Raw genomic sequence first — 955,301 nt, 5'->3', positions numbered from 1 at the left:
GGAATCGTGGTGTTGAATACATGTTATATTGCCAGAGAAATGGTGTCATTTTTTTGGTACGTAGGAGAATGCTTTTGTTCTGCTTTGTATAGTCGTGCTATGTATCACCACACTTTCGTATTGTAACGCCTATATTGCTACGCCTCCGTGCAGTCGCATCTGTGTATTGGCAGTTCCCTTAGTGCTGCAAATCTGTGTTGGCACGTTTCGTGTTACTACGCCCCCACATTGGCACGCCCCCATATTGCCACGTCCTATTTTATTACACTTTCATATTGCTACGCCTTATATTGTTACGCCTTCATATTGCTATGATCCTATATTGCTATGTCCCCATAGTGCAACGTTCTTATATTGCTGCACATTGATAGTGCAACGCTATCATATTGCTGCACCCCTATATTGCAACGCCCCATATTGCAGCGCCCCCATATTACTACACGCCCACATTTCCACGCCCTCATATCTGCACTCTGCACTATCACACCACGCCCCCATATTGCAACGCCTCCATACTGACATGCCCCTATATTGCAACACCCCATATTGCAACGCCCCCATATTACTACACGCCCACATTTCCACGCCCTCATATCTGCACTCTGCACTATCACACCACGCTCCCATATTGCAACGCCTCCATACTGACACGCCCCTATATTGCAACATCTCATATTGCAACGCCCCATACTGCAACGCCCCATATTACAACGCCCCTATATTGCAACGTCCCATATTGCAACGCCCCCATATTACTACACGCCCACATTTCCACGCCCTCATATCTGCACTCTGCACCATCACACCACGCTCCCATATTGCAACGCCTCTATACTGACACGCCCCCATATTGCAACACCCCATATTGCAACGCCCCATATTGCAACGCCCCTATATTGCAACGTCTCATATTGCAACGCCCCCATATTACTACACGCCCACATCTCTACGCCTTTATAACTGCACTCTGCACTATCACACCACGCCCCCATATTACCACGCCTCATTTTACCACGCCCCTTATTACCACGCCCCATATTACCTCGCCCCCTAATTTTCCAAATAAAATTTCAATTATAATCAAAAACAGTACAGCTTGAATTCTAATTTAGTTTTTCTATGGCTAAAGAATGGTTCTAGCCTTCTTAACGTTTCGCTGCGAATTGCAACTCAAGCTTGTTTACGATGAATAAGGTATCGTAACGTGGAACGTAGAGGATGTTACTACTTCGATAAAAATAAGTTTGGTACGGATTGGAATCGATTCGAAGAGACAGACGCTTTGGCGTCGCTGTTCGAACGTTCTTACGTAAACGTCAAATAATATTAGCATGAACAATGGAAGGGTAACAGACGTAAAAAAGAAGCGAGAGGGAGAGACAGAGAGGTCAGAGGGTGAATTACAAGGTTGCTCAAAGTAGCAAGATTTAACTTGATGTGTGTGGAGCTATTGTTCGTGTATAGGGACGGTCAGGTGGTAGAGAAACCTCAGTAAGTCATATTAAATAAAAAAAACCTTGTATTGGACTATTCGGTGAAGTGTGTAATGAAGCTGGTGGCGCTAATTTTCATATTTATAAATGTTTGAATTTTTAAATTGAGAAATTTATGTGGTCACATCTTTGGATGTTATAATCTTCAAATCTTTATATTTTTAAATCTTCAAATCTTCAAAACTTCAAGTCTGCAAATTTTCAAATCTTCAAATTTTCAAATCTTCATATCTTCAAATTTTCAAATCTTTAAATCTCCAAATCTAACAATCTCTAAATCTCCAAATTCTCAAATCCCCAAATCCCCAATTTCTCAAACCTCCAAATCTCCAAATCTTCAAATGTCATATCCTCAAGTGCCAAAAATGATAAACATTTAAATACGCAAAATATTAAGTCCCAACGTCGTTCCAAGATGGCGCAACACCCGCCTGCAGCTCCACATTCCATACTAAACGTACAAAAGAATGCGCTTATTAAGACATTGCAATTGCAACGTCAGCAGAAGTAACCAATTTGCAAGAAGGATCATATTTCAGGACAAACGACAACTTCAAATATTCAGTTCGTACAGTTTATTGAAGTACACTTTCACGATAATATTAGCTTTGGTACACGGCAAACTGCTTGTTGCAGCTGCATGATGAACGTGAATCGATGATATATCATATGTACGAGTGACTGTTCTCATTATCTTTTCATAGCAAAGGACGGATATACACGTCCTCGAAAATCGGTCATTGATTGCGACGAACGTACGTACGTGTACGGTTATCGATCGGAATTCGACATTATTAATATTGTCTATAGATTTTTCCGTAACGGTTCTAGGAAAAATTAATGGGTAATATTAATAATGTTGAATTCCGATCGATAACCCTATATCTACTTACGTTCGTCGCAATCAACGATCTTCGAGAACGTGCTGTCCTCTGTAATGAAAAGATAATGAAAACTGTCCTGATACGTGGACGAAACGGGACGGAGAGATGAAGAAGTCAACCATGTTTATTCACTGATGCAATATGAGGAATCTGAAACAACAAAATTGTGCGAATTATGCGGACGAAGCTTTTAAGTCAGCGTTTCTCAACTATCACCGTGACAATGTTATATGATAGCACAATCGTGTAAATGGTGCAACTCTTAAAATTTATATGTGTAGATACATACATGTGTATATTAATTGGTACATTTTTGGGTAGTTATATTTCTAGATATCTGAATTGCTAGATATTTATATTTATAGATACATGCATAGGTAGATACACATGTAGATATCTATGTCTCTACGTATGTCCACTTGGTGACTTAAATTGTTATGTCTCTAGACTTTCACTAGAAGTGCAAATTGTACGTTGCTAAATTCTTATTTTCTCAGAACCCTTCAAATCTTTATGTCTTCATATTATTGTAAGGTCAAATCATATATCTAAGATACTGTATAACAAATTTGTACCTGAAGTCGCAGATACGATCCAGTCTAAGTAAGCACCGACTCTGGTATTTAGACCAGCGGTGACACCACAGTCTGTACCCGCGCTGATGACTGCTACAAGTACAAGTCTCTTGGTGGTAGGGTTCTGCCACAACACTGGACCGCCACTGTCAAACTGCGCACAGACCAACCTTCCATAAGTGTTCGATTCTCAAAAACCTTAAATATCTCATAAGAAACTTGTATATTACCTGACAGGCGTCTTTGCCTTTGCCGTAAGTGCAAAGGCTAGCTCTGGTGACGTTTGGGTATACTTTCGAACACTCTAGGTTTGTCCATATGCTTAGAGTGACCTTCTGGAGGGTATCTGAGGGACCTTGGCCGAATTCCCTTGATCCCCAACCTGATTTAAAGAAATATATTCGTGGCATGATTCAAGTGTCGTGGAATATGAGGACGCAGGGATTTGGTGGTTAGGAGTTTTGGGAATACAGGGATCTGGGGGTGTAGGGATCTGGAGCGTCCAAATTTGGGGACATAGGAATCTGGGGCGTCCAAATTTGGGGACGTAGGAATTTGGGGCGTTCAAATTTTGGGATGTTGGAATTTGGGGCGTTCAAATTTGGAGATGTTGGAATTTGGATATGATTGGATTTGGAAATGTAGGAATTTGGGGTATAGGGTTTGGAGACGTAGGAATCTGGGGATATAGAGATCTGGGGGCGTTCAAATTTGGAAATGTAGGAATTTGGGGCGTTCAAATTTGAAGATGTTGGAATTTAAATATGATTGGATTTGGGAATGTAGGAATTTGGGGTATAGAGTTTGGGGACGTAGGAATCTGGGGATGTAGAGATATGGGGGCGTTCAAATTTGGGGACGTAGGAATCTGGGACGTTCAAATTTGGAGATGTTGGAATTTGGAGCGTTCAAATTTGGAGATGTTAGAATTTAGATATGATTGGATTTGGGAATGTAGGAATTTGGGGTATAGAGTTTGGGGACGTAGGAATCTGAGGATGTAGAGATATGGGGGCGTTCAAATTTGGGGACGTAGGAATCTGGGGCGTTCAAATTTGGAGATGTTGGAATTTGGAGCGTTCAAATTTGGAGATGTTGGAATTTAGATATGATTGGATTTGGAAATATAGGAATTTGGGGTATAGGGTTTGGGGACGTAGGAATCTGGGGATATAGAGATACGGGGGCGTTCAAATTTGAAAATATAGGAATTTGGAGCGTTCAAATTTGGAGATGTTGGAATTTGGATATGATTGTATTTGGAAATGTAGGAATTTGGGGTATAGAGTTTGGGGACGTAGGAATCTGGGGATGTAGAGATATGGGGGCGTTCAAATTTGGGGACGTAGGAATCTGGGACGTTCAAATTTGGAGATGTTGGAATTTGGAGCGTTCAAATTTGGAGATGTTAGAATTTAGATATGATTGGATTTGGGAATGTAGGAATTTGGGGTATAGAGTTTGGGGACGTAGGAATCTGAGGATGTAGAGATATGGGGGCGTTCAAATTTGGGGACGTAGGAATCTGGGGCGTTCAAATTTGGAGATGTTGGAATTTGGAGCGTTCAAATTTGGAGATGTTGGAATTTAGATATGATTGGATTTGGAAATATAGGAATTTGGGGTATAGGGTTTGGGGACGTAGGAATCTGGGGATATAGAGATACGGGGGCGTTCAAATTTGAAAATATAGGAATTTGGAGCGTTCAAATTTGGAGATGTTGGAATTTGGATATGATTGTATTTGGAAATGTAGGAATTTGGGGTATAGAGTTTGGGGACGTAGGAATCTGGGGATGTAGAGATATGGGGGCGTTCAAATTTGGGGACGTAGGAATCTGGGACGTTCAAATTTGGAGATGTTGGAATTTGGAGCGTTCAAATTTGGAGATGTTAGAATTTAGATATGATTGGATTTGGGAATGTAGGAATTTGGGGTATAGAGTTTGGGGACGTAGGAATCTGAGGATGTAGAGATATGGGGGCGTTCAAATTTGGGGACGTAGGAATCTGGGGCGTTCAAATTTGGAGATGTTGGAATTTGGAGCGTTCAAATTTGGAGATGTTGGAATTTAGATATGATTGGATTTGGAAATATAGGAATTTGGGGTATAGGGTTTGGGGACGTAGGAATCTGGGGATATAGAGATACGGGGGCGTTCAAATTTGAAAATATAGGAATTTGGAGCGTTCAAATTTGGAGATGTTGGAATTTGGATATGATTGTATTTGGAAATGTAGGAATTTGGGGTATAGGGTTTGGGGACGTAGGAATCTGGGGATATAGAGATCTGGGGGCGTTCAAATTTAGAGATGTAGGAATTTGAGGCGTTCAAAGGGGATGTTTGAATTTGCATATGAATGGATTTGGAACGTGTCACACCTCATACAACAATACTGAGATCTAGCATTATTTTTAAAATGCTGGTATCTAAGAATAAATCCTTCACACTACCAACTTAACATTACTAGCAAGTGCAACATTACCCAAGGCTTCAACGAAATTGCCTCCAAAGGTGTCTGGCTGATGTTGAAACGGTAGACAAGCCGGTCCAACTCGATTATTAAAAACAATTTGTGTCTCCGTCTTCACGAGAGCCATATCGTTAAAATTTCCTCTACTCCTATAGTCAGGGTGTATGAGAAATTGAATCACTTTATGCAACACCGCCGCATTGGTGTCGTTACCTGAACATCAAAACCAATATATTTGAATCTGTAATTTGGCTCAAACCTGTGTATCAAGAAAGAAAAACGTTTTTACCTATGGATATATCATGATCGCCCACTAGGACACCGAAATCTGAGGTATTTCTGTTATAGACACAGTGAGCTGCTGAGAGTACGTATCTGTTTGATATTATTGTACCTCCGCACCACACTCCGAGGATCGTGACGTCGATCAAGCCGGCCATCATTGGAAATTCGTTTACACCCGCTTCCACTCCACCGACAATTCTTGTCTAAAAGTACTCAACGCGTTTTATTCGATTGAAAAAGTAAGGTGGGATTTCGGGACTTTGAAATATAAGGATTAAGGAGATATAAGTATTTCACTTTGGGTGAAATAGGAATTTCTTTCCTGCTGGGGATCTGGGAGCGTTCCAATTTGGGGATGTAGGAATCTGGATACGAATGGATTTGGAAATGTAAAGATTTGGGGTATAGGGTCTTCGAAACTTCGGGAATTTGAGACGTAGGGACTATTGTGATATTGAGAAGATAGGCATATGGGGACTAATGGCACGTAGGAACTGTTTGAGTATGTAAACTGTTAGGACATGGAGACTATTGGGATGTGAGAGCTTCTGAGACATGAGGAGTATTGGGGTATAGGGACTATTGAGACATAAGAATTATTGCAGTACGATTACTACTACCACATAGTGGTTATTGGAACGTAGAACTAATTATGTTTAATAAAATTATGTTGGGATAATTGAACTTGCATAGTACTTACAGGATTTTTCCATCCACATCGGCAATCCTGAGAATCCTGCGGTCTCTCAAGCGCCCTTGCCTCGCAAAGGAATCGACCACCCGTCGAGAATACAGATGTTGACAACTTCACCACCATCGTGGGATCAGTGGATGTTATATTGAAAGCGCCATTTCCACAATATTTATGCGAGGTGGTAGAATTAGTTTGGACCGTCAGTATATCTCCAATGCAATTTACAGTCTGCAACGATTATACGTTATTTTTCATTCTTTTGCTGTTTTATTGATGTATGGACATTTGATTGAATTGTAAAGCTCATCTTACCCAGGGTAGTTCGAATGTGGTACAATGCAAGTTTACACGGTAGTCACTTTTTAGGGTCCACGCACAATTATGCTGTCCTTCGTACTGATATGGATATTCGTTATTATAGACGTAATATGTATTGCCAACGATTAGGTTTTGAGCAAAGGTGCATCCGACATCGGCGGTTTGAGTTTCTTTGAAAATTAACAGGAGCCAACATAACACTGTTAGCGCTACTATAAAAGAAAAACAATCGTTTCTTATTAAAATGAAGTAATAAACTGAACTTAACTCGCAGCCGCACTATCGTAGAACATCAGAATATGTCACTTGTTGTGTAATCATAGATGTGTTACATTACCACGCGTTGTATCACCATACATTATATTGCCACGCATTATACCGCCACGCGTTGGATTATCGATACTCTACATTCCCACGAATTATATCACCACGCGTTAAAATGTCGATGCACTATATTTCCACGCGTTATATCGCCACGTGTAGTAATATCGACGTTTTCTCATCCCTCGCATTATATCGCCACGTGATCGATTGTTGACACCCAATATTCTCACGCGTTAAAATGTCGAAGCATTATATTTCCACGCGTTATATCGCCACGTGGAGCAATATCAACGTTTTTTCTTCCCTCGCGTTATATCGCCACGCGTTGAATTGTTGATACTTTATATTCCCACGCGTTAAAATGTCGAAGTACTATATTCCCACGCGTTATATCGCAAAATGTAGCAATATTAATTTTCTACCTTCCCTCGCGTTATATCGCCACGCATTGGAATATCGATACTTTATATTCCCACGAATTATATCACCACGCGTTAAAATTTCGATGCACTATATTTCCACGCGTTATATCGCCACGTATAGTAATATCGACGTTTTATCTTCCCTCGCGTTATATTGCCACGCGTTGGATTGTTGATACTTTATATTCCCACGCGTTAAAATGTCGAAGCATTATATTTCCACGCGTTATATCGCCACGTGTAGTAATATCAACGTTTTATCTTCCCTCGCGTTATATCGCCACGCATTGGATTATTGATGCACTATATTCCCACGCGTTAAAATGTCGAAGTACTATACTCCCTCGCGTTATATCACCACGCGTACTAATATCAACACTTCAACTTCCCTCGCATTATATCGCCGCACGTTGAAATATCAACGCATCACGTTCCCACGCGTTATATTGCCATGTGCAAGCAAGAGTCTACCAGAACCGCATATTAAATATATAGCCAATGAATTATCCGTTACTCGAGCATCCATGGCAATATAACAAGAGTCTACTGTATAATTCCAATTTCTTTACAATTAAACTTAAAAATATAGTTTAAACTATATTTTTCCTAGCATCAACCCAGTTATCCTACGCTTCCTAACATAATCGCTCATGAAAAATATAGGTCGTTCACCTGTCAGCTGTCAGTAACAGAAAACTATTCCGACCCGATCGAATTACCGAAAAATTTCCATTTCATACCGATCATCGAAACACAGTCTATCGTACAACGATCGTTATGATCGATTACCGATTCGGATCGAGATATGATATAATTACAACTGTAACGTGCCGATTAAAAAATCGATCGAAATTTCTAGACCGTCCTCGATGTCCTACGTACATACCTCTCGACATGATACTTCACGGTATATCTTTATCAGTCAAGAACTGATCATGCACTTGCTTGACCCGTAGATCTATCGTCGATACCGGTGCGAAAAGTTATTAGACACCGACTGCGACTATCTGGCCGTATTCGTGCGAATTTCAACGTCTTTTTATCCGTATCGCTAAAGCGAATTATAAACGAAGGCTAATATTTTGACGGTTGCTATCATATACGGCTTTATCAGTAGTAGCCGTAGCCTCGAAAATACAGGTAGATTTGCAGCAATAACTACGCTTTCGCACACAATATGAAAATTATGTTTGTGTTCGTTTAGCATTTCCAGGGTTGCGCATGTATCAGTCCCCCGCTTATTTCGCAATATCGTTTTAATCATATGTTCCCTCCTGAACGATGCGTGAGAGATATCCGAGATACAAATATTATCGCATTAACGTAAGACAATCAAGTCTTCTAATCTCCATGATAATATCGAGAGCCACAATAAAAGATAAGTTCTATTTTTGTTTACAAGCACTTGTGTCGTAGTAATAAATGTTAATTGCTGTCGGATTCGTTTAATCGCGTGTGAGGCCCTTACGTGTGGAGGATAACATATTTGGGACATTGAGCATGATGGGAATATTTTGAGAAAGTAAAAATTTAAGTAGGTGGAATTTTGGGGGATTTGGAAATTTTACAATTTTTGGAGATTTGGAAATTTTTGAATTTTTGGAGATTTGGAAATTTTTGAATTTTGAGATTTGGCAATTTGGAGATCTGAAAATTTGAAATTTTGTAACTTGGGAGTGGGGGAACTTGTTTTCGGAATTTAGGGATTTATGGCGGTGACGAAACTTCAGATAATGAATATTGAGGAAATTGAGGATTTAGGGATATTGGGATTTAGGGATTTGGGGATTTAGGGATTTAGGGATTTGTGGATTTAAATATTTAGGTATTTAGATATGTAAAATATCTAAGGGATTTAGGGCTTTGGAAAATTATTTATTTCATATTTTGGAATATTGAAAGTTTAAGAAATTGGGGATTTAGGGATTGGGAAATTAGGGAGTGGGAATTTAGGGATTGGGAAGTTAGGAATTGGGAATTTAGAAACTGGAAATTTAGGGTTCCTTGGGAATTTAGGGATTGGGTATTTAGGGATCTGGAATTTAAGGATTGGGAATTTAGGGATTGGGAATTTAGGGATCGGGAATTTAGGGATTGGGAAGTTAGGGATTGGGAATTTAGTGCATGGAAAGTTAGTGATTGGAAATTTAGGGTTCCTTGAGAATTCAGAGATTGGGAATTTAGTGAGTGGAAAGTTAGTGATTGGAAATTTAGGTTTCCTTGAAAATTTAGAGATCGGGAATTTAGGGATTGGGTATTTAGGTATCGGGAAATTAGGGATTGGGAAGTTAGGAATTGGGAATTTAGAAACTGGAAATTTAGGGTTCCTTGGGAATTTAAGGATTGGGAAGTTAGGAATTGGGAATTTAGTGAATGGAAAGTTAGTGATTGGAAATTTAGGGTTCCTTGAGAATTTAGAGATCGGGAATTTAGGTATCGGGAAGTTAGGGATCGGGAATTTAGAGATTGGGAAGTTAAAGATTGAGTGCGCAGACGCGAGACAGCTTCGAGCCTACTAGCTAAGCGCGCGTAGTCCTCGCGCTCTGATTAGTCCAGCGTCTTTCCTTAATAATTCAAAAACTCATCTTCAAATCCCATTTTCACAAAGGGAAATCTTATTCAGAATCATGTCAGATACCCTCCATTTCAAGGATCTACACTAATTATGAAACACCCTATATTTTCCTACACAGCAAAGTTCCCCATCACTCCGCATACCTTTTCTTCCCACCTTCATCCCTTTTCATAAATGTCCATCATTTAAAACTTTAATCGTTCCAGTAATCATTCAGATAATGTATTGCGCGACAAATTTGTGAGCAAATATCGCAAAACGACTGATACGTCCGAACAAGAAAACAATATTTAACGAAAAGCACTTTCCTTGTAACGTCATTTTATATTATTAAAATAAATACCCGTATTGTGTTACATTATCGGGATCATTACCATTAAATGTCTAGTGTCGTGATGAACAGATAAAACATTGGTAACAAAAACAATAATCTACGACAAAACGTGAAAAGATAATTGCGCGTTTGACAACATAATTATGCTACCATTAACGACGTAAAACTCGGTATCGGGAACGAGGATAATTTCATGATTAATTAAAAGCATTTTGTTTTTAATCAGGTTTAATTAGGAGATAAGCGGAACAATGTAAATAATGCATCTCGAATTTTTTAATCAACGATTTTCGCGATAAAGAGTATATCGAATACGTATCTATTAATAAAGTACAAGTATTATAATTAATATTTGAATTAATTATTAAATGTCCGAAATTAAATTTCTGTTGCGTGAAAGCACTTGGACTATTTTTGTACCTTCGTGAAATTATCGTAGAACTCTTCGAGAGATATATAAATATTTATTCTGTGTTGTTTATGTCTAAAATGTTCAAGAACGCGGTATTTCTATAAATTATAGTAATTAGACATAAATAAATTTTTATTCGGTAATAAATTTTTAGCGAAGTTCATTGTTTAGTGTAGTCTTAGGTTTTGTATGGATGATCTTTATTGCAAGGCGAGGATCTATTAAAAATGTAGATAAATATAATAATAGTAGTAAATTATAATAATAGACTATATTATAATATTATAGATTATAATAATATTTAGTGGCAATATTTAATAATAAATTTTATGCAAATACACCACCTAGATACTATTGATGCAGTACCTAATTCTTTTAAGCCTGCACTAAATTAAAATCGTAAAATTGTATAAATATAAGATAAAAAGCAAGTTTCATGGGTGTGTCATAGAATAAACCATTACAAAAACATTTGTGTATGCATATAGAGCCATAATTCATTAGTTGTAAATAATTCTTCATATAAGGAAAATTGACAATTCGAGGCAATTCACATACCGGATTTAAATCTTTCAGATAACGAGTGAATGTTTGCTTTGATGAATTGTTTGCAACTAATAAACCACAATCTCCTTATAACTTGTGTCAAGAATTTTTATCCTATAATACTCGTCGAAACAAAGTGTTATAAATTCCAGTATAGTCTTCTACATTACACTATAAATAAGTTTTTAAAAATTACCGCTGAAAATAATTAGTTTCAGGGTTATATTAGAACACCATCGTAACTTCAAATATTTATTTCAATTTTTAAATACAGTTGTAACATTTTTTAGGAAATTTGTTATTAATACAGTTGTACAGATCCATCGGTAATACTGATAAATAGGGTGGTTCATGTAAAACTACCCTCAATTATAAAATAACTAAAACTTCGACAATTTCATCGAATAACAATATTCTCAAGTTAAAGTAGCTTTTGTATCATTTGATAACTTTAACTTAATTCAATAACTTTTGCTTTCAATAACTTAATTCAATGACTTTAGCTTTCAACAACTTAATTCGATAAATAAATAATATTTATACATTAACACCCTGTAAATATACTTGCAAGAAAAGTCTCTAGATACTAGTATAGAAAATAAATAACCGTGCACGTGGATAAATTCTTTACAGTCCGGATGTTCCGAGGACGTGTATATCCGTCCTTCGCAATGAAAATATAATAGGAAATGTATCGAGAAACCTACGGGGTATGTAGGTTTACTCACTGATGCAATACGAGGCATCTGAAACACCAAAATCGTGAGAATTATGTGAAGGTAGCTCTTAAATTGGAGTTTCCCAACCTTTGTGTATTCATGACCCCATTTTGTAATAGTTGTATAATTCTCGCGTAAGTCGTACACTTATCAATGTCTATATTCTTAGGTAATTCTTGGATACTTATGATAGTAGAGAGGTATATTTTTAGGTATTTAAATGTCTGAATGTTCTTGTTTTTAGTTGTGGACATCTTTAGGTACTTAGGTCTTTAGATAGATATTATTAGGTCTCTAGATGGATATTTAGGTCTCTGGATAGATACTTAGGTCTCTAGGTAGATACTTAGCTCTTTAGATAGATACTTAGCTCTTTAGATAGATACTTAGGTCTGTAGATAGATACTTAGGTCTCTGGATAGATATTAAGGTCTCTAAATAGATACTTAGGTCTTCAGATAGATACTTAGATCTGTAGATAGATACTTAGGTCTCTGGATAGATATTTAGGTCTCTAAATAGATACTTAGGTCTTCAGATAGATACTTAGATCTGTAGATAGATACTTAGGTCTCTGGATAGATATTTAGGTCTCTAAATAGATACTTAGGTCTCTAGATAGATACTTAGCTCTCTAGATAGATACTTAGGTCTCTAGATAAATGTATTTGTGGACATCTACCTATGTACTTAGATACATTTAGCTTTAGATATCTAGGTCTGTAGACATCTACACCTGAAGATATCTATGTCTCCAGATACCTAGACACTTAAGTACCTATGTCTCCAGATACCTAGGTACTTAGGTACCTATATACTTAGATACCCAGATACTTAGGTACCTACGTCCAAAAACACCTAGACCCTTAGGTATCTACATCCAAAGCCTAGGTACCTTGATATCTCTAAAAACCTAAATATTTATATTCATCATGAAGTAGACCATCATTAAAGCAGTACATCATTAAGTAGACCATCATTGAAGCAGTACACCATTGAAGACACATCATCTTCAAATCCACGAAAACATAGATCCTCAAAACCTCCACATCTTCATGTACCCTCTTACAGTTGTTCTATCATATTTAGCTTATAAACAATAAAACAAAATGCAATTCTACAGCACTGTGATCATACCTATGTAATATTGACTCAATCATATCCACGTATAATATTGAATCCATCATATCCACATATAATATTGAATCCATCATATCCACATATAATATTGAATCCATCATATCCACGTATAATATTGAATCCATCATATCCACATATATAATATTCAATCAAATAACGATCTCGTCAGGGGTCACGAGACACAGGTTGGGAACCCAGTATCTTAGACCATCTCAAGAGCCGTACCTGAAGTAACCGAAACGATCCAATCAGTGTAAGCACCGACCCTCATATTCAAACTCGGGAAAATACCGCAATCGATACCCTGATTGATCACTCCTATAAGTACAAGTCGTCTGCTGGTAGGATTCTGCCACAGAACTGGCCCACCGCTGTCCATCTGTACATCGCGATCAAACTTGGGGTCTTATATACAAGTGATCCAGACTTGTGTCTTACCTGACAGCTGTCTTTGCCTTGGCCGTAAGTGCAAAGTCGGGACGAGGTTACGTTCTGGTATGTTTTAGAACATTCTAGGTTGGTCAGTACACTTAGGCTAACTTTTTGGAGGACTGAGGGTGGTAGACCGCCGAACTCCGTCAAACCCCAACCTGGTTTTAACACAAATGCTTAAATTCTGGGACTAAGTGAGGTAATCGATGTTCTATAAGCAAGTAATTGGGATTCTTCAATATTTTTCTGTTCTTACGTTAGCTTTTAGTGGTATTATAATTTTTGGAGACGTTGAATTAGGGGATATGTGGATGTGGTGGTTTAGGGATTTGGAGGTTTGGAGTATAGGGATTTAGAGATTTGGGAGATTAAGGGAATTTGGGATATGTGGATGTGGCGATTTAGGGATTTGGGGATATGTGGATGTGACGATTTAGGGATTTGGGGGTGTGAGATATGGGGACCTAGGGATTTGGGGAATTAAGGGAATTTAGGGATATGTGGATGTGGCGGTTTAGGGATTTGGGGGTCTGGGATATGGGGACCTAGGGATTTGGGGAATTAAGGGAATTTGGAGATATGTGGATGTGACGGTTTGGGGATTTGGGGATATGTGGATGTGACGATTTAGGAATTTGGGGGTGTGAGATATGGGGACCTAGGGATTTGGGGAATTAAGGGAATTTAGGGATATGTGGATGTGGCAATTTAGGGATTTGGGGGTGTGAGATATGGGGACCTAGGGATTTGGAGGTGTGGGATATGGGGACCTAGAGATTTGGAGAATTAAGGGAATTTAGGGATATGTGGATGTGGCAATTTAGGGATTTGGGGGTGTGAGATATGGGGACCTAGGGATTTGGGGAATTAAGGGAATTTAAAGATATGTGGATGTGGCAGTTTAGGGATTTGGGGGTCCGGGATATGGGGACCTAGGGATTTGGAGAATTAAGGGAATTTGGGGATATGTGGATGTGCCAATTTAGGGACTTGGAAGTCTAGGATTTGGAAATCTAAAGATTTGGGGAATTAAGGGTATTTGGTGATAATCTCAGAATGTAAAGATGGAATCTACAGATTTGGGATCCTAGTGTTAGTGCCACATGAGGATCTACAGATGTGGGGATTTAAGAATCTCAGGATTCAGAGATGAAATCTAAAGACTTGTGGTACTAGTGCCATTAAAATCCAGCTATTTACAAACAAAAACTTTTGCAATCATAGAAATTCAGAAATAACTTCTCCTTCACAAAAAATTTGTGGATACAAAGACGCTAGATTCTAAGACACTGATGGATACTGGAATCTGATCTTGGAATCATGAGGATTCTATACCCTACTTTCCATTACATATACCAGTCACATTAATCTCTGTCCAGCACCATTACCCAATAGTTCAACGTAACTTCCTCCAAACGTGTCCGGCGAGTGTTGGAACGGTAAACAAGCTGGTCCAACCTGGTTGCTAAACTTTATTTCCAGTTCCGTTTTTACAATAGCTATATCGTTTACGTCCGGATTTTTGCGATAGTCAGGGTGTATGGTAATACTCCTCAGTCTATGCAATACAGTGGCATTTGTATCCGTGCCTAAACATCAAAATCAAACACCACTGGCTAAGTACAGAAGACAACCCACGAGATAACACATCGACATTGTCCATTACTGAAATATGATCCTCAAGAAGCTTTCCTACCTGTGCGCAAGTCATGATCGCCTACGAGAAGACCATAATCTCTAGGCTCTGTCCCGTTTTTGAAACAATGAGCCGCTGTGGTTGCGTATCTGTTTGATATTATTGTGGAGCCACAAGTTATGTTACGCTGCCTGAAATCGACTAGGCCCGCCATCATGGGGAATTCGTTCACTCCTGCGTCCATTCCGCCGACGATTTTGTTCTAAATATGGCGGAGTTTTGTTTCATTGATGAAAATTCACTCGAGGAATGTCGATAGATTCACTTGATAGGTCATTGAAATATGGTTTGGGTTTGATATAAGAGTATAATAGAAAGCAGGGATTGGATTTTGGGGAGGTGGTACTTTGAGAATTTTTAACTTTGGTATATGGGGATTTTTAGAATTTGAGAAGTTTGAGGAGTTTGGGAATTTGGGACTTTGGGGTTTTAGGAATTTGGAGAGTAGAAAATTTGGGGGTTTGGGAACTGGGGCTCTTAGGAGGTGGGAACTTTAGAAATTTGGGATCATAGGGAGCTAAGAGTTTGAGAACCTGGGAATTTAGGAATTTGGAAACTTAGAAGTTTGGAACTTTAGGAATTTAGAAAGCAGGAAATTGGGGTTTTGGGAACTGGGGCTCTTAGGAGGTGGGAACTTTAGAAATTTGGGATCATAGAGAGCTAAGATTTTGAGAACCTGGGAATTTAGGAATTTGGAAACTTAGAAGTTTGGAACTTTAGGAATTTGGACCTTAGAATGCTGGGACTTGGGAATTCTGGAGCTTAGAGCCTTGGAACCCTAGGAATTTGGGGCTAGTTGTGATCTTAGAACCTTGGAATGTTAGGACCTCTGAAGCTTGGAACTTTGGGAATTTGGAATTTTAGTAATGTGGAACTTGGGAGATTTGAAACCTCAGAAGCTTGGAACTTGAGAAATTTGAAACTTCAGAAATTTGGGACTTGGGAAATTTGAAACTTCAGAAAATTGGAACTTGGGAGATTTGAGACCTCAGAAATTTGGGACTTGAGAAATTTGAAACTTCAGAAAATTGGAACTTGGGAGATTTGAAACCTCAGAAGCTTGGAACTTGAAAAATTTAAAACCTCAAAAAATTGGAACTTGGGAAATTTGATGCCTCAGAAAATTGGAACTCGGGAAATTTGATGCCTCAGAAATTTGGGACTTAGGAAATTTGAAACTTCAGAAAATTGGGACTTGGGAGATTTGAAACCTCAGAAGCTTGGAACTTGAGAAATTTAAAACTTCAGAAAATTAGAACTTGAGAAATTGGAGACCTCAGAAATTTGGGACTTAGGAAATTTGATGCCTCAGAAATTTGAGACTCCAGTTTGTGACCTTCAAAATGGCGGATCTCAGACCTTAAAATTGAAAAAGTATACGTACAGGATTCCGCCATCCACACTCACAACCCTCAGCATCCGACGGTTTTTTAACCGCCATTACATCGCAGAGGAATCGACCACCCGTCGACCATACAGATGCAAATAGCTTCACTACCATTGTGGGTCCATCGGATGTAACATTGACCGCATCATTGCCACAAAATCTATGTATACTATTAGAACTAGCTTCGACGGTCAAGTTATCTAACAAACAACGGAAACCCTGCAATGTGCATTTTATTATTCCATTGTTGTACAATATCGTTCCATATCGCTCTGCGATGAAAGTGGAATTTCACGATAATTATCTTACCGATGGTAATTCGAATAGCTTGCAAACCACGTTAACGCGATAGTCGCTGTTTATTGTCCACGAGCATGACTGTGGTCCTCGATATGGTTTCGGAAATTCGGGATTGTAAATGTAATAGTTTTCTTCGGAGGTGAGATCGTGGACGTAAGTGCAGTTTGTTTCTTTAGTTTCGTCTGCTTTGACGAATGGCGTGAGCCAACATAATGATAGCATAACTGTAAAAAAATATTTTCTGACAAAATGAGGAGGAACTCGTTATATTGCCTCGTTATATTTCATACTCTCACATGTGACTCTCATGCATAGAACATAAGTTTACTTGTTATATAGCCACCCGTTATATGGCCACATGACTATGCATTATAAGAACTTGATTTTTTATTATGATGATATATAGAAAATAGTAAATATTTGATACAAAATTAATTGTAGATTAATATTACAGCATATTATAGTGAATTAAGCCAATAAAATCAATAATAATTGGATTTTTAAAAAATTGAACATGTGGCGCCATCTCTTCGGCGAACAGGGTGAACTACACGGTTTTGAAACAGCTCCTCCGTTAGTTCCCGAAACTGCCGTTAGAGGGCGCTAAGGCTTATGTGCTGCCGTCTAGCGGTGGAAAATGGAACTAATTAAAGTAGAGTTTGAAAAGTGTGTAGTTCACCCTGTTCGCCGGAGAGATGGCGCCACTTGATCAATTTTTTTTTAAATTTAATTTATACTGATTTTATTGATTAATTTGCTATTTATTTATCATATATTTATTAATATTAATTTTATATTGATAGCAATGTATTCCGTGGGCCCGAAGATGTAGATTATATTTTAAGAACAGATCGCACACTATACTGTGTCTCGTCGATGATGCAGGGAATGACATAAAAATGTGGCAAAACTTTCCACCGAGTCGCCAAAAGCCATTTTCACACATATCTTTTTTGGTAAAAAAGAGCTTACTTGCAAAATTTACGAAGTTTTGCCCAATTTTGTATTTCGATAATTTCATGCGTAACTAAATGGTGACAGTGGTCTTTTCTTGAGAAAATGATACCATTTAGTTTTCATTCCCACAACTAGATGACACTGCCCGTACTATTTTCAGAACGAATAACCCAATATATTTCTAATCTCCACCACTAGATGATGACAGTGTTCCAATATATAAAACGTATTTAAAAAGTTGTTTATAACCAATAAAGCGTATGTTTAATACGTGTTAAATTGTTGCTATATATCTTTGAAAAATTGTTCTTTGTGAAACATATCCTAATTTCTAAACTAGTTATATGATACCATATCATTGAATTAAATTGGTTGCCATGGAAATGATAGAATCACAAACTTGGACGATAAAAACATATTGGAACAGTCGAACGCAAGCGCGCATATTTTTCGCAAATTTAAATAGATTAAATAGATTTGCAATGAATTCGTGGCGTAAAAGTCGTTTAACGTTTAAGTATTTTGATCAGTCTTGATGTGATATCTTTTATGTAAGATGTAAAATTTAACAATGGCTAGTTATGAGGGCAATGTGGAGCAGGGAAAAAAGAAGGTAATACATTTTTTTTAGAGATTTTGTACTTTATTTTGATACATAAGATGTTTTGTATATAGCACAGTTACAGAAGAGCATCCTTTATAAATAGTAGTTCTGAGACTAGTAAGCCAGTTTATTGTCGCAGACGTGCTTCAAAAGCTAAACATACGCTTAAATCTCATGGGGCTCATAAAAATTCGTCAGATTGGAACATAGATGATATGGATGATAATGAAGATAATATATCAATAAGGCATAAGAAACGTGATCATGGAAAAAATAAGAAAGCACATAGTAATAGTGAAGTACAAAAACAATCATTTGAAGACGATGTTGAATTAGATACCATTAGTAAGTATAAATTAAAACATATTCTGTTTCATGCATAAATAATGCTTAAAATAATATTTTCTTACAGCAGATGTGTCTTCAAAAATAAGGAACAAACATCCTTCTAAAGATTCCCTAAGAATAGCTAATGAATATCATAAATTAGAAAAACGATATAAACATGTTGAAGAGGAATGTCAAAAACTAGGTACTTTATTAGAGCAACGAGAAATAGAATATAAAAGTATATGTTCACATTATGAAACCTTAATTCATATGGTACGAGAGTTGGAAGAGGCAAAAGCTGAGCTAACAAAACGCAATGAGAGACTTGAAACACAGAAAGTTCAATCAAATGAAGATATATTACTTTTAAAAAATATTGTCTATCAATTAAATGCTGAACTGGAGAGGTATCAAGATAAATTAAGAGATCATAAACTTGAGATCAATTCTGTGAATGTAGAAAGTGGTGAAAAAGAAGAGAGGTACAATCACAGAGTATGGGGAAGCATTAATTTTCATGCATTAGGCCCACTGTTGAATGCCTATCAAGAGAATATATCAGAAAAACGTGAACTTCTCCGCATGTATGAACAAGAGATGGCTGACTTTGGTAATAGATGTAAAGAAGTCATCACAGAGAATGAACTTATGCACAAGGAAGTAGAAGAATTAAAGTTAGAGGTAATCATTACTTAAAGTCTGAGGTAAATTATCTGTCTAATCTGAATAACATTTAAATAAAATTTGCAGTGTAATGGATATGCAAAAGAAATTACGACATTGGTTGAAAATACAGCATCTTTGAAGAAGCAGAACGATCTGTTGCAAAAGGAAGCTGCAAATTTAAAAAGGGAATCTGCTGAAATACGATCATCATACGAATTAAAAATGGAAATAATTTTGAAGCGTAACGAAGCGCTCAGAAAAGAAAATATGTCCTGCGCATCGGAACTGAGCAACCTGCGCGGGAAATACGAAATTTTAAGCAAAGAATTTGAAAAAATGAAAAACAAAGAGGATCAAACGATACCGACGACCGTCCACACTGCCGCCATCGAAGAATGTAAAAAACTGTTAGACGAATTAAAATATCGGTATGAAAATGAAAAACGAAATCTTTGCACTCAAATAAAACGCATGGAAGAGAATCAACCAGAGAACGAGAAAGAACTTGTGATGGCTATAGCCGAAAGAAATCACTTGAAAGGTCTAGTGGAAAACCTCGAGAAAAACTTGAAGTAAGATATCCATTGTTTTTCTGTTTCTAAAGATCATTTTTATCTGTCTCATTCGCATGTATCATATACGTAGATTTTCTTCAGACGCACGCAACGCAAAATGGAGCACATGCAAGGCCTTGTTTATTCAACTCGAGTTTCACGTGATTCTCTCAAAGGACAGTTAAGTAAGGCAACTGCTTATTGCGAAGAATTATTTTCTGAATATGAGAGGATGGTCGCGGAAAGAGAAAAGTTGCTGACTCTTTTACGCGAAACAGAAAAAGAAAATGCAAACATCGATCGCCTTGGGAAGAGCATTACGAATCGGGTGGATGATTTGAAGAACCAATTAGAAGTGGGTATAAATTGTTTAACATGTTAGCAGGATTGAGTACATAAAAGAGAAATTCCGGTATATGTCACATAACTGCTGTTTTCAGATTGTCCGAAGAGGTGCGAGACAGCAAGCAGAGTCTGCGGAAAAACGTATAAAGCTACAAGAACTACGTGTTCGCCGAATGAAGCGTATCTACCGACATAAAGTGCAGCATTTAAACGATATCATTAAGCAGAAAGAAGACATTATTGGAACGTTGCAGACAGAAAAACAAGTTAATAGAGATAAACTCCAAGCAGAAAATAACGACAGAGCTCAATCAGCCAAACCTAATAATCCATGATCTCAAAGTCATGTTGGAAAACATCAGCACATCGTTAACCTGATGATAAGATCATGTATGATACATTGGACTTTGAAACTGATATTCAACGAATCTCTTAATAAACATCTAATTATGGAATAGGTGTTACTCGAAAGATCGTCCTCGTATTTACCGACCGTGTCAGTCGCTTTATTTAGCGGTGACATCAAATGAAGCAAGTGGCCGCGAAGGCTACCGTTTGCCGCTATATGAATGGCCGATGGCGGTGGAGACTAATCTCCTAGTGAAAAGTTGATGTCATCCGTTATAGGTATGATGTCAGACACGTTCCATTCATTCATATGTAAATTACACCTGTTTTTAGTGGAAGGTCTTTTTTTTACAAAATTTTATAATGTCAAGCATCGAATAATCATTAAATTTTAATACTTTATAACGCTAAATACATTTTCTCATTTATTTTCCTTCCTCAGTATCCTCGACTCCCTTCGCTGTTTTCAGGAATGCGAAGGAGGAATGTTTACTCGAAATAAAATTGGAAAGAGAAAAAATAAGTAGACAATACGTAAGCGAATAAGGAAAAAGATTATTGGATTGGGGAAAACGCATAGGGCGGTGGAGTGAGCACGCAGTGGCGTTGCGAATCAGGGCAGCAGCCGATTCAGTCGAGTTCGGAGACGGTCGACGGACTTCGGACAAATTCGTCAAAAGCAAAATGTCGTCTGCTAGGCGCGTCGTCAGGAACCGGGTCGTATTTCTAACTCGAATGTTGCTATGATAAGTGATAATGCGATGTCTCTGCGTACAAGTATTTAGTGTTTTTTATTGGAAAGTGTGTGAAAAAACGCAAAAGGATATACTACGAATTTGGTTGCCCCGTTGCCGACAAAGAAGTTCAACGAGAGTACCGGTGAACATTGATTTTTCCTGGTTTCGCATTCTACTCGACAGATGATCCGTACGGTAATGCACATCCTTCCTATTTCCTTAGATATCGTTACCGTAATGAGAATTTCAATGACTTCGTTCCTTTTAGAATCTATGTAGATCTAGATGAGATAGGATATCGTTTCATCCATATTGTATTACGTCGAACACATTGTTTGTTTCAAGATTCGAACTGATACGTACGAGCGAATCGGGAATTGCTTTTCATTATTTTCGGTCAAGCGGTTATCTTGATTAGACTCTTGAGCAAATGTCTTTTGCAGATGTCGCTGATTCTTGATACTGTATATCCCGTGTCTTTTACCTCGGAGACAAAACATTAGACCTCTATACGTTTCTAGAGTGTCACGATTTTTTAACGCAGAATCAAAAAAATCATTCTATGATTATGTTATCGATACGTAATTGATTATAGTTTCATTATAGTACAGAAACTGTAAGGTTAGGTTTAACGCGAATGCAATCCAGGTTATATCTTTTGTTTCGCCGAGAAGGAATGTTTTGAAATAAGAAAGTTGTTGTGTCTGGTTACTCAGTGGAAAAACAGCAGAAAGTATTTATTATGGTTTTGTATTCCGACAATTCTAAATTTGACGTAAAAAGAGAAAGGGGGAGAAAAGAACACTGCATGCGTGTAAACTGAGGTCTTTTGAAGCGTGGATGCAGAACGGATGTCGATGTTTTTGCGTGTAAAGTGAAAAAATAAATACTCGAAAGAGTTAAAAATTTCTGTCATAAACACTTTAATACACACAGCTGTTTTGTAGTCAAATTTGAGAAAAAAAATGATATTTTAGAAGGCTAAATATTTGAACTAATTACAATTCTACTCGTAGATGCATAGCGTAAGCAAGTAGTTCCGTTTGAAAGTAGAACGACGATATGTGTCTAAGAATTTACGCATATATCAATTTTTTATAACGTTGCTCGAGAATAAGTCTGACGCGATATTTTACCGCATCCGTTTCCGGCCCTTTCTATCGAACTTCTCTTTTATCATAGCAATTAATAGCTTCACATATAGTAACTTTACTACTTCCATTATGAAATTTTTCGAAGAAAGCAGTGATTCACGAGTAACAACTTTCCCTCCCACTCGTGAGTCATAATTCAATCACTAAAATATTGATACGCTTCCTCCTTATGTACACTTGACGTTGCACACGTATCTTTATAAAAAGGTTCAAAAAAATTACGTTCCATGTTATGTCTTTTAGGTGTCTAAAATTATGTTAAGTATTTTCTGAAACCTATAATTCGATTATTGAAGCTGTATGAAAATTGGTTCATTATTTGGGTTAGGTTAGGCTTAGGTTAAGTTCAGCTTAGGTTAGATTACCGATGACAGGTTAGGTCACATTAAATTTCATCATTGCCTAAGATTATATATGGTTCTACTTTTATTAGGTTAAGGTTAGATTATCTACTTAAGCTATGGCAGTAACAGGTCATTGTATGCATAATTAACCTTTTCCTATTTGTATTTACAGAATGTTTCCAAAACGGAATAATGTGAAGAGCGATAGAATTAGAATAAAGATGTTTCGTCAAGTAAAATAGTAAAGAATCTTTGGGATCGTGACAGAGGTCTCAAAACGTACCAACGACAAGAATCTGCGAGGACGTGTCCGCGAGGTCGAGGCTGACCTAAACATTTGAGCCAAATCTAACCTGACCTAAGCGCCGCTGACGACAAAGATACGAAGCATCGGTGATTATCGGCGTGCACAGGAAGCACGTTGCTTCGTCGGATAGAAAAGTGATACCTGTCGCTCTATATCGTCAAGTTATTGGCGAAGCATCGTTGAAAGAACGCCAGACATTGTACGCTTTCCCTTGTACGTCGTCTCTTCGCCACCACCTCCCTCTTCCTTCCGTTACGGCGTGCAGTTCGTGCACTTCTACGCAGCGGTACACTGTACTGTACCCAACAGCGGCGTACAAGTAAATAAACGCGCGGCAATGGTGGATTCGAGTTCCACGTGCTTCCTGTACGACCAAACCGTTCTCGATTAGAGCAGGTTCCCCGAAAAGAAAAGGCTACGCGCGACGGAAGGAGAGAGATCGGAAACAACAAGGATGTCGTATCTAATATCGCGTGCAAAGTTGCCAGCTGCCTGCTGTCGATAACTGCGGTGCACTATTCGCCGCTGGTGGACGCTATCGAGCGAAGACGACGTAATACACGGCTCACTTGTGTGTCGCGGTTGTGAAATTGTCTAGTGGTTGTGAAAACAGTGCCAAGCGAGGGGAGTTGCATGAATATGGTGTAAGAAAGAAAAGAGAGGAAAGGTCGCAGAAGATTTTTTTTGGATAATGGAGTTCGAGCTGGATGGAAGCCTGAAGGAATGGGTAAAGGACAAACCATTGAGCATCCTGCAGCTCGATCCTGCTGACAGAGCCGTCTTACGGATTGCCGGTAAGTGTCAATTCGTTTCTACTTTCCGTTTTCGCAAGCCGGTTACGTGCGTACATGAATCCTCTACCGTCTTCCGCCTTTCGTTTTCCTTCAACGCGGAATTTAATTAATCACTCTCCACGCGCAATTATAACATTTCTACGTTCGTGTTTGAAAGAGCTATGCGTCTCTTTCTGCAAGAGGTTATTGATTAAGCGATTAATGTCTGGAAATTGAAAATATATGTCCCGTCACATAAATCGTGTTTATATGGCCCATTGTACGGCATTTTTTCAAGGTCATATTAACTCCACCGTGGAGCTAGTCATTTGTAATGCTAAATGCGTAAGGAAAAAATAGTAAATAGAACGTTGTATCGCACAATGTTGTATGCACGTAACTTCGGGCATTACCGGTTAATTGCAAAATGACTATCATTGTACGCACGAGTGTGCTAAATTACGTTGTACAGTGGCGACGTGTGTCGTGTTCCTACCACAACCACGAGTATCCTTATAGACAAGAATCGTGTACGTAATCGACCAGAATGGTAGCGTATAATGAGTTGTAAATTAATGACATTGCCGACAATCAATCATTCGGACTTGTGTTTTTTTTACCTCATGATACTCGTAATGTTCGACAATTACCGGGACACGTAATCGATGAAACTCTCAGTTAACCCCTATTTATTGTGTTCCTCGTTCGTCCTCTGTCGAATGTGCTCCTTATCGACAGTATCGATTCGTACGCAAGTCACGTGACTAGTGGAAATCGTACTACGCGGCGTTCGATTGTACCGTTCGAGTAATCGTAAACATTCCCGGTGTACGCGAATACTGGCACGCGTGTACAACTCGTAGTAGACATTATCCACGTTGTACAGATTCCACGGATGTAGAAAACGAGAATTGTTTGCGGTACGATCTTGCGTCGACCTTCGACGAAGGGTGCTGACCGAGAACAGATACTCGAAACCATTCGAGAAATATCGAATTGCACTTGCCGATCATCTTACCGTGAGAATTTTTTTGCACTGCGCCTGCGCGACTCGATTATAAGTCGTTTCGCGCATCGTCTCGATCCTTCAACGAATTTTCAATCAAATAAATGTGTTGAAAAAAGAAATTTAATCAATTTAAACGCACGCGGACGTATGCATGTAGGACGCATCCGATTCGTGAAATTACAGGCTCTGATTCGCATTCACAAAAAGCCTGCGTGTTCGGTTCCGCACCATTTTCAAGCGGAGTCGTTTAGAACGATTCGATCGACGTAATAAACGTCGAGAGTCGATATCGATGTATCGCATCTCGGGCACGCGAGCATAATTGTTTCTAATTATAGTGACCTATCGGCGCGATATCACGAATGCTCTAGTAACCGTAAGTGTTCTACCGTCTTTATTAGGGTGCGTTTAGAGTTAACGATCGGGCGCATTCGTTTGTGCTCGTTCAGCTGTTATGAACTATTCGTCCATAACAAACAAATGAATGTTCACAGTGTTTACGATAGTCATCTTTAACCTTACTAATCTACTTTTTGACGTAAAGAACATACAACAATGAAACGGATTTCGAAATCATGACAAAGGTTAGTATCGAAACGATCAGTATGAAATCGCGTCCAGTCGAATTACGAGAAGTCGTATCGAATCCTCTGTTGTGATCGAACAGTTTTATCGTTAACGATCGCAGACGTTCTCATTAATTTCTCCGATTAATTAATTGCTTTCCCGGAACGATCGAATCTCGACATGGAATGCGAGATTGGCTCCTTTAACTCGTTTCAACCGCCGCGATGAATGAAGACACTTGTGTAACGATCAAAGAGGCAGACAACCGACTAACCTACGATCCAACCTCGTCGCGTCGATGAACTCACGGTCGAGCTTTTTAACGGTCACGGTCCATGGAATCTGTTTGCAGGAGAGGTTATAGTAGTTCAACTGTGCCTACGCGGCTAGTAGGGAGCGGAGGCGGCAGGTTAGGTCGGTTCGTATTAATCTAGGAGCGTGGAGGCGGCAACAGGTGCTGCTCGGGTCACGGTTCGATGCCCCAGCCTCGGAACGTCTTCTCTTTTTCTCTTCCTTCTTTTTTTCACGCTCGCCTCCTTCTTTTTTCTCTGCCTTTACTTCCTTCCTTGCGCAGGTCCGTTTTATTTAGAGTTAGAGGCTGCCGGTGACATTGCAGTCGACAATCGATTGCGTAAAAATGGCTGCAGTCGATCTTTCGATTTTTTTACTTCCCTTTGCGGTTTCAATTATTTTTTTCTTTTGACTAAACACCTTCATTTATAACTCTAACCTAGGTTTTTTTAAATAAATATTCTTTTATAAATTAGATATATAAATATTTTTTCATAAATTAGATATATAAATTTATAAAATGAATTTGGTTAGGTTTAAATTTATTTAAATTCATTTTATAAATTTGTATGGATAGAAATTGAATCGATGAACGGTATGAAGATTACGACAATAATAAAATTATTAATATTAAGTTTTGTCGTGCAAACTGCAGGGTGAAAATTTTGAAGTTCAAGCTTATTCCTGTATTTAGTGTTTGAATAATTGTAAATAAAAAGATGTGAACATAAACAAAAATAATATGAAGATGTAGCGTTTGATGTTGCGATTCCTACTTTTCTTTCAACACGAACGAGCTTTCACGGGTTGCTCGCTAGATGTCCCGGAGTACCTGGAGTGCCTGAAGAGTTCGGTGCATCCATGATTTATCTCCGTGAAAGCTTCTCATACGTATGTAATCGGTGCGATGACATCAAAGGAAGGAATGATTATTAATCGACTTCACAAAACGGACTTTAACCCTCGGATATTATGAATCGTTTTCGAAATGTATAACAGACCACACAATGCGGGTTCTTTCTAATAAACGTAATCAAACCCTTGTTCTGGACAAATACAGTAGACCTCCAGTGAGAAGGATCTCGATTAATGGCGGTGATGGTTATTTGCGATAAATGGTACAGTAGACTCTCGTGTATTCTTTACTCTATAGTGACTAGTATTCTTATACTAGTAACTAGAGATATAATAAATACAGTAGATACTTGTAGACAGACTTTTTATATACATAATTATGTACATCTAACTATCTCAATTTCAGTGATAAAAAGCGAGAAGTGCTTCACTCACCTGTCACCGAAAAATGTTCTAAGCAGCATCTCCGATAATTTCGAACATTCGAGGGCATTTTAGATCCTCACTAGACGCGATTGATCGAATCCGACGTTCACGAACAGACTAGATTTCACGGTAGAATTCTCTCGTTTTAATATATATTTCGTGTACTAATCTATGATTCGATCGGCGTACCGTTAGGAATGCACGTGAACTTGCCAAGAGAGGGTCATGAATATAAAAAAACAAAATAAAATAGTAGATAAAAAATTGTCGACTAGATCTAGGTCGTACGAGGCGGGAACATTGAACCGCTCGTACGGACTCATCGAATATGTAGTAGACATCACTAAATAACGTTAAACAGTGGGAATTATCTGTTTAGATTACGAGCCTCGGTCACAGGTAACAGTAGCCAAGTGCTGACATACACTAGCGTTCAAAAGTTACTTTCATGTGAATTATGGGGCTTTTAAGGAAAGAATGTATTGAAAGTAGCTGAAAAGGAAAACGGAACATTTTTTGTATTTGAGATTTTTTTTAATTACTTTTTTGTTGACTGAGTCACTCCTAGTGTTATTACTATTTACTTATGATATTTTTACCTGATTTTAATTTTTATGGTATTTGATATTTTTACAAATTTTTTTTATTGACTAAGTCATTGTTAGTGTTACTATTACCATTTAGGAATATTATATAACATTTTATATTCTATATATAGCATTTAATATTCTGAATGTACTGTGAGTATTTTGTAAATGATACTTTCACTTGATTTTAATTTTTGTATTTTACAATATTTTCTTTAAATTGCTTTTATATTGACCAAGTCATTACTAGTGTTATTATTACAATTTACTAATATTATCTAATATTTAATGTTCTACATGTAGTATTTAATATTCTGAATATATTATGAGTATTTTGTCAATGATATTTTCACCTGAATTTAATTTTTGTACTTTACATAATTTTTTTTAAATTTTATCTCTATTGACCAAGTCACTACTATTGTTACTATTACAATTTACTAATATTATCTAATATTTAACATTCTACATATAGTATTTAACATTCTGAATATATTACAAATATTTTGTCAACAAAATTTCCACCTGATTTTAATTTTCATATTATTTAACAATTCTTCCAGTGTCTCCTTAAAAAGAATATTATTCTATACAAGTGCTATAATAAAATTTGTCTGTAACAAAATTTGTTGGTAAAGAAATGAAAGATTTGGTTTTATATAAAAGAGTATAAGTAATGATCCGTACTTTTGAACGGTAATGTAATAATGGCGATATGCAACGCTCGTGCACCGAGCTATACATATCAAGCGAACAACCTTGCTTGGTAAAACTATGAGGATTCACCTGATTGTAATAACCTTATTTGCAACGTTACGGGTTGCATAAAAGTTGCAGGCTAGATGTGATTCATCGATACCAACGGAAAACGATGGAAGGTGAAACAAACGAACAACTCGCGAACCATTTGCATCGATTTCCAAGATGTGCACGTGTCCATTGCAACTTCTGTCTTCCACGAATTTCACAATTTTCATAACTCAACATTTTTTAATTCTATGATATTAGAATCTTTTTCCGAAAGATCTTGTTGGGTTCATAACTCAATATTTTTGAATTTTACGATTTTATAACTTTTTTTCCTAAAGATCTTGTTGAGTTCATAACTCAATATTTTTGAATTTTAAGATTTTAGAATTTTTTTTCTATACAGCTATGAATACGATACTAGTCAAGAATACTCTACAAGCACCAACTTCAGCACCAATCCGTATTTCGTTAAATACAAGTCCCTGATAATAAATCTATCAGATTCTACCGCTTTTCGAATTGCCGCCATTAGGTTAGTGGAAAGTACCGTAATCGAAGTACGTATTAAAATGTTAATTAATAGAGCTCTATTAGATAAACTATTATCAGCAAAAAATTTCGAACAATTATCAATGAATCAGAATCCACTTAAGATTACATGTTTCTTGGATAATGATCGTCGTGTTCGACGTGCTTGGCAATAAAAGGATGAAAATGTACTTTTGTGAGTTAACGATCACGTAATGGAGTTTTGGGAATTGCTCATGATTCGTAAACATTCCTCGAAAATGACGCTTTCAATTGATTTCTATCAATGTACTTGTAGGCTACTTCCAGGACCGTAACCACAATATGTGGGTTTTAACTCTGATTGTATTTAAGTATGATATCAACCATTGGCGTAGTTAGGTTACTCATTAGGGATATTTAGCCTTCTGCTTTTAATAGTGCTGACTTTTCTATGAAAGTTTTCAGGTATTTAAATTTTTTGGTTTGAACATTTAGAAACGTAGGAAGGAAGTAATATTGAATTATGGAAGTATGGAAGTGTTTAAGAAATGTAGAAAAATGTAGAAATGTAGAGATGTAGAAGCGTAGAAGTGCAGAAACAACATGGCAGCGTAGAAGTTTAGAGATGTAGAATTGTAGAAGTGTAATAATGTAGAAGTGCAGAAATGTAGGAGTGTAGTGAAGTAGAAATTTAGATGTGTGGAATTCTATGAGTGTAGAATTGTGGAAGTGTAGTATTGTAGAAGTGTAGAATTCTATGAGTGTAGAACTGTAGAAGTATAGGATTGTAGAATTCTAGGAGTGTGGAATTATGGAAGTATAGAATTCTAGAAGTATAGTAATGTAGAAGCGTGGAATTGTAGAAGTGTAGTAATGTAGAAGGGTGCAATTATAGAAGAGTAGAATTCTAGGAGTGTGGAATTTTTGAAGTGTGGAATTCTAGGAGTATAGAATTCTGGGAGTGTAGAATTCTAGGAGTGTAGAATTTTTGTGAGTGTGGAATTCTAGGAGTGTAGATTTCAAGGAGTGTGGAATTCTAGGAGTGTGGAATTCTAGGAGTGTAGAATTTTTGGAGTGTAGAATTTTTGGAGTGTGGAATTCTAGGAGTGTGGAATTCTAGGAGTGTAGAATTCTAGGAGTGTAAAATTCTAGGAGTGTGGAATTCTATGAGTGTAGAATTTTTGGAGTGTGAAATTCTAGGAGTGTAGAATTCTAGAAGTATGGAATTCTAGGAGTGTAGAATTTTTGGAGTGTGGAATTCTAGGAGTGTAGAATTTTTGGAGTGTGGAATTCTAGGAGTGTAGAATTTTTGGAGTGTGGAATTCTAGGTGTGTGGAATTCTAGGAGTGTAGAATTCTAGGAGTGTGGAATTCTAGGAGTGTGGAATTTTTGGAGTGTGGAATTCTAGGAGTGTGGAATTCTAGGAGTGTGGAATTCTAGAAGTGTAGAATTCTAGGAGTGTGGAATTCTAGGAGTGTGGAATTCTAGGAGTGTAGAATTCTAGGAGTGTGGAATTCTAGGAGTGTAGAATTTTTGGAGTGTGGAATTCTGCTAGTATAGAATTTGTCGAGCGTAAAATTCTAGGAGTGTAGAATAGTAGAAGCGCACAATTCTAAGAGTGTGGACTTGTGAAAGTATAGAATTCTAGAAGTGTACAAACGCAGAAGTGTACAAGTGCAATAATGTGGAAATATAACAATTTGGAAATATAAAAACTTAAAATTCTAGAAATATACAAACATAGAAGCGTAAAAATACAAAAGTCCACAAATACAAAAACACAGAAACATACAAACAAAAACTTGTCAAATCAATGACTCAACAATATCGCAAGGCCACAAATATAATATAAAAACGTAATAAATTCAACACTCGTATTACGCCAATGATATCAAGGTATACCCAGATAAGTTAGTAAACTTTATCCTACGCGATCGGTATCGTTTATCTCGATAAGATAAACATTTGCACGCGCGTGCAGTATTAGCGATCCGGATGAAAGTCACGCATTTAGTGTCCACATCTGTTAGCAGGCGGTTTCGCGTTTGCTTTTGGCTTGGTTTTTGCCGCTAGCATAAACAAGAGGTAGAATACCGGCGACGTTAGGAATGATCAAGGAAGAAAAGCGACTAAAAAAATTAGCTACATTTGGCTTGGCGCCAAATCGCAAGAATTCTCACGCTGCGAGGGTGATACGCACCGCTCCTTCTCCGAGATCTTTCTTCTGTTTGGGACACGCGAGCGGAATCCGACGCGAAACGGTAAACGGTCGACGGAAAGAGAAAGAAAATGGAAGAGTTATAACGTTGAATGAACGCGCTTGTAAAAACTGAACAATCTGGACAAAGCTTTTAACCCTAATTTTTTTATCCACCACGAAACTTTAAGGCACTGAAATGAAAATTGCCTTTCAGTTTGTACTCTGGACACTTTTACGAGTTCATCTGTCTTGTAAAACGTTATCGTTTATTTTTACATTCTTATATATCTGGATTCATTTATAGCTGTATTTATACTTCAGATCACTATATTCTTATATCTAAGAGCCCTTGTAGGTCACAGAGTAGTTCCCATGGAGGTGTGAACTAGTAGATGAGATGTTACTCCGAAAAATGCAGGTTATGAAACGCAAGGACGTTAACGCAGAAATCGCAGCAGTTACGTGACCTGCCCTACGAACCTGTTCGCAACGTCGGCTATTCTCCGTGGCTCTGTCAAAAACACAGAGCCGAGTCCAGCAAGCAGTCCGCTCTCTCTGCCCCTCTCCTATCAGTCAGTTTCACCCCGACCCTCGTGTTACCAACCGTGGTCTCTAGCCGATGAACGGAGAAAGTAAAGGACAGAAGGAGGTGCAATGGCGGGGTTACGCGAGGAGAGGTTAGGTTCTGGAAGCTCGGGGCTCCGAGAGGTAGAGAGGCAGCCTGGGTGGGCGGCAGTTGTCCAGGCCTCTGCAGTCTGTGTCGAGGCGACGTGGTCTACAGGACGGAGCGGCAAATCGCGTCTTCTCCAACCCGCAAGCCGCGCTCGCTCGCTCTCCTTCTATTCCCCTCTTTCTCTCCCTCTCTCTCTCTGTCATCCCCTCTTTCATTCTCTCCCTCTCTCCGTTGCCATTCCTCGGTTCCCTACCCTGTCGGTTCCTTCTTATCCGCTGCTCCTCTTTCCTTCGGCCCATTCATCCTTCTCGGTCCACCTTTCCCTCTTTTTCCGACCCGGGCCCGTCTCCTTCTCCGTCGCCGTTTATCGCCGTCCTCGTCCCACGGCCTACAGCTACCTGGCCGTGTTACGGCGGGGTTCCGGATACGCGCGTCGACTTCGTCAACGTGTTGTCGTGCGGTACGTTCTGCCGAGGAATTTCAGTGCCACGTCTCGAGTACGAGCGATCGGTTGGCCCGGTTCGCGTGTCGAGTCATCCACGATCTAACGACGTACGTATGCGATCGCGTTGTGTCGAGTATCTGTGCGGGTAAACAAGGAAACGGAGGAACGACACGTGCATCGCGGGAAACTGTCCGGGATCGTTGCACGGAATATCGGTTGGATTTCGTTGTTCGGTTAGGCGTGCATTAGGTATCGTTTCGATAAACCCGTGGCCCGTGAGCAAAACACGAGGCGTTCGTGAGTCACGCTTCGTTCTGTGGCACCTCCCTGGCTCTTTCTACCTCTACAGCTGTCTCTTCGGCTGCTCTGTCCTTCTCGCAACGCTTCACGCGAGCATACGGTCCTCGTTGCACGCCCGATCGCTCCCACTTCGGGAATTGCCCCTTCCATTAACGAGCGACTTGTTGGTAATCGTGAAACGGCATCGGGTCTGAACGGTTAAGTCGACCGATTCACGAAATAAGAAATGCCGATATTATCCGGTTCATTCAAGATTGCCATCGTACTTTCGTTTCTTTCCCTTTTTCTTCGTTTCGTGCAATTTTCGATTTAACGCGAGATTTTCAGCTTGCTAACGATAGAGTTGTTTGCGACGCGAGGTTGATTCATGTTTTCGAGATTAAAATTTATGGGACGAATGTTGTCGAAGGGTCGGCCAGGTATCGGCTGACTCATTTAGGACTTGTGTTTCTGGCTTGCATTCTTCACACTTCGTGATTCGAGTTAAAATTAACTCTTAAGTAGCCTTAGTGCTTTAGGACTTTTGATACGGCACTTGGGAAGTTTGGGTCTTGAGAGTTTGGTAATGATTGGTGGACTTTGATAGCTGGAGATGTTTTACGGCTTTACTAGTTACAGGTTTGATCACTTGGAACTTTGGAATTTTAGGTTCTTGTGGATTTGGAAGTGGAAACTTTGGGAGTGTGAGACTTTAGGGTGTTTGAGGTGTGGGAACTTTGGATGGTGGGGCTTTAGGATGTTTCAGATGTGGGAAATTTGGGATAGTAGGACTTCAGGATGTTTGAGATGTGGAGACATTGGATAGTGGGACTTTAGGATATTTTAGATGTTGGAACATTAGGAGTTTGGAACATTTGGCGCTCTGGAGATGTTAGACTTTGGATCTTCGAAATGACCAAACTTTGGTCATCAAGACTTTAGGACTTTAAAGTTAAAAATTCGTAATTTTATGAACATACGTTGAGACTGGTACTTTAGATGTTCTTGGAAATTGTTCCCCAAAAGATCTTGCGGAACAGTGTTCTACTGCAGCAGAGATTTCGTAGTTTTGCAGATAGATTCTCCCCATGCAATCAGTGAATGACATGTCTGTATCGAAAAGGCGCCCACATGTGCATTAGGCAAGAATGAGAAGAGTACGTTGACGTAATCGAAGAAGAGCGCGGTCCCGAGAATTGTGTTGCACACGCATAATAAAAGAGAGATAGGCGGTGGTTAGCAGCCGTCGAGTGAATAAGAAGAAAGTCGTTTTCATCGAATACGGAGATTGCGTAATAATTACAAGCTGGGTAGGAGCTCTATGACAAACCGGCTCCGCGAGACACGCCGCGCACAATCACGTACATATGAAGTATACGGCGTTTGTGTCCGTTTTATCCGCGTACGTGGAATTTCTTAATTTGGTCCGATCGACCTATTCTCTCGCCCGAATCGGTCGTCGTTTAACCGTTTTCCATCGTCATCGAAAACAGAAACGTCATCGTTCGAGGAATCGTATCTTCGATTTTCCCTTCGTTTCATCCCGGAAAAGCGTGTGTGATTTGTACATATGTTGTTCACAATTCAAATGACGTTCGAAGTCGCGTGCTTTCTTGCCAAATTACTTCGGTTCGGTTTAATTGAGTTCTGCCAGCTCGAAGGTCTCTTGTTTAAATGGAATGCCAATTATTCGCTTCACCCTCTCTGCGTTTTATCTCGCTGCATGCCATACGATGATATCCGTGCGTGCTTCGAAGCACGTTTTGTTCATCGATTTTTCCTTGCATTCCTCTTATATCTTCCCTCGGCTATCTTTACGATCACCTTCAAATTACTTATCACTAGGGATACTGCGATCTAACGATGCATGGATACGGGAATATCTAACGATCTAGGGATATTGGTGTGATATTGTGATGCAGGGATGTTCCACATTGTAGGGTTAATCGACAGCTAGGATGTACTTCATTTAGGGATATTGATGCCTAAGATTACTCAAAAGTAAATCATGATACTCAGAACCATTCGTACTCTCAAATACCCTAATAAAAACGGCAATATAACGAGTGTGACCAATATGTGATATTTCTAGGGATATTTGATGTCTAAAGATTACTCAAAAGTAAATCATGACACTCAGAACCATTCGTACTCTCAAGTACCCTAATAAAAACGGCAATATAACGAGTATGACCTATATGTGATATTTCTGTTTCTAACCATCAGTAAATTTTTTGATTTTCTTAATTTTCGTCCGTCATGTTCTCGTTCCTTGGTTCTCACTATCGTCGTCGAGATACACCGGGTCTCCTTCTCGCTCTCTTTCTACTTGTTCGGTTAGTATATCGCCCCACCTTTCGTATCTGCGACCTCCACGGCGTTCGCACCGAAAGCCGTATTTGGTCGTTGCGTTAACAGACCCGCGAAAGTGCAAGTAAGCTTTATCGTTCGGGTCCGCGGAGCCCCGGACTCGCATTGCGGCCAACGTCGTCATCGGAGTGTCCCTTCCAATCGGGACACCGTATCTTTCTTTTCCCGTCTTTTCGATCCTTCTTTTCTTCCACGAAACTATTTCCGTAAATGGCCGAAACGGGAAAAAAAAGGACCATTTTCCAGTACGGTCGAAACGAACGTTGTTTTTCGACTTTCGCTTGCAAAATCACGTCGAATGTTTTATTTCATGCCGGGGCTCGAGATCGTCGACGCCGTTTACCATCTCGAAAACCAGTTTCAGTTGCGTCGCGAAACAGGAACGAACAGTTTATAGAGAAACCCGTGAGGAAGAAGAAGGAGAGGAAGAAATAGGTGGAGGCTCTATTAGTCGAAACGGTCCGCTTAACGAGCTGTTTCGATGGGTTCTTTGTATCGCGCGAAAAGGTTCGGCGAAAAATTATCGGATTTACGACGAGATTTCGACCGAATTCGGTAAAGGTCATCCTCAAGGTATTCTAGTTATGTCGTGTCCACACTTAGCGCTCGTGTTTTTATATTCGATCGTGTTTTTTAGCCCTGGACCGTTTCGCAATAGTTCATTAGCAATTTGCGAATAGGAACTTCTCACACTGACGTGCGAAAATAATTCGCTGAAACTCCATCGGTGATTCGGGATCAGTTTGCGAGTGCTTTTTCAGTTTCCATTCGTGGGTTACTGCTTTTACGAACGGATAGTGTTGTGATTCGGGTCGGAAGCTGTTTCTTGAGTAATTAGGGTTGTGAGGAATTTGGGTCGTGAGATATTTGAGTTGTCAGTAATTCGGGTCGCGAGCAATTTGAGTTGTGAATAATTCAAATCGTGATATTTTGGTTTGGAAAAATCGGGTCGTGAGAAATTTGGGTCGTGGGCAATTCGGGTCGCGAGAAATTCGGATCATGGGCAATTCGGGTCGAGAGAAATTCGGGTCGTGGGCAATTCGGACCGCGAGAAGTTCGGGTCGTGGGCAATTCTGGTCGCGATAAATTCGGGTCGTGGGCAATTCTGGTCGCGAGAAATTCGGATCGTGGGCAATTCGGGTCGCGAGAAATCCGAGTCGTGAATAACTCAAACCGCGATTTTCCGGGTTGAGAAAATTCGGGTCGTGAGAAATTCGAGTCGTGAATAATTTAAATCGTGATTTTCCGGGTTGAGAAAATTCGGGTCGTGAAAGACTCGGGTCTTAGTTAATTTGGGTCGTGAATAATTCGGGTTGCAAATAATTCGAGTCGTAAATAATTCAAATCATGATATTTCATGTTTGGAAAATCGAGTCATAGCAAGTCGGGTCGTAAGATATTCGGGACGTAAGTATTCGGGTCGTGAGAAACTTTAAACATAGGTAATTTGTATCGTGACTTATGAATAATTCAAATCCCAATATTTCAGGTAGCCAAAATTGTGTCATAACAATTCGGGTCGTGAGACATTTAGGTCGAATGTAATATGGGTCGTAGTTACTGATTCACGCCATGAATTCAGGTTGTACCTAATTTGGGTCGTAACTCAGGTAGGGATCAATACGGGTCGCGCACTCGGGTGAGAACAATTCGGGTCGCGTACGACTCGGCCAGCAATTTACACTATAAACAATCGGTCCTCAAGCTACTTGGATTATAAGCAAATCGACATAAGTAATTTGGGTCACATTCGAGGCGAAAGTAATTCGGGTCGTTTCCAGTTGTGAACAATTCGGGTAGTGATCATCTTATCGCACGTGGGATTCGGGTCGTGCGCTATTCCGCTTGTAATTAATCGAGAGCAAATCTCAAGTGACTTGAAGCTTTTACTTCCTTGCAATTTAAACTCAATTTTCAAATGCGCAAAGTACTTTGCTAGTTTCTAAATAAATGAACCCTGTTAATTTTCTAGCAATTACTCATCAGTGATACCTTTCGTACATCAGTACCACTTATGGTACCAAATATAATTTACCATACATCCGTAATTCAGCAATTTACAAGAAATTGTGAAATCCAAATGTGAACGCGGCATTAGAGTGGAAGTAGCCCGTTTCCGAGGATATCCCGGTTGTCGATTCGCGGTATCAAGTTCGAGGTTAAGAAGAACCTTGTAGAGCAGCGAAACGCGACTAGCCTGCTACCTTGACGAGAAAGGTCGATTCGTAATTGATATTCGCTGGCTAGAGTTACTTACGTGTTTCGTAGGAACGGTTACGTCGTTAGGATGTATCGGCAGGATCGGGATTCGTTACGTTATCTGTCTGTAGGTCGACCGGTATGATGAGCGAAAGAGTTACGCTAACTCGACGTATCGCGATGGTGTTCATAAGTAGGACGCAAGTGGGACAGTAGCAGGCGAGCACGCACGGTGTCGTTAACAGGGACAAGCAAGGCAAGAAAGATGCTTTTGCGTTGTCACGAGGTGGGATCGAACGCTTTTGTCGCTCGAGACGGTTATGCGAGATGTCAAGATAGGTGGGGTTTCCGTTCAAGAAACAACCCGTGGATTTAGTCAGACTCTCTGCTAGAAATATTCCAAATCTACTACAACTATTGGTACTAGTTTTAGTACCAATTCAGTACCAATTCTCACTGAATTTGAATGCAACCAGAGCTTTCAGATACCTCACTTTCTGAAAAGTTTGACAAATTCTTCCATCATTAAGTCACTGTTTACTACTTCCATAATCACTCGACACTAGAGATTTAGTTAGAAAAATATTTATTTCAACTAGTTTGAGTCAGCTTTCGAGTGCCGAGGGATAAGATAGAGGTTCAAGTTATCTCGAGTTCAAAATAAAAGTTGTAGCGAAGGACGCGAGATGATGAACGGCACTCCGTTCGAATATTAATATTAAAAGCGTTTCGTAAGAGGACCCGGTGAAAAACAGGAGGGTGGAAGGAAAAAGACCGTCGCAGCGTGCCACGCTTTGCCGCGTGCGTCTCAAGGCTGACCGAGCTATACGACCGTCCGGAGAGAGTCTTCTCAGCTTCCAAAGAGCCCTCGAGAGAGTCCTCCGAGAGCCGACTATGGACCCGTTATACTGCTACGCCGTTGCCACAAGAATGCCGCCTAGCCGGCCTCTCTTGCAGCTCGCGTTATACACGGTGCTCCTGCAATCGTCGCATAACCAGGAAGGGGATGATTGTTCGCGAAAAAAACCCTTGACAATCTCGTACATCTGCTGAATTACTAGTTTGGGAATTTTGGGGATTTGTGGATTTGTGGACGTGTGGATGTGTGGATGTATGAACGTGTGGATGTCTACATGTTTAGATGTGTGGATGTCTGGATATCTGGATGTCTGAATGTGTGGATGTTTGAATGTGTGGATGTTTGAATGTGTGGATGTGTGGATATGTGGATGTATGAATGTCTGGATCTGTAAATGTGTGGATGTGTAGATGTGTGGATATGTGGATATGTGGATATGTGGATATGTGAATATGTGGATATGTGAATATGTGGATGCGTGGATACGTGGATATGTGGATATGTGAATATGTGGATGCGTGGATACGTGGATATGTGGATGCGTGGATATGTGGATATGTGGATATGTGGATATGTGAATATGTGGATGCGTGGATATGTGGATGCGTGGATATGTGGATATGTGGATGCGTGGATACGTGGATACGTGGATATATGGATGCGTGGATATGTGGATGCGTGGATATGTGGATGCGTGGATATGTGGAGCGTGGATATGTGGATGCGTGGATATGTGGATGCGTGGATATGTGGATGCGTGGATATGTGGAGCGTGGATATGTGGATGCGTGGATATGTGGATGCGTGGATATGTGGATATGTGGATGCATGGGTGTCTGAACGTGTGGATGTGTGGATCTGTGGAATTGAAAATTTGAAAATTTGGAAATTTAAGATTTAGGAATTTGACAATTGGTAGTTTATGAAATTTGATTGCTAAGGAATTTAGGACCTATAGGACTTGAGACACCCCTATCTCTCTGATACCTCTATGTCGCGTTCACAGACCATCGTTCAAAAATTATCCTCCCATATTTTGAACTTGCAATTCCCGAGACACCGTGTATACGGTGTACACGCGCTTCCTCCTCTTCCTCCGTCGCTTTCCTCTCGAGTCTTTACACGCGGATCGTTCGCAAACGATCCTCAGCTACCTCTTTCTTTCGACGTGTTTAGAATGTCTCAGCGATGGTACAAATCGAAAGTTCGTAGGTGGTGCAAGTATAGGTAGGAGTTGATTAAAAAAAAAGGATACGTTGTGATGTCATCGATCGTTTCGCGTTTCGTTTGTCTTTCACGGATAATATTTCTCTCCTTCACGCGTTGGTTGTCGGGATGTTGTCATCGCTGATGCGTTAACGCTTATACCTACGTGGCTACCGGTCTAATTAACACGTCTGCCGCGAGGGTCACCTGATCGCTGACGTCTCGGATTTATTCAATGACCGTCGGTCTTCCACTGTGTACTTCAATTTTTATCGCTGCACCGATGATACAACGCCTATCTAATCTTGAACGAGTATTTTATTTTAGTTCAATGTCAGAAGATTGCCCGATAAGATGGTTCCTGGAATATCACGTACTTTCGCTTCTCTTCTTTCGAGAACTGTGGCAAAATTTCAGATGCTCTGTTCACGCGTAACACGTAGAGGGGTTACTTTCTCTCGAACTTTCTATACATCATCTATCCAATGGGACGTGGTTAGAAGGAGTTAGCCTAACACCGCGTGGCGCGTCACACGCGGTACTCTATTTTCTATTCGCATCTAATTCCGGCGGTTCTACAGATCCGGCCTGAGTCGGTTCGAGTCAAGTAGCTTCAGGTCGAATTGTCAAGTCTTCTCAGGTCGAACTGCTATGTCTTATCTGTTTGTGTATCATTGAATATACTTTAGTTCACTTGGTGACTCAGGTCAAATTGCCTAATGTTGAGCTGGATCAAGTCAGTTCATCTAGTTTAGTCTGTTCAGGTCAGATTGCTAAGTCTGATCTCTTCAATCCATATTATCTAGTTAGCTTTGACACAGTTTTGTTCAAATTGTTCACTCCAACAGACTCCAGTGTAATTGTCTAATAGTAGTCTGGCTGAGTTGGTTTAACTTAACCCATGCAATCTAACAGACTCAAGTCAAATTAGCCAAGTTAGTCTGGTTGAGATGGTTTAACTTGACTCATGCAGTCTAGCAGACTCAAGTCAAATTAGCCAAATTAGTCTGGTTGAGATGGTTTAACTTATCTCATGCAGTCTAGCAGACTCAAGTCGAATTAGTCAAATCAGTCTGGTTGAGTTGGTTTAATTTAACCCTGCAGTCTATTCAGTCCAATTTAAGTGGATTCATTCAAATGAAGTCACCCAGACAAGTCGATTCAAGCTTATTTGATTAATTGTCCAGATTTATGAACACAAGTTTGAGAACAGTCTACTTATATCAGCTCAAGTCGAATCATCCTAGCGTTTAAATCGAGTCAGCGATGTTCGGAGACACGTACGGACCAGGTGCTAATAACAAGCTTGACATTTTCGTAAACGTAGAATGCCGTGGAATAACAGATTAAGTTCACGGTTAATGTTGTTGGCCCAGCATTCTGTTCTCGTACGGGAAAGTTTATAAAAAGAGGATAGCCGTCGTATTTACAAAGTAGCAGTTAATAATGTAGTTACATTGTAGTTACCAAGTTCTCCGAAACATTCGAAGTGGTCGAGTCGTTGGTCAAGTACTCGACAGTTAGTTTATTAAGAGTTTTGAAAGGTTTAGTAAGGCTTGGTCCTTCCCTTGTTAGTAAAGGGGGAGTCGGTGTCGCAATTGGCTTTACTGCTTTTCGCTCCGATCCAGAAGACGACACCCACATGCCATTGCTTCCATTACCATATGCGGAGATCCCGATGGTCTTGGGTTTCCCTGGGTGGCACCCGTGTCTCAGTCAGCAACCGTCAGTTTGGTAGAGATCGTTCGCTCTCTCGGCCTCGTTCATTCGTTAGTACACAATCTCTCTGATTCGCTCGCGAGCTCTCCGCGCGACTACTCCTCGGCCGCGCACTCCTCGACCGTACGTTGTCCCCTTTGTTTCTCTCTTATCACCGGTTTTGCGGACGTTTCATAACATTCCTAACGCGTTTAAACGGTAATAGAATCGTCGGGTTTAATTGGTCGCGCTCGAGGCCCCGTAGCGAAAATTGCCTCGTCTTCTATTTATCGCCGGCGGTCCGCTCGCGGATATAGTTAAACTCTCTCGGCCTCTCTTTCTCTGTTTCTCACGGGAACGATGAACTAGGCGTCAGCGAAAAGACCGATTACCGTGGCCTCTCTGTACGCCTTCCACCGTACGCCACTTTGGCCTCAAGAAACGTTGAGTGGTTACGTCTGCGACGTGCCGTGATAAATTCGGTCGTTGATTCGTTAAGGTTCGTTCGTCTGGAGAGCGGGCGAACGGCCTGAACGGGGAACGAAATTAGCCGTTCTCCTCTCTTCTTCTTCTTCTTCTTCTTCTTCGTCTTCTTCTTCGCATTGTCCGTGTGTCGTACGAGTGTCGCCCGTGCAACCCGCTCGAGGTTCCTCCGTTTCCAATCCCGTTCGATCTTCTTCTCGACAGTGCTACGTCAGTGCCGCGACGTGGAAAGTGAAATCTGCACGAGAGTGAATTTTAACACGTTCGGATCGTTACTTAGATATACCGAACTCGGGCTGACCGCGAATACTTCGTGCATTTTCTACTGTGATTGGTGATATCGTTGACGGTCATAATATTTGAGATATCGCGGACGACCGAAGTGATGTGGAGTGTCATGTGGAATTTCTGTTTCTGAATCTCAATCCTCTCATAAAGTTTCCATTTTCTTGAGTTAAATTACCTCTACATGCATCCCTCCACGTATGTAATCCTACACATGTGCAATTCTCCACATATGCAAACCTTCACATATGCAACCCTCTACATATGTAACCTTCTACATATGCAATTGTCCAAATATGTAAACCTTCACATATGCAACTCTCCACATGTGTAACCCACCACATATGAAATTCTCCACATATGCAAACCTTCACATTTGCAATTCTCTACATATGCAACCCTCTACGTATATAACTCTCCACATATGCAATTCTCCACATATGCGAACCTCCACATATGCAACCCTCTATGTATGTAACCCTTCACATATGCAATTCTCCACATATGCGAACCTTCACATATGTAACCCTCCACATATGCAATTCTTCACATATGCAAACCTCCACATATGCAACCCTCCATGTATGTAACCCTCTACATATGTAACTCTCCATGCATGTAACCCACTACATCTGCAACTCTCCACATATGCAACTCTCCACATATGTAACTCTCCTTGTATGTAACCCACTACATCCGCAGCTCTCCACATATGCAACCCTCCACATACGCAACCGCCATATCTCAACGAAAACGATATCACCCATCGCCATCACCGATCTCCAATAAATATTCATCTGCAGGCACCCCTCGAATCCGGAAGTGAGGTGCGTGAACCGGGTCTCTCAACTCGAAGTGCCATATATTAAGCTAAATATCGATATAGTGTCCTAAAAACAATACGGTGTGAAAAAACAGAGTGCGTGCGATCGAGTGTATAATACAAAGAAAGAGTATAAAATAAAGAGAAGAGGCCCGATGGGTGTTATCGAGAGCAGCTAGAGGAGGATTTAATCGGCTAACGACATGTCCACTCAGGCTTATTACAAGGAGAGGCTCGGTTTCGATCCGGCCGACACCGTTGCGGAACATCATCGTGAACAGAGGTCGCAGCACGGCTACGAGGAGTCGTTGTCCAAGTTCAAAGGTCAGAAGGCAAACGGATTTTCGTGGATGATGGAACGCGAAGAAAATTGGCGGGTGGACGTGGAACATCGTTCGGGCAACTCTCAGGCGTTCTGGGGTTGTTGGGCGATGTTCATCGAGGCGCACGGTAGGTGAAGAGTTGGCATGCCGATGGCTGGACCTGTTCCAATACCTTCTTTTGCCCGTGACCCTACCTCCTCCTATTTTTTTTTATTCTTCGTTCGATACTTTTTCGCCGCTTATGCAAGATGTCGATTTTGGAAATGTTCTTTTGGTGAGATGTAAATTGCTTCGATTTAATGGATATTTATATCGGTCGGTGGTATTATAATGACCAAAGTGTAAGTAGAGGTTTTAAGTACGAACATGTATGACAATGTTAAATATCATATGTTGAGGTATTAAATACGAACGTATACAGAGAGCTATTAAATACAAACATATAAAGAGGTATTAAGTACGACGTTAAATATCAACGTTAAAGTCATATGTCTCATCTGTAAAGCTGATTTTGCAATCTGATCAGAATAGTATTAAATGAAGTTGACATTCATGACGATAATTTTGAATATTTTTAATTTTAACTGATCTTTGATTTTATAAAAAACCATCCTTCAGATGTCCAAATAAAATTAACGTTCTTATAAATTTTTTTAAAGAAAAATTTTATAATAATGCAAATATGCAATGCTACATTGGCACACCTTGGAATTAATATCTTCTAATTTATTATAACAAACAAAATATAATAACATAAACTAAAACATTCCAAAATCGACATAAAATTCCCATAATTGAAATCGGTAATAAATTATATATTTATCCCTATAATATACCGGGTATCTTAAATTTCACGAATGAAGCTATGCAATTACGCATCGCGAAAACTAGAGTCCGTATCGTCGTGACGGTAGTATCGCGAACGGAAGTGTCGTTTTTTTATTTTTTTTTTTAAGGTCGTTTACCTTTTGCCGTTTGACCCGAATGTTTCGCGGAAGTGGCCTCGGAAATAGCCGGGATAAAATGGCTCGAGACTTCGCGGCGGGATTATGATCCAAAGAATATATCTGCTTGATACCAGAGATGTCTGACACGCTTCGAGTTTGAATATTTTTCCCCCTTTTTTTGTTTTTTTTTTTTCCTTTTGGACATATACACCTACAGTAATATATACACAGTATAAATAAAAATTTATATTTAATTCAACATATTTAAAAAAAAAGTGCAATGAAATTTTATTACTCTATTAAAGATTGATTAATTTTTATTTTACTCGTGTATCAAAAAAATAAGACATATTAAAAAAAAGTAGCATATGTAGTATTTATTTTAGGATTTTTTTTAGAAAAATTTAAATGAAAAATTCTAGATTCGAATAAAATCTAATTGCTCAAAAATACAGTGGACATTTTTAGATTCCTACAAGATATATTTAGGTCCGATCTAAAAAGTTCCACGCTTATCAAAGTATAGAAGTTAAACTACAACATTTTGGTGTATATGTCTCCCAAGCACTGACTAACTATTTTTGAAGTGTCTTTGTGTGTCTAATACCTCGTGGATCACAAAAGTCAACACTCTCGTCGCGCAATAAGGCAACATTTCCATTCGAATCGTTTTCGCAAAACGAGTCTTTTGTCCACGCACGTCAGCTCGCTTGCGGAATAATACAAAAATTCCTTGGCCGAAACGCTTATCCGAAAATAATTTATGTCACCAGCACGTAATTTTCCGATTGTCACGCGTCGTGATTTCATCCCGTTCCTATTATCCTCCTTGTGGGGACAGATGTGTCCTCGTTGTCCCAATTTATCTCCTCGGTATGCCACTCTTCGAGGTGTCGTTCTCGATTACCGGCTCTGACGAAGTTCGATTAAGCCGATTACCAGAGAGTGCCTTGTCACGTCGATTAGAATATATGCTTTTATTTTTAACGCTTACGTATAATGGCTGTTTTATTAGTCCGAATTTTCAAGAATTGTGAAACTCGTTACGAAACTGTTCAAACAGATTCCCGTTTCTTATCTTTGGAAGTCTTGTACTATCGAGGGATTTAACAAATTTGTTCACGTCGTACCTTGTGACGTATGTTCGTTTAGTATACTTTATTTTTTAGAATTCTTTATTTTTCTGTTGCAAGATACAGGTCGGTCAGAATTAAATAATCGCAGTTTAATAATTGCAATATTAAAATATAAAGCAAGTCGAAATGTTGTGTCAATATTGTACAATCATTGATTACACAAATTATTGGACTTGAAGTACAAATTGAAGAATATTCAAAATTCGAGTAAAGTTGATCACAGCTCAGTGCGTCACGAGTGTCCCACGAGTGCGTCATCTGTGCGTCACGAGTGTCCCACGAGTGCGTCACCGGTGCGTCACGAATGTCCCACGAGTGCGTCACTAGTGTGTCACCAGTGTCCCACGAGTGGGTCATGAGTGCGTCACCGGTGCGTCACGAGTGGGTCACTAATGCGTCACCAGTGCGTCACGAGTGTCCCACGAGTGCGTCATCTGTGCGTCACGAGTGCGTCACCGGTGCGTCACGAATGTCCCACGAGTGCGTCACTAGTGTGTCACCAGTGTCCCACGAGTGGGTCACCAGTGCGTCACGAGGGTCCCACGAGTGCGTCACTAATGCGTCACCAGTGCGTCACGAATGTCCCACGAGTGCGTCACTAGTGTGTCACCAGTGTCCCACGAGTGGGTCACCAGTGCGTCACGAGGGTCCCACGAGTGCGTCACGAGTGCCCCACACGTGCGTCATCGGTGCGTCACGAGTGTCCCACGAGTACGTCATCGGTGCGTCACCAGTGTGTCACCAGTGCGTCACAAGTCAACTTACCAAAACAGCACAAAATTAATAACAATTGAAGTCGTTTAATCAAAATTGTCTTTGAAGTAAAATAATTTTCAACTTCGAACGAGTACGTGTACCATCAGACACATTTAAAATATTGTCCGCCGTGTGTACCTTTTAAGAGGTATGTGTGAACAAGTGGGAGTGTCTGTTTGATTCTAAACTTAGTTTTTCACGCCTTCAAAGGGAGACTAGGCACGAACGAAGCATACCGTTATTCTTGTCACGGATCACCCCTATAAACTCGCTAAGTTTCATTCAAAACCATGAATAGGGATTTGTGATATTCCTTTGAAAGTGCTGCTATAGTTGCTGGGCCTAATTGCTGCTATAGATGGGTACAGGGACATCAGAGCATTTGGGTCTGGTGCTGGGCTCTGAAAGAAAAGAAATCATGTATATAAATATGTTAATTGTTATTTCTTTATGTTCTTATTATTGCTCTTTTTTTATGAATTTATGCCTTGGGATAGTTAGAATGGAAATTTCTTAGATTTCTAGCTTCCAAGTCTCATGGAATCTTGAGTTTTTATATTCCTAGCTTGTTAAATTCCTGGGGTCACTGAAATAAAAGTTCCATAAAATACATATATACATAAATTCCTAGACTCATGAATATTTGGACTTCCAAATTTCTATATTCTATAATTTCACTGTCCTCAGATTCTGGAACTGACAAATCCCTAGATTTTAATATTCTTATGTACCAAATTCCAAATTCACCAAATTCCAAATTTAGTAAATTCCAAGTTCACCAAATTCTAAATTCACCAAATTCCAAATTCACCAAATTCCAAATTCACCAAGTTCCAAATTCACCAAGTTCCAAATTCACCAAGTTCCAAATTCACCAAGTTCCAAATTCACCAAGTTCCAAATTCACCAAGTTCCAAATTCACGAAATTCCAAATTCCCCAAATTCCAAATTCACAAAATTCCAAATTCACAAAATTCCAAATTCACCAAATTCCAAATTCCCCAAATTTCAAATTCACCAAATTCCAAATTCACAAAATTCCAAATTCACAAAATTCCAAATTCACCAAATTCCCCAAATTCCAAATTCCCCAAATTCCAAATTCCCCAAATTCCAAATTCTCCAAATTTCAAATTCACCGAATTCCAAATTCACCAAATTCCAAATTCCCCAAATTCCAAATTCCCCAAATTCTAAATTCCCTAAACCCTAAAATTTTCCAAACCCCCAAATTCCCCAAACCTCAAAGTTCCCCAAATTCCAAAGTTCCCAAAATCCCAAAATTCCCCAAATCCCAAATTTCCCAAATCCCAAATTTCCCAAATCCCAAAATTCCCTAAACCCTAAATTTTTCCAAACCCCCAAATTCCCCAAATCTCAAAGTTCCCCAAATTCCAAAGTTCCCAAAATCCCAAATTTCCCCAAATCCCAAATTCCCCAAATCCCAAATTCCCCAAATCCCAAATTCCCCAAATCCCAAAATTCCCCGAACCCTATAATTCCCCAAATCCCAAAATTCCCCAATCCCCCAAAATTCCCCAAATTCTCCAAATAACACAAAATGAACTCTACCTCACAAACATAGTTCTAATACCGATTTTAATATTGATTAATCATCTTGAACATGACTCCAAAATATATTCTACTTATACACGTCATAAATCACCTATATCCCACAGCAAGTTTCCACGTGCCCCAAGTTACCTATACAGTTCAATGCGCAGATGTTCCAAAGTATTTCTTGATTCCTAGAGAAGGGGTTAATTCGTAGGCTTAGTTTCGAAGTCGGTCGTCGATAACTGTTTCTTAACGAGGACTAGCTAGATGGAATCAAATAATCGATGGTAATTAATTGCCCGGGAGCACGGACGCCTCCCACTTGATTAACTTCGAGTGTCGTCGAACTTGTTAACTCGTATTACATTGTCCAACTGGCAATTGATGTTCCGATAGCAATTAGTATACCATTTCTAACCAACTTACAGACCTTTTATCTTCACCGTTCACTAGTCTGAATTTTTAATATGCCTCTTTAAATAAAATTTTTATTAGTTCAACCTTGTTTTGTTAAACAAGGATGTAGTCGTTTGGAAAGAGTCATATTTATCAACATATGGAAATTAATTTTAATATATATCATTAGATGTATTCTTTGATTCTGTATGTCATTAGAACATGTACTTTATAAAATTGATCATTTTGGAAATACAATATGTATTCAGTATTCCATAAAAGTCTATAACTATACTTGCCAACAAACAGCTCAATAATCTTTAGAATAATAAACAGATCTTTTATAAATAGATTATAATTGCAGTATTTTAGTACTTTGTCTACAGCACCATTTTCAATAAAAAGTAATAAAAAATGATTGCTAAAGCATACATGTAGAACATCCTATTCTTGAACGTTTAAAATCAGTTGTTTGTCGGATATTGCTAGGAGTAACCGTGTAAAGTTAGCATTTCTTGAATGAAGTTTGTAAGGTTGTTAAGGATTAAGTATACACAGGAAATGGCACTTGCCGTGGCTGGAAATAGAACGAATGCTTTTGCTTTATTATGGATCAGGCGCTTAGGGCAGAGGTTGTGAAACAAAGGCGCAGGTTGGGAATTAGAGACCTTTCTACCAGGTATACGCCAAAGCGGTTCGCCATTATGTTTAAGGTGGCATTGTATGCATACTATTTCCTGTAGCAATTACTTTGTCACTCTTCTCCTATTAGCAGGATTTAAATGCTGTCGTATACGAGGACGTATTGAACCATATACAGAGTGTCGTATTCAAAAATTAATCTTAGTAGTTGTACTATTATCAAGGGAGAACTGAACATTTTTTGTGTGCTTTAAAGAAGTGCGTATATGTGAACTTGACAATGTCTGAATTTTTAAGATCTCAAATTTTCAAATTCTGAATTCCCCAAGTTCAAAATTTCCTAAATTCCAAATTCCCCAAATTCCAAATTCACCACATTCTAAATTCCCCATATTCTAAATTCCCCAAGTTCCAAATTTCCCAAATCCCAAATTCTCCAAATTCCAAATTCCCCAAGTTCCAAATTCCCCAAGTTCCAAATTCCCCAAGTTCCAAATTTCTCAAATTCCAAATTCCTCAAGTTCCAAATTCCCCAAGTTCCAAATTTCCCAAGTTCCAAATTCCCCAAGTTCCAAATTCCCCAAGTTCCAAATTCCCCAAGTTCCAAATTCCCCAAATTTCAAATTCCCCAAGTTCCAAATTCTCCAAATCCCAAATTCCCCAAGTCTCAAATTCTCCGAATCCCAAATTCCCCAAATCCCAAATTCCCAAATTCCCGAATTCCCAAATTCCCCAAATCCCAAATTCCCCAAATTCCCAATTCACCATGTTCCAAATTCCCCAAGTTCCAAATTCTCCAAATCCCAAATTCCCCAAGTTCCAAATTTCCCGAATCCCAAATTCCCCAAATCCCAAATTCCCCGAATCTCAAATTTCCCGAATCCCAAATTCCCCAAATCCCAAATTCCCTAAATCCCAAATTCCCCAAATTCCAAATTCCCCAAATCCCAAATTCCCCAAATCCCAAATTCCCCAAATCCCAAATTCCCCAAATCCCAAATTCCCCAAATCCCAAATTCCCCAAATCCCAAATTCCCCAAATCCCAAATTCCCCAAATCCCAAATTCCCCAAATCCCAAATTCCCCGAATCCCAAATTCCCCAAATCCTAAATTCCCCAAATCCCAAATCCCAAATTCCCTAAATCCCAAATTCCCCATATCCCAAATTCCCTAATTCCCCCTTAAATAAAAATCCCCAAAATCCCTAAATTCCTCCCTAAATGAAAATCCCCGAAATCCCTAAATTCCCCCCTAAATAAAAATCCCCAAAATCCCCAAATTTCCTCTTAAACAAAAATTCCCAAAATTCCAAATTTTCCAAGTACCAATTTTTGCAAAATTTCTAGATTATAGAAATAATTTGTTTCACTACACTAACGTTATACCGGCGCTTTCGAATGGGAACTAACCGGTGATAGAAAAGGGAACCTTTACGTTCACTTAACAGAATATATTTGACAAATTTTTAAGGCACGTATACCTGCACGAATCGACTGTTTTCGTCACCTACCTGTCTACCCACGTACCCATTTACCTACCTACCTACTTTACTATTACCTATCTGTTCAACCACCTACCTGTCCGTCTGCCTGTCCGTCTATCCGGATTGCTTGGACTTGTTTGATGGCTGTGTTTGTCCGTGTAGGTTCGCGGCTGGTGTGCCGAATGATAACGCGAACGAACAAGTCAATTACACCGCGATTTAACGTACGAGTATCGATCAAAGATCAATACGTAATTACGTTGCAGTTAAACGAAATTTACGAGGTTGTATGATTGTTTTGTTTTCCGAACCGATATTAAGTTAGCCTATTAACGTTTGTCTCTTTGTGATTGCAGACGAACGAGACGCGATCCAAAAGAAAACATTTACCAAATGGGTGAACAAGCATCTGAAAAAGGTAAGGTGACCTCCTCGAAACGTTTCGAACGTTTTCAACGTTGTTCGGTCGATGGGCGTATTCCGTTTATCGTGTAGGTTTTGTCAGAGTTGATCGTTATTTTAAGAATTGTCGAATATCAATTTTGAAGTGAGTTTCAGAGGACTCTTGTTACATTGCCATAAATGGGGATGCAGGAAAGGGAATTCTTGCAGTTGGTAATATGTTGTGTTCGTCAAAATTTTCACACATCAAACATGTGCTGATTGGCGATACGATTCGTAATAATTCGGCACGTTGCAATATAACGCGAGGCAATATAACTTATGGTAATTCCATGCGTGACGATACAACGCATAATAATTCAATACGTGACGATGCAACGTGTGGGAATACGGCACGTTGCAATGTAACGCGTGGCGATATAACGCGCAGTAACTCGACGCGTGGCGATATAACGCGCAATAACTCGACGCGTGGTGATATAACGCGCAGGAACTCGACGCGTGACGATATAATACGTAGCAATTCCACAGGTGGCAATATAACGTGCAGTAACTCAATAGGTGGCGATATAACGCATAATAATTCCACGCGTGGCGATATAACGCGCAGTAACTCCACGCGTGGCGATATAACGCGCAGTAACTCCACGTGTGGCAATATAACACGCAGTGACTCCACGCGTGGCGATATAATGCGTAGTAATTCCACGCGTGGCGATATAACGCGCAGTAACTTCACGGGTGGCGATATAATACGCAGTAACTCCACGCGTGGCGATATAACGCGCAGTAACTCCACGCGTGGCAATATAACGCGCAGTAACTCCACGTGTGGCAATATAACGCGCAGTAACTCCACGCGTGGCGATATAATACGTAGTAATTCCACGCGTGGCGATATAACGCGCAGTAACTCCACGCGTGGCGATATAATGCGCAGTAACTCCACGCGTGGCGATATAACGCGCAGTAACTCCACGCGTGGCAATATAACGCGCAGTAACTCCACGCGTGGCAATATAACGCGCAGTAACTCCAAGCGTGGCAATATAACGCGGAGTAACTCCAAGCGTGGCGATATAACGCGCAGTAACTCCACGCGTGGTGATACAACGCGCAGTAATTCGACGCGTGGTAATATAACGCGCAGCAATTCAACGCGTGGCGATATAACGCGAGCTAATTCCACGCGCAGTGATTCAACTGACGGCAATATAATGCGTGACAATTCGACGCGTGGCAATATAACAGGTGGTCTTTCAACGCATAGTCTTACAACATGTAACGCGTCTTCATACCAGCTCAATATACCGCGAATCTCCTATATCCGAGTCGTCTTTAACCTACTTACACCTTCTCCGTATCGATTTCCTTACGACCATAATCTCTTAACTCGCGATTAAAAACCGTTCCTCGAATTTATACGATGGGTGTTCCTCCTAGAAGGCTAGTCCCCAGGCCCTTCCTTCAAAGTATCGAACCGATCCTAATTTTAGAGCGACCTTAGTAAGTACACAATAGTAGGAGGCCACGGGCTGGTGGAGTCGAAGGCGAGAGAGTATCGAAACACCTGATATGTAGGAACATACGAGGAGAGCCAGCGAGGCGCAACGCCGTGACAACCAGCTGTTTCGTAACCACATACGTAAACGATATAGGGGACGTTTCTGCTCCTGTCTGTCCATGTAGGTTGCATGCGTGGGTCGAGCATAATCCCTTCCAGGAGGGGTATTTCACGCGATGGCTATACATGGTAACGTACGCAAGAAATCGAGTAGGTGAAATCGAGAAAATCGGTTGCTATAATTGTGTTTCGATACGTGTCCCTTCTTTCTTTTAACTAGGTATACAAGGGTCTATCAGAGAAAATAATGGTCCGTGTTAATAAACCAGTGATTTGAATCGGTATTTAAATTTCACCGAGTAAAAAGCTATTGTATCTTTTATAGTGACTTTTGCATCGAGCAAACTTTACCCACAGTCACGTTCTTATCACCCTCAATTTCCATCAACTAATTACAACCTCCTTCATCTTCCAATTTCCCCTTCACAATGTATCCACGAAGTTCTAAAGTAGTGTACAAAGATCTCGGGATCGATTAGAGCTCCGTGAATCGCGTTGTTAACGACGCGTAGTTACGTGTACCAAGAAAATTGTATCGTCCATAATTATCAGTTGCAACGTCGATCAAAACACCTGGCTGGTCGAAGTTTCCTGCTCCTAGGAAGGGGAAGCTGTTTTCTTGCAGCGTAATTTGATTAATGAGATTCGAAGTACCGTCGTCGACGACTCGTTCCGAACAAACACCGCCACTGTTCTGCGTCTCGCGCATTCTCGAGCGAACACGTGACGCCCGATGAAAAAACGACGTTCGCCTCCGACGAGATGCCAGCGTCTATTCCGACGTCGATTGCTCGTCAGCGAGATGCCAGCGGCGATTCTGACGGCGATGACGAAACCGGCGGCGTGCGTGTTAATGGCCCCGACGAGCACGTTTGACCACAACCGCGTCGTCGACGACCAACGACGCCGACGCCCGACGACGATGCGGCACGCGACCGCGAACAATTCTTGCAACTCGAGACACGTTAGCCTTGATCTCGCCGGTGACTCTCGTTTCTTCTTGATCCGAGGCTCGCGAAACGACGATGACGCTCCTTCTGTTGTGTTCGAAAAGGAAAAAGAATAACCAAAAGAGTACACGATCGAGGGAGAGAGACGGAGGCACACGTTCAATGATAAATCGAGACGAGATAAATTCTTCGCATTGCTTTCTCGTTACGTTGTGGCCGTATGCAAAGTCAGCGGTCCAAGGAGAAAGGAGAAGAGAGGATGCAAGGTTGAAGGTGTTCGTAAGCGGCCAGTATAACTCGGCTAGCACTTCAAGGGTTATCGAGACTCTTTTCTTCTTATGTTAGTTAGCTCCTCGACCTCAGCTTCCATTTCGGCGCCTGCCAAAAATTATACACAACGTTGATTAACGTTAATGAAATTGCAATTAAACGAGTTATTTTCAAGTATAGCGTCTTCAAATGCAGCGAATGAGTTTGACTCTCGTTATATTGCCACTATTTGTTATGGTAGTTCCACTTTTGTTTAGCAATGATTCAAAGAATTGTAAAGCAACGAATTACGTAAACTTTGAAACAAATATAGCCTGTTGAGATGCAGTGCATTATAAGCTGTATAGATTGACTCTCGTTATATTGCCACTCTTTGTTACGTTAGTTAACTCCTTTTGTTAAACCAATTTGTTTAGCAATGATTCAAAGAATTGTAAAGCAACGAATTACATAAACTTTGAAACAAATATAGCCTGTTGAGATGCAGTGCATCATAAGCTTCATAGATTGACTCTCATTATATTGCCACTCTTTGTTACGTTAATTAACTCCTTTTGTTAAACCAATTTGTTTAGCAATCATTCAAAGAATTGTAAAGCAACGAATTACATAAACTTTGAAACAAATATAGCCTGTTGAGATGCAGTGCATTATAAGCTGTATAGATTGACTCTCCTTATATTGCCGCTCTTTGTTACGTTAGTTAACTCCTTTTGTTAAACCAATCTGCTTAGCAGTGATTCAAAGATTTCTAAAGCAACGAATTACATAAATTTTGAAACAAATATAGCCTGTTAAAATGCAGTGCCCCATAAGCTTCATAGATTGATTCTCGTTATATTGCCACTCTTTGTTACGTTAATTAACTCCTTTGGTTAAACCAATCTGTTTAGCAATAATTCAAAGATTTCTAAAGCAACGAATTACATAAATTTTGAAACAAATATAGCCTGTTGCAGTGCATTATAAGTTTCATAGATTGAATCTCGTTATATTGCCACACTTTGAAAATGCTGCGACAGAAATGGTAGCTGATTAACATTAACGAATTTGTTTTGCAAATTTTAAAAGATTCGTGAAGTAACGAATTACGTAAATCTTGAGATAATTATATTGACGTTTATTGAACAGTGATAAATTTCAAGATTTATAGATTCATCGTTATATTTTTATGTTAGCTCCTCGACCTCAGCATCTATTTATAACACCGTCGAAAGTTTATAAAAAAGAGATAGCAATGAAGAAATTGATGTCTTGCAATGTTTAAAAATAATCACATCAGTATTTGTTAAAATGAGATTATTTGCAAGGTGCACATACGAAGTCTCGTTATATTGCCACATTTTTCCGCGTGCGTTAGTGACGCACTCTCAGGAGATTTACGATATATTAAAAGGTCGATATTCTATTGTGACCGATGAATGCGATAGTTCACCTGCTGAGCACGTTGTATTGCTCCATGTTGTATATCTGCGTGTTCTATCGCAACGAGTTAGGCTTGTTACGTGTTGTGTATTAGAGCTGCTGTTATCGATAATGTCATCGACAAACGTCGATAATATCGAAATGCCGATAATTCAATATATCGGTAATATTGTTAAAGATTTAATTAAGACGAGTAAAGTGACTGACATAGAATGCACGTAATTTTATCCTTCAGATCTAATTACTTTTCCTAGGAATTAGATTCAACTACCGTTGTAGCTCAATCGAGAATAAATGGATATGAATGATGAAATTCAACCTAACTAGCATTAATCTAATATAGATCTATCGTACACCTAATAGAGTGTAACCGTAATTTAATATAATACTAATTTAATAAACTTGGATCTAACCTCTAATCTTGTGAACAAAACGTAACTTTGACTTAACCTAACTTAGCCCTAATTTAACCTAACCACAATACAGTTTCATCTACTAACAGTCCAAAATTTAAATAAAACTGAGTTTAAACAATATTAAACAATCGATAATTGATAGCAGCAGTTCTACATATTAAAATAATTATTTCAACCACTATTACTAGAAGAAGAAGATAAGTGAATTCTCCACACTATTCGTCCAAAAACTCATTCACTGCAACTACAGCTTCAAGCAGACACAAGATACAAATCAAATTTTGGCATAGTATAGTGACTAATGAGTATCTGCGCCGGTATCGAACAATCAGTTATCACAGCCGCTAGTTGGCGGTCAGTTATCTGTCCTGCCGACAGCGAGCAGTCAGTTATCTGTGTAGCCGATACCGAGCAGTCATCCACACAGACGGCAACGAGTGACCAGTTATCTGTGCAGCCGTTAGCGAGCGATCAGTTTATGCCGCCACTAGTTGGCGATCAGTTATCTGTCCTGCTGACAGCGAACAGTCAGTTATCTGTGCAGCCGATAGCGAGCAGTCAGTCATTCACACAGACGGCAACGAGTGTCCAGTTATCTGTGCAGCCGTTAGCAAGCGATCAGTTTATGCCGCCACTAGTTGGCGATCAGTTATCTGTACAGCCGATAGCGAGCGGTCAGTTATCCGTACCGTTTAGTCTACTTTCTCCGAAACCACCCTCGTGGCGAAGTTTGCACTCACACAAATGTAGGTGAAGAGAGTTGTCGAGGTAGACGGTGACGAGGAGAGCCAGTTCGACCGACTTCGTCTCGGTAATGGATTCCAGGGTAATACGGCGAACGGTACTGCGTGTTTGCGCGTCGCTCGGTACTGGTTCTGTTGGCTACCTACCTGCTCGATTCCGAGCGCCCACCTTTCCTCTCGTAACTCTGACCTTATTCGGAAACGTTCTCCTGTGGACGACGTTCCCGATTTACCACCTCTTGCCTCGATAAGTAGGTGGATAAGTAGGCAGTCAGGTACGCAGGTAGGCAATCGAGAAGTCAGTCAGTTAGAAGCCGCTACGGAGATGTTGCATAGAACCTCCAGAGAGGGAGAATGAGAAAAAATGAACGCGGCAATAGCTCAAGTGTGAGTGCATGCTTCATGACGCATCGTAGACAATTGCGTAACCATTTGGTGCCAGGAAATGGTCCGCTGAAGTAACATCCAGATGCTCATGAATTCCGAGGCGTTGAATAAAGGCATTCCGCGATTCTTCGCCGTGCTCTTAGCATGGAAGATTCTGCTCGGCTTCGGGACCTGAAATAGCAGGTGGATCGAGGTCGCAACGACGTTGATAATTAATATTAGTATTTAATGATGATGCTGAGGTTAGGTTAATATAATTCGAATTTTAGTTCAGCACTTTTTTTAAGGTAGATAGTCCAGCCAACAAGAATTTGAAAATCCCGAAATATCCTCATCTTTACTGTTCAAATAACCTTTCAAAATTCTAACTCAAATCCTTAACACTTACTCCAGCAATGTACCCAGTCCACATAGTACCCACATCCACTTGCTCCCAATCAGATTTCCAACAAAATCACGATCGAACTTAAATCGTTACAATAAAACATCGCCCATTGATAGCTAATCACGTTCCCCAATAAAATCGATCGCCCATCGACCGTACGCGTTTTTCTCGTTTACGCAATTTCGATCCCTGATCGGTCGTTGTCCCGAGCGTAGCTGCAAAAACACCGTGATTCGATCTTCCTTCTCGTATGTATACGTGCATCGTTTTACTTTCGTTTTACTCTCGCCCGAGAATAGTTGAAAGCGTCGTTACACTCGGCGTGACAGACAGACGTATATGTACGTTTCGCTCGCGACAACGCATCGATTGTTCCACCCAGATATCTGCGAATTACATAAGATCTATTGTAAGATATTGCTAATCACGATTCTTTCGATCCTTACGCTTACCGCAGCACTGGAAGTACGTCAAGGTACGAATCTTTTCCCTCTAACCGATTTCTCCTCGCGTATTATACACCGAAACGAGTGATTCGACGCGCGTTAGTTTCGACGATAATCTCTAATTGCATGTCGATAGTTTAGGACGTAAATCTAGAACCGTAGAATTCTGGACTTTGTTCTTTAAACTGTGTCTGGAAATATTCCTGAGGTTTGTAAGTTAGATGTTCAGTGTTAGACCCTTCCTTTGTTCTAGATTTCACCTTCTAAGAATTGACATGCAGTTCAGGATTATCCCGCTTAAAACCTAGCAAACTGTTCGCTAACGGGATCATTATTCCCGTGCTTTTGTGTTCGCATGCCAATAGAGGATCACTCGTTCTGTATGACCGACGGTAGCGAAACGTATTCGAAAATATATGTGCATGAACATTTTTGCAAGAAGCAAAATTTTGTTAAAGATCTGTACGATAAATTTACATCTATCTACTACGAGTTTGCAGAACATATCTAAAAAATTGCAGAATATACTCCAATATTTGAGTTTCTATTTCGAAAGAGAAAGCGGTTATCACAACCATCGCTAAAATTCCATGATTGCATAACTCGTTAATTACAGAAATAGAACGTCCATAAAAATTGCACTTGCGAATCTCTGTTCTGAATAAAGTACGTTCATGCACCTGCGTCTTCGAGTCTTTAGAGTCGAATTAGCACCGAGACGTTGCTCGTTGAGACGCGATCGGCAGCTACCGTTCGGTCAGATTTCAGGCTCCGGTAATAAAACAATTACACATCGTGCTCCTGTTTGTCAATCAATGTTTTTTTCAGACTTACACGTGCCTGCACGTGTGCGTCCTTGTGAACAACCAGCCATGCTGTTCCCCTACTGTAAGTCTAACCGCAGTTGTCGTTAACGACCATTGCCAATGTTACAAGGGATTTTCGCATGCTCCAAGAAAACCCGTGACTCGTTTTCTTCGTTTTATATGACCGTTACTGTACACGTACCGTATACACGTTTAACCCGATACTTCCTGCTTCCTTTACCGAGAATTAGGAGCCATGATTGTATGACTTTGTAGCCGACGTGCAAACGCGCGATCATAAAGACGATTCTGTATGACCATAATAGATTACCAGAGGTGGGATCCGAGTATACATTGTTGCTAGAATGGAATTTGGTTGGTTAATGAGGGAGAGGCAAAAGGGTGGATCCAGAATTAGATGAGATGGGTTTGAATTTTGGGGATTTTAGGAATTTGCAAGTTAGGGATTCTTGGATTTAGGGATTCGGGGATTTAGGGATTCGGGGATTTAGAGATTCGGGGATTTAGGGATTTAGGGATTCAGGGATCTAGGAATTCTGGGATCTAGGAATTCTGGGATCTAGGGATTCTTGGATCTAGGAATTCTGGGATCTAGGGATTCGGGGATCGAGGGATTCGGGAATCTAGGGATTCGGTAATCTAGGGATTCTTGGATCTAGGGATTCTTGGATCTAGGGATTCTTGGATCTAGGGATTCGGGGATCTAGGGATTCGGGGATCGAGGGATTCGGGAATCTAGGGATTCGGGGATCTAGGGATTCTTGGATCTAGGAATTCTTGGATCTAGGGATTCTTGGATCTAGGGATTCTTGGATCTAGGAATTCTGGGATCTAGGGATTTGGGGATCGAGGGATTCTTGGATCTAGGAATTCTGGGATCTAGGGATTCGGGGATCGAGGGATTCGGGGATCTAGGGATCCTTGGTTCTAGGGATCCTTGGTTCTAGGGATTCTTGGTTCTAGGGATTCTTGGATCTATGGATTCTTGGATCTAGGGATTCGGGGATCTAGGGATTCGGGGATCTAGGGATTCGGGGATCTAGGGATTCGGGGATCTAGGGATTCGGGGATCTAGGGATTCGGGGATCTAGGGATCCTTGGATCTAAGGATTCTTGGATCTAAGGATTCTTGGATCTACGAACTTTTGAATTTAGGTATTTGCAGATCTCTGGATTTTTGGATCTAGAGACTTGTAGGTGGTGGAAATTTTTAGAGATCTAGGGATTTCCTCATAATGGAGATTTATAGATCTCTGGATTGCGACTATATAGATTAGGGTATCTAGATATTTATGGAACTTTGCATTTAGTCATCTAAGAATTTGTTAAATTAGAGATTAGAGAATCTCAAGATTTGGGGACCAAGTGATTTAGTGATCTGTAAATATATGATCTAGGGATTTAATCTAGAATTGAGCATTCTTCAGTTCAAAGATCTATTTGCATGTCTATAGATTTCAAAATCTGGGAATCTCGATAGGACGTGTTAATGGTATAAATTTCTAAATTTTGAAATTATTAAGATTTTAGAATTGAACATTTAAAAAATCTAATATTTGGAAACGGGTAACTCAGAACAAATTTCAAGAAAAAATAATGTAGAGTAAATTCAGATAATAGTAATTACGATTCTTTATGTGCCCATGCATAAACCTTGAATCTACCTCAAACCACAATAATTGTATTTTCGTAATCATCCAAGACGTGCAATACGGAACTTGATTTCATCCTCGTCTCGATACGAAGATACGGTGTTATCTCATGCGATATTTAAACTTTAAGCAGGAGTTTGAGGGCCACGATCGCTGCGTTTGCACGTGACGCACCGCGTCGGGCAACTTGGCACGTTTATTTTCGCTAGGCACGCGATTATCTGTTCGCTACGTTTAGCCTATTCCACCTCCCCGTCCCGTACTATACCATCCTCGTGTGTTTGCACGTACTTGTAGTATTTATTGGTTGTTTCCCGACGTCCCTTTTTTGGTGTTTCATTTAATCGCTTGACATTACTTTCAGTTGAGAATTTCTGGGAATCGGGGGGTTTTTTATTGGTACTCATAGGGGAAAACGTTGTTACAGGCCAGCAGACATGTAGGAGATTTGTTCGAAGACCTGCGGGACGGGCACAACCTCATTTCTTTGCTGGAGGTCCTCTCGGGCGAGCATCTCGTAAGTATTCACCGCCATACTGTTCCATTATCACTCGTCCGAGATACCAGACAATTGGCACTGTTCGGCTTAATCCACGACAGGGTGAAAATGCTCGTCACGTAATTGCCGGGGTAGAATCAACTTGACCCCAATTACCGGAATTGATGGATAGTACGTTTGTCCATCCGAATGCGTTAAACCTTTCGCTACCTGCGAGTAATAACGTTAAACCTTTCGCTACGCGTATCGCAATTTTCTGGCAATGACACGGATTCTTTCGCAAATAATTAAATAACCGGAGGAATGTTTTAGCGAAAAAAAAATAAGATCGGCATTGACACATATTCTTCTATAAACAATTAAGTAACTACACGAAACACTCTGAGTGATGAAATTGAACAGTACTCGAACTGTACAAGCCATGAATAATTCTAAACACGATCGCAGTCTGCATTTATTAACCTTGACCTTCGTGTGAACGCACTTTTAGCCGCGAGAAAGGGGTCGGATGCGTTTCCACATGCTGCAAAATGTACAGATGGCCCTTGATTTTCTGCGATACAAGAAAATCAAGCTCGTCAATATCCGTGCCGAGGATATCGTCGATGGGAATCCAAAGTTGACGCTTGGTTTGATATGGACCATCATACTGCATTTCCAGGTGAGTACAATCCTTTGTGTCTTTACTTGTTACGATATCGATAAACACTCTTGCGACGTGATCAACAATAAAACGATTGATACGAGCATATTCGAATTTCATTCGAATCCTGCGTTCTTGAAATGTCAGCGTTTCTTGAAAATATGGTGCGTGCAATAGCGTTGCAATAGCGTACGTCAGATCTAATTTAAAGCTAATCTGTACACGATTCATGACGGACAATTATCGCTCTTATCTTAATTAGAGATATGGGTATCCAGTGATAGATATCAATCTATGTAGAAATACAGGGATATGGAGATCTAGGGAGATTGGAGGATTGGGATATAGAGATCTAGGGATATAGGAAGATACACATATTGGGGTCTAGGGATATTTGGATCAAGAAATATTTTTGGATCTAGGATATTGGGATTTAGGGATATTTGGATCTAGGGATATGGGGTTTAGGGGTGTTGGGGTCTAGGGATATTGGGGTTTAGGGATTTTTGGATTTAGGAATATTGGGGTTTAGGGATTTTTGGATCTAGGGATTTTGGGGTTTAGGGATATTTGCATCTAGGGATATTGGGGTTTAGGGATATTTGGATCTACGGATATTTTTGGATCTAGGATATTGGGATTTAGGGATATTTGGATCTAGGGATATGGGGTTTAGGGGTGTTGGGGTCTAGGGATATTGGGGTTTAGGGATTTTTGGATCTAGGAATATTGGGGTTTAGGGATATTTGAATCTAGGAATATTGGGGTTTAGGGATATTTGAATCTAGGAATATTGGGGTTTAGGGATATTTGAATCTAGGGATATTGGGGTTTAGGGATATTTGGATCTACGGATATTTTTGGATCTAGGATATTGGGATTTAGGGATATTTGGATCTAGGGATATTGGGATTTAGGGATATTTGAATCTAGGAATATTGGGGTTTAGGGATGTTGGGCTCTAGGGATATTTGGATCTAATGATATTTTGAGATCTAATGATATTTTGGAATCTGGGGACTTGAGGATATTTGGGGATCTAAGGCTATTTTGGGATCTAGTGATATTTTAGGATGTACTGATATTTCGGGCTATAGGGATATTTCAGAATCTAGTGATATTTTGGGATCTAAGGATATTGGGATCTCGCAGTATATGGATGCATGGAGCTAGAGTTTAACCAAGCGACATTGTCATCCAGTAATTTAATGATTTTATGATGTAGCAAAATGTAAAGAGTTAAAAGTGAAATTAAAAATTCATAGCTATAAGATTAGGTTTAGGTTGAAGTTTTATAATTTAGGTATCTAGGCATCCAGAAATATTGTAACCCAAGAAATTTTCGTCACTTAGGAATTTTTTAAATCAGAAATTTTTTAGACCTTCCTAAATCTTTCAGACTATAAGTTACAGATTAGCATGCTTCGTACATTGCACATACTCCAATATATGTATAGTGAACTCTCCTTATATTGCCACGTGTCTTACAAATACCATAAAAAATATCTCTTATCGTGGAATTCGTATGAAGTTCGATACGACTCGAATGCTCGACTATACTCGCAAGAGGAAATTTCGAATATCGAGTGTTTACGCGAGGATAGACTAGTGTACACAAGAAGTATCGATACACCTGGTTCGCCCTTTCGAAACGCGATTGGTTCCGAGAAAGAGCCATTTTGATATCCAGCTGTTTCAACTGTTGGTATCGAAGTTTGCGGGTGAGCAAACCGATACCGATCGAAAGTCCCGAGAAATGCGACGCGAGGGGAAAAGGCTAGGAGAATCATCGCGTAGGAATGTTCGACCACTCTCGTTTTTCTCGCGATTCTCGTTCCGATTGAAAGCGAGTCGGAGGGAAGTAAGTAGTCTCGTTCCAGGCGACGCTTGGCGCCGTCGAACGGCACGGAAACGGGAACGCGATTACGTTATTAGAGTGGCGGCCGAAGGAGAAGCCCCGGCGCCGTTTAAAAAGACTAGACCGATGCCGGACGTCGGATCGCGCGCAAAAAAGCGTGTTCGATCGCGGCGAGTAACCGCGTTACGGGATCATCGCACAAAGGGAGACAGTGTTCTTCGAACATGTCCAACGGATAGATCCACTATTTCTTTCCTCTATTTAATTTTAATAATCCGATCGTTAGGCATCTATCTAATCGCTTTTTGTTTTCTTTTTGCGCCGCAGAGCTGGCGACGCAAGGTAAGTTATCTAACATTTTTATGTAGTGGTTTTTCGACAGCGTCTTTAGAACATGATGAACGAGACAGTTCACCTGTTATTAGTCGTTCTCGTATTTTTAAATATTTTCTCCACGTCTGTTACGTTTATGATATTTCGTGGGCAGCCATTTTGTATTCAGAACGTGGCGCGCTTTGCAGACATTTTCATTAAGCTGTGAATGAGTAAGCGGTGTTTTCGTATACTTTGTTATCGAATTCTATTCGACTTTTCAGGCGATTCTACTGGAAATTGCTTTGGTTCTTTTGCTATGTTTTCAAGTCAGCCATTTTGGATAACAATGGTGCATCTATGTAGTCATTTTTATTAAATACTAAGCTTTAATTTGATGTAACATAAGTGCTCTTTTGATATACTTTTCAGTCATCAAATTATGTTGGTCCGTTCTTTGGACAATTTGATATATTGAAAATCTTTGGTTCTTTTGCTGCGTTTGAACGTCAGCCATTTTGTATTAAGAATAACCATGGTGCATCTATGTAGTCATTTTTATTAAACATTAAGCTTTAATTTGGTATAGCATAAGTGCTCTTTTGATATACTTTTCAGTCATCAAATTGTATTGGTCTGTTCTTTGGACAATCTGATATATTGAAAATCTTTGGTTCTTTTGCTGCGTTTGAACGTCAGCCATTTTGTATTAAGAATAACCATGGTGCATCTATGCAGTCATTTTTATTAAACATTAAGCTTCAATTTGGTATAGCATAAGTGCTTTTTTGACATACTTTTCAGTCATCAAATTGTATTGGTCTGTTCTTTTCAATCTGACACCATTGGTTCATTATTTATTCCAATTAAAAAGCAGCCATTTTGTGTTAAGAATAACCATGGTGCATTTATGTAGATATTTTCATTGAGTATCAAGCTTCAATTTGATATATCATAAGCATTACTTTTCAATACTTTTATGTCAACAAATCATGAGTGACTATCAGTCACCATTTTCCATAATCCACAATCAGCCATTTTGTGCTAAGGTTTACAGAAGGTTTACGTCTTCGAACTTGACTAACGTAATTGTAATTTAGCTAATCTTTTACCTCATCAAATATTGAAACTTCCGTCGTTTATTTCATAACAGAAATTTATCGTTACCTCCTGTTATCGACCGTGCAGATCGATCGACAGCAGGTAGATGGCGCTCGCATGTAGAGCAGCGTTCCATTCTCTGAAACCGCGGCGTTCCACGCGGAAACTTCGAACACCGCGATCTTCTAGATCACTTTACAAGATCTATTTCCCTAGACGCCATCCGTACGCGTCATTTTTCCGACTCGTGATGACTGTCCTTCCGTCTCGCGATACTCCTGACCGTTTATGGTAGTTTCCCGCGTGCGAGTCAACAAAGGCGGAAGGTTGACATAGCTGAGTCCAAAGCAATCGTTGGAATCTCGAGTCGTGGGAGGAGACCGAACTGGCTCAGTATCGGTATTTGTCTCCTGTGTTTCCCTCGAGCCACAACCGCCCACCTTGTAATTATGATAATAAGAATCGAACGCCGAATACAAAAAAGCCAATGACGACACTGACCAAGGTCATTCGTTACCGATTCCCTTCCTTTTTAGCGACGTCAACATCTCCACAGATTTCGCGCCTTCGCAAACTGCCCGGTGCATTTTCGGTTTTAGGTCGAATCAACTGGTGGCCATCCATTAGGTTCATTTATCATTCCTGTAGCCTTTAGGATGTCATGTCTACTTGTTGCTATTTTGCTTTCCAACATGCATGCGGTCTCCAATTTTTATTTTTGTAATTATAAATTGAAGGGCTGTGAGAATTCTTGTTTGGTAATTCGATGTGCTTGAAAACGGAATAAGAGGGTATCTTGTGCAAAATATGTTGGTGATAGATGAATGCTATTAAATGTAAAAGAATATGTAACAGATCAAATATAGAATGATCATAAACAGGATGATCACATGTAAATATACTGATGACCAAAATGAAACACACAGATGATCACATGTAAACATACTGATGATCAAAATGAAACATACAGATGATCACATGTAAACATACTAATGACCAAATTGAGATGATCAAATGATCAAACGATAAAATAAGAATGACCAAACAGATTAAACATAAATGATCAAGCAGAAGAAATAAATCTTATCCAATAACCATTCATCTTGTCACCAGCATAACGTGCCTGTTAGTTACAAATTCCCGTAGCTGTTCAGAACTTTCTTTTGTCAGCCGGACAAAAGTATGTACCTCTACATACGCAACATACGATACACATCTGGAATAGTGACTTGCAGGCTGATTCGTAAGGATACATTCCGGTGGGGAGAAGCCATCTGTCAGGGTGACACTCGCGCTTAAAATTTCAAATTAACGCTAAATCCGTAGCTATAACCGGGCATAAAAGTTTCCATATGGAGGAAGAGGAGGTTCAACCGAATCGGTGGGTCTCGCAACGGAAGCGCAGACTGGAGTCGCGAAGCGATGACGTCACGTCCGGTCTCGAGTAGTCGCGACTCTCTGCTCGACCGTTTCCCGTTCCTTTTTTTTCTCCTCGGGTTCGCGGACTCAGGGACGTTCTATTTTCGTTCCTTTCAAACTTCGTCCGCTTATTTAGTCATTGTTTTCGAGATGGACGTCCTCGAGATGAGCCAACGCGACAATTAATTACCGACACGTACGGATTAGGTAAATCTAACGCGAATCGGCTCCCGGTTCGGTACTCGACGTTTTACTGTGCCACATGATCGTAAAGTCTCTGGAAAAGGAAAAGGAAGGACACGATGCGCGACGAACGAATCCGTCGTTCCAGTCCCCGTCGTGTCGGTTCGCTGAGCCTCGAAGTGGGGTCTCGTTCCACTCGCTATAAGACCTCCTGATGACTCGGCCGGTATCGCGGCCGCGCATGCGCGATCTTGCACCGATTACAATAACAACTATGACCAAATCGCGAGGACGCTCGAGGACATTTTAGGGGGGCGGAAGCGTTAAATGTTATAACGGATGAAATTTAACTTATGTACTCCTTTATTGTTGCTCGTTGAAACAGATTGATGATTGCTCCATTAACCCATTAACCTCTTCAAGGACACCTTTAGGGCTGTTTATTTCATGTTGTATAATACGTTACGCTTCGTAAGAAAAAGTACTGCATTCTGTTACGTGCACGTTATATGAAAACTTCGGATCTTATAACCGATTTTATCGGAGATTTCGTTATACAATCGGCTACTTTTGTTTGTAAAATATATCTAATTACGAGAATGAAAGTGATGGTAAACCAGTTTGTACCTGGAAGGTAGTGGAATATTTCATAGAAAAAATGTAGGAAATTCATAAGTTTGATAACCGTAAATAGATGACCTCATAGGTAATCACTATCTGACGTAACTGTAGATGACGTCGAATTTCGCAGACACGAATTACCGAGCCATAAATAACTAACGTAATTCATAAATAATTGAAATAATTATAAAATTCAATTTACAGTAGTTTATTTGCAAACAGGAATACTGTCACATAAATAAGGCTCAACTATCGTTACCTAGTAATAGAAATAGTAGGAATTTCCTTAAATTTGATACGAAGGATCAATGTGGCTAGATTGACGAGTACAATAGAGAAGATAATTAATTTGAAAGAAACATTTGGCCGAGACAGGGTGGGCAGGATGGAGCCGGCCACGGTATGACAAGCACGAGAAAATAAGGAGGGGGTCAGTGAGAGAGGGGGCGAGAGAGAGAAAGAAAGAGAGTGGGGAATAAAGAGGGGGATTTGTCGGAGGCGTCTCTCACCTGTGCGCATTTCGTTGGCCTACTCTCGCGACGGCAGCCGGATACAACGCGGCATGCTGTCGGTCGTTCGGTGAATCGCGACGCATCTTCTTGTGCCGTTCCACGATAGCATCCGATCAGGCTTTTAAAACGCGTCTGGCGCCGACAGATAGAGAGGGACACGCGGTCGTGCAACGAAACCTTACCGGTGAAACGAGCGCGTAAAACGAGGAAGAGACTCGAAGTGGGGATCGGTTCCGATGAGCCGACCTGTACACAGTGCACGACAGTCGGTGCTCGCGATACGACCGAGTGGTGTCTCCCAGATCCTTGTCCCTCCCACCGACATTGTCTCCCGGATCGGTACACGCGACTCAGTTGGTGCTAAAAACACGAGGAACAACGATAAGCAAACGAGAATCGATAAAACGGACTTTCCGAAGAGAGGTCGATCCACGATAATCGGCTTTCACGAGGCTAGCGGCGACTCGACGCCGGATAAGGCTACGAATCGCCGAGTATACGTGCCTTGCCTCTCTTTAGGCCGATGATAGTTTCTTCGAAGCGTCTCGGTCCTTCAACGACGACCGTGAAACGTGCACCCTGCGATTTTCATACACGAGATGTCCATTTATCGGTTTAGCAAAGGGGGGCGGTTGTTCGTGCAAGGCACGAGGGAAGACGACCCCAGGGACAACGTTGTCTCGCCTGCCCCGACCAACGTCACCACCGGCGATGACTTGAGGGCGGTTTATACCAAACGACGACTCTCCACTGAGGTTCTTGGTAGGGTTTCGATTAGCGATCACCGAGTTACGGGTTTTGAGATTACGTCGATTTTTAACTTGGAGTTTGTCTGAGGGATTTCGTTGCGGGTCGTTGGGCTTTACTGGGGGGAGCTAGACTGAACATAGCCATGTTTATATTAACATAATCATGTTTACGTGAAACAAACGTTTTAGTAACGAAAAAATTTCATACTAATAACGAAATTTCATAGTTAATAACGAAAATATTTTATAGTACTTTCATAACAAAAGGTTGTTTATAACTTTAGTAAATAGCAAAAGTTTTTATATGACCTTAACAAGAGCTTGTACATAACTTCAAGAAATAACAAACTCTGTTTGCGAGAATTTTTGCAAGTTACATTACTAATATTATTAATGCATTTTAGAAGAATTCATTGTATAATAAATAGCATTTTATTTGCACAAAAATTGTCTTACTAAATTTTAACAAATCTTTGCACAAAAATTGTCTTACAAAATTTTAACAAATCTTCTTTGCACAAAAATTGTCTTACTAAATTTTAACAAATCTTCTTTGCACAAGAAGTGTCATACAAAATTTTATTAAATCTTGTAAGGCTAATTTTAATGAACCTACTTAGAATATTATGAATAATTTAGAATAATTGTAACAAAAAAAGCAGCTACAATTTAAAATAATTAATAACTGTCTTTACAAATAATTTTAAGTTTGAAACAGTTGCATGCATAACCTCAAAAGCCTATTTACTTCATTTAAACAAATCTTCTTTGCACAAAAATTGTCTTACAAAATTGTAACAAATCTTGTAAGACCAATTTTAATGAACCTACTTAGAATATTATGAATAATTTAGAATAATTGTGAGAAAAAAAGTAGCTACAATTTAAAATAACCAATAACTGTCATTGAGAAATAATTTCAAGTATAAAACAGTTGCATGCATAACCTCAAAAGTCTATTTACTTCATCCTCCGCATATCTCTCACTTCATTTATAATTGACATTCATTTAAAATCATGTAACTGTCGAGCTAATTCATTCTTGAATCACAAATTGTGACTTGCAAAATTCGCCTAATAACACTTTCCTAATTATGTAATAGCAAGACTGAACAAATGTTCATTTTGTATTAATATACAAAAGTATAAATTTTCATGGAGGAGGCTTCAGTCTAGCTCCGTAAATGGTCAGCGTGGAATCCAGTGGATGTGCGAGCCGATCGTGACGCGATTTTAAATCAGCTGTTCAATCGCGATTACAATGTCTCCTGCTCGTAACTCGTAATCTCACGGTGCTTGTAAAATTCGCGCAACCGTGCTCGGCGTGTTTACGTAGCGATTGATAACGCTATTTAGGATCTTCGATCGAGTCAACGAAGACGTCGAAACGCGGTGAGAACGGGACAAAACGTATCGTGACTCGTATCGTTCGTAAAACGACTACGTTGACGAGGGGCGAGGAACGATGCGTGGCAGAGGATCTGACGAAACGAGCCTCCGCGGGGTACTTGCTGGAAAGCACCGCTTCCTCTTCCTCCTTGTGTCGACAGGCATCGCCAAAACCGAAAACCGTTCGGGTAAGCGTGCGTTCGAGCGTTTAGGCGCAATAGCGAGAGGTCGTCGAGAATCAAAGGGCGAACCAAGCGAAAACAATCTTATTTTTAAGTGTGGTAAACAGTGTTTGGCATTCACGGTTGGAAATGTTATTTCTTATTCTAATAAGTTTGTCTTACATCAGGTTTTTTAGGACGAAGCGAGAGGCACTGTACTTGTCTGAGTGTCAACAGTGAGGGATTTGAAATCATTCTTTTAGGTATGCGGAGAGTATATGGAATCTAGGACTGGAAAGATTTTAGACTGGGACTCAGAAAGTAGAAGAGTGTCTAGAACTAGAATGAGGGATTAGGAGGCTTAAGAGTAAGAAGTACTAGAGATTAGTCAGTATTTAGAAATTATGGGGAGATTAAGAAGTGGAGTATAGAGATGAGTGTAGAAGTCTAGAAATCAGGAGGATAAGTAGCTGGGTATCTTATCTAGGTGGGTAGCTTATGTGGAGGGAAATTTTAAATCTTAAAGTCTAGATGAATTCTGGGGACCAGGTGGAACCTATGGAATGGAGGTAAAGTTAGGAACTATGATTTTAAGGAGTTTGTGAAACGTAGAGGTTAGTCTGAGGACTACAGAGCCTAAGGACTAGAGTTTGAGGATTAGAATCTAGTCACTAAGTGATGTCTCAAGATCAAGTAGAATCTACACTAGGTGAAGTCAAAAGACTAAGTAGAATTTACATTAGGCAAAGTTTAAAGATCAGGCAGAATCTACACTAGGTGACGTCAAAAGATTAGATAGAATCTACATGAGGTTTAAAGATCAGGTAGAGTTCAAGCACAAGGTGAAGACTAAGAATAGAGTCAGAACTAGGAGCCTATAAAGGAAGTGGAGTATAAACAGAAGTAGTCAAAGAACTAGAGAGAGTGTACCAAATGAAAACCTAGGAAGATTCAAGAGAGCCTAGAAACAGCTTACGGAGACCTAAATACATCTCATTGGTGACAACCAGACAAATGCAGTGTCTCTGATCTAGTCTAATACATATCCTCAGAAGTACCTCATACCCGAGACACTAATTTCTAATTCTGAAACGACCAAACCACTATGTACCTGAATATCAAAGTACCTACCTAAATATATAATTAAATTGAATTTGTCTTTTGCACAGATATCCGATATAGTAGTGGGTCAGGAACCGAACGTAACTGCCCGCGAAGCTCTCCTAAGATGGGCAAGACGCTCGACGGCGCGTTACCCAGGTGTGAGGGTGACAGACTTTACCGGGTCCTGGAGGGACGGTTTGGCTTTCAGCGCATTGATACACCGAAACAGGCCAGATTTGGTCGATTGGAGAGGCGCTCGTGCAAGTCAGCCACGAGAGCGGCTCGATCGGGTCTTCCACGTCGCGGAGCGCGAGTATGGCGTTACGAGGCTTCTCGATCCCGAAGGTAATTACTTTTTCATCCGTTTATTTCTATCGTTCATAGTTTCTCTCGTGCGTTTTCTCCACTGTCCATTTCTTTTTCTCCTACGCGAAATGTTGGCCCGTTTCCGGTCGACGCTTGGACCGTGACGCGCTCGATCTCTCATCCCCCCCTTTCCTTTTTCCCTTTTACACGATAAACCTTGTTTGGTTTCCTTTTTTTGGAAATGGAAAGCGTGGTAACCGGTTCAACTGGACAGTGAACGTGACGGTCCTCGGTAATAAGGGGTTAATCGTGGAGGAAGGTCAGATCTCAATTTCAACTTAATAGCTTCAGATTTGTGGAATTTGGGTTGTTCAGAAATTTGACTATTTGAGGATTTCAATAATTTTGTGTTACGGTAATTAATCCTCTAATTCGAGCTTCCCTAACTCAGAGAATCCATAAATCAAACTTCTCTAAATACAGAGGATCCTAGAATTGGACTAACCTAACCTAACCTGATCTAAATCTCAACCTAACCTGACCAAACCCTCTAATTCAAGCTTCCCTAATTCAGAGAATCCATAAATCAAACTTCTCTAAACACAGAGGATCCTAGAATTGGACCTAACCTAACCTAACCTGATCCAAATCTCAACCTAACCTGACCAAAATCTTAACCTAACTTAAACAGTAACTCCCCTGACTACAAACCCTACAATATATATTCAGTTTTCATCTCATCAAAGATTCCACACCCAACCACATTCCAACTAATCTGAATCTTATTTTGCAGATGTGGATACACCGGAACCGGATGAGAAGTCCTTGATAACGTACATCTCTTCGCTCTACGACGTGTTCCCGGAGCCGCCAGCTATCCACCCGTTATACGATGCGGAAGCTCAAAGACGTTCGGCTGAATACCGAGAGCTGGCCAACTCTCTCCATATGTGGATCCGCGAGAAGATGTGTCTGATGCAAGAACGTGCCTTCCCTCCGACCCTGATCGAAATGAAGAAACTGGCGGCCGACAGCACCAAATTCAAGAACGAGGAGGTGCCACCGCGATACAGAGACAAGCAAAGGCTCGCATACATATTCAGGGATCTTCAGAAGTACTTTGAAGCGGTTGGCGAAGTGGATATGGAACCTGAGTTGCATATCGAAGTGATCGAAAAGAACTGGAACCGACTGATGATGCTGCATCAAGAAAGGGAGCAGGCGATCATCGACGAAATTAAACGGTAAAGGGTCGTTCAAACTTGCTGACTTTTGCTCGTATACAATTGTAACTTTGCATTAGTTGTACGACTGTTTGTATATGTTGTATGTATACGGAGAATGTCAGCAAATAATATCTGTAAGTTTCTGGACATCCAGATACTGAAATGGGTTAGGCTAAATTACATTTATCTTAAAGAATTAAACTGGTGTATTATAGTTTATTGTTGATTGTTTAATGTGGAGTTAGGACATGTATTTATGGTTTATATTTGTTCAGACTCGAACGACTACAACGACTGGCCGAGAAGGTTCACAGAGAGATGAAGTCGACCGACAATCGGTTAGAGGAGCTAGAGAGACGAGTAGAAGACGAAGCGCGACGTCTCGATCGACTTCATCCCCTAGAGGCTAAACACGCCGTGGACCTTCTGGAACAGGATATACGCAACACCGAGATTCAAATTCAAAATATTTTCACGGACGTGCACACTCTTACCGAGGGAAGATACAGCCAAGCGGCCGAACTTCACAAAAGGTATCTTCATCTCCCAAATCAATGAAGATCATACACTTATGATCATTTAAATATGAATATATCACTGTAAAAATTTTGCGTTTCAGAGTACAGAAGCTACATCAACGATGGGTCGCATTGCGATCTCTCCTTCATAAACGTTTGGTACAGCCACTGTCGGCCGTGTCCTTCCCGGTAGAAGAGCGCGTCGTGACGAAACACCGTACTACCGTCCACGAAACACGACTGGTGGATACCAATCCACATTTCCGAGCCTTGCACGATTGCATCGACTGGTGCAAAGCTAAAATCAAACAGCTGCAGGATGCAGATTACGGGTCAGATTTGCCTAGCGTACAGAACGAGTTGGACGTTCATCAAAGAGAACATAAGAACATCGAACAATTCCATCCTAAAGTGGACAGATGCGTGCAAGCCAAGAGCCATTTCCATGGCGAAGAGTTGACGTTGTACAGTCAGCATCTCGCCGTTCTACAGAAACTTTACACCGAGCTGTTATCGGCCTCTAACAAGAGACTTTCCGATTTGGACACGTTACACGATTTTATACAATCGGCCACCGGCGAACTGGTCTGGCTCAGTTCCAAGGAAGAAACAGAGGTGACGCGCGATTGGAGCGACAAGAATTTGAACGTGCAAAGCATCGAACAGTATTACGAGGTATTCGATGTTCCAGTATTTTGGTTGCTTGAAAATACTTCTTATCTTGCTAGATTTAAAATAAGACGGGTTAATGTTTTTTCTTCTTTACAAGCGTACGTACGGATCTGGCATAGAGGTAATCTAGTTTAAGTGATTGTAATTACGTCTTTAAACGAGAGCCTACTGAACCGTAACAAGCAACCGAGTATTGAATTTCCAAACTGTTTAATTTTACAGTCCCTAATGAGCGACCTAGAAAAGCGAGAAATCCAATTCTCCGCGGTACAAGATCGCGGCGAAGCGTTGGTTCTTCAACATCACCCAGCCGCAAAGACGATCGAGGCGTACATGTCTGCTATGCAAAGTCAGTGGGCTTGGCTTCTCCAGTTGACCCTCTGTTTAGAAGTTCATCTGAAACACGCAGCGCAGAGCCAGCAATTCTTCCGGGATATTCAACAAGCAGAACAATGGATATCGAAGAGGGACGAGACGCTGAACACCATTTACTCTCAGTCCGATTTCTCCTTGGACGAGGGTGAACGTCTTTTGAAAGGCATGCAAGAGCTGCGCGAGGAATTGAACAGTTACGGCGATCACGTGCAGAAGCTAGTCGAACAAGCGAAGGACGTTGTTCCTATGAAACAACGACGACAACCCGTGACCCGACCTATGCAAGTCACATGTATCTGTAGTTACAAACAGGTCAGTCATCGGTTTTATGATGCAAACCCTGTACGGAACGTCTTTCTATAAAGACGGGTTCAATAGCGTAGCTTCACGGATCTGTTTATGCAACTGCTTATGCTAATACACTCTGTTTCAGATGCCGATCGAGAAGGGAGAACAATGTACATTATACGACAACTCTGGTAGAATAAAATGGCGTGTCAAGAACCAAGAGGGAGTCGAGTCTCCCGTACCAGGTGTCTGCTTCGCGCTTCAACCTCCGGACAAGGACGCTCTCGACGCTGCGGAGAGATTACGAAGACAATACGACCGAAGCGTCGCGTTATGGCAACGCAAACAACTCCGACTACGACAGAACATGATATTCGCGACCATCAAAGTGGTGAAGGGCTGGGATCTGCCTCAATTCCTAGCCATGGGCCAAGATCAGCGAACAGCCATCAGAAAGGCGTTGAACGAAGATGCCGAGAAGCTGCTATCCGAAGGCGACCCGGCTGACCCACAACTGAGACGACTGAAACGAGAAATGGCCGAGGTGAACAAGTTGTTCGACGAATTAGAGAAGCGTGCTCGAGCGGAAGAGGAATCGAAGAATGCAGGCCGTATCTTTAACGATCAGATCTCCAGCCTTCAACAAGCGCTCGACGAAGCCGAGAGAGTTCTGAACTCCCGTATAGCTGCCCCGTTGCCCAGAGACCTTGACAGTCTGGAGCACCTGGTTCTGCAGCACAAGGACTACGAGCAAAGTCTACGGCGTCTCGCACCGGACCTCGACCGAGTTCAGCAAACCTTCCGCGGTATCACCCTGAAGACTCCAGCGATGAGGAACAAGCTCGACGCTGTCACTACCAAGTGGAATCACATCTGGAACATCAGTAATCTGTACATAGAACGGCTCAAGTGCGTCGAGATCGTGCTTTCTAGCCTCGAAGAGAACACCACCGCGATATCCGAGTTCGAAGTGAAGTTAGCGTCCTTCGACGAGTTGCCATCCGACTTGAAGGGTCTACAGAACGTGCTGGAAGACCTGATGGTACTCCAGAACGCCATCGCACAACAACAGAGCGTAATGGATCAGTTGAACGAGGACGCGCACAATGCTAGACGCCTGGTAGAAAAGTCAAGATCAAATCATCGCGGTCCACATTCAGACATGGATCGTTTGGACGCTGAAGTGAACCGGTTGAACGCTAGGTGGACCAATCTTTGCGGACAACTGGTCGACAGACTTCGAAGCGCAGAGGCAGCTTACGGTCTGGCGCAGCAGTTGGAACACGCTTACAGAAACGAGGTTGATTTTGTCGATGAGTCCTACGCGAAACTGGAAGTGGAGAACGCGAAGGTGAGAGTACGATTGTGGTGACGTGTTTTATTCTCTCGGTAAGGTGGTAGATAAAGTGCCAGAGGAATGCAAAGTTTAATTGTTGTGTTGATGAAGTTACGAAGAGATAAGTGAAGTATTTTTCATTGCTTTTAGAACCTGCTGAACAAGGTGGTGGAACGAGCGCCAGCGATTGAGGCGGTAAATGTGACCGGAGGTCGATTGATCCGCGAAGGGAAGGTAAGATGAGACGCGACACGGTCGCGAATGGGTATTCGCAAGCCTTTAGGTAGGCTTAGCTAGCATTTAGGTAGCCTTTAGGTAGCCTTAGCTTACGGTATGAACGCTTGCGTGAATGGTATATTGCGTGAGTCCTTTCTTTTGTTTACGTATTATTTCCTTTAGAAGAACACGTCGCGCCAATTGTTCCGCGTTACGTTTCCCACGTGGTGTATACTCCTGTTTCGATTCTTACCCCGTTTGTCCCGTGAAGTCTGTCCACCTCGATGAACCTGCTAGATCTATAGTGAATCTCTGGCTGCGAGGATGTCCATCGTCGTCGTCCATGGTTCTCTTCCTCCGTGGGTCATCGCCGTATATTGTCATCCAGCTGCAATATCACTAGGAATATCGCTACCGTTGTATCACTGTCGCCGCTATGGACTTCTAGCAACCACCATCGATCGCAACCCTTTATTTTTCAGCCGGGGTTTTTTCCATACCAGCTTTACGACAAATCGTACGGCCAACGAAAGTCAGAGGCTCGTTACGATACAACGTATCTAGATTTCTTCGAGTTTTCAATTGTTTTGCAGGGTCAAGGATTCATCGCGAGCTACATTCCTCTCGCTTTTATCTCGCACTAAATATCGCTTCAATTTGGGTTATTTTTTTCTCGCGTCGTAGTTGCTGTAAGATGCTGACGCTTTTCACTCGGATATGGCTGAGGCTGTCGAACAGAAATTCTTTCGCGATTGGATTCAAATGTTCCGGCATTCGGGGTGGTAAATTCAAACGCTTTTAATACGCTTTCCGCTTCGAACACCTTGGAGATTGTACACGAGCTTGCTTCCTCTTCCGTGGTTGTAATCGCTTGTAGATTTTCTCATGCAGTTCTTGAGTTACATTTCTAAATTTCCACATTTTTACATTCGCAAATTTTCAATTCCTTAAATTCTTCAATTCCTAAGTTCTTGATTTGTTAGAACACTAAATTTGTAACTCTTTAAATACCTCAGTTCTCAATTTCTTATATTGTTGAATCCATAAACTCTTGACTTGTTAGAACACTAAATTTGTAACTCTTTAAGTACCTCACTTCTCAATTCCTTATATTGTTCAATCCCTAAGTTCTTGATTTGTTAGAACACCAAATTTGTAACTCTTTAAATACCTCACTTCTCAATTCCTTATATTGTTGAATTCATAAATTCTTGACTTGTTAGAACACTAAATTTGTAACTCTTTAAATACCTCACTTCTCAATTCCTTATATTGTTCAATCCCTAAGTTCTTGATTTGTTAGAACACTAAATTTGTAACTCTTTAAATCCCTCAATTCTCAATTTCTTATATTGTTGAATTCATAAATTCTTGACTTGTTAGAACACTAAATTTGTAACTCTTTAAATACCTCACTTCTCAATTCCTTATATTGTTCAATCCCTAAGTTCTTGATTTGTTAGAACACTAAATTTGTAATTCTTTAAATCCCTCAATTCTCAATTCCCTAAATTGTTAGATCCTCAAGTTCTTGACTTGTGAGAACATTAAATTTGTAACTCATTGAGTGTCTAAAGCTGTAAAATCCTAAATTTCCAAAACCCCAAAACTCTAAATTTGTAATCTCCAAATCCTTACATTTCCAAACTTCCAAATCCTTAAATCTTCAAATCTTGAAATCACCAAATCCTTAAATCTCCAAATTCTTGAATCTCCAGATTCTCATATTTTTAAATCTTCAAACCCTTATATTTCCAAACCTTGAAATCTCCAAATCCTTAAATCTCTAAATCTTGAAATCTTGAAATCTTGAAATCTTCAAATCCTTAAATCTCTAAATCTCCAAATCTTCAAATCTTCAAATCTTCAAATCTTCAAACCTTTAAATCTCTTAATCTCCAAATCCTTAAATTCCCTAATGCCTAAACCTCCAAATTCCCAAATCTCCAAATCCCCAAATCCTCAAATCTCCAAATCTCTAAATTCCCATATCTCTGACCCATCAAATCCCTTAAACCCCAAATCTCTGACCCATCAAATCCCTTAAACCCCAAATCCCTAAATCTTCAAATCTCCAAATCCCCAAATCCTCAATCTCCAAATCCCTAAATCCCAAATTCGCACATTTCCCAGGGAAGCCACACTAAAGTGTACACCGTCACCAGCTTCTTTCACTCGGTTCTAACCGTTAGACGAACATGGTAGATCGCTTGAAGATGCTGAACCGCGTAAACGCGATCGATTTTGTCCCCGAAAACCGCTTGAGCTTGAAGACCGAGGGTACCGTAGGACGATGGTACTAGGAATGCTAAGGGAATAGAAGGGTTAGCGATGCACAGGCGAGAATCTAATACTTATGCACTAACCGTAACGGGCTAACCGAAACCCTTAGATCTACGGACAAAGGCTTCGAGCGTTCAAGGAACAGTTGGAAGATATCTGTCCGTCTTTGGACGCTTCGGTGAAGAAACCACGACGCGAATATGTTTCGACGGTCGACGACGTCGCTAGAGACCTAGATACTCTCAACAGGAGATACACCACCCTGGTGAATATCCTTCAGGAGAAGGTTAAACAGCTGGCAGCGCAACATCCTGAGGATACGTCTCTTCAGGTAAAATTTATTACCGTAGCCTTTATTTCATTTATTACCGTTACGAACAGCGACATTTTGCGTTATCATGCAACCAAGTTTTAGGGGAGTTACAATATTTTTAAGATGTCACACTAACATTTTATAGAAAAAAACAATTTTGTAATTTTTTAAGATTCTAAAGGTATTGCCTCCCTTAAATTTAAGTTCCGTTACTTTTCACATACTGCGTACAATGAAAGATTTAGAAACTGTGTCATCAGGTTATTACTTAATTTCCTAGTAACCGTTAGCAAGTGATAACCTAACGCGTATTTGCATAAACTTAGATACTTGAACCGCGAAAGGTTAAGATACGATTTCAGTATACAAGATTCTATTGTTACGATTTTATTGTCACTTAATATTATAGTTCTCATTTTGCATCTCAGCTAAAGTCGTCAATGTAGAAAGCACTATAAATACTATTGTCAGATCACAGCTCAAATTTCACGCCTCTCAATCACGGACTCTAGCCAGAAGGCACACTTATCCCAGAAAAGACTACCCATTCAGATTTATCAATTATTAACACGGAGATACCAAATTGGCAATGACCAAGTCTCTCCTTCAAATTCGCCCACGCACCAATGCTCACGAATAATTAAACCCGTTTTCTCGTTACGGAATGACGCGTTGTTACGTTGTTACAAAAAGTTTCATCCTTCCCGCCGCCTCTGCAAGGGATCGATATTTGCTCGCTTTACAGTGATGGCGAAACTTATCGCATTTTATCTTTTTCCCAAAATTTAATTTTTATTTAATACTTTGATACTTGTACATAACATTGTTTTATACCTTTGAAATATTTGTTGATATGATATTTGTAATCGATATTGTGGAGATAAGATTTTGTACACGATGACAAATTATTAATTGATGATATTTCTTTTAGGAAATTTATGAATTTAATTTGTAGGTTTGGAAATTTAGTATCGTGCAAAACAGTAATTTGAAAGTCGGTAAATTTATGAAGTAAATTTGTGAATTTAATTTGCAGATTTGGAAATGTAACTTGCAGAAGTTTAATTTAAAAGTCAGTAAATTTGTGAAGTAAAATTTTGAAGTTTATTTGCCAGTTTGTGAAGATTTGTAGATTCGTGAAATTAATTTGCAAGTTTAAAAATGTGTGACTTTAATAATTCACATGAAACAATAATAATTATTGATAATAATATTTCTTCTAAAAAATGCATTTAATAGAATGTATATTTACAGTTTGGCAAATTTAGTGATTTGCAAAGATAAGCAGTTTGAAATTTAATAAACTTGTGAATTTAATATTGTACAAATTTGTGAATTCAATAATTTGCAAGATAAAAGACTGTAATAATTTTCAATTTAAAAATATATAAATTTAATGATTTGCAAATTTGAGACTTCACAAACAAAATAATTAGCAAAATTAAAAAATATGTAAATTTAATAACTTGTAGTGTTTCAAGACTTCTGAATATCCAGATGTTCAAATTGGAAATCTGTGAACTTAACAATCTCCAAATTTGTGAATTTAATAACTTGCAAGATGCAAACGTGACTTCAATAATTTTCAATTTAAAAACATATAAATTTAACAATCTGCAAACTTGAGACTTCACAAACAAAATAAGTAGAAAAATATAAATTATGGAAATTTAATAACTTGCAGTGTTTCAAGACTTCTGAATATCCAGATATCCAAACTGGAAATCTGTGAATTTATTAATCTTCAAATTTGTTAATTTAATTATTTGCCAGATGCAAATGTGACTTCAATAATTTTCAATTTAAAAATATATAAATTTAACAATCTGCAAACTTGAGACTTCACAAACAAAATAATTAGCAAAATTAAAAAATATGTAAATTTAATAACTTGCAGTGTTTCAGACCTGCAAACCTGCAGATTCCCAAAGTGTAAAATCCATGAATTTACTGAAACATCAATATAAATTCAGTCCAAAACAATTGGTCAATGAATTGATGATTACATATCAATTTTCCGAGTGTTAAATTTTTGGCACGCAATAAGTTTCTCCACCCCTGGCGTAGTTCGATAGTCGACGGCGGCGCACAAGAGGGTAGCCCTCTCTGGCGCTGACCGTCGGTTCTCGTATCTGCGCCTTGCATTGCCGCATCGCCACGTCGCAAAAGTGGTTGGGCGTTTCTCTCGCGAAACTCCGGTGGCAAAATGCGCGTGCAAACGTCGTCCTTTGGAAACCCGTCGTTCATGTCCGGAATTAAAATCGTCCGAAAGGTATCTCGCTGCTCGCAATGAGAAAAAAAACTGGTCGACCGTGTCCTCTTCTCTAACGATCTACGATCAAAGACGATTGGAGCGTCTGAGAAAAGGGGGGAAATTAAAGGAGGCGGGGGATCGGCTTTTTCCTCGTCACGTGTTCGTGATCGGTGGGGACACGTGTCTCCGTTACTCATCGGATTACGTTATCCTTTAAATTTACGCAGGAGAACGTATTTGGAACGACAAAGCAATTAGCACAACGCGAGGAAAAACGGGCGGAGTAAATCGCGAAACGGTCGGTAAAGAGCGGTCGCATTTCTAAAATAAGACTCTGGCTTTTTCACGCGCACGGATGCCTCGTTTTCACGAGTTTACGCCGGCTGCGTGCCAACTCGAGAATCGAACGCCAGTCGTGCCGAGTTGTTCGCGGTGATTAAACGCGAGACTCCGCGGATAGAGACATGCACGCCGTGCGGTGCCCCACCGACGCGCAGCCCTGACACGCGACACACTTTCCGCAACCGAGGCGAAACGCGAATCAGATCTCGTTCGTTTATCGTCGACTGTGAAGCTATGAGGCTCGATAGAAGAATCGTCTGCGCGGTAATTTTCAAACGCTTTTACGTTTTATTTTTATTAATCGGACTTTATCGTAGCGCGCCACTCACGCATTCATGGAATGCACGACCTTTGTGGTTTTACGAGTCGCATTCGAAGAAAGTTTGATACTTTGCGACGCTCCATTTAGTGTATCTTATCAATGTTTTGGTATTTTTACCCATGTTTAACTATTTTTAGGTTAATACACACTTATCGAATGTATTTAATGTATCTTGTACTTTAACGCATGATACATGTACAATCTTATATATCAAATTACACTATCCTCTGATTTAATGTACTTTAAATTCTCACATATGTTACATGAACACATTTCATGTATTTAATCTCACATAAATTTGACGTATATCAAATGTACGCGTTTAATGTATCAACATATGTTTACAATTTGTGCTTACAATATGTTTACATTGAATGTATGTTGCAATTTAAGTTTTGGAATTGTTTAATAAAATGTTTACGAAATTTGCAGCGTGCGCTTCAGGAACAGAGACCACTCAGGACATTCCGTACGGAATTCAATATTTACGAGAGCAGTACCTGCGAGGAACGTTACACATCGACGACCACACACTATACACAGTCGCAGTGAGTAATGGTGTGGATTTAGAAGAATTGACCCTTTCGCAGCGATGACTTTGAAAATACTGATAAATTGTACGGTAGCTCCGACCGTATCGGCGTAACTAGACGGAGATCAGGATAAGCCTGCGACAACGTAATGCCTAGTCATACAACACATGGCGCTATGTGTGCATATATAACTCGTGATACGCGTGGATTTACGTGTCAAGATATTATGCATGGATATACGACGCTGATGTACAGCGCAATTCAAAGTTGATGAGTTTTATTTGTTGTGTTATTTTAAAGTACAATAGTCAAATTTTGATGTAATTTATTGATTATTACTTTTGGAAATGTGATTTTAGATGAAGCTTTGGAAGGTGACCTAAATAAAACGTTACTCAGTTGAAACTATTTGTGACGAGGACGTAATGCAACATCTGGATACTTAACACGTAGTAGTGCAACACATGAATATTTAACGCGTAGGAATACAACGCTTGAATATCTGACGCGTAGTAATGTAGCGTGTGGATATTTGACGCGCTGGAATACAACGCGTGGATATCTAACACGTTGGAATACGACGCTTGGGTATCTGACGCGGAGTAATCCAACGTGTGGATATTTAACACGCAGTAATACAACGCTTGGATATCTAACGAGTAGTAATGCAACGCGTGGATATCTGACGCGTAGTAATGCAACGCGTGGATATCTAACGCGCTGGAATACCACGCTTAGATATCTAATGCGCTGGAGTGCAACACTTGGGTATCTAACGCGTAGTAATGCAACGCGTGGATATATAACGCGTAATAATGCAACGAGTGGATATCTAACGCGTAGTAATGCAACGTGTGGATATATAACGCGTAGAAATGCAATGCGTGGATATCCAACGCGTAGTAATGCAACGTGTGGATATATAACGCGTAGTAATGCAACGCGTAGTAATGCAACGCGTGGATATCTAATGCGTAGTAATGCAACGCGTGGATATCTAACGCGCTGGAATACCACGCTTAGATATCTAATGCGCTGGAGTGCAACACTTGAGTATTTAACGCGTAGTAATGCAACGCGTGGATATCCAACGCGTGGATATCCAACGCGTGGATATCCAACGCGTAGTAATGCAACGTGTGGATATCTAACGCGTGGTAATGTAAAGTATGGGTATCTAACGCGCAGTAATGCAACGTGTGGATATCTAACGCGCTGGAATACCACGCTTAGATATTTAATGCGCTGGAGTGCAACACTTGGGTATCTAACGCATAGTAATGCAACGCGTGGATATCTAACGCGTAGTAATGCAACGTGTGAATATCTAACGCGTAGTAATGCAACACTTAGATATCTAACGCGCTGGAATACAACGCTTAGATATCTAACGCGCTGGAATACATCGCTTAGATATCTAACGCGTAGTAATCCAACGTGTGGATATTTAACTCGTGTCCCTACATTAATCGATACAATATTACATTATGATTCAAGGTTGATCCCCCTAACTAAAGTTACCTACCTACCTAGTTACGCCACAGGTCTACCAAAATTGCAACTAAAGAAAGGGTTAATCTTCAAATGAACCTTCCGCCTAAGAGGTCCTAATATATTCCTTATGCCGTAGGTACAGTTTAGAGCGGCGCGAGAGGACAGAACGTACAGAGAGGACAGAGACGGTCGTGTCCAGCGACGCGACACGACGTTCCAGTTCTCAAGAGAGTACTCGTCCCGATGGTAGGAGTACGTCCGTGGATCGGGATGGGGGAACGATCACGACGACGCAGTCCGATCAGGATATCGAGAAAGTGTCTCGAAAGCGGCAGCAAGAGGAGGATGAGAAGAAGGATCGTATGGACGAGGCGTCGTGGTCGAGAACGAGTAGCAGTATTAGCGGGAGCAGCGTGCATTTTAGCGAGAGTAGGAGCGTTAAGAGGATAGAGCGGGTGGAAGAGGGTATAGGTACAGAGAACGTGATAGAGGCTAGGGGTATCGTAGATCCACGGACAGGGAACGTGTTGACGGTGGGCGAGGCGATAAGTCTTAGGATCTTGGACGTTAGGAACGGTAGGATAACGTGCTCGAGGGACGGCAGGAAGACCGTCTCGATCGAGGAGGCGGCTCGCGAGAAGATAATCGAGGCGCGTCTCGCGGATCGTCTGCTAGGCCCGTGCGGATTCGACGAGGAGGGACGTCCGGTGTCTCTGCTCGAGGCGATCCAGCGGGAGCTGTTCGACGCGGAGAAACCAGACGGTTCCGGGCACGCAGATAGAGCGAAGGTAACTTACTCTAAAGAGAGTGTCCCCGTCGATGAGGGCGCGGTTAGCGTAGCCGATGCGATAAAGGACGACGACGTAGGCAAGGGTTCCGCGTTGGATCCGCGGACGGGCGAGCTAGTTACGAAAGATGGCGAGAGGCTGTCGGTCGAGGAGGCTCACGCGAGAGGTTACCTGGCGAAACTCGACGTAACCGTGACCGTTAAGAGGAACGCGTTACCGTTATCCGACGCGATATCCCAAGGTCTCGTGGACGAGACCTTAGGTCGGGTGCTTGACAGGATCACGGGAGAGAGTTACGCCCTTGACGAGGCAGTCGAGAAAGGAATACTAGACCCAAACGCGAGGGAGGTCGTGGACGCTAGGAACGATACCAAAGTGACGTTGTTGGATGCCATGAAACTGGGCATCGTCAACCCTAAGACCGGCAAATATATGCACGGTCTCACCATGGAGAAGTTGTCTCTGAAGGAGGCGCGTCGACGACGACTGATAGTGAAACCAATGACCCTGAAGGATTGTCGCGATTCGGAGATCATCGACGAGAGCGGGAAGATCACCAGCCCCGCGCATAGAACCAAATTAACTGTAACGGAAGCGATCGAAAGAGGTGTCCTCGACGCCGATCGATTGAAGTCAATTGTCGACGCGACGACCGGTGAAACGATCACGCTCTCCGAGGCGTTAGATCGTGGCTTGATCAATCCTAAGACGACCACTTACAGAAACGCGAACACCGACGAGGAAATTGCTATTTCGGAAGCCGTTGAGAAGGGTCTGGTTACCTCGCTCGCACAGAAGACAATATTTGATGTGGATGGCTTCAGAGATCCTTTGACCGGAGAGTACGTGAGCTTGAACGCAGCTTTGCTGAAAGGTTTGATCAGTTCCAAGTCGGGCGGCAGTTATATCGTCGATCCGAATACCGGAGAAAGAGTTTCGCTGGCCGAGGCTGAAGAACGAGGTTACATTCGACCGGAAGTTGCTGAGATGTTTAACAGAGGTATCGGTATCGTCGAAGAAGGCAAAGAGATCACTCTTCTTGAAGCCGTTTTCTCGGAGCTGATCGATCCGAAGACTGGTCTGTTATTGGATCCGAGGACCAAGAAACCGGTAGCTCTCGAAAATGCGATGAAACGTGGTATCATTACTCCCGACGGAGCTGCGTTGCTCACGGGGTTATTGAACGTCACTGTCACCACGCAGACTACCACAAAGGTAAAAGAAGTTAAACACGAAGAGATTAACAACGGATTTGAACGATCGACTAAAGAACGAGTACATGTCGAAGCGATGGACGTCGAAGAGACTCTTGAACCTTCTCTGAAAGACAACATTCCTAGAGCAATTGGCACTACCACGACTATTATCTCTAAAGATCACGTAGTTACTTCTTCGGAAGCGAAAGCGAGCATTCTCGTTAATGCCAAGGACTCTTCAAAAGCGAAGGATAACGACAATGCTGTTCAGACATCCAGGAGTAATCGATACAAGGATCCAGATCAGGACCAAGACACCAGCATGATCAGTGACCCATCCAGAGAGGACAGCTTATCGATGGAAAAGAGAGTATTCGAACTACCAACCGATGGATGGTCCCTCTCCGAAGCGATCGATCGAAAACTCTTCGATCCAACCACCGGTCTCTTCATCATCCCAGGAACGGACAGGTTGGTTTCATTCGAGGAATGCGTGAAACTGCGGATCATCGACCCGAACTCCAGCTTCGTGATCGACCCGAACAACGGCAGGAAGGTTTCCCTGCTCCGCAGTTTGGAGAAGAACATCCTAGACTCCACCGGCCATTACACTTACCCACAAAAGATCTCGATGAAGGAGGCGATTGACAGAGGGCTGGTCCTCCTGGAGGGTAAAACACCCGACATCGATCACTCTCAACAGAGGTTACTGCGAATCACCAAGATGTCTGGGGAACCGGACAAATTGGAGGTGATGCGACTCGACGATCCTTCGAAGCAGCTAGACAGCAAAGATTCCGAAAGTTACGGGATTCCGGATCCCGTACGAGTCTCGCGAGGTTTGATCTATGATCCAATCACCGCTCTAGTCATTTCCACTGAAACTAAAACGTCGAAGGAATTATTAGCGGCTTTGTCCGACGGTACGTTGCCGATGGATGTGGTGATCGTTACAGACCCTGTGACAGGAAAGGCAATTCAAGGCATACCGGAAGCTATTCAGCGCGGTATAATCGATCCCAAGACGTTGGAATACTACGTCAACGAAAACAGGAAGCTATCTTTGATGGACGCTGCGAAGTTCGGGGCAGTAACCGTGTTGGGTATTCCTCTGGTTCCTGTTACGTCTTCGACACCTATTTCGGACACCAACATACCTCGTGAAATGAAAGAATCGTCGCCGATCGATCGGGACCAAAGTTCGATAATCGGCAAACCGAACTATGAATCGGATTCTGCCATTGGATCCACATCCGTGATGGATTCTGTGACCGACTTCTCGCCAACGGCGGCGACCAGCGAGGAACCTTCCATCTCGAAAGAAGGCGACGAAGAGAGGTTCAAACCTTTCGATCCTAAATACGAAGCAATTATCGGAGAGACAGTTGTGTGGCCAAGTTCGGAGGGCGAAACCAAGTCCATCGTTCTTCAGAAGATGAGGAAGCGTGTGGTGAAAGCCAAGGAAGCTTTGGAGAGCGGATTGATAGACGCGGAAACCGCCGAGATCTTTACAAGGAAAATGGCGGTGGAGGACGGTAAACCTGTCACTCTCTCGGAAGCTATTCGCAGCAAGAAAATAGACGCAGATTCTGGGAAGATCGTCGATCCTCAAAGAGGAGATATCCTCAACATCGGTGAGGCAGTCGAACGTGGAGTCTTGGATCCCGTGAGTGCCGATGTTCTGGTGCCTTTGGCTAAAAGTCTGTCCATCCCTGGTTTGTACAAACAAGGTCTGCTCGATCCTCACGAGGGCAAGGTGGTTCATCCAGAGACCGGTGCACATCTGACATTGAAAGAAGCGATTCTTTGCGAGATAGTAGACCCGTTATCAAAGTTGACCTGTTCAGATGGTCGCACAGAAACCCTTCGCAGTGCCATTGAGAGTGACCTCGTTGACCCGGAGAGGTCTTTGATAAAAACTAGTCAAGGTGATAGCGTCAGCCTGGTGAAGGCTGTCGAGAGCAACGTGTTCGCCGACTCGGACAGGGACCAAGAAAGAATACCTCCTGCTGGTATGACCTTCACAGTTGCCTTAGAACGAGGACTCATAGACGCAGCGGGCAAAGAGATACGACATCCGATCACGGAGGAACGTTTGTCCTTGGAAGACGCTATAAAGGGTAACTTCATCATGTCGTTACCTTGTCCAGTGACATCCGATAGCATGGAGGTGACCAAAGCGCTAGAGGCTGGCCTCATTGATAGAGAAAAGGGTGTCTTCGTTCATCCGACGACTGGTACGCCAGTGCGTCTATTGACGGCCATAGAATCTGGTCTGCTGGTGGTCAAACCACCCATAAGCAGCGAATCCGTTACAGTAACTACCACCGGTATCACGGAGACAGTCACCTGCCATCATACAGTTACCACTAAGAGCATTGATATTTTATCAGGTTATGCGCTGGTGGGTCCCAACGAGGTGCGAAACATGGAGACCGGAGACACCATGACGATCGACGAGGCTCGTACGAAAGGAATCGTCAGGGAGGAATCTGAAAAGAAGGTAGAGTTCACCACGAAGGACATCAAAATGACGTTCGATGATGCTTTACAGAAGGGTCTCCTCGATATGAACGCTGGTACCTACACGAATCCGTCGACAGGATGTGCCATGTCCATTCAGAAGGCTATCGAGAACGGTTTGCTGGAAGATCGAGCAGATCCCACGGCCGAGAAGCAACCCATCGATCAGATTTACGACGAGAAGACGGAGAGGTTCTTAGACCCGGAGACGAAGAAGTCCTACACCCTCAAAGAGGCGGTGGAAGTTGGACTGGTGGATCCAAACACTGTTCTTTATGATCCAAGAACCGCTGAGACTGTGACGACTAAGCAGGCACTTGAGAAGGGAATGATCGATCCTGTTACAGGGAAGACGAAGGACGTTGAAGGAGGAGGAGTTTCCTTGAAGCAAGCTGCGAAGTTGGGATTACTGGCTGTTGTCGCTGCACCCGTCTTGGCTGGAAAAGCGGTGTATGATGCTGTTCGTGATGCTTCTGCTGGCAAAGAGAAAGTGGTAACAAAAGAAGTCACTAAGGTTGCACGTTCTGCAGATACTGCGAAAGTCACTAAAGTAGATATTGTCAAAGACACTCTTCCTAAAGCAGACATTGTCAAAGACACTCGTCCTAAAGAAGGCATTGTCAAGGACACTCCTAAAGAGGACGCTGTCAAAGTCACTCCTAAAGAAGACATTGCTACACATCCCAAAGAAGACGGTGTTAAAGTTACTGGTCCTGAAGAGGATATTGCTAAGGTTACACCTCCTAAAGAGGACGCTGTTAGAGTTACTAGTCCAGAAGAAGGCGTTGTTAAAGTTACACATCCTAAAGAAGACGGTGTTAAAGTTACTAGTCCTGAAGAAGACGTTAAAGTCACACATCCCAAAGAAGACGTTGTTAAAGTTACCCATCCTGAAGAAGACGCTGCTAAGACCACACATCCTGAAGAGGACATTGTCAAGGTCACTCATACCAAAGAAGAAATTGTTGAGGTCAAACATTCTAAGGAGGACATTGTTGAGGTGACACAACCTAAAGAAGATATTGCGAAGGTCACACATCCTGAAGAAGACGGTGTTAAAGTTACTGGTCTTGAAGAAGATATTGTTAAGGTCACACGTCCTGAAGAAGAGGTTGTTAAAGCCACTGCTAAAGAAGAAGAGAAGGTAACTGCAGTCGCAGCACCTCAGATACCATCAAAAGATGATCTTACAAAGGAAGTTGTACAAAAAGTAGCAGATAAGGTTCCAACTCCAAAAGATTCGTCGGAGCAAGCTCAAAAGGAAGCCTTGAAGTCAGAGATTCAATCCGAACTTCCAAAGAAAGAAACACAAGAAAAGAAACCAGAGACATTGAAAACAGAACCTGAACAGCGTTCCAAAGCAGATATACCAGTTGTAAAAGTGGAGGAACCATCAGAGGCTAGTCAAATACAGAAACCGATTGAGACATCCTTGGAGGAACCTGACGAAGAACAGGAGAAGGAGATCGATTTCGAATCCGAAGAAGGCGACAGGAGATTCGTGATCGAAGTGACGCCTGATCTGACGGTACAAGACCTCGTCGTTCGAGACGCGTACGACCCTGAGAAAGAAAGGTTCCTAAACCCAGAAACCGGAGAAGTTATCTCGTTCAACGACTTCGTTCTAGAACTCAGAATTTTTGACCCAGACGAGGTGTTGGTGAAAGACTTGACCTGCAAAACAAGGGACAGGTACGTGTCTCTTCGGGACGCGATAGCGAAGCCTCTGGTCGACCGAAATCTGGGGAACATGGTTGACCCTAAGACTGGTAAAAAGATTCCCTTCTTCGAAGCAGTGAAGCTAGGTCTCATCAAGCAAGGACCACCTATGGAACATTCTGAAGCGACGGAGAGCAAAGAAGGTCTAAGTTTACGACAGGCCGTTGAAATTGGCCTACTTGACCCGGCCACCTGCGAAGTACGAGATCCAACCACCAACAAGATGCTGAAACTGAACGAAGCCATCGAAATAGGTCTGATCGACCCAGATTCGATCAGCATACGAGATCCAGTTAACGACGAGGTGTCTCCTCTTCCGGAAGTGTTGGAGTCCGGCGCGAAGGTCGACGTTGAAGACGCTTTCGTGAAAGGGTTGATCGTACCCGAGTCGCGCAAGCCAATTTCTCTGGAAGCTGCCATCAGAAAGGGACTGTACGAAGAGGACACCGGTAAAATCACGGATACGCTGACCAGTCAATCCATAGATGTCGAAGAGAGCGTACGAAGAGGAATAATTGACGCATTCATTAGTGAATGTGAGGACACGAAAGCAGGAACCTTCTTATCCTTGGAAGAGGCGTTAGGCGGTGAGTCGAAGCTCCTGGACCCTAACACGGGTCGTCTTCGGGACACCAAGGCTGGAGAGCTGTTACCATTGAACGTCGCCCTCGACAGAGGCATGATACTCACCACGGGTTTCGTACCTTCCCTGATCGACGTGATAGTTCAGGAATATTATTCGCCAAGAACGGGCCTGGTCGCCAACCCCAGGACAGGAGAGGAGACTACCTTGAAGGAAGCGTTGGCCACCGACTACGTCGACGGAGAGACAACGATGGTCAGAGACGACCGGAACGACAGAGTGTTATCCTTGCAAGAAGCTGAAGAGAATCAGCTGATCGACCTAGAGCAGGGAATCCTCCTCTCCCCACACCCTATGACCTTGGACGTCGCTTATGAGAAAGGGTACATCCTCAGCACGGTGAAGCCTTGGTCCTTGCAAGAGGCATTGGCCCATCAGACTTACGATCCCGAAAAAGGCACCTTCGACATCGATGGAGTCACTTACACCCTCGAGGAAGCATTGGAGAACGGCTTGATCGCAAAGGACAGTCCTTCTGTGAAGGATCCGAGGAACAGCGAGATCATCTCTCTGGGCGAGGCCATCAAGCAGGGTCTGATCGACCCCAAGACCGCAACAGCCATCGATCCGTCCACCAGTTCACCGTTGTCCTTGACCGACGCTCTCGACCGTGGCTTGATAGTGCCTGCCAAACGCAAGATATCCCTGCCAGAGGCCGTCTTCAAGGGTCTCTACGAGCCGACCACCGGTCGCTTCATCGTTCCAGAGACTCGAGAGAAGCTGCCGACCGACCGCGCCATCAAAGTCGGCGTGATCGACCCCAGCACAGCGGTGGTGGTACGTCAGCCACACGGCAAGGCCATCACCTTCACCAAAGCCATCAAGGAGCTGATAGTTGACCCGAAGACCGGCACAGTAACCAACGAGAAGGGCAAACCGGTGGACTTCCGTGAGGCGTTAGAACACGGATTGCTTCTAGAGGCCCGTAGGCCCATGACTTTCAGCGAGGCCATCTCCAAAGGCATTCTCGATAAGAGGACCAACATGTTCCTGGACCCCCAGACAGGTGTCTACCTGACTTTAATCGAGGCCATACGGAAGAACCTGATCGACGCCGACTCAGTGACCGTGAAGGACGGCAGGAGTGGCTTCCGCCACAGAATCTCTATGATGGAGGCCATCAGAACAGGCTATATCGACGGATCTAAGGGTAAAGTGAACGTGACACCAGAATCCACCATGTCGCTGCAGGAAGCGTACGAAGCTGGCCTCATAGTGGACCACAGAGCCGCTGTTTCTCTTCAACGCGCTATTCACCAGGGTCTCTACGACGAGCAGACTGGAAAGATTACGGATCCTACCACCGGAAGAGCGGTCACCCTGCACGAGGCGATGAGGAATTGTCTGATCAACCCTACACTACCTTGCTATTGGGATAAACGAGCGGACAGGTTGCTGTCCTTGGCTGAAACCTGTCGAGCCACGGTGATAGACAGACGGTCAGGAATGTTCAAAGAACCTGGAGCGAACAGGACCGTGTCCCTGACTCTCGCCCTGCAGCTGGGTCTGATCGTCGACATCGAAACCGCGGAGTTCAACCTCCACCAAGCGATCATGATGAACATCTACGACCCCGCGACCGGGAAATTGACTCACCCGTCGACCAACCAGGTTCTGACCCTAGCGGAAGCCTGCAGATCAGAGCTGATCGATCCTCACGGCTCCATCATCCGGGACGTCAGATCTGACAAGTATCTGCCACTTTCCGACGCTGTCTCCTCAGGAGTGATCGATGACATCCGCGGTACTTACAACGCACTGCCGGAACGCGAAGAACCGATCAATCTGCGGGAGGCTGCCAACAAGGGATACATCGTGCCTTCTCAATTCCCGCTCAGCATCGAGGAAGCAGTGAACTGTTACCTCTACCGAGGTCAGACTGGAGTGTTCGTCGACCCCCGCACTAACGAGAGCCACGACTTAGCTCGAGCGTTCGATGTGGGCCTCCTGGACCCCGACACCACCGCCCTGAAAGATGTGACCACCGGACAAATAACGTCCCTCTCTGCCGGTATCGAGAACGGTTTGATCGACGTTCCTCAGGGTCGAGTCATCGACTCGAAAACGAAACGGGGTTATCCGATAGATGTGGCTCTCGAACGTGGTCTTCTGGTGACCTTGGAGAAACCTATGACACAGCAGTCGGCGCGAAGGAGTCTTATTCGCAAGGAGGAACCTCGACAGGAGTATACTCTTCAAGAAGCTGTGGATAGTAGTCTTTTAGATGAAAACGCAGCCGTGATCAGAGACCCGAAGAGCGGTCGATTCGTGACGGTCAGCAACGTCCTGGCTGACGGTATGCTGGATCCATCCGTCAAAGCAACCTTCGAGGGTGATGCACCTAAAACGGCCGATGGCAAACTTGTTCCTCGATTCGTGCGTTTCGGAGACGTTGAAGTGTTCTTCATCAAACCTCTGTCCTTCGAGGAGGCTACCGAGAAAGGACACTTGTCCATGGAGAGTGGAAAACTGACGGATCCAAAGACCGGAGAGCCCGTTACATTGAAAGAGGCGGTTGACCTTGGTATCGTTGACTCCGACTCTGCGTTGATCAAGGACACGAAGAAGAGGAAGCTCGTTAAGTTGTCCGAGGCGTTCAGGAAAGGTCTGATGGACGCCGAGAAAGGGAACGTTTTAGAAACGGAAACGTCCAGATTGTATCCGTTGTCGAAGGCGTTAGAGACCGAACTGTTAATCACACCTAAACGGGGTTTATCGTTCATAGAGGCCTTGATGTTTGGTCTTTACGATGCGACTTCCGGTCGCTTCAATGATCCCTTCCTGGTCGCGTCCGCGTCCGATCGTAAACCGACCACGTTGAAAGAGGCGATCGATTCAGGCTTGATAGATCCGTCCAGCACGGTGATCAAAGAACCCGCCACCGGTAAAATCGTTAGTTTGTTAGAGGCTATTAATACCGAGATAATAGATCCTATAGCGGGCAGGCTTATCGAAGATCCATCGGGAAAGAACGTCGACTTCGCGAAAGCCCTGGAGCAGGGTTATATTCTCACCGCAGAAGCTAGGGTAAGTGGCACTCTTTCTTGCTTCTTCTTCTACTTCGATTTCTTCTCTATACTGTACACTTCGTCGTCCTATACGACGTTTATTCTTCCTTTGAACTCTCCTTTCCTTGCTATTACTACGTTTTTCTTATTTTCTGTTTTTGCTAAACGATCTTTTTGTCTTTTTTGTTCATGTTTTTTTTTTTTATTGTTTATTTAACCCTTTCGGTGCTGTGTACAGTTCGAAATATACGGAGTATACAATTTTATTTAAAACGATAGTTAAACAGTTGTATTGTGATACGCGGATATGACGGAATAGTATAAATATTGTACATGTAGAGTATGTTAAATGTTGATATGCGCGTCGGACATGATACGTGTCGGATACGATACGTGCTGGATACGATACGTGCTGGATACGATACGTGCTGGATACAATACGTGTCGGATACGATACGTGCTGGATACGTTACGTGTCGGATACGATACGTGCTGGATACGATACGTGTCGGATACGATACGTGTCGGATACGATACGTGCTGGATACGATACGTGCCGGATACGATACGTGCTGGATACGATACGTGTCTGATACGATACGTGCTGGATACGATACGTGCTGGATACGATACGTGCTGGATACGTTACGTGTCGGATACGATACGTGCTGGATACGATACGTGCTGGATACGATACGTGCTGGATACGTTACGTGTCGGATACGATACGTGCTGGATACGATACGTGTCTGATACGTTACGTGTCTGATACGATACGTGCTGGATACGTTACGTGTCTGATACGATACGTGCTGGATACGATACGTGCCGGATACGATACGTGCTGGATACGTTACGTGCTGGATACGATACGTGCTGGAGACGATACGTGCTGGATACGATACGTGTCGGATACGATACGTGCTGGTTACGATACGTGTCGGATACGATACGTGCTGGATACGATACGAATATTTTAATAATATACAACAGTAATTTTTTGAACGCCGAAAGGGTTAACGTCTTTATATATTTTTTGTTTTCTACATCTAATTTTTTTCAAATAACCGCTTGCCAAAGGTAATGGATCGTTACGTTATTGTACGCTTCGATGCATCCGGTCGTCTATCGCTCTACGTGTGCGACGATAGCCGACCACGAACCTGCGAATACACGTCCTCGTGTATCCTACTATCGGCGATCTTGCCGATAGCAGCAAACTAGCAACAGAGCAAAACAATCGTTTAACCAGAAGCACCGACATCAGAACTTATCATCCTGCATGGAGCCCCGTAATAAGAGCGTGCCACGATACATATAAAAGAATGTCATCGAGTCAAGAACAGATCGTCTCGTCGCGGATAATCGATAATTAAAAGATCCAACGCAAGAACGACACCCGTTGATAAAGAAAGCGAATGAAGAACGATATCGTTTCGCGTGGGGCGCTCCTCCCTTATTTAATTATCCTGTCTCGTTCACGCTCGCATCATATACCCAACTGCGCACGTCATTCACAATTATTTTTCACGTAACAGGGGGCTAATGTCATACTAAAAACGATAAACAAGAGAGAACGATTACGTTCGTCACGGTAATTGTGTGATTTAATCGATTAACTTGAATGTAATACGTGTCATCGATCTATCTTTCGTGTCGCCTGATCGCATCGGCAAGGCTAATTCGATTCATATAATTAGATTAATAATATATCGTTTAACGTTCGTTGATGGTTATTTGCACGTTGGTTCGTCCACGTTTCAACGCTTTCCTTCGAATCACCTTCCTTTTAATTTTTGTTATTTTTGAAATTAAATTCTTTATGAATCCTGACATGGAAAGGCAGAAGCAAAGCGTGAGACGTTACTAAGAAAATTGTATTTAACGTGTATCCTGATAATCAAGCAGTTAATTGGGGCAATTAACGACGTCAAGTACAGCGAAGTTCATTGCGTAGCCACGTGTTACGTGTGATCGCATGCATAACCCTTGTGCGGGCAGTCGAGTCATCATGTAATCATTTTTATTTTTAGTAGTCTGTATTTTTCGAATTCATTTTCACCAATATTTTAAATTGCTACGTTTATTACAGTTTCAGTAGGTATTAGTGGGTGTCTGATTGTCTGCACAAGGGTTAACACGTTGAATGTTCACTATGGCACATTATAATTGTAATCACAATAGATTCTCGCTCTATTGTCTTCCATAGTAACAGAACGTGTCTACTACGCGTTGCTATAGCAACAGAGGGCGTTACTACGCGTCGCTATAGCAACTGGGGCGTTGCTACGCGTTGCTATAGTAACAGTAGGCGTTACTACGCGTCGCTATAGCAACGGGGGCGTTACTCCGCGCCGCTATAGTAACAGTAGGCGTTCCTACGCATCAAAATTTAACATTTACTGTTCAACAAAGAATAAAGATGACAATATAACGAGAATCTACTGTACGCAATTATGTAAATACTTTGCCGGCCGACATCATTAATGACTCTGACGTATAAATAATATTATAAAATTGAAAGTACGTAGAAGTCAAAGTGATGACGCCCTCAGACTCCCTCACATCATTCAACGTGTTAACGGGTTACCATCGAACGCACACGCCGCCATATCACAGAAACCGTCCCCCATTATACATTACATTATACTCATCGAAGTAACGAAAATTTATTCGATACGATATGATGCTCGTATATACCTTATTCATTTAATTCAGTTCGATTATTATTTACACAGAGGTTTTCCTTTCTTTTTCAGGTATTTATTACGTTCAGTTTTAGCTCGATCCTGTTTCTTTCTAGCACGAGTTTGCGGAAATCTCTGAGCACGTGTAGCATATGTAGCTCGACAAACGTTTATGCCAATATAATATAAATTATTTATATATATATATATCCTGTAATCGTAAGCGCGACTTTTTCCTCCGATTTCCCCAGTTTTCATCTCTCTCTCGTTATTTTATCACTCGTCGTCATTTGAACCCGATCGTTTCTTATTTTGCTTGTGGACGCGTCTTACTGACGAGAACGCGGCTTGTGTCCTCGTTCGCTTCGAGACTGCATAGAGAAAACCACGTACAGGACAAATTATGCAGCTCGATTACTCGCTGCAGATCAGTCAGATCTATTTTTCTAAAAAAAGAGACTGTGTTTTGTTTACCCTTTATTTTAATTTTAATTGTTTACTTATAACGTGTTTTACGTTTACGTTCCAAGTGTGTGTATGTGTTTGCATGCGTGAGATACGTTTTTTAAGCTTACCATGTCTCCTGTTTTTTTTATTTAATCTTATCCCTTACAGAGCGACCGCCATTGGTAAGAGGGCGGTTTTATCGTTACATATATCTTGTTAGTAATAGAGCACGTTAGAGTAAGTCATTACGCGCGCACCGCCTGTCGCATTCCATATCAATTTGCATGTTCTCTTTGTTGCAAATCATTGTAGCAAGCGGTCGAAGAGAAGTACAAACTGTGCGACGAAACGTCGTCGAGGTTGCTACAATGGATATCCGAGGTCGAGGACAAGTTAGCCAACCAAGGCAACGTGAAGGAAGACATCGACGATCTTCGAAATCAGATAAACGCCATGAAAGTAAGATCAATTTCATTAACCTGAATCTGGATTCCATAGAAAAGACTTGCATTATATATTAATGTAAAACTATACTTTCAGGAGATCAAAGAGGACCTAGAAGCCCATTCCCGCCCCGTCGCCTCCTGTCTCGATCAAATTCGCCAGGTGGTCCTGACCGGTAGCAACGTGTTGTCCAGCGAAGAAGTGTCCACGCTAGAGAAAAATGGTCGGTCCCTGAAGACCAGGTTCGACAGAGCCACGGATCGTACCGAGCGAATGGTGAAACGCCTAACAGCCGCCAGAGACGATTTGGTCAAATTCAAGTAAGTATACGAAGTACATTCCTCTATTTTCAATCTCTTAATTGATATCCTTTCCACAGGAACGAGTTGTCAACGTTCTCTCATTGGCTGGACAACGCCAGACGCGTCCTGGAAGAGAAGGAGCACTCCTTGACCGATTTGAACAGGTTGAACAGCAGCACTGATGCGACGCGTGACTTCATCAGCGACGTCATTGCACACCAAGCTGACCTTAGATTCATCACTATGGCCGCACAGAAATTCGTCGACGAAAGCAAGGAGTTCTTACACGTTCTGAACGAGTTCCGAACCAGTTTGCCCCAAAGATTGCCTCATAAGGAGCCTGTAGCCAGTCAGGACTCGCCTGTACGCGGCGAAGTGTCTATCGTCACTGCTCAATACAAAGATCTGCTATCGCGAGCGAATATGCTATCCGATAGATTGTCTGGTGTCGGTGGAAGACAGCGAGACTATCGCGAGTCCTTGGAGAAAGCTAGGAACTGGTTGAAAGAGGTGGAGCCGAAGGTTCATAGAGCAATCTCTGAACCTGTCGCGGCTGAGCCTAAACAGGTTGAGGATCAGTTGAGCAAGGCTAAAGCGTTGAACAATGAGATGCTCGCGAACGAACGGCTGGTGGAGAACGTTAAGGTGACTGTGGAGGCACTTCTGAGGTCACTGGATGGACAGTTAACGCCAAAGGAAGTCGATGAACTGGAGGAACCTGCAAAGGCACTGGAAGACAAGTATAAACAGCTGACCAACGCTATTGGTGAGAAGTGCCAGGAGCTGGACGCTGCTTTGGTTAGGAGCCAGGGAGTGCAGGATGCGCTGGACAGCTTGGTACTTTGGTTGAACAACATTGAGAGCCAATTCAAGTAAGTAACAAGTTCTTAAAGCTTAAGATTCAAGTTCTGTATCATCTCTTTAATGTGAAAATACAATTATATGGACTTCCTTTCCATAAGCTAAGCTCTTTATTGTCTTTCAGGAACATTCAGCGACCAGCCAGTTTACAGAAGGAACGTCTGGAAGAACAGCAGAGGGACCAACGTCTTCTCCAAGCCGATTTGGACAGTCATCGTTTGAGCGTGGAAGCCGTTGCGAGCAGCGCGCATGATCTGCTCACGAACTCCAGCAACGCGCGAATCGCGAAGCGTATAGAGAGCAAACTGAAAGATGTACAATGTAGATTCGAGAAGTTGATGGACAAGTCGTTGCGCCGAGGCGAGTTCCTCGACGAGATCGCGCAAGCCCTCGGCGACTTCTTGGTCGAGACGACGAAGTTCGACAGCTGGTACGCTCACATGATCGAAGCTCTCGAGTCTAGAGACTTGAGCAAACTGGACGTGGCAGAGTACGAGACCAAGATGGCGAATCTGATGGATAAACGCGAGGACCAACGAGCCAGCTTCGAGGACTTGATCCGCAATGGAAAGAACTTGATTTCGAAGAAAGACGTGACCGACGTTGCTCAGATCAGGGACAAGATCACGGCTCTTGAATCTCAATGGAAGGAAGTGAACAACTTGATCGAAGAAAAGCAACGACTCAGCAAATCCAGAGCCAAACAGCTTTCCGCTTACGAAAAGCTTCGCGATCAAGTTATCGATTGGCTGACTCGCACTGAACACAAGGTGCAAGGCCTCGAACCTGTGGCTGTTGATTTGGAGAAGCTGAAGAGACAGGCTGACGAGCTGAAGCCTATTCAGAAAGAGTATCGCGATTATGGCAACACCGTTGATAAAGTGAACGATCTTGGAATCGCGTATGACGGCTTGCTCAAGGAACGTATCGAGAGTCCAACACGTCGTCGTGGTAGCACCAGTCCAACCAAGAGACCAGGTACGGATCGTGGTCGTTTTAACACTTTTAACATAATCTAGTCCAGTGATGGTCATTGATAAATATCTACAGATTCTGTACCCTCCCAGGGAAAATGACCCTAGGTACCTCTCCAAGCTTTGCCTAGAACTTCCACAACTTGAAACTTCCGTGCCCATCGCTGGTTTAACCCAAACCGCTTCATCATTCGTTTAGCATCACATCCTCATCTCATTACAGTCATACCCATTTCATCATAACCAGTAATATACTCACACTTGCGCAACTCATACATTTTTTTTCTCACTTTTTTTTTGTAGTACGACGAATGTCACAAGACGGTCGCTCACCATCTCCCGCTAAATTGTATGCTGCTCAAAGTCCGGTCTCTCCAGGTGGTAGCAGCGGATTCAGCAGCCGACGCTCCAGCCAGGACGGCTTTCACCTGGAGGACTTGTCGCCCGTTCAGCAGCAACTTTCAGAGATCAATAACAGATATGGATTGCTGGGTGTCCGTCTGACCGACCGGCAGACCGAGCTAGACAGTGTCAAGGACGAATTGAGGAGACACATGGACAACTTGAAGACGCTTTCCCAGTTTCTGGAGAAGGTAGTCTATCAGTTGCAAACGAAACTAGACTTTCTATTCGTAGTTCATGACTGGATATACATTACTACTTCTCTTTTTTGAATAGATTCAGCGACAGATACCAAAGGAAACCATGCCAGGCACTAAAGAAGAAGCGGATAAGACCGCGAAACAGATTAAGATCGTTATCGAAGAAATGTACGAGAAACAATCGTTGCTTGACACCACCCGAACCCAAGTTCGCGATTTGGTCAGACGCAAGAAGGGAGCAGCCGGTGTAGACAGATTGAACGACGAAATGGAAGATGTGACGAACAGATGGAGATCCTTCAGCGAACGTTGCAAAGACAGAATAAAGTTCCTGGACGATGTCAAGGACTTCTACGATACGTCTGAAGGTTTAGCTTCATGGCTTGGATCAAAGGAGAGAATGTTGGGTGCTTTGGGTCCAATTTCAGCCGATCCCAGAATGGTTGCCAGCCAAGTGCAACAGGTTCAGGTCCTGAGAGAGGAGTTCCGCACTCAGCAACCTCAGCTGGATCACCTGATACAGGTCGGAGAGAACATCCTCAGCGTGATAGGAACCGATTCACCGGATGGTCAAAGAACGAGTACCAAATTACGATCCATTTTGGACAAATGGTCCGACCAGTTAGCTCGACTCGACGAAAGAGCGCAGAGCTTGGGAGACGCGGTTGACACCAGCCGCGAGTTCGACGCGAGTCTAAACCGTCTGCGCGACGCTCTTCAAGCGATATCCGACAATCTCGATGAACTGACTCTGGAAAAAGATCCCGAAGACCAGCTGCGAAAGATCGAGAATCTCGAGAGACAGCTGGAAGGTCAAAGACCTTTGCTGGCGGACGCTGAGGCAGCGGGTGAACAGCTGTGCGAGGTTCTGAGCGATCCAGCATCCAAATCCGAGATTCACGGAAAACTGGCTGCAGTTGGAAAGCTGTACACTAATCTGCAGAAGAAATTGGACCACAAGAAAGCTGAGATAGAGGGCAATTTGCGAGATGGAAGGCAGTTCGAGGCTTCCTGCACTAAAACTTTGGGCTGGCTCGCGGACGAGCTTGGAAACATGTCCGAGAAGTTGTTGGTATCGGCCGATCGAGACATCTTGCAACAGCAACTTGATCATCATGAGGTAAGCTGATTGATCGATTGAATTAAGTCAATGTTTAAACTAATCTTTGTTTATTCATAGCCGATGTATAGAAACGTGATGGGCAAAGAGCACGAGGTCATCATGCTGCTGAACAAAGGAAGAGACATGTTAGCTCGATCGCAAAAGGTGGAGAACCGGTCTCTGCAACGTGACCTCGACAAGATGCAGTCGCAGTGGGATCGTCTGAAGAAAGACATGATGGACAGGCACACGAAACTGCAGACTTGCGCGGAACACTGCAAGAAATACTACAAGGCACAAGACGCGTTCCTGCCATGGTTGCGACAAGCTGAGGACAAACTCGAATGCTTGAAGCCAGCTTCCTTCAAACGCAAGGACATCGAGAAACAACTGAAGGAACTGTCCTCGTTCAGAAACGAGGTCTGGAAACATTCCGGTGAATTCGAGAACAACAAAACTCTTGGCGAGACTTTCCTAGGAGCTTGCGACATTGACAAACAAAATGTTAAGAACGAGCTTGGTGCTATGAAGACTAGATGGGACAAATTGAACAATGGTAAGTTTTATTGATTATAGTTTTATGATAATAAGCATTTATTAATCGATGGATGTTTTAGACTTGATCGCAAGAACACAGTCTTTGGAGGACACTGCACGACATTTGATGGACTTCAATGAGAACCTGCGAGAACTGAGACACAGTTTGCAGCGTTGCGAAGATAAATTGGCATCTCACGATGCTCTTGGAGGAGCAGCTAAAGATCCGAAACTTCTCGATAGGATAAAGGTAAATGAGAAGTTGGAAAATACTACGTTATCTACTGACTTTTCTATGATTTCTGTTCTACACCTTTATGTGCCACATTTCATTCCAGAGTTTACGAGAAGAAACGACAAACCTGAAGAAACCTTTGCAGTATGTCAAACAACAGGCCAGTGACTTGGTGAACAAAGCTCGTGAACAGGGAGTCGATGCAACGCACTTGCAAGACGAAGTAAACAATCTAAGTGACAGAATCAATGATCTGCAAGCGAAGCTGGATGACAGATGCAACGAGTTGCAGAGCGCAGCTACCGCGGTTGCGCAGTTCAACGACCAAGCGAAAACAATTGGGCAACAGGTGTCGAGTCTTGAGAGGGAATTGGACTCGATGAGAGCGCCAGGCAGGGAAATCAAGATCATTAGGGTTCAGATAGAGGAAACGACGAAAGTGATAACCAAAGTGACTCGATTGTACGAGGAAGTGACCGATCTGGAGGGTCTCGGAGAACGTTTGGTCGATTACGGTTTCGCGGCTGATGCTGTGGCAACCAGGGAACAAGTTGCCGGCTTGAAACGACAGGTCGTGAAGCTGGATGATCGCTCGAGAGACCGCCATGAAGAGCTGTCGGCCACTTTGGACAGGCTACAGGAATTCTATCAAGCTCACACGACCGTCATAAGCGAGATCGACGAAGCGAACGAGCATGTCAGAAGATTCAAACCAGTTGGATCAGAAGTGGAATCCATTAAAGTCCAACAAGAAGATTTCCGACTGTTGAAAATTAACAAGATAGAACCTTTGGCTCGCGCCGTTGAGGACTGCAACGTCCTTGGTCAAGCCTTGATTCAGACTGCCGGTCGTGATGTGAACACCAGCAACATTGAAAAAGATGTCGATAAGATGAACGAGAGGTGGAACGATCTGAAGGAAAGACTGAATGAACGAGACAGAAGGTTGGACGTAGGATTGCTTCAGTCTGGAAAGTTCCAGGAAGCTCTGGAAGGTCTTCAGAAGTGGTTGACAGATACGGAAGAGATGGTCTCCAACCAGAAACCACCGTCGTCGGATTACAAGGTAGTCAAAGCACAGTTGCAGGAGCAGAAGTTCTTGAAGAAGATGCTGATGGACCGGCAGAATTCGATGTCGTCCTTGTACAACATGGGTCAGGAGGTAGCTGCTGGTGCAGATCCTAAGGAACGAAAGATGATCGAGAAACAACTGAAAGAGCTTGTGGGAAGATTCGACAATTTGACGGAAAGCGCAGCCGAAAGAATGGAGGCGCTCGAACAGGCAATGGGTGTAGCCAAACAGTTCCAAGACAAGTTGGTACCGTTGGCAATTTGGTTGGACAAGACGGAGAAACGTGTGAGGGACATGGAACTGGTGCCAACCGACGAGGAGAAGATCCAGCAGCGTGTTACAGAACACGACGCTCTTCACGAAGACATTCTGTCCAGGAAACCTGACTTCAGCGAACTCACAGAGATTGCTAGTCAACTGATGGCTCTCGTGGGTGAAGACGAAGCTGCAGCTCTGGCCGACAAATTGCAGGACGCTGCCGACAGATACGCCGCCTTGGTCGAACGATCAGAGGCTCTCGGCAGCCTTCTGCAACGATCGAGGCAAGGTTTGCGTCACCTGGTTCTCAGTTACCAAGAACTTCAGGCTTGGATGGAAGGCATGGAGATCAGACTGTCGAAGTACCGAGTATTGGCAGTTCACACAGAGAAGCTTCTTCAGCAAATGGAAGATCTTGCTGACTTGACCGAAGAGGTATCCACCAGACAGACCGAAGTAGACAGCACCACGGATGCCGGTTTAGAACTGATGAAACACATCTCGAGCGACGAGGCTCTTCAACTGAAGGACAAGCTCGACTCTCTGCAACGACGATTCAATGATTTAGTCAGCCGCGGCTCCGATCTGCTGAAACACGCTCAGGAATCGCTGCCATTGGTCCAACAGTTCCATGACAACCACAATCGCTTGATGGACTGGATGCAAGCGGCCGAGTCCGCCCTGCAATCCGCAGAACCTCGCGAGGATGAGATCGTACGCCTGGAAATGGAGATATCGGAGTACAGACCAGTCCTGGACAAAATCAACGCTGTCGGTCCACAATTGTCTCAGTTGTCGCCGGGTGAAGGCGCTGCCACCATCGAGGGTTTGGTAACCAGAGACAACCGGCGATTCGACGCCATCGCGGAACAGATCCAACGCAAGGCCGAGAGAATACAGCTCAGCAAACAGCGTTCGCTAGAAGTGATCGGCGACATCGACGACCTGCTAGAATGGTTCCGCGAGGTGGACAATCAGCTGAGAGAGGCAGAACCACCCAGCAGCGAACCTGAGATCATCAGAGTACAACTGAAGGAGCACAAAGCTCTGAACGACGACATATCCAGTCAGAAGGGCCGCGTCAGAGACGTCATATCGACGGCGAAGAAGGTGATACGCGAAAACGGCCAGCATGAGGACACGTCAACTATCAGAGAGAAGATGGAGGATCTCCGAGAGACAATGGAAATCGTCTCCGGTCTTTCTGCCGACCGACTTGGAGCACTGGAGCAAGCGTTGCCGTTGGCTGAACATCTGCGGGATACGCACATTGGTCTGGTCAGCTGGCTCGAAGAGGCCGAACAACAAGTTGCCATGCTTCCTATGCCTGCTTTGAGGCCTGACCTCATAGCCGCGCAGCAGGACAAGAACGAGCTGCTAATGCAGAGTATCAACGAGCACAAGCCTCTCGTAGAAAAGTTGACCAAAACCGGTGAAGCTTTGCTGAAGCTTGTTAACGAAGAAGAGGGAATTAAGATACAGGACATCCTCGAAGCCGACACAGCCCGATATGCAGCTCTCAGGGCCGAACTGCGAAGTCGACAGCAGACTCTGGAGCAAGCGTTGCAAGAGTCCTCTCAGTTCTCCGACAAACTGGAGGGAATGTTGCGTGCGCTCTCTTCAACGGCGGATCAGGTGAACGGTGCTGAACCCATCAGCGCTCATCCTGGTCGCCTGAGGGACCAGATGGAAGAGAACACCGCATTAGTCGACGAGCTGGCCCAGAGGTCCGAGGCCTACGCGGCCGTGAAGAGAGCAGCCGATGATGTGATCAGCAAGGCTGGAAACAGGGCTGATCCAGCTGTGAAGGACATCAAACGTAAACTGGACAAGTTGAACAAACTATGGAGCGACGTGCAGAGGGCGACCAACGAGCGAGGACACACTCTGGACGATGCTCTGGCGATCGCGGAGAAATTCTGGTCCGAGCTGAATGGCGTGATGTCGACTCTGCGAGAACTGCAAGATGCTCTCGCGGGTCAGGCACCACCTGCAGCACAACCTGCCGCCATCCAACAGCAACAGGTAGCTCTGCAGGAGATCAGACACGAGATCGACCAGACGAAACCCGATGTCGAGCAAGTCCGCGCATCTGGACACGAGCTGATGGGTCTCTGCGGCGAACCGGACAAACCGGAGGTCAGGAAACACATCGAGGACTTGGACCAAGCTTGGGACAACGTGACCGCGTTGTATGCCAGGCGCGAGGAGAACCTTATAGACGCCATGGAGAAGGCCATGGAGTTCCATGAGACTTTACAGAATCTCCTGGAGTTCCTCCAGGAAGCCGAGGACAAGTTCGCTCGCATGGGACCACTGGGAAGCGACATCGACGAAGTTAAGAAACAGATCAAACAATTGGCCAATTTCAAGGCCGAAGTAGATCCTCACATGGTCAAGGTCGAAGCTCTGAACAGGTAACCAAACTCGCTTCTCTTCTCCCTCCCCGTTGAATTTTCTTGAATCATACACCGATCAAGTCCAGGAGTGTTCAATCGCGTTTCACTTGTACTTCTCCTTGTCGCGCGATTCCCCCCGTTTTGTTACGAATAACAAAAAGCCCCTGATGAAGGTAACCAGCGAGATTCTAATCCCAACTTTTGTTTTTTCCGCGCCGGTTCCTGCGAACGCATTAGGAGTCTGACAAGGCAAGTCAACCCTCTCTCTGTGTTGTTGCTGTAGTTAGAGCATGGCTTACTCTTTTATATCGTTCCCCGTTCGGTACATGCAATAGATCCCGAGTGGTCCTTTTATAATCAATAATGTCCGTAACAAACGTCGTAATACCCTCAGTTGTCGGTCGAATAATCGAACATCCCTAACTTCCAACGTTGGTTGAAGTTCCGACAGCCGTTTGATGGTCGAACGTACTACTGTATTTACCTGCCTGTCTGCCTGCCTGGATCGTGACGTGCCTGTTTTACTTACATACATGATCTTGGTCATGGACTCGACGAGTTACAGCGTTTTACCTTTAGGATTAGGGAGCAACTCTTTGGGACTGTTTGGAGCGGTGTTCATTGCTGAAGAGCTCAATTTACTGCCCATGAGCTATACAATATTTACGGTACTATATAAAAAGAATTGCTTCCTATGGTTTGTTGTATCTCCTCTCCCGTAGATTCGTCGATCCAGTATTTTTACTAAACGTGCGAGTTTAAACAACGGTCTCGGTTATTACAAAACATCCCCATGGTGTACGCTTGCTCACATCGACGCGTACAGTTCGCGTTCAGTCTACCACGAAACTATTTTAACACAACTCGATGGTATTTCAGGCAAGCGGCAGAATTAACGGAGAGGACATCATCGGAGCAAGCGGCAGCCATCAAGGAACCACTGGGAGCCGTGAACAAGCGATGGGACGGTCTGCTCAGAGGACTCGTCGAGAGACAACGTCTTCTGGAGAACGCTTTGTTACGATTAGGACAGTTCCAGCATGCACTTGACGAACTTTTGGTATGGATCGAGAAGACGGACGACACTCTGGACAACCTGAAGGCGGTGGCTGGAGATCCACAGGTGATCGAAGTGGAGCTAGCCAAGTTGAAGGTGTTGGTGAACGACATCCAAGCGCATCAGACGAGTGTCGACACGTTGAACGATGCCGGAAGACAGTTGATCGAGGACGGAAAGGGAACGGCGGAAGCCTCGACCACGGCCGAGAAATTGGGAACCTTGAATCGCCGTTGGCGAGACCTACTGCAACGCGCTGCGGATCGTCAACGAGAACTGGAAGATGCCCTCAGAGAGGCGCAGTCGTTCACCGCAGAGATTCAGGATCTGCTCTCCTGGTTAGGTGACGTGGACAACACGATAGTGGCCTCGAAACCGGTGGGTGGTTTACCAGAAACCGCTTCGGAACAGCTGGAACGTTTCATGGAAGTTTACAACGAGTTGGAGCAGAATCGTCCGAAAGTCGAGACTGTTCTCCAGCAAGGTCAGGAGTACCTGAAACGCGCGGATACTAGCAGCGCCGGTGGTCTGAACCACAATCTGAAGACCCTGAAACAACGATGGGACAACGTAACCGCTCGCGCCAGCGACAAGAAGATCAAGCTGGAGATCGCGTTGAAGGAGGCTACGGAGTTCCACGACGCGCTCCAGGCGTTCGTCGACTGGCTCACTAACGCTGAGAAGATTTTGACCAACTTGAAACCGGTGTCGAGGGTGATGGAGACCATTCTTGGTCAGATCGAGGAACACAAGGCCTTCCAGAAGGACGTCGGCGTTCATCGCGAGACCATGCTGAATCTGGACAAGAAGGGTACCCATCTGAAATACTTCTCCCAGAAACAGGACGTGATCCTGATCAAGAACTTGCTGATAAGCGTGCAGCACAGATGGGAGAGGGTAGTTTCCAAGTCCGCGGAAAGAACGAGGGCTTTGGATCACGGATACAAGGAAGCACGAGAGTTCCACGATGCTTGGTCCAACCTGATGAATTGGTTAGATGAGACGGAGAAGACCTTGGACGAAGTTGCTACAGACGGCGGCCTTGGTGGTAACGACCCTGAGAAGATCAAAGCTCGACTGAACAAGCACCGCGAGCTACAGAAGGCCCTCAGTGCCAAACAGGGTACCTATGACGTCACCATGAAGAACGGCAAGTTGCTGAAGGACAAGGCGCCCAAGAGCGACGAGTCCGCTCTGAAGGAACTACTCAACGAGCTGAAGAACAAGTGGACCACCGTATGTGGCAAGTGTGTGGACAGACAGAGGAAGTTAGAAGAAGCTCTGCTCTTCTCGGGTCAATTCAAGGACGCCATTCAAGCGCTCCTGGAATGGCTCAGCAAGTCACAGAAGCAACTCACGGAAACTGGACCGCTTCACGGCGATCTGGACACCGTGATGAACCTAGTAGAACAGCACAAGACCTTCGAGAAGGACCTGAAATCTCGCGAGTCACAAATGAAGTCCGTAATCCAAACTGGTTGGGAGATACTCAGAAAAGCTCCGGAAGACGCGTCTGCCATTGAATCTCAAATATCTGAAATGCACGACCTTTGGAACACGGTTACAAAATTATCTCTGGCGAAGACCAGCCGACTCGAGGAAGCTCTGAGAGAAGCTGAACGCCTGCACAAGGCTGTTCACGTGCTGCTAGAGTGGTTGAGCGACGCCGAGATGAAACTGAGGTTCGCTGGACAGCTACCGGAGGACGAACAGGAGAGCAGGAACCAGCTGATGGAGCATGAGAGGTTCTTGCGTGAACTGCGTATCAAGGAGGTTGAAAAGGACCAAACACTGGAACTGGCTCATACGATTCTTGGTAAGGCTCATCCGGATGGTGCCGCGGTTATCAAACATTGGATTACCATCATACAGTCGAGATGGGAGGAGGTGGCCACTTGGGCTCATCAGAGGAACCAGAGATTGGAGAACCACATGCAAGGTCTTCAGGTACTTTATCCAGTACACTTTATTGAGGTCTTAACTAAATTTTATTTGACCAAATTGGAACAGATTTTTATACGTATTTATTTTTCAGGATCTTGATAACCTTCTCGAAGAGCTGTTGTCGTGGCTCGAAGGTTTGGAGAACACCCTGAACGCCCTCGAGGCTGAACCCCTGCCAGACGACAAAGCTACCCTGGAAATGTTGATAGCCGATCACAGAGAGTTCATGGAGAACACTAGTCGAAGACAGAACGAGGTCGATCGCGTCTGCAAAGCTAGACAAGTGAAACCGGTGAAAGACACGAAGAAGATATTGAAGGCTAAGTCACCAGCGCCGACGTACGTTTACATTCCGCACCTATCTTATTTTTACTCCTAGTCCCAAGTTTTAGCGAGTTCTCGAGATCGTCAAGGCTCCAATATCATCGAGGTAGACGAAGTCCTCACTAAACTTTGCCATTTCGATCTTAATTCGAACGTATTCTCTTTTCTAATGTTTGTTTTCGTTTGCGTGCGCTTCTTTGGAAAGTTACACTTGCCCGTGCATGTGTTTGATTCTTCTGTCGTATTTTTAAAAAAATTTTTTTGTGTGATCGATCAACGAGGACGACTGGACAGAAAGGTGCGTTGTCGAGATTTAAACGATGCTTCGAGTCGGTTTCTTTCAAGTAGCAGCATGGTATGTGATTGCGTATCTCGGAACTAAGAGAATACACTTGCGGCGTATTTGAGGACATCGTACAAGTATTTATAAGGAATAGGCCTGCGTGTGAATTATAGTAGAATGGTAGTATTGATAGTTGATTGTATAGACTATTCAGATTCGTAACTCTATAAGTGTCGGTTGATAATAACGTTAAGCGTATTTCGCGTGGCCTATTCTCTCTCCTGCTGTCTCGTTTTGCTTGAAAGGAAATCGATCGCTGATTTGGGACTGAGCGATCGGTGCACGATAAGCGAGTTTTCTCGCGGATACTTTTTGGTAGAAGTGTCGAGTGATGTGACGCATGTTCCTGTTTAGCCGAGGCAGCCCAGGCCGCGACAGAACAGCAGATTCGTTGCCGCACATCGGCCCAAGGTTCCCACCTAAAGGAAGGTTCGTCACACCCAGCTTTACTTTTCGATTTTTATTTTCTACTCGCCAATGAGTTGCTTTTAACCCCCATAACACTTTCCACTCACACACTGCAGTTTGACGACAATTATTCGTTCAATTATATTTCGTTCTCTCTTTTCTCTCTTATCTTCAGGTGTCGAGCTGTTTAGATCCTTGCACAGGTTGTTCGGTGATCTTTTTATTTATTCATCATTCATTTGCACCCTCTGCTTCTCACGCTTCGTTTACGCAAGTTTTGAACGCGAAGGAGGTATAGAGATATCTGACGATGTATTTTGTATATAGCAAAGGAGCCGAACCCGAGTTCCGCAGTCCGAGAGTGAAACTCCTGTGGGACAGGTGGAGACATGTGTGGATGCTGGCTTGGGAACGTCAACGACGACTTCAGGACAAGTATAACTACATTCAGGAGTTGGATCGCGTTGCTAACTTCAGCTGGGAGGATTGGCGCAAGAGGGTCAGTGTTTCTCTTCACTACTATTCACTGCTGTTCTGTATAATAAACCTAACATCTGGTCTGGTTGTAGTTCTTGAAATTCATGAATCACAAGAAGTCCAGACTGACCGATCTCTTCAGGAAGATGGACAAAAACAATGATGGCCTCATTCCTCGTGAAGACTTCATTCAAGGAATCATGAATACCAGTAAGCCTTTTCAAAAATTGCTTCTTATGAGACTAAGCTTTGAGACTACTTGATAGCAATTAATAGTTCAGTTGAGACTAAAGCAAATACGTGTTTGCAGAATTTGAGACGTCCAGATTAGAAATGGGAGCAGTAGCAGATCTGTTCGACCGTCACGGCGAAGGATTGATAGACTGGAAGGAGTTCATTGCTGCTTTGAGACCGGACTGGGAAGAACGGAGGACATACAATGACACGGATAAGATTCACGACGAAGTGAAACGCTTGGTGATGCTTTGTACTTGTCGTCAGAAGTTCCGCGTCTTCCAAGTTGGCGAGGGAAAATACAGGGTATCTGATGATTTTCTGAAGGGTGGTGAGGACTGTGTGGTAGGGTGTCACATGTGATGTCGTCCATTTTGATGTGTTTGATCACGTGTTATACATGTTGAATTATGACATGGTTAGGTTAGGTCTCTATGTTACTCTACGCGTTACTTAATATTTCTGTCTGTTGTACCATGAGTCGCACAGTGATTTGAAGAATCTTTGGTTACTGCAGATCCGATCGTAGTCATACATAAAAATTCACAGTATTATTAAAAGTAATAAAGCGTGTAATCACCTTAGCACACAGTGATCATGTTAAAGATCTGACAAATATTGTATGTACTTAATTTTAATTCTTTCTTTGACAGTTCGGAGACAGTCAAAAGTTGCGACTGGTACGAATCCTACGATCCACAGTGATGGTTCGTGTCGGTGGTGGATGGGTAGCCTTAGACGAATTTCTATTAAAGAATGATCCTTGCCGCGGTGAGTATTTCCTCCATCTGATCAATCATTTCTTCTATCTCTTTACAACGTTACCGTCGAATTATACCGTCGGAATCGATGAATTCGGGATTAGTAATTTTAGAATTCCCAAAAAAACAAATCTTCCCCGAAACATCCTCCAATTCCATATATTACACCGGTTAATAAAATGTCCCTAAAACCTTTCTCCTCATCCAAAGAGGCAGCTATTCGCGTTTATGTTTATTTACCGACTAGTCACGCGTGTGAGATTGAATTTGTACCGTTTTCTTTTAATACGTTCACTAACACATCGTACGCTTTTTATCTTGAGTTTGAAGTTTGAAGTTTGAGTTTGTTAAACGGACCCGATTGCTTTCCGCTGCCTCGGGAAATAAATGTTGCGGTTGTTCACTGACGAATTCATTCATCATCCCGTGAATATTTTCCCGTACTAAAAATTCATTCGAAATTCTATCGCTAACGTGAAATCCTCGAATATCATGCTCTTCGTGTGTCTCATATTTTCGTTGGTGTCATTCGTACGTGTACGATCTCAGCTCCTGAGGTACAAACAAGTGACTAATCATTAACCGACTCTGCGATGAGTATTTTTTTTTTAACACCGTTTTAAGAACGATTAAGCGTGCGCCCCGTAAAATTCACCTTGCGTATTAGTTAGGTTTCGTTTTTGCGCTTGATCATTAACCAACGAACGAATCTTTGTTCCACGAATCGTTAGGTTCTCCTTCGTTTTCTTATCACTTTTTCGCAAATTAGCCTTTGTGTTTGATTATGTTTGCGATTGATAGCATTCGTGGAATGGAATTCGATCGATTATCATTAGCGAACATAGAGTATTTTTGAGACTTTTGGAGATCCTTGTCGCTTGTCATTAGTTAATTAACATCCATCGAATCATCCTCTCCTTCATTCCATTTATTAAAATTATTCGTGTACATTCTCGTTCAAAAAATATTATACACTTATTTCATTTTAATTATACATTTATTCAAATTGTACATCTTATTAATTATAATCATTAATTATACATACGGAGTTACAATTTATAGTTGTATTAAAACTACATGAATCACCTACAGACAAAATGGCTGCCATGATTGAAAAATACAGAAAGAACATTTCAAATAATTTTCTCTCACAAATAAAATTTTATATATATTTACAAACATGTACACATAATTAAATATTTATATAGTTAAATTATTTACGTAAAAATGAAAAAGGTGTATAAGTATGATTTTGAACGAAAATGTACGAACCATCTTGTTTCATCGAAACATCTCATTTTTATGATGCACAACTTTAATCGACGTACCTCTCCGTACATATCACGTGTACATCTTAATAAGCCTCGAGTTTATTGCATGTTTTCGTCTATTTTAACAAAATTAAAAATATTAAAAAACGGACCGACTGAACTCCTCAAATCGTAATTAACCCGTCAAGTTTTTCTAATGCCGATACCGGACCCTAACAAACCGGAACAACATGAGGGTTGGTGTCCGCTCGGTGAGAATCTTTTTATATGGGAATAATTGCATATTCGTGGCCCATACGTTTTCCAATTTTTTTATACTCTACATTAGAACAACCAAATTATCAAAATAATAAATTACAGATTTTTTATTTAAACCTAGGTTCAAACATTATATTTATGTACTTCATACTTTTATAAAACCATAGATTTTGTTTAATGCAGTAAATAATTCTACTTAAACAATTCTAAATTATTATTTACATATTTTTCAGTGTACGTTCAATAGCAGTTGTTCTATTGTTATCTGTAAATCGTACTGGCCATGAACTCCACGTGTTCGTATATCCTGCATGACTGATACGTATCTGTACATGTACAATGCAACGTGGGTTTCCTTGGACAAAATGGCGACGTAGGGCAAGGAGACATTACTAATTCAATGTTATACATCTAGCTGTACATACAGTAAACATGAGAGTTAAATTACAAAAAGAGAAGGTCATTGTCAAGTTTAGTTAAATTGCCTCCAGTTGAGTTGTGACAATTTGGGGTGCGTTAAGTTGAGATAAGTAGAGTTGCGTCGCGTGAAATTGGGGTGCGTCGAGATAGGGTATGATGACTAGGATCGTTTGAAATTGGGGTGCGTCGAATTAGGGTGCGTGGCGTTGGGGTATGACGAGTTGGATCGCTTGAAATTGGGGTGCGTAGAGGTGGGACGCGTAGAGTTGGGGGTGTATAGAGATATGGGGTGCGTGGAGTTTGATCACGTCGAGTTTCGGTGCGTGGAATTGGAATTTTTGGAATTGGATCGCGTCGAGTTGAAAATGCGTGGAATTGGGATGCGTTGAGTTGGGGGTGCGTGAAGTTGGATCGCATTGAGTTGGGGGTGCGTGGAGTTGGGACGCGTAGAGATGGGGTGCGTGAAGTTGGATCATGTCGAATTTCGGCGCATGGAATTGGAATTTTTGGAATTGGATCGCGTCGAGTTGGGGGTGCGTGGAGTTGGGACGCGTAGAGTTGGGACGCGTAGGGTTGGGACGCGTAGAGTTTTGGGGTGCGTGGAGTTGGATTACGTCGAATTCCGGCGCGTGGAATTGGAATTTTTGGAATTGGATCGCGTTGAGTTGGGGGTGCGTGGAGTTGGGACGCGTAGAGTTGGGGTGAGTGGAGTTCGATCGCGTCAAATTCCAGCGCGTGGAATTGGAATTTTTGGAATTGGATCGCGTCGAGGTGAGGGTGCGTGGAATTGGATCGCGTAGAGTTGGGACGCGTAGAGTTGGGGTGCGTGGAGTTTTAGATCACGTCGAATTCCAGCGCGTGGAATTGGAATTTTTGAAATTGGATCGCGTCGACTTGGGGGTGCGTGGAATTGAATCGCGTCGAGTTGGGGTGAGTGGAATTCGATCGCGTCAAATTCCAGCGCGTGGAATTGGAATTTTTGGAATTGAATCGCGTCGACTTGGGGGTGCGTGGAGTTCGTATGCATAGAAATTGAATCACGTCAAATTTAATCGCATGGAATTAGAATTTTTCGTCTTAGATCGCGTCGAGTTGGGGGTGCGTGGAATCAGATTATGTAGAATTCGAATGCATCGACTTCCATCGCGCGAATATTAGGGTGCGTCAAATTTCATCGCGTAAAATCGAATCACAGTAAATTAACTCACATCAAATAGAATCACATTGTACTCGCATGAAGTTGTAGTGCATCGAATCCGATCCCCTCGAACTAAATCTCAATCGCGCCAAATTGGATCACTTCAAATTAAACCGCCCCAAGTCAGAACTTATTTATCACTCATTCTTAAACTCTCAATCAACTTCAAAGTAACTGATCTAACTTCCCTTACTATGCTTGCCCTAAGAAGCCTCCCCTAAATATTTCCTAGGATTTGTATCAGGTTTTATTCCACTCTCCCTCCCCTACACCTCTTTTTAACCAAAAGAAACCTACGTTGCTCCCAATTGTACATACTTTCTACATCTATTATATTTGCTTCCTGGAAACAAATTCGTTTCTCAATGTGTATTTAGTTTGATACGCGTGTTTGAAACCTCTTTGTATGTGTGTATGGCATGCAAGGTGTTCCTTATTTCGGGTTACTCTAACAAAGAACGTGTACCGTGATCGCGTAACCTTATCACGTGTTATCATCATCGTTTTTATCCTCTTTTTATTATTCCACTTCGTATATAACTTGGAGGAGCGATATTTATTTTGTTCGACGACGTTGCTGTCGATGGTCAACCCTTCTTACAATCTGTCACTATTGGTGGCATTAATTAAATTAATTTATTAATTAAATTTGTTAAACACAAGGTTGACTGTCGAGTGCAACGCTGTTGGACTTGTTTTGCATGTCATTCTCGTCTCATTTTTATTCTGTACAAGATAGCGCAATTAACCCTTTTGTTAAATGATAGAACATCGTTATACAATTTTTGTATAAGAAAATTGTATAAAATTATATAAAATTTTTTGTACAGAAAAATTGTGTAAAATTATATAAAATTTGTTGTGCAAAAAAGTTGCATAAAATTATATAAAATTTTTTGTGCAAAAAACTATAAAATTATATAAAATTTTTTGTACAGAAAAATTGCATAAAATTATATAAATTTTCTTGTACAAAAAAATTGCATAAAATTATATAAAATTCGTATACAAAAAAGTTGTATAAAATTGTTTAAAATTTTTTGTAAAAAATTGTTCCGTAGGCAATATATGAGAATATATGATAATGCAATATAGTTACGTTACAATATAATTTTGTATGACACGAGTGCAATATAACGAAAGGGTTAAATCCATACTTAGATACATGTATAATCACGATCATCTTTTCTGCCATAAAACAAGAACCCAGTTACTGGATCATCGCAACGATAATAATATAAATATATATTCATCCCCTCTATTATCGGACATTCTATAATACACTGTATTTTTGTTCTTTTTTTCCCACTATACACTCACACACGAACATACCGCGTGCGCCGCTATCATCACTCCAATAATTACTATATCGCTACTATCGCTAATTACTATTATCTCCGCCAATCGCTGCTACCTCTATATTTCTCTCTTATCTTTTCTGCTCCTTCTTCTCTGCATACGTACATAAATAATTGACCGAATTGACCCCATGTTCCGCTGTTGATAACGCGCATGATTATTCGATAACGCTACTGTAAAATTATATACCCCTGTTGCTTTACTGTTTCTTCTTTTCTGATCTCTATTGACCTACGCTCTTTTTCTCTCTTTCTGTATAAAACAATGTAACTTGGCCCTCCCTTTTTATACACCTGGCATACATGTCCTGTAACGGCTTCCTTCTAACTTGCGTGCACGCAACACACTCTGTAGCCAAGGGAAGAACGAATATCGAGCTGCGAGAGCAATTCATTTTGGCGGACGGTGTCAGCCAGACAATGACGGCCTTCAGATCGAAGCCGAGTCCAACCTCGACGCTGCAACGTACCAATATCTCGTCGGCGAATGCCGGACCCATCACCAAGGTAACGTGTGTGTCACATTATAGGATTCCGTCGGTGGATCCTGAAGGGACATCTGCGAACTCTGGCAATCGAACGATTCTCAGATTTCGGGGATCCATCGGGGATTTAGCTCTTCGTTCATGTGATCAAGCAGGAGATGCACGGGGCTTTTGCAGTTTGAGGGGTTGTGTTTGGGTTGGTTTCTGTTCGGTTGGTTCCGAGGATTTGAGTGTGGAGTTAGGGGGTGAGGTGTGAGGGCTTTGGTTGATCTGGAAGATTTATGTGGAGGTCTTATACTTTGGTACAATCTGTGTTTTGACGAAAAGAATGTCAAAGTTTTAAGAGTTGCAATTTTGGAATTCGTGAATTTTTAATTTTTTAAAATAGTACAATTTTAAGTTTCCAAATTTACATATTGTTGAGGCAGTAAGTTTTTAGTTACCACATTTTTGAAATTCAATATTACAAATTCTTGAGAGGGAAAATTCTTCAATTTCCAAGATTTCTGTTTTCCAAAATTTTCCAAATTTCTGAGTCCTGAAATTTATGATTTTTCAAATTTCCAAAATTTCAAGTATTTGAGTCAATAATTCCCAAATCTCCAAGTCTCCACATCCCTAAAACTCTAAATCCATAAATCTCTAAATCCCTAGATCTCCAAATTCCTAAATCCCTATGTCCCTAAATTTCTAGATTCCTAAATCTTCAAATCCCTAGATCTCCAAATCTCTAAATCTCTAAATTTCCAAATCCCTAAACCTCCAAATCCCTAGACCTTCAAGTCCCTAAATCACTAAATCCCTAAATCTCCAAATTCCTATATCTCTAAATCCCTAAAACCCCAAGTCCCCAAATTCCCAAATCCCTAAATCCCAAAATCCCTAAATCCCTGCATCACCAAATCCCTAGATCCCCAAATCCCTAGATCTCCGAATCCCTAGATCCCCAAATTCCTATATCTCCAAATCCCTAAAACCCCAAATCCCCAAATCCCCAAATTCCCAAATCCCTAAATCCCCAAATCCCCAAATCCTTAGATCCCCAAATCCCTAGTTTCCCAAATCCCTAAAACCCCAAATCCCCACATCCCCAAATCCCTAAATCCCTAGATCCCCAAATCTCCAAATCCCTAAATCCCCAAATCTCTAAATTCTCAATTCCCAAAACTCCAAATCCTCAATACCCTAAATTCCCAAATTTGCAAAATTCCAAATAGCAAAATTTTCACATTTCTAGATATATTTATATCTGTAAATTCTTCAATGACCATACTGCCACGTGGACGTAACTCCTGCTTGGTTAGATCAACGGGGACTATTACATGGGCTACGCTAAAAGTTTTGAGAATCCATAAACGAAGTCAATTAATACCTTGCACTCGTTACTATTAAACCATAAATATTAAAAAATATTTGGAAGAAATCTTATACAAAATTATGAAATCCATCTTCTCCATTTTATAGAATCTTCCTTTCGAATAAAATTCAAAGTCCCTTAAGATATACATCATAATTTAAAACTATCTCGAATTGAAATTGTGTCTTGTCCAAGATTCTCAAAACTTTCAGAGCGAGCCACAAATATTCGTAAACTCATTTCTCGTGCAAACTCTGGATCGCTGGATCGTTCGTTGATCCGTTCAGCCGCCCGAAACTCGATCGATGCTCCATGGGGATTATTATGGGAGTTTTCATGCGTAGATCTACCCTACCTCTCGACTCATTTCGAAACCTATCCCCTTTTCTTTCTCTCTGCTCTTTGGGTCAAAAGCCGCACCAACTCGCTACACGGTAAGTACCAAACCACAGACGTACCAAGGAAAAAAGAAACGAATCAAAATTGGTATCTAGACTTGTTATAATCCTCGCATGCGAGCATGACAGCTTTAGAGGTAGCATTCGTCGCACCTACAGCTACCCATTTGACCTTGACGCACCTCGAGGTAGTCGCTTCAGACCTTCCCGGTTCTCCTCTCATTCCATCGGATTTTCAGCCTTCGATGTCCTTGAAAAGTCCTGGACCCTAGCCACGCTGATATGCGTCTTCGAATCGGGATCAACGTGTCGTGAATCCTTGGCGCTTCTTCGCCGAGGGAATAGAGTACCTCACCTCAGGAGATGCGATTTCACGAGACTATTTTATAGTTATTTTTTTTTCTCTCTTTTTTTTCCTGTCTCTGTGAATTTACACGTAGCGCGACGTCTCCACGGCACCTGGTCGTCCGAACGATCAAGCGAACGCGGAAGCTTTCAACAAGATGGCCGCTCGGAGCGGACGTTCGAGATGGCCGCCCAAGATGGACGTCCAAGCGTTTCACGATTATTAAACTGTTATACGAACTTTTTGGAAGCTTCAGCGTTCGATTGGTTCAGGACGAACGAGAGAAAAGGGTGTTCAACAAGACACAATCGGTATATTCCTAAACTTTTCGTTTATGGTGTAGCGGAGGAGTTTATGAACCAGCTGACGCCGATTTTTGAGAGTTTGAGGCAAAAGGAGGATCTCCCGTGCTCGTATCCCCTCCACATGCACGCCCCCTCTTATCATTGGGTAAATAAGAACTCTACTGTCTAATTTCTGCTGTCGTTGGTGTGTGACACACGGTGTACCCGGAAATAATTCATCTTTTGGTTTTTTTTTTATTTTGGTTTTCTGTTTGTGAATTTTTGAGTGATGTCTCCCTCGAATGCGTTCCCGTGTTCCACGGTGTCGTATGGCCACCGGTGGCGAACACGATACATGGTTGCTCATCTCAACGCCCGACATGTCGCGATCGTCCGATCTCATTTTGTCATTTTTATTTGCTGATATGTCATTACTCTTGGCATCCACGCAGACCGTATCGATTCTCGTGACGATATGCGCCAGTAACGTTCGCTTGTTGCAGATACACTGTGCAGCATATCAGGAACCATTTGTATGAAATTTTGATATGCAACTTTGATGCATTTATACTGATATGTGACATTTTACATGCACATATGAAAGCAGTTAATTTTTTATACATCCATAAAATGTCACTGTATATCAGTACGAATGGCTTCAATCATGATATGCAACTTTCACAAATCCACACTCATGCGACATTGATATGTAAGTACAAAACCATTTCTGTAAATACCTAGTCACGTTGCATATCACAATAAAATTTGTATATCAAAATCCTGTACAAAGAAACGCAGAAGACATATCACCGTAGCATATCGTTTACATAATAGATAAATCAGTATTATCCATGTTCGATATGCAACAGTGATATGATATCTGTATCAGCAACAAGTGTAACCTATATTAATTTCTCAAAACGGCGTAGTTTGGACGATATGCATGTGGTAGAACTGGTAGATAAGCTTGAAAGAAACGTCCAGACATCTCTTCATGATTTAGTTTTCTACCTTGGTAATCAAACAAAGCGCATGTCTCGCGGGTTTCCATTTTCAACGCATTCCGAGATCACAGTATTTAGTTCACGGGAAATTTTCTTTTCATTTCGAAGTTTCTTAGTCTGAGTTTTGAACTGGATGCCTCTGAACGAACTCCCTTCCCAAGTAGAATCACCAGGGACTCTTCTACTTCGTTTCGAATTCGAACGATCGGCACCCTTGACTTTTAACGGAGATCTATAGATTTGGTTTATGAGGGTTTTTTTAATGTTTTATGTAGGTATGTTAAGATGGAATAGTAATGATCTGTAGTTAGATGTGACAGTGAAAGATTGTTGTGTAGATGAAGATATTTTGGAGTACGTGGCGTTGTATTATGCAAAGAAGTACCACGCGTTGAATTAGTACGCATTACAGTACCACGCGCAGGGTTACTGCGCATTGGAGTACCACGCGCAGGCTTACTGCGCATTGGAGTACCACGCGTCGAGTTACTGCGCATTGGAGTACCACGCGTCGAATTACTGCGCATTGGAATACCACGCGTCGAATTATCACGCGTCGAATTCCCACGCGTCGAATTACCACGCGTCGAATTACCACGCGTCGAATTACCACGCGTCGAATTACCACGCGTCGAATTACCACGCGTCGAATTTCCACGTATCGAATTACCACGCGTCGAATTACCACGCATCGAATTACCACGCGTCGAATTACCACGCGTCGAATTCCCACGCGTCAAACTACCACGCGTCGAATTCCCACGCGTCAAATTACCACGCGTCGAATTCCCACGTGTCGAATTGCCACGCGTCAAATTACCACGCGTCGAATTCCCACGTGTCGAATTGCCACGCGTCAAATTACCACGCGTCGAATTCCCACGTGTCAAGTTACCACGTATCGTATTACCACGCGTCGAATTCCCACGTATCGAATTACCACGCGTCGAATTCCCACGTATCGAATTACCACGCATCGAATTACCACGCGTCGAATTACCACGCGTCGAATTACTACACATTGCAGTATCACGCGTCGAATTACTACACGTCGAATTACTACGCGTCGAATTATTACGCGTTGCTGTACCACGCACCAAATCACCACGCGTCGAATCCTCACCCGCCAAATCCCCACTCATCAAATCACCGCGTCATATCACCCCACGTTACATTGCCCCAAATTGAATTACATAAGATTAATTATTTAACTAGTCTACCAACATTAGTATGTTATGAAATTAATTGATCGAGGGTGTCGAACGTTTCGTAATCTCTATCCAGAATCTCTCGCGAGATACAATCGCGATACGCGTTTCCGCGGATATGGTGAACTACTGTATCGATATTATATGCATAACGAGATCTCTCCTGTATTGCTGTATTGGTGCGTGCATAGTGGCGTTGATCGGAGACACTTCGAATCACCATAAGCTACTCTATCTCTCCCAACTTCCTCTGGTAAGTTTGCATGCATCTTTTATTTACTATCATCACGATGGTCTCTATCTCTGTGGTTCTTTTTATTATTTATCTTCTTAATTATTCTGTTCACTTCCTTCGATCGATCGATCGGTTTCTTGTTGTAGTACGGTGGCCATGAAAGGTTGTAAACGAACGACCGAGCAACACCGCGAGACTATGATGTTTTTTCTTCGTATCGATGAGGAAAATTGTGGGGTAGAACGGCTATTACAAATAATTTTATAAATATTATTATGTGTTTTTTAATTCAGAAGATAAAATATTTATGTTTGTTATTATGAGGATTTAATAACTTCAAAGTTTAATTCAAGTCAAATCTTTCTTATATAAAATCTTTTACAAAATTGTATAAAACTAGTTGTTTGTAAAAATTACATACAGAACACAAAATTGTGAATTTGCGTATGTAAATAATTTGTAGGGAAATTTTTTTTAATTAATATTGAACTGAAAACTAGCTTAATTTACTAGCTTACGTCACTAAGATGTTATAAAACAAAGCTGAAATTTTTTTATGTTTCTACCTCGCAACGTTCAAGTATCGTGTCAACAGCATCGACGCGTCCAATTAGTGCGTCGATCATTCAGAAGAAGACCTCTTTGCTGTTTGTTTGCTTCTCTGTCTCTAACGTGCATTCGCTCCTCTGATAGATTGCACCTTTTCGTTATCTCGTAGACTCTTAAGTTTCGTTTCATCTGATCTGTCATTTCTACCGCGTAGGTGAGAGAACGCAGCGCTCGAAGCGTCCCTATGGGACAATCACGTGCATCCCGCTCCTCGTTGAGCGCCGGGACGCCCGACAGCCTAAGCGATAACGAGAGTTCCTTCAAAATTGGCTCCGCCAGGAAGACCAGTACGCCTTATAGAAGCACCATTACTCCAGGTAATTTACGCGCCGAATTACCACGCGTCGAATTATCATGCGTCGAATTACCATGAATCGAATTACCACGCGCCGAATTACCACGCATCGGATTACCACGTGCTGGAATTGCAACGCGTCGAATTACCAAGCGTCGAATTCCCACGCGTCGGATTACCACGCGTCGAATTACCACGCGTTGGAATTCCAACGCGTCGAATTACCACGCGCTGGAATTCCAACGCATCGAATTACCACGCGCTGGAATTGCAACGCGTCGAATTACCAAGCGTCGAATTCCCACGCATCCGATTACCACACTTCGAATTACCACGCGTCGAATTACCACGCGCTGGAATTCCAACGCATCGAATTACCACGCGTCGAATTCCAACGCATCGAATTACCACGCGTCGAATTACTACGTGTTGGAATTGCAACGCATCGAATTACCACGTGTTGGAATTGCAACGCATCGAATTACCACGCACTGGAATTCCAACGCATCGAATTACCACACGCTGGAATTGTAACGCATCGAATTACCACGCGTCGAATTACCATGCGTTGAAATTGCAACGCATCGAATTACCACGCGCTGGAATTCCAACGCATCGAATTACCACACGATGGAATTGCAACGCCTCGAATTACCAAGCGTCGAATTCCCACGCATCGAATTATCACGTGTCGAATTACCACCTGTCGAATTACTACGCGTCGAATTACCACACATTGCAGTATCACATATTATAAATAAATGTCATTGCAGGTGGTAGTCGTCCGTCTAGCAGACCAGCGTCGCGGCCAGCGTCCAGACCAACAAGTAGACCAGGAAGTAGACCAGCCTCTAGACAGGGTAGCAAACCTCCAAGCCGTTATGGTTCAACGCAATCGCTCGATAGTACCGGTAATTCTTACAAAAATTCTCCCTTTATATATCAGTAAGATCATTTCTGTATTCCTTAAATTCTGTATTCCTTTAATTTCAGACGATTCGAGCAACCTAAGCCGGATTCCTCGTAGAACAACCGTCAGCACAACAGGGAACACTCCAACATCCAGCAGACACAACAGCGTTTCTGGAAAACGACTTGGAACACCAGTGAACGGTTCTAGTTCACGTCCCAGAACTCCCACAGGTCTGGTTAGTCCTGCCAGTGGGGTTCCAGCTAGGTTCGTACCTGTGAAACGTTGTTCCCGTGTGTTCACCTGAAAGAGGAAACCTGGAAATTGCGCAAGAAGAACTAACTCGCATCTTGTCGAACGTAGATCAATTGATTTTTATGCATCGTATGTACACTGTCGAGTACGCTAGTCTTTGCTAGGGAGTGGCTATGTAGCGAGAGGAGGCGTTATATTTTATGGTTATTGATGCAGTTTGTAGCCGTGGGTTAGATATTTGTGTATTAGGTATATGTATGCTGGATATCTGCACGCTATGTATCTGTACGTTGGATATCTGTACATTAGGTATCTACCGGTCAGATATCTATACGTTAGTTATCTATACGTTAGATATCTCTGCGTCAGATACCCATGTACTACATATCTGTACGTTAGATATCTACATGTTAGGTATTTATGTATTAGTTATATTGTTACGCGATAAAAATCCATGCGTTGCATCGCTATGCGTTATACATTCACATATTGTACTACTACGAATTAGATATTAGTCCGTTGTATTACTACAAGTTAGATATCCGCGCGTTGTATCACTGCCAGTTAGATATCTGTCCGTCACATATTTATACGTTGCATATATAATTTTAACCTAACGTTTCTTACATTTGGAAGAATAACTAATAAGTGCTTAGTTACTAGAAAGGCCAACGCAACAAATGTTGATACCTAAACATGCTACTATATCTAACCTAACCTAAAAATAACCCTAGAAAAGACCAGCGTTCTCGGCACTGTACACGAAAGAGATGCACCGTCGTATTCGCATCCCCGTTCCGTAAATGTTGGAATGATTTTCTTTTTTTGATCGACGATGTCATGTGCGAGATCAGGATATGTTAATTCGTTGTCCCCGGCATTTTGTTACCTGATTATGTTGTTTATTTCTCTTTCGTTCTCCTGATTTCACAGCCGCGGTATTACAATCTCGACACGCGATTTAGAGTTTAGAACGCCTCGTACCACGCACATTAACCAGTCGTTTCTAAACGTGTTAACGACGATTAACATAAATTTTGGTTAATAACATTTTTTTAGGTTTGGCACAATCCATAGAGCTTCGAGCATTCCAACCCTGACTGGTGTCGGCACACCGATCAGGTAAACTGAATTAACGATTATAGAGAATTGGACAAATTGGCTGTTAGCTTTTGAGACAAATGGGTACTAAGGGTGATAAATTTTCAAATTACTGTACAATATCATCCCCAGTTGTTCAATGCTCGCGGCAATGGTGGAGGTGACTCATTCATCGTGCGTTTCATTTCTTTGTTTCTCTCATTTATGTTGCCTTTACTTTTGGTTTCGGTTCGACGCTTTTTACTCGGGCTTTTTTAGTTCGCGATTATCAGAACGACGAGACGCGCCGATAAGCTATATATGTTCATGCGTTTAACTGATGATTCGATGATGATCGTTTAGCCGTTCGAGGATTCCCGTGTACGTGGGTACTGATATTAAATCCCCACAATCGACGACCAGCAATATTTCAACTCATTCTACGCAAAGCAACCACTCGACGGTTTCTACCGATTCTACCGGGTATGGCCGATCTATTTTCCCGCTTTTAACACTGGCTCGCTTCACTTTTCTTTTCTTTTCTACACCGTGTGTATATGTTATATGCATGCTGCACATGTATTTTTTGTTTCATTCTACATATTCTTTTGAGTTGCTGTCATATTCATGTGGAGAATTTCGATCAAGTGTTTACCGATCTCTGACTAATTTCTTTGAATTTTATTATTTAAGGCGTTGTATTTTTGCGCTGTACTTTTGTGAGTTGTATCTCTACGCGTTGAAGTACTAAACGTGTCGTAATTCCACGCTCCTTACTTCCACGCATTGTAATTCCACGCGTTGTAATTCCATGCGTCGTACTTCCACGCTCCGTACTTCCACGCTCTGTATTTCCACGCGTCATAATTCCATGCTCCGTACTTCCACGCGTTGTAATTCCACGCTCTGTACTACCACGCATTGTAATTCCACGCTCCGTACTTTCACGTCTTGTAATTCCACGCGTCGGAAGTACCACGCTCCGTATTTCCACGCTCTGTATTTCCACGCGTCATAATTCCATGCTCCGTACTTCCACGCTCTGTACTACCACGCATTGTAATTCCACGCTCCGTACTTTCACGCCTTGTAATTCCACGCGTCGGAAGTACCATTCTCTGTACTTCTGCGCGTTGTAATTCCACGCTTTGTATTTCCACGCCTTGTAATTCCACGCGGCGGAAGTTCCACGCTCCGTATTACCACGCGTCGTAATTCCACGCTCCGTACTTCCACTCGTTGTAATTCCACGCTCCGTATTACCACGCGTTGAATTACTACACGCGCCATATTTCTACGCGCCGTATTTCCACGCGTGGAATCACTGTACGCGCCATATTTCCACGCGTCGAATTGCTGTACGCGCCGTATCTCCATGCGTCATACTTTCACGCACCGTATCTCCGCACGTCAAAATCCCACCCACCCCCTATCTCCCCGCGCCGTATTTCAACGCGTCGAGCGGTAACACTTGAAATAAAAATTTGTCCCGCATCATCGCATTAGTCATGAAAGCTTCTACTTCACGTAGAACCCACATCATCCCCATTTGGTATTAGCATGGTATTTGATTTGCAGTTTGGCTTATCGCTCCGTTAACGGCCGTTTACCGTGCACCGCTTGTGACGTACTAATAATACAGTATCGTGTCTGTTTTCCAATACTATAGGAGCAGCTCGATGTGTACAAATTCAGCAACTAACACCTCGTCGGCCGTTAAGCAAGCTAGGTAATCATCGTTTCGGTCTGTGATTCGGTTTACATATTGGTTTTGTCGCTTGATGTTCATTGTCGTCGTTGTTCGTTGTGTTTGATCACTTGACCGTGTACCATACCGATCAAATCCGGATATAGCCTGGTATGAAATTGACCCGATCAGGCTATGTACATAAATGATACGCGTGATCGATTTGGGATTAATCATCGATTGTTGGACTAAGTTCCATGGGAAATGCGATGCCATTGGTGTCACTAAGGACTGAGTGGGTGTGGTTCCACAAAGACATAGATTAGCACTGTATGTAGAGGGTAGCATGTAGAGTACTTTTATAATTTAGGAATTTAGAAATTTTTATATTTTTAGATGTACAATTTTCCACACTTTATTTTTTATTTTTTCAAGTAGCAAATTTTGACCATTTCAAACCCCAAGGTTTCCAACTCTTGAATTCTTAAATTTCTCAATTTTATAAAATTTTTAAGTTTCTCACCTATCCTGACCTAACCCAAAGTTCTCAAATTGCTACTTGATTCTGACGTAGTACTTCTATCACTAAATCTGTGGAACCTAGCCCATTCCAGCTACAAGAACACAAGTTAGCAGTATACTTATAATTCTAATTTTTGCCAGAACAAGGACACCGTCCAGTGGGTCGAGTACTCCACTGCCGCCATCGCTGAAGCTGTCGAGGAAGCCTTCAGGAGCCTCGGACACGTCGGTGTCGACGACCCCTGCCAGTCAAAGGAGAGGAAAACCGACGCCGATCGATCAACGTGCACCATTCCGATTATAGTCGCGCCATGGACGTAGTCGCTGAAAGGCCAAAACTGTTCTCGAAGCCGTGATCGTGTCAACGAGACCGAGATCACCGCCTGTTTTGTTCACGGGGCATCCTCGTCGACGCTACGCTTAGAATATTCTAATAATATATTAACGATTCGTACCGCGAGGGCGCCTCGAGAGAGAGAGATGAAATTCGTTACTAAAGCTTTTTTGCTTCAAGGAGAACTTCATTACCTTTTTCCTTTCTTTGTTAAAATCCCTACGAAGCGAGGTTCTCCTCGAGGATGCCCGAATCGAAAGAGCTTAACGTTATCGAGATATTTTGTAAAAATATACGCATAGAAAGCGCGGGTGACACGCGCTGCTAAGAGAAATTTATCCCAGAATGATGATGTGTGTCTGGGCCGTGCAGAGGGCGCCACTGTGGCGCTCAGTATGGGCCCGATTAGCCGGTGTTTCGTAAGAGTGTTTCTTTACGGAATGATAGCGATAACGATTTATCAATTAATGTAATTGTAATTTTACGTTATCTATAGGACTAGGTTTTTACCGGTCGTTAACACGAGTAACGTTTCATGTTCGTGGAAATGAAATCATTCGTCGCTGGTGTATGCGTATTTCGCGGCGCACGCGTCGCCTGACTGTACCGATTCTATTTTCCGTTTACTACGATTGTAATTTCTTTAATGGATCCTTCGCGGAAGGAGCAACGAATCGAGAAAGATCGTATCGTTTTAATTGGAGATGTTATAGGAACGATGTGTATATACTGCTCGGTTGTCCGGCACGGTAACGCGGCCGGGAATCACTCCGCGAATAAGACAGTTTCCTAGAAATGAAAATGAAAAAAGACAAATTACGCTACACGCAACGATTTTGCCTTAAGTCTATCGCCGTAATCGCTTTTGCGCGAATCGTACCTGCCCTACCGAAGCGGACCGTGGCGCGGACGAACGAGCGGGCCCTAATTTCTGATCCGTACTTTGGCTTTGTTCGATAATGATATTTTTTTTGCAGAAAGGCATTTCCGACCTTCCTTCTTTCTTTTTTATGTTTTTAGAATGCGATTAACGCGATAGCACGATTCGTACGATGATGATGATGCGATTAATCTATTAACTATTCTTAAATGTTAATCTCCTGTTTTCGCTTTACTTGAAGGTTCTGTATCGTCGCTACTAATTGCAGTGGAAAAATATACGCAAACGCACACGCATTTGACACCAAACTTTCAATATGTTTTTTATTCTTTTTTCATAAGGACCAATGTAGCGAAATTGGAAAGTTAGGTTAGAAATCTGGAAACTTAGAAATTTAAGTATTAACAAATTTAGGGATATAGAAATGTACAAATCTGCAAATTTAAAAATTTGTAAAATGAGCTAGCTAGGGATTAGGTAAATGAAGTGCTACGCATCGAATTTCCACGCGTAGTAATTCCACGCGTTGTAATTCCACGCGTAGTAATTCCACGCGTTGTAATTCCACGCGTTGTAATTCCACGCGTTGTAATTCCACGCGTAGTAATTCCACGCGTAGTAATTCCACGCGTTGTAATTCCACGCGTTGTAATTCCACGCGTCGAATCACTACGCGTGCTATATCTCTACGCGTTGTAATTCCACGCGCCGTAATTTCACGCGTAGAATCACTACACGTTCCGTATCTCCACGCGTCGTAATTTCATGCGTAGAATCACTACACGTTCCGTATCTCCACGCGTCGTAATTTCACGCGTAGAATCACTACACGTTCCGTATCTCCACGCGTCGTAATTCTACGCACTGTAATTCCATGAGCTGTAATTTCACGCGTAGAATCACTACACGTTCCGTATCTCCACGCGTCGTAATTCTACGCACTGTAATTCCATGCGCTGTAATTCCACGCGTAGAATCACTACACGTTCCGTATTTCCACGCGTCGTAATTCTACGCACTGTAATTCCACGCGCCGTAATTCCACGCGTCGAATCACTTCATTGAACTTAAAAACTCAGGAACTCAGTAACTTAAAATTTAAGAAATTCTCCAAACTTCTTAACATGAACCATCAAAAAGTACACCAAAATTCGTGTAAAAAGTTATCGTTTATTATAATTATCGAACATCGCGGTATATCGTATTTACAAATCATTCACAAACTTAACAAGCCTATTTACAAATAACAAATTCACAAACGAACCGTATATAGCTATGTATATAGAAATCTTTGAAACTTCCGATTAAATTCGACGAGAAAATTAGTGCCTTAAATTGGGACGGATCGAACAGAACGGACGATCGATCCGAGACTGCCTAACTTCTTTGTTTGCAACAGTCACAGACTATCTTGTATCCTCGCTCGAAGACTGGCGTATACTTTTAGGCGACTCGTTGAAAACTTGCGGACCATAGATCATCTCACGAATATCATTATTTACGTGACAGTTTCTGAAGTCGTGCTTTCAATCCCGTGGCGCTTATTTTCAATTTCTCAACTTTATTTTTGTTCTCGAATTTCTTTCGCATTTCTTCCACTCGTTCCTTACGTATTCGTTGTTGCTCCTTCTTCCATATATCCTGAAATATTAATAAGGAGAAATTTAGATGGTTTTAATGTATTGGCGGTTTTAGGAGTTTTTAGGGTTGGGTTAGGTTTAGTGATATTGATAGTTAGGTTAGGTTTATTGATATTGATAGTTAGGCTAGGTTTAATGATATTGATAGTTAGGTTAGGTTGAGTGATATTGATAGTTAGGCTAGGTTTAGTGATATTGATAGTTAGGCTGGGTTTAATGATATTGGTTGGTAGGTTAGGTTTATTGATATTGGTATTTAGGTTGGGTTTATTGATATTAATAGTTGGGTTAGGTTTAGTGATATGAACAGTTAGGTTAGGTTTAATGATATTAATAGTTAGGCTGGGTTTAATGACATTGGTTGTTAGGTTAGTTTTATTGTTATTGGTAGTTAGGTTGGGTTTATTGATATTAATAGTTGGGTTAGGTTTATTGATATTGATAGTTAGGTTAGGTTTAGTGATATTGATAGTTGGGTTAGGTTTAGTGATATTGATAGTTAGGTCAGGTTTAGTGATATTGATAATTAGGTTAGGTTTATTGATATTGATAGTGAGGCTAGGTTTAATGATATTGGTTGTTAGGTTAGGTTTATTGATATTGATAGTTAGGTTGGGTTTATTGATATTGATAGTTGGGTTAGGTTTAGTGATATTGATAGTTAGGTTAGGTTTAGTGATATTGACAGTCAGGTTAGGTTTAGTGATATATATAGTTAGGTTGGGTTTAGCCTAACCCTTTATCTACATACACAAAAGAATATCCGAATAGAAGAACATACTTTGAAGTCTCTGCAGAAGCCGAGCCACAAAATGAAGAACGCGCTCGGATCAGCGGTGTCCAGATTGCTGCCCTTGGGCGTATACTGATAAAACTGCATCACAGCCTTGAATTTGTTTTTGGCTTCCACTAGAGCCTCCTGTTCATTCGCCAACTCTTCCGCCGCTTCCCTGAAGAACGAATCCATCTTCTCCTTAAACGGGCCCGAGTTGTCCGGATCAGCTTCCACCACGAGGTTGCACTTCTCTGTACAAACTGCAATAGAAAGACTGAAATAAAGAAAAGTGCAGCTGTAAGACTGAAGACGAAGCTTGGATCAATTTTACCTTGCAATTCTTTCCGTAACCTGTCGAGTTCTCCAGAGATGTAGTCGAAATTGATCGTCGAGGCAGCCTCGATGTCTGTCGGTTCGGGAATCGGCAACGGAAGAGGTTCCTCGAAATTGTGATCCTTCTCTTGAGCCAATCTCGCTTTCACGACGTAGTGGAGCAACGTGACCCCTGGAACGTTTGATTTGACGTCCCTTAATTTCTCCAGGATCTCTAGGCCGAAACCATCGGCCTGGCCTCTCGTTCTGTTTCCGCCGTTCATGTAATTCCCCAGAGTGAGAATCAACGCCATCACTTTTTTTAAGGAACTGGAGTTTCGTAGGAAGTCGCAGGTGGTTCGCAGATTTGTTAATTTGGATGATAACGAGGAGATGGCGTCTTGGAAGTCGGACTGGAACATCAAGCACGCTATCCTCTCCGAAAAGTGATTTATACTTGATAGCTTCTTGAGAAACACCTCGGGACGATCTAGGGGCACTTCTGGATTTGCTTCCTCGAAGGATTTTATGTCCTCCAGTTCTTTCTGCGTTGGTCTCTGAGGAGAGAAATTAATTTTTTATTGTTTTGTCTGGTGTCGTTCGTTAAATTCCTGCTGTGGGAGATGCTTGGTACGGTGTGTGATTGGTGCCTTGGAGAGAGTGTTGGATGAGTGGGTTTTGTGGGCATTGTGGGTTAGGGATATTTAATTCTACGCACTGTAATTTCACGCGTCGTACTTCTACGCATCGTTTATTCCACGCGCCGTATTTCCACGCGTTGTAATTTCAAGCACCGAATATCCACGCGTCGAATTACTACACGTGCCAAATCACTACGCGTCGAATTTCCACGCGTTGTAATTCCACGCGTTGAATCACTACGCGTGCTATATCTCCATGTGTCGTAATTTCACGCGTAGAATCACTACACGTTCCGTATTTCCACGCGTCGTAATTCTACGCACTGTAATTCTACGCGCCGTAATTCCGCGCGTCGAATCACTACGCGTGCTATATCTCCACGCGCCATAATTCCACGCGCCGTAATTCCACGCGTAGAATCACTACACGTTCCATATCTCCACGCGTCGTAATTCTACGCGCCGTAATTCCACGCGTCGAATCACTACGCGTGCCATATCTCCACGCGCCATAATTCCACGCGCCGTAATTCCACGCGTAGAATCACAACACGTTCCATATCTCCACGCGTCGTAATTCTACGCGCCGTAATTCCACGCGTCGAATCACTACACGCGCCGTATCTCCACGCGCTGTAATTCTACGCGACGTATCACTACACGTCCCGTATCTCCACGCTCCATAATTCCATTCCCCGTAATTCCACGCATTGTACCACTGTGTTCACCATATTTCTACGCGTCATATCTCCTCATATTGAATTACCACACACCCCGTATTTCCACGCACCGTACTCTCACGCTCCGTATCTCCACGCTCCATAATTCTCTGCCTTGTGTTTCCAATTATATTATTCCCTCTCATCATTATATAGTACTTGCATACCCCAACCCTTGTAAATACACTAGAATTATCCGAGCAGCGATAAGAACCGAGTACCGCATAAAATTTCAAACACTTACGATTTCATATATTTGCTGCAACGCTTCCAAACTAACAACACTCGTGTCCAGGTAATAAACTGCATTCTCAACCTCGCAAAAGTCCACGTGCAAACTTTTCTCCAGTATTCCCACGGTCTTGGATCGCTTCGAGTCGAGGATCTTAGCCGGTTGCACTTTAGACGGTTTCGAAGCGACGTCCGCCTTTTTTACCGGTTTTCTCTCGGCCACTTGGCGGGAAAACAGTCTGGTGAACTCTTTGATGTCTAGATTTGTCTCCTCCTCGAGCTCCGCCCATAGTGGACCCTGCTAATTATCAAATTTCATTTTTAACTTATTATCGTTGCCTTTTTTCTAAATTCTTATCATTGATCATATTTTTCTTCGCTGACTCAACATTTCATTCTTAACTTTTTTTATCACAAATCATTTCTAATTATTATTAATCATTTATTTATAATCATGTTTTAATCTCATCACATTTATTTGTTGATATGTGTTCACGATTGTGAGTGAAAATGAAGTACATCATATCAAGAGTATACAAAGTAATAATCTGATTATATCATCAATGGTTGTCGAGCAAAAGGAGATACAAACAAAGAGGGTTTATCCAACAAAGACGTCTACCAGGAAAGTACGTCCATCAGCATTGCAATTAATTTCCATTCTTGCATGCCACGAAATGCGCTCTAATGTACTCGCGCTGTTATTGATCAGCAGCAATTACTATTACCCGCGCGAGTGTTGATCAGCCAATCAGCATTTGATTAATCAGATGAATGTCAATGAAACGTTGAGAATACCTTTGGGACAAGCTCGGAGGGGTTTCACGCCCAAACAACCGCCTCTGTATATAGCCTCTGTTTCATACGTCAACGACATCAAATATAGATTCAGCCAACAAATTACTTCATCCTACTAATTTACTAATCCGAATTTCACCCCGCGTAATTAGAATCTTTGATAGCATTACAACTACACTGCAGATATGTCAAAGTCCACAATGCTAACATAAATCGTTCACTGTGCGAGCTGGATCATAGATTATTTACAGTTGTTAGTTACATTTGGTAAGCTTTGATGCGTCAGGATGCATTTGTGGATGCAGTTATTTAGTTTTGGTGTATTATTAAAATTATTGGTCTCATTATAACATAATTCTAGTTATAACACATGTGTGTATAGGTCTCTCATATAATTTAGAATAAGTTGACAGAGGTTAAAAATAATGTCAATCCTTCTGAATTGTCAGAGGGACTAGTAACCTCACCAACCAATTGATACAAATATAAATAATAAATAATAAATCAATCAATAGTGCAAATAATATTATTTATACTAATAATAGTATAAATTTATAATAATATAAATAATAATAGTATAAATTTATAATAATATAAATAATAATATATACTAATAATAGTACAAATAATAATATATAATAATAATAGTATACATCAGGGATGGCCAAGCTCCTTGACAGTCCAAGCCATTTTTCAAAATTTAAAATGTTTCGCGAGCCGCAATTTTCGATGGCGCAGTTTTCGATGAGTCATATCATTCTTAACTTGGACGGAAACGAAATTTGTTACAACGTTGCACTTAGTCTTTCATATTTGTCGTCAGTAATTTCAAAGACATTTTGAAACACATACGGAACGATAATAATTTTTCAAAATATAATAGCACAAAAATGAAAAGGGAACTTGGGTACATTTATCGAGAGCCACAAATAATCTTTCAAAGAGCCGCAGGTTGGCTCCCCCTGGTGTACATAGTAAAATAATAGTATAAATAATAATCAATCAATCAATCGATTGAAGACTTAATTACCTGAACGGCAGAATCCGCAACGTCGACGGACCCACGATCTGTTGGCACCACTGGCACCAGGATCCTCGTCCAGTACAGTGGCTTCATGGGCACCTCTGGACACAGAGGTTCTTTTCTCATACCTAAACAAAAACCACATTTTTATCATCGGAAAACCTTGAAAGCAACCCATGTACCGCGTCGTTCTGTTACTCACACGCTCTGCTTGCAGGGTTCCAACCTCCAACCGGAGGTATAGGTAAAGGACTAGGTCCTGTCGGTGCGTTCCCCGCTGGAGGAGGCGGTGGCGGAGGTGCACCCGGCACTCCCATAAGCGGAGGCGGCGGTGGAGGTCCTCCCATGGGTGGCGGAGGCGGTGGTGGAGGAATTCCTCCGATTAGAGGCGTCGGGGGTGGTGGAGGAGGAGGAGGAGGCGGTGGTCCTCCGGATACGGAGCCTATCGAAGGGGCGGGAGGTGGAGGGGGTGGTGGAGGAATCGGTGGACCGCTGTGCAGTCCGAAGGACGACTGCGAGGATTGTGACGGGGGTGCGGGTGGCGGAGGCGGTGGTGGCGGAGGTACGGAACTGAAGACGGGTACCTGGGGCGGAGGTGGAGGAGGTGGAGGTGGTATGGAGGCTATTAGTTTACCTATGGACGGTGTGGGAGAAGGCGGTGGAGGCGGAGGCGGCGGAGGAGCGGGCGATTCTCTGTGTATTTCTCCGGTCATGGGCTGCAGCGGCGGCGGAGGAGGAGGTGGAGGTGGCGGAGGAGGAGGTATCGTCGGTAACGACGAAGGGATGCTTCGCTGAGAGGGCACAGACTGTGCGGACGTCGAACACGCAGGTAACGGAGGCGGAGGAGGTATGGAGAACGAAGGCAACGACGCGGAATCATTAATAGAACGGTGGTCCAAGAAAGGAGATGGCGGAGGTGGCGGAGGAGGTGGTGGAGGCGGGCTCGAAAACGTGACCGAAACTTGCGACGCCGGAGACGCAACCGGAGAAGACAAAGACGCTCGCGGTCGGTCCTGCGCTTCCTTCTCCTCCTCGCTTCCGGCCTTCGAGGAATCTGCTTCCTGAAGAACGCCATCACGAACCACGGACTTCTCCAGCGGAGATGTCGCTGCGTCTGTGTACTTCACCCTTGAACAATCCACGAGATTCCCCTCGGGGTACTCGGCCGTAGGAGACGTCTGCGTGGATCTAACCTGAGTTGTCTTGTCCGCATATTTCGCGAGCTCCCGCAGACGCTCTAACTCGCGTTTCAATGTTTCCTTTTCGGAGTCGCGGCGATCTTTCGTGGAGACGCTTTCCGAGTTTAAACTGACGGAGGCGGATCCCGTGTCTTTGCATTCTGATTGGTCTTCCTGAAACAGGAGCCGCATTTGTAGTAACATCTACCAGTAATAAAACTTTTGCAAGTAATAACGAATACAATTTTTGCATTTATTGTTTGATAATAAACGAGAAATTATTTGTGAAAACATTAGTTAACTTCTTAACGTTTTAAGAGTGTTAAGAGATTGAATATGTGTATAAATGTGAAATTTGTATTTGGTACTGAATTTCATTAGTTCTCAAGTTTCACCGCTAGATGGCTAGTTATTTTGTGGTCCACAAAATGCAATTTTTTAAATTCTCGAGTATAAAACTTCAAGACCACTATAAAGACATTTTCATAATTTTATTATGTTCATAGAACAATTTGTGATAATCAACATAACATAAAAATAGCTTATTTTGCAACAAATACGCAATTTTCTGTTTTGATAGTTGCATATTTGACCACAACATGGCGCTAATATTTTCAGACAGAGCGCGCGAAAATATAAAGTTCCAACAAGAATATTGCTCCTAAAATCTTGTCAACTTCCTAAATTCATTATTTAACAATAAACTATTGTCTCTTATACCTTGTTTACGTTTTAATTAACTACAGCGCTTACGTTGTTACTATAATTTCCAACATGAAATGCAAAGATAACGTTAACTTATCTTCTGATGTAGTTCCTAGTATTATAAAGTGTAAAGCGCATGTGGTACGCGTGCGATAATCAATTTTAAAAATGTTTTTTACAAATTATATTGTATGTCAGAATTAGGTAGGGTATTCCCTTAGACCGCCATTTTCTAATAGATTTGCACTCAAGTACACTTACAGTCTACAACAGTTTTTTAAAACTGTTATATCTGCTGTATACATCACAAGATAAGCTGCAAGAATTCAAAGTAACAACTACTCTTTACTTTCTTATCTGACTGCTAGATACATGACCGTTAATTAATTGTCCGCCCTCGCTAAAAAAACGAGGAATACTCACAACTTCAGATATGTCTGTATGCAGAACTCATCTTCTGTATGAACTGTACAGTACACTAAATTATAAAGACACAATCGAACAAAAAATAAAAAGTCCTACCGCAGACTCCTTGTGCGTGGCAGCATCCGTAAGTGAGCCAAGAACCCCATCCGCTACCAATTTGGAGTAGATTCTGTTAGCGAATTGTTCCAACTCAGCATCCGTGAGGGTGGACTTAAGGTGTTCCGGCAGTGCCGTTATCAGCGAATCAACGAGTCGTCGTTCTGAAAGAAGAAACCGCTTGATCGTTTTGATCATTCTGACCCAGCGATATCCAGAAAGCAAGCAAACACACGAGACGAGCAGAGAACCTATTTCACGCATCCAACGCGAGTACAAGCTTATGATAACTCCGTTCTTAGCTTCTCTACCGTTCCAAGCTTCGTCCGGCATCGAGAGTAGATTTTATCACTGGTCGCACGTCGTCAGCTCGTTTGCCAGGATTAGTTCGTAGATCGGTTCCGTGTGAAGTTTGTCATTCGAACTGAACGTCCGTGGCGTTTGTTCTCCGGCAATTCGGTGAACGATCCGCGATAAGTAACCGTTAACCTCTGACAGTGCCGAGATAATCGCGATTCGTAGAGCCATCGGAGTTGCCTCTAACGAAAATTCCTCTTCCGCTAACGAGAGCACCGCGGGACCACTGGCAATCGGGACGTGGCCTCCCTTTGACGTGCCGCGGATAACAGCCTTTCAACGCCATGTTGAAAGAGGAGGCTTTAGGATGAATTTTTTATAGGCCGTGACGAACCTCGAACGTCGAATGAGCGCTTATCATCGCTCGGTAGCGGATAGAAGTTGACTGCGGACGGGCGATGCGCGACACGTGGTGAAATCACGCCTCCCTGATAACGTTTATCATTCCTCTTATCAACGATAGGGATTTATTAATCTTGGGTGTGCATGGTAACGGTGCCAACATCTTTGCAAACTTCCTTCTTTTTACACTTCCTGGAGCCGGAGAATGTACAGGGTGTTTCATAGTTGGTCAACCACTTAACATTCGACCCTCATATACACAGTCACGTCACGTAATACACTTAGTACATATGTGTGATACAAAGCTAGTGACATTGATACAAATTGTTAATTTTATGAAACAACCTGTATACTCAGTGTTACTTGATGACTAATTTTTATAATTAATTTCCGTTGTTAACGAGATGCAATAAGTAGATATCACGTTATCAGTTAATTCTGTTTTCAAATTTTTTATCTGAAGAATTTGTGTATATTTATAGTATGTCTAAATATGTAAACATCTGCATACATGTACACAAACAAAATGTCTCCATGTATCTGCAGTACCTAAACATTTGCATACATGTACACAAACAAAATGTCTCCATATATCTACAGTACCTATACTATCATAAGGATATCATACTAAAGATCATCCTTAGTATGGATCATACTAAGGATCATGTCCTCATAAATCATCAGATCATCAGCACCAGATTTGAACCGTCCTGTACATAATTTTCCAGCGTATTTTCGCATCGAGGTCACGCGTCGAAAAAAGTAGAAATATGGAAGAGACTCACCTAACGGCAGGGATATGGAATGGTCGACCTGATGAGCATTGGTCGTTGCAAAGGTGGTGGGAAGAATCAACGGCGGCGAGGTTGCATCGGTGGTTTCCGTCTTCGCAGCTTCCGCGGCGCCAGCTAATTCTTCAGGGTCGGTAAACACGCTGTCGCTCGATGATTCTTGACTCGGTGGCATCGAGATTTCCGTCACAACCAGACTCTTGTTGGCCAACCGCCAAGAATCGGTGACCAACAGCGCCGGTCCTTGTTTCTGACTTTGACTGGTTACCGGCACCAACAACGTGTTCTCTTTGTCTTTCGCTTCCGACTCAATCGCTGATCCTTCTGATCCTTCTCTAGTAACCTTCTCTTCCGGTTCTTGCGGCTTCACTGGAGTCTCGGGTTTAACTTCCGGTACCTAACATGATTTCAACCCTTTCAGACAATTTCTTAGATTGAACGTGCGTGATTCAACGTTAGTTGCGTCAGAAGATTGATTGTTATAAAAAGATGATTAATCATTCTAATAAGATGCAAGTAATGATTACGTATGTGTTCGTATTTTGTAGGAAAATGTAACAGATAATATTTATGCGAAATAGTATTTTTAAACTGGAGATGTAGGAATGTAGAGACCAAGGGTAATGAGAGTTTAGGGTCTATAAGTCTAGGGTTTGCACAGGAATCTTGGAATCTAGAATTACTTAGGGTAGGGTGCTTGGGATTTAGAGTTTGTGATATATGAATATTTGTAGACTATTGTATGTATGTATTGTAATAGATTATTTGGAATGTAGGTATACTAGGGACGTAGCAATTTAGAGTCTAGGATGTTTGGAATATTCTGCACGCTGACATCTTGCAGTCTAGGAACCTTCAGGTGCAAAAATATCAGGGAGCTGATAATATTAGGAGTCTAGGGATATTTAGAATTTTGAGTCTGTATAGGCAATTTTGAAATATAGAGATTTTTGTTATGTTCGAATATTTGAGGTCTCCATTTGAATCTACCTATACTACCAAAGAAACCTAGAAACTTGTGAAATATGCGTCTAACAAAGGGTCACATTTCCATCAAAAGATGGAGCCAATTGAATACACCCCATGTTTCCGCTCCCAATAAGCTAAACCTAGGTGTCACGCTAACCCACTGACCTGTCTCTCCGCGAATCCAGGCGGTCTCGGAGCCTGTCTCTTGTGAGTGGCCCTCGCCCTCTCCTTGTGCCCAGTCTTCTTAACCGGCGTTTCCTCGGTGTCCCCGGTATCGTCCCCGGTATCGGTCGCGTCCTCCAGGCCATCCACGGAGTCGGGAGTGCCAGCGGTCCCATCATTCGCCCCGCGGCTCTTCTTGCCCTTCTTCTTGGCGTCGCTCTGCAGGTTGCCCATGGCGGCCTCCGATGCTCCCTGTTCCGCGAGACCCGTCCCACGAGAGGCGGTGGCTGGTGCGGCGGTTGCGACAGCGGCTACTTCCCCGGCATAGAAGGCTCTGACCTTGTTGATACAGAGGCGGGCGATGTCGCGCAGCTTTGGCCTACTTAGACGCGGCGAAACCGCGACTGCGCCCGCGTTCTCGCTCGCGTTCATCTCGATGGTCGATAACACGGCTCCTTTTCCTCCGCAGCGGCCGACGGTGTCCTCGAGGACGAACTGCTCGGTCCTCGATTCGGGGAGAGACTCCTGTCCAGAGGCCGAGAAGACAGCCCAGGCTAAGCCGAGGATCCAGGACGGGGCTCATCGGGAACCGTGCCAAGACACCACCTAGAACCGTGGTGGGAGATACACCTTGAAGGTATCGTTTGTACTTGTATCTACGTTAACGAGTTGTTGTTAACGCCTAAGAGTTCTAGGAATAGGGTGTCAACTGCGAGTGCTACAGGTAGCCTTTTATCGCGGACGATTTCTAGATCCTCGTCTAGGTGGATCCCCGTTTCGTATTAGAAGTGGTTATTGTTAATAGTATTACGTTCTTCGTCTGGGGAATGTTGACCAGCGTGTGTACGACCGTAGGGAAATAGCTGCAGGGGTTGTTGACTCTGAGCGTCTTTATACACCCCGGTTCTGTTGATCTTCGCACTCTTTGGATTTTAATCAAATTTTGACGGAGTTCAGTTTAGATGTTTACTCTGATTTAAATGTGAAAATTTGCAGTTTGACATTTTTTTAATATGATTATGTGACAATCTAGAAAATTTGAGAATATAGGAACTTGAAAATTTTTAGATATGTGTCGAGTGCCAATATCGTCCTCCTTTTTGTATCCCCTAAACTTGCTCTCAGGATCGTGATCTCATCTAACCGATTACAAGTAGATTAATGTTCCAAAACGTAATTACATCTAAAATTGCGAGATACGTTGATAAAGCAGTTATCGCGCTCAAGTGGACAGTCGAGTGTGAAATATTTAATATTAATACCATGTCGAATATATGCACTCACCTGGACGGTAGAGTTGTCAGATCGGTCCAGATAGGCAGACGTGTCATTCAAGGTTACTTCTTTGCACAAGTGTCGATAACTGCTTGCGTCAGAATCGAGATGCGTGTTTACGTTTCCGTTCAGCCGGCGTCACGCTGTCTGCCAATTTCATTCGTACACCACTCGTCACAACTTATATAGCCACGATTTTCTGTGAATCGTCCAACAATCGAACATCACTTGTTCAATCAATTCCGAAAGCACTCCCTTATTTATCGATTCCTTCACTCGAGAAGAATTCGAGGTTTGTGTAGCTTCGATCTTGCCTCTCTCTTTCGTTTTATCACCGTGAGCTTCTGGGCGACTCTTCGATGTTCGCTTTTGGTGCATGGTACACAGTCAACACCGATCGTCGGTAACTGCCTTAATTCCCACGGTGATTCGGCAAAACGAAGACATAATTGGTCGTCTCTAGGATTATTGGAAGCGTATTTATAAAGGAATATGCTTGAGATATCGTACACGTAACGAGTGACAGCAAACTGATCCGGCATAAACACCGGGACGTTTTACACAAACGGACGAATCGCGCAAACTCGCGGAACCTTGAGGAGGGACGCGAGGCACGGGGTGTCTCGAAGGATTATCGATGTCTCGGTTTATACAATATTCATTAGACACCAATCGCTGTTTTATTGCAGTTATTGATATATTTTATGTGTACCGGGTGTCCCATATGACTTTACAACTTTCACTATTTTGCAATTCTAAGTTTTTACGAAGTCAAAACAAAGTTTCGTAATTCAGTTCAGGATTTCAATATTTTAATATGTGAGAGTTACAAGGTTCATATTGCAAAAATTTGGGGCTTCAATGCTCGAAATTGTGAAGTCTTAAAATTTGAGAGGCCCACACTTTCAAGTTCTAAAATTAAAAATCTCAAAATTAAAATTAAAGTCTCAAAGTCTTATTGAATCTCAAGGTTCAACAATTTTTAAATCCCAAACTCCTAAAGTTCCAGATTCTCAAATCCCCAAAGCCTTACAGTCCCAAAGTTCCAAAGACTCCAGCTTCCAAAGTTCAGAAGTTTCAAAGTCCCAAATCTCACAGCCCCAAACTTAAAAAACTAAAAAAACATACATTCGCAAAGTTGTAAACTATCAAAGTCCCTCACTCTAAAATATAAGTCTCCAAAGTTAAAAAGTTCAAAACTATAATCTTGGAAATGATAATCCAAGATGGCCGCCATAACCTAACTTCTCCCATGAAACATAATTCCCTTCTAAGATAAATATACAGCTAAATATGCTATAAAATGCACTATGCAATATCAAGTAAAACATTGACTAAAAACATTTTTAAATATCAAATATATAAATATGCATATTTCTGTCAATTTTTCTTTTTCAGATGTGTATGGAAATCGAGCGCAATGTGCAAGAAGCGAAACGAGAACGTTGCAGAACAATACAATATGGAAACTGTATAAAATGTGAATTAATATTCTGTATTGTTTATTTGGTATTCATTTATGCGACGAGGTAGTAAGCAGCGAATTATTGTAAGGTACAATAAGCAAGGAATTGTAAATATTGTTTAATATCGTTGCTCGTTGCATATTGTTAAAATACGTTTTGTAAGCTTTAATAAATAAAATAAATACAGTATTGGGAAATATTCAAATACGGTTGATTTAGTATTCTTCTTCCGCCAGGTGTCTACAGTGCTTCCGCCATGAGGTTTTGGCGGGATATTTAAATGAGATTTATTTAATGCAGGATTTGTTAATGAACCTAAGATTATTTATGTCGTATTATGATAATAGAATATTCTTCTCTTTCCGAAAAGGCATAAAAGTGAGTTATTTAGTCGTAGAAAGCAATTTTCTGTTTAGTTAACTTCATCGTTCGCTGTCAGATGGCGGCAGTGACTCTGTTTTCGAAGCGCGCGAATTCATACGAAATTCAAATACATGAAAATGTAGTTCGTTCAAAACTTTGTGAATTATTAATATTACTCTAATTAAATTTGTCTCAGATATGATTCTATGAGTATACTTGAGTATAAAAGATGTCCTGCAATGAAGACATCAAGTTTCCAAAAATATTAATTTTAAAATTCGAATGTAATGAACCACTCGTAAAATTACTTTGCATCCATAACTGTTATATTATATCAAGACTCTATTTTATATCAAATCTGAAGACCGGAAACAGTGCAGGAAGTAACACAATCAGAATGTCGTTTTATCGTTTATTTTATATCGCAACATAAAATTTGTACAAATAATAATTCGTAATAATATCGTAACTATAATGGACGATAATTGATATATATGTATGTGTGTCGATCGATATATATCAATTTCAGATTTGCACGCGACACGCGCATGGCCCGTGGCGTATAAACGCGTCGCGACGCTTCGAGCGTCGTTTTCGCGCGTACACGTGCGCCACACGCAAACAATCACTCCAACCGACGTTCAGTAAAACAGAGACGCGTTCGATATCGCAGAATATTCGCGTCGTGCGCGCGTTTTATTTCCCGCGAATGATTATGTTTGGTCGGTCGGTTTGTCGTTGAAAGAACAAAAACGGAAGAACGGAGATGTACCATCGTTTCCGGAGACGACGTGTCCTCGTCCAGTATCCGTTTCGATCGACTTTCGATTAACTGTCCACTCCGTTTAGTTAACCATTTAAGGGATTAAATCAATTTGATCAGTTCAAAAAATACTGTACGATCATCTGTTAATAGAATTTAAATTTTCCCGCTCTTTCTTCGCGCCAATTTCGTCCGCCATCTTTCTTTTCTATGCACTGCCATAATTAAGAAGGGTATAAATTATTTGATTTAGCGATTTATCTTGTTGTTTTAAACAATTACTATGATCTTGAAGGTACTGGAAATTGTACAGATGTAAACTTTTATGCATAGGACTGAATTAATTTGAAAATTTCGATCAATGATGACTATCATAGTTATGAGTACGTTGAATAAAAATATTTGTGTACCGTTGCTATACATTATTGTATATTGTACACTATTTTTTATACCTTCACCACGATATATCTCCACTAGTTTTACTAAAAAAAAGTTCTTGAAGCGTGGTATTTCACGAACTGATCAAGACGTTCCGATCCCTTAAACAAAGAGGCGCAAACGAATAAAAGTAATAAAAAGGAAAGAGTCAAGCAGAATATAAAAACTGATGTAACAACAGCGAATAAAGGAGACACCGTCCCGCGGTCGAAACAAAAGGTCGCCCGTTCTCCCGATTGATAAAAAAGAAATCATCTTCTCGTCGAAGAAATGAGATCACAAGTCGAAAGGAACGAACGCGTACGATCCGGCTGGTCCTTTTTCTTTCTCTGCTTCTCCTCTAGCGAATATTTTTATATATATATATATATATATTTATATAAGTCTACACGAATGAAACACGATTCGACGAACGACGGCAGTGCCGCGCGTTGGCTGAGCGGTACAAAAATAAGAACTTCAACGAAGGTCGCTACGTTTATGCGAGATTCCTAAACGCGCCGCGTTAATAATACTACAAAACTAAAGGACGCACGGTAGATGCGCGAGCCAAGAAATATCCTTTTACGTTAAAAGCGTAGCTATCGTTAGTTCTGGTTGATCAACACGTAATCACGGGATTTGCGTTCGCTGCGACTCTATTACGTTCCATTACTGCCATGGTTCTCAAACTTTTTCAATTCACCCCTATCAGAGGGTAAACCCTTAAAAAAAATAAAACTCTTAATCCATAGTAAAAAAATTTCCCTTTTATAAAAATAAAAATTAAATAACAATTGTACTAGCTAATTTTATATGTAAATATAAAGGTTCGTTTAAACTAGGACGATTTAATACCTAAAGATAAATTTTGCCGTCTACATCGAATCAGTTCTGTTCGACATCCAAAGATAAGTCTAAGTAATCGTAATTCGATTCTAGCGTTCGATGTCATTTCTAGGGAAATATTGCTTATAATTCGACCAGTTTGAGAACCACAGCAGTTCCGAGGGATAGTTTCATCGACAGCAAACGCGAAAAGTGGGACCTGAAGCACACCGAGTCTTCTTCGCGGGTCCTTCTCCTCTCGTCGTTACGCGTCGAACGAAAAGAGAACGAGCTCATCGAATTCCCTGGAATCCCTCAGGCCCCAATCCGCGACCGCGTTCAAACTCGTTAAGTACTGATACGTTTACCGTTATTTACAACAGATGAACGCTCGAAAGTCCCACAGCCCAATCTCAACATGGCCATTACCCGACCAAGAACCTCGTCTTACCTGCGGTTTACTTTACATTCAACTTGGACCAATACGAAGTAAGACATTAGACAAATGATGTTACAATTTATCACAGCTATTTTAACGTTCCTGTTCTGTGTCGTAAGACAAGTACGATTCTCGGTCTTTGCATGACCCGTGGCGGCCATGTTACTCTCGAACGACTTATTGCTTACATTTCTAACAAGCAGAACTCCCGAGTATGCTCTCAAATGTTTAACGAGGTTTTGCATGTTGATCGATTGTGTCACTACGAATTTCGGAGGTAGATTTAATGGCGTACATTGGGTCTTTAGTTTGAAAGATTGGTTAAGTTTTGAAATGCCTCGGGTAGCAACGATAGAAACGGTACAAGTTTCACCTAATTTCTGTCGCTATTTCTTTCACGTTAGATTAGGACAAAGCTCCAGTCAAGTGTGATAGCAATATAGAAGAGATATGAAAGTTCTAAGCGGACAATTATGACTGTGGTAGCATGAGGGACAAATATCTTTTAAGCTGCTAATTTACAAAATAACGTATGGCTTCACATATGGTCACATATAGGGCAGAATAGTAGTAACAAAAGCTATCGTCGCGCAAAAGCTCATTAAAATTTGAGGATCCTCGGAGAGTTCCCCTCGCGATCGCGCCTCGGGCGCAGTGGGTTTATGGTACATGTACAGAAGAGGGTGTTCCCGGGTCGCGAGTCCGGGATCACAATGGGGATCGCTCGTCGTTGAGAGTCGACGGCATCGTCCACGATATAAAAGTACAAAATGCGTGACGGGTCGCAGCTGGAACGCGAACCAGATTCCATTTAACGGGGCAAATTCGTGGCACGCGTTCGAGCTGCGGCGCTTCACGTGCGCGGTTTAATCTCTCGTCCTCGAAGTTATGGCCTCTTATGGCATCGCGTCAGCCTTTATGCGAGATTCATCAAGACTCGATCGTCCATCTTCGTCGCGAGTTACTTACAGGCTACCGTTAAATATAATACACATCGAACGATAATATCGGTCGGCGATAAACGAGTCGACTCCTTTTGTCGGCCAACGAATTCAACCGCTGCCTTGTACGTCTCCTTTCACAATTGTTCCGACAAAATGATCACTCGGAGCGTTTGGATCCCATCGTTGTCTGCGAGTTCGTCCGCCCTTTCTGAGGATTCCCCGTCTTTCAGCGGGTTGCTCGTCGATCCGTGCTCGCAGCCCTCCGCCTCGGCCCTCTCTTCCTCCGGCAGGCAATCACCGACGTTTCCCTCCTCTTTCCCGCCCTTCTCGTTCTCCCGCATCGTCGACGACACCGTCGTCGTGGATGTGGTCGCGGTGGTCGTGGTGGCTCGGGTCGAAGGGAGACCTTCGCAGCCGGGGAACATTGTCGGCGATCGAACCGCGAAGGGGAAATTACAACACGTCTCCGAGTACCGCGCGACACTTTCTAACGCGTTGTTCCTCTCGTTCCTCGTCAGAGCGAACTGCGACAACCGCCCCAAACAACGTCCCCTGGACTCGCAACTTTCTTGAAACGGAAACGACGATCCGTACTCCGCTTGCAAATTCGAGGACTCGATCCCGTCCAGATGGCGCTCATAAGCGTTCAGCGTCGTAACGCCATGATCGTTGTATCGCGGTTCGAAGGTCGCCAACTGCAAGTGTCTCCCGCAGGAATCCAACGGGGAGCCGACTCTTTCCTGTCCAAGCATCGACGTCGCGGGGTCAACGACGAAGTTGGGTGATCCCGGCACGACGTTCGCGCGACTGACCTGTCCTGGGACCTCCGGCACAGGGTCCAGTTGACCGACGCACTCGAATCTTCGGGGAGACACCATTCCCGAGGCGGCGGAGAGGAAACGCGGTGATCGCAAGCCGCTTCTTAAACCGGGCGTCTCCGACTCCGTGATTCCCAGCAGTCCGGACTTGTCGATGCGTCGAACCGACGGTGACGCTCCGTCGGGATCGTCGTAGGACCTCGCGTGGGGCTGAGAGCGCCGGTACATATCGCCGGCGAACGGAAGCGAGTTAGCGTACGTCTCCCGATAGGAGAAGCGTACCGGGGGAGGGTAAGTCGGAGCGGTGGGATTTTCGGCGATGGTTATCGTCATCACAGCCGGCGTAGAGGTACACGTGACGACGGCGGACGTTTTGGACGTCGGTGGGGCATTGACGATCGTGTTCCACGCCGACTGCGGAGGCGGCGGCGGAGGAGGAGGCGGCGGTGAAGACGATTCCACGGGGTTCTCGATCACTATCTCCATCCTGTGGCGGAGAGGATCGCGTGAATGGTCCACCGGGTGATAAGAACCGGTGGGAGCCTCCTGCTATAGCCAGGTGGTGCGTGTGGTTCCGGCCCGCGAGCCGGTAGGTAGATCTCAAACGATTATCTCGCGGATGATCCTTCGTCCACGGCTGTTCGGGGTCGAGTAGCCCGATTCCAGGCTCTCGTCGTACGACAGGCTGACCTGCTGAGGTGGCTTCGCGTCCTCGTCGTAGTTCTCCTGATAAGGTAGACCGGACACGTCGTACGGCGAATCTGTCGGACAAACAACGAACAAGAGTCTGTAGAGGCTGTGAAAACAAAAGAATGCGGAGGCGAATACGTGCGCTGAGAGCGTGAACGGGCTGGAACAGGATGTGCCCAGGGATGGGCTCGAGTTGCCGCAAACATTGTTCGTCAAGTTGAATACTCTGGAGATTTTTCGATCGCGTATGTATGTCTTTGCACTCGAAAACGTGGATAAGTATTAACCATGGAGTACTTTTCAACTTTATGCGGGACACGAGAGCGATGTTCTAATAACGGATGAAATTTCATTCGTTATCGCTAGACTGCGGATATTTATGCGTACATGATACATCCAAGTCTTCAAAGCATGTACCGCTCTGTGATTACATGATTTATGCATATTTCGCAGGCTTGGATATGTCGTAAATACATAAACATCCGCAGTCTACTTATCGGGGAGCACGATGACGCTACTGAACGTTTTATTAGAAAATATCGACGCATCTGATATACCTCGAGCACTTAATATTTCGAAATAGACAAGTTATTTTAAGAGCCTTGCTTGAAACGAATTTGTAAATTATTTTCGTCTTTAAAAAAGATAACTAATTATGGAAGGTTACGCAGAAAACTAATTCCGCCAATCGATTTCGAATCTTTATAAATAGTTATACGTAACTCATCTGTTGGTGCTCGCGCGAGAGGAAATTTTATTTCGGTGATCGAAATAAAAGCGATAGAAACCCGGCTGGCCGACGCGGCCACTGGAATTTATTCGTTATTTACGAATAATTCGGAAGACAAATGAAAGATAACGAATGCGTTCGATTTATTCGTTATTCGCGAATAATATTGTTTGCGTGAAAAACAGAGAAAGGTATTTGCCAAACGTACATATAAATTTACATCCCCGCGATGATTCCCTTCGTACCTATCCATATTTATATAGATTTATCATTTCCACTACGCATCGACAAGTTTTCTCGTTTCGTTGAAAATACAGGTGGAGAGTTAACCTGCTTATAAGATCAAGCAAAAATTTACCGATGACAGCGCGACGCGTCGAAATATGTTTAATCAGCATTATTTCGTGCAACGTTTCACCGATGACATAAGTCACCATAATTTATACATTTCATGTATGCAAATTAAAAACGAAGAAACGTAATAAATTTACTGGTATTAATTCCATTCTGAGATAAAGTAAAATGTTGGAAAAGTATTTACAAGTAAGGCATTATTCGTGTTCCATCTTTAGCAGCGATCGACCCTACGTCCAACGATGAGCATTCAATTCTATCTGTCGCAAGTTCCTGAGCAATTTAGTTATACGGAAGTTCGCGAAATCGCCCGGAGTCCCGTTATTCGAATCGAAAAATGTTTCGAGGTGTTTCCGACGTCTTGACAGCTTTAATAGCCAACGGGAACGAATTTAAGGCACTTTGAGCATTTCGAAACGTCCCCCGCCCAGCTACACAGAATATTAGAAGTTGGCCGCTGATCAGAAACGTTATTTTCCTTCGACGGAACACAATGTTCTGAATTACGTTCCATCGTTCTTTCAACTTTCCAAGTAGGTGCAGAAACTTCTCAAGAATAAAGTATGTTAACGCTTAAACGGCTGATCTTTCAAAGCGTTATTTGCCTTCAATGATCGATAGCGCTTCACGAAAAGCGCCAACTTTTTAAAACTTTCTTTTACATTTCGCAACTTTTCCGTTTTGTTAATCCTTTGTAAACGAATCCTACAAGATGGCATCTTCACAAGTGGATAAACCTTATTACACGATTCAGGGATTAAATTCTGTACAAAGTTTTAAATGTGTATATCTCGATATTTTCCTGTATCGCGGGCTCTACGAGAGATGACGAAGATGCGCGAAGACTCCCGAAGGAGCCACACCTCTGTGACAATTTCGTCCACGGCAATATTTCGGTTAACTATCAATATTCGTGTCGAAATATTTTATTTCGAAATAAAATTTTCGAGGAATAGAAATGGTAAGAGAATAGTACTCACCGACGTGTTTTTGAGACTTTACGACAGTGGCGAATGGTTCGGAGCAAAACTGCTGTCGACTTAGATTATGGCTTTCCCGGTAATCCTCCCTCTGTGGGAGGTAATGAGGGTGGGTCGGGTAATCCGACTCGGTGGTTGCGTAGCCAGCCAGATCGTAAGGTTGGCCAACACCGTTCGCGGCTGCTGACTTCATCTGCCAGATAGAGTCTTGCGAGTTAACCGAGCCTCCGTTATTGGAGTTCGAGTAACTGTTGTCCATGTAACCCATGTTGACGCCTGTCAGGACACGAATAAAGCAATTGCAATTTACTTGGCCGCGAACAATGAGCGGTTATATAGTTCCGACACGAAAATTGCCATCGCGAGGATTTGAATTTATAAGAAACCGTTTCTGCGGACCGTGCGAATTTCAATCGGATATGTACTTTATCGATCGTAAAATAGATTGGCAAATAAATTCACGATCTTTCAGCGTATTTTTGCTGCAATTTTATTTCGGAATCAAAATATTACGAAAATGGTAAAAACGAAGTTTCACAGTTTTGCGAAACGCTTTATTATTGCACCCGTTTAAACGACGAATATTCTAGAAAATCGATATACGTAAATAACTACAGCTTCAACAAGATATTTACAGAAGGAAACCGTGAAAATTATGTTGCTTAAGTACCGCAGTTTTTCAAGGCGGTAATTATTGACTCGTCAAAAGATCTTTCCGTTAATGGCAGAAAATAATCGGATCTAAAAGGTTTTGTCTAATTAAAGATCGCAGATAAGAAAAGCACGTAAATTAAAAAGAAATTATCGTGGTTTGCGGAATGGCATAATAAAAGAACGGTCAATACGAATGTACGCTATACAAGGTGACTAACGCAACCGTAAGGAAGGAATGGTAAATTGAAATTGCAGTTTACAGGGGGTGAATCGTTACCGTCGTTACGAGAAAGATACGATCACGGAATACGCTAGAGCTCGTTAGACCATTTTACTTTTTTCAATACATTTTTGCCATCTTCAACCGAAAGGAGATACGAGGGAGTAAAACGCGGTCGGTATAAATATCCCGACCTCGACCATTCGCGAGACCACTATCACGGGAATTACTATCGCAAAAAGCTTCATTACCATTGATATTGTGGTTCGGTTGATGGTAACCGTATCCAGGTTGCGAGTACGCCGGTGTTTTCGAGTCCTCCATGGCCAGAGCGTGATCCAAACTGTGCTCGAGTGCTTTGTTCTCCGCGTAGTAAGGCGGAGGTGCTTGGCTCTGTTGACCGTTTCCGGCGACGAGGCTCGGTCGAACTCTGAATGGACAAAAGAACATCGAAACCCCGTTCCGTGAACCGTTCACGATAATTGGGACCTCCGCGGGTCGAGTGTCTGTCGTTAAAATCTCAAGAGGAACTTACGCGTTCGAGTCCATCTCGTAGTCCTTGGCCTTGGTGGCGTGTTTTCGACGACATCGACAAAAGAGCAACAGAAGCGCGGCGAACAGCAAGAAGACGGCTCCGCTGACCACCAGAGCGATCAAGGTGGGCGTTGCGAGGGCGCCCGCTTGGGCGATGTAGGATGGGCCGACTAACACGGGCAGAAAATCGTTGAACGTCTACGCAAATCGACAACCGCGTGTAACCGGAGATACTCACTTTTAGCCTTGGCGTAATCGCCGCACTTTTGTCGGTCCGCCTTCAGACACAGCCTGACCCTGATCTCGGGCTCGCCCTCGAGTGCGTCCAGGTCGTCCAGGACGCCCTCCCGCTGCGTGGGAGCGCTGCCGAGTACTTCGAGTGGCCACTCGTCGAGGATCCTCCACAGGGACTCATCGGTGGAGGAGGGTGGTCCGTCGAACTTTTCGATCGAGGCGACCAGCGAGAGGCAAGTGGCGCCGACGCTGATGGCCAGCATCCCGCTTTCGGGGTCGTAGCTTGCCCTCAACGGCGCCGGGATCTTAGCGACAGCCGTGGTGGCGGTCACCTCATCCGAATAATTCGAGGGGCTGTTCGTGTTGTATACTTTCACCCTGAACGTGTAGGTCTGGTGTTGTTCGAGATTGGTTACGTTGCAGGGGTTGGACCGTTGGCAGTCCAACTCCAGCCACTTGTCAGGGGGTGGTCTGGGCACGGCGCAGTCTGGGGCCACGATCTCGTCTCCTCCGGGTACTCGTCGGTAAAAGACGAAGTACTTGGTGATGGGCAGCCCGCCGTCGAAACCGAGCTCCCAGAGCAGAGCCACGTGCGTTGGACCCACGTCCATCGCGGTGATGTTGATGGGTCTTTCTGGAGCGCCTTTAGGTTGCAGCCTGATGGTGGATGTGATGCTGCCTTGAGCGTTGGCTGCCCTGCAGCTGTAGTCGCCGTAGTCTTGTTCGCGAATGTTCGTTATCCTCAGCACGGAGGTGTACACGTCGTAGTTGTCGCTGCTCGTGGAGATCTCGTAATGGCCGTCGCTGGAGGAACCTTGGAGACTCGCGGCGTTCGTACCGAAACTCCATTGAAATTCGGGCTTGGGCCATGCTTGAACTTTGCAGACTACCTCGGCGGTTTCCCTTAGATTGTACGCGACCTTTCCGTGCTGGTGCAACGCGATCGGCTCGTGTTCCACCTTCAGCATCATCGTCGACTCGACCTTTTTCACCTCGTTAACGAACACGCAGGTATACTTGCCGCGATCGCTTGCCACGATCTCGTCGGTCTGCGGTCTCGCGTGACCCAGAAAGCTTAGAGTTGAGTTTACGGTGATAACGTTACCGTGTCCCTCGGAGGCACTGGTCGTCACTTTGTACAGTCTTTCGTCGGCGGTGAGCTCTTGATCGTCCTTCAACCATCTCACGCTGGGTCGCGGTTTACCCTGCGCCACGCAGGACACTTGAAACGAGGACTCGCCGACCCTGCGAATCGAATTTGTTTCTTATCGTTTCCGTAGAATATGGAAGACAGAAGTGGAGGACTTTTTGGACATCGAATTACGAATCGACTGAATGGTTTAGATGATCCAATAAGTTCTGCTAGCTCATATTTTAGCGGGCAGGCCCACCCTGCTCCCAACCTAGTTACGCCAATGAACTTATTGGATAATGTAAGACATTCTTGAAAAGTTTTTTAATAGCCCGTTATTAGCTCCGTTCCGTTGAAACAAAGATCTGACGTTTAATTTCACAATGGTTAATACGAAGAAACGTTTCGAAAAGTAAACTGAATGCCCCCCGATGGAACGAACGCCAGAGGATAAATCCGTATTTTTAACGGCAAAAGAGATAATTAAATATTCTGTTTCTGGTCGACCATTCTCCATTAAACCCCCGTTATCCGGCATAATTACGAAGTACGTCGCGAGACATACGAAGATGAATTTCATGCAAATGCAAAAGTAAGTAGCGGGAAAGATCTATACCGACGAGCCCTCTCTGTTCCTTGAATCGGAATCGTAAACGTTAACATTGATGCTGCCTTAATTACTGTACCCATTTAATGTACTCGCAATATCGCGAAGCGATTAAAAACTTTCCCGTCTTTTTAAAGTATAAAGGTCTTTAACGTTGGCCGGCTTTAATACGTGGCTTAAAGTACACTGACCCAATTTCCCGTCGACCTACTAATAACGCGGCGCGTTATGGAGAAATGCTTTTAATTAGCATCTAAACTTTTATCTACCATACTGTAATACCGAAAGAAACCCAACGGTAAGATACTTACTTCCTGGTAACGTGTGGCTGCAACTTTGTAAGTATCTTGGGTGGTTGATGCACGGTCAGATTAACGGAGGCAGGCTCTCCGTTGCCGATCTCGTTGGTAGCATGGCACTTGTAAGTACCCTCGCTGCCCAGGTGCACCGAGTCGATCTCGTATCTGGGTCCGGTGTTTTCCGAGGGCATCGATATGATCCCAGACTCTCCTTCTTTCCACCACTTGTACCGAGGCTCCGGGTATCCGGCCGGGCTGGCCATGCAGGTCAAAATAACCCTGGATCCCTCCACGGCGACGGGCGAGTCCGGTGTGACCCTAGCTGGACCAGGTTTGTGTCGCACCCGAACGGTCAACCTCGCCGTCGCCGAGTAATTTCTTCTCTCGCCACCGGAGGGATATATCGTGTTTACCGCTCGACAGGTGTAATTTCCGGCGTGATCGGCGGTGACGCGACTCAGTCGTAAAATGGAGCCCAGTTGTCGGAAGTCCGGCCGGCCATCGCGCAGCCATTCGATCACGGTCGGCGGAGGATTCGCGGTCACGTTGCAATGCACCGTAACTGTGTCCTCCACTTCCGCGATCCTCAAGGAGTCGCCTTCTATCGAGACCGTGGGTGGATACAGTACGTCCAATATCAAGGAACTCTCTCCTCTCTTTCCTAGCCCGTTGTCCGCCTGGCAGGTGTATTTACCCGCGTCTTGAACGGTCACCCTACGAATGGTGTGCTCGAAGGTGGTCGCTACGAAGCTGCCGTCCCTCCACCATCTTATCATGCCCACGGTGGGCTTCGAATCGACCCGACACTCCAGGTTCGCCGTTCCGTTCACCTCGACCTTCAAAGGGTTCTCCGGACCGACGCTGACCCTGGGGAAATAGTTGACGTCGAGGGTCACCGTGGCGTTCAGAGTTTCACCCTCTCGCATCGCTCGGTTCCTCACGACGCATCGGAACGTGGCTTTGTCGTCCTCCTTCTTTGGCTCCACCAGCAAAGTCCTGCCAGAGTGGAGGATGCTGGTCTCGTTGCCCCGGTACCATCTCACTTCCGGCTCCGGGCTACCGCCGTTCGTGTCGCACTGCAACTCTAACTTCTGGCCCTCGGTGGCGGACGCCGAAGTTGGCGAGATAGTCGGTGGCCCTGGGGCTCGCAGCACCGTCAGCGTGATGAACTTCCGGTGCAAGTCGTATCCGGTGCCGCTGGCCTTCACTCGGCACTCGTATTTCCCGTTGTCCCTCTCGTACGAGACGTTGCGTATCTGCAGGTCGTACCTGCCCTCCTCCAGGTTCATGAACACTTTGTACTGTGGCGACAGGGCCAGGTTGTCGATCGCCGCGTTGTCGTGGTTGTTGTTCGTGTGCGTCAACCAGAAACACGTGACGTTTTCTCGAGGCGGGGAGAACCGACACTGCAGCTGCACCGTCGACCCTTCGTGCGTGTCCATCTGCGTCTCCTCCACGCGCCCCTGTGCCGCTGCTGAAATACCCGAACAAACTCGTTAGAACTGGAGGCATGACTATCTTATCCCTTAACATGTCGATAGTATCGCTAACACGAATTGTGAATTATCGACTTGTAGAGGAAGTGATAAATATGGGACTAACATATTAGGACGTTGAACTTGTTAAATGTTTCAAAACTTCAATTTACGTCTAAAATGTTTGCTATGATATGGAAAATAATCTGAATGTTTGCTGGAAATTACTAGAGCACAAGGGTGCTCTAAATATAGGCTACTCTTAAATGACCTAAAAGCGCAGTACAAATTCATACTTGTTACCTAGCGAAAAGTAAAAAATCATCGCAAATTAACACGTACTTGGACCGCTTTCGCTGAAAACACTTCTTTGTCGATTTCCGCGAACCAAATACGAAGCCGTAGATTTTCGCTAGCGTATCCAGTTTCAGGGAAATTTGATTGCGAAGAAAATGCGGAATTTCAACCGTGGAAATGTACTGTACTCAAAAAAGTATGTCAACATGGCGTTAAATATGTATTAAGTGCGTTTAAACGAGGATAAATGTGCAAATAACAGGGAAAATCCGTCAATGTTTGCGGACATTTTTCAATTTATTTTAAAAACTAAAGCCGTGGGAGATAATCTAATTGCGTCGCGTGGCGAACACACATTTTTTTCGGGAACGCATCAAAGAAAGTGGTTCGTTTATATTTTCAATTTAAAAACGAAATAGTTTGGCAAAACGCCGCGACGGAAACGGTTCTCAACCACGGCGTCCGTTTTATGGCGTTCCTGTTATGGTTGCGGCGAGTTACGCCATGCGGCAGCACCGTCGACGCTGAGAACCTCCGCCATCGTTTCACGTTTTGTCAAACTATTTAGTTTTTTGATTGAAAATAAAAACCGACCAACAGATTTCTTTGATGCTTGTCGTAGGAAAAATGTTTGCTCTATCGCGTGACGTAATTAGATCCTCTCCCTGTAGTTCTTAAAACAAATTGAAAAATATCACTGGAAATTAGTGTATCGTTTGTTTACTGACGTTCCGGACGATGCATTGTATTTACTCAGAGATGAATCGACACATTTTCAATTTCGACATTGCACAAACATATTCAAATGATTTTAATGACATAATAACTGTAGGGGAGGAAGTTCACAGAATCGTTCTGCGTTAAACGCGATCGTGTAATCGTTGCAGTTCTAAATATTTGTATAGCTGAAATTGAATGCGCCGGGAACTGAAAGTCGGGAGTTGGGATATTGTGAAATTGGGAAATTGGGGATTTGATGAGTTTGGGAAATCGGTATACTTTGGAATTGGGAGCAATGTTTCGGAATGGGGAAATTGGGGAATTGGGAGGTTTAGGGTTTAGGAAATTTGGGAATTGGGATGTTGGGATATTTGGGGGTTGGAATTTTGGGAAGTGGGATGTTTGAGATGGTTTGAGATTCAGGACATTTGGGAATTAGGATTTTTGAAAAATAGAAAATTTGGGAATTGGGCAATGTGAGAATCGGACAATTTGGGAATTGGAACCTGTGGGAATTGAGACATTTGAGAATTAGGACCTTTGGAAATTAGAAAAATTGGGAGTTGGACAATTTGGGAATTGGACAATGTGGGAATTAGACAATGTGAGAATTGGACAATATGGGAATTGGGACATTTGAGAATTAGGACCTTTGGAAATTAGAAAAATTGGGAATTGGACAATGTGGGAATTAGACAATGTGAGAATTGGACAATATGGGAATTGGGACATTTGAGAATTAGGACCTTTGGAAATTAGAAAAATTGGGAATTGGACAATGTGGGAATTAGACAATGTGAGAATTGGACAATATGGGAATTGGGACATTTGAGAATTAGGACCTTTGGAAATTAGAAAAATTGGGAGTTGGACAATTTGGGAATTGGACAATGTGGGAATTAGACAATGTGGGAATTGGACAATGTGGGAATTGGGACATTTGAGAATTAGGACCTTTGGAAATTAGAAAAATCGGGAGTTGGAAAATTTGGGAATTGGACAATGTGGGAATCGGACAATTTGGGAATTGGACAATGTGGGAATCGGACAATTTGGGAATTGAAACCTGTAGAAATTGGGACAATTGGGAATTAAAGCCCTTGGAAATTAGAAAATTTGGGAATTCGACAATTCGGGAGTTGGACAATTTGGGAACTAGACAATGTGGGAATCGGACAATTTGGTAATCGAAACATTACGAAATCAGGATATTTAAGAATTAGAAAGTACAATAATCAGTAAATTTCGAAACAAGAAAGTTCAGAACTCGAAATTTACGAATCCGAACATACACAACTTGTCCAGAAAAAGAATGGACTGAGAAATTAGAAAACATTGAAATCTGAACATGAAAGTCCAAAAAGTCCAGTTCTTGCCACCTAGCCGTGCACGTGACCGCGGTCAGGCTGACCACACGGCAAAGAATCTTTTTGCGAGTTTCAACCGGTATCGAGTCGTGTCCCGCGTTAAAAACGATCGACGTTGCGACGATTCGTCGTCGCTTGTCCCATCATTGGGTCGCGTAACGGTAAAGTCACCGGTTTGACTTCTCACCGATGCGATATCGCGAGTTCTCCCGTTCCCCTCGTTTGAGCCCCACTCTGGCTCGTTAGTTCGTCGAAGGTATCGTTCCTCTTTCTGTCTAACCGCCTTCTATACTCGACATCTCTTTCTAACCGTCCTCTCTCGCCTTACCTGTACGTACATATATACCGGCTACCCCACACCCCATCTTTTCGCTGCCTATGCACGAGTCTATATTTACGTCTGCTTGTCTCTCTATAAATCCATCCGCGCCGTTCTATCCCTCTTCCTTCGGCCTCCCCCTTCTTACCTAACCATCGACCCATCGTAGTTTACGTTCTCCCCTATATATACCCCTCTTGCTCCAACTTACCCGACGGCTTGTTTACTTTTCGATACCAGCTTTCTTGCTCGCGTGCCATTGAGCCAACGTTCGATTTCTTCTATCGTTTTACTATCTTTACGAGCACGCATATACGCTTCTAATAATTTCTGTCGCGAAATAGGTTTTCGAGAAAGTGGAACTTAGTGTAACGAAGCTCTTAAAAGCATTGTACATTTAAATGGGACTTTCTAGTTTTCGTCGTAGCCTGAGGCCATCTTTTCATGGCGCGTTGCGTACGCATAGCGAAGCGCACAGTAAGTGACGCACCCATAACGCTTTGACCGTTCGCGTTTGTATTTATAAACATTTCTAGCGAATGTCCCCGTTTCTGAATTTTAGGCAGTGTTCGTAAAAGTGTAATAAAAACTGTATCAACGCGATGGGAAACGTTTTCGCAATTTCTGAAGTAATAAAGTTTATCGTCCGTGAATATCTCGTGTATTCTATATTGCATAAGAAGATAAACATAAATAAAGATGCGGTGAGTAGGAGAATTTCTCTGAGCCCGATTGTGTAGTCGCGGATCTGTGCACGTGCGAAAAATCGATCGGTGTTTTGAAACGTCGAAATATGTGCGTATGTAACTGAAGGCTTGTATTCATCGAAGCGAAGAGCGAGGCGTCGTTAGCGTTAACGCCTCGTTCGTACGGAGACACCTGTGGCAGGCAGCTACGTCACGAGACCTAATACCGTCACAAGCGTAGTTTGGTATTTCCCGAATGGGAAGCTGCTACGAGGCGACCTGCTCTGCATACCCGACGAATTTACGACGCTTCTAAGTTAAGTGCCATCGGTTTCTCCTTCGGAGCGATAAAATAGCATAACGCCGTGGTGCTCGTTAGTTTATCAGCTACCGTAGCGTCTGAACGACCATATTGAAATCGCGGGGTAACCATTGGCCGAGCGAAAGGAGGCCTCTTACCGTTGCGCGGGAACGGAACGGGTTTTTAAAACGCGTTACGCGTCTTCGGAGATCTTCGCCTTTTGCGGGTAAACAAACATCGACTTCTACATCTTTTTCCTTTGAGGAAAGAAACTTCGATGGGTTTTTACATCGACACAGAATTTAATATTTGATGTTTTAAAAGATTTCTCATCAAATCTTCATGAGGAATATTTTTATTTTCGTTCAGTGCAAAAGTTCGCAAACTTTTGCAGAGTGTATGTTAAAAATAGAGAAGAGACAAAAATAGAAAATAGAAAGAGAAGAGAGGTTCCATTATTCTCGGATATTTTCGTCCCGTTTCAAATCTGTGTTTGGAGATTGCGTTCATGAAGCATGGCGATTTAGCATGCGATGTAATGAGCAGTAATGTATGATAATATAACGCGTATCTGACGATATAATGCGTGGCAATATAACAGACAACGTATACAGTGTGAAGTAAAATAATGTGACGATGTAATATGTCATGATACAACGTGGAAATACCAACCTACGATATAACGTGTACTAATATGATACGAGGAGACATGTCGCGTAATAATACAACGCGTGCGGACGCGATGCGTGGTAATATAACGTGTGGCGATGCAACACGTAGCGATTTACTGAGGCAGATAGAATGTATAATACAACTCGTGGAATTCGTGATACAATGTTGATACAACGTGCGATAATGTGTAGTTACTTCAAGTGTTAATGTTACAGGTAACGACATACTGCAATATAGTGCGTGGCGATAGAGAAAGTGGTAATCTAAGGAAGCATAAAAGATCATGCAATGTGTAGATATATAGGGAGTGGAAATACACTGCATGGAGTAACAAAATAACAAGTGGTGGTATAGAGTGTGGTAATATAACGAAAGTCCTTATAGCGTATGGCTATTAAATTCGTTTGACGTACAATGATGATATGACGTGTAGACATGTAACGTTTACAATATAACGCGGTGGTGATATTTCTTGTGGGTACAAAAAGTTTGCAATATAACGCGTGGCAATATAGCGCATTATCTAACGCGTTTGGTGTCTAATACGCGATACATCGCGTGCTATATAATGCCTAGTCGTATGTTGATTTAACGCGCGGCAATATAACCGATGGAAATACAATAAATGACTATGTGTATCATACAGTTGTACAATACATTGCGATATGACAGATGGCAATATAATGCGAGGTAATTGAACATACAGTTATACAATGCATTGTGATATGATACTATGGATGGCAATATAATGCGAGGTAATTGAACATACAGCTATACAATGCATTGTGATATGATACTATGGATGGCAATATAATGCGAGGTAATTGAACATACAGCTATACAATGCATTGTGATATGATACTATGGATGGCAATATACTGCGAGGTAATTGAACATACAGTTATACAATGCATTATGATATGTTACTATGGATGGCAATAAAACGCGAGATAATTGAACATGCAGTTATGCGATGCAATGTGATATGATACTATGGATGGCAATATAATGCGAAGTAATTGAACATACAGTTATACAATGCATTGTGATATGTTACTATGGATGAGAATAAAACGCGAGGTAATTGAACATACAGTTATGCAATGCACTGTGATATGATACTATGAACGGCAATAAAACAAGAGGTAATTGAATGCATTTGCAATGCAACGTATTGCGATGTAACAGAAACGAGCGTTACTACAATATAGTATCGAAACAACCACCTCCAACAGAAATCGGCTGGACCGGATTGGTGGAGCGAAAGGAGGCCTCCTCTTGGCCTCGCGCGGAACGAGTTTGTTAAAAGGACGCGTCTCGCTTGACTCGCTGGAAACTGCGACATACCGACACGGTACGTCGCAACGATCGCACGAAACAAGGACTCCCGTCGAAATTGAAACGTCGACTACACAACCGGAGAAGCGCATTGAAAAACGATCCTGCCGCGATACTCACCGTGATGCAACAGAAGCAGCCACGCAAAGGCGATGATCGCCGTGCTCGGCGATCGTCCGACTCGAATCCTATCCATTCTGTCGTTTAAACGAATTCCACGAGAAGTCTGATCGCGTCCGAACAACGAGAGACGCAAATTGCACGGCTCCATTCGAGCAGAAGGACAGAGTTCCGCGTTGGGCCGACTTTCACCGAGAATCGACGACGATGCGCGAGTTTCGCCAGCACGCGGCATCGATCCTATCGATCACGTCGTCGATCACGCCCGCCAACCCACTGAAAACACTGCACGCATCTTTCGATGTTCGTCCCGTCGCACCTATTGCACTGTCACACCTTCTCTCGCCGTTCTTACTCTCTCCCGTATCTGGCTGAAACCGAGTCGTCAGCTTCATCGACGATTCGAATCGTCGTTTCCCGATCGGACACCAGATCAAAAACTACCTGGAAGGTAGACCCACGCGCGTCGTTCTGCGATCCACTGCCTCCAAAGAATGCTCCATCTCACGGATGTTTGCCGTGCCGATTTCTCAACCGCTCTCCTCGACTCGCACGATCCTCATCGCGTGCGGCGAAACAATTCGAAAAGAGCGTTTTACGCGCGGTTTCAAAATGCCACGTTGCAACCGTACGACCGAAGATACTCCTTTTGTTCCAGCCCGGTCTTTTGCACGCACTTTTCGCACGCTTTTATTTCCGTTTTATGTCCGCGTCGATCCTGATGTACTCTCCTCACTTTCCTCTTCTTTTCAAAAGTACCACGTACACATAACCGTAGGAAGTCGAGCGCAGCTTACCGAAGGATTACATTCGTAGGAACTCGAGAGAAAACACTCGCAGCGATACGTAAACGATCGTGCGTTTAAATTCCCGATAATCCAAAAGTGTAACGCCAACACACTCCACGAGGGTCGCGCGACGACTGAGCTTGGGGTCGCATAGCATCGGTGCTACCCCCCACCGTAGGCTTCCCCTTGTTCGCCGAGTCCCCCACTACGTTCTCGTGCGCGCGTAAGCGCAGCGTACAACCGGTCGCCGATGCACGCTCGTCGTCGCGTCGGTTCGAGGTGTACGACGGCGGTGGTGGTGGCGATGGTAGGTAGAGAAGGTGGCAGCGGCTGGACGGAAGACGAATGCACAACGAGGATGGAGCAAAGTAGCACGGAGAGAAAAAAGAAAGAGCCGAAGATGGAGGGAAACGGTAGGGCATGATGAAGACGACGCCGTTGTAGAAAAGGGTAAAACGGCCGTTGGTTAGAGAAGGTAAAACGCACCGGGAACAGCTTGCCCCCACCGACCTCTGCGGCAGGTGGTTCCTACCGCCGTGGGCTAGGCCCATGGGACTGCCAAACCTTCGCGCGGCCGTCTGTCGTTCTGCTTTTTCATTGGCAAACCTGTTATCGAACCCCCGCACTATTTTTTCAACTCTGATACGGGAACAAACCACTGCTGTCAATTTCTGATAACGTTAAATTAAAGACGATCTACATTCGAATAGTTGTATTCGTTAGTAGAGTCGTTAGATAACTTGGAAATAATTGATCTGGACTTATCAAGATCTATCTACATAATCGATCCAAAGCACAGTTCATTAATCTACCTCTAGACAATTTTTAACCTTCTGTCTCGTAAATTTACGACCCTGGAAATGTACCTTGAAATGCAGCTTGAAACACTCCCTTTAAAGAAAAATGAGTGCAACTCCTACATCTCCCGTGCTCACCACTGTCCTTCCCTTCGGTGGGTCTCGCGATATTCTCCGAACCATTTCCTAGATGAATGATCAGAAGAAGGACCGGTGGTACTTGGAGGTTCGAAGGACATTCGGGTGCAGCAGGTGTCCGTTCTCGAAGGATCGCGCCTTTCCGCTCGATTCACCCCGCTACCTGACTCGAACTTTCGGCCATCTGCTCTTCCCGGCCCTGAATTCTCTATTTTTCTAGGAATAAATATATTCTCATCCCACGCGTAGATGAAAGGTGCACGCGGCCACGGGCATATGGTTCCCGTGGAAATTCGACGTTTCCCACCCCCGTACGCTATGATCTCTAACCGTGAGAGATCGAGGTTAGAGAGGGACGAAATGAAATCGAAGCCGGGTCTCGAGGACAGCACCAGTGAAGCTCGACTTTGCTAGGTGAACGTTCATAACTGAAACGGTTCGCCGATCAGTCTGGGTATTTTAAAAAAGCGGCTACAAGATTACAGAACTTTCCTCGACGGTGCTTGAAGTTCAAAGTAAGACATCTTCAACGTTTCTTTACCAACAAATCGAGTAATACGGATGGGACATTTATTTTGGAGTCAAGGAGCGGTCCATTAGATGACGCACATGTATGCACTATGCGCGTCTGGTAAGTTGACAGATGGACCAATAGGTTATGCATTGCTTCCAATTGCCAATTTATCAGACGTCAGGCATGCCTTGTAGCCTACATGTACATTCATATATGTATTCATGTATAGAGACTGTCATACACTACTACATCAATACATGTAGGTACTGATATGCATTCATTAATACATACGTACATTCGTACATATTTATATGCATGCATACATTCATATATGTGTGTGTATATTTATTGTATACGTCTATGTATGTTCATTCATCTATACATACATACATACATACATACATGCGTGCATTCATCTATACATACATATGTACATACATACATACATACATGCGTGCATTCATTTATACATACATGTACACATACATACATACATACATACATACACACATGCACGCATGCATACATGCATATATACATACATACATACATATGTAAATATACATATACATACATACATACATTTATGCATACATGCATACATTCATATATACATACATACGTACATACATACATGTATGCATTATTGCATAATGCATTGCATACATACATACACACATACATACATATATGCATACACACATGTGTACGTATACATACATGGACATTTTCATTATATTTGGATAGGGGACTTGTGGGATGAAGATGTGCAAACAAAAAAGATGGCAGATGAAATTTTGACCATTTTGAATGGAGTCCTAATAATACTTTTTGTAGAATGGTCATTGAAGTAAAAATCGAAGCGATCACGATTGGCTAGACGACGGGACGAGGCCCGCGAATGGAACGCGTCGAAAATGTGCTTAATTAAACGGTAACGATTCCCGTTCGCGGACCGTTAACGAACCTTCCGTCCCGCGACCCGTGGAAAACGGTCAGCGGGATAAGCCCCGACAGAATCGTCGAAATAATTGCGGCCACGATAATTGCGCCCCGATTCGAGCGTGATTCGCGTCCTGTCCAGGTGCTCTATAACTTTCGACCTCGAGGATTAAAAAGTGCATGATTGAACCCCGATGTCATCCGGCGGATGCGTCATAAACGGCACAGGAATATCCGTGATTGTCGATTCCTGTGAGGAGATTTGTTGCGCAATCGTTGCCTTTCTATCGTCCTCGTAAAAACCGACTATTTGACACGTTCAATGCCTGGGTAACAGCTGCACTTCCATCGCGATAAAACGACGGTTTTAAAAACATTTTTAACTCCGCTAAATACGTGTTTGTACTCGACGTATCGACTCCTATATCTTTCGACTACGCGCGTTTTATGGGTTTTCAGAAAACGTTTCTCTGAGACGCGTTTTAAAACGCGATCGAAGGGCAAGTCACGAAATTTCATGAACCCGAACATCTTAAGGTTGACTTATTTTATGTTATAGGTGCTGAAGTTTCATGAACCCGAATGCGGTAAGGTTGGTTTATATTATGAATCCTCAAGTTTCATGAACCTCGAGGTGTTAAGATTGATTTATACTACGCATTCTGAAGTTCCATGAACCTGAACGTGTTAAGGTCTATATCGCAAATCCCGAAGTTTCATGAACCTCGGAGGCGTTACGGCCGATTTATATCGTACCTCGGTTTCACCCGAAGGTGTTGAGGTTGCTCTACATTATGAATCTCTGAGGTGAACCTCAACGTGTCAGAGTTCATTTATATTATAAATCCCGAAGTTTCGAACTCGTTGAGGTCGATTATAAATTTGAAAAGTTTCACGAACGGCACCCTGTATAATTCGCTTAATTCCTCCGACTCTGCCCGGAGCGGGCAATATAAATCGGCGTTTAATCCTAGCGGATTTAAATAGTGAACTCGTAACGTTGAAGAGGTTCTCTTTCACTGGCAGTCGGAGATTACCGAGGCAAGGTTACAGTGGAAGAAAAAGCAGCCGTGTCGGCGCAGCATCCCGTGGCCGCGTCCAGTCACGCGAACCATTAAAGATGCAAAGGCCCGGAGGCGAGCAGATGGTCCCCGAACGGAGAAACGAGAATCGAGAGAAGCAACAGCCTGGACTCGGACCCCGAAAGCGGCCTCTGGGCTCACGGTGCTCGGCAATCACTAGGAAGTGGCAACACTGTTGTACCGCGGTTACGTTCTTACGGTCGTGCCGGTGACCGAGAGCTCCCTTCCCCGAGGCCTGCACACGCTTCTCCTCGAATCTCGCCAGGTATACTTTTCTACGCTTACGTTCGGAGAGTTGCCCCCTTCTCGTCCCTTCCCGCCTCCTTTCTTTCCGTTCCCTCTTCTTCTCACCCGCGCCTACCTTCGTGACTGCCTTTCGAAGCGACGACGTCCGACAACGTCGCTTCTCGATCTTGCAACGCCGTCGGGCCGTTCGGGCAGACCTGGCAACCTTGTGCATCGGGCCCCGATACACATCCATCCACCAACCAATGCCTCGGCTATTTGACTTTCTTACCGTTACCATTCTCGCACGTGCGTTATCGGCGCCAGCCTTTGTTCCATGATCACCCAGTCTCTCTTTCTCCTCGACGAGGACATTGGCCGAACACGCGCGAACCTCAAACAGTCTAACGCGGTTCGATGACATTGAATTAATCATGAGTTCCCGAATCATCCTTAGCTTGACACTATGATAACGAACGTCTTCCCCGGATAGCGGGGTTTAATCCAAGAGATGGAGCATTTCTGCTTATCCATTCCATAAATTGTGGGCTAAAACACGAGAGCTCTTCAGACGCAACACGCTCGGTTCTTGGAATCCTTATGTTGGAACAGTGTCCGTTCTTCCACGCCTTTGCCGTCATCAAGAATCCATGCTTTCTTTGAAGGGGAATAATAAATTTACCAACAGTTTTATCTAAAGCCTGACTAAATGTGTATACGTCTTGTTGTCCCAACGCTTTCTTGATATTAATGCCTATGAAAAAAATCGCATCCATTTTCTAACCACCAGACACAACGCGCGCTTTGTTTCTCCTCTACAATGGGATATATTTCGGTCCAAACCGGTCAGACTCCGAATACCTGCGTCCAACCGCTCTCGCGCTATAGCACCGCGACGCCGGGGACGCAGGGGTAACGTACATTTAGGTATAACGCGCCTTCTGTTGATTAAAGGGAAAGGCATGCGAGGAACCTTTTACTGTTTGACTTGATTTTGGGAGAAATTAGGTGGAGGCTAGTTTGAACATTCTTGTTATGGCAGATTGGTTTGGGGAATATGGGCAAATACGAGTGGTTAGATTATTAGTTATTGGTGGAGGTAGGATTTGATAGGATGAGAAGATAGCAATTTTAAGGCAGGATACGGTAGTGGTATAATGGAGACAGCGGTGATCTAATGCGAGGGATTTGCACTCGCGGCGATATAACGCGAGGAATGGGGTACGTTCGAACGCGTCAACATTTGTGATCTAATGTGTTGGATATTGTCGCGTTGCGATCTAATGCGTGATAACTTGGGGTGTAGCTATGTAACATGTGGCGATATAACATGTGGTGGATTGACACGCTGAGATTTAACGCGTGGTAAATTGACGCGCTGAGATTTAACGCGTGGTGAATTGACGCGCTGAGATTTAACGCGTGGTGAATTGACGCGCTGAGATTTAACGCGTGGTGAACTCACGCGTTGAGATTTAACGCGTGGCGATATAACGCGAGGTGTTGGAACGCGCTGAGATTTAACGCGTGGTGAATTGACGCGTTGAGATTTAACGCGTGGTGATATAACGCGTGGTGAATTGACGCGTTGAGATTTAACGCGTGGTGAATTGACGCGCTGAGATTTAACGCGTGGTGAACTCACACGCTGAGATTTAACGCGTGGCGATATAACGCGAGGTGTTGGAACGCGCTGAGATTTAACGCGTGGTGAATTGACGCGTTGAGATTTAACGCGTGGTGATATAACGCGTGGTGAATTGACGCGTTGAGATTTAACGCGTGGTGAATTGACGCGCTGAGATTTAACGCGTGGTGAACTCACGCGCTGAGATTTAACGCGTGGCGATATAACGCGAGGTGTTGGAACGCGCTGAGATTTAACGCGTGGTGAATTGACGCGTTGAGATTTAACGCGTGGTGATATAACGCGTGGTGAATTGACGCGTTGAGATTTAACGCGTGGTGAATTGACGCGCTGAGATTTAACGCGTGGTGAACTCACACGCTGAGATTTAACGCGTGGCGATATAACGCGAGGTGTTGGAACGCGCTGAGATTTAACGCGTGGCGATATAACGCGTGGTGAACTCACGCGCTGAGATTTAATGCGTAGCGATATAACGCGTGGTGAATTCACGCGCTGAAATTTAACGCGTGGCAATATAACGCCTGGTGAATTAACGCGCTGAGATTTAACGCGTGGCGATATAACGCGAGGCAATGGACCGCGTTATGATCTAACGTGTGATGATTTAACACGTTAAAATCTAACGCGTGATTTAACGCATTTCTATTTGTCGCCTGGTGATTCAACGCTCGATAATGGAACACATAATTTAACGCATTGAAATCTTAGCCATAGTTATTTTACACGCAGCCGTCTAATGTATGGTGATCTTATTCCATGGTCATCTAACCTCGTAACAGTACTAGCTGCAATACAACGCATTACAAAACAACGCAGTCTAATGTGTGGCTTATTGTCACCTTACCATGTTGCAATATACCATGTTGCGATATAGCACATAGTCATCAAATGTTATTCCATTCTCATCTAACGATACGATCTAATACGTTGCAATATAACTCGATGCAACACGTTGCGATATTACTATCAAACCATTGTACCAAAGAAGTAAAACTTCTTCATATGCATCGCCATTTTCCGTAACGTGCTACCTGGAACGAGGCTCGGGCACGTATGCACCCACGCCTCGCCCATGGTGCTCATCCATTCCGTCGCTTTCCCTGCCCCCGCCTTTCGTCGACCTTGGAATTCCTGATTCCCAGGCGTCCCGCGTCCACCGATACGTCGCGGTGCCCGAACAAATACGAGGTTGGTGCTCGATGGACACGCGAGGTCGCGCGTAACACGCGTACCGCTACGCCAATACCGATATTGGGCGTACTCGTTCACGGTACCGTGGGCAAACCTCGTGTCCCGTTTCGGGACACGGAAAAATATGTGTAACGTCGAGGGGTCAGAGCGTAGAAGGTCGTGAGCGAAACCGCATGGCTCCGTGAACGGAGAAGCAACAAGAGGCCCTTTCATTCGGTGGTCGCCGGATCGGCGACAAAAACACGTCTCTCCTCCGGTCGAGGAGGTTAAGAGAGCGCTTATCGCGCGGGTAACGTCGAGTGCATTCCTGGAGTCTGTCGTCGTTCACGAGTTTAACGGAGAGAGAAAAAATGGAGCACGGACCCGTGCATGGTCGTTTACGAGAAGGAAATAGGTGGAGAAGAAGTAAAGGAAGGTGGAAATAAGGGAGAACACGTGCCTCGTTAAAAACGACCGGATATCGCGATACGTTCGAGGAATAACAGAAGCTGTCCGGAGCGCGCGAATCCTGGTGGCCAGGCCTATATTTGTATGTAGGCGAGCGGCGACCAAGGGAGGCCATCGAGAGGGTCGCCGAGGGCCGAGAGGAGCTGAGCGGCTGGCCGAGCCAGCCAGAACAGACGGAAGGAAGGCGGAAGAGGGGAGAGAAGAGGATGCAAAAGGTCTTGGGTTCAACGTTTCCTAAGAGACGATCGAGGCTAAATTTAACCCTGTTCGCGGCACCGTACAACAGATACGAGAACCGCTTTTCAGACCGAACACCGTCAAAATTCTCCCTTTGATTGGCGTACTCGATCGATGCCTCGATACCGCTGCCGCGGCTACTAGACGCGACAAAAACGAAACCCGGTAGCTGCCGCGCGCCGACACTCGTTTCTTTTCGTCTTTCTCACAGGGGAAAGAAGGTCGCGTTTCCGGGAAAACGGCTGCTATGTACAGTCAAGAGCAAACGTCGTTTCTCCAACGAATATGCGATGATGACTTCCGCTCTTTTAGGAATTTTTATGAACCTCGGCACGAGGTAAAATTCAGGGACCACGGAACTTAGAGACTTCGCAATTTAGGAACCACGGAAAAAATTACTAACTTTGCAAATAAAAATTTCAATAAAAAATATGAGGTTTTACTGTACTTAAATTTTGTCTCCATGACAACTCGAATGTAGCGAGCCCGTTAAATTGGTGGTTTGTTTACACACGAAAGTTTGTTTTTTGGCAACTATTTGTTCTTCATTGAATTCAACGTTATTTCATCCCATTCGAGCAACTCGCAGAAGGTTAAATAATGTTCAACGGAGCTCAACGGTTAGCTCGCCGGAGCAAACTTAACCTATAAAACTAAAAATTTCTGAAACTAAACTGAACCTGTAAATGGCGAGTTTCAATTCGCGTTATTTGGACGAATTTGCATGTGCAAATCAAAATTTTGAAGTTTCGCGTCCCAGTTTGGTTACAGTTAACCGTTCGATATTTTTGGAGCCGCCCTTCCATCACGTTTTAATTGATTAGCCCTGAAAGTTGATTGACCGATCCGCCGTTCGAAAACTCGAGCACGAATATTTTCATCTATAGTTATTCGTTGGTAATCGGTGGAAAAACCATGAAACGTAGTTGTTACATATGCAACGGCCTTTAACCGAGCGCAACAAACGCGCAAAAGCAGCTGAAAATATTAATAAACTGCGCCGGAGATGCGGTAAAAAGTAAGAACCCGTACGGTGGAAATTTCAAGCTGAAAAGGAGGAAGCGCTCCGGGGCATTTTTCCGCTGAAAAAGGCGAGAACTGACAACAAACGGTACGAAGTCGTATAAAATTAAACATATTCTTCCCGAGAACATCGAGTTTTCGAACGGATTTTTTCGCTCGTAGTTGTCGGACGATGACGGGATTTCCTTGCGACGGCGTCGTCGAGGATCTCGTTTCGTGCCAGGAACGGCTTATCGGGAAGATGGCGGGATAAGGAGGTCCTAGCAATTAAGCGAGTTGTCGAGCAATCAATTTGGAAAATCTGTCGTCTAAAGGAAAATCAAAGTCCCCGTTCGCGCCAAGACACAGCGATAACAGTGTCTTCCAGCCCGAAACGATAAGGGGTCGTATCTGCTTCTCTCGCCTCGTTTATCTTTCCTCGATTGCTTCTTCCGAACGCCCCCGCCGTCGTCGTTTCTCACCGTGAGCTTCTGTCGACGCACGATACGTCGGGGCGTCTCGGTGCCCGCACCGTGCAGACGCCCGTCGTTGCGTGAAACAATGTGCTCAGGAAGGAGCGTGGGATACGTACGAGGCTGTACGTAGGTATCACGTGTCCCTGCTGCTTTCAACGAGCTGAAGAAACGAGTACAGTCTATAGCAAATTTGGATTCCCTAGGGAATCACCTTCAAATTCAAAGGGAAACGTCATATGTGCACTTTGGAGGATTTGGGGAATTCGAATTGAGGATAACTTTGGGAAAGGATGACTTGAGGAAAGTTTTATTCAAATCTAGGTAACGGGATCTTAAATTATACACAGTTGAAATATGGCGGTTATTCCTTGTTGAGGAGGGTCATATATGGGGACTTTCGAGGATGGACACATTTAGGGAAATCTTGAAACTGTTGAGGATGGCTTTAACTTTGACAGGAAAGTTCTATTCCAATCTGAGTAAAGGGATCTTACATAAATTATACACAGTTGGAACATGGCGGTTATTCGTTGTTGAGGAGGGTCATATATGGGGACTTTCGAGGATGTCATTTAGGGAAATCTTGAAACTGTTGAGGATGGATTTAACTTTGACAGGAAAGTTCTATTCCAATCTGAGTAAAGGGATCTTACATAAATTATACACAGTTGGAATGTGGCGGTTATTCATTGTTGAGGAGGGTCATATATGGGGACTTTCGAGGATGAACATATTTGAGAAAATCTTCAAACTGTTGAGAATGACGTCAACTTTGACAAGAAAGTTTTATTCCAATCTGAGTAAAGGAATCAGATAAATTATACAAAATATGACGGTATTGTTGAGGAGGGTCATATACGGGGACTTTCGAAGATAGACACATTAGGAAAACCCTCAAACTGTTAAGGATAACATTAAAATTTAACAGCAAATTTTTTATTACAATTTAAGTGAAATTGTGTAACACAAGTAAGTTATACAACGTTGAATCATGGCGTCTTGAGGAACAAAGGGTTTCAATGACCACCGAACATAATGGCGGTCATTGTTAAGGATTGAATACGAGTTGCTCTTGTTGATCTAGGAATTTAGGGTTTAGGCTAATTGTGAAGCTTGTGTAATTATGAAAACCTACCAACCTCCAGTCTTTAAATTTAGAAATACAGAAAATCTGAAAACTTGAAAATCCTGGTCCTAAAAATTAGTGCATGAACGAAGCACACAGTAATTTAGGTTCCTAAAATGTTGATTCCCTAACAGTCAATGACAATGATTTTATAAAATAAGAATTTAATATCGAGAAAATTAGAGAATTTCCTTGAACATTCAGAAATGTAGACATGCAGAAATACTTGTAAAAATTGATAAATAATTTGTAAGTATCGAAATGGAGAAATTATCGAAAGGAAGGCCACGTTGTACCCGAGTGTACTCTTACGCATACGTATCTCTATTGCCGTGCTACGTGCCTGCGTGCTTACACAGCCCGCTCGAAAGGTTCCCTTTGTCCCCTTCACGGGGTTCGTTCTTTTTTTTCCTCTTTTCTCCAGCTGGAAAGAGTGGTCGAACGTGACCGAGCGACCTAAACGTTCTCCGACTGTTGGCAGCAGCGCTGTTTTGACGAAGTGCCGGAAAGGTTTCACGTTTGCGTAACGAATTCGCGTTTCACCCTCCTACGAAACTGACTCGGTATATACGAAGGACAATCATCCGAGAAAAAATCGAGGTCGGCTCCTTCCGCGTGCGCGAGCAAACGACCGTTCTTGATTTAAACGTCGAGCCGAGTCGATCGTCGCTGTTATTATTATAAGCAAGGGAATCGCCTTAGGAAAAAACGCGAGGTTCAGAGGGCGCAACCTGTCGCTCGATACTTCACGCGTGAAGTGTTGGTCAACAGTTCCCTCCTTTACTCGTTAGAAGAATAAATAAGGGTAAACGGACACATGGGAAATGGTGCTCGAACGAACCTTGTCTTGAAACTATCGCAACGCTCCTGATAAGGAAACAAAACCTTAACACTTCTCGAGATGCAGTCTAACTCTAGATTGTAGAGTCAGTATGATTTTCTAACCAGTAGATTTTCTGACTCCGTCACAGTTAAAGATTCAAAATATATCTAAGAGTTGAAGTTTTGCTATTTCTTTTAATTACAAAGATTAATTATTGCTGACTGAAGAGTCAAGTTCCCTTGACAAAAGAGTCAAGTCAAGGGGTGAAAATTTGAAGGCAACGTGAAACTTTCCACATGCGAGTTAATGTTTGAAAGCACTCGAATCCATGCTTCAACGTTCCAGAATCGTTACCAAAAGTAAATTACCCACTTGTAAAGGGGTCCCAAGTGTCTCGACGTTCTCCAGATGTCACGCCTCAAAAGTGTCCCCTCATTACAAATAAAATTAAATTCCCTGCCACCTTGAATCTCGAGTCTCTTAAGCATAATTTCGAATAATAGGTAAAAACAAATCGTGTCCGTTGTAAATCCGTTTGGAAGTACAGCATGATCGAGTGGACGAAAAAAAGAAGCAAAAAGGAGGAAGCCGGTTTGGGGAAAAGAAGTCTGCGGTTCGGTAGCCATTCTCGGCGCGATGACACCAGAATACATGGCACCCTTGGAGGCCATTTATCATCGGAGAAGCCACCGTTTCTCCGTGGCATTTCTCGTCGTAGGCCCGTTATCGAACGAATATATTCGTCCGCTGTATCTGGCGATCGATTCTGATTGGAAAACGCGACGCAACTCGAGACCGACTCCTTATCGTTCTCGTTCGTTCAACAACGCCACCCCGCCCCCGAAACTGTACCGAGTATCCTGTGAAACTGCACGAGAAGTTCGCTTTTGCTTGGCGGCACCTGTTGCACGGATTTCCGGCACGTTTTCCGCGTGCGTGTGTGCGCGCGCTTTGTGTCGCGTACGAGCGAAAGAGAGGAACGCGGATACATCGTGCGATTAAGTCGCAATCCGCAGATTTCAAGCGTTGCGTCACTGCTTCGTGAATCAGAACCATTGATTGCCGCCATTTCGTGGTCACTGTTCGGGCGTGACTATCGAGTTTATACTATTGGAGATATCGTTAAGAGGAGATTAGTTGGTAATCGAACGAAGCTTATTGTTAGCAAGTTTTGATGATTATTTATTGAAACAATGGAGATCAAGACTTTTTAATTAGAAAATGTTCAAATCCTTTAATCTTAGACGAGCTAATTCACTAGATTCTTAACTCTTTGGCGCTATTTTGACGAGTCTGACGCACTCGTACTTCGGTCGTGAGCAATTTTACTTGAATTTTTAATATGCTTCAATTTGGAGTTCAAGTTCAATTACAATTTGCGTAGTCAATGATTGTATAATAATATATTGACATAACATTTTGGGATTTTTGGTCTGTTTTAATATTGTAGCTGTAATTAGTCAGTTTTTACTGACGCACCTGATAAATAAGTCATAGTGCAAGGGGTTAAATTGTCAAATTTTTAAACACCTAACTTTGAAGTCTATAATTCCCAAAATTTACTAATACTCAAAGTTCTAAATTTCTGAGTAGCTGAGTCCCTAAATAGTGTGCACCTAACTTCCAAATCCTCAAATCTTTCTAATGATCAAATACTAGTTTCTTAAATTCACAAATTTCCTAGCCCCCAAATCTTCAATTCTCAAATTCCTAAAATCTACATTTCTAAACTCACAAATCCTCAATTCCCACATTCACAATTCTAACATCCCCAATTCCTAAATACCCAAATTCCAAGTGCCCAATTTCCACATCCCCTAACTCTAAAATCCTTAATTCCCACATCTCCAAATTCCAAATTTTTCAACTCCTAAATCCCCTACTTCTACATCCCCCAATTCCCAAATCCCAAATTTCCACAATCCCTAATTTCTACATTCCCCAATTCCACATTCCCCAATTCTCACATTCCCCAATTCCACATATCCCAATTTCTACATTCCCCAATTCCACATTCCCCAATTCCACATTCCCCAATTCCATATTCCCCAATTCCACATTCCCCAATTCCCACATTTCCCAATTCCTAAATCCCCAAATCCTAAATCCCCAATTCCACATTTCCCAATTCCACATACCCCAATCCCCACATTTCCCAATTCCTAAATCCCCTATTCCCAAATCCCCAATTCCACATTCCCCAATTCCCACATTTCCCAATTCCTAAATCCCCAATTCCACATTCCCCAATTCCACATTCCCCAATTCCACATACCCCAATTCCCACATTTCCCAATTCCTAAATCTCCAATTCCACATTCCCCAATTCCACATTCCCCAATTCCACATACCCCAATTCCCACACTTCCCAATTCCTAAATCCCCAATTCCCAAATCCCCTAATTCCGAAATCCCTCAACTCCCAAATCCCCAATTTCCAAAACCCTAATTCCCAAATCCCCTAACTCCGAAAGCCCCCAACTCCCAAGTTTCGAATTAGGCGAACCCCAAATCCCAAGTCCTCAATTCCCAAATCCCCAACCTCCCAAATCCCCAACCTCCCAAATCCCCAACCTCCCAAATCCCCAACCTCCCAAATTCCCAACCTCTCAAATCCCCTAACCCCAAAATCCCTACCACCCAAATTCCCTACCACCCAAATTCCCAACCTCCCAAATCCCCAACCTCCCAACTCCCACCTCAACATCCTCAACTTCCCATCCTAAACCTCTGACCTTACAACTCGAAGTCTCAGCCGTAAGTTAGAATGACAGAATACGTAATGGACTTGTAGATGTACGCGAAAACGACCGTTATCCATGATTTCCTCGAGTCGAGGCAAGACAGAGGGCCCAGGAGGGTCGAGCAAGCGTATACAGCAGATCGTAGCTGGCTGTTTCGAGCGTACGTAAGCCATGGTGCGTGGTGGCGAGGGTCTTGCATCTGCGAACCCGTCACACCGGTCCCACTTCTCTTCCATTGGCGTAGCGTCTAGCTTTCCCGAGTCCTACAGCCTTCGGACACCAATCGATTTAAAGGGCCACGTGAATGTATAATAGGGGAAGATTAGGACCCCTCTAAATCCTTATCAACCTGTCGTCGAATGTTTGAGTATCTTGCATCAATGGACGTCTGTTACATGCATCAAAGATGCTTTTGTATTAAATATGGACGTCGTATCATGATTGATAAAATCTAATTACGGTTGACAGGGAATACTTGTACCTATCGATGTATTCATGTTTCTATGTTATATTTAAGTTACGTTTTTAATAATTTGATGTCATCGAGGTATTTCTGATAGGATATTTTTAAGAGCTGCGTGTAAGCGCACATTTTAGAAGCAACCTGTATAAACGTATAAATCTGCTCCACGTTCTTGCGATTAATTCAAACATTATCGATGTATGAACACGTGTACAGGCGGCAATTTTCTTCTGCGTTAATCAAGATCGAAGAAACATTGCTGCCTCGATTAACTGGAGGAAGCTACCGTTTGTTTACAATATACGCACAGTAAGTCTATCCAGCAGCCTGCCATAACAGACACGGAATAATAAGCATTCTAATATTAGCGAGACGATTTCGGCCACGTTGTATCTTTTACGCTCATTCAGCGTCTTAAATAAGACCGTTAAATCACTTGTAACCAGGGCCGCATTTAGTTCCGCGAGATCATGCGCTTAGTCGATCCTCTTCCTATATTGCATATTCCAATGCTCGCATACATAATTGAATTTTTGGTATATGTCTCTAAAGTCAAGATTAGTGAATTAGATTTGAAAATGTGGTTCAGAATGTTGCTCTTCAGGGTCTTATTGTATAATAACCGAACCTCTCCCTATATTGCCAATTGTTATGTTCTCATCTGTAATTGAAATTTTTAGCAAATGTCTAAAGTCAAGGTTGAACAGCAATTATATGTGAACAAGTGGTTTAGAATGTTGCTCTCAAGGGTCTTATTGTATAACAATCGAACCTTTCCTTATATTGCCAATTGTTATGTTCTCATCTGTAATTGCAATTTTTAGCAAATGTCTAAAATCAAGGTTGAACAGCAATTATATGTGAACAAGTGGTTTAGAATGTTGCTCTCAAGGGTCTTATTGCATAACAACCGAACCTCTCCTTATATTGCCAATTGTTATGATCTCATCTGTAATTGAAATTTTTAGCAAATGTCTAAAGTCAAGGTTGAACAGCAATTATATGTGAACAAGTGGTTCAGAATGTTGCTCTCAAGGGTCTTATTGCATAATAACCGAACCTCTCCCTATATTGCCAATTGTTATGATCTCATCTGTAATTGCAACTTTCAGCAAATGTTTAAAGTCAAGGTTGAACAGCAATTATATGTGAACAAGTGGTTTAGAATGTTGCTCTCAAGGGTCTTATTGCATAACAACCGAACCTCTCCTTATATTGCCAATTGTTATGATCTCATCTGTAATTGAAATTTTTAGCAAATGTCTAAAGTCAAGGTTGAACAACAATTATATGTGAACAAGTGGTTTAGAATGTTGCTCTCAAGGGTCTTATTGCATAATAACCGAACCTCTCCCTATATTGCCAATTGTTATGTTCTCATCTGTAATTGAAATTTTTAGCAAATGTCTAAAGTCAAGGTTGAACAGCAATTATATGTGAACAAGTGGTTTAGAATGTTGCTCTTAAGGGTCTTATTGCATAATAACCGAACCTCTCCCTATATTGCCAATTGTTATGTTCTCATCTGTAATTGAAATTTTTAGCAAATGTCTAAAGTCAAGGTTGAACAGCAATTATATGTGAACAAGTGGTTCAGAATGTTGCTCTTAAGGGTCTTATTGTATAATAACCGAACCTCTCCTTATATTGCCAGCTGCTATAGTCTCATTCATAGTCAAAGCTTTTGACAAGTGTCTCTGAAACCAAGGTTGAACAATTATATTTAAAAAAGTGGTCCAGAATGTTGCTCCTAAAGTTCTCGTATAATAACCGAACCTCTTCCTATATTGCCGGTTACCAGATTTCAATATAATGTAAGGAGCGTATGCAGAGGAGAACATATCATTCAGTAACGTCAGGGGTCTTGCAAATAGTAGAAGCAGCCCTGTCCGTAATCCAGCTTTCGCGTCCTACGTAGCAAGTTTTCTCGAAGGAGTCGCACGATCGCGAAGCACAATGCACCATGGGGACGTCCTGAATTTTCCGACTGAATCGTTTCTCACGTCGAACGGAAAAGGACGTACGTAGCTACTGTTCGCTCGACTAGGTAGCTGCGAACGTTTCGTGCTCCAAATACGAACACGCTCTTCGGTCGCTTTTGACGTTCTATTTTTCCCATTTTTTTTTTATTTTTTTATCCAACGAGAAAGACTCGCGGATTTTTTCGTCACTTTTCCACCGGGCAATATATATACACGGTTGCTTCTTCCCTCGTCAACGTCCGACGGGCAACTTTCGAGCCATTTTTCCGTCCCGGACTTCTCTCGAGCCACGGTTTTTGTCCGTTCGCCGTTGTTCGTTCTTTGGCTCCGGTCCTCGACCGTTGGATCGCCGATGTTTTTGCGACCAAGCCGGTAAAGCTTGGCCCGAGACGGAAAATTCCTGATGAAAACTGAAAATTCTTGGCTTTGCGCCATTGGATTCCAGTCGAGCCGGTTGCCGCTCCTACCACGCCGTTACCTTCTCTCCCTGCCTTGCCCCCAAACCCCCCTTCCTGTCTCTCTCTCTTTCTTTCGCTCTCTTTCTCCATCCTTTTCTGCCTCTCTTTCGACGGAGACCTTCCAGCCGGAGAATCTACCTTTAGCACTCTCGAGTCCCGGGACTCTTAGCACCGTTCATTGGCGAAGGAACCGTGCACCGAGGCGCCAACTCGATTGCCCTCGTCGCTTCGCTTTTTTTTTAAACAAGGGTAATCGATGTTAGTTACTTTCGACCCTCGATCTTTTCCACGTTTCCTTCATCTCTCGAGAGGGCACAACTTTCATCGACTACGACCCTTTCAACGAGGAATTTCGTCCTCTACGGGAACAATGTTCGCTGTGAACTTCACTGTTTAGAATTTAGTGCCACTTGGGACTTTATTTATTTTATACTTTTCGAAGATGTTCTACATTTTCTCACACATTTCCCATTTTTATTTTAAACATTTTCAATTAGAAAATTACTTCTTCAAGTTTCACAGATTAAAGCATCTCCACGTTTTTAATTAACCTCTTCGCGTACTTTGACGAGCCTCACTCGTGACGCACTTACAGCTCAAATGTAAACCTTACTCAAATTTTGAATACTTTGAAGTTTAATGAACTTTGAAATTTAGGTCCTATAAGTTGCATTATCAAGGATCTTCAAATATAAAATACTTTGAACATTTTAATTTTCTTTGTTCGTTTTAATGTTACTCTGAATAGTCAGTCTTGATTGACGCATCTGATAAATAAATGGCACGAGAAAGAGTTAAAAAATACCGATATTCCCAAAACACCTAAATATGAACCATCGTATCAAATTTCTAAATTACCAAATTTTTGATTTAACTGAAACTGCGTTCGATCTAATGGTAGCTGCAAGTAGGCTGCGCTGCAACAAAATGGTGGGTGTTGCTCGCAGAGGAGTAGCGATAGGCATCCTCGAGAAAAATGACGACATGAAAGAAGAATGCCTCGTCATTTGTTACGCGTCGACTTCCAATATTTATGCATTTACCGTATACATCAGTGTCTACAAACTGTACATAAATCTGAGCGATCCATCAGGCCCACACTTTATTTCATAATTTTCGTATATAAAAGAATCCATCGCGCGACTTCGCACAGAGAGAATTCCCGTAAAACTACCATTAAATCCGCCTGTCATTTCAAGGTCTCCAGGGTGGTTTTAAAGAACGAGTTAAGTAAAAGAAAAAAGGAAGAGTCCTTACACTGAATCGTAAGAATACAAAGTATCGTTTGGAACGGGTCGATTAGAGAGGAAGTTACGATTGCTTAAACTTAAACGTTCCAGTAAGAAGAAAACGGGCGCGAAGGAACGGAACAAAGGCGACCAGGTCGGATAAATTTGTTCTCGCGAGAGAAGTTTACCTTTCGTTAAGTCGAAGTGGTCGCCTCGGTTTTAGGAGATACCGGAGTATCTAGTTAGCCGGTCGTCGAGCGTTAGCTCGAGTGACCCTCGTCTGCTGGATCTCCGTGAAACGATTAAACCTGCCTCTTCTTCTAAACGTATGTTTCTCAATTTCCTTTCTTTACGTACGCTCGAGTGTAGGCTTCTTTCGGTTAGGGTTAAGTGTAGGAAACCGCTCCCCCTATCATCTAACAATGAACCAACGTTTCCCGCGGACTGGAATAATGAGATAGTGGCATTGTTGGATGGAATACAGTGCAATAATAAAATGATCGCATTAAGCGCTGGAGATCCTTGGTCCGAGTATCGGACTCGTAGTTCCACCGTTCGCCGCTAGGTGGCTGTTTGTTACTTCTCTTTCTCGCTGGCGCTCGCTTCTACTTTCACTACTACGAAAGTTATCAAATTTTATTAACATACTACAGTATGGCGGTGAATCTTGTTGAAGTAATTGAGTGTAGTATATTATCATAAAAATTTGCGAAATAAGTGTGAAGTAAAGAATTTGCAAAACTGAAGAGTTAAAGTGGTAAATAAAATGAAGCAGGCCGCACCCTGGTCGTTCGAATTCAGCCCTGGTAAAAGTTGACGGTAAAGTCGAGGCAAAGAAGTCTTAACGACTCACGGGACAAAGTTGCTCGCTTCCGGAGTCGATCCAGGCGGGCAGGGTGTATAAGTAAGTCGCGGTTCGCGAAGAACGGAGCCGCGAATGGCACGATAAACGAGAACAAAGGGTCCGAACGGGAGCCTTATATCCCCGAGCTATTCGACAACTAGTTTTATCGAGCTTACTCTGCTCGGCTCGTACGTCGTGCCTCTTGCAACCGCTTCGAACGATTCACCGCGTCGATATTCCTCTCGATTCTGGAGCGACTCTTTTCTTTCGTGGCTGCCTCGCGTCTACTACGTCTTCCTCTCGTTTGTCCCGCCTCCTATTCTCCGCCTCCGCTGCCCCCTTTCCAAGCTTCCTCGGAAAGCCGGGATAAACTTCTTCGGGTGGCGGGATGTGTTCGGGCATAACGATCCTCTCATTTTTCCCTCGGATCGCGCAACAACCTGGACTCGTCGCGAAACTTTCTCGCGGTCCGCGAAAATTTACGCGTTACTCCGGCCGTGATACGTTTCTTATGAAAACGAGCTACCGTGGCTAGATTATATCGCTGCGGACGCGTAAAAACAGGGGATGCCTACGCGATGCTAGACGCGGAGATAAGGTGCAAGACACGACGAGAAATGGCGAGATAAGACCTGAAGATGTATTCATCTCTTTTTGACGCTGTATTCAACTACTGTATTCTATTAACATTTATTGTAACAACAATTTTTAAATTCTTTAAATTCTACAAATTCTACTAATTCTAAAATTTTACAAATTATACACAGATATAAACAATTCTTATGTTCGATAATTTCGCCTATGTGAATTTGATATACCTAACTCTTAGACCCACAATTTTCAAATCTTCAAATTTTAAAAAACTCTTTAATTGTCAAGTCCTTAAGTCACCACATCTCCAGATACACAAATATTTAATTCCAACAATCCCCAATTCCCACATTTCCCAATTCCCAAATCCCCAATTCCCAAATCCCCAATTCCCACAATCCCTAATTTCTACATTCCCCAATTCCACATTCCCCAATTCCACATTCTCCAATTCCACATTCTCTAATTCTACATACCCCAATTCCACATTCCCCAACTCTCATATTTCCAAATTTCCACCTCCTCGAATTCCCACATTCCCCAATTCCAACAATCCCCAATTCCCACATTTCCCAATTCCCAAATCCCCAATTCCCACAATCCCTAATTTCTACATTTCCCAATTCCACATTTCCGAATTTCACATTCCCCAATTCCACATACCCCAATTCCACATTCCCCAACTCTCATATTTCCAAATTCCCACCTTCTCGAATTCCCACATTCCCCAATTCCAACAATCCCCAATTCCACATACCCCAATTCCACATTCCCCAACTCTCACATTTCCAAATTTCCACCTTCTCGAATTCCCACATTTCCCAATTCCAACAATCCCCAATTCCCACATTTCCCAATTCCCAAATCCCCAATTCCCACAATCTAATTCTCAAGTCCTCGAATCCTTCCACCCCCAAATCCCCAAAATCCTCAAATCCCTCCGAAAACCCCGAGAATTCAGTAAAATCCCGCCGACCCCGGCATCTCATTTTTATTCCCGAATGGTGTCCAGAGCATAGCCAAGGAAGCTCGTCGCGAAAGTTTGTAACGGTAGGTAAAATTTACGCGTAGCACCGTCCATGCTACGTTCTTTATAAAAACTAGCTTCGCCTTGGCTTGATGATATCGCGAAGCGAACACCCCCGGGGAACGGAGAAGAGGGTTAAGGGAAAAGTTGGACCGCGAAAGAGGGTTGCGTTAGACGGACGGGTTTACAACGTAGCGCGTAGTAGCATGGCCTAGTAAGTTGCGCCGTTACTCGACCATAAACACCCGGATTGCGTAACGACTTGAACGCAATACCCATAAATAAGTAGCTCGCGGTGTACTAGCGGCCCTGAGTTAACTAACCGAGTATGTACATGATGCTTCGTAAAGCGGCGTCTGTATTGAGCAAGTTTCGTTGAACTTAGACTGTAAGTATCATTGACCGTTTTTGTCTGTGTGATGCAAACTGGTTTGCTATGGCAATTTTGATAGAGGTTTGCTATGGCAATTTTGATAGAGGTTTGCAATGGCAATTTTGATAAAGGTTTGCTATGGCAATTTTGATAGAGGTTTGCTATGGCAATTTTGATAGAGGTTTGCTATGGCAATTTTGACAGAGGTTTGCAGTGGCAATTTTGATAGAGGTTTGCAGTGTCAGTTTTGATAGACCTTCGTGTATTTTGATGGAGTATTGTAGAGCGATACTGTTTCTATTTAAGAGGACTCTTATGGAAGTCTATTATGGAGGCTCTACTGGCTCTGAGGGACCTATAGGTTGTTATAGACTACAAGTGCAAATTTATTCAATTAACTGGGCTAGTTGATCACAGCCTTCTCGTATTATAGTTTAGGTACTTGAGTTTTATGAGCTTCGATGGTAATTGCATTTTGTGGGTTGATAGGTTGAGTTGATAGACTCAACAGGTTATAACAATATTTCATTTTTTTGGGGGGGATTTTTCCATATTCTTAATTTTCATATGTATAGTTATCAAATCTTCAAATCCCGCATTCCTAATTCCTACAATCCGTAATTTCTAGATTTTCGAATTCCACATTCCCCAATTCCACATTCCTCAGTTCCACATTTCCCAACTCTCATATTTCCAAATTTCCATCTTCTCGAATTCCCACATTCCCCAATTTCAACAATCCCCAATTCCCACATTTCCCAATTCCCAAGTCCCCAATTTCCACAATCCCTAATTTTTACATTCCCCAATTCCACATTCCCCAATTCCACATTCCCCAATTCCACATTCCCCAATTCCACATTCTCTAATTCCACATACCCCAATTCCACATTCCCCAACTCTCATATTTCCAAATTTCCACCTTCTCGAATTCCCACATTCCCCAATTCCAACAATCCCCAATTCCCACATTTCCCAATTCCCAAATCCCCAATTCCCACAATCCCTAATTTCTACATTTCCCAATTCCACATACCCCCATTCCCACATTTCCCAATTCTCATATTTGCAAATTTCCACCTTTTCAAATTCCATATTCCCCATTCCCACATTTCCCAATTCCCAAATCTCCAATTCCCACAATCCCTAATTTCTACATTTCCCAATTCCACATATCCCCATTCCCACATTTCCCAATTCCCAAATCCCTAATTCCCAAATCTCCCATCCCCAAATCCCCCATCCCTCCCACACAACCCATAACCAATCCCTCCACAAAACAAAATTTGTAAAAGCATATCCCGTAAAATTTCTCAGCTCTACCACCGCTTAACGCATGTCGTTTGTTATTTATGCGCCAAGAATCGTGTACCCTTCTCGGAAACCGAAAACCGTGTGCAGGTCCTGTTCGCGAACCACCGGCCAACACAATGGCCGCCTTGTTCCCGGCCGGTTCCTGGAATTGCTGGTGAAAAGGGCTTCCCTTGTGCGAGCTTGGAATTCTTCTCAGACTGCATTTCGAAGATCGTGCCAGGCTGCAATGATCGGAAGCTTAGCATTATTGGCCGGCAACCCCCATCGATCGTGGGCCAACGGTCTTAATCCACCTATAAACCGGCTGTTCCGACTGGTATGCACCGGGAACAATTAGTTGCTCCAGACTTTTCACTAACTCGATGGTATTTTCGCCAACCGAGAAACAATTAGACATTCTGGAACGAGAATACGTACGGCTCTTTTTTTGTATCCGATATCGGCTTTTCGATGGATTCATTCTTCGGTTTCATAGAATTGGTATTAGAACTACCGTGTAGTTTGTGTCTGGGAACCGGCGATTTTTCGCTTGGGAGTCTTGCTAACTTATTTGGGTAAAATAGAGATTTGCGGAAGTTTGGAAATAAAGGAACTAGGTGCTGGTCTAAGAAATATGGGAATTTAGGAATTTAAGGGGGGAAATATCTTTAGACAGATGAAAATAAGCTGATATTTGTGAAATTTTTTTGTATAGGACACCTTTATTTTGCATTTTCGAAATTTCAGGTATAATTTATTATAACTATTGCCTATTACAGAATATTTTTTGTTTTGAAAAATATTTAAAAATGCCGGAATTGTGACAATCCTTTCTGGAAGTGTTTTGGCGTGCCTCGTGAATCGTGGGTTCTAGCTTTAGGTATATTGCTCTGAAGCAAGTTTACAGACAATGTTCCGAAAACTAACATTCACAGTTAGTAGATGAACCTCTGAAATGTGCAAAATATGTAAAATTGAAGAAATTTTAAAGAAAAACTTTGCGCGCTTTTAAAGAAAAACTTTGAATTTTATTGAAAATTTTTGCAATGTTTTACAATAAAAAGGACTGTAATGTTCAATTTATTTCATACATTCAGGTTCGTATGTTAGATAGTATTGTCATATGTGCACAAAATTTGAGCGCGATCGATAAACTAGTTTTTGAGTTACCAGCCACGTCAATTTTAAGAACGTAGTTTTGAGAAAAGCGCGTTTAAAGTTTCAGTCCTCCGAACGCGTGTATACCCGCGGCGCTAATCGGTCATAACTTCAATATGTCTTCGTATTTCACTTAAAAATTTTTCGACAATATTTTTAAGACGTTACACTAACATTTTATCGAAAAAAAAGTTTGGTAATTTTTTAAGATTCTAAAGGTATTGCCTTAACCAAGAAAAAATAGTCACTCGACAAATTTGTGACGAGTTACTTGTCCGACTTGACAAACAAGGAAGTAAATTCAGAAAGTTGAGAGGTCCAGAGAGCAAGGAGCGAAGAATAAAGCATAGTTGGATTTTAAAGTACGTAATATTTCGTTTGAGAATAGGGTCTTCCTCAATAAGGCGAAGGACATATCCCCTGCGTCCGTTTTCCGCAAACGCGTCGCTGAAAAGAAGACGCGAAAGAAGGAATCGTGTGCGTCCTCGGGAGTCCTTCCTCCGGGAGGCCTCCAGAGGCGAAGCGAGAAGCGGGAATGTAGGAAAGTGTTTATCCTTGAGATTGGACGTTCCGGGAGCTATCCTCGTAATCCCCTGGTGGCAATCTCGTAATCCCGGCGTATAACTTGCTCCGCTACTCTCGATCTTCACCATCCGGCGATTCCACGTGACGCACCCTGGCTACGAAGCCCACCGAGATATCTTATCCCTATTTTATCCGAGATTCGGGCCCATTGTGACCCGAGTCAATATTTTTCTGCCGTTTTTCCGCTGGCTATGAACGTTGTCCCGCTACCTCTTTCTCGCGTAAGGAGATGCCTCGAGCGGTTCATCGAGCATTACGGAGAACGAAGGAGGATGTGCCGTAAATTCGGGGCTACAGATGTACAATCGTTTGTGACCTACAATTCGGTTCGGGAAATGGAGATGGAATTTCATATTATTAGACTTTGGTCTTTGCTCTGGAGAAGTGTAGGATTGGATCTTTGTGGTTTTATGTTGGAAATAATTTTTTGAAAGGATATTGAAGTTTGTAGTTTTTTGATTTTTGAATTGTTTAATTGGAGGAATTTTTATAATTGCAATTTGAGGAATTATTTAATTTTTGCATTTCAAAATTAATTGTTTTCTGGAATCTGAGATTATATATTGTATATATTAGTATACTGATAATATATTACTATAATTATTGTGTTCTGAGATTTTTAAATTTACAAATTTTCGAACTATCAAGTTGTTAAATTGTGAAATTGTGAAATTGTGAAATTGTCAAATAGTAAAATTGTCAAATAGTAAAATTGTCAAATAGTAAAATTGTCAAATTTTCAAATAGTCAAATAGTAAAATTGTCAAATTGTCAAATAGCCAAATAGTCAAATAGTAAAATTGTCAAATAGTAAAATTTTCAAATTTTCAAATAGTCAAATAGTAAAATTGTCAAATACTAAAATTGTCAAATAGTAAAATTGTCAAATACTAAAATTGTCAAATAGTAAAATTGTCAAATTGTCAAATAGCCAAATAGTCAAATAGTAAAATTTTCAAATAGTAAAATTGTCAAATTGTCAAATTGTCAAATTGTCAAATTGTCAAATTGTCAAATTGTCAAATTGTCAAATAGTCAAATAGTCAAATAGTCAAATTGTCAAATTATCAACTACTAAAATTGTCAAATTGTCAAATAGTAAAATTGTCAAATACTAAAATTGTCAAATAGTTAAATAGTCAAATTGTCAAATTATGAAATACTAAAATTGTCAAATAGTAAAATTGTCAAATAGTAAAATTGTCAAATAGTAAAATTGTCAAATAGTAAAATTGTCAAATAGTAAAATTGTCAAATAGTAAAATTGTCAAATAGTAAAATTGTCAAATAGTAAAATTGTCAAATAGTAAAATTGTCAAATACTAAAATTGTCAAATACTAAAATTGTCAAATACTAAAATTGTCAAATACTAAAATTGTCAAATACTAAAATTGTCAAATACTAAAATTGTCAAATACTAAAATTGTCAAATACTAAAATTGTCAAATTGTCAAATTGTCAAAATGTAAAATTATCAAATTATCAACATGTCAACTTGTCAAATTATCAACCTTTAAAAAAGCCAAGATAAACCACCCCGCAAAAATATGAAAATGACAAGACATGACCTCCCAACCCCTCAAAACGTAAAAATATCAAGAAAATTATTTCCGACTCGGTAATTCCGCTATCCACGTGAAGTACAATAATAGAATAGAAATCTATAACGTCACAAGATTTTCTTATCTGAATTTCAACGAATCAAATTTGATTCGTTATTCAAATAACGTGCAACGTCACCGTGGCCGAACAAATGGAACACGTATTCCTATCTTGACATATCCGCGGGAAAATCAATAAGACAAGTCGATATTATGCATAGAGTTGCTAGTTATTATCTCGATACACGACCATCTCTTTCGTATATTCGCATAACCAGTATTTTGCCTCGGCACAAATCGACGAACCTTGGAAAATGGAACATCAGGTAGCCGGAAACAATTGCTGGATGTTTTTCAAATAATCGATACAACTTGCACGGAGATAATGAAAACGTCAGTAATGCGAGATTGACCGAAATTAATAATCAGTTTCGAATCGTGAAATTAAATATTCCATACGGTCTATTAAAATATGTGTACTTTTACTCTTTCGATGGACGAGGTAATCGATTACACGTTTAACGAATATGCTTTCTGTGTTTTGTCATATGTTAACTGGGTATATTTATCATTTCACAATTTATTTATTCTGATGTCTACATTTTTATATTATAATGTGATTTTTGGTAAGATTTTCAAGTTTTCAAGGTTTGTAAAATTTAGAGAAGAATATTTTGGAGGTTTTTAATTTGTCAAATTCTTAAATTGAAGATTTCTATTTTTTGAAATTTTTGAATTGCTCAAATATGTTTAAATTCTTCGAATTGACAAATCTCTAATTCCCCAAATTTCCAGGTCTCCAAATCTCTAATTTCCCAAATTCCTCAAATCTCCAAAACTCTAATTGTCCAAATTCTTCAAATCTCTAAATCTCACAAACCTCAAACCTCCAAGTCCCTAAATTTCCGAATCTAGAATTCCCTAGATTACTTTACTTCTAAGTCCTTCATTCCTTAGGATACCTTACTTTCAAATCCATAATTCCCTAGATCACTATATGTCAAAACCATAATTCCCTACATCACCATAGTCCAAATCCATAATTCCCTAGATCACCATAGACCAAATCCACAATTCCCTAGATCACAATATGCCAAAATCATAATTCCCTAGATCACTATATGTCGAAACCATAATTTCCTAGATCACTATATGTCAAATCCATAATTCCCTAGATCACCATAGTCTAAATCCATGATTCCCTAGATCACTATACGTTCGAATCCATAATTCCCTAGATCACTATATTTCCAAATTCCCAAATGTCCCAATTCCTATATCTCCCAATTCCCAAATCTCCCAATTCCGAATTCTCCCAATTCCCAACTCTCCCAATTCCCAAATCTCCGAATTCCCAAATGTCCCAATTCCTAAATCTCCCAATTCCCAAATCTCCCAATTTCGAATTCTCCCAATTCCCAACTCTCCCAATTCCCAAATCTCCGAATTCCCAAATGTCCCAATTCCCAAATCATTCAATTCCCAAATCCCCCAATTTCCAAATCCCCCAATTCCCAAATCCCCCAATTCCCAAATCCCCCAATTCCCAAATCCCCTAATTCCCAAATCTCCGAATTCCCAAATGTCCCAAATCCTAAATCCCCCAATTCCCAAATCCCCCAATTTCCAAATCTCCGAATTCTCAAATGTCCCAATTCCCAAATTCCCCAATTCCCAAATCCCCCAATTCCCAAATCCCCCAATTCCCAAATGTCCCAATTCCCAAATTCCCCAATTCCCAAATCCCCCAATTCCCAAATCTCCGAATTCCCAAATGTCCCAATTCCCAAATCCCCCAATTCCCAAATCCCCCAATTTCCAAATCTCCGAATCTCCAAATCTCCAAATACCCTAATTCCCCCAATTCCCCAAACTCCCAATTCCCAAATCCCCCAATTCCCAAATCCCCCAATTCCCAAATCCCCCAATTCCCAAATCCCCCAATTCCCAAATCTCCCAATTCCCAAATCCCCCAATTCCCAAATCCCCCAATTTCCAAATCTCCGAATCTCCAAATCTCCAAATACCCTAATTCCCCCAATTCCCCAAACTCCCAACCCCCAAAATCCAACCACCCCAAATTCCCCAAATCCCCAACCCCCCAAATCTCCAAACTCCCCCAACAATCAAATCCGCAAATTCCCAAAATGAAATACCATTCCGAACACCGCGTATTAAATCATCCCTGTGACCAGATTCGTTCAAACATCGGTGAAATTTAAACACGGGCTGTAGAACGATAGCAAGTAATTCGACGGCCCCGTTACGGAGACATTTCCGTCAACCGACCGACGATTGTCTTCTCCGGCAGATTACCAGCTTCAGCAAACGTACTTAGCGGCAGATTAAGCGGGCCAGGATTAAAGGTAAACTTGATTATTTCGTTAGGGTCCTTGTTAGGTCTTCTTCGAGGCTGTGCCAACCGACGATCCAAGAAATCGACGGACTCGTTGAACAAACTACCGGAGCAAATAATTATGGAAATTACGATCGTTCCGTTGGATAGGATCGTTCTTTTCTCGGGGCGTGCGCTCGAGAGGATCGTCGAGGACACGAGCAGCAGGATGTTAATCTGCGATTCCGCGTTCCACCGGCAAAAAGCCCCGGAGACGTTTAGGAGCCGCTTAAGGAGCGACCTCGTTTTCCGCGCCACCGTTCGAAAAGGATCTCACGAAAATGGCGTTAACTGGATTTCTACGATCGGAATGGGATCGAATTGTTCCGAGCTGGACTCCCCGTTCGAGTGATCTTCAGAAAATCTTTCAACACTGGGTTTACAAAATTCATTTTCATTTCGAATTTGTTTTGGGGGGAAAATTACAAAGACACATTTTTATTTTATTTCTTGTACTGACTTTTATCCATATGAGGAGGGGTACCAAAAATTTCTTCGACTTCAAAGATTTTCAATGAAAAATCGAAGGACTTTTTTTAAGAAGGGAATTGCCTTTAAGCTGGCAAAAAGCGTTAGATGACTGCCAAAAGCGAATGATAGAAATCATTTTGTTGAGCATTTAATATTTCTTTAATAATTAAATGTTTTTCACCCAGTGTAAAGGACGTTTTATGCAAACAAATTGTATAAGTACAATTTTGCCAGTTAACTGCGCTCGACGTGTATACACGCTGAACTTCATTTCGGCGTTAACGAATTGGTCATTTTTTCTCGAATAGAAAAATAATTCTCCCTCGTTTTGCTTTACATTTTTCGTCGAATTTATGATTTGCCCTGCGTTCGACGCGTCATTGATTGATTTTAATTACGTCCCGCGAGGGGTTTTTAAAACTCTGCAGTTATTTTAAACACGGAGCGAAAATACGATTTGTAAATTGCAGTCTCAACAAGAAGGTTCGGTAAGTAGGTAAACACGAGATTAGAGCCCTACTTCAAACCTTAAGAAGGAGAGTCACTTCAAGGTTATGTAGATGTTAGATAAGGTTAGGTATTCGTGAATAAATATTGTGACGATTTGTTCTGTGTGTCTGAAGTAAACGTAATTTGTCTTCAGACATTTACTTCGTTAAAGGAATCTGTTTACAAATTGTTTATGAAACATCGAGCAGTCATTTTGATCCGCCATTTCGAAATGTCCTTTCGCAACAGATTGATTTTAATCGAGGAAGTGTCAGGAGAAAAAAGGGGATAGGTATTTCAAGGTGCTTTCCGGCCTCCGTCGACCTCGCGTTCTCTTTCTCTGGCTTTATTGCTTCTTTATTTTCTTGTACCGTCTTCTGCGGGTCTTCCATGTTTACCGTACGGCCTCTTCTAAGCTGACGCGCGTTGATGTTCGTTTCGCGAGTTTCTTCCCTGGCTTTCGAGTTAAGAGACACGGATACAGGAGGATTGTTCCCAATCAGCCATTTTGTGTTGGAACGGTGTCAAGCATTTTAATATTATACCCCTAACAATGTACTTATAGTCCACTTCTACAACAATAATTAACAGTTCAAATGCGCCTAACATTTTGTATTCCGCATTTCTCTTAACATTGCAACAATAATTAATGACCCGCGAAATAACGCGACTAGCTGGAAAATTGTTAAAGAGTTAATTATTATCAATAATACGTAAGCAAATATAGTATTCTTTTGTTGCCACGAATTACCTATAACGGGAATTGGAGCAATTTATATTTACGGATGAATGTATGCTATATTTATACAACTACAACAATAAAATATCATTTGACTGCACAAGTTATTCAAAACTCCAAATGGAGGTGTATTAAAAATTCGAGTAAAATAGATTACAAGTGAGTGCGTCACGAATGCGACACGATTGCGTCACGACTGCGTTACAGGTGCGTCACGTTTACATTATGGGTGCGTCACGACTGCGTCACGTTCACAATACAAGTGCGTCACGACTGCGTTACGTTTACAACATAAGTGCGTCACGACTGCGTCACGTTTACAATACAAGTGCGTCACGAGTGCGTCACAAGTGCGTTACAGGTGCGTCACAACTGCGTCACGTTTACAATACAAGTGCGTTACGACTGCGTCACGTTTACAATATAAGTGCGTCACGAGTGCGTCACAAGTGCGTCATGAGTACATTACAAGTGCGTCACAAGTGTGTAACGAGTGCGTTACAGGTGCGTCGCATTTACATTATGGGTGCGTCACGACTACGTCACGTTTACAATATAAGTGCGTCACGACTGCGTCACGTTTACAATATAAGTGCGTCACAACTGCGTCACGTTTACAATATAAGTGCGTCACAACTGCGTCACGCTAACAATACAAGTGCGTTACGGCTGCGTCACGTTTACAATATAAGTGCGTCATGAGCATATTACGAGTGCGTCACGAATACATTACGGGTGCGTCACGAGTGTGTCGCGAGTGTGTTCCAAGTGCGTCACGATTGCGTCACGAGTGCGTCCCAAGTGCGTCACAACTCAAACTCGACGAAATACCACAATGCCTTAACCTCGCCAATTTGCATACCCAAAGGTTAAACGTTACAGCAGTAACAGCGACTAGCAATCCATCACTGCAGAAAAGTATCGATTGGCATAAAAAAAAAAAAGGAAAAGGACAAAACCAATTCGAAACAGGCCTAAACCGTAGCTGAAAGTTTCCGGTTGCAGCGGCACGCCTAACGATGTCCAGGGGCTAAAACGGTTAGCCCGTACGAAAAACGTAGTTGTGCGGTTGCTTCGCAACTCGGGAAGTTGCTCGAAATTAGAGAGGAGAATGGACGAACGGCAAAGGGAGCGAAGGCAAGGGATAAAGTAGGCGGGCGGTTGCAAAAAGGAAGCGTTAGCTAGCCCGTAGGTAAAAAGTTGGAAAAAAGGCAGCTGCTTTCCTCGTAAACGAGAAGTCGAGGGCAAAAGCTCTGGACGGTGTCGGGCATGAAGTTGCTCGTTGCGGCATTAATATGCATTTCGTATCGTTAGGGGCTAGCCGTATCCTCGCCACTATCCGTGGAGCGCATCTAGGATCGGGTTCCGGTTTAACGAATCGCCAACACTCGGATCACGACACGTCGAAGGTGGACAGACCGTTGGGAAAATAGAATTAGACAAAGGAGAAAGAGAGGCACGGTCGGCTCGTTTCGAACGCCGTAGAGGTCGGGCTGTAAGAGGAAACGGCGGGCAAAATGGTAACCAGAAAAGCAATTCAATCTCGAATCGGCAAGATAGAACCGTTGCGGCACCGAGACCGTTCCATTACCGGTTTACTGAAAGAGAAAAAGGAATGGGAAGAGCAATGGGTGGCGCTGATGCTGTTGCAGGAGACTGCCAGCGATGCCACCGCGGCTATTGTCACGGATAATTGCACGGCTAGTTAGCTACCGAGCCACCCCGTGGTCCACCGGAAACGGAAGAAAAATGCATGCCGATCATTTACATTACACTCGATTTCGAACGTTCTGTCAACCATTCTTATATAACTCGCTCGTACAACGTTTCGAACAATAGTACGCTCCTGATATTACAAAACCCCGTAGGGATCTTCAGGACCTCCGTTTTTGAGATATTAAAACTTTCGAATTTGTACCAACGCAGTGTACGTATCACTGAAGTGTAGCATGCTCGCGTAGTAAGTATATTTTCACGACAGGAATTGATAAAAAGAATGAAAGTTGAACCGGCGACTGTCAGATTTGCGAGCAAGTACTTTATCACCATACGCTCTGTGCGACCATATATCAAAACCGAATACGTATAGAGTTTGAGATGAAAATATCAAGATATCCTGAGAGAACCTATATACTAGATTATTATAATACCACATACTACAGTTTGAAAGGCGATTTCTTTAAACGCGAATCGTACAAAATGTTCTAATAGAGCTTTAAAGTTCGCTACCAGTGAAGTTATCTCGTTGGCCCGTTAAGAAATTTCCTCCGTTTACGCGCTTTATCTATCCGAGATGCCGTAACGCTCTTCTTCCGTCTCCGAGATGAGAACGCTCCCCCTCGTCGCGATAGCAGATAAAACCGCCGCCTACGATTCTATTTGTTCCGGCTTGATTCGAAGACGAAACAAAAGCACGCGTTCCTCCATTAGCCGTCCCGGTCCCGTGGAAACTGGCTCTCGTTGATAAAAAAGGAGAACGAGGAAGTGGGAGGACCAGGCTCGTTGCATAGGTAATACCGTGTAACGGGGCAATGCGGGATAATCGGAGAATTAAAGCAACGACTATCGAGATCTCCTTTTCTCCGGTATAGAATCAAGGCTACTTAGGTGTCGTCTTACATGGTTACTACGAGAATTATACGCCGCGACGTACGGTGGTTTAAAATGACCGTCTAACCGCGGGAAAACTTGCAATTTTCATTCTTCTTCTTTTTATGCTTTTAATGGATTTTGTGTGCTTTTTAGATTTTAGTGGATGAGGAGTCGGGAACTTGGGTATTTTGGCATTTGAAGATTTCGAGGATTTGGGGAATTTGGGGAATTTAGGGGATTTGGGAGATTTGAGAGATTTGGGGAATTTGAGGAATTTGGGGGATTTGTGGAATTTGTGGAATTTAGGGGATTTGGGAGATTTGGAAGATTTGAGGGATTTGAGGAATTTGGGGAATTTTTAGGGATTTGGGGAATTTGGGGAATTTGGGTGATTTAGGGGATTTGCGGAATTTGAGGAAATTGGAGATTTGGGGGATTTGTGGAATTTGGGGAACTTAAGGGATTTGAGAGATTTGGGGAATTCGAGGAATTTGGAGATTTGGGGGATTTGAGGAATTTGGGGAATTTTGAGGATTTGGGAAATTTGGGGGATTTTGAGGATTTGGGAAATTTGGGAAATTTGGGGAATTTGGGAAATTTGGAGATTTGAGGGATTTGAAGAATTTGGGGAATTTAAGGAATTTAGGAGATTTGGGGAATTTAAGGAGTTTGGAGATTTGGGAGATTTGAGGAATTTGGGGAATTTGGGGGATTTCGAGGATTTGGGAGTTATAGGAAATTTGGAATTTTTGAGAATCAATGAATTTGAAGAATATACGGATTTAGGTATTTGAAGATTGGGAATTTGAAGATTTAGGGATAAGGCGATTAGGAGATTCAGCACTTTGGTTTTTGGGTATTTAGGGGATTTGGAGCATTTAGAAGATTTAGGACATTCGAAGCTTTGGAGAATTGTAGAATTTGGAGATGGTGATTTAGGGACACGGGGATTTGACTGTTCTGTAGACTTGGAAATCGAGCAATTTACAGATTGAAGGATTTAAGCATTCCATCGAGAATTTGCAGCATCCCGAAAATCGAGGAACCTGGAAATTCGGGAGCTTAAGGGATTCAGATGTCGATTCATGAATTTGCAGTTTGGTCGAAGTTAAGAAATTCATAGAAGAATGTAAGAAATATGGGAAGCTTGAAACGTACAGTTTGACAAATTAAGAAATGCGGAGACTTGAACGCAATTCATCTTGTACGACGCGAACAATGTTCCTTTAACTGAAATGTGTGTAGTTTGCAAGAACCAACAGAGAAAGCGTGAAGAGAACATGCACATATAGTGTATAAAATTTCATGGACCCGAACGTATCGCGATTTCGGTGAATCCCAAGTGCCCGTCGAGAACAGGAGATCCAGCAAGGATACGATGTTAGAGTACTCGTCGCGATTGGCGGATGATGAGAGTAAGGCAGAGATGGGAAAAGGGAAACTGGGTTCCCTTCGGTAGGATGGGAAATGGAGGTTTCAGTGGATAGGAAAACGGGCGCAAGACGCCAGTTCGGTTACGCGTTTCCGATCCTTAATGGGTTTATACAAGGTAGTCGCATTCTAAGTTCTCGTCGTATCTATATACGTAATTCGAGTCGCTTTAACAAGTTCTGAGGAGACATCCGCGAGCGTGAAACACGCGAGATCGATCCGTCCTGAAGCGTTTTGCGCTTTCGTCCTTGTATCCCCTATATTTCTCTCTTATTCGCCGACGAAACAGCCTTTGAAAACGTTCCAGCAGCATGGCGGCCCGCTTCCGGCTTTGGAACGTGTATCGCGTAACGCCGTTCCACGTGCTCGACAGATGCTACCCGTTTTTCTACGACGTATACATACGCTCTTGTATCGCGAGGAGAAACGTTGTGACCCGTGCCGGTTGCGACCTTACGAACAAGGGCAAAAAATTACGCTCTCTGAGCAGCGGTCGTGCATCAGCGTTAGGACTCGCTGCATTTCAATGACGTACTTTATTTAAGCATGGTATAGTGCATCGAGATAGTTCAAGATTTATGGGATTTTATGATGAAATTATGACAAAGTTGTAATTTGGGGATTTAGGGATTTAGGGGTACAGGGATTTAGGGTACTGGGATTTAGGGATAAAGGGATTTAGGGTATAGCTAATTAGGGGTGCAGGGATTTAGGGGTACAAGGATGTAGGGTACAGGGATTTAGGGGTACAGGGATTTAGGGTACTGGGATTTAGGGATACAAGGATTTAGGGTACAGGGAATTAGGGGTACAGGGATTTAGGAATACAGGGATGTAGGGTACAGGGATTTAGGGGTACAGGGATTTAGGGTACTGGGATTTAGGGATACGGGGATTTAGGTACAGGGAATTAGGGGTACAGGGATTTAGGGGTACAGAGCATTAGGGTATAGGGAGTTAGGGATACTGGGATTTGGGGATGGAGGGCTTTAAGATCGCAGGGATTCAGAGATACAGGGATTTAAAGATATAGGGATTTAGAGTACAGGAAGTTAAGGATACAGGGAGTTAGGAATACAAACAGTTAGGGATACAGGGAGTTAGAGATACAGGGAGTTAGGGATACAAACAGTTAGGGATACAGGGAGTTAGGGATACAGGGAGTTAGAGATACAGGTATTTAAGGATACAGGGATTTAAGGGTACGTGGATTTAGGGACACAACAGGGATTTGAGAATACAAGGATTTAATATTACAGGGATGTAGAGATACAGGGTATAAGAATGCAGGAATTTAGAAGTACAGGGAGTTATGGATACAGGAATTTAAGATTACATGGAGTTAGTGATACAGAAATTTAAAAATTTGAAAATTTATTAATTTAATAATTTGACAATTTAACCATTCAAAATTTCTGATTTGCATATCCCCATTAACTCAGAATAAATGTTTCCATAATAAAAGGTGAACACCACACAGTGGGAGCTAATTAAATCCGTTTTACAGAGGATTCCAAAATTTTGGTCACATAAAAGGTCCTTAAAATAGGAGCCGCGGTAAAGCTGGTCCCGAACAAATGCATGAATGTTTAATTAATATTCTGAATAGAAATTAGCTGATAAATGGCGCATTAATATCCTTAATAGAAATGACGAGGAATAATCGATTTCGAAATACATTAAGTTTAGCATGATTTAATACCATAAAAGTACCGTGAAATATCTATTGGTGGTATATTAATTTAACGCTTAAAATTTGATGAAAATACCTGCATAAACGTTTTATCAGTATTCCGCGTGCAAAATGGCTGCGTCTTCGTTGATACGAACCCATATATGGCACGTATTGTCCATTAGCGAATGTCCAATCGTTTATATAGTAAAATAGTAATGGATCTTCGATTCGTAGAATTTGCGGTGTTTTGGTTATATGCATAAGGTCCTTTCGGTATCACTTGTATACGAAAGGAAGGTATGGGTAATTGGAAATTGGATATTCGCTAATGAACAATACTACTGCTGTAAATTGGTTGATTCATTGTTGGCTTCTGCGAAGTACCGTTCGTATTTGGAATATTGATGAAACGTTTACAATTTTAAGCAAACGTCTATCTTTAAATTGATATAGCGGTATTTTATGGTATTTTTGGCTCACGAGATAGTCTTTGTGTATACCAAAATCGATCATCGATTACCCGTCAATCAATCTCGTTAAGAATATTAACGAGGTGTTTACGTAATCATTTATAATAAACTTTATGCCGAAAATTGATGTATTATAAATGTCGCTTCAAAATTTAGTGGCATTTACATTCCGATTTCAATTTCTGATTAATTATTTCCTATTAATTATTTTCAAGTGGGAGAACTAATGAAGTGTTTCTACAGTTATTTTTAACTGCTTTCAGGCTTTAATTTGATACTTCGTAAGTGCCTGTTAGCAAAATTTGTTGGTTTATATTCGGAAATTGATTGTTAAATTGTTAACTATTCATTGTGCACTGGGACGATGAATAAAATATTTATGTGGTTATGTTTAATAGGCTTTTAGCTTTAATTCGATGTATTATACACGCCATTATGTAATGCTATTATGTTATCAAATTTTGTTAATGTTTATTACATTTCAAAATTGATTGCTGTTTGTTTCAATTCTTAATCATTTATTCTACATTAAAATGATGAATTAAATGTTTATACAGTTATTTTTAATAGACTTCGAGCTTTCATTCGATGTATCATAAGCGCCATTTTGTAATGCTTTTATGTCATCAAATTTTGTCAATATTTATTACATTCATAAGTTGACTACTGTTCGTTTCAATTGTTAATAATTCATTCTATATTAAAATGATGAATTAAATGTTTATACAGTTATATTTAATAGACTTCGAGCTTTCATTCGATGTATCATAAGCGCCATTTTGTAATGGTTTTATGTTATCAAATTTTGTCAATGTTTATTAAATTTCAAAATTGACTACTGTTCGTTTCAATTGTTAATAATTCATTCTACATTAGAGTGATAAATAAAATGTTTATACAATCCTTTTTAATGGATTTTAAGCTTTCATTCGATGTATCATAAGCGTCATTTTGTAATGCTTTTATGTTATCAAATTTTGTCAATGTTTATTACATTTCAAAATTGACTACTGTTCGTTTCAATTGTTAATAATTCATTCTACATTAGAGTGATAAATAAAATGTTTATACAATCCTTTTTAATGGATTTTAAGCTTTAATTCGATGTATCATAAGCGCCATTTTGTAATGCTTTTATGTTATCAAATTTTGTCAATGTTTATTACATTTCAAAATTGACTACTGTTCGCTTCAATTGTTAATAATTCATTCTACATTAGAGTGAAAAATAAAATGTTTATACAATCATTTTTAATGGACTTCGAGCTTTCATTCGATGTATCATAAGCGCCATTTTGTGACGCTTTTATAACATCAAACTTTATTGACATATTCCAGTATCGCAGTTATTTATTTCAATTAGTAATCAATCATTTTACATTAATATAATTAATAAAGCGAACACAGTTATTTTTGATAAAGCCTTAATTTGATGCATCACAAGTGGCATTTTGTGACGCTTTTGTCAACAAAATCCTATCGATGTATATTACGTCGAGAATCGATTATTGCCTGCTTTAATTGCCAATCAATCATTATGCATTAGCAGGAGCAACGAAGCATTTGCATAATTATTTTCCGCAAACCTAAAGTTCATCGCACAACAGCCATCTTGTAAAACTTTGATACGAAATTAAATCGGTTTAGTCAGAATCGAAAAATTTCGTTGTATTTCTACAGAGTTTTACAACCACGCTGTATCGCAACGGAGATTACTTCGGAGACCGTAAAGCAGGCAGGCGTATCACGAAGCTCGGCAACGGAGCGTGGTGCTCGCAATACAAACGTTATTGAAACCCAATAATTAAAATGATAGCCGCGCTCTAGGTTCGTATAATAGAAACACCGTGTGATTCTCGTAATAAGAAATAAAATCATACGGATGAATTGAAATGGAGGGGAAGCAATCGGTGCAGCGTTAAATCGCGCGATTGTAGGAGGAATGACGAGTGTCTCGATACCGCGAGTGCATCGGAGCGTACTGAGAGGTTCGCGAGAAGGACGGGAACGGTTAATGCTCGGGCATAAATATCGAGGCTCTAATTACGTCGACGAGCGTGCACGCGCCGCACATATACCGGGCATATTCCCATCGAATTCGTAATTATGGGCTTAATTGAAAACGTGCCGGCCATTCTCCGTCAGCCGGTCGCCGTAGCGAGCGCGTTGCCTCGTAATTTCTAAAAACAAAACTGTCCTCCCACTCTTTCTACCGATTATTCCCCGTTCTATAACTCGAACCCCGGTTTCGACTTATGTTGTCGACCGTGGTACGCTTCCCTGGGGAAAAACGACCTACCACAACGGTGCCGCGTTTATTCCTTCATTTTTGCCTGGGTGATTTTTATTCGGTAGTTTGGGAGTTTGGGAATTTGAGGATTTGGGGATTTAGGGATTTGGGAATTTGGGGATTTGGGAATTTGGGAATTTGGGAATTGGGGGATTTGGGAATTGGGGGATTTGGGAATTGGGGGATTTGGGAATTGGGGGATTTGGGAATTGGGGGATTTGGGAATTGGGGGATTTGGGAATTGGGGGATTTGGGAATTGGGGGATTTGGGAATTGGGGGATTTGGGAATTGGGATATTTGGGAATTGGGACATTTGGGGATTTGGAGATTTAGGGATTTGGGAATTTGGGAATTGGGGGATTTGGGAATTGGGAGATTTGGGAATTGGGGGATTTGGGAATTGGGGGATTTGGGAATTGGGGGATTTGGGAATTGGGGGATTTGGGAATTGGGGGATTTGGGGATTTGGAGATTTAGGGATTTGGGAATTTGGGAATTGGGGGATTTGGGAATTGGGAGATTTGGGAATTGGGGGATTTGGGAATTGGGGAATTTGGGAATTGGGGGAATTGGGAATTGGGGGATTTGGGAATTGGGGGATTTGGGAATGGGGGAATTTGGGAATTGGGACATTTGGGGATTTGGAGATTTAGGGATTTGGGAATTTGGGATTTGGGGGATTTGGGAATTGGGGGATTTGGGAATTGGGGGATTTGGGAATTGGGGGATTTAGGAATTGGGGGATTTGGGAATTGGGGGATTTGGGAATTGGGGGATTTGGGAATTGGGGGATTTGGGAATTGGGGGATTTGGGAATTGGGGAATTTGGGAATTGGGAGATTTGGGAATTCGGAAATTTGGGATTTGGGACATTTGGGAATTTGGAGATTTGAGATTTGGAACATTTGGGAATTGGGACATTTAGGAATTCGGAGTTTTGGGAATTGGGAAATTTGGGAATTGGGAGATTTGGTAATTGGGAGATTTCGGAATAGGAAGATTTGGGAATTGGGAGATTTGGGAATTTGGAAATATAGTGATCTAGGGAATTATGGATTCGGAAGTATAGTGATCTAGGGAATTATGGATTCAAAAGTATAGAGATCTAGGGAATTATAGATTCGGAAGTATAGTGATTTAGGGAAATATGGATTTGGACTATGGTGATTTAGGGAATTATGGTTTGGACATATAGTGATCTAGGGAATTATGGATTTGGAAGTAAGGTTATCCAGGGAATTCCGGATTTAGAAGTAAAATAATCTAGGGAATTCCAAATTTGGCGATTTAGGTTCCATTAAATTTCACTTCCTGTAATTTCGAAATACACAAATTTGCAAATAACAAATATTCAAATTCAGAACTCCAACAACAACAAAATTCCCAGAGTATTCAATTTCTAATGTCTCCTAAAAAGCTCACAAAACAGAATATATCCTCCCGAATAGGAATCCCTTCCCGTCCACCCGCATAATCTTCCCCCAAAAGAGTCCAACATTGCACCCAATAAAATGGTACATTTCCCTCGGTATTCCGCGGTCATCAGTATAAATCGCGACCCGCACGTTTCTCCCTAGGACATCCGCGCGAAGAGTCACCGTGTTTCGCGCCGGGAAGATCGCGAGGATCCGGTTGGATCGAACAACAGCGCGGTGGCCGTCGAGCGTGAACGCTCTGTCCGACTCCGTAGTTGCCCCCGCTTCGGAAAAAAACAGGGATGCAAAGCGACGGCCGTGTAATTTATATCCGGGAGCGGAGCCAAGAAGCCGGCGAGCCCTCCATCCCGTAAATCTTTGGAGCCGCGCTCGTTTGCCCCGTTCCAACGAGAAAACGTGCAAACACGTCGAACGGCAGAGTGACGTTCGTCGATTACATCCGCTCCGACGAGACGTCGCACACGAGTACACACATAGCCGTTGACGGTACGACGAGCACGAGCCGTGAGAACGGCCCGTTTGGGTTAATGGCATCGTAGGAAATGCTCGTTCGCTAACTCGTGCCCTCGCTGTTTTTCTCTTTCCGTCCCGGCCGCGGATCCTCGTCACGGCCGGACGCGGACCGTTTTACGCGTTGATAATTTCACTGGATCACGGAACGGGGCTCTCTGCACATCCAGGCCAAAAGGAGCAACGAGAGCGACGCGTTTCCTTTCTCCTAGCCTCTCTTGATGCCTCTCTGCATCAACGAGTGCAGCCGGATGAATTCTTACGCGTCGAATAAGCTATGCTATGCATTACATCGCCGCGAGTTTTATGTGGAGATGAAATAACTCGGTAGGTAGGGATGGAGACTGTCGAAGAATAGACTTTCGAAGTTGAAAATAGGGAATTTAGCGTCTGAGGATTTGGGATTTAGAGAAATAGGGTTTAAAGATTTTAGGTACTAGGGAATTTGGGACCCAGGAATTTGGGATCTGGGAATTTTGGATCTAGGGATACTGGAATCTAGGGATATTGGGATATAGGGTGATTGGGATCTAGGGATATTGGGATCTAGGGCTATTTGGATCTATGGTAATTGGGATCTAGGGTGATTGGGATCTAGGGTGATTGGGATCTAGGGTGATTGGGGTCTAGGGTGATTGGGATCTAGGGATACTGGGATCTAGGGTGATTGCGATCTAGGGTGATTGGGATCTAGGGATACTGGGATCTAGGGTGATTGGGATTTAAGGTGATTGGGATCTAGGGTGATTGGGAACTAGGGTGATTGGGATCTAGGGTGATTGGGATCTAGGGTGACTGGGATCTAGGGTGATTGGGATCTAGGGTGATTGGGATCTAGGGTAATTGGGAACTAGGGTGATTGGGATCTAGGGTGATTGGGATCTAGGGTGATTGGGATCTAGGGTGATTGGGAACTAGGGTGATTGGGATCTAGGGTGATTGGAAACTAGGGTGATCGGGATCTAGGGTGATTGGGAACTAGGGTGATTGGGATCTAGGGTGATTGGGATTTAGGATGATTGGGATCTAGGGTGACTGGGATCTAGGGTGATTGGGAACTAGGGTGATTGGGAAATAGGGTGATTGGGATCTAGGGTGATTGGGAACTAGGGTGATTGGGATCTAGGGTGATTGGGATTTAGGATGATTGGGATCTAGGGTGACTGGGATCTAGGGTGATTGGGATCTAGGGTGATTGGGGTCTAGGGTGATTGGGTTCTAGGGATATTGGGATCTAGGGATACTGGGATCTAGGGATACTGGGATCTAGAGATACTGGGATCTAGGGATATTTGCATCTAGAGATTTGGGATGTGCCGAGTTCTAATTTAGAAATTTGCGATCTAGAGATTTCTGATTTAGGGTCATTTGGATCTAGGGATATCTGATACTAGGAATATTTGGATCTAGAGATATTTGAGACTATGGATATTTGGAATCCAGGGATTTGGCTTTTATGGATTTGAGATCTAAGGACTTTGGATTGGCAAGATTCTGAACTTAGTAATTTTTGCCTCTAGGATCCTAGAATCTTAGAATGTTTGATCTAGAAATTTAGAAGTTTGAAATTAAAGAACTTGAAATTTGAATTTGAAGTTTCAGAACTTGAGATCTAGTAATGTAAAATTTAGGGACTCTAGATTTGATATCCTAAATACATGATTTCCAAGAATTTTGAAACTTGAAAATCCATAAATGAAAATTTTCAAAAAGTGAACTAAGACTTCCGTAATTTGAAGATCCATAAATTTGAAATATCTGAAACAGTGTCCCATAATGATCAGCGAATATCGAGATTTGAAAATCCGTCGAACATAAAAATTTGCCAGCTGTCGGTACAACCGAGCGCGTGATACCGAGTGTTACGTCAGTACACGTGATATATAGCCACGCGTTGTAAGCGTCGACGACCGTTCGTGCAGCTACTTTAACGATGACGGCGCTAGTGTTAATTAAGGCAGCGAAACGTATAGGTATACCAGGAAAAGGCAACGGGCGAGTCGTCGGAACGGTTTTCGAGGAAAACGACCGTTTTGCTAGCTGCGCCGGGGTGTGGTGTGTGTGCGCGCGAGAAGAGGGATGGTGGTAGTATCCGTGGCACGGTAGCAGCCCCTGTGCACTCGGGAAGAACGATTGGCGTTAGAGCGCGGTTCAGTGACCCTGGTTCAATCTCCAGGCAAATTGAATTCTTTTTAAAGATCAAAGAGCACGATATACCTATAAGCGGCGCGGCCAAGCTTCGCTACAGGACGCTACCCTTGGCGTTATCGACTTATACACAGCCAGGAATTCGTTTTTCTTCCGAATCGACCAACAATTCGCTCTCCGTTTTCGTCCGGCCAGAAAACTATCAAAAAAAGGACAACCACCGTTCTCAGGCGATGTACCGAGCGGTGATTTATCCCGTACCTATCTATGCGACAACGTGACTGCAAATCTCGTGTCAAATTTTTCACACGGAATACTCCGCATAAAATCGCCACCTTTTGCACCACCATGCTCCACCAACTTCGACTTCGTTTTCCGGGAGAACGGTTGATTTTACACCTAAGGTTCATTTGGAACTTCTTCCCCCCTCGACGAGCACTACAAGATGCGGTAATAAAAGAGTTTGACCTTGAACGTAAGGTCAAGGTCAACCTCGGTTTTAAGCGCACCGCAAGTGTACCGCGATCAAACGTTTCTTAACACGCCATAAAAAGAATGCTAGAAACCTGGTCGAACAAAATGAACGTAAGTTGCCAGTTCTAAAAAAGGTAATCAACATCCGTACGACCGTTAAAGGCATTTAATTTTCTTGACGGTGCGCAACTACCTTTTTCGTCCGTTAACGGCGCAAACTTCGAGGAACGACCCGATTCGAGTGTCCGAAGGTTCTCGTGAATCTGGCGAACGACGGGAGATGGTCCCGGGGTGGAAAAAGACGAGCGGAAGACGGCGATTCGGATCGAAATTCGATTGGAAATGTCCCGGCAGTTGTCGCGAATCTGGCGTGGAAGTCGTGCAAGCGGAAGAATCGCGCTCGCGACGTAACCGCGATAACCCGAGCGTTACCTTCGGAAATATTCGGAAGGAAAAGAGCGCCATGCTGGTAGACGACGTTACTTTCTTGGCCGCGCTTATGCGCATTTGCATAATATAGGAATATCCCTTAATGGGCAAAGAGGGCGTTCGGGAAACAGCGATTCTACGGGGTACAATGAAACTTATCGCTTCTTAAGCAACGACCAACCCCCTCGCGCACCTTCCGAACCCCTCCTTTTCGTTTTACGTCGCTCGTTCTCGACGAGCAGATACCACTTCCGACGGAAAAATGATCCGAGGGCAACGCAACTGGAAGAAATTCAACGACGAGAGCGGACCGGCTGCCTCTACGTTTCGGCGAAATTTCGCGGGTAAATTTAACTCGGCCGTTTGCACGTTTTTAGCTCGCTGCGTAATCGCGTTAGCCCGCCGTTACAACGAGCGCTCTCTTCTTTTTACTCCGACAGTTTCGTTGATAAAACCCCGGTTGTTGAATAATATCGTTCTTCGTTATTCGCCGCTCGATGTACTCGCCGAGGATATAGCCTCTTTAGATAGGCAATACTACGCGGCACGTCATCGCTACCTGCTCTCTAGGGATGGTGATATACGTGCCTCTCTAGCTCTCGTTCTTCACTCTATGAAGTCGTTCGAGTAAATGAGAGACTTGTAATACCGTTAGGCTCTAACTTCAACGCCTTTTGTAGGTGTCTAGCTGTCAAATCAACATTCGGTACTTATGGAGTTGAGGTTTGCGACTCTCGGTATATTGCTGACTTTATACATGTGACGTCGTAGCCCGTGTGATCATGGGATACGTTATCACTTATATGCTCACTCGTTGCTGTCGTATAGCCACCTGTTATCTGCCGGATTGCTATGCGTTGTATAAAACGCGTTCTATTATCATACGTTGTCGTACATTATATCTTTACTGCGTACGTGAATTAAACCACCATTGCGTGTTACCGCGTGCCATGTTGCTTTAAGGTAGATTATTTCGTGTTGTATTGACATATGTTGCATATATGACGTATGTGTGTTGTGCCTCGACATACTTCTGCAAATTAAACCCGTTGTATCTTACTGCATTATATCTCGATGCATCTCTACTTTGTATCTCAATATGTTGTGTCCTCATAAATCACATTGCGCACAAAATCAGTGTATACACATATGAACTCGTATACGTTTTGTTACGACATATATCCAAATGTCACATGTCGTATACAATCTCGCTTCAAATGCCAAAAAGTATGAATTACGGAGAAACCGAGGTAAATTAAGAACGATTACAATTTCAATTGGAATCAGATTTATAGATTTTATCTTGGAAGCTCTGCATAATGCATGCGGCGTAAAGATGTCTACTACACCGTGAAATTTATTAAAATATTCCGATGCACTGTAAAAAGGTAACTTCCGACAAACGATCGAAACAAATGGTGATAAGGAATTGTTTCTAAACTCAACTCAAACCGAAGTTTATCGATAGTCAAAATAGAGGTGTATCGAGATTCTCATTAATAAGATACAAATTGAATCACCTCATTTATAGGCGCATAATTTTAAGTCGTTAATAGGGACGGTTTGGACAAATTTGAATACAGATATGCAAACGAGCCTACCTCCGAATGCATTTATGCCAATTTTAGCTGTTAACGTACAGCTGTTCGGCCACTTTCCGGTACAGGTGAAACGGAAGAAGACTCAGCGTTTTCGTAGGAAAACGGAGTTCTATTTTGTCAGCTCGTGGAAGCAGTTTCGCGCGAGCGTCGTCGACCCCGCTAATAATATAGCCATAAAAGAATAGTTCGCGACGTAGCTCGAATTCGATCGATAGCTCGGTCAGTGGGTACGAGTTCTTTTGCCGGAAGTCACTACGGCCTGGAAAAACAACCATTCTCGTGAAACTTTTAGGACCGCGAATGTTTTCGACAAACGAAGACCTGTTCTGTGAGAATACATCGGCGATCTTTCTTCCCGAAAGCATAGTTCGTGATGCGAAATGGACTTGGGCTATTTTCTTTGCGCGGACTACATGTGGGAGCACTTTAAATCTAACATGGAAATCACCCTGGATTTTAATGACCTTCTGAAAGTTGATGAATTATGTGCTTTCAGATTTTAATGAGTTTTTGTAGGTTGATAAATTATGTCGGCACGAATCGCTCTACATATTTTAAAATGGATGTTTGGTATTCAAGTTTGGGAAGAATTTCATTTCTCTATTGTGCGACACGCTTTTAAAGAGATTGCGGAATAGTTAAGTGTTAGGGACTTTTTTACGTAATTTTTATTAACCCCATGATTTGCTTGTTGATTACAATTTTGTTCTTTAGGCATACAATTATGATCGTAGATCTCTAACACCTTGTTCCGTGACGAAATAAATTTCCTCGGAATTTGAACAATAAATATTTTTTAAACTATCGACCGTGTACGCCCAAAACCACGTAAAGATTTGTTACTTCATCTATCAACACGCAAAAGTTCATTAAAATCTGCAAGGGGGACCTGTGATTTCTCTGCCAAGATTGCGATTGAAAAATTAATACCTTGCGTGGCGATATAACGTGTAGTATAAGAACAGGTGACGATCTAATGTCTGGCGACATAACACATAATAAAACATATGGCGATCTAATGCGTGGCGATATAACACGTAGTAAATCAGCACGATCCCCTGCGTGGCAATATAACATACAGTAAATCAACACGTGACATTTTGCTGTATGGCGATATAACACGTAGTGGATTAACATACGATGATCTATTGCGTGGCGATATAACGTACTGAAATATCATTTGTCTAATAACTGGCGATGTAATATGTAATAAAACATTGTATGACGATTTAATGAATGGCGATATAACTCGTAATGAAACTTCGCGTAAAAATGTATTGAGTGGCCATATAACACGTAGTAAATCAGCACGGTCCCCTGCGTGGCAATATAACATACAGTAAATTAACACGTGACATTTTGCTGTATGGCGATATAACACGTAGTGGATTAACATACGATGATCTATTGCGTGGCGATATAACACATAATGAAATATCATTTGATCTAATAATTGGCGATGTAATACGTAATAAAACATTGTATGACGATTTAATGAATGGCGATATAATACGTAATGAAACGTCACGTAAGAATGTATTGAGTGGCCATATAACACGTAGTAAAGCCACGTAGTAAGTCACGTGACGATGTATTGAGTGGTCATATAACATGTAGTAAAGTGATGATGTAATAAATGGCCATATAACACGTAGTAAAAGAACACATCAGAATCTAGTACTTGGCGATGTAACGAGTGGTGAACTTGACATGTCACGATGCAGTTCGTGTGATAACACGTGACGATTTAACATGTGGCGATATAATACGCGTGGTGATCTAATAGGCGTGATAATCTAACACGAGACGATCTAATATCTGTGGCGATCTAACGCGTGGTAATCTGACTTATAGCGATTTAACGGGTGTGGCGATCTAACATACGTGGTAATCTCACGCATGGCAATATTACGTCTGGTGATCTATTGCGTGGCGATCTAACACGTGATACTGTAATATCGATTCAGCGCGTGGTAATGTGACAATAAAACGCGTGGCTGTATAACACAAATTAATGTAACATGTCACTGCGACAACTTGTAGTGACAAGACTCGTTACTTCATAATATTTAAAGATCTGATTCGACGGTACAATAAATGGCAATATACTGCGAGACTATGAGGATATGGTAATATGACACGTGGCGATATAACATAAAATAATGTAACATGCCACTACAACAACTTGTAGTGCCAAGACTCGTTACTTCATAATATTTAAAGATCTGATTCGACGGTACAATAAATGGCAATATACCGCGAAACTATGAGGATATAACACGTGGCGATATAACATAAAATAATGTAACATGTCACTACAACAACGTGTAGTGCCAAGACGCGTTACCTCATAATATTTAAAGATCTGACTCGACGGTACAATAAATGGCAATATACCGCGAAACTATGAGGATATAACACGTGGCGATATAACATAAAATAATGTAACATGTCACTACAACAACGTGTAGTGCCAAGACGCGTTACCTCATAATATTTAAAGATCTGACTCGACGGTACAATAAATGGCAATATACCGCGAGACTGTGAGAATATAATAAATGGCAATATAACACGTGGAGATAAAACAAAATAATGTAACATGTCACTGCAATGTTTAGTGTCAAAAGGCGTTACCTTCTCAAGCAGCTTGTCTGACAATGCAATAAATGGCAATATATCGCGTGGCTATATAACACGAAACAATCGTAAAACATAGTACAACATATCGCAGTACATCCAGCAATAAAACTGTTACCATACAATATCCAGCAATTTAACTCGTGACGATGCAACAAATGGCAATATAACGCGTGGCCGTATAGAATCAGTGTAACGCAACATATCACGCGACAGAACGTGTTACCATACAATATCTAGCACTCTGATTCGTGACAATGCAACAAATGACAATCTAACACGTGACTATATAGCGCGAAACAATTGTAACCCGTCGCAGTGCATTTAACAATAAACTCTGTTGCAATACCCAGTAATCTGACTAGTGACTGTGCAACAGAAGGCAATATAACGGGTGGCTATAAAATCGAACGACATAAGTTATAAACCGAATAGAAGATTAATTATGAAAGCAGCGTCCGGTAACGATCTCGGTTCTTTAAATTTGCGCGCTACATTTTGAACAGCGACACACGAAATCTGGCCGGCTGTTACGGATCGGTTTCGTCGTTTAACTCCGTGACCGGACATTAGCGTAATGCACGGAACGCGTGTGCCGGGGTAAAATTCAGCCGTTGCATCGGGGAGGTAAAATCGATGAACGCTAACGAGCAGCGAAAAACGTTCTTCCGCGTGGCGTTTGCACGCTCCCGGCTCGATGGCCGGCCAACATTTTCAACGTTTCGAGTCGCCGTTATGCACGTACGTACATTAGAATCGCACGACAGGTTAAAGAGGGTAAGTAACTTTCGAGAAGTTGCTCGACTCGCAAGAAATTCGAGCGTTCGAAAGGCAAGTTAACCACAGGGCGACGAGGGTTGTCGCGGTGTCGTGCGGCCAAGCGCCGAGCCCCGCGGTATCGGCGACAAGGGTTTCACGTGGAATAATTTCACTTTGCAGCCGCAGATAAGAGCCACGGGTGCATGTTACCCTACCCATGCTGTATGATTGCGGAATCGCGTGATACTCGACCGGCAAAACGAAGACTCGAAGCTCTAGAACGCGTACACGCTCGGCCCTTTCGCAGCCGTTGAAAGCGGCCCCAACCGAACAGGAAAGAGCAAAGGGTCGTGTAAACGACGCTGATCGTGAACACGATGTACGGACCATCAAACATTTACAAAATGCTGATAAGTTTTCGATACGCTCACTGGGTAATTCGCACCTTCACACTTCTGGATCCTCCTTCAAAAATGAGGCTTCAGACATCAGCCTCCACTTTGGACGAGGCTACAATGCGACTTGAGTTGTTAACAACTTAACAATTTCATAATGATTAATTATTTAACAATTTCATAATGATTAACCATTTAACAATTTCATAATGATTAACATCTTAACAATTTCATAATGATTAAACATTTAACAATTTCATAATGATTAACAACTTAACAATTTCATAATGATTAACCATTTAACAATTTCATAATGATTAAACATTTAACAATTTCATAATGATTCACAACTTAACAATTTCATAATGATTAACCATTTAACAATTTCATAATGATTAACCATTTAACAATTTCATAATGATTAACAACTTAACAGTTTCATAACGATTAACAACTTCACTACTTGATAATGATTACCAATTTAACAATTTCATAATGATTAACCATTTAACAATTTCATAATGATTAACATCTTAACAATTTCATAATGACTGACCATTTAACAATTTCATAATGATTAACAACTTAACAATTTCATAATGATTAACAATTTAACAATTTCATAACGAATAACCATTTAACAATTTCATAATGATTAACAATTTAACAATTTCATAATGATTAACAACTTAACAATTTCATAATGATTAACCATTTAACAATTTCATAATGATTAACAACTTAACAATTTCATAATGACTGACCATTTAACAACTTGATAATAATTAACAACTTAACAATTTCATAATGATTAACCATTTAACAATTTCATAATGATTAACCATTTAACAATTTCACAATGATTAACCATTTAACAATTTCATAATGATTAACAACTTAACAATTTGATAATGATTAACAACTTAACAATTTGATAATGATTAACCATTTAACTATTTCATAATGATTAACCATTTAACAATTTCATAATGATTAACCATTTAACAATTTCATAATGATTAACCATTTAACAATTTCATAATGATTAATAACTTAACAACCTGACAATGATTAACAACTTAGGAACTTGACAATAACCCCTTACCCTATAATTTGTAAAATTGATCACAGTGCGTCACGAGTGCGTCACAAGTCCCTCGACGAAATAGCAAAGGATTAACAACCTAACAGTTCAGCAATAATTAACAGTGTAACAGCTTAATAATTAACAATTTATCACCTCAACTAATTACCTAACCTTATAATATCACACACGTGACGCACACGCGTAACAAACCAGACTCGTATTTTCCCACTAATTACATTTTGCGTTCAATTCTAATTATAATCAGCACAGTCAGAAATCGCAAAATGCGTCTAACATTTTGTATTCCGTATTTATCCTAACATTGCATCAATGATTAATGACCCGCGAAATAACGCGACTGCCTGGAAAATTGTTAAAGAGATAATAATTATTGATACGTAAGCAAATATTTTATTTTTTTGTCGCCGAATAAACATTCCCCATAAAGAGAACATTGTAAACGGAAATTGGAGCAATTTATATTTACGCATGAGTTTATTGTATAACAATAATAAAATATAATTAATGTTGAAGTAGTCGAACACGAATCGTCAATTTGTTTCTCAAAATTTTTGTATTGATTGTAATTTTAGTTTTTTTCCGCGGTCAATGCGTGTATTATTATTGCATGTATTGTTTCGAACTAGTCGTAGCAACCTTTCGAATTTTTACCATGTTGTTTTACGAACATTTCGTAAACATTGGGTTTTACTTATTCAGAGCTGACCGAAATGAGGTCAAGCCCGGAAAAATCAAAACGGTTATGTATTATTTATTCAGTCTCTAAAACATGTAACCGTGAAAACGCGTCTAAGACCAGCATTTGATATTTCGTTTTTGCAATTAAATATAATGGTGCTCCGGTAATAATTGTATTCAGATTTCCGCAAAACGCGTTCGCCGTGGAGGACATTCAGGAATTACGCAATTCATCAACAGTTTTCCAAAGAAAAACGAGAAGGAGAAAGAATAATCACAACTGCGGCGCTGTATTATATCTCCTGGTCCTTTTTTTTTAAAGCAGTTCCATTTCCAACAACTTCCACGAACCCGATGATGTAGCCCCACATTTATTATCAGAGTTTTCACCGCGGAAGCTGTTAAGTGATTCTGATACTATATCCATCATACGATTTAAATCTCGATTCCAACTCCGGGAGTCCATCTGAAAGCTTATTTAGACCGCGCTACTCAATAACCGTCTCTTCGACTGCCATTTAATTTAAAGAGTCTGAAATCCGCTCAAATTTTCCGCGCACGCCAACGCGTTCAAAAATATATCGATAGATTTAATTTCGGTATTCATTTACTTGCATCAAATGAATATGAAATTGGTTCGAATCGATGAACAAGGTAAATTCAACGTTTTGCGATTTAATACGGTAAACTCGCGTTATGCTGCTTTTGACGGAGATGTTGGGGTAGGAGGGGGTTTATTGAAGTTGTGTAACGACTCGCCGAATGCACAAAGCGAGGACTTATAACGCACGGATTATACCGTGCGTAGGGTACACCACGCATAGAATTTAACATACGTTGACATCACGTACGATATATGATGTGTAGACTATACCCTGCGTAGAATACATTATAGGTTGATTATATTGCGCTCGGATATGCGGCGGAAGCACTACCGCGTACAATTTACCGTATGTCGAGTACAACATGCGGAATTTTTTATAAGTAGAATTTAACACGAGTAGAATTCAACGTGTGTAAAATTTACTATGCGTCGGGTACACTTGCGTAGAATTCATCATGGGTGCAATTTATCGTATGTAGAATTTGCCACGCGCAGAATTTAACACGCATTGACTATACTATAGAGTGTACCACGCGTAGAATTTACTACGCGTATGGTATACCACGCGTAGAATTTATTACGCGTATGGTATACCACGCGTAAAGTACGCCACGCGCAGACTCTACTGCGCATAGAGTGTACCGCGCGCAAGCTATACCGCGCATGGAGTTTACCACGCGTAGAATTACCATTCATAGAGTATCCCACGCGTAGAGTATACTACGCGTAAAGTATACCACTCGTCGAATATCCCACGCGTAGAATATACCATGCGTAGAGTACACCACGCGCAGACTCTACTGCGCATAGAGTATACCACGCGCAGACCCTACTACGCATAGAGTGTACCGCACGCAAGCTATACCGCGCATGGAGTTTACCACGCGTAGAAATTACCACGCGTAGAATTACCATTCATAGAATATCCCACGCGTAGAGTATACTACGCGTAAAGTATACCACTCGTCGAATATCCCACGCGTAGAATATACCATGCGTAGAGTACACCACGCGCAGACTCTACTGCGCATAGAGTATACCACGCGCAGACTCTACTGCGCATAGAGTGTACCGCGCGCAAGCTATACCGCGCATGGAGTTTACCACGCGTAGAAATTACCACGCGTAGAATTACCATTCATAGAGTATCCCACGCGTAGAATATACCATGCGTAGAGTACACCACGCGTAGAATATACCATGCATAGAATTTACCACGCATAGAATTACAACTCATAGAATATCCCACGCGTAGAATTACCACTTGTAGAATATACCAAGCGTTGAATATTCCACGCATATAATTACCACTTGTAGAATATACCAAGCGTTGAATATTCCACGCATAGAATTACCACTTGTAACATATACCACCCGTAAAATTTTTCATGCATAGAACTTACAACGAATAGTCTCCCCCGCGCACAGTGTACTGCGCATAGAATACATCATGCTTATACGTCGCGTAGGAATACATATAACGCGGTGATTTATCGCGCGTGGATCTATCGCACCTATCACACGTGAAGAACGTATCGCATAGAGATATAAAGCTAGACCATCCCTCACAACCTTATCACCCGCACAGACACCAATCGACCATAATAGAATCCATCTGCTGATGGCGATATAGCCCAAGTATATAGTATTACCAATTCCCGGGTAGTTACAGTGAACTCGGAAACGATTCGAAAGCGTTGAACGTGCAGATAATCAAGAACGCGTACCGAAGCGATCATCCTTATTAGAACCCTATCCAGTGTTATCGGCTTCCATAGCACGGCGTTTGTACCAAATGAACATTGTGCGAGGGTAGGCGGAACAGATGGAATCTATCGACGTATATCTCCGGTGATTTAAGTAGCCCGGGCAGAGACGATGGGGTTACTCGGAACGCAGCACGGGCAAGACTACGAAAATATCCGCTGGCCGTTGGCCAATTCCTGGACCACCCTTTCGCGAGACACTCTCACCTAGAAAGCGCGATATCGCAGCGAGAGCACGTATCGGACCGCTATTTATGGAGCCACGTTCATAGATTTATCGGTATCGTATTCGCGCTGCTTCCGCTCGTTCGCGTTCCTCCGCGATGCGTCGCGCCGGCAAAAACGTACACCCTGTTGTCGCGAGCAACAGATCGGTTGTTCGCGATTGTCGGTGAAAATTAAAATCTGTTGCACATGAATCTTCTGTAGGCCGCTTCAATTACCAACTCGAAATAACACGCGTTCTATGAGATTTTAAGGATTCGAGGATTTGGAGATTTTAAAGTTTCGGAATTTAGAAAATTTAGGAGATTAGGGTGATTGGAGATTGAGGGAATTTAAGGATGTCAGGATTTTAGGGTTTGAAGGTTTGGAGATTTTTAAATTTGAGAATTTTGGAGATTTAAGGTTTTAGAATTCCGGGTGATTGAACATTGAGGGAATTTTGAGGATAGAAGGTTTTGAGGATTAGAGCTTTCAAAATGATAGAATTTAAGGAAGTGAAGAATTTAAAATTTATGATGATGAACGAGAAGATATAAAAATTTGGTGACATCAAAGCTTCATAATCTGGGAAATTCAAGAATATAAAATTCAAAGTATTCGAACATTAAGGGTACTAGAAAAATTAAGGATTGAAGAATTTGAAGACCAAAATATTTGATAATTAGAGAAGGTTAGTATTTTAGAAATATAAATTATAAAGTATAAAAACGTGAGAATTTAAAAGCTCACACACCAGTGCCTAAAGGAAGTACATCATCCACATGTTCCACATAATACGAACATTTTCTTAATGCACATACCCTCGGTCAAACAAAACAGAGTGGATACTTTAGCAAGCTCGTTAGAATATTCATCAGGTAAAATTCCACGAGCATAGTCCCGAAACCCTGACCCTCCGCAAGTTATTTCGGAGCAAAAAGGGAAGACGCGTTAATCAGTAATAAAGTCCGGTTACACTTACCGTGAGTTGTAACCAGGCTATTTCGTTTTAGGTCGTCCCTAGGGTATCCGAACAGGCCGTATACAACGGTAACAACAGCGACACGTATCTAGCTGGCACGCAGTACGCGGTTGCAGCGGTGACAACGTAACAATCCAAGAGAAAACGGTCGTGGCGCGGCTCTAAACATCCAAAGACAACGTTGGCGTCACGAGAAGGTCGCAAACGAGCCGGAAATCGTACAAACGGCTCGGCTTTGGCCGCGAAAAGAACACGGTGGGATACGAACGCGTATATACGAATCCAATTACGCGGGATAGAGACTTCGCGTACCCTCGGTCCAATTAACGGGAAAACTAATTTTCACGCGGCGAAATCCGCGCTCACCGAGACCTCCCGCGTATTTTTTTTCTCCCTCTTTTGTCCCCGGTGCGCGACGACCGGATTCCCGCCACCCTTCGTCCTTCCTCGTATTTTTTTCTCTTTTTTTTTACCATTTTTCCCTCTCTGGCCACGCTCGGTCCCGATTCAGCGCGCGGTAATACGCGCGCGGCCGCTCGCTCGTTCCGCTGAATTTAATTTAGCACTTACCGTATTGCACGGGGCACGGCTAACCGTTTAACCGCCTAACGCCTTTGCCAACTTGGTGGGGACAACGGCCTGCGAATTTCGTGCGATCGTATATACGTGTGCGCGACCGTTTCCACACGTACGGAGTTCGGCCTCGATTCACAACCGCGCCCCTGAACGAAACTCGTAAGCTCGATTTTTCCAGCCAATCGTTTCCTCTCTATCGAATCTCCCAGCTAGGCGCGATATCGCTTTCTAACCGTTGCGTGTCCATTCCGTTTCCAGCTGCGGATTAACGGCCACTCGCGAAACGAAACCCTTTAAACTCGGCCAGCTACTGCAACTGCCCGATCCAGATCGACTCGATCGACTGTTTGACGTTTTCGCCCATCGGATTGTTACATACGAACGCCAGTGACGTGCATGCCAACGTCGACGATTGATTCCGGCCATTATTGGCTGCGACTGCATGCTACTAGCGATATAAACGAACAAGGAATCTTATTTCGACGATTTGCTTCGAGACGGGGATTTCACCGCCATCGAAACGTTTCTTTCATTTATACTTTACTTCATTTATACCAATATGAGGTGGAGACTTCATTTATATCAATTTTATGTAAGATTATGTAACGTGACACCAGTGAAAATTTAATAAGATTCAATTAGGTAACGTGACACCATTGAAAATTTAACCTAACGATCTGACAAAAGTTTAAAATAATTAATAATGAAACTTAAGAATATCAGAATGTTTGCTTTTAACATTTCTTGAATTTCAATAAACTGAAATGTTCAAAACCACCCATTAAGAAAAGATCCCACCCATCAACCATTAACCTGAGATCATAGTATTTGTTCATGGTTCAGTAGACCTTTTCTTTTGTTTTCTTACATTTACTTTATTCTTGACTCACGGGTGATACGTTAACCGCCACGGACGTTTGTGGTCACGCTGTAATATAGATCGTTTCTTAAACTATGGAGCACGAGCATGAATGAGGTCGTAAAACGAAATGGGTCACGAAAATTTAATCCGGATTCATGAATTTAACGATAGGGTAACGCGTGACGCATCTTTATTTTGAATTACAGAAACTGGAGTAGCGGAATATGTGTACCCTAGACGTTTAGTGACCACATTCAAATTGAAATTAAGCTTGGATGTCGCTTTTGCTGGCAATTTTACTTAGGACTTAAGAGTAGGCAATTTTATTAGCGTGAGTAACGGAACACTGTGACCTGGGTCACGTACGTTCTTAACTGAGGACTTTCGTTTTTGGAAATCTGCTGAAGTTTACGTTCTTTGTGATGGTAGAGGGTATTGTGGTAATTAGGGACTTACAATTAGTTTTTATTTAGAATCTTTGTAAAAATAGGTGTATTGATATATAAATTAGGTTATGCTATGATTATTTATCTCAGTGAAGGTTTATATATATTTTGAAGAAAATATAAATCAATGTGCTATGATTATTTATCTCAATGAAGGTTTACATATATTTTGAAGAAACTTTCTTAATAATTTTTTTGACTGAATGTAAGAAAGATCTACTATTTTGACTCATCCGTTAGCGTCCGCCATCTTGACGCGTCCGCCATTTTGATGACTTACACCTACGCTTAAGACTAAAGTTGAAAACTAGATGGACCAACGATAAAAAATAAATTAGTACAAACCTCAATTCTTTATCTTAATGGAAAGTATTGCAGATTTTAAGAAAAACTATGACATATAATAAAAAACTTATAGAGCGTTTTAACCGTTTCAGTAATTTTGATGTTAAAAAGTTTTTGCCGAAATGTAAATTATCTGCCAAAGTCAAAAATATTCTTGGTCAAACATGTTTAACATGGACTAACAATTATTTGTAAATGTCAAACGTGAAAATTAGGGAAACATGTGTTTTTGAATTAACAGAAACCGTCTGACGAGCATACAGTTTGATATATTCAAGATTTGATACACATTTTCGGATATTTCTGATCTCTGCAATTTTATGTATCTCTTTGTACTTAACTAGGACAGATGTACTAATTACCGAGTCTCTTCCAATTACGGAATTTGTGTATTAAAATAATCGATGAAATAAATACAGGACGTTTCAGTTTTGTCGCTCGTTCTTTGCCAATCGTTCTTTAACGAAAGAGAAGCACCAAATAATTTATTTCAACGTTACAAGATAAATATTAGGAACATTTTATACAGAGATGTACATATTTTGTGTGATAAAGACAGAAGCAAAAATTGTAGGTGATTTCTCGTTTTATGTAGCATCGAGTGGTGTCAGACTAAAATATTCTATATTTACATATTTTTTTCTTCTGTTCAGTTCTTTTATTAAATTAAATCTTCCACTTATATTTTACTGAAAGAATATACCACGTGTATAAAAATGAAACACCCTGTATAAAATATTTTTAAAACCTGATTTGTCTAAAATTAATCTCGTTTTCATCAGCAGACATTTATTCAATCTGTGTCAATACTTCAACGACAAAATAAGTCCATACTGAAAGAGTTAATTACATGTACTGCAATTATCTGTACTGCACTTATTTATACCCTAAAAATATGCGTTATACAAAGACCTATATTCCAAAAATCCTACATCCTTAAATTTCTAAATCCCTCAAAAATTCCTTCTTACAAATATCATACATAAAATACTCCCAGTATTTCATGTTTCTGGATTTCCTGGGATGTCGATAAGTCGGTTAGCTATTTATTTTTATATCGAGATAAGAGATTATTGATCTTTCTCCCAGTCAAAAGTATTGCAACGGTTCGATGAAGTTTTAATTATGTACGCTTTGATATCTGCTATAATTAAAGTCACGAATGTAATACTTCTTAGAAATCGATTTACCGTGCCACATATAGCTAAATCCATTATCTTCATTTTCGCGATAAAAGGTACAAGACAGATCCTTACCTTTCAAAAATTTTTAACAACGTTTAATTGACTTTTATTGACAAGGAGAACCTGTTTGTCGATTTTGATTATCTGAGAAAACGTTTGTTATTGATTTTGATTAAAACAGGCGAAGAAAAGGTAATTGAATTTTATCAAAAAAGCAAAAGGAGACGTATTTGATTTTGATTAAAACAAGAAAAGAGGACGGTATTTGGTTTTCATTAAAAACAGGAAACGTACGTCTGTTATTATTAGGGAACGTCAATAATGATGTGTCGTGCGACGATTTTTCGTTAATTGAAAAGGCGGGCTACATGCAAAGTGGACAATTTTTGGAATCAACTTTGACCTACATAGTTTTACAGTTTTATTGATTCGTGTTTGCAATTATTTGGGAACTGGTAAAATCCTCCATTCTTTCATCCGTTTTACAAATATAGCGAAACACATAGACGAAATCGTGCTCCGATCAAATAATGGCGGAACATTCCGCGGAACTAAATCCAGAAATTTAAAGAAGAGTTTGAAAATTCATGAGACCCTCTATTACCGCATCGGGCTTTTAAATGTTGCAAAGCAAATTGAGCTAAATTGGTACTTCAATTAAATAATGGCCATGTAAAACCATCCGTGGAATTAAATTCACCAGAAGGGGATTTGAAAACGCATGAAACTTTGTCGTCGCCTCTAATTTTTAAATGCTGCAAACTAATCAATTTGAAATAACTTTTGCATTGAATAATTCATGGCGCTAAATTTGCTGATCTTTCGATATATTTGAAAATTCATGAGACTGTCAGTCGCAACGATTTATATTGTATTCTATGTATAAGTTAATCACCTTAATGCAATATTTAAATTAAGGATAACTGTCGATGGTATTTGAAAGTCTGAGAGATTATGAAGGAGATAATCGAGGCTTTATAAGATTTAAAATTATTCATTTTCAGAGCGAGATAAATCTCAGATTAACGTAATTGGTATGAAGTGCAAATGTATTTAATATAGTTATAAAATGATACGATGTGATTAATGTAGCTAATGTAACGTGTGATGATTAATGTAAGACGTGGTGTAATAATTATAATTAATGTAAAGTGCAGTTAATATGATTAATGTAGAGTATAATGCAAATCACGTGGTTCATGTAAATAATACAATTATGATTAATGTAACGTGTAATTAGTGTGATTAATGTAAAGTACAATGTAGATCATATGGTCAATGCAAGGTGGATATTTTGTATACAATTCTTATAATAAATGAGAGTATAATACATCTAGCATGATTAATTTAAATTATAATGAAATACAGTAAGTATAAAGTATAACATTATTTCAATTAATGTGAAATATAACGTAATTAATATAATTATCATAGAGAATTAATGTGACCAATATAATTAACGTAGCGAATTAATATGATCAATACAATGAACGTAGGAAATATGATCAATATAATTAATACAGACTGCGATTAAAATTACATTAATAAATAAAATTACAACGTTAATTCTACAATTACCGCGAAACGTAGTAAGCACATAATTGTAGGTATTAAAAAGAATTTCTGGAATCCCAATGAAATAAAAATTCTACGTAAATTCCCTGAAAATCTAGCTTGATCCCACTATATTCAAGTACGTACAATACGCAGACATCTTAGATAACGTTTCCAACGTATTTCAGCCGTTGAAATTATTCTCAACGATAAAAGGGTGTACAAAAGGGCAGAAGTCAGAGCAAGGTTTTTCCGTCATATAAATCCTCGCTTCTCAGATATCGTGTTACCATGGTTCATGGAAGTACATCAATTTAATCCCTTACAAAATACTATGCGTTCTGGAAGTGAGCTTTAATAAGAAAAAGCCTTGTTTATCATTTCTGTTATGCCATAAAAGTCATCTTATAATTAAAATTCTACGAAGTGATGCTGATTGTCTCGATCTTCTTAATTTCAAATTATTTTCAACGCTGAGACTGGGAGAAATTATGCAAATCAGAGTTTCGAAACGTGGACCTTTTCCGAATTAAGGACAGAGTTTCACCCTTCGTTGCAAATAGACTGCACAAAATGCGCTTTGCAACTCTTATATTTAACCACACATTTTAATAAAATATTTTCAAAAATATTTTCTACTTCAAGTGACAATTTTTCAAATTTTTTTGCTAGCAAACTTTTGCTAGATCATCATCTAAATTATCCAAATAATTGAACAGTGTATAAATTCATCTATCAGTCTACTATACCTGATGCACACATGACACACATGATTGTATTATACAGACACAAGTACAAAGATACAAAGACACAACTATCAAACACATACAAATCTCTCAGAACGTTCAGACAATCCACACTTGCCCATTCAGACAATATCATGTAACTCAGACAATATGTAATAAGTAATACATGTCACATGTGTACATACGTTTCAATAATTTTAACAAGGTGAATATTCTAAATTCAGACAATATGTAATACGTAATACATGTCACATGTGTACATACGTTTCAATATTTTTAACAAGGTGAGTATTAAAAATTCAGACAATATGTAATACGTAATACATGTCACATGTGTACATACGTTTCAATATTTTTAACAAGGTGAGTATTAAAAATTCAGACAATATGTAATACATGTCATATGTGTACATACGTTTCAATATTTTTAACAAGGTGAATATTCAAAATTCAGACAATATGTAATACGTAATACATGTCACATGTGTACATACGTTTCAATATTTTTAACAAGGTGAGTATTCAAAATTCAGACAATATATAATACGTAATATGTGTCACATGTGTACATACGTTTCAATAATTTTAACAAGGTGAATATTCAAAATTCAGACAATATGTAATACATGTCATATGTGTACATACGTTTCAATATTTTTAACAAGGTAAATATTTAAAAATATGGGCCCGTAAAAATATCAGTGACGTGTGTAAGCCTAAAATGAAATTTCGAGTGCCTCAAGAAGTGTCCCCGCAGGTAGAATTTCCGGTGAAAACAGGGCGAAACAGCATGACGCGAGTTCGCCGTGAACCTATACGACCTCCCCCTCTGTCAGCCCGTTCATACACGCATTAAACACAAACGATCCCGACTGGGCTGGCTTTTAATCAGGCTAATGCGTGGCGTCGAGTTATTCCGTGGCTCGTTTCCCTTTCGCGTCCCGTCCCGCCACCGATATCGAGCACCGTGTGTACACCTCTGAAAATCGAATGCAACCGCGTCCGTCAACGTCGCTCTCCATTCCTGACATGGAATCGCAAGAGCGACTCCGATGGAATTCATCGGCGACCAAAAAAAAGAGGGACACGTTGAGCAAAGATCCGATCCTGGATCCCGGGGACTGCGAGCTTTTCCCGGCGACGATGGAACGGGGGATCCGATTCTTTCCGGATGGAAAAACCAAGAGTTCGCTGCGATATCGCGATCCAACGAACAACGGACGTTGGGAATGAAAATTTATTCGCCGACCAGTCTACCGCTGGATGAATCATGGCCAGACTTCGACTCGGATTAACTCTTTGACTGTGATTTTTGTCGGGGTTTCTGCAGCCAAGAACACGGAGCGAACATGTGGACGGAAGTTCAACTTCGATATAAATAATTGATATTCGATGTTACATTTTTGCCGAAATATTCGGACAAGATATATATTGTATTCAAAGTTAGATAATGTTTATCGGAAAATCGACGAAACAGAACTAACTAATTGTAATCGGAAGGGGTTGAAGAGGGTGCACTCGGAACCATGAATAAAGTGGAAAAAATTGATTAGGGTACTTGAACAAAAATATTAAATATAATCATTCAGAACTAGACAAATTCTACTGTAACGTAATCTATTTAGTATTGCATTCAAAGTAATTCAACGATAACAGAAGCCATGAAACCGTCAACCATTTGTTGCCTCATCCTAACCTCTCGCAAGTTAAAAAAAACACCTACAGAAATAAAATTAAACCCCTGTTAAAAATTGAAGTAACTAAAAAATGAAACGATTGCATTAAAAAAACAGCATCTACGCTGTAATAACAGGGTAGCATAACAGTTCCAAGTAAGGAATAATTACAGTAAGGTTGAGAGGGTTGATCTTTCCAGGGTTGTATCGGTGAAAGATAACACAAGGGGATCGTTAATTTCGCTGTTGGCAGTGATGTTCCTAAATTGAAGCGAAGAGCCATAGAAATCGCGTTATTTAGGTTACGAGGAAACCCGACGAGTGCGTGGAACGAAGGAGACACGTCGGTACAGAAACGATTCGCGGGCAAATCCGCTTTGGCGAGAACTCGAATTCCTGACGCGGCAGCATTTCCTACAACAACGTGCACCCCCTCTTCCGGCCGTACAAGATTCGCGGAAAACTTTTCAGGGACTTTTCGGGCAGAAAGTCGTTCGATGCTCCCGTTCCTAGTTTCCCGATAATCCGCTGCGACACCGCGTCTTTCCACTCGTAAACTCGGACTTTATCCGCGCGGTTTGGCCACAACCCAACACCCTTTCGCTTTCTCGTAGCCAGCTTTTTCCTTCGCGTTTTAAGACCGTGTCGTATTTCTTGACCGTACAGCCACGAATGCGCGCGCTGTTTACTTTGTATCGCCGGAGGGAAATTTTGGTCGATAATGTTACTAAGAATTTAACGATAGATTCGATTAAGAGCAGGCTTAATTGAACGCTGATAGAGTATGCGCGTGGGGGGTGTAATAAATGGGAAATGTTACGCGCCGGGATATAACAGATGGAAAATGTAATGCGTTGCGGTGGAACTTGCGGGCAATATAATACGTGGACTAAATGCTTAGTTATGCAGTCGGTGTGGACTATGTAATATGTTGCGATATAACGTATGGATATGTGTTACAGGGGAAGTATACAAGACGTAATGTATGAGCAAAGTGTTTGGACTGCGCTGTGTGCGAAGTATACAATGCGTTGTTTATGTAGTGCAAGATTACTGCACGTGGAGTATGCACGATATGAAGTATGCAAGATGTCGAGTATACAAGGTTTGGATACAACGCATGGATTACAAGCTACAAATACAATGCGTGGGCATCATGGACTATAAAATTGATCATTCAAAGTGTAGATTATATGTATAATATGTGAAGTATATATGGACTATGCATATGTGGACATCACCACATATGATACACACAGGCAATGTAACGTATGGAGTATGTAAAGCATGTCAGTCGACAAGATAGCATGTGGATATCCTCACACATGGACCATGCAAAGTGTACATTATATGTATGATATGTGAAGTATATATGGACTATGCATATATAGACATTACCACATATGATACACATAGGCAATGTAACGTGTGGAGTACGTAAAGCATGTCAGACGACAAGATAACATGTGGATATCCTCACACATGGACCATACAAAGTGTACATTATATGTATGATATGTGAAGTATATATGGACTATGCATGTGTAGACATTACCACATATGATACACGTAGGCAATGTAACGTGTGGAGTACGTAAAGCATGTCAGACGACAAGATGACATGTGGATATCCTCACACATGGACCATACAAAGTATAGATTATATGTGAAGTATATATGGACTATGCATGTGTAGACATTACCACATATGATTCACATAGGCAATGTAACGTGTGGAGTATGTAAAGTCAACAAAATGTGTGTCCTCACACATGGACTATACAATAAAACATACAAAATATAACAAAATATATATTAAGTATATGTAAACCATATTATAATCTAATAGAACATAGACTATTCACGCGTGGATCATTCCATAACACCGTATATACAATCCGACTATTCAACGTCGACTATCACCATCAGAAATGATGCAAATATTACCAGACAAGCCATAGAATCCATGATGTTAATAATATTCAGTCCATTGTGTATATTATTTAATGCGTGCCAATTACAGCCCCCCGGCGATAAAACGTCGAACAATGGCACGGTAAAACGAGTACAATACTAATTAGTACATGGTATAATTAACAAATAAAACAGAAAAACAATATAAGTGCGAAATAAACCTAAAATAACACAGTCTGTAACGTTATTTGGAATTTATTTGTTCCATCACTCATCCCTCCATCGACTTTTCATCGAAACTCCTAGCAAAGTCTACTCGAGTCGAGTGTTCGAGAGACCCGTTCCCCAATCCGTAGCCTCCTCTTCTCGCGATCGGTCGGGAAAAAGCTCGCGGGATAGCGAGGCCGGCTCGAAAGAACCTGTTGAGCCGGATGGATAAACCAGGCTGAAGCGTGTGGACGAAGCGACAGAAAGCGGACAAATACGAGCGAGGGGAAGAATAACCTAAAGGGTCAGCGAACCGAATATGTGGATGCCTCGAGTGGCAACATCAAAGAATCGCCTGCTACTCACCTATGGTTGCCAGCAGCGCGACCAGGGTCCAGTGGAGTCTCCTCAAGTTCGTCATCACGCGTTCTTGCAGGAAACACGCTCACAAGCCTCTTTCTTCTTCCACGTCCATTCAGACACAGAACACGAGTCACGGATATTTACGGACACTTGCTGAGGTCAACCCGAACGTTGGTCACAAGTCACCACGATGTTTCGGTCCTCGAACGTTTCTGTTCTCGTTTTTTACTGTACGTTCTTTACTGTATGTTCTTGATTCTGAACTATGTTCCTGACTCTGTACGTTCCTGGTTTTAACATTTATGTCCCTGTTTCTGAACGTACTTATGCTCCTTGTTTACGTTCCGAACGTTGTGTTATTTGGTCGTGAACGATAAATTTGAAATTGTTTTTACTCTAAACGACGATATTTTAAATAGTACGGTGACACATATTTTATAAATCTTTGAAACGTGTAGGTCGGATATGCACTAGGTAAGCACTTCAAGTTCGAGACACTAGTTGTCAGACTTTAGAAAGTCTCTCTTACAAACGCTAAAATACCTTGTAGGTTAGATATGCACTAGGTGATCACTCTTCGAGGTAACAGTTCAGATTCGACACTTCGTCCAAACACTGACACTTCACACCAGAATCAAGAACTGTGAACCTTGAGAACCTTGAACTACCTTTGAAAGGTGATATCAGGTACGAAACGAAGTCTTTTCAGCGAAACACTCTCAGGTTGAAAACACGGTGTTTCTCCATGAAGATGAAATCACGTGTGAGAGCGAAGGAGTGGCGAGGATCGCGTATCCAGGATCGTCCTCGATCGGTTGTTCGTCATGGCGAACAAAGAAGAGAAGCGCGGGAACGACGTTCGAGGCGGCGCGGCGCGGGACGAGATAACTCGTCGAGCGAGAAAGGGCGGCAAAAACGAACGAAACGGACGCCGCACGGTCGGAGCCGAAACGAGCGGCGCGGAGCGGAGCGAAGAGGTTACGGACGACGAGGAGCCTACCTGGCTACCTTGATAGCCGGCGGTTAAGTGCGACCGCGGACCGTTCTCGGGGCGCGTTCTCGCTCGCGGTTTCACGACCGAGCGAAAGAGACCAACTGATCGCAGAAACGCGCATGCCTCCGGCGAAACTTTCTTCGACTCAATTCAACGCGGACTGCGAGTCACCTCGCGATACTTTGCCATGCCGGCCCGTTTATTTCCCGCGCGAGTACGCTTTCCGCCCGTACAGTCTACGGCAAATCTCGACTTTACCTAACTATGCGATCTTCACAAATTTAGCGAAGATTTCGGAATTTCGACTTCGGACAGTTTGCAAATGCAGTGGTACGAACTTGGAAAATTTGAGGATGACCATTTCGGAATCTAGGGAGAGCTGGGAATTTTAGGCTCGTGACGATTTGAGAGTCTAATTGAAATTTAGAAATTAGAGTCTTGACAATTTGGAAATTTTAAGCGTATGACGATTTGAGGGTCTAATTGAGATTCGGAAATTTTAGGGTCTTGACAATTTGGAAATTTTAAGCCTGTGACGATTTGAGGGTCTAATTGAGATTCGGAAATTTTAGGGTCTTGATAATTTGGAAATTTTAAGCCTGTGACGATTTGAGGGTCTAATTGAGATTCGGAAATTAGAGTCGTGACAATTTGGAAATTTTAAGCATATGACGATTTGAGAGTCCAATTGAGATTCCGAAATTTTAGGGTCTTGACAATTTGGAAATTTTAAGCATATGACGATTTGAGAGTCCAATTGATATTCCGAAATTTTAGGGTCTTGACAATTTGGAAATTTTAAGCATATGACGATTTGAGAGTCTCATAAAGATTTGGGAATTTTAGGAACAATTTGGAAATTTATAAATTTCATAAACATTTCTAGGTTCTCAAGTAGTCCTCAAATTCCTACTTCGTCTTCAGGTTCCTATATTCGTAAATTTCTAAATACCAAAGTCTCAAGCCTCTCAATATCTAAATTGAATATCCGGTAAAATTCAAAATTCCAGTATCCACGGAATTTGCCATCGACCTGGTTTATCAATCGATATTTCTAGTTCGTATTACATCCTCAACCCTAAATTATTACAGCCTTAATCTTCGTAGTCCGATCTATCGGACTTAAATATTCGATTATTCGACTTAAAACGTATTAACGTCCTCCGGCGACTGTTATAGCGCGTTTCACGCTTGACGTCACTTGCAAAGAACTCCCACGTGTTTACACAGTACACCGAACAATGCCACTATCAATCTATAACGTCAGAAGTTGACTAACACTGTTAGCAACAATGTAGACACGTGGTAGCAAGGTAGCGAGAGTGCTATCTCGAGTGGCATCAAGTGTGAAATCCACTGTACCTCCATCTTCGATAGAACGGTTAAATCCATCGTTCCATTTCGTTCGATGCTCTTCAATCGCATCTCCTTTCGTCAGGACTTTCTCTCGGATCGACTTCTCAAAACGCTTTAACGATCCTTCTGTACGTTTCAATTCGTTCCGTTCATTTCGCTCGCAGCGATATATGGCCGGCAGATAAAAGGGAATCCCGGACCGGCGATTTACTGGTCGAATCGATGCTCGTAAAACCGCGCCGCTTAACGCGACGTGGAAGCTGCTTCGACGAGGGTTATATCTGTCCGTGGACGGTGACATACTCGCGAGGGTACCTACCCGCCCGTTGGAATGCACACCACTAATTCATGCTGTCCCGCAGCTCTATCCGATACCTGCTGCTTCGCGAGGATCCGTCCTCGTTAAACCACCCTTTGATGGCCCTAAAATCAGCCAATAATCCGTGAAACTACCCTGCCACCTTCCCCGGCGAATCATTTCTTCGGAAACGAGCCTCATTACTACCCTGATCGCTATATATTACGGATACGTCCATTGTTCCTGCTTTTGACATTCGTACTGTACGGGTTGGGACACCTTTGAGCCCTTAAATCTCTTCTTACTTATTTTCTTTCTATGTACACGAACATTTAATAATACATATTATAATTGTGTATAATGCAGCATACAGGGTGTGTCAAAATATGAGGACCTTCTCGAAGCTTACATATAAAATTGTTTTATAATATGTACGATCTTCTTGAGACTCGTATGTGAACCTACATACTGTTTTATAAGAAGTGCAGTACTCTTAAGGCTCACATATAAACCCACAGGCTGTTTCATAACATGTGAACTCTCTTGAGACTCACATATGGACGTACAGACTGGTTCACAAGATGTGGAGTACTCTTGAAGCTCACATATAAACTTACAGGCTATTTCATAACATGTGAACTCTCTTGAGACTCACATATGAACCTACAGACTGGTTCATAAGATGTGGAGTACTCTTAAGGCTCACATATAAACTTACAGGCTGTTTCATAACATGTGAACTCTCTTGAGACTCACATATGAACCTACAGACTGGTTCACAAGATGTGGAGTACTCTTGTGGCTCACATATAAACTTACAGGCTATTTCATAACATGTGAACTCTCTTGAGACTCACATATGAACCTACAGACTGGTTCATAAGATGTGGAGTACTCTTGAAGCTCACATATAACCTTACAGGCTGTTTCATAACATGTGAACTCTCTTGAGACTCACATATGGACGTACAGACTGGTTCACAAGATGTGGAGTACTCTTGAAGCTCACATATAAACTTACAGGCTGTTTCATAACATGTGAACTCTCTTGAGACTCACATATGAACCTACAGATTGGTTCATAAGATGTGTAGTACTCTTGAGGCTCACATATAAACTTACAGGCTGTTTCATAACATGTGAATTCTCTTGAGACTCACATATGAACCTACAGACTGGTTCACAAGATGTGGAGTACTCTTGAAGCTCACATATAAACTTACAGGCTGTTTCATAACATGTGAATTCTCTTGAGACTCACATATGAACCTACAGACTGGTTCATAACATGTGGAGTACTCTTGAGGTTCACATATAAGCTTATATACTGTTTCATAACATGTTGAATCTTCTTGTGACTCATCTATAAATATACTGATAGTTTCATAATAAGTGGGGCCCTCTTGAAGCTCATATATGAAATTACAGGCTGTCTCATAACACGTTGAACCATGTTGAGACTCATCTATAAACATACTGATAGTTACATAAGTGAGGCCCTCTTGAAGCTTGTACATAAATCTACAGGCTGTCTCATAACACGTTGAACCATCTTGAGACCCATCTATAAATATACTGATAGTTTCATAATAAGTGGAACCCTCTTGAAACTTGCATATGAAACTACAGGCTGTTTCATAACATGAACCACCTTAAAGTTCATATATAATCCTAACTGTGAAATTACCAGTGCGATCATACTCGATGAATCTATAACATCTGTCACAAGGATTAAAAAGAGTACAATGAGCAAACTATAATAAAAATAATTTGTTAAATAAAACAACAGATTGGTAAACGATCGATGGAATACCGATATGATCCTGTCCTCGACCCAACCCAGGTCGCAGTATCCGGTCCTGTGCAAGAGTCTGTTTAATTAATGGATGGAAGTAATTAAGAAGCGAGGATCTCCCGCGGGAAGTGTCGGATGTAACGCGACTGGGCCCGTGTATCCTTCGGTACGTGCTCCTAGTTCAGCTATTCGCGTTTCCCACCGGCGAAACTTTTCTTCGTCGCGGGAAAACGGGCATGAATAGAATCGAAGAAGAAAAGTCGAAGGACTAAGGGATTTATTAGCGTTTCTTTTTTGTCGCGTCTTCGACGGTGATCGCGTGTGGTCCGGACAAGGTACGAAGGCGGAATCGAGAACGTTACACCGAAGGACTACGGCAAACGGAATGCCGTAAATCTCATGTAAATTCGGGACGCCGCTTGATTTGCAAGCACAATGCCAGACAATTGTACGGTCTACCATCGAGCGGCCGGATGCGGAGTCTGCGAGTTTCTCCGGTTCTCCCTTGGTTAACTTCTCCCGCGTTACAACTATTGAGCTATGGCCTGGGTCGAAATTTAAATTCTGGTTCGGACCTATCAATTGTATACGAGCCACCGCAGGTCAAAAGTGAAATTTTAGGACGGGACTTAGACTGTGGCGCCACGGACGCCATGGAACAAGCGCGTTCCGCAAAATTTGATGAATTTGATGACTTTTTGGGAATTTGATCTTTTTAAGTTTCTGTATTTCTAGGTTTTTTTATACGGTTACTTCTGCATATTTAGAGTATCAAGTTTATGAATTTCTGAATTTTTTTATATGTACGGGGGAGGGACTTAAAACCGACCACCTGAATAACTTGACTGGTGTTGCTGATAGGAAAAAAAGCATCAGGCCAAGATTATTTGATATCGAGGCCAATAAAATCAGATAGTCAGTCTCTCAATATTAAATAATTTTTATTTGATGAATTTTTCTATCAAAAGTAGCAGCCAAGTACAGGTGGGTGGTTTGAAGTGCTTCCTCGTATAAGTTTTCAAATTTTCTAACGTAGCACGAGAATTCCTAAATTAGTTCCCGAATTTTTAAGTGTTCAAATAAAATCTCAAACCTCCAAACTCCCAACCCGCAAATTCCCCAAATACCTAATGCCCCGGGCTAACTTGCTAAATTTCCAAATTCCAGGAAACCCAAATCTCCATCTACCAAAATTCCCAAATTCCATCCATCAAATTACGTACAAAATCCACGGTATCAATCTATATTACTTTCGTAGCCAGGTCACAATTTCCAGTAGGACTTCTGAAAGTCAGTTCGCAGACTCGGACGCAGACACGCGTGCAACGTAGACCCACGAGACTCGGTCCTCCTCGGGTGTTCCGTTACTTTCCCTATAGGTCTCGCAGTTAAATTAGGTGAAATAGCTCCCAAGACGTCTCTTCGTTACACTTCTGCCGGCCGTTATCCTCCGGCGTGATGCGAGAACTAAACTTCTCGCATTCCGGCTGCGTCGAAAACGAAGCGGGCCTAACACGGCCTTGACAAAGAGATCGCTTTTTCGGTGACGAAAGGTCAAACGGGGTGTGCACCGGAAACGGGATCGATGATGGACCATGTCGGTCCATTAAGTATTCGCGCGGCTTTAATTACGAGAACAAAGTTTCCGCTCGATTGGAAAAGTTTTCACGACGCCTGCATACTCGATCGTGCGGCCGACCAAGGGATGAAATCCAGCCTAGATCGATCCCGGGATCGAGCTTTTGGGAAAAAGCTGCTTTCTTTAGCGCCGCGTAAAAATTCCCAGTGACGATGGAACTCTCTCGAACGGGCATCCGAAGTATCCAAAGTTCGAGCTCGATTTCCCCCGGAGAATTCGCCGTGGGCGGAAATCTTCCTTAAGAGTTCAAAGGAGCAGCGCGAGTCAAACGCGAGTCGAAGAGGCGAATCTCGTTCGATGCAATTAGAGAACGCTTCGAAACTTCCTGATATAAAAGTTATCCGATCGATCTATCTCCACGGTTTTACGTCTTGCACGCCGATGACTCCTGACGCTCCGCCATTTTGATTAATACCGCGCGCTTTTTCACCGAGCGGAATATCGAGCGCCTCTACGGCTGCATCCATCATAGATTCTCGATGCTACGGTTTTTATGAACGTGTACCGTGATGTTTCCTGGGACCGATATAATAGTCCCAGAAATTTCTTATGCAAGAGCGATGAAAAAGATAGATGATCGAGGTATCTTTGTAGGATCGCGTCTTTCTTGCGAGCCGTGCTTGACAATTGCATTATTTGCTGAAATTGAAACGTTTCTTTCTTCGGGAGATTCTTTACAAAAAGAAAAATTAGATATTTTTAATGCACACATTTTTTTAATGGAACTGAGAATCTTATGCAATATTCTGCGTGCAACGAAGGTCGATATTTTCTGAGATATTTTATATTAAAATTCGAGGTGTTTCGTAGACAAATTCGAAAGGAAAATGCATATGCATCCCGCTGTGTTTTTAATGAAAATGCATGTTCGCGTTTTGCAGGACGTTCTACGTAAAGCGGAGAGTAGAATCCGAATCAATAATTTCTGTACTTCAGATTCGCTAAAAAATGAAACACTTACTTCGCATTAACTTTCGAATACCGCGAAAGTACGCTTTAAAATCTGCCTTCCATTTTTGCCCGCGATATTCCGCGGAAAATGTACGTAAAAAAACGATGTACATGCTCGTCAAAAAAGCGAGTTAATTTGTTTTAATTCCGTAATAGGACCTATCGGGAGAGCGCTTTTGTTAAAACGAGCCCAACAGTCACTCGTATATAAAAGTGTATTTCCAAATTATAATGGCTCACATTGAAATGATAATATAATATAATAACCAGCTACAATTGACCATGATTCTTGTTTCAATGTTTTATCCCCGCGTTCCATTTTATTCGCGACACATTTCAAAGGCGGTTATTATCCGTTTACAAAATAATGCAATTGTTAAATGCACTCGCGTCGTTGCTCTCGCAAAAAACACACGTCCCCGCGAACCCGTTCATCTTTTCCCTCTCGCATTTTTTCCACCGCGCCGTCGAGAAGGGAGCCATAACTCGCGAAGGTGCATCCTTTTTCTTCCTACCATTTTTTCCTTCTCCTCTTTTTTCAACGAAACCATTAACAGTCGTATCGAATCCTGTTAAGGTTGAATCCGCTTAAATAGAACGCATTAGAACGGGCTGAAATACGCGCAATTCGGTCAAATGTTCGTTTCAGCATTTTTTCCTCTCGTTTAGTTTTTCTTTTCATTTTAATCCTCCGCTAGAAACTCATTAAACTACACCGTCGAACGGACCTCCGAAACGTTCTGGCTCTCTGTCTAGCCAATTCAATTTCCTGTCGCGCTTCCCCTCTTTTTTTCCCCTGACCCCCGCCGCTTTCCACGCTCGAGCAGAATAAATAAATAAATCTGTCGCTGGTTCCCAATACTCCCGGATAATTCTTCGGCCAAAGGAAATTACCGGAGAAAAGAGCTGACGCTGCCGACTGATCGTCGATATTACGTTGGAGCGGCGCCTATCTTTCCTCTTCGCCGCGCGGCTGCAACCCGCCGTAGAAACAGCTGCACCAACCGATCGAAAGATCCATGGACTTACCAGAGATTCCCCTATTCGATGTGTCGCTTATCGTGCTTGATAACAATCGACCGTCGAATTTGTTCGGGGTCATTTCAGGGTGCGTTTATGTCGCGAATGTACGACTGCATTGGCGCGGTTCACTGATCTGCAAACCGTACTGCGATTTTAAGTTAGGCTAGGTTTAATTATATTAGGAGAGGTTAGGCTAGGTTTAATTATATTAGGATAGGTTAGATTAGATTTAAAACGAAGTTAGATTTAAAGGGTGCATTTATGTCGCGATCGTACGACTGCTAAGGGCAAAGTTCACTGATCCACAAATCGTCGTATCACAATTTTAGGTTAGGTTCGGTTTGGTTCTTTTAAGTTAGGTTAGATTAGGCTTGATTATAATGAGATAGGTTAGGTTAGATTTAAAGCAAAGTTAGATTTAAAGGGTGGTTTTTGTCACGAACGTACGACTGCTAAGGGCAAAGTTCACTGATCCACAAATCCTCGTATTACAATTTTAGGTTAGGTTCGGTTTGATTCTTTTAAGATAGGTTAGGTTAGATTAGGCTTGATTATAATAGGATAGGTTAGGTTAGATTTAAAGGGTGCGTTTACGTCGCGAGCGTACGACTACTGAGGGCAAGGTTCACTGATCCACAAATCCTCGTACTACAATTTTAGGTTAGGTTCAATTTGGCTATTTTAAGATAGGTTAGATTAGACTCAACGTAAGAATCTCTACAATTAGGAATTTTTGTGTTTCATGTGTAAGTCAAGGTTCAGAATTTTCAAGTCTCTAATCTTCAAATTTCATCCCTTAGAGATACTAATATTCTGATGTCTACACTGTTACCTACGTTTCTAACTTAGGCTCTCTCGTTCCTAGGTACCAAGACACTTACACTCAAAGTTGTAACACTTTCTAATACCTACAACCCCTTAATTCCTAAGCACCCTAGGTACTTCTGGGTAAAAGTCCTCAATCTCCAAATTAGACTCCCATATCCTCAAATCCTAAGATCCTCCACTATGTCAGGGACTGAGATCCTAAACCTTCATGTCTCCACATTATTAGACCTCCAAACTCCTTCCTCCCCAAATATTCCTCCCCAAACCGAACCCACATGTTGCTTAATAAAATTCGAAACGTAGAGTCCCTGTCCCCCCCGAGCCACCTTCCTAGGAAAGTGAGATTTGCCGTAGACTGTACGCGATTCTTATCCGAAGGAAGTGTAGGCTGTAGGAAGGTGTACCTGCACGCTTTCCCGTGTATCCCCTGTTCGAGCAGCTCGCCGCCGATGGAACCGCAACGACGAAGCGCACCGCGTGGGAATTCCGCGGCGACGGAGGAGCACGGTGGTTGCGGTGGATCCAGATTAGTCGGTCTCGAAGCACGCTCCTATACAGCGCGTCGGGGGCCAACAAATTCTCCGGCGTGTTTTGGGAGCTTATTAAGCCGACGAGCCGAATCTTCGGGGCCACAGCGAGCACTTAACCCGCGCCCGTACTATCGGCCCGCAACCTCAAAGAGCTTTCACGACTCGCCTCCTTCTTGCTTTCCGACTCCGTTAACGATATCCTCCCCATCGCCTTAACGACCACCACGCGTCTAACCTCCCGGGACAGCAAGCCGGCTTTATTTATCGCGATAAACCTACACTACCCTCCCGGCCATCTTACAAAAGGATTACCAACCCGCTCTCTTTACATACCCCCTTCAAATTTGCATGCATTCGATGCGGAACTTTTCAGACTTTCCTCGAGCTAGCTGCTTTTTAAACGCTGTTTTAAACGGTTTTTGGTTTCTTGGTCTGCATGCAATTTTAGCTGGTTTTTAGATTTATGAATCTAGTTTGTAATTATATAGGTTTTCTATTTTTATGAGACTCTAATTTGTAGCTTGACATATTTTTCATATCAGTTAATTCCTAATTTTAGATGTTTCTCAATACCTTTTCTATATCTTCAAGTCTATAATTTTCTAAATTGTACAATATTTTAATTTTCAATTTTCTATCAAATCTGTAACCTTCATTACTTTTCGTCAAATAATTTACTCTGCGTATACCGCTTGATTTTAGTCTCTAACAATAAGTGTCCTTCCAAAACCTCCTTTCATATTAATCCGTTCGCAGCCGAAATTCGCGGTTAATCGAGCGGTAATCCGAGAGGAAGCTGCTAAATGCAGAACCTAAGATGGCGGTTATAGGTTACGTTCGGGTCGGTCATTAGGGTCTGGTCACAGGTGGGCTCGTACGAGTCAAGAATCGTCCCAACGGTCGAGAAACAAGCAAAGACTCGACGAACCGTGACCAAGACTTCCGTTCGCACGGCCTGCAACAGCACCTCGCAATAAAAGCGTTTCTCTCGCGTTTCAGGAGGATCGGACGAGGTCGCGTGTGGGAGGCTACCGGACGTCGCGATTGCCCGACCACACCGATTGCGATCTACGACTCTCGAATCCACAAACAGCGTGTTCGACCACCTCTGGGAATTGCGGGAACGCTTGACAAAACGGTCATTTCGGACGAAACAGTCCTCTGGGTCAGCGCCCGCTTCGCTTTCTTCCGGCGTTCACGTAACTCCGGACCTTGAAGTCAGGTACAACTGCACGAACGTTCACCGTGACATTTAAACGCAAGGTCGGATGAGATGGAAATGACAACTGTCTGAGTCTTGATGTAGTTTGAGGAGTCTACATTGTGGTTCAGAAATAGTATACTCGACTGATTAATACAAGTCCAATTATTTAAACATAATGTTGTGAGAGACAGAAATAACTGCTATGTTAGAATCAGTACTCTTGCCGTACTTTGATGAGTTTAATTCATGACGCACTTGTGATTCAAATATAATAAACTCGACTTATTAATTAAATTTTTACTATGATTCAATCTGAAGCCCATTATTCAAACGCAAGGTTAAAAAAATGACAACTGTGTTAGGTTTAGGACAACAGCTATCAATAGCAAAGCTATCTTCAAGGTTAATATTGTACCAGCAAATACAATTAACTTAAACTAATAAATGAATGAATACACGAGATGACAGATGTCAAACATGAAAAGATCACAATAATTACAAAGAATGACCAAAATTGACACAGTGACGAGTAATCCTATGATTGATTCCTAACAGAATACGAAATAAATTAGTATATTAACAGTCGTCAAGTTAACAGCATCAGACCTCGATACATTCGCGTTATTAATGCACGGGAGTATTGAAGTTGTTATTTGTGAAATACGTGCAATTACGAGAATATATTAAAGTTGATCCCACGCCGTTCAGGTGGTGCGCTGTTAAGTGGGCGATAACCTTAAATCATACGGAGCAATTTCGGCAGAGATGGACCTCTCTTTTTAAGACCGAATTTCGTATACAATTAATTGAACATGTTTTGCTCGTAAAGTATTAAGTAACTTTTATGAGAAAATTGAATAATAACAATCTTGCTGTGATTTTTTAGAAAATTAACATTCTAATAATTCAACGATGTAAGCTGATCAGGTCACAGCTTCAAGATTCAGTCAGAATCACAGCTAAAATATTAAAGTGGGCAAAGTAAATTGAATTAGCAAATGTCAATCAAGCAAATGTCAATTTGTCAAATTACCAATGTGCAAATTGAACTCCAAGCGTACCAAAAATTTGAGTAAAATTTACAGGTGTGCAAGGTGAAAAATGCAAGAACTCTGTGTGACGAGAAACACTTTCCGTAGATTCCGTAACGTTTCGACCTCAAGCTCGTTCGCGTCCTCTGAGCAAGATGAAAGACGCGGAGCATCAAATAATCGAGACATATCGTAAGGACCGGTGAAAGTCGGAAAGGGTTTAAATTGCAGAGCAAACGAATAAAAAGCCGGATGGAAATGAAGGAGGCATTCGAAGGGTATTTTTAGCGTTTGCACGAAGAAACCGAGGTGTTCAATTAGGAAAAAGATTCGCGTTTAAATCAGAGCAGGCAATTAGAACGCGAAATCTGGCAACCAATTACATCGCGAACGCGCAAACTTGGTCCCTGTATACATATAGTTACCCTCTCCCAGTCGAACGATCGTGTTTACCGGGGAATCGTACAGACAGGTACCGAGGTTTACCTCTTTGATACCCGATTCCGTCTTGTTTCGTCTTCGCTCCTCTAAAATGTCGAGGTCTCTTCGAAATACTCGAGGGAGAGACACCGTTCTTGTCGCTGTTTCGTTCAAACGCGAGACGAAGACGCACTCGAAACGAGTCACCGGCAGCTGCGCCTCTTCCGTCCTTCAACCGATACTCGACTTCTCCTGTTCCCCTAGGCTTCCGTCACTACTCGTCTTTAAGGCGCGTCTACACTGCTCTTTGCAAACAGTTCGAGGAAAGTAAAGAAAATCTTGCGCTTTGCCGTCTTACGTTCTAACGGTACGATCGTTAGAATCAACTTACGGCCATCCACACCGAGGGCACGTTCGAGTAGAAACACAACGAAATATTTCAATATTTTTTTATTTTCAAATCTTTCAACTTGTACGTTCAAACTTTTAAGTCACTTCATTAAATCTCTGAATGTTCAAATTGGTCTGAAAATATTTTGGGGAGGTACAAAATTACCAAACATTTCCCTATGATTCTTTTATGTATTTGCAAGTTTATAGAATTTTAACTTTCTATGTCCACAAATTTTTGATCTCCAAAATTCTATGTCAAATTCCTAAATCTTCAAATTTATATATCACCAAATTCCTACATCTTTCTAGGTCCATAAATTTCTACGTCACTAAATTCTTAGCTAACTTCAAATTGTCAAATCTCCAAAAGTCCTTAAAATTAACAAACGACCTCTTCTTCATTGTCATACTTTTCGCAGTGCAGGATTTACTCTTGACAGTACAATGTCGGCTTCCCTTAAGGATCCTCCCATATCTTGTCTTTAATCTCGGTAGAGGCAGTACTTAAGTCGAACTTCGGAAGACAACCTAACCTAGAAACACAGCCTAAATGCTCTCTCAGTACACAACACAGATAAAACAAATAATCGAACATCTGCATTTTCTTTTAATTGACTTCATACAGAAAGTAAAAATTCATATTTACATACGTTACATTTATTTTAAGGTTAAAAGGTTTCTACCATAAACACAGAAATTTCCCTTGGGAAGGTTTTTCAATAATAGCTTAAACTTCGTTTAAACCAGGTTCTGGATTAAAGTCTAAACTTTGTTTGTTTCGCTCTTTTTCAATGTAAAATTTGAAACTCGGTTTAAGCTTGCATAAGAAACGACGCACAGTGGCGAAAAACGGCGAAAACGTGGACAAAACTAATATCTTCGATTCTGAGATAAATTATTTAAATGTTTTTCGATAAAATGATTATATTAGTGTTACAAATTAGTTTTTTGTGTTAAAAATCGAATTTTGATTTGTTAGTTAACTAATACGGTTAGTTAACTAGTACGTATGAATTTTTATCTCGGAAACTATTTATCGAAATTAATTAAATCTTTTTTCATTTTAAACTTGAATGTTTTAACTATCATAATAATATTTTTTTCATTAGCAAATTCATGTTTATTATCACAAATTGCCAATAAATTTTTATTTTTTTAATTTTTTAATAACGTTTAAATATCTAATATGTAATATATATATATGGGTGTGGATATTGAAATCTCACCTACAAAACAAGACTTTTTGCAACGGTCAGCGACGACATATTTGAAAAACGTTCGAAATCGCTGTTGTCACGTATGATAATAGGGCGCGCGCGTGAACATAAATGTGAATAACTCAGAAAACCGCAAATTACCGCAAGATATCGTTACAGATGCTTGTTCGGGAAGCTTCCAGCTATCATTTAAGCCTATTTGGTAGGTGAACCGAGGTGGAGTTCACAACTTTTCCCTTACATAAACATTAAGTACGTTTATGGTTTATATCTCCTTTTTCAGTTTATATGAGTGTTAAAGATAAACCTTTTGATGTGCAACCTACATAATTATTATACTAAAGTACCATAAGAAATGCCAATAAAAGTAGATGAATATAATAGTTAAATAATAATTAAGCAGTATTATGTTAAATTTTGTTAACTGTGAAACGTCCGGGACTGCTGTTGTTGCGCGCGTTAATAGGGTGCGCGCATGGACAAAAATGGGAATAACTCATAAGACCGCAAATTACCGCAAGATATTGTTATAGATCCTTGTTCGGGAAGCTTCCAGCTTTCATTTAAGCCTATTTGGTAGGTGAACCGAGGTGAAGATCACAACTTTTACCTTACACAAACATTAAATATGACTATGGTTTATATGTCTTTCTATATCACTGTTAAAAATAAACATTTTGTTGTGCAACTTACATAATTATAATGTTAAAGTATCATATAAACAGCCGATAATAGTGGATGAACATAATATTTAAAAAATAATGAACAGCATTATGTTAAACTTTACCCGGAAAAATTGACTTTAAAAAATGTTCAACTTTGGAGGCTCATATTTTCGAAATCGTAATAATAAAGTCATAAAAACTGTGAAAACAGTATGCACAGATTCTTTATAAACTAGTTCCATTAAACGGATTTCAAGAATTGCGATTTTCATTTTTTAACTTTTGTCCACATTTTCGCCGTTTTTCGCCACTGTGCGACGGTTTAATTATGGTTTAACAAAACTACAGAAGTGCGGAATGTTATTTAATGAATTCTGAACACGTTTCATTTTACGGGGCTCTCTTCAATTTTGCAAACGTAACTTCAATTTTTGCACGTGACGAATTTAGCTACAGATGTTAACCCACGAGTTGGCGCGTGATCGACCCAAGAGAAGTTATACTGTGAACACTTCGCTACATTTCGGCAAATAAGAATAATAATGATAATAAGAACTGCTAAACGCAAGTCACGCTATCTGTGGGTTTAATTTGTTATTCCAAGCAACAGCCTCGGGTACTTTGAGTCTGATTTTGACTAACAGCCTCAGCTACTACAAGTTTAATTTTGATCAACAGTCTCAGTTCCTCTGAGTTAGCCTCAACTCGTCACCTAACCATTAAAAGTGAACCAAGTTAACCCTTTGCACTCGAAGATAATTTGAATTAGGGAATTAGGGAGTTAGGGAGTTAGGAAATTAGGGAATTAAGGAGTTGGGCACTTAGCGAGTTAAGGAATTAGGGAATTCGGAAATTAGGGAATTGGGAAATTAGGGAATTAGGGAATTAGGGAATTAGGAAATTGGGGAATTAGGGAATTGGGGAATTAGGGAATAGGGGAATTAGAGAATTGGGGAATTAGGAGATTGGGGAATTAGGGAATTGGGGAATTAGTTGATTGGGGAATTAGGGAATTGGGGAATTAGGGAATTAGGGAATTAGGGAATTGGGGAATTGAGGAATTAGGGAATTGAGGAATTAGGAAATTGGGAATTGGGGAATTGGGGAATTAGGGAATTAGGGAATTAGGGTATTGGGGAATTAGGGAATTGGGGAATTAGGGAATTGGGGGATTAGGGAATTGGGGAATTAGCGAATTAGGGAATTAGCGAATTGGGGAATTAGGGATTAAGGGAATTGGGGATTTATAGAATTGGTAATTATGGAATTGGGAAATTATGGAATTGGGAATTTATAGAATTAGGGAATTGTGGAATTGGGGAATTATGGAATTGGGGAATTATGGAATTGGGGAATTATGGAATTGGGGAAATTATGGAATTGGGGATTTATAGAATTAGGGAATTGTGGAATTGGGGAATTATGGAATTGGGGAATTATGGAATTGGGGATTTATAGAATTAGAGAATTATGGAATTGGGGAATTAGGGAATTAGGGAGTTGGGGAATTAGGAAGTTGAGGAATTAGGAAGTTAGGGAATTAGGAAACTAGGGAATAAGGAAGTTAGGTACTTAGGTACTTGAGGAATTAGGAGGTTAGGAATTAGGAAATTAGGGAATTAGGGAATTAGGAAGATAAGGAATTAGGGATTTAGGGAGTTAGAGAATTAAAGATTTTACAAATTTAGAAATTTGGTAAGTTTGGGATTAACATTTGAGAGTTAAGAAATTTAGAAATTTGAGAATGCAATGGTCTGAGGATTTGGATGTTTGAGAATGTGAGAATTTAGAGATTTAAGGATGTGAAAATTTATGAATTTGTTAATTAGAGAGTTTGATTTGGGCTTATAGAAATTTATCGATTTACAGATTTATGGTTTTGAGGATTTGTTGATTTAACCCTCTGCACTCGAAGATAATTTGACTGTTTGTGAACAGCAACATTAAAACTCAGTTAAAAAGTTAAATAAATTCTCTTGAGGTTATTATTTTTCTACTAATAATTATTTGTTTCACTATATTTACACATCACGCGTGTCATATTATAGAATCAGTTAAAAAATACTTATTTCAAATTATTGTATTAAATAACAGAAAGTCACCTCTGGAGCGCAAAGGGTTAAACTTGCCATCTAAATATGAACGTAAATGGAAAATGATTTATTGAGTACCGAAGACAGCGGTCAAGGTTTCATTTAATAGATCGCTTCCGCGGGAGATTAAATCGTAAGCAAGAATAATGGAGAAAAAGTAGCGTGAATTCGTGACAAAAGATAAGAGGGAAAAGTTTAAAGGCGACATCCTCCCTTCCGTCCTCGTTCCGTTTCGTTCCGCTCGGCGAGCATAGAAGAGGAGCGGGCAGCTTAAAGCCCCCGGCATTTAATCGGGGCAACGGTTTTCCGGAATGGCACTGGTAGCCGGGTTTCGTGGAACGTTAACGGTCGACGCGTGCTGAACGACAGGTGTGTTTGCGCGAGTTGACGCGTCCAAGCGCGGCACGCTATCGTTTATCTACCGGCTTATCGGTTCAGCCGATTCAACCCCTCGTTCAGGGTCTGGGTCGCTTCCGAGTTTTATCGCTTCTTCGTTCCAGGATGAGGAGCCAGTTCGAAAGGAATCGTCTTCCGATGGAATAAGCGCGAAAACTCGGCCGTGAGTTTCACGTTTTATTGAAAAGCCGACCTGAAGTGCCGTTGGATCTTTATCGTACTCTTCCCCCGGCGATGAGTTTTAACCCTCGGTATATTCCGATTTTTCTTATTTCGAACCATTCTGTGTACTCCTATAACTGTTCTTATCTCATCTACCTTTTCGACGTACTGATATACCGGGTGACACTTTTCAACCCTTTAATTTGCTGCACAGTCATTCATAGTTTATTCGTACTTAAAATGTTATGCATTCACTGATCTTTGATTATGCAGATTGCAGTCGGAATTAAATGCAAAGGTGAAGAATAGTTAGGAAGATACGAGTGTGGTTTATCATTCGAATTGTAATGTGTGTCACGAGTGTGTAATATCGCAAGGGGTTGAACGTTGCTAAGACTTTAACACACCTGATTTCGAAAACTTTGTTCTTTAACTGCAGTTGCATTAGTCTGAGGGATGAATTATTGCTGCAATATCAAGATGAATAAAATTGAAGCGTAAATGTTAAATCGAGGCACTTAAGGGGTGTTGATTAACTTGAAAATTTTAACCGATTTTCTTGATGAACAGTCGCAAATCAGTTTTAAACGAGATATAAATCTTTTTCGAAATTTATGCCTTGATACTTTCTAGGACTTTTAACACCTGAGCTCAGAAACTTCTTAATCGCAGTCAGTCGGAATAACTAATTACTTCTGCAATATTAAGGTGAATAAAGTTGAGGCGCTTTTGTAAATATTAAATCGTGGTATTGAAGGAGTCGTGCGTTAATTTAGAGACATTCACTGATTTTGTTAATTGATTTGCAAAATAAATGTTAACATGTGTAACATTTCTTGCATTAACTCCAGAAATAATTTTTTAAATCATTTTTAAAAATTTTTTAAATTGTACAATAGGTCTATGTTAAATTATCACAAAATTTCAAACAGTTAATACGAATATTTTCAGTAAGATAACAGAACAATATTTAAATAATATAATTCGTATAAAAATTTAATCCATGTGCGTGATGTAAAAGCGTCACACATTGTACAACTTTCGGAGATGTACTAAAAACTGTCCTACCTTTTTCTCAGCTTTTTATGCACTGTAAAATATTTCACCCCATTGGGAACACTATCCTCGTACAATTTTATAAAACTAGTTAATTCAGTTTATTTACAGTTTAACCCTTTGCGACCTTATTTTACGACTGCTTATAAAATTTACAGAGGGGTTAATAAAATGTACTGCAACAGCGAGTATGTGACAAATATATTTTTCATTTATTAGTAGTATATCGAATGAATTTACAAGGGTTAATGTTGATTTTCTCTTTTCTTAAAAATTCCGCCCCCAAAGTCCAGTTCCGCTAAAAAAATAATATCCCATAAACAGAACAAAACATTCCCCCATCCTTCCGATAAAACCCCGGATAAATTCCATATTCGCATAAATAAATGAAAAGTTGGCAAGTGGCATCTCCGAAGGAAAGGAAGTTCGATTCTTTTCCCGGGGTGGATCGATTTATCGGCTCGAGCCGTAGCCCGTGACGGGCCGTATATAAATCGATTCGCTCGATTATCGTAATGGCCAGCTGACTTTAATGGCTCGCTAAACGCTTCCGCTTGTCGTCGACTGCTTGCCGCGGTTACCCGACCGAATAAAAACCGCCCTTTGCCTCGTCGGGGTGCTCGCCTGCTACCGGAAGCAGACGCCGGCACAGGTCGAAACGAGGACACCGGGTACTTCCGTCCTCGTACGTTCGAAGAAACTTGCCGGCAAAACGCGACGCTCTTCTTGCCGGCTACTCCTGTGACCCGCGACGACGTCGATCTTTCCGACGAGCGTCCCGCAAGAAGTCGCGCCGGGCTTAGCCAGAGCGAAAACGCGCGTCGCCAGCCGGTACGTTATTTACGAGCGTGCCTCGTTCCTTGGTTTAACTTCTTGCTGGAGGACACCGCGTGCAGGGATCTCGTGTCCATCCACGAATAAATACACAGGTACATTTTCACGTTCCGGTAAGAGTTCTGTGTTTACTGTTAGCTTGCTTTTTATGGGCCTTGGGGAATGGTTCAGGAGGATATTTGAGAGATTTTGTGATTTTGGGGGCTTGGATGGGTAGGTGGGGGTTGTTTGGGAGTTGGAGAAGTTGACAATTTTTTGGGGTGGGTTTTTAAGGGGACCTTGATTTAGAATGGGGGATTTGGGATTTGAGAATTTGGGAATTTGGGAAATTTAGAATTTTTTAGGGTGGTTTTTTGGGAGGTCCTGGATTTAAAATGGGAGATTTGGGATTTGGGGACTTGGGAAATTGGGAATTTGGGAATTTGGGAATTTGGGAATTTGGGAATTTGGGGATTTGGGAATTTGGGGATTTGGGAATTTGGGAATTTGGGAAATTTAGAATTTTTTAGGGTGGTTTTTTGGGAGGTCCTGGATTCAGAATGGGAGATTTGGGATTTGGGGATTTGGGGATTTGGGATTTGGGGATTTGGGATTTGGGATTTGGGATTTGGGGATTTGGGGATTTGGGATTTGGGATTTGGGAATTTGGGAATTCGGGAAATTTAGAATTTTTTGGGTGGTTTTTTGGGAGGTCCTGGATTCAGAATGGGAGATTTGGGATTTGGGGATTTGGGAAATTGGGAATTTGGAAATTTGGGGATTTGGGAATTTGGGAATTTGGGAATTTGGGAAATTTAGAATTTTTTAGGGTGGTTTTTTGGGAGGTCCTGGATTCAGAATGGGAGATTTGGGATTTGGGGATTTGGGAATTTGGGAATTTGGGAATTTGGGAAATTTAGAATTTTTTAAGGTGGTTATTCAGAAGGTCCTGGATTCAGAATGGGAGATTTGGGATTTGGGGATTTGGGAATTTGGGAATTTGGGAAATTTAGAATTTTTTAAGGTGGTTATTCAGAAGGTCCTGGATTTAGAATTGAAAATTTGGGAAATTGAGAAATTTCAAATATTCAAGATAGTTATTTGAAAGGTCCTTAAGTTAGAATTGCAGAGTTAGAATACGAGAATTTTCAGTTTTGAAAGATTGAATTATGGAACTTGGCATTTGATAATTTAGTAGCACCAAATTAGATATTGCAGACTTGGGAATTTGAAGATATGTAAATTTCAGATCTCGAATTCAGTAACTTCAATAATTTAATTCAGTGACTTCACCGAAACATTAAAAAAAAAATCCAACTACCAAAAACATAAAAATATCGAAAATCACCAAAAGGAAAATAGAAGCTAAGCCTAACTTAATTTTGTCTCACAAAAATTAAAATATAACTATTTTATATTCAGAGATCCTTGATAATGCAACTCATACTTGCACCCTAATTTCAAGTTAAAGAGTAAGGTTTGTTTTGACAAGTAAGTGCTCGAGTGAGGCTCCCCAAAGCTCAAGAGGTTACTACCAGCTCCCTCAAATTATCAGTAAAGTTTCCAAACTTAATGCAACTCATAGTTAAATTTTAAGTTAAAGAGTATTGAAAGAGTAAGGTTTGTTTGTAGCAGTAAGTGCTCGAGTGAGGCTCCTCAAAACACAAGAGGTTACTATCATACTCCCTCAAATTATCAGTAAAGTTTCCAAACTTAATGCAACTTATAGTTAAATTTTAAGTTAAAGAGTATTGAAAGAGTAAGGTTTGTTTGTAGCAGTAAGTGCTCGAGTGAGGCTCCTCAAAACACAAGAGATTACTACCTAACTCCCTCAAATTATCAGTAAAGTTTCCAAACTTAATGCAACTTATAGTTAAATTTTAAGTTAAAGAGTATTCAAAGAATAAGGTTTGTTTCGAGCAGTGAGGCTCCTCAAAGCACAAGAGGTTACTACCTAACTCCCTCAAATTATCAGTAAAGTTTCCAAACTTAATGCAACTTACAGTTAAATTTTAAGTTAAAGAGTATTCAAAGGTTTGCTTCGAACAGTGAGGCCCTTCAAAGCACAAGACTATCTAACTCCCTCAAATTATCAGTAAAAATAATTCAGAAGCTTGTGTGATACGACGTTGTATCTCCACGTCTACCGTTATCTACGAAGAAGTCGGCTTTGGTTTTGTGAGACTGATGGAAAGAGACTTACGTTGGTAAAAGTGGGGGAAAATACAGAGAAGACAGAGGTCGGCCTCGTTCGGGCAAGGTTCAACGGACTCAGCGTGTCGGATCTAACGACGACGAGGCCAGGAGCCGAAGACCGCGGCCCGCTACTCGACGCTACTCGTTTCGCGGGCATCTTTTTCCAAAGCGTCCTCTTTCTCTCTCGTCTTTCTTTGCCCTTCCTCGAGGAGAAGAACGAACGAACCAACCAACCGGTCGAGCACGCTCGTCGTCGCTAAATGGCCAACGTAAAATGGAGGATACTCTAGCGACGAGTCTCTCATCTTCGAAGACGAATTTCCTTTTTCCCGCGATCTTTCGACGACACGGAACTGTATCTGTCGGGCAAAAAAGACCGCAACTGATGCGTGCGTGTATAGCCACGCTCGTTAGACCATCTTCCCACCTGACATTAACTTATGCCTTTTCGCGTCGCGACGCTGAGACACTTTTGCTGATGTCCCTGCGCAGTTATCGCATTAAACGTTATGTGGACAGCTCGGCGAGAGCTGCTCTTTTTCTGTATGCACGGTGCGTACGTACGGGCATTATGGGCTGTTTGAGGTTATGGACGCTGAATGTTCAGGCGCGCGGTTCGGCTGGATGGGTTTTACTTGATTATACTAGCTTCCCGTGTTTTCAACGTGGAATAGGGAGATTGTTAATTAGCGCAATTGTGAACTTTTATGGAGCTTTGTAGTTGTGGTCTTTTTTGAATTTGGACATTTTTGAAGTTGTTTCTGATTTGATTTCAGGATTTATCTATATTTTTGATTTTTGAATCTAAACTTCTAAATTCTTAATAATTTCCTAATTTCCTCAAACCCTCAAATGCTTAACCCTTTGCGCTCGAAAGTTGACTCACAGTCACCATTATATTTAATACAATAATTTGAAATAAGTATTTTTTAACTGATTCTATAATATGACACGCGTGATGTGTAAATATAGTGAAACAAATAATTATTAGTAGAAAAATAATAACCGCAAGAGAATTTATTTAACTTTTTAACTGAGTTTTAATGTTGCTGTTTACAAACAGTCAAATTATCTTCGAGTGCAGAGGGTTAAATCAACAAATCCTCAAAACCATAAATCTGTAAATCGATAAATTTCTAAAAACTCAAATCAAACTCTAATTATCAAATTCATAAATTTTCACATCCTTAAATCTCTAGATTCTCACATTCTCAAACATCCAAATCCTCAGACCATTACATTCTCAATTTTCTAAAATTCTTAATTCTCAAATGTTAATCCCAAACTTACTAAATTTCTACATTTGTAAAATCTTCGTATGATTAAATTCCTTCAATCTCTAATTTCCCAACTTCCTAACTACATAACTCCCTAAATCCCTAATTCCCTATCTTCCTAATTCCCTAATTGTCCAACCTCCTAATTCCTTAAGTACCTAAGTACCTAACTTCCTAATTCCCTAATTCCCTAACTTCCTAACTCACCAACTTCCTAATTCCCCAACTACCTAATTCCCCAAATCCCCAATTCCCCAAGTGCCCAATTCCCCAATTCCCAATTCCCTGATTCCCCAATTCCCTGATTCCCCAATTCCATAATTCCCCAATTCCACAATTCCCTAATTCTATAAATCCCCAATTCCATAATTTACCAATTCCATAATTCCCCAATTCCACAATTCCCTAATTCTATAAATCCCCAATTCCATAATTTCCCAATTCCATAATTTCCCAATTCCATAATTTCCCAATTCCATAATTTCCCAATTCCATAATTACCAATTCTATAAATCCCCAATTCCATAATTCCCTAACTCCCCAATTCCCCAATTCCCTAATTCCCTGATTCCCTAATTCCCAGATTCCCCAATTCTCCAATTCCCTAATTCCCCAATTCCATAATTCTCTAATTCTATAAATCCCCAAATCCATAATTCCCCAATTCCATAATTCCCCAATTCCACAATTCCCTAATTCTATAAATCCCCAATTCCATAATTTCCCAATTCCATAATTACCAATTCTATAAATCCCCAATTCCATAATTCCCTAACTCCCTAATTCCCCAACCCGCTAACTTTCCAACTCCTCAATTCTCTAATTCCCTAATTCCCTAATTCCCTAACTCCCTAATTCCCCAACTACCCATTTCCAAATTTGCTAAATAAACCTCAATATTAATTACCGCGAGTGGAAATAACACACCTTCACAAAACATATAGCACTCATATAAATTGTCAATTCCCCAAATTGCAAAACTTGTAAATTTACCTTCCAATAAGATGTTGAGAATAGCAACATATCTAAGGGATACACCGTCTACGTTAGCCGGTCGCGCCCCCTGTATTAATTACTGTGAGTGATCAGGAAGTAATGCAGTTGCACAAGACACATACCAATGGTATAACGTAATAAATGTCGGAGAAACTTCGGTGAACTATTATAGAAACTTTACTACTTCTCTCCATAATTTAGTCCTTCTCAATCTATCCAGTGAAAGATATGGGTCACTTACGGCATGCCCGAAATTCGACTTTTCCCAAAAAAGAACGTCTCTAAATATGCGATCGCTTATTTTATCGAGATCCAACAATTATTGACGCGATAGAAATAATAAAATAGGTCGAGCTCACGATATTTTAAAATTACCAAAGAAAATGATTGATATATTAGAAGCAATACCGCCATATAGAACAATAATTACGGTTATTGATCAGATCAAGATTTTTGCAAGCCATTTTGTCCCCTTGATTACGCGCGCGTTTCAAGATCGCGTGTTTCACGCGACCGAGCATTTTCTTCTTTTAACGATCACGGTGTAATCGTTATCGTCCTATGTATCGTTCGGTATATCTAATAAAATATCTTTCTCGAATGTTTACGATGAATTTGTCTGTTTTATCGCGCACTATACGGAGCCATCCCTGTCAACTCCTCTCGTGGCTTTAGCTTGCGGTTTTTCCGCAGCTCGCTCGACCCTGCGTTACGAACTTGTACGGCTTCTTCATCTCGTCCTTAATTCTCTGGCTAAGAAGAAGCTTCTTCTTAACTGTCATCTTCTTTCAAAACGAATGAAAAATTTAACTCCTTCCTCTGCGGTTTTTGCCTCAACGTCCACAGAATTTGTACTCCTGCGCTACGTTGATTTATAACATTGCTTATTGTGGATACGTTTACTGATATTTAATAAATTATTGTGGTTACTGGTTTGGGAAAATGATTGTTTACTATTGTACATATTTTGGAAGTTATTTTGAAAGTTATTGCAAGTTAGTTTGGAAGTTATTGCAAGTTATTTTAGAAGTTATCGTGGAGTCTCGTTATATTGCCGAAGAAGGGGGAGGTGATTGGTAGAAACTTAAAATTAAGGTGGAATATGTTGCTATATACTGTTCTGTTATATTAGACTTCTATTCTACTGATACAGTATGTTATTATACTCCTCGCGAAGTAACATGTCACTTGACAGAGATGTGTGGCAATATAACGCGTGTCTACTGTATATTGATCTTTCGTCTTCACACCCCAACTGTCTCCAACACGAACTGACACTTGTGAATTGGGGAAGCGACGCTGTGAGACCTTCGGTCGTCCATTCTTATCTTCATTAAGCTCTCAAGGGCTGAGGGACGGAAAATTAACTGCATAGGGTGAGGACAACTGTTCCGGGGAAATGTAAGAAACATCAGAAAGTTTTAGGCTGTAAAAAAGTTGCGGACAAAAGGAAGTGTAGGAAGATTTCTGGATGCTGAAGAAACAAGCTATGTTACATCTACAATTTAAAATAATATGTCTAACATAACATATTTTATTATAAATCAACTGTACCAATTTTTTATCCTCAGTATTATATATTTTTTTTTTTATGTTTTTGTATGAATGATATTTTTATTATTTTATGGTATGTTTGTATATTATTTACAGCACGTATGATAAAGTATATTATATTAAACATGATACATACCCTTTTTATCGCGTCACATATGGTATAATGTGTGTATGGAACTAAATAACGTCACAATAAAATATAGCGTACTTACCAAAATTATTTTGTAAAGGAAAATAAATTATATCCAAGATTGTACAGTAGCAGAACGTCAATTAAAATGTAAATTCAATTTCAGTTTCCGGCAAATAGTTCCAGAAGTAAAGCAAGTAGTAATTACATACATATTCAGCGAATATTCATAATGTTTACCAAACTTCAAGACTATTGAAGACGGTGATTTTCTGTGTAATTATAAAAATTTCTGTGTATTCAACCTTAATACTTTAAATATTTTTTTCCATCTCATTTCTTCGCTCAATATTTTCTTTTGCTAACAAAAATTAAAATACTCTTCCGTTCCATCCAAGGTGTCATTAATATCGCACCCTAGTATCGAGCGCCCTTTATGCGCTGCATTAGTTGCGTAGCGTGTTCCGTCAACCCTGATTGCAGTTCAGTATCAAGGTACTATACAGACCATCGTCAGGTTTACAAGTCGATCGATAGAATCAAGCATTCGATCTTTGGTGCGATCGAAATCTAGATCTTGATAATGGTCGTACAATGTGGAGCAATCGAAAATTAGCTTTCCTAATTATAGAAATTCAATAGTTCCAAAAATGAACATCTGAGATTGTAGAATTTTAAAGCCCTGAGATTCCAAAGATTCAAGTTTGGAAATTCTGAAATATTTAACTTCTTGAATCCACGAATCCTCAAATAGTCACATGTCCGACACCTCAAATCTCCAAATCCATGAATCAAATCATCAAATCCAAATGATCGAATCCACAAAGTCTCAAATCCTCACATGCTCACATTCCCTGATCCTCATATTTCCAAATCCACGAATCATCAAATTTTCAAATCCCTAAACACCTAGATCTTCAAATGTTCAAATCATGAAATCTCTAAATACTGAAATCCTCAATTCTCTAAATTCTTAAACTTCCATATTCTTGAATCACCAAACCCTGAAATAGCCAAATCCATGAATCATCAAATCATCAAATCCTAAAACTTCTAATTCACAAAGTCTCAAATCCTCATATGCTCACATCCCCTGATCCTTAAATCTCCAAATCCACGAATCGTCAAATTATCTAATCCCCAAATACCTAGATCCTCAAACTTTCAAATCATCAAATCCTCAAATTCTCTAATCATCAAATCCTCAATTCTCTAAATTCTCAAACTTTCATATTCTCGAATCCCCCAACCCTCAAATTCCCAAATCCTTGAATCACCAAATCCTCAAATCCCCAGATCCTCAAACTCTCATATCTTCGAATCCCCCAACCCTCAAATTCCCAAATCCTTGAATCACCAAATCCTTAAATCCTCAAGATCCTGAAACCCCCATATCCTCGAACCCTCCAACCCTCAAATTCCCAAAACCTGGAATCCCCATATCTTCCAATCCTCAAAATCCTCAAACCCCCAAATCCTCGAATCCCCAAATCCTCGAATTCCCAAATTCTCCAGCCCCTAAATCCTCGAATCCCCAAACCCCCAAATTCCCAAATCCTCGAATTCCCAAATCCTCGAATCCCCAAATTCTCCAATCCCTAAATCCTCGAATCTCCAAACCCTTGAATCCCCAAATCCTCGAATCCCCAAATCCTCGAATCCCCAAATCCTCGAATCCCCAAATCCTCGAATCCCCAAATCCTCGAATCCCCAAATCCTCGAATCCCCAAATCCTCGAATCCCCAAATCCTCGAATCCCCAAATCCTCGAATCCCCAAATCCTCGAATCCCCAAATCCTCGAATCCCCAAATCCTCGAATTCCCAAATTCTCCAGTCCCTAAATCCTCGAATCCCCAAACCCTCAAATTCCCAAATCCTCGAATTCCCAAATTCTCCAATCCCTAAATCCTCGAATCCCCAAACCCTTGAATCCCCAAATCCTCGAATCCCCAAATCCTCGAATCCCCAAATCCTCGAATCCCCAAATCCCCGAATTCCCAAACCTGTGAATCCCCATCCTCAAATTCTCCAAATGACTACATTCTAGATTACATATCCAGGTCACCGTAGTCTGAAATTTTTGAAATAACCAAATCTCCGATCTCGGTCCAGCAGCAAGATACCGAAGCACCGTTCGGTCACGAGTCGATCGATAGAATCGAGGATTCGAGGGTGACTGCAGCGATCGAAATCTAGGAGATCTCGATAATAGCCGTAAGCCGTGGAGCGCAATCGAAAATTGGCCATTTGCTGGTACACGAGGGGTCAGCAGGTGGACGAGTAGTCCGGGTTAGAAATTATTGGCGCGCGGAAATTTCTTCGCGGACTTTTTTTGCTTCGCCGGTTTCTTCCTCGACGCCGCTCGAAGGAAGAAGCGACGATACCCCGAATGGCACTTAGCGAAAGCATCGTCTGAACATCGATTTTCGATTCGAGACGAACTTTATACTTCCTTCGTTCACGAACACCCGGCTATTTTTTCCCTTTACTTCCCCCCAGTCCGTTCTCGAAAAATTCTCGAAAAAAAAGGGGCGGCGCGCGGAAAGAAGACAGGTCAGGAAAATCCATTTTCGTTCAACGAAGCGGTTTCGCGCGACGCATCGGACCACGCTCGGACGCGGAATTTTTATTCGCCGTTTAGTTTTAATCAAAACTCGAGGCTGCCGACGCGATTCGCAGCCGCCGGCTCTCTTCAACGACCTTTTTTTCATTTCGCGACGCGTACGACGGAGACGCGAAAGGACGCTCGACGAAATGAGAACGGGAAAACGAGCGGTACGGACCTGCCTCTGTCCGAGATAATTGGAAAAGTACCGGGGAAAAATAAAAAATTCAGTATTCCGCGTGTAAGGCGGAACCCTGCCGGAAGGCCTCCAGCTCCTAATCTTTCGACGGGGATCGCGTGACTCTTGTCCCTTTGCCGGACCGCGTTCTTTTTACCCATCAACCTTCGGCACATTCTGCAATCCGCTTCCGTGGAAACGATTGCGAGTTCTCCAACGATCCTGATGGAAATATTCACTTCTCTAGCCGTTCGCTAAGATCGTGAAAACGGCTATGCAAATGGAGGAACTTTGTTATTGGATTTACAAGCAAAATTTTGAAACTTGGGTTGATTTGTGTTCTGGAAGTTTCAGATTTTTGTATTTTAACCTCTTAATGCCGTAGAGCGTTGTCTACGACCATCTTGTTAGTTTGCGGCCATCTTGTTTACGTTAGCTGCACCTCAAACCTGCATCTTCAAAAATTCGACTTCATTAAACTAAATCTGAAAACTTGCTATTATAAAAATTTTTAAATACAAAAATTTGCAAATTCATCTAGAAACTTGCTTTATCTAAAACCTTGCTATTAAATAAATTTTTAAATATAAAAATTTGCAAATTCATTTGAAAACTTGCTTTATCTAAAACCTTGCTATTATAAAAATTTTTAAATATAAATAATTGCAAATTCATCTGAAAACTTGCTTTATATAAAACCTTGCTATTATAAAAATTTTTAAATATAAATAATTGCGAATTCATCTGAAAACTTGCTTTATCTAAAACCTTGCTATTATAAAAATTTTTAAATATAAAAATTTGCAAATTCATTTGAAAACTTGCTTTATCTAAAACCTTGCTATTATAAAAATTTTTAAATATAAAAATTTGCAAATTTATCTGAAAACTTGCTTTATCTAAAACCTTGCTGTTATAAAGATTTTTAAATATAAAAATTTGCAAATTTCTTAATCTAACATGTTATAATAAAAATTTGCAAATTTCTTAATCTAACATGTTATAATAAAAATTTGCAAATTTCTTAATCTAACTTGTTATAACAAAAATGTGAAATTGTCCAGCAAAAATAAAACGGAAAGTGTAAAGATCTTTTGGATAAATTCGTCAATAGTAGAGAATGAGAAAACCTACCAAGTTGGCGTTGTGAAAGTAATATTTACACGCATACCTGCCATTTAAACAATATAACTCGTGCTAACGCGAAAGTAGCAGGCAGCGTTGCTCATAATATTAACAAAGCTATGCGACCAATTCTTTTCTAGACAAACGGCTAAAATTGGGTGCAAAGTAAGCTTTATTGCATTTTTTCGAATAGTTGCAGGGGATGTAATAAAAACGAATACCCATTTCTCCGCTCGGACTGATACATAAATTCCGCGAATGTAATAAACTGCCGTTCGTAAATCATAAATCCACGTTTGACTTGTTCTAAAAATTGACGTGGTTTATGCTGTGCTTAGAAGATAACGTAAGAAATAAATGTTATCATAAAATATTAAAATGTACGTTATAAAGTATAATATAATAAAAATGTACATGATAAAGAAAGAAAAAAAGCATGAGTTTACTAAAGAGACGTCGGCCATTTTGTTGTACGATAACCGGCAACGTTTATCGGTGCGAAAAAATGTCCACCGTTTACGAAACTTTATATCAATATTTGCCGGTCGCATAGCCAGAAATTTTCTTTCAATTTTTCATAATTTCAGCGTATCGTGCATTCATTAGTTATCCAGTCATCAAGTCAATTTATCGGTGAGGGCGTAATAAGTAAGTACTGTAGAAGGGGTTCACGCGCACAGGTACACACACGGGGCCTAACTGCACCGTTGCACGTAACCTATCCCATGTTTTCGTACCGACGACACGATATTTAACGAGAAACCACCGCTAATCAACTCCCACGTTGATACCCGATAACAGTACAAATACCAATAGCTGTCTATTGACTCTGATATCTTCGGTTTACAGACTAATATATTTGATGGGACTCCTACCAACAATTCATCGGTATTTCGAGATCGAAAAACAATATTTATAAGTACACTCAAATAGACATGGCACCTGTTCAAAATTGTATGCTTTTTCGTTTAAAATTGTGTTGGTACATTTAGAGTTTGATGCGAGTAAATAAATTTGCTTCGGTTACGTTAGGTTAGGATAAGAGTTACGTTAGATTAGGTTAGTTAGATTTGGGGTTAGGTTAGATTAAGGTAAATTTAGAGTTGGGTTAGGTTAAGATAGACTGAGGGTTAGGTTAGATTACAGTGATAGACTAAGGGTTAGGTTGGATTAAGCTCGGTTAAATTCAAGGTTAGGTTAGTTTAGCTTAGGTTAGATTCAGGGTTAGGTCAGATTAAGGTAAATTTAGAGTTGGGTTAGGTTAAGATAGACTGAGGGTTAGGTCAGATTACAGTGATAGACTAAGGGTTAGGTTAGATTAAGCTCTATTATATTCAGGGTTAGGTGAGTTTTAATTATATTAGATTCAGGGTTAGGTTAAATTAAGATAAATTTATAGTTAGGTTAGGTTAAGATAGACTGAGGGTTAGGTTAGATTACAGTGATAGACTAAGGGTTAGGTTAGATTAAACTCTATTATATTCAGGGTTAGGTTAGGTTTAATTATATTAGATTCAGGGTTAGGTTGGATTAGAATAAATTTAAAGTTATGTTAGATTAAGATAGACTATGAGTTAGGTTAGATTACAGTAATAGGCTAAGGGTTAGGTTAGATTAAGCTCTGTTATATTCATGGTTAGGTTAGTTTTAATTATATTAGATTCAGGGTTAGGTTAGATTAAGATAAATTTAGAGTTATGTTAGATGAAGACAGACTATGAGTTAGGTTAGATTACAGTAATAGACTAATGGTTAGGTTAGATTAAGCTCTATTATATTCAGGGTTAGGTGAGTTTTAATTATATTAGATCCAGGGTTAGGTTAGATTAAGATAAATTTAGAGTTATGTTAGATGAAGACAGACTATGTGTTAGGTTAGATTACTGCAATAGACTAAGGGTTGGGTTAGATTACATTAATGAGAACTGATGTTAGACAGAATTAAGTTGAAGGTTCAACCGTCGACCCATCTCTTAACATTCAAATCCTTGAAGGTCCTCGAAAACCTTGAAGTATAAGACCCGTTCATAGTCGTTTATCGTATTTTTCGCGAAGAAGGTTCCGTGTTGATTGTACAAGAAACGCAGGCGCATGGTCGCGCCTACGAGACGGCGGTTCACGGATCCAGCTATCGATTCGGCTGTCTTACAGGTCCTCTCGAGGCTCGATGAATAAAAATGACATGCTAACGAGCGTGGTTCAGCCAGCTGAAACTAACTCCTGGTAACGCGCGAGAAACGTTCTAAGCGGCGTCCCGACGATATCCTGGACAGAGACGCTTTTGGAAAGCGGTCCGTGAAACGGAAGGGTGGGCCACGTAACCGGGAGGACGAAAACAGGGGACGAAGGAGACCCGAAACAGCAAGTCTACTTCGAGTCACCGATGCGATTAATATTCGAGTAATCGTTCGAGTAGAAACGGCGGATTCTCGAATGGGGAAACAGAACACCGGAGAGACAACACTTCTTACACTGGAACGAATAGTTTGCCCTTTCTTACTGGTACACTAGATACCCGCAAACTCGAAGGCATCTGTTTGCTGTAATCGTTACTACGGCACCGTTGCACGCGTTTCGAATTAGGCTATGGATTTAGGGAACTTCGATGCGTACTTGCGAATCAGAATTAATTTCGAAGTCGATGAAGAGACGTCGTTCAGGGAACGTATTTCGGGACTATTCAGGAATTTCGGATACGAAAATTTTGGTATTTAAATATTTAGAAAGTTGGAGGAGTTTGAGGGTTTGGAGGTTAGGTTAACTTGGTATTTGGAGGCATAGCTATTCGGGGACTTGGGATACGAAAATTTAGGTATTTAAATATTTAGAAAGTTGGAGGGGTACGAGTTTGAGGATCCAGGAATTTGGAGGTTTGGAGATTAACTTAAGTTAACTTGGTATTTAGGGATATAGCTATTTGGGGATGCAGGGATGCTAGAATTTAATTATTTAAATATTTCAAAATTTGGAGATGTGCAAGTTTGAGAATCCAGGAATTTGGAGGTTTAGAGGTTGACTTAGGCTAACTTGGTATTTAGGTACATAGCTATTTGGGCATATAGGGGTGCTAGAATTTAGATATTTAAATATTTAAAAGTTCGGAGATGTACAAGTTTGTGGATCTAAGAATTTGGAGGTTTAGAGATTAAGTTAGGTTAACTTGGTATTTAGGTACACAGCCATTTGGGCATGTAAGGATGCGAAAATTTAGATATGTAAACATTTAGAAACTTGAAGATGTACAAGTTTGAGGATCTACAAATCTGCAGGTTTAAAGGTTCGAGTGTGTAGACATGATATGTGTAAACCTCCATAAATTTGATAACAATGAAATCATTTAAAAATAACTATCAAAGCAAAGTTCTATTACGAACCCCATCTTCCTTCACTCCAAGTCAACCCAACCGATGGTTCGCCATCGGTGCCTTGCTCAAACGCATACATTGCACCGGAGTGTACACCGGCCATTTCGTTATACACCTTTCGCACCTTCGACCCATCTCGGATTCAGCAAGGTTCGTTCTCCGCTTCGAGGATCGCGGAAAGTTTCGCCAAAGCCGGCTGAAGAGATCGCTCGCGAGGCGATCCCGTGAGCGGCTCTGAAATCCGTTTCGATCGGACTGCCAGCTTTTCCTCGTCCCTCGGCTTCTATCTCCAGCTTTCTTCGTTAAGTATCTTCAACGAGGACATAATATTTTTAGAGGAACCGCGACGTTCATCGATCGCTTCGGTCATCGCTCGAAAAACTTCCGGACGTATATTTCGCACGTTCGGTGATCGACACCGGAGGCACATTTCACCGAATATACAGCGGGATCTGGCAACCACAATAACTGGGAATCCGCTTACTATGCGGACAGCTTTATGACCGACTGACGAACTGGCGTGTGATGGCTCGAAAAACTTTGGCTATCTTATAGCCATCGATTTTCCAAACATTCCGGGATTTACGGAATGGTAATCCTTGAATGGTCGATGGAAGACCATGGAGCTAACATCTTTATACGAGAAAATTCTCGAGATCTTTTTAGGAGTGCAATGTTCTGAGTTTAGATCAAATTTTTAGAATAATGTGACATTTTTCGACAAACAATCTCCAAATGTCCGAATGATTCGGCTTTCTAATACCTGAATGATAAAATTCAATAATATTAATTTTCTTGATTCATCGAGTCCTCCTAGAATTCTGAAATCGATTTCTAAAACTGAACTTTAAAGCTGAACCTCTAGATCGTAGAACAAGGTCCAGATATTCCAAAGTTGAAATTTAAAAAATTTCCAAAGTCCAAGTATAAAAATTGCTTAATCTTGAATCTAAGATTTGCAGAAACCCCCTTCCTGAATACGAAGAAGCTAGAGACCCAAATTGCAAGGTGGAATGTGAGGACCCCAACAGTAGCCATTTTGCAAAGTCCCAACGTGCATAAAAGACCTAAGTTCGATTCAATAGCAAGTCCTCACGACTTCGCGCAATATGTTTCGTCTAAAGTGACTATTAATACCGAAGACTAAGCGCTTAGATAACCTAATCGAGGTCCAAAACGAAACAGCCATTTCTCCCCGTTTGCCACTCGGCCGATTCCCGCAAACTGTACCGTCCTTCACTCTTATCTTCAGAATTTCAACTTTTCGTCCTGTGGGAAGTTGTTCGTTCTTCCTCTCGGCTTCATCCATCCAGTTTGGTACGCAGACTGGTTTCCAAGCGGGGTTGGCCCCGCTCCAGAACCTCTCCTCTACGTGCTTACCTGAGAGCCGCGGAAACGGCATCTATTCGACCGAAACAACGTATACGTGTCCGCGATCTCTCCGGGAGGCCTGTTTCTGTCCCGTGCCGTGTCCTCGAGCTCCTTGTTGCCTGGAAAACGAGCAATGGAAATGGAGACAATATCTGTAAGCAACCACCGCCAAGACACCGCGGGAATACCGCGTCTGAAAGGGGGAAAAAAAGAGAAGCACTGCTTTTCGCATGCACGGACGATCAGAAATTGGCCACAATCTTTGCGCCCGTTTACGGACAATTACCAACGAGATTGCCTTCTCCCGACCTTCTTCCTTCTCTGACTCTACCCTGCTTAAAGACGTATTTGATACGATCGGACAAATCTTACGTTCCATGTTTATACCGATTTTACTACTATTTCAATAAAGTGTTTAGTGCTGTAAGGTAGTTCTACTTCTTTATTTATTTGTCAATTTTTAATTTTGCTTATTTATTATTTATTTTTTCTTTGTTCTCTCTGACGTCTTCTGAAGGCTGCTTGAAGATGATCAGATTTTATATTTTATTTTTGTACCGATTTTACTATTATTTGAATAAAGTGTTTAGTACTGTAAGGTAGTTCTACTTCTTTATTTATTTGTCAATTTTTAATTTTGCTTATTTATTATTTACTTTTTCTTTCTGCTCTCTGACGTCTTCTCAAGGCTGCTTGAGGATGATCAGATTTTATATTTTATTTTTGTACCGATTTTACTATTATTTGAATAAAGTGTTTAGTGCTGTAAGGTAGTTCTACTTCTTTGTTTTTTTGTCAAATTTTAGTTTTGCTTATTTATTATTTATTTTTTCTTTGTTCTTTCTGACGTCTTCTCAAGGCTGCTTGAAGATGATCAGATTTTATATTTCATGTTTATACCGATTTTACTATTATTTGAATAAAGTGTTTAGTACTGTAAGGTAGTTCTACTTCTTTATTTATTTGTCAATTTTTAGTTTTGCTTATTTATTATTTTTTGTTTATTTTGTCTTCCTCCTCTGTCATCTTCTTCACCCCACTTAAAGACATATCACATCTTACATTTCATGTTAATCTCAATTTAACAATAATTAAAATAAAATGTTCACTGTTGTACAGGTTCTACTTCTTTGTCTGTCAATTTTTAATTTTGTTTATTTATTTATTAATTTTTTTTTCTTCCTCCTCTGCCATCTTCTTCACCCCACTTAAAAACGTATCACATCTTACATTTCATGTTAATCTCAATTTAACAATAATTAAAATAAAATGTTCACTGTTGTACAGGTTCTACTTCTTTGTCTGTCAATTTTTAATTTTGCTTATTTATTTATTAATTTTTTTTCTTCCTCCTGTGCCACCTTCTTCACCCCACTTAAAGATGTATCACATCTTACATTTCATGTTAATCTCAATTTAACAATAATTACAATAAAATGTTCACTGTTGTACAGGTTCTACTTCTTTGTCTGTCAATTTTTAATTTTGCTTATTTATTTATTAATTTTTTTTCTTCCTCCTCTGCCACTTTCTCAACCTCGCTTAAAGAGGTACCATGTTTAGTTCAATCTAACAATAATTAGAATAATATGTTCATTATTGTATAGTTTATTTAAATAAACTTTTTTTTAATTTTGTTAAGATGACCTTCAAACAAAATTTCAGCTCGAAAAGCTATAGCGCATATAAAAAATTCATACGCATTTTTTATACTCCTAAAATTAGAAAATCGATCCATTTGTGAATGAATGCAAGTTTCATTATTACCTCTGTCAAACGTGAAATTTTCATCAACTCTTAATTAATTTCACAAAAACTTGAATGAAAGTAGCAAATGTTTTGTGCGAGAAAAAAATTTGAAAAGGTTATTGCACTTTCGCGATTCCAACCGTATTTAACAATGCTTTTTCTGCGAGAGCGGAATCGGAGAAAATTAATATAATTCACAAAGGGTTAAAATATTTGAAACGTTTCATCAAATTTTCGCAAACTAAATTGAATTTTATTTGATACATTCTTAATATCTCCGTCGCTTGCTGCGGAGAATCGGACGTAGCGACCCCACCATGAATAAAATACAATTGTACGTTCTCGTGTGCCATTAGGACGGATTATAAGCTCGTTCGTTCATCGCAGACCGACCGAACGTGTGCCGTTCATGCTCGTAATTTCTATTCAAAGGCCGCTCCATTGCTTTTTCTACTCTTTCCCTCGCGAAGGCTGACGCCTCGGCTATTTATTCTCTTTGTCCGCAAATGATAGCCCCTATAAAAGTATGATCTTTTGTTACGTTTTCTGCTTCAACGACTCCTCCATCGTTTTCTGTTTCGATGTCTCAGACCTTCGATTGGGGCGAAAATGTAGTATCACATACAAAAGAATATGAAAAATGAATCTTAAATTTCATTTGAGGGGAATTATTTTTTATTTTGCAGTATTGTTGCGTTACTTTCTATCAAATTATAGAATATGGAAGTTCTATTCTGAAGTAAGGTTTTGAAGAAATTCAAGGAACTCCAAGATCGGATGATCACAAACTTTGTAAGAGCAAAAGTTCGAAAATTATTGTTCGAAAGTTATTGTAGACATTTTCTATTTTTTAATATTGTAGTGTTTCAAATTTATTGCAGTTCTGTGGCAACTTCTGTGGCGGCCATTTTGTGAACCCGTATTCAAGATGGCCGCCCTCATTCTTGTACCAAAAATATTCTTCACTGAGGATTTCATATATCAAAGTCGACAAAATAAGGAAAATCGTGCAACCTATCGATTCTGGATCTTTTATTTATGTTTTAGAAGCCTTGACTCGTCAAGAATGCATAAAGTTACACACTTTACTTTGTACTTCTAATTCTTTGTTCACATCGTGTGTACATATAATAACTTGTCGAGTTAAATTGATATGAAATATTGTTCTTAAAAAACCAGTAAAAAGAGAAAAGAATTTAAGTAGCACTTCAATTATTAAATTTATCAAAAGCTATTAAAGAAATTAGTATCGAAATTAAAAAGCGTAATTAACTGATTTAACAGTACGCGCGATTAAAAGGCAGAAAATGTGAAAAAATGGAAATTGAAGCAAAGAGTATAATCGATACGCATTAAATTGTTCGTTAACGTTAACCCATTAAGTTGGTTAACAGTAGAGTGAACGAAACGAAATTTGCAGAAAATCGAAAGAGGATTTTCTTGCGAGAAACACGGGGGGAAAGAAAAGTATTCATCTCGGAATTAAAATGGTCGATCCGGTGATCCCCGAGCGAGGCCGATTCCGTCGTTGAGAGAAAAGGGTTCGAATTATCGTCGAGAGATAATCACCAGAACGATTTCCCTGCGATGAAAAAGATGGAGGCTTATCGACGTTCGCAATCTGACCCGGCGCGTCGCCCTTTCTTTCGATCCATTTTTCCGTAACGGCCGGAATTAACAGCGTCGAGCAAGTTTTTGCCCGGGCACGGTATCTGCACTCGATTAAACAGTAATTAGCCGATGATTTAATGACACGCGTCCAAATAAATCTGATCGAGATGCGTTATTAACACGGGCGATAAAATCTATCCGCGAATTATTTGTCAAATTACGTATTCCGTTAACGAGGTCGAGGTGTCCAAACATAGAGGACGAGTTTGGTTTAAAGATGAACAAGTTATCTCGATATTCATCTGCCGGTACATTTACCAATAATTCAATATTTAAATGAAATCCGAGATTTTACGTTCACCGGTTTTAATTCCAGTAATTTCAGAAGATGGAGAAATCGATCGTCGCGATAATCTTTAATATGCCGGACCACGGTGTAGAAATTGGAAAATTTACAAGAGGATTTCTTATGTATTCGCGTTTTTAATTCTGTGACCTGGATCAGTTCGATGTTAAATATTTCATCGCGAGCGCTGCATTCGTGAAATCACGATACTGACGCTACTTTGGGATATCCGACTTTGACACGAAATTTTTTGGTCTTATAACGTGGCTTCAGATTTCTAAATAAAAAGAAAAGAGTTATTGTTATGCTTGTCCGTAATTTTGTGACACGGTGACGAAAGGTTCTGTCGTATTAAAGGGAGGCAATTAAGCTATGAATTTACAATTCGTTCGGTTCCAAAAATGATTGTTGTGTTTTTTAGAAGAGGTATACTTCAAATAACATCTCGTATTCTTGCTCCTCTAAAACAATTCAGATCCCATAAATCCGCGAACGAGCTAAAAATCAGAAACGGAGACTACGCGTTCGAAACTCAAAATCGTGTCTTGTCGTGTAGGTTTTCCGACGTCAGTCACCGAAAGTTCCTTCTCATCGTTACTCGGAAAGTCATCCTGGCACGTCGTCGAGATGGCGGCTCGTCAGCGACACGGGGTCTTTAACCTTCGCAAAGAACTCGAGGCGAAGATACGAGCGGAATAAAACGACGCGTGTCGTTCGGCCTCGACCACGATCCGCAAGGGAAATAAGGAAAAGGAAAGCGCGGAACAAATAGAAACGCGATACAAATATAAATAGAGATACGCGACCAAACAGAGCCGAAGGAACGCGGCGACGAAAACAAGAGAAAAAAGATAGCTGGAACAACGGAGACGTGGTCGTTGAAAGTGTCTTGGCTCGTGACGAGCTTCAATTTTCCCCTTTCTCCGGCTTCTCTCATTTTTCTTCGCGCAAAAAGGCAAAGGGATTCGAAGATCTCGCCCGTGATTTGATTCCTTTAGACCGGGAATCTAGGTTGAAACCCGTGGGCCACCTGGCGCACACCCATCATTTGCAACTCGCTTAAGGAAACCTTTGTACACCCTGTTTTCGATATTCCGCTGAGATGGAGTTCACTAGGATCTACTGATTTCGAGATTTGCGATTCTCAAAATTTGGGAATTTCGGGGGACAGGGGTTGAGGATTTGGAGCTGGGAGTTTAGAGTTTGAGGATTTGGGAGTTTGGGGATTTGGAGTTTGGGGATTTAGAGCTGGACGATTTGGGAATTTTGGGATTTAGAGTTTCAGGATTTGGAGTTTAGGGATTTAGAGACTGAGGATTTGAAATTCAGGGATTTAGGGTTTGACGATTTGGGAGCTTTGGGGTTTAGAGTTCCAGGATTTGGAATTTGGGGATTTAGAGTTTGAAGATTTGAGAGTTTGGGGATTTAGAGTTTGATGATTTAAGAGTTTGGGGATTTAGAGTTTGACGATTTGAGAGTTTGGGGATTTAGAGTTTTATGATTTGAGAGTTTGGGGATTTAGAGTTTGACGATTTGAGAGTTTGGGGATTTAGAGTTTGAGGATTTGAAACTCGGGGATTTAGAGTTTGAGGATCTGAGAGTTTGGTGATTTAGAGCTGGACGATTTGGGAATTTTGGGATTTAGAGTTTCAGGATTTGGAGTTTAGGGATTTAGAGACTGAGGATTTGAAATTCAAGGATTTAGGGTTTGACGATTTGGGAGCTTTGGGGTTTAGAGTTCCAGGATTTGGAATTTGGGGATTTAGAGTTTGACGATTTGAGAGTTTGGGGATTTAGAGTTTGAGGATTTAGAGTTTAACAATTTGAGAGTTTGGGGATTTAGAGTTTGACGATTTGAGAGTTTTGGGATTTAGAATTTGAGGACTTGAGGATTTGAAGTTTGTTAGAGGATTTGAAGTTTGGGAATTTGAACTTAATGGATTTGTAGTTTGGGGATTTAGAGTTTGGAGATTTAGAGTTCGACGATTTAGGAGTTTTGGGATTTAGAGTTTGAGGATTTGGAGTTTGAGATTGAAAGTTTGAGGATTTAGAGTTTGAATATTTAAAAGTTTGAGGACTTAAAGTTTAACAATTTTAGAGTTTTGGGATATAGAGTTTGAGGACTTAGAGTTAGAAGACTTGGAGTTAGTGGATTTGAAGTTAGTGGATTTAGAATTTGAGGATTTAGAGTTTAGGGATTTAGAGTTTGAAGATTTAGTGTTCAGTGATTTAAAATTTGAGAATGTGATACTTTAGGGATTGTAGACGTTTAAAGATCTAGTTTGTAGATTCAACAATTTGGAAGACTTAAAGATTTAGAAGGAGGACTCAAGAATCTGAGAATTTTTATTAAAAGATTTGTGAATTGATAGTTTAGAAACTTGAAGAATTTGAAAATTAAAAAATTTAGGAATGAAATTTAACTGATGAATAATGAAATCTATTTAAATAATTAAATAAAATTTAGATTTATATAAAAAATCAAGAACTTAAAAATTCTACAGTAAGAATTATAAAATTATTGAAAAATTCAAAAATGTAAAATACTCTACTGCTCTCTACTGCTCTCCGAACTGCTCTCTTGAAACTCCATTTGCAAAAGTTCGAAGATTTGAAGAAATAAATTCTGCAAATTAACAGAAATTAAAAGATCCAGAAGTACGAAGTTTGTAAGTTATATTATGTGAAAATTTGTGGATATTAGGGTTTGATACGTTCCGTAGGTGAATGTAGGTTAAACCCAATGGGCCAGATGGTGCACACCCATCACGGCCGCGGCAGACCCAGTTCGATTAATTCGATGACGCGAGATGGTTAATGAAAATATTATCCGCGAGCATATTTGAGTAAACCCCGCGAGACTCGTGAACGTTTATTGGCATAGACACGGTCGGACGGGGCGTAATTAGGTCCGACTACCGGATACGATGGGTTAACATACGACCTGTGATTATTAAATGGGAATTACCGGCAGCCCCGACATTAATGCGGTTCCGAGTATTATCGCGTGACGACCCTGTACGAGCTTACACCGTAATTCCGTGTCTCCCGCTGCGACACACTGATTTTACGAACAACAACAACAACACCAGACTTCCAGTCAGATAGTAGGGGTTGCGGGGTCATCCCTAAAACGCAGTCGATTTCCATCTTCCATTCCGTCGTTCAAATTAATTAACGATAAGATTAATTGGCCGAGTATCAATCGTACGAAACAGAACCACCCCTCGAATACTGTCCCTCCTTTCGGCGTCTCGTTAAACGCGAAAACAAAGTCGTCGCTTCGTTTCGTCGCGAAGAAAGGTAAAAGCCGCGGCTTCTGTCCGTGACACTTTTGCGATCAGAAAATAGAAACGATCGATAACTGTGCTCTGGAAACGAGTCGCTGCTGGTCAACTCGAGGGTGCACACCTTTCGATCCGTTCCGCGGACGGCCATTCTATATTCTCGTTTCCTTATGTTTTTTACTCTCTTTCGATTATAGAGCCTGTTTCGTTTAGCCGGAAATCCGGGATTGTTTCCCAAACTCACATACGGAAAATGGACTATGCTTGATTTACTGTCAACTGCATTTACTTTATTATTTTTTTTTATATTCTTTCATTTTATTTTTTGGGTAGTTATAGCAGTTTGAGGTACTCATTTGTTAACTGCTTAGGGTACTCTTTGCATGCATTTATTATACTTGCAGTAGTCTTTATATAGTATCATTTATTACACTTACAGTAGTCTTTGTATGCACTCATTCAGTATACATATGCTTATAGCAGTCTTTGTATGTACTCATTTATTATACGTTTATAGTAGTCTTTATATGTACTCATTTTTCATATATGCTTATAGCAATCTTCATATGTGCTTACATGCTGATGGCAGCCTTTGTATGCACTCATTTATTATACATATGCTTATAGCAGTCTTTGTATGCACTCATTTATTATGCACTTATATTTAATAGTCTTTGTATGTACTCATTTTTTATATATGCTTATAGCAATCTTCATATGTGCTTACATGCTGATGGCAGACTTTGTATGCACTCATTCAGTATACATATGCTTATAGCAGTCTTTGTATGCACTCATTTATTATACACTTATAGTACTCCTTGTATGTACTCATTTTTCATGTATGCTTATAGTAATCTTCATATGTGCTTACATGCTGATGGCAGACTTTGTATGCACTCATTCAGTATACATACTCTTATAGCAGTCTTTGTATGTACTCATTTATTATGCACTTATATTTAATAGTCTTTGTATGTACTCATTTTTTATATATGCTTCATATGTACTTATATTTACAACAGTCCTTTCATGTGCTCATCTATTATATTTATGAAAGTAATTATAATTTTATATTAAAAAAAAAATTCCTACGTGGAAGAATTTCTTGTCACGAACTCCATCTCCAGAGCAGCCATTTTTATTTCAGACCATCCGACATAAATTGTATTCTGCTTATTCGTCCATATTTACACGAGACATGGTTAATTCATTTAGTGCAACAGGTGCAACAGACAAAAGTAAATTTGCAATTTGGTATGCGTATAGTAAAATAACATTACTTGGTCGCGAAATAACAAACATATAATTCTTCAGATAACAGAAGTATTTTACCACTTGTGTTTGACAATAACCTTTATCTGAGGGCTCCCCTTATTGTTAGACTCTTATGCTCCCTCTGGATTCTCCTGACTCCTAGGGTTCCGTCAAGATGGAAAACAAATGACCTCTCAAAGGGAAGTCTATATTGCAGAGTACATACTCGAATGTAACGTCATTCGCTGAGGATAAAAATGAAGAGAACTTGGGGTTCTAGATCCTAGAATTTTCTGTATCACAATGATCATTCCTTCTACCTTCCTTATAAGACAACCTTTAAACCCTTCCCTTTAGGAATCACCCTTTTCAGCAAAGAAAGTGTCTCCCTTGCTCTTAAAGGGTCATACTTAAATGTAACCCTCATCTATTTAAGCATAATGAAGAGAACTTGAAGTAACTTACAAATATTGTAGGGACATTCTAACCTAAAATTTCCTATCTTGAACAGTAATATCATGCTCTTGACACACCCTTTACCAAAGACAACCTACCAAAGACAACCTATAATTTAACACAGTAACATACGACACACACTTAAATATAACATCACCCCCATCTACGTATAGCAATTATTATTTATAAAAATAAAGAGAACTTGACGCAACGTAGTATGTAAAAATATTCTAGGAAGATCCAGAATTTCGTATCCTGTGTCAACCCTCATTTTCAAGAGAGTACATCTTGTCAAATTAAAATACATGCGTACATTCGCAGATTAAGAGAAGGAAAGTACGGAAAGAACGAAGGAAACGGTAAGGGTCCGCGGTAACGAATCATCCCATTTTCTCGTCGCAGCCCCTCGCAGATTTATTCGCGACTGCCGTTTCTATGTGCAGCGATGTCCGCTAACGGTGGGCGTGCTCGAAGGAAAAGTTACGTGGCGCGAAAGGAGTCTCTGGTAAGTCTTTAGTAGAGAATAGAAGCGGTCTCTGGCTGGTGAAAAGAGCTCCTACAGGATCGTTCGTCCTCCCGTAGCACCACCCATCGAGATTGGCCCTAAAGTTCCTCGCGCTATCCACAAAGGTACGATCGTCGGATTTATGTTCTCCGTTGGGCACCTTTATCGGATTCTCTTCGAACGGGACCCCTGTCCTCGGGATTCCATCTGGCCGGGTTCCTAATTGTCATTGCGCTTTTGTAATCGATTCGAATCTTATTCCACAAGATCCGTACAGTATCATAATATATTTGATACAGCGATCGCTCGAAGAGAAGGTTGTAATTTACCCTGGTAAAATATCGTCGTTTCAACGACGCCAACGACGCGGAAACGCCGACGGTACATCGTCGGGAATCACGCGAGCGGATCCCGCGGTCGATCCGCTCGATCGAATTTCGTTACCGGGCCACAGACTGACGTTGACGCGTTTTCGCGCGACGAAAACGATGGACTAACAAAAAAAAGGGGCGGGAAAAAAAAATAAAAAAAAATCCACGTACAGAGGAAAAACGATGGAGGCAAAGATGATACGATGGATAGATGGATGGATGAAAACGTCGAGTCTACCGTTTACCTATCGTCGAACAATTTCGAATACGTCGGGTCGAAAGCAATTTCGGTGGTTCCCGCGTGTGGCTCATCGATATGGAAACGGGTCGCTAAGGAATTAGAACGCGGGCCTCGATTGTCGAACGTCATCGTTCCACCGAATAAACGGACTTCCTTGTCCGGTACTGAACTTCTACCTTAGTCGATTTCCTTCGCGCCGGCACGAGAATACTTTCTTATTTCCACTCCATGCCAATTAGAATCCTTCTACTGAATAATTCGCAGCGGAGTTATATTTGTGTATAAATCTTTGACTGGTCGCTTGAAACAGAGTTCGGAATAGTGACATCCGCTAACGATTTCGAGACAGAGACAGAGTTATTTGCGAATTATACACATGTATAAAATATTATTTTGTCGTTTTCGACAAGGCGGCAAAATCCAGAGTGCGACGTCTGCCAACGATTTTGTGACAGGAATATCTCGTTATTTATCGATTCTACGATAAAAACAGATATCACACTTTTTGTAGCTTGGAAAATTTTGCGTAAAAAGGGTTCTACAAGTTTTTTTGTGAGACTAACCGTTTTGGTACATGGTGACTTGTAAGGTGTCACAAGGGTAGGTCACGAGGTGACACTCAGATTTATAACGAGTGGACTTAAATTATAAAGAATTATAGATACAAGGTTAACGTATAATCTGACCAGCTAGTTTGTTATTAAAGTAAAGATGCCATTTACTGTTGAAGGCTGTCATGTAGTTCGTTTAGCGCTACCCAGTAATTTTCACCGAATTTCAATTTGACGAGTAATTGATATTTCACCCCACAGTCTGCACGTCACGAAATCGAGTATTCGATAAGCAACAACTTAATAGTCAGAGACAATCGTTACGTTTAAAGCTGGAAGTTGGCTCCGAGGGGACGGCGAATTCCGTATTAATCTCGCTGACACATTTATTGGAACGTTACTGAGCATTTCAGGGCACGTAATCTTGCCATAATAACAGGATATCCCTGAATATTAGCAAGCGTCAAGCGATGAGATATTCACGTACTAGCTCACCTATTGCCTTTTCATACAAGATTCATGTCGTTTGTAGTCAAGCCTTGGGATCCTCCCGGTCGATTTATCATTAAAATTTGTTAACAGTGTTCGCCGTGAAACGGGGCTCTAAGAACGAGCTAAACACGCTATATTCTCAAGGGTGTCTACCTAAGGTCTTTCCAGACCCACCCTCTTACCCACCGGTGATCTTATGGTGAGCGTTCGAATTATTGACAAGTTACCATCACAGTCTACCAACTGTATGCATACTAGACAGGGTTACATTTTGGAAGAACTCTGATCTTTTTTGTGAGGGAAATTTTTAGTATGGAGATTCAGTTCAGATTCAATTTGGGGAAATTTTGTTCAATGTTCTAACGTGTGGTGCACTCATGACGCACTCATGATGCATTCGTGACGTGGTCGTGACGCACTCATGCTGCACTCATGATGCACAGGTGATGCAGTCATGACGCACTCGTGACGCAGTCATGACGCACTCATGATACACATGATGCACTCGTGACGCAGTCGTGACGCACCTGTGACGCAGTCATGTAGCACTCATGACGCACTCATGACGCACCTGTGACGCACTCATGACGCACCTGTGACGCACTCATGACGCACCTGTGACGCACTCATAACACAGTCATGACATACTCGTAACACAGTCATGACGCACTTGTGACGCACTCATAACACAGTCATGACGCACTTGTGACGCACTCATAACACAGTCATGACATACTCGTGACGCACTCATGATGCACTTGTGACGCACTCATAATGCAGTCATGACATACTCGTGACGCACCCATGACGCACACTAAATCAGGTTTTTACTGAAATTGAATTTTGGGTTCAATGTTAATTTTAATCTTCATAATCAAGTATAGTGAAATGCAATTTTTAATTTTTAATTTTTATTCCAACATTTCACTCTTAAGTAGTTAGATGAGACAGCTATCTAAAAATTGTAGGTCAAAGGGTTAATTCGACCCGAATCAAAGTGATAAACTGGTGATTTAATTGAACGCGATTCATTTCAATTCCCGATTAATAGCGTAGCCCGCAATTCCACATGTTTAATTCGTGGCACTCTTACAAAGCAATAGAACCGTCCGAGTTGGCTGGCGTACCAAGAACAACGGTAAAATCGACCCGGAATCCTCGATTGGACGATGCCCCGCGACGCCATTTCCTTCCGGCCCGGTTTCGCGCGCCAAACGAAGAACGCCGTAGAAAAAGAAGAGGCGGACGAAGAAGCAGAGGAATAAAATAACCTGACCGTCCTCGTAAATTATCGTTACCCATTAGCGTGCCCGTGTGACGCAACGGCGCGGTTCGTTTCACATAATTAGGGGGATGGCTCGATGACACGTACGGGGTACACCGCACCATGGAGCCCCATAACTCACCCCAGGAACAACGATAGCGATGCCGTTACACAACGGCGTTATTACTTGCCACGGAAGCTGACTCGGAATAGCTGGCCCGGTGATACCGTCGGATTAGAGACGGTCTTTCCTGTTCTCCGCCATAACCTACGCCAGACAACGGCGTTTCACCCTCTTTTTCCCCCGTTCCTATTTTCAACGGCACCGCGATGCACGCGGCCCTGACAGTGGCCGTGAGCCGCGAAACGAGATCTTCACGAAGCGACGCAAGTGGAACGACGTTGTTCATCGCGTCTTCTCGTGTTTAAGGCTGCAGCGCATTTAGCGACTCTGCTTAGACGCATTTTCCTTATGTCCCGTGTTCCAACGTGAAATTAACCGCGTGTGTAATTACCACTTTTGAACAATAATTCTATGGTTATTGATGGAGAATGTCAGGTGCGATTAGTATCTTTTGTTCGGGACTGAGAATTAGAGGTGGACTGTCGAATTGAATGGAGATGGATTTAATCGAGTGGAACTTTATTCAGTCGAACTTTAGCGGATCGTCGAATAAGTTAATCATGTACTATTAATTATTATTACTCCTGCATTAATTTGAATAACTAGTAGAAATTTATAGGCAAAGAAATTGTAACGCATCGCAATTGCAAGGTGTGGAAATTTCAACAGATTGCAATTAGTAGAAATTTTAACACAAGGAAATTGCAGCAGATCCAAAATTCAATGCATCGAAATTGCAACGGGCTGGAATTGTAAAGCATCGGAATTGCAACACATTGGAATTGTAACGCGTTGGAATTGCGACGGGTGGAAATTACAACGCGTTGGAATTGCAATGGACTGGAATTGTAACACGTAAGAATTGCAACGCATTGGAATTGTAAGACGTCGGAATTGCGACACATTGGATTTGAAAGCTGATGGAATTGCGGCGCGTTGGAATTGCAACGCATTGGAATTGTAACGCGTCAGAATTGCAACGCATTGAAATTGAAACCTAATGGAATTGCAGCGCGTTGGAATTGCAACGCATTGGAGTTCTAACGCGTCAGAATTGCAACGCATTGGAGTTCTAACGCGTCGGAATTGCAACACGTTGGAGTTGCAACCCATTGGAATTCTAACGCGTTGGAATTGCAACGTATTGGAGTTCTAACGCGTCGGAATTGCAACGCGTTGGAATTGAAATCGGATGGAATTGCAACGCGTTGGAATTGCAACGGATTGGAGTTCTAACGCGTGGGAATTGCAACACGTTGGAGTTGCAACGCATTGGAATTCTAACGCGTTGGAATTGCAACGTATTGGAGTTCTAACGCGTCGGAATTGCAACGCGTTGGAATTGAAATCGGATGGAATTGCAACGCGTTGGAAGTGCAACGCATTGGAGTTCTAACGCATCGGAATTGCAACGCGTTGGAATTGAAATCGGATGGAATTGCAGCGCGTTGGAATTGCAACGCATTTGTGTTGTAACACGTCGGAATTGCAACGCGTCCAAAATTCAACGCATCAAAATTGCTACACGTCGGAATTGCAACGCTTGAAAATTCCACCCCGTCCAAAATTCAACGCATCAAAATTGCCACCCTCCAAAATTTATTAAATCTCCCCACTTTAAATCGTCTCCCAAAATTCCCTATCAACCCCACAAAAATTACCCCCAAAAAAATATTTAAAACCATCACACAATACCAAACTTTGACTTCTCCAACCATAATCATGACCTACGTAAAGTGACAGTGAAAGTATCGTTACATGATACACGTGAAAGGTCTGGGTTACAATTGACGCAACTTCCGTCACTCGTGGTTTAACGGGAAACAGAAGAAACGCGGTCACAAAGTGAACCGTTCTTGCGAGCCTCGATGAACTTTAACGATCGGTCAGGTTGTCGAGCGTTACGATAAGGATCTAGCCGAGAAGTGGGCGGGTTACAGCGGCGAAAAAAAAAGAAAAGGAAAAGAAATTAGCTGGTGCTGCAACGAAGGCGGCGCGCATGACGCGCACGATTTCGCGTGTACGTGTCGGCGCGTCGCGACGCGTCGTCGAGCTCGATGAACGTGGTGTCGTTGTTCAAGGGGACGCGTTAGACGAGAACCGGATGACGGGACCGAGTGAGCCTTGGTCACGCACGCTAATACCTACTTCGTTTAATAACCGACCCCGTTAATCCGCGATTTATTTCAATTTTCTTAGATTGTTATCTTACTGCTAACTATGCACTTAGGGATAGACTAAGTACACTAGGAACTCAACTATTTCATTTTTCTGTGGACGCATTTCATGAAGAATTGTTCTGGACGCCTTTAGGTTCTTATTGTTTGTGGAATCAGGTGCAATTTTAGATGAGGTACAAGGAGGATTCTTGAGGGACTGTTTTAGAAAATCACAAAATCAGTTATAGGCATGTAGCAATTATTTTTAGGTTCAATAATTTTATTTTTGAACAGGTATGATCCTTGAAGAGTTTGCAAAATTATAAGGTCAGTTACAGTCATGTAATAATTATATGCATGAATGTATTCATTTCTTGTTTGAAGCAGGTATGATGCTTCAAGAACTGTTTTACAAAATTACAAAATTAGTTGCAGTTATAAACGTTGATAAGAGGGTTTCGATTATAGAATATTGTAGGTAAGCCACTTCCCCATTATTGTTCACACCCAAACCTCCACAACTTCCCGCAATAAAAACGCACCAACCCGTCCATACAAAAATATTTAACTTGTTGCTTCCGATGCACGATTAACGACAGGCAAGTTCCGAATAGTTGCTTAAAAATAAAACAGAGGCAAAAGTTTGGCAGCTAATGACGCCGTATTTCTCCGGCTCGTCGAAGCAAAACGCCCATCTTATTGTTCGAGGCTGGCGCCCCGCGTGATTCACCGATTCGGTTCGAACTTTTCCGCAAGTTTTAAGACCGGCAGCAGACTTCCGGTCAGCTTTGTTCCTTTGATGTCGCGGAAAAGGGGGCCCCGATTCGCCGGGCAGCGTCTAAGACTCGTCTGGGCTGGCGTTGTGCTCGTCTAATTCGAAACTACATATTTAATCCTGGGCAAACATGGCGGACGTTGCCCGGGTAACCGGCGACACAAAGAGCCCGCCAGGCCGCGAGGGATTTTGAAGACTCGAGGAATCACGAGTAGACCGGATGAAAGAGGGTGGAAAATGACGAGGAGGGTGATACGGGGCGATAGCGATGCCGATGTGAACGATGCTTGCTACTCGTTGGGCGTCGAGCCGCGGCGACGATTGCGAATTCCAAGTGTACGGGCATGAAAGTGAAACAACCAGACGGCTGAAAGAAAGAACACCCTTGTAGTTTTTAACGCGACCCTCGTTTCCTCGCCGCTTGTATTGCCGCTGAGATGCGCTGATGTCTGGCGAAGAATCGACCTACAGATCGGTTTCGATGAGAAAACTGCGGATATTATGGAGACCCCGGACCGCTTCCTTCGGTGAAAAATTACCCGTTCGCCCCGATAACACGCTGTGCCGTCGCGCATGTATTTTCATGAAAACCTTAGATAACTGCGATGCATTTGTTATCGTTATTAGACTCTCGTTATATCGCCGACAGAGTTATTGCAATCGATAATGTAACTTTATGCAGTTTCTCATCTATTCTAATAGTATGAATGTGGAACTTAATTAGCTATAATCAGTAATTAGCGAATTGGTTCACGTAACAGATATAATCACCTTGATCACCTTGAAAGCATGATTTTATATAGGTATTAGTTTCGGTGCATTCATAGGGGACATGCAATACGCACGTAAGCTGATTTAGGGATATGATCTAAATAGTTGATGAAGGGATAAATCAGCTATTAATACGCACAGTCAATACCATGTATTATACATATACAGAGACGTTATTGTGTTGTTGGAAAATTTTCTTTTAATACGTCTGTAATTTGTAACGAACTCGTTCTTGTAAATACTTGTTCTGAGAACAATTTTCCTTGTTTTTAGATCTGGTACGGCTGTTGTAGATTCTTGCACCCTGAAAATATATGGTACATACACTTTCTGCTTTGAGGTATAACCTCTTCTCAGAACTCTTGAACTCCATCTCAAACAATTCGTTTAAATTCACAAATTAAACCTCCACAAACTGTGCATATTACAGTATAACATTTGTGTTCACAAAATAACAAAAGTGTGGTACACAAAATTGCATATACCATACTTGAAAACATATAAAAATATTTTTGAAATGCACCAGAAACTAAATCTCAAAAACACTAAAATCCACAATAATACCTTGAGTGTAGATTCAATAATACCTCGAGTGTAGATCGAATAATATCTCCACAGAAGATTCAATATCCCGAGTGAAGAATTCATTACTTAAAGTGCACCAAAAGATGCCGGGCGTAAAAGGGTTGAATTCGAGAATAAACGTCGAAAATGACTAAAAATATTTGCGGAAGTTCGATGCAAAAATGGTTTAGAAAATTTACAGCCGGCAATGAGGATGTAGAAGATGAACCACAAGAAAAGTCTCTTGGATTCTTTGTAAAAGATTCAGTGTGTGCGAAGAGACCATACGCGAAAGGTATACAGTCTGAGAAGATGGATACCGCACGAGCTCGCGGAAGATCAGAAATGCTGGAGGGTCGCTTGTATGTGCCTTGCTCCTTCCACGCTATAAAAATGAGCCAATATGAGGTCGTTTGTTAACTTGAGGTGAAAAATGGATCACTTATGTAAATAAAAAGCGTCCACGATATAGGTTATCACCTGGGATACCAACTCTATCGACGTTCAAACTGAAACTTTATCATGGATGCATTTTTATATCGCTGTGAGCGATGGCTTAATTTGTTCTCTTTTTTATTCAATTTGTATCGGTGATTGGGGTGTCAAAATATTTTTAATAAGTTACTTCTTGAGGAGGTTAGGATATTGATATATATTTTTTTAAGTTATGTGAGCTCAAACAGATATATTTAAATATTCCAAAATTTCCCTTTTTTCAAGTCCTAATTAAAATTCTCAAAAATCCAAAAGTTATGAAACACTTTATTTCCCAAACTCCCGAATTCCTCAAAGTCCCTAAATTCTCCCGAACTTCGAAGTCCCAAACTCCCAAATCCTCAGCATCCCCAAGTGTCCTAAATTTCCAAACCACAAATTCGCCATATCTCGAAAAATCAGCCGAAAATAACCACCGCGGTAATTATCGATAGGAAAGCTGTCAAAGCGTGTGAAAATGCAGCGTCGAATCGACCGATCATAATCAGGAACACGAAATTCGCATAAAGACTGGAACGGTCCAACGAGTTTCGTAATTGTAACGTCGAACAGGAGACAGCTTGATAAAATATGTACGCGCGTAACGGTCGAAAATCGAACAAACTTTCTGGGCCACCTATTAAAAGAGCCGCGGCGTTTGTCCTGTTTAACCGCCGCGAATCAATTATACGCGCGGCCAGCAATGCTCGCGGTTCGTCGCGCGAGCAACTCGCGAGCGGAATACACTCGCTCGCTTACGCAATTTCCACGCGTAACCTCGCTCTGCGGTGACTAAGCGACGCCCTGCTTGGAAGGGATAAATGTGGAGCGAGAGGGCAACGGAACGATCGAGCGAACAACGGACAGAGAGAGACGGCAATAAACCAGGAGGTGAATTCTCATCCATCAAGGTGTACGAGGCACATGCGCGATATTAGCGGTATTTAGTGCTTACGGAATGCTGATTCAGTTCGGCACCGATGGCCAACCTGAGAGAATACTCGAAACAGCAACGCATTCTATCACGAACATCCTCTCCCCCTTCGTCCACCCTTCACGGTTACGTTTCACATGACCGACAAACACTTTCACGAATATACTGTTGCTCTTGTGGATAAGCTTGTTTATCGCGATGTTCTTATTAACTACGGGAAATTGGATTATGTTCGCGGTGATGCGCTTTTGGAACGATCGTTTTATTGGAGAGTATGATTTACTTCCATGCAGGGTCCCAATTCTTGAGTTCAAATTTATTCGTGCTGCAGCAATTGCTCTGACTGCTGCTAACTAACTTGCTGGTCTGCAATTGCTGATAAAAATTTTTTAAAATCAGGGGTGTTAAATATCGCACCTTGATCTACAATCTCGTGACGCACTCATGACGCACGCTACAATTCGAATATGATAAAACAGACTCGTTTAATTTTGCGCTTTTGGAACGATCGTTTTAGTGGAGAGTATGATTTACTTCCATGCAGGGTCTTCTTGAGTTTAAATTTATTCATGCTGCAGCAATTGCTCTGACTGCTGCTAACTAACTTGCTGATCTGCAATTGCTGTTAAAAATTTTTTAAAATCAGGGGTGTTAAATGTCGCACCTTGTCCTACAATGACGCACTCATGACGCACGCTACAATTCGAATATAATAAACCAGACTCGTATCTTTACACGCTTGAATTTTTCGTTTAGTTCTGATTGCAATCTGCATAATCAAACATGACTGAGTACATAATGCATCTAACATTTTAACTTTCTTCGGTTGTCTTGAAGTTATAGCAATAATTACCTAGCTGTGATAATTGCAACTACCTAGAAAATTGTAGGTTAAGTTTGACTCTGGGATTGATGCAGCAGAAGAAATATGTAATTTGAGGTTAGAAGTTTGAGGCTGTTGAAAAATTGCAAACTTTAAAGATTAAAAACTGTGAAATTTAAAAATTCATGAATGAAAATATAAGAGATATAGTAATTGGTCAGAAGTCAAGTTTGACAGGCCAATAAAACGGTAACCTAATAGTAACAAATATTTGCTCGAAAACATAATACGCGATACACTGCAAAGCAACCCACACGCTACATACTGCAAAGAAAGCACGGACGTTGTAAAGCCAGCAAATTGCCTGTTAAACAAGCGTGCAAAGGAACAAAAGCGGGGGTTTGTTATATTGTTACTACGTAACGTTCAAAGGTTTGAACAAGTCCGAACAGTGGAAACGTTTTTAAGTGGACACAATAAGCGCGCATCGACATAAAATGGCCGGGAGTGTCGAAGTTCCCTGCGTGAAGATACAAGATTTCCGATCTTTGTATCCGTTGCCCGTAACGCGTTTAATCCCCTTGTTTCTTCTTTACGCGAAGCACGTTCTTCCTCGCTTCTCTCTGGTTTTGATGGAGCACCGAAATCCCATAAAATTCCTGCTCTCTTGGAAAAGTGAAGAAAAAAAAAGCCAGCGTCAAGAGGAGACTCGTTAAGAGGTGGGTGCCGGCGTCAGCTACATCACGAGCTGTAGGACGAGCTTTTAAAAAACGTAGCTTTCTAGCGTGCTCTCTCGACCACCTGAGCTCGTCTTTCGCAAAAAGCGTATACACGGCCGTAGGGAGAACCAACACAATCCCAGAAGGATTTACCCTCGGTCCCAGGGAAATCGCTTCTCGTGCCGATACAGGCGGTTATTGTTTCCGCGGTTACTCGCGAGGACCACGGATTAACGACGGAACAGCGGAAACGGGACGAATCGTTAGGGATTCAGTTACCGACGACTTTGTCCGCCATGTTGGCCAGCTACTATACACGGATTAGGCTCGGGGTCGAGTTTTCGTTCGAGGTTTCCCCGATTAACGTTTCGCTACCAAACCTTTTCTGAAGCTGAAGTCGTATCGCGATTCGTAGAATCAAAACACTTGGTTAATCTACGAAATTACGGCTTCTGCGATTATTTTCCTTTTTCGAATAAGATCTCTTTGAATCGATTGATCTCAATTCGAGTCACTCGGTCTCTTTGAATCGACTCGAAATTACTGGAGAAAATCGTGAACACGTCAAATTCGATTACGTCAAATTGGACGAATAGAAATGTTGAACATCGAAGAATCGAGATTCAATTACCCGAATGAAATCAAGTCGAATTCCATTAAACGGAATTGGGTTGATTATAAACGAAATCGCCTCTAACTATCGAAACGTCTCTTGCGAATTAAGTCCTTTCAAATAAAAGCCCGTTGCATCTCGCGTCATAATCGAAAGGTCCGATCGGGCCTAAGTCTCGTAAGGTTTCAGGCAACTGAACTCTGTAGGACGCATTGTCTTGGTGGATCAGGAGGACTCAGTCGCCGTCAAGTTTGGCTGGCACTTGGGCCAGCGTTTCCTGTACGGGTATTAAGGTCCGGGTCGAGTTTTCGTTCGCGGTATCCGCGATTACCAGAAGCGTTCCGCTTCTTCTGCACGATTCCCGTGGAAGCTGTTTCCCGTGCGGATCTCGAACAAAGAGCAGCGATCCCGGTACCATTTCCGCGGCTTAACCGCGATAAAAGCAAGAACGGCTGCGTACGACAATTTCTCCGGAGAAGAAAACGCGACGTGTCGCGTCGCCACTTTGCTCTCGAGTTGCAATTGCCTTCGAGGGAGACGAGAGGATAGCGTGATTCGGTTTTTATAGCCCAACATCCCGCGCCCCGAACAGAGATACGAGGGATATTTATCGACGTGCTTATTTCGACGAGCCTCAGGGCGAACCCCAGCCTCGGGATAATCGTCGCAGAAGGCCACCCCGGACCGGCTCTTCTCTGCGCCCGCTAATCCGAAAGGCACACGGGCAAACGTAAATCAAACCCACCGTTGGGGAGAGAAAATGCTCCCTAACCGTTCATCCATCGAACGACCATCCAACGATCATCGCTGCTTCCAATTGCTCTATCTCCTGCTGCTAGAATGTCCTTACCGACCAAATTCTTTTAACAGGATTGTTTTCTTTCTTCCCGCCGCACGATTTCGATACGACCGGTTGCTCCCTTTGATGATCCTCTGACTCTCAAACGGGGGGAAATTATTATCCGTCTCTCTACGGGAAATTGAAAAGATCGAGACTTGGCACCGGATCACCCATTCTCATTTGCCTGTAATGCACTTTCCTTTCTATTTCGGATTGTCTCTCCTACATTCTCAAATTTAACCCCTTGCACTATTTTGACGACTCGTGATGCACTCGTACCTCAGCCGTGATCAATTTTACTCGAATTTGTAGTACGCTTCAATTTGAAGTTCAAGTCCAATTATAATTTGCATAGTCGACGATTGCATAATAACATTTAAAATTCTTCTGTCTGTGTTAATATTGTAACTGTAATTAGTCAGTTCTGACTGACTTGACGAATAAGCCATAGTGCAAGGGGTTAAAGTACATCTATTAAAACAATATGTTATCTGAAAACAGTATACCTCCCCTGCAAAACAAAGTAATTATCGAAATCTAGTAATGAGTTGTAAACTTGTCATCTTATGCCATCTTGTCTACGGCCATCTTACGCCATCTTGTTTCCGGCCCCTTTACAAGATTTCGTACAATTCGACCACGAGGCTCTATGATTGCTAAAATGAAGTTTTTACGAGGACAACACGGGGTAGTCAGGTATTTTTGGACAGCAAATACCGTGTGTTTAATAAAGTGAAATTTTGAGGGTGAGATGGATGCTGAACAAACAAGATGGCCGTGAACAGGCAAGTGCGACTCTCCGCTAATATACCTTAGGTAAATAGACTTAATAAGCATATCTCAGATAAATATACATAATAAACATTCATTACATAAATATACCTACTAAATGTACCTAACAAAAATTCCTTGGATAAACATACATAATAAACGTATATTAATGTACTTAATAAATATAACTGAGATAAATACACGAGAAAAATACATTTCGGATCTACCTTAGGTACACATTGCGTACGATATAACGGATACTGATATGGTTGGCAGGTTTTATTATGTGACTTGTTCTATTTCGTTAAAAGGATGAGCATTTTATTTGAAATTTCATGGGATATTCTTTTGTTATGATTTACCTTAATGAGGAGAATTACAATGTTTTTAAGGTGGGTCATGGAATATGTATGAATTTCGGTAGCTATTATTTTGGTAAAAAGATGTATGAACTCGCATGGTAATTCGCTCCAATTAACGGGGAACAGGCAGTTAAAGGTGAAATAGGAAGATAACATCAAGGTTTAGTAATGCAAGTCCGTTCCCTCAAACAAAATAGTAAGATAGTGGAATAATGGCACGGTTAAATAGGATAATAGTGTAATAATAGAGTGGGATTGTGAAATAAATGAATAGTGATGTATTATTGTACACTGTAGCTGTAATCAAATATATGAATAAAATTTATGTAATGGTATAATATTATTTATTAATGGAATTGGTAATTAATTGATTGGATAGCGGTGGTACTGTTGATTGTAATGTTGTATGGACAATTAATAAAATAGTAGTATAGTATATTAATGTATTAGAATAATGGAACTGTAGAATAATAAAATTGTAAAAGCGTAATGTAGCGAAATAGTGAAACAATGAAATAATGAAACAATGAAATAATAAAACAGAGAACCAATAAAATAATCAAATAATAAAATAGTGAAATAGTGAAATAGTGAAATAGTGAAATAGTGAAATAATGAAACAATGAAATAATAAAACAGAGAACCATTAAAATAATAAAATAATAAAATAGTGAAATATGAAATAGTGAAACACTGAAACACTGAAACAATGAAACAATGAAATAATGAAGTAATGAAGTAATGAAATAATAAAATAATGAAATAATAAAATAGAGAAGCATTAAAATAATAAAATAATAAAATAGTAAAATAATGAAACAATGAAATAAGAAAACAGAGAGCCGATAAAATAATAAAATAATAAAATACTGAAATAGTGAAACAATGAAACAATGAAACAATGAAATAATGAAACAGAAAAGCATTAAAATAATAAAATAATAAAATAGTGAAATAGTGAAATAGTGAAATAGTGAAATAGTGAAATAATGAAATAATAAAACAGAGAAGCATTAAAGTAATAAAATAATAAAACAGCGAAATAGTAAAAAATAGTAAAATAACGAAACAGGAAATGAACAGAATAAAGTGGTTAAAAATCTTTCAATACGAGCAAAAAGTAGTCGAACGAAGAGAAATGTACGTAGCGTACAATAAAGTCACTTACCTTATTGATTCACATTCGATTACAGTGACTGGTAGCAATTTATTAACGTCCCTCCAGATATGATTGATAATAACGTGTACTCGAGACACGTGGGGGAAAAACTGTTCCACGAGGCATACCACGATTTACATCCCCATTGAAAGTTACATGCAACGCACGAAAACGCGAAAACCATGGACCGTCATAGTGGATCTCCGAGTTTCCTTTGATCTGTCGAGTGGACACGCCAAGGGGATACGTGGCGGACGGTATAACCGTTGATTAAAAATATCCCGATCAAAGAGTTAAAAAGCACTGGATGGTAACTTTGCCGACGTTCGCCGTCTAGATCGCGTTTCGTTTCAAACAATCACTGGCCAAAGGGAATCGATTCGAGTCGATCCACCGATGCACTGGTTTCAGATCTGTTTCTGTTGTACTGCAAATGCCGCTTCTAATAATCGTACGTACTTTACTTTTCAATCAGTGTACAATAGAACAACGATATTTTGCCTCAATTTTAACAATTGACTGATTTACAAATTTTTATGAGTATCAATTTTTAATGTGGGCCACATCAATTGCTAAAGCTTAAATTATTGATTTACTATATACTCAAATTTCGAGGTTTCCAAAACTCTAAATTTACAAATTTTTCTCCTTTGTCATAAAAAAAATTACGTTACCAAATTTCTATATCCTCAAGTACCTACATTACCAAATTTCTATATTCTCAAATTCATAAATTTCCGAAAGACAAGATTATCATATTTCTACACCCCCAGATAGCTAAATTTCCAACCCTTCAAATTACCAAATTTCTACATCCCCAAATTCCTAAATTATCAAATTTCTATCTCCCCAAATTCCTAAATTACCAAATTTCTATATTCTTAAATTTCTAAATTTCCGAAAGACAAAATTACCATATTTCTACACCCCCAAACAGCTAAATTTCCAACCCTACAAATTACCAAATTTTTACATCCCCAAATTCCTAAATTACCAAATTTCTATCTCCCCAAATTCCTAAATTACCAAATTTCTATATTCTCAAATTCCTAAATTTCCGAAAGACAAGATTACCATATTTCTACACCCCCAAATAGCTAAATTTCCAACCCTCCAAATTACCAAATTTCTACATCCCCAAATTCCTAAATTATCAAATTTCTATCTCCCCAAATTCCTACATTACCAAATTTCTATATTCTCAAATTCATAAATTTCCGAAAGACAAGATTACCATATTTCTACACCCCCAAATAGCTAAATTTCCAACCCTCCAAATTACCAAATTTCTACATCCCCAAATTCCTAAATTACCAAATTTCTATCTCCCCAAATTCCTAAATTACCTAATTTCTATCTCCCCAAATTCCTAAATTACCAAATTTCTATATTCTCAAATTCATAAATTTCCGAAAGACAAAATTACCATATTTCTACACCCCCAAACAGCTAAATTTCCAACCCTACAAATTACCAAATTTCTACATCCCCAAATTCCTAAATTACCAAATTTCTATCTCCCCAAATTCCTAAATTACCAAATTTCTATATTCTTAAATTTCTAAATTTCCGAAAGACAAGATTACCATATTTCTACACCCCCAAATAGCTAAATTTCCAACCCTCCAAATTACCAAATTTCTACATCCCCAGATTCCTAAATTACCAAATTTCTATCTCCCCAAAAATTAAATTACCTAAATTACCTAAATTTCCATAGCCCTAAATTCGTAAATTACCAAATGCCTAAATGTCCAAATTCTCAAATCCCCTTTCTACATTCCCAACTATCCACCTACCCCAATTCCTCAATTCGACTTCTCAAATACCCAACAAAACCATCAAATTCCTAAATTCCTAAATTCCTAAATTCCTAAATTGTCAACCTCCCATCCTGAAAAATCCCAAACCTACTAAAAACTGCCGAAATTTCCAAATAGCCAAATTGAGTAACCAAATGGAATATTTGAAACAGCAGAGCCTCCCCACGGAGTAGCGACAGTCTCCCCCAATCTATTAGCCGGAACTGCTCTAGCAATGTAACCTAAATCTACGGCTAATCCTTGATAGAGTGGCATAGTATCCTGGTAACGCCACTTTGCTCTATATAGCATCGCTACATTCAAACTAAATTGTACTTAATAAGAGAGCCGAATGTTATCCTATTTCAGAATCCACAAAGCGGCCATAACTCGAAATGGTGTCCTCACGGTTGTTAACGCATCCCGTGGTGCTCCTTGGGACAATGTCCACTCGTTGCGCAAAGAATATTTTATTTATCCTTTATCCGGCGGTTCGCTGAGGCCACGGGGCAAACCAGGAGGGGCGGCGCTCGCATACATTATCGATCGTTGGCCAGCTTAGCCGACGGAGTTCGCGATGCCAAAACGGATGCGAAATTCGCGAAGAGTCCGGCTAAAATTCGCCCTCCCCCTATTATTTCCGGCCGTTATGATTCTCGGCGGGAGGGAAACATTGATACGATTTTGGTGATCGAAGCGGTTTGAAACGAGACGGTGCCCGCGGAAGATTCACGGAATGGGTCGTTTCGGTCGGGGAAAGAAACCGAGATGAAAGTCGGGCTTTCCACCGAGTGAAAATAATCTTTTTACGAGCCGATCGATGCTTCTCTAATAAGAACGGCAATTTCCTTCTTATCCAAACAGACGGGGGATCCGGAGCAGGCTGGATGATGAGGGAAAGCTTCATTTATGTCCGCGCGCGTGTGCAGCATTCAGTTCTGTTTTCTTAAGAGGTCATCCCGGTAATTAGCTGGAATTTCTAAGGTAAAACTGCGCGGAATATACGTGCAAACTTTTAAAGTACCATTCTTGAAAATACTTCGCTATCTATGTAGACCAACTGTATTCGAGATCGTTTTCTCTCTGTGGCTTTCTTTATTTATATTTCAACAATATTCAAACTTCCCATAATTTCATTTACTTCGAATAATCTTAATCTTGTAATAATAATCTTGCAAGGTTGTATTCAGGTGGAGTCTCGATACTTTCCTGCGCCAGGGGCTCCAGAGGTGGGACACTTTAGTCGTCTTAAAACCTACTATTTCTTCTTGCGATTCTGCTATGATTACTGCTCTTTATTTCTTCAATCAAACCGAAAGAAAACTTACATCAAGTCTAACCCGATAGTTAGGAGTCCCAATACTTTCCTGCGCTAGGGGCTCCAGAGGCGGGACACTTTAGTCATCTTAAGACCTATTATTTCTTCTTGCGATTCCGCCATGATTACTGTTTTTTATTTTTTCAATCAAACTGAAAGAAAACTTACATCAAGTCTAACCCAATAGTTAGGGGTCTGGATACTTTCCTGCGCCAGGGGCTCCAGAGGCGGGACACTTTAGTCATCTAAAGACCTACTATTTCTTCTTGCGATTCCACTATGATTATTTTTCTCTATTTTTTCAATCAAACCAAAAGAAAAGTCATATGAAGTCTAACCCAACAGTGGACAAGAAAAGTAGCCAACAGGGAATTTACCTAACAGAAAGACATCGTGCTATTTTGCATAGTTCCAAGGGTCCGTAATGTTATTTCCACTCCGCGTCAAATCAGTCGGAAAACCCGAAGAGACATTTTCACGTCGTGTTTTAAGCGCGAAAACTGTGAGATGGAACATTTCGAAATTTCCAGATGTGTTTCTTCAAGAATCTTTTCGAAGTTCTTGTTTCGCTGGGAGAGTATGTGCTGAAATAACATCCGTGCCATCTTGGACGATAAAAAAATATGTGAAAAATTGTTTTTTTAAAGTTTAATCTCACGTAGAGAAGAAGTAATTTTTTAAGGCTTTCTAATTTCCATCCGGAATCTCCATTATTTTTTCGATCCGACAAGTCGGTAGCTGGCGCGTAAAGCTCCTAGCCTCGATTCCCGGCGCGTTTTCAACGTTCTTATCCTCGCGACCAGTTGAGCATTCCTCGTGTTTCTACCTCGTGACCCGGACGACCAGCGACTTCTTCCGTCCCTGTTCTTCCGTTTCCTCGCGTTCCCCGTCTCGTCCTTTCCTTCCATTACACGCTTCCGCTACCAGGATTCCCTTCAACCATATTACATCGTAATAATAGCACTCTAGCAGTTCCTCGACTACTGCCTACGTGACTCGTAATAATTCGCGAACGTGCGGCCCGATACAGAAACGGCGGCATACGAAACCACCTTTTCCAGGTGGGAATACATCGGGGCAAAAGCGAGCGGATTGCGACGTTAACCCTGTATCGATCTCTCGTCGATGCGCGCCGCTTAACCCGCTCGATACCTTTGCCGCGCGAGGTGGTCGTACCGATCCAAGGCCAATTGGATCTCCTTGCTCGAGTAATCGCAGCCGAGCGTTCCATTTGCGTCCTACCATCAGACCCTACCGACGAAATACCGTTCCTAATCGTTCTGGAAACGAAACACGCTCGCCGTCGCCCGTGCTTCACCGATTAGAAACGAAACCTTCTCTATCCTACGTTCCTACGCTTACCAAGTCAAATTCCGATTCACGTTTTTCAAACGAGCATCCGATGCTACGAATTAGGGATAAGCTTTTATCGACGGACTGATGCTATCGTTCGCTTCGGCACTTTTTTTTCTTATCTGAATTTCATGGAATTCTTAATTAGGTTGCAGGAGGATTTCTTTTTTTGTGATAAGTTTTAGGGTGGGTTAGGGTGGATGAATTAGGGGGATTTATGATTAGGATTTATTAGATACGTTTGAAGTAGGTTGAGGTTAAGGTTAGGTAGAGGTTAGGGTTAGGTAGAGGTTAGGGTTAGGTAGAGGTTAGGGTTAGGTCGAGGTTTAGGTTAGGTCGAGGTTAAGGTTAGGTCGAGGTTTAGGTTAGGTCGAGGTTATGGTTAGGTTGAGGTTAAGGTTAGGTTGAGGTTAAGGTTAGGTTGAGGTTAAGGTTAGGTCGAGGTTAGGGTTAGGTCGAAATTAAGGTTAGGTCGAGGTTAAGGTTTGGTTGGGGTTAAGGTTAGGTTGGAGTTAAGGTTAGATCGAGGTTATGGTTAGGTCGAGGTTATGGATAGGTCGAGGTTAAAGATAGGTCGAGGTTTAGGTTAGGTCGAGGTTAAGGTTAGGTCGAGGTTTAGGTTAGGTCGAGGTTATGGTTAGGTCGAGGTTATGGATAGGTCGAGGTTAAAGTTAGGTCGAGCTGGAGGTTAGGTCGAGGTTAAGGTTAGGTCGAGCTTGAGGTTAAGTCGAGGTTAAGGTTAGGTCGAGCTTGAGGTTAGGTCGAGGTTAAAGTTAGGTCGAGGTTAGGATTAGGTTGATGTTAAGATTAGATTACAGTTGGGTTACTGTCATGGTTAGGTTACGGTTATAGTTAGGGTAAGATTAAGGTTAAAATTCGATTGAAGTTAAGTGAAGTCAAGTTAATGCTAGTTTAAAGTTAGATTAATCTAAAGTTAAATTAATGATATATTAACGTTAAGGTTAATTTAAGGGCAAATGAAGGTTACAGTTAAGTTAAAGTAATAGTTAAGTTAAAACTAGATTATGGTTAAGGTTAGGTTGAAGTTAAGTTGAAGTTAAGTGGAGGTTAAGATGCAGCTAATGTTACGTTGAGGTTAAAATAGGGTGAAACTGAGGTTGCGTTAAAGTATAATATTTAAGTACATTTAAAAATTGCTTTAAGGTTAGGTTACTTCTACTGCAATGTCAAACTTACTCGCTCAAATAAAGTTTGCTTTGAAGTGCGATTAGAAACGAACCACGTTTAAGTTGAGGTGAAATTAAAATTAATGTTACTCTCAATGTTATTCTCAAATAAGGTAAGATTCGTCAATATTAATTTATGCTTAATTTTTCCTTAAAATTAGGTTAGGTAAGGGTACAGTGAAATGAGGTTAGAGTTCCTTCAATTCAAGATTAAGTAAAAATCACGTAACATTTGAGCTAAATTCTAGGTTAAATTAAAGTAAGAATCCAACGTGCAATTATATAATCTGACATCATTAAATTAAGTTAAAAATGCCTTTCACCGACTTAATCGCATTTAAATCTCGTTTGATCAAGAACTAGTATTAAGAATGTATTGCATTAGATTTGATCAAAAGTTTCTCGTATTAAACTAGATTAAATGAAGCATTCCTTTGATTGAGGTAGGTTAGGCACAGAGTTCCTGTTGTTCAAACATCCGAACCTTGATATATTGCATTCCGATCTCCTCTGCCCGATAGTTGCCTCAACCCCGCGAAAAAATTACCTCGTATCCGTAAATCAGACAATAAAACATCGAGCGTCATCGCGACTAATTTAAATATTAGTCAAATCGTCCGGATATAAATCTGCTATGTATTCCCGTAAATAAAGTTGGATTAAAATCGATAATCCGACAGCGTCGTTACCCGAATCTAAATTTGCTCGCAAACACGACCAAAAATCACGTCGAACATTAACAAATAACAATCGCAAATATTAATCGTTTCGATTTTATAATAACGACGGAGAAGTAGCAGGGGGATACGGCCGTTCGATCCGCGCTCGTTCCACGTAGTTGCATTATTTAAGCGGGCGAACTGAAGAGAGCGAAAAAATAGTTGGTACACACTCGCAGTGTCTACAAGTAGGTCGGTTCCTCTAACGAGTGGCAAATACACGCCTGCATAATCGGACAAATTCGGCTCGCTTTATTCGCGAGCAGCGCAGAATTCTCAGCGCTCGCGTTGTCTTTCTTTGACTCTTTGGGGTAGCCGCGACCTCGTTTGCAGGCGAGGGAAGGGGTTCGAACAGAAATCCCTAGGGACGGGGGCCGGCTAGGATAATGCTTTTGCGCTTACCGAATCCCCAGGATCGTGAGAAAAGCCGACGATCCGGGCGTAACGTGCCGTGAGACTTTGCCTTTCGTCTTTGTGTAACCGGCACTGCCGGGGGTAAATTAGGCGAATCAGGGAACCGATCCCTCGAAATCGCAGTAACGAGCGGACGAATTTCTGTATCCTTCGCGACGCTTAAACAACGTTTAAATAAACTGGCTGCTTAGTGACGAGAAACGAGCTAAACGAACCGTGAGAACACGAAAACAAGGAGGAACCAAGGAACGGAGAGAGACGATAGGTAAATGGGACAGCGAAACGCAATGCGCACAGACGGAGATTTTTTACCCCCGTAAAAAGTTCCTTACTTTTCTGGACTCCCACGCGTAACCGCGCGCGCTGCTTTAACGAATTTCCAAGACTGTCCCTCATTGACGTAACCCTACCTTTATTTTAATCACCAACCAGTCAAGATGACTAGTTTCAGATTTCTCATTTTGTATTACAAAATTTTATTGTCGTGATTTTATGTCTGTCATATTTTGTTGAGACAAAACTAGTTCTATATCTTACTTGATACTTTAGTATTTATTTATTTCCTTTTACATTCTTCGATAAACAAGTATTTAATGTCGGTAGTTCCTACATAGTGTATACTTAATTTGACATGAAAAATGAAGTTAAAAAGTAATAAACAAACGATGAAATATAAATTAGTATACACACTTATCTTGATGAAAATCAATTCTGATTTCAAGAAATGTATTTTAACAAAATGTGTTTCTTATAATAAGAAACTTGTGGAGCGGTTTGGTAGTTAAAGAAACCTGGATTTTCGACATATTTGGCCCAATGGAAATTATTGATTAGAACACTCTTTATACCGAACGAGAGCTAGTTTGGATAATTCAAGTAATGAACTATTCAACGTTACTGTGATTACCAAAGACACGTGAGATTTAATTTTACTTGTGACAGAATTGGGTTTTACGTACATTAGCCTCTACATTTTCGACTTTATACGTCCGATTTTTACCATTTGATATCTTTCACATTTTACATTTTAGATGTCTAATGTATATTAAATATCTTTCATATTTTACTGGTGAAATATCTTTACCATATTACAGTTTAAATGTCTATCATGTTATCTTTCAAATGTCGATAAATTTTGTTAAATAATTTTGTTGTGGCAGATGTGGATTTTGCGTAAATCTTTCATATTCCTTAATTTATCTTCCACATTTTAATTTCTGATTTTTACGTTTTAAATATTTTTACCACTTTGCAGTTTAAATGTCCATCATGATATCTTTCAAATGTCGATAAATTTTGTTAAATAATTTTGTTGTGGCAAATGTGGATTTTGTGTAAATCTTTCATATTCCTTAATTTATCTTCCACATTTTAATTTCTGATTTTTACGTTTTAAATATTTTTACCACTTTGCAGTTTAAATGTCCATCATGTTATCTTTTAAATGTCGATAAATTTTGTTAAATAATTTTGTTGTGGCAGATATGGATTTTGTGTAAATCTTTCATATTCCTTAATTTATCTTCCACATTTTAAAAGTCTAATATTTAATGTCTCAAATGTCTAACATTTTGCATTTTAAATGTCCTAAAAATTTTACATTTTAAATGTCTTTACATTTTTAACGTCTTTATGGTTTTGCATTTTACATGTCAAGCACTTCACATTTTAAATATCTCCATTTTTTAACCGACTTCGAAAAAGGAGGAGGTTACTCAATTCGATCAGTATATATTTTTTTTTATGCTTCACATGTCTAAAATTTTACGTTATAAATGTTCCAAAATTTTACCTTTTGTATTTTGCATTTTAAATATATTTGACCTCAAAAATTTTTAAAAATTTCATTTGTTTTTTGGAAGAGAATTTTTATACTGGATTTTCATATATTTTGTCGGAAACTTCCGTCCAGAGATTGTTCGAAATAATGTTTTGCTCCGGATTCTCGTCATTACCGAAGACAAGATACATTAATCTATTTTTTGAAACTTTACAAGAGGTTGATGCTTCGGAGTTTTATATTCTGCCATTATACTGTTACACAAGATAAGTATCGCGGTGTTTCAGCGGGAAAAGTTACTCGAGTTGCATTTTCGCATTTAGTATACCTGTACCCTGTAGCTGACAGTGTCATCTTCAGTCACAAGAAATAAGCTTTCTGAATCTGTTAAATGCAACATTTGAAACATCATACTACTTCAAAATATTTTCCACTTGCTTTTTATTCAAATTAACTTTAACTAAGCTGTAATTCAATTTAAATTTTTCAGATTCAGCTCTAAACCTTAGTATTACAGATACCGCAACAATTACAGTGTCAGTTTAAATTAATTTCATTATAGTACAAGCAACACGAACAAAAAAGATTTAACAACACGTATGTTACGATACCACATGCAAAGTTCCAATAACCACAATAAAATGATTCTATTTTATATAATTGCGAACATGCACCCCTCTTGTTTGCGCCGCATTGTTCGCCATGTTAGTTAGCAGAAAGTTCAAGTTTCAACTAAAAAAAATACACCGCTATTGTATGAAACTATATTCGAACCAATTCGGTAACGGGAAACTGCAGATCATACGTATAACAAACTTAGAAACAACGTATCGATAACAACATGGAAGTTCATCAATGTTCTATGATTTCTGAAACTTAGATATTACTCGAAGTTGAAATAAACATTACAGAACTGCGATGTATTCTAACAAAGCAGAAGGTATGTTACTCTGTATTGGTTCACAAAATTCTCAAACTCTCACATTTTTATATTTCTGAATTCTATAGTTTTTAGGTTAGGTTCTAATTTATAGTCGTTTGATTAATACAAGGTATTAATAATTTGGTCTTGTTAAATTGTCTAATTTTTAAGTCGTCTTGTTTGTAAACTTAACCCTTAAGATGCAACCTTTACTTTGTAAATTTTAAAATTAATTCCTAAATTTAAAAACTGTCTCTAATTTTTGTATCCCAATTTGTTCAAATGTCCCTTTCCCGAATTACACTTTAATTTACCAAATTTTCATGAAACATCCGATTGCATCCGAACTTTTCCGATCATTTATCCAAACCTCCTACCGCCATTGTAGCACTATCGCCAGCGTGTACAAATCAATCAACTGATAAAAAGCGACCCAAATTAAAAACCGGCGTTTTTCAGCATCGATTACTGAATGAGTGTATAAAATTTGGGAGTATCGAAGAGTAACGAAAGGCTACGCCTATGGCAACCATTCGTGGATAACGAAGCAAGACGACGAGAGGAAAGGGAAAAAACCGAGTGAATTTTCCAGGCGGAGAAAGGCTGAAGGAAGAGAGTATGGTCGCGGTAAACGAAGTGCAATGGAAAGAGAGGAAGAAAGGCGAGCAACGTGGGTGGGAGAGGTAACGAAACGCCAGTGGCAGTGCTGGAAAATCAGACTAATTACTTTGTACGCGTGGCTTTCACCGAAATGGGCTCGCGATTATTTTCCCCGAGTATAATCTCGGCCAGACGCGTACTCACCGCGGGCCAGGGACTTTATAATCGCGTCGGGTTCCGGTGCTGTCCCGGCCAAAAGGACGTACGGGACGGGTTTCCCGTTCTTTCCTCCCCGCTGACACGGAAATTTCTTGATTTCTTTCGTAGCCGCGGACACTGAACCGGCCGCGAACCGTGGAAAACTTGATATTCCGCCGAGGTAATCGCGGGAACAACGTCAAAGCGACGCGAACAGTGGCTTTTTATCGCCGAGGACGCAATCCATTCTGCGTCTCTTGTTCCGCCATTACGGACACCGGCAAGACGCGACCCACACAAAATGAACGTCCCCGGAAAAGTGCGAGTAATAAGCGTTTCTCGTCGCTGTAACAGTATCCGACGATTGATTACAAACGCTGAATTTTAATACGATAACAATAACTGCTTTTTTTCTGTAACCAGATTGCACCGCGGTGTCGCTTTTAAAGGATTAATGGAACAAGGCATTAAGAATGTACGGTACCGCGGTTGTAAATGCAACTTTTAGTCATATCCTCTTGCTGAATATTTATCTTTTGCGAGCTAACGGGGTCGATGGCCAGATATGTTGCCAGTATGTTTGCAAAAGTAACATGCCTGTATGAAATATCTTTCCGTTTAAAATATCTACCAAACTATTGATTTTTTCGATATTGTAACCTGATACCTTTTGTGTATAATACTCTGAATAATTCTACAAAAGGGATATTCTAGTTAGGAATTTATGACCTTCGTGGGGCGTTTGAAGTTCATTGCAACATCGAGCAGGTGCAAGTATATTACTCTTTGATGGTGTATGATTCTTATTTGAAACGCTTTTGGGTGTCGTTCATATGTTTTGAGACATGTGAGTATGTTGGGTGAAGCGGACACTGTATGTAATACACTTATTCATATCCTTGCACATATGTGATTATTCATGTACATGTATGTACATACATCTACATGTGTACATATATTCACACGTATGCACATGCATCTACATACATACACATGTGTACACATACATCCACGTACATACATACACATGCACATACCTATACATACCTGTACATCCACATGTGTATGCATACATATGCACATACATTCACATGTATGCACATATGTTCATATGCATAGACGTTCACATGTATGCACATGTGTTCATACATATGCATAGACGTTCACACACATGCACATACATACATCCACATACATACATATACATGCACATATCTATACATATAGTCACTCGTGTGTGTTTACATATGGACGTACGTTCACATGTATGCACATATGTTCACACACATGCACATACATCCACACATGAACATTACGTTCACACATGTGCATATACATCTATGTTCGTACACACATGCACATACATCCACACATGAACATTACGTTCACACATGTGCATATACATCTATGTTTGTACACATATGCATACATTTATACATATGCACATTCACATGTATGCACACACATGCAGATATCCATATAATAAACATAAATCCTTTCGTAGCATTTATATTCATAAACGACGTTTACCTTAAATAAAATCTCATCTCTCCGCAAAGTTTTACTTAAATCAGTGGAAAGCAACTTCGAGTACCTCCTTGAGACAATAAATAAGAAACGACAGTTGAGAAAATTCAATAATAGAAGGAATGCACGCAATGTCACGTTAAAAGATTAATCGAACCCGAGGAACAAAGAACCGTATTCTTTTACTGATCAGAATAAAAAGAAGCTTGGAAACACTAACAACAAAATACGAAACTCGCAAAATGAAATTACATATATTTTACGGTATAAAGCGAAATATAACAACCGAGATAAACATCCGAGATAACGGCGAGTGGTTTGTACGAGAGTTCGCGAGTATTGTGTTAAACGTAATTAGTAAAAATAATAGAATTTCTGAATACAAAACCGTGTTCGTATAAACCGTTGAAAGTTTTAGTAGCCATCTATGTATCGCGAAATTTTGATCCGCTTTTCGTGTACGGTTTACCCAGTCGCAAACTCGTAAGTCTCGTTACCGGTAAAAAAACGAACCACAAAGAAACGCGAACGAAGACGTTTTCCGGTATTTTCGTTTGCTGTTTCGGGCTCCAACGATCGACATCGGAAAGATCCTTCTCGTATCGATTTCAAGGGGCACCGGCAATTCGAATCCAGTCGAGCTCGATAAATTCATGCTACCAAACGTCCCGGGATACCTTCGTTTACGCGGATCCGATAGTTTCTACGCTCGGTATGGCGTACGTTTCTTTTTGTTCTTGCAACCAGAGACAGGAGAAAAAGAAGAAAGAATTCTGGGAAAGGGTTGTTCAAGGTAAACGTTTCGCGTGAATTTTGCAATGTGAAATTTCAACGGAAAATTGTATGTGGGATTCGCAATCGTACGATTTGTCAGTGTGTTCAACATTTATTTTTATTTCGAGGTGGACAAATTTCAGTTTATAACTGTTAAAATTGTTGTATTTTTGTGTCGTGTTAATGTATTAAAGTGGGTAATATCTGAAATTGTGCAGTGAATTAATGATGAGGTTTGTTAGCTTTAATGGCGAATGAAAACATGTACAGTAGGATCTCGATATATTGCCAGTTATTATTGAGACACGCGTTGTATTGCTGCGTGTAAGAAGCTTGTGCGTTGTATCGTCATGCTTGATAATGTCACGGGTTGGAATTTTACAATTTCCAAGCGTAAGTTTCCTATATTCTCAAATTTCCGAATCCTCTAATTCTGAAAGGCCCAAATTTCCAAATCCCTAAGTTCCAAATTCCCCAAATTCCAAATTCTCTAAATTCCAAATTTCCCAAATTCCAAATACCACAAATTCCAAATTCCCCGAATTCCAAAATCCCCAAATTCCAAATTCCCCAAATTCCAAATTCCCCAAATTCCAAATTCCCCAAATTCCAAATTCCCCAAATTCCAAATTCCCCAAATTCCAAATTCCCCAAATTCCAAAATCCCCAAATTCCAAATTCTCTAAATTCCAAATCTCCCAAATTCCAAATCCCTCAAATTCCAAAATCCCCAAATTCCAAATTCCCCAAATTCCAAATTCTCCAAATTCCAAATTCCCCAAATTCCAAATTCCCCAAATTCCAAATTCCCCAAATTCCAAAATCCCCAAGTTCCAAATTCCCCAAATTCCAAAATGCCCAAATTCCAAATTCTCCAAATTCCAAATTCCCCAAATTCCAAATTTCCCAAATTCCAAATTCCCCAAATTCCAAATTCCCAAATCCCCAAATTCCCCAAATTCCCCAAATTCCCCAAATTCCCCAAATTCCAAATTCCCAAATCCCCAAATCCCTAAATCCCCAAATCCCCAAATTCTAAAACCCCCAAATCCACGGCAATATAACGAGAATCTACTGTACCGAAAAGATCGCGTTTAATCGCACAAAGATCCGATAGATTAAAGATTCCTCCGCTCTCCGGTACGTATCGTCGATTTCCCGACAAAGGAAAATAAAATACGGGGTTAGTTTCTTATCCGATTCGTCTCGGACCCGCCATTATTTGCATTTAGCCGGTTCCCCTCTATGTCGGTCGTTCGGCTCCTCTCTCTATCCGTTGTCACGACATTCTTTTCTCTTCTTTCGACAGCGGCGAACCGGGGGGGAAAAAACGAGGTCGCGACGGGGTGCGAGACGAAGTTTCGCCGCAAGGCGGCCTGGGACGATCTTTCGAGTTAATCAGGGACCGCCAGTGCCAGACGTCTCGAGACGAGATTCGATAGGAAGGAGAGAACAAGTTTCGGGAAGAGTGCGCCCGGGAATCCCGCGGAAAGTCAAAGTGCACGAAACGAAGAGGTTAGGGTTGAGGCGATAACCGCGGACCAAACTGGACCTGACTTTACAGCGGTACATAGCCTAACTTTAGACTGATATACACCTTATCTGCGAGACGCTTATACTTTCATTAATTGAAAATTGAAAATAGATTGACTGGTAGATTAGTGAAAGTGACTATCAGGTGATAAGGTGATACTTGTAAGTTTGACGAATGAAGTATCTCATCACATTATGAACATCTACAGTTTTACATATCCACTGCTTTCTGTACAAAATATTGAATAAACGTCTGGAAACTATACAATGAAATGTTTCTGACACTCAATTCAGTGGTATGTCTACATTATGAGCTTTGTGTGTCTGACAGATTGTACTTCAGCTAGACTGCGCAAGCGCAGCATCGGTATGAACTGCGCATGCGCGCACCAGTTGCGCAGTACGTCTATCAACTGCGCATACCTAAACAGGTCAACTTTGTTTATGACAAAGTGTGTACAATCGAATAAAACAAAACTTCTGCTTACTTAACTAACTGTATAGTGCATCTACAATTTGATCGTATTTTTAAAGAATTCTTCATACGGTTTGCACGTGAGGAAGCTGTTAAGTGCAGGTTGACGATAAAAGAGATTTATTTAAACCGTTCGTATTTTGATCAGGAGCGGTCGGGGGAGGTGACTTCCTAACTGACCCTCGTGCTTTCATTTATGGAGAATAGACTCGTAGTCGACGATATAATGAACGCCTGCCTGCTCCATGTAATCCCACGAAGTCTACAGAAGAGAAAATAACGACTGTGTAAATCGTCGGGGCCACCCCTTCTTCTGGAGGCTTACGTCGTCGTTATGCCGGCGTTACTTCGTGGCCATTCCGAAGGCGTAATATCCTCGTGATAGACCTAGATCGAGCCCCCTACCCCTTCGTAAACTTTGCCAGATGGGTCGAGGACGCGTGCCACGTCGAGATAAAAGATTAGCTCGTAAGCCCGGCGAGGGCCATTGTACGACACGAGGCGCCCTAAACTTCCCATCGGTTCGTGCAACCCCCACGAGTGGTTACCCTGGGTGCCAGTGACGGAACAGGTTCTCTCGCGCGACAGGTTCGTCGAAACGAAACGGAACAGAAGGGTGGAACACCCCCTGGTCGACATGCAGTTCTACGTACGGTCAAGGGAGAACGGTATCGAGTGTTATCCAAAGGCTGGTGCTCGAGATTCGTGCCATCGAAATTTACGACCGTCCCTTAATCATCTTTCTGTGTCTCTTTTTTTCTACCCGACGCTTGCGTCGGATACAGATCGAAGGGATGATATCTTGTGTCTCTGTTTTGCTGCATTTCTCACGTCTCGATTTCTATGTTTTTATGGATCTTATAGTTGTGGATCTCTGATCTTGATACTCATAGCTCTGGATACCTATACTTGATCTATACTTGTGATCTTTATACACCTAGATCCCCTACTCCTAAATCTTTGTGCTATTAAATCCATAGGTGTATAGACACCTAGATCTCTATACTCCTAGATCCTTGTGCTATTAAATGCATATCCTCCTAGGTCTTGATAGCTCTACCCTTATCTTGATACATACTCATATTCCTTGCATATCTATACATCTAGATCCCCTACTCCTAAATCCTTGTGCTATTAAATCCATAGGTGTATAGACACCTAGATCTCTATACTCCTAGATCCTTGTGCTATTAAATCCATATCCTCCTAGGTCTAATAGCTCTACCCTTATCTTGATCCTCATATTCCTTGCATATCTATACACCTAGATCCCCATACTCCTAAACCCTTGTGCTATTAAATCCATAGGTGTATAGACACTTAGATCTCTATACTCCTAGATCCTTGTGCTATTAAATCCATATCCTCCTAGGTCTTGATAGCTCTACCCTTATCTTGATACTCATATTTCTTGCATATCTATACACCCCATACTCCTCTGTGCTATTAAATATCCTCCTAGGTCGTTACAGCTCTAGATACTTCTACTTTAACTATGCTCCTAAAGCCTCTATCCGCAAATTCCTGAAATACCAGAGATTTCTAAATCCTTGTATTCCCAGATTGCTGTACGTCCACACAAGCTTCCGTCATTAATTAAACGAATAAGTCCTTTAGTCCTTATTAATACGAAATAATCCCCGTTCGAGTTTCATTCCGTGATCAAACAAAAGTGGCACGGTGAATTGAAACATGAAACAATAATGCCGAACTGAAAATATAAAGTAGTCGTTCCCGGAGTTCCCTTTTCTTTCCTATCAAACAAAGACGATGGAACGGTGAATCGAAAGTTGAAACAGTTATGTCTGCGCTAACTCAAAAGAGTCCGGTAGTCGAATTAATTAGAATATTAATACGTAAACGTTAGATGGGTCGGTTGTAAAGCGATCGGCCGGCAAAGTGAAACTATAAGTCCCGGGGGTTAAAGTGTATTTAAGTTAGCGCATTTACCATACGCTTTTGGAACCTATCACCTCGCAACGCAATAAACTGGAACTTGAGCCTGCAGCGTTCGGCCTTTACCGCCCTGGCGGCGTGGAAAAGAAAACAAATTTACCAGGCTGCTGGTTTACGAGTAAATCTTTCACGGTTATGTACGTATTCTCTAAAAAGATACAGCCACATCCGTCTGCTATACTTTACGGCGCGGCCAGGTTACCGCCGGATGAAAATTGCTCAACGATTCGTTTATAATCTTTCGAACTTTGCACTTTGTTACTCGAAGTAGAATAATAATCCCGAGGATACCGCTAAAGAACTTGCAAATTTTATTAAGCTCTTCGCTGCCACGGATTACCGATTCGCGGCTACGCCATACTTTCAAGATGTCTTCTCCACATTTACAGAGTTCATTGCGTGTCAATTTACGCATCGCGTTCATCGCTTTACTTCAAACTTTCTACACAAATCTGTTGTGGTATGACGTTGCATGATATATTCCTGATCTAAAGGTCCGTCACTAAACTTGCAAATTTAAATCGTATGCTGTATATGTCTTAGTAAATATAAGTGTATGATGCACATAATGGTACGAACATCTAAGGTCTTCAAAATTTCTTGGCAGATTACATCGATGCCGTTCTGACAAGAAAATCTCGGCAGACGGATCAGGGTTGCGTCGTCGTTTTTGACCCGTTTACATCGTTAACGAGGAATGAAATTAATACAGTGTTCATCGTCGTTTCAAAGTCTATTCACCTCGTCGTTCCTGTTTTCGTAGACACCCGTTTATGTCGCAGGGCGAAGGCACGTCGAAAGTCTGTAGTCCGATGAGACAGGTAAAACAGCTTTGAGCCTAAATTATTTATCGCCGTAGGCTCCGGTGTCGTGTCTTGTTAATGTTTAAAAACAACGAGCACGCGGATTACGTTATATCCGAGACTCACGAAAATACGTTGAACAATGTAAAGCGCATCATGTATGATGTACACGGTCTAAACCTCTCCCCTGTTTATTACGATAACGAAGCCGAGGTGAAAGGAGCCGCTAATCCGCCTTTTTTATTATTGCCGGCTGCTCTAAATAGTGCGAAGCCGAGAGAAGGAACGTGTCGTAACGGCTGTATTCTTGCATAGTCACCTACTTTCGATCGTGTTTTGTATCACTGCAAGTTATGTTACTTGCGCTGCCGTGCCGATGCGGTATACCTTGCTCTACTGACGTAACCTGTGCTTTATTGCGGATCATTTGCAATTCATGGGAGGAAGGTGAAAGGCGGCGTTTTGGGACGGACAAATGTGGCCATTTCCCAATTTTGGTCTTTGCTAATCTAGATATATCGCCTTTTTTGTCTTCGAACATTTAGAAACTTCAGAATTTCGCGTCTTAGGATTTCAGTGTGTAGGTATTTGGGTATCTAAGGGTTTTGGTATGTTAGTATTTGGCTATCTAGGGACTTTGGAAACCAGAGATTTTGGGATCTAGGCATTTATGTATCTGGAGATTTTGAGATCTAGGGAGTTTTGGAATCTAGAGATTTTGGATCTAGGGAGTTTTGGGTATAGAGATTTTGGGGTCTGGGAATTTTGGGATCTAGGGAATTTTGGAGATAGGAACTTTGGGGTCTAGAGAATTTTGGATATAGGAATTTGGGATCTAGGGAATTTTGGATATGGAAATTTTTGGATCTAGGAATTTTGGGGTCGTGGAATTTTGAGATCTAGGGATTTTGGGGTCTAGGAATTTTGAATTCTTGGAATTTTGGGATCTAGGAATTTTAGGGTCGTGGAATTTTGAGATCTAGAGATTTTGGGGTCTAGGAATTTTGGGCTCTTGAAATTTTGGGATCTAGGGATTTTGAAATCTTGGAATTTTGGAATCTGGGAATTTTGGGGTCGTGGAATTTTGAGATCTAGGAATTTTGGAATCTAGGAATTTTGGGCTCTTGGAATTTTGAAATCTTGGAATTTTAAGATCTAGGAATTTTGGGGTCGTGGAATTTTGAGATCTAGGAATTTTGGAATCTAGGAATTTTGGGCTCTTGGAATTTTGAAATCTTGGAATTTTGGGTTCTTGGAATTTTGGGGTCGTGGAATTTTAGGATCTAGAGATTTTGGGGTCTAGGAATTTTGGGATCTAGGGATTTTGAAATCTTGGAATTTTGGGATTTAGGAATTTTAGGGTCGTGGAATTTTGGAATCTAGAGATTTTGGGAATTTTGGGCTCTTGGAATTTTGGGATCTAGGGAATTTTAAATATAGGAATTTTCGGATCTAGAACATTTTTTAATCTAACGATTTTGGGTTCTAGGGAATTTTGAATCATACGATTTTTTAATCTAAAAATTTCGTAATCAGGGATTTGGGAATCTAGGGACTTTTTTCGGCATTGTGTAAGTATTTGAGTATCTGGGGATTTCGGTAACTTACATTTGGAAATCTAGGAATTGAGAAATATAGAAAATTTGGGAATGTATACGAGGGTCCAGAGATTCGAAGACCCAGGTATTTAATAAATACCTTACATTTAATTTAATAAATTAAAAAAAAGTAAGATCAAAATATTAAAGAAATCCACCTAAGTACACAAAAATAAATAATATTATAAGTGTTTGCAAAGTTCAGTTGATCCTGTCTAATCACAAACGAATCCTGTAATAAACTAGAGGTGTCAAGATCCGTTTTAATTGTTCCAATTAATCGCTCGTTACATTCAACAGTCCGTTTCTCATCTTCCTTGGAAAGGGTGTTGTCGATTCGGGACGCTTAACTGCGATCTTTCGAAGTCTTAACTTTTAACCCATCGGAGACGCCTTTGTCGTCGGATTCTCGGCCCTCTCGTCCTTCCGGATGGCCGGGTGCTAGGGAAAAGCTTCTGGACGAAGCCTGGCCGCTGGAAGTTAAGGAATAGTTGACGGGAAAGCACGGAAGCGGCGAAGTTTTCCGAGAAACTCGAGCTCGAAGGGGCAAATTATGTGGCTTCGAGCTTCCACTTCTGTTCGTCCCGGTACTTTTCTTACGCTGCTTCCTCTTCCGTTCTTTCGAGTTGTTCGTCACGCTGCCGGTACTTTGCAAGAAGGCGAGAAGACTACCGTCGAACGTTTCTCCTCGAAAAATGTCTTTCCTTTCTCGTTTTCGTTTTCAACTCGCGCCGTGATCGCGAGAGAGCATCGTTCGATTCCCAGCAGGGGGTCGAAATTGCATTTGGATCCGTGGTCACAGCACTCGAACGATCATATAAAGAGAAACGCCTGCTGCCTTCACGTTGCTTTTTCAACCGACTGCAATATTTTATCACGTCGTATTACATCTTGCACGCTTGTACCACGCGCTAATGTGTACGTCGACTCGCGCAAGCGTTCGCATTCTCCCAATTAGTGCATGGTACTTCTGTTTTTTTTTGTCAAGAAATTTTTCGAGGCGGCGATTAACCCGAGTTACTCGTTAAATTTTTATGCAAATTTTATTGACATCGATTCGGTGCAACGGACTGTAATTTAATACTTTGTGTCGCGATAAAGTCGGAAAATATCGGTTTGTGTTTTATTTATTCCTACTTCGTTATCTTACTTTGGTTGACTATTTTTGTATTGAATTCGAGATACTTTCGAGCATTTAATTATTTGTAATAGACTGAATGAGGTCGTTGATAAAATTGGATCAATAGTTTGTACATGTGTTAATTTGTACAAGTGCCATTTTGTTGATCCAGTATTTAGACCGCCATCTTTTAGTCATTTTATAGATCTGTCATTTTGTAGATTATTTTGTAGATCCTCCATTTTGTATTTTTATCATTTTGTAGATCCTCCAGTTCGTATTTCTACTATTTTGTAGATCCTCCATTTTGTATTTCTATCATTTTGTAGATCAGCCATTTTGTAGACATACTGTAAGTCCACCATTTTGTAAATCGATCACTTTACAGATCCACGATTTCATAGTAGATTTTTATAATATTTTGTAGTCCCAATATTTCACATTCTATCATTTCCCAGATCCACCATTTTGTGGACCCATCTAGACTACCACCTGCACCAACCATTCACCTTAATGTCGTAATGCATTTGGCACACCATCCACTCATTTCACCATACTGACATTCTACCCTACCGTTTCTCCGATAAAAATTCGAGTTACCAAAACGAAGCAGCAAAATTTTCACTTTCCACAGTCAATGTGACGTACATTCGCAATATTGTTCGAGAAACAAAAGTTATCTTTCATCTCTTAAATTGAACATACTTTTATTCGCATGAATCGATTCTATAAAACGTACTGCGTACAAAGAGCATAATAGTCTTTTGTTGCCGTTAATACTCAAACAATCAGTAATTCTGGAAAATATGCAATTTGAAAAATGGAGCGTCACATTTGTTCCACGAAAGTATTGCAAATATAAAAGATTCATATACTCTATCAGTTTGAGTACGGGGAAGAATAAAACATTTCTCAACCCTTCCACTTTTTCATTCCATATTGTTATGAATTTACAATATTGTTGTTTGGGAAATGGAATGCATTTCATTATTGTTACTTCTTAATTTGGTTATCAATTTGAGAGGTTCAACTTTCAATTCGCCTTATTGGTCCTAATTTTAAGAACACTAAATAGTGTATCACCTAAGATGCAGCATAAGTAAGCTATCTCTAACTGACGCACCTGAAATGTGTCATAAGTAGCTCGTTCTAACAGACACACTAGAGATGAGACATTAGAAGCTAGCTCTAATTGACGCATCTAAGATGCATCATAAGTAGCTACCTCTAACTGAGACACATAAGGTGCGTCATAAGTAGCTAGCTCTACCTGATGCACCTAAGGTGCGTCATAAGTAGCTAGCTCTAACTAATGCACCCAAGATGCGTCATAAGTAGCTATTTCTAACTGACGCACCTGAGATGTGTCATAAGTAGCTGGTTCTAGCAGACACACTAGAGATGAGACATTAGAAGCTAGCTCTAATTGACGCATCTAAGATGCATCATAAGTAGCTACCTCTAACTGAGACACATAAGGTGCGTCATAAGTAGCTAGCTCTACCTGATGCACCTAAGATGCGCCATAAGTAGCTAGCTCTAACTGACGCACCTGAAATGTGTCATAAGTAGCTCGTTCTAACAGACACACTAGAGATGAGACATTAGAAGCTAGCTCTAATTGACGCATCTAAGATGCATCATAAGTAGCTACCTCTAACTGAGACACATAAGGTGCGTCATAAGTAGCTAGCTCTACCTGATGCACCTAAGGTGTGTCATAAGTAGCTAGCTCTAACTGACGCACTTGAGATGTGTCATAAGTAGCTAGTTCTAACAGACACACTAGAGATGTGTCATGATTAGCTAGTTCTAACTGATGCACCTGAGATGTGTCATAAGTAACTACCTCTAACTGACACACTTAAGGTGCGTCATAAGTAGCTAGCTCTACCTGTCGCAGCTAAGTTGTGTCATAAGAAGCTAGCTCTAACTGACGCACCTGAAATGCGTCATAAATAGCTAGGTCTAATTGACGCACCTAAGATGCGTCATAAGTAGTTAGCTCTACCCTATCACACAGGTTAAATGGATGTTAAACATCATTGAATGATAAAATAATAAACCTAACGAAACCAATATAATTCATAGATTGCGCAACTGGTACCGCGCATGTTTTATTAATTGACGGTACCGCGATACACAAGCATAAAAAGCCGAATATTTCATCTGGGTCATGCTTCAAATAGATTGAACTAACCAGTGACTTTATCGCGCTGATACCGTTCGTGTCCCGTTAAATTTATAATTTCTTTTGCAACGCTATCGCTCAACGTTCCTATATTATATGTCGCTCTCGCTCCGGCTTTTTTTGTGTCCGATCCATGCACCCGAAGGTATTGCATAAATTATGCATCGGTTCATGCGCTGACTTCGATGCGCGCAAATTGCGAGCCAACGTTTCCGCGAACGGTCCCCAACGGAATCGAACCACGGCCATGAATTAATTCCCGTGCTCGTGGAAAACGTATCTTGCGATTACTTTGCTTCGTCGTTTCTTTGCGCCGGCTATTTATCCCGGTAGCAACGACGGAACGGTCGTTTACGATCCTCCGTCGGGAACAAACCAATTTTCGAGCGTGCCACTTGCCTTTTTGCTCTTTCCCGTAACGATTACGCGACGAGCCACCGGTATAAAACGACGGATGAACGGAATCGAGTGGTCGTTGGACCGACGAGCATGACGCAACCTGAAGGAATTTATCACGGGGGGCCTTAAACGCTGGTTTATTAAAGTCACGAGGCTGGTTACTTATTAGAAATCGAGCCCGCGGGCCATTAATATTCATCGGGCTGTTTCGCCGACGGAAGATTCCCTGTTTCCCGCGGGACCAACACAGGAGAGACGGAAAATAGTCTCTGTCTTTCTATTAGGTACCCGTCACGGATTATCTCGTTATTGGAACGATGAAAAGAATCGCGTCGAGTGGGCCGGGTATGGGGTTGGCCGAAACCAGGGACGCATCTATTCGATGTCGTTTGCGGAACCATAAACCCCGGGGGGAAAATTGGAATTCGAGGTTCGAGGGTGAATTTAAGAAATTACAGATTTAGGGATGCAAATTTTGGATTTGGGGACGTAGGGATTTGGCGATATAGGGATTTGAGAATCTAGGAATTTGGGGACGTAGGGGTTTCAAGATCTAGAGATTTGGGGATCTAGGAATTTTGGGGTTGTGGAATTTTGGGATCTAGGGATTTTGGGGTCGTGGAATTTTGGGATTTAGGGATTTTGGGGTCGTGGAATTTTGGGATTTAGGGATTTTGGGATCGTGGAATTTTGGGATTTAGGGATTTTGGGGTCTAGAAATTTTGGGCTCTTGGAATTTTGAAATCTTGGAATTTTGAGATCTAGGGATTTTGGGGTCTAGGAATTTCGGGCTCTTGGAATTTTGAAATCTTGGAATTTTGGGATCTTGGAATTTTGGGCTCTTGGAATTTTTGGATCTAGGAATTTTGGGCTCTTGGAATTTTGGGATCTAGAGATTTTGGAACGTAGGAATTTCAAGACGTAAGGATTTGGGGACGTAGAGATTCGGGGTCCTAGAGATTTGGAAATCTAGGGATTTGGGGTCCTAGAGATTTGTAGACCCAGGAATTTGGGGACTTAGGAATTTGGGAGCATAGGAATTTGAAGACTTGGAAATTTAGAAACAAAGAGATCTGGGAACCTACAAATTTGGAGACTTAGGGATTTGGAGACCTACAGATTCGAAAATCTAAGAATTTGGGTATTTAGGAATTTAGAAATATATTAATCAAGAGATACCAGGGTCCAGAGATTTCAAGATCCAATATTTGAAGATCTAGAGATATTCATGGATTTCAGTACGTAGCCGTATTGGGCTCTTGGGATTCAAACCTAGATACTTAATAATTTAGAGATTTGAAAATACTGGGATTTGTCTCCAATGACAAATAGTCAGACAAATAGTGAAAGAGTGGTTCTCGTCGCTAGATTGAATTTTCTAAGGGTGGTAATTTCTGATCGAACTTGTCTAATCTACCTCGGTAAACTTGAAAATTTAAAAATATGTAAAATGCAGGAATAACAAAATAGGTGAAAACTGAATAATAAGAAAGTATGAAAAGTAAGGAAGAAGATAATCGCAGGGGGTAGTAAAAGTAGTGGAGTCGTTCCTGGAGCGTTGGAAATTACGCGGCTCCGCAGCCTCGATTTGCAATTTCACGACCATTATCTGATGTCGATTCGATCGTAATCGATTGTCCTCGACGATGAAACGGTTATTACCATTCAAGTTGGCCCGCGTTTACGAGCGTTGTTCGGTTGTTGCGAAATTTTCACGGGGCGAGAACAAATGCCCTGAACCACGCAGCGGCGCGGTGTGACATTTAATCGAATCCGTTCCGATAAAATATTCGAATTGGAAGGTTACGCACCGTCGAGTCGCTATCCCGCTAACCGGCTATCAATTAATTTCGATTTATTAGAACGAAGACTCGTCGAGATCGTCCTCTTTTCCTCCACCTCCCGTTTCCTACCTTCGACGGATGTTTTAACGCGTATATACACCGGTCGATTTGGGAGCGCGCAAACGCTGCTACAAAATTCACGTACTTATCGATTATCCATCGCGGACCGCGTGCGACGGGACGATCGTTTCCGTTTCACGATTAATCGGCCTGGCTTCGCCCGATTCGTTCGAAACCGCTTCAATTTCCTGGCTATCCCTGCTGAAAATCAACCGGACGCGCCGGCGTGACGAAAGGGAACAAGAACTGGACATATGTATACACTTTGTTGCGTTTCGTTACTTTTCCTACCTGCTAAATCACCACTCGTTAAATTCCCTCGACGCTGCACGTCCACGCGCTACATTGTGTTACGACCCTATTCATCACGCGTTCGGAGCAACGTTATTTCTCGTTTTCAAGTTTAGATATTTGGAAATTTCATTATGTGTTAGTGGTATTTTTGGTATTTAGGGATTTTGGGGTTCAGGGATTTTAGGTTCTAGGGATTTTGGAATCTGAGGATTTTTGGATCTAGGGATTTTGGGATTTGAGGATTCTTGGATCTAGGGATTTTGAGATCTGAGGATTTTTGGATCTAGGGATTTTAGGATCTGAGGGATTTTGGAACTAAGGATTTTGGGATCTGAGGGTTTTTGGATCTAAGGATTTTGGGATATAGGGATTTTTAGATGTGAGGATTTTTGGATCTAGGGATATTGGGATTTGAGGATTTTTGGATCTAGGAATTTTGAGATCTAAGGATTTTTGGATCTAGGGATTTTGAGATCTGAGGATTTTTGGATCTAAGGATTTTGGGATATAGGGATTTTTGGATTTGAAGATTTTTGGATTTAGGAATTTTGGAATCTGAGGATTTTTGGATCTAGGGATTTTGGAATTTGAGGATTTTGAGATCTAGGGATTTTAGGATCTGAAAATTTTTGGGTCTAGGGATTTTGGAATCTGAAGATTTTGTGATCTAGGAATTTTTGGAATCTGAAGATTTTGTGATCTAGGAATTTTTGGATCTGAGGATTTTGGAATCTGAGAATTTTGAGATCTAGGGATTTTGAGATCGAAGGATTTTTAGATTAGGATCTATGGATTTGGGTATCTAGGGATTTTGGGATGTAGGGATTTGGAGAAGTATGGATTTGGAAACCTAGAGATTTTAGGACCTAGGGACTTGAAGGCCTAGGAATTTGTTTACTTAGAGATTTAGAGATTTAAAGTTTTGTGGAAATTTGCGAAATTTTTAAGATGATTTGTGAATGTCAACTGTACCACCCTATCAGAAGTAACTAGAATGTTATACCGAATCCCCCAACAAAATTCTTACCAGTAAAATAATTCACATCACATACAGCACTTACAGTACAAATAAATAAAGTAGTCGTAAATGTTGAACCACCCCATCAGAAGTAACTATAACAAGTAAAATAGAACAGCGAATATTCAGATCCCGTGCTAGTAAAATAACTCCGTACATTTACAGTATAAATATAAACTAGAATCTCCATTTTCCGTCCGCTCTCCATATGCTTAACAGTCCGCCATCTGTCCGCGTCCCGTCCGCCGGCAATTTAGCGAGGAACGATGTTGCCCTTTCGTTCTCGTGCGACTCCTTGTATCGACTCGCTGTGTACGTGAATGCTAATGTTTGGCAAGTGCATTCCTTTCATCCTGGAGACCCTATTTCGCGACGGGGGAACGAGACAGAGATAGAGGGATGTAGCGAGGGAGCGAAGAAGAAAAGGGAGGAGAAAAAGGGGGAGGAACTGAAAGAACGAGGCGTAGAAGAGACGAGGGAGAGCCCTTCCGAAGAAATTGAATGCAAATACGTCTGCAATACGTTTCTTCGGTTAGGGAAGCTTTCGTCGACTTGGCTGTTTGTCGGTTATTCGAACGGCGTGCTTGCGCTGGCCGCGGCAAGAAAATTGTAAAACGGGGTCGTATGAGGCCGAATAGAGGGGGTACGGAATCTTTTCGGTGGAACGGTCGAGAGGCGAGGCTTCTTTTGGTGCCGTTAACTCGCGCACGCGGTTGACTCTTTACTAATTCAACGCCCTACCAGAGGGAATTTTCGTCGATACCGTTGAACCGAGGAATCGAGCACGGGAAACAGTTTGCTGCGATCACTTGCTCCATGGAACTTCCATCTTACATCATGGAACATCTATAGGGTTCATTGCACCCCCCATGTTTTGCTAATAGAAAGGCAACCGTATTTTTCGCGTTCTATCTTGCAAGAGATAATACATTCTAATAAATTAATACTGCACGAGAACTCTGCATCAAAATGGTTACCGAATCAAAGAGTCTGAAACACTTGTACATTATTACATTTATTTCTGCTTACTCTAAATAGCAATTTCATTAGCAATTTTCTCTTAAATACGAGTGTAATTTATTTCTCCCTCACCCTGAAAAAGATTACAACTTCGAAGCGTCTCAAGAAGAAAATACATAAATTACTTGTAAATTAATATAACTTAAAAACAACCTTGATTTGTTCGTTTAAAATTATTTTACCTTAAGGTGCACTTCCATAAAATTACACAGGTGCACACATGTGATTGGACGCCCAATTCACATGTGTGCCGATATTGATTTTTCTACGAAAAAACTATTGGATCAAGTTTAATGTTATCATTAGTTTTATTCAATTTACTGAGTTTATTGAATAAACATTTATTGAATTTCATTTAATTAAAAACAACCTTGATTTGTTCGTTTAAAATTATTTTACCTTAAGGTGCACTTCCATAAAATTACACAGGTGCACACATGTGATTCGACGCCCAATTCACACGTGTACCGATATTGATTTTTCTACGAAAAAACTATTGGATCAAGTTTAATGTTATCATTAGTTTTATTGAATTTACTGAGTTTATTGAATAAACATTTATTGAATTTCATTTAATTAAAAGCAACTTCTTTCTTCTAGAATTTACAGTCGTCAAATATCCAGGCTCATATTAAAATTACAAAATATTCGTAATAGAGAAATAAATTTTAATATTAACTCAAACACAATTAACAGTTATTACATTTTGTCACAGTTCAATATTATCAGATAAAATCTCATCATAATATATAACAATTGAATTAATTTATTTTATCACAAGCTGAATATATCACAATTTAAAGTTCTGAAACAAATTTGTTAAATAATTTAAGCGTATCTCAATTTCAAATTACGACAAATTTATTTGATCATAGTTTAGATATACCTCACAATTATGAAATAAATTTATTCTGTCATAATTTAAACGAATCAGAATTTTGAATGCACGCGATTTATTTGATCGTAATTTAAACGTATCACGGTTTGAAATTATGAAATAAATTTATTTGATCGTGATTTAAACATACCGCGGTTAAAAATTATGAAATAAATTTGATCACGCTTTAAACGTACCGCAGTTAAAACTAATGAATTGAAATAACACCGTGTTATAACATAAATGTTTATACAAAATTTAGAATGGATTGAAATTTCGAGATTTATTGCAACACTGTCACATAATAATCTGTACAAAAATTCATTTACAACGACGAAATTTCCAATATACATCGCTAACAAAAATATCGTCGTTCAAACAATTACAGAAAAGTAATTTTAAAAGTACATCCAACTACCAAAATTCAGTAGATAAAAAGAAGCTAGTAAAAATAGGAACCTACCCGTAGGACATCAAACACAATCACGCATGCAGGCGCAAAAGACTGTAGAATCGTTTCCAGGTCCAATCAACGCTGGAATATCGAATTTATATGAGAAAGAACAGTCTCTATCAGCTAACTATTGCGAGAAAGACGCTGATCAAGGGACGCGAGGCGTCTATTGTGACGTTTACGAGGTTACCCGGTCGGTTATAGTCTGTCGCTCGACAAAGGAAAAGCGGTAGACGTTAAAGTAGCGCGTTCGCTCCGAAAAAAAAACGGCGAATAAGAGCGAGATAGGGTAGGTGTTGAAAAAAGAAAAGTTGCCGGGACGCGAGGGTACGGAAAATCCGCTTTGGCCGCGGTGTCGTTAGCAGGCTAATTGGAATCCAATCAGTGCGATTAATCGTTTAACGCGTCGCGCCCACGTATCGGCGCACCGGTGGCTGACGGTATTTAGGTATTTAATCGAGGGGGTTAAGAGAGGGTTGCGGAGGATCGGTTGCATGGGCGTGAATCGCCGGCTATATTTTACCGCGTGGATCCGAATCGGTATCCTTTGTTTTTCCCTGACCGCAACTGGGCCACGAAAAAAAACCGGGAAAAAAGGAAAAGAGAGTGCCTCTCCAGAGAGAACATCTTTCTCCTGTGGTAGCGCGGAAGCGTAACGCGTCGGAAGAAACGTGCCTCTGTCGGACGTCGAATTTCGTTCGTTTACTCTGCGGGAAGCCGCAGTTTTCCCGGTCCGCTTTCTATGCACTTTTTTCGCCCCTTCTGCTCTCGTGCTTTCTTTCCCATACGCTCGTTAATTAAATCCACTTCGTCAGCAAGCACGTAAATTCGTTGCTGTTACCGTGCGAGGACCAAGATGATCTCATAAACCAGCTCCGTTGAACAAAAGTCCTTACCATGACGGTGGTCCGATTTTCCGCATCGATCGAGTCCCGCGGGAAGATGGGAGAAAAAGCGAGTCCGAAAAGAGTTGTATTCGGGAGACTAAAGCGTCCCGGAGTATCGTTCCAAAAGATATCCCCGGGTAATCCAGTTCTCGCGAGCCGGTCGAGGCTAGCCGGGTAGGATTTAGCCGATGGAAAATACGAGGAGGCACCGATGTTCCCTTAACGTTCGCCTTTTTCCGGATCGTAACTCGCCGGCGTATTCTCTGGCGATACCTTCGGTCGATTGGGAATAACGCTGGATTACTAGTAGGCGGGGTGTCGTCGTCTTTATCCGGTGTTGTCTACTCGCCGTCAAAGGAAACGGGAACGCGCGGCTGATGTAAATAATGCTGTCGGGTGCGGGGCCGAGGGACGAGGTGCGGAGAACATAAGAAGCTGCGTTGATTTGCGAGAAGCTTGCGGAACGTTGACGAACAAAGGGACGAAGCAGGCTCTTGTGTCGGGGGTAGAAGAGCGCGACGAGAGAGAAAGAGAGCCCAGAGCGATTGCCATTTCGTACCTGAGGGTATCGTTGAGCGTTTCAGACGCGAGGAAAGAAGCGGAGACAGGGAATGGGGCCTGGCTAAGTGGGAACGAGCGCGAGGGAGAGGGTACGCGGACTATCGTCGAAGAAAGGCCGGGAAGAACGAGCATGTATCTGCATATAACCCGGTTTCTCACTCTCGCGAACGCGCTTTTACGCGAGCGCTGTGGCCCCTGTGCGCCAGAGACGGAGCTGAAACGAGTTCCCTTGGGAAGTGGCCAGCCGTACCCGGACCGTGTACCAGCGGCGTAACCCGCCCTCCCTGCCCTTCGGATATCCAGGAGAAGACCGACCACTCTCGGGAGACCGGACTAGTGCTTCTCAAACACAGCCCAGCCGGCCCTTCCATCCTTCATTAACCGGCTTCTCGTTCCAGCTTACCGTTCCGCCGAGAGTTTTCCTCGAGTGCACCCACGTGCCACGCAAACGTAAACGCAACGAATCCGTGGCCCACCTTTTAAAGCGGCGCTACCCCGATGAATATGAAACCGGACATGTGGAGGACTTTCGGTTGCTCCGTGGTCAGGGTTCTGCCGGCACGAGTCCATTTTTAATCCGCCTGCTTCTTGCGCGGGATCCGCTTGCTCTTCCTCTGCAGAAGTGTTAACAGTCCCGCTAAGTACTGTAAGCCTGGTTGGTTGACGTACGTATCCAACTGGTTCGCTCGCCAACTCTAAACACTCGCAGTACTTTGTGGGACAGGTAGTTAGCGTACTGCGTCCTGCGAACGTTTGTACCGTGTTTAGTAAGTTAACTTCAATTGAATGCATATTACCTCCATCGACTTATCAGACACGCACGGTACTTAGCAAGTAGTTAAGTGGACTAGAGAGGTACGCATCGAGTGGACTAGAAACTGCGAGCGTTTTATGCCGTGTCTGGTAAGTTGACGAACGAAAGTGGTGCGAATGCAATTAGTTGCGTGCCAACTTATCGCACACGCACGGTGGTATCGATCATGCTTTGGACAAGCATGGACGCTGGACGCTTTGTTTTTAGTCTTAGGTGAACTGACATTGACACGAACAGTGACGCAACCTTGTCACACTCGCGGTCATCATCCTCGAAGATGGTCGATGGGGGACGCACAGCAGGAGACGCAGTCGGGACGCTTCGAGGGAGCGTCTGGCCGCGTCGCGAGGTTAACGAGCCACGCTTTAATAGGCAAAGTTCCGTCGCGAGTCGTAAAATCGCGACTGTCGGTGACTTTATCGATGCGCAGACAGGAAAGGGAGGTCGGCGAAGAGGCGAGAGTGGAAAAGCGAACGAAGACAGCGGGCAAACGAGCGACGGAGAGGGCACGAGTACCGACGGGTGAAAAGAGAGAGGGCACGCCGGATGCGAGAGCCAGGCCAGCAATATCGAGATGAGTTATTGTTCGCGGAGCACAATACGCTCAAATATGGAACGAAGCCGAGAAATTGATAGAAAAAATCCGCACGGAACTCCCGCCGAAAGGCTTTATTAATTCCAGACCTACGTTTTTGCAAATACGAACCTCCGAAAAAAATAGCTTCCCTTCACGGAAGGATGGAAAAATAACGTGTGCTGTCGAAAATGGTAGTTGGTCGTGATGACAAGAATCGAATATGGGGACGTGGGTATACATGTACGGTATAAAGATATAAAGGCGTAAAGATACGTGGGTATAGGGATATAATATAGAAGTACGGGAGTATAGAGATATTCAGCTATAGGAATACATACATACATAAATATGTGCATGTATAGATGTAAAGATATAGCGGTATAGGGGTATGTATAGAAATAGAGAAATAAGATGTACGAATTTAGGAATAAAAATTTAAAAATTTTGTAATATAAAATTTTGCAATCATAGAAATCTAAGTTGACATCAATTTTAGAATATTCTGATATGCACGATACAGATGATCTCATTATATAAGCCAGCGACACGAACGACTTTAGAATATTATGTAAGATATACATGTAAGGTGTATATTATATGTACATGTTATATTATAAGGTGCATTTTACAAGTATATGAAAGATATACAAATATACTTTTCAGAGTTATAAATGAACTAGATGTATACACTCTCCAGAGAGATAAATGATTTAAATATAATAAACGACCTCTATAGACCTGTACAGACCTACTAAAGGTACTAATAATTGCAGGGGTATCTAAAGATCTGGAATGAAAGGAACGATGACGCAAGGAGCGGTAAAATAAAAATGTATGCATTCGAATAATGGTCGGTGAATAAAAAGGGTGTCGAAGAGGGTGGGCGATGAAATGCAAAAGTGAGACGATCGTAGAGTTAGGGCAAACAAGATAGGGGAAGACGATTGCATGAATCGTATTAGGCGCGCGCACAGGCTCCGCAACGATACTAAACAATGTATCGCCATTAAATAGAGTTAAATCGTGGGACTTCCCCGCGTTATGTTCGATCGATACGAGAAGAGAGAATTCTCTGGCGGCCGTTCGCAGGGCGTATGGCAAAAAAGAGGGTGAGGTGCAACCACGAGAAAACGCAGCGACAAAGGAAAATGGAGATGGAAAGAGTGGCAGTAGGGTGAGCGAAATCGAGGTTGGGGGACACGGTCCCTCGGTCCAAACCGACCGGCACGCTTCCACCTCGCTTTCGTACCCGCTCGACGACGACGTTTGCCCCGACAAACGGAGAAAAACGTCGGGGACGAATGACTCCTCGTAAATCGATTACGTGGACGGAAAACGCCATGGTTTTCGGTCTCCAAACCCGACGACCGACATATCGCCTCTTACCCTCTTGTACACTCCTCGGCAACGCACGCGTTTTTTAATAAGGACACTTGCTGCAGGTGGGTGCTTACCTAATTTCTCTCAGACTTTAAGGGATGAAACATTCGTTTTTATATTTCACGCTCTTATATTCTCAAATCTGGGACACTCTTTATATTTTATAAAGTTACAGATCTGCAAATCCTAAATAATCAAATTCATGAATTTTCAAATCTTCTATTCTTAAATTTTCAGACTCGTAAATAAAATCGCAATTTCCTAAATCCCCAAATTCCACCTCGAATCCCAACATTCCCAAATTCCCACGTACTTAAATCCCAAACTTAAATATTAATAAATAGAGTGACGCATCCCCTTCCTGTAATGCCGCCATTTTCCCCATAGCTCACAGAGGCGCACGGATGGAAAAACGGTTTTATCCTTATCGTTATACAACGTCGGATTATTTCGATTTCGTTCGAACGGACACGTAGGAAAAACCCAGATGGACGATATCGAATCGAACGTTGCCAGCGAACGTTTTTCGGTTCGAAACATTCGAACGTTTCGTAATATGGCCGGAGAAAAACGTGTCATGGCGTGGCTCTCGGGGCACCGACATTCCCGTAGTTAGAGAGCGTACGAGCGGAAATAAGGATTCGTCATCTCCGTCGTTTCTCTCGAAATTCACGACGATGATTCCGTCGTTCGCCTTTTGTCCCCGTTTCCGGCGTTTCCACGGCCAAGGGAATGCTCGGCCGTTTTATGGGAACGCGATAATCTTGGACCCCTCGCGGGATTTCCGTAGAGCTGTGTACGCGAACGGCCTTACGATTCGAGAAGCGAGGAAAAACTCGCGAGCCGAGCTGCTCCTCGTCCACGGATCGTTCTGCCGCTCCATTAAGCTTCTTTCAGGGACTTTTTTGCCACGGGTAAGCACGGGCAACCGTGATTCGTTGCGCGGCAGCGATTCCAGATGGTCGTCTTTGTACTCGTCCTTCGCGACGATCGTTTCGCTGGAAAAACAGACACTTTCGCGTTTTCTCTATTTTCAGCGTGTTAAGTAAACAAATAATTTTTTTTTGTTTGCTAGTATGAGGGATAATGGGACTGGAAATGAAGGGATTCCATTAAGAAGACTCGGGACAAAAACTGTCTATTTTGAAATTTATTATTATATGTATGGTAATATTGTTATGCATGTATGGTGATATTGTTATGTATTTATGGTAATGTCGTTATGTATGTATAGTAGTATTGTTTTGACTAATTGTCATCCCAAGATGAACTTAGATCACCACTTGTACAATCAACTCTTTCCATATGTTATAGCATATGTAGAATATACTTAGGCTCTTATACATGTATGGTAATATTGTTATGCATGTATGGTTATATTGTTATGTATTTATGATAATATTGTTATGTATGTAGAGTAGTATTGTCTTGACCAATTGTCATCCCAAGACGAACTTAGATCACCACTTGTACAATCAACTCTTTCCATATGTTATAGCATATGTAGAATATACCTAGGCTCTTATACATGTGTGGTAATATTGTTATGCATGTATGGTGATATTATTATGTATTTATGGTAATATTGTTATGCATGTAGAGTAGTATTGTCTTGACCAATTGTCATCCCAAGACGAACTTAGATCACCACTTGTACAATCAACTCTTTCCATATGTTATAGCATATGTAGAATATACCTAGGCTCTTATACATGTATGGTAATATTGTTATGCATGTATGGTGATATTGTTATGCATACAGATAATATCGTTATGCATGTATAGTAGTATTGTCTTGACTAATTGTCATCCTAAGATGAACTTAGATCACCACTTGTACAATCAACTCTTTCCATATGTTATAGCATATGTAGAATATACCTAGGCTCTTATACATGTATGGTAATATTGTTATGCATGTATGGTGATATTGTTATGTATTTATGATAATATTGTTATGCATGTATAGTAGTATTGTCTTGACTAATTGTCATCCCAAGACGAACTTATATCACCACTTGTACAACTCTTACCATATGTTATAGCATATGTAGAATATACCTGGATTATGCTACCAAAGTTGATCAATTTTGGCGAAATGGTTAGCAAGAACAAGTGGTCTCGTTTATCAGAGAACAAAACGCGCATCACTCGGCTGCACAAACTGCACATTTCTCTAAAACCGCGTGGCATCCAGCATGATGACGCGGCGCCCATTTTCTTTTCTTTTACCGCGGTACAAGCGATTGGAAATGGCGGTCGAGTCTTTTCAGCGGGTAACAAGCTTTTGTCACGATGATCGTTTTCATAGAGGAACGAGCGTTACATGACCCGAATAGCAGGTAATTATTTATCGACCAACGAAGGCGTCTGGACGCGACTTTTCGATCGATGTCGCGAGACCAGTCGAAAGGTGGACGTCCCGTTTGCGATCGCAGAGTCGGAATAAGAATATCGACCGCTCGCAGCCGCGTAACCTCGATTCCGACGAACACTACGTGTCTACGCGTTCTACGTGGGTCTACGTGTCGCCCCGCGACCGGGACGAAATATTCTTCCGTCCTCGCCAACCTTCCTTCTTATTACTCATCGCTTTCTCTCCTCTCCACGACACTCCGCTACATTCTCTTCGTCCTCCCGGAAGCTGGAACGTCGTGGAAGGATGAACAACGACGTCGAGACTACTGGCGACGACTGATTCTCTTACTTCCTTCTGCTCGAGAAACATCAACCTTTTCTTGCGTTTAACGCTCGCACTTTCGTCGCCGTTTTTATACCCGGAATTAGTTATGGATAGTTCAAATTGCTTTCGCCAACTTTCAAAGGAATTCTCCTGCACTTGAACTTTCGGTCACTCTGAATTTTATTTCGAGCAGGATCTGAAGGATGGCTAAACTGCAGATGACTCGAGATTTTCCACTGTTTTATGCTTTCCGAAGAACGTTTTTTCAAAACTTCGGCCTTTGGAATCATAGATTTCTATTACTTTTGTGGCTCTCGCTTTCGAGCTTCTTTCACGAAGACTTGTAAGATTTTCTGGACTTTTAAGATTTTAAGACTCTCAAGACTTTTAAGAATGCAAGACTTTCAGGATTTAGGTGTCAGGACTTTTAAGGCAATTCTGCACTTTTAACAGCGTAGTGTTAGGTTACATTAGCTTGGCAGTTAGCATGCGTACTTTTATATTCTTAAAAAAATTTCTTTCCTTAGTTAATTATAATATCATTTTACTGTAAGAATACAGAACACAAAATGGCTGCAATGCTGCATTATTTAATAACATGAAACTAATATCACAAAATAGACATACGTCATAAATAATGACACAAACCTTTCACTAATATTTTCAATATGAAAACGTTGTACAAACTAACCTAAAAAACTGTATAAACTGTATGACATTTCTATACACTCGTTAAAGCTTCAAACGAATATAACTTCACAAAACTTTTACATAAAATTTCGTCAGACTCTTAATAGCAGAAGCGCAGTTTCGTTTACTCAGGCAAAAACCCAATAAAACTGTCAATGAGTTTTCCTCTAGAAAATAATTTCTACACAGGACAGTGAAGTCTATAACTAGAAGTATTTCAGCAACCCACACGAGCGTTAATGACCGGTACACCTTGCAAAATACCGGAGCGTGACTCGATTGGTAAGGAAAAGTTGTGGTCGAACAGGATTACGGTTGAAATTTCGGACAGCTGCATCGGTAGACTTTCGAAATCCGGGCGAAGAATTCAGCGAAACGACAACGGCGGCGAGGGGAGGTACAGAGGGAAGGAGGTGGATTACGTTTACGCGGTCGGACTCTTTTATTACGTCGGTTGCCGCGATTCGCGTACCTTTTCATCGATCCAGCCACTGTTCGAGTGTTTGCCGTACCCTCCAGTTGGCTGCCATTCGTTTTACTATTTGGATATTGCTGTCGTTATTCGGGATAGAGAGGGTCCATCCGCGTCGGACCACCTTCGGATCGCGGATATGGCGAAAAACCGCGTAAAAGCTGCGGAAAAGAGTATCCGGGCTGGAAGGAAGAAACCGAGGAACGGAGAAAGAAAACGACGGCGACGGTGGCGCAGCAACTTCGTTTTTAAGTAATTGCCGACCCTTTCGAGAGCTTTCATCGAGACGAAGCAAAAGCTCGTACGCGAGCGCGCAGCGAACCTGAGCTTTTCGCCGAGCATTCTGAAGTCTCGATTAAGCGATTAAACGAACCACCCCCGGGGGCTGCCGTATTTAATTTACCGCCATTCTCCGCCTATTGCTCTGGAATTTCTGCTATTATTCTCCCGCCCCGATCACGCCACCTGTCCTTTACCTTTCAATTCTTTATCTTCCCGTTTCGCCTCTTTATTGTTCGCCGCGTCGTCAACCTTCGACGGAAACGGAGCGCCGGCAAACGACGAATCGATTATGCGCCGTTTTTCGGCAAGATGGCGGGATCGAAAATGCACATCGGATAGACGTCACGTACAAGTTCTGATAACGAGCTATTCCGATCGGACGTATTACAAGTAAATCACCGTAATGATCACCGATAAATCGTGTAACGATGTGTCTATCGACATATTCGATATTTAAATGCAGTCTCGTAATTATTGAAACGGGAATTTACGTGAAACATAGGGTAATTGCTTCTGTTAAGTCTCGTGAGAAAGAGAAGGACTTTTATTTGATGTAAAATTAACAATTCGTTAACGTCAACCGCACGGAAATGAGGTTTTAGATTCATGTCGGATGCAAGTGGTCAAGAGATGAAAGAAATATTGTATTTTTCAACGGTATTAATAGCATGTTTATTTTATAAGTATTGAGCTGTTGGATTTTGTAAAACATTAAATATTAATAATCTTTACTATGATTCGGTATTTCATTTTTTCTAGAGAACTAAAACATGTTATTATGCTTTTCATATACTGTAATAAGATTATTATGCATGAAATAAGGCTCTTCATCTGACTGTCTGTACCGCCATTTTTGTAGCAGTCTGTATAGTAAACGAAAATCAAGATATACAAGAATTATATCGTATATATTTACAGGGAATTATACCTTATTATATGTGTAAAATAAAGAAGTATAATAAATGTACAAAAATTGAGAGAAATTAATTGATTTTTTGAAAATAGACATGGCTGCCTGTACCGCTATCTATGTAGCACCCTGTATAATAAATCAAAAACAAGATATACAAAAATTATAGAGTATAATATCTGTAGGGAATTGCACTTTATATATTTACAAGACAAACAAGTTTAATAACAGTGCAAAAATTGAGATAAATTAATTGATTCTTTAAAAATAAACATGGCTGTCTGTACCCCTAACTTTGTAGCACCCTGTATAACAAATCAAAAACAAGATATACAAAAATTATAGAGTATAATATTTACAGGGAATTATATCTTATATATTTATAAAATAAACAAGTATAATAAAAGTACAAAAATTGACAGAAATTAATTGATTTTTTAAAATAAACATGGCTACCTGTATCGCTAACTTTGTAGCAGTCTGTATAATGAACCAAAAACAAGATATACAAAAATTATAGAGTATAATATCTGTAGGGAATTGCACTTTATATATTTACAAGATAAACAAGTTTAATAAAAGTGCAAAATTTGACAGAAATTAATTGCTTTTTTAAAAATAAACATGGCTGTCTGTGGCGCTATCTAAGTAGCACCTTGTGTAATAAATCAAAAACAAGATATACAAAATTTATAGAGTATAATATCTGTAGGGAATTGCACTTTATATATTTACAAGATAAACAAATTTAATAAAAGTACAAAAATTGAGAAAAATTAATTGCTTTTTTGAAAATAAACATGGCTGCCTGTACCGCTATCTTTGCAGCACCCTGTATAATAAATCAAAAACAAGATACACAAGAATTACAGAGTATAATATTTGCAGAAAATTGTACCTTATATATTTATAAGTTAAACAAGTACAGTAAAAGTACAAGAATTGACAAAAAATTGAATTTACAAAAATAGTGCCATGCATGCAATTACTGCTGAAATTCTCATCACATTAAAATATGATCTACAGCCATTAATGAACTGTCTTCAAGTGCTTGTGCAAACTGGATTATCACATGCATAAATGTTACATACGACGGTAGTCTAATATCCTTCTTGCGGTCTGTCTAGTCAATCGAAATTCTGTAAAGACGAGCGGCTAACAAAGGAACAGACGTCGCGGCGGTGGAGCGACGTTTATCGAGGATCGTGGAACAGATTCTCGATGATGGTGATATTTGACAGCTCGTTAGGTCCTTTCGTGGGTCATAGAAATCTGGTGGTCATAGTCGTCTATCTAAGCTGTCGGGCCCGTAGCACGATGCCACCAATTTTCGCGTACAATTTTCCGCGCCGAATCTGTCTCTCTGAGCCGAATTTACTCCGCTGCCAGTATCATCCCTTCGTTCCCGCCCCGTGTTTCGTGTCCCGTGCTCGTATACATTCTGGCCGCTCGCCAAAATTAATTCCTCCGCTCCTGAGACGACCTCGAACCATCTCTACAGAGATGGTTCTCTGTTCTTTATTTCTTGCCTTTTTTCCCTTCCCTCGCTTTCTCCTTGTCGCGCTAGGACCATGTTCGAAAACGTTTCGGCGCTGTGCGACGTGGCAGAAATCACTTTCGCTCGAGAAGCAACGATTCTCGAGAGAGAATCCGGGATACGCGTTTTCGTCGGCCAAAGCCTTGGAGAACGCCGATCGATATCTAATGTCTATTCCCATCTGTATCTTTTCGACGGAAACGCAACGGCTCTGATTTTAACTGCTTCGTTTATTTTGACATTTGGACGGGTATTTTTACGATTGCATACGTCGAGGATGGTTGAAATATTATTTAATGCATGCTCAGATTTCAATCTTCCTGTACACTGCTAAATTCTTGATATCCGTTGATTTCTATATTTTTACTATACACATATAGTATATGTATGTACGTATGTGCTATACTATAGGTAGATGTGTTACCGCAATTGAAGAGCTGCATATACCTGGACCTCTAAATATAATATTCCTAGATATCTGTATCTCTAGATAGCTGCAAATATTCCTAGATCTCCAGATGCTTACCTAAACATACAAATCTAAATTCCACACTCTTATCCTCAGACAACTTTCAAACTTATAGAATCTCTATTAGATCGGTCCCTACTACTCCTAGGTTCCTGTCGCCCCTAAATCTCAGTTACACCTACGTCCCTTCTGATTCCACGCTTGCTTTGATCCCTGCATCTGCATACGAAATGGCAGTAGGCGCTTATACTCCTAAATCACAAACTGAATGCGAAAGTAGGTCTAAAACAAAAAGTGCACTGATGAGGATCAGAGCTAGTCACGCAGTTAACGTGTCAAGTGGAGCCATTATAATTGTTAAAAATTTACAAACACGTAATTAGGTCACCTCCATATGCGGATTTGTATGGAACGTCTGAAGTAGCCTCCTAATCGATCTTCCTGAAATATGTACTTGTGTTAAAATCACATTGAGTTAGGTCAGTTAAAGTTGGGTTGATTATCGAGTTAATCAGAAATATATAAGTTATGCAATTTAAAGAAAGAGTATAGAACTTAAAATGGAGGCCTAAGACGATGTTACATTCTCAGTATTTTAGGATTTCACGTAATGTCAACATAATATTGTCAATATCTCAGTATTGCCAATAAGTATTCAGAACCCTGAAATATTCACTATATACATATGTATATCGTATGTATATTGCATACGTGTACGATCGTTCACAATAGTCCTTTCATTGTCAGACTCCAAGGACGAGGAAGACGAGATCGAAAAGTTCAATGGAAAATTTACACATCCACATTTACATAAATTCATATGCAAACTAACTCTGCTATATTTATCATTAGACTTGATGACGCAGAATGTACAAAATGTCTGCTCGCTTCTATGTTTGTCATCTTGAAAAATAAATTCACTCGTGCAGCTTAAAAAATCTTTATTCTCTTACAATAGTCTTAATAGTCAACGTCTTCGAAAAATTAAATCGTGTTTTATTAAAAATATTTATTCTATCATTGTACAAAAATAAAATCAATAACGATGCTTTTTATCTTTGGGGTAAAAGAAGAAGGTTAACAATTATATATGATGCATCCCTCTTACAATAGTCTTAATAGTCAACGTCTTTGAAAAATTAAATCGTGTTTCGTTAAAAATATTTATTCTATCATTGTAAAAAAATAAAATCAATAACAATGCTTTTTATCTTTGGGGTAAAAGATAATACATTGAATTTAATGTTCTACGTCTTTGAAAAATCAAATGCATCTCAAAAAATCTTTATTCTATCGTTTGATAAAAATTGAAGTCAATTGCAGTGCTTTTTATTTTCAAGGTGAAAGAAGAAGGCCAACAAAGATGTTTCATATGTCTCTCATTCAATGATCTTAATATTCAACATCTTTAAAGAACCAAATCATGCATCTCAAAAAATCTTCACTCCATCATTTCGCAAAAATTGAAGTCAACTGCAATGTCTTTAAAAATGAAAGAAACAAAGGCCCTCATCCACTGATAACTTCCTTAAAGAATCAAATCGCGTCTTAAAAAATTATTTCATCGAGTTACAAATATCGAATCATGCATCTCAAAAAATCTTTATTCCATCAGTACAAAAAAATTGAAGTCAATTGCAGTGTTTTTCAAGATGAAAGAAACAAAGTCCTCCACTGAATTTCCTTAAAGAATGAAATTGTAAAAAATGTATATTCCATGTAGTAACAAATATCGAAAATTGCAAGATTTCCAGAGTACAAAGGACAAAGAAACGGAGAAAGGTGGAGGAGGCTGGACAGTGATTTCGTCCATCTCGATAGACGGCGGAGAAAACGGCAGGTGTTCGTGTGCGGAGCAGCTGCAATCACGACCACCATCTGCCGCGGTAATGCACGCCTCTTCCAGGTCTTCCAGTCTTGAAGAAGCGACGACTCGTCGCCCGAAGCATCCATCCTCAATTAGACGCCACCTGAAACACGTGCCCCTCTCGAATCCACGGTTTTCGATGGCTTCTTTCTTCCTTTCCTCTCCTCGATGCCCACTTTACCGGTTCCATCCTCGCGTTCCACGGCTTCCATCCTTTCTGGCACGTCATTATCCTTCGCTTCCTGGCGATGTCATCGATCACCGATCGACGTTTTTCGCGGCGACAGTTGGTAGGCACGTTTTCGTAAAAACACGGCTGACACGTGCCGTCTTTGGAAAACGCGAATCCGAACAAGGCGTCCTATCGCGTTACTTTTGGTCTACGGAATCCTCAGAAACAAACTTATATTTAATCCTCAGAAAACATTTTATATCATCGTATAAACGTGTTTGTACAAATCGAAATGAACGCAAAGTTTAATAATCTATTTAGGAACAGTTTCCTACGTTGCCGAGCAACCGCAACGTCCGGACACGTGGCGACATCTGTCACAAGCAGACAGTACGCCATTGTCCGCCATTTTGTCTTCTACCATACGATAACGGTATCAAGAAGAAAACCTGAAGTAGCACATGTCGCCATATCGCTCGCAAACGTTTGCGTAATTGTATTAATTATCTGTCCACGAATAAAGCGACTTATCGTTCCCACTAGTTTTAAGCGGAAGTCGGGGTCGCAGGAATCACCCCGGCCCGCTCCATATTTTGTTTCAGAACGTATTTCATCACTTTCCCGCTGGCTGTTTTTGGGTATTCGCCGACGAACTCCACGTAACGGGGTATTTTGAAGGGCGCGATACGTCCTTTGCAGTAGTCCTTCAATTGTTCCCTGGTGAGACTCGCGCCTTCTTTTAGGCGCACGCAGGCGCATATCTCTTCGCCGTAGACTTTGTCGTAGGCGCTTATAACTTGCGCCTCGACCACCAGCGGGTGCGTCATCAATAAGTCCTCGACCTCCTGCAACATTTACAGGATTTACAGGATGACAAATCATTCGAGATATAGAGATCTATATAGAGATTTGTGGATGTAGAGTTCTGAGGATGTGGAGAGCTGGAGGAGGAGAGCTGAGTATAGGAGGATGGAGTGCTGGAATTTAGAGGTGTGGAGATTGGAAGATGTGGGGATATGTTTTGAAAGAGTGGACATGGATATAGGGAATAGGATGAGCTGAAATTATAGGATTTGGGGATATGGAGATTTACAAATTTGGGATTAGAGAGACCTGGTGAGTTTGTGGATGTAGAGAATTGAGATGTGGAAATTTAGGAATAGCAGAGTGGAATTTGGGAATATAGATCTAAGTAGGAATCTAGAAATATACAAATCTGAATACCTAGAAATCGAAAAATATAGAAATCTAAGAAACCTTGAAACTAGATATGTAGAAACTAGAAACTAGATACCCAGAAATTTTGAAGGTACCTATCTGAAAGTTACCTATCTATGGCATCTAGAAATCTAATCCACAAATCTAGCGATCTAGTCATCGACAAATCTAACAACCTACACACCAAATAATACAAAAATCCAGAAACCTAGAAATGTATCATAAAGCCAATTCTTATACCTTCGGGAAGATGTTCTCTCCACCTCTTATCAGCATATCCTTCAATCTCCCGATTATCTGTCCATATCCGTCCGATCTCAGTATGAACTGATCTCCCGTTTTCAGCCAACCATCTTCGGTCAATGTTTTTCGAGTGTTCTTCTCGTCTCCCCAGTATTCGTTCATGTTGCAGTAGCCGCGGATCCAGAGCTCTCCTGGAGAACCCATCGGCACTGGTGTACCATTCTCATCTACAACCTTTTTGACAAGCATACATGAAAGTATGATCTGATAATTATGAGTGTATGATCGTTGACGTGACTAGAATTCTTTTATAAGATGGACCAGGTGAACTCTAGGAAAAATGATGTAGAGAAGAATATTGTAGAAGATAATAGAGTAGTGTATTCTTTAAGGGAAATAACGATATGAGGGGGGTATGCTGAGAAATTAGGGAATTTTGCTGAATTGTTCACATTTTATAAATTCTGTAGATTAAGTAGATTTATGAAATTTTGCAAATGTGCTCATTCTCAGGTTCCTCATTTCCTATGTTCCAATATCTCCAAATTCTTACATTCTCAAATATCTCCAAAAATCTCCAAATTCCTACATTCTCAAATAATTCCAAAAACTCTCAAATTCCTACAACTTCAAATATCTCCAAAAATCCCTAATTTCCCAAATTTCCCTAATTTCCTACAACTTCAAATATCTCCAAAAATCCCTAATTTCCCAAATTTCCGTAATTTCCTACAACTTCAAATATCTCCAAAAATCCCTAATTTCCCAAATTCCTACATTCTCAAATAACTCCAAAAACCCTCAAATCCCTACAACTTCAAATATCTCCAAAAATCCCTAATTTCCCAAATTTCCGTAATTTCCTACAACTTCAAATATCTCCAAAAATCCCTAATTTCCCAAATTCCTACATTCTCAAATAGTTCCAAAAACCCTCAAATTCCTACAACTTCAAATGTCTCCAAAAATCCCTAATTTCCCAAATTCCTACATTCTCAAATAGTTCCAAAAACCCCCAAATTCCTACAACTTCAAATATCTCCAAAAATCCCTAATTTCCCAAATTTCCGTAATTTCCTACAACTTCAAATATCTCCAAAAATCCCTAATTTCCCAAATTCCTACATTCTCAAATAACTCCAAAAACCCTCAAATTCCTACATTCTCAAATATCTCCAAAAACCCTCAAATTCCTACAACTTCAAATATCTCCAAAAATCCCCAAATTCCTACCTTCTCAAACATCTCCAAAAATCCCTAATTTCCCAAATTTAAATATTTTTTCTCCACCTGGTCTTAGTCACGCCAACAGCATAATTCAGTTATTTACCAGCGCTTCCACATGATTCGCCAGGTGACCGACCGTGTTCTCCGTCAAATGGTGGTCCTCGTTCGGCAAAGATTGAAAGATCACCGCCGCCGTCTCCGTCAAGCCGTATATCGTCTGTCAAGCATCACGCGATTGGTCGTTTTAGGACGAAGCTAGGAAAGCTCGGGACCCGATTTCGCGAAAGAGAACGTTATTGATCGCGGCCAAGAAGCGATATTTCTCCTCGCGGAATCGTATTTATGCATACGAACCGAGGAGCTTGCCGTAAGAGATATGTGCATAGATAACGTGGTGGAACGCGACGCGTTATGTCGGGACGAATTAAGTACGAGCACGTCGTGTCGACGACCCTCGATTTCAGACTACGAAAACCGCGTAAACTTGAAAAATTACCGCTAACTCGAATACCGTATTATGTTCTGTTAATCGTAAAAGTCGAGATCGTGGCGCCGCCAACGCGATCACCTTGACACGCCGTTCTTCGTAGCTGCGTACGTTGCATTTACGTCGGGATTGGTAATTAAGAGACGAGAAGAAATCGATCGACGGGTCGTTAAGAGATTTCAATCTACACTTTCGAACTGCATTCCTGTTGTTCTGTTTTATTCTGACGGGAGTTTCGAATTACTTGGAGTCTCGCTATATGGCCATTTTGCGGGACGCTACGATTTAATGATTTAATATAAACATTTTTCAACTCTTACCACGTTACGCGTATGATACATATGAATTTTTGTAAAAAAATTTCTTTGAGTTTTTAATTATTAAGTTTTGAAGTTGCAGCTTGGAAAGACGTCTGACTGAAAAGGTTTTATAAATATCATGTTTAGTAAACACAAGTTGGGAAATGTAGATTTTACTATACAGTGCCATATAACGAGACTACTCTGCAGGTTCTCCGTTTCATTCGAATTTCCCTGCTTGAGATATCGATTTTCAGAAACGAATATGCAACGTAATAATCTTCTGCGCAGTAAGTGATAAGTAATCGCTAGTTGTAAGAACTGTAATTCAAACTATCGATTTACCTTCACTATGCAAATTCGTACTTAAGAATCGATATTTTGTATACAGCGAGATTAGATTATAACCGTGTGGAACTTTTTCGGGGCATTCAAACGTAATACTACGTTCGACTGCCGTTTGATATATGGCAGAGTCTTCAAGGTGTAAGTGACGAGCTGGAAAGTTGGTGTTCGAATTCGAATAAAGTCCGAAACGAATCTCGAACGGAATCGCAAACTCGAAAGGAGTTTCGAGCGATCATCGTTACCTTTATATTGTCGAAATGAAAGCACTCCCTTATTTTCCGGAAGAGTTCCGGGGACGCGGGTGAGCCTCCGGTGACGCCACAAAACAGAGTTATCGGCGGTGGTTGTAGCCGTTGATGAACGTCCAGAATATTGATCTATCGTAAACGTCAACGATTCTTTATTTGCACGAACGAATGAGAATTTTATTCTCCTCTCGTACGACGTCCTCAAATCGCCGTTTTTTTTCCTTACCCACATTGTCGGCGTACCGTAAACGACGTTGCATTTCTCTCCGACGATCGCATCTAAGGATTTCACGGGATTGAACGATGGCGCTGGCAGAACGAGAGTGATGCCGGCGTTCAACGAGGATAGCACACCTTTAATTATGCCGAACGCGTGGAAGAACGGTACACTTAAGCAAGCTTTGTGTCCCACCTCGAACTGCGATCTTTTCGCTGCCTGGAACATGAGAAGGCTTTGTGAGTAACTGGTTGTTTGCTGGAGAGTATATTTGGATGGTGGGATTAATGGATGGTAGGACACTTGGTGGTTTTGGTGTTGGAGTGTTTTGGATGGTCATTTGGGATTTGGGGATTTGGGAATGGGGGATGTAGAGATGTGAGGAAGGGATTTGGAGACGTAGGGATTTGGAGATGTAGAGATGTGTGGATATAGGCGTATGTGAATGCAGGGATATGTGGATGTAGAAATATGTGGATGTAGGAATAGGGCGATGTAGAGGTGTGGATGTAGGAATATATGGATGTGAGGATATGTGGATGTAGAAATATGTGGATGTGAGGATATGTAGATGTGACAATATGTGGATGTGAGGATATGTGGATGTGAGGATATGTGGATGTGAGGATATGTGGATGTGAGGATATGTGGATGTGAGGATATATAGATGTGAAGATATGTGGATGTGAGGATATGTGGATGTAGTGACATATGGATTGGAGGATATGTGGATTGGAGGATATGTGGATGTGAGGATATGTGGATGTGAAAATATGTGGATGTGAGGATATGTGGATGTGAAGATATGTGGATGTGAGGATATGTGGATGTGAGGATATGTGGATATAGGAATATGTGGATGTAGGGATATGTGGATGTAGTGATATGTGGATAAAGGAATATGTGGATGTAGAGATATGTGGATATAGAGATATGTGGATGTAGAGATATGTGGATGTAGGAATATGTGGATGTAGGGATATGTGGATGTAGGGATATGTGGACGTAGAGATATGTGGATGTAGGGATATGTGAACGTATGGATATGGAGATCGCCACACATGTGGATTCAAGAATACTACTCAGAGGAGATGTGACTATTACACTGATCTAAAGATTCAGTAATCTAGAGATGAAAGATCTACCCATCTAATGCTACCTAATGATACCGTAATCAGAACATATGCAATCTAACGACATAGCAATCTTGCAATCAATATGGGAGCACATACTAAACACTAAATTATAATACATAAGAATCTAGTCTAGAGAATTATATACTAATTAAAACCTCGAGAAGTCTACTAATCACAAAATATGAAAATAAAAAAATCTACCCATATTATGATATACACATGGAATCTCACTATCGAAAAAATTATACCGAAATCCTATAATTATCCACAAACAAAGATATCATTATTTACGTTCGATACGAAGATCCAGAAATAAATAGTTTCAAGTATTATAGTTATCCGCAGTTTGAAAGATCCAATATAAAAACGAATGATTGAGTTTTAATATTTTTATGGGCTTCGAACATGAAACAGTTTGATAGATCGATTGGATCGTGATAAAAGACATATGGATTTGATTGGTACGATAAGATCTTACCTGTCTGGCGTTATTCACGAGAGCCCAGTGCGATAGCAACGCAGCCTTCGGTTTGCCGGTGGTTCCCGACGTGAATTGTATATTGGTACCTTCACGACAGGATATCTCGTTCTGCTGCCCTGCGACCCTTTCCACCTCGATCCTCGATGCGAGGTTCTCCACGTCTTTGAAACGATGGGTTCCTCTGCAAAATCCAAATTTGCAAGTTTCGGATTTTTTGATTTGGTAGCTTGAATATTTTTTGGACCGAAAATATAAAAATAAAGGGAAATGTCGAAAAAATGGAATATTTGAAAGGCTGAAGATTTGAAGGATTGGGAATATGAAGATTTGAAGGGCTGAGAATATAAAGATTTGAAAGGTTAAGAATATGAAAGTTCGAGAAACCCAGATTTTGCAAAAAAGTAAACTCATAAAGTCAGAAGTATACCAGATTAAAAATATGAAAATATACAAAGTGAAGTCACAAATGTAAAAGCTATAATACATAATCTTGCGTATCGAAATATAATAAAATCCAATATTCGTACCACGATCCTTTTGTTATTCGAACTATTGCATATCGTTTCGCATTATATACTATTCGTATAAACTATGAAATCAAATAATCCAATTTCATGTTCGAATCCACTTACCGGAACACGAGCCCCCATTATTCGAACAAGAAATCATTAGTACAGGGCATAATCAGTGAAAATCCCCTATTATACAAATGCCCCAGTTATCCACATCGTTCTCGCTATAAATGAAGCTTTACCGTAAGCGTATCTCGATTTCGATCGCATTTACACATTTTATCTCCGTACCTATTATTGGTATCGTGTAATACGTATCTGTTCCATCTGGTAACAGAACACTTTCGTGTATCAATGTACACGTCAGCCGCGAAATCAAGTCGCATGCGAGGAGCGGCGGCTGACCATTAACCTAATTGCGAATCGGGGATTCCTTCAGCGGGCAGAAGATTATTAATCAAATCGGCTCGATGATCGGGCAAAAGTTTGAAAGTTACGAGACCTGGGTTGAAAATAAATTGACCGGACGCGAATGGGCGCGTTAAACGATCAACTGACCCGCTGGTCTTCGGATAACCCCTCCTTAACCTTCGACTTATAGATCTGACGCAGCGCTTTTGGAACTGTAATCTCTCTTAATGAAACGTTAAAATTGATGAGTAATATTTGTGATTTGTAGTTTTATGCAATTGAGAGCTAGAGGTGGTAAGGGTTGGGAGGTCAAGGGTTCTAGATTTGGAGATGTAGGGATTTGGGGACGTAGGGATTTGGGGGTGGAGGGATTTGGAGGACGTGGAGATTTAGGAAGGTAGGGATTTGGGGAGGTAGGGATTTGGGGACATTGGAATTTGGGAATGTAGGGATTTGGGGATGTAGGGATTTGGGGACGTAGAGATATGGGGACGTAGGAATTGGGGGACGTGGGAATTTGGGAATGTAGGGATTTGGGGATGTAGGGATTTGGGGACGTAGAGATATGGGGACGTAGGAATTTGGGGACGTTGGGATTTGGAGACGTGATGATTTGGGAATGTGGGAATTTGGGGACATGGTGATTTGGGGACGTGGGGATTTGGGGACGTAGGAATTTGGGGACGTAGGGATTTGAGGACGTGGTGATTTGGAGACGTGGTGATTTGGGAATGTGGGAATTTGGGGACGTGGTGATTTGGGGACGTGGGGATTTGGGGAAGTAGAGATATGGGGACGTAGGAATTTGGGGACGTGGTGATTTAGGGACGTTGGGATTTGGTGACGTAGGAATTTGGGGACGTAGGGATTTGGGGACGTAAGGATTTGGGGACGTGGTGATTTGGAGACGTGATGATTTGGGAACGTGGGAATTTGGGGACGTGGTGATTTGGGGACGTGGAGATTTGGGGAAGTAGAGATATGGGGACGTAGGAATTTGGGGACGTAGGAATTTGGGGACGTGGTGATTTAGGGACGTTGGGATTTGGAGACGTTGGGATTTGGGGACGTAGGAATTTGAGAAGGTAGGAATATGGCAATATAGGAATTTGAGGACGTAGAAATACTGGGACGTAGAGATATGAGGACGTAGGGATACAGGAACGCAGAGATATGGCGCCATAGAGACTTGAGGACATAGAAATATAGCAATGTAGAGTAATGCACTTAAAAATGTGGGGATGTAGGTATATGTCGATGTAGAAATATGGATATGTGGGGTATGAGGACGTAAGTATATGTATGTAGGGATTTGAGGACGTAGGGGTATGACGATTAGAGGTAGCTTAATGGACAGGGATGTAGGTATATGGCAAAGTGATTGTATATATGGTACATGAAGTATGTATGAGAATGTACGTATATGTAGATATGAGCATATGGGATGTAGGGATATGTGGATGTAGAGATATGAAGGTCACCAGATATGTGGGTTCAGAAATCCAGTCATAGAACTTGGAGACATAAATATACAAGTGTATATAAACATAAGAGTTTGGCAATGTAAGAGTATCTTGATATAAAAATACAGTTACCACATACGTTTACCACACATGCTCTATAAAACCACAAAACAAAATAAGACTCGTACACTGATGACATAAGTAGTCTAGTCTCCAACATCTAGTCCCATTTATCATTATTCTATTACCTAGCCTATTCTAACCTCACTTATCCCCCTTTTTGTTTCAACATTCACTGAATAGTCTCTTCAACGAGAATATGTAAATCGATAGCTGCAATATTACGAAATTCAGTCGTAACTATTTGTCACATCGCTTTGAGATCCCCATAAAAGAGATTAACTGCGCAGAATGTTGAAAGAGAGAGAGAGGAACATTTTCATCTCGAGCTCGTAAACGTTAGGTCGTTTCGTCTGAAGACCTAGAATATAACTTTCATAACTGACGCAAGGTTTCTGGAATATCGATGTATTGTCTTTGTAAAGTCACTATTGAATTTTGTTGATCGGAGCTTTTTGGTGAACGGTTTTGACAGCTTTCAAATGGGATGTATATAAAGTTTGGATGAAAGGAAATCAATAGACGGAGCATCTGTTACTTTTTGCGGTGGAAAATTTTAAGGTTGGGACTTTAGGTGAGTGGTGTTAGATTTTTCAAGTTTGGGAATTTGGGACTTTATGGGAGTTACTTCTTTTGTTAGAGAGTTTGATATTTTAGGGATTAGAATATTTGGGACTTTAGAGATTGGGGACTTTGGTATTTCAGGGATTAGAGAATTTGGGACTTTAGAGATTGGGGACTTTGGTATTTTAGGGATTAGAGAATTTGAGACTTTCGAGGTTGGGGACTTTGGTACTTTAGGAATTAGAGAACTTGGGACTTTAAAGGTTAGGGGCTTTGGTATTTCAGGGATTAGAGAATTTGAGACTTTCGAAGTTAGGGGCTTTGGTATTTCCGGGATTAGAGAATTTGGGACTTTAGAGGTTAGGGAGTTTGATATTTCAGGGATTAGAATATTTGGGACTTTAGAGATTGGGGACTTTGGTATTTCAGGGATTAGAGAATTTGGGACTTTAGAGGTTAGGGACTTTGATATTTCAAGGTTTAGAAAATTTGGGACTTTAGAGGTTAGAGACTTTGATATTTCAAGGATTAGAGAATTTGGGACTTTAGAGGTTAGAAACTTTGGTACTTTAGGGACTAGACAATTTGAGCCTTTGGAGGTTGGATCTTTTGGTATTTTAGGGATAAGACAATTTGGGCCTTTGGAGGTTAGATCTTTTGGTATTCTAGGGATTAGAGAATTTGGGACTATCGAGGTTAGGTCTTTTGGTACTTTAGGGATTAGAGAATTTAAGACTGTAGAGGTTAGAGTCTTTGATATTTCAAGGTTTACAGAATTTGGGACTTTAGAGGTTAGAGTTCATTTCTGAATTTTAGAGTTCAGAAGGTTAGAAACTTTGAGACATGGAAAATTTGAAACTTTCAAACTCTGAAAGTTAACCTAACCTAACAATTTCATGATGTTGGAGGTTAGGACCTTCTCGGACATCAAAAGTATACTGTAGAAATTTACAACTTCAAAGTCTTTTGAATTTTTTAAACTTACAAACTTAGAAATTCAAGTACTTTTAACTATAAAAACTTAACAACCTCAAAACCTTCAAACTTCAAAGAAATTTGTAAACCTTCAAACTTCAAAGCTTTGTACTCTGCAAGTTTTCGTAACTCTTTGTGACTCTCAAATCCAACTTTAGTACTTCAAGAAATTGGGACTTTACTAGTTCTAAAGCTGAGAAAGTTTATTATCTTCTACGACAGAAGATCAGATCTTAAACTCCAGAAACTTAAACTCGTAAAACTTCAAAAAAAAGCCCACAATTGTTCCCTTTACCTCAATGACCCCAGCTAATTTATATCTGAGATTAGCATTGACCCAGCCCTTGCCTAACCTAAGAAACCCATAATCTCGTAATCGCTGATCTGACCAATCATATAAATATAAACGAAAGCGTGTCACGTTGCATGCATATCGTTTACACGACTGCGACAAGAAACGCGCCGGAGCCAACAATTAAGGCAACAAAGTCGAATGCAGTTTGTGCGTCGTCGATCGTTGGCGCGTTCATGCTCGCACGCGATATTCATGAATCAGCGAACCGCGAGCGAGCGCGGGAATACATTAAAACTACGCCCGGTTTCGACCTCGCCCTCTTCAACTTATCACGACAAAACGGCCGGCCACGACGAATTTACTTGGAAGAGGGCTCCTGGCCGCGTTTCCTAAGGACGAAGGATTTACGTTGCTACGTCGCCGACCTGTCCCCTTATCGACCCGTACTTGCCGGATGCCGCCAAGAATTATCGCGCGATGTCCATTCTCCCGCTTAAATTAGACGAAATTCCAAGGAAACCGGGATATATCATTCCGAAGAGATACGAACATCGTGCACAGGCGAATGTGTAACGCGGGAAGTCGCTCGAGTGCACTTGTTGCGAGATACCGTGGATAACGCGTGGAAAATTTTAGGCCTTATCTAGACAGGAAGAATTTTCGACTTTGGAAAATTGCTTTGTGCGGAAGTTTGATTAGGAAGATAGCAAGTTTGATAAGGAGTTTGTATGATTGCTTTCGATTTTGAGGTTGAACTTTGCAATGTGTGAATTCGAATATTTTTGAGTGGATGAAGTTTTGAAAGTTTGAGGTTTTGAGATTTTTGGATTGTTGAGGTCATTTTTGAAAATTGTTGAGGTTACAAGTATTTGTGAATTTTGAAGTCCTTGAATTTTTACTTTTAAATCTCAAATTGTTTAATTATCAATTCGCAAATTTTTAAATAACCAAGTTCTCCAGTTCCTGAATTCTAAATTTCTAAATAGACAAGTTGTACAATTCCTAAGTTCAACTTTCACCTAACGTAACTAAATCTCAAATTGTTTAGTTATCAATTCACAAATTATTAAATAACGAAGTTCTCCAGTTCCTGAATTCTAAATTTCTAAATAGACAAGTTGCACAATTCCGAAGTTCAACTTTCACAAATACCCAAATTCCCCAATTCCCTAATTCCTCTATTCCTCAGTTCCCCAAATTCCGAATCCTCCAAATTCCCAATTTCCCAAATTCTCAATTCACCAAATTCCAAATCCCCCAAATTCCCAATTTCCCAAATTCTCAATTCACCAAATTCCCAATTTCCCAAATTCCAAATTCCCCAAATTCCAAATCCCCCAAATTCCAAACCCCCCAAATTCCAAATCCCCCAAATTCTCAATTCCCCAAATCTCCAAATCCTCAAATTCCAAATCCCCCAAATTCCAAATCCTCCAAATTCCAAATCCCCCAAATTCCTAATTCCCCAAATCTCCAAATCCTCAAATTCCAAATCCCCCAAATTCCCAATTTCCCAAATTCTCAATTCACCAAATTTCCAATTTCCCAAATTCCAAATTCCCAAATTCCAAATCCCCCAAATTCCAAATCCCCCAAATTCTCAATTCCCCAAATCTCCAAATCCTCAAATTCCAAATCCCCCAAATTCCAAATCCTCCAAATTCCAAATCCCCCAAATTCCTAATTCCCCAAATCTCCAAATCCTCAAATTCCAAATCCCCCAAATTCCAAATCCCCCAAATTCCAAATCCCCCAAATTCCAAATCCCCCAAATTCTCAATTCCCCAAATTCCCAATTTCCCAAATTCCAAATCCCCCAAATTCCAAATCCCCCAAATTCCTAATTCCCCAAATTCTCAATTCACCAAATTCCCAATTTCCCAAATTCCAAATTCTCCAAATTCCAAATCCCCAAATCCTCAAATTCTCAAATCCCCTAATCTTGCATCTCCCAAATCTCACATCTCCCAAATCCCCAAAATCCCCAAATCTCCAACTTCCCCAATTCCCAAAACCCTAAATTCCCCACTCCCCGAATCCCTAAACCCTCAAATCCCCAAATCCCACCCTCCCAAACCTCATAATCCCCCACCGCACCCCGAAATCCCTCTCCAAACACCTCGTACGTGACCGCAATTAACGTCGATCATTTTCCTTACGTGACATGATCGTCCGAATGGATAATAATGTGCTCCAAAGTGGGGCACGTTTGGCGAGCCTCCAACAGCATCTGTGGATAGTTCTGCATCTTGAAAGTGGCCGGCGATATAACAGCCTTGACGCCGACCTTTTGCAAACAGTACGTGATCTCGTTCATCTGGTATGTAGGATTAATGGCGACGACTACGAAGCCTGCTCTGGCAGCGCAAAATATACTCAACAACCATTCGACGTGATTGGGACCCCATATGCCTAGACGATCTCCACGTTTCATTCCCAGTTTGGTTAACCCGGCTGCCAAACGATCAGCCCGTCGCAAACACTCGGAGAACGTGAGACGTACATTTTGATGAACTGACACCACGCACTCTTCATTCGGCCAGCGTTCCGCTGCCCTTTCTAGTAATATTCCTATGGTGTCCTGTGTCAATGGATCCTCACCCCCTCGGGCCATGTGGGCCACATTTTGTCGCTGATCGTGACTGAAACGTTTATGCTGGGACGAAACGCTTCTCTCGACCCGACAGCGATCTGTGCATTTCATAATCGTTTACGTAACCGTGTCACATAGAACATCGTCTACTATTATCTCACTTACCGAATAGCAATCGCTCTGCGTTAGACACATTGACGCGGCTCACGTGATAGCCTACGATCGATGAGAGAGGATTTTTCGTGTACCACCAGCGGAGCATACTTTTGGCTCGGAGACTTCGGATGAGGCACACAGTAAGGTCACTGCCGAGACACTGACCACTAAACACTTTTCACAACGAGTAACGTTGAACTTCCCACATGTCACGCTCGAATCGTGTCCTTCGGCGATAATCCATCTATCAGCGACTTTGTTTACTATCGCAGACGCATGCTAGAAACCGACTGTGACAACAAACAGCGGAGACGAACGACTCCTGACGCTATAACGCGAGCTCGAGATAGAGCGCAACTCTGCTTTTTTTATGGAAGCGTGCGTAATTTAATCAAGCCACTCGAGCACAGTCGCGAGCGCTGTAGACTTCTAGAGGAGATGGCGATCCTGGAGAAAACGCTGTTTGGCTGTTGTTTAAATTCGGACATTTTGCGACTTGAGAATTTGAGGTTTGATTATTTATAGACTTGATTTAGCATAACATAGATGTGATTAAAGTAATTTATAGACTTGAGGATTTAGCAAGAGATATGATTTTGCAATTCTTTAATGCAAAAATGAAACTTCGCGAATTTAAACATTTTGCGAGCATTACTTAACAAAAATTACTCTCGCAAAATTCTGAAAAAAAATACTTCCAAAATCGCAAACGTGATTCCCAAAATTCAGGTCACGAACACCATCCCCTTATCTAAAATAAAGCGAGCGCTGCAGCCAAGTACTCATGTCACGCATGTCTAGACATATTCGGGTCGTCGAATGCGGCGGTCTGGCCGGCGATAATTGTGTCTCATTCACGAACACTGTCATGTGAAAAGAACCGAATTTAATCTGGGGGGGCTGAAATTCCTTTATGAATTAATCGGAGCAAGAGGAATGTACAGTCAAGTAACAGATCCGAAGGAAAGAAAGTTAAATGAAAATAAATAGAGAACTTAGGTTGCGAGAGTGGATAAAGTCTAAAAGCAGCGGGTTCGAGATAGTCGGATGGCGTGTTCGGTAGCCCGTTCCGGAAGTCGCGTGTCGACGTCGACCATGCCACCACCGTACCACCACCTAACTCCCCACCCTCGTGGTAGGTTTCTCGGCTTCGCCACCACCGCCAGGGGTTTACCGCATTTTCTTAGCTACCAACGAAGGGAGGCCCTCGACGACCATCGGTGAGCCGGTTACCCTAGCACGCGTCGTAACAGTCGGCTCGAACCGCGTCCGTTGTTGGTGTACCGTTACCACTTGGTTTCGCGCGCTACCCTGGCAGTGATTGGTCGATCCTGCGGGCAGCGAGAGGGTCGAGGGAGGGCAACCCTCCGAAGGCGAGCCTCCGTTACGTAGCGTCTTCAGAATCGCCAGGATAAACGTTACGTTAGCACGCGCGTACCACACAAAGGTTTCTCCATCGACCTTTTTCCGATGAACGATCACCTTCCATTCCGCGAGAACGTTTCGTTGTTTGAACCTTCGTAATCGAAGTGTCCCGGAGAGTCGTGAGGATGTGGGGGCTCAACCATGAGAGACCCACCTACGAGGTACCATGAGCAGCAACAGCAAGAAGACGCCCAGCGGGAAGGATGACAAGAAGAATCCTTCGAGCAAAGAGGACAGTCCCGTAGCTGGCAAGGATGAGGCAGGTGGCTCAGCCTCGACGGGGAGCACCGGGGGTGCTGGCAGCACGGATGGAGCGCAACCTGGAAGCAAGCCTGGATCCGCTGGTGCCACCACCAGGGAGGCCGCACAAAAACTACTTGGCCTCGCCGCGCGCGGAGAATGGGCACCGGTGGACCAGCTGCTCAAATCTCTGGAGAAGGCGGTGCAGAACGTCGGAGAGGATGGCGCGCTGGCTCCTCTCGCCAGCGTTATGGATCCGGTTAGTCCGACATGCCAGAGCGTATACACCAGATTTATCACCATATGGTCTAGCTACTGTGGTAATGTGGCTAAACACTTGTGATTTCAGCAGTTGTAACCTTCATGATTCTTGGAGTTGGTTACGATACTGTATAATGTTCTGGATTGGATCATAGTGTTCATTCGCATCACTGTGAAGTTTTGAACCACTCGTTCTTTCAATTTTTAGAGCCATCATCCATTCACCTAAATCGTTCGCGTATTGTGTCAAACCAGGGTCTACGATCCGCCTTCATCTAAATCATTTAGCAGCACCATTTCCCTAACTCATCTATCTAATCCGCGTCAAAGCGAGGTAATCTACGTATAATCCATCCAAATCATTCCCCTGTTCTACATCAGACATTGATCCACTTAAATCACCCACCTAAATAATCCATCTAAATCACCTACCTAAATGATGCACCTAAATCATGTACCAAATTCATCTCTGCACCAAAACAATCTACTTATGATTCTCCTAAATCACTCACGTAACCTATCCTACTTTGCGAGAAACCAGAGAATCTACTTATCCTCAATTCTAAATGTTTCATGTAGTTCTAACTGATCTCCTCCAGAATTCTACATGATCCACCCAGACCAACCTTGACTCAAACGATTACTAGATAACGCAAATGGTGTATCTATCAAAAAGTCCTATCATTTGGATATACAGCAGGGGAATTCTGATCCACCCAGATCAACTACCTTGACTCAAACGATTATCAAATATTGCAAATGGTGTATCTATCAAAAAGTCCTATCATTTGGATATTCAGCAGGGGTCATACAGTGTATACGCTCTTGCGATTGACTATGTTCAGACGATGGTTCAAACGATGGTAATTTCTAGGCGACGGGCATGACGCCGTTGATGTACGCGGTGAAAGACAACCGGACCGGACTACTGGACCGTATGATTGAACTAGGAGCGGACGTCAGCGCCCGTAACAACGCAAGTATTCCTCGAAACGCTAATAGAGCGCCTTTGATAGTGATCGAACACGAGCAGTAAGATTCGTGGAATTTCCTTGTGATTCAGTAGCCTTTCGCGGAACGCGATAAACCTTTGAATAGGGCCGTCCAGGTTGCCATTAGCTTCGAGAATAAGTTCGTGTCCACAGTTGCGTGGCGTCGACACGTAATATTCGAGCAGCTGCGTGGTTCGGCCACGGAACGTGTACAGTTAACGATCTCGCAATCTTGCGCTAAGTCGAACGGAGAAGGGTAGTAAGATCGCGTGAAGGAGGGCCAAGGCCAAGGGGTTTACCGAAGAGGTAAGCAAGTAGGCCGTTGAGTCAGTAGGGCGAAAAAGTAGCTCGATTTCAGCTGCTGATTAGAACACTTCGTCTGATTATATCGCCGCGGTTCTTCGCGACCTCACGCGGATACGCCCACGCTCCGCAACGATCTTCAACGAGCGCTGAGATTAACCATTAAACTTCGATCAAGTAGGGAAAGAAACGGAAAGAGTTCAGGAAAGTGCAATCTCGGTTTATGATTCAAATAGCACGTTGCAATTATGTCCACGTGCGACTACCCGCCATTTTAGCACATGCACGGAGACCGCCGCCATTTTGACTGACCACGCTTCTCGACGATTGCTGGAATCTTCCGTCGGACCGTACATTTGGAGATTTAGAAAATGAATTCTGTGCTTTCAAATTTGGAAACTGAGATTTTTATTTTAGAAATTTGGGCTGTGAGGACTCGGTACTTTAGGAATTCGGGGTTGGAGGAATTTAGTGATTTAAAAACTCGAAAACTTAGGAATTGGGGGTTGCAGGAAGTTGACATTTCAGGAATTCAGTAATGTAGAAATTTATTAAATTAGAATCTCGGGGATGTAATAATTTGGAAATGTAGACATTCAACAATATAGTGATTTGGAACAATAAAAATTCGTTGCACTAAAAATTCGGAAATTCAGGAATTTGATAATTTAGGAACTCTATAACTTATGCATTCCAAACTATAATCCAGTAACTTAATCTATGAAACCTCAAAATCCATAACCACAGAAATCTCAGAAGTCCTTCCATAAAGAACTCCGAATCACTTTGGGCCATATAGCGAGACTGTCGGGCGCACCTACGGAGTCTAAACCCGGCTAATCGCAAGGGTCGGGGTCGCCCCACCCAACGCGTGGGTTCGACATCATTTTCAAATCGTTCTACGATAAAACGTTCGTTTTATTCTGGGCGCGGCAAAACGCGATTTATAACCCGGTTTCCATACCAGCTCTACGAATCTTGCTCTCGCGATTTATTTTCACCCAGCACCTATTTCGTTCGATCGAAGGAAGAGCGTTTCGTATCGACGATTATATTTTTCACAGGATAATTACAATGCTCTCCACATCGCGGCCATGTATTCCAGGGAGGACGTCGTCAAGTTACTTTTGTCGAAACGTGGCGTCGATCCATACGCGACCGGAGGGGTATAAATCTTTTCCTTCCTTGATAATAACACTTGCTTTTGAATATAATGGCTACTGTCGTATTTTCATGTAGTCCAGACAACAAACTGCCGTTCATTTGGTCGCGTCCAGGCAGACGGGTACCGCTACTTCCATTCTGCGAGCGCTTTTGGCGGCCGCCGGACGGGATATACGACTGAAAGTTGATGGAGTAAGTATGAGAAGTATTATAACTACGATTTTGAGAATTTGGGAATATGACAACTTGAGGATTTAGGATTTGGAGGTAGATGGTTTAAACATTTCAGGATTTAGAGATTTGGAAATGTGCAAATTTAAGGATTTGCAAGTTTTAACATTTAGCAATTTGGGGTTTGAACATTCGAGGATTTGAGAAGTTGTGTATTTTAGAAATTTGGGAATATGAAAATTTGAGGACATAAAATTCGACATTTAAGAATCGAAGAATTCGAGAAAGGGCGCCCCCATTTAATGACCCTCCTAGTTATGCCAATAACGAAAGAATGTTTTGCCCGTGATACCGAAAAAGCAATCAGACACGAAACTTGTCTACAGTCCAATAGATCTTCAAATCGAATTAACGTTTTTTTGCACGACTTCCATCGCGCATTGCTCCCGATTCCCGTTCAGGTTCCTCGCGTGACAGGAACGATGCCCCAGGACTATCGCAGCCTGGTACGAAACAGCTGTCATAATTCTCTAGTTCTTCGTCTCCTCCTATCTCTTTCCCGTTCGATTCCGTCCATATCTTTCTTTCTCTCACTCCCGTCATCTAATGTTCTCTCGTTCTTTGTCTCGCGAACAATCAGGATTATGCGACTCCCGGAGAACCCGTCGATATTTACGTCTACATACGAATGTGGCTATTTATGGAAATCGTCGAATTTCTTTTTTATTTGAAAATCGATGCTGCCCAGGGCACGGTATCGATTGAAAGTGCTTAAACATTGATTCATTGTCGCAGAAAGGAAAAATCCCTCTGCTGTTGGCTGTGGAAGCTGGGAACCAGTCTATGTGTCGGGAATTATTGGCTCAACAAGCACCAGATCAACTTCGTGCCACCACTCCTACGGGAGACTCGGCTCTTCACCTCGCTGCTAGACGCAGGGACATTGACATGGTGCGGATACTCGTGGATTATGGGGCCACTGTGGATATGCAAAACGTAAGATACTTCTGACTAAATTATATCGCTATTGATTTCAAAATATTGAACAGTCGTAGGCTAGCCTCTAATCATAACCTAAGCATGAGTCCTCAACACGTAATTGTACTTGCAATTACATCTCTATCACTGAATTCTCTCTACACATATCACGGAAGTCTGCCCCAAAAGACATGCTGACATCCCCAAGAGAAAAAACGCTACATGTAATAATATTTGCAGGGCGACGGCCAAACAGCGTTACACATAGCGAGCGCAGAGGGCGACGAGACGCTGGTGAAATATTTTTACGGAGTGAGAGCATCTGCGTCCATTACCGATCACCAGGATCGGACGCCCATGCATTTGGCGGCGGAGAACGGACACGCTTCCATAATCGAGTTGTTAGCCGACAAATTCAAGGCGAGCATATTCGAGAGGACGAAGGATGGGTCCACGTTGATGCACATAGCCTCGTTAAACGGCCACTCGGAATGCGCGACCATGCTGTTCAAGAAGGGTGTCTATTTGCATATGCCAAATAAACGAGGCGCTAGGTCGATCCACACGGCAGCCAAGTACGGCCACGTTGGCATCATAAGCACCCTGTTGCAGCGGGGAGAGAAGGTATTCAAATAGAGAATCGTGTTTGAGTTCGAGTCGACCCACATTTTTCTTCCGGACGTATAGGTGGATGCGACCACGAACGACAACTATACCGCATTGCATATCGCGGTGGAGAACGCGAAGCCTGCCGTGGTGGAGACTCTGTTGGGATACGGGGCGGAAGTGCACGTACGGGGTGGGAAGCTTCGAGAGACACCTCTTCACATAGCCGCCAGAGTGCCCGACGGCGATAGATGCGCGTTGATGTTGCTTAAGTCTGGTGCGGGTCCGAATTTGACCACCGACGATGGACAGACGCCTGTGCATGTGGCAGCGAGTCATGGTAACCTGGCCACGTTGAAGTTATTGCTCGAGGATGGAGGAGATCCCATGTACAAATCTAAGGTAGAATTTATTCGTTGTATTTTTGTCACGTCCCGTTTCGTCCACATTCACGGTCTCCTCTGCAGAACGGAGAGACGCCGCTGCACTTGGCCTGCAGAGGATGCAAGGCGGACGTGGTGCGGCATCTGATTGAATTCGTGAAGGAGAAGAAGGGCCCGGAAACGGCGACATCCTACGTCAACAGCTTGACAAACGAGGGAGCCAGCGCTCTGCATTACGCGGCCCAGATCGAACCGTCGGAAGTTGCGACACCCGGGGATGATCGAGCGGTTATTCGAGCTCTCCTGGAAGGTGGGGCCGACGTGTCGCTGCAGACGAAGCAGGCTCAGGAATCGGCGTTCCATCATTGCGCGCTGGCAGGAAACAACGAGGTGTTGTCGGAAATGATCAGCCGTATGTCCGCGACGGAAGTGCAAAAGGCGTTAAATCGTCAGAGCGCGGTTGGGTGGACACCGTTGTTGATCGCCGCGCATCGTGGTCACATGGAGCTGGTGACCACGCTGCTGGCGAACCACGCGAGAGTGGACGTGTTCGATCTGGAAGGGAGATCCGCCCTGCATTTGGCCGCTGAGCACGGTTATCTTCAAGTGTGCGACGCACTGCTGGCCAACAAAGCGTTTATCAATTCGAAGTCCAGAGTCGGTAGAACGGCATTGCACCTGGCAGCGATGAACGGCTACTCGCATCTCGTCAAGTTTCTCGTGCAGGATCATGGCGCTGCGATAGACGTTCTTACGCTGAGAAAACAGACCCCCCTTCATTTGGCAGCCGGTGCTGGCCAACTGGAAGTGTGCAAGCTTCTACTCGAACTCGGGGCGAGCATAGACGCGACCGACGATCAAGGCCAGAAGCCGATACACGCGGCGGCGATGAACAATTACGCGGAGGTGGCTCAGTTGTTTCTGCAGAGGCATCCCAGTCTGGTGATGGCCTGCACCAAAGACGGCAACACGTGCGCTCACATAGCGGCCATGCAGGGCAGCGTTCGCGTGATCGAAGAGCTCATGAAATTCGACCGGCAAGGCGTCATCTCGGCGAGGAACAAGCTAACCGAGGCGACGCCTCTTCAGCTGGCAGCCGAAGGAGGACACGCGGAGGTGGTCAAAGCGTTGGTCAGGGCAGGTGCATCCTGCGCCGATGAGAATCGGGCAGGATTCACTGCGGTGCATTTGGCCGCGCAACATGGCCACGGTCAGGTACTCGAAGTCATGAGATCGTCTCAATCCCTTCGTATATCCAGCAAGAAGCTCGGAGTCACGGCTCTGCACGTTGCGGCGTACTTCGGCCAAGCTGGTAAGCTCATGAACGCGTAAAACATTTCTGACCTCAGAAATCACTGACCGCAGAAGTTCTTTCGCCCTTCAGATACGGTTCGTGAATTACTGACCCACGTGCCTGGCACGGTAAAGTCCGATCCACCGACCGGTGGCTCGCTGGTGGGAGAACTGGGCAGCGAGTCTGGAATGACTCCTTTGCATCTGGCCGCTTATTCCGGAAACGAGAACGTCGTGCGACTGCTGCTGAACTCGGCCGGTGTACAGGTAACCGGAAGCTCGAAGCACGCAAGAAAGATGGGTAGCTAACGAGATACTAGCGCAAGATCCTTGCCCCCAGGTGGAGGCGGCGACCACGGAAAACGGTTTCAATCCTCTTCACTTGGCCTGCTTCGGAGGTCACATCACGGTAGTGGGTCTCCTGTTGAGCAGATCGGCAGAACTGCTACACAGTTCGGATCGGTACGGTAAAACCGGTCTGCACATCGCCGCGACGCACGGCCATTACCAGATGGTCGAGGTTTTGCTCGGTCAAGGGGCAGAAATAAACGCGACGGATAAAAATGGTTGGACGCCGCTGCATTGCGCCGCTCGCGCCGGTTATCTCGATGTCGTTAAACTGCTCGTGGAGAGCGGGGCTTCGCCAAAGAGCGAGACCAATCTAGGCAGCGCTCCGATTTGGTTCGCCGCCTCGGAGGGTCATAACGACGTGCTTAAGTATCTCATGGAGAAAGAGCACGATACCTATGCGCTGATGGAGGATAAGAGGGTAAGCTAACCGCTCTGCTCATCGTTCTACTTCCTACTTTTTCATTTTTCTTTTGAAACTTGTACTTCCATCGTAATTGCCGCACGAAATTTCGAAACTTTTAACGCGAGCGAGTCGAACCAATAAATTTCGACGAGTGCCAACGTTTAGGTAGTTAACACGCGATGCACCGAGCCTTTCTCGTCCCCTCCTACTTTCGTACCTTTTCGCGATGTACATTCGGTGGCAACGGAGGTTACTTGTCCTCAATTTTTGGCTATCCACTACATTTTCGAATTCTCCATTCTCTTTTTGTGTGTATTGAATTTCTAGTATAGCCTCTTTCCCCTGCATTTTCTTTACGTGCTCGACAGATTCGGTCGAACTCCGTTCGTCTTTCAGTTCGTCTATAACATGATGGTCTGCAGCAAGAGCAACAACAACAAACCGATCGAGGAGTTCGTGCTGGTGTCGCCAGCCCCGGTAGACACTGCCGCGAAGCTGTCCAACATCTACATGAAGCTCTCGGAGAAGGAGAAAGAGAGGGCGAAGGATTTGATAGCTGCTGGCAAGCAGTGCGAAGCGATGGCCACCGAATTATTGGCTCTGGCTGCGGGAGCCGACTCGGCTGGGAGAATCCTCACATCCATGGATCGCAGGAACGTGGAGTTTCTAGACGTCCTGATCGAGAACGAGCAGAAGGAGGTGATCGCGCACACGGTGGTACAGCGATACCTTCAGGAACTCTGGCAGGGCAGCTTAAACTGGAACGCCTTCAGGACGATCCTGCTGTTTATCGCGTTCCTCATCTGTCCACCTGTGTGGGTGGTGTTCGCCCTCCCTCTCGGTCACAAGTACAACAACGTGCCCATCATCAAGTTCATGTCGTATCTCACGTCCCACATTTATCTGATGGTCTTCCTATTGCTGGTCGGCATCATCCCCATATACCCTGTGGTGAGAGCCAGCCTCCTGCCCTACTGGTACGAGTGGTGTCTTCTGGTAATGTTGTCCGGGTTGCTGCTGTTCGAGCTGACCAATCCCAGCGATAAAAGCGGATTGGGCTGGATCAAGCTGGCGGTGCTGTTGTTCGGCGTGTGCGGTGTCGCGTTTCATCTGATGGGTTTCGTGGTCGTCGATCGACCCTACTGGCCGACCTTGCTCTACCTCAGAAATCAGCTGTTCGCTCTGAGCTTCTTGCTAGCCTGCGTGCAGATCCTGGACTTCCTCTCGTTCCATCATCTGTTCGGACCCTGGGCCATCATCATCGGTAACCTGATGAAGGATCTCGCCAGATTCCTCGCGGTGTTGGCCATCTTCGTGTTCGGCTTTTCCATGCACTTCGTCGCGTTGAATCAGGCGTTCAAGAACCAATCGATACAGGACGCTCGAATCGAGGACAGGAAGAAGAAGAGCGCCTTCCAGGACGGTAAGTTCGACGCACGTGATCTAGCCGCGAACTTGTTAGAGTTTAGGAGAGAAAGGGAGAGAGAAATAGCCTCCTGACTTCTACCCCCTGTCTTCTATCCCCCCTCGGATACGATCGCAGCTACTTTTGAACAGTTAGCGAAATGAAAGCTAGCGGCGCGGTCGATGGGACCGCGATACATGCGATACGCGAGTATGTAAGGAATACGCGTACGAGTGCTTGTCCCCGTTTGGAAAGCTCGCATCGATGTTCGAAATCGTCCGTGCTCGAGACTTTTCCTTACACGGCACCATACGAGAGACTGAATCGTTCGTAGACTCTTTTGCTAATTCGACACCGGTGTCCTCGATAAAACACGTTTCCTCGAATCATAGATTTTCTCTACGATAGACAAAAAAAAATGCAGCCTGGTTACCTCGTGACAAACGCATAATCGGATCAATTGCAATAATAGATTTGTTGGCCAATGTTACGGAATGGATGATGGAGACGCCATCGACGGCGCCTCCTCGTCGCTACGGCCGCTACAAGAAAAAGAATGAGTGTTGTGACGATAGCTCCCGAGATAGTAAGTTTTGCCGATTGAGAACGTTTAAGAACGAGAACCGTTTCTAAAGCGGATTACGCGAAATTTGAATGGCAATGACACGTGTGCACAACGGAATGCAGGACACGATTCTTCTTGGTGTCGTATCGTCTGCATTGTGCGTTTGCCCGATGTGTGTTGCCTGCTGGGACTGCTGCCTGATTCCAATCAACGTTAAATATTACCTATATCTGCAACGTCGCGAGAATTGTTACACACTCCGCTGTAACCCGTGCTGTGATTCGGGCTTGTGGCGAATCTGAGTATCTCTTTTCTCCTCGTTCACCCTTTAACTCGAAAGGACATCGAGTACCCCAATTCCTCCTGAACACTCTATTCTCCAACAGGGGTTGAAGACACGGTTACCGGTCGCAAACTACTTCTAATACCTAGGAGGAGTAGAAATATCTAGGAGGAAGCAGTCTGCAACCTTTTCCACTCGTGGCGCCACTAGTCTCAATATGGCGTCGTACTCACAAAACATATGCTCATATTTAAATAAATTTTGTTCATATCTTATTCGTATTTAGATCCATGCTATTTATGTCCATGTTTAAATGTTATCAACAGTATGTTCTCAATACTGAACTTTATGTCTCCTCATAATTATGGTTCGTTATTTGGATTTGGGATCCAAATCCATTTGGATCCCATTGGATTTGGAACCGTTTCAACCTCTGTTTCAACCTGAAATGTCCGCGCGCTGTATAGTCCGAATCGCAGCTACTCGGTGTCCACGTCTCGATCTCGATCTCGATTTCGTTGTTGATCCCGACCTCGAGGTCTCAGCGTCCCACCGAGTGGGGGTTGTGCGACCACTGCCGGCTTGTTTCTTTCCCTCACGGAGGCGCCAATCGAGCGCGCGTTTCTCCACAGCCTCTGTTGTGCATCGTACGCATCTCTTAATCAGTATTATACAAGAGCAATGTTGTCTTTCTCGTGCTGTTCGAGTCTTGCGCAATGCGTGTTTTTTTGTGTGTCACTGATCGACCCGACGTCGTTATACGGCATCGAAGCGGCACGTGTCAACCTCTGACATCGTACGATCCCGATGCAATGCCCGACGTGCGCACTTCTCCACTTATCGTCAACAGTTTTATTACCGAGAAAAACCTACTGTCTCGAATTCCGTTTACGATTCTTTTCCTCCTCGTTATTCCTCGATCCTTCCAGGTCGCTTCGCGTCTTTTCGCCGTCTTTAGGGAAAGCGACGAAGCGTCCTTTATTGGCCCTTGCATGCGCACGGTGATTAGGGTAACTGCACCGGTAGCTCAACGTTCGTTTATTCTTTGAACATCATAATTTGATCAGAACTTGAGAGTACTCTGTTAACAAATGTAACACACAGAGTATAAAAATGAACTCTTCAGGAATCGGTGTGGATTAAAAATGGTTACCGATGCAGTTACCCTGGTGTTCCTTTCTACGTTAATTATATGTACGTGTTCGCTCGGGCAGTTCGTCGCAAGATCCACCTTGAATGTTTCTTCGAGGAACTAAGGGAGAGAGCGCGAGAGAGAATGTGAGAGAAAGTGAGAGTGAGAAAGAGAAAAGGGACGGGGAGAGAAACGCTGGTCGTCTGCATGCTGCATCTCATCGTACGAAATAATAAAAAAAAGAATATCGATACTGAATCAGATAGAGAAGAGCACGCGGGAAAAACCGCGCTATCCTGACGATCGATCTAACACACACTTGGCTTCTGTAGATCCTCGTAATATCCGCGAGTGTTTGCTGTCGCGGATTAATTGCGATGAAACGAAAGAGAACGCAGAACGAAACGGAATAGAAACGAAACGAAACAGGAAAATGATATAAGCATCACGACACCCACGAAAAAAAAAATAAACGTAACACGACGTGGATCGAAGCTCACGGAACGTCCGGCATGCATCCAACGTAATTCGCAAGCATGGCCAGTCTGTATTAGCATGAGCATGTTCGTACATTCATCGTTCGTTCGATCGTTCCAATGTACGTATGATACACCACCCGCATCCATACATAGCGAGTCCACAAAGTAGCCAGCCTAAAGGCACGACGCAGCCAGTCACGAGAGAAAGCGCAAACAAATCAACCAAACAAAACGACATATCAAGACACGTGTGTGTGCCTCGAATTCCAGTAAAGATGAATCCGGTACTCGCCTTCGAGTACCTGTTCTTCGCTGTCTTTGGCCAAACGACCCACGGCGAGCTGAAGGTCGAGACTAATCAGCCGCAGTGGACCTCGGTCCTCTTCAAGTTGGCCTTTGGCGTTTACATGTTGGTCTCGGTAGTCGTATTAATTAATCTGCTGATCGCCATGATGAGCGACACCTACCAAAGGATACAGGCGCAATCGGACATTGAGTGGAAATACGGGCTCAGTAAACTGATACGAAATATGCACAGGTAAGCCGGCCAAATGTACCGTAACGGGAAGCGAAATCGGACCACCGTCGCGTACACGTTCGAATAATTCCTCTTTCGCGGAGACAGGTTGAAATCTCGAGAAATTGGTCGCTTGAAAACATTTGCACATTTAAAAATTTGGGGTACTGCTAGATGATTGGCTCTTAGAGAGTGAGATGTAATTTTCTGAAGAGAATTTTACCGGTAAAAAATATTAGGAAGGGTAAAATGATTTCGCCCGTTATATTTGCTATGAAGCCGGCTCGTAGTAGTTTGATATCCGTATCTGCGGAAGATAGGACACGCGATTCCGTGTTACAGAACGACGACCGCCCCGTCGCCCCTTAACTTGCTCACTACTTGGATCGTGTACTTCATCAAGGTGTGCAAGCAACACTCGGCGAAACGCAAACGGCCTTCGTTGATCCACATGATGGGACTTCAGCGTGCCGGTCGTCTCTCGCCGAGATCGAAGATGGGGGCGAAATGGTTGGCCAAAGTGAAAAAGGGTCAGGTCAGGCCGAAAGACAGCGTCACCTTGTCCGTGGTGCACTTGAGTCCCCTCGGTAGCCAATTGTCTTTCAATAGCGCGACGAGAATCGAAAGCGTGGTCGATTGGGACTCCATCAGAAAGAAATATCTGGCGTTGGCCGGGAACGAGCCTGAAAAAGAAGCGGACAAAGACGATAAGAATGAGGACAACGAGAAGGAAGAGGATAACGGGCCGACCGCCTCGTCCACGGCGCCTACTTCGACGCCACTTACCTAGAGGAACCGTGTTTCCTCGCCTCGGAAGTTCGATCCATCGTCGCGAACTTGCTATATTACCGAGCGTGTCGTACGAATTCTCGCGCTAAATAGCAACATCGAACAAAAACATCGAACAATTCTAGGTAACATCTCGAAGCTCGACGTCCATCGTTCCGCGAGATATTAATCGGGCCTGTTTCGGAGTTTTTACGTAAGTAGTGCCGCGGAAAGTAGCCGAACTACATAGGATCGTTGTTATCGCGCGTCCAAACGTTTCACCCAGCATGGCTATCGTTTTGGACCGCATTTCGATTCTCCTCGTGGTTATCCACGACGGGTTACAAAGTAACCGTGATCTGCAAGCACCCCTTTAATGTTTAAGACTCTTTGAAACGGCGCGTTCTTACCTCGTTGCGTTTCTGATAGCGACACGGCGCCTCGGCGTGAAACACCTCGAGGTCAACAGACAACACGCACCTACTTTACACGCATAACCTACATACATACGAACATACAAACAGAACAGGTCACTACAAGAAAAGCAAACGGGTACACCAGAGTTTTCACGAGACATATGTCGTTCCCACGTAATTTCCAGTCAGGATGAGTCCCGTACTGGCCGTTGAGTTATTGTTCTTCGCCATCTTCGGTCAGACGACCCACGAACAATTCAAGGTCGAATTAATGCAGCCCGAATGGACCAAAGTTCTCTTCAAGCTCACCTTCGGTATTTATATGCTGGTTTCGGTGGTCGTGCTGATTAATCTGCTAATTGCCATGATGAGCGACACTTACCAACGGATACAGGCTCAGTCCGACATCGAGTGGAAGTATGGATTGAGTAAGCTCGTTAGGAACATGCACAGGTAAGGATTTACAACACTGTTCAACGAATTTTCATTTACTTTTGTGGACTTGTAACGTTCGATCAGCGTTTATACGCTTTTGTGCATCGAATACCAATCTGGAAACTGCTTCTCGTATTTGGCTTTGTAAAAAAAATTTCGTCAAATGCAGATCACATTTATTTTCAATGAATAACTGTACAAGATATTCTTTATACTATAGTTCTTGTTGCTACTCCTTTTATAAAATTTTCAGATTTTAAACAATTATTTAGCAGACACTTATCAAGCAGCTAGTTAAATGTTGTGCAAAGGTAGGTCTGGTTTTTTGTAATAATGAAGGAATTAAAATTAATCAGAATTAAACAGCTGATGCTATTTCGATATGAAACATCTTGAAACTTGAAATTCGTTGATGGTGGAGAGCGGTTTTGAGATTTGTACTCGGCGCAAGACCTCTAACAAACGGTTATTGAACGATACAAATCCAGGTGGCTGTTGAACAGTGTAATCGTTGCTCAGCACTAAAAAAAAAAATATGGACTGTATAGCATATTTCTCGAGAATCGAATCGAGATGAAAGTGGTATTTATCGGTTACCATCGATGTATACACACGAGCGTTGCATGTGCACTCGTTCGTTAACGTCGATTGCTCGTGAAAGTCTGTGTAATTGATCGGAACACGTTTATCGATGCGCAGGACAAGCACAGCGCCATCACCGTTGAATCTTCTTACCACCTGGATGGCGTACTTGTTCAAACTCTGCAAGAAACGCGCTGCGAAAAAGCAACGACCCTCCCTCGTCCGTTTGATGGGATTGCAGAGAACCGGGGCGCTTTCACCGCGCTCCAGAATGGGCGCCAAATGGTTGTCTAAAGTGAAAAAGACACAGGTGGGCCACAAGGACAGCGTCGCCCTGTCGGTCGTTCACTTGAGCCCTCTTGGTAGTCAGCTGTCGTTCAGTAACGCCGTCAGAATCGACAACGTCGTCGATTGGGAAGCGGTCAGGCGAAAGTATCGAGACCTCTACTGCGAAAAGGTCGAGAAACACGTGGAAGAAACGAAAGAATCGACGGAACACGAGCCCTTAACGGTTCTGGAAAGCTCGATGGTCGTTACCGTCGAAAATCAAGCTGCCCCGACTTCTGTACCTTAAATCGATCGACAAACTGGAAGACCGATAACTTATCCTTCTGGGCTTGGATCGTTGCGACCGATTTCCACGTTAACGCTGTTGTTCAACCACCGACTTGTACAGTTTCGTCTCAGTTTCTTATCGAAATAAACGCCCAAATCGATCGGATCGTTTTATTCACCGCTATAACGCGGACCTGTCACCCCTTTTTGCATCGATGTAACGATTATCGTTTCAACCATGTTTTAGAAGAGACGTCGAAGAAGAGACGCTGTGTAGCAACAATACAATAGGAACGTAATATATCTGGTTATGGTTAGTCTCTCTGTGTCACCCGTACTCGTCGCCCCTTTTCACCAGCGAATCTACACCGTGTTAACGGAGTACCGTTGAAAATGCACTTAACTATGCTTACTGGCCGAACATCACGATGCTTGCAACTTAATAAAATCCCCGGTTGAAAAATCGGTCGTATCGCGATTATCGGTTCATCGACCGTCCGCTGTTTCAATTTATCATGTCATCGATCATACCCACTCTTTCTATCGATAGACTCATTTGCACGAGTTATCGCGATACCTGTGCGCGTGCTGTTCAAAATGTTCGAATTCATTATCACATTCGTATCGAATTCCTTTTGTCACTGACAACCGTTCATCCCTGCCCCTCCTTCTCATTTCCATCGCATGTGCTCTCTTTCATGCTATGTGTGATCCCTTTCTTTCGACGAACGACATTATCATGACTGGAACCAGGGCCGACACATTTGCGAGACAAAAATTCATATTTATGTCTATAACTCTCGTTATATTGCCACGGACAAAGATCTTGAAACTGAGGTCCTTAAAATTGATAATACATTCTAATATAAGTTTCGATACAGTCTCTATGAACTCGTGTGCGATATAACGAAAGCTACTTAATTGTATAAGTATCCATACAAGTATGACGCAGTTCCCTAGAATTTACAATGTTTCACATCTGGGACCCACCTCGCATCGGCCCTGATTGGAACGCAACGATCAAAATTGTAAATACAAAGGTGAAAAAATCAGATACAATGCAGCGAAGATCATTGCGCTCCTTCATGAATACATTTGGCAACTGTAGATGCTTGATTACGTTCTTTCAGTGAAAGTGAGTCCCATCGATATTACGGAAAATCTTTTCTTCGCTATTTTTGGCCAGAAGGACACGGACGACTTCACCGTATCGTTGAAACGAAAGATGCAACCAAAGTGGACGATATATTTGTTTAAGGTCAGGCTAACATTCAGAGATTACTCGACACTTCTTAACAATGCGATGATATCGTGGTGATGTTACGGCAGGTATCCTTTTCCCTGTACATGTTGGTTAGCGTGATAGTTCTGATTAATTTGTTGATCGCGATGATGTCTGATACGTACCAAAGTATTCAATCTCAAAGCGATATCGAGTGGAAGTATGGACTCAGCAAACTTATACGGCAAATGCAGAAGTAAGTAGATCGCGATAGCTTGATTTTTGATCCTGGGTCAATTCAAGATTACAACTGAGAAATTAGAACGCCTAACTTTTTTAAGAACACGAACTGCGCCTTCACCGTTAAATCTTGTTACGTCCTGGATTCCGTTCATTGGAAAAGCGTGTAAAAGTCGAGGCGGCCAAGAACGAAAGACGGGTGTATTGCGGTTACTTACAGGCCATGCATTTACGCAGGTACGTGAAACGTTAAAATTAAATCCGTCGATGACGTCGACACTGCTTTCTTTTCTTATAGGATAACGGGATATTGTCGCAACAACCTGATACCATTAGTTTTCCATTACTTCGACCAAGTCCATTGGAAAGTCAATTATCTCTCAAAGATTCGATGAAAATCGAAAATGTCGTTGATTGGGATGTCGTAAGACGAAAGTACAGAGTAAGATTTGGTAACGAAATCGAGAAACCTCTTCCGGAAGATTCGTCTACGACCAACGAAAATATTTAAATACTTTGATATGCATATATACTTCTTTATTACTTATACGCTATAGATTCGTAGTCTCCTCGCAAATGTACCCTGTGTACTTTCATTTTGATATCTCTTTTATCAATTTCGTATTTACAGTTAGCTAAACGTATAGAAAAAAGTAAATGAACTAATATGTACCGCTAATAGAACTTAAAGTGTATGAAACTTTTTGAATGATGCAGAACATCCTTGTAAAAATAACTTTCTTCAATATAAAAATATACAAAGTTTCTTACAGTTTATAACAAAAGTAACACTGTATACTGGCCGAAATAAAAATTGTACTTTAGTAATTGGATTTGTTAAGATATGTTACTTCTCTACCGTATCTTTGGTGCGTGGTTACTGTCAAGCCGAATGCAGCAGCTTGTTGGCGTATCAACTTATCTTCGTCCGGCGTCAACGATTCAGGAAGTGGTTGTCTTAAAATTTGACTATCATTAGCAAATGTTTCGCACATATCGTACGCTGCCTTTTCAAATCCGGATTTTTCCTTCTGTTCGTTTTCAATTTTGAAACACCTTCTCCAAAGTTGTTTCTCCATCTCGTCATATTTACTTCGCTTCGCGTTTACCTAAGTTTAATAACAAATATATTAAATTGATTTTAAAAACGTCATATGTCGATACTCACGAGCTTAATTTCCTTGGTGATATCTGTGTTGCCAGGCTCCATTTTCAAAGCAAGTTGTAACTTCTCCATTGCCCTAGTGTATTCTCCCATTTTCATTAATGCTCGACCAAAACTATATAATAAAATATGCGTTAGATCCTTAATAAGTTAAACAAGTTTCAGTAAAACATACTTGAAATGGGTTTTAGAGTTTGGTAAAGGTACTCTATTGCATGCAATGCACACACGACGTGGCATATTTTCTAAATTATAACAAACTGCTAGATTATTATAGCCTCTTGTAAGCAATCTCTTTGCTTCATCTTCTTCTTCCTGATTTTTCAATGCAGCTTCTTCTAACCACTCAAGTCCTCTTGAATATCTGAAAAAGTACAGTGGTTATATTAAAGTACATTAAAACTATGGTAATAATAATATATTAATGAATTTGTTAAATAAACATACTCTCTTATAGCTTGCCTAATCTTTTTCTTTTTAAAGCAGTCTCTGGCAATATTGAATTTAGCTTGTACTCTCTTGGAAACATTAGCAAATAATTTTTGCTCATCTAGGGACAAACTTTTGAAAGATTCAATGCATCCACTGTCTAAATAGTCAACTAAATGCACAACAAACAAAATTTCTTCGTTTGGTGGAATACGAGGAGCACAACCATATTTTCCATATGCCAGATCAGGATGTATAATGAATATAGCTATTTCATGTTTCCGCATTGATGCTATAGCAATTTCTAAACCTGGTATTAGCATGCCTTGATTTAAACAGAATGTATCTGTGCCACCACGAGTAAAACTGGAATCAAATGGTTCATCTCTATATTCAAAGTGACCAATGTATTTTACAGTAACTTGTGCATCATAAGGTACAGGTTCTCCGACTCCTTTTTGTTTTATTAATTTCATAACCTATGAATAATATTTAGAAGAATATATACATTATCTTAGAAAAATTGCAAGCCTTCATAAAAACAACAACATTACTTACTTTGCCATTTCCAATAATATCAGTCATTTTAGATTTTAACTTCTCAAAACTTATACCACAAACTGCAACCGAACTGTTGTTATCAAGATCAGGATTATCATCATCATCGTCAAAATCATCCATATTCAAAAAGTTTAATGCCTCTTCATTACTCAATGGCACATTTGGGGAATAAGGAAATTCTTCATCGTTAATATTTTCCAAGTCGTCTCCAATTTCAAAAACAAGTCCATCCTCTTGCATTAAGTCGCTAAAGGGATAATTCAATATAATTATTTAAGTCCAAACAATTAAATTATTACAAAATTTACTTATGGTTTCTTACTGAAGGGTGAATCCATTCGATGCATTTATAAACTTTGCCATCTCGTAAACTTTAAAACCTAGATTTCTATACACGAAAACACGAGGAGACGCGATATACCGCTAATACTGCTAATGTAGCGCTTCGCGCAACTCAAATTTCACATATTCAGATAGCTCTCCCGCCTCTTAATCTGCTCCACAATATGTACCATAATTTTCACTCGATCATTCATATACGTGGCGTCAAAAATATCTGAATACCGGAAAGAAATAGTACGATAGCAGAACATAGTAAGTAAAAGATCACTGGATCTATGCGTTCAGTGTACAGTATCATGAATGCGCATGCTTTCAAAAGGCAACATGCGCAAAGTGAAGAAGGACTCTTAGATCATTCAAAATAACAACATTCCACTTTGTACTAAATAGTCACATGTATTTTTCATTTGAGGTTAAATCTACGATACACGATCATATACAAGTTTAAAAATTGTATACGTAAGATCAACAAAAACAGTCATGAGTAACAGAACATTTCTTGATATTGATGATACAATACTAACAAAAAACTTGATGCTACCTGTAAGTAAATTATTCATGCTTTAGAGAGAAATTAATGCTTATATTATATACATTCTTTCTTTTGAAGGAAAATGCACAAAAGGATGACAATTTCATGAAACAATTTGATTCAAAACCTTTCTTCATTATACAACCAACACCTGGTAATTTATGCAATAATTTTAAGTAGTAACAATAATAGGTATAAGGAGGATAATATTCATATGATCAATATTATAGGAATATGTATAAAAACAAAAACTGATGGTGGAGAAAAGATCTTTTTAAATATATGTACATCAGATAAAATACCAGCACCTGAAGACATATCTGATACAAAACTAATTGAAATATTGTCAGATGAAAATCCACAGTTTGTGGTACCAATGAGTATTGGAAGTGAAAGACTGGAGTCAGATAAAGGTACTTAAATTACATATATAAATGTGTATTTCTACATGATATGTGTAATATTATAGGTGGAACTCCATGCATAACTTATGACATTGCAATTAATACCACATACTTTGAAAAATGTCAGAAGAACAAAAGTTTTTTATTGTTTACAATATCAGTTGTGATGGATGGAGTATCAAATAAATTTAATAAACCTCTACATACAGAGAATTACGTAATTCTTAAAAATAGGAAGGTATGCTTATTATACAATTGAGGAAGATAAAAATAAATTAATTTAATTAATAAGTTTGAATATTATATCACAGGTTATGGGAAAATTACAACAACACAGAATCGAAAATCGAGAACCACGAATTCATTCACAAAATCAAAAGCCGTTGATTGAAGAGATCAAATCACCTGCTAAAGATACCTATGGAAATCAAAATAGATCCAATGAATTAAATAACCTTTCTTCACAATCTATTGTAAATCCATCATTAAGTTATGTGTTATTGAAGAAACCAAAAGAAGGAACACCTTCACATTTGATTGGTTTATTTGATATGCCTAAAGGAGTAAGATACTAATATGTTAGTTTTAATTGGTGATAAATGTATTGTTATACACATTTTTTATAGGTTACTAGTAAAGATGTTGAAGTACTTCTTGACGAAAATCGTATTATAATTACGGTCGATGAATCTAGTCTCACATATGACCTTTCAGTTCCATATATTATAGAAGTATCACATGTGAAATCCTATTTAGATAAAGATTTGAGGGTAAGAATATTAACTTATTATAAACTACGTTTTATTTTTAACATGTTATACGTTACCGCTTTTACAGGTATTAAGGTTAGACATGCCCGTGAAAAGCGTTTTAGACAATATTTAAATGAATTACTTCAATTAATTAATTTTTATTTTAACAATAACCTGTTTCATATATGACAATAACGAACATGAAACATTATAACATTTAAATACATTTAAAAAATGCTAAAATATAAAAAGTATTATTTACTGTTTGATTTTATGTCTTTTCTCAACAAATAGAATTTTTATATGCATAAGCAGTACACCTGCTGTTAGGTCAACAAAGTAAAACTTGATGGAAAGTATTTGCAAACCTTGTATATTTTTAATAACAGTAATTTGTGCTCATTGCTATTTTAAATATGGAATAAGATATGTTATCAGTATATACATTGTAAAAGCAATGTATAAGACTATCTATTTGCGACTAACTTCTGCATACAAAAATGGTATCACAAACATTGCTACTGGAATGATCCGTATCAATTTTGAAATCCAGAATCTCTTAATAATTCTATATTTCCGTGTAAAATGACGGTCTTTCAATTCCAATCATTGTAAAAAAATTTGGCAAGAAATACACTGTATTTACACCTATTACAAAACAATAGAAATACTTGTAGACTAGATCAACGAGAACCTTATATTTATTTTCCGAATAATTTTGGCTTCTCATAAGGTCCTTGGGATTAGTTTTTAATATGGCACATAGTATTCCATAACTAAAAGACTTGCAGATGGATTTTGCTGCCAGGATATTGCAAAATCCAAGTATTGTTCTAAGTATCATACAACCAAACATTGTATAAGATGGCCAGATAATATGATATGGTGGTGGGGTTGGAGGAGTTACCATAACTCCAGTATTATAATTAAGCCATGCTCCTACATGAATCCCAGTAGTAACAGATACAACCATAGTTGTGTCACCTCTACAACAAAACAATTATCAATTGCAATTGCATTTGTTATACGTTTATGAAATATTAAAACATTGTATATATTACCTGGTTGGTGTCCATTTTTTACTGCAAGGATAATATACTATAACTCCTATACTAAAAGCAATTAAAATTGCTACAACCCAAACATTTGAGAGGATATAATAGTCTGTTATATCCACTAAAGGTATCAGTATGATCATTAACACGATGGCTAATATTAAACCAGCTATGATGTCTAACACTGTATGCATACCCAAATACAGTCTGCTCATACACACAAGAGTACACCTTTCAAATACATAAAGATAGTTATACATTATGTCTTTTATGAACTATATCAACTATTAAGGCTTATGTTGTTGCTTACCACAGGAAAGCAATTGTCCAACCAATAGACACTGGATAAATATACCTATTCATTGTAAATAATACTACACTGAATGGAATTGATACACCAATCATAGCATGGGTAGACGGCATTCCATATTCTTCTGACCATTTTGATTGTAATCGAACTGCTGGTGGGCATGCAGGTCTTGGCCAACATATAATATCCTTCAATATTTGACCTATGCACATTTTTATAAAAAATTATAATTCTTATAATTGATTTTATTAGTCAATAACTTACCTGTAGTCATTGTAATGGCCCATACCAAAACAACTCTTCTGCCCACAGCACCATCAATATTCCAAAACCAAAATGGTATAAACGTAGAATAGAATATTTCATCTCCCAATTGAGTTCCAAATAAAAATAAATAATACCAGAAATAATTTGTTATAGTATAATTGAAATGTTTGACACTTGACTGTTGTTCATTCTGATTTCTCAACACAGTTTCTGTTACACTGTTGTATTTTCTCTCTACTGCAGTATAACCATTCACTTTTGATTTTTCATCGTCTACCAAAGAGTTATTCGTGTTGTGGTTAAATTCATGCGGATTAATATCCCGCGTTTCACTAAGTAAGTTTTTATCGCCATAATCTTCCGAGTTTTTGGTATAGTGTGTTTTAACACCGAAAAATGTTTGAAATTGGGCAACCAAAGACGGATCTTTTAAATATTCTATTATTTCTGACCACATAGCGGCTACAGATAACGTGCGATTTTCATCGCAAAACAGACATTTCATTTAACAATTTGATAAAATATAACTAAACACGTGGAAAGAACGGCAATAACTGAACGTATAGATCATGCGTAAAATCTGTGATATTATATCATACCATATCGCACAAAAAACTGGTTTCACATAAATTGTCGTATATATGTTAATTAATCTATTGATTATTCATAATTCCTTGCGACGAAGTAAAACTATTCTCAAATAGCAAAGATTTGCTTCAAATTTGTATTCGCAGCATGTGAAAAGTTGTAAACTGACACTTCCGTTATTTGCACGTTTTCGAACAAATATAAATTTTAAAATCTTGATTTATATCATTTAAAACACTTTCTATCATTTTCACAGCAATTCATTTTACTTTGCGGATCACAGTACGATTGCAAGAGAGACGCTGTATGCGTACAATGTATACAGAGACTCGCCATATTCAAGATGAACTAATGATAACACTTTATGGTTGCTTTACACTGAAATTAGCATATGACGAAATAAACAACAGACTCGCTAACATAAAAAAATAAAATCAACCATAAAAAATTATCTACAAATTGATAATAAAAAATCTGATAAAAATGAGATTGATTTACGATTATACGCAATGATAAAATATGATGTTTACAAGTCAAGCAGACAACTTATGCTACTCTTGGAATGTTGTATAATTAAAATAAAATACATATGTTTTAATTCTTTATTTTATTAAAATTTATCACAGAAACAATTTGAATTTCAATCATTGGTAAGTCGATTTACGATTGAAACATTTGCCTGATCAGGGCGAAACTTTTAATTGTCAAAGAAACGTCAGGAATATCCGAATTCGAATGAACATGCAGATCCGACGAACTGACAGTATTCAAAGTATTAATATCCTGGGAGTTTATCATCTGACTATCTACATAGCTTTTATTATTTTGCGCATTTAACGTATCAGAAACATTCAACTGAACTTGGGGTAAAATTGTAATGATCGGAGTTACGTTCGGTGAAGTTTCTGACTGACAATACGATTCTGTATTTTGCGTCGAGTTAGGCTGATAACTATTATACTGTGCTTTACATTTTTTCTCGTGTACGAATAAACTTCCGGAATGACTGTACGCCGTTCCGCAGATTTTGCAAGCATACGGTTTCTCTCCTGTATGAGTGAATCTATGCTCCTTTAAGTATTTCAATCTCCTAAATGACTTTCCACAAGTTTTGCAATGATAATTTGCTTCTCCAGTATGCGTCGTAATATGCGCTTTAAGAGTGCACGATTTCGCGAAGGCGGCACTGCAGAAATGACAGACAAACGGTCTGTCACCTGTATGTGTTCTTTCGTGGTTGATGCGGTTTGAATTTGATGCAAAACCTCTTCCACAATATTTACAAACGTGTGGTTTGTAGCCAGTATGTGTTCTCATATGAAATACGAGACCTGTATTGTGTCTAAAAGTTTTACTACATATATGGCATAAAAATCGTTTGAAATTCACATCTTGCCCTTCTTTAGGGCGCTCGTGAATTCTCATATGCTTTTGCAATTTGTGGTCATTTTCAAAGCACTTATTACATTCGGCACATTGATATAGTTTTGATCCCTCAGTTGCATTTTGCTCTTTATCCTTTTCATCACAAGTACATATTTCACCACAGGATGGACAGGCTTCTTCTTCTGAATTGTGAGCATTAAGTTGGTGCTTCGATAAAGACTTTTTCGTATCATACGATTTTCCACAAATTTTACAAGGAAAACCTTTCCCTTCGTTATCTGAGTCGAGCTCTTCCCTGATCCAGCTGTTTATTAATTTAATAGTCGACTTCTCATCGGCTGGTTTTTGTATTTCAGGAGAAGTGTTATTTTCATCGTGACCATATCGATTTTTATGACTTTGTAATCGATCTTGACGATAAAATTTCATATTGCACACGTTACAAATAAATTTCTTTTCAGCATGAACAAGCATATGTTTTTCAAGTGATTTCTCAGTCGTATATTGTTTGGTACAGTATTTACAATTATAAAGTGTATTATCATCAAAAGACTCATTTTCACTAGCATTTACATCTAAAAATAGTAATGAAGAAGTAGAATTTCTACGTTCAGTCTGTAATGTACAAGTTTCTGCCTTATCCGAAATTGTATCATCATTGTCTGTGAAATCTTTCTCTACTTCCTTCTTATCATCACCATTTTTAACTTCAACATCTGCCTTTTCAGACTCAGTGGTATTATCTAATTTTCTCTTGTCCCTGATTTCTTTCAGAATAGAGAGAACTTCTTTTGGGTTAGCTCTTTTATGAACATTTAAATGCCGGACCATAGTATCAGTTTTTCTAAAATTTTTATTACATATCCTACATAATACTGGTTTAGGTTTCTCTTTAACCTCGTGTAATTTGCTATGTTCTACTAATTTATCTAAATGAAAGAAGTGTTTGTTACATTTGTTACATGTGAATGTTTTTTCCTGATGTGTTATTAAATGTCTATCTAATGATTTTTTGCTGGAATAATGTCTACTACACTTTGTACAAACATGTAACTTCATAGAATGTGCATCTATTAAATGATCACTTTCTGAAGTATCCCATTTCTTTTTTATGTACTGCCTTTGTCTTTCCTTATTATTTTTTAAATTCTCTATAGATGTTACTCTTTTGAACATTGTCATTCTTCTTGTTCGATAAGCATCTCTTCCAATGACATTCTTTTCTGATTCTGCTTGTATACATTTACCACGAATATTTTGTCTATTCAAGGAATTATTTAATTCATCATGTTTCACATGATTTGTTTTATTACCTTTATGTTCTCCAGTAAGTTTAACATTACAACTTAAATTTATGTCCGAAGATGGATTATGATCCACTCCAGCTATATCATCTTCAACTTTAACTGAATCAGAAGAAAGAGGATAATCTGTCTGGCACCATTTGTCCTAGTAAAAAAAATTAAATAGTTATAACTTTGTAACTGCATTCGCTTATTTAAATACAATTACTTACTTGAGTAGGCTTACATCTATTGGTACCATATTCTTTCCTAAATTTTCCATACAACTTTCTTAACTGAATATCGGACTCCTGACACTGCTTTCTTAATTCATGAGCATTATCAATTCTTATTATACATTTCATACAAATGGTAGCAGGTAAACCATCATTTTCCAATATCTGACCACAAAATGGTAATGTAATTAATCAAGTAACAAAATATAAGGGAAAGAAATTTTCAAATAAACTGACCTCAATACCACTGCATAAACGAAGTTTCTCTAACAAATTATTAATCTTTGTATTATTTGAGTTATTTCGTTTAGCATCAAAAATGCATTGATTAATTTCATTTGTTGCAAGACAAACACGGCAAATATTATTGTTATCATTTGATACAGGCATTCCTGTATTTTCAACTTCCATTGCAAAGATTTTTATAAAATCAAACTTTTAATTAAAAATATATTTCTATTTGGATTCTTTGTAATCGCTAATGTAAGATCATCACTGGAACATGATATCTGGATGCCACTGCATTCACCATTCCGTGCACATTATTTTTTTTCTGCACTGTTCATCGGTGCAACTATTATTTGTTCCACGATAGATCGTACTCAAATCGCGCAACCTGGCTAACTTCAGTAGGCTTAACACTAGTGTTGTTCCATGTTCCAGCTGGTGATATATATGACGAACATAATATACGAACAGTAGGAAGAAGTATTTCCAAAATTGGAATTTTGAGATTTTAGGTACTAACAAATTTGGAAATTTGGTGATTTTGTAATTTGAGAATATAGAAATTTAGAAGCTCAAAAATTTGTATCACTGATCACACATGCTGTTTGAGCTTTATTAAAAGTTGACAGGCGCAAAGTTGAATAAAAACTTGGCGTCTAAGGGTTATCATCTTCCATGGAACGAATAATACTTCTTGGTAGTTTCTATGAATGTTGAAAATTCAGTTTTGTAATAAAAATCAATTTTTTTAGACAATGGTCTTCCATCATTATCGTCATTATCATTCACGGTAAATAAGAGACAATATAATTCGAAAGAAAGTTAAAACGGAAAACTCATAGCAACAGTGATCTTTATGCTTGTTCATAACACAAGCAGACTAGGTAAATATAAAGAAAGCGATTGATTGAAACGTCGGTGATAAACATCATAATAAAGATTATTTATTGAATTTGAACAGTTGCAAAAATGAAGATGTGTTCGTCGAAGAAAGTTTGGGACAGTGAAAACAATGCATTGAAAAAACAAAAAAGTGAAGAAACTAAAGACAAATGCTGTAATCAGTATTTAATCTACGATGTTTTGAGGCTTATATTTAAATATTTAAATGCAAGAGAACTGTCAAATGCTTCAATGGTTTGCAGGTGCGAATTTGATTATCTATTTTCATCAATTTTATATCTTAAATGAGGGTAAAGCTCATTTTTTGTTATCTCTTTGGGAAAGGTCTATGTCTTAGAAATGAAGAAGCCCTGCACTGCTCTAATTGTCAGCGTTCCATACATATTATGAGATTTCCTAGCCCATTTTTGCTTCGTAAGATCTGCTAGTAGGGGTTTATATTACAGATCCTGGTCTGAAGCAGCAAATAATGAAAAACACACTAGGGGTCCTATGTGCTTAATAGAGAGTACTACAGTACCCGAAGATGCAGATTACAGAAAGGATATAAAAATTGAAATTATTAAAAAATTACGTATCAAACCATCATTAGGGCTGCTTTTCATACCTGAAGTATTCATACCTTGTTTCACAAACACAGGTATATTAATCAATTTTTATTTTTCTTGGAAGTATATTTAAGTCATATATCAGAACTGGCCACAATTTTGTCCCTGTGACAATTATTTTATCTCTGGTAGCAAAGGTACAAGTAGGTAGAGAAGGTATCACCTTTTAGTTAGTTTATTTTTCTTATCATTGTTATCACTTGTGGCCAGGTCTGCTATATGTAATCACCTGTTTCTAATCAATATATTTTATGTTTGTTAAGATTGTTATTGTAAAGCCCTACCATCAAATTGTTCCACAATAACATTGGTCACACATGGTATTATTATGGATGATAAGGAATTTGAAGAAGATTTAGAACATTTTATAGGTGTATTTTTACCAGACCTACCTAATTTAAGAATTAAGCCAATCTCATTCACGGATAATGTAATATATGATATAGATTGGCTATCTGAATCACAAAGAAGAGATATTAAAAAAATAAAAAGTGTTTTTAATACACCTGCAAAGGGTCGTGGTATATCTAAATGTCTGTTATTATTTTGTAATTGGAGAGGTCGCAGAACAGCGCTAAAAGTAGCATACGCCCTACGAAAATGGTAAAATTTCATATATTATAGTTACACTGTATATGTTTCTGCATTTATGATATGCACAAGTTAACAATCTACACATCACTATACATTTGTGTGTAGTTTGTAGACTTTAATATATTATAAATGTATAAATATTCACAGTCTAATAACAGTATGGTCTTTTCCTAAATTTTTAACTGCGTTTTTTTATTTAGTTATAAATCAAACGAGCTTCCTGTATGGGGAGGAGTAGCCAAGTATGGAAACATATGCAATGCAAAAGACAGCAAGTCTATCACCTTCGAAGTTTCATTCTGTACTGCCATTCCTTTGGTTGGCCCATTTGACACATGGTCTTTAATCATTGATAAAACTCATAACACTAAGGAACGAGTTGAGCAACGAATGAAATTATTTCGTAATCGTATTTGCTTGAAAAGACATTCCATAGGACTGATGTTCGCGTGCTGTGCGCGCGGTAAAAACATGTTTCAGGAAAGTAACGTGGAATCATCTATTTTTAAAAAATTATTTCCAACAGTACCATTAGCCGGTTGTTTCGGTGATGGGGAATTTGGAACAAACAAAATACTAAATGGTGAGTTATACATGTTCGGTTAATGTTATGTTCCGATAGTAGCAGAATTATGTTATTTAATATACCATTTTTTCAGAACCTCCTGACAATAAGAGAAAAAGTTGGTACAAAGAAATATCGACCGTTTTTTTAATAATTACGTACGATTGAAATTCATGAAGTTGGTTTGATTTTAAGACCATGACAACTGTATATAATATGTATACATACATATATATATATTTATATATCTACATACATACACAATATAAGTGATATTAAGATAATCTTAAATTTTAATGTATACAGTAAATATTAAATCAAGTTAGATATAATATAAAAGGGGAAATCAGCAATTATAATTTACATAAACAGAAAGTATGTAAAAACGTGTGATAACATTAGGTTGTCCTAAAAGTTCCTTTCATTTCCTTACAATCTACTATGTGTACAAAATTTTATAATACCCCATTTGTCAGAACGTTTAAAAAAGTCGAATGTCCAAATTATGAAAGGGACTTTCGGGACATATCTATTATATTTTATGTTGATATCACAAACTATTTTATTTTCCCTGTTTGATCTAGTATTTTTGTTATCTGTATGCAAACATTACTTTGATAACAGGAGGATAGATGGTTTCCCTGAAGATTAGTAGAATAACTTAAGAATAATTATCAACATAAAGAGTAGTAGTCTTGTTTAATACCATGTATATACGTTACTGTTTACTTTTACGCGTACGAAAATACACGGCATATCCGACAGATAATTGGGCGAAAACCTGCACTTCTTTGAATACAATTATAACATTTAAAGCACCGTGGAGTAACCACTTGATAGTATTTCCGCATACAAGATACCTGCGTGAAAGATAAAACAAAGGGAACTGGGCCGCGTGTGTGTTCAGCGACATTCATTATGATATTGCCAGGGTTTATAAGAAGGTTCTGCCTTGCACTACTTGCCATCCAATTAAGACAGATGATAGAGTTCACAACCATTTCTGTATCGAAAGTTTAACTTGTGTAAGACTGTAATTATTTTAGTACCGTTTCTAAATACTGTAACACTTGTTTAACACTTGCTTTATAAACGGACAAAATGCCTGTGATAAATTTGTCGGCAATTTTTGCGGTATTATTTATTGTTTTATGTAATTACTGTCAAGCGTGGAAAAGTGGTTTACAAGAAAGATACGATGGATATGGAATAGATTGGATTTTCATGCCTGATGGAAATGATCAGCCACAAGTAGCAGTATTGAAAGAAGCGGAAGATGATATGCGAGGCATTTTTGATGAATCGCAAATCTCGTATATACTTTTCACTCGGTACCTTCATCATTTTATAATATAATAGAGCAGAGATTCCCAAACGTCCACAATAAATAAGTTACATTAAATAGTAAAATATAAGATTGTTTTTCTAAGCGGGTTTCGTAAAGGATTTGGGAAACTCTGCGCCGACATATATTCTAGAATTCTTTCTACAATTATACAATATACTTGAAGATCTGGTCCAGAGAATGGTACTCACTTGCACACGAACGATTCTGTGGGCCTTTCGAAATCTGGTTTTGATCCCTCTCGAAAAACAAAATTCATAACACACGGATGGAAATCGAGCGCAATGAGCACTGGACTCCTCAACATGAAAGACGGTATACAAAATTTAATTTCTAATAAATTCTACGTTAAATATCGTAATATTTCATATGTTATAGAATATTTAAAGCATAACGACTTCAATGTCATCATGGTCGACTGGCAACCTTTAGCTGCGAGTACATTTTATCTTGGACCAATGCGGAATACGGAAAAAGTAGGAAAAACAGCCGCCGAATTCATTGACTTTTTAGCTGCAGAAACTGGTCTCAAAACTAAAAATATTCATTTTCTTGGTGCGTGTCAGTATTATAATTACTTAGAGATATGATTAAACGTTATATCGTAATCATTATGCTATTAAGGCCATTCTCTTGGAGCACACGTAGCTGGAAACGCCGGAAGTTCGGTAACTTCCGGTGCGTTGGGAAGAATAACCGGTTTGGATCCTGCTTTGCCTGGAGTTCATTTATTTACATCCGATAAAACTCGACTTGATTCTACAGACGCATTATTTGTCGACATTATTCATTCCTGTGGCGGAGTGTTAGGGTTCTTACAACCTTTGGGTAGCGTGGACTTTTATCCAAACGCAGGAACTGCAGTTCAACCTGGTTGCTGCTGTTTACCGGAAGTAATAGGTAATACCGTAACTTGTAGAATATTTTGGCAAGTACACATATACTTTTTTTGTATACAGAGTCGTGCAGCCATGGACGAGCCTACGTGTATTTCACTGAAAGTATTGGCTCCAAAATAGGATTCAGGGCACATCAATGCAACACTTGGGACCAATTTATGCAAGGTAGTTGCGATCAGACTAAAGTCGCTTTAATGGGAGAGCACGTCGATGAAACGGCCACTGGAACATATTTTCTCAGAACACGGTCCGAACCGCCATTTGCCAAACAAGACGATATATCAGATAACATGGTCTAAACAGAGTATTTTAAGAGACAGTATAGATTAAAATTTATCTGCAATAAAACTGACGCATCATATGGAGTTTATCTAATGCAAAATATTTCATTTTAATAAATAATAGTTACAGTATTTTACATTTTAAATACAACAAATTGTTACAACTTCCAATTTCCAAATGTTCCTTTTTAAAACGTCAATATTTTACCTTACCTACAAAATACGCTTTAATTCGATGTAACTAACAATTGCCGATAATATCGGGAATGATATAGGAGCTTCAGATTGGTTTGTACAACAAAGTAGTAACATACTTTTTGCGATAACGATGCGTCGCGGATAGAACCATCACACTGTCTTTAATACTTAAGGCGTATAAATGATTTAACATAACGTGATTTGGTTCTGGTAGAAGCGTTGGTTCGCACTGCAACCAATTTAATGAATCAACAAGTTTACTTGTATATTGTATTCATCTACTTACGGATAAAGGAGTATCCTTGTTCAGGATAACTTGGAGTAAGTGTGGTGGTAATATTGGTGGGCCTGCTACTTTTTCCCAAGGCTTGTGAGGAGGTATTTCTTGGCCATATTCTGTTTGAGCGCTACTGGTAACACCTTCACTGTCTTTCGCGAGTGCTTGGAAAACTTCGAAATCGGATTTCCTTACAGATACTAAATTATTCTTGGAACCCATACCGTTATCAACAATTTTCTATGAACAAAATTTTAGAACAATCATATAGTGTTTCCAATTATAATTGAACATACGAGCAGATAAAGGTAGCAAGCTTTTTGGTATAACTTGCAAAGTAATATCTTTCTGCTATTTTATCTACTCGCATCTTTAACTGACAAAACTCTTACTATATCTGGATCATGTCTCCATTCACCATCAACGAAAAACTTATATTGATGTTCTCCTTCTGGCAAGTCAATGATCGTTACAAAATCACCATGACTTTTAACCATAGGCAATGTTTTCCATCCAGTAAAAGTCCCGCTAATATACACCTGTTTACCGCCTCCTTCCCATTTGAAAACTGTTGGTAATACTTTGCTATCTGTTACTTTGGTTCCTTCGGATACAGTATTTGACCGTGGACGTTGAGAAGTAAAATCATCTCTATCATGCTGCGCATTAGTCTGTGTACAAAATAACACATGTAAAATAATCTTAATAATGTTTCAACTTATCAGTCTGTTGATCACCTTTGCAAAATAAGGTTCTTCCTCTTCGTGAGATGACTGGAAAACTAACTTTTGGCTTGGTTTTTTATCAAAAACAAAAGCTTGCCCTTCTTTTCCTGGTGAAGGTGGAGGATGTTCTTTGATATGACGATGTTCCCGGCTGGTGCTGCTGCTGTGATGATGTCCAACCGGTTGATTACTCCCCGCATTACCCATTATCAGCTCGTAATATTTCTCGTAACGAAAGCTGAAGGTTACGATACTCATTAATTTGTAAATGAAGCGTCAAAGCATTTAGCATACAAGAAAGTGCAACTTGCATTCCCCACCATTCTTAGAATCGCTTGTTTTGTTTACGATGATTTAAGAAATTCTGATACTTACCCGATCGAAGTAACGAGCAAGCTTCAAGTTAACGCTATCGTCGACTACCTCTGTTTCATTTATATTTTTTATAGTTCGAACTCGTATAAATTAAAAACGACAAAGAGATAAAACGTCAGAGGACATTATGACAAAATCACAGACGAGGTATAGAATAGAACTATCGTGCAACGGAAATTTCTGCCACCGATCTGGGAATACCTCTGTTATCACTTTTTTGTCAAATGCGACATTATCGGTGCAGTCTCACAGAGGAGTGGATGAGGGACCTCCTGTGGCAAAACTGAGAAACTTCGGACAATGGTTGTCCATCTCTGTCTCTCCTGTGTTGCTTCGTACAAGAGGAACAAGAACAGACTTTCGCTGTCAAAGTTTGTCGATATTTAATTTCGATCTTTCAACCGACGTTCATCGTGAAGATGATCGATGACACTTTCCAGACATGAACGGGCAAAATTTTTAAGTAAAAGTTCGATTCACCTAAGAAGAAACAATGTTCAAAATTCCTGTTTAATTCATCATGCATAAAACTGAACCAGGTAAATGTCAGCCGCCATTAAATGTCAATTATTGTAAATTGGTTAAGTCACAAATAACTAACAAAACAGACAATAAATTTATACTTGATATTCAGCTGAGAAAACATGATATATTTATTTTGATTGTTAAAATTATAAATCCAGCGAAAAACGTGTCTGGAGCGGCGGCCGAGAAGAAGGAACCAGCAGTAGGGACATCCGGAGAGGGTGACGTTCCCAAGCGAAAGAAAGCGCAGCGCTTCGACTTCGGGAGAAGATGGCATCGATTTCGTGTTCTAACCCCAAACACTGCAATCCTGCGTGGTTCCTACGCGATGAACCATGCTCACTTCAAGTACAGAAGTCGCGGTCGCCAGGCAGCTCCTTGCTCAGTGGTGTCTATCGTCTACGGACGTTTATTCGAGCCGAAAGATTGGGTGAAAGAGTACGTGGACCAAGTGCTGGAAAATGGCGACAAGCTATATCGCATAAGCGCGATGAGGAACCGCGTGAAGGATGACGAGTACATGAAGGCCAAGCTGGTGTTTCCAGAGTTCTACATCTCCAATTACAAGGTCCTAGTCTGCGTGGAGGAAACTGGCATCTACGGAAACCTCTTCAGCGAAACGGTGGGTTGTCCAGACTTCAGTGACGGTCTGTCGAAATTCTTCCAGAGCAACGATGCTGGTGTGGTCACTGCTCAAGGTACATCGATGGCCATGTGGCGACATCCTGAAATCGGGTTCCTCTTCTTCGACCCGGCTCCCTGCGACGAGGAGGGCGTTCACCACCCCGAGGGAGTAGCCTGCATCATGAGATTCAAGTGCTTGCAAGACATTCAGGAGCACTTCCTCAAGAACATGGACAAACGCTTCGACTCTCGGTACTGCATCGACAAGGTGACGGTGCTGCGAGTGAGCGAGGTCGGTCGTGGCTACGTGGATCGTCTTCCGAGCAGCAGTCGCCTGCCGGTCGATAAAAGCGTCCTGCGTGCCATCAACCCCATAGACATCGAGGACAACAAAATGGATTGCACCAAGCCAGCGCCCAAGGGCGATAAGGTGAAGGCTACGTTGACTGCCAAGATCCACAAGGAACCGCTAGCGATCACCATTTCGAACTACAGCATCGACAGACACTTCGCCACTGATCCCTTAGTGGATCAGAACAACTTCGACACCGGTTACAGTTACGAGAACATGCACATCAACGTGCCGTCGACGTTCAGGGAGATGCCGGGGCACATGGCCATCCTTCATGGGTTGACTCACGAGCACAGCGATATGTACAAGGGTAAGGGAGCACAGAACGTGTCCAACTGTGTGATGGCTATCGCCATGAAGAAGGTCCACCCGGTGAAAACCTGGTTGAGACCAAAGCTGGACGAAATTCTGGCACTGGGAGACAACGTGTACGCTGAGATCAAGTCCGCTAAGCCGATGGTGAGGACTATGACGGCGTCCGACATGAACGACGCGCAGATCGAAGTGGAGGACAGGAAGCTGGTCGTGGACGTGGACTTGATCACCGTTACAGGAACGATCTCGTCTAAGATTCCAACGGTGCTGAACCTGAAGCAGGCGTTGGAGGAGTTCTTCTTGGTCAACACCGAAGGGGTGATCGAGTCGTCCGCCATGTCTGTGGCGATCTGGAGCCAGGACGACATGTTCTACATGTTCGATCCTCGCGAGTGCGACTCCAGTGGTGTGCGAATTCGCGACGAGAAGGGTGGGAAGGGTAAAGGGGAAGCGGAAGATAGGAAGATTGGACATTCTTGCGTGATAAGGTTCCCTAACACCGAAATGCTGGCTGCGTTGTACTTGAAGAACGTGGAGCATGCTAAGAAGAACGATCGATTTACCGTCAGACATCTCACTATTTTGGACGATGTACCCGGGACCAGACCCTGGCACGACTTTCAGCCGGGAACTGCTGGGGAGACGTGGGTCCTTCGAGGCACCATATCCAACGAAGACGAGGACTTCGAGGACGAAAGTCGAGGCGCTCAAGGACTCGCTATACCGGTCATAGCTCTGGTTAGTGCGAAAGAAACACCGCCCACGAAGTGGACGAACGAGACGGTGGACAGCGTGATTCGGGAAGGGGACGATTACTATAACTGGTGCAACCCCGTCACGGAAATCGGGGAGGAGACCGAGCGTTTCTTCTTTGTGCCGAACTTGAAGAAGAATTTGTACTTCAAGAACCGGAAGGTGAGGATAGACGTGGAGGAAGGAACGGTCGTGGGGGACCTAACTGCAGCGCCGGACAGCGACATACCGAATTTGGCCAAAGGTCTGAGTCAGTTCTTCGAGAATTATCAGTACGGAATCGTTGACGCGAAGAATATGAGCGTGGCCGTGTGGAAGGTCCCGGAAGACGTGAAGGTGAAGGACGACATAGTGCAGCAGGACGTTTTCTACTGCTTAGATCCGAATCCTCGGAACAGTCTGGGGCTCTGGTCCGGAGAAGAAGAAGAAGAGGAGAACGTGGGCTGCGTGATTCGGGCTCTGAATCTTTCCGTTTTAGCGAAAATAATCGAGACGAACGCGGGTCAGGACCAAGAGAGCGGCAACGAGTTCTCTATTCATGCCATGAAGAATGTTGCTATCGGATCCGAAATGACTCCCGAAGAGATCGAGGAGGATAAACAGATCCCGGTGAAACCCGATCTGCGCAATTATTATAGCGCGGGCGAAACGGGGGCCGTGTTGTTGGGCAGTTACAGTCAAGGTAACGAGGCGATGTTCAAGCGTCACACCAGGGACAAACAGCAGGCAGCGAGTGCTTTGGTGACTTTGGCGATGACGAAGTTGTACAACCCTCATCTCTGGTACAGAGAGGTGGTCGACGATATTCTGAAAGTCAGCGACAAGATCACCCTGGACAACCTTGAGAATCTTTCGGAAGATGTCGCCGAGGGAGAGACACCGAGGGACTACCTCATCCCTAGCGAGATCGCCGAGGATTTCGCTGTAGGGGTGAATCGAATATACGTAGCCCTAGAAGAGGACAACGTTTCCGGTAGGATGGCCGATCTTACGACGTCGTTGGAGACCTTCTTCGAGACGAATGTCATGGGCGTATTTAGGCAAGCCAACATAATCATGCCCATTTGGAGGGAAGCCGACGTGTTCTTTACGATGGACCCTAAAGGAAGGGATCAAAGAGGAGAACCTCGAGAAAGAGATGGCGCAGCCGCGGTAATGTGGTTCACTGATATTCCATCTTTGGTCAACGCGATTCAAGCTGTTGCCATCGGTGAAGACTTCGTCATCGACGTGGTCACTTTGGACAACGCGTACGAAACGAGAGTTGCCGAAGAGGAGCGTCCAACGAGACCAACTGCCGGGGACAACCCATGGTACCACTTCCCTAAAATGGCGGAAGGCGTGTGGAACATCGACGGTACCGTTAAGATGGGCGACGAGAGGTTCCAAGAGGAGAATCGTAACAGGCAGACAGCAGCCATCGCGGTTATGGCTATCGTCTTCTCCAAGGTCTACGAGCCACGGTACTGGACTCAGGCCGTGTTGGACGAGGTCATCGTTACCGGTGATAAGCTACATTCTAAGTGCGTGGACAGACTCGGAGAAGCTGCTGTGCCTAGGATCAATGAAATCATGACGGAATTCTTTCTCTCCACTCGTCGTATCAACCTGACGATCAAGGATTGCGTCGAGGCCGGGAGTTTGACCGCTAAACCACCCAAGGTACAAGATCTGGAGGCGGGAATTAAGAAGTTCTTTTCGCGGTACATATCGGGGGCGTTGACAGTTAGCGGGGAAAAGAACGTAGCCATGTGGAAGTTCGATAACGAGTTCTATTCCCTAATTCCTGATTGGGGGGCGAGCGCGGAAGAAACAACAGCAGGTGCTTCCAAGTTGCTGCGTTTCGCCAACATCGACATCCTCATAGAGTATCTTATGAATTACTTCGGCACCGAAGGAGACTACGAGCTGATCGTAATAGACGTGGTCAATTGGAACAAGTTTCCACCTTGGAAATTCGATCCCAGCTCTGCCGTTCGTCCTTCGAACCTGCCTCCTTTGAACGCCTACAGAAGAGTTCACGGCGAAGCTCGAGCGATTCTTCGGGGCACCTATCATCAGGGTGACGAGATATTCCCAGAACTGCTGCGAAACAAGCAGACAGCCGCCAATTGCGTGGTAGCTCTTGGGATGTCCGTGGTGAAGAACCCGATCACGTGGACGAAGAAAACGATGGACGAGATCCTGGTGATCGGTATCAATGTTCATCGAGAGACGCAGAAAGCCAAGCCAACCATAACCCGCATCAAGCCTAAGGACATCATCAGAGTCTTTCACGTGGGAGTTAACATCCTGACAGCGGACATAGAAACAGATACGGTGAGCGGTCTGGTGGCGATTCCTCCCCCAGCACCCGAGGACCAGAAGAAGAAGAGACGCGGAGGTCAGAGGAGAGCGAGAGGCGGTAGGGGTAAAAAGAGCAGGAAACCTCAAAGGGTGCGAGCACCTCCTCCGCCACCAATTTTGCTGGAAGAAGGCGTTAAAAAGTTCTTCGAGAAAAATCGCGCTGGGATTTTGGTCACCGATCGAGGAATGGTGGCCATCTGGAAGGACATGGGGATCTACTTCATGTACGACTCCAGGGCGCGCAGCGATCAAGGTTTACCCGATTTCTACGGCACTTCGTGTGTCATGTGGTTCGCCTGCATCGAGCCTCTGTACGAGGTACTGTTCGCCAACATCGACGAACAGGAGAAGTACGGTCGTTACGAGATTTGCAGGGTCATCATCAAGACCGCCATGATAGAGCCTCTACCGTGTCCCGCCGGCTTCAGACCGTACTTCGACTGCACGACTTCGCCCATCCCCATGACTCTCATGAAGAGGAACACCACGCTAGACGTGGAGACCGTCACCGACTATCGCATCGTCGACGATGAGCTCAGCATCCTTCGTGGCAGTCTACACATGCACCACCGTACTTGGAGTCCCATCAGTCGAGGCTTCCAGAGTACAGCGATCGCGGCTGTAGCAATAGTGGTTGGACTTCTCCACGTTCCTTCCACCTGGACACCCGAGCTGATCGACGCGATCCTCAGGTACGGCGACCTTCTGCACTCGGACAGTGTGCGGGCCGCTCGTCCCGGCTACAGAAACCTGTCTCCCAGCGAACTGTTGACCGTCTTCATCGTCGGTGACTTCAGAGCCACCATACACGTCCACAATCACACCACGGCCGGTCTGCTTCACACGTTCGACTTGTCCGAGTCACTAACCATGTTCTTTCGCTCGAATTGCGCTGGCATCCTTCATACCACCAACATGGCTGTCGCGGTGATGCAGCACTACGGCAAGTTCTACCTGTTCGATCCGTGCGCGAGGAACGATCAAGGGAGACCCAGCTTCGACGGCACTGCCTGCGTGATGAAGTGCGAGAGCATCATGAAGATGGCCTCCATGTTCGTCACCAATTGCAACCTGAAGACACCGAACGTGTACACTCTGAACGCGGTGAACGTGCTGAATCCGTACTTCTTCTCGGACGCCAAGAGCAGCTGCCCACCGAAATGTGAACAATGACATTCTTTTCGTTGCTACATTCATTTTGAGATTGAAATTTTGTCCTGGTGATTTGTAATAAAGTTCTGATACCTCTGTTACGTTGATTAACTTGAAATTTAGAAATTAAAGTAGGACATTAAAAATTAGAAAGAAGAGAGGTAGAAGAGGGTGGAGGTAAGAACAAAGTAAATGGACACGGTCGACAACATTCTCAAATTGCTAATTTTATTTATAGGTTTCTTTATGACACAAATCACTTTTAGCATCTACATGAGTAGGAGTACAGACTATACGAGAATGAATTTGATACAGATCACTTATTTAGTGTAAATACAATGTGTGTCCTCAATTACACGCTATATAAACTAGATACTTAGAAAACACTGTACAACGCAGCTGAGAACTGTCGGTGATACTTTACAATATGTTACAAGCACTCCTTGAAGCGAGACGAGCCCAACCGCGCCGGAGCCGAGTTCGTTTCCTCGTGAAATCGTAATCATAATCAGCCACAGGCGTTCCCGACCGATTCCGCGACGTCTCACGCGGTCTGGTAGGCCGTGTTAAGCGGGTTCGGAAGCTGTTGCACCGCGTTGGAGCTGTGTCACCGCGAATCTTTCGAAGAAATAAAAGAAATCAACGCTAGAACAGCTCCCTCGTCCCTGACCACTCGTGGGTCCTCCACGACGGACCCTCGCGACGTCGTCTCGTTCCTCGCAAAGTGAACTAACACGCTAAATTGCACGAGCAGAGTTCAACCACGGGACTCCCGGTTCGATTCGCTAATTCGACATATCCTTTCGAGGATCCTCCACCGCGAACACGATTAATCTTGGACCGAATCACATTCGGGGTGCAGTCACATTTATGAAACGATTTCATCCTCGAAGATATAACTCGGTTATTTTGATGAACCTTCGAGGAAACGCGTTTAGGTACATGTATGCCCGTGGCCCGAGCATCATCCTGGCGATCTCTGCCCCCGCAACCTGGCTCGTACAACAGTCATCGTCTCACGCACACGCACACGTACACGCTCACGTGCAACACACTCGGAATAATACATCGCACGGCTTTACGAGTCTTTTCTTTGTGGCTAACGTCTGTCAGTACGATCTGTAGTCCTTCTCTTCTTTTTCTCGTTCACTCTCTTTCTCTTTCTCTCACTCTCGCGCTCGTTCCGTGAACCGCTGGTCGTCCTTGCCCGTACTTGCTCGTTTGTTGCCTCCTCTTCTCGATCGAACCTCGACGGAACCCTGTTTTTTATTACCCTTCCGTTACTTTTGGATTTGGGTTCTTAATTTTACTAAATCTTAATAGATACTCGAAATTTTGAAAACAGTACAAGTTCCAGTCTTTGCAGATGCCGAGGAGGATTAATTTAAGATTCGTTTATAAAATTATAGATCAACTTCTTAGGTCATGAACTTAGTGATGAGCAAATCAAGTGTTTGATCCTTCTTCCCAATTCTGAGATTAAAAATCTAGAACATTTATAACTTTAGAAATGTAGAAATAGAAATTTTAGTTCGGAATTCGTGACGCTGGATCGCGTGCAGAGGTCGATCGAGGAGAACGAGACAACGAAGGGAGAGAAGAACCGGTGGTCGAGGTAAAAACGCGGCAAAAGAAGCAAGAGACGCGTCGCTGAACGCAAAGTCTCGGACACGACTGACAGAACGATGTTCGGAAACGGATCGCAATGTAAAAAATATGGGTTATTGATAATATTGGCATGATGTCGTTATGGCACGTTCAAGTTTACTGTTCGATACACGACGCGTATTACAGCTTTATCTTACGTTCCTCTCGCTATACGGAGACATCGGTGATTGCTTCAGTCGAGGGATGAATCGCAGAAACAAAGAAGAACGATACAAAAAAATAAGACAGAAAAAATGATAAGAAAAGAAATGAAGAATAGCGTTTCTCTTCGTTTTTACGCACTCTCGCACACACGTACACAACATCTTTTCATTCGCTCTTTGATTTTTATCTTCAACGCGCTCGCGGCATAACGCAAAGCTCATTCCGTTGTTCTTGAGTCTTCTTCTTCTTCTTCGTCAAAGTCCTCCATTGCACTTTCCCATTCGACGCAACAAAATACACCTTAAAAACGTATCTCTAACCATATATACACAAGCTGATCCGATCTAATGAAAACGCACGAGAAAACAACAATCGTCGACGCTTTTCTATCGCGCGTACAGCTCGTTTTTTTTCTCTTCTCTTACGTTTTCTTCTTCCGTGACAATCGATCGGGAATAATAATCGAATTGCACCGAGGAGCAACAGAACTTTTAACCAACAAAAAACGAAAGAAAGAATCGCGATAACAAAAAAATGTCCATTACTGGATAATTTAAAAAGAAAGAAACGTTTTGTGAAAATAAAAATAAAACGATAATTGCAATGTATGATCATAGATTAAGTCTCGCACGTTTATTTCAGAATAATGGAAAAGAAAGAAAAATACGAAAACGAGCGCACGATCGACAAATATTATTCTACGCGTTCTTTCTTTCAACCAGTCGCTATACAAGAACAATTATATTGCCGCTTAAAGATTTCGCACATCGACGATCAGAAGATAAAACGCAAACTTACAAACGAGACGGAAACAAGCGGGGAAAACTCGTATACTTTGACGATCCAGACGAACGGGATATATTATTTTATTTTTTTAACAGTCGCTACGTTCAGTCAAGATCGACAACAATTTTCTAAATCTATCTCGTTCGTCTATCTGAATGTATCACATTTTTCTCACCGTACGCAGGAACCGGCTAATTTTTTAGTTCCGAAAAACGGTAATAATCATGGTCCATCGCGCGTTTCTTCTTTGACTATCTCTACGAATTTTATCGCACATTTTCCTCGAAGAGAAGCCACGAAAGCGTCAAAATTAATTACTCTTTCCCAACGAAGGAATAAACGTTAAAAGATGGCAATTAATTAGAGGGTTAAGAATTGACGTAACTAGGATTATCATGCGTTGTTAAATCGCTGTGCGTTACATTGTTTATGCATTATATTCTCAAGTGTTAGATTGCCGTTTGTTTTATAACCACGCGTTGGATGTCTACGCATTACATTGCCACGCTTTAGATCGTCACGAGTTGAATACTCATGCGGACACCTACATATTACATCGCCACGCGTTAGATCACGCGTAGAATATTCACGCGTTAGATTTCCACGCGTGGAATACTCATGTGTTAGATTTGCAAGCGTAGGATACTCATGCGTTGGACTACCACGCGTTAGGTCGTCACACGTTCCATATTCACGCCTTAGATCTCCACGCGTCGAATACACATGCCACGTGTTGAATATCTACGTACTACATCAATTCATCAAACATTAAGATCCCGCCGAGTATCCTCTTATTATCCTACACCCAGTTACGTCAATAGGAAGAAATAAAACGCGCGAAGAAACGATTGTCGCTCGATAAATGCAAGCTGTATGCGTGTGTCTTCCAGGCATCGGTCGTGAACGATCGTCGAAGGAACAGACTTTGGATTGAACACGCTACCCTTGTACACGTTCTAATGGAAGCTCTGAACCGCGCTTTTCGACCAGATCAATCTTGTTCTCGTTATGGTTATTGTCTCCGGTGGCTGAAAAGCGCGAGCGGTGTTCGTTCTTAATCTGGTCCTCCATTTCGAATCCGATCGTATGGAGCATCGTTCGCGAACGGAGCCTTTGATCATCGAGTTCGGATTCCTGAGATTTCGCCCAAGACAACTGATTCTTTGTATCATGCAATGGAGATCCGCTTAAAACAATTGCGCAAAACGTTCACCTGGCGTTACGCCGTACAGTCTAATCGGGAGTAAAGATATAACGACGAAGGTCAGATAAAATCGGTTACGCGGTGGATTTCGTTGAGGGCGATTTTCTAAAACGACACGGGTTCTCGCAAAGAGAAGAAACGAAAAGACAGAAGGGATCTTACACGCTAATCAATCGCACGGTGTATAGACTTTTAAAAAAATAACAAATTACATACAGGAGATTAGGTATTTCTGACATCGTGAGGTCGAATCAAATGAATGACGACGAAACGTCTCGTTCTCGTTTGGACTCATCATCCTTTGTCACTGTCCTTTCATTCTTACATTCTCTCGTTCATTCTCTCCCTCTCTATCTTGCTTGCTCGTTTTACCTTTAGTTTATACGTCTGCGGTATAATTACTTTATAGAATATAGTACCTGGCACAGGAACATGACCTCTCAGTCATTGGCATCACAACGTAACAAGGACTACAAGCTGTGTCACGCGCACCTTCATATCGTCAGCCTGTTACGCGGTTTCATTCTCTCTTTCTTCGTTCCTTTCACGCTCTCACACACTCACACTCTCCACGCGTCTCTCTCATCTACCTAGCACGCGAACTGACAATCTTTCTCTCTCGAGTGGGTGACTACAGCCAGACACTTGGTCCTGAGTATTTCTGCATCGTATGTTCATATGTTTCTTTTGCCTTTGCTTTCGCTGTTCGCTTGTCCGTCTGCTCGTTAACACGCGTGAACGTCCGTATGTCCCCAGATTCTTGCCTATCGCTACTAAGACTCTGGACACTGGGTCTGTCCCGACGAACGAACGCGGCGAGGTTGGACACGAGGATATCCGCCGGTAGCCCTGCGTGGTAGATCCAAATCGTATCCACGCGTCGGGAGCCTCGACGATCCTCTTGGTCGCCTGACGAACTTCTACCCTAGCCTGAGAAGGACCTCTCTCGCTGTCTTCGTGGTCACCTTGGACGTCCAAGTCCGTCTTCTCGCGACTGACGAGTGGCCAGCAAAATCCTCCAGTTCAGATCTGTCCCGCGACGATCCCAACAAAGAGGAGCCAGCTCTCCACCGCCTCCTCCCTAGACCGGGCGACGACGGTGACCCCCATTATCGTCCAGCTTGCCGTCTGTACACGTACATGGACCCTGTTGATGACACGGCGCGTAGCAACAGTCTTGTCACGTGGGTCCGGCCGGGGCTACGTAACACTGATCGCCGGATTGGACGTGCCCGACGGCGCCGACACCACTTCACTCTTTATACACTGTCCGGTCAGTTGGTTCACGCTAAGGGGATTGTTGATGTCGTGGGGATTCGTGCCGACCGGGTTACGGTGGGGCGGCGGCGGTTGTACCGGCTGATTGTGCGGCTGACTGGTCGGGTTGGACAAGGGCGGAGGCGGCACCGGGGGTGTCAGAGGGCAGGGACACGGGCTGGCCAGGCTCGAGGGCGACGGTAACACCAGTGACGGACTAGCCAGACTAGACAACGCGGACAAACCCCCGGGACTGCTCAGGGACTCGTCCTCCTCGGGAGTGCCTGCCTCCCCCACGCTGCCCAGGTTGTCCTCCGAGTGATCGTCCTCGCCTTCGCCGTCCGCTTCGCCGTCGCCGTCTCCTCCCTCCCCCATGTATCTGATACATTTCTTCTTACGTCTGCGAACAAGCGTGAAAGGATTAGTCAACCGATCTTGGGACACCACCTTTGATGGTTAGAACGAGGGATAGAACGTGGCACGGTACGTTTTGTTCTGGTTTCTTCAAAGCGACGTCCGATCCCTCGTGCGTAAGGTTACATTCAGTATTATTATACCAACTAAAAGAACATGCGGTCACTCGTGGTCGTAGCAAGATGGACCGCGCAGACGTCTCTACCCTTCTGGTTCGCGTCGATTGATAACATCGATCATAGTGATACGAATAGAACATTGAATCGTTTTCGAAAGAGATCTCTGCGCGGTCATCGGTCGGTTCTCATTGCTCGACACGGATATCACTCGCTGCCAAATGCCATGCTCAAAAAGTTCAGACGTAACAAGCAAATAACTGGTGTGTAATAAACGTATACGTGAAAAACGAAAGTCTCAACAAAAAGAATTGAAATGCCGGGGCACAAGGTGGGCGGGCGTTAGAGGGGTAGGACGGGGGTTGGGGTTAGAACGCTGTTTTAATCCGCAGGCGAGAACTACGTGTCCCGAGCAGTTACGTCGTGTAAACGCGACGGGAATCGATCTCGAAATCGCTAAAGTAAAGAAAGCTCGCAGGACAGCCATTTGCCGGAATGTCCGCGCGTGAATCGGATTAGTATCAATGTTACGTGGAACTTGGAACTTCTGACACGCTCTCTCTCTCTTTCTCTCGAGCTTTGTCCCGTTCCGAGAGAGCGAACGAAACGAGAAAGAAAAATCGATAAAAGAAAAGAAGAGACCCGAAATCGAAAATTGAATCGCGACAGGACACAGGCAAAAAATGTTTTGGCTACTGCAAAGTTCCCGAAAAGTGAGCCCGACCGACCTCGTGTGCTAACTGCATCGCAGTCGAGACATTAATCGCTCTGCCATTGGCTCTCATTATTCATCTCTTAGCCAGTCGAGTTAGTTTTTTTTTTATCGTGTTTTGTATATCAACATTACGGTTCTTGGGTGGGACATCAACTGTTCGCAGGCACGTCTGGATTTAAAAAGCGTTAGATTGTACCTCTGCATACTTCTTTGTCTTTTATAATCGGTTCGCACAAGTCGTCCAGCTGCTGGCCTTGCCACGTTGAACCGGAAGATGGGAACGATCAAGGTCGTTCGAGGGCAATTTTAAAAGGGGAGGATCGCGTGATGGATGGGAATTAAAACATTGATCTACCTTTTATGATGTACTACTTGTTTCTTGGATACCTGTTAACCCTTTCAAGCTCTGTCCACATTGACACTTTTCTTTCAAAGTTAAATTTATTTTTGCAACTGTATATTCAAGAAATGGTAGCGTACACAGTAAAATATTTGTCTGTGTCAGATTTTTCCTGTAATTTAAACGAGATCAAACTTGGAACTTCTTTTTCAAAAGTTTGACCTGAAAAGTTATTCTAAGTGGCTAGACTTCAGGTGGTCCGTCTTGTTAATTATTCCGTGTTCAATGATGGAAAGATGGGTTTTGAAAGGGTTCAACTGAACAGAACCGTTAAAGATGCCTTCGGGTCCAAGGAAAGCCAGCAAATGGACGCGGATCAAGGCTGTAACGTGGTCCGGACTCTTCAAACCTCTACGAAGCGTAAGAAAGCCACGCGACATCGATGTTGACAATGAGAAATCGAACTTCCAAACGATAAACGAAAGCTACTACGAGCTTCCTCGAGATACGACCTGGCCAAGATCTGGTCGTCAGGCGTGTCTTGGTCCTCGAAACGGTTTACGACGCGCGGCTAAACGACATTTAATGCAACAATATCTTACGACATTACAAGAAACGATAGAGTAAACTAAAAAACAGACAGAAAAAACAGAAGAACGTTAACATAAAATATATATATATATATATATATATGTATGTAAGAGAAACGATAAATCATGGTTCACGTAGTAATATAATACTAAAAAAATAAAGGTTCAACACATCCGTTACCAACACATAATTCGTCGTAATTACCGTACACGAACTGCCATGCCATCAAATCAGACTCATAAAATAAGTAATATGTATATAATATATATGTATGTATTTTATACTTCTCTATTGCCAAACGTTCCGAACCGAGATAACGTAAGAACAAAAGAATGAGATGAAATCAGAGATATCTTGGTTATACACGTGGGTGTAGACGTACGCAACACGTATATATTTATATATATAAACATATAGATGGTATATATATAATATATACATATATCATATATGTATTACAGACCAGCCATGCTAAGGGCAACACTGATTAAAGTCCAACTAAACGAGGGTAAATCAAATGTAACAATAATAAGCTGCAAAGAGCCACAACAATGAGAAACAATGCGAGCATTAGGGCGTCGTTGTGCCGCTCACTATGCCACCCCGCTCGTCTCAACCACCGGAAACTGTTTCCAACAAAAAAAAGAACGCAAAAAATAACAGCGAGAACTTTTTTTAAAAACACTTAACAAATCAATCATGTTCTCCACTGTTGAAAGGGGAAACGAGCAGAGTTGGTTGAGTATAGCGAGGGCGAACGAGCCCGTAGGTTTAAGTCGGGACTGACCACTGTTTAAGAAGAAGTGTTGCAGTAGAAGGGAGGCGATAGGCTTGACTAGAGATTAACATAAGTGGGTTCTTGCTGAGGCGAGGAGGCATTGGAGGCAGTGTTGGTGTTTGGGGGTGCAGTTGCTGCCCCTACCGTCCCTCCACCACCTCCAGCCCCGACCCCTGCCCCCGCGCTACTTCCCACACCGTGATGGATTATGCTCGCGTGGATGCCCATCCCCGCTCCATGCTCCACTGGGCTGCCAAAACCAACCACCAGCCATTAAAGGGGCGCTCGTCGCATCGACGTTATCACTTTAATCCCACCTTAATCCCACACCGTATCGTCGTCACCCACACGCATCGACCCGACCTGTCCGGACTCGCGCTTTCTTCCTCTTAGCATGACGTGCCCGACGCTCATCCGAGAGGCACCTTCTTTTATCTCTAAAGCTTTCGAACAGTCGAAACATGGAAATGTGGAGGTAGATAGTTTAAGGATGAAGGATTGTGAGGTACATCTTCCTAACCTTGGGTGGAGCATTTAGTTTACATTGGTAAAGCAAATTTTTGACCAGCAGTGTCTTTACAATGGTCATACTTGATGTAGCTGGTTACTCCTTGTTAATAATTTAGCATCTAGATTATCTGTTTGGGCATAGATATAAAGATATGGTCTTGAATGATACTTGAGTTGTATAGAACTGTGTGACAAGTGAAACACACTGACAACTCACAAGTGGAATAGATGTCTGATCTATCAAACTTGAAGCTATATGAGGTGAAGCCATACGTGGTTTCCATGGTAGCATTTTCTGTCTGATCCCAAGTGCAGCCTCTGTGCTGAAGATGGGATCAGACTTAACCTGATATAGTTATCTTACAAATAGTATCCCTATTTAGTATCTATATCAAGTAAATCCACATGTGGTCCACATATCAACCTTAACACCTCAGAAGATTCAAGATCTCCCTCTATGTGACTAATAAATTAAACTCATCAGAAAAGTACAGTACAGCAAAATCTAACCTTGATAAAATAATATTATTCCCATCTTTCATTACTTTAATACACAAGTACTAGACTAGTACCTAGTACCACTAGTAACCCTAGTACAATTTACTTTACCAGTGTAAACTATATTACAAGGATTCACAAGAAAGGTATTTTAGCAAGTTATAAAACAACCATACCGGTGCCTCAACGGTGAACGTCGACCACGTCGCAACGAATGCAACTTCGTTCTTTCTGAAGGAAAAACACGCGCAACGTCAGCGATTCCGCAGTGTCTGATCAGAAAATATGTCTCCCAAATGTCCATGTTCAAGCTTCCTCTGGGTTGCCACTGTTAAGCTGTGTAACCGTCTCTAATATTTCGTGTTGCAAACAGTCGAGACGAAATTGTTCGTTACTGTGATAGAATCGAGTATAAGTACTTGCACTTGTTGCTGCAACCATTGGTGTAACTGGGATTTTTCTTTAGAAGTTATTATATTTTGCATTTGGTGTTTTGGGATGATTTGGTGGTGATTTGGTGTCTTTACAAGGTGGTGCATGTGGGGAGGATTTATTAATATTTTTTGGGATACGTGGGAATTTAGGAAATTGGGGGTTGGAAATTTGGGGATTTGGGGATTTGATGGGTGGGAGATTTGGGGTCTTGGGAATTTGGGGATTTGGAAGAGTGAGGTCCTAGGAATGTGGGGATTTGGGAAGGTAGGGATTTAGGAGTGTGGGGATTTGAGAGTGTGGGGAATTTGAGAGTGTGGGGATTTGGGATTGTGGGGATTTGGGATTGTGGGGATTTGAGAGTGTGGGGGATTTGGGAATGTGGGGATTTGAGAGTGTGGAGGATTTGGGAGTGTGGGGATTTGAGAGTGTGGGGGATTTGGGAATGCAGGGATTTGGGAATGTGGGGATTTGGGAATGTGGGGATTTGGGAATGTGGGGATTTGGGAATGTGGGGATTTGGGAATGTGGGGATTTGGGAATGTGGGGATTTGGGAATGTGGGGATTTGGGAATGTGGGGATTTGGGAAAGTGGGGATTTGGGAATGTAGGGATTTGGGAATGTGGGGATTTGGGAATGTGGGGATTTGGGAAAGTGGGGATTTGGGAAAGTGGGGATTTGGGAATGTGGGGATTTGGGAATGTAGGGATTTGGGAGTGTGGGGACCTAGGAATGTGGGAATTTGGGAAAGTGGGGATTTGGAAACGTAGGAATCCACAAATTTGGTCATTTGAGAATTTAGAAATCTAGAAATTGGATCATTCAAAAATTTAACCTACTTCACTTTAATCATTCAAGAATCTGAACTATGAAAATTTAGTAATTTAATATTCTGAGAATTCAAAGCCAATATTTGATAACACCACACAAATCTTAAAAATCCTAAAATATTAACTAACATATCATCTGAAGATTCTACAAGTGCAGAGTGACAATAAACATCCCTAAGTTACACCAACGTTTGCATCTGTAATAGTATCTGATTTGAAGATGTGATCGCATGGTTGGGATTCGTCATCGCCCCTTTAATGAGGTCCATGAGATTCACAAACCCAGCCGGGAGTTGGGGCGTTTTGGGCGCACTGTGCGATTACGTACAGTGAGAAACGGAAGTTAAAATGGCGCTAGAACGGGTGGCTCGTGATGCCGCAATAAACTACAGTGTGGTTATCTAGTAAAGTTATTTACAAGCAAAATACAAGTGGACGATGCCACGGTTGCATCGATCCAGCAACGTGCGATACTTTTAACTGTGTTTTATTCTCCCCTCAAATTTTCTCTTCTTTTGCATATTTTGCTCTTTGGAAGACACATTTTCTGACGGTCGCGCGTAGTTCGCGCGTTCTACTTGCTCCTTTATCGAATGGGTGACTAGATCGCGTGTATCTATGCTTCGAATGCTATCGTTATTTATGAATCACGCGTCGGCTTTTTTCAAGTTCCACGATAACATGTGGATGACGGAACGGAGCAGAAGACGATTACAATAAGAAGTGGTGATAATCGAGAGTACTATGTATTCGTGCCCGGGTTGCATTAGGTTACAACTGATCGATCAAGTCTGATACAAGATTACATGAAAGTAGCGCAAACTCGCCACATCAAACAGCTTAAAGTTTAGCGAAATCACGTAAACGCTTCGTCGATAGTTTGCAAAATGGCTGATTCTACTGCGAAACAACCACTTTACATTTTACAGTTAAAATACATATATGTACACATAATAAAATGCATTCTTATTAAATTAATACAAAATGCATTCTTCATTTTTAAACTTCATCTTCAAACTTCAAAGTCATTTTTAAACTTCAAGCTTCAAATTGATGCATCGTGAGCGCCATTTTGTGATACTTTCATGTCACCCTCTTTAAGAACAGATATGTACCTTTTTTGTAATTGAACAAGTAATGACCATGTACATAAACAGTCACATTTTTTATCATATTTTAAACAAGTGAATATAATAAGAAAATTTAGATCAAATTTAAAAATTGAACAAGTGAAGAGGAACTGTGTCAGACAGGTTACTGAAGTTTACAGAAATTTTAGACTATGTTACAAGAGCCTTTCTTATAAGAGCTTGTAAGAAGCACAAAGAAATTGTGGAAGCAACCCGTGCTCGTATAATCGTTCACCATCATTCATCACATGTAAAAAGTAAGTCTAGTGGAACTACACGTGTGACGTGAAATTTCTAGTCTTTCTCAACACTTCTCAAGATCGAATAAGTATATACACGCGACCCGGAACAGCGTGCGCAGCTTTGCCGACAAGACGGTATAGTAAATTCTCTCTTCTCAAGAAGCAACGTTATCAGAAACCCTCTACACGATGCACACGTACCTGCACGGCTTGCACCATTGGCTTTGCTGGTCTAATCCATACCTGGCGCGACATTTCTTCATGTTGTTACCTAAAAAATTCGAAAGGTACATTTAGTATTTCTGGAAAGATTTCCTGCGTCTGTGAACAGGGGAGAGTTCCCTTCTTTTTTATCGCCGATACATATTGTCTCGATCTGCCATTTTAAATTCATCGATTACGACTAGTCATGCGAGTAACAGAGAGCTTTGCGTAACATTTGCTTCAGAGTTAAAGTTCGACAATATATATCGGTGAAACAGGATTTTCCCAGAAGACTTCATAATATTTATAATTGTGAAAAATTGCAGTCTTCAGGGAAGAAGCCCGGATCGATAAAAAAAAAAGAAAGATATTTTGTCAAGCTGAGGGGAGCGCACGACCTTGGATCCAATCGGGCCCAAACTTCTCGCAATTATAAAGGACCACAATGATCCTGCGAAATTATAGCACGCTTTCTCTCGTATGCATTTGCATAATTTTCCAGTTAAAATTTTCTGAATTTTCTTATATAAAATTTAAAGCTTCATCATCTTTATATTTTTGAAATTTAAAAGAGAATGAAAACTAATTAAAGTTAAGAGCTCTAGCACCGTACCAGGTGCTATAACGTCGAGAGGATTACTCTTGGTCCATAATCGTGTGAAATCTGGAGCATAATCGGCGCCGAAGGTGATACGCTTCCCTTGTGAAAAACGGCATGCAGCGTAAAAACGTTAAACGGCGTAAAAAATACGATCAAAGATCATATCTACTCAATTAATGTCGTGAACTGTATTAAACGCAAGCTCTAGATGATAAATATTAAAGATGAATGTAAAAAAAAAAAATAAAAAAGAATATAAAAAAAAAAAATAGGAAACCCGAGCGCTCAGGCATCGTGAACGAAACAAACTCGCGTGTAAGGGTCAAGAATAATTGAGTGATTGATTAGAGGTGACCATATAGAACCAAACGAAATAAAAAAGGCAGCTGATAAATAAATTACGATAATTAGAAGAAAAAACAAAAAGGAGAAAAATAATCGACAAGGTCGACAGGCAACGTTGAAACGATCAAAGGTGATGGTGATATGGTGGTGAGCGAGAAAATAGAGAAAAAGAAGGTGATGTGAATTGAAACCAGCGTATCGTAGTTAAAATATAAAAAGAAAAGAAAAGAACAGAGCGACAGCGATGAAAGTAAGAGCGACAAAGAGAGAAAAAAGAAATAAGAAGAGTGAGAGCACAGAGTGGTGGATAGAAGAGAATAGAAGAAAAAAGAAAAATAGTAGGTGAAACACAGAGAAAGAGAGACTGAGTGAAAAATTAAAAACGCTTAGGATTGTCTGATTGCGGAGTATAGGTCCCTGTAAAAATGCAAGATGGCCAGCGTCCCCAAAGTTGTATACGTAATTAATAATTAATAAATGCTTGTGTCATGTGCGTGTACGTGTGTACTGAATGCGCTCGTGTCCCATTTTCTTCCCGTTCTACACGATATTATATCTTGTCTCACGTACAATAATATATATATCAATGTAAATTACGTACGGTACGTTCAAACATGGAGGCACGCACGTGCGCATGCGTACGTGCACGCCCGCTAATGAACATTATTTTTTACTTTCTTTCTTTTTTTTTATATCCCGTTAACATTCTTTTCTCTTTACTACTAGACACTTTCTTTTGCTCTGCTCTAGAACTATTATTTTTATGTTGTTACTGTTATTGTTGTTTTCGAATCGAAGAAAAGAAAAACAAAAGCTACTGAAAAACCATATAAATCACATATATATATGTATATATGAACGTCTAATATGCATGTGCATGTATGTAACATTAATATAATAATAATAATAATAATAATCATATATATATGTAGAATATATATATATATATAATAATATATCGACCCAAAACCCCAAGACGGGGGGAAAACATGCAACATAATGTAGTGTAGCAATAAAGAATGTATATAATAATTATATAATATATATAGTATATGTAATAATGAGGGGGTGGGGGGCTGTTGAAAGGGGGTGAGGTGGAGTATTCAATAAATTTCTGTAGCTGTTGTTGTCGTTGTTGTTGGTGTTGCCGTACGAGGTGGGCGGGGGGAGCTTGTAAAGAATGTGTGGAGTGAGGCATGTGGGTACCTCCAGGATCACTGTTTGTGTCTTGTTTGCGCTTCCTCTTCTTAGTTCGGTTGGTATTTGCGCGGGAAGACCAGTCAGGGTACAGCTGCATGTGCAACTGTCTCTCCCGTCGCGCCAACTCATAATACTTGGCCTGTTCCTCTCGCCCTAGCGCGTGCCACTACCGAGAGAGAACCAAACACTATTTGTAATTGTGCATGAACCGTGAGCTAAACAATATTTTTAATCAAGAAGAAGATAAAAAAAAATAGAGATTCACTAATGCTACTGCCGCCACCCTAAAATTGCATCTTTCGTTTCTTTTTTTTTCTAATTTTACTTGCTGTTAACTCTGGTTAAAGATTATTTATCTACGATAAGCGTATTTCTCGTTCTTTTCTTTTTTTTTTTTAGTTACGGTTAAATTAAAAAATCTCGTCTTTATCGATGCACTTTTCGATACCGTTCCACGCGCATCGTTGCATTTGCTTTGCGTTTTTAACACTGGGGTCCCTACTTTCCGTTTAAAGTGCTAGAAGAACAGCCTACATTCTCCCCTCCCCCTCGCTTGTACCGCTATTCGTCGTTATCGTCGAGTTTCAATTATATTTGACGATACAGGGTGTCTGATAGAGAGGGTCGCAAAATCGTGGTCCCGAATCATCCAGCGAAGATAGGACTCTTCACTGGCGTATACACTGAAAAAATATGCTGCAATATATTTACAGGATGTACTTGTCATTCATTTAACCGTTGAGTGCCACGGACGTACACGTTCGAAAAGTGCCAATTTACAAATAGGTACAATTATCTTAGGGTATTCAAGGTATATTAGTTCATAAATCAAAGTTCGTGTGCAAAGCTCATGGTAGCACTTTTCGAATTTTTAATTGTAGCACCTTTCTGAATAATTTTTTTGATGCGATGGTATCTTTAGACTCTTGATGGCACATTTTAATTTCCAATCTACTGACGTAACTAGGCGAGTACTAAGGTAAATTTAACCCCCCGATGGTCCTAGAATGTAGAATATCTCATTACCCTCCATTAAAAATTAAAGAATTTGTCTCAGGTTTCCAAACTTCCAGTCTTGAAACTTTCAAGTCCTCGAATATCTAAAATCTCAAATTTCCCAATTCTGAAAATTCGGTCGAACCTGTTCACATTGTTAGTAAAGTTAGAATTCGCCCCGAGAAGTCCTAGTTACACCAGTAGATATTTTCACCCCCAATGGTTTCAACGCCTACGCACTTTTCTGCAGAACCGGTGTCACAAAATGGCGAGCTGCATGACACTCAAACGGTTAATACACAGAAATGAATAAATAATTACACCACTAGACACTAACTTTTTTCAGTGTATTCGTACCTTTCGATCGATGACATTTCAACGGGACACAGAGTTAGACACATCACTCATCCATTAAAAGAACATAGTAAACTTTTGATCGTCGAGACGAAGGAAAAGCAGAATGACTTTCTCGTTAGATCAGGAGTCCATAAATCGTCGGGTATGGGGCTAAGAAGGATACAACAACAACGGTCCCGTTCGAAACGATCGAGAAAGGAAAACGTGTTGTCTCTACCAGACATCCCGTACCGTGAAGGCTCTCAATCATACGTCTTTTCACTCTGGTTCGAATATCTTCGATACATGACATATGCTCTCGTTAATGAACGTTCGTGAACATTTTCCTTTTTTTTTCGTCCCACTTTCGTCATTCGAATCGTACGTCTCTCCGTGAACGGATACCGCTTTAGGGAGTTTGGCCAGATATAGAAAAAAAAAAAGAATCTGCGTACATGTTCGCATGCCGCGGGAGTTCGTTCCTTCCCCCTTCGTCGCACCAGGGTCGACGCGTGCCTGGTTCCGTTACCCCAACAGACAATCCAATATAAATCGAGTCGACGTTATAAAAAAAAAAACAAACCAACGGAAACAGCGTGTACGCACGCGTGCGGTTGCACGCGCACGTACGCGTCCGAAGAGCTGTTCATCATTAAAAAATATAAAACACAAGTCCGCACGAGTTGAAGAGTGAATATGCCAGATAATTAAAAAAAAATTCGACAAAAAAATGTAAGTGACAATTGAACAGAAACCAAATATAATAACAAACAAAAAAAAATACTAAAAAAAAAATAGAGACAACAGTAGTCGATAGGTTGTCATCATCAAATAAAAAACAGAATGAAACGCACAAGAGACTTTGATCGTTTCAATATCAACCAGTAGGTAATCTATATGAATTATTATTATTATTATTATGAATTATTAAGGGCCTGCTGTTCTAGCACTGGAAAGTGGTACCTCCGGTGGGATCTGCGGACCGTTCTTTCTTCCTCTTCTTCTTCTTGCTGCCGTATCCGTAGTTATCCCTGGCACTCCAGCCGGGGTATCGTTGCTGATGGAGATGGCGCTCCTGCCTGGCCGCCTCATAATACCGCGCCTGCTCCTCCCGGCTTAGCGAGTGCCACTGCGTGTCATACCCCCAAAATTCAGATTCACAGATTCACAGTCTCACAGTATTTATCCGTGCACCGTGTGTCCCTTTTTTTTATTTCTCACGTGTCTTATTTTTAATTCTGTATTCATTTTTTTTTGCTTAAATTCGTTATCGTAATACGTGTGTATTTTTTTTTAATCTGCTCGTCTTTGCGACTCGTTCAGAGTCAAGATACACCAAGAGAGAGGTGGTCCTCCTCGTCACCCGACCCCGTTTTCTCGTTCCCGACCCCGACAAAAAAATCTTCTCGTTACGAGATTTTTTTTCCATAGATCCCACCTACGATGCTCTCTCTCTCTCTCTCTCTTTTTCTATCTAGCTAGACTAGCTATCTATCTAATTTATCTATCCGTCTATTCGATGTAACTAGCAGGTATACGGTTAGTGCTTCGACTTGATCAATATCGCGGATCAACGAAAGAAGTTAAAAAAACGCATGCAATTATCCTTTTATCCTTTTGATTCGAGATCTCGTCCTTGGAGACGCCCCGTTAAAGGCGTCTCCGGGGATGCCGATCTTCCCCTATGGCCGCCGAGAGTCAACATTTCCGAACCGAGGCTCGCCTTTTTCGGTTCTTGTTCACTGAATCGTGCTTCTTTTGATTTTTCTGCCGTACGGTTTTAAATTGGACCCGTACCAAACGCGTTGGAAAGGGTACCAAAGAGAACGGAAGGAAATCTTGACTCCGGCGTGTGTCTGTTACTTTTACATCAGGGTTCTGCTCGCTTCTAATTGCTCGACAATGAAATCTTTCTTTCGACCGTAAATCTCCATTAGCGATACACTTTCAAATGTCTGCTTCTTCAAAACGAGCTGACTCGTTCCTGAAACAGTTTCGGTATCGTTAATGGCGATGAAAAGCGTGAATACACAAATGACTTGTAACACCTACCATAAGGTTCGACGTTTACAATAACACCGAATTACAGACCCTGATGTAATAGCTTTGAAAACGTTTAAAAAATTGGTGATCGTAAAATGTACTTATTCGCCAGCTACTCACTCGTCTTCCCAATATTTGGTTGATGGCAGCGCTCTCTTTTAAGGTACACTCCGCCACGACTTTCGCCCTCATCTCCTTCATGTACAGCATAAATGCGTTCAAAGGCTTTTTTATATGGGGTTTCTTTTTATCTGTCAAACATCATCGACGGGTATGAGAGGTGGCCTCTACAGTGAAAATCAACGGTAAACTGATCACCGAAGCCCAGATCCGTTAAACGATCCTTACCTTGATTGTTCTGCTGCCCCGTGTCCTGAGCTTTCGAGTTGTCCGTGGGTAACGACGTCGAGTTCTTCTGTTCTACCGAAGACCTGCGTACAAAAGAAGCAAGAAAATACATTAGATCACCTCATCGAAACTCTATGTGAACTATGTACGATAGTTTCGCGCGCAAAATCGAACTACGTCGGTCTGTTACCGTTTGAAGTAGGGCTGCTTCAAGGGTAACTCTGCGTCGTGATTCAGGGGTTGTTCGGGTTTCGTGCAGGACAGGGGATAAGCAGGTGCAGCATTTTGGGAATTGCACATTTGCTCCGTGAGGTTCGAGGTAGGCCCGTCGAAGTACGGCTGGGGTAACGTTAACGGGTTCCTATGAAAGTTCTGTGGCAAGGGCCAGTTCATCTGTTGCCACATGCGGTGTCGCGCCTCGACCATCAGCAGCTGCATGAAGTTGTGCTGAGCACCGTACGGAGGCGGCGTGACGCTCCTAGGCATGTTCATGTTCGACAACTGCATCAGGCTGCTCATGTAGAGTGCCGTGAGGATCTTGTGATCGGCGGTTGGTAAACCAGCCTCGTCGGCCTTCATCGCGTCCTGGAGTATTGTCATGTTGTCGACGGTCTTCGACTCGCTGCTCTCCTCGTCGATCCTGTTGATCGATGACGTCTGGCTGTTCTCCTCGATCACGGTCGGCCCGTTCTCAGTGTTGTCGTCCTTCTTTATCACCAGGTTCAGCGGCTCCAGACACTCGGGCTCCATCGCCGAACCGCGCTGCACTCGTGGGCCCGTTTATACCCACCGGAACGCTCTCGACTGATCCATCGAAACCTATGTACATACGTGCTAACCACCGTTTTCCCTATTCGAGCCCTCTCGTGCTCGTTTTACCGTACACGTGAACGTCCGCGACACAGTGATCGACGCCGTGGCTCAAGTAACGTTGCAGCACACCGATGCTGTCGGGTTTGTCGGTCTTCGCGTCGTCGTCGTCGTTCGAGCACGGTGTCATCTTGCGTTTCGAGGAACCGTAACGGTCGGTAGCGTCGGTAATCTCTACGTCCCTGCGCGTCGTTTTCGACTCCATGCTCGCGTCCCCGTGTCCTAGCATACTGTACGCCGACGAACAGTCCTCATGAAACAGTCCCCGTTGTAAACAGCACACGTACGCGCACAACATTTACGCCACTATCGTCCGTCGTCTCGAGACACCGGCGATCGCGTCATCCCGGAAGCAGCCGAAACACTCACTGTTCACGTCGCGTCCCGCCCGCCTGGCACGTCGCGTATCGTCGTCGATCTTAATGGCTCCATATCGTCGTGGACGGCATTCAACATTCATGAGCGTCGAGCGGACGAATCGCACGGTAAAATGTCTCCGGGGGCGGCATCCTCGCGCGTTTTACGCCCGGAATCTTCCTTCTCGTCGATCGGCCTTTGTCTCTCCCTTCGCCGACGAGTATTCTCTCTTTCTCTTTTTCGCTCTCTCTCTCTCTCTCTTCCTTTCTCTTTCGTCGCTCGTTTCGCGATCTTTACCCGGCACAATATTTTACGAGCGTCTCGCGATGCGCGTATCGCACCAGGGCCGCCGAACAGAGCCCGTCGGTGTCCTCGTCCACTTGCCACCCTGTATCCCACATCCAACGAAAACGCGTCGTTCCTGGCGTCGGTGGAATCACCGAGCGGTGTTACGACGATTGATTATCCGCAAGTGCGGAAGGGGCGGCGGGGAGGAGGGCTGCACCGTGGGGCCATCATCGCGATTCATGGCTCCGCAGCAACGACACCCTACCATCCGCCGATGTATAATTCGCGCGTGGGGGGTGAAGATTGCATTCTCTCCGCTTTCCCTGCGTGATGCCTTTTTTTGGCGGGCTGCGTGGCGCTACCATCGGCCGCCGATGTCTCGCGAGCACCGGTACTCGTCGCCACCTGGACAAAGGACACTCGTCGTCCTCTGATCAGCTGCTCTTTTCCTTCGGGAACACAAAGAGGATACGCTCGGCCTCGAGAGTGTGCCACCACTCTCTCCGTTCGATCTCGGCACGTGAGTCAAGATCGATAGCCCCCGTTGATCTCGTCGAACGTGCACGTGTTACTCCCAGATCGTCGATTCACGATGAACGAAGAAATCTTCCTCGCGACGATCCCGTCCCAGAAGCACGTGGGCCGCCTCGAAGGTCAAAATGGAAGACCAGTCTCGCGCCAACGAGCACGGCAGTCTAGGCCGCTCGTAAAAGCCTGTCGGCGGCGTCCTGACGCTTCGCCGTCCCGGCACGCGATACTCCCCTCTTCAAGAACGAGCCACGTCCAGCCAGCTGATCGGCAGCGTTCATGGCTACGCGTGCCTCGAATATAGGAAGCGCGACCATGCGGCTTTGTATACGATGCGAGGGCCAGGCGATCGGCCGGGTACTAATGCAAATTAGAAATCTGTTTAAGAGGGTAATGATCAATACATAACCGGCGGCGGCGGTGGAGGTGGAGGTGGCGGCGGCAGGCGCAGACGCTGTGCGAAGAGAGTCATTCAATAAGTGTTATACGTGCCTAGTCGGCGAAGGGGGAACGAACGACTGCACGAGGGGTTGAACACCCCGGGACGTGCTACCCCCTATGGTCGTCGCTGAAACTATTCGTCAAGCTTCGATACTGCGAGACGCTTCTTTATCAACGGACGAAATTCTTTCCTTTATCGATGGAAGGATAAAGCTTCCTCCCGGATAAAGCTTCCTATCCGGGATAAATTAATAGCCTGTTGAACGTTTCGCTCCAAGATATCCGTCGAAATCATCCCCTGTTTTCCGTGTCAATGTATCCAGTAAATTATCGACTGACCCGTTCCGTTCTTCGATAATGCCAACACCGCCGGCTGCAATATTTACCAGCACGCTCGTGGCTATGATCAAAGCGTGTCTATCAGGGATTCGTTCCGACAGAGCGCAAATTAGGCCCGCGTTATATGGAAGCTGCTAGGCTTTGACACGCTCCGCGTTATCTCCGATCGGCGTTTCGGCTCTTCCTTTCGTTCCTCGTTAAATAAATTCGTCGGTAGTTTGTCAGACCAGCCCCGTGAATCGATTAAAAGCCGCGACACGCTCCTGGCAGGACATCTCCTCGATCAATCGAAGGTAATGGTGCTCTGACGGGACGTTAGGGTAGCTCGTAAAGAAGGGACGAGGGAAAAAAAGGGGTAGGATTTATTGAACGAGCTCGGCGCACGGCTCGATTCCCTGAAAATGGTCCAGGTGTCGCCGTTATGTCGGTGAGAACGAACCTGTGATTGTGATCCAAGGTAGAATGATCCGTTTTCGGCGCCGAGGAGATCAACGCGTGGGACGCCAACGCGTGTGCGTGCGGACTCAGTCCAGGATGCGGAGGCATCAGACCAGTCGGCGAAAACCGGTACAGATCACTGGAAAAAAAATTCCGATACCCTGGGTGATTGCACGCTTCAAACAGGCAGGTGAGAGTCTGTCGATTTCTCACACGCGAAATTGTCACGGTTCGAGCGGTTCATTTATTGTGCAATCCTTACTGGAAACATTAACCATGGTAGGGTCAGATCCTTCATTTTTTCATTCGAAAGTATGTACAAAATCTCTTGAACCCTGCAATGTTCAACGTTATACATGGTGTCCCAATTGAGTATACATTTTTTGGTGCACATATCTTATTTATGGACTTATAAAAATATTCTGAAGACAATTTTGTGCTATTTCAAAAAGTACATGTAATTATGTAGTTCCAAAAAATTTTACATATTTTTAAGGTCATTTTAACGAGATTTCAAAGTCACTGATATTTTTACAGCGTTAACTAATTCAAGAGATATTTTAAATTAAGAAATGAAATATTTTATACAACATAAATATTTTTTAAATATCATAAATTACTCCATGCTGTAACATTGTACTTTAATGGAATTTTTCAGATGGAATTGCTTTGAGAATTTTTTTATGTGATAAACAAGATGAGTGTCTCTGCAATTGGTACACACGGTGTTTCCAAGTTTGAATTCACTTAAAAATTTTGAAAGTTAAAAATTGCGTTTAAATCTGATCTTGCGTTCGTCAATGAAATAATTTCGTTAGGTAATGATTGAGGCACATATTCGAGGAAATATACGGAGAACACTGTGACACGCTCGATGATTCAATTTCATGTGGAACATGTAATGGTACGCAATTAGTGTACAAACATGTAACTGGAATTAGTCTGATTCCGTGACGGTAAACTTGACAAATCTGATCTCGATCACCTACTAACCTTGGTAAACTAGAACTTGTGATGGGCAAACTCGTGGGATACGGACTTCGAAAACCAGTGCTTGCCGGGGAAATGGGGTACATGCTTGGTGTATGCCTGGAAACGAAACCATTGCTTGTCAAAGAGTTTAGCCTGAAAATAATCAATGTCACACATACAATAACTGTTACAAACAATCAGTGCCTACATTTAAATAAAAAAGCTTCATTAAGCAAAAAAAAGATAGAATAATCTCAACTTGTTGAAATCTTCAATCGGGAAAATAAATTTGTAAAAAATCAAAAAATCATAGCTGAGTAACGAAAAAAAATTTTAACGCTAACAGTGGTTGTCCCATATAACACTCGTCTGTCACAAAATTTAACTCAAAAGTTTTCTACAAACTTTCTTGAAAATTTGTAGAAATTATTTTTGAAGATTTTTGTTGAATATTTTACTCTAAAAAGAAAACATGTAATACGACTTAAAATTTAACGACTATTAAAGATTTTTATTAAAATTGTCTTAGATTAAGACCTGTAATTGCATTGTGTTGTATAGGAGACTACTGTATGACAGAAAACATCAAGCTGAATCCAAAAGTCAATTCGCGATCCTTTCGAAAAATCCTAACACAATTTCCGAGAGCCTCGGAAAGGATCCGAAGGTGCGTGGTTTTTTCGCGACGCGGTTCCGCCCTCCTAATTGAGAAGAACGGGCTTAATCATCCGTGGAAAATCTCAATTTAGGGTGGTTCGGGCAGAAAGCAAATAACAAGGAGGGAAGGAGTCGCAGGAGGAGGGTTCTCTCGGTGTGCGTTATAGCGTTATGGCGACGAAACCGGTGGACGTGGTCGATCTAATAGACCGGAACCGAGAGGATGACCAAATCGGAGACGGCCGTGATTTGACCGGAAAAACGAGGGCCGAATACGGTTTGGCTCCGCTGTTATTCCACGTTATTTCGCGATCTTTCGGCATCGAATTTCAATGGCGATCGAATGAAAGGGTCCGCAAGTAGGGAAATCGTTTTTTAACCGGCTCTTGAGTCTACGGTTGAATCGCTGCTCGTTAACGAGGGAATTCTGACGCGAATTCTACAGGACACCACTCGTATCGAATTAAAATTCTTCTATAATCTTTTGAGGCAGTGGCGCCAAGGCTGCAGACAGCATCTCCATATGTGATTAATCGCCTTCGATAAATCTTACGGTTAATCCTTTGAAACAGGGAAAATAGGGGGTTAACCCACTCATAAAGTCAGACTACAGCTCTCTATATCATATTTTAATTCAGGTATCTCATAAAATATTAAATATTATTACTGAAATATTCAGTTCATTGACCACTAAAATTATCAAGAACTACTTCTACCGCTATTAATCAATTTAATGGTTAAATAGCCTAATGATCTCAACGGTTACCCTAGGATGCTGTTTACAAAAATCACGAGGAAATAAAAAGAGTTCCGCTGAATTCATAACGATATCAGAAGGATCTTAAGTACCCGGAGATACACTTCAGACACAGTCGAAATTGATTTGCTTGGAAGTAGCTTGAAGGACAAAGATGAGATTCATCTATCTAGCTTTTTGTCGATGACGTTTTCCGTCGTCGAACGAGTATACCGACTTACCAGGAAGTGGCGACTTGCGTCATTTCCGGGCTAAGCATGGGGTACGGATATTGACCCGTGGAGAAGGGATACATCGGTGCTCTCGTCAGACCTGTAACAAAAATCAAGATGCTTTCAACGGGTTAACCATCATTTTTCTTCTTTTACTATAACCCATCTGAGATTTATTATTACACTTTGTAAATTATAAACAATTTCATTATAATGACACATGTATGATACATAGTAAATTAGTGTACACCTTCATAAAATTCTTTTATGTGAGAAATAAAATTCATTTCATTTGACAATTCAGTTGAAGTTTCATGTTCACAATTTTATTAAAAAGTGTTGAATATCTTCTATGAATAATAGGTTCACAACCACGTTCTTCAAAAATTTTGAATATCTTCTATGAATAATAGGTTCACAACCATGTTCTTAAAAAATGTTAAATATCTTCTATGAATAATAGGTTCACAACCATGTTCTTAAAAAATTTTGAATATCTTCTATGAATAATAGGTTCACAACCATGTTCTTCAAAATTTTTGAATATCTTCTATAAATAATAGGTTCACAACCATGTTCTTAAAAAATTTTGAATATCTTCTATGAATAATAGGCTCACAACCATGTTCTTAAAAAATTTTGAATATCCTCTATGAATAATAGGTTCACAACCATGTTCTTAAAAAATTTTGAATATCTTCTATGAATAATAGGTTCACAACCATATTCTTAAAAAATGTTGAATATCTTCTATGAATAATAGGTTCACAACCATGTTCTTAAAAAATTTTGAATATCTTCTATGAAAAATAGGTTGAAGCAGACTTATGAGTACTGGTGATATACTGTATTAATTAATAAATAATAATCAAGTAAAATAAGTTTAAAATAAGAATTTTCAAAAACATGGTCAGTAAACTTCAATTTGCTTGCGATATTTTTCGAAGGGGTTGACACGTCGTGCCTGACGGCAGCGTATTAACAGATGCAGGATAAACATTATTACGAGCGAGATCAAAGAAGAGTGAATCGATTGGACGATAGGGTGACTATGTATTTAATATCGTGGAGGTTTGCACTACAAACACGGATTGGATGACCCAACGAATGGTTATTGATAGTGATCAATGATCTCCCATCGACGATCAGTTCCCTGACAAAATATTTGTCGTGCACCATACCGATTCTGCCACTAATTTTCTTTGTACCGCCATAAATTAATAATAATTTTTAATGCGAATATTAACTTGTTCCGTAATATTAGGTTTTCACATTTGTTTGGCGACTATTGTTTTCATTGGCGCAAATTGCGGTGATCAGCAATTAAATTAAACGCTGCTAAATGGCAGTCAAAGCAGATAAATATCGTTGCTGTCAAATAAGAAAATAATTAAATTTAATCGAATTTATGTTATAAATTCACTTTCGGCTAGTTTTGCATAATTTTTACTTTTCGGTCATTTTGATTATATTAGGGTATGTAAGTATAGCAGTAAATTAATACTAAATAATTTGAAAATGATCTACAAGCTATTCAAACATATGAACAGAGTGTTAAACAAAAATTGTAATAATACAGAAAAGTTGCAAAATCCAATCTGGCAGTATTATTGTACTAAAGTACAGCTCTAACCTACCCTCTAATCTATCTAAAAATAAAGCAAACTTATTTGAATCCAAAGACATGAAACGAGACACGAGACATGAGAAATTTTGGGGTAAAATATAGTTTAGATTTCGAGCGTATTTAAAACCCCTTCGTTACCGATGTCAACCCCGGATGGTTACACGGTTCGCAGACGTATCGAGGGCCGAGGTACGAAAAAGGGGTGCAGCAGTAGCAGCAGCTTTTACAGTAGCGGTATCTAATATAACCGGTACGTGCTGCAGAACCGGTCGCGACCCGAAGAGCCCCAGAAACGTCGACTGCCGGTTATAAGTGGGGTGCCTTTGGCGAGGCAAAGTGTAATTGGCTTCATAAGGGTCGACGAGAAGCGCCCGGAATATCGGCAAGCCTGAAACCGCTTGACGAGGCCAATACTTCTCTACCCTTCATCCCCCTCCTTCATCCAACTTCCTCTTTCTATCGTTTCGTTGCGGCGTATGGACTCTCTTTTCACTTTCCACCCCCCTGTGCCGGTGGTGGCTCCTTTTTGCGTATCGCGGCCTGAATATGTCCCGGAGGTACGTACTCTGCCACCCCCTTTCGAGAGACCCTGGCCGTGCACGAAATCGGTCAACGCGTGGTTTTCCATGATAAAGCCACTCTCAACCCCCTGGATAACGATCGTCTACCGCTCGACCGTAAAGAGATCGGTCCTCGGGCTCTCGATTACTAGGACCGGAGTTTGTAATCGAGACGAAGATGGTCGTTTTCAGACGGAAGCGCTGAAATTATGGCCACGGGTTTGTGGGATTGTTTGCCGCTAGTTTACCCCCTTCACGGAGATTCGTGGGTCGTTTGCGTTCGGCACGCTAACCGAGCACTAAGGAGCTGTACAACTTGCTCCTGAATAGTTCAACGATGCTAGTCAATATTAACTGAAGTACAGTTTCTCTGTTGTTTACGATCTTTGATGCGACGGCAAGGATTATTACAGCGTTACTCCCATTATTTTCTTTCCCTTTTATCGAACCTTTCGATTCCAAAACGATTCGTTCACCTTCGCAAAGGGTCGCAGAACCGGAAGAATCGAGAGCTGGAACGGAGAGTCGATATCGGGGACCGGTTACCTCGAGGTCCAAGAGGGTTGGGGTTGGTAGTCGTAGAAATGCAGGAAAGGATCGTTATCTGTCCAATATCGTGTACGAATAAGGTAAGGGACGAGGAATTAGAGGTACGAACCGCGGTGTAGGTGAGCAGAAGAAGGTGGATGACATAAGGGAAGGAGAGGGTTGAAGGGGGAGGCGGAGGGAGGACAGGACGGTGGAGGTGGGTTGAAAGGGGTGGCTCGTAATATCCTGACGAGTCCACGGGCTCCGTCATGTGTGCTTAATCACTTTCCAGTCGACTCGGCAGTCTGCAACCCCATTATCGGGGTCTCACCACCCGGAAAATTACTCTTTTATTCTCGAACAACTCGAGCTCCCGGTGTTCCGTATACCGCGATATTCTCTGTCTTTCCACCCTTCGTCCCGTGTCCCGCCGTTTCCACGCTTCTGTGTTCCTTTCCTTCCCTCCGGTCGACGACTTCGATGGTTTTCGACTTTTTTTTCCGAAAGAGAGACGGAGAACGAAGGAGCACCTTCTCAACCCCTATTCTCCTCTATTTCGCTCTATTAGAGACTATCGTTAACATTTACTCGCTCGTGGTTACAGCCGGAAACGGAGACCGTGCGTGTCTTCGTGGGGAAGGAAACACGTCACGGGGGATGAGGTCCACAAAGGGACATATGGAGATAGGGGATTATTTAGTAGATACTGGGGATCATGAAGTTTTAATGATGCTGGGTATTACGCTACGCTATCAAAATCCTGCAATCCTCAACTTTTGATTGGGAACTGAAGTTCATACCCTTCAAACCTATAAATAATTCTCATACAAAAACCATTTCACATAGGAAAATCACAAAATCATTAATTATATTTTTACAAAACATGTTATCACAATAAAATTTTTTTCCTCAAACCAATTATTATTATTCGATTCAGTCAATTTTTCTTTGTGTCAATTTTTTAAGAAATTGTTATAAAAATGAATTTTTTATAAAAGAATATAACTTGTATAATCAATGTCAATTTCCTTTGTGTCAATTTTTAAAGAAATTGTTATAAAAATGAATTTTTTTATAAAAGAATATAACTAGTATAATCAATGTCAATTTCCTTTGTGTCAATTTTTAAAGAAATTGTTATAAAAATGAATTTTTTATAAAAGACTATAACTTGTATAATCAATGTCAATTTCCTTTGTGTCAATTTTTCAAGAAATTGTTATAAAAATGAATTTTTTTATAAAAGAATATAACTAGTATAATCAATGTCAATTTCCTTTGTGTCAATTTTTAAAGAAATTGTTATAAAAATGAATTTTTTATAAAAGAATATAACTAGCATAATCAATGTCAATTTCCTTTGTGTCAATTTTTCAAGAAATTGTTATAAAAATGAATTTTTAATAAAAGAATATAACTTGTACAGTTTGAAAATAAATAAAAGTTCAACTGCGATTTTTGTTGTACTTTTCACACATATTAGATATAAATGTTCATTTAATAAACCCGTCAAATCCTCTACGCTTTTCAAAAAGCATCGATAAAGCGATCTATCATTAGGAGGGTTGCAACCCCCAAAGCAAACGAAACCAGTGGACTAGCCCATATAATAGAACATCAAACAAGGAAAAAGATGGAGGGGCGTATCATCGGCACCCCTATACGAGCCCCCCGTCGTGCGGGAACCACTTGGCCTTCTTTCGCCAGTGGCTGACAATTCTTCGAGCACATAATCCTTTACGAGTAGGTTCTCCGGTTTTTCTCGCCGTTTCAAGCGGTCACTTTGACATCTTTGTCGGGCATTTCCCGCGTATCGCGGCCTCACGCCGGCGTAAATACACTTTTCCTCTCGTTCGAGTGTTAAAATACCACTTGAACGTATCCTTCTTGTAAGCGGACCTCGAGTGCCCCTCGAGTGCGCAGGTTGAACACAGGTCTGCTAGGTTATCCTTAGGGGTTGAAACTTACGGACGCTGAAGTTACGCTGATTACTCTTGCTGATTGCCTTTGTGATTTAGTTACTGAAGTTACTGAATTTTTGTGATGAGGTATGGGGTATGAGGTGTAAGAAGCTAGAAATGCAATTTTTTGTCTTAGCTGATTTTTTGGTCTTAGTTCAGATTTTAGTAACATAGTTTAGGACTTTAATAGTTTGGGTAATTAGTCTGAGACTTGTAATTTGTATTCTTTAGATGCAGTGTATCTGGTTAGATTACGTTATTTGTGTTGTATTTGAAGAGAGATGTGAAGATGAATTAAAAAATGTTTGGTTGACACTTCTAGATAAAAGAGAGAGAAATGATAATTTTTTGCCGGGGATTTAAATTGGAAGACTAAAATGAAAAATCAAAGGGTTTATAGTACTGCAGTGAGGAAGGGTTGCGAGACCGAGAGACAAGAGTGCGAGAAAAACGCTAGAAAAAAAAGGGGGGCAGGAAGATCAGCGAAACGAAGGAACGCCTCATAATCGCAGAAGGAAAAAGGAAAAAAGGGAAAGATCGCCGGCGGCAGGGGTGGCGAGAGGAGAGAAAAATTAAGCGGATCAATGGTGGAGCCCCGGCGAAACGCCGGGATCGTCGTTCCTCTCTGTTCAACCCTCCGTATCCTAACCCCCAACCCCCGTTTCCTTTCTCTCTCTCTGTCTCCCTCCGCTTCCATGGAATCCTGAAATAAACACGCGGCGGAGATCGAAAAGTGGAGCTAATTAGAAATATATTCGTGAAAGCGAGAGAGCGACGCGAGAAGGGGTGGTTCACCCCCGTGGACTCCACGGGGGTTTCGAACACTGGAAACTCTCTCGAACGAACGACGGAGAGAAAATAGGGCCGAGATCGAGAGCACAGGTGGAAAACAGACGGAGAAGAAGGACAGAAGGGAAGAGAAGGGGTGGAGGGTTGAACGAGAGAGGTAGCGGTGCTACGAGAGAACGAAGTAGCGAGTGGGTGGTGACTGAACAGCGTTGAGAACAGTGCTGGATAGACGGAGATCGTTCCGTTCTGAGAGCAAGAGGAAAGGGGGTGAACAGAGGGGTAGAAGGAAGGCAGAAGTACGGGGAGAGGGACAAAATGCTCGCTCGTTTGCAAGACAAAGAACCCGAGCCGCCGTACGAACTCGTAGTCGTGCATAAACGCTATCAACCCCATCTACATATTCCAGGAACTACGGGGATGAGAGAGGGTGGCCCCAGGCAAGAGAGGATAGAAAGATAGCGCGCGCGCAAACACGTCCGGAGACTCCAGGCCGGGATCTCTGTCGCAACGTGTCACTATCTGGACGAAAATTATTTTCACTTTCGCAAAATTTTCTTCAACTCTGCATAACTCCAAGATATAAACCACACTCACAAATTATAAACAACGACAAAGATTCTACTCTAATTTTTTTATTTCTTGATAAAATTTGTATAACCTCAAAATTATTACTACTGTCTATGTTACTATAACTATATTATTATTAGTACTGTTGAAATTATTAAAATTCTAAAATTATTCATGTGATTAGTATGGAATTCTTGCACCTAACCGACTATTCACTCGAAAATCTATTTAAACTGGAAATATGTCGAAAGGCAGAAAGAGGAAATTAAAATCGTTTTCTTTCAAAGATTTTATTTCCTCTAGCGACCACGGGAAACGTATTGTGAAGTAATGGAGCATAATTAGAGTTATCATCGCAGGGAATCGGTGGGACGGGGTGAGCTGGTATTTTATGCGCTGCAAGAGGGATGTTCTTTCTGTCGTACCACTGTTCCTTTGATACAACGAATTTTTAGATACGATTAAAAGCGGTGGATCACACTCCTGATACTATTTTGGGTCTCTGGTCTTCCTATGTCTTATTTAAGTTCATAAATCACTGACAAAATGTTAGAATATTTTTAGTGCACTAACATGTAATGTACGTAAAGTTCAATAAAAATTGACTAACAGTTTCTAAGTCTTCCAAACCCAGTGCATTTATTTTGTAATATAAATATTTGCAATACGTCACTGCATGGTTAAGAAATGTTGCTGTAAGAATTCAGTACAAGATTCATAATCTATAACAGTTACTCAGCCTTTCAAGCCCTGTGCATTATGTACATCTATAATACAAATATTTGGAACATGATGTTACAGCATAGGAAATGTTGGTGTAATAAGAATTCAGTACAAGATGTTATTTCAGTTTCTTAAAAGTCTGAAAGGGTTAAAGTAGCAAAAGAAAATTGGTTGTCTTGAAATTCCCAATAAATTTATATCGAGGCTTGCGGTATGTGGACCCTTTAGTTGATGAGGGGTTCCCAAAAGGCGGGGGAGGTTCTCGTAGGCGGGTGCAACAAGGGTTGGAAGGAGAGAAGCTGTAGAAATAGACAGGCGGGTTGAAACCCCCTTGACCCGGCGCCAGAGGGAGGCCGCATGCCTGGCTGATTAGCCTAATGGTGAGTCCTCCTCTTATTCTCCTACTTGACGCCAGTTCGCGAGCCTCACTTCTCTCTCTCTTATCCCACCACTACCACTTCCGTTCGATCCCTCTTTCTCTTTCTATCGTTCCCTCTTTGTTCACCCTCTCTGCCCCTCCGCCCTCTCTGGGGACGCCTTGTTCTCTCCACATCCCCGTTCGAGCCTCGGCATCGACGGACCCTTGACTCGATAAGAAATATTTCTTCAATTAGGACCCCGTAGGAATATCAATGTTTGCACGACTATCAACAACGGACCGTGACTCTTCGTTTTTTATCTTTCCGTTTTCATTCGCCTCGAGAGCTGAGGGCACCATTTTGTGCACTCCGAGATCTCTACAAGTGTTTTCCTTCGGGCTAGGGATTTTTAACGATTCCCTTTGTTAGTTCTCGTTTTTGGAGTGGAAGGGATGAATTGTCAAATGAAATGATCGTAGTTTACAGAACTCTCGTTATATGGCCTTTCGGAAGTTAAGCGATATTGCGGGTCAACGTGTGACGCGTTAGAACACTACGTGATACGTAGCTAACACAAGGTGATACATTACCACGCGTTAGAACACTACGTGATATATCACCACGTAGCCTATTAGATTACCGCGTGATAGACTACCACTCATTAGACTGCCACGCGTTAGATCACCACGCGTCAAATTATCACGTGCTAAATTACTACGTGTTAAATCTACACAAACCAAATTACCACGCGTCAAATTACCACGCGATAGATCACCGACGACAAATTACTTCTCGTTAGACTACATGTGTCGCTCTGTTATATCGCTATTACGAGAGTGTACTGTAATCATCGTACAATATAATAATTATAGAATATCAGAGTATAAAATTATAGAACATTCCTAGACTTCTATCGCATCAAAATTAAATCTTTTCCTCAACCTAATTCGTGATAACCATTTTGTAACGAGTCAAAAGCGACCCACTTAAGAATGATGTACTCACCAGCCGCTGCAGCAGCTTTGCCTGCATCCAACGTCCCATAAGGTGGAATTCCCATATGAGCAGGTGGAGGTTGGGTCAGATGGTCCCCGTTGGGGCAGAAGAAGGGTAACCCGCTCGGATGCGTCCCCGCCAGGCCCATCTTGCTCGCCTATAAATCAAACAAAAGCACAGTTAACGTAAACGCTCCGAAAACCGAAATAGCTACAGCACCGGAAGTTGTGAAACGGTATCGTCCCTGCTGTCGACGCTACATTATCGTTATCGAGTAATTAATTAATATCGTGTTGATTAATGCTTCGTTAATGCAGGCGGGTAATTATTAGTCAGCCCAGGGATATGAAATAATTAATCGAAGCCCCGTATGCGTCGACAGGTGTTTTGCACGAGGTGTTGCATAAAATTATCTTTTTTTTTGTGTCGCTGATCGATGATATTCCTGACACGTCCTATATTTAATAAATCGTCATAAATCTTTCTTTTTCCGTACGTCTATAAATAGCACGGAGACGAACGAACGTTTAATCAAAAGCTGGGTGAACGATCGTAACAAGAACACAAGGGAGACACAATATTGTTCTAATTTAAAAACGATCTACCTTTGATGGAATAAATAGCCTGACGAAACAGGACCGATTTAACGATCAAACAAAAAGTATCCGATTTTCTTTGATCGGCTCGAGTACCATTTCCGTTTCCCTCCCCATTTAACGTGGAACATTAGCATATTTCCACGTCGATTCGGGGATGGTACACGAGGAGTAAAATGCTCTCGAAGAGGAAATATAATATACAATTCAATAAACTCTCGAAGGGGGGAGCGGTTATCGAGGACGAGCTCGAGCATTAATTTGCAAAGACGGCGAGCGCGGTCCTCGAACGTTCGAGGGTTCGGTTCTCGTTCGGCTTTTCCGTCCGTCGGCTCGACGACGTATCGCCGAATTCAAGTGGGCCCTTCAGCGTCCTCTCGCGCGACTCGTCGCGTCCCTTCCTGGGTCCCTTTCGTTCCGCTCCGCCTCCGCCCTCTCCGTAACGGAGAATTAGTTCAATCTAGCCGCGCGAATCTGGCAAGGTCGCTCCCTCTTTTCCTGGGGGAGGTTTCCGCGTCGCGTCGCGTCGCGGCGACGATCGATAGGACTCGAGTGGTTGTCTCTTATCAGTCGGTGCTTACCATGAGTGCGGCGGTATCGCGCATCGATCTGACGGCGAGTAATAGTCCCGGATCGAGAGGTTCCCTTTCCATCCAAGTCAGCACCCTCGACAGCAGACCGACAGTTTCTTCCGCGGTCGGCTCGTCTTCTTTGTCCTCCTCTTCATCCTCCTCCTGTTGCTGTTCTCCGCCCTCGTAATCGGCCCACTTCTCCTCCGCCTCGATCTTCACGCGGCAATGATCCTCTTCAAGCTCCTTCTTCCTAACGCATCGCGCCAGTTCGCTCTCCTCGTCGAGGATCCACCTGCTCAGCTCCTCGTCGTTGACCTCCAGACCCACTTCCCGAGCCACGTTCTGCAGCTCGATCAGCAGAATCCGGTCCTCTTCCTCTTCCGGTGACGCGTGGATACGCGAGGACAGAGACGGACCGGCGCTACCGGACGCTTCCTCGCGATCGCGCGGCAAAGTCCAGCTTCTGGCGAACGTCTCCGATCTGATACTCAACCAGGCACGATGTAGATCGGCGAACGCCTCCTTCAACGTGAACCTCTTCAGGTAAGCGGTCAGGAGATCGGTTTCGTTGGATGCGTTGCAGAGTTTAGAATAAACACCGCAAGAAGCTCTGGAGAGCACTCCGATGGCTAGTCTGACTCTCAGTTCTCTGATGACGATCCTCATTTCTAGACAGTCCTTGGGCACCACGAATAACCTGACCAAACCGTCGGCGGCGATGCAATCGGCTTCGGGTGGTAAATAGTCGGCGCTCTCCGCGACCAGCACCGCGCCGTCGGGATGCATGGCCATCGCCGTGACGGCGAACTCCCGATGGAACCACCATAAAAAGAGGTCGACGGTCAAGGATCCTCTACCGCCGCCAGCGTAAATCACCGGCTGGCTCAACATGTTGACCCGTCTCAAGCAACGCGGTCGCCAGTGGCGACCGGTTACCAGTAACCGCGTCCTGTGGTGTCCCTCGTGATCAGCGGCCCCCACCACCCAAACCCGCTCGGCGTCGCCAGCTGTGGCGACGGTGGCGCGCCGACGTCCCGGCAAGTCCCGCCAATCCAGGAAGGACACATGTGCGAGGTAGATCCTGCTGCGGTCGTAACTCTCGAGAGCACTCCTCAGGTTTTCGATCACGGACGAGTGCGACACCGATGGACCGCTCCTGGCGTTGCCCTGAGCCGACAGCTCGATCGCTCGGTCCGAGGCAGTGGAGACGGACGAGGAGAACGGCGAAGGCGAGGATATCGTCGAAGAAGTGGACGCGCAGGCTGCGGTGGACGCCGTGACCGCCGGAGTGGACGATTTTACAGTTACGGGATCCCTGACACCGCGCGATCTGACGGAACACTGTCTCTCCTGTTTTCTCCGTCTGATTCTATTCTGGTCACCGGCGAACCGGCTCTTCTCGTCGATCTGTTCGTCCTTCGCAGGCTTCTCCTGGGAGATCGTGGAGTTGGGCGAGCTGGAATGGACCGGCGACGAGGCGGTCGACGGAGGAGAGGTCGATCGACGAGACAAAACGTCGGTGGACGAGGAGAGCGCGGGTGAAGACAACGGCGACGCGGACGACACCGCAGCATCTTCTCGTTGACCGGTGTCCTCGGGCCGATCCTCGACGACCCGATCGTCGCAGCGTTGTCTGGTCGGCCATGGCTGCACCAGGGTGCTGTTTTCACGGGGCTCGAAGCCGCTCTCCAGGGGCTGGCGCATGCGCGCCGCCCACGACGATCGACCCTCGCACGCTGCCACCGCAGACTTACTCGTCCCGGTCGCGTTATTCGTCGTCGTCGTGACCGTGGTCGTGGTGCTGTCGGTCGAGACGGTTCCGCCGGTCGTCCCGTGGTCGATGGTCGCTTCTTCTTCGTCGACGACGTCCGCTGCCTCGTTCGAGGTCGGCCGCTGATGATGGCGCACGGATCGCCCTTTCGTTGCCGCTCGGTTGACGCGCGTGCACTTGCTGCCACGGGGCGACATCGTCCACGGCGTTCAGCGTTTCCGCGGTTCGAGAAAATTCCTGGTCAGCCAGAAAGGCTGCGAATCCCACGGATTCGGCGAGCGTTCGCGCGCGCGCGACCGTTCATCCACGGCGTGCCGGCTTCGCCTACCGAGCGATGACTGAGCGAGCGGCCGCGACGCAGCCGTCAAAGGCCGGAGCGGGAACTAGAAGGCTTTGATGTACCGCCGCCCCGGCGCGCACAAAGCGAAAGCGGCCCCGGCTCGTTGGCTGGCATGCCACGGGGACGGGGGCGGGGACGGATAGAGCGAGAGAACGAGAATATGGGCGAGCGCGCGCCACCGTAACGGAAAGAGACGGCGAAAGAGAGAGAGAGGAGGAGAAGACACGAGCAACGACGACACGCCGCGGGAGAGAGGGGGTGTTCGCAAGCGGGACGGAGACAGTATCTAGCGTCGGATGTACAGTCACCTCGTTCGAGGACGTCCACGCGTTGCCCTTCTCCGTTACGTTACCAGGTATGTGCTCGGGGAGCTCCTTCTTTCGCCCCGACTCCCTCGCTCGCGCACACGCCACCCTCGGGAATCGCGGATTCGCGGGGCTGTGTTTCGGAATCGGAAAATTAACCTGAATCGATGACCTATTTTACAGCTATATACTTTAACGTGTATCTCTTCGAGCAAAGCAGGAATCGCCGAGTGCCACGATTCCTTCTGGGAAGGCATTCTACGAATTCAGAACGGCAAGTATACTTTCTTTTGATCCGACTGTAATCGATTATTTCGTAAACGATTACTGTAACCAATCGGGGTGGCGATTGGTATCCTGCCAAAGCTCGTGGCGGGTGAACTACAGTGACTTTCACACTTGTCAATTAAGGGGGATCACGCAATTGTGTTGTGTGAATGACTATGAATCGTGTAACGTTGGGGACCGATTAGTAGAGTCTATAGATGACCGCATCGGTGGGTATATATGGACAGACCGAGGAGCAGTCCACATCGCAGTGATGTACTAGGTGCTATCAAGTGTGAAAGTCACATCCGTGTACAGCGTAGGCTTCCTTTGGATACGATCCAGTACACGTACAAACAGTTCAACTATCTCTGGTTCTAGAGATTAAATGTATAAACTTAACCCTTTGCACTCGACTGTTTCCTTTAGGGTCACATTTGAAATGCTAAGCGCCTTTGAGTGCTGAGGGTTAAATGATCAGATTCGAATCCCAAATCTCTTTAATTCCTCATTGTCCACAGTTCTCAATTTGTAAATTAGAAGTCGAACTTAAAAATTAAACTTTGTAATCTCGACAAAGGTACCATTTTTCTTAGGGAAGTCTTATGATGCCACGAGGGTAGATTACTATACAGTTATATTCTTAGGACTGCCTGTACCATTAAGCGTCCACGCACCAGTATTTGCAGTTTTCTTCCTATTCCAGCTATACAGGTTCCAGCACGCCAGGTTAGCTCTACAAGGTGATTTTCTCGCAAAAGGAAGTGTAACCAAATGTACCAGACCGTTCTTCCTTTTCTCCCATACACGATTCAATCGTCTTTGCTGTCACAGGACAATGTCGATCTTCTATGGCTGACAAGGAGCAGTAGAGCGGTATGTTTAACGGCACTTCCTTTCGAGTCACTAGCGAGAGAATCACTCTATGGTATTAACAATGACCGCCCTACTTCACGTTTGCATCAAAGAGCATCTGCAGTTGTCCCGTGTTCTTGTTCTCAAAATATGAGGCCCAAATCTCTTCAGAACTTTCAGTATGTGTTCAACTGTCCAGTGGATGTACAATTTGGAAGTCACCTATTCATGTCTATAAGTAAATTGCATGACTTCTGTTACACTTCTTGTCTACCTATGACCCGTCTTTCAGCTGGCTGGTCTTTCCTTGACTTCTCAGAGGATCCTAGGACTGCGTTTACATTATAAGTACAGTGGGTGAGTGCTAAGGAAGTTACTAGGGAAAAAGGTTGTCTATTATCTTTGTCATTTCTCTGTTACTGGTCTGGGTCGGGTCTGACCGCTTGCCTGTGGGCTGGGTCTGACTACTTACCTATGGGCCGGGTCTAACCACTTGTCTAACTATGGGCCAGGTTTGACTACTTGCCTGTGGGCCGGGTCTAACCACTTGTCTAACTATAGACCAGGTTTGACCACTTGCTTATGGGCCCAGTCTTACCAAACTACTTGCAAATGTATGCATCACTCAGATAGACTAAGGTTCAAAGTACCGAAGGATAAAACATTGTATAAGAACCTCATGTGTAATGGAACAAGTTGCCACACAATATATAATCACACGAAGCAATTATCGACTTACCCCCATATTTCGTTATTGGTTAATCACAGTGATTTGGTGAAGCAGAATTCTCTTAAGGTTTCTTATCAAGCAAGTAATTTATCACGTTTTAACGAGTCACGAAAGTCATAAAACGCGAGGGTTGCACATGTCTGGCAGTTACAGGAATAAACGTTCGCTAGTAAAGGGGATGATCGAGCGAGACGGCGGTTTATCGGTGCTCCAATTTGCGCGGGATGGAAAGAGCCGGTTTTTTCCGCAACTGGAGCGAAAGATCAGCGCTCCGAGCATCGATGTTTCCTCGAACATATTTCACAGACTTTTCTGGGGGAAGGACGCTTTGGGGGTCCATCGTGAATCGAACGGTTCTACGCTCCGTTAAATCGAAGCACCGCAATCCATTTGGTGAATTTCACCGGAGGACCGTGCGCGAAAACGAAGATCACGAGGCGGATCTTCATCGCTTGTAACGTGCCATTAGACTCGCGGCATCATTGGATCTTTGATTATCGAACGGGAAAAAAGGGCTGACCTCTTTGCTATCTATTCACTTTGGCCGGAACGATTAATTGAAATCGACGGTGATAACGTCGCATTGAATGTTGCCTTTGCGTGAACTTCGATGATGCTCCGCGCTTCCATTAAGCTCGAGTGTCTCTCTATTCGGAGCCACGGTTTTTGTTGCCGACCGGTGATGCCTGATGCTAAATGTTAAACGGTAATTCAACTACCTTCTCTATAGAAAACGTATTCCCTCTTCTGGAACTTCTTCAAAGAAATCCTCTTATGCAATGTTTATCGTTCGCTCTAAACAGACCCTGAAGCATCTGTCCTCACCGTAATGCTTGCGTACCGTCATATTTATTGCGCGCATTTTATATCGCCTTGTCACGTGTCGCTAACTCGATTTTATTGCTTAACAACATCTACGTAATTCTTACGCAATTATACATCTTCACAATTTAACTAAATTCTCAAATTTCTTCCTCGTTTCACTTTGCACATGTCTTTAACCAAGGTTCATTCCATCAGTACCCGGTTCCTCTGAGTTACCTACCTATCTTCCGCACGTTAGATGTCTGAAAGCCCACGAAGGGCTCAATCGAGCGGATTAATTAGGAGAGGGCCGAAAAACGCGCACTCGTTTATCAGGGTGGCACGGGGTGGCGGGGGCGGCTTAATATTGCAAATCGGATTTAGCCTTGGGCGCTGGCCGCGCATGATTATCGGCGTGTCGGCATTTCATAAACGCGTCCACATCAAACGCAGCTGGTCGGTCGATCGCGATAATATTTGTCACGTAGTTGCGGTGCGCGGCAGCAGGCGCGGATACAGGCTAATCGATCGGCCTCTGTACCCGGCTGCTGTATGCGTGATTACTTTCCGGCGCGCGTTCGTTGTCTCCTCCACGTCCGGAATTCGAGGTACGCTGTTGCCGCCAGGCCACGCCACGATACCTAAAGCCCCATTCACATATACGCAAGATCGGCTTCTGGAATTCCGCTATGTCTACTTTTACTCTTTCGCGATTTGCGATTGCTGTACGTTAAACTGTACTTTATTAATTTAATTATTTATGTTGGTAAAGTAAATTGGAAACTACTGAACATTTTAGAAATGAATTTTGACTGAACATTTTAGAAATGAATTTTGACTGAACATTTTAGAAATGAAGATTGACTGAACATTTTAGAAATGAATTTTGACTGAACATTTTAGAAATGAATTTTAATTGAACATTTTAGAAATGAATTTTGATTGAACATTGTAGAAATTAATTTTGACTGAACATTTTAGAAATTAATTTTTAATTGAACATTTTAGAAATTAATTTTTAATAGAACATTTTAGAAATTAATTTTTAATAGAACATTTTAGAAATTAATTTTTAATAGAACATTTTAGAAATTAATTTTTAATTGAACATTTTAGAAATTAATTTTGACTGAACATTTTAGAAATTAATTTTTAATTGAACATTTTAGAAATTAATTTTTAATTGAACATTTTAGAAATTAATTTTTAATAGAACATTTTAGAAATTAATTTTTAATAGAACATTTTAGAAATTAATTTTTAATAGAACATTTTAGAAATTAATTTTTAATTGAACATTTTAGAAATGAATTTTAACTGAACAATATGAAAATGTACATAATCAATTTTAAAATGTACATTAATAAAACAAGTTCAAACTAATTAAACAATTTACAAATATACATAATCAAACATTTTCAAAATGTACATTACTAAAATAAATTAAAAGATATTTTTAAATAGACAATTAAAAAATGTACAATACTGAAGAACTTAAAAATATGAGCAATTCAAGGAACACATCTTTAGTTTTAACTGAAGTATCTTTTCTTCTGGAGTGTTTTTTTGAGGCTCATCTTGTGTCTGGATACTCAGACAGTCTTCAGTTGGTCAAATGGTAAAAGTTTGTTTAAAAATTTCTGTTGGAAATGAAGCTACAAGTTGTTCTTTGGTGGTAAGTAAAAAGTGGAATGTGGATGGTGCTGAAACGCTTAGGCACGTCTGAAAGCACTTTGTTCGCGGTAGATGTGGACCGTGCGTGGTACGACATTCGTCAGTGTTGCTCTCCCACGGAAATCGTTCAGCGCTTTTGATTCGTTCGATTGAACGCGGCATGATTGAGTCATTAACAGCTATGACGTCTCATTCGAGGATCGAGTGTTTAAGTTTGAGATTATCGTAATGAGTCCAAAAGATGAATTTGATTGAATCAAAATTCATGGAAGTCACTTTTGTACAAGAATAGATTTAAGTTTTTTACTGCTTGCATGATGTATACACACGTCTCATAAATAATTAATGTTGCTACTGCTTTCGTTTTACACCTACGCATGCTTGTCTCAATGACACGTCATTCTTCCACATTTCGATACGAATTTATTACAAACCAAAACGACATCAAATTAAAAAATAAAAAATCAGTGCACACATAATTGCATAATTTTGATTTCAGGTCACGCAGTCCCTAAGGGCACTCAATCTTGCTACAAAAAATGAGTTAATAAATCAAGAGTTTCACTTTCAGCAATTACCGGACACCTGCACATAATGAAAAATCACGGTGTCTTTCGACAACGGTACACGATCAAACGAATACGAAATCGTTTCACCGTTAAAAGGAAAAAAAGGTGTGAAAGAAAAAAAGAAGTCGGTTGCCCCTATGGCGGCGACACTGCCCACACCCTGAGAAGGAAACTGGCCGTACCCGTTTTCTGATCAACGGTTTTAAGTCGGGGAAAGTAGCGAACGGGAAACGCGTCTATGTATGTATGCGTCTATGCAATATGTACACACGCGTTATGCGCGAGTTTTCTTTGCCTACGATGTATGCAGCATTGCGGTCGTGTAACTTTTAATTGGGTTATCTGTCCCGGAACGCCGTCAATCCACGTGGTTATAGGCCCGATACAGAGAGCTTTTCCATGTACCGCCAGTGACCCGAATGAAACTCTGTTTTAAAGACGGTAATCGCGAACACGCCCTTTTCGTGGCCCGCCAGCGTGACAACTATCGATAACGTGAAATTAATAACCGCTTCTCTTGGGCTGGTGAACGAATGCGAAAGGGTAAAATACGGTTTGTGGAGTTTTCAGGGTGTCCAGAATATATGGAGAGAGAGGTGAGAATTTGTAGGTTTGTGATTTAGTTTGTGGTATTTGTGTTTTTTTACTGTGGGGAGAGGTTTCAGACAAATTTCAGGATATGAAATTTATAAATTTATAAATTATATCATTTTTATATTCTGAAATTTGTAAATTCTTGTGGAGACAAATAGATGTATCTGCAAATACTAAAATCTTCAGATACTATATTTTCAATGTGTAGATTCATAAATTTCTATGTAACCACAGCTGTAGATCCTTAATTGGTATTAGCAAATTTTAACAGCCCCAAATCTCTAAATCTCTAAATCCATAAATCCCTAAATTCATAAATCTCTTAATCCATAAACCTCCAAATCCCTAAACTTCCAAATTCTCAACCCCCCAAATCCCCAATTCCCCAAATCCCCAATTCCCCAAATTCTTAATTTTCCAAATTCTAAACCCCCTAATTCCAAATTCCCCAAATTCCAAATCCCCCTAATTCCAAATTCCCCAAATTCCCAATTTTCCATATTCCAAATCCCCCTAATTCCAAATTCCCCAAATTCCCAATTTTCCAAATTCCAAATCCCCCTAATTCCAAATTTCCCAAATTCCCAATTTTCCAAATTCCAAATCCCCCTTATTCCAAATTCCCCAAATTCCAATTCCCCAAATTCCAAATTTCCCAAATTCTCAAACCCCCAAGTTCCCAATCCCCCAAATTCCTAATTTTCCAAATTCCAAATCCCCCTAATTCCAAATTCCCCAAATTCTCAAACCCCCAAATTCCCAATCCCCCAAATCCCCAAATCCCCAATTCCCCAATTCCCCAAATTCCTAATTTTCCAAATTCCAAATCCCCCTAATTCCAAATTCCCCAAATTCCAATTCCCCAAATTCCAAATCCCCCCAATTCCAAATTCCCCAAATTCCAAATCCCCCAAATTCCAAATCCCCCAAATTCCAAATCCCCAAATTCCAAATTCCCCAAATTCCAATTCCCCAAATTCCAAATCCCCCAAATTCCCAATTCTCCAAATTTCCAAATCCCCCAAATTTCCAAATCCTCAAATTCTCAAATCCCCAAACCTTCACATCCCCAAACTCCTATTTCCTTCCACAAGTCCCAAAATCCATAAACTCCCAAATTCCAAAACCCTAAACCTCCCCAACCCCCCAAGATCGCAATCTCCCAAAATTCCATAATTCCAAATATCAAAGCTAAAATATCAAATTTCGAAATCTCCAATTAAATCCCAGCATAAACGCGATACGAGATGAAAACCGTGATGGGGTACTACACCCTCATCTGGGTAACGCGTTGCACCTTGTAGGCCGGTGTAGCGAAGCGAATCGAATTTCAACGCGCGTGTCAACTGCAGGAGAAAAGAGAAAAGGAGCGTGTACGCGTACAGAGGGGGTGGCTTTTTCTCCGCGGCAACCTGCAACCCCGAAACGCGACAACCCTCTTAACGTTGCCGAGCAGTCTTCTCTTACGATGTTACGCGGCTGCTTCAACGCCGATGGAAGGGTGGAACGGTTGCTCCGGCCTCGCTTTTTCTATCTGAAAATAGGGTGAATCGAATTGACGCCACGTAAGAGGCTGAACGACGTTCAGATTCGATCTTCCGGTTGGAAGAGTCGCGTGTAGCCGTTCGCGAGCTTCTACGAAAGGGAAACATCGTTTCTTCCTCGAAGGGGGTTAAATCGATGGTAAACCCTCGTTTGGGAGACCACCGTGGCTGTGGAAGATGGGGCTTTTGTCATCGCAAATATCTTGTTATATTCTACTTCGTTTCTTTTAAATTTTAGAAAATTTTTCATTCAAATTTAGTTTATTTTTATCACTGTTGATGAAGGGCTTTAGGTAATTTGTGGAGAGACATGATGAAGGAGCTGCACCCTTATAGAAGCTATAAGTATTAACCTTCTACATTCAATCTATAAATTGAAATTCATATATGCAAATTAAGTTCAGTACTTAAATTTAGTCTTGCAAGGTTAGATGTCGTACACCTAACTGACCTTACTGTTCTACAAATTTATTCCACAGCAAATAAATATAAAAACACTGAATTAATTTGTATCAGTATACACTGAATTAATTTGGTTAATATACTCTTGACTTAACCTGTCAAATTAAATTTATCTATTAAAAAATCCAAGAATAAAATTGTAAAAAAATATAACAATGCTAGGTTTTGAGTCGTCGTTAAAATTGTAGAAGATGCTTCCTAGAAAAATCCTTGACACGGTGCGCGAACACTTCCGCCACGTTTGCAGCTCACGCATTCGCCGCACGAGTTAACAATCCCAATTTGCCCTTTCGACTTTCCTTCCCCGATTACCTGCAACCCCCCAGAACCGCCCCCTCCTCTTACATCTCCGAACTGCGCATCGTCGTTTCAACGAGGGAAGCGGATCGACCACGTTGAAATTCTCACGTTCACCCCCCGCGGCCGGAAACCACCCCCGCAACCGGCTGGGTGGATGTTCGCGCGCGCGCTTCCTCGATCGATAATATTTTCTCAATACAGCGTCAACGGGAAACAACCATAACGTCTTCTGGACGTTGGTCCCCATATTGCATTCAAATTCACCATGTTTTCTCTCTTTGAAGAGTTCTTTCATGCGGAATGTTTCGTATCTCAATTAATTTTCATGAAAATTTACTGGTATTCGTATATAATTATTTGTCGAGCTGATCGAGAATTATTTTGCATATTTCGAATGACGTTTTCTGTTCTGTAAATAATTTGTAATATTTCTTTAATCATTTTTATATAGGAATTGAAATTGAGGGTGTAAGACAAAGTGTTTGTCACTTAATTTTTGATTAAATGTTCGGTGCAAATGATGTACTGTTGCATACATCATTTTGTCATTATTAAATTCCTACCAAAATTTCCTCATGTAATATTTATTAATTTCAATGTTTCAAGTAATAATTTTCTTTTCACTATTCGGCGCTTATTATATCGTCATTATGCGCCATTTTAATGTGCTCTGATAAACAAAATGGGGAGGTGAAAATATGTTAAAAACATACAGGGTCACACATTTTAGGAACGCAGAATTTCTGAAATACGCAAAAGATACTTTTTACAATAATTCATAATAATTTCAACAATTTCTTGTGAAGACGTATGTAGCAAATGTATTTGATGATTCTTAAGATTTCAAAGTTTCCCAAAATTTCATACTTTGGAAATTATTAGATATGCAAGACATATGAACCACCCTGTACTTTTACTCTGAGAGTCATCTCCGAATCTCCAGAATAAATATATTTCATCCCCACAGCTAAGCCATCCAGACACGAAATTCTGAATCATCAAGACAAATGATAACGCAAAAAATTAGAGATCTATTTATTAAACTCGTCATCAATTATCGCATAAAATCAGATCCGCTGGCACCCAGTATAATACCGAGTGTGTACAAATTATCCGAGATACGTTAATCCGGTTGGCTTCCAAGAGGATCCCTGACATCCACCCCCTGTCTGTCCCTTCTTCCGTTCTTTTCTCACCTGTTCCCCGAGTGCGAAACGAGGCTAGTAGAAGGACGAAGACGTCGAAGGAGAAAGCGAGGGGTTGGACCTCGTAACGGCTCGAGGGTGGCTGAGGAGGGTAGCGAAGCGAGGAAACTCGCGAAGGGTGGAAGAGGAACACGCTGCTCTCGGAGAAAGAGGGAGGAGGGAGGGGGTCGCCGTGAATGGAGCTGCAGAGCACGGAGGAGGCGGAGGCCAACCCCAAGCTGGGGTTGCCGGGGCAACGCGGGAGGCGTAGGCACTCTGGGGGCAGAGAGGAAGGGTTCTCTCCCTCGTTCGTTCGGTCGACCAGGGCCATGCCACGAGGGTTGCAGAGGAGAGGGCTCCTGCCGAGCGGAGCATGTTCAGGGGGTGGCGACGAATGGTGGGGGCAGTCGGATTCGTAGGAAGGGGTGGAAAAGACCGCTCCACGACGAACGACCGGATACACGATCGCCGGACGTTGTTGCTGTTGTTGTACTTTAAACTGTGCCTTCTACTACTTGTTTGTACGACCAGTTACTCACGTGTGTATCTTTCACCCCTATATGCTTTCGGGTATTTATCCCTCGATGGTTATATTTGTAGGAACGGTGTGCTACGGAATTCCTTGTTCAAACCCTTCTCCCAAACGGATCGATCTCTTATCCTCTTCCGTTAAGAGATGCTCTTCTATGCAATACACTTCAAATACTACTTCATTCTTACTAATCTGCATTATTTTCAAAATATTGCCTCTTGTGTGAGAATATTACACAGCTATATGTAAGATGACAAAGCATGTCAGAACCATGTGTAGCATAGGATGTGTAGGATTTTGAACTTCCACATCTTTTATTTGGACTTACAAGAAAATCTAGTTATCGACGTAAAATTTAATTTGCAGATGCATCAAAAATAGCTCTATAATGAGATTCATAAAAAATATCGTCATAAATTTTATTTTTATAAACGACAAACATTTGTATTGTTCAGACTTATTTGAGGGACTGTACGTCTGAACCTGTTGAAGTTTAGACTTGACAATTTTTCAACAGTTACAGAGTACTTAACTTCGTGACACATATGAAGATGGCCATATATTTGCTTAATCTTTTATTCGGACTTACAAGAAAATCTAGTTATCTTCATCGATGTAAAATTTAATTTGCAGATGCATCAAAAATAGCTCTATAATGAGCTTCATAAAAAATATCGTCATAAATTTTATTTTTATAAACGACAAACATTTGTATTGTTCAGACTTATTTGAGGGACTGTACGTCTGAACCTGTTGAAGTTTAGACTTGACAATTTTTCAACAATCACAGAGTACTTAACTTTATGACACATATGAAGATGGTTACATATTTGCTCAACGTTACTAATCAAACCAAGACGACCTTAAAATAATTCTTCAATAATATTCAAGTTTTCTTCATGTCTTACTAATTCTGCATTGTTGAATTTTCTTATACATGTATATAGAATGTGAAAAATAAAGATACCCTGCTTGGACTGAAAACGAGCAATAAAACAATAACATAAAAGTAAAAAATTAACAGCTCCTCAAAACCGAATTGTTCAACAAATTTCCCTGGTGCAATAATTAAACGAAGTTACTATTTAAAAAGTCCAATAAACGAAAAATTCGTGTGCAATCTTTCCATTTAAATAATTAATAAATTGTTCAATTAGCACAGAGCGATGTAAAAGCATTGGATGTCCTACTTGATGTAGCATTTTTTCCCCGTAACGAGATATCGGGGTTAAAAATTGGAGCGATGAAATTACCGTTTTAAAAACCGTGACGACCGCAAATATTGAACGAGATTGCATTTTTTTTCTCGCCTGAAATTACTGGTGTTCCGGGCCGGCTCGAAAAACACAACAATTATTTAACGCTAAATTCGCTCGGGCCAGGGGAAGCTTTTTCAATTAAACACACGCCACGCGTTGCGCGACCCTTTAATAAATTCGCGAAAAATGCAGTGCCGCTCTCTAAATTCGGAAAAATAAATCATTACCGGCGTCACGCTTCGAAATTCGTTTTCCCTCGCATTCCGTCGCCGTTCTCTCGTCCACCCTTGTGCCCGTGTTTCATCCCCCTCTGCGCCGCCCCCCGTGATTCGCGGCTGGAACGAAAAAGCTTCCCGTTTGGAGGATTTTGTAAAAACAACACCGGCGGACGCGCCGGTTTCCCCGCAGTGATTTCTCTTCGAATATCGATTCCAGCGCCGGCCAAAAAATAAAGGGAAGAGCGGAAAAAAATATCTTGGAAAAAGGGATACACATTTTTCGGCTTCAACCGGAAAACCGGTTACCCAGAAAGGATTAATCGTATATACCTCCCACCTCTGCGCGTTCATCGAGTATCCTGTTTGCGACAATTCGTCCTTGCAATTTTCAGCCAGTCGATTTTTCAACTTTGATCGTTTCGATGGAAAGTTGCTGCAATTTTGTGAAAAACGATGGATTTGGAGATTAACGATTTTGGTAGGGAGGATTTTCAGTTACTTGGGGTTTACTTGCTGCAAAATTAACTACTTAGTACTCGGTTATTACTGGAAAATTACTGGATGAAGCAGCGGGGTTATTAAACTCGAAAATTACTGGATTACCCTCTTAAATTAATAAATTCCCACGCCCTAGAATTATTTAATTACCGCATTCCTACTCTTCGGAATTGCTGAATTCCTACCCCTACAGAATTATTAAATACTTGTTATTTTCTACCTAGAAATTTTATTTTCTGAAATTTATGTTGTGCAGCTGAAAATCGTATCTTGTATTCAAAACATATTTTGTTTATTAAAATTTGTATCTCGCATTCAAAATCATATTTTGTATCTAATAATTGTATTTTATATACAAATTTATATAATGGATCTTAAAATTGTATTCTGTATGCACAAATTATATTTTGTATCTAATAATTGTATTTTGTATATACAAATTGTATGTTGATTTTCAAAATTGTATCTTGTATTCACAAATTATATCTAGTACATAATAATTGTATTTTGTATGTAAAAATTGTATGTTGAATCTCAAAATTATATCTTGTATTCACAAATTATATTTTGTATCTAATAATTGTATTTTTTATATACAAATTGTATGTTGAATCTCAAAATTGTATCTTGTATTCACAAATTATATTTTGTATCTAATAATTGTATTTTGTATGTAAAAATTGTATGCTGAATCTCAAAATTGTATCTTGTATTCACAAATTATATCTTGTACATAATAATTGTATTTTGTATGTAAAAATTGTATGTTGAATCTCAAAATTGTATCCTGTATACACAAATCATATTTTGCATCTAATAATTGTATTTTGTATGTAAAAATTGTATGTTTGATTTAAAAATTGTATGTTAGACTTAAAAACTGTATCTTGAACCTAAAAATTGTACCTCAGAAATTATACTTACTAAAAATTATATTCTGTACCTAAAAAATAATGTTCTGTACCAAAACTAACTGTATTCTATATATAAAAAATTGTACATTAAATCCAAAAATTGTATGATGCATCTAAAAATTGTATCTCGAGTCTAAAATTTGTACCTCAGAACCACGCTTACCACTTAAAATTTATATTCTGTACCCAAAAAATTATGTTCTAAAAAAATGTACCTAAAAAAAAGTGTAATCTCCACCCAAAAAATTGTGCCTCAAATCCAAAAATTGCATAATGCATCTAAAAATCGTATTACCACCAAAAAAATTTCCCAGAAAAGTAGATTAAAAGTAAAGAACCCAAGAGCAACTTTGTTCATCTCCCCCGTTTGGATGTATCTTGGGAAATAATTGAGCGTGCACATTTAAACCGAGGATAGAACGTGTATGGCCGCCAGTGCATGGCTGATTTTCACATTTTTCTTTTTTTCCCTTTCCAAGTCGACGACTATCCGGACACGGTTCTCGCGTACACAGCTTCCTAGTTACGACCCACATATTTACCAACGTATCCGACTGTACATGGTTCGTCCATGTACACCCACCCACGCACCCCTTTGCTTCTATATGCGCCTAGTCGTCCATCTTTACGTTCTTCTAACTTCGCTTTGTCGATGACTAGTGATCAAAATTATCGATTCGCATTTTATGTTAGTATGCAAGAGACAATTTCATTTTATTTCTCAGGTGATTTCTCGGATGATAGATTTTTTTATAGGAAACTATTCGTATGATTTATAAAAATTTGGGAGATGAGAATTTGATTAATTGAGAATTTGGGAATTTGAGGATGCAAATTTGGGGAAATGGAAATTTCCAAGGTTGAGATTTTAGAGGGGTTGGAATTGGGGGCTTGAGAATTCGGAAAGTTAGAATTTGGAAGTGTAGGAATTTGGGAAGTTAGAAATTAGAGAATATAGAAATTGGGGGTTGAGAATTTGCAAAGTTGAGGTATTAGGAATTTAGAATTGGATGCGTGGGAATTTGAAAATTTAGAAATTCGGGGTTGAGAATTTGCAAAGTTGAGGTATTAGGAATTTAGAATTGGATGCGTGAGAATTTGAAAATTTAGAAATTGGGGGTTGAGAATTTGCAAAGTTGAGGTATTAGGAATTTAGAATTGGATGCGTGGGAATTTGAAAATTTAGAAATTGGGGGTTGAGAATTTGCAAAGTTGAGGTATTAGGAATTTAGAATTGGATGCGTGGGAATTTGAAAATTTAGAAATTGGGGGTTGAGAATTTGCAAAGTTGAGGTATTAGGAATTTAGAATTGGATGCGTGGGAATTTGAAAATTTAGAAATTGGGGGTTGAGAATTTGCAAAGTTGAGGTATTAGGATTTTAGAATTGGATGCGTGGGAATTTGAAAATTTAGAAATTGGGGGTTGAGAATTTGCAAAGTTGAGGTATTAGGGATTTAGAATTGGATGCGTGGGAATTTGAAAATTTAGAAATTGGGGGTGTAAGACTGTGGAAAGCTAGAAATTTAAAAATAGAGGTTAGAATATTTGAAATATTAAGAATGTAGAAATTTAGGTTTTAAAAATGTATAAATCTATAAATTTGAAAATTAGAATATTGATTCGAGGTAATTGATGTGGCTCTTCATTAGACATTCTTCAGATGTGATTAATTTTACTCGAATTTTTAATACACATCAGTTTAATTATTCAAGTCTAATTATTAGAGTGGGAGTTGGGTGATAGTTGCATAATAAATTGACATAATATTTTAACTTTCTTTGTTTATTTTAAAATTGCAGCTGTGACTGGTTTTGTTTGACGCACCTCACAAATAAATCAGAGTGTAAGGGGTTGATTAGTAAACTATTTCATTAATTTTTAATAATGATCACCAGACTATTTCCTCAAATTTAACCATAGTCAGTCAACTTCTGTATTTTCAACAATTAGTAAATAATTTTTGTGTACTACAAATAGACACAAATGACAAGTGGAATTTAAAGATTGTGCCTTAGCGTCGAAGAGCATAATTTCTAAATACAACCCTTTGAAGTTTAGGTTGTCCCTGTGGCCCATTTCCAATCATCCTTGACACTTTTGTCCACGAACATTCGCAATACAGAAACAATACTCGTTGCCTATTCACCAAGTGTTTCTTCTATTCTCACACCTTTTCTTCGCATCCGAGCACGTTTTGTCCCGTCGAATATTCTACGCTCGTTCCATCGAGCATCACAATAGCCAGAGGCGAGAGCCATCTCGAGCATCCCCGTTTCCGGTATCGAACGTTCTCGCATCTCGTGGCTCTCGCGTTACACGAATTACCGCTTCGGTACCTACCTTCTGTCATTCTTTTCGAAACAGGATTGCGTCGTTTCCTCTTGCCTCGGCCGGTTTCTATTGGATTGGATTACTATGCATCGGTAATTCTAGAGGTTTGCGTTGCTGTTACTCGCACTAATAATCGATCGCGTTCAGAGATACACAACTTGCAACGTTCTGACAAACGGGATATTGTAATTTCATTCAGGTGAAAGCTTAATGGCTTACTTCCTTCCTATGAAAATAAACTGCGGTTTTTATTAGATATTTGTTATGTTGTTTATTAGGTATACTTCTAGTTCTTTTTTTTTTAAGGTTTTATATATAGTTTCAGAGTTAGTAATTTATTTCAAATTTTTATATATTTACAGCAAATTTTAATATTCTCAAACTTGCAGATTATCAAGTTTTGTAATTTGCAAATTCTCAAATTTCTAAATTTGCAACCAACCATATTTCTACGCTTCCAAATTCTCAAGTTCCCAAATTTCCAACCCTTCCGAATTTCTACGCTTTCAAATTCTCAAATTTCAAATTTCCACCCCCCCAAATTTCTACGCTTCCAAATTCTCAAGTTCCCAAATTTCCAACCCCCCAAATTCTCAAATTCCCAAATTTCCAACCCCTCCGAATTTCTACGCTCCCAAATTCTCAAATTCCCAAATTTCCAACCCCCCAAATTCTCAAATTCCCAAATTTCCAACCCCCCAAATTCTCAAATTCCCAAATTTCCAACCCCTCCGAATTTCTACGCTCCCAAATTCTCAAATTCCCAAATTTCCAACCCCCCAAATTCTCAAATTCCCAAATTTCCAACCCCTCCGAATTTCTACGCTCCCAAATTCTCAAATTCCCAAATTTCCAACCCCCCAAATTCTCAAATTCCCAAATTTCCAACCCCCCAAATTCTCAAATTTCCAAATTTCCAACCCCCCAATTTCTACGCTCCCAAATTCTCAAATTCCCAAATGTCCAACCCCCAAATTTCTACGCTCCCAAATACTCAAACCCCCTAAAACCTCAACCTTGCAAATTTCCACATCTCCAAATTAGCACACACCCCAAATCCTCACCCCCAAAAATTCTCAATTCCAACTCCTCAACCCTTAAATCTCCTTTCCAATATTTCTATTCCCCCAAATTCTACACTTCAAAATTCCACCTCCACACAACCTCCTATAATTACAAACCTTGCACGTCAAAATCATTAGAAATTTTCCTCCAACTCCTTAGAGCATGCCTCGCATAAACGTCAGGTTAATTACGGCTCCGTCAGATCTCGATTGGATGATTTCGGGGTCTAGCTTAATTGCGACGAAATTATCAAAATTTCTCGACGGTCTTTGTCACGCGTGCATCGACGAAGCAATTTGTCGTTCGCTTCCTCGGCGAACAAAGAAACACGCCGCGGAAAGGTACGCGATGCTAAACGTTTTGATAGCGATGCGCTCGTTAATGAACGCGTGCTGCCGATAATTTAAAGCAGCCCTGGAAAATGAGTTGAAAGCACGCGCTTTGCTCGCTGCCGAAAATCAAGCTTCCGCTTCGCGAAGGGGATGAAGAAACAGAGAGAGAGAACACGGTCCATGCAATTTGTTTGTTTGACGGGGAAACAGTGGCTCGAAAAACTCTTTAATTGCTCCTGCCTTTGTGGAGCTTCTTCCAACTTTCATACTTTCATTAACACGAAGGAAATTTACGCACCTTACGCTCGTGATGACACGAATTATTATGCACTTTGTTTATTAAACCGAAACTGAAATCGGGTAAATTCACGCGTTTTTTTTTTTCTTTAGGTATTTTATATTTTAATTGAAGTGTTTTGGGGTAAAATTCGTCGGGTTTCTTTGCAGATATTTATTTTATGTTTATGGTTTATTTTGTGGGTCTTATTTTTGTCATTTCATATTTTTTTTACAATTAAATTTGCATGTATTATTTTTGTATTTTTTTATTTTTATACTTGCATGTATTATTTTTGTATTTTCTTATATTTTTATTTTGATATTTGTATGTATTATTTTTGTATTTTTTTATTTTTATACTTGCATGTATTATTTTTGTAATTTCTTATTTGTTTTATTTTTACACTTATATGTATTTATTTTTGTAATTTCTTATTTTTGTATTTTTATATTTGCATGCATTATTTTTGTAATTTTTTATTTTCTTTATTTTTACACTTGTATGTAATTATTTTTTTATTTTCACATTTACATGTATTATTTTTGTATTTTCATATTTTTATTTTTTTGCAATTGTATATATTTATTTTTGTATTTTCATATTTTTTTATTTTTACATTTAAATGTCTTCATTTTTGTAACTTCATATTCTTTTATTTTTGCACTTGTGCATATTATTTTTTCATTTTTACATGTGCATGTATTATTTTTGTATTTTTATATATTTTTTATTTTGTACATTTGTATATATTTTTTTATTCCATTACATTTGTGTGTATTTATTTTTAATGTCACATTATGGAGAATTATTTTACAGTCGGTGAAAAATGTTTTGGATTTACAGACCCTTAGACAAATCCTCAAATTGGGCTGCTAACAAGATACAAGTCAGCATTTTAAACTGGTAACATAGAAAATTTATTGCTCCTCCGTATCGTGACAGCGATAATAACACGATGCAGACGTTTCTTTAGCATTCTCCAAACGAAAGAGTAATCGCGTCGATTTTCTCGCGATTCCAAGCGGAAAAACGCGACGATAATTATCCGAATCGCCTTGAACAAAATCGCCTCGCCTTCCTCCATTCGAAATAGTGTTCGCGTTTATTCAACGCGTTGTTGTTCCACGCTCCTCTTTTTTTTCCGCGTTTTTCGACATAACCACCGACGCAAAGCCTGTTTTCGTTCGCCTCGAATTAAACAACCGCCGTTCGCGTTTACCATTATTCCGTCACGAGCCGACGATTTAATCGCATTTTTCTCGCCAGCTATAAAAAATATATATGCGCCGTTCTATACGGTGATTACGAATGATGTGGATATTCGTTAGTTCGTAGCCACGAAACACGACTGCGTGGCTCTCCGGAAACGCATTTTACACCATTGGGGGGTGGGCAGACGCGTAATCATTATACCGACGGGTAGCAACGGGAGTAATCTCGTTTTCGAAGTTCCCGCTTTAAAATCGCGATTCGCAATTTCGCCACGGATGTAACAACCGGGCCGACAAATAAAATACATGCCGGAAAAATAAGGGAACCTTTTAACGAAAAGAATTTTGCCAAAATTCATTTTTATAACAGGTACTGTTTTCATGTAACACTGTTTTAATAAATGCCGCTTTTCCTTAAATTTAAAAAGTTCCGTCACTCTTCCACACTGTGTATTATGACCAATTCTAATTAATACATGAAATCGATGAAGTGCAGATTAAATACCGATCGCAAGATTGCATGTTAATAGCACGATTTTCTGTTTAATATGCATCTGAAATCACGCATTGCTCCATTAATAGTGATTGATGACTACAATCTGCGAATTGCATCTGAAAGACAAATGATACTTCGTGACTTCAACGGGCTAATTCATCATTGTAATCGTCGCGCATTAAAATCGAATTAAGTCAAATTCCAGGGGCGAGATTTTCGTTCGTACTCGTCGATATTTTTAAAGCGAGATATCTTGATAGGTCGATAATAAAGTAGCGGCGGCGAGCAACAGGCGATGTTTTTGCGTTAAGACACGCGGCGTAACCGCGACGCAGGGGGGTTGAAAAGGGTCAGCTAAGAAACCACGTACTCCTTTGAGTTTAATAGAATGCTAATTGGTTCGAGCGGCATTTCACCTGACCGCGTGGCACACGGAAATGCGTGTGCGCCGACCACACACACGCGGAAGTGGTCAGCCTTATCTATTGTGGCAGTGTCGTGAATGCTGGACGCTAATAACGCTGGTAATGCACTGCAGCTAATTAATCGCCTGCCATGGGGGCTGTTTCATTTTCTACTTCCAGCGAAAAATCTTTTCTGTCATTTTACGCTCGTATGCACAATTTTTAACCTCTGCTATTTCTTTATATCTTTCGATTGCTGGAAATTTTTAATTACATTCTTCGTGTGATTAGCGATTATTTTGTGAGTAGTTTTGTAGAAAATTATTTGCATTGTGTAATTTCTAGGATGATGTTGGTTTTTATTGTTATATTGCATAAGCAGTGATTTATGTGCAATTTTTGGTATAACTTGTTTATCTTGCGGTAATTTCTAGTATAGATCTATTACATTATATTGAGTAATTTATGACAATAATTGTCAGAACATAATTTTTATTTAATGAAGACAATTTATCTTAGAATTGGTCATAAATGATAATTAAATTATCATTTTGTGGTAATTTCTGATATAAACTATTCATATTATGTAATTATTATTTGTGACCAGTTCTAAGATAAATTGTCTTCATTAAATAAAAATTATTTTCTGACAATTATTGTCATAAATTATTTAATACATACTATTATGTCCAAAATCCATAAAAATCTTCTTAGAATAATTAATGTAAATTATCATTTTGTGGTAATTTCTGATATAAACTATTCACATTATGTAATTATTATTTAGTGACCAGTTCTAAGATAAATTGTCTTCATTAAATAAAAATTATGTTCTGACAATTATTGTCATAAATTATTTAATACATACTATTATGTCCAAAATCCATAAAAATCTTCTTAGAATAATTAATGTAAATTATCATTTTGTGGTAATTTCTGATATAAACTATTCACATTATGTAATTATTATTTGTGACCAGTTCTAAGATAAATTGTCTTCATTAAATAAAAATTATGTTCTGACAATTATTGTCATAAATTATTTAATATATACTATTACGTCCAAAATCCATAAAAATCTTCCTCAAGTATTACTACATTTAAAAACTTCATAATGTACAGAGAAGAGCGAATCCAATTACCAAATTCCCTCCAAAGGGTAAAATTTCCAGAAGAAAAATCAAAAGCCAGAAACAATAGCTCCCCTAATAGTCGACTCATCACAATGCACAAGAGCTCCGACATCAAACTTTAATAAACTTAATGAATCACCAAATTCATTCCAAAGAGCAAATTTCCAAAGAAAAAAGCAGAGAGAAACAATAGCACCCCTAATCCTACTCTATCCACAAGAACCTCAAATATAAAAATAAAACAGTAATTACAATTCCAAAAGTCCATAATATCACATATAGGTTTGCATGTCAAATTACCAAATTCTCTCCAAAAAGCAAAATTGCAAATAAAAAAGCAAGGAGAAACAATAGCATCCTTAATCCTATCCACAAATATCAAACTAAAGCACTAATTCCAAAATCCCATGTGATATAGGTTTGCATGTCCAATTACGAAATTCCCCTGAAAGGGTTAAACTTGTCTGTAAGAAAAAGGCAAAGAGCTCACCCAATAAACCCGGTCGAGATTCTCGGAAACCCATAAGACTGTTCTGGCGGAATATCCGAGAGCGGAAGGGAAAATAGAGAAAGGAGCCTTGGAAGACGAGGGTGGCCGAGTAAGGTAGAGGAGGCAGGCAGCGTTAGACGGGATGGTCGTGGACACCCCCTTGGTGGAGAGCTGCGAGCCAGAGGGGTTATCGATGGTGGCGGATAGTACGTCAGAGCCGGAGGCCGGCAGCGGGGGTCGACGCCGGGGATTCAAGTGGAAGCTGCGGCCAATCCGAAGGAATCGTCGCCATGGCTACCGGCGCCTGCGTCCACCGACTCGCATGCAGACGTTTCGCACAAACGTACCTGGCCGCCCTTACACACACGCTCGTCTACCACCCTCTCCTGTATTTAAATATATCGCGTTCGGATTCGTGTCCGTGTACCCTATGGAATGTGCAAATACCCTGGGCGTACACACGCTCGAGCGCGCGCGGGAGCGTGTATCTTGGGCTCCTTCGCGTGTACGGCGCCCACATAGCCGGCCACTTACGTCTCCCGTATGTACACGACGCGTGTGTCCGACGGGGGTGGTTGCACAGGGTGGTGCGGGCTCGAAGATAGGCGTTAATACGATTCATCTTTCTCTCTTTATATGCTCGCTTCTCTTTCTTTCCCCCCTCTTCTTCGAGCACACAGTGCGTGTCTTTGTTTCTGCGTCGTCAAAGGGGTAACTACCGGTGACGCTCTCTTTGTCTCCTTGTCTTTTAACCCAGTTTTTATCGCGACCGGCTGGGAAAAATTGCTGTCGGCGTCGGAATTTAGGCGAAGGGAGAAGAGGTTTAAAAGTCATTTTTCCAGACACCCGGTGCATAAAGCTGCGTAAATAAAGTTATCGTCTTGGTCTTGTTTGCACGCCACTTAGGACCGCGAAGTTTCTCTCTCTTTGACGTGCTTTGAAGCCGAGCGAAGCGGACCGCCAACCCTCCTCTTTGCCGATGCTTTCCAGATTTATTCAACTTTTATGCTTCGATCCACCCCTCTGGCCCCGCGGTAATCCTATCCGTCCCGAACTTTTCCCGCCAAGATTATCCGCCCCCCTTTGTTTCGGAAGAGGAGTTTCACCCTCTCTAACGATTTAATCGACGATCTCCGGATTCGAAGACTCCTCGAATCTTCTTTACCGACTGCCGTTCCACGAACCGTACCCATCGAGGAAGTATCGCAACTTCGTTCAACCCACTTTCGAGCCGCGTTTATAACTGTGACAAACTTAAAAAGTGAACGAGCCTACAACAGCTAGCTGTTGCTTCGCGCCGTCACACACTTCATTTTCATCTTCGCGCGCTTTACCAGCCTCTCTTCCTTTGTACTTTGAACAGCGAAGTACAAGAGAAGCTATTCACGGGCAGAAGTAGCCGGACGAGTGGGCCAAAATTGCGGCTGCCGGTTTTAAACGTGCCCCATTAGGGGAACGCGAGGTATTTTGATCGTCTGTTTTCGTTCAGCCTTCGTTTTCTTCCGACTATTTTTGTTAACGGTTTGTTTCTCGGTTAATGAGGGATTCGCACAATGCTTCACTGCGTTTTTGCAGCTAAAGCGTTTGGAGAAGATGGGGTTTGATGTTCAGATTGAGACGCGTGTGAACAGGAATTGTTAGGTGGGTTTTTGGGTATTGAGGACGGTTGGGGAGATTGGGATATAGGGATCTTAGGAGGTACTGTGGAGGAATTGTGATGGGTAGAGAGGTTTAGGTATGTTGGGATAGTGGGGTGTGGGGATTTTGGGGTGAAGGAGTGTTGGGACGTAGGAATATTGGGAGGTAAGGGTATTGGGACGTAAGGGTAGTGGGACGCAAGGGTATTGGGACGCAAGGGTACTGGGATGTAGGGATATCGGGACGTAGGGGTATTGGGACGGGAGGGTATTGGGACGGGAGGGTATTGGGACGCAAGGGTATTGGCACGCAAAGGAACTGGGACGCAAGGGTATTGGGACGCAAGGGTATTGGGACGCAAGGGTATTGGGACGCAAGGGTACTGGAATGTAGGGATATCGGGACGTAGGGATATTGGGACGCAAGGGTATTGGGACGCAAGGGTATTGCAACGCAAGGGTATTGGGACGCAAGGGTATTGGAACGCAAGGGTATTGGGACGCAAGGGTATTGGGACGCAAGGGTATTAGGACGCAAGGGTATTGGAACGCAAGGGTATTGGGACGCAAGGGTATTGGGATGCAAGGGTACTGGGACGCAATGGTACTGGGACGCGAGGGTATTGGGACGCGAGGATATTGGGACGCAAGGGTATTGGGACGCAAGGGTATTGGGACGCAAGGGTATTGGGACGCAAGGGTATTAGGACGCAAGGGTATTGGAACGCAAGGGTATTGGGACGCAAGGGTATTGGGATGCAAGGGTACTGGGACGCAATGGTACTGGGACGCGAGGGTATTGGGACGCGAGGATATTGGGACGCAAGGGTATTGGGACGCAAGGGTATTGGGACGCAAGGGTATTGGGACGCAAGGGTATTAGGACGCAAGGGTATTGGAACGCAAGGGTATTGGGACGCAAGGGTATTGGGATGCAAGGGTACTGGGACGCAATGGTACTGGGACGCGAGGGTATTGGGACGCGAGGATATTGGGACGCAAGGGTATTGGGACGCAAGGGTATTGGGACGCAAGGGTATTGGGACGCAAGGGTATTAGGACGCAAGGGTATTGGAACGCAAGGGTATTGGGACGCAAGGGTATTGGGATGCAAGGGTACTGGGACGCAATGGTACTGGGACGCGAGGGTATTGGGACGCGAGGATATTGGGACGCAAGGGTATTGGGACGCAAGGGTATTGGGATGCAAGGGTCCTGGGACGTAGGGATATTGGGACGCAAGGGTATTGGGACACAAGGGTATTGGGACGCAAGGATATTGGGACATAGGGCTACTGAGACGTAAGGGTATTGGGACGCAAGGGTATTAGGACGCAAGGGTATTGGAACGCAAGGGTATTGGGACGCAAGGGTACTGGGACGCAATGGTACTGGGACGCGAGGGTATTGGGACGCGAGGATATTGGGACGCAAGGGTATTGGGATGCAAGGGTTCTGGGACGTAGGGATATTGGGACGCAAGGGTATTGGGACACAAGGGTACTGGGACGCAAGGGTATTGGGACACAAGGGTATTGGGACGCAAAGATATTGGGGCATAGGGCTACTGAGACGTAAGGGTATTGGGACATAAGGGTACTGGGACGTACGAGTACTATGACGTAGGGATATGGAGACGTAGGAGTACTGGTACGTAGAGATATGAAGATGAAGAAGTACTGGGGCGTAGAAATATTGGGACGTATGGATATTCGAACGTGGAGATATTTGGATATAGGGGTACTAGGACGTAGGGACTGGGACGTAGGGAGTTGGGGACGTAGGAGTATTGGAGCGTAGGGATATGGAGATGTAGGAGTACTAGGCTGTAGGGTTTGGAAGACGTAGAGGTTGTTGATACGTAGAGATACTAAAACGTATGGATGCTGGATAATACTAGGATGTAGATCCATAGCTACAAGGGATATTGTGACGTAGGGGGTCCTAGGATGTAAACCTATTGTGACATTGGAATATTGGGACCATAAGTATACTGACCATAGGTATACTATGACTATATTAAAAATTGTAGGACAGTTACAAGATACCTAACAGAGATATACATACAGTAATCAGTCATTACACAGATCTAATTAGAAACCTACCCATAAATCCAAATATTTATTCTCCCAAAAAACAAGCACCTCCAAATTAATACAAACGCATCTCCAAATAAAGCACTAAAAATTTCACTTTTCCATCTTGATAAAAAATTAGTAATTTAAATAAAAAACATAAGCCATTTTGAATAAATGTCCCTATTGTCCTACCTCACGTAACAAATTCTCTACGGAGATCAATTTCCATCAAAGAAAGAAATTGTTTAAACACAGTGATCGAAGAAGCAATTTCACGTTGAATAAAGCACAATAGAAATGTTGAATAACAAGTTTCACGAAAGGCGAGTGAAAGATTCCGGAACGAGACGAACGGGCCATTACGTTTGCCTTTGCATAATTCTACGGAATATATAATTACGTAATGCCGGTCTGAGAAGATTTAGGGGAAAGAGCCCTTTCGTAAGAGGGTTGGCGGACACTCCTTCCCTTCAACGCACGCGCAGTTGCTGCCCATTGTGCGCCCTAAACGCAAAGATTATATAATGGTTTCCCGGTGGTGTTCGCTTCGTAGAAAAACCATTTATACAGTACGCGTTCTTGCGCACATTGATTGATACGGGAAGTTGAAGGCTTTGTTGAATAATATACTTATTTTTGGATAGGTATTATTTGTTGAAAATTACATTTGGAAATTTTTTAAAAGCAAATTCAATTTTAAGGATTTTGAATTTTTAAGTTTGATAAGTTTTTATTTTTCAAGGATGCAATTTTTCGACATCATTAAATTTTTACAGTTGTAAATTATCAAGGGGGAAATTTTTCAACCCCTCTGAATTTTAACACTTTAAAATTTTCAAGGTTAAAATTTTGCAACACTTCCTCATTTCTAAGCTTCCAAATTCTCTATTTTAAAATTTCTAAATTCTCAAGTTCTCTAATTTTCAACCCTCCGAATTCCCAGATTTCCAAATTGGCAACCCTTCAAATTTCTACGCTTCAAAATTCTCAAGTTTCCAAATTTGCAACCCCCCAAATTTCTACGCTTCCAAATTCTCAATTTTCCAAATTTCTACGCTTCCAAATTTTCAATTTCCCAAATTTCTACGCTTCCAAATTCTCAATTTCCCAAATTTCTACGCTTCCAAATTCTCAAGTTTCCAAATTTGCAACCCCCCAAATTTCCACGCTCCCAAATTCTCAATTTCCCAAATTTCCAACCCCCCAAATTTCCACGCTCCCAAATTCTCAATTTCCCAAATTTGCAACCCCCTAAATTTCCACGCTTCCAAATTCTCAATTTCCCAAATTTGCAACCCCCAAATTCCTAAACTCCCAAATTCCCAAAATTCTCAGCCCTCACAAATTCCTCCACTTCCAACTTTCCAACCCCCAAAATTCCCTTCCAAACTCTCAAACTTGCAACCCCCAAAACTCCCAAATTTCCAACCTCCAAAATTCTCAAACTTCAACACCCTAAATTTCCAAACTCCCTCCCTAAACCAGTAATCAAAGTTGTTCATAAAGAAATAAACGCAAGCTCAGGTTTATAACGACAGAATATAAAGATGTCGGTTTCGAAGAAGGAAACATCTCGGCTCGAGAACGTAGCAGAAAGTTTCGTAGCCGGATGCTTTGCAGCACTTTCACTTCGCTCGCTTGTTTTCACCACCCCCGGCCGCTTACGAACTTTATACTTCATTTTATGACGAGAAGCAACGTGCATCGACGAGTCGTAACCCTGAGGAAAAGTTGGCCGTTTAGTCGGTGCACTTGGAGCGGATGAAGTATCCTCTTCCGCTCCGAGCGGAGATTCTCCACTCTCTTTTCCGCGATTTTGTTTATTTTCCATATATTTCCTCGTTTTTTCTCAAAGAGAATATATAACCAGCATAGAGTAGTTAATGCACGAGGAAATTGGGCGTGCGCGAGGTATAAGTGGATGGTAATTAATTCGTTAAAAATGTCTGGTTCGGGGCTGACCAGATGCTAATTAAAATTCCGTCCCGTCGACCGAGTTGTTTGCCAATTTGCCGTGGGAATCGCTTGAAAACCTTTTAATTTGCCGAACGATTCGTACACTGGTTATTCGTGTGTTGCCAGAAACAAACCTTCGAAAAAAGAACTCGTAAAACGAGGATACAAATTGCCGGGATTTAAGGGGGTGTTAACGAACGTGCTGTTATTTGTTCCTCAGATAACTACATATAATGCATGCTCATACATTCATTTTTAGATTCAAGGATTTTAAGGTTTTTACCCCTTTGAAATTTTTTGGGGATTCAAAAATGTAACATCGATGTTATATGTTTAATTATTTAGTCGTATGACCCATACGATATGTAGTCATCTGCACAAGTTCTCAATTTCCCAAATTTGCAACCCCCTAAATTTCTACGCTTCCAAATTCCCAAATCCCCAAATTTGCAACCCCCCAAATTTCTACGTTTCCAAATTCTCAAATTCCCAAATTTCCACGCTCCCAAGTTCTCAAGTTCCTAAATTTGCAACCCCCCAAATTTCCACGCTCCCAAATTCTCAAGTTCCCAAATTTGCAACCCCCCAAATTTCCACGCTCCCAAATTCTCAAGTTCCCAAATTTGCAATCCCCCAAATTTCTACGCTTCCAAATTCTCAAGTTCCCAAATTTGCAACCCCCCAAATTTCCACGCTCCCAAATTCTCAAGTTCCCAAATTTGCAACCCCCCAAATTTCTACGCTTCCAAATTCTCAAGTTCCCAAATTTGCAACCCCCCAAATTTCCACGCTTCCAAATTCCCAAAATCCCAAATTTGCAACCCCCCAAATTTCCACGCTTCCAAATTCTCAAATTCCCAAATTTGCAACCCCCCAAATTTCCACGCTTCCAAATTCTCAAATTCCCAAATTTGCAACCCCCCAAATTTCCACGCTTCCAAATTCCCAAATTCCCAAATTTGCAATCCCCCAAATTTCCACGCTTCCAAATTCCCAAATTCCCAAATTTGCAACCCCCCAAATTTCTACGCTTCCAAACTCTCAAGTTCCCAAATTTGCAACCCCCCAAATTTCCACGTTTCCAAATTCCTAAATTCCCAAATTTGCAACCCCCCAAATTTCTACGCTCCCAATTTCCCAAACTCCTAAATTTGCAAGCTTCCAAGTTCTCAATTTTTTTGGGTAAAAATGTAACATCGATGTTATGGGTTTAATTATTTAGTCGTATGACCCATACGATATGTAGTCATCTGCAGCCCTTATTTCCAAAAGCGTTGATCTGAAGAGCGAAAAAGAATAATCCGCGGTTTCAAGCGCAGAAAGGCTTTTGATTCGACCATCACGGTCGCACACTTGGCTAAGTGTTCGGGAAAAAGTCGACTTCGAGGGTGCAAACAGTTTATTTAATCTGAAAAACCTATTTGGGGGAATAAGGGAGACGATACGCGGGGTTGATGAGCAAGAATGGCATCAAAGGCCGACGCATACACCCCCGGTCACATCCATTCCTCCTCCTCTCGACGCCTTTTCCACGTGGAAAAAAATCATGTTTCTATCTCCTTCGTCGATGTAAACGGGTGTTTCTTCTACGAGAGGTGAAAAAGAATATCCCCGGATAAAGAAAGGGAAAGAGAGGAAAAAAGTGAATCCTTGTGGTTATTTTGCTGCTCTTGAAAGTACTCGCGTGTGAAGCGACAGCAAAAGGAACAACCGTTTTTCTTGCCTCTTTTCTTGGGAGGGAAATGGGAAAATTGAGGGAAAGAGAAATCTGTAAGTATTCGTGGGAAAGGGCTTACAGGAGGATTACGTGGAGTAACGATGAAGATGTAAAATGTACTAAGGCGATGAAAATGGAGATTATCAGAATTATGAATCTTGCTGACAAGATGTCTTGTACGTATGTGTATATGGTTACACATATGGGTCCATTGTTATACATATCACTTCATGGTTATAATTAATGGTTACACATATGAATCCATTGTTATACATATGAATTCATGGTTATAATTAATGGTTACACATATGAATCCATTGTTATACATATCACTTCATGGTTATAATTAATGGTTACACATATGAATTCATAATTACATTCATAAAGTAAAGATTATATATGTGAATCTACAGTTATACATATGAATTAAGGATTACATATATGAATCTGTGATTGTACATACGACATGATTTCACATATGTGTCTACAATTGTGCATACGAAGTTTGGAATACATGTATGAATGTACGAGTATACATATGAATTAACATTTACATATATGAATCTACAATTGAATGTACAAGATGATGATTCCATATGTCAATATGTAATTATACATACAAATTAACGATTACACATATGAATCTACAAGTATATGTACAAACTGACGACTCCGCATATGAATATACAATTACACATATGAATTGTTGATTACACATATGAATCCACAATTACACATATGAATTGTTGATTACACACATGAATCCACAATTACATATACGAGTCGTTGATTACACACATGAACCCATAATTATACATATGAATTGTTTATTTCATATGTGAACCTATAACAATAACATAAGAATTGATGATTTCACATACGAATCCACAATAAAATATACAAATTGTTGATTCCACATAGGAATCCACAATTACACATATGAATTGTTGATTACACACATGAATTCACAATTACACATATGAATTGTTGATCACACACATGAACCCATAATTATACATACGAATTGTTTCCACATATGAACCTATAACAATAACATATGAATTGATGATTCCACATATGAATCCACAATAAAACATAAGAATTCTCGATTCCACATATGAATATATAATTACACATACGAATCCTTCATCACATATGAATGCAGAACTGAACACACGAAGCGTAAAAAATATAAATGTACGCTCGCAACATATGAATATTAAAGTGTCAAGCAGTGGTACACGTACCCCAACGTGCTTCACAGTTCATAAAATCAATCTCGACACCAAACGACGTATAAGGTTGCAGAAGAAAGTGCAAACGGTTGAAGAAAGCTGGAAACGGAAACGCAACGGTAGTCGGCGCCTGCGACAGGGGAATTATCGTCTCTAGCGGGCGTCGCGACGCAAAGCGTTTTTCTCGGTTCCCTGAACGCCGCCAAACGGCGCGTGTGCCTTTTGTTTTATAAACACGCATGCACGAGAGAGTGCGTTTCAGCGGCGCCGGAAGTCACGCGTCGCAAAGAGCGTTTCTTCTGGTGGAGGGCGTTTCACGCGGCCCGAAAGAAGGCTGCTGCGCCACCAGTGATGGCGTCTTGTGTATCGAGAAATTATCTTGATATTTATTTAGTGTTTGATAATACTTTAAATTTGTTAATACACCAAACAGTTACTGGATTTAAAAGATGAATTCGGACATTATTACATGGGATAATTGTGAATTTTATTTTAATTCTCTTTTCTGTAAACTGTTTTAATTGTTCATGTTTTTCTGAAAAAAGATACTTCATTTTTCTCAGAATCTTTAATATTTTCTTCAATTTCTTAGTCTTCAATTTCCAAGTCGTTTCTGTAACTTTTTATTATAATTGTCCGTGCAGCTCTTTCTTTCCTCGCTTTCTAGGTTCTCTCAATTTTCTCCTCTCCTAGTTTTGCACCCTTTTGCACCCCGCGTTGCCGCGCAGCTTTTTCCTTTTCACAGGACCTCTCTGCCGGTTTCTCCCGGTTTTGATCTCTTTGGCGCAGGCAAGGGTGGTCGTCGGTAGAGGCGGCGCGAAAAAGCGAGCGTGGAACGTACGTATCCGCAACGCGGGTGCGCGCGAGCTCGAATCGAGAAAATCTCTGTAAACGAAAATGTATTAAGCGCGGCCACCTAAGCTCGTAATTGCCACGAGGCTCAATTAACTTGGCCGCGTTTGATCCGGGACCCCCCGTGTGTGCTTCAACACACACACACACGATCGCTGCCTTTCTTTTTCATCTTTCCACCCTTTCTGATTTTCATTCCGCGATTTCCTTTCGACGCTCCTGGCTGCCGGATATCCCGCGGAAATTTTCGCGACCGATCCGCAGTCTATCTCGCGTGCTCCCGTTTGAAACTCTTTAACCGCGGTTGCGTTTGACTTGCACCGATTTACTCCGCACACACCGTCGTAAATTACTCTAATTAAACGTTCATATTATTTCGAGGATGCGTAGAAAAAGATCGAGAAAGAAACTCAATCGCGAATCAATTTTAATGGAAACAAAGAACGCAAAGGAATTATCTTCAGTGGATTGTAATTAAAATTGTTGGGTAACTTGTTTTAGTGGGAATGTGTCATAAATTAATTTCGTTACTGTGGATTTCAAGGTTGGGGAATTTTTTCATTTTTACTGGGGACATCGAGGTAATGGGTTGTAAGGATATGGAGATATAGAGTATGTAGACATGTGGATATGTGGAGACGTGGACATGTGAAGATGTGGACATGTGAAGATGTGGACATGTGGATATGTGAAGATGTAGACATGTGGACATGTGGATATGTGGATATGTAGAGATGTAGACATGTAAATATGAGGACATGTGGATATGTGGAGATGTGAGGATGTGGACATGTGGAGATGTAGACATGTGGACATCTGGATATGTGGATATGTAGAGATGCAGACATGTGAACATGAGGACATGTGGATATGTGGAGATGTAGACATGTGGACATGTAGATATGTGGATATGTGGATATGTAGAGATGTAGACATGTGAATATGAGGACATGTGAATATGTGGAGATGTAGACATGTGAAGACGTGAACTATGTGAATATGTAGACATATGAAGTTGTGGACATGTGAAGATGAGGACATGTGGAGACATGGAGATGTAGAAATCTACAGATGTGAAGTACAAGAGATCAAAAAGTCTGCATATGTAGAACTAAAGCTGTGAGGTTCTAAAGATGTAACTTTCCACACATGTGTGGATCCAAAGACCTGCATATCTAAGGATATGGAAATCTAAACATACAGAAATCTAGCAACCTGTAATTTCAGGAATATAGAAACCTAAAAATCTACAGCTCAAAGAATTTACAGATGTCAAGGTGTACGTAAAGATTTAGGGATGTAAAATATATCCATGAACACAGTGATCTAGGGATTTAGAAATATACCAACACATGTTTCTCTTTGATATAATACATGCCACAACACAGAGCTGTTTGAAGATTCACATTTTAGAGTGTTTGAGCAAACTTGAATGTTTATCCGGGATCAGAGTTTCTCATGTGCCAGATATTTTCCAAGCAGTGCAAAAATAAAATTGACGGTCTTACGAACGCACACGTATCGCAAAGAACGAAGAAACGTCGCTTTGAAAAGGCTGCTTCTAAAATATCCTGCGAAACGCATTTCTTGATGCATCCTCGGAAATGCATATCGAGTTAAAAAGCATAAACATGTTACAGAGATAAATCTCTACCCAGTTTTTGCTATTTCTATTTATCTTTTGAGAACCACTACCTTGTAGAATTACACAAATCCTACAAGAAAATTGAGACATACAATCGTCTCAATTTTGCCGAAAATTCAAAAGTAAAATACCGGAAATTATCATCACGTGGCAAGGAAATATCTGGTAAACGCCCGAGCTCGTAATTACTACGTGCTTCTATTAACTTCTGCGCGTTTGATCCAAGCTAGTTCTTTGTGCAAATTAATGTGAAGGTCCTCTCGCTGGGGTAACAAACGTATTAGAGCTTTCTTTTGCTCCGTGTTAGCGTCAATCTTGATGTAAATTCTATTGAGTTACCGAAGACAGCGTTAATTACATTCTCGTACCACTTTCTTTTATATCGTACTAGAATCGTGTATAAAAATCCCTCTTTGTGCTTACAGCAAACAAACCTTCTCGTGATATTTTAGACAAGTTTCCAAATTTTCAACCCTTCGAATTCCCAGATTTCCAAATTTACAACCCTTTAAATTACTACGCTTCCAAATTCGCAAGTTTATAAATTTGCAACCCCTTAAATTTCCATGCTTCCAAATTCTCAAGTTTCCAAATTTGCAACCCCCCAAATTTCCACGCTCCCAAATTCTCAAGTTTCCAAATTTGCAACCCCCCAAATTTCCAAGCTTCCAAGTTCTCAATTTCCCAAATTTGCAACCCCCTAAATTTCTACGCTTCTAAATTCACAAATTTCCAAATTTCCAACCCCCCAAATTTCTACGCTACCAAATTTCCAAATTCCCAAATTTGCAACCCCCCAAATTTCTACGCATCCAAATTCCCAAATTTGCAACCCCCCAAATTTCTACGCTTCCAAATTCCCAAATTCCCAAATTTGCAACCCTCCAAATTTCCACGCTTCCAAATTCCCAAATTCCCAAATTTCCACGCTCCCAAATTCTAGAGTTTCCAAATTTGCAACCCCCCAAATGTCCACGCTTCCAAATTCCCATATTCCCAAATTTGCAACCCCCCAAATTTCCACGTTTCCAAATTCCTAAATTCCCAAATTTGCAACCCCCCAAATTTCCAAGCTTCCAAATTCTCAAGTTCCCAAATTTGCAATCCCCAAATTTCCAAGCTTCCAAATTCCCATATTCCCAAATTTGCAACCCCCCAAATTTCTACGCTCCCAAATTCCCAAATTCCTAAATTTACAACCCCTTAAATTTGCAAGCTTCCAAATTCTCAATTTCTCAAGTTTCCAACCCCTAAATTTCCAACCTCCAAATTCCCAAATACCAAAATTCTCAGCCCTCGTAAATTCCTGCACTTGCAACTTGATGTAAATTCTATCGAGTTACCGAAGACAGCGTTAATTACACTCTCGTATCACTTTCTTTTATATCGTACTAGAAACTCGTATAAAAATCCCTCTTTACGCTTAAAGCAAACAAACCTGTATAACATTCTTGTCATATTTCAGGGACATTTTTGATCTCTTTCATCTTAAACCCTTCCTTCAATTTATATTGCTATGAATTCTTAATCAATATTTTTAGGATGTTTGACACTGTTTTGTACAGGGTGCTTCAAAAATTGAGGTCCCAGGTTAAGTTCCACATACAAAGATAAACTGTAAACAAAGAATATTTTATATTTTGTTCCTCAGAATCTGTATATATACTACTACTTGATTTTTTTAGTGGACTTCACTTTTGAAGCACCCTAAGATCCCTAAAATTCAGATTACGTTATGGGCAGACTTGTCCCATTCGTGAATAAATTTTCAATAATGTACACTCGTGTGTTAGGTTTACTCAGAAGTGTCACATGTGGAAATAGTGGAATGTAACAGATGAACGGTGTTTAAGAAAGGCAAGAAAGTAGAGTAAATGGAGTAATTCGCAAATCGCTTTAAATGCAGCCGAGTTTTCGGTGGTCCCGCAATAGTGCCACGTGATTTCATCACATAGATCGCGCCTCTTCGATTCTCATAGCCCGGTTACACTCTCTCTCCGTTTCTCTCTCATGTCCGCTGTTCGTTCCACTTCTCGCTCGCTCCTGTTCCTCTCTGCACGAGCGGTATTGAGTTTTCGCGGTAACTCGTTTAACTAAGCAGTACTCCGATATCGGTAATCTGCCAATGGCCATTTAAATACCCGTGGACTGGCCTCCACTTTTTTCTTCACGCGCATTTTCACCGGCAAATGTCATTGTTGACTCCGCCCGGAACGTTTAAAAACCGGTCACCATCGGGTATTAAAAGCTTCCCGCCGAAAAAAGAAATCGAATTACTCGGCCACTCGGCCCGCGATACTTTAACGCGAATTAAACAAATTATCGTCCTTATTCCGTAAGCCTTTTATCGTCGCTAAATTACGTCATGGATCGAAAAGAGGAAAAAAAAAAATGGGATACAAAACGATCCGAACGAGCACAGACGGTAATTCCGATGGGCGACGAATTAATTTTTCGTTCTTCTCTCTCTGCTGTCGCGGCGAAAAACCGGGCGTAGCCTGTGAAATTGGCCGGGTAAAAGGCCGTTTTATTTATGTATTCAAAAACAGCATTAACTTAATTTGTTAAACGCAACCGTCTCGCGTCGCGCACCGCCAATTTCCGGCCTCGTTAAAAACCAGTTAATGCAACGCGAGGCAAATTAATATTCCTCCGAAATCCCCCGTACCCGCCCCCGCAATCACCACCGTCACGCTAAACTACAAACCGAACGGTAGCAGTTGCAAACACGCGAAAATATTCGACGCGGATAATATTGAAACTTTTTACGCGAATTAATTTCGTCGGGACACGTTCGATTTAAAAGCAACCTTCGCTCGGAAAACAACCCCCGGCTTGAAAGGGAAGGTTCTTCCGAAGGTGAGTTTAACTTTCAAGTTCTCTTTAACTTATGAATTCTTGAGAAGTACCTAAGTTACGCTGTTGGGTAGAACGTCTGGGGAAGAGGAAATGGCAGATTGATTCTATCGTACTACATTATTTCATTACTGTACTCCTTTAATGTAGTAAATATATTTTATACCACAAATATATTTTATTATAATAATAAAATACTAGTGCAAATTTTATTGTAATAATAAAACACAGCTATAATTTAGTATATTAAATGTATTTTATACTACAAGTATATATATCATATTTTATTATAATAATACAACACAAGTGCAAATTTTATTATAATAATAAAACACAAGTGCAAATTTTATTGTAATAATAAAACACAGCTATAATTTAATATATTAAATGTATTTTATACTACAAATGTATACATCATATTTTATTATAATAATAAAACACAAATGCAAATTTTATTGTAATAATAAAACACAGCTATAATTTAATATATTAAATGTATTTTATACTACAAATGTATACATCATATTTTATTATAATAATAAAATACAAGTGCAAATTTTATTGTAATAATAAAACACAACTATACTTTAATATATTAAATATATTTTATACCACAAGTATATATATTATATTTTATTATAATAATAAAATACAAGTGCAAATTTTATTATAATAATAAAACACAACTATACTTTGATATATTAAATGTATTTTATACCACAAATATATACATCATATTTTATTATAATAATAAAACACAAGTGCAAATTTTATTATAATAATAAAACACAGCTATACTTTAATATATTAAATATATTTTATACCACAAATATAGGCTTCATATTTTATTATAATAATAAAATACAAGTACGAATAGTAAAAAGTCTTATCTAACAATCTGTATACACTGAATTCAACCTAACTGACCTAACACAACTCTGAATGTGAACCTGGTCCAATTTAACCTTATCTTCAGATCTGAGAGCAAAGGTGCCCTGCCAAGTGCACATTAATCAAAACCTAATATAATAACTCATATGAAATTATTCTCGCAATAAGATTAAAAACGTGAATACCCGAGCGAATAAATCAGAATAACATGGCAGGTTAAGATAACGTATGGCGATATAACAAAGTAACACTCGCCCTAACTCTTGAAACAACCTATCTACACTCCAGCCCGAAAACGTTCTCCACTCGAAGACGAAGAGAAAGCGGAACAGGAAGACGAGGAAAGTGTTGGTGGAGGTCAGAAAATCCGTATAAGGACGGTCGGAGAGAGAGAGAGACAGGGTGAGAAAGGAAGCAAGAGAAGAAGAGTGGTTTAGTACGAAGGCCTGGAGACCATAGGGGATGGGAGTTAGGTTGGCGATGGAGGGTCGAGGAGGGTGGCTGTCGGCAGGATCAAAGGGCGGTGCTCGTTCGAGCTTTCGAGGCACGGGACGAGGGTGGACCGGCAACGGGGCCAGGGAGGCGAACGATAGGGTAGTAGGGGTGGTTGTAGGGGGTTCGAATGGAGCCGGCAGACCGGAGGTAGGTGGGTGGCGATGCTCGTGGGTGGAGGCGACAACGAGCAAATCTGATTTTCGCTCCACTTGCTATGCCTCTGGGTCCCTGCCTCTCTGCCACCCCCTATATATCTATATATTAGGTTCATGCATAAGGCCATTTTGCAAATCTTCAAATTTTATTTATTTACTTTTATACTAACGCGAACGTTCAAGTGCTCTACGTACAATCTTCACCAAAAATATTCGCTACCCGAAGAATCTGTCAAGGATTAAAAATATTATCAGCTAATATGTTCATCTTGATTAATCTAAACTTGCAAACTGAACCTGCATAACTTACCATATACTTGCTAAGAATTAACCTTAACATATCTAATTAACTAACTACAAATTAATCTAACTACAAATATCTTCTACATCCGTCTAAACTTTTACACCCTACTTATACAAACCTCAAGAATGTCTTCAAATCCTTAAATATTTCTCTGATCATCTGCGATGGATTCAATTACAGACAAAATATGATTTAATCAAGTTCGAATACTTTTCTCAGTCCGCTTCGCAGTGTCTCTACCTTGCCCTCGACTTTGGCATACTTTGCCTTTCGCGGATCGAGCATCGCCTGTCGAAAGTTCCGCGAACTTTCGCTTACTTCCTTGCCTCTCGTTAATATCGTCGCGAGGGTGCTTACTGAAGCCAAGGTCACCAGGTTCTGACGTTAATTTTGATTAGGTCGTTTATGTGTATGCGAGAGTCATTGATGGTTTGAAAAGCGCGCGCTTTGTTCGCTGGTGCGCTTGGCGGTTCACATTGGTGCTTGGGGTTAACGGAGGCGGTAATAAAAGCAAACTATGAATGATTAGGTTATGGTATATTAAAGTTTGTAAAGTGAGTATGAATGATTAATGTGGATCTTAGAGATTACGTGATTTATTTATGTTTTGTTGATTTTGATATATGAGAGATTAAACATTCATGGTGTAAAAATAGTAACGCATGTGAAACCTTACCCTGACGATTCTCTTCGTTTTTATCGATGGTTAGATTTAGAATAATTATAATATTAGCGTTACTGTAATTCATCGATTAAGTTCGAAATAAAATTTGATGCAATGTACGATGATCCTACGAACAAAGAGTAATCGCTTTATGAAGTTCGAACCGGGCGATAAAAAATAATAGATACATAATAAAGTGAATGAAAACACTAACAGGATCGTTTAAAAAATATTAAACACCAAATTGATTCAGCTACCGAATGCACAGAAGAGGAGAAAAAGCACCCTTTCTCTATTTCGCCGAAGCAGTAGTTTTTCCATGGGAAATGAATATCGCTCGACTGGATTGTTTTTTTCGAAAGCACTCTATGGTCGTTAAAAAATCGCGGTGATACGAGAGGGAAATCGATTTCATCGAGGAATGTTTAATCCTCTTCGCGGCAATTTGACTCGACTCGATTCGATTCGATACGATTCGATCCATCGAGAGGACCACTCTCTCTATCCTTCTCTCTCTCTTTTTTTTCAAACGAACTCTTCGCGATTGAATTTCAACCGCATCCAAGTATGGCACTAATTTCTTCGCGATACGAACACGTTCGTTCTACGGGAAACAGTCGAGCACCGCAGGGGGCGGAAAATAGGGGCACAGATTAATTATCGGAAATCGAAACTGAACCGATGCCGCACCCGCGTGCAAATTTATACGGTTCTTAATGGAAAATCAATTTTCCTGCGAGCCGACACGCGACGCTACTTCCGGCCCTCGAAAACGATATTAAAAAGCTCCGGTCCAATCAGCACGTGAAAAACTCGTCGCCCACCGTTCAGGTATGGAACATGTTAATCAAAATCTACAGTCGATTATCTGTTCAATTTTAGACCAGATTTATTTACTATATTGCCTTAGTTCACAGTTGATAAATCCTGGGGGATGTTCATTTCACAGATTTTAACAATTTTTATTGCCCAAGTTTGAGTCACGTATCGCCACGTATTATGAACTTGCGCCAGACGTCAAGAATCAACCTTAGGACGCTCTAATTATATTGCCGAATTCAAGAACTCTGCAGCTTTGCAAACCCAGCTTCAATAATGGAACTTCAAATATGTCTCCATTTCCAAATTCTTAGACCACCATCACTCCTACTAGAAAACTAGTCTCACTAATTACCAAAAAGTCCTAAAAAGTATTCCCAAAAATCACCTGTTTGATACCTCGTGTGACGTAATTTCCATGAGATTTTCCATCGAGACTCGTTGACCGTATACATCGAAGAAGCGAAACGGAAGGCGGAACACGCTTGGAGGAAGCGGAATCGCGCGTGCAAGCAGCAGGCATCCGCCGGGCGTGCATCGAACGCGAGTGGACGTAATTGATTTCCACGGAGCGTCGTCGCGCGTTGCTCGTTAATCATAAATCCAAGCTCACGCCTATCCGAGTAAATTATACACGGCCGGGCAGAGTCGAGCAGGCTGGTCGCCTCTCTCGCTATCATCGATTCCCTCTCGGACGCGGCTGAATGGCGTGGCTAACCGGCGACATTGAAAAGTTTCGCGATGGTTATAATATATCCTGCGGCCTGTCGGCGGCTGTCCACGCTACTTCGTGGTACCGGCAGCCTGTTAATATACCGGTTCGACGCGCATAAGTGACTCTGTCGATGAATGGACAAGTTACTCGCCGGTCTTGTCGGCTTCAAAACGCTACCTGTTTCGCAGCTGATCGACTACCTCACGGAATTCCACGGAAACACTCTTCGCGGAATTTGTGGCCTCGGGCTGGTTCTTTGCAACATAAATGATTCCTAATTGAGGGTAGTGCAGTGGTGTCGATAATGAATGGTTATGTAATACCCCTTCTTAGATAAAACTGCCAAATTTTAATGTTGCATTGCTGATTTATCTTAGGAGACCTAAGTTTTGGTGTCTTGGACTTAGTCAAGTTTGTACATCTTCAAGGTATCACTGTGAGTTTCTAGGTCTTCAAGTTTCTCAATCTCCAATTCTGTAAATCATCTTTTCAATTCTCTAATCCTCAAACTTTCTAGTCCTCAAGCTTTTAAATCTGAAGAAAAACTGTAGACACCGCAGAAAGATAAATTTTGGCTAGGTAGTTAGGTGCGAAGGGGGTGAAAAACACGGTCGCAGAAGGAAGTAGAGCACAGTGCGACACAACGATCCAAAAACGGATGTCTGATGGGCGTCAAGATGGTAGGAGGGGCCTTTCAAACACATCGACCGATAAATTAAACGGTCGGCTGGTGACGTTCACGGCTTGACATCAAAGTACCAGAAGAGGGTGGTATCCATCGTGGAAGACGGGTCGGTGTAGAGAAACCAGGGGGTGGTGGAGGCAACGGAGCAAGAACGAAGCGTAGAAAGAGAGTAGACGAAAGACGAAGAGAGAAAGAACGACAGAGGTAGAGGGAGATTCGCAAATTTCCTCGACGAGGAAAAACTTGATTACGAAATTTAGAAGCGAGCGTTAAAAGGATCGAGCTGAGAAGAGGGGGCGCGCTGGCAGATTGTTATACGGCACGGCTGGAAATGAGGCGCGAACGAAACGTGACATCATCAAGAGAAGTTAATTGCAAACGACGAGATAGTAGATTATAGCGCAAACTAGCTCGGCACTTTGTGCGGCCCCCGATACACCTCCCCCGTCTTTCCTCGCTTTGGTTCCTTTCGAGAGCGACAGGGAAACCTGTTTATTTCCCTCTTTGTTTTCTTCTTCGTAATTCCACGAACAAAAATTTTCCAACACTCTCTATTTTATTTTCATAACGAGTTCGTGCGAATTTGGACAAAACTTTTCATCATCAAAATTGACTAGGTGGACTAGGTGGAGATTAGAGAGGATCTACGAAGAGTGACACACATAGGACATAGAGTATACAAAATTCCAAATTACCAGTGAATATGGACCAAATTCGAAATGATCAAATCTCCAAATTGTCACACCTCCTTTCCCAAAGCTGCACAGTGTAGTTATCGACCCTAGTAAAATCCGAGTATCCCACCCCATAGTAAGTGCTAGTTACGTCAATGAACATAGGCCATCGAAAAAGTCACCCCGTTGAAGGGCAAGCCGGGTGAACGATCTCACGACAAGGTAACAGTATCCAAACAGCGTTCGATGAAGATACAGCTCGTAGATTTTTATCGTGCTCGTGTAAGAGAGATCCATCAGCGGCACCGTTTCTGGGCCACCTGGCGCACCATCGTCCATCGGCCCGTTATTACCCGTTTAATAACACGTCATAATAATATGTAATTTCCTACGGATTACCGGCTAACCCACCCTAGCACAACCCTCACCGATTCTCGCGCAACGACCACGTCCATGTGGTCGTGGTCTGCGCAACGACAGGGGAGCAGAACCGAAACACGGATGAATGGACGAAGAAACGGAGTACACAGGCAACGACATGAAGAGCAGAGTGGCAGGGGTTGCAACACAGGAGGAGGGGTTGCAACGAGATCGACAGCAGGCCCGATGCTATCGCTACTCTTTGTGATGAGATCCGGCACAATGATACAGCGAGGCTTCTCTCTCGTTCCTCCTCTGCCAGAGTAATACACCCTGAAGAGAACCCCCTTTTTTCCCAAGGACCCTAGGTAACGCAGCGAGCCCATTTCGCTAATAAGGCGTTTCCCGATCTCCGGCCTTTATGAATCGACACGGGGTCAAGCGGAAGAATCGTCGGATTCCGGATCGAAACTGTGGCAGTGATTCGCTTCCGGGATACTACTGATTAATGGATGCGTTCGCGTTATGAGTTTCCATCGCGTTCTTTTTCTCTTTGGATCATCCCTATGCGCGTTTTGTACGCAGGATTGATTTGACCTTTGATTGGTAATGGGGTGCCACGGCTTTTTACGGGCTGGTTATTATTACCGATGGAATCTAATGCCCTGCTGATTTGAAGGGGAAGCTTCATCATCGCAGTGCGCACTACCGAACAGTCAACACTCTGTTTGCTGATTTGGTGATCATGTGATGGGACTCATTGTAATATCACCATATGTTGCTTGTACTTCGATCAACTAATACCGTAACACGGTAAAGATCTGGTCAAATATGAAATCCTTTCAAAAATTTATGTAACCTCTTCACAAGAACAGTTCTACAGTAGAATTTATATTAACGTTCATAGAATATTGTCTCTTCAGCGATATGTTCGAATAGTAGAATAGCGAATGTTCCGCAGAAGACCCAGATCCAAAGCAGTTTGTCGAAGAATCCGTTTCATCGGAATGTTCGGCACCTCTTACGTAAAGATCCATGGGTGTCCCGTGGGCCAGGATTCGTTGGCGTGACGCACACGGTATCTCTCGCTAGAGCAGCGCCGGGATAGAGAAGATAGCCAGCGTAGCATTCGTTCTTTAGTCAAACCTCCGCCCCTTTTCAATCGAGACTTCAAACGGTGGAGCGTGGAATCATGATTGGAAGCGGCCGGCTGCTAAGCAAGGGGCTGCTCCGCTCTGGCCCCGTTAGTTCGTGTCCGCTGCTGGCCTCGAGCGGGGGCTACAGTAACCCCCGGGGGGTGGTTCTCCGACAGCGTCCCTCCACGTCGTACCCACCCCGCCGCCAGCGTCTCCTCCGCGACTCAACTCATGATGAAATTCCTAGCATTCAATCGCAGCACCGGCCGCAACTACCCCGCATAGAGCGGGAGAGAGCCAAGAGGACCGGGAACAAGGAACAACGATGTGACGGAAGGATAGAGAGCGAGACGGAGAGAGAGGCGGATTCGAGCGTGTGGAGAGACGGAGAAAGAGAAGAGAGAAGCTGGTGTTGGTGCAAGCTATCACAGGTACCGGGGATCCTGGCGGGTCTGACACGCCATGACCACCGATATCCTCCTCTGACCACCCCCCAGGATGAACGTCGACGTACACAGGCCCCGGTAACCAGCTGGTTCTATGCTCTATGCGATGCTACGCTGTCGGCTTGGTCCGAGCTACGCGCTGGAATTCAAATACAGTCGTTGGGGAGCGACTGAGAGGGTGCAGGGGGTTGCGACTGCCTCTCTCCGGGGCTAGATAGGTTTCCGTCGAGATTGGAAAATACGATCGATCCCACTCCCAACCCCGTTAACCTGCACGCGCTCAAATCCCCCCTCCACGGACTTCTCTTTTCTTTCCGCTCTTATCCGACTACCTTCTACCGTGTTCCGCCGGATTGATAGAGGAGTCTTCACGGTTCGACGGCCGCGTTCCGAGCTTTACGTAACTTGGCCTTCCTGTTCCCCTCAACGAACGGACGGCCATTTGGTTACCGTTGTTTTTTACGTGCTGAATGAACGTTTCTATGTCGGAGATTCTTCCCTACGCCAATTTCCATGCTAACCAATATCCACGATTTTAGGGTGCACCCTTTCTTACCAAAGAACTTACCAAGGAGCTTCCATCACTGTCATACACTTCATGAACATTTTATTCTGCATCTCTTTATATATTCAGCTTCATAATATTTATTACTGTGTTTGATACATTCTTACTACTTAAACTCTATAAGAATGATACATATAGTTGCATAACAATATATCGAAACACAACATACGACATAGTAGCACAATAATATAATTATATTGCTAACTAGTGAAGTAGACTTAATTGAGGTATGTAGTCAAATGAAGCGAAGAACAGAATAATCAAAAAACTAAAACAGTAAAATAGTGAAATAATGCCGAAGTAATACAGAAAATTGAGCACCATAGTGGAACAGTAGAACAGTGCAATAAAGAAATAGAAACAGTAGTGCAGCAGTATAATAGCACAGTGAAATAGTAGAAGCAGTCTAATCACAGTCCATAAGTTGCAAACAATAGCCTGAAGAATCAGGTTGAAGATTGAAATATCGATTCCCGTCTTACGATAAACACGGCACAAGTATACTAAATCAATAAAAAGTATTTTTATCTTTATGCACCCCGTTTTTCCCCCGGTAAGAACTTTTCCTTAACAAAGACATCCCACTAGTGTGTAAAGAACATCGATAACCTCGCACCTTTAAGCCCCACAAAAACCCTGTCTACGAAATTCATCCCCTCCCAGAGCTTCAAACACGAAACAGCGTCTTCAACGTGACAGACGGTCGTCTACCAGAACTAAGAAAACATTGGTCCGGATCGTTAGGCGACAACCTTAAACATTTACCCTGCAGGTTGTCGCGACACGTCGGTCCACCTCACGAACACCACCACGGCAACTCGTAGCTCGTTCAGACAGGTCCAAGACGGGCCAAAGATGAACCGAGGAGGGGATTATCCTCAAACAGGATAACTCTCGTTCACACGGTGTCGCTCAAAGGGCTCTCATTTCAAGTTTCGTGTACACTTCTTTCTTGATAACGTTCCACAACTTCCATCTAATATTATCTGAAGATTTAGTGACAGATAGGGATCGAAGATAGGTCAAAATGTGGATCCATTGTCTTGGAACAGATTTAGAAATATACAGTTCCAAATTGAAAATATAACGAATGGATTTAAGGGATGTTTAGAGAAATGTCTTGAAAGAAGGATGTTCACCTAGAGATTCGTGACTGACTATAGAGAAATGGAATGAGCTTAATTGGAGTTAGAGTTCAAGAAACTAAATGTGAAGATTGAGTGTGGCACCCAAAGGGTTCTGAAATTTTATAACTCTCGAATTCTTTCCTTCAAGTATGTAGATTTGATTATAAAGGAACATTTGACCATTAGCCAGCGAGTAGATTTCCCGTATTTCCTCTTGATGCCCCTGGCTACCCTCTGCTCCTCCTGTCCAGTATAAATATCTTCCTATCATGTTCCGTCAAAGAGAGGTCGATATGACAACGCGCGTCAGTCTGATGTGGCCAGGAACGGAGTCCCATATATCGTGCGGCCACCGATGGTTTTGTCATTGAAAAGGAATTTCCTGCTGTACTCTTTTTCTCCCTCCCCTCCGTGGACGTTGGTTGTGTGTCGTCGTGTTCCCAACTTGACAGCGGACGACCGGTTCCCTTTGCCGTGGATCCATTTGCGGTGATTTCAATCCGTGGCAAACGGCGTTCCGGTTTAAGGACAATCCGAGCTTCGGTGCTCGCGCTCGTTCGAGGAACGTGATGTGATTACACCGTCCCATACACACGTACACACACGCGCATGCACGAAGACGATAGGTAGAGTAAGAGCCTTAGGAGAGTTTCGGATTTTAACGGATGAAAGCTTTCGCGAATTACCGTTCGCGCGCTATCCCTCTCCTCGTGTCCCAGTAGTAATTCGACAGAGTGGAAGAACTCGAGCGAGCGGACGAACGAGCAGGTTCCTTGATACTCGTCGAGGAACTCGCGATTTCAATTTGACGGCGGACGTGCCTCGAGGAGGATCTTATAGGCGCGAAGTGTTCGCTGCTTTTATTGTCCAGGATATTTCGGAGAAATTCGGAAGATTAAAATACTGTCAAATTATTCTGGCACTTACACTTGACGTTTACACTTGGAGACTGATGTGGAGGGTTGGACACTTTTGTTGTACGAGTTGGACCATCATGTACCACTCGTTAAATTAACTATTTAATAACTATTGTTAAATAACTATTGTTAGGGTGCGGCACCTTGTGTCACTACTCGTTTACTCACTGCCAGTTGTACTACTACACGTTGAATTGTGCGTTCTGTCTTGCTAAACTCATCAAACGATGAGTTACCACGTTGTGTCATCATGTTCTGTGTCACCAGACGTTACATCCCTACGAGTGGTGTTATCACGCCTTAGATAGCTCCCAGTGAGCTATTACCAAGTTACATCACTACAAGAGGTGCTATCACGCATTAGATCCCTAGCAGTGGTACTACCAAGCACCAGACCACTATAAGTAGTATCACCAAGCGTTCAGACCTCCACACGCTATGTCACACATCAGACTGCTGCTCGTATCACCAGGTATCAGATCAGCACAAGTTGTGTCACGCGTTAAGTCGCAACCAGTGGTATTACTACGCGTTAGGTAGCAACGTTGAATTACCGCTGTGTCCATACATGCACAAGCGTACCACGTAACCAGCGTAGAAATTCGCATCTCTAATTATACCTCAGTATAATGCATATTAAAGCAGGGAAAAATAAGCGGAGTCCGAACGAATATTTCTGCGAAGTTTCCCCAGCGGTCATCAGGATTTCGAGCGTCCAGTACACGAGGGTTTATGGCGAAATATGTAGGTATATTCGTATAACACAGCGAAGTTGTATTATGGCTGGCACCGAGTCGAGCGTCGGTTGGAAGTTGAGAAGTCTTTGGTGTCAGCAGCAGCCCCATGTATCCCTCTCTCTCTTCCTTTCCCTCTTTCGTCCCAATGAACTCGCTCAGTTGTTCACGGTAGGATCAGGTAATTAGTTACGTAGCCGTGAGCCTTGTACCGTGGTACAAGCTCCGGCCAGCCTAAACCATCTCCGTCTACAGGCAACGAGAGCGGCGGCGGCAGCAACAACAACACAACAACAACAACAGCAGCATCAACGGTAACTACAACCACCGGCGTCATTCTCGGGCCAGCCAGAACGACGAACGAGCTGCCAACAGCCACCGGTTTCCATTTGTCACGTTCGCGGACTAGGCAGGCCACAAAGCATTGCCCGTCCACGAAATTTCCACCACCGCCCTGCCACCCTTTCCTACGTCCTGGAAAATCCACCCCCGCTGGCCGGTGAGAAGATCGAGACAATCGGTCCAGAGAACCGCCGTGGATGTAAATTTGTTCCCTCTGTTCGCGAACGGCTAGACGACTTGACAGCCGCGGAAAATGCGAAACTAAATCGTGGATAACTGGACGAGATACCCGAGAACGTTGGAAAGGCGAGGATTTAGGAACGCGCTGCGGGAAATGTTGGAACTCTCACTTTGCAGGAAATAGTGCTTTACTTTTACCCTCTGGTCCTGCAATCGTTTCTCTTCAGTTTCTTTCGTTCTAAAACTTATCACATGTTTCATCAAGTTAACTATGGACCATAACGGAAGATTGCAATAGGAGTGATGCAAATATGCGAAGGTTACCCAGGATGCATGTGGATGGCACCCTAAGTGTTTCTTTCTACCTCGAATTTAAATTCCTAAATGTCCAAATTTCTAGTCCTCTAAATTCCAAACTCTACAACTTCTAAATTCCTTCAAACACCCTAATCCACAAATTGCAGAAAGCACCCCAACAAATCACAAAGACCAAGTAGTCACATTCTCAAATACCCGAATGCAAAACCTTTCCAGCAGCCAATTTCCAGGAGGTCGAATTTCGAGGTTACCAGAAGGAAGCCAGGATATTATGTGCAGGATCGGCATAGCCAGGGAATTGCCGGTGACGTTGCAGGATGGAAGCAACGACGGCATCGCTATGTCGCCGCTAATGAGCGAGACTTCCAGACACCCCCCTGCATTCAACCACCGTCGACCATCCGATCCCTGAGCACACCAACCAGCCCTTGGAATATGAAACCGCCTGCCCGACCATTTGCATTCGCAGAGGATTCGAGTTCTGTTAATTCGGCAAACGGCCGCTTTCTGACCCGACATTTCTGTACAAGTCAACGCTGATTGGAGATTAACGTAGTCGGGAAGATAGATATCACAGCGATGCTCAGCAGCGAAAGGGTTAGGGATAGTTTGATATATTCGGTCGGCAGTTGAGGAGCTTCGGACTTATTCGGGTCCAATCGGATTTCGAGATTTTGGGGAGGTTTGGATATGGGAAAGGTGGGGATTTGAGGATTTGGAAATTTAGGTACTTGGGAGTGGAGGAATTTGGGGAGATGGGAATTTAGGGAGGTGGGAATTTTGGGGGGTGGGAATTTTGGGAGATGGGAATTTAGGGAGGTGGAAATTTGGGGAGGTGGAAATTTGGGGAGATGGGGATTTGAGGAGATGGGAATTTGGAGAGATGGGAATTTGGAGATTTGGGAATTTGGGGAGATGGGTATTTGGGGAGATGGAGATTTGGGGAGATGGGAATTTGGAGATTTGGGAATTTGGGGAGATGGGTATTTGGGGAGATGGAGATTTGGGGAGATGGGAATTTGGGGAGATGGGAATTTGGAGAGATGGGAATTTGGAGATTTGGGAATTTGGGGAGATGGGTATTTGGAGAGTTGGGAATTTGAAGAGTTTGGGAATTTGGAGAGTTGGAAATTTCGGGAGATGGGAATTTGAAGAGTTGGAAATTTGGGGAGTTGGGAATTTGGAGAGTTGATAATTTGGAGAATTAGAAATCTGGAGAGTTGGGAATTTGAAAGATTGAGAATTTGGAAAATTGGTAATTTGAAAGATTAGGAATTTGCCAATTTTTGAATTTGGAAAATTAGAAATTTAACACCCCCCAAATTCCAAAAACCCAAATATCCTAAAACTCCTCCCTAATAAATTTCTCCACTGACGCTTCCACGAAATCCGCCATGTTACCATTTCCGCGAAGCACAAGATGGACGCCTTGAGCAATAGTCGAAACGGGGCCACGTTGGTACCCGGACGAAGTCAGCATCAGGTTTAATTGAATTCTCGCTGGTTGAATGATCGACGGTGCTTTTGAAGCGAACTCCGGCACCGTGAGGACGTCGTGGCAATACTTCCACGAAGGAAACGAGACGTCTTAAAGCTCGAGGAAGGAGATCAAAACAAATCGGCTTTGGCCGGGCTTCCGGGGAGCCGAGGCGTAGGGGTGGACTGCGACGTCGAGGGGTTATTCTTAATATTTGTAAGGTTTTCATCTTGCCCGTGGAGAGGAAGCATTCTCCGGGGAACGGAGGGGTGGGGCAACCCCTCGAGCATCGCTGAAAATACGCAAATCCCGGATTAGAAACGAAGGGCGAAAATATGGGATGATCTTCGTTTCTCGAGGACGTGGCAAACGTTTACTGCTGAAAACTTTCAATGTTTTATTATTCATTATTATTCATAATTGTAGTCCATATTGGAACACGTTAATTAACTGACTGACTGAATTTTTATTTTATTTTTATTTTTATGTTTATGTATAGTGGTCTCATTTTGGAGATTTTAAATAAATTGCATTTTTATAATAACAATGAATGTTCTTATGAAGGATGTGTGTTTTTATGAACAATAAATGTTCTTATGAATACTGAATGTTCATGTTAAAAACAGTGGATGATATGTAATCATATGTAACTTCTAGGTTTATAAGCTGATACAAGATAAGGGTTGATCATGTTTCTGTAAATGTTACATACACATATGTTACATACATTACGTATGTTGTACATGTACAATCTTCTGAGACTGTCTTTTTCTTATAAACGATGAATGTTTTTATAAACAATGAATGTTCTTATGAATACTGAATGTCCATATTAATCACAATGAGTGCTATGTAATTATGTGCAACTTCTAAAATAAGCTGATACAAGATAAGGGTTGATCATATTTCTGTAAATATTATATACACATATGTATGTTATATACATTACATATGTTGTACATTCTTCTGAGATTTTTTGCTAATGCAATAAATTTGCTGCAAAATAAATTCGTAAAATTGCAAAATAGTAAAATATGAAGTGTGGTTATGTTTGACAAAATACAATGAGTGTATCGTATGAAGTACCACATATGCAACATGAGGTAATTAAAGAAGACTAATGAATAGTGAAGTGTAGTTACAAGTGTGGTTCGTAAATACGTCTGCAAAATATGTCGAGATCCTCGAAGAAGCTCGATATCGTGAAAACGCTCTCGATCTTTAGCTGATCGGAGACAGAGAAACAGGCGATTCTCTCGACGAAATCAGAATCGATGCGGACTAGTCGGAAACTAATAAGAAGCACAAAGAAACCGGAACAAAACCCGTCTGGAGCGTATTGAAATACGTAGGAAAAAGATCGGATTAACAAGTTGGAGGTTGAAAGGGAACGATAGGTCGTCGTTTAATTACCGTCAGAATTAAATATGGCATCTATGATGCGTCCCGTCGTTACCTCGGTCAAACGTGGGTCTTCTTTGAAGAATCCTGAAGCACGGAGCCCCGGCGAGAGAGGGTGAAAAGCTCCGCGAAATATGCATCGTTCGCGGCTAGCGAAGCGTTTCTCTCCCGTTTGACGGACGACGAATTCTGCATGAAGTAAGTCAATTACCCGACGAATCGGTAATTACCGAACTAATTGAACGAGCCCCTCTTAGCCGTTTTCGTCGCGTTCCCCATCGATCCACCTACCCCCGGAAAACTCCGAACGTCACTGTTTTTCCACCGCGTCCGTGAAAACGTTCCTTAATTTTTTTTCTCCCCCTCGTTCCGTTTTATTTTTCTCTCTTTCTTTCTCTCCTCGCCCCGGTCGGAAAGTGGCGGCGGTAGTCGCGGGCAGAAAGTGCGGCAACTTAATTGCCAGAGCGTATCAAACGTGCCAACGTCACAAACGCAGCAGCAGCAGCAACGGCACAACGAAGCTTTCATAAAGGCAGCTTGCTCGAGGAGCGATTCAATAGGCAACGAGAAACGTCGTCGGGCGACGTTGACTCGTTATTAAAAGATTTGTGAATAGCGGGCGAACCCGGGGACGATGGAAAGAGAGAGGAGGAAAAAAAAGAAAGAAAGGAGAAAATATAAAACTGGTATTGTGGCAGCAATTAAAGTGGCTGGCACAAGCGACTCGTGGCACATCAATGTCATTGACGTGGCCATTAATTTGTATTTGAACGTGGAGCCGCGAAAAGCGCGAAATAACAACGTGTAATCATTACGAGGTACACCGAATGCTTGTTTTTCTCTCTCTCTCTTTTTTCCTTTTTCTTCGCTGAATTCTCTTGTCCCGAATCGGGAAATGAAAATTGCTTTCGAGTTGACGCGACGCTTGATTATTATCGCTTCCGATTTAACGTTGATTTGAAACTTCTTCGCCGGCGGAATATCGAGAGGAATGTAAATAGGGTCGTTCAGATCGATTTGCATTAATACCGTTATTCTGGGGTAGAAGGATACACAAGTTTCAAAGGAAATTGTGGATCGAAACATATTTGAATTTCTAAACATTTCAGCAAGATCGTAATACTTGGGACTTTTGTATATTGCCGGAGGTGGAGTATTGCAACTTTAAATTAGGCAATATATTAGGTAATATGTGATACAACATGTGCAAATTTAACGCGAGGTGAGACAATAGATGGTATTCTATGAGAATCTGACGAATGGCAATATAACGCGAGGTGGTCTGTCGCGTTCAAATCTAATAATTCGGGGTGATACACGGTGTAGAAATCTAATGCGAAGCGATAGAGTGGATGGTATTCCATTGCGAGAGAATCTGACGAATGGCAATATAACGCGAGGTGGTCTGTCACGTTCAAATCTAATAATTCGGGGTGATACACGGTGCAGAAATCTAATGCGAAGCGATAGAGTGGATGGTATTCCATTGCGTGAGAATCTGACGAATGGCAATATAACGCGAGGTGGTCTGTCGCGTTCAAATCGAATAATTTTGAGTGATACACGTTGTGAAAATCGAATGCGTGGCGATACAGTAGATGATATTTCATTGCGTGGGAATCTGACGAATGGCAATATAACGCGAGGTGATCTATCACTTTCAAATCTAATAATTCGTGATGATACTCGGTGTAGAAATCTAATGCGAAGCGATAGAGTGGATGGTATTCCATTGCGAGAGAATCTGACGAATGGCAATATAACGCGAGGTGGTCTGTCGCGTTCAAATCGAATAATTTTGAGTGATACACGTTGTGAAAATCGAATGCGTGGCGATACAGTAGATGGTATTTCATTGCGAGAGAATCTGACGAATGGCAATATAACGCGAGGTGATCTATCGCGTTCAAATCTATTAACTTGAGGTGATATATGCTGTGGAAATCGAATGCGTGGCGACACAAAGCGTAGTATAATATTGTATGGAAATATTAACACGTAACAGTGTCACACGTGGCAATATAACGCGAGCTAATATAACATACAGTAATTTACCATATGGAAGTCTACCACGTGGTAGTCAAACTTCTATCCAACATACTATCACTAACAATATTCATTTCTATAACCCCAAAAATGGCAATATAATAAGAGTCATCCTCCACCAATATTTCCTTTCTACAATCCCAAAAATTGCAATATAATAAGAGTTATCGTCACCAATATTTCCTTTCTACAACCCCAGAAACGGCAATATAATAAAAGTTATCTCCAACAATACTTCCTTTCCACCCCACAAACGGCAATATACCAAAAAAGTCCGTAAATCACAAATAATCCTTAAGAAAACTAAAACACCATCGACATCAAAATTTGTCCACAGCAGAAGTCGATAGAGTAATCGTAGTACGAGAGGGCGTATAGGGGCTGCGCGAGCAACCCCCGTTCCAGAGGGTGGAAAAGGAAAAGCGGCGTCGTACATGGCCGAAATCTAAAAATGGCGATGCCGCTATATCGTTTTATCGCGTAAACTTCTGATCCGTTAATTCGACGATCATTCTCTGCTTCTTGGTTTAAGCTCACGTTTCCGCTTGTGTCGTACGACGACTCGCTTCGCGGTTAAACGCGACTGTAAATCGCACGCGAGACGTGCGCGTGCAACGGAATCGCATGTCACGGTGAATTTAACTCGAGCAGCGAGCAGGGAGGTGTTCTCGAGGCGTCTCGTAACTTTGTTCAAACGTCGCGTGAATAGCAAGTTGGAAAGAGACCTTTCGTTTTTCTGCCACTTTCACGAGCTAATACTATGACTCGATTATATCCTTGCTGGATTACGCTCGAACACGAATTTATTCCGATAATTGAACTCACTTTTTCATAACTTTTCGTATTTAATTTCATTTTAGTGGCAGCAGAATTTTTTACACTCTTGAATTTTATTCATATTCAAATATTCGAATTTCAGATGTAAATTCCATTGGTATATTTTACTTTGATAGTTAAATTATATCAGGTACTTCAATTGTTTTACCAGTATATTCAGATACTCCTATTATGTCAATTACCTGATACTCAAACAGTCGGATAATTCGTCTATGATTCCTGTATCGGATAATTTTAATTCGATCTCCCAGCACTCAAATCCCCGAGTTCTAAAATTTTACATTCCCACCCCATTTAAATATTCCAATCACGCTGTACAATATTACATTTCAAAGTTACCAAAATCCCGGAGATTAAGCGAATCCTTCAAACGGTCCTATCAGACCTTTCAAAATCGCCCCGTTAATTTCTCGTCAACCCCTCTAAGAAAATCGTTATCGCGACACGTTCAATACCGCTAACCTGATCGAACGGAGTATTCACAGCGAGAAATTAGTCCATCTCGAGGATCTTCGTTACGTCGGTACGCGAATCAAAGCGGTTAAGCCGTCTAACGATTTCTCTGCTACCCTTCTCCATTGTGCGATCCAGCTCCGCCCTCTCCTCATTTTCCAGCAGCGCGTGCATTAAAAGAGGCCTTAATATACCGCGAGGGATGCGCGTCATTGTCGAACGAAACGTTGCTGCCTGTCGTTCTTTTCGACGCGTACTTAACGTCGCGGATTTCAGATCCATAAGACGATGCCCACTCACCCCCTTCCGCCCTTCGCTTATGAAAGCCATAAACGTGGATTTCCGCAGCGTTGGCTGGTTTGCCTACGGGGTTGACAACGATACACCCTTTCTGCCGGGTTTCAGAATATGGAACGCAATCGAAACGCGATTCGTGCCTTCTTTTTCGTTCTTTGACTGCTTCTGTGGCTTTACGGGACTTTTCCTTTTTTTGTTCGTTGCGTGATACACGGGTTATTGTCCACTATTTAGGTTAAAATCTCTTCATGCGCATTTTCTTAGAATATGCACGAGTACTCAATGTTTACTGCAGTTAGGGTATAGTCAGGGTGGTTGGAGTAGAGGGTGGTTATTGCGGTGTACAGTGACTTAGGTTCATTGTGTGTCACTACATTGTTGATACATATATTTGTAGCATGGACAACATGAAATATTTAGTATACATTGATAGGGGTGGTTTTGCTACACATGCTATTATCGGACATTCAAGTACGAACCGCACATTTTCTGTACTTCTTGGGTGTGTTGCGTATTCAGGGAAGGGTTGTTTCCCTTACATAATATTTCCATGTATATCTCGTAGATAGTCTTTAGATAGAGTACAATCAGAATCTGAAATATTTTTCAACGAACAAGTTATTTATAAATCAAGATATTTGTGACGTTCCGCACAAGCACACGTAACGTTTCTCGTTAAACCCCGATATTCTAATTAAGACCATCTACATCCCCAATTCCGAGAGCTCCATCTCTAAATCGATATCCTCGAAACGCAGCACGCAACTTCAATCTCAGTTGAAACAGCGTTCTCTCGCTACATCGCCATCGACACACGCGCACACACGCAGATCGTCCGTTCGCGTTTTACGAGCGTTTAAAAAAAATATCGTCGGCAGTTACAGGTATTTCGCGATAACGCTGGCGGCGTCCGCGTTACCATCAACATTTTAACGGGACAAAAAAAACCCTCCCCGAGAGAGAAAGACGGTACAGGTAGGAAGCTCCGACAGGAAAATTGCAATGCGTAAAGCAAAAGCCTTTGGCTGAGCCACTCGTTTGGGGGATGACTGAGGATGGGGGGTAGAATACGCGCACTTTTCTTTCTTTCTTTCTCTATCCACCCTCTTTCACCCCCTGAGGCGTGCACACGCGAGCCTGTATCCACCACGAAGTGTCCTTCCTTCTCTCATCCGGTCTCTTTTCACTTGCCGCTTTACTAAGTGTTCGCATTTCAAACAATACCCAGGCTACTCTTGCACCCTTGTTCGCCGCCCCTCGCGAGCGCACACGCGTTCAGATATGAACACCACCCCCGCGACAACCCGCCCCGTTCCGGTGCTGTCCTACCTTTCTCTACTATCAACCAGCCATCCCTACGCCGCGTTTTTCATTACTGCATCCAGGCCGCCCGTTGTTCCAGGCCGAAGGGGCCAACAGTTTTCTTTCGACACGCCGCGAATATTGGCTCGAACAAGTGAGCAGTCTCTTCACTAACCACCTAGCACCCTTCTCTCATAACGCGTCAAAGATATCCTTCACGGTTCTTCACGATTTTCAAACGATTCGATAGCTCGTGGAACGTACACACTACAATTCTTCACAATTTTCTGATGCCACGGAGTAACATGTACGATAAGGCATAAGTTACATGGCTTAGAATGCGGTATTGTCGAGTTATAGAGAGTTCAGTACATAATGCGACAGATGTCCAGAAAGGAGTTAATACAACATTCACGGTAATTCACTGCATAGTAATTCAACGCGTAGTAATGTAACGTGTGATGATACAACGGGTAGATATGCAACGCGTAATTTAATGCGTGGGTGTTTAATATGTGACAACTCGAAGTGTGGTAGTCCGGCATGTGGATACGCGTGCTAATTCTATGTTTACATATCCGACGCGTGGTAATCTGACGGGTATTAATCCAACGCGTGAATATTAGACCCTTGGTAATCATTGCGTAGTAATCCAATGCGCTGCAATCCAGCGCACAGTTATCTAACGACTAGTTTTGGGTATTGAATGCATGATAATCCATCGCGTAACCAATGGTAACCGAACGGCTACTTAACCAGTGCGTAATAATGTTCCAAGCAGTTATCCAACTGGTAGCAATATAACAAGTATTTATGCAACACATTTGGTGTTGCATAATTGTTGCAAGTATTTATCCAACACGTAATGGAGGCAGTGATCTAACTGGTAGTAATCTAACAAGCATTTATCTAACACATGATGATCTACAAGGCAGTTATCCAACTGGTAGCAATGTAACAAGTATTTATGCAACACATGATGATGTACAAGGCAGTTATCCAACTGATAGTAATCTAACAAGTATTTATCCAACAAGTGATGATGTACAAGGCAGTTATCCAACTGGTAGCTATCTAACAAGTATTTATCTAACACATGGTGATCTACAAGGCAGTTATCCAACTGGTAGCTATCTAACAAGTATTTATCTAACACATGATGATGTACAAGGCAGTTATCCAACTGGTAGCAATGTAACAAGTATTTATCTAACACATGATGATGTACAAGGCAGTTATCCAACTGGTACCTATCTAACAAGTATTTATCCAACAAGTGATGATGTACCAGGCAGTTATCCAACTGGTAATCTAACAAGTATTTATCTAACACATGATGATCTACCGAGTACTTATTTAACCATTCAACTCGTAATCTAACGAGTATTTATGCAGTGTGTGATAACCTAACGGGTAATTATCGAACGTGTAGCTATCTAACCGCACCAGAATAAGTCCTGAAGGTTCCTGAAGGTTTCTGAAGGTTTCTGAAAATTTTCTGTGGTAATCACCAGAAGGGACGAATAAAAAAAAGTATTTTCTCGGTCGCATTCGAAAGTCATTCTCGATCTCCTTAAAGGGAAGGGCGAGGACGAAGAGGTGGGTGGCGATACGGAATAACAGTGCGCGGCAAAGGCAGACTTAAATCGATTAAAGGATAGCCCATGAGATGGAATCAGGTATGGGAAACTGATAGAGTAGCGAGATTGGATAGAATGGGAAGCCCTGCAAAGTGGATGAGAGAAAAGCACCGATCGTGCCTCCCTCGTGCATCGACCAAGATCGTCTGTGAGAAGTTGTCCAAGTAAATTACAATTTCTTTTTTCCCGCGATTCCACGAAATTCCGATCAATCGTGGACTAAGAGGTGAAATTCCAATCGAATGATTTTAATCTACTGATCCAGATTTAGCTGGACAAATCTTTGTACGTGGAAAAATCTTATGAATATTCGTACCAAGTGACCAATAAATCTACTCAAGCCACGATCAGACTTTCGATTCAGAATTTAAAAACCTAAGAAGATAAACGGAACACAAAGTTTCGGTGTAGCACAAAATCGATCTGTCGTCTAACAGAATTTATCGCCGGGTCCTAAACAACGAAACATCGAGATCGTGATTTTCTCCGGAAGGCCAAAACCGACCACGACCGGCAAAAACGATGCTGCGTAAAATTCGATATGCGGTTTTCAGAAGTTCGCCGTGCAATTTTCACGGTGCAAGGGACATAGGCGCGAACAGAGAGACAGAGAGCACGAACAACGAACGAGAGACAGGCTGGAAAGAGAGCGGAAGAGAGAGACGAAGAGAGAAGGAACGATCGACGGAGGAAGACAGAGAGAGAGAGAAAACTGTCGGGTGCGAAAGCCAAAACCGCAGAATGAAATTACTCCTGCTCAATCGTTTATAACGGCAGGATAAATGGATTAAACCATCGGCGCACGGCTCGCAGTTTATTTGTCATCGTATGCGAACCTCCACCCGGTGGCCACTCGCCATTTGTGTACCAAAAGTCGCGCGACCTTGACATCCGGTGTTCTAACTGTTTTCGAGACTCCGAATCGTTTAACTTCGACGGACGAAGCTGGGAAAAAATTGTCGGAGATCTACTAATTCTAGATGAAGTATTTATTTGTTCATTACCATAATTTTCTCAAGGATTTTTAATAGTCGCAGTGGTTTCCAAATTCACATAAAATTCATTTTCCATAGCTACAGATAGAAGTACAATTTGATGATGAAGTATGTTAACCTTCAACATTAAGCATATGCGCAGTGCATTATGGAAGACAATTAAGTATGCGCAGTGATGTACATACAACGAATACATTAAATAAAATTATAACATCTTCACTGCGCAGAATTATCATGTACAGTTACCTACTGCGCATGCGATTCATGTTCAAGGTCACTCAAGATACTTTGAGAGATTAGAAATGTGTACAGATGAAACTTAGAAGGATCATCCATCGTGCTAATTGCTATCGGTGTATTTCACCCCATTGCCAATGAATTTTCTTGAATTGTCTAGGCAACGATAGAATTATTTAGCCGGACCGCGCTGGTTTAGGTATTGAAGGCAGTACACGTGTACGTAACGAACGAACCGCTGAAGTGAAATATTACAAAAGCCAGCACACGAGGGCTTTTTCATCCGCAGGGGGAGACTTTCCGTTTGCGAGCCACTTAAATGGCCGAGAAGAGTAGGGTGGTATATGCATTACAACCCCCTATAAAAAGAGTCCTGCGTACGATAACGAAACCGCAAGCAAGCTGTAAATCCCCGAAGTAATCTGCGCGGAGTGGTTTGTCGATTATGATTTTCCATCGATCTCTAATACTTCGCCGTTTAATTGTCGGATGAAGGTGATGGCAGGTAAAGGAAATTGGGTGAAGTTTAAGGGTAAAGGAAACTGTTAGAACTTTGCTGTCTTAGAAATTTTGCAAGGTGGGTGTTTAACCTGAATTTGGGTAATTCGAGGTGATAGAAGGATATTTGGCGATTTAAGGATTTGGTAGAAGTTCAGAAATTTGACGCTTTGGGAATTTGAGCACGTGAAGTTATAAAAACTTGATCAGACAGTGCATCATCATGTGTTATCCTCACAAGTACCCATATGTTGTATATCTACTATATGATCATCCAAAAGAATTCCTGGGATCGCCACACGTCACATCCTCAGTTCAAGCAATTCCTCCGAAAAATCTCTTCCAAGACAATTACTCTCGCCTCTCCATAAAAGCAGAAGATTCGTCAACCTCGAAGAATTCCCGGGCCGACCGGCGAAGAAAAGCATTCGCGATATTCTAACGTATTCCAAGTAACTGCAAGAAAGCAGGGAAGATAGGCCAGTATTTGGAGGACGGGAGTGTCCCTGACGGAATTAAGGTAGCCGAGAGCAGCCGGCTATCTCATCAGATTAAAAAGTTTCAGAAACGTAAATAAATGGGCTCTCGGGCCGCGTACAATGAGCAGACGAGGAGGAAGAGGGAAGAACCAGGACGCGGCAGCAACAATGCTGGAAGCAGCAGCTCCAGCGACAGGCGGCAACCAACAACCACGAAGAACAGCGGGGGACTCTGGTCGTCGCTGTGGGTTTGCGGATCCGCTCTTAGTATATTGGAACGAGCCTCTCTTCAGCATCCGAGACCGTGTTCCCTGTCGTCTCCACCCTTCGTTGTCTCTTCCTCTCCCTCACCCTGCACGACTCTCCGTCTTCGTTTCGCCACGAAACCAGAAAGAAGACTTGGTCCCCTTGGTTTCGACCAAACCGGTGTCTTCGAACTTCTTCTTACTCTTGCCACTCGTTTTTGCGTATTTTATTACGTATTTGCGTCCCTTCTCTATCCCCTTTTTTTCACTTTTTATCTCCACTTGGCTTTGTTTGATTTAACTTTTTCGGTAGACGTTTTATCCGTCGTTTGGATTTCCGGAATTTCGTACAGCTCTTATAACGAAAAAAAAAAACTAACCAAGATCGTTCGACGAGTTTTCATTTCATTTCTTAATCCACTTCTCTCTCCATTTTCTATCGCCCCTCTGTTCGCGGCCATTTTTCATTATTTTCTTTTTCCTTCTCTATCCACGCCCGCTTTAATTTCTCTCCTCTCTGCTTCTCCGATCTCTCTCCCTTCATCTTCTCCCGTTTCTCTCCTTTCTACTCTGCATCCACCCCCACCGCACCCGGGACCCTTGGCCACGTACACAAAGCCCACGGCTTTTATTATACCAGATACGAGATAGCCCGCCCCTCGCCGCACCCTTCGCTGCGCCCACGGACTCACGGTGACGTCCGAACCGTGCCAGCTTGCAAGCTCTATTGGCAAACTTTGCGAATCTTGGATCACGCCGGATTAGGTATCCGGCAATATCCTCGATGCCCGTGGAATTCTATGGGACGCCTTGCTTTCACGGGGAAAACGCGTGATCCTTGATACTCCCATTCAGATCAAACCGATAGCAAATATACAGGGTGCACTCTCTATTTCACTCATCCCGATAATCTCACGAAGTGTTCCAGACAAAAGTCACTACTACTCATTTAGCAACAGTATATAATAATTTTACTTCTTTAATAAAACGTACCGATCGATACATTTAGGCGTCAAGAATTTAATGACCTACGACCTTCATTTCAAAACTGTTGATTCCATGATTTATTTCTTGCAATCATCTTTAATACAGTAATATTTTACATCAGTTCTTTGCGCTAAAAATATAATTACAGAGTCCACAGTTCCAAATGAAACTGGCCCTGAGTTTTACCAAGGACCGAATTAAACGGGAGATGAAGAGGCCCGTTTAAACGTTATCCATCACCGTCATTTAGTGAAAAAGTGGCTTCCAAATTGTTGGCCAGGACACCTGGCCTCGTAAGTCGGGCCAATCGAATCGATTCGCAATCCCATCGGAGAATATTCCTGGCACCGTTCCAGGGACCCTGATGGTCGAGCCTCGAGTGCAAATGAGTATAAAAGCGTCCACGGTTGAATAAAGAAAGCAAACGCCGCGAGAGAACAAGGGCAACAGCGATGCTCGAGCATCGCGAATCAAACGATGTGAAAACAAACGAGTTTTAGCCGATAAAATCGAGACATTCGAGCGGAACTCTGCTTGTTCTTCGTCGGAACAGAGGATGAACCCTGTTAACGGTGACGGATAAATACGGAAGGCTCTCGTTATATCGCTGGTTAAACTTTTTCTTCGCGGGTTTATGCGCTACGGTTATGTCCACAGCGTAGGTTCTTTCGATAAGCTTATGTGGTTACAGGGTTATATGGGGGTTTCGTGACTGAAGTTGTGTTGCTGCAAGCTGTATGGCAATTTATGATGATAAGGTGATATCACTGTGTATGGTGACATATATGGTCAAGTTTGATGGGAGGTTGCATGTGAATTACGTTGTTGTAATACTGTATTATGTGGAGTTGATAGCTGATGGTCTAAGATGGTAGAATCAATGGTAGACCATCCACCAATGATGGTGGACCAACTTCACTACCTGTCCAATCAAATCTATCTTTCGAATCAATCACATGCAAGAAGTATTCCTTCACAAAACTCATTAAGAGTATAATCAAAAGCTACCCTACACTTATTTCAGCTATGTCACCAACCTACTCACAGAATGTGACCAAAGACTTTATAATCCCAATCTTAAAAAGTATAAAACTGTCACTTGTTCACCTTGAATCTTGTGAAACTTGTCACTTTGTATCAAATAAATGAGAGAAATATGGTTATCAATCGTTAATGAAATCTGTTGGGAGTTGCATTCGAGTATAACCATTGGACACACGTGTTTCCTCTCGAGCGGACGATAGTAGTCGCGAGCGGAAACGGTGGAGACGGTGTCGGATAAAAAGAGGAAGTGGCGCGTAGAAGGCGAAAGTCGGGAGAGTGACACACGAAGAAAAAGAGCAAAGCTGAATGGAAGGAGCAAGAAGAAGCAAGGAAGCGAAAGGAACGTTGGGGCTGAGAAAAAGGAAGAGGCCAGGAGGAGTAGCGTCGCACGGACGGGTGGTCGCATTATTAGCACGTCGAATGCTCGCTCGCGGAAACTTTAGTTAGAAAAGCACATTCATATTTCAAGCTGAATGGCATTATGAGAGCGAAGGGACAGGGCTCCGCGTGAGCGCACGATAACGAGGTTGCCACGACGCTCTCGTCCAAGGAGGAACAGACAACTCGAAAAAAGAAAGAAAGAGAAAAAAAGGACAACGACGGTGAACCACGACGACATCGATGGAGTAGGAAAAACGACAGAAAGAGAGAAGGGAGAGGGTAAGACTTCTTCAGGATCCTTGCTCTGAACCACCCTCTCCCCTCCGGCACCGGGACCCGGTTGCTGAAAGGAACAACTCGCTACGGAGGAAGAGGATTGAAAAGTGCCGCGACTGAAAGCCCGATTATTTTCCGCTCCTTGTCGTTCCCGCCTAATCAGCGAATTAAAGCAAGCCTGCAGGGGCCAGCATCTGTCTTCTCCGACTCTCGTCTTCTTCCATCCGTTGAACACCGACCACGACGTTGAGCAACGCCACCAGAGATCCTCCTCTCTCTCCCTCTCTCTCCGTGCTCTCCCTCTGACCCTAGCCTATTCGCGAACCAACAGAAGGAAGCCGATTGTGTCGGTTTCTACGGCCACGCAGACGAATCGACTCGAGAAAAGGAAACAGGGTCCAGGGAGACCTCGGTGAAAAGTCGCCGTGGATGACCATTGTCACCAGAAATAGACTCCGCGTTCTAATTTCCTTTTTCGGGGCTTCTTTGTTCACTTCGCCGAATTTTGGTTGGATACTTCGGACGCTGTTTTGGGAAATTAATCTCTATCGATTTACTGTACTTCTTGCTGGTTGCAGCTTTTTGGCGGGAAGGTTTTCACAACTCCACTCTGTTGAAACTTTATGAGGTGTCTTCATAGAAGACAGTTGCATTGCTGGGTTCACATACAGGTCTCAGATAGTACTCTTTATCCACATCTGACTGTTTATGCACATCGAATGTGTCTCTTCAAAGTGTGCTTACTTTGAAGTTGAATCCAAACTAGAAAATCATGGTCCATTTTATCGAATACTCTTCTGGTCGAAGTGCATCCGCATGTTCGAAGAAGCTCAAAGACAACAGAAGATACGAGTCTAAAGAAAAGAAAAGAGGTTCGCGATTTTCCAGGGGTCGAATTGCGGCGGAAATGGCGCTGAGAAGTTGGCAGAGGAACATCGTAACAATGCCGGGCCAGTCGGTCGGTCGGTATGATGTGGGAAATTCCGCGGAAGTTGCAGCCTCGAAACTCAAACTAACAGCGAAGTTATGAACTATTTCAATGAGTTTACCGGAGTTACTCGTTGGCGGTTAGTTGATTACCCTGGCCCTCTCCAATTTGCGAATTTACATTAAACACGAGTGACCTCGGCCCCGGTCATCGCGTGAAAACTCCCACGACCCGTTAAAGCTTTCGTGCGAACGTGGATCACACGAAACATCGTCACTCCACGATTTCTTAAAATTTGGTGTTCGTAACAACAGTCTGGGACGAATCTTATAGATCAGGCTTTAATTTTAATACCGTGACTAAACGTGTGGAGTGAGGATTGAAATAAACGGTGAAGCAACTGATGTGGTCCAAATTTCAAGACCTGTCTCTGGTTTATGACTTATCACAATCTTGAGTGCATGTATACAGTTGTGTGTAGAAAAAATTATTTAAACTGGTGTTCTTGTCAATGCACTTCAAGGTCACCAATGTATGTGACTCTGACCAAATTCTATTACATAATGAATATGGTGTATAATAAAACAAAATTCTTGTGTACTTACAGGTTATGTTATGAGACTGCAAATTGTCAAATGAAATGACTAAGTAGCACACTCTGTACAAATGATGAACAGTTAGACACAGTGATTGATATATCCCCCAAAAGCAGTTACAGCAAAATATACAAATGTGAGTGATTGTTACCCTTTCGAGGGATCAGAGACTAACATGAAATGGTACAATAACTAGTTACCTGAATAGCTTGGTGCTGGGTAAAAACAGGTAGCACTTGATCGAAGCGTCTTACTTGGTAGAATTATCCGCGCAGCATCGAACGGGCAAACAGGGGCAACCGTTTTCGCTCGATTTATTAGCATAAATCAACGAGGCTGTGGAGGAAGGAGTGGAACAAGGTAACGAGGAAGGGCCGACGAGGTGGTGTGTGTCCGGGTAATTGGCGTCGGCGGGAGAAGCGCGTCACGCGTGTGCTCGCGCCGCGCTTAATTCGTGCTGGTCTGGTGTCCGGGGGGATCGAGGGGAGGAAATTATGAACGCGGTTGCACGCACGTACTCTACATACACGGCGTTAGGCGGTCGTGTGCGTACGCATACAAGCAATCATCGTGAAAGCCGTAATTTTTTCATTATAACCGGCGGCGGAACAAATGCCCGCACGCGGTAGCGGTTTCAGCTCGAAGCGTCCTCCTCCTCATCCGTAGCCGTTCTTTCGTCCCAGCACCGGAGCACGCATACACACTCGCACACACACACATTGTTTGTATTTTTCTGTCCTCTCCTTTCTTCCTCTTTTTTTCCCTCTCTTCAACCCCTTTTTCGTTTCGCTTTTACCTTTCAATCGTAACCTTCTCTCTCTTTCTCTGTTTGTATTCCTGCAGCAGAATTTCTCTTTCTTTGCCGGTAACGCGGGCGCGCGACCAGCTACAATGAGAGAAGCCAGAGGCCTCGGCACGGCCCATTAAAAACTTGCAATTAGCATTTAAAATATAAACCTTCGGAAAGCGGCGGGGGATAGAGACAAAGTGAGATGTCTAATGAAAGGGGAGGCCTTTTGGATTGGCTAAATGCCTTTCAGCCGCGGCTGAGCACCCTGAGCGCGGTTTAAATGGAACTCACCCCTGATTGGCCACCACCACCACCACCATCATCATCCTCGACAACGACGAAGCACACTGGCAACAAACCACCGCACACCACCCCCTGCGAGCTTCAGTCAGCCTTCGAAACGGCGCCTACGCCTATAAATCCCCGCTAGTTTAGCTTCTTCGCGTTCCTTCACCTTCGAACGTCATTCACTCGCTTCCGTTGAAGAGAGGCCGCTGGAACATCGGCCCACCGGTCAGGGGACGAGGGCGCAGCGGGCGAACATCGGGTCAGAAGGATTTCTGCACTTGGATTTGTGCCGTGAAGCCCACCGTTTCCACTGCTCGTCCCTCTTTCAACGTTTATACTTTTCTTCTTCTTCTCCTTCGTCTTCGTCTTCGTCCTCGCTCTTTCCCTCTTCTGTTCGCTGCTCTCCCTTGACGTTGATCCCGGTTAAACAAAGGAGCACCGACCATTCGACCGCTCGCTCGGTTGCTGGCAAGTATCGAGAACGCCCCGGCTTCTCTCTTTTCTCGTTTCGGTATTTTCACCAAAGCTAGCTACCGGTGGTTGTTTCTTCTTTTCCTTTTTTTTCTCCTCGTTTCTTTTTGTTCCTACCGGTTCCATCGGCTCTTTCGCTATCGTTCCGGGGCCAACACTCGCGCTCGTCTTTTCAACGGATCACCAGAGAGCACACTGCGGACTCCCTGTATTCAAGATCAGAACGATTTCCGGCGAATCGCTTTGGAAATCGGACGAATTTTCAACTCTTCTGGGTCTTTGCATTGATACGCTAATGGAGGGGGTTACGGGATGTTCGATCTCAGTTTTCTATTGCGGAACGTTTTACTTCTATGGCGGTCGCTGCTTTTCAATCGATGCCTTTGCAATACGCTCTTTATCTTTCGATCGGGAAATATCGCCGAATTTTCCCAAATTGATGAATTATCGTGCAATAAGCGAAGCACTCTGTCTGACTAATTATAGCACTATTCTACTAGCAAGAGTTTCGTGAACAGGTCTTAATTTTGTTTTCGATGAATTTAATTCTGACAGTATTAAATGTTTGCTTTTAATAAGAATGAATATAATAGCTACTTTCAAGTGTATAATAAAATTGTTTGTCATCAGAAAATATTACAATGTTCTTCACAAAGCGGCTAACTCAGGTTTTTACTTAAACAGAAAATCCTGTGAAGTAGTATAGACCTGACCAAAATAAAATTGTTCATACAACAGACTTCATCTCTACTTGATTGTCTCAGTGATCAAAACTTAAAATACAGTCGAACAATGAATATATGCATGAATATAAATATTAATGATAGTTAAAAGAGTCCAAAAGTCCTCTGTTATTTAACCGATGTTAAACCTTGAATTTGAGATTTATTTCACTTGGACAGCGAATCCAGTTGATCAGCAGAAAATCAGTGCAGGTTAAAGAGACAGTAGCTGGCAGATATAGGATCGTATCCATTCACACGATCGGCAATATGTTGAAACAAGCAGAAGGAACGAAGTTCTGTGGAGTCGAGCTCGTAGCAGGAAGCTGCAGAAGGAACCAGGGGCTCGGAGCAAAGGATGAAGAGAGAGGGGCGCGTTAATAATTTGCACTCGGACGAGTCCATTGTCCTGCGGCAGGCGCACGCGACCGTTCCAATTATGGCACTCCGGCTTGTCGACGCTCCAGCCATCTCTCTCTCATCCCCTTGGACCCAGAGAGAGCGTCTCCTATCCCTCGGTCTTCCTCTCTTGCTCATTTCTACGCGGATACCAACCGCCGGGGCTCCTTTCACCCCGAGAATTTTAATTACAATCGCAATTATCCCCCCAAGAAAGTTTCACCTGAATGCCCGCGGACTAACAATCCGACGACACGTAGCGTCGCTGGCTGATCATCCTCCTCCAGCAGACGACAAATGGGAGAAGATATTCAGACCGACCTCGGACCCATTGCTATCTAATCCGTCGTTCTCTCTTACCCTTCCCTCTCTGTTTGCGATTCTTTCTCAGTTTTTTCCCCGAACCTCATTACCAGCGACGACTACGGAAATCCGCGGAGAAGAAGCTCGAAGGAAGATGCTGCGCGGCCCGAATCGCCGGCTACATCCTCCAGTTCTGTCGATCCCTGAAAAGAACTGGCTACGGGGTTTCACGCTCGCTGAGGATGAAGTGCTCCGTGTCGTTTCTCCGAGACTTTTCTTTCCGAGCCTGCAAGTGCCGTGCGTTCGTCAGGAAATGATGGAGCAGCTTATACTCCAAGAGGGTACAGAAAGGTCAGTACCATTCACGATTCGAGTCGTTTGAGCAAATGTGGATTAACGTGGATATTCAATTGTGACTTCTGCAGACTCTCCAGACGTGGATTACGTCCTCAGGTATTCGATTTGGAAAGATATTTAATTTTGTTATAAACGGTGATCATTTTGTATCAAGACTGAACTGAAGCGTAGCTATTTTATTAAAACCTTTATTTGAAGACTGATTGGCAGTACTATTGTGTGATACTCGTATGTGATTAAATGATGCTACACTTTTCACACAGCTATTTGATATATGCAACCCAATCGCATACACCACATCCAACTGTTTCACTACCGATTTAACATCAAACATAAAAGCGTAATTTCATGAGGCTATTAACCACTGTTTATCTAAGTCTTCCAAAACCATAACTACACCCACCAGATCTCCGACTGATCGCCATCACGTGTAACTCAACAGTATACCCTCAGAGACTTCAAACAACAGTAACCACAAGATCACGAATAGAAAAATGAGTCGTTGGTGAAGACACGCCAAAGCACGGGGTTTCGCCGGAGGCGTTAAACAGGTCGTGATGGTTTCACCTTGGCCGAGACCTTCGTGAAGCCTTCTGGCGAACAGGCACGTCACGGTTCGGTAATAATCACGCCGGTAGGTGTATCGCGAGCCTTTGCAGAGTAATTGAGAAACGCTCTCGTGTTCGAACACGACTTGGCTACCGTTCGCAAACCTCCACCGCTAATAGGCCAGCTGGCACGCACGCGATTCATTCATAAAATCCACCGTCTAGTCGCGACGGGTCTCGATCGAACTCTTCTGTAATCGGATCACTGATCCCGTGTCAAATCGAGACGATTTAAGCATTTGGAGATGTAGTTCGTTTGGAGAAACTGGAGAAGTATGGGGAATGTAGGAATCCGGGGAATTTAGGAAGAGAGTGTTGGTAATTTGGGGATGAGAGTAGGATTTGAAATTGGGGGTCTAAGAAACTGGTAATGTGGAAATTTGGGTAGCTGAGTATTTGGAGATTTGAGAATTTGCACATTTGAAGAATTTGGGTTATGAGGATTTGATATATGAGAATTTGATACATATGAATTTGATATATGGGAATTTGGAAAAGTAGCACTTTGGGAAATAGAGTAGCCCACTAAAACTTGACAACCATAGATGGTCTACCTATCACATGTCCTATAAGTAGACATTAACTAATTAGCCTAGCTATCAATTACAAAAGAATCGACAACAGCACGCTCAAACAGCGATATCCCGTCAAAGTGCGAGTAAACTGTTGTTCTCCGTTGAACGAGCTAATCAATTATCCAAACAGAGTTCACGAGCCGTCGAAACTCATTGAAAACAACAGGCAGCACACAGAGCGGTATCAAACGAGGTTTACTTTCGCGTAGCTCTTCGAGGTGGTCCTCGGGTCGGGCGTTGGCAGAACGACGAAGAAGCCTTACACTGTGCAAAGCGAGAAAGAGCAGCAACGCCGGCGATCCTACTAAGTGGTACACAACCACTTTATAAGTGATGTGTTAACGAAGTGTGTAACAGGCGGTAAATAAGGAACCTATAATTACGGGCGGCGTGCCGCGAACGCGGACCGGGCCACCCACGAGTCCACCAGCAGCTTCTCGATCGCACCCGTCTGGTCACGTGAGCCCAGCAACGAGGTGAAAAGCAGTCCTCTCGCCTCAACTGGACTCTGTTCGCTGTTGTTCCAGTCGAGGATGAAACATCTGGGTCAACGTCGTGTGTGGACCTGCTAGCAGAGGAAAAACAACGCGACCAGACGCTTATGGCCAATCTTGCTTCTTGCGATACATCCCATTTGCTCGGACAGGTGACTCCATTACTAGGTCTTCGTGCTCTTTCAATAACACTGGCTTCAAGGAACTATCTACACTCCACACTCCACATTACAGACGTCAGACTTCAGACTCTAAACTCTTGACTCTACGTTATAGGCTCTAAGCTCTAGACTCTAAACTCTGTACTTTAAACTCTAAACTCTACACTCTGGACTCTAAGCTCTAGACTCTAAACTCTGGACTCTAAACCCTGTACTCTAAGTTCTAGACTCTAAACTCTGGACTCTAAACCTTGTACTCTAAGCTCTAGACTCTAAGTTCTAGACTCTAAGCTCTAGACTCTAAGCTCTAGACTCTAAGCTCTAGACTCTAAGCTCTAAACTCTACACTCTGGACTCTAAGCTCTAGACTCTAAACTCTGGACTCTAAACCCTGTACTCTAAGTTCTAGACTCTAAACTCTAGACTCTAAACCCTGTACTCTAAGCTCTAGACTCTAACCTCTGACTCTAAGCTCTAGATCCTAAACTCTGAACTCTACCATAACGAATCGTTATCCCAAAGCTTACTCCACCATCCAGAATTGAGAACATCCACATATTGACAGTTAACCCTAGTAATTAGAACCCAAATGCGAAGTCCAGTGAAACAGTAGATTTTTTAAGCATCTAGAGAGTAGTTTAGCATAGCCGTGGCCAATCATGGTCATTCCATTTCACGAGGTTGACACGGTTTCATTAGTCGGCATCAGGCCTGACAAACACGTCTGGCGGACAATGTCCAGTCCACGTGGCGTCCAGACGTTATTTCGTTCACGTATCCCGGCACGCAGTAACCGATACATCTATGTATGTGACGCCTGCGTGAAACGACGGGGGCGGAGCAGGAGGAAGGTAGGACGTGTACGTAAAGAGAGGAGAGAGAAAGAGAGAGGATGCGACACTAGTAGCTGCTGGCAGCACGATAATGAGCTAATGAGCGGTGTCTGGCGCTCCGCGGCGCCGCAATTTTCAGCCTGCAAGGACGCCTCGCTAGACGTCCTAACTGCTCTCGCGTCTTTTTCTACTCGTTATCGATCTCCTTTATCTTCGAAATTACCCTCGCTCGTTTTAATTTTCTATTAAAAACGGATACAATGTTTATGCTGGTCATCGGTTGGCTTCGAGTGATATCTTGTTTGTGGATTAAGGGATACGTGAACTGAACGTGGTAATATGTGGACATGTGAAGGTATTTGCTGATGGATTAAATGCAGGTAACTGGTTATTGGACGAGGTGTTTAATTCGCGAAAGACCTCTGCTAGCGGATACATTATACTTTTTTACCCATTCGAGTCGTTGCATATTTATGAGGAAATGAGTTAAAAAAAGATTATGAACATACTGCTGTTCAAAAATTTAGGTACATCTGCGTTAGCTCATATTCTAGACCTAAACATCCTGTCATGTACACTTTGAACGTTATCCTAACATCATAAACAGTCTTCACAGCTACTAATGTTGCTATCAACGTACGTTATAATACCTAAGCTAGTGGATAAAATTGGTCATGTCACCTGGATATAAGAGACGCTGATAAGATCTTGAACATATCACGTATGTTACAATACCGACTGTACAAAATTGGTCAAATCACTTGGACATATCACATATATTTCCATCACATAACACGTCACTGAAGAGACTTCTTATAACTGGTTAATCAAGATCATTTTACGTCCGTGAAAGCGAATAGAAAGGTGCGCAAAGACGTTCTAATAGCATCTCGATCATCACTTGAAATAAGTCTTTCTGACCGCATCACATAAAATCTCTTCGAACTTGAATTTATAACCACGTCGTGTTTCCCAAGTTTCCGTAAATCGATCTAGCATCCAGGCTCTTCCTGTTGATCGCAGCCAGAGGAGCATGTAACGCGTGACATACCGTAGAAGCATACTGGTTAGTCTGATAAAAAGCGCTGTTCATCGGCCGCGAACGTTTCCCTTCTTCGTGATCACCGCGAGGCAAGAAGCTCGCGTTCGAGTTGCGTGAGAACAAGTCAGCAGAACGGGTGAAGAAGGAAAAGAAATTTTATGGTTCCCCTGGGTCTACCGATTGGTATCTCGAGAAAAACCCTCTTCTCTTCTATGTACACTCGGGTGCAACTCTACGTTACAAATTTCAAATCTTCAAATTTGCTCTTAGCATGTTATCTGATTCTAGAATATGTGAGATCTTTGATTTCTTAATATTTTAATTTGAAGTATCTTAAAATTCACAGGTCCTCAATGGGTCCTCATAGGTCCTCCATTCATACAATTTATTTTTCAAGTGCGTCACCAAATCCCAACATGTCCAAATTCTTAACCCATCCCCAAAACCCAAATTGAATCCCAAAAATGTTCCCTTTGTTGCCTAAGTTACTTTTCCTAGGAAATTTGCAGTCGACTGTACATCCAGCACGCCCTTTCTAAGCCCAGAATTGTTTCGTTCCATTAATGTCCCGGAAACTAATCGCTTCGTATTCTCGCGTATGATGGAAATCTCTTGAAAGTGGATTAACCACTTCCGAGTGTCGGTGATTCGATTCAGCACACTCGATGGGCGATTTGGTTGGATTAGGTTGGATTACTTGGAGACTGTTTTTAACTTCATGTTTGTCGAAACCAATTGAACCTTGCGATTCTTGCAATCTTTCGTGGAATAACAGTGGTGAATGAAGTCCAAATTATACGAGGGTGTGGTACCTAATTCTCCGATGAATATAATCACGATCGTTTTCCTTTTTACGAAACCTTTATGAATGGGGTCCAAATTACCGAGTCAGTGTGTTAGAAACTGGTATTTCCTGGTTGAGACCTTTTTCTCCTTTCGATCTAATGGGGTACAAATTACCTTGGGTCCAAAGTATAGGCACACTGGCCCAGTCTAGTTTCTACGCCAACCTGTTTCTCCTGTTAGAAAATTACTTGTAAACGGTTGACAGGCGACCCACGGGAACTACCACTTTCTCGGAACCAGTATTTTTCAGAAAACGATCGGAGAATGATTAATGAGATACCGCTCGGAGACTGATCATATAATTCGAGCGGTCTGACCAAACATGGACCGAGGAGAATTCGAAAAATCGCGATCACATCGCGAATACCCGATGCGTTGATCGATGTTTTAATTAACGGGACTCGCGTTCTTATTAAGGGATCTTGGTCGTTTTCGGTCAGGCGGGATTAACGACAGAGTTTAATCGCGATATCGCCATTCACGAGGAAGCCGAGTCGTTGGAAAATTGCAAATTAGACGGCTAAAGCCAGATTTACGGAGTGTCGTGTGGAGCCAATCCACGGAAGAGCTGCTGATACCGCGTTTTATGGCGGCTCGCCCTCGCGGTAATAAAACTATTTCATCGTGGACCTCGGGGAACGTGAATGGCGTATCGTGTGCTGGGCTTTTGAATTACTCACGGGAACAGGATACGGCTATACACGCTTCAAGTTCGTTATAGATAATGTCCGACTCACCTGAAAGCAGACGAAAAACGACATTAATACGCGTACGAAATGTAAATCACGTGTATGCGCCTCTTTGCACAAATATGCATAAGGTATCTCATTTTTTTCAAATTATGAATGCTGTTATACATGAGTTATATTCTCAACGGAAGATTAGATGAATTAACTTGCTGTACTTAATGAAGACTGTGTATCTCTTTACCGAGTTTTTCTGTATACGAATGATGATATTTACTTTGTGCAATTTTCAAAGTTTGATTAATTCTGACACTTTCAGTGTTCAGAAATTATTAGCTCGAATTAGTAAGTGCTTTTAGAGATTTTTATGTAAAATGAAATACATTGAAATGTTGTACTTCGACATCTTAAATATTCAACAGTACAATGTTGAAATAAAATTAAAAATAAACATTCAACATACGGCAATATAACTGGAGTATCCACCTTAATTGTTCCAGATGATATAACCTACTAGTAGTAAGTGTTTTTAGTAATTTTTATGTAAAATGAAATACATTGAAACGTTGTACTTCGACATCTTAAATATTCAACAGTATTATGTTGAAATAAAATTAAAAATAAACATTCAACATACGGCAATATAAGTGGAGTATCCACGTTAATTGTTCCAGATGATATAACCTACTAGTAGTAAGTGTTTTTAGTAATTTTTATGTAAAATGAAATATATTGAAACGTTGTACTTCGACATCTTAAATATTCAACAGTACAATGTTCAAATAAAATTAAAAATAAACATACGGCAATATAAGTGGAGTATCCACGTTAATTGTTCCAGATGACCTACTAGCAACATAGGACCTGAAATGAGAAGGGTATCTGGATATAACGAATGGGGGAGTCCTACAGATCCGTCTCTCGCGTGCTTGGCCTTACATAATGCGCACGCTGAACATCAAGAGGTAGGGGTAGAGGGAGTTGTTGCAATTATTTGCTCGGCTGCAATACTATCTATATCCGTGCCGATCCGTGTTTGCCGTTCCCATGTTGACAAGCGTTCTACGCTCGGACTAAGCACGATGAACCGTTTATATTTGCCCACCATGGGCCGGTTTACACACCGGAGGCTACCTACCACACAGATACTCTGGACGGGTGTATCCATAAAGCTGTCACCACCCCCGTGTCGAGCGGCGAAAACAAAATCGGCAACGGTAAAACGTTTAATTGGCTGGCTTATTAACGACGATGACCTAATTACACCTTTCACGGTGGTTCGATGGGGTTGGTTATCATTTCTGGAAGCCTGGGTCAGGTAGATTTTTCATTCTTGTAATGTTAGTCACAAATTATAATTTATTAATTGCGTCTTGAAAGCCTAAGATGATGTTGCACTTCAGAATACAGGTCTGACATGTGGCTAGGTTTAAACAAACTGTTTAAACAAACAGTAATTGCAACTAAGAGATCATATGAGATGTATGTTTGATGCTGTTGCACCTCAGACTCCAGGTCTAATCATGTGACTATTTCAAACTCTAAGTTCTAACTAAACAATAATTGCAACTAATAAATCACATCAGATATATGTTGGATGGAGGTTGTACCTCAGATTCCAGGTCTGCCATGTAATTATTTCAAGCTTTAAATTCTAACTGAACAATAATAGCAACTAGCAGGTCACATGAGGTGTATGTTTGATGCAGTTGCACCTCAGACTCCAGGTCTAATCATGTGACTATTTCAAACTCTAAGTTCTAACTAAACAATAATTGCAACTAATAAATCACATGAAATATATGTTGCATGGAGGGTGCACCTCAGACTCCAGGTCTGCTATGTGACTATTTCAAACTCTAAGTTCTAAACAAACAACAACTGCAAGTAACACATCACATGAGGTGTATGTTTGATAAAGATTGCACCTCAGACTCTAGGTCTACCATGTGATTATTTCAAACTTTAAGTTCTAACTAAACAATAATTGCAACTAATAAATCACATCAGGTATATGTTGGATGTAGACTGCACCTCAGACTCCATGTCTGCCATGTGACTATTTCAAACTCTAAATTCTAACTGAACAGTAATAGCAACTAACAGATCACATGAGGTGTATGTTGGATATAGACTGCACCTCAGACTCCAGGTCAGCCATATGATTATTTCAATCTTCAAATTGAACTAAACTAAATAATCGCAACTGAAAGATCATACAAGCTATACGCTAGAGATAGGTTGAATGTGTAGGTGCATCATTTAAGAAGTCTTAATCGTGAACATTGATCAGTTACAATCAGTAAAATAAAGCTAGCAAAAATTGAGCATGTACATGACGAGGGAAACGACGAGGGTGTGCAGCAACAATGGATAACTAAGGGATGAGATAATTTTCATGTCCAGATTCAGATACATAGCACCAAATGCAACGTGGATATTGATGACAGAAACACGTTGGTCGAGAGAGGTATTCTAATCAGGAACACATCCATCGGGTCCGGTGGACCAGCAGGTGATCGACGTTTCCCTGTGTACAAGAGAGCCCGATAGACGGCGATATCGAAGGCACGCGTGGTCTCGTATGTCGGCCCTATTACACACCACATTACCACTGTCAACATACACGCGTACGCACAATAACGGTTATTAGATATGGCCTGGTCGGTTATGGGGTTTGCCTTACGTATTACCGCTGCCACCCGTGGAATCGAACGTCTGATACCTGAAAGTTTCATGGTTCAAAAAGTTCTGCTGTACCGCCTCCATTGTTTGTGAAATAAAGATGTAAAGAGAAGTGTCGGAAATTATAAACATTTAACGAAGTCGGTATAATTTGATGTTGATTGGAGGTTTGAAAGTCACTATTTTGTGTACAATCAGATATAAACTAATCTCTTAGTTCTTCAAATATACATCCTCATTGTCACATCAAAGGAAACTTCATTTGTAAATTTGGAAGAAGCACTCAAATAGAATTTTGAGCACCTACTAATTTTACAGGAAGAATATCTACCCTAAGCATCTATAGAGTCTTCAAAACCGTAGCTTCAAAACGTTCAGATCATAACCAGAAGTATGTGTCGAAGTATAACTATTCGAGTATTCATAAACGTCACGATTACTTTGAAGAATGTTCCGTTCCACCGAAACTTGAGTAACCCGACGCATCAATTCGTTAGCTCAACGTCAATTTCAAGTTCGATAGTTAAGCTTGTCGTTTCACCGTTCGAAACACCGTGGCCGACGAACGAATTTGCATGGGAAACTCGGTAGCGAAGAGATACGGAGAAAGTTGCCGGTTGATGTTGTTATCAAACTATTCGCACTCGGGGCGAACTGATAATTTTATTTGCAACTTCGAACAAAGTAACTGCTCCGGCTGAAATTCCTTCGTTACTCGATTATGCACACCCAGGGACACTACTTCTGCTTCGTGTGTTTATCGACTCTTTTTAACTTTAATTGTAACTATTCTGTTAAGTATTGGGTACACTTTTTGGCGAGTAATAGGTCCACATACATATTGGGGCAAGTACTATGTCCACATAAATATTGGGGCAAGGACTGGGTTCATATAATCGTTCTGACGAAGTAGCAGGTCCGCATAGTCATTCTGAGAAAGTAGCAGGTCCACATAGTCATTCTGGCAAAGTAGCAGGTCCATATAATCACTCTGACACAGTGGCAGGTCCATATAGTCACTCTGACAAATGATGAGGTCCACATAATTATTCTGGCAAAGTAGCAGGTCCACATAATCATTCTAACAAAGTAGCAGGTCCACATAGTCATTCTAACAAAGTGTCAGGTCCACATAATCATTCTAATAAAGTAGCAGGTCTACATAGTCATTCTAACAAAGTGTCAGGTCCACATAATCACTCTGACAAAGTAGCAGGTCCATATAGTCACTCTGACAAATTATGAGGTCCACATAATTATTCTGACAAAGTAGCAGGTCCATACAACCACTCTGACAAAATATCAAGTTCACATAATCATTCTAACAAAGTAGCAGGTCCACATAATCATTCTGACAAAGTATTAGGACCATATAATCACTCTGACAAAGTAGCAGGTCCATAAAATCACTCTGACAAATTATGAGGTCCACATAATTATTCTGACAAAGTAGCAGGTCCATACAATTACTCTGACAAAGTATCAAGTCCACATAATCATTCTAACAAAGTATCAAGTCCACATAATCATTCTAGCAAAGGGTCAGGTGCACATAATCACTCCTATTAAGTATCAGGCCCACATGACTACCTTGTTAAATATCAGGTCCACATCCTGCTAAGTATTAGGTCCAAGTTTATAAATAATTTTTGGCAAAAAAATGACTCCTCCAAATTCAGACTAGCAACTAACATCCAGCAAACGCAAAATTCACAAGATCTCCGAAAGACTCGAAGCTCGGACCAAGTGCGTCCCTAATCGAGCACCGTTTAAGCACATTTCGTCAACCGAATGACGAGCGTCGAACCCTCGTAGATCCACCCCCTCGGGCCCACGTATGTCGCAGTGACCGTGGCAAACAAAGCTGAGAACATCATATGCAGGTAGGATTATAGCCGGCGACCCTTTTTTCGGTTTAGCAGGATGATGAGCCACCCCAGTAGGAACTTCTGTCCCGTTCTCCCCGCCGTATTCGATCATCCAAGGGTTGACCATCGAGAGAGAGGATGTCTCTCCGTCCAGGGGACATGTTATGTGGGACAGTGCACGGATGTTAAATGCACAAAAGTGTAACTGCATTGTCGAACGGAAAAATCCCCCCCGGGACGTCGATGGCACAATAATGGGACCGATTATAATCTTGTCTACCCCCTGGGGGGTGTCCTTTCTCCCGGTAACCCCGTGTCATCCTCGCTCTATCAGGCTCGTGTGTCTCTCCGGCTCACCTTGCTCACCCTATCTGTCCGCGTGTGTACACGGGCTAGGCTACCGTTGCGGGGCGTGTGTATCTTGTACGGCTATTGACTGGCTTTGCTTCCTTCTCTTTTTCTCCTACACTACCGAACACGAGTCTACGTGTGTCTCTTTTTTTCTCCTTTTTCGGTGTCCCCCTGTTAATACCGTGCACGACACGCCGTGGCCTAATTAAGTGCGCATAATGGATCCGACAGTTGTGCGCGCGGTATTGTGTCGAGCTCATCCCCTCGCCTGCCACACACTCTGGAGGAACCTCGCAAAAATTAGAAACAGACCGGTTTGTTTATGCTGACTTTGGTTGCTGCAAGTTTGATGATAGTGTTTGAGATCTTGCGTTTTTTATTGGGGGTTGAAGAGGTTTTTTGTGGGAGGGTGTTGAGTGATTAGTTATCGTTCACCTGAATATGGGCTCTATGGATGTGGAAGGATGTAGATCTAGCAATCAGGGTTTTGGATGTCCACAAACTTTTAAAATGTCCTAAATGTCCAAATCACCAAGAACCTAGCGTTCCACATCCTCACATTCTGAACCTTCTCTCAAACTCTTCTATTCCCAAATCCCCAAACTTAGATGCCTAACTCACTTTCATAGATCATCCACCTAGATCACAACCACCTTGCAACATGCACCAAAATATTTCTCCTCTCCAAATTTCCAAAGCACTAACTCTTCAAATTCCCCTATCTCCGACAGCCTTCGTACATCTTCCACGAACCTGAAGCACCAAGTCACCATACGAAAGGCCTATCCGCGCGGAATCGTTATCGTCCGACGAGTTTTCCCCGCGATAAGTCCCGGCGTGTATCTTTGTTACAGGGTAACGACAAGTTGTCGGTGTCGAGTAACCGAGCCGGCTGTCACGACTGCGAGCCCGAGGAACGCGCGTTCCAGCTTTATCTGCCACCGAATCGGCGATCAATCTCTCTATCCGGCGTTGCAGCTGGTCCGGGAGGCACGCGAGGAGATCGTTTCTAGCTGTAATCATGTCCGGTGCGAGTGAAAATCAACGAAGAGGCTGGATGTCGTAATGTATACTACGCTTGAACCAGTTCATCGGCTTTGCTCGGCTCATTAAGTAAATCTTCGCTCGAAATGATCGCTTACTCAGCCTGCAGCGTTGTCGAACAGCTTGTAATAAGCGATCGAACTTTTCCTTCGCGGCTGATAAATCGAGCGGAACTCCCGGTGAACGTTATCGAATTATAATCGACTTTCATGTCCAAACCGCGAGGACGGTAGGAGGATTGCTACAACTGGTTTTTTCCAGGAGAGTCAGTGATTTTAGTATTCCGATGTGGTTCACGATGAATGACTTCCGTGCTCGGGAATTCTGTCAGGGTTTAATACACTCTTCTCTTTGATTTCTTGCATTGACGCAAAAGGGAGTGGGGGTATTACAATTTCACTGTGAGTTTATCGCGTTAACACAGTTGTGAAGATAGACCAAATGTGGAAACGTGAAAACAATTTTAAGAGAGCACAGGAGAGATTTAGAGGGGTTACTGGATCCTAGAGGGGACTATAGATGGACTCTTGAAGAGTTGACGATTTAAACATGTGTGGTTTTTGAGATACACAGAAATTTTATAGATTTATCATGTTCTGTATTGAAATTACTAGGAACGTTTCCGAGAGTATAGGACACGTGGACGTTATTTAGATAAGGGCAAGAGTGCTCGTATAAGGGTGAGGTCTGAACGCTTGTTTCTCTGGGATGGTTGCATGTATGTGGCCTGTAGACTCGCCTCGCTGGCAGTCGACGGTGACTCAGCTAGCGCCCGTATTTTGCCAGCGGAATTCAAAGGCGGGCAAGGCTATTGTTTTTGGCAAAGATCAGTGTGATCGGTTCGCTGGTCTTCCGCATGGAAAGCCCGACTAGGCTCTCCCCGCTGCATTATTTGCTCCGCTAAACCTAAAGAGGTCCATCCTATTTCGACTCCTCTCTTGCCTCTGCTTCTCCTTGTCTCTTCTCCTCTATCCGTCTCTCTCTCGGCAGGCTGTTGTATTTGGCTCCTTTGCCGGCTGTCTCGCTGTTTTACCGTCTCTTTTTTACCGCTGTTCCCGTTCCTCTCGCCGATTAGCACGTTCTCTGGCCAGGGAAATAACAAATAGGCACGATTTTCTACGAGGCTGAAAGCGGCGATGCTGCCATTCGAATTTTTAGCCATGATTATTGTTTGTTCCCTGGAGTCGGCCGCCGCTAGACGGCTTACGTGCCTTTTATTTCTCTTTTTTAAGTAAACCTTGTGGGCCGAAAAAACAAGGCGATATGTGAACATCGATCGAATACGCTTTCTAGGCTGCTTGCCACTTGCTTCCACGATATACCAGAATTTTCTAGTTTTTTATATAATTCTTTAAAAACAAAGGACAGGAGATGAGGTCATATGTGAACTGGATGAAATTCACATTGATGCAACAGAGGTAACAGAGTAACTGTTAAAGGTATACTAAAATTGTCAACTATTTTTGTTTTTTTATATAATTCTTCAAGAGCAGAGGAAAGGAAAAGGAGACGAACTGTGAGGTCATATGTGAACTGCATCAAATTCACATTGATGCAACAGAGGTAACAGAGTAACTGTTAAAGGTATACTAAATTTGTTAACTTTTTTTTGTTTTTTTTATACAATTCTTCAAAAGCAGAAGGAAAAGGAGACGAACTGTGAGGTCATATGTGAACTGCATCAAATTCACATTGATGCAACAGAGGTAACAGAGTAACTGTTAAAGGTATATTAAAATTGTCAACTATTTTTGTTTTTTTATATAATTCTTCAAGAGCAGAGGAAAGGAAAACGAGATGAACTGTGAGGTCATATGTGAACTGCATCAAATTCACATTGATGCAACAGAGGTAACGGAGTAACTAAACTTATCCGAATTTAAGGTGACTTTTAGTGATGTCACACATTGTATCTTATATTTTAAACCTTGATCATTACTCTTGATCATTAAATATTAAATATGTGAGTATATAACATATGATCGTAGATCCAGAACACTTTAGACCGTCATCAAAGATGAGATATTCAACACCTAATCAAGTGATCAAACTTGTTTTAAAGAACAAGTGATCAAACAGCACAAACAAGGTTCACAACTGCTCCCAAACCTTCCACATAAAAATTGCATAAAATATAAATAAGTGAAATGGCAAATATCTTGATATCGTTGACAAGCAAAACCGAACGCAAATCTTTTTCAGCGAGCCTCATATCCTGGGCATCACGGAGCTAATAACCTCCCCGGGGTAGAAAGAGAGCGCGGGAGATGGTGGGGGTTGCAATTAACCAGCCGAAAAGATACTCGACGATGAAAGGAAGGGATCGTGCGCGCAAAAACTGCCGGAAGTGTATTCGGCCACGTAATCGGCTGCTATACTCGAACAAGAAGACGACGAAATCCGGCGATGGCCGAGGAGGATGAAGAGGAGAGGACTAGATAGCTGGATGGCGGTGAGATTCGCGAGAAGCGTGGAAACGCGGGGGCCTCTTGGTGGCCGGTAGAAACGTTGTAGCGTTAATATAGCGAACGCCGAGCCGAACTGCCGGAGCTCTTTGCCACTCCACCGAGCAGAAATTGATAGGATAAATTCCGGGTCTGAATTGGCTCCGTCGAGCTGGAAATCCTCCCCTGCCACCCCCGCCAACTCTTCCTCTTCGTCCTCCTACGCTTCCTTCCCCCGAACCCTCTCAACCACGCTTCTCTGCCTTTCCTCTACTACCATCTATAAAACGAGAACTTTCCAGTCTTCTTTTCTCGCTGCACAACGTGTCAGGGTATTATTTAATTGCTCCAAACACCTGGATTCGATTGTTTAGAGATCTTTAGAAATAACGAGGTTCGCATTTGGAATCGCGTGATTTATAGTTTATCGAAGTATCGAAGAATGAGGGGTAGTTTTCATGTGATCGAATCAGGCGCAAATTGACTCGATACAATTTCGAGTTGCTAATGTGATTTCAAGGAAATACTAATTTGACGTGGTTCGATCCAAGTTCTACGTGACTTGAGCAACGTGACCCGAATTCGATGGGATTTAACCCGATATGATTGAAATTTGACGTGATGCGAATTCGATGCAATCCAAAGTGTTCAGTAGATTGCTAAACCTTTGTAACGTCATAAAAATCCAAGGGTACAGATATTTTGACAACTTCTACTAAATCTTTGCACTATACCAGAAGGGTAACACTGATTCCAAGTTCAGAAAGATCATTTTCAAAGCATCTCGTACTTAACGTATAAATGATTACCTCGGAAAGCTAAAAAGCGGAGTGTCCGTCATCAATGATGAAAATTACACCTGTTCAAGATCATTCAACCCGGTACATCGATTTCACGAACGAAGCGTGGAGTCATTTTTCAGTGTTCTCTCGAGCGAGCGTCGACGTCACAGGGTCCCTTCGGTACACGCGTAATAAGCGAAAACGTACACGCGTATAAATCACCGCGAGTGGACGTGGCTCGCATAAAAAGCCAGTTAGCGATTTCACGGCCAGGCAGGTCCTCGAAGCGAAAAAACAAGTCATGATTCTCTTCGTCAAAACAAATTCGACAACAGCGAACAGCGGTCAATTTCCGCTCTCTTCCGATCCCTTTCGCCTCGCGTTCAAGAGCCATCATAGAGGCAGGGGATACAGAGGAAGATGGTTGAGGAAAAAAAAAGCCATCGGGTAAAGAGATTGATAATGGATCAATAACCAGAGGTTGACCGATAACGTTAATTATTTTCGACCGGAAAAACGCCGCAAAAACATATACAGAAAACGCGGGACGCGTAGTTGGATACCGGAACAAAGGCTCTGAATAGCGGTTGAAAAAACAGTGCGGTCAATTTTTCGAAAAACGAGTTTTCAAGCTTGCGGTCCGGAGTGTTGTCCATCATACGCACCACGATATTTCCCGCGCGAGTCACCGGGAAGTCGAATTAATCGAATTAACTCGTTCGTTATTCGAGAGGTGACACAAAATCCAAAAGTCCCTTTTTTCGCGTCGATTCAGAATTACATCGATTTCGTACTTTTTATCCTGTCGACTCTCACATTACTTAAGACGTGACGTGAAATTACCGTGGTAGTAGCTGTAGAGCCGGGGTCATTAATTCATGGGTGTCGCTGTAAATTACAGGAGTATATAAATTTAGAAGCTATCTGATGACCGTAGTTTAATGCAGCAAGTACTAATTTAAAATAATTAAACTTGTACTTCTATTTAGTTTATCAAATTCAAATTTTGTATAATTTTGTAAATTGAAAACTTTAATATGTTTATTATAAAGAGAGATTTACAACCACGCTATGTTCGTACATGTACTGCGAGTGCTATATGAAAGTGTATCTGAAGCTACAGGTTCATAAGGAAGAATAAAAAGTAATGAAAATAACGTTATAAAGAAATGTAGAGGTAAACAGATAAAGAAGTCGGAACCCGGTTAAATCGAATAATATACGTGTAATGAAGCATCGTGTTCGGAAACGAAGCGCAAACACGAGTCCCGCAGTGCCCGGGTCTTGTTCACCAAGTCATTGAGCACTTTGTCCGCGCGAACAATCGATCTCTCTCGATCATAACAACGAGTACCGGTTCCAGTCGCAGCCGTCTCTCGCCACTTAAAAAAAAATCCCTATAATAATTCGTCGCGACTATAGGGACGACCAAGGGGGTGGTTACGACCTGCTCGAGGAGAGAAAAACGAGCCTCCGGGGGAGAGAAAGAGAGCGACAGGGTGGGGGTGGATGCACGAAACCCGGTTGTTCCGTCGACGGAGTCCCTTTTTTTTATGAATATTCGAACACGCGCCAATAAATTCGAATGTGCACGACGGAAGGGTCGCCAGACGTGAAGTGGTAGTCCGTTTGGCGTCGATACGCTCGCCCATTGGTCTGGCAGGGCTTTGCCAAAGGGTGGTGTGTGCACGCGTTAACCATTAGAGTGTGTAAGTGCACGAGACACGCGTGTGCGTGCTTATATTTGAAGGTGAAGAGGGACAGGTATCGCGTAGGAACCACCGTCATCGAAAACGCGCTGCTCACCCCATGCTGCTCCACCCCTGTCGACTCGAGATTCTTGGCCGAGACACTCGTTCTTTTACTACCCCTTGTAACTGCGACTGCGATCTCGGTTATTTCAATTTTATTGCTCAGCTGATTTCAATTCGAGATGTGTTTCAGGATGCTGCAGCTTGTTTATGGATGGCTTTGAGATAAACATGCGAATGGCTGCTATTTTTGGTCAGATGGTTATATAATGCAAGGTTATATAACATGTGAGCGTTATGTGTTCAAATTTGTGATAGTGCAATACATTGTCAATGCATCATTATCTGACGGGTATTTATCCAGCGCGCTGTAATGCAACGTGCACTTGTCCAGCATTCGGTAATGCAACGTTCACTTATCCAGCGTTCGGTAATGCAACGTTCACTTATCCAGCGTTTGATAATGCAACGTACGCTTATCCAGCGTTCGGTAATGCAACGTGCACTTATCCAGCGTTCGGTAATGCAACGTGTATTTATCCAGCGTTCGGTAATGCCACGTGCACTTATCTAGCGTTCGGTAATGCACCGTGTATTTATCCAGCGTTCGGTAATGCAACGTGCACTTATTCAGCGTTCGGTAATGCAACGTGCACTTATCCAGCGTCCAGTAATGCAACGTGCACTTATTCAGCTTTTAGTAATGCAACGTGCACTTATCCAGCGTTCGGTAATGCACCGTGCACTTATCCAGCGTTTGCCAATGCAACGTGCACTTATCCAGCGTTTGATAATGCAACGTACACTTATCCAGCGTTCGAAGCAACGTGAAATGCATAGTTATCCACCATGTAACGTACTTATTCATCACGAACATAAATTTACAATTGCCTCCGTCAACAAAATAGTGCACCAAAGGTGTCTACAAGTTGCAAGTTTCCCATCTTCCGAACGTGTTAGAATTCACAGAACGATGGTTGAATCGAATCGACGAACAGTACCGTTTAACCCCATACTGGAAATAATACAACACTATGCTATATAATGAACATCTGGAAATTCACTCAAGTTTCAAACTGTTGCTTCGTAGTTCGGAATACTGCGATGAGTTCCGTGCGTTTGAGGTAATTGTCCGAGACTGCGCGTGGTGGGTGGTTGAAACGTTGGACGTATAGCGGACTATCTTGTTTAGTTTAATTATAAAACTGGTGAAATTATTAATTGTCTGTTTAGAACTTTTCTTAGCACAGGAATTAACTAGGATGGACTTTGACATCTACAAATATTTGCTTTGTTGGTGTTAAGTCTGAAGTATGTTAAAGCGTTCAGACCTGACTAATATTACACAAAGGTGGTCCTATCATCCGTGATTCCAAAATTGAATATATTGAAATCGCTGGTATCTCTTCAGATTTAGTTCTGAAGACTAGTTTAGAAGACTAGTTTAGTTGAGAAGACGTGAGACGTGAATATGTGAGAAGTATGCGCTTAAGTTAGCAAAGTTGATGAGTAAAAACAGTAAGAATTTTAATCTGTCCACTGATGACGCGAAAATCCGGTGGCCAAGTCGATTGCGCTTCTCTGGCGAAGCGAAGCGGACCACACGGTGCACACGCAAGAATTCTGCTCTCGGTAAGAATACAAGGGGCTAGAAAGAAGGCGAGAGAGGCAGCAGAGAAGGGAACAGAGGGACGCAAGAGCCGCTATATGGAAAGTGAAAGAGACACACACAAACGCCTCTCGCTGGCTAATGCAGCGGCGGTGAAATATTCATCAGTCTGCCTGCCTGGCTCGGTGGCGCGGGCCAGCCCACCCTTTATATTTCGTAATTACCCTCCCAGCCCCGTTCTTCCACCTCGAGCCAGCCTCCACCCTCCTCTATCTCCTCCGTCGCCAGCTACCACCTTCACCCTGGTCCCCCTCTTCGTCATCCTCGTCAAACTCCTCGTCTCCGGACCCCAAGCCCTACTACCAACCCCCCCTCGACACCATCCCCCTTCGTCCCTGGCATCACCGCGATGTTGGTTTGTCCTCCGCTGCAGCGAAACCGACGTTTCCAATCCCTGCTTTTCCGTCACCTCCCCAATGAGCGTTGTTCCACTTTCTGGCGCCGACAATATGGAGTACTCGGAAATCGACTCTGGACCCTGCTGTTGTTCACTTCGATACAGATTTATTCCCTTACTCTGTGATACTCCGAGATTTGTGGTCTAAAAATTTGTGTAGTATATAGCGTGGTCGTAAATCTCGCATGTGTAGGAAACACGTGTTTGTGTAGGAAATATAAATCTTTTACCTAACGGTGTCAAATTCACATGCATTAGTATTAACAACGAGGTCATTATTATTTTATAGCAATGCAATATGAAGTACAATAGTACAACAGTTTAACACTCTGTTAATTATGAGAATCTATTAAAGTTGAACAGGTGTTGCACTGTGAATTGGGCGAGAATTCACATTGATACAGTTATATCCTCATCGCATTAACGGCGATATAAGTTCAGCTACGAAAGATTCATATAGAATTTTAAGCGACTTTTTTGATGAAATACTTTGACACTAAAATTAGCAGAAAGGTCAACAAGGAAAGTTGACTGCACGATTGACACGTTAATGCTATTCAATTCAAACCGCAAACTTCGAAGTTCGTTTCGCGTTATCGGAAGTTTCGGGCGACCGTTTCGTTCTGCAGCGATAAACAACCTGACCCACCGCAACGGGGATGCAACAACAACCGAGGCAAGAACTCCAAAGCGAAGAGACAGAGAGCTGGAAGCGGCAGAAGGCGTTCGACAAAGGCGTGATATCGTTGCCGGTGAAAGTCGATCGAGAGACGCCTCCTATATCCTGGCCAACGACCGGAGGTCTAAATATTTATACGCTAATGCCTATGCGTCGGTTCGAACATCAAAGACGAGCCAGCCTCGATCCCTCGCTGCATAGTTCGTAAAAATAAATTCCCGTCGGTCCGTGGGCTCGCTACCACCCTCGTGCAACGCGTGCACCGTCGACGAGACTCGAGGAACGTCGTCCTGACTCTGTCGTCGTTCTCTCCAATCAGTCGTATTCGGAGGGGTTCGAGAGAAGCGATGGGGTGTAAGCGACGCTGATACCCGCGCGAAAACACAAGTTGTGTGCCCCGAGCAAACACTAGACGCGCTGCACGAGAAGAGACCAAGAAAAGTCGAGGAAACGAAGGAAACCGCCGAGACGTTAAAGCAAACACGGAGTCACACACGACTCCACGCCACGGTCACGCGACGAGCATTTGGGGTCGTTGCTCGTGCGTCTTCTTCTCGGCATTGAAAGTCGATTTTCCTTTTCATGCCATTCGATGCGTTCACGCGGTCGCCCGCATTCGAAAACATTTGTCCTGCCCCGAGGACGAGGGTCCTACAATCATATCCTTCCCTAGTCAAAATTCTCCAATTCGGCGCAAAATTTGGGACTTTGGACAATTGGCAATTTGGGAAAATATTTAACGAATTTGGGAGGTAGGCAAGTTTAGAGAACTGGAAGATGATTTGGAAGCTTAGCAATTTGGAGAACTGGGGATTTGAACAACTGAGAATTTGGGGAACTGGGTACTTGTGAAATTAAGTATCTGGACGTTTTTAAATCAGGAGAATTACAAATTTAAGAGACTAGGAATCTGAGAACTTGAAGAACTGGAATTTAAGAGCTCAGCACAAAGAGTAGAATCTCCGCCATTTTACAGTCTACCACAGTTCCCCGGATCTTCTCTACATTCACGGAACATTCGCAGCCGTCAAGCCCTATTCCCGCAAAATAATAGAAAATTTATTTCTCCACATAAATCCTCAGTCAACGTTTCTCAGCAACTTTGAACTTAACTTTCGAAACCTTCAAGCGCGTTTAAATTGCAGAAATAAGATTCCCACTCTCGCTGCCAACTTTTCCCATCTTATCTCTAGTCGGAGTCGATCGATCCCTGGTCAGGTACGTACGATCCATCGATTTCAGAGGATTCAGGCGTCGTTGCAGAGAACGATAAGGAATCGCGGTCCGTTTTCTTATTCTTAACACCCATCGTGGTGGCTGCTTCCTGCTTGCGTGTCAACGGCGACTGTGAGATTCCCGTTGACAATGAAACTCGTGTTCCTCGTCCCTATCGATGAATACTTGATGGCCCGGTGTCAGCGTGCCACGACGCGTATTCCACCTACAAGATTATGCGGCACCGACGTCGATTTCATGCGTGACGAGGCTGCAATTTGCGAAATGCCACGTATCAAGGGCGAATGACCGGCATTTGCACATTTCAACAAAGAATGATGGATAGGTGGGTCGTGCGGTGTCCACGTGCGACCAACCTGCCATCTTCTCGATGTCTCTATATTAATCGATCTCGCTTGGGAAATATTCACCCGACTACACTCGGCCGTTTACCAAACACAAGATAATTATGCACCTTTGTTCTATGGTTTGATACAACTTTTAAGGCTGGACTTGGGGCAAACTGGTGTTCACTTTCGTGTTCATTTTGACTATTACAGTAACGAATGTGATATGTACTCGTATATTTGGTTGCTGTTTATTGGTAGACGATCATTTTGGATCTGGAGCTCCACTTGGAAGTATTGTTAAATAGGTATTTAGAGAAACTATCGTACAATGTTCTGAACATTACTGTATGTCCATATGAAGGTTAACCAATAAGTTGATGTGTGAGTCAACTCATCAGACCCTTCCTCTTATAATTACCATCTGCAAGTGTTCATATTTGTGTCCGAAAAGTTCATCTCGATGAAATACGTCCCGTCATCAACCTCCCGTTTCTGGAACAGGTGGTGTTCATTTCCCAAGAAACCTGTCCGTTGTCCTTCGACAACCGTAATATCCCGAGAGGGATGGAAAGAGGCACGGCTGATTAGTCCTGTGAGAGGTTCGAACGCGCCCGAACCTTGGGAGCATGGCACCGGTGAATCGGGAAATCTCGAATCCCGGCACGCATCGTTGCATCCTCATGGCAGCCGCACAATGCCGCGACGACAACAAGGCTTGTTCGGCGTCCGGAGGGGAGTACGAGAGCCTCGAGGACCGGGGCTCGCCTTTTTTCGCACGGCTATGCGGTTTAGAAATTGCGGGAGTCGCGCACACAATAGGGCCAGGCTAACTCTGTTATCGCGGTCCGCTTAGCGGCTGGACAATGTCTCCTGGCCATCTTCTCCGCGTCCAAATATTTGCCCGAAATCTATATCCGAGACTACCCTAAAGTCTCGTCAAAAGATCGTACCCGGTGGTCGTCTTTATTATGCCGGAATAATCGTGCCTCTCCGGCAGCCCCGTATTTGGGGATGGTTTGTTTTCCTATTGTGTATACAGGTCGACGATTGTTCGCCCCTTGCCCCATATCATACATTCTTCCACTTGTACGTTTTTTAGCTGACATGGTACATTAGAAATTATTACCTGATGGGGATGTTCAACTTACACCCTAACTGCTACGGGAATAGTTTCTTATGTAAGTGGTTATATTTGGGAGTGATGATGGACAGGTTTAGTTACTATGTGGGGGTCGTCAGTAACCTAACTTGTTTTTACCATTCAAATTGTTCTTCTATTTGCTACTTAATTTTTTTGAATTGTTATTCTATTGGCTACTTCACTCAGGGGAACATTTTAGGCTAGAGTTGTCAAGGTTTATAAAGGTTAAGAGTTCATCAAAGTTAAATATTTATGAAGGTATGCTTGTCTACTTGATCCTATAACGCAGTATGTTTTAACAATTTCTGACAGAACTTTCTGTACTCACCAAAGACATGAACGTGCTGCATTATAAACTGTGAAGGACTTACCTGAAACAAAGAAAAATACCAAAATTATTAAACATTCTTAAACTTGATTAAAAAACAATCTTAAATTACAATAAAATTGAGAGAATCCTTGAATAAAAAATTTCTTTTCCAGCGTACACGAAGGACATTATCGTCCCCCATGGAAATCGACGCACTCACCGAGGCATCTTCAGAAATATTGACGTCCAACAATGGGGAACGCGTATGGGGTGGCTCTGTCTCCATGGCCAGGCGACGGAGTCACCGATATTGCGAGTATTTACGAGAAAGCGAAAGCTCTTTGTCAGGCAGATTAATAAAACCAGCTCATCCTCCGAGCAAAGCTTCGGCCACCGTGAATTCGACGGTTTTCGCTGATATGGCGAAAACCAGATCGTATTGCGGGAGCTGCTATTTCCATGACGTCGTGTGCCAACTGAAGGAAGCTGTAATTCGTCTAGATGACGCCATCGATCTTTCAATCGACGACTTACCCCTTTACGTATCATTTTCTTCAAGGACACAACATTATTTTTTTTTACTGGCTACTGAATGCGTTGACTGTAAAGTGCATGTGTAACGTTAAATAATATTTAGTCTTATTAACACCTTGATACAACTTGACGTACTTTGATGCACTGTGATGCATTGCGACGCACCTTGACGCACTGCAATGCGTCTTGACGCACTATGATGCATTGTGACGCACCTTGACACATTGAGACCTGTCTTGACGCAGTATGACGCATTGCGACGCACCTTGACACACTATGATGCATTGTGATGCACCTTGATGCACTGCAATGCATCTTGACGTACCATGATGCTTTGTGACGCACCTTGACGCACTATGATGCATTGTGACGCACCCTGATGCACTGCAACGCATCTTGACGCACTATGATGCATCGTGATGCACCTTGATGCACTGCAATGCATCTTGACGTACCATGATGCTTTGTGACGCACCTTGACGCACTATGATGCATTGTGACGCACCCTGATGCACTGCAACGCATCTTGACGCACTATAATGCATTGTAACGCATCTTGACGCACTGTAATGCATCTTGACGTACTATAATGTATTGTGACGCACGTTGACGCACTGTGACGCATCTTGACGCACCGTGAATATGCATCCTAAACTCCCATAAATTTAATTTTAAAAATAAAATCCATGAATGTACAAGTCATGAATTGTAGAAAAGAAAAGAGGATAAGGAGAAACTTTTATTAGGGAAATTAAAATGGGACCGTTGAAACGTCTGTTCAAAGGCGAAGACACGAAACTGAATTCCGTTCGATGTTCGTTGCTCGTTCGCCGGCCGGAACGATCGAGGAAATTAAAAGACGTTTACCGGAAGACGCCCTCCTAATGTCTCAGGCTAAATCGATTGGTTATTCGCTCAAGCGAAATCGCATCACGACTCGTCATTCAATAAAAACAAGACGGAACGGGGAGCGATAAACCACTTAAGGCCACTCGATATCCCCGACCCCCGACAGCGTTTGCCTCGAAAGAAAGGGAAAAGAAGAGAAGCTTGTGGGAAAGAAGCGTGACGATGCACACTTACCGACTACTCTTTAGCTGTGCGTGTGTAGAGGAGCGAGTAAGAAATCGTAGTGGATTGAACTGAGAATCTGAGTTATTTTATCTGGGATGGTATTTGTAATTTTGAGATGGTTGAGTTGAGAGGTTTGGTGAATGCTAGGTGGGATTCAGATAGGCTCAAATTTGGAATCTGCTTCGAGAGATCCCAAGTTGTGGTGCTCTAAGTTGTCAAATTCCTAATTTGATAAATTACAAAGATTTCAAGTCTCCAAATTGTCAAGTTTTCAACTTGTCGAGTACCCAACTTGCCGAGTATCCAACTTGTCGAGTCCCCAACTTGTCGAGTCCCCAACTTGCCGAGACCCCAGCTTGTCGAGTCCCCAACTTGTCGAGTATCCAACTTGTCGAGTCCCCAACTTGCCGAGTCCCCAACTTGTCGAGTCCCTAACTTGTCGAGTCCCCAACTTGTCGAGTATCCAACTTGTCGAGTCCCCAACTTGTCGAGTCCCCAACTAGTCGAGTCCCCAACTTGACGAGTCCCCAACATGTCGAGTTCCCAACTTATCGAGTATCGAACTTGTCGAGTCCCCAACTTGTCGAGTCCCCAAGTTGTCGAGTCCCCAACTTGTCGAGTCCCCAACTCGTCAAATTCCCAAGTCTCCAAATTCCCAAAAGTTTATAAGTCTCCAAATGCCCAAGTCTCCAAATCCCCAAGTCCCCAAATCCCCAAGTCCCTAAATCCCCAAGTTCTCAAATCCAATCAAAACCCTCTAGACCCAAACCACTACCTCCGTAACTTCCAAAAATCCCAAATATCCAACCCAAACCAAAGTCCCACCGCACCCCAACATCAAACCCCAAAACCCTGCAGCCTACCATCCAAATATGAAAAAGAACAAAATAACACGGCGATAGGCATAGTAATCGAAAAATCCTGGCATCCTGAAGCGACAAACACCGGCAATAACCACCTAGCCAGAGCGATTCACGGTCGCGCACGGTTCTCGTCGCTGTTTTCCATATTTTCTAGCGGGACACGAGCGAAACGAGAGCGGTTCTACCGTTACGCGTCAAGTTTCCACGGGCAAGCGTCATTGGCCGCTTTATTTGCTCTTCTGGGTCGCGACGAAACAACGCGGCCGATTTTCCTGTCCGTTGTTTTCCTGCTCGCGGTCCAACACCGCGGATGACCGGTGCACGCACACGCGTTTAAGGTCACAGTGCACGAACAGGAATAATAAGACGTTGGGTAGGTAGGTGAGCCATTAAATATGCATCTCGCGTCATTTGAGGGACGCGGGTCATTATTCCATCCGCTGTCTGTCGCTAGGCTCCATCCGCGACTACGACCCAATCGCCATCATCGTATTTTCTTTTACTTTTTTTTTGAAAGGCGAGGAAATACTTTGTCGAGTTACTTTTCGCAGTTGCGTTGGAAGGTATGCTGGTACCTTGGTTGATACTGAGGTTCATGTATGTATGGACACTTTAAACTAATATTTAATAGGATGTATTTAACCTATGATTTAATAAGAAACATTTCGTATAACATTTAGTGAGAAATATTTGACCTAACATTTGGTAAGAAACATTTAACACAACGTTTAGTGAGAAATATTTAACCTAGCATTTAATAAGAAATATTTAACCTAGCATTTAATAAGAAATATTTAACCTAGCATTTAATAAGAAATATTTAACCTAGCATTTAATAAGAAATATTTAACCTAGCATTTAATAGGAAATATTTAACCTAGCATTTAATCAGAAATATTTAACCTAGCATTTAGTAAGAAATATTTAACCTAGCATTTAATAAGAAATATTTAACCTAGCATTTAATAAGAAATATTTAACCTAGCATTTAATAAGAAATATTTAACCTAGCATTTAATAAGAAATATTTAACCTAACTTTTAATAAGAAATATTTAACCTAGGATTTTATAAGGAATGAAGTCAGTTAAGATTAGAACAGCAATGATTACATGAGGTATCAGATAGAAACGAATTTGTACGATAATTCTTCATGTGGACAGAATAAAATATATTTCAACAAAAGCATCTCAATGATCATTGGAGAATTGACAAAATATTCTTCAGACAGAATAAGAGAGAAGTTGACATACATTTTGACAAAGACATTTGCATAATCATTGGAGAGTTAGACAAAATATGAAACATGATCAGCTACCATTTATTGTATAAATAATAGAATATACATCCCCCAAAAAAAATGCTAGAGCACCCCTAGCCAACCACCCCTTTCAACAAAACAAGTCATCCGAAATCCAGAAAAGGTTCTCCAGGCTTTAAAAATCCGGCAGTCCAGTAATCGCGGTGATTTGTCCCCAAATGAGGTAAAAAAGGGTCTTCCCCATTCGAACGAAATGATGCGCAGTAAGAGGGTTTTAGCGGCAATTCGCGCGGGCGATTTCGGAAGCTCGCGCGAGTGGTGGTCGGTTACGAAAAGCCGACGATGTCCAGAGAGCGTGCAAAGCCGGTTGAAGCGGGTAGAAGAGGCGTCTAGGCGCGGCGTCGTAATAATCACGGACGAGGCGGAGAAGAGAAACGGGAGCCGATCATTAAATTGTTCCGGCCCCGGTTAACACTAGGAAGAGGCGAGGAGAGGCTCGATGTGGGAGGCGTACTTCCCGCGATTGGTCAATTAACAAGTGCATTAGAAAATAATGAGGCTTCTCGTATCGCGGCGCACGGTCACCTTTAACCTTGCACCCACGTATACCGGTGAAAAAAAGAGATTCTGTGTGTGTGTGAGAGCGCGAGTGCGTGCGCGTGTCGAGTGTGTGGAGCGTAGGCACAGCCAGGCGTGTGCAGGCGTTTCGTAGCGCTAATTGAAGAGGATTCGTCGCGAAAGTAATTCGCAGCACTTCACCAAGAACGACCGTGTACTCGGTCGACTCGCAGAAAAGATGCTCTCTGATTTTTCTAACTGGATGATAACTCGGTGAAATTTTTAATTCTTCCCACTGCTTTTGTTTGTACACAGTAATGGTTTTTAAATTTAAGGAAAATAGCGCTATTTAATAAAACAATATTTTATCTGGAAACAGTATACCTCCCCTATGAAACACAACCATCATTATAATTTAAAATCTTATAATTTAAGGAAAAATAGCGCCATTTAATAAAACAATATTTTATCTGAAAACAGTATACCTCCCCTACAAAACACAACCATCATTATAATTTAAAATCTTATAATTTAAGGAAAAATAGCGCCATTTAATAAAACAATATTTTATCTGAAAACAGTATATCTCCCTTACAAAACACAACCATAATTTAAAAACTAGTACCTCCTCTTAAAATACAGTACACCACCCATATTTTACAGGTTTGATTAAAAAATGACGGCTCTCACTATTCAAGGGTTAAACGACCTCAGTATCTGAAAATGATTTACGAACATATTTGCATGTAACGCTATTCAAGCCATGATTAAATTACAGGTACGATTAAGTGCGAATTTTAATTAAACTTCCTCCTTTCCCGCAGTTTACGTAAAATACCTTATGTAAGTTTCTCGGGGTACTAATTACCGGTCAGGAAGAAAGATTTATATTCTTCCGCAGAATGTTAAAATGTACCTGATGCAATCGAATTAGAATTTGTAAGTGGGTCACGTTACGATGTTCGCTATTTTCATTAACAATTGAAATTATATTGATGTTTATTCTCTGAGGCTCTGATAATTATTTTATCAGATTAGTCAATGAACTCAGAACACGTGCTTTTAGGAATAATAGAATTTTACTGCATTTTTACATTCTTTCGTTTATAGTGTTAATCGAAGACTTGATTTCTCTTTCCTTGAAGACTCACAAATAACTTTCTAATTAATCTACTCTTACGCTCTGAACTCTTCGCAAATACACTCCGCAATTCACTTCGAAAATGTCATTGGTTACAAAAGATCGTCTGGTACCAAAGTTCAAGTAGCGAACTGTAAGGCACACAATGCAGAATTCCCTTACAATGTTTCGTCAGCAACCCTGTTGAAAGAACTCTCCACAGTCCGGTTAAAAATAGTCAATGGCCGATTACGTTTCTCGTTATTTATCGTCGAACATCGTTAATGCATCGCGCGAAACGCTCAGCTAAACGCATTAGCATGCGAGTCACGAGTGCGAGTCGATCCGAGAAACCAGAGTCCCGGGAAAAAGTCGAGCTTCTCCCGAAGCTGACGCGTTCGAATTCTCGCCGTGGTCGCGCACGGATCAACCGGAAGCGGAAAGAAGCGAGTTACGCGGTTCGTGTACCGGTTTCGATACACGCATCGTGGAATGAAAAACAAATTATGCGAACGTTTGTCGGATCGTGTTCTTAAATACATACATTCTTTCATAGTTAGAGTTTTCAGATTGTATTTAGCTTTTACGGTTTTAGCACTGGTTTTGGAATTTGATGACTTTGGGACTTTAATGGTAGTTTGGAATTTTTTAAGTTTGGGATTTGGTTATTTGGAATTTTTTTAGTTTGGGATTTGGTTAGTTGGAGTTTTTTTATTTTGGGATTTGGTTAGTTGGAATTTTTTTATTTTGGGATTTGGTTAGTTGGAATTTTTTAAGTTTGGGATTTGGTTATTTGGAATTTTTTAAGTTTGGGATTTGGTTATTTGGAATTTTTTAAGTTTGGAATTTTTTTAGTTTGGGAGTTGGTTAGTTGGAATTTTTTTATTTTTGGATTTGGTTAGTTGGAATTTTTTAAGTTTGGGATTTGGTTATTTGGAATTTTTTAAGTTTGGAATTTGGTTATTTGGAATTTTTTTATTTTTGGATTTGGTTAGTTGGAATTTTTTAAGTTTGGGATTTGGTTATTTGGAATTTTTTAAGTTTGGAATTTGGTTATTTGGAATTTTTTTAGTTTGGGAGTTGGTTAGTTGGAATTTTCTTATTTTGGGATTTGGTTAGTTGGAATTTTTTAAGTTTGGGATTTGGTTATTTGGAATTTTTTAAGTTTGGAATTTGGTTATTTGGAATTTTTTTAGTTTGGGAGTTGGTTAGTTGGAATTTTTTTATTTTGGGATTAAGTTAGTTGGAATTTTTTAAGTTTAGGATTTGGTTAGTTGGAATTTTTTTATTTTGGGATTTGATAATTTGGAAAATTTTAATTTTGGTGTTTGATAATTTAGAATTTTTTAATCTTAGTACTTGACAATTTAGATTTTTCTAATTTCAGCATTTCACAATTTGGAATTTTTTAATTTTAGTACTTCAGAATTTAGATCTTTCTAATTTCAGCATTTTACAATTTGGAATTTTTCAATTTTAGTACTTGACAATTTAGATCTTTCTAATTTCAGTATTTCACAATTTGGAACTTCTTAATTTTAATACTTGACAATTTAGATCTTTCTAATTTCAGCATTTCACAATTTGGAATTTTTTAATTTTAGTACTTGACAATTTAGATCTTTCTAAATTTAGTATTTCACAATTTGGAACTTCTTAATTTTAATACTTGACAATTTAGATCTTTTACATTTTAGTACTCAACAATTTGAAGTATCTTTTGACTACTCGACATGGACCAATCAGAGCGCAAGTGCGCGCGCAGCCTCTAGACCCTCGTGTCTCGCGTCTGCGCGCGCATCGCACTCTGATTGGTCCGTGTTTCCTTAATATTTCAAAAACGAAGCTTCAAATCCCATTTTCGCAAAGGGCAATCTTACTCAGAATAAAGTCAGCTACCACCCATTTCAGAGATCTACACTTGCGAGACCCCCTGCATATTCCTAAATTCAAAAGTTACTGAAGTACCAAATTAAATAGTCTGATCCTCAAATGTTCAACATGAGACTCGAACAGCCCCCATCCCAAACCCCTCTCTACACGTATCTTAAGTATGCACCTCGCATAGCAAAGCGATGAAAATAAAAGCAAAAGTTAATTTCGTGATCACGAATAGCCGTTGGAGGTCGCGCGAGTAGGCTCGCGCATCTTTTCTGGAAATGGCCGTAGCCTTTGTACGTGGAATTGGTGAGGCCGTGAAAGAAGAGTCTTAGCCGTGGAAACGCACGAACTCACGCACACGCTTGTTGCGCGAGCACGCCAAGGAATGGCTGTTACAGGCGTTCGTAGAATATTAATAACGATCGAGGAGGTCGGGGTGCGGGACGCGTTCTCGCGCGTACTCGCGCTGATCGTCCTCCATCCGGGTCCCGAGATCGTAATCGTGTCGCATAATTATTTCAACGGGTGCCGCTATTTTTGTCCAGCCTGCGCGGCAGCTCGAAAGGGGTGGCGCGTGTTGCGAAAACTTTTCAACCCCCGTGTCGGTACGCGTGCGTGCGTTTCGAACGTGAAGAGAGAAAGAGGATATAATGGTCGCACTTGGTCACTGCTTCGAGCGATATTTATATTCGCGGCTTGGCGAGTTTTTCGCCCGGGTATCGGGTTTATTTTATGCCGGATTAATCCCGACCCGGTGACAATAATTCGCCACGATGTTTCACCATGCAATTACGCTGTTCGTATAAATTCATTAAATTCTATCGCGTTTCGTGGAAATTCATTTCGAAACGAGAGAACGCCCGCCGCGGTTAATGGTTTCTTGTGATTGCGTGTTGCCTGGATGATTTAAGCCTGCTACGCATAATAAGTGTCGGAGATCGACAACGGGACTCGAAAAACGTTTCTGCTGAATTTATATCCGTCTTGTTACGTTTATAAAAAATATTTTTTCCATCGTATCCGTGCAGAGCAAATAGTTCCGCGATTACCGGTTGGAAAAATCCCAGCTCGCTTTTCGGCCTCCATAGTTCGCGGCTATTTGCTCTGTTACACGCTTAAACAATGGAAAAAATATTTTTTACAAGTCCAATATTCACGGGGAAAAAGAATAAATCTCCATCGAAATAAATTCCACAAAAGCGGTGAATTTTTAAAGCCTCTTCGAGATGGATTTACCTAACGCTTCGAATCTTTTTCCAGGGGACATTTACGAAATCCAAAACTTCGGGACCCGTGTACACTTCTCGTTACAGGCTCACTCGAAACATCAAACGAGTTGCGACGAGCGTTGATCAACGTCAACGAAGAATCATCCGCGGGCCAGCAAAATTCATCCTTCATCCCCGTCTCGTCTAACAAACCCGACGCCTCTGACAGACTAAACCGATCGCAGAAAGATCGTGTTCCACGGTGAACGACGAGAACCGACGAAAAATCACGTCGAAACGCGGACGAGGCTAAAGGCGACAAAGCGGAGAGAAACAGTAAGCCGAATTCCTAAACGAGCACGCTCCTGATATCTGCTGCTATTATCGGCTCCTGGCCGCGCTATCCAAACCGATTCTCTGTGCCTTTTTTCTTTCGCCAGACACCGGAGAGCCAGGGTTGAGCACATCGATCAACCCCAGAGGACAGTTTGCTTCGGCAGCCAACAGCTACAATCGGATACAATGGCACCAAGAGCCATCCGGTGAATAACGGATCGTTCACCATCAAAAATTCCGTTTGTACGGCAAGCTTCTCTGACTCTCCCTGTTGCATCCCTGATGTTCACCCCTTCTTGCTCCCGTCGCGAGCTTCGTGTTTGCCGATCCAGCGTGAATTGTACAGCGAACGATTTTCCGAGTGACAATTTGACGGACCTTCCGAATCGAGGATGTGACAGGGTCGTGATCTGTCGATAGCTGATTGCAGGATTTAAGAAATCGTCAAACGATTTAAAATTCAAATTTCAGTGGACGTCTACACATCATGGTGATGGTGGGAGTGAACGAGCCGAGAAGAAAATGGCGCAGTGGAAACGCCATCAAAGGTTAGCAGCGGACGAAAAATCACGCTCGGCAGTCGCTCGTTAATTTACGGCGTGGTCTCGTAAATCCAATCGGATCAGGAGGTGCGCGACAAAAGGGGCGGTCAGGACACCGGGGCATAATACACCGCGAAATTACACGGCAGGATCGACGGACAGGTCGTGCGAAGGAAAAAGCGTAGAAAGAAACGGGGAACGGGAAGGTAGCGTTAGCAAGGCAGGAAAGAAATTACTCGTCGCCGACAGCCCTGGTAAAAGACAGAGCTGGACGTGAAATTAAAAGTGAACGACGGAGGTGTGCCTATGTATGTTTAATCGCGATCGAGTATTCCGTTTGGAGGACACGCCAGGCTCCTCGTGGACAAGGGACTGGATATAGGGTGGGAAAGGCAGCGAAGGGCGGAACACGGAGCCCTCGGCGTCTCCTACCCCGACCCGATATGTAATTTTCCCTCTTGCACCCTTATCCTCCACGTTCTGCAAAACGTCGTCCACACCCGACATCCTGGAGGATGCGTGTTTATGCCAGCTGCCGTCCGATAAAGTCTCTGACCTCATAAATTCGATTAGTTGCATGAACCACAATTAAAAATCTTTAAATTTCATCTTTAATCAGTGTTTTATTATTGGGGTACTTGAACAGGTCCAACTAGGTTTGACACTGATGTAAACTGACCTGAGGTAGCACTAGCCTAACTGAAGCTAACTAATCCTTATTTAGGACGTAACTTAATTTGGACCTGAAATGAACTAATACGAAATGATCTTCTAAATTTCAACTTTAATCAGCGTTTTATTATTGGGGCACTTGGACAGGTCCAACTAGGTTTAACACTGATGTAAATTGACCTAAGGTAGCACTAGCCTAACTGAAGCTAACTAATCCTTATTTAGGACGTAACTTAATTTGGACCTGAAATGAACTAATACGAAATGTTCTTTTAAATCTCATCTTTAATCAGCGTTTTATTATTGGGGTACTTGGGCAGGTCCAACTAGGTTTAACACTGATGTAAATTGACCTAAGGTAGCACTAACCTAACTGGAGCTAACTAATCCTTATTTAGGACGTAACTTAATTTAGACCTGAAATAAACTAATACCAAGTGATCTAACCTAATTCACATCTAATTCAATTCACTCTAACTTAATCCTAATCTATCCTCATTCTAATCTACTTCATGACTTATCTTAACAAATGATACCTAGTACCAATGACTGCTTTAAGGATAAATACCTGAATTATGTATCAACGATAAGATTAGAGCCAGACACAGTTTCAATAAAAAGATGTCGAATTTTCAAGTTGTAGAATATCGCTCCACATTGATGTGCTTAGAAATGGATGATATCATTCAGCAAGTGATACCGGAAGCAAGGAACGCGACATCGGTCGAAAAAGACGCGATAATTGGCTGGCAGGCACGAACGATCGAATCAATTAGCAGATCGAGATCCATCGTGGCGCTAATTTACTTATCTTCCGCGTTAAACTGCTCGAGGCCCGTCGGGCAACCGGTGATTGCTCATCAGGACAGGGGCGTGTAATTGAAGAACTTGCTACCTGGACGCTGTACTCTTGTAGCCTGTTCCGATAAGAAAAGTGGCGTCCCGATGTTCAGGCTATCGCTCTGTGTAAAGCGTGAAAATCGCAGAACTGTCGGTGTTAACGATTACACTTTGCACGGAGCAAGGTTACTCCAATCGATACTAATTCCGAGGAGTTAGCCAATCATTTTTTAGTATTATGTACAGAGTATAACGGTGAAGACTGACGTGATTTTCTATCTACAAGTCTGGAAATAGCAAATGGACAGCCTACGTTCACTGATACGATAATCTTGATGCTATCATAAATTGTTATCCTTTTAATGCGTCGACTTATGAATACGATTTAATTAACCGCTGCTTGATAATCTAATCGGGTACCGTTGCTGCTCGGGCAAAAATTGCCTGTCTGGAGCCATTCTTACCGGATTGAAATCTTGTTTGCATTAGGTTTAGCGGATCCTAATTAATGGGCGATTTCATTCACTGGATGATCATGCATACCACACAATTTCAAACTACATCGAACACATTTACAAAGGGTGATAAATGGTCAATCTTCAAGTATGTTAGCCTTGTGTATTATTCATGTTGAATACATCAAACTTTTTGGTCGATTGAACAATTCCAAATTATAGCAATTACCTTCACAATTATAATTATAATCAGAATGATGAATAATCGGGTGCAGGTCACATGGCATCAGCAATGAGTCATTGTACTCACAATCGTTTGACTACAACAGCTATTACTCCAAACTCATCAAAACCTATTACACCAAATACAGCTCCAATATCGCTACTCCTTTTTTCGCTAGACTTAAACTATTTCCACCGAATTCCAATTGCAACCAGCAATCAATCAGTCCACGTCCAGGTACCTCATCCTCGAAAATCAGAATTAAGTGTCCACGTTAGAAGCAAACAGACTGACCACGAGGGTAGGAATCAAAGGAAAGAAATTACGGGTCCCATCACGTAAGGGGTGTTTCGGTCAGCTTTTGGGGAAGAGATTTCGGGGCAAGGATAATACCTATTTAGCGTTGTCGCGTAGTCCACAGACACAAAATCGTCCCCTGCGCACGATGCAACATTAATGTTCCTGGGCAGGATTACACATCGAGGATGTATCGTCGCACACGTACGCACACGCGTGCGTCGAAAACACGCCACGGCAGGGAGAATAAAAGCGACGAAAGGTCCGCCAGCGAACCTACTCTCCACCTGCGGCGTGGAATCCCTTCGGGTAATCCACCACCCACAATCAATCACCGCGTTTCTGCACCGGCTTGTTCCAGCTTGGATTCGAGCCGTGTCGTGAAAAGAATAGGCACCCGAGAAATCCGTTTCATGTCGCGGAAAAATGCATTATACGTCACGACAGACGACTGCCGTGAAACATTTTCACGCATTCGGTCGTACTTCGATTCTGTGCTCGCGATTGTATGCTTGATTAAGAATTTTGGGGCTGAGGTTTTAGCTTTACTTGCTGGGCATTTGCAATGGATATTTTGATACATAGGATACATAGACATAGGTAGATAGGATACATAGGATACATAGATACGTAGGATACATAGATACGTAGGATACATAGATACGTAGGATACGTAGATACCTAGGATACATAGATACGTAGGATACATAGGATACATAGGATACATAGGATTCATAGGTACGTAGGATACATAGATACATAGGATACATAGGATTCATAAATACATAGATACATAGATACATAGGATACATAGGATACATAGGATACATAAATACATAGGATACATAGGATACATAGATACATAGATACATAGGATGCATAGATACATACGTACATAGGTACATAGGATACATATTTGTAGGGTTTGGTATATTTGTTCAAATATTCCAGAATTTTTTTTGCAGTATTATTGGGGTGTTCACAAATCAGACACATATGAAGATACATGTGGATACATGTTTGTGGGGTTTGGTATATTTGTCCAAATCTTGTGGAATTTTTCTTTGCAGTATTATTGGGGTGTTCACAAATCAGACACATATGAAGATACATGTGGATACATGTTTGTGGGGTTTGGTATATTTGTCCAAATCTTGTGGAATTTTTCTTTGCAGTATTATTGGGGTGTTCACAAATCAGACACATATGAAGATACATGTGGATACATGTTTGTGGGGTTTGGTATATTTGTCCAAATCTTGTGGAATTTTTTTTTGCAGTATTATTGGGCTGTTCACAAATCAGACACATATGAAGATACATGTGGATACATGTTTGTGGGGTTTGGTATATTTGTCCAAATGTTCTAGAATTTTTTTTGCAGTATTATTGGAGTGTTTACAAATCAGACACATATGAAGATACATGTGGATACATGTTTGTGGGGTCTGGTATATTTGTCCAAATTTTGTAGAATTTTTCTTTGCAGTATTATTACAGTGAGATGAGGAGCAACGAATTTTGAAAAACTAGTTTTTTGAGGAAAGATTTCGAGAGCGTGTATTAAACACCTGAATCGCAGGGAAAGCAGAGTACATGCACAGCACGCCGGTTTCTTCAGGGAGCCAAATTGCCCGCTGAATAATTCAGGGTGCACGAGGTGTTCCCCGGGAAATCCGTCTAAAGCAACTCCTTCGAGCGATTTGCCAGGCCTAGAAAGCCACCGGATGAATCGTACGGCGGAGGATTTGCGTGGCGGAAAGAAACCCTCTCGATAATGGACGAGCGAGCGTTCGCGCGTAAAACGGTTGAAAATTTAAAGACGCACGAGTCCGAAGAGAATGCAGGTAGGTTCGATCGGTATCCATTATTCAAGGTAGCCGATCAAGGGGAATTTTCTGTCGCGCTGAAAAGTCTACTGCGCCGTCGAAATCATGGTGTTTCCCTCTTCAGGGACGATCGTTTTATAATAGATGACGCAGGAAAGACTCGACCGGGTCTTCTACCCTCGTGCAAATTGTCCGAGCTGCGACACGAAGGCTTCCTGTTTCGCGAGGAGACGCTCTTAGACGAGGACAATGGGGGCGCGATAAGAAATTCACGAGGCACATAAGCCGCTCGAGGGCAAGGGCAGGTCAGGGAACAATGTTTCTTCTCGAAGTGTGCCGCTGACTCCGGGACTGCCTCAACAGGGGGTTGAAAGAACACATCGGGTTAACGGTGTTACCCTTCCTGATTCGCGGATCTCGTTGTTGACCCTTGGAGAACCATCTTCTCTCTTCTTTTCTTTTAACTTCATATCGTACCTCTTATTTTAATTTTTTTAAGGGAACATGGCTTTTATTACCACACTTCTTATTTAAGTATATGCTATGGATAATTATAGAAAACACATCACCGTAGATACAATCATATACACATACATACAGATGTCGCTAACCCTCTCTCTTGTAAGGTGTCTCACTCCTGACGCACATCATACATGGTAACATGTGTGTACACATACATGCAGATGTCGCGTTAGCCCTCTGGGTATAAGATGTCTTACACTTGACATTACACATGGTAACATGTGTGGTCACAATAATTGCGACAATTAATATTTTACAACAGTCGTTCAGCAGTCTTCTTGCACATGCTCGAGTTTACCGTGCGGTAAAGATGAAAAAGAACTTCCAGTTTACTGAATCTCAGCCTCGTAATCGCACTTTATGAGGTCGAAAAGTCAAGCTTAAACTTTTAGAAGCCAGACGTTGTGGAAGACTAAAGAAACTTCAGTGATGGAGACAGTGTCCTGAAAGACTATGCTGCTGTTAAAAAATAATCGAACGCGATAACAAACGTAAGTTCAATTACGAGTGGATAATTATCTCGCAGGGTAATCCCGGTAATTTTGGATTTTATATTCGTATGGAGAGGAGCTTGTTCTTTTGGCTACCAACGAAAGGAGCCAAGAAGAGGCATTAATAATACGATCTCGTCGGTCGTTCCAGCAAGATGGACGGACGGACGGATGGACAGATGGGACGGTGTTAGGAATCACATTTTTCAAGTCATGCCTGTTAATGCGGTGAACAAGGGGCTGAGCCGGGGCCCCTCAATGGCGTACGCATCGAGGGACCTTGACGGGCAGGTCGGTGAAAAAAGAAGAAAGCAAAAAAAATTAATTACGCCCACCTCTCTGACTCTGTAATTCCTGATAATCGATGATTGACACTTCGGCTGAAAGACCTTTTACCGGACTAGCTATCTGTGCGTGGAGAAAAATTATCGTTGAAACTTCCTGATAGAGTTGAGTGATTCTCGTATGTTTTATTCAACGCCCCTTCTTTTCATGACTGACTCATATTTTAATATTTTACGGTGATAAATATTAATGGATCAATGGTTACAAAATCATTACAAAATTCCATCATTAACCCTAAAGCTTCCACAGTTTATTGTTTAGGGTCGCAACTCTAGGGTCTAACCTTCAGACCTTTCAACCTACTGGAGAAATTTTTGTAACGAAATTCGGTTTAAAACCTTTGATCAGCTCCAGTTGCCAAAGTATAACAAAATGCTCGAATTCCAAATTATCGACACAATTAAAATGTTCGATACACCGGTGAAATTAATTCCTCGAATAATCACGAACTGAATGGTACTCGTGTTCTTAATAGAAAAGCCATTGTGATCTCGTAAGCACAAAGAAAATTCGCACAATTCGATCCTCCGCTTGAGCTACGATACACAACGGCACGAAATTCTCTTCTCGTTAATTCCGGCAGGAAAATCGATGCCGCGATTCGAGAGAAACAAAGCGAGATCGATCCATCCGTTCCAATATGTCGAGAAACCGAGCATTCTAGCCGGTGCACGGATCCCCTTACGTCCCCTTTTGCAATCTTTTCGAGCAACATCTGTCGAGGTTTTGCGATCCAAGGTCGTAGACCAAACCCATCTCAATTAATAAAAACAACTGACGTAGATGAAGAGTGTAGTCTTTGGGCCACAAAGAGGAGAAAAGAATGTGGAGGTTGGAGTTTATGAACGTATCGCACGCTCTTGTTATATTGTCCGAAACCGTGGAGAACTTATGTGGATTTGCCTTATCAGTTAGATACTGACAATGTGGTAAAGATATGTACATGCAGAGATATGTACATGCAGAGATACATTTGCACGTACATGTGAGGTAAGTTTGAAATGTAGTCGTATAACCCATGGCCATATAACGGGATGCCTGCTAATATCGTCATACTAATATAACTCTCTATAACATATACATGTTATACATGTTAAACATATCGCTATATTTATATACATATGGTTATACATACCTATATTATCATTATGGCAAATCTAATCGGTAATAGAACCGATTTCTGATCAGAAAGGACGAATAATGAGACATTGACAAGAATGAAGTGCCCGGCGCAAAGACAAATATTAAGTGAACGACGATCTACGAGATCCCACGTATCGTGTGCCCGCCATATTAGGTCGAGCTGAGTCTTCGATGGCGCTCCACCAAATCGAGATCACGACGAGGGATTGTTCAGCTCTTCCACGTCGACCTCGGTTATTGTCCGCGACAAGGTCCAGAGGCTACTAAGGTTCGTATTCGTAATCGATCGTGGATCTACGGAGATGCGGTAAACAATGCCGCTTCCTCGTTGCTGGCGATAGTAAATCATCCACATCGCGATACCGACGATACATGCTCATGTGAACCGAGAGTTATGGGGTTATTTATTGTTATATAATCGATAAAGAAATCCTCATTCAAAAATACTCTGCAGCTATCATTAACGAAGGTGTACGTGTTTGCGCGTGAAAAATTAAAGGCTGAAAGCAAACGGATCCCGGAGCGTCTTCGACGATGCGGAAGGACACACGACGAGATGGCACACCTTGCGTCCTTCTGTTTCATGCATTTTTCCCCCGCGACGCTTTTCTCGCGGCCGGAAATTAACGAGGGAATATTTCATTTTCAAAGGATCAGTCGTAGGAGCACGCCTCGACGTGCAGGAGGGCAAAGAAACTCCGCCAGGGGAAGCGAGAGACGGAAAAAGAGGTTCGAACGAGCGAGCGGTTTGCCACTTTATTCGCGCGCTCCACCCATCGCGTCTCGTCTCCGTTTTGTAATCATGAATTTCGTCGACGACGTCATTAACGTGGATTAACGGCCGCGTTACGGGAAGAACCACCCCCCGACTTCGCCGGGGGATGCATCACCGTAATCGCCGCTTGCGAAGACGATTCCGAGGGATGTTCATCCCTTCTTCGGCTCCTTCCTTCGCGCGGTTCTCGTTGTTCCGCGTTGGTCATAATGATGGGAAAATGGCCGCTGCTACCATCTTCGATTTTAGAATCTCAAACTCTGCGCTCAAACTCACTTTTCAAACGATAGGTAAATTTACATCAAGATTGTATTTCTTGTACCACCACATTTTTGTTCCTTTTGATTTATCTGCTTGAAGTAGTGATGGGTATGAAAGAAGTAGTGATGGGTCTCAAACTCTGCGCTCAAACTCTCTTTTCAAACGATAGGTGAATTTACTTCAAGATTATATTTCTTGTACCACCACATTTTTGTTCTTTCTGATTTATCTGCTTGAAGTAGTGATGGGTATGAAAGAAGTAGTGATGGGTTTCAAACTCTGCGCTCAAACTCTCTTTTCAAATGATAAGTGAATTTACTTCAAGATTATATTCCTCACAATTTCTTGTACCACCACATTTTTGTTCATTTTGATTTACCTGCTTGAAGTAGTGATGGGTATGAAAGAAGTAGTGATGGGTATGATAGAAGTCCCAAAATTTCAATGACCAATTGCAATATCGTACAGGCTCGATGTCCTAACATTCTGATATCCCAAATTTTTAATGTCCTAAATTTTTAGTATCTACCTTCTACTCCTGATATCCTGAAGTCCTAACCTAAAATCTCCGTACCTTGATATCGTAATATTCTAAACTTCCACTACCTAATATCCCTATATCCTAATACTCTGACATTCCCAATATCCCAAATTTCTAACATTCCTAAGTGTCCAATGCCACAAAGTACCACCAATCTAAATTTCCAAACTCCAAAAATCCCGCAACCTTCAAAACAATCTACTATCGAATATCTGAACTAGAGCGTATACCAAGTAGTACACCAAGTACACCCAGTTATTTGGACTTTCGAAGAATGTCGATTGTACCGATTCTCCGGTAAAAGTATTCGAAAACGAACACACCCACGAACAGGAGAGAAACGAGCAAACGATAACTCTTGCGCGAGGCGTCGGTCGAAACACGATCCACGTGGCGCCGACGTGGTACCAAGCTAGCTCGCGTCTCGCCGCGATCGACGAGCAATTTACATTTGAATCACGCGCGTTTCTCCGCGGGGCCAACGAAATCCCTGGCCTCCTCGTAAATCGTCTCCGTACGTGCCGGAGGGGCCACAATTTTCGGGTGACACACACGAGCGTTCGCTGGCTACGCCACTGTGCCCACACGGTACCTTCGTCCAGGTGATTACGCTGTCGCTTGGGGCCCGTCCACCGTCCTCGGGCCCTGAAATCATCGGGCTATAGGAGCGTGAACTGCCTTTCGAACCAGAAGGGACGGCAGGTAGAGATTAGCCGGTGTGTTTATCATTTTTTACCTGACTATTCTCTACACTTTACATAGTGAATTTTATTAAAATTCCTGAAGGATATCTGGAAGCTTCGAACAGTGTCAAGCGATGTATAAATGCGACACGGAACATGCGAAAGCCTGAAGGCTTCTGATAAGTCAAACGACGTTAAATCTCGGTAGTTACTTATTACGGTTAATAATAACAAACCTGAAATACCAGTTTCAAAACAATAATCACGAGTAATTTCAACCTGTTTGAATTCGTTTAAGTTCATTTTTTCACCGTGTTCCTGTGACACGGACTATAGATTATAACGTGATCCGCGTTACAGGTCCACTCCGGATGTTTGCGTATTTATGATATATGAGTCTGCGGATTAAAGTGATCCACGATCGATACATGATTTATGTACGGATATAAATAAGCCTATCTATCCAGTCGGGTGAATAAAACTATAAGACTTAAAAGTTCCAACATGCCGGTCCAAGTCGAGCATCTTCACGCTCCGGGTAGACTATAGCTCAATGCCTGAAACCCCCTCCACGCCATCTTGAGACTCGAGATTCGCACAAACGAACACGGCGTGTAGCCACGTACGAACGCATACTCGGCTCCGTGATGAACCGACTGGACCACCTTATGTCCTCAAACCGTGAACAGCGGAGCGGAGAGGGGCAGAGACGAAACGAGTTGTGGAGGGGAGGAGGAGGCTCATCTCGAAGCAATCGCTTTGGTCACGCCAACGCTACCCCCTCTATGCCGGTTTAATCAGGTGTTAAATACGAGCATCGTTGCACACCTCGAGTATTCCCACCAGCGCAGCAGGCTCTATCGAAGAGGTCCGTGTACTTCTTCTCTCTCCTTTTTGTTTTTCGTTTTGTCTTCGCTCCGTCTTCCTTTTAGACACGCTCGACTTTCTGCCGGTACAACTTGGCGATCGCGGCTGAAGAAAAGAAGGCGGAGCCCACACTGGACGACAGGTGCTCGTGATCGTTAGAACCGATCGGGAGAAAGATGTGTCTAGCTTCTGTAGTTTTTGAGGGATCAGAGTTCACGCTTGGGACTTTAGAAATTGAGGACATAAAAATTGGACATTTTGGAAATTATGAAAATTTGCTCATTGCGAAAGATGTTCACACATCTCATACAGACATGTCATGTGTCTGTAAATGTACACAGTTGTCCATATGACCCAGTACAGATTGTCCAACAATTAAGTGCATCCCTCAGAAATGAAATTCCAGAAGTTAAAAATGAATGTTTGAGTAAAGAACGTAGAGCAGGAAAGTTTTGGATGAAAATTCGCCAGCACCTTACACCGGCTAGAGCATCGTACCCGAAGCGTAGCAAACACGAAAGCGAAGAAAGAGGAGAAACAAGTCCCCTCCGGTGGAACAGGCAGGCTCGTTTCTGAAAGGAGAGTCGCGATGAAAAGGCCGACGACGACGTTGTGTAGCTACGCGTCGAACACCCGTAATTATCGTGGAGCGGGAACAGCATCGGTGTTGTCGGGTACCCAGCCGGTTCTCTCGATCATCATCCGAAGAACGACTGATTAGCCTGGAGTGGTGCGCGCTTACGCGACACGCGAGGTCACGAGCGCGCGTTTATGGAAAAGGTGGTGAGTAACGAGAAGTCGAAGGCGCCTGTTCGAGACAAGCGCTCTCACGCGCGCGGGCAACAGGAACACGCCCCGCGGCGGTCCCGCTCGTCTGGGTTCGATCATCGGGAAGCAGGGTGCCAGCAGGAGAAAAAGGGAGACGAACAAGGGGGCGATCATCGCGAAGACACCGGGAGGAGGAAGGGATAAAAAGAAACGGAACGAGAGTGAATAGAAGATAAACGAAGAAGAAGAGCAAGAAGAAGAAGAAGAAGAAATCAGTCAGGCAGCCAGGCCGCCAGTCAACCAGCCAGTCCGTCAGTCAAGCCGTCGCGGCTCGTTCTCCGTCACTCGTTCGCTCACTTACTCGCTCGCTACTCGGTGTGTTAATTAGTTAAGGTTGTTGGTCGGGGACTAAATTACACCTCCGGAGCTACTCAAAGGAAGCAATTACTGGTGGCGCAACCCGGAGGGGGACTCGTAAGTCTCGCGAGGGAAAGAGCGATAGAGAAACACGGCAGAGGGTGGTGGGTACAGGGAGGTGGAGACGCGCGCGCGAAACAGGGAGAGGGAGAGAGAGAGAAGGGAACAGAGAGAAGTTAACGGCAAGCAAGCAAGTAAGCAAGCAAGCAAGCAAGCCAGTCAGCCAACCAACCAGCCAGCCAACCAGCCAGTCAGTCAACCAACCAGTCAGCCAGTTGGCTTATCCTAGCTTCGTATAACGCGTAGACCAGAGCGTGTTGCTGGTGTTGCCGTTGGTGCAGCGACGACAGCCAACTCTGCTTCTGTTACTGGCAACGCCACTGCACGGTTTTCCTGTCGATCCGTCTCAATGCGCCCGGTACACGTGACTCGTTCCGTGCCCACTTTTATGTTCAACGACCTGCCACCCCTTCCTTCTTCTCGTCCCTCCTGACCCAGCCTCCCGCCATTGGTGCACATTCTCGTTCGAGTACCCCGGCCGATATACCGGCAACCACCCTCCCCCACCCCTCTCTCTCTCTCCTTCTCTAGCCCTCCTCCACCATCCCGTTGCACCACCACCTTTCTTTTCCTACGCTATTCCACCCCTGTGCGCGCTCGTTACACCATATCGCCGGTTCGGAGGCGGAGGGTGGCATTGATTTTCAAACTGGGAGCGCTGTCGGCGGTAGTTTGCCAAAATACCGGGCTCCCGCTGCCGAGAGAACACGTCGGCTCTGTACTGTGTGTGCCACGGTACCGATCTTTTTTCTCTTTTCGACCCTCGTTTATTTGTCCGACTCGTTCGCTCTTTCTGACTCGCGATCAAAGGTAAATGAGATGGAAAAGCTGGGACACGAGGAACGAGCTGGCGAGCTACGGGGATTATTTCGCTAGATCGGTTTCCGAGCGTCTCGGACCGATTCTCCAGATTCGACTATTTTTACCCAAGTCGTTTACCACACTCTTCACACCCACGGTACCATTTCATTTGCTAACAATTTGACAAGTTTCGCAATTACACAACTATCTAAGTCCAAAATTATTGAAGCATCAAGACCCTCGGAGGCACTTTGAGAATCTCTGCAATAGACAGATTCCAGCCAATCAGAAACGCGGCCAAGATCAGATCCTGTTCGTTAAGACGAGCCAGGGAGGATCGGCTGGACAACAGGAGCGAAATTTTTCTCCCGTCCGTCCGTTATTATCCCGTTAAAAGGAGCACGGGGAAATATGCGATGCAGATTAGAAGGATTTATTTAAAATTCACCGTGTCCTCTTCTCTTTTCCCGTCAGTTTTTTTGTTTCCCTTTCACGTGGCGGATAATAGCCAACCGGCGCGGCGTCACGGACCCGAGAGAAAGAGCCGACCTACGAGGCAAAGAGATGAGAAATTTCCGGAGATTTATTATAGGGAGCAGAAAAAGAGAGAGAGTGGATTGAAGCCGTGCAAGGTGATGCCCAATCAGTCTCCTCGCTGCTCCATCACGATCGAGAGGGTGCGCACGCTCACCCACACACGCGGACAATAAAAAATCTTACAGGGTCGACGTATATCGCGTTATTACCCGCGTAACGAAACCCTTCGAACCCAACGTCTTCTCGACGTATCTGTTTGCCCGCGATTCATCCTTAATTCATAATTGCACGGTCTACAACGGCGTCGTTCGTTCGTCGCTGATTGAAGATTACAGCCTCCATCGAGTTTCGTTCTCGACGTCCTTCTTATTAATCACGCTCGTCGTAGAGCATCAGCCGCCGATCAACAAGGAGGAAAAAAAAACAGGTACCTCGGTGTTCGCGAGCTAAACGAGGTCACCAGACGAGGGAAAATACTATACTCCGAGAGAAACCTAAAAAGGTCTCGACGGTTTCCTGGTAAACTCGAAAGACCCCATGTGGTAGCCGACCCACGGCGAATAGCTTTGGCCAAGTCGCCGTTTCGAGTCCGAATGTAACGTCACAGTTCCTAGAAGCCCCAACCTTCGGGCTTCTTCTCCTGCAGCCAGGACACAATGCATACCGTAACCTTTCTGGCCCACCTTCGAGCTTCTCTACCTTTGGCAGGTCCTTCGTCCTACGCATTTTTTATGGGACAGTTAGACTGGGGCCTTTCTCCCTGAGAGTCGGACGAGGGGAGTCGTTAGGACCATTGACACCGATGACTGAATTTTAGGCCCACCGTCTTATAACTAAGGATGCGAGAATTAAAAGAACAATTCGGTATACGTGCAAAGTTGCTAAACATAAGCGATCCTCCGAAGGTGTATATGCTCGGGGTAAAGACAACCATCAATTAAGGATCAACTGAGAAAGATCTGCAATCTTATTTCACGTAAACGCTTATTACGTTACACCCGGGTATCCTAGAAGCGCCAACATCGAAGGGAGACGCGTTTCAGCATCCATTTGCTTGCATTAGCAGTTGAGAATGTTGTTCCCGAGTCGAGGGACAGCCTTATACGGCCGGTCTTCCACGGCAGAGAAATCTTCAGAGAGTTGTCGTGGGATTCTAGACAGAATGGCAATTAGCTGCGCGGAGGAGACACGCATTACGAGCCAGCTTACTTCCATCGGTCTGCGCTGTCAGGCCGAGCGGTGGACAACGCGAGAGCGGGCTGACAGGTCCCGATTGACACTGACGAACAGTCCCTGATGAGCCAGTTGCAGACGAACGGTCGTTCCGCGAACGAACGACAACTGTAAAAGGCTCATCGAGCAGACTGCTGAACGGAAATGCTGCCAAACAGCTGGTAAACTTATAAATCCCTCGAGGATTCAGGCTGCAGCGGAACGCGGGTACAGTCTCATTCAATTGTCAGGTGTAGCATGAGAAATCGGTATAGCAACACCGTGGTCGATGAAGACGTCTCACGGTAGCGAGATCGATAAGTTCGGATGAAAATTTACCGCCTACAGGGAGGATTAACTAGGACATCTAAGATCCAGAACTTTTCCGAGACTCCGGGAAAAAAGTCGTAACTGGCCACGATTGAAACCGCGACCGCCCGAAGTCAGCAACAACACCCAGAGCGAAAAGTAAAGCGTCTTGAAACGTCCCAAGACGGCGCTGTCCAGGAATATTCTGGTCGTTGACGGGAAGAAGATCGCGCGGGTGGGAAGGGCGCATCCCCGCGCAGCTTTCGCGCCAATCGTCGTCGCATAAAAACCGGAAAGCTGGCTCCGGGGCTGAGAACAATGAAGCGGCTTGATTTGTTCTAGCGCCTCGCCGCGCGACGCTCCGGATTATGCCCGGAAGTCTTCTCTTTATCTGCCCGGCCTGTATTCGTGTGTCCTCCGTGTCTGATTCTCCGACGAGCGGAGCGCACACAGCGAAGGTAGCTGGCCGGGAAACGAGCGAGCGGTTGTGTAAGGAGGATAACACGCGCGTAGCTGGCGTGCTGGTTATCACGAGGCCTGGAGCGACCGGGACAACACCGAGAGCCGGCTCCTCCTCACGCACATCAGCAACCGGCGTCAGCATCAGCAACAGCCTCCGTCGTCAGCGTTCGCCTCGTCACCGTGTCACGGACCGATGCATTGTGCGCGGACGACGTGTCTCTCTGTGCCGTGGCTCGCTACGTCTCTCTCCATCTCGGCAACGCGCACCCGAGGAAACCTTGAATGACAGCGGCGCAAACATCGCCCAGGGGAATATTAAAAACGTTCCGTGGGACAGCGTCGGCCTGGAAGAAGTATGAGGCACAAGAGACGCTGGCATTCGCGCCATCGCCGACGCTGCCGGCTGCCACGTAACACGTAAGCATCGCGAATAACGAGCCCCCGGGTTCTGTGTCATCGGACGATCCACGACCACCTCCAACTTATACTGATAAGCTACATCCGAAAACTTCGATTCCACTTGCGCGTTAACGGACGCGTCCCGAGGGACCTATGAACGGGATCTTGCGCGGGCTGTATATGGACCGAGACGCGTTGAACACGTGTTCCGAGTAATCCGTCCGAGACTACACTTCTGCTGTTAAGTCCCTACAAGCTGTATCGGTACATGTTAGTATCGCTACGCTGTTAATATGGTGCTGTACCGCAAGCTGGTGTCACAACATGTTAGCACTGCTACAAGTTACATAGTCAGACGTTAACATGGTCACACGTTGTAGCTAGTGTCGCCACATGTTAGTATCGCCACGTTGTGTAGTCGAACATTAATATACCTTAGATCTCCACTCATTACATAATTGCTTTCACGCTTGATGTCGTTTATAAGAAACATTGACGGAGTCTGAATGAACGGTGTTCATACCGCTGCAAGTTGTTAGAGATCCAACTGATATCGAGAACGGTGATATGTGGATTTAATGTCTAACTGGGATAACGTCAAGCGCGAAAGTCGCAATATCACCGTAGCGTGTGAATACTCGAACCCTTAGATCGGCACACACGAATTTTCATTCTTAGCGCAAACCGAGGAATTGCAAGCATCGCGGAAACCATTCCAGGCGCAAATATCGGCGCGCCCCATGCATCGAGCGTTCCGCGGGGCAAAGGAGGTGTTCGAGGGATGCCAGCCAGACCGCGTTCTAATATTCACCAGAGAATTTAGCTGCGTCTCCGTTTCAAAGGGCTGCTTCGCCCCCGAAAACGTTTCCGATCTGTTCGGGGCCGAAGGCTGATCCTGTGGAATCCTGGTATGTCCTTGAGGGCCGATCGGGCCGAATCGGTCGGAGTTGCGCTTACGCGTTCGCGCGACTGAACGGGCGCGAAAGGAGGGAAGAGGAGAAACAGGAACGGCGCGAGGGAGAGGAGCGAGTAGGAGGAAGAAGGAGCGAAACGTAGGCAAAGCAGCCGTAATAATGGACGAGAAAACGAGACGTGGACGAGTCGAGGCGAGCCGGAGCAAGAGCAACACGAGGAACGAGACGAGGCGAGGGGACGAGAGGAAGCACGGGAGAGACGAGGATAGAGAAGCACCCGGAGGAACGACGAGCGACGACGAAGAGCAGCTACGCAAACCCGGTCGAGCGAGAGCGGAGCGAAGCCGTTGCGGAGGCGACGTGGCTCGGTCGTGTTTTATTTACTTAAGACCAGTAGCGAGCTCGGCGCAGGTAGAATTCCACAGCTGGAATCTTAATAAGGGTGGCCAGGGGTTCTCCCCCGCTTCTTTCGCCTCTCCACGCACCGTGTCCTTACTACCTTCTTTCGGGCAATCGTATCTCGACTACCGTCCTCCCACTGCTCCTTCACCCTTTTTCATCCTTTTTCCCTACCTCCCGTACGCGTCCAGATGAAGATTATCTAGCGGAAGTTTTGCCTCGTGTATGACCAAATGTCCGCAGCTGCCGCTCCCCGCCATCGCGGCTTTATTTTTGGATCGACCACCTCTCGTGGAGGAAACGTTCGCCATATTCGCGGCCAAAGCTCAGGAAGCGGACCTTATGGGAATCGTCCGCGTCGCTAATGGCTCACGATAACGAGCCGCTAGAGTTACATTCACATTTATATTTATGGCCAAGGTGACTACCTTCACTAATTAAGTTTAAGAATGATTTGTAAATTCATACATTTGCGAAGTTTCATATTGAACAATTTACTTAGTCTCAAATAGTAAAGCTTTCAAGTCTTCTTGTGTTTTTCAAATTCTCAACATCAAGGCGTAGACGAACGTGACGTTCCAAATTTGGGGCTAGAGGAACCCTTCGCGTTCCAGCAAGAGAAGCGTAGGAGCAAGAGAGAAAGTAACAGTAGGGAGTTAGTATATCGGTAGCGGTGGGTGCTGCTGGCAAAATTATTGTGTCCGTCTAACTAATCCATACCGCAACGTATGCAACCCTCAACCCCTGCGTGCATGAAGTGCGTGCTACAGTGAAGTGCGCCACTGCGCGAGCTCATGTACCGGGTGACTTTAAAGGATCGTTAAAACAACGCGGCAACGACCGGGAAGGGACGTGATCATCGAGATTTTTCAAGCGCGTACCGGCGCGTTGCGGGAAACGCCAACAGTCGATGATGCTTCTCGTCGAGCCGAACACGAAACCGCGCGTTACTCGTCACACACGGTCTCCGATTTAATTTGCTACGGTAAATGGGGAGGATTGATCAGATCCTCGATACCTGTGAAAGCTAGCAATTTTTTTCTCCCCCGCGAGTAATCTGCGCTCGAGTTTCATCGGCTACAGTCGCTGCAGGATTTGTCTAATCACATCGTTCACGATTATTGTTCACTTTGTCCATCGACAAAATTTCACCGTATTTTGTACCGTCAAGAATGACAGAAATTTTCTAAGTATTTAACGAGAAAATTATTTTAACGCAATAATTTTAACGATTCGTAATCTTGTTAAAAGTTGCAAGAATCGAAATGACTGTACGTGCAATTACTCGACGCAGATTATTTGTGCGTCGAAAAATCGAATCTCGGCGAGACGCAAGATCGACGAACGACCGCGTTAATTAAAATGCTCGCGACTTCGCACGTGCAGGATTTCGCGCAAGAGGCACATGTGCTCGAGCGATCGTGCACGTGTGTGGCGGCGGGCACGCGCGTGCTAAATTGCGGGGGCCGCGTTTTCTTCGAGGAAACCGGAAACGCATCTCGTGGTAATGACCGCGTCGCTCCTCGAGAACGCAGAGCTAAAAAACGCCAACGTTTTAACTCGTATCGTTAGAAGCGTGCGTTCAGCAATTTTCTTGTCGCGAGAACATTCCGGCAATCTTTGCTAATAAGTGGCGTATCTCATGATTTAATTGGCGGCATTGATTTTAGTTGTGAACGTCACTTGTTACATTAAACATACACGAAACATACATGAAACATACATGAAACATGTGCAAACATACATGAAACATGTACGAAACACATATGAAACATTATATGAAACATACATGAAACATGTATGAAGCACATATGAAACATTATATGAAACATTATATGAAACATACATGAAACATGTACGAAGCACATATGAAACATTATATGAAACATACATGAAACATATACGAAACACATATGAATTATATGAAACATTATATGAAACATATATGAAACATACATGAAACATGTACGAAGCACATATGAAACATTATATGAAACATTATATAAAACATACATGAAACATGTACGAAGCACATATGAAACATTATATGAAACATACATGAAACATGTACGAAGCACATATGAAACATTATATGAAACATACATGAAATATATACGAAACACATATGAATTATATGAAACATTATATGAAACACATATGAAACATACATGAAACATATACGAAACACATATGAATTATATGAAACATTATATGAAACATATATGAAACATACATGAAACATATACGAAACACATATGAATTATATGAAACATTATATGAAACATATATGAAACATATACAAAACATACATGAAACATATAGGAAACACATATGAATTATATGAAACATTATATGAAACATACGAAAACATATGAAACATTATATGAAACATTATACGAAACATTATATAAAACATACATGAAACATACGAAACACATATGAAACATTATATGAAACATATGCATACAAAGAAATATTTATGCAGCTTCAGTTGACGGTTTAGACAAAGAAACTAACACTACCGTTCAAATTATTTGGATGTTTTAGTAAGACGTGATTAATATGTTTATCCTTGTACCTTGACATCAGTCAAACGTTAGAAGTACTCTAGCAATCAAATCCCCCAACATGAAAGTGCGTTGATAATCATTTATCATGCACCGCAACATTAACGCGTTGAAAACAGAGTTACGATTTGAAAACCAGAGAACCATTCACGAAACCCAGCCCAATTACTTCTTCCTTTCAATCATTGCCCTCTGAGCCAATTTTCCGCCTCTTATACACCAACATTACCGGCAAATTACTCGTTTTCCCGGTCGTTCTCCTCCGGATGGCCACTCCTTCGGTGACCACAGACACGCGTGCGGATCGAACAACCACACGGACCTAGTGGGGAGAACGGAGTGATCGGGTAGGTAAAAACTGATATATCTGGATTATCATCCAATAAAATCATCTAAGAGAGCTGTAGATCGGTGGATCAACTGTACACTGAAGAGCAACTGTACACTTCACTGAGTATGTGGTCATCGCTGATGGGTTGGAAGTTTGGTACATTGAAAGTTTATGATTTTCAGTTTTTAAATGATGGAAAATAGAGAACTAAGAATTGGTATTTGGAAGACTTTTGTGTTAGACTTATGGACTTTTGATAGGAGTTAGATTTGGGTGTTTGTGAATGTGACTTGAGAGCTTGCAGGTGTAATTTGCACATGTAAGTTTGAAAGCCTGACTGCTTGGAAGTAATTTAGAAATCTAAGTATATAGGGATGTAAGTATTTTGAAGATCATCAAGGTTGATAAAGAACTGAAGAAGAATCGAAAAAAATTCCAAAATGTAAAAATTGAGCGATAGGAGAAAGTCATCCATCTTGCTCGTCCAGGTGACTGCAATAAAGCTAGAGAACAAGTGAATTGGGCCCTAGACCAACACACATCCCGGAAGTGGGAAGCCGAGGTCGTTTCTCGAGGGTGCAGAAACGATTACCCGATATAGTTGTAACCCTCGGTTCATCGATATACATATATATATAAAACATGCGCGACGAGTATGGCAGAGGGGGTGCAGGATCAGGGTGTGCTCGAGGGGGTGACCAGGAGGGGCCGCAGGACCTCGCATAATGCGCGTGTAACACACCCTACTCATCACGCGCCACTTGCTCCCCTCCCGTGCACCCCTTCTGCCTGGGATCGACCCCAGAAAATCAACCAGCCGCTCTTCTGCACGCTCGTCTCCCTGCGGTGTAACGTCGTCTCGCTTCATCGTACGAGGCCAGCCTCGCTGACTAGCACATGCGAGTTATGTTTATATTATGATATTAATAGAGGGTAATACGCGACCTCCATCGTCAGTCTCGGTAGCAGCAGGTTGTTTGTCGGCACCGAGAGGCCGTTCAGGGTCGTACACGATGCTGAGTGGTACCCTGGGGCCACTTGCTCAAGAATTCCCCCACGCCTTTCTTTGTTAAGCATCGTACTGATCAGTGGCGTAAATAACGTTTCACCTACGTCTACGTTTCCGTTACCACGTGTTCACTGCTAGGATCATTACACGTCAGTCTTGCCACATCACCACGTCTTAATATCGCTGTGCGTTAGCGCTGTCACACGAAACGTATTGTTACTGTAACAAGTTACTATCTCTAGGCGTTGCTCGTGACATAGTAATGAGGCTAGCAATTCCAGGAACATCTCGTTAGCAACTGGACATCTACCAAGACATTAACTGTACATTATCATAAGTTCCACTCGGTTAGAAAATAACACCGATGTCCCAAACTGTAGATCATATACTCTAGGATCTACAATCCAGAACAACTAAATCCATCAGATCCACTCGGATCTACCCAGATCCTCAGCTACAGTAATGATCCCCGTTCCTTACATCAACTAAAAGTAGGAATATTACGAACGTTGTGGGTCCACCATTTAAAAAACTACCGGAAACGTCGTCCCGAATACCAAGATGTTCGAGATAGTAATCCATCCACCGTCCATCATGCGCCGACAATAACCACGATGCGGGTAACAAGGAAGACGAACAAACGAGGGAAGATGGTGGGCCCGAATCGCAGGGATCTACCGCAGTTCTGGCAGGTCCCAAAAGTAGTCGTGACAGGGAGCATTAATTGTGCGTTTTAGGGTCCAAGGGTATGGAGGCACGAGCGAACTGGCGAAAGGAGAGATACCCATGTGGCGGGGGGCTTCCGCTATAAATTACACGGTTACGAGGATCCTACGGGTCGAGTTGACCTGTTCGGCGTTTCTTGCACAGCCTGTGATTTCGTTTGTCCGAAATACGAATTTTGTGTTGAAAAACACAACCGAACGCTGGGACAGAAAAAGGATCTTCGGTTAAGTGGCTCAGGAGACGTGGGAGGGCAACAGGGGAAGGATACCAGGAACTGTTAGGGCTGACTGGCCTTCCGTCTCTCGGCTCGCTGGCATCTATTATAATTCGAAAAGGGCAACCCCCTCGGGACCCGCATCTCGTTACGCGGAACATCGTGTAATTAGCACGTCGTTGCGATCCTGTCTCCAGACGAGTCCTGCAGCCTGTGACGTAGTTACGAATATCACACGGGAACAGTTTTTACTAGGTTCATTCGAATCCATATGTCAGACTGACTCTAAACTTTCATCATAAAGTCTTTGGTTAACGAAGACTTTGGTTAAAGTATTTGGTTAACGAAGACCTCTTCAGGCGTGATGACTATAATTTTAAAAAATGATAACCCTTTATGGAAGTGCATTTGCCTCATCTTAAATCTGCAGGATATAAATAAATCCTGAAAGAGTGTACACACTCGTACAATGTATAATATACAAAATGAATGAGATGCACATATGTGGATCTACAAGCTGTATGTCCACATACGTAAGTATTGAAGCTAAATAGGAAATTCCGTAAAATCGGACATAGGAATAGAGAATTGATTCTTGGTGGAAGTACTTAAATCTGCAGGATATAAATAAATTCTGAAAGAGTGTACACACTCATACAATGTATAATATGCAAAATGAATGAGATGCACATATGTGGATCTACAAGCTGTATGTCCACATACGTAAGTATTGAAACTAAATAGGAAATTCCGTAAAATCGGACATAGAAATAGAGAATTGATCCTTGGTGGAAGTACTTAAATCTGCAGGATATAAATAAATCCTGAAAGAGTGTACACACTCATACAATGTATAATATACAAAATGAATGAGATGCACATATGTGGATCTACAAGCTGTATGTCCACATACGTAAGTATTGAAGCTAAACAGGAAATTCCGTAAAATCGGACATAGAAATAGAGAATTGATCCTTGGTGGAAGTACTTAAATCTGCAAGATATAAATACATCCTGAAAGAGTGTACACACTCGTACAATATATAATATACAAAATGAATGAGATGCACATATGTGGATCTACAAGCTGTATGTCCACATACGTAAGTATTGAAGCTAAACAGGAAATTCCGTAAAATCGGACATAGAAATAGAGAATTGATCAACAAACTGCAGTAACGGCAGGAGGTATCAATTACGCGAGCTATAAATGCGGAATGTGGGGAACGCGTCGAAATCTAGGAAGGGAAATTCGTCATTCTGGTACTCATTAGCGAAGAATTCTGAAACGTAGTACGGTATCGAACAATTGGCAGGCCTCGGTGTTTAAATGAATACGAAAACTCGGCCGGTGTTTTCAACGACGTGACGTGGGCTGGGCTGCGCGCGCGATCATAGATGCGTGCGAAAAAGTACCCGCTCGCGCGGTGAAAGCGAGAAAACTTTCCAACGGCGGGTAAAAGGGCCGATTCATGCGGCAGAATGTGTACGGCCATTCATTCCGCCGGGCGGAACGCGGTGAATGCATCAACCAGAGAATCGACGGAATAGAATATAGCCCCGGTCCATGGAGAGGGATGAATAAATACAAACGCGTAACTATTTTATTCTCCATTTTGTAGGAAAACGTTCGTTTCCGTGCTGGGCGTGCTCGGATCCCTTCGTAATCATTTAGCTTTAAAATTCAGCCTCTTCAACGTACACGCCACTCCAACCCCTCCCTCTTCCCACCACCGCCCCCCATATAACCCAGGACTACTCAGTTCGTTCGCTTCATTTTCACCCCCCATTTTCAGCCGCTGCGAATTCTGCCGAGTTCCACGAGTACCGCCAGCAGTTTCACCCGAAATTAATCCCAGCGATTACGACTTCACGGAGGATATTTTACGCTCGCCGGGGTCTCCAGCGATCTCTAATTAACGAAGAACCATCCGGAACGGTTACACGATCACCGGATGCACCGATGCTACCTTCTTTTTATTTCATTTTCTTCTCTTTTTTCCTTTTCCGTTGAAATCGTTCTCGCCCGACCGCGATACCCTCGAAACCGGGGAAAATGGATGGGGGAGGGAAAATTTAGAGGCGTAATGACGCGAGTTGGAATTTCATCGTTATCGTTTAACGATATCGGATTACCTTCGGGTATAACGCGATCATGCATTTGCAGGGTGTCTTGTGTGCGAGCCTGCCGATGACTCGCTTCGATCATCAGCTGATAGCGCTGTTTCCTTTTGCACTTTGTGACGTACTAAATTTGATACTCTGTTGGTTTTTAACGGAATTACATTGATTCAAATTTTCTCGAATTTTACAGTTTGTACATTTATACATAATTCAGAATTATCATCCTCGTTCGGGTATCAAAATCATAATGGTAACGAATGTTTCCAATATACGTTGAAGTTAGCAATTTTTTCCTGCGGACCAAATTTTGTATAAATTTTGAATTTAAACATTTTTTATGAACTAAACTATCAAATCCATAAATTGGTAACATTGTTGAAATTTTACCAAGTTGTCTCAAATTGTCCCAAGTTGTCCTAAGATATCTTAAATTGTCCAAAGTTGTCTCAAGTTCTCCCAAATTGTCCCTAGTTGTACCAAGTTGTCTGAAATTATCCCAAGTTGTCTCAAACTGTCTCAAGTTGTCTTAAGTTGTCCCAAATTGTCTCAAATTGTCCCAAGTTGTCCTAAGATGTCTTAAATTGTCCCAAGTTGTCTCAAGTTCTTCCAAATAGTCCCTAGTTGTACCAAATTGTCTGAAATTGTCCCAAGTTGTCTTAAGTTGTCCCAAATTGTCTCAAGTTGTCCTAAGATGTCTCAAATTGTCCCAAGTTCTCTCAAGCTCTCCCAAATTGTCCTAAGTTCTCCCAAATTGTCCCAAGTTCTCCCAAATTGTCCAAACCATCCGAATCTCTAAATCTAATTATATTAACAATAATCCAAATTTTCATCCCCAAATTCTCCATGGTCCAAGCACCATCCCTTGCTACAAAGAACATATTTTTACTTTTAAGGTTCCTAACTTGATTTCGACCAAACAGCACCAACAAATATAATTTACAGATACCAGCAGAATTTCATGCTCTTAATCGTATTTCGTAGAATTACCGAACACTTTCAGACAAATTCCCAGCCTTAAAAAACATATTTTTATTTAACCCCGTTAGAGACTGAAAACCTAATTATCAGTTAATTGTATCTCGAAAATTTTAAAAGCATCGATTTTTTAAAAAATGACGGTGTCCACGTGTATGATCTGTTATCGAATTTAAGAGGCGAAAATGCGAACGTATCGGTACGCTGTAAAAGTAACGAAATGCAATTTTCAGCACGAACGAAAAATATGCCATGCGAACACAGTGTCAAGTATCAAGCTCAGAAGTGCTTCGTTCGCAGAGTCCAATTTGTCTCGTAACAACCATCTCTAGAAGTAACATAGAGAGCTTCAGAAATTCTAGTAACACTTGTCACTACATGCAGCTCTCCTATTCAGTTTTATCCACATGCTCTTCCGTAACGGAAATGATTAATCTTTTACAGTATATTTTAATATTCTTTTAATGTTATAATTAGAGGAGGTTGTTATTTATGAAATGTTAGACGTGTGCTTCTAAATTGAAAATCAAGTGAAAAAATAAATAAGACATCAGTGAAAAAATGGTAAAATATCAACCAACATGTACAACTATTCTCAACAGCAGACATTCTGATAAAAACACGATAACAAATTTTTGTGATATAAAATATAAAACTCGAAACCAGTTGAGAGAAAGGTACATGTAGCTTATGTATCTAATCACAAGAGAAAGAAACTTGACATACACTATGTAGTTTAATTATTTCTAAGTGAAGTCAAATTTTGGAAGAGAAAATGGCGCGTTCAGGCAGCACTAAAAATACGTAAAAAAATAAATAAGACACCAGTGAAAAAATTGTAAGATATCAACCAACATGTACAACTATTTTCAACAGCAGACATTTTGATAAAAACACGATAACAAATTTTTGCGATATAAAATATAAAACTCGAAACCAGTTGAGAGAAAGGTACATGTAGCTTATGTATCTAATCACAAGAAAAAGGAACTTGACATACACTATGTAGTTTAATTATTTCTAAGTGAAGTCAAATTTTGGAAGAGAAAATGGCGCGTTCAAGCAGCACTAAAAATACGTGAAAAAAAATATACTGTGCACCAATAAACCATTGCGAGGAACAACGATGTGTCCGCGTCGCGGAAAGATTAACAGACAAAAAGCGACCAGTCGACGAGTGATTTAAAACGTTGATTTTCAATTTCACAGCCGGTCGAACGTTTTTGTAGTTTTTGTTCCCGCGACCGCGCGCGCCACGGCTGGTTTAATCATTTTTGCGGCGCCAGGTGTAAATGAATTTTTCTCCGGGATTGACGAATTGAATTACCGATTTGTCCGCGACACAGCTTGAAAAAAAAAGGAACTCCATGGTTCACCGTGTGGCTCACGTTGAAACGATTTCGCGTACCACCATGAAACCCGATGTATTTTGTACGCGTTTCTGATCAACCATTAACAACTTCGCGTTAATTTCAACTTACGTAATACCGTGCACCCTGCGATCTGTATAAACAACGGGAGCAGTAATGCGTGCATTACAACCCCATTATCCGTTAATCCAACTGCGATGGAAAGCTCTAATTTCCGATGAAATTCACGCACGGTTTAACCGCAACAGCGGTGTAATAATCAACGCGAGTGAGCACTGCGATCATGAATGTTTTCGAGGCGAAATTTCTTAGGGATATACGAATTTTATCTGTCATTTCTTAATGTGGTGATAACTGTGTAAAGTACGAGATGTGTATAGTTTTGAGATGTTGTATAATCAAAATCGATTTGTGAAATGAATAGAAGGCTAAATGTGGAGCTAAGGTGCCTAAGCCTCAGATACTGAAATGTCCAATTACCTAAGTCTTTAAATAAGGATTGTATATAGCTTTGTGTATAATCAAAATGGTGAAACAATTCATAAAATTAATAGAAGTCTAAATGTGGAGCTAACTTCCATAACCCTCAGACACTGAAAAGCCCAATAACTAAATCTTTGAATAAGAAGAATTGTGTATAGCTCTGTAAGGTTGGATAATCAAAATGGCGAATCGATTCATAAAATTAATAGAAGTCTAAATGTGGAGCTAACTTCCATAACCCTCAGATACTGAAATGTCCAATAACTAAATCTTTAAATAAGAAGAAGAATTGTGTATAGCTCTGTAAGGTTGTATAATCAAAATGGCGAATCGATTCATAAAATTAATAGAAGTCTAAATGTGGAGCTAACTTCCATAACCTTCAGATACTGAAAAGCCCAATAATTAAATCTTTGAATAAGAAGAATTGTATATAGCTTTGTAAGGTTGTATAATCAAAATGGTGAGCGAATTAATGAAATGAATAGGAGTCTAAATGTGGAGCGAAGTTTCCCAACCCTCTTATACTCAAATGCCCAATTACCAACATCTCCAAATTCGAAATTGCTTAAATCCGTAAAATTCCAACTTCTGAACCTTGCGAACTCCTTAACTCCAAATGTCCAAATTTAGAAATTCCAACATTCCAACCCTGTGGACCCCAAATCCTTAAGTCTCCAAATCGTCAAGTGCATCAATCTCCAAATCCTGAATCCTCAAATATAAAAATTGCAAAATTCCTAACCCTGCAATCTCCAAACCCTTAACTTTTCAAATCGTCAAATGCATTAATCTCCAAATCCCAAATCTTCAAATTTGAAACTTCCCATTATCCCAACCCTACAGTCCCCAAATCCTTAACCTCCCAAATCGTCAAATTCTTAAATCTCCAAATCCCAAATCTCCGAATTTCCAAATCTCCAAATCCCAAATCTCCGAATATCAAATCTCCGAATCCCAAATCTCCAAATTCCAAATCCCCAAATCCCCAAATCCCAAATCTCCAAATCCCAAATCTCCAAATCCCAAATCTCCAAATCCCAAATCTCCAAATCCCAAATCTCCAAATTCTAAATCTCCAAATCCCAAATCCCCAAATCCCAAATCTCCAAATCCCAAATCCCCAAATCCCAAATCTCCAAATCCCAAATCTCCAAATCCCAAATCTCCAAATCCCAAATCTCCGAATCTCCAAATCCTAAATCTCCAAATTTAGAAATCCCCACATTCCCAGCGCTCCCATCTCCAAATCCTTAACTCCCTAAATCAAATGCCTAAACTTCCAAATCCCAAATCTCCAAATTTAAAACTTCCCACATTCCCAATCCCCAAATCCTAAAATCCCTAAATCCATAAATCCTCAAATTCCTCAGTCTTCAATCCCAAAACCACAAGTCTACACAAGGCAAATACCAAGCTTCAGAGGTCCTGTAACTGAACCTACAAGAATGAATGGAAGAAGCCAATGGGCCGTCATCGGATCTGTAGGTCCGGACGCGTCCGCTTCAATTTCGAGATCCCGACGGATGTACGGTTCTCGTTAGATCAATGGCATCGCCGCCCATTTACTCGTTCCTGTCTCGTTCTCCGTCGTTTCGAGAGAGACCCTCCCGACATAACATTTATATCGGTAACCGTGTGCCACACGTCCCTCGCCCCTCGGAGAAGGCTGCGCCTCCGTGGTCGCTGTTGCTACCACCCATCGTCATCATCCGCAGCACCCAAGCTATCTCGGTGACGATGGGCCGGTTCCCCAAGCGAAGCGGCGTTGATGCTAAGCTAAGCGAAGGTTCGCTCTTTGATCTTCTGCTTCCTATATATAAACACGAGTGCAGCCACGGAGAGAGAGAGAGAGAGAGGTGAGGTACAGAGGGGCACATCGTGTAGGAGGAAAGCAGAGTAGCGACAAGGAGGAGATGGAGGGTGAAGAGATGGCCTCCATTCCGTCGTATCTCCTGCGTGGGGTCTTTATACGTCCGACTGTATTCCCCCACATCCATTATCTGCATACATACCGGGGATACATCATGCGAGCGTAACATGCCAGCCTTCTCGATCACTACGCGAGCCCTTTTGCTACTTTTCTTTGTTTCCATCGATCTAGCCGAACGGTCTTTCAAATTACTTTTCAAGTTTGGTCAACAAAGTTCATAATGTAACAGGTTATCACATGTTGTCAGATTTGAACCACATTTTGTGTAGCAGACAATGTATGGTAGCTTTGAACCACATTTTGTGTAGCAGACAATGTATGGTAGCTTTGAACCACATTTTGTGTAGCAGACAATGTATGGTAGCTTTGAACCACATTTTGTGTAGTAGACAATGTATGGTAGCTTTGAATTACATCTTTTGTAGTGGACAATGTACAGTAGCTTTGAATTACATCTTATGTAGTGGACAATGTATGGTAGCTTTGAACCACATCTTATGTAGTGGACAATGTATGGTAGCTTTGAACCACATCTTGTGTAGTGGACAATGTACAGTAGCTTTGAACCACATCTTATGTAGTGGACAATGTAGAATAGCTTTGAGCCACATCTTATATAGTGGACAATGTATGGTAGCTTTGAAACACATCTTGAGTAATGTACAATGTATGGTAGCTTTGAACCACATCTTGTGTTGTAGACAATGTATGGTAGCTTTGAACCACATCTTTTGTAGTGGACAATGTATGGTAGCTTTGAACCACATCTTGTGTAGTGGACAATGTACAGTAGCTTTGAACCACATCTTATGTAGTGGACAATGTAGAATAGCTTTGAGCCACATCTTATATAGTGGACAATGTATGGTAGCTTTGAAACACATCTTGAGTAATGTACAATGTATGGTAGCTTCGAACCACATCATATGTAGCGGACAATGTATGGCAGCCTTGAAACACAGCTTGAGTAATGTACAATGTATAGTAGCTTTGAGCCACATCTTATGTAGTGGACAATGTATGGCAGCCTTGAAACACATCTTGAGCAATGTACAATGTATGGTAGCTTTGAGCCACATCTTATGTAGTGGACAATGTATGGTAGCCTTGAAACACATCTTGAGTAATGTACAATGTATGGGAGCTTTGAACCACATCTTATGTAGTGGACAATGTATGGCAGCCTTGAAACACATCGTATGTAGTGGACAATGTGTGGTAGCCTAGAAACACATCTTGAATAATGTACAATGTATGGTAGCTTTGAACCACATCTTGAGTAATATACAATGTATGGCAGCCTTGAACCACATCTTATGTAGTGGACAATGTATGGCAGCCTTGAAACACATCTTGAGTAATATACAATGTGTGGCAGCCTTGAAACACATCTTATGTAGTGGACAATGTATGGTAGCCTTCAAACACATCTTGAGTAATGTACAATGTATGGTAGCTTTGAACCACATCTTCTGCAGTAGACAATGTATATTAGCTTTGAAACACATATTGTGTACTAGACAATGAATGATAGATACCTTATCACACATGGTCCACATGGTAGACATTTTCACATATGAAACTAAAAAGTGCACATACTAATTCCTACACTTAGAACTCCACTTTAGAACCTAAAGATTTGTTAAAAGTGACGTCACCCTAGGACAGCAAGGGTTACCTCGTTCAGGAAAGTGAATTAGCTATAAAACGAGCAGGATTGTCATACAAGGAACATATGGAAGACGGAACCAATCACGAAATCAACGCGTGCCAACGCGCGCGAGCGAATTGACTTTCTAACGAGAAGCAGAGCAAGGGCCACGACCTGGCGCACCTCGCCGCGTCGGAATAGATCTCCGTCGCGTGACGCGCTCGACAAAGCACACAGAGAAAACAATATAACGCGAAAATAAGACGGCGGTGATATACGAGCGTGGTGCTGGTCGATTATTTATGCGTGGTGTCTCAGACAGGGGCGCATCCGCGACGCTGGATAACACGCTCGAGTAAAAATAGCGGGAATCAACGGCAGACTCTGGAATATATTTCGTAATTGGATGCGGAGATGAAAGGAGGTATTATCGGATATAAATTTTATTGTAAGTGGAAGGTTTTAGGATGGAGAGGCTACTTTTGAAGAAGATTCAGTTGTATAGAAGAGAGAGGCTATGGACTCTCGTTATATTGGTAAGTATAGACATTTGGAGATTTGGAAGTTGGACTTTTGGAAGATGTGGAAGTTTGCAGGGTTGGGGACTCGATAGGTGAAAAGTGGATTCCACAGGAAAGTGGACTCTTGGAAATTTGATGTGGAGAATTAGGCTTGTGGGAATTGGAGAATGTAGAAACTTGGGGGATTGTAAGATTGGATGAGAGTTTTGGAATTTGAGGATTGAACTCAGAGACTTGTAATCAAAACTAAATTTCTCCATAAACACTTCCTACACTTCTCTAAGATTTTCCCTAGGTACCTCCATGTATGCATCCCAAAACTCTCTAATCAAAGATCATCCTAAAGAACCTAAACCCTCCTGTACTCCACAAAAATCAACATTCAGTATTGAATCTCCTACAAAATATCTCGATCGCAGATTTACCACAGAAACCCTTGCACAGAACAGTTTGTGCCTTGATTGCATTGGAATCCATTGAAGGTATCCTTTTACAACACGCGACAAAAAGAAAGAAAATATTTGAAGTGGCCCATACTGAATAATTTATGCGCTTTTACGTGCACCAAAATATTCGATGGAGCGAAACTCTCGACAGAAGAATTTCGATTGTATATACATAGAGGTAAGAACGATACGATCATTTTCAATGCAAAACCAAGTGCTCTTTCGTTTGAAACGATAGCAGAACACACGCATATATACAATCGAGGTGCACGGGGCCGGTTGTTAGGAACGCTTTACGCGAGCTTTACTTTGTAGATTAACGTTAAATTGATTATTTATTGGACACCGTTAACAATAGCCACAATGATTACACGCTCTCAGCCCGCTCATTTGTCCGTATGCATATCTCTCTGTCGTTACAATCGCCCCTGTTATTCTCTTTTTCCCTCCATACGCCTCTCGACGCGTGTGCGTTTCTCTCTCTCTTGTTCCAAAGCGCACGGTACAGTACGACTGTTTTTATTTGTTCGTTCTTTGTGCAAGAGAGGCGGTCAACACGCGCGCGCGTACACGCGAAAACGAAATGGAAAAAAAAAAAAGAAAACAGGGAGGGAAAAATCAGTGGAAAGCGAAACGCACCGTTGATTACCGGACGATAATTAACTTAATGACGTTGCTTTGCTGTTGGCACGGCCGAAATTTTCTGCGCTGAATTATTCAAGTGTTTACAACATAAACGCGTTTCTACTGCCGTTACTCCTCTCTCTGCGCAGCTGCTGTTCGTATGAATTTTACAGGAATTTATCGAGCGTAAAGTATGCCCTACCAATAAGCTTTGTCTTCGTTAATGAGCTTTCCGATTGAAGGATAGCAAACGCGAGAAAATTGCCGGAAAATTCAACGGACACCACGCGCCCCATCTGAAATTTAACTCCGATTAAATGCACCCAAAAATCTAAACTAAAATAAAATCACAATTTCATTTACTAATTTACGCAAGATTTTAATCCAACAACTTCACAAGTTTACAAACACTTTGCAAGTTTATTTAGGACAGAAATTTCTAGCACGAAAATTAATTAATGTTCAAAGTACAAAATAGCTGATTTCTCGAAAGCAGCTTATCTTGCAGATCGGTGTCTTACATCGGAGCGTTTCAAGAGGGAAAACGTTTGGGCGAACGGAACGAGTACCGGCACGAGTTTGCGGTCGCACGTACTCGCGAGGAATCAGCATTGCGGCCGGAACGGCTAAGGATCTTTTCTCGGCCCTTTTCCACTCTCCTTTCTCGCGTTTCTTCTTGATTTATTCCCCTAGACCGACCACCACTTACCGCAATTCCAGCTGGCATCGCGGTAAACCCCCTTTTTTGCCGGACAATCATAACTCGCGATTTTTCTCGGTTTCGTTGTCCAGGTAGATATCTAGCCGCGTAATGACTCCACGGCTATCCCTTTTTTCCCTCTCCTCTCTTTTTTGCACGCCAGCTCGTTTCCTATCATCAGACGATTTTCAATTGCCTTCGCGAAGGATGCCTTGTTAATAATAGTTATTCCATGAGAGGCGAATTTATTTCTTTTTATGGCGTGCCAAGTGGGCAAGTGCTCATTTGTCAATTACCATCAAGGCCTAAATCGATCAAATTTGTGAATTATCATCAAGGCCTAAATTGATCAAATTTACAGAAATTTATACCGCAAATTTCATCGTGAAAACTTAAATCGACTAAATTTCAACTCCTTGAAAATAAAAATTTGCAATGGTTCAGTGACTTAGTCTGATATTTCCATAAATTTGTTTCGTCTAGTTCCAAATATTTTCCGAACTCTTCAGTCTACTCATCCTATCAACAGGTCCAGTCTCGCTATATGGCCGTAACGAGTCTCGTCACTTTTCAAGCGTGAGATTATTAAGAAGGTTATAGTCCTCGTTCCCCAACAAGTTCTGTCCCACCAGTGGGGTCGGCTGGCCCATTCGACGCGTGACGATTACGTTGATCCCTGATCCGTGAACGAGAGACGGTAAATACGTGTACTCGGGGTGATCTGACTCGCCACACCGTCCCCCTTCGCCCCTGTTACGGAATATGAATATGATATCGCACCCCGCCACTTACGAAATGATTTATCAATTGAGCACCGACAACCCCGGGGTACTGGTGTTGAAATATTATAACATCATTCCCCCCTCGGCTCACCCTAATATTATCCCCTCGACTGGTCGCCATTAACATAACAATGGCCGACCTAATTGCGGCCTAATCGGCGCCAGGGGCTAAAACCTGATCGCCTTTCCCTATTCTTCTATTCTAGCATTCTTTTTTCTCTTGGATTTTACGCTTATTCTTTGCATCCTTTATACAGTTGGTTCTTCAGTGACATATGACCCATTTGACTGTATGAGGTTTCTCAAATTTCTGGTAATCTGTGTGGTTTAAGGAGTGTTGTATTTTTGTAGTCTTGCTAAGGATTTCCTGTAGGTTCCTACTGGGATTTAGGTACTATGATTTCGAACTCTGGATAGGTTCTTATTATAAGCCCTATCTATATGTGTTATATTTGGTAATTGTCTGTGTTTTTGTCAAGATCCAAATTAACTCTTGTATCAGCTGCATTACCGCATATTTATCGCAACTACTGTTACCTTTCAGCAACAAAAGGTCTGAAGCTGAGACCACGAAGAGAATACCGGTTCAACGCTATCGACTTCCAATCTGGCGGCACGAAATCCCCGCAATCAACGTCGAATCGTTGACAAACCCCGATCGAAGACAAAGAGAATCCGGTACAAATCGTAAAATAACATATGCAAGCTCGCATCGAACGATTCGATATCGTGCATACGTCGTCCGTGACGCGTCAACGACCTCGTCGATGTCGGCAAAACTCACGATCACGCGAACCCTCTCGTCGCGAAAACGAAACTCGCCGGCGACACGCAAATAACAGGTGGAATAGAGACGCGAACGCACTATTTCGCCGTTAAACGAGACGTGCAGCATACGCGGTGATCCACCCCCGTCGGGTGCCGCCTCGTGCGGATAGTGGTTTATATTGCGGTGAGAGAGCATAAAGGGTAGGGGGGTGCGATAGAGAACCGCATGCAACTGATGGGGTGCAAACGGGGTCGACCGCGCCTGACGGCCTCTTCTAACGGCTATATTACGCGGGTGTTATATTTATTTAATACGCCGACTCGAGGGGGTGGTGTTCCCCGAGTATTACACGAGTTATTATTTCTGCCGATGTTGGCATTAGGGTGTGCCCCTGACCGCCGATACGGACCCATTGTAGCCGCCCAAAGTGGGCCGTTTCGACGGCCGTTGGGGTGAACACGATACACTTCTCACAGTCGGTCGAACCCGGAGGTCGCCATAGGGGTGGAATCGTACAGATTAGTACAAACGTTCGTGGAAACCTACGGATAAACGATGCTCGTGTGGGGCATCTTCAATTTAACGCTCGTTAAGTAGGGCCAACTTAGGGTGATTCGTATACTCTCACTGATTTCAATCTTTCGGTGGCTTCCGGTTGTACGTCTTAATTTATCTCCCTGTTACTTCAAAGAGATAATTCATGAATGCAAGCACATCGATGCTTAACCTCTTAACCTTACATACAATTTTCTAGACACTTGCTACCTGATTATTGCTACCACCTTATGACAATTTACTACAGCTAAAATGTTAAACATGTTTTCTCTTCAATCTTGATTATATAGATCATAATTAGAACTGAGCCAAAAATCGCTATAAGTTTGTATATTCTTGTTTTGGTTTATCACTTGTGTCCAGTTTATCATATTCCACATGTGGTGTGCGTCACCAGTGTGACGCGTTACAGAATAAAAGGTGAATTATGTAAAAGCCCCTTTACAAATCGAGCTACTCTTTCTGGCAGACCAATGTTTCCTTCATCTTTGTATCACAATTGTCCTACAATTCACCCAAAGATTAAAATCAATTTCACCGTCAGTCCAGAGTAGCATCTACTTTTTGAACCAGCATCCTAAAGTTCAAAACCATTATTCGATCCCGATAATAAATTGCAGTCGATTACCAAGAATCACTTTCTTGTCCCTCACGGGCTTAATCGCAAGAAAAACATGGGAATGAGCTGCAATAATAAAAAGTACCAGTGAAAACCCGATGGCAGAGTAAAGTAGCACGGTGCACGTAACTCGCGCTTAGAAGATACTAACACGACCGGTCTATGCAAATCGAGGCAGAAAGAAAGAGCACGGCGCACGGACGAACAGCCTCGTAACTGCACAGTAGGTTACGCTTAACGGCCGTTATAGCACGCGGCAGAAAACTACCGTTCTGGCCGACCACCCACGAAGGTAGACGTTACGGATAGATGCTGATTGATTCGGTAGGGTGAACACGATACTTCTCACAGCCGACGAGGATCGTCGGATTAGGCTAATGCACCCTTCCCACCAGTGATCGAGCCGACACTCTCGTGGCCACTCGTTCTATTACGCTCTGACGAACCTATATCGGGGCTAAGTAAGAGTCCATCGACTCTTGGACAAAGCTCTCCCCCATGCTCGTATTACCGGACGAACCGCACAGTTATAGTTTTAGTACCCATTGCCGAATCTCTGACGGTATCCTTGGGACCATGTGCACACGTGGAGGCTGAACGTTTGGTTGGGACATTTGGTTGTGTCACATTCCACTTGGGATGTAGAGAAAGGACTGCAACAAATTTTAGTAATCTCACTCTCGTGGTTCACGAAGGTAGTTCGAACTGAGGACACTTTTGCATCTTGCAAATATATCTTATATATAGATAGACATTTCTGTCTACAGTCTCTCTGCTCTGAGTTCATCATTAGAGCTCTAAGAATAAAGACAAGTCCACATTTCTTCATTCTTGATCTGATTGTTATGGAGGATAGCTCTAATCAGCTTTGCGTCCTCATTGAAGTTATGCATATGAAGATATGCGTGTTCTTAGTTGATACTGATGGATCTTACGACGTGTCAACTTAGGACTACGTTCTCTGTACATTTGATGAACATTCTCTCATTCCTCCATGTCCAAATCCCTAAACGCAGGGAATTGTCCAGTTACCGAATGCCTAAGCAGTGATTAATGCCCTAATTAAACTCCGACTTTGATCTATGGTTAAAAAGTATCGCGTCCCATTTATCCGGTATCTGAAGCTCCATTTATACATCAGGCCTTCGAGACATTCCTTAAGATCAGTTTCAAAGACACGTCTGTGCCCGTTGTTCCGATCGTTCCAGCTGGATTACCATCTCCCGCGAAGAGGAGCTCGAAGCGTAACGCGCGAGGACCAAACAGCTCCCGTTGATCGCGCGGAACAACGGATCGCCTCGAGCGACTGGTTACGCTTCGAGACGCCCGAAAGTAAAAGCCGACGCTTACTTAGCGGCTGTATGACAGTTCCGTGTCGCGACACCTTGAGTTAGGAACACTTACCTGAAACAGAGAAAGAAACGGAGTGGTTAAACGGGGAGAAACTATGAAATTCCGAAGGGAAACAATGGGAACAATGGGAATGGGGAGACCAACCGTGTTTGAAAGAGAACACCATGAAAGTGCGGAGGACCCGTTTTTGCTGTAAGGTTGGAGAAGTTCTGTCCGGTAGTTATAATTGTTAAGAAACTAGAGAAAAATAGTCAGAGAACTTTTGTCACACTTCTGTATTAAGTTCTTGAAAATTAATAGATTATTTTTGAAGATAATTTCAAAGCTATAAGCCTAAATCTGGAGTGATATTGATAATGGCATAATTTGTACTTGGATGATCTTGTACATCCAAACGGTACATTAGTCTTAATGTATCTTAATGTACCATCTGGTCCTCACTTATTTAAAGATATATTTGGGGTAAATATGTCTTTCAGCTCACTGTCACTCGCTAAATAAATATTTGATAAGTTAAAAGGAATTTTGTGAAAGACGCCAAAGGACAAAACTTGCGCAGGGTATACTTTGTAGGCTCGTCAGGTGAGGCTAGTACGGAGAAACTGTGCAAGGCACGTCATATTTTATCGCCGTCATTACCGGGCCCCTCTTTTTCGAGCTGAATAGGGCGTCCCTTTGAGATGCAGGGCAGCAACGCGACGAGGCGCAGGGACTCATTACACGATATAATAAAATGCGCCAAAAAGCCAGTTAGTCGACGGGTCTCGATAAAAGGCCAGTAGCGTAGGCAGTCGGGCGAACGAGCGTGTGCTCGCTCGCTGAAATCGTGTACGCGAGCGTACAAACGGGAGCTTTTTAATCGGGGACCGAGTCTAGCGTGGAATTCGTTTATTCGCGTTTGAAAAATTATGCAAACAGAATTTTAAAATAATGCACTGCCGGCGTGCTCCCGGAGGCCGCTTTACGCGCGTACCCCGATGGAAATGACCATACGAGATTAATTAATTATCCGCGATGCAGATTTAAATGGGTGCCCACCCACTGTCCCTGCCCGCGACCGTGCGCAAAGGGCGATCCTTTTGACCGTAGAACAACCTTTTTTTCCTTCCAATTAATCGCAATTAACGCCTATTGGGAACGGTGCGATCGCGGAAAATGGATACAAGGATGATATCCATGGGCGGTTTCTTGTATTTATTGTAAGGCTATATCCTCTTCTGAAGATGGACTCCTATTTAGACTTGCTCTTCACTAAGTTTAGAATCTGAGAATTTAGCAATGTCCTCTATATTAGAATCTAGGATGTGGATTTGGATGAGGATTTGTGGACGCAAGAACGTGAAGTTTGAAAAGTAAGCAATAATAATTTGGAGATCTATGTACATCAGAATTAGAGGGCCCAACCTGAGAGTGTGTGTTTATGAAATAGCAATCCAATTTACCAAATACTGCAACCCACTATGACTACAGTAGACCAAATTCCAAAGAAATAGGTCAGTAAGCATTTTCGAAAGTAGCCAAGAAGTTAGCAAAAGTCCAATTACCGTTTCCCTGGAAAATAGGCGAAAGGTGAATAATGGTAAAAGCCAGCCATTAGCGATCGAGGTGCAGACAAAACTCGTAGATAACTAAGCAACTACGTGGCAAGATCGAACGGTATGTAACGATAAAACGTTAAGAGAGAATTCCTTATCGGTCTCGCGAGTTTCACCCGAGTGTTTGACGACGGGGAAAGAGAGCGAATCGGGGGGAGGTGCCAGAATCGAGGTAGGTCGACATCGGTGTATATTGTTCATAAATTAAGTATATAAAACCGTCGCGGTGTCGGTCTCTTTGATGCCAGACAGGCGGCAAACGCGTTTCCTCTATTTACAAGGCAGGCTTGCCAGCCAGCCAAAGATAGATCCGAAGCAACAGAGAGAGAGGAGGCGCGCGCGCGCACAGTCGCGATAAGGTGCACTGATTAAGCATTAAGAATTAAACAGGGCTGCGCCATAGATTTCGCTCGGTCTGGCTGAACTGCAGCGAGAGGAACGCTCCGACTACGCGCATACCGCGTCGCCAGCATTACCTCGCTGCAAGATTTATGCGTCTCGCATATGTAATATTCGCGACCTCGCGGCGCTCTCTACCCGATACACGCCGGTTGCCTGGAGACGTATTATCGGCATCGTTGACGCTCGCTAAATGGAAAACGCCGCGTCCGATCTACAACCGAGGGAACAGAATGATATAACGCCCGCCGAAACTGTACGCCGAGTAAAATTTCAACGTGGGGCGGCGATTTATTCCGATACCAGCTATCGGACTAATAGGGGTCGGGACGCAAAAATTGATCTTCTTGCTTACGTGCGATATTCAACTGATAGCGATTCTTTATACCAGGTCCTTTGTTTGCATCAGTAAACTTGATGATTTGGCAGTTTTGTAATTTTTGTGGTTTTTGGTAGATTTGAGAATTTATGAATGGTGAAGTTTAAGTACTTGTTCTTTGGACGAATGTGGAGGTTGAACTTTTGTATTTGCGAATTTTGTGGTTTGGAAGTTTTCAAGTTCTTTTGTACTCAAATTCTGAGGTCTTCAAATATCTATATGTGATTACAAACACCTAGGTTCTCAAATATCTACATATGATCACAAACACCTAGGTCCTCAAACATTCACATATGATCACAAACACCTAGGTCCTCAAACATCTACATATGATCACAAACACCTAGGTCCTCAAACATCTACATATGATCACAAACACCTAGGTCCTCAAACATCTACATATGATCACAAACACCTAGGTCCTCAAACATCTACATATGATCACGAATGCCTAGGTCCTCAAACATCTACATATAATCACAAACACCTAGGTTCTCAAACATCTACATATGATTGCAAACTCCTAGGTCTTCAAACATCTACATATGATCATGAATGCCTAGGTCCTCAAACATCTACATATGATCACAAACACCTAGGTCCTCAAACATCTACATATGATCACAAACACCTAGGTCCTCAAACATCTACATATGATCACAAACACCTAGATCCTCAAACATTTACATATGATCACAAACACCTAGGTCCTCAAACATCTACATATGATCACAAATACATAGGTCCACAAACACTTATGTCCACAAACACATATGTCCACAAACACATATGTCCACAAACACCTATGTCCACAAACACATATGTCCACAAACACCTATGTCCCAAACTCCCACATTTCCTACTTAGGTTCCCTGAATTCCTATGTCCCAAATTTCTGTAATACGAAATCCCTACATTTCCCTACCGCCAAGTGTCCACCTCTCTAAATCCCCTACTCCTTAAGTCCTCAAACTCCTAGACTTCATCTCCACATCCCCAACTACTTATGTCCTAAATTCCCACATTACCAAATCCCTAAATTCCCCTATCAGTCAAATCTGCAAAATATTCTACCCCGTAATCTAAAATTCCTCACCTCCTACTCCCTAGAGCCCCAAAGCTATCCACAGAAATTATTCCCTAAATACCAAATTCTCAAAGACCCCCCATGTCCCAAGCTACTTTCCAGACTCAATTAAATATGACCGCAGCGCCGCTTCAGAATTTGGTTTCCAAACGATAAAAGATTAGATACGGCTTAAAACTGATCCCATATTAGCCACTTGCGTCCGGTTAATTAGTATAATTGAAGGTCTTAAATATAAGCTTCTTATTTATGAATAAAACACGTAGCACTTTAGATTACAGCAAATTCAAATTCTTAGAAGACTGATAAAGAAACAGATATGTGTACTGATAAGAAGACCAAACCCTTCCAATTTCGACATGTAGAGAAGCCACTAACCAAAATGCAGCTTCGAGAGGTTTACTCGTTTAAATTCATCCTATTAAAGAGTAGACAAAAGATAATGCAACTTCGGTAATTGCTTATTGACTTCGTTAGATGTAACGTTAGAACGTTCTTACAACGTTCGTGTACCTAACAAAATCATTTGCTACCGCGTAAAAAGGACCGCTCTCCTATAAAGTAGCAGGCAATAGCACGCTAAGAGAGTTTATGGGTGACGTGGATGTTAAATTATTCTTGAGAACAAGTTAGAAACTTGAGGCAACTATAGTGGAAATGGAAATGTTACTACAAGAAGAATTATACCTGAAGGTGCTGTTATCGATAATGTTCTATCAACCAGAGATATACTTGATAATTCAAGAGTGCTAACCGTGGCTATTCACGGGTCAACGTGTCCATAATCAGGCGAGCAAATGGAAGGAATCTGAAACGATCTGATACGCCAAATGGCCAGATACGCAAATCGATATCAATCACATAATAAAGTAGTAATAACGTTCGGTTTCAGTTTCGTTCGTTGAAAGGATCTACTGCATGATTTTATATCATTCTATTTTTTCGGAAAAGGTATAAGTATGGACTTGGGTTCTAAATTCGTTCTAAGGTTGTGCTAAATTTGGGTCTTATCGAGTTTGGATTTTACTGTTTTTAGATCGGTCTGAATTTGAACTTTGTTGGATTTAGATTGGGGCGAATTTGGATCATGGCGGATTTGGGTTATAGGTAATTTGGATCTTAGCGAGTTCGGATCACGCCGAATTTGGATTATGCCGAGTTTGGAGCTTGTCGAGTTCGGATCACACCGAGTTTGGATTATGCTCAGTTTGGATCTTGTCGAGTTCCAATCACGCCGAGTTTGGACCTTGTCGAGTTCGGATCACACCGAGTTTGGATTATGCTGAGTTTGGATCTTGTCGAGTTCCAATCACGCCGAGTTTGGACTTTGTCGAGTTCGGATCACACCGAGTTTGGATTATGCTGAGTTTGGATCTTGTCGAGTTCGGATCATGCCGAGTTTGGACATTGTCGAGTTTGGATCTTGTCGAGTTTGGATCTTGTCGAGTTTGGATCACGTCAAGTTTGGATTAGGCCGAGTTTGGACCTTGTCGAGTTTGGATTAAGCCGAGTTTGGACCTTGTCGAGTTTGGATCACGTCGAGTTTGGATTAGGCCGAGTTTGGACCTTGTCGAGTTTGGATTAAGCCGAGTTTGTACTTTGTCGAGTTCAGATCATGTCGAGTTTGGACCTTGTCGAGTTCGGATCGCACCGAATTCGTCCTTTGTTGAATTTGGCTTTGGTCAAAATCGGACCTCACTATTTTCGGATCTCCCTGAATTTCAGCCTTATTGGATTTGTATTCTACCGTATTTGGATCATGGCGAATTTAAACCTAGCCAAAGTACAATCATGTCGAATTTGGATCTCGTCAAATTCGGCCCTTATCAACTTTATATCACGCCAAACTTAAACCTTGTTATATTCGAATCATATCAAACTTAGATCATGTCCAGTATGAGTCTAATCCAATTCAAATCATGCTGACTTTGTATAATCTATTGAGTTCAGGTTGCACCAAATGTGGTCCTTGTTGAATTCCGATCGTACCGAGTTTAGGATGTCCTCAAATTTTGAACCTGATCACTCATACTCATACTTATATACTCCTAATCACTATAAATTTGAACCTCGTCAAATTTAAATGATACCCAATCGAACTCAAACCTTGTCAAATATAAACCTAGGCAAATCTGAGACACACCTTTGGATCTAATACGAATCGCAATTTAAGTCACTTATCAACTCAGCAACTTAAGTCACTTATCAACTGAGCAATGTATCAAGTCACTCATCAACTCAGCAACTTATCAAGTCACTCATCAACTCAGCAACTTATCAAGTTACTCATCAACTCAGCAACTTATCAAGTCAGTTATCAACTCAGCAACTTATCAAGTCACTCATCAACTCAGCAACTTATCAAGTCAGTTATCAACTCAGCAACTTACCAAGTCACTTATCAACTCAGCAACGTATCAAGTCAGTTATCAACTCAGCAACCTATCAAGTCACTCATCAAATCAGCAACTTATCAAGTCAGTTATCAACTCAGCAACTTATCAAGTTACTCATCAACTCAGCAACTTATCAAGTCACTTATCAACTCAGCAACTTATCAAGTCAGTTATCAACTCAGCAACTTACCAAGTCACTTATCAACTCAGCAACGTATCAAGTCACTCATCAACTCAGCAACTTATCAAGTCAGTTATCAACTCAGCAACTTATCAAGTCACTCATCAACTCAGCAACTTATCAAGTTCCTAATTCCTCTATTTTCCGCGTGGCTCCCCGCGACCACCTCAATCCTCCCATGTGACGTCGTTTAAATCCGCGTGTCGCGGAGTAGCCAGTTGCCGTATAATATATTGAAAAAGCGGCAATTTGCCGGGCCGCCGCCAATTATCGACGATACCACGCCGGCCACGTGGAATCCTGGTCGTTAAGGGTAGTTAACGAGTTCGCCGGCACGTGACACGAGCGGGCTCCTCGCGCTCGACATCCCCGAGACACGCACCGCCACACCACCGCATCCTCCGGCGCACGAGAAGTCCTCCGGTTGAGAACCACTGCATGGCACGTCCGGTGGGGACTGGCTCGACGAAGCAGGGACGAAGGAGACGTCTGTGGAGGCGCAGAGAGGGATACAGCGGCGGGAAAAGGGAGGCGAGGGACGAAGGCTAAAGGGGAAGGGCAATGCGGGAGGAAGAGTGCAGGGCTGTGCTCAGATTTCTCTGTGCCCTACTCCTTCGTTTACCGAAAAGGTTCTTGATCCTCTTACGTAGACTGCTTTTCTGTTTAATGTCAGTTAAGGGGTTATTAACAGAGTCTAGGGTTTAACCAGGTTTAGGGGTTGTCGTTTCTTATACGGACTGATGATTAGAGTTAGGTGTTGTAATTCGCATCGATTGCTGCTGTATTAGCCTCTTAACCTTTCGGACGGAGCTAAGTGATCAGACTAGTTCAAATTGAAACGCGATGCACATGTTTAACGATCGCTGACTGGGCAAATTAAAAGTCGGGTTTGCTTGAACTGGGCTACATGATGACACGAGTTCTATCTTCCTCCTTTCTAATCGTGTAAAGATTACTCTTGTATATGCTTTTATCAGATAACCCCATGTGACAAGTACTGATTTCGAAGTACTTTTAATATCCTTCTAAGTAAGCAATATCCTTCCTATCTACTTATGGTTGCTTCCAGTATCATCACCTATGACCCTCAAACACTGCCTTCTTAGTTGCTGTCAACTAACAATAACCATGTCAAAAGCTCAATAGCCAAAAGCTTCACGAAACAATGTCTTTATGTTTGAAATATTCTCTGATCCAGGTAGTCACAGCTGAAGGCACCCATTATTAAGTCCCAAGTTTCACATCTTAACAGACCTCCATTTTTCCTCCTAACATTTAAAACACCATTACCTCAGTGCGAGTTAACTTTGAATCGAGAATACGGTTTTCTTCCACTGACCCAAGATGACTATTCCCAGAAGCCAACATAGGCGGTAACATCATCGTCCAACGAAAGATGACAGCAAAGCTGTCGCCAAGAGCCTCTTCAATGTTCGAGACCGATTCGAGAAATCGTAGCGGGCGAGGCGGTTTTTTATTTCGAGAGAGCTCGCCTTTTTCACGCTGTTCGCAATTGACCCAGTGCTCCGAATCCAGGGGGCAGAGGGGCGGGTTGGCTGATACCGAGAAAACGTTAGGTCATCGACTTGTTAGAAATGATCCGTACCTACACTGATAAGTAGGCGTACGTAAAGCTATTTCCGACTCGATCACCTAAATTCTTGTGTACACTGAGTAGCTCTTTCCAGGAAAATCGTATTGGAGAAAGATGACGCATTTCACGAAGTTTGGTTTGTGGATTTTTGGATTTGGATACTTGGAAAGTTAGCATTTTCGGGTTTGGGAATTTGAAGACTTAGGATTTGGTACTTTGAAGACTTTGGATTTGGTAGATTTAGATTTGGATTATGTAGATTTAGATTTAGATTTTGTAGATTTAGATTTGGATTTGAAGACAGAATTTGCTAACTTGAAGACATCGAATTTGGAACTTCAGAAATTCATAAAACTGCACCTTTGAAATAATGTGAGTCTGCATATTTCCATATAAACTCTCCAAAAACCGAAAGTGTCGTTCCTATCCTCCACATCCAAAGGAGTACGTAACAGCGTACCGAGTAAACCCCAGAGCTATCTCCCCCAGGATCCCAGAAGAAGGAGAAACTCCTCGAGTCCAATTACCACTTTCTTTCGAACAGCAGGCTGATTAGGTAGATCCGAAAAAATCTCGAAGCGAAGGGAGCTTATCAAGCTCTCGGTTCCCAAGTCGAGTAGAGGCGTAAAGTGCAGTGCGGCTATAGAGTAGTAGAAGCATGGTGGTGCCTTAGCCACCGGCGGGAGCACGAGTGCGCAAGAAAGAGGACAAAGAGTACGGAGCGAGGAGGGAGAAGAGTAGTTGTAGAAAAGGCTGATAGATCATGTCGTGAGGGCTGGCGGAGGGCGTCCAGCAACTGCGTCGGTAACGAGGAACGGCAGCAACGTCGGCGGCAGCACAGGCGACACCCACTACGTGTGTGCACACTGTTCGCTCGCCGCGGCATTTCTCTCTTTCTCCGCCGTCTTCCTTTCTTGCCGGACCGGCGAGCATCTTCCACGCGGTCTAGCCATATTTCTTCGTACGTTACCATTTATCTCGTTTCGTCTCTTCCGTTCGCCCGCGAAATCTGTCCCTCCGCCTCCTCGCCGTACGCTTCTCTCGCTCTCTCCTGCAAGGGCCTCTCTCTATGCTCTCTACGCCGTCTCCCTATCTCTCGCGCGCGCGAGAGACCGGCCGATACTCTGCTCGTTTACAATGTTGCCGCGTCTGGAGCGCGGCACCGCCGCCGAACCAGGGACGTACGCAGCCCGTTAGAGAGCCACTTGGACCGGCTCGTCGCGTGCTTCGCGATTTGCAACGCCTGCGCGACCGAGGCTAATTGAATCGCTACGATCCGACAAAGATGAAGCGCCCCGGGGACGATTACGAACTTGCCGCAGAACCGACACTTTGCAGAACTTGCAATTATGGAATGCTATTCAATTATGCCCAGCTGGAACGCGGACACTTGCATCCATCTCTCGCCATTCTCCACTAACTTGTCGAATTGCAATCTAGCACAATTCGGATCTCCTCAAATTTGGGTTACGTCGAATTCCAGTCTAGTTCACATCTCAAGTCTGGACTATGTCGAATTTCAATCTAGTACAACTCGGATTTCATCAAATTTGGGTTACGTCGAATTCCAGTCGAGTCTAGTTCACATCTCAAGTCTGGACTATATCGCATTTCAATCTAGTACAACTCGGATTTCATGAAATTTGGGTTGCGTTCCAGTGGGGACTACTTCAGATCTCAAGTTTGGACTATGTTGATTCGTGTTGAATGTGAATTCATCGAGTTGCATTCGCATCTTATTCGAATGTCAATCTGGTACAATTTGGATCTCATCAAATTTGACTTGCATTCCAGTTGGGTCTAGTTCAGACCTCAAGTCTGGACTATGTCGAATTATGCTGAATGTGGACTCGTCGAGTTGCATTCGCATCTCATTCGAATGTCAGTCTAGTACAATTTGTATCTCATCAAATTTGACTTGCATTCCAGTCGGGTCTAGTTCAGATCACAAGTCTGGACTATGTCGAATTGTGTTGAATGTGAACTCATCGAGTTGCATTCGCATCTTATTCGAATGTCAGTCTAGTACAATTTGGATCTCATCAAATTTGACTTGCAACTTTGACTTCCAACTGGAGTTGGGTCTAGTTCAGATCACAAGTCTGGACTATATCGAAGTCGTGTTGAATGTGGCCTCATCAAGTTGCATCTTATCAAATTTGAACTGTACTGAATTTGTATCTCACTGTACATGAACTGTGAGTCGCATCACAGATGCAAGAAATCGGATTGTACCAAGACCCAAATTAGTGCAATCTAAGGTAGTAAACGACGCAAGGTGCACGTGCGTAATGGTACGCGTTTCGGTCGTTTTATCGACAAGCCTAAACAAACCCAGGATTTATTTATCGAGTCGAGTAACGTGGTCTCGTGTTCCGATAAACTGTTACGAAGTGGCGACGCCCACGGAGCTCGAGTTTGTACGCCAAACGGTGCACCGCCACGTCTGAATGTGTCCGAACGGTCCAGAAATGTCCGATGCACGGTTAGCAACTACCGTTCCGCTCATGTCGGCCAATCTCATTCCCTCTCTCTTCTATAGTGTCAAGAGCGAACATATTGTCGTTGGGAAATGTAAATGAACTTTAACCGTTATCCGTTCGCCCACGACACTGCCGAGTTCCGTCTCGGAAAACGATCAAACGCACAAGAATCTTTCGATAGTGCCGCACTACCTCCATGGGTATTAGTACCAGCTTCTGACTTGAAGGTGTTAGCATTTCTGATTGCTAAGCATTTTCGATAGGTTAGGAATGTAGAATATAGGGACACTGATTTGGTCAGAACTTGCTGTAGGCTGTATTTCTACTGATGAACTCAGTGGACTTAGAGATGTTTGGAGATTCTGGATGTGATAAGAAATAGAATAGGATGATTCAAATTCGACATGATGCGAATTCGATCCAATCCAAATATAAGCTGAGGACTAAACTTGAGAAGGTCCAAACTTGATGTGATTTGTATAAGATCCAAATTGGGCACAGTCCTACACGGTCCATCCTCGGTAAGACTTCATCTTCCACATTTAGCGCGAGTGAAATTCAACGAGGTTTAAATTCGGCATTTCATTCAACGCGATTGGATTCGTCGAAACTCAATTGGCAGTTTATCACACGATACACTGCATCGCCCATGGCTGTCCACGAGTACATCCATACGCAGCCTCACATGCGCAGTCGGGCATCAGTTGATCTAACCTACTATCTTCCCGTGGGTTTGTCTCGGGACACGGGAGAAGCAGCTCGATCGCGAATGCAACGCGCGCGTTCGCCTCGTGCCGGATATCCCTCGCGGGACCGTAGGCTTGCCGATGCACCGAAAGCGGAGCAGCTAAATGAGTGCTTTCCACGCTACTGGATGATGGATGAATGCCTACACGTTTGCCGCCGTCGCTAGATAAGGAGGCGAATGATCGCTATACGTGCCTGGCTGGTTTGCTCTAAACGCGCGCCAAGGGAATTGCCTATGCTCTCGAATCCGTGCGGTTGTTGCTGCGCGTGTAGCTTGGCTTAGCAACGAGACAACGGGGTCCGGTTGCAGCCGTGTTGCTCATGCGACCAATGTCTCGCGGCCCTGGTAGCCGGTGTCGTTGTTACCACTTATCGCAAAAACTGATCCGACGCCGAGCCACGCGAGTTGGACCCGTGGAATATGTTAACGCGTCCGTTTAAGGGATCCGACCACTGTTCCAGGGGATCTCCGCCTCCCGGGGATCCATGGGAGGACCGCTGTCGCTTTGTCGGAGATCGCGAACCGCGGGTGACGGCCTGTCTGACGAAGGTACACAAACTGATCGTAGATCGTGAGATCATTGACGGTTACATCGGTGGTTGATCAGGCTCGCGTGAACTTTGAGTTATTAAAGGGTAGTTGAGTAAAGCATGGACTCCTCAGGAAAGACCGAAAGAGTTATTCTACTGGTGGCCGGAGAGTTTTCATATTGCGGAACTTGAAAATTGGAAGCTTGATTTCCTGAAGAAAGCAAATGTTAACCCTTTTCTGCGCTACCGAACGAGTTATAAATTTAATTAACGATGAAAGACAGGCGTAAAGTTCACAAGGATGATCAGGCAGTGAGTCACAGTCTACCTGCATCCAGCGGAAGTAGTTTCGAAGGATTCTGCATGGAAAAAAGGCGTTCGACGATCAGGTTAGGACCCGGTCGACATCCAAGGAAATACAATATTTATGTTGATGCCGTGCGCCAGTCGGGCTCGGTATTTAAGTTGTGTAAATCCAATATAAACGCCAAACCTGTAATAAATAACCCCTCGGCTAGCCGACGAGGAGAGCAGCCGGACGCCACCGGAGGAAGAGGAGTCGTGGCAGCGCACAAAAAGGTGGAGAAAGAAGGCCAGAAACGCGAGATGCGCGCGAGGAACAAGGACGCGACGACGACGAGTTGGAGAGGTTATATTATACCTGCGCCTTGGGGCCTTCAGCCTTCGCCTTCGAGAACGAGATGAGAAAGCATCGGTGCTCTCTCCCGCGGAGTCGACTGGAACGAGAAGGGACGATCGAAGTAGGAGGAACGAAAGGTATCCTCGAAAAAGAGGGCGGAGGAGTTTTGACCCTTCGCTAACGGGACCCTTCCTCGCTTCTTTCTCGCTTATAACGCGAATCCCTCGACCCTCGGCCCAAATAATAGCGTTCGACCGGTGGGGCCCACATGGAAACGAGACACCTACGCTTTCCTCTTCGACTCTCGGCACCGTTCTTCCCTTTGCGACTCCATTCTCCTCCCTTGCTCATAGTCGACTACTCCAGTTTCCACCTTACGCAATATGAAATCGCAGGGCAGGTGCCACTGCTAAACAAGGTCGACGTCATTCAACCGAATCGCTCGAAAATAGGGACGATTCGGATTCGGCAAGTGACACTGGGTCGTTGAGTTCTCTATTTAACGTAGGGGGGAATTTAGTGTATCTCGGGTTCGAAAGAATCAAGGAACTCCAGGTGCGAACGAGGGACTCTAACAACGTGTAGCGTTCCCGTCGACGCGTGTAATTAACGAATTCGTGCTCGTTATCGTGACCGGTAACATATTTCCCGTTTACCGGCCGTTTGTCAGACACTCGATCCGTGTCCCTACAACAGAGCTACCAGCCGTACGGTAAATCATTTAGCGTACCGTTACGTGTCTCGATAAAACCTGGACCTCCAGAAAACGGTTTGTTCCCTTCTATCTCCATGTCCCTCTGCTGATATCTTTGAAAGATCGGTGCTTTCGTTTCGACTCGACATCGATCGAGCCGCAACCTTGACTCGAAGCGTACACACTCTGCGTTTGCAGCGAGCAAACGCTCGCTTCGCGCCAGCCAGCGCGTAACCTTGGTTTCGGTGCTCGCGAGCCGATTTCGCAATTCCTCGTCACGAACGATCCAGTTGCTCCGCAGCTAGGAGCAACGGAGCCGATCCACCGAGCTGATCGCGAACCAAGCCCTACCATATTACCATTAGGCGGGTCGAGGTCGAGAGAGAGATCTAGAGGGAACGGAGAAGCGGGGTGTGGCGAGCGAAATGCAATTACGCGAAAGTGTACCCAGACCAACGACGACCCCGGACAACGATGGGTCTCTGCTGTATCTCAGGTCCAAGATACAGGAAAATACTCCTTTGGACCAGGCTACAAACGCTCCTCCATCAACGGCCACCGAATAACAATGCTTTCACGATTAACGAGCTGTTTTAGAGCGACCCCGTTTGCGATTCGTAACGTTCTACCTAATCTATCTGTTGCACTTTCCAGGCTCCATTTTCGACGATGGGAATTCACCGATAGGAGCCTGACATTTCGGATTTGGGTATCCGAGATGTGGTTCTTTGAGCAACGACACCTAATTAGATATCCAAATAGACTCGCGTAAATGTAATACGAAACGATCAAGATACCCCGGAGACCTAACCACACAGGTACCCAGGATGTTCGACAACGTTCCAGCATTCTGGGCGATTTCGAAACGTGACTTGGACCACGAAGGAGAATCCTCTCTAGGAAGCCTCGGAGTGGACCTCTTGAAATTTAACAATCCAGAGTCGACAGACGGAGGACTGCAATTGCGCTCGAGCCGAGTTACGAGCAGACGCGATATAATTGAGCCCGGACCAGGAGTATCTCTTTGTTACAGCGGGAAGATCGGTCGTTTTTCCTTGCCTCCATTATCGATACGTATTTCGCAACACAGGACCCGCTCTCCGGTCTCCGTTGTTTTTAATTCAACGTTCAGAGGGATCGTGAGCTTTTTCATCCGGAGCGCGATCTGCATGGAAAAAGGCGGCACTCGATCAAAGATAATGAGGAGAACTCGACGGTGAAAGAAGTCCACTTCGTTAAAGCCGGATTTAACGTCGTAGCAACGGCGAATCCCCGTATTTCCGCCGTTTTAACGGGCGATTTAGCGAGACTGAAAAGAGTAGCGGAGACAGGATCGATTCGACCGCAGCCACTATAGAACAAAGCTCCGCCAATCGTTCTCGAATTGCCTGGAAAGTTGACGAACGATCCCCCGGACAACCTCGAGACCTTTACGCGTCGTGCTTCTGACGGCTACGAGACTGCTCAAGGTTAACGGGAGCGAGGCAGCATCGTTTCTAGCGAATAGAACGAGCAGCGAACACCGACAATGCCTGCACGAGTATCGAAAGGCGTACTGCCTTTACGCCACTGATATACAAGCTACGGTCTAATGCAGGGACTACTGCCTGTTGGTAATTACCCATCGTAAATCGCGCCGTTCACCGAGCTCGCTGCCTACAGTAACAAGGCGGCCAACTTTGAAGACGACGAGCAGCTCTACCGAAGATACCGCATGAAGAAGCGCGATGCTGGGAACCGATCACGGCTCGACGTTCATCTTTCGTCCTTACGATGGGAAGTTTTTGATGCTTAGGCTGTCCGATCGGGTTTACGATTGGCAGGCTATTTTCTTCATTAACGCTTCAAAGCGCGTAATACACATCTCAGCGTGGTGATACTTGCACCTGCTATTAATACACAAAAGTTCTCCGCGTTTTTATCGCGATCATCCGATGATTACGCCGTTTAAAATGTTCAAGCTGACCTACGTAAATGGTCGTTTTTACGGGCGAAAAGCTCGTATATCGTGGGCACGTAGCGAGCATTTCGGGGCGATGTTTCGGCGCGATTACGCCTGTTAATGGCGCGGGGCGTTATGGCGTCACACGGCTCCCCGTGAGAGAGGAGCTGCATAACGAAAAGTGCGCGAAGGCACCAAAGTTACAAGAGGATAAAAGGATGCATGCCTCGAGCTTTTACGGACAGCCGATGCTGAAGTGCGAACAGAGACGGAACCAGGCCTGGCCTGGAGAGGAAGAAACAAGAGCGGGAACGACGGCCGAGCGACAAAGAGGGGACGCACGCATTATCTAAATGCGCGACACTCTGCCGTACGCTCTTCTCTCGTCAACCTACCACCCTCTACCTCTTTCGCCGGTAGAAGCTACCAGATTTTCTTTTTTTTTCATCGTCCTCGCTCGCGTCGTTCCGCCTAAGTACCGTGTGTTCCGAGTGCCGTCCAACGACCGTCAAGTGGACAATCTCGCCGCTGTCCTTGCGCCAACAGGAATCGCGTACCACCTTTCTTGTCTTTCTCCCGGCGAAACCGAAAAACGGACAAGCGACACGCGAAGCGGAACGTGTTCGATTAAATCGAACCGGTATACTTGTCACAGACCGAATGAAACCGGTCAACGTGACGGACTGCGATTAGGGTAATTATATGCAACTTGAGCTGTTATCGAATGTTGCCTCTCTGATACGGCTAGACACTTTCTTGTAACCTGCAGATTATTTTTGCAGTCTAGTACACTTCTTGGAGAATAGATAAAGTTTCGATTGCGTTAGTGATGGCCGTTTTTTGAGGACAGTTTCCTCTCGAGTGTCATGTTCTCGCTATACCTGATGCTAGTAAATAATCCAAATTGCATGGAATTCGAAAATGTCGAGAACTAAGAACACGAAGCATATATTTTCGTGTCTCAAATTTGATAGACGAATTCTCCGAGCACGTTGGATTTCCATCGGATCGGAGGAACGCGTCAGGTGTTCGACTAATTCCGCGGTTAATTAACCTACCGCCATCGGGGCGCGCTAGTACATCACGATCAAACGGGCTATCGTCCGAACGATACACCGCAATGCATCGTTCAATCGACTGTCGAAATCCGCCCTCGAACCGGAAGATCTTCCAGCTGTCGCGCGAAGCAACAGCTGTCACCGGTATGCGCCCTGATTGCCCCAGAAATCGGGAGCCGATTCGAATCTATGCACCTCGCGGGCCCATAAGTAAAAACCTCGTCGAGGATCGATAATTAGGCACGCGACCGCAGGAACAAATTTGACCGAACGACCGACATCTGCCACGGACGAGATCATCGGCAAATGATGTCCTCAACCGGAATTCGGTATCGCTTTGCATCGAAATGGAGATGCAATATTCAGATGCAACGATACGCAACGATCCGGCTGCGTTCTTTTTATTCCGAGCGAAATGGCGGGCTACTACATGATCCTCGAAAGGTGTCGAAATCGGCGAACGCGATATATGAGACGAGCCGCAGCTGCGTCTGAAACGTTTAGCCCGCCAGGCAAAATATCATCGCCGAATTCGACGAACGATCGTTCGTAAATTGCGAGGCTCGCCTCGTATGCGCATCGGTATATACTCATCGGAGCTGTGTCCACATCATCTACATCAAAAATCGAACGCGCTTCTATCAAACTGGCCAAACTTCCAAATACTTGAATTCCTAAAAGGCGAGTCTCCGAATTTCCAAACTCCCCCCGAGTTGCTCGAATTTCCCGAATTCCTGCTTCCAAATTCAGCGACTCCGCATTCCCGAATTTCTGAACGCGAAAATCCGTTTACCGACTAGAACCGAAGGATCCCATCGCCATTTTCCCCATATGGAGAGGAGCGCTCGCGAGTCCGCCGAGGAGAGCCTACGGCGACGAAATACCGACAGGAACCAGTCGTAAACGACTAGTGGTCGACGCGTTCGTTGATAATGACGTAACGAGTTCGTCGTCGTCGACGACTAATTGGCATGTTTCGAAGCGCACGACCGGCGAACACAGGAAGCGCAATTGACGCGGATGAACGATACCCAACGACGACGACGACGGCAGGCAACGGTGGCGGCACGACGAGTGAACGTGACGCGGATCGATTCGCTGGTTCTCTCGCGAACATCCGCGCGAATATACTTAATTGAGCCAGCACTCGATTCAAGAACCCGATAACACGGTCCGAATCAAACGGGCCGGGTGCAATCGAACGGAAATCAAAAACCTGTATCCACTCGGTAGTGGCTCTCTTTACGAACGACATGGGAAAACGTGGGTGAAGATTATTGATTCACCGCCTACTCCATTATACAGCCGCGGTTCATCTACGTGCTTTACGCCGCTGATTAGGCTACCCTACTATCTGACGACGTCGAGTCTCCCGTCTTCGGTGTCGACGGTACTTGGTCTGCTCAAGTTTTCACTCGACGGCGCTAAAGCAGCCGGCAGCAGCTAGAATCTACATAGGTAGATCGATCACGGGTTTACGGTGAAGAGGATTGTTCCAACCAGACTTACGTAACCTCCGAAAAGATTCGGTAAAATATCAACCTTCTCCGCGCTCCAATTGCCCTCGCGAGCATTTAAAGCCCGACCAGCGAAGCGAGGCAAATTATCAACCAACGACCAGCTGATCCGAGAGACAAAGGGTACTAACCGTCCACGATCGATCGTCCGTGACGCCCAAACGCGATCGCGATACCAAAGTTTCGCGGTAACGATTTTCCCCGGGTCGGTGAAATCGGGATTGGCGTTCCAGGAAATGGCCGATCCCTGAATCTCGTCGAGACGCGAGGACGGGACTCGAGAACAGAGAAGGCCAGTTAAGGATGGAGCAACGGAGAGCGTGGAAGAGCGAGGGAGGGATCGAGAGACAATGACACGCATACCGCGCGCGTGGTGGCCGGCTAGGGGAATGCAAATAACAGGAGGAGGCGCGGATGTTTTCGAGTTGGCTAGTAAGCCGAGCTAGAGGGGACCAGAGAAGCGTGTTTCACCGATGGTTAGCGTCAAATATTTGGTGCGTGCGCGAGGTATGGCAACGCCGCCGCACTCGGAGGTTCCCCATTCTCCTCTGCCTCCGCAGCTTCTACCCCGACGTCGACGCCGCCTCCAATACCGTGGTGATACACGCCGCGAGCGCGATACCCTCGCGCCACGCAAACTAATTAATTAGTTGCTTTTCTAACGCCCAGCATCACCACCCTTCCAATACAGTCTACCGATCTTGGATCTCTACTGTCACTCTCGTGATACCGTCACTGCACATTCGATCGCAATGACCGTTTAGGGACCAGGGGTATCAAAGGATATCGCGAGTAGCGTACAGAATCCCTTCTTATACTGCATTGAGCTTACTGTCTATTTTAATCCATTCTAGTATGAGTACTAAACTCATACTTTGAGAGAAATTGAGAGATCATCACTTAACCCCTTGCACTATTTTGACGAGGCAGACTCGTGACGCACTCGTACTTCGGCTGTGATCAATTTTACTCGAATTTTTAGTACGCTTCAATTTGAAGTTCAAGTCCAGTTATAATTTGCATAGTCAACGATTGCATAATAATATATTGACATAATATTTCACATTTTTTTGTCTGTAATATTGTAGCTCTAATTAGTCAGTTCTGACTGACGCACCTGACAAATAAGCCATAGTGCAGGGGGTTAAGTATAATCAAATCTTAAAATAATTTGGGAGATGAGAATTACTTATGACGCAAGTGCATTAACACTAAACCTACCGGCATATTAATTTGAAATTAAAAATGAAGTTAAAAAATAAATATACAAAACATAAATTAGTACACACATTTATTCTTTATCAATTATGATTTCAAAGAATGTACTTCAAGGAAGTACCTTATAATAAGAAACTTGTGGAGCGGTCATTTGACCGGTTTGGTAGTTTTAGTGTTAAGTATGCCTCTAATGTAAAGTAACAGTGTACTCAGAAAGAATAAACTTAAGCCCAGTAATATGAGTCTAGAGTGATAATATATACTATAGATGTCCTCACCAGGTCAATTAACCAGTTAATAATTACTGTATAAAGAGAAGGTTCATAAAACAAAGGATGCGCATCATCGCGCAAAAAAACACGAGAGGCAACAGGAGAGATCTCGGAGGATAAATTTCAACGATCCCATCGTCCCGCGCTCGGAACTCGTCCGCGCTGCATTTGTATGCGTTACGCTTCGCAAAAAGTTTCGCTGGAAGTCCCGAGTTCCTTTGTAACCGGTGGTGGACTCTTTAGGATTCCTGCCCCTCCTTAGACAATTTGCTGGTCGCCTCCATAAACGGACGTTGGAGTTCGCTCTCGCATAGTCAACCCGTTTCCTGTCATTAGCGCATCGAAGGTTCGTGTCGGTTACCTATATGCTATCAAGATCGAAGAAGGCGATTTTCGGACCTTCGAAGCGTAATTATAGTGACGGATTCGAAGGTTGGTGTTTGGAAAATATGAGAGAGATTAATTTATTATAAATGAGATGAGAATTCTCTGATAAAACATTGTCAATTTGAATAAATATTTCAGAGGTAAGAATATTCGAGAAGCCGACAATTTGCGGCAGCAGTAAATTTCATTCCACGAGGGGATTCAGCGTTTAAATTTCCATCCTGCTGACAGTATAAGAGGTCAGAATCTTCCATACTTTATGCCGCTATCTCTCGGTGTCCATCGTTAACGTTGGCTGGCAACGAGAGCAGTCCCTTAAGTTCCACGAACAAATCCATAAACGAGCAAGATTGTACCTCCTGTACGAGGCCCGGACGAGCGAAGGTCGCGATATAATTGCGACTGTCGAGACGAGGGGTTCGTTTCTCGGTTTCGCTTCCTTGCCGCGCATTAGCATTTAATGCGGGTCCCATAACGCTGCGGAACGAGAGCGCGCAGCTTATTCTGCGTCGCTCCGGAGCGCAACAACCACGTGCCGGGCCCCGGCCGGTGCAATCGGCAAAAAGCGAGCAAGGAAACGCGCGCAATGGAGCACCGGGAATATCAGGGGACCAACGATACGAACAAATTGCGAGAGGAGCACCGATGCCATTAAAGGAGCGAAAGCGGCAAAAATGTGTGCGCCGTCTCTCCTTTTCGCTCTCCAACAGCAAAGGAGGTTCCCTCGCGAGCCTGAAACCCTCCACACCTTTCACAATTTGTTTCCGCCTCGTCCTGCTACCCCGGCTCCGACTGCGACGAGTCGAACCGTGTTGTTGGCTAACGACACGTGAAATTCTACGGTGCACCGTCTCCTCTGCTCGTGTTAACCACACTCGCTAAGGGATAAGAAACGCAGATGCTTATCTGGACGGCCGCGAAACGGTAACGAGAAAATTTCAGTTCCTTCGCGCGGAATAAAGATACTTTAAATACTTAATAAGGTTGTTCATAGTTCGTTTCTCAGGATCACCATTACGCCAGAATACAAATTATACCATGTTTACTGATTTCCTGCTGCAGATGACCGAAAGAAAATTTAACCCTTTGCGCTCGAGAGACTCCTCAGGCACCATTCGATTTAATAGAATTATTTGAAATAAGCATTATTTAATTAAATCTATAATACTGCTTGTGTGATGTGTAAACATAGTGAAATAGTGGAAATTATTAGTAGAGAAATAACAAACTCAAAGGAACTCATTTTAATTAATATTTTAAAGTTGCTGTTTGTAAGCAATAAAATTACCTTCGAATGCAAAGGGTTAAAGACTTCTACCTGTGATTGGGAAATTCTGCGTATGTCTCTGTTTATGTATATGTTTCAGTTAGGTTATATATTGCCACTTTGATATCTAACTCCAAAGCCCATCATACATACATAAAGTTTTCGTAATTTCTCCAGAAGTTCCCAAGTAAAATGGACACGCTATATATCCAGTAAAACGAACAGTAATAAAGCAAATCAAACTCACAAAATTCCCAATAGAATTTCATACATCAGTTCCACGTACAGTTACGTTAACACGGTAGCCAGATTCCCAACGTAGCCAACAAATTTAATAATGAAATTAACTTTTCCCCAGAATCGCTAAAGACATTTCTATGAATCCGATATTACAACAATGCGAGGACGTTTATTAAATTTTCATTTACATAAAACGTTCTGTATTTACGGATTTAATTTGATTACGAATTTTTATTGAATCCATAATAAAGTTAAAAATTCCGACGTTTTTTAATTAAGCTCGGAAAAATTTCATAAAATCCAATCCTTCTGAAATCACATGAGCGTATTCACGAAAAATAACAAAAGCATATATTTATATGTGTACATACATAATTTTATTTCCAACATGTATACGTCAACGAAATATTGAACTCACATTAATAAATAAATTTGCGCTCGAGAGATGACCATTTTATTTAATACAATAATTTGAAATAAGCAGTTTTTAACTGACTCTATAATATGACACGTGTGATGTATAAACACAGTAAAACAAACAATAGTGGAAATTATTAGTAACCTCAAAAGAATTCATTTAACTTTTTAACTTAAGTTTGCTGTTTGCAAACAGTCAAATTACCTTCGAATGCAAAAAGTTAAAAATATTTACAGTTTTCAGTTAAGCTCGGAAAAATTTATATCATAAAATCTAGCTAATCTATCTGTAACCATATGAGTGCAGAGCTTTCTATTCACGAAGAATAACAGAAAGCACATATTTATATGTAGACATAAAAAGTTTTACTTCCAACATGAATATATCAACGAAATAAATATTCAATTCAAATTAAAGAATATCACATTAATGAATAAATACGCTGTCTAATATTTGAAGAGATTATGGAGTATACAGGGGTTCCGTCCTGCAATTTGTCGAATAAAGAAAAGTGTTGAATGTAACTAGGAGGGAACCGAAAGAATTTGGCCATAGTTGAAGCAAAAGGAAGGGTCCGGCATCACGGAAGCTTGGCGCCGACGCACGAAGGGCGGGACAAGGGCGCGGCCATCGGTCGTTCTCCCAATTTCGCGGGGTGCGCCTGAAACGAGGTGCCGTTGCAGCGCAAGGACCCCCTCAATTATCGGCCGGTGGTGATTTAAGGCGAAGCTCGTGTAGGAGGGTTTTCGTCGTGGCGGACACACCGTCGGTAATCAACGCGTCGATGATTAACGAGATGCTAAAACGAACGGAGAGGTTATGAATAAATCAATATCGATAAACCGCGTAAGCCGCGTTACGTATTTGTAATAAGCTACGGAGGATTTATGCGGCGAGCGTTTCGCGCGCTGTCGATTTTTTCCACCTCCGCGCCTTCTCTCGGAGCCTCTTCGAATTCTGCTTCGTTCGCCGCTCGACTTCCTGCTGGCAACGCGTCGACCGATCAATTTATTTCCCCGCGTGCTGTCGCTATCGCGAGCGTTCAACTCGATGGAAATTGATGCGCGTCCAGGTGACCGTTCCTCCCGTAATTATAATTATTCGTGGCTCGAGTCGGCCCTAATTACGTTCGCCGCCTAACAGCTTCGCACGGACGTATTAAAGTCTCGTATTTCAATTCATTATGGATCGCCTCGAGACGGGATACGCTCCAAGGAGGGATGGTCGAAAAGTCTAACGACCCTCGTGTGTTACTAATTGGAACGTGCGATAGGATTCGTCACATTTTCGTCGTGACATTGATCGTCGGATAACGGGATAGCTATCTGGAAACCAGACGCAGGAATGCGTGTAAAAATTGTTCAGATTATCGCTGATACTCCAGCAGTCAATTAACACTTTGATGGTCCTGGCTTTCCTGGGTTTATGATTCGTTTTTATGTCTGGGAGATCGCCGGGCAGATACGGAAGGTAACGTTACTAATTTATCGACTGCAATTAATCCTTGATTAGATAAAGGCATCGAGAATCGGCCTATTCAGGCAAAAACTCGTTCACAAAACGACTACACAATAGAATGTTAGAACAGCTCAGTATCCTAAGAGCAAAACTATAGTATATCTTTACATAAGTTCTCCAGATATGATAAGCTAAACTTGTACTTTCACTGCAACCGAATTTTGTGTTCTTAAAGATTGCCGAATGCATAATACCTCACACTTTAACTTTCTACAACTGTGTTCACTTTGTAACATAATTAGGTAGCAGTGAATGACTGTCCACAAAATTGTAGGTTAAGTGTCCCGAAGAAGGCAGAATTTGAAGGACAATGTAATCAACAATGTCTGGCATCTGTAAAAAGTTCCTCAATTTAACGTGAACCTATATTTACGAAATCAAGACAATTAAGCGCTCAATCGAATAAAACATCAAACACGTATACTTCTGTAAGCATTTTTTTCCCACCCATGATTCTTTCCTGTTTCACGCCCTCCAAACTCCCACGTTAAACAAGTCATAACGAAGGGAACAAAACGAGGCAGTCAGGCCTCACGAAAACGGTAATTCAAGCTAATTAGCACGACATCGAGATGTCAGTAGCACGCTTATTATCGAACCGATTCCCGGGAGGATTTTCTCGTTTGTCCGTCGCGTTAACGCTCGTGCAAAACGATTATCCTCCGCGATGGCCAGACTCGAAGAATATGAACGTCGAATTCGTCGACGAACAACAGATATTCAACGACGCTTGGAAAAAGAACCCGTTCGAGCCGACTTCATCCGGTAGGAACGTCGGATCGTGAATACGTAATAAATCGACGGCATACCGTCGCGAATTTACTGCCGACAGAACTAACACGAGCAAACAAACAATCTGCTCGTACACGACGACGCCTGTGGACGCTGAACCAGACGGGACGAGACGTGAAGCCTGTCGATTCACGCGCACGGATATTACTGAAATTACGTCGGCAAAATTGCCGGCAGTTTTAATTGAAAAAGATAACGCCCCTCCTCACGGTAATTGCGCTTAATTAATATTCATTTACATTGTACGTACATGTAGATATCGATCTGACCCTTCAGAAAACACCTTTCTTTAGGTTTCTTTGTATTTCTGTAGTTACATATATCTTCCTAATTGTCTCTAGATTTTAGATTACTTCATATTTTTACATATATTCCTAAATCTCTAGATCTGTAGGTCCACATATCTCCACATATGTTTAGATTTACACATATGCTTCTACATATGTCTGTGTTTCTTTGTATTTCTGTGGTTACACATATCTTCCTAATTGTCTCTAGATTTTAGATTACTTCATATTTTTACATATATTCCTGCATCTCTACATCTGTAGGTCTACATATCTCTGATCACATATGCTTCTACATATGTCTCTACATTCAGATGTAGATTCTTGTACATTCTTAGATGTCCCTCTATCTCTATGTCCTTAGATCCTTATGTAAATTATTATACGTTCATAGATCTCCATGTGTCCACACCTTCATATGTGTACATATATGTGCATCCATGTTTTTTGTACATATGTGTTCCTATGTATACATATATGTGCCTACATATTCTTAGATGTCCCTGTATCTCTATGTCCTTAGATCCTTATGTAAATTACTATACGTTCATACATCTCCATGTGTCCACCTTCATATGTGTACATATGTGTACATACATGTTTACAGAACTAATCGCAGTGTAGGTTCCCATACGCCCTTCTAGTTTGTATGATTCATAATTACGAAGGATTAAAAAGTTAATGAGCACTTTCCGTATATCGCCAATACCTTATCGTAGATTATCGTCCGATGCCAGCGTTGATAAAGTAACAAATACTGATGGGTGATTATCTTGGTCTAATTACCTGTATTATTAATATCGTTTATTCCACGCAGAACCGTGAAAAATTACGCGAACGATAATGAACGATGGCAAAAGGCAAGACACACACGTCGCTCCGACTGTTATTAAGCGAGATTAACCCGTGTTAGCAGTCACGGTAGCGCGAGGATTCTCCACGCTACCTCCGCTCGCAACCCCGACACGTAACGGGTGTCCCAGGAATACAGGATCGGTTTATTCCAACAAGATTATTTCGACGAACGTCTACCGATAAAACGACTCACGGTTTTCTACCCGAGACGATAACACGGAAGATATGCGTAAACAGTAGCGTTAGTATTCGATAACGAAGGATCGGCGTCCCTGTATCGACGAATAAACAACCACACACCAGTGTATGCATAGATATTGGGTGGTCGACGGTGAGAACAGAACAAACGAGACGAATTACCAGGTGTTTCTCGGATATTCAATTACTACACCGAATTCCACGAAATTATAATACGGATGAATTCTTTTAAAGTGTGGGATAGGTTATCGACGATTACAAACTGGTTGTTACTTTAATTAATTAATTGCGTTAGAATTGCACGGTGTCAGAACACGATTGTAGTTTTCCGACACCTTGTCTATTAGCGTAATTGTTTAGTACACATGTGTGCAGTAGGTGAAAATCAAAGTGTGTTCGAAACTGGGGATCCAGAATGAACTCCATGAACTGCTAATGCTGCTAAGTCACAGAACCTAAACTTTCAAGTATTCTAAAATCCTAAACTTTGATATGTTCGAAAATTCCGAAGTTACAAAGTGAAATTCTAAACCTGAACTCGAAGTCCGAAACCTCCAAAGAGCCAAAGCTAATACACTAAACCTAAACTCTGAAGCTCCCAATCTTCCAAAGTCCAAAATTAAGATCCCAAACCTCCAAAGAGCCAAAGCTAAGACACTAAACCTAAACTCTGAAGCTCCCAATCTTCCGAAGTCCAAAATTAAGATCCCAAACCTCCAAAGAGCCAAAGCTAAGACACTAAACCTAAACTCTGAAGGTCCCAATCTTCCAAAGTCCAAAACTAAAATCCCAAACCTCCAAAGAGCCAAAGCTAAGACACTAAACCTAAACTCTGAAGCTCCCAATCTTCCAAAGTCCAAAACTAAAATCCCAAGCCTCCAAAGAGCCAAAGCTAAGACACTAAACCTAAACTCTGAAGCTCCCAATCTTCCAAAGTCCAAAACTAAGATCCCAAACCTTAACTCTCCAATTTCCAAACTTCCGAAGATTGAACCTAGAACCCTCAACCTCTCAGAGTCCCAAACTTCCAAAGTCCAAACCTAAGATCCCAAAACTAACCTCATCAATTCCCAAACTTCCAAAGTCCAAACCTAAGATCCTAAACCTAAACTCATCAATTCCCAAATTTCCAAAGCTCAAACCTAAACCTCTCAAAGTCCCAAACTTCCAAAGTCCAAAGCAAGAACCTTAATCCCAAACTTCCAATGCAGTACATCAAGTCCTATTACGAACCTAACTCCACATCTGGAACGTTCCTATTTGGAGTCCACAAACTGTCGTAAAGTAGGGCCCACATACCAGCGACTCACGTGTTCGAGTCACCGATTGGCGGTTAATAAAACAATGGTAGCCATCGTCCACGGGATTTGGAAGACCAACAAGGTCCCCTCGCCTCGTCTGGTCTATCGGTTGGTTTTTTTCGCTTCCCCGTGTTGGAAGCCGAGAAACAATAACCGAAACCTGCCGACCGTTCCTTACCTCGCCGAATGAATAAACCAACGTGTCAAGAGAGATCCAAAGAGTCCTCTCGCTCGTGCTCCAGGGCCTGCTGCATGCCATGTGGAGACTCGGTCGAAAGGGCGTTTCGACGAGAAGGGAACAGGAAGGTTAAGGGACGTGAAGGGGGGCCAGGGCCCGGTTGCCAAGGGCTATAATAATAACTAACCTGAGGTTGCGTTAAACGCCACATTAGTCACATCCGATAATGATAAAGCCGTGGCGGGAAGTTCGCTGGGCGCCGATATAAACAGACCACCGTGTGCACACGCATCGTGCACACGTGTGTGTCCCTCTTTCTCCTTCTCTCTCGCGCTCTCTCCCCGGAGAGAGCTCGCCTCTTGACAATTTTGTACGGCTATTTTACCTGTGCTTGTAGGTAAGCCGTTCGCGTACGACAATCGAAGGTCGAAAGTCGTACGTGGAGCTCTATATCGGGGATACGGCGCGACGATTCGTCGAACGTTTTTTGAATAGATTTCATTGGTTCATTGTCTCTCTTATAACTGTCTTCCGACAATGTACGTTTGTGTTTTCACCGATAATCGGACTGTTTGCGATAATTGCAGGAACACAACTGTTCATTAAATAAGCAGATTAATGATACGCAATTTCGGATTAATGTACCGGGGCATTTATTGATTCGCGTTGACATACATTGTGTCATAAAAACAGATCTCATTAAAATATACTATGCAATCAACATGTATAATCTTTGAGGAAACTTCTGACAAGTTTGATGTTATAGTACTATGTATTGACTACGTCTGTTTAACAAGACGTTAATTAGCAAAGCAAAAACGTTTCAACGAATAAGTCTCCCAAATAATCGGAGTCTCACCTCGGCTTCGTGGAAGTTTCAGAGCACAGCGGGGCAAGAGATTCGAAAATGAAAAAAAGTTTCGCGACTATCTGGAATCAGACGAAAATCCTGTCTCGACAAAGAAGCGACTGTGCAGCACGGCTGGTTTAAGCGTGAAGGGTTCGATGGTTCGGTCGAGGCGATTTAAGGCTGTGGGCGTAGAACGTTACCCGGCGTATGACGTTGAACGGCCACGGGGCGCGTAGCTGATAACAATGATAGCGTTGTCTTGGATCGAAAGGAGAAACTCGCTGCGTGAATATTTATCAGCGGATTTAGATGGAAATCGCGATGAAAGAATACGAAACGAGTCGATATAAACCGAACGGGACAACAAAGTAGAAATAGAATCAAGAATGGCGGGGCTATTTAGTTTCGACGGAGAGCTTTTAAGCGCTGAACGAGCGTATAAAATAAGCACGAAACAGCTTGACATAATAAGACGAGGTAGAAAAAAAGGAGCCGGTAGGGAAATGCTTGCAACGAGCAAATTAAATCGAAACGAAGCAAGGCGAGGGTAGTTATGGCGCTAGACGGTCGATCGAATGAAGCGATACACAACGTGCAAAAGCTGTGCAATCTCATTTTGACAGAACCGTAAAGCCGCTTGTGCTTGGCCGGCCACTCTTAATTAGAGCCATCGTTGACCGTTCTTGGTAATCAGAAACGGCATCGGGAAGTAGGCAGAACATGGTGCAAAAACCGAGATACCGAGGCGGTGTAACCGGCGCACCGTCCACGATGTGGTAATTACGTAATTACGTAATTCGCCACGGCAATTACCAAAGTTTTAATTGCCGTAAGCAGTAAGGGGGTTCCGTAAGCAATAATATCATTATTCTCGACCACTCGCGACTCGGAGAAACGCGGTCTGTCGCTTGGGAGTTGATCGTCGACACGCTCGGATCGACTGCTAATCGAACGAATTAAGATCGCCGATCGATCGGCCTGTTCGTTTTAACCGTCACGTACCGTGAAGGAAAAACGGAAAGGGCAAAGCTAAATGCTGAAAGAACCTTTTTAAACGTTGCTCTCTCGTCCATTTTATATGAATACGTATCCGAGGCAGGTGCGAAGTTTCGCGAAGCCTTCTTCCTGCTACGCAATTCGCCCCTTAATGGCCACTCTCTCTCACTATTATCTACGCCCCAAAAGCCCTGCTACCACTACTACCACTACTCCGTTCGCCTCATCCTCTGTGTTCCACTTGGACAGCAGAGATGGGCCGCATAGGTATATGGCCACTTCTGAGCACCAGACTAATAGCGACCATATCGGTTGCCCATCAGAACATGCCTCCACAGGGAAAGAGAGATTGGAGCACCTCATCCTACTACCTATCCTCTATCCGCACCCAGCTCGGCCCAGAAATATTGCTAAATTTCAACGATGCCTCTTATCGTACACCCTTCCATCCATCTCCCAGGAACCATACTCACAAATTTAAACTTAACATTTTTGTCATACATAAATTAAACCTTGCTGTGCGATAGACAACTACTCTACTTGCCTGAATCAACGATTTTCTGATTGCACGTTTTAATACCTGCTACACGGGATTTTGCATCGATTCGATTACGATTACGAGTAATACGTGGACATGCGATGGGTGAGAGCATGGCGCGTGGAGATACGACGGATGGAAGTACGGCGCGTGGAGATACGACGCGAGGAGGTACCAAGCGTGAAGATTCAACGCGTGGAATTATGACGCGAAGAGTTGCGACGCGTGGAATTACGACGCGTGGAATAGCAACGAGTGGAGTTGCAACGCGTGGAGGTACGACGCGTAAAGATTCGAAGCGTGGAATTTCGGTACGTGGAGTTATAACGCGAGGAGCTGCGACGCGTGGAGTTATAACGCGAGGAGCTGCGACGCGTGGAGTTATAACGCGAGGTGTTGCGACGCGTGGAGTTATAACGCGTGGAGTTATAACGTGAGGAGTTGCGACGCGTGGAATTACGGCGCGTGGAGTTGCAACGCGTGGAGATACGACGCATGAAGATTCGAAGCGTGGAATTTCGGTGCAAGGAGTTATAACGCGAGGAGTTGCGACGCGTAGAGTTGCGACGCGTGTGGATATTCGGCGCGTGGAATTACGATACATGGAATTACCACGCGTGGAATTACGATGCGAGGAATTATGACGCGTGGAACTACGACGCATGGAATTACAACGTATGGAATTAGGACGCGTGGAATTACAACGCATAGAATTACGACGCGTCAACTATGAATAGAGGGACAAAGCTCATAATCCACCCGATGTGCATCAGTTAAACATATCACCATATTCCATCAGTTCGAAAGTTTTATACCTGTACAAATAAATCAACGTTCAAAAAACGTAAAACAACGGGAATTTCTCAAGGCGTCCACACAATTTCAATATTCCACCGTGTCGAAATAGTAAGGTGGAGGCAGTGGAACGGGGAAATTAAGACGCAACACGCTCGAGCGTACTGTCACTCCCTTTTAATTAAACCGTGAACGATGCGAACGTAATCGCCTGGACGCGTGTAACGGCTCCGCGACGTGCAAACGAATATTACCGCGGCGATAATTACCACCGTCGGCAATAATAACGATCGGCTGGGTATTAATACCGAAAACCCGATTAAACGCGAATTTATGAAGCTCCTCGCCATGGTAGATCGCGAAATATTTGCCAGTTTGATTCCAACGTTTCGGAAACTTGCTCTCGACGACTAATTACCGACAATTTCATTTATCATTCGTGTGTTATTTTACATACAGAATTTACGTAAACAATGGAACTGTTCAAGGTCTTCAACTTACTTTGATCATTGATGAGGTGTCGCTGTATTTTGCGTGTTTTGGTGATTATTGAAGTTGTAAAACTGCAGAGTCAATCATTGGGTACTTGAACGAAGTTTAAGTGATTCATCTTATGTTTATTTTTTTAGTCATGTTACAGGAAGGTTCAGTTATTGAATTTTTACCTGGACCACTTATTATAATCACTGTCACATGTGTAGATAGAGTGAGACACCTAGAACAGTTCACCTAAACGACCTAGCTAGTCTAAATAGGCACGCTTCATCCTTAGGCAGTCAGCTCACATGAAAAATACTGATATGAATTTTCCATAAAAAGTGCAGTACTTCATTGTACACATAAGAACTACAAAACGTCATTTTATAATAATGTTTTTCTTGCCTTTCCATTAATACTCAAAAGGGACAAATAATAGTGATGTCCACAAGAGTCAGCTAAAAAGGAAGCCCATCAATGTATCTCGCACAGAAGAAACGTATCGAAAGTTGCTCGATATCGGGAAGTACACAATCGCTAGGTTTTTGCAGGAGAAGTAGAGGACACACGAAGGTTAGCAAGTTTATTTTTGCCCTTGTGAATCGATCAGATTCCGAATCGATGGGGGTTGATTGTTCGGGAGATTTCAATGCCGGGCGTGGACACGCGGCAAAACACGCGTGGTACACGGAACAAGAATTCTTTTCTTCTTCCGGTTGAACGTCAACGCACTCTCGTCCGTCCGCGTTTTTGCGACGCTCGAATCTTTCAATTACAGCGTGTCGCGAGACGAACGGCTTGGCAAAAAATGGTCGAATCTTGGCCCGGTTTCCCCGCTCGTGTATCATGAGATTCCATTATACATGTCGCTGACAAATGAAACACCGGGGCAAAGTATTTTCTTGTCGAGTAGCGCGTAAATTGCCATGCGCGACTCTCGACACGTTCTGTCAGTGAACAGTTTCACGTTGCTGAATCGCTGAAATGCCGACGCGTTGTTGACAAATGACTCGTACGCGTGACCACGTTTCCTCCCCGTGCCGCCGCTAAATGTTCGAATCGAGCCGGCGCACCAACTTCCTGAAACGTTTCAGAATTTCCCGACAGCTTCCTGTGCCTTGCCGAAACGGACGATGTGTATACAGCGGACGCTGAGTGACAGGAAGATGACAGCTTGGCCGTCTTTAATTAATGACCGCCTCTAAGACGACGATGAGGGTGGTCGAGGACGCTAAGTTTCTCTAGGGGTTGTTTCGTGGTCGCGTGACTGGAACCTCTATTTTGCGGTCGCTCTCTCCAGGTGACTGTTTTACCTGTCCTCGTGTCACGTGACGTACGCCCCTTGCTACCACTCGCACGAAATTCAAACTCGCGATCGGTTTGAAAATTTATTCTACCTACCAATTTTTTCTATTCCGCTCAAATAGTTTCAGACTTCTGAAGACTTGTTCTAAAGCTCATATCCGGAGTTATTCTTAGCGTCGAGATCGATTTGCAAACCACATACGCGACTGAAACACGTGTGCTAGAGCTCGTAGATCGATCTTTCATCGAAGTTACAGCACCTGTAACAATCGTCAGGAATCTAGGCGAAGGTAAAAAAGAAAGCGTACGTCCTCCGAGTTTCTCTCCGGTTTCCTAGCTTATGGAATTCTGTAAACGAAGAAAAGGAGCGTGGCTCGTAAAGTTTTTTCGTGGTGAGCAGCGACGATCGCGCGCCACGCCTCGCATTTTAATTTACGTCGAATTCTCAATGGCGTTCGGTTCGTTCGCCCACGTAAGCTTTCTATCCGTGGTTGACTGGCGACGAAGAAATTAGCCGTTTCTTCGAGAGGGTCGCGTTTCTTGAACGACTCGAGAAAATTATACGAGCAGGAGAGGCGCGGGAATTAATATTTATAGAGCAGCTCGTCAGCCGATCCTCTCGCGTTCCCCTTTTCTTTCTCGAAAAACCGAACGCGACAATGTGTGCCACGCTCTGGGAATATAAATCCCTCGGTCGCTTCTTTACACACCGCGGTATGTAGCTCAGCGGATCCATTAAAACTGAATGTGTGAAAAATCGATCGACTTCTATCTATCGCGCACACGCGTGCACGTGTGTCGTGCACGTACGCGCGGACGGCGCATATGTGGACGGAGGATGTGGAGCAAGGTAAAGAAGTAACGCGTCGTCGAGCGATGCGACGTGAATCTTCAGGGGGTTCAACCCTTTGCCGTGTATTTTTACGCTTCGTAGAAGAGCACCAAGCCGCCGGGTTAATTTCCTTTTAATGGCATTGTTGTTGATACGCGTTACTCAGAAAATTCTGTTATAAAATCACAGGCAGAACCTGAATACTGTCTCAGCCATCTTTTTGCGAGTCATCTTCCTGTCTCACGGGCTGACGGCTACTTCGCTTCGGTTTCAAGATTAACTCTTTGCTACTGCCATGATATTACCACGCGTCATAATTCCTCGTGTGGTAATTCCATGCATCGTAATTCTACGTTACAATTCCACACGTTGTAATCTCACACGTCGCAACTCCACGCGTCGCAACTCCTCGCGTTATAACTCCACGCGTCGTAACTCCTCGCGTTATAACTGCACGCACCAAAATTCCACGCTTCGAATCTTCATGCGTCGTATCTCCACGCGTCGCAACTCCACGCGCCGTAATTCCACGCGTCGCAACTTCTCGCGTTATAACTCCACGCGTCGCAACTCCATGCGCCGTAATTCCACGCGTCGCAACTCCTCGCGTTATAACTCCACGCGTCGTAACTCCTTGCGTTATAACTGCACGCACCAAAATTCCACGCTTCGAATCTTCATGCGTCGTATCTCCACGCGTCGCAACTCCACGCGCCGTAATTCCACGCGTCGCAACTTCTCGCGTTATAACTCCACGCGTCGCAACTCCACGCGCCGTAATTCCACGCGTCGCAACTCCTCGCGTTATAACTCCACGCGTCGTAACTCCTTGCGTTATAACTGCACGCACCAAAATTCCACGCTTCGAATCTTCATGCGTCGTATCTCCACGCATCACAACTCCACGCGCCGTAATTCCACGCGTCGCAACTTCTCGCGTTATAACTCCACGCGTCGCAACTCCACGCGTCGCAACTCCACGCGCCGTAATTCCACGCGTCGCAACTCCTCGCGTTATAACTCCAAGCGTCGCAACTCCTCGCGTTATAACTCCACGCGTCGCAACTCCTCGCGTTATAACTTCACGCGTCGCAACTCCTCGCGTCGTAACTCCACGCGTCGTAACTCCTATCGTTATAACTCCACGCACTAAAATTCCACGCTTCGAATCTTCATGCGTCGTATCTCCACGCGTCGCAACTCCTCGCGTTATAACTCAACGCACCGAAATTCCACGCTTCATAATATTACCTAGATAAGAATAATACAGGATATAACCAATTTGAAGCTACCTTAAAAAATAACAAAGTGAAATGACATCGATAGGTTCTTAGAGGATGTAACCGATTTGAAGCTACCTTAAAAAAATAACAAAGTGATAGAAGGACGTTCGTGTTAGAAGCTCACCCGTTCGAAGCCATCCAAATAATTGTCAGCGAGGGACCAGAAATTTGTAATCGTGGCTGCGATCGTTGCAATTTCGAGGAACTAGATACGCTTCCGATAAGCAGGCTAGCACCGCGTCACGATCGACCGATGTCGGCATGCAGCAGGAAATTGAACGCGAACATGCACCGTTAACGGATAAATATTAAACAGTCGAACGAGAGCAAAGGACATAATGAACCGTCCGCGTTCCGAGGGCGACAAAGACGGAATCAGGCAGCAGTTGCCAATCACGGTAAACAATAAAAAGCTGCCAATTGCGATGCACTTCTTTCGTCGAGCTTTCCTTTTCTTCCTCTTTTTGGTCAACCACAGGAGTGGCCTAGCGTGACGTCACTTTTTTGCAGGCTGCTCATAATAGCGCAGCTTACCGGCTATTACCGTGGCCGGGCACGCCCCTCTCATCGTTCACCATCGCGTTTAATACGTTTCTCTTCTACTCTCTCGCTCTCTTTCACCTCTTCACACCGATCACCGGCCGCCTTACCACCTAGTGACACGACCTCGAGCGCGATTATAGCTTTTCCCGCGGATTACGCGTCGCAGACGCTTTCCCCGCGCGACACCGCGTTTAATGACCCGATAAATACCCGTTCGCGCAACACCAAACACACCCGGTTTTTCAACCGACAAATTTTACCCGAAAATTAAATTGCAAGACTTATCTTTCATTGAAAACAAATGTAGAGGGATACATTTGATTTTAATTTTGAGAAAATTCAGGAAATTTTTCAAACATCTTATTGTAAGATCAGAGGATACCGTCTAGACTTCCTCTGTAAAAAAAAAGTAGTCGAAATTCTATGAAATCTCAAAAAAGAATTCAAGAATCTCAATGAATCCAAAGGACCTTAAGAAAGACCTACAAAGGTGGTTTCTGCAGAGTCCTCACATTAGTGATCCTAGAAAAATCTCATGAAATTGTTTCGGAATCCTAAACATACGGCCTTTAAAATAAAGTTGAAAATTTGTATAAAAAAACCCAGTGCGAAATATGCAGCGCATTTTCCTTTCTCTCTCAATACACGATTTCAATTCGAACCCGCCGAATAAAATGGCGAAAAAAGAATGAAAAATGAGAAAGGGAGTTGCAACTGGTTCGAATAATTTTCATCGCTGACCCATGCAAACACGTGGAGAAAAGTGGCACGTTATTTATTAACCACAAGAATTAAGCGCGAACGATTGAAACGTAATTCGAGCGATCGGTGAGCGCGTAATAGCTGCAACGGCCGGTCATCGAAATAGTTTCATTCGAGCCGATTTAGTTTTCCACGAGCAGGCGTGTAAAAACGGTCCGGTAGAACGCGTATCGAGGACCGCGTTTTAACCGGATTGATGCCACTCGGCCGATCCCGAACCGAGCGCGCTACGCTGAATATAATTTTACTATCGCCACGCTGCGTCCACACGAGTCGTGCCGTCGCTTTTTGTCGCGTCCCGATACCGTATAATTTTCAACTGGGACAAACAAAAAACCGCGTAATTTCACAGTTATTAAGTAACCAGTTACGTGATTAATGACTTCAACTGTAAACGACATGTACGAAGGTACAACCCCTTGACCGCTGGTTAACGAAGTTCCTTTTTTGTACAGGACGTGTCATAATGCGTGACATATACAGACTTAGAACGTTGCACGAATTACTTGACCTTGTTTCGAAGGCCTTTTTATTGTACTTTTGCGCTCATAGAATTTATTCAAAGTGAACATCTCTAGACTTGCAGCTGATCTTTTGACATGCAGTGCCAGGTGACCTCTTGTGGCACATGAGCTTTTAAAGACGGCCATTGTTTTATAGAAATATTTGTGCGTGCGGTACAGTTGGGAGCATGGGACTCCTAGGGAAAATGTCGAGGAAGACTATTTGCTATAGTATTATAGTATAGTAGTAAGGCTACTAGGCATTATGAGGAACGAGGCATTTTGCACGACGCCATTTTGTTTACAATCTGTTAGTGCGTAGTTGGGGTATGGTTCTTTTGATCAGAAGCTATCACTATATATTTATACAGAGCACACTTGAGGACACTTGGACTTAATTTTCTGAATCCCTATATTAAGTTTCTACGTCTTCAAACTTCTAATTCTACAAACTCTCAACTATTAAGTTTCTACGTCTTCAAACTTCTAATTCTACATATGGTTCTCTTGATCAAAAAGCTATCACTACACATTTATACAGAGCACACTTAGATGCACACTTGGACTTAATTTTCTGAATCCCTATATTAAGTTTCTACGTCTTCAAACTTTTAATTCTACAAACTCTAAACTATTAAGTTTCTACGTCTTCAAACTTCTAACCCTACATATGGTCCTCTTGATCAAAAAGCTATCACTACATATTTATACAGAGCACACTTGAGGACACTTGGACTTAATTGTTTAAATCCCTATATTGAGCTTCTATGTCTTCAAACTTCTAATTCTACAAACTCTAAACTATTAAGTTTCTACGTCTTCAAACTTCTAATTCTACAAATGGTTCTCTTGATCAAAAAGCTATCACTACACATTTATACAGAGCACACTTGGGTGCACACTTGGACTTAATTTTCTAAATCCCTAATATTGAATTTCTACGTCTTCAAACTTCTAATTCTACAAACTCTAAACTATTAAGTTTCTACGTCTTCAAACTTCTAATTCTACATATGGTCCTCTTGATCAAAAAGCTATCACTACACATTTATACAGAGCACACTTGGGTGCACACTTGGACTTAATTGTTTAAATCCCTATATTAAGTTTCTACGTCTTCGAACTTCTAATTCTACAAACTCTCAACTATTAAGTTTCTACGTCTTCAAACTTCTAATTCTACAAATGGTTCTCTTGATCAAAAAGCTATCACTACACATTTATACAGAGCACACTTGGGTGCACACTTGGACTTAATTGTTTAAATCCCTATATTGAGTTTCTATGTCTTCAAACTTCTAATTCTACAAACTCTCAACTATTAAGTTTCTACGTCTTCAAACTTCTAATTCTACATATGGTTCTCTTGATCAAAAAGCTATCACTACACATTTATACAAAGCACACTTGTGGGCACACTTGGACTTAATTTTCTAAATCCCTATATTGAGTTTGTACGTCTTCAAACTTCTAATTCTACAAACTCTAAACTATTAAGTTTCTACGTCTTCAAACTTCTAACCCTACATATGGTTCTCTTGATCAAAAAGCTATCACTACACATTTATACAAAGCACACTTGTGGGACTTTTAATTCTACAGACTCTAACCTAAAGCTCTAAATTGCTAAATTTTCAGTGGATCTTAGTCACAAGTTATACGAAATTGCTAAAACTCCATGAATAAAAAAATTCAAGAAGCACTCCATCGCTATTTTCCCTAGGCAAGTCACCATGCTCGGCAGTGTACATCCTGCTCTCCATTACTTTGCATCGTTTCTTTTTTCCATCTTCGTTCTTTCCGCTTGTTTCTCTGATCTTGAAACGTAGCACGGGCAACACCAACAGGCTGTCGTAGAGTGGTACGAGGGAAAACTTGTTCGGTAGTTAGAGGCAACGCGATTCCTTTTTTTTTCGGTGTAACACACCGACGAAACTTCTCTCTTTCGACGCGTTTCTCGCGGCTCGCGTCAACAAAAAAGAATCTGCTGTTGCGTGGAACACGGCTACGGTAATGCCGCGCGTTTTCAACGGCGGCTACCCCTTCCGGAAAACTGTTTAAACCCACCAGGCAGAATATTTTAATTGGAAGATTGTCCCGATTGCGTTACCGGGCCCGCTCGCGTAATTCCGCTCGCTGTATCTGCGATACGTGCGAGAACAAAGTGGACAACGCGCGTTGCCACACCATTTTTCGTGCTCGCCGACCAAACCAAACCCGTTCGTCAACGATGCTGGCTGGCTACCATCAGCCACCGAATAACGCGAAACGCCGCTATTTCCCGGCCAACAATAATCTCGTGCCGGGGTGTTCTTTTTTTGCACCAGGGCGACGAAATTACTCGAGCGGTATCAAACGTCGCGTCTTTATCGCGGCAAGCGAAATAACGCGACGTGGATTTCTTTAAAAACACGCTGCACTGATTGCTACCCACGATCGAGCTGGGAAATTATTTTTTCATGCAAGCTTTAGTTTCTTCACTCTTAATTGACATTTCCGGGTGCAATTTGAAATTTTAGTTTCAATTATACACCTATCCACTCATGACAGCAGAGTGTTTGATAGGAGTATAAGAATCTGTAGCCTACAATTTGGAAAACATAGATGGACGCTTAAGATTCAAACTATTCTTCATTCTTAAAAATTAGTTGTTTATGGATGATTCGACAATACATTATTTTGTCACTGTTCTCAATATTCACTTTGTCACTTCATACTCCTCACAAGATTAGGTAATTGTGGATGTCAAGAATATTTGTTCACAAGCGACAATTTAGAAAGAAGAATTTCCACCACAAGCTCTAATCACAGATCGCAGTAAAGGATCGTTCCAGGTCTCATCGTGGACCACAAAGGGTGTAATATCCCCGTTTCGTTCGATTCTTCGTCACGGTTCGTTGGAAACTCCTAGAAAGGCAGAATCCCAAAGAAACACTGGATAATAGGAAACTGGTCGGTTTCGAGAAATCGTAAAGTCCAGTTTTTACGAGAAGGGTGCGCAGGTGGGTGAAAATCGGTGCTTCAGGTGGGTGGCTGTCGAGGGGACCGAAGTTGAAGGGCACATGGTCACAAGCTATAAGGTACGATTTTGCTTGTTTCCAATACCTTCCATCGATATAGAAGTATATTCCGTGTAGTACACAAGGGTACACAAAGATCTGTTCAGAATGTGGGAGACTTTAGGGGTCTGACTCAGGTATCTTGAGATAGCGTTAAATGGAAATTATCAATCACTCTGCTAGAATATCGACGAAGGGAAATACCATGTGCTAAACTACCACGCGTGGAATTATGATGCGCTGAACTACCTTGCGTGGAATTATGATGCGCTGAACTACCACGCGTGGAATTACGGTGCGTTGAATTACCATGCGTGGAATATCGACGCTTTGAATTACGACACGTTGAATTTCCACGCGTGGAATATCGATGCGTGGAATTACCATACGCTGAACTACCATGCGTGGAATTACGATGCACTGAACTACCTCGCGTGGAATTATGATGCGTTGAACTACTACGCGTGGAATTACAGTGCGTTGAATTACGGTGCGTTGAATTACCACGCGTGGAATATCGACGCGTGGAATTACGACGCTTTGAATTACCACGCGTGGAATTACAGTGCGTTGAATTACGGTGCGTTGAATTACCACGCGTGGAATTACGACGCTTTGAATTACCACGCGTAGAATATCGACGCTTTGAATTACCACGCGTGGAATTACGACGCGTAGAATTACGACGCGTTGAATTACCACGCGTGGAATATCAGCGCATGGAATTACCACGCGTGGAATATCAGCGCATGGAATTACCACGCGTGGAATATCGACGCGTGGAATTACGACGCTTTGAATTACCACGCGTGGAATTACAGTGCGTTGAATTACGGTGCGTTGAATCGCCACGCGTGGAATTACGACGCTTTGAATTACCACGCGTGGGATATCGACGCTTTGAATTACCACGCGTGGAATATCGACGCTTTGAATTACCACGCGTGGAATTACGACGCGTAAAATTACGACGCGTTGAATTACCACGCGTGGAATATCAGTGCATGGAATTACCACGCGTGGAATATCAGCGCATGGAATTACGACACGTTGAATTACCACGCGTGAAATTACAATACGCTGAACTCCTCCGCGTGGAATTACAATGCGTTAAACTACCACGCGGAAATATGGATTCTCCTAAAGATCTGGATTCAGGGACCATTTCCTTCTGACCGTCCTGTACATGTCAACCACAATCCCGTTTGAAAAGTACGTTTAGAGAAAACGGGTACCGAGGGGTTTGAAAAGTAAATGGGATCGCGTCCATTATCAGTTAGTTCGAAAAGTGGTCGAGAAGGTGAGTTAATGAGGTGCGCGCAGTTGTCCGAGCAATGATCGATCAGCAACCGTCGTACGGATGAATTTTATCGGTCAACGTTGGATGTTAGACGAGTCGGCGACACCCGTTTCCCGTCGGTTCGTCCGATTAGATAAAAATAGTGTTTGTTGTTTGTTTATTGGGCCTCGAGCGGGCGAAGTGAACGGATGCAACGAGCCACACGCGGTTGAAAGAGACCGTCGACCGCATTGGCATTTGCATCATTCACCTTGAGAAGTGAATATAGTACGGTGGAAAGCCTTGTGTCGCGGGAGCCCGCGCGCGGATTACGTTTGAAAGAATTTATTGTGCGGAGCCGACGTTCATCGCCGCGCGTTCTTGCCTTCTCTCTTATCCACACTTATGGCGAATACGTCGAAGCACCAGAGTAATTTCAGATCAACGCTCCTTCGCGACGACGACAGATACGTCGGCTGTATCCTGGATTTCAGAGTCGACGACCCGGACCATCTGAATTTAGAGAAATACAGTGGTTCTCACCCTTCACCTTTTACACACATGTTTCATTTGACGTGTGACACACTTTTCCACATATTCTTCTGAAATTATTTATATATACCGTGACACATCTTTTCACATACTTTTTCCGAAATCATTCACACATCCAGTGACATATGTTTTCATATATAATTTTTTTTCGAAATTATCCACATATGTAATAATACATCTTTGAACATATAATTTTGTCTCGAAATTATCCACATATACACTTTTAATCTCTCACGAATATTTGGTCATAAATTAATTGAGCCCACGATCAAATATCGTGGAGAATATTAAACACCTGAGAGTTGAACGCTTCGACCACGTGGTACGAGAATTATGCAAGAAATCAATCACACATTCGATGCAAGTGTTTGTTTATTCAATCTCGGCATGTGAAAGGCGATTGTCCTTTAATATGATTGATCTGATTACGTTTGATCCTTGATTTGATCCTTGACAGGGACTCGTCAAGGTTCTCTGTGTAAGTACAATTTAACATAGTACCTGTTACAAAACTTCAACGCTGCAGTGTTACACAATTAGTGTCTTAATGAATGTGGCTTCAAATATAACATGCAAACAAAGTAGAAATTAAAGTGCAAATAAAATAATTACCAAGTAAGGAATTGAGTAAAGTACAATTTTTCATTCACCAAACACTGAATATTTGGTATCGTAAACGGTTGATTTAAACGATGTTTAAACAAGCATTATCATGTGTAGTCTCGACTCGTGAAAGGTACCTTAACGTCGTATTCAGGATACGTGAACAATGAAAAAGTGTATATTGCACTTTGCCTTCGGGTCACAGCCTTTCCTCCGAGCAATTCACTCCGTGAATAGAAATAGCATGGTTATAACACCGGCTTGTTTGTTGTCCTCCGTAATCTTGCATAGCTCATCAAGCGAGAAGTTTAAGCCTCACAAGTTTATCCACGATTCCATCTCGAAATTTATTCACAAAATTGATATTTCGTGTTCCAGCAATGCAGAATGTCGGTAACCTTTCAGATACTAGATTCAGATAGTTTAAACGCGGTGTACCTACGTGTTGATGCTAATTGTAAATCAAATATTTCGAACTTTAAATCCACGATTTGGTGATAAGAGATTTTTTTAGGTTTTAGGTGAGAGGTTTGTTGCGAGAATTTCCATTATTATGAGCTAGATATCAATGAGTTGTATTTGTATACTTTGGGTTGGACGTTGTATTGTCACATGTTAGAGAGCTGCATGGTGAGTTACAAGAGATGGGACTGTGGTGCGTTGAATTACTGCGTGTGGAATTACGACGCGTAGAATTACTACGCATGGAGTTACGACGCGTTGAGTTACGATGCACTGGATTACTACGCGTGGAATTACGGCGCGTTGAATTACGGCGTGTTGAATTACCACGCGTGGAATTACGACGCGTGGGAATACGACGCGTGGAAGTATAACAAGTAGAAATTCGGCACGTGGAAGTAGGAGGCGTGGAATTACGGCACGTGGAAGTACAATGCGCTGAAGTACCACGCGTGGAATTACGATGCGCGGAACTATCACGCGTGGAATTACGGTGCGTGGAATATCGACGCGTGGAATTACGATGCGCGGAACTACCACGCGTGGAATTACGACGCGTGGAATATCGATGCGTGGATCTACCACGCGTGGAATTACGGCGCGTGGAATATCGACGCGTGGAATATCGCCGCATGGAATTACGATGCGCGGAACTACCACGCGTGGAATTACGGCGCGAGGAATATCGACGCGTGGAATTACGACACGTGGGAATACAACGCGTGGAATTACGATGCGTGGAATATCGACGCGTAGAATTACGACGCGTGGAAATACGATGCGTGGAATTACGACGCGTAGAAATTCGGCGCGTGGAAGTGTAACGCGTAGAAATTCGGCGCGTGAAAGTACGAGGCGTGGAATTACGGCGCGTGGAAGTATGAGGCGTGGAATTACGATGCGTGGAGGTACGACGCGCTGAACTACCACGCGTGGTAAATAGTCATTAACTTCAACTTCAAAAAAGTTATTTTAAATATTTAAGGTGAATATGCTTGCACCCACCGTATACGCAATCTTGAATTTATTAAAATTATTTAAACACTTAACCTAAGAAGAACCAGAATAAAAGACATAAGCTTGAGTATACATATGGGACGCAAAAAAGTAGCTACTCAGTAGCCAGATAATAAAACAAAATGCCGATAAGGTAAGAGTAAAAAGACGCCCGTTTCGAATTTGACTCCTTTCGCTGACGTAGTAGATCCTTTAATCGAAGTACAAGAACGATATACCCCCCTCGCCCTTTCCGCTTCTTATTTCTCCACGCGGCTATTTTAAGCCCCTCACCGCAGGAACTTTATAACGTGGCACACGGTTTCGGACACGAAGAGGCGGTTCCACTTCTCCCTTTGAAAAGACCCCGAGAGAAGACAGGCGGCAACGCTCTTCAAATAGAAAACACATCTCTCCTTCTCGTCGTAATCAGTCGCACCCTAATTTTTCTATTTCGGATGTGTCCACCGTGTTCGTTAGCCACCATGCCGGCTATATAACGCGGCACGGAGCGCACCGTGAAATCGTTAAATCAACCTACGGCCCGTAATATCGCGCAACGAAAATAAATATCGTAGCTGAGTGCGATCTATCCCTTTCTTTTTAACATTTTCTGTCGGCGAATACGGGGAAACTTTAATGTCTTCGGGAAAGACTCGGGTGTATTGTCATTGGGAAGGAGGCGAAGTGGGGAGTTAGTGTTAGGTTTCGGTGGAAGGATTTAAAAAGATTTTATTGTGGCGGATGTTGGGAGGTTTGGGGACCGATGAGTATTCGGTGACATAGTGAGAGGATATTTAGTGTAATTAAACGCATGGTAACTCAGCGCATTGTAATTCCATGCATCGATATTCCACGCGTCGTAATTCTACGCGTGGTAGTTCAGCGCATCGTAATTCCACGCGTGGTAGTTCAACGCATCGTAATTCCATGCGTGGTAATTCCACGCGTCGTAATTCCACGCGTGGTAGTTCCGCGCGTCGACATTCCACGCGTGGTAATTCAACGCATCGTAATTCCATGCGTGGTAGTTCAGCGCATCGTAATTCCATGCGTGGCAATTCCACGCGTCGTAATTCCACGCGTCGTAATTCCACGCGTGGTAGTTCCGCGCGTCGATATTCCACGCATGGTAATTCAACGCATCGTAATTCCATGCGTGGTAGTGCAGCGCATCGTAATTCCATGCGTCGATATTCCACGCATCGTAATTCCACGCGTGGTAGTTCCGCGCGTCGATATTCCACGCGTGGTAATTCAACGCGTCGTAATTCCACGCGTGGTAGTTCCGCGTGTCGATATTCCACGCACCGTAATTCCACGCGCCGAATTTCTACGCGTTATACTTCCACGTGATGTATTCCCACGTGCCATATTCCCTCGCGCCCTAATTCCACCTATCGCAAAGTCACGCGTCGTAATTCCATGCGTGGTAATTCGACGCGTCGTAATTCCACACACAGCAAATCAACGCATCACAGTCCCACCTGTTGTAATTCCCTATTTCTGAAATGAAACAGTTCTTTCACTCTATGTGTCCTTTTGAAGATCATCAAAACAATCAATGATCAAATTATCATCAATTATCATCAATATGTCAACGTCACAATTTTTTATGCAACAATAATTTATTACAATAAGCAAAATTTTCAGTTTTATCACAAATTCTCAAGTGAGCTACGTGAAAAAGAGTTTAGTAAGAACCATGTTAACAAAGAGACAGAGGCTCAACCTGGAGCCGGACACGGGCCGATGATCCGTTCCGAGGGGCAACAAGGGAGGAACGAGGGACAACGAAAGCCGAAAAAATTCCAGAGACGCCTGCAGTTCAATTTGTTCGCGGTTCACGCTTCGTTATTGCCTTTAAATCACGAACGGCAGTTTCGATCCGCGGGTGGTACCAACTTCTGTAAACAGGTTTGCCCTCCCTTTAGTTTTATACCTCCCGCCTCTTCCCCGGCCACGATACCAAGTAAATTGAATTTTCTGCCGAAACAAAAGTCGACGCAAAGGTGTAAATTTTCTTATTAACTGCCTACCACCTGCCAGTGCGTCAGGAAATATCGTCGTCCGTACTCCTTTCAGGCATTCACTTCGTCTATGTCAATCTTAATGCTTGCTTGCATACTTCGTGCTGTTTAAATAGTACTAAATAGTAATCTCGGAGGTTAGGAATATTTAGGAGGGGTGATATAACGCGATACGACGCGAAAGTGGCGATATAACGCGTGGTACCGTGGATATTCTAGTGTGTGCATATTCGAGTGGCGATATAATGCGTAGGTGTAGAGAGTGGATATTTCAGTCTCTGGTTATCTCAACGGGTGGACGTTTGAAGCGTGGCGATATAACGCGTGGATATTTTAAGATGGGAATCACTGCGCGTAGATATCTCGAGGTATGGATATTTCAAAGCGTGGTGATACAACGCGTGGTAATGCAACGCGTAGGTATTTCAACATGTGGCAATATAACAAATAGGAATTGCAGCGCGTAGGTATTTCAGCGCGTGGCAATATAACGCGTAGGAATTCCAGCGCGTGGCAATACAACGCATGGGTATTCCAGCGCGAGGCAATACAACGCGTAGGTATTCTAACGCGTGGCAATATAACGCGTAGGTATTCCACTGCGTGGCAATTCAACGCGTAGGAATTCCAGCGCGTGGCAATATAACGCGTAGGAATTCCAGCGCGTGGCAATAGAACGCGAGAATATTCCACTGCGTGGCAATTCAACGCGTAGGAATTCCAGCGCATGGCAATACAACGCGTAGGAATTCCAGCGCGTGGCAATATAACGCGTAGGAATTCCAGCGCGTGGTAATACAACGCGTAGGTATTCCAGCGCGTGGCAATATAACGCGTAGGTATTCCCGCGCGTGGCAATATAACGCGAGAATATTCCACTGCGTGGCAATTCAACGCGTAGGAATTCCAGCGCGTGGCAATATAACGCATAGGTATTCCAGCGCGTGGCAATATAACGCGTAGGTATTCCAGCGCGTGGCAATTCAACGCGTAGGTATTCCAGCGCGTGGTAAACAACGCATGGCTAATTCATTGAACGGCAATATAACGCGCAGCTATTCCAAATCATAGATATTCCAACCTGTGGTAATACAACACATAGCTACCTCGCTATTTCCATGAGTGGCATAACATGACCATCAAGACCCACAATCTACCAATCACTATAATTACAAAACTAAATAAAATCCGTAATCCCCTAAATCTGCTTACGTCATTGAAAATGACCAAAGGACCTAAGTGGAGCAAATATCAGCATACATAAGCGAGAAGGAATATAGTATGCGTATCGCATATCCTCTTGACGTTGTGCACGCGCAGCGTACTCGCGCAGCTGTCAAGCAAGGATTATCTCATGTCCAAGTGGCCCCATCACGAGTCCCACACAGTAAGCACGGACGTGACCCACTTGATCCTGCTGTCCATAACGCGTGCTGGCAGCGTCTGATAGCCAACGATCTGTCGATCGATCGATCGATTAATAAATATACGGTAGGCGAGGATCGACATACACATACATGTATACACACAGTGGAAGACGGAGAGAGTGGTTTGAACAAAGAGGTTCGTAGCCACGAGTGCATTCCCAGCGTCACGCCGTAGCTAGAATTACTGCCGACATTGTCCCAGATTCTCAAGACGGTAGCTCGATACCACAGATTCATTCCCTTCTCCGCCTTCTCGCCTCTATGTTCGCAACAATACGATTTACGCTCGCCGGTTTTTCGCGTGCCACATGAGCCACCGCTAAGTCACCGTTAACGAGGCGTGAACGCGACCGCTGAATTACGATTGTTTTCCATTTAGATACGCGAAAGGATTATGACCCATGCTGCAATCTCTAAAGGACTAACTAGTTATGGACAATTGTGCAATTTTAATTTCTAGTATCATTTGATACATATTGTCGTTCATTACTGGTGATGGATTCAGAAGTTTTAGGAGTTGGTGATAGTTCAGCTATGTGGAAAGTATGGAAGTTAGGTTTTGAGTATTGAACTTGGAAATGTCTGCCTATGGTCAGGTTTGAGAACTTAGAGAAATGGAAATTTGTCCATCTGGAAAATACGGAAGTTTCTGATGTGTTGAAACATCTTGAAACAGGTTTGAAATTTTTAGCATGTGAGGTCTGCAAGGTTAGGAACTTAGGGAAGTGAAATTCGACATCTGACAATTTGGTTGTCACTTTGCTTGGCAATTAGGAAAAGTTTTGATCATAAAGAGTAGTCCTTCATTTTAGAACACCGTATCAAATCCCTGCTAGCAAAATCCGCCACACCCATAATAATCTAGCCTTTGACCGATATGCATACGCGTCTGGACATCACGCAATAAGGCCCATACACGTGAAAGACGTTGAATTATTAATGAAAAAAACAGCAAAAGGGCGCGAACGTGTATCCCCTAGATGAAAGAAGCAGCGAAAGATCGAAGAAGAACGATAACGAAATTGAAAGACCGTATTACCAGGACCGGGTCCAGGCCCTTATAAATATTCCGTAACGATGCCTTGCGCTAGATTGATTTCCCAATTAAATGTAAATGAACAGGTATAGCCGGGCTCTCGGTTAACTGAAGCAGTTTTTATAATGTCCGAACGTTGATCAACGCCCGAAATTCTAAATAGACAAGCTGGGTCGATAAATTAATTACTTGTCACGGAAAATGTGCTGCATCTCGAAAACGGGCTCTTAACCCAACGTATTTGGCTTTTTACGGGTTATTTATTTTCACTCGTTTGTTCCTTCAGAAGTGCTGTATCATCGGGTTTGATATTCGGGCTCCTTTTTTGGGGTCTGGGTGGAAGATTTGGGAGCCACGTTTAATCTGTTGGCATCAGGTGAAAATTTTAAGGATGTGGATGTAGTTACTGGGGGTCTAGTTTGGAATATCAGCAGAGAGTGGGTGGTTTTTACTCTTCAATGTACTATTGTAGTTAGCTTTATGTGATGAGACAAACGTTATTTTAATGTATACAATGCTACTCCACTGCAAAGCTAACTGAATGCATGACTATCTCAGCGAGTGACTATTTCAACTCGTGACGCTGGAATGCAACATATGACTACCTCACGTGACTATTTCACCACATATTCTACCACAAAATATACACACGATAATAATACGCAGGAACCAACTAAAAACCCAACCCAAGTAAAACCTAACATTCCCCTCAATAAAAATGCACCACCCAAAATTTTCCATCAACGAATTAATTCGTTCAAACATCCCGAAAGTTAATCCGTCACAAAAGCGGCCGATCTGTTTGAGATACACCAAAATGTTTACAAAGAAGTCACCTAGATGATCATGTTGTCCTTAAGCCCCGTCCATAGTAAACATCTCGGCTTCCGTTTTCAGGGTGGTTAGTTCTGGACATTCTCCGATATTCACGGCCCACCCTGCTATTTATTCTGGCTCATTTGTCCTTCAGGAACCGCCGCGTCATTCGTAGGGTGCAAGGGACCCCTATTTTCTATTTTTTCTTTTCTTCGTTTGTTCCGAATACCCTTGGGAAGGTCTCAGGTGTTAACTAAAAACGAGTAGTGGACTTGAACGGAACAGTGGAATTCGTTCGACCAGAAATTCCAGCGCGGAGAAAAGCTGAGGGACCACAGGAAGTCAGGGAAATTCTTAGCGAGATTATCTCATCCGCCATTTACTTAACTGACGCGGTAGGCATTTGCATTTTTGATGCATTGTGATATTAACGATCTGACCTTTCGCGGTGCAGTCGATCGTAATATGTGTGAAATATGATAGATAGGTAGGAGTGCAACTGGCTGAAGAATTGTAGAACTGTTAAGAACAATTATAGAACTGGCTATAATTGTAGAAACTGTTAAGAACAATTATAAGACTAGCTACGATTGTAGAACTGTTAAGAACAATTATAGAACCAGCTACAATTGTAGAACTGTTAAGAAGAATTATAGAACCAGCTACAATTGTAGAACTGTTAAGAACAATTATAGAACCAGCTACAATTGTAGAAACTGTTCAGAACAATTATAGAACCAGCTACAATTGTAGAACTGTTAAGAACAATTATAGAACCAGCTACAATTGTAGAACTGTTAAGAAGAATTATAGAACTAGCTACAATTGTACAAACTGTTAAGAACAATTATAGAATCAGCTACAATTGTAGAAACTGTTAAGAACAATTATAGAACCAGCTACAATTGTAGAATTGTTAAGAACAATTATAGAACCAGCTACAATTGTAGAATTGTTAAGAACAATTATAGAACCACCTACAATTGTAGAAACTGTTAAGAAGAATTATAGAACTAGCTACAATTGTACAAACTGTTAAGAACAATTATAGAACTAGCTACAATTGTAGAAACTGTTAAGAACAATTATAGAACCAGCTACAATTGTAGAACTGTTAAGAAGAATTATAGAGCCAGCTACAATTGTAAAATTATCAAGAAACTGAACAGTGTGGATTCTACATTCAGAAATTAAAAAAAAAGTCTGATATAATTTGAAGAAGTTTGATATAGTTTGAAAGAGTGAAATAATATGAAGTCTGAAATATTTTGAAAAAACATGAAATTATACATGGTTGATTTAGTTAATAGTATACAATGCTTCCTTCGGAATAAGTTAGCTTTCTAACATTTTAAATAAAATGAACAAGTGACACGATACGTTTATGAATCAAAATAAGTGAACTTCACGATATAAGTAACTTATGTACTTGCAATGACTTGTACCAAAGCTATTAGTCCTAAAGTAGTCTTCAATCCTACCTACAAGACTTTAACCATAAAGGAAGTCTAACTACAACAAATATGTAAGATCGCATATAACGAATACATAAGAAGTTTGCTTATAACAAATAAATAAGTGTGACTGGCGGTACACAGACAGAAGTCGCTTACGGTACATTTACTCTAAGAACAAAGGTTTATACCTTTGGTTTATATATAAAAGTAAATTATTTGAATATACGAGGGAGGCTTTTCTCGTGGTCCGTCATTTTCTCTTTTATAAAATCGCGCATGCATACGCCGTCCCAGATGCTCGAATGCCACCGGTCAAAAAGGGAGAAACGCGTCAAAGAGCAAAGCGCAGAAACGTCGCTCGGGATCGAGAAAGCCGTTGAAAAGTAATAGCCAGGCCGTTTCAGCTAGATGAACGATCAGCCACCAAGACGGAAGATCGCGGCAAGCACGTAAGGCTTGCGTAATATCGCCGGGCAAACGAGATTCCTGAAATCCAGCTCGCCGATTATGTCAAACGAGCGCGACCAAAGAGGAGAGGAGAATCTCGACACCGAGATGGACGGGCGTCCAATACGAACGCGGGAAGGAAATAAATTCTACCGGCCAGGATATTCTTGGGTCTACGCACGCGCGCACACGCGGCGAATCGCCGAGCGTAATGAGCGGGAGGATTTGTCGGTGCGAAGCGTAAAAATAACCGGCACCGTCCAAAAACGACGCCATGAGAACGAGACGGTTATTTAAAAAGAACACGGGAATTTGCTGCGTTGAAATTGACTGCATTCGGGATAAGTCGATGGTGAGTCAATGATGGGGTGTTCGGATGACGAGTACTGGAAGATTTTGAACCCTCAAACTTTATTTTGTAGCTTTGGTAGGTAAAAAATTTGAAGTTTTGGGAAATAGAGACCTGAAAGCTTAACAAAATAAAAGTTTGCAACTCCTAAACTTCCCAGATGTTTGAAAATTTATTAAGTCACAAGTGCTAAATTTTATAAATTAGCAAAATTGCAGATTTCGAAAGAAAATTGCGAAAAACAAATAGAAATACATGCTAATGAACAGGTAATATACCAAAAACAGTTAAGCAATTTTTACAAGCAATTTCGTGGATTTAGTAGGCGGGACATCGTTTAGGGTCGAATTTTGGTCGCAGAGGCGATTCGTATCTGTGTCCGCGCATCTTGCGAATGTTCCCACGTTAAATGAACGGACAGGACAACAATTAGCAAGGGACAAGTAGAGAGGTCTATAGGCCGTGTAATGGAGCCGCGTATCTTGGCAGCCATCTTGGCATTAACGTCCCCGCGCGGTATTATCCCGTGAAAAAGGATAATCCCTGGGGTTTGTGCCCGTACACAGAAGATGGAGCTCGGTCAGGTCCTTAAACACAAAAGTGCTTAACCACGAACACCGAAACTAATGGCACCTTCGCACCAGGTAAAATTTGCGGTCGTAGCGATGTATCAGGGTAGACCCTCTATCTCGTATTCCATCATCGGATCCATAATTCAAAAGATTACGACCTTCGAGCCAGACTCTAACGCTTCCTCTCGTTTTTTTCTCCGCGATTTCGCAAACGAGCCCGAAATGTTTACTGCACGATTTTATTTTGAAGTTTAATCGAGAAGATTTTTGATCAGGGTTGCAATAATGTGATGTGAGAGGCACGTGTGACCGGAATTGTATTATTGGTGACCCCGGAACGGGCAAAGAACATGCTGAAACAAACTTTCTTCCCACGAATTGAATGTCGGGATGCACTCCGGACAAACCCTGTTACCTCGGAGTCCTCGAACCAAGAAAGAACAAAGATGAACAAAGAAAATGGAAGATGGACAAAAGGGAAAGACAATTTCATAGATCAAGATGGGGACCTTTTCGATTAGGTCTACGTACTCTACTTCCTCTGAATAAGTACAGATAACCTCGATATTCTTATATTTCAGGTTGACAAGATTCGTAAATTTTTCACAAATTATCAAACTCGTATATTCCGTAATTTATAGAGCTATTCTCAGGTCTTTCCACATCCCAAATGTACAAATCCTTTTTTCCAAATACCTGTCCTCAAACTACTCGGACCCCGCTACGGTCCCTAAATTCCTGAGATCACTTCATCTTCCCAAATTTCCCAATCCATGACCCACTTCTCTATTAGTAAATCCCATTCCAGCAAAAATACCAGGTTCCATATAAATATCCGTTGGATAGACATCTGGTTCCATCACCATTTTAATGAAACGTCCATGCCAGTCCGAGCCCAGTATGGAACAATGTATGTGCCCGAGGTGCAGCGGTACGTGCATCACTTTTGCAATGACCCTCGTAAATCAACAGAGAAATCTCGACCATCCACGATCAATTTGGAACAACACTGGTTCCTTTGAAGAACAAGCTCGAGGCAAGAAAACGAGCTTGCCAGATATGGCGAAGAAAAGCCAGGCAAGCCAGCGAACCGTACCAGCTCTCTTCCCACGAGCTAGACTAACAGGACTGATTGGCAAACAATTAGCAAAGAGGACGGTGTTCACGGTGCGAGAAGGGCACACGATGAAGTACTAAACGCGGGGATAGGTATATATCACGGGGGCATCTTTGGCGTGCACGGTGTACCAGCAGGCCCGTTCAACACCCCTCGGCCTTCTTCTGGTTCGCTCGTGTCTCGAAACAATGAGAACAATGCCGTTGGTCTTCCGCCGGAGCGGACAGACAAAGCCCTTGGTTCTACGACAAAACCATCGTCACCATCGTCACCATCTCGTAGCAGCAAGTCTACTTCTCTGGACCCGGCTAAGGAACCAGAGCACCAGGAACCAGCGAGCCGCATTATAAGCGTTCTCTCTTAATACAAACAGTTTCGCTGCCCAGTTTGGCACACCTGTGTGCGTGCACGCGGTGCGTGGATTGAACAGAGAGAGAGAGAACGGCTATGTGTGTAGCTGCGGCCATTATATTGTTTTGAATTAAACGCGCCGTGGCTGGTTGGCTGGCCTGTGTTTTAATATAAGGGTTTTGGATTTCACGTGCATCCACCGACCCCTTCGCCGCGCCGCAACCCCCTCAGCAGGTCGTCCTCGTGGATCTCTTTCCTTCTCTATCCAGCCCTTTTCTAGCCCTCTCTCTCCCTTTTCTCGCAAAACTGCGCTCCGATACGCCCGTTATTTTCAGCAACCCCGTAGAATCGAGTTCTTTTTTAATTGGTGGCACGTTTGCGCGTTTCCGTGCACGTATACGTTTTTCCCTTTCTCTCTCTCTCTCTTTCGCCGTGTTGCTTTTTTCGTTTTTGCGCTCGTGTTCGTTTCCTCCCTGCTCTTCCTGTTACCACACAGTCGCGTCGTCGCGCCTTTCTCTCCCGTTGTTTTTCGACGGCTGCACGAATTCTAGGCATCGTTGTTCCTTTGTCACCGCTAGCTGGCCGACCGTTCTCTCTTTTCCTCTTCTCTCTCCTTCTCGCTCGCTACGACGTTGCACGACGATGTTCGGCGCGCAAACGTGCCGCGTGCGATGTGTTCGCGCGCGTTAATGGCGAGAACGAGCCTCGCGAACTCGCGAGCGGTCCAAGAACACCGCCTGCTATCGATCGCCCAACACCGTGGCCTTTTTTTCGTTCCGGCAACGATCGTTCAAAGAATGCTCGTAAAAAGGTGTGGATACGTTTCATCCCTTCTTTTCCACCGACACGCGCGCTTTTTCTAGCTGATGTCATCCGAATGCGTAGATCCATCGACGTGTCTTGCGATAAACAGTTATCGAGCAAGATTATGCATCTGATCGATAGGAAGTTCAAAGAAAAGATATTTCGGACTAAAAGCTTTTCGATAACCAAATCTCGAGATAGAGATCTAGTTCGGTTACGAAAGTCGTCACTAAAATTCAAGCAATAAAAAGTTATCAAGGTTTCCATCGAAATTTCACAATGTTTCTGAAACTAGCACCATGTTAAAAATCTAGCGAGTTTGCCAAGCTATTCCAAACGGAACAACGTTAAAAAAAGAACAATGTCGAGCGATGAAAGAATGCAGTCCAATTTGTTCAGGAGTTCCTAAGAATCTGCCAGCGGATTCTTGGTCAACCTAATTGCCATTTTACGCGCGGCCTTTTATCGTGAAAGCCCAGGCCACGAAACCTCGCCCGGTGTACACCTCTCAAAGGCGTTGCCAAGGCACTTTGTATTCCGCAAAGAGCACCACCACGGAACACGCGTTGTTTAGCAAATTGTCGTCGTCGTGGTGGTGCTTAATCAGCGAAGATCGCACCTGCAAACAGCCAACGATAGTCCCTCGAAACGGTTTCATCTGGTCCCCGGTTCACGCCACGGTGATAACGCGTGTTTTCAACATTCCGAAAATTGTTGGCATCTACACGCGATTCTAATCGATGCAAAACACGCAGGAACGCGATCGTCTCAAATTTAGAATCGTTTCGAAGTGACTGAGTTTTGAAATTCGTGTAATTCAACTAATTTAGGGATTCAGAAATGTGGATCAAGTAAAATTTGGAAGTTTGCGGTTTGGAATTAATAATTTGGAGTAAGGAATATTTTAGCAACGTTCACATCCCACCTGAAACATTCCTGTAATCATCCTCGGCATAAAAAGTTGCAGACATGCCCACTCGATCGCAGCGGCATGTCTCCTTCCGACGATTATGGTTAAAGCAAACTAATGAGCGGGTAATCGCGCAAGAACAATGGCAGCAGCCAGGCGAGAAAAGAGGATAAGTGAAAAAGGAGGAAGAAAAATGTAGCTAGGAGCGTCCATTGACGAACGATGCTCCTATCCGAAGATCGACCGCGACATGCGGTCGTCGGGGTTCATTCACGAGCACAACGCGTTTGTAGTCGGATTTCGGGCGAAACTGCTTTCGCGCCCATTTCTGTCGGAGGCGAGCGTACGAGGGTTCGTCGAGACACGCTCGTTGTCGGAAATAACGACATAATGACATGGTAGAAGATGAGTGCCCGAGGTAGGTAAATCCGAGACAAGGTACGGGCCAAGAGAGCGACAGAGAGAGGGAAAGGGAAAGAGAAACCAGACTGGTTGTACGCTTTAGTGGGGATGCAACGCAAGGAGAGACGGAGAGAGAGAGTCAAAATAGAAAGAGAGAACCGCCAGAGTCGGAAGCGTTGCTGACCATCGCTGGGTAGGCCGGTGGTTCATCAAGTTCCGAGCAGTTGAAGAGAGCTCAATAGGCACTCTTGAGTTCTTAGCTACGTCACGCGATCCTTCACTCGGTCTAATTTTATTTACGGCTCATTACCAGTCCGCCAACGACTGGGCGCGATTCCATTAGAAAATTTAAGGAAATTGCATTGGCTCTTTGAGCTGCGTACTATCGACTGATTATTTTCGCTGTTGAACTTAACATGAGTTGCTATGCTTTAATGCTCATTTATGTTGGTTAATGATGGGATATACTGTATGTTCATTATATCTTGTCTTAGTACTTCATTGCTTATTTGTATTAAATTATTAAGTGACAAAGTTTTAATGGAACTGCAAGGTAACCTGGCTTTACCATTTTGCATATGAGTCTCTAATGGTAGGGCAGTTCGAACCAGAAACATTTATGAAACAACTACATAGACACGTTTAACTATCTTCAAACAATAATTTGATGTAGCATGGGACTATTTTGTGATACATTTTATATCATGAAATAATGCTGGGCTACATGTTACTGTCTTTACCATTTTGTATGTGAGCCTCAGATGACTGGTCAGTTCATACCAGAAACATTTATGAAACAATTGCGTAGACACGTTTAACTATCTTTAAACATCAATTTGATGTAACATGGGACTATTTTGTGATACATTTTATATCATGAAATAATGTTGGGCCACATGTTACTGTCTTTACCATTTTGTATGTGAGCCTCAGATGACCAGTCAGTTCATACCAGAAACATTTATGAAACAATTACATAGACACGTTTAACTATCTTCAAACATCAATTTGATATAACATGGGACTATTTTGTGATACATTTTGTATCATGAAATAATGTTGGGTTACATGTTACAGTCTTTACCATTTTGTATGTGAGCCTCTGATGACTGGTCAGTTCATACCAGAAACATTTATGAAACAATTACATAGACACGTTTAACTATCTTCAAACATCAATTTGATATAACATGGGACTATTTTGTGATACATTTTATATCATGAAATAATGTTGGGCTACATGTTACTGTCTTTACCACTTTGTATGTGAGCCTCTAATGACCAGTCAGTTTGTATCAGAAATATTTATGAAATAAATACATAGACACGTTTAATAGTCCTCAAACATCAACTTGATGTATCATAAGACTATTTTGTACTACATTTATGTCATGGAATAATGGACTTCACATAACTAAAATTCGAACACCGTCTACCGTAACTGATCGCCAGCCATTTTGTGCTAATAAAAGCGTACACATAGCGAGACCTGTCTAAGCAATTTTTAGAAACATTCTACCCAAAAACAAGTGATTGTTAGAAGTAATTTGCACGGTTCATTCGATCAGCTCGACCAGTGATCGATACATGACAAAGTCTTGGTAGTCGCGGAAAATGTGCGTTCGTCTCGCGACGTCGGCTCCGCGAGCGTGAAGAATCGGCTCGTCTCTCGAAAACGAGTTTGCGAGCAGTCGGGCAGAAAACGCAGAATCTGCCGTGTCACGCTCTTTTTAACACCGAATCGACCCAATTTTGTCCACTATTTAGCGACGTCATGCTTCGCCGCGGTCGAATTAGCCGTCTGTGCAAACTCGCGCGAGTACGAGGTATCGCGACACGCTCGCACACGCGCGCAAACCCATTCGACGCAACAATGCCACTCGCAACACGTGTGCACTCGCGAATCTGCAAATTTCATTCATCCCGCGTTGAGCGCGAGAGAGACGGGTCCTCTTGATTTTACCCCATCGATGCGGTTTTTTTAAACCCCCAACTCGTCACACCTTTCCTATTTCACGCGGATCCCTCGTTAAATCGCTATTGTAAATCGAAACAAGCTCTCTCGAACACGGACGATTTCACGTACGCGCGTTTTCACCGGCCGTCCAGCGAATTCCATTCGCGTAATCGCTAATAGCGCTAATTGCGCGGCACGACACGCTGCGATACCCTTTTGCCTTCCCTTTGAATACGCTGTTCGTTATTTTCTTAATATCACAGAAACTCGTGAAAATCCGATAAGAGGACGCTAACAGCGTGTCCCAACTTTTGTCTCAATTCCCTGAAGCAAATATGGCGGATTATATCTCGTTAAACACGTACTAATTGCACATTTCAGTACTAAGACCGTCAAATACATTTTCTGTTTTTGCAAATTTGTTATGTACTTAAAAATAAATTTTGCAGACGTGGTAGACAAATTTTGCTTCTCTTGAGACAAGTACAGTTCACAAGATTAGTTGATGGAAGAACAAACTTGTACCTACTTTGTCGATATGGTAAAACAAAAATTTCCCAAAAGTTACAGACTAAAATCCTAAAATCCCATAATTGCCACCTAAACTCCTAAAATAATAAATTACCTAATTTATCAAATATTCAAAACTCCGATTTATAACTGCATGCGAGTGTACTATGATGTGTAGCTTAGATCACAGTAGTTAAGGAATATCAGAGAGTAGGAAAACCTAGCATTCAGCGATGGGTCACGTTAACGCGCGATTAATTATTTAAACGTGGCTTGTCTCGCGTCGCGGAAGGAGAAACAATTCTAAAGTGCCGTTTCGAGCAACACTTTATCATCAGGGCCGCGAGCGCGCGAACGTTTGCTCGTAAATAAATCGTGAATCCAATTTGTGGCCACCATAAATCAATAGGGGAATCGCGATTCTCAAAGGGCGCGGAGCAGAACCGCCTCCAAGTTGCACGCTGACGAACAAAAGAGACGCGACACGGCCTGTTTGCGATTAAAACCTTTAATAGGCTGCAGAATAGCCCGTTCCTTGTTCTCGACCAAATGGGTTTTGATCGATGTTCCGTCTTGAAATCGAGAGCATGCATGAGGCTTTCTTTGTATGCTTAACTTCGTATTTTTGGTTTTGACTTTTGGGGGTTGTTTAGGTATTCTGTTTAATTGTTCTAGTATTCTATGATTAGTTAAGTTTTGTATTACCTGATTAGTGCAATGGTAAATGCATATGGTTTTAATTTTCAAATTTCCTTAGTAGCACTATGTAAGCTAACTTTGCTAGTTAGATAGCTTTTGTATCATCAAATTACCCTGATTGCAAATTTCTGGATTTTTAAATTTGTTGATTTAGAATTTAAGATATGAGTAAATCTTCTAAATGTACTAAGAGTGCTCTCAAATTTCCAACTTCTGAAGTTTCTAAGCATCTACCTTTTCAAATTTAATCTTTAAGACCTCAGGTAATTAAGTCTCCAGATTCCAGAATCACTGAATCCCTGTATCTCAAACTCTAAATCCCTGAATCTCCAAACCTTGCTATTTCCAAAGATGCAAATTCCCAAATCCCCAAATCTTCCAATTCCCAATGCTACAAATTCCAAAATCCTCAAATCTTATAATTACTATAGCTGCAGATCACTAAATCCTCAAATCTTGCAATTCCCAGCGCTACAAATCACCAAATCCACAAATCTTGCAATTCCCAAAGCTAAAAATCCCCAAATCCACAAATCTTGTAATTTCCAGCGCTAAAAATCACCAAATCACCAAATCTTGTAATTCCCAACGCTACAAATCCCGAAATCCCCAAATCTTGCGATTCCCGGTGCTAAAAATCCCCAAATCCCCAAATCTTGCAGCTCCCAGCACTAAAAATCCCCAAATCCCCAAATCTTGCAATCCCCAAAGCTAAAAATCTCCAAATACCCAAATTTTGTAATTTCCAGCGCTAAAAATCACCAAATCCCCAAATCTTGTAATTCCCAACGCTACAAATCACCAAATCCCCAAATCTTGCAATTCCCAGAGCTAAAAATCCCCAAATCTTGCAATCGCTAAAGCTAAGAATCCCCAAATCTTGCAATTCCCAGCGCTACAAATTTCCAAATCCCCAAATCTTGCAATTCCCAGCGCTAAAAATCCCCAAATTCCCAAATCTTGCTATCCCCAAATCCCCAAATCTTGCAATTCCCAGCGCTAAAAATCCCCAAATCCCCAAATCCCCAAATCTTGCAATCCCCAAAGCTAAAAATCCCCAAATCCCCAAATCCCCAAATCTTGCAATCCCCAAAGCTAAAAATCCCCAAATCCTCAAATCTTGCAATCCCCGAATCCCCAAATCTTGCAATTCTCAGCGCTAAAAATCCCTAAATCCCCAAATCCCCAAATCTTGCAATTCCCAGCTTTACAAATCTCCAAATCCCCAAATCTTGCAATTCCCCGCGCTACAAATCCCCAAACCCCTAAATCTTACAATTCCCAAACCCACAAATCCCCAAATCCCACTTCTCAACCCCAAAACTATAGCAAACTCTCTACCCAAAAGTGAACTCTACCCAAAATAACAAAATCCCTATTTTCTACGTCACCATTTTCCCTACATAAAAGTGCCCTATTCTCAAGTTCCACTCTAACAGTGATTCTAAATATTGAATAAAAGCAAGTTTGTCAACCGAAAGTTTTGGTAAAAGGATTTACTGCGGAGGGTACAGCGTTGGAACCGTCGGACATGTTGGTCGTTGTCCTTGAGCTCTTTTCTCGAACAGGTAAAACGATACGGGAAACAATAAAATGACAAACACTCACCATAGACACAGGAATGGGTCCTCCGGCGCCATTGGGGTAGGGATACGGCGAAACGAGGTAGCCCATGTTGAACGACGAGGTATGCGGCGTCGGGTCCACCTTACCTGTTCGACAAACAAAAAAGAAACAGGTGAATACATCTGAATCGTCAACTACAATTACGCTTCAGGTTTTGTCACCGAATCGACTTTCTCGCACTTAATCGATATAAGACGGAAGGGACGAATTATAGAGGCATGCAATTAATGGCTGCCTCTTAAGTAATACTTGTGACGAAGTTGAAGCATGAAATTCTTGCATAACTCACTCCGTTACATACTTCAACGGCATAACATAAATATCTCTCGAATTAAAAAATAAAATAGAGCTTGTGAATGAAATTTTAAACCGGAAATACAAATGGAATTACTGCAATGTGAAAAAGTTGAAAAATTCGCAAAATGCGGATTCAGGTGTTCAGTATTAAAATATACAGAACTCGTAAAAAAATATTTCACGCAACACACTTGTTTACGAGCAACCAGGCAATAATTCTCAAGATCGAACGACGAAGAAGAAATAAAGCTTCCATTGACCCAAGCTTCCATTGACATTGAAAAGAACTCGAATCGAGTCTGGTTGCCAACCGCGAAATCCAACGATCCTCCTCTCTCCTTATCGCTTCTCCTATCGATATTTATTCTCGCGCGCTTATTCGCCAGGCTCGCGTTTAAATACTCCTCGAATAATCCTGCGTAAACGAGCTCCCCCTCGTAATTAGACGCAGCTGTTCGCACGTTTCTTCCCAATCGGCAGAAGCGTTCGTGTCCTCTGAACCATTTCGCGTCTACGTTAAACCAGTTTCGCTTAATGGTTTTAATTCGCGAGCACCTACTCGCGGCAAAACTTTTCCTGGCAAACTAGCTCGTACGATGTCATCGCTCGTCCCCGTTCCTCTTATCCATCCATCTTTTAATGTTTCAACACGTACGGGTGTGATAGGCAACCGTGGAGACAGACGTCAACTTTTATATTCGATAGAATTAATAATTCAAGCTCACATAATGCCGTGTTTATAAATTTCTGTATTTTTCAAATTGCTGTACTGGTCAGATACTAGGTTCTTCAAAAGCTAATTGGTTCAAATTTCAGAAGGTTTCAAATATTTAATCATCAGTCCCCAACTTAAAACTTGTAGATTTCCAAGTCTTCAAACTTGGAGATTATTGTATCTTCAAATGATCATCAAGCCCCCAAACCCTCAAACTCTCAAATTCTTGAATCTTCAAATGTTCAATCCTCCAAGTCCACAAATCCTCAAATGATTAAATATCCAAATATTTAATGATCCAAGTCCCTATATCCTCAAACTTCCAAATTTCCAAGTGTTCAAACCTCCAAGTGTCCAAATCCTCAAAGTCCCAAATCTCCAAGTGTCCAAACCTCCAAGTTCCCAATTCTCCAAGTGTTCAAACCTCCAAGTGTCCAAATCCTCAAAGTCCTAAATCTCCAAGTGTTCAAACCTCCAAGTGTCCAAATCCTCAAAGTTCCAAATCTCGAAGTGTCCAAATCCTCAAACTTCCAAATCTCCAAGAATTCAAACCTCCAAGTGTCCAAATCCTCAAAGTTCCAAACCTCCAAGTCCCCAAATCTCCAAGTGTTCAAACCTCTAAGTGTCCAAATCCACAAAATCCCAAAACTTCAAATGTTCAATCCTCCAAGTCCCCAAACCCTCAAAGCCCCAAATCTCCAAATATCCAAACCTCCAAGTCCCCAAACCCTTAATTTCCAAATCTCCAAATGCTGAAACCTCCAAGCCCTCAAATCCTCACACTGCCAAATCTCCAAACCCTCAAATCTCCAAGCCCTCAAATCCTCACACTTCCAAATCTCCAAACCCTCAAATCTCCAAGTCCTCAAACCCTCAAACCTCCAAATCCCCATATGTCCACCTAAGTTCCCGAAATTCCTAAACCTCCAAAATCCCAAATCCTCCCAAAATTTGCAAAGATCCCCACAAACATTCGCCACCTAATCGCAGTCCGCGTGGTACACGTCGGCGCGAGTCTGTCGGCCAGCGGATTTGTCCATCGCTGATATTACCGATGCCGCAGAAACCTTTCGAGTTTATCCGTTCCGCGAAACTGGATCGCGGCGAGCAACAAGAATCCTCACGAAGGACTCGAAGAAGCGATACCGATCATCTCTCTCCTGTTCCGAGCTGCCGGCAGGGTCGATCTGGCTGTCCCGATGTCGAAGGCGGATCCCGTCCGCTGGAGAACCGCACGAGTTGGTCCGTTCCGCGAAACTCGATCGTTTCAAGAGGCAGAAACCTGCTTTCAGGATTCGAACTGATAACAATCGGCTCTCGATCTCGACCGAGACTCCGGAGTTAGCATCGTCGAACCTCTTTTCCCTCTAACCCTACCGGCTAGATCTTATCATTCTCGCCAACGAGGATCTTTAGGTGATCGCCAACGCCATTATTTTATAGGGGAAAGTATCACTGGAGGTAGCATCGCGGTAGCAATTTTTCGCGTTCATCTAAATAGGACTTTAGAATAGTCGGTGGACCACCCAATGAATAAATTCTGATTTGAATAATTGCAGTACAGAATGTGAACTAGAATGTGGATGATATATGAAGCTAGATGTAGCTAGTGTAGACGTGGATCTGCTAGGTTATATATCCAGTAATAACAATCCTGTACTCCGATATACAAGTGATCAGCAGTATACTCGAAGCTAATCTATCCATAAAGCTCTGCAAAACACCGCGCAGTGATAAGGGTTACATCGAGGCTGCTAATCGCGCCACACTCGAAGACCCTGCAGTATCCGCAGGGAAATAAAACTACAGGGAATCGATGTCGGGCCATTTTAGCGAAGCCTGTCCGCTATCGACGCGCGCGGGAAAATGGCTCGTAAAGCATCGGCGCGACGACGCGCAACGAAAGCAACGCGAGCGTACGCGCGCTGGCGGTAAACGGTGATAAATCAGTCGTTCCGCGCGGCGTATAGCCGGTCGTTTAATTAATACTTCGGCAGCGTGGTTGCACTTGGTCTCAGTCGCGTTAAAACGCACGCTCGCATCGTCGGCCATGAAAGAGTTAATTCTTCGTTGGTTCGAGGGCCGTCCGTCCGCGATCTCGATCGTCCCCCGACGCAAGACCGTTGACCTTTTCCACGGACCGCGAGACACAGCGAGGCGAGGCGGCATCTCGCGTTCTGCTCGAACTTATTAAGACGCGAACGCGCGACTCCCGACCGTACGCATCGGCGCAATTCACACGACTGCGGACGATTAAATTGTCAGCTACGCGACTCTATAAATAACGCGACAAGCACGCGCGCTTGTACGCGCCGAGAGGAGTTTCGTCGGAATCGTGCCGATTCTCGTTTTATCACGGCCGCGCGGAGGCTCGATGAAAAGCGGCTCGCGCCGAGAGCTGATCGCCAGAGCAAATAGGCTTCGCTTTTAATGAAAGTTTTATCCGTTTACGAGCACCGGCCGAGCCGCGATAAAGTGTCGCTAAATCTTTCGCGAATTTGTCCGGGATTACTCCGCGCCCCGTACCGCCGTAAAGTCTCCATTTTATTCCAACCGATGATCGCGACCTACAGAGTGCAAGGTCTTCGGAACTGTCCACGATGAGACTGCACAGCTGACGACAGCTAACAAACTAGATGGTTCTTTTTTTCACACATTCTTTGCTACCCAGTATCTTGACATTGTATCTTCATTTATCAAGCATGAGGATCTCCTTACCACCTAGTAACACCTTACTTCGCATTAGCACTTTTGCTACATTGCAAGCTCCAAACGTACACTACGAGCAAACCAATCATTTTATGATACTTCTATCCGCTATTTATTTCGAATGTCCCTATTTGCATTGAAGACTTGAAACCAGGTTTGAGATATCTCATAGATCGACTCTTATGAAATATCTCAAAATCCGCCTCTATACCCTAGACAGTTTTCATACGAAACTTCTGAGACCCAAACCAAAGTCTAATCGTAAATGTAAATAAAATAGAAGATTGTGATCACGTCCAAATACGGATAACACGAGGCGTTAAGTAGAATCTCAATGGCAAAAATGGTCTCCGTTCGGCGAACGTGTGACGAGGTCTTGGTGCATTGTGTGCCTGGGGGTATCTATAATTACCATCCCGAAGTATTATTCCAACAAGACTGCGAGGTAAACAAACCCGTGCAGCGGAGTGAACGAAGAGAAGAGGCGAGAGCGAGAGAACACGGCCACGAACTTGGAGTTGTCTGTCGGTATAGCTCCGCGTGGAAGGCCGATGGAACGCAGCAGGACGAGCGGAGGAGGAGGCACGCTGATCGTGATGGAAAGGATGCGGTTGGAACCCATCCGGGGATCGTGGGGCAAGGGAGTGGACCGAGCTGGCAATAAACTTTAGCGCGAGGAGTGTGGCGCACATGTGCACCGCTCAGGATATGCATTCGAAAAGAGAGAACCGTACTTTGCCCGCGAGACAACGCACACTTTTTCATGCTACACCGAATTTCGGAGAGCATTGTTCGTCTCCGCCAATTTCATTCTCATTGACGATATTCAATTTTTAACTTCGATGTTAGTTGCTAATATGGAACGTGTTAGATGTGTGAAATTTATAAGTTCTCACTATCTGATGATTGTGCACTGAGGAGCACTACATGTAAAATTTTGAAGGATTTCGTTGCAACTAGGTTCCAAATTCTATGGGTTATGAACTCCATGAGTTGCAAAGTTATAAAATTCCAACCATAGCCGAAATAGTCAACTTTCAAAAATTCCAAAGTACCATAGTCCCAACTGAGGTAATACCTACCTTGTCAAATTCCATTCTCTAACAAATGTCAAAAGAAATTCTGCAAATCACGTTCCCTTTGAGGCTCATTATAAAACAAGGTTGAACCGCGGAATGATAAACAACGAAACGAGGAGAACACGAGAGAGGACGCAATATTAGAGTCCATTGCGTATCTCGACAGGTAGCAGAGTAAATCGCGGCGAGCGGGCTGCGGGATATGCACGGGTTCTTAAACAATATCCAACGCGGGTTCCGAGTAGTAACCCGCGGTTCTGCATCGACGATTCCTGGAAAGGCACCATTAGAACAGAAGAGGCAAAGAGCGGAAGCCGCGAAGAGATTATTATGGATTTGCATGTGATGAGTGCCCTCGATTTCGAGCCGAGTGCTCGCGAGAGCATTGTCTGCACCCGCGGATGATTTTTCGTTTGACGGGAAAAGGAAAAAGTCGAGTCTCTGTTACAAACGATAAATCTATCCTGTCTCCCTCGTATTTTTTTCCCGTCCTTTTTCCACCTCTTTCTCCGCGGCAGGAGAGGCGACAATGATCATCGTGATGTTCGGTAACGAGGCAGACTTCGTTTGTGATCGCGATATAACTCGGGACGAGCAAAAAGGAACCTCGAGAATATTCCACGTGTCCCGACGCACGACTAAACACGACGCCGAGACGTGACACCTTCGTGAACCTTGGGATCGTGAAAAAAAAGAAGTCGCCCGGCCGATTTTGGGCCTCTGGATTCCAGCTAAAAAGGACACGGGAGCGAAAGAGCGTGCCGTTAATGCCATTACGGGGCAAGCTTGTGTGTACAGCTTGTTGTCGGCTGGTAAATTACTATAATTGTGAAGTTCCGGCGATTTTTAGATTAGCTCTGGTCCATCAACGCTATATGCCTACCCACCGACCTGCCGACACTGCACCGCAACCCGGTGGTTCTCAAATTCGTATAACCGACAACAGGCCTTTGTAATTTTCTCTTTCATACCAGTGGTTTCTTAACTTTTACGAGCCAGACCTACCATCGTATATGCTAATTTCTCGCTACCCACACGCAATATTTTCCTTCGCTTCGAAAAATCCCCAAAATCCTAATATTCACCCGAAGCAAAGAAAGTTTGAGGCGTGACGCGAACAATACCAAAGACTTAGTCGATAATTTCCATTCTCCATTTAGCTCGAAGAAAGGCAAGAAGAATTAATTCCACGACTCGATGCGTGCCAAGAATACGATTTCCGGGAGACTGGAATCCTCGCAGATTTATCAGACTCCGTCTCCCACGGGGAAACCGGAGGCATCGATGGACGAAAGAAAAAAAGGCGAAGGATTACGGCACCCCCTCTTCCGTAGACGTCCAGAAAGGATCGTACAGATTCCTGCGGAGTCCAGAGGCCAGGCCCTATTGGCCTGTGTCAATAGAAATCCGTACTAGTGCCTCTCGTCCACGGACGTTTCGTGACCCCTCGACACAGGGGGCCTGCCAGCGCTGTTCGTCGACCGAGGGAAATCGAAAGGGAGAGACGCCAAGAATTTTCGACCCCCGATACCCTTTGTGCAACAAGTGCCTCGTCTTGGCCGCAGATGCCCGCTTGTTTGCACCGAACAATTTTCTCCGAGGATTGTCCGGTGAAAACCTATGACATCGCTCTTAGTCACGGTCCTTGGAAAGGAAGAGTGACTGCAAGGATGCTGAATACTGCTAGGCTTCATGGATCTTGCGAAACATCGGATATTTGACTTTTTTTTCTATAGGGTGATTTTTAAGCCTTACAGTTTCTTCGAATTTTGAAAAGCACTGACTTCCAGAAGAGGTAAAGCTACCAGGATTTTACGTCGTTTACGAGACAGCAGTTGGCGGCAAGTAGGTATCTTTTTACCGGAATATCTGGCAGATCAAATGAGGGTGTAGGAAGGAGGCGAATGGCTCCGAGAAATCCAGGAGTCGGGTTTCTAACGCAGAAGACCGTTTCGGTAAAACGCCGAAATGGGAATGCGCGGCAACGTGTAACCTGGTGACCCTCGACGCGGGAGGTCCGCGCAGAAGGAACCAAAAGGACGCCGAGAAATTTCGTCTCCGAACACGCTTTGTGCAACAAGTGCCATGTTGTCATGGTCACCGGGTGATGCTTGACTAACCGATAAATACCCGATAGTTTCGAGAAAAGTGTTTTTCCGAGGACGGCGGAAGCTGCTCGAGAAGTGGAATCGTTCGAGAGAGCGGCGAGGACGCGATTTTCACCGGGATGACGGTGTTTTTCATTAGAAAGCTAGACCGACGATTATTTATTGGCCAGGCGAGGACGGAATCTCATTATCGTCGCTGGCGAATTTGCATAATATAAAGGCGGACGAGCGAAACTAGTTCCCGCGCGATAGCGAGAAGGGCTCGGAAAAGCGCACGTGCGACGACCCGAGACAACGGAACGGGTTTTCGTCGTATAAAAGATCACCAAGTAGGCGCACCCTCGTAATGGGTCCCGGAGATTCCTGACAGGCCTCGAGGCCGGATCCACTGTCACGTACTCGCTGGCGACGTGCTAGCTGGTTAGAATCCCGGAGAACTCGAGGCAACGATCGAAGCAATCAAAAAGCTGGCGTCGCTGAACACGTCGATGCGGTCTGGATTCCAAACGCGATGAGATATGGGAGCAACGCTCGCTGGCCCGCGGTTTCCGATCCGGAGACGCGTTCCAAAACGAGCTAGCTCGCAGAAATTTCGAAACGTACGGTTGAGAAACGCGACTCCTCGAACGCTAGAAATTACAAAACGAGTCGATTTCCATAATTCAACGGAGGGAGATCCTTGAAACGGAGCCTCGAGTAACCCGGCCTCTCGGCGGACATAAATTTCCTGGGGCCCATGAAAATCGAAACCTCTCGAGAAATTTTCGAGTTCTGTCGTCGCGTCGGTTCCGGCGAGGCAGCCTCACGAAAACTCGGCCTGGCCGGAGATCTCGACTCGGACCCAGGCAAAAGGAGCCTCTCTCGTTGCGATCTACACGAGGCGACGAAGAACGGAACGAGCGAGAAAGAGGAAAGAGACGGCAGATCGTGGTGGAAGCGAAAGAGGAAGAGAGGCCATGGGCCTCGAGGCAACAGACCTACTGCCGGGGGCCCTTGCCAGGCACACATAGGTGGTTTTGACTCGGCACGGTCCCCGGCATGGCAAGAGCCGCGCGAAGGAAAGCAACAAAAGAAAGAGAAGACGAAGAGGACGCACCGGAGGGAAGCTGAAGAAGGAAAAGAACGGAGGAGGAAAGGAGCCTGGGTCTGCCTGTTTGACCGCCGCCTGGTTGCCTCACTCTGGGGCTCTCCTCTGCGCCTTTCCTCTCTTCCTCGCTCTCGAGATTCGTCTCCTTCGCACTCGACCGATCCTCCTCGTCCCTCTGACCGGCTCGTCTCGTCTCGTAACAAGAGACGGCGCGGACAATGGGTGCCGTGCCAGCGCCTGGCTGCCTTCGACCAAGGCTGCTACGGCCAGTCCTCGTTGCTTCGAAACACCATTTACGATTGCCAGAATCCCCGAATTCTCGCGTGCATAACTAAATGTCCCAGTACATTGTCGTAATCGTAATCGCTACCCGACCAATTACCGCCTTGTATCGCCACCAGAAATTACAGTCTGCTGTCGACTAACTACTAGGTCCACACCTTACACGTGACGAGTATTCGCCGAGTACTCATTTGGTCACGAGTTAACTTCCCGATATGGAAATTTGAATATTTCAAATTTACACGCAAATTTCGAGAGGGCATAATCAGGGGAATGAGATACAGGATGAGTACATCTTGTGTACAATCGAATATATCTCGAATGTTGGCGCCGCGGGTTCGTGGTTCTCGTTTCTAGAATTTTACGAGGTTCGCGCGCCGCGTATTCCGCCGAAGAGATCAAGATAGGAGAGAACGAGAGGAACGCGGTAATAACGCGAGAAAGCGGAGCACGGGCGCTCCCTGTGCTTTCATGACCGAGGGTTTAAGATTGTAATGGGACGAGATAAAGCCGAGATAACCGGAAAAAACCTTGAGAAGAAAGCGAGATCATAATTCACAGTCTGCGATCGAAGAGGACGAGTTCTTAATTCGAAGACCTTGTTGATCCAATAGGAATGCGTAAAATCGGACCTGTAATACGATCTTCGGAATTAGACCTTTACTTCGACAATTTCTTCGTTGACGAAAACGGGGTCAAACAAAATAGAAAAGGTTCGATACGGCGATTAAGTGGCGCTCAAGGCCCGGTCGAGATTCATCGACCATTCAGATGCTCTAAAGCTGACCTGACAAGCTTTAGCGTATCGACTGAACAGTTTGGAAATCTGGAACTTTAACCATATGAGGATTTGGAAACATTGCTATAAAGATGTACGCTTTTATTTTAACTAACAACCCTTCTAGTGATACGAGTATCCTAGAGTTCTTGTTGTGTCGCGAATAGTAGATCGGTAATGTTTCGATGCAAATAGTCTGACGTTTAGACAGAGCAGTGGAACCTGATTGTCAAAGTGAATCGAGCAAAGGTACCCGTAGGCGTGCCGTAGGAACGAAAAGAGGCAAAGAAATATAGAAGGGTGGCGAAACGGTATACCTCCTGTGTGTTTAGTCGAACGTCGACGCAGAAACGCGTGATTTCCAGAAAGAAATAAACTAGCCGAGGAATTCTTCGGGGCGTGCACGCGCGATATTTTCGGTCCGACGACCTTCCGTCCGGAAAGGAGGCCCTGACCAACACGTCCGTTCTTACGGAATCGAATTCTCGGGCACGCGGGGTGTCGCGTCGTGCAGGACGCGTTCGACACACGAATTTACGAGTCGGTCCGTTCGCTCGCGAAGCGAGAAATTCAAATAAGAGACTGGCGTGGTCACGCTCCGGGCGAATTATACTGGTTTCCAAAGAACGATCGCCGGTTTTTCTCTCTCTAAATTGCATCGTTTAACGCGCGACGTCGTCGTCGGTCTGCCAGGGAGCTATAGAGGGATCTCGGGAACGAACTCGTTTGACGCGTCAGGCCCTTGACGCGTACGCTCGGGAACGAGAGGTGAATTCGACGGAAACACGGGTGGTCGAGAATCTAAGGTGGCAATCTCCATTACGAGTTAACGAGCACACAAATACACCTGCTGGATGCGAGCAGCTGTGTGTGCCACCGGATCTCGTGACACGATCCGTCCTCCATAAATTTCGCGACGCTGCACTCTCGACCACGCGTCCTCGTCCGCGAGGAAACTGGTTGAATCCGAGCAAGAAAAGTCACTAGAAGAACACGCGCGAGCCTGCGTTTCAACTAGGCGAGCATTCGTTCGTGCTCGGACTTCATTTGCCTATAAGAACGCTTGCCCATCCTTATCATGGACTTGGAAAATAGCCTTCTACCACATCTTGATCCTAGGTATGAATGTCAAAGTCGGAACATTTGATGACTTTAAACCAAGTCAAACTGAATATTGAACAATCTGTTAGGTCATCAATTAGTTAATCCGAACGAATGTTTGAGTAAACCACACGAAAATCATTTCGAGTGTCCATCTCAAATTTTATTTATCTCTTACAAATTAATAGATTGTAATTTTTGTGAAACGGCGGCGATAATCGTCCAAAGCGAAGAAACGTAAATTCGACTTTATATCGAATGAATTCTCCCGCGCTCGAAAGGGTCGTGCGCGCGCGAGCACGGCCGCACGGTTGTGTATATACATGACGCGTCGAAATGGCTCGTACGGGCGAGCAGTGGTAATTTATGCGAAAGCGGGGTCCTTCTCGTCGAAACGAGAGTGCGAGAGCAAGTGATCGAAAGAGGACTCGGCAACGCCGCAAAAGGTACGCGAGTAGCCGACGGTACCGAGGCTGGGGCCTACGGCCCTGCGCGTTCTTGGCCTCGGGCTGCCTAAGGAAGGGGAGGAAGGGGTCGCACTGGGCCCGATGTCCACGTAGTGGGGGCAAGGAGACACACGGGCACCCACTCCTACCACCTTTCTCGTTCCTTCTTTTCAAGCTCTCTCTGTTCTCCCGTGTCCTCTTCCTTCTAGGTTTCTCCTTTTTTCCTCTCATTGTTGCCGTCTCTCTTTCTCTCGCGGTACGCGCCATATCGGTGCATTCTCGGTCCAAAGCGAGCCTCTGTGACCATCGACGAAAAGGTGGCAAGCACAGTGACACCGAGTGCTCGGTCGTCAGCGTCGTAAGGTGCAAGGATAACAAGACGATAAAGTCCCAAATTAGGGACCCACTTGTCCCGGCGCCTTCGATCATCGCGCTCAGGAATCCACGTATTAGAATTAAACGAGAAGTAGTCCAACCCTTCGTTTTCTTCGTGTTCCGTTACGCTACTACTTTTCTTTCATTCACAAGTACGATTAGGATATGCCAGTCTTTATTTGTCCCGATATTTCGCAATCGCCGGTCAATCGACTATGAAAGAATAGCGACGGGGAAGCTAGACAAGAGGATGGTCACGCGTTGCGCGGGACACGTGACTTCCGGTAAGATCGTTTCGCGCCGCTCGACAAAGGATTTCCAATGAATATATTGAACAATTGCGAAACTCATTGTTCACGATCGTCCTCGAGACGTATAAAGAAAGGAGGACAGTCTGTTAAAGAGCAAACTCGTAACTTTATCGTGGACAGCCACGGTATCTCGTTCGTTTTGATAAGATTAGCGAATCCATAAGCGTGAACTCGGCAATGAGCTTTGTGGTGTTAAGCTGAAGAGTTGACTAATGATCTGATACTATAGATCTGTGTATTTAAAGAAATCTTCCCTATGTATAAAATATGGGGATTTAGAGAGATATATAGATGGTATTTGAAAGGACATATAGGATAAATAAAATTCCTCCAATAAAATTCCTTAGATATCCTAAATCTCTAAATTCTCTCAAGTTTGTGTATCTCGGAATGTCCACATCTTTATGTTGCCTAAGTTCTGTCTCTCCAAATCCCCATGTGGGATCCCTATCTCCAAACTGTCTATGTGCCTACATGGACGTCTGCATTGCTCTCTGGATAAAAGTCAACAGCAAGAAAGTGTTAATACTGCATCGAGAAAACGGAATGTGATCGATCATCGGGCACGAAACTGGGAGCGCAACGCCCAGTGGCGTCTGTCACGAAAGCTTGGAGTCGCAATAAAGCGATAAAATCTCGCGAATATAATTAGCCGGTCGGTCGATTATCGTCGGTTAATTTACATGGGCCAAGTGGAGTGTTTGATAGGAGGCTGAGCAAGTCGGCAGTAGGGGGAGGTCCACGGTGCCCCCTCGACTACTAACAGCTCGTGGCACGTGTGTACCTCGGTACTCACAGGTTATGTTCCGAAGGAAAGGAAAAAGAGGAGGAGGTGATGGAGGTGAAGGAGAGGAACAAGAGGGAGGAGAAGCGGTGTGGTGGTGGCCGACTATGCGCCGTCGTGTATCGAAGTAGCAAGTGTCGGCCCCGTCGGCTACGCCCATATAAATCCTCGGTTACCTAGTCGCTTTACGAGATACAATTATTTACCGGGACCGAGCGGCTACCTTATTTAGTCCTAGTTAACTCACCGCCGGATGGCAGAGGATCCGATTGATCAGCCCCACCTCACGGTCCTCGCCTTTGTCTCCGAGCCGTATCACCTTTTTCGCGCGATCATCCCCGCCCACAACCCCCTTCTCATTATGCGTTCCGCTACTTCCTGCCCTTCTACGAGCCGAACAGCTAGCCGCTCGCAATCGAAAAGATTGCCACAACGACGCCAGGACGATCACTCCCGATGGAAACTTGAAATTCATCGATTTTACATGGGCAATTTTTGCTCTGAACTTGGTCGCGATCGCGAAACTAGATTGCCTCAAAAGAGAAATCGAACGCTTTTTGTTTGTTCAACTTTTTCGATCGCAACACCTTCCTTTCGATTTCCAAATTTGGACGCTTTCTTTGGACCATTATATCGCTTCAGTCATTCCACTATATTCACTACTAATTACATCAGATTCTTTCTATTTCAAGTTCTTCACCTTGTGAAATATTGTATCTCTTGCAAATACAATATTTGAAATTTGTCAAAAAATATGAACTCGTAATTCATGGAATAAATTCGACGTTTTATATTTACCGATTTCCTCTCCGAATTGCTATTGCTTATCACAGACGCGTGCCGTTCTTATCAACGCAGCGGAGTGATTCATGCCAATCTACGAAAGTATGTTTACAGTCAGTTATATCGTAACAGCGAGATATCGGCAGTAATGGTACAATCATAGAAGAACAATTTTCGGAAACACTTAGGTTTCTTTGGACGAGTTAGCCTGTACAAATTGTGCTCACACAATGGTATACATGAAACCATAAATTTAGGTCAATTCACTTGGGAACAGGTGGCAGATTGTTAAATAATTATGACTTTATGATGTTTGGAGGTATTGAGGTCTTTGGTGGACACCGTATTATAGAAGAGCAAGTACAAAGTACAAGTACAAAGTACAAGTACAAGGTACAAGTACAAAGTACAAATGCAAAGTACAAATGCAAAGTACAAGTACAAAATACAAGTTCAAAGTACAAATAGAATGTACAAGTACAAAGTACAAGTACAAGGTACAAATGCAAAGTACAAGTACAAGATACAAGTACAAGGTACAAATGCAAAGTACAAGTACAAAGTTCAAGTACAAAGTACAAGTTCAAAGTACAAGTTCAAAGTACAAATCCAAAGTACAAATACACGGTACAAGTACAAAGCACAAGTACAAAGTACAAATTCAATTACAAGCACAAGTATGAACTACTGACACAGATGCTGTACTTGATCTAGCAACACAGTAGTAAATAATTGGATCTACCTAACGCAGTTACAAAAAAAGTCATAGATAGATTAATTTCAAGAGCTAAAACTTTATAATGAATAAATCGTAAAAAGCAGGAGTGTCGAATACAGCAGAAGTTGTGAAATTCTAGAAATTGTAATCGGAATTCCGAAATCGTAGAAGTAATTTGGCGAATGGAAGAATGTTTCGCAGAGAGACAGGTAGCGCATACGGAATCTCGGTGTATCGGCTCGTTGAAGGCATAAATTATTTTAACGCGTCGACAGTGTCACCGGCGAAAGAGCGGGAACGAGCGTACATACACGCGGCTCGTCTCGCGCGTTTAACCTATCGACGCGGCGTATCTAGCGGACGTTAATTGCGCTCGGGCAATAACGTTGTTGTAACGAGTATCGCGTCGCGGTCTCCGCTTCCGGCGCGTCCGAGAGAGCGAGCGAGCGAAGCTGCGTTGGCCGGGTTCGCTCCAACTCGCCGCTTGTAAATCATTCTCGCCGCTTAACCTGACATTAGCGTGACAGGGTGTTATCCGGGCTCAGTCATTTTAGCATATGGTTAGCAGATGCCACTGGACCCGCCGCCACCACCGCTTTCTTTCCCTCCTTTTTAAATGGTCAACCGGAGTCCTCCCGATAATTTTCGCGCGTGTAAACGTGCGTCTCTCCTCGCCGATCGATACCTGGAATTCACACTTGATCGCGAGGACCAGCTTGCGAGTTTCAACATTGATTATAGTGGTTGTATAACGGAGCTGTTTCAAAATTGGGACGTAAATGCGACAAATAAGACAATCCTGAGATGAGAGGGTCTTTCAATACGACTTTCACAAAATATGGACACCTTTCTCTTCACACACCCTATTTTAACTATTCTACTTACGTATTTTACATAAATAGTACTCAGAGCAATTATATTTAATTTATAACATGAACTACAATAACATTGAACACTAGGGTTTAGGTTTAATTTCTCATCCCCCTTGCCTTCAATAATGTGACCATTAGTAACGCACTCTATGTCCTAAACTGAATGTGATAAACTAGCCTTATATTTTCACTGCTAATTTTAGGATCAACCCTACAGTCTATGTAATCAAGCATCGCTATAACATTTTAACTTCCTTCAGTTGTCCTCAGATTATAAAAATAGTTAGCTAAGTCCTCTTGACACAAGTGTCCAGAAAATTGTACATAGAAAATTTTTACACACAGAATCTCCCTTAGCCTCTAAATTAGACATCAATTTTTCTTTAATCTCATTAAGATCAGAATACACTTCGGCACGAGAGAATAGCCCAAAACGGTTTAAGGCTAACGGCAGTGTTTCGAAAGCCGTAGACTAGCTGCTCTAAACAAAGAGCTTTACAGCCATATTTATAGTTGTCGTAAAACGCTACGCAGATTGCTAACCTTCGTTTCTACGGACACGCTCCTTGGTGTGCCTCTCTTCGTTATTCCTTTCTCGTTACTCTCAGCCTGCTACGATTACATCTCGCTTTCTCCTTCGACCGTCGTGCTTTCTTCTTCCATTCTACGCTTTATAGCCTCTTTGGTTCCTCTTTCAATTTTGTCACCATTTTCCAATTAGTTTGCAATATTAAAATTTAGTAATCGTTTAGGGTAGAGACTTTGAAAGTGTGGATCCATTAGTAGATCATAAGTGGACTCAGAGGTGGCTCAGTTAGAATGAAGCTTTATAATTGTAGAACTTAGGAGGTTGTGGATTTTGTGGACATTGTTTGCTAGGTTTTGGACTTTGCTACTTTTGCATTTCAGAACTTAGGACTTGCATTTATGATTTTGAAACTCTGAGTCTTTGAAATGTAGAAACTTTAGAAGCATGAGAACAGCAGAATCATAAGTAGTATTTTAGAACATGAACATTTAGAAATTTCAGAACAATGGTACTTGAGGTCCTACACTAAAATTCTGAAATCCTGTAACTTAAGCTTGTAAGTATGCAAGCCTTAAAAATTGCTGCCCAAAAATTTAGGAACTCTCAAATATCTCCTCCAAAGATACTCCAACCGAATAAGCTCTCGTCCAGTTCCATAAATATGTAAAAAAGTCGAGACCGCGCAAAAACCTTAGGAAAATGGCGTAATCGACGGTGAAGATTCGCGCAGGCGTATCTTGAGGTCCTTTTTTCTGGTCCGTATCCTCGGAAATTCTTTGGAAACATCGGGTCTCGACAACAGGTCGACGACGGTCTTCTGGCGTTAATTGACTGGAGGAGCCATACAGTCGAACGACTTTGTTTGACGAAAATCGTTTCGACAGAGTCTCGGAAACAGGCGGGACAAACCTGAATCGTAACCACGGGCTCCAAGAGGGAAACCGGTATTTTTGGTGGGCATGCCTTATTATCATACGCGCCTTTTGCTCTTTCATTCTTTCGCGGTGGCACGACTCGTTCTTCTTTGCTCCTCTTCTTCTCGGCTCGGATAAAAACGTAGGCGAACGAGCGAGCGAGCGAACGCGTTAACGTTAATACGTTTATTGGGGTGCTCTGTAGCCAGCAATTAGACGGTCGTCGATATTATAAACGCGTAAAAGAGGGTGATTGCTCGCTTTGCCGAGGAAATTTTACGACCAGCCACCTTCGTAATTGAGAATACGATCTTTCTGCCGTTGACGACTTAAATGGATCGTAATTAAAGAACGAACCGACGGTACTTCCAGTCTTATGTCATTTTATTGCGTGGCGTGAAAAGCATTTTGTTAATTGATTCGAAAAAAGGATCCATAATGAACACCGAAAATACGAAGACGGAGACGAAGACACCTTATCGACTTTCGATGGCGGCTTAACGAGTATCTTTTCGGCGGAATTTTGATTCGAGTTATTACCAACGATTTAACACCGCTATCTCCGTACAGATCTAAACTTACGTTGCAAGTACGATACACTTAAATTTTACGTTTATTTCTTACGCGAATATAACGGAAAGTACGCCCCGAAATTTCTCATCGAGACATTATCCGTGCAAAATTCTGGGTGTCAACGAAAATATTTTTTTAAGAAAGAAATCTTAGAGCCATTTTCCGATATTGCGGGTAAACGCGTCGAAAAATGTATCCTATTGATATGAATTCTTGAATGCAAGAGGTTAATACACATCGACACGAAATATCGGAACGGTTCAAGAACATTCGACCGACGAAAACATGAGTCTTATCGCCGGTAATCGCGGCGACACTGCGGGAATGTGAGCTCTACTGAATACAGCACATGTGACTCGTAAACAAATGGATATCACGTGTAGCTCTAAGCAATGTTCTTTTTGGTGCAAATAACGGTACAAATAATACAGTACAGAATTGAACTATTTAGTGTAGGTACAATTTGGTGGCTGACTAAGTAATCACAAAAATGAAGTTTCTAAGAGTTGATGATCGTCGCAATGCAAAACTGGAATTTAACCTTAAGCTACAATTTGGTGGTTCACTAAGTAATCACAAGAATGAAGTTTATAAGAGTTGATGATCATTGCAATACAAAAATGGAATTTAACCTTGAGCTACAATTTGGTGGTTGACTAAGTAATCACAAAAATGAAGTTTCTAAGAGTTGATGATCATCACAATGCAAAAATGGAATTTAACCTTGAGCTACAATTTGGTGGTTGACTAAGTAATCACAGAAATGAAGTTCCTAAAAGTTGATGATCATTGCAATACAAAAATGGAATTTAACCTTGAGCTACAATTTGGTGGTTGACTAAGTAATCGCAAAAATGAAGTTTCTAAGAGTTGATGATCATCACAATACAAAAATGGAATTTAACCTTAAGCAACAATTTTCAAGTCAGGTTCATCATGCTCAAATAATTTCTAAATCTGAAGATGAATAAAGACAGTTAGAAAGTTAGGCAGGTTTTGTATTCAACCTCGTCAGCGAAAACAATTACTGAACCCAAAATTAAAGAACCATATATGAGTTTTTTTAATCAAGTGCACTGTGAGTCATGATACCACAGTAGTTCAGAGTCGACTTCAAGTTTAAAATTCTCCTACAAACCCAAGACAGAAATAATTAAAGAACAATTTGTTTCAGTTTACGTCCAGGGTAATCCTCCACGTTTGAACGAGGTCGAACCAAGAAGCAATGAATGAATCTCGTCCTTTAAATAGCGCCAACTAATCTGCGTGATGCAACTAGTCCGTAAATAAGTTATTCAATTCCTGTTATTAATCTCGTGAAAGAAGCGGCGTTCCCATGTAAACATCGCGCGTGCCGTGCGTCGCGATAACGCGTGATCAACGCTTACGCGACGCCGTTAAACGGCCATCTAGCAAACTTTAGAGACGGTTTCGCGCACGCGACGATTTCGTACGCTCGCGAGAACGATATGATCGGAAGAACACGCGCTGAGATTCGCGATCCTCTGACCGAAGGGAACCGAGGGATCGAAATCACGGTCGTACGTGACCCCACGAACTGAGATACGATCCCTCCGCGCCAGATTGACCGGCGATACCGAGGTGTACGACTCCGGCGAACCTAGCCGGGCTTATCTTGTTATCGGCGTTGATTGGATCACGCGATTACAGGGCCAGCGTCTACGCGGGGATTAGCGTTATTGCTAGATCGATGTCTTCTTTCGATCCTGCTTGCACTAGTTTCCTCAAAAAACAGTCACGGACAGATCACAGTCATATAACGAATATATGGATATACAGATTATAGTCATATAAAGGATATGTGGATATGCAGATTATAGTCATATAAAGGATATGTGGATATACAGATTATAGTCATATAACGAATATATGCATATTCAGATCACAGTCATATAACGAATATATGGATATACAGATTATAGTCATATAACGAATATATGGATATACAGATTGTAGTCATATAACGAATATATGGATATGCAGATTATAGTCATATAACGAATATATGCATATACAGATTATAGTCATATAACGAATATATGCATATACAGATCACAGTCATATAACGAATATATGGATATACAGATTATAGTCATATAACGAATATATGCATATACAGATTATAGTCATATAACGAATATATGCATATACAGATTATAGTCATATAACGAATATATGGATATACAGATTATAGTCTTATAGCAGATATACAGTATAGAAGTCTCATAAAAAAATTCAGTGAATTTGTGCATCTACCATGATGTCCATCCTCCACATGTAATAACTCTTCTTCACATATTAATTTCAGTAGAAATGATTCTCCTCATTGTTTAACTGTTGTATGTAGAGTAAGTAGCTCTAGAGTAGGACTCAATTAGAAAATTGTACCTACATGATATTCCATTGTATTCATCGATTACATACATTGCTTAAACCTCAGAATTAGAGTTTATTTTATTAAGTACATGAGTGTATACACAAGACTTCTTTGACGTGTATGTGGTCACAAAAACATGTGTGCCTATGCACCTCGTTATTATATAATACAATAAACACGATGAAACAAAAATGCTTATCAAGTTATAAATCTTGAAGATAACACCATCAACATCAATGTCATCTAGTATTTTCGTTATCATGCTTGATATTAATATTCTACTGTGTGTCTAATCGAATCATCTTGATTTATGATGTATGTTATTGACACATATAGTGGACGTATACTATTATTACCAGTGTAGTAAACATACATCATTTAGTACTAGTTTAGTGACCCTACATCATTGTCTAGTACTAGTTTAGTGACCTTACATCATTGTTCAGTACCAGTTTAGTAAACATACATCAATTGTTTAAAACTAGTTTAGTAAATGAATACATCATTCAGAACAAGTTCACTAAATGCCTTGTCACCGGTACAGTATCAGAACGTCTTTTAACAAAGCTCGTCAAACACCATTATCAAATAATGTAGACATACCTTTCTGCATACGCACCTTTACGGAAGCAGCTTCGAACCTTTATCGCGATATGCGAATGTTCGACATGTTTATCGAAGCGTTCGAAGACTCCGATAACTTTGTTGACCGACTCCCTTTCGATGTGCATACTGGCATGTACAAGTTGTCGAAACATCGATCGAATTCGTTCATCGTCTTTTGCCAGCGGTGAGACCACCGGTGTGCAACTTTCTTTGCATGGCGTTGCGTGACAACGCGAATCAAAAGACCCACGTGGTCGGCACGTGTCGCAGGTCAGGGACCGGATCTTTCGGTGTTCGGTCGAAAGCGGAAAGCGTTGCAGGGAATCACGACACGCGGTACATGCACGAAGCTTGCTATTGATTTTGATGATAATCAAACTGGTTCGATACTGGATTGCTTGCTGATTTTCAAAATTTGTGGAGGGAACTGGGTACTTAGTTTTAGAGAGGAATTTGGAATTTTATTGGGACGGTATGTTGGGGTTCGCTATATTGGCGGGGAAATACGGCGCGTGGAAGTTCGGGGCGTAGAATTACGGAGCGTGGAATTACAACACGTGGACGTACCATGCGGGGAGATACTACGCGTAGAGGTACAACGCATGGGATTACGACGCGTAGAAGTACCATGCATGGAAATACTACGTGTGGAAGTACCACGCATGGAATTACGGCGCGTAGAAGTACCATGCGTGGAGATACCACGCGTGGAGGTACCACGCATGGAATTACGGCGCGTAGAAGTACCATACGTGAAAGTACCACGCGTGGAGGTCCCACGCATGGAATTACGGCACGTAGAAGTACCACGCATGGAATTACGGCACGTAAAATTACCATGCGTGGAGATACCACGCGTGGAGGTACCACGCATGGAATTACGGCGCGTAGAAGTACCACGCATGGAATTACGGCGCGTAGAAGTACCATGCGTGGAGATACCACGCGTGGAGGTACCACGCATGGAATTACGGCGCGTAGAAGTACCATGCGTGGAGATGCCACGCATGGAGGTACCACGCATGGAATTACGGCACGTAGAAGTACCACGCATGGAATTACGGCGCGTAGAAATACCATGCGTGGAGATACCACGCGTGGAGGTACCACGCATGGAATTACGGCGCGTAGAAGTACCATGCGTGGAGATACCACGCGTGGAGGTACCACGCATGAAATTACGGCACGTAGAAGTACCACGCATGGAATTACGGCGCGTAGAAGTACCATGCGTGGAGATACCACGCGTGGAGGTACCACGCATGGAATTACGGCGCGTAGAAGTACCATGCGTGGAGGTACCACGCGTGGAGGTCCCACGCATGGAATTACGGCGCGTAGAAGTACGACGCGTAGAAGTACGGTGCGTGGAAGTACGACGCGTGGAAGTACGGTGGATGAAAATTACAGCGCGTGGAATTACGGCGCGTGGGAATACGACGCATGGAGGTATAACGCGTAGAAATACGACGCGTGGAACTACGGCGCGTGGAAGTACGGTGGGTGAAAATTACAGCATTAAAATACAACGCACCGAAATACAACATTACTCAAAAATAAAATAACCCCAACAATACACCCAAAATTCTTCCTAAAAGTGTCAACATAACAAGATTCCGCTGCACACCCTACTAAACACTAACCTACTCCCCTAATTATCACTAATTAACACCAAGCACACTAAATCCACCCAAACTTGATAGCCACCTCGTACAACGACCAAAAATATCCGAGTCCCAAAGAATAACGACGTACAAGTATAGGCAATGAATCGAATTTATGTTCGGCTATAAAAATTTCCAAAAGTCCCTTCTACTTCACGCGTGATCACAAACACGCTAGAGGAGAGCAAATATATATTTTTCAGAGTCCCGAATTCTTCTCCTCTTTTTTTTTGTGCTGCTCTTTCTCGACTGGTTTTCTAGGAAAGCCGTTTTACAGGGAAATTTGTTTAACCGTTTATAAAGGAAGGTGCAAGCACCACCGCGGGGTGTAGTTGCCGAACCCATGGGGATGGGTCCAGGCAGGGATGGGGCCCTCTTCTTGGGCAACCTCTTCGAATGCAAGAAGTCCGGCAGGTAGGCTCGTTAGCGAGCAGGTAGGTAGGTAGAGGCGAGTCAGGGTAAGTGTATAATGCTGACTGTAGTCAGTGCGTCTGTATTCATATACCGGGTGTACGACAATTCCTCTTTAACCCAACATAAATCTTGCATCGTTCGAATTCTTTGTTTCGTTCTGGGACTCTTGGGACCAATGCATTTTTTGCATGTCGTAAATTATTTTCTTACTGTATTTGTTTCTTCTGTGTTTCTTTACTGTATTTGTTTCTTCGGTATTTCTTTACTGTATTTGTTTTATGCAGAGATCTGCAGATATTGAGTGCCCAAAAAAATGAGGTACTTTTGAAAATTTTTAGTGAAATGTGGAGAAAGTTATTTTTATTGTGTACCATCTATAACATGTTTTAAGTGTTAATCATGTAAGATATTTTGAACAAGTACCACCATGTATATACATGCTATAAAACATTGCAAGAATAACTACAAAACAAATTCCTGAATTTTCATTGAATGTCCACAATACTTCTGACGCAAACATCGAATAAATCAGAAAACTTCGACCATCGAAGTAGAACTATAAATAAGGATAAATGCTGTAAGCTACGCAAACTAGTGACAGAGGATTGAATATTCTTGACATAAATTTCTAAAATCTCCTTTCAATTTCCATAATAATGATTTCCGAGAGGAGCATTAAATAAGATCGACATAGTATCAATCTCCTAGAATAAGCCATAAAACCTTGCAGACAAATAATAAAAAATTCCTAAAATGTTCCCAAGAGTATGATGAACCTTTGAGGTCGATGTAGGACCAATAACTCGTCTATATTACACCGGAAGTTTCCCGCATGCCAGGCAGGCTATCTATATCCTCGGATATTAGACCGACACCCGGTATACGGTGCAGAGCGTAAGAAATGGGTGGGTTAACTCCACCAGAGGAGGCGAAGTAAGAAGAGAAAAGGAAGCAGACTCTCTGTGAAAGGGCGAGCGAGGGACAGGGACACGAGACAGGCGTGAAGAGGAAGATAGGGGAGAAAGAGAGAGAGAGAAGAGAGAGAACTCGCTTGGGTGCCATGTGCATTGGTGAACGGATACACAACGTAAGGTTCGGAGGGAAGGTATTCGGGCAAGTTCAGGGTGATGCAGCAGCATCCTTTCTCTCTCTCTCTTCCTCTCTCTTGTTTCTCATTCTCTCCTGGATCCGTTCAGCTCGCTAAAGCCCGCTACACACGCTGCTTGTTTAACTGATGCACTTTGTTCAATTGTTATGCAAGCTTTGTTGCGGGATTTTTATACTTTTTGGGGAAATACTTTTATAAGCAGATTCTGGAAGGTTAGCTTAGTTAGAGGATTTATAAATTTTTGTTGATGGATTGGAGTCTGTAAATCGTGTGATGTATGGAGCATGTGGACATCAGTATATAGACACCAGTATGTGGACATCAACATGTGGACATCAGTATATGGACACCAGTATGTGGACATCAACATGTGGACATCAGTATATGGACACCAGTATGTGGACATCAGAATATGGACATTAACATGTGGATACCAGTATGTGGACATCAACATGTGGACATCAGTATATGGACACCAGTATGTGGACATCAGTATATGGACATTAACATGTAGACATCAGTATATGGACATCAACATGTGGACATCGGTATGTGAACACCAGTATGTGGACACCAGTATGTGGACACCAGTATGTGGACATCAACATGTGGACATCAGTATATGGACACCAGTATATGGACATTAACATGTAGACATCAGTATATGGACATCAACATGTGAACACCAGTATGTAGACACCAGTATGTGAACATCAATATGTGGAGATAGGTATATGGACATCATTAGAGGTTCTCAAATAATACCTAGCAGCTTGATACTTGGTACATGTACCATAATACTGATTCATACATTGATCACATGTGCAAAGTCCACATTATTCAACACATGTCCACATTATCCAAAATATTACTTTTTTGGTTGAACGAACACTTAAATGAGAACCAAAGACACGTGTAAGAAATGCAACTTGAATAGAAGAGACCTATCTAATGTTAAATACTACTGCAAACGAAATCTTGTCCACAACTAGAAAATAGTGAAGTCACTCAACTATCAATCCTCACAACTTGAAGGTATCGAAAGCCACTTCTGCAAAGTGAAGAAAAGAATGAAACTTTAACAAAAACAAAAATTTGAAATAAATCGAAAAGTCCTCAAAATTGATGATGCAGAGAAGAAAAGCATGTGAGTGGAGCTTAACGCTCTATCTGGTGTCTCGCATGCTCTCGCTCTCGCACACGAGCTAACCCACTCTCAATTTCTGTCTATCTCTTTTTCCCTTCTTGACTAACCGACTCTTCTGTCAATTTCTTCGTCTCTGTTTTCCTATCTCGTTGGTAGAGCGTCTCTCTCGTCTCGTTTCCCCTCCTCCCAAGCCGCGCGAACCCACCTCCACCTTCTCTCTTGCCCTTTCCGCTTCTCGGCTCCTCTCGACCGGTATCAGGGCTGCTCGTTTCGTTTCGTTTCGTTTTTCGTCTCTCCGAGGATAAGCCTACGGTACGCTCGAGGCGATCTAGGCGCCCAACCGCCTACACGCGAACTCGTCAATTACTTCGCACAACGAGACACATCGTTTATGGTTCTCCCCTCGGTCCTCTCTCTTCTTCAACGTCCCCCCTCGTCCTTCTGTCCTGCTCGCCTCTTTGAGAACGAGTTGCATATGCGATATTCGCGGCGAGGTGCGATCCGGAGGCGGAGGGCAGTTTCCAAGTAGCGGCAAAGTGCATATCGGCGAGCGAGCTTTTGCGACGCTCTGCCAGCTACCAGACAACGCTTGCCAGCAATCGACACCGAATTCTTTGGATGGATGTAGTTCAATATTGCCTCGCGTTATATCACCGTATGTCGAAACATCGGATGTTTCTGATGTTGTAGATTGATCTCAAGTTTTTAAATCTGAAATACTTGAAGTTCTCAAATTCTGCAAATTCCCACAATCCAACCTTCAATTCCTAAATTTCCAAATTACCCAAGTTCCCCAATTTCCAAATCTCCCACCCAAAAATTTGCAAATTCTTCAAAGCCTAACAGGTTATAAATAAATAATCCACAAATGTAGTATTTTCTACCGATCACACGAGTCAGCAAGATGACCAAACACAGCTATAGCCAAAGTCATAAACATTTAATAAATTGATGTACTTAATGAATTTTTAGCCAGGTTATTATTACAGAGTTTGTATCTCTGAAGTTGACACTATCAAGAATAATGGTCGAAACAACGAAGCATGTCTTTTGTCTACGTTCTTTGCGCGATTGTATTCGGGAAAAATGTAAAAAGACGAAAGAGAGAATAACAGATAGTGCACATGTTTCACGAGGCATGTAGTGCTAAATACGAAACGACTATTACGAACACTATTGTATGAACAGGACTTAATCCTAGAACAGTAACGACTTGTAAACATCGCAAGTCGCAATTTAATACAAAATTAACAAAATCTGTGGTTAAATATTTGCTGATGTCATTACTAAACATTGAGTACATACTTTCTTTTTTTGTTGCGGTATACAGTCTCTAACGAGAGCTGGTGTTTTATGATTTGTTAGGATACATGTTCATTTGAGAGTAAAATTTATGCGAACATCGAGAGCATTTCTAGAGCTAGTCTTACCCTCACGACCCGATAGCAATATATCAACGCAACGTTCATTATTTTCTCATTCACCTCGTAAACACGGATTATTCAATATCTAGCTCCACCCACCTTACCCCGATCACAGTTAGACCTCAGATCAATACTCTCTTAGAGATGTAACAATTATCTTCGAGTACTTACTCAAACATTACCATCTACTTAACTCATTCTCTAAAGTCTAATGAACAATTAACATTCCTTCAAAAAATCATATACTCAGTATCCGTGGAATGTCCGATTCTATCGAAAAGCAACGGTTAAGATCAGTGTCGGATGTTTGAACACTTTACATGCAGTATTTACTTTGCCTATAGCGTCAACGCAGATAACGCCGTGGAATTTCCTCTCCATCTTTCGCAACTCTTCGACGCGTTCAATGACGATTTCCTTACGATTCGATTTCGAGGAGAACAACCGGACCAGCGATAATATACCGTATAAATATACTTAGTCATTGTTCTGTTCAACGAGGCGTGTCTGATAATTAACAGCAGTTAGGCTGTTGCATCGAAAGCGTAACGAACCAGGCAATCCGGGGAATCTGTGCAATTCGAGCTAAGAAAACTAGTGTCATCGACTAATTAGGGGAATAAGTTGCAAATGGAAGGTGGATTAGTTTGATGTACTGTACGCTGTAATTAGGTTATGTTTAGGTTGGGTTGTGTTTAGGCTGGGTTACGTTTAGGTTGGGTTGCGTTTAGGTTGGGTTGCGGTTAGGTTGGGTTTCCAAATCCCTAAAATACAAAAATTCTAAATCCCCCAATTCTGAAGGTTCCAATCCCTAAGCCCCAAAAATTCTAAATCCCCCAATTCCAAAATTTCCAAATCCCTAAACTGCAAAAATTCTAAATCCCCCAATTCTCAAGGTTCCAATCTCTAAACCCCAAAAATTGTAAATCCCCCAATTCCAAAATTTCCAAATCCCTAAAATACAAAAATTCTAAATCCCCCAATTCTCAAGGTTCCAATCTCTAAACCCCAAAAATTGTAAATCCCCCAATTCCAAAATTTCCAAATCCCTAAACTGCAAAAATTCTAAATCCCCCAATTCTGGAAGTTCCAATCCCTAAGCCCCAAAAATTCTAAATCCCCCAATTCCAAAACTTCCAAATCCTAACCTCCAAAAATTCCAAATCCCCCAATTCCAAAATTTCCAAATCCTAACCTCCAAAAACTCCAAATCCCCCAAATCCAAAATTTCCAAATCCTAACCTCCAAAAATTCCAAATCCCTAAACCGCAAACCTAATTCCCAGATCCCTAAATCTCCAACTCTCCAAACACAGTCGCAAACCTACCACAAATCAGTCTAAGTTAATATTGAGACGTTGGAAACATTAATCGCACGCACACAGTCCTCACGTTTTTATTTGTTAGCAATAATTTTCAGGGCATAGTTACTGAAAGACGCAATTTTAAACGCGTTCGTGCATTTCGAAATTACCCGAGAATCGATAGCACGCACAACGAGGAGAATTGGCGGGAAAAGGAGATACCATATAAACCAGAGAAAGACAGTACATTTATCCTTGCATTTTTCTGCTATTATATCGATGCATCGTTAGGGCACCTTCGATTTGCGACACGCAACGATCAACCTCTGTCCAAATTACGGGCGAAAAATTTGGAGCTTGCAATTTTTCGTGCGCAACAAAAGAAAAGCGAATTAACCGGGATGAAATAAATAATAATAAAAACAGTTGCACGCGGTGAGTTGAATGCGAGGAACGAGACAAGCAGCGCGTGTTTCTGAAAGTGATCCTGCGATCGAACGAAACGAGCGACGAGTTCAGCGACCGATCCTTCCAGCGTAAAACGCGTCCTAACGAGCGTGCAAAAATACGCGGAGACCTTCGGGAGATACGCGAGGAAACGAGCAGGGAAGCTGCACCGAGCCGATGAATGAAAAAACATAGCCTCGGAGTTCTAGGACCTCCATTATGGGACAACCTGTATGTGTCACCATTATTTATGTGTTCTAAAATTGAAATTAATTTGAAATGAAAATTTAACGGGTTGAAACTTGTACATTTTGAATGAGGCTTGTTTAGTTAACCTCTTGCTGTATGACTCACCAGGTGCGTCAGATCTGATCACTGCTATTGGGTATTAAAATAAAGAAAGTTGAAACATGAATTTGGTATTGTGTTTATGCAAATTGGATTTAAATTCTAAGTGTACTAAAAAATTTGAGTAAAATTGATCATAGAGGGGTGCGTCATGAGTGCGTCACGACAGTGAAAATGCTAGGACTTGAGTTTAGAGTAAAAATTGGATAACTAATTGAACTTGAAGCTTCGATATTTGGTTTGATTTTAAAGAATGTAAATGCAAAATGGAACTGGCTACCGCAATTTTATGTTATCGGTTCTTGTGAAACTTTTTACGGTCGTTTAATATGCAACGGGCTAATAGTTTTAGCGAACATTAAAAAGCGAGGACGAAGGAGAAGAGGAAGAGAAAGAAAAAGCGAAGCGAAGAAAGAAAAAGAGAGGATCCAGAGCAAATGATGCCAAGATTAATCCCACCTCAGCCTCCTCTAGCCATCCTCGAAGCACACCATAATTAACCACTTAAGCGATTACGACGGATCCCGACGTAATATTTTGCACGTTCCTCGGCGGGAGTGCAACGAATTCTGATCCGAGAGCGGCGTTATTTGCACGTAATTGTACGTCACAGAAAGTGATTTTCGTGTCGTGCCACGGAGAGGCTGTTGGGCTGGCGTGTGTAGCTACCGTTCAGACAAGATAAATTACAATAATTTAACACTCCGCGGATTCGTTTGCGCTTTTACGTGATGCACGCCGGTGACTTTGCCGGTGCTACGGGTCCCGGGGATAAAATATCGCCCCTCTAAAATACACCGTGCGAAACAATTAGCAAATCAGGTTTCTCGGATGATCTAGAGGATGGAAATGGACCGTTCGTTTAACGCACCCGTGATATATTTGCTTAATGTCTAACGTGCTCGACATTACGCTCGGTGATAAATCGATCTTCTCAAATGTACGATTATTGGAACGATTAGTGTACGCGGACCTTTTCCTTCTGTTATACGTACTGAATTTACTGCTCGATACTGCTCGTTAATGGGAAACTTCTTCAATATGGAGATTGAAATATTGTATGACATGTACAAAAATAATCGTAAATAAGAACCACTCTATATTCGATACGATACGACACGTTTATTCAAAATATTCAACTTTTTAACCTCTACTTTGAGGAGTCTTACTGGTGACACACTCCTGACGCACCTATCTCTGATCAATTTTAATAGAATTTTTAATATGTTTCAGTTTGGAGTTCAAGTCTTATTTCAACCTTCTTTGTCACTTTAATAGTGTACCTAAGTAATCAATTCTGACTGACCCAAGTCCAACTGCATACTTCACAAACGATACCAAATTGACATTACATTATTACTGTTTTAATATTGTCTCTTTAATATTGTACCTAAGTGATCAATTCTGACTGACCCAAGTCCAACTGCATACTTCACAAATGATACCAAATTGACATTACATTATTACTGTTTTAACATTGTCTCTTTAATATTGTACCTAAGTGATCAATTCTGACTGATCCAAGTCCAACTGCATACTTCACAAATGATACCAAATTGACATTACATTATTACTGTTTTAACATTGTCTCTTTAATATTGTACCTAAGTGATCAATTCTGACTGACCCAAGTCCAACTGCACACTTCACAAACGATACCAAATTGACATTACATTATTACTGTTTTAACATTGTCTCTTTGATATTGTACCTAAGTGATCACTTTTAACTGACGCACCCATGACGCACCATACACCACGTTAACATTCAGAAAAATTAAACATCCGCTTATTCAGAACAATCACAAATTAATATTACAGAAAGAGAAATGAGAAATGAATTTTTTAAAATTATACTTCAAGTCGCCAAGGACTTAAAAATCTTCCCTAATTGATTATCCGTATAAATGTCACTTACAGAAGTTGTAAAAAAGAATTGACAATTAAAATACCGAATGAAGAACGGTTCGTATCGATAATTTTCCCAGCACCGTATATATGACCGCTGGTGATTACAGCCATAAACACTTAACTGCAAGTAGGACAAGCAATGAAAGTTTAAACAGAAATCCATTTAATCGATCAATCACGGACCGATCAATTAGAATCGACGAAATTGATTTAGACACGAGTCATGCGGTGACGATAAATTATCCTCTCCGGGAACATATTCGATCCGCGTGTAACGAACAAACGATTACACAGATCTTCGATAATTTAGCTTGAAGCGACAACCGAGCATCGATAAAGCGGCAATCAACATAATTATAGCCGTACAATTACATGCGCTGTCGTTTGCTATCCGAACGCCGATAGCCTGGGTCACTCGCGACCCAGTCATCGGCTCGTTTTAAACGGGGATATACAATTTTATCCGACTACGTTTAACGAACGAGAGAATTTTTATTCTTGAGAAGGTTGAGAACCGCTAAATCGTGCCGGATCAAGTAAGATGAAGCTGCGTTAATTAACAGTTCGTACAATTCTCAACAGCGATTCTGAAAGGAAATCTGTCAGCGAAAGAAATAGAAATATCTTTGAAAATTCTTTGTGTGTCCGAGGACGAGTCGCGTTTGTTAAACGATCGGAATCACGGCCAAGCGAGCAATAATTCGTTAAAATGTTTTGGCAACACGGTGACAGCGTGTACCAGCGTCAACGACATCGATTTGTCAGTGACAAAGTCTGCCATTTAGGAGAGGCCGTGCTGCTGTGAAGGAGATCCGGCGTGTTTCATTGTGCACCGTTACTAACGAGTCACAATTTGTTTCAAACCTGTCGCGAGAATAATAGCGTTCCGTAAACTTCGCTCAATTTCCCCCGGCAAATTGGGATTAACTTTGGCCGTGTTTACCTCGCCGAAAACCCTTTTCGCTTTTAACCAAGCCAATTCGATTTCAACCACCTCCCCCACCTGCCATTCATCACCATTTGACGCCTAATTACATTCAATTCTTCCTATCACTTTATACTCTGTCGCTGTGATGATTCGGCCGATGAAAAATTGCAGTGAAAGGAACATGGCGGCGAATTTCGAAGTAGAGAAATTTTTTACTATTTGGCTACGTAACTTCTAATTCTGAGTCGTGATATAGCTATCTGTATATTTCTAATTTTGTGTATGAATACATTTTTAGCTTTCTTACAAGTTCTGATACATTTCTGTGATATGATGTGACAAATTGACCATTTCACGTAGAGTCAACTGCAACAAGACTTTAGCTTCAACCACCACAAGATTTTAATCAAATAATGGAATAGTTATGACTACGAAATTATTGTAAATAAAAGCGTTAAAAAAAAAGTGGATTGCAAACATTGAAACTTTCAAATTATCTCTTGCTTGGTGCAGTTTGACACAACGTTGACACAACGTATCTCCGAAACAGAAGAAACGCGGAACATACGAGAAACATAGACAAAAACGAATCGAGTCGATATCCACTTTCGGTAATTTTCATCGACCGCAAGTAAAACATAAGAACAACAACGTTTGTTCACCAGGCGGTGCAGTCTCAAAGTAGCGACAGTAAGAACAAAAGCGTAGCAAAGAAGTGTCAATAAATGGTAACCGAAATTTTGGCGACCGATTCACATTGGTCCACCGATGTTTATTGTTGCTACCGCGAGCGTCGCCATACTTGGAAGCGGCGAAAAGAAACGGTATCGTATGTCTTTGTAAAAACAGCAACAGATTCGTGGGGGCCGCGCTACTTTTCTCGGAACGTTACCCGAAAAAACCTATTATATAAAGCTCATTCGCGAAATTCTCATTTCTGCGATGAAACAAAAGTTTTCTTTCTGAGAACTGTGTATGTTGTTGAATGGCGCAGACGGGTGGAAACGGTAGCTGATTAACTGTGGTGAAAATGGAGGTGGCAGATTTGTTCATACATGATTAGTTTAATATTTGTTGGTAGATAGTTGGTTTTTTTTTTTGGTAGATGAAAACCAAAATTATTAGGAGTAAAAATAGTTGTACATGTTACATGTGACTAATTACATAGATGTAACATGTGACTATGTAATGTGTAGAAATGTAATGCATGGTGATATAACGCGAAGGAATGTAACACGTGATATAAGGACCCATGCATGGTAATTTGATATGTAGAAACCTAATAAGTGACGATGTAACGTGTAGTGAACCAACGTGTAGGAATTTAAGGCGCAGAGTTTTATCACGTAGCGATCCAATGCATGGCGATCTGACGCATAGCAATCTAACGTGCAGTAATCTAGCGCGTACAGTTTCATCACGTAGAGATTCGATGCATCGATCTGAGCTATCTAAGTTACGATAATCTAACGATAATGTAACGCGTAACTATCTGACCTGCAGTAATCTAGCATGTAGCGATCTGACGCGTAGCAATCTAACGCGTAATCTAAACTGCTGTAATCTAATGCGTAGAAATCCGACGTGCAGTAATTTAACGCTTAATTACCTAGCAGTAATCTAACATGTAGCAATCTCGTAGATTTACAGTCTAACGTGTAACAATCAGACCTGCAGTAATCTAACTCGTAAATTTAATTTACAGTAATCCAACGTGCAGTAATCTAGCGGCTAACCTGCCGTCAGCTAACATGTTGCGTAGATTTAACGAGTGGTAAAAGACGCAGTTATACGCTTTGACCATCGGAACTAGATTAAAAATATAGACGGAAGAAGTTAAAGTCAGCTAACGAGCACCTGATCGCGCTAAAAAGACAGCACTACGTAACGCGTTAATATTTGAACATCGAATTTGCGTTTCTGCTAATTTATATAAATGAAGTAACTTTGCAACTCGTTCATCTGACCAAAAAAAATCCATTGAAACGCGTATGACACTTCCGTTGCGGAGTTTCGATGAAATTGAATAGCCCGAAGGGGCAACGTTTGGTTGAAAACGAATCATCGGGGCAAGGGGTTAATAGTATTGCGTCGTTCGAAATGTCCGATTTACCACAACGTACACGAGACGTCTAAATTATCATTAGGGCATAAAAGCGATTTGCCACGAGTAGATTACGTTACGAGATCGTAAGATAACCACCTACAATGACGTTAGTTTATATGAATCAGGCTGTGCCCCCCACGACACGCATAAAACATCATAACACCTTATCAGATTTCATAGTCGAGTTACGATAAAACGGCCGACGGTAGAATATAACGTTCGTCGACTTTCGACCCTGTTTCCGAAATGAGACACATTGACTATTGATCTCTTATCTAATAAGCATTTAACGTCAACACGATTGATCGGGAATTCAGACTTGTCGAAAGTTATTCGTATTCCGAAACAAGGAGTTAACTAGTAAGAAATTACTTGAAGCTATCTTTAGCAGTGCTATTTTACCAACAAATCTATGTAAACGAATGGATACATTTATTTGGACTACTTATCAAAATTTATGGATGACGCGTTCTCTCTCATGATTAACCCTTATTCGGATACATTCTCGGGATTACTGTCTTGAATTTTCTTTGACTAAGATTATCACGGAGAATTAATTTTATAATCACGTTACTATTGCTAACAAAATCGGCGTTAACTGCTGTCATGTAGTTAAATTTTAACCATGAAGTGTTAAGGTCGGAAATTTGCGCGGGATAAAATGTGCATAGCCTTTGACCAAAACGTGTTCGACTGAAAAATTTTCAACCACGCTACAACTTTTATGATCCGAAGAAGGGTTAACATCTCGTATCGCTGGTTATAGTCGACAGAGCAAATAAGATTTCGCAAAGATCGAATAAAGAAAATAAATAGAACTTACTGAAAACGGGGCTGAGGTCCGATCTCGCAGACGCTTTGCCCGGCGTCGCGTAACTTCCACCGGCGAGAGAGACCTTTTCCTGTAACACAGATGCACGCACTTAATGCAGTCGACGTCCATAGGCGACGAACAGGGGGTGAAAAGAAGTAACGTTGCTTTAAAAAGGTATTGTCGACGCACCTCCGATTCCGTGAGGTCGATGAGAGAACTTTTCTCCTCGGTGAGGTTCTCGGAGGACCTCTTCTCGTCCTCGCCCTCATCCTTGAAGACCTTGACCTCGTCTTCGCTGCCGAGATCGTCGCCGCCGCCGCTACTGCTCACGTGCGGCATTATTGCTGGCCGAGCGACGGCCACCGTCTTTCCTGTGTTCGTGGTCCGCCGACTTAACGCGAGAGGTGTGTCCGCCGCGACGGTACGCGGACCAACAACGAGAGGTTAGGCGAGGCGGCAATTTCGAAAGCCGGTGCCGGCCACGGAACGGCCAACGATGCACCGACGACGAGCAACGGCAGCCTCCTTCGACGAGCTGCGTCCGTCGGAACGGCGCTGCTCTCTAGAGACGAGAACGCGCGTGACTTGGAACGAACGCCACCGGCGGACACTCTCTCGCCTCTGTGTCTCCACTGGTGGCCCCGCACAAGAACAGAATACAATTGGACGTAGCACAGAGAAACGGTTCACTGTCACCGTCACCTTGCCTCCTCTTCACCAACCGTCGCCGTCGTTGTCGACGGACGAGGTTAGGCTACAACCACACTTCCCGAAACGGACACAAGAGAACGTTGCACCGAACGAGCACGCCGCGACGATGAACAATAAAAAACGCACCACCAGTCAAAACACAACGAGACTCGTATATCTTTCGTTTGGACGATGCTTCGCGACGCGAATTGGAACGATAAAACGGCCGGAGACGAAGGTTTAACGGCCGACGCGCGTTTCCTCGCGTATTAACCGAAACGTAATCTCGCCGAAGATACGAAGACCGCGTGGGAAGGCCGGCGCACAGGGAGCAAGAGAGAAGGAGGCGCGATACAGGCGCTGGAAACGTGGGGACAAGGAAAAGGTAACGCGATGGAACGTGATCGTAGGTAGAGTGTAAAGCGGCAGACCCGTGGTGCGTTCTATCAACGCGCACCAACAACTCTCCGTCGTATATTTCTTTCTTTCTTTCTTTCGTTTCTTATTGCGTGCACCAGGCGCATAGTCCGCGCGCCACGTATCCGCACGATGGTGGCCACGATGCTTTGGCGAGCGCGCGATGCTGCTGCGGCTTCGATTCCGTGTGCAGGTAAACACGAAGGGCACGCGCGACGAGTACGGCACCACGACTACGGTGACAACGTTGCTGTTCTTGCTGTTGTTGACGGTGCACGCGCCGGACGGCCATCGTGCCCGTGCTAAGGTCCCGAGGTGCGTGTTCCCGTATCTCGCCCCGACTCCGATGGCTCGATGTGCTCTGCCTGGATGCTCGGTGCCGACTGCCGGTCACGGTGAGCTCGGGCGGGCGGCTCTCCCACGCGACGACCAATCACGACGTCGGATTCGCCGCCTCGGCTTCCCTCGCCGACGCGCCACCTCACCCCCACCCTCACCCCCCGCGAGGCCGCGGCCGGCCAGTCATGGCAGGCAAGGCGGTGAACCGACCCCACCCGAACCTTTGCGAACTTACCCGAGCTCCTAGCACTCTCTTCGTCGACGCTACCGACGTCGTCGTCGTCGTCGTCGCCACCACCGCCACCGCTGTTGCTGATGTCACCGCCACCACCGCTGTTGCTAATGTCACCGCCACTGCCACCGCTGCTATATTGCCGATATCACCACCACCGCCGTTGCTGATGTCACAGCCACCGTTATCCTTGCTAATAGCATCGGCAGCATGACCTCTACTATATCCGAGGTCATTGCCATTGCTATCACTGTCACGGATGTAACCACTGTCTTCACCACCAATACCACCGTTCTTCTTTGTCACTACTATGTACTATTGCCTCTGCCACTTGTTGTCACTTCCGCACCACCACTATTTGTCACCTGCCACTGTAACACACAACCACTGAAACAACTGCTACTGCCGCTACCATTGTTGTTACTTACCATTGCTGCAACCATCCATTGTTACAACCACCTCTGCAACCACTGCACTCACCACTTCATTCAACATCACCAACACTACAAACATCACCATCACTGTGTTCACAGTCACCACCTGATAATAAAAACTATGTTAACATAACCTATTATATTTTAATAACCAAAACCTAACATAACCGCAACAATTAAGAAGGAACACTGTTGAATTTTGAGCGATTTTGTAGAAAGTACAAATTTTCTTACTATGTACTACTTGCAGATCCAAACCGAGGAAACTTGTTTGCAAATTTTTCTTCTACCTTGTTCGTTTCAAAGTCGACCCTATAAATTATGTATCTTGTTAAAGTACCCTTTTTATCCAGCTCACTGACACCTTATTGCTTCTTTCGTGCAAGTTGAATTTCACGAAACGATGCTGCGTTTGATACCATTTTTCACGGAAAAGAAGTGAGCTGTAGTCACAAAACGCAGTATGTACGTTCAAGCCTGTTACAACGGTCGAGGCAGGTGCGCGCGTGATTTCTTTATAGCCGCGGGTGAACGATAAGTTATGATAATATATGCGCCTGCCACTGTCCAGTTCGATTTCTGTATTCAATTACTATCTGGGCAAAAATTCGGGTACCCTTATTAGTTGATAAGCGAACTTGCTTTTGCCCCATTATCGTGATCATTACGGAAAAATATTTCCTACGTTATTGGCATAACTAGATTTTTTATGGGGTGGGTTCCGTTATAGATGTTACAAAGAATTCATCTCCTAATGAGGGCTGCCATACAGAAACGAGACGAAGGTGAAAAAATTTCAATGTGCTTAATTGGAATAAAAGGAAGAAATAATATAAATAACAAGAAGTTACCGATCGAAAAGAATTTCTGTATCGGGTAAAATATAACCTCGCTAAAACAATGCACGTGATCGCATTATGTCGATATTAATAACCTCAAATGGTGAACCGATTATGTCTACTTGTTCTAAGTTAATTATTGCGAAGATAACGAATTCTATTTATATTTATATATTTTTAGATTTCCACATAAATAAATTCAGTCGTGTGGTATTTTATCGAACAGTAAAATACACAAAGTTGCACGGAATAATTGCGAATCGTTACGAAGTAGGAAAAAAGAACGAAAAAGCGGAAATAATAAAATTGAGAAAGTGCTACTATTATGTAGTAAGCGCGATAACAAAATTATTGCAACAAAACAAAGTTATTGCATGTTCAATTGAAAATTATCTTTATAACGCGTATTTGACAGTAGCGTTTACTTGAGAATCTCTCGAGATACATATACGCATTTTCGAATATATACAAAATTAAGGAAAACTATAGCAAATATTCGAAATTTAATTACATAGTTTGCATTAGTAAGTTACTGGTGTAAATAATTAAGAAGTAATTGTACCTTTATAGATCTTATTATAAATCGAAAATTTTGCAACCGTAGTTACTTGAGAATCTCTCGCGACAGATATACACATTTTCGAATATACATAAAATTAAAGAAAACCACAGCAAATATTCGAAATTTAATTACATAGTTTGCATTAGTAAGTTCCTGGTATAAATAATTAAGAAGTAATTGTACCTTTATAGGTCTTATTATAAATCGAACATTTTGCAACCGTAGCTACTTGAGAATCTCTCAAGAAATTTTAACTTGCACACAAAATTCGCAATAATACCGGCAAATATTAAGTATTTAATATCATATTTTGAATTAGCAAGTGATATTATTCATGTCAGTAACAAATAAAATGTATTGAAACACTTTTTAATAATTAATTTTATTGCTTACCGCTTTCGGCGTCCTCTTGACACGAAGCACGTTGTCACCACGCTTTCAAAACTATAAGAGAGGGGGAACTCTTCTTGTTGCACTATGAACAGTTCCTCGTTTTGCCACCAGAATGGCGCTACGTTATGAAAGTTGAATTTCAAACACTAAACAATTTAAATTTTATTCAAATAAAAGATATAATATTGTCATGAATAATAGTGAAAAAAATAAGAAAAATCTCGTAAAACTGCATATTAGTTATGAGCGTTCATCGTCACTTTTTATATCGCAACACCGTTAGTCATGATTAGTATATAAAACATACTCCTCTCAATAAGATGATTATCCAGGGGTTTTTAGAACTGCATACGACCGTCTAAACTGTCTTGCAGAGACATCTACATCGGGATTGATGTTTAAGAGAATCTTAACTGCGCTATGTCGGTAAGGATAAGTGTCTGCGGTATCGACGAGTAATGTAGATATCTTACTTCAAATTCATTCCTCTTTAATTGTATAATTGTACAATTGTAACCAAACATATTAAAAATCTAACACATCCTAAACACCCTCATCGCCTCTTGTAAATATTTTATTTTGTATAAAAATTACAATTAATATTTAAAAAGAAATCATACAAAACAGTGTAAAAATTAATTACAAACAGCTCTAAAAGATCACATCCTACAATAAGTTAATACTACACAGAAAATCTAGCAGCATGTAATACTTCCAAAGTTCCTGTTTTCCATCGGTTCATTTAGTATTAAAGCATTTCGAAAACTTCCGTCCCGTTGTGCCACGATAACAAGATGTCCTTAATTGCAGCAACACTTCCTCCAACAACGACGTTAATTCCGTATTGTTGTTGTCCCTGAGCTTGCCACTCGTTACCGCGCTGAAAAGAGGCGCTTTCTTTAAGTTGCTCAAAGTTTCCGGTCGTTACGGTGGAATTATTAATTAAGGCGCAAAGTGGTTGACCGCCTCGCGAAACTTCTTCGCGGTCGGCGGTAATAATTTCGCTCACCTATCGCGCGAGTTCGAAGCCAACAGAAACAACGCTTCCCGCAGCCTCGCCGGGATGCCCGAGGATGATTCACGAAAATAACGTTCGTGATAACCGAACGTAATTTTTGTGGGAATACAACGCCTCGAGTTCAGCAGCGAACTTAACCGAGGATGTAGCCAATTGCTGCGAAAGATTCGGTGTGATGTCAGCCTTTCTAAATGACCCACGAACTCCGACTGCTTCAGCAACTGACGAATGTGACCCTGAATGCACATCACTCTTATTTCTTGCTTTTCGACAGATATTTGTCTCGTCAGGAATTAATTACGATCGCTGACGATGCGAGTTGAGATCTAGGACACGGAGTCTCATTATGGGAACTCATTGACAGTCTCATTACTGTTAGGTGGCTAGCTTAGGCTGGGTTTAAGAACGTGGGGAAGACTTGTCTAACCCGAAATTCAAAATCTCATCTTGACAATAATATTTGCTGATAATTTTATTTGTTGGATAAATGTCTAGAGCTATTAACCCGCAACGATTGTTGTTTTAACAGTTTGGGATAATATGTAAGATATAATTTCGTAGAGAGCGTACCATCTTCTCGAGGCCTTGGATGTCATTGACCGCGAGGCCGATCATCAGGTTCATCAGGACGATACTAGCAAGCATGACGAAAGCAAGGAACACGACCCTGCTCGTGGCTGGTAGGAAGGAACTCCCATTCTTCTCGTCCGAGAACAGCGCCCCGTACTCGTACTCACCCATCATCATTACCACGGTCTTCACGACGGCCCTCCAGGAATTGCGAAACTGGTCGTTCCCGTGGAACAAAACGGCGAAGCTGAACGCGAATCCGACAATCAGGCAGACGAACGCTAGGAGAACCTGAAAGGAAATAAAAAGCCCCAGATGCACGTTGTTATAATCGCGAGGGTGGCAGGTTGCCGCGGCCGAGCATAGGGGTAGGCAAGTGGGTCCTGATGGCTGCCGTATCACCGAGAAGAGACATTTAGAACCTTGGTCCTCTTCCCCGGCTTTTCATTTCTAACGATATTCGTCGAAGGATAAAGCCTTCTCTCACCTTTCCTCTCCGACTAAATACGGATCGTCCGTGACACGGACAGGAATTGAAAAAACCACCCTCGACGCGTTAAATCAGGGTTAACGTTTGTCCTCCGCTGAAAACGTTTTACGTAGTCGAACGTGTCGCGGTTTTTCATTCACGCGTATTGAAGCTCGACTTCGTAACGAGGAAAATTGGGAGTTCTTTTCATCGATGTTCCTCGTTACTTTCGCTTTCTATCTCGATCGCGAGACGAACACGGATAACTGCAATTATACAATATAATTGCTCGGTGATCGCGACTGACCTTAAGGATGTTCTTTAGCACCGTGGAGAACATGAGCGCGTAATATCCGCACGTTGGGAGACGGCCAACTAGCAGCATCATTTGCATCCAAGAAAGCAAGATTGCCAAGCTGATGGAATGCAACACCCACTGCGGACGATGTTCCGTGGGGTTTAATTCTTTTCCCCTTGGCTGCCTCGTGATATCCGTGTGGCCACTGTCTGTGGAAATCATCAACGATAGCGTTGCGCATGCAAACGAGAGCCATGTCTCGAACTGCCTTAAGTAATATCTGCAAAAACATTTCTTACATTACATATCGACGATCATTATTTCAAACTACTTCAGATTTATGGTCGGTACTGAAATGTTGGCAATATTCTATTCACAATATTTGCAGGATTCTAACATATTGATCGTTTGAGGACTAAGGTGAATATAATCATGGGAATGCAGAGTTTTATACTATAAGCGTGTACATAGTTTTGCGAGGGGCTGCAACCTCATTTTTCATTTTCCACAATCGCGGATGAAAAAGTCCCAAACAGAGAAGATTCGTAAACTGACTATAATGAATGACTGTGCATCTATTTTTTTGTTCACAATTATTTTCCAAATATATTAGCAAGGTTTGTCGACTCCGTCGCTAAATGCCTTATTAAGAACAACTTATTCTAAACGTGCGATAAAACAAATTGCAGTTAAGTATCGAACCTTGGCACCATTAACACCTGCGCCATGTTGTGGAAGAGAAGCACACACGAGCACGACGCTAGAATCCTTCGTAACAGCGTGCAATCAGTCTCATGCTGCAGCATCGCTATGGAATAACCAGAGAGGGAAAGGACCAGTAGGGCGTGGATGAAAACGAGACTAAAGAAGAACACTCTCAGCTTGGACCACTTTAACCAGAGAAACGTTTCCACCAACGGATGTTGCAGTATCGTCAATTGTTTCTCGTCTGAAGCCGCTGCAATGAGGGACGTAACAACTCCCATTTGCAGCTCCCCTTTTGGCGCCAGTATGTTGAAGTCAACGATGATCTTCGACAGGAAAAAGAATAAGAGCTAGAATACATTTACGCTATAATATTGCTCCTGTTCGAGTTTTTTGAGTGCAGTGCAACATATGTGAAATTTGGTGATATAGGTTTGGAGGTTGTGTGGATCATTATAGGTATTGGGATTATAGAGATTTAGGATTATAGCAATTCGATTATTGTCTCAGATGCCAGTCTAAGAAGTCTAAGGTTATAGGGAGTTATAAGGACCTGCAAGAAAATTTACAAAAATCTAAGATTATAGGAATTTAGCAAAATCCTCCTGCAAACCCCAAACTCAAACCCCTCGACTCAACTTCAAAATAATTATTTTACTCTTCCTCACATGCGAGTTCCTATCAATGGTATGACCATTCATGCACACTCGCGAGTCCAAAATGTCGTTCAGAAACGCCACTGGCCTCGAAGTGTTAGCGAATATGGCGTCGATAACGGTGACCCCGGTTCTCGTTTCCGCAGCCAGATTACCACCATGTTCGATCAACGTCCGCACGCATTCGTCGTGGCCTTGGTAAGCGGCTCTGTGAAGCGGCGTTCGATTGATCTGAATTTAAGGAAACGAGGATTAAGATAATAAGCGCGAAATGATCGCGAGGTAGATTTGGGAGTTACGTTATCTCGAACGTCGACTTGATCGGGAGGTGTGTTTTCCAAGAGAAGAGAAAGAGTTTCCAAGCTACCCATACTGGCGGCGAGGTGCAGAGGGGTACTTCCTGTGCTCTTGCATCGATAAAGAGGCCATGCACCGGCGTCTAATAATATTTTTGTTGCTGAGGGACTTCCTAATGATACTGCGTAATGTAACGCTGTTGTACCTGTGATTGTAACGAGCTGTTAGAGTAATTATTGTAACCTGTTATAAGGAAGTAATTATTGTAACCTGGTATAACGAAGTAACTATTGTAACCTGGTATAAGGAAGTAACTATTGTAACCTGTTATAACGAAGTAACTATTGTAACCTATTATAATGAAGTAACTATTGTAATCTATTATAAGGAAGTAACTATTGTAACCTCTTATAATGAAGTAACTATTGTAACCTATTATAACGAAGTAACTATTGTAACCTGTTATAATGAAGTAACTATTGTAACCTGTTATAATGAAGTAACTATTGTAACCTGTTATAACAAAGTAACTATTGTAACCTATTATAATGAAGTAACTATTGTAATCTATTATAACGAAGTAATTATTGTAATCTATTATAAGGAAGTAACTATTGTAACCTCTTATAATGAAGTAACTATTGTAATCTATTATAACGAAGTAATTATTGTAACCTGTTATAATGAAGTAACTATTGTAACCTGTTATAACAAAGTAACTATTGTAACCTATTATAATGAAGTAACTATTGTAACTTGTTATAACGAAGTAACTATTGTAACTTGTTATAACGAAGTAACTATTGTAACCTATTATAACGAAGTAACTATTGTAATCTATTATAATGAAGTAACTATTGTAACCTGTTATAATGAAGTAACTATTGTAACCTGTTATAATGAAGTAACTATTGTAATCTATTATAACGAAGTAATTATTGTAATCTATTATAAGGAAGTAACTATTGTAACCTCTTATAATGAAGTAACTATTGTAATCTATTATAACGAAGTAATTATTGTAACCTGTTATAATGAAGTAACTATTGTAACCTCTTATAGTGAAGTAACTATTGTAACTTGTTATAACGAAGTAACTATTGTAACTTGTTATAATGAAGTAACTATTGTAACCTATTATAACGAAGTAACTATTGTAATCTATTATAATGAAGTAACTATTGTAACTTGTTATAACGAAGTAACTATTGTAACTTGTTATAACGAAGTAACTATTGTAACCTATTATAATGAAGTAACTATTGTAACCTCTTATAATTAAGTAACTATTGTAACCTCTTGTAATTAACACTAGATTGCCTAAGGCAGTCATTTTGACTGCTTTTCAATTGCAATTAGAAAAACAATTGTGTATAGAATGACACAGCTTCTTAGAAGTTTGTGACTTTTTGTACAACATATAAATGCGTTTATTAATAATTGTAGCTAACTCCCCACTCCTTCATTTCCGGTATATATATATGTGTTATACCTATATTGCCCCAAAGCAGTCAAAATGGATCAAAGTTTCAGTCTTTCTAGTGTTAAGTAACTATTGTAACCTGTTATAATGAAGTAACTATAGTAACCTATTATAACGAAGTAACTATTGTAATCTATTATAGTGAAGTAACTATTGTAACCTATTATAACGAAATTATGAGCTTGTTTCTTTTATCGTGTCTGAAGCTATGTACCTGTGTCAGGGTGTACCGCGTTCGTCGAAGCTTTTCCGTCCACAAGACACTCGACTATACGAACGAATTTCGACATCTCATTAGAATCTTCTTGGGTTACCGTAGACCCTGCCAGAAGCAGAGGTGTAATTCCACGCTCGTCTTGCGCGTTCGTGTTGGACCCGGCCTTCACCAAAATCCTGACCACTTCCGAGTGATTGTTCTTCACCGCCTGGTGTAGCGCTGTCCTTCCCCAACATTCTGGCGTCGGCAACTGGTGGTGATTTTACTGATCAAAATTAAACCGTCTAAAAGTTTACACAGGTTTCATGTATTCGTGTGAATCGTATACTTGTTGCTACACCTGGAATTTTCTTTAAATCCTATAATCTTGTTACTGTGAAGATTGCGGGACTGTATATACGTAATTTCATTATGAAACTATTTCTTCTGGTTCATTTGGTTGTCCAATTCTGATTAGATTTAAAAAATGACACTTTTTAAAGATTAAAAGATTGCGGGACTATGTAAGCCTATACCTAATTTAATTATGAAACTATTTCTTCTGTTCTCCAAAGACTTCTGGTTGGGTTAAAAAAATGAAACTTCTCAAAGATTAAAAAATTGTGGAACTATGTAAGCCTATACCTAATTTAATTATGAAACTATTTCTTCTGTTCCATTCGGTTCTCCAAAGACTTCTGATTGGGTTAAAAAAATGAAACTTCTCAAAGATTAAAAGATTGTGAGACTATGTAAGCCTATACCTAATTTAATTATGAAACTATTTCTTCTGTTCCATTCGGTTCTCCAAAGACTTCTGATTGGGTTAAAAAATGAAACTTCTCAAAGATTAAAAAAAATGACTATCTTATAACAATAACACAAATAATTTTTAATCGATTTCTTCTAAATCCCCGTAATTTTTTCATACTAACGTCTCGACCGATGTCGAAGTACTGGCTAACGTTCATCGAAGGCAAGATTTTGAAGCACGTATCAATGCCAACTCTGACATCCGTGTTGGCTCCATGTTCCAAAAGCCAAGTCACCACCTCACTGTCCCCACGATGCGCCGCATGAAACAACGGAGATCTCCCGATTTTGTCCACGGCATTAATATCAGCGCCATTTTTGTAGAACAGGTCTAGCAACTCTATTCTGCCTCGCCAAGCAGCTAGCTGAACCGCGGTCACTCGGAGAATTCCAATAGGTTGCAGAAATCGTACATCAATCTTTTCGGTGAATATACGCGTTGCCGATTGCACATCGTCGTTTTCGATGGAGGATATCAACTGAATTAGACGGTTGTCATAAACAAGCATTTTTGAAGCGCTATGTTACGCGTAGACCTGTTTGCTTTGTACTGAGGCACAATCAAAAGCGCAGGTTCGGTAATCACGGGATGTGGTTAATTTGTATTATCGCACTTAAAGAGCCTTGAATTTGAAATAAAGTGGGCCAGGTTTTGGAACAATTCACGTTCTAATTCCTAAAGCGTAAAATTGACGACAATAGATACTTATCTAAATTAACATCTCAAAGTTTAGGGAAGCTAAATGGAAGTTGTGAACTATCGATTTTCCAAATTGGAATTTCTGAGGGGGGTTTTGAGCTTACTTGTCACTGAACTAAGTTCCGAGTACGAGTTTAGACTAAGCTTCCAACTTCATAGCTCAACCATCGAAATTCTCGAGCCACCTGTTTAAGTTGGACATTTAAATAATTCTGATCCGTTTCGAAAGGTCTTGACCAGTAATCCCTAACTTCGAATCGCATTCAGAGCTCCGTTATTTGCGCAACCCGGTTATTCAGCCGATCTGAATGCTCATGAACAGCCCTGTACTTGGCTGTGTAACGAATCTGACAATGGCTAACGGGATTGGCTGGCTACTATCATCGTAGGAGACCAATTCATCGAACCGTTAGCAGTCGCAAGCACGATTCACACGTACACGCAACACCTGAGACACTCGGTTGCAAGTTCAGGTGCACCCACACGCACGCACACGTCTCGTTTCGTGCTGACGCGACCTTAACACGCGGCTCTCGCGAGCGCACACACTCACACACGTACAACGACGTTAACACACGTTCACGTACGCTCAATCAACTGGAGAGTATCGCGTTACCTTGCAGAACTCGGGCCCAGTACGCGCTTGACCACGCTACGGAGAGGATCCCGTTCGCTTCAACTCCAGCTACTTTCATCATGCCCAACTGTCCAAAGTGCGACAAACCTGTCTACTTCGGTGAGTTTTCTCTATCACTTGTTAGGAAATTTTTAAGTATCGGCTGTTATCTATTAGAGATAGGTTGATGTCGGCTAGGAATGTTGGCGGAAGTTTGTGGAATTTGTTAGAAACAGAATAATGTGGTGAACTTGTGTTAGGGTCAAGCTTGCAGATATACAAAATGACTGTCATCTCCGAATAATATTACAATTTAACTGATAAGTATTTTTGGACATGATAAAATCAAGTCCGTAATCTTTTATTCAAGACAGGTCTTTCTTTGGAACTCAGTTTTGAAGATCATGAAAATTATTTTGTCAGTATTGTTGCTCAAGAATTTTATGTGTAACATTTATTATCAGTACACGTATGAAATAAAGTCACGTTTATAGATAATCGGGAAATAATCTGAATTAGTATAACATAACATCCGTGACCTTGAGATATCGAATCTTCTTCGCTAAGAAGTTACGTAATTAATGTCAAAACAATTTTAGCAGTGATAGGCTAAGGTAACGATAAATATGCAGTATCGTTAAAACGAGCAAAAGTTGTGTACTTGAGTATAGTTGCAGTAACTACAAAACAGTGTAAAGTAGTTACCATACAAACCATCTTCCCTTCTCTTTAAAAACTTTTCATGAAAATTCTAAAGAAAATCAAAGAAATCCTTGATGATATTCCACATGAAATACAGTAGTCAGAAAATCTCGCAGCAGTTAAAATGTATCACATCAACGAGTCCACATGTTTTTTTGTGTCATGACTCAACATGTTAATTAACGAGGGGAGTGTTAATCGACAATTATAGATATTGTTCGATCGTAAACGTATGACTCATTCACCTACTTCTTTTCGCAATTTCATCGATCACGAGAAGACGTTCACTCGTGCGATCCTGTTGGAGGAAATTCTCATGATGTTCAAGTCTATTACGAAACTAGTGTGCGTGAAATGACGACACCAATGATGTCATTGCACGTCCTCGCGGTCCACCTTGAGGAATATTATGTCAGCCATTCTGTAGCTTGAAACGTGAAGATCGGGTAATAGAAGACTAGGAAGGAAATTTTAAATAATTCGATGCTAGTTTCTAATGCGGTGTTTAGGTGACGGTGTGCCTATAAGACACCTTCGTAGGAAGTCTCAGTCTTAATCTGGAAACAATAATATTAGGAATTTGCAGGGATGGAAATTTGGAGATTTTCGGTAGAAATGTGGGACCTTAGGAATGTCGCAACATTTGGGAATTTGGGAGTTTAGGAATTTCGGACCTTGAGAATTTAGGACTTTAGGAATTAGGGACTTTGGGCACTTGGGACCTTGAGAATTTCAGACATTATAAATTAGGGACCTTGAGAGTTTAAGACCTTAGGAGTTTAGGACCCTGAGAACTTAGAAATTTCCATAATTGTAACTTTAGGATCTCAGGACATTTGGAATTTGGCAATCTGGATGTTAGGAGTTCAAGAATATAGAAATTTAATATTTTAGAAACTTAGAAATGTGAACATACAGAAGTTGCAAGGTTAGGAACCCTGAAAGTAGGACCTAAATTTGTACACAAATAAACCTAGAGCGAAACAATTCTTAGAATACCAAGAACGAAACAGTCCTCAGTGTAGTCAATCCACAAACAATTCTCATAGTTCACAAAGTCAGCGTAATAGTCGACGACGACGGTAGTCGTTTCGTTATCGACGAGGGTACGCGATTCCCGTCATCGACGAAGAGTCCAGCAAAGCGTCCTCCGATAACGTTATCGGCGGCCAATCGCGCGTTACGCTTCCCCTTTCGGCTTTCAGATAAACGGGGCCAAACGGGAACAGCCGCGGCCGAGGAGAACGATAGCTCGCGTTCCCTTCGGGCGAGTTCGCGCTGAGCCATCGTATTCAGAGGAGAGGTTCGCTTTTAATTGCGCGCTTCCTCTTTCGAGCGGCTTTTTAGACGGCCGTTAAAGCACTATTAGTGCTGAAAGCGGATTTTTCTGAATGCGAGCCGTGCGGCTGCCACGTGCATACGTACGATGGTATGCTTTCAGATCGGCGCAAGTAGGCGTGCGGAGATATAGATGCCGGGGCAACGGGCGAATTAGAGGGACGACACTCTTTTCCTTGTATCGCGGGAAAACTTTTCAAAGAGGAAGGGTCATTGGCCTCTAAACGCGCCTCTCGTGAATCAACCTGACTGCGTGATCCGAGAGCATGCGAGCATTTAGCGATTGCGCGGAAAAACCTCGTTGATCTCCCTTTTATGTCTTTTAATTAGTTTATGCAGCTTTATGTTTGCTCATTGCACGAATTAACGCTTATGTCGATAACACTCTGCAGATTACAAATCAGAATTGTAGTTATGCAAAGACTTTGGTGTTTCTTTACTGTGTATTGCGCCTCTGGAGCCCCTGGCGCGGTGAGATATCAAGACTCCCAAACTTTACAGTTGTATACTTCTGAAATTTCTAACTCGTCAAGTTCTACGCATCTCAAAGTCCACAACTTCCTTTCAAAAACTGATGAGAAAGAAAATTGTAATCTTGCTCCTCTCTTACGTCATGTTTCTCCTTCAGAGCCCCTAGCGCAGTGAGGTATCAAGACTCCCAAACTTCACAGTCGTATACTTTCGTTTCTAACTCGTCAAGTTCTACGCATCTCAAAGTCGACAACTTCCTTTCAAAAACTGATGAGAAAGAAAATTGCAATCTTGCTCCTCTCTTACGTCATGTTTCTCCTTCAGAGCCCCTAGCGCAGTGAGATATCAAAACTCCCAAACTCCATAATCTCATACTTTCGAAATTTCTAACTCGTCAAGATCTAAACATCTCAAAGTCGACAACTTCCTTTCAAAAACTGATGAGAAAGAAAATTGCAGTCTTGCTCCTCTCTCACGTTATGCTCCTCCTTCAGAGCCCCTAGCGCAGTGAGATATCAAGACTCCCAAACAGCCCTACGCTTCCAATATTCCAAACTCTCCACATCTCACAGATCTCCAATTGAATCAAAAACTTCAAGCTAGATGTAATTCTAAAAATCTGAAAGTACATAGAAAGAATGACCCGTTGGGTTCAATTAATCGTCGTCGCGCATTCCTGGGTGCAAAATGCAGCGGTTGGATACAGCAAAGTAACTTTTGAAGTCGTCGACGAAGTCCGAGCAAATGGCAGAAAGCGTCCCAGCGACGAAGGCACTCGCAGCTTTTTCCTTGCGCTTTCTTTGTTTCTTGCCGGGCGTTCTACGGCCACGTGCACCGCAAAGGTGGAAGCTTTTTGAGACGATCGTAAGAGATCCCGCGACCCTTTGAGAGACCGTGAACCCGAGCTTTGAAATAAACTACATTCAAATGATTCCGTGGCATTCGAAGGGCTGGTACTTCCTCTTAACGTTATCCGTCTTAATTTTTACGAACGCTTAATGAGACTTGGCGCAAACGAAGTTCAACCCCTTTGGCACGCGACTGATCTTGAACGATTCGACGATCTTGCTCGGCAAAACGGTATTTTCTTCGATTCTTCGCTGAACGTTTGATACGTAAAGAAGTTGAAGATATTCGAGTTGCTTTATAGGGCTTGATGCTTAATGAGTCACGAATAATGAATACCGTCGCTGTACCGATATTATCGGCCTCGATGAATTCGGCCGAAGGCCTTGAAGAGGTTTCAATGCCTCACTGTCCAATCTTCCTTCACTGCATTAATGTAAAGAATTTGTGAGGTTCGTTGGTCTAAACTGAGGACATTCTTTTAATACATTAACCATTGAGTCGTCCATTTCGGTCTCACCACATAACCAAGATCTTTGTTTGTACTGAAAGTATCATGTATCAAGATTCTAAGTACCGACGAATTTTTATCGATTCCACTAATTTCTGATAGCAGAACTGAGTCTGTTGGACTCAGTTCACCAGTTAGGTTTTATCCATTTTATTGCCTAATCAGCACATGAACACAGTCGTCGAAACTGGGTGTTTAGGAATGCTTGTAGAATTTGATATTTGACCGAACATCGTTAATGCTGCTCTCACCGATGCAGCGAAAGAAACAGGATAAAAAGGAAGCTCGAAGCGGGTCCATAATAAGCCACGCAGCGGAACAAAAAGTTCATCCAGTGGTTCGGCAAAGCGCGCATCCTGCTCGCGAGCCAGGAGCGGAGGCAAAAAAAGAGGAGGAAGAGGACGAGGAAACCGAGTCACGTTGCATCGAAAGCAACAACAATAAAGTGTCCAGCGGCGAGGACGGCGACAACGGTCGGAGACAGGTCGGGAAGGGAGTATCGGGTAATAATAAGAAGAACAGAGACGAAACAGGTTTGCAGAAGAATAGGCAGGATCTTCTGGGCGTAGAAGGAAGGCAACGGGAAACGAAGGAGCCAGAAACTCGAAGTATAGCTTCGCTTCAACCCTCTCGCGACTACGCGAAGAGACCACGAGAAGTTTTTCAGGGCCCTTCGAAGGTGGGGGTTGGTGGCAGATCGGCAGTTTGAAAGAAGGGAAGAACAGGCGGGTGGGCGGTGTAACGAATGGTCTACCGAGCAAATAAAGAAGAAGAAGCAGAAAAAAAGAAGGAAAAAGAGAGAAGCAGGGAAAGACCAAGGGGATGATGTACCGAGCCTATGCAATCAGCAGCCGCCGATTGTTTGGCGCCCGAGCGCAACGATCCGTGTACGGCACTGTCTGCCTTTTCGCGCTACCACTGCACAGCAGCAATGCTTGACGATTATGCACTCGCTTCTCCGCCGCCAGATAATTAGGAGTTAATTAACTAATGGCCCTTTATGCCAGTACCCTTCTTGCAAACCACCCTCTCTCTCTTCTTCGCGGTTCCATTCTCGATGCCCGATCCTCTTTCTCCTTCCTCCTTTTTCTCCCTCGCTTTTTGCTTCTTCCGCGCGTTACCTTCCTTCTCTCGTGTCCCCGCGTTCCCCGGGCTACCATCGACCCCTTTAGACCCCCTCGTTCGCTCGTGTCTCTCCACTCCTCGTCATTTTCCAATTCCCCTCGCTGGCACCAGCGTCCTTTGTGCTCCTCCTTAGACACGGAGGAACGTTTGAATGCCAACCACCAGCCCGCCACGGTCCAAGGGCTTTTTTGTCTTACCACCGAGGTTTGATATGTCGTAATGGCATGACGCACCGCGACGCACTCGCCGAAGAAAGGAACAAAATGATACGCGCTCCCGTCGCTCCTCTGATTTCGCGGGCCCTTTGTAGTCGCTCTTCTAGGCCGAGCATGCACGCAACAAATAACGCTCTGCTTTCCAGGAAAATACGAGCCACCTTTCTATCGAACTATGATGCTCTGATTGAAAGTCGCCCTGAATTTGCCTTGATACTCAAACGAATCACATTATTTCGAATTATTCTTTTTAATGCAAATTGCATAGTCTTTCAAGTCTGCTACGTATAATATTTTTCTGGTTTGTTGTTGGAATAAGTGAGTGGCTAGCAAGTGACTTCGGTTGCCAGTACGAAATACCCACGACTGAATTAAGCTCAGAAAATGTACGTCCGTAAAAATTTGTAATCGAGGCAAAACGCATCCGAAAGGCAGTTCAAAAGTAAAAGTACTCGAGAGCCATCGAGAGGATCGATGGCGGCGAACAATGAGTCGTTCGTCTCCGCTCGAAAATCCTCTCCTTTCCCGCGAACGGTTCGATCAGAATGCACTCGCATCCCCAAGCGGGACTGCGCGACGTCGCGCGAGCAGCGAACACGCGTCGGCCACCGTCATCAAGCCGTTCCATTAGCAATTTCGTAATTATGAAATTGAATGGGCGACTCCCTGTAGACGCGATCGGTGCTTCTCATTCATCGGAGGTGAGAACGCGAAGCACCCTGTGGGCCGTTCGCGAGAAAACGCTGACAAAGGGTGGCAGAGACGGAACGACGCCGCTTTACAAAATATCCGACGCCTACGCGAGCTGCGACATTGTGCAGGAATTCCCATGCGCGGATGCACGCACGATTTGTGCGGCAGGGTACCCGAGAAAGCTTCTTATGAGAAACATCGAGAAAGGGGTGAAAGGACGAGCCAGACAAGAAACTCGTTCGCGGCTGCCTTTTGTTTCGCGTCATCGCGCCGGGGACAAGCTTGATTAATCGAAAAGCATCTTGATCCTCGCGAGCCACACGAGGGAGAGGTGCCTTATTGGCGAGACGATTCAGAGACATCGAGTAGCGTGATTTTCCTCTTGTAATCTCGCTTAGCTTTCAACGCTCGCGTCAACGTCGGCCATTGTTCGATTCGCGATATCGTAACGAGCTGCAACAACAAATTTAACCGATCGTGCAAGATTCTACGAATGGAGAAAAAATATTGTGTGTTCTCTTAAATGTCTCTTGCCATAAGGTATAAAGTTTCTGATTTGTCACAGAAAAAATTTAAAAAAAAGGTTCTTCAATGTCTAAGTAAACCGTAGATAAATTTCCGTTGCTAAAAATACGCACGTAAAATAGTTTTGATGGGAAGCTATTTAGATAATAATTGTTATCCAATATACTTATTGCGTAATCCCGTGTCGCGTTTGTCGACAAGCGACTTACAGTAAAGTATGTAAATTATGTACGTACTTAGACCGGATTTGATAAAAGTACTTTCAGGCTTCTTTAACGGGAACGCAGCCATAGATGGACATTACCGATGTGGATTGAGGTCACGCGAATGTCCGATCGCACGTAATAATTTCCTCGTTTCCGTTTCGCCTGCTGAATGGTTCATCGATTGAGTCGAAAATATTCGAAACGTATTTCAACTGTGACGCGAAGGGGAAATAAATTTTATTGAACAGGAATTTATTGTTGCAGCCGAGAGGAAGACTTCTTTGGGCAAGGATTGGCATGGCGCCTGTCTGCGATGCGAAAAGTGTAACAAAACCTTGACACCTGGCAGCCACGCGGAGCACGAAGGCAAACCATACTGTAATCATCCATGTTACGCTGCCTTGTTTGGTCCTGGAGGTGGGTAATACGAATGCGATTAATATCGCGCTCTCGTTATATTGCCAAGGGTGGTTGCAATGGAGTTGTTATAAAGACCGAAATCTGGTGAATGTCGACATTCACATAGTCGCTTGGTGTATGTCCGAAATATTTGCTAAATAAAGTTATAATCAAATTTTTGTTACTTCTAGGTTTTGGCCGAGGGGGTGCAGAGAGTTACGTTTACAAGAAGTGAAGAGGACTATTCGACGTTACATACTTATTGTTAATAAATTCGCGTTACCTATTGTTTAGGTGTTACATTTAATTGTAGACATTTACCTGTGTATAAAAGTGAGTTTACACATGAGAGATGTGAGGGATGTATTATGAAATAAATTAAAAATTAGTAAATTCAGTTTCCAATAATTGCATCCAATGGATGTTTCTTTTCGACATCGTCAGTGTGTTATACTATGATATGAACATTTTGTACAATATCCCAACTGATGATTTTGTTAAATAAATAATACTTGTACCGATAAAATTTTGATTTGGTGACTCGAAGAAAATTTTTTGTTATTGTTTAGTCATTCCCTATATTATCGACGAGATAGGTTTAATGTGAATTGTATTAAACACATAATTTACATATTTGGACTCACTGAATGTATTAGAAAGAGCTTAAAATCAATATTAATAAATGTAGAAGTGATATATAGGGTATTAATTAATAAAATCAATGTAAATTGGGTTTTTAAAAAAATGGTACTGGTAGCGCCATCTCTTCAACAAACAGGGTGAACTACACACATTTGGAATTGTACTTTAATTAGTTCTCATAATGCACCACTAGATGGCGCCACATAGAACTGAACCCTGTAAGATACATAGGATTAGATTGCGAATGGTGAAAAATTTATCATAGTTTAGTAAAGTCTAAACAATTCAAAGTTAATTGTTCTTGCACTCCAATGTAAATCGATCAATTGAGCTAATGAAATAAACTAAATTCATGAAATTGATCAGAAACGATACACGTGGCGCCATCTGGTGGTAGAAGACGAGAACTAATTAACCTCCTGTTCCAAAAGTGTGTAGTTCACCCTGTTTGTTGAAGAGATGGCGCCACTAGTACTATTTTTTTTTTAAATTCAATTTCCATTGATTTTACAGCTTAATTTACTATAATATGTATTAAATTATATCGGAGCGTAAGTCTAGTTCGCTTGGGAATGCATATTATAGTAAATTAACGCAAAATAATCAATATTTATCGATTTTTATGAAAATGGGACAAGCAGCGCCATCTCTCCGGCCAACAAGGTGAAGTACACACTTTTGAAACTGTAGTTTAATTAGTTCGAGTCTTCTAACGCTAGATGGCGTATTTTTCGGTCCACAGAAAGAAATTTTTTGAAATATTAGAATTTATGACATTAATTACACTATTAGACCACTGTGCAGGTAGAATTGTTCACATAGAATAATTTGCTGCAATCAGTTATCCGTAGAAATCATGTAGTTTATGAATAAAAGCAATTTTTTATTTGAGGAGTCTGAGGATGCACTGCAAGATGGCGACAAGTGCATCGTTTTTAGTTTAATGATACAAAATTAAAAATTGCATAAAAAATCACACTTGCCCTTTCTTGCTAGTTAAATTAATAATTCTATAGAATTCTAATATTCTCCTGTACTAACATTTACATGTACTCAAATATGAAATCCTAATTTAAAATAGAACTCCAAAGTAAGCAACTCCAAATTGATAAATGCAAATAGACAGAAATAAATATCTCCTTAAACATAAAAACCACAGATGCTCCAAAAATTTGAAAGAAAAGTCACAAAAGTGATGTTTCATATAAACCTCATATTTATTTAAAAAGGATGTACAGAGTTTTGTTTGCAAGTATCAACAGCGAGACTCGGCAAGAGCGGCGCACAGAACAAGAATATCACACGGGATGAAATGACAGCTTAATAGAAAAAAAAAAGAAATTTGTTTGTTGTCTCGATTAAAAAGTTAAAAATCCACGAGGCGCAGCATTCAAGCCGAAATCTCGTTACCACGATTGTTCGCAATTGCGGGTGTACATCCCTTGAATGCTGCGCGAGAATGTGTTTTTACGTTTCGAACATCATCATATCGTGCTCTCCTCGTTTTTGCTACTCTTTATTATTTTTTCTCCTTGCTTTTTAGACTTCCATCCTATGGAAGCACGAAACGTTACTGCGATATTGCTCTCTCTCTTTCTCTCTAAACGGATTTCTTTGGCAAAACTTATTACACATAGGTCGTCGTTACAATTAATAAATAATAAAGGCATTAAATAATAATATAATAATAATGATGATAATATAATAATAATAATAATCATGATAATAATGAGAATAGCGATAATAGCAAATAGAATAAAAAATAAAAATAATAATAATAATAATCGTTAATAATCATCATCGTTACGATACTAGCAAATAGATTAACAATGTGAAGTACGCATTATTCAATAATTATAATTCCGACATGTGATCGCAATGAACGCCCGAATTCGTTTGACTGAACTTCGTGACCGTTGAACATTATTTTTTAATAAACGCTTTCCTTCCTTTTTACACGAAACAAGAAAAGATAAAAGAAACGTTTCCCTCTACGAGGTATTGCGACCGGAGAAACAGCGTGAACACTCGAATTCGCAGCCTCGAACTACCAACAGGATCGCAATTTCCCTCTCTCTCTTTTCTCTGTCTGTACCATTTTCTTCTCTTCAGTCGCCGCTTTCCACGTCCCCGTTCTTCCTGCACACGATTTTCACGACACGCAACGCTACGATACGACAATTCATAAACAGCAATTAGTCAGCGATGAGAGAAATCGCGGTTATTAACGATCCTTCGTCTGTTCGCGAGAAACGTAATCGCATGGGTTAGCCTGAAGAACGTAACTGGGAGAAAGGGACGAAATATTCTCGCGATCGGCGAACAGAGATCGATTCGAACGAGAAATTCGGAAATCTTGTCTGAGGTTCGGAACGATCTGAATCGTTGCGAGCACGCCTTGGATCGACCTTGTATCGTTTTCTTTTTCGTAAGTCTCGTATAAAATGCCGATTAAAAAGTAACGACGGAACGGTGAAAGACCGAACGAGTCGTTAGCTAAATGTTCGAATAAATACACGTTCCAACAGGATGCGGTTAAAAGAAAATCTAAGAAAAATCGACGTGCTTCGAAAATATAATTCGCTAATTACGAGATAACTGTTTAGCGAGCAAATCCATTTCACGGTGGATCTCTCAAGCGAGACGCGATGCGTTGATAATTCGCCGAGGCTGATATTTATGAAGAATAACTAATTAAAACGCTTTGACATATACATTGCACTGTTTTCGTTTGCATTGGTTAAAAGGGCGAGTGTAATAAAAATTAATAGCGAATTCATTGAATTAAAAAAAGAAAAAACGCGTTTGAATTCACGCAGGTGCAGTCACCCGAACGCGACTGCGCACGCGTCGCGCGCATGCTGCGCGAACCGAGATGCGCGTGACACGAACGCGCGCGAATTTCCTTATTAAGGTTACGAATTACCATTTCTGACCGTTAATCATAAAGAAATCGCGATCACGCAACTTCTACATTAAAATCTACCTTTGTTGGACGTTAATTATGGGTTCCGTGATAGTTTTTCTTCTTTTTTGATACGTTACGCTCGACGAGAAACAGGAAGCGACTCGACTTCCGTGGTGCACGATAGTGGCAACTGCGCATTGTTCACGGAACGCGGGAATCAGTATGATCAATCGACTGTCAAAAAACGGAATCGTTTCGTTTATCAAATCAATTAGAGGAAATATTTATACAAATATAAAAATGAGATGACATTGTTGATGGATAATGCGAGAAAAGACATTGGAATAATTAGAGTTGGGGACCGTCACGCGTTATATCGCTACACGATAGATTGCCACGCGTTAATTTCCTGCGCGTGGTATTTTCACATGTAGCATACGCACTAATTCCCTAACGCGATATCGTTACTATCACCGAATGTTAGTACGCATCTGTATTACATCTGTTGTATCACCACGCGTGATATCGTCCCTACTTACGCCAATGAGAAGGTGTATTTCTCGAGATTACAAGGAACGCGAAGCGACTTCGTTTCGCCTTTCACGCTTTCCCGCTTCCGTAATTTGCATTTCCTCGTTGCCGATTTTTTGCGCGTCCACGTCGATCCTGTGCGTCGCTCGCAAACTCGCGTTCGTTTACATTTATGTGCTGTTTAAAACCGCCATAATAAAACTCTGCCTTTGCCTTAGCTACGCGACGCGCACGCAATTCTCATTCGGCAATCCGTCTGTGGTCTTTGGTTTCTACAAAAAATATATATAATATCCTTAACAGTAATGATCGTTACGTCGATTCTTGATTTAAAAATCTCAATAAACTTATCCGTTATTACCTACTATATATACTTGTATCGTTTTTTGGGGTGGTACGGGGCACAGGTGGGGTTAGGTTCGGGTTAAGGGGTCGTCGTGCTTACTAGGAGAAAGAACGTGCCGTTTTCTTTTTTTTCTTTAGGGGCAGTTGACTTTGTCTCTGTTATACACCAGTGTATGTATATATATATATGCATATATATATATAGATTTTTCTTCTCCACTTTATATATATGTACACGTTCTAACGCCGTCGGTGACAAATGTGCCCGTCACACTCGCGGAGACGAATGTCCGGGCACATTTGGAGGGACGACCGTTCGGGGGCGTAGCGTAGAAATTATGCTAACTGAGGATCGTTAAATTAAACTAGCTACGATTTTTACGCGCACTCTACCAGAGTACCGACGCTGTCGGCCACGAACGCGGGAAGTTCGAATTTCTCGATCGCGTGTCTCGACAGCGTCATCTTTCAGTGTCGCTGGACCAGACACTCGTCGAGTAATTGCCGCTCGAATCACGAAAAGTTCATCGATATCGACGAAGCAACCTTCCCACGAGCGGAAGAGACTTCTCGTCGACGTAACACGATCGTCATCTGAAAAACGGACGATGTCAACGGCGCTCGATGGGACGTCGTGCCTCTTGATCGATACGATAGCGATCCGATGATCTTTCGACATGATCTGCAAAGTCTCTATCTCTCTCGCGATTGTCGCATCGATAAATGCGAATTTGTCAGTGCCACGCTGTGTACAGGATTCTGATGGCAACGCAACGTCTGGACGCGAACGGTGTCTGGCCAGTTCGTCCGGGCGTATTGTTTTCCCAAGCGGAAATTAGTCATGTCGGTGTTCCCGTTGTCGATCGCTCTCCTCGAAACCGGTTAAAAGAGATCATTGTTGAATTTCAGCGTGGTTCCTCAGTGATATGGCGTCCGAAGTCGTTGACTGGTGTTCCCACTCCAGGAAAACACTTTGCCCGAAGATGGTCTCCTGTATCGTCGTTCAATCAGGCCAGATAGAGATCGGTCGGCGTGGTAGTGTGGTCCGGCTTGGTGCATGCACTGCCGGTCGGCGAAGCCGCACTCGCGCCGCTGCTCGCCCTGGTTGCTGCCAAGGGCGACCGACTAGCCACGTCCGTGCTGTTCTCTGGACCTGCGTTGTTGCATCCGCCGCTCTGCTGCGAATTGTTGTGGGAAGACGCCAGCGTGTCCCCGTTGCAGTAGTAGTACGTAGAATCTGCGAGACAAGCTGGGATTTAGTTTCCTATCTACTACATTTCCTATCTTGATTCCATTTCTGCATGCTACGATTTGGAACGTTTCCTTTTTCCACACCGGACCGATCCCGTTCGACTCCACATTCCAGATGATTTCATACATTTTCATTTTCTGGTAAAGGAGGAATCGATCGGTTAAAGAGGGATCGATCGGTTTGGCCAGTAGAAACCTACGGTACAATTCCGATCGCGATCGTTCGAGGGTATTTCAACTTTTCGAGCGGCGACCATTTTGTCTCGGTTACGATAGTAGCGGATAGTTGCGAAATGGCGCTTTAGAAAGGGGAAAAGTTGAACACGCTGTGAAACTTCAACGTCTGCTACGGTGTCGGGTGCAGTGCACGCGTTACGTCACGTATAAGGAACGAGGCAGCAACGTATCGCGTGTCCGATAAAAAATTGTTTATTATTCCGTTCATTCTTGTAGACCGAACAACACGTTCGGCCCGCGCGCATTTCACCCAGGGGTATCGCGATCTAGAGGTACCTGCAATCGTCCGTTATGAAAGGCGAGCCGTGGCTACTTTAAAACCGGCCTGTCCACGATTCCGCGAGCTTTTTCTGCTTCGATCTTATCCGCGATATCTTGAAACGTAATAAAATAACAGCGGATTTCTTCAGTCTTAGAAAGTTAGATTTGAAGGGTCTTGTAATCGCGGCTGACCGAACGGCTAGTTATACGGCTCTACCCGTTGGGATTAGCCTATCAATGAGTTAGTTATTTGACATTTCGTTGACCCTAATCTAATCGGTACTCATACTCACTGTTTACTTACTGAGCAACCCGCTTGTCGCTGCTCCATAACCATAGCCGCTGTACGGTGCGCTCGAGTATTGGGAATATGCTGCGCTGTACGCGTAGTCACCACCACCTAAACAAATATTTAACACCGATTCGTTAGGTCAACAATTCACAATGCTGCTAATACAGATTGCTTATTGTAGAAATGTTCAACTCTGAGACAGACGTGGGTCAGTCAATTTGACACTGTAGTGTTTGAGAATGAACTTGGACTTAGATGAAGTTCACAAGTGGACCAACTACCTTCTGTTACACTTTCATTTTAAATTTTTAGATTTTTCAATTTTCAGTTTTAAATCTTCCAATAACTTCACATCTTTCTAAGAGTCCGCTGTCTCAAGATTTACAGGTCCGGTCCTGTATTTGGAGACCTCATTTTCTCAGTCCTATAGATCCTAAAGTCTCAAGTTCATAAATGTCCAAATCCCAAGTTCCAAATTTTCAAACAATTTCCAAAAATTTCCAACTTCCAAAAGAGTAGATCCCTGACGATCTACCTAATCGACCCACGTCCGTAATTTCTCCAAGTGCATATGATACGTAAAAACCGCAGAAGTGAGGCTGGTAAGTCAGAGCCCTGTGGTTCTGACTTACCCTTGCAGCACGTTCCCGCAGAAGGTATCGTTATCCTTTACGATAAAAAAGAGGAGCAAGCAGTCTGTGGTGTATACTCACCGGTGGCGTAGTGTCCAAAACTGGGAAGCATCGTGGAGTATGGTGGTATCGCAGATGCTACCTGCGGCTGAGAAACTGGCGGCTGCAAGACCGTCAGTCCGGGATCCCCTCCGGGGGTGTTGGGGGCCGTGGGGGTGGCGTTTGTCTCGTTCTGCAACGAAATCGGGGGACTTTGCTCGCCCCCTCCGGCCCCCACCCCCACATACGATACTGCGACGGTACTGCTCTCTGCTATGGCCATGCACAACACAACACAGGACATTCGAGTCAAGCACTAGCTAACGATCAGCGCCTTACGTCTAAAGCTTAATTAAATTGTCTGAACGGGATGACGGGTTTTGGGTCACGGTATGGGCTTTTGTTAGTACAGCTACCGCGTACTTGCGGCACGGACACTTTCTTCGAATGGCGAACGAGACCATGTGCGATTCCTTGACAAGTAATTGTGCACAATTATGCTGTACATTCCCGACTTTCTCTTTGTTACTCGGTTGATGGAAGAATAGACACGTATCTTCTTCACTATTTCAATTCATTCATATAAACTACCCCTATACTTCATTCGATGCATAAATCGAAGTTCAAAGAACACTGTCTCAGAGGATCAGTGAATGTTAGCAGATGTAATTTGAGGTTGATAATCAGACTCCATAATGTAACCATATCTAGCCCTTTGCACTCGAAGATAATTTTACTGTTCGCAAACAGCAACTTTAAAATATTAATTAAAATGTTAAATGACTTCTTTTGAAGTTATTATTTCTCCACTAATAATTTCCACTATTGTCTATTTCACTATGTTTATACATAAGCACTATTATAGAATTAATTAAATAATGCTTCTTTTAAATTATTGTATTAAATCGAATGGCGCCTCTCGAGCGCAAAGGGCTAGTATAATCGTACCACCATTTCAGAGTGATTGTGATGAGTTGTTTTTAAAAAAAGACACGTGCCTATACGATCCTATAATAGGTTATTCAAAGGGATGGGTCGAGGAACGATTTGTTAAAAACTCTTGTTCGACGTACGCGTCGTAATGTACAGAGATTAGTTAAAAAACGTCGAGGCTTTAAAAAAACTTGAATGGTGATGGCGCACAGGTGTACGCGAGCGCGAGCGTAAAGAAAAACTGAAGAGGTGGCGAACTCACCGGTGGTGTGGTAAGGAGACATGTTAGCCCCGTCCAATGTTTGGCTCAATTTTAGTTCTTGCATCGTCAGTGGCGCGAGCGGCGTCAAAGTACCACCTGCTATTAAGGGATCCCCATTTTTCCGTTATTGCGATTTCTCTATCGTTGGCTGGCGATCAAGGCGGAACGTCGTACGGCACGCGAAATCGACCTTTCATCCGGCGCTTCCGGTCACCGATACACGATTTAGGTCGATGTCGTAACGCCTTCCCGACACGCTTCCCGAATGGCGGGACCGAACTCAAGAATCTTTTCAAGAACGAAACTGTTCAGCTCGTACATATTAACGGCGAGAGCCAGCAAGCCGTGCAATCGACTTGGCCCGGCCGTCGTCGTTCTTCAAAAATTCTTCGATCTCCGCCCGAAGATCTCCCGATTGAATTTCATGAGATGAACCGGCCGTTACACGGCTCGCTTCGTCCGTCCCGAAAAGCGAACGCAAGAAATTCCGCGACGCGGCGTGACCGAGTTGCTCGCAACACGTGCCACCCCGAGCAAACTTCGTTCCGTGTGTATGTTCGTGTTTTCCGATCGCGATACGATCCGCCGTTGATCGGTCGCCGTTAAACGGCTCAAGAAAGACAGAGACGAGAAAGGAGCAGAGGCTAGACCAGTGATGGACAGACTGTTCAGAGATCTCGGGTGCCTACCGCAATCGGATGTGCGACAGAGGACCTGAACTATTTTCTTTTAGTTTTAAAAATGAACTAATTTGTCGTATCTGATATTTTATTCGTTCTAAAGGATTCAATAAAAGCTTTAGTACGTATAAAGGAGAATGTGCACATGTGTGCACTGGTTGTTGATAACTGTGACTACTTATCAGTACAGTGTCACGTGTCACTCATGGGACATATAGCAAGACTAGTGCACAAGTCCGTTGGATGCGGTCTCCCATCACTGGATCAGAACTAAGGGTTGTCTAGGAAGAAAAGAAAACTAGAGGGTTCCCTAATCACCGGTCTACGAACGGTTAGCGGGTGTCGTAAGCGAGAGTGATCGAGAAGAGTATAAGAAAGAGGTCGATCGACCTTAAAAGGAGAAACACCCTTAAAGATAAGAAGACCGCGAGAGACCACCAAGTGAAGCGTTCCGCCACCTCTTCTGGCATCGGTGCTGTTGCTCGGCACAGCTCATGCATTATTAAAGCCATGTATTTAGCCGATATGGGTATGCAAAGCAAGACGTAAGCCGCAATAATAAGCGTACAGGGAAGAGGGAAGCAGGAGGAGGACGAGTAAAGAGGTGGGCAAATGGAGAGAAGGAAGCTTGGATGAAGAAGGAGGGAGAGGACGGTGGTTTGCTGGGTCGACGGAAAGGGGCTTGGTACACACGCTTGGTTATTATGTATAAGAGGTTGTGGTGCACGCGCACGTGGATAACAACGCGTAGAGACACGCACGCACACAGGGACGCGCGTACTGTCCGGGATTTTGTGCGAAGGAGGGGTGTGACAGAAAGGAGGGTGCCAGGAGGGTGAAAAGAGAGAGAACGACTCGCTCACCTATGGTGCCCCCTATGGGCGGGGTGTAGAGATGGGGCGTTTGCGCTTGCGTCATCGTGCTGATGGTGCCCAGGGAGTCGTACAGCTCGGCGGAGGTGGCAATCGCGTTCCCGGGGAATCCTCCGTGTTCGTAGTAACCTCCGCCACCGCCACCTCCGCCGCCACCGCCGCCACCTCCGCCGTTACCACCGCCACCGCCACCTCCGCCGGTCCCAGCGCCGTTCGTACCGCCGCTCGCACCTCCGCCTCCTCCGCCAAGCTCGCTCAGGAGCTTGTGTTCGTCTTTGATGCTCCATTTACTCGACCACAGCTGCAACAGAAGCCGGATGCTCCAGGCAAAGTTCGAGTGTCGGGAGAACGGCTTTACGCGTTTAGGAGAAACGTCACAGATTCACTCGGCTGCCGGGATACTTTTCCCGATTCGCTCACTCGTTATCTTTTTGCCACTCTGTATTTATTTCAAACTTCTTACTACTTCTGCACTATTGCCTTGGTTAACCATACTTCGATCTACGTTTAAGTCTATTAACGTCCCAAATTAAATGAACAAGTTACTGCTTCCATAGCTACCGAATCACCCCCATCGTTTCCTGCAACGTCTGACCTACGGTGGTAGACCGCAGCGTGGTTCAGCTCCGAATAACGCTAAATGTGCACGAGCCATTGGTTCCGATCTCCCTGCGATCTATCTTGGTTCTAAGAAAGTCGCTATCGGAAAGGAAATTATGTCCAAAACAATTATCCCAACGAAATAATAACAATTCACTACATGTCGTGTCTGTATCATGGTCTAACAAAAAATCACCCAACTAAAAAATCTCCCTGACAGAATAAAACAATATATCATGACCAAATTAATTTGCAGTACGTGGACGAAGTCGAACCCAATATATAACAGCCACACACATACCACATTCAGAACGGTGTCCACATAATGACAGAAGATACGTACGTTCGAATACAATTGGTCGCCGTTGTAATTGCTTCTCTGTCTCTTCAAGTCGTCCTCGGGATGATCGTTCAGGTCTCGATTGTCGTCTGAAATGAGATCGACATCTGCAATGCGGTCTCGTGTCATATTACCGGAGGAAAATCAACGAAAATCGGCTCTTTGTGTTCGTATACAATTAACGGGATCGCGGTATCAAAGCCCCGATGGTGGTCCGCGTTGGGACACGATAATCGAGGGACACCGGTCCGCGAAACGAGTGCCCGACGAATTCATCTCCCAACGCGATTCCCGGTTTATCTGTGTCAGGGAACGTACGCGGCTCTCCTGTTGGCCGCGTATTACTCACGGAATCAAGACACAAATTAAACGTGGCCGCACGTGAAACTAAATTGAATCTGTCGGACGGATTGAACGCGCGGTTCGCGCATAGACGGTGTATGGCATTGATAGATAGAGAAACAATTTCGATTCCATTATATGTCTTTATTATCTCCTGGCCATCCCGTCGCGTCGGTTTAATATAGAAACAAGTACATACGTGCCAGCGTTGGAACATCGCTGGATAAATGGTGTGGGTTTCGAGACTGGGGATGTTCGACACTGATGTGCTCTTTTGGACGCAGGAGTACACGGTTTTAGGGGTGTGAAGATTTCCAGGTATAGGAATGTGATGTACAGATTGGTGGATAAGAGTTTCGGGGTTATAGGGATTTGGGGGACAAGGATTAGGGAATATAGTAATTCGCGGATATCCAAATTTGGGAGTGCAAGTATGACGAATAGGAATTTGGGGCTGTGGATTGTGGAGGATATGTGGATTCGGAGACGTGGGAATTTGGGGGTATGAAGATTTGGGAGTGCAAGGATTCGGCGATGTAGGCTTTCGACGATACAGAAATTCAGGGATATAGAAATTCGGAGATGTAGAAATCTGGGGTTGCGAGGATTCGAAGGTATAGGTACTCGGAAATGCAGGATTATGGGGTCGCAAGGATTCGGTGATGTAGGCTTTCGACTATATAGAAATTCGGAGATGTAGAAATCTGGGGTTGCGAAGATTCGAAGGTATAGGTACTCGGAAATGCAGGATTTTGGGGTATGAGGATTTGGGAGTGCAAGGATTCGGCGATGTAGGCTTTCGACTATATAGAAATTCAGGAATATAGAAATTCGGAGATGTAGAAATCTGGGGTTGCGAGGATTCGAAGATATAGGTACTCGGAGATGCAGGATTTTGGGGTATGAGGATTTGGGGTCGCAAGGATTCGACATAGGAGACATAAAATCTCGGAGATATATAAATTGTTAAATATAAGATTTCGAGGAGGTATAGGCACTTGGAGGTGCAAAGACTCTGACATATAGAGGTCTGGCAACCTTAGAGTCTTCAGAGGCAGAAGTATCTGAAGGCACATACAGGGTGTATAAAAAAGGTCGGAACCCTTGAATATTTCGAAAAATATAAGTTTTATCAAAAAATGTTTCAGACAAAAGTTGTAGGGTTTAAAAAGTTCTATTTACTGGCAATATCATTTTGACCTTGAAGAGTCACTGGAAGGTCACTTTAATTTTTTTAAATGGAACTCCTTATATATTTTTGCATATTCTTGTAGCTTACCTCAAGAGCTTTTTAAAACTCTATGATAAAGTTTTTTTTGATTAAGAACTCTTTGAGTTATTAAGGTTTGAAGGTTCCAATATTTTGAAAAATTACAAAATATCTTACAAAATATTCATTTTTCAATAATCTTACCCTAATACTTTTATGCACAGAATAATGAGATAAATTGACTGGCGTAAAGAAAATTAATTAATTAATTATTGAAAATTTATTTACTTATTTTTTTTTAAACAATTGTGTATTTTCTTTAGAAACATTTTTGATAAAACTTATATTTTTCGAAATATTCAAGGGTTCCGACCTTTTTTATACACCCTGTATATTTGGAGATACACTTCAATATAGAGATCCATCGATATAGAAATTCAAAGATAAAATAATTCATATATACAGAAAATAGTATCCTACAGAGTATCCCGGGTTACAGGTACGCAGGAGATCCCAGATACAGGGAGCATAGACGGTGTACGGCATTGATAGAGAAACAATTTCGGATCCATTATACGTCTTTATTATCTCCCGTCCATCCTGGCGGTTTAATATAGAAACAAGCACGTGGTATGAGTGTCGGATCGGTGGATAAGTGGTATGGGTTTCATCGAGTGGGTGGGGAGGATGTTGGACACCGGTGTACCCTTTTAGTGGCCGCCGCGAGGGTGGTGGACAGGGAAGGACGAAACTGACCGACGATTCCAGCCGGAGACCGGGGTGGGGAGGGAAAAACGGACGAGGTAGGGGTAGATGGTCCAACGTTTGGGTATCTCGAATAATTAAATGACCATCCGAGGGTAGATGGGTGGAGTAGGTAGCATAGGGCTCGTTAAACCTCCCTGTCAAGTTGTGATTGTCCGGCAGGCCGACGGTCCCGACCATTCGAGCGGCAGGGTTTGTTCCTGGACCGCTATAAAACCCCCGTTTCAAACACGCCGCGTCCGGGGTACCGTGGCTTTCCATGAACTTGCTCGAATTTTACGATTCGATCGGCCGAGTTAATCGTGCTCTCTGGTATCTACAGAGCGGACGTTGCTTCTCGTGTAACGTTGCAACGCGATTTCATTAGAGTTTAGGACGCGTACGTGGATTCGTTTAATGGCTCTCGTTTGGCCGGAACGCAAGAACCTCAATTAGGGATGCAGCATCAAGTTCAATATCCTATTCTACTCAGAATTCTGATACAACTTTTATCACCGAATATATTTGGTACTTCACTATTTCTTCTTTTTCGCTATACGTCTTTAAACAAATAATAAATATTAGGTTTTAGATAAACGTAATCAGGGTTGTGACAGAACGACAGCACCAGAGGTGAAGTCCACATGTCATCACATGGTCAAACTGATGTAACATGATCTAATTTAATTTGATCGACAATTTTGTCGTTTGAATCTATTCTTGCTCAAATATCAAATGTGACATGGACTGAAACTTCAATCTATATTCAGCTAATAAATGAAGTTATTTAATTAGTAATAAGTTACGTATCAGATTGTGTTTGTCGTTAAAATAAATATATCAAACGATAGTTGTAAAGAGTTTGGATTCGAACCAGTTCACAATAAAAGCCGAGAGTAAAAGGGAGATTATTACATCTTTCGTCGGTCGAAGTTCATCGATAGGCCGATAAATTTATCGGGCCGAATCGTGCGGCACGCGTTATGCTGTCTAATGCAAATTCTTGTAGCTATTGCAAAATTACGGTCACTGGTGCTCGACAGATTTGACAGTGGTTGAGTTATGGCGGAAGGAAGGTCAGCGTTTCTGCCCCCCTCGAAAAGAGCACTAAATCGAATAATTCGATTGATGTCCGTGAGGGCAAAACGTACGCGAGTAAGCGAGCGTTCGCGTTATTCGAAAGCAATTGAGTCAATGTTAAGCAATACAATACACGGGTAATAATGGACTCTGGGGTGAATCTGGTCCCGGTGTGTCCCCTATATCCAACGTCCACGAATATAGGGTGGGACACGACGGCCTTTTGGATTCTGTATGGGGCAAAAGCGCGCAGATGTAACGCGACAACAAACAGCCCCGATAGATTGCAATGCTTCCCTCGAGAGGTTGTTCGTAAATTCGTAATAAGCCCCGGGGATTCTTCGATTCGAGGCCGCCTTAGCTGTACCGAACACATAAATAACGATGTCACTGATTTCGCAAGTTCCCAAGAATCCCTGTTTTCGATCACCGTCGCGAATAACTTTATCCATTCGAAACGATTGCCATTATTATTACAGAGCGATCCTAACCTCTCAAATATATGGACTCTCAAACATATCGAACCTTACGATAGCCTTTGAATCAGTTTCTTCATCAAACACTATCCACAATATCTTCCAGTATCATATCTACCAATTCCACAATAAATTTTTCTACCCCTAAAAATAGTTCTTTCTAACCTTTTTCTAACCTTTCTTCCAAAAGTACCATTTTGTCGAAAGGTCAAGTCAAACCGAATTCCAGCGATTACAAAACAAAAAGGAAATATCTGCGGTTTCTCGAAGAAGTAAAAAAACAGTAGAATACCGATCGGTTCCACATATCGTGGCGATGTTCCGGTTGTTTCGCGAGCTTATCATCCGGCGAGCATCGGATGCGTACAATGTATCGCGCGCGCGTTCACCGCAAGGTGTTGCTCGTTGAAATTCCAGCCGGTTAAGAGGCGCGCGGATACATCGATGATCTCCCTGGAGGACAGGGAGACTAATGTGTCGTTGGGTCCCGGATAGAAGCCGCTGTGGTCTGTGAAGTTTATAATCTAATACGCGTACCCTCGCCAGGCCGCAAAACACTGAGTGCTCTTGCCGCGGACGCGACCACTTTTGCGACCGCATATTGCCGCTCTCATAATCCGATTATATCGAATTACTCGCGTACCATCGGCATCAGCTCGCTGACTACGAATCGATACTTGTATGTGTGTTGGATACGACTCTGCGATATTCCGCGGGACTTTGATCGACGACGAAACGACCCCTGCAACGATTGTTTTTGCCATTCGATGCAATTTCTTACCGAGTTATACGACTTTAGAAAAATTTTTGTGGATGATGCGGGAATAAGAATTTTGAGTTTAATTCAGGATTCGAAGATGGGAAAAATATTCTTTAAAAACTTCTTCAAGTCTTCTGCTAAATTTCAGATAATTTCATGACTTGACCTTCGACATTATGCACTTCTAATCATTAACCACGGACGAAATTAGCATCAAGGAAACAAAGCCAATGGTCGATTCGATGCAGCCAGGATGTGGCTTCGTAGAAAGAATACTCGAAAAAAGAAATTGCAAAGTCCTTCGTTTGAAACAGGGTCAGCCACGTGTTGGGTGTACACGGCACGTGTCGGGAATATTTCGGGACACGTTATTCACGCAATGACAGCAGAATGAATCGCGGCACGTGTTGGTCGACGTTTGACCGATAACTTGGTCGTGTGTAGCTAATCTCGGTTGGCGTCAATGTGCCCAACGAAATTGTCCGATTGCAGGCAAACATTTACCCTAGTAATTGTTTGGAGTAGCTGTTTAAACAATAGCCTTTAAGACGCGGTAGAAGGCAGACTCTTTTGTCTTTAATAAGCGAAAATTTCGAGTTGAGAGGAGGAAGAGACAATAGAGCTCGCAAATTGAGAAAGACGAGCTGTGTAACGTGCCACGGCATCGTTCCTCCGAAAAGTGTTCAACTTCTTCATTGTTGTTGACTCCCGGCGAAATTCGCGCGATATCTCGTTTCTTATGTAACTATTGTCAGTGAAATATAGCCGCGATGCCTTCGATGCGATCCGACGTTTATATAAGCTCTTTTTTCTCTAACTGCACGTCGCACCGAACGTTCACCGTTTCCGAGGCGGCTTCGCGTGACGTTACGGCTGTCCGGAGCGGACAAGAGTTAATCCCCCGGATCGAAGCGACCGATCGGACGAGTTATCGCGGGGGTCGAAAGATCATCGGCATCGCGAACAATTCAATGACTCACCGTCGTCGGAACGTTTCCGCTTGATGCTGTTGCCGTTGGGATCCTGATGGTGCGCCGGGATTCCCAGGATGCCGCTAATGCTGTAAGCGTTGGGAGCGGTTGCAGCCGGGTGACCCGCTGCAGTTGCAGGTGCATGGGCTATCACCGACACGGAACCACCTGATCCCGGCTGACCTTGCTGCTGACCTTGCTGCTGCTGCGCCTGCTGCTGCTGATGCGCGTGTTTCGCCTTCTCCGCCGCTTTGTTCCTCACGATTCTGCGAACGATATATCAACGATCTGTACTCTTGCCGGGTAAACCATCTTGTCGCGTGTACTACTTGCTGCAACCTCTGATTCGCCACTTTTCAGTTTTTACTCTTTCGAATGTTTGGATTAGGGAACTTCATGGATTTGAGAATTCATGGATTTTTAGGATCTTGGAACTTTAGAGAGAGTGGAAATTTTAGGACTGTAACTTTGGGAACTTAGGAGAGTGTGGGACAGATGGGATTTTGGGAGGTGCAACTGGGATCTTGGAACTTTGGAACGTTGGATGTTTAAGACTTGAGACATTGGGACTTTAGGGATATGGGACATTGAGAGTGTATTTATAGGATGGACACTTTGGGAACTTAGGAGTAGTATGGACCTTAGGACTTTGAGAGATGTAATTAAGGTTTTGGAAGTTCAGAACTTTGGGACGTTAGAAGTTCAGGACTTTAAGACTTTGAAATATGGGAGACTTAGCAGCTTAGAGAGACTTAGGTTTTGGTTAGATGAAAATGATAGCCTTGGAGAAATAAAGTAGAGGTAGAGTGTTTTGTCTGAGACCTGTCAGTGGTAGAGATAGACAGGATCTAATTGCAGAAGACGGAAGGCTCGAGTACAAGCGAGAAAGCCAGTCCCATGCGCCATCTAGTGGCGGCGAGTGCAGTAAACTGCCTCAGGGACTTCGAAATCTTTGAACATAGTGAACTTTAAATTTCTGGAAACTTCAGTCTTCCGAAACATGTAACATCAATAACATATGACTATGAATTCAGATTACTCTATTGCTTTCAGAATTTGTCTGCGCTTCTGAGACATTGTTCCAACTCAAAGATTTCCCCCGCAGATAACAAGAAACAAGATAGCGATCATCCCGTTAGCAGCCAGGGGTTACCGGATGATTAATTACGATTAGAGGCGCACAATCATTCCCCGAGAAACCCACCTCGTCTAGGGGATTCCGTGTGCAGATGTTCTATGTTTACGTGTGGGTGTGCTGAGGAACGCGTGTCGCCATTGTCCGTCGGAGTGTGCACCTTCGATACGGAATAGTTACGGTGACTGTGCGGAACGGTCGCGTATCATAATCGCATCAAGGAGTCCCGCCAGACATCGGCCGGGTATAACGAAGTTCCCGGTGCCTCCCCGTACAGTGCCAGCATCCGGCCGTACACCGACTGCTTATTATCCGTGATATATTGTGCGTGCGGTTTCAATGGTCAGCCGGGCCGACGACGGTATCAATTATTCCGGCGAATATTCACGGCAGCGTTGTTAATCTTGCCGCGTGTGTGCGGAGCCACGCCACGCTTCGCGGAAGAAGCTGGCGCGAAGTGGACGCGGTCGCTGGTCATCGACTACGCCCTCTGTGAGCTTGCTAGAGCTCGTGGAACGGAAGTGACACTGGCAAAACGCTTTCGAAATTGTTATGTTAGGATATGAACGATCCATTCACTGAGACATGATTTTTTTACATGTGGAAGGGTTACTTGGACTTCTGCATACAGAGCTACGCTAACTTAATTATATCGTCTGTTCTGTTTCTTTTTGATCGACTTTAATGCAAGGAACATGTAAACCACCTGGTCTTTCTTCATTTTCACAGAATAAACTTGGTCTTGATCAAGTTCACATTTGGATTAGATAAATAGTCTAATCCAGTCTCCTCATATTTGGATCAAATAGTGTATACGACCTTGGCTCTTTCGATAGAAACGAGACTTTGATTGCTCTTAGAGCTCATCCTTTCATATAGGAACATACCTATCACACTCTTCAATGATATTTTTCAAGATATACATAATTAAACTTTGAGAGCAACCTACATAATTAGATTGGAAGTGAAAGAGACGTGCTGATCACAACGGTGATGCGTTAATGTGGACGCTTTCAGTGTATGATAAAAGTAGCAGCATGATGGGAATAGAATGGTTTCCACAAGATAATGGGTCAGTGGTTTCGCGTCGGGATGGGCCAGCGCGTAATGGATCGACATTAAGTCGTTCGTTTCTGTCGTGGATGTGTTTGTGGGCTAGGTAATCGTGGGGGTGCGAGCTACGGCGATCAATCAGATGACACCTGTTGCCCGATCTCCCTGGTTCGTTCGCCACCTTCGCCAATTCACAACAATTAGCAACGATCCTTATCAGGGTTAGACTCTGGGGTGGCTGGTTACCAACGATCCTAAATCGTTGTGCTGCCAGCCGTTCAATGTCCTGCTACGGAATTTGCTTTAATCTACCAGGGTGTAGCACGCTATTATTAATCATCACATCTCTACTATAAATTTATTAGGTTAAATGAATTTGTTAGAACTCAATCTTTAATATTCTTTCATGTTATGTGACTGTTGCATATTGAGGCTCTGAGCTAAATCTTTCTTTTGAAGTTCTAAAATGGAGTTTTTCTTGAGGTCCTAAGATGTAGTCTTTCTCTGAAGTCCCAAAATATGGAGCTCCATGAAGAATTCTTGAATTCTCAATTCTCAAATCCTAACTTAACCCTAATCTTCTCTAAACGTTCCTACTCTAATCCTACAGGTTTTCTATAGGTTTTATATATGCACAATTAAGCACCGGATCTTGCAAAAAATCGAAAAGCGACTATAATATCCTCAGTCGGTAATAACGCAAGAATGCGGACGCCGTTTGGCGCACGAGGACTAAAATCCTGTCTCCTGAATAAACAACGCAGCGAATCGAGTTTTTAATTAGTCAAATGCGGAAAGCCGGATCAATCTAGGAACGATGGAAATCGTGTTCGCGTGGCTTCCGCGAATCGCGATAAAATGTAACGGCCCCGGTATAATGAGCACGATCGGCGATCTAATAAGTGTAACGACGGAGAACGTTCGTACAACAGGTGCAGATTTTATCGACGTACAGATGGTGCGAACCGTTGCCACACGTTGCCGTTTCGAGTGCCGAACGAGGCAGAAGCATTCCACATGAAACTCATCGCCCGAGCCATTCCTCTCTTCTAATTAGCATCGCGTTCGCTGCTACTTGCACGATGCATTTATAAGTGTACGAACGACCGTTAGCGATTCGGTACCGACACGGGTTGCATGATTTATGTAACTTACACGTCGCGAAATTTACATGAAACAGGTCTGCCTTAATTCTGAGGCCGAACGGGTGCGCGTTCCTCGTTCGCGTTAATCATGCGGCGATATCGCTGGAAAAAATGGAAGCGAATCGATTTTCGATGATCAACTTCAGATGTGTTTATTTTAAAACAGGAAACGTTAAGGGTTCTTTATGGAGGAAGGATAATTTAAGGTTTTATGCGGAGGAATCTAATGCGGAGGAATTTAACGCGTAGGGATCTAGTGCGTAGGAATTTAACGCGTAGGAAGTTAACGCGTAGGGATCGAACGCATAGGAAGTTAACGCGTGGGGATCTAATGCGTAGGAATTTAATGCGTGGGGATCTAACGCATAGGAAGTTAACGCGTAGGGATCTAACGCATAGGAATTTAACGCGTAGGGTTCTAACGCATAGGAAGTTAACGCGTGGGGATCTAATGCGTAGGGAGTTAACGCGTAGGGATCTAACGCATCGAAATTTAACGCGTAGGGATCTAACGCATAGGAAGTTAACGCGTAGAGATCTAACGCATAGGAATTTATCGCGTAGGGATCCAACGCATAGGAAGTTAACGCGTAGGGATCTAACGCATCGGAATTTATCGCGTAGGGATCTAACGCATAGGAAGTTAACGCGTAGGGATCTAACGCATCGGAATTTAACGCGTAGAGATCTAACGCATAGGAATTTAACGCGTAGGGATCTAACGCATAGGAAGTTAACGCGTAGAGATCTAACGCATAGGAATTTATCGCGTAGGGATCCAACGCATAGGAAGTTAACGCGTAGGGATCTAACGCATAGGGATCTAATGCGTAGGAATTTAACGCGTAGGGATCTAACGCGTAGGGATCTAATACGTAGAAATTCAACGCGAAGGGATCTAATGCATAGGAATTTAACGCGTAGAGATCTAATGCGTAGGAATTTAACGCATAGGGATCTAATGCGTAGGAATTTAACGCGTAGGGATCTAACGCATAGGAGTTCAACGCGCAGAGATCTTACGCACAATATAGATCTAACTCACAGGGATCTAATCAGTAAGAATTGATCACGTCAACACCTAGTATGTAGAGATTTAACACATGTAGACGTCACATATAGCAATAACATGTGGTGATCCAACACGTGGTCCTCAGTAACCGAGTAAACTAAGATACCAAATAAAAATTTGTGACGACAACCTGAATAAGTCAAACAATGATGGGGAAATATTCTTTCATGAAAGTTTGAGTAACATTTCCTGAAGCTGCCTTTACAGCAGCGTGAAACGAAAAGAGGGTGAAGCTGTCGTTGGTGGAAAATCACATGGCGGTTTCGATCAGGGGTATGGGTGTACGGAAAGCTCGCCAATCCTTCGCGACAGTGAACAAGGAGGGATTTCTCCGGCTTTCGATGAAGTTCTCAGTCGCACTTACGGTTACGACGCCTCGGAGAAACCAGAGGTGGCGCCTGGAGGAAGGCCGCGCAGAATTATGAGGGTAGAGCGTGTCGAGGGTGCCACGTGGGAAGAAGCTATGCCTCCCCTGGCGCCATCAGATCGTTCCCCAACGGCCACTCCTGAACTAAACTGCTCGACTATCAACCCTGAAGTGCCACCAACCGCCCTCGCAACTCCACTTTTACTTCATCCTCCTTTTAAACCTTTCGATGCAACTTCGCGATTCGAACATGGCTGCTGAGCTTTCACAAACTATTTCCTGTCACCAGTATAGTGATGGTAATCATCACTTCTCACAGTTTAGTGATGTATTTACATACATTTGAAATTTTCAATAATTGTCATGTTGTCAATACGTCATAGACTAATAAAGGAATTATGTCAATAATCACCCGATGTCACCGTGAGTATAATAACCCGTGCATTGTTTACTTCGATCAGGATGTTTTTAAGACACCGTACCATAACGAGGTCGATACTTTAAAGACACTTTCGTCTCCTCAACGTAAAATCGCAAAGACGTTCCGTGAGTAAGAGCAGAATAGTTGGTACGAGGAGGATGAGGTTCAGCCGTGCCACGGCTCTGGAACCACAAACTTTAATGTCGGCATTACTTTTATGCGCGACTTTATGCCAAGTATCCCATCAAATATATGACCCGCGCTCCTGTACGCTTCCCGAGGGGGGGCGAGCACCTCCAAACGCTCCCGAACGCTCCCGCCAACCCTCGTTTCTACGCGCGCGGCTAAATTATTGCGAATAAAACTTTATACTCAAATTACCTCTACGGCAACTTTATCGCATTTCGCCGGTAAAACTCCCCGACCTCGCCACCCTCTGACAGTTCAACCCCCCGGCTTCTCGGCGTTCGGTGACTGGAAGGACTTCAATTTTCTGCCGGGGTTAATTTCTTCGGATTAAATAGCGACTCTGTCGATGCCATTTTTTGGAGACATTTTTTAATATGGCCAGACATTTCAGGGGATGTGGTTTTTTTTATATTTCTGATTCAACAGGTTTGAGGGCGGCATTGACTTTTTATGAATTTTGTTATAAACCGTAATTAATGTTTAAACATTTTGCAGTACTGTAATGTATGTACATTTTAGTTTTTCTCTGTTGCAATAAGAACGACTGTCTCAAAATATATTTTAGTGAGCAATGACATCAATGTTTTCATCTATGAAGGTGCAGAAGTGCAACATAGGGTTTTATATGCTATTTTGATGTTTAATTTTGTATACAATTCTGGAATATCTGAAGGATGTTCCACTAAAATGTGTACAAAATTATTTGACTTTTTATGAATTTTGTTATAAACTGTAATTAATGTTTAAACATTTTGCAGTACTGTAATATATGTACTTTTTAGTTTTTCTCTGTTACAATAAGAACGACTGTCTCAAAATATATTTTAGTGAGCAATGACATCAATGTTTCCATCTATGAAGTTGCAGAAGTGCAACATAGGGTTTTATATGCTATTTTGATGTTTAATTTTGTATAAAATTCTGGAATATGTGAAGGATGTTCCACTAAAATATGTACAAAATTATTTGACTTTTTATGAATTTTGTCATAAACCATAATTAATGTTTAAACATTTTGCAGTATTGTAATGTATGTACATTTTAGTTTTTCTCTGTTGCGATAAGAACGACTGTCTCAAAATATATTTTAATCAGCAATGACATCAATGTTTTCATCTATAAAGTTGCAGAAGTGCAACATAGGGTTAATGCATATATTTAATTTTGTATAAAATTCTGGAAATGTGTGCACAATTATTATAATATAATTTAGTAAACAGATGTTATGTAACTGCAAGTTATATACGTAGAAAGTTGCCGGGTCGATTACGGTTAAATCCAGTCGTTCATGGTGCTAACGCGCGTGACTTAAAAGTTATTACGCCCCATTATATTTGGGAGAGGATTGCGGGGGATTTCGGTCGTCTTTGGAGGATTTAGCATCCCCGGGCAGATGCTTCGCGAGCGTGTAGCATCGAAACGGAAGTCCCGTTTCTCTTTAACCCAAAGTCAAGGAAAGAGAGGCAAGACGGGAATGGGATCCAGGGTTGAGAGGACGAGAGAAAGAGGGTCACGGAACGGGCGCGAGGGAAAGAGTCGCAGAACTATTTCGTCGAGCTGTAGACACAATACGGGACTCGCTCCACGGCCATTGTACGCCCTTCAGAGGCACACAATGGCTGGAAAAGGTGTATCCTGATATTCCGCCACCTCTCGAGAGGCTGTAATATACCCCGAGCGTGCTGTACTCGCCGCTTCCCGGCGTACTACGGTGTGATTCTTGAACAAAAGCTACTCCGGAGGAAGCGGGGTTTACCGTTTCTGTTGCCAGTGTTACCTTTCGCGGCCAGGCTTAATTATTTTTACCAGCTTTCTGCCCGTGATCCTGAATGCTCCTGGCAATCGACGATTCCACTTTACTCTCACAGCAATGTAACGAATTCCTCACATCATCCATGATCCACACCACATCATCAAGTTTATAAGTTGTCTCATACATATTGTATCTCCATAACCACTAACCCTGTAATCTCCTGATACAACGAGAGTACCATGTAATCCGAACCAAACGACAGAATAACGATCCCAAAACCAACCCGAAGAATACGATGAAAGCGAAGATTTTGGAGGGTGTACAGGAAGCCAGGTATGTGTTAGATTAAAGCAGAACACCGTAGCAGGCACCCTAACACCGCATCGCAGTCATTTTGATGAAGTGTCTGGCCCTTCTCCCGGTACTCAGGGACGAGTATATTATTATATCCGGGGACGTAGTTCGCATTGTCAAACAGCAGCTGCTTGCTCCGTACACACAACTATATTAACTGTGACACCGTACAACCACCGTGACGCGTACGTGTGTGTTCAGAACCGCGCAAAGCGTGTTTGTGTGTTTGTTTGCGATGGCTGGCGTACGAGCAACAAAAGCCGCTCTTCCAACAATGATACCGGCGAGTCAACAGTCACGAGGATACCACTCTAAGCACAATGTAACACACGATTTATAATATATCGTCTCTACCGACACCTCTCTCACCCCTCGGACCAGAGTCAAGAGGACATAAAGTCTATCTGCCGGGCCATTATGCGTTTCGAGCCTCGCTGATTTATACCTGACTCCCAAAATCGATACCCGGGGGCTCTTATGAAGTTGTCGATCCTTTAAATTCTTTTAATCTTACGGTCATTTGCTTTCCTATGCAAATAACCACCCTTGGTTTCCGCTATTTGATGTCTAGCTTTCTGACATCTGGGGATCATTCTTTTCGATTCACTTTGTCTTTTCTTATGGTTCATGTTCTACTATTTTGATGGTCGATTTTATTTGACATTTAGCTTTCTATTTAATATCTAGCTTTCTGACATCTTGTGGTGATTATTCTTTTTGATTTAGTTTGTCTTTTCTCATAGTTCATGTTCTACAATTTTGATGGTCGATTTTATTTGACATCTGGCTTTCTATTTGATATCTAGCTTTCTGACATCTTGTGGTGATTATTCTTTTTGATTTACTTTGTCTTTTCTTATAGTTCATGTTCTACAATTTTGATGGTCCGAGATTTTATTTGACATCTAGCTTTCTATTTAATATCTAGCTTTCTGACATCTTGTGGTGATTATTCTTTTCGATTTACTTTGTCTTTTCTCGTAGATCATGTTCTACAATTTTGATGGTCGATTTTATTTGATTTGTAAGATTTTTGCTTCAGTTACCCTCTTATCAATGTTTCCATCTACGATACTTAAAAAATTTGAAGTCCATCAATAGCAAGATGATTCGTGTTTTGCCAATTACTCCAGGAAATAATTGAAAGGCGCTAGAATTTTTGCACTGGAAGATTGTGTTCGTCCTAGATCGTCGATAGGGAATTCTCAGTTCCAACGGATGGGCCGTGCCAGCTGACGCCGCCATTTCGCGCCACGCTCGATTACTAGGCACATTACGCTGGCCGCGTACAATAATATTCGATTAAACTTCTCCGTGATTACTTCATCGGAGATGGCCGATTAATCTTCGAATATCCGATGCTTCATTAACTGTCAATCACCGGCTTCATCGAGCTATTAAACGCTCGTTTCCGCGAGTCATCACTCGCCACGCTGAAATTCCATCTTTCCCTCGTTAGCGATATCGGCCATAGTACAGTCATGCAGTGCTTGCAATGGAATCTCTTCATCTTTCGTTTGATGCTTTCTTCAATTGTCAACACTCGACATAGTTAACCCTTTGCGAGAGGCGACTCTGTCACCATTTTATTTAATACAATAATTTGAATAAGCATTTTTTAACTGATTCTATAATATGAACCGTATGATGTATAAACCTAGTGAAACAAAGAATAGTATAAATTATTAGTAACCTCAAAAGAATTTAACTTTTTAACTTAAGTTTAAAAGTTGCTGTTTGCGAACAGTCAAATTACCTTCAAGTGAAACTTTGAAATTATACACGAGCTGTTTGACTATTGACTACAATTCTAAAGGCGCGAAAATTTGAAAAATTAGAGATGTACACCGTCCGGTGAACAATTTTGACGGTGCACCGGCTGAGTAACTTTAGTATTCCAGCTCTCGGCCAAGAACAAAAGGGGACGAAGCATTATGGGCTGGCAGAGTAGGCGGCCATCCGGTTTCATTGCGGTTCCGTCTGTCCTCTGACGTTTCCACGGCAACCCGGATTGCGTATCTCGGTCGGTACAGGCTCCTCTTCATCGTCGTCTTTCCTGTCGTTGTTGCTGCGGTTGTCGTCGTCGTCATCGACGTTCAACCACCGCACTCCGTCTCTCGTATCGTTTTCCCTTCGTTCGACGTTGGGGACACGAAGGACCCGTAATTGTAACTTCATTTGAGGCTAATTTCGGTCGAGGGGAAGGGAGTATGATGAAACGCGGTAATAATTGCGTTATCCAGACAAAGGACGGTTATGGATACGCGCCGTCGCTGCCGCTCTGAACGCGGAGCATCATCCCCGAATCCTCCGTCCAACCCCGAGGGTGCTCTCCGTTAAGGTAGGAGGGGTCTTGCTCGTTCTGCAAATATGGCTGCTTTAACGAAACTTCAACGTGCACCATATTGTTTCAATCCGCGTGTGCTGCTTTTAACCCGCACTACCCTGCTACTTTACAGCTTATATTCGCCGACACTCACGTGATTTCTATCTTTTATTTGTATTATTACTGTACTTGAATTTTATTTGTACTTCAATTCGAATGTAATTGTAATCGAAACATTTCAAAGTTTGGTCACATGTCTTTGCTGTTTTGAAAAATACATTGCAATTATACTATGTATTTATTTATTATGAAAGTACCTGAGCTGCACTCAGTTCATATAAGTTTAGAAACCGTATTAAATGTGACAATATTGTATGATACTCTTAGAGCGATTGCAATATGAAATCTGCAGTATGAAGCTTGATATCAACATAACCTTCGCAATAAAGTCATCACATGTATCTAAAATCCGTTGTATCTACAATAATCTCATCTCTATAATAATTTCAGTCCTATAATCATCTCAGGTACTACTTCGCCAGACATAAAATGCACAGTGACAAAACAAGGTCAAGACGATGTTCCACGTCGTGAAGAATCAGCGAACGAAGACTCCCGCACAGTCGATGGAATGGTAAATAAGGCAGTTCGGTAGGCAGGCGTTATTTATGGGGATGTAATTTAATAAGCGAAAGATGAACAGGGAGATAGCAGTGACGTCGAGCGGAAAGCCGAAAGTGGCATGAAAGTAGCAGCCATCCTATTGGCGGCCACCCTTGTTCCTGGCACGGTGGAGAACAGCCGGCCATATGGCTTGGCTGCTTCTGCGCCGCTCACGGCGTTGCTCCGCGAGGTTCCGGGGGTGCGAAATGATATGGAAGTAATGGAGAGCAAAGGAGACCCAGGCTCCTCCACGGGAGATTGACCCGATACCGGGAACGGGATGGAGCACGCGGAACAGTGCGATGACAGATTGATACAATTCCATCGAGATTCGACGCGACAGATTTCCTACCAACTGTTGTTGCCTGGATGGTCATTACGTCGAATTAAACTAACGGGACGAGATAAATGATGAAGCGATTCTTTAAGGACGAATCATGAAATAATTCAGACGTGATCTGGGTTCGGCCTTTTGCTCCACTTTATTTCAATTATTTTCTATTTGACAAAAATGTTATTGGTTACTGGTCTCAAACATTAGAGAAAGTTGATCAGTAAAGTTATAGAACTATAGTTTCTGTTTAGAAACACAAGTTTGGAGGTCCAAATGTTACCTTCAAGTTCTAAACAATAATCATTGTTTAACTACGATAAGAAATAAGAGAATGAAATTACAAATGTATATGATAATAATATTTGCAAGTAGAGAATGCTTAAATCAGTCTCAAGTTTTCAGATCAGTATGAGACCACAGACATATGGACACAAGGTGACATGTCTGTTGACATATTTCGTCTGTGACAAGATAACAAGTAGTATTTTTTGTTTCTGTCAGGTGTAATGCAATATACATGTACATATACATATACATATTCATATACATATACATATACATATACATGTACATATAGAAGGTGTAATACAGACATAGACATAGACATAGACATAGAGACAGAGACAGAGACAGAGACGGAGACAGAGACAGACATAGACATAGACATAGACATAGACATAGAGACAGACATAGATATAGAAATAGACATAGACATAGAGACAGACATAGACATAGACATAGACATAGAGACAGACATAGACATAGACATAGAGACAGACATAGGCATAGACATAGACATAGACATAGAGACAGACATAGACATAGACATAGAGACAGACATAGACATAGACATAGGAATAGACATAGACATAGAGACAGACATAGACATAGACATAGACATAGACATAGACATAGACATAGACATAGACATAGACATAGACATAGACATAGACATAGACATAGACATAGGGACATACACAGACACAGACATTTACATGTACAGATATAAAGATATAGACATTGAGTCATAAAATTTTCCGCGGTCATAGATGTCCTAAGAAAGAAAAATCGATTTTTTCGGCATCGAAAAGAATAGGCCGTGAAGGGGCGGAAGAAAGATGTGAGCGGAAGAAGAGCGAAACGAAGGGAGTCATCTTCCCTTAGATATCGACTAGGTAGCCGCAAGAAAGGGCGAACGCGAAGGCATACGCGAGAGCGTGACGTCGAGGGCTGCGTGGAGGAAACGAGAAGAAGGAGGCTGTGGAGTAAAGCCCTCGGGCGAACCTCGCTCCTTATCGATCTGCCCCTGAGACTTCCTCCAAGCAAGCAAGGCAGGAAGGAGAGTTTCGGGGAGAAACGCGAAGAGGAAGAGAGACCACAGAGAGTAGAACGGACCCCCTCTACACGTTCACTTTGTATACGTGTGTAAGATACAGCTCGGCCGAGAGACGGCTACTCGAGCGTGACTCCGCAACCGAACCCGAGCCTATCAATATTTCCTCCCGAAATCCTCCTCGCCGATGTTCCATCGCCAATTTCTATCCTCTTATTTTCGTCTCAGCCCTTAACCTCTGCGGCTTTCTACCCTTAGTCGATCGAGACTGGTCATCTTCAAATGTGTAAACTTTGCAACACTATTGCATTGTTCAGTAATTTGTTAAATAACTAGGTGTATTTTAGTATTTGACCACATTCTAGATTTTAGAAGAGGTTGATGAAGAAAGTTGATGGCGTCTGAAACCACTCATCAATCTGCAACGATCACATATCGCAAACTAGTTCATATTCTCGTGGAGAACCAAACACGCGATTTTCCTGACTTATTCCTTCCAGAAATTGAATGCAATTTGATCCAACAAAATCTGATGCTAACTGTCCATTTAATACCTAGTGTTAAAATCAGAAGAGCAAGTTAAAGTTTAATTAACAGGTCAGAGTTAAAAAGAGTTGTCTGCAAGAAGAAAAGAGGGTGAATCGCATGGTCCGATTCGGCAAAGCCAGAAACAAGTCTCGAACAGTTACCGTCCAATCTTACTCCCGTTTTTCGCCAGTTTTTCCGCTCTCCTCGATCCCGAGCTCATACTCAGGATATATAACTGTTATTTTTCGCGAAAGCCACTCCATTATTTCGCTCAGCTCGTCCGCTTTTTTCTGCCGGACCACCACCATCGCTTCCACCCGTTTCCTTTCTCTCCGCCTCTGTCTCTCGTTCGCAGCCGGTCCAGTTCCAAAGTGCCTCGGCGAACCAGGACAATACATTATATTAGCCGTATCATTATTTCTCCGCACGAAAGCTAGCTCGAAGCTAGAAAAACCGAGACACGCTCATAATGGGAGAAATCCCGGCGTGCTCGTGGTTCTCTGATATTCCCAGTTCCCTGTTTCTGCAACGAGAAACTTTGCTTCTCGTTTTGCTCGCTTACTCTGTTATGTTTGATAATGAATTTTGTAGGTTTCTGGATCTTTGGAATATCGTTCACGTTTTACTTAATTTAGGGATGTAGTTTAGGGACATAGTCGCTTTAGGGATATAGTCACTTTAGGGGTATAGTCGCTTTAGGGACATAGTCGCTTTAGGGACATAGTCACTTTAGGGGTATAGTCACTTTAGGGACATAGTCACTTTAGGGGTATAGTTATCTAAGAATGTAGGCATCTGAGAATATAGAGATCGAGGGATGTGAGAAATTCACAAATACCTTAGGTCTCTCGTTTGCTCGCGTACTCTGTTATGTTTGATACTGAATTTTATAGGTTTCTGGATCTTTGGAATATCGCTCAAGTTTTACTTAATTTAGGGATGTAGTTTAGGGACATAGTCGCTTTAGGGACATAGTCACTTTAGGGACATAGTCACTTTAGGGGTATAGTTATCTAAGAATGTAGGCATCTGAGAATATAGAGATCGAGGGATGTGAGAAATTCACAAATACCTTAGGTCTCTTACATACTTAGGCCTCTTACATTTAGGAGTCCCAGGGTATAGGGTTCTGGGGATATAAGGACCTACAGACACAAGGATCTAGGAATATAAGAATCCAGTTGTGTCATCATCTTCAAGAGTAGAGCTCCCAGGATATAGGGTTCTGGGGATATAAGAACCTACAGACACAAGGATCTAGGAATATAAGAATCCAGTTGTGTCATCATCTTCAAGAGTAGAGCTCCCAGGATATAGGGTTCTGGGGATATAAGGATCTACAGATTTAAGGATCTAGGAATACAAGAATCCAGTTGTGTCATCATCTTCAAGAGCTCCCAGGACATAGTCATATAAGGATGAAGGAATCTGAGGATGTAGAGACCTAAGCATGTAGCAACCTTGAGACACAGGTCCATATAGAGATCTCAAGACATATGCACATATGACACAAAAATCCCTGAATGTATAAATCACATGCTAGAGAAATGACAGAAAGTGTTGATCTAAAGATGCAGTGCCTCTAAAGATATAAGAGTTAGCTTTCATATAGAGTGACTAGATTATGGAACATTCATTGATTCAGCTCATAATAAGAGAGATCGATAAATCGGTGTAAACAATCACTTAAGGTCCAAGCACGTTTCCCGTGCAGTGCTTTCCAGGCAGTGGAGCATCACGCGACTCTATCCATTGCTCGGCGAGCGGAAATACATTTACCTACACGTAGATAGGACGGGAAGGTTGCGGGTTCGGTGTACGTGAGCGGGTGAAGGTAGGTTGGATAGGTGCACGTAGGTAAGGTGGGTAGGTAAGTATCCGCGGGGTAAGTTTTTCCAGGCGATCTGCTCTCCGGATTCAGATCAATACCCGCCATCTGGGCCGGGGGATATGGACGAGGAGGAAAAGGAGAAGGTTTCAGAGGACGCGAGAGAGAGAGTGGAGAGAAGGTGGAGGAGTCACTCGAGCAACAAGCCACCGCCGCACCCTCCGTTGCAATCCTAGACACATCGAAAACCTCGGTCAGAAAGCAATTCCTGTATATATGTACCTACGCCCACGTTTCACGCTGTCGTGAGTATGACGACAGCAACGACCTGGCGCTACTGTAAAGAACGAAATTATGCTCCGACGAACTTTCGAGTCTTTCTCAATGTTCATTCACTTGCTAATACTACGATTTTCTCGAGATCACGTGAAGAATATCGATTATTTAATCATGTTGCGTCAATTGCCTACCTGTCGCAACTACAATTGGACTAATAGAAAATTTCAAACCCTTCAATATCATTTGCAATGTGGACACATTCTCTACATGTACATATGTATATTCTATACGTGTGTGTATGTACTCATCCACAAGATGAGCCCCGACAGGTTGCAAACAGAATGAGGGTATTCAATTCTTTGAAGTAAAAAGACGTATGACTTCTCAAGTGTCTGGGCTAAAATTTGCTTACAACAGTTGTATACAGTTGTCAATACAAAGTAACAAGCAATACAAGAATATTAATACAATATAACAAGGAAAGTATTTCTTTCTCTAAGTGCAGAGAGCATAGAACAATCATCTCGTGGGTGTAGACCTATGTATACGTATACATAGGTACACCTTCATACAGTCTATTACCGTTACAAACTTTTTAGAAAGTTCAAAAAGATCGATGTTCTCGAAAGCCGATAACAGTAAAAGATTTAAATCGTCGCGTTTCCGCCTAACGCGTACCGGTTAATTTGCGTGCGTTTCCATTAACGGCGGTGGCCGACGGAAATCGCGTTAGCGGATTTCACTTGTATCCAATCCGATCCGCATTACGCTCGATTACATTATCAGGCTTGCGGGCTGGGTTCAGGAAAGAGGGAGAAGTAGGCGCGTACAGGGAACGAATAAAGCGGGAGATAAGGTCTTAAGTAGCGACTGATTAAATCTCGGGACATATGTGTACCCATCAATGACCGCCCCATCCCTTTTTCTCCGTTGTTCCTTTTCGACACGAGGGGCACTCGTTCAGTTTGCGCGGTGCTGATACGCTGTAATGCCGTCTCATGGGACCTCGCTCCCTGTTTCCTAGACCATCCCTTTACCAGTGGATTCTCGTCTTTCTAGCCGACCCTGTCCACCCGCTCGATCTAACGGGCGACGCAAAAACACTTGAATTAATCGGCCTATTCCCGGAGGAACCTGCCAAAGGTCAATAGGATCGGGGTGACGGACCGAGTGCACACTTTTATCTCGATGCAACGAGGGTTCTTCTTGCTGGATAACTAATCGGTCCCATTGGCCGTCTAAGGCATATGCTAGTCGTTTAATTCCTTCGCAACCTTTTCGACAATCAATTTCTTCGTCTGAACAGTTTACGAGGCAGAAGTGTTGAGGGCGTGCTTTTCACGAACGGTTGATTCTTTCAGTTGGGAACTTTCGGTGAAGTAGCGGTTCGATAGTTCCCCGTTTACGGGGCTTTACTGATACAGTGATACAGCGTTAGCATCGTTTACAAATCGTATCGTTAACCAAAACAAATTTGGTTTCTTTGGAAAATAATTTTCGAAGGATTTTCGACTATTCAGAGGTGTTTCAAGTCTTTCATTTTTTAGTACAAGACTGGGTGTAGATGTTTGAAGATCAATGTACGCATTGTGTTATTAAGTCACGTTACATGACAGTAGGTTTAGTGTTAATATTTCTAAGAATTGTTCATTGAACATGAATTTTATCGAAACAGAGGTGGCCATCAAATGGTCACGAAGGTCGAAGCAATCTTCGAAGCAAATGTGTCAAAGAGCATCAGTATGATTTTGGACTTACCGATTGATCGAGGAGACGGATGGCACGTTGTCTTGAGAGCAAATGCCTTCGGCCAGCAATCGATCCCTAATCTCCCAGGCGAACATCGTCGGGTTGTCCCTCTTGTAGTTAGCGATCGCCTCGACAACCGGTGGCGTCGCCACCTTAGGCTTCGAACCGCCTATCACGCCAGCCTTGAAGCTGCCGGTTTCGTAATACCTGCGAACAAAAAGACACTGAGCCGATAGATCTATGTCACGATTCTATTACGTTCCCTTTACAACAATCTCGTTACTTCTGACACCTTCGTTTATTATTACGCGTGCGATTCCATAAACCATTGTTTACGACATGCTATGAAATTCGACGCCTCCGATACTTCTCGATCTTGAGAATCACTTTTTATTTTAGAGTAACTGGTCGGGAATGATTCATGGCAAATTGTAATATAATTAGGCGTGGTGAAATAGGTATGTATAGGTATGATTTGAGAGATATTTTGTGATACGTTGTTATGTGTGGTACTTGCAATACGATTTTACTTGGGGTGAATTGATAGCGAGAGGGGCATTAGTGTTGAAGAGGTACGGCTATATTTTTGGGCACTCAAGTTCAAAGTCACGAATTTACAAGTTTTACAAGTTCCTCCAGTTCCTCAAGGTACTTAAATTCCTCAAGTTTCTCAAGATACTCAAGATTCTTAAGTTCCTCCAATTCCTCAAGTTGCAAGTTTTTCAAGATACTTAATTATAGTTCCTCCTCAAGTTCTTCAAGTTGCAACTTCCTTAAAGTACTCAAGTTTTTCAAGATACTTAATTATAGTTCTCCTCAAGTTCTTCAAGTTGCAACTTCCTTAAAGTACTCAAGTTTTTCAAGATACTTAATTATAGTTCTCCTCAAGTTCTTCAAGTTGCAAGTTCCTCAAAGTACTCAAGTTTTTCAAGATACTTAATTATAGTTCTCCTCAAGTTCTTCAAGTTACAACTTCCTTAAAGTACTCAAGTTTTTCAAGATACTTAATTAGAGTTCCTCCTCAAGTTCTTCAAGTTGCAAGTTCCTTAAAGTACTCAAGTTTTTCAAGATACTTAATAATAGTTCTCCTCAAGTTCTTCAAGTTACAAGTTCCTTAAAGTACTCAAGTTTTTCAAGATACTTAATTATAGTTCTCCTCAAGTTCTTCAAGTTGCAAGTTCCTTAAAGTACTCAAGTTTTTCAAGTACAAAGTTCTTCATGTATAAAATTCCTCACGTTGCAAGTTTTTCAAGATACTTAATTACAGTTCCTCCTAATAGTTCCACAAGTTCAAAATGAAAAGAAGGTACATTCTCTAATCGAAGTGGAACGGTAAATGACTTAATACTCCACGTATCGCCGCGAACGGTAAAGAGAGAAACGGTCGTTTTTCCCGCGACGGGCGGGCAACGTCGGAATAACGAATCGCCGTCCAGCGGCGCGTCAACGACCGGCTGTTTTAAAACAAACGGCTTTTGCCCCCTGCTGTCTCCCCCCTCCATATCTGACCGTTCGTTCTCCTTCTCTCTTACTCTGTTTTCGTCTCTCAGCGAGCTCCCAGTGGGGCCGGTATATGCGCGCGATGGGCAATCGCGATTGGCCCGTCGTGAACGCGCCCTTTGTGTCTAATTAGTTAAATAATATCTTCGCTCGTGCTTAAATTCAATTACGGCAGAAAGAGCCGCAATAATGGTCCGCTTGTGGGCCGCCTTGATGGATGTGGGTCCGCCGCCGGCGTCGACTCGCGCCCGTTGGATACCTCGCCAATTTTGCTGGCAACCCGCTTTGCCAGCTCGCTCGTGTACGCGATAAATCGAACGTGAAGTCCTCCGACGAAAACGCTTCCTATCGTTCATTTTGCGGACGCTAGGATTCTAGATACAAAATGGCGGACGGAGGCGGCGGACTCGGACGGTCATGCATTTTTTACTCTGCGATGTTTCGGTTTTTAGATTTTTTAGAGATTTGGAAGCTTGAGAGTTTAGAAAATTTGGGGTTTAGGGATTTGGGAGTTTGAGAAGTTGGAGATTTAGGGATTTGGACATTTAGGAAATTGGAAGTTTAGGAATGAACAGATTAAGAGATTTGAGCCTTTTGAGGTTAAGAAATCAAGAGATTTGGGTATCTACGATTGAATAAAAAACCCGGAAATTAGAAAATTTGAAGTTACACGTAAGAGTGTCCCACAGGTAGAACCGATATTCCATCTCCGTTTCAGGTAGAGAAGGTATCAGTTACTCGTCAAAGCGTGAGAAGTTGATTCGACGAGCGTTGCTAGGTAGCCGTGTCAGGTTGGAAGCTATTAGACGAGGAAGCGGTATCGAGAGAAAGCGGTCATAATCGGTATTGGTTAAGGGATCAGGGGGAAAACTCGAAATTGATCTGGCACGGTGGAATTCGATTAAGAGTTCGTCGACATGGCTTCTCGTCACTTTGGTACCTAACCAAAACTTTTTCACTGCAATTTCATTTTTCGTACATCAAAGTATGACATCGACACACTCAAAGTTACGGATTCATTTCATACTTCATATAGTTTGTTTCATAGCTCAATGTATAGCTTATGTGTTTCAGATTTCATACTTTTAATGATCTTCATACTTTGAATGAACATGAACTTTGAACGATTTTAATCTATTTGAGACTTCATACTATAAATAAATTTTATATACATGTTTGAGACTATCATGTTTTGACTGAATTTCATATATATTTGAGACAACATATTACAGTTTTATTCATCTAAGACCTCATCACATTCATCTGAGACTACCACACATGAATTCATATGTTCTTCATATGTTTGGAACTCCATATTGCAAATGCGCTTCATTTGCTTGTAACATCATACTTTAAACGATCTTTACATGCTTCAGACCTCACATTATAAACGAACTTCATTTGTCTGAAACTTCATAGTTCAAATGTTTAAATCTACACATGTTTAAGTCTTCATACTCAACATGTTTGGTACTTGAAGTTGAACAGGTTTCATACTTTATGCTCAACATGTTTGATGCTTTATATTCAACATATTTATAGCTTTATTGTTAACATGTTTAATACTTCATACTCAGTATGTTTCATATTTCATGCTCAACATGTTTGATGCTTTATGTTTGATGCTTTACGTTGAACATACTTAACGCTTCATACTCAACATGTTTAAATCTTCACGTTCAACATGTATGATATTTCAAACTCAACATATTTGATGCTTCATGTTGGAAGCTTTATGTTTGATGCTTTATGTCGACCATACTTAATGCTTCATACTCAACATGTTTAAATCTTCACGTTCAACATGTATGATATTTCAAACTCAGCATATTTGATGCTTCATGTTGGAAGCTTTATGTTTGATGCTTTATGTCGAACATACTTAATGCTTCATACTCAACATGTTTAAATCTTCATGTTCAACATGTATGATATTTCAAACTCAACATATTTGATGCTTCATGTTTGATGCTTTATGCTCAACATATTTAAAGCTTCATACTCAACATGTTTGATGCTCCATACATTGCACGAAATAGCACGTCTCAAATGTTCCTCATATTTTCGACGTTCACTTAATAAATATGTAACAAGTAATAAACGAGAGAATAAAGGGTAATGGAAGCCGTTCTGCAGCAGGGTCAAAAGTGGGCGTCAATTCGCGTTGCACGTCGTTAAATCGTGTCACCGGCTTAGTACAATGTATCACTCGGCAATATTCTCCCCGAACGAGAAACGATTGCCCGTGAACCTGCAGCTAAAAGCGTCGGTAGGGTTCCCTTAAACAGGCGAGCTCGTGTCGGCCCCGCTTCAAAATTATTACGATTATATCTGGCGTAAAACCCCATTCCCGATCCACATGCTGTTGCTCGCCCTTTTTCTTCCTTGCCCACGTTCCGCTGCGAGATCTCCATTACGTCGTTGCGATTTTTGAAATCGTTCCACTCTGGGAATCGCATTAATTTGTAGTTTAATACGAGATGTGGCAGAATGTTCGTAATCACTGCTCTGTTTAATGTTATTCTATTTCTTTATTTTATTTTAGAGGATTTATTAAGGTTACAGGATTAAACTGTTACACTTTTTCTGTATATATGGCGTTTGAAGACATGGAGTATGGAGTCTTTAGTTTGGATGCCATTATTGTTTCAAATGATTAGATGTTTCTTACATTTGTAGTTCTTCATTGTCTTTAACGTGAAGCAAATCATTAGTCCATGTAAAGTTAGATTTTTTTATGTTTATTGTCTTTTAAAACTGTCTTTATGATTGTCTAGTTTTAGATCAAGCTATCTGAAACTATTTAAATCAGTCTGAATTATTAGACTCTTCTTAAATTCATGTTTTTATATTAATCATCTTTCAAAACTGTCTTCATAGTTGTCCAGTTTTATATCAAGCTATCTTAACCTATTTAGATCAGTCCGAATTATTAGACTCTTCTTATACTCATGTTTTTATATTAATCATCTTTCAAAACTGTCTCCATAGTTGTCCAGTTTCAGATCAAGCTATCTCAAACTATTTAAATCAGTCTGAATTATTAAACTCTTCTTACATTCACGCTTTTATATTAATCATCTTTCAAAACTGTCTTCATAGTTGTCCAGTTTTAGATCAAGCTATCTCAAACTATTTAAATCAGTCCGAACTATTAAACTTTTCTTACATTCACATTTTTCCAAAACCGTTCAAAGAAGCTGTAGTCGAAAGTTTTCGACACTCTCCGTGAACCTTCCACCTATCCACAAGCGCTTCCGTTTCGTTCGAACGCAGCAGTCGAAACCGTCTCGATTCTTCGAAGAAGGCGTCGCGACGTATCAGCGACGCGTGACTGCGTAAACCTACGGCGTTAACAGCGTCTCGTCGTCGCGGCTCAAAGCTTCGCTCTTCGCGTTGTAAAATCTGCCGGTTGTAAAATTACATCTGCTTGAAAGCATCGGTTCGTTATTCGCGACAAGTGACGGTCAAAAACATGAAAATGTTACATCTTGTAATTCCACCAAACTGATTAACTTGGTTACTTATCACATGTGTCGGTCAGAACTATTCATATCTATGTCAAACACAAATTTCAATCTTATGTCAATTTTTTATTTAGGAATCTTCACTTTGCAAATTCTAATTGCACTCAAACCTCAAATTGAAACATATTAGAAATTTGTGTAAGGTTAAATTGTTAGTGCGTCACGTTCGACTCCTTAGTGCGTCAAGTTCGAGTCCTTAGTGCGTCAAGTTTGAGACCTTAGTGCGTCACGTTCGAGTCCTCAGTGCGTCACGTTAAAATTCTTAGTGCGTCAAGCTCGAGTCCTTAGTGCGTCACGTTTGAGTTCTTAGAGCGTCACGTTCGAGTGCTTAGTGCGTCACGATGGAGTCCTCAGTGCGTCACGTTCGAGTCCTTAGTGCGTCACGTTCGAGTCCTCAGTGCGTCAAGTTTGAGTCCTTAGTGCGTCACGTTAAAATTCTTAGTGCGTCAAGTTCGAGTCCTTAGTGCGTCACGTTCGAGTGCTTAGTGTGTCACGTTCGAGTCCTTAGTGCGTCAAGTTTGAGACCTTAGTGCGTCACGTTCGAGTCCTCAGTGCGTCAAGCTTGAGTCCTTAGTGCGTCACGTTAAAATTCTTAGTGCGTCAAGTTCGAGTCCTTAGTGCGTCACGTTCGAGTGCTTAGTGTGTCACGTTCGAGTGCTTAGTACGTCAAGTTTGAGTCCTTAGTGCGTCACGTTAAAATTCTTAGTGCGTTAAGTTCGAGTCCTTAGTGCGTCACGATGGAGTCCTCAGTGCGTCAAGTTCAGATTCCCAGTGCGTCACGTTCGAGTTCTCAATGCGTCAAGTTCAAATCCTCAGTGCGTCACGTACCAGACCCATCAAAGTACAAGAAGTTAATTCCATCGTAAACTCGAATCGCTGTAATTTCTTTTGCCCCCTATTTGTTATCGATTTACTCTCTGTAGCCTTTGTTTCCGGTTGAAATATCGCCGAACCGTGGCATCTGAATTTCAATCGAACAACGTGGACGCGGAAAAAGCGTACCGCCGGGAGCGGGTTTCGTGGCAGGAAAGGTTACCGTTTCCCCATCTCGGCTTAATTTATTCGTGCTTTTTGGATAAATCGTTAGGAAATCCATCGCTAAACCGCTCAATACTGTTCCTTTTTCCTCCGGTTAGCCATTGTGCGACCCATCGATCCCCTATAAATTTAGATCCGCTAGAAAAATAGGAGAGCCGACGTTAATGTAGCTGTTAATTTCTGTCGATAACACATTGCCGCCAATGTTGCCTCCGATAAATCGTTCGGGCACTTTGATTAAAATCGTCGCAGATTCGATTAATTACCGGACCCGCAATTTACTCTATAATAATTCCATGCGCGTTAATATTCCGTTTCGAATGGTCCATAGGAACGTTCTTTTATCCCGAATTAATACGTTGTATGTTAAATGGCGCTGGGAGAATCTGTATTAGGATGCATTATCATAGGTGATTTCTATTTCTATTTGATCACTAACTGAAATTATGCGTATTTTGCTCATCTGAATTATTTTTAAGATCCAAGGGAAATATCGAGTCACATTCGATAGAAGTGCAAAAGAGACGAAGAAAGTTGAAACGTAATGTCAATTTGATATTATACAATCGACTATGCAAATAAAAATTGAGCTCCAACAGCGTCACTCAGGGTGCGTCACCCTTGCGTCAAAATATCGCAAGCTTTTAATCGACGATCTGCTTCATTTTTCTATTCTTTTTACAACACCAACCTCAAATTTTTACCATGCAAAATTTGAGGCCGGACCTCATCAGCGAGCGACTGAAAGGAATTGAAAATTCACCGCGATCGATCATACGCTGTCGAAATTCGATTGGCTAGATTACCGGCGGCCGGAAAATCCAGGGAGCGGTGGAGGATCAGCGGAGTAAATAATCCAGCGACCCTATTATGCACTCGGTACACGCGAAAGAGAGTCCGCGTATGACAATGATATCGGAGCTGCGGGGACGCATGACATTCGGGCCATCAAAACGGCACGAGGCCACCCGTTATGTAACGCGGGGAGGAGGGTGGAAAAAACATGGAAACCGCATATCGTCGCACCCGCTGGCACCCCCCGTCGTCGCTCGAGGAACAGAGGGGTGGTTCCTTCCTTCCGGGCGTCGCAGTTTCATCCCTGGGTTCGTTCGCCTCCTAACAGCGTCTTTAATTAAATCACTCCGACCAGAAATAGTCTACTTTTTTTCTCTTCTCTATTTCTTTCGATGTGCACCCGGTGGCCTTCCACGGAAATTACGGTGTTACGTTTGATCTGTTGCATAAATCTGCGTCGAATGGTATCGAGAACGGGTTTTTCTCTGGCGGACAATTATCGAATGAGTCTCAAGAGTCTTATACGATGCTCTTTATAGTCGTACTCTGCTATGGACTTCGTTCAATTGTTCGACCAAGGACGTTAGCAACAGTTCATTATAGCATTGTTTTACTATTTATTTTGTAGTGTCATTTTTGATTATGGTTTGCAACTGTTCAAAGTGGAACATGATTCTTGATCACAACTACTTGCACTTTTAACAGCAGCTAATAATTCTTCATATATACATGTGGTAGTTATTTGGTCGAAGTTGACTGTGACTACTAATGAGTTTTGCATGAACAATGTATTTATAGTCCATCGAGTTACTTGACTACTTGTGACAGCTTTGCATTATGATCCGTAGGATGTGGACCATGTATGACATGTGACATATGCATTTGTCTATTCATGAAAAATATCTGCTTACAATTTTCATTCTTTGGTGACAATATCTCAATTTTATTTCATCCAACATTTTTGTTTGACAAATCATCCACTTGCATCTATCTACAGACCTTTGCATAAAGGCAAGAATTCATCCTTGCCTCCTAACATACCTAATTCACCATTCAAATTATTGAACCTATGAATGAACGCGAAATGAAAGTTGATATCGATATAAAATCCCGTTGAAGCTAGAATCGAGAACATCAATTAAGAAGGAACAGGTTCTGCATGCGGGCAATTTCAATTCCCATCATCAAGGAGTCGATCTCACAGTGATCTCGATCCCCGCTGGAGGAATCGATCGAGGAAATCATTGGAGCGCCAAACGAGGAGAAGGGCAAAAAGCAAGGTGTATCGGGCACCGGGGGTCGGATCAGGGGGCTGCGGTTGTAACGGATACGGCGGTGAACTGGATGGCGCCGGGAACGGTGTCGGTACTCACCTCGACAGTATCTTGGATACACAGCCGTGAGATACCCTGAGTTGTCTGGAAATGTCGCACGGTCGGACGCCGCTGTGCGCTAGCTCGACGATCCTCTGCCTCACTACATCCGGTAGGGGCCTTCCATTCACGAAGACGCCGCCGAGCTGGTTAACTCCGCCGTGGCCTGGAAAATGGAAATCGATAATGCATTAGCCGTGAGAGAGCTCTTCTGCGATGCGAGAACGAGCTTCCGCGAGCGGAAAACGCTACTTCGACATTGATAACCTGACCGGAGTCCGATAACTATCTTTCGATCGTGAGAACTTCGGTCACTCCTTTCATCGTTAAGTAAAGCGTAGCTCCTGTTTTTGAAGTTCGTTAACGATTAAATATAGCAATACATTTTAATCTTCCTTATTCGTTGTAACAATATAACAAGGATTGTAAAGGATGCATGTGTATACAAAAATTATAGGTTGTGGCTTGACATGTTTTTGAGAATGTTCTGATTTTAACCTAAGTACTGAAGATTTATCGAAAGGTGCTTATATAAAACAATCGTAATTAGCAACAGAACAGGTGCTTTTCATCTTGTGCTTAAATTGTAGACACACCAATCATATAGTCTTATTTTATTAACTTAAAATATTTGAATGTGTCATAGTTTCATTTTATGTTTCATCGCGTGAATTCATCGAGCGAATCTACGGTTATCATCCCTAATGAGGTCCACTCCGCTCTTTAATCACATGTCCCCCAAATTTAAATATGTCCAAAATATTTTAAATATGTTCTACACGTTTTAAACATGTCTCAAGTATTTTAAATATATTCCACACATTTTAAACATGTCCGAAATGTTCCAACATATCCATTCTTTAAATATGTCCAAATATTTTAAATCCACTAACTATTACCACCCTACCTCAAATTAATAATGAAACAAAATATAAAATAAAATTGATCATACAATTTTAATATACATAGCACCCTCTCTACTAATAATTAACCTCCGCCAAAACAAAAAATTAGGAGATACAGTGCACATAAGTCATTTCAGAACGTATTCGAAGCAACGTGTTCCGAACGTGATTCGATTTTCCGGTGGCAGCGAAACATTATCGCCTCGTTTCCATCAGCAGACCCTTGGCAGCTTTATTTTCGCGCGTTACAGCCACCTAACGCGATAAGTTCGTTCTAATATCGTAATGGAGGGTCCTGGACCGCGACATATGTCCTCGTGTTCGTGCCAGTGCACCGATCATTCGATGATCGTCGCTGTTTCTAATCCCCTAACACAACCATAACTCCTGCGCTGTTATGGTCTGTGACGAGCCACGCGACCCCCTTCCTTCTTTTTACCAGATCGATCCACTTCTTTTAACCGATTGCAGTTAATGCAGATCTATCGAAATATGGACCAGTGAAAGAAATGTTCGATTTAACATGGTCTAGCAGTGCGGTCGAGTATAACTTCTGTGATTGATGTCTGGCCAGACTTAATCTACTCTGACTGTTCACTGTTCTATGAAATCTAGGGATTTTCTTCTGGCAGAAAGAAGTTTTCTTTGGGACGCGATTGTTGGGAAAGTTCTTGGGTAATATTGGTTTGAGAGGGAGTCAGGTACTGTACTTAATACTATTGTGACACCAAGTGCTGACACTGTTACACCGAGTACTAATTATTATTACATCAAATATTGACCAAGTATATATATTACCAAGCAGAGTAGATATAATTTTGAGAGTTCAGCTAACAATAAGCAAAATTTGCAAAGACTCCAAACACGATTGTCAAAATTCTAATTGTACCTAATACATGAATTTGATAAATTAGCAGACTGCTAAAATAATTTACCCCAATTTAACTTGAACCTAACAGTAAACCATAACTTCCACAAAGTCCAGAAAATACAAAAAGTTCCAATTATTTCCATAAAGGCATTCTTGCAACGAGCATTCGCGTACAACGGTACTGGACGTTCTATATCGAACAATCGCTAATTAGCAGGACGGCCTGGGCATTTCGATCAGAAGCATCATTGTTGAACGCCGTGACGCGTGAACGGCGTCGATCCATTTCTCGAATTTTTTTCTCCTTGCCCTATCGCGTAGCGATCTCCGCAATGGCAAGTCGCGGCAAAGACAATGAGGGATCCGCGATCATTACCAGAAACGATACGCGCTTTCCGGTCGCAAATCAATTCGCTCTCGTGTTTATGGTCGCATCCCCGTGGCGAGGCCGGTAGTCAAGGGGGATATCGGTAGAATCATGGTGGCGGTGGCACGGCAAAAGCACCATGACTACCGTACGAGCTCACACACGCCGTCACGCCTGCTGACCACAACTGTACGAGGTCCCTGAATTCAGCCTGGACCACCCCCGTGCCTGAATCCAGAGCTACCAGTGCTACGAATTGTCGAGCCGTTGCTCTCGCAGCCACCGTATCACCGAAGCTTATTATTGTACTGGACCCGAGGCCGTGTTCCGAGGCTAACGCTGAATCTCGTTTTCCTTTTAACGCGAAAACCCTCGTTTTGTTGCCAGTTACCCGGTTACTTATTAGCCGGCTCTTGCTGATATTTTTACTTCTTTTTAAGTTACAGACTATTTTTCGTTCTGCCTTTAATTGGAAAAATGTTTACTTCGATATTTTTAATGGGGTAGAATTGTAATTTTGGGGGAAGTAAGTTAAGGGGTACTGGGTTATAGGTTGAAGTTTAGTAGTTATTTTGTAGAGGGGGTGAAGAGTGGAGGGAGATTTTTTAAGGTGATTAGATGGGATGCGATAGTGATATAGTAGAATGCAATGTATTTTAGATATAGTAGTGATATAGTAGAATGCAATGTATTTTAGAATATTGTGTGGAGGACTCAGCGCGTTGCAAGTTCTGAGCGTGGAGAATATAGCACGCGGAGAAAACTATGAGTAGAAAATACAGCGCGGGAAGAATATAATGCGTGGAGAACACAACGCGTGGAGAGTGCAGCGCGTAGAGAATACAACGCGTCGAGAGTGCAAGGCGTAGGGAATACAACGCGTGGAGAGTGCAGCGCGTAAGGAATACAACGCGTGGAGGATGCAGCGCGTAGAGAATACAACGCGTGGAGATTGCAGCGCGTAGAGAATACAACGCGTGGAGAATGCAGCGCGTGGAGAATACAACGCGTGGAGAGTACAACGCATAGGAACTCAACGCGTGGAGAGTACAATGCGTGGAGAGTGCAGCGCATAGGAACTCAACGCGTGGAGAGTGCAGCGCGTAGAAACTCAACGCGTGGAGAATGCAGCGCGTGGAGAATACAACGCGTGGAGAATGCAGCGCGTGGAGAGTGCAACGCGTAGGAACTCAACGCGTCGAGAATGCAGCGCGTAGAAACTCAACGCGTGGAGAATGCAGCGCGTGGAGAATACAACGCGTGGAGAGTGCAGCGCATAGGAACTCAACGCATGGAGAGTGCAGCGCATAGAAACTCAACGCGTGGAGAATACAACGCGTGGAAAGTGCAGCGCTAGGAACTCAACGCGTAGAGAGTGCAACGCGTAGGAACTCAACGCATGGAAAGTGCAGCGCGTAGGAACTCAACGCGTAGAAAGTGCAGCGCGTAGGAACTCAACGCGCAGGGAACACAACGCATGGCGAACACAACACGTAGAAAATACAGCGCATGGAGAGCGCAACGCGTAGAGCACTCACCGCGCAAGGAACACAACGCGTGGAGAACACAATGCACAGCGAATACCACGTATAGAAAATCGAAAACTTACAATAATACAATAAACTTACAATTCATCAACTTTCAAATAAACAATGAGTAAACGAACAATTTGCACGAATAAATAAACAATTGAAGTACATTTGAAGTGGATTCATAGCAGAGGATGAACTTTCCCACGATAGCCTACCGCGTCCATTTCTGAACAGCTGATATTTTTGTTCGCGGGTTAACGAAGTGTTTATCGCCGTTTCGATTCGCTAACGGAGAAAGCCAGCCTCTTTCCTAATCCTTCGTGATTTCAGCTGGTCGCAAGAACAACGATGCAAAATACGATGACCTGGCTGTCCGGTGAGCTGACACGGACTACTTCCGGATTACCCACGGTTTTCATCAACGATCCATTGATGTACACCGCTCAGTATGATTGAAATCAATTGATCTAACCATTTTATTATTTTCATACTTGTTCTCAACGTGAAGTTGAGAAAACTTTAAAGATGTATAGCATTTTTCTATCATTTATAGTTGCATCTTTGATATAATCTTAAAGTATGAATTATTTCAAACGTTTTGACATGAAGTCTTTTTTCTTGAGCTATGAACTTCTTTGAAATAGTTGGACCTAACCTCACATTTAGATAAATGACAAAATTATTGTCCGAGTCATTTGTGATAAAGTAAGAAATTAAAAATAAGATATGGTGTTTGAGTGATGGATTTATTCGAGACAAGAATTTGACAATTTTTTCACAATTTCTCCTTTTCGTTACCATGCGCGTATTCAAGGCGTGCACTAGCGCTAGTACCAGCAGTAGCCAAGAACTTTGATATAAATTTCCGACTAGTCACACGATATTTCTCCGGCAGCTTTGTTCCTGTATTACATTACATCCCATGTTACTAGATTTTATTACTCGATTCCTTGAGAAATAATTTCAAAAATGTGCCTCCCTACATTCAACAACAATTTTAAAGAATGTACCACAAAAACTTCCAATAATTAACCCTCGATATTTTTGATTAACCCTCCAGTTTGACAGAATATGCCTGTAAGAAAATTTTGAACGCGATCGAGGTTTGACCTCCCTTTAAAACGAATAAATTGTTGAACAGCAATTACACAGGCAATTTTGGGCGTTCAATGAAAGAGACTGGTCACAGAACGATTCGGTTGCGATGCGCTCTCTGACCGCGCCGTTCTTGTTAATGTTTCATAATTATTATCATCCCATTAGTTTGAACGGAACCATTGGACGGCCACGAATGAACGCGCGGTTTCGATCGCTGCTATTTTAAAACGACACTCTGCTCTAATTAATACGATCCAATAGCTAATTAAACGGGAACAACATGGATTAATTGTTCAATATTTTTCCCTGGCAATTAACATTTTTTGCGACGTGTCCTTCGATTCGTGTCATTAGACTAAAACGGGACGATCAAATTTAATTTTGAACAAACTCTCAAACGGAAAAATAAAATTAAAATATACTTTCCATTTTTTGCGTAGCAATCTCGTTAACGTCGAATCACATGCTTTTTACTCTCCGCGTTCTTTTTGCTCGATTTCCCACACCTTTCATCGGGTTCAACGATTTCAATTCTCCTCGGACAAGAAACCGAATGGTTTTTAGCAGAAATCGAAGATTCGAATTTTATTAAGCGTAGAGATTTTTCGCGTGAATTTTGAGGCGACGTTCACAAAGGTTTTACCGCGAATTTAGGGGAGCGAGAGATTCCGCGAACGGTTCCTATGCGGAACGATTGCAACGATTGCGGTTTAGTTTTTTCGCCGGTACCGCTACGAACGTAGCGAATGAAGGTCATCGGATTTCTCGTTTTCGCACTCTCGTTTGTACAACGAACGCAGATTTGTCGTCGACCGTCGCTCGACTTTCCTATCTACCCAATGCCTCGCTTAATCGATAGAAAACCCCGAGAGAAATCGATTTTTACGCTATCGGCTTCGCTCTCACGATCGTGGAAAACGACCGGGATCTGTTTCTCCTCGGTCAGTTTTTACCGGTTTCCGACTGAAATCCGAAGATTATCTCCCTCGAAAAACGCCCGAGACTTATATCATTATTTATTCCGTTCCGAACGAAAAACAACCGTCACCTGTTCGCTAAACACGTCTCCGCTAAAACTTTTCATAAATAATTTGTCGCTTATTTTGTCCTGTAGTGATTCTGTTTTTATGTTCCTCAACTTTCACAGGGAAATAAACCGATTACAGAAAAGACCGTCAAGACTCAAATTTTAATTAAATTCTTCAGATGAGATTACATTATGGAACTATCATATATTTCGAAACATAAAGTACCTCCAATGACTCTTACTCAAGTTGCAAATTTCACTTTGTAAATCATAAAAAAATAAAAATAATTGAAGAATGTAGTAACTATTGAATGTAGTAACTATTGTAAAATACAATGTTATTAACCTTAAAAGTTGAACAATATCAATGTATTGAAATGCAATCCCTAAAAGGCCCACGCTATTAAACAAATAAATAAAAAAAAATTTCAGATAACAGATACGCCGCAGAACAAGTTTAACTTGTTAATAAAAACAAGTAAGAGAAGAAATAGCTTACAGGTGTAATATTCCATCATATTCTGATTGTAGCGATAAGCGGTGCTGAGGTCCATCTCGGCACCTCAGTAGCCGACGGCCGTCGGCTGTGGGAATCCAGGTGGTTCCTCCGGGTGAGTAGATTTGGATATAATAGAGAAAAGTTGGCCTAACCCCCGCTCGTAGCTATAGAGCGATAAAGGCCCGTTACACGCTTCTTGGAGCGGATTTGTCTTTTTTACGGGGGCCAGTCTATGGCGACGCGGTACAATAAGTGTCATCAGGAACGTCTTTGTGCCGGACGACGGGTGGCTTCGAGCACCCGGTCGGCCGTCGCTTCATCTTCGTGAATCGAGAATCGAATCCAGGCGAGAACTGTACCTGCGGACACTTAGGATCTAAGATGTCCTTCACGGCACTCGCATCACTGAACCGCACTTTCGCACGCTGTCCACAACGATCCGCCCACGTTCGAGTCCTCGAAAGGGTTTTCCGGCTTGCTCATCGTTAGGATTTATCGGAGCAGTTTGGAAGGAAGGTGGCACCTCACTGCACCGGTTCCACTGCACCGTATCCAAGGAACGTTCACTATGATCCAAAAAAAGTACCACCGTATCGCACAAATCGAGTTTAATCCATTGGAAGCGCGGTGGTTGGAGGTCCAAGGTGGTGACCGTGTCCGGTCTCGTCGGCGAGACGTCCCGTTCCGAAATAGGCAAAAAGGTGGCCGGGTCACGTCCGACTCTCGTTATCGTTATCAGTCGCGGTGACACGGTGGCTGGAGGGTCAAAAAGCGGCACGGCCGTGCGGATAACAACGACGTGAAAGCACGAACGAGGCTTCTGCCGATGGGCACACGTGACTTTGCCAAGCTTTTCGACCCCCGCCTCGATCGTCGAGCTTTCATCCCCACGCGTATCGCAACCCCGCCTTTTGCATCCCTCGATCAGCATCCAGCCAGGAGGATCCGAGTCACCATTGGTCGGTCTAGGATCACGTGGAGACGAGGTGGGGCGCTCTGCGGCGCGGGGTTTCTACGGAAACGGCGGCAGCGTCGCGCGGGATAACGTCGTTATTGGCATCGGCCGCGGAGGGATAGGGGAGAGAAACGGAGAGAGAAAGAGAGAGACGGTTGGCCAGGAAGAGAAAGAGGAGATTCGGGATGGAAGAGGCAAAGGTTGCGAAATAAACGTTCGCCGGCTGGTCTACCGCCAACAGTCCCACGCGAAATCACGCGGCGCACACCCCCGTGAGCACTGCTTATTCATGAGGCTGTCCCTCTCAGGAAGGTTCTACCTTGCTCCTCGGATACGATGTCTCGCCTTATCGATTTTATTTATTTAAGAGTTTCCCTTTGTCGCTCCACTTCCTACGACTTTCTTCCGAGTAGATAGTTCGGCCACTTTGTCTGGCCGCTTTTTTAGGCTCGGTAAACCCGCCGCGACCACCCTCGCGGCATCCTTTTCCTCGTGGTCTACCGATTACTCCAGAATTATCCTCACTATCTACGATCCTGTCAAACGCGCGACGTCGGATCACGCGGCGGACGTTTAATCGATTTTGATCACCGCACACCGTCCACGGAACGTGCCAAGCGTATCAGACTCTGCGACGACTAATTACGAGACTGATTACGTCGGGACAAATACCGTGGACACTGGCCATACGCCGTGGAGGGACGCAAAAGGTGGATGAGGGAGGAAAGGGTTAGGAATCTGCGAGTTACACGCGTGGACAGGGTGGGGAGCCTCGCCAAAGTGGGGGACGATATACTGGTTTGCAAACTGCGTCCCGCTTCTCTCGGCCATGGATGACTTTCCTTGGGAAACTTGTACGCCACCAAAGGTATACATATAACATTTACGGTAATCTATAGATGCTTACTCGCCGGAAGAAACTTATCACTTTTATGCAGCCCATAACTCGAAAGTTAGGCAATGCGCGATGCATTCCAATTACCCCTTCAGCCACTCGAATTACTCATCTCTACGGCTTTCCAATTTTTGCCCGTACCGAATTGCCCGAGTGCGTTATGCGACAAAAGTTTCCGAAACTCGTACGAGGATTTATTGCCAGCCCCGATCACGGATCCTTGAAACATTTACTCCTACGCCGATTTTTATTCCTTCTGACCTGCGGTTCTTAACCTGCGCTTCGAGGACCTCTATGGGGTCACGGGTTACTCGTAAAGAAACGCTGCTAGCTTTCCGGCTGACACAGAAAGAGTACGAGACTTCTAGTTGGGGTATCTGTCGCACTTTGAAATGCTTAAGTCTGACACGATGAGTTTGTAACTGGACGTTGATAGTTGTACTGTATGATAGCTGTATGTGCATGTGCTAACGTTATAAGATAATCTACACAGTTTGATACATTCGTCAGGTTTCTAATAATGCGACTATGTCTTCAGTGCATCATTTGGTCTCCATTTTATTTCCTGATACAAAGTAGCCACATGGTCAGAACGGGTTAAATGTCCAGAGGGTGCAAAAGGTTAAGAAACCCTGCAGATACCCCATAATGTGGAGTAGGTCCAGTCACTAAGAAGCCCCGCGTTAAAATCCAAAAAACGGGGATTGTCTTCGCACCGGTAAATGGTGCATGAAACAGATACGACAGCAAAAAAATGTATCGAGATCGGTGGTTGTGCCCCCCATAGGGACGAGACGAGGGGGCATAAGTCCCCCACCTATCTAAAAGTTACGCTGGGAAGGTCTGTGTACGAAGCGACTTGGATCGGCCGGATCGCCCGGAAGGTGCGGTCAGCCATCGGCGTCGGTGGGACCGCCGTTGGGCCGCGAATCTCACAAGGGTCCGGTTTACATTCGAGTGCGTTCTTTCATGACTCCTTTCTTCGTTTCATTCCTCCTTTCGTTCCGACTCGGACGCGTTACTCGCCTTCGCCCGCTGTTCACAAGCCTCGCCGGCCTCCGACATTAGATACGTGAGATCGGGAAACGCGCCTCTACTGTCAAACGATGTCGTTGCGCAACCGGTGTACCCGACACTCGTCCACAGATCCCGTAATTTCCTATTCTGCGTTTTCAAATTGTAAGATCGATTGCACACCGCATCCTGTTACCACCTTTCATCTTTTAGTCGCGCTCTTTCTTTTGACCTTCGGGTTGATGGGAGGTCGGACATTCGCAACTTTGTTGCTAAGGACATTGGGAGGACGATGATGTAACTGGGCCTGGATCTTTGGGGTACTAGGTCTGGACATTTGGGCTGACTACGATTTTTGACTCAATCAAGTACTACTGGCAGTATCGATATTTCGTCACAAGTATGACTTGATGGCTTTCGGAAATTTGCTTGAGCATTTTAGGAAGTTTACCTTAGACTACTGCAATCATCTCATCACATATGAAAGAACCTTCCTGAACCCTTCTCTTCATATCACTTCAAGATTGAAATCATAAAAGTACAACTATAGCAAAAGATCATCAAGACAAATTTACAGAAGAATACAGCTCGTTCAATATGATTATCATTGTTTAATGCCAAACATCCAACAGAACAACATGAAAGGACTCGCAAGTTCCAGGACCTCCTATGACGAATCAGACTAATGCAGCGGTTATCCGACGGATTAGGAAGGATAGTCTAGACACTGATTAGTCAACCAGTAGCACGATGCAGTCACGTTAGCCCCAATGATCGATGCACCCCGAGCAGCGAGCTCATCTGCATCTGCACCCTCTCTCCCGTCGCAATTTCAACCACCGTGGACCCTCTAGTCGACGAAACAACGCGACGCACAGTTCGAGTGCTTCCCCATTCAAATGTGTCTCGCGTCTAGCAACGATGCAGTCATGTGGAGGACATATTGCCCGTCAACGGGACCTGGATAGCTCGTTCGTTCAGCCAAATGATATGCCAAACCGTAATCTCGCGAGATCCTCCAGAGATTAGGTCGTCCGACGCGATAATGACGAATGGATCCGCGTTACCGTTCGGTCTTTGTTCGTGAGGATCACGTGGCAGGTGAAGCAAGAACCGAGGGAATTGCAAAACGAAGATGATCTTTCATACTTAGGCGATTGCTGATTGCGAGTCGAAATCTGATCATTTATCTACTGTAACGGATGTTCTAACCTCTATGTGTGTGGATTTTCATTAAGATCACATATGCCGATATTATTATTTGTTTGTATTATAAATTACTTTGTCAGTCATTTTTTTTTCTTGATCTCAAAAAGGAGAGGTTAATCGGACTTGATGCTGTTATTTGTAAAACATGAATGTTTATATAGTTATAATGGCCGTCGTCCATTTAATAGTACATGCAACAGTAGCTTTTAAACACTCATTGCACTTCAATATTATCTTCAGTACTTCAATACAATACATTCTCAGAATAATACTGATACTCATATACATGTTATGTTAATTTTATTTATATCAGTGATATAAACGTATTCACCTCAACCTAACGTAATTAGAATACAGTGCCGTCAAAACTGCCATAAAGGAGGGTCGAATCGTACAAAAGTCGTAAACCTGAACTCCTAGCAAAATGTTGGTAAAACAAAAAGTCGTCCAAGGAAAATCTCGAGCGACAAAAACATCTGAGGAAAACTCCCCCGGATGAATTTATCCGTCCATTGCTTCTTTTCTCTCGAAACGGCGGGTCGCAAAAAATCCGCGGAGTGTCCCACGAAATTCGGCGACTATTCCGCAAAAGATTAACCCCTAACCGTATTACGAGGACGAGACGATGGCGTAGGGGGGCGATAACTTACGAGATTTGATGTAAATAGCGCACTTACTTATTCGCCAGTGTCGCGCGGCGCAAGTTAAAAATACGGAGGCCAAGGTGAGGGATGGAAGGAGAAAAAAGAGCGAGAACGAGAGACGACAGAAGGAAGCGGAGAGGCCGGAGAGAAGGAGACAGAGAGGAAGTGACTTTTTTGCGTAATGAAAGCAATCAATTCAAGTCCCTGGCTCGAGCGTTCCTTTGGCAAGGGAGAATCGTGCCGCAGCTTCGTTCTCCGTCGTTTCTTCTCTCTCTCTGTTACCTCGATCCACGGCTAAGGGCGGAAAAAACCTGGTAGGGGTAGTAACTCACTGTTGGCTTCGCCCCTGCCACCCTCTTTCTCGCCGCCCTAACAGTGGCCGGACCACTTTTGTAGTCATCATAAAATGCCCTGCTTTCAAGTTCCGACGATTGCTACTCTTTCTTTCCCTTTTTTAACCTCCTACCTCTTCTTCTTCTTCTTTTCCCTGACCGTACCGTTCGAGGGTAGTGCGGGTAGGAAATAACGAAGTGGTGAGTTCAGGAGGAGTGAGCTGGTGCGGGATGAAGGGGAACCAGCCAGCTGAAGCAGGTTAATCCCGAGTATTTTCTAGCATCGGGGTTAGCTACGAGCTGCTGGGCGAGAGTTCAGGGGATGGGGATGTGCCTCTTTAAAACAGCACTAAAGTATCGTTAATCTTGGAAGGAGAGGCTCTTACTTTCGCCGGGACAAACTAGTTAGACACATCCACTTGATACAAAAATAAATTGCAATACGAAGCGATACGTCTTGTCTTGCCCCGCGCACCAAACTTACTGCTTTCGTTATCAGATGATCACGTTGCGTAAAATTAAACAATTCGTTTCAATTTCTACATGCTAATCATCTCGTACGCAACTTTTTTTCTTGAATCGTACAAATTTTATTTTCGGTAAATTTTGCTTGGAGTTAAAGTAACAAATTTAAATTGATCATTTACAATTTATATTCTAATCAAGTATGAATTGCATTTGGTTAGGTTAAGTTAAGGCTATGACATGTTTACTGCAATTCATCACTTACAATTTATATTTTAATCAAGTATGAATTGCATTTGGTTAGGTTAAGTTAAGGCTATGACATGTTTACTGCAATTCATCACTTACAATTTATATTCTAATCAAGTATGAATTGCATTTGGTTAGGTTAGGTTAAGTTAAAGCTGTGACATGTTTGCTACAATTCATCACTTACAATTTATATTTTAATCAAGTATGAATTGCATTTGGTTAGGTTATGTTAAATTAAAGCTATGACTTTACTGCAATTGATGTTAGGTTAGGTTAAAATTGTTCACTCAGAAACTTATCTCCAAATCAAGTACAAATTGAACTTTGTAATGTTATGTTAGGACACAGACTTGAGAACCTCCTCCTTTAAATAAAATAATAAAATATTAGTTTGAAATAGCAAAATAAAATGTTTATATAAGAATAATAAAGGGTGCAGACATTCGCTAAACATAAATGGCTGTAAAATCTGGAATATCATTGTACAAATGAGAATTTTATGAGGAAGGAAGAAATTGTTTGTGGCAAAGGAAGTACAGCTGGTAAAATGTTACGAGAATGGAAATCTGCCGATGATAGACAAAGTCCTGTGTTTCCCGCGGGAAATGCTAAATGTCAAACACACGACCCTCCTCCGTCCCCAGGAGAGCTAAAGGCCACGGCATCATAATACGATTACGCGTTGTCTCCTTGTTGAGACGCGATTATATCTTGTGTACGGCACATAGTGATTCCACGATGAATATAGAAGAGACCTGGGTCGAAAGTGGTGTATATAATAAAATACGTTTTTCGTATCATAATTTTACTTTTTAAGGTGACGTGTTACTTGTAGTAATATATTATATGTACAATTATCTTCTATTTGCGAAAATAATATTTTGTAGGTTATGTTGTATTATATTATGTAAAATTATTTTTTATTTAAGATTTATTTTGGATTTAAGTAACATTTCGTAGGTAGTATATTGTATAATATATTGTACAACATAAAAGTAAAATTAAAAAATTTGTTAGACCCTGTTTATTTTTACCACATGAAGCAAATATATTTTACCAGAATAAGATCGTCCAATATTTTTACGTTTAAACGTATTTAAACACAATCCTTGCAAAGTACAAAGCTGTCTTATTCTACTTTCCTAATTTTTAATTAAAAGAAGTAGTGGGACCGATTATAGCAGTAAATCGTATTCCCCCAATTCCAAATTTCCCCAATTCCCTCATTCTCCAATTCCCACATTCCCCAATTCCAAATTTCCCCAATTCCCTCATTCTCCAATTCCCACATTCCCCAATTCTCACATTCCTCAATTCCCACGTTCCCCAATTTCCAATTTCCCGAATTCCCTCATTCGACAATTCCCACATTCCCCAATTCCAAATTTCCCCAATTCCCTCATTCTCCAATTCCCACATTCCCCAATTCTCACATTCCCCAATTCTCACATTCCCCAATTCCCACGTTCCCCAATTTCCAATTTCCCCAATTCCCTCATTCTCCAATTCCCACATTCCCCAATTCCCTCATTCTCCAATTCCCACATTCCCCAATTCCAAATTTCCCCAATTCCCACATTCCCCAATTCCAAATTTCCCCAATTCCCACATTCCCCAATTCCATCATTCTCCAATTCCCACATTCCCCAATTCTCACATTCCCCAATTCCCACGTTCCCCAATTTCCAATTTCCCGAATTCCCTCATTCGACAATTCCCACATTCCCCAATTTCCAATTTCCCCAATTCCCTCATTCTCCAATTCCCACATTCCCCAATTCTCACATTCCCCAATTCTCACATTCCCCAATTCCCACGTTCCCCAATTTCCAATTTCCCCAATTCCCTCATTCTCCAATTCCCACATTCCCCAATTCCCTCATTCTCCAATTTCCACATTCCCCAATTCCAAATTTCCCCAATTCCCACATTCCCCAATTCCAAATTTCCCCAATTCCCACATTCCCCAATTCCATCATTCTCCAATTCCCACATTCCCCAATTCTCACATTCCCCAATTCCCACGTTCCCCAATTTCCAATTTCCCTCATTCCCTCATTCGACAATTCCCACATTCCCCAATTTCCAATTTCCCGAATTCCCACTTTCCCCAATTCTCGCATTTCCCAATTCCCGCATCAATCGTTATTCGTAAATCAACAAGTTCTCCGTGAAATCATACAATAAGCAAGATCGACTGTAGAAAATTCTGATTTCTCCGATTTCGAATGGCGATTAGAGCGATTAGGTAAGACGGTTGCTCAATATTGCGCAAATAAATCGTTCGGAAAATGAACTTACTGTAAAGCAGAGAGTTCCATCGAGCATCCCGACGATTATTTTCCTGCTGTGATTGATAATCACTGGCCCATGCATCGAACACGTCTACCACTACGGGCATATTGCTGATCGTTCATCGAACACCCTGTCACTTTACCGATAAAAAAAAAATTCGACGTTTGCAATCCCTCGCGAATAATTTCTCATGTTATTCGAGTGTCTACGACCACCACTCGATTGGTACTGAATGGTTCTTCAAAACGGTGTTACTATTTACTATTTATGCTACTGTCTTTCGGGCGACCGTAACAATGAATTATTCTTCAATATAAACATGGGACATGTAATTAATAAGTTTACTATCACCGTACATCAATAGTACACACATCGGTAGTAACACACTATATGTAAAATGGCACCCCTGTACTACAAAATTGTGTAATAAAATTTTAAAATAGAAATACACAACATAACCTGTACTATAAAATTGTATAATAAAATATTAAAATAGAAATACGTAACATAACCTGTATTATAAAATTGTATAATAAAATATTAAAATAGAAATACATAACATAACGTGTACTATAAAATTGTATAATAAAATATTAAAATAGAAATACATAACATAACCTGTACTATAAAATTGTGTAATAAAAAATTAAAATAGAAATACATAACATAACCTGTACTACAAAATTGTATAATAAAATGTTAAAATAGAAATACATAACATAACCTGTACTACAAAATTGTATAATAAAATGTTAAAATAGAAATACATAATAAAACCTGTACTACAAAATTTTATAATAAAATATTAAAATAGAAATACATAACATAACCTGTACTATAAAATTGTGTAATAAAAAATTAAAATAGAAATACGTAACATAACCTGTATTATAAAATTGTATAATAAAATATTAAAATAGAAATACGTAACATAACTTGTACTACAAAATTGTATAATAAAATGTTAAAATAGAAATACATAACATAATCTGCACTATAAAATTGTGTAATAAAATATTAAAATAGAAATACATAACATAACCTGTACTACAAAATTGTATAATAAAATATTAAAATAGAAATACGTAACATAACATACAGGATATGTAGCATTACCTAATATTATTACTTATTATTTATAATGTGATTTATAGTAAATTTTCGAATCGATTAGTTGAATTAGTTGAACACAAGTCAGTGACTCATTAAATTAATTTAATAATACATAGTAAAATTTGCAACAAGTTCCCCATCAGATCAAAACTGAGATTTCTCAGTTCGATGAATTTATTTAAATTCGAGTACGCAGGATCGATAACGTTTAAAATGTTTTGGCAAATCGGTCATTCCCTCTCCCCGAATAGGAGTATCGCGATGGAACATTAGAAGGGATATATTTGGCCGATGTAGCAATAATTTCTATGCATATATATGTACGTGTAGGTATATATGTAGGTGGTGCAGTGACGGCACATAGATCACAAGGGCCCGCCGACACGCGACAGCACGTGCTTCTCTGCAACCGCTCTTCTCTTTCTCCTTCCAATATCACGTGCCTCTGTACTTAGGGTGAACTTCATGAGCTTTCCACCCACCACAAACGACAAACCATTCAAGTGGATCCCTATGTGGCATAACCCTTCTTCCAACCATTACCATTAACCTATTCATCCTTAATATAATGTATCTGCGAATTGTGCAACTGTGGAGTGTCTTGGAAATAGTTTTCAGATTTTTATTTTATTGAATTGGAGTGTTTTAAGGATGGTATTGCGTGATTCTTAAATTTTCAGATTGGCAAATTTCTGAGTTTCTAAATTTTTTAGTTCCTGAGACTTCAAATTCTCAGATCTGCAAATATCCAAATTTTCAAGTTTCTAAATTTTCCAAATCCTAATTTCCCCAATTTTCAATTTCCCGAATTCTCATATTTCCCAAATCCCACATTCTTCAATTTCCACATTCCCCAATTCCAACATTCCCCAATTCCTACGTTCCCCAATTCCCACGTTCCCCAATTCTCACATTCCCCAATTCCCACATTTCCCAATTCCCACTTTCCCCAATTTCCAATTTCCCGAATTCCCACTTTCCCCAATTCCCACATTCCTCAATTCCCACATTTCCCAATTCCCACACTCCCCAATTCCCACATTCCCCAATTCCCTCATTCTCCAATTCGCACATTCTCCAATTCCCACATTCCCCAATTCCCTCATTCCCCAATTCCAACATTCCCCAATTCCCTCATTCTCCAATTCCCATATTCCCCAATTCCCTCATTTCCCAATTCCCACATTCCCCAATTCCCACATTCCCCAATTCCCACATTCTCCAATTCCAACATTCCCAATTTCCCCACTTCCCAATTTCCCCAATTCCCAATTTTCCTAATTCCTACTATCTCCAATTCATAATTTCTCAAGTCCTAAATATCCAAATTTCTAAATTCTCCCAACTCTCAAATCTCACACTCTCCCTCCACCCCCATCTCACACCCAACCAATCAACTCATCAAGTCTCCCAACATCCCCCAAACAATTCCATCAGTCCCACTCATCCAAAACACCAAATGACTGGTGTCTACCACACCATTCACGAAACGATCCAAGGCATTAATTACGATCGAGATAACGTTCTTGAAAGATTGATATTCAGATTGGTGGTAGGGGTGCGTGGACCGGTCTCCCCAAGCGAGCAGCCAGGATCTTCGACATCCGAAGGTGGTGATGCGATGGTGAATAAGGGTGGGTGGCGAGCCTCAAGGGGGTTTAACCCGGGGGTTGGTGCATATTTCACGGTCGGTGGTCCCATCTCGCGGAGACAATCTGAACCAGCGCGGATACATCATCGCGTGACGCCACGTAATAACCTCTTGGGCCACAGCGAGTGCCTTTCAAAACCCTCTTATTTATTCATCTCACCTCGTCCTTGCTCTGTCGCCCTTCCACCCTCACGACTCCTTCCCCGTTTATGCGGAGCCCGGAAGCGAGAAAAAATCCTGATGGCTCGGTTGGACGAGGACGTGATTAATGCGCGCTGCGATTTTCCAACTGAAATTGCGACTTTTTTGTTGTTAAATTGTTGTTTAACTAGTTTACCTAAGTAGAATTTTTATCTAACATAAATTTTTACATGTCATCCGATTTTACGTATTTTAAATCTCTTATTAAATTATTTTAAATAATTTTAAATCAAGAGGATTCTCTTCGTATATTGCAGAATTCACAGCAGTCGTGTCTATGATTATGTATGCATTGTATAAAAACCTAATACATCTCCACGTGTTGTACAGCTAAGTATTTGATATCTGTGCTAATTGCAACGTATTAGATGGCCAGGGGTTTTTCCTCGCGTTAAATCGCCGAGGTTCAGGGGTACCTACCCTACTCACACGATTGTTGGTGGTCTGGCAAGTTTCGCACTCGATGTTGCATAAAATGCCCGAGTGGCCATGATATTTCAGAGTTTCGCAAATGACGCTTGTTATTTCGCGGGAATACAACGGAGTCCGAATAATTGCCGCGACGGATCCGGCGCTTGAACGAAGAAAGCATCGATCAGCCTGCGGCTGGCATCGCGCTCCGGCCATTCCACGAATAGCGTCTAATTCATCAGTGAATTCCCTCGTATCGCTTACAGAGTCGATTTTTTCCTAACGGCGACATCCTCGCACCGCTTCGTCGCCAGATGTTGCAGCGTAAGCACGTCGTCGCGGTTACTTTTCACCCTGGCTACCTAACGGACTCCCTAACCCTGCATTCTAAGAAGTCTCTTCTTCTCGAGCTTAACTGTTTCGCGCAATTAGTTTAACTTTGTATTTTATCAAGTTTAGTATTGTTTCATAAAATTGTGTTTGTTTAAAGATCTGTTGTTGAACTGCAACTTGATGTATATGCAATTTTATATAAATTTTATGTTTATAAATTGTGTCGGACTTAATATGTGACAAAATATACTACCTCCCGCTGTAACTGATTGGTCAGCATGCATGAAGAATGTCAATGATACCTTAACATTTCTGTACCTTAATATAACTTAGTTCTTTAACTGCAGGTTAATTGAATTTTATTCAATCTAAATTTAACATGACACAAAATATACTACCTCCCGCTGTAACTGATCGGTCAGCATGCATAAAGAACGTCAAGAAAACCTTAACATTTCTATTCCTTAATATATCTTAATTCTTTAACTGCAGGTTAATTGAATTTTATTCAGTCTAAACTTAACATGTCACAAAATATACTACCTCCCACTGTAACTGGTCGGTCACTGTACATAAAGCACCTCAATGAAAGCTCAACGTTTCTATACCTTGATAAACTTTAATATTCTTTTTAACTGCTGGTCAATTTTAATTTAATTTAATCTAAACTTAACATGTCACAAAATCTACTATCTCCCGCTGTAACTGATCGGTGACCGTACATAAAGCACCTCAATGAAAGCTCAACGTTTCTATACCTTGATAAACCTTAATATTCTTTTTAACTGCTGATCAATTTAATTTAATTTAATCTAAACTTGACGTGTCACAAAATCTACTACCTCCCGCTGTAACTGATCGGTGACCGTACATAAGGAACATCAATGAAAGCTCAACGTTTCTATATTTTGATAAACTTTAATATTCTTTTTAACTGCTGGTCAATTTAATTTAATTTAATCTAAACTTGACGTATCACAAAATCTACTACTGCCCGCTGTAACTGCTCGATCACCATGCATAAAGAACATCAACGAAGCGTCAGCACACCTTAACCCTTTAACTACGGGTTAATTTAATTTAATCTAATCCTGCTACTGAATTGATATTCCATTTTGAAATATCTTTTGTATTCATTACATTTTTAGTAGCAAACCACAGCTGCTACTTGACATTAGTAAAAATCAGCTTCTTTATAAACCACGTGCGTCCAACTATAATTTTAGCATCTGTCTATAAACCGCACCCGCATCAAATGAGAGTAAAAATTATCTCATCACAATGATCTTAGGAAAAATATAGTATTATCCGATAATCCGTTTCATTTAACAGTAACAATTCCAGATAGCGAAAGGGGTGACGCTCGAAGAGTAACGAGTAGAAAAGAAGGGACGTATTTCAGTGTCGGAGAAATATGTTCGGTTCGGGGCACGTCCCTAGCCGTTAAGATAATAATAATCTTACGAGCGCGAATCGTTCCGCGCGCGAGACACGAGGAACACGCGTACGTTCTCGAGAGCTCGTGTCGACACACGTACTCGACTCTTCTGGTGTAAGCCAAGCCGGCAGAAAGGCTATTTGTCGGATGACAAACGAGCGGCGGGCTACGTGGGTGGCATCGGCAGTCGCGGGAAATGGTGAGCACCGCTCCGTGTCGCCGCACGCGCTTTCGTGTCGTTCGCTTTTCGGAATCGGCCGAAAGATCCGAACCTGCCCGCGGGCATCTTCATATCCACAGGATACGATATCTAGGTTTTATTTCGACGGGTTCTAATTCCACGCGTCGTGACTCCATGTGCCGAATTTCCAAGCATCAAATTTTCACGCGTCGAATTCGGATGCCCCGAATTTCCACGCGTCGGTACTTCTACGCGTCATAGTTGCACGCGCCATAATTCCACGCGTTGTAATTCCACGCGTCGTGACTCAATGCGCCGAATTTCCAAGCATTAAATTTCCACGTCACGAATTTCCACGCGTCGAATTTCCACGCGTGGTAATTCCACGCGCCGTAACTCCACGCGTGGTAATTTCACGCGCCGTAACTCCACGCACCGAATTTTCACGCGTGGTAATTCCACGTGTCGTGACTCAATGCGTCGAATTTCCAAGCATTAAATTTTCACGTCTCGAATTTCCACGCGTCAATTTTCTACGCGTCGAATTTCCACGCGTGGTAATTCCACGCGCCGTAACTCTACGCGTGGTAATTCCACGCGCCGAATTTTCACGCGTGGTAATTCCACGCGCCGTAACTCTACGCGTGGTAATTCCACGCGCCGAATTTTCACGCGTGGTAATTCCACGCACCGTAACTGCACGCGTCGAAACTCCACGTGCTGAATTCCACGTGTCATAACTTCACGCGCTGAATTTCCACGCGTGGTAATTCCACGCGCCGTAACTCCACGCGCCGTAACTCCATGCGTCGAAACTCCACGCGTCGAAACTCCACGCGCCGTAACTCCACGCGTCGGAACTCCACGCGCCATAATTCCACACGCCGAATTTCCATGCGTTGTAATTCCACGCACGTAACTCTTTCTTTCTTCGGGGAAGTCGGTCATTTGTGGTGTGACGCAAGCAGGGAGATTGATCCACATCGACTTTAGACTTTCATTTTATTACCGATTGAACAAATTTAGTGGTTGACTACATAGGTTGACTACTTAAATTAGGTTAAGTACTTTTGATAATAGCTACCTGTTAACTAGTTTTAATAATAGCCAACTACGGATGCACTAAACAGAACAGTTTCATATTTTACATCCGCCGCCATTATCAATGGCTGACAAGTGTGGCCAAACCTAACTAGCTAACCCAATGTTAACTTTGTTCCATCAGTAACAAAATCCATGAAAGACTCCCGAAATCAGTTGCATATTGTTTATCCACCAAAAAGCCAAGATCAAAGCGTGTAAAAGATTAAGAAGACAGACCTTTGTCTCGAGGATGCAGGGACATGAAAGATGCAAGATAACCGTAGATTGGAATCGTCTCGTATAAGTATTTCTGTCCGAGCTAATTCGTGTTCAAAGTGTATAAATGGAAGTTTGGACGATCGTTAGATCCGAGATCCCGATTGCTGTGCTCACGTATTTTAGGCATTCTCGATGGCACAAATGAAAGTGGTTGATCAAATTTATGCGCGAGTCCGAATTTATCAAACCCGATGAAAAGGGGTACAGAATCATGTTTGCTCTTTATACTTAGAACTGAACTTGTGATATATGTAACATATGATAAGTTGAGCAAGTGAAGTTTTAAAATATTTTTAAGGAAAAAAATTTCGCTTCGGCAATCTTATTGAAACCTTCCCTTATTTTTCAACCCTTTGGCTTATGTCGCACCTATGACGCACAATTCACATATGACAAAAATAAACCATATTTGTTTTACAAATTAAGTGTCGCTGTTAGAAGTATATTTGAGAATGTTGTTCTATGTGCACTGCAGAATTCAACCTTAACACTAAACCTACCGACATATAATGTACACTTTGAAATTAAAAATGAAGTTAAAGAATAAATATACAAACGACGAAACATAAATTAGCACACACATTTATTCTTTATCTTGATGGAAATCAATGCTGATTTCAAGGAATGTACTTTAACAAAATGTGCACCTTATAATAAGAAATTTGTGGAGCGGTCATTTAACCGGTTTGGTAGTTTTAGTGTTAAATAGCAATTCCGACAGATGAAAAGAAAGAGTGTAACAAACAGAGTGAAAATCCCTAAAACGTGAAAGTCATGAAAGTGCCAAGGCTCCAATCGTTGCACCCTTTCCATATGACACACGTCATGTTGCGTATCTCCCAACACGGTCCACGTGTGAGCCCGTTCCAGCCTCGATTCAAGGAAACGAATGAGCGCGTCGCTCCGGTGGTCGTTAAAGACGCGAACCGGCGCGAATTCGAATTTGTTCGAGCGTCGTTGTCGGCTAGTAGCGTAGATCAGCGCCTAGTATCATAGCTCAGAGGGTGTAGGTACAGAGAGAGAGTGGATGCATTTCGGTGGGCAGCACGGTAACGCTTCACGCGCGCACACGCGCGTGTTACCGTCGCGTCGGCTACGTGAGTGGCACGTAAGTGCGTGTATGTGTGGTCCGGGAGGCACATAATGTCTAATGGGGGTGATTGTGCTCGCGCTCCGTGACGGATCAATCTGCCACCCCCTTCAACCCCCTGCTCACGGCTTCGAAGAGCGACCAAGAGGGCGGGAGGGCAAGGGATACAAGGGAGAGAAACAACGGGAGAGACGGAGAGACCCTTGGTCTCACCAGCCCGAAACCCGACCACGGACTCGCGTGGATAACGCGCCTATTCGTCATACCTACGAAGGGCTGGAATTAGACGCTGGAAACATTATTAATCGACCGGCCGCAGTCAGCTCACGGATTTGACTCCACGGGACCAACGATAGACCGTGGAAATCTTTTCGAAGGGTGATCCTGCGGTAATTAACCCCGTTACGCTGTTTCAACCCTCCTACTAACTTTACGGAATTATAATTCTTGCTCAAAACTATGCAAGTTTCTCAACAGAGTTGTACTAAAAATTAACCTCCATGTACACTGAGACAAGACCTAATACACAAGTTGTCTTTCTCGGTCAAAAACTATGGAGACCATATGTGTATGTGGGAGATCACATGTGTATGTCGAAGTTTTCAACAGGGTTGTACTAAAAATTAACCTCCATGTACACTGAGACAACGAGACCTAATACACAAGTTGTCTTTCTCGGTCAGAAACTATGGAGACCATATGTGTATGTGGGAGATCACATGTGTATGTCGAAGTTTTCAACATGGTTGTACTAAAAATTAACCTCCATGTACACTGAGACAACGAGACCTAATACACAAGTTGTCTTTCTCGGTCAAAAACTATGGAGACCATATGTGTATGTGGTTGATCACATGTGTATATCGGAGTTCATATGTGTATCAGGTCTAACTGAAGTCCATTAATTTTTATACACTTCTGAATTGTTTAACCCCCTCCCGTGCTTTGACGAGTCTCACTCGTGACGCACTCACAACTCAAATGTGATTAATGTTACTCTTTTGAATACTCTTCAACTTGAATTTTAGATCCAACTATAATTTGCGTTGTCAAGGATCCCTGAATATAAAATACTTAGAACATTTTAATTTTCTTTGTTCGTTTTAATGTTATAGTCCTGAATGGTCAGTCTTGACTGACGCACCTCATAAATAAATGACACGGCAAGGGGTTAAAAATAACATGAGTAGACTTTGACTCTCAGACACAACTGAGATTTCTGACCACAATGAAGTGTATTAAGTTTTCGTTAATCGTCACAAAAGTTTCATCCAAATAATTTATGAGAAAAGATGCAAGTACCGTAAGGTAGGACACCAGCGATCGGTAATCGGTATCACACGGTGCACCGTATCGCGTCGCGTAATAAATAGAGGCTGGTTATCGGGTTTGAATTACAAGCCGCCCGCGGGAAAAGCCATTTTAATTACCGGGCTGGACGCGTGCAATTCGCCGCCGTGGACTTTCCGGGGCCCGGCGGGTCGCCGATATCTCGGACGCCCAACTAGTTAACCAGGAAACGCAATATTTCAGAACGTACACAGAAACATTTATAAGCGTAACCTGTTTCCCGGCTCCGTTCTGGAAGCGGGCATATGGTATAAAGTAACGAGGCGATCTCTCATATCGAGCCGCCCACGTGCACCGCGTTGACACAAACACGACCGTTGCCTGTACACCGATCGCTCGCGAAAAACACCGACGATCCGATCGAGAAACGAGGAAGTCCCTGTGTCGTATATATACGTCATCTCTTTCTTCTTGCGATTTTTCTTTACGTTTTATCGATTACCGAGAAATTCAACACGTATCTTTCTTATTAGTACTTTTAGAAGTAACTTGAAGTTTAGTATAATTTACTAGTGCATAGAGTAATACTATAACATATTGACTACTGACGTAATACTATAACATAGACTACTGACTTGATACGTTAAGTTCTACGTCAGTCAGGTGACTGACACTGAGCTGACCCTTCACGCCTTTCACAGTGCAGAATAAAATTAAAAAATTTGCATTGTTCAATTACCTAAAAATATACAGTTCACTGAATTTTTACTTATTCCAAGATTTGTTAATGTATTTAGATATTTTTTTTTTAATAAAATTGTAATAGATTTTACTACGTGATCTGACGATGATTTCCTCATGAGTTCAAGAGGCAGTGCTATACTACAACATAACAATTTCTACCTGGAACAAAATAAGTGATACAATTACGTAATGAATTAAATCTAACCTCACAAAAGTCTGAAGATAGACTGATAAAGAAGGTTAATAAAGTTAAATAGTTCGCCTTTTCAAGTAACCATCGTTACTAAACGGTCGATTTCGACAGACGGATGATATAATACTAATCTTAACTTAAATACCAGTCTTACTAACGTGGATCTAATTATTTCGAAAGTAGTTCAACCATGAAAGAAAATTACTTTCCAAGTTGCTAATTGGGGAAACATCAGAAATGAATGAACCGACGAACATTTCGCCTTTATCTAAGTATAAAGATATAGAATGTAACTTTTTAAGTATTCAAGTTACAGAATGAAACGTGTAGCAATTTAATATCTAGGCAGCATCTAATAATATTCGTTTATAGAATTTATCCAAGAGCAATGCACCCATGTTATGACCGCAGGCATATCTATACATCTGATACCACATTCTTTCCCAGTTTACGCATTACTTTCTAAGCGATCAGTGAAAGGACAAGATCGCTTACCATTGAAACCTCGCAATATACATAGAAGGTTAAACGGCGATTGATAAGTCGGTCACGATCGTGCAATTGTAATATCGTTTCGTCTGCGATCAGCGAATGCAATCAATTTTAATTATGAACGAGAGAAATATTCATAATTCTAGTATTTTTCTTATTTTGTCGGTTTAAACATTTTTTTTTTTAGGGTTAAGCGATGAGCAGCAGTGGAATTTGTTTTGGGGATGATTTAGGGGATGTCGAATATTGTGGGATTCCGTTCTTACCTACGGAGACTCCTGGCGACAAAGCTGCGACGCTGCTCTGTCAGATGGCAGCAGAGGGTCCTTGCACAACTTATGGAGGGTAGCAACCCTTTTAATTCAAGCTGAGTCAATAAGGACCCAAGTCTTAGGAAATTTGAGGATTAATAATTCAAAATATTTGGTAATATTAAATTTGCAACTATGAAAGATTTTTTAATATTAAACTGACTTATGTGTATTTTCCGCGCGTCAAATTTCCACGTCCCGAATTTCCACACGTCGGTACTTCTACGCGTCATAGTTGCACGCGCCGTAATTCCACGCGTTGTAATTCCACGCACCGTAATTCCACGCGTCGAATTTCCAAGCATCAAATTTCCACGTCCCGAATTTTCACGCGTCAAATTTCCACGCGTCGAATTCGAATGCCCCGAATTTCCACGCGTCGGTACTTCTACGCGTCATAACTCCACACGTCGAATTTCAACGCGCCGTAACTCCACGCGCCGAATTTCCAAGCATCAAATTTCCACGTCCCGAATTTCCACGCGTCAAATTTCCACGCGTCAAATTCGAATGCCCCGAATTTCCACGCGTCGGTACTTCTACGCGTCATAACTCCACACGCCGAATTTCCACGCGCCGTAACTCCACGCGCCGAATTTCCAAGCATCAAATTTCCACGTCCCGAATTTCCACGCGTCAAATTTCCACGCGTCGAATTCGAATGCCCCGAATTTCCACGCATCGGTACTTCTACGCGTCATAACTCCACACGCCGAATTTCCACGCGTCGTAATTCCACGCGCCGTAATTCCACGCCCCCTAATTCCACGCGCCGTAACTTCACGCACCGAATTTCCACGCGTCAAACTTTCACTCCCTCAATTTTCACTCTCCTAATTTGCACGTCCCCAATTTCCACGTCCCAAATTTCTACACCCTAAATGTCCAGACGCTAAAATCCTACGCGTCGACTTTCTTATTATTTTAACCAGATTTTGGTTTGGTAAACAGGTTTCCTCCTGTAAGTAAAGTACGCAATATAAAGTTCAAATTTTGCTCAACATTCCACAGCAAAGAATGAAACAACGCGTTATATCACAATTCGATATTCCTGGAAACCGTAAGCAGATAAATGACAGATCAATTGTACAGAAAATCATGTAGTATTTACAGTCCGCTAATTTTATTGCTTCCTTTGTAATGATAAATGCGTGCAGTAAAGTTACAAGGGATTTAAATCGAACGATCGCAGACGCGATTATCGATTCTTTCAAGCACAGTTCGCAGACCTGTTGCGGACTAATAGCGAAGATTAGTTATCGACGATCGTGATCTTAATAGACAACTATCGTTTCAGTGTACCAGCGTCGATCACCGAGATCTAGGGCGTATTATTTATTCTTCGATTCGAACTTATGCTGCCAGCAATTGCAAGGTATCTATCATACGCGGGTCTAGAAAGTGCTTCTTTATTTATCCATTAATCAGTGTTTAATGGCGTTGCGTAAAATTGGCGACCGGCTAGAAACGCGTCAAGAACGAAGGAGAAAATCGTTCGTTTTCTCTCCTGATACAAGGACACTTAGGAAAAATCGGGGTCGTGTTTCGTCGATTATCAAGGAGGTCGTGGCATTGCTACTCTTGGTTATTTTTACTCGATTCTTAGAACTACAGATTATTTAATTTTTTGCTAGCCTCCGTAATAATCGACTTGCACGTGCTGTACGGTAATTGCGGCTGTAAATACTTGCGGTTGAATCGGTTGGGATTTTCGTCTGATATAAATGGAAGATGAAGTATTTCTACGTTAGCTGTACTTCCTATAAGCTTCCTAATAAACAGAGTTCATGAGGTACCTCCTCTAGCCCCTTGCACTATTTTCACGAGTCTGACGCATGACGCACTCGGCCGTGATCAATTTTATTCAAATTTTTAATATGATTCAATTTGCAGTTCAAGTCCAATTATAATTTGCATAGTCAACGATTGCATAATAACATATTGAAACAACATTTCAATTTTTTTGTTTATTTTGATATTATAGCTTAATTGCGCTGTTCTGTTTGACGCACCTGACAAATATGTCATAGTGCAAGGGCCTAAGGTACCTCCTCTAGGACTCTAGTTTATGCATTTCCCTATAAGCTCCCTAATAAGCAGAGTTCATAAGGTACCTTCTCTAGGTACATCCTAAGGTACGTCCTTTAAGACTCCAGTTTGTGCATTTCACTATAAGCTTCCTAATAAACAGACTTCATAAGGTACTTCCTCTAGATACATCCTGAGGTACCTCCTCTAGGACTCTAGTTTATGCATTTCACTATAAGCTTCCTAATAAACAGACTTCAGAAGGTACTTCCTCTAGGTACATCCTAAGGTACCTCCTCTAGGACTCTAGTTTATGCATTTCCCTATAAGCTCCCTAATAAACAGACTTCATAAGGTACATCCTTTAGGTACATCCTAAGGTACCTTCTCTAGGATTCTAGTTTATGCATTTCTCTATAAGCTCCCTAATAAACAGACTTCATAAGGTACTTCCTCTAAGTACATCCTAAGGTACCTCCTCTGGGACTCTAGTTTATGCATTTCCCTATAAGCTCCCTAATAAACAGACTTCATAAGGTACCTTCTCTAGGTACATCCTAAGGTACCTCCTCTAGGACTCTAGTTTATGCATTTCCCAATAAGCTCCCTAATAAACAGATTTCATAAGGTACCTTCTCTAGGTACATCCTAAGGTACCTCCTCTAGGTCTCCAGTTTGTGCATTTCGGATCAATTGCAAACTATAACCAAAATCATGAAATGTCTCTGTGTTTCATCCACGTTGCAACGATGGAACGTTGCAGTGTAAATTAGATTTGATCATAGTTGGTTCGTAGAAACGTAGGTTCGAATGGGTACATAATACCGGTTGGTAATTACGGTGGCTAATGGGGATTACGGTAGACGGGCGAGGAATCGAGAGTAGCCGGATGATGATCGATATACCATCGGTATCATCGTCGAGTAATTATGGGCGCGGCAAGGGGTATAGATAGGTGGCGTATCGAGGGGCCCAGAAGTAAAGAGCAAAGTGAAGGGTTCCTGCGGTCGAAGGCGCGTTGTTGCGGTTAAAGCCATAACGCGTCACGTCGAAGCTGCAGCCACTTCTTAACTACCCGCTAGCCAGATATACCTGCTTTCTTGGTAGCCGGTGCACGCATTTATAATATACTCGTCCGTGGGTCAATTATACCCGGCCGACACGACCGCAGAACTCCCGTCGATGACGATACGCGACGCGCCACCGACCCGGTTTCGCGGTGTCCGGCAGAATTTTCAACGCAGAGAAAAAGCTGCCACCGCACCCCGGGATTTGGTGAGAATGGATCCTGGACCGGCAAAAAATTCGCCTCAAGCGATTATAACGCACGTGCAGCAGCCTTCGGACCGCAGAACACCGTATCGATTTTTAGACTATCGAACGCTTCTTTCGAACAATGTGGACCGTTTATCGCCTCTTACGGAAAATACTTTATACAAGTATTACAAGACAACAAGGAAACCCACTAGAGACAGAGAACCAACTTAAATTCGTTCATTTCATTCGCCCAAGACAAATGAATCGGTACGGGCACGATTTTGGCGGTCTTTCGAAGTGCGCATGCGCGTAGCGTACAAGCATGGCGGCCGAGAAAGAATTCCTGCACATCTCCATACTTTCTTGTAATTGTTTTACTAATAAATTACTGTGTATTCAAATATATTTGCACATCTGATATTTCTTTTACTCCGATAGTAAATTAAGTCCATATTTCGACTTTCTTGTAATTGTTTTACTAATAAATTACTGTGTATTCAAATATATTTGCACATCTGATATTTCTTTTACTCCAATAATAAATTAAGTCCATATTTCGACTTTGTTCACAGCTGGAATGGACTTGATAGGTTGTTTCCTCCGCAACGAATAATGGTACACTCTTCCATCTAAATCGTGTAATAGTTGAAGCTGTCATAACTAATTGCTTCGCGTGACAGAAGAGCGTTAATCCTTTCAGAGCCGATTTTTTTCTGCAATTAAAAGAATGTAACTGTTCGCACGACAAATAGGTTAATACTAAAGAGATTACAATGCATACTCCAAAAATAAATTGTGCACTGTATTATTAAATTAATCTTGTTTTGAAGGAAAATACATAAGTGGATTATAAATTGAAAAAGTGTTGGTTTAACGCCCGTCGCGTGCAGAACGTCAGACGAGCGTACGCCAGAGGATTGCGCGACGCATGCACTCGAGCGTGAGATGCGTTGCGCGTCGTTGCACGCACACAGCCCCGCTATCCGCGGATCGACACGCGTGCACGAAACGCAGGGACGCGATGCGGCGCGTAAACGCGAAGGCAGATAGATAGGGATACGGCAGGAAATGATTTGTGTTGTATCTCCTCGTCCGGCCGAACAATACCGTCATGACTCATCCTCTGCGAGCCGATGCCACGAAATGGGCTCGAAAATAAATCCACGCCTCCGGTGTGCGTGTGATTTACAACGAGGACGACCATACTTTCCCGTAAACTCGATGCAGATCCTAGCATTCGTACCGATCACACTTTTTAATTAATCTTAATACGGGTGCTTTTCAATTTTTTAAATTTTATAGGTTATGTTGTTTTATAGAAAATCGTCATTAGCTGACTTTAAAATGACACTTCGTAGGTGTGGTTAGGGTGTCATAAATTGGCGGAGTTAGAAACTTGATAGATATAGTACTTATTAGGGTGTCATAAAATGGCGGACTTAGAAATTGGATAGTTGTAATATTTATTAGGGTGTCATAAAATGGTGGATTTAGAGACATTCGTCCAAATGGCTTCCAGACATTCTCTGACATGGCTTGTCAAAGTAAAAGCACATCAAAAACCACGCATCGAATTTCCACGCGTCGAATTCCTATGTTTCCGAATTTCCACGCATCGAATTTGCACGCGTCAAATTTCCACGCATCGAATTTCCACGCCCCCGAATTTCCACGCGTCAAATTTCCACGCGTCGAATTCCTACGTCTCCGAATTTCCACGCTTCGAATTTCCACGCCCCTGAATTTCCACGCATCGAATTTCCACGCGCCGAATCCCTACGTCTCCGAATTTCCACGCGTCGAATTTCCACGCCCCCGATTTTTCACGCATCGAATTTCCACGCGTCGAATTCCTACGTTTCCGAATTTCCACGCATCGAATTTGCACGCGTCGAATTTCCACGCATTGAATTTCCACGCCCCCGAATTTCCACGCGTCAAATTTCCACGCGTCGAATTCCTACGTCTCCGAATTTCCACGCTTCGAATTTCCACGCCCCTGAATTTCCACGCATCGAATTTCCACGCGTCGAATCCCTACGTCTCCGAATTTCCACGCTCCCGATTTTTCATGCATCGAATTTTCACGCGTCGAATTTCCACGCCCCCGAATTTCCACGCGTCAAATTTCCACGCGTCAAATTTCCACGCGTCGAATTCCTACGTCTCCGAATTTCCACGCCCCTGAATTTCCACGCATCGAATTTCCACGCGTCGAATTCCTACGTCTCCGAATTCCCACGCGTCGAATTTCCACACCCCCGAATTTCCACGCATCGAATTTCCACGCGTTGAATTTCCACGCCTACGAATTTCCACGCTTCAAATTTCCACGCGTCGAATTCCTACGTCTCCGAATTTCCACGCCTCCGAATTTCCACGCATCGAATTTCCACTCGTCGAATTTCCACGCCCCCAAATTTCCTAACGTGAAATTTCTACGTCCCGAATTTCCACGCGTTGAATTTCCATTCCCCCAATTTCCACGTCCCGAACTTCCACGCGTCAAATTTCCACGTCCCAAATTTCCACTCCCAAAATTTCCACGTCGCGAAATTCCACGCATCAAATTCCTACCCTCCAATTTTCACGTCCCAAATATCCACGTCTTGAATTTCCAACTCCCCCAATTTCCTCGTCCCAAATTTTTGTATACTACTAAGCAAACTTTTCGTCACTGCTCTAAATACAAAATGGCTGTATTAAGTAAAATAAAGAAATACACTCAATCTTCATAAAAGTATTAATCTTCAAATATAAACAGTATGCACCCACCTACAATTTGAAGACAAGAGCACAACAAAATGGCGGATGATGAACATCAATTTAAGGGTAAAATTTTCACGAAAAATCCACGGATAGAATAAATGGTAGCAAAGAGAAGAACTGAAAGTGGAAGTGACCCTTTGGAAGTCTTTATAATTTCGCTCATTATCAGCCGAGGTAGACGCGTAATCGAACTACAGATAAGCCATCTTTCACACGCCGCTCCAGAACCATTTCGATGCAATGCAATAGCAGCAGCGTCGATAAAACGATCACCATTAGTATCCAGGTTAATTTAAGATCCAACCGATTTCATAAATTCCGCTGTTGGATTCCTAAAGATCGCGAAGTAATCAAACGAGAGCAAAGAGACGGGAATTGGACGCTTCCCTCGGTGCGTTCGTGCGTCAAATAACGACTTCGAAAGAGCAGCGTTTTATAACTTCATAAAGGGGAGCAATGAGGCGTGCTGGTCTTTTCGAGTCCGAACGAACGACGCTTTTACGTACGATCGAGCAGGGATGCCGAGACAGGTACATAGGTGCTTTGGAATGCGGAGACGAGGAGAAAAACCGAAGGAAATCGCGGACGATAAAAAAATACGAAACGTAGCGTATCCGTTATGGAAAACGAGCATTCCAGCGCGGATAAACAAATTGACCGATAACGAGAGACAGGTACACGAGGCTGGTAATTAATTTCCACCAAAGGACCGATCGTTCGCTGCGTCAGGGATTTAGAAGAGTTTATTGGTGCTGCGTTATCGGGCTTCCTCAATATAATTCAATTAATAGAATCGTGCCATTGGCGTAAGGTACTTTTTGGAAGATGTTTTGTTAATTGCTACTTGTATCGGTTTTATTTGTGCTATTTGTAGGGAGGTATGGGTTGTTAGGTGATTTATATCTGTTAGATTACAACGTGCTGTATTTGTACTTATATGTTTTATTAACGAGAGATAGATTGGTATGTGACGTCAGCACTTCTGTATGGGAGATTATAGGGAGTCGAATTTCCACGGAGGGAAATTTATGTTTTAGAGTAGTATTTGACGATTTTTTACGGGTAATAATTTCCACGTATCGAATTACCATGCGTCGAATTACCATACATCGAATTTTCACGCGTCGAGTTCCTACGCCTCCGAATTTCCACGCGTCGAATTACCACTCCCCCGAATTTCCACGCGTCGAATTTCCACGCTCCTGAATTTCCACGCATCGAATTTCCACGCGTCGAATTTCCACGCATCGAATTTCCACTCCCCCAAATTTCCACGCATCGAATTTCTACGCGTCAAATTTCCACGCGTCGAATTCCTATGCTTTCGAATTTCCACGCATCGAATTTCCACGTATCGAATTACCACGCGTCGAATTTCCACTCCACCGAATTTCCATGCATCGAACTTCCACGCCTCTGAATTTCCACGGATCGAATTTCCACGCGTCGAATTTCCACGCGTCAAATTTCCACGCTCCTGAATTTCCACGCGTCGAATTTCCACGCCCCCGAATTTCCACGCATCGAATTTCCACTCCCCCAAATTTCCACGCGTCGAATTTCCACGTATCGAATTACCACGCGTCGAATTTCCACTTCCCCGAATTTCCATGCATCGAATTTCCACGCCTCTGAATTTCCACGCATCGAATTTCCACGCGTCGAATTTCCACTCCCCCGAATTTCCACGCGTCAAATTCCTACGCCTCCGAATTTCCACGCGTCAAATTTCCACGCCTCTGAATTTCCACGCATCGAATTTCCACGCGTCGAATTTCCACGCATCGAATTTCGACTTCCTCAAATTTCCACGCATCGAATTTCTACGCCTCCGAATTTCCACGCGTCAAATTTCCACGCCTCTGAATTTCCACGCATCGAATTTCCACGCGTCGAATTTCCACGCATCGAATTTCCACTTCCTTAAATTTCCACGCATCGAATTCCTATGCTTCCGAATTTCCACGCATCGAATTTCCATGCCCCCGAATTTCCACACATCGAGTTTCCACGCGTCGAATTTCCACTTCCTCAAATTTCCACACATGGAATTCCTATGTCCCGCATTTCCACACGTTAAATTTCCACTCCCCGAATTTCCACGCGTCAAATTTCCACGTCTCGAATTTCCACTTCCCAAATTTCTACGTCCCGAAATTCCACGCGCCAAATTTCCACCTTGCAATTTTCACATGCCAAATTTCCACGTCGCAAATTTCCAACTTCCCTAATTTCCTCGTCCCCAATTTCCACACACTTAACCCTTTGCACTCAAAGATAATTTCATTGTTTGCAAACTGCAATTTTAAATATTAATTAAAATGTTAAATGAGTTCTTTTAAGGTTATTATTTCTCTACTAATAATTTCCATTATTGTCTATTTCACTATGTTTATGCATCACATATGCACTATTATAGAATTAATTAAATAATCCTTATTTCAAATTAATGTATTAAATCGAATGGCGCCTCAGAGGCACTATCGATCGCAAAGTGTTAAATTCTACACGTTGACATCCTACGTTCCAAATTCTCTCACACCAAAAATCTACTTATCAAATTTCCTCCACTTATCAAATTTCTCCCCAGTCGATTTTCCCCGCGTTAAATTCCCACCTCGTAATTCAGCAGGGTGCAACCATCGTTTTAAGGGATGCAGTTCCCTGTCCAGTTACGCCAATGTACGAAAGGATCCGCGCGCGAGATATATCGACACACAGCTCTCCGGTCGTTGTATCCGTGGTTGAATCGTGGCAACTGGAATCCGCTCGGTCGGATTTAACGACGCCGCGCAGTTCGACAAATTAACGCCGACAGATATGCGGCTCCTGATATGAAGAAGCGCGGACATTCGGTTTGATGCTCGAGAAATCCTCGCGCAGCGGAATGGACGGTGTAGCCGAGATTGCTGGCATCTATTAGCTGGACGTGTGGAGCTACTGGGATCCTTTGGTTGCTAAGCGAAGGTGATTCTCTGCTACTATGTTACCGTAGAAAATCGTGGCCCATTGATACTCTCGAGAAAATGCTCTCGATTACCTCATTCTTTAGCGTGGAGATCTCTATCTGGGCTTCGGACTTCGGTCTGCAGTGTGTAATGCAAAAAGTCGATGGTTTGGGATCGCAGTTCGGTGTTGTATGTGTCGTGTCATAATTTATGCAAAATTTTAATAAATAAAGCGATAAATTTCTTTCGGTTTTTGTGGCGGGTACAAATGATGGGCGTAAAGAGAGTTGACTATGGATTTAATAATCGCGAACATGGTACATGTTATAAATAATTGGTACACTGATTTTATAAGACCTTAACTATTCCTGATCACCGTTTTGTGGATGTATTTTTGTAGACCTTCACAGTTCCTATCATACCTGTCCGTTTCGAGTATTTGCAAGAGTAAAAGGATCTCCTGGTTTTTCTTTCAAAATTGATACGTTGTAATTGGTATTCCGTGGTTTATTTTGAAGTCCAGGTAGACAGTTCTGTAATTGATCATTTGATATGGAACAACTTGGTACTCGGTAATCGATAATGAAGGTTCTCTAACAACCAGCCATTTTTCCACGACTGTCAGGCTAATCTATGTTCATGTTCATGGCTTCTCGGAAGAGCAGATAAGCTACAGTTGTTACACATTTCTTGCACGGCGATCGATTAAATGGGAAAGGTGAAAAAATGAACTTGAGTTACTACAGCTATCTGGTACAGATTAGTCCGATTGAAACCATCACGTGTGTACGGGTATAGACAAGATCAAGTTCTGTGAAATAATCTGCTGGGAATTTTATTATGTGAGCGGCAAGACTGGGTGATGCTGAGGAAAAATTTGAGGAATTTTTATTTTGGTAATTTGGTAATTTGGGGGAAGTGGCGGAGGTTTTTTGTGCTGGTGATGACGTTTGGAAGGAGAATTTTAGGGATGTTGGGTTGAGTTGGGATTAAGTAAATTTATTTCCATGCGTCGTAATTCCACGCGATGTAATTCCACGCGCTGTAATTCCACGCATCGTACTTCCACGCGCCGTAATTCCACGCGTCGTACTTTCACACATTGTACTTCCATGCATCGTACTATCACGCACCGTAATTCCACGCATTATACTTCCACGCGCTATAATTCCACGCATCGTACTCCCACGCACCGTAATTCCACCCGTCGTAGTTTCACGCGTCGTAGTTTCACGCACCGTACTTCCACGCGTCGTATTTCCACGCGCCGTACTTCCAAGCGTCAAATTTCCACTCCCCCAATTTCCACGCATGGAATTCCTATGCACCGAATTTCCACGCGTCGAATCTCCACGTCCCGAATTTCCACGCATGGAATTCCTATGCCCCGAATTTCCACGCATGGAATTCCTATGCCCCAAAATTCCACGCGTCGAATCTCTACGCCCCGAATTTCCACGCATGGAATTCCTATGCCCCGAATTTCCACGCGTCAAATCTTCACGTCTCGAATTTCCACGCATGGAATTCCTATGTCCCGAATTTCCACGCATGGAATTCCTATGCCCCGAATTTCCACGCGTCGAATCTCCACGTCCCAAATTTCCACGCATGGAATTCCAATGCCCCGAATTTCCACGCGTCGAATCTCCACGCCCCGAATTTCCACGCATGGAATTCCTATGCCCCGAATTTCCACGCGTCGAATCTCCACATCCCGAATTTCCACGCATGGAATTCTTATGCCCCGAATTTCCACGCGTCGAATCTCCACGTCCCGAATTTCCACGCATCAAATTTCCACTCCCCCAATTCCTATACTCCGAATTTCCACGCGTCGAATCTCCACGCTTCAAATTTCCCTTCCCCCGAATTCCCACTCACCAAATTTACACTCCCTACACTTCCCCAACTTCCTACGCAATTCTGTTTCCACACTTGTTAATTTCCCAACAAGAAATAAATTTCATTTACTTAAAAGAATATAGTGAATTTTGATTAGGAGCCCCAAGAAGAGATAGGAAAAGTTGTGCGAATAAATTTATTTTGCATCGTCCTGCACGCATCTCCAGTGAGCTGACGAAGGAGGAAACGTCTCGAGTGGAGTCCGCCCTGGCGGGAGACATTGCCGGAGGATCACGGTGTCCCATATAAATAACTACCGGTCGAGTGTCTACCAGCTCGAACGTTTCCCTTCCCCTCGCCAGACGGTCCGCTGTAATGACATGATTGCATACCTTCCACACACGCTCCTTCCATGTTTTCCTTACTTTACCTACGTGCCGTTCTTATACTACGCGTATGGAAGAAGGTGGAGGAGGTTGGGAAAGAAGGGGAGACATGGTTCGGACCTTTCCCTAATAAGATTCTGACTTGGTATTGATTGTTTAGTATGGGTGGAAAGTGGAGAATGTTTAAAGGATTCAATTGTATTTGTGTACCATTGGATATAATGCATAAAATGAATATACATGTATATAAGAATATTTGTATATACATATATGAAATGATTAAGTATGATATGATACATGTAAGTATAATTATTTGATAGTGGATGGTTTTGTTGTGCTATTCAGTTTATGTTTATGTACGTGAAAAATATTTGACGTCTGTATTTTGTGGATGTGGAGCTTTTTGTGACACATGGTTTTGTAGAATATGTGGCGATATAACGAGTAGAAGATGCAATGCATAGATGTTGTAGTAAGGTACAATGCGTAGGAGATACATGTGGCAATACAAGTAGTAGGAGTTACGAGACGTAGAAATACAACGGACAGAAACTACCACGTTGAATTTATTGTACGTAGGAGGTACAGTGGTGACACAGCGCATGGGAAATACAATGCATAGAAATTACCATACGTAAGAGATACAATGCGTAGAAGCTACCATAAGACGCGTAGAAATTATTATGTATAGCATCTATCATATGTAGGTGATACAACACGTAGAAGTTATGAGGCGGAGGAATTATTGCGCGTGGAGATACAAGGCTGGGGAATTACTTCGCGTGGAGATACGACGCGGAGGAATTACTGCGCATGGAGATACAACGCGGTGGAATTACTGCGCGTGGAGATACGACGCGGAGGAATTACTACGCGTGGAGATACAACGCGGTGGAATTACTGCGCGTGGAGATACAAGGCTGGGGAATTACTACGCGTGAAGATACGACGCGGTGAAATTACTACGCGTGGAGATACAACACGGTGGAATTACTACGCGTGGAGATACAACACGGTGGAATTACTACGCGTGGAAATACGACGCGATGAAATTACTACGCGTAGAGATACGACGCGGAGGAATTACTACGCGTGGAAATACAACGCGGTGAAATTACTGCGCGTGGAGATACAAGGTTGGGGAATTACTGCGCGTGAAGATACGACGCGGTGAAATTACTACGCGTAGAGATACAACACGGTGGAATTACTACGCGTGGAAATATAAGGCTGTGGAATTACTACGCGTGGAGATACGACGCAGAGGAATTACTACGCGTGGAAATACGACGCGGAGGAATTACTACGCGTGGAGATACAACGCGGTGGAATTACTGTGCGTGGAGATACAAGGCTGTGGAATTATTACGCGTGGAAATACGACGCGGAGGAATTACTGCGCCTGGAAATACGACGCGGTGGAATTACTGCGCGTGGAGATACAAGGCTGGGAAATTACCACGCGTGATGATACGAAGCGTAAAAATTACTGCGCGTGGAAATACGACGCGGACGAATTACTGTTCGTTTAGATACAAAACGGGGAAATTATCACGCATGGAGATACAACGCAAGGAAATAACTGCTCATAGAAAATATACAGCATATCAATAGAGTACGCAGAAAACACAACGTAGACATTACACTACATAAATATCCCCACCTGTCAACCACAATGCATGGCACTAAAACACAAAAAAATTACAATCCGCATAAATTGCAACACACAGAAAACATAGAGCATACAACTAACTAAAATTACATCGTGCAGAAATCGGACCAAGCGAGAAAGTACATGGCAATACAACGCGTGACTATCACGCAGCCGGTGATCTACCATGTATCGCCATCCGAAGTATGGCAATAAAACGTGTATCCCTCGAAAAAAATATACGATCGCAAAACATCCACTGATACAACAATTTCCACGCTCCAGGATCGTGCGAGAGAATGAAATAATGGCGATATAAGGGGAGTACAGAAGGGCACAGTTAAAGCTCGGTACACGCGATCGTGCAGGCTAGTATTCGCGAGAGGCATACCAATAGTAGAAGTTAGTGGGGCCGGTATAACCGCGAATAAATCCTCTAATCTAATTGATACGGGCGGCGGTATGCAGGCTCGGTTGGTTACACGCTAAAACGGTCGTTGTTAAGTAGCCCCGACCGAGCAGATAGCGCTCGGCCACCGTAGGCCAACGTAGAAGGAAAAACGATGTCGAGGTGGGATCGCAGGCGCATTATAACGGAAGAAACGTCTCCCGTGGCCCAGGATGAGGAATGTTTTCCTCAAGGCTGACTTAGCCGGCAAACTAGCCTCGGTGGACGACGGGTGGATCGGTTTTTGAAGCGCTTCCGCTAGGGAGTGCCTGCTGCTATCACGATCGTTCTATGGACCCATTAAATGTCTTCATCCTAGCCGGCTAGTTTACGCGGCAAATTTCATCGCGAAAAAAGCGTGGATTTGGCTCGATGTCCGGCTTTCTTAATAAGATCGACACGATAAATTAACCGTGAAGGAATATTGAATAGCCTCGGTATGGGAAACCGGTTCGTGTCCCGCGAATGATCGCGTTCCGATATCGTCTCGAGCCAAGCATCACCGAACGCAATATCTGTAACTGTTGCGTAACGCCGCGAGTGTTACGTGTGCACCGACTTACAGGTTATCTTTACGGCCCTGCTCGGTTACTTCGTTTTCCTCCATTTTCATACATTTTCGCGTCTTAACGCGGCTGTTTGTTACCTGCGCGTTTCAAAATTTGATACGAAGATACGCGACGAGTTTGACCTGTCTCTTATAACTTGTCGCGATATACAAAATCATGGTGTTTGACATGTGTGGTATCTGAATGTTAAATGTAGCTGTTGGTGTGGATAATGGTATTAATCCTGTTGCTTTAATCGAACTTAAACTTAGTATATGTTGTATGATTATCTAATTTGATATAGTATAATCTTAATTTAATATACTTCTAATCTGACTTGATCTGATACCTTCATTTAACCTAACTGAATCTGATATAACCTTCATCCGATTTGCATGAGTTTCATATGTCTTTAATTCAACCTAACTTGATATGACATTACCTTAATTCAACCTATCTGAGTTTCATATAACCTTAATTTCACCTAACATAATCTAATATAAACTTTAATCTAACCTAACTTGATGTGATATAACCTTAATCGAACCTAACCTAATTTAATATAATCTTAATTTCACCTAACTTAATCTAATATAAACTCTAATTTAACCTAACTTGATATGACATAACCTTAATCCAGCCTAACCTAATTTAATATAATCTTAATTTCACCTAACTTAATCTAATATAAACTTTAATCTAACCTAACTTGATGTGATATAACCTTAAACCAGCCTAACCTAATTTAATATAATCTTAATTTCACCTAACTTAATCTAATATAAACTCTAATTTAACCTAACTTGATGTGATATAACCTTAAACCAGCCTAACCTAATTTAATATAATCTTAATTTCACCTAACTTAATCTAATATAAACTCTAATTTAACCTAACTTGATATGATATAACCTTAACCCAACCTAACCTAATTTAATGTAACCTTAAACTCACCAAACTTAATCTAACATAAACTTTAATCTAACCTAACTTGATATGATATAACCTTAACCCAACCTAACCTAATTTAATATAACCTTAATCTCACCTAACCTAATCTAATATAATCTCTAATTAACCCAATCTAATTAACCCAAATAATATAATCTTAACCCAACTTAACCTAACTGATTCTGATGTACCCTTAATGCAACCTAACCCAATTTATCATAATTTAATATAATCTTAATCCCATCTAACTTAATCTATTAAAAACAATAATTTAATCTAACTTGAAGTAACCTAACATCACCCTAACTTAATAAAATTTTTGAATTCCCTAGGAGAGATTGAGACTACGACAGAGCCAGATAGGAATTCTCAGTACTTCGTGTTCGATGGTTCTTGCAGCGCGTAAATACGCATAGAATTTATTAGCAGGTTCCGCGACGTTTCGTTCTCTTTGACGTACACGAACCGTGCCGCCTATTGAATGGAACTGACCGATCTAATGGCGAGTAGAGCAACGAAACCGGAGATTAAAGGGAGTCGAGTGGTCGTACGCTAATGATCTTCACCGGGTTTAGAGTCCCGGCGACGATGTCGGCTATGATACCAGCTGTTTTACGGGTATTCCCTCTGGAAGCTTGTTCTGTCACTTTCCAACATTCGTTGAAATAAAACAGAAGCAAGTGTCTGATGAAACTCAATATCTCAAGCTTAACTTCTTGGAGGATTTTGAGGTTAGAAAATTTCACTTATTTTTCATGTGGCTTCTGGCTACCGATTGAAAAGAGAATTAAGCGAACGTCAACCTCGAAGAGGTTAAAAACCCACAAAAAAGCGCGTTCGTCGAAGGAGAGAGTGATAATCGATGAAACAAGTTTCCGTGTTCAAAGGTAGATGGTAATCATTCCACAGGGTTGTTCGGCACAGTTACCGATAAAAGTTCGCAGGCAAGAAAAGGGTTAAAAGAGAGAGTAAACTGTTGGCAAGAGAGGCTAAGGAAAGTGGAAGGAAGGGCCCCCCACGAGCCACGAGCAGGCCCTGCACTCCGTGTGGTCTCCGCTACGCCTCGCGGCGACCTCATCCCTTCTGCTCACCACGACCATCCTCTTTCTCCTCCTTCCTCTTCTTCATCTCGCTCACTCCTCTCCTCGCCAGACATAAATCTCGGTAGGTTGCATTTATACTTAATGTTGCCAATATACCGCTTGATCCCCCTCTCTCAACCTCGCCGCACCGTTTGCCTTCTTTATTAGCCGAGAGACCCACCACCCGGCGGAATCAAGAAGAGACACGCTGGTCTTCAGGTTCACCCGGTCAACCCTGGCGAGGGTGAATTTATCGTCCCCCTGGTAATGGATAGCCACGACGCCGTACGTCATCGACGTCTCCTGCAAGATGTTTCAGCTGTTCGCGAAAGAATCAACATCCTGCTATGTGGACAGGTTCATTCGCCTCTTTCTTTAATTTTAATCGGCTTTGAACGAGATGGAGGTGGGTCAAGGGTTAGGTGATTGCTCTGTGGATTGGTAGGTTGCATCATAGCATGTTAGAGGTGTTGCGCGTTGCAATTTTACGATGGAACCACATGTTGGATCATGGGTTCACGCGTTGCAACATTATGTGCTGGAATAGGTGATGAATCACCATGTGTGAGATTATCATGCTGGGATACCACTCGTGGGATTAGTATGCGTTGGGTTGTTACATGCTGGATTACTACGCGTTGGATTTCCATGCGATGGATTACCACGCGTTCGATTACCACGCACTGGATTATTACACGCTGGATTACTACGCGTTGGATTACCACGCGTTAGATTACCACACGCTGGGTTACCATGCGTTGGATTACCACGCGCTGGGTAACCACGCGATGGGTTACCACGCGCTGGATTACCACGCGTTGGATTACCACGCGCTGAATTACCACACGCGGGATTACCACGCGTTAGATTACCACACACTGGATTACTACGCGCTGGATTACCACGCGTAGGATTACCACGCGCTGGATTACTACGCGCTAGATTACCACGCGTTGGATTACCACGCGCTGGGTTACCACGCGATGGGTTAACACGCGTTGGATTACCACGCGCTGGATTACCACGCGTTCGATTACCACGCGTTGGATTACCACGCGTTGGATTACCACGCGCTGGATTACTACGCGCTGGATTACCACGCGTAGGATTACCACGCGTTGGATTACCACGCGCTGGATTACCACGCGCTGGGCTACCACGCGATGGGTTACCACGGGCGGGATTACCACGCGTAGGATTACCACGCGTTGGATTACCACGCGCTGGATTACCACGCGCTGGATTACCACGCGCTGGGTTACCACGCGCTGTATTACCACGCGTTGGATTACCAAGCGCTGAGTTACTACATGCTGAATTACTACGCGCTGAAGTACCACGCATCGGACCACCACATGTGAGTTACCACGCGTCGAGTGACCATATGTGGAGTCACCACGCGTCGAGACCCCACATGTGGAGTTACCAAGCGCCAAGTAACCATATGTGGAGTCACCACGCGTCGAGTCTCCACATGTGGAGTTACCAATCATTGGATCACCATGCTTTGCAACACCACATGTGGAGGTACCATACGTTGCATCACCACGCGTCGCAACATCACGCACCAGAGTACCACATATTGAGTTATCAAGCCTAGAACTACTACACGCCAGACCTCCACGTTTTTCACCACATGTCGACGTCTAAAATTACCATGCGTGGTATTACTAACCTCCACCCCACCTGTCATCACACGATCACCCATTACATCGCCCCATGCTTAAACCATCAAAAGCCTATTAATTATGAAACTAATAACCTTCATAACCTTAATAATAACCTTCCAACCTTCATATCTTTAACCTTCATATCTTCAACCTTCATAATTATATCTGATTATGTATCTAAATGCACCTAAAGTACCTACCTTCATCAAATAATCACAATTCCCAGTCATGCAAAGATGGTGTCATGAATGTATAGTAGCGGTAGTAAGGGTTCAAAGGTTCGAAGAGGTAGACAGAGTGATAATGTTGGCAAAGGTTGCAGCTCTGAATTGCATTCTAACAGCGCTGTTAGAGGATCAAGCGTGGAGATCACCCAAAGTGGACGAGCACGAACCACGTGAAGGATGAAGCTACATCACTGCCAGGTCTCGGCACGAATCCTACACGGCACGTCGGCAGTCGGCATGTTAGGCTTGCCTGTGACCTTGAACGACCCTACTGTCACGAGGATTTACTTATCGAACTTCCTTGCAACGGCTGCACGGTTCCTGGTCTAGAAATAGCTGTACACCTGTTTGCGGATCGCTCAATAATGCCGATCGGCCGGTCTACTCCACCGTGTTATTCCTCTTATTTTCACGTTGCGGAGTACGGCTTGTCTTCGGTGTCTGCTTCTGCGTTATTTACTAGTTACTTTGCTCGGAAATTGGTTTCTTCATTTTAAGAGAAATTGCACTTGGGGGTGTACTAGTGGAATTTATGGGTTGGGCTTTGGGACTTTGGGTCTTTTGAAATTTTGGTCTTGAAATATTCAAACTATGTGATTGTGGACTTAGGAGTGTTGGGACGTGGGTATACGGAGACTTTTAGAGCTGTAGACCACTTCAAATTTTGAGATTATGACCGTGAATGACCTTGGGACTTGAAGACTTCAATATTTTGTGGATTTCTAACTTCTGAACCTTGACACTTTGAGACCTAGGAATCTTGGAACATTGGAACCCAGTAACTTTGAGAGTTTAAAACTTAGAGACCATGAACCTGGATGACCTTGGAACTTGAAGACCTTAAAATTTTGTGGTCTTCAAACTTCTGGACCTTGACATTTTGAGACCTAGGAGCTCTGCAATCTTGGAACATTAGAACCTAATAATTTTGACAGTTTAAAAATCTGAGACCATGAACCTGACTGACCTTGGGACTTGAAGACCTTAAAATTTTGTGGTCTTCAAACTTCTGGACCTTGACATTTTGAGACCTAGGAGCTCTGCAATCTTGGAACATTGGAACCTAATAACTTTGACAGTTTAAAACTCTGAGACCATGAACCTGACTGACCTTGGGACTTGAAGACCTTAAAATTTTGTGGTCTTCAAACTTCTGGACCTTGACATTTTGAGACCTAGGAGCTCTGCAATCTTGGAACATAAGAACCTAGAAACTTTGAGATCCAGAAGAAGTTTGAAACCTTGAGACCTTAAGTTTGAAACCTTGAGATCTTGAAATATTAAACCCTTGCTTATAACCAAAAAATATAAAGATCTAATCTAGAAATAATCTATCTGTCCACTTAGCAGTTTGCTAAAGCGTTCCAAACATGGTCAGTCACAGTTAAAAATGGTTGTTCTCACGTGTGTTGAGGAGACAGGAGGAAACAGGAACGGGGGTTTATCGTGTGGCCGCGCGCTCTCGCTATCTACGAGCTCTCCGGGGCCGTTTTTCTGTCAATCTCCGCGTGATCCCTGTAATTTCCTGTCTAGAAAACCACGCCGTGGCTTTAATGCTCCATTGTCTCAGCCGCTCGTTCCCCGTCCTCTCCGCTTCGCTCTGAACTGCACACCGTACTACTCCCAGTTTACTCCCACTATTTTAACTATCAGCACAGTGGCTCTCATTCCAACCGAGCCAAAAATCGAACAATCAGACGTTCTTACTGTAATTGCAACACAAATTGCGCGACCGGTTAAAACGACCATCGATAGATGCCCGCTGCGCTCGCGCCTTTTTTACACGCCTCGACCTCGTTCCTTCGGTGATACTATCTTCATTTACTACGCAGCTTACGTTCCGGGAAACGATTTATGATCTAACTATGAAGTGATAGCTTGGTTTGGTAGCTTTTGGATTAGTTTGGTAGCGTTTGGGATTAGTTTGATAGCGTTTGGGATTAGTTTGGTAGCATTTGGGATTAGTCTGGTAGCATTTGGGATTAGCACAGTTCATGAGTGGTCATGTTTGTATATGTTCTGAAACCTTCATATGTACAAGTGGTATGAAGTGTTTTGTGAGTTTCTGAAGTACTGAAGTGAAGTACTTTGGGCAGAAGTTCCAAATTTCTACATTGCTGAACCTTAGCATCCCCAAATTAGGACATTTACAAATCCTTACATTCCTGAATCCTCACATCACCGAATCTCCACATACCTAAATCCTCACATCCCCAAATCTCTACATACTCAAATATTCACATCTCCAAATCCTCACATCTCCAAATCTCCACATACCCAAATCCTCACATGTCTAAATCTCCACATATCCCAACCTTCACATCTCCAAATCCTCACATGTCTAAATCTCCACATGTCCCAACCTTCACATCTCCAAATCCTCACATCTCCAAATCCTCACATGTCTAAATCTCCATATATCCCAACCTTCACATCTTCAAATCCTCACATGTCTAAATCTCCACATGTCCCAACCTTCGCATCTCCAAGTCTCCACATACCCAAACACTCACATTCCCAAATCTTCACATCTCCAAATCTCCACATACCCAAATCCTCACATCTCCAAATCTCCACATACCCAAATCCTCACATCTCCAAATCTCCACATACCCAAATCCTCACATGTCTAAATCTCCACATATCCCAACCTTCACATCCCCAAATCCTCACATCTCCAAATCTCCACACACCCAAGCCTCAAAACTCCCTACCACCTCACAATGAAATAACCCTCATCCTCCAAGAGAGCAATAACCTTGTATCTCCACGCTACTCACATGAAACCTGTCCTAAACCTTCCCTACAATCTACAAACGACCAAAATCGAGATCCAAAGTCCTCAAAGTCGAATTCTCCATTGTCGTGCATCAACTTCAAACGAAAAGATTGACCCGGTCGCAACAGAAGGCAGCGTGTTTCATGCAGGGTCGCGTTGAAACACAGAAACAAAGTGGCCGTAGCGAAGCGCGGTTAAAGGGGTCTGTCGGAGGGTCGGTGAAGGTAGCCAGAGGAAGGGATCACGAGGAAAGGGGCAGGGGCATTGTGATGCGCAGAGATCGGTCACACGATAGACCCGGTCAAGGACGTGCTCCGCGTCGGGTTCCCAAGCGAGTTGAACACACCGTCGCGCGTGTACACGCGCGCGTCTCTCGTTCCTCTTTTCTCCTCGCTGTTCTTCGTCCCGGCTCCTCGGCTGACTCGCGTCATCCAGGAATTCGTGTATCGCCGGGAAACGGGTAAATTAGTCCGTTGGGGTAATAGAGAACGAGACCTTGGATCGTAAAACTGAGCGTTTTTATGAGCGTTGATTCAGTGACTACACGTTGGAATATTTACTGAGATACTTTCGCTTAGTGCTCTTGATCTATTTACGGAGTGGATGGGTTGGGGAATTTGTGGATGATGGATTTGGGTGTGTGAAGATTTGGGGATGTGAGGATTTGAGTATGTGGAGATTTGGGAATGTGAGGATTTGGGTGTGTGGAGATTTGGGGATATGAGGATTTGGGCATGTGGAGATTTGGGGATGTGGAGATTTGGGTATGTGGAGATTTGGAGATGTGAGGATTTGGGGATGTGAGGATTTGGGCATGTGAGGATTTGGGCATGTGGAGATTTGGGGACGTGAGGATTTGGGTATGTGGAGATTTGGGGATGTGGAGATTTGGGTATGTGGAGATTTGGAGATGTGAGGATTTGGGGATGTGAGGATTTGGGCATGTGGAGATTTGGGGATGTGAGTGTTTGGATATGTGGAGATTTGGGGATGTGAGTGTTTGGATATGTGGATATTTGGGGATGTGAGGATTTGGGTATGTGGAGATTTGGGGATGTGAGGATTTGGGGATGTGAGGATTTGGGGATGTGAGTGTTTGGGTATGTGGATATTTGGGGATGTGAGGATTTGGGTATGTGGAGATTTGGGGATGTGAAGATTTGGGTATGTGGAGATTTGGGGATGTGAGGATTTGGGGATGTGAAGGTTGGGATATGTGGAGATTTCGACATGTGAGTGTTTGGGTATGTGGAGATTTGGGCACGTGAGGATTTGGGGATGTGAGGATTTGGCTAAGTCAGGAGTTGCATGTGTGAGAGTTTGAAAGCTTGATCTAGAAACATGGAAATGGGGAACATAAGGATTTATGAATGTGGGTGTTTGGAAACATAAGGATCTGAAGATACAGAAATTTGAAGATATCGGATTTGAAGATATAAGTATTTGCAAATGTCAATATTTACAAATGTTAAAGTACATATCATCAGAATCTAAAAAAGTGAGATCACCAAACTACATAAACTTCAAACTTGCTATCAATCCACAAACCTACAAATGTCCAACCTATATCCAATATATATTCAAACCTGCAAAATGATTCTTAAAGCGCCTCTAAAGTCCTTCCTACACTGTCCCTATCGAAAAAGAAAATTTGTAGCCATTTTTCGCGCACGTTGTTAGTCGTCCATGACACGTAGATCGTGAGCGGGCACCGTTTGAAAACGGTTCTAAGTTCAAATCGGAAGCCGCGGCGGCGGTTTGCGAAACTGTCGAGATCGTATCGTCGTCGAAGTGTAGTAAATCGGTGTCACTCGTACCGTGGCTGCCATTCGTGCCGGCTAATGCAATTAGATAGCTAGTGGTGGTAGCACGCGCTCCGCAATCCATGGCGCGGTTAGGGCGGGCGTGTTGTGTGTACACTTTCGCTACACAACGCCGGCAACCTCATCTGACCTCCCCCACTCGTGCTGGCGCCCCCCTCTCCGTTCGATCTTGCTCTCGATATTTGCCTTTGTATCGATTCTGATGCATTGCACGAATCGTTCGATGTTTACTCTCGTATTCACTGTTACCTCAGACTTTTAGTTCATGCAAATATTGTTTTGTAACATCACGATAAATTGGGTATTACAGTTATGATTGAGTCGGTGTTAAGGTTATGATGAAGATTATGTTTCATTAAGGTTATGATGAAGATTAAGTTTGTATTAAGGTTGTGATGAGTCATTTTTAACTTGATGGTTAGGTTATATATTTTGATGGTTATATTTTGATAATATTATATACATTTTGGTAGTTTCATTTTATAATGTGGACATTTTTAAATGTTCATTTGCTATGTAAGGTGATTGTCGAATTTATATACATAGCATATGGAAGTAACTCTTTAGAGACCTACATCTGGCTATAAGAGATTAATACGTTATCCTATGAGTAGGACTGAAGTTATGACTGAAGTTTATTATGGTCAGTCAGTGCAGCCATACCTAACTTAGCAACGACACTTGACCTCTTAACCTACAATCTTTCAATACTTGTGTCAATAGAGGTACCTCCTTATAACTGCAGTATTAAGAACATTGAAATGTTAGGTATATGAAGAACACTGAAATGTTAGGTATATCTTGTACTTATTGTAAGCTGTCTTCAATCATACAAACAGCACTTGGTATCCAACTCAAAACCCCATCTCCATGCAAATATGACATACGTTTGTCACATTTGAACAGTAACATACGTTACCAGTCGATACAGCCTCAAATCTCAACAACTCCCTAAATCTCCCACAAAGTACCAACTAGTATACTAGTACCAAAGTACTAACAGAAGCGTCTAAGCGGTTTAAGAGAGTCGTTGAAACCGCGAACGCGATAAACTGAAGCTCCTCTCGTGCTGTCCGCGTCGAAGGCGCGTGCAGGCTCGTAGCTCGTTAAGTCCAGCGAACGATGTCGTTTGTCACAATTTCAAGTCGGATCGAATAAAGGGCTCGGTCGAGCGGCTCCCAGAAAAAATGCCCGCTCACGAACTGCTCCCGGAAGTCTCGCGTTCCTTGATGGCGGACGAGGTCGAGCAAGCCGGACGAGTTGCAGGTGCACAGGTGTATCCTCCCTAGAGGAGAGTCGGTTGCACGTATTCGAGTGGTGGGTTCCCCACGGTAAAACGCTCGTGTACGGCTCGATCTGACCTCTCGCTTCCTGCAATTTGGCGTTCTTGAAAATCAATGTGCGGACTATCTCGCGGTTCCCATCGCCCCGGTGGCTTCTCGGCTCGCTGTGGTCCCCCTTGAGAAACGAGGGGAGAAACTGTATGCGGCATTCAACCTCATTTACGCCGACGCCACCGATTATTTAGGGAGTCGTGTAACGATCGAGATTTTGCCCGAATTCGGACCGGAAGAGGTGGTGTTAATCGTCTGTGAGAAACCTGAAGGAAAGGGTTTTTGCGTCTAGCTTCAGGTCAAAGATTTTCGAATTATCAAATTATGTGGTCTCAGAAAATTTTGAAGAAGGTAAATGAAGAAGGTAATGGTCTAAATTTCCAGCTTGTTGCAAAATTAGTACAAATTGATACGTAATTACAAAATGACGTTTCTTAAATACATCACTCTAAGGACATAGACCATACAGTACAAAGCAAGTTTAATGATTTGAAATTTGACTCATCACATCTCTATCAAACTAACTTATCTTCAAGTACATTTATTTTAACACAAGTGGATCAGCTTATAGTATTATAAATTATAAGTTATTCAAAGTGAAATATGATTAGCTTTGACCTTATTTGAACAAAGCTGAGCAAACTGATTCCAAAAGGTAATTGTTCGCAATTAATTTCAAGCGTTCTTTTTTCCCTTGATTTCGTCGAGCGTCGTTGAATCATCACTTCCTTTTTCGAGCCCGAACCGCGAAACAATTGCGAAAAGTAGGCTCGCGATTGCGCCTCAGCTTGGGAACGCCTTGCGAAATCGATGTCGCGCGATAACATCCGCGATACACCTGCATATGATGATTATAATGGCGATTACTCATGACCGGGTTTTCATTTCATCCACACACGTGCGAGGGAAAATAGCGTTGAGAATCCCCTTTGTCTACACCGTGTCGCGAATTCTTTGCTAATGACCCCGCGCCACGGAGAGCCGTTTAACGAAAACGAGTCCGTAACACGCAACCGTTCGATTTTGCCTGATCGGATATCGATTTCTAAAATCTAACTTGTTGAAACCTTTGCGAAAGTGCACAAATTTTGATGTTGTGATTTATTACTGAATCACTTGAATAACTTTCAGTTTTGTCTAATGTACAAATCAAATTTTCCAAAGTACAGTAGTTTATTGTATACATAAAAATTGCGAAATTTTGTGGAGTTGGGTTACAAGATAAGTTGTAAGGCTTCCACACGTGGAAATTCGACGCGTGGAGTTACGGCGCGTGGAATTTCGACGCGTGGAGTTACGGTGCGTGGAATTACCACGCGTGGAAATTCGGCGCGTCGAGTTATGACACGTGGAGTTTCGACGCGTGCAGTTACGGTGCGTGGAATTTCCACGCGTGAAAATTCGGCGCGTGGAATTACCACACGTGGAGTTACGGCGCGTGGAATCACCACGCATGGAAATTCGACGCGTGGAAAATCGACGCGTGGAGTTCCGACGCGTGGAATTACCACGCGTGGAGTTACGGCGCGTGGAATTACCACGCATGGAAATTCGATGCGTGGAAAATCGACGCGTGGAGTTCCGACGCGTGGAGTTACGGCGCGTGAAATTACCACACGTGGAAATTCGACGCGTGGAGTTACGGCGCGTGGAATTTCGGCGCGTGGAGTTTCGATGCGTGGAGTTACGGCGTATGGAATTACCACGCGTGGAGTTACGGCGCGTGGAATTACCACGCGTGGAAATTCGACGCATGGAAAATCGGCGCGTGGAGTTCCGACGCGTGGAGTTACGGGGCGTGGAATTACCACACGTGGAAATTCGACGCGTGGAGTTACGGCGCGTGGAATTACCACGCATGGAGTTACAACGCGTAACAATTGAGAGCAATCCCAGCAATTGAGAGAGGCCTTTCCCTATTTCTTGATTGGTCTGAGGCAGCCCTTGTTCAAAATGTATCCACCTAGAAGAACACTAAATTACAAAAGGTGTATTTTTCAAACGTAGAGCTTATAGGAAAATCAGTAAAAGTTATAGGAAAATAAGTTCGGATCTGAATCGATCGAGGGCGGCTAGGTCACGATCGTCACGGAAGTCAGCTTCCGTCTCATTGGGCGGGCCAGCGTGTTGCACTTCGCCAGCGACAAGTTTCCCGGTCGAGCATGCACCGGCGACAGTCGACGTATGAACGATAATTTATTCGGAATGGGATGCAAGGCGAGCGGCGCAAAAGTCGTGCAGCCTGATCGGCGACCGTATGACTTTCTGGTCGCCGGCTCCGCGGACCGAGAAATCGTTTCTTCGATCAGCAACGCTATAAGAGGCGAGACGAGCGGACCCTGCGGTCGCCGCCTGAACGAGAACACCGAGATCCAACCCCGTTCGTGGAAACCTAACGTCTCTATCTGAAATTGGCAGTCGGCCTGCACCTATGCCAACCGACAGATTTATAACCGACGATCCAGGCAAATTGGATTCTCTATTCGAGACACGCTTATACCTTTCTCTGCAGTGCAGAGATTACGTCTTACAAATTTTTGGCGCGAGTGTAATTAACTCTGTGTTATTTACATTTACTGTTATTTCATTTCTGGATTCCTTTAGAATGTTTTGGGTACTTTCAGATTGTTTCATTTTGTTTTGGATTATTTTATTTTGTTGTAGACGCCTTTAGGTTCTTCCATTTTGTTGTAGATGTCTCTAGGTTCTTCCATTTTGTTGTAGGTGCCTTCATGTTCTTCCATTTTGTCGTAGATGCCTTCAAATTCTTCCATTTTGTTTCACATCCCATCAGACTCTTTCATTCCATCTCAATTCATTTTATCAAAACGGTGCTATAAAAAAACCGTACCCTGTCTACATCATCTCTATAAAAGTCTTTTTCAAACACACACTATAAATACCCACTGCAACAATGCATCAAGGTAATAGTCCTTGACTAAACCAGCATTCCATAGTCTGTTAATAATCCCACAATCATAGAGCACACGAAAGTCGTTAACAGGCTTGTTACCGAAGTTCCTCGTACAATGTCTCATGTCGAAGTCGATAAAAAGCGATAGCCTGACAAATCGAAAGCGATCAATCATTCGCCAATCAGCGAGGGGAAAAATTAATCGCCGCTACTGATTCGAGGATCGTCGTTAATGGCAACACCTTGTGGCCGATGTCGGTTGAATCGGTTGTCCATGCACAGAAACAACCATTAGTCGAGATCGTTGTCGTTACGTTGTTACTCCGTGAATTCATCCGTTTTTTGTCGGCGATTGGGCGGGATTACGCGACCGGCGATCCAAGCCTGAATCCGACCGGCTTGTCCGATCTAGCGAAGCAGGGAAGGACTAATGATGAAGGATACCGCTTTCAGTACGTGGAAAAACGAGCGATCGACACGGGGACAAAAAGCGTCTGAAATTACTCGCGAGAGCCGTGAATCGTCTGTCTTGTTCTTGAAACGTTAGGTTACTATGGCGCGTTGAAACGTCGCGTGGCATCGAGAAATCGTTTCTGTCACGAAATTCATAAGGTACCGCGAGATATATTATAGGACTGTGTAATTTGTCATGGAGGACAATCGTCAGTGGACATATATTCCCTAACTCAGTAACTCCACGCGCCGAATTTCCACGCGTCGCAACTCCACGCGCCGAATTTCCACGCATGGTAATTCCAAGCGCCGTAACTCCACGCGTGGTAATTCCACGCGCCGAAATTCCACGCGTCGAATTTCCACGCGTGGTAATGCCACGCGCCGTAATTCCACGCGTGGTAATTCCACGCGCCGTAACTGCACGCGTCGCAACTCCATGCGTCGAATTTCTACGCGTGGTAATTCCACGCACCGTAACTCCATGCGTGGTAATTCCACGCGCCGTAACTGCACGCGTCGCAACTCCATGCGCCGAATTTTTACGCGTGGTAGTTCCACGCACCGTACCTTCACGCGCCGTAACTCCACGCGTCGAAACTCAATGTAATTTTTCATGGAGGACTATCGTCACCGAAGTCCTCACTATCGTCACCATATATTCCCTATAGTAGTAAACCCGTTTCTGCAGCTGTTGTTAGAGAACCACTGACACTAAAATATCTTTCGATTTTTAATAAATAAATGCCCGCCATTATTTCCTTCGAGCATATTGAATCAATAAGCAGAAATGAATAATAGTTTAAAATATAAGCATACGGACGTATTAAGCGGTTAAATTCGAATCCCCGATTTGCATACCCGACATCCTATAAATTGACAAAAGAAAATGAAACTCGTGTTCGAGCGATCGAATAAGGCGGTCGGCCGACAGGAAACTGGTGTCGTTGCAGACAAAGCAACGATAACGTACGAGGCATTTTTGCAATCGAATTTCACGCCATTTAATGCCAGCGGAACATTAGCATAGCGGTTGCTCGTTGAACGCCTTGTTTTTCTGCTCGAAACGGCCGACGCGGCGTGCACCAGCTCCGACAGCGATGGTGTCTTGCCCGCTGACTTCACACGATTAGCATTGTCATTAGCATAAATAGTTTATGGGATCAAAGTGCAGCCACGATCGGAGAAAGGGCAACCCGAATCGGCCAGGCGGCCCAGTTCGTTCAAGGTTTTCAAATGACATCTAACGTTCTCGATCGATTTGTGGCGCCGGTCACCGGGGACCCAATCGACGCGTTCACATTTTACTGCCACGCGGGAATTTACATATGTGTTCAGACACACGTTACTGGAAATACCTGCCGATTTTCCAGGTTAAACTGGACCTAACTATAGTCATTCCAATGTTGGGTATAGTATTTATAAGTGGGTAGAAATATGTTTCTGGTGGAGTTACTACACAATTTGAAAAGATTAGTCAAAATTGCATGCACAGTACGTTAAGAGTCTCCACAAGTTTATTTCTGTTTCACCTTCGCATTTATTAAAATTTGTAGCGTCGGTTATTTTTGTATAAAACAGCAGGGAAAGTGTTAAGTTAAATGAGAGATCTGTATTATATCGGAGCGAGTTCAAGGCAAAAACGGTATAATAAGATCGCGCAGAAGAGAGTAACGCTGGTATCATGACGTCGGGAAAACACGGGATGACGACTACGTGGGATCGTCCTTGTGTTTTCTCCCGCGGCCCTCATTGTTCCCCTCGAACGACGACTCGTTTTGCTCGCAGTGGGTCGTGCGATCATCGAAAGTGCCTCATTTTTTTCCCTCCAACGTTGTTTAATTGTTCGATGTACTTAATTCTCGCGGGGCTCCCAGACAAGGCTCGAATAGAGCCGAGATAAAGTCGCTCTGCATGCTGATCATCGCTTTGTAAACCAGCAGTTTGTACGGTACAGAATATGTATACTGTGTGTTGAACCATCGCATGTTCTAATTATCGTGCATTATATTGCCACGCATTAAGTCATTACCGGCTGGATTATTACGTGCTGGACGCGTTCATCTATGAGGTGTTAAATTATCGTATGTTCGAACGTGGTGAATCAGCACGTATGTTGAAGACGCTCGGTTACCACGTGCTGGATTATGTTCAACTATATGTTGGATTATATGTTCGATTACTAGGCGTTAGATTACTGTTCGGATATTATGCTCGATGCGTTGGATTAGTACGCGATCAACTACTGCGCGGTCAGTTATCGGACGTTTAACTATCGCGCTTTCTATTACCACGCGTTTAGACTACCACGCATTGGAGTACCATGAGTCCGATTACTTTTTGTTGTGTTACCACGCGTTGATTACGATGCGTTGGATCACTATGCATTCAACGACTGCGCGGTCAGTTATCGGACGTCCGATTACCGCGCTTTCAATTACCACTCGTTTAGAGTATCACGCATTGGATTACCATGAGTTCGATTACTTTTTCTTGTGTTACTACGCGTTGAACTACGATGCGTTGAATCACCACGCATTCAATCACTGCGCGGTCAGTTATCGGACGTTCAACTATCGCGCTTTCTATTACCACGCGTTTAGACTACTACATATTGGATTACCATGAGTCCGATTACTTTTTGTTGTGTTACCACGCGTTGATTACGATGCGTTGCATCACAACGCATTCAACTACTGCGCGTTCAGTTATCGGGCGTTCAACTACCGCGCTTTCAATTACCACGCAGTTAGACTACTACGTGTTGAATCACCACGCCTTTGACTACTTTGTGTTGGGTTATTATACGTTCGATTACAATGCGTTGGATCACCATGCGTTCAACTACTGCGCGTTCAATTATCGGTCATTCAACCACTGGGCGTTCAATTACCGGGCGTTCAACTACTGCGCGTTCAGGTACCACGCGATGAGTTACAACACCTTAATATCTTGATACCTTGCTACCAGGATACCTTGATATCTTGATACATTGACACTTTGGTAGCTTGATATCTTGATATCTTGATACCTTAATACCTTGATACCTTGATATCTTGATACCTTAATATCTTGATACCTTGATACTTTGCTACCATGATACCTTGATACCTTGATACCTTGCCACCATGATACCTTGATACATTGACACCTTGATATCTTGATATCTTGATACCTTGATATGTTTATCTCCTGACACATTGATACATTGATACCTTGACACCTTAATAGCATCATAGCTTCATACCTCGTCGTATTAAACATTTGCAAGTTACACAGTTTTGAGTTCAGCAGTTTGAGTATACAAGAATGTAATAACTCGATACGTCAGAATATAACCGTTCTTGAAACCGGTAATTTTGTGCACGCCACAATGCGACAAAGTGGCAACTTACAACGCATTGTACCGACACGCAAAGGTTTAAGGAAATGTCAAGCAGGTGATGCACTCTGGCCGTAAGTCGAGCAAAACAGGACGGGATTGGAAAGAAACTATTAGAACCACTTCCTGATCTCTGTTCTTGCACTTGTCCGCGGACAGACGAGAAGGAACATCGTCGATGTTTTCACTGTGTATTTACGGAAATTACGGAGCCCGCGGGCTGCTACTTTTCTGCCGACAGTGATTCGTATACTAGGCACAGCCTCTGGGGCAACGATTACGGTTCTCGCTCGCGCTTCTAAGAACCATCGTTGTCCTTAAGGTCCCGAGAACTTAACTGAAAGGGTCGGATGTTTCTTTACTTTCTTATCTCGGACGCAACACGATTTGCTCAAAACACCATGTTCGTGCGAGAACAATGCTGAATGGGGAACATAGGCAGATACACTCGAACTACGTCCTCCGGGCGATTAGCTCCGTCTTTCTGAAGACGAATTGCTTGCTTGTAAATACTTTGTTAGTTTTATATTTGGAAGTTGGAAAAAATAGGACACTGTTCAAACTGACAGTTTTCATGTTTTATGAAAATTTTGTATGAAACAGTTTTTGGTGATCGAATATTTTGTGACATTGCTATTTTAAATTATATTGAACAGAGGTCTCTGACAAAATTATGTTAAACATCATTGAACATGTCCTGCAAAATTATTAACATTAGTTAAAAATTAAAAGACCGACTATATGTCATCAGAGTAAATTCGAATTTTCTGTGGGAACGAAAGTGAAACTGGTTTCCGAAAGCCATTTTTCGATAGCAATATTCCAAAGGGTAACAAAATATATTCGAGAGCGAGGGTAAAGCCGTTGATAAACGTTTGGGAAACACTCGTGAACTATTCGCGGAATTCCCTCTAACATTCCTCTAAATATTCTTTTTCAGTTTAATGGAAAATTAAGCGTCTTACGATTGCCGGCTGCACCTCACAAATCACACTAAAAACGTCATAAGCGCTTACGCTACTGCACAGAATGTAGTCAATGGCGAGGTATCGAACGCGGAGCCGTACATGTTCCGATATATCATGCGAATAAACCGCGTTCGAGCGGTTATTAGAGGCGTTCGCGTGTGTACGGGGGAGAAAAATCCGGTTGGCACAGCAATGAAATGGCCGCGTTGGCGTGGCCGGACTCGCGGTGAAAATCGAGGAAGCGATCGGTTAACGCGCTCGCCGAGATTCGCTTAACGAGCACCGTTGACAATCCAGAATTTCTCGCGTCCCATAATCCGGCCGGCCATTTAAGGACTATCCGTTTACGGTGAACCACCTTTCAATTCAATTCGAGCTAGTTAAGGGACTGCCGGTTCGGGATTTGGGTTTACCAATGGGAACCTGTCCCCAGTTTACTTTGCAACTTAATTCCGTGACTGCTTCGTATTTTATCTCTTCGTACACCAATATTTACTCTTCGTGGGAAAATTTGGAATTAAAACATCCTTGATATTCTGCAAGACAATTGCTATTACGTACTTGGTACCTTAAGATTTTACAACCACTTAACCATTCTTCTCAAACGATTATATGATGATAGGTTAATAGGAAAAGTCTCTTAACAAAGTTCAGAAACAAAATTTGGCGTGTGAAGTTTCGACGCGTGGAATTAGCACGCGGGGGAATTCGTCGCGTGAAGTTACGGCGCGTGGATTTAGCACGCGTGGGAATTCGTCGCGTGAAGTTACGGCGCGTGGAATTTCGACGCGTGGAGTTACGGCGCGTGGAATTATGAGGCGCCAAATTTCCGCGTGTCATAACTTCACGCGCCGAATTTCCACGCGTGGTAATTCCAAGCGCCGTAACTCCACGCATCGAAACTCCACGCGTGGTAATTCCAAGCGCCGTAACTCCACGCGTCGAAACTCCACGCGCCGAATTTCCACGCGTGGTAACTCCACGCGTCGAAATTCCACCCGCCGATTTTCCACGCGTGGTAATTCCAAGCGTCGTAATTCCATGCGTCGAAACTCCACGCGTGGTAATTCCAAGCGCCGTAATTCCACGCGTCAAAACTCCACGCGTCGAATTTCCACGCGTGGTAACTCCATGCGTCGAAATTCCACCCGCCGAATTTCCACGCGTGGTAACTCCACGCGTCGAAACTCCACGCGTCGAAATTCCACGCGTCGAAACTCCACGCGTTGAAAACTCCACGCGTCGAATTTCCACGCGTGGTAGTTCTACGCGCTATAACTCCACGCCCCTAAACTCCACGCGCCGAATTTCCACGCGTGGTAATTCCTCGCGCCGTAACTCCACGCGCCGAATTTCCACGCGTGGTAATTCCTCGCGCCGTAACTCCACGCGTCGAAAACTCCACGCGCCGAATTTCCACGGATGGTAATTCTACGCGCCATAATTCCACGCCCCGAAACTCCACGCGCCGAATTTTCACGCGTGGTAATTCCACGCGTCATAATTCCACGCCCCGAAACTCCACGCACCGAATTTCCACGCGCCGAATTTCCACGTGTCATAACTCCACGCGTGGTAGTTCCACGCGCCGTAACTCCATGCTCGAATTTTAGATTGTTTCGTGTCAAAAATAAGCAAAAGTATTATTAAACAATTAGCAGATGGAGAATATGAAAATTGAGGTTTCATGTTAAAAATAAGCAAAGTTATTGTTAAACAGTTACCATATGAAAGATGTGAAAATAGCGGAATTCGGTGGGTTTGAAAATTTGGATATCTTAAGAGATGTGGGAATTTCAAGATCCTTAATTTGTGACGAAGCTTGAATATCTCAAAGATGTTAAACCTCAGAAAAGTCTTATAATACAAACGCCGTGAGCAACCACTTACTTATTGGTTGATTCAGCTACCTAGTCTCCCATAGCCGTAGCTCTTAACAACCATAATTTCAATGTCCATTTCCACTGCAACAATCTGCCGAAACGAAACTCGAAATCTTGAGCGTATCGCCAGATGGTACAGTATGAAGACTTTAGCGTACCCGAAGCTAAGAAAGTCTGCGAAGTAAGCGAAGAAAATTGCATCGACGTCTAACGACATAGTCGGATGTGTCCAATACAGTGATTAGCCTCAGGGTGTACGCCGGCAAAGATCCTAATGACGAGGATGATGGTGTACGCTTTTGCTCGGGCGCGCTCTGCACGACCTCTCGGCTCGTACGCACACCATCGCGCGAACCACGCCGCCATGATTTTATTATCGATGCTATTGAATACCGCCTCGACCGGTGTGCAGGCCCCGGCGAACCTTCTTCCGGGCTTGAAGGCCTGCTGCCGCGCCTTTATGTAGCGGATGCGCTCGTTCCCGTTTCTGCCCAGAGTCCAGTTGCCGCGGGACTCCGTTGCTCCTCACTGCAGATACGCGATCTGCCATTATCTCTCGCGACCGACCTGAAATTCCACCCGACGATTCTCCTACCTGTCGATGATCTACGACCACCTTAGGAACCGTCCCGAGATAAACCGGAGATTTCTCGACACTCTTTCGAACAACGTTTTATCTGCCGTGATCGGGGGACGACCGATAAGTGCGTCGGTGCTCTAACGGTACCGTTAATTATTATCTGTGACGCTGCCGATCATGCAAATGGCTCAAACAGTTGCAACTGCTCTTTCTAGTTTCTTTATGTTGCGTGTTAATTATCATGTACAGTGACGCGACTCGTGCAAACAATTCCGACGCCTGTGGGGTACTTTTTGCTGGACTTCCATTGCTACTTCTTGCTCGTTTGGTCAAGCTGTTGGTCGATGTTAAGTATGATAATACTTACTGATAAGTATGATGCGGTTGTTGATCGTGAAAATCGTTCCGATGCGACAGATCTGATCACAAATACCTTTTGCGAGTTTGGTCAAGCTTCATTTGTTTGGTAACATGGTTGCTGATTATATATATGATCTGATGTCTAAGACAGATCAGATACCAAGTAGCTTTTGTGAGTTTGGTCTAGCTTCATGTCTGGTAACATGGTTGCTGATCATACATATGGTCTGATGTCTGAGACAGATCAGATACCAAGTAGCTTTTGTGAGTTTGGTCTAGCTTCATGTCTGGTAACATCGTTGCTGATCATAGATATGGTCTGATGTCTGAGACAGATCAGATACCAAGTAGCTTCTGGGAATTTGGTCTAGCTTCATGTCTAGTAACATCGTTGCTGATCATACATATGGTCTGATGTCTGAGACAGATCTGATACCAAGTAGCTTTTGTGAATTTGGTCTAGCTTCATGTCTGGTAACATGGCTGCTGATCATACATATGGTCTGATGTCTGAGACAGATCAGATACCAAGTAGCTTTTGTGAGTTTGGTCTAGCTTCATGTCTGGTAACATGGTTGCTGATCATACATATGGTCTGATGTCTGAGACAGAGCAGATACCAAATAGCTTTTGTGAATTTGGTCTAGCTTCATGTCTGGTAACATCGTTGCTGATTATACATATGGTCTGATGTCTGAGACAGATCAGATACCAAGTAGCTTTTGTGAATTTGGTCTAGCTTCATGTTTGGTAACATCGTTGCTGATCATGCATATGGTCTGATGTCTGAGACAGATCAGATACCAAGTAGCTTTTGTGAGTTTGGTCTAGCTTCATGTCTGGTAACATGGCTGCTGATCATACATATGGTCTGATGTCTGAGACAGATCAGATACCAAGTAGCTTTTGTGAGTTTGGTCTAGCTTCATGTCTAGTAACATGGTTGCTGATCATACATATGGTCTGATGTCTGAGACAGATCAGATACCAAGTGCCAATTGTTATCTCTTATTAGTTTGGAGTTGTTGATCCATATTAATTATCTGTACAATGATGCGGTTGTTATGCAAACCTTGTCTTCATCAGAGCACATTCCAAGTGTCTAGCCAGTCTGGTCAAGTTATTTGGATTTGCAAAGAACACAGTGTGATGCATTCTCTTCATCGTGACTGATCTTCATAATTCGTCATATGACATAAGGTGAGACATCCTCATGTGAGGATCAAAGGCATCGCTATTAAGAATATGTTCACTTATCTCCTAGAAAATGTTCATATGAACTATACTTGGAGCTACAAAACAAATACTATGAATCTTACACTATAAATCAGTATATTGGACAAACTCAGATTATTGATACGAATGAATCCACTCTGATCATTTCACACACAAACCCTCGCTTCTGAGTTCAGGTACAGCAACATAGAGGTATACCCAGCTATTAACTCGCTCCCTTCGCGCATTGTTATGCCTCGTTCCTGGGGGCATTATTAGTCGTCCGTGCGCACGTGTAATTTCAACGAATCCCCGAAGGAAAGTTCGGGATTGGATCTCGACCCGGCAGGACCTGGCTTATGCTAATTAGATCCGATCGTGCAATTATCTGCTTTCTCCATCGTTCGTCTTCGCTAGCATCCGCGCCGCTCTGTCTGAACGAGCGGATTCCTCCTGGCGTCCGTTTAAATTATACTCGTTTCGAACGGGCCCACCGAAATGGCCAATCGTAGCTGCAGGCTCTACCATGACCTGGGTTCATCGGTAGCACTCTCCCTTTCGATCTTTTCTGAGAGGCTGATGCACCTGCCGCAGCTGGACCCGTTCCGCGTCCTGCCTGCTCACCTGTCACTTTCGCTGAACGAGCACCGTTGCTGCTTCTGTTTAATTAATGATCCTCGGCTTGGTATTACGCAACGTTTAATACTCTTCCGTTATGGCTACATGATTGATCGGTATCTCGGATGCTTATTTACATATTTATTTTGGTTAACGGAAACTCTTCTTTCGTACATATTTTTTGAGGCGTTCTTCGCTTAAGACTTTTGCGTTTATTTGAAATTCTTTTCAAGTATAAGTTATATGGGACGCAGATACAGTCAAGAACAAATCTCTAGGAGGATCGTGAAGTCACGAAGGAAATTGAAGTCTACTTTGGTTTTAGGGGTGTTTGAGAATTTAAGGGTGGAATATAGAAATTTGGCAGGGTAGAAGTTTGGGTACATTGATAAAATGTGGTAAACTGAGAGATTTGGGTATAATGTGACACTAGAAGATTAGAGGTAGATGACATAGTTGCAAAGGTGAGGTAGTCAACATGTCAATCAAGTGTGAGTTAGATATTATATTATCAGCTTAGAAATATTTATTAATAGAAAGATATGCTTTGGTATGCTGTCGAAGGTAGACTGAAATGTGTTCCGTATCGAAGGCGTGAAGAGGTCAGTTCCCGAGGTCCTGGCCGACCCTGTCCCCAGAGGCAAGGACGAGTTCCCTCACCTTCTTCAACATCTGCCGGATCGCTGCACACTGCATCCGCCATGTCGAGCAGTCGAACGTACACTTAGGTGCAACGTACTTACTTTAAGCACCAGATATCTAAGCTTGATAATCTATCAATTTCTAAATTTGTAAGACTCAAGACTCAATTGCGGACTCAAATTTTCATATTGCTAGATACCTACGTTCTCAAATCCTCACATGGGTGAGGACGCTCGTGTTACCAAATTTAAACATTCTCAAATTCTTACATTGTCGAATCCCTACATTCCTAAATTCTTAACATTGTCGTATCCCTATATTCTCAAATTTTTATATTACTAAATCCTTGCACACTCCAAATCTCCACACACCCAAATTACCTAAACTCTCAAGTTCCCTAAAGTACCAAATTTAAGTACCAAATTAAACTATGCCCAGGGTAATCCAGATTTGCCCCCGAGTGTACCGAGCGCACCATCGTGACCAGTTGCTTTCCAAAGAATTCGCGCATTCCGCTATCCGAGCGGCATTACACGGCCAACAAGAACAACCCGATCGAAACGACTAATGCTACCTACGCGATCCTCTCGCCCCTCCCACTCCAGCCACCCAGCTCCCTCTTTCCTTCTCGTTTTCCTGCCACGCCGTTCGATGCCGCGGACACACCGGCCAGAATCGCGAGTAACGCGATATGAGCTTCGTATTTATACCAGCCCCGTTGCACGGATAAAACGAACAGAAAATGTTGCAGTATAACTGGTACGCCGGGGTCAGACGGGTCGATTCGGTGGAAGCAACTTTGTTTTCCCGGGAAGCTAACTTGCGGTTACCGTTTCTACGCTGGCGTTGTGAATAGATCGAAAATGTAAAATTATGGGATATGATGTAAATTCGCTAGCTAACATTATCACGCGTGGTAATTCTACGCGCCGTAATTTCACGCATCGTAACTCCACGCGCTGAATTTCCATGCGCCGTAATTCCACGCGTCGGAACTCCACATGCCGAATTTCCACGCGCCGAAACTCCACGAGTCGAAACTCCACGCGTCGAAACACCACGCGCTGAAATTCCACGCGCCGAATTCCCACGCGTGGTAATTCCACGCGCCGTAACTCCACGCACCGAATTCCCACGCATGGTAATTCCACGCGTTGAAACTCCACGCGCCGTAACTCCACGCGTCGAAACTCCACGCGCCAAATTTCCACGCATGGTAATTCCACGCGTCGGAACTCCACGCGCCGTAATTCCACGCGTCGAAACTCCACGCGCCGAATTTCCACGCGTGGTAACTCTACGCGTCGTAACTCCACGCGTGGTAACTCTACGCGTCGTAACTCCACGCGCCGAATTCCCACGCATGGTAATTCCACGCGCCGTAACTCCACGCACCGAATTCCCACGCATGGTAATTCCACGCGTTGAAACTCCACGCGCCGTAACTCCACGCGTCGAAACTCCACGCGCCAAATTTCCACGCATGGTAATTCCACGCGTCGGAACTCCACGCGCCGTAATTCCACGCGTCGAAACTCCACGCGCCGAATTTCCACGCGTGGTAACTCTACGCGTCGTAACTCCACGCGTGGTAACTCTACGCGTCGTAACTCCACGCGCCGAATTCCCACGCATGGTAATTCCACGCGCCGTAACTCCACGCACCGAATTCCCACGCATGGTAATTCCACGCGTTGAAACTCCACGCGCCGTAACTCCACGCGTCGAAACTCCACGCGCCAAATTTCCACGCATGGTAATTCCACGCGTCGAAACTCCACGCGCCGTAACTCCACGCGTCGAAACTCCACGCGCCGAATTTCCACGCGTGGTAACTCTACGCGTCGTAACTCCACGCGCCGAATTCCCACGCGTGGTAATTCCACGCGCCGTAATTCTACGCGTCGAAACTCCACGCGCCGAATTTCCGCGCGTCGTAATTCCACGCGTCGAAACTCCACGCGCTGAAATTCCACGCGTCGAAACTCCACGCGCCGAATTTCCACGCGTGGTAACTCTACGCGTTGTAACTCCACGCGCCGAATTCCCACGCGTGGTAATTCCACGCGTCGTGACTCCACGCGTCGAAACTCCTCGCGCCGAATTCCCACGCGTGGTAATTCCACGCGCCGTAACTCCACGCGTGGAAACTCCACGCGTCGAAACTCCACGCGCCGAATTTCCACGCGTCGTACCTTCACGCGTCATATCTCCACGCGCTACAGTACCACATGCCGTATTAATATTTTGTTTGGTAAACCCTACTCTTTACCATTAATATTCCCGATTATCTTACAATAAGTAGAAATAGTATAATAGGGATTAGAAGAATAAAAGAGTAGGAACGGAGCCGTGTTACATGGCGTCTCGTATCCGTCTCTGTTCGCATTTTATCCGCTGAAAATGTCAGCTTTGCTTAGCCACCGACTGACCATTTGTTACAAACGGCTTGACCTTCTGTAATAATCTCTCGATGATCGAACGGCTATCGACGACGAGATTTCGATCGAAGAGATCGGCATTATTGAACGTGTACTTAATAGATCGATTGCGATCTGATGCTTGTAAATTGTTTTTCAGATCCCTTTCGATGGATGAAGACTTTTCATTATGTTCTTGTGTAACCATACGACATAGTTCCTCTTGAAAAATTGTTGTAAAATTGCAGTTTGAATAATTATTTTTATAGAGTATCTATGGTTTTGTTAAATTATACAAGATTGTTGTTCGTGATTTTTATAAAGTAAATGTTTATATGATTATTTTGGTAACGTATGAGTGTTCTCGATAAATTGTACAATATAGTTGTTGTTTTCGTGAATGATCAATTTAGGAAATTATTTTCGTCACACATAAATATATTTATCATAAAATAATACATGATGAAACAACAAACTTGAGACCGTCATAATTTTTAAAGTGACACCTTGATTTTATCCGAAAGCGTATCAAGCAATTAATTATGATAAGAAAACAATGGCAAGCAGGTGACGCGAATGGCGAGAATGTTAATGCGGATGGAAAGGTTAGATCAAAATGCGGAACGAACACAAGTCATGTAATCTTAACACCACGCAAATATTGATTGATAAATATTGCAATTGCTTTTATTGGAAAGAGGATCTAAACAATGTTGCATCTTCAAGATTTCACCTGCTACGAGCCTCCCCGAGAAGGTCATATTCCACGCTGATCCCAGAGCAATCCTATTATCCTTTACAATACCTATTATCCTTTACGCAACTCGAAACATGGAACGATTTATGATAACTCGAACTACACCCGTCTGGAGTTGGACAATGTTCACCTGCTGCAAGAACTATAGAAATTTAAAAAGATACGCTCTTTCAGTGTGGGAGTTATAGTTATAATTATTCGTCCTTACGGAAAAAGATATAATATAGGCAAAGCAAGGATTATATTTTTCGCTATAATTAATTGCAATTATAATAATTAATTTTATAAAGGTCTCAACTGGTACGATCATTAGCCCAATTGCAAATGTATCTTTTGTAGTATTATACTAGATTTGCGGCGCGCGTACATATAAGCGCGGGTCGCGAACTTCGTACTGCGGTCGCTAGGCGGCCACCCGCGCCTTGTCACTCTCGCAATTATAATGCGCTCACGCGAATATTTATAAGGGACCGCGAGGCAGAGACAACGAGCAAGATTTCGCTGAGCGTACATGGTTATAACCGGTAACGCAGAAAGGGGGAACATACTCCAATTTTTGATGTTAGGGGATTGCAAGAGGTGTTCTCACCCGCACCCCTAAGTTGGCCCAACTTTAAAATCTCCACATGGTAAAACATGTGAGGAGAGCAATTTTACTACTGACGACCGATAATAGTCGTAGTTACCTCCTCATAACCGAGGATAATCGTATACCTACCACGGCATTAAATAATCCCCGCCATGATGACGTCACGATGGAACCTTTCCATCCACCCAACCAGTCCTCTGATTGTCCTCTGCCCCTAAATGTACCATGCCCCTGAAATGCCCCCATACGAAGGATGCGCCTTTCCCCTGAAATGTCCCAAACCTTTGAATGCCACACCCCCAGAATACTACTACACACACACCTCTGAATGCTAATATCATGCCCCTGAATATCACCACACTCCTGAATGCCACTACATATCCATAAATACTATCACACATCTCTGAGTGCCCCATATTTCTGAAATGCTCCAATACCGAATGCGCCAACCCCTGAAATGTCCCATACCCCTGAATGCCCCGACACTCTTAGATGACACATATCCCTGAATGCCTTATGCCTTAAATGCCCACATCCCTAAATGCCCCAACACTTCTAAATTCCCATATCCCTAAATGCCCCAACACTTCTAAATTCCCATATCCCTAAATCCCCATATCCCTAAATCCCCATATCCCTAAAAGCCCATATCCCTAAATCCCCATATCCCTAAAAGCCCATATCCCTAAATGCCTCACACATCCTTCAATGCCCTATAGTCCTAAATGCCCCTACATCCATGTGAGTGTGGACCTCACACTCTATCGCCAATTTCAAGCTCCAAAACAAGTCCCTGACAATTTTTAAACGGAAGACACACAATTAGCCGGTGCAATTCGATACAGGTTGAACGAGAAATCGCTTTCCTGTCGTTGCAGAATAAAAACCATAAAAACCATCAGCATTCGTCGAAGCAGCGAACGAGAAGTTACGAAACGCGAAAGCAACGTCACGTTCGACAACTCGCCACGGCGATAAGCGGATCTCGCTTAAGTTATTCATGTATACGCGCGTAGATCCGAGCGGGTCGGTGATTATACGACGTCGTGACACAAGATTCAACCGCGAGTGACTCGACGGAGGCGTGAACGGGCTCGTTGATTGAGCGGTAAGATCCATCCAACCTTTCCACCGAGCAGCGATCGCCTAAAATAAACTGTTCATGCTAATGCACGACCGACTGATAAATCATTTCCACTCGCCGTTGAAATTGCAGACAATTTCGACGCGGGACGCCGGCTACCGACTTCGCCGCACCGATCGAGCGCAACGATGCGTGCCAACTTCAATGATCGTCGACACTCGTTCTCTTGTTTTCGTTTAATTCTATTCTCGGGTGATTATGGACACGAATTTGTTCGTTTTACCTTCGAGAATGTGCGAGTAGATGCATTTAGACTGTAGAGTTGGAGGAAGGTCACTTTTTTGGGGTGTGGAGGAATTTTAGAACTTTTGGGATATGAGGATTTGGGGATGTAGGTATTTAGGGATGTACCACGCGCCGTAATTCCACGCGTCGTATTTCCACGCATCGTAATTCCACGCGCCGTAACTTGACGCACCGAATTTCCACGCGTGGTAATTCCACGCGCCGTAACTCCACGCGTCGAAACTCCACGCACCGAATTTCCACGCGCCGTAACTCCACGCGTCGAAACTCCACGCGCTGAAATTCCACGAGTCGAAACTCCACGCGCCGAATTCCCACGCGTCGAAACTCCACGCGTCGAAACTCCACGCGTCGAATTTCCACGCGTGGTAATTCCACGCGCCGTAACTCGACGCACCGAATTTCCACGCGTGGTAATTCCACGCGCCGTAACTCCACGCGTCGAAACTCCACGCACCGAATTTCCACGCGCCGTAACTCCACGCGTCGAAACTCCACGCGCTGAAATTCCACGAGTCGAAACTCCACGCGCCGAATTCCCACGCGTCGAAACTCCACGCGTCGAATTTCCACGCGTGGTAATTCCACGCGCCGTAACTCGACGCACCGAATTTCCACGCGTGGTAATTCCACGCGCCGTAACTCGACGCACCGAATTTCCACGCGTGGTAATTCCACGCGCCGTAACTCCACGCGTCGAAACTCCACGCACCGAATTTCCACGCGTCGTAACTCCACGCGTCGAAACTCCACGCGTCGAAACTCCACGCGTCAAAACTTCACGAGCTGAAATTCCACGCGCCAAATTCCCACGCGTGGTAATCCCACGCGCCGTAACTCCACGCGTCGAAACTCCACGCGCCGAATTTCCACGCGCTGAAATTCCATGCGCCGTAATTCCACGCACCGAATTCCCACGTATCGTAACCTAGTCACCAAACCTGATCTCGTCATAACCCAAATCTCCCAATAACCCAAACTGAAATCCTTAATCCCTACATTTTGAGTTACTATACTTGACGAGTTATAGGTGGTAAACTGAGGGGTTGAGTAAGAAGGGACACAGTATTACCAGGTTCCAGGTACTTGGATTAATTGGCCTGTACAGTTAAGGGAGGCTGTGGTAGGGGGATCTTCGTCGATCGCCCGCGGCCCTCTCACGGTTAATTTATTGCGCCGGCCACGGGTGGACGGTGTCGCGGTTGTCTCGGCCGCGATCACGACACCGCAAATGAAGACTTTTATGCTAAACGGCTCGCCGAGCAGGTGGAAGAGGAACGTGCCGCGCACGGATCCATTAATTACGATGCCTGGGAATACGCGAACGGGATACTCGACCGTGCTGATTTCGAGGAAGACGTTATTTGAGGGACACTCGGTGAACGGTCTCTTACACACCTCAAATATATTCAGGTGTCTTGTAATTCGATTAATTTATACTTGTTTGTACGTTTCTTTTTAGTTAAACAGATTTATATGTGTTTTTTGTGAATTTATGTGTTGAATGGGAAGTTGGGTTATGACCAATTCGGTCCATGGCAATTCGGCTTATGAGCAATTTGACGCAAGAGAATTCGGTTCATGACAAATTCGACCCATGAGAAGTTGGCTTATGATCAATTCGGTCCATGACAATTCGGCTTATGAGCAATTTGACGCAAGAGAATTCGGCTCATGACAAATTCGACCCATGAGAAGTTGGCTTATGATCAATTCGGCTCATGATAATTCGGTTCATAACCAATTAGGGATGTAGGCATTCGGCCCATGCGGCTTCGACCTATGAGAGTTCGGCTCAATAAGGATTCAACCTATAACTACATCAAGATCTTAGACTTCAGTCCATACGGACTCGGTTCGTGACTATACCATAATCTGAGGATTCACAAGACTTCCCGTAACTAAATCGCTACCTAAGAACTCGGATCATGAGAATTCAATCCATGTCAAATTAATATCCCCTTCAGTCTCAGTTCAGTCGACAAAGGACTCAATAAGAAATGGTTCCAAATGATAAATGACATAAAACCTGTCCTTCTCAATTCCCCAAAACAAACATACCTAAATAACTCTTTCAACAGTCCTCCACGAGTCTCCCAATCCCATCTCAATATTCAGTCATACTACACAGTCCATTAGACGCAATACATCTATTATCTCTCGTTTCTTCATAATACATAATACACAAAGGATGATGTAGGTTGAAACGCTGTTGCTCGTTTAATTTCTTCTTCAGCCCCATTAACGTATAATGATCCAGGGTTCCGTTAAATAACGAGCAAGATTGAACGTGGAACGATGGAAGGGATTGTGGTTGCTGTGATGTTGCGCGTTCGTTGATCCGAGGAGCTTCGATCGAGAGGGAAATTAAAGTAACTGCGACCGCGGAATGTTTTGAGATTCCGAGAAAGTGGCGACAGTTTAGAGACCACCTACCGGTTTCGCCGTTACCGGTACAACCCTGATTACGTAAATTTCATTACGTAAATTCTGCACCGCGATTTTTAACGATAATTTCGAGTTATCCCAATATGGGAACTCCGTTAGCTGCTATCTGGTGTATCAGGTGTTAGCCTCGGAATGGACTGGGAACTTAAATATTCACGAACGTTTGACTCGTGTTTAATTACTCGCTTATGACCTTTATAAAGCGGGTTTTGTACTTAATAAGGAACAATGCTTTCACCTTTTGTAAATCACGATTCTGGTATTTATACCTTTTTGGGGGTGGAACTTGAGACTTTGATACTTTGGAAGTTTCATGTTTTTTAACTTTGGTGTGATGAGGATTTTGGGACTTTAAAGTTCTGGGATTGTAGGACTTTAGAATTATTTTTCGATTTTAAACATGTTAGACTTTGGAAGGTTTATAATGTTCACATTATATTCACATTATTCGAGAATACTTTTGCACCTCTGAATTTAAAAACTTTTACATCTTAAGATTTTTAACCTACAAGATTTTTAATCTACAAGATTTTTATCCTACAAGATTTTGTACTTACAAGATTTTTAACCTACAAGATTTTTAATCTACAAGATTTTTAACCTACAAGATTTTTAGCTTACAAAATTTTTAACCTACAAGGTTTTGTACCTACAAGATTTTTAACCTACAAGATTTTTAACCTACAAGATTTTTAACCTACAAGATTTTGTACTTACAAGATTTTTAACCTACAAGATTTTTAACCTACAAGCTTTTGTACCTATAATGCAAGACCTACAAAGCAAGTCCTATAACGCAATAAAACCAATAAAAATACAAAAGCCATGTTAAACAAGAAATGACAGCCCAGAAAATGTAAGTATCACGACAGCATAATCCTCAATACAACAAAATTTCTGGAACGAGTCTTTCAGCGATTTAACGCGGTGATCAACGGCGTAAGTATCTCATAGCGACTGCGAGTTCACCTTCCCCGTGCCCATAGAATTTGTAAGCGCAACCGTATTGTGGTGCGGCGAGCGTGGATACGGTGTTGTTAAACATGAGATCGCGTTCGATCTCGCATGTAACTGCATTGCACAGTGCATCGCATTAAAACGAGTCTCGAGGCGATGGTGGTCGCCTCCTCCGCAACTTTAGTCCACCATACAATATCCTCGAATCTCTTCGTATGCTTCCGTGTATCGTTTCACGCTGAAGTTAACGCGTGCCCTCTTCTTTAACCCGTCGTAACGTTTCAATAATCTTCTCTACTGCGTTTCACTTTACTAGGGTATCGTACTAGTTTATTTATGATTATACTGCGATGTGAGGATGTGGGATTAGGAGGATTATGAGAGGAAGGTGTAGAGATATGGGGATGTGGAGGCAAGGTTGTGGAAATGTGATGATGTGGGGTTATGGGGAGATAGGGATGTGGACCTGTGGAGATGTGGGGATGTGGAGAGATAGGGATGTCAGGATGTGGAGATGTGGGGTTATGGAGAGGTGGGGATGTCAAGATGTGGAGATGTGGGGTTATGGAGAGATAGGGATGTCCACGTGTGGAGATGTGGGGTTATGGAGAGATAGGGATGTCAAGATGTGGAGATGTGGGGTTATGGAGAGATAGGGATGTCCACGTGTGGAGATGTGGGGTTATGGAGAGATAGGGATGTCAAGATGTGGAGATGTGGGGTTATGGAGAGGTAGGGATGTCCACATGTGGAGATGTGGGATTATGGAGAGATAGAGACGTCCAAATATGGAGATGTAGGCTTATGGAGAGATAGAGACGTCCAAATGTGGAGATGTGGGCTTATGGAGAGATAGAGACGTCGACATGTGAAGATGTGGACTTATAGAGAGTTAGGGATGTCCACATGTGGAGATGTGGGGTTATGGAGAGATAGGGATGTTAAGATGTGGAGATGTGGGGTTATGGAGAGGTAGGTATGTCAAGATGTGGTGATGTGGGGTTATGGGGAGATAGAGACGTTCAAATGTAGAGATGTAGGCTTATGGAGAGATAGAGACGTCCAAATGTGGAGATGTGGGGTTATGGAGAGGTAGGGACGTCCACATGTGGAGATGTGAGCTTATGGAGAGATAGAGACGTCCAAATGTGGAGATGTAGGCTTATGGAGAGATAGAGACGTCCAAATGTGGAGATGTGGGCTTATGGAGAGATAGAGACGTCGACATGTGGAGATGTGGAGTTATGGAGAGGTAGTTATGTCCAAATGTGGAGATAAGGGGATTTGATGACATAGCAACTTAGTGATCATAGATTTGATCACATGGTAGTTCTGGATGTTTAGGGATCTAGGTTAGTAGCTACCAGTAGCAGATATAGGTTTATATGTATGGTCAGACAAGGATATTATCTAAGGATCTAAACATCTAGCAGCAGTTAAGAACCTAAACTTACCACATGCTTAAGTAGCTAAAGATCTATTTATCTAAGGATCTATCTCAGTAGCTTGTTCAAATCGATAAGGACATTTATCTAAAGATCTAAGAGTCCAGGTAGCTGACACTCTGGGTTTACTATCTACTTAAGTAGCTAAGGATTTGTGTACATGAAGATATAGACACTAAGAAGGTTTACTATCTACCTAAGTAGCTAAGTATTCAGATGAAGATGTAGACACCAGCTAGGTATGTAGGTTTACTATCTACCTAAGTAGCTAACAATTTAGACGAACATGTAGACATCACCTAAGAATGTAGGTTTACTATCTACCTAAGTATCCAGATGAAGATGTAGACACCCAAGGATTTAGATACCCGATTCACTAAGAATCTAAATAATCCACAACTGATAGGAATCCACAATCTAAGGATACCTATGAACACAAGTACATAAACGCTCCAACAGATGGTCAACATCAAAGACCAGATGTTTGTCACGATCCACAGATTCAAAGCATGTAATTGAGAAATTGACACATTTGGAGAAGTTGGGCAGAAGGGTTCACGTTTCCGGCGAGGCACCAAGGGTGATGGTTGATAAACACGGACAGGTCTCAACGTATACGTGTCGGCTGTTCGAACGTAGTCACGCGAGGAGCTGCAGCACCACTTTTATTTTTTACTTTCTTTTTTATCCGTCCTCTTCGACCAGTCGGTCGTTGGTCTCTTCCGCGTGCCGATTTAGACGTCTCCCCTGTTATCCCTGATTCCGATCTAAACGAGAGATCCTTGGCGGCATCTCTGATTCTCTTCCCTCAGAATCGAACAGTCGGAGCACGTGCTGACTTTGATTGTATCGAAATTTGATGATTTCATTGAATACGCAGAGATAGATCTAATGTGATTCTCCTTTAAGATTTCTGTCTGTGCTTTTATAATATAAATTTCTTCTATTTCTGTGTTTACAGAATTCGATATGGACCCCACGTTGTTAATTTGCCTCACATCTTTGCTTTCCTCAGCAACCTCGGTATGTAATGTTGCGCTTAAACGCAAGTAATCGAATCTCTGTTGAAGCGTTGAGCCGCGGGTGGGTCTGGGAACTCTGAAAAGGGGATTAGAAAAGAACGCGATGGTCGGCTAATAAACACGGAAATGATTCGATAGCCGGAGAGATTCCCATGAGAGGGGAACAGTTCCGCAGGTTGGCGCAATAACCAATAACCGTCGACTGTGACCGCAGAAAATGTCCATCTTAGGATCGGAGCAGAACGGAGAGGGCCCGCAGGGCAAAATCCTCCCTTTTCCCAACTGAAGCGTCATCTTCTTTCGCTTCCATCCTTCGTTCCGCGTCTTCTTTCCGTAATTCTTCGATTTCCTAGGATCGATTCCCGCCGTGGCCAGCGTGAGATCGCGACCGTTCCTGCTGTTTGTACGACGATAATGACTCGGATGATACCGCTGCTCTCCTCAATCGACTTCATCATTTTTCGATTCTCGATAAATCGTTTCAATCTTTCTTCTTACTTATTCTACACGGTTCACGAACTATGGCTTAATGGATTGCTCTGAGCATTCCGTCTATAACTTGAACCCGCAACTTTGAATCTGCAACTTTGAACCTGCAATTTTGAACCTGCAACTTTGAACCTGCAACATTGAACCTGCAACGTTGAACCTTGAATCTTCAACCTACAACTTTGAACCTGCAACTTTGAACCTACAACTTTGAACCTGCAACATCGAACCTGCAACATTGAACCTGCAACATTGAACCTGCAACATTGAACCTGCAACTTTGAACCTACAACTTTGAACCTGCAACACTGAACCTTGAATCTTGAACCTGCAACGTTAAACCTGCAACTTTGAACCTACAACTTTGAACCTGCAACACTGAACCTTGAATCTTGAACCTACAACTTTGAACCTTGAATCTTGAACCTTAAACCCTGACCTAGGCACTTAGAACTAGGTACATTGAACCTCGAACCTTGAACTATATACCTTGAACCTCGAACCTTGAACTATATAGCTTGGACCTTGAATATTGAACCTCGAACCCTGAACCTTGAACTATGTACCCTGAACCTTGAACTATGGACCGTCAACCTTGAACCATGAACCTTGAACTATGTACCTTGGACCTTGGACGTCGAACCTTGAACCTTGTGCCTCGAACCATGGACATTAAACTATGTATCTTGAACCTTAAACCTTGAACCTTGTGCCTCGAACCATGAACTTTGAACTATATACCTTGAACCTTAAACCTTGAACCTTGGGCGTTGAACCCTGAACCTCGAACTTTGTACCTCGAAACATGAACTTTGAACTATGTACCTTGAACCTTGGACCTTGAACCTTTAACCTTTAACCTTGAATCTCGAACCATGAACCTTGAACTATGTACCTTGAATCTTGAACCTTGAACCTCGAACTATGAACCATAAATTCGAATGACGATCCTTTCAACGAGACCAGAAAGATCGATCCATAAATCGACGGGAAGTAACCTGCGCGGGTTCAAAGAATCGTTCGAAAGCCCAGCAGCGATAATTACACATCAGAGTGTTGGTCGATCATTAAACACGACGAAACGTTTAAGATCGGCTAATCACAGTATCCGAGTTCAAACAGACCGGTAAACCGGTCGTGATTCAGTCGGTCCGCACCTGTAGCGCTACAGAAGAGTGCTTCGAATCCCTAGAAGCCAGGATCAGGCGCGGCGAAGCTCTCGAAGGATCTCCAGCACCTGTTACGACACAAGGAAGGCCGGCAAATTGCGTATTTGCACCGCTCGTATTCCCCGTCCCGGGTAAACCGCGCTCCGGCAAAACGTTCGAGTTGTTCAATAAAATAACATTGATATTTCCGTACGTGAGCTTAGCCTCGTTAGAACGCTTGTTTATCGCCGTTATTATTATATAGCGCATAGACGTACTCGCCGGCTGATTATATACCTACAGGATGTTGCAAGCTGACCATTCATCGGTGGACCGATCTACCTCGCAGTATCTGGATGATGAGGATCGATACAAAAACCATTTTCGTTCGAATTGCGCGATATGGACTATCCGCAGATCTAACGAGTTATCGAACACGATCGGAGAGAAAATCTTTCCACATCGATTCCGACGAACAAGGATCAAATGATAGGAAGCTGGTAGCCACCGATGTCGAGCATTGATCGACGAAGATCTACGCCCACCACGAGATTGCTTCTGTCCCCGGTGTTATGGTGATGATAAGGTGAACGATGTGACGGCTCTTGCCGCTTTACGTGATCGGATGGTTCTTTTCTGATGGATCAGGATCGAGGGACATCGATCGCACTTAGAGAATTCAGAGGTGTAAAGGATACTATAGGGACAGGGCATGCAGAGCTTTAGGTATTTGGGGATTTGGAGACGTGGAAATTTCAAGTTGTGGGGATTTGGAGATGTAAGGATTTGGAGACGTTAGAATTTGGGAATGTGAGAGTTTGGGGATATGGGAGTTTAGGAATGTGGGAATTGGAAGATGTAGGAATTTAGAGACGTTAGATTTGGGTATGTGGGAGTTTGGGAGCGTGAGGATCTGGGAATGAGGGATTTGGGAGATGTGGATTTGGAGACGTTAGCTTTGGGTATGTGAGAGTTTGGGAGCGTGAGGATCTGGGAATGTGGGATTTGGGAGGTGTGGAGAATGGGGGGCGCTAGCTTTGGGTATGTGGGAGTTTGGGAGCGTGAGAATCTCAGTATGTGGAATTTGGGAGATGTGGAGTTGGGGACGTTAGCTTTGGATATGTGGGAGTTTGGAAGCGTGAGAATCTCAGTATGTGGAATTAGGGAGATGTAGGAATGTGGAGACGTTAGCTTTGGATATGTGGGAGTTTGGGAGCGTGAGAATCTCAATATATGGGATTTGGGAGATGTGGAGTTGGGGACGTTAGCTTTGGATATGTGGGAGTTTGGAAGCGTGAGAATCTCAGTATGTGGAATTAGGGAGATGTAGGAATATGGAGACGTTAGCTTTGGATATGTGGGAGTTTGGGAGCGTGAGAATCTCAATATGTGGGATTTGGGAGTTGTGGAGTTGGGGACGTTAGCTTTGGATATGTGGGAGTTTGGGAGCGTGAGGACCTCAGTATGTGGGATTTGGGAAATGTAGGAATTCGGAGACGTTAGCTTTGGGTGCGTGAGGGTTTGGGAGCGTGAGGATCTCAGTATGTGGAATTTGGGACATGTGGAGTTCGGGACGTTAGCTTCGGATATGTGGGAGTTTGAGAGTGTGAGGATCTCAGTATGTGGAATTTGGGAGATGTGGAGCTGGAGACGTTAGCTTTGGATATGTGGGAGTTTGGGAGCGTGAGGATCTCAGTATGTGGGATTTGGAACATGTAAGAACTTGAATATGACAGAATTTAAGTATGTGAGAGTTTGAAAGATATTTGGGCTTGCAACAATTAGGATATCTAGGGTTCTCGAAATGTGGGAACACAAAAATGTAAATGTATTTGGGTTTCTCGACTTCTAAGGATGTAAGACTGATCGTCTTATATATTTGTATATCAAGAAATTTAAAAAATCCAAGACATGAAAAACAGAGACATGGAATCTTCGTTGGAATAGTTCATCAGCTCCTCTCTCTGCCCATCACCTAATTTCTCATTTCCCATAAACTCATTGTCGAAAGACAGAAGATCGCGCACCTCGGCAGAGAGGAAAGGCCGCGCTCGTAAAACGCAGCAGAAACGCCGACGCTAACGGACATAAAAAAACTCCGGTGAAAATAAAAACCAACCATAATTATGTTTACGAGCCGCGGCTGCGACAATAACCACGAGAAAGAGGACGGATACGAAAGATGGTGTCTCTTGCAACTCCGGAGATTGTTGTTGCACGACGTGCAACGGCGATAAAAATCGACAACGATATCGTGAAAATTGCAAGAGCCGATCGAGAACGATGATTTACGGGTCCGTTCGGTACCCTTGAAGATCGGGGGATGATTCAGGGCTGGAATTAATGGGGTAACGCAGGGGGATCCTTTTGTCGAAGAATGGACGCGCGCCGTCGTTCACGGAATACTTAAACGCCGATTTCGACGTTTTATTGCGGTCGTTATTGGCTGCGACCCTGAGCGCAGCCTTCGAGTCGCTCGATCGAGATCGATTCCCTTTGTTACGCGCCGTTCCCATGTAACTCGTTATTAGCGTTCCAAGTACCTTTTAATTCGATACGATGACGAAAGTGTAGTCTTGGTATATGGCTGCTTCTTATATGTCGCGTACGTTCTCATGCATTCTTGTTCAATTGTTAACGTAACTGATTAAATAAACTATCAAACTTTAAAAACTGGTAGATAAAAAATACTTTCGAGACTTGGAACTTGTAATTGTTGATCGAAGTGAAGTTGAACAATGTTAGGTTAGAGTGAAGTTTGGATGAGGTTTATTGAAGTATTCGTTTGAAGTATTGTATTATGATATAATTACCGTGATGTGATTCTTTCCTTAAAGACGTTCTGCCTGGCAGATCTTTTATATGTTAAGTGACCTTGATATTGCAATCTTGATGTAAGTGATCTAGACCTAAGTAATCTTGTTCTAACTGATTTTGAACCAAATAATCAAAACCTACGTGATCTGGACCTAAGTGAGCTGGACCTATGTGATCTGAACCTGAGTGATCTTGTCCTAACTGATCTTGGCCTAGTATATATAGTAAGTCAAGTAATCTTGACCTAAGTGATGTGAACCTAAGTGTTCTGGACCTAAGTGATCTTGTTCTAACTGATCGTCAAGATCATTATTGGTCAACAATATGTGTAGTAACTCAAGTAATCTTGACCTAAGTTATGTGAACCTATGTGATCTGGACCTGAGTGATCTTGTTCTAACTGATCTTGGCCTAGTATATATAGTAAGTCAAGTAATCTTGTCCTAAGTGATGTGGACCTATGTGATCTGGACCTAAGTGATCTTGTCTTAACTGATCTTCACCCAGTATGTGTAATAAGTTAAGTAATTTTGACCCAAGTAATCTTGACCTAAGTGATGTGAACCTAAGTGATCTTGACCTGAGTGATCTTGTTCTAACTGATCGTCAAGATCATTATAGGTCAATAATATGTGTAGTAACTCAAGTAATCTTGACCTAAGTAATGTGGACCTAAGTGATCTTGTCCTAACTGATCTTCACCCAGTATGTGTAATAAGTTAAGTAATTTTGACCCAAGTAATCTTGACCTAAGTGATGTGAACCTAAGTGTTCTGGACCTAAGTGATCTTGTTCTAACTGATCGTTAAGATCATTATTGGTCAACAATATGTGTAGTAACTCAAGTAATCTTGACCTAAGTGATCTGGACCTACCTTCAAATGCTGTTACTCCAAATATGTCACACCCCAAACGCCACTTCAAACATACACCTACTCAACATATACATATGTAAATATCCCCCATACATATCACCCATAGTCCCCAATATACAAATTATTATTTCCTCCACTTATTTCCTCTTATACTTATTTCCTCCACAAAATATAATAAACCTTAGTTATTCGATCTCTACCCCCTATGAACTAAAGCACCCAGGTGAACTATTATAATAGCCAGCCGTTGCCCAGCTCATCCACAGTTTTTCCACCATAAAACTACTCTAAGCGTTCCAACCGTCCATTATTAAAATATAACGCATAGTCGTAGATTAACCTGGGTTCGTTAACGCGAAGGAAAGTTGCACAGCGCGGAAAGTGGCCTCCAGATTTTATAGCTCATTAAAGGATAAGAAGCTTGCAATACCGAGCGCAAATTGTATTTCAAAGGAGAACTCAAATAAGTCGGAATCGAATAGAAATCGAAATCGGTCGCGTGCGAATCGTCGCTCGAAAATTAATGAACACGTCAGACACGACAGATGTTATCGACTTTACGGCATGTAAAGGAGCAACATTATCGAAACGGCGTCAGGACGTGCCTCGGAAGAGTTACGAGGAGTCTGAGACTAGATCCACGGTTGGTCTCGTAAATAACCATCCTGGAATCCACACGCGTTTCTCCTTCGAGCAAAATCGTTGGATAAGAGGGAAAAAACTTGACTTCCGTTCTTACGCGATTTCTAAGTCAGGATTAAGAGTCTTAGTTCTAGACGTATTCGTTTCTGGATTATTTTTAATTCATTCAGACTTCTACGCGCGGGTCTGCGTTGTGGAACTGAACAGACACATATGTAGGTGCACCACAAGTCTGCATCACATGTGTGTGATTAATATTGTATTACTTAAAGAAGTAATACAATATTAATGTCTCTTTAAGTAACACGATATTAATGTCCCTTTAAGTGAGATTATATTAATGTCTCCTTAAGTGACACGATATTAATGTTTCTCCAAGTAATACGACATTAAGTTTTCTTTAAATGATACAATATTAATGTTTCTTCAAGTGATACGATTTTAATGTCCCTTTAAACATATTATCTCTTTAATGTCTCTTAAAATACAGTGACACTCGTTAATTTAATTTTGTCATACGTATAGTTTCTTTCTAAAAACCTGTTACCTAAAAATCATATGTGTTTGAACAATTGCTAAAAACCTGTTACCTAAAAATCATATGTGTTTGAACAATTGCTAAATACACCTGGTATCCACAGTTCTTCAGAACATAAAGGCAACGAATAAATGACTAGTTATTCGATTTCTAAGCTACCACACAGGAGCACAGGTGTCGCGCAGCAAGCAATAAAGCGGCGGATAATAACGTGGCAGGATAATGACGATCGGTGGACCATTGTTGGCGGCTGTTAAGGAGCCGTGAACACGCTGCGTTCGCGTGGACCCAACGAGCCATGGCGAGAAGCGCACGCTTCTCGCTAACCTTAGTAGCTGCTTCAGAGGACTTTAGTTACAAGCATGTGTACGCTTCTGGGGATACCTAGAATCTGGAAGGTCGGTAGTACCTTATGGTAGTTATTTTGGAATGGTACTTTTGGGATGTGGAGTCCTTGAGACTTTGAGGGTTTGAGGGTTTATCTTTGATGCTTTGAGAGTTTGAAGCTTTCAGAGTTTTGAGACTTCGAGACTCTGCAACCTTGAGAGTTTGAGACTTCGAGACACTGAAACCTTGAGAGTTTGAGATTTTTAGGCTTTTGGAACCTTGAGAGTTTGGGACTTCGAGACTTTGGAACCTTGAGAATTTGAGACTTCGAGACTTTGGAACTTGTGAAAATTTGAAACTTTGAGACTTTGGAACCTTGAGAGTTTGAAACTTCGAGGCCTTGGAACTTGTGAAAATTTGAAACTTTGAGACTTCGGAACCTTGAGAGTTTGAGACCTTGAACGTTACCTAACCTTGAGAGTTTGGGACTTCGAGACTTTGGAGCCTTGAGAGTTTGAGACCTTGAACCTAACCTAACCTTGAGAGTTCGGGACTTCGAGACTCTGGAACCTTGAGAGTTTGAGACTTCGATGCCTTGGAACTTGTGAAAATTTGAAACTTTGAGACTTTGGAACCTTGAGAGTATGAGACCTTGAACCTAACCTAACCTTGAGAGTTTGGGACTTCAAGACTCTGGAACCTTGAGAGTTTGAGACTTCGAGGCCTTGGAACTTGTGAAAATTTGAAACTTTGAGACTTTGGAACCTTGAGAGTTTGAAACCTTGAACTTAACCTAACCTTGAGAGTTTGAAACTTCGAGACTTTGGAACCTTGAGAGTTTGAAACCTCGAACCTAACCTAACCTTGAGAGTTCGGGACTTCGAGACTTTGGAACCTTGAGAGTTTGAGACCTCGAACCTAACTTAACCTTGAGAGTTTGAGACCTCGAACCTAACCTAACCTTGACAGTTTGAGACTTCGAAACTTTAGACCCTGTAAAAATTTAAAACTTCAAAACTTTGAAACCTTGAGAGCTAGAAGCCCTAAATCTTAAAATTGAGACTATATCCTACCCTTTGCACTTCACTTCGCCTCTCAAACAATAAACGACCATCCATACACCAACATTCAATGTCTAATTTTACCGCAACATGTCTATTCATATACTCGTTGATATTGGGTAACAATTTTTCCACAAAGCGAATTTAACACTTGACAGTGTCATTATTTCGAGCAGGGTGATGGGTCGAGCGATTGTTCCAGGACACGTGCCCAATGCAAGCGTGACGAGTCTCTTTCATTCAGTGTTCTCTAAATTGTTCTAATACGAACATCATTTTTTATCTAAGTCATCGTTCCACGAATCGTGTATTGTTGAAGTTTGTATTGATTAAACAATTGTGGAAATGAAATCGATAACACGTTACTCAGGTTTAAATTTGTGTATCTGACTCAGTTTGTAATTAAGGATGTGTTGCAATAAAGTACATGTCTTTAACAATCACATATCACACGTGTTAATCACAGGATTAATCATACATTATCCAATAAAGTTTTTGCAATGTCTGCTTGCATATTTAGTTAAATTTTTTCTAAATTAATACTTGTCAAATTTTAAATATATCGTATAAGCATATATAAGATAATAATATATAACAACAATAACAACTAACGAAGACTAACTAACATTATTCTTCGAATTTACATGGCGTTCTCCAACAAATTCTACTAAACTTTCACAAGATTTCTTGCGTTCCTTGCGGTTTCGATTCTGCTTATTTAACGAACAAATCATGAATCACGCTGGATGATTAATTTTTTATCAATCCGGCCTTCACACCATGTTGGATTCGATTGGACTCAGCGACAACGAGTTCGTTAAAAAGGAAACACAATCGCGCAAACGGATTATCGTTGGCCGCCATGCTTTCTAGCTCGCGGATACCGGGTTTTCGAGCAATTTGTGACAATATGACGCGCTCTGGTTCGTTCGTCATCGTGAAACTGCTCGAGAACGCTCCGATGATTCGTCTGATAACGTGGACAATTCGAATGGAGATCTAGTTTCAAAATTTTTCGTCGTATTTTCTCTTGTTTGATCGTAGGGGTAATGAAGGTTAGTTGTTACGAAGGTTAGGATAGTTATGAAGGTTAAGGTAGTCATGAAACTCAATCATAATGGAGGTTCATGTAAGTTTAGTAAAAATTAATATGGTGAGGTTGAATATGATGAAGTTTAAATTGTAACTTGGTGAACATAATGATTAATATAACTTGTGAAGATTAATATAGTTGTCTTGAAGGTTAACATGCTATACATGAAGGTTAACATAATGGACATGTAGTTCAACATGATTGTCATAGAGGTTAATACAATTGTTATGAAGGTTAAGGTAATTGTTATGAAGTTTAACATACTCGTTATGAAGGTTAACATACTTGACATGAAGTTCAACATACTTGTCATGGAGGTTAATATAAATGTTATGAAGGTTAAGATAATTGTTATGAAGATTAACATACTCGTTATGAAGGTTAACATACTCGACATGTAGTTCAACATACTTATCATGGAGGTTGACATAATTGTTATGAAGGTTAAGATAATTGTTATGAAGATTAACATACTCGTTATGAAGGTTAACATACTTGACATGAAGTTCAACATACTTATCATAGAGGTTAACATACTTGACATGAAGTTCAACATACTTATCATAGAGGTTAACATAATTGTTATGAAGGTTAAGATAATTGTCATTAAGATTAACATACTCCTCATGAAGGTTAACATACTCGACATGTAGTTCAACATACTTGTCATGGAGGTTAACGTAATTGTTATGAAGGTTAAGGTAATTGTCATGAAGATTAACATACTCCTGATGAAGGTTAACATACTCGACATGTAGTTCAACATACTTGTCATGGAGGTTAACATAATTGTTATGAAGGTTAAGGTAATTGTTATGAAGATTAACATACTCCACACGAAGGTTAACGTACTTGACATGAAGTTCAACATACTTGTCATGGAGGTTAATATAATTGTTATGAAGGTTAAGATAATTGTCATGAAGTTTAACATACTCGTCATGAAGGTTAACATACTTGACATGAAGTTCAACATACTTATCATAGAGGTTAACATAATTGTTATGAAGGTTAAGATAATTGTCATGAAGATTAACATACTCCTGATGAAGGTTAACATACTCGACATGTAGTTCAACATACTTATCATGGAGGTTAACAAAATTGTTATGAAGGTTAAGATAATTGTTATGAAGATTAACATACTCTTCATGAAGGTTAACATACTTGACATGTAGTTCAACATACTTGTCATAGAGGTTAATATAATTGTCATGAAGATTAACATACTTCAAATGAAGGTTAACAGATTCGTCATGAACCTGACCTAACATTCTCATCATGAAGTTCAAAATAATCGTCAAGGTTATGATGATCCTCATGAAGGTTAAATTATCACAAAGATGAACATACTCCTCATGAAGGTTAAATTGTCATAAAAACTAACATACTCCTCATGAAGTTTAAACTATCATGAACATATTCATAAATGTTAACATACTCATAAAGTTCAAACTAGACATCATTCCAATAATCGTCACAAAGTATAACATAAATTTCGTAACAAATTTCGTCCCAACCAAATAAAACCCTGAAATAGTTTTCTGAATTCGGAGGAGTGAATGTCGGTTTCCTCCGAAAATCATTTGCAACGCGGCGTGATAGCCTATCATCCTGAAACCGCAATCCCGGTTATTGTACACCCGCGTACCAGTACGGATGGGTCGGTGGACTCGGCTCTGTGGCCACGCCGACCATTACCCACTTCCGGTCAAGTGTTTCTAAACTACGATCGCCAACCCCGTGTCCAATTGACGCGGAACGCGAATGAACATTTAAATCCACTTCGTAATTACCTCACTGTTTCCTACGTTTACTTGTGCCACACACGTTTTCCTTCATTATTTCAGTGATCTACAGAATGACCTTTAACATAGGTGGTGTGAAAGTAGATTTGATTCGACGTAATTTGGTTGACTATAATATAGATGATTATGTGGATGATTATGTGGATGATTATAATGTGGATGAACACATATTAAAGATTCTTAGGATATCTTCTTGTGGAGGGTCTCTTATTTAAATCAAGCAAACTTGAGTTCACTTTTTGTGTCATTATATGTCACTTTATATTGGAATTAAATGAGAAGGTTTGCAAAAATTATTATCTCAAAAGTGCACGCATAATGTGTAAGGAAGAGAAGTATCCACATATGTGATCATGAGTGAATTAAATAAGGACTAAGTGTATACATGTTGGTCATCGGTTGTTGAATTTGAGAAATTGGATCTACATATATGGTCACTGATCGTCGAACTTAAAATGAAGTATATTATGTATGTTATGTACGTATCTGATATACATATGTACATGGACATTGCTTTATTGAAAGAATTAAAAGTACACACATGGTCATATGTTGCTGAATTAAGAAAACTAATAATACACACATGGTCATATATTGCTGAATTAAGAAAACTAAAAATACACACATGGTCATATGTTACTGAATTAAGAAAACTAAAAGTACACACATGGTCATATGTTGCTGAATTAAGAAAACTAAAAATACACACATGGTCATATGTTGCTGAATTAAGAAAACTAAAAGTACACACATGGTCATATATTGCTGAATTAAGAAAACTAAAAATACACACATGGTCATATGTTGCTGAATTAAGAAAACTAAAAGTACACACATGGTCATATGTTGCTGAATAAAGGAAACTAAAAATACACACATGGTCATATGTTGCTGAATTAAGAAAACTAATAATACACACATGGTCATATGTTGCTGAATTAAGAAAACTAAAAGTACACACATGGTCATATGTTGCTGAATTAAGAAAACTAAAAATACACACATGGTCATATGTTGCCGAATCAAGAAAACTAAAAGTACACACATGATCCTTAGGTCACGAAAGTAAAACATATATAAAAATTTAGCCAAAAGTATACGTCAAAGATTGTATTAAAACCAAGAAGTATCAAAGAACGAAAAAATAGAGCGAAGAAAGAAAATTTATTACCAAACGTGTTGATCCGAGATTCTCGTACAAGATCGATAAGACGAAAGCATCCCGAGGTATAATTTGTAGCGCGGATAATTGCGAATATTATTTAATGTCACGCTCGAAGCTGGTAAAAAAAAAGTAACGGTGGTCAACGATCGATTTCCGGCACGCAGCTCGACCGCGCTTAATCGCCTAATTATTAATCCCCTCGCGGAGACGCGGCGCGATTTATGGCGACAATTAATAGCACCATGGGTTTTATGATAAGCAACGAACACTGGCCAGAGGGGACCATCGCGAAATTGCATTCGCGACAATTCTTCATCGCCTAACCCTTGAAAATTGAATGAGGATGCACGTAGGAAGTCGCGTTCGAACATTCAATATTGCTATGTTCAGATGTAGTGTTGAATGTGAGGAGAATAATTAGGTGGACGTGGAAATTGTTATATTAAGCTCTAGTTGAGGAATTAAGTCATTTATTAGTTCACTTCTTTAAGCGTTCAATTAGAATTATGAGGAGAACGTGTCTTCCTCTGTTAGGACAGAACATGTTGTATTACATAATTTAAAATTATTTAGATTGCCTCTGGCATAGGTGAAAGATAAATTTAACAGACAATCTACAAATTGATAGAGACTGAGGAAGTTACGTTCAGAGATTCAATATCGCTATTTTCTTTCACTCGCAATGTTCAATACAAGAATAATAATTAGTACATGGAAATTCTTATATTAATCTCAAGTTGACAAAGTTAACTCATATTAAGAGAACGTGTCTTCCTCTATTAAGAAAGAACTTGTCTATTAGCAAAGAACTTGTCCTCCCTCTACTAGAATCTAGAATTATTTAGATTACCTCTAGCATAATTAAAAGATAAGCGTAACCCAATAGATAAGAAAATCAACACGTTCCAAAGATACAGACTAAAAAAGACTGAGGAACTCGCCTCCACATTCGCCAAACTTTTTGCTAACCTAAACCGTAAAACTTCGCCTTCATCACCCAGCCCCCGTAATTATACGCTGTTTACGTCGTTCTTAATATACTCACGCGGTGATTTACACCAATTTATATGGAAATTTGAAGCGAGGATCATCGATTGGACATGAGGAAATGCTTCATCGACTTCTTCCGCGTTAATTATGCTGAACCCGTGATGTGGCGCCTGAAAAAGGTGTTCAGGATCGAATCGGAAGAAAAATGAAGAAAGAACTCGCGTCACGCGAACATTGCGACTCGCATTAGTAACCTGTTTGTTGGCTGATAAAACCACTGTCACTGAAGTACTGATTTATGCTGCGGATACATTCGCCTGCATTGTTACATTACTATGTTTGCCACTTTTTTAACTTTGAAACTTCACAATTTTAACAGTTTGACAGTTTGTTGCAAGCTGTTCAGTTTTATGACTTGAGAATTTTGAAACTTTACAGGCTTAGAGGTGTGGGAAATTTTAAAAGAAACTTGGAAAATGAACTTCGTCTTCTAAAAAGAGACTTGAGGAACTTTAAAGCTTGTGTACCTTGAAATTTAAGAACTTTTTCATTTTTAAAAATGTCAGATCTTAGGTTACTGGTTTGATGATATAAATTAATAGTCTACATATGGCTACTATACTGAGTAGTAGCTTTTAGACTATTGCTAAGACTATTAGTTACAATTGGCTGTTTATTAAGTATGTTGCTGAAGTTGTTTATTAAGTATGTTACTGAGGTTGTTTGTTAAGTATGTTACTGAAGTTGTTTATTAAGTATGTTACTGAGGCTGTTTGTTAAGTATGTTACTGAAGTTGTTTATTAAGTATGTTACTGAAGTTGATTATTAAGTATGTTACTGAAGTTGTTTATTAAGTATGTTACTGAAGCTGCTTATTAAGTATGTTACTGAGGCTGTTTATTGAGTATGTTACCGAAGTTGTTTATTAAGTATGTTACTGAAGTTGTTTATTAAGTATGTTACTGAGGCTGTTTATTAAGTATGTTACTGAAGTTGTTTATTAAGTATGTTACTGAGGCTGTTTACTAAGTATGTTACTGAAGTTGTTTATTAAGTATGTTACTGAAGTTGTTTATTAAGTATGTTACTGAGGCTGTTTACTAAGTATGTTACTGAAGTTGTTTATTAAGTATGTTACTGAAGTTGTTTATTAAGTATGTTACTGAAGTTGTATATTAAGTATGTTACTGAGGCTGTTTATTAAGTATGTTACTGAAGTTGTTTATTAAGTATGTTACGGAGGCTGCTTATTAAGTATGTTACTGAAGTTGTTCATTAAGTATGTTACTGAAGTTGTTTATTAAGTATGTTACTGCAGTTGATTATTAAGTATGTTACTGAAGTTGTTTATTAAGTATGTTACTGAGGCTGTTTATTAAGTATGTTACTGAAGTTGTTTATTAAGTATGTTACTGAGGCTGTTTATTAAGTATGTTACTGAAGTTGTTTATTAAGTATGTTACTGAGGCTGTTTACTAAGTATGTTACTGAAGTTGTTTATTAAGTATGTTACTGAAGTTGTTTATTAAGTATGTTACTGAAGTTGTATATTAAGTATGTTACTGAGGCTGTTTATTAAGTATGTTACTGAAGTTGTTTATTAAGTATGTTACTGCGGCTGTTTATTAAGTATGTTACCGAAGTTGTTTATTAAGTATGTTACTGAGGCTGTTTATTAAGTATGTTACTGAAGTTGTTTATTAAGTATGTTACTGAGGCTGTTTATTGAGTATGTTACCGAAGTTGTTTATTAAGTATGTTACTGAGGCTGTTTATTAAGTATGTTACTGAAGTTGTTTATTAAGTATGTTACTGAAGTTGTTTATTAAGTATGTTACTGAAGTTGTTTATTAAGTATGTTACTGCAGCTCTTTATTAAGTATGTTACTGAGGCTGTTTATTAAGTATGTTACTGAAGTTGTTTATTAAGTATGTTACTGAAGTTGTTTATTAAGTATGTTACTGAAGTTGTATATTAAGTATGTTACTGAGGCTGTTTATTAAGTATGTTACTGAAGTTGTTTATTAAGTATGTTACTGAGGCTGTTTATTAAGTATGTTACTAAAGCTGTTTATTAAGTATGTTACTGAAGTTGTTTATTAAGTATGTTACTGAGGCTGTTTATTAAGTATGTTACTGAAGTTGTTTATTAAGTATGTTACTGAAGTTGTCTATTAAATATGTTACTGAGGCTGTTTATTAAGTATGTTAGTGAGGCTGTTTATTAAGTATGTTACTAAAGTTGTTACTAAGTATGTTCTTATAGCTGTTACTAAGTATCAGCAAGATTATTAGTAGTCCATAAAAGAAAGACACTCAAAAGAGTCCAAAAATGACTCAATTTTTCGCCTACCCGAACACAGGTAGTCGGAAATAGCAATTATCAACCCTTCCATCGTCCAGCAGCACCGGTCAGAAATTGCTAACTGCAAGATCTTTCGACCGGTTGAAAACGCTATTTTCAGTTTCCCCGATCGGGAGGACGATAAATGTTCAGCTGGAAGGAGTAGCCATGAGAATCGCCGTATCGCGAATTCCGCTTGTCCAGTCAAAGGACGAACCGACACGGGAACTTCTTCTCGTCTCGATAGGACGGGCTATCGGCTAGATAGAAAGAGAGAGGAAAGGGTTAAGAAGCTCGAGTGGTATTCCGGATCAATTAACCGAACGGCGCCGAGGTTAACGCGGATATGAAAAGGGACGACGGCGTTACTGAAGCCGACTGAACGAGACCTCAGCTATGCGTGGAAGCCTGGGTCGTAACCTTCTATACGTTGACGATATTTCGAGTTCATCCGACAACCCTTAATAAACATTTTCTATTTTGTACTTTGAAATTTTTGCTTCCTTTATGGGGGTCAGTTACACCACGTTATGTCCAGCTAAATTATATTCGATTATATTAACTCTTAAGCTACAATCTTTTTGGCAATTGCTTCAGAGTCGTCTAATTATTAGTACATTTTCTATTTTGTACTTTCAAATTTTTGCTTCCTTTATGGCGGTCAGTTACACCACGTTGCGCTTAGCTAAATTACATGATATTAACTTTTAACCTACAATTTTTTTGGCAATGCTTCAGAGTCGTCTAATTATTAGTACACTGTTAAAATGAATGAAGGTTGTAATGTTAGTTGTATTTTGGATTTAGGGATCTGCAGTCATATATATAAATTGGCACTGAGCTCACAAGCTTCATCTTCATGCAAGTACGACATAGGTGCGTCACATTACTGTGAAGTGCGTCATAACTCTGACTACTAGGTTATAAGTCACAGAGTTAAGTTTCAATCATATGTATAAATTACAATTGTTACTGAGCTCACAACTTCGCCTTCATGCAAGTACGACATAGGTGCGTCACATTACTGTAGAGTGCGTCATGACTCTGACTACTAGGTTATAAGTCACAGAGTTAAGTTTCAATCATATGTATAAATTACAATTGTTATTGAGCTCACAACTTCATCTTCATGCAAGTACAACTTAGATGCGTCACATTTGACTATAGAGTGCGTCATGACTCTGACTACTAGGTTATAAGTCACAGAGTTAAGTTTCAATCATGTGTATAAATTACAATTGTTACTGAGCTCACAAGCTTCATCTTCATGCAAGTACGACTTAGGTGCGTCACATTACTTTTCAGTGCGTCATGACTCTGACTACCATGTTATAAGCCACGGACTTAAGCTAAAATACTAAGTTAGCGAAGTCTGACAAAATTAATATTTGTACCTAAATGTCAAAGGTTGAACAAAAATCTTTGAACACCCATGTTGACCATTGCATCAGTTCCCAAGATTAATTGCCACACTACAGTGCACATAATTTACCAATTTTTTGCACAATCGAATAAAATTCAGTCCCAACTCCGAGTACAATAAATCGCAACGTTGATAGACTCGATACCCGCAGATTCCTATTTCACAGTACCGATACAGTTTTTCCGTGGCGAGAAGTTAGATCAGAATCGGTCGTTATCGAGCGCGATAAGAAGCTCGAAGGAAGGCGCGAAATCTCAGGCATGCGAGCAGCGGTCCGTGGTGAACGGGCGTAAGATACGTCAGACATCCGTAACACCAGCGGAGCGGCGTTTATCATGTGAACACAAACGAGATTGTCACCTGCACACGCGTCACCACGCACTCGCTCCCGTGTTCACGTTCCATTCTTACACCAGGTGTCCACCTCCGCTCCGGCACGAAATATCGATTACCTGTCGACTTGTCGAAAGCGGATCATCGGTGCTTGATACTTACTGCTGGATAAATAACTTTAAAGACTGAGTCGCTTGGGATTTATGTCAAAGAGGAGGGATGCATGATGTGACACTGTTATATCTACTCTTTATAGTATGTAATTTATGTTTCATCTGTTCATTCTTTAACTTCATTTCTAATATGAGATGTATCAGAAGTATCAGATGTGCGGTACAGGTCAAAATGGCGGACCCCTCAAAATGGCGGATCTCAGATTCCTCATATTCAGTTACATAACCTATTAAGAAACTTTCGTCAAAATTTATATAAACTTTCATCAAGATAAATAATAATTGTATAAGCTAGTTCATGTATACATTATAATATACTTTCGTAGGGTTTAATGAAGACTAAGTCTTCAGTCAGAATATTTACCCTATGTAAAATGTGGTACTAGGAGCTGCACCTAACCTCAATTGATTTTCAAACAGAAACCTTAGCTAAAGACCTGACCCATGTCAGAATTAGTCATGCTATCGCCTACCTATGAGTCTCTAAGTATAACTAGAGTCCCTAGTATAACTAACTCAGCAGAAGGATCAAACCTAACCTATAAAAGAGTTCAGTTTAATCCTAATTAAAGACCAGTAGTACTTATAACCTTTAGCACTGATTTTCAATAACGAAGCTGGAGGGTAACACGAAGGTACACGGAGGTTCATCGATTAATCGTGGCATCTTTCTACGCCACCTAGATTGCTCGTATGCCGGTGGCAAGGTACAGACAAGCAATTACGCGTCGAGTTAATTAAAGTCAGCCAATACAAACAGCCGGGGTTCCCTTACTCCGACTTTCAATAATTCGTGGATTACGGCGTGCTAATTTCATTGTTTACAGCGGCGAGGTGAAACTGGTTTGGTCCGTGGGAAAAATCGATGAACGCGATTAAGGTGATCGTCGGTTTGGTCGCCGCTTTGATGCGCCGCGCTGACCACGGACGAGTTCCACAGAGAACGGGTCGGCGTTATGTGTATCGTATTAACAAACAATCTCATAAACAATGACCACTGTGTTTCTCGGTAGGTGATAGGTGGACTAAGCGGCAAGTGGTAGTCGACCGCGTATGGAGAACGCACAAGCGAGAATACATCCGCTTAGCAAATGCATCCGCGTGTACGCTCGCCTGCTACATATGTACCGGCTGACGGAATGCATGGTCGTTCGTGGACCTTTGCCTTCTCGAAAGTAACTAACAATGAAATGCGAGAGGCACTTTATAGGAACGATAAAGATACTTGGAATTTGAGGACATAATTTGGGGATCTTGGAATTTAAAAATGGAGGATTTAGAAGTTTGAGACAAAGAAATTTGCAGGATATTTATATAGAGGATATTTCATTCTAATGGCAAGGAATGGTGGAATTTATGTGAAATGAAATATGTAACCCTTTGCGAAGAAAACACTGCGCGTTGAATTAGTACGCGTGCAGTTACGGTGCGTGGATTTACCACGCTTGGAATTACTACGCGTGGAGTTACGGTGCGTGGAATTACTACGCGTGGAGTTACGGTGCGTGGAATTACTACGCGTGGAACTATGGCACGTGGAATTACTACGTGTGGAGATACGGTGCGTGGAATTACCACGCTTGGAATTACTACGCGTGGAACTACGGCGCGTGGAATTACTACGCGTGGAGTTACGGTGCGTGGAATTACCACGCTTGGAATTACTACGCGTGGAACTATGGCACGTGGAATTACTACGCGTGGAATTACTACGTGTGGAGATACGGTGCGTGGAATTACCACGCTTGGAATTACTACGCTTGGAACTACGGCGCGTGGAATTACTACGCGTGGAGTTACGGTGCGTGGAATTACCACGCTTGGAATTACTACGCGTGGAACTACGGCGCGTGGAATTATTACGCATTGAATTACCACGCGTGGAATTACTACGCGCTGAATTACAACGCATGGAATTACTACGCGCTGAATTACCACGCGTGGAATTTCTACGCACTGAATTATCACGCGTGGAATTTCTACGCGCTGAATTACCACGCATGGAATTACTACGCGTGGAATTACTACGCGCTGAATTACCACGCATGGAATTACTACACGCTGAATTACCATGCGTGGAATTTCTACGCACAGAATTACTACGCATTGAATTACCACGCGTGGAATTACTACGCGCTGAATTACCACGCGTGGAATTACTACGCATGGAGTCACTACGCGCTGAGTTGCCACGCGTGGAATTACTACGCGTCGAAATCCTGGGCTATTTGTATACCAATTTAAACAGAATTCATTTAAATTTCTTCATTATCCTAAAATTTGAAGTTGCATACAATATCATATCCATACGTTCTAAAGCTAGTTGCAGTCAAGCCGCCTCAGAAGCATTAAACGAGTTTACATTTAATTCCATAACACACCAGCTATCAAAGGAACCTAATCCACTCAGACATAATTATACCACGACAATTACACACACCTCTCGGCGGAAGGTAATTTATTTTCTGTTCCTATAGCACCTAACGTCCCAGAAAAACGTCAGTTGCGATACTTCCTAGCCTTTGTACCGCCAACTGAAAGTTGAAACTCAGTGCCAACTGAAAGTAGAATTTGAAAATGAAATCGAAGTTCATCCGGGTCGAATCGTTAATCGAAATAAGCTCGAGAACAAGCACGGGTTGGTAGGATTGTGATATATAGCCGGTACACGGTACCGCGAGCGCGGAAGCCGAGGATTACAAGCGGTCGTCTTTATCGGGCCAACTTATCATAGACTTTTGTGAGTCGGGGCGGTTATGCAAATAGATCTCTTTCTCTTGCACTCCTCTCCTTCTCTTCCTCCGTCTCCCACCTGTAAGATTTTTTGCACGGGGAAAACATTCATGGCGTGGCCGGACCTTACCGTAAGACCCTTCTGGCGAACGCCTCTGCCAACCAGTTCCGCTTGAAACATATGACCATGGTGCGCGAGCTTTGTCAGCTCGAATTAGAAGAAACCATTGTGACCATTGAAAGAAACCATTCTCTCGATTTATTACACCCTTTTTAAAATTACTCTACGATATTTAATACTTTGCAAGTTTACTTCTAAACACCTTTGGTTTCAGTGCTCAAAAATCATTGCTTCTATTCAAATTAGGGTGTATTAAGTCCTATTCTATTTTACTAAATATGAGTAGTGTAATTAAATAATTTATGTAATTACATGATAAATTGGTAACGAAAGAATATTCAAATCAAAACTTAAGAGACTTCATTTCGGTTCATAATCCTCATTAACCACGCAAATTTACCGTGCTGTTCCCCCATTAACGATTGCATGGAAAGTTCTAACGGGTTTGTCGAATTTTTCCGATATAAGCCGCCTACGGGATACACCGTCCCGCTCGATGGCTTCCAGGGAAATCGGTCGCATTATCCGAGCACAAGATTATAATAATTCCCAGTGTCCGGCCAGGGTGAATTTTTTTCAATCCCGTAGGGGATGTCTCAAACCGATCACCGTTACCGATAAGACAAGATTTGCCCGATCGAAAAATGACGGTACACATCCGTAGCTTTATTATACCACGTCGGAATTGATGCAAATATCATACCACTCATTATTTAAATGTAAATAAATTACGTAAAAATTTTTGCGAAATTTTAATATTCTGACGAAAAGGGCAGTTTTTGTAATTTGTATAATTATTTTAATTATCGTGAGATTGGCAGATTTTACTGAGATAATATTCGACTTCGGATTGTAGTGCATTTTGAAATGTGTACAAAGTCTGATCTGTTCAAAAATGAATTTTCATTCTGTAATTATTGTAGTAGAATTATAGTGGAAACTATAGTAGTAGAATTACGCGTGAAGGTACTGCGCGTTGAATTACTGCGCGTGGAGTTACCACGCGTGGAATTACTACGCGTGGAGTTACTACGCGCTGAATTACCACGTGTGGAAGTACTACGCGTGGATTTACTACGCGCTGAATTACCACGCGTGGAAGGACTACGCGTGGAATTACCACGCGTGGAATTACCACGCGCTGAATTACCACGCGTGGAAGTACTACGCGTGGAATTACCACGCGCTGAATTACCACGCGTGGAAGTACTACGCGTGGAATTACCACGTGCTGAATTACCACGCGTGGAAGTACTACGCGCTGAATTACCACGCGTGGAAGTACTACGCGTGGAATTACCACGCGCTGAATTACCACGCGTGGAAGTACTACGCGTGGAATTACCACGCGTGGAATTACCACGCGTGGAATTACCACGCGTGGAATTACCACCCGTGGAAGTACCACGCGCTGAATTACCACGCGTGGAAGTACTACGCGTGGAATTACCACGCGCTGAATTACCACGCGTGGAAGTACTACGCGTGGAATTACCACGCGTGGAATTACCACGCGTGGAAGTACCACGCGCTGAATTACCACGCGTGGAAGTACTACGCGTGGAATTACCACGCGCTGAATTACCACGCGTGGAAGTACCACGCGCTGAATTACCACGCGTGGAAGTACTACGCGTGGAATTACCACGCGTGGAATTACCACGCGTGGAATTACCACGCATGGAATTACTACGCGCTGAATTACCACGCGTGGAATTTCTACGCGCTGAATTATCACGCGTGGAATTTCTACGCTCTGAATTACCACGCATGGAATTACTACGCGTGGAATTGCCACACGTGGAATTACTACCCGTGGAATTACCACGCGTGGAAGTACTACGCGTTGGGTTACTGCGCATTGAATTGCCACGCGTGGAATTACTACGCGCTGAATTACCACACGTGGAATTACTACGCATGGAGTTACTACGCGTGGAATTACCGCGCTTGGAATTACTACGCGTTGAACTACGACGCATGGAATTACTACGCACTGAATTACCAAGCATAGATTTATTACGCGTTGACTGCAAAACTGTTTCGAAGTTTTGAAGAATTTCATGACGTTCCATGTACATCTTCAGTTGTCGAAAGAATGCAATAGCACCGAATACACAAGAAGACGAATGCTCTATTAGGTGGCAAGATTGTCAGTGTTACACATACTATTCGACCGAATTTTTCGCCGCCATTTCATATCCAGACGCTGAACTATTGAACGATAAACACCGAGACACGATCCACCGGCTCGCTAATTGCACAGCGAGGATCGTGAACGTAAATTTCCGCTGAGAAACGGGCAATTAAGCGAAATTCCATGAAACAGAGCTGTGGAATGGTCGAAAGGTTAATGCCACGGTGTATCGTGCTCGAATTTTATATTCAAGTTATATTTCCGCGATTCTTGTCCGCTACGGTTACGACTGTCGCTGAATCGTTCGCGTTTTATCGCGATTCCTTGAAAACATTTACGACCTAAGCGTTTACAATCTAGGCGTGACTAATTAAAATGTCTATCAAACACGTTCGTAATTAAAATATATATAAATTACATGGTACAGTAAATATTTCACGGTGAAGACTCTTACGTCGTTGGATGCATGAGAAACACTTTGATGGCGACGAAGATTCATGATTCTTCGAGTACTTAAAATCTTTGAGGAATATCGGAAGATAGAGGTACGTTCACTTTCATAAAAATTTTGCTCTTCATAAGAAAAAATTTTGTATTTCTGAAATTCGAAGAGAGAGACTTCTATTTGGATCACTTTAATTTCAGAACGCAAAAGTTAGGTTAGGTTTAGAGAAAGATTTACTTCAAGGATGTACTCCTAATATTATTATATTGTATTTATTGTACCCCTAATATTATTCTGTATCTTGGTACAGAAGGTATACTAATTGACGGTATCGTATATAATTACGCGAAGCACAAGTTAACCCAAAAAGTAGTATGATTAATGGCGTGAAGATAGATTTACACGAGCGACATCTCGCCGTCAAAACCGGCAGCGACATTTATATGCGCGTTACATCCTCAATTATAGTTATTAGCTCGCTGTTAAGGTCTATAAAAATTTTATGGGACTCACTGGTCCAGCCACGCTCTAAACTAGTCCTGCTTCAATTACCTCTGTCCCGTTACGATGTCTGCTCAAAGGAAGACGTTCAAAAGCTACATTCGATCTACATGTGTTAGTGCACAATGGTTATCGCCTTTCCATTGTCTTACAACGAATAATTCAACGAACAGGATGTCCGGTTTATTCAAGAACATTCATTTCTAAATGGATATGAATATGTTCAGGCAAAAATTAGGCGGATCTTGAGGTTCTATTAAGAGGTTATGTGATCTTGACCGTGATATTGAAATATGGACTTGTTTGTCAGATTAGGTTACTAGATTAGAGTTATTTATTAGTCTGTTAATGTGGTATTATTGTGGTAGATTTTGGTGAAATAATAAAAGTATGCGTTTTATTGAACAATTGTTCTGTTGAGATAGAATGTTTAGAACATTTTATAAATAAAAAAAAAACACTTACACATTTCTTACCCAAAAATCCACCCAGCACAGAATAAAAAAATGTCCAACAAATAATTTGAATAATAAATAAAATGAATTTATTAGTCGTAAAAATGGAGCCCCGACCAACATCAAAATAGTCAAAGTACAAGTGGTAACTATTGAAATAAATATTTTATTATTAACAAATAGCAAAATACAAACAACGCTAACGATAGAAAATACATAAAGTAGTAATGTCATCGAACAGCATAATTTATGATCAAACCATGAAGATTCAATCGTAGAAAAACGAGGCGAATCGTTTTCACCTGTAACAGGCTTAATCGACCGATCGCGAGTTGTAAAACGATGCCGCGACGGAAGTCATCATCGAGCCCCAATAAATTTTATTACCCTCGTAAAGTACATTAATTCTTTTATTCCCAGTTTCATGTTTATTGAGATCCCTGTAGGTCTCTTTAAGTATAATTCGATTAAACAAGAACCGCGGTGGTCGATTAGTGAACGCAAATCATTGCGGTTTACAGCTATATTCCAAGTTCTGATGAATTTATTCTTTTCTCATAAAATTGTGCCCCAAGAGAGGACATGAAAATTGGTAAATATTTTCTATAAATGTGAAATACTCGTAAATCACGCTATGATTCCACAAAGATGAATACATCGATAAAACCAAAAAAAGTATAAAAAATACAAAAAGTAGAAAAGAGTATAAAAAAGTGAAATGATCAAAAACATAAACTTACAACCTAATCTTAAAACTAACCTAACCTTAAAACTAACCTAATCTTAAAACTAACATAACTACCAGAACCTAACCTTAAAACTAACCTAACTACTAGAACTTAGCCTTAAAACTAACCTAACTAGTAGAACCCAGCCTTAAAACTAACCTAACTACTAGAACTTAACTTTTAAACTAACCTAACTACTAGAACCTAACCTTAAAACTAACCTAACTAGAAACTGACCCCAAAACTAACCTAACCACTAGTACCTATCCTTGAAACTAATCTAACTACTAGAACCTAACCTCAAAACTTGCCGCCAAGAGAATAAATATCAAAGTCTCCGATTCGATAGTAATCAAATTCCTCACCGAGTAACTTGCAACACAAAAATCCTGGTTATGTCTACCCATAGAGCTCACTCCTTGATAAAACACGGAAAGCAGACAAATGATCGTAGCAAACTTTCAAAAATCTCCCGATACGATCTTTAATTGTTCTTGCCGGCAAAAATCGCGAACTAAATCAACGAGGCCCACACGGTGAGGCTGGACACGCCGTTAACGGTCCACGGGGACCCATGGTGAGCAGCATGGCGAAAGGTCACCGTCATAGGAGCTACCAGCGTAGAACCGCTCGGCGAACCGACTCGACGGGCGGGCGGATTTACTTTCGCAATAATCTGCCACTTTCTTGTCCACATGCAAAAGCTGTCCACTGTTCGCGGCGTATGAGAGTGTTAAGGCGAAGCGAATTAGAAATACGCATGATTTATCGGTCGTCACGATCATTTCTTCGAGATCTGTCGATTGAAATGATGCGATGTGGAGTGATACGTTGATCTGAAGTTATTGTGTTTTATTTCATGGTAGTGCAGGGGAATTTAACACTTCGATTTGTCATTTGATGGATCATTTGCGTGCGGAATGTATGAGTTATTCAACGCGTGGATATTGTATTGTGTGGTGGTTCTATGAGGAGTTATTCAGCATGTGGTGGTCTGACACGTGGTGATTCGATGCGTGGTAATTCTAAGCGTAGTAACTCCACGCGTGGTAATTCAACGCGTAGAAATTCCACGCGTGGTAATTCAGCGCGTAGTAATTCCACGCGTGGTAATTCAGCGCATGGAAATTCCATGCGTGGTAATTCAGCGCATGGAAATTCCATGCGTGGTAATTCAGCGCGTAGTAATTCCACGCGTGGTAATTCAATGCGTAGTAATTCCACGCGTGGAATTCAATGCGTAGTAATTCCACGCGTGGTAATTCGGCGCGTGGCAATTCCACGCGTGCTAATTCGATGCGTGGTAATTCTACTCGTAGTAACTCCACGCGTGGTAATTCAGCGCGTAGTAATTCCACGCGTGGTAATTCAATGCGTAGTAATTCCACGCGTGGTAATTCAATGCGTAGTAATTCCACGCGTAGTAATTCAATGCGTAGTAATTCCACGCGTGGTAATTCAATGCGAAGTAATTCCACGCGTGGCAATTCCACGCGTGCTAATTCGATGCGTGGTAATTCTACTCGTAGTAACTCCACGCGTGGTAATTCAGCGCGTAGTGATTCCACGCGTGGTAATTCAATGCGTAGTAATTCCACGCGTGGTAATTCAATGCGTAGTAATTCCACGCGTGGTAATTCAATGCGTAGTAATTCCACGCGTGGTAATTCAATGCGTAGTAATTCCACGCGTAGTAATTCAATGCGTAGTAATTCCACGCGTGGTAATTCAATGCGAAGTAATTCCACGCGTGGCAATTCCACGCGTGCTAATTCGATGCGTGGTAATTCTACTCGTAGTAACTCCACGCGTGGTAATTCAGCGCGTAGTAATTCCACGCGTGGTAATTCAATGCGTAGTAATGCCACGCGCCGTAGTTGAGCGCGTAGTAATTCCAAGCGTGGTAATTCCACTCGCCGTAATTCAACGCGTGGTAACTCAATGCGTAGTAATTCCACGCGTGGTAATTCAACGGATAGTAGTTCCACGCGTAATTTTACCACTATACCAAAACACTCAACAATATCCCCCCAATCAACCACCTGCACAAAAATCCACTTCAATCATCAAATTACATATCAATTAACGAGACCAAAACGCGATATCACCGAACATCCTTTTCAAGTCATTAAATCTATTAATCAGCCGATAAAGCTCGTAATAGCCGAAGATAACCGTGTACAGTTAGTCCCCGCATCAAATAAGGAAACGTATCGAAGTCAAATCACAAATTGACGTTATTTAAACGATATCCCCGGTATCGTAAGCACGTTCCAGGGGAATGAATTCCGTATTTTAGACGAGGAAACTGTTCTGAAACTCGTCCTCGCCTATTTATCAACCGCCTTCATCTTTTTTCCGCCGTTTATCTTCCGTATTCCAAATGGAGCAAGTTCTCCACTTATCTTCGGAGTCTGGTTCAGTGGAAGTCGAGCACGGATCAGGTGCAAAGTATTGGTAATTGGGTTTCACCGGAAATTACGAGAATAGCCGCGGTGCAGAGGAGGGAAACAGCGACCTACTTAGTAGCCCCGAGGAGTTGCTCGGTGAGCGTCGACGGAAAAAGGAGCATCGTCGGTAACGTTAGAAATTGCGTGGGCTTTATCGTGGACAGGATCGGTCAGTCGAGGCAATCGGTTCTGATCGTTGACGAGGAAAAAGCCGTGCAACGTTCTGGACTTTCTCCTTTGCTCGAGCTTGCACGCCATAAAGGAACGCGTAGAGTCCTTTCCCTCGATCGTCCTCGTCGCGACCTCGTCACGTGGGCGTGCTTGCACCTGCTGCACTCATGGACCCGCTGTTAGATTCCTAGGATTCTCGATCTTGGAACATTATGGGTATTTTCTGGTTATGTATGCTGTTCTATTATATGTTTACCGAAGTGTATGTGAATGAACATATATGGACTGATTATATGTTGATCACATGTGGACTGGCTTTACATATGAGATGCATGTGGACTAACTTCACATGTGCAGTATGTGGACTGGCTGCATATATTCAGTCTTTATAGAGTGGCTTCACAAATTAATTGTATGTGGACTGACTTTATATATGAACTACATATGGACTGACTTCACATGTGGATTATAGGTTGACTAACTCCACATCTGCAGTATGTGGACTGGCTCTATATGTTCAGTATTTATGGAACGGCTTCACAAATTGATTATATGTGGACTGCCTTTATATACGAAATACATATTGACTGACTTCACATGTGGATTATATGTGGACTAACTTCAGATGTACAATATGTGGACTGGCTCTACATGTTCAGTATTTATGAAGTGGCTTCACAAGTTGATGATATGTGGACTGGCTTTACATATGAAGTACACATGGACTAACTCCATAGGTGGATTATATGTGGACGAACTCTATATGAAGCATATGTGAGCTAACTCCACATGTACAGTATGTGGAGTAGCTTTATATGTTGAGCATATATGGAGTGGCTTTATAAGTTGATTATATGTGGATGGTTTTCATACATGAAGTATAAATGGACTGAAACCATATGTGGATTATATGTGCATTAAGTACATGTTGAATATATATGAACTAACTCCATATGTAGAATATGTAGGTTGGCTCCACATATTGACTATATGTGGATTGGCTTTACATATGAAGTGCATATGAACGAACACCATACGTGGATTATATGTGTACTGACTCCACATGAGTGTTTACGGAGAAGCTTCACATATTGTTTCTTTGTGGACTAGTTCCACACGTGGAGTGTAATTTATCATATCTGTTAGACATGTGAGGAATTCCTTTACTCAGCTAGTTATAAATACTTGACATGATACAATCTTTAACCTAGGGATGCCTATCATCGAAACTGCATAGGCACACAGTGTATTATTAACTCGTTACGGATAACATAAATGACATGTAACAACTTGAACATAAATAGTACATAACAAGTTGAACACAAATAGTGCATAACAATTTGAACACGAATAACAGCTTGAGTATAAATAGTGCAAAGTAACTTGGACATAAATAATACTTACATGAACGTGAATTAACGAACCTGAATAATAGCGAGTAGAACTTAAATGACGTGTGGAACCTAGATAATGTGGACCAACTGGAACCTAAATAATGTGAACCTACTGGAACCTAAATAATGTGAACCTACTGGAACCCAAATAATGTGAACCAACTAAAACTTAAATGCATAACTTGAACATAAAATAAAGAAGCGGACCACATAGTGACGTATCAAAGTGACGTGTCTATGGACCACATAGTGAAAGTGTCAAAGGACAATAAAAGTAAAAATCGTAAGCAATCGGGGCCGTTAACAAAGGTGGCTCCTTCAGGAACGCTGCTTTCGCGTCTGCCGCCGATACTCGTTTCATATTCGCTGAACTATGTAATGCAGGGAAGAGAGATTAATAATTTGCAGTTCCCACCCCGGCATTATCGGGGCACGAGGCAAGCGGATTGCGAACATCGTGGGCCGAGAGAGCGAGCGGTGTGTTCAGCAGCCGCGGCTGCAGGGTCGACCGGTCACGATGGCTCGGCTAATGATAGCCTGCCCTCGCCTCATAATCAGTCCCCCATCTTAATTTATGTTTGCCCCCGCCCGTCCGTTCGCTTTGCCCGTTCGCCCGGTTCGTATGTTCGTGCGACTCCTCTTCGATGTAGGTACCTGCTGCTCACCGTTGCCTCTTTACTCCCGCTAATTTACCGTAATTCGACCGCGAGACAGCCAACGTACTTTTGATTCTGTCGCTGATTTGTTACGAGCACGCCGGACGACCCGGATGACCCGCGAACGGACCTGAGATTCCTGCTTCCGGCGATCGACATACTTCAGCATACTTCGTCTTCTTTGTACACTTTTATTTTTGTGCGGGGCTAGAGGACGATAGTGTAGGGATATTTCCCTGTTACTATATTGCATAGGGACGCTTTGTGGGGACACTCTTGAGGGTGGACTTGAAGGTGGAGGAGAAAGGGGATGAGAGGGTAGTACAAGGTGGAGGTGCATTCTCTTAATTCCCAAATCCCCCAACTCTCAAATTTCTTAATTTTCAAAATTCCCAACTTCCACGTCCCCAAATCCCAAATTTGCCAACTCTAAAATCCTCCAATTTCCAAATCCTCCAATTCCCAAACCCCCAACTCCCAAATTCCCCTAATTCCCGAACCCTTCAACTCCTAAATCCCCCAACTCTCAAATTTCCTAATTTCCAAAGTTCCCAACTTCCACATCCCCAATTCCCAAACTCTCCAACTCCCAAATCTCCCAACTCTCAAATTTCCTAATTTCCAAAATTCCCAACTTCCACATCCCCAATTCCCAAATCTTCCAATTCCCAAATCCTCCAACTCCCAAATCCCCTAATTCCCAAACCCTCTAACTCCCAAATCCCCCAACTCTAAAATTTCCTAATTTCCAAAATTCCCAACTTCCACATCCCCAATTCCCGAATCTTCCAATTCCCAAATCCTCCAACTCCCAAACCCTCTAACTCCCAAATCCCCAATTCCCAAATCCCCAATCTCCAAATCTCCAATACTCATCTCCCCTTAGTTCCAAATTCCCCAACTCCAAATCCCCCTAAAATCTAACTATTATCCAATACACCCCTTTTCCATCATCATCAAATTATTTCCTCCACAAAATCCTAAGTTTCCCGATCAACATCACTCGACCATTTTTCTCTCCCCTAGTAAATCGATGGCATCGATGAATTCTATCCGTGTCAGTCGGTGCTCGAAGGCTAGAATTAAGAGTCCCTCGTATCGTTTGCGTTGCGTGCGGATGATAGCTGACAGGTACACGCAGTTTGTTGACCCTGGCACCACTCGCCTTACTGAAACTATTTGCCAGCTCGACTCGACAGTTGTTAGCTCGCTTCGAGCAACTTACAAAGAATCTCCTCGTAAAAGCTTCGAGACTTTCTAAACTTGACCCTGAACATTCTTCGATGGTTCTTGATTAACTTCTCTTTCGGAAGGGAACTGTGAAACTTGAATTGTAACGCGGCGTCAATGATTAGTGGCATTTGAAAATTCACCTCACCACACATTTTATGAGTACACTTTGACTGAGTAGAACGATGGAACTCTGAGGGAACGATGACATTTTTGTCGTTGAATGACATTTTTAGACAAGCACGTTGTTTACTAAAAGAGTTATGGAGAAGTTATGAAGGATTGATCTGAGTCATGCTTAAAATTATTGCAAATCCATTGTGTTTAGTTATATTTTCTTCGTTGTTCATCTTCACTTTGGAGGAAGTTTTAAACCCATCACTACTGAAGAAGCTTCAAACCCATCACTACCGAAGAAGCTTCAAACCCATCACAACCGAAGAAGCTTCAAACCCGTCACTTTTGAAGAACCTTTAAACCCATCACTTTTGAAGAAGCTTGAACTTATATATCTTTTTGAACTCCCAGATTATTTATGAAACTTGTTAGGTGATTTGTAGAATTGAGAATGCGCGGAGCAACGACGTCCGTTCGTGTCGATCGAGTGCGTTAATCTGAGCGCGGACGAAACGATCAAAGTGCGGAAGAAACGCGTCGGCCATTAATCGAACGGTTCGATGGTCAAGAACCAGTTCACAATCAGTTGAAGCGGAAAACTGGAGCGGGGGACCGTGTTGTTTCACGTGCTGTGTACACGTACTCCATGCGAATGCTCTTTGTGTCATCTAACTTGCATCGCAATCACCACTTTCCATAAATCTACATTTTCAATTGATCAGAACTTAAATTAAGTGGACTTAGGTTAAATCGATCATTGGATAGGATACAGCAGTTGATAAGTAAATTGGTGAACGTACAGCACTTAATTAGTGAAAATCGATCAATGGACACAGTGTAGTACTTAATTAGTGGAAAAAACCTTGGACACGATATAGTACTTAATTAGTAAAAATCAATCATAGGACAAAATATAGCACTTAACTAGTGAAAATTATTAGACACAATAAAGCACTTAATTAAATAAAAATTAGTAATAAATGCAACACGAAAAATAATAAATAATTGCAAACCTTGTGTTACCGATATTTACCGATATTTATATAACCAACAATGCACAGCAGGTTGCAGAATTTTGAAAAAATTCAAATGTCTAGCACGTGTTCGAAGTAAATTTCTTTCGAACGGTACATTAATCTTGAAAGCGAGATAGCAAGCAACATATACTTTGTTGAGAATTGCGAGATATCGTCCAGCCAGACAGAGGTCTAGGTCTAGGAGTCGATTGCGAGCCTAAGCACTCGGGGCTGATATAGTCGAGTGCTCGTGAGGGTGCAACGTGTGGCCTCATTACGTTAATGGCGTCATGCTCTGGCGCCCCACAGACTACTCTACCTCTTGTCGGCTCGATAGCCTCACTGCCAACCGGTCAATGGTACCCCTTTGATTGTTGCAATAAAGGGATGCGTAATCTTTTCATTTTCACCACACCTATTTTCATCTTTGTTCCATATTTTTGGTGTATTCACTGAATTATTTAAACATTTTCTGATAACCAATTTATGTTCAAAGAGTTCTTGGGTACTCATATTATAAGTATGATGTTCCCATATGATACATGTGGTATTTTTCTGTTACAAATATATACATGTATACAAATATACATACATGTGTGGATACATGCATACATACATACATACATACATACATACATACATACATACAGACATACATATACATATACACAAATATACATATGTATATACAACATATATGTATAACATGTATCGTGAACTGTATACGTATTACGAACAATATTAAATAATAGAGTTTATGTGTCAGTCATATTTAAGTAACGTTTAATGCATTACAAGAGACAAAATGAGCAAAGGAAAAGAATGCGCAACATCACTATTTATCAGATACCGCAAAAGAAGAAAATCTGCAAACATAAATTTTGATGGAGGTCTCCATTGCCGATGATCCGATTCCTCGAGAGTGGTCGTAGAATGTTCTGTATTACGATATCAGCGGCCTGTGGAACATAGAGCTACCAAACTCATCGGCTACTTTCTCCAACGACCGGCTGAGATTTGTATTATTAGTCGTTCCGGAATCCGCGATCGATCTCTCGCTCGTACTGTCGTGCTTATTGAAATTCTGCTTGGACCGGTCGCGTTCCATTTTGCGAGATAAACTTGCATTCCCGCTAAATTAATAGTGGGAAGAATGTTCCGAGAACATTGGATCTATGGAACAATTAAATTTCCCTGGAAGAACCTACCTAAGAGTCTTCAAGAAGAGTCTCTCTCTTGTTGAGGATTATTAGAATCGTTTTCAGATGACAATTTGGGCCATAATGTTATTTATAATCTTCCCATTTTTACATAAAAATTTTAATATTCCCATATAGGTATTATCAAAATAGACCCAAATAGGTTGAATTTAATTGTTTTCCGGTGCCCGAAGCCGTTTCAAGCGTAACCTGCATTCAGTTGTTGCAACTGCACTTCCTCTGGCTGTTGTTTGCGCAAGTATCTCCGCGTGCTACTCGAGCATTACGGCGACGTTTGCATTGGAAGAAAAGCAGGTATGTACACCTTCTGAGACTGAACATTGTGTGTTCAACGACGCGTAATCGCCGCTGGGTTGCAAATTAAATGGGAGGTTGTGACTTTCGGGGGCGTTCAGAAGAGGATACTACCAAAATGTTCAAATGTTTCAATATAGCAAACTGGTACTTTAAAGGAACAGTATTCCACATTCTGAATGGACCAAAATATTTTAACATTCGGAGATGTAAGTATAACAAGATTTTAGTACTTCAAAGGTTTAATATTGTGAAGTTTAAATACTAAAAGGTTCAAGCACTCCACATACATCTGATAGTCTAAAGTTCCATTACTGCAAAGTCTTAGTGCACCTAAGTCCCAGGAAGTCAAAATCTCATTATCTCAAAGTTGCAATACACCAAAGTTATAATAGTCTAAAGTTCTAGTGTCCTGAGGACCCACCATCTCAAGGTCTTAATACTCCAAAGGATCCAGTACCCCAACGTCCTGATATCTGAAGGTTCCAACACCTCAAGGTTCCATTACCTCAAGGTTCCAACACCTCAAGGTTCCAACACCTCAAGGTTTCACTACCTCAAGATTCCAACACGTCAAGGTTCCACTACCTCAAGGTACCATCACTTCAAGGTTCCAACAACTCAAGGTTCGAACACCTCAAGGTTCCAACGCCTCAAGGTTCCAACGTCTCAAGGTTCCAACACCTCAAGGTTCCAACACCTCAAGGTTCCAACACCTCAAGGTTCCAACACCTCAAGGTTCCAACACCTCAAGGTTCCAACACCTCAAGGTTCCAACACCTCAAAGTTCCAGCACCTCAAGATTCCATTACCTCAAGGTTCCAACACCTCAAGGTTCCAACACCTTAAGGTTCCACTACCTCAAGGTTCCAACACCTCAAGGTTCCAACACCTCAAGGTTCCAACACCTCAAGGTTCCAACGCCTCAAGGTTCCAACGTCTCAAGGTTCCAACACCTCAAGGTTCCAACACCTCAAGGTTCCAACACCTCAAGGTTCCAACACCTCAAGGTTCCAACACCTCAAGGTTCCAACACCTCAAAGTTCCAGCACCTCAAGATTCCATTACCTCAAGGTTCCAACACCTCAAGGTTCCAACACCTTAAGGTTCCAACACCTCAAGGTTCCAACACCTCAAGGTTCCACTACCTCAAGGTTCCACTACCTCAAGATTCCAACACTTCAAGGTCCCAACACCTCAAGGTTCCAACACCTCAAGGTTCCAGTACCTCAAGGTTCCAACACCTCAAGGTTCCAACGCCTCAAGGTTCCACTACCTCACGTTTCCAACACCTCAAGGTTCCAACACCTCAAAGTCCCAATATCCCACAATACCTAAAATCTCCCCTATCCCATTCCCCACATCCCAAATCCCCAAACCCAAAATCCCCACCACCATCACAAAAGCCCAAAGTCCCAAAGCTCTCCGCTACACCTATAAACTAGCTCTTCTGATCGCACCAAACGCTCCCGCGAATAGAAGTTCAAAACCATCCACACGAAATTAGAATGCGTTTAAAAGGAAGGAATTCGTAGAACGGCGGCATCGAGATGGAAGAAGGAATCGAGGATTTTGCCTCGAATTCCAAGGCGGCTCTTCCCTTTTCCACGAGCACGCCGCGTCTGGATCGGCCAGATACAATCGGTACAACCGCTACGGTGTACACACAGTCACGTGTATCCGCCGTTGGTTTCATCGCGTGTGCCCGGATGCTTGTGTGCACCGGCAAGGGTGTGGCTCAGCTTTGCAACGGTATCATCGTAGGTACATACCGGTTATCGAAAACGAACTTCCATACGATTTCGACTGTCACGATAGCGCAGCTACTCGATACTTTTGATGCCGATGTCAGAGCGGCTCTGTTGAGATATTGCACCTGATGCTGGTTACAGGTTCTCTTCGAAGGAAATTTATGCTTTGCGTTTGATCTGGGCTAACCTTCTTCTTGGCACCTTTACATAGTGGAGGATGAATACCGTGGCGAATGCGAGTAATGCATGATGAGATATTAAAGGTAGTGTGATGTAGAATAACAAAGATGCACCTGATCCAAGTGGTCAAGTGTGGTGAATCAACGTGTGGTAACACAAATCTGGTAGATCTGGTAAATCTGGTAGATGTGGTTCAATACATGATTCAATCACCTGGTCATCCGATACGTGGTTCAGCTTTTGATAACATGTAAATCTGGTAGATGTGGTTCTACATGTGATTTGGACAGCAATATTTGATCATCCAACAGATGGTCCAGCGGTTAATGACAGTGGTAAACAAAGTAAACCTAATAGATGTGGTTCATTATGTCATAATTCGATCACTTGGTGAACCTACACCTGGTCACAGTGCACAGTGACACTCAGGCGAAATAACGAAGCCATCAAGACCAAACCTACAGTCCTCCCAACATCCAGAATTCCCTGCATCCAAGTAGTATACTGTGAACCTAGTATATTTTTCTGAGAGCCCAACAAGACCTTAGCAAATTTCCGACACCTCTTCCATAAGCAACGAGTTCGATAAAGCCCGACACGGACGACGATATTTAAGCTACCACCAAGAGCCATAACTCTCGCCGCTGGGAGCGTTTCTGCGATTCGACAAAGTAATACGGCCGGTTCAACGAGCTCGCTAATCAACGAAACTGTTTCTCCGCGCGGCTATCTGATGCACACAAGTGTACCTGTACCCGATCGTGGTCCACGCGTGTATGTGCGCGTTCAGTCGCGCGTAAGTGGTACGTACCACGCCCGCGCACGCGAGAACCCGCTTGGAAACGGACGAAAGCGAGAAGGAGCCGTGGACTAGTTAGACAGGTACGAGGAGGATAGAAGTCTCGCGCGCGCGGAATGATTTGTATTGCTAAATAATCAACGCCAGTTGTCTAGGATACTGGTTTAATGACACACGCGGCCGCCGATCGCGTTTAGCAATCCATGGCTATCTTGCGCTAGAACGACGCGAGCAAACGGTTCAACAGCCGTACCAATTTCGACTCGATTATCGTTCAACTTCCATTTTCTAGCGACATGAATTACATGCAGTTATTTATTTTCGAGGAGGAACCTCCTTTTTCTTCAGGAGGTTTCTTTGATGGAAAAAACTGCGTGCTACAGCGGATAGCATCTAAAATGGCGGACGAGTTTGACTAAACGATGTAAGTTTTTGCTCTCTGTTTATACTCTGTGAGATGTGAAGATGTAAGATGTATGCATTTATGTTTTGTCGTCTTTTTATTTATTCTTCAACTTCATTTTCAGTACCTGTTATACGTAATGCATCAAAATGGCGGACCAGTCAAAATGGCGGACCTTAGACTTCTTACAGTTACAAAAATTATTAAGACTTTCGTGACATTTTATTGAAACCTTCATCGAAATAAATGATTTAATTTTATACAAGGTTATATTCTATGGTTAGGTATGTGAGCTGTATGAGCTAGTATGTAAGATGTATGCATTTATGTTTTGTCGTCTGTTTATTTATTCTTCAACTTCATTTTCAGTACCAGTTATACGTAACGTCAAAATGGCGGACCAGTCAAAATGGCGGATCTTAGACTTCTTACAGTTACAAAAATTATTAAGAAACTTTCGTGGCATTTTATGTAAACCTTCATCGAAATAAATAATCTAATTGTATATAGGTATACAAATTGTATATTATAATAAGCTATACTATAATATAATTATAATAGCTAAGAGTTAGTATGCATTATGTAGTATGTATCTAATATCAGCACGTATTTGTTAGTCCGTCGCAAATCGATCATCCAAGCTCTCCATTACATCGATAAATCTGAAAATTGCGCGATCAACAACGAGCACGACTCCCTCTAATAAATACAAATGCGAGCCTCGAAAATATCGTTCCGAGGAAGACGTTCAGCATGAAAGATTGACTCCGCCAGACGCTGATAGCGGTCCCGGTAAATGATGATCGCGTGAAGAAACTAATGGCCGGCGATTATTTCAAGCGTATTCCGGGTCAAGCAACAAGACCGTGAAAAGCCAGGGCCCGTACGGTTCAGGTGATATTTCCTCGGAGCAGCGATGCGTTCATGCTTGATTTCACCGAGATTAAGCATTTTCTTGCGCCAGCCTACCGTCTGTCAGACGATGCGCCACCGCCCTGCACGATTCAGGAAGCAAACCCGACCGTTCTTCTAACGCTTCTTCGTCCCGTTTCTCTATTTCTACCCGGGCTGATTAGCCTGGACCCCGATAACATCGATCTGGCCGACGACCTTTCAGATAACGCGTTATCACGGCATCTCGGGCCACGAGATGACTCATCGAACTGGCTGGAGCCTCGCTCTTACGGCGACTCCCTATTGGAAACGATTATCCTGCACGCGGAAACTTGAGGCTTCACGAGTGACTCTTCAACGCTTTAGGCTCTTCCGAGAGTGATTTGCTTCTCGTTAGGAAACCGGACGAGATGTTTGCGTTTGGGAGGGGTTCTGATCAAAGATACCTGTCAGGCGCGAGAAGAGTCTATTAATTAACTGTCCACTTTTTTAGAACCTTGCGATGATTTTGTGCAATCGAAAGCTTTGCGAATGCAGTTAAAATCCCAAAGATGATACAGAATGTAGTATCGTTATGTTAAACAAATTGAACAACTTGTGTCTCGATATAAATCGCTATCCTCTGGAGCGTGACAGAATTAATAGTCATACTGAGCTGCTGAATGAATCTCTATCTGATAGTTTAATTATCCTCAATTAGCACGCTTTCTTAGCTATGAGACCCTTTGACTTTTATAATCATTCAGTTCTTAATCTTCAACTATTCTGTTATATTCATTTAACAAATTATAATTTTTTAGAGGGCTCCATCATGGCAGCCCTTTATAGAAATATCTGACAAGTCAAATTGAAGACATTTTCAATTATTATTCATGTAATCAAGAAAAAATCCTAACTTGATTAAACTAAGATAATTAGTGACTAGTCTATTTTTTGATTGTTAAAAAATTTCGAAATCTCCAACGATAAAAATGCTCCTTTAATTGCGACAAGCGGGTGTCGTCTTCTTTATCGTCCATTTCAGTCCGCGTCCAGTTCCACCGGCCATTTAATCGGAAGCGGGATCTGGCGGTATCGTCGATAGATTTTTTTAACGATCATCGAGCGAATCGTCGTGGCCGATGTCATTATCCTAGGAGAGTAGATAATGGCGGCTCGCAAATGCCTGGATCGGCAGGCAAACTATGCAGCAGCCTGGAGCCGCATTATCGCGGGATTACGTAAGCCTCGTACGGCGCTACTCTTGTGTGTGTGTTACGCTATAATTAGGACCAGCTTGGCATAACCGCGAGCCGAGCGCAAATACGCCCGGCGTGTAATCCGCGTTCGCGTACTATTAACGACCGGTGATAAACCTTAACGGGCGATGGGTCCTCCGTGTACAAAAACCGCCTGAGATGCCATGGGAAATGGTGCTCCTGAACTCTTGTGAGGAGATATAACCGGTGTGAAATTCCTTAACCTAGAAATTTGGATGCTCAGAAAGAACCGGCAGACCTAACCTAACCGGTGTGAAATTCCCTAACTTAGAAGTTTGGATGCTCAGAAAGAACCGGCAGACCTAACCTAACCGGTGTGAAATTCCTTAACTTAGAAGTTTGGATGCTCAGAAAAAACCGGCAGACCTAACCTAACCGGTGTGAAATTCCCTAACTTAGAAGTTTGGATGCTCAGAAAGAACCGGCAGACCTAACCTAACCGGTGTGAAATTCCCTAACTTAGAAGTTTGGATGCTCAGAAAGAACCGGCAGACCTAACCTAACCGATGTGAAATTCCCTAACTTAGAAGTTTGGATGCTCAGAAAGAACCGGCAGACCTAACTTAACCGGTGTGAAATTCCCTAACTTAGAAGTTTGGATGCTCAGAAAGAACCGGCAGAAATAATTTCCATTGGTAAAAATTTGCAAACTCGCAGATCCTAATTCTCAAGCGTCCAAATCCTCAAATAACCAAATTTTTGAGGTCCCGAAATCAAATCCCAAAACAAATCCCAAATCCCAAAATATTAGAAGCCTAGCAGAAAATTGTAGGAAGAGACCTGATGCAGCAGATGAAACCCAGCTCGAAGCAGTATTCAATCTGCAGAGAATTCGCAGCGAAGTCGCAGCACGCGTTCACGGTCCCATAAATCAAATTCATCGGAGCTAACCAGGCGTCTCCAATAAATTAATAACCTGGCGTAGACCTCGAGGTTACGGTTGGCCGAGGGTGTATACACCTCTCCCGCGTGGGCAAGTGGCGAAAATCAAGATCTCGCAGGTTCTCGTTCACGACGTACGCTTGATTAATACCCAGATGTAATTACTGGTCAGAGGAAGGGTAGGCGCGAGGAAGAGGATAGCGACTGACGCCGGGTACGAGTGGATCTCGGAGGAACGGAGAAGCCGCGGAGAAGAGTATCGAAAATGAAGAAGAGGAAGAAGGCGGAGGCTGTTAAGCTGCCGAGGGAACGAAATCCTGACAGATTTCATCGTGGGCTGACGTAAACAATTTGCGAATGTAAATACCTGTTGAATATTGAGCGCGGCGAGGGACCTCGAGGGCCTCGCGCTAACCTCACACCTTACGGCCCGTTTACCCTTTAAACTCGCGATTATCTGCATCACCACCACCTTCCACCTACCGCGGAGAACCGCGTGTACACACGTCGAGCTGTCTCTACGTCATCGGCATAAATTATCCGAACACATTGTGCTGCCACGTCGACCCGACGTGTATCGTCGAGATTCGCTTGGCGATCGAGGGCCTCGATAAAACCGTGAGATACCTTCTTTGAAATGGAAACTTGCTAGGATCGATTGGACTCGAACTTTACTGAGAAACATACAAAATTTGATTTGGCGTATCTTCAAAACACCTTCATTCGAATAGGCTGACTAAAGAGGCTGTATATTGTAGTTCAATATAGAGGCAGTTTATATCTAACTCAGTATGAGTATATGTTCACCTCTGTCAGACTTGTATTTCTAAATTCGATGAACCTATGTTTGCACCTAAGTCACTATGAGCGAAATGAATCATCTCTTTACCTAAGCTAGTATAAGTAATACATCAATCTGTTTGAACAACTATCTTCAAACTGGATAAACCTATATCTACACCTAAGTACAAGTAGTACATTAACAAGTTTGACTTGTATCTCCAAAATGACTGAACCTACATCTGAACCCTAAGTCATAGGTAGATCTACATGTGACTCTGAGTCAATATCTCCAAACTGAATGGACCTGAGTTGCTATAAGCAATACATTAACATGTTTAACTTGTATCTCCAAAATAGTTGAACCTACATCTAAACTCTAAGTCATAGGTAGATCTACATGTGGCTCTGAGTCAATATCTCCAAACTGAATGGACCTGAGTTGCTATAAGCAATACATTAACATGTCTGACTTGTATCTCCAAAATGACTGAACCTACATCTAAACCCTAAGTCATAGGTAGATCTACATGTGACTCTGAGTCAATATCTCCAAACTGAATGGACTTGAGCTGCTATAAACAATACATTAACCTATCTGACTTGTATCTCCAAAATGATTGAACCTACATCTACACCTAAGTCATAGGTAGATCTACATGTGGCTCTAAGTCAATATCTCCAAACTGAATGGACCTGAATTGCTATAAGCAATACATTAACCTATCTGACTTGTATCTCCAAAATGATTGAACCTACATCTGGACTTAAGTCGTAGATTCACATTTGACTCTAAGTCATCACCAAACTAGATGTACCTACACCTAAGTCAATATAAGTGCAAACCTGTTTTATGCCTAGTACCCCAAACTAAATGTGTCTAAGTGCTTCAAACTAATAATTAAGAATGTACAAACAAAATTTGTGGTAATAAGTGTCAAAACTTTTGCCAACACAAAAGAGCCTACAGGTGGTTTATAAGTGAACTTAAGTCATGAAGCTATGTGGAAGAAATTTGGAGTAAGAGAGTCGTCCGTGCGTCATCGGTATAAATTATTCGAAGACATTGTGCTGGCACGTCGGTCGACGTGTACTGCAGCCCTATCCGTCTGGCCGGCGCGATCGAGAACCTCGATAAACCTCGTGAGATCCCTTCTTTGAAACGGAACCCTACGCTCGATTCGATTGAGGTCGAATGTTGAAGAGAAACATACTTGGTACTCTGTATCTTCACCTTCTTATTTCTTTTCACGAAAGATTATAGCACGATACGCTTAAGTTTTACTGATTTATTGCTTGTTGGTTTAAGATCGATCAGAGTATTATATTATGTGGAAATCTGTTATGAGTATGCGCGTGGAAGTTGCTCGAAGTTACAAGTAGAGTGTGACCAATTAAGGTCTTGATGAAGATAACTGTGAAAATTGGATACGGTCGTCTTGGAAATCAATTATGGGTTATTTTGATTCGACTCTGTAGGATTAAATTAAATCGGTTGGGGAGAGAGTTGTTTGATCATCGTTCGGTGAGATTTCTATCTGTTACTGTTTAATTATGGACTTTTCGTGATTTGAATTTTCTTAGTACAATTTGTTACTTGTTATTTGGGTCGGTGGAATCTGATGCTTAGGAAAGTCTGAACGAATAAATTTACAAGTGTCTGAACACCTACGTTTCTACAGGCGTAAATACATGTCTAAATATCTCAATGTCTCAATGTCTAAATTGTTTCAATGTCTCAATGTCTACATGCCTCAATGTCTACGTGTCTCAATGTCCAAATTGTCTCAATGCCTACTTGTCTCAATGTCAAAATTGTCTCAATGTCTACATTGTCTCAATGTCTAAATTGTCTCAATGTCTAAATTGTCTCAATGTCTAAATTGTCTCAATGTTTACTTGTCTCAATGTCTACATGTCTTAATGTCTAAATTGTCTCAATGTCTAAATTGTCTCAATGTCAAAATTGTCTCAATGTCTAAATTGTCTCAATGTCTACATGCCTCAATGTCTAAATTGTCTCAATGTCTGAATGTCTAATTGTCTCATTGTCTGAATGTCTAATTGTCTCATTGTCTGAATGTCTGAATATCTAAATATCTGATTGTCTGAATATGTCATTGACTCAATGTCTCAATGTCTAAATCTCTAAATATCCAAAATGTTTAAATTCAAAACCACCGTCTTCATCATGCACCACAACTAACTCACACCAATTCAACATTTCCAAAAAACTAACCAACATTGTTCAGAAATGCAACTCACGGAATTAAACTTTCATAACGGAACGAAACATTGAGTGGAGTTATTTTATCGTTTTCCATCAGCGCAACTCTGTAGTCGATCCATTAATTGTGCACCGCGTTCGAAGCACCAACGTTTTTATCGATCCCTCGTCCCGATACGCTCGCGACAGATCTTCTAGGATATATCTTCCGATGCCAGTGGACGAATAAGACCACGAAAAAATCGTTATCTCCTGGCAACGATTAATAACGCTGCCACCGAACTTCGTTTCCGTCGATTCGAGACCGAGCTACAATTTATCAATTGGCGAAAATTAAAGTTCGTTACCGATCGCACGTAAACGTTGTTCGCCAATTAGAGATCGCGCAGAAACTGTGCATCGAGGCTCTTAGGAGCGATCGATAAGAACGCGTGTTAGGATAATTGCTTATTTCTCGCGATCGATTGCCGACATGATAAACCAATCGACGCCTCGGTCGATAAACTTCCGAGATTCTTTGTGCATTTTATTATAACGGGACGTTGTAACGGTACTACGGATTTTTGTTCTTTAGGGGCATTTTTGGGGATGACATTAGAATTATTTTATTTAGTGTGTACACTTACTAACTGTGGTTTAAGTATGAAATGTGTCACTCACCGTCCTGGTTCATCCCGTGGCCTCCGTCATCTGTTCAAAAAAGAAAACAAAGCAGTTATTGCATTGGGAATTAGATTAGCCTATCATGTGATAGAGATTTTCAAGATTGGTTTTCGTCCTTAAAATTAAACTACCAGTTCGAACAAATCAGTCCTCAGACTTCTCATTCAGAAATGATCATTATGATGTTGTGCTACGTCAATTTCTATCCACATAAACAGAGGTGGCTTGAATAATGCAGTATTTCAAATAATTTAAACACTAGAACATATTATTATCAACAGCAAGGTGTAATACAGAAAGAAGCATAAACTCAGATATCAGCACAGCAAGTAAACGCATGGAAACAACATTTCACTGTCCGTTACACAATCACCGTGCTGTATCTGCGCGAGTAAAAATATTGTAGAAGTTCCTAATGAAAGGAGAATCGAAAGCATTCCGTGCGGAGTGTTCGATCTATGGCGTCGATAGACCGTCGAACTTGGAGCTTGTCTCTCTGAAGAAAGGAAAAGAACGAGTGGCTTCTAACGTTGCAGGTTGCATATCATGACGACTTGCAACGAGAAAACGATAGCAGCCTCTACTGGCGGGCTGCAACCTATTTGTACTGGTGGCTGGTATCACGGCATCGCGCTGTGTTCCTTTATTTAACCCTATAAATAACCGGCCGCTATCTCACCCCGTGAACGTTTCCTTGCTAAATGCGAACACAGACGGGCATCGCGAAATATTACGTGCTGCCAGTCACTCTGTTACGGGGTTGCCACGATGGGAATCCCCATGAGCGATCCGCCGAGCCCAACGGAAAAGAATTCCACGGCACGATGCTCCTTTTTTTATGGCGTTAGATTACGGCCTCGTCCTAACTCTACGGTCACCTACACTTACTTTAATTAATCATTAACTCTGATATTGCTCTTGTCATAACAATTTAATCTAACCGATATCACTCTTAGATATATAACGTTACTGAACAACGTTACTCTTAATAATACCACTCTGAACAAGATAACATGAATGTCATGTAACATTGATTATTATACTGTTGTTACAAACATTTTCTTCCAAATAAAATACTTCGTTGAAACAATACGAACGAGGGTGTGTTTCACTCTCCTTATAATTTTGTACAAACTTTTATGATTGAAGGTGTTGATCGTCGTGGCGGTCTTACGCGACCGCGTTACAAATTTAGTAAAATTAATTATTAGTAGAGAAACGAAGTAAAAGTTTGAGAATTCTTATTGTTAATAATGAAGTACACTGAAATATTAAGAAATGAAACTGAAAGATTAACTACTTTTATTCTTAATAATCTGTATTGTATCTTCTTTGACTTCAAACGTCAAGTTCCAATATGGCGGTCATGTGTGCTACCCCTACAAATGCTTACAAACTCTGCAACTTTTAAATTAATTACCCACTGCAAAATCTCTACTGCAAAATCAACCCAAAGATCAATCTTCAAACAATCAAAGTGTATTTCGTTTTACATTACATCTCCCTGTAAATTATTTTAGTTTTAATCGCAAATTTACTTCGCTGATGCGTTCGTCTATGCCGAACCTACCGCGCATGCGCAAAGAAGCGTCCATCTTGCAGCACCATCTTTCCACTATATCATATTAATCCCTGATTAAAATGAATCGAAGTTGATGAAAGTAATATATAATATACTTGAATAATTTTTAAAGGTATTAAACACGATAATACACTTTGTGAAATGGATTTGTTAATTTCTGGGACAAGTTCTACAGGTTCTACGACATTCATCGGTGTTTCTAGAGAGGTGGACAGTTTCAATGCATATGAAATTAATGTGTCGGATAAGATTTAATACTTCATAGTCAGTGTACTATACTTAGCACGAATACAGCGAACAGTGACAAATCAGTGTCATAATTTAGGAGCAAACTTTTAACGAAAAATATTTCTGAGCTGAATTTTTTCTTGCGTTATGCGTATATGGATTTAATCCCTGGTACTGTATCACTGTGACAAATCAGACTTGTATTCTTTTTGCAATTAAATTCTAAATATAGTCTTCATAATTAAGGAACGTTAAAGACGTATCTAACTTCTCAATTTTCTTTGTTTTCACACAGCAATAATTAGTGAACTAACTATGAGACTGTGAATCTAAATATGAGACATATATTTGTATTATAACTAACTTGCTTTATAATTATTTCGCAAACTATTAGACGAATAGCGAGCGACCACAGCATGCCGCTATTAATTACAAATTAATGCACGTCGATAAGCACGTGCCATTAGTGATAATCAAAGCTCGATCTCGCATTCCCGATCGAACGAATCCGGTCTCTCGATTCGCAATTAAAACATTGTCGCGCCGGTGGTCGACGCGAGGAAATCGAGAAACGAGAAAAATCCGGCAAAGCACGGGAACCCAATTTATGTCCCCTTCTCTAGTCGCCAAGAACTCTTCTATTTTTCTTCTTTCTCGTCTAATTAAGCGTTGCGTCCCCTCGTTAAGAATGTACCTCCAGTACGTCCGATGTATCGATACTAATTGCTTCGGAGGGAAACGCTGTGAGCATTTGAGAAATTGATTCTTGCGATTCGTTCCTCTATTTGTACGGCAATTAAAGATATTCTCGATTGTACATCATCTTAATTGTACAAGTAGGTTGTACACATCTAGTAATTTTCGTTAAGAACGAAGAAATGTTTCATTCGAAACGGAGTGAAACTACGAACAAATTTTGCCCTTGTAAAAATTATGTACTCGTAAATAATTTGTGTCATTTTGATACATTTAGTATTTACTTAAATCCAGAGGGTAGACCAAGAAAAAATTGAATTTCTTTTCGAAAACGAGGAAGGAAAGAAATAAGGAAATCAAAGGACCATCGGAGGCCATGAATTATAGGCTTTGTTCGTCCTATCTTGCCGATCTTCCTTCGGCCCTGATGATTGGCCAGGTGATATTGATCTTTGACGATCGAGATATAGGTACAATGCCCCGAGGTGGTCCTGCGTGATCAATTTAATTCGAATAACTGGTCGTCGCTCAGCGTGATACGACAAATATTTAGAATTGCATTAACGAGGGGCTTCTATTTTAATGTCAACAAATGCTGTTATATAAGTCTGTTTGATATATCGATCTACAATAAAAACCAGTTACTAAGACACTGATTGCTAAACAAGTGATCCATCAAATTAAGAACATGGAAAAAATTGTAGACCTAGTTATAAAATTATATTTGTCAACCACTTAATTTAAGCAATGATTTTATTTAAACAATGAGTCCACTTAAGCAATGAATATCCCATATTTTGTTAACATAACAATTTATTTTGACAATTGATTTTGACAATTGATTTTGTAAATATAATATAAGTATAGTCAGCAATAATTCAAATATACTTGAGCAATATCAAAGAGGAATATTAAGGGTGCGAACAAAGAAAGAATCTATAGAAATATCTGCGTGTGGTCTCCAAAGATCAAAATCCATCCTGTCAAATACTTGATATCATTAGATTTAACGACCCCTGCATGTCTCCTTCCTCTTTCTTCTCCGTTTTCCCCCCGTCTTGTTCACCACGGGCCATGCCACGTTAGTGGCTGCTGCCACGGCGGCAGCCTTTCATCTTCCTTAACCAGCGCCACTCTCTTCAGCATCCGGAACGACTATATACGCGACTCAACCACGACGAGAGTCCATGCCGCGACCGCTGGTTCCGGAGAACTACCGCTTCACCGGGCCCTTTGTGCGCGTTTCCTCTTCTATATAGGGTGGTTTCACAAAATGAATCATCATTGCGTTTAATAAATACTTTATCTCAACGTTGAGTACTTCGTTGACGTGCGCTGAATTAGTGGAAGATGGAGTGACACGGGAAAGCTCGTAGGATTATGTGGATCACCATGCGCTCAATTACGGCGAGAGTGAGGTTCTTCGCGTTCAGATATGGAGGGAATGAATTTGTATGCAGGCAAGTATGGAGGGGAGGGTTGCTGCGTGCTTAGTTACGGTGGGAGTGAACTTCTACGCGTGCAGTTACGGGGGGAGTGAATTTCTACGCGTTCAGATATGGAGGGAGTGAGTTACTACGCGCTTAGTTACGGAGGGAGTGAACTTCTACGTGTTTAGTTACGAGGGGAGTGAATTTCTACGCGTTCAGATATGGAGGCAGTGAGTTACTACGCGCTTAGTTACGGAGGGAGTGAACTTCTACGTGTTTAGTTACGAGGGGAGTGAATTTCTACGCGTTCAGATATGGAGGGAGTGAGTTACTACGCGCTTAGTTACGGAAGGAGTGAACTTGTACGCGTTCAATTACGGAGGGAGTGGAGTTCTACACGCTTAGTTACGGAGAGAGTGAATTTCTACGTGTTGAATTACGACGCGTCGGATTACCACGTGTCAAAGTACAACGAGTGGGATCACCACGCATTGAATTACGACACGCTGGATTACTATGCGTAGAACTACCATGCGCCGAATTCCAACGCGCTGAATTACCAAGCGTGGAATTACCACGCGTCGAATTACGGAATTCTGGATTACCACGTGTTAATGTACTGCACGTGGGATCACCACGCATTGAATTACAGTGCGCTGGATTACCATGCGTGGAACTACCATGCGCCGAATTCCAACGCGCTGACTTACCACGCGTGGAATTACCGCGCGTTGAATTACCAAGCGTAGAATTACCACGCGTGGAATTACCAAGCGTAGAATTACCACGCGTGGAATTACCATGCATTGAATTACCAAGCGTGGAATTACCACGCGTTGAATGACCAAGCGTGGAATTACCACGCACTGAATTACCAAGCGTGGAATTACCACGCGTTGAATTACCAAGCGTGGAATTACCACGCGTTGAATTACCAAGCGTGGAATTACCACGCGTTGAATTACCAAGCGTGGAATTACCACGCATTGAATTACCACGCGTTGAATTACCAAGCGTGGAATTACCACGCATTGAATTACCACGCGTTGAATTACCAAGCGTGGAATTACCAAGCGTGGAGTTACCAAGCGTAGAATTACCACGCGTTGAGTTACCAAGCGTGGAATTACCACTCGTCCAATCACCAAGCGTAGAATTATTACGCGTTGAATTACCAAGCGTAGAATTACCACGCGTTGAATTACCAAGCGTGGAATTACCAAGCGTAGAATTACCACGCGTTGAGTTACCAAGCATGAAATTACCACTCATCCAATCACCAAGCGTAGAATTACTACGCGTTGAATTACCAAGCGTGGAATTACGACGCGTTGAATTACCAAGCGTAGAATTACCACGCGTTGAGTTACCAAGCGTAGAATTACCACTCGTCCAATCACCACGCACTGAATGACAAAATACAAGATTCCTACATATTAAATTACTAGATATAGGATCACCACGCGTAAAATAGCAACGCGTTGAAGTACCAACCACTCCTCACACCACACCATAAAACTACTCCACACATCGCCACTGTATCACATAAAACGTGATGTACAACCATACACTAAATTACCACTATACTGAGTAGTTACTGTACTATACTTTCATGAGTAACATCATAAGCAACATCCCATAAAGATACAAGTTATATCATACATAACGTCATAGTAATATTATAAGCAACCATTAGATATATATCCGTAAAGCAAATTTGTAGAGACAAAGTAAGTAGTAGAAATAAATTTGCTAAGTACACCGTGTATAGGTGTACGTGTGCTCGAAAAGATCGTTGCCGTGGAACTCGTGGCAACTTCAGCTAACTCGATTGTTCCGTACGGAACAAGGAGGCCTTTCACGCGGCTCTTGTTCTGCCGGTCTTTGATGAAGGATCGGCACGTATCGGCCGGCTCGATGTCCCGCGAGGATAAGATTCAATTAAGTCGATATTGATGCGACGATAAGCACAGCCAGATAACAGGGTCTCGGTGTGTAGCAACGTATCATTATAACTTAATGAAGAAATTTTGAACGCATTGATATGTATCCGTTAAAAGAACAGGAAATTGTTTTGGTTCTCTTTGCCGACATATGCAGATGAAACATTTTCTGAGATTGGTTATTAAAAGATTTATAAATTGTTTAAACGATGTTTCTCACGATTTTCTAAGGCTGGTTATTAGAAGATTTATAAATCGTTTTATATGATTTATATTTTTTGAGTAACGCTCAGTTACGGAGAGAGTGAACATCTAAGCGTTCAGTTAGGAAGGGAATTTTTACACGTTCAGTTAAGAAGAGTGAATCTACTCGTTCCTTTACGAAGGTTTCGATTTTTTAAGAACACGAAATAAATCTCGCAAGTCAACATGATAAATCGAAGTTATTCTAATTGAGTCTTACACTCCAGAAACACAAGATTATACGGTTCTTAATCGACGAGCTGTATTACCCCTAATCAAGCATCCCAAAATTGCATCCATCGCATACGCAGATGCAAATACGTCGATGCTCACGCTTCGCAATCACGAAATTAATAAATCCATAAAGTCAAACGTGCCAATTTTCACCGACACAAGCACCGTGCCGCTATCCGGTGAACAATCGCGCCGTAAATCATCTCCGGTTTCTCCTAATTGACGAATAAATCGCAGCCGAAAGTGGAACCATTTGTCATCCCGGAGAGCCGTGCCATCGTAAAATTTTCTCTCCTTGACGCTGTGCAGCTACGGCCATCATTTTAACCCTTTCGTGCGACGTTTATTATACAATAATTATAATATAGATATTCTACATTATTTTGTTACGATTTCTTATTCAAGGAGCTCCTCAAAATTATACACAAATACATTAATATTTTTCATACACAAATATAAAATTTTTTATCTGCGAATGTATTTAAATTTTTTATCAAATGTATTTAATTTTTGACGTGCAAGTTTATTTAAATTTTTTATGTGCAAGTATATTAAATTTTTGAAGTGCATTTATTTAAAGTTTTGACTTGCGAGTATATTTAAATTTTTGACTTGCAAGTATATTTAAATTTTTTACTTGCAAGTGTATTTAAATTTTTGTCTTGCAAGCATATTTAAATTTTTGTCTTGCAAGTATATTTAAATTTTTGACTTGCAAGTGTATTTAAATTTTTAACTTGCAAGTATATTTAAATTTTTAATTTGCAAGTATATTTAAATTTTTGACTTGCAAGTGTATTTAAATTTTTTACTTGCAAGTATATTTAAATTTTTGACTTGCAAGTTTATTTAAATTTTTGACTTGCAAGTGTATTTAAATTTTTAACTTGCAAGTATATTTAAATTTTTGACTTGCAAGTATATTTAAATTTTTGACTTGCAAGTATATTTAAATTTTTGACTTGCAAGTATATTTAAATTCTTGACTTGCAAGTATATTTAAATTTTTGACTTGCAAGTGTATTTAATTTTTGACGTGCAAGTTTATTTAAATTTTTTATGTGCAAGTATATTAAATTTTTGACTTGCAAGTATATTTAAATTTTTGACTTGCAAGTATATTTAAATTTTTGACTTGCAAGTATATTTAAATTTTTGACTTGCAAGTATATTTAAATTTTTGACTTGCAAGTGTATTTAATTTTTGACGTGCAAGTTTATTTAAATTTTTTATGTGCAAGTATATTAAATTTTTGACTTGCAAGTATATTTAAATTTTTGACTTGCAAGTGTATTTAAATTTTTAACTTGCAAGTATATTTAAATTTTTGACTTGCAAGTATATTTAAAATTTTAACTTGCAAGTATATTTAAATTTTTGATATATAAATATATTAAATTTTTTATGTGAAAATATATTTAAGTAATAGTTAAATTTATGAGTGCCATTTTTTATTACTTAAAGTACCCAATACTATAATTTTTTAATATTTAAATCTTGCAGGAGTTGAATTTTCCCAGTGTAAGGACCTTCCTAACAAATTTTTCTAGCTCTCCCCAAATTTTCTAGCAACCCCCAAATGACATCCTCCAAAATACGAAAGTCCGAAGGCGAGAACTTGAAGGTATTCGCGAATTCCAGCGAATTCCGTTGAATTAACTCGCCGGTGCACAGTCATCGCTCGAGATCGTAATAGAAGCGTCGAGCAGCGTGGACGAAGATTTATCGAGGGTTTCCGCGAAGCACGTGCCAGTAACTTTTTGCGGATACAACATTCCTATCGGCTCGAACGAAAAATATCACTGCGTTATTAGATCAAAACTCGATGTCACGATCGACAAAGGGCAAATTTTTAAATAAATAATTAACGAGCTATGTTTATATAACTACAAATCGGGAGCCGGAAAACAAGATGATTACGTGGCTTCAATTTCTATGGAATAAACTTCGCGTCGCTTGGACGGGGAAAAAAGAGTATGTACCTTGGAGAAGAATTTCAAGAATGTACAGGAGCATGCTGATACACGACGAGGGAAAAAGCAGTGTACAAGTGTCTGCATCACCTGTAGAGCGTTTTTATCGGATGGACGTTGACTCGACAACGCGGGCAAGAAGATGACTAATTACGATGATAGAACGTTTCGTGTTCACCTTTTAATATTGTATCAGGATTCCGATAGCGGACGATCGAAACCGCTAGATGAAAAATAACTTCATTTTATATTCACTTTACAAACATTGAAAATTTACAGAAAGTTCCTTATATATATTTTTACTTATCCTAATTTATTATCGATGTCAGTATAAGCTTAGATGCAAATGTAGGTTTAGAGATAAATAAAACTATGATTTTATATGTACTTCACAAACGTTGAAAATTTACAGAAAGTTCCTTATATTCTTACTTATCCTAATTTATTATCGATGTATAAGTTTAGATGTAAACGTAGGCTTAGAGATAAATAAAACTATGATCGCAGAAAAATGTTTCCACTCCGTGATTTGACACATCAAGTTAGACACATCAAGCTATTTTAAAAGTCGATATAAATAATAATTAAGTCGATATTAATAATAATTAAAAGTGAAGTTGTTGGATAAAAGTGACATTTTCCTGCGAAGTTTATATAAAGGACCAAGATGGATTCGTAAGAAGAAACATACGTTTTTTCTTGGAGTCCTCGTGCATACCTCCGGGAGTTGCAGCTCCGTGATTATGGTGGTGGAGGACCAGGGAGTCCTGAGGATGCGGATGAATGGCGGTCAGGGCACTTCCGGCTGGGTCACCTGGGTTGACCCCGACCCCGACCCCCAGGTGAAGAGCACCATGCTGCGTCGTGTGTGCCGGAAGCTCCATGCTGATCATAGCACGCCACCCTTCTTCCAACCCTCCTCTTCCGCCACCCTCCTCCGCCGCGGACAACACCCCGTCGGTTTGGACGAGGTGTCTCGTCAACCCCTCGTCTCCTTCTGAAACATCATTTCAATTATTAAAATCTATTATCGCTCTTCTTTTTACGCATTCAATATTTAATACTTATTTCAGTAGGTCAAGCTTGAAATTTTTTAGTGATCTTGTTCCTTTTTTTGGGGGGAGGGTGTACTTTTAATTGAAGTACGAGTTCGATTGATATTAAGGGTGTTCATACAACGTCTTCTTTGTAAAATGTTTTACCACTAACCTTCATTTTATAAGGGGAGAATTTGATAGAAAGTTTGAAGCAGTTTGTCAACAATGAAGAGGGTCATTCTTCATCAAAGTATTAGTTCAATTGATTACTACTAAGAGTACATCTTTTACCTTGAAGCACCCTTATTTTTCAAGAACAACAACAATGTAATGTGACAACGTTACAATAACCTTAATGTTACAATAATTATGTTACCTAACATCACAACAATTAGTAAAAGAATTATTTTAAATTAATAAATATAAAAGCTACTAGTGTCTCATATATCCTACATAACTTTGTAGCCTTCATAATTTGTAACCTTCATTTTGTAAGGGGAGAATTTGATAGAAAGTTTGAAGCAGTTTGTCAACAAAGAGGGTCATTCTTCATCAAAGTACTAGTTCAATTAATTACTACTAAGAGTACCTCTTTTACCTTGAAGCACCCTTATTTTTCAAGAACAACAACAATGTAATGTGACAACGTTACAATAACCTTAATGTTACAATAATTATGTTACCTACCATCACAACAATTAGTAAAAGAATTATTTTAAATTAATAAATATAAAAGCTACTAGTGTCTCTACATAACTTTTTCATAATTTGTAATCTTCATAACTATTTATAAAAGATACAAACGCAGTATAGTACACCACAATAACTATTATACAGTAGAAAGTAAAACAGGTGAGCTGAAAAGGGATCGTAACACAGTTTCAATCAACGCTTGGCAGTCCAGATGGACGCAAGAATAGCGTAGACAATGGGGTGGTTGAATCGCGGTTAGCGAGCGGACGAAAGTCGAGCGTGTCGCGGGCGTGCAGAGAGCGGCAGAAAAATCGAGCGGCGTCGCTCGAACCGCGGTTGAATCGCCTTTGCCACGCTTTTTACGCCCGCGGCCGACCGTTTCTTCGTTCCTCTCCGCGTAATGACCCGGCAGGGCCGATCTTTTTTGCTTATTACCGTCGAGAAGGCCGCCGCGAAGAGGCCCGCTAGCCACCAGTGATTCCTGGATGAATGAAAGGATGAATGGAGCGGCATTTTGGCCGATACTCCACAGATCTTGCTTTCCTAGCTTACGATTTTGGTTAATCTTGCCGGAAATGGGCCGAATTTTTCAGTAATTGTAGCTCGTTCAGATACGTGGCATTGTTTCAGGGACTTTGGGTTATATTGTTGTATACATTGTCATGAATTAACAGGTGATTCAAAATTAATTGTTGAGTGCAATCACTATGTGTTGAAGTGTGTTAGGATATTAGGAATTGAGTTATTATGGACTCACTACACATTGGAATTACTGTATGTTCAATTATTTAACGTTCAACTACCTAGTGTTCAATTATATAACGTCCAACTGTCTAGTGTTCAATTATCTAGCGCCCAACTAGCTCGCGTTCAATCACCTGACACATATCCCCTTCTTATTCATTTCATGAACACTAAACTCTTCTATTCCTCAACGAATAGATTCCATAACGAATTCAAAACATTCAACCATCTCGCGTTCAATTATCTAGTGTTCAACTACCGCGTGTTCAGTTACCTGGCGTTCATCGCCTACTCATTCAATCCATGAACTCTAAACTAATGATTCTATATCTTAACGAATAGATTCCATAACGAATCTATTATCGATAAACATTGCAATCTTCAAAGAACATAAAACTTTTCCACCTCATACCACATCCACAATCATAAAGAAGCTCCCGTTTCGTCCCATTCTGACCACCGATCCCAAAGTTGTCCAACAAGAAAAAGAACACAATTGAACTCTGCCACCGCGAGTAGTCTAAACTGAATTGTCTAAGCTCGAGAAAGGAATGGACCGCTCTAAACGGACGTGGAGCGATCATCTCCGTGGTCGGCAGTCGAAGAGAAAAAAAAAAGAAACGAACGTCGAAACGACACGGAGAGTCGGCAAGAAAGGACGGAGCTCGACCGCTGTTGCAGGCAGAGCAAAAAGCCAGGAACTTATCGGAAATGAGGACGAGGATGATTGTTTAGCTCGTAGGCACCGGGGTAACCTTCTCTCGTCCAGGGTGTTTCTCGTAGCCGAGGAAGGGGGCTCGTGCTACCAGTCGGTGGGCCCTCTCCTAATGGACCCTGGAATGTAGCTAGAACGGCGAGTAAACGTCGTGGTAAAGGTTGTCGGATGACGAAGAGAGGAGAGGAGGAAGTCTCGCGGTCGGTGCGAGACTCGGAACAACCTTAAGTAAAGCAAAGTGGGTGAATCGTGGACGGGCAAAGTGCGCGTAAAGACCGGGCAGACCCCGGAGTTCAGTCGTTGCGAGATTGTGTGCTTCTCTGTAACCGTGGGAGTCGGCCATGCCGATCCGTGTGCTACGCACTCGCTAAAACCATTGTTTATGGCAGCGCTGAACGGACCGCGTACTTTGCTAACTAGACCCTCCGAAGAGGGTACACTCGACTGCAACGTTACCTAACATGTTATCGATGTGTTCAACGTGTTATCATGTTGTTGGTACACAAGATTGTTTACGTGGAAGTTACAATGTTGTGAAGTGGGCCATGTTCTCAAATTTTCAGATATACAAATATGTGGATACTTCAATTTCTGGGTTCTTGAGTTTGTGGACACCTCAACCCAAATCCCTAAATTCTTATATTGCTTCATTCTTAATCTGTAGATTTACAAATCCACACATTCCCAAATTCCCACATCCACAAATCCCTACATCCCCAAATTCCAAAAGCTCCAAATTCCCACATCCCCAAATCCCCACGTCCCCAAATTAAAAAAGCTCCAAATTTCCACATCCCCAAATTCCCACATTCCCAAATTCCAAAAGCTCCAAATTCCCACATCCCCAAATCCCCACATTCCCAAATTCCCACATCCCCAAATTCCCACATTCCCAAATTCCCACATTCCCAAATTCCCACATTCCCAAATTCCCACATTCCCAAATTGCCACATTCCCAAATTCCCACATTCCCAAATTCTCACATCCCCAAATTCCCACGTCCCCAAATTCCAAAAGTTCCAAATTCCCACATCCCCAAATCCCCACGTCCCCAAATTCCACATTCCCAAATTCCCACATTCCCAAATTCCCACATCCCCAAATCCCCACGTCCCCAAATTCTCACATCCCCAAATTCCCACGTCCCCAAATTCCAAAAGCTTGAAATTCCCACATCCCCAAATTCCAAAAGCTTGAAATTCCCACATCCCCAAATCCCCAAGTCCCCAAATCCCCACATCCCCAAATCCCCACATCCCCAAATCCCCACATCCCCAAATCCCCACATCCCCAAATCCCCACATCCCTAAATCCCCACATCCTCCAATCCCTCAAGTCCCTAACTCCCCAAATACTCCCACATCCCTACATCCCCAAATTCCTAGCCCATCCCCAATATCCCAAGTACCCAAAATCCCCTCGTCCCACTAACCATATCTTCCCTAGAGTATCCAGATTTGCTGTTGACTGTACACCGCTCTTTAGAGAGTCGAACGAGGTCTAACTGTCGGGGCTGGACGAGGAAACGTTCCCGTGCACCGCCAACGAGCCTCGAGACTTCGCTCGGAAATCATGTTTGCCTAGGGAATGGGAAACGAGCCTCGCGTGTGGTCAGCGTGTTCCGTCGGGATCGTTGTGCTTTCTAGATCTCCGGGAGCCAGACCTTTTTTGTTACGGACGATTTGGTCGTTATTTGACTTGTCGTTTATGGCCTATTCGAGCGTACGCAAGTGCGTGCTTGCGCATCTTCTCGCTGAGGTCGACGGGGTAATTACACTAAATTCTGCTTGATGACCTTGATGCTGGCTGGTATAACTAGCTACAGCTGTGCTTTGATTTAGGTGCGTCTTTGAACTAGATTATGTTAGGTTAACTTGATATGTAATGAGATGTTTGGTTATGTGGTTTGCATGTAGGTTAGGTAATCTTGATAATAGGTTATGTCAAGTTTACTTGATGACTGGGTTAAAGTGGCAGACTGGGTTTGAGCTGGGTTGAACGTTTGGTTAAGTTGAAGGTATAGTTGGTTAAGGTACAGCTAGATATGAGTTAAATTAAATTACAGATTAGGTTAAGTCGGATTAGTCTGAATTGATTACGAGAGTTTTCCATGAGTTCATGACTACTACTCCAATATGGCGGCAAGTTGGAATTTCAATCCATTAACATTTCACAGAAATGTTAACAATCTTGTAAAACTTAATATATGTACCTTCCTATTAAACGTTGATAAAAGGTAGTTTGTCAACAATAAAAAGAAACCTTACAAAATAACCATGCTTTTATAGGTGTCTCTTCCTCGAAATACGATACTGGTTTGTTCGTAGAAGATCCCCAAGTAAGATAATCGTTTAGCGATTAACATAAAATTGGGTCTCAATTAACCTAACCGTAAGAACGCGAGGGTCAAACTCATTGAAATCGTTAAATCGTCGATGTGATCCCCATTCTACATATATAACTACCTTGTACGTTTCAATGATACACCTATAACTACGTCCATTATATACAGCCGAACGCAAAAACGAAATCGTAAGAAACCTAGCGAGTTAACCTCGCGGTAATAGAGATCGACTTTCCTTCCCATCGGCTGGCAAGAAAAAAACAACTAGAAAATTCCACCGCATAGAATCAATGTACTAGAAGTATTTAATATAAAACCCTGGATTCCTCGATGGTGGAAGACAAGAACCGGTATGTACCCGTCAGGTAACGGGGATGCCGATAGTTCGCTCTGCATTTTCGAATTTTATATTCGTCTGAAAATTTTAGAATTTTTGAGTTTGGGGATTTGGGGATTTTGGGGATCTTGGAGGATTCTGGGAATTTTGGAGATTTGGGAATTTTGGGGACTTTGGGAATTTGGGGGATTTGGGGGATTTGGGGGATTTTGGGAATTTTGGGGATTCTGGGGATTTGGGGATGTGGGGATTTGGGGATGTGGGAATTTGGGGATGTGGGGATTTGGGGATGTGGGGATTTGGGAATGTGGGGATGTGGGGATTTGGGGATGTGGGGATTTGGGGATGTGGGGATGTGGGGATTTGGGGATGTGGGGATTTGGGGATGTGGGGATTTGGGGATGTGGGGATTTGGGGATGTGGGGATTTGGGGATGTGGGGATTTGGGGATGTGGGGATTTGGGGATGTGGGGATTTGGGGATGTGGGGATTTGGGGATGTGGGAATTTGGGAATGTGGAGATTGGGGATGTGGAAATTTGGGGACGTAGGGATTTGGGGATGTGAGAATTTAAAGCTTTTGGAATTTGGGGACGTGGGAATTTGGGGATGTGAGAATTTGGGAATGTGGGAATTTGGGGATGTGAGAATTTGGGAATGTGGGAATTTGGGGATGTGGGAATTTAGGAATGTGGGAATTTGGGGATGTGGGAATTTAGGAATGTGGGAATTTGGGAATGTGAGAATTTGGGGATGTGGGAATTTGGAGCTTTTGGAATTTGGGGACGTGGGGATTTGAAGATGTGAGAATTTGGGAATGTGGGAATTTGGGAATGTGGGAATTTGGGAATGTGGGAATTTGGGAATGTAGGAATTTGGGAATGTAGGAATTTGGGAATGTGGAAATTTGGGAATGTGGGAATTTGGTAATGTGGGAATTTGGGGATGTGGAAATTTGGGAATGTGGGAATTTGGGGATGTGGGGATTTGGGGATTAGGATGATTATGATGATTGAGGTAGTTAGGTGTATATCTATGGATTTAGAGGTTTAGGGATTTGGAAATTTAAGATCATAAGAACTTGTTCAGTAATTAAAAGTCATCCAGATAGACACATCACCCACTACGTCCACCTATCTACCACTGACCCTTTCACCGCCATTGCTAAACATATCCTTTAGACTCCTTGGTATCCACTCCACCTCAACCCTCTCCACACATCAAAAAATAAAATTAATACAACTTCGTTACTCTCCTCTTTTACGACCTCCAGCTACGTGAGAAAGAATGCAACACGGAAGCCGCCTCCCCGTAACGCTCCATCTGCCCCTCCTATATAGATCATCACGAGAATTCCAGGCGTTCCACCGATTGGAATAAATTAATAAACATGAAAGGGGCGCCATTCCTTTACTCGAAATCCCACGGGATCGCTTGAATCCTCTTCAGCTCCATCAAATGTTCCGAGCTTATGGACTAACCGGTTGCATAATGTACGGGCGTTTTCGCGTGAGACTCGGCGCGGTTTCGTTTCAATTTCGAGCGTTATCCCGCGGAGGAACGCGAACACAAGGATCGACCAACATTGTAGATCGCTCACGAACGCGTTTAGTGCCCGTAGATCCGTCGGTCGAACAGCAATTTCTCGATGCATATTGTCACGCGTTGTTAAGCGCCGAGAACACCGCCATTACAACCAGTCAGCCAGCACCGGGGATGGCGGAGGATGATGCCGGGGAGGAAAAGGTACGTTTTGCTCGGGCTACCGGTTGCTACCGCATATCGTTCACTACTTAAGCTGCCAACATCCACTATTCGCTGTTTGCGTTAGATGATCGTTCCAACTCGGTATTCCCGCAGAAATTCGTACCAGGCTACCCCCGTTTCCCGCGCTTTTTAGACGCAATACACGGAGGGTAATCGGATTTTGTTGCTGGGTTTACGAGGCTCGTGCAGCTTTTACTGCAAATGGCGGCTATGGGAATTTTTTTGAGGAAGGGTGTTTCAAAGAGAAATTTGTAGAATGTGATCAAACTTTATTTTTTGGATAAGTTTATGAGTGGGTATTATGAAGTACTTATTGTGAATCAGTGTTATTTTATTTATAGTGAATCAGTGACTTTATTTATGAATAATCGTACAGGCTGCAAAGTACTACATCTTAACTACAGTAGCATGCTATCTTTAATACAGTATAATTATTCGTAAACCCATTAGAAATTTCAATGTTATTGATTTGTTAATTTATGGCACCACAAAAAGTTTCCTGAAGTATATATCATCGTAGAGGATTAGGGCAAACTAATCTGCTCCAGAATGAATACGTCGGAAGTGATTAAAATTGTAATTAAAAGTCCTCGCTCCTGGAGCAAACGAGGTAAAAAATATGAAGCTCGTAAATAGAGTTGTCGAGATACAGTTCCGATTTCTATTTCTACTAATTAACGTTCGATAAATCCAGCGGGAAATCTGGCGAACGTTAATTTACACTCCGTGTACCGAACTCGCGTTTACGCGTTTAAGTTAATAAACGCGAGTGTACCAACACCGATTCAATTAACGAGGCGCAGTAAATCTTGACGCGGGTCTCTTGGCTCTCCGATTTATTCGCGTTCGCGTCTCGCGCGTAATCGAGCCTCGAAGCCTATAATCAACGCTTCGGAGCCACTCGGGGAGGTCTTCATTTCCGAGGATTTCGCGTTACAATTCACAGAAGCGGTCAATTGCCGTTCATTTAAGCGTCTCACGGTGCGGCAACTTTACACCGAGCCACTGTTCCTGCCTTCTATTAATGTAGATATATGCGTTTGCGAATTGCTCGTACCACGTGCGCCCGCCATGGTGGCCAAGTACGGGCAATGGGGTTAATGAGCAAAGAGATCTTTTTGTTGGATGAAAGCTCGATCGAGTACCGATGCTAATCTCGCGAGTGCTCGAAGATTATGTCGGCCAAAGAGGCTACGATTGAATATTCATGCGTCGAGCGATCGCGCGGAAGCTGCGCGATCATCGTCGCCTCTGAGCGTTCGCCGATCGGTCCCGTAGAAAAACCATATGGATATCGACATTTATTAGGAATTATTTATTTACGGTTACTCACAATTTGGGGCCATGGTGCGTCATTGGTGCGTCATGTTATACATTAACGTCTGAGTGCGTCATTGGTGCGTCATATCATTCATTATCGTCATGGTGAGTCACCGGTGCGTCATATTATCCATAAGCCTCAGTGCGTCATTGGTGCGTCATACTATCCATTAGGATCATGGTGCGTCATTGGTGCGTCATACTATCCATTAGGATCATGGTGCGTCATTGGTGTGTCATATCATTCATTAGAGTCATGGTGCGTCACCAGTGCGTCATATTATCCATAAGCCTCAGTGCGTCATTGGTGCGCAATACTATCCATAAGCCTCAGTGCGTCATTGGTGCGTCATACTATCCATTAATATCATGGTGCGTCATTGGTGCGTCATATCATTCATTAGAGTCATGGTGCGTCACCAGTGCGTCATATTATCCATAAGCCCCATAGTGCGTCATTGGTGCGTCATTAGTGCGTCACACTATAAATCTCTCAAAAAGGTATCGATAGATTAATACAGTGATGTTCTACAACTCTCAAGAGACGAGGTCTAGCAAGAACGATCTCGGCACGTGCCACAGGTGGCTCATCAAGAGACTGATTCGCGAAACCATCTTCACCCTATACAAAGCCTTCTTCTACTCTGTCCACAAGAAGCGAGTGTGAACGCAGGAAGTCCAGACCCGATGATCTCCACTGTCAGTCGCGATATAAGGCCGACATAGACGCACTTATATGCACGTATCCCACGTACGGGTACGTGGGCCGGTGTCGCCATGCTCCAGTAGGCTCGCGGATTTTTGTTCATTAACAGGACACCGCGCGGAGTGTCGACGAAGTGGCGAGCGTGCACGCGCGTACAACCCGGCGATAACGATGCTCAGGATTTACGAGCCGATCCCTGATAAACCGCGAACGCGGCAGATTCGCGAACGATACCGCGTGTAGCGCGGGTCAATCGGGCAAAACGCTCGCGGACCGGTGATTTATATTGCCTCGACGGTCTTTGCATTGCTCGCGAATTCGATAGTCGATCTCACAATTATGTTCGGATTTGTTGGTAGGAGAGAACATTTAGAGCTGAGGGAACTCGGTGGGACTTCTTAGGAATTCGTTTATATAGGGTGTTGCGAGGTGGAGATATTGGGTGTTCTACGCAAGATGGAGATACGGGGTGTTCTATACGGAAGATATAGGGTGTTTCATATGGGGATACAAGCCAGGATACAGATACAAAGATACAGGGACTTCTATGCAAATTGAAGGTATAAGGTGCTCTATACAAGTTAAAGGTATAGGGTGTTCTATACAGGCTGAAGATATAGGCTGTTTCATATAAGCTGATGATACAGGGTGTTCCATATAAGCTAAACATACAGAGTGCTTTATACAAACTAGATATACAGGGTGTTCTATACAAGCTGAAGATATAAGGTGTTCTATGACAGCTGATGATGTACGATGTTCTATAACAGCTGATGTTACAGGATGTTCCATACAAGGTGTTCTATATAAGCTGAAGATATAAGGTGTTCTACAACAACTGATGATGTAGGATGTTCTATAACAGCGTGTTCCATACAAGGTGTTCTATATAAGCTGAAGATATAAGGTGTTCTATAACAGCTGATGATGTAGTATGTTCTATAACAGATGAAGATACAGGGTGTTCCATACAAGGTGTTCTATATAAGCTGAAGATATAAGGTGTTCTATAACAGCTGATGATGTAGTATGTTCTATAACAGCTGAAGATACAGGGTGTTCCATACAAGCTGGATATATAGGGCGTTCCATAACAGCTGAGGATATAATGTGTAATTTTAAAAACAGCAAAACTCTAAGTTCTTACAAATGAATCAGCTACCATAACTCGTCTGTTCGAAAGAGTCCGTCTATCAGTCCATCGGCGTTGAACAGTGAAAATTATAAAGTTCGCATCACTCCTCGTTCGATTGCACAACGCCGACAGTAACGGTGTGTACAATAAAGTAGCATGTAATAATGCCGGCTCCACACAGGGGTCCCACGTTTCTTCGAGTAAACGAGAGAGTTTCTCGGTCGGTTGATTGGCCGCCGGACGAAGAAATCGGCCTTCTCGATTCCGGTTTTCCGGCTCGAGAAGAGCTCATGCACTATGCAATAAACTAGCGTGCCTCTTATTAATTGTCCCCACCTCCAAATATTCAATATTTCATCGACCGAGTCGTTTTACGAGCCGAATGCGTCGTTACGCGACGATTAATTAAGATTGTTGCTTTGTCACTCGACTATCGATAGAATCTGTTCACGGTTTGATCGATCGAAATTTTAATTACGTTCAATTAATTACGTGAAAATTTATATGGAACTTTCCCGGAAATGTGATCGTTTTTGTGGGGGTTCAGTTTTAGAACTGGGTACTTTCCAATTTAACTACATTCGATTCATCACAGAACTCCATTTCGACTCAACAGATATAACCCAATTCCATACGATTCAATTCTAGACCATTTAACCCGATTTCAATTTATTTGAAATTGACGCGATTATTAGACTGCAGATGCTTATGCATTTATAATATATGAAAGTCTTCAAAGCGCGCATAAATCGTGTAATTTGTAGGCTGTGTGTCTCATAAATTACATGATTTATTTATGCCTTGCCTCGACGTATCATAAATACATAAATATCACAGTCTACTTTATATACGTTATATATTACACATCATTTACATAAGTATGATACATTACCCATATACAACAGACAAAAATAACATTTATTGCATAAATATTATTTTTTTTTATTCAGGCTCTTTGTGTGTCTTTTATAATGCAATTATCTACAACGACATTTTTAACCGTTTTGTCTATTTGTTGATATAATATTAAATAATGTTATAATATTAAACAAAGTGGATGTTAGATCAAATACAAAATGTTTATAAGTTATGTCAATTTTGTAATAAATGGTGTATGCAAGCTACTGGACTTAAATGCAAACTTCGCTATGCAAATTTTTTTACTTAAATTGCAAACTTGACTATGCAAACTACTGAACTTAAATGCAAACTTGACTATGCAAACTACTGGACTTAAATGCAAACTATTGGACTTAAACTTCAAATTGATGTTGAGGCTCGTGTTAAATATTCCATCAAAATTTATCACATTTGATCTGTGAGTGCACTTTTAAGTCAGAGTTACACTCATAAAAATACTATGTGATATAGTGTCATATATGTATATGATGTGTAACCAGTATAACAAACAATAGGAGATAAAATAGACAAAAGAAGAGTTCATCAAACTTTCCAATAAAGAGTTCTTAAAATTGTCAACAGCACAAATGCTGAGTAAATCAAATCAAAGTAGATGCGAGTAGAAAGCGAGTAAAAAATCGGAGTAAAAAGAGTGGAAGCTTGAATGAGAATGTCCGCCATTTTCTAGCAATGAGCAGTTACCGTCTTGACTACACAAACTAAGAGCTCTTAAAGTTGTCAACAGCACAAACCGTAGATCGTGCATCGAATGAGTAGTAAATGTGAGTAGAAAACGAGTGAAAAATTTGAGTAAAAAGAGTGGAAGCTTGAATGAGCATGTCCGCCATTTTCTAGCAATGAACAGTTACCGTCTTGACTACGCAAACTAAGAGCTTTTAAAGTTGTCAACAGCACAAACGCTGAGTAGATCGTGCATCGAATGAGTAGTAAATGTGAGTAGAGAGCGAGTAAAAAATCTGAATAAAAAGAATGGAAGCTTGAATGAGAACATCCGCCATTTTCTATCAATAAACAGTTACCGTCTTGACTACGCAAACTAAGAGCTCTTAAAGTTGTCAACAGCACAAATCGTAGATCGTGCATCGAATGAGTAGCAAATGTGAGTAGAAAGCGAGTAAAAAATCTGAGTAAAAAGAGTGGAAGCCTAAATGAGAATATCCGCCATTTTCTAGCAATGAACAGTTACCGTCTTGACTACGCAAACTAAGAGCTCTTAAAGTTGTCAACAGCACAAACCGTAGATCGTGCATCGAATGAGTAGTAAATGTGAGTAGAAAGCGAGTGAAAAATCTGAGTAAAAACGGTCAAAGCTCAGTGAACGTTCGATCGATGAACAGTTGCTAAGGGTCCGATTCTCCGAATGGCGTTTCCGTGGCTGAAAGTATCCGCGTAGGTCGAGAGGAGGAGAAGAAGGCGGATAAGTGAGTTTTAAAGAGGCACCTGTAGAAGAGCGTGGCACGTGCCACACTCGTTCTAATCCCGAGTCGCTCCCTTTGGTCCCGTCCCCATCATGCAACGCTTGGTAGCAGGTAACAGGTACCAAGGTGCATCCCACCGACGTTCGAAGGATCGGCCAACAGCATCTGTGGCTCCTCTCGAAGCCCCTCGATTACATCTACATTCTATATAAAACGCCGGTTCCGTCATTATCAGCCGGTTCATCTGCCGATTTCTTGACCCCGAACGCTCCTATCTTCATCGAGAACCAGCCCGACTTTTCCCCCTCGACGTGAACGAGAGAGACAACAAGCAAATAGACGGTAGCCCGAGATCTCGGATTAAGATCTATGATGGTTCGCGTTGAATTTACCCAGTATGGTTAGCGTTTTTCGAGCGCACGGAAGTGGAGGATGATTAAACTTGCGGAAATTATAGGGGATCAGATATTGGATACTTCGAGCATTCTTTTTGTCGATTCTCAACGAGATTAAGAAATAATCTCGGATTGCTGAATCGGTTAGGAGTTTGTTCAACGGTGAAAACGTGCTTTCAGAAAGAATATGATTGGGTACAAAAAGATTTGTTTATCTTTATGCAGTTTTTCCTGCACTGGTTCTTTGACTGTTATAAGTACGAGGTTTCTTTTCATCGGTGGACTTGTGAAAGCAAATACTATTAGGGAAATTGTATCTTTTTCAGGATCTGGAATTTAATAATAGATCTGTGGACACATGAACGTGATAGGTTTAATGGTTACTTTTAAATTGAAACTGAAGTAGAAAAATGAAAAACGAGATGAAGTATTTTCGATGATTCATCTGGATGAAAGTTAGCTATTAGCTTTACAAAATTTTTTTACTAACTGGTGCAGTTTAAAATAAGAAATCTAGGATCATTTTTGATAATCAACTTAAATATCCAGCACTGGAAATTTCTAAACTCCCACCCACACCGAACACAAAAATCGACTTCCAACTCCACATTTTCTCCTTGCATCGCCCTCGCATCAGCCCGGGGCAATCGCCCACTCCCCTCGTATATTCCCACCGCCACAAATCATTATTATCAAATCCTCGAATTAACCTAACCTAACCATCGAAATCCGCAAAAGATACAAAGCACGGTCCAGCAATCAAACCCGTCGAACAAGCACGTAACACGGGTGCGAGCGAAAGTCAAATTAGCAAAACCAACGTCGTTTCTGACGTGTCACTCAACGTTTCGCTAGGAACTCGTTCCGCTAATGGGACGAATAATTAACGCAATCTGCACGCTCGATTAAACGGCCGGTCTTTGCTCCTCGAGCGTACAATTCGCTAATCGTGCGAGAAAAATTCGAAACTCGTAAGTTCCCGCCTCTGGGAGAATTATATGTAGCCGGGGTTGTCGCTCGATTATTACAAAGTCGATCGTTCATCGATAATCGCCGATAGCGATGGCAAGCTTGGTCAGTTTATTGGTTTGTAAGACGGGAAAGGCGTGTTCGTGACCGGAGGTGGAACTATGACAAATCTACCCGAGCTACCGGAAATTAACGCTGACTTTTTGCTCGGAAACCGCGAACGTTCTCGAGAGGAATGCGTTCGGTTTTTCAATTTTTTTTTTATGGAGATGAAACGGAGGGGAGTTAGAATCAATGTTGGGAATTTTTTGGGGACAAGAATTTGGTAGCGACTTTTTGTACTGTCACAATAGTATTCCCTTCACTCTTCAAACATAACCTATAGCAGCTCTGAAATTTGGCGCCAAATTCAAATTAGTTTGAGCAAATTTGTAATAGAATTTATTTCACCATTAAGTAACAGTTATTAGATATAGCTAAATATGATTAGGTAACAGCAGTATATCTGAATCTTGCCTTTCAACCAGTTAATTATGAAATTCAGTTTCAAAAATGTCTCATGCTTAATATCAATAAATGATAACTATCTACATTATACAAAGTATCTATTATAAATTATACGCAAAAAAGTAATGATACTTTTCAATAAAAAACAGTTTGTTCAAATGTACCAAAATTGTACCAAAAGTATGTATATACGTCGAACATAATACATCAGACATAATTAACCAGTGAATTTGACAAAATTATTTTGAATTTAACAACATGTAACAAATATAGAAAAATTGTAGAACGATAAAAATCAGGATTCCTGTCGGTTGATAGACGATTAACCTGGATCTGGAACGCACGTAACGTACGTAGATAGATCGCGTCTGAAAGCATGCTTTAGCGACACACACGTATCGAGACGAATCGCACGGTGTTGGCACTCTCGTTTCTCTCGAGAGCCAGATACACACGTACCGTGGCACTCGGCGAAACCAGAGCTCAGGATAGATGCGACGATCGTGCGTGAAGATAGAAAAGTTGTAAAGCTGGTCGAGAGAGACTTGGAACGGCTCTCGATTCGCGTTGCGTGCTGAACGCGCTCCGCATTAGAATATTTCAATCGCTCTATCGAACGGTTATTCATATCGAGCCGAGTGAAACGCCTGGGTTAAGGCTGCGACCATAATTTTCGTGACGGTATTGTAAACGTGACGAAGAATTTTCTACACTGTGTTGCGTTTAATCGGACGGATTATGTAGCGGTTAATCGTGACTCGTGTTTCGGTTTTGGATCGATTATTTCGGTATTTTTGTTGGTACTGGGTTACATCACAATGCAATTGCAGCAATAATTACAGGAACATATGTGTATACCTATGTGTTTTCAAACGTTCTGTATATATGTGATATATGTTTTGAAACGCTCTGTATATGTACGATATATTTTTTGAAACGTCCTGTACATTTAATGACTGGTTTTAGATGTTACTGAAAATTATCAAACTTCTATGATGTTACATTTCTGAATTTGCAAATGATTAATTATTATTGATTATCTAGATTTCTAAATTCCAAAAGAACCAAATCTCCAAGTCCTAAAACTCCTAAATACCTAAAGACACAAATGCCTGAATTACTAAATCCTTAAACCTAGAAATCTCGAAATTCCTATTTCTCTACACTTTTCAAAATCCCTAAATCCCAATATCCCTAGATTCCAATATCCCAAAAATCTCCAGATCCCAGTAAATCCCGAAATCCAAAAAGTCCCTAGATCCAACAAATCTTCAGATCCCAAAAATTTTCAAATCCCAAAAAATCCCCAAATTCCTATAAATCGCTAAATCGCTCGAAATCCCTAGATCCCCCAAAATCCCTAGATCCTTACATCTCTATGTCCACGCTTTCCCAAATCTCCAAGAACTACATCCCTTAATCAAAATAATTCCGTTTTACACGTTTCAAGTTAAATTTGCAACAAGCAGAATTAGCTTCGTGTATTACAGATATGGCGATCGTTAAATCGATCGATCGGGTCCACTCGCGGCCATTAAAAATTTTCTTCGATCCAACAACGCGTTTTGATATCGTTGGCGCAAGTACAGATTACGTAGTAGACAACCAGCGGTAGTTAAACCTGCTTCGAATATTACAAATTATTGAAATCCGATACATAAACCAGGATTTAGAATCTTAATTGCTAGCGGATTACGGGCAATAATGGCGCACGGCCAGATATTAAACGGGATGCAATTGAAATGAATGGAATTTCTGAAAGTCGTTCCGCGAAACAAACCGCGGAAAAATCCTACGAATAGCTTTATACGTTACGTTAATTTAACGTCCGTTTATCAGATACAAAATGTCGAGCAAATCGATACAATCGTGTTAACAGAACATCGAGACCGTCGCTGGCCAGATTGTTCCTTCAACGGAATAAAAATTGGTTCACAAAAGGTGGTCTACACCGGTGGTCACGTATTTCGTGACGCGGTTTTTTGTCGCGGGCTTTTTCTTTTTTCTCCGGGTTCGCGTACATTAACGGTAACACATTCATTGTAGTCGAGGATATTTCGACGGGGAGAATACAATGGCTCAGGTGGATAATCGATTGATTATACACGCGGAGTAACTGTAACACCGGGGACTTCCTACTGCCTTTTGCATTAGGAAAAAAGATCGATTGTGTCAGCTTCTTCTGTACCTCCTATCGTATTCACTTTGCAAATTCTAGCTGGGCGGAAAGAAATTCTGTATGAAAGTATTCGGTCGCTGGTTGAGTCACAAATAGCGTAAAAACGATCCGCAACGTGTACCGTAATCGATCTTACAGTTAGCAATTTTATGAATATATGTATAACAACTATACAATTTTTATTTAATGTGTTACTATGTACTGATGTATTATGTACTAATATATTTAGTTATGTTTTATTAATATATTCAGTAGGATATTTTAGATAGTTTGGGTTGTGACAATATTGTTAGAGATGGATGTTTGACACATCTCTAATAAGGGATGTCTAATAACAAGTACTTAATTCATCTATACAGTGTGGGTACTTAGGTACTTTATAACTTTACTTCGACACAATGTCTTAATCTCCTAATGTCCAGATGGCTCAGTGACCTAACTTCTCAATGTCTATATGTTCCAAAGTTCCGATGTCCCAATTTTCTACCCTTCCAATGTTCCAATACATCCAAGTCCCAATACTGCCAAGTCCCAATACTCCCAAGTCCCAATACTCCCAAGTCCCAATACTCCCAAGTCCCAATACTCCCAAGTCCCAATACTCTCAAGTCCCAATATTCTCAAATCCCAACACACCTAAACCCCAATATTCCCAAATCCCAATACTCCCAAGTCCCAATACTCCCAAGTCCAAATACTCCCAAGTCCCAAATCTCCCAAATCCCAAATCTCCCAAATCCCAAATCTCCCAAATCCCAAATCTCCCAAATCCCAAATCTCCCAAATCCCAATACTCCCAAGTCCCAAATCTCCCAAATCCCAAATCTCCCAAATCCCAAATCTCCCAAATCCCAAATCTCCCAAATCCCAAATCTCCCAAATCCCAAATCTCCCAAATCCCAAATCTCCCAAGTCCCAATACTCCCAAGTCCAAATACTCCCAAGTCCCAATACTCCTAAGTCCCAATACTCCCAAGTCCCAATACTCCCAAGTCCCAATACTCCCAAGTCCCAATACTCCCAAGTCCCAGTACTCCCAAGTCCCAATACTCCCAAGTCCCAGTACTCCCAAGTCCCAATACTCCCAAGTCCCAATATTCTCAAATCCCAATACTCCCAAGTCCCAATATTCTCAAATCCCAACACTCCTAAACCCCAATATTCCCAAATCCCAATACTCCCAAGTCCCGATACTCCCAAGTCCCAATCCTCCCAAGTCCCAATCCTCCCAAGTCCCAATCCTCCCAAGTCCCAATCCTCCCAAGTCCCAATATTCTCAAATCCCAACACACCTAAACCCCAATATTCCCAAATCCGAATGCTCTCAACTCGCACCACACCTAAGTCCCCATATCCCACCATCCCCAAATCCCAAAATCCCCAATTGCAATATCACTAAAATTTCGTACAACCTCCAGACCATCCATCACCACAGCGTCCATCAACCTTCCTATCACTCCATCAAAATAGCTCCTCCATAAAGTCGTTCCTCATCGAATACACACGTCAAGAACGACAGCACAGGATATCTTCCGACAATTTGCATCGCGTGGCGCCTGTTAAATCAGCTCGAATCCGTTTTATCTGTGCAGGAGAACCGAGTCCAGTTCAGTTCAGTCGCCTTCTAGTTGCTAGTCCGCCCACCGTGGCCGCTCGCGGAGTCAGTGAAGGTCCAGGCCGCGTGCCACCTTGCATTTTTATCGATGCCGCCACGATAAGCACCACACGGTGGATCTGCAGCGCAGTTTCTTACACTTTCACGATTCAAGAGCCGGGAAACTGGACGACGGCTCGCGTTCTCCGCATACGAAACACTTTCGATCGAGGACCTACGTCTTTCTAGCTTTCGCGCGTGCTTCGAGACTGCCCATCGATTAAAATCTACCGACAATCGATTCCTCGTACTAAATCGAGCGAACGTTCTCTTTATTCGCGGAGAAATTACCCGTTTTTCTGGAGTGGTTTTTGCGGGTTGTTCGAGGCGGGTCGGGCTGTTCTTAGTTTGCGGCGTTTTTGAATGGTTCTTTGTACTTTTTCTTGGACATAGGTATTTGCATTTATGATACAATAGTTTGTACTTTCATTTGGAGAAGTGTTGTACATTTTTATTTATGCAAATGTTTGTACTTTTCTTGGAGAATTAGAAATTTCAATGAGATGAGGCATCGTTTGCTATCTAGGTGACCCATGTGCATATGTGGACACATATGTGATATGTAGAAAACTAGCAATTTTTAAATAGCTATGGTAATTAAAAGGTTATGGTTCTAGTTTTCATTCAGAATGTATGTTAATTCATCTTGGCACTTATAGCGAATAAAATCTTCAAGGTTAACGTGTGTCACATATGTGAATATATGTCATCAGTAATATATGAGATCCACATGTTGGTTCATAGGTTATGAAACTTGTGTATGTTTATATTATATTGTACACATAATTATATTATACATTTATACATTATGTCATATGTGAATATATATAATCAGTAATATATGAGATCCACATGTTGGTTCATAGGTTATGAAACTTGTGTATGCTTATGTTATATTATACATTTATACATTATGTCATATGTGAATATATATCATCGGTAATATATGAGATCCACATGTTGGTTCATAGGTTATGAAACTTGTGTATGTCTATAATATATTGTACACATAATTATATTATACATTTATACATTATGTCATATGTGAATATATATCATCAGTAATATATGAGATCCACATGTTGGTTCATAGGTTATGAAACTTATGTATGTTTATATTATATTGTACACATAATTATATTATAGATTTATACATTATGTCATATGTGAATATATATCATCATTAATATATGAGATCCACATGTTGGTTCATATTTTATGAAACTTGTGTATGTCTATATTACATTATACACGTAAACATAAGTCTATATTTTATACAGACATACCTACATTTATAAATATATGTATGCACATACGTGCATGCCTACTTTAACATATATTAGTTCACACATGTCTTTCTGCGCGTCATGCATACATGTATACTTCATGTATATGTATGTACTCTATGTATACTCATACATTTATTTATACGTTACAAATGTCACAAACCACATCAGCATATCACAAATGCATACTCCGCTAATTATTGCAAATCACTATATATTTTCCAACATCGCGAAAATGTCTGAAGATCCAAGATTCCAAGATCACAAGAGCCTGAAAAAGAGGATAAAAAATAGGAAAGCTAGGTAGCGAGGAAAGAAGAAGGAGACCGGCGTGTACAATTGATTGGTCCTGGAACATCCTGCCCCGCGTCCTCCAGCTTGTCTTCATGGGAAAGTCGTCCACCGCAGACCTCTTGCTTTTTGTTCGTCCACCTCTCATCGAAGGTTTTCTCACATTCCCCGCTCCGTACCATCTCGAAATATCAATTCTGTACCGTTTTGTTCATTCACGAGTCTCTAATTAGGGAACGGTCATTTTGTATAACTGCTAGGGATAGTTGATCCGTGATAATACGGAATATAGTCGCCACGAAGTAAATTAGGCGTAAATGAATATGGATCTGGCTGGATCGAATCGCGAATGGTCAATGAAATTTCTGGTTCGCGTGACGATCGAAATGGCGCTGGAGCGTAGCGAGATGTGGCTGAGTAAGATACAATCGAACGGAAGAGTCGTATGTGTCCTTCGTTCGAGGTATAAACGTTCTATTACACCTGGGATGACTGCAGAATTAAACATTCTTTGATAACTACAGTCAACATTCAAAAATTTTTTCATAACAAAGTTTTGTATTTTGAAAATTATAAACGTTTCAATAGCTTAGAATAGTGAAGAGCTATTGGTTCAGAGTCTCAAACTTTCATGGTTCTAAATCTTATTAGTTTCACTATCTTGAAGTCTTGAAATCTCAAGGTCCTCATATTTTAGAGACCTAAAGTCTCAAGGTTATAAACTCTTCAGAATCCTAAAATCTCAAGGTCCTCATATTTTAGAGACCTAAAGTCTCAAGGTTATAAACTCTTCAGAATCCTAAAATCTCAAGGTCTTCATATCTCAAAGACCTAAGATTAGAAACTTCTCAAAATTCCAAAACTTGTCCACATCTAAATTTCTCAATATTCAAAGTCTTCAACACCTGAGGTCCCAAATTTCCAAGTGTCTTTTCCCAATTTCCAAGTGTCAAAATTTCCCAGTCTTCAAGTGTCTTTTCCCAGTTTCCAAGTGTCTTTTCCCACAAAATTTCTAAAGTACAAGAAAGGTAAAATGTCAACTACCAGAAGTAAGTACAAGTATCAGTTAAATGTAAAATAAAAATAAGAGACGTATGAAAGCGACAAAGCAGTGGACGATTATAGTCGGCCAGGTGCGCAGGTGAAATCCCGTGGATGATCCTAAACGCAATAAAGATCGATATTGGCGGATCGGTTATGCCCAACGGAGACGAATCGATTGTTGGTCGAAGCCGAGCGAGAAGTAACTGGATTCACCGGCGATGATGACCGACTTCGAGGGCAGACCGATCGTTTCCTGCAGCACCAGGAAGGATATCGACTCCGCTCTATCGAGTATTTCTATTATTCTGGGATCCGCTGGATCACCGGATGCTGTGTCGCTGTCATGGGAACGGGAACATTGCGTTGGTTAGGTTGCTCTGGTAATTCTCCCTCAAACTGTCCCTCTGATCAATCATCGATGTCATTTTACATTTACCCTTCAGAGTATCTGGCTACTGATGTTTCAGTTAAATTCGTAACAAAAAATAACGTTAATGAAATGCTAGATTTTTGTATGATTAAAGCAAACAGTTAAGTTTAGAGGATGTCAGAAAGAAGTATAAATTTTGACATTGCTTTGCAAGGAGATAAAATTGCATTCCAAGACTAATAATTTAATCTAATCTAAAATAACAACGATGTCGTCAATGAAGAATCTTTTGAATCTTACTAATGTTTCTAAATAAGACTTGTAAAAGTCCAAGTGCCATACTAACTTAACCAAACTACAATGTCGTCGATGAAGAATATTTCAAATTTCACAAATCTCCAAATTAATAAAGTTTCCATATTAGACTTGTAGAAGTCGAAATTCTATAGTATACTAACCTAGCTATGATGTTGTCAATGAAGAATAATCATTGACATAAACTTAACAAATTTTATTCAGAACCTGACATATATATAATTGATATAATAATATAATGATATATGTATAACAATTGTATATAATGATATATATAATTTTTTGTATATAATAATGATATTTACAATTTTTTATGATAACCACATGTGTCATTTTCATCGAAAAGCAACATAAAACTACAGAAACACTTGAAAAATCGTTCCATACCTAACCTACCCAAAAAAAGATGTTTCCCCAAGTAACGATGAGTAGAACGCGAGACGAACGGCGTTGGAAATAGAAAGGAATGTGATTCGAGTGTAGATGAATAAAGGAACGAAAGAAACTCGATCGAGAGTATGTGGAACAATCGTCGTCGAGAAAGAAAAAAAAATGGCGACTGTGACGGCTTCCCTCTCGCTTGATAAATTTACGAGGGACGTATAATGCGTCAGTCTTACTAACTGCAACGTATCTATCGCGTCAAAGTCTTCTGGTTGGTTGTCGCGCTGGAAACTCGACACCTTTGTTACCTTATGTGCTTTTATAGAACGTCTTTTAAAACGAGAGCCTGGCTGCGGTTCCCGCGTTTCCACGCGTCGATTATCAACACTCGCGTTCCTTCGTCTTACATCATTCGCGGTCTGTTCCTTTTAATTTGCTTAATACGATCTAACAGGCTCGTGTTTAACCCTTCCGTAGCCGACGTGAGGTATCGAGATACCGCGATGTCGTTTATGCGACGCCGGGAGATATATCGATGTGCTGCTGTGGGATGCGAGGAGTTTGGTTGATGTGGACGTTGGACTTTTAGGGATTTGATAGTTTTAGTGGGTTGGTAGTGGAGATTTGAGGGATTTGGGGGATTTGGGGGATTTGGGGGAGTTGGGGGATTTGGGGGAGTTGGGGGATTTGGGGGAGTTGGGGGATTTGGGGGATTTGGGAGATTTGGGAGATTTGGGAGATTTGGGGGATTTAGGAGATTTGGGAGATTTGGGATTTGGGAGATTTGGGATTTGGGAGATTTGGGATATGGGAGATTTGGGATTTGGGAGATTTGGGATTTGGGATATTTGGGATTTGGGAGATTTGGGATTTGGGAGATTTGGGATTTGGGAGATTTGGGATTTGGGAGATTTGGGATTTGGGAGATTTGGGATTTGGGAGATTTGGGATTTGGGAGATTTGGGATTTGGGAGATTTGGGATTTGGGAGATTTGGGATTTGGGAGATTTGGGATTTGGGATTTGGGAGATTTGGGATTTGGGAGATTTGGGATTTGGGAGATTTGGGATTTGGGAGATTTGGGATTTGGGAGATTTGGGATTTGGGAGATTTGGGATTTGGGAGATTTGGGATTTGGGAGATTTGGGATTTGGGAGATTTGGGATTTGGGAGATTTGGGATTTGGGAGATTTGGGATTTGGGAGATTTGGGATTTGGGATTTGGGAGATTTGGGATTTGGGATTTGGGAGATTTGGGATTTGGGAGATTTGGGATTTGGGAGATTTGGGATTTGGGAGATTTGGGATTTGGGAGATTTGGGATTTGGGAGATTTGGGATTTGGGAGATTTGGGATTTGGGAGATTTGGGAATTTGCGAGTTTGGGAATTTGGGAATTGGGGAATTTGGGAATTGGGGAATTTGGGAATTGGGAAATTGGGGAATTTGGGAATTGGGGAATTTGGAAATTGGGGAATTTGGAAATTGGGGAATTTGGAAATTGGGGAATTGGGGAATTGGAGAATTGGGGAATTGGGGAAATGGGGAATTTGGGAATTGGGGAATTTGGAAATTGGGGAATTGGGGAATTGGGAAATTGGGGAAATGGGGAAATGGGGAATTTGGAAATTGGGGAATTGGAGAATTGAGGAATTGGGGAATTGGGAAATTAGGGAAATGGGGAATTTGGGAATTTGGGAATTTGGGAATTTGGGAATTTGGAAATTTGGAAATTTGGGAATTTGGGAATTTGGGAATTTGGGAATTTGGGAATTTAGGAATTTGGGAATTTAGGAATTTGGGAATTTAGGAATTTGGGAATTTGGGAATTTGGGAATTGGGGAATTGGGGAATTGGAGAATTGGGGAATTTAGGAATTGGGCAATTTGGGAATTTGGGAATTTGGGAATTTGGGAATTGGGCAATTTGGAAATTTGGGAATTGGGGAATATGAGAATTGGGCAATTGAGGAATGTACAAAAAAGTGAAGAAATCTGGAAATGTATTAAAAAAGATCAGCCCCAACAAGCACCAGATAAATGTCTACTCTAGTATGAATAAGTTGAAACGACACCCACGCGCTACGATTAGCATCTCATTCACCCATTCCTCTCGCAATTCGTTAAGCTAATGAGCACACGACGCGACACTCAAGAAAATGGTACCAGAAACGACCTGCGATATTACTCTACTCGTGCAAGTCGTTTTATTTATCGTTTTGATACAATATTCCTATGTGCACTTATGAGACAGGAGCAGATTACGATGATTTATGAAAGAGTTTGACGTTCTTCATAGTCTCAACATTATTACAAAATCATTTATAATGATACAAAGCAATCTGTAACTGACTAGATGTTCTCAGGAAGATGTTGAAAAAAAATGTGGACAAAAATGTAGAAAAAAGATGTGGAAAAAATACATGAAAATTAATTAAAGTAATATCGTTGTTATTTAAATATATCCAATTTTAACCAATTTTCTTTTGCATCACTTTTCAAGTACAAACATTGTTGTCATTTAAATGCATCCAATTTTAACAAATTTTCTTTTGCATCACTTTTCAAGTACAAACATTGTTGTCATTTAAATGCATCCAATTTTAACAAATTTTCTTTTGCAGCACTTTTCAAGTATAAATAAATGATCAAGTACAAACAAGTACAAATAAGTGCACACAAGAATGCCCCTTAAACAAGGGTCATTTTGTTCCTTAAACAAGGTAAATTTGAGGTTAGCGGTTTACATAAAAAGGTGCTCTTTATCGGCAAATATGCCGGAGTCCGTCACGAAGGCACGCACGAGCAGGTTAATGTCCACGTGGAAGGACGTGTACGGCACGTATCGGTAACACACGTGCACGAAGCGTGTACACGAGTTCCCGATCGGCCACGCCACCGATCCGGCCGTGTACGTACGCGTTAACGCGAGCCATTCTCGTCCTGGCCATCGGCGGTCAACTTCGATACCAGGAAGAGTCCTGGTTGACCATCGATACCGGAGATCTCGTCTTCTCCAACAATTCTTAACGGCCGGTTGTTGCTCCATGCGATTACCGTTTGTCCTCTTGGCAATTACTATTCCATTACGCTCGCGACGATAACGTGTTGAAATCAACAAACTCGAGTCATTATTTCGCGATTCTGATCGTCGATGGTAAATTAGGCGATTATTGCGATATATCGCGTTGGGTAGTGGTTATGTAAAACCTCGAGTTATAACGCTGGTGGATCATGCATTCGAGAAATTATTTTCAAGATTAATAATGTTTACTGAACTGATGAGCAATGTTGACTGAACTGATGAGTAATGTTTATTGAACTGATGAGTAATATTGACTGAACTGATGAGTAATGTTTACTCTCAGTATATTGCCGAAGATTCAGCTGTTGAAAGTGTAGAGAGGTTGGATATTTGAGAATTTGTATTTTTGTAAATTTTGTACTTTGAAATTAGATCCAAACTGATAATGTTTTGCGACATTCTTAAGGACTTACTTTTTTTCTTGCAAAGGACACATATCCCGAAGGACACACATTCTTGAACCCTTATGATCATACATGACATACATGGTATATGTATATGGTCATATGTGATCACATATGATATATATTATAGAGTTCCTTTTCTTCCTTGAGGTATATGTATATGGTCATATGTGATCACATATGATATACATTATACAGTTCCTTTCCTTCCTTGAGGTATATGTATATGGTCATATGTGATCACATATGATATACATTATAGAATTCCTTTTCTTCCTTGAGGTATATGTATATGGTCATATGTGATCACATATGATACATATTATAGAGTTCCTTTTCTTCCTTGAGGTATATGTATATGGTCATATGTGATCACATATGATACATATTATAGAGTTCCTTTTCTTCCTTGAGGTATATGTATATGGTCATATGTGATCACATATGATATACATTATACAGTTCCTTCTCTTCCTTGAGGTATATGTATATGGTCATATGTGATCACATATGATATACATTATACAGTTCCTTTTCTTCCTTGAGGTATATGTATATGGTCATATGTGATCACATATGATATACATTATACAGTTCCTTTTCTTCCTTGAGGTCATATATGGTACATGCACAATAAGTTACACCCTTGTAGTCATATATGGTACATACAGTAAGTTGCACCCTTGCAGTCATATATGGTACACATACAATAACATACTACCTTGCCATCACATATGATATACATACACATTAACTTTGTTACCCAGATTTTGAGAAAAGTTCCCATTTTAATTTTCGTAAATCATTTGTCTGTTCGTGATGGACGGATAGCGACGCGACGGAGCCGAAACCATCAAAGCGACCCAATTTTCTCTCAATTATGCGACGCCATCAGGCGGATGTAAGTCGACTGGAAAAAAAGAGGAATTCGACGTCCGTTGGACGCATCCGGCACGGGGAACCCGTGACGCAATTGGACTCGAGAGCGAAAGGGAAAGGCAGGATGAGGGTTAAACAATGTACTAACAAATTTAAATTTTCAAATCAGATAATTCCTAGAAAACTTGTTACGTACCTCCCAGTCTAACCTGATCATTATACGTTTGTACAAAAATGTGGTTCTCAATTATTTTATAAAAATGTGACACTCAATTATTTTGTTAAAATGTGTCTTTCAATATTTTTAAAAAAATGTGGCATTCAATTATTTTATAAAAATGTGACACTCAATTATTTTGTTAAAATGTGGCTTTCAATTTTTTTATAAAAATGTGGCATTCAATTGTTTTATAAAAATGTGATACTCAATTCTTTTGTTAAAATGTGGCTTTCAATTTTTTTATAAAAATGTGGCATTCGATTGTTTTATAAAAATGTGACACTCAATTATTTTTTTAAAATGTGGCTTTCATTTTTTTTATAAAACAGTGATATTCAATTCTCTTGTAAAACTGTGGCTTTCAATTCTTTTATAACAATGTGGCATCCAATTCTCTTGTAAAAATATAGCATTCATTATTTGATAAAAATAAGAAATTCAATTGTTTCCCAAAAATGTACAAATCACCTCATCCACAATAAATCCCAGAACCCAGCCACCAAAAAGTAGCGATTTCAAAAGTGACAAAAATTTTCGTGCGAATCGCAAGCTAGATCAATCTTAGAGGTAGTCAAGAACCCGTTTGGTCATTTAGTTGTTTAGTCGTAGTAACAATAAGCGTCGGCCACGATAAAAACCTTGTCGACTTCCTGTGCCACCCGCCTTCGAGCGAGGTTGCCATATTACGTGTCAGATACTCGTATCTTCTGGGCTAATCAACTTACCAAGGCCACCAAAAAGGAATCGTCTTTCGGTGAAATCGAGCAACTTCTCACCGTTTCTAGTCTCACGTGAATCCAACTATCCGACCCCTCAACCTTATATTATTTCGAAGCGCATACTTGTACGATTAATTGATCATCTGAAAATGCTTGCCGGTTGAGTCATCGCGTTTACTTTGCGCTCGCTTCGAGGTGTGTTTCTAGTAATTACATTGGAGGTAACGTTAGCGCAGGAAGCTTTAACAATAATTAATCGCAAAGGTGTAATAACTTACCGGTTTTGTTCCTTTTGTCGGGGAAATTAATTCCCGTTACAGTTAGATTAACAAGGTTAGGTTTGTATTAAATTTTGAAGCTGTTTGATAATTTTACAAATTCAAGGGACATTTCGAAGAATGGAAAGAATGAATTAAAAATGGATCGGTTTGTGCGGAGTCGATCTCTCGAAACTGGCATGAGAGCCCGAGGACGCACACAATACGAGCCGCAAAGAGATTCGATCTGATCTGTTCCCGATACCGTGTCGGAGATACCTACGGTATCTCGCAAATAATGATTGTTAAACAAGCGACGCGTTATATAGGGGGCCATTTGGCGCAATTGTGCGTACCACGAGCGTTAAACTTGCTGCGGCACCTCGTTAACAGCGCCACAGAATTTCCAGGCAGATATACAACCCCTGAGGAGTCTTTACTTCTGCGCGCGCACAATGCTTTCTTTAACGGTTTACAAGGGTTGCATCCATAAACAAAAGCGCTACTTTGTTGAATTGCAAATATTTCAGCATTTTAACCGTTACCGATATTCGCTTATACTTGTATTATTTATTTGATCAACCTGTAAATAAATTAAATGATAACTGTTATCTGATCGGCATAGAATGCCTTATCGTTAAACAGAACACAAATTGTCGACTCCATAAATTTGCAATATAATCTGAAAGTCGGATATGCGCGTAAAAATCAGTGATATGTAACAGTGATGACCAAGATCCTCATTGCAATGTTAGACACGATACTAAACGACACGGTGGTTTCACAAAAAGACGCGATCTAACCGTATACGCCTACAAACCGTATTCCAGTCGGATGTTTAGCTCGATAACGGAAGATTTCGCGACAACCGAATGAATAATAATATCGATCTTGTTTGCGTTCAGATAAAAATCTGCGGACCGTTAGAAACCATAAAAAAGAAGCTAGAGAGAAATTTAATTGCCGAATGCCGCAAAAGGAAGCATAACGCGATGGAAAAAAGGTGGATATTACGCCAGGCTGGAAGACGAGCCTGATCGAAAATATGCGAACGGTCTGTAAAATCTAAAAGACACCTGGAGATATTTAATGGCCGAGAGAGAAATAAATGCGACAAGTTGCGAAACGAGTTACGCGTTCTAATGATGCTAACCGTAGAAAGAAGAGCGGGGCGGATTCTGACTCGCGAGTCGGACAACATAGTTTACATGCACGAGCATCGTACCGATACTAAATTTCCTTTCAACCTTGTTAAGACCACGCCTCGTTAAAAGCACCTGAGAAAATCCAATCGCGATATATAACGGATAATCTTCGGAGGAAATCGTCCTCTCGTGCGGGACCATCCTTGCGTACAACAAATTACTCACCTATTAATGGAGTACCGGTTAATTCTTGTTTTAACCTGCAAAATCATTTGTACCCATATTGGCGACATTAACCGGTTCAGGTACTTGTTCACGGTCAATTTTTTCTAATTACTTTCGACTGCAGTCGTGTCACGTTCGATTCGCTAATTAACATGTTTGTTAATACATGTTTGCTAATTAATATGTTTGTTTGTTAAATTAATGGGCGAGACTTACGCTGCATACTCATTTTACGGTGATGGACATGATTGTTATTTATTTTATATTTAATTTATACGTATGTACACGTTGGTACATGTGAATGATGGATACATGAGATACACATGATATATGCATAATGATATATATATGATATATACATAATAATATATGCATAATGATATACATATGATATACACATAATAATATATGTATAATGATACACATACATGTGACATACACTTAATAATATATGCATAATGATATATATATGATATACACATGACATACACATAATAATATATGCATAATGATATACATATGATATACACATGACATACACATAATAATATATGCATAACGGTATACATATGATATACACATAATAATATATGTATAATGATATACATATGATATACACATAACAACATATGCATAATAATATACATATGATATGCACATAATAATATATGCATAATGATATACATATGATATACACATAATAATATATGCATAATGATATACATATGATATACACATAATAATATACACATAATGATACACATATGACAAACACATAATAATATATGCATAATGATATACATATGATATACACATAATAATATATGCATAATGATATACATATGATGTACACATAATAATATATGCATAATGATATACACATGATATACACATAATAATATATGCATAATGATACACATATGACATACACATAAGTGATACACATAATATAAATACATTTCGGCACAGTACTTCAAAGTGCGCATGCGCGAACTCAACAAATATGGCGGTCCATAAAGAATAGACCTACACATTCATCAGTAAATTACTTCGAACAAATACTTCGTCATTTCTCAATAATCACTTCAATTTATTAGTTGCTATAAAAGATTCACTTTTAATTTCAGGAATAATCCAGAAAACTCTAGAAAAGATTGTAAACATACGACCCTAACATGGCGAATTTTCGTGAGCTGGTTCCCTGACAATACATACATCAACATTTTGATCCAGGTACATAGTCGAATGTCTCGGTCGATTAATATCGAAGTGCAGATACAAACAGACAATGAACCGCGAACAAAGGATTAATTAATATAACAAGAAGATAAGGTTGCTTTCGAATTCTCTTTCCAAACCGTGACTGCTCTCGATCGAAGAGACACAGCGCCGAATCGAATCGAAGAGTCACTGGAACTCAAAGTTCCGCGGAGTCATTGTTGAGCCCGTTCCTCGATTCACCTATCGATCGATCGAACCGTTGCAAGTTGCGCTTCCAATTAGCCGACCTCGAATCATCGTGAGAATTTCTCTGGTTATTTTTTCGGTGCTTTAACGGGGAATTCGACAATGAAACGATTATCGCGAATACGAGAGATTCGCGGTGAACTATTTCGACTGGGAAATGTTCCCACGAACGTACGATGAAATCACGGCACGGGGTTGTTTAATTGCACCATCCTTACTTACACTTTCGTTCGGAACGATGCTATAACGTGTTTACGTAGCGAGTTATTGCTCGAGTTACTGTTCGCTCCAGAAAATCGCGGGAAAGTGGGTACTCTGGGTTCAACAATCGAGCTAATGGATCGTTCGCTTTATCGATTGTTTGCTCTTCTTCCTTTCTTTAGCTTTCAGTTTACTTCTCTAACAGTTGACTTTTGTAACATAATTTGGATTTTATTTCCACTTGTAATTTGGATTTTATTGTTTAATATGTGACCTTGGGACACAATGTATCCACCGATGTGTACACTGTGTACCGATGTATGCAACGGTAGGAAGATAAATAACAAAACTTGATAATTTCAAGTTTCGAGTCCTTTACAGTCCTTCACAAAATTCCAATTTTCCACTCTCCTCGTTTTATAAAAAAACTACCTTAATCTCCTCAATCAGTCCCTCCCAAAATTTTGCGTCGATAAACCGTGTCGAAGCAGAAGTTGAAACGCTCGCGGTCGAGTGAACGCTCGCGGTCCGCTATCGGGCACGCAATTATCGGGATAACAGTATAAGCGATCCGGAATGAAGTGGCCCGATAAGAGCAAAGTGCGGAAACGATGATCGGCGTTAAGGAAAAGTCGAGGTAAGCGAGCATTGGATATATCGAGTTGGTGGCTGGTATCAGGTGCAGGGCGTAGGATAGTCGAGCATGGTGAACGCAGCCGTTGCTTCGGTTAGGCACGTGAATGAGGTCTACTCTCTCGTACGTGTGTGTACACGATCGGTCGAACGTCGATCGAGTATCGCGCGGCATGCAAGGAGGCGGGTCAAGAATTATCTAGCAAATAACCTCCTGCTGCTCGCACGTACCATATGTAGCAAAAGTTTGCAGCCGTTCGAACCCTTTCATCATAAATATCGTCACTTGGAATTTTCAAAAATTCCGCTCCTTTTCTTTTACCATTTGCAAAATACTGACATCGAATTAGGATCATTACTTTGCAGCTTCTTTTACCTTTTTGGTGAAATTAAAAGGTCTTCAGATCGTAATTATAGAATTTATTGGGGATGATACTCTGATACTGTATGTAACATTATCACATATGTATGTGATGTTTTGTATTTCATCTTTTGGTCACATCTTCATGTGTGTATACATCAGACTGTAATTATATAATTTATTGGGGATGATACTCTGATACTGTATGTAACATTATCACATATGTATGTGATGTTTCGTATTTCATCCTTTGGTCACATCTTCATGTGTGTATACATCAGATTGTAATTATAGAATTAATTGGGGGGATGATACTCTGATACTGTATGTAACATTATCACATGTGTATGTGATGTTTCGTATTTCATCCTTTGGTCACATCTTCACGTGTGTATACATCAGATCGTAATTATAGAATTTATTGGGTATAATACTCTACTGCTGTACGTAACATTAACACATGTGATGTCTCGTATTTTATCCTCTGGTCACATCTTCATCATGTGTGTATCTTCAGCTATGTGTACATTGATCATATTTTTTGTATCTTCATGATTTTCCTAAATATCTGAAATTCTTTTCAACTCAGATAATGTGGTCGAAGCTAGTCCTTTGAGCAGCCTCCATTTTCCGTAGCATTTAATTTTTCCACATATGACAAAAGATGTTCATGTATGTTTCATATGTGACATGTGTATTTTTGAAATATCGCGACACTTACGTATGAAGACATTAATTTGCTAGCATAGGATAGAGCATTTGTGCATCGAGACGAGTCGCAGTCACGTGCTAAAAGTCGATCTCTAACGGCCGCGTTCAACGTTCCATGCGCTTCTCCAATGGTGCATGCACCTGATACCTACGAGTTGCACTTGTTGCACGGCCTACCATTACACACCGCACTAATTCGTACTGTAACCGTTTCCTACGGTGACGCACGTACCGACACGGAAAATATCCGGTCATTTATGGGGGTGAGCACCTGCTATAGCCGGCCTACAAATAGGGGTTTCAGACGGTGACGCGCGACCAGGAATGTAAATTGTCACTTCCCGTCCACGAATAATTGCAACCCTTCCTGTGTCCCCCTTTTTTCCTACAGCCCTTTTTTATGGGTGTCAATGAGAAACGTTGGATGAAATCTGACAAGGGTAATTGAATTCGACCCTTTCTGTTCAGTCACCTCAAATACGTTTTATTTCAAATACGTTTACCTTCCATACAAAGCAAAATACCAACTGTATTTTTTAAATTTCATATAGTTTATTATTATTTAATTGCAAGGCAAGTTTATGTATAATATACATATAATTTAATATGCAGTGTAATCATTATGTTACCATATACATTATACATTATTTTGCATAACATATGAATATATTAATACACATTATAACGTACATAGTGCTACACATATTAACATATTACACATAACCTACACGTTATGTATCACACATGACACATTTACAATTAATAATTGTATAATTATTATCACATTGTATTACATTAATACATAATGTTTCATATATTCTATTTTATGTCCGCAAAAGAAAGAACATCAAACTAAAATTTAATTTAACTTTAACACACCAAGTTTGATTTAACTGATTGTGAGTGCAGTTACGTTTTGAAGGAAAATAAAGCGACAAGAAGTTTCAATTTAATAACTGATCGGTGAACGTCAAGAGCTAGAAGAATGATTTTATTTACAGAGGTTGTGATCGTGGTAAACTAAAGGGAAGCTCCGTTCCCTAAGAGAAAAAGGCGGTGTACTAAGTGCAGGAGCATGTCAGAGGATACCGCGTGCACCCGGTATCCACTGCTTGTTAAGCGTACGTCGTCACACTCTTAAGTAGAATATGCCAAGTTTCCCACGGAAATTTCCGGCAATTTTGCGAAACGTTCCGACGCGCGTCTCCGCGCCGTGCCAAGGTCGCAGCATGCTACGCGTTGTAACACTTTCTCGAAGCGCTTCACAGAATTTCTGCTGACTAACATCTGCTGAAGGTGTTAGCTTCCATCTTTTTTTTGTTCGGGAATTAGTCAATTTCTACTGTATGTTCTCAGGAATTTGCTGCTTGCAATGCTGTGGATTTTGTGGTTCGTGGAGATTTGGAAAGTTAGAATTTTGCAAACTTAATTTGAAATGCAGAAATTTGGGAATTTGGGGATTTAGGAAGATGGAAAGAGGTTCTGAGAGGTCTAAGCTTTTGAACACGGTGTTTAATAAATTTGAAGCTTTTGAAATTCAAAGCCTAGGAACTTGACGAACTTAAAGTATTTAAAATTCGGTACAAAATTAAACTTATAAATCAACGAAAACAAAATTAAAGTCAAAAGTCAATTGTCAACTATGTAAAAATATTCAAAAATGTTCACATTGAAAATTCTCAAAGAACGCCAAGAAGCATTGTCGGTAATTGTCGACTGCAAAATGTGTAGATACACCAACGTATTCATTATCAGTCTACAATTTGAAGTGCACACAACGGAAAGTTGATCCATGCCTAGAATGATTGACACGCTTTTATGATCCTTAATGGACCAGTCGATCGACGCGATGCAACGCGAAGCGCTTCATGGCGCGCAACAAGGGGCATTCCGCGGTAAACAGTTTTAAATCGAAACATCGGGAATATATCATGTTTGACGCTCACGCATTCCATGCTGCACCGCGTGATACATCGCATGCAGAGCCGCATGCACGCTCGCTTTTTCACCGGGGACATTAATTAAACATCTTTGAAATTAACGAGGTTTTGCGTAGACGAAGTTTTGTTAGGTTAGGTTCAGGCTTTCGGTTTAAAAGTTGAACAGTCAAGGATTTAATGATCATAACTTTGCTCTAAAATTAAGGAGATTTTAGTGGCTTGCGAAGACAAAAGTTAAGTTAGGTTAAGTTTAGGTTTCGGGTTAAAATTTTAGCTGTGACGCATCAATGACGCACCTGACAAATAAATCATATGCCAAGGGAAATAATGACAATCAAGGATTTAATGATCTTGAAGATCTCACTCTAAAATTGAGGAGATTTTAGCGGACTGCGTAGGTAAAGTTTTGTTAGGTTAGGTTCAGGTCTTCGGCTTAAAATTGTAGCTATGACACATCAATGACGCACCTGACAAATAAATCATATGTCCAGGGAAATAATGACAATCAAGGATTTAATGATTTTGAAGATCTCACTCTAAAATTGTGGAGATTTTAGCCGACTGCGTAGGTAAAGTTTTGTTAGGTTAGGTTCAGGTGTTCGGCTTAAAATTGTAGCTATGACGCAACAATGACGCACCTGCCAAAAAAATAGTATATCAAGGGTAATTCAACGATCATGAAAGACGCCTAAAAGAAGGGATGACATATCGCAAAAATATCAACTTTCCTCTCGACCGACTTCGTCTCCAAATCGTAGCGGAATTACCCTCCGAATAAATCGAGCACGTGATTCCCCGCAATTTATCGGTTTTCTCTCCCGGCAGAAAATTACGATTCCGAAGGAAGAAATCGGGAGCGTATCGGCTTATTTACGGAGCCGTAGCGTCGTTCCTAATAATTCAATAAGCGACGCGCGGCAATAATTATTCCACTTGTCCGACGCAATCGAGCCTGATTGGAGTTAACTGCTTGGCGTTATGTGCGTGTACGTGAATCGAGCACGGGACAAGAAAGTGTATAACGCTCGTAGCCGGCTCCCTGATTGATACAGATGACTACATCCGAGTGATGTCTGGTCCCTCAGAAGGAGGCGCCCGAGAACAGGTTCGCTCATCCCCATCGTGTGCGATGCTTGTTCGACCAAGGAAAAACGCTCCCTCGGAACTATTAATGGCACTCATAGGGCTGTCAACCGCTTTGACGGCTCTCGAACGTTTCTCGCAAATAGACTTGATTTTGACCGTACCTGTCCCGTACGTGCCAGAGAGGAATGATTAGTGGGTTTTCGTGCGAACCGAACCGCCTGGTGTCGATGTTACGTTAATGGTACTCATAGAGATATCACGGTTGTTTGATGGGCCACGTTGGATAACCCTGTTCTTCATCCGACGTCAATGGCTGCCATTTTTGATACCGTCGTTTCATTATTAAACCTTTGACTTCGATGAGAAATATACGCCATATTTGCGTGACGGTTTGGACGTGTGCGTCATGTGCGTCGTCATTAATAATAAAATTATGCGAGATTTATGAGAGTATTCGGGAAGAAACCGTCGGACAAATTCTGTGTGACGCGATGGTTGAGACTGGGGTGCGTCATGTGCGTCATCATTAATAATAAAATTATGCGAGATTTATGAGAGTATTCGAGAAGAAACCGTCGGACAAATTCTGTGTGACGTGATGGTTGAGAATTAGGTGCGTCATGTGCGTCACTTATTACTAACAAAATTATGGTGAGACTTAAAAGAGTACATGTCTGTATTCTACAAAAAATCATTAGAAGAATATTTGCATAACTGTTAAGACTGCCATGCGTCATTATTATGAGAGTACAGATAAGTAACCGTCACATAAATGCTGCGCGACATTTGCACGGTTAAGACGTGTGCGTCACGTGCGTCATTAATAACAAAATCAAATGCGACATTAAAGACGAAAGAAGTTGTAAAAAAGGTCACTAGAAAATGTAACCTGAAAAAATTTAGTTTAATTAAAATTTATTTTTAATTAGTGCCACTTATAAAGCTAAATTAATTTTCATTGCAGATCGCATCGAGTTTATGTACCTACACTTATCTCAGTTAACGATTTTCATTTGCTTTTACCGAGTTATCTAATTAGGAAAACGCTCGTAAAAATTTAGTTGACATTTGCGATGTTTTGTGAATTTATGAAGTAATTTATTTTCATGGATCTTTGCCATCTGTTTTCTTTTCGTATTTAATTTTCAATGCGATTATAATTATCCACGATAAAATTTGAAGATGAAAAATAAGATAAAATCTAACCTAATCTGATTACCCGATGTCCGCCATTTTGGAAATAACAGTCGCTCCTTTATTAAGAACATGTTTGCTCATCTTTCCAGTACCGTTCTAATGGGTCATTAGCGACGCTTGTACAGATATAATCGCTATTAGTTACACACAAATTGGGTTATTTTTTATTGAAGATTACATCGTGTTACACGTATCTCAATTAGCGATTTTCGCTTATTTTACCGAGGTATCCAATTAGGGAAACGCTCGTAAAAATTTTGTTGAAATATTTGTAACGAGCTTTGTGCTCCATTTATGGAATACCTGTGCCAGGTTTTCTGAAAATTTATGAAATAATTTGCTTTTATGGAACTTTCGCAAGCGAGACTCCTTTAAAAATTTGTTAAAAACATTTTTTTTTAATGCTTATGAAATACTTTGCTTTTATGGAACCTTGGTAAGCAAGACTCCTTTAAAAATTTGTTAAAAACATTTTTTTTTAAATGTTTATGAAATACTTTGCTTTTATGGAACCTTGGTAAGCAAGACTCCTTTAAAAATTTGTTAAAAACATTTTTTTTTTAATGTTTATGAAATACTTTATTTTTATGGAACCTTCGTAAGTGAGACTCCTTCAAAAATTTGTTAAAAACATTATTTTTTTAAATGTTTATGAAATACTTTATCTTTATGGAACCTTCGTAAATGAGACTCCTTTAAAAATTTGTTAAAAACATTTGTTTTTTAAATGTTCATGAAAGACTTTATTTTAATGGAACCTTCATAAGCAAGACTCCTTTCTAAATTTTTTAAAATAATTGTTTTTTTAAATATTTATGAAATACTTTATTTTTATGGAACCTTCATAAGCAAGACTCCTTTCTAAATTTTTTAAAATAATTGTTTTTTTAAATGTTTATGAAATACTTTATTTTTATCGAACCTTCCATAAGCAAGACTCCTTTTTAAATTTTTTAAAATAATTGTTTTTTTAAATATTTATGAAATATTTTATTTTTATGGAACCTTCATAAGCAAGACCCCTTTCTAAATTTTTTAAAATAATTGTTTTTTTAAATATTTATGAAATACTTTATTTTTATGGAACCTTCATAAGCAAGACCCCTTTTTAAATTTTTTTAAAATAATTCTTTCTTTAAATATTTATGAAATATTTTATTTTTATGGAACCTTCATAAGTACTCATTTTTGACTAAATTTAATAATAATTTTTATAAGAAGAAACAATAAGTGAGACAATTTACTAATAACTGCTAGATATGCACAAGTTACCTAATTCCCCGAATAATATACTTTCCGTATCAGTTTGAAATAATCTTAGATCGTAACTAACGAAAGGTTAATTAAACCACCATAAAGCAACATTTGGGTGCACAATCGTACTTTTCCAGTATCGTTATCAGCTCCTGATAAAATTCTTATCCGCGACAATATGGAAATCGCGTGGGGTACAATCCCGACAGGTGGCCTTTTCAAATTGACACTTTTCTTTGCAATCACCGGTGTCCCGACATTATAGATCATGAATCTTTATTACACCGGTTTCGAGTGCTCGCCAAGTTAACTCGGTATTTTTTCAACCGCGGAACTCGTTTTACCCTGAAAACAGTGACCGGTCCAGCTGCGACCGGCCACCTGCGCACTATGTAAATGCTCGACAGTTAATTTCTAATTCGCGAATGAATACAACTTGTATCCTATCCTTTCTATCTTTATTAACCTCCTTTTCGCTTCTTCTTCGTCCAACATTGTTGCCGCCCGATAGAAGTCGATATAATTATTAGTTAATTAAACTGTCCTGGATTCTGAAAGGAGCTTTTAATTTCACGTACGCCAATTATAAATTGGTCGCGGTAGAATTTTAATTGAGTCGTTCCGTAAGTTCGATAACGGTTCGATCAGTTCTGCAACATTTTAATTCCGCAAGGTAAGTATTAATTTAGAAGTGAAATTCCGTACCGGTACTTATTCCGAGGTGTTTTAGAGTGGTCCAATTACCATTTTACAAGTTTCCTATTTTACTAAATTTCTGTGATATAAATATTCAATAATGTACATGGTATGAACACTGAATACATAAGTGCATACCGGTACACGTAAATTCACAAATGAACATACTAACCATTAAATACATAATGTTGCAAAATTGCAACATACTTCAAAAATACATATTGAAGTATATTTTTATTATATATAAAAAAATGTACAGAAGTATATATTTATTATATACAAAAAACATACTGAAGTATTTTTTATTTATTATAAAAAAATGTACAGAAGTATATATTTGTTATATACAAAAAATATACTGAAGTATTTTTTATTTACTATTAAAAAATGTACAGAAGTATATTTTTATTACATACAAAAAAATATACTGAATATTAAATATTATTTTATTATATTAAATGCTAGATGTACTGAATATATGCAGTACAGAGTGTCTCACAACTAGTGTAAGTCTCTAAAATGGTAGCTGACGTGATTCTGAAGAAGATTTCCCTTTGCAAAAATTGTGTTTGAAGCTTCGTTTTTGAATTATTAAGAAAAAGCACTAAAGAGTCAGGTAGTGATGGGTTCGAGCGCAACTCTACCGCGAGGGTTACGCATGCGCAGACGCGAGAGCGACAGCTTTGAGCCTAATAGCTGCGCGCGCATCGCGCTCTGATTGGTCAGGTGTTATTTCTTAATAATTCAAGAACGAAGCTTCAAACCCCATTTCTGCAAAGGGAAATTTTATTCAAAATCACGTCAGCTACCACTTTAGAGACTTTAGAGACATTTAAGGAACCTACACTAATTATGAGACACTCTGTACAACTGAAGTGAAATATAAAGATACACTGAGTAGTGACATATAAACTTGCAGAAGTGCATTTCTATAACTGCTATAGGTGCGTCTGACGCACCTGAATCATAAACCAAGACTTAAAATAATAAAGAAATTTCAATTTGCTACCAAAAGAGATCATAAAATAAAGCTAATGTATTATGTAAGAATACAATAAAGTTTGAAATACAGATAAAACCGTCGTTCGAAAATTGAATGACACGTTGGTAGCCAATGATGAAGTTCTAGCAATGAACCGACCAGTTGGAGAGCAATAACCACGCGGTGATCCGAATGACCGGCGGGGTGCCATTAAAACCTCATGATTCGTCCATCAGGAGGCATTTATCTCGCTGTCGGGTACGTAAGAACAGTAATTCCGTTGAAAACGCGTGTTTGCTGCCAGAAAAAGCTGTCTGACCAAATAGCGAGCTAGGAATGCATAAGAAATGCTGGACGAACGGCTGATTAGGCGCGAGCGAAACGAGCGAAATAACACTTGGAGAAACGATGTCTCTTCGGACGATCGAAGCTAATTCGATTGGAACTGCTTCTATCGTTATTATGAAACGTATCTCGATGAAATATCGGTGGGTTGGAGCTGCGATACTAGAACCAATTTTGAAGTAACATCTTTGGATTCGAAGCTTTGTAAATTTGGGGTTTTGAGAAATCGGGGCGCTGAGATTTTGGGGCACTCCGAATTTAAAATTTTGCGAATTTGGGGCTCTGAGAATTCGGCGCGTCCCAAGTTTCAAATTTTCCGAATTCGGGGCTCTGAGATTTCGGTGCGCCCCAAATTTAAAATTTTGCGAATTCGGGGCTGTGAGATTTTGGGGCGCTCCAAATTTAAAATTTTGCGAATTCGGGGCTGTGAGATTTTGGGGAGCGCCAAATTTCAAATTTTGCGAATTCGGGGCTCTGAGATTTCGGTGCGCTCCAAATTTCAAATTTTGCGAATTCGGGGCTCTGAAATTTTGGGGCGCTCCAAATTTAAAATTTTGCGAATTCGGGGCTGTGAGATTTTGGGGCGCCCCAAATTTCAAATTTTGCGAATTCGGGGCTCTGAGATTTTGAGGCGCACCAAATTTCAAATTTTGCAAACTCGGGGCTCTGAGATTTCGGTGCGCCCCAAATTTAAAATTTTGAGAATTCGGGGTGTCCCGAATTTGAGATTTTGAGAATTCGGCGCGCCCCAAATTTCAAATTTTCCGAATTCGAAATTTTGAAATTTCAAAGCGCCCCGAATTCGGGACGTCCCGAATTCAAAATTGTGAGAATTCGAGGCGTCCCAAACTTGGAATTTTGAGAATTCAGTGCGCTCCAAATTTGAAATTTCACGAACTCGGAATTTTGGGATCTCGAAGCGCCCCGAATTGTGGACGTCCCAAATTCCAAATTTTGAGAATTCGGCACGTCCCAAATTCGGAACTTTGAAAACTCGGAATTGTGAAATTTCGGTTCACCCCAAATTCCAAATTATAGAAATTTGGAATTTTGAGAGTTCGGTGCGCCCCAAATTTGAAATTTCCCGAATTCAGAATCTTGAGACCTCGAAGCGCTCCGAATTCGGAACGTCCCAAATTCCAAATTTTGACAATTCGGCACGTCCCAAATTCGGAACTTTGAAAACTCGAAATTGTGAGATTTCGGTGCGCCCCAAATTCCAAATTATAGAAATTTGGAATTTTGAGAATTCGATACGCCCCAAATTCCAACCTTCCCGAATTCAGAATCTTGAGACCTCGAAGCGCTCCGAATTCGGAACGTCCCAAATTCCAAATTTTGAAAATTCAGCACGTCCCAAAAGAATCCTGAGAACTCGGTATCGTAAGATATCGATGCGCCCCAAATTTAAAATTGTAGAAATTTGTAATTGCAAGATTTCACAGTGACCCAACCATCACTTAACCGCAAGACATCCCCAAAAATTCCCAATCACGCTTCATATGATTCAGAAATGGACGAGCTATACGGTACAGCGCAGCAGCAATAAAACTTATCATGGTTCGCATTAAATCCGTCTACTGCACTCGCTGCATCGTAGATATCGCAAGTGGCTGGTGAGTACGCGGCCAGATATCTCGGCAGCAGGCTAGTTGGCCGAACGAGCGCATAGTTGAGGAGGTTTGCAAGTGGAATAGATATATAGGTGGGACGTAATCGGGGCCAGGTGTGGCTTGGCCTGATGCTGTAAGCGGCTAACAGATAACGCGAAGCGTTTGTTGGTTCTGTTTGCTCTGAGGCCTGTTGCTTTCCTTTTTCCATTGCTCAAAACAACGTGAACGAACTCTGTGAATTTGGTGATTGACTTGGTACTTTATGGCTTATGGATTTCGTACTTTACGGAGTTGGTACCTTGTGGATTTGGTACGTTTTGGGCTCAATACTTTATATGTGAAGCAAGGTCTTTATAAATACAGACTTTTGTGAACTGTTTACTGTGTAATTTAAGTTCAGACAGCACTAGTTTAATTTGTGAATTTATGCGTTTATAGGTAGATTCAGATCTTTGCAGAATGAAAGGGCAGGTATCAGAGCTTTGTGAAGATGGTGTTTTGTGTGTTTGAAGCTATATTAGGTCTTGAATTCAGAGTTGAGCTAACTCAGAGATTTTCATAGTGACACCAGCTACAAAACTTGTACTTATAGCATTATATTTAACACTGGGGTGTCAAATATGTTGTAATTCGATGCGTTGCACTGTCGATGCGTTGTAATTCGGTGCGTTGCACTGTCGATGCGTTGTAATTCGGTGCGTTGCACTGTCGATGCGTTGTAATTCGGTGCGTTGTACTGTCGATGCGTTGCACTGTCGATGCGTTGTACTGTCGATGCGTTGTACTGTCGATGCGTTGTAATTCGGTGCGTTATACTGTCGATGCGTTGTACTGTCGATGCGTTGTACTGTCGATGCGTTGTAATTCGGTGCGTTGCACTGTCAATGCGTTGTAATTCGGTGCGTTGTACTGTCGATGCGTTGTAATTCGGTGCATTGTACTGTCGATGCGTTGTACTGTCGATGCGTTGTAATTCGGTGCGTTATACTGTCGATGCGTTGTAATTCGGTGCGTTGTACTGTCGATGCGTTGTAATTCGGTGCGTTGTACTGTCGATGCGTTGTAATTCGGTACGTTGCACTGTCAATGCGTTGTAATTCGGTGCGTTGTACTATCGATGCGTTGTAATTCGGTGCGTTGCACTGTCAATGCGTTGTAATTCGGTGCGTTGTAATTCGGTGCATTGTACTGTCGATGCGTTGTAATTCGGTGCGTTATACTGTCGATGCGTTGTAATTCGGTGCATTGTACTGTCGATGCGTTGTACTGTCGATGCGTTGCACTGTCGATGCGTTGTACTGTCGATGCGTTGTACTGTCGATGCGTTGTAATTCGGTGCGTTGTACTGTCGATGCGTTGTAATTCGGTGCGTTGTACTGTCGATGCGTTGTAATTTGGCGCGCTGTACTGTCGATGCGCTGTGACACTGGCGCGTTGCACTTCGATGCGCCGTGATACCGACGTGTTGTACTTCGATGCGCTGTGACACTGGCGCGTTGCACTTCGATGCGCCGTGATACCGACGTGTTGTACTTCGATGCGCTGTGACACTGGCGCGTTGCACTTCGATGCGCCGTGATACCGACGTGTTGTACTTCGATGCGCTGCAATGTCAACGCGTTGTACTTCAAAACGCTCTAATGTCGACGCGTTGTACTTCAACGCACTGTAATATCAACGCGTTGTACTTCAACGCGCTGTAATGTCGACGCGTTGTACTTTGATGCGTTGTAATGTCGACGCGTTGTACTTTGATGCGCTGTGATATCGACGCATTATACTTCGATGCGCTGTGTTATCGACGCGTTGTACTTCAATGCGTTGTATTGTCGTCGCGCTGTGCTGTGTACGTTCTTAGTAGCTTCAGAAATTGTCTCATAAAGTGACTCGATCACAAGAGTCCAAGTGTTCCACTATTAACCTTTTGACTTCGATGAGTATATACCATGACAGTTAAGACATGTGCTCCATGTGCGTCATGTACATCCTTCCTAATATTATGCAAGATTAATGAAATGTACATGCATTCAACGAGACTCAAAAAGGAGAAGTCTATAGTAGAGAACCTAGAATGTGATCGCAAGTCAAAGCAGTATCAAGGGTCCGAGAGTGAAGTGAAGGGAAAGGACCGAAAAAGGACATGGCAAAGCGAAGGTGCAGTACTGTAGGTACTATCGCGTCCATACTCGCGGCGACTATAAATAGAATCGAGCTACCTGTGGAAGCTCTCGGTCCGGTACAGTTGCGAGCTAGGCGGTGCAGCATCGTGGCGCACCACATGCGGCGAGCACACGCGGCGAGCGTGGCCGCGGTTAACTGTACAACCGCGCGACTCCGCGCAAACACCGGCCCGTGTGGCAGCCCGCAATTAACCAGCGGATGACTCGCCGCTCGGCCGGCTAATAAACGAAATAAGAGGAGCACGAGGACGGCGAGCACCCGCGCGCATCCTTGACATGGCCGCGATCTGATCGGCCACCACCTAGACCGCATTCCGATACGCTCGTGACAACCCGGCAGACGACCACGATCACACCGACTTGCGCTATATACTCTTATAATTACCCTCCGATATTTGTAATTGGATCAACTGCGATATTGCTGATGTTGCCACGAGATTTCGCTCTGCTTCTAATTATCTGATTATGGGTGTACATGTGTTAATATGGTTCGGGGGGATGGTTGACTTGATGGAGATGAGATATTTTGTTATAGGGAAGTTTGATGTGGGTGATCTTCAAGGTTTCTTCAAGGTTTAGATCATGTGGATTCATGTGGATTCTTCAAGGTTTAGACAGGTTATGGTACATATTTAATTATTATAATACAGGTAAAATAGGGGGTTGAAGTATTTTGTGCATTTACTGTCACAGGGAGATTTGATGTATGTGGATGGACATACTGCAATATGGATTGTTCAAAATTCAGCCAGGTTATGGTATATATTAAATGCTTATAGTATATCTAAAATGGGGGTTGAGGTACTTTGTACATTCACTGTCACATGCAAATTTGATGTATGTATGTGGACATACTGCAATGTGGATTGTTCAAAATTCAGCCAGGTTATGGTGTATATATTTAATGCTTATAATACATCTAAAATGTGAGATGAGACATTTTGTGCACTCACTGTCACATTCAAGGTTAATGTATGTGGATGGACATACTGCAATGTGGACTGTTCAAGGTTCAACTAGGTTATGGTGTATATTAGATGATTATAACACATCTAAAATGTGAGATGAGACATTTTGTGCATACACTGTCACATGCAAACTTGATGTATGTGGATGATCACACTGCAATGTGGACTGTTCAAGGTTCAGCTAAGTTATGGTGTATATTAAATGATTATAACACATCTAAAATGTGAGATGAGACATTTTGTGCATCCACTGTCACATGCAAACTTGATGTATGTGGTTGTACACTATAATATAGACTGTTCAGTACAGAGAGGTAATGACAGATACGCAACTGAAGTATCAGATCAATGAATTGAACAAATTCACCGTCACAGTGAAATACAACTAATGTTACACTTTATTAAAGACACAAAATCTTACTGGACTATTAAACATGATAGTACTCTGATCTTTGCAATAAATTATAATCACCCATCAACGGAGCGTCCATATTCATCGTCGTTCAAACTGCCGCCATATTGGCGAACAACTAACTCGATCTTAATTGCAATCTTCCCTGACATTCTACACAACATACAGACATTAATATCGTTGCTTTTCATCGAATGATAAAGTAATTACACTCGTAAATCGTTCCAATCTAAAATCATTAAATACTATAAAGAATCCTAACCAAGAAAAGTGAATAAGCAGAGACATAGAACGAATAAATAATACGAGAGAGCTAATAAGTGTCATCCGTACAAGAGCGAAGTACATCCAAAGGCAGTTCCTGCATCGCCATAATCTCATTTTAATCCACGCATTATTAAAGCGAGGATAAAAAGGAAGTGGCTGGCCACTGTTCAGCATGATCGCATACCGAGCAGCAGTCCGGGCAATATCACTTTGTTGTCCGGCGAATGAATCGCAGGAACGGTTTGATGGACGTTGTATTAGATCGGTTGGAAGTTTTCGAGACGGTTTTACCGGCGGGACCGCATTCCAGTTGGCGTGCACGACACGTAATAGGTGCGTAATACCACGGTCCGCCATTCCGTGTAACTTCTCGGCTGCGAGGATTTCAGGAAGAAGAGGCGGCCAACTCGCGATCGTTAAAGATGGCCTGTAGTGACAGCGCGAAACACCCTGGCAGCGATGCGATAACGCAGTAAATTTTCCAATAACGATCGTGGCTCGGAAAATCGAGTGGTCGAACGGCGCAGTAAAGCTTGAAACGCTCGCTGTATCGGGGCGATCGAAAAATGGCGCGATTACGGTCGACCACCTATCATCGCGGACGATCGAGAGATCGAGCTTCGCTGACGTTACGCGCTCTTAAATAACGATCTTTCGGATCGTCTTGCTCGGAGATCGAGATACTACATTTTTAGCCTTTTCTCGACTGTAAATTCGCCTGCCTAATTGGAATCGACGGATCTTATCGACGCATCAAACGCCGATCGAATGTTTGGCGTATAGGTTTATTCGGAAAATAAATACCGCGAGGAAAGTGTTCTCTCCTAGAAGCATTAAATTCCTAATTAGATTCGAGTCGTACATTAAAATCTTCACGATCATAACCCTTTTTGGAGGAGGCACTTACGACTAAGTGCATCTTCCTCGTTTCGATTAAATTGAATATTTCCTTCTCCCAACTAAAATTACTGTATTTGCTTTATTTCTACAAATAAACTGTGAATTTATCAGCTGCGATTCTTCCAACGGATGAGCGATTTTTCTATTACCTATCACTTCGTAATACGGTATTTTCACAGATCTTGATAACGAAATATTTTAGAGTCATGTGTTGATCGAACTTTCATAATTATGCTACACGTCTGATTCTAATTTAACATCATCTATATAAAATTCAAAGTTATTCAATCTCTTAGATATTCAATCTGTCAACATATTCTGAATAGTGAAATAAAAATAACAAATAAAAATGTCCATCAAAAAGCACAAAATTGATTACAAAGAAGAGCAAAAAAGTAGATACTTTGTCAGACAACATCTGATTAAGCACAAAAAAAGTTAATATATTCAACGAGCAACGTGTCATGAATTAATCGATGATCGATTAATTGAAACAGTGTGAATACCAGTTTTTTTCAAACGACTCGTTTTTTCACGCGTTCCATGGCATTGCCGCGCGGTAACGAGCTCGCGAGAAAAATCATTGTGAAATGCAATTACGCGATCGGGTCAGGAGGAAGATAAACAGGTGCGACCCTCGATCGATCGATTACGAGCGGATTTGACGGATTGCACGGTGTCGCGGCTCCGCAACGAGAGGAATTGTATAGTTCGATGCGAAATGACAGTACAAAATTACTCGGATGTCCAGCTGAGATAATGGTCTTCAAGTCAGGCGAACGTTTGCCGTGTGATTGGTTCAAGTTTCCAGCGACTTGCGGCGCACCAGCGTGCTGACGGGCATTATTTATTACGAGCGTTCAACTTCGATGCCGGCACGAAAAACCGAACCAATCCGAAATCCACCGATTCCGAAGATTGAGCGATCAAAATCGGACTTTCAATTCTCGGGCAAATTTCAAGCCTTATTGACTTGGCTTTTACGATAAGCTCAACAATATCAAACTTGACAATTGGAAGATTTGGAAGATTTGGAAAATTTGGAAGATTTGGAAGATTTGGAAATTTGAGAGATCGAAAGAGGACTTTCAATCCATATCCAACTTTCAAGCCTTTCGTTCATCACAGGAAGCATAGTTTTAGCACTAAGCTTACTAACATCAAATGCTTGACAATCTGAAATTCACCCATTTGGAAGATTGAGCACCCAGACAGAGCAAGTTTGTACTTTCTAAGCAAACCTCAGGTTGATCTAACCTCAAACGTATCCATCAACCTTAAACTTAATCATATTAATATCTGGTATCACAGGAAGCATAATTTTAGCACTAAGCTCACTGACATCAAATGCTTGACAATCTAATATTCATCCATTTGGAAGATTGAGCACCCAGACAGAGCAAGTTTGTTCTTTCTAAGCGAACCTCAGGTTGACCTAACCTCAAACGTACCCATCAGCCTTAAACTCAATCATCCTAATATCTGCTATCACAGGAAGCATAGTTTTAGCACTAAACTCAATAACATCAAATGCTTGACAATCTAAAATTCATCTATTTGGAAGATTGAGCACCCAGTCAGAGCAAGTTTGTTCTTTCTAAGCAAACCTCAGATTGACCTAACCTCAAACGTACCCATAGGCCTTAAACTCAATCATCCTAATATCTGCTATCATAGGAAGCATAGTTTTAGCACTAAGCTCACTGACATCAAATACTTGACAATCTGAAATTCATCTATTTGGAAGATTGAGCACCCATACAGAGCAAGTTTGTTCTTTCTAAGCAAACCTCAGGTTGTCCTAACCTCAAACGTACCCATCAGCCTTAAACTCAATCATCCTAATATCTGCTATCACAGGAAGCATAGATTTACCACTAAGCTCACTAACATCAAATACTTGATAATCTGAAATTCTCCCATTTGGAAGATTGAGCTCCCGGACCAAACTTGCTCTTTCTGGCTTTAAGCTAACCTCAAACTTTAGAACCTCAAACTTTAGAACCTCAAACTATAGAACCTCAAACGTTCCATCAGCCTTAAACTTAATCGCCCTAATATCTGTTATCAATTTTAAGCAAACTTCAACCCTATCTAACCCCCATTTCCGAAACTTGGGTCCGCTTTAACGATGGCCACCTGACGCCACAACTGCCTCGACCAGAAGATGGCAGTTGTCTCGAAGGGTGGATGGCAAGGGTGGAACAAAGGGCAGATGCCCCGCTAACTCGCGATTAGAAACGAATTTCAGGAAAATAATGGGAGCCAAGGAAATTGCTCGTTGACGATCTGTTCGATCGTTATCGCCATCGATCGGTCAAATTTGAATGAAAACATAATGCAAGGATCTCACGTGTCGCAATCCGCGGTCTTGCATGTACGTTCGTTTATGAATATTCATTTGATAAATCGACAATCGGAGAGGATCGTTAGAGGCGGGAACGCGGTGTCTGTAAATTGAATACGCGCTGTCGTATCTGGTGAAACATCCGTGGAAACGATGCGCGGTTCGATTAATTTTGTTTCGAGCTATTTGCATGAGAGACGCTTCGAATCGTGTTTACATACAGCGATTTTATGATTGAAAATTTTCGAGGAATGTTTTTTTCGTGAATGAAAATATGGAATAAAAATATTGTTAAGTTTATTATAATTTTAAGAAAGCTTGAAGAATCGTAGATGGAAGTTTCAACGATCTTTAGAGGACTTGTCGCGCACCAGTCGTCAACATGTGCCAGCAGCTCTATCATTATTACATAAGGGAGCGGTTGCCTGTAATTGGTGAACATAAATACACAGAGCGTGCCAGTTTGTGCACGCGAATTACGCGTCGTGCTCATGCAAATCGCGTCCCTTTATCGGACGATATGGAAATTATAGCGGGAAATTGAAATTTTACGATACCTTCAGAACCTCTCGTCATGCGAATAATTTCGTCAATGAAGGAAAATTGACGCGATATATCGCTTGATCTCCGCACGCTCTTCTCCACGCCTTCTATTTTCCACGCGTTGTTTTACGCGACAATTTCTGCGTTGTATCTTCTACATATTGCCACGCGTTAAATTACCTACGAGACGTATTCTCCACGCGTTGTGTTCTCGTGTTCTATTTTCCACGCGTTATTCTCCACGCATTACGTGTACGCTTGAAATCAAAATTGTAACGAAACTATTCCAATGACTTCACGATTCTGAGAGTGTAGTGTGTTCTTTCAATTATCACTGGTACGATTGACAATATAACAAAATAAATGACCTAACATAGACAGTGTACATCAAGCGTAACATACTACAAGCGTAGTATCGACAGTAACATGTAAGGACAGTAACAAGTAACTACTTTAACAAATAACTACAGTAACAAGTAACGACAGTAACAGTGACAGTATCAAGTGCAAAAAGTAGTGTCTTTAATTAGCAATAAATTATAACTTACCCGAATTGAAATCGCTTCGTCGTGGTCGCGTTCGTCAGCCCGTATTCCTCGTTACCTTCTGACCGGGCGTTGAAGTCTCTGAATATTCACTGAACACTTCACCGTTCGCTCGGCCCGTCGCACCGTTCACAATTGTCTACCATAACCGCACTGATTCTACACAGAACAACCTTCGTTCTTCAAGTTCGTCGATGACCCCGAGTTTTTACCACAATAATTATCGCAAACTGCGTTCCCGAACCTTCACGAAATGTCACCGAAGCAGTATCATTCAGAAGGGTCAACCGACTCCAATAAATTCCTTGAACGATCGGATGACATCGATAACGCCTCGCGGGCGCATCCAATCGAAGGATGTTCAATCACCGTGGATCAGGTGTTCATTAGGAGTGACCGGCTCGTTGGTCACCGTCGCGCGAAACCATCCGGATCGCTGATCCCGGTGATCGCGTGGCTGGACGCGTGTGATGTCCAGAGGGTGGGGGTGGTGGTGGTGAAAGAGGAAGCCGATGTTCGACGGGGATGACGATAAAAATCCTCGACGGAACTGATCACGGTGTTACTGTATCCGTGAACACGCGGCCAGTTGGGTATCCTCGGAACTGCGGGTCATAGGTAGATCCTGACAGGTAACGAGATAGGAGATCGAAAGATGATAATCCTGGACGATCACGGCGTTAAACGGATCCGTGAACCCGGTCGACAGGTGTCCTCGGGTCAAAGGTAGACGGACTCCGACGGATCTGGTCCATGAAGCATAGACACGAGTTATGCGATTTCCACGAGACAGTGTCCAGGAGCTTGAGACGATGACGTTTGTCGCGTATCCTTTTCGGAGGACGAGCAACGTGCACAACCTGGTCCCGCGCTTACGTCCTACGTCTTCGCGTCTACGTTCGCCGTTCTACCTCGTGGAGCGTGCAGCAGGAGGCGTGCTGTCCCGGACTGGACTAGCCTGGGCCCCTGGAGTAGAGAGGGCCGGTCGCGCTTCACCTCCGCTTCACCGACCTCCCTCCACTTGCTCGTTCTCCTCTTTATCTTTCTCTCTTGCTCTCTTTCTCTTGGCCGACTCCGTTCCTTGGCTCGCGTAAGAACATCGAGGCTTTACCTGTCTCTCTGACTCCCCTTCTACCGCGACCTCTCCACCGGACGATATCAGTGGGTCGAAGAGCGACTGAGACGAACGGATAGATCCTTTCGGGTTAGACGAGGAGACTGTCCTAACAGAGAGAGCTAGCGTATCGCGGTGAGAAGGGGGTAACGATCAAAACGGCCCCTTCTCTTCTCACTTTCTTGAAGTCCTTTGGTGGACGCTCGTACCAAGACGCCCCCACACGGTGGTGCGAGGTGTGGAGAGACTGAATCACTTTGGAATCAGACACGCGGCTACCATCCGTGTTCCTCCTTCCTGGTACCGCGGGTCTGATCATGTTTGGAACGCTACGCTTCGGGTACCTTTCGCGAACATGCTTGGACATACGGTATGCTTCTCAACAAGGTTCTATTTCGTACTATTTCAAGCTTTACAGGTGTAAACTTTCCCGATTAACATTATAGCTAACTTCTTCAGGGGTCAGAAGACGTACGATGATGCGTCACCATGTTGAGATGCAGATAGCTCTATTGCGATGAATTCTCTACTTGTTTGGTATAAGACAGTTTCAATAGATGAATGCAAGGGTGGGTTAAAAAGTAGCACATAGTCGAGCTTCTACTTACTATAACATCTGATCTGAGTCAAATTGTATAAAACTTCTGGGTCTCACATTGTGTGAGACTTCTGAGTGAACTTTAGATGTGTCCACAAATGTTCATCATATTTCAGAAGCACCGTTAACTTCATCAGAGGTGGATGGACACATACTCCTTATAAAGAGATTGATACTTCTAATACCAAAATTACTAGCTCTAACAGTGTTAAGCAGTGTCAAATGTTTGGCATGTAGCTGATTGAATAAAATAATTAGATCTGTTCATCAGAGGTGGGTGGACACATACTCCTCATAAAGAGGTTGATACTTCTAACACCAAAAATACTAGCTCTAACAGTGTTAAGCAGTGTCAAATGTTTGGCATGTAGCTGATTGAATAAAATAATTAGATCTGTTCATCAGAGGTGGATGGACACATACTCCTTATAAAGAGGTTGATACTTCTAATACCAAAAATACTAGCTCTAACAGTGTTAAGCAGTGTCAAATGTTTGGCATGTAGCTGATTGAATAAAATAATTAAATCTGTTCATCAGAGGTGGATGGACACATACTCCTAATGAATACCAGGAGTATTAGCTCTAACAATGTTAAGCAGTTTGACATGTACCTCCTGAATAAAATAATTGAGACTTCACTTACTGAGGATACTGGGACTTTCTAAGTGCATGTGTGATGTACATAAAAATTGCAGAAGTGTACTGGAGGTAATCGTGTCCGAAATTCCACAGCGACTTGAAGGTCCACACGGAGTTCACACCGTCACCGTTATGGGCGGAACCGAGCGGAACCACGCTCGATGCACAGAACAAAACTTCCCTCTCTGCTCGGTTAAATTGGACTTTGGGCAAAGTTGTTGCTCCTGCGTCGCTGCTTATAAATCAACGCGCTCACCCATCGAGCTTAACGAAGCGCGTGGGCGTGTGAAACGGATCGAACGGAAGGCCATTGAATTTTTGTCGGAATTTCTCCGGACGCAGAGACGCACAGGATACGAATGGTGGTTGTTCGATCGCGGAAACGCGATATCCTCGCGATAGCCTGACTCTCCCCTATTTTCTAGCTTGCTTTGGAAGTACTAGTCCATTTTTAATAGGTACTTATTTGATAGCTACTTCAATTTCAGTATTTTCAGTATTAATTTACTCGTAAATTATTTCGAAGTTTCTTTTTACTCTGAAAGTTCATATGTGGAATCTGGTCTCTTCAGGAGAATGTTCTTTTAATATTAAACAGAGTATCTACTTATGCAGCTACTTACAGCTACTTATGTATTATCTTTTTTTAATGGGTAATCTTTATGTATGAAACTTGAAGGCTAATAATGTCCAACAAGGAGAATCTCTTCGTTTTCAAAAAGTCGTCTTTGGTTTCTGATATAATAAAAATATACAAACGTTCACGCCCTAATATTCCCCATTAGTGTCTACGCAACAGACAGCCTGTAATTAACAGTTAAACGTATTCGTGGAAACATTGACCCCATTTCGCACCAAACTGGAGGCGCGTTCGTTACGCGTAGAATATTAAAGCTTCTCGAACGGCTATTTAACGATGTACCAGATGAAAAGTCGAGCGCACGCATCCTGTCCGGCTGGTTCAACGGTCGCGCCATAAAAAAAGAGAAAGAAATATATATGTACATTCGTAACACCTCGTACACGGCTCGAATAGTTATGCACCCCTTTGGCAAGGCTGCAACAGTTCTAATAGCCCCGCACTCGGTCTATCCTCGTTGTTTTCATTACACTTGCTGAAACAGCTGTGGCACCTGTTTCTCCCTGGCTGGTGGTTGTAAGGTGCAACGTTCCCTTCGGTGTCCTCCACAATTCCGTCGCGTTTCCACCCATTTTACCCTGCAATATCCGGAATAGATGATTGCACTACGTTAATTCTACTCCTACTACTTCCTTTCCCTTCGTTCTTTTATTTTTTTTTTGTTTGTCTCGGAATTAGAGGAAATTTGCTGGATACTTTCATGGAGAGTTGCAATAGATGGCCTGTAATTTTTGGAGGTTATGGAGGTTATGGATAACTATTAGGTTAGGTTAGGTTTTATGGTTGTGGTTGGTCTTATGGTGGACTGTAAGGTTATATTGGATTTTTAGGTTATGGTGGATTTTAAGGTTATACTGGATTTAAAGGTTATGCTAGATTTTAAGGTTATGTTAGATCTTAACTATTAGGTTAGGTTAGGTTTTATGGTTATGGTGGATTTTAAGGTTATACTGGATTTTAAGGTTATACTGGATATTAAGGTTATGTTAAATTTTAAGGTTATGGTGGATTTTAAGGTTATGCTAGATTTTAAGGTTATACTGGATTTTAAGGTTATGCTGGATTTTTAAGGTTATAATGAATTTTAAGGTTATGCTAAATTTTAAAGTTATGCTACATTATAAGGTTATGCTGGATTTTGAGGTTATGCTGAAGTTTTTGAGGTTATAATGAATTTTAAGGTTATGCTAAATTTTAAGGTTATGCTGCATTATAAGGTTATGATGGATTTTGAGGTTATGCTGAATTTTTTGACATTATGCTGAATAATAAGGTTATGCTAAATTTTAAGGTTATGCTGCATTGTAAGGTTATGCTGGATTTTAAAGTCATCACTACATTTTTTGTCAGACAGGGTAAGTCATCCAACAGTTGACACCAAAACCAACAGCAAAACTAAATCAACAAATCAATGACTTTGAACTACATCAACAGATCAATCAACAAAAAATACATCAATACATCCAAAACAGCGAAACACAAAAATTTGTAATAAAACTGCGTATCACACCAAAAGAATCTAAAACTGACCAACTGATTAAACTAACAGTCGTCACTGACCCCTTATCACCAACCGGTATCTAAGTCCCAAGCAAGAAAGGCCATAGCTACCGGAGTTTCAGAAGTATTCATCGAGTTGATCGTGACGAAAAGGGACGAGACTGGTCCCGCCCATTATAAGACCCAACTCGTTACAAGGCGTCAGGTGCCGGGGACCGTTGACGCGGCCGTTACGTACCATCCCCGTAATAATGTATGCCATTAATAAGAACACCGGCGAAGGAGGAACGTGCGTGTCTTGGAAGGAACCCTTCGTCCCATGGGCCATGTGCTCACCTTCGCGAAGGGTGAAGGGCGTTTAACGGTCGAACGTTCTCGATATCGGCGAACACCAGCTGATCCACATTTCTCCCCATGTTCCACCATGTGTTTCCCGCGTTTTTCTTCCCCTCCGGATGCTCTTGCTATGATGGTCTAGGACGAGTCTTTTGTTGCTGGGCTCCTCGAGGAAGTTGTTAATCGAATGCTGGTATACATTTATGGCGTAGGGAAAATTAATCATTTTGCTGATCTTACTGATTAATTTTTGTGGAATGACTCTACTGAATGACATATGAAAAGGATTAAAATGAGAGAGATGTATAAGGACTTATATGAGGAATATCGCAATAAATGGATATACATATAATTATATGGATCATTATATACGTGTAGCTGAGTGTAATTATGATCGTGAAGATGTTCTTATAGATATTCGTGTAGATGTTCATACAGATGCTCATATAGATATTCATATAGGTGCTCTTACAGATGGCTTATGAATGTGGATGTGGATGTGGATGTGGATGGAGATGTGGATGTGGATGGAGATGTGGATGTGGATGTGGATGTGGATGTGGATGTGGATGGAGATATGGATGTGGATGTGGATGTGGATGTGGATGGAGATGTGTATATCTGGGGTATATCTGGACATTCGAAGATGTAGAAAGAGATAAAGAAAATTCTAAAATTCCAGTTCCCCAATGAACATCCTCAAATACCAGAGTCTCAATAAATCCTAAACTTCAAAGCACCAAATCGTAACACCAAAGTGTCAACACCAATGTATCAAAGCACCTACGAAACTTCGCAACACCAGACCTGAAGACCTTAGAACCCATGAATGTACACACAAGTGTGTACAACATGAATATGTAGAAACTTATAAATTGAGATAGCTGAAAATTAGCGTGTAATACAAGTGAATTAGCACAAAATGGCTGATCATTGAACGACTTAGATCGCTATCTCGGCGGGAAAGCGATTTCCAGGGTGAACGATGTAATCGTAGGTCAGAAGTATCCAGCAGGTGCAAGCTTTCATTCCCGCCGGACGTAGGATAGGTTGATATCTTTCAAAGCTGATATTCAACCCGCTCCCTTTTTTTCTTCCTCTCTCCTTCTCTCTCCCTCCTGAATTTCATTATCGTCTACTGGCGGTAGCCCTTATCCCCGCGGATCTGCGAGCCTGCTTTATTAATTATACCCGTTTCACGGCATAATTTAGTTAGCTGCCGATAATTGGTCGTTGATAGGGGACCAGAGTATATAAATTTACGCCTTGACGACCGTGGCTTAATTGAGACACCGTGTCCGATATCTTTGCTCGATGCTTTTCTCTGATCTGAAGCTTGCCAATTTAAAAAGCGTTCGATATGAAAGAAACAGCGGTTTTGCTTATTCGAGGATTTGCTTTGGATTAAATTGATTAGAGCGCGCTGCTTTCTTCTTGCGGCTTCTTTGCGAAGAGAAAGTAGGAAAAAAACTGTTGCTACTCGGTTGGACAGAAAATTGCTGCCTTTTTTTAAGATTTTAACAAGGTAGTTGACGAGTGAAGTGCATGGTTGGGGTTTTGAAGGGAACTGTGGGATTGGGATGAGTGGACATTGGAAAGTAGGTTGGGGTTGAGGGTTTGGGACTTTAGGAAGTAGAGAAATTCAGGAAGTGGAGACTTTGGGAGGTTGAGATCCTAGGGTAGGACTTTAAGAGGTTAGAGTTTTGGGTATTTGGGATTTTAGAAGTTTTGGACATTGAGAGATTAGAATTTAGAGAATTTGGGATCTTGGGAGTTTTGGATCTTGAAAGATTAGAATTTATGGAATTTGAGATTTTGGGAGTTTGGAGTTGGACGTTAGGACCTTAAGAGGTTAGAGTTTTGGGTATTTGGAATTTTAGAAGTTTTGGACATTGAGAGATTAGAATTTAGAGAATTTGGGATCTTGAGAGATTAGAATTTATGGAATTTGGGATTTTGGGAGTTTGGGAGTTGGAATTTGAGATCTAGAAGATTTGGGCCCTTGAGAGGTTAGGATTTACGAAATTTTGGAACTTGAGACTTTAGGACTTTGAGAGATCAGAATTTGGAGAATTTGGGATCTTGAGAGATTAGAATTTATGGAATTTGGGATTTTGGAAGTTGCTTTGGGAGGAAATCCTAACCTCTCAATGGTCCACATTTCCTAGATCTTAAATCGCAAACTCCCAAACTCCCAAAATCCCAAATTCCATAAATTCTAATCTCTCAAGATCCAAAACTCCTAAGATCGCAAATTCTCCGAATTCTGATCTCTCAAAGTCTTAAAGTCTCAAGTTCCAAAACTTCGTAAATCGCAACCTCTCAAAGGCCCAAATCTCCTAGATCAAGAAGGATACCAAGAGAGTATCCCTATTTCTAAAACTATGATATCACATTGTAGCAAACAGTATATTCAACATTGTGCATCGAAAGTTTGATAATTCGATAGAGTACACGAAGTAGGTGGTTTCACGGTCGTTCGTCCTGTCATCTGTTGGAACATCAAGGATCATGGCGACCATAGCCCCGGGCGCGAAGTTCTCGAGTGTTTGGATGATACAGTGAAGAGGTAGACTGGTTGAGAGGTTGCTGAGAGGCTAACAACGTCTTTACGTTTGATACCTTGGCCAGGATAAATACGTGTTCGCTGAATCATGTGTACCCACTTCAACGTTTCGTGAGAAATGTTCCTTAAACCGATATAGTATACCTGACCGGTATGTACACCTAACCGATATGACGGTATTTTGAAAAAAATTTGGTGCAGTCCGCAATTTGCTGCAGCGTCATTTTGATCCAATAACAAAGATGCTTTAATTATATAATTACTAATTACGATTGAATTTGGCATTGTTGGACCGTAAATGATCGGAACAATTGAATGGAACAGAATGCACCGTAACACCCTTGGATCTACCTTTCATGGTATTCACCAGGGTTTGATTCGGAGACCAAATGTGGCAGGCCGGCCGAGCACGCTCGGTCAGGGTGTGTAATTTCGTGTTATTTTCTCATTACATTCAACGATGAAGATGCGATATTGCCAGAGGCTGCGTAACACGCTGCCGAAAGATGAAGGCGTCGAAACGGTAAGTAGCGTACCGTCGGATGAAGCCATGAAAGGAGACCTCGGATATTCTTGTAGGAGCTTCTTTTATTTTTGGATTTAATCTATCGATTCAATTTCGTGATCTTTGAGGATCTTCAAATGGAATTACTATTATAAGTTTGAAGCGCTGACAGGAAGGATAGCTACTTTCTTCAAGTATTGTTTTAGGTGTCTTTATGTGTTTATGAATATATTAGGAAATAACATGATATGTGTATTGTTAGTTTCTGGTGAATAAACAGTTCTTTGGTAATATTTAATATTTATGTTTTATTTAATTTTTGTTGTTGTAAAGATTTAAGTTTCAAAATTTTGGGTCAGAAACTCATGAAGTCCCAAACTCCCAACATTTCAGACTTGCTAAATTTTAACTTCTCAAGAGACCAAATCTTCTAGATATTAAATTCACAAGTTCTGTAACTTCTAAGATTTCAAAGTTCTTAAATTGTAAACTCTCAAGGTCTTAAACTCTCAAGACCTCAAACTTTCTAAGTTTTGAACCTCTCAAGGGTCCAAATCTCCTAATTCCCAAACTCTCAAGCTTCAAAACTCTTAAAATCCCAAATTCTTCAAATTCTAATCTCTCAAGGTCCCAAACTCCCAAGTTCCAAGACGTCGAAAATCCTAACCACTCAAGGGTCCACATTTCCTAGATCTTAAATCGCAAACTCCCATACTCCTAAAATCCCAAATTCCATAAATTCTAATCTCTCGGGATCCAAAACTCCTAAGATCCCAAATTCTCCAAATTCTGATCTCTCAAAGTCCTAAAGTCTCAAGTTCCAAAATTCCGTAAATCCTAACCTCTCAAGGGCCCAAATCTCCTATATCTCAAATTCCATAAATTCTAATCTCTCAAGATCCAAAACTCCCAAGATCCCAAATTCTCTAAATTCGAATCTCTCAGTGTCCAAAACTTCTAAAATCCCAAATACCCAAAACTCTATCCTCTTAAAGTCCTAACGTCCAACTCCAAATTCCCAAAATCCCAAATTCCTTTTGTATGTGGGAAGCCACATACAAAAAGCAGTGGAGTCAAATTCAAATACAACCATCTCTAGAGATCTTGAGTTAGAACACCATCAGTATACTTAAATCCATCTTAAAATCCATTTAACTTTGTCCAACTCCCTAACCCTTTTCTAGTTGCAACACATTGTCGTTCCAACACACATCGTTCCAAAAACAACGAAGCGTCTCCACCATACCAAAATCCATAGAAAGCAAAGCAATCTTCGGGTTCGCGACCCGTTGGGTGACCGTCGCTGGTTGGGTCCGTGGTGGGGTCATTCTCGTGTCGTGGTCGTGTCGGTAGCCTGAAGGAAGGGGAAAGAGGGCCCGGAGGGGCCAGAGAGCAACGTCGGACACGGCCGCGGGTGATTACGTCGCCTGTCGGCGCGGAACTGTCTCCTCCTACCCGCGGCGCCCACCGTGCTCCCATTGGCCAACCTCCCTGCCAAGGAATACCTACTCTCTCTCTCTCTCTCCTCTCCTCTCCTCTCGTCGCTTCTCCTCTGGGCCCATTCGCCGTCTCGCTTTTTCGAATCGTTCCCCCATTTTTTTACTGGCCCTGCCGTTAGCAGCGGCCTCTCTCGATGCTGCGCTGTCCAGCGTTGGTCGATGGTCTCTGCACGCTTTTTCTGCTTTTCTTTCTGTGAAACCTTGGCTCACTGATCTGGCCCGCTACCATGGCCGCCCTTCGAGGCCTAACGAGAATATCTAAGCATTTTGGAAGGGACCACGTTTCTAATTGAGGTTTTCAAGAGTGAGTTTACAAACCTTTGTAGATGTTGAGACTTGGGGCTCTGCAGACTTTGATGTCTGCGAATGTAGAGATTTGGAGATGTGGACACTTATGAATTTGAAGAAGAGACAATTTAAGAAGTAGTATATTTAGAAATTTAGGGTCTTAAAATTCAGAAAACTTGAGAAACTGAAAATTCGAAATTTCGATGATCAGAACTGAAAGTATAAATACATTTAATAATCCAGAATCTGTGTAACTTCAGAAATCTTGAAACCTGCGGACCTACTTAAACAACCCTAAATAACTTTGTAAGTTCTGATCAAACCCCACATACCTAAACATTCAAACTCTCTTTCAAACCTTAAAAATCCCAAAAATTAAGAAATTGAAGGAAACTCAAAGCATCCTAAATTAAAAAAATGTGGATATCAATATACCTGACAAGAAACGAGTCCTCCTAACTTCCTATAATCCTCCCCAAAAATTGGACCACATGCAAAATCTACAATAAACAATCAAAGCAGTAAATCCTCGCTATCGTACACAGAGTAAACGTTATCACAAGGAATGATAAAAGCATAAACCCTTGAGTAGCGTAACCACATCGGCAGCGATGAAAAGACGATCTTCCGCGATATGTATCTGCTCTCGATCTCCACACAATGGGACTTCATCGATTCGATCTCTCGCCCTGGACATCGAAATCTTCGAATTCTACGGCGATATCGTTGATCTTGCTGAACAAATACATCTCCATCCGGTAATATTGCTTTCTCCTGGTAACATCGTTGATACGGCTCAACAACGATCGTATCGCCGGACAGGTGCGACCAGGTGCAAGTCTTCTCAGAAGCGTGCCGACGACCCGTTCCTTCTAAACTTTATCAGTATTTCCGATACCGTTGAAACGACGGCTCCCGATACGATTGCTATCTAAATTTGTTGATGTACTTCTATCTTCTGCTTGTGGATGTTTATGTAAGTTCAATTTTTATGGGGAAGGTATGTATGTTGTGGTTCTTGAGGGGTTTGGTGGAGTGGTATGAAGACTTATAAAGAGAGGTTGAAGGTCCTCAAAATTTGAAGGTCAAGTAGTCTAAAAATTCTAACATTTTCGAACCTCAAAATTTCTCAAGTCATCAAGTATCTACATTCTGACGATCCTCAAGTACCCTTACAAATTTAAAAATTCGCAAATCTGCAACTCTCAAAATTACCCAAATCCTCAAGTTCTTAAATTCTGACGATCCTCAAGTTCTACCCCTACAAATTTAATAATCCGCAAATCTCCGATTCTCAAAATTACCCAAATCCTCAAGTTCTTAAATTCTGACGATCCTCAAGTACCCCTACAAATTTAAAAATTCGCAAATCTGCAACTCTCAAAATTACCCAAATCCTCAAGTTCTTAAATTCTGACGATCCTCAAGTTCTACCCCTACAAATTTAAAAATCCGGAAATCTCCAACTCTCAAAATTACCCAAATCCTCAAGTTATTAAATTCTGACGATCCTCAAGTTCTGCCCCTACAAATTTAAAAATTCGCAAATCTCCAACTCTCAAAATTACCCAAATCCTCAAGTTCTTAAATTCTGACGATCCTCAAGTTCTACCCCTACAAATTTAAAAATTCGCAAATCTCCAACTCTCAAAATTACCCAAATCCTCAAGTTCTTAAATTCTGACGATCCTCAAGTTCTACCCCTAAAAATTCCAGAATCCCTAAATCTCCACCTCTCAAAATTTCTCAAATCCTTAAGTTTCTAAATTCTGACGATCCTCAAGTTCTACCCCTAAAAATTCCAGAATCCTAAATCTCCACCTCTCAAAATTACCCAAATCCTCGCCTTCCCTACTCTGTACTTCCTCCAGTCCCTATTCCGTACCCCTAAAAATTTCCAAACCCCAAATTTCCTCCTCCAAAAAATTCCCAACCCCCAAACCCAAAATTTCCCAACTCCAAAAATCACCAAAACCCAAAATTTTCCAACTCCCAAAATCCAAATCTAAAAATTGCCCGAAATGAAATGGAAAAAATTGACCAAAATGAAAATCAAAGCAAAAAGAATCTATTCGTCCCTGAGGCTAGACACCGTCAAAGATTGCACGTGAAATTGCGTCCGGTGAGCGTGCTCGCGTGCAGGCGTCGCGGCTGACGCACACGCACGCGTCCCGACGAATTTATCGGGTCGCATCGCGGCCGTTTGCACGCGATTCCGCGGAATGGCGCGGCGCATGCAAAAAGAATTTCACTCCCGTAACGAAGTGAAAATTACGCGCAACCGAGACTGCCACCTTCCTTTTATAAATGATACGCCACCGTTAGAACATCAGCCTACTTTCGTTTCAGGCGGAAGCGCTCGATATCCCGAGAATATATGTAGGCGAATTTTTTTTCTCTTCTTATTTTCTTTTTGCTCCATGACACTTCCTGACGTTCGAAATTTTTTGGCGTTTCGTAACTGCAACTTCTGTCGGAAGAAAATCATAAATAAATAAATACGTTAGCAAAAATTGTAGAGTTTCTTTCTGTACAAAAATGTGGTGCAAAAAAAAAGAAACCGCCAAAGTGAAACTTGAGTTTATCTACAAGTGGCAGGTGTTTTTGGTGCAAATTTCGAATAATTAATTATGAAGTAAATGGTTATAATACAACAAAGAAATAATCTTTTTTTAACGTAAAAGAAAATGGTTGATATATCATGTCCGAGCAAATTGATTTTTTGCGAAAACCGAAGATCAAAGTAACAACGATATCGAATCGATTATATCATCGGTTCGGACATAATTCCGTTTTCACCAATTTCGTCGAGCGTTAAACGTTTTCTCGAGCAAGTAACCGTGACACAACTTGCTCGTCCGACAGACGTTGGTACACGACGGAGGTCCGTTTTACCCGGAGCGATTCATCTCGTGGTGATCCACTCCGAACGACTCTCCCACGGCGAGAACTTAGCGAATTATAGATTCTTTCTAACGGATGATGACCGCGACAAACCGACGAACAATGATGCAAAACCGAACGGCTGTGATTGTACCGAGAAACCGACGTTATTACCGCGTCGAAAGAAAACTACTTAACAATGCTGCACAATTGGCGAAATTTTTTGAATCTGTAATTTGTAGAAGCAAAAAGATAACTTCATTTGCAAGTTGTTTGTGGCAATTGCCGATTTTGATGAAGGATTGATAATTGGTGATTTCGATGTGGTTAATCGATGCAGGTGTATTTTTCATGCAGGTGAAATTTTGGAGTTTGTGCAATTTTGTGGAAGGAAAGCTTGAGAACCTCCAGAATTTGGGAAGTGGAGGACATAATTTAGAAGTCGTAATTTTTTAATTTTTCAAGAAACTTGAAAATCTGGAAAAAGTAGTGAAGGGTTTGAGTGACTCTGAAACATACATGAACAAATTTGTGAATTTTTGAATTTCTTCTAACGGGATTTCAACACTAAAATTAACACTAATTTTAACATCAACCTGCAAAACTTGTCAAGTTGTAAAAATTTGTTAGAACTTTCAGAACGTTTAAAGCTAAAAATTTGAGGACCTACAAGCAAATCCTCTACACAATCATACACCCAGCTACAAACGTATCTCCCGCATCCCTAAACCTAAACTATGCATAAAATCCAGACATGACGATAGCAATGATTCGCAGGTGAGCAGTTAGAATATGGTTTCCAGTGGCAGGTAGCGTCAGGTAAACGATAAATGCTGAAACGAGGGTGTCGGAGCGATGAAACCGGTCGCACCTGTCTCACGCCGCGGTTCGTTCGCTTCAACGGCATAGTCTGTTTAGTTCCGTGGGCATAAGCGCGAGCGCCGGGGGTTGTGATCGCTGGACCATGAAGAACAACCAACTCTCCTCGTACTTCTAGGTAAACGTCGTCGGTCTCTTCTGATTCTACCCTGCGGAGAACGATCGATCGCGTGGATTTCATCCTTCTTCTTCTACCCGACTGAACAATGGAATCTTCTGCAAGAAGCTGCATATTCCGAAGGATTTTCAAAAACTAATTGCTTCCGTTTTTCTTCCTTAAATTTCTTAGTCTCGTCAGTGTCGATGTTCCTTTGAAAAAGTGTCTGTCTATTGAGGAAAACAGAAGTATATGTTGAGTGTCCACATGTGAGCGTCCACATAACATGTCCACATCTTATGACAACGCACAGTGTTATGATAACATGATCATGATTGACTTTTGTCATGATTGAAGACCTGAGAAAGGTGAATACCTGATGAATATTAAAATGTGAATTTGGAGAAATTTGAATAAATGGGTTGAGATAATTTGCAGGTCCACATCTTGTGACAACGTACAGTCATCGTAGATCATGATTGGTGTTTTCATGATTGAAGACATGAAGTGATCTGATGAATGTTAAAATGTGAATTTGGAGAAATTTGAATAAATGGGCTGAGACAATTCGCAGGACCACAGAAGTATGAGAAACCTTGGCAGATAACCTCGGAGCGATTACTCATTAAGGTCTCTATTTCAGCGTGAAATTGTCTTAAAATCCCACGGTATGGTTGTCTGTTCATCCAGAAAACAATTTTAAGTTGGGCAACAATTAAAGGATCCTCTCCCGAACGAGATATAGACCTCTCCATTTAATTTCCAAAGTGTTCAATTCCATTACCGTTACTTTTATTCGTCCGTAAATGTCTTTGCGCATTAAACCGAAGTATTATATTTTCATTTTGAAGAAGGATACATTTCACGCACATTCACCGAAAAATACACGAAAAATTGAGCGGAAACGTAAGCCGTGAAGCGTAACACCGAGCAATCTTTTACGTGGACCACTTGTTGCGACGATAAGAAAGAACCATGAAGTTCAGGAAGGGAGGCACAGAGAGCCCGCGCGTTTCTGCCAGCGGACCGTTCAATCACGCTGGCCAATCACTGTTGTCACGGCCGAAAACGCGATTCCTTTGATCGTCGCTTTAATTATCCGCCACCGATTCACTACACCGTTTTTTAGCCGGCCTCTCTTGACGGGGAAAACAGAAGCGAAACCATCGTCTACACCGCGATCGATTACCGGCTTGAAACACCTGTTAAACCGACCACGATCTCCTCGCTGTCATTAATACGATCTACAAAGATTCGCCACCGTTACGATCCAAAGAAACAGTTTACAAAATCGTATTTTTCTCGACGACCAAATTACGACAACCTCGAACTTCCTAGCTTTCGATTGTCATCGTTTGACAACTCATTTCTTTCGTTTCCATTTTGAAGATTTTTAGCGTTTATCACAAAATTTATTTCAAAACGAAGTCCACCAAGTACCAAGTCCATGTAATAATTTTTTGAACTAAAAAGTTAAGAAACTAAAATGACTTGGAACGTCACTGGTGTCATCAGTATTGACGAATTTCGAATGAATGACAGCGAAATATCGAACGTATCTCCATTTTGAAGATTTCTAGCGTTTATCGCAAAATTTATTTCAAAACGAAGACCACCAAGTGCCAAGTCCATGTAATATTTTTTTGAACTTAAAAATTATGAAACCAAGATGACTTGGAACGTCACTGGTGTCATCAGTATTGACGAATTTTAAATGAATGACAGCGAAATAAATCCCAGTCAGATTTGTGGCGAGGTAAATGACCCATGACGGTATCGAAGTTAACCGGATCGTTCTCAGCATCACGCTGAGAGTTTTTCATTTCCCCGAAGATCACGTATCACCGCAACAAGAAGGCGCGTTCATTCAACGCGTTTCTTCTCTTATGAATGAGCTCGGCGATCTGTCATTAGCATAGTCACGATCCACGGCGACATCCCGCGTCCTCTCGTACCGTTATACCCGTTGCCTTGCCACCGGCTAAATCGTTTCCCGATGTAAATTGCCCGGCTGTAAATTGCATAATCATCTTTAACGGGTCGCCTATTCGATCGCATGAAAACGTACACCTTCTGCGTAACCGGCAAAAACGATTCCTCGTGAAAATTACTTGAAAACCGATTCCTCTGCTAACTTGATTTATGGCGTGTTATGCATAGCGAAAGAAAATGTTCTTACTTTTCATAGTCTTTTAGAGTTAATCGATCAAGATTCTTTAGATGAACCTTCAACCTTACCTAACCTAACCTTCATTGAACGTGTCTGAAAGAACTTTCAGAATAATTTATTGATACACAGTGATGTATCTTTTATTCTAGGATATTTATACTAACAATGTAAATTCACTAATTATATAACATAGTATACGGTTATTATTAACATAGTACACCAGTGACATAGACTTGACCTAACCTAACCTTCATTGGTCTAAGAGAATTTTCAGAATAATTTATTGATACACAGTGATGTATCTTTTATTAGAGGATATTTATACTAACAATGTAGATTCACTAATTATATAACATAGTATACGGTTATTATTAACATAGTACACCAGTGACATAGACTTGACCTAACCTAACCTTCATGGGTCTAAGAGAACTTTCAGAATAATGTGTTGATACACAGTGATGTATCTTTTATTCTAGGATATTTATACTAGCAAAGTAGACTCACTAATAATATAACGTAATATAACAGTTATTAATGACATAGTGCACGAGTGACATAGAATCATTAATAATATAATGTACCAGTAACACAAAAATTGTTTACTAGTAACATAATATGCTAACATAGACTCTAAAAGCACACAACGCCACCAGAAATTTTAATTCAGTGACAGTGACTCACAGAGTAGTTCCGTAATTCCCTGCGTTCGGGGCTCGACGCCAAGAAACTCGACGCCTGTGTAGATGTGCCCCTAATCCCTGTAGGATAATCCTCAGAATGGCAAAGTCTCCTCAGAGTGAATCCTCCTCAGAGTGAATCTTCCTCGGAGTGAATCTTTCTTAGAGTGAATTCTCCTCAGAGTGAATCTTTCTCAGATTGAATCCTCCTTAGATTGAATCTTTCTTAGAGTGAATCCTCCTCAGAGTGAATCCTCCTCAGATTGAATCCTCCTCAGAGTGAATCCTCCTCAGAGTGAATCTTTCTTAGAGTAAATCCTCCTCAGAGTGAATCTTTGTTAGAGTGAATCCTCCTCAGAGTGAATCTTTCTTAGAGTGAATCCTCCTCAGAGTGAATCCTCCTCAGAATGAATCTTTCTTAGAGTGAATCCTCCTCAGAGTGAATCTTTCTTAGAGTGAATCCTCCTCAGATTGAATCCTCCTCAGACTGAATCCTCCTCAGACTGAATCCTCCTGAGAGTGAATCCTCCTGAGAGTAAATCCTCCTCAGATTGAATCCTCCTCAGATTGAATCCTCCTCAGATTGAATCCTCCTCAGATTGAATCCTCCTCAGATTGAATCCTCCTCAGACTGAATCCTCCTGAGAGTGAATCCTTCTCAGATTGAATCCTCTTCAGAATGAATCCTCCTCAGAGTGAATCCTCCTCGGAGTAAATCCTCCTCAGAATGCATCCACCTCAGAGAAGCCTTCCCTCACAAACCTTCTCCAACAAAAAAGAAAAAATAGTAACAGCGGCTGATCGAATCACGAAGAGACCAAAAATGATTTCAGGTGTGATTTCGACTATGAACAACCCTCTATAATATCGATATTAGCATTCTCGCAGGTGTATTATTTACACGTATAGAACAGACAGGCCTGCGGTTGTCGGCTGCAACAACGATAATCGCCAACGGGTCTCGGGTTAGATTAAATTGGGACAGGTAGCAGGAGAGATGAAGCGAAGAGTATCGAAGTCACGTGCGGCCTCCGCGCGACCGGAAACATGGTATAAAAGATTCTGAGATCCTAAAGGGCCCCTCTTTTTCGTGACTTCGTCTGAGCCGATTATGGATCTTCGAGGGGAAACAAGATTTGTGTCATCTTCCGATCGTTTACCGTTTTGTCCTGCTAAACGAGGTGCCATTCATAATATTCAATGAAGGATCACACTATCTGTGTGAAAATTTTGCATCGAGAAAATGTAATCTGTGTTTCAGGTTATAATTGTTAATATAGTCCAAGTATAATTTCTTAGATAATTATAATTTTTAAATAGTAGTAACGACAGATATTGGAACTTTGGGGTTGACAGTTTCAAATTTGGCGCCAAACGGTGTTAGGTTATGTCACTACAGAAGATGTTTCTAAAGCGTGCTTTTTTTATCAAGCACCCTCTTTATTTCTCATACTAGTTGTATTTAATAATGGGAATTATAACCGTAAAAAATAAATATAATTAGTGTAAGTTTTATAATTCGATCTCCAATAGTTCGGACAATTGTGAACGCTTCGAAATTAATCAAAAAATGATACAATCTCAGTTCATCGTATGCAACGTTGGATTTTTCCTAAGATTCACTGGTATGCGTCCAGTATCCTATGATCGGTTTTGTCGATCGCGGAGATCGTCGCGTCGAGCGGAATGCACGCAAGAAAGTGGCGAGATGAAAGGCGAGGACGCCCGATTCCGATGGCCACAGGAAGAAGCCTGGCCGCGGGATTACGTGGACGTTGAAAACGAGGGAGATAGAAAAAAAATTAACCGAATTCCAAAGAAATCGTCGAGAAAGCTTCTTACGGAAGTTCTGAGGTCGATGTCGTGTCGTAAGCAAATACCGAGGACGGAACTGAAAAAAAGCCTGCAAGCTTTTTCCTGCGCCACTTCCTGTCCGTTCTCGCTCGACTACGTGACAACACGACGCTTCACGTTTCTGTAATTGATTCACTACGGAAACGGGATTTTACGAGCGTACAATCGGCCTCGCTGATTACCGACAACTGTGCGCCGTGAGACGCGGTCAGATATCGGACGGGCAGATATTGGACTCTTTTCCTTTTTTCAAGTTTACTCTTTGCACTTTTTTTCCTATCAACTCTGTAGAAAGTAAAGAGTACGAAGTAAATTAGGAAAGAGGTTCTCAATCAAATTGCGACATGTGTGCAACAAATACATTTATTATTGTATTTATTATTGCATTTATTATTGCATTTATTGCTGCATTTATTGTTGCATTTATTATTGCATTTATTATTGCATTTATAATTGCATTTATTACTGTATTTATTATTGCATTTATTATTGTATTTATTATTGCATTTATTGTTGCATTTATTATTGCATTTATTATTGCATATATTATTGCATTTATTATTGCATTTATTATTGCATTTATTATTGCATTTATTATTGCATTTATAATTGCATTTATTGTTGCATTTATTGTTGCATTTATTATTGCATTTATAATTGCATTTATAATTGCATTTATTGTTGCATTTATTGTTGCATTTATTGTTGCATTTATTGTTGCATTTATTATTGCATTTATAATTGCATTTATTGTTGCATTTATTATTGCATTTTTTATTGCATTTATTGTTGCATTTATTATTGCATTTATTATTGCATTTATTATTGCATTTATTGTTGCATTTATTATTGCATTTATTATTGCACATATTATTGCATTTATTATTGCACATATTATTGCATTTATTATTGCATTTATTATTTTTTGTGCAAATAGAACACACACGTATTATACATACACGTATTCTATCTATATAAGACCCAACAAGAGTATAATAACACACTCAACATACTAAAGGGTTCAAAATGTAAGAACACGAACATACACATGATTAAAATTTGCAAACCAGCAATGTTTATTCCAAACATGTTCGTAAAAGAAAATAGCAAAGAGATGGAAAAAAGTGTACCTATATTCGTATTGACTTCCTTGTCGTTGTAATAAAAGAAACCGCAACGATCGACGAGAAAAAAGAGGCGGAAAATTGAACGGGGAAAAAATAGAATCGTGAAACCAGTCGGTACGAGGACGCGAATACATCAATTTATGTCAGGGCTAATAACACGGAATCGGACTAGATAAGACCAGAAGCCGTATCGAAAAGCTCTTATTTAATCCGCCCAGTCGGCCCGCTTACCAGGTAATTCAGGGGCGAATTATGGGCGGGTATACGAAGATTAATCATTGACAGCCATTGGCGTAACTAGCATTTTTCTTTTAGGTGACATGATTATATTTTACTAATCTCCTGTTGGATCAAATGTGGACAAATATTTGAAACTTTGCAAACTTGTGAGGTTAGAGATTTGAGGGGTTAAGGATTCGGAAATTGGAGGATTTTGTAGATTTCTGTATTTGACAATTTGTGAGATGGAGGAGTTGAGATGAGAGAAAATTTGTGGATGAAGATGTCTTCATAAACGTCTCAAATAAAATATGAACAAATACTTGAAAATTGACAAACTAAGATTAAATACTTGGAGAGTAAATCTAAAAATTTGAAGATTTCTGTATCTAAAAATTCCTTACATGAAATATTTGAAATAACTGAAAATTTATGAACTAAAATTGATGAATTCATAAAGTCTCACAAGCAACCCCTAAAAATATATAAACTTATGAATCTATGAATCTAAGTACTTACAACTGAGATTTGTTCTGAAAATTCCTAAAATTATCCCAAAAAAAAAAAATGAATATTAATGACAAAATTTGACAAGTACTAAAGTGTCCCGTTAACTACGCCAATGCTGACAGCAACGCGCTATTATGTACACGCGACACGAATACACACTTCCCTGGACCTATACGAGATTTACAGAGAGAAGACTGCAAGATACTAGACACGGGTGTGTACAATCGTGTAACGACACCGCAATTTCGAGCCTGGTGTGCTCCACGCAACTTACGCAGCTCATACATTGATCGACCTGATTCTATGATTTGTCACGCCTCTTATTCCACACCTAGCTTTCACTGCTATAGATCAGAGAGGGCGGACGTCGACTTATTACGTCGATTTTTTGAATCGCCGGAGACAAAACTTGAGGGTGGTTTCTTCGCTCGATGCACTTCTTCTTTATTTTTTAAAAATTGTTGATTAAATTCAGTTCATAATACTTGTGTGAACACAAGGAACATATGACAAGGACAGGGACTATGTATAATTAGGAGAATTGACGTGATAACATTTTTATTAATTTCTCAATATTTCTTGGGTCATTTGTCAAAAACATTGAAGAGGTTAGGTAATAATGATACACCAGCTGATATTAGTAAAAGTATTCTTTTCGCTCGATGCACTTCTTTATTTTTTTAAAATTGTTGATTAAATTCAGTTCATAATACTTGTGTGAACACAAGGAACATATGACAAGGACAGGGACCATGTATAAATTAGGAGAATTGACGTGATAACATTTTTATTAATTTCTCAATATTTCTTGGGTCATTTGTCGAAAACATTGAAGAGGTTATTTAATGATGATACACCAACTGATATTAAAAAGTATTCTTTATATTCTTTGCACATGAAATGTATATTAAACTGTGTATTGTATATTTTTGGATCATTTATCAGAAACATTAAAGAGGTTAGTTAATGATGATACACCAGCTGATATTAGTAAAAGTATTCTTTATATTCTTTGTACATGAAATGTATATTAAACTGTGTATTGTATATTTTTGGATCATTTATCAGAAACATTGAAGAGGTTAGTTAATGATGATACACCAGCTGATATTAGTAAAAGTATTCTTTGTATTCTTTGCACATGAAATGTATATTAAACTGTGTATTGTATACTTTTGGATCATTTATCAGAAACATTGAAGAGGTTAGTTAATGATGATACACCAGCTGATATTAAAAAGTATTCTTTATATTCTTTACACATGAAATGTATATTAAACTGTATATTGTATATTTTTGGATCATTTATCAGAAACATTGAAGAGGTTAGTTAATGATGATACACCATCTAACACCAGTAAAAGTATACTTTGTATTTTTTCTACATAAAATGTTCATTGAACTGTATACTTGCAGCATTTTGCAACATTGTTATCAACGAAGACAAATATTTTATCAAACATATCATATGTTATTTCATTTCGTCATGCGTTATTTCACCCGTCCGCCATCTTAGAGGAATCACGGTAATCAAGTTATCGGTTACCGATAATCCAACCGCGAAATCGGTACGTATCTCAAAGGGAAAAAGACATTCGTAAAGTCATCGAGATAATCTGGTGAACCACGAGAGGAAGAAAGAACGAGCTGGACAAAGAACAGGGCTCGTGAAACCATTGAACCAACGGTCGACCATAACCGCTATATTAATTCGAATTCAAACGCGGGAACGCCCCGCGTGTCCTGGCAATTTGTGTTCAGACTCGTCGATCGGTATCGCCGTACATTTTTAACAATAGGTATTAATATCGATCAGTCGTAAAGACAGCTCGCGACCGTGTTCCGCCGCGCTTGATAAACCAGCTGAATTATCGCTTTTACGATACCTTAACGCTTGTCGCCGCTACTTTACTGCCGCCGCACAGTGTATCGTTTGGCTATTCTAACGAGACAAAAATCAATTCTGCAACTTACACAGATATGTTCACTGACGTTATGTATCGATAGTAGAATATTCATTTTATAGGAAAATATCAGTGTTAATGTAAAAAATAATATGTAATGATCTGTTAATAATATCTGAAGATGTAGTTTGACGCAACTGCTTTTACGAGCACTTTTTCCGTGCTTGCCTTTTCGTTACAACCGAATCGAATTCGTTGCAAACGCTTTTCAATAATCATCAAAATCGGTTGGGTACTAATAATTAGAACTGATATACTGATAGCTGGGACCAGAGTGCTATTGTAAAATGAAAATAAATATATAATTATTATTAGGGGTACCTAAAAGTAATCAAAATTTTGTTAGCTGGCGAAAAATATTTATTTATTAAAGAAATCTTAAATCAACAAAATAATTTTCATCACTTTCTAACGCTTTTTGCCAGCATAAAGGCAATTGTTCCCTTCCTAAAAAAGTCCTTCCCCTAATATATAGAATTCCATCAATTAAGCAAAATGTAAAATTTGTCCTGCGAATCCCTTATAAAAATGAAAAGTCAACTGAACATTTCTGAGAAATGCAGGATCGATTGAATTAACCAATCGTGTATCGAATAAGATTCATATGCAAAGTAAAAGAGTTTGAATAAATTGGATTGGGTGATTGCACAATGCCCGCTATCAATAGCAGGAATTTTTACTCCGATAGCGTGAAATGTGTCGCGACTTCGAAATGTGACATTCATAGCAACACCCTTATCACTGTTCTTTGTATCATAAATTAAGAGAAAGTATTTCGCAGCCTCCTGCCGGCCCGCTGCAACGAGAGTAAACGCGAATCAGAGCTGAACTATCGGGTGGTATCGATGCTGAGCTTCGACTTGACACAGATTTGCTTATTGTGGGACGAGGTTCGTGTCACTTGGAGTTCGTGCACGTTCAGGAATCGCTGAAAAAATCTTGTCGAAGCAAAGGGAGAAGGAGAGAAGGTTTTTGAGAGGAAAAATACAGAGAAAGGTAATAGTTGTACCAACACAAGCTTGTTGTGTAAAATTTGTATTTTAAATTGGAGAATTATTGTGAAAATGAGAGATGAATTTTTAAAGGGAAACTAGATGTAAAAGTGTTAAAGAGTAATTTTAAAATGTATTCTTAAAATTCTTAATCAAAATTGATTTGGTTATAAATGGGTAATTGTATTCATTGTATTAACGTAATTATTTTTTCAATAGAATGTTCAGATATGACAGATAAGTAGGTAAGTAGTACAATGTAGAAATTTAATAATAGAATCTAAGAAAGACACGATTCAAGCAGCGAAATCAATTTCTAGACATGAGAATGATCTTGCAACTAATCGTATCTTTCTCATATTTTTCTCACATATTTTGGTATCATCAAGACACATCAGCTATTTTAATATTTCATGTTATTCTATTTGAAAGATTAGACCACCAGTGACGCATGAAATGCAGGTTTTAATAATATTGCGAGGTGTTATTAAGGAGAAGACAAGAATTTGAAGCATTCAAGAACATAACCTAACTTTGCACCATGACATTCTGCAGATGCGACGACAAACCACTGTTGAGGCATAAAATACACGTGATTGTAATGATATTGCAAGGTTAAAGTGTAATAATATTGCAAGGTTAAATTGTAATAATATTGCAAGGTTAAATTGTAATAATATTATTTAAGATGAAGAAAAGAACTAAAAGCGTCGAACATAACCTCCCTTCCTTGCACCATGACATCCTGCAGATACCACAAACTATTAATTTCTCAAATTTTAAACCGAATGAAGTAACTAAAAATGTCGTATCAGTTTGCTAATAATTTTTAACCAGAGACTTAACCTTAGATCCAAACTGAAAATATGAACTTTCCATAAAATATGAAAGCAGTTCACCATAATTGCGACTGCGTCACAACCGCCATTTTAGTAACGCGAATAACCAAAAAGATGAAAGAAACAGAAGAAAAAGATTCGTATCATCTTTATCGAAGGTGTCCATAACAAATGACAAAGTTACGTAAATTTGCTTAATACGATAGCTGCACCTTCCGTGGCCATTCTTCATCTCCCGCAGAAGTCCAGTCAAACCAGTGTAACACGAAGAACGAAGGCAAAAAGCACGGCCATTGTTAGTAGTTCCTGTTACCGGGTACCAGCACAATACCAACTGCACGCTTCCTTTGCAACCGTGAAAAATAATCCGGCTTTGTCTATGATGTGCGCCACAATGCGCCACTCGTGCAAGCTATCGCGTGGTCCCGGTTCAAATGTGCTTTCAGGGTAAACTCGCGTTCCTGTGGATCTCCATCAACACGTTCGTGAATTGTACATACTTATCTTTTACCTTACATGTACTCTACGTGTTCACTTTTTCACATACACTACGTATACACTTTTTTCACATACGCTATTATTATCGAGTTATTATTTAGAGAACTCTTGTCATATCTTCACGTTCATATGTAGAAGGTATGTGAAGGTATATGGAAGATGAAGTAGAGGACTCTTGTCACATCTTCACCTTCATATGTAGAAGGTATGTGAAGGTATATGAAAGATGAAGTAGAGGACTCTTGTCACATCTTCATCTTCATATGTAGAAGGTATATGAAGGTATATGAAAGATGAAGTAGAGGACTCTTGTCACATCTTCACCTTCATATGTAGAAGGTATGTGAAGGTATATGGAAGATGAAGTAGAGGACTCTTGTCACATCTTCACCTTCATATGTAGAAGGTATATGAAAGTATATGAAAGATCAAGTAAAGTTCTCTTATCACATCTTCACCTTCATATGTAGAAGGTATATGAAGGAATATGAAAGATCAAGTAAAGTTCTCTTATCACATCTTCACCTTCATATGTAGAAGGTATATGAAGGAATATGAAAGATCAAGTAAAAAACTCTTATCACATCTTCACCTTCATATGTAGAAGGTATATGAAGGAACATGAAAGATGAAGTAGAGGACTCTTGTCACATCTTCACCTTCATATGTAGAAGGTATATGAAGATATATGGAAGATGAAGTAGAGGACTCTTGTCACATCTTCACCTTCATATGTAGAAGGTATATGAAGGAATATGAAAGATGAAGTAAAGAACTCTTGTCACATCTTCACCTTCATATGTAGAAGGTATGTGAAGGTATATGGAAGATGAAGTAGAGAACTCTTCTCACATCTTCACCTTCATATGTAGAAAGTATATGAAGGAATATGAAAGATGAAGTAAAGAACTCTTGTCACATCTTCACCTTCATATGTAGAAGGTATATGAAGGTATATGAAAGATGAAGTAAAGAACTCTTGTCACATCTTCACCTTCATATGTAGAAAGTATATGAAGGTATATGAAAGATCAAGTAGAGAACTCTTGTCACATCTTCACCTTCATATGTAGAAGTTATATGAAGGAATATGAAAGATCAAGTAAAGTTCTCTTATCACATCTTCACCTTCATATGTAGAAGGTATATGAAGGAATATGAAAGATCAAGTAAAGTTCTCTTATCACATCTTCACCTTCATATGTAGAAGGTGTATGAAGGTATATGAAAGATCAAGTAAAGTTCTCTTATCACATCTTCACATTCATATGTAGAAGGTATATGAAGGAATATGAAAGATCAAGTAAAAAACTCTTATCACATCTTCACCTTCATATTTAATTTTCAGGAGATGTATAAACATTGGTGTTGAAAGAAATCTTTAAAAATAAACATATCCTCTTCTTCGAGGGTGCGTCACCTTACACAACGAAAGTCTACAACATTTGTAATTTTCTCAAAGTGCATCCATTTAGAAATAAACATTAAAGTATAGAATAAATATAAAAGTGTTCGTATATAAACAGTAAAGTAATCTGAACGTCGACATAGAAGAAGTGTCGAAGTAAAAAAAAGAGATGCAGTCCACCGTTAGTTAGCGGTTGGTAATTACAGGAGGAACATTTCGACACGTAATTCGATTTCGCAAATGAGCCGTCCACCGCTTAATATTCATAATTCGCACACGTTGGATAACCGGTTATACAATATATATTGCCCAACAATATAGCCATATAGAGAAAGAGAGAATTCAGAAGTGAAAGGTAGACATTAGAAGGAGAGTCGAGCCGTGGGCCTACCAGAAACGAGGGGATTTTGCTGAGTTAATTCGAACTAGCGGGACAGGAAGACGAAATTCGGCATGGGTTTCGACGGTTCTGCTTAATGAACACAAAAAATCCAAGACCCCCCTAGCTAAAAAGAACAAACCGTGAAATTCATAAAATCACTTTGCTGCTCGCCTACACCGCTGTGGTGTACATTGCGACATGGTCAATTCGAAGGGTAGTTTTAAACTCACTTGTTAATATTTGTTAGATATATCTTCGTTGGTTGATAATTCCTGCAGTGTTCATAATCTAACAATGTGTAAATGAGTATCGTGTGCTTAGGGAAAGTTGTAGAGGTTATGTTCATTTTAGTTCACCATGTTTTTTGTGGATGACTATGCAAGATTTTGTGTATGCTATTTTTGGGATAAGATTGCAGTGGTTTAAAATGAAGCAACAGGAATTGATATGGGTGTAATTAGAGTGCAAATTGAAATACGACAGAATGCATGGAAATTGCGATACCTTGAATTCGAATGTATTGAAGTTGCGATACGTTGAATTTGAATACATTGGAATTGCAGTGCGTTGAATTCGAATACATTGGAATTGCAGTGCGCTGAATTCGAATGCATAGAAATTGCAATATACTGAATTTGAATGCGTGGCAATTGCAGTAATCTGATTTTGAATGCATAGAGATGACGTTAATAAGACTGCATAAAAATTGCAATACATGAGAGTTCAATATGTGGGAATTGCAACACACTGAATAAGAATGCATTGAAGTTGCAGTGCATCGAATTCAAGTGCATAGAAGTTGCAGTAACTTGAATTAAACTGCATAGAAATTGCAATACGTCAGAGTAGAATACATGGGAATTGCAACACACTGAATTCGAATGTATTAGAGTTGCAGTGCATCGAATTCAAATGCATAGAACTTGCAGTGACCTGAATTAGATTGCATAGAAGTTTTAATACATCAGACTTGAATACATGGTAATTGCAACGCCTTGAATTCGAATGCATAGAAATTGCAAACGCACCAAAGTGCAACACATAGAAGTTGCAATGCGTCGAACTTGAATACATAGGAATTACAATGCGTCGAATTCGAATGCATAGGAATTGCAATGCACCGAATTCGAATGCATAGGAATTGCAATGCACCGAATTCTAATGCATAGGAATTCCAAATGCACCGAATTCGAATGCATAGGAATTCCAAATGCACCGAATTTGAATGCATAGGAATTGCAATGCACCGAATTCGAATGCATAGGAATTACAAATGCACCGAATTCTAACGCATAGAAATTCCAAATGCACTGAATTCTAATGCATAGGAATTGCAATGCACCGAATTCGAATGCATAGGAATTCCAAATGCACCGAATTCGAATGCATAGGAATTCCAAATGCACCGAATTCGAATGCATAGGAATTGCAATGCACCGAATTCGAATGCATAGGAATTACAAATGCACCGAATTCGAATGCATAGGAATTGCAATGCACTGAATTTGAATGCATAGGAATTCCAAATACACCGAATTCGAATGCATAGGAATTCCAAATGCACCGAATTCTAACGCATAGAAATCCCAAATGCACCGAATTCTAACGCATAGAAATCCCAAATGCACCGAATTCTAACGCACAGAAATTCCAAATGCACCGAATTCTAACGCATAGGAATTCCAAATGCACCGAATTCTAATGCACAGAAATTCCAAGTGCACCGAATTCTATTGCATACAAATTCCAAATGCACCTAATTCTAACGCATACAAATTCCAAATGCACCGAACTCTAATGCATACAAATTCCAAATGCACCGAATTCTAACGCATAGAAATTCCAAATACACAGAAACCACAATGCGTAAAATTGCAACACAGAACTTCAATGCACACAAGTTGCAGTGCGTAAAATTGCAGCGCAGAACTTGAATGCAGCTACAATGCATAAAACTCGAGTGCATAGCAATCGCCGCACTAAATTCGCCCGTAGATTGCAGCGCGTCAAATGCATAAAAATTGCAACGTGTCAAATTCAATTGCACAGAATAATGAAGTAACCAGTTAAAACGCCACGAATTTCATTATAAAGCAATTACAACTCTCAGAAGCTAAATGCATAACAATCACGAAACGTCGAATTCACTTACAATGAAAATAGTAGCTTTCCAACATTTGCAACAGTTTTCGAAACCGATTAGACTACGTTGCATCTAAATGCGCATTACATGGTGCACATCACGAGACGATTTCGTAAAGAAAAGCTAGTTATCGCAATCGCCTTTCACATTTCATAGTTAACACTTCAATTAATCGGAAAGCCTTTGATGTTCTTTTTCAGGTATTAATGCAGTTACACGAGTGAAAACGTTCGATAATTTGTATATCGATTTCTAAGCTACTTTGTCGGAGGGTCAAATTAGACGAGATCATGATACAGAAAATGATTTTCGAGAGGCAGGTGTAGGAAACCGTAGAATTAAGTCCGCAGATCAATTTGTCGCCTGATTTCTCTTTGCAGAGCTGAGTCACCGGCCTTTTTGCTCGCTTCACGGTGAATCGAAAGCAGGTGGGATTTCTTAGATGTAGAAATCTTTGTGCTGTCGCAAAACCGAACGATCAATCGAACGGATTCTCGTTTGATAGTTGTTCACAGGGAATTCGAGACATTTGCTCGATATTGCACTTCATAATAAGTATAAGAATTACGTCTTGTTATATTATATTGTATTTCAATGCATAAGTTCAATGTGGTCAATAAAAATGCATTAGAATTGCAATACATTGAGTCTGACTCCATAAGAATGTTAGTGTCAAAGTATTTCAACTTAACTTTCCTGATTTTCAATGTTCAAACTAAACTTGTTGATCTTTGGTATTCAACTTAACCTTCCTGATCTTTGGTGTTCAATTTAACCTTCCTGTTTGATGTTCATCTAACCTTCCTGATCTTTGGTATTCAACTAACTTGCCTGATCTTCAATATTCGACTTAACCTTCCTGATCTTCAATATTCAACTTCAGTATTCACCTTCCTGATCCTCGACGATTAGTTCTCACGTCCCCAAATCCCTAAATTCCCCAACTTCCAAATCTTGAGACTCCAACTCCCCAAATTCCTAAATTTCCTAGTTCTCACATCCCCAAATCCCTAAATTCCCTAATTCCTAAATTTTCAGATTCGAAATTCCCAAATTCCCAAATCTCCAACTCCACAAGTCCAAATACCCAACTTCCAACTTTCCAAATCCCCAGACCCCAAAATCCCCGAATTCCAAGATAGAATCCCAAAGTCACCAGACACGCAATCAACCGCCATCCACATCAAGAAACAAACTTCGCTCAAAGTCTCACCTCGATGTTCAAAACTCGAACGGTAAGATCGTGTGTCCGCCGACAAATTCATCGACGAAACATCGATCTCTCGTACGATCGATCACGATCTTATCATACCCGTTGCAAGTCGACGTTCTTACGATACTATGGCCAGGCAAAGCAGGATCGGCGAGGACACAATGAGGAGAGAACGACACGAGTGTTCGACTCTTTATTCTCGTATCAGCACCGAGCAACGATGGAAACGACGTGGCCTATTATGAGCAGATCTCTTCCGAGACACAATGATCAATGCCAACTGGTTGAGCAGCCGTTGAATGGAGGAACCGATGGTTCCTTTGGCCGGGATTATGGCACCGGGAGAGGGCCACCGAAGATCGACAGGGCCGATTACGTCCCCGATGACTTTAAGCCCCTTTAAACGTTGCCATTCTTCCCTGCGGGCCAGCTTGACCCCGTCCGTCGTTTGGTACCCGTGCGCTGATTTTCTTTTCTCTTTCGTTCGAACTCTGCTCCCTTTTTTTCTCTTCTTTTGTTCTGGCCAGATTTGGCGGAGCTTGTTGCCTGAAACGTGACGTGGTCCCGGAAGTGGTATTATCGATGCTTTTTCGGGCTACGTGTTACGGATGTGGCGTATTTTGTGGCAGAAGAAGTTTGGCGGTTGAAAAATATTTTGGTTCTTTGATTTGTGAATTGAGGTAATTTATGACGGGTAGAGTTTGTGTAGAGGTATGTGGTTTCTTGCTGGATTGTGGAGAGCTGAAGTCGTAAAAATTAGGGAATTTGGAATCTGAAAATTTAGGAATTGGGAATTTAGGGATTTAGGGATGTGAGAACTAGGAAATTTAGGAATTTGGGGAGTTGGAGTCTCAAGATTTGGAAGTTGGGAATTTAGGGATTTGGGGACGTGAGAACTAGGAAATTTGGGAATTAGGGAACTTCGGGATTTGGGGGCGTGAGAACTAGGGAATTTAGGGACTTTGGGACGCGAGAACTAGAGAATTTGGGAATTAAGAAATTTAGGGATTTGGGGATTTGAAATCTCAAACTTTTGGAATTTAGAATTTTGGAAATTACAGAATTTAGGAATTTTAAATCTTGAAAACTTTCACCATATGTAAATTTGAAAATTCAAAGACTTCCACATCTGGAAATTATAAGATTTGTAGATTTGGTGCTATAGGGGTTTAAGGTCCTCCATCTCTGAGAATCTATATATCTCTAAAGTTTGATACTTATCCTACAAAATTGTATATTTCAAAAGTATATAAAGTAAAAAATCCCAAATTGTTCACATATAAAAATAAAATCCAAAGATCGATATGGTGATGTGTGAATTTGGAAACCTAACCTCAAAGAGGGAAACCAATCCCCATTTTACTGAACGACCGCCATCTTGGTTTCCACCAAGCCGTACCAATGTTGAGAAAACGTCGTCTCGATTAGTATGGTTGTCGCAATCGGGCGATCGTCTGTGGCTAGGAAAAGCTGCACGCAAAAGGAGGATGTCTGGATAATACACATTATAGGCCGACTATTATTACGCAGAAGCTCTTTGCCGTTTCTACGTACGCAATGCGAGCCGGAAGGCCAACTCCCGCGTGTCTGCTTTTCCTGCATGAATGAAATGTAATTTAAGCTTACTCAAGTACCCGTATTTTCATTCATCCCACATTCGCCAGACTTGGACGTGAAGGCTGATCGTATACACTTGCAAGAGACACTCCAGAGTAGTCTCCATTGAAAATTAAACTTTAAAATGTAATAGTAATTTATTAGTTTTGAGGAAATTATGAATTTCTTCTCTCTTGTAGTTTTATCGTTTAATGATGCGAAATTATTTTTCTAATTCACTGTTGATTAAGTGCTATTATAAATTTCACACAGTACAAAATTTAGATCCTGTGAAATATTCTGCAACAAAGATTTCAGGGATCTTTGCTGAAGTTCAACCCTTATTCTATTATTTCACAAAATTGTACCAAATTTTCTTAGCAACAGAAAACTTGATGTAATAAAGTATAAAAAATTTTCGAATAGTAACAAGAATTAATTCAGTTCGAATATCTAAAGGCAGCCTCAGATTCCAAAAAAGATAAAGTAGTTTCTTTTCCGTTTATCGAAAGTATCGTTTCCTTCGATTCGTCTAATGTTTTGCACGGTTTTACTTGGATTTCGTAGCAGTGTCGGCGTAATTATTTGGCCGGTGAAAGTGGACATCCTTTACGAAACACGAATTCTGGAAACCACTGCAGGCTTTAATCGCGAGTCATCGAGCCGCTGTTTCAATGGGGGAGTATGGTGTACAGGGGACAGGAAGGGGGTAAAAATCGGTGAAGAGGAATCATGGCTGGATGCACTCCCTCCCTATGTTCACGCAGTTTTACCGCCGACGAACGTCGAGCCACTGCATCTACGGTTTTCGAGGGGAACCGACGACCTGTTGAGCCTGGTGCCCTAACTTCGCTTTATTCCTTACGAATGCTTTCAAATTTATTTGTATGGGTTTACTATTATTTATGTTACGGACAATGCATATTATTTATACAATAATGAACATGATTTGTACTTGTGTATAATAATGAACAAGATTTATATGTTTATACTATAATGAACAAGATTTATGTATTTGTACAATGATCAATAATATTCATTATAATAATTGTGATTTTTATAATGAACAAGATTTATGCTTTTATATAACAATTAACAGTAATCATTATAATAACTGCAATTTTTGTAATGAACAAGATTTATGTATTTGTACAACAATTAACAACAATCATTATAATAATTGCAATTTTTATTATGAACAAGATTTATGTATTTGTACAATGATTAACAACAATCATTATAATAATTGCAATTTTTATAATGAACAAGAGTTATGTATTTGTACAATGATTAATAACAATCATTATAATAATTGCAATTTTTATAATGAACAAGAGTTATGTATTTGTACAATGATTAACAACAATCATTATAACAATTGTAATTTTTATATAGAATAATATTTATACATTTTATAACAATTATTATAATAATTGCAATTTTTATAATGAACAAGAGCTATGCATTTTACAACAATCATTATAATAATTGCAATTTTTATAATGAATAATATTTATACATTTTATAACAATTATTGTAATAATTGTAATTTTTATAATGAACAAGAGCTATGCATTTTACAGCAATCATTATAATAATTGTAATTTTTATAATGAATAATATTTATACATTTTATAACAATTATTGTAATAATTGCAATTTTTATAATGAACAACATTTATACATTTTATAGCAATTATTATAATAAATGTAATTTTTATAATGAATAATATTTATACATTTTACAGCAATCATTATAATAATTGTAATTTTTATAATGAACAACATTTATACATTTTATAACAATTATTATAATAAATGTAATTTTTATAATGAACAACATTTATACATTTATACAACAATCAACAACATTATACATTTAAACAACGATTAACAAAAATCACTACAATAATTGCAATTTTTATAATGATCATGATGGTTGAATAATTTTAATATTTATACTAATTGTAATGACTGTAACAATTTGAATTTTTACAAAGAACTTTGAATACCTAATTCAACTCTGAAAAGACCCATACTAAAGAAGTATGCAATTTGTTAATTAAAAAACATTTCCATCCACTTTCACGATCTTTCCCAACACAGAGTCGCACCGATTCGCAACGTGAAAATCGAAGCAACCCGCAGAAACAATATGCTTTCCAGCGACGCGTCACGCTGCTCCACTTTCCCTTCTGTCTTTTCCTTTTTTTAATGACACTCATCGGGATCGTTGGTAATGATCGGTACGACAAATTATATTTTGCATAATACACCGCTATGGGGAACGACAAGTGGCATATAAAAAGAGAAAATCGAACGACTCGCGACCGCTAGTCCCGATGGGTCGTCCGAGAATGTCGAAGATCGCCATCGCGATCGTTCTCGTAGCTTGCTATTCCGAGTCCCATGGGATCTTTCATGATCCTGGAAGGTCGGTCGACAGGAGACCTCGAGCTACAGGTGAAACTTTTTTTTTTGAAAACTAATTTCATAATGTTTTTTTTGAAAACCAATTTCAACTTGTTTTTTTTTAAACTAATTTCATAATGTTTTTTTGAAAACTAATTTCAACTTGTTTTTTTGAAAACTAATTTCATAATGTTTTTTTGAAAACTAATTTCATTATGTTTTTTTTTAAAACTAATTTCATTATGTTTTTTTTTAAAACTAATTTCATTATGTTTTCTTAAAAACTAATTTCATAATGTTTTTTTGAAAACTAATTTCAACTTGTCTTTTTTTAAAACTAATTTCATAATGTTTTCTTGAAAACTAATTTCAACTTGTTTTTTTTTAAACTAATTTCATAATGTTTTCTTGAAAACTAATTTCAACTTGTTTTTTTTTAAAACTAATTTCATAATGTTTTCTTGAAAACCAATTTCAACTTGTTTTTTTTTAAAACTAATTTCATAATGTTTTTTTGAAAACTAATTTCATCATGTCTTTTTGAAAACTAATTTCAACTTGTGTTAACCTTGAAATATTTCTAAAAAATCTTAAAATATAAAGATTTAATATAAAGGTCATAGAGGTCAAAATATGGAAATGTGACTTGAGAGTCAAGCTACCTATTGAATACTTCTTACTTTGAAAAAAAAATTTTTTTTTTAAATAAATAATAGTTAAACATCCATAATTTTCATCTTCTATTTAACTATTTTAATTTGAACTTTTCTTTAATCTCACAAAAATCCAACTTATATTTTAATTAAATACACCTTCTACTCCTTCTAACTTTTCAAAAATATTTCACATAAGCCATTAGAGGAAACTAAAAACCTAAATTAACGAGAACACCTGTAACCCAAGATCGGCAGATGAAAAAGCCCCAAGAAATAAAAGAGAATCGAATCATTTATAAATTCATTCGAAAGCTGTTGGTTCCAGGTATAGCGGACGAATCCATCAGAAGAATTTTCCGAATTATCTCGAGCGGGACGTCGAATGAAAAGGACGACGAGCAGCTGGTGGAATTAGTGAAAGAAGAAATCGTCCGAACGGCGCAGAGCATCAAGATGCCATCGGGTTCCATCGAGGCGGCCGCCAGAAGAGCGCAGAAGTTGGTGATCGAATTAACGGCGGCCTACACGACCGCCATTTACAAATCGAAGTCCAGCGAGGAGGCTAAATTTAATTTCACGCGATTCCAGAACACCGTGCAACAGATCGTTGATTTTATAAAGAACGGACAGTTTATAAAATCGACGAAAATAAAAATTTAGTATGAATTGTATAAAGCATCTATATCGATACGTTAATAAAAAGTTCCTGGTTAAACAAAGCGTGACTCATTAATATTTATAATACCTATCTAGTCCAATGTTTAATAGAATAAATAAAATGTAAAAAGAATCAGAGGCAACGAACGATGTTTATTTATTTGCAACTTCAACATATCCTGTTGGTAGAAATATAAGATAAAAATTACACGGAATGAGGTAAACGATCCAATTCCAACGTTTCCCATCAGGTAGTAAGAAACGTTATCGATCATCAACAAACGACCGACGAATCTATGGAGAACATCGTACACGTGCCGGCAACAATTTCCCCGTCGAGATCGTGAGGATATCTTTTTTTTTCTCTTCCTTTCCTGATGGCCAGTGTGTGGCAACAAAATTATTCCCGCTGACGTATGAGTCAGGGCAGACGATCCATTGTAAAAGCGGCATGGGCTCATAATCTGGCGATGTAGGATCTCCAGGCCGAGCTGACCGGAACTGCGCCTATGCTCTCTCGCCGGAAGTGGCGCTGCCACATGTAGTAATATAAATTATAATGCCCTTACGGTTTTTCCTTTCGCGGATTTGCATTTAAAACACCGGAATGGTATTGTGGGCGAAATCCGATTTTCATGGAAATAAGAAAGGGCCGCAATTTTGCGGAACTTAGTAGATGAGATTTGAATGTTTGTGGAATTATTTAGGTGGATATTTTTGTGAGATGATTTTTATTGTGCTTTTTTATACCTTGAACTTTTAAATTAATTCGGGAATTTCTGATTTTTTAATTATCAAAGGAGAGCTACAAGCTTTGAAATCTTAATGTTAGCAAATTTTAGAGTTCTTAAGTTTGCAATGTTATTAGATAAATCGGTGAACAAGTACGTACACAGCTTACTAAATCTCTGTGTTACTACATACTTTAGATACACAAACTTCGAAATTCTTAAGTTCCTAAGTCTCAGAATATTTGAGAACTCAAATACTTATTGTTAAATACACAAGTACCTACATCTACAAATACCTACATCTCCATATTCCTAAATTCCCACATCCCTAAATTCTAAAACCCCCAAATTCCTACGTCTCCAAATCCCAAAAGCTCCGAATTCCTATATCCCCAAATTTCCACGTCTCCAAATCCCAAAAGCCCCGAATTCCCACATCCCCAAATTCCTACATTCCCAAATTCCAAAAGCTCCAAATTCTCACGTCCCCAAATTCCCACATCCCCAAATTCCAAAAGCCCCAAATTTCCACGTCTCCAAATCTCAAAAGCCCCGAATTCCCACATCCCCAAATTCCCACGTCTCCAAATCCCGAAAGCCCCGAATTCCCAAATCCCCAAATTCCCACATTCCCAAATTCCAAAAGCTCCAAATTCTCACGTCCCCAAATTCCCACATCCCCAAATTCTCACGTCCCCAAATTCCCACATCCCCAAATCCCAAAAGCCCTGAATTCCCATATCCCCAAATTCCCACGTCTCCAAATCCCGAAAGCCCCGAATTCCCACATCCCTAAATTCCCACATTCCCAAATTCCAAAAGCTCCAAATTCTCACGTCCCCAAATTCCAAGAGCCCCAAATTCCCACGTCTCCAAATCCCAAAAGCCCCGAATTCCCACATCCCCAAATTCCCACATCCCCAAATCCCCACATCCCCAAATCCCCACATCCCCAAATCCCCACATCCCCAAATCCCCACATCCCCCAATTCCCACATCCCCAAATTTCCACATCCCCAAATCCCCACATCCCCAAATCCCCACATCCCCAAATCCCCACATCCCCACATCCCCACATCCCCACATCCCCAAATTCCCAAATCCCCAAGTACCCACCCTCAAATGTCCCAAATTTCCTAAATTCCCAAATTCTCAAATTTTCTTAAAATAATTCACATTTAAGAAAAGTTATCTCTGCCGCCCCTGGCAGACCGCATACCCACCGTATCGCGCACAGTAGGTCGGTTTTCGTGTGGAAGATAAAACGAACACAGAGAGAACAAGGAATACCGCGTTGATTTCCATCGAATCGTGCCAAGGCTAATCGAAGATCAAATCTGGCAACGATTCGCTTTCACCCACTCGGACAATGGCTTCTGAAGCTTTTCTAATTCTTTTCTTTTCTGTATTTACTTTTTTCTTAAGCCTTTAATTAAGTAATACAATATTCATGAGGATAAACTGTTTAAAAAACTATTAATTAGAATATTTGAAAATTTATTAGAGGTTTAAGATCGAAGGACATCTTGAATATTGCAGAGTAAAAGATTGATAATTGATTAGATAGAAAATCTTGCAGATTTTCTGTTCTATGTTGTACAATTTTCCAAGGATTTCCAAGGAGTGGCAAGGACATCAATAGTTACGAAAACTAGAAAATTAATTATAAAATCTAACGTCCTCTAAGATGTTGCACATCCCAGATAAGAATATCGTCAAGGACCGAGTTTCGAAAAACTATCAAAAGATTCATCAACTAAAAAGTTTGTATTTCCTTTTAAACTCTGCTGAAATCATGAAAATATGTTTACATATTTTTTTTTAAATCAATCTTCCATCATCAACAAAATTCCCAAATTAATTCTTCCACATCAAATATACTGATGCAATATTCCCCTATTAATAAGTCTAAGTCTAAATTAGTCTAAGACCCAATCAGTCTAGGATCCAATCAGTCTGGGACCCAATCAGTCTAGGTCCAAATCAGTCTAGGACCCAATCAGTCTAACTCCAAATCAGTCTAGGTCCAAATCAATCTAACTCAAAATTAGTTTAGGTCTAAGTCAGTCTAACTCCAAATCAGTCTAGGATCCAATCAGTCTAGGTCCAAATCAGTCTAGGTCCAAATCAATCTAACTCCAAATCAGTCTAGGTCCAAATCAGCCTAGGTCCAAATCAGTCTAGGTCCAAATCAGTCTAGGACCCAATCAGTCAAACTCCAAATCAGTCTAGGTCAAAATCAGTCTAGGACCCAATCAGTCTAGGTCCAAATCAGTCTAGGTCCAAATCAATCTAGGTCCAAATCAGTCTAATTCCAAATCAGTCCAACTCCAAATCAGTCTAACTCCAAATCAGTCTAACTCCAAATCAGTCTAGGTCCAAATCAGCCTAGGTCCAAATCAGTTTAGGACCCAATCAGTCTAGGTCCAAATCAGTCTAGGATCCAATCAGTCTAACTCCAAATCAGTCTAAGACCCAATCAGTCTAGGTCCAAATCAATCTAGGTCCAAATCAGTCTAATTCCAAATGAGTCTAACTCCAAATCAGTCTAACTCCAAATCAATCTAACTCCAAATCAGTCTAACTCGAAATCAGTCTAACTCCAAATCAGTCCAACTCCAAATCACTCTTATGTTATCAGTACTAACCAAAGCTAAAACTCGGCCATAACTCCATAAGCAACAAACGAACGCTGCCAGCCATAAACTCACCGTGCCATTTCTGTCGAGTGAAATCCCTCGAAGGCATTTTTCCCTCGCAAGCACACTTTGGAGGGTCAAGTCCCGGTTATCCAGGGATACTCGATTCTAAACCCGTGTGCAACGCCGTTCATGACTTAACACGGTGCTTGGGTTCGGCTGTGCTTTGGCGGTTCGGCTTGCCGGGACAATGCCGCATTGTTTCATCGTCGTAGCTATCTAGTCGGCACGGTAGCAGGCCCGAACGATGTTTATTATCCTCTTGCGCAACAAAACAAAATGCACCGGTGTTATATTATCCTCCATGGCTTCGTGGTCGAATCAGTTTCCCATATAAAATCCACGGACGACGCGAGACTCTCGTCGTAACTTCGAGCCAAGCACGACGAGGTTCCTTCATGGTGTCCTTGGTACCTTTGGACTTCCTATCGCTTTCTAGAATTCCCTGGAAAATTCTACTATACTCTGCAGTGACGTTGTGGACAGAAAGGCTGCTTTGGGTGACGTTATTGAGAAAGGCTACTTTGAATGTCTGATTATATTTTGAGGCGTTTGAGTTGTTCTTTATGGCTTTCTTTGAGAAGGGACTTTTTAGACTTGCAAAGAGTTCTTCAGCTATTTTCATTGTTAACCCTTTGCACTCGAAGATAATTTTACTGTTTGCAAACAGCAACTTCAAAATATTAATTAAAATATTAAATGACTTCTTTTGAAGTTATTATTTCTCTGCTAATAATTTCCACTATTGTCTATTTCACTATGTTTATACATGACATAAGCACTATTATAGAATTAATTAAATAATGCTTCTTTTAAATTATTGTATTAAATCGAATGGCGCCTCTTAGGCGCCTCTCGAGCGCAAAGGGTTAATAGACTGTATGTCTGATTATATTTTAGGCTCATGATCTGTTCTTCATAATTTTCTTTAAGAAGGGATTTTTCATACTTGCAGAGAGTTCTTCAGCTATTTTCATTATTAGTGAACTGTGTTAATGGTTGAGCATGTTTGTTGATGACCTACGATGTTCTAAATTAATGAATATTACCTATATGAGTACATTTATGTGGACAAGTTAATGTGGATCATTCAAGGTGGATGACTCACATGGACACATGAACATGGACCAATCAAAATGGACGTCTAATATGAATGAATTAACATGGATGTATCAAGATGAATGTCTGACGTGAATATATTTATATGGACAAGTTAATGTGGATCATTCAAGGTGGATGACTCACATGGACACATGAACATGGACCAGTCAAAATGGACGTCTAACATAAATGAATTAACATGGATATATCAATATGAATGTCTGATGTGAATATATTTATATGGACAAGTTAATGTGGATCATTCTAGGTGGATGACTCATGTGGACACATGAACATGGACCAATCAAAATGGACGTCTAACATGAATGAATTAACATGGATGTATCAAGGTGGAAGTTTGAAGTGAATATATTTATATGGACAAGTTAATGTGGATCAATTGAGGTCATGCATTATTATGGATAAGTTAATGTGAATCACTCAATATGAATGACTGATATGAACAAGTAAATGTGGATCACTAAAAATGAATAACTAATATGGACAAATTAATGTGGATGACTATGTACAAGTTAATGTGTTCCATTCAAGATGGATGACATATGTATGAATTATCATGTATGGACCAACATGTGATTGATGTGAATATGTCGATATGATTGATACAAGTCAATATAACTAATACGAACGTATCATATGATTGATACGAGGAATTGGTACAAAGAATCTTATCAGAACTTACCAGCATATCAGAACTTACCAGCTTATCAGAACTTACCAACTTATCAAAGCTTATCAGCTTATTAGAGCTTATTAGCTTCAGAGGATCTAAAGTCCCATCACATCCTCATCTATTAATTTCCTAAGAGAATACTCTCACCCGAACGAGTAGCTAAAAGATTTTTGCATTGGTAAGATCGTGTACCACATAGAGAGTATCCCGGTTTACAAATAATTCGAAATGTAGAGGCTCGAAGGACGATTCCTTCGGGAAGATTTTTCCAGTAGAGCAGGCGGCTGGGTCGATTGTTCGCGGTGGAACGGCGCAATGAAAGCTCGATAGTACGAACAAAAAGCCGTGAGGTAGACATAAATAAATAGGTGGTGGGTGTGGTTGGTAAGGCCGCACACATGGCGTCGTGACCCGTCTCTTCTCTTCGTGAGCACAGGGCTCGCTTAAGTTATGCCCTGCGGAATGTTGCTGCTCCTGCTTCTTTCGGTGTCGTGGCTAAACGCAGTTTCACCGTCTTCTCTTTATTTGCAACACCTAATACTCGTATGAAATTACTAATACTGAAATATATTTTTCACTGAAGTGGGAGATTTTTTAACTTAAATTCCGGAGATCAGTTCACGAGTCATTTTAACGGGTCCAAACGACGTCTTTTATGGGAACCTGCGGGATTAGTCCGTAAAAATGCGGCGCACGCGTCCGTCGAAATCGTGAGGACGATGTTGACCCGATAAGCTTTGAAACCTCGAGCAGAAACGCGGAAACTGCGATACCGTTGATCTGAATCCGTTTTTTTCTCCTCTTATCTTCGTGAGAATTCTCTCCATGAAAATCTCAAAGAAACATTCGAGGTCCACGACTAACATATTGCTACATCAACTTTGCGGATTAAATTCGAACTCCAAACACGAATGCATTTGATAAATTCTAACCTAATGAATTTCTTTATTATCCGCCATTAATATCGAGCTCGTTTCGAGGGACTTAAGCCGAGCAAAAGTTCGCTAATATTCGAGGCAACGGTACAAGAGCCCGTTATATTATAAATTAGAGTCGAATATAAGATTCGCTTCACAAACCGCGTGAATAATTTATGCACGGACACCGATGGTCTCGGTTGAAACATGGCTCGTGAAGATTCAATGGCGTATCGGGTATCTCTCGAAATATCAATCACGAGAATCTCTATGAAACTTGTTAACACCTTCTACTTAACCCGCAATTGATTTACGTGACAAGCTTGCGGAGTAGAAAATCAAATTTCAGAGGATCGTTCAGAACTCGATATGAGGTTATGTTCCTTCGCGAGGAGACTAAAAAATAATGTTATACTATACTGCACTGTTCTGGCAAATTTAACATTGTTACACTTTTGTATTGTTATATTATTTTGGTGTACTTGTGTTTCATTATTTTGCTATATTACTATTTGTTTTACTACTTTGCTATATTACTATGAGTTTCATTATTTTGCTCTATTACTGTGTTTCATTATTTTGCTATATTACTATTTGGTTTACTACTTTGCTATATTACTATAAGCTTCATTATTTTGCTATATTACTATGTATTTTACTATTTTGCTATATTACTATGAGTTTCATTACTTTGCTCTATTACTGTGTTTCATTATTTTGCTCTATTACTGTGCTATATTATTATTTGTTTTACTACTTTGCTATATTACTATGTGTTTTACTATTTTGCTATGTTACTATAAGCTTCATTATTTTGCTATATTACTATGTGTTTTACTACTTTGCTTTATTACTATAAGTTTCATTATTTTGCTATATTACTATTTGTTTTACTATTTTGCTATATTACTATAAGCTTCATTATTTTGCTATATTACTATGTGTTTTACTATTTTGCTATATTACCATGAGTTTCATTATTTTGCTATATTACTATGTGTTTTACTATTTTGCTATATTACCATGAGTTTCATTATTTTGCTATATTACTATGTGTTTTACTATTTTGCTATATTACTATAAGTTTCATTATTTTGCTGTATTACTATGTGTTTTACTATTTTGCTATATTACTATAAGCTTCATTATTTTGCTGTATTACTATGTGTTTTACTATTTTGCTATATTACTATAAGTTTCATTATTTTGCTACATTACTATGTGTTTCACTATTTTGCTATGCTACTATGTGTTTCATTAATTGCTATACTACTATGTGTTTCATCAATTGCTATACTACTATGTGTTTCATTATTTTGCTATACTACTATGTGTTTCATTAATTGCTATACTGCTATGTGTTTCATTAATTGCTATACATCAATGTGTTTCATTATTTTGCTATACTACTATGTGTTTCATTACTTTGCTATATTACTGTGTTTCATTATATTGTTACATTACTATATGTTTTATTATTTAGTTATATTAGTACCTGTTGTACCATTTTACTAAAAAAACCTTTACACCAGTTAATCCTAAAATGACCCAACAATACACTGTTTAATTATCGTCCATCCTAGAATTTGCTCAGCTATATACCGTTAGAGGCGGTGCTCGTCGTGTACACAAATATGGCACGGCTCGTGATTCGCGGCAAACCGTTAATAACCCGCGAAGTGTCTAAAACGCGCCGCCATGATTCCAAGCGGAGCATAAAATCAGACCCAGCAAAATTCTCTTCTATGATGTAACGTTCGACAGCCTAACAATTGCTACTTTCCAACATTTAAAATTACAAATTAGAAATAGCTAAAAATTTAAGATCTCAATAAAACTGCGTCGAGGAGAAATCTGATATGTCAGTTTATAAGATATGTCACAATTTCTCCTAAATGTTTACAATTTATGTTATTTATAATTGCAAGGAAACTATTAATCACGTCGGTGTCAAAGTGTACATGATTTAAGGAGCAACGACAAAAAGGCTCATGCGAGCGCAATCTCCCACAATTTATCTCGGCGTATTTAATTCTCCAATTACGGGAAACTTTCGTTGCACATGATAATTACGATCACGCTCGCTAATTAAACCCCATAAATCTTTCGCATTACGGAGCTGCCGTTGAATCATCCCCGGCACAGAAAAAAAATAAATTAATAAAAGAATCACGTCCTCATCTGCGTCGAGTGTACGAGCAAAGTGCCGACCACGGTTCTGTATTCGTTTAAAAACCTCCAAACCGGAACAATGGCCTCTCTGGCGGATAATGAAAAAAGCGGGGAGGAGGAACGGCCGGGATAGAAAGAAACGAGAGGGAAAAAGAAAACAACTGAAACTATGGCCTATGGTAATGCGACAGAATTACGATCTTACAACGAAACAGGCGTACGACCATACTCGAGCAATTTTCTTTTTCTCCTTCTACATTTTCCCCTACCGTAGTCGCGATTAATTCGCTGGCGCGAGCGCGAACCTCCTTATATCGCGGCTCGATCGCCGCGGAGGAGGCGGCAGCGCTTTTTAAATAACTATAATGAGGGCAATTATCGTGTGCGCCGGCAAGCAGAGTGTGACGAGTCGTTGTTACACATTGCGGCACGGAGGATGATCGAGCTAAATGAAGAAGCGGCACGAACGGGGATGAGGGATCTGGAACGCTGGAAAATTCGAGAAAAACGAAGTGGAGAAAGGTGTTCGAGTCCTCAGGAAATTATGATAGAAAGGGAAGGAGATACATCAAGATCATATACACACATGCACTGTAATAAGTATCAGTAACGATCATAAATGTCATCACGTATGTGTGACATATGTGGTCCTAGAAGATTAAATTCGAATCCCTAGAATTTTAAAACAAAAACCTTGAAGAGACTAAATACTACAACGAGACGTGGTAAAATGGATCGTTGAATCAAGCGAAAAAGGTTGAAAAAAAATGTGAAGGAAGGTTCATGGAAGAAGAAGGAGGAGGAAGTGACGGTGTAGGAGAGGCAGGAGGTGAATCAGAAGAGAGAGGAGAGACAGGTAGCGCGTGGCAAGCCTCTCCCCTGTCGACCCTCTCCTCTTCCTCCAACTAATACCTCCTCGATCCGTGCAACCACCTCCGCCAGTCGAGGCCTTAACTACTTTCTTATTCGCTCGTTTCAGTCCGGCCTCACGGGCCCGTGCATAATGCCCCGACAACGTTCCTTACGCATGCTGAGCGCCAAACGCACCCCCTTCCTCTTCGTCGCCTCTCGCTACCATCTTCTTCCTTCTCGTGCCGCGGTTGTTCGTCCACCTCCACCTCCCCGGAACACTGTACCCCGAGAGGAACTGCGGGTCAGAGACTGCCAGGCATATTCGACGCACACTCGTGGCTCGTGCCTAGATACATTGGCGTCTACTCCGATTAATTCGACTCGGATATATTTTTCGTGTATTCGTTTTTGGGGGAGTTTTAATATTCTGGATTTGGGGAGGGTTTGTAGGGTGCACTGATATTGGGAGGCAGTCAAAATATTTATATAATACATTTCACACTATACATGTCATACGTAGGATCGACACGCTTGGTAGTCTCACATGTGGTATTAGCATGTGTGGTATCAGCACGCGTGGTATCATCACACGTGGTATCAGCATGCTTGGTATCTTCACGCTTGGTACCATCACACGTGGTATCGACGCGCTTGGTATTCTCACACGTGGTATCAGCACATATGGTATCCTCACGCTTGGTACTGTCACATGTGGTATCAGCACATATGGTATCCTCACGCTTGGTACTGTCACATGTGGTATCAGCACATATGGTATCCTCACGCTTGGTATCGACGCGCTTGGTATTCTCACGCGTGGTATTAGCACATATGGTATTCTCACGCGTGGTATCAGCACATATGGTATCCTCACGCTTGGTACTGTCACATGTGGTATCAGCACGCTTGGTACCATCACACGTGGTATCAGCGCGCTTGGTATTCTCACGCGTGGTATTAGCACATATGGTATTCTCACGCGTGGTATCAGCACATATGGTATTCTCACGCGTGGTATCAGCACATATGGTATTCTCACGCGTGGTATCAGCACGCTTGGTACCATCACATGTGGTATCGACGCGCTTGGTATTCTCACGCGTGGTATTAGCACATATGGTATTCTCACGCGTGGTATCAGCACATATGGTATCCTCACGCTTGGTACTGTCACACGTGGTATCAGCACGCTTGGTACCATCACACGTGGTATCAGCGCGCTTGGTATTCTCATGCGTGGTATTAGCACATATGGTATTCTCACGCGTGGTATCAGCACATATGGTATTCTCACGCGTGGTATCAGCACGCTTGGTACCATCACATGTGGTATCGACGCGCTTGGTATTCTCACGCGTGGTATTAGCACATATGGTATTCTCACGCGTGGTATCAGCACATATGGTATTCTCACGCGTGGTATCAGCACGCTTGGCACCATCACATGTGGTATCGACGCGCTTGGTATTCTCACGCGTGGTATTAGCACATATGGTATTCTCACGCGTGGTATCAGCACATATGGTATCCTCACGCTTGGTACCATCACACATGGTATCAGCACGCTTGATACCATCACACGTGGTATCAGCGCGCTTGCATTGTCACATGTGGTATCCTCACGCTTGGTATTGTCACATATGGTATCCTCACGCTTGGTATCCCCACGCGTGGTACCATCACACATATCATCTCCCGATCTCCACGCTTGATATAATGCGTAAAATTTCCACACGTAAATTCTTTTCCAATTATACCGCTACGTTCAATATCAACGCATAATATCCTCACACATGGTTCCATCATACTTCACGCATTAAACCACGCGTATACATGAAATCTCCATCTAAGTCAAACATTACATAAAATTAGAAAATCAACTAAAATGAAACCTCCACATAGAATCCTCTAATAGAATTCTGTCTTCATCGTTAGTAAAACAGTAGGATAATTAAATAGATAAGAATAATAATAGAATATAGTGTTGCTTTAGAATTGCTTTATTCGGGCGACGCCGATGCGCTAATATAACAAGAAACGTGGCGGCTGTTGCGTCGAGCGTACGGGAGCGAAGTAGCCTCGCTTATGGTCCGATGGTGCTCGAGGAGCATAACAGCTCGCGGAGCATAACGCCACGAGCCATCATATCCTCCTTCTAGAAACCCTCTCCGAACTTCTTCCTCCTCTCCCATAGCCCCTGTTCTATATGGAGATCCCCCTCGTCGCGAGACAGCACGAGTCTTCGGAGTGTACGCGTCACGCGTGTCCGTATTCGTGTGGGGGTACTCTAGGAAGTGAAAGATAAAGATTGTGACGAAATTTATTGGAAGAAATTTCTTTAAAAAAATACTGTGTGATATCTTTCGAATTGAGGACTGAATTAAGGAATGTAGTTAAACATTAAAGGGAAGAAATGTCTCTTAGGTACATGTCTTAAGGGTGGTTTTAGGTTAGGTCTTGAAGTTCGTCAAACTTCTGAATACACTTTTATTGAGGATGTCATGTACTCTAATTAAGAACAGACAGTTTATCTGTGTTACATAAATATTCTTCTTTAATTCAGAAGAAGCTTTAATTCAGCAAACCTCTGTTCTTGAGGAATGATTCCAAAATGTATAAAACCTAACAGCTTCTAATTAAATAGATAGCATACATAAATGTTACAAGTCGACTTATAAATGTCTGCCATAAAATTTAGAATAAAATAGTTGGAAGGTATTCATTAGATGATCGTTTTGTTGTCGTGAAGAGCGCGATAATCTGCACCTCGTCGTAGTTTCTCCGCGATTATCCTACCGAAAAATCTCTTTCTCTGCTTTCTGTTCCCTCGCCGGTCGCCATCGACTTCCTGTGCCCGCCGGGTGGACAATGACCAGCACTTGCCGCAATGGCAACGGGGCAGACGCGCTCCTAATATCTGCTCGGCCGATCTAGTTCGCGGAAGCCGGCAATACCTGTGCATAAACGTACGTGCACGCGCTCGAACGTTCGTCCACGAACACACGTGAACCTTCGACCATAAGCATCCTATACGTGTGCATGCAATCCACTCTTCTTTCTCTCTTCCTGTTCCCTTCGATTCGCGGACGCTTTCTTTGCTCGAATTCCTTTTTTTTAGATCTTGGTACTTTCACGCCTTTGATAAGAAAGTTATTTTTATTAAAAATGTATTCTTGAATGAATATTATTCGGCTTGAAGAATATTGATATGAGCGACAAGTTTGAAGAGAAGTTTGAAGAGAAGTTTCGAGAGATAAGTTTTTTAGAAGAAGAAATAGTAAGAGCTTTGTACAAGAAGAAACAGTAAGAGTCTTGAACAAGAAGAAATAGAAAGAGCTTTGTACAAGAAGGAATAGTAAGAGTCTTGAATAATATTGATATGAGACAAGTTTCAAGGGAAGTTTCAAGAGATGAGTTTTGTGTTAGAAGAAATAGTAAGAGTTTTGTACAAGAAGAAATAGTAAGAGCTTCGTACAAGAAGAAATAGTAAGAGTCTTGAATAATATTGATATGAGACAAGTTTCAAGGGAAGTTTCAAGAAATGAGTTTTGTGTTAGAAGAAATAGTAAGAGTTTTGTACAAGAAGAAATAGTAAGAGCTTCGTACAAGAAGAAACAGTAAGAGTCTTGAATAATATTGATATGAGACAAGTTTCAAGGGAAGTTTCAAGAGATGAGTTTTGTGTTAGAAGAAATAGTAAGAGTTTTGTACAAGAAGAAATAGTAAGAGCTTCGTACAAGAAGGAATAGTAAGAGACTTGAATAATATTGATATGAGACAAGTTTCAAGGGAAGTTTCAAGAAATGAGTTTTGTGTTAGAAGAAATAGTAAGAGTTTTGTACAAGAAGAAATAGTAAGAGCTTCGTACAAGAAGGAATAGTAAGAGACTTGAATAATATTGATATGAGACAAGTTTCAAGGGAAGTTTCAAGAGATAAGTTTTGTATTAGAAGAAATAGTAAGAGCTTTGTACAAGAAGAAATAGTAAGAGCTTCGTACAAGAAGGAATAGTAAGAGTCTTGAATAATATCGATATGAGACAAGTTTCAAGAGAAGTTTCAAGAGATGAGTTTTGTGTTAGAAGAAATAGTAAGAGTTTTGTACAAGAAGAAATAGTAAGAGTTTTGTACAAGAAGAAATAGTAAGAGCTTCGTACAAGAAGAAATAGTAAGAGTTTTGTGAGTTAGGTGGAGTTGTAACGTTCAAGTGTTACAAAGTGTAGGTTCTCGTTAATTTTTCCTGTTTCTAACAGAATTTACGGTGCTGTTGCGATAAATAATCGTCCGCCGGCAGGAAGCTGGCGAGTTGGTTGGCCAGCAAGAGATTTTCGGTATGATAATCGTAGGGAAACTCCGGACACCCATTGTGACAATGGCCTCCCGAGGCAACGCGATAATTACGCCGGTAATAACGCGGCAAATAGAAAAAAGGAACGCTATCTTCTTTCCTGACGCCAGCCACCTTACTGACCGTTCAAAACTGCTTTCAACTCTGACCTAAACTGCTTGCAACTCTGACCTAAACTGCTTGCAACTCTGACCTAAACTGCTTTCAACTCTGACCTAAACTGCTTTCAACTTTGACTCCTCTGTCAAACTCGAACTCTATCAATTTAAAATTTATTTCGTTGATTAATTTTTGCGAAACGAGTCAACAGTACATCATCGGATGTTAGAAGGCTGTAGTGTGACTATAAATAACTGCGACGGAAGACAAAAGCAAGGAGGGTAAAAGTAAGTGAATGAGCGGATCAAAATGGAAGTTGGAGAGGGATCGTCAGGGCGGCACCTGACCGGAAAGCGTCACAGTCACCGCATTCAGCCTCGTTCTTTCCTTTCCCTTCTCCTCCGACTCTTTCGCCAACCTTCTTCCTCCTCCGATGAAGGGTTGCTGCTGCTTGTCCCTTTCTGCCTTGTCAGTTTGCTAACCGAAAGAACCTTGCATGTCCAGACGACAACGTGAATGTTCGATTCACTGTCGTCCCTTGAATGAACAGAAAAGACGAGATTGCAATGACCATTGCTCATTCACCACTTTGTTATCTTCTACGATGCAAGTTTTTATAATTTATCTATATTCAGCTAAGCACTCTATGGATGCAACTTTCTAGATGTTCATCGATCAATATTCAGCTACAAAATATAATTACAAATTTTTAAAATTACAATAAGGTGGCTGGATCTCATATTTCATTTCATGCACGCAACTTTCTATAATTCATCGATCAATATTCAGATAGCAAGACGTGTGTAATTACATTTGTAGTTTAAGCAAGATTTTATTGAATCTTCGTTTTATGGATGCAACTTTCTAGACATAACTCATCGCTCAATGTTCAGACATGGAGTATACTTGTAAGATTGCAATGAGAACGATTGTTCATTGTGTGCTTCACTGAACCTTCTTTACCAATGCAACTCTTAATCTCATCTTTAAATATTAAATAATCCTAAGGGTTTATCATTCTAAATATTAGGTAATTAAAAAAAATGTTAAAAGTCGATTTGACAAGATGTGTCCTTCTGCAATGTCCACCCTTCTCTTGCGTCTCAATCTGTCAGCCATCTTGTAGAGTCTAAAGTTACTGACAGGCTAACTAGTAGCCAGAGTCACCAGTAGCCAGACTAACTAGCAGTCAAACTAACTAGTAGCCAAACTAACAACGATTGCACATAGTTTACTGCACCTTCAAAATTACTCTAAAAAAGTAAACGCAAAGTTACCAAATTTAACACGGTACAATAAACGATGATCCATAAAAGTATATTACAGTAGATGGCTCCACAAAGTGAGAGAGAAAGAGGGAAAGAGGAGGATGGGTCGAGTAGGTAAGGACACATAATAGCAGGATGTTACAACGCCCGTGTCCGGTACATAAGTATCTGGTTTCATAAATGAAAGTGTCTTCATTCATAGATACATATTTCCATACAATTGCCGCTATTGGCTCGTATCTTATGATATCGCCATTATGTGTGGGCTGCCGCATTACATATGTACATAGCACCATTATATACAAATTCCTAGTAATGCGGTGCTACTGCTGCATTAATGATAAAGTTGTTTAGATATTGTATCGATATCGGTTTCGAAAAACAGAAAAATCTTCATTGGGAAACACGTGATCGAATTATTTGGGCAATCTCGTAATCGAATAAATCTACGACGCGCCCTGAATGTTAGGTAGGAAGTCATCCTTCCTAGCATCCAGAGTCCACACAGGAAATCTCAGACGCACCCACCGAAACAGCCCGCCCCTCAACCGATTTAATGTTTCGTTTCCTCTGTGACGATAAGGGGCTACAATTTTATAGAAACAACCGCCCCGAGTATGGAATAGGGGAGACAGTTCAGAATTATGACGTATTTGTTTCGAAACTTAGATACAAGCTTAAAAACAATCTCTGAGACGCAAAAGGCTAAGTGAGGATGCTAAAAGAATTAACAGATGCTTTTCAAAAATGAATCTGTAAAACATTTAAGGATTTTGTAGCTTTAGACAGAGGTTTTAAGAACATTGAGACATGAAGTAACACGACGGGAATAGTTTGAAAGAGAACTTGAAAAAATATGATACATAATTCTTCTTGACTTTGAGGTTAGGTTCATCCTATCCAAAAAATTGATTCTAAATAACACATATCTTAATTGCTACATATGTATATCAATTTCTATATACATTGCTGTATATGTACATCCAACTAATGAATTTTAAATATGAAAATATGATATACAATTCATCTTGACTTTAAGGTTAGTCCTCCCCAAAAAATCAGTCCTAAACAACACACATGTGATTGCTACATATGAACATACATTGCTATATACATACATCCAACTAATGAATTTTAAATATGAAAATATGATATACAATTCATCTTTACTTTAAGTTTAGTACCACCCAAAAAATTAGTCCTAAATAACACACATCTGATTGCTACATATGAACATCCATTGCTATATACATTGCTATATACATACATCCAACTAATGAATTTCAAATATGAAAATATGATATACAATTCATCTTTACTTTAAGTTTAGTCCTCCCCAAAAAATTGGTCCTAAATAACACACATCTGATTGCTATATATGAACATCCATTGCTATATATGAACATCCATTGCTATATACATTGCTATATACATACATCCAACTAATGAATTTTAAATATGAAAATATGATATACAATTCATCTTGACTTTAAGGTTAATCCTCCCCAAAAAATTAGTCCTAAATAACACACATCTGATTGCTACATGAACATCCATTTCTATATAACTTACTATCTATGATACCTATATCCAAATGATGAATAGTTTTCTTGTTAAACCATAAGACACATCTGTCTCGTTAAACCATCGTCGGTTCCCGCGTAGAATGTACGACGGAAAAGTACATAATACCTGGGGAGGCTAGTAAATTTCATAAAATAATACCCTGTAGAGGGCTGCATATTCATTTTTCCGGAGGGTCCTCCCCACGGTTCTGTGTCCTGACCGAGTCTACATATGTATGAGCTTCTGGTGGACTCGGCTGGTCATGCCTCGGCGAACCGAGCTTTCTGCCCTTTATTTTTGCTGCCATCCCCTTTCGCAACGGGGCCAAATAAACAAGCGAGCTGACCCGAAAAGAGAGGGTGGGTAAACCGGATGATTAGCACTCCTCGCCATCCCTTCCTTCCTTCCTTCCTTCCTTCCGTGTGCAACTTGCACAACGATGCTCGACTTTAGATTGCTTCGAACCGACGTAATTCATGTACCAACCTCCAAAAGAATATCGTACATGCGTAATACATTTCATGTTATTTCGCTGTTCCGTTCTACTTCAGAATAGTACATTTTTAATAAATTCCTATGATTTACGATAACATGATTTTATGAATATTGCTAAAAGTTTCGGAGAAATAATTTCTACAATTTTAATAGATAGAAATTGTTTTAGAAATTTTATTTATGATGTCTTAAATTACGGAACCTCGAAAATATCTCTCTCCGAAACGTAAGTAGAAATTATTTTAGAAATCCTTTTTCCCGTTACAACGTTATTATTTCTCTATTCCAGATACGTAAAGTAATAGGGTGAGTTTCGATAGCCTCGAGGCGAGTACCTGTCTGGATAAGAAGCCTATGTATGCGTGAAGTCGAACAAGTACTCGTACGTAGACGAAGAAAAGGTAAGGGTGGCACGCGCGGCCCGCTTCTATCGCTTCCGGGCATCAGCGTGCTCGCGAGCCGCGGCTAATTGCTCTTTAATGCAAGCGAGCGAACGAGAGAGCGAGAGAGCCAGTTGCTTTTCTTAGACGCCGAGGGAAACTGGCCGCCGCCGTGTACGCCATAAGAAACAGAATATACGAGATTTATGGCGGTCGCTGGACTTTTCGTCACGCTTTGCTTGGGACACGGTTCTAGTTTTGAGAAAACCTATTCTTCCTTCTTGTTCTTCTGATACCACAAAACTAATTACTCTTACATAAATTAATTCTTTTACAAAATTCAGATTTAGTCGGATACCGTTTATTGCGCTCGAAGAAATATTTCAATTTTCTTGAAAAATTTTGTTTCTTATATTCTTCTTTCTCGTAAAAGTATATTCTTATATTCTTCTATCATCTTTGCAGTCGAGAATCAATTTTACTGAACAAAAAATATAATAACTTTGAATGAAGAAGTTATTTAATTATTCTTGAGGGTTTTTGATGATTTAAAAATTTAAGGGTGGCTCAAGAATTTTGGACATAATTTGGGGTTGTAGAAATTTAATGATGCATTAGCTTGAGGATCAGAGACTTAAAGAGGGAGAAATATAAAAATGCTAGAATTTGAGAAAAAAAAATGCTGAACATTAAAAAATTTGAAGATATAGAAAGTCTTTACTTCATCATTAAATCATTATGAATTTAAAAAATATTAAAAAACTTTACAATTCACAAATTTACCAAGTACCAGAATATGAACCTCAACTTGAACATGAATTTAAAAATAACTGAAGCTACTTTGCATCGAAATTACGATAGCTACTTATAACAAGTGCTTTGCAATAAAAAAGAATTTCTCGATCGAAAAGAGAGGAAACGTCAGATGTTTCCTCGTTCCTCTTTATCCGGAGTGTTTCTGTTTGCTCGGCGGCGTAGCAGCTCGCTCAATTACCGTCGCAGATAATCATTATCGCGGAAACTGCATCGCCGGGCCTCATTGCCCCAATCCTTAATTAACCGGCGGCCAGACGGTAATTGGTACGAGCCGGTGTACGACACCCGATCCATTGGCGAGAACTAAGGGCACGTGGTGAATAACGTACACGTATATCCGCGCGAGGACTCGCATCCTGAACAAGCGTAACGATGAAACGTTAAGCATGTAATTCGATGACTCGATAAGATATCTGTTAACCCTTTTTGCGACCATTAAATTCATATTTTAATTTGTTCGGTCTGACATCTTTTCAATTTGATATACAACAGCGTGGAATTTTTTTAACTATTTTTGCAAAGTGTTAACTTTATTTTTACCGCTAAGTATGAATTTTATTTTTACCACAAATAAATTCGTTTAGCAGTAAATTTTTTTAGCAGACTCCTCTTCATAAAATATGAATTTTATAAGTTTTCAAATATTGTAATTATAAACTAAAGTAAATAGTTCCATGAAAAGTGTTTCTAAATCATCTACATAGTTGAATAATATAAACTCACCGAACAAGATAATTAAATTCAATTTACAATACACGAAGTGATAAGAGAATAAGATTCGTCCCGTAATGTATTTTCAAGACAGGTTTTCCTTTTTCGAAGGATGTCATAAATAGAACCTTTTAGAATATCCTTCCTCCAGAAATTACACGTTACCGCGAGCCCTTCGTTATGCAAATCGCATCGTAATAATCGTTAGACAGCTTAATTATTAGTCTGCAAATATCTCCGATTGTACGAGATATATAAAAGTCGTTCATGGGGCCTGGACGCCTTATCCTGTGGTAGCCCAACGTTATTCATCGTTCTCGATAAAATACAAGATGAATTTAATACCGTAAGCTGCACGTGCATGCGCTCACGCAAGTGCACCTATGTGCTACGGTTAATTGTAATTTATGCCCGGATGACTTAGGTTTACATCTTGCACGGTTGCTTCATTTATACGGCTGTCCTTGCTTTTTGTCTTCGCGCCGTTTCATCAATTTAACGAAATAACGTGTTTAATTAATCTAACACTAATGCGTGCAACGCATTAGTTTTACTACTTGTTACTATTCATCGCGGTTGTCGCCATTTTCTTATTCTGAGAAGTGTTATAATTATGCAAAATACCTTTCAATCCTATTTACATTATACTGCATTTAGGTTAAATCAATATTTAATTTTGTACTTATAATATTATAGTAAGTATATTGCTTATAATCTTATAGCAAATACATTGCTTATAATCTTATAGTAAATACATTGTTTATAATCTTATAGTAAGTACCTTGCTTATAATCTTATAGTAAATACATTGCTTATAATCTTATAGTAAGTACTTTGCTTATAATCTTATAGTAAATACATTGCTTATAATCTTATAGTAAATACATTGCTTATAATCTTATAGTAAGTACCTTGCTTATAATCATATAGTAAGTACATTGCTTATAATCATATAGCAAGTACATTGCTTGTAATCTTATAGCAAGTACATTGCTCATAATAATATAGCAAGTACATTGCTTACAACCTTATAGTAAGTACATTGCTTGTAATCTTATAGTAGGTACTTTGCTTATAATGTTATAGTAAGTACATTGCTTATAATCTTATAGCAAGTACATTGCTTGTAATCTTATAGCAAGTACATTGCTTATAATCTTATAGCAAGTACATTGCTTACAATCTTATAGTAAGTACATTGCTTGTAATCTTATAGTAAGTACATTGCTTGTAATCTTATAGTAGGTACTTTGCTTATAATGTTATAGTAAGTACATTGCTTATAATCATATAGCAAGTACATTGCTTGCAATCTTATAGCAAGTACATTGCTTATAATCTTATAGCAAGTACATTGCTTATAATCTTATAGTAAGTACATTGCTTATAATCTTACAGTTAAGTACATTGCTCATAATCTAATAGTAACATTGCTTATAATCTAACAATCTAATATGTACATTGCTCTATTCAATATAATATTCCAGATCCTTAAAACAAAAACTGTACATTCCTTTATTCTCGACTTCGCTACTATTCAAGAGAACAGCTCAATTGTCTGAGCATCTGGCTTTGTTTCGATCGATGTCCAAGAAAAAGGACCGAACCGATCGAACTTCGCCGAGAATACGGCCGAGGGTCGGCGATTATGTGAGCGGGCAAAGATAAAAGGTCGGTTGCCATAAAACAAAGTGCACGCGCGGCTCCATTTTATGCTGATCGATTTGTGGTGATTTTATAACTTCGCTTGTCCATGCCGAGAACAGATGGTTCAAACGAGCCGCGATATTTTATATCCGCGAAGTGAACGCAAAATGGAGCTTTACATATTCCGGTAGAAAGGGCTGGTAACAGTCTTTTGTAAAGAGTTTCTTTGTACTATGAGACTGTTTCCGACATGAATTTTTACCCGAAGGGATCCTTAAAGAACTAAATGGGTTAAAACATTTATTTGTGAAAATATATATATTTTCGTATTAATTGTCCTTTGTTTCGGAGATCGCAGCTCTCCGTTTATAAAATATATTTTATTGCTGTAATGCTATACTAACCGTAGAAAATTATATTATAATTTACCTGACCCTAAATATATAACAATATTACACGATTAATTAATCCTAATTTTAATCAGAATTATAGATATATGTAGAGAAATATTTACTGTTAAGTTTTACGTGGACGTAATATTTCTCCTATAATTATTTCTTCTACCAAGAAAATATACTTTACAGACGTATAAAGATATGTTACTGATTTGAAGCTGTCGCAAACGTATTTGTCGGAAGTGTACATGCAATAGTTATTTTTTATATTTACGCTGCGTATAAAAATCTATTTAACATAATGGAGATCAGAACAGTCCTGTTCGTTAACAAATTGTAGGAAGACTTTAAATCGGACATTTTGATTCCGTGGAGCCTTCCGGTTCCGCGGAGAGATCCTCAGCTGCCAGAGCAAGAACTTCTTCGCATACTCGTTTATACACCCACGCGTTACCCTTTAATCTTTTCCTTCTAATACCGACTAATTTATCGTCTGAAACGCCTTCCAATAAGCAGACTTCCAACTCGAAGGAGCAGGCATTCCTAGATGAAAATGGCCGTACCGTATCTCTATCATCATCTGTACAATCTTCTGTTTCTCCTTGAAGAATAAATCTACAAAAATAATACAACTTAATTATACTCATTTAAAATTTATAACAATGTTCCTTACCCTTTTTGATGACACATAATTCCTTTACGACGAAGTGCTCGACGTAATTGCGACAGAACATATTTGGGATCGTCGCTGGATGTCGATGATACGTTATAAAGACCCTACAAAAATAATTAAATAAAATATCAGTAATTTAAGTCGATTCGATTTTTTGCAATATGGGTAACCAGATACAAACTTTTCCAGAGAGTATGTTTGGTTGATCCGGATCAGTATTTTCATTTTTAACGCGCCTCTTAGGCGTAAGAACACAGCGAACACGATTTAGACCTCGTTCCAAACCCATCATTACTTTCCTTGCGCTTCCTGGTGTAGATGATTGAGATCCCCTAAGAAATATTTTTCGTATTAAATTATGATACTTAGTCAGTAATTATGCTGTCGTTATTATAGACATACTTTGAATCGGATATCGGCGTATGAGTTGGAGTAGAAAGAAGCCTATCTTTCTCTGCAACTCTTTTTGCAGGAACTGTAATTAATACGTGGTTTGTTATTAAATAAATTAGGTGAAAAATGGGAACGAAAAGCATGGATAAATAAAAATCAAAAGGTGCGGAGAAAACGAGATAAGGAACAGTAGTAAGGTATTATACCTTTTAGAAGGAGGTGGGATAAAGAATTCTTACACAGAGTTATTTGTAACTCCAAATTGTGTTTGTTCACAAGTCGTTGCTCTTCTCTGACTAATTATCTGCTTTTCACAGAACTACAGCAATTTATGGCACTTGGAAACTTTCATTAAAGTTTCTAATTAGGTGGCTAGCATCACCTAATTAGAAGCAAACTTTAGGAAATATATTATAAAACTAAGTACCATGGCTGTAATAGAACGCAAGTACATCTAAAAGTTCTTTAAGAAAAGGGGATGTTTATTATATGTCAATATAGTATAAAATAGGTGTCAAAAATGTTGAGAAAAAATGTTTCAAGATATCAATAGTACAAAATAGGTACAGCCTTACAAAACATACCAGGAGAGTACGCATCGTCTACTTCTTTACTGCGAAGCCGTTTTCTACCAGGTACATGTGGTTCCATAAAATTGTTCGCTACGCGAAAATAATATGATAACAACTATACATATAAGATATATGGAGAAAAGTTGCAGCTTACCAGTTTCAGGTGTTTTTGGTAAAACATTGTATGTGGTGTCCACTACTGGTGACTTCTTACCAGGTTTACTTCTTGGAGAATAATTAAGTTTAGTTAAGATACTGAGTCCTCCCTCACACTATAATCAAAACAAAAATATTCTGAATGTAACACTGAAATATTGTTGAAAATTAAGGTAATATGCAGTACTACTACCTCGGATCTAAACTGAGACTTTGCAGAAGATGATATCCTAAGTGAAAGGCCACGAAGTTTCCTATCTAAGAGTAAAAGATATGTGGCAGTTCTGTAATCAGTCCTATCGCTTTTTACAAGTTTTTTCCATATTTCTGAAGTATGTTCACTACATATTGCAGACATAGTACTTAGCACATCATCGTCTTTTTCAAACTGTAAATATATTTTGTTTATTAAAACATTATAACACATATATGCATTGAAAATATTTAATAAAATTTGTTACATTAGTCTTATGAGCAAAAGAGACAGGATTAAGAAATCCTGCTGTAATCCACGGATGATTGCACAATTCCTGAATAGTAATCCTTTTCTTTGGATCTGTTTGTAACATTGCTCGTATCAGCCTTTTACTACTACTTGATAACCAGCCTGGTTCATCATACTTGCCACTCTAAAATTAGACTATTATTAACAACTTCCTCAGCAAAAATAATTAAATATAAAAAACCTTACAAGGATTTTTCTATATAAGCTCTCTATGCTATTATCATCAAAAGGTAGAAAACCACAGAGCAATGCATAAAGAAGGACTCCCATGCTCCAGATATCTACTTCTGAACCTATAACACAAATATGGTACAAATATTCTAAATGTTTAACAAAATTAAGAACAAAATAAATACCTAAATATTTTCTCCCTAATATAAGTTCTGGTGCAGCATATGTTGGGGAGCCACAAGAAGTTTGTAAATGTGATTCAATTCCATTTTTTGGCTTAGCACATAATCCAAAGTCTATAAGCTTCAAATTTTCCTCCCTATCGAGCAGAACATTTTCCTGGGTACAAAATAATATTTCTTACAATTGATACAAATATTTAGTCACAGAAGAAAAGTATAATGTACCGGTTTTAAGTCACGATGAGCATATCCTAAACTATGTAAATAAGCTACTGCAGAAACAATTTGACGAAAGAATTTTCGTGATTCTGTTTCACTCAGCCTATTTTTTTCAACTGCAAATAAAAATAACTGAATAATCTTTTTATAATAAATACTAAGAATATAAGATATCAACCAATTACCTATATGATCAAAGAGCTCTCCACCTGAGCAATATTCTATTACCATAAAGTAGTGACTGTCTGTTTCTATTACTTGATATAATCTACATATATGTTGATGCAACAAAGTTTTTAAAGCTTCAACCTCCAGTTTAACCCTTGGTAAGTCATCCTAAGAATTAAATTATGTTTCTGTGCATTAGAATTACACAAATTTATCAAATGCCGGACATCACTTACGCCTAACGCTGTTTTATCCATGATTTTAATAGCAACTTTTTCACCGGTTGCGATATGCGTGGCAAGTTTAACTTTTGCAAAACCTCCACTTCCAATAGTTTTTTCCAAATCGTATAAACCTTTAAGTGCAGCATATCGCACCATTGTAACAAATTTACGAAAACTTCACTGACAACTTTAATTGCGTGCTGTCAATCACATTACATTTGAAATCACAATTTCTAACGTAAACAAGTTTTAAAAACCAATCAAAATGAAGTATTTTTCGCAGCCAATTTCACGCTATCAATGATGCCAATATAAAAGTACTATATGGTACACTCCCATAACCAAAATAGGGAAAGGAGGCCCAATTATAGACAGGCCCAACAAATAATTCCCCAGAATTGGAGCCAGGTAGTAGGGCTCTATATTTATTAGCAATAAAATAACAATAATTTTATGAACTGTATAGTAGATTTTTATTTTAAATGATGATTATACAACGTATGAATACAAATACTTTCTTAAATGATAAGAAAGGAACATATTATTTATAGTTTATGATATTGATGAACCTTTGTAAATTTCTAAGATTAAAATCTTACTTAAAATTTATGTTTGAATTCCTTTAGTGCTTTCGTGTACAAATATTGAAGGAGCACAAAACTTTTTATAAACAAAAATTCAAACATAAAATGTAAGTGTATATTGATTTACTATAAAAGTATTTTTAATTTACAATTGGATAATCTACAGATAAAGGACACATTCATTATTTAGTTTACGTATGAGAGCAGTGCATAACTGAAGGTTCAAAGAATTATATATCTGAACATTTCATATTCATTTTGCGAAGGAAAAGAAAGTTGAATTTCAAATATTTGAAATTCAAATATTGCAACCAATATTTAAATGACTACAAATTTAAAAGAGCCACTTTTATATAAGTCTGATATACCATTATAAAACAAATTCAAATAAAAAATTGGAAAAATTAATATATATAGCTTACTATATACATTATATTTTTCTTGAATTACGCAAAAAAGAAAAACAAGGAAACAATGCTTTTTAATCTTTGGAGTGTTGACTACTAGAACTAGTTGAACGTGAGCGACGCTTGAATTTTGGTTGATTGTTAGAGTCCGACGCATTATCACTTTTCCTTCGGTTCTTATCATAACGTGATGAATTCATATCTGTATCGTAATTAAAATTAGAATTATTCGTTCTTCTATAATCATTACGCCTCTCATAATATCTGTAATTATCTCTTCCAGGTCTGTTCATCCTGTAGTTGTCTCGTTTTCGTGGATAATAATTTCTTCTGTTCCTTCTGTCACGACTATTTCTACGATCGTAATCTCTGTCACGAGACCTTCGTCGATCCCGTGATCTCGAACGTCCACTTCCACGCCTTCTACTCCTATCTCGCGAATCACGTCGTGAAGATCTATCACCATACGATCGATGTGAATCGCGTTTTATTAATTTCTCGTTTTTGTGCTTCCCATCCACTTTATCTTTTGCCATAGTATCATTGATATCTGAACTAGTATTCAAATGATCCTGATCCTGTTCCACATTTTTATTGCTATCTTTCTTATCGTCTGTCTGATCATTTTCCTTATTTTCTAAATCTTCGCACACAGGTGCTTCGGTATCGAACTTATCCATCATCTGGTTTTCCTCATCAGGATTTTCGCTGAACTTTTTAATTCTATCAGCTTCCCGTTTCTTCATCTCTTCCTCCTTTTTTAAACGTTCTTTCTCTAATTTCTATAACATAAATTTATATATTGCAAACATTTCTACAAATATTTGTATAATATAATTATACAATACCTGGAATTCGTGTAATTTAATAGTACGATTTTGAGCTTGCTTCCAGTGAGGTGGTGTAACACTTCTTGAGCGACTACGAGAAGGCGTGTGATACCGCTGTAAATTTATTTACATGTAATTATTTGTTATCACGTAAAAAATTGCCATGTTTCTACTCAAAACTCTGTACTCCGAGATATGTAACAATATTCACAAAATTTATACATACCATGTTTTATATATTGTACACAAATACTTACAAATATTCCTCTTCCTTTAAATACGCGACCAGTTTTTCTATGCGACCGTACCCGATCTCTTCCGTAATGTTGCCTAAATTCTTTCTGATTCGCGTTATTAGTAGGCCCCGCTCTGTACAAAAATTTATTCGCTGGCACTTCAGGAATTTCATCAGGGTCAATTTTTGTCACTGAAACAAGTGGATGAGGCTTCCCAAGATCATCTTCGTTTGAATCATGTATTTCGCCATCTTCTGATTTTGCTCTTTTTTTACTGTAACAAATAATAATTATTATTCTATTTGTATTAGTATACTGATTTTAAAATATGAACGGATTATACTTTTTCTTGGCTTTCTTTTTCTTTTTAGGTTTTTCTGTGTACGAATCGGAATCTGACTCGGATGAACTGCTACCCTTCGCTTCGTGTTTTTTTGCTGTAAGTAAAACATTTCATTTTATTATACTGACATAGTTTTGTTTAAGTATGGCGATGAAATAAAAGTCGAATATACCTTTACTCTTGACTTTGAGCACAAGTTCTCCACAATTCACAACCTTAGCATCTTGTAATGGGCGAGACATACGATCTACTGGGAGTCCCTCAATATGTGTAACAATTTCCTGGCCAGACACTACTTCTCCAAAAACCACATGGACACTAAGATTTAAAAATTGACATGTAAAAAAGTACTACACCGAAATTCATTGCAGTAAATGAATTCACAATTTTTTGTTACTTACTTGTCGAGGTGAGGCGCTGGTTGTGTTGTACTACAACAACAAAATATGATTAAGGGGATGAGAGATGAACAGAAAGAGCCGGCTTTCATTGGTCATTGTGTTGTAGTAGTGGTGTGCAGACCCTTCCCTCATGACTACACAGAAATATAGCTAAGTTATTCATTCCTCCAAAGATATCCTTACTTCTATACTTTTCAATGTTCACCAGAAAATTCATGTAACTCATACAAATTACTACATACTGAATGACTTTACAGTAGTATAGTAATGTTATAATTTAATGAAGATTTATCAAATTTATCATAGTTAACAAACCCAATTGTTCCTTTTATTTAATATATATCACCTGTTATTCATTTGAAACACATTTAAAAACATGTTAGCTTGAAAGGATGTTAAAATATGAAAATAAATATATATTAAGTTCCTATTACCTTTACCTTTGAGGTTGACTAAGAATACATCTGTCAGCAGAGAAAAATAATTTTGAGCCAGTAGAAATATTAAAAAATAAAATCTATACACAAAATATTCTCTTTGCAATTATGGATATTAACCTTTAGTAAGCTTATCACTTTTGTTAATTAATTACATGCAAAATAAATTCTTAATAAAATAGTATAACTCATTAATGACTTAGATTTTAATAATTATGCATATTACATAACTTATCACACCATACTGCACTTTTCGTATCTCTTGTGGAGCTAATAAATTACTTTGAACTATTTAAAATTCGTTTTGTATAAATTTAATTAATTGCTTCTTAGTTAATACTTACATAAAAAACTGTGAACCATTTGTATCTCTACCACGATTTGCCATTGATAATAAAAATGGTTTACTATGTTTTATTATAAAATTTTCATCTGAAAATAGATTTTATATGTAATTCAAGTTTTTAATCCCATTTCAATAACCCAATTATATTTATAAATTTACCTGCAAATGTTCCTCCATAGATTGACTCTCCTCCTGTTCCATTTCCTACTGAAAAATCTCCACCTTGAATCATAAAGTCTTTAACTACCCTATGGAAAACAATTCCCTTATAATGTAAAGGTTTGCTGGTAGTTTTCCCCAGTCCTTTTTCTCCAGTACATAATGCACGAAAATTTTCGCATGTTATTGGACAAATATCCGCAAAAAGTTCAAATATTATACGTCCCATTGGCAATCCGCCAACCTCTATATCAAAAAATACTCGAGGATTGACATTAACCATGATGATTTCTTTTGGAACTTCCTGAAATTATGAAATGCAAAAGTATTTAATATAAAAATCATTTTAAGTTATATTATTTGAGTAACATCCTTACAATTGTTACAAAAACTGTGTAAAACATCTATAAAAACTGTTATTAACCATATTTTTGTAATAATGTAAATTTATACAACAAATGAAATTATACAAAATAAAGCTCTTACCGTTATATCGGCAAACAGAACTATTAATGAAACCAACGAATCGAAGTTTTTAGAGTTAGGTTAGAATTACTCAACGTAATCGTTTCGCTTCTTTAGTACGCTATGTATTCACCAAAGTGTATAAGATATTTTTATCATTTTCTCTTATGTTAGTACACGATTATTATATCGATACGATAGCATCAATAATATTGAATCACACTATTTCAACAACTAATCTCAAACCTGGCAACTCGGTGCCATATTGTTGAATCTATGAAAGCAGTATTAATGTGTTGCGTATGGTTGCCAACAAAACTGTATACGTATTTCATTCCCTGCACTAACACACAATTGATCTATCCCTAAATTACGTATATATGCTTCGTTTTCCTGATTTCACGGAAGAACATATTCATCAAACAACGAGTTTTGATACACTTTGCGCATGTTGGGTTTAATTGGTTAACTACGCTTCGTAACCAAGAGTAACACGCATGCGTACATATAACGTTGGTTATACCGAACATATACCGAGTGATCTATTATTTTATATTCTCCCTAGAATAAACTAATACTTTTTTACTAGTTGAGTTATAGGGAAATAACCCCCACTATATTTTTAAACAAGTCGCCCTGTGGCGCATTGATCATAGCGTATTGCGCAAGCGCTGCGCAGAAGACTAATGCGCAGCAGCATCCCAGCCGTACCTATAAAAGGGGCTAAAAAAAGTAAAAGTGCTCATAAAACGTATGAGCGCAGGGAACTTCGGTCGGGTTCTTTAAGAGTTCCCGTAGTTCCCAGTGCGTCATACGAAGGGCTACTGTGGGTTCTCTAGCCCATAGAAACCTAAACCCTTCCCCAGAGCCACAAACAAATATTTTTATGGTGACTGTATGACTCTCTATCCTGTTTTCCCTGTTGACATATTTTTGCTCACCATATATGTAATCACAGAGTGTCAAGCCAATAGTAGTGGGAGGGGCACCGCATAATGGTGAACCAAATGAAGTTAGTTGAGTTGCGCAAAATAAATACGATCAAATGAACAATATAATTGTTTTACATAAATTGTAATTAATTGAAGTATATTACTTAGATATGCAAATTAAATTTGTTGTTAAAAAGAAAAGTACGTGCTGAATCATGGTACGTTGTTTTTCAATTATGGACACCAAATATGTTTTTTCGTATTTTTTACATTGACATTTTACGTTTTAAATAATATTTGCGTTATTAAATCAAATGTACATAAACGGTTTAACAACGAATAAACGTTATTATACAAATTTTAAGATGACTAGTAATATGATTTAAAAATCGTTCGTGCGACAAAATGAACAGCTGATTCGTGATAAGCTAGGGAAAGACGGACAATCTGTATATATACAACTTGTTCACAAGCACAATAGCAAACGTTGGTAAATGTGAAGCGATGTATGACGAATACTACGAACTGTCTCACTAGGAAGATCAACAGTGCAGTATTCAATGAAACAGTTCCACATATGACGCTAACAAGATTATACATATTAAAGTTTTCAAGAATTGCTACATAATTGAATAAATTTTCATTATAATTGACTGAGATAAGAAAATTATGAGTGATTTGTCGTTTTTATAAACGAAAATACTAAAACAATTATCAGTTTCTACAATTTTATTTAAAGAAACAATAGCATTTATTTGTATGCCTTATAAATGTTCTAAATAATCATTTCAACGTCTAAAATTTGATGACACATATTTTTGTTCCATTTTCTGTAATTTGCAAAGTACATAATTTTGTAGGTAAGTTATCTCATTAAATATGCAATCATGACTCAGTATTTATAAACAACAGATGTCACAGTTTAGAATAATCATACATTGACAAAATTTCTGTTATTTTAATTTATTAAGACAAAGGTAGTCAAATCATTTTAAAAGACTTAATCAGATATACGTATGTATGCATACACATATATATATACATAATTAAAGATTTAAATATTATCAATTTATAGGTGCATGGACCACAAAAAATTAAATGAATACAATGCAACCACAGCTACCAGCAACTCCCCGGAAATTACCAGTATTTGTATTTCCTCAAAGTATCACTTTCTTTTTAGACGATCAATCTACTCACAAACAAGTTTTAACTTTGTATAACCCATATGATTTTCCAATAAAATTTAAAGGTATGTAATTTATTAATATATAGCACTTAATAAGTAAAAACATTTTAACATAATTTATAATTGTTATAGTATTATGTACTGCACCAAATAAATATAAAGTTGTTGATCCAGAAGGAACTATAAAGGCAAGATGTTGTGTCGATATTGTTGTGAGACACACATCACTTGTATTAAGTAATTGCAATGTTGTTGATAAATTTAGAATACAAATGCAAGAACATCCAACTAAACAGGTAATTAAACATGTTCCTAATTATATCTGAAACAGAGTAGTAAATAAGTAAAATTCTTAAACATTGACAGGCCATAGGAAAAAGAGATGTTGAAGCTAAACTGCTTCCTGGGACAACAGAGTCTGCTGGGAGGTCCACCCCAGATCCAGAAATGTTTCAACAACTTCCTATAAATGAAAATAGACAACAACAATCTTATGCACTTATAGCTCAAAATAAAGCAATTGATAGTAAGTTAAGAAAGTTTTATTTGATAGATATTTCATTAATAAAATGTGTCATATTATGATTGAAATTATAGTTATATATCAATAAGCTTAGATTTATTTGAAATGCACAACCATTTAAAATTACAGAATCTGCATTCAAGACACACAAAAAGTCATTACAGTCTTATTTGTTTCATAGAAGTATTCAAGATAAAAGTACACACCCCAGTCTATCCACAAATATAAAAAGTGCCAATTATGTTGTTATGGATAAAGGTTAATAAGTTAGTATTTGAAATTAGTCTTTACATTCAAACATACCTCTAATGCAATTCAATTTTGATTTATATATGTAAAGATTTAATTAACATGCTCAAGATAAAATAGTTTTGCATATTCTATTTTTAATTGGATCAATTTTTATCTTGAATAAAAAGAATAAAATTTGAAATATATTATGCAGTTTAAAAAACAGGAATTAAATAAAAGAAACATTTTTAGGAGGAACAAATTATGTAGCATTGATTGCTGGAATCATTTGTATAGTTGGATTACTTTTACCTACAGAGGGAGAACAGAATAATCGAGTGCCTGACTATCTCCATCTCTCTATAAATTTTAAATTAATATTCTCATTTGTATTAGGTAAGCATGCTTTTTTATTATTGGGTAAACATAAGAATACAATTATTTCCTTGTATTCCAGGTATGGTCACGATTATTATTTTAAGGCTGTAAAGTTATTAGCTTCCTTTACGAGAAAAAAGATCATACGATCATGGGATAAAAGCACAATTCATGGTAGGTTTCTTCGGTACGAAACCGTATTTTTTGTTACTAAATATACCTGACTCTAGTCTATAAAAAGTAAGCTGTCTCGTTATATTATGGATAATGCTAATATTTATTGACAGATATAAAATCTTTTATTCCTTTAATATATATCGAATTATACATTCTTCTTCAAATTCATGCTCTATAGCCTCGTGTGCGCGTCGAATAAATTTGTACGTTCACTCAAATTGAAGGGAAGCCACTTTTTTTTTTACATGTTTTTAGTTAAAGATATGAAGATGCGAAACTGTTTATATCCAAATAAAAATTTTATTTTGTTTAAAATGTTTGAAAGTGTTATGTACAAAATTATAATTGTGTACACATTCTAAAGAAACATGATCTCGTGTACAAATGTATAAATGTCTTTATGTAAAATGGGCTTCGAGTTTTAAATACCTTTGAATAAAAATACTTAAAGTATAAAACGATTTTTTATTTTTATAAATCAGTGCTTTCTAGATACATAAATACGACGGTATGTATAAAACTTTGAGATAATTAGGTTTCATTATTTTATTAAAACAATTATTATAAAAATGAAACATATTTTGAAAACAAGAGTTCTTTTTATTATTAACATGAATTTATTATTTACATAAGTTACAATGAGACATTGGTGAATAAAATGCTTTTACCGAATATGATGTCCATTCAAATTCTTTAGTTGTAAAATATTTTTCTCCTAATAAGTATCATCTTTTCATAAGTATCAATTGGCTAGATATGAAAATATACGAGTATAGAGATTATCATCTATAAAGGAGTTTTTGTAAAATAATGAAAAAAATTTACCTAAAAATTTATCCATGAAAAACTCAAATTTTCGAGTTAGTGTCATGTCAAATTAGAGCCGATGAACGTTCTTTAAACTTTCATTATGAGTTTTGTATTCCATTGAGGCACTTGGTGGAAGATGCAGTACTCTCCTTAATGTATCCCTAATACGTACTGTTGTTGCATAATCAGATGCAGTCTTATTCCATACACATATTATATCTTCCTATTAACATTAATTATATTATTTAACAACGCCAATAATTATTATTTTAAACCTGTAAAAATTATCTTACCTGAAACCTTATAGATACAACAGCTCCACATATTTCTTCTCCGACCATAAATTGTTCACCTAACATAGCTAATATAAGATTCTCCCAACATCTAGATACTAAACCTTTTCGTAATCTCACTATCCATTTACCACCTTTCTGATTCGCTTCATCCTAAAATGAAAACCATGTTACTACTAAAAACAAGGTAGTTATTTTCAACTTTAAAAGACACATTAAAATATACATACTTCCCACATTGGTTTTATGCCAACTTTGAAAAGATGAAAATCTGTATGTGTTGTTAATTCTGATGGCCGAACTAAATGACTATAAAGACTCCAAAACTGTTCTACACTTGCAAACCTACCGACCAATTTCAAATTTTGGTCATAACTTTGTATACTTGGTTGGATACCAGGAGTACGTCGACTATACCATAATGCATATGCGTACTGTAATTTGTGCTCATTTGGACTAATTTCTATAGGAGGCTATAATAAGTATATATTATTCAAGAGAAATATGATATGAAACGGAAAGGATACAGAAATTTTTACTTACTAGTGGATCTTTTTCAACTTTTTGATTATCTTTTGATTGTACTTCATCATCCCCACTTTCTTCATTAGTTTTTAACAACCTGGAAATACTACTACAGTTTACAAAACAAGTTTTTTAAAACAAAATGAGTTAACACCATATTGCTTTACAAATTTAATTTAAAATCATATTAAATATAATACAATATTTAAACAAAACTTACAACTTTTACTGTTAATATAGTCTTACATATTCTATCACTTGGACTTTTTGGAAACAATACTTAGCAGAAGCAATTAATTAATATGTTAAATTATTTAAAGAGTCACAATTAAACTGTTACATAAAATGGTATATGGATGTATTTTATATTCTAATCAAAACAAATCTAACCTCTACCGTGTTTATTAAAAAAGGCAGGATGAATTATAAACGCCAGATTCACTTACATTTCGAATTTATTGGACATGGTTCTGGCTGTGTTATAAATATATATACAATATCGATTAAATATTACAAATAATATATTTCAACACATAAATAAAAATATAGAGCTCTCGTTTTATGTTTCCTTTTCACACGTTCTTTCATACATATGTTTTGATAAATTGTTGATTTCCCCCTCTACACACGTTTTTATCACTTTGTCATCACAGATTTTATATTCAAATGTTGGCCATGCTAATAATCACAAGGCGGGAAATAAAACCTTATAAATTAATTGTTTATAATAATTATAAATTTTATTACAACAATTGTATCAAGATTAACAATATGAGTTAGAGTACAATTTATAAAAATAACAAAGTTATATGTTACAATTATTATATGTCATCAATTATTTTTAACTTTATTCTTAGAAAATTCTAATTCCAATCTTTTCATAATTTCCTCTCGTTGATACATAACTTCTTTGTAACACAGCTGTGAAAATGCGATTGGACATTCGTATTGTACAGTTTCCATGCATTTTGTATCATTCGATCCGTCTCGGTCAAATCTGAATTGTGAGATCGATTCCACTAAAATGTGAATTACGATCGTTTAGAAGATTCATCTAAGATCGATGCAAATATTTACTAGATTTGATAGTAAAATTATACTGAATTAAATAAAACATGTTAATAAATTTTGTAAGTACAATAAATCGCTTATTGATATCATGATAGATCATCGTGTTCTATGATAGTAGAAGAGTATCACTAGTGTACGTGAAGATCCATCTAAAGGTAACAATATAACGCGAACCTACTGTACCCATAGCACGGTACCTACTGGACCCCCTTCTTCTCGCGTCAGCCCTGATTCCATTAGTATTCGAAACCAGATTTGTATCTGGTAAGAAATTTTGTTTGCGATAAAAAATTTACTTACAGCATCCGAATTTGGCAAAGAAACATGTGTGATGTTTTGACGTGATCAAATAACCGTTATTATCCTGACGTATAGCGTAATGTCCCTGCGCTACATTTCGAATAATTGGTATGTGACTCAAATGTTCTGTATATTCAACCGAATATTTCCAATGATCATAATTGCCACTTTCCGCAATAACGTTAAAATCTTCTCTAAAATTATAAATTAAATATATGTTACCTATCAAAAAACGTGTTGTAAAAATAAGTTACATACATTGTCGGATTTAATTTTTTCATGTTACTAAAGTCTGCAACAAATTCCCATACGTGAATAGGGTTTGAGTCACGAATTGTAGCTTCGAACATTACTTGGTGTTTCTTTTTATACACAAAAACTATGTAAAAAATAAAAAGTGCTAGGCTGGTATACAACACGTTTCTGGTTTTCCATTTCATTGGATTAATACCCATCTCTAAAAAAAAGTGTATCTCCATAAATTATTTAGTTTGAATTTTTCTTTGCAAACATAGAAATAAAAATATGTGGATCGTTTACATCAACTTAAAATTAAATACTCCGCATTATTTTTTTTTGAATTTTGAAAAGAAAAAATATTTACTTACTTGCAGTTGATACTTAAAAGAAAAGTAGATTTGTTATGATTACTTTTGTTTATTTTATAAATTTTAACAATATATTCCATAAATATTTTTGCTTATACAATCTAAATTTGATACTCTGAATTTCCGCTAGCAAGATAAGCTATGATAGGAATACTGTTTCAGTTTTAAATATCAGAACAAGGGCCGTGAAGTAGAAGTATTTGCCGCTTCGCGATACGTTACTAAGTAAGTCTATTTCCCTCCACGTCTGCTGGACCACGTTTTTCGTCATTTGATTGTATATACATGATCCCCACTACATCCTACATGATGTTTGATACCACCTCATCTCAAATACAGATAGGGAGATACGTATGAGTGTGTGAACCATACATACATGTTAAATGTATATGATGTCGAAGAAAAAGAGTACGCTGCATAAACGTGCCTGTGCTCTTTCAATGGCGCATGCGCATTCGCTTCCTGATGGACGCTGCGCACGACATAGCGTTCAGGTTTTAGATTTGAATTTTATATTACCTGTGGTCAATATCCTTCATCCATGGACCAAATTATCGTAATATATAAAATAATTAAATACAGATAAATTGAAGTACTTCAAAATTAAAAAATATCTCAAAACTTTTATTTAACTTTTACCACGAAAAAACATTTGTTAACAAAAGTAATTAATGTCGCATTTAATATAAACATTTTTCTTTTAATACAAAAATAAATTCTGGAAACTCATATTAACAATTATTTTAAGTTGCAGATATAATTTAATAACTGTACGTTTTTTATAAATATTCGAAATTACAAAATGTATACATGTACAAAATGTATTACTTTCTTGGGTAGTCTAGGAGTTTTAAATATAATATGCAATTAATAGTTAAATACTTTTCAATATATACATAACAATCATTGGCATTCAATAGTTATAAAATTTCAGCCTAATATATACAAAATTATAAAAAATAATTTATCACATATTAACAAGCAATTGTAATAAATTCATCGTGCTAAGTTTTATAATGACACGCGCAAGCTACGATTCTTCTTTCTTATAACATTTTTGTACAGGTTTTTGTGATTTATTAAGCATGAATTTAATGTGTTGCGGTAATAATGTTTTTAATTCACGTGACACAGGCATATATTTAAAACTTAACAATCTTACCAAACCATTCTGATAACCAATTGCTAACCACAAGTAGCTCCACGTATTTGGATTCCAAGACATCTAAAATATATTATTTATTGTAATTTCATCTGAAGTGGCTATACTAAAACAGAAGCAGTAATAATATACTTACCCTATTTACAGACATAAATGGATATTCTTCAACTGGAACTGCTATTAACTTTTCTTGACGCGCTCTTTGCGTGCAGTTTTCATCATTCTTTAAATATCATGTAATCATAATTAAATGAGAATCAAATGAATCAAATAAAATATGATAAATATTAAAAACTACTTACTTTCAAATCATCACAAAAAATAATACCAAAACGATCTTTGCATTCGCTGTAACTTTCTGGCAAGTAGTAATAATCCGTCGAATTTTTACTGTCTTGTTTATCATTATTATTACCACTTTCCGCTTTTGAGAAGTCCACTATTCTGACGAATGAACTTAGCTAAAACATAATTAATTATTGAATTTTGGGAATTTTCATTTTTGACTATGTTGACTAAAAGCATAAAACATATGAAAAAATACCTTTCTTCTCTTCTGTATGGCTTTATCAAGTTCTTTAGCCTGCAGAATTTCATGAGGGAACACCGTTAATATTTCTCCTGCTAATGTACCATGTGCGATACTATTTGCATAGTCAGAAACTGCTAGAGCCTACAATATTTTTAAACATGAACAATTATATATGTACGGAATATTTATATAATTCTGTAAAATTACTTACATATGTAGGAGAATTTGTTGCTAAAATAGGGTAAAGTTTGTATTCGTGTTCTCGTAATGGAAATATATATGTATTCGTATGTTTATATCTGTAATAACAAATTTAATAATATTAAATATATTTTATTGTATAATAAGAATACTTTTTAAATAGTATTTCTTACCCTAAGGCATCGTCAAAAGTAACAATAGCACATGGCCAATGCGTCATCCATGCACCATTCAATATAATACCTTTCTGTAGAGAATATTGAGGTGCAGTTGTATCTTCTAAATCCCAAAATTTGTAAGATTTATCTATACTACCCGAAGCTAGAAATCTCTCTCCATTATATGGAACTAAAGCTACCACTGTAATAATAATATCATGGTTAAACGTTTATTTAATTAGCATTGTATTTTTAGAATTTCTAAAAGGAAAATAAATGTACTTACTACTCACAGCATTACCATGTGCATAAAAATATTGAAATGCATTTATAAACCACGTATTTTGTCTTTTTTGCATTGATAATGGAGATTTGTACGTGAGATCCCATACCGCAATATAGCCATTTGAAAATCCTGCAGCAATTGTGCTAAGAAAAATGATATAATTTCGTTATAGTAAAATAGAGAGGAAAAAGTGAAGATACAATGCGTGGAGCTTACTTATGCCCGTGTTCTTTTATCCATGATAACTTAGTACATTGCCAATTTTGATCATTGCTGTCATATATCGAAATATTTACAACTAGCGTCATTATTGGATCAGTGTAATATATAGGCAACCTATAACAGTAAAAAATATTAGTACCGGCTAACCAAATACTAAATAATTTTCAAGTATTTACTATTTACTCGTTTTCTGCAGTTGTTTTGAAATCAAGTTCCTCTGGAAATGGTAGCGAATAAATGTACACATTGCCATCTGAACAAGCAGCTGCAAGCATACCAATTCGCTTCAGACTAGATTGCACTTCATTTTCTTTCTTATAATTGTTAAGACTTTCATCTTGGTAACAGCCAGATGGGCACCATTCTAAGCACCATACAGTACCACTGTTATGCGTAATCGCATATGATAAAGTAGGAGATTTCTTTTTATCCTCTGATCTAAATTAAAAAAAAAATTATACTTGAACCAACTTAGTATAGCTATATGTATATGTCTATTTATTCAGTTTTATTACTGACTCATAATGTAGTGGTCCTACATTCCAAATTTGTATCATATTATGCCCGAGGTATGACTTCCCTACTGTGTATTCACTTTCCATAGTTGGATGAGTACTGATTGCAATATATTGCGAGGGATTTTTTGAGAACATTGACACTGGAATGGGTAACCAAGCTAATGCCCATACTGGACCCCCAACAAAAAATGTTGCTACACCTGTAAAATTATTATACATATACCGACAATCATACAATCATGATAGAATTATTAAAAAATTATTACCTTTATCGAAACCACCCTCAAACTTTTTCCATTGTTTCCAAGGAATTTCGGTGTCACATACCTTATCACCTACCCTTTCTGTTTTCATTCGTATAGAAATTTCTAATTCTGGCAAGTACTTAGCAGCATCAGTATTATTTAATAATATAAAATGATTTGGAGTATAATCAGTAAACAAATCATATTCATAATTTTTTTGTTCACTATAAACATATATCTTACATTATGTTTACGTAAAATTTATTGTAAAACAATATGAAAAAATATATTTCATATGAAGTGTTAATACGTACAATTCTATGGTCCATCGTAAAGCAGGATGATACGGTTCTCTCCAGTGAATTCTATTCTGTTCCATATTGTAAAAATTAATTTTATTGGATGTATCTAAAAATAAGAATTATTAATGTAATTTAACAATTAAAAGTTTATTTTCGTCATAAGATTTACCTGTATCATCTGAACTGCAATGTTCTTCTTCGTAATCCGAACCGTGTTCGGTCTCATCTACCATTGAATGTGCTGTAGTTACATGTTTTACCATATTTTCATTGGAAGTAGATGAAAATTTGCATATTTTACATACATAAGACTGTAATAAAATATAAGGAATGAATTTCGTACAAATTTTTGATTAAATTATATATGCAAATTGTACCTCTTTGGGCATAAAACTACATTCGGTAGAATGTTTACATATATCTTCAAAAGAAGTAGATTTATAAGTGCAATTCATTTGACGACAAGCAGCTGTCCCCTGTGACGTTAATTCTTTTTTCCAAATACCCTTCCATACTGTTGGTATATTTTTACTTTGGTTAGGTGTTTTAACTACATTTTTCTAAAAATTTAATTTAATAGTAAATATATTTTTAATAATTTAATTAAATGAAAATATTGTAAACACGTAACACACCAGTAAAGAAGTTTCAAGTTTTATTTTTTTCCCAGGTGGTACACTGTTATCCTTCACAAGTTCAGTAAATTCTAAAATCTTTGATACTGCTCTGAAATGGGAATATTATATTATCACTTTATTTTGTACATCTTTAAAGTATGATATGTTTAAAAATTAACTCTTACTTTTCCGCAGCTTTACGTTTCACTCTCTCATTTTCATTTCTAACAATCTGTAATTCTTTCATCTTGTTTTGTTCTATTTGTCTATGAGTTCTTTCATGTATTTCCATAGAAGATGGCATCATGACAGCTCCACAAGTCGGACAACTTACCATTAATGCTTTTCTTTCCTAATATATAACATATAAACATTTTAGTTTCATTAAGTAAAGTATTTTAGACTTCAATAGAAAAATAGTATACTTCATCAGATTTTCCACAAAACTGTGTATGAGATATGAAACCATTTACACTACGTTTTATAGTTCCACATTTGTCACAAATCAGTTGTCCCCTTCTCTTATGAAGAGCACCTGTTAAGACTCGTCTCCATAATTTAATGTCATTTTCAAAATCCTAAAATATAATATTTTGTCATAAATAGAACTGAAAGTTAATAAAAATGATTGCCATTAACTAATATTAATGTAGTATATTTACCAGCGGTTCATCGCCCTTTATCCAGCTCGTATTATTATGTTTAAACAAGTTATGTGAATTCCACTGCTTTTTCAATAACTCTACTTCACATTTGGCACAAGTTATTAATTCTACCTAAAATTACAAAATTAAAAAAAATGTGCAACCACTTATGAAAATATCTCTTTTAAAAATTAAGCTATAATTAACTTTTTATAAAGCTTACTTTTGGTGTATCAGAAATAGTATCTGCATCTGAATTTTCTTGTTTTTCTTTATCTGTAGTTACTGGTCCCTTCAATTTCGGTACATATTCAGTATCTAATGAAGAATATGACAATTCTTTGCCTTTTCCCCTGCTTCTACCTTTACCACGACCTCTACCTCTACTTCTACTACTACCTCTACCTCTGCTTACAGATGTACTTGCTGGACTACTTCCTTTTCTATCAACAATTGAATTTGGAATGTTATCTTCAATACTGCTGTCATCACTTAAACCATCATTAGTGCAAATATTATATGATCTGTTATGTCTCTTACTATGAACAACTGCCTCTGCAATGGAAACATTATTTACGTTATCTGAAACTTCTGAATTGTCTGCTGACACATCTGAAGTGTTTGGGGTCTGTTGTAATATAGGCATAACTTTTTTTGGTCTTCCTCTTTTCCTTACTAATGGTTTAGTCACTAAAATTGGATCTGGACTACCTTGATTTAATGCATCTGTGTTTTCGTTTCCTTGATTTAATGCATTAGAAATTTTCATAGACATTCTATCTTCTTTTGTCCTATCTAAAGTATCAATCTTTTCTGAAATACTATGTTCTACAGAGGTATTGATTGCTCCCATATGAACTTCATTATCATTCATATTGTTTGATTCCATTGTACCTTTTAACTCTTCTAATTTTATCTTATTTCCTATATCTTCTGAATTTTGCAAACGTTTTACATCGAAATTATTTTCATTTTTCATAACATTAGTATAGTCTCCAGAATTATTACTGGACTTGAAAGGCAGTGATTTTTTTGTTACAACTGGTGTGATAGAAGGAATAGCAGTACTTGTATTTTTTTTATTTTGCGTATTTTGAAGCTCTCCTTTTGTACATTTCGTAAGGTTTGGATCATTTACCTCGGTTACATCTAATAAAGGACTATTAGAAACAGATTCTTGTTTTGGTTCTTTGTTAAAGATACCCTTCTTCTTCTGATCCAAATTCCTAATTTCTTTTTTTACTGAAGCTCTTGCATATGATACAATATAATCATCAAATTTAGTTTGTTTACGAACACGTTTAGATCTTCCATGCAAATTTTCACTACTACTTTGTTCAGACACTGAATTTGTTCTTTGAGCCTTTGGTATATTATTTGAGGTAGTTTGATTATTTTTTACATTATTACTAACACATTTTATTTCTTGTAAATTCTTTTCATTTCTTGAATTAATTACTGAACTATCTACCGTTATGTTATCTTTTGGTTTTTCTGTATGAGAGTTATTTTTTACTTGTTTTATGTGATTTACTCTAGATATTACTTTTTCATCGTTTTTCTTACATTTAGGCACTTTTATTGTATTTTTTAAGCTTTCATTGTCTGTATCATTCATTGTATTATTTTTATTTAGTTTTATAACCGTAGTTGGCTGTATCACAATATTTAAATTTGTAGAATTTTCAGTGGATGTAGAAATCTGATCACCATTGCATTCTTGTGTTCTAACATTATTTATATTATTATCTTTTATCGCAGCTTCTCTAGCAGATACTATACTTTCAGCTGCATAAAACATGAAAAATTCAAACAAAATTAATTATGCATTAATTTTCATTATTTAGTTTTGCAACTTACCTTTTGAGTCATTCATACAAATATTTTGCAATACATCTGGAGGAAGAATAAACATTTTTGTATTATTGCTTGATGAACAATTGGGTTTATTAGATAGATTTTTACTATCAGATGAAATATCAGACTCCACAGTCTTATTATTCATTATTAATACAATTCAAATGGATATCAGAACTGTAAATTAAAATTTAAATAAATTATTATTACATGTAGTAATTAAGGAGGATATTTAATAATTGTATGGTTCTAGAATACCTATCTAATTTAAATTCACATACATGTTCCATTTTTTTAACAAAACATTTTACAATGTAAAAAAAAATGTATTCAAGTTATAAAAAAAAATGGTTTTTGCAGGCTTTGAACGCGTATAACATGCATCAGCGTACTCCTCCTTCTACGATCTCCTCCAAAATCGCATAAACTATCACATTTCTTAAACACGAATAAACAGGCTAAAAGTTAGTATCGATAAGTTATAATATATTTTTCAGACTATTATATACATTTACTAAATTCATAGAAGATTAATCTTAACCGCATACTTTTTTAACAGAAAACAAGGTTAGGATATATTACGTACATGTGAAGAAATGCATTCACGTGAATTTAACATTCAATAATTCTATGACATTTACGTAACATACATACCAATTTATATTACAGATCTTTTCTATATGAAAAACAATATTTTGTTATATAGAAAAAAGTATGATATAAAATCTTTAAAACAAGACTCGATCCAGCAACTTGACACACCATTCTCAGCTTACAGCGTGGGTCAGAATTCGGTGCGGTCCAAAACTTGCACCGGCCTGCAGGGTGCGCTCTTTAATGCGGTCGAGTCGGTCGATAAATTGTTGGTAAGTGTGATTCCTTTCATCACAACTTGCATTTGCTTCCATCTGTGTAAAAAGCGAAGGAAATTAACACAGATTCCTATGTTAACAATCATTGAAGCTGTGGATTATTTTCATTCTATGTCAATGAGATCATGATCTATACAAGTTTATTACTGGTTCAATGAGAGATCATACTTATCATCCGATGAAATTCTGCGCATGTCTGCTCTCATTGGGGACTTTCATGATGCTGAATTATATATATGGTGACCATTTATGTTTTATATTTCTTATATTGGACGTGATGAATAATTGTTGTGCAGATCTGTAATTCAGAAATTTCGAGATTGGAAAATTTGTGAGTTTGATGGTCTCTGAATTTGACTCGTTACTATACTCTCTACATTACCTCTTTTTTTTATTCATACACTTTTGCTCACTATGTATATGATCGATGGAGAGAAATCTTACGGCATTAGGGCTGCACTAAGTGGTAGGGAGCTTACTGAAGTTAGTCGCATTGCGTAAAATGACTATGACAAAGAGTAGATATAACAAGAGGCGGCACTGGACAAGTATATACTTTTTTTTTCAACTTTTCCATGCCGTAAAATTAATAAAAATACCTGAAAAGACAATATTAATAATGCACAGAAAAATTATTACAAATTATTAGACTTACATTAAAGTACTGTTGCTCAATTTAAATTTCCCGCTCCTTCGCACAATCAATTTAAAGGGACAGCGTCTTCGAGAGATCAAAGATGCCGCCTCCGGTTTACTCTGCGGTTTCCGTCTTATCTGCTGTCATCTAGTTTTCAAAAGTTTTGCATTTTATTATAAGGCTTGTAAATCTAGATTTATATAAGTGTGGAACTTGTAATATTTCTTACATTCTCGTAAAAGAAAATGTGGAACAAAATTATAATTTAATTCGTAGCTATTAGCTCGATATCGTTTTCTAAAGTTCATTTTTATCAAAATGTTTAGAAAACGATATCGATTACCAGGTCACACCACGTGGAGGTTGCTACGATAGTGACCCGCCCTAACTCCAAATCCCAACCACCCTCCAATTGCAACCTCATTTATCAGAAGGATAAATGAGTTTTGACTCTACTTAGCTCGCTGGCTCGCAAAAATATACAAGTTCTTTACTATAGTATAACAAAGGACTTGTACCGCACGCACGCACGCTTTACATCTTAAAATTTAATACACTCATGTGATCCCACGCTCACACTCATACTAAACGCACGCGTACCTCTCATTCTAAGATTGCACTCAAATGATCTATGACGACGTAAAAAAAGCAAGGGGAAGAAAAGAAAGTTGGAAGAACTTTCTACTAAAAGAAAAGAAAGTTAGAAGAACTTTCTACTAAAAAGAAAAGAAAGTTAGAAGAACTTTCTGTTAAAAAAGGGGGTCAGTATTTTTCGCCAAGTGAGCCTCGCCTTCCATGGGTCAAAGGGTAGTCCATAGTGGCTTACGTGAACCACGAGACAGAGATGAACCGAAAATACTGGCAAGAACGAGTGACACATCCGCGGAGGGTCTCCCATTTCTCCCCGCTTGCGTTTGAAGCAAGTCTGACCGCAGAGAGGAGACCCCTGCCGTGAGGCGGCAGATCGAGATGGTTCATCAATCGATCGGCCCCGCAGAGATGTGTCCCTGGCGCTACACCAGTACTTGCAGTTCATCCCTGCCGCGTGTTCACAGCGCTATGAACCCCCAATGATCCACTTGGGTTCGGAACGATTGACAAAAAATAACTGGGTATGCTATAAGCTAACGCGTAAAAAAGTTTGAGAATTGAGAAGATGAGTGCAAGTTAGAATGAGAGGCACTTACAAGGACCCACCCGCCCGCCCACGAGCACACATAACTTAAAACTAACGCACGCATAAAACTAACTTAAAACTAACGCACGCATCCCTCGATGATCCCTCGATGATTGATGTCTTCAATCTTTTTTGGAACAGACAGAAAATTGAAGAAGCAAGAAATGAAACCTTCCTTTATTCGAAACGAAACTCTTAAAAAATCGAGATCTTAGGTTTTGAGAACCTTAAAACCCGAAATGAAATTATGGATTCGAAAACCTCAACTCCGAAATAAAAAGACAAAGAGATTCAGAAACTTCAAAACTTGAAATAGAATTATGATGCTGTTTGAAAACCTCAAATTTGAAATAAAAACCTCAAGAAATTAAGAATTCCAAAACTCAATTGAGAAGATGAGATGATCCAAAAACTTCGAAGCTCAAATATTGAAATGAAGAAGAAATTAAAACGAAAGTACAAGTATTAAAAACCAATCAAATAATAAAGTAAGACAGTGGAGAAGAGGCTCGAAAACTTCGGTGCAAGAAGTAAAATGGAGGAGAGTCCTACATCCTGTACTCACATTTTCACTCACTCACGCACACTACAATACATATTTTAAAAGCCCTAAATGTGCCTTTTGTTCTAACATTGCACTCGTATAATTTAAAACTTTGCAAACAAAAGGGCTAAAGAAGAACTTTCTTTTAAGTTTAGAGCAATTGACAATAAAAATGATAGGCTACTACTACAATTTAATATGTAACAAGTTAAAAAATTGTCGTTAAGATGAGTGCAAGTTAGAACAAAAGGCACTTACAATTTGCGCAAGCTTTTCGCCACATGTGACGAAAAACCTGCGCCCGAGCCCACCCTTCCTCCCACAGCTCGGAATTAATGTAATTTAGATATGAAATTGAGAAGTTATAATCGTAGCTCTTAGCTCGATATCGTTTTCTAAAGTGAATTTCGTGAAAAGTATTTAGAAAACGACATCGATTACCGGGTCACACCACGAGGAGGTGGCTACGTTAGAAAGTGACCCACCCTAACTCCAAATCCCTACCACCCTCCATTTGCAAATCGCTCATTTATCGGAAGGATAAATGAGTTCTGACTCTACTTAGCTCATAGGTTTGCACGTACAAGTTCTTTACCACAAATGTGCAAAGAACTTGTATTGCACACGCACGCATACATTAGCTTAATACTAATCCCATGGGATCGCACATACACGCTTAACGCAGGGTACCTCTTATTTTAATATTGCACTCAAATAATCTATGACGAAGTCAAAAAGCAAAGGGGAAGAAAAGAAAGTTAGAAGAACTTTCTACTAAAAGGAAAGAAAGTTAGAAGAACTTTCTACTAAAAGAAAAGAAAGTTAGAAGAACTTTCTGTCAAAAAAGGGAGTCAGTATTTTTCGCCAAGTGAACCTCGCCTTCCATGGGTCAAAGGGTAGTCCATAGTGGCTTACGTGAACCACGAGACAGAGATGAACCGAAAATACTGGCAAGAACGAGTGACACATCCGCGGAGGGTCTCCCATTTCTCCCCGCTTGCGTTTGAAGCAAGTCTGACCGCAGAGAGGAGACCCCTGCCGTGAGGCGGCAGATCGAGATGGTTCATCAATCGATCGGCCCCGCAGAGATGTGTCCCTCGCGCTACACCAGTACTTGCAGCTCACCCCTGCCGCGTGTTCACAGCGCTATGAACCCCCAATGATCCACTTGGGTTCGGAACGATTGACAAAAAATAACTGAATATACTACAAGCTAACGCGTACAAAAATTAAGAATTGTGAAGATGAGTGCAAGTTAAAATAAGAGGCACTTACAGAGACCCACCCGCCCGCCCACGAGCACACTTTACTTAAAACTAACGCACGCATAAAAATAACTTAAAATTAACGCACGCATCCCACGAAGATCCTTCGATGATCGATGTCTTCAATCTTCGCGTATACGCATCTCACACATTCACTCATTCATACTACAATATGTTACAATAGACGCAACTTAAAATTAACTCAAAATAAACTTAAAATTAGCGCATAAATTGATGAAATCCCTCGAAGGAAGTCTTCAATGATGACTTATTTATTACCTATAGAATAATTAAGTGTAACAATAAAAAGAGGAAATAGAGAAGCACATGCAAGATTAGTAACATTATAATATTGAGGCATGCACAATTCATGCTAACATGCACAATTCATGCTAGCATGCAAAATTCATATTAACATTTTCGGAATAAAAGTGAAATAAGCTCGAGTCGACTCGATAAAAATACGCAAATAAAACACACGATATATTTGAGAAATGTTCAATTACTTACTTAAAATAAAACTCTGAAACATAAAAATGTAATTAGGACACATAAATCATTTCATTACCTAATTAAAATAAAATCCTGAAACATATGAATGAAATTCGGACAAACATGAATTATTAAAATAAAAACCTGAAACATTCAAATATAATTAAAGCACATATGAATAATTAAACTACTTACTTAAAATAAAAATCTGGAACAGAAAAATGTAATTATACATATAGGAAATATTAAATTACTTACATGAGATAAAAATCTGAAACAGACAAAAAGTAATTAGATAAACATGAATCAATGAATTACTTACTTGAAATAAAAATCTGAAACAGACAAAAAGTAGTTAGAGAAACATAAATCAATAAATTACTTACTTGAGATAAAAATCTGAAACAGACAAAAAGTAATTAGACATATATGAAGCATTACTTACTTGAGATAAAAATCTGAAACAGACAAAAAGTAGTTAGAGAAACATAAATCAATAAATTACTTACTTGAAATAAAAATCTGAAACAGACAAAAAGTAATTAGACAAACATAAATCAATAAATTACTTACTTGAAATAAAAATCTGAAACAGACAAAAAGTAATTAGACAAACATAAATCAATAAATTACTTACTTGAAATAAAAATCTGAAACAGACAAAAAGTAATTAGACACATATGAAGCATTACTTACTTGAGATAAAAATCTGAAACAGACAAAAAGTAGTTAGACAAACATAAATCAATAAATTACTTACTTGAAATAAAAATCTGAAACAGACAAAAAGTAATTAGACACATATGAAACATTACTTACTTGAGATAAAAATCTGAAACAGACAAAAAGTAATTAGACAAACATAAATCAATAAATTACTTACTTGAAATAAAAATCTGAAACAGACAAAATATAATTAGACACATATGAAACATTACTTACTTGAGATAAAAATCTGAAACAGACAAAAAGTAATTAGACAAACATAAATCAATAAATTACTTACATGAAATAAAAATCTGAAATAGACAAAAATAATTAAGACAGAAAATCGAAGGAGCAAGGAATGAAATCTCCCTCCGAAACAAAACTCTTCAAAAATCGAAAACGTAGATTTTGAAAATCTTAAAATCCTCAAAAAATTACGATGTTGAAAATCTCAACTCCGAAATAAAAAGACAAATAAAATAGTCAAGAAATTAAAAACTTCAGAACCGAATAGAAATGACGAGGTGATCCAAAAACTTCGACACTCGAAATAATATTCACGCATAAAATGAAAGAGAAACTGAAATCAATGTACAAGTATTAAAAACCAACCAAATAATAAAGTAAGAGAGAGGAAAAAATAGAATCTTGGAAACTTTGAAGCTAGAAATAAAGTCAGAAAGAGTATTAGGGGCCCTATCAGTGAGTACAGGACGCAGGACACATTCACGCACTCACACATACTGTTACATATTCTAAATGCCCTACATGTACCTCTTATTCTAAAGTTGCACTCGCATATAAAACTTTGAAAAAAAGCAAGGGATATGAAAGGAAGTTGGAAGAACTTTCTTTCAAGTATGGGAAAATTGAAAAAAATGACAAACTATTACTACAGTCTAATATGCAAGTTAAAAAATTGTAAGAAAGATGAGTGCAACTTAGAATAAGAGGTACTTACAATGTGCGCAGGCTTTTCGCCACGTGTTGTGACGAAAAACCTGCGCCCGAGCCCACCCTTCCTCCCACAAGCTCGGAATTAATATAAAACTAATGCAATAAACAGAACTTACCAAAAATTAAATCCTGAAACAGACAAAAATTGATTAACACAGAAATTTTAGAAGAGAGAACAGTGTAGAAACTTACGAAAAATTAAATTCTGAAACAAACAAAAATTTATTAACATAGAAAATTAGGCAAAGGAGTGAAATATTCGAAATAAAATCGCGAAATAAAACCGTAGCTCTCAGCTCGATATAGTTTTCTAAAGACTAAAAAATCTTTAGAGAACTATATCGATTACCGGGTCACACCACGTGGAGGTGGCTACGATAGTGACCCACCCTAACTCCAAATCCCTTCCTCCCTCCAAATGCAACCTCATTTATCAGAAGGATAAATGAGTTCTAACTCTACTCAGCTCATAGGCTCGCATATACAAGTTCTTTACCACAATCCAGTAAAGAGCTTGTATCACACACACACGCACATACATTAACTTAATACTAATTGCATAGGATCCCACACGCATACGCTTAACTTATTCTAAACGCCGCACGGTACCTCTCATTCTAAGATTGCACTCAAATAATCTATGACGAAGTAAAAAAGCAAAGGGGCAAAAAAGAAAGTTAGAAGAACTTTCTACTAAAAGAGAAGAAAGTTAGAAGAACTTTCTACCAAAATAAAAGAAAGTTAGAAGAACTTTCTGTGAAAAAAGGGGACCATTATTTCTCGCCAAGTGAACCTTGCTTTCCATGGGTCAAAGGGTAGCCCATAGTGGCTTACGTGAACCACGACGGCAAAGATGAACCGAAGATACCTTTGGTAAGAACGAGTGATACACCCCATTTGGCGGAGGGTTTCCCATTTCTGACGCGCGGGCGACTTATACAGAGGACACCCTTACCGTGATGCCCCTTGGCAGTATGGCGGCAGATCGGGGGGGCACATCATGCTATGAGAGGTGCTCCCCCCGTTCGGCCCCGCCGGGCAAAGAATATCACTCGCGCTACACCGGCACTTGCAGCTCACCTCTACCGCGTGTTCACAGCGCTATGAACCCCCAATGATCCACTTGGGCGCAGAACGATTGACAAAAAATAAGTGGGTATACTACAAGCTAACGCGTACAAAGTTTGAGAATTGAGAAGATGAGTGCAATTTAGAATGAGAGGCACTTACAAGGACCCACCCGCCCTGCCCACAAGCACACTTAACTTAAAACTAACGCACGCATAAAAATAACTTAAAATTAACGCACGCATCCCTCGATGATTCCTCGATGATCGATGTCTTCAATGATGAACTATTCAGTATCTGTACAATAAGTAGGTATGACAATAAAAAAAGGAGACAGAAAAGAAAATGCAAGATTATTTAGTTAAAATAAAAACATGAAACATCTGAATAAAATTAAGACAAACAAGACTTGTTAAAATGAAAACCTGTAACATACAAAGATAATTAAGACAAATATGAAACGTTAGAAATTACTTGCATAAAATAGGCACCTGAAACAGACAAAAATAGTTAAGACAAAATATGAAACATTAGAAACTACTTCCATAAAATAAAAACCTGTAACATAGAAAAATAATTAAGACACATCTGAAACATTAAAAATTACTTATACAAAATAAAAACCTGAAACAGACAAAAATAGTTAAGACAAAATATAAATCATTAAAATTTACTTACATAAAAAAAACCTGAAATATATAAAAATAACATTCACTCTCTCACTCATACTGAAATACATTTTCTAAATGCCCTACATGTACCTCTTATTCTAAAATTGCACTCTAATATAAAACTTTGTAAAGAAACTTTGTAAAGAAACTATGGAAAAAAGTAGAAAAGGAAGAAAGTTGTAAGAACTTTCTTCCAAGTTTGAACAAATTAAGAAAAGACTAACAAACTATTACTATGTAAAAATCTAATATCTAAGTTAAAAAATTGTGACAAAGATGAGTGCAATTTAGAATGAGAGGTACTTACAATGTGCGCAAGCTTTTCGCCACGTGTCGTGACGAAAAACCTGCGCCCGAGCCCACCCTTCCTCCCACAGCTCGGAATTAAAAAACTAATGCATTGAATGGACTTACCAAAAATTAAATTCTGAAACAGATAAAATTTTATTAAGACAAATATAAATTATTTCATTACTTACGTAAAATAAAAATCTGAAACAGACAAAATTCTATTAACACAGAAAATTGTGGGAGGGGGAGGAAAAATTTTCTTTATTTCATACAAGAATTTCAAAAAATACGAAACGCAATGAAAATTGCGGATTTGAGGAAACGACAAAACTTAGCAAAGAAGTAACACTAAAACAGACAAAAATTTATTAAGACAGAAATTTGAAAAAAGAGAGCATTAACTTACCAAAAAATAAAATCTGAAACATACAAAATTTTATTATCCTATAAAATTATACGAGAAGAAGTGAAACAACTCTATCAAGAAACAGAAAACACAATGACAATTACGAAATTAAGATCAATCAACAATCAAACAATTTATTCAAAATCAATTCCTGAAACAGAGAAAAATAATTAACACATAAAATTGTGAGATATTAAAATCGCGAAGGATATATAAATCTCGAAATAAAATCGCGAAGGGATACAAAAATCTCGAAATAAAATCGCGAAGGGATACAAAAATCTCGAAATTTAATCGCGAAGGGATATGCAAATCTCTAATTTCAAAATTTAATCGCAAAGTTACATAAAAATCTCTAATCTCGAAATTTAATAAGGGAGGGCATAAAAATCTCAAATCGCGAAGGGGTATGCAAATCTCTAATCTCAAAATTTAATTGCAAATTTATACAAAAATCTCTAATCGCGAAATTTAATAGGGAGGGCATAAAAATCTCGAATCGCGAATAAAATCGCGAGTGGCTTTGCTCGTAAACATTTGAGCAAAACTTGACGATACATTTTGTATCGTCTAAAAAACACATGTAAAATACAAGAAAATAATAGCGAGCATAGTGACAAAATGACTGTCCATCTTAGAATTCTAAGATGGACATTCATTAATAGTTCCCCTCTTCTTTGGCAACTTTGCCGGGGCTCTTCGGCATATAGCCTCTTCTCTCTTCGGCATAGCCTCACAAAAATCACTCGCGAATTTTTACGGTAACTCGGATATTCTTTGCTTTCAATTACATAAAATCTCAATTTCGCTATCAATCTCCATAAACAGATAGCAGACAATTTTATAAAAATAAAATTGCACTGCTATCCATTTATTTCGATCGATAACAAAATCAAAATTTTATGTAATAGTTTGGTAAGAAAAATAATTACTCAAAATAAAAATACGACCAGCGATTCTCAGAATGCGCTGTCCGTAAAAGAATATCCGAGCAGAATATTTTATTTCACTGCACTTCACTTCACTTCACTGTACTTCATTTTTGCAGTCGGATCTAGAACCCGACTGCGACTTAAAACTAAAAGGCCTGGCCTGAACGAACAATCGAGTTCAAGAGAATATTAAATAAATTCATATTTAATATTTTTCTCTTCTCGATTTTTCGTGAACCCCCCAGATGCAAGCATCTCACGTGTGAGAGAGAAGGACAGAGAAACGTGAAAGCTTGCTCTGGCCCTACCTACTTAAAACTAACTCATTCACACCAGAAGTAAGCTACCTGCCTGCCTAACGCTATATTTAAAAAATTGCAAAGTCCATTCTCACAAAAACACACTCCACGGTTCTCACACATACCACCCGGGTGCAAAAAAGCCTAATCCTAGGGAGTACGTCCCGGGACGTCTCCGACACCCGAGTTCAATACTACATTCACACTCTAAGTTCATACCTTTTTGCTGAAATCGATCGACAATCGACAGTGAACTTAACATATTTCATTTTCATACTCTTTCGAATATTCAATGTAATATGTACTTGTAATAATTTAAACTACTAATACAATTTTCTAACTTAATAACTTTATATAATTTTCAAATGACTCTACTTGCATTTTGTATGCATTTTCAAATGACTCGACTTGCATTTTGTATGCATTTTCAAATAGAATTTTGCAAAATTTAAAAAATAAATTTATAGTTTAATCGACACAAGGTCCACGACCTAACCACACACACACGTGTAACTTGTGTCGATAATTCACTGTCAATTTGTCGATCGCCAAACATCTTAAAACTAAACCGTGTCCACCTGCCCTAACTCATGCGAGTAGCAACTAAGCACGCGCATGAATTTAGAGCATAAAAATGAACACGGCCACATGTATTTTGACCTACCAGTTTTCTTCATGTGTGCTGAAAATCCTGAGCTAAAAAACATGATTAGAAACATGCTAATAAAGTGTCTTCCAGCAAAAATTGACTCTAACTTTAAAAAATTTTCAAAATGGAAAATGGAAGATCACTTTGCAAAAATCTAAGTATATCGGTAGTTTCATTTTTAACAGATTTGCGATATCAAAGTAAATTTCTAAATGACTCAAACATTCGTAAATAACTTTGATATCGAAATCTGTTTCTCGCGATACTTTCTTGTACATATTCATTTAAAAAATTTTCACGCGTACGTAAAAATTGAAAGTGACTCGATAATTACATGAAAATGACTCGACAACTACTGTGAAATCGGAGGGTCATCCGACTTCTATGTACTAATTTTAATTTTAAATTGTAAAGAAGTTAAAACGCGATGTACAAGAAAACCCTGACCTGATCTAATAAATGAAATAAACAGTTTGTACGAATTTTACACGATCGTACAGTCGTGGTCACTATGCTCGCTCAAAAATATAAAATACAACCAGTTCCCGTGTCGCTTCGGACCATTCGTCCTACGACATGATGGGAACCGGAGGAATCGTAAAGCATGCGACTCACCGATCGCTGACTTGCACCACTGCGATCATTTACCGGTAAGGCATCTGTGACAGCACGTGTGGGAGGCATTGCATCTTAGAGGTTGATTGGCTTT

The 955,301-nt window shown here is 41.4% G+C and overlaps 27 protein-coding genes and 4 long non-coding RNA genes across 109 annotated transcripts; 12 read left to right on the top strand and 19 right to left on the bottom strand.

The window, feature by feature from the left end:
* Positions 1-2,053: 2,053 nt before the first annotated feature.
* Positions 2,054-8,515, bottom strand: LOC100883130 (venom serine protease 34-like). 2 transcript variants are annotated; one of them, XM_003700768.3, is made up of 8 exons: positions 8,357-8,515; positions 6,719-6,936; positions 6,413-6,634; positions 5,717-5,915; positions 5,440-5,640; positions 3,183-3,334; positions 2,953-3,106; positions 2,054-2,527 (listed from the first exon to the last, which is right to left on the bottom strand). In XM_003700768.3, the coding sequence occupies exons 1-8, from the start codon at positions 8,364-8,366 to the stop codon at positions 2,502-2,504; spliced, it is 1,182 nt and encodes a 393-aa protein (XP_003700816.2). In that variant the 5' UTR covers positions 8,367-8,515; the 3' UTR covers positions 2,054-2,501. The 2 variants fall into 2 exon arrangements, with proteins under 2 accessions (XP_003700816.2, XP_076389536.1); XM_076533421.1 differs by having other exon boundaries at positions 6,719-6,933; positions 8,357-8,497.
* A 3,073-nt stretch (positions 8,516-11,588) lies between these two features.
* LOC100881376 (venom serine protease 34-like) lies at positions 11,589-27,822 on the bottom strand. Its single transcript, XM_003700753.2, has 8 exons — positions 27,288-27,822; positions 17,021-17,235; positions 16,709-16,930; positions 15,325-15,526; positions 15,017-15,217; positions 13,635-13,786; positions 13,422-13,575; positions 11,589-12,083 (listed from the first exon to the last, which is right to left on the bottom strand). Exons 1-8 carry the CDS (start codon positions 27,343-27,345, stop codon positions 12,058-12,060), a joined length of 1,230 nt encoding a protein of 409 aa, XP_003700801.2. The 5' UTR covers positions 27,346-27,822; the 3' UTR covers positions 11,589-12,057.
* On the top strand, positions 18,182-21,227 carry LOC100881152 (uncharacterized). Of its 4 annotated transcripts, XR_013038701.1 has the most exons (7): positions 18,182-18,581; positions 18,644-18,917; positions 18,985-19,583; positions 19,653-20,140; positions 20,225-20,477; positions 20,563-20,857; positions 20,926-21,227. XR_013038701.1 is itself a non-coding variant. In XM_003700751.3 (6 exons), the coding sequence occupies exons 1-6, from the start codon at positions 18,540-18,542 to the stop codon at positions 20,800-20,802; spliced, it is 1,893 nt and encodes a 630-aa protein (XP_003700799.2). In that variant the 5' UTR covers positions 18,182-18,539; the 3' UTR covers positions 20,803-21,227. The 4 variants fall into 4 exon arrangements, 3 of the variants coding, with proteins under 3 accessions (XP_003700799.2, XP_076389534.1, XP_076389535.1); XM_003700751.3 differs by having other exon boundaries at positions 18,988-19,583; positions 20,563-21,227; XM_076533419.1 differs by having other exon boundaries at positions 18,183-18,581; positions 20,563-21,227.
* On the top strand, positions 21,419-126,490 carry shot (dystonin-like protein short stop). 37 transcript variants are annotated; one of them, XM_076533396.1, is made up of 44 exons: positions 21,419-21,747; positions 23,223-24,151; positions 50,244-50,305; positions 56,947-56,964; positions 57,764-57,823; positions 59,842-59,931; positions 60,404-60,574; positions 70,031-70,310; positions 71,065-71,515; positions 71,773-72,030; positions 72,117-72,690; positions 72,785-72,808; positions 72,910-73,374; positions 73,496-74,701; positions 74,837-74,920; positions 77,295-77,516; positions 80,849-80,964; positions 82,580-92,339; positions 95,767-95,913; positions 95,995-96,218; positions 96,278-97,072; positions 97,186-98,039; positions 98,339-98,628; positions 98,714-99,757; positions 99,818-100,295; positions 100,357-100,526; positions 100,615-104,258; positions 104,478-104,489; positions 105,120-107,244; positions 107,333-107,580; positions 108,263-108,337; positions 108,644-108,815; positions 108,886-109,003; positions 109,104-109,333; positions 109,681-109,798; positions 111,248-111,310; positions 114,649-114,800; positions 120,374-120,536; positions 121,288-121,425; positions 121,508-121,691; positions 122,739-122,801; positions 123,123-123,242; positions 124,429-124,488; positions 125,110-126,490. In XM_076533396.1, the coding sequence occupies exons 2-44, from the start codon at positions 24,049-24,051 to the stop codon at positions 125,270-125,272; spliced, it is 25,794 nt and encodes an 8,597-aa protein (XP_076389511.1). In that variant the 5' UTR covers positions 21,419-21,747; positions 23,223-24,048; the 3' UTR covers positions 125,273-126,490. The 37 variants fall into 37 exon arrangements, 35 of the variants coding, with proteins under 35 accessions (XP_076389511.1, XP_076389514.1, XP_076389521.1 ...); XM_076533383.1 differs by lacking the exons at positions 21,419-21,747; positions 23,223-24,151 and adding exons at positions 32,075-32,458; positions 42,626-43,095; XM_076533395.1 differs by lacking the exons at positions 21,419-21,747; positions 23,223-24,151 and adding exons at positions 32,075-32,550; positions 42,626-42,969.
* LOC143264772 (uncharacterized) lies at positions 21,525-23,228 on the bottom strand. Its single transcript, XR_013038705.1, has 2 exons — positions 21,916-23,228; positions 21,525-21,833 (listed from the first exon to the last, which is right to left on the bottom strand). It is a non-coding gene; the product is annotated as an uncharacterized LOC143264772 (long non-coding RNA).
* LOC143264770 (uncharacterized) lies at positions 44,394-57,364 on the bottom strand. Of its 2 annotated transcripts, none has more exons than XR_013038702.1 (3): positions 55,715-57,364; positions 52,436-52,950; positions 44,394-46,208 (listed from the first exon to the last, which is right to left on the bottom strand). It is a non-coding gene; the product is annotated as an uncharacterized LOC143264770 (long non-coding RNA). The 2 variants fall into 2 exon arrangements; XR_013038703.1 differs by having other exon boundaries at positions 52,568-52,950.
* Positions 126,491-127,332: 842 nt separating the features above from the next.
* On the bottom strand, positions 127,333-137,780 carry LOC100880929 (uncharacterized). Of its 3 annotated transcripts, none has more exons than XM_076533417.1 (9): positions 137,352-137,780; positions 136,212-136,614; positions 134,728-134,891; positions 132,525-133,674; positions 132,329-132,450; positions 130,514-130,801; positions 128,929-129,466; positions 128,604-128,857; positions 127,333-127,823 (listed from the first exon to the last, which is right to left on the bottom strand). In XM_076533417.1, exons 1-9 carry the CDS (start codon positions 137,778-137,780, stop codon positions 127,677-127,679), a joined length of 3,495 nt encoding a protein of 1,164 aa, XP_076389532.1. In that variant the 3' UTR covers positions 127,333-127,676. The 3 variants fall into 3 exon arrangements, 2 of the variants coding, with proteins under 2 accessions (XP_076389532.1, XP_076389533.1); XM_076533418.1 differs by having other exon boundaries at positions 130,514-130,798; XR_013038700.1 differs by having other exon boundaries at positions 127,682-127,823; positions 128,604-128,871.
* LOC143264771 (uncharacterized) lies at positions 134,887-140,294 on the top strand. Its single transcript, XR_013038704.1, has 3 exons — positions 134,887-135,573; positions 136,155-137,985; positions 140,022-140,294. It is a non-coding gene; the product is annotated as an uncharacterized LOC143264771 (long non-coding RNA).
* Positions 140,295-140,850: 556 nt separating this feature from the next.
* ed (hemicentin protein echinoid) lies at positions 140,851-223,369 on the bottom strand. Of its 2 annotated transcripts, none has more exons than XM_012279595.2 (7): positions 222,342-223,369; positions 151,108-152,569; positions 149,062-150,302; positions 148,825-148,993; positions 148,541-148,719; positions 147,416-147,691; positions 140,851-145,422 (listed from the first exon to the last, which is right to left on the bottom strand). In XM_012279595.2, exons 1-7 carry the CDS (start codon positions 222,394-222,396, stop codon positions 145,262-145,264), a joined length of 3,543 nt encoding a protein of 1,180 aa, XP_012134985.1. In that variant the 5' UTR covers positions 222,397-223,369; the 3' UTR covers positions 140,851-145,261. The 2 variants fall into 2 exon arrangements, with proteins under 2 accessions (XP_012134985.1, XP_012134984.1); XM_012279594.2 differs by lacking the exon at positions 222,342-223,369 and adding an exon at positions 158,391-159,466.
* Positions 223,370-320,303: 96,934 nt separating this feature from the next.
* Positions 320,304-333,894, bottom strand: Acsf2 (Acyl-CoA synthetase family member 2). Its single transcript, XM_003700747.3, has 8 exons — positions 333,759-333,894; positions 333,160-333,691; positions 326,658-326,841; positions 325,053-325,262; positions 324,821-324,955; positions 323,548-323,661; positions 322,215-322,451; positions 320,304-321,601 (listed from the first exon to the last, which is right to left on the bottom strand). Exons 1-8 carry the CDS (start codon positions 333,853-333,855, stop codon positions 321,302-321,304), a joined length of 1,809 nt encoding a protein of 602 aa, XP_003700795.3. The 5' UTR covers positions 333,856-333,894; the 3' UTR covers positions 320,304-321,301.
* A 248-nt stretch (positions 333,895-334,142) lies between these two features.
* nompC (no mechanoreceptor potential C) lies at positions 334,143-351,732 on the top strand. Of its 7 annotated transcripts, none has more exons than XM_076533589.1 (15): positions 334,143-334,258; positions 334,889-335,673; positions 336,550-336,651; positions 338,035-338,136; positions 338,210-338,326; positions 339,101-339,301; positions 339,524-339,907; positions 339,971-340,291; positions 340,357-341,584; positions 341,657-341,832; positions 341,906-342,334; positions 342,716-343,742; positions 344,197-344,310; positions 346,454-346,721; positions 347,043-348,079. In XM_076533589.1, exons 2-15 carry the CDS (start codon positions 335,341-335,343, stop codon positions 347,488-347,490), a joined length of 5,250 nt encoding a protein of 1,749 aa, XP_076389704.1. In that variant the 5' UTR covers positions 334,143-334,258; positions 334,889-335,340; the 3' UTR covers positions 347,491-348,079. The 7 variants fall into 7 exon arrangements, 6 of the variants coding, with proteins under 6 accessions (XP_076389704.1, XP_076389707.1, XP_076389708.1 ...); XR_013038737.1 differs by lacking the exons at positions 344,197-344,310; positions 346,454-346,721; positions 347,043-348,079 and adding exons at positions 350,587-350,714; positions 350,786-350,934; positions 351,001-351,155; positions 351,217-351,357 and having other exon boundaries at positions 334,245-335,673; XM_076533592.1 differs by lacking the exons at positions 344,197-344,310; positions 346,454-346,721; positions 347,043-348,079 and adding exons at positions 350,587-350,714; positions 350,786-350,934; positions 351,020-351,155; positions 351,217-351,732 and having other exon boundaries at positions 334,245-335,673.
* Positions 351,640-353,537, bottom strand: shu (inactive peptidyl-prolyl cis-trans isomerase shutdown). Its single transcript, XM_003700744.3, has 6 exons — positions 353,396-353,537; positions 353,071-353,320; positions 352,531-352,991; positions 352,259-352,447; positions 352,087-352,198; positions 351,640-352,027 (listed from the first exon to the last, which is right to left on the bottom strand). The coding sequence occupies exons 1-6, from the start codon at positions 353,434-353,436 to the stop codon at positions 351,740-351,742; spliced, it is 1,341 nt and encodes a 446-aa protein (XP_003700792.3). The 5' UTR covers positions 353,437-353,537; the 3' UTR covers positions 351,640-351,739.
* A 220-nt stretch (positions 353,538-353,757) lies between these two features.
* PIH1D1 (PIH1 domain containing 1) lies at positions 353,758-359,428 on the top strand. 3 transcript variants are annotated; one of them, XM_012279593.2, is made up of 7 exons: positions 353,758-353,958; positions 354,026-354,101; positions 354,178-354,360; positions 354,417-354,589; positions 354,663-354,914; positions 354,978-355,121; positions 357,580-359,428. In XM_012279593.2, exons 1-7 carry the CDS (start codon positions 353,896-353,898, stop codon positions 357,673-357,675), a joined length of 987 nt encoding a protein of 328 aa, XP_012134983.2. In that variant the 5' UTR covers positions 353,758-353,895; the 3' UTR covers positions 357,676-359,428. The 3 variants fall into 3 exon arrangements, with proteins under 3 accessions (XP_012134983.2, XP_003700814.2, XP_012134980.2); XM_003700766.3 differs by lacking the exon at positions 357,580-359,428 and adding an exon at positions 355,189-355,372; XM_012279590.2 differs by lacking the exon at positions 357,580-359,428 and having other exon boundaries at positions 354,978-355,372.
* Positions 355,136-357,655, bottom strand: LOC100882797 (sphingosine-1-phosphate phosphatase 2). The gene is made up of 4 exons (XM_003700765.3): positions 356,733-357,655; positions 356,469-356,670; positions 356,165-356,389; positions 355,136-356,089 (listed from the first exon to the last, which is right to left on the bottom strand). The coding sequence occupies exons 1-4, from the start codon at positions 357,238-357,240 to the stop codon at positions 355,672-355,674; spliced, it is 1,353 nt and encodes a 450-aa protein (XP_003700813.3). The 5' UTR covers positions 357,241-357,655; the 3' UTR covers positions 355,136-355,671.
* LOC100880255 (uncharacterized) lies at positions 357,912-360,639 on the bottom strand. Its single transcript, XM_003700743.3, has 3 exons — positions 360,466-360,639; positions 360,226-360,393; positions 357,912-360,158 (listed from the first exon to the last, which is right to left on the bottom strand). The coding sequence occupies exons 1-3, from the start codon at positions 360,637-360,639 to the stop codon at positions 357,984-357,986; spliced, it is 2,517 nt and encodes an 838-aa protein (XP_003700791.2). The 3' UTR covers positions 357,912-357,983.
* A 569-nt stretch (positions 360,640-361,208) lies between these two features.
* On the top strand, positions 361,209-363,895 carry LOC100880139 (F-box only protein 22-like). The gene is made up of 6 exons (XM_003700742.3): positions 361,209-361,340; positions 361,418-361,601; positions 361,806-361,999; positions 362,231-362,570; positions 362,762-363,144; positions 363,221-363,895. The coding sequence occupies exons 1-6, from the start codon at positions 361,313-361,315 to the stop codon at positions 363,292-363,294; spliced, it is 1,203 nt and encodes a 400-aa protein (XP_003700790.2). The 5' UTR covers positions 361,209-361,312; the 3' UTR covers positions 363,295-363,895.
* A 192-nt stretch (positions 363,896-364,087) lies between these two features.
* On the top strand, positions 364,088-365,783 carry LOC100882689 (pancreatic triacylglycerol lipase). Its single transcript, XM_003700764.3, has 5 exons — positions 364,088-364,457; positions 364,638-364,786; positions 364,850-365,026; positions 365,096-365,371; positions 365,431-365,783. Exons 1-5 carry the CDS (start codon positions 364,228-364,230, stop codon positions 365,667-365,669), a joined length of 1,071 nt encoding a protein of 356 aa, XP_003700812.3. The 5' UTR covers positions 364,088-364,227; the 3' UTR covers positions 365,670-365,783.
* Positions 365,732-367,418, bottom strand: alc (5'-AMP-activated protein kinase subunit beta-1). The gene is made up of 5 exons (XM_012279585.2): positions 367,227-367,418; positions 366,864-367,089; positions 366,519-366,797; positions 366,136-366,366; positions 365,732-366,078 (listed from the first exon to the last, which is right to left on the bottom strand). The coding sequence occupies exons 2-5, from the start codon at positions 367,056-367,058 to the stop codon at positions 365,932-365,934; spliced, it is 852 nt and encodes a 283-aa protein (XP_012134975.1). The 5' UTR covers positions 367,059-367,089; positions 367,227-367,418; the 3' UTR covers positions 365,732-365,931.
* A 133-nt stretch (positions 367,419-367,551) lies between these two features.
* LOC105661804 (uncharacterized) lies at positions 367,552-373,394 on the top strand. Its single transcript, XM_012279583.2, has 2 exons — positions 367,552-367,765; positions 367,910-373,394. Exons 1-2 carry the CDS (start codon positions 367,747-367,749, stop codon positions 373,312-373,314), a joined length of 5,424 nt encoding a protein of 1,807 aa, XP_012134973.2. The 5' UTR covers positions 367,552-367,746; the 3' UTR covers positions 373,315-373,394.
* Positions 373,395-373,500: 106 nt separating this feature from the next.
* Positions 373,501-634,054, bottom strand: LOC100880028 (protein pangolin, isoforms A/H/I/S). 10 transcript variants are annotated; one of them, XM_012279582.2, is made up of 12 exons: positions 632,744-634,054; positions 632,564-632,642; positions 599,458-599,561; positions 405,001-405,148; positions 396,891-396,981; positions 395,277-395,408; positions 394,285-394,422; positions 391,023-391,105; positions 390,795-390,925; positions 389,595-389,760; positions 385,151-385,220; positions 373,501-378,752 (listed from the first exon to the last, which is right to left on the bottom strand). In XM_012279582.2, the coding sequence occupies exons 1-12, from the start codon at positions 632,891-632,893 to the stop codon at positions 378,296-378,298; spliced, it is 1,749 nt and encodes a 582-aa protein (XP_012134972.1). In that variant the 5' UTR covers positions 632,894-634,054; the 3' UTR covers positions 373,501-378,295. The 10 variants fall into 10 exon arrangements, 7 of the variants coding, with proteins under 7 accessions (XP_012134972.1, XP_076389713.1, XP_012134969.2 ...); XM_076533598.1 differs by having other exon boundaries at positions 395,277-395,372; XM_076533596.1 differs by lacking the exons at positions 599,458-599,561; positions 632,564-632,642; positions 632,744-634,054 and adding exons at positions 381,316-381,556; positions 406,169-408,410 and having other exon boundaries at positions 378,613-378,752.
* Positions 634,055-636,988: 2,934 nt separating this feature from the next.
* LOC100879915 (transient receptor potential cation channel subfamily A member 1 homolog) lies at positions 636,989-644,102 on the bottom strand. The gene is made up of 9 exons (XM_012279578.2): positions 643,088-644,102; positions 642,171-642,423; positions 640,476-640,678; positions 640,189-640,407; positions 639,518-639,846; positions 638,825-639,095; positions 638,049-638,339; positions 637,470-637,714; positions 636,989-637,340 (listed from the first exon to the last, which is right to left on the bottom strand). The coding sequence occupies exons 1-9, from the start codon at positions 643,472-643,474 to the stop codon at positions 637,199-637,201; spliced, it is 2,340 nt and encodes a 779-aa protein (XP_012134968.2). The 5' UTR covers positions 643,475-644,102; the 3' UTR covers positions 636,989-637,198.
* A 138-nt stretch (positions 644,103-644,240) lies between these two features.
* Positions 644,241-651,705, top strand: LOC100881264 (cysteine-rich protein 1). The gene is made up of 3 exons (XM_003700752.3): positions 644,241-644,401; positions 651,178-651,330; positions 651,504-651,705. Exons 1-3 carry the CDS (start codon positions 644,362-644,364, stop codon positions 651,545-651,547), a joined length of 237 nt encoding a protein of 78 aa, XP_003700800.1. The 5' UTR covers positions 644,241-644,361; the 3' UTR covers positions 651,548-651,705.
* A 1,442-nt stretch (positions 651,706-653,147) lies between these two features.
* sv (paired box protein shaven) lies at positions 653,148-867,576 on the bottom strand. Of its 10 annotated transcripts, none has more exons than XM_076533599.1 (12): positions 866,620-867,576; positions 817,197-817,502; positions 808,173-808,202; positions 692,483-692,648; positions 684,259-684,456; positions 667,730-667,986; positions 662,141-662,226; positions 661,189-661,498; positions 659,646-659,744; positions 658,493-658,723; positions 657,792-657,887; positions 653,148-656,975 (listed from the first exon to the last, which is right to left on the bottom strand). In XM_076533599.1, the coding sequence occupies exons 2-12, from the start codon at positions 817,396-817,398 to the stop codon at positions 656,746-656,748; spliced, it is 1,905 nt and encodes a 634-aa protein (XP_076389714.1). In that variant the 5' UTR covers positions 817,399-817,502; positions 866,620-867,576; the 3' UTR covers positions 653,148-656,745. The 10 variants fall into 10 exon arrangements, with proteins under 10 accessions (XP_076389714.1, XP_076389715.1, XP_076389716.1 ...); XM_076533600.1 differs by having other exon boundaries at positions 658,493-658,720; XM_076533601.1 differs by having other exon boundaries at positions 659,646-659,741.
* Positions 800,809-801,975, top strand: LOC143264800 (uncharacterized). Its single transcript, XR_013038736.1, has 3 exons — positions 800,809-801,491; positions 801,595-801,754; positions 801,840-801,975. It is a non-coding gene; the product is annotated as an uncharacterized LOC143264800 (long non-coding RNA).
* A 32,496-nt stretch (positions 867,577-900,072) lies between the features above and the next one.
* LOC143264789 (uncharacterized) lies at positions 900,073-901,544 on the top strand. 2 transcript variants are annotated; one of them, XM_076533482.1, is made up of 2 exons: positions 900,073-900,220; positions 901,151-901,544. In XM_076533482.1, exons 1-2 carry the CDS (start codon positions 900,100-900,102, stop codon positions 901,483-901,485), a joined length of 456 nt encoding a protein of 151 aa, XP_076389597.1. In that variant the 5' UTR covers positions 900,073-900,099; the 3' UTR covers positions 901,486-901,544. The 2 variants fall into 2 exon arrangements, with proteins under 2 accessions (XP_076389597.1, XP_076389598.1); XM_076533483.1 differs by having other exon boundaries at positions 900,077-900,220; positions 901,138-901,544.
* Positions 901,545-922,276: 20,732 nt separating this feature from the next.
* On the bottom strand, positions 922,277-925,884 carry LOC100879585 (maternal embryonic leucine zipper kinase). Its single transcript, XM_012279574.2, has 13 exons — positions 925,648-925,884; positions 925,429-925,579; positions 925,250-925,359; positions 925,028-925,181; positions 924,858-924,964; positions 924,628-924,795; positions 924,360-924,554; positions 924,165-924,282; positions 924,023-924,100; positions 923,448-923,520; positions 923,227-923,377; positions 923,046-923,149; positions 922,277-922,987 (listed from the first exon to the last, which is right to left on the bottom strand). The coding sequence occupies exons 1-13, from the start codon at positions 925,789-925,791 to the stop codon at positions 922,720-922,722; spliced, it is 1,821 nt and encodes a 606-aa protein (XP_012134964.2). The 5' UTR covers positions 925,792-925,884; the 3' UTR covers positions 922,277-922,719.
* Positions 925,885-926,084: 200 nt separating this feature from the next.
* On the bottom strand, positions 926,085-930,381 carry Moca-cyp (nuclear cyclophilin protein Moca-cyp). 3 transcript variants are annotated; one of them, XM_012279572.2, is made up of 9 exons: positions 929,865-930,381; positions 929,379-929,682; positions 929,218-929,305; positions 928,437-928,466; positions 928,208-928,353; positions 928,036-928,129; positions 927,714-927,966; positions 927,475-927,570; positions 926,085-927,408 (listed from the first exon to the last, which is right to left on the bottom strand). In XM_012279572.2, the coding sequence occupies exons 2-9, from the start codon at positions 929,659-929,661 to the stop codon at positions 926,701-926,703; spliced, it is 1,698 nt and encodes a 565-aa protein (XP_012134962.2). In that variant the 5' UTR covers positions 929,662-929,682; positions 929,865-930,381; the 3' UTR covers positions 926,085-926,700. The 3 variants fall into 3 exon arrangements, with proteins under 3 accessions (XP_012134962.2, XP_012134963.2, XP_076390120.1); XM_012279573.2 differs by lacking the exons at positions 929,379-929,682; positions 929,865-930,381 and having other exon boundaries at positions 928,437-928,570; positions 929,218-929,311; XM_076534005.1 differs by lacking the exons at positions 929,218-929,305; positions 929,379-929,682; positions 929,865-930,381 and adding an exon at positions 928,871-928,889 and having other exon boundaries at positions 928,437-928,570.
* Positions 930,382-930,611: 230 nt separating this feature from the next.
* LOC100883877 (motile sperm domain-containing protein 1) lies at positions 930,612-933,731 on the top strand. Of its 3 annotated transcripts, XM_076534006.1 has the most exons (8): positions 930,614-930,993; positions 931,141-931,635; positions 931,851-932,027; positions 932,097-932,260; positions 932,331-932,490; positions 932,617-932,745; positions 932,971-933,114; positions 933,176-933,731. In XM_076534006.1, exons 3-8 carry the CDS (start codon positions 931,874-931,876, stop codon positions 933,205-933,207), a joined length of 783 nt encoding a protein of 260 aa, XP_076390121.1. In that variant the 5' UTR covers positions 930,614-930,993; positions 931,141-931,635; positions 931,851-931,873; the 3' UTR covers positions 933,208-933,731. The 3 variants fall into 3 exon arrangements, with proteins under 3 accessions (XP_076390122.1, XP_076390121.1, XP_012134960.1); XM_076534007.1 differs by lacking the exon at positions 931,141-931,635 and having other exon boundaries at positions 930,612-930,993; XM_012279570.2 differs by lacking the exons at positions 930,614-930,993; positions 932,617-932,745 and having other exon boundaries at positions 931,051-931,635.
* Positions 933,732-933,852: 121 nt separating this feature from the next.
* LOC100883019 (eukaryotic translation initiation factor 4E homologous protein) lies at positions 933,853-935,516 on the bottom strand. Of its 3 annotated transcripts, none has more exons than XM_012279560.2 (6): positions 935,348-935,516; positions 934,920-935,007; positions 934,607-934,849; positions 934,377-934,529; positions 934,099-934,306; positions 933,853-934,023 (listed from the first exon to the last, which is right to left on the bottom strand). In XM_012279560.2, exons 1-5 carry the CDS (start codon positions 935,365-935,367, stop codon positions 934,151-934,153), a joined length of 660 nt encoding a protein of 219 aa, XP_012134950.1. In that variant the 5' UTR covers positions 935,368-935,516; the 3' UTR covers positions 933,853-934,023; positions 934,099-934,150. The 3 variants fall into 3 exon arrangements, with proteins under 3 accessions (XP_012134950.1, XP_012134951.1, XP_012134952.1); XM_012279561.2 differs by having other exon boundaries at positions 934,920-934,998; XM_012279562.2 differs by lacking the exon at positions 935,348-935,516 and adding an exon at positions 935,148-935,166 and having other exon boundaries at positions 934,920-934,998.
* A 99-nt stretch (positions 935,517-935,615) lies between these two features.
* Positions 935,616-937,226, bottom strand: LOC100879363 (uncharacterized). The gene is made up of 4 exons (XM_012279564.2): positions 936,881-937,226; positions 936,531-936,729; positions 936,273-936,466; positions 935,616-935,920 (listed from the first exon to the last, which is right to left on the bottom strand). The coding sequence occupies exons 2-4, from the start codon at positions 936,725-936,727 to the stop codon at positions 935,733-935,735; spliced, it is 579 nt and encodes a 192-aa protein (XP_012134954.2). The 5' UTR covers positions 936,728-936,729; positions 936,881-937,226; the 3' UTR covers positions 935,616-935,732.
* A 385-nt stretch (positions 937,227-937,611) lies between these two features.
* Positions 937,612-944,984, bottom strand: LOC100879252 (uncharacterized). Of its 2 annotated transcripts, XM_076534003.1 has the most exons (24): positions 944,879-944,984; positions 944,665-944,794; positions 944,279-944,532; positions 943,883-944,062; positions 943,628-943,801; positions 941,991-943,555; positions 941,786-941,899; positions 941,549-941,701; positions 941,309-941,475; positions 941,142-941,232; positions 940,884-941,066; positions 940,676-940,817; positions 940,519-940,612; positions 940,226-940,428; positions 939,961-940,159; positions 939,625-939,879; positions 939,436-939,555; positions 939,220-939,362; positions 938,949-939,135; positions 938,786-938,873; positions 938,587-938,715; positions 938,345-938,503; positions 938,179-938,265; positions 937,612-938,105 (listed from the first exon to the last, which is right to left on the bottom strand). In XM_076534003.1, exons 5-24 carry the CDS (start codon positions 943,770-943,772, stop codon positions 937,911-937,913), a joined length of 4,419 nt encoding a protein of 1,472 aa, XP_076390118.1. In that variant the 5' UTR covers positions 943,773-943,801; positions 943,883-944,062; positions 944,279-944,532; positions 944,665-944,794; positions 944,879-944,984; the 3' UTR covers positions 937,612-937,910. The 2 variants fall into 2 exon arrangements, with proteins under 2 accessions (XP_076390118.1, XP_012134948.2); XM_012279558.2 differs by lacking the exon at positions 943,883-944,062 and having other exon boundaries at positions 944,879-944,983.
* Between the last annotated feature and the right edge of the window lie 10,317 nt (positions 944,985-955,301).

The sequence above is a fragment of the Megachile rotundata genome, chromosome 7 (genome assembly GCF_050947335.1).
Source record: "Megachile rotundata isolate GNS110a chromosome 7, iyMegRotu1, whole genome shotgun sequence".
Taxonomy (NCBI): Eukaryota; Metazoa; Arthropoda; class Insecta; order Hymenoptera; family Megachilidae; genus Megachile; species Megachile rotundata.
Note: the sequence above shows the minus strand (reverse complement) of the source record. Positions and strands in the feature narration are given on the sequence as shown.

What these genes read in the sequence shown, in the direction of transcription:
- LOC100883130 (XM_003700768.3), bottom strand. An exon ending in GATGTGGATGGAAAAATCCT is followed by an intron (nt 5,916 to 6,412) that starts GTAAGTACTATG and finishes GAGTACTTTTAG; the next exon opens with ACAAGAATTGTCGGTGGAGT. An exon ending in GATCGTATCTGCGACTTCAG is followed by an intron (nt 2,528 to 2,952) that starts GTACAAATTTGT and finishes TTGTTGTTTCAG; the next exon opens with ATTCCTCATATTGCATCAGT.
- LOC100881152 (XM_076533419.1), top strand. Translation starts at nt 18,540, where the DNA reads ATGGCTAGTTATGAGGGCAATGTGGAGCAGGGAAAAAAGAAG. An exon ending in TAGAAGAATTAAAGTTAGAG is followed by an intron (nt 19,584 to 19,652) that starts GTAATCATTACT and finishes TAAAATTTGCAG; the next exon opens with TGTAATGGATATGCAAAAGA. An exon ending in AACCTCGAGAAAAACTTGAA is followed by an intron (nt 20,141 to 20,224) that starts GTAAGATATCCA and finishes GATTTTCTTCAG; the next exon opens with ACGCACGCAACGCAAAATGG.
- LOC100881376 (XM_003700753.2), bottom strand. Translation starts at nt 27,345, where the DNA reads ATGCCCTCGAATGTTCGAAATTATCGGAGATGCTGCTTAGAACATTTT. An exon ending in AGTGTGGATGGCGGAATCCT is followed by an intron (nt 15,527 to 16,708) that starts GTACGTATACTT and finishes CGCCATATTTAG; the next exon opens with AACAAAATCGTCGGCGGAAT. An exon ending in CGATCATGACTTGCGCACAG is followed by an intron (nt 15,218 to 15,324) that starts GTAGGAAAGCTT and finishes TTTGATGTTTAG; the next exon opens with GCACGGATACAAATGCCACT.
- shot (XM_076533383.1), top strand. Translation starts at nt 42,849, where the DNA reads ATGTCCACTCAGGCTTATTACAAGGAGAGGCTCGGTTTCGATCCGGCC. An exon ending in GATGTTCATCGAGGCGCACG is followed by an intron (nt 43,096 to 50,243) that starts GTAGGTGAAGAG and finishes TTGTGATTGCAG; the next exon opens with ACGAACGAGACGCGATCCAA. An exon ending in GTTTCTACCGATTCTACCGG is followed by an intron (nt 123,243 to 124,428) that starts GTATGGCCGATC and finishes CCAATACTATAG; the next exon opens with GAGCAGCTCGATGTGTACAA.
- LOC100880929 (XM_076533417.1), bottom strand. Translation starts at nt 137,780, where the DNA reads ATGAACGCGAGCGAGAACGCGGGCGCAGTCGCGGTTTCGCCGCGTCTA. An exon ending in CTGGATTCGCGGAGAGACAG is followed by an intron (nt 136,615 to 137,351) that starts GTCAGTGGGTTA and finishes AAATCATGTTAG; the next exon opens with GTACCGGAAGTTAAACCCGA. An exon ending in TTGCGGATTCTGCCGTTCAG is followed by an intron (nt 130,802 to 132,328) that starts GTAATTAAGTCT and finishes TTTGATAATTAG; the next exon opens with CAGGGTCCACTATGGGCGGA.
- ed (XM_012279594.2), bottom strand. Translation starts at nt 158,625, where the DNA reads ATGCCGCGTGCTGGCGAAACTCGCGCATCGTCGTCGATTCTCGGTGAA. An exon ending in CGATTACGCCAAGGCTAAAA is followed by an intron (nt 148,994 to 149,061) that starts GTGAGTATCTCC and finishes TGCCCGTGTTAG; the next exon opens with TCGGCCCATCCTACATCGCC. An exon ending in AAAGTCTCAAAAACACGTCG is followed by an intron (nt 145,423 to 147,415) that starts GTGAGTACTATT and finishes TTTGTCCGACAG; the next exon opens with ATTCGCCGTACGACGTGTCC.
- Acsf2 (XM_003700747.3), bottom strand. Translation starts at nt 333,855, where the DNA reads ATGCTCCGCTGGTGGTACACGAAAAATCCTCTCTCATCGATCGTAGGC. An exon ending in CGCAGAGCGATTGCTATTCG is followed by an intron (nt 333,692 to 333,758) that starts GTAAGTGAGATA and finishes TGAAATGCACAG; the next exon opens with ATCGCTGTCGGGTCGAGAGA. An exon ending in TCGTGAATAACGCCAGACAG is followed by an intron (nt 325,263 to 326,657) that starts GTAAGATCTTAT and finishes CTCATGTTCCAG; the next exon opens with GCAGCGAAAAGATCGCAGTT.
- nompC (XM_076533594.1), top strand. Translation starts at nt 335,341, where the DNA reads ATGAGCAGCAACAGCAAGAAGACGCCCAGCGGGAAGGATGACAAGAAG. An exon ending in ATCCCATGTACAAATCTAAG is followed by an intron (nt 340,292 to 340,356) that starts GTAGAATTTATT and finishes TCTCCTCTGCAG; the next exon opens with AACGGAGAGACGCCGCTGCA. An exon ending in TGAACTCGGCCGGTGTACAG is followed by an intron (nt 341,833 to 341,905) that starts GTAACCGGAAGC and finishes CCTTGCCCCCAG; the next exon opens with GTGGAGGCGGCGACCACGGA.
- shu (XM_003700744.3), bottom strand. Translation starts at nt 353,436, where the DNA reads ATGGCAAAGTTTATAAATGCATCGAATGGATTCACCCTTCA. An exon ending in AACTCTAAAACCCATTTCAA is followed by an intron (nt 352,199 to 352,258) that starts GTATGTTTTACT and finishes TTTATTATATAG; the next exon opens with TTTTGGTCGAGCATTAATGA. An exon ending in TCACCAAGGAAATTAAGCTC is followed by an intron (nt 352,028 to 352,086) that starts GTGAGTATCGAC and finishes TATTAAACTTAG; the next exon opens with GTAAACGCGAAGCGAAGTAA.
- PIH1D1 (XM_012279590.2), top strand. Translation starts at nt 353,896, where the DNA reads ATGAGTAACAGAACATTTCTTGATATTGATGATACAATACTAACAAAA. An exon ending in AAGACTGGAGTCAGATAAAG is followed by an intron (nt 354,361 to 354,416) that starts GTACTTAAATTA and finishes GTAATATTATAG; the next exon opens with GTGGAACTCCATGCATAACT. An exon ending in TATTTGATATGCCTAAAGGA is followed by an intron (nt 354,915 to 354,977) that starts GTAAGATACTAA and finishes CATTTTTTATAG; the next exon opens with GTTACTAGTAAAGATGTTGA.
- LOC100882797 (XM_003700765.3), bottom strand. Translation starts at nt 357,240, where the DNA reads ATGAAATGTCTGTTTTGCGATGAAAATCGCACGTTATCTGTAGCCGCT. An exon ending in GGCCATTACAATGACTACAG is followed by an intron (nt 356,671 to 356,732) that starts GTAAGTTATTGA and finishes AAATGTGCATAG; the next exon opens with GTCAAATATTGAAGGATATT. An exon ending in TGGACAATTGCTTTCCTGTG is followed by an intron (nt 356,390 to 356,468) that starts GTAAGCAACAAC and finishes TGTATTTGAAAG; the next exon opens with GTGTACTCTTGTGTGTATGA.
- LOC100880255 (XM_003700743.3), bottom strand. Translation starts at nt 360,639, where the DNA reads ATGGAAGTTGAAAATACAGGAATGCCTGTATCAAATGATAACAATAAT. An exon ending in GTTTATGCAGTGGTATTGAG is followed by an intron (nt 360,394 to 360,465) that starts GTCAGTTTATTT and finishes TTTTGTGGTCAG; the next exon opens with ATATTGGAAAATGATGGTTT. An exon ending in ATAGATGTAAGCCTACTCAA is followed by an intron (nt 360,159 to 360,225) that starts GTAAGTAATTGT and finishes TTTTTTTACTAG; the next exon opens with GACAAATGGTGCCAGACAGA.
- LOC100880139 (XM_003700742.3), top strand. Translation starts at nt 361,313, where the DNA reads ATGCTTGTTCATAACACAAGCAGACTAG. An exon ending in AATGCTTCAATGGTTTGCAG is followed by an intron (nt 361,602 to 361,805) that starts GTGCGAATTTGA and finishes TTTATATTACAG; the next exon opens with ATCCTGGTCTGAAGCAGCAA. An exon ending in AACAAACAAAATACTAAATG is followed by an intron (nt 363,145 to 363,220) that starts GTGAGTTATACA and finishes CCATTTTTTCAG; the next exon opens with AACCTCCTGACAATAAGAGA.
- LOC100882689 (XM_003700764.3), top strand. Translation starts at nt 364,228, where the DNA reads ATGCCTGTGATAAATTTGTCGGCAATTTTTGCGGTATTATTTATTGTT. An exon ending in TAAAAATATTCATTTTCTTG is followed by an intron (nt 365,027 to 365,095) that starts GTGCGTGTCAGT and finishes TATGCTATTAAG; the next exon opens with GCCATTCTCTTGGAGCACAC. An exon ending in CTGTTTACCGGAAGTAATAG is followed by an intron (nt 365,372 to 365,430) that starts GTAATACCGTAA and finishes TTTTGTATACAG; the next exon opens with AGTCGTGCAGCCATGGACGA.
- alc (XM_012279585.2), bottom strand. Translation starts at nt 367,058, where the DNA reads ATGGGTAATGCGGGGAGTAATCAACCGGTTGGACATCATCACAGCAGC. An exon ending in AAGAACCTTATTTTGCAAAG is followed by an intron (nt 366,798 to 366,863) that starts GTGATCAACAGA and finishes TTTTGTACACAG; the next exon opens with ACTAATGCGCAGCATGATAG. An exon ending in ACAAGGATACTCCTTTATCC is followed by an intron (nt 366,079 to 366,135) that starts GTAAGTAGATGA and finishes AATTGGTTGCAG; the next exon opens with TGCGAACCAACGCTTCTACC.
- LOC100880028 (XM_012279579.2), bottom strand. Translation starts at nt 408,127, where the DNA reads ATGTCGCCCCGTGGCAGCAAGTGCACGCGCGTCAACCGAGCGGCAACG. An exon ending in ACCTTGGATCACAATCACAG is followed by an intron (nt 391,106 to 394,284) that starts GTTCGTTCTCAC and finishes TTTTGTACGCAG; the next exon opens with GTCTTCGGTAGAACAGAAGA. An exon ending in ACCAAATATTGGGAAGACGA is followed by an intron (nt 389,761 to 390,794) that starts GTGAGTAGCTGG and finishes TATGACACGCAG; the next exon opens with TGGCACTCGCTAAGCCGGGA.
- LOC100879915 (XM_012279578.2), bottom strand. Translation starts at nt 643,474, where the DNA reads ATGCTTGTTTATGACAACCGTCTAATTCAGTTGATATCCTCCATCGAA. An exon ending in CCATTGATAGGAACTCGCAT is followed by an intron (nt 639,847 to 640,188) that starts GTGAGGAAGAGT and finishes TTCCTGTCGAAG; the next exon opens with ATCATCGTTGACTTCAACAT. An exon ending in CAGGTGTTAATGGTGCCAAG is followed by an intron (nt 639,096 to 639,517) that starts GTTCGATACTTA and finishes ATGTTTTTGCAG; the next exon opens with ATATTACTTAAGGCAGTTCG.
- LOC100881264 (XM_003700752.3), top strand. Translation starts at nt 644,362, where the DNA reads ATGCCCAACTGTCCAAAGTGCGACAAACCTGTCTACTTCG. An exon ending in CGACAAACCTGTCTACTTCG is followed by an intron (nt 644,402 to 651,177) that starts GTGAGTTTTCTC and finishes TTATTGTTGCAG; the next exon opens with CCGAGAGGAAGACTTCTTTG. An exon ending in TGCCTTGTTTGGTCCTGGAG is followed by an intron (nt 651,331 to 651,503) that starts GTGGGTAATACG and finishes TGTTACTTCTAG; the next exon opens with GTTTTGGCCGAGGGGGTGCA.
- sv (XM_076533599.1), bottom strand. Translation starts at nt 817,398, where the DNA reads ATGATCAGCATGGAGCTTCCGGCACACACGACGCAGCATGGTGCTCTT. An exon ending in GTATCCAAGATACTGTCGAG is followed by an intron (nt 684,457 to 692,482) that starts GTGAGTACCGAC and finishes TTTTGTTCGCAG; the next exon opens with GTATTACGAAACCGGCAGCT. An exon ending in TCCGTCTCCTCGATCAATCG is followed by an intron (nt 667,987 to 684,258) that starts GTAAGTCCAAAA and finishes TATCGTTCGCAG; the next exon opens with AATCGTGAGGAACAAAGCGG.
- LOC143264789 (XM_076533482.1), top strand. Translation starts at nt 900,100, where the DNA reads ATGGGTCGTCCGAGAATGTCGAAGATCGCCATCGCGATCGTTCTCGTA. An exon ending in CAGGAGACCTCGAGCTACAG is followed by an intron (nt 900,221 to 901,150) that starts GTGAAACTTTTT and finishes TGTTGGTTCCAG; the next exon opens with GTATAGCGGACGAATCCATC.
- LOC100879585 (XM_012279574.2), bottom strand. Translation starts at nt 925,791, where the DNA reads ATGGTGCGATATGCTGCACTTAAAGGTTTATACGATTTGGAAAAAACT. An exon ending in AGACGATGCGTACTCTCCTG is followed by an intron (nt 923,521 to 924,022) that starts GTATGTTTTGTA and finishes TATTAATTACAG; the next exon opens with TTCCTGCAAAAAGAGTTGCA. An exon ending in ACGCCGATATCCGATTCAAA is followed by an intron (nt 923,378 to 923,447) that starts GTATGTCTATAA and finishes AATATTTCTTAG; the next exon opens with GGGATCTCAATCATCTACAC.
- Moca-cyp (XM_012279572.2), bottom strand. Translation starts at nt 929,661, where the DNA reads ATGGTTAATGTCAATCCTCGAGTATTTTTTGATATAGAGGTTGGCGGA. An exon ending in GCTCAAAGTCAAGAGTAAAG is followed by an intron (nt 928,130 to 928,207) that starts GTATATTCGACT and finishes TTTTACTTACAG; the next exon opens with CAAAAAAACACGAAGCGAAG. An exon ending in TTAAAGGAAGAGGAATATTT is followed by an intron (nt 927,571 to 927,713) that starts GTAAGTATTTGT and finishes ATAAATTTACAG; the next exon opens with CGGTATCACACGCCTTCTCG.
- LOC100883877 (XM_076534007.1), top strand. Translation starts at nt 931,874, where the DNA reads ATGAATACAATGCAACCACAGCTACCAGCAACTCCCCGGAAATTACCA. An exon ending in TTTTCCAATAAAATTTAAAG is followed by an intron (nt 932,028 to 932,096) that starts GTATGTAATTTA and finishes TAATTGTTATAG; the next exon opens with TATTATGTACTGCACCAAAT. An exon ending in AAGAACATCCAACTAAACAG is followed by an intron (nt 932,261 to 932,330) that starts GTAATTAAACAT and finishes AAACATTGACAG; the next exon opens with GCCATAGGAAAAAGAGATGT.
- LOC100883019 (XM_012279560.2), bottom strand. Translation starts at nt 935,367, where the DNA reads ATGTCCAATAAATTCGAAAT. An exon ending in AAGTTGAAAAAGATCCACTA is followed by an intron (nt 934,850 to 934,919) that starts GTAAGTAAAAAT and finishes TACTTATTATAG; the next exon opens with CCTCCTATAGAAATTAGTCC. An exon ending in GCATAAAACCAATGTGGGAA is followed by an intron (nt 934,530 to 934,606) that starts GTATGTATATTT and finishes TTTTCATTTTAG; the next exon opens with GATGAAGCGAATCAGAAAGG.
- LOC100879363 (XM_012279564.2), bottom strand. Translation starts at nt 936,727, where the DNA reads ATGGGTATTAATCCAATGAAATGGAAAACCAGAAACGTGTTGTATACC. An exon ending in AAAAAATTAAATCCGACAAT is followed by an intron (nt 936,467 to 936,530) that starts GTATGTAACTTA and finishes TTATAATTTTAG; the next exon opens with AGAAGATTTTAACGTTATTG. An exon ending in CTTTGCCAAATTCGGATGCT is followed by an intron (nt 935,921 to 936,272) that starts GTAAGTAAATTT and finishes TTCACATTTTAG; the next exon opens with TGGAATCGATCTCACAATTC.
- LOC100879252 (XM_076534003.1), bottom strand. Translation starts at nt 943,772, where the DNA reads ATGAATAATAAGACTGTGGAGTCTGATATTTCATCTGATAGTAAAAAT. An exon ending in AACTTGAAACTTCTTTACTG is followed by an intron (nt 941,067 to 941,141) that starts GTGTGTTACGTG and finishes TTAAATTTTTAG; the next exon opens with AAAAATGTAGTTAAAACACC. An exon ending in ATAAAAGAACACGGGCATAA is followed by an intron (nt 939,363 to 939,435) that starts GTAAGCTCCACG and finishes CATTTTTCTTAG; the next exon opens with CACAATTGCTGCAGGATTTT.